The 958907-nt window shown below is 38.2% G+C and overlaps 3 protein-coding genes, 1 long non-coding RNA gene and 4 pseudogenes across 4 annotated transcripts; all 8 read left to right on the top strand.

Moving 5' to 3' along the window:
• Positions 1-108387: 108387 nt before the first annotated feature.
• Positions 108388-458050, top strand: LOC149213409 (disease resistance protein Roq1-like). The gene is made up of 3 exons (XM_089390751.1): positions 108388-109223; positions 386737-386810; positions 457647-458050. Exons 1-2 carry the CDS (start codon positions 108580-108582, stop codon positions 386807-386809), a joined length of 717 nt encoding a protein of 238 aa, XP_089246877.1. The 5' UTR covers positions 108388-108579; the 3' UTR covers position 386810; positions 457647-458050.
• LOC149213413 (malate dehydrogenase, mitochondrial-like) lies at positions 143255-150965 on the top strand. Its single transcript, XM_089391994.1, has 6 exons — positions 143255-143657; positions 145827-146000; positions 146838-147006; positions 147368-147429; positions 147586-147713; positions 150828-150965. Exons 1-6 carry the CDS (start codon positions 143388-143390, stop codon positions 150886-150888), a joined length of 864 nt encoding a protein of 287 aa, XP_089248120.1. The 5' UTR covers positions 143255-143387; the 3' UTR covers positions 150889-150965.
• LOC149213412 (uncharacterized) lies at positions 152489-154205 on the top strand. Its single transcript, XR_016250808.1, has 3 exons — positions 152489-152714; positions 153605-153720; positions 153893-154205. It is a non-coding gene; the product is annotated as an uncharacterized LOC149213412 (long non-coding RNA).
• Positions 166153-166804, top strand: LOC149213411 (putative 2' cyclic ADP-D-ribose synthase BdTIR; annotated as a pseudogene).
• LOC149213410 (putative 2' cyclic ADP-D-ribose synthase BdTIR) lies at positions 200076-200982 on the top strand (annotated as a pseudogene).
• On the top strand, positions 435559-577045 carry LOC149213408 (putative methyltransferase PMT21; annotated as a pseudogene).
• A 331431-nt stretch (positions 577046-908476) lies between these two features.
• Positions 908477-911625, top strand: LOC149213407 (putative pectate lyase 5; annotated as a pseudogene).
• A 26333-nt stretch (positions 911626-937958) lies between these two features.
• LOC149213406 (uncharacterized) lies at positions 937959-942713 on the top strand. The gene is given in 5 exon segments (XM_089389021.1): positions 937959-938480; positions 938868-938955; positions 938958-939853; positions 939944-940261; positions 940967-942713. Coding segments are annotated over 5 exon segments (3357 nt in total). The 5' UTR covers positions 937959-938138; the 3' UTR covers positions 942680-942713.
• The last annotated feature ends 16194 nt before the right edge of the window (positions 942714-958907 follow it).

Genomic DNA, 958907 nt, shown 5'->3' with positions numbered 1-958907 from the left:
TATCCATATCCATTTGTTCAGAAGAATGTTTAACAAAATTAGTAAAATGACCTAGGTCTAATAGTCAATGTTGAGATCAATTGTAATGTCCCTTCCTAATTGTTTTCCAAAGGTGAGGAGAAACCATTTTGAAAATTTTGTTATTTTTGGATTAATGCAATTCTTATGGAAGAACTTAGGAGAAAGGGGGTCAATGTGCCTTTTAGTGGATTGTGGGGGCCACTCACCCACCCAAAATATGCACCCGTTGGAGGCAGCTCGATTTTCCTAAGTGGGGGATCAAAATATTTTATGGAACCCACGTGAGGCCCAAGGGAGAAATAATAAATAGAAGGAGGTGAGCAGATTTTTGGGCCTTTTGATTATTTGACAATTTCATTGTTTCTTTGGCTGTTTAGTTAAGCTACAAGTGTTATTTAGCACAAGAGCTTCCGAAGGAGTGAAGATCATCCTTCTCATCGGTGAACTTCGAGTGCCACCGTAGGAGGGCTTTATTTCCCATTAGGGATAGAGAGAAGATTAGCCAATAGTGGAGTATGCTGCCTTGGCCAACATGGACACAGTTTGGGAGCATTTGGGGACGTAGTTAGAGAGACTGCATGTTTGGTGGAGCAGGGAAGTCAAGGAATTCAGTTGGGAAGGTTTCTAGAGGTATTCACATCGATTTTCCGCGTAGGAGAGGAGAGATTACAGCAGGAAGACCAGTGAAATACCGAGGTCGAGTTGTTGGTCAAAGGGCCTGTGTCATCCTCACTCAGGACTGTGTAGTCACTAGGGGGGGTCACTTGGAAGGAGGCTTAACAGGAGGATTGGGGAGCTGGGTTGCAGGGAAATTGTTGGGAGTCCAATTTGGGGAGGTTTCCTGACTTTGTGGCAGACAGTTACAACAGTTCCAATTACAGGCAGTGAGTTATAGTATTGGAGGAGGGTCAATCCTCAGGGGGTCGAATTTGGAGGGTCAAAACTAGAGCAAACCCTTTCTGGATTTTTTTGGGTTTTTGATAAGGATCATAACCCAAAATTTATAGAATTTTCTGGGCAGTTTTGAGGGGCCAAATCAAGAGGCCAAGTTAGCTAGTAGTGTAGAAAAACTGGGCCAATCACCAAGGGGTCGAAATTGGTAGGTCAAGACCACGGAAAACCCTTTCTGGGTTTTCTAGGTTTTTGTAGAGGAGGACATTCCCAAAGTTGCAGAAATTTCTGGGTTGTTTTGAGGCGGTAAATCAGAGCTTGAAGTCAGCGAACATTGCAGTTTTGAGGAGACAACACAGTTTTCTATGAGTAGCAAATTCACAACAACTGGGCACTTTGTATTGATCACTTGAGGCTTGTAGCTTTCCTTGTGAAAGCCCAGGTGCTCCTCATCCAACTTTTATTGTACACCAGTTTATTTATTAATGAAAAATGAGCCGATTTTGGTGTTGATGAGAAATTTATGTTCATATGTTCCTTACTAAAATAAATTTTATTGTGAATGTTATTACTTGCCTTTGTTATCACTACAAATCTTCCATTAGGAATACTATATCAATCCTTGTTCCAGACGCCTATGGATAAGAATTTTGAAAAATGTTGTAGCCCTAGAGAGATTTGTGGCAACTTTATTCTAGATATTACAGATGAATTTGAGCACAAGTCACATCTTTATGAGAGATTTTTCGGCGTAAATCACAACATATTTCATTTGTCGATGCATTTCGAACCAACTAGTGTGGTTCATCGTCAGGACAAGTTGAATGAGCAGATCAGGCTTTGCATGTTAAATAGATAGAGCAGAAACTACAACGGCTGAATTCCTTGACCAGGTAATGGCTAGATTTGGTATGACCATTATTTAATTAAAAATAACTTTGGTTAGTTAAATTCTTATTAAAACAAAAGTAAATGGACCCTTTTTATCCAATTATAATTATAAATATATATTAAAAAATAAATTATAACCTAAAATAATTTACATTAATAGTTAGTTAGTTATAAAAATTATTAAATATATAAATATACATAAATATCTAGATATAATATTATTCACATATAAGTCAATGGGATTATTCCATATACTAATAAATATTAATAATAAACTAAATCATTTTTAAATAATAGTTGTTTATAGGGAAGCGCTTGAGAAATAAACATGGTTTGGTGGTAGTAGTTTAACATTCAAATACAGTGTCAATGAACTAGCTTAGGTAGAGATGGGGCATATCTACGACTCATGCTCCTAGAGATTGATTGTTGTTGGATTGCACTGTCCTAATTACCCAATTCATGTCAAGGATATCTTTCAACATGTTTAGTGGGTCAAATCTGCATAAGGGAAGAAACTATATGCTCATCGATTGTACACTAAAGGTAGCATTATTACAACTCATGGAGCTAGCTAGCTTCATTTATTGTGTCTTTTAGCATACGTTCTTGAACTTTCTATTTATGCTGGAAAATATTGAATTTTTCCCTCCTTTTCCCTCTCTATTTCTTGTTGTTACTTTGGAAGGCTTCTACTTTTGTGAGACCTTTACTATGCCAATCGATGTTCTTGAAAACCTTTTACTTTCTCTTCTCCTTATTCCTTGGATTTTTTCGTGTGTATCTATGGACTCTTTTTCCTTCCCTTCTAACTCTCTCATTTCTTGGGTTTCTCATCCAAATAGCTCCCTCTAACTTCCCTCCCATCAACAGTGTCAGGTTGGACTTGGTCCTCCCTTCTCTCCTTTTGTGCTTCCACCCTCTCTCAGTTATGGTCTGTAGTTTGTTATTTTTTTATCTTTTTCCATGCCTCACCGATGGGCTAAGATTTGACGAGTCACTTCATATCAATGCACACAAGATAGTTCTTGTGCCCAACTGAGGGTTTCCAACTTTATTCAATGTTACAGGAAGCACATGCCTCAACCTATTGAGGTGGAAAATGAACGTGTCAATGTGAGTTCACAAAGGGAAATTGTTGCCCCACTGACTCAAACATTCTTGTTGACACTGGCGACTGGGTACCTGACACAAAGTCATACCCATGGAAAATATAGCTAGTACATGTATAAAGTTGATATATATGTACATCTCAAGGTTCTATTGGGAAGAATCCTATAAAAAAGCAATGAGGCCAAAGAAGAAATTTTGTTAGTGCTGGATGAAATGTAGATCACCATTTAATCCCTACACTCAAGACTAAGACACATGGAAGCTCACTTGTGCATCCCTCTTGACTCTGGGTGACTCTCTTGTTAGCAACAAAGAAGTTATTGCTCTTGAGGCTATAGATTCAAATAAGTAGAAATGGAATTTTCCTTTCAGTTCTTTATTTTTGCATTTATTATTTAATTTTGAAGATAGATTATGGCTTTAATGGAATTGCCTCACAAATTAGTTTTTTATTAAATTTCATTTTTATTTCTAATTTGATTTCCCCATAAACATTTTATTGTTTTACTATTTTTAAATCTTTGAATAAAAAAATTTAATTTACAAAAACAAAAATCATATAATTGTACAATAAAATACATTAACATATTTTCAGAAAAAACCTTAATAATTTATAAATGATAAATCAAAATAAAATTATATTAATTAAATCATAGAAATATGCAAAATTAAAACTCAAAACAACAACAACAAACAAAACAATACACCAACTCTTTATATCATTAAAAACAACAACAAAGATGTGATCTTAATATCATTAAAAACAACCGCAAAAAAATGATCTTAAGATAAGACTAGAGTATTAACCTTTATGTACCTCAAGGGTATAAAGAGCATCATAAAAATTACAAAAATTATATTTACTTTGAGTTGGCTATTCATCTAATTGATTGCGAATGAGATGAATTTGACAATTACTTCACCACCTTCCTCAAGTGCTATTGGTGATTCAGACTTGGACCGAGGCTCTAATTCCATTATGTTGAGATTTTCCGTTATACAAAACCTGCAAGCAGTAATAAACTTTCAAACCCTTACAATTATTGTAAATGATCTGTTAATTCTATATAATTAATTTGCACTTAAATAAGTGAAGATAATTAATTTCCAATAAAATAAGCGTAACCATTATTCAATACAATGAAATAAATGTAGATAAGTATTTTCCAATAAAATAAGTGTAACAATTACTTAATATGGTTATGGGAAATAGAATTATTCTGGGTATAGATAATATTATTGTATCCAATGAGATCCCACTTGGTACAGGGGATTTAATAAACCACCTAAATAGAAAGGGCATATTTGTTCTGAATCAGATGATCAGTGAATGGAGTGGTACTATACCAACCTGGCTTGACTCTATCCAACTGAACCTTACAAGACAGTATGAATTGGATTGGTTCCAGCTTGTGAAATCATTAAAAGATGCAGGTATATGTTATGACAAAAAAGGGGATCGCATCACCTGGGCTAGAAAAAAGAAGAAATCCGAAGAGATTGAAGTGGCGGATTGCTATCTCAAATTGTGTATGAAGGAGCTACAGGATGCGGAATGTTGTTGGTTTTATAAGTTTTGGCAAACTAGTATTCCCATAAAGATTATCATTTTCCTATGGTTAACATGGCAGAATAAGAATCTTACATGGGAAAATTTACAAAAGAGGAAACATCACGGACCGGGGATATGTTACGTGTGTAGGAAATAAGGAGAGGATAATTGTCACTTATTCTTACACTGTCCAAGATCTATAAGCATATGGAAGCACTTCACCACCAAGAAGCAGATACCATACATACATTTTAATACAATTGATGAATGTTTAAAATGGTGGAGTACACAAAATAAGGAGAGGATAATTGTCACTTATTCTTACACTGTCCAAGATCTATAAGCATATGGAAGCACTTCACCACCAAGAAGCAGATACCATACATACATTTTAATACAATTGATGAATGTTTAAAATGGTGGAGTACACAATGCACAAGTTGGCACACTCGCTGTCTTTTGGGAGATCTAGAAAGGCTGTAACCACCTTATTTTTCGAACCAGTAGATGGAGAGAGGATCTGATTTGTGAGTACATAGAACAATGTACCAAATCGTATGAGAGTGCTGCCACCAAGCGAAAAGAGAAGGAAAACAAGGGGATGGTATAGGTTACCAAATACCCGGCAGGGTTTTTTAATGGGGCATCACAAGGAGGGAGATGTGGATGTGGAATTTGGCTAAAGGTGACAGAATAACAAGAGTACTGGATTCATTGGAATGGGGGAGAGGTAACAAGTATGAAAGCACAAGCAACTGCGTTATGGGGATTACTATGGATTACCAAATTTTTGGATATCCCACAAATACAAATATATGGAGATTCCAGCTGTATGGCTGATCACATCTTGGGAAAGAATAATATTCAACAAAATTCCCTACAAGGCTGGCTAAAACGCATACAAAGCCTATGTAGCACTCTTAAGCAACCTTTGATACAACACATCAGCAGAGCATACAACAAGAATGCCGCTGAAATGTCGAAAAAAGAATTACTAGCCACAAAATAAGGTATGCATGTCCAAGTAAAAATGGGGTCAACAATGACAGAAGCAGGAAGCATTAACATGCCAAGATAGTGCTTTAAAATCCTTGAGAGTGGAGCAGAACATCACCACAGATAAGATTCTTGAAAAAAAATTGTATCACCTTTTGTAAATGTTTTCTATATGGTCTTGTATAAAAAAAATAGGTGAAAGATCACTATATATTTTGTTGTACGAAGAACAAGTTCTAGATCAAATATGTATTAATGTTTTCTGGTTTCCATAGTAAGAATTTAAGAGATATTTAGGAAAAAGCAGATGCTATTGAAGGAGTCTAACCTCTGTTGCCTTTTTAGTATATGGCTGACACTGAAGTTTGTAGTAAGTATTGGATACACTATCAGACCTATGATGATATTCTGATCCTCATATATATGTAGTGTTTTAAATATAATACTAGCGTTTTAAATATAATACAAAACAGACGGGTTTTTCCTACTGGAAAAAAATTACTCAATACTATCTTTCAATAAAAAAAAAAATTTATTCTATCCTATACTTTTCCTTAAAAGAGCTTGTATGTTTCTTTTCTAGGCGATCTTACACTTCACAATATAATTTAATGGATGGCGATAATACAGAGATTGAGAATATGGAGGTGAAGGTGATGCTCTTTAAAACATCTCTACGTGGAAACCGCATGTTTCTGCAACACAATAGAGAGAGGTGCAGACTTGTTGGTACCATAAAGATTCGAAGGTCGTCGTTGCCTCAGATATGGCATGTCATGGAAAGATGCCAAGCTGCTTTCCGGCCTTTGCTACTCTCACGCAACATCTCGGCCGATAGCTCCATCTGATCTCTGTGTCCTTCTCATATTTAGAGGCGACGTCTCTTTAATGATTCGCTTACGCATTTGTGGCTTGTGGTCGGTGTATATAGAGCCGTCTGCCATCGCATTTTATTTCTAGAAGGAAATCACCTCTTTGAGGGTAGTAATTCCTTTTTATTGGGTATCGTGTTAAGTAATTCTTTTTTATTGGGTATCGTTTGGTTGGCTATAAGCCAATTGCTCCTTCAGTTGACTCTCCGTATTTAGACTAGACGTCTCTCTCAGGATTCGTTTGGTTGGCTATAAGCCAATTGCTCCTTCAGTTGACTCTACGTATTTAGAGTAGACGTCTCTCTCAGAGGATTCGTTTGTTTGGCTATAAGCCAATTGCTCCTTCAGTTGACTGTCCGTATTTAGAGTAGACGTCTCTCTCACGATTCGTTTGGTTGGCTATAAGCCAATTGCTCCTTCAGTTGACTCTCCGTATTTAGAGTAGACGTCTCTCTCACGATTCCTTTGGTTGGCTATAAGCCAATTGCTCCTTCAGTTGACTCTCCGTATTTCGAGTAGACGTTTGGTTGTGCATATAGCCGTCTGCCATCGCATTTTATTTTATTCGTAGAGTGAAATAACCTCTTTGAATTACGTGTGGGCCAGGGGTTAAATTTGACGGGTGACCCTACCCGTCAAGGAATTTTTTTATGACGTTTTTATTTTTAAACTGCCCATCATATGACTTTTAAAATTTATTTGTACAAGTTTCATCTAATTTCAAATTGTACTCATAATTGTTCAAATTTTTCATTTTTTGTTGTACAATTCGGCTCAAGTCTCATTGCTACACTTTGTTTTGAGATCAAAATTCTGAATAAAGTTTTCTCTATATTCTTTCTATTATCTCTTAGACCTTGCAATGCTTTCTGAGCAAACAAATAAACCTGATATTTTATAAATGCAAAGTTACTCTCCAGTAAAGGATCTTGAAATTACCGGTGGCTCTGAGTCTGCGGTTCTTGTAAATTGTCACAGTCATTGTATTCGCTATGCCCACTGCTCCGATTTGTTCTGAAATGTTGGAATCGTTTTCTACCTGAGTATCCACTACATTAAGAAACCCAAGGTCCCAAAGGTTGTTTCATTGAATTATAGAATTTATACGTTTGATTTAAGATTTTTGTGATTTATATTAAATTTTGATAAAAAAAAAAATTATTAATCACATTACAAATTATTTTATTAAATTACAAACTCTATAGGTTGGACCACTTATAATATAATTAATTTGAAAATCTTTATAAAAACCCTATATTTAACCTGGATAATCATTAAATGCAGAATCCAGATTACTCGAGTGAAATTACAGAAAGGCTGAATTTGTTATTCCCTGTGAACGTACAGTGAAATCACAGCTAAATCACTACCATCAAATTTCAATTGAATACTTTCAAGACACTCTGGCATTTGCTCAGCTTGCATCAGCTAATTTCTCAAACTACTCCGCCTTTGGTTAACAGTGGATCTCAAATAAAAAAACAGAAGATGGATACATCTTAACCTGGATAACCACTCATGGGATTCAAAAAAAACCCTCTGATTTTGCACTTTCAAATACTACTTATTAAACATGAGCTATCAAGGAGATCAACCCAGCTCAGCACATGACAGAATGCAGAGCACCTCTACCACTCAGGTAGGATATCATTTGTTTTTTTATTATTAATCAGAATGAGTATTTTAGGAGAATCTGTAATTTTGTATGGCGGCTAAGTTTATTTCACATTGATTTTATATCAAATACAACTATTTTATAAATCTTACAGATGGGTCAATCACAATATGCTTTTGAAAATTTTAAACTACTCTACTAAAAAACAAAATTTTCACCAAACCACTTATACTAAAATCTTTTAATCAATATTTTTATGAACCAAACAACTCAGAAACAAATTTTTCATCGAATCACTCAAGCTAAGATCTTTTGATCAATATTTTTCTTTCATCAATATTTTTAAAAACCTGTATAAGTTTGAATTGTTCACCGGTGAAAACATCAGATTTCAACAGTGTATTTTGGTATAAAGAATTATCAGACTGCAACCATTGATTTCACTTACATCAGATTGCAACAGTGTATTTTGGTATAAAGACTATCAGACTGCAACCATTGATTTCACTTATAAAATAGAAACAAGGGTGTTATTGGATTTCAAACCTGAGCTGAGGAAGCTTGCACGAAGCCAAAAGAAGAAGAAAAGGAGCAAGCATGAGAATTTGAAGCGCAGCAGCATTTTATAAAAATATATCTTCCTGCCCATTATAATGCCCCCTCCAATGATGCAAAAGGAAAACAAAACTCGGCTCACAGGCTCTGCATTTATTTATTTATTTGCAGGAAGCAAGTCCCAGACTGCTTTGACCAGAAGAATATCAAAGTGTATTTTCTACTGTTGGGAAGGGGCTGGTTTGTTAGGAAAGCAATAAAAGAGAAACGAACAGCATAGAGGTAAGGGGGAGGAGGGTGTGGACCATTTGTAACAGAAGCAGAAATTGAAAATGAAACATGTCCCCGCGTACAGCTCTCACAGTGATATATATTTCATTTTATAAGTTTCACCAACCAGAAGTAGGAGCAACAAGTTGCATGGCAGGAGGGAGAGGGGGCGCAGAGGAATTAAATGAAGAATGATATGTGAATAAAGGAAGGGCGGCGTGCGATATCGAGAGGTCTGAATCACTGTGTGTGGGCCGTTGGATGGCAAAACGTGGAGGAAGATTTGGGGCAGGAGAGCGAGAGAATTGGTAGGCCGGCGGTGGACGTGCTTCCTGTACGCTCTCGCATTTAATGTCGTCAATGTTAACCTGTGAAGGAGATTCTACATAAGATTGAGAACCTGACAGAAAAAGAAAGGAAAGTTTGCTGGCAAGTTACCATTGATGATAAATACCACGTTGAAGTGCACAAGAATCACGTAACCTTACCAATCACGTAACCCACACTGCCTCCTTTTTCCTCATTGGGTTTGACGTTTTCAATTAACGTCGCCCTCACGGGGCCCCGCGGGCCGCCAACTTACAGCCTACAGCCAACTTGCAATGTTAAATATATATATATATATATATATATATCAAACAATTATTAAAAAAAACTTAAAACTTTTTATTTTCAAACATGCCCGTCATATTGACGGTATTAAAAATTAATAGCAAGTGACACGTGACGCGGATATTTGAAATTAAACCGTATTTTACGTGTAAAAAACCTAAAAACAGGCATACGGGCGTCAAATTTAACCCCTGGTGTGGGCTATTTTATTCATTAATTAAGATTTCACCTTTACTGTTCTGTTCTTCGTCATCAGTGACATATATTCAGGGTTTTGATTGCTTCAGTGACACATATTCAGGTTTTTGATTGCTTCTTCATTGTGATGTTGAAAGGATGTTAAAATAGGGTTGTAATCCTTTTTTATTCGATATCGTGATAGTATACTATGTACTAGAGTTTTTTTTTTCTCCGGATATATATGACGAAAGAAAAATAAATAAAACTCTAATACATAGTCTTAATGTATATATAAAATAAAATTTTGGTTTTTTCTCTCTGACTATATATAGATATATAAGGAGAGAAAAACGATTGAGGCTCTACAAGTTGCTTTCTGGCCTTTGCTACTCTCGCGCAACAATCTCGGCCAATTGCTCCTTCAGTTGACTTTTAGTATTTAGAGGCGACGTCGCTCTCACGATTCGTTTGGTTGTAAATTCGAGTACGCCTTTGTGGCTTATTGTCGGTGTGCATATAGCCGTCTGCCATCGCATTTTATTCCTAGTCAAATAACCTCTTTGAATTACGAATTACGTGTGGTCTCTTTTATTCACTAATTAAGATTTCAGCTTTACTGTTCTGTTCTTCGTCATCAGTGACATATAATCAGGTTTTTTGATTGCTTCCTCATTGTGATGTATAAAAGAGGGTCATAATTATTTTTTATATTCGGTATGGTGATAGGATATTTTACATTAAAATGTTTAATTTTTATATGAATTAAAATATTTTAATATATATATATATATATTTGGTATGGTGATAAGATTTTATATGAGATTTTTTGGCCTAAATCACATGATATTTCATTTGTCAACACATTTCGAACCAACCAGTGTGGTTTATAGTCAGGACAAGTTGAAGAATCAGATCTAGGTTGCATGTTAAATAGACAGAGCAGAACATCCAATGGTTATAATTCCCTGAATAAGGTCCAACTAGCCATTTCTTAGTCAAATATAGCGGTTAGCTAGTCAATATAGCCTTGCCTGGTCAAGAATTATAGCCGTTGGATGTTCTCCTCTGTCTATTTAACATACAACCTGGATCTGATTCTTCAACTTGTCCTGACGATGAACCACATTGGTCTGCGCGTCGACAAATGAAATATGTGATTTATGCCGAAAAATCTCTCATAAACTTGATATGGATCACAGAAGCCTCAATTCAACAATGGTGATAGGATATTTTACATTAAAATATTTTAATTTTCATATGAATTAAAATATATATATATATATATATGAGAGTAAAAAAATAAAAATATAAAATATATTGGAAAAAAAATATTTTAATTTTAAATATAAATAAAATAATTTTATGTTTAAATTAAATTAAATATTTATTTATATATGAGTAATTTTATATATATATATATATATATATATATATATATAACCATGTATTAAAGTTTTATTTCAAAAAGAGAAGAACAAATAAAACTCTAATATATAGTTTTCAAAACATAAAGACATAATATATATAAATAAAATAAAATTTAAATAATAACTATATATATATAGATATATTAATTTTAAATATAGATAAAATAATTAAATGTTGATTATATATAATTTCACTGTTAAAAAACAATTTTTTTTAACAAAGCTCAAGCAAATAACATTTACCTTCACCCATGCTACTTGACAACAAGAAAACACTTACCTCATCTGAATGGATCTCCTTCACACACATTATGGGGAATTAAACACTACTTCACTGCCTCTCCAAGGATGCACTGTGTCCTCTTAAATTTTCAAGATGGAGTGGAGCATGAACCTATGTTCTTCCCCTTATAACATGTTTAAAAAACAAAAAAACAAAACAAAACTTTTCTCCCTTTTTAATAGTGGTAATTTGTCAAACACTCAGCTATCTCTACGGGTTTCATTTATTTTAGTCATAATGTAATATGTGTGTGTGTGTGAGAGAGACAACATTAAAAGAGAATCAATCTAGATTTATTTTAAACTCAAGTAGAATTAAAGATAAAGTTTGTCAATATGCAATATTTTCTAATATGAAAGAATTAATACATGACATAAAATTAAATGATAACAAAATTTACATATTAAAAATTTTGATTCTTTTGGGTACTTCAGTGCTTATAATGTTAAAGATGCATAATTTCTTTTGTATTAAACATGAAATTAACCAGTGGTGCATAATTGTTGATCTTAAATAAGATATTTTAATATTACTTTAAGTAAAATATATACATGTGAGGGAAGTTGACAAATGGATTTTAAAGAAATATTAATTAAAAAATCAATTTTTATCACAACTAAAATATTTTAATGTCTACCTTATACAAAATATTTTTATAAATTTCTCTCTCTATATATAACATTTTAAAATTAATTAAAAATGTGAGCTATTTAGTGTAGCAGAGGTGTAATTATTTTCATGTTTAACATGGAGTTGACATGTAACACACACACACATACATATAAAACTAGTATAAATTCATCTTAAATTCAAATTTATTAGAAGATCAACTCCATAAAAAAGAATCCCAAATGGGGCATCAGTGTTGTGAAAATTTGGGGGTTGGCATGGTCATCGTTCCAACAAGTATACATGGGCATGGGAATTTCCATACCCCCCGCACCACCAAAATAAATAAATAAAGAATGCCATTAAGATTTGAATGCTCCTGTACGAATGAACATGTGACTTAACGATTCCATAATAGTGGTTTTTGCTAGTTTTGATACTAATTTATTGCTTAGGCTTAACTGGAGGTTAATCACTTCAAATATGCAAGTTCATGGACGTTAGTAGCCATTGAAGGGTTTAGTCCTAGCTAGACATCCCATACTTTATCATCTTTATAAGATAAGAGGATCATTCATTCTATGAGGTGAGAGATTTCAGTGAAAGAGAAGGGATTTTTGGAAATACTAAGGAGAGAAAGGTGGCACATAATTGTTCTTCATGGCTTTAATATGCTTTATCTAGTTTGATATTTTGAAGGTGGTATTTTTCGCTTCTTCTTTAAATTCCATTTTATGGGATTTTTCCTTTACTATTTGATCCTTTCTTCAACATGTCCTCGAGGACTTAGATATTTTGAGTTTTCTTATTCCCATTAGCTCTTCTCTTTGGTCCCTTGCTTGGCTTCCAACCCTTCAGTTTTCTCAATATTTCCTTTCCCATCATGGTCTCTTCCACCTCCTAATTTTTCCTCAATTCACACTTTCTATTGTTAGGTAAAATGTAACTTGGTAAAAAGGTTAATGTTGCCAGGTCAAGTAATGGTGGTTTTGAGCCCATGGTTTTGGTTGGGCATGGTTTCTTACCTATGGATTGCATGTAATAAAGCATTTGAAAGACTTTGGAAGAATTCATTGTAAGGGTCATGGGAGGTGAGCGGTGAAGGCTCACTTGAGATAACATGGTTGGGTTTTGGCCAAATGGAAAATGGAATTATGTTAACATGTTTTTTCCTTGATTGAGGTTTTACAGGGGGATGCCTCTATAACCAAGCATTTATTTGGCCTAGTGGATGGACGGATCAACACAAACTTTGTGATCTGAAATTGGTCAGTGGATGATCAAGGATCTAGAAAAAGCCTAAAATTCAAAGTTATTGGATTCGAATGGAAACAACATCATTGCATAGAGCTTGCAAAAACGGCTGCAACACAACTTGAACTGGTGCATTTGGCCTCCAGATGAATGAGAAATTGTTTGTTGAAATTTGTGACGAATCAGTGCATGTCACATTTTTACTTTTCGACACATAGCATTCACAGTTAGCAAGGCCAAATCTCAGTTTCAATTGTAGGTGCAACATCTTCAGCGTGGCTGCAAGGTGAAATGATGGATTGAATGGATTAAAAGGTGATTTTCTTATTATACATGATGATGGCTATGTATTAAAATTTCATAGTTTTTTTGTGTAAGTGAGTAGATTATATTATATAACAAGTATAATACAAAAAACTGCCGAAGCAGTGTGAGCAGGGATGTACAATATTCCTGGGCTGATCACCTGCTCAGAGGAAGTGATACACATAAACCAAAACAGAGCCCACCACGCAGGGTGGCGAGGAACAGAACAAAACATTACTAAAACACTGGAACTACCGAAAATAGACAGGAGAAGTAACAACAGAACAACAGACAAACACTAAAGCCGAGATAGCATAGTGAAAAGATAACAGAAAAGCAAGAACCCGAGTCAGTAAGAGAGCCAACATAATGACCTTAGAGGTATTTCCCCATCTGGGCGATGGTGTCCAAGCCGATGTCCCTGACGTGGCTGTCGACCTTCGCCTGCATTTCTTCCAGGGAAGCAGGCTGATACGCTGCAGAAGTGGCTGGCTGAGCAGCATGGTTCGCACTAGAAGTGGCTGGCTGAGCCGCAGGAGCAGTATTGATGGAGTTTTTGAGAAGCTGGATGAGCAGCCTAAGCATACGGTTGTGGGTTTTGATCGCTTCATTCACCGAGGTGATTTTGCTGTCCAGGGAGCTATTGTAGTCTATAATCTTGGCCATTTGTTCTGCAGTGAGATTAACCTCTGTGACGGTATGCTGCTTTTCCTTTTCGATGGATTCCAGCGCCTTTGCAATTAAGGTTTTCATGCGCCAGCTCTCCGCCTGGGTTCGCACGAATTGCGTGGCCCTCTTCGAGGGAGTACCGGGGTCTGTTAACCAGTTGACCTCAGCAGCAATTTCCATATCCGAACAACCACCCTCCTCAAGCTTCGCCTGAGCCTCTAATTATGCAATTTTGCATTTGATTCTGGTCGCGGTTCTGGTTTCGTAGCCTCCTCTGGCTGCCTGAAGTTCCCTATTAGCTGCCTCACAGCGACTACCTCCCGCTTCCATGGTAAACCTCTTGTGACTTGCCCAAATTAAACCAGACTTGTGAGCAGACCCGCTCTCAACGCGAACTCTAAGAACAATGAGGAGAACAGGGCAATTGCCCATGTTTTTATAATGAAAGCAATGATGCTTCCTCAGGAGATTGGAGTAAATGCCTCTGATAGTGGTGGTACCTTGCTGATGGGTAAGCTGAAGAATCGCACAAGCAAGCCTGTCACTGGAAGAATTGGAGCTCATGATGTAACTTCCAGGCTGACGAGCCGGGCGCCAGGTGTATGGTGAAAGCCTTCTTAAGGGATGGTGGCGCGTGAAGGGAGATATGCCCCGTATGCTGGCATGCTTGGTGCTGCTCCTTCGGGCCTTGTTCCGCCTCCTTCCACTCAGAATTGCCATTAATGGTAATGAAACCTCTCCATACGGATCCTCTCCATGCGTGCTGAAAGGACGGTGTCTGATGTAATGGATCTCGTCGCTTAATTCATTATGATCGCCCATCTGCAAGAGCTGCTGCCGCCAGGAGCTCCACCTCCCCCTATGTCCAATCAACCCAATGAGGGCCTTGGGTTGATAATCCCTGCCGATCTCCTCGTGATTCCGAGACCGTGGCCAGGTTCCGTCCTCGATTAAGGTTGGGTGGCCTGGATTAGATCCTTCGCTGCCAGTTGTATGCATGCTTCCTTTATGATTGGGTCGTCAAACTCCCGCCAGCACCTGTCCATGGCAATGTTGGGGTTGTCTGCTCCACAGTTTGCCAGATGGTCAGCAAGACCATTCGCCTTTCTCCTGATTGTTTGAAAGATTAGACCTTTCATCCCCATAACGAGCTCAGCTATGTTTTCCGTAGCTTTGGCAAGCCTCCAATGCTTGGTTGCTTTGCTGATGGTCGTGCCTGTCTGTAGGCGTTTAGCCGCCAATTAAAATTTCATAGTTTACAAAAACGATATATTAAAAATGAAATAGGTGCAGTTGATTAATTATTTACATAACATCTATTAAATATGGAAATGGGTTTAAAATCATGGAAACGAAATATAATCCAAAACATATAAAAGTGGGTGTTAATATTATTAAAGTTTCATAAACATATATTAAACGTAAAGGTGAAAATGTATAGAAGCGAAATTTTACATGTTACAAAATGGCGAAACACATATTACAAATGGGGGTATATTAAATATGGTTGAACGTATTTAATATGGTGCGAAAGTTATAGTTAACGATATATTTTATGGTGCGTAGTCAATGAAACCGTTGGACGAACATACGTAGTGTGTAACTTTTTATGCCATGGTTCCACCACTCCACCGTGACCATAGGAAAATACGCAGAACTGCTATCGTTACAACACCGTGCGCATAAGGGTGGTATGATCACATGCCACGGTTCCAAACGACACGCACCGTTCCAAGCCACGGGATACAACCGTCAGAAAAGTTGTAACTATATGCTAATGTTTGGAAACCATACAAACGCGCTGAAGTTTAATTTATCATGTGGTTGCTATTAATATGCCATATTTGTATAGTTTCGATACCTATGTGCATAATTTTCATTGGACCGAGAACCAAATGTAATGTTTATATGATGCGGTTTTAAACTATAAGTTATTTTTGTAATAAAATTGCAACCAATTTTTATGTATAGAGTTTCGAAAACGTATAAAGTAACATTACACTCATGCGCCAAAGGGGAGTAGAGTTGTGACATTTTTTTGTGCAGCAGATAAAAGCTTCATAGCAGTTTTGGAGATTTGGAGGCAGAACTTTGCAAGTTTATTCTAAGAGTTGTAAGATGTTTTCTTATGAGCCGTCAGTTGCGTTGGAATTCTGAGGTTGAGCAGAGGACAACTGGACCAGCCAGGGATCTTGTTGATGTAGCTTTGATGTAATATTTGGCTTTGAATTTCTAATATAAAGGCCTCCCCGTTGAAGAATGGGCTAAGAGATGTAGGCTTTGAGATAGCTGAACTTCGTGGATGATTTCATGACCTTGCAAGCCATTTGATGCAGGCTTCGTGGATGCTTTCATGACCTTGCAAGCCATGGTTGAAGAAATGTATCGAGAGTTTAAGATAGAAAAATCTAAAGACGAAAAAGGACAGCCTTCACAATCTGGAAAAGATGATGAAAGCGATCAAAAAGACCCTATCACTTCCCTCTTTACTCCACCTGAAACTTCAAAACCGTTGTTGAAAGTCAATGTTAAGTTTGAGTTACCCATGTATAATGGATAAGTTGATGTCGAGAAACTTGACAACTGGGTCAGGCAAATGGATGTATATTGTAGCGTGCAACAAATCACTGAAGATGAAGTGAAAATGAAACTAACATCGCTTCATTTAGTAGGTACACCATTGATATGGTGGCAAAGTAAGTTACAAATAGGTACTCAGCATATCAGTAAGATTTTTCCATCATGGTTTGATTCTATTATTGCAATTAGAAAGCAATCTTATCCATTGGGATATAAGGAAAAATCTTTAATAGAATGGAAAGGGCTAAAAGTTAGGAAAGGTCAATCAGTGCAGGAATATACATACAAGTTTTGTAAGAAGGCGTTGATGTTAGATATTATTTTGTATACTTAAGAAACTCTAATGAAATACATAGGAGGATTATCTGAGTATGTTCGCAATACTGTATTTCTGTTCAATCCTACTAACCTGGATGAAGTGGCAGCACAAGTGACTTACATTGAAGTAGGTAAGTTGGGAGTTGGGGTATCATCAGAATAAACAGCCAGAATCGAGAGGAAGGGAAAAGGGAAAGTGAAGTAAGTAAACTTCGGCAAGAAGGAGGTTGAAAATATCTCTTGTAGACATTGCAAGAAAGAGGGCCATGACGAGGATCACTATTGGCAATTGCATCCCAAAATGAAACCAAAGTAGATCAGAAAAGGGAAGCAAAAGGTTGCAGCAACAACAAAACCATTGGAGCTAGGCTCAGATTCAGGCGATGAGACACAAGTCGCATCATTGATTATGACTGGTAAATCTGATGAAGGTAATGATTCTAACAGTTCCAGAGGCAAGTTATTTCATATAAGGGTTGTTATGAAACATTCAAATATCGACACATTGTTAGATAGTGGATCTCAAGCTAACCTAATTTAAAAAAAAAGTGGTTCAGAAATTGGGATTGAAAACCATAAAGCATCGTAAACCATATACTTTAATTTGGACGAGAAGAAATCATAAATTACGAGTAAATGAGCAATGCATGTTACCATTTGCAATAAATTCTCAATTTAAGGATAAGGTGATGTATGATGTGGTAAAACTAGATACATGTGGGATGGTCTTGGGTAAACCATATTTATATGATAGAAAACCAATCTTTTACAGGGAACAAAATCAATATCACTTGTCCAAAAAGGAATTGAATATGTTGTACATTCTCATCACACAAAAGAAGATAAATATCTTTCTATTGTTGAATAGTTAAAACAACAACTTATGCCAGTAAATATGTTATTATACAATCTAAAGAACCTAAGAAAGAGATCATTAAAGTTAATTACAAATAGATAGCTCTGATTAAGGAACCCAAAATTGTACATCAACAAGAGATGCAACGTGATAAGTTGAGTTTTGTTTCAGCTATGAAATGAAAGCAGGGTGTGGTTACAGCTATGTCAATATTTTCATTGTTGTTAATGGGTTTATTACTGTTTACTGGTGCTTGGATATTAACAGCAAATACGAATGTAGATGTGGGTGAAAAAATTCTTGATATATTCTGCAGTTTGTGTGTTTTGCTGACGATTGCATGGATAAGTAAAGCGTACAGGTTCAGGACAGGGTGGAAAGATACTGGCCAAGTGGGAAAATGGAACCCACATTTATTTGATTGAACTTAAGCCTTTTGGAGGTCCAAAAGGTCAGAGCAGGGAGGAAATGATCCGAAATTGATCAATGGATGGTCAAGGATCTAGAAAGAGCCTAAAATTCAAATTTATTGGATTTGAGTGGAAACAACGACATTGTGTAGAGCTCATAGAAACTACTGCAACGAAACTTGAACGAGTGCATTTGGCCTTCGGATGAATGAGAAATTGCTTGTTGAAGTTTGTAACGAATCAATGCACGTTGCATTTTTACTACTCAACGCATGGCATTCACAATCAGCAGGGCCAAAGCTCAGTTTTAGTTGCAAGTGCAACATCTTTAGTTTGGTTGCAAGGTGAAATAATGGGTTGAATGGATTAAAAGGTTATTTTCTTATTATACATGATGGCATATGTATTAAAATTTTATAATTTACAAAAACTATATATTAAAAATAAAATAGTCGCATTTGATTAATTACGTACATAACATATATTAAATATGGAAATGGGTTACAAACCTAAGTCTAAAACAATGGCAACGTAATATAATCCAAAACATATAAAAGTGGGGGTTAATGTTATTAAAGTTTCATAAACGTATATTAAACTTAAAGGTGAAAATGTATGGGAGAGAAATTTTACATGTTACAAAATGTTGAAACGCATATTACAAATGGGGATATATTAAATATGGTTGAATGTATTTAATATGGTGCAAAGTTTATGGTTAATGATATATTTTATTCTGCTTAGTCAAGGAAGCTGTTGGACAAACATACGCTGTGTGTAACGTTTTATGCCACGGTTCCACCGCTCCACAGTGACCGCCGGAAAATATGCAGAACCGTTATCGTTACAACACCGTGCAGATAAGGGTGGTACGGTCACATGCCATGTGTCCAAACAACATACACTACTCCAAGCCATGCGATACCACCGTCGAAGAAGTTGTAACTATATGCTAAAGTTTATAAACCATACAAACGTGCTAAAGTTTAATGTATTATGTGGTTGCTATTAATATGCCATATTTGTATAGTTTTGATATCCATGTGCATAATTTTCATTGTACCAAGAACCAAATCTAATGTTTATATGGTGCGGTTTTAAACTATAGGTTATTTTTGTAATAAAATTGCAACCTATTGCCATGTATAGAGTTTCAAAAACTTATAAAGTAACATTACACCGATGCGCCAAGGGGGTAGAGTTGTGACATTTTTTTGTGCAGCACATAAGAGCTTCATAGCATCTTTGAGATTTGGAGGCAGAATTTTGCAGGTTATTCTAGGAGTTGTAAGATCTTTTTCTGAGCCGTCAGAATTCTAAGGTCGAGCAAAACACAATTGGACCAGCCAATGATCTTGTTGATGTAGCTTTGATATATTATTTTGGCTTTGAATTTCTAATATAAAGGCCTCCACGTTGAACACAGGGCCCGAAGATGTAGGCTTTGAGATAGCTGAACTCCGTTATCAATCTCTTGCATCACTTTTCTTCTCATGGTTTGTTGTTCTAATATGTTGCAAAATTCTTAACAATTCTTCAAGCTTATGTATTTAATGGTGTTTTTTAAATCATGAATTAACACTTTCTAAGCAGTGAATGAATCACATTTCAATTAAAGATCTTTTTGGGGATCACTTTGTTTGAAGGTTTGGGTGTAGTTAGCATGGCATGAGTAAATGGCATCAAAGGGCGGACCCATGATGAGTAGCTATGGGAATGCTAGTGTTGAGCCTCCAAAATGTCTTTAAAATGTCATACATTTTTATCTTCATCGCCACTATTTCATTCACATTTCGCAACTCTATAACCCTACATTAGCCTCCATTTTCATGTTCATATGTCTCGACATTAGTATTTTCCAAACTTATTAGTTTCAAGTATTTAGAGTGGATTTATGATTAAAAGTTAGAAAAATAACATGTATTTACTTATACCTAAAGGTGGAATAAGTTTGGTGATATGTGTAGGTGATTTAGAAGCTTCCAAGCCACTCTTATTTGGCCTACAAGGTTCAATTTCGAATTATGTTCAAGATTGAAAGAAGATTTGGGATAGGAGTCAACCAAATCTCATGGGAGAAAATATCTCAATAAAGGATTATTCAAAGGGATTTGAGGAGATAATCATTCGAGCCCATTTCAAGGAGAAGATCACGAGGATATGGATATCTCATCCAAGATTTGTGAGAGGATTTGAAGGGATCATATTTTGTGATTATGGAAATTGGTTGAGAGAAAAGGGGAGTTGTATTTATGAGTTGCTTATCTCTTTTTCAAAGAAACTCATGTATAAATATGAATGCTCTCTCTATTTGGGAAGATCTGATATGAGAGGAATGTAATGTTAGGTTATGTTGTGTTATGGTAGAAGAGGATTGTAAGTCAGTGCAATGTAATAGATTGAGAATTATTTATTATGAATGTGAGCTCACATGTGTTTGTTTTTTCTATTTGTTTTTTTGTTGCTTTTCATATGTTGTTTTTCTTTTATGAAATTTCCTATTTCTAGATTAATTTAATTTATGAAATTCAATTTCAGTTGTGTGCTTCAATTTCAAACATTTGATTAGGTTAATTTGGCTTCAATTCTGAATATATTGTGCATGTGCCTTGTAAGTCTACGAAATCCTCGGGTTCACAATTAATTATTGGGAAATTATTAAACAACAATACTTTTGCCCAATATTTTGGCACTGTTGCCGGGGAGGCACAATGAATTGAAGTTTAGTTTAATTTTCCACAAGATAGATTTCATTTCCTATGTTTGATTTGATTGTCATTAAACTACTTTCTTGCCAGCTATCCTAGTTTGCTTGCTTGATAGCTAAATCGCTAGTTGTTATTTACTTCTTTCTAGATTATCATAATTTTCTTTAGTTTTCTTTCTTGATAACCACAAATGTGTTTAATTTCTGCAAAGTATGATTTATGTTTTTCGCAAGAATAGCTACATGAAACTAGTTTATTTTCATTTAGTTTTACATTTAGATTTTAGTTTTAGACGCTCCCACTAATCCATATGTATATTACAAGATGATTCGACGATGAGTATAAGTTTCAAACAACTCAATCAGGTCCTAGCAAAAGCCTGGATCTCCTCTCCCCAAGAACTGGAGATCTTGACGACAGTCAAAAGATTAATTACTCTTCGAGAAGAAAAAAAGAATCAACCTTTGAAGAATCCTATACATCTGATGAGGAACAATTGTTTGAACAAGAGATTAAGGAGGATAAATAGGAGTTGCAACACGATCTAAATCAGAGTAGAAATCGTTCCTATGAAAGCCTTATCGAAAGGTGGTTCCGATGGTTTCAAGCAAGTACTAGGTTAGATCAATTTCATTTTTGTTTTTATTTCATTAAATCACAGTCACAAAAACTAGATTCAATTATTTTTATATATTTTCATTTTAAATTCACGAAATTGGAAATGAATATATTTTTATTACTATTGCGTGAATCTTTACATTGAAAATTTAATTACACGTAATGGTTTGTAATTTGCAAGTGGCATCAAGTAGGTAGGATGTTATTTTCAATTTCAAATAAGTATGCTCTCCTCCTGCATCTTCGCACGATGTCGAGGATCAGAAAGTTGGATGTTTATAAACGTTTTTAGGAATGAATAAATCAAGGGTTTGCAATTGCTTAATCAGTTCCACCTGCAAATCAGTTTGTCTCCATTTCTTTTTTTTATCCTAAATCAATATATTTTCTAGTTTGTTTTAGAGTTGGAATAAACTTCAATTTATTTTTAAATATTTTAATTTTTAATACAACATAAAAATTTAAAAAAAATTAGGAATAAAATTCAATTTTAATTTTTAATACAACATAAAAATTAAAAAAATATTAGGAATACAATTCAATTTGTTTTTAAAGATTAATACAACTTGAAAATAAAATAAAAATAAAACCAATTAGGAATAAAATTTAATTGACTCAATGAATAAAATATCTAACTCACTGAATAAAATTTAATTGGAGAAGAAGAGCCTCTCTACATATATTCCTTTCTTCGATTCGCTAAGGTATGGATCTTCCTTTTCGTAGGGTAGGGATCTGTTTTGTTTATTATGCACTCTAAGTTAGAAACCTACAGAGAACTGGATCGACGAATCAAAGGCTGGTTAATCATGTGCTTCTCCCTATATGGTGCCTTTGTAGCATATCCTTCCATAATTACTTGCTCTAGACAAACTATCTCTGTCCAACCAAAGCACATCATTAACACTTTTGATATCCCCCGCTTAGAACCTGCCTTTGAGACATCAATAGATACATGATTACCTGGGCAAAACGCTTTGCAGAGTTCAACATATACGACGATTTCATTGTGAATTGCAGCCCTAACTTGCAGATTTAACATCAGTTGTTCGTTGGCTCTGCAAGGTTTGTTGTCTTGCATATTGCCAACTCTAGCCAGCCAAGAAATGAATGCATCCTTCACCAATGGTGCGAGGCAAGTCTTTTTGCGTAGAAGAGGAACCAACCTGACTACTGATAAAATTGCACCAAATACCACTAATTCTGGCGAATACAATTTTACCCTCAACATTTTCTAAACTTGGTTAGAGAAAAATCCTCAAAATCCATGAAAAGTCGTTTTTTCTGTTTGAAAGCTATCCTATCTTCAACACGATTTAGTGTGATCTTTCTCCCCAGGATCTTGATTGCCCTAGTCCACCATTCATTCGAAGATTTGATTCACTCCAAGTGCTCACTAAAACTGGTGAATTTGATCCAACTAGAGCATGATTAAGTCGGGATGAGCAATATATTTATAAGTCAACACGGTGTAGATTTGGATGCATGGGTGTGGTCCTACCTTTATAATTAAAATTGGTAGGTGGCCCAAATACAAGGACGGAAAACCTAACTGCTACACCCACTATCTTATCAGTTCGATAATGGTATTTCTATTGCCAGATATTTGCCACAAATTGTGTGCATTTGCAGAGTTTAGCAAGAACAAAATCCTCAAAAATCCGTGAGAAAAATCGGTCATACTGTTTGTGGAATAAGGAAGAAATCACCCCAAGATATTCAAATAATTTTTGTTTTGCTATTAGGCTATATTCCCAAGAGGTTGATCGTTGGATCGAATATGAAGGAGGTAGTTTAGTCTAGCAGAATTGACAACTATTCGATGTAGCCATGATGGGTGGTGATATGGTGACTGGGTTGTGATAGATTTTGATAAGAGAGAGTTTGCAATAGTGCCTATAGCAGCCGATGATGAGATTCTAGATAGTGTTCTTGCCTATTTTGCAAGTCTCTGTCCACTCTTTGGTCGCTAAGAGAAAGATTGTTCTTTTCAGTGTCCAAGGGGATTTCACTCCCACTTGCAGTATGAAGCATGTTCCGACTATATACAAAATTTTGGGATGAGTGTGAAGCGACTTCTAAGGGTCATGAGTGTGCCAGGGATATTATCTAACTTTTATGATGATAACATTAATAACATGGCCTCAGATGTACCCTCATCTGTCAGCTCATAGCGCATTATCATTGTAGCTAACTAGCTTGCTTTGTGAGCTCACAGAAGGCTAGAAGCTAAAGGTTGGTCTTTTACTTGGGATGAGGATTTATTGCTATTATAGCTCAAGGATGGGCTTTCAGAGGATTTGAGGTGGTTTATGTTGGTTTTTTAAAGGTAGACATAGATCCAAGAGAATAGGATGATGATCGCCAACAAGTTTCCTCGTTTAGGCTAGGATGGCCTGTCTGTCTTACACAGGGTTTTCATTCTCTTCATTAATGTAGCAGTCAGAGACAAGATCTATTCCTTGCTAATGCTCGAAGTTCTGGGGTTTGTTGAGAAGGAAAAGGAATTGGAAGGAATCGAGATCGATGAAATTATCGGCATAAGTATGTGAATGATCCAGGAATGAGCGAAGACATATATTGCACTACCTTTGAACGCAGACCTTCATGCGATTTACAGTCTAGGTGTTAACACAATGAATTGGGAATTAGAGATGTCTCTCTATTTCTCACTGAAGTTCCCCATCAAATTCGAATGGAAATTTTAGTTCTTTCAATCTGATTAAAGACCTGCGCTTTACACAGAAGGGTATAAATGGATTACTCAGGAAGGGCCACATCAACATGTCTTGATCCATCTTTTTCAGGAGCATCCAAATATGCCAGCACAACAATAACTGTAATCGAACATGCATTGCGAAACCTCATTGAACCTTATCCATCGTACTGAACGCTGCACAAAGGAAATGATGGTAAAAATCAATGCCATGGCAACCGGAGGCTCTGGGCATGTTTGATGGAGTGAGTCCATCGATGAACAAGCATTCAAGGTATGGATTTGAATCGTTGCCATAGTAACCCCATGATTCTCGACATACGAAAATCCTGATATCTCTCTTCGAAGTCTCAACAATCGCATCCTATTAGATTCTTTAATCATAGTGGTCTCTTAACATACAATTATTCTTTTCCACAAGCGAAACTCAAATGATTAGCTTAGATTTAGGTTTCCACTAAGAATTTTCTTCAGTTATTGATTCACATTCATTGCTTGAACTTTTTGTAGTGTGATTGAGTCGATGACAAAACAAATGATGAACCCGTTTCTTCAAAAGTCAAAGGCAACTACACAAACATTAATGTTTTTTTGGCAAGCTCGTGATTTTGAATAATTTGACAAAGGTCAACCAACATTTTCCTCATTTAATTGATTGTTTTCATTTCATGCTTACTAAGGGGTTGTGTAAACAATAGAAATAAATAAATAAATAAATAAATAAATAAATAAATAAATAAATAAATAAATAAATATATATATATATATATATATATATATAAATTAAATCAATTAAAAACAAATAAAAAAATCAAAACAATTAAAAATATATAAAAATCAAAACAATTAAAAACAAATAAAAAATCAAAGCAATTAAAAATATATAAAAATCAAAACAATTAAAAACAAATTAAAAAATCAAAACAATTGAAAACAAATAAAATAATCAAAACAATTAAAAATATATACAAATCAAAACAATTAAAAACAAATTAAAAAATATAAATAAAACTTAAAAATAAAAAATAAAAAAATTCACAAATGCACATTTCATAATTCTTGGTAACGATTTATGTTAATTGGTTTCTTGGATTTACTTCAAAGGAACATGCACACAAAGGAAATTGGTTAAAAAAATCATTTTATTTGGTTCCTAGCATTCATACTCATTCTTGCATTTTTATGTCTTTCAAAAATCTCTCACAGTTTTCATGTAGGATTTGTATTAAGCTTTTACAGGTCTGCAGACAATTCAATTTCATGCAGTTGTGATCTCCAGAAATCACAATAAAACATGCATCATTGAAAGCTTGGAGGAGCTAATTCTTCATCACATATGTCATGGCATTTTCTGCTACATAGAAGCCTTTTGCGTCGTGATATGTTTACCTACATTTTAGCTTCAAAGACCATTAGTCATCCATATTGGAATCCACTGATTCATTGCCTTACACATCATGACTTCATACATGCCTAATTTTTTTAATCACATATATTTTTTCTTTCTTTTTAGTTCATTTTTTTGCATTATGAATAAAACCATCCAGCTCTCTACATTGCCTTGTTTTCCTTGGCATAAAAAAAAAACTGTTTGACCGTGAGATCTTTGATCTATAGTCCTACCAATCATTTTGTATGAACTCGCATTGACTAATGTGGGATTCCCTAAGGACCACCTTTCAACAAGTCTTGACCCATCGACCTCAACACCTTATCTGGGATAAAGACTAGAGTCCTTATTAGTACCTTGAGGCTTGTAAGCGTTAATGACAAGTTCCCTCACCGACAATCGTGGGAATACATCAATGTCCCTTGATCATTGGATCTTGCAAGTGGCTTGACATTAGCTCATCTATTCACTCTTCACAAGATGTACTTGGGTACCTTGGCACTTATTGACATTAATGGTGAGTTTTCCTCGCATAGGTTAACGACATTCATTAATGGCTGGTAATCCCATGACTTCTCTTCATGCCCGACATCAACACATTTATTCGCATGACTAGAATTGTACCATCGTGTTTTGTAGCAGGTGAAGACTATATACTTTTTATCACTCCATCAACAGTTGTAGCAATATGTTTTCAAACATATGAGAGTACCACAGTTCCACTTTCAGACTCTATCTTTTGATCCATGATCCAGGAGCAAAATCAGACACATTCCCATTGCATAGCTCATCAACTTTTGAGATATGCACAGTTTGTCCACTTCTTAGGTAAGTGAAGGTATGTTCTTTCCTAGATTTTTATCATATAATTCCTTTAATACTGTAATTATAATTTTTGGAAAATACTTCACCATATTCCCTTTCTCATTTTACAAAAACCAAAATACCTTTAGCTGGGTGAGAGGATAGCAATTCATATTCATGCCTTATGTTCACATTTCACGATACATATCACATTCATATTTCATCATCAGCTTTGATATCACATGTTATCCTAACCAACATAATTTTCCAAACAACTATTATTGCATTATGATTCAAAAGTTATATGTTTCGCAAATGATGATCAAAGTATGAGCACATTAGATGGCTTATAAAATGATTTCAAAAGTCATTTTTTAATGCAACACAAAAGTATTGTTTATAAAGCAAACATTTGGTGGGAAGATGTTAAGCAGGTCAAAGACATCAGGACAGATGACTTGAGTTGGTTGGAGTTCAAGAGGCTTTTCAGGAAGAAGTACTTGTCAGAGAGGTACTATGACAGTAAGGCTAAAGAATTCTATGAGCTAAAGATGGGATCAATGATAGATGAAGAGTACACAACCAAGTTTTTAGAGCTATTGAGGTATGTACTGTATCTTACTGATGAGAAGGCTAAAGTTTAGAGATTTTTTAGTGGTTTTCCATTAGCATTTAGAGATCAAATTGAGTGTGATTAGCCTTGGTCACTTAATGAAGTCATTGGGAAATTGAAGCATTGCAATGAGTAGTCAAAGCATAAGAATGAATCTTAACATGGATGGAAGGGAAAGGATAAAGGTAGAGGTAAATGAAAGCATAAGAGAATAAGGCCTCAACATGATGGGAAAGAAAATGTGGCACCACAAAAGAGATTTAATGTAGCTAGATAGGGAGATGAGCCACAACAACAACAACACAGAGGTGAGGGCATTGGTTGGTTGCAGTGTTGGAGATGTGGTGAAGAGTACCTTAGGAGAGATTGTCTACAACACCAGGGAGGTAGGCCTAAGATATACAATTCAAAGGAGGCATAGACTATTGGGGATGTTGGCCATAGTATTCCTCGTATTTATGCAGCAATGGACAACAGGCAGGCATAAAATTAGGCATATATCATTGAGATGGACGATAAGCTTTGTGATCAAGTTATTTCTATTTTGATTGACCCTAGATCTAATTGTATCTATGTTAGTCCTGACTTGGTGGATAAGTGTGGTTTGAGTAAGTAATTGCATGCATAGTCTTGGTTAGTGCAGTTGGCTACAAGTACGAAGAAGCGAATTCATCATTGGGTAAGAGCTTATGCATTTGACTTAAATGGAATGCCTACAACAACACATTTGAATGTATTACTGTTGGGTTCATACAGTATGTTGTTGGGCATGGATTGGTTGTATCTACATAGAACCAAGGTAGACTGCTATGACAAAGCTATTGAGTGTGTTGACGAAAATGGGGAACCAAGAGTGTTATAGGGTAAAAAGAAAGCCACATCAGTTAGGATGGTGAAAACTATGCAATCAAAGCATAGCCACGGGAAGGGGTGTAAGCTATTTGTAGTACACATTTCTAGTGATAGGGGCAAGGAGGTTGAGGATGCAGATGTGTTGAATAGGTACCTAGTTTTGCAGCAGTTTCAAGATGTATTCCATGAGGACATTACAAAGTTTCCACCTCACAAGGAGGTAGACTTTTTTGTTGAGTTAGTCCCAAGGGAAGCTCCAGTATCGAAAGCACCTTACAGGATGAGCACACCTGAGTTGGTTGAGTTAAAGCTACAACTGAAGGAAATCTTGGACAAAGGATACATTAGGCCATGTGTATCACCTTGGGGTGCACCGGTCTTGTTTGTGAGGAGGAAACATGGTAATCTCAGATTATGCATTGACTATAGGCAGCTGAACAAAGTAGTCATCAAGAACAGGCACCCTTTTGCGAGGATTGATGACTTGTTCGATCAACTGAAGGGAGCAACAATGTTCTCGAAGATTGACTTGAGATCCAGAGACCATCAGGTACACATCAAAGAGGAGGACATTTACAAGATTGTGTTCAGGGCCAGGTATGGGCATTATGATTTTGTTGTTGTTCCATTTTGCTTAACTACTTCTTGAGCTACATTCATGTGTTTGATGAATAGTGTGATGCATTCATGTGTTGAGAGAGCATCATTTGTATGCTAAGCTCAACAAGTGTAGTTTCTTTTAGAGTGAGGTACACTACTTAGGACATGTTGTCTCCAAGGAGGGCATTGTAGTAGATCCAGAGAAGATAAGGAACATCATGGAGTGGGTAGATCCTAAGAGTTTAGATGAGGTGAGATATTTCATGGGTTTGGAAGTCTATTATAGGAAGCTCACCAGGAACTTCTCACAGATTGCTTATCTTATTACATCATTGCAAAGGAAAGGTAAGAAGTTAAAGTGGATAGAGGAATGTGAGGGTATATTTGAGAAACTTAAGTAGTTGTTGACAAATGCATAAGTGCTACAGATTGCAAATTTGGACAAAGAGAGGGCCTCATGGAGTCCTTATGTAGAATGGATAGGTGGTATGCTATGAGTCCCAGAAACTAAACGAGCACGAGCAGAACTACCTGAAAAATGATCTTAAGTTAGACACGATCATACATGCATTGAAGATGTGGAGACATTATCTTCTTCGCAGGAGGGTTGTACTTATGAGTGATCACATTGGGTTGAGGTATTTGTTTGACTAGTCGAATCTAAATGTTGGGCATGCTAGATGGTTTGCCATGATTAGTGAGTTTGATTTAGAGATCATGTACATCATAGGTAAAGAGAACAAGCTGGCAGATTCTCTCAGCAGAAGGGTAGATGTACACCACTTGGCAGTTATGAGCTCCTATGGGACAGGCTTACAAGATAGAATCTTGTAGGCTGGTCAGTAGGATGTCAGGTATATGGAGATTGTGTGTAGCTTGCACCAGGATGTTGGTACAAGTACATGTGATATTATAGGTATAGGTATAGGGATAGGTGCAGGTGCAAGTACATGTAGTGGTAAAGGTACAATTAGTGGTACATGTATAGGTGGCATTATAGGTACACATATAGGTACAAGTGCATAGGGCATGGATTATTGTCTTACAACAGATGGATTGGTCATGTTTTGAGATAGGATATGTGTACCTGATAGTAGCAACCTCAAGAAGGTGATCTTGAGGGAGTTTCATGCGAAACCATATTCAGGTCACCCAGGTTATCAAAAGATACTGACAGTGCTGAAGAGATATTACTATTGACTGAATTTGAAGAGGGATGTAGTAGAGTTTGTGGTGAGGTGTTTCGATTTTCAGCGAGTGAAAGCAGATTATAAATTTCCAAGTGAACTGCTACAGTCGATCGCGATTCCAGACTGGACATGGGAGGTCATTTCCATGTATTTCATCACAGGGTTCCCTAGCAAGACAGTGAAGCAACATGATTCCATCCTGGTCCTTGTGGATATGTTAATAAAGGTTGCACACTTCATTACAGTGAAGTCTATGTTCTCAGTTAGTGATGCTGCATGGGTATTCATCAAAGATGTGGTCAGATTGCATGGTGTTTCAAACAATATTTTTTCAGATAGGGATGCGAAGTTCACTTCTAAGTTTTGGAAGAATTTATTTGCAGGGTTGGGCACTGAGTTGGCATTCAACACAGCTTATCATCTATAGATAGATGGAGAGATAGAGAGGGTGAACAAGATATTGGAGGACATGTTGAGGATGTACATGATGCATCAACAATGGAAGTGGGAAGATTATCTCCATTTGGTAGAGTTCGTGTATACCAATGGGTATCAGGAGTCGCTAAGGATGAGTCCTTTTTAGTCATTGTATGGGCGGAGTTGTAAGGCTCCCATCATTTGGAGTGACCTATATAGCAGGGTATTGATTGGACTAGATATGTTGGCAGATATGGAACAGGAAATGTAAGTGATAAAAATAAATATAAAGGTGGCACAAGATAGGCATAAGAGTTATGCAACCAGGAACATGTTGTTAAGACGTTCTAGGTTGGGGAACATGTGTACTTGCACATCAAACCAAAGAAGAGCTCCTTGCGGATTGGACCATGTGCCAAGTTGGCAACATGATTTTGTAGACCCTTCAGTATCATTGAGAGGATTGGGATAGTAGCCTATTGACTTGCACTGCCTATGAAAGTGAAAGTCCACAATGTTTTCCATGTATCTTTTCTTAAGAAGTATGTTAAGGATATTGATCATGTGATTGAATGGTCTATATTGTAGGTGGAACCAGATGGAGAATTCCAACTGGAGCCTCAGTGTATATTGGAGGAAAAGGTGCTCATGCTTCGGAATCAAGGAATTGAGCAATTTAAAGTGCAATTAAATCACTTTGGGCCTGATGAAGCTACATGGGAGATGTCAGATCAGATGAGGGCTATTTATATTTCCTTGTTTGCCGGTTGAGGAAAAGAAGATTTGATATGGTGGTGTGGTATATGCTTTTGGTGGTTTGGTATATGATTTATGGTTGTTTGGTATATGCTTTGATATGGTGTTTTGGTATATGATTTGATATGATGTTTTGATATAAGCTTAGATATGGTGTTTAATATATGTTTTAATATATGTTTTGGTATATGATTTGGTATATGTTTTTGGTATATATTTTTGGTGATGTTGTTATGTGTACACATGTATATGGATGTAAATACTGCAATGAGCTATGTTATAAAGCTCCAGTATGCGGTATGGGTGTCATGTTATTATGATTGTGTTTTCATGTTACTATGCTATCATGATGTTATGTGGGTTGGCACTCAGCAATATAATCATTGCAAATATCATAATGAGATGTGTTATAAAGCTCCACTATGCGGTATGTTGTCATGTTTTCATAATGTCTTGTCTTGAGTAGGTGTTTCATTGTAAATACTGCATCATGCTATGTTATAAATCTCCATGAGAAGTATGTCTTCATTCAGCAGGTTGCTGAGGTATAAGTGTGCTTGAACACTGAGGATGATGTCCCCCAAGGGGGAGGGTTCTATAACAACGCTGGTGAAAATTCCATGTAATAAAAGTTAAAAATAATAATCATGGTCGATGGGACACTTATTCCAAGCTGAATGTTGGGAAAGACATCCTAGTGGGTGTTCATTTGGTTGTTTATGGCTAAGGAAATTGGAAAAGGCAATGGCTAAGGCTTTGGAAAGGCAAAATGGCATTTTTGGCTCAATTATTTATGAAAATAATGGAAATTAGGATAAAAATGAGGTGAAAGGTCACAGGTTGCATGTGACGAGGAAAATGAAGGAAAATAATGGAAAATGAAGAAAATAGAGGCCTCATCCATAAAAGGGCTTCTGAGGATCAGTTGGTAACCTTTTGTCAGTTCAGTGTTGAAGCTCTTTCATTCTTCTCTCTCTCTCTCTCTCATACACTTGGACACTTGGATTTTCTTGGAGCACTTTAGCATTGGAGCAAGAAAGGAAAAGAAGGTAAGAAGAAGACAAGATCAAGCATAGAAAGGCCAGATCAAGTAGCTACAATAGGCTTCATTGCAAGTATTTACTTGTATGTGTATCTTCTTGCTAGATTTGGCATGCATGGGATTGCATGTGTTTCTTTTCTACCATGGCATGGGTTTTTCCAGGTATGAAAATGTTTTCAACCTAGCCTTGCCATTTCCTGATAGCTTTTGTGAGATGGGTTCTCTCATTCAGTTTATGTGGGGTTGTCAGATTGGATTCAAAGCTGAGTGAAGTGGATCTCTAAATTGAAAAACACATGCTCTACTGGTCCCTGAACTGGACTAAGGATCACAAAGAAAATAGCCTAGTAACCCCTGAACTGGACTGTGGGTTATAGTAAAACCATATTGTGTGCCTTGATGGGCCTAGGAATCCTTGTTGATGAATGGTGGGATATACGGTAAAGCCAAGAGGTGGACTTTCTCTCCATTGGACGTAGTGGTCCCAAGATGGGATGCATGGTATATCTGGAGAGTATGTCTCAGTGTAGGGCCTAATGGTCCCTGGATCAGAATGTGGATTGCGGTAAAGCCTGAGAGACTAGGAGGCGCTCAAATTCCTCATGGTGTAGGTGGAGAACTCTTGTGCAATCAATGTTGATTTATTTTTTTGATGTCTTCTATGAGTCCCACATTCATGCTTGGAATATGGCATGACTGTGATTGGATGAAGAGAGACTTGGCTCAGCGAATCTATGGTCGGGTGGAACATGGTAGTCCCATCTCCGGTTGGTTGTTGCATTGATTAATGAGAAGTTCATTCCCTTGATTTTCATGTGTAAATGTACTGATGTACATGTGGATTTTAATGGCTAATATGTTTATGGTAATTTTGTTCCTATTATGCTTGTTATATGTATATTTTATGACAACAACTATGTATGGCTCTCAGCATGTTTTTACTTGTACATGAATAGATAATGTTTATATGACCTAATAGATGATAATGCAGCAATTGACATGAGGGAACAATGGTTCATAGCTATTCTCGTATAAGTATGAGTTCTCTACACTTAATTTTGTTGTTTACACCTGTAGGTTACATGTTGATGATATGTTTGAAGAAAATGCATGTCATGGCTAGTAGGGGTCCGGTTATGGTCTTGTTCAGCTCATTTATTTTGCATCATTGTTTTCTTATATGTTTATTAATTTTAAGCTATCATTCCATTATAGGTAGTGACCTAGGCTTTGGGCCTGAAAGAGTGGCTTAAATCTTGGGATCGTTGGCACAAAACTTGGAACTTTGGTCTTTGGTCGATGGCAGGCAAGCTTGTGAGAGCAACTTTGGGTCTCTGGTCGCTCCATTTCCCATAGCATGAGAGTGACTATTGCCTAAGAGATCCAGATCCTCAGTGGGAGCCAGGGACAACCTGTCTGAGTGGCTAACATGTCTCATGAGGATTTGATGTTGGATGAATGCGTGTGATGTTTCCGTCGATTCCACTTCCTTAAGGTCACATAGGAGGTCGAATCTGATCATAGTAGGCTCTCATCTCATGTTTAATCCGGTTGGAATAGTTAGTTAGTTGGATGTGGGAGGAAGGTGTTACAGGACTGGAGCCACACTAGAGATGTGTTTCCCTTGAACATTTCCGACATCACTTGGTAGCTCCTAAAAAAAGTAGCAACTATTGGGATTGGGACAAAGAGGGGAGGATGAGGCAACCAGGGCATTCAGAGCCAATGGAAGAGGTGTTTGGTTGGCATATTTATATGTACCGAGAGGGACGAAAAGTGGGGGCTAGGATAATCGGGGGAGAGGATGAGCCCATAAGAGGGGTGTTATAGTCCATTTTGTCACATCTAGTCAATCAGTCTTCAACTGGACCAATCAACATCATTTGACCTCCTTTTCATCATCCTTGGACAAATCCCTAAGCATGACTCATTCTAAAACCTGAGTTTCTTCTTGAAAGCACCATGTTCTAGTCATTTTAAGGACCAATGCACCCTAGCCTCTTATTGGATAGCATTGACTACTAGGTTTCCCTACTCTTCACCTACGCTAATCATCAACAAGTTTCTTAGTGTTGGTGATGCGTTGATTCTAGAAATTCGGGAAAAAGAGAGAATTATGAAGCTTCCTCTTCCAGAATCTTCCGTGATTTTTTGTAACCTTTTACCTCAAATAAAATTCTCAAATCCTATCCTATCTTATTCTGGAGTTTTCATCCCTTATCCCTTGAGCTCATCCTCCCATCAAGAGTGAATCTTAAGCCCATATTGGTAAAAGGATAAGAATTGATGAACTACCTCCTTCACTTATATATTTATTGCCATCCATAGGCAAGGGGTTGGATTTTGGAGAGTGATTCTGCCCTTATGTTGTTGACATGAGAGATATATTTCCATGCATTAGGGTGATTAGAGGTGCACTTTGTGGCAAGGAAAGGACAAATAAACTTGGAGGAGCTCTTTTATAGGATCAACACATATTTTTGGTTGTAACTCACTCCATTTATATCAATGTAAATAGTTCTTTGTTTTCCTATATATTATGTTATGGTTTCATATATTTCAATACCATTTTGATCTATTGAATATAGTGATTAGATGATGTTGCATAGATTCCATGGATTGGAGCATTCAATCCAAGGAGGGAGCAAAGCATATTCCAGATTCTAGGTAATATTCATCCCATTATCTATTTACTTTAAGGAAAGCATTAGTCCCTTTGTATTTTTGTTCTTCTAGGCCAGTCCACCATGCCTAGGGAAGATACTACGTCTGCAGTAGTAGATTCCACGTAACAAATTGGCGACCATACTGGGGAACGATGTACTCCATTGTTGGTTTCTTTGTCTGTTGTGCTTGTCTTACCTCTTCTCTGCACCTTTACTGTCTTATTCAGTCAAGAACAGACCTAAGAAGACCTTTCTTTGAGTCTCAATTGCAATCCTTGTGTTAGAACTTTGCATCTCTAGACCAACACACCATTTGATCCTATAACAGAGCATTGCACCCCATCTGAGCCTTCTTTGTGCTTGCATTGCATAGAACTGGTTCCTCCTTTGTACCTGGATTGGCTCCCTTTCATGCACAAGTTTGTTTTCAATTTGATTTTCCCTTTGATCAACTTTGTTCCAAATGCTCTTCCTTGAGTCTTTGAGTGTCTTGTGGTCCTATGAAGCCTCCATTTGGTTTTATTTTGTTTTGGTACCTTTGGTAAGGATTTGTTTCACAACTTAATTTTCTTATCATTAGGTCATTTACAAACTATTTTTTATTTTTTTTTTTATTTTTTTATTTTTTTATCATTGAGTGCTTAGATGAATTGGTGTTCTAGTCATCGTTCTTAAAAGGTTGTTTGAATCAGTTATTAGACTTTGCATCTTAGTTTTCTTCATTTTTGAAAATGAAGTGACTTGAAAAGAAAAATATTATGTATCATGCATTCCATCTAGGGTTTTGTGTGTGAAATTGGAATTCCCTAGTGTGAAATTTCATGTTTCTGCTTTCATTTTTGTAAAAAAAATTCCCCCTCAATCGTTGAGGGGTGCTGAATCATCTATGAGTGTTAATTTCCTTTGAGTGTCATCTCTTTTGATTTTTGAAATTTCACCCAATTTTAGTTTGAGCCCTTTGTTTATGCAATCTTAGATTACATTTTATTTCATTGGAATACTCTTGTGTTTGTTTTGAAGAATTATCTTGCATAGATCACATTTGCATGGTTATAATTCTCATTGTCACAGCAGGAAAGGAATTTGTGCATCCATTACATTTGCATAGTTTTCAGGGGAATCGTGCATAGATTACATTGCATGGTTTGGCATCTTTTAATGATTTGAATTGAATTGGAATAGAGAGATTGAAATAACTAGTTAGGATGCTCTTGTTTGTTGCATATTTGATTGTTGCATCATTGTTTGCACCTCTTCCCTAAATTAGATAACTTTCATCAAAAATGAAAAGCAATCTTTTTGTCATATTAGTTGCATCATAGGTGTATTCAGGTGACATCAAATTTTGAGCCTTAAAACTGAAACTTAATTAAATATAAACATCAAAATTCATCTTAATTAACGTAAGGAGCATTTGAAACTTAATGACACACATAAAGGTCTAGGCTAGAGACGTGTTCCAATGTCTTTAAATGTAGGAGTTGTTATTGATTGTCAGCTTTGTATCTCAAGGGTGAAATCTCATTTCACGTATGTAAGTGTATAGGATCGTTCTCCTTGCACCTTCGGGTATATTGGATGGTGCTCCACGCATGATAAGTATATCAGAATGCTCTCATCGAATGGTTATGCATTAGACAACACTACTACACACTCCACTTCCATGTATTGTCAAGTATATTTTGGAAGTCCCCTATTGGTTATTATCCTTGCCATAGGTAACCGAGTCAGCTGCCTTGTATATCATGATACACCGAACACATCATTAAGGGAGATTTCCTACACATATGTTAAGTCCTTAGTTCTCCAAGGTGTATATTATGGTTCACGGTTACTTGGTAAATCATTTTACATAGTTACCCCTTCGTTTTATTTTTGTGTCTTTAATTTCTAAAATAAATTAATTGACTACAAAATAACATCATCTTCATGAAAAGAACTCCTTAGTATATCTTTCGTTGAGACTAATGAAAACAATTCTCGAGTCACCAATTAAGGAAACCCCTTTGATAGGAATCCTAGTCCTTTTCCTTATTTTGGAAATATTGGTGCTCCTTATATGGCCCAACATTGTCCCTTCTCGGATTTACCATTGGTTTGCCAGTTTGGTTATTTTTGACCCCTATGGTTCCAAATGTCCAAATTGCTTCTCAACCAGGTTGTCCTCCACCTGAACAATATCAACCTTGATTTGACCCTTTTCCATATTCAGTTGTTGTTTCTTCATCTGTTTCTTCCACTTTTCCCGGTGAAAATCTTGATTCTAGTAACCAGGAAGTTAGGAAGAAGAAGAAGAAAAGGACGAAGAAGAAGAATCAAGATAAGCAGGGGGTCAAGAAAGAAACCATTGTTATGAATGCAACTAGTATGGAGGAACCTTCTATAGGTTTTAAACCTGTACAAAAAATTACTTGCATACCAATTCTAAAAAACAGAAAATAAACAATGGCGAGAGCATAAAACATAAACAGATATACAAAGAGATTTTCCCCTAGATCGCAAAACGGGGACTACCAGATTGTTTTTTCATTATATTCCTTTCAATGTTTCAATTCATATATATATATATGCTGAAGCATCCATAAACCCCAATAAATTAACCATGGATTAGAACATAATAGTAGTTCCCTTGAATGGATCTAAAAAATACCATGGACATAAAGCCATCATGCCCAAAACCATGTGCAAAATCCATGCATAAAACCATATGCATAATCCATGCACAAAACCATGTGAAAAATCCATGCACAAAACCATAGGTAGGTCTACCCCAGCTAATATAGGGTCCAAAAAAAAAAATTCCTGGGTGCTACCCCAAACCCCGTGTAAGGGGACTATTGCCCCTGTACTACACCTGGTGCGTGGGGTAGTTGTGGAAAGAATATAACACACAAAAAACACCTTCCAATGCCCCACAAAGTTAAATTCCCTTGTAGGATTTGTAAGAGTGATAAACTTATTAGAGATTGTCCTAGTATTCCCAAGGTATTAGAAGTGCGGTCCACAGGCTCACATCACCCTTTGTCATCAAACTCTAGAGATCATGTTGGTGATAAACTATCCACTAGTGATAGTAAGGTCCATGGAAAAAAGGGTAAAGTCAAGTTTCCCTATAGGCTATGTGAAGGGAATCATCCTATTCACCTTTTTCCTTATACGGATGAAGCCTCAAAGGCGTTGGAAAATCTTACAACTTCTCAGTCTCGTCTTCCGATTGGTTATTGAAAAATTTCTCCCAATCATCCACTAATTGATAAAGTGACTGAGCATAATCCATCTCCAATCAATCCCACTCTCTCTGAACATGAATCCCATGATTCTGTTAGTGACCAACCATTGGTTGAGAAAATGTTTGAATCAATTCCACTTTTAGTTGATCGTACCTTTCCCATAGAGAGGGAACTTCACACCAAGCAGGTTCTTATTGCTTCTTTAGGTTCCAATGAAATGGGAGATCTCTCATTCCCATGGAAGAGGGGGGAATCCTCCTATTCCCACAGCACAAGTGGGCATTTCTCTTGCTCCCACAATACCCCCTCCAAGTAGTATGCTCACTTCCTTTGATTGGAGTCAACTGGTCAGATATCGTCTTCCTAACGTGCTCTTCTAGATCATAATATAGGCTTATAATGTGGTCATGCCTAGAAAAATCATAGATGAAAGCACATTTGTTATTATTCTTCCCTCAAATACTTGGAAAGATTTAGGTTCTCCGTAGCTTGTGCCCATTACCCAAAATCTGTTAACTTTTAATAAAGGAACTAGCCAACTATTAGGGATCCTTGCTAAGTTTCCTATTACTTTGGGAGGAAAGAATTTCTATATTGATGTGATGGTAGTCCAAGCTCCTTTGGATTTTAATTTACTCCTTGGGCGTGACAATGTTTATTTCATGGGAGCTCTTGTCTCTTCACTCTTATGTGTGATGTGTTTCCTGCATGAACGAAGAATCATGACTATTGACTAGCTTTCATTCATTGGTCCTAATTTGTCTCCCAATCAACCAAATTCCCTAAATGGTCCTTTTATGCAACTGGTATCTTCCCCACCACAGGTTAATTATGTGGTAACATGTTCCATGCCCGCATCTACTGATGATATAGTAGGTGATGTAGTGCATCATGTACTAAGGGCATTAGAGCTTGATCTTTCCATTAGATTCCTTGATATGTATCCCTTCAAGAGTGTTGTTCTCCAATATAATGAGAACCTCTTGGAATCCATTGCCTTTTGCATGTCATGATCAAGGTCATGAGCAGAGTTCTTTTCCTATGTCAAGCTCCTTAAAAAATGAAACAAGGTGTCATGAGCAGAGTTCTTTTCTTGTGTCAATCTCCTTAAAAGATGAAACAAGGTGTCATGAGCAAAGTTCCTTTTCTTGTGTCAAGCTCGTTAAAAAATGACACAAGGTGTCATGATCATAGTTCTTTTCCTGTGTCAATCTCATTAAAAAATGAAACATATCCCCTTTCAATCTGAGCCTTTGATTAGATCTCATAGATTCCCAGTCGAGTCTTTCACTTGATATTGTAAATGAACCTTAATTCCATTCGCTTATTAGTAACTGGTAGTCTACTTAGGTGAATGAAATGAAGATTGGGGGGCATGTACCTCAGATTGAGTAGTTATGCCGGGGGCATGCAAAATTATTCCATGCATAGTTTTCCTTTCTTTCAAGCTTGTGTAAAAATGAAACCACTCTCGAGCATAATTTTTCTCATGTTTCAAGCTTGTGATAAAATGAAACTGTCTTAAAGTAATTTCAAGCATAGTTTCCCATGTATCAAGCTTGTGTAAAAATCAAACCATTCTCATTTTATCCTCTCTTGATTTCCATTTTAATTAGCCTACTTCTACCAGATGAGCCTTTTTTTCCTCATTCCATCGTCACCATCTGCTTGGATGATCATACACATTCACTTGGTTGTTTTACCCTTTCCTACAGAATAATTTCAATGAGTGGTCTTATTAGCCAACCTCTTAAACTTTGTGTGTTTTGAGTAGTTCTGTAATGACAAGAACTAGCTGATATCCCTTTATACTACTCATTCATCCAAGAGGAGTCCTCTTTCAGCTTTTTTGAGATTCCCAAAATATGAAAATATTGTTGAGCACTTGTCTTTTTGAACTCTTTAAAGTAAATGAAAAGAAGTCTATTGAGTATAAGTTTAACCCTTTTACAGACTAAGATAGACTACTTAAGAAAAATGAATACCTTAGTCGAAAATGGCTAAGAGGTTCTCCTAAGTATTATTGTCTGCCTTTTTGGACCCAAAACACTATCTATGAAAAGGAACATCTGGAGTTTTCTTTTTCGCCTCTTTTCCAAAATCTCTAAACATGAAAAATATGTTGAGTTATACATTCGTTGGTCTCGTTAAAAAATCAAACAACGATGGACTCATCTTTCATGACGGGGCTGAACCTCTCCTCCTTTGGGTTTGTTAAATATTCTCAGAGGGATTCATATGAATGATGAACTTACAGATCAAGCATATGTTATCCTCCTCACGCTTGTTAAAAAATAAAAAGGTACTAACTAGTATGGTTGGGGAAATTTGGAAAACATGTTACTCCATTTTTTAAAGATAGCAAGTCTCTCTTGAACATTACACTCTTCCACTTCATCTCCGTGGTTTTTGGATTGGGAAATATGCTTCTATTTTGGTTTATCATACCTTTTTCAAAGCCTCTATTTTTTGTTTTGGGTCAATGCTGCCAAATCCATTTCAGTGTCACCACTATGTTCAAGAGAATTCATCCAATTAATATCTGCTACAATACTCTTAAGCCTTCATTCCATATTTTCTTTTTCTGATATAGTTCCATATCAAAATCATTATGATCATTCTATCTCAAATCATCATACCTGTTTCGTGTTGTTAATGGGGGATACATCAATTCCCTCATGCGATGGGTTGCTTCTTGTCAACATCAACTCATTATCCAAGAAGTTGGCTTAGAAACATCCCTTGGTACCTTAGTGCTTCCATACATTAATGAAAATTTTCCTCACTCTCGGCAATAAGTTTTCATCACTGGCCTTCAACCAAAATATTCTGTGTGGTGTTCAAAATTAGCTCATTTATTCACACCATATGGATTGTACTATAGTACCTTGAGAGCCATTAACATCATTGGTGGTTTCTCTCACATATGTTAATGGATTACATAATTGGATAGTAATCAAATGGTGTCTACCATGTTTGAATTCGGCCCATTGATTCACATGGTTAGACTTGTACATTGATTGGTCATGTGAACAAGATAGAAGATCTTGAATCTAGTTTTATCCATCCGGGATGCGATTTCAAGAGTAGTACAAGATCTCAATGTATGATGGCTATGATCATATAGGAATTCATCTAGTCATGGGTCCAACATCTGTCATCAATGAACATGTATTTTGGTCATTATACATGTAATGATTAACTTATGTGCTGAGTATGGGTATGCCTCCCTCAGCAAATATCTCATGGTGTAAATGTATTGTAACACATGATGATATCGTCGGTTTTTCTTGATCCATACTTGTCACAAGGTAAAGTAATTCAGTCATCAACTACCATTTCTGACTTTGAGATTTAGGGGGAAATTTGTTATAGGCCATTTTTTGACATCTAGTCAGTAGGCCTTCAACTGGATCAATCAACATCCTTTTTCCTCCTTTTCATCATCCTCACACAAAGCCCTATTCATGACTCATTCTAAACCTGAGTTTCTTCCTGAAAGAACCTTATTTTAGTCATTTTAAGGACCAATGCACCCTAGCCTCTTACTATATAAAATTGACTACTATGTTGCCCTACTCTGCACCTATGTTGATCACCAAAATGTTGCTTAGAGTTGGGGGTGCATTGATTCTAGAAATTCAGGAAAAAGAGAAAGCATCTCGAAGCTTCCTCTCCCAGAAGCTTCCAAGATATGTTGTAACCATTTACCTCAGATAAAATTATTGAATCCTATCCTACCCTACCTTGGAGTTTTCATCCCTTATCCCTTGAGCTTATCCTCCCATCAAGAGTGGATCTCAAGCCCATATTGGTAAAAGGATAAGAATTCATGAACTACCTCCTTCACCTATATATTTATTGTAATCCATAGGAAAGGGGTTGGCTTTTGGAGAGTGATTCTACCCTTATGTTGTTCATGTGAGAGATATATTTCCATGCATTAGGGTGATTATAGGTGCACTTTGTGACAATGAAATGATAAGTCAACTTTGAGGAGCTCTTTTACAGGATCAACGCCTATTTTTGGTTATAACTCACTCCATTTCTATTAATGCAAAGAGTTCTTTATTTTCCTATATATTATGTTATGGTTTCATATATTTCAATACCATGTTGATCTATTGAAAAATGTGATTAGATGATGTTGCATAGATTCCTTGTATCATTAGCTTGTGTTATCTGACTATGAAGGTTCTAATTATAACGATCAAAACTAGCTTTGGAGCATTCAATCCAAGGAAGGAGTGAAGCATATGATAGATTCTAGGTAGGCTTCATCGCGTTATCTATTTACTTTAAGGAAAACATTAGTCCCTTTGTCTTTTTGTTGTTCTAAGTTAGTCCACCAGGCCTAGAAAAGATACTTTTGTCTGTAGTCATAGATTCCCCATAAAAATGGGAATTCAAAGGCAAAGGAGTTGGGGAGGAAGCAGATGCGATATTGGGAGGGAAGTCGATGCTCAGGTCACGGGATAAACTTTTGAGGGAGGAGGAGGCATGGCTGCGATAAGCCGAAAGCTCAACTATCTAACCATTATCCCTCATCTTCTCCTTCTCATGCCCCTTGAGTTGGTGAGCAAGGAGGTTGTGGAGAACCAAGAGCGTGGGTCGCCCCAACATGTATCATCTTCCTGATAATCAAGCACTTGAAATCTAATGTGTGAAGAAATGTTTTAATCAAATAGCGAAACAACAATAGTGTCATCAAAGGTGGTGGTGGGCACCCTCTTCCCCTCCCCCTGCTTGTGCGATGCCCCTGACCTCTCACACGATTCATAAAAGAGCTGTAGGGGAATGTGGACGTGGAGTGAGGCTTAGAGGAAGAATAATTCATAGAGGGGGATTATCCATCTCAAAGGACCAGTATTTGAGTAATACAACCAGGGGAATGAAGCACAAGGAGTTCATTATGTAGAGATTTATATGCCTAGAGGAGACAGACAAAGTGGGGGGATAGGCGTTTGAGGACAATCCTCAGTAGATGAGGTATTTAATGCACATTGAGACCACATAGAGGATGGATGCTGCCAAGTGGAGGGCACCACCAAAATTTTTCTAGAGTGCATGGCCTCACTCATGTAGGCACTCAGATCCGAGGATTCATCACACATGCTATTAGAATTAAACTTATATTTCTATTAGATTTAATTATATCTAAAATACCAAAATAACCATTTAAGAAAAACATAACTAACGAAATACAAATAACTCTTTCTATTCATAAATTTTTTTACTAGGACAATATTTTCAAACAAGAGTAGTGATATAAACAAAACCTTCAAATTCACCACTAGTATACCATACTCTACATGAAATCAAAGGTTTTCCTCAGCTCGTAGTATGATATAAAAATAAATATCCCTATCTTCTTTAGCTTACATTATGTTATATAAGGAAATATTACTATTTGTATAAATCTATGGTATTATTTTAAGATGCATTTATATATGGTTTATAATTTGTTTCATTTGGATTGGTATTATCTATATATCAAAATAATTTTAATTTCTTAAATATGTATGCAATTTTTGCACATTAATATGCTTGATTGTGAACTAAATGAGCATATGTACACATGTATTTGAATAAGCACATGCATAACTGAATATCAATGAGCATAATGACATCCCAAACCTAATAATAAAAATAATATTGAATACAAACTATTTTTATGATATTGGATAATATAAGTTCTAATTTCAACTTGACCTTCTTTTGCCTAATAATTTTTTTATACTCGTAAATTATGTCAAAAGAGAAATAAACTTTATCTTATAGACTTTGTACTAAACTAAAAATGTTTATATTATATTCAAATTAATTTGTAAGACTCCTGGATAAGATTGTCATAATTGGAAATGCAAACCCATTGGAAATGGACAACAATACCAATACTTACTAATGCAATATTTAGGGTGTCTTCCAAATCAAATAACTTGTAAAATGAAATTGTATTTTTGGTTTCTTCTTTCTCCTTATCACCCTCTATTTTGTCTGTACATTTATTATTTGAAGCCATGTTGAGATCTAATCCATAATCTGCCCCAATATTCAAGGTTATTGGACTATGGATGTTATTTTGCTTTAAATTTCTCTTTAGGCACAAACTTGTTTTTGAGGATTTTCACGTGTTTAGATGTCAAGCAAAAATCAAGTTTCCAAATGATATTTTCATGTTCATGTCCATGCTTATGTGCATCTATACTTGAAAGAAGTGCATAAAAAATTGCATTATTAATATAACTAATAACATGACAACAAATCATAACTTGGCCAATTAAAGGAAGATTATGTTAACATCCCCACCAAGGTTCAATTCTCCTAGTGAAATACCCATGCTCATGTTTGTAGTTGTGTTTATGTTCACATATACTTGTAGTATAAGCAAGTGGGGCTATACCCATGATCATGTTTGCACTTGTGTTTATGTTCACATATACTTGTAGTATAAGCAAGTGGGGTTAGGGAAAACCCAAGGAAATTTTTACATATTAAATAACCCCACTTGTATCTTCTTAGCCAAAGGGGGTTTCATATCATGGCATAACATTTCTACCACATTGTTAAGTATAAAATAGAATAATCACTTGTTATGCATGTTGGTTGGAATCTTTCCATGAAAATAAAATTAACACTTTTATTTAACCTCAATGGATTGAAGAAGTTAAATTTTAATAACATAAGCAAGGTGACCATATTTTATAATCATATAACTTATTCCATGTTGCCATTAGCTAGTCTTATCTATCAAATGTTGTCCTATTTTACATATTTGCTTAACACAAGATTTTGCAAAAGAATTGCATAATGGATTGATAAGGCTTAGCACTCATATCCTCTATTAATCCATAAAAATATTGTGGCATAGAGGGAAAAAAACAAAGTCTTACTTGATGACTCTATTGAAAAGCATAAAAAAATAAGGTAGTGTGAATTTTGGATAAGAAATTGTAAACAAAATTGAAGGCAAGTGAAAATGAACTATAAAGAAAGGAGATCAAACATACAATGCATGCTATGATGAAGAAGGCTTTAGTTCATTTTATTTAATACTTCAATGATATTTTAAAATCCAACATTGCTGAGATTTTTCCTTATTGATGGACAAAATGTGATGTTAAACAAAAATATAAAATCAATTAGAAAATGCCCATAAAATGTACATCGATATGTCAATTTTGGTTGATGGGAGCAAGGAATCTAATGGGACCTATTACCCATCCATGTACATGGGTAACTCTAGGAGAAAGTTTTTCTCCTATGATGCAAATTTCCAACCAATAGCTATACATGTTCTTAATTTTTCTAGAACATTCTCCACTTATAACAAAACACAAATGCATGTTGTTCCTCATATGTTCAACTCATTCACTTGATCATCATATTCACTTGATGATGGTGGTTAAACCCACATGAGGTACTTTAGTCATTGTTTCATATGAGTCATTTACAATTAATGTTTTGGGCATTTAAGTAAGGATCATGGGTTAAAGTTAGAGAATGAATCATGATTCTTGGAAATTATACTTGTTTCCTTTTTTCACCTTGGTGGTTATCAATTCCTTCTAGTCAAGTGTGACCACCCCAAGGAGTTTCTTTCACTATTTAGGAGGGGCATGAATAAGATGCTTAGGTAGAGACAGTGTGACCATATCCTTCCACACTTAACACTTTTCATGCATCATTTTCCTCCATTCTCCTCTCTTTTGAGTTGGTTGTTGTTAATCACTCATACTAGTTCCATGTTTGTCTCATCCTATGAGAATAAGGGGCTTGGAAATTCCCCAAGTTTGATGTAGCTATAGGAAATATTAAATTTTGCATGTGAAAAATAAAAAATGCAAAAAAATCGCAAGGGATGAATCATAATTAAAATCCTTGTTAGCTTGAGCTTTACCCCCCTCATGTGAGGCCATCACCCTACTTCCATCCATATCATGATCTATCAAAGTAAAATGGACTTAAATGAACATCCCAACCCTAATTACCAATGAATTTCACATTATAATATGGGATTCAAAAGAAAATCAAAGAAGCTTCCAAATAAATTTATCAAATAAAAATAAAAGGATAATGCACGCGTGGAAAAAGTAGTGTTGAGGAAAGAGTAGTTCAAATAATGCAAATTATCCCTCTACAAAGATGCTCATGTTGAATATTGAGAAATGGGGTTGAATTAGTATTCTTAATTTTCCATACTTTTGAAGACCTTCACTTCTACAGTTATATATTTTCAATAGTTTAAAGTGATTAGGAAATAAAAAACCACACAAGATCAAATGAACACATGGAACAAAAGAGATTTAATTTGGAAACCCATATTGGAGAAAACCACAAAACACTTTCTTCTTTAGATGATGATTTTAGGCACCAACCTACAATTACAATGTTTGCAAGAACCCACTTGCAAGAGACACCTGTCCCCTTTAAAGTTTATTGGCACCAACCCGCTGTAGACACCAATCCCCTCTTAATCATTGATTTGTATTATGTTTGTTGCTACTTTTTCTTCTCTTTGCTCTGCTCTTTTCTCTTCCTCCTTAGAGCTCACACCAACTATTAGTGTCACTCATCAAATGTATTTGATTTACCTTTCACCCTTGTTGTCTTTCTTTCACCTTCACAAAGATTCCATTGTACTCAAACTCACTTCTCTCTCTCTCTCTCTCTATCCTTTTCACAGTCTCTTGATATCTTAGTTACACTATCTTTAGTTATGTATAATATCCACTTCACTTGTTTAACTCTATTTTTATATTTTACACCTTTTGTTACCATGGGTACCAATCCATAGATTTCACCCTTGGTATCGTTGATTGAACAAGGCTATGTTTTCCAATAAACTCTTAGAAGTTTCTTGGTGTTCATGGATTTTAGAAATTCTTTAACTCCTTTAAATCTAGCTCAATGCTTCTTTTCACACTCGCCAAGAATCGAGGCCCCTCAAAATTGTTAGATCAACAACTTACATTCATGTTTCCTCCCATGGTGACATTATGTTGTATGATATCAAATATGGGGAGAGAGAGAATGTAGAACCTACACTAATTATTGATAGTTGATACATCAAGGCCTAAATCCCTTAAGCGCTACACCTTTACCTCCATATGACCTAGTACCATGACCACTGGCTATTCCCCATAAGATATTGGTAGGTCAAGTGTACTCCTCACTTGTCACTTGCCAATATGGCGGCAAACTCAAGCTCAAATATTTGAGATCCAAATCTCTTAGGTGTTGTCACTTAGCTCCTCACAACTAAGGGTTTCAACTTGACGCTGGACTCTAACGAATGTTAGTAGAAGCAACAGACTAAACATAACCTTAATTATCTTTGGGTTATTAGACACATGACACTTTGATTTTTTCACCTTTTTATAGCACATTTGTTCCCATCTATGTGGGCATATGGACATCATTTTTTCATGGAGGATGTCGATGATGGATGCATGACACAAGAATCTGGAGTGGAAGTCGAGTTCGACCAATATAGTCGTTCTAGCCACCGTGATCAAAATGTAATGTAGGGGACATTAAGCTACGTTGAAAAGATACAAAATATCATTCAAGTGGACTTGTCTTCATTCCAATGTGTTATTTTTAGGTGCAAGTGGTGGGTCACCTTTGATTGGAATAATGTAAAGGAATATCACGATTGTGGGATGACATCTATCAACTCTAGAAATATGTGGAATGAAGCTAGGGAGCCTTATGTTTTCCCAAAGCACTGCAACTAGGTGTTTTTTTACCCAAATTTGTTAGATAGGGATTAATGGTTCGTATGAAGACATGACCCTAGATCAAAACATGTTTTTGAGAACAACAATGTTATAATGCCAAGCACCGAGGAAGATAATCAAGGTGATGAAAATGGAGAATGATATGTACTTGTGTTTTTACATCATTTATACTATTGTTGTATGTTTTTGTTTTCATTATTTCGCTAAGTATTTCCAATTGTTGCTACTCCCTGTACTGATGTCTATGCTACATGATTGACATATAAAATACATTAGCCTCATACATAAAATACATTTTTTTTTATTAAATGAAAAATGTATTTATGAAAAATGTATCAGCCTCATACCTAAAAACACAATCATGCACCGATTTCGGTGTGCTGTCAAATAAAACTACACCGTAGACAGTGCAGATTCAACTATGACACACCACTATTAGTTCACAAATTTAAAGTTTCATAGCAGTGTGCCACACTTATGCATCGATGAACACATATAAAAATTTCACACCAGGATGGAACGTTCACGTAATATAACACACCGATATATAACTATATTTTTAAATATTATTTAGGTGGTGCGTTCGGTAAATATGATAGCACTAGTGCGATCAAAACATACCAAGTGCACCGCATTTTCGATGGTGATTAAGATACATTTGTTTGAGTTTCATATAGACTTGGTGATGCATTTTTTTGTTTAGATTATGTAAAATAAATATCTATTTTTATGTATTTGTAACTAAACTATTTAAAGTAGACATGATGTAATATTAGCTAGGGGAATGTGAAAAACATGAATTTTAGTGAATATCTCGTGATAATTTATTCTGTATTATTTAGCTCATATTTATTATTAAAAAGAGTTAAATTTAAACCAGTACAATAGCAAATAAAGAACCAAAATAGCATGAAAATGTTATATCTTTATTACTAGAGAAAAGTTCACTTGTCTCTTCAAGGGAGAACTTCCAATAGAGCAAACCCCCAACTACAAGTAACTTGATCACAAGCCTTGTTTTACATTTCTTTATCCTCATCTTTAGAGAGATAAGTTTTTAATTTAAATTGGTAAGAGTTCCTATAAGGATTAAAATTAAATTGCTTGAAACTCTCATAACTTTAGTAATAAAATAAATTTTATAAAAAAAAATTAATAATTTAAGTTGTATTAAATCTAAATTCATCGGGTTGATAAGCACTCTACAACTCAGTATTAAATTTAAAAATAGTAAAATAATAATTGAAATTAACAAATTAAAAATAATAATAACAAAATAAATTAATGTAACCCAATATAGAGATATAATGTAACCGAAAGTGAAAAAAAAAAAAGAGAAGGTTTTATTATGATGAAGAAATGAAATGAGTAGAAAAATATAATTTACTTTTTATTACAAGGAAAAAATGTAATTTTTTCACATGACAAGAAATAATATTATTGTATTACATTATGTGTAATTCATTCTATGTTCCATTTACATGTGATATTTAAAAAAAAAAAAAAATTATAATAAAAAATATTTTACTAGCAACCATAAGTAAAATATTTCAATGTCCATATTAAATAACATAATTTTATAGATAGTTTATATAGAGAAAAATAAAGTAATTTAAATTGAAAATTTTCTTATATTTTCACTTTAGTGAGAATTATTCAGAGATTTCTTATTCCATTAATAGTTTCTTTCTAATTCAATGTATGAGGGATATTTGCAAAATTTTCAATGTTTAGTATGGATTTGATATGTAATATTAATTTAGAAAATATTAATAATAAAAATAATTAAATGTATACATATAGGAAAAAATATGAGGGGGTCATATTTTAACATTTTAATATGGAGAACATGAATTATAAATAAAATATTTCAATGTCAACTACATATATATTAATATACCAACAACCTAGATCCACAAAGTTCCTAGAGGGATCAAATCTCTTCTCACTGAAAAAGTTTTTTGCATCTCAAGAGATTTAATCTCTCTCAAATCTTGGTAGATGCAGAGCTAAGATGGATCTATGCTACAGATTGTGAAAAAAATATGACTTAAGTTATTTAAATTTAACAATATATTGAATTTTATAAACCAAGATTGAATCATTTGTCAAAGACTCCACCCATTTCATCAATGAGATTAAGAATGCCAAGCTTGACAAAATGACATTCTTGTTAGTTTTGGTGTCACATCACTATACACCAACATTTCCATTGAAGGAGCCATGGAGGTGGTCTATAAATTAACTGATCCTAACACATCTAAACTAATTGAATTATGCCTCAAATCTACTTTCTTTAGTTTCATGGGTGACATTTATGAACAAACATGTGGAGTAGCAATGGGTTCTCCTTTATCACCCATTATTGCTAATTTATTCATGGAATATTTTGAATCCAAAGCCTTAGAATCTACCCCCTTAAAACCTAAATTGTGGAAAAGGTTTGTGGATGACACCTTTAGCATTTGTCCTCATGGGTGTGAAGCATTAGAAAATTTCAAAAAACATTTGAATAAGCTTTCTTCCTCCATAAAATTCACCATGGAAGTAGAAGTCAATAATATCCCCCTTTTCTTGACACCCTCATCACTATAAACCAGTATGGCTCCTTATCCCACCAATTTTATCGAAAAAGACCCATACAAAACAATATATTCATGTGACCTCTCACCATCATCCCACCCAAAAATTAGGTATTCTAAGTACTCTAGCAACAAGAGCTATAAGGATTTCTACTAAAGAACACTTAGAAATTGAGAAAGCACATCTCATAAATGTATTCTTGAAAAATGGATACAGAAGACATCAAGCTATCAAGGCTATTAAAAATGCAATCAAAGAAACTTGTCATACAAACAAAAACAATAATTATTTTGTTGGCAAAGTAAACCTTCCTTACATCCTTGGAACCACAAACAAGATTTCCCACATACTAAAGGAAAACAATATTTTAACCACCTTCAAACCTTTAAATACCACTTGGAGTTCTCTCAAGTTTGTTAAAGATCCCATTGATCCTAAACGTTAGAAAGGCGTTTACTTAAGTCCATATTCTTGTGGGGTTCCTTATGTTGGAGAGAATGGTCGATCTATCAAAACTAGAATCCAAGAACATTCTTCCAAAATTACAAATAATCGTTCAAAAAAATCTACTCTTGTAGAACATTCTAATAAAACCAAACATCAAATTTGTATCGAAAATACTAGCATCCTTGCCAGAATTAACCACTACTTCCATAGAAAATTTAGAGAGGCTATTGAAATTAGTAAACATCCAAAAAACCTCAATAGGGATGAAGAATGGAGTATTGGTAAACATTGGATTCCTACTTTGACTTCTAAAACATTTTCTGCCCAACCCCCTCACCTTAGCTCTCCCAATAGATAAAAAAAGCCTCACCCTGATTTATTATTTAATTTTTTTCTTTTTAATTCAAAAGACACATTATTCATCACGTAACTCTCTTACATTAATTAATTTTATTACAAACAATTAACTAAAAACTTACCATATTTTTAAACATATCCATAGACAATATTATTTACCATTACATATCAATATATTAATTAATCAATAAAATATTTAATCTATATTAATACACAATTATATGATATTTGATAATTTAATTAATAACACTCATTTTATATATTAACAAAAATCGTCCCTTTTTTCTAGGGTTTTTATTGTCAACCATTTTTTCACACCTTATCATTCCTAGTTATATTCTACCCGGGTCTGATCAATTTTCCACATTTTATTTTATCTTGAAGATGAATCACAACTGGGGGCTCGAAACGTCGATGATCTAACAAAAATTACTCGATGGATCCGCAAAACCATTTGAAATAATATTACAATCGTAGAAATATTAAATCTAAAATAGAAAAAAAAATGAATTAGTTAAAATGCATTTTTGAATAATTTATTATTATAATATTTTATACTAGAAATTGGACGAGTCAGACATTTTTGTCTTTTTAAGAACCAACTAAATTCTTTTACCTTTAATTATTTTGTCTTTTTGAATATTGAAATGTTTTACTAATTAATTTAGATTGAATATCAATGAACTATCTAAGCAATAGAAAAATATATATCGTAATTTTACAATCATAGTTTCAACCATACTAAACTTTGTAATTCATAAAAATATCTTTGCATTTTTTTTTAAAGTAAGTCGTTTTACATGCAATTTCATATATAAAAGTTTGATATAAATTCACCAGTACATAATGTATACTAAACATTATTTTATAAAAATAAACATCATAACGATAATCTTCTAACAAAAATAAGCATCATCTAAGATACACATTTGAGTTGACCACCATCATCTAATTATATACACTTTAGTAGCACATATAAATGTCATTAGCTAGCATACAAATATGATAATATATTAGGGCATCATCATCATGATCACATTCAATAAAACACAAATATTGTAATCTAACATCATCACCACAAACATCCTCAAATTAACATAAATATCATGTCAAATAACTCTTATCACATACACATCTATCTGCAAGCACATTAAATGAACTTATATAACGTGACCTAACAATATACACACCAACACCAACATATAAATTACGTACATAAACATGAACAAAAAATGATATATCTATATATATATATATATATATAACTACGTCATGAAGTCAAATAAGTGCAATCAAATATCTGATACAATAGAAGTAGTAGTGCCTGCAATATAGTCTACAGTAGAAGATGATGGATGGTCAACTACTAGCTGATCAAGTACGTCTGTCGAAATCAATTGAGGTGGAGGTCGACTAAGAGGTGGCTGGTCTGTAGTATATGGACATGGCTAGTCTACAAGAGAAGGTAGTCAGTCTACTTTGTCAATAGTAAGATACAACACACCCTCTAGCTCTGGGATCTCAACATCATCGGGCGGTTGATGAGCAGTTGTACTACTAGAAGGATCACCGAAACCCTGACAACCATGATACAATGGGGTGGCACAACCACTAGAAGCATCATCATCACCATCCTCATCATAATGATCATGATAATAACCCTCATCATCATGATCATCATCATCACCCTCATCATCATCATGACCACCCTCATCATCTAATGGATATGCTCTTGCATGATGCCCTGCAATCGTCATCATCGCTAGTGCCCTACTAGCTCCAATGACATGCCGCATAAGAGACATCAAATCTCACAGACAGGTCCTGTAGAGATCCAGGGACATTATATTAACGTTGATATCTCGAGGCCTCGTAGGGTGGACTCCCTGTTGAACCAAAACTCTAACCAATCTATCACCGTAGTCCATCCGACATCGCATAGTAGGCCTCTGCCTTTGGACACCCATTCCCCCCTAAGGATGTGCCTCACCCTCACACTTTTGGGCCTCGCCCATCTCCTTATCTCATCCGACATCCGGTAGAGGAGGAGACATGTCCTCATCAAATGTGATGATGTCTACAAAATATATAGTACAAAAAATTAATTAGACAATTTCATTAAATAATTTAATAAAACAAGTTAAAGAAAATGCTAGAATAAATTTTATTCTAATTCATTAAAACAAGAAAATGAAACTAGATTAATTTAAAGAAAACACTAATATTACCTCTATCATATGAAGGCTCATCCATTGTGAAGAAGATGTTGGGACACTTCTCCAATCAATTCCCACGTATAGATACCCCAACATGACAAACACATGGTCATCCACACTGGCGAGTAGCTCCAATGCCTCATCTGACATCCTAGATAGAAACTTCAACATGCCCCTCTTGGGCATCATCTATGCCCACATGCACATCTGAGGCTCAGTGATCGACCTAGGAGGGCGACGATCAAATGTAGGCCTCATCTCTAGAAACCTCTCAAAAAATAAACAAAAAAGCTCATATGCAAAATGGAAAGTCTCCCTCCACTGTCTCGACAACACACACCATCTAATATATAAAGTCGTTCGAAACTGCCTCAAAAAACTGACAAACCATTTGATGCAACATGGCACCTAAATAAAATAATAAACAAAATACAAAAGAGGGAAACTATTGTGCTTCCCATCACCATCAGAATGTGAAATGGTGCTAACTAATAATGAGAGGCACCGGCCTACTCTATAGCAAAAGAAGAAATCCGTATTTGTCAACCACGAACTTGAAAATCTGATGGACGGACTGCATGAGGCCTAACATATCTCAATGTATGCAAGTTGACTCTCAACTGCAACACCATGGGGGACATCAAGGAACTAGGGAAAATCCTCCCCTATCCTAGATAGGCCAATGATAAAGTAAATGTTCTCCTCTGTGGACCTATAGCACAACTGAGGACCAACATGAAAATCTTGCTGCTAGACATTCCATCGGCAGATCAAATGCACCAATAGGAAAGAGTGCGCCTTCAAGGATGTACCCTCCTCATATTACTTTAGGAGGCCTACATTCCTTAAGAGTGCACGAGTCACTGCAGTAATAGAGCGAGGGTATAAATCCCTCTCCCCCTCTCTCACCTACCATGGTCAGACCATATTGTATGGGTCTGCTTGCTTCTCTTTCTCCTGCCACTACTCCCTCTACCGACTTCTATGCTACATGATTAACATATAAAATACATCAAACTCATACATAAAATACAATATTTTTATCAAATGAAACATTTATATAACTATGGAAACATAAATTTCAATCTAAAACAAAAATTGCTGGTGTGCTCAAAATACAGTCATGCTCCTGAATCAAGCAACCAATCATCTTTCCATGAACCAAGTGAACCATTGAATGAGTCTTCAACTACTCCAATGTTGCAATGTTCCACAACATAATGAGCATATTGAAATGATTTACCTTTCCCTTTGTCATGTGTTTTACTTTTTCCTTCATTTATTTCCTGCTCAATTTGGTCCTAAGGCAGCTTACAAGTGGAAGGATCATGTCCATGTCTATTGCATCGTATGGAATGACGATCAAAATTTTCTCATTGAAAGTGTCTGCCCCCTACCTCTAAGATTGAGGAGTTGTCTTCTTCCCAAAATCCTTGTCTCTTTCAGAAAAATTATTCTCAAGGGAGTCAAAGGTAGTATCTTTAAGGTTGCCACTTGCTTGCAATGACTCAAGATAATGTGAATAGGTGGGATATAGTGACTTGACATAATCTATGAGAGGAATGTCTATTTCAACACCAGTGGTTTTTATGTCATGCATAATGGATGTTACTTCTAATGCTAAGGCGAGAGGGTCATCATTTTTCAACTCAATATTGAACAAATTTATCATCAATTGAACAACTTCAAGTTCAGAGTGTCAGTCATACAATTCCTTCAACTTCTTTAAGGCTTCAAAGACATTTAAAAAAAAAGAAATATGTTGACTCACCTCTTCATTTACTGATGTTGTAATCAAAGCATAGGCCTTGCTGTTCTTTGTTTCCCAAATGGCAAGTTCCTTATCTGAAGTAGGATTTTTTGGTGCATTGTCTCCTTCTCCTTCACTAATCCCTTTCCACAAATCATTGAAAATAAGGGTCTATTTTATCTTCCGAGACAACTCATGGTAGTTCTCTTTTCTAGAGAGAACTACTAAAACTATGGAAATAAGAGAATGCATTTCTACAATACTTTTGGGCTAGCCTTGAATAAACTAAATCCTTAATAATCTTTGATAAAAAATATTTTCAAAAGATTAGCTGGCATATGCCAACATATATGGTTTTGAATATATAATAAACATTCAAATCTCACATGCACATATAAGTTGATTTAATGCCATCAACATATATATACCATATGTCTTTTATAACCATATACAACCAATGAATGATCTTCAAAAAAATATAACTCCACAACCTCAAAATATTCATCAAATAGTTAAAATCATATGCCCTTATGCAGTAAGGAATTTTAACACAGTTCAACGCATACTTTCAACACAATACAGCACATACTAGGCCTTCAAGTGATTATTCAACGTTGTTCAATGCAACATATATACCAGAGCCTTCGTACACGAACTTCGCATAGTTAAACACAACATATATGGTTACACTTCAGTGATAAATGACTGTCATTTCCTCCAGCAATAGTGGTAACAATCCTCAACCTCTACTTCAATATTGATGAGCCCCAAAAATGGGTAACTTATTGGGCTCATTTTGCCTATTATTCTCAATTAATCCACCATTCTTCATAGTTTATGCATGCTTTTGAGTATATTTATGTTAATTGAATGAATGAGGTTAGTCACTTGACCATGAAGTCTAATACATGCTTATTGCAGATTTTTGGACATCTTTTGGACCAAGGTCAAGCATTTATGAGCCAGTTGACAGCCAAATATGAGGGAACAAGATTGAGGATTAGTAGGAAGGTTGTCTCCTCCACTAAATGGCCCCTTCCTCGAGTTCTCCACCATCAGCTCGGAGTTTAGCAGCCCACCAAAGATGATTTCCAAGGGTAGTCGAGCAGCTTTTGTGAAGTGGCTGATTACTTGCAGTTTTGAGCAGCCAAGCCCCTCGAGTTAAGGAGGGCTGTTGGAGGTCCTCGTGGTGCATAAGTAGGAAGGCTTCAAGCCTTGGTAGTTTAGCTCTTGAATAGTTGTTTTCGCACTTTGGTGCTGCTCTACCTTTCAGCTCATTTTCGAGCTTTTGCTATAAACATTTCTGTGACATGGTTATTTTTTGAGTAATGGAGATAAATTTCACTTTGCACCAGCTCTGAGCTTTTCTTAGGAGGCTGTAGCTCTTGGGGTTGGGCCCAACCCAAGTGCTAGTACCTCCTTTGTGTACTATTATGTGTTTTCTTTGCATTCATAGAATAATTTCTGCTATTTAGGTTAAGATCTTGCTTTGTTACTTAGGTTGCTTTTGATGATTAAAAGAGTTTTTCATTCTTCAGGTTGATTTGATAGTTTGGTAGCAGAAAATTTCTTCAAAAAAAGCCCTCAAGCAACCCTTGATCTCACCTCTCTCTCCTTGGGAGCATGAGCTGAGACCAAGGCATACTTGCTGCCACAAAAACACTGTTTTGCCTTTCAATGCAATTGCAAGTGTTGGATTTTTAGATGGAAAAGTGATACCAGTTGTGCTTGCATATTTATATCTTTTATTGCTTATATTTCCATAGTTCTCTTGCATGATTTCCTATGAATAGCTTGTTCATCATGATTCTAGTTTCTAGGTCAGATTAGGTCAAAGTAGATAGATCTCTGATTTTTTTAGTCTTTCTTTGATTAGTTTTGAGAGATAGTGTGCAGATCACCTGTAATCCATCCTTGCCTATCATTCCTTCCTCACACAACCTACTTCAACCCCAAATTCCAGATTCCTTCCCTTCATTTTCCACACTTTGCCAGTTTGACCTAATTTCTTCATTTTTGTGCAACATTGCTCCCTCCATCCTTGAACAAATCCAACTGTCTTCATCACTCCTTAGTCTCATTTACCAGGTCCTAGACCTCTTCACAGCCTCATCCATCCTCCATTTCCACTTTCCCACCGTTTTTCCTCCATCAACCCTAAAATATCCTCTCTCGATTCTTCCTGTAGAACATCCTGTAGAACCCCTGCAGACTTCCTGTAGAAGATCACGTGAGCAGTTTCTCAAGATCTGATTGCTGTGAAACTCTCTGGAAGGGTGCTAGGGACCCCTTAGGCCCTCTTCTCACCTTCCCAATCTCTTGCACATGCCCACTCCATTTCCTTTCGCCAATAAACCCCTACACAGTTAAACATAGTTAAAGCACATGCATAATAATCCTGCAAAATTACTCAAAAATACAAAAAGATGTGTTTTCGATATTTTCCTTCAGAAGTAGCTTAGTCACATGCATTTCACCATTCCAAGAGTCAATGGCATCCATTTCTGCAACTTTCATCTCTTTTCTTGCACTAATAGGGCTAGTTAGTAAAACTAGGGTTTGCGTTTCTTTTCAACTTTCAACTTCTTTCTGCAAGTAGATTAGCCTCCTTTGAGTTAGCTTTCATCCATCACAATTAAAAGCTTCTTCTAAGAGCTCATAGAAGTTTGCTTAAGCTCCTAAAGGACTTGTTCCAGCTGATCAAGTGACAGCCTGCGGCAAGAGCTAGTACTTGTGCATACAACACTGTCGCTTCCAAGTTTATTACGAACTACCGGGTTGATAAAAGTAAAGAAGGGAGTCCCAGGAGTTGCAGCATCATTGCTGCAATACTGGAGCCCACCATCTTTTTGGCGCCGTTGCCACGGAAGCGTCAGAGTATTTGTGATTGCTATTGTTCTTCTATTTTCTACTACAACCTTCTGCTAAGTAGCTTATTTTAGCAAGAGTAGAGCAGTTGTTTCATTTCCATTCTGTAATTTCATTTATGCAAAAGTAGATTAGACATTTCCTACTTTCCTAGACTAGCATTTCAATTCTGCAAGCATAGATTAGCATTTCCATTCTGCAATTTCAATTCCGCAAGCGTAAATTAGCATTTCCATTCTGCAATTTCAATTCCGCAAGCGTAAATTAGCATTTCCATTCTGCAATTTCAATTCCGCAAGCGTAAATTAGCATTTCAATTCAGCAAGCGTAGCTTAGCATTTCCTTTCTGCAATTTCATTTCAGCAGCATAGATTAGTCCTTTCCTGCTTTCATTTCAATTCTGCATTTTCATTTCAGCAAGATAGATTTTAGTTAGTTGCAGTTCAATCTATTTCAGTTTTGCAGGTACAAGCAGAAAAAACAAAAATCAACCAAAAATATTTCATTTCATGCCTTGTAGGAACAGAGACCATACAGGAAAATTCTTACCCAACACCCCCACCACATCACTGAGTCACCCTTCTCTCTTCTTCGGTGGCAGTGATCCAGAAGAACCTATAGGTGAACCTCCAGAGATATATAAAGATCCTATAACAGAAGAAGAGCAAGAAAACGTTCCTCTTGAGACCATGGCTGAACACAGGAACGGTATAGGGAATGAGGAGAGAATAGAAGGTGCCTTTCCCATCCGAGAGACAAATGGGGACACAAAAATGAAAAACATAAGTCCCTCAGCCTTACCTCACTTCCATGGATTGACCACTGAAGACCCTGATACCTTCTTGTTTGAGTTTGTTGTCCTTTGTCGAACTTATGACTATGCAAAAGACAAGAAAAAGTTGAAACTCTTTCCCTCTACCCTCAAGGATGCAGCACTATGCTGGTTCATGAGGTTACCTAGAAAAAGTATCACAACTTGGGCTCAAATGTAGCAAGCCTTCAACAAAAAATAACGGGACTACTGTAGGTCAAAGGAAACGAAGGGAGAAATCTTTCGAATGACCATGGGAAGTGATGAGTCTCTGGAAGACTATGAAGAAAGGTTCCAACTCAGTTATAAAAGGGCCAGGTGCACACTTGATCCCGAATCTCTGAAACTGGTTCTGCTCCGAGGAGTCCCTGAAGACCTTCTAGATACCCTCCATTTGCTAGCTGGAGGAGACATCTACCAACTACCTTATGATGACATAAAGACTGTGTTTAGAAACCATTCTAAGGCATCCCGGAAAAGAGGTAGGGGGAATCCACTTTCAGCCAGTGCCACCTTCTCCAAACATGAGTTTACAAATCATATGGAAGACCTTAAAAGTGAGGTGAGACAGACCATTGCCATGTAACTGGATACTTTCTGAATCCAACAGAAGGAAGAGGAAGCTGAGAGGGCTTTGGCCATCTTTTGTCCTAGATTTACAAGGAAGCATCCTAAGAATGAGTGTCCATTGCAATCAGTAGAGCTATGTTTCATGTGTACCAAGGGGTTGAAGGAGCCACTGAACCACTCTACTTCCTCAACCAAAGGAGGCCACATGGATCCAGACCTTACCAGCAAGGGATGCAAGGGACATCCCAAACATATTACAACCCCAACCAATCCACTCACATACCTTCTTGGGGTCCCCCTGCTCATCCTTCCTGGTCCGCACCCCCTCCTTGGTCATATCCACCTCAATACCATACTCAACCTGTTGCTCATTCGTTTCATTCTCATGTTCAGCCACAACCTCAGTGGAATGCACCGCAACAGGGGTGGAGGCCCCAGTACAACTCTCCTCCTACCATTTTGCCTCCACCACCTGCTCAACCACAACCATTACCTCCTGCTCCTCCAAGACAACCCCAGATGCTTGCTCAACCGAACCCGAACCCCAATAACAGACAAGCCCAACAGGTATATACTGGAGAGACAACATGCCCTACCTATGCTGTGGAGATTCAGGAGATCAACCTTCGATCTGGGAAGGTCCTCCCAGATAGCCAACCTCCTCCTAAGGAGGATGAAGCAGAGGAACATGAAAGTGAACCCAAAGCCATTCCACCCTTTCCTGAGAGACTAACTAGAAACACGCAACCAAACCCAGAAGAGACTGAACTTCTGGGAGAACTTAAACAGCTGTGTGTAAAAATACCACTTCTCCAGGCCATCAAAGATGTACCAATCTACAACAAACTGATCAAAGAGAAGTGTTTCAGGCACCCAGGCAGGTGTAAGAGAGATGCCCCAACTATCAATGTCATAGGACAACTGTCCGACCTAATGTTGGGACAAGTAATCTGTCCAAAATATTTGGACCCTAGGAGTCCTGTAGTGGATGTCCACATCAATGGCACCATAATCCCCCACACCCTGATTGATCTAGGGGTTGCCATTAATGTGATGACCAGGGACACTATGCTCAAACTTAACCTTCAGGGTTCCCTGAGAAAGACCTTGACAGTACTGCAGTTAGCAGACCGCTCCATCGTGACTCCCGAAGGGATTGTGGAAGATGTCTTGGTCTCTGTTGATTCTTGGGAGTACCTTGTGGACTTTTTGGTCCTTCAGCCAAAGGAAAAACTCACTGGATACCCCCTAATTTTGGGAAGGCCTTGGTTAGCTACTGCAGATGCTTACATCAGTTGTCAAGCTGGGAGCATGACCATTAAGAATGGGCCAATGTCCAAACAGCTAGTCCTATATCCTCCTGCCCAACCTTTGCTCGAACATGACTTACCTCTCTGGTTGGAGGAGGAAGATGAGGATGAAGTCTACTCTACACCTGTGTGCACCATGGAAGCCACTAGAGGGGGTACTCAAACCAAGGATGACCTTATTGAGAATTTAATCCAAAATCCACCTCCTAGTGTGCTGCCATTAGAAGAATTGGTAGGAGACACCCAAGCTAGTGCTTTAGTGGATCTCTGTGTGGCTGATCCGACCTCTTCCCAAGTTAAGAATGTGGAATTTTGCCTTGAAAGAACCTTGAAGATCAACTCATCCCTATCTCCCTCTCAAGAGAAGGAGCTGTGTAGCTTATTGAACCGCCATTTGGATGCTTTTGCTTGGAGCTACAAGGAGATGAAGGGAGTCCACCCTTCAGTCTGTACCCATCACATTTACATTAAAGAGGATTGTAAACCAGTCAGGCAGCCTCAGAGGAGAATGAATCTAGCCCTTAAGGACATTGTCAAAGAAGAATTGCAAAAGTTATTGGATGCAGGATTCATCTACCCCATCTTTGACAACGAGTGGGTTTCTCCTCTGGTGCTTGTGCCCAAGAAAAACAGGAAGTGGAGAATTTGTGTAGATTATCGAGAACTTAACAAAGCTACCAAGAAGGACCATTTCCCTTTGCCTTTCATAGATCAAGTGTTAGATGGCATGGCAGGGAAGAAGTTATTTTCCTTCCTAGATGCGTTTAGCGGGTATAATCAGATCCAAATCAGCCCGGAAGACCAAGATAAGACCACCTTCACTTGTCCATGGGGTACCTTTGCCTACCAGGTCCATCCCTTTAGGTTATGCAATGCTCCTGCCACTTTCCAGAGAGAAGTACTGAGCATATTCGCTGAGCTGGTTCATGATTCGGTGGAAATCTATATGGATGACTTCACTCCTTATGGGTCCAACTTCCAAGAAGCATTGACTAACCTAGGAAAAGTTTTAACCAAGTGTATTGAGATGAACCTGTTCCTCAGTCCTGAGAAGTGTGAATTCCTGATGATTGAAGGGATCGTGCTAGGTCATACAATTTCTCAACAAGGCTTACAGGTGGATCCCAACAAGATTGCTATCATCCAAAGGGTTCCACCTCCTCAAAAGGTAAGGGATGTTCAAAGTTTTTAAGGCTTGGCGGGATATTATAGAAGGTTCAATAAAGATTTTAGTAAGCTAGCCTCTCCATTATTTGGTCTTTTGGGGAAAGATGTTGAGTTTATATGGACTGACAGCTGTCAAGAGGCTCTAGATGTGTTGAAGGATAAGTTGGTAACTGCCCCAATCTTGAGAGGTCCAAATTGGGCCCGACCTTTCCGCATTCACACAGATGCCTCGAAAAAAGCTATAGGAGCAACCTTAGGACAAGTTGAAGAGAAGCTACCATATGCCATATATTTTGTCAGTGAAAACCTGTCTAAAGCAGAATTAAACTATACTGTAACCGAGAAAGAGCTCCTAGCTGTAGTCTATTCCCTAAACAAGATCAGACACTACATCACTGGTTATCAAACATCCGTACACACTGATCATGCTGCAATTTGGTATTTGATGAATAAATCTGATTTAAATGCTCGTATCATTAGATGGTTACCTTTATTGCAGTAATTTGATTTTACCATTTTTGACAAGCCAGGTAAGGAAAATGTTGTTGCTGATTTTCTATCTAGACTAGATTTGCCTGCAGGAGAAGAAGGGGTGGTGGATGATCAACTGCCAGATGAACACCTATTTTCTATTTCAGTACTCTCGCCATGGTTTGCAGATATAGCAAATTACTTGGTTTCAACACAATTCCTGCCACACCTATCCGCAAAAGAGTAGGGCAAGATCATGAGGAAAAGTGTCCCATTCACTTAGATTAGGGGCAACTTGTTCAAACTTGGCTCAGATCAGATTTTGAGGTGTTGTGTTAGGGAGGAGGAAGTTTTTGACATCCTCCTGACCTGTCATGATGGACCCTGTGGAGCCCACTTTACAGCAAAAAGAACCGCTTTCAAAATTCTACGGGTAGGCTACTATTGGCCCACTCTTCATCAAGATGTCAGAAGATACATCAGCCAATGTGACAAATGTCAAAGGATGGAGAAACCGACTCCAAGGGATGAAATGCCCCTCCAACCTCAGGTGACTTTCGAGCCATTTGAGAAGTGGGGCATGGAATTTGTGGGTCCTATCAACCCTCCTTCAAGACAAAAGTCTTACATCATTGTGTGCACAGACTACCTGACAAAGTGGGTAGAAACAAAGGCAATCAAGGCAGTGACAGAAGAAAAGGTGGCTGAGTTTTTAAGGGAAAATATCTTCTATAAGTTTAGCTACCCAAGAGAACTAGTCACAAATCAAGGAAGCCAGTTTACCTCTAACCTGATTGAATACCTGCTTGCTCATCACAAGATTAAGCACAAAACTTCCACCCCTTATCATCCGCAAGCAAATGGACAGGTGGAATTCACTAATAGGGCTTTGGAAGAGATCTTGACTAAAGTGGTGAGCAGCAGCAGAAAGGATTGGGCAAAGAGCTTGGTTGAGGCCACCATGGCCTACAACAGTACTTGGAAAACTACAACAGGTTTCACACCTTATGAGCTGGTCTATGGGAAGAAGGCTTTGTTGTCCATAGAATTTGAATACAACACATTGAGGTTGGTAGCTCAGCTAGACCTAGATCTCAACCATGCACAACAGGAAAGACTGCTTCAGCTAAATGGACTAGATGAACAAAGAATGCAGGCCCTCCTCCACTCAGAGGTGGTCCAACTTCAAAGAAAAATATGGCATGACCGGCACCTTAAAGAGAAGCAATTTCAGCTAGGAGATTGGGCACTGTTATATGATTCAAGATACAAGGATTTCAAAGGGAAGCTGAGGACAAGATGGCTGGGACCATATACAGTGGAGAAATGTAACGACAATGGTTCAGTCCTTATCAGGACCATTGATGAAGAAGCCATCCCCATGCTCGTCAATGGGCATCGATTGAAGATCTATAGGAAGCCCCTTTCTAAGTAGGAGTTCATTGAAACTCTAGATAAATCAGTGCTGGTAGTGGAGCAGGCCCCTGTCTCCACCCCATCCACATTCTGAGCACCAAAAAAAAAAAAAAAAAAAGAACAAGAAAAGAATAAAAGATCCTTGGGTGAAAACCTCGTGGAGGTGCCCAGGGCAGGCAGTGAGGGTGAAAACCTCCTGGAGGCATCCCGGCTATCTCAAAAAAAAAAAAAAAGAAGAAGAAGAAGAAGAAGAAAACACAGAAAAGTAAACCTGACTTCTGTTGAACAATTTGCAGGTTGTAGGAAGGACATTGCAGGTTAGGAGGATCACACAAACCAAGGACAGAGGTTAGCACCAAGCTGCCGACATCCCTCACAATCAATTCCTCCATGACCCCTACCCTTTCCTAAGATTTGATCTCATTCGGGCCAAAATTTCACCTTCTACAGGAAGTCCTATGTCTTTTACAAGAAGTTCTGTGTCTTCTACAGGAATTTATGTGTCTTCTACAGGAAGATCCTATAGAACCCACAGACGAGGAAAATTGATCTTAGAAGGGAATTCAAAGGTTGGCAATCTGCCTATGAGACCTGTAAACATCCCCGTTTCCGTCCATCGCCATATGTCACCCTCTCCCATCTCTTTGCACCTCCATTGCACCCATTTTTTATTTTGTTCCTGCACAGTCACACACAAAAAACCATGTTTTCTTCATACTGTCAGCAAAAACTTTTATTGAAAAATCAAGCAACAGTTTTCTCACTCACCATGCCTATCAATCTCCATCTCAACCCCTCAACAGCCGGAACCCTCGTCAGCAGTATAGCCCTGCTCATTCTAGTTTGCATTCCAAGAGGAGAAGCAACTACAGGACATCCTACAGGAATCCTGTAGCAGTTGATCCCTCTGGAAGACATACTCTGGGGACAGGGACAACCAAGAACGGCAAGAAGAACATGAAAAGAGCTCTTCTTGAACATCATAATATCAGCAGCAACCGAAGCCAAGCATGCAGCGTGCATGCAGCAACAACAAATGAAGGAATGGGTTCCAAAACCTATGCATGCGGCAACAGCACACGAAGGAATGGGTTCCAAAGCCCGAAATCTGCATAACATGACTGTGACCACGCAGGTAAGTGCCTAAACTCATTCGTCAATTGCATAAATCATATTTTAAAAGCTGCATGCCTATGGGAATGGTTCGGATTGAGTGGAATCGGTGGCCAGTCAACTGGCCACCCTCGGCCAGTTACATATCCTCGTGGGATCCAAACAAGCCCCGTTACATTCAAAATTGCTGACGAGATGTGCAGCCAACACATGTGGAGTGTCCATTCAGGGAGAAATCACCGGGACTGGTAGTGGTGGCGGCAGATAACGGCAAAGAAGAGATGATGGCGGTCAAAAACACGCCAAATCATTATGGCTATGATGTTGAACCAGCCACCTCATCCCCTCACCATGAATCACACCACAGTTAAAAGATGCCCGGCCGAAACATGCACCACCTTCTGTTCACTCTGCACTTACAACATCCTTGATTGGAGTACACGTCCACCGCTTCCAAAAATAGTTAACCAGTCGTCCTCCACCAGTTTTTTTGCTTGTGTTCGAAAATATCCCATGTATCGGGCTTGCTCGAAGGCACAGTGGCATTCTACAGGAACCGGGGGCCTTCTACAGGAAGGATTCTACAGGAAAGGTAGAACAGCTTTACAGAGCAAGAAAACCTGGGATTTTCGTTGAATTTGGAGCTCCAAACGAGGTAGGCTCGAAAAAACCCCTCTATGCATGGTGTGTTTGTGCAAGGTGGTGAATTGAACGGCATCAGATTGAAAAATCAGAGGAAAAGTCTGCCTGTGTATTGGAAGTAAAAGATTTGCCTACATATTGCACTGAATTTCCCCAGTTCCTCTGCATCAAAAATCTCCTTCACATTTTCTTTTTAAATTCTCCAGTAAGGAAGACATATACAACCATAGAGGCCAGCCTGTGTGTGATTTTTTTTTTTTTTGCATATTTACGTGTGTGTTGAGAATGGAACCTTATCCTTATGCTCTATCTGGAAAAACAAAATTCTTCCTTTCATAAATAGACAGTTGAGTTCTGGGTGACAGTAGTTTTCAAACAAGGGAATTGTTGCTAGTTGATATTGAACACGAGAAATTCCTTCTTGAGTTCAGGGGAAACCAAATTCAGCTATCCTCCGTTTTAGATTGGCTGTTTGGTTGCCTGAGCATTTCCTTTTCTGATTAAAACATAAAAAGAGCACTCTCACCATGCCAGGAGGATTCATAAGGAAAGAACCATCGGACTCTAGCAAATTGCACGAGCATCCTGAGGTGGTGGACCTTTTCACTCGAGCAAATTGGATATCCTTCTTTGACAAAATTCAGGGTCATGATGAGGAAATAAATGAGGAGTTTTTAATGTCCCTGAGACCACAGTCAAAAACACATGCCACAGTTAGTTTTGGGGTTTGACCCTAGAACTCAACCCTGAGCTCATCAGTGCAGTTACTGGTCTACCATTGGGGCTCCCTTGGAGCAAAGAAGAGAGATCATTGGGCCAAATTGCTAAGAAGTCATTCTTTCTGCCCACGAAGCATCCTGTAGAAGAAAAAAATGGGGTTAGAAGAACCAGCTTGCCTCCTCTCTGGAGCGAAGTCAATTTCCAAATTATGAAGTACATCACATGTGAAGGGAGGTTTAGCATCATCTATGGATATCATTTCAGGTTACTGTGTGAACTAAGGCATGGGATTGACTTGCCTCCAGCCAAGAAACTGAGCATCCCCTATTTCCTTCTTCAGTCACTAATTGAATGTGGTACAAAGCTCAATGAGGGGATCCTAGATCAGTTGGCCCATCATGGGCTCATCAAACTATTGGTGGAAGATGCTTTGCACACCTACACTATCCCCATATCTTGGGAAATCTTCTGAAACATGTCCAGGGATGACAACATTAGAACTTTGGCCAAAAACATCACCCCATCCAGCAGTGAGGAGGGAGAACACACTGAAGAAGGTGAGAAAAACAATGATGAAGGAACACAGGACACTCAAGCACAGAAAGAACAGAAAGAAAAAGGGGAAATGGGCCAGATTGCTGAGCCTAAGACAGAGGAAGAAACAACAGCAAAAACACCAAGGGAAAAGAGGATGCAGAGTAGAACAGAGAAGGCCGAAAAAGCCCAAATGAAGGCTGCCATAGCCAAAGCAGGCACACAGAAACAAAAGGAAAAGACACACCCTGAAATCTCAGCAACACAAACAGAAACAGTTGACATAGGGATTTCTACAGGAAGCAAGGAAAAAGGACAACAAGAGGAGAAATCACCTGAGATATTGGCAAGGGAGGTAGCAGCTGTGCTTGTTGCCTTAAGCACACCTCCAAAACAAAAAGGGAAGAGAAAGAGGCAAACCTCCATGTACTTTAAAGCAAGGAGAAGCACAAGGATAAAAGTGGGCAGACCCCAGCCACAGTCAAAGGAGCCAATTGTCATTGAGGACACAACAACTAAACCAAAAGAAGAGTCTCCTTCAAAGTTTTCTATCACCTATGAACGAGGAAGCCCAAAAACCTCCATGTGGAGAGAGAGAATTAGGATGATGGACTGAAAGACAGCTCTACAGGAAGTCGAGACATCCCTACAGGAAACTCTGGCTAAGTTAAAAGAGACCGATAAATTGGAGGAAAAGGCAGCCAAATCATCATAGGGAGAGGAAAAGACCAAGGAGATACTGGAACCAAGCCCTCAACCTAGCTTGGGCTCATACTACAACCTGTTAGAGGGTGGAAAATCATCCCACAGAAATTTGTTTTTGCATTGGAACAGGAAAGGATCAGAACACACACATGGATGAAAGTTGCCAAATCTAAGGGAATTGAGGACATAGGCCACATGGAGGAGAAGTTAAAAGTGTTAAGAGGAGAACTGGCCATGGTCAGGCATGTAGAAAGCTGCAAAAGAGCCCAGCTGCAGGAGGAGAATGAGCTACTAAGAAAACAATTGCAGCTACAGGAAGTCCACAAGGAAGGTAGCCCGTCCATTTTAGGAGGGTAACAGCAGCAAGAAGGACCTCCAACAGACAAGGACACAACTGAGAAACATCAGAAGGAGGCAGAGATATAAGCTAATGTCGAGATGCTCACAAAACTGCTGCAAGAACAGGAGTCTCAGGCAGCAGAAAAGATACAGGGTTTAAAACAACAGTTGCAAGAAAAAGACGCCCAAATGGCCTGCATGGCCAGTTGGGCAGTAGAAGCCTTACAATGCAGGCAACCTGCTAAGTCATATGCCTTATATCTTAAGGATCAATGGTTGCAATTTCAAATTAACACCATGGCCCAGAGGGACACCATTCCGTTTCAGAATTACCATCAGTTTATGGACTTGTGTGACAGTAACTCAGCAGAAGATAAGGCCAAGTTATCAGAGTTCTATTTACACAATTTGGCCCTTCCGAACATGAATCTGTGGGACCCCAATGATTCATTGGGAGATGTGAAACTCATGGCCATGGCCTCTTGGTTAAACCATGAGGAAAAGAGGGTAGCAGAAATTCGGAGTGTTATGGACAGGGAGCTGCGGGAGCCACTCATGATCAGAGCAGAACCAAAAGATCCCTTAGCTTTAGTGGATGCCCATCAGCACGTCGTCAACAACCCCCAGGTTCACCCAGACTATATTGAAATACAAGCTCAGGCCATTGCTCACTTTGAGAACATGGAAAGACTGTTGGGGGATAACTGCATTCATGCTTGCACAAGGAGATGGAACACACTGTCCCACAGTCTGAAAGTCAGAGAATACTACTCCCCAACAAGGATGAGGGAGGCCTTGGCAAGAGTACCACTCTATAAACAGTCAATGCAAAATCTGCAGGCCAACTGGATCAGCCTAAAGTTTAGTTCTCCATTGCTTTTAGGACTGTTGGAAGGGGTCAAAGAAGAAGAAGAGCACATGCAATGGGAGGAAGTAGAGAGAAAAGCAGGGGACATCACCTCGGAAGCCTAAGATGTTAGAGAGGTAGTCAAAGCAATCAAAGATGATGAGCTGGATTAGTTGCTCAGAGGATGAGCAACACATTTAGCAGGGGGGTGATGATAAGCCCCAAAAATGGGTAACTTATTGGGCTCATTTTGCCTACTATTCTCGATTAATCTGCCATTCTTCATATTTTATGCATGCTTTTGAGTATATTTATATTAATTGAATGAATGAGGTTAGTCACTTGACCATGATGTCTAATACGTGCTTATTGCAGATTTTTGGACATCTTTTGGACTAAGGTCAAGCATTTATGAGCCAGTTGACAGCCAAATATGGGGGAACAAGGCTGAGGATTAGTAGGAAGGGTGTCTCCTACACTAAATGGCCCCTTCCTCGAGTTTTCCACCATCAGCTTAGAGTTCAGCAGCGCACCAAAGATGATTTCCAAGGGCAACTGAGCAGCTTTTGTGAAGTGGCTGATTACTTGCAATTTTGAGTAGCCAAGCCCCTCGAGTTAAGGAGGGTTGTTGGAGGTCCTCATGGTGCATAAGTAACAAGGCTTCAAGCCTTGGTATTTTAGCTCTTGAATAGTTGTTTTCGCACTTTGGTGCTGCTCTGCCTTTCAGCTCATTTCCGAGCTTTTACTGTAAACATTTTTGTGACATGGTTATTTTTTGAGTAATGGAGATAAATTTCACTTTGCACCAGCTCTGAGATTTTCTTAGGAGGTTGTAGCTCTTGGGGTTGGGCCCAACCCAAGTGCCAGTACTCCTTTGTGTACTATTATGTGTTTTCTTTGCATTCATATAATAATTTCTGCTATTTAGGTTAAGATCTTGCTTTGTTACTTAGGTTGCTTTTGACGATTAAAATAGCTTTTCATTCTTTAGGTTGATTTGATAGTTTGGTAGTAGAAAAGTTCTTCAAAAAAGGCCATCAAGCAACCCTTGATCTCACCTCTCCCTCCTTGGGACCATGAGCTGAGACCAAGGCATACTTGCTGCCACAAAAACACTGTTTTGCCTTTCAATGCAATTGCAAGTGTTGGTTTTTTAGATGGAAAAGTGGTACCAGTTGTGCTTGCATATTCAAATCTATTCTTGCTTAGATTTCCATAGTTCTCTTGCATGATTTCCTGTGCATATCTTGCTGTTCATCATGATTCTAGTTTCTAGGTCAGATTAGGTCAAAGTAGATAGATCTCTGATTTTTTTAGTCTTTCTTTGATTAGTTTTGAGAGATAGTGTGCAAATCACCTATAATCCATCCTTGCCTATCCTTCCTTCCTCACACAACCTGCTTCAACCCCAAATTCCAGATTCCTTCCCTTCATTTGCCACACTTTGCCAGTTTGACCTAATTTCTTCATTTTTGTGCAACATTGCTCCCTCCATCCTTGAACAAATCCAACCATCTTCATCACTCCTTAGTCTCATTTACCAGGTCCTAGACCTCTTCACAGCCTCATCCATCCTCCATTTCCACTTTCCCACCGTTTTTCCTCCATCAACCCTCAAAAATCCTCTCTCGGCTCTTCCTGTAGAACATCCTGTAGAACCCCTGCAGACTTCCTGTAGAAGATCACGTGAGCAGTTTCTCGAGATCTGATCGCTGTGAAACTCTTTGGAAGGGTGCTAGGGACCCCTTAGGCCCTCTTCTCACCTTCCCAACCTCCTGCAAACGCCCACTCCATTTCCTTTCGCCAATAAAACCCTACACAGTTAAACATAGTTAAAGCACATGCATAATAATCCTGTAAAATTACTCAAAAATACAAAAAGATGTGTTTTCCATATTTTTCTTCAGAAGTAGCTTAGTCACATGCATTTCACCATTCCAAGAGTCAATGGCATCCATTTCTGCAACTTTCATCTCTTTTCTTGCACTAGTAGGGCTAGTCAGTAAAACTAGGGTTTGCTAGGGTTTGCATTTCTTTTCAGCTTTCAACTTCTTTCTACAAATGGATTAGCCTCCTTTGAGTTAGCTTTCATCCATCACAGTTAAAAGCTTCTTCTAAGAGCTCATAGAAGTTGGCTTAAGCTCCTAGCGGACGTGTGCCAGCTGATCAAGTGACAGTCTGCGGCAAGAGCTAGTACTTGTGCATATAGCACCGTCGCTTCCAAGTTTGTTACGAACTACCGGGTTGATAAAAGTAAAGAAGGGAGTCCCAGGAGTTGCAGCATCATTGCTGCAATACTGGAGCCCACCAAATATATTGGCCCAGTAACCATGCAAATATGTGACAATACTTAAGTTTTCCCACCAAATTACACGCAACCCAGAAATGGCAGTGAGAATGAAAAAACCTAACGGACTTCAATTAAGGGACTTGACACTCGTCAACTAGCTAGGTAGACCCTTAATAATGATGAAGACTGGTTGTAGCATATAACATCCCTTCGACCAACAAGAGAGGATGGAAACTCAACCTCTTATAACTAGGAAATGCACCAACAAAGAGAATGGCTTCGACCCGACATAGAAAAAAAGGCACGAGATAAGAGTTACACGATAAAGAAAAGTTAAGATGGGACAAATTGTGGCATAACACGGACATGAGTTACATCACAAAAGACTATTTTGGGATCTGACTCTGATACTATGTCAGGAGAGGAGGGTAGCTCCAAATTAACTTATCTATTTCATTAGCCATATCATGAATTTATACATGAGTGGAGAGAGTCTTGTTATTCCAATTCCAAGGTCTCTTGGTTTTCTCAAATGCATAATTGATGATATTTACAATATTTACAATAATCCTTTTGGGTTAGGTGTTGTTTTTCTTTTTAGTAAAAAGTACTTGACTTTCATTTAGTTTTGAAATTTCTAAATAGATTTTATAAAGTTAATTAAAGTTTTGAAAAAATTAAATATTAAACAAAATATTTTGAAAATCAAAAATAAATTTTGAAAATTTTTAAATTTGAATTTCTATTTTCCGATTGGTTCATTTACATGAAATGACTAATTTCATGTCATTTACATGAGATGACTAATTTCATTAGTTTTGAAAGTTCATAGTCTCACAATATAATCCATGTTTACACCAATATAATATTTTTGATGTGGTATATCTTGTAAATTAAATTTTTATACCACCAAGTTATATTGTTTTTGTTTTTAGGAAAAAATGATTGACTTTCAATTAGTTTTGAAATTTCGAAATAGATTTTATAAAGTTCATTAAAGTTTAAAAAAAATATTAAACTAAATATTTTGAACTTTTTTAAATTTTTTGAATTTCTATTTCCTGATCGGTTCATTTACATGAAATAAATAATTTCATGGTATTTAAAATTGTATTGTATATCTATATATATATATATATATATATATATATATATATATATAACAAAATATAAAAAAATCTTGTATGCAACCAAGTGTCATAACATTTAATAAAGAGTACACCTATCAAATCTATTTTAATATTTATTTTTACTATATAGTTTTACTAATAAAAATATACAAGACGATAAATTTAGTCATTCCTCTATTATATTATATTATATTATGTTTAATTTGAGAGCTTTTAATTTTTAATTAATAATTCGATAATGGATATAATATAAAATAAATAACAACATATTTTTTAGTTAGAATATTCATTTAAAATAATTTATTTTTTATATTTATCTTCATATGCTTTTATATTTCATAAACAAGTTGTATTTAGTGAGACTTTTTGGAAGCTTTTCCATGGGCTTTTCTGGTCTAATTTATCGAAAATCCGACAGGAGTTTAGTTTAAATAACACAAATCAAGATTTCACCTCAATTTTTTTCCACCAAATTTCGGCACCGGAAATTCCAAAAAGTTGCACTAAAGACAACTCCTTTCATAAAAGTTTGTAGGTAAAAAATTTGTTGACATGACATGTAGATACAAATTTTTAATCTTATTCCTTTACCTATATAAATGCATCCCAACAAATTAAAAAAAAAAGAAAGAAATGCAATCATTCAAGGTAAATCATTCGTAGAATATTTGAAATTTTAAGTCATTATGGTGTTCTTATATCCTTTTATATTTTGTATATGATTATTAAATTTTGTCAACTTTAATAATAATAGATATTCTAGGTACCATCAAACTTTATAGAGCTTAACTATGTTAAAATGCATCATAGAAGTGTATAAAAACATATCTAGAAAAGCTATAGAAAATATATATAAGGCGCTTATGAAAAATATTGATGTTGGATGTCAAAATTTATATATTATTAATTTTTAATACAATCTATTATATAATAACAATAATTCAATTTTAAGAAATATAAATATGATATTATATGTAAGGCTATGTTAAATTGGGGTTTATGATTACTATGTAGCATACTTTATATATACATGGTTTCAGAGGTTTTTAACTGTATAAACATTTAAATTAATCTAAAGTAGTTATCAATTACTTTATAAGGAGCAGGTATTAAGCATATTACACTTGTTATACTTGCTTTCAATAGGTTATTTTGTTTTTGTTTTTAGTCAAAAAGGTTTGACTTTCAATTAGTTTTGAAATTTCTAAATAGATTTTATAAAGTTCATTAAAGTTTTGAAAATGATATATATTAAAATAAATATTTTGAAAATCAAAAATAAATTTTGATTTTTTTTTTTTTAATTTGAAATTCTATTTTCTGATTGGTTCATTTACATGAAATGACTAATTTCATGGTGTTTAAAATTGAATTGTCAAAAAAGAAATTATTTAAAAAACAAAAAATCAAAAAAATATTGTATGCAACCAAGTGTCATAGCATTTAATAAAGAGTACACGTGTGAAATCTAAATATTTATGAAAATGAATTGTTATTGTATGAAGTACCAAACCAAGTGCCATAACATTTAATAAAGAGTCACCTATCAAAACTATTTTAATATTTATTTTCACTATATAGTTTTACCAATAAAATTATACAAGGCATTAAATGTAGTCATTCATATATTATATTATATTGTTTTTAATTTGACCAATTTTATTCTTTTAATTAATAATTGGATAATGAATTTAAAATAAAATAAATAACAACATATTTTTTAGTTACAATATTCATTTAAATTAATTTATTTTTTATATTTAACTTCATTCCCTTTTATATTTCATAAAAGTTCGTAGGTAAAAGATTTGTTGACATGACATGTAAATAAAAAATTTTGATTTTATTCCTTTATGTAAATAAATGCATCCTAATAAATTAAAAAAAATTGCATCACAATAAAATAATATATATATATATATATATATATATATATATATATATATATATATATATATATATATAGATATAGATATAGATATAGATATAGATATATATATCTATATCTATATCTATATCTATCTATCTATCTATATATATATATATATATATATATATATATATTTGGACTATGAATTTTGAAATAAAATTGATATACAAGAAGCCATATATAAATGGAAATGAATCGATCCTATAAAACTTAAAAAACCAATAAGAAAAAAATACCATTCCTATTTCTTTTAAAGTATGGTGGCTAGACCTGGCATGAGACTTTGGACCGATATGGTGTGACCTAGTCTTGGTGTTCATCAAAATGTTTTGCAACTTGGTGGAGTGGGGTAACATACTGGCTAGGGAGATCATCTTATGCCTGTGAAATTTATGCTACGAGCTCAAGAAATGAAATATTCCTTTTTATGTGCATTAGAATATGAGGGAGACCCCTTTCAAAGTTGCATTGGTGTCGTGGAAATAGCCTCAAGACATGAATGACATGGATTGTAAGGTCGTGATTCAGGGAATGTGTTCGTGGTCATAAATTGATATTGTAATTTACATGGTGGATACCATATGTATTATGGGTGAGGCAATAAAAGTCCCTCACAAATCGTGTGCATTGGACCATCAAGTTAACATAGAATATTTTGGTGAGAAAGGAGCGCAAGTTGGTGGTATTGTGAAATCAGAGGTTGCAAATGATGCTTATCCTATCTCTATGCAATGTGATGGTATCCTAATAGTCAACGACCTATGTATTGTGATGTGTTATATCTAGGGGTTAACATTGGTTAAAGATGAAAAAAAGGCAGAACGAATTAGTTGACCCTTTTGAATTAATGTGGAGGGTCATCTAGGCGGTAAAGAGTATATTTTCAATGAAACAAATGAAAGTGGGAAATCATACCAAATGATGGAACAAATGTTCATAGTATCAAGTAACGTCCCCAAGCTTATGATGTCAACTATGCATCCAAGGAAGTAATAAAAATTTGGGGTCATATTGTGGCTACCTTTACTATGTGCACATCTTCATTTGAAGAAGTGTATATGAAATGAGACCTGTGAGGGAAGATTATAATGTAATGGTGTTTTTGATACCAAAGTAGGGAAACAAGCAGGGGAGGATGGATGGGTCATTTGAGAAATTAGATTGAAAACACATAGTCTCATGCATGCATCACAATGAAGAACATACATAGAAATAATGAGAGGAAAAAAATATGAATGGGCTTAACTCCTATCATGAAGCTTAACAAATAGAACAATCCAATATTTTAAAAAACAATTTCTAATAGTGGGAACTGAAACGAAATCATGCTTGTACTTGTGGCCAACATGTTTTATTTACCAAAAATCAGTTTCAAGTGGTTCTCTTCAGGCGTTTTAAGTGTCATAGATGGGTTGTAAGGAGCCTCTATGATCAGTTTATCTTCAATAGCCATGGTATTTTCTAACTACCTCTTCGTAGTTGCAAATTAGGATGAGCTCCTTGAGGAGTGGTGAAATAAACTTGAGTCATTTCTCACCCAACATTAAATTTTCTTGTTATGACTCATAAATTTGTTACAGGGATGACATACAAATATGACTTATGGTTATCATCTTACTAACTACACATCCCACCAAATGTTTTTAGTGTGGACTTTATGAAATTTACTTGGCATATAAGTACAAACTCTTATGATGGTGTTGCTTGAACTCAATAGAAAAAAAAATTATCATGTGTAAATAAAAATGCTAGAGGGAAGGTCAATTATAGTGACCTGTAGAAAATATGATTTGTCAACATTTAGTTCCCCATGGAGTTTACAGATGGCCCTACGTGGGTTTGCCTTTTTGAAGGCATGTATACTCGCTGGTTCAAAGCTTCCAAGTGGCGTATACAAAAGAAACGCTTGTTATTTAGAAATGACTAATCTATCTTATCAGTGCTACTGGTTTACTACTTTTTGTCAATGAGGTCTTCTTAGATCTGAAAGTAGAACTAAATGCTTAAGGAGATTGAGTCTGATTGATTGATTGATTAAGTGAGAAGGGTGGTATTTACTACTGAGTGTCTAGATCTCTGTAATTTGATGGTAGATGTTCAGAATATTACTGGTTGGTACATATTTGACTAAGAATTTTTTATGATTCAGTAGTTTTGGAGGTATACGCAGGTTTGGCTAAAGGAAGTTGTGTATACACACAGATTGGGTTCATTAAAATAGCGTATGCATTCTGATATATGATTTTTGAGGTTGCAACTGGTTCTAAATGATGATGCAGGTTTGGTTCAACATAGTGTTCTGGTGCAACTAATCTGACTGTTAAGATTGATTGATTGTTGGTTGATGCAGTTATTATTATAGAGTTTGAGCTTCAAAGTTTTTGATGGGTCCAGTGTGAAAATTTGATGAAATGAGGTCTTCATATTGTGTTGTTGGGCACAAGAGAATCTTGTCTGAAAATTTATGAAATGTGCTCCCTAGAGGAAGAGAGAAGGTCGTAGCCTTATGTAGGTCGACGCCTAAGTACTAGTAAACATATCAGCTAGTGCAAGAGCTAGGGTTTGTAGATCCCTTCCAGTAGATGCTGGAGAATGAGAGAAGGTTGTAGCGTTCTGCATGTGGGTGCCTGCGTACTGGTATGAGTCTGCACCAGTACAATATTATAAAAATATTTTCTTTATATTAAAAAGAAGATAGAGACGACAAAAAAATGTGGTTTTTCTCCTGCATTGGGTTTCCAACTTAAATCTTGGTGTTCATGTGTGTTCCTTATGTGTGATGTTTTATTATGTTATTACTGCACATAGTTACTATATAATAAAGTAGTGGTGCACTGATTAATGGTCAACAAATGATGAATTAACTAAATCATAAGTTCTCTAGGTATATGTTGGGTTCCTCAATCACAGTTGTGTGCACACACAACTTCACTTAACTAAAGTAGCGTATATAAATTTGATTGTGAAATGAAAAGTTATTGAATTGTAAATACTAATTCACCCCCCCCCCCCCCCAAGTATTATTTCCAACAATTGGTATCAGAGCAGGTCCTTCAAAAGAAACTTGATTGCTTGAAGGGAGATCTTTCAAGGTAAACAATCACGAAGGCATGGGATCTATCAGACCACCAATCTTCAATGGGAACAACTTAGTATATTGGAAAATAAGAACCAGACCATATCTTTAGTCGCTTGGAGCTGATGTTTGGGAAATTGCGGAAGGATGATACCAATTTCCAACTGCAATACCTACGGATATAGTAGGTAAGAAGTTATACAAAACCAATGCCAAAGAATTCAATACTTTATTGGGAACTCTGTTAGAATAAGAATTCGTCAAATTCATCTAGCTCAAGACAATCAAATAGACATGAGACAAAATCATTCAGAGCTACAAAGGAGACTCCTAGGTAAAACATGCTAAGATCCAAACTCTCATGATTCAGTATGAAACTCTTAAGCTGCATAGTGATGAAAGTATTGCTAATTACTTTTTATGTGTAGATGAGATTGTTAATTGTATGAATAATCTGGGTGAAGAGATAAAAGAGGCTACTTTAGTAGAAATGTTTTTGAGACCTTTGTCTTCTAAATTTGAGTCAAAATTATTCGCCATAGAAGAAAAGCAGGATCTTAAATCCATTACTGTTGTTCAACTTCATGGAATTATAACTGCCTTTGAAATGAGCAAAGGAGGTCCCTCAGATATAAGAGAAGTCACTTTCAAAGCTTCAGCAAAGGGAAAATGAAAGGAAGAGCTTAATGAATCAAGATATATTTTAGAAGAAGAAGATGAGGTAAACTTTGTCAAGAAGCTTCAACGAGGTTCCAGAAGATTCAAAGGTTAGCTACTATTCAAATGATTTGCTTGTGCTAGAGTCGTCCATTATGCTGCAAAATGTCCTCATAAAGATAATCATGAAAAAGGAAAGGAGTATGCAAAAGGCAATAGAAAACATGTTGTTAATAGAAGAACTTACTATACTCATGAAGATAGTGATGGATTATATAATAGCGATGAAGATGACACTGAAAAAGATTATAAACTACTCATGGCTTATGGCAATGCTGATTTTTTGGATGCCTTAGAAGAGGAAGACTTTCTTGAAGAAATCACTAAACTCAAAATCTATTTGGAAGAAAAGAATATGATCATAGACATGTTGACACATCAACTCACTGAAAGCGAAAAGCACAATGAAAAACTAGAATGTGAAGTTGTGGGTCTAAGAAAAGAACTTGAGAAGACAAAATATCTTAATCTTAGATTTACTAAAGGATCAGAAACTTAAATGAAAACATCAAAGTTCAGTGTTCCCCTCATATAAAGACCGGTCTTGGATATACTAATGAATCATCCCAATCACAAAAGTCATCAGCCTCCATTAGAAGCTACCTTGATGTAGCAAAGACCAGTGAACAGTATCTCAATCCTTAGCAAAATCTTGAAAGTACTCATCGCGTAAATCATGCTCAATTTACTCCAAGGATAAACATCAATAGACGCATCAAACAAAAGGTAAACAATACCAAAACATTCTATGATCACAGAAACTTTTTTAATGGATAATTCTTTTCATGCCATAACTTTGGCATAAGGTTTCTCAATGTGTTTATTATAAAACTATCATGACTAGAGAAGCACGAAATCAAAGGAGCGTAACAAGAATCAAGAAAAGTTCTTATAATAACTTTTCTCATCTTGAAGATGAAATTGAATGTTCATTTTTTAATAACTTTGGTCATGAAGAATCTGAATGTAGGAGAAAATTTTGACCAACACTTCAAAACGAGTAAACATCATCAAATTCCAAGGTATGGAGAAAGAAGGAATTTCACTCAGAAAGATGTAGCATAGCTCTATTTGTAGAAGGACAAGAAAATTAGTGGTATATTGACAGCAGATTCTCTAAACACATGACAGGTGATAAAGAGAAACTTCACCCATATAATGCTTTAGAAAAGGAAAAGAATGTCTCCTTTGGAAATGACACACCAACTGTCATTAAAGATAAAGGTTCTGTTAATTTGAAAGAAAAGGTTAAAGTTGGAAATGTCATGTATGTTGATGGCTTAAAACATAACTTGTTGAGTGTCAGTCAAATGTGTGATCAAGGAAATGAAGTTGTTTTTCAATCAAACGAATGTGTGCTTCGTGAGATTGATTCTGGAAATACTGTAATCAAAGGCACAAGAACTCCAAGCAATCTATATATACTAAAAGGGGGACAAAAACAATGCTATCTAAGAAAAACAAATGAAAACTGGTTATGGCACAGAAGATTGGGGCATCTAAGATTTTCTAAAATAAGAAAAGCATTCAGGCTCAAGGCAATTCGTGATCTTCCAGATATCAGCATCCCAAAAAATATCATTTGCAAACCATGTCAAGTCAGTAAGCAAACCAGATTTCATTTCAATGAAAAAGAAGGATCAACACGTAAGCCTCTTGAACTCATCCATACTAATTTATGTGGACCAACAAAGAAAAAGTAACCCCATGGAGAAGAAGATTTTATTTTATTCATTGATGATTTTTCTAGAATGTGTTTGATAGGTCTACTAAATCATAAAGATGAAGCATTTGAAAAGTTTAAATCCTTCAAAGCTTTAGTTGAAAATGAATCAGATCGAAAAATCAAATGCCTTAGATCTGATCGAGGGGGAGAATTCATATCAGATGAATTTTTTGATTTTTGTGGACAACATGGAATAAAAAGGCATTTCGTTGTTGCCAAAACTCCTCAACAAAATGGCATAGTGGAAAGAATGAACGTAACAGTTCAACAAATGGCTTGAGCTATCCTTGATGAATCTGGAACTCCTGCCACCTTTTGGGGTGAAGTTGCATTTACTGCCGTGACTATTCTCAACAAATCTAATGTTTGGTTAAATAGTGATAAAAATCCATATGAACTCTGGTATGGTAAGCCTCCTATAGAAAACACTTTAGAGTTTTTGGAATCGAATGTTTCATAAAAAAGATGGATGAAAAAATTGGTAAGTTTGAACCCAGTGCAGACGAAGGAATTCTTCTTGGTTATTCATCTAGAAGTAAAGGATACAAATGTTATAATAAGAGACTTCAAAAAATTGTTGAATGCATTGATGTAGTAATTGATGAAGCATGTAGAAATCCGGAACAGATGAAATCAACAATGGAAGATGACAATGAGGAAGACTGTGAGTTCTTTTCCGTATCAAATCAAAATGATATAGAGAATGAAACCAATGAAGCATTAGAAGAAGATATAACTGACAGGGAAAAGATTCCATCTAGGTATGTTCAAAAGAATCATCCAAAATCTCAAATTCTAGGAGAAAAAGTGTCTAGAGTACAGACAAGAAGAACCCTTGCAGGAACTTCCAGTTATCTAGCATTACTATCCTCCATAGAACCACAACATGTTAATGAAGCTAGAAAGGATGAATGTTGGGTTAAGGCAATGAATGAAGAACTTGACCAAATTGAAAAGAATGATACTTGGGAACTAGTTCCTAGACCTCTTGATAAAATTTTTATAGGAACAAAATGGATATTCAAGAATAAATTGAATGAAAATGGAGAGGTTATTAGAAACAAAGCAAGACTTGTTTGTAAAGGGTATGCCCGATAAGAAGGTATAGACTTCAAAGAAACTTTTGCACCTGTTCCCAGACTTGAAGCCATGAGAATGTTTCTTACTCTTTCAAGTTTTTGAAAATTCAAAGTATATCAAATGGATGTAAAATATGCATTTCTTAATGGAGAGCTAGAAGAAGAAGTTTATATAGAACAACCAGAAGGATTCATTCTAGAAAATCATGCAAACCTTGTATGCAAGCTCAAAAAGGCTCTATATGGACTGAAACAAGCTCCAAGGGCTTGGTATTATCGCCTTGACAAATATCTTCAATAACAAGGGTTCACAAAAGGATCTGCAGACAACAACTTATACACTAATATTGAGAATGATAAACTACTAATTATTGTTGTTTATGTTGACGATATCATCTTCAGTAACAATGAAGAATATATGAGTCAAAACTCTGCTTCAGTTATGCAGCAAGAATTTGAAATGTCCTTACTTGGTGAAATTACTTATTTTCTTGGTCTGCAAGTACAACAAACAAAAGATGGTATTTTACTTTCAAAAAATAAATATCTCAAGCAGATTCTGAAGACGTACAGAATGGAAGATTCTAAATCCGTGTGTACTCCAATGGTGATAGGATGCAGTCTCAGTTCTAACGATGAATCACCTACAGTGAATCAACCAGCATAGAGATCTATGATTGGAAGTCTACTCTATCTAACAGTTAGCAGACCTAATATCATGCATGCAGTAGGAATTGTTGGAAGGCTCCAAGCAAATCCAAAGGAATCACATCTTCAGGTTGTAAAAATAATATTCAAATATCTTCAAGGAACTCAAGACTTTGGTCTATGGTATCATAAAGATACAGATCTTATTCTTCATGCTTATACAGATGCAGATTGGGCAGGAAATGTTGATGATCAAAAAAGCACTAGTGCAGGTGCATTCTATATGGGATCATGGTTAGTATCTTGGTTCAGCAAGAAACAAAGTTTGATTACCTTATCTATAGTTGAAGCGGAATATGTGGTTGCTGCATCTCGCTGCACACAACTACTCTGGATGATGTAAACATTGCAAGACATTCAAATCACATGTTCTCCACCCATCTCCATTCTATGTGATAATACAAGTGCCATCAATATTTCAAAAAAATTAGTCATGCACTCCAAGACCAAGCACATACCCATTAAGCACCATTTTCTACGAGAACAAGTGCTTGAAAAAAAGGTTAAATTGGAGTATGTTCCCTCCAAAGAATAGGTTGTTGATATATTTATTAAATCGCTTCCCAGAGAAACATTTGAATATCTCAGACAAAGGCTAGGAGCAATTTTTGCATCATCCTGCCATTAAATCCAGTTTTCAGAAGAAGGTTCCTATACACGGGTTTAATGAAGGATAGTCACATATATACGCGAAATTTTTGTAGCTGCAGGAGCGTATATGTTTTTCTAATAGAAAAATAGTGGGTCAGACTCTGACATAGGTAGCACAGGTTCGGGGGGAGTATTAACCTTCACAAACATTCTACATTGTTAGCATTATGGTTGCTCATTCCAGTTGTGGTTTGAGATATTCATTGTTGCTTAGGTCATGTAAAGATCTAGGGTGTAATATGTCTCCTTCTGTCATAGTCTATTTTTGAATGAGTCATATTGGACATATGATGCAATTTGTATCCCCCCTATGCATGGGAAGGATGCTGTAATAATTGTTATATTTCAGTCATGTATAAACAATTTGTATATCCCCACTTGGTTGGGTGATTGATGTATGTATGAGTCAATGGTGATAGGAAGGTCATAGTCACTCAGTTGAGTTATAGAGTCATGTTATTATTTTGAAAAAATTATTTGCAAACTCTGCATGTACTCATGGGGAGCATGGACAACATAGTGTATCTCAAAGTGGGAGAATCTCTTGGCCCACCCTTTTCCCTTGATGTCAAAGGGGGAGAGTATTTTGGTGTTGCTTGATAACTCTAACAGGTTCTACAGCTTGAAGTAATCAACACCAATATGGTTGCCATCAAGTCTAAAGGGGGAGATTGTTGGCATTATGATACAAGTGTTGTCCTTGATGGAAACTCACTCACAGGTCAGTTTAGATTTGATAAAGGGAAGCTCACATTGTACCGGGCCAATTCAGAGGTAACAGGGTAGGGTACAGAAGAACATGAAGATGGAACAAAGGTCTACTGATCAAAATGAAGGAGTTGAAAGAAAAGGATGTTGTAAGGTATTTTAATCTGTATATGTAGGTTAACCTTGTCAGAGCAGCGTAGACACATGGGTTAATAGAAAAAAAAGAGCGTATACGTATGTACGCACTTTCACAAGAAGAGAATCATGTATGGGTTGGAAAAACAAAGAAATTCAAGATTAAAGAATGCCTAGGGTCAATACCATGGTATTAGCTCACAACCTTGAGTGAAGTAATGACTATTTGATCTTGTCCAAGAATACCAAAGGTTGTAAGTGTTGTTTTGGTCCGAGGTATTGAGAAACGCCAAAAACTCTATAAGGAGGAGAAGATCAAAGGGCCAAGTGTGCAAGTGAAAGTGTTTCTGAGGAATAATTCTATCTGAAGTATATTTTATGTTGCAGGGGATATGATTATGATATATTATGGTGTGCACCTTGAATTCAATGTTGGATCAAGATCATGAGACTTGAAATGACTTATCATTGACAGATATGATATTGGTTGGGCTAGATATGATTGCTTATACATGTTTTATTCTTTAAATGTCATGATCTAGGTATGTCTAAAGTCTGGAATAGCAGCGAAGCTGTAATTAAGTATTTGCGGATATATACGTTGGTTCGCCTTGGTGAAGGCGCGTATACTCGTTGTTTTGAAGCTTCCAAGTGGTGTATAAAAAATAAAAGCCTCTTATTCAGAAATGACTGATTTATCTGATCAGTGTTGTTGGTTTACTGTTGTCTGTCAATGAAGTCTTCTTAGATCTGAAAGTACAATTGAATGCATAAGGAGATTGAGTCTAATTGATTGATTGATTGATTGAGTGAGAAGGGTGATCTTTACTGTTGAGTGTCTATATCTTTGTAATTTGATAGTAGATGTTCAGAATATTACTGGTTGGTACAAATTTGATTAAGAAGTTTTTATGATTCAGAAGTTTTGGAGGTATACATAGGTTTGGCTAAAGGAAGTTGCATATACACATAGGTTGGGTTCATTAAAGTAGCATATGCATTCTGATGTATGATTTTTGAGGTTGTAGCTGGTTCCGAATGATAATGCAAGTTTCTGGGTTTAACATAGTGTTCTGGTGACAATGATCTGACTATTCAGATTGACTGATTGTTGGTTGATGTAGTTATTATTATAGAGTTTGAGCTTCAAAGTTTCTGATGGGTCCAGTGTGAAAATTTGATGAAATGAGGCCTTCATATTGTGTTGTTGTGTACCAGGAGCATCCAGTCTGAAAATTTATGAAACGTGGTCCCTGGAGGAAGAGAGAAGGTTGTAGCCTTCTGTAGGCCGACGCCTACATACTAGTAAACATATCGGCTAGTACAAGAGCTAGGGGGTTGTAGCTCTCTTCCAGTAGAAGTTGGAGAACAAGAGAAGGCTGTATCCTTTTGCAGGTGGGTGTCTTCGTATTGGTATGAGTTTACGCCAGTACAAGATTGTAAACATATTTTGTTTATATTAAAAAGAAGATAGAGATGACAGCAACAGGTGGTTTTTCTCCCGCATTGGATTTCCACCTTAAATCTTGGTGTTCATGTGTGTTTCTTATGTGTGATGGTTTATTACACTATTACTGCACATAGTTACTGTATAATAAAGTATTGATGCATTGATTAAAGATCAACACATGATGAATTAAATAAATCATAAGTTCTCTAGGTATATGCCGGTTTCCTTAATCACAGTTGTGTGCACATGCAAGTTCACTTCACTGAAATAGCATATTTAAATTTGATTGTGAAATAAAAAGTTATTGAATTATAAATACTGATTCACCCCCCCTCCCCCCTCTCAGTATTATTTCCCACAACAAATTTAATATTTGGGTTTGTTTCGTAAACGGTTTGATCCCTCGATTAACATTGAAAATTCAAATGGCCATAACTTCTCATTTGGGAGGAGTTTTTTTTTTTCCTGAGAACAATATATTATTGGAAAGGTATCGAAAATACCTACATAGCCATTATTTTTGTAGGATATTTAGGACATCATAACTACATCTAAAGCTCAAATAACTTCAACCACCTTTAACTTCTCTTGATGAGAACTAGTAGGAGATCCAACTATCACATTACTTCAAAATGAGTTTTGTTGCTTCTTCGGTCATTGTAGGTAGTACTACTATTGTCGCATACATCTCATTTTATATCCATGACATCTTGTTGTCATCAATGAAAATACTCTATGCAATAATTGTATAACTTTATATATGAATATATCCCTCATGAATAGGTTAAGGAATTGCATATTTAAGCCTTAAATTTTAGAATGTCTCTGTAATAAAAAATATATTTCATTATGGAACTAATTACTCAATGAGTAAGGTATTCCTTGTTCCTTCTATTCCATCAACCGATCATCGAATTGAGGCACCCATACAGATCATATAGTTGTCAACCTCATCCCTATATAAATATATCAATATAATGTTTTTAAGCGATATGGGTAATGTCTATCAAGCATATAACAATGCATAAATTTCTGTAACACCCATTACTAATGTAAACATATGAAATGTAAGATAATGTCATGTAAGTACTTCTTATTCCTCTAAGGGACACCAACTACTAAGACTTAATTCTTTTTTGATTTATTTTAAGGGTATTATTTTGAATTCTTTTTAGGAGGAGAAGTCATGATTATAGCCCAATGGTTTGTGTAATTTTTTTATGTAAGTAGCTCAACAATATGCTCACCCCATAGATGGATTGCGATATATTTTCACATGGAGGAGATTTTGTGATGGATTGGCATATCACAGGTAGCTTACCTAGTGATTTCTTGACATTACTTGGGTGCTTTCTTGTAATTCTTCCCTGGGGTGATGGAGTTCTCTTAACAACTTGGAGGATATCCTTCATGATGGCCACATAGGGAGCTTATTCATCCAAGAGGGGGGCATCAAGCCCTTGATAGCTTAAGGATACTTGTGCTGTGAAAGTGTTCATGTAGGAGGAGTGGAACCATTAGATAAAATGTCTTAGAAGGAGCAATAGACTATATGATGGATTGTGATGGATGGGTTTCGACACACCTTATGTAACTACATAATATTGGAGCCCCTTTTCTATATGATACCACCTTAGTGATTGACACATGTACATGTGTAGTGTAGTTCTTTACATGTGTTAGCCTACATGAGTTTAATGTAGTTTAGCCTATATGAGTTTAACACTATGAGTACCCACATAAAATTGTACTCATTATTTTACTAATCATTCTTATTTATTTTGTTATTACAAAAATAACTAAGAGTAGGAGCACAATGGTCATCTTTTGTCTCTTGTATCTTCATCTATACTTTGTGTTACTCTCTCTCAAAGTTTCTAGGGTTTCTTGATCTTCTTTATGAATATTGAAGTCTAGGGTTATGGTTTCATTCCTTATATAGTTGGTATTAAGGTTTTGAGATGAAACCCTATGTTATATTTGGCAAAGAAGAAGAAGAGGAGATAGGTTTCCTCATATTAGTGGTTTGAGTGACCTATGCATGTTTGAGATCCTTGGTTGAATTGGGGTTTCTTATTGTTTTCCTTAGCTAGGTTTTTAAAGAGCTAGTGGATGGCACTAGTCTTTTGATAAGGATATGGTATGTATAATAGCTTAATGCATATTAATGAAGTTTTCAACTATATAATACTTGTGTAAATTGTATATATGATTTTCATCCATCTTAATGTTCTTGATGGGTTGTAATTTACGTCTATATATGTATTGCTAATTCGACATAAGTAAATGATAGTTTTTAAGTTGTTTAACAATGTAATTGAAGAAGACAAAGGTTGTTTTATTGATATGAATAAGAGTTTTCATATTTGGTTCATGCGTGATAATTTTTCCCACGAGTGACAAAACTTTGACTTCTATCCTTAGATTTTCTTGAAATTTTAATTGTTAAGGATTGTAATATTTTCCGCTTCCACTAATAGTTTGTTTATATTTTAGAACATCCCTAAGGATGGAAACTCATAGGATTAAAATCTAAGAAACCTATACTTAAGAGGATAATTTTTTGCATTAGGGAAATTTTGAGGTTTAAAATGGGTCTTCTTAATGTAACATTGATATTAACATTAATTTAACATAAACCATGGTAAACCATAGTCAACATTAATGTAATGTTAATGTAACAATGTAACAATCATCAACATTAATGTAACATTGTTAGAATAATGCAAGATAAAAAAATTGTTACATTAATGATTGACCACGGTCGACCTCAATCCACCATGGTCAGTGTTAATAAACTCTCTTCAACATTGGTTAACCTCATCAACCATTTCCAACTTCATCAAACGTTTCCAACCTCATGAACCCTCTTCAACCATGGTCAATTGTCATCAAACATAAACAACCCTCGAATACCATGGTCAACCATTCTCAACTATGGCAAACCGTTGACAATCATTTTTAGCCATCGTTAATCAACATGAACCATTTTCAATCATGGTCTATGAATCTACCACTGGAACGTCGGTCATCTACTAGCACAACCGCATCAGTAAATGTGGTTGATATATGCTAATCAACAACAGTTCTCACCTTTTATACTCCAATTAGTGTATGAAAATGATGTTGATCAACATATATCAACCACATTTACTAACGTGGTTGTGTTATTAATTTCATTGTGAATATATTTTTAATGATGAGGGGAAACTAATTGCCAATGTAGTGCAAGAATTTGTTAAAACAATGGTAAAGGACAATGAAGCAAGTTTTTTTTGAAAGAACAATGTTAGTAATAGCGAATGAGAACACAATCAATTTATGGGTGATCTGAATGCATATGCAAGCAAGCTATTTATGATAGACAAACAATATAAATCATTAATGGAAGATATTTTATGCTACTTCAAAAACAAATATTTGGTGTTTTTCTATATCTTTTAGTCCCCTACATGTTGGGTTGGACAAAGTGGTTCCCAATTTCTCTCAAGTATCGCCATGTTTTGATTAGGAATATCACATGAGGGTAGTGTGTTTTACTCTTGCACAATTTTTTATCAAGGTCTTTGTGTTTGATCTCACCCATTCCATTTGTTTTTGGATATAAAAAATATCAACACATGTCATCCATAAAAGAGTATTGCATTTATGAGTTTTTTAAAGTGGGAATATATAATTTGTAAAATCGAAACGTTGTTTTTGTAACAATAAGAATAAATCTCATTGTCCTTAAAGTGTTTTTCTTGTAAATGTGCATCAACTTAACTTCTTATGAAATCTAGCTTAAGATATTTATGGTTTTAATTTATCTCTAGTGGCTTATATTTGATGTTAAGTTGTGGAAATTTTCTTCTTATTTTTGGAAAGAACACTAATATTGAACACTTATATCTTTTTTTGGGGATGTTCATGTTTATTCCAACCGCCACCGAAAATGACTATAAGGCCTTAAGATGAAAATATAAGCTAAGTAATGTCCCCATTTTGAGTGTCACATTGTTTATGAACAATTATATCTTTCTAATAATCAGTGATAGGTTTACCCACACCTACAATTCTTTGTTTAGACATCCTTCCAATATATCTATGTAAACACTGAATAACATGGGCAAGAGGGGTCAACTTGGCTCCCCAAATTTCAATCTTCATCCTCTCTAAAATGCACGTTATGGTTTTGATTTTAACCTTTACATTCTCATAAAACATATGGATTTTTGTGAGCCAGATTTAAACAAGAACGTAACAAATTACAGAGATAACCATAAACATAGAGATGTAGTAGAAATAATACTTCATTTCATTAATGTAAAATACTGAAATATGCTTACAAACTGAAAGGGAAATAAACCAGCTAGGGCTATGGTAGCTTATCTCTGAGAAGAGATGTGGAAGCTACATGCCTCTTAATTATGTTACAATGAGGCTCGAAGGCCTATTTATTGTTGAGAAACAATGGAAAACCCTAAACATCAAAAAAACTAACCCTAGAAGATGAAACGCCAAACTGTGGGCCCCGTTTGGGTAAATTGGTACATCAACTTCCTGGGGTCGTAACATTGGCATACAATCTTCGTTTGACACGCAAAAAACCTCGTTAGAAATATCTATCTGAGAACTACAACTTTGGGAAGAGAAACATTGGTCCATCGACCCATGTTTCTCCCAGTTTTCCCAAAAAAAGTCGTTTAGGGCCTCAAAACGGCTCCGGAAGTTCAGGACCCAAAAAACTGATAAAAATAGTAAACTGTGCTACAATTAAGGAAAATGAAAAGATGAAAAAAACAATGGTGGGGGTCCAAGTGGACTTGGTGGGTGGCCACCAATATCCACCTGGATCATTCCTCCCCCCTTAGGAAGTAATGGTCCCCAGTTCATTGAGTTCCTCCTTGAGATGAGGAAACTTCTGCTGAACTTGGTCCCTGGTTAGCCACTTGCCCTGGTGAAGGAGTTGACTTGCTTTGACAACTCGATACAGCTGGATATTCTACTGGCGAGCGTGCTTGATCTGTGTGTCCATGATCCGATCAGTTGCAGCTTGTTCCATGCAATCTAGATTTAACTCTGTGGGTGTGAGTTGTTCTGCAATGTCGGATGTGTCTAGTAATGGTGGAAAGTATGACCGAAGGTGATCCACATTGAACACTGGGTGCAGGCCAAGGAATGGGGGAATGCTAAGCTCAAATGCATTGTCTCCCATAGCATTGGGAATGGTTTAAGGACCATATCAGAGTTGTCTGAGTTTCCGATAGGCTTCGGTAAGATGTTCCTTTTGCAAATGTAACCAGACTTTGTCACCCACCTGAAACTTGTGTGGCACCTGATGTTGATCATGTCGCTGCTTGTACTTGGCATTTGATTTCTCCAGAATGTCATGGACCTGCTGGTGAATATGTTGGATGTGCTCAATGAAGCTATTTGCCTTATTTGTTTCAGACTGGACATGAGCCGAATCTCCATGAGTAGCTGCAAATGAAATGGCCACATCAATGGGACATAGTGGCTGGAATCCCAAGCCCACCTAAAAAGGGTTGTGGCCAGTCGAGCTGTGGAGAGCCCAGTTGTAGGTGTGCTGAACATAGGGGAGGCTCTCGTCCCATGTGCGTGGATTGTTTGAGTTGTACATGCGTAGAATGTGTATGATCATCTTGTTGACAACCTCTGTCTAGCCGTCAGTTTGAGGATGGAAGGTTGTGGACTTAGTGAGTTTGGTGTCTAACATCGACCAGAGGCTGGACCAAAATGTACTGAGGAACCTGTTTTCCCGACCTGAGATGATAGACTGTGGGATCCCAAAGTGTACCCACACTCGTTCAAAGAAGAGTTTAGCAGTGGCTTCTATTGTGATATTCTTCTTGCGAGCCGCCATAATGGCCATCTTTGAGAACCTGTCGATGACAAAAAAAACACAATCGTTTCCATGCTTAGTGGAAGGAAGGCCTGACATGTAATCCATGGAGATGGATTCCCAAGGTCGACTAGGGGTAGGCAGCGGGGTATAGAGGCCTTGCTTCTTGATGGTCGGTTTGGAAATGGAGTAGGTAGTGCATGATATGATGTACTTCCCAACATCCTATCGAAGATTCGGCCAATAGAAATACTTCTGCAGTACTGCCACCATTTTCTTGACCCCGAAAATCCCAACAGCTCGACTGTAGTGTGCTTCCCAAATTATCTTGGCACGCTCACTTGAAGGAACACAAAGGTGACCCAGGTGGCATAACAGGGCATCCTGGAGGTGAAAATCTAGAACATGATGACCCTCCAAGAGTGTCTAGTATGTGTGGCCAAAATTTTGGGTCGCTTTTGTAGAGAAGTGGCCAATCAGAAGTCTCGTGCCCACAAGAGTTGAGAACGGTGGTTAACTCCATGATCGGTGGTCGACTGAGGCAATCTGAAACATTATTGGTGCTTCCCTTCTTATACTTGATATTCAAATGGAACTGTTACAGGTATGTGGACCACTTCTGATGGCGATCATTCTGCAATTTCCCTTGGGTCTGTATGAACTATAGCGGTCGGTGGTCTGTGTGGATGACCGTTTCCTTTCCCAAAATGTAATGCTTCCATTATCAGCAGGCCTGCACAATGGAATACATCTCTTTTTCATAAGTGGGATACTTCCGGATAGTGTCTGAAAGTGTCTCACTGTGATATGCCATTGGATGCCTGTGTTGAGTAAGGACTGCCCCAATAGCATAGTCAAAGGCATCTGTCTTGACCTCAAATAGTTTTTGCAAGTCTAGTAATGCGAGCACTGGTTCCAAACAGAGGTGATCTTTCAACTTTATGAATGCCTTCTGTTGAGATTCAGACCAAAATAATTTTGCTTTCACTCCTCCCTTGGTGACTTAACTCAAGGGCTAAGTGATATGATAAAATCCCAACACGAACATGCGGTAGAAGTTGACCAGACCTAGAAAGTTGTGGAGCTCTGTCAGAGTGGTTGGAGATGGCCAATCCTGAATGACTTGGAACTTGGATGGGTCCACATGCACCCCATGTTCATCAATAAAGTATCCTAGATACTAAACCTGGGTCATGCCAAAAGTGCATTTCTCCAAGTTGGCACATAACTTGTGTTGGCGCAGTGTTTGGAGAACCTATTGGATGTGGTGGAGGTGCTCTTCCCAACTCTGGCTGAAGATCAGGATGTCATCCAAGTATACCACTAGAAATGAGTTGGTGAATGGCCACAAGATGTCATCCATTAGCCTCATGAAGGTTGCAGGAGCATTCGTCAATCTGAAAGGCATAACTAACCATTCAAAATAGCCCTCCTTGGCTTTGAAGGCAGTCTTCTGCATCGAAGGTTTCGATTTGTACCTGGTGATATCCTGACTTCAAATCGATATTGCTGAAATATTTTTCCCCCTTTAGTTGGTCCAGGAGGCCATTAATCCATGGGATCAGGTACTTATTATGGACAGTGATCTTGTTCATCACCCGATAGTCAATACAGAGTCTCCAAGTCCCATCCTTCTTCTGTACCAACAAGATCGGGGTCCCACAGGGTGACGAACTCAGAAGGATGTGACCTTTTTGCAACAGCGCCTGAATCTGCCTCTTGATTTCATCATTTTCCAGAACTGAGCACCGATAGATTGGTCCTTTGGGTAGTGGCACACCTGGGGTCAGATTGATGGAGTGCTTGACCTGATAGTGCAGAGGAACCCTTGCGAGGGAGGTGAAGATGTCCTTGTACACCTCCACGACCTTGTCCATATGTAGTTGTCATGCAAAGGGGCCCTGTCTGGAGGTCGTGGCCACCGTCTTCTTCTTTCCTTGAGGGCGTATCACCAGGATTACAAATTTCTCGATTTTGGAAATGAGCTTACTACATTGTTTTTTAGTAACCAAAGAGATGGCGGTAGGCGGTGCTACCTCCGGTATCCTGTACAACTTATTTCCTAAAGTAATGGTAACAGAATGGGGCCTTGATTCATACACAGCATGTCGCTTCCACAAGTATGGTTGTTCTAATAGTACATCACAAACTTCGAGGGGAGCAATGTCACACAATAACTCATCCGTGAAGGGCTTGATGTTGTATGGAAGGTGACACTGTTGGCTCACGCGAAGATCTCGTCCTTGATGAAGCCACCCGATGGTGTACAGTTGTGGATGTGTTGTGGTCGTTAAGCCCAGCCACTTCACGATCTCTACAGAAATGAGGTTCTTTTGGCTCCCTCTGTCGACAATGAACTGTAGTGGGGAGCCCTTTACCCACATCTGGGAGTGGAAGAGATGCTCCTCCTCCTCTGGATCTTTGGGTTCCTCCTTCTGGATCTTCGTGGTGGCAACAGTGGCGTTGGGCTCCGCATCGATAATCTGCTTCCCTTTGTCATTCCCCTTGTCGGGTTCTGACTCAGAGTCGGAACATGCATCTGATTCTAAAACCTTTAGCTCGGCCACCAGTGATTGCTTGGCCCAACACTCACTTGTGTTGTGAGTGGAGCTCTTATGGAACTCACACCACTTTCCCTGTCCTTTTTCGGCTTTTCGACGATGTTCTTTGCTTGCGGCTTTGGCAGGTTGTATTGGGCCACCCCGCCTTGGCTTTGTCCTTTTTTCTGCAGTTTGGGGGCACCTTTCCCTTGCTTCGGATTCGCAGATCCAAAGTCTTGCTTCTTCTATTTAAACTTTTTCTCGACCTTGACGACATATCAGTATGTCGTGCTGAGTGAGGAGATTTTTAGGAATTCTATTTCTTCCTAGATGTACTTGTGTAGGTAGCCGCGGTATTTGAGTACCAAATGATGCTCTGAATCCTTGATACCCAACTTTGTGCGAAGGGTATGGAAAATATTGGTAAACTCCGGCACGTCTTGGTCCCTTCCCTACCGCAGCATGGTCCACTTTATGTATTGATCCTCATAGCTTCCGACAGGGTAGTACTGCTCCTTGATGGCATCCTGGAATGAATTCCAAGTGGGTGCGGCTGAAAATAGTGAGCATGTACTTTCATCCTTCTGCTCACAATAGGTTTCCCACCAGTCCTTGACATGGGGGGCTACTTTGAGAAGAGTGAAAATAATCTTTTCCCAACTAGAAAAATCATGAACAGGAAAATAACCCTGTAGCATATTTAACCATTTATCGACGGCATCTGCGTTTATCTGACCCTCGAATATGGGGATTTCAAAATTAACTTTTACCTTAAACGGCGTGGCATTTCCAGAGTAGCTGTTGGAAGACGATGCATCGCCCCTCGGTAGCCACTGAAGGATCTGGGCAAAGTTGTCCATCATTGCGTTCCTTTGTCGCTCGAGGGCTTCCTCGAGTAAGATTTTGATAGGATCTCCTGCCCCCTCATCTTAATTTTCATCCACCATGGGAGGCCGTCGGGATTTATGAGGCTGGTATTGCAAAGGTTTGACCAGTTCAGGCCATAACTCCTTGTATTCCGATCTCGTTGGGGATATGCAAAGAAAAACAAAGAAAAGCAGACCACTCTGATACCACTGATCTAGATCTAAACAAGAACACAACAAATTACAGAGATAACCATAAGCACAAAGATGCAGTGGAAATAATACTTCATTTCATTAATGTAAAATATTGAAATATGCTTACAAACATAAAGGGAAATAAACCAGCTAGGGCTATGGTAGCTTATCTCTGAGAAGAGATGTGGCGGCTACATGCCTCTTAACTCTGTTACAATGAGGCTCGAAGGCCTATTTATTGTTTAGAAACAATGGAAAACCCTAAACATCCAAAAACCTAACCCTAGAAGATGAAACGACAAATTGTGGGCCCCATTTGGGTAAATTGGTACATCAATTTCCCAGGGTTGTAACTTTGGCATACAATCTCCGTTTGACGCGCAAAATATCTCATTAGAAAGATCTATCTGAGAACGACAGCTTTGGGAAGAGAAAGATGGGTCCATGAACCCATGTTGCTCCTATTTTTCCCCAAGAAATGTTGTTTAGGGCCTCAAAACGGCTCCAGAAGTTCAGGACTCGAAAAATTGCTAAAAATAGTAAACTGTGCTACAATTAAGGAAACTGAAAAGCTAACAGAAACAACGGTGGGGGTCCAAGTGGACTTGGTGGGTGGCCACCAATATCCACCTAGATCATTTTGCATCCAAACCATTTGGGACTACTATTTCTTTCAATATCTCCCACAGTTCCCTCCTTGGGGCAATGTCAAAGGCCCTTCTAAAATTGAAAGAAAATCATCATAAGGTCATGCCTTTTTTGTCCTATATTTTGTTTATTATTTGCATAAGTGTGAGGAAATTATTGATGGTGGAGTGGTTAGGTCATAAACCAATGCATCTTTTGTCCATCCCCCCTACCATAGGATTACTTTTTTTTTGTCGTAATTTGGCTTATGAGTTTAGCAACCATTAGGATGATTAAGAATCATGGTTTTGCAATGACGTAGATAGTCGTTTTCTCCCACTTTGAATATGTATAGAAAGAGTTTTATTATCTAGTAATATAGGAACCTCTCTTTGATCATGTTATTACTTACGACTGTGATGTGTCAAATAACATAATACTTTCCCCATCTTAAGTATTCTTAATACATCCCTTTGATGTCTTTCACTTTTCCAAATCCTATCTTCTTATTACCTATCTACATAGCCTTTTCCATGAAGAGGTCCTTTCTTGATTTTTGATGGTTACTTTCTCTTTGTTGGATTTTCATACTTACGATTGTGATGTGTCAAATAACATAATCCTTTCTCCATCTTAAGTATTCTTAATACATCCCTTTGATCTCTTTCACTTTTCCCAAATCCTATCTTCTTAATACCTATCTACATAGCCTCTTCCATGAAGACGTCCTTTCTTGATTTTTCATGGTTGCTTTCTCTTTGTTGGATTTTCATACAAAATTCTCACATGAGATAACTAAAAGTTCTTGTGTGATATCATTGGTTGTCCCCTTTTTTTTATTTATAGTGCCCTAGAAATTGATTTCTTTTCCCCACTATCATATTTTTTGTTTTCTGTTTTTAGACTTGCAAATTTACTATATATCTTCTTCACAATTAACTTACACAGTGAGTGAAAATCCCTTTGGTATTATCTCTCTTTTACATTCACTCTTTGTTTATCTCTCTTTTACATTCACTCTTTGTTGGATGATGTATTTACTTAGAAATTGTTTAGCATTGCCCTTCCTTCCCCCTGTTTCTCATAATTTCAACTTTCCAATATTGTTTAAATTGCATTAATTAGCTCTTTCCATAGATCCATTGTTTCATTCATGAAATTGATTTAGAAGGTCCTTGTAAATCAATTTCATGCAAACCACAAACGTCTTTGTCAAATTTGCAGGCAGGTATATCATCTTGGTTGATTAAAGAGACTTCGCCTTGCATTTGGCGTGTAGAACTCTATGATTGACTATTGCCTCTCGCCCATCGGTGCGCGAGCATATAAGGAACGGTAGAAACTCTGGAATCGAATGAAATTGGAGACGCCCAAAAGCTGCGAGTAGGTAGCAAAAGTCGGGGAAAAATTTGGAGACGGGATGGACAGCGAAGTACGCATTCTTAGTGCGTTCATGCATCATCTTATTTTATATTTTGTGGTATAACGCAGCATACCTATACGTGGCACATGCTAAATATGCCACCGACAAAGCTGCCCATACCTCTGTTGTTGCAGAAACAAGACGTGCCCATCTAAAGTTGCTTAAAAGGCAAGACCTTGACCTCCAAGGCTCGGCTCCCTCTCTCAATTTCTCAATCTTTGTATTATGAGTAGTTTTATCTTTTAAAACGCCGAACATCCACTCACACTAGGTCAAATTTACAATATCTTGTAAAAATCAAAGTGTATTTTTAACACAATCAAATATAACATGGGTGTTTTTATGCATTTTTTGGGGGATTATGGTGTCCATATGGTTTATTAATCACCTATTATGGTAGGAGCATTTCAGGTGTGAGTTTCTTCATGCTAGAAAAAGATTTCGCTATAGTTTCGTTCCTTTTACTTTTTAAAGTTAATTTTTATATGAAAAGTATTTGTTTTAGAATTGCGAAAGAGACAAACTGGAATATGCAGGGATTTTTATTTTGAAAAAGGGACGTTTATGTCAAGAGACCAGCATATTCACATAATAACCGATCAATATGTTAATAGGGGTGATCAGTTAAGAGGAGAAGTATATAATAAAAATATATTAATAGGAAAGAGTAAAAAAAAAGAAGATAGAATATTTTTTTATTTATATTTGCAGAGACTTATATTAAAGGAAAAATTAAGAATTAAATTATAGTTATGGTAAATTTTTCATATATTATTTCAAAAAAATGATTCATAATTTTCTATTTTATTTACCTAAATTGTATAATATAAAAATATATTATTCTAAAAATCTTTAAAAATTTATAAATATTATATTAAAAAAAATTATAATTTACATTCTAAAATATAAAAAATATATATAATTGAAGTGTGGATATTTCAATTTTTTATTTTTATTTTTAAGATTTATGAAATCACACAAAGATTTAAAAAAAATTAAATTCACGCCTACTTTGATTAGAAAAGTTGTTTATTTAAAAATCACAAATAGTAGTTTATTAACGCTAAAAAGTTGTTTATTTAAAAATCACAAATAGTAGTTTATTAACGCAACCCAAATTTCTAGAGAGCGTGAATCACAACAAACTAGAGAGCGTGAATCGTTGTTATAGAGTGCACAACCACAACCATTGGATTTGACTGCCCTATTAAACTAGTTCAATAGTTGTTATAGCCATAATCATCGGGTTTGACTATTGTATTAAACTAGTTCAACAACTAAATCACAACACGGAAACAGAGAGAAATTTTCAACTTGCCCACAAGAACTAAGAATAGAATGCATTCAAGCATGGTTAAAGAGTGCACAACCATTGGGTTTGACTATTGTATTAAACTAGCGCAATAAGTAAATCACCATGCAAAACAAAGTGAAATTTTCAGCTGGCCCAAAAGAACTAAGAATAGAATTCAATGCCTTTATTCTTTCAAAATGTGTTGTTACCGACGAATGGAACAACACCCTCAACTCTTGAAATTCCTATCTTGTTACTATGCACAACGACCAAAACATGCTCGTTAACTCATACAACAACCAATCACACTCTCATAATCGTGCACCAAGTGAAGGTCTCTAAAATCAGTAGCCAAAAGCCCTTAGAGGCAGAAACAGAAAAGCCCCAAGCAAAAGAAACATACTCGTTAACTCATACACCAACCAATCACACTCTCATAATTGTGCACCAGGTGAAGGTCTCTATAATCAACAGCCAAAATCCCTTAGAGGCAGAAGCAAAAAGGCCCAAAGCAAAAGAAGCTCCTTTTCTTCCTTGTTCCTGCAATTTATCTTAATGTAAGTTGTTGACCTCTTCGCATTCCAACTGAAACAAATCACTTCACATATTGCCAACCTCTTCACCTTCATAAACTGAATCAATTAGCTTCTTCTCAATATGTGAACAAACCAAAATTTGTAACCAATGTCATTTGCAGTGCATCTAGTAGTAGTTGTCCTGTAACAGCACAATTAAACAACCGTTAGTTTTTGATGTGTCAACAACTCGAGATAGTAGAAGTATGAAAACAATCTTGAGAACGTCAACAATTCAAAAATTGTCATTGCTTCAATAAAATTTAGCTACAGGAGTAGCAACAACTAACAACCATCCACTAACCGTATCAACAACTAATACAATAAATGTATAAACAACTCAAAACATACCGGAGTAAACACTTATTATGAACTCAATAGAAGCTTATTTTTGGGTAATGAGGATCACCCTAAGCCATAAGTACTCCCGCATCATTCATGCTTTAATCAAAACTAATTCTACCATGGTAAAAGTCCTTAAACTTAGTTGGCCCCTTTTCATTAAAATCTGAAAGGTATTACATTATTGATCAAAGTTCCATAGTTGAATGGTCAAGTTCCCACCTTGATCAAAATTCCCTGGTCAAAGTTGTGGCATTCCTTCAAAGTTGAGTTAAGAGCCGCAGCCAGCTGTAAAGGAGCGGTCGTGGGCGGCCATTAAGACGGGGAATTAGGTAGGCGGTCAGATTCGAAGCTTTTCGATGTGTAAATATGGTTGACACGGAGGCATTCTTATCTACAGTTGAGAGAGCTGTAAATGGAGTCGTCTAACGAGGGTAACGAGGGGGGCGAATTATGTTGGAATATTAATTCCAACTGCTGTGCAGCAGCAGCGAGCCGCAATAGAGGACTTATGAAGGAGTCGGCTTATACACGCCACCGCCATAAGTGTCTTTTCACCGTTTGCCTGTTTGTGTTCCCAAAGCAGGAAGAAGATCAAATCTGGGCTCTGCGTCATAACTGCTCACCAAACAGCATTAAAGAAGAAGCATGGCCGAGAAGGAAAGTACCAGCCGCAACACTTATCAGTCTTGGGTTTCAGCACAACCGACTCAAGAAATACAGCAAAAGATCAGATTTGTTCATTATGAGCGGCAGATTGCAGCAGAGTCTCTGTCAGAGAGTTGAGGCGGTTGATGGATAAGTTATGACCGCTTCCTGCACTATATATATGTAGAGCCACAGCAGTGTTAATCACTCAGCAATATAGCGCAGCAGCGCTGGAATGTAATTTCTGTGTTTTTAAGAAAGAATGTGCAGCAGCATGAGCTCACATGAATGAAGCCATTTTGCACAGCAGTGCTGAAATTTTATGAGATAGTTGTTGTGTGGAACTGAAGCGTTCCTGATGTAATCCCTCTGTCAAGAGGAAGATGCTTTTCAGCATAGTTTGGTGAATCCCTCTGTTGAGAGGAAGATGCTCTTTAGCATAGATTGTAAATCCCTCTGTTAAGAGGAAGATGTTTTATAACAGCAGTTGTGGAAATCCCTCTATGTGAGGAAGACTTAGTTTTATCAGTTAGTTTACTTTCATAAATAGAAATTCCTTTCTGTGCGTTTCTGTTTCACCAAAAGTTATTTCGTCAAAATTTTTAGTTGCTGAAACAGCTCGTAACTCAAAAAATACTTGACGTCAAAATTTCCTGTTGCTGAAACACCACGAACAGCAACTGAAAATTTTTTACGTTGCTGAAACACCTGTTTCAGCAACTGAGAAAAAAAACTGTGTTGCTGAAACACCGTTTCCAGCAAATGAATTTTTCTGTTTTTCTGAGTTAAAAACAGAGTATTTTCCTGTGTCAAAACCAGAATGTTATTTTGATCAGTTTGTGACCCTGAGGCAAAGTGGAGTATTATTTTATGCTCGGTTTTGAGTTTTTGAATTATCAGAAAACAGAGTATTGCTCTCTGTTCATATTTTTGTTTCGGAATTTATCAGAAAATTCTGAACAGTGGAAACAGAGGATTTTTCCACTGTATTTTGTTTGGAATAACCAGAAATTCCCGACATGGTATCAGAGCTAGTCCAGGCTCTTTGAAGTGTCAAAGAAGCTGAAGGAAGGATTTCTTGCAGCAGCAACTTCTCCAGCAGCGTGAAGACTCAGCCAAGAAAGAATCTAAGGTATTTCTCAAGAATTTTTTCCTGTGTTACTGTTGAAGACAGACAGTGATTTTCAAATAAAGTCAAGTATTTGAAGCATAATTTAAAGTGCAAGGAATGGCCAGCGTTAGCACTAGCTTGGGTATGTTTAATACTCAGCTCCCACTACTTAATGGGAAAAACTATGACTATTGGGCAATAGTTATGAGAGCTTTTCTTTTCTCAGAAGATTTATGGGAATTTGTTGAAGATGGTTTTGAAGAACCAGCAAATGAAAATGAGTTTAATAGCTTAACTCAGGCAGAGAAAGAGTTGTTGAAGAACTATAAGAAGAAAGATGCTTTGGTCCTCTACTTATTGTATCGAGCAGTGAATGAAAGTGTGTTTCCAAGGATAGCAGCAGCTAAGACATCCAGAGAAGCATGGGATACTCTCAAAATTGTCTATCAAGGCATGCAGAAAGTGAAGACAGCAAAACCTCAATTCATTGAGGAGAAAACTTGTGATGAAAGCCTAGAGAAAACAGTGAATGATAAAAACTGTTTGTCTCGTGGTGAAGGTGATGAGGAGATGGCTGAAGTACATCCCCAAATAGCAGCACCAACACAAGGGCAGCAAGTCGCACCCTTGAGCAAAAATGAATGTGCTTCTCCAAGCACACCACAAGAAGCAACAAATGAAGGTATGAATTCTTTGTTTGCTTTATCTAGTCATGTTGATGACCCTGTTTATTTAGAAGATGGAGTTCAAGATAGGAAATGGACAGAACCCATGAATGGGAGAAAGGAATTGAAGTTCCTTGAAGATCTGTTTAAAGAATATGCAGTTCGATGTGTAACTCTTGCCAAGATCGCTGAGATGGGCTTCACTGCCAAAACCCTTGTCAATATGACAGAGGAAGAGATTGAAGATCTGATGAAGACCCTGGTAGAACTCTATCAGATGGATCTTCCTATAGGGGAGAGATATGAAATTAAATCTCCCATGAGAGCAGAGAAGGAGCAGGTTGCTGATATTCTGACCAAACCATTGGATCAGAAAAGTTTCGAGTTTTTGATAAAATGTCTGGGTATGACTGATAACCCAGCAGTTGAAATTAAGGGGGAGTGTTGGAATATTAATTCCAACTGCTGTGCAGCAGCAGCGAGCCGCAATAGAGGACTTATGAAGGAGTCGGCTTATTCACGCCACCGCCATAAGTGTCTTTTCACCGTTTGCCTGTTTGTGTTCCCAAAGCAGGAAGAAGATCAAATCTGGGCTCTGCGTCATAACTGCTCACCAAACAGCATTAAAGAAGAAGCATGGCCGAGAAGGAAAGTACCAGCCGCAACACTTATCAGTCTTGGGTTTCAGCACAACCGACTCAAGAAATACAGCAAAAGATCAGATTTGTTCATTATGAGCGGCAAATTGCAGCAGAGTCTCTGTCAGAGAGTTGAGGCGGTTGATGGATAAGTTATGACCGCTTCCTGCACTATATATATGTAGAGCCACAGCAGTGTTAATCACTCAGCAATATAGCGCAGCAGCGCTGGAATGTAATTTCTGTGTTTTTAAGAAAGAATGTGCAGCAGCATGAGCTCACATGAATGAAGCCATTTTGCACAGCAGTGCTGAAATTTTATGAGATAGTTGTTGTGTGGAACTGAAGCGTTCCTGATGTAATCTCTCTGTCAAGAGGAAGATGCTTTTCAGCATAGTTTGGTGAATCCCTCTGTTGAGAGGAAGATGCTCTTTAGCATAGATTGTAAATCCCTCTGTTAAGAGGAAGATGTTTTATAACAGCAGTTGTGGAAATCCCTCTATGTGAGGAAGACTTAGTTTTATCAGTTAGTTTACTTTCATAAATAGAAATTCCTTTCTGTGCGTTTCTGTTTCACCAAAAGTTATTTCGTCAAATTTTTAGTTGCTGAAACAGCTCGTAACTCAAAAAATACTTGACGTCAAAATTTCCTGTTGCTGAAACACCACGAACAGCAACTGAAAATTTTTTACGTTGCTGAAACACCGTTGCTGAAACACCTGTTTCAGCAACTGAGAAAAAAAACTGTGTTGCTGAAACACCGTTTCCAGCAAACGAATTTTTCTGTTTTTCTGAGTTAAAAACAGAGTATTTTCCTGTGTCAAAACCAGAATGTTATTTTGATCAGTTTGTGATCCTGAGGCAAAGTGGAGTATTATTTTATGCTCGGTTTTGAGTTTTTGAATTATCAGAAAACAGAGTATTGCTCTCTGTTCATATTTTTGTTTCGGAATTTATCAGAAAATTCTGAACAGTGGAAACAGAGGATTTTTCCACTGTATTTTGTTTGGAATAACCAGAAATTCCCGACAAATTAACCAGACTTGCTAAAAGTATTTGGAATTTGGACAAAAAAATTTCAAAAAATCTTGTAGAGGCAGTGTTTGAATCGTATTTTTAAGGTGAAAATGGATTTAGCAACATCAAAAACTTCTAGGACACCTAAAATTTTGAAGTTTACCAACTATAACTTGGATTTACAAAAATCCTGGCCGAATTTTCTCTAAATTTGACCAGAATTTCCATAACTTTCCAAGCAACTCCTCAGCCTCGTTAAACTACGAAGCTATAAATTAATTTTGTGACAAGTGAGAAAATAAAATAGGGATATTTAATTTTTAAAATTAAAAAATTAATTAATTTATAATATTTAAATAATTTGATAATAGCAATAAATTTAAATAAAATAATTTTCATCGGGTCTCTAAAATTGTTTTTATGAAAAAGAACTCTGCTATTTTAACCTATGAGCAGGATAAAAGTTCACTTTTTATAAATCCACAAGTAAATCATTGTTTACGCTGTGGATTTGCTTATTCATTCACCACTCAATAAATAAAATGTTTATATTTCCTTATATAATCACTCCTTATTACAATTAAATAATCACTCCTTATATAATTTCGTTTATTTCTTTATCAGTCCTGATATGTTTTTTAAACATGAACAATCTTTACAGCATGATCTTTCAAACACTTCAGAGAAAAATGGGTATAAAATCAAAAGGCTCCTACATTTTCTTCTATCCTAATATATGTACAAGAACCTCCCCTCAGATAAAACTCTCTTTAATGATAGATTTATTTCATTGTATATCTTAGTAAATATAAACTTATTTAATTAATAAATATAAAATAAAATAAATAAAAATAAATATATTAAATTTAATATATTTTATTATAATTCTCAATTATATTTTTTTATTATAAATAATTATTTTTAAATATTTTGAATTTCATATTTTTCCATTTTAATTTCTTCAAATTAAACCAACCATAAACGCATTTACAATTCCAACCATACATATTCACATATGCACAAATTTATCGAGGAAGGCTGATCGTTTCCTGTAGATTATAAAAACACCAAATTACTCTTGAAATTATTACGGTCTGCCAAAAGATAAGTACGTAAACACACTCTGTTTAAAAACACCAAATTACTCTTGAAATTATTACGGTCTGCCAAAAGATAAGTACGTAAACACACTCTGTTTTTTCTCAGTCCCGCAATAAATATTGCAAAGTGTTTCGATCAACGCAACTTTTTCCTCCTGCCGCAGCCGCCCCCCAAGTCCTTGAGGAGCCACGCCGACCGGGCACTCCGGCAATCGGAGATGCTGGGCGCGACGTCTCCTAGCTTTTTGCCTGTTCCAAACATCTTCGTGTTTGGATTCAACCCATACTGTCACGCCCCCAATCTTTTTTTTTCTTATTGGGCGGAGCGCGGCACCACCGAACGCTCACTCTTAACCGAATGCACTTTATGGTCTTTTCCCTTTGCATTATTTATGTTATGAGCTCGCGCATATGTCGTGTCCGCCTCTCCGTCGCACTATCCACTGCGCTCGCGCGTTTGCTGCTCCATGCTGTCGTGCCTTGCCGTCGTCGCCCGGAGATGCGCCCGCCCGGTCGCCCTTCGTTCGTCCACGACCGCACGCCCAATACTACCCCGTGTCCATGTTCTGACTTTCGCCCATGTTCTAGCTCGTGCCTACGTTCAGCTCGTGCCCGTGTTCATCTCGTGCCCTTCTCTCGGCTCGCGTCCACGTTCCAGCTCGCGCCCACGTTCTGGCCCGCACTCATGTCTCAGCTCGCGCCCATGCCCGGGTATGGTTCGCCCTTGGGTCGCCCGCCCGTTTGGTGCGGGTCGCCCTCGGGTCGACCTGTCGGTTCGTTCAACGGAACCTTCATCGCGTTCTTGTTCGGCCGGTCCGGGTAGCCTTACCCGCGTGTGCCTCGTCCGCGGTTCACCCGCCCACGGCTCCTCTGCACACCTGTTATCTGCCTGCCTGACCTGCCTTTGTCCGTGTCATGCACGGGTCGTGCGACCGGGCGTCCGCCCGTCGTGCGCGGTCGCCCGCCCGTCGTTTGCCCGGATCACCCACCCATTCACTACACCTTTGCCTGTCTGTCTGCCCGTTGGGTGGGCGCGCCCTCCCCCAGCTCGTCGCCCGACTCGTCGTTCCACCCAACCGCAACCCTGTTCACCCGCCCGCCGGGTCGCCGTGCATGGCTCGCCCGCGGGTCAAGTCGCCCTCGTGCAGAAATGTCGTGCACGCCCTGCCCGACTCGCTAGGGCGTTACACTCTCCTCCACCCGAAGACGTTGTCGTCCCGACAACTCATCAACCACCGCCAAGGCTGATATCTACTATGATGTAGGCCCCCTCATACAAGGTAACCATCAACTCATACAGAGTCTGCCTCCACCAAGTCTGCTCCATGTGCCCATGCACATAACCAAGTGTCAACCTCATGTCAACATCTCACGGTCCCATGCCCAGATCTATGGGAACCCCCATTTTCTGCTGCACGTCCTCATACCTGCTCAATCCCCAAGTGAGGGCTCATTACCTTGAACAGCCAACAATGAGCCCATCCTCTTTGTCCTCTAAGAAGATGTGTGAGGAGAGCTTGAAGGCTCTCCTTTACTAATCAATTCGATCCATCTGTCAGGATCTTCAACTTCCATCCTTTGCAGGTATGCTTCCCGATCTTCCCCCTGGATGTTCGGCCTTACATACAGCGTCCTCTTCTTCCACTAACTCTAGCCTTCTCGATAAGTCCGAGATACTATCTGAAAGTGTACGGATGATTACAGATTGTTCTGCAATCTTTGCCTCCATCGTGGTCAACCTCTTGTCCACCTTCACCTGGTCCTCCATTTGCATGCCTCCCAACTTACGATCAGGTTTGGTTACCCCAATGGTTGGAACACCAATGGGCACATCTTCCCTTCCATCATAAATGAAAAGCTTCCTCAAATGTGGCACTACCATGGCTTCATATTGCTTCATAAATTCCATCCCCAATACTGCCTCATAATCGTCAATTCGCACTATGGTGAAATCCACCCTTCCGGTCCATTCACCAAGTGTGGTGTCTACCTTTTCGGCCATCCCGAAGATCGCCATCGGGGGAGAGTTCACTGTCTTCATTTGTGCCTTCGTAGGTACAAACTTCAGCCCAAGTCTCCTTGTTGTGTCTTCACTCATGAAATTGTGTGAAGCCCCACTATCAACCATAGTGAGTACATCAGCTCCACCTATCTTCATTTGGACATATTCCAACCTGTTCCTTTCTGGATCTCTTCTAGAAGCCACTTCTGTAGTAGCAGCTGCACCCAGTATCTGCATCATTCCTACGGAAGCGTTGTCATCCTCCTCAACAGGTTGTGCAACAGTAGCTATCTTCGGTTTAGATGGGCAATTCTTTACCGTGTGTGGCCCTTCACATAGCCAACACTTCAAAGGCTTCTTGAACTTTGCGCCATCCTCTGATTTCGGAGATTCCTCCTTCTTCTTCTCCTTTGGTTTGTCGAACTTCTTTTTCTCACTAGAAGTCTCATCATAATGGTCCACCAGCTTGTCAACTGCAGCAAAGGCTTCTTCAAGTGTTCTAATCTTCTGTCTCTTCACCTCATTGCGGGCCCAAGGTTTCAACCCAATGATAAAGTTAAACACCTTGTCCTTCTCTGCCATATCGGGAAGTTCTAGAGCTGCACTTGAAAACTCTCGCTGATATGCCTGCAAGCTTCCGGTTTGTTTGATAAACTTGATTTTTGTCCTTGCTTCCCAAGTTTCATCTTGAGGACTGAAGTGGGTCTGCAAGGCTTTCTTCATGTCGCACCATGAAGTGATCTCTTCAGCATTACCGTTGATGATTTGATCTACCCTTCTTCGCCACCACATCTTGGCATCGTTTGTCAAAAACTGAGCGGCCACCTTAACTTGGGTCTCACCATCGGGTAGACTCAATCGTTCCAGGTACTGCTCCATGTCCCATAAGAAGTTGCCGAGTGTCTTTGCACTCCTTGTACCGTCATAGGATTCCGGCTCCTTGACCTTTACATGAGGTACCCCTCCACCTGAGTTGTACTTCATGGCTCTTTTCAATATTGCAATTTCATCTTTAGCCTGTTCAAGACTCTTACATACCTTGTCAAGAGTCCCCTTCAAGTTTGTAATTTCTGCGAGACCTTGGTCTCTTGATTCTTCAACTTCTTTGACTCTTCCTTCCAACTGGGTACACATGAATTCCGTGAACTCATATTGCCTCTTGAGTTCCTCATGTTGTGTACGAAGTTCCACCAACTCTTCCCTGAGTTTCAGGATAGCTTCTCGCTCTTTAATAAGCGAGCTCACATCTTGACTCCAGGTAGACTCCAAGGTTTCCATCCTTTCGATTACCTTATCCATGAATTCATGATGAGGATCTTTTGCAGGTTCCTTCATTGTGTGACTGGACCCAGCTTGAGAATCAGCGGCCATCTTCTTCTGTGATCTTGTCCCGACCATTCACTGCTTCTCCAAGTCACCTATAAGCAGATTCACCTTCAATTTCCAACCAAGACAACCCTGTCCAAGTTCAAAATATTTCAACACCAGCTCGCTGACCGAGCTCTGATACCACCTGTCACGCCCCCAATCTTTTTTTTTCTTATTGGGCGGAGCGCGGCACCACCGAACGCCCACTCTTAACCGAATGCACGTTTATGGACTACGCCTTAACCATAAAACACTTTAACTTAATTTACCAAGTGCCTTAATCTTTCTTCAATAACAATAAACATTCATCAACATTCATAACCGGTAGTAATCTTATGTTAAAACTGCAATAACAATAATAAACACACCGATATAATGTGGGAGGGGCAACTCCCAACGAGTTCGCCCAACCAATTTTATTATGAACTGAATTCAAAAGATATTGTTTACAATCGTGTGCCGGACAGAGCTCACGGCCACACTCAACCAATATACAATCGTGTGCCGGGCTAAACCACGGCCACACTCAACCAAATTACAATCGGGCCAACGCCCATACAACAGCACCCAACGTTGTGGCGGAGTTAGCTCACCCGAGCTTCGCTCCCCAACCGGTCCGTGCGCATATACCAGTCATACAACCGGGCTACCCGCCCATGCACCAGCGCACAAGTGCCGTGGCGGAGTTAGCTCACCCGAGCTTCGACTCCCCACTCGACCTGCGCACTTGTCGTGCCAACCGTAAACCAGACCGCCGTAAATCGGACCTCGTGCCAAACTGTTTTGCCAATGCTCGACCTCGCAGCCAACTCGGCCTGCGCTCTAACACTGCGTCACCGTGTAGCAGAACCCAATTAACTCGACCTGCGCCTAAGATCAGCGCCGTCTCGTCCACACAACAGTTCGATAGAATTCGCACTATCTCTTGCTACACAAGAGAGTGCGCATCTTTCTGTCTTCTATCTTGTGCGTATAGAGAGAACGCTCCAAGAACTTCGCTTGATGCCTTGATCGAATGAGCTCGCCCTCCTTATATAGTCGCCTAGCTCATCATTCGAGGGGCTTCTAACTTTAAGCCGACCCCTCATTTAAGCAACCAAAGCCCCGAATTTAACTTTTATGGGCAGGTCGGCCCTTGCCTTAAGGCAAGGGCGACCTCGCCCTTATAAACTTCGGTCTTTTCCCTTTGCATTATTTATGTTATGAGCTCGCGCATATGTCGTGTCCGCCTCTCCGTCGCACTGTCCACTGCGCTCGCCCGTTTGCTGCTCCATGCTGTCGTGCCTTGCCGTCGTCGCCCGGAGATGCGCCCGCCCGGTCGCCCTTCGTTTGTCCACGACCGCACGCCCAATACTACCCCGTGTCCATGTTCCGACTTCCGCCCATGTTCCAGCTCGTGCCTACGTTCAGCTCGTGCCCGTGTTCAGCTCGTGCCCTTCTCTCGGCTCGCGTCCACGTTCCAGCTCGCGCCCACGTTCTGGCCCGCGCTCATGTCTTAGCTCACGCCCATGCCCGGGTATGGTTCACCCTTGGGTCGCCCGCCCGTTTGGTGCGGGTCGCCCTCGGGTCGACCTGCTGGTTCGTTCAACGGAACCTTCATCGCGTTCTTGTTCGGCCGGTCCGGGTAGCCTTACCCGCGTCTGCCTCGTCCGCGGTTCACCCGCCCACGGCTCCTCTGCACTCCTGTTATCTGCCTGCCCGACCTGCCTTTGTCCGTGTCGTGCACGGGTCGTGCGCCCGGGCGTCCGCCCGTCGTGCGCGGTCGCCCGCCCGTTGTTTGCCCAGATCACCCGCCCGTTCACTACACCTTTGCGTGTCTGTCTGCCCGTTGGGTGGGCGCGTCCTCGCCCAGCTCGTCGCCCGACTCGCCATTCCACCCAACCGCAACCCTGTTCACCCGCCCGCCGGGTCGCCGTGCACGGCTAGCCCGCGGGTCAAGTCGCCCTTGTGCAGAAATGTCGTGCACGCCCTGCCCGACTCGCTAGGGCGTTACACATACTCTCCCTCTCCCTCTCCTCATGAGGTCCTTGATGAGTCACGTGGACCATCCTTTCCTGCAACCGGAGAGAGGCTAGGCACGAGCTCTCCAAGCTTCTGCTTTTTAAGCTCTGAAATAAAATGTGACACACCATATCCTATCGAGAGTGGCAAAGAACTAGTGCTAAGTTGCAGGAAGTCAGTAAGAACTGGAAAGGGCTGTGACTTCAACCAGACGAAGAGATCGAAAAAAATATGGAGGTTCAGCGCCCGTACCCAATGTCTCCCATACATCTTCAATCTATTCTCATTTTTCTGTGTATCGCGGGACAACTATACTCGGCCATTGCTATACCTTCCATATCGACCTCCGCATTCTCCTCACACGCTACTTATGCTACTGATCTATTTGTATCCGCACCCCCATCGGCCTCAACTGGTAACCACAATAACCCTATTGTTTTCGTAAACCATCATCGGCCTGATGTAGGAAAAACCTTTGCCAGTCACCTCTCCCGCACCCTAATTTCCCATGGACTGCGACTCGGCACCATTGAAACCGCTTCCTTTCACATTGCAATTTTCTCTAAGAATTACGCCAAGTCCAGTTTTTGTTTAAATGAGCTTCGGATTATGTTGAAATCGGGAATACCCGTTATTCCCCTTTTTTACGATGTCAATCCTTTGGATCTTGAGTGCCATGAAATGTTCCGGTGGACTGCAGTCAAGAATGGAGTTCTGTACGATGAAGATTTGCGCATGCTGGAGGAAGCGAAAACATTTGATGCTCAAAGTTGTCAAGAGAGGCCGCGGTACGATCCAAAGACAGTTACAGAATGGAGGAAGGCTCTTTTTGACACTTCAGGATTATGCGGTTTCGAGCTGGCAACCTATAATGGGTGAGAACTCCAACTCTTAAATTTTTTGGATTAGTTAGGTACATGAACCTAGATTCAATTTAGTTTTGCATTCATTCATTTGATAAATTGAGAATTAAAAGATGAATCACATGAAAACATCTTAATAGTACGCTGAAGGAGATGTGTACTTTTTTTTTAATATGGTAGTGATACATAGTATTCAACCTAGTTGCAAAGGAATAGTTTCTATCATCTTTAAAACTGGTTTTCTTTTATTTGAGTTCCTCGGGAATTGGAATGGATATGAAATGATCGTAATTGGTTGAGAAGGGTTTTCAAAGACAGTTTTGAAGTTAAGGAAAAGGGAGTTTGGGAACATTTTAGATGGAGTTGCTGGTATAAGGAGTTTGTGTAAGTTTTTTATTTTACATGAAACATTGTTTTGGTGTTAATTTCTAAAGTCTTTTTTGAGAAAACCATAGAACTATTTAAAAACCCTAATTCCTATTTTTGAAATAGCCACACTATAATGAAGAATACACATGGATTGGCATTTGGTATCATGTTGTATTATGAGTCATGGTATGAGTAGTGTTTTGAGTATTGTGTTAGTGAAGTCTTGTGTGAGGAGGGATAAGTTGTGTAGAGTAGTGGCAATCGAGTGAGGGCTGAGACACATTGAAGAGTCAAGAGGCGAGTGAAGCATATTTAGGAGTATTGTGAGCAGCGCATTAAGAGAAACAACCTTTAGTATTGTAATAAGAAATGTGAGAACATGTGAAAATTTGTGAGAAGCTACTAGTGTTTTTCATGGATGATTGTCCACTAAATTATGATGTGTGATTTCTTATAGTTTTGTCAAAACTATTGCATGGTTTCTTAAATTCAGTTGTGTGGTTTTACTATTTTAATTTTATGTGAGATCTACAAAAGCCTTATTGTAATAGCTTATTACTTTACTTGACATGTTTGAAGTTTTTTCTAGGTTTAGTTATAGAGATTAGTGGGTGAACTTTGTTACTTGTAATTTGTTAAACAAATAAATATGATGAAGTAGAGTTGTCAATTGACCTCAAATTTGATTGAAGTTAATTTTCTATACTCAAAATTTGAAGCATTGCTAGGATGCAAAAGAGTTTAGGAATTTCCTACATTTTGAATGGAATAAATACTAGATTCCAAACATTGCAAGGAGGTAGAACATTCTAGTGGTGTGTTTGTGAATCATGAATGGAGTATGAACATTTATAAATGGTAATTCAAGCAAGTTACAAATTGAAATATTGTATATATCAATAAACCATCCACTCTAGAGTCATACCTTATATGTATCATTATCTAGATACCTTATAGTGTAGACTACTCTTTTGTACTTTTTAATATATATATATTGTAATTCCCAAAGTGGCTTTTCCTACAAATTTGGGGAAAACTTCTAGCTATTCTATACATTGACATCCATTTAAAGAAGTAATTCATCTCATTTGAACTCTAGATCTATCATGTGTGGAGAAGGATCAAGTCCCTCGAAATGAAAAATTTGTTTACATTGAAAAATATTAAAGAAATGCGTGCACCTCAAGGATTTTGATCCCTCTCAATGCATGATAAATGCACTGCAAAAGGGATTTACACTGACAAACAAACACAAACCTATTTAAAAATTAGGAAAAATATCTTATAATCCATTTAACAATGATGGGTTAAAACAAAGTTAAATTTATCTTTACCTTACCACCACTACTAAATCATATATATATATATGTGTGTGTGTGTGTGTGTTTTCCAATGAATAGAATATGTTCTTAGATGTTGTAAAACATTAATGTTTTCATTATAAGGCATGTAGCATATAATATTTGTACCTATCCCTTTTATAAATGAATGAGTAGAACCTTGATATATGCTAACAATGCTCTCTTACTTCCCAAACAATAAATTGGTTCCTCTCATTTCTTTTAGAAATTACATCTCTTTTTTAATCGTTAAAAATGTATCAGTGAATATTTCCTATTTGTTTAATTCACTATCCATGAGATATACACAAAATGTAACCTAGAAAATGGTAAAATTTATATTTATGGATTATGTAAATATTAATAATTTTGTCCTTGATAATTCTTGAATACTTTCCAAACCCCTGTATCCAACTCTAACCCTTTTTTTTATAAACCATCTATTGTTTTACTTATATCCTTATAGATGTGTTCATAGGAAGTATGAGTGAAGGTGGAATGTAAAGGAATAACATCAAGAAATAAATATTTGACCATGACATATCTCAGGTTTGAATCTTGTTTCATAAACTAAATTTGAAGGCGTGAATCCTGAAATATTTGAATATGTGTTACTCCATTTTCATCGGCTAACATCATAACCAATTTGAGTGCCTTTAATTCATAAAAGTTATTTAATTCTTGGCCAACTTTAGCTTTGAAAAATATACTATGGAACGTATAAAAATGAAGGATTAATCTTTTCCCACCTGTAGAAGGGGTTCCCTAACAAGCATCAACAAAGAATGCCCATGGAAAACATGTGTTAATTGCTTCTTGAGTTGGTTGTATTACTTTTTGTTTTTCCTAAATTTGAGTAACTATAGATAATATATTTAAGCATTGGATAACACATTTCATAGGAAAAGTACCCCTATCTTCGATCAATTTTAAGTTCCCAACAAACCATACACCCCAAGAAATTGTTAAAAGGAGAGATATGTAGAATTTGGTTTCCCTATTAGTGCACCAAATTCTGAAAAACTTTTCCATAATGTTCATTTCCCAAGCATTTTTCAATGTTATCAATCATTCTTCATCACTCCAAACTCTCTTTGTAATTTAGAAAGATAGAAATAAATTCGTCATCTTGTTTGCAAGGAAAACATTATCTAGGTCCCACAAAATTTTGCTCTACAAAATATCCAAGATAAAAAGCTTTATTATTCAAGAGTAGCCACATGAATATTTTGGATTTTACTAGGCACTTAAATTTTCAAACTTGTTTGCATGAGAAAACCTAGAGAATCTAACTCCCCTTAGTATCTAAATCCTTATATCCAATGCCTCACACATAGTCCCTAGCTGGATTTAAAGACTAAATAACCACATCCTCATCATCACTTATTCTAGTATAACATGCTCTTAAGATTTTACTGTACCTTTTCAAATAACTACATCATCCTCCTTTAGATTGATCTCCCTCTAAGATAACTAATGTTGTTTCCATGTAGTTATCCTATCCCATCTAGAAATATGGTTGAGCGTATAAAATCTCCCATCTCTTAGATCATAAATAAAATGTCAAGGTAACCTAAGGAAGCCCTTACTTCTTATCCTTGGGTCTAGCACATTTTCAACTTTGTCTTTGTTTCCCACAGTCCACACCAATAAATTCCCAACAGGTGAAAAACAATTAATGATCACTTTCCATATAATTGAGGTGTTTTGGATTTCTCTTAACATGATTTCTTACTCATTTATCCAATATATCTAGAGCCATTTACTTGTCTTTAATGACTTGAACTCATAACCAAAAACTTGAATTAGTTGTCATACATTCTTATCAACTAGTGCATTAAAGAAAACAAATATTATTTAACTCTCAACCTGATTAAGCCTTTGGTATTGGTAGTTTTCGCAAGAAACTAGAACAATTTCATTTTCTTATGCATTCATAATCAAATAAACCTGTGATGTAAATACATGATCCTTACCAATAGTATTTTATGTATCCATGCAAATGACATCTAGTAAATTGGAATCACTTATAACACTACTTTCGCCAAAACTAGTTAACCCCCTTTAAATAGCCACTGATTACACCAAGTATTTAGTTTTTTCTTTACCTTTGTTATTAACCATTTATAACCCCCTTTATACATATTATCTTTTGGTTGAAGCCTTAAATATTTCTAACCAAAATATATTTCAATGAAATTGAAGGGAAACAATTGGTTGATAAAGTTTTGTCACTATTAGAGATACCCCAAAAGGTTATCTTTGATCTTTATTGAGTTTATCTTCATGCCTATAGCCATGTAAATAAGGGAAATGTTTCCTTTGAGCATCTCAACCATTCTTCTAGAACCTTCATAAAAGATAAAGATATAATCACTAAAGAGCGTGTGGGTGACAAAATAGGAGTTCTCAACATTTATCATTTCAAAGTCGCCCATTCTCACTAGCCTCCTTTAGAAATTTTCTTATATCTTCTGCAACTATAAATAAAAGGATGGAGGATAATGGGAACCCCCATCTAAGCCCTATTTTTGGGCTTAAGTGGGAGATGTTGCACTGCTTATAAGGATACCAAAAGATAAATAATTGATAGAAGTCATTACCCAAGTAATGAAAAGAGATAAAAACCCATATGAATAAGGATTAACATTATTTAGAACTAGATCACACTATCATAAACTTTGGATAAGTCCACTTTTACCACCAAATATTTTAAATTTTCTTAATAGAATGTAAACTTTCTTGTGCAAGCCTCACTACCTCATGAATTTTTCTCACTTCCAAAATTCAAGATTATTCAATAAATATTTGCAAGACATGATCCCTTTCAACCTTCTAGTAATAATCTTTGAACCTTCCAATGATAACCTTTGATACGATTTTATAGACATAATTACATGGTGATATTGGTTTGAATTTTCAAATCTAGTCAAATAATCAACCTTGAGAATCATGGCTATGACTAATATGTTGAAAGTTTCCTTATCTTTTCCAAGAATTTTCCAATGGTTCTTGATGACTAAATCATGTTCAATGAACTCATAACACCTTAGGAAGAATTGCATCGGTAATCCTTTTAGACCTGAGATTCTATTATTTTGAAAGAATTTAGGTATCATATGTAATCCATCCTTACTTCTTTCATCAATGATTGATTTTATTCTAGTTTAACAAACCTTGGGAAGCATGTAGATAATCTAATTACTTCATGGATTGTAGCTTGATTTTCAACCATAAATATTTAAGCAGTTAACACCTTTTGTTGCCATATCATTAAAAAATTTCACCCACACTTCACCTTCCTTCCCAATATCTCATATAGAGTTAATGCTTTTCTCAATTAGCATATTTATGAAAAAAAATATGTTTTCATCAACCAGCTAGAGCGAGATAGCCATAATTTTAATCTCCACTCTTTCTCTTTGTCTAGAAGGGTTTGACTCTTTTTATCTTCCAAATGTTTTCCTTTTGTTTTTTATTATCTAAATTATAACCAAATAACTCACTATAACATAATAAGGTGCTAAGAATGTCCTCTAACTCCTCGAGAGTTTAGTCATCCCTCTCCTTTTTTCTTTTGACCATATCTCTCCAGCCTACTTTTCCCTATTTAAATTTTAGTGACGATGAATACAAATTGATTCTCTCAAATAAGCATCAAAAGGTTCCTAGACTTATTTTATCCCACTCTCAATTCTTTTTTCTTTTAACCATTCTAGATTAAGCTTGGATGTACTAGCTGGTTTCATTTGGGTTGAATCCACTTCCAACAACATTGGGCAATGATATGAGTCCCCCCAGTGGAAACCATTAATGGATTATTATGTCTTATCGGAGGAAAGATTCTAATATTAAAATATAACCCCACCTTTTTTCAATGCAATCCTTTCAATATTCTCTTGCTTTAGTAATTAGGATTTAATTTTGTAGGTTCGATGTCCAATAATCCCACCTCCAATTTTTCTATAAAGTACAAGATAGACAATCATATTTGGCAAATATCCCCACACAGTAAATTCCATTGTAGTGAATCTTAGGTCCCTCCCAATCACAGCCAAACCTTTTTGAAGTATTCACAATTGAACATATTATCCCAATATTTTGTTCTGTCCATATAAGGCACATACATATTCAAAACCATGGTTTATTTTCCTAGGTTTAGATAAAACAATGAAGTCCTTATACCTGATAAGAAATCCCATGAATTAGTATAAGTAAAAAATCTGCCCCCCAAACCAAAGGTCTCCTTACTATGTAAATGTAATTGAACTTCCAACACCCAAAAGTTTTGAGGGATCTTGCACAACTTTCTCCTCATTTGTCATTAATTCTTGCAAAAATATGATAGATGGGTTATGTACATCTATTAATATTTTTGAGGCCAATTTTTTGAGGAATTGGCCATCTCTTGACAATTCACATAAAAAAAAAAAAAAAAATTAAAACATTCTCAAGAGAATTTTCTCTAAGGGCCCAAAATAATGACATATGATTTCCACTTTTAAAATTATATATATATTTTTAAATTTTTGTGCTTAAGAAATATAGTGTGTTCCTCCTTTTTGAGAGGTTTTAGGTTCTGTTTCTTTCAAAAACACTAAGTCGCACTCTATCCTTCCGGGAAAAATTGAAGAAACTTTAGCTCTTAGCTCAAGGTTGTATTTTTGCATTCTAAAGATTCAACTTCATAATGGGCTCCTAGGTCCCCTTATTCGTTGGATGTATTCATATATTTTCTAGATGAGGAAACCTCACTAGCTTGAAGCTATCTTAACCCTTTAAAAGGTATAAGAGGAAAATACGTAGGAATTTTTATCCTAAATAAACAAGGGAGGAAGTAACTAATTTGTTCCTCTACCCTACTAACTTTAACTACCACCCAAGATCCAAAATATAATTTTTTTAGAACTCATTCTATTATTAGGGGGTGGGAATTTTTTTTATTACTCAATGCCTTTGAGGTTTCCTTTTTGGTATTTTTAGTGTTTGAAATTTACCACCCACATAAGATTGTGCTTATCAAGATTTTTACTTCTACCATAAAGGATCCCTTTTATGTTGTTCAAATCATCCTTGGTGATCACCTTAACCCTAAGAGATTGTACAACAACCTTGATCTGAATATAAACAGGAACGCAACAAATTACAGATATAACCATAAATATAGAGATGCAGCAGAAATATCACTTCATTTCATTAATATGAGATACTGAAATATGCTTACATACATAATGGAAATACGACTAGCTTGGGCGATGGTAGCTTATCTTTGAGAAGAGTTGTGGTGGCTACATGCCTTTGAACTGTGTTACAATGAGGCTTGTGGGCCTATTTATTATTGAGAAACAATGGAAAACACCAAAAATCCAAAAAACTAACCCTAGAAGATGAAACACCAAACTATGGCCCCTATTGGGGTAAATTGGTACATCAACTTCTTGGGGTCGTAACTTTGGCATACGATCTCCGTTTGATGCACACGATACCTCGCTAGAAAGATATATATAAGGAATACAACTTTTGACAACAAATATCAAGTAGAAAACTCATATTTTCCACTGTGATTTAAGAAAAAAACATCGTTTAGGGCCTCAAAGTGGCTCTAGAAGTTCACGACCTGAAAAACTACCAAAAATAGAACTGTGCTAAAATTAAGGACAATGAAAATATGAAGGAAACAATGGTGGGGGTCCAAGTGGAATATACGTGTGGCTACTAATATCCACCTGGATCATTCCTCCACCCTTAGGAAGCAATGGTCCCCATTTCTTTGAGTTCCTCCATGAGATGAGGAAACTTCTTCTGAACTTGGTCCCTGGTGAGCCACTTGCCCTAGTGAAGGAGTTGGCCTGCTTTGAAAACTTAATATAGTTGGATCCTTTGTTGTCGGGTGTTCTTAATCTGTGTGTCCATGACCCAACCAGTTTTAACTTGTTTCATGCAGTCTAGATTTACTCCTCTAGGTGTGAGCTGTTCTGCAATGTCTAATGTGTCTAGTAATGGTGGGAAGTATGGTCGAAGGCAGTCCACAATGAAAACTGGGTGTAGGCCAAGGATTGTGGGAATGCTAACCTCAAATGCATTGTATCACATAACCTTGGTAATGGTGTAAGGACCATATTGGAGTGGTCTAAGTTTTTGATAGGCTCTAGTAAGGTGTTCCTTCTGTAAATGCAACTAGACTTTGTCACCCACCTGAAACTTGTGTGGCACCCAATGTTGATCTTGTCACTCCTTGTACTTGGAATTTGATTTCTCGAGAATGTCGTGGACCTGCTAGTAGATGTGTTGGATGCGTTCAATAAATTTGGTTGCTTTATTAGCCTCAAACAATACATGTGTGGATTCGATCTACGTATTCGTATGAGGCATGGAAACATCAATCAAACACAATGGCTGAAATCTGAGACCCACTTGAAAGGGACTGCGACCAGTCAAGTTATGGAGAGCTCTATTATAATTGTGCTGCACATATGGAACACTCTCATCCCAAGTTCGAGGATGCTTGGAGTTGTACATGCGGAGTATGTGCATTATCATCTTATTGATGACCTTCGTCTAGCCATCAGTCTAAGGATGGAAGGCAGTCGATTTTGTGAGCTTGGTGTCTAATCGTGCCCAAAGGCTTGACCAGAATGCGCTTAGGAACCTGCTAGTCCGATCTGATATAATGGTCTGCGGGATCCCAAAATACACCCATACTCGTTCAAAGAAGAGTTTGGGGTGTCCTCTGCTGTGATACTCTTCTTGCAGGCCGCCAATATAGCCATCTTAAAAAATTAGTCCACGACCACAAATACACAGTCGTTACCATGCTTGGTAGAAGGGATGCTCGACATTAGTCCATGGAGATGGATTCCCAAGGCTAGCTGGGAATAAGTAGAGGAGTGTACAGGGCTTTCTTCTTGATGGCTGGCTTGGCAATGGCACAGGAAAATACCGGATCTGATATATTTCCCAAAATCCAATTGAAGTTTGGGCCAATAAAAGTACTTTTATAATAAAACCACAGTTTTCTCCACACCAAGGTTCCTTGTTACCCGACTGTAGTGCGCCTCCTAGATAATCTTGGCACGCTCACTTCAAGGAACACAAATGTGTCCTAGGCAGCATAATAATGCATCATGGAGGTGGAAATTAGGGACTTGCTTTGCATTTACTAGCATCTGTTATGTGGAGGCGAACTCTGGATCATTTGTGTATAATTGCGGCCATCCAGAGGTCTCGTGACCACAAGAGTTGAGAACAATAATCAGTGCTACAATTGGTGGCCAGTTGAGGGAGTCTACAATATGATTGGTTATGACCATTTTGTATTTAATGTTTAAGTGGAATTGTTGCAGATATGTAGATAATTTCTGATGGCGATCATTCTGCAACTCCCCTATGTCTGTATAAACTGAAGAGGTCGGTGATCAATGTGGATGGCCATCTCCTTCCCCATAATGTAGTGCTTCCACCATCGACAAGCCTACATGATTGAATACATCTCTTTATCGTAACTGGGGTACTTCTGAATTGTATCGGAAATTTTCTCACTATGATAGGCCATTGGATACTTGTGTTGGGTGAGGACTTCACCAATAGCATAGTCTGAGGCATCTGTCTTGATTTTGAATGGTTGTTGCAGGTCTAGCAGTGTGCGTACTGGTGCAGAGTAGAGGCAGTTCTTCAACTCAACGAACGCCTTCTATTAGGACTTGGACCAAGAGAAATTTTCTTTCACCCTTCCCTTAGTAATATGACTAAACAACCAAGTGATATGGGAGAATCCCAACACGATCCTCCGATAGAAATTTGTAAGGCCCAAAAAGTTGTGAAGCTTTGTTAGAGTGGTCGGGGCTGACCAATCCCGAATGAATTGGATCTTGGTTGGGTCCACATGATTGGTTATGACCACTTTGTATTTAATGTTTAATTGGAATTGTTGCAGATATCTAGATCATTTCTGATGGTGATCATTCTGCAACTCCCTTATGTCTGTATAAACTGAAGAGGTTGGTGATCAATGTGGATGGCCATCTCCTTCCCCAGAATGTAGTGCTTCCACCATTGACAAGCCTACACGATTGAATACATTTCTTTATCGTAACTGGGGTACTTCCGAATTGTATCGGAAATTTTCTCACTATGATAGGCCATTGGATACTTGTGTTGGGTGAGGAATTCACCAATAGCATAGTCTGAGGCATCTGTCTTGTTTTTCAATGGTTGCTGCAGGTCTGGCAGTGTGAGTACTAGTGCAGAGTAGAGGCAGTTCTTCAACTCAACGAACGCCTTCTATTGGGACTTGGACCAAGAGAAATTTTCTTTCACCCTTCCCTTAGTAATATGACTAAACAACCAAGTGATATGGGAGAATCCCAACACGATCCTCCGATAAAAATTTGCAAGGCCCAAAAAGTTGCAAAGCTTCGTTAGGGTGGTTGGCGCTGACCAATCCCGAATGAATTGGATCTTGGTTGGGTCCACATGCACACCATACTCATATATGATGTACCTAAGTATTGGACTTGGCTCATGCCAAAGGTCCATTTCACCAATTTGGCACACATTTTGTTTTGTTGAAGGGTTTGAAGGACCTGCCGAATGTGTTGCAAGTGTTCTTCCCAACTCTTGCTGAAGATGAGGATGTCGTCTAGATAAACCACCACGAATAAGGTGGTGAAGGGCTACAAGATTTCATCCATTAGATTCATAAAAGTGGTAGTGGGATTTGTTAACCCAAAGAGCATAACCAACCATTCAAAAAGGCATTCCTTGGATTTATAGGTGATCTTCCATACATCTGTGGGTTTGCTTGGAACTTGGTGATAACCATACTTCATATCAATCTTGCTGAAATACTTGGCCCCCTTGAGTTGGTCTAGCAGGTCATCAATCAGTGGGATTGGATACATGTTCCTAACAGTGATTTTTTTTTAGTGCCCAATAACCGATGCAAATCCCTCAAGTCCCATCCTTCTTTTGTACAAGTACAATCTAGCTCCCACAAGGTGAGGAACTTGGTCGGATGTGCCCTTTTTACAGCAAATCCTGTATTTATCACTTGATCTCTTTGTTTTCTAGAATGGAATGAAAATATATCGGCCCGTTGGGTAGCGGTGCTCCGGGAGTAAGATCAATTGGATGCTTGACATGACAATGCAAGGATACCCCTGTGGGTGAGGAGAAGATGTCCATGTATTCTTCCACGACTGCATCGACCTACTTCCACTTCTTGGCGGAACCCCTATTAGGGGCCATGGATGTGGCTACAATATTCCCCTTACTTTGGGAGTGAATCAGAAAGAAAAAAAATTTCCTAGTCTAGGAGATGACCTTACTACATTGCTTAGAAGAGATCAAAGAGATGGCATTAGGCGGGGCTACCTCTGGTATCCTATATAAATTAGTAGCCAAATAAATAATAACAGAGCGGGGTCTAGAATCATATACAACATTTCTCTCCCATAAGTATGGTTTACCTAATAATAAATCACACACTTCATGAGAAGAAACATCACACAATACCTCATCCATGAAGGGCTTGATGCTATAGGGAAGGCAACACTGCTAGCTGACGTGAAGATCACGTCCTCGGTGGAGCCACCTAACGTTGTATGAATATGGATGTGATGTAGTCAGTAGGATCAGCCGCTTCATGACCTCTGCTGAAATGAGGTTCTTTTGGCTCCCATTGTCGACAATGAACTGCAGTGGAGAACCCTTCACCCACATCTGTGAGTGGAATAGGCATTCCCCCTCTTCTAGATCTTCAGGCTCGATCTTCTTAATCTTGGGTGTTTCCACAGTGGTGATGGGCTCGATGTAATTGATTTGATTCCCCTTGTCATCCCCCTTGCAAGGTTCTGACTTAGAGTCGGAACATGCATTAGACTCAGCAGCCTTCAACTCGGCCACCAACGACTACTTGACCCGACACTCACACCACTTTCCCATGTCCTTCTATGTCTTCATGGTGTTGTTCTTTTCTTGCACTTCAACGGGTTATCTTGGGTCGCCCCGCCTTGTATCTGCCATTTTCTCTATGCTTTGGGGGCGTCTTTCCCTTGCTTCAGATTCGCAGATCTAGAGTCTCACTTTTTTGTTTAAACTTCTCCTCGATCTTGACAGTGTATCGGTACGTTGTGCTGAGCGAGGAGATGTCCAGGAACTCCATCTCATCCTAGATGTACTTGTGTAGGCAGCCGCAGTACTTGAGTACCAAATGTTTCTTAGAATCTCTAATACCCAACTTTGTGCGAGGGGTATGAAAAAATTTTGTAAACTCTGGCACGTCTTGGTCCCCTCCCTGTTGCAGCGTGGTCCACTTTATGTATTTATCCTCATAGTTCCCGACAGGGTGGTACTGATCCTTGATGGTGTCCCAGAACGAATCCCAAGTGGGTGCAGCTAAAAATAGTTAGGGCGTACTTTCATCCTTGTTCTCATAGTAGGTTTCCCACCAGTCCTTGACGTGGGGGGTGGCTTTGAGTAGAGAAAAAGTGATATTTTCCCGATTGGAAAAATCGTGAATAGAGAAATATCCTTCTAGCAGATTTAACCATTTTTCCACAGCGTCCGCATCTATCTGACCTTAAAATATGGGAATGTCAAAGTTAACTTGTACCTTAAAGGGTGTGGTGTTTCCAAAGTAGCCGTTGGAAGTAGATGTGTCACCCTTGGGTAGTCGCTGAAGGATCTGGGTGAAGTTGTCCATGATCGCGTTTCTCTGTTGCCTGAGGGCCTCTTCGAGCAACATTTTGAAAGGATATATTGCCCCCTCATCTTTCTTTTCTTCCGCCATGGGAGGTTGAAGGGATTTGTGAGGCAGGTCTTGTAAAGGTTCTACCAATTCGAGCCCTAACTCATTATATCCTGACCTTGTTGGGGGCATGTAAAGAAAAACAGAGAAAGAGAAGACCGCTTTGATACCACTGATCCGAATTTAAATAGGAACGCAAAAAATTACAAATATAACCATAAATATAGAGATGCAGTAGAAATAACACTTCATTTCATTAATATCAGATATTGAAATATGCTTACAAACAGAATAGAAATAAGTCTAGCTCGAGTAATGGTAGCTTATCTCTAAGAAGAGATGTGGTGGCTACATGCCTCTAAATTGTGTTACAATGAGGCTTGAGGGCCTATTTATTATTGAGAAACAATGGAAAACCTCAAACATCCAAAAACCTAACCCTAGGAGATGAAACGACAAACCATGGGCCCCATTGGGATAAATTGGTACATAAACTTCCCGGGATTGTGACTTTGGCATATGATCTTTGTTTGACACACACTATACCTCGTTAGAAAGACATATCTAAGGAATACAACTATTGACAACAAATATCAAGTAGAAAAGTAATATCCACCACTTGTGATTTTCCAAAAAAATGTCATTTAAGGCCTCAAAATGGCTCCAAAAGTTCAAGACTCGAAAAACTGCTAAAAATAGTTAATTGTGCTACAATTAAGGAAACTGAAAAATTGAAAGAAACAATGGTAGGCGTACAAGTGGAATAGGTGGGTGGCCACCAATATCCACCTATATCAACCCTTAAAACCTTCATCATTAAGACCTTATTTATCCTTTCATACCAAGAGATTCCTTATATTTGTAATTAGAAAAGCTAACACTAGATAACCATGAATATGACATCTTCCACACTTAAATGGAATGGCTTCATAATTGATGGGTTGATAGAAAATGTTAGTTCCCTTCTAGTTGTTATCGAATCTACCAAACCTTTTATCAAATCTATTCCTAGTAGTATCTAAGCCATCCCCATATAATTGTAATTACAATAAGTTTTATCCACCTCATAATAGATACCTAAAGCATTGCACATTTTCATAATATTTTCATCTGACCATCGAATTTGGCAGAACCTTCTATGTCTTATCTAGACTGGTAAATGATCCATTCAAATTGATAATAATGATCTAGCATTGAAATCCAAGTGCCATTTTATTCATAGCATAGGTTATGATCCCCACTTCCCTTCCACTAGTTATATATCATTTTATTGGCCTTGATGTAGATGTAAGTGTCTATACAATCCACCCTTTTACAACAATGAGTATTTGAGGAGTGTATCCTATGTCCACTTTGTAGAATTTTCTCTACAAATCAGCTAGCTCACCGAGATCATGTAGAAATTTCACCTGCAGATCAAACTAATATATGCAATGTACTAAAGCATAATACTAGATCTACATCTACCATAAACTTTGTGGAAGCTAATAAACCATGGGCAACATCAAGCATGAACACATATAACTGATAAGAAGGAATCAATCACACATAACATAGAATATATCACTCGTGAAAGCACTAGCATAAAACCCCAACGCTGTATTATTAATCAAGTGGAAATCCTCAACAACATACAAAAAGAATCAGCTCAACAACTATCTTGCTCTCTCTGTACTCTGATGATAAAGCTCATGGACTACCTAGCCCTATATATAAAGGCTACACCTCAGGTCCAAGCTCCTATTTCCTTGCGCAGTTTTGATTGGGGTCCAATTACAAAACATATGTAAATTGGCCTGATCATACCTACTGTCAACCATAGGTCCAACTACGTAATCCTTGAGGACACTAGTTCCTCATGCATGCAAGGAATATTCCATGGGAAGATCCAAGCATCTGATAGTACACTGTCCCTCATCTGATCTCAATTGGGTCTCTGACAGAGCTAACATGCAACAATTATCCATGAGTGAATCCTCAATTATCTAAAATAATAGTTGTCACAGACATGCAAGCATTAACAAACTATATTTTATTATTTTAACAACTTGTTAAAACAATCTAACTGGACTTGACTAGTTAGAACTAAGTCAATTGATTCTCTCATTATAAAACTCATATTTATTCCCTCAATCAGTGGAGGAAATTAAGGATAAATTCCTCAATCAGTGGAACAACTCATGTGGATGCTCACAAAGACTTCAAATTCGAATTTCCTTAACTAATTAACTCAACTGAATTAATTAATTAATATTTCCAACTGCTGTTAAAACCAAGATTAATTTTACTTCCTATAGATAGACCAAGGACTGTTATAAATAGGAAGGGACCCAGAAATTCTATTTTTAGAAACTTTCTTTTTTAGCAGTTTCACCTCTCACCCAAGGTGGCCAATGACCTCACTGGCCAAACTGCTATTTTTAGACAAGCTATTTTTAGGACTTCTATTTATAGCACATTCTAAATTTAGCATTTCTTGTTGCACATTTTTCAACACACTTCAAAGTGTTACTTCATCGAGGCCTTTAAAGTATCACTTTTCATTAATTTTTTTTAGAAGAAAACCACTAATGTTGAGTCCTCTAAACCCATAATCTCATGAATTTTTATGTTTTCACCCAATTGTAGGATTATTACCGCCTAATTTTTCTTAATGCACTCTCAATGTTTCCTTGATTTATTAGCCCTTCCAAGTCCCAAACCCTCCAACTTCTAAAATCCTAAATCATTTGATTCAAAGGACTATATATTTCTCGTTAAATCTTTCTCTTGTATAACTATAATGAAACTTTACCAATTGAAACAACCAACATTTCCATCTTGAAATAAAAATGAAATTAATTGATTCTAGTGTTGAATGTAGTTAAAGTTTGTTACAGGATCTTACTACATGAATAATTGCCCCATGTGTTGATGGTATCTCTTTGTTCGATTATGTGTAGAGAAAGTGTGTTCCAGAATCCATTGGATTTGTCGAGAAGTAATTTATTGTTAAATACCTTTCCTCACATTGAATCCCCATAGATCATTTTGTTTTCAACTGGAGACCCTTCACATAAAATAATGTCATTGTATGTGTAACCATATAAATGTGATATCAACAACTCATCAAGAATTTCCATGGTTTCTTCCTCTAATGGATATGATCTCATTTGAAATTTACTTAAAGGGGAACACACATATTCATGAGAATTGGTCATTATATTGGACTATATATACTAGCATTCCAAAGGATCCTCCAAAATGTCCATCACATCCTCCTCAATTTTTTGTGAAGATCCCTAAACCCTCTTTGTTGCGGCTTCAAAAATCCTCCTTAACCTTTTTTCTTCTTAACGAAAGCTATTTTTAATATTTTAATATGCAATAAATTTTTTTTACTCAATGTTTACCAAGTTCTTCATCTCTAATTGGTATGTGGACCTTGTCTATCTCTTTCATGGTTGTATTTTTTAATTCCTTTTCCACATGTCTAATGTTACCTCCATTAAAGGGACCCAGGGATAGAGCATGGTCGATAACACAACAAAATAAGCTAGGGATTGAGCTATCTAGAGAGTGAAAATAAAAAAATTGTAAAGGATTCTCCATTAAAACAACTTGCACCATTATGCATATGCCACCATATATTACATGCCCATTTTGGGAAATCAATGGTAATTTCTTATGGATTTCTCTATAAATAACCTAAAAGAGATTATTGGTTAGGGTAAAGATAAATTACAAGTTTATGAACCTTGAAAATCTAAATTGCTTGTAGTGCACAAACTCTAAGTGGGAGGATATGAGAATAAGCTTCGATTTCTACGCAATTTCTTTACATCATAAAAGCTAACAAATGATGTTGAAAACCCTATAACAATAAGACAAAACCAAGCCCTCATCATAAGGCTGCAATCAAATCCATGCAATTATTTAAATTTATCTCCATATTTAATCATTGATTCGTCTTAATTCCATCAAAATTCATTTACTCTAAAGATTGATCCAAAACCAATTTCCTGCAATTTAGTTTCCTCTTTCTCCAAGTGTATTAAATGACCAAATATTCCAAACCAAAATGATCTGATTTAGAACATCAGTTTGCATCACTAAGATCTTCCTTAGATGATTAACAAAATGCTTTCATTGTGCTTAAGGATTCATGAATTTTTGCAAGTGAAATGAAGAGTTTTTATGTTAATTTTATGAGCAATTTAACATAAACCAAAAACTGAAGAGCAGCATAAACATGTACAAAACATCATCAAAAACACATTACAACAAGAACATGATAAAGGAATTCACCCCTCCTGGGCTACGTCTCCTTGATCCAACTTCCAATGGCTTGGGCCTCTCTATTATGCTTAAAAGTATAAATATTTGTGTTTACTATGCTCAAATGCTTCTAAAATATACTCCAATTAGTTCAGAATGCTAAAAAATGGCTATCTAGCCTCTTTTTCATCCAATTTGGTGGAAGAATGAAGAAGTTATGGCTTCCCCTTGTTTTCCCACTATTCGTTCCACAAATTGCTCCACATCCGTGAGGAACCCACAATGTTGCTCCAAAAATTCGCTAATCGAGTGGGAATTTTGCCGTGCAGTGGGCCATAATCCATCGGCACTGACTGCCCATTGCAAATCGCAATTGATGAAGTCCTGCGGTCTTCTAGACTATGAACCAGGTGGTTGATATGTGATTGCGATTCAACAGACCTGATGGAACTCTTAATTGAAGCTTATAAATGTATTGTGTCCGAGATCCTTTCATAATCGAGGGATAAACCAACCCATGCTTCAAATGCTCTGCAATATAAATGACCCACCGGGAGTATTAAACTTAACATAGATTATCACATCCGAGAACCCCATCACATATCACAATCGACACTTTCCATCAACGGATACCAAAACCCATATAATTGCGGACCCACCAGGATTATCAAACCTAGTCCATAAAATATCAGGTCTAGAGCCCCGTCGCAATCGCAATCAATGCTTAAACCATCGACGTATGAACCCAACTTGCATTCTGTGATAACATCGACCCGTCGGGACTATAAATCACAATGGATAAAATATCAGGTCCAGAACCCTGTTGGAATTGCAACCGAGATTACTGTCAGGGCTGCTTTGTAACCACTAGCCCCTTTGCGATTGCAATATGTGATAAATCACATCGAAACCTAGTACCTGCCAGGGGCCAATTCTGTAACACCTCCCTTTGTCGATGTGCGATTTTTGAAATTAACACTACAACAAAACCAGCGATTAGCGTCCCTTTTTACTTCTTTTTTTTGCATATGGAGCCCATTTTTGGTGCTATTTGCATCCATTTATCAAATATGGTGCAAAACTTGACACAAAATTTGCATCAAGTTTTGCACCAAATCTTACACCAAGTTTAGCACCAGGTATTGCAATAGGTTTTGCACCACGTTTTGCACCAAATTTTATGCCAAGTTTTGTGTCATCCTTTACACCAGGTTTTGTTCCAGGTTTTGCATCAAGTTTGGCACCTAATTTTGTTTGACATACTTTTGCATCCTCATTTGCATCCACTTTTTGCACCTACACTTGCATCAACTTTTGCATCGACTTTTGCATCCTTTTTTGCATCCTTTTTTAAATCATTTTTTGCACCCATTTTTTCATCCATTTGTGCATCCCTTTTGCGCCAAGTTTTACATCGAGTTTTGTGTCTAGTTTTGCATCTAATTTTGTTGCATCCACTTTTCCCTCTTGTTTGGCATCCATATTTACATCCTCTTTTGCATCTATTATTGTACCCACTATTGCATCTAATATTTTTGCGGCACAATTAGCGCCTAGTTTGGCACCTCCTTTTGCACCCACTTTTGATTATAATTTTGCATCCACGTTTGCATCCTCATTTGCGTCTAGGTTTTCATCAACTACTACATCTATTTTTGCATCCCTTTTTGTATCCAATTTTGGATCGGGATTTGCATCGGGTTTTGTGTCTCGTTTTGCATCTACTTTTGCATCGACTTCTATTGCATCCACTTTTGCACACAATTTTGCATCCACTGTTGCACCCATTTTAAATTTCACTTTTTGCATCCCTTTTTACATCTTCATTTGCATCATACTTTGATTCTTTTTTTGCATCTATCATTACATCCACTTTTGTTATGCCACAATTTGTACCATGTTTTGCACTCACTGTTGTATCCACGTTTGCTTCCAATTTTGCATCCATGTTCACATCCTCTTTTGCATCAAATATTGCATCTATTTTTGCATCCACTTTTATGTCAGGTTTATGCATTAGGTTTTGCATCTCGTTTTGTATCTACTTTTGCATCTACTTACATTATATCCATTTTTTGCATCCAATTTTGTTTTGCCTGTTGCATCAATGTTTGCTTCCACTTTTACATCCATTTTTGCATCTTATTTTGCATATTTTTTGTCTATTGTTACATCCACTTTTGTTGCACCATATCTTACACCTACCATTGCAACCAAATTTGCTTCCACGTTTGCATCCACTTTTGTTTCATCCATTTTTGCATATACTTTTGTTTTCGTTGTTGCATCAACATTTGTTTCACCACAATTTGTGCCAAGTTTTACACCTACCATTGGACCCATGTTTACTTCCACTTTTGCCTTCATGGTTGCATCCAAGTTTTCATTGACAACTGCATCTACTTTTGCATCCAATTTTGTGTCAGGTTTTTCATGTTGTTGTGCATCTACTTATGTTGTATCCACTTTTCATCCAATTTTACTTCTATTGTTGCCCCCATTTCTATGTTCGCTTTTGCATCCCTTTTCCAACACTCATCATATTTTCTGCATTGATGATATTCCTTATGGCATTGACAATTATGAACAATTGATGACAATGTCAATAATATTGACAATGATGAAAATGAAGATGATGGCGATGACATGAATTGTGATTATGATGATAAAGACGATAGTGGTTACAATGACAATGATGATGATGGCAATGATTATGATGATGATGATGCTAATGACGTTGGCGAATCTTCCCAATTTTAGATGTTGTCATTGTCATAATCATAAGCATTATCTTTGGTGTCATGATCATCATTTTCATCTAGGTCATCATCAAAAACAATAATGGCATGAATGATGATGCTGCATGATTACAACAATGTCGATAGAAATTACATTAATGATGATGATGGGGATGATAAAAATGACAATGACGATGATAATGGTGGTGATGATCATCATCATCAATCATCTGTCAAAAATAGAGTTGTTATTTCTCTTACGTATATCAATGTGTCCTAAACAACCCTTTTCTAGCACTGATCACATTTTTTGGGTTGATGATATTTCTTACAACATCTACAATTATGAACAATTGCAAACAATGTCCATAATGATGATGATGATGGCATGAATGGTGATTATGATGATAATGTAATGATGGCAATAACAATGACAAGGATGATGGTGATGATGATGACAATGATTATGATAATGAGAATGACCTTACAATCTTATGGATTCGTGAACAATTACTAGTTTCAATACCATCATCTGGATATGTATTACTATCATTCTTCATGCATTACATTTACATCGACATCTCTACTCTGAGTAGTGGATGTCATGTCATCAATATATGCTAATTTCATCAATTCCTCAAATTTTTCACATGGTAGTGCTCTCTTCAATGCTTCTCTTCTTCTCCTAGTATGGTTTAAAGGATGAATTGGATCATCTCATTGAATTCTTAATGGTCTAGTTGGATCTTGATCATTAATAGGTGTATCATGAACATCGTTTACCTATAATTAAATGCAACCATTATTTAATGTTAGATAGCAATTACTGTATAGAACATGGATCCATTTCAAAGATATACGCAATAAATTACTCAACAAAACAACATTATACATGTATACAATAAATTAAAAATATTATTTTTGAACACATTAATTTAAAAACAAGCCACATTAATTTCATATTCTTAGATTTTCTACCTTAGGAACATCCAAAAACAACAATTGTCTCAAATTATTCATCTATGCATGTAGTATCATCATGACCAACCTCTTGTTCATTGTGTTGATTTTCTATTTCATTTACAAACTCCATTGTCATATCCTCTTCCACCCATTTCTTTTTGCGTGATTTAATTGTACGGCGTAGGCCACGTCCATATGCAGGTATTTGTATTGGTCTATCAAAATGATTAAACTCCTCATTTGTTCTGATTCCATTGCCAACCTAAAATAATTGATACATGCATTATTTTTTCCAAGGTTAGAGATTAGACTATATGATGTACTTATATCGTCTATTAATTTATAACTGAACTTATTTATAACACCCACAAAGTATAACAATTGTATCAAAGTATTCATTCCATGTATTATCATCATGACTAACCTCTTGTTCATTCCCAACTTTGGTTGAAGATTAAGATGTCATCTAAATACACCACCACAAATGCATTGGTGAAGGGTCACAAGATGTCATCCATCAACTTCATGAAGGTTGCAGTAACATTCGTCAACTTGAAAGGCATTACCAACCATTCGAAAAATCCCTCCTTGGATTTGAAGGCAGTCTTCCACACATTAGAATTAACCAAACTTCAAGTTAATATTGCTGGAATATTTGGCCCCCTTGAGCTGGTCCAGAAGGTCATCAATCCATGGGATTGGGTACCTATTATAGACAATGATTTTGTTTGGCACCCGATAGTCAATATAGAGTCTCCAGGTCCCATCCTTCTTATGTACCAATACAATCAGACTCCCACAGGGTGATGAGCTTTTCCTAATGTGCCCTTTCTGCAACAACTCCTGAATTTGCCTCTTGATCTCATTCTTCTCCAGAACACAACGTCGATATATTGATCCATTGGGAATGACGTGCTTGGGGTCAGATCGATGGAGTGCTTGACCTGACAATGGAGAGGTACCCCCGCAGGTGAGGTGAAAATGTCCTTGTACTCCTCCATGACCTTGTCCATATGCTACTACTGTGCGGAGGAGCCATGTTTGGAATTTGTGGCCACAATCTTCTTCTTGTCCTGAGGGTGAATCATAAGGAAAACAAATTTCCTAGTCTGTGAAATGATCTTACTACATTTCTTTGCAGAGATCAAATAGATGGTGGTAGGCGAGGCTACTCGAGCTAAAGGAGTTGGAGACTTTTGGCTAGTCTAGAGAATATCACAAAACAACTCCTAAACTTCAATGCACTCGCTTTCCAACACATACTAAGAAAGGGCAACAAGTTGGTAAACATGCTTGCCAATGAAGGGCTCAACTTCACTTTAGAGGTCATGGAATCTCTATGGGAACAAATTTTTGTTGCTCAATGGAAGCGTGAATGTCAAGACATTGTTGAACAAGACAAAGTTCCCTAAGGTGGGTGCACAACATTAATTTTCCTGATTGACCATGATCTGTAGTAATCATATGAGAGGGAGGCAAGATGCCCACACCTAGCGACCTGCATGGCATATCTGCCACCACCATCACAATTCTCAGTAGAGGATGATATTTATGGTATTAGAGGCATTTATACGAAAGGAGGTGGGCTACTATCATTTCGTAGATCTCACACTCTTCGAATCGAGCACACATTCATGGTTTTGTGTAGGTGAGTACACCACTGTCATTTAAAGAAGCAAAGCATATCATGTCACTACAACAAAACAGGCAATTTGCGCCAGATTTAGCACCAGATTCTAGTGCATTTTTTTCTCAATTGGGATGAGAAACCTGGCGCTAAATCTGGCTCTATTGTACAATTTTTAAACTGTCCTTTTTTGCACCAAATTTTGCATCTTTTTTATGCCAAATTTCCATCATTTTCTGCATCATATTTTGCACCAATATTTTCATTTGGTTTTACAACAGGTTTTGCTTCTAGTTTTGTGCCTTTTTTTGCATCTATTTTTGCATCATTTTTTGCTTCCTCTTTTGTGGAATTCTTTGCTTCTATTTTTGTGTCATAATTTGCATCGATTTTTACACCATCTTTGACATCTTATTTAGCGCCTTTTTTTACATCCAATTTGTGCCAATTTTTTCATCTGGTCTTATGCCATCTTTTGCTTCTAATTTTGTACTTATTTTTACATCTATTTTTGTGCCAATTTTTATGCCTTTTTTTACACCATCTTTTCCATCCAATTTTGCACCACATGTTGAATCTGATTTAGTGCCAAATTTTGCATGCATTTTTGCACCATTTTTTGCATCCACTTTTGCATTTTATTTATCTCCCTTTTTTGCATCCTATTTTGCACCATATTTTGCATTTAATTTTGCATCATTTGTTGCATCCAATTTAGCATCATTTTTAACACCATTTCTTGCATCCAATTTTTCATCCTTTTGAGCATCTAAATTTGCATCCTATGTTGAACCATATATTGCATCCACCTTTGCATCCCATTTTGTGTCTATTGTTATGTTCACTTTTGAGCCATTTTTTCGTCTACTTTTGCATTTGTTTTTGCACCAAGTTTTGAATGATTTGTTGCATCATTTTACATCCAATGTTGCATCTCAATTTGCATCCAAAATTAAGCCATTTTTATGCCCATTTTTGCACCATTTTTTCTTCTTTTGTGTCCAATTTTGCACCATTTTTTATGTCCAAATTTGCATCCTTTTTGGTATCTAGTTTTTCATCCTTTTTGGCTTCCAAATTTGCATCCTTTTTTCTGCCACATTTTGTGTCCACATTTGCATCTCATTTTGCACCTAGATTTTAGTTGGAATTTTCATCTAGTTATGCATCATCTTTGACATCCTTGGTTTCACCATTTTTTAGTCCCATTTTGCATCTTGTTTTGTGTCTTTTCTTACATCCTTTTTGCATCCTAATTTTACACCATTCTTTGCATCCTCATTTTGGTGTCCATTTTTGCATCCTTGTTTGCACCCAATTCGGTATCCTTTCATATGCCCTATTTTGTTCCCTTCTTTGTGTCTAGTGTTGCACCCTTTTTTAATTTTACTTTAAAAACCTTTTTGTGTCATTGTTTGCATATTGTTTTGATGCCTAGTTTAACATCCAATTCTACTCTCAATTTTTCATCCATGGTTAAATCCACTTTTGGCTTCTTGTTTAGAGTTTTACTTTTATTTCCATTTATGACCACCTCTATGGGTTCATTTTACTAAGTTCATTTACATAGTGAAATATATTAAATTTTCTAAATATCATTTTGTTGTAGGATTTAATGCATGGTTAGATGAAAACAAAACCCTCTCAGTTTATCTCAGAAACCTAGGACAAACCAATTAAGAGAAAGGTTGTTCTAAGGCTTAGGATTCTTAGTAGATCAAGATGTAGAGTATAGATTAAGAAAAAGAGAATGAATTCTTGTGAGTCCTCGCATGCAGGTCTTCTTGGAGTTTTTTGTATAGCCAAGAAGCGCTCCTAGCTAGCTCCAAAGCTTGGTCCTACACATAAGAGAGAGAATAAAGCAACCTTCACAACATAATATCTTAATAATAAAAACTATAAAAAACATATAAATATTATTGAATAAATAAATATAAACCAAAAACCCATGCATACATTAATTAAATAGAAGAAGTAAAGAATGAATAGAAACATATGGAAGGAAGAAAAACTGATCTATATGAATAAAGGAGTTGGAGGACAGTTACAACAATCAGATATAGTTGCAACATCACCTCCCCCAACTCATAGCTCCAAAACTCTCCCTCTCAAGACAGATCTCAAGAGCGTGACAATACAAAATTCCCATCATTTTTTCAATGGCCAAGCCTCTAATATATAGGAAAGTGGAGGCTATGAAGATTTCCAAAATTCCTCATTAGTTCAATTTGGGAAAAATCTTTTGGGTGAATAATGTTTCCTCATATAAAAAATGAATTTTCCACTTTTTAGATGCTTTTGTGCTTAGGAAAAAGCTTCCCCATGCTTTATGGCTCTTTCCCACTTTTGTATGCTTTTATTTTTTAGGAAAAAGCTAAAGATGAGGATAAAGAGATTACATTCCACCATATGTTTCCGAAAGTGACCAAGAATGTCAAATTCAAATTCTAGTTTGCTTATGTTTTAGTTTTTTTTTTTAAATATATATTTAGTTTTAGTATTTTTTTTTCTAGAAAAATATATTTAGTTTTTGGTATATTTTTCTATAAGAAAAATTATATTTTTTTTTATAAAAATGGATTTTAAACATTCCATTCATGCTAAATTTGTGATTTTATGATAGGAGTTTAAATTATATATAGTAAAGTAACTTAATGTCATGTGTTGTGTTGTTGAGATGGGTGTTATACATCTCTTTCTTGCTAAGTTATAGAATGTGCTTGGGTTTTCTTAATGCAATAAAACTAATTATGTTCTTCATGATATCTTGAAATGTTCATCTTGAACCAGGCTAATAAAACAATAAAGTTAAAATAGGTTTTCCCTTGTCCTTTATAGATCTTTGTCCCCATTAATCTTGGTCTTAATAGATTAATTGTCTTGTGGTGGCCTTGAGTGGTCACTTCCATTAGTTGCATGCTTTGTAGTTTTCAGTTATTGACATTTTTTAGGCTTGATAATATGTTATTTAATTTATTAAAATGTGTTATTTTCCATATTATTGTTAAATATTAATATTAAATATGCTCATTTTTAAGCATGTTTTAGCAAAACTTTCCCAAAATGTTTATAGATTGTATTTTATAATGCAATGATTCTTTGCTTGATGAAATTGTTTTGGATATTTTTTTTAATGATTCATTGATTGATGAAATTGTTATGGATATTTTTTTTAGTATATTAAATTGTATGTGATAAAGTCAAAAATCACCTCTTTTTTAGATTTTCATTGATCAATTTCCCTTAAGGCCATCAAGTTCACCATTTGGTCCCAGGTTAAGGAAATATAGGAGTCATGAAGTGGAATTGTCCAAGCACTTAAATCTTGAGACATGTTTCTTTTTAGTCACTTTATACTTTCTTTCTATGTAAATTTTTGATGAAAATAGTCTTGGAACATGAGGGGCGTCAATAGTAAGCGAAAACAAACTCCTAAAAGAAAAATGGTGTGCAAAGCACCCATAAATAATGTTGATATAAGAAGCAAAAATATTAAGTGAGGTTCAACCTCATATAATTAGAAAATGGGGGAGGAATTTCCAAGTAGTAGTGATTGATGCTTAGAGATACTTGGGTGGAATGGTTATTATTTGAAATGATTAAGACATCAAGGTTACCAATATGTTTACCTCTTTTCGCATTATGACAATACAATTTTAGTTAATTGATATTGAGGACTACTACCATGTATCCAATGTCTATGGCTCCAATATCGCAAATGGAAAACCTCTATTTCTCAATTCTATTTCTAGCACAAGTAATTTATACTCCCCATCTCCATGGATTGTTGGGAGTGACTTCAATATTATAAGTGTCTCGAGGAAAAGAAATAATGAATCGAAATGTTTAACAAGATATTTTGTAAGCTATACCATTAAAGCCACAAAGTAGTCTCCATTAAAGTTGTCAAGAAATGAGTCTCCAACCCACACATGTGGATCAATGAGATGTAATACATGTGTGTGTGGTTACGAACTCAATACACCTCTATAATAACTCCACAAACTTATGTATTTCACTCTGTCACATAAATTGACAATAGTGTGACATAAGTAAACCAAGAGTAGACATGAAAGCCTTAGGAAACAAACATTCCTTATATCCTCAATTAGGTGCTTAAATGATGAAGTGAAAATGCAAGGAGAAAAGAAGAATTCATGATTTAACCATCACATACATGTGATCAAGTGTGACTAGGAGTGTATATATTCATATATTTTCCAAAGAGGGAGTGAATACATGAGTTACCAATTATTGGCCCTTATTTTTCTTTCTTTTTTATTTTCTTATATATAGGACTTAGAGAATAAGGTTTTCATAAGTTTGGCACAACTCATAGATATAAGATTTACATTAATTTTCACTTCAACCTTAGAGTTTAGACTTAGATAAATCAATATAGTGTATGTTTAATGATTTTGGCTTTCACTATTTTATTGTATTTCATCACAAATACAAAAGGGGAAATATTTCGCCACAAATCTATGAATGCTTAATCATAAAGTCGTCATGTGATGAAAACAAATTAATGATGTTATTCTCTATGAAAATGATGGGTATTCTTGAGAAAATCTTATGCTTGTGGATGTTTCCTCCCTGGTTGAGAGGGAGTGAGGGTAGACACCATGTTATCCATGTGTCATGTACTATGGCTAGGATTAACAATCGTAAGCCTAGTAAAGGCACTAGTAGGGATAATGGTGGATTGGATAAACATCTGGGACCAATATTCTTTGAGAATTTGGACATTGACTAGGACTAATCGCCATAAGTCAAGTACATTAATCCAAGATAAGAATAGTCATGAGGATTGACATTTTCTGGTGTCAAATATTATGATAGTGGATTAGGAAATGATCATGTGAGGACATACCTGGTAAACATCTTGGTGGGGTAAGTGCCTTGAAAGGCAGTGGTGTCCAAATTTATGCCTCCCAACATTGTGCTCTGATCTAATGGAGAGATAAACTTGTTATTCAAGGCCTTATTATTTTGAAAATTTTGGCTATGATGATGTAAATCATCATTGATGCTTATCAATCTAGATCCCTTCTTATATGAATATTTCAACTTGAGAGTACTTTTTTGTCTCATTATGAGTACCTCGCTAGTTTAGAGGGAGGGTCATCATCTTCATTATTGCCATCATCACCACCATCAATGTGATCATTATTGTCATCATTTCATTATCATCATAATCACCATTCATGTCTTCTTCATGATCATCATGATCATCATGATTTTGTATATTGTTATCAATGGTTCATAATTATAGGTATCATAAGAAATATCACCAACCTTAGGACACATGATATATGAAAGAAAAATAACCACTTTATTTTTTAGAAATGATTGATGATCATCAACATCACTACCATTATCATCGTCATTATAATTTTCATCATCCCCATCATCATAACTAATATAAGTTTTATCACAATTTTTGTCATCTTCATCATGAACACCATAATCATCATTCATGCCATTATTGTTCTTGATTATGACCAAGATGAAAATAATGATAATGATGATCAGATGATGATGACTTGGAAGATGACGCCAAAGATAATTATTATGATTTTTACCATGATAACATTTAAAAATTGGGAGGAATGGCCAAGGTCATTAGCATCATCATCATTGTCATTGTAACTCCCATTGTCTTTATCATCATTGTCATTATCATAACAATCACAATTCATGTCATCGTCATCATCTTCATTATCATCATCGTTATAATTATTGACATTGTCATCAGTTGTTCATAATTTTCAATGTCATAAGAAATATAATCAATGCAAAAGATATGATGTGTGTTGGAAAATGGATGCAAAAGTAAACAAAAAAATGGGGGTAAAAATAGACGTAAATTTGGATGAAGAGTGGACACAACATAAGTAGATGCAGAACAAGGCAGAAAAATTGAACAAAAGTGGATGAAAAGGTAGATGCAATAGTTCATACAAACTTGAACACAAAATAGGACTCAAACATGGATGAAAAAGTGGAAGAAAACATGGGCACAATAGTAGGCATAAAAATTAGCATGAATTGTGGTGAAACAAATGTGGATACTCCAATGAATGTAAAAAAAAAGGGACACAAACTTGAATGAAAAAAGGGATGTAAACATGGGCCAAACATGGGTGCAATAGTGAACATAAAATTAGTTGCAAAACTAGACAATCAAAAGTGGATGTAAAAGTAAATTCGAAATGGGATGCAAAAAACATAAACAATATTTGATGCAAACTTGGACACAAAAGAGGATGCAAATATGGATGCAATAGTGGAAGAAAATGTGGGTTGCAATGATAGGCATAAGATATGGCACAAATAATAGCACAAAAAAGGTGGATGTAATAATATACACAAAAAAATATGCAAACTTAGATGCAAGACAAGATGCTATAAGGGATGTAAAAGTGGATGCAAACACGGGTGCAACATGAGAAACAAAATTGGATGCAAAATATGGATGAAATGGAAGTACATGCAAAAGAAGATACAAAATGAGATGCAAAACCCAACACAAAAGTGGATGCAAAAATAGATGAAATATTTTATGCAAAAGAGGATGTGAAGATGGATGCAAAATTGGAAGCAAACGTGGGTACAACAGTATGTGCAAAACATGGAACAAATTTTGTCACAACAAAAGTAGATGTAATGATAGATGCAAAAAAAGAAGCAAATGAAGATGAAAAATAGGATGCAAAAAGGGATGTAAAAGTGGGTGTAAACATGGGTGCAACAATGGATGTAAAATAGCTTTTGCAACTTATTTGAAAGAGCAATTTTGTCCCAACAATTAGACTTGTAGCATAAAGAACATGGTTAATACATATGATTCGACCAAAAACTAGTTACTACCAAAATTCAACCAAAAAAAATATTACTGCATAAAAATAGAATTAAAAACAAAAAAAATAAAAACAAAAATTTCCCAAATTAAAAATAAATAAATGATAAACTTTTTTTTACCAAAATTTAGTGATTTTTTTAGTGCTAATACTAACATCACCATTACAACAAGATATTTTTTTAGTGCTAATACTGCCATTACAACAAGATATAAGAGGGATATAATGCAAAAAGTTTAATAATAATATGTATGTAGAAGATGGTCTTCAGACTGGTGAATTCATGATAATCAATGGGACTACAGTCAAAATAATTGGATGTTATTTACTTTTTTACATAGATTGTCAAAATAATTGCATAAATCGATTTTTTTTAACCAAAATTTAACAAAAACTTTGCTAGTGCTAACATTAGAACCACCATTACAACAAGATATCTTTCTAGTGTTGACAACACCATTATAGTAAGATACCTCAAGAGAGACAGGAAATTTAAAAAGTATGATAGTAATATGTATCCAGAAGATGGTAGTGAAACTAGTAATTGTTCATTCTCATTATCATAATCATTGTCATCATCATCACCATCATCCTTGTCATCGTTATTGCCATCATTACATTATCATCATACTCACCATTCATGCCATCATCATCAGCTCCATCATCATCATCATTATGGACATTGTTTGCAATTGTTTATAATTATAGACGTTGTAAGAAATATCATCAACCCAAAAAATGTGATCAGTGCTAGAAAAGGGTTGTTTAGGACACATTGATATACGTAAGAGAAATAACAACTCTATTTTTGAGAGATGATCGATGATCATCATCATCACCACCATTATCATCGTCATTGTCATTTTTATCATCCCCATCATCATCATTAATGTAATTTCTATCAACATTGTTGTAATCATCATCATCATTCATGCCATTATTGTTTTTGATGATGACCTAGATGAAAATGATGATGATGACACCAAAGATAATGCTTATGATTATGACAATGACAACATCTAAAATTGGGAAGATTCGCCAAGGTCATTAGCGTCCTCATCATCATAATCATTGCCATCATCATCATTAATGTCATTGTAACCACTATCGTCTTTATCATCATAATCACAATTCATGTCATCGCCATCATCTTCATTTTCATCATTGTCAATATTATTGACATTGTCATCAATTGTTCATAATTTTCAATGCCATAAGGAATATCATCAATGCAGAAAATATGATGAGTGTTGGAAAAGGGATGCAAAAGCGAACATAGAAATGGGGGCAACAATAGAAGTAAAATTGGATGAAAAGTGGATACAACATAAGTAGATGCACAACAACATGAAAAACCTAACACGAAAGTGGATGCAAAAGTAGATGCAGTTGTCAATGCAAACTTGGATGCAAACATGAAGGCAAAAGTGGAAGCAAACATGGGTCCAATGGTAGGTGTAAAACTTGGCACAAACTGTGGTGAAACAAATGTGGATGCAACAACAGACACAAAAGTAGATGCAAAAATGGATGAAACAAAAGTGAATACAATAGGGGATGCAAAAACATACACAATATCTGATGCAAACTTGAACACAAAAGAGGATGCAAATGTGGATGCAAACTTGGAAGCAAATGTGGTTGCAATGGTAGGCGCAAGATATGGCGCAACAAAAGTGGATGTAACAATAGACAAAAAATATGCAAAATAAGATGCAAAAATGGATGTAAAAGTGGAAGCAAACATTGATGCAACAGGCAAAACAAAATTGGATGAAAAAAATGGATACAATGGAAGTAGATGCAAAAGTAGATACAAAACGAGATGCAAAACCCAATGCATAAACCTGACACAAAAGTGGATGCAAAAATAGATGCAATATTTGATGCAAAAGAGGATGTGAACATGGATGCAAAATTGGAAGTAAACGTGGATACAATAGTGAGTGCAAAACATGGTGCAAATTATGGCATAACAAAAGTGGATGTAATGATAGATGAAAAAAAAGAATCAAAGTATGATGCAAATGAAGATGTAAAAAGGGATTCAAAAAGTGAAATTTAAAATGGGTGTAACAGTGGATGCAAAATTGTATGCAAAAGTGGATGCAATAGAAGTCGATGCAAAAGTAGATGCAAAACGAGACACAAAACCCGATGCAAATCCTGGTCCAAAATTGGATACAAAAAGGGATGCAAAAATAGATGTAGTAGTTGATGAAAACCTAGATGCAAATGAGGATGCAAACGTGGATGCAAAATTATAATCAAAAGTGGGGGCAAAAGGAGGTGCCAAACTAGGCGCCAATTGCGGCACAAAAATATTAGATGCAATAGTGGGTACAATAATAGATGCAAAAGAGGATGTAAATATGGATGCCAAACAAGATGGAAAAGTGGATGCAACAAAAGTAGATGCAATATTATATGAAAAACTAGACACAAAACTTGATGTAAAATGTGGCGCAAAAGTGATGCACAAATGGATGAAAAAATGGATGCAAAAAATGATTTAAAAAAGGATGCAAAAAAGGATGCAAAAGTTGATGCAAGTGTAGGTGCAAAAAGTGGATGCAAATGAGGATGCAAAAGTATGTCAAACAAAAATAGATGCCAAAATTGATGCAAAACCTGGAACAAAACCTGGTGCAAAGGATGACACAAAACTTGGCATAAAATTTGGTGCAAAATGTGGTGCAGAACCTATTGCAATACATGGTGCTAAACTTGGTGTAAGATTTTGTGCAAAACTTGATGCAAATTTTGTGTCAAGTTTTGCACCATATTTGATAAATGGATGCAAATAGCACCAAAAATGGGCTCTAGATGCAAAAAAAGAAGTAAAAAGGGACGCTAATCGCTGGTTTTATTGTAGTGTGTTGGATCATTAAGAGAAAAATACAGCCAATTCTCGAAGCCTTTAAAATAGGGCATATGGTCATGGGGTCCTGCAACACTCTATCAATGACTCTAGCTTGCAAGCGCCATGTAATCCCCGACGTTTGCACTTGCAATCAACCCCTTAGGATCTCCACTTTCGGTTATCATCCATGCCTCTCCTTTACAAGGATCTCTATCAATCAAGTTTGGTCTTCTCCTTTACTCCCCTTGCAACTCACTTCAAGATTGGTTCTTTTCCACAACCTCTCTTCTTGCTCCGATTTGGAATTTCGGATCTTGTCTCTCTGTCCCCATGCTTGGCTTTATTTTTGTTGCAGGTTTCCTCACCTGAGCCTCCTCACAATTTTAACCCCCCCCCCCCCACTTTCAGTTAGAAAGGTTAACCTCTATCTAGTTTATTTTTACCCACCATCGACTTGTTCCTCCTTTCAATCGACTTTCTGCTGCCCCTACCTCTCACTCAGTCATGGTTCGATGTTGCACCACCATCTCCACAGAGGCAGAACATAGGGGCAGATTGAGTCAACTCCCCTCTCCTACTCCTCCCTCCCTGCATGCCTCCCATGCTCAGGATTCCACTAGAGCCATCGTGGACCATTATCAACGTCTCGTTCTTGAGGTCATGTAGTAAGCTATCGCTTACATCAAAGGGCAAGTTCGCTAGGCTAGAAGATACATGCCAAATCATCACGTGGAGCGAGAAACACAAGATTATATTCATGATAACAGAAACTCCACCAGGGCGAGGGCCTCTGCTTAAGAATATTAACCTGTAATGGCATACTGAGACACTCATGGGTTGGGTACTTACTGACAGGGTTGACACCTAACAAGAGCTCCTTATTTGATGTTAGAACTCCTGGACAGAATGAACAACATGGAGAACATGCTGAATGACATGGATGACAACCTCAACCAAATTCTATCTACTACCCAGCCTCCATCAACCACAGGAGATGACTCTCACCCTCGAGCTCATACTTAACACCCTGTAGAATGACAACTCAAGTGCAACTCTAGGAAAAATGATAACTCTCTCTATACCGTCTCTATTCTTCTACTTGTTTCAGAATGTATTTTGGTCTCTTAGTTTATGTAATTTTGTCTATGTATATCCTTGTTTTTGGTTTAAATTCCCAGACTCTCAGGTCAGAAAGAATGCGAGCAATATGAAAATTTTGTTTATGTGCTATTGCTTTGACCTCCCTAATGATAGACCAAACCAATCCATCTATGTTATAATCACGTTTTTTCTCGCAGTAATATAATCTAAATCCTCTAATCTTACAAAAATATGTCATTATTAGCTCAAGGCTGAACTCTTATGGGATTAATACCCTTACTTACCGGATTTTATTTTAAAATACTCGTTTATCTAACTTACTTGCTACATTAACCCAACTACCTTGTTATTTACTGTGCTAAGTGCATGAAATAACTCCATTCTTTCAAACAATTCTATCTCTTTATTTATCCTGTAAACTATTTATAACAACATTCTTTAACCCTACCTTATACCTTTATAAAAAGATTTAATTATCATTATAAATCTCCATAAACAATTATATTTTTATAATATCTTTCCTCAATGATCTTATTACCTTGAAATAAAAATTAAAAACTATCCTAATCCCTAAATATAAACCTTTCCCTTTCCCTAGAATGGAAAATGGTCCTTCACACTCTTATAACCCCTAAAAACATATTCTTTTAAAATATATAGCTATCTCAATTATCACTCCCTTTTAAAAAACACCCTAACATCATATTCACCACTTTTAAAGATTCTCTGCAAAGATTCACCACTTTCGAGGATTCCTTGGGATTGGACTATTCGACATACATAACAAACAACTAAAATGGTCCAATATCAATCAAAATATCCACAATATGACATATTCCATAAATAACTAACACCCCTGAAAAAAAAAACACTTTCCTTTTAAACACACCGAGATTTGCAATGTTTAAATACATTGTAAACTAGTTTGACCCCTAACCAGAGTTTGATAAAAATCTCCTAATATTATTAAATGTATTTAAAAAAATAAAATAAAAAATATCTCTATTTTATAATAACTTAATTAACATTTGACCAACTGAAAATTTCGATCACATGATGTTCCATTCCCGAACCTCGTCCCCCCAAAAGAGGGATTTCTATCACGAGCTGTCTGATTGTCAATAACTAAGAATTTCGCAATAAAATAGATTAAACCAAAGCCATGCATAGTACCGTGAGGCTTTAAAATCCCTTTTAACAAAGTCGTATCCACACATCTCCATTGATTCGGCCTTTAAGCTCTGGAATCTCCCCCTTCTTCTTCATCTGCCTTCAGCTTGCATTCTTTCAGTGTTACCAGCGGCAAAAATGAGTTCTGCAATGCGACGATTGGTGGGATATGCACTGAAGAATGCATCATCTTCTTCTTTCAAAACTAATGTTATGCCGAGAAGGTTTTATTCGAGTGGTGGAAGTCCGCCACGCAAGGTTGTTGTGTTGGGAGCTGCTGGGGGTATCGGGCAGCCATTGGCTCTTCTGATGAAACTCAATCCTCTGGTGTCAAAGTTGGCGCTCTATGATATCGCTGGCACTCCAGGTGTGGCTGCAGATGTCGGCCACATCAACAGTCGTGCTGAGGTGGGTTCCTCTTTTCCTACCGCGTTTTTTTCGTTCTCTGTATGCTGGATCTGTTATCTCTGCGAACGATAGAGATGTTTTGATTTTAGTTTCAAGGGATCTCCATTGGGATCGATCGTACGACGACCCACTTGGTAGGATCTACTTTTCGTTAGTGTTTTACCTGTTATTAGTTCTTTGATTTTACGTTTCTGATATTGTCCATGGTCAGATAATTTATTTATTTTGGTAAGCGCCTATTTTTTTAAAGGAACCAGGCCTTATACCAGGCTTAGACTCCACTGCTATAACCTGTCAAGGTCTCTGGGATTCTTCGAATGTGGAATTTATTCTTTTGGCCACATTTTTGCAAGAAATATGCCTTCCGGGGCTTTTGAATGTGGGTTTGAGCCCTGAAAGCGCAATGATTTAATTTCTTAAACACAACCAATTCACGTTAATGGTCAACTCAATTCACTTTCATGGTCAGTTTGTAAATGTGTTTGTGCATATTTTGATTGATGAAAAAAAGCACCTAGATATTTATTTCGTGGAAATCCATGGCTGCATCATGTGCACCTACTCGATTAGGGTTTTTAATTTTATGGATCTAGGTGACATTTGGCCCAACAATCCATTGAAGCAATGCCCATCGCATTGTCATTCTAAAATGATTGTAATGTACACCGTGAATATTGGATTTGACTATACCTGACATTCTTTGGGCCATTTGAAAAGAGGCAGATATTGAGGGCTACATTATTATTATTTTTGATTGTTTTCTTGTTGGCAAATGTCTTTCTGTTAACATAGTGGGTTTTGCCCTCATTGTAGATGCTACAAACATAGAATCTCTATTCCACCAATTTCATGCAGGATTTGCTCCTGATCTTGTCTGTTGAATCTCAATATGGTAGTTAACTCCGATGGTGAGATAATGTCGCAACATACTTCTAAGAGGGCACTGAAAGTGCTATGATTTAACTACTTGACTACAATCTGCTTGACATTTATGGCTAGATTGAAATTTGGGCTGTGCTTATTATTATTATTAGCAGTAGTAGTATTTGCTATTGATAGGAGAAGGTTGAAATTGAGGTTGGGCTCACTATTATTGTTTTTGTTTGGTCAAGGCCTTTTGACTGGCGTGGGTGAAACACCTTAATTGCATCTATTCATCAAAGTCACGCATGACTTATACATGGGCTCATCTGTGCAAACCTCAATAGCACAGGGGTCATCATTAACGGCACCTCTGCATTATCATTGAACTGGTGTTTATCACGTTAACCCGACTTCAGATTTTGGAATGACATGGGCAGCCGCATTATCATGGGAATATGCCTCCTGGGTTTTGAACCTGGGTCATCCTCATGACAAGCACCCTACAACTTGCCACTAAACCACAGCCCAATGGACGAGGTAGTTCATATTTTTTTGATGAAAAGTGCATCTATATTTTTAGCAGAATCCATGGCTGGATCATATGCCTCTGCTTAATAGGACTTTTTGATCTGATGGATCTAAGTCATACTTGGCCTAATGACTACTTAGAAGTTAGAATAGTCTCATTGCATTGTCAATTTGTTATTTTGTGAGGATTGAATTGATGACCCTCTGCATATTGGATTTGCCTCTATATCCAACCTTTTTGGGGTCGTTTAGATTTGCCTCTTTATCCATGAGTAGATTAAATCAAAATAGTCTTCGCAGCATAAATTAAACTAAGGTTGAATAAACTCCCTAAAGTGGCTTGTGAGATGCTAATTATTTATCACAGCATCACTTTTATACCTAGATTGGATAAGACTATACCCTGATTGAAATGTCGTATACCTGGATTGGACAAGATTATACCCTGATTGAAACGTGGGTTGGTATAGGTCTTCAATCTCCTACGAGCATAATCATTGCTTTTGGTGCTCTATCTCCTCGGTAAAAGCCAAAAGGTGGATTTTACTATAGAATACAAATAATCCTATTCTTGTTCACTATGAGGAGGACATACCATTGCTTGGGTCATGGAACAAGGATAATAAGTTTTACTTCTTTTGGAACTTTGCGATAATAATTTCTTTTCTTATTTTTTGGTCTACATATTTATCATTTAATTTGGTACTGCCATATTGATTTTATCATGCTTGTGTCACGACCTTGTCAGTAATTCACAGCAGTGTGACCTGGGTGCAGGTTGCAGGATATATGGGAGAGGAACAACTTGGCACGGCATTGGAGAATGCAGATGTTGTGATCATTCCTGCTAGTGTGCCTCGAAAACCTGGCATGACCCGTGATGATCTCTTCAACATCAATGCAGGGATTGTTAAATCTCTTTGCTCTGCAATTGCAAAATACTGCCCAGAGGTAAGTTGTCATGATTTATGATCTTCTTTGAAGTTTTTGTTTTCATGCAATTTTCTTATTGACTATTTCATAGGAATAAGCATGACGTTCATTGTAAGTTGCTTTGTCGAAGGCTTTGTATGTTTGAGATCTATAGAGATGGCAATATATACAAATACATATTTGCAAGAATCTTTAAGCAAGTTGTTGATCTAGATTTACATACTGTTCTTGTATATAATCAATTCTACTGGAGAGGTTAACGAAGCTTGAAGACTTCTTTGAGTCAAACGAATAGGTGATTGACTCATTATTGACTCTTTATTTAGACAAATTGCAGCTAACTTTTGCCCATAAGAAGGAAATACTAATTGAAATGAACTTAAGAGTAATTAGCTGTGTAGTCCAATGCAAGTTTGCAGCCACTTTTAAAGCCCTGTTATTCTTGTTTCTCCTCTTGTAGTTAGTAACTTAGCTTTTGGACTTTTGAGAAAATTGGCATATGAATATCAATATAAAAAATATCCTTGGTCTTCTATTTAACTGTGCACAATTCCACTTGATCACGAGGTATCCTCTATAACATTATATATTGCATACAATCAGTATGTACTACCATTAGTGTGGCAAGTTAATAGATAAAGAAGTATGTTTCATAATTATTTGTTTTGTTCATGTACTGGTGTGTGTGTACAGTATGTATAGTATATTGTTACATATTATATAGATAGAGATATGGAGAGGGGGGAGAGTGTACTGGATAATGTTTTCCTTCTATCAGGAATGGTATATTTGGATTCAAGAAATCATCTAGAATTGGTTTTTATGGCATTGCTGAGGACTTGATATCCATGGCAGGCAATTGTAAATATGATCAGCAATCCTGTAAATTCTACTGTACCAATAGCTGCTGAGGTTTTTAAGAAGGCAGGGACCTATAATGAAAAGAAACTCTTTGGTGTTACTACTCTTGATGTTGTCCGCGCAAAGACGTTCTATGCTTCAAAAGCAGGAGTTCCTGTTGAAGGTATTTAAAATTCTGGCTTGTTATGCTTAGCTACTCTCAAATATTTAGTATTCTGTAAAATATTTTTACTTTTTATAATTTAATCATGAAATATGCATCCTGGGCAAACATGCCAGGCACTTCTCCTCATTTCAAGGATGGTATCATAGGGCTCAAGGCCATCAGAAATATAGTCAGCTCAAGATGTCACTTGAGGGAATTGAACCCGGGTGGGAAAGATAACAGTCTTTGCACACAACCATCTGGGCTAGACCCAATACATGATATGCTGCAGGATCTTACCAACATCATGCTTTTTTTAACATTAGATACAATTCTCAGTTTTATGTTTGTTGTTGATGTCATCGTATGCTGTCTGCAGAAGTTGATGTTCCTGTTGTAGGTGGACATGCGGGTGTTACAATTCTTCCACTTTTTTCACATGTATATGACTTTGTTGGATCCTCATCTTGAGTTTGTTCTTTACTCTTGGATATTAGAAGATTAATTTATCAAAGATAAAATGAGATCATAATTACCTACCCTTCAATACAGTTAAAAAGGGAACTAACACTTTTTTGTTTTGATAATTTTTTTTAGGCAACACCAAAGCCAAACTCTGTATTGTCTGAGGAGGACATTAAAGCCTTGACAAAGAGCACACAGGATGGAGGAACTGAAGTTGTTGAAGCAAAAGCAGGGACAGGTTCAGCCACACTGTCTATGGCGTAAGTTTATGTTTTGGTCCTCTATAGTGGCTAATATGCATTCATATCTTTTGAATGTTTTTTTATTCTTATGTGACTGTCTGGAGTGCTGAATTTTTCATCTTGATGCAGTAGTTGGAGTCATATAATCTTATCATGGTGTGTGCTTCATGCTTTCATGCTTGGCATGCAACATGATTTCATGCTTGATAAGTACCTAATCTGAGATTCACTGTCAGTGAGAATATGGCATGAAGGAGCTTCTTTCTCTTTATCTGAATCTTGTACTTCATACATTTGCATGTCTCAAATCTTTTGCCTTAAGCTTAGGTACTTATCCTACATGAAATCATGTAGCATGCATGTCTCAAATCTTTTCCCTTAGGCTTTCTCATTTGTGTGAAACTCAGCGGGTGCTTTTAACCTGTGAGGTTTGACCGATGGATTGTTGCCTTCATTTACCTTAGTTTGATTGAAATGTTCATAGTTAATCTAGATTCTGCATGCAAAGATCCTTCCCTAAGAAAAGCCATGAGTCTCTTCAAGGATGTTATTCCTTCTTAAACATAAGATATGTCAAATGGATCCCGCAAAAGTTGTGTGCTTGATGATGGGTAAATCTGGGTATGAGATTTACAAATTTGCACTTACATGTATGCCTGTGGTTGCAATTCACAGATAGGCGCATAGCATCCATTCATTACCTCATCTTGAGCATTTGAGCATGGTTCATGCAAAAAACCTTGCTGGTCAGTTAAATCCATTAGTTGAAAACTTGGAAGTGAAGAGTAGTGTTGTAGTCTTCTCTATGTTGATGAATGCTTTTTGAGACTTCAAAATGTTTAGACATGCAATTCCTTTTTCATCTTGCTCCTGTGTTCTCAAATTTTTTTTTTTCTACTGTTTTTTAAGGCCAAATATAAACCATGGGATATATATTTTTCCTACCGCGTTTTTTTCGTTCTCTGTATGCTGGATCTGTTCTCTCTGCGAATGATAGAGATGTTTTGATTTTAGTTTCAAGGGATCTCCATTGGGATCGATCGTACGACGACCCACTTGGTAGGATCTACTTTTCGTTAGTGTTTTACCTGTTATTAGTTCTTTGATTTTACGTTTCTGATATTGTCCATGGTCAGATAATTTATTTATTTTGGTAAGCGCCTATTTTTTTAAAGGAACCAGGCCTTATACCAGGCTTAGACTCCATTGCTATAACCTGTCAAGGTCTCTGGGATTCTTCGAATGTGGAATTTATTCTTTTGGCCACATTTTTGCAGGAAATATGCCTTCCGGGGCTTTTGAACGTGGGTTTGAGCCCTGAAAGCGCAATGATTTAATTTCTTAAACACAACCCAATTCACGTTAATGGTCAACTCAATTCACTTTCATGGTCAGTTTGTAAATGTGTTTGTGCATATTTTGATTGATGAAAAAAAGAACCTAGATATTTATTTCGTGGAAATCCATGGCTGCATCATGTGCACCTACTCGATTAGGGTTTTTAATTTTATGGATCTAGGTGACATTTGGCCCAACAATCCATTGAAGCAACGCCCATCGCATTGTCATTCTAAAACGATTGTATTGTACACCGTGAATATTGGATTTGACTATACCTGACATTCTTTGGGCCATTTGAAAAGAGGCAGATATTGAGGGCTACATTATTATTATTTTTGATTGTTTTCTTGTTGGCAAATGTCTTTCTGTTAACATAGTGGGTTTTGCCCTCATTGTAGATGCTACAAACATAGAATCTCTATTCCACCAATTTCATGCAGGATTTGCTCCTGATCTTGTCTGTTGAATCTCAATATGGTAGTTAACTCCGATGGTGAGATAATGCCGCAACATACTTCTAAGAGGGCACTGAAAGTGCTATGATTTAACTACTTGACTACAATCTGCCTGACATTTATGGCTAGATTGAAATTTGGGCTGTGCTTATTATTATTATTAGCAGTAGTAGTATTTGCTATTGATAGGAGAAGGTTGAAATTGAGGTTGGGCTCACTATTATTGTTTTTGTTTGGTCAAGGCCTTTTGACTAGCGTGGGTGAAACACCTTAATTGCATCTATTCATCAAAGTCACCCATGACTTGCAGATGGGCTCATCTGTGCAAACCTCAATAGCACAGGGGTCATCATTAACAGCACCTCTGCATTATCATTGAACTGGTGTTTATCACGTTAACCCGACTTCATATTTTGGAATGACATGGGCAGCCGCATTATCTTGGGAATATGCCTCCTGGGTTTTGAACCTGGGTCATCCTCATGACAAGCACCCTACAACTTGCCACTAAACCACAGCCCAATGGACGAGGTAGTTCATATTTTTTTGATGAAAAGTGCATCTATATTTTTAGCAGAATCCACGGCTGGATCATATGCCTCTGCTTAATAGGACTTTTTGATCTGATGGATCTAAGTCATACTTGGCCTAATGACTACTTAGAAGTTAGAATAGTCTCATTGCATTGTCAATTTGTTATTTTGTGAGGATTGAATTGATGACCCTCTGCATATTGGATTTGCCTCTATATCCAACCTTTTTGGGGTCGTTTAGATTTGCCTCTATATCCAACCTTTTTGGGGTCGTTTAGATTTGCCTCTTTATCCATGAGTAGATTAAATCAAAATAGTCTTCGAAGTGTAAATTAAACTAAGGTTGAATAAACTCCCTAAAGTGGCTTGTGAGATGCTAATTATTTATCACAGCATCACTTTTATACCTGGATTGGATAAGACTATACCCTGATTGAAATGTCGTATACCTGGATTGGACAAGATTATACCCTGATTGAAACGTGGGTTGGTATAGGTCTTCAATCTCCTACGAGCATAATCATTGCTTTTGGTGCTCTATCTCCTCGGTAAAAGCCAAAAGGTGGATTTTACTATAGAATACAAATAATCCTATTCTTGTTCACTATGAGGAGGACATACCATTGCTTGGGTCATGGAACAAGGATAACAAGTTTTACTTCTTTTGGAACTTTGCGATAATAATTTCTTTTCTTATTTTTTGGTCTACATATTTATCATTTAATTTGGTACTGCCATATTGATTTTATCATGCTTGTGTCACGACCTTGTCAGTAATTCACAGCAGTGTGACCTGGGTGCAGGTTGCAGGATATATGGGAGAGGAACAACTTGGCACGGCATTGGAGAATGCAGATGTTGTGATCATTCCTGCTGGTGTGCCTCGAAAACCTGGCATGACCCGTGATGATCTCTTCAACATCAATGCAGGGATTGTTAAATCTCTTTGCTCTGCAATTGCAAAATACTGCCCAAAGGTAAGTTGTCATGATTTATGATCTTCTTTGAAGTTTTTGTTTTCATGCGATTTTCTTATTGACTATTTCATAGGAATAAGCATGAAGTTCATTGTAAGTTGCTTTGTCGAAGGCTTTGTATGTTTGAGATCTATAGAGATGGCAATATATACAAATACATATTTGCAAGAATCTTTAAGCAAGTTGTTGATCTAGATTTACATACTGTTCTTGTATATAATCAAATCTACTGGAGAGGTTAACGAAGCTTGAAGACTTCTTTGAGTCAAACAAATAGGTGATTGACTCATTATTGACTCTTTATTTAGACAAATTGCAGCTAACTTTTGCCCATAAGAAGGAAATACTAATTGAAATGAACTTAAGAGTAATTAGCTGTGTAGTCCAATGCAAGTTTGCAGCCACTGTTAAAGCCCTGTTATTCTTGTTTCTCCTCTTGTAGTTAGTAACTTAGCTTTTGTACTTTTGAGAAAATTGGCATATGAATATCAATATAAAAAATATCCTTGGTCTTCTATTTAACTGTGCACAAATCCACTTGATCACGAGGTATCCTCTATAACATTATATATTACATACAATCAGTATGTACTACCATTAGTGTGGCAAGTTAATAGATAAAGAAGTATGTTTCACAATTATTTGTTTTGTTCATGTACTGGTGTGTGTGTACAGTATGTATAGTATATTGTTACATATTATATAGATAGAGATATGGAGAGGGGGGAGAGTGTACTGGATAATGTTTTCCTTCTATCAGGAATGGTATATTTGGATTCAAGAAATCATCTAGAATTGGTTTTTATGGCATTGCTGAGGACTTGATATCCATGGCAGGCAATTGTAAATATGATCAGCAATCCTGTAAATTCTACTGTACCAATAGCTGCTGAGGTTTTTAAGAAGGCAGGGACCTATAATGAAAAGAAACTCTTTGGTGTTACTACTCTTGATGTTGTCCGCGCAAAGACGTTCTATGCTTCAAAAGCAGGAGTTCCTGTTGAAGGTATTTAAAATTCTGGCTTGTTATGCTTAGCTACTCTCAAATATTTAGTATTCTGTAAAATATTTTTACTTTTTATAATTTAATCATGAAATATGCATCCTGGGCAAACATGCCAGGCACTTCTCCTCATTTCAAGGATGGTATCATAGGGCTCAAGGCCATCAGAAATATAGTCAGCTCAAGATGTCACTTGAGCGAATTGAACCCGGGTGGGAAGGATAACAGTCTTTGCACACAACCATCTGGGCTAGACCCAATACATGATATGCTGCAAGATCTTACCAACATCATGCTTTTTTTAACATTAGATACAATTCTCAGTTTTATGTTTGTTGTTGATGTCATCCTATGCTGTCTGCAGAAGTTGATGTTCCTGTTGTAGGTGGACATGCGAGTGTTACAATTCTTCCACTTTTTTCACATGTATATGACTTTGTTGGATCCTCATCTTGAGTTTGTTCTTTACTCTTGGATATTAGAAGATTAATTTATCAAAGATAAAATGAGATCATAATTACCTACCCTTCAATACAGTTAAAAAGGGAACATACACTTTTTTGTTTTGATAAATTTTTTTAGGCAACACCAAAGCCAAACTCTGTATTGTCTGAGGAGGACATTAAAGCCTTGACAAAGCGCACACAGGATGGAGGAACTGAAGTTGTTGAAGCAAAAGCAGGGAAAGGTTCAGCCACACTGTCTATGGCGTAAGTTTATGTTTTGGTCCTCTATAGTGGCTAATATGCATTCATATCTTTTGAATGTTTTTTATTCTTATGTGACTGTCTAGAGTGCTGAATTTTTCATCTTGATGTAGTAGTTGGAGTCAGATAATCTTATCATGGTGTGTGCTTCATGATTTCATGCTTGGCATGCAACATGATTTCATGCTTGATAAGTACCTAATCTGAGATTCACTGTCAGTGAGAATATGGTATGAAGGAGCTTCTTTCTCTTTATCTGAATCTTGTACTCATACATTTGCATGTCTCAAATCTTTTACCTTAAGCTTAGGTACTTATCCTACATGAAATCATGTAGCATGCATGTCTCAAATCTTTTCCCTTAGGCTTTCTCATTTGTGTGAAACTCAGCGGGTGCTTTTAACCTGTGAGGTTTGACCGATGGATTGTTGCCTTTCATTTACCTTAGTTTGATTGAAATGTTCAGAGTTAATCTAGATTCTGCATGCAAAGATCCTTCCCTAAGAAAAGCCATGAGTCTCTTCAAGGATGTTATTCCTTCTTAAACATAAGATATGTCAAATGGATCCCGCAAAAGTTGTGTGCTTGATGATGGGTAAATCTGGGTATGAGATTTACAAATTTGCACTTACATGTATGCCTGTGGTTGCAATTCACAGATAGGCGCATAACATCCATTCATTACCTAATCTTGAGCATTTGAGCATGGTTCATGCAAAAAACATTGCTGGTCAGTTAAATCCATTAGTTGAAAACTTGGAAGTGAAGAGTAGTGTTGTAGTCTTCTCTATGTTGATGAATGCTTTTTAAGACTTCAAAATGTTTAGACATGCAATTCCTTTTTCATCTTGCTCTTGTGTTCTCAAATTTTTTTTTTTCTACTGTTTTTTAAGGCCAAATATAAACCATGGGATATATATTTTTACCTTGAAGACCTCCAAATCATTTGGAAAAGGAGGTGCTGCAGCAAAAGAGATGGGTTGAATTTGTTGTTTGGATGGACTCTATGGTATGTAATCTTAGTTGGATTTCCAATATACTTTTAAACCATATTTTCATTTTATTTTTTAGTACTATTATATATTATATCTTACCTCATTTTATGGTTAATATTGTATAACAAAAACATGCGTTGTGTTATGTAATTAATACTAACATGTAATATTGATTTTTTTTGTCAGAATGCTATAGGTAATGATTGCCACGACGATGATCCAAATTATGTTCAACATATATCAGGAGATGATGAGGATGAGGATGAGGATGATGGTGGTGAAGGAGGAGATGATGATGATAGTTGCGGTGTTGGTGATGATGTGGATCAGAGTAATGAGGATGGTCAAGATGATCATGAGGATGATCTTGGTGGTGGTAGCTAGGCATGCACATGCATTGTTTTTTATGAAGAAATTATTGTGTAGAATGACATTGTTATGTTTAGATGGGTGTTGTGAATTTACCCTATATCAATGAGACATTTTGATTTTTTAATCATACGATGAGTTTGATTTATGTATGTTGTTAATTTATCGTAACGATATTCATGAAATATTTTGATTTGTTAATCATATTTGAATTTTAGTTGTTTTGATTAAAAATAATACTGATTTTATTAGTATTATGTTGCTATTTTATACATGTTTTTAAAATTGTTAATGACACATTGTTATTTTTTTGGATGGATGTTGCCAATTTCTCTTAAATTTCTTTACAAATGATTTTGAATTGTGATATCTGCTTTAATGATATTTAGAAACTATCATATATTTCACTATGAATCTATAAAGGGGGTCATATATGTAAAGAAAAATATACTCTATATAAGAAGTCAAATGCGGATGTAACCATGGATGCAAAATTGAAAGTAAAATTGGATGTTAAACTAGGAATTAATACAAAATGCAAACAATTGACATACAAAGTGTTTTAAATTAGAAGTGAAAAGTTGTGCAATAGTTGACACAAAGAAGGGAACAAAACATGGCATACAAAAGGATATCAAATTGGGCAAAAACAAGGACACATAAATGGGCACCAAATTAGATGCAAAAAAAGAAAACAACTAGATGTAAAATAAGATGCAAAGTTGAGCGTTAAAAAGAAACAAAAAACGTTACAAATTAATATGCCAAATGATGATGCAAATAATGGTGTAAATTTGGGATGCAAACTTGGGTGCAAAAAAGGAAAAAAAAAAGATGTAAGAAAAGACATAAAACAAGATGCAAAATGGGGCTGAAAAAAGGTGAAACCAAGGATGCCATATTGGATGTAAAAAATGATTCCTAATCACATGCAAATTTAGGATCGAACTCAGACACAAAATTATATGCAAATGTGGACACAAAATGAGGCAAAAAAAGATGCAAATTTGGATGGTGAAAACGATGTAAAACTAGACACCAAAAAAATGCCAAATTGGATGAAAAAGTCAGTGTAAATAATGGTGCAACATTGGACACAAGTAGACACAAAAAAATGGTGCAAAAAGGGGCATAAAATAGCTTAAAATTGGATGCAAAACTTGGTGCAAAAACAAATACAAAAGTAGACGTAAAAAATGGCTCTAAATTGAATGTACCATTAGACACAAAATAAGATGCAAAGGTGGACACAACACATGACTCAACATAAGATGCAAATATAAATGCAAATTTCGATGCTCAAAATGATGTAACATTAGATGCAAGAGATGGTGTTAAAAATGATGCAAAATTGGATGAAACAAATGACGCAAAATATGGTGCAAAATGAGATGGGAAAAATGGAGACAAATCAAACGTAAATGTGGATGTAAAAAAATGGTCCAAAAAAAGATGCAAAAATGGGCACAAAAATGGATGCAAAATTTGGTGCTAAATCAAATTCAACACATGGTGCAAAGATAGGCACAAAACCTGGCGTAAGACTAGATGCAAAAACTGACACAAAATGGATGCATAAAAAGACGTTAAATTGGATTCAAAATATAGTGTAAACTTGATGCAAAAATGGAAGCAAAGAATGACACAAAATAGGAAGCAAAAGAGAATGAAAAATAGATGCAAAAAATGACACAAAACTAGAAGCAAAACCTGTCATAAAATAAGATGCAAATCTTGGTTCAAAATTTGACGCAAAAAATGATGCATAGTTTGGTGTAAAAAATGATGCAAAATCTAGCGTGAAAAGGGATGCAAAATCAGGTGCAAAAAAGGACGCTTTAAAAATTGTACAATAGAGCCAGATTTAGCGCCAGGTTGCTCATCACAATTGCAAAAAAAATGCACTAAAATCTGGCGCTAAATCTGGCGCAAATCGCTGGTTTTGTTGTAGTGTAAGAACCAATGGCGGCCTGCCACTTGGCGCCTCCAAATTCCCTGATGGAACCTACCACGTCATCTAATCCTACCATGTGAGCAAGTTAAACCTAAAATTTGACTTGCTCTAACTTCTGCATAAGAACTTAGATTTAAGTTCTGTTCACACCGCTGGAATTAGAATGATGAGCTCTTCGATATGAAGCTAATTTTAATAAGATTCTAACACTTTTATTTTTGGGCCTAATTTTGAGCACCTGATCACTCCTCCCCACTAGAAGCCTTTTGGACCCCAAAAGGATCACTTTTAATTGTTCAGCAGGTGAGGGTATAGTTCCCTCACCTTTCCAACCTCTATCCATTTGGCTTTTGAAGGAATTGTACCCTTGAGCCCCACTCAAAGATAATCAATACTTCCCCTTTTTGTTGTCCTTGTTCTTCTGTCAAGTATAGTGTCTTGTTGAAGCACATCAAGGAATTCTGGAGAAAAGTCTTCAATAGATGGAATTTGAATATTCTCTCCTTGATCTTCAATCAAAGGAGGCTCATACAACCTTAAATTCTCAACATTAACAACAACATAAATTTTCATATATGAAGGAAAATCCAACCTGAAGGCATTGTTACCAATCTTTTCCAAAATTCTAAATGGACCTATCTAATTGGTTTGAGCTTTTTACCTTCTCCATGGAGCCTCTCTTTGTTAATGTGAAGCCAAAATTCATCACCATATTGGAACTTGTGATCTTGAAGATGCTTGTCGTGCCTTGCTTTGTACTTGCCTTGGCGTTTCTCAAGATGTTCTCTAACCTTTTGGTGTACTAATTGTATTTGTTCAATGAAATTTCTTCCTTTGTCTATGTCACCATGACCTTCAATAGCAACATCTTTGGCAAAAATAAAATCCAAGGGAGATTTAGGCAAGTATCCCATGCATGCCTCAAATGGCAACGTTTGAATGGAAGAGTGCTTGGCTTGGTTGTAAGCATGCTAAATATAGTGCAGTTGTTCATCCCACAACTTAGGATGCTTGCTGCAATACCCACACAAAAGATGTATCACTGTTATGTTCACCACCTCTGTTTGACCATTTGTTTGTGGATGAAAGGTTGTACTCTTTTTCAATTTGGTGTCCATGAATCCCCACAAGCGTGACCAAAAATTCCCAACAAAGCGAGAATCTTAATCACTAACAATGGATGTGGGCAATCCAAAATGCACCCAAACATTCTGAAAGAATAACTTACTAGTTTGTTCAACTGTAGCTTGTTTTTTACATGGAATCAAAATACACTTTTTGTTGAACCTATCCACAACTACATACAAATAATCATGACCTCTTTTTGACAATGGAAGACCTCCTACAAAATCCATAGAAACACTCTCCCACTGTCATGTAGGAACCGAAAGTGGTGTGTACAATCCTAACTTCCTATTGCCACGCTTACTGATTGCACATAATGAACATCCTTTAATGAAACAAGACACACTTTCAAGCATACGAGGCCAATAAAAATACCTCTATAGATGTGCCACCATCTTACTTACACTAAAATGACCAGCAATAAGAGAAGTATGTGCCTCTCTTATGATGTTAACTCTTTCTCCCTGTGGAATACAAAGCTTTCCAAGATGGTATAACAAGTTATCGTGCAAATGATAATCCAATTCCTCCACTTGGTTACCTTGACTCAAGCTTGCATAAACATATTGAAAGTCATTATCTTATGCATATTGCTCAATATAAGTTTCACGTAAAACAAAATTATGCTTGAGCAAAGTAGCTGCACTAAAAATAGGCCTAGAAAGAATATCAACAACTTTATTGTAGATACCTTTCTTATACTTGATTATCAAGTGGAATTGTTGAAGAAAACCCATCCATCAGAAATTCCTTAATTGCTGCAACTTTGATTATGATTGCATGTATTGCAATGGTTGATGATCAGTGTGAATGAATGTTTCCTTACCCATAAAATGTTTCCATTTTTCACAATGTGCACCAATGCATACAATTCCTTGTCATATGTAGGATAGTCAATCACTGCACCATTAAAAGTTTCTGAATGAAAACAGATAGGCTTACCATGCTGCATGAGGACTACACCTATAGCATAGTCACTAGTATCAATCTGCATCTCAAATGACTGTCTCAAGTCTGGAAATGCGAGTACGAGAGTTGTACTGATATTTTCCTTCAATGCATCAAAGGCATTTTGTTGTTTGCCTCCCCATTGAAAAATCTTTTTCATGCTTGTCAATGCATGAAAAGGAGCTGCTATAAGAGAAAAATTAGCAATGAATTTCCTCCAATATTGGCCTGCTCCCAGAAAAATTCTTACCTCTGTAATTGTCTGGGGCCTTGGCCAATTTATAATGACATCAAACTTGGAGGGATATATTTTCAACTCACCTCCTCCAACAATATGACCCAAGTAAACTAAAGAAGTCTTTCCAAACTTGCACTTTGACATCTTAAGATACAACTGTTCTTTTTTCAAGACATCAAGTACTTTTCTTACATGCATGACATGTTCATCACGGGATTTACTGAAAATTAAGATGTCATCTAAGTAGACTATGAAAAATTCATCAAGAAATGGCCTCAACACATCATTCATCACACACATGAATGTAGCAGGATAATTGCATAAACCAAACGACATAACTAGCCATTCAAACAAACCCTGTTTTGTTTTGAATGTTGTCTTCCAAATGTCTCCTTCAGCTATTCTAATTTGATGGTAGCCACTTCTTAAGTCCATCTTAGTAAAATACTTTGCATCTTTCAATTGATCCAGTAAATCATCTATTCGAGGTAGTGGGTAATGGTTTTTTACCATAATTTTGTTTAATGCACGAAAGTCCACACACATGTGCCATGTTCCATCCTTCTTTGGCACCAAGACAATAGGTGAACCACAAGGTGAGGAAGATGGTATGATGATCCCTTTATTCAACAACTCTTGGATTTGCATCTTAATTTATGTGCTTTCCATCACTGACATCTTATACATGCCAATGTTAGGAAGAGGACAATCTTACTACAACTGTATCTCGTGTTGGATTCCTCTCTTGGGAGGTAATCCCTTTGGTTCCTAAAACATTTCGTCATATTGGTTAACTACGTCAACCAATGGTCAACCAATTCAGATTTCAAATTAAAATCACAACCTTTAAAAGCTTCATTATCATAATCATTTTTGGGTTTGATCATGAGAAGCACAAAATTATTGCTCAAATTCACCAATCATTTCATCTGCCCTGCATTAACAAGTGAAAGATTTTTTTTCTTGCTATGAGCTCTCACAATATATCCTACTACATTTTTGAATAAATGATATTTATTTTCATGTCGATGGAAGATATTTTTTGTCATAAAGGTATGGGCTGCCCAAAACAATGCCATAGATATCTAACAGCACAACGTCAAGCTCCACTTCATCTATGAAATTTGCAGTAATAGTGAATCTCAGTTTACACTTTCTAGTAACCTACAATTTCACATTGTCACATACCCATCCAAGTGGATATGGTTTATGATGTGGAATAGTTTCCAGATTTAAACTCTTGATAATGTTTTCAGAGATAAGATTGGCTTGAGAGCCACTATCAAAAAGCGTATCAATCTTGTTATGTTTTGAGACCATCCTTATGTGAAACAATTCTATTCTCCTCTTTTCATTTGGAGTTTCATTTTGCGAGTCTGAAGAACTAATGCTGGCAATGGATTCTTTTCCTTTTAACCCCATGGCTGTGATTTTAGTTTCATCGCTCGAATTGGATCCCAAATCCTATTGAGTGGTTGCATTTGTCTTCTATTTTCCTTTGTTGTTGTTTCATTTTGGTCTCATTTCAGGATGAAGCTTCCAATAGTGAGCTTCATCGTGACCCTCTCTGGAACAATGTTTGCATGTAATTTTTTCTCCTTTTTTAATAGATGCATTTTGTTTGCCTTTGCTTTGAAATCCTTTTCTTTTTCTTTACTCTTAAACAACTTTTTACTACCTTCTTCTGGGGTGTTTTTCCCTCTTGCCTCAAGATGAGTGGCTTGCACACACACATCATCTAGATTATTGGGATTAAACATTAATATAGTATGCCTAAGGTAACTATGTAAATTCCCTATGTACTTTAGCAAAGTGTCCTATGATTGCAAATCTACACCTAACATCAAAGACCTTTTTCTGAATCCTTGGGTGTAGTCTTGCACATTTTGACCTTTAAGCTATCTAAAATTCTGCCAATTCATGATGATTTTCTACATATAAGCTAGAGGGTAGAATTTCCTTTTAATTGCAATAATGAAATCATTCCAAGAAATTGAGATCTTACCGTGTTTTTTAATCTCCTCTTGGGTCTTTGATTCCCACCATACTAGTGTTGCACCCTCCATTCTCAATGAAGCTAACTGAATCTTTATGTCACCTCTTGATGGTTTAATTGAATCCTGTAATAGACCTCCAACTGATGAATCCAATTATCAACATTCTCTTCATTCACTTCACCATTATACATGGGCAACTCGAATTTAACATTAATTTTTAAAAAAGGTGATTTACCAGTTCCTTTTGAAGAACGATGATGAATATGAGTAAGGGTTGTGTTAGTGGAAGAGGGCGAAGATTCTTGTGAAGAAGAAGATGAAGAAGTTGGTGGAGGGTGGAGAGGGTGGAGGTTTGTCTCCATTTCTATTACCTCATCTTGAAGAGCCTTCTTTGTTGGGAGGTTTGGAACTTTTTTCTTGCAACTTGGTATTCCTCTCTTCATAGATGACCTTCACCATCTCTATAATATCAAAGAAATCCTTTCTGAAAGTCTTCTCATCTTCTGTCATGTTTGTAGGTTCTCCTTCATGAGACATGATCTCTAGAGTCTCAACTACAACTTTAGGTTGAGCTGGTGTTGGAGATTGTTGCAATCTTTTTCTTCTTCCCCTTGACCCAACTTCAGGGCTTCCAACTAGCTTTCCTTCACCTTTTTTGAGTTTTAACCTTGTAAGCATGACATAAGCTTGCAAACAATTAAATCCTTCTTTCAAAAAGAAAACCTAGGGATCTGATACCAAATTGATCTGATTTAGAATATTAGTTTGTAGTGCTAAGATCTTCCTCAAATTATTAACAAAATGCTTTCATTGTGCTTAAGGATTCATGAAATTTTGCAAGTGAAATGAAGAGTTTTTATGTTAATTTTATGAGCAATTTAACATAAACCAGAAACTGAACAACATCATAAACATGTACAGAACATCATCAAAAACACATTACAAAAAGCACATGATAAAGGAGTTCACCCCTCTTGGGCTACATCTCCTTGGTCCAGCTTCCAATGTCTTGGGCCTCTCTATTATGCTCAAAAGTGTAAAAATCTATGTTTACAATGCTCAAGTGCTTTCGAAACCTGCTCCAATCAGTTCAAAATGCTCAAAAATAGTTATCAAGTCTATTTTTGCATCTAATTTGGTGGAAAATGAAGAATTTATGACTTCCCTTATTTTCCCACTATTTGTTCCACAAATTGCTCCACATCCGACATGAACCCACAATTTCGCTCCAAAAATCTGCTAATCGAGTGAGAATTTTTCCGCGCGACGAGCCATAACCCGTCGACACTGACTGTCCATCGCAAATCACAATCAACGGAGTCTCGGAGTCTTCTGGACTGTGATCCAAGCGGGTGATATGCGACTGTAATTTGGCAGACCCGATGAACTCTTAATTGAAGCTTATAATGTATCGCGTCTGGGATCCTTTCGCAATCGATGGATAAACCATCCCATGCTTCAAGCACTCTGCGATACGATGGACCCATCGGGACTATTAAACATAACAAATAGATTATCGCATCCGAGAACCCCATCACATATCACAATTGACGCTTTCCATTGGTGGATACCAAAACCCATACAATTGCGGACCTGTTGGGATTATCAAACCTAGTCCATAAAATATCAGGTCCAGAGCCCCATTTCAATCACAATTGACACTTAAACCATCAACATATCAACCCAACCTACATTATATGATAACACAAATCCGTCGGGACTATAAATCACAATGGATAAAATATCAGGTCCGGAACCCTGTCACAATCATAACCAGGATCATTACTGTCGCCGCTTTGTAAACACTAGCCCCTTTGCGATTGCGATATGCGAAAAATCGCATCACAACGCAGTACTTGCAGAGGGCCGATTCTGTAACACCTCCCTTCACCGATGTGTGATTTGAGAAATGCGGGAACCAATGGTGGCCTACCATTTGGCGCCTCCCGAGTCACTGATGGAACCTGCAACGTCATCCAATCCTGCCATGTGAGCAAGTCAAACCTAAAATTTGACTTGCTCTAACTTCAGCATATGAGATCGAATTTGAGTGTCATTCGCACCATTGGAATCAGAATGATGAGCTCTTCGATCTGAAACTAATTTTAACAATATTCTGACACTTTGATTTTTGAGCGTAATTTTGAGCACCTGATCACAAAATCAAGTTTCAAATTATAATTTCTTCTCTCAATCAAGCCAAATTGGCATCTGTGATTTATCTTCGATGGGAGAAACACAAATCCTCTTCCTCGATTGTCAAAAAAGAGAGAGGATTCCATATTGAGCTATATTTCACCCTCCATCTATAACTTGACATATAGAAGGTCAACCACTCATCGAAATAGTGTTGTTCCAAAAAGAAAACATATTATTTTTCTACCAAGTCATCATATAGTTATATTATATTATATCATTTCAAATATGCCTTTGCAATTTTGTATTCTCTCCAATTATTTGGGTCTATTGAGTTTGTTATAATTCCTTTAAACTTATTGAGTAATACAATTTGCAATTATAGACATAGAAGATAAAATTTCTAGGAAAGAGAACATCGGCTTTAAATTCATCTTAACCCAAGATATATCATAGCTTTCAAGGGATTAAATCCCTAAAGGTGAAAACTTTTGCTCGAGATTTTTCAATCTAAAAAATATTTCCATCGTATTACTCTCTACCCATGATAAATTTCATAAGATGGATTTACTCTGGTTCTTAATAGACACACACACAATGTTAGCTCCATGCTCTTAATACACACACATACACACTCCATGTTCTTAATATGCAGATGCACACAAACCCACATGGTGTTAACTCATTTTTAATACACATACACACACATACCCACTATTTGTTAACCCCGTGTTCTTAATACACAAACATACGCACACCCACCATGTGTTAACTCCATGTTATGAATAGATAGATATACAAACACCATGTTTGAACTCCATGTTGAACTCCTTGTCTTTAATACACATACACACACAAACCCACCATTTTTTAAACCCATGTTCTTAATACACAAACATATGCACACCCACCATGTGTTAAATCCATATTATGAATAGATAGACATACAAACACCCTGTGTGAACTCCATGTTGAACTAAAGAATTTCACCTCCCTTGTGTTTAGCAGTATACTATTTAAATGTTTTAATATAATTTTTTTTTCCTTAACATTTAATTGTTATATATAATACAAAGATATGACACCGATATTGAAATATATTATTATGATTAGCGTTGAAATATTTTTAAATATGTTGTGTCATATCCATGTCAAGCATGGAAGGAATTCAACATCTCCTTCATACTTAGTCAAAAACACCTTTTCATTGAAAGATCTCATCATATGAAATGTGGGTCCCACTCTATCTATCTCTATCTCTTGATATATGTACACACATTAATTCAATATTAATTATAAAACGAAGTAGTACATTATATAAATATAATGATTTAATTCCATATTAATTATGAAAAGTATACTATTGGGGGTTTTTGCGCGACATTATATTATATGTCATTTTTTGGGATTCAATTGGGTTAAGTAAGTCATTCATCTATGATCATTTCCATGAGAGGTAGTCGTAACTCACTAATTTCTCATGATTTTTGAATAGTCCACTTAGTCAGTTATGACTACTTCTCGTGGAAATGGTCATAAATGAATGACTTACTTAACGTAGTTGAATCCCAAAAAAATGATATATAAAAATATACTATTTAAATGTTTTAATATAATTTTTTTTTCTTACATTTAATTGTTATATATAATAAAAAAATATAACGCCAATATTAAATATTTTATTTATGGTTAAAATTGAAATCTTTTTAAATATATTGTGTCATATCCATGTCAAACATGGAAGGAATTCGACATTACCCTTCGTCCCACTCTATTTATCTCTATATCTAAATATATATACACACATTAATTCAATATTAATTATAAAATAAAATAATACATTATATAAACAATAATTTAATTCCATATTAATTATGAAAAATAATACATTATCAAAATATTTTTATTTTCAATTATATATATAATTGATAACAAAATATTTAATTAAAAATAAATATTATTGTAAGTATTTTTATTTTCAATTATATCTATATAAAATTATAATAAAATAGTTAATTAAAAATAAATATTATTCTAAGTAGCTACTCTAGTCACTACTCGACCACAAGCAGCTACCAATGAAGAGTGCTGCATCTTTACGCGCTCTTCTTTATAGGCGAGCCTGCTTGGGCATCGTTTGTAAGGCCCTGCGGTCTATGTGACGGGCGGGCACACCCACCGAGCAAACGAGCGAACGAAACGAGCGAGCTGCAGTGAAAACGGGAGAGATACACGGTGGAAAGTGTGGGCGAGCGAGTTGGTCGCGGACTTATAGTGGGCGAGCTGGGCTCGCCCCGCTGGCCAACTTGAACCATTGTGCGATGGAGGGGGCAGCCACCCACGAGTTGGGCGGGCCGACCAAACATATGGCAAACGAAGTGAGTTGGCCGGGCGAAAAAAACATGAGTCGGCCAGGTGGCATGACTCGCCCACCACCCATATACATAGCCAGTGCGGTGGGATGGACAAGGCAAGCAATCAAAACCAACGAACAACACAAGAGTTCTGCAGTTGGGCGAGTGGGAGGTCGTAGCAAGTGCGAAGGGCGAAGGTGACTGCGGTAGCCGTAGGTCATGAATCCGCACGACGGGTGACTTCACACGTAAAAACAACGAAGGCATTCGGGCACGGTTCGGTGAGTCGGGCAAGGCTGCACGACGGGTGCACTTGCCAACGAGTTGGCAGACGAGTGGAACGTGGGCGTTAGGTCGGTTCGGCGAGTCGGGTGAGCTGCACGACGGGTGCACGCCGACGGGTTGAGGTGAACGCCGGGTAGACATGCGGACGGGCAGCCGGGCGAGGGTGCGCCGTGCACGCTGAAACGAAGGATCGGTGGATCGTGAGGACGGGCGACCTGAGTAGGGTGCGTCGTGCACGACGAGTTGGTTGACATGGTGAACATGTGGACAGGCGACCCGAGTTGGGAGCGCCATGCACGACAAAACGGAAGTGTGCTGGTTTGGTGAAAAGGAAGTGAAAAGAAAATATTTGGTGGTGCCGCACCTCGCTATAGTGTGGTTAGAAGATTACCGCGAGTGCAAAGGCCTGACATCGTTGGTCAAGCAAGAAATCCCTCGCCCTATCCATCATTGAATCATCCCTCTCTCAAGCAAGAAATCCCTCGCCCTATCCATCATTGAATCATCCCTCTCTTTGGAAGGAACGTGGCCTATTTATGACTAATTTATGAGTAATATTCTTTAAAATCTCAAATACATTTAAATATTAATTCTAGGTTTATCTTTTAAATTTTCAACTATTCCATTAAATTTTTTGTTTTTTTATTGGTTATTGTTTTTTGTTTTTTTAATATAGGAGTCGTCTATTGAGGCAGAAGAATTACTTAGATAGTCAAAAGTGGCCAGAATCTTGGCAAAAAAATTTAAAAATTCTTGAATGGAAATGGATTCAGCACCATCAAAACCTCTGTCTTGTACACCTAAAATTTCGAAATTTAACAACTATAACTTGGATTTACAAAAATCTTTTCCAAATTTTCTCTAAATATCACCAGAATTTCCATAACTTTCTGGCCAATTCCTCCCGCTCGTTAGACTATGGCTTTTACCTCTCTCTCAAAGTTCATTTAATAACATTTTTCTAACCGGCCAAAATATTGTGAAAATTTTTCAGTGACGAGGGACGGCTGGTCCATGATGTCGTTAAACATGTGTTGACTATGAAACGTGGACACAAATCATCCAGCTATTCCTACGATGTGTTCCTCAACCATCGTGGCAAGGATGTTAAGAACAAACTGGCCAGCCATCTGTACTATCGTCTTCGTAATTACGGCTTGAGGGCATTTTTTTGACAAGGAGGAGATGCAGAAAGGAAACAGAATAAATTTGGTGATAGAATACGCTATTAAAGGCGCTTCTGTCCATGTTGCCATCTTTTCTGCAGCCTATGCAGAATCAGAATGGTGTATGGATGAGCTTGTACTCATGGTCCAATCCGAGTCGATCATTATTCCAGTTTTCTACAGTTTGAACCCTACAGAGATGCGGTCGAATCCTGTGGACGGCACGAACGGTGTATACGCTGAAGACATTTGACCCTCAAAATCATCAAGAGAGGCCACGATACAAGTCGTCGACCATTGAAAAATGGAAAAAGGTTCTGATGGAAGTTACAGGGAGGGACGGTTTGAAGCTGGAGACATATGATGGGTGAGAACCCCAACTGCAACTTTTTTTTAGTTTAACCATTTATTTACTTAGGCATTTCTTACTAGTAATTTCATTGTGAACATGTTTTTCAGTGACGAGGGGAAACTGGTCGACATGGTCGTGCGAGAAGTTGTTAAATACAAAAGTAAAGGACGATGAAGCAAAACTTTTGAAAAACAATGCCAGAAGAACAATGTTAGCGGCATCTAATGGGAATGGGAACGCTATGTTGTTTTGCCCAAATTCGAATTCGATTGGATATGGAAAAAAATGAGTGTATAAAAATTTAATTAAAAAAAAAAATTGATGTTACAAATTCTTACTAATAGAATTTACCATTCTTTAATACTTTCATATGATACTTTAATATTCTCTGCCATACGGAATTCCTTGTTTTTAGCAACTGCAAATGGAATCGGCGAATTTACTAAAAAATTTTGGGCCAATACGGCCAAACTTGGTAACTATTTTCATGAAACATAATTTACATTTACAAAACATAATTTCTGTTATTAATGGAATTGCCTTTATGTTACGCGAAGAATATGGGTGTGAAATATTTCCAAATCTTTAATGTTTGCGAGTTGCAGATTAAGTTGTATATTTTGAAATAAAAGCATCTTTTTGACTCTCTCCTCTGTCAGAGATGCCTTGTTTTCATATATATTTTGATATCTTAACATACTTGGTTTGACAAAGTGATTGCCTGGTTTGACAAAGTGGTTACCAATTTCCCACGGCTGTTTTCAATGGAAAAGCCACCATTGGGTTTCCAATTTCTGATTCTGATTATTAATGGGAGAACTCATTAGGTTATAAAAGCTTTAAGATGACTGCATTATCTATGTTTTCGGCTGTTATCATAATTTGAGGTCATATGGACCATTAGTGGATATACACAGGTAGAGCATCGGCTTCGTCACAGAAGCTAATTCTGAATCAACACACGCTTAGGTTGACTGCGCACAGAGATCGAGTTGGATACAAAATCAGTGGCCATTTTGAAGTCACTGGGTAAACATATTCGTAATATTTTTATCCGATAGTAGTAATGTGTGTTTTAGCTCATATTTTCACATCTTTGTTATTAATGATTTTTTATTTTTTCTCCAAATAGTGAATAATATTATGGTTATTTATTTATTTATTTTAATTTTTCATGTAACTTTTATAATCTTGATTTTGAACTGGTTTGTAATTTTAATTAGAGTTGCTATAATTTTGAAGTTAGTATGTTTGGAGTTTATTGTGCTGGTATATGCTGATTCATAATTTGCTAGTTCTAATTTTTTGAAATCATATATCATACCAATTAGTTTGAACACGGAACAATTTGAACTTTGCATTGTTGATAAAGAATATTTACGCCGTAAGGCGTTTCCCTCTGAGATTAACTCTCCAGATTGCTTTCGTGTCAAAATATGTGCCATTGGATTTTCGTGTTAGACGATTAGGTAATTCCTATCCGTTGATTTGAATTGAGCAAGGCCAGCCGCGACTGTTCGTTCGTCCTGCAATAACTGCGACTGTTCGTTCGATCCTGCAATAACTGTCCACTATCTTCCTTACGAACCGTCAATCGAATTAATTTATTCTATCGATAATATTTTGCTGCATGAACAAGGGTTTTCGTTATGCAGTTGGTATTTCGAGGGCAGAGGCGCAGCAGATCATTAATCCCCTGCAGCGGATCAGTGGTTTTCCGGGCTCAAATTTGTAAGGTAGATGTCTTTTAAAAATCAGCCAGTAACCCGTCATTAATTTCCAACATCCGATATTGCTACACATGTCACCTGCTGTTTAGGATTTCTTTCCCAAACCCTGATCTCTTAGGCCTATCTCTCCCTCGGAAGAAATCCCTGCAAGGATTTGCTGCTGAGATATTTCCATCCCAATATTGTGCATCAGAGGGCTTCAGGGTCATTTAAGAGGGATTCATAAAATGTAGCTTAGCACTAAAAGCTCTGTCAATGATTTCTGGTCTCTTAAGGTCTTCTCCACCAGCCCAAGTAGCTTGTAGTGCAAATTATAATGTCATGAATTAACTGCCTATTGCAAGGTTAAAATTTATGTCTTTTTTGAGTGATTTACATACAGATTTTAAAGCTGCTGCGACGAAAAGCAAAATTAACGAGGATAATTTCTTTTAAAAGCGTTTTCATTGTAGTGAAAAGTCTAATTAATTACAGTTCACCGCCCGCCTTAACTGTATAGCAAATGTTGTACTTTGCAAGCCTGAATTTTGAAGGACGAAATCTGATGTTAATCATCGTAGACTGACTCGAGAATCCAGAAGCTGCGTCATATCCACACGTTGTGTTCCAGGTTTGATCGTCGCCAGTCAAGAAAAGGTTCTGCCGCCATTAATAATTTGCAAGATTTTTTATGCATTTCAAAACTTTGCAACGTCTGAACATGCTTATTCAATTTCGAATACCGAGGAATCAATGACCAGTGAGTCAAATTCACAACTGTTTTTTCAATCTCTCGTCAGTCTTCAGATGTCTTAATGGATTTGCCGGTCAGTTACCATCCTTACATCTTATAGAGTAACATTGATTTGAAAGGGGTTTACACATGTTTGCTTCATATTTTGTACAGATTTGCCAGCACTCTCAACCGCTTTACGAATCAATTTTACTTCCCTTTAAAATATATAAATGTGTGAAAATATTCTCATGTTTTCATACAATAACTTTTGAACTTATGAAATATCGCCTTTCCCGCCTCCGAGGATCCAACAAATCTATCAAATGTTGAAAACCTAAAATGAAGCCATTCTTCAAACTTTCCCAAGGTTGTCATCGTTGAAACATACAAATATATTAAACCAAAACATGCGTGGTTTAACGAAGATCGATTTAAAAACTTATTTAAAAAAGACCGACCAACAAAGGGGAATTGAAAAACCTAGTAACTCCAGTTTAGTCTCATTCAGCAGTTTGAAAGTGCACAGGCAGGCACAGTGGATGCAGGAAGCTTGCAATGGCGGTGGTTTAGGATTATCTAATTTTCATGGCCTCCATGGCTAAGTGGGTAGTACACAATCAAGCACACTGGATGCAGGAGCTTGAGTTTGCAATTGTAATGGCGGTGGTTTATTGTATTTTTTTTCAACTAAAAAAATTGCGTTTGGAGCAGTTTTCAGATATATATAATTTTTCTTGAGATTGGACCGTGTTTGGAGCAATTTTCAGATATATATAATTTTGCTTGAGATTAGACCTCCCTACTTAACTATTAACCATTAAACCACGTCCTAAAAACTATTGAAGATGTCTGAATGGCTAAGTGGTTCGTTATAAATCTGGTAACTGATTACGATGCAATGGGAAAACACCTTCAGTGTCGCTTGAACCTACGCCCAAATGGAGACCTTGAATGTATATGTTTCACAAGACGCTGGGAGCTGCCAATGCAGACAATTTATAGCAGCACGGGGTGGGATTCGTATGCATGGGCCTTCCCGGCACCTGCCAAAATGGTGGACGTCATTGTTCACAGAGTATAATTTACCTTACGCCTAGTGCACAGCCTGCCGGGATTCAACACCGCGAGCGGACCTGCGAGGTGAGCAACCACTGTGAGCAGGAGAAACGAATGCTCGAGAGGACCTGTTCCGGTTGTGCGAATGGAGCAAATGAATGTTTGGTGCAAGGGATCGTTTGAAATTGCGCGGGTGTTGGTTGCCAAAATGGTGGATGTCATTGTTCACAGAGTATAATTTACCTTACGCCTGGGGCACAGCCTGCCGGGATTCAACACCGCGAGCGGACCTGCGAGGTGAGCAAGCACCATGAGCGGGAGAAACGAATGCTCGAGAGGACCTTTTCCGGTTGTGCGAATGGAGAAAATGAGCAAGCACCGTGAGCGGGAGAAACGAATGCTCGAGAGGCCCTGTTCCTGTTGTGCAAATGGAGCAAATGAATGTTTGGCGCGAGGGCTCGTTTGAAATTGCGCGGGTGTTGGTTGCCAGCGCAGCGGGTGCCAGCTCAGAGGTGGTAGGTCAAAGAAGCATTAATTAGTGTCATATGTTATTGATGGCTTTACATAGTGTTATATGTTATCCATTGCCTTACGGCGGTTTCTTTGCAACGTCTGATGCAAATGCTAGTTGGTAAGTTAATTTGATATAGATAATATAAAAATGCACAGATCGTGGAATATATGATCTTCGTGTAACCGATCGGGAATATAAGATATCTGCGTAGTTCGTGTAGCTCGCTCGTTTCATAGGGAGATGAGTGACGAGTGTCACTGTTGCCGTCGCTATCCAAATTTGACTGCAACAAAATTAAATAAATTATATTTTCCATCGTTTCACTCTCCCTCGCGCCACAGTTGTGTATGTGAGACTCAGACCAAGTATATTCTATGTATATGTGCGTTCGTTAAATCTGATCCCTCCAATTAAATTTAAAAAAAAAAGAAAAATTAGAAAATAAAGTCAACCACGCCCCATCCACCTGGCGTCGAAATAAGAACGGCTACGGCAAATTAATATATAATAACAATAATTATTTATTATTATTGTTTTATTAATATAATTATTGTTTTAATTTATTTACGAATATAAATACTATTATTTTTATAAGATAATATGGATTATTATTAAATAGTAATATTAAAAATTCTATGACTAACATTGTATCTTACGATATGAATCTTTAGATTAATAAACCTAAGAGATTGATATTATAATCTAAGGAAATAGTAACCCTAAGTTATTTACACAAAAAAAACTCAAGGGATTGTACACTCATCGAAATAATATTAAACACAAGGGATCAATATTATAAATTCAAGTTGTATAAACCCTAAGATAAATATAATAAACGCTAAAACAATCATGATTGACCATGCTTTATTTTCACATTAAGACAATTTTTGTCACGATGTGATGTTGGACCATGGTTGACCATGGTTGATTTTCATATGGAGACAATCTTTGTAACAATGCGACATAGGACCATGGTTGATTTTCATATTGAGAAAATCTCTCTAAAAATGTAATGTTGGACCATGGTTGATAATGATTATAAATATAATGATTAATATTAAACCTAAAGATTAATATTATAAACCTTTTGATTAATATGATACCCTAGGAATATAAACCCTTAGATTAATAAACCGAAAGGATTGATATTGTAAAACCAAGGGAATAATAAACCCAAGGGATTAATACTAAAATTCCAAGGGAATAACATTAAAGCCAAATGACAGATATCATAAACCCAAGTTATATAAACCCTAAAATAAATATGATAAAGTCTAAAATAAGCATCGTTGAGCATGTTTTACCATGGTTTATTTTCATATAGAGATGATCTTTGTCACAATGCGACATTTGACCATGGTTGACCATGCTTGATTTTCATTTTGAGACAATCTTTGTCACAATGTGACATTGGACCATGGTTATGCTGGTTATAAGCATGGTTGAATGATTGGTTTATGTCATGGTTATTTCATATATTTACCTGTAACTGTTAAATGGATGGATGCAAGGCCTAATTAATGATGTAGTAGTTCAATGGAGAAGGAGGTGATCCTTTTGGTTATGTTTCATACGTTGTTTTAGTCGTTAATACTCTGCCTTGTATCCTAGACTTGTAGGTTGCATTGATGCCAAGTGCTTGATCGAATGTCAGTCCCGGTTGGGTATGCTCAGGCCTAGTCATGAGGGTGATTTTGATTGATCAACATTGTTATCATGTTTTTAATGAATTCTGGAAGCTACAACAAGTTCTAGGCAGAGGCCATGATTCTGGGCTAGAAAAGTGGCTTAAATCCCAAGGTCGCTGGCACAAACTAGCAATTTTGGTCCACAGTTGCTGCCAGGCAGGCCTGTGAGAGCTTTCAGTCCCACCTTTTCCCTCCTTCCCAACTATTCTTCCAATGGCAGGAACAGTTGCAGTATTTGAACGCCCGCCCTCCTGCTGGGCAGATATCGGCAGAGGACGGCATGAGATTGCTGAGATTCGTCCGGTTGGAGGATGCCAAAAAAAGAATACAGTGGATTCACGACGACTGCATTTCATAAGACGAGTTGCTGCGAGTTTGCATGGAGTCGCTGGAGGGGACTTCAGAGGAAGAAGCGAAAGGAATAACGAAGCTACTTGACGAATCGGGCCATGTTCTCGTATTGAAAAAGACTGTCTATTTTCGTCCTTACAAGGTATATCGAAATCAGAGCTTCTTTAGCATTTCCGGGGCTCAGGATTCACTGATTTGGGATTTTTGGTTGTGGTTTCACTGATATTCTTTTTTCTTTGGTGTGGTTTCAGAGCTTTCGAGAAGATCATGTCTACGCCCCTTGCAACGAAGAGCGATCCTTACAAGGAAGAGCTGGAGAGACTGGAGAAAGCAAAGGAGGAGATTGCTCAGAAAGCTCAGTGTCATGTCATGACAGAGTTACGGTTGGGGTTGGCATTTTTTGGACTTCAAACAGCGGGTTTAATGAGGTTGACATTCTGGGAAGTGTCATGGGATGTGATGGATACCTCCGCAATGCCCTTGATGCCCTTCGTTTCCGCGGAGTTTCGACCTTTAAACTGCAGACCACCTTTGGTGGCCACCCTTCCCGTTTCCTGTACAGGCAGGAACAGACGAAGGTGAGCCAATCTCAGTTTCAGTCCCACCTTTTCCCTCCTTCCCAACTATTCTTCCAATGGCAGGAACAGTTGCAGTATTTGAACGCCCGCCCTCCTGCCAGGCAGATATCAGCGGAGGACGGCAGGAGATTGCTGAGATTCGTCCGGTTGGAGGATGCCAAAAAAAGAATACAGTGGATTCACGACGACCGCATTTCATATGACGAGCTGCTGCGAGTTTGCATGGAGTCGCTGGAGGGGACTTCAGAGGAAGAAGCGAAAGGAATAGCGAAGCTACTTGACGAATCGGGCCATGTTCTCGTATTGAAAAAGACTGTCTATTTTTGTCCTTACAAGGTATATCTAAATCAGAGCTTCTTTAGCATTTCCGGGGCTCAGGATTCACTGATTTGGGATTTTTGGTTGTGGTTTCACTGATATTCTTTTTTCTTTGGTGTGGTTTCAGATAGCAAGAGCTTTCGAGAAGATCATGCCTACACCCCTTGCAACGAAGAGCGATCCTTACAAGGAAGAGCTGGAGAGACTGGAGAAAGAAAAGGAGGAGATTGATCAGAAATCTCAGAGTCACGCCATGACAGAATTACGGTTGGGGTTGGGGTTTTTTGGACTTCAGACAGCAGGTTTAATGAGGTTGACATTCTGGGAAGTGTCATGGGATGTGATGGAGCCCATTTGCTTCTTTCTTACATCAATTTACTTCATGGCTGGATATATATTTTTCCTGAACACATCCAGAAATCCTTCATTCCAGAGCTTCTTCAGCATTCGCTTCGGTGCCACGCAGAGAAGACTGATGAAGAAAATGAATTTTGACATAGAACGCTTTAGAGAACTCCGGAGGTTATCCAGGCCTGGGTTGAAGCCCCCTTATTGTCGCAGGCGTCTCTGTAACTGTGATGATATCTAAGATCCCTAACTCTGTAATTTTTTTAGCATTTTCATGCTGACGATTTGTTTAGAATTATTTGGAAATGCTATGAAATGGATTGGTTCACCAGAATAGTGGATATGGGTTACATTGTTACTGCTTGATTATTGAATGATTAGTTCTGCACTGTAAGACTGTTTGCGCTATTGAAAGACCAGACAACCTTTATGCTAGAATTGCTATCTTATTATTTGAACAGAAAGGAAGTTTTAAAAAATATATATATAAAATGTAAAAAATTAAAAAACCTTAGTGATCTACTAAAATTTAGGGCAAAAATCTTCCCATAACATTACAGTGTCTCCACATAACATTTCAGTGATAACAAAGCAGAAATCGTGCCAGCTTGGATGGTAATTAAAGCTGGAACCACCGGAAGCAATTTTTTGGCAAAAATATACAAAATCTTCCCATAACATTACAGTGTCTCCCCATAGCATTTTAGTGATAACAAAGCAGAACTCGTGCCAGCTTGGTTCGTTTTTTTCTTGAATCAGGTTGCAGTAACACTAAGCTACATTGAGTTAACAACAACAAAATTTTAAATTGAGTAACACACATTCCAAGTTAGCCCAAGGCCTTGTGCAGCAATTATCCCCGAATTACCCCTTTCTAACAAGAGGCAAACAAATAATCATGTTTATTAGGGATAGCAAATGCAGGAAATACATCAACTAAAACATGCAAGATGAATATACTGAATGTTAGATTTTTTGTTAATCTTCACATATCCTCTGGACCTGCATCTCCTAGAAAGCAAGGTTTTGTCTTACTGTCTATGTAAGGACAGCTGAATAGTACTTTAGGAAGGTTAACTGACCCTTGCTTTATGAATAGCCCTTTAGGAAGAAAAAATCATTTTAGCCTTTATCTATAGAGAAGTATTGAATACATTTAATTAAATAATAAAAAAATATATAATGAGGCAAAAAAAACTGTCACAAAAAAAGACAGACAGAGGAGAATGCAATAGAGAAGACAGCATGACAATCAAGGAACAACTTGAATAGATAAATTGTAGTCACACTCTGTAAGTGTGGGAGAATTCCGGATAATGTAATCCAGATAAGGTAAGGTTGACTAATGCATTTTATTTCCAAAGCACTGCAATTCTCTATCGTATATTTTTCTCTCTAATATTTGTCCACTGTGAATACATCATTTTTCCTGCTAAAATTAAAATATTTCAGTGGATGGTATGTCTTTTATTTGCTGTACATTCATGCCTTAATCAATAAATTTGATTCCAATTGCTGAGCACTCTAGTGTTGCGAACACAAGCTCAATATCTCTCTTTGATCACTGGAATTTTTTCCAATATTTGATACCAAAGCTAATGGTCTGTTCATAAGGAAGGCCAGACTTTAATTTTCAGGTTGGTTACCTATTTGAAAAAGAACAAGCAATACAACAAACACCCATGCAAATTAGAAGTCTCAAAGTACACCAGAACCATGGCTGTAGCTAGCTTGACTTTCTTCTTTGTCTAAAACAGATCTGGTTGTAAAATTTAACAGCATGGGATTTCATCTGGAAGCTGCAAATGGGAATTCCATTATTGAACAAGATCATTTAGCGTTCTGGAAGAAGATGAAGTCAAACATACCATATGAACTGCTAGAATCAACAAATGGGAAACTAATAATCACAGGACTCTTACTTGTAGCATTTTGAGCATTAATGATCAAATGACTCACATCAGCAGTGCCAAAACACCAAAAGAAAAATGGGGCACACGTGTGTGAAAATAAAGCTATAACTGTGAGATTTGTCTGAGGGAACTTCACCAAATAAAGAGGAGGCTCCTAATATGTAGCCAAACACAACAATCAATTGAAATTCAAGATGTTTAACATTTATGAATATCAAGTTGTCATCCTAAGATATAGCTGAGGAAGTTTTCACAAATAAAGATGACAACATAAGATGTGGCCAACAACATCAATCACTTCAAAAAATTGTTAGAGATGCTAGCACCTGTTGAGGCACCAATTCAAAATGTACATGCAGTCATCGCCTTGCTTGCATTACTAGCCTAATCTTATGACAGTCTGGTCACTTCATTTGACATAGAACCCAGATCGCCATAATAATGCAAGAGAAGACGTGAAAGAAATATTCAAGGTTGATAACAAAAAACACAGTTTTCTTTCAGCAAGTAGGAACAAGAAGTTCGAGAAAAAGGTTGTTGATCTGGCACGAAAATGAGATTCACTTGCAATTATATTTTTTGTTGCTAAAATAGCAAGGTATAATTCATTTATTGTAGAAAGCAATGGCACCACACCAAAGGAGCATTGGAAAATGTTTTCTGTTGAAAAGGAGGATAAAGCAAATGTGGCAACATACTTCAGGTAGTCTGAGCCTACTTCTTACATCAATGCTCCACCAGTTGGCGCCCTTGCATTTTTCCATGATCATCCTTCCTAGAAAGCATGTGAAAATTAATGTGCACCAAATTCCTCTCACAGAATTGAATATATTTGTACTCAAAATCTCACCCCAATGAAAAGCCCAAATAAACCATGCACCTGGCAAAGTGCACAGGCAGGCACAGTGGATGCAGGAAGCTTGCAATGGCGGTGGTTTAGGATTATCTAATTTTCATGGCCTCCATGGCTAAGTGGGTAGTACACAATCAAGCACACTGGATGCAGGAGCTTGAGTTTGCAATTGTAATGGCGGTGGTTTATTGTATTTTTTTTCAACTAAAAAAATTGTGTTTGGAGCAGTTTTCAGATATATATAATTTTGCTTGAGATTGGATCGTGTTTGGAGCAATTTTCAGATATATATAATTTTGCTTGAGATTAGACCTCCCTACTTAACTATAACCATTAAACCACGTCCTAAAAACTATTGAAGATGTCTGAATGGCTAAGTGGTTCATTATAAATCTGGTAACTGATTACGATGCAATGGGAAAACACCTTCAGTGTCGCTTGAACCTGCGCCCAAATGGAGACCTTGAATGTATATGTTTCGCAAGACGCTGGGAGTTGCCAATGCAGACAATTTATAGCAGCACGGGGTGGGATTCGTATGCATGGGCCTTCCCGGCACCTGCCAAAATGGTGGACGTCATTGTTCACAGAGTATAATTTACCTTACGCCTAGGGCACAGCCTGCCGGGATTCAACACCGCGAGCGGACCTGCGAGGTGAGCAAGCACTGTGAGCAGGAGAAACGAATGCTCGAGAGGACCTGTTCCGGTTGTGCGAATGGAGCAAATGAATGTTTGGTGCAAGGGATCGTTTGAAATTGCGCGGGTGTTGGTTGCCAAAATGGTGGATGTCATTGTTCACAGAGTATAATTTACCTTACGCCTGGGGCACAGCCTGCTGGGATTCAACACCGCGAGCGGACCTGCGAGGTGAGCAAGCACCATGAGCGGGAGAAACGAATGCTCGAGAGGACCTGTTCCGGTTGTGCGAATGGAGAAAATGAGCAAGCACCGTGAGCGGGAGAAACGAATGCTCGAGAGGACCTGTTCCGGTTGTGCAAATGGAGCAAATGAATGTTTGGCGCGAGGGCTCGTTTGAAATTGCGCGGGTGTTGGTTGCCAGCGCAGCGGGTGCCAGCTCAGAGGTGGTGGGTCAAAGAAGCATTAATTAGTGTCATATGTTATTGATGGCTTTACATAGTGTTATATGTTATCCATTGCCTTACGGCGTTTTCTTTGCAACGTCTGATGCAAATGCTAGTTATATATTTATACATGAAGATCAGAATATTTATATATTTATACATGAAGATGAAGCTTGTGGATCGTCCAGGTTTTCGGTGAAAATGGTTTTTTCAAGAAACTAGGTGAACTTTCCAAAAGCCGCGGGATCTTATCTGACACATTTAATGAGGTTGGTGAAAGGTTGGCGGGATCTTATCCGACACATTTAATGAGGTTGGTGAAAGGTTGGCTAGAATTATTACAGTCGCTCCCCCTTAATGCCAACCATATTACAAACACACAAAATAAGCTACAACACCAACACAATACATAAGACACAAACATACTCTTAATTGACATGCATGCTGGTCTAAGTCTCAACGAAGTTTACAACATAATTTGGATTTTCTACAATACATAACTTCTACAAATCTCAAATTTAGCCTTCCCAACAAGCTTAGTGAATATGTTAGCCACATTCTCATTTGTATTACAATATATTAAGTAAATTTCCTTTGATTGAAATTTCTCCCTTACAAAATGATGTTGTGTATCGAGATATGCTTTGACCTTGCATGATATACAAGATTGTTTTCCAATTTGATGGTGCTTTGGTTGTCACACTTGATTAATGTAGGTCCTTTTTGTATTTCTCCATCATCTTCAAGTATCCTTCTCAGCCATATTGCTTCGCAGGTGGCACTACATAGAGATTTATACTCTACTTTTGTTGATGACAAGGAAACAATTAGTTATTTGTCACTGCTCCATGATATAGCTCCTCATCCTATATTGAACATGTATCTAGTGGTGGATTTCTGACCCAGTGGAAATAAGAATGATTTGTTAATTCAACATATTCAATACCAAAATTAATAGTTCTCTTTAAATATCGAAGGATTCTTTTTGCAACTATCTAATGGCTTTCACGAGGATTAACCATGAATTCATTATGTATGTTGACTGCATAAGAAAAGTTTGGTCTAGTGGTAGTGAGATAATTCAAGCTTCCCACTAATTATCAATACAATGTTCCATTCACCTCTTTTGTTCCATCATCATTTCTCAATTTGATCTTTTGTTCCAATGGAAAACTCAGTGCTTTGCATCCTTTCATATAAAGTGTATTTAGTACCTCATTTGTATATTTTCTTTGTGTGATTAATGTCCTTCCATTATCTCTCCATACTTCAAGACCTAGACAATAGTGCATTCGTCCAAGGTCTTTCATCTCAAATTCCTGTGATAACTTTCGTTTTATATATTTAATTAATTTAGCAACAATCTCGGTTATTATTAGATCATCAACATATATAGAGACTAATGCTATATTTCCATTTCTATTTGACTTGATATACAAATTAGCATCATTTTTGCTTTTGTTAAATCCCTGTTGAAAGAAGAATTTATCTATTTTCTCATATCAAGATCTGGGTGCCTATTTTAGTCTGTACAAGGCTTTCTTTAGCTTACAAACAAGATGTTCTTGTCCCTTCTTTACAAATCCTTATGGTTGAACAAGATAGATATCCTCTTTTAAATCCCCATTTAGAAAGGCCGATTTCACATTTAATTGATGTAGCTTCTAATCATATTTAGTGGCCAATGTTATCATTATTCTGATTGTGTTCATTTTTGCGACTAGTGCAAAAGTGTCTTCATAATCTATACCTTCTTTTTTAGAATAACCTTTTGCAACCAATCTTGCCTTATATTTGTCTATGCTACCATCTGCATTAAATTTTGTTTTCCACAACCATTTTGATCCTATATGGACTTTATTTTCAGGTAACTCTTCTATTCCCAAGTTTCATTTTTTGTTATAGAGTTATATTATTCGTTCATAGCATCCCTCTATTATTTATGATTTTTAACTTGTTCATAATTTAAAGGCTCAACAACAATAATCACTTGAGACATTAAATCATAATAGTTATACCTGATAGGGGTTTGAATTTGTCTTGTCGACCTTCTTAGAGGTTCATTGCATTGTGGAGTACCTTCTCCTCTTCTTCTTCTCTGTGGAGTGCCTTCATCACTTTTGTGGATTTTGACTTCTTGAAATTCCTCCTGGAATTTTCATGCTTTATTTAGCTTGAGCTGATTCCATAACTTCTTCTTCTTTAAAGTAGTCATAAGGAGTATGCCATACACCATGTTCATCTTCTTTTATTTGTTTCTTTGCATACTCATTAAATATAACATAGTCTACTTGCAAAGACCTTATGAGTACTTGGATTGTACATTTTAAATGTTTTTTGATCAGTACAACATCGAATAAAAATGCATTTGGTAGCTTTGGCATATAATTTTCTCCAATCATCTTTAGGAATATGAGCAAAAGCCTTACATCCAAATATCTTTAGATGATTAGCTTTTGGTTTAAAACCATAAATTGCTTTGAATTATGGTACTATAAATTGCTGCGCAATTCCATTTTTCTCGCAGTATTTGATAAAAGCTCATGAAGTGTACTCACCACCTTTATATAATCGAAGAATTATAATGCTCCTTCTTGTTTTATTTTCAACCATATTCTTGAATTCTTTGAAGTATTCACACGCATCACTTTTATTTCTTATAAAGTATACCTAGGTATATCTAGTGATATCATCAATAAACAAAAGAAAGTAATATGCTCCACCAAGTGACTTAACTTTCATAGGACCACATGCATTGGTATGCACTAATTCAAGTATTTCACATTTTCTTCTATCGTCATGCACAAAATAATCTTCCCTATGTTGTTTTCCTAGTGCACAACCTTCACATTCAAAGTATTCATCCTAAATATTTCGAAGACCTTCTACCATCATTTTCTTTTGTAGTAACATTAGATCATTATGATTTAATTTTCCATACCTTTGGTGTCAAAGTTCTATATTTGACATGCTTGTTGATGCCAATGCTTGATGCCCGTTATTCGTTAGATCCAATTTATATAATTCTCCAACTCTCATTCCTTTTGCAACAACCTTGTAGTTGTCCTACATATCCTTTACCAAACAATGTGATTTCACAAATTCAACTTTTAAATGTTGATCTGTAATAGTAGAAGTTCTTCTTTAATCTTAGAACATACATGACATTTTGAATTTATTTTTCTTTTCCATTAGGCATAGTAACACTTATATCACCATATCCTTTAATTTCATGTGATATATTATCTCCTAAATATATATGTGCACCATAATTGATTTCATGATATGTATCAAATCAATATCTTTTGCATGACATGTAGATTGATGCACCAGAATCTATGAACCGAGAATTATCATCATCAGTTTCTAGTGATAAAGAAACATTGGACACAAACAATTTAATATTTATAAAATCATGATTAAATGCCTCATCTCTATCGACATAATTTCTTATATGCCTTCTTTGTTTAAATTGATTAAACCTTATTTCACGCATTTCTTAGAAAAATGACTAGGATTTCCACAGTAATAACACACATCATCTCTACTTCATTTGGCATTTGACCTTGGTGAAGGTGTACCTTGAAATGATTTTACCTATGGCTTTTTTCGTTTATTTCTCTCCCATTATTTTTCTTTGAAGGATTGCTTCCCTTTAGCCATCTATGCTAAATCTGAATTGAGAGATTTCTAATTAGTACTTATTCTTTGCTCTTCTTCCTGCACAAGTATACTCTCCAATTCATCAAACGTAGGAGCCTTCTCTCTAGCTGCAAGACTAGTAATAAACATCTCATATTCATCAAGCATTCCATTTAATGTCATAGTAACCAAATCTGTAATAGATATTATTTCGCTGATGTCACACTTATATTTTAATTCCTTAATTCTGGGAATAAAACTATTGATAGTTTCATTTTCTTCCATCTTAATCGAAATATTCTTACTCTTTAAATACAATATTTGATTTGTAGACTTTATCTCATACAAAACTTTGAGAGTGTTAGGTCCATATAATACTAGTGATTCCCCCATTACTATTGTCATTGTATCCCTTATTGTTATTGTTGTGCCCTTATTATCCTCATATTGTTATTATTGTGCCCCATAGAAGCCCACTATTGTTATTTTTGTGCCCTTAGGTCGGATTTGGTTATATTGTGACCCCTTAAACTCCTATATATAGAAAGGAGGTTTTGTCATTTGTATCATCCAAGAATTATTCATTTGTGTAATGTAAAGGAGGTTTCCCCCTCAAAGACTTTGAATTCTAAGGCATTGATCTTTATTTTCTACCTTTTTGTTAGATGGTTTCATAAAATTTGGTACCAGAGCTTTGGATTCTAGGGTTTCGCTTCTCCAAACAGGTCATCATGGAATTTTCGCTATAACGTTTTCACTACAAAGTTTTAGAAGCTAAAAGAAAAACCAATTTGAGAATAAATTGGTGTGAACCTTGGGTCCGAATTTAAGATCTTGTCTCACTATATTTTCGAAGCTATGATCCGATGAAGTTAGGTTTTTTGAAATCTCCAGAATTTCATCTCAAAAAAGTCATCGTGGAAGTTTCGCTATAAGTTTTTTCTACGAAGGTCCAGACTCTAAAATTAAAACCCATTTGAGTCCTAATATTTGTGAAGCTAGGGTCCGAATTTTAGATCTTTTATGGCTATATGTTCGGAGATATAATCTGAGGAAGTTAGGGTTGTTGCAGACTCCTGAATTACATTCTAAATAGGTGACCTTAGGGAAATCCTCACAACTTTCTCGCTGAGCATCAGATTGAAATTTCGTAAGAAGCTGCAGAAAGAGGACGAACTGGACCTTTCTGTGTATTTCTTTCAGGTCCGAAGGTCAAAACAGTAACACATGGAACTTTGTACAAGTTCGCACTACTGAAAAAGTATATAAGCAGGTGATCTTGGGAGGTTGGGCATAACTCTTTCTTGGACAATCTGATTTAGATCAAACTAGTGGAATTGGAAAGAGTGCATAGAGGGACTATAGGTCGCAATTTCAAACCTTGAAGATCCGAAATTATAGAGTTACATTTGTTTCAATATCGAGCTCTTACAAAGTGAAAAAAGGTGTGTAGTTTTTTTAAATTTTTGCATAAGTTTGGTTTGAAAAATTAGTTTGAAAGAATTCAAAGGGTATAATGAAGCATTATTATCAGTAATTGATGCCTCGAAGAAATAAAATGGAAACACCTAGTAAGCAACCTGAAATCTCTAGCATGACTCATGAAGAAGAGGAAGAAATGCAACATGATATATCAAAATTACGAGACCAAGTGCAACAAATTTCACTCGCACAAAATGTAACAGAATATAAGATGGATGGTTTAAAGAAAGACGTAGAAGCTAAGATATATGGCATGGAAGCTAAGATGGATGGTTTAAAGAAAGGCATAGAAGCTAATATGGATTGTTTAAAGAAATACGTAGAAGCTAATATGGATGGTTTAAAGAAAGACGTAGAAGCTAAGCTGAATGGCTTGGAAGCTAAGATGGATGATATAAAGAAAGGCGTGGAAGCTAAGATGGAAGATTTGACAAAATTTATACAAAAAATGCTTACTAATGGCGAAAGGGTAGTAAAGGAAACACATTATGAGAACAAAATAAATGTTAATCATGATTTCATAGACTCTAACGTTAGATCGAAGAACCACCATGTTCCAAAGATCGATATGAGGAAGTTTGATGGCAAGGATCCCGCACCATGGATGCTATAGATGGAGCAATTTTTTGATCTCCATAATGTCCAAAACACACAAAAGGTACACATTGCAACTTTATATTTGGAACCAAATCAGTTTGTATGGTATCAATGGCTTTGCTCTTGTAAACAAATTGTCACTCGGGCTATTTTACGGATGAAATGATAGCACATTATGAGGATACAAAATGCAACACTTTTTTTAGCCAATTGATAAATCTCAAACAAAAGGGTTCAATGATGGAGCACATTGAGGACTTTCAAAAATTGAATATAAGGGTAAAATATATTCCAGAGGAGCATAGGATTGATGTGTTCATAGGGACTTTAAAGGATAACATCCAACATGAGGTTTGCGTTTGGGAACCTGATTCATTGGAGAAGGTGTTTAAGTTGGCAAGAAAAATGGAAAGCAAAATTATGGCAACAAGGAAGCCTACCACTCACAATCATAAATATGGAAGTGTTGTTGACCCTAGCCATCTGCGACCTACAAGGTTGACACCACAACATTTGGAAGAAAAAAGAGAAAAAGGGCTTTGTTACAGTTGGGATAGAAAATACACTAAAAGTCATAAGTGTTCTGAGAAGAAATTATTTTACATAGATTGTGAAGAGGAGGAAGAAAAGGAAGAAGAAATATCAAAAGAAGAGGATATACACCAGGAAAAAACCCTAGAGAAAGAAGAAATGAATCCGATCATATGTTGTAATACATTGGCTGGAATTACCACTCCTCAAACTATTAAGATAGAAGGGCATATCAAGAAGAAAAAGGTAGTAATGTTTATTGATTCAGGCACTACCCATAACTTTATTCATTATAAGATAGCCAAGGAATTGAATTGCTTCCTATATCTGGCACCAAAGTGTCAAGTGATGGTTGCAAGTGGAGGAACCATAACTTGCTCAAGAAAGTGTAATAATATCAAGCTATCCATGGGAGAATATGTATTTAATAGCCGAATGCTTTCCATTTCAATGGGTGGTGCTGATGTTGTACTAGGAGTCCAATGGCTACAATCCTTGGGTACAATAGCTTTTAATTTTCAAGAACTTTTCATGAAATTTTCTTCAGAAGGAAAGGAAGTTGAATTAAGGGGTATCGTAGGGAAACCAGGAAGGATAATCAGCTCTAACGGAATGACAAAATTTATAAAGAAAGAACAAGGAGGCATAATTGCACAATTATGTTCACTAGGGGTTCTCACATCGAAATCATATATTTCTCCATATCTCCAAAAAGTCTTGGACAATCATTCCAAGGTATTTGAGACTCCCAAAGGTCTTCCACCTATTCGTTATCATGATCATGCTATTCATTTGGTTCCAGGAAGTGTTCCTCCAAACATTAGGCCTTACAGATATCCTTATGCCCAAAAGAGTAAAATTGAACGTATGGTTGCGGAAATGTTAGAGGCTGGTATAATTCAACCTAGTCAAAGTTCTTTCTTTGCTTGAGTAGTATTGGTTCACAAGAAGGATGGATCATGACGCATGTGTCTAGATTATAGGGAGCTCAACAAGCTCACTATTAAAGATAAATTTCTCATTCCTATCATTGATGAATTATTGGATGAATTGCATGGATCAATTTACTTCACCAAGTTGGTTCTTCATTTAGGATATCATCAAATCAAGGGCTTTTAGGATTTCTGACCCTGATCACATAAAGGATGAGATTGAACACTTAACCTCTGTCTTCAAAAACATTGGATACAAGGAGTGGAGTATCAAGAAAGCTATAAGAAGGGCTCAGGATAGGGCCCTCTCTGAGCATCCCCCTGGAGACAAGAAAGAAAATCAAGGGAAAGTTTACCTTCCATTCATCCAAGGGATTACAAAAATTTTAAGGAAGAATAACATAGACACTCAATTTACGACATGTGGAACGATAAGGCAAATGATGAGGTCGGTTAAGGATAACATTGATCGACAACAACTCAAGGGAGTGTACAAGATCGATTGCTCATGTGGCAAGAGTTATATTGGGGAAACAGGTCGGTCTCTGAAAATAAGACTTAAAGAGCATGTCGCTGACATAAAGAATGAAAGATCCCGCACATCATCCCTTGCAGAGCACTCGTCCAAGACCAAACATCATGTGTGTTTGGAAGACGCCAAGGTAATTGCAAGAGAGGACAACTATCATAAAAGAAAAATCAGAGAGGCCATTGAAATTATGAAATTTCCTCAGAACCTCAACAGGGACAATGGGAGTGAAATCAGTGGAAATTGGCTTCCTCTGATTAATCAAATAAACCCCCCCGGACCCTTGGAAGCATAGGATCGGAAATAGGGGTCTTTCATTTCGAAAGTTTAATTAATTAATTAAAACAATTAAAACAAATTAATTTAATTAATTTAATTTAATTTAATTAATTATATTAATTAAATTAAATTAAATTAATGATTTAATTCTTAAATAAATTAAAATAAATTATGAAATTAATCATAACCTCTCAAATTGATTAATAATAAACCAAAAATATCTTTGATTATGAAGAAAAAATATAACTAAAAATAAACCAAAAATATCTTTGATTATGAAGAAAAAATATAACTAAAAATAACTTTGATTATGAAAATTTAATTAATAAGAATAAGATCTAATTAATATCTCTCTAATAAATATTAATCAATTAAAAATTTCAGAATTATATAAAATTAAAACACTAGGATGTAGTATGAATTAATTGATTTTAATTAAATTCAATGAGGATTATTTAAATCAAAATTAATTAAACAAAATAAATTAATTTAATTTAATCTATTAATTATAGAAAAAGAGAGAAATTAAAATAAAAATAAAAATTTTAATCAAATAAAAAATTTTAAATGGAATAATTTTTTTTAAATGAAATAGAAATTAGAGCTTTAGTATTATAAATTAATTTCTTTATCAATTTTAATTAAATTTAATGGGGACTAATTAATTAATTAAAAACGAATTTATTTTATTAATTAATCAATTTATTAATAAAAAAAATAGGAATAATTAATTTGATTAATTAATTAATTAATTAGTTAATTAATTAATTAATTGAATAATCAATAATTGATTAATTGAAGGAAGGCTAAAAATAATTAATAATTTAATTTAAATTAATTAATTAAAAAAAAAAGAATTAATCAATTAAAACTAAAATAATTAATAATTGAAGTTCGAAATTAATAAAATAAGATAAATTAAACTTATTTGTTCATGATTAAAATAATTAAACCTGAACTAATAATGAATAATTAAATAATTAATTAAAGTTTTTATAAAACTTTTATAAATAGAATTTTATGAAAATTTATAATATTATTATAAAGGAAAATAAAATAATAATTAATAAAAATTAGAAATCATGTGTCGGCCTTCATAAAATTAGGGTTCTTGGTTTATTTATATCCAGGTCGCAAGGCTCTCTTCTCTCAATAATCTTTCATTCATATTCTTTCTAATTTGTCCTGATGATGGACCCCCTTTGGGGTTTGAAACGTTGGCAGAATGAACTAGAAACTGTGGATAATCCAGATCATGAAACTACAAATATTGAAGACATTCCAAAAACATCATTTAGAACTCATGAGGGTCATTACAAATTTTTGGTCATGCCTTTTGGCCTTACCAATGCACCTTCTACATTTCAAGATTTGATGAATTCCATTTTCAAACCCTTCCTTAGAAAATTTGTGTTAGTATTTTTTGATGATATACTAATCTACAGCAAGTCTTGGAAGGTTCATGTTCAACATGTTGACAGGGTGCTCAAACTATTGGAGGAGAAACAATTATATGCAAAAAGTTCCAAATGTTTCTTTGGAGTACAAGAGGTGGAATATCTAGGTCATATTATATCTCATGAAGGTGTTAAGGTAGACCCTAGCATCCATGAAGCATCTACGAGGATTTCTCGGGTTGACAGGGTATTATTTCAAGTTTGTTAAGAATTATGGGAGAATAGCAGCACCTCTAAAAACATTATTGAAGAAAGATGCATTTTCATGGACTCTAGAAGCAACGAATGCCTTTGAACATCTTAAAGAGGCAATGTGCCAAGCACAGGTCTTAGCTACACCAGACTTCACAAAAACCTTTATTATGGAATGTAATGCCTCAGGAAATGGAATTGGTGTTGTTTTAATGTAAGAAGAAAGACTCATTGCTTTCAAAAGTCGTCAAATCAAAAGAAAGTATTTACACAACGCTATTTATGAGAAGGAAATGTTGGCAATACTACATGCACTTAATAAATGGCGACCCTACCTAATGGGAAGACACTTCAAGGTAAAAATAGATCATGATAGTCTTAAATACTTTTTAGAACAAAGATTATCTTCAGAAGAGCAGCAAAAATGGGTCACAAAGATGTTGGGTTATGACTTTGAAATCATTTACAAAAAAGGGAAGAAAAATGGTATGGTAGATGCACTTTCATGAAAGGATGACAATGTGGAAGCATTTTTTTGCGCCATTTTTATTATCCAACCAGATTGGATAAATGAAGCATGGGATGAATGGAAGAATCACGAAGAAGTGTGGGCACTCATTCAAAAGATACAACAAGATCCCAATACATCTGATACATTTAGCTAGAAAAATGATTCGTTATGGTACAAAGATCGGTTATACCTATGTAAGAATTCCCAACTTAAACAAAATATTCTTAGGGAATTGCACACCTCTCCCTTAAGAGGGCACTCAGTATTTCTAAAAACTTACCACAGGGTTAAGAAGGAATTTTTTTGGGATGGCCTTAAATCGGATATTCAAAAGTTTGTGGTAGAATGTTTGGTTTACCAACAAAATAATTTTGAAACAATTAAGACCCCAGGTCTATTACAACCTTTGTCCATTCCAAACCAACATTGGGAGGAAGTTTCAATGGATTTTATCACAGGTTTACCCAAGTCCGAAAGAAAGGGTGTTATCATGGTGGTAGTTGACAGACTTACCAAGTATGCACACTTTTGTGCATTATCTCATCCATTTAAAGTGAGTATAGTTTCTATTGAATTTATGGAAACAATTCAAAAATTACATGGAAACCCAAAGATTATTGTAAGTGACAGAGATCCCATTTTCACTGGAACTTTTTGGACAAAATTATTTTCTTGTCTTGGTACTCAGTTAGCTCATAACTCATCTTATCATCCTCAATCTGATGGGAAAACTGAGATAGTAAACAAATGCTTGGAAGGATATCTCCATTGCTTTGTATTTGATAAACAGACACAATGGGTCAAATGGTTGCCTCTAGCTGAATGGTGGTATAACACTTCCTTCCATACGGCAACAAAAATGACCCCATTTATGGCACTTTATTGATATCATCCACCATCCATCACATCATATTTAAGAGGAAATTCTAAGGTTCAAGCAGTGGAAGATCACATCAAGCATCAACAAAAAGTTCTCCGACTCTTAAAGGATAACCTCACCTTGGCACAAAATAGAATGAAACAATAGGCAGATCAACATCACAGCGAAAGAAGTTTTGATGTAGGTAATTGGGTATTCCTACGGCTACAAACATATAAACAAATGTCCCTCAAGCAAGCTAAGAAGGATAATAAATTATCACCAAAGTATTATGGTAAGTATAAGGTGTTGCAAAAGATAGGTACTATGGCATACAAATTGGAGCTTCCTGCAGCTTCCCAAGTGCACCCAGTTTTCCATGTGTTGTGCTTAAAGAAGGTTATAGGTGACAAGCTTCCAGTTCAAACAATATTCCCAAAACTTGATGAGGAAGGAAAAATCATATTGGAACCTGAAGTAGTCAAAGAAACAAGAACTCGACAGCGACGAAATCAATCAATTTCAGAGTATCTCATCAAGTGGAAGAACTTACCCGTTGAAGATTCCACATGGGAGGATGAGAATTTTATACAGAAACATCCAGAACTACTCAAGCGTTGAGGACAACACTTTTTTGAAGGAGAGGGGCATGTTAGGTTCCTATAATACTAGTGATTCCCCCATTACTATTGTCATTGTATCCCCTTTTGTTATTGTTGTGCCCCTATTGTCCCCATATTGTTATTATTTTGCCCCATAGAAGCCCACTATTGTTATTTTTGTGCCCTTATATTATTATTGTTAGGTCGGCTTTGGTTATATTGTGACCCCTTAGACTCCTATATATAGAAAGGAGGTTTTTTCATTTGTATCATCCAAGAATTGTTCATTTGTGTAATGTAAATGAGGTTGCCCCCTCGAAGAGGCTGAATTCTAAGGCGTTGATCTTTCTTTTCTACCTTTTTGTGAGTTGGTTTCATAACAGGGAGTTTCCCATGTATCCTTGGATGTTTTTCACTCTCTAATGTGTGGAATAATTTTATCCTTAACGAACATCTGCAAAAGCACCTTCACTTTGTTTTCTTGTCGCTCCCAAACTTGAATTGCAACAGTTGTGGCTTGAGGGGGCTCTAGCTTGTCTTTAGCTCCAAATACGATCATCCATATATTGTAGAACTTCCATCAAAGTCTGCAGCTTAAACTTCCAATTTGCATAATTTTCTCCATCTAACTTGTTAGAGTCAGATAAATAAGATTCTGTTAATACATTAGCCATGGCACTAACCTTATGAATTCTCTAGTACCAATACCAAAAATACTATTTTTTCACAAATTCAACAACTAATTTCCTTATTTATTAATCACAAATATAAACCCTCAAGCACAAGGCATAAAATTTTATTAAATTTTGCAACTCAAATATCGTTAAACATTATGGTTCCCTCTTCTTTTTTTCTTTCTTCACCCTCTCTTTTTATATATATATATATATATATAGTATAGAAAAAAAACCAATATTTTACGATATGACCCATCAATATTTGAAAAATCTTCTAAAATGAAAACTACAATTAAAAAAAAAAATTAGGAAGCTAATCAGTAATGAACACCACAAACCACTTTTAATTTAGTTGGAAATTTCTTAGGAAATGAATACAACGACCACAAATTATCAACACCACAAACCACTTTTCATTTAGTTGGAAATTTCTTAGGAAATGAAAACAACTACCACAAATCAATTTTTATTCGGTTGGAAAGTTCCATGAACTTAGGAACCCAAAATAAAATAACTACCACAAACTACTTTTCACTATTTTCATAGTAAAACAACCTCAATTTGTAAAATATGCACTTTTAATCCTCAACTTAATTCCAAATAAATTAGAATATATGAATTTTATAAAATCAGATCATGTTTTACCCTTCAAATATTACGCTTTTTACCCTTCAAATATTACGCCCTTTATTCTCATAGCCTATACCATCGAGGCTCCTTTGAGATCCATTCAAAGATTATGTTTTACCCTTCTATTACACCTTTTATTGTCATAGCCTGTGCCAATACGCAATGACTCTATCTCACACTGACTAAAACCGAGATCTACATTGGCTCTCTCCTCATGTCATGGCTCGAACACCTCAATCACACTCAGTAGTCTCTACACAATAGATAAAGCCTCATATGCAGCAATGCAACAGTCTCAACCTTCAACCAGTACGCCCTTCACTAGAGCCTTTACGCGCTGCAAACAGACTCTCCGCAACATAGGAAAGAACTGAAACACATTTCTATGCAACAGGTTTATCATGCTAGTTGCACATAGGAAAAAAAATTACACTCTCGACGCTCAACCTCACTTTGATACCAAATCAGAGTTTGAACACTGAAAAACTTGAACTTTGCATGGCTAGTAAAAGATGAACTCTCGAGAGGCCATAGGAATTTATTTGACGCATTTAATGAGGTTGGTGAAAGGTGGGTGTTGGGAATTTTTTTTTTTTGTCAAAATCCCAAAAACAATATAAACTGCACATAGAGACAATACTCTGATGCTTCCGCAGGATCTTTAACACAGCGGAAGTTTTAAAAGATTGTTTCTGAGAACAGAGTATAACATGCATAAAAGAGGGATTTGTATTAAAAAGAACTTGGTACAAAATTCATCCTCTTTCACTCAGAGGGATTCACCAGAAAGAAAATACAGTGCTATTCTATTCATTCATTTCCCATTACATACAGTATGCTACGCTGCTGCATATTACAAACATTCACTTGCGCTGCTGCGCTTCTGCACACACTCAGACTATCTACTAAAAAAAAACACAAAAGCTAATTACATACAAAATTTGAACGAATTAATGAACGAGGAAGGAGACCCATACTGTGATATGCTCGAGGCTGTCCTTCTTGTCCTCGACTGAGTTGCATATTTACTGTGGTAGTTGAAAATTGAATGTCTTCCTTCTTGGCCCATACTGTAAATTGAAACCAGCTGCCTACTGCGCTGTATTGCTCCATGCTTGCTTTAACTGACTCCGCGCCATTGAGAAATCCTGCCCCCTTTGCCATCAATGATCAATGCATGCAAAACCTTTTCTATCGGGTCCGCCTTTCGGGTCGCATTGCATATCGCAGTCGACCGATCCTCTATTTCATCATATATTTGAAAATATACAAAAACGCTGCAAAATACAAAAATTGGCCTTTGGGCGGATTTCAACCATTATGCAATTTGGCTTTGGAAACCCATCGGGTCCGATCCATCGCATCGCTACATAACTCATGTTAAAGGCCTGACCTTATGGCATTGTCGATAACGATGTGCCGATGCGATATCGGCGATCGCTCATCGCACAATAACAAAACCACTTTGTAAGTCCTCCGTTGCGACTTCGCCGATGCGATATCGGCGATCGCTCATCGGCGATATTTCATATCGCTGCCGCTGCCTACCTCCGATGCTCCAACCCGCCGATATGCCGACTTGCCGATACGCCGATACGATCTAGACCGTTGATCGGTTAGATCTGACGGCTGAGGTTAAAGCGGATATTTAAGCCTGCAAATTTATTTTTGAAGTGATTTTTTTTTTCGATCCTTGGTGAAACACATGGTTTATTGTCCTCATGCTGCTGCATGGCTCAACTGTATCGCAGTTGAAATTATATTTTCAACACTCCCCTTTAATTTCAACTGTCGGGCATTCAATCATACCCAAACACTTCCTCAAAAATTCAAAGCTTTTCTGATCCAAAGGCTTTGTCAAAATATCTGCTACCTGTTCCTGAGTCCTGCAATGTTGTAAACTAATTTCTCCATTGTTCACCAATTCTCTGATGTAGTGAAACCTTGTATCAATGTGTTTCGTTCTCTTATGAAACACTAAATTCTTTGACAATGCAATAGCAGAGCTATTGTAAAAAAAAATCACTGTTGCTTTTGCCTCCTCTTGGCCTAAACTCCTCAACATTCTTCTCATCCAAACTGCTTGACATGCTGCTGCTGTAGCTGCCACATATTTAGCCTCTGCTGTAGACAATGCTACAATGGACTGCTTCTTAGAAGCCCATGAAATGGCTCCTGAACCCATATGAAAAACATAACCGGAAGTGCTTTTCCGATCATCTACACTTCCAGCCCAATCGCTATTAGTATATCCAACTAAATCTGAAGAGGACAATCTTACTACAACTGTATCTCGTGTTGGATTCCTCTCTTGGGAGGTAATCCCTTTGGTTCCTAAAACATTTCGTCATATTGGTTAACTACGTCAACCAATGGTCAACCAATTCAGATTTCAAATTAAAATCACAACCTTTAAAAGCTTCATTATCATAATCATTTTTGGGTTTGATCATGAGAAGCACAAAATTATTGCTCAAATTCACCAATCATTTCATCTGCCCTGCATTAACAAGTGAAAGATTTTTTTTCTTGCTATGAGCTCTCACAATATATCCTACTACATTTTTGAATAAATGATATTTATTTTCATGTCGATGGAAGATATTTTTTGTCATAAAGGTATGGGCTGCCCAAAACAATGCCATAGATATCTAACGGCACAACGTCAAGCTCCACTTCATCTATGAAATTTGCAGTAATAGTGAATCTCAGATTACACTTTCTAGTAACCTACAATTTCACATTGTCACATACCCATCCAAGTGGATATGGTTTATGATGTGGAAGAGTTTCCAGATTTAAACTCTTGATAATGTTTTCAGATTTAAGATTGGCTTGAGAGCCACTATCAAAAAGCGTATCAATCTTGTTATGTTTTGAGATAACCTTATGTGAAACAATTCTATTCTCCTATTTTCATTTGGAGTTTCATTTTGCGAGTCTGAAGAATTAATGCTGGCAATGGATTCTTTTCCTTTTAACCCCATGGCTGTGATTTTAGTTTGATCGCTCGAATTGGATCCCAAATCCTATTGAGTGGTTGCAATTGTCTTCTATTTTCCTTTGTTGTTGTTTCATTTTGGTCTCATTTCAGGATGAAGCTTCCAATAGTGAGCTTCATCGTGACCCTCTCTGGAACAATGTTTGCATGTAATTTTTTCTCCTTTTTTAATAGATGCATTTTGTTTGCCTTTGCTTTGAAATCCTTTTCTTTTTCTTTACTCTTAAACAACTTTTTACTACCTTCTTCTGGGGTGTTTTTCCCTCTTGCCTCAAGATGAGTGGCTTGCACACACACATCATCTAGATTATTGGGATTAAACATTAATATAGTATGCCTAAGGTAACTATGTAAATTCCCTATGTACTTTAGCAAAGTGTCCTATGATTGCAAATCTACACCTAACATCAAAGACCTTTTTCTGAATCCTTGGGTGTAGTCTTGCACATTTTGACCTTTAAGCTATCTAAAATTCTGCCAATTCATGATGATTTTCTACATATAAGCTAGAGGGTAGAATTTCCTTTTAATTGCAATAATGAAATCATTCCAAGAAATTGAGATCTTACCGTGTTTTTTAATCTCCTCTTGGGTCTTTGATTCCCACCATACTAGTGTTGCACCCTCCATTCTCAATGAAGCTAACTGAATCTTTATGTCACCTCTTGATGGTTTAATTGAATCCTGTAATAGACCTCCAACTGATGAATCCAATTATCAACATTCTCTTCATTCACTTCACCATTATACATGGGCAACTCGAATTTAACATTAATTTTTAAAAAAGGTGATTTACCAGTTCCTTTTGAAGAACGATGATGAATATGAGTAAGGGTTGTGTTAGTGGAAGAGGGCGAAGATTCTTGTGAAGAAGAAGATGAAGAAGTTGGTGGAGGGTGGAGAGGGTGGAGGTTTGTCTCCATTTCTATTACCTCATCTTGAAGAGCCTTCTTTGTTGGGAGGTTTGGAACTTTTTTCTTGCAACTTGGTATTCCTCTCTTCATAGATGACCTTCACCATCTCTATAATATCAAAGAAATCCTTTCTGAAAGTCTTCTCATCTTCTGTCATGTTTGTAGGTTCTCCTTCATGAGACATGATCTCTAGAGTCTCAACTACAACTTTAGGTTGAGCTGGTGTTGGAGATTGTTGCAATCTTTTTCTTCTTCCCCTTGACCCAACTTCAGGGCTTCCAACTAGCTTTCCTTCACCTTTTTTGAGTTTTAACCTTGTAAGCATGACATAAGCTTGCAAACAATTAAATCCTTCTTTCAAAAAGAAAACCTAGGGATCTGATACCAAATTGATCTGATTTAGAATATTAGTTTGTAGTGCTAAGATCTTCCTCAAATTATTAACAAAATGCTTTCATTGTGCTTAAGGATTCATGAAATTTTGCAAGTGAAATGAAGAGTTTTTATGTTAATTTTATGAGCAATTTAACATAAACCAGAAACTGAACAACATCATAAACATGTACAGAACATCATCAAAAACACATTACAAAAAGCACATGATAAAGGAGTTCACCCCTCTTGGGCTACATCTCCTTGGTCCAGCTTCCAATGTCTTGGGCCTCTCTATTATGCTCAAAAGTGTAAAAATCTATGTTTACAATGCTCAAGTGCTTTCGAAACCTGCTCCAATCAGTTCAAAATGCTCAAAAATAGTTATCAAGTCTATTTTTGCATCTAATTTGGTGGAAAATGAAGAATTTATGACTTCCCTTATTTTCCCACTATTTGTTCCACAAATTGCTCCACATCCGACATGAACCCACAATTTCGCTCCAAAAATCTGCTAATCGAGTGAGAATTTTTCCGCGCGACGAGCCATAACCCGTCGACACTGACTGTCCATCGCAAATCACAATCAACGGAGTCTCGGAGTCTTCTGGACTGTGATCCAAGCGGGTGATATGCGACTGTAATTTGGCAGACCCGATGAACTCTTAATTGAAGCTTATAATGTATCGCGTCTGGGATCCTTTCGCAATCGATGGATAAACCATCCCATGCTTCAAGCACTCTGCGATACGATGGACCCATCGGGACTATTAAACATAACAAATAGATTATCGCATCCGAGAACCCCATCACATATCACAATTGACGCTTTCCATTGGTGGATACCAAAACCCATACAATTGCGGACCTGTTGGGATTATCAAACCTAGTCCATAAAATATCAGGTCCAGAGCCCCATTTCAATCACAATTGACACTTAAACCATCAACATATCAACCCAACCTACATTATATGATAACACAAATCCGTCGGGACTATAAATCACAATGGATAAAATATCAGGTCCGGAACCCTGTCACAATCATAACCAGGATCATTACTGTCGCCGCTTTGTAAACACTAGCCCCTTTGCGATTGCGATATGCGAAAAATCGCATCACAACGCAGTACTTGCAGAGGGCCGATTCTGTAACACCTCCCTTCACCGATGTGTGATTTGAGAAATGCGGGAACCAATGGTGGCCTACCATTTGGCGCCTCCCGAGTCACTGATGGAACCTGCAACGTCATCCAATCCTGCCATGTGAGCAAGTCAAACCTAAAATTTGACTTGCTCTAACTTCAGCATATGAGATCGAATTTGAGTGTCATTCGCACCATTGGAATCAGAATGATGAGCTCTTCGATCTGAAACTAATTTTAACAATATTCTGACACTTTGATTTTTGAGCGTAATTTTGAGCACCTGATCACAAAATCAAGTTTCAAATTATAATTTCTTCTCTCAATCAAGCCAAATTGGCATCTGTGATTTATCTTCGATGGGAGAAACACAAATCCTCTTCCTCGATTGTCAAAAAAGAGAGAGGATTCCATATTGAGCTATATTTCACCCTCCATCTATAACTTGACATATAGAAGGTCAACCACTCATCGAAATAGTGTTGTTCCAAAAAGAAAACATATTATTTTTCTACCAAGTCATCATATAGTTATATTATATTATATCATTTCAAATATGCCTTTGCAATTTTGTATTCTCTCCAATTATTTGGGTCTATTGAGTTTGTTATAATTCCTTTAAACTTATTGAGTAATACAATTTGCAATTATAGACATAGAAGATAAAATTTCTAGGAAAGAGAACATCGGCTTTAAATTCATCTTAACCCAAGATATATCATAGCTTTCAAGGGATTAAATCCCTAAAGGTGAAAACTTTTGCTCGAGATTTTTCAATCTAAAAAATATTTCCATCGTATTACTCTCTACCCATGATAAATTTCATAAGATGGATTTACTCTGGTTCTTAATAGACACACACACAATGTTAGCTCCATGCTCTTAATACACACACATACACACTCCATGTTCTTAATATGCAGATGCACACAAACCCACATGGTGTTAACTCATTTTTAATACACATACACACACATACCCACTATTTGTTAACCCCGTGTTCTTAATACACAAACATACGCACACCCACCATGTGTTAACTCCATGTTATGAATAGATAGATATACAAACACCATGTTTGAACTCCATGTTGAACTCCTTGTCTTTAATACACATACACACACAAACCCACCATTTTTTAAACCCATGTTCTTAATACACAAACATATGCACACCCACCATGTGTTAAATCCATATTATGAATAGATAGACATACAAACACCCTGTGTGAACTCCATGTTGAACTAAAGAATTTCACCTCCCTTGTGTTTAGCAGTATACTATTTAAATGTTTTAATATAATTTTTTTTTCCTTAACATTTAATTGTTATATATAATACAAAGATATGACACCGATATTGAAATATATTATTATGATTAGCGTTGAAATATTTTTAAATATGTTGTGTCATATCCATGTCAAGCATGGAAGGAATTCAACATCTCCTTCATACTTAGTCAAAAACACCTTTTCATTGAAAGATCTCATCATATGAAATGTGGGTCCCACTCTATCTATCTCTATCTCTTGATATATGTACACACATTAATTCAATATTAATTATAAAACGAAGTAGTACATTATATAAATATAATGATTTAATTCCATATTAATTATGAAAAGTATACTATTGGGGGTTTTTGCGCGACATTATATTATATGTCATTTTTTGGGATTCAATTGGGTTAAGTAAGTCATTCATCTATGATCATTTCCATGAGAGGTAGTCGTAACTCACTAATTTCTCATGATTTTTGAATAGTCCACTTAGTCAGTTATGACTACTTCTCGTGGAAATGGTCATAAATGAATGACTTACTTAACGTAGTTGAATCCCAAAAAAATGATATATAAAAATATACTATTTAAATGTTTTAATATAATTTTTTTTTCTTACATTTAATTGTTATATATAATAAAAAAATATAACGCCAATATTAAATATTTTATTTATGGTTAAAATTGAAATCTTTTTAAATATATTGTGTCATATCCATGTCAAACATGGAAGGAATTCGACATTACCCTTCGTCCCACTCTATTTATCTCTATATCTAAATATATATACACACATTAATTCAATATTAATTATAAAATAAAATAATACATTATATAAACAATAATTTAATTCCATATTAATTATGAAAAATAATACATTATCAAAATATTTTTATTTTCAATTATATATATAATTGATAACAAAATATTTAATTAAAAATAAATATTATTGTAAGTATTTTTATTTTCAATTATATCTATATAAAATTATAATAAAATAGTTAATTAAAAATAAATATTATTCTAAGTAGCTACTCTAGTCACTACTCGACCACAAGCAGCTACCAATGAAGAGTGCTGCATCTTTACGCGCTCTTCTTTATAGGCGAGCCTGCTTGGGCATCGTTTGTAAGGCCCTGCGGTCTATGTGACGGGCGGGCACACCCACCGAGCAAACGAGCGAACGAAACGAGCGAGCTGCAGTGAAAACGGGAGAGATACACGGTGGAAAGTGTGGGCGAGCGAGTTGGTCGCGGACTTATAGTGGGCGAGCTGGGCTCGCCCCGCTGGCCAACTTGAACCATTGTGCGATGGAGGGGGCAGCCACCCACGAGTTGGGCGGGCCGACCAAACATATGGCAAACGAAGTGAGTTGGCCGGGCGAAAAAAACATGAGTCGGCCAGGTGGCATGACTCGCCCACCACCCATATACATAGCCAGTGCGGTGGGATGGACAAGGCAAGCAATCAAAACCAACGAACAACACAAGAGTTCTGCAGTTGGGCGAGTGGGAGGTCGTAGCAAGTGCGAAGGGCGAAGGTGACTGCGGTAGCCGTAGGTCATGAATCCGCACGACGGGTGACTTCACACGTAAAAACAACGAAGGCATTCGGGCACGGTTCGGTGAGTCGGGCAAGGCTGCACGACGGGTGCACTTGCCAACGAGTTGGCAGACGAGTGGAACGTGGGCGTTAGGTCGGTTCGGCGAGTCGGGTGAGCTGCACGACGGGTGCACGCCGACGGGTTGAGGTGAACGCCGGGTAGACATGCGGACGGGCAGCCGGGCGAGGGTGCGCCGTGCACGCTGAAACGAAGGATCGGTGGATCGTGAGGACGGGCGACCTGAGTAGGGTGCGTCGTGCACGACGAGTTGGTTGACATGGTGAACATGTGGACAGGCGACCCGAGTTGGGAGCGCCATGCACGACAAAACGGAAGTGTGCTGGTTTGGTGAAAAGGAAGTGAAAAGAAAATATTTGGTGGTGCCGCACCTCGCTATAGTGTGGTTAGAAGATTACCGCGAGTGCAAAGGCCTGACATCGTTGGTCAAGCAAGAAATCCCTCGCCCTATCCATCATTGAATCATCCCTCTCTCAAGCAAGAAATCCCTCGCCCTATCCATCATTGAATCATCCCTCTCTTTGGAAGGAACGTGGCCTATTTATGACTAATTTATGAGTAATATTCTTTAAAATCTCAAATACATTTAAATATTAATTCTAGGTTTATCTTTTAAATTTTCAACTATTCCATTAAATTTTTTGTTTTTTTATTGGTTATTGTTTTTTGTTTTTTTAATATAGGAGTCGTCTATTGAGGCAGAAGAATTACTTAGATAGTCAAAAGTGGCCAGAATCTTGGCAAAAAAATTTAAAAATTCTTGAATGGAAATGGATTCAGCACCATCAAAACCTCTGTCTTGTACACCTAAAATTTCGAAATTTAACAACTATAACTTGGATTTACAAAAATCTTTTCCAAATTTTCTCTAAATATCACCAGAATTTCCATAACTTTCTGGCCAATTCCTCCCGCTCGTTAGACTATGGCTTTTACCTCTCTCTCAAAGTTCATTTAATAACATTTTTCTAACCGGCCAAAATATTGTGAAAATTTTTCAGTGACGAGGGACGGCTGGTCCATGATGTCGTTAAACATGTGTTGACTATGAAACGTGGACACAAATCATCCAGCTATTCCTACGATGTGTTCCTCAACCATCGTGGCAAGGATGTTAAGAACAAACTGGCCAGCCATCTGTACTATCGTCTTCGTAATTACGGCTTGAGGGCATTTTTTTGACAAGGAGGAGATGCAGAAAGGAAACAGAATAAATTTGGTGATAGAATACGCTATTAAAGGCGCTTCTGTCCATGTTGCCATCTTTTCTGCAGCCTATGCAGAATCAGAATGGTGTATGGATGAGCTTGTACTCATGGTCCAATCCGAGTCGATCATTATTCCAGTTTTCTACAGTTTGAACCCTACAGAGATGCGGTCGAATCCTGTGGACGGCACGAACGGTGTATACGCTGAAGACATTTGACCCTCAAAATCATCAAGAGAGGCCACGATACAAGTCGTCGACCATTGAAAAATGGAAAAAGGTTCTGATGGAAGTTACAGGGAGGGACGGTTTGAAGCTGGAGACATATGATGGGTGAGAACCCCAACTGCAACTTTTTTTTAGTTTAACCATTTATTTACTTAGGCATTTCTTACTAGTAATTTCATTGTGAACATGTTTTTCAGTGACGAGGGGAAACTGGTCGACATGGTCGTGCGAGAAGTTGTTAAATACAAAAGTAAAGGACGATGAAGCAAAACTTTTGAAAAACAATGCCAGAAGAACAATGTTAGCGGCATCGAATGGGAATGGGAACGCTATGTTGTTTTGCCCAAATTCGAATTCGATTGGATATGGTAAAAATGAGTGTATAAAAATTTAATATAAAAAAAAAATTGATGTTACAAATTCTTACCAATAGAATTTACCATTCTTTGACACTTTCATATGATACTTTAATATTCTCTACTACACGGAATTCCTTGTTTTTAGCAACTGCAAATGGAATTGGCGAATTTACTAATTTTTTGGGGGCCCAATACGGCCAAACTTGATAACTATTTTCATGAAACATAATTTACATTTACAAAACATAATTTTTAGTTATTAATGGAATTGCTTTTATGTTACGGGAAGAATATGGGTGTGAAATATTTCGAAATCTTTAATGTTTGCGAGTTGCAGATTTCGAAATAAAAGCATCTTTTTGACTCACCCCTCTCCGTCAGAGATGCCTTGTTTTTCATATATATTTTGGTATCGCAACATATTTGGTTAGACAAAGTGATTGCCTGGTTTGACAAAGTGGTTACCAATTTCCCACGGCTGTTTTCAATGGAAAAGCCACCATTGGGTTTCCAATTTCTGATTCTGATTATTAATGGGAGTACTCATTAGGTTATAAAAGCTTTAAGACGACTGCATTGTCTATTTTTTCGGTTGTTATCATAATTTGAGGTCATATGGACCATCAGTGGATACACAGGTAGAGCATCGGCTTCGTCACCGAAGCTAATTCTCAATAAACACATGCTTAGCTTGACTGCACACAGAGATCGAGTTGGATACAAGTCAGTGGCCATTTTGAAGTCACTGGGTAAACATTTTCGTATATTTTTATCCGATTGGAGTAATGTGTGTTTTAGCTCATATTTTCACATCTTTGTTATTAATGATTTTTTATTTTTTCTCCAAATAGTGAATAATATTATGGTTATTTATTTATTTATTTTAATTTTTCATGTAACTTTTATAATCTTGATTTTGAACTGGTTTGTAATTTTAATTAGAGTTGCTATAATTTTGAAGTTAGTATGTTTGGAGTTTATTGTGCTGGTATATGCTGATTCATAATTTGCTAGTTCTAATTTTTTGAAATCATATATCATACCAATTAGTTTGAACACGGAACAATTTGAACTTTGCATTGTTGATAAAGAATATTTACGCCGTAAGGCGTTTCCCTCTGAGATTAACTCTCCAGATTGCTTTCGTGTCAAAATATGTGCCATTGGATTTTCGTGTTAGACGATTAGGTAATTCCTATCCGTTGATTTGAATTGAGCAAGGCCAGCCGCGACTGTTCGTTCGTCCTGCAATAACTGCGACTGTTCGTTCGATCCTGCAATAACTGTCCACTATCTTCCTTACGAACCGTCAATCGAATTAATTTATTCTATCGATAATATTTTGCTGCATGAACAAGGGTTTTCGTTATGCAGTTGGTATTTCGAGGGCAGAGGCGCAGCAGATCATTAATCCCCTGCAGCGGATCAGTGGTTTTCCGGGCTCAAATTTGTAAGGTAGATGTCTTTTAAAAATCAGCCAGTAACCCGTCATTAATTTCCAACATCCGATATTGCTACACATGTCACCTGCTGTTTAGGATTTCTTTCCCAAACCCTGATCTCTTAGGCCTATCTCTCCCTCGGAAGAAATCCCTGCAAGGATTTGCTGCTGAGATATTTCCATCCCAATATTGTGCATCAGAGGGCTTCAGGGTCATTTAAGAGGGATTCATAAAATGTAGCTTAGCACTAAAAGCTCTGTCAATGATTTCTGGTCTCTTAAGGTCTTCTCCACCAGCCCAAGTAGCTTGTAGTGCAAATTATAATGTCATGAATTAACTGCCTATTGCAAGGTTAAAATTTATGTCCTTTTTGAGTGATTTACATACAGATTTTAAAGCTGCTGCGACGAAAAGCAAAATTAACGAGGATAATTTCTTTTAAAAGCGTTTTCATTGTAGTGAAAAGTCTAATTAATTACAGTTCACCGCCCGCCTTAACTGTATAGCAAATGTTGTACTTTGCAAGCCTGAATTTTGAAGGACGAAATCTGATGCTAATCATCGTAGACTGACTCGAGAATCCAGAAGCTGCGTCATATCCACACGTTGTGTTCCAGGTTTGATCCTCGCCAGTCAAGAAAAGGTTCTGCCGCCATTAATAATTTGCAAGATTTTTTATGCATTTCAAAACTTTGCAACGTCTGAACATGCTTATTCAATTTCGAATACGGAGGAATCAATGACCAGTGAGTCAAATTCACAACTGTTTTTTCAATCTCTCGTCAGTCTTCAGATGTCTTAATGGATTTGCCGGTCAGTTACCATCCTTACATCTTGTAGAGTAACATTGATTTGAAAGGGGTTTACACATGTTTGCTTCATATTTTGTACAGATTTGCCAGCACTCTCAACCGCTTTACGAATCAATTTTACTTCCCTTTAAAATATATAAATGTGTGAAAATATTCTCATGTTTTCATACAATAACTTTTGAACTTATGAAATATCGCCTTTCCCGCCTCCGAGGATCCAACAAATCTATCAAATGTTGAAAACCTAAAATGAAGCCATTCTTCAAACTTTCCCAAGGTTGTCATCGTTGAAACATACAAATATATTAAACCAAAACATGCGTGGTTTAACGAAGATCGATTTAAAAACTTATTTAAAAAAGACCGACCAACAAAGGGGAATTGAAAAACCTAGTAACTCCAGTTTAGTCTCATTCAGCAGTTTGAAAGTGCACAGGCAGGCACAGTGGATGCAGGAAGCTTGCAATGGCGGTGGTTTAGGATTATCTAATTTTCATGGCCTCCATGGCTAAGTGGGTAGTACACAATCAAGCACACTGGATGCAGGAGCTTGAGTTTGCAATTGTAATGGCGGTGGTTTATTGTATTTTTTTTCAACTAAAAAAATTGCGTTTGGAGCAGTTTTCAGATATATATAATTTTTCTTGAGATTGGACCGTGTTTGGAGCAATTTTCAGATATATATAATTTTGCTTGAGATTAGACCTCCCTACTTAACTATTAACCATTAAACCACGTCCTAAAAACTATTGAAGATGTCTGAATGGCTAAGTGGTTCGTTATAAATCTGGTAACTGATTACGATGCAATGGGAAAACACCTTCAGTGTCGCTTGAACCTACGCCCAAATGGAGACCTTGAATGTATATGTTTCACAAGACGCTGGGAGCTGCCAATGCAGACAATTTATAGCAGCACGGGGTGGGATTCGTATGCATGGGCCTTCCCGGCACCTGCCAAAATGGTGGACGTCATTGTTCACAGAGTATAATTTACCTTACGCCTAGTGCACAGCCTGCCGGGATTCAACACCGCGAGCGGACCTGCGAGGTGAGCAACCACTGTGAGCAGGAGAAACGAATGCTCGAGAGGACCTGTTCCGGTTGTGCGAATGGAGCAAATGAATGTTTGGTGCAAGGGATCGTTTGAAATTGCGCGGGTGTTGGTTGCCAAAATGGTGGATGTCATTGTTCACAGAGTATAATTTACCTTACGCCTGGGGCACAGCCTGCCGGGATTCAACACCGCGAGCGGACCTGCGAGGTGAGCAAGCACCATGAGCGGGAGAAACGAATGCTCGAGAGGACCTTTTCCGGTTGTGCGAATGGAGAAAATGAGCAAGCACCGTGAGCGGGAGAAACGAATGCTCGAGAGGCCCTGTTCCTGTTGTGCAAATGGAGCAAATGAATGTTTGGCGCGAGGGCTCGTTTGAAATTGCGCGGGTGTTGGTTGCCAGCGCAGCGGGTGCCAGCTCAGAGGTGGTAGGTCAAAGAAGCATTAATTAGTGTCATATGTTATTGATGGCTTTACATAGTGTTATATGTTATCCATTGCCTTACGGCGGTTTCTTTGCAACGTCTGATGCAAATGCTAGTTGGTAAGTTAATTTGATATAGATAATATAAAAATGCACAGATCGTGGAATATATGATCTTCGTGTAACCGATCGGGAATATAAGATATCTGCGTAGTTCGTGTAGCTCGCTCGTTTCATAGGGAGATGAGTGACGAGTGTCACTGTTGCCGTCGCTATCCAAATTTGACTGCAACAAAATTAAATAAATTATATTTTCCATCGTTTCACTCTCCCTCGCGCCACAGTTGTGTATGTGAGACTCAGACCAAGTATATTCTATGTATATGTGCGTTCGTTAAATCTGATCCCTCCAATTAAATTTAAAAAAAAAAGAAAAATTAGAAAATAAAGTCAACCACGCCCCATCCACCTGGCGTCGAAATAAGAACGGCTACGGCAAATTAATATATAATAACAATAATTATTTATTATTATTGTTTTATTAATATAATTATTGTTTTAATTTATTTACGAATATAAATACTATTATTTTTATAAGATAATATGGATTATTATTAAATAGTAATATTAAAAATTCTATGACTAACATTGTATCTTACGATATGAATCTTTAGATTAATAAACCTAAGAGATTGATATTATAATCTAAGGAAATAGTAACCCTAAGTTATTTACACAAAAAAAACTCAAGGGATTGTACACTCATCGAAATAATATTAAACACAAGGGATCAATATTATAAATTCAAGTTGTATAAACCCTAAGATAAATATAATAAACGCTAAAACAATCATGATTGACCATGCTTTATTTTCACATTAAGACAATTTTTGTCACGATGTGATGTTGGACCATGGTTGACCATGGTTGATTTTCATATGGAGACAATCTTTGTAACAATGCGACATAGGACCATGGTTGATTTTCATATTGAGAAAATCTCTCTAAAAATGTAATGTTGGACCATGGTTGATAATGATTATAAATATAATGATTAATATTAAACCTAAAGATTAATATTATAAACCTTTTGATTAATATGATACCCTAGGAATATAAACCCTTAGATTAATAAACCGAAAGGATTGATATTGTAAAACCAAGGGAATAATAAACCCAAGGGATTAATACTAAAATTCCAAGGGAATAACATTAAAGCCAAATGACAGATATCATAAACCCAAGTTATATAAACCCTAAAATAAATATGATAAAGTCTAAAATAAGCATCGTTGAGCATGTTTTACCATGGTTTATTTTCATATAGAGATGATCTTTGTCACAATGCGACATTTGACCATGGTTGACCATGCTTGATTTTCATTTTGAGACAATCTTTGTCACAATGTGACATTGGACCATGGTTATGCTGGTTATAAGCATGGTTGAATGATTGGTTTATGTCATGGTTATTTCATATATTTACCTGTAACTGTTAAATGGATGGATGCAAGGCCTAATTAATGATGTAGTAGTTCAATGGAGAAGGAGGTGATCCTTTTGGTTATGTTTCATACGTTGTTTTAGTCGTTAATACTCTGCCTTGTATCCTAGACTTGTAGGTTGCATTGATGCCAAGTGCTTGATCGAATGTCAGTCCCGGTTGGGTATGCTCAGGCCTAGTCATGAGGGTGATTTTGATTGATCAACATTGTTATCATGTTTTTAATGAATTCTGGAAGCTACAACAAGTTCTAGGCAGAGGCCATGATTCTGGGCTAGAAAAGTGGCTTAAATCCCAAGGTCGCTGGCACAAACTAGCAATTTTGGTCCACAGTTGCTGCCAGGCAGGCCTGTGAGAGCTTTCAGTCCCACCTTTTCCCTCCTTCCCAACTATTCTTCCAATGGCAGGAACAGTTGCAGTATTTGAACGCCCGCCCTCCTGCTGGGCAGATATCGGCAGAGGACGGCATGAGATTGCTGAGATTCGTCCGGTTGGAGGATGCCAAAAAAAGAATACAGTGGATTCACGACGACTGCATTTCATAAGACGAGTTGCTGCGAGTTTGCATGGAGTCGCTGGAGGGGACTTCAGAGGAAGAAGCGAAAGGAATAACGAAGCTACTTGACGAATCGGGCCATGTTCTCGTATTGAAAAAGACTGTCTATTTTCGTCCTTACAAGGTATATCGAAATCAGAGCTTCTTTAGCATTTCCGGGGCTCAGGATTCACTGATTTGGGATTTTTGGTTGTGGTTTCACTGATATTCTTTTTTCTTTGGTGTGGTTTCAGAGCTTTCGAGAAGATCATGTCTACGCCCCTTGCAACGAAGAGCGATCCTTACAAGGAAGAGCTGGAGAGACTGGAGAAAGCAAAGGAGGAGATTGCTCAGAAAGCTCAGTGTCATGTCATGACAGAGTTACGGTTGGGGTTGGCATTTTTTGGACTTCAAACAGCGGGTTTAATGAGGTTGACATTCTGGGAAGTGTCATGGGATGTGATGGATACCTCCGCAATGCCCTTGATGCCCTTCGTTTCCGCGGAGTTTCGACCTTTAAACTGCAGACCACCTTTGGTGGCCACCCTTCCCGTTTCCTGTACAGGCAGGAACAGACGAAGGTGAGCCAATCTCAGTTTCAGTCCCACCTTTTCCCTCCTTCCCAACTATTCTTCCAATGGCAGGAACAGTTGCAGTATTTGAACGCCCGCCCTCCTGCCAGGCAGATATCAGCGGAGGACGGCAGGAGATTGCTGAGATTCGTCCGGTTGGAGGATGCCAAAAAAAGAATACAGTGGATTCACGACGACCGCATTTCATATGACGAGCTGCTGCGAGTTTGCATGGAGTCGCTGGAGGGGACTTCAGAGGAAGAAGCGAAAGGAATAGCGAAGCTACTTGACGAATCGGGCCATGTTCTCGTATTGAAAAAGACTGTCTATTTTTGTCCTTACAAGGTATATCTAAATCAGAGCTTCTTTAGCATTTCCGGGGCTCAGGATTCACTGATTTGGGATTTTTGGTTGTGGTTTCACTGATATTCTTTTTTCTTTGGTGTGGTTTCAGATAGCAAGAGCTTTCGAGAAGATCATGCCTACACCCCTTGCAACGAAGAGCGATCCTTACAAGGAAGAGCTGGAGAGACTGGAGAAAGAAAAGGAGGAGATTGATCAGAAATCTCAGAGTCACGCCATGACAGAATTACGGTTGGGGTTGGGGTTTTTTGGACTTCAGACAGCAGGTTTAATGAGGTTGACATTCTGGGAAGTGTCATGGGATGTGATGGAGCCCATTTGCTTCTTTCTTACATCAATTTACTTCATGGCTGGATATATATTTTTCCTGAACACATCCAGAAATCCTTCATTCCAGAGCTTCTTCAGCATTCGCTTCGGTGCCACGCAGAGAAGACTGATGAAGAAAATGAATTTTGACATAGAACGCTTTAGAGAACTCCGGAGGTTATCCAGGCCTGGGTTGAAGCCCCCTTATTGTCGCAGGCGTCTCTGTAACTGTGATGATATCTAAGATCCCTAACTCTGTAATTTTTTTAGCATTTTCATGCTGACGATTTGTTTAGAATTATTTGGAAATGCTATGAAATGGATTGGTTCACCAGAATAGTGGATATGGGTTACATTGTTACTGCTTGATTATTGAATGATTAGTTCTGCACTGTAAGACTGTTTGCGCTATTGAAAGACCAGACAACCTTTATGCTAGAATTGCTATCTTATTATTTGAACAGAAAGGAAGTTTTAAAAAATATATATATAAAATGTAAAAAATTAAAAAACCTTAGTGATCTACTAAAATTTAGGGCAAAAATCTTCCCATAACATTACAGTGTCTCCACATAACATTTCAGTGATAACAAAGCAGAAATCGTGCCAGCTTGGATGGTAATTAAAGCTGGAACCACCGGAAGCAATTTTTTGGCAAAAATATACAAAATCTTCCCATAACATTACAGTGTCTCCCCATAGCATTTTAGTGATAACAAAGCAGAACTCGTGCCAGCTTGGTTCGTTTTTTTCTTGAATCAGGTTGCAGTAACACTAAGCTACATTGAGTTAACAACAACAAAATTTTAAATTGAGTAACACACATTCCAAGTTAGCCCAAGGCCTTGTGCAGCAATTATCCCCGAATTACCCCTTTCTAACAAGAGGCAAACAAATAATCATGTTTATTAGGGATAGCAAATGCAGGAAATACATCAACTAAAACATGCAAGATGAATATACTGAATGTTAGATTTTTTGTTAATCTTCACATATCCTCTGGACCTGCATCTCCTAGAAAGCAAGGTTTTGTCTTACTGTCTATGTAAGGACAGCTGAATAGTACTTTAGGAAGGTTAACTGACCCTTGCTTTATGAATAGCCCTTTAGGAAGAAAAAATCATTTTAGCCTTTATCTATAGAGAAGTATTGAATACATTTAATTAAATAATAAAAAAATATATAATGAGGCAAAAAAAACTGTCACAAAAAAAGACAGACAGAGGAGAATGCAATAGAGAAGACAGCATGACAATCAAGGAACAACTTGAATAGATAAATTGTAGTCACACTCTGTAAGTGTGGGAGAATTCCGGATAATGTAATCCAGATAAGGTAAGGTTGACTAATGCATTTTATTTCCAAAGCACTGCAATTCTCTATCGTATATTTTTCTCTCTAATATTTGTCCACTGTGAATACATCATTTTTCCTGCTAAAATTAAAATATTTCAGTGGATGGTATGTCTTTTATTTGCTGTACATTCATGCCTTAATCAATAAATTTGATTCCAATTGCTGAGCACTCTAGTGTTGCGAACACAAGCTCAATATCTCTCTTTGATCACTGGAATTTTTTCCAATATTTGATACCAAAGCTAATGGTCTGTTCATAAGGAAGGCCAGACTTTAATTTTCAGGTTGGTTACCTATTTGAAAAAGAACAAGCAATACAACAAACACCCATGCAAATTAGAAGTCTCAAAGTACACCAGAACCATGGCTGTAGCTAGCTTGACTTTCTTCTTTGTCTAAAACAGATCTGGTTGTAAAATTTAACAGCATGGGATTTCATCTGGAAGCTGCAAATGGGAATTCCATTATTGAACAAGATCATTTAGCGTTCTGGAAGAAGATGAAGTCAAACATACCATATGAACTGCTAGAATCAACAAATGGGAAACTAATAATCACAGGACTCTTACTTGTAGCATTTTGAGCATTAATGATCAAATGACTCACATCAGCAGTGCCAAAACACCAAAAGAAAAATGGGGCACACGTGTGTGAAAATAAAGCTATAACTGTGAGATTTGTCTGAGGGAACTTCACCAAATAAAGAGGAGGCTCCTAATATGTAGCCAAACACAACAATCAATTGAAATTCAAGATGTTTAACATTTATGAATATCAAGTTGTCATCCTAAGATATAGCTGAGGAAGTTTTCACAAATAAAGATGACAACATAAGATGTGGCCAACAACATCAATCACTTCAAAAAATTGTTAGAGATGCTAGCACCTGTTGAGGCACCAATTCAAAATGTACATGCAGTCATCGCCTTGCTTGCATTACTAGCCTAATCTTATGACAGTCTGGTCACTTCATTTGACATAGAACCCAGATCGCCATAATAATGCAAGAGAAGACGTGAAAGAAATATTCAAGGTTGATAACAAAAAACACAGTTTTCTTTCAGCAAGTAGGAACAAGAAGTTCGAGAAAAAGGTTGTTGATCTGGCACGAAAATGAGATTCACTTGCAATTATATTTTTTGTTGCTAAAATAGCAAGGTATAATTCATTTATTGTAGAAAGCAATGGCACCACACCAAAGGAGCATTGGAAAATGTTTTCTGTTGAAAAGGAGGATAAAGCAAATGTGGCAACATACTTCAGGTAGTCTGAGCCTACTTCTTACATCAATGCTCCACCAGTTGGCGCCCTTGCATTTTTCCATGATCATCCTTCCTAGAAAGCATGTGAAAATTAATGTGCACCAAATTCCTCTCACAGAATTGAATATATTTGTACTCAAAATCTCACCCCAATGAAAAGCCCAAATAAACCATGCACCTGGCAAAGTGCACAGGCAGGCACAGTGGATGCAGGAAGCTTGCAATGGCGGTGGTTTAGGATTATCTAATTTTCATGGCCTCCATGGCTAAGTGGGTAGTACACAATCAAGCACACTGGATGCAGGAGCTTGAGTTTGCAATTGTAATGGCGGTGGTTTATTGTATTTTTTTTCAACTAAAAAAATTGTGTTTGGAGCAGTTTTCAGATATATATAATTTTGCTTGAGATTGGACCGCGTTTGGAGCAATTTTCAGATATATATAATTTTGTTTGAGATTAGACCTCCCTACTTAACTATTAACCATTAAACCACGTCCTAAAAACTATTGAAGATGTCTGAATGGCTAAGTGGTTCGTTATAAATCTGGTAACTGATTACGATGCAATGGGAAAACACCTTCAGTGTCGCTTGAACCTGCGCCCAAATGGAGACCTTGAATGTATATGTTTCGCAAGACGCTGGGAGTTGCCAATGCAGACAATTTATAGCAGCACGGGGTGGGATTCGTATGCATGGGCCTTCCCGGCACCTGCCAAAATGGTGGACGTCATTGTTCACAGAGTATAATTTACCTTACGCCTAGGGCACAGCCTGCCGGGATTCAACACCGCGAGCGGACCTGCGAGGTGAGCAAGCACTGTGAGCAGGAGAAACGAATGCTCGAGAGGACCTGTTCCGGTTGTGCGAATGGAGCAAATGAATGTTTGGTGCAAGGGATCGTTTGAAATTGCGCGGGTGTTGGTTGCCAAAATGGTGGATGTCATTGTTCACAGAGTATAATTTACCTTACGCCTGGGGCACAGCCTGCTGGGATTCAACACTGCGAGCGGACCTGCGAGGTGAGCAAGCACCATGAGCGGGAGAAACGAATGCTCGAGAGGACCTGTTCCGGTTGTGCGAATGGAGAAAATGAGCAAGCACCGTGAGCGGGAGAAACGAATGCTCGAGAGGACCTGTTCCGGTTGTGCAAATGGAGCAAATGAATGTTTGGCGCGAGGGCTCGTTTGAAATTGCGCGGGTGTTGGTTGCCAGCGCAGCGGGTGCCAGCTCAGAGGTGGTGGGTCAAAGAAGCATTAATTAGTGTCATATGTTATTGATGGCTTTACATAGTGTTATATGTTATCCATTGCCTTACGGCGTTTTCTTTGCAACGTCTGATGCAAATGCTAGTTATATATTTATACATGAAGATCAGAATATTTATATATTTATACATGAAGATGAAGCTTGTGGATCGTCCAGGTTTTCGGTGAAAATGGTTTTTTCAAGAAACTAGGTGAACTTTCCAAAAGCCGCGGGATCTTATCTGACACATTTAATGAGGTTGGTGAAAGGTTGGCGGGATCTTATCCGACACATTTAATGAGGTTGGTGAAAGGTTGGCTAGAATTATTACAGTCGCTCCCCCTTAATGCCAACCATATTACAAACACACAAAATAAGCTACAACACCAACACAATACATAAGACACAAACATACTCTTAATTGACATGCATGCTGGTCTAAGTCTCAACGAAGTTTACAACATAATTTGGATTTTCTACAATACATAACTTCTACAAATCTCAAATTTAGCCTTCCCAACAAGCTTAGTGAATATGTTAGCCACATTCTCATTTGTATTACAATATATTAAGTAAATTTCCTTTGATTGAAATTTCTCCCTTACAAAATGATGTTGTGTATCGAGATATGCTTTGACCTTGCATGATATACAAGATTGTTTTCCAATTTGATGGTGCTTTGGTTGTCACACTTGATTAATGTAGGTCCTTTTTGTATTTCTCCATCATCTTCAAGTATCCTTCTCAGCCATATTGCTTCGCAGGTGGCACTACATAGAGATTTATACTCTACTTTTGTTGATGACAAGGAAACAATTAGTTATTTGTCACTGCTCCATGATATAGCTCCTCATCCTATATTGAACATGTATCTAGTGGTGGATTTCTGACCCAGTGGAAATAAGAATGATTTGTTAATTCAACATATTCAATACCAAAATTAATAGTTCTCTTTAAATATCGAAGGATTCTTTTTGCAACTATCTAATGGCTTTCACGAGGATTAACCATGAATTCATTATGTATGTTGACTGCGTAAGAAAAGTTTGGTCTAGTGGTAGTGAGATAATTCAAGCTTCCCACTAATTGTCAATACAATGTTCCATTCACCTCTTTTGTTCCATCATCATTTCTCAATTTGATCTTTCGTTCCAATGGAAAACTCAGTGCTTTACACCCTTTTATATAAAGTGCATTTAGTACCTCATTTGTATATCTTCTTTGTGTGATTAATGTCCTTCCATTATCTCTCCATACTTCAAGACCTAGACAATAGTGCATTCGTCCAAGGTCTTTCATCTCAAATTCCTGTGATAACTTTCGTTTTATATATTTAATTAATTTAGCAGCACTCGGTTATTATTAGATCTTCAACATATATAGAGACTAATGCTATATTTCCATTTCTATTTGACTTGATATACAAATTAGCATCATTTTTGCTTTTGTTAAATCCTTGCTGAAAGAAGAATTTATCTATTTTCTCATATCAAGATCTGGGTGCCTATTTTAGTTTGTACAATGCTTTCTTTAGCTCACAAACAAGATGTTCTTGTCCCTTCTTTACAAATCCTTATGGTTGAACAAGATAGATATCCTCTTTTAAATCCCCATTTAGAAAGGCCGATTTCACATTTAATTGATGTAGCTTCTAATCATATTTAGTGGCCAATGTTATCATTATTCTGATTGTGTTCATCTTTGCGACTAGTGCAAAAGTGTCTTCATAATCTATACCTTCTTTTTTAGAATAACCTTTTGCAACCAATCTTGCCTTATATTTGTCTATGCTATCATCTGCATTAAATTTTGTTTTCCACAACCATTTTGATCCTATATGGACTTTATTTTCAGGTAACTCTTCTATTCCCAAGTTTCATTTTTTGTTATAGAGTTATATTATTCGTTCATAGCATCCCTCTGTTATTTATGATTTTTAACTTGTTCATAATTTAAAGGCTCAACAATAGTAATCACTTGAGACATTAAAGCATAATAATTACACCTGATAGGGGTTTGAATTTGTCTTGTCGACCTTCTTAGAGGTTCATTGCATTGTGGAGTACCTTCTCCTCTTCTTCTTCTCTGTGGAGTGCCTTCATCACTTCTGTGGACTTTGAATTCTTGAATTTCCTTCTGGAATGTTCATGCATTATTTAGCTTAAGCTGATTCCATAACTTCTTCTTCTTTAAAGTAGTCATAAGGAGTATGCCATACACCATGTTCATCTTCTTTTATTTGTTTCTTTGCATACTCATTAAATATAACATAGTCTACTTGCAAAGACCTTATGAGTACTTGGATTGTACATTTTAAATGTTTTTTGATCAGTACAACATCGAATAAAAATGCATTTGGTAGCTTTGGCATATAATTTTCTCCAATCATCTTTAGGAATATGAGCAAAAGCCTTACATCCAAATATCTTTAGATGATTAGCTTTTGGTTTAAAACCATAAATTGCTTTGAATTATGGTACTATAAATTGCTGCGCAATTCCATTTTTCTCGCAGTATTTGATAAAAGCTCATGAAGTGTACTCACCACCTTTATATAATCGAAGAATTATAATGCTCCTTCTTGTTTTATTTTCAACCATATTCTTGAATTCTTTGAAGTATTCACACGCATCACTTTTATTTCTTATAAAGTATACCTAGGTATATCTAGTGATATCATCAATAAACAAAAGAAAGTAATATGCTCCACCAAGTGACTTAACTTTCATAGGACCACATGCATTGGTATGCACTAATTCAAGTATTTCACATTTTCTTCTATCGTCATGCACAAAATAATCTTCCCTATGTTGTTTTCCTAGTGCACAACCTTCACATTCAAAGTATTCATCCTAAATATTTCGAAGACCTTCTACCATCATTTTCTTTTGTAGTAACATTAGATCATTATGATTTAATTTTCCATACCTTTGGTGTCAAAGTTCTATATTTGACATGCTTGTTGATGCCAATGCTTGATGCCCGTTATTCGTTAGATCCAATTTATATAATTCTCCAACTCTCATTCCTTTTGCAACAACCTTGTAGTTGTCCTACATATCCTTTACCAAACAATGTGATTTCACAAATTCAACTTTTAAATGTTGATCTGTAATAGTAGAAGTTCTTCTTTAATCTTAGAACATACATGACATTTTGAATTTATTTTTCTTTTCCATTAGGCATAGTAACACTTATATCACCATATCCTTTAATTTCATGTGATATATTATCTCCTAAATATATATGTGCACCATAATTGATTTCATGATATGTATCAAATCAATATCTTTTGCATGACATGTAGATTGATGCACCAGAATCTATGAACCGAGAATTATCATCATCAGTTTCTAGTGATAAAGAAACATTGGACACAAACAATTTAATATTTATAAAATCATGATTAAATGCCTCATCTCTATCGACATAATTTCTTATATGCCTTCTTTGTTTAAATTGATTAAACCTTATTTCACGCATTTCTTAGAAAAATGACTAGGATTTCCACAGTAATAACACACATCATCTCTACTTCATTTGGCATTTGACCTTGGTGAAGGTGTACCTTGAAATGATTTTACCTATGGCTTTTTTCGTTTATTTCTCTCCCATTATTTTTCTTTGAAGGATTGCTTCCCTTTAGCCATCTATGCTAAATCTGAATTGAGAGATTTCTAATTAGTACTTATTCTTTGCTCTTCTTCCTGCACAAGTATACTCTCCAATTCATCAAACGTAGGAGCCTTCTCTCTAGCTGCAAGACTAGTAATAAACATCTCATATTCATCAAGCATTCCATTTAATGTCATAGTAACCAAATCTGTAATAGATATTATTTCGCTGATGTCACACTTATATTTTAATTCCTTAATTCTGGGAATAAAACTATTGATAGTTTCATTTTCTTCCATCTTAATCGAAATATTCTTACTCTTTAAATACAATATTTGATTTGTAGACTTTATCTCATACAAAACTTTGAGAGTGTTAGGTCCATATAATACTAGTGATTCCCCCATTACTATTGTCATTGTATCCCTTATTGTTATTGTTGTGCCCTTATTATCCTCATATTGTTATTATTGTGCCCCATAGAAGCCCACTATTGTTATTTTTGTGCCCTTAGGTCGGATTTGGTTATATTGTGACCCCTTAAACTCCTATATATAGAAAGGAGGTTTTGTCATTTGTATCATCCAAGAATTATTCATTTGTGTAATGTAAAGGAGGTTTCCCCCTCAAAGACTTTGAATTCTAAGGCATTGATCTTTATTTTCTACCTTTTTGTTAGATGGTTTCATAAAATTTGGTACCAGAGCTTTGGATTCTAGGGTTTCGCTTCTCCAAACAGGTCATCATGGAATTTTCGCTATAACGTTTTCACTACAAAGTTTTAGAAGCTAAAAGAAAAACCAATTTGAGAATAAATTGGTGTGAACCTTGGGTCCGAATTTAAGATCTTGTCTCACTATATTTTCGAAGCTATGATCCGATGAAGTTAGGTTTTTTGAAATCTCCAGAATTTCATCTCAAAAAAGTCATCGTGGAAGTTTCGCTATAAGTTTTTTCTACGAAGGTCCAGACTCTAAAATTAAAACCCATTTGAGTCCTAATATTTGTGAAGCTAGGGTCCGAATTTTAGATCTTTTATGGCTATATGTTCGGAGATATAATCTGAGGAAGTTAGGGTTGTTGCAGACTCCTGAATTACATTCTAAATAGGTGACCTTAGGGAAATCCTCACAACTTTCTCGCTGAGCATCAGATTGAAATTTCGTAAGAAGCTGCAGAAAGAGGACGAACTGGACCTTTCTGTGTATTTCTTTCAGGTCCGAAGGTCAAAACAGTAACACATGGAACTTTGTACAAGTTCGCACTACTGAAAAAGTATATAAGCAGGTGATCTTGGGAGGTTGGGCATAACTCTTTCTTGGACAATCTGATTTAGATCAAACTAGTGGAATTGGAAAGAGTGCATAGAGGGACTATAGGTCGCAATTTCAAACCTTGAAGATCCGAAATTATAGAGTTACATTTGTTTCAATATCGAGCTCTTACAAAGTGAAAAAAGGTGTGTAGTTTTTTTAAATTTTTGCATAAGTTTGGTTTGAAAAATTAGTTTGAAAGAATTCAAAGGGTATAATGAAGCATTATTATCAGTAATTGATGCCTCGAAGAAATAAAATGGAAACACCTAGTAAGCAACCTGAAATCTCTAGCATGACTCATGAAGAAGAGGAAGAAATGCAACATGATATATCAAAATTACGAGACCAAGTGCAACAAATTTCACTCGCACAAAATGTAACAGAATATAAGATGGATGGTTTAAAGAAAGACGTAGAAGCTAAGATATATGGCATGGAAGCTAAGATGGATGGTTTAAAGAAAGGCATAGAAGCTAATATGGATTGTTTAAAGAAATACGTAGAAGCTAATATGGATGGTTTAAAGAAAGACGTAGAAGCTAAGCTGAATGGCTTGGAAGCTAAGATGGATGATATAAAGAAAGGCGTGGAAGCTAAGATGGAAGATTTGACAAAATTTATACAAAAAATGCTTACTAATGGCGAAAGGGTAGTAAAGGAAACACATTATGAGAACAAAATAAATGTTAATCATGATTTCATAGACTCTAACGTTAGATCGAAGAACCACCATGTTCCAAAGATCGATATGAGGAAGTTTGATGGCAAGGATCCCGCACCATGGATGCTATAGATGGAGCAATTTTTTGATCTCCATAATGTCCAAAACACACAAAAGGTACACATTGCAACTTTATATTTGGAACCAAATCAGTTTGTATGGTATCAATGGCTTTGCTCTTGTAAACAAATTGTCACTCGGGCTATTTTACGGATGAAATGATAGCACATTATGAGGATACAAAATGCAACACTTTTTTTAGCCAATTGATAAATCTCAAACAAAAGGGTTCAATGATGGAGCACATTGAGGACTTTCAAAAATTGAATATAAGGGTAAAATATATTCCAGAGGAGCATAGGATTGATGTGTTCATAGGGACTTTAAAGGATAACATCCAACATGAGGTTTGCGTTTGGGAACCTGATTCATTGGAGAAGGTGTTTAAGTTGGCAAGAAAAATGGAAAGCAAAATTATGGCAACAAGGAAGCCTACCACTCACAATCATAAATATGGAAGTGTTGTTGACCCTAGCCATCTGCGACCTACAAGGTTGACACCACAACATTTGGAAGAAAAAAGAGAAAAAGGGCTTTGTTACAGTTGGGATAGAAAATACACTAAAAGTCATAAGTGTTCTGAGAAGAAATTATTTTACATAGATTGTGAAGAGGAGGAAGAAAAGGAAGAAGAAATATCAAAAGAAGAGGATATACACCAGGAAAAAACCCTAGAGAAAGAAGAAATGAATCCGATCATATGTTGTAATACATTGGCTGGAATTACCACTCCTCAAACTATTAAGATAGAAGGGCATATCAAGAAGAAAAAGGTAGTAATGTTTATTGATTCAGGCACTACCCATAACTTTATTCATTATAAGATAGCCAAGGAATTGAATTGCTTCCTATATCTGGCACCAAAGTGTCAAGTGATGGTTGCAAGTGGAGGAACCATAACTTGCTCAAGAAAGTGTAATAATATCAAGCTATCCATGGGAGAATATGTATTTAATAGCCGAATGCTTTCCATTTCAATGGGTGGTGCTGATGTTGTACTAGGAGTCCAATGGCTACAATCCTTGGGTACAATAGCTTTTAATTTTCAAGAACTTTTCATGAAATTTTCTTCAGAAGGAAAGGAAGTTGAATTAAGGGGTATCGTAGGGAAACCAGGAAGGATAATCAGCTCTAACGGAATGACAAAATTTATAAAGAAAGAACAAGGAGGCATAATTGCACAATTATGTTCACTAGGGGTTCTCACATCGAAATCATATATTTCTCCATATCTCCAAAAAGTCTTGGACAATCATTCCAAGGTATTTGAGACTCCCAAAGGTCTTCCACCTATTCGTTATCATGATCATGCTATTCATTTGGTTCCAGGAAGTGTTCCTCCAAACATTAGGCCTTACAGATATCCTTATGCCCAAAAGAGTAAAATTGAACGTATGGTTGCGGAAATGTTAGAGGCTGGTATAATTCAACCTAGTCAAAGTTCTTTCTTTGCTTGAGTAGTATTGGTTCACAAGAAGGATGGATCATGACGCATGTGTCTAGATTATAGGGAGCTCAACAAGCTCACTATTAAAGATAAATTTCTCATTCCTATCATTGATGAATTATTGGATGAATTGCATGGATCAATTTACTTCACCAAGTTGGTTCTTCATTTAGGATATCATCAAATCAAGGGCTTTTAGGATTTCTGACCCTGATCACATAAAGGATGAGATTGAACACTTAACCTCTGTCTTCAAAAACATTGGATACAAGGAGTGGAGTATCAAGAAAGCTATAAGAAGGGCTCAGGATAGGGCCCTCTCTGAGCATCCCCCTGGAGACAAGAAAGAAAATCAAGGGAAAGTTTACCTTCCATTCATCCAAGGGATTACAAAAATTTTAAGGAAGAATAACATAGACACTCAATTTACGACATGTGGAACGATAAGGCAAATGATGAGGTCGGTTAAGGATAACATTGATCGACAACAACTCAAGGGAGTGTACAAGATCGATTGCTCATGTGGCAAGAGTTATATTGGGGAAACAGGTCGGTCTCTGAAAATAAGACTTAAAGAGCATGCCGCTGACATAAAGAATGAAAGATCCCGCACATCAGCCCTTGCAGAGCACTCGTCCAAGACCAAACATCATGTGTGTTTGGAAGACGCCAAGGTAATTGCAAGAGAGGACAACTATCATAAAAGAAAAATCAGAGAGGCCATTGAAATTATGAAATTTCCTCAGAACCTCAACAGGGACAATGGGAGTGAAATCAGTGGAAATTGGCTTCCTCTGATCAAACAAATAAACCCCCCCGGACCCTTGGAAGCATAGGATCGGAAATAGGGGGTCTTTCATTTCGAAAGTTTAATTAATTAATTAAAACAATTAAAACAAATTAATTTAATTAATTTAATTTAATTTAATTAATTATATTAATTAAATTAAATTAAATTAATGATTTAATTCTTAAATAAATTAAAATAAATTATGAAATTAATCATAACCTCTCAAATTGATTAATAATAAACCAAAAATATCTTTGATTATGAAGAAAAAATATAACTAAAAATAAACCAAAAATATCTTTGATTATGAAGAAAAAATATAACTAAAAATAACTTTGATTATGAAAATTTAATTAATAAGAATAAGATCTAATTAATATCTCTCTAATAAATATTAATCAATTAAAAATTTCAGAATTATATAAAATTAAAACACTAGGATGTAGTATGAATTAATTGATTTTAATTAAATTCAATGAGGATTATTTAAATCAAAATTAATTAAACAAAATAAATTAATTTAATTTAATCTATTAATTATAGAAAAAGAGAGAAATTAAAATAAAAATAAAAATTTTAATCAAATAAAAAATTTTAAATGGAATAATTTTTTTTAAATGAAATAGAAATTAGAGCTTTAGTATTATAAATTAATTTCTTTATCAATTTTAATTAAATTTAATGGGGACTAATTAATTAATTAAAAACGAATTTATTTTATTAATTAATCAATTTATTAATAAAAAAAATAGGAATAATTAATTTGATTAATTAATTAATTAATTAGTTAATTAATTAATTAATTGAATAATCAATAATTGATTAATTGAAGGAAGGCTAAAAATAATTAATAATTTAATTTAAATTAATTAATTAAAAAAAAAAGAATTAATCAATTAAAACTAAAATAATTAATAATTGAAGTTCGAAATTAATAAAATAAGATAAATTAAACTTATTTGTTCATGATTAAAATAATTAAACCTGAACTAATAATGAATAATTAAATAATTAATTAAAGTTTTTATAAAACTTTTATAAATAGAATTTTATGAAAATTTATAATATTATTATAAAGGAAAATAAAATAATAATTAATAAAAATTAGAAATCATGTGTCGGCCTTCATAAAATTAGGGTTCTTGGTTTATTTATATCCAGGTCGCAAGGCTCTCTTCTCTCAATAATCTTTCATTCATATTCTTTCTAATTTGTCCTGATGATGGACCCCCTTTGGGGTTTGAAACGTTGGCAGAATGAACTAGAAACTGTGGATAATCCAGATCATGAAACTACAAATATTGAAGACATTCCAAAAACATCATTTAGAACTCATGAGGGTCATTACAAATTTTTGGTCATGCCTTTTGGCCTTACCAATGCACCTTCTACATTTCAAGATTTGATGAATTCCATTTTCAAACCCTTCCTTAGAAAATTTGTGTTAGTATTTTTTGATGATATACTAATCTACAGCAAGTCTTGGAAGGTTCATGTTCAACATGTTGACAGGGTGCTCAAACTATTGGAGGAGAAACAATTATATGCAAAAAGTTCCAAATGTTTCTTTGGAGTACAAGAGGTGGAATATCTAGGTCATATTATATCTCATGAAGGTGTTAAGGTAGACCCTAGCATCCATGAAGCATCTACGAGGATTTCTCGGGTTGACAGGGTATTATTTCAAGTTTGTTAAGAATTATGGGAGAATAGCAGCACCTCTAAAAACATTATTGAAGAAAGATGCATTTTCATGGACTCTAGAAGCAACGAATGCCTTTGAACATCTTAAAGAGGCAATGTGCCAAGCACAGGTCTTAGCTACACCAGACTTCACAAAAACCTTTATTATGGAATGTAATGCCTCAGGAAATGGAATTGGTGTTGTTTTAATGTAAGAAGAAAGACTCATTGCTTTCAAAAGTCGTCAAATCAAAAGAAAGTATTTACACAACGCTATTTATGAGAAGGAAATGTTGGCAATACTACATGCACTTAATAAATGGCGACCCTACCTAATGGGAAGACACTTCAAGGTAAAAATAGATCATGATAGTCTTAAATACTTTTTAGAACAAAGATTATCTTCAGAAGAGCAGCAAAAATGGGTCACAAAGATGTTGGGTTATGACTTTGAAATCATTTACAAAAAAGGGAAGAAAAATGGTATGGTAGATGCACTTTCATGAAAGGATGACAATGTGGAAGCATTTTTTTGCGCCATTTTTATTATCCAACCAGATTGGATAAATGAAGCATGGGATGAATGGAAGAATCACGAAGAAGTGTGGGCACTCATTCAAAAGATACAACAAGATCCCAATACATCTGATACATTTAGCTAGAAAAATGATTCGTTATGGTACAAAGATCGGTTATACCTATGTAAGAATTCCCAACTTAAACAAAATATTCTTAGGGAATTGCACACCTCTCCCTTAAGAGGGCACTCAGTATTTCTAAAAACTTACCACAGGGTTAAGAAGGAATTTTTTTGGGATGGCCTTAAATCGGATATTCAAAAGTTTGTGGTAGAATGTTTGGTTTACCAACAAAATAATTTTGAAACAATTAAGACCCCAGGTCTATTACAACCTTTGTCCATTCCAAACCAACATTGGGAGGAAGTTTCAATGGATTTTATCACAGGTTTACCCAAGTCCGAAAGAAAGGGTGTTATCATGGTGGTAGTTGACAGACTTACCAAGTATGCACACTTTTGTGCATTATCTCATCCATTTAAAGTGAGTATAGTTTCTATTGAATTTATGGAAACAATTCAAAAATTACATGGAAACCCAAAGATTATTGTAAGTGACAGAGATCCCATTTTCACTGGAACTTTTTGGACAAAATTATTTTCTTGTCTTGGTACTCAGTTAGCTCATAACTCATCTTATCATCCTCAATCTGATGGGAAAACTGAGATAGTAAACAAATGCTTGGAAGGATATCTCCATTGCTTTGTATTTGATAAACAGACACAATGGGTCAAATGGTTGCCTCTAGCTGAATGGTGGTATAACACTTCCTTCCATACGGCAACAAAAATGACCCCATTTATGGCACTTTATTGATATCATCCACCATCCATCACATCATATTTAAGAGGAAATTCTAAGGTTCAAGCAGTGGAAGATCACATCAAGCATCAACAAAAAGTTCTCCGACTCTTAAAGGATAACCTCACCTTGGCACAAAATAGAATGAAACAATAGGCAGATCAACATCACAGCGAAAGAAGTTTTGATGTAGGTAATTGGGTATTCCTACGGCTACAAACATATAAACAAATGTCCCTCAAGCAAGCTAAGAAGGATAATAAATTATCACCAAAGTATTATGGTAAGTATAAGGTGTTGCAAAAGATAGGTACTATGGCATACAAATTGGAGTTTCCTGCAGCTTCCCAAGTGCACCCAGTTTTCCATGTGTTGTGCTTAAAGAAGGTTATAGGTGACAAGCTTCCAGTTCAAACAATATTCCCAAAACTTGATGAGGAAGGAAAAATCATATTGGAACCTGAAGTAGTCAAAAAAACAAGAACTCGACAGCGACGAAATCAATCAGTTTCAGAGTATCTCATCAAGTGGAAGAACTTACCCGTTGAAGATTCCACATGGGAGGATGAGAATTTTATACAGAAACATCCAGAACTACTCAAGCGTTGAGGACAACACTTTTTTGAAGGAGAGGGGCATGTTACGTTCCTATAATACTAGTGATTCCCCCATTACTATTGTCATTGTATCCCCTTTTGTTATTGTTGTGCCCCTATTGTCCCCATATTGTTATTATTTTGCCCCATAGAAGCCCACTATTGTTATTTTTGTGCCCTTATATTATTATAGTTAGGTCGGCTTTGGTTATATTGTGACCCCTTAGACTCCTATATATAGAAAGGAGGTTTTTTCATTTGTATCATCCAAGAATTGTTCATTTGTGTAATGTAAATGAGGTTGCCCCCTCGAAGAGGCTGAATTCTAAGGCGTTGACCTTTCTTTTCTACCTTTTTGTGAGTTGGTTTCATAACAGAGAGTTTCTCATGTCTACTTGGATGTTTTTCACTCTCTAATGTGTGGAATAATGTTATCCTTAACGGACATCTGCAAAAGCACCTTCACTTTGTTTTCTTGTCGCTCCCAAACTTAGATTGCAACAGTTGTGGCTTGAGGGGGCTCTAGCTTGTCTTAGCTCCAAATACGATCATCCATATATTGTAGAACTTCCATCAAAGTCTGCAGCTTAAACTTCCAATTTGCATAATTTTCTCCATCTAACTTGTTAGAGTCAGATAAATAAGATTCTGTTAATACATTAGCCATGGCACTAACCTTATGAATTCTCTAGTACCAATACCAAAAATACTATTTTTTCACAAATTCAACAACTAATTTCCTTATTTATTAATCACAAATATAAACCCTCAAGCACAAGGCATAAAATTTTATTAAATTTTGCAACTCAAATATCGTTAAACATTATGGTTCCCTCTTCTTTTTTTCTTTCTTCACCCTCTCTTTTTATATATATATATATATATATAGTATAGAAAAAAAACCAATATTTTACGATATGACCCATCAATATTTGAAAAATCTTCTAAAATGAAAACTACAATTTAAAAAAAAAACATTACGAAGCTAATCACTAATCAACACCACAAACCACTTTTCATTTAGTTGGAAATTTCTTAGGAAATGAAAACAACGACCACAAATTATCAACACCACAAACCACTTTTCATTTAGTTGGAAATTTCTTAGGAAATGAAAACAACTACCACAAATTAATTTTTATTCGGATGGAAAGTTCCATGAACTTAGGAATCCAAAATAAAATAACTACCACAAACTACTTTTCACTATTTTCATAGTAAAACAACCTCAATTTGTAAAATATCCACTTTTAATCCTCAACTTAATTCCAAATAAATTAGAATATATGGATTTTCTAAAATTAGATTATGTTTTACCCTTCAAATATTACGCTTTTTACCCTTCAAATATTACGCCTTTTATTCTCATAGCCTATACCAACGAGGCTCCTTTGAGATCCATTCAAAGATTATGTTATACCCTTCAAATATTACGCCTTTTATTCTCATAGCCTGTACCAACGAAGGCTCCTTTGAGCTCCAAACTGGTTTGGCCAATACGCAATGACTCTATCTCAAACTGACTACAACCGAGATCTACATTGGCTCTCTCCTCATTTCATGGCTCGAACACCTCAATCACACTCAGAAGTGTCTACGCAGTAGGTAAACCCTCATATGCAGCAATGCAACAGTCTCAACCTTCGGCCAGTACGCCCTTCACCAGAGCCTTTACGCACTGCAAACAGACTTCTCTGCAACATAGGAAAGAACTCAAACACATTTCTATGCAACAGATTTATCATGCTGGTTGCACACAGGAAAAAAATTGCACTCTCGACGCTCAACCTCACTTTGATACCAAATCAGAGTTTGAACACTGAAAAACTTGAACTTTGCATGGCTAGTAAAAGATGAACTCTCGAGAGGCCATAGGAATTTATTTGACGCATTTAATGAGGTTGGTGAAAGGTGGGTGTTGGGAATTTTTTTTTTTTGTCAAAATCCCAAAAACAATATAAACTGCACATAGAGACAATACTCTGATGCTTCCGCAGGATCTTTAACACAGCGGAAGTTTTAAAAGATTGTTTCTGAGAACAGAGTATAACATGCATAAAAGAGGGATTTGTATTAAAAAGAACTTGGTACAAAATTCATCCTCTTTCACTCAGAGGGATTCACCAGAAAGAAAATACAGTGCTATTCTATTCATTCATTTCCCATTACATACAGTATGCTACGCTGCTGCATATTACAAACATTCACTTGCGCTGCTGCGCTTCTGCACACACTCAGACTATCTACTAAAAAAAAACACAAAAGCTAATTACATACAAAATTTGAACGAATTAATGAACGAGGAAGGAGACCCATACTGTGATATGCTCGAGGCTGTCCTTCTTGTCCTCGACTGAGTTGCATATTTACTGTGGTAGTTGAAAATTGAATGTCTTCCTTCTTGGCCCATACTGTAAATTGAAACCAGCTGCCTACTGCGCTGTATTGCTCCATGCTTGCTTTAACTGACTCCGCGCCATTGAGAAATCCTGCCCCCTTTGCCATCAATGATCAATGCATGCAAAACCTTTTCTATCGGGTCCGCCTTTCGGGTCGCATTGCATATCGCAGTCGACCGATCCTCTGTTTCATCATATATTTGAAAATATACAAAAACGCTGCAAAATACAAAAATTGCCTTTGGGCGGATTTCAACCATTATGCAATTTGGCTTTGGAAACCCATCGGGTCCGATCCATCGCATCGCTACATAACTCATGTTAAAGGCCCGACCATATGGCATTGTCGATAGCGATGTGCCGATGCGATATCGGCGATCGCTCATCGCACAATAACAAAACCACTTTGTAAGTCCTCCGCTGCGACTTCGCCGATGCGATATCGGCGATCGCTCATCGGCGATATTTCATATCGCTGCCGCTGCCTGCCTCCGATGCTCCAACCCGCCGATATGCCGACTTGCCGATACGCCGATACGATCTAGACCGTTGATCGGTTAGATCTGACGGCTGAGGTTAAAGCGGATCTTTAAGCCTGCAAATTTATTTTGAAGCGATTTTTTTTTCCGATCCTTGGTGAAACGCACGGTTTATTGTCCTCATGCTGCTGCATGGCTCAACTGTATCGCAGTTGAAATTATATTTTCAACACTCCCCTTTAATTTCAACTGTCGGGCATTCAATCATACCCAAACACTTCCTCAAAAATTCAAAGCTTTTCTGATCCAAAGGCTTTGTCAAAATATCTGCTACCTGTTCCTGAGTCCTGCAATGTTGTAAACTAATTTCTCCATTGTTCACCAATTCTCTGATGTAGTGAAACCTTGTATCAATGTGTTTCGTTCTCTTATGAAACACTAAATTCTTTGACAATGCAATAGCAGAGCTATTGTAAAAAAAAATCACTGTTGCTTTTGCCTCCTCTTGGCCTAAACTCCTCAACATTCTTCTCATCCAAACTGCTTGACATGCTGCTGCTGTAGCTGCCACATATTTAGCCTCTGCTGTAGACAATGCTACAATGGACTGCTTCTTAGAAGCCCATGAAATGGCTCCTGAACCCATATGAAAAACATAACCGGAAGTGCTTTTCCGATCATCTACACTTCCAGCCCAATCGCTATTAGTATATCCAACTAAATCTGAACATTCTGAAGTAGTATATAATATTCCAAGTGTTTTAGTACCTCTGACATACCTCAGAATTCTTTTTGCTGCCTACCAATGTGCCTCTTTTGGCCTCTCCATGAATCTGGAAATCAAACTAACAACATACATTGTGTCTGGCCTAGTTGCAGTTAAATACATAAAACTGCCAACTATGCTCTTATACAAGCTAGGATCAAAATCCTTGCTGCTGTCCTCTTTGCTGAGTTTTAATCCCATTATTGTGGGAGTGATTGCTGCTTTGCACTCTTGCATATTAAACCTGCCCAATACTTCATTTACATATCTTGCTTGAGAGATAAAGATTCCATTTTCATTTTGATCTACTTCTATCCCTAATAAGTATCTCAACAAGCCCATGTCAGTAATCTCAAACTCTTCTTTCATGACTGATTTAAAATTTTCAATGAGGTAGTCATTATTACCTGTAAAAATCACATCATCAACATACAAGACAACTATTAAAATCTTGCCATCCTTTTCTTTGATGTAGACAGTGGGTTCTCCCTCACATTTGTCAAATTCATTTTACAGTAGATAGGAATCTATTCTACTGTACCACGCTCCTGGCGCTTGCTTCAGCCCATAAAGAGCTTTCTTCAATATGAAAACCTTGTGTTCTTGGCCTTTCTTCTCATAGCCTAGAGGCTGCTCAATGTAGACCTCTTCCTTTAACACTCCATTTAGGAATGCTGATTTCACGTCCATTTGGTAAACTTTCCATTTGTTTTGTGCTGCTATGGACAACACTGCTCTCACGGTTTCCATTCTTGCAACCGGTGCGAAAGTCTCCTCATAATCTCTCCCATATTGCTGCTTGTATCCTTTGACAACAAGCCTTGCCTTGTGTCTTTCTATCTTGCCTTCAGCATTGCATTTGGTCTTATAGACCCATTTGACTCCAATAACTTCTTTACCTTTTGGTAGCTCAACCAAATCCCATGTCTTGTTTCTTTCTATGGCATTCATCTCCTCATCCATAGCTTCTATCCATTTCTTATCTTTAATAGCATCTTCGAAATGAATAGTGTCGTCAACATGGCAATACAAGGCAAATAAGGAATTCATTCCTTCATTGTAAATGTCACTTAGATTCCTAAACTTCTTACCTCTTTCACTTGGTGTGCAAATGCTTGAAGATGCACTTGAATCTCCTCCTTGTGGTGTGCTTGGAGAAGCACTCTCATTTCTTCTCAAGGGTGTTCCTTGCTGTCCTTGTGTTGGCGCTGCTGTTTGGGGACGTATTTCAGCCACCTCTTCATCATCTTCATCATGAGACAAACAGTTTTTAACATTAATTGTTTTCTCTATGCTTCCATCCCAAGCTTCCTCCTCAATGAACTGAACATCTCTGCTCACAAAAAATTTCTTGGTGGATGGGATATATAGCTTGTAAGCTTTGGATTCCTCACTGTATCCAATGAAGATACATTTCTCCCCTTTGCTGTCCAACTTCCTCCTTAGCTGATCTGGAATGTGTGCATAAGCCACACAACCAAAAACTTTCATGTGGGTGACTCTTTGCTTTCTCCCACTCCATGCTTCTTCCGGCACTTTGTTCATCACAGCTTTTGTAGGACACCTGTTCAAAATATATACTGCACAGTTTACGGCTTCAGCCCAATAATCATTTGGCAAATGCTTTGCCTTCAACATGCTCCTCACCATATCCATAATGGTCATGTTCTTCCTTTCAGCAACTCCATTTTGTTGCGGAGTGTACCTTGCTGTAAATTGCTTGTGAATTCCATTTTCTCTGCAAAACCGTAGGAATTCTTTGGAGATATACTCACCTCCTCTGTCTGCTCTCAAAACTTTGATGCGCAGCCCACTCTGATTTTCCACAAGTGCTTTGAAATTTCGGAATTTTTCAAACACTTCACTTTTATTCTTAAGAAAATATACCCAAGTTTTTCTTGTAAAGTCATCAATAAATGTTAGGAAATATTGGCTGCCTGCTAATGATGGAGCTTGCATCGGTCCACATAAATCTGAGTGGATGATCTCTAAGGGTGCCTTTGCCCTTATGCTTTTCCCGCTTGGAAAACTTTCTCTGTGTTGTTTCCCCAATATGCAGCCTTCACAAAGGCTGTCCGGTCTTTCTATCAAAGGTAATCCTCTTACCATTCCTTTTCTGCTCAACAAGTTAAGACCTCCAAAGTTGAGATGTCCAAATCTCAAATGCCACAACCAATTTTCATCCTTTGGCATACTTTTGAAAACCTCTTGGGTAACTGCTGCAATTTCTTCTTTATTTTTCAGATCTACTCTTAGTCTAAGAGGGAACATCCTGTTCCTTGTCATATTCACTTCAACAATGCATCTTTTGCTGGGTGCTATATCCATGATGGTGCATACATCATTCTCAAAGAAAACATTGTACCCCTTATGGACAAGTTGTCCAATACTCAAGAGGTTACATCTCATTCCAAGGACATAGTAGACATCTGCTATGGTTTTCTTTTCACCTTGCTTTGTAAATATTTTAACTTCACCTTTACCCATAACAGAAATCTTGCTATCAGTCCCAAGTGTGACTTGTGACTTCACACTTTGATCTAAAGCAGAAAACATGGCTAAGTTTCCTGTCATATGGTTGCTGCAACCGGAATCTAGAAACCATATATCTTCACTATTTGTTTCAGCCATATTACACGCTAACAGCACATTATCTTGGTTGACATTTTCTCTGGTAATATTTGCATTAGATCTATTATTCACATCATGCTGCTTCTTCCTACATTCACTGGCATAATGCCCATATTTTTTACAGTAATAACATTGGACATTGGATTTTTCATACCTTTGTCCTTGAGCATGATGTTGTCCTCCTTGTTGGCTGCTGCCTTGGCCTTGGTTCTGATTTGGATTGCTACTTCTTCCTTGAGCATTTGTTGGACTGTTTTTTCCACCTCTGTTCTGGCTTCTGCCTCTTCCTCTCTTGTTTCCTCTGCCTTGACCTCTTCCTCTTCCAAAGGACATCTGGGTCTTAAAGGCTTGCTCTAGAGATGAGTTTTCATTTCTACTCAACCTCTGCTCATGTGTGATCAATGATGCATGAAGCTCATCTACTGAAAAGTTTGAGAGATCCTTTGTCTCTTCTATGGTGGTGACAATCACATGGAACCTTGAAGGTAGGCACCTCAATAGTTTCTCCACAGTCCTCCTTTCTTCAAGTATCTCTCCATGAGATCTTATTTGTGTGACCAGGCCAATTACATGAGCGAAGAACGAGTCAATGTTGTCTGACTCCTTCATGCACAGATTCTCAAAATCTTTCCTCAGCAATTGTAGTTTTGCTGTCTTCACTCTCTCCATGCCTTGATAGGTTGTCTTGAGGGTTTGCCATGCATCTTTGGATGTCTTAGCTGCTGCTAACCTTGGAAACACGCTTCTATGCACTGCTTGATACAGGAAGAAGAGGGCTTTTGAGTCCTTCTTCTTGCAGCTCTTTAACAGATCCTTCTCTCCCTGAGTTAATGCATTAAACTCATTTTCATCTGCTGGTTCTTTAAAACCATCTTCAACTATTTCCCATAAGTCTTGGGAAGCAAACAAGGCTTTCATTGTAATTGCCCAATAGTCATAATTTTTGCCATCAAATAGTGGGAGTTGCATACCCATGTTATTGCTGGTGCTAGTGCCAGCCATTCTTACACTTTCAACTTGGATTCTTTTGCTGAGTCTTCACGCTGCTGGAGAAGCTGCTGCAGCAAAAGTCTTTTCTTCAGCTTCTTTGACACCTTCAAAGAGCCTAGACCAACTCTGATACCACTGTTGGGAATTTTTTTTTTTTTGTCAAAATCCCAAAAACAATATAAACTGCACACAGAGACAATACTCTGATGCTTCCACAGGATCTTTAACACAACGGAAGTTTTAAAAGATTTTTTCTGAGAACAGAGTATAACATGCATAAAAGAGGGATTTGTATTAAAAAGAAATTGGTACAAAATTCATCCTCTTTCACTCAGAGGGATTCACCAGAAAGAAAATACAGTGCTATTCTATTCATTCATTTCCCATTACATACAGTATGTTATGCTGCTGCGTATTACAAACATTCACTTGCGCTGCTGCGCTTCTGCACACACTCACACTATCTACTAAAAAAAACACACAAAAACTAATTACATACAAAATTTGAATGAATTAATGAACGAGGAAGGAGACCCATACTGTGATCTGCTCGAGGCTGTCCTTCTTGTCCTCGACTGAGTTGCATATTTACTGTGGTAGCTAAAAATTGAATGTCTTCCTTCTCGGCCCATACTGTAAATTTAAACCAGTCGCCTACTGCGCTGTACTGCTCCATGCTTACTTTAATTGACTCCGCGCGATTGAGAAATCCTGCCCCCTTTGCCATCAATGATCAATGCATGCAAAACCTTTTCTATCGGTTCCGCCTTTCGGGTCGCATTACATATCGCAGTCGACCGATCCTCTGTTTCATCATATATTTGAAAATATACAAAAACGCTGCAAAATACAAAAATTGGCCTTTGGGCGGATTTCAACCATTATGCAATTTGGCTTTGGAAACCCATCGGGTCCGATCCATCGCATCGCTACATAACTCATGTTAAAGGCCCGACCTTATGGCATTGCCGATAGCGATGTGCCGATGCGATATCGGAGATCGCTCATCGCACAATAACAAAACCACTTTGTAAGTCCTCCGCTGCGACTTCGCCGATGCGATATCAGCGATTGCTCATCGGCGATATTTCATATCGCTGTCGCTGCCTGCCTCCGATGCTCCAACCCGCCGATATGCCGACTTGCTGATACGCCGATACGATCTAGTCTGTTGATCGGTTAGATCTGACGGTTGAGGTTAAAGCGGATCTTTAAGCCTGCAAATTTATTTTTGAAGCGATTTTTTTTTTCGATCCTTGGTGAAACGCATGATTTATTGTCCTCATGCTGCTGCATGGCTCAACTGTATCGCAGTTGAAATTATATTTTCAACAATGGGTTGGAATTATTACAGTTTTCCAACCATGAGAGTTGTGGATCAATGCAAATTATACATGTGGAACGTTTTGAAAATGATTAAATTTTATAATTAGAATACCTTTCTACCACATGCAAGGATGATCAAATTTTACTAAAATTAATAAAAAAATAAAAAATGTTTTTATACTACATCCAAAAAACTAATCGAATATAATAAAATAAAATATAAGACTTTTGTAGATCATGCAAAAATGGACAGGCAGTAAAGCTTCTAACTTTTTGGGCAACGGCAATGGAAATAGCTCACACTTTTGCACACTTCCGTTTTAGGTGGTTTTGTGAACGAGTGCTGGTGCTATATTATTTTGTCATAAAAAATTACTGTGAAAATACATGTTTTTCTTAAATTGTTATTTTTATTTTGGGTAATGTGAGTCTTGAGATAATTGATACATCTAATTTGTGTTTTGAGTAGCTCTTATTTAAGGGTATCTAGTTTGTTAAAATCTTATTTGGCCTAACCCACACGAATTCTAACCCACACGAATTCTTAGTATAACTATATTTTTACATACAATTTCAAACCAATAACTTTTTCTCCATAAGATACATTAACAAAATACAATGCCACCATTTATTCTACCCATTAACCTTAACTTACAACTTTAAAAAACAATGTTTTCAAAGAATTTAAAAATCTCGGACTTCTGATTTATCTTTTCACTTGGATATTAAAATACATATACTCATTTTGGCAAAGGAAAAAGTGACTTCGAATTTATATTTTGTTAGGAGGCTAAATAATAAGAAATTATGATACAGCAAAATGTATACATTATTTCCTGCATAATGTCACGAAGGAGGATGTAGTTGTGAACCCATTATAATATGGAAAATTTACAATGTGGTGATTCATCAGGTGTATATCAATATGGAACTTTAGGTTTAAAATTTCTGAAAAATAGTGTTTTTTTATTATTATTTAATTTAAATTAGAAGTAGATTTTACTATAAAAAAATTTACATCAGAAGTACGGGCTAAGAGATGGCCTAAAACAGAATGAGGAACACATCAGTTCACATCGCTGCCTATGACAGTAAACATACTCGATCAAGAAAAATATATCATGCCACGCAGTTTGTTGCTCTCTGCTATGCATTATCCAAAATTAACCAACTTAAGTCATCGACATCGACCCCGCTATCAGAGGCTAACATAAAGACCATTTTGTTTTCTCGCCCAGACAGGAGGTAGTAAAAAACAATATTGAAAGACATCGTCATACTAATTCCAGGAATACAAAAGTCATTGAAAGGAAAGCCAATAAACATTGCACACCACTGAAAATTGAACCTTCCACACAACATTGCAGCATTACCAAAATAAACACAATAGACTTATCTCCGCCAACAATAGACACTCAGTCTTCTCAAGAGGCATAACCATAATGTTGGAGTTAATGGTCACATTCCATATTTGAGGAGTTGGTTTGTGATGGTTGAGAAATTCCCTCAACCACTCTCTAGGAATAAGTTGGATCTCAAAAACTCTATTTAATAGAGTGATCTGAATGTAATCCGTGTGTGAGTGTGTTTTGCACATACACCATTTGTGCATAATATTAAATTATATTTCTGTGATTGTGTGAATCAAACTGTTTTTATCATGGTATCAGAGCTTAAGATTCAGAGTCCAATAGAGAGCTGCAATCTTAAAGGACTTCCAGACGCGTCATCCATAAACCTATGTTCTTTGGGAGGTGATGTAGACAGATTTCTCTCGTTACAGTGCCAGCTGCGTTGTGACCCTGCCGTATTGAGGTGTTGAGGTTTCGAAAGTATCAGATTGGTGCGTGACAGGAAGAAACTGAAGCTCTCGCAGTTCCACATCCAACAAATTAGCTGCTTACTCATGAAGCCTACCGGAATCGAATTGTATGCCTAAAGATGAATGCCCAGACCTGGTTGCGCTGAGAGTATCGTTGGAACTCCTGGTTCCGGCTGTTAGAGATGGCAGGCTCGGCCGATCGATGCAGAATCCAAAAGCTGCTCTCTCTTTCACTGTAATGCAAGTGTCTTGGTGTTCGATGAAGCTCTCGACCCTCGAGAAGACTCTACCACAGTCACATGAATGACATTTTGTTCCACAGGTCTTGAGATGTGCTTTATAATCAGTTTGGAATCTGATCGAAAGAGGTGAGGAACGCTGCAGCAATCTCTTCAGCGATCTCAGCAGCGATCTCAGCAGCAAAGGTATTATCTTTTATCATGGAGTTTATGGTATTAGATAAATTCAGTGGTTTGAATTTTCCCTCATGGAAAGTAAAAATACAACTGCAATTAATGAATAAAAATTTGTGGGGAATAGTGAATGGTTCAGAAGCAGCACCTACAGATGCCAAAGAGTTATTTGAATGGAAAAATAGAGATGACAAAGCTAAGTCTATTATTGGACTTGTTCTTTCTGATTCGCAATTACATCATGTAGATCTTACTAAAACATCAAAGGAAATATGGTAACATTTGGCTCAATTGTTTGGTGTAAAATCTACAAATGCAAAATTTTCCTTAAAGCTGCAATTATTTAGTCTGAAAATGAATGAGGAGACATCTATGTCCAGTCATATAAATAATTTAATGTCTCTTTTAAGACAATTAGGTGAAGCTGGGACAAAGGTAGAGGATGAAGATGCTAAAGCTGTATTATTAAATAGTCTTCCTTCAAGTTATAGTAATGTTGTTTTTACTTTGAGTCAAATATCTACACAAACATTGCAAGAGACAATTGCAGCACTTCTGGGGGAGGAAAAGCGACTGAAACCAGAGGATGCCGAAGAGAACTCACATGTAGAAAATGCCTTGTGGACAAAGTCAAGGATGAGAAAGAAAAATGCAAACAAAGGTGACATTGAATGCTACTATTGCAAGAAAACTGGGCATACAGCGTGGAATTGCAGAAGTCGTGCTAATGATGTGTTAAAAGGGAAAGAATCAGCAAATATAACCACAAATGAATACCAATGGAATTCTGATAATGAAGAGAGTGAATCTATTAAACTCTTTTAATATAACCAGCAGTTCAACTATGTGTCTGATGCCAGTAGTTAAAGATCAAGTAGCAGTAAGGCTCAATATGGATGGTTGTCCAGATAGTATGGCAGTTGCGGATCTAGGGAAGGATCCCTCATTAGTGGTAGACGTGGAAGTGGTTTCCTAATGAGGTTATGCGACAGATTGGGATGCTGTCCAGTAATTGACTTCGGGAGATCCTTGATTCGGGAGTTGAGGAAGAGAACTCGGGAATCCAACTGGCCAACTACACCTTTCCGAGGGTTACGAGGCAACTTGATGGAGCATCTACTGTTAAGCTTGATTATTTTGTTATTTTGTTATTTTTTATGTAATGTAATCATTAAGGGGGGATGTTGGAGTTAATGCTCACATTCCATATTTGAGGAGTTGGTTTGTGATGGTTGAGAAATTCCCTCAACCACTCTCTCTATATTAGGAATAAGTTGGATCTCAAAAACTCTATTTAATAGAGTGATCTGAATGTAATCCGTGTGTGAGTGTGTTTTGCACATACACCATTTGTGCATAATATTAAATTATATTTCTGTGATTGTGTGAATCAAACTGTTTTTATCACATAATAAGTCGTACCAAAAGGCCGAAAGTGAAAATCATGAAAATTTTTTTTTAGATTGGTTCACCTTTTATATAAAAAGGTGTTTTTAGATTGTTTATGTTTTATATGATTTGATACAAGTCACCAACCAGCTAAATTCAAGTCACCTAAAATATAAGTAGTTATTGTATTATAAACATTGTTTATGTTTTATATGATTTGATACAAATCACCAACAAGCTAAATTCATGTCACCTAAAATGTAAGTAGTTATTGTATTATAAACGTTGTACTTTATATTGCCAAAAAAATGTTGCAATCAGAGTGAAAAGAGGTTTATGTTATTTATTTCAGTTTGTCGTGGGATTTAACCCCTAGGCATAAGGGTTTATGGGGGTTGTAATACCTTTGATATTAGTGGAGGTAGGACGTCGCAGAGGCTTATCCAGCTAAATTCAAATTCGTGGAATCGACACCCTCACCAAAGTGTTATGGGGTTGTGATACCTTTGATATGGGGTTGCGATACCTGTGATACTGTTGACTTAATGGAGCCTTCACATATGATACATTCAACCGAGTAGTATTCAAGTAATATTGGCATTAGACATTTCTTTTTACGACAACTTTATCACCCAGGCGGACAGAGCATTGATCAAAAACATTGGAAAAGGGCTTCAGATCTGAGGCTAACAGAGATATATGTAGTGGAATGGGAGAAATATATATCTCAACTTCGAAATGTTGGTATTAGTTTAGAGGAGATGGGAGAACAAGATCAAATGAAATGGGGAGATAGTCTTAAGAAGAGCCTTCCGAGGGTAATAGAAATATATATTCCGAGGGTAATAGAAATTTATCAATATATGCTTAGAGTCGAGAAGAAATTCAATAGTCATGAATGGTCTCAGACTATATGGAAAGGGAATCTCCCTTACAAAATTAGAAGTTTTTGTTGGCTTGTTGTGAATGATAGAATTTTGACATGGAATAATTTACAAAAACGAGGTTTCAACGGACCAAGCATATGTCTGGTGTGTATGAGGGGCCCTGAATATACTGAACACTTACTTCTTACCTATATTCATGCGAAGGCGGTATGGGAAGGTATCATGGGGCTACTGAAACTCAAACCGGTGGGGAATCACACTACTCTGATTTCTTATATACATGCATGGAACAGAAATAACAAAAGTTTCAGATACCTTCCCTATTTCATCATGTGGACTATTTGGCGAAGCAGAAACAACCATATCTTTGATCAGAAACTAGTGAAGGTTCGGGAAGACATAATTAAGTTTATAAGATTTCACAATGAAATGGGATCAACTACGAAGATAAACAGACTTCGGACCTGTAAATATATAGACCTGTGGCATTCATATCCAGTCGGATTCTTCAATGGAGCGAGTAAAAGGAGACAATGTGGATGTGGGACAGTAATCATAAAAAAAACCAGGTAGATTCTACCATTTTTGGTGGGAGGGAGGACAGGGGTCAAACAATAAGGCACAAAATAGAAAACATAGATATATTTGGAGATTCCAAAGGGTCCCTCCCAGGGGTCAAACAATAAGGCACAAATCTTAGCATGGTGGGGTGTCTTAATTGCGGAAAATTGGTTCAGAATAGAAAACATAAAGATATTTGGAGATTCGAAAAGTATCATTGACTGGGTGAAAGACTACACAAACTTTTGTCCTCCGATATTAAACAACTATATGAAGAGAATCAGAATGTTGGTAAGCACCTTTCAGAGCATACAATTCCAACATATCTATCGAGAACAAAATTGGATGGCAGATCTATTATCCAAGCGAGGGATAGCAAAGGATTCAGGTAAGTTCTTTTTCAACGAATTTGACAGGGAATGATGGTTAATGGCAGTAGCATTAACTATTCGTAGGAGACTATCCAAAGATCAAGAAGAAAGAGTATCAATATGTAGATCTATATGTAAGGTTTTTTTTTGTTTTTGTATGATGAACTAAAAATGAACAATTAGATGCGACAAATTTTGTTGTGAAAAGTTATAATAGAAGTAGGAAAGTCTTGGATTATCATAGAAAGAAATGAATATTTACAGATAAAACTGAAAAATATAGAATATGTACTATCTCTTTTTTTAATGGAAAAGTGAAGTGTTTTTATCTATGGAAAAATTATGTAGCTTATCCTTCTTTTCTTCCATGGTGTGGCCAAAAAATAGTCACATTTACTCTATCCTATAATACATTAATTGGAACGAACAATTTCCATCGAATTTTTTTCTCTGTGCTACTGATAAGGCTAACCATCTAATCAATATAATGAATCCAAGACAAAATCTGCTATATAATATCTGAAGTTTCAACCCATTTGATGTGAAAAATACAGTTTATGTTTTCTATTAAATGCACTAGAAAAACACATTAAAAAAAATCTAAAATCCATCATGGACTTGTCTCACGGAACAACTTTAGATGAGACATCATCGAAGAGTATTCATGTAGTTTCTTTTAATATAAATATGGCTAATTTCATGTAGATATAAATGAATATGTATTTAGGGTCTGTGCTCATGGTAAATTAGGTGCCACCATTACACTCTTGGAGCTTAGCAAACACGGTCCTGCCGATGGCATTGTTTCAAAACACTTCTCATGGCAGTAAAAAATAATCAACAACCTGTCTGGTATTTTAGTGGAAGCGTTTCATTTGAAGTTTTGTTCACTGAGGATGGCAGGATGGAGCGTGCAACATTTTCGGAGGTGAAAATGAAGGTTGGGTTCTAACTTTTAGAGTTTTGTATTAATCATCAGTTCGTTAAGATTTTTTCGTTGATTTGTTCCACGTAAATTTTCTTTATAGTGACTTTCCATGTCAAAATGTGAAGTATATTTTGGGTGGTTTCCATTACCTATTAAATCAGATATTAAGTTAAAACTTAGAACCCTTCGTATTAATCTTTATAGCTTGCTGCTGCTTCTTTTTCTTTTCTATATATCTTCTTTTAATTTTCAAGCAAGATTTAGAAATCTTTATAGAATATAATTTGTTGATAATAATTGTTTTATACAATTAAATTTCTAACAATAAAATAATGTACATTTATATTGATTTTGATAAAATAGTTATAGAAAGTTTTACAGCTAGCCATAATAATTTAAATATTCCTAACACTCCCTTAATTATGACTGATAAATTTAAGTCTTAGTGTAACATCATTCAACATCAATAACATTTTTTATTTTTACTCAAGTCTTTTACCACAATAGCAAACCCTGTGCATTTAAAATGGTTAACGCATTATTTATTGTTGATGTGTTATGTGTTTAGTTCTCTTTGAGTTTTCGTCCTCATTGGAATTTTATCCATCAACTCAATGTTTAGCACTAAAGTGTTAATTTTCATCAACATATAACCATTTTATCAAAGAGATGTCACTGGTTCCTCATCATAGATTTGGTCATATGGGTTCTTAAATATAACATTGGGGGATAGAATCCCTTGGAATATTACCATATTGATGTTTTAATAAAAAGGGGAAAGTTTTTTATTTTCTAGATATTTGATATATGGAGCTACTAGTCACAACAATTGGACACAAGGAGCTAAGGTGTAGCTCCTAAGCTTGCCAACCTCCCTCAACATATCACCATATTGGAATTTTAATGAAAATATAAGGCTCATGGATTTTTCGATATCCTAGTATTTGAATGCCTCTGGTTATAACACAAGTTGTGAAATGTAAAGGAGTACTACCCAGGGGTTAGTCCCTAGGAATATCAATAAACCAGAAGATTTAATGGTGAAAGGAACATTAAATACTCTAATATCGTAATATCATGGTGCTCCAACTCATTAACTAACAGGGAATTAGACCGCATTTGATATAAATTATTGTCGCTAACCATACCCAAAAAGTCTTGGTTTTATGAGTGCTTTTAGTGTGAAAGGATTATGGGTTTTCACTGATATACCAATATAATAACACTTGTACATGATATATGAGCATATGCTACAATGATAACCATTATTAGCACTAATACATGGAAACATTGGGTTGACGGATGCTCTAAGGTACTAAATAATGGTAATGATCTAGATTAGGTAATTACATTATTTTTCATCCATATTCATGTTTTTAGAGTATAATAGTTGGAGGAACTACATCATAAGACCATTTGTATCGATGGGTCCTACTTTTGCGAATTCGGGTGTGAAACCTTGCAAAAGCATTTTGAAGCATCAAATAACATATTTTTGGGGGGCACAAAATTTTGTTGCTTAAGTAAAACACTTCCCACCGCTATTCAACATATTTATACATATCTAATGATGCATGAATCACTTCAATCATATTTTTCACGAAAACATTATGCCACTTGGAAGTTGAGCTTCCTATTTTGGCCACCATGATTTAAGAGGATGTCATGTCAACCCCCATTATTCATCGAAAAAGGGTCTAGGAAAGTTATCATGATGAAGAATACTCTAGAAGGGTCAATATTGTAACTTTATTTAAGATTTGAAGGAGTCAAACTTAACCATTAGTAGGCTATCAACTTGTATTACAACTAGACCACTAGGAGGAAAAGAGGTTCTATGCCAATTGAGTGCATTTTATTCCATAGATGAGAAGAGTAGTCGAGTGTGGATAGGGAGAGAAAAAGGAGAGAGGGTTTGTATATTGTAATATCTCGTGGGTCATATGTCTCACTTATTTGCACTTGCATTCATTTCCATTCAGAGAAAGTGACAGCATAGCAACCTCAACTTCTAGCTAAATTTTCTTTTGAAAGGGTTTCCCAGGTTATATATTGTGTTGTTATGTTTTTTGGTGAATGTATTTTTGTATGTTCTCTATATTTCATGTTTCATATATTTCATTCATAAACATAACACAATAATTAACAAATCTAAAAATTTAAGGAAAAATTAACCCTCATACACCCCTCATAGTGTAGATTTCATATTTTCATCATATTTTTAGTAGGCGTGTTATGACAAACTATCCAATGGAATATCCATGGATTTTTATGGATCAGGCATGTGCTTTTACATTGCTTTTTTATGTAATTTCCATGTTGCAAAAATTGAACTAAAAGGAGAATATGTATATTAATGTATTATAAAGACACCCGCGGTATAAGTGATCAAGCATAACACAAAGGCATTTGTGGAGTATAAATTTATCTCAAAGGCTATTGTATGAACTTGAATGAATACTATAGGTGGTAAAAGTGCTTATTGTTATAAGCACTGTATTTTAAAGGTTGTATTAAAGGGAACTACTATAGAAAAAAGCATCATAAAGATATTGATTTGGATTTATAACCATGCAGCACAACTTTGAGGCATTTGTTGAAGCATTGGGGCTGCAATTTTAATACAAAGTGCTTGGATTTGTAAGTGCCATATACTTGAAGAGAGTTCCAAGGAAGCACCTATTTTGATAGTTTAAAAGAAGTGCCAAATTATGACAGTTTGAGTTGAAGGAAGCACTCATTTGATAGTTGATATTGAAATGAGTGCCAAATTCATAATGACATAGTGGGCTGATTGTACAAACTGGTAAATAATCAAATATATAACTAGAATGAACCATCGTAGAAAATATTTCAAAACAAAAAAAGTGAACCTTTGAAGAATAAGACTACATAGTAGAATTAAGAGAAGTAGAGTGGATCCTTTAAGAACAAGTTTACATAATAGGAAATAGAGGGGATTGGTGTTTCTTGTAGGTTGGTGCCTACAAAGAACTATCATTTAAAGAACATTTGTGATTTTCTCCACAAAGGGTTTCGACGTATATCTTATTTTTTCTTATAAGATTAATGTTTTATGGGGATCATTAGAGGAAATTTTAGCCTAAAGTGGCCACCTATGGAAAAATAATAAAATAATAGTTAAAATAATAAAATAAAAGCTATGAATTTTGGAGGGAAAATAAGAAAAATGTTCTTTTAATTGTATTTTTGGCTTATCTCCTTGTAGGTTTACTCAAATTTCAAGTGTAGACACTCATTGGATGCGGAATTAAATTCTACACTCAACGAGTACTCATTATGCATACTTTTGAGAAGACCCACATTGATAAAAATTGCAGACACATTAGAAAAGTGTGTTAATTATGCATACTTTTGAGAAGACCCACATTCATAAAAAAAAAATGTAGATACATGAATAAAGCGTGTTTAACACATTTTTTTAACATATCTGCATTTTTTTTAATCAATGTGGGTCTTCTCAAAAGTATGCTTAATGGGTACTCATGGGATGTGAAATTTAATTCCGCATCCAACGAGTGTCTACACTTGAAATTTGAGTAAACCTACAAGGAGAGAAACTAAAAATACAATTAAAAAAAATAGTTTTTCTTCTTTTCCCTCCAAAATATTTACATGTACCTCTTTTTAAATTTAAAGGATTTTGATTCGTTTACATATTATGACATGTAAATTACGTGAAAATTTCATGGGCACTCTTAGGCTAAAATTTCCTCTAATGTGAATGTTTAAATAAGTAGAAATTGTATTATACTAATGAAATTCACTCTCAGTATAAATGTGAATCTAACAATTTGTAATAGATAAGGTTCCTTCAGGAGTCTTCTATCCACTAGAAGGAATATCTTAGAGGGACCATGGCCATTTAGGATGAATAATTCACAAATAGGGATTCACTCTTTGGTGGAACAAATTATGTTACCTGGAAGGTAAGGACGGAGACCCAATTTCTATTGGTATTGACATTTGGCCATCTATAGTTGATGGTTACAAAGCTCCAATAACTCCTCCATCTAATCAAGATGGTAAGAAGGAAATTGTGAATAATACAAAGCAATGAATTCCACCTTAACTTAGTTATCAAAAATAGAGTTTGTCAAGGTAATGCAACGTGTGTTTGCACAAGATATATGGGAAAAGATTCAAAACAAATATGAAGGAGATGAAAAAGTAAATAAGGAAAAGCTTCCAACTCATAGAAGAAAATTTGAGAGTTTGATGATGGAGAAAGATGAAAAGATGGCAACCTTTTTTCGTTATGTGGATGAGATAGTTAATACTATCATAAGGCTTAGTGAAAATATTGATGAATTGGTGACTATGTAGAAGGTGTTGAGATCTATGTAGTGAGCATTCCATGTAGTTCATCCATCTTTAGATTTCAAGTTTTGTAATTTCTTCAATCACTGATACCTTTGCGTATGAAATGAGAACAAAAGAGAAGTCAATATTAAAGAATCTAATGTTCAAAGTGATAAAGAAGAAAAAAGGAAACAAAGCCCATGATTATTCTAGCTATGAATATGATAAATGAGAAAGATAATTTGTAAGAAATCTAGAAAGAGGATGTAGAAAAGACAAAGGTAAGCTTCCATTCAAATTCTTTAACTGTGGTAAAATAGGTCATTTTTCTGATAAATGTCCATATGCAAAATTTGAGGACAATGATAATGAGAAAGTAGATAAAGATGAAAGAAAATCTTAGTAAACATACAAAGGGAGGATATCTCTAGAAGAAAATGTTTTATTCCAAAGAGATAGTGGTTCATTAGAAGAGAGTGATTCATACACATCTAATGATGACAAAGGATAATTTCTATTGATAGCCATGGATGCTTAAAATATTGATAAAAAGGAGAAATAAAAAAATATATATATATTCAAAGGAATAAATTGACATGGACGTAAATCCTTAAGTAGAACTCATTGGTGCCTTAGAAGAAATAGGTAGACTCAAAAGAAATATTGAAAAGTTGAAGGAACTATCCCAAAAATATGAGAAGAAAGGTTATGATCTTGATTAAGCATCTATCATCCTCCTAAAGACACAACTAGAAGAAGCAAAGGGAGTAGAATAAATTCTAATAAGCTAATTGAAAGGAAAGGAATGAAGTTGTGGGAAGCTAGGAGCACATGATGTTTCCTTAAGAAAGGAACTAAGGAAAGTAAATGGTCATTTCAATCAAATCTTAAAGTTAAAAAAAAAAACATTGAAATATTAGATAACATTCACAACTATCAAAGCTCTGATTTCATTGAAAGAGGTATTGGCTATAAAAAAAATTATGAGACTTTCTAGGGAGAATCTGTTATGAAACCAGCTCACAAAAAGATAGAAAAGATAGATCAACGCCTTATAATTCAGCCTCTTCGAGGGGGCAGCTTCCTTTACATTACACAAATGAAAAATTCTTGGACGATTCAAATGAGAAAACCTCCTTTCTATATATAGGAGTCTAAGGGGTCACAATATAACCAAGTCGACCTAACAATAATAATATAAAGGCACAAAAATAATAATATAGGGATTCTATGGGGCACAATAATAACAATATGGGGACAATAGGGGCAACAACAATATTAATAAGGGATACAACAAAAATAGTAATGGGGGAGTCACTAGTATTATAGGGACCTAACATGCCCCTCTCCTTCAAAAAACTGTTGTCCTCAATGCTTGAGTAGTTTTGGATGCTTCTATATAAAATTCTCATCCTCCCATGTGGAATCTTCAGCAGATAAGTTCTTCCACTTGATGAGATACTCCGAAATTGATCGATTTCGTAGTTGTCGAGTTCTTGTTTTTGTGATTGCTTCTGGTTCCAAAATAATTTTTCCTTCCTCATCAAGTTGTGGCAATATCGTTTGAACCGGGAGCTTGTCTACTATAACCTTCTTTAAACATGAAGCATGGAAAAATAGGTGCACTCGAGAAGCTGCAGGAAGCTCCAATTTTTATGCCATAGTACCAATCTTTTGCAACACCTTGTACAGACCATAATACTTTGGTGATAATTTATTATCCTTCTTAGCTTGCTTGAGGGACATTTGTTTATATGGTTGTAACTGTAGGAAGACCCAGTCACCTACATCAAAACTTCTTTCGCTACGATTTTGATCTGCTTATTGTTTCGTTCTATTCTGCACCAACGTGAGGTTATCCTTTAAGAGTTGGAGAACTTGTTGTTGATGCTCGATGTGAACCTTAGAATTTTCTCTAAAATATGATGTGATGGATGGTGGCTGATATCCATAAAGTGCCATAAATGGGGTTATTTTTGCTGTAGTATGTAAGGAAGTGTTATATCGCCATTCAGCCAGAGGCAACCATTTGACCCATTGTGTCTATTTATCAGATACAAAGCAATGAAGATATCCTTCCAAACATTTGTTTACTATCCCAGTTTTCCCATCAGATTGAGGATGATAAGATGAGCTATGAGCTAACTGAGAACCAAGACAAGAAATAATCCTGTCCAAAAATTTCTAGTGAAAATGGGATCTCTGTCACTTACAATAGTCTTTGGGTTTGCATGTAGCTTTTTAATTGTTTCCATAAATGCAGTAGAAACTGTACTGGCTTTAAGTGGATGTGTTAATGCACAAAAGTGTGCATACTTGGTAAGTTTGTCAACTACCACCATGTTGACACTCTTTCCTTCAAACTTGGGTAAACCTGTGATAAAATGCATTGAAACCTCTTCCCAAAGTTAGCTTGGAATGGATAAAGGTTGTAATAGACCTGGGGTCTTAATTGTTTCAACTTTATTTTGTTGGCAAATCAAACATTCTACCACAAACTTTTGAATATTCTATTTAAGGCCATCCCAAAAAAATTCCTTCTTAACCCTGTGGTAAGTTTTTAGAAATCCTGAGTGCCCTCCTAAGGGAGAAGTGTGCAATTCCATAAGAATCTTTTGTTTGAGTTGGGAATTCTTACATAGGTATAAACGAACCTTGTACCATAATGAATCATTTTTCCAGCTAAATGTATCAGATGTACTGGAATCTTTTTGTAACTTTCGAATAAGTGCCCACACTTCTTCGTCATTCTTCCATTCCTCCCTTGCTTCGTTTATCCAATCTGGTTGGATAATAGAAATGGTGCACAATAATGCTTCCACATCCTCATCCTTTCTTGAGAGTGCATCTGCCACAACATTTTGCTTCCCTTTTTTGTAGATGATTTCAAAGTCATAACCCAACATATTTGTGACCCATTTTTGTTTCTCTTCAGAGGATAATCTTTGTTCTAAAAAGTGTTTAAGACTATCATGATCCATTTTTACCATGAAGTGTCTTCCCATTAGGTAGGGTCGCCATTTCTTAAGTGCATGTAGTATTTCCAACATTTCATTCTCATAAATAGCTTTCTGTAAATACTTTCCCTTGCTTGGACAACTTTCAAAAGCAATGGGTCTTTCATCTTGCATTAAAACAACACCAATTCCATTTCCTGAAGCATCACATTCCACAATAAAGGTTTTTGTGAAGTCTGGTGTAGCTAAGACCGGTGCTTGGCACATTGCCTCTTTAAGATGTTCGAAGGCCTTTGTTGCTTCTGGAGTCCATGAAAATTCATATTTCTTCAATAATGTTGTTAGAGGTGCTGCTATTCTCCCATAATTATTAACAAACTTGCGATATTACCCTGTCAACCCAAGAAATCCTCGCAGATGCTTTATGGATGTGGGGATTTTCCATTCCTTAATGGATTTAATTTTGCTAGGGTCTATCTTAACACCTTCAGGAGATACAATATGACCCAGATATTCCACCTCTTGTACTCCAAAGAAACATTTGGAGCTTTTTGCATATAATTGTTTCTCCGTCAATAGTTTGAGCACCCTGTCAACATGTTCAACATGATCCTTCCAAGACTTGTTGTAGATTAGTATATCATCAAAATATACTAACACAAATTTTCTAAGGAAGGGTTTGAAAATGGAATTCATCAAACCTTGAAATGTAGAAGGTGCATTAGTAAGGCCAAAAGGCATGACCAAAAATTCGTAATGACCCTCATGAGTTCTAAATGTTGTTTTTGGAATGTCTTCAGTCTTCATTTTGATTTGATAATATCCTGAACAAAGATCCAACTTGATGAAGTAAATTGATCCATGCAATTCATCCAATAACTCATCAATGACAGGAATGAGAAATTTATCTTTAATAGTGAGCTTGTTGAGCTCCCCATAATCTGGACACATGCGCCAAGATCCATCCTTCTTGTGCACCAATACTACTGGAGCAGAGAAAGAACTTTGACAAGGTTGAATTATACCAGCCTCTAGCATTTCTGCAACCATACGTTCAATTTCACTCTTTTGAGCATAGGGATATATGTACGGCTTGATGTTTGGAGGAATACTTCCTGGAATCAAATGAATAGTGTGATCATGATCACGAATAGGTGGGAGACCTTTGGGAGTCTCAAATACCTTGGAATGATTGTCCAAGACTTTTTGGAGATCTGGAGAAATAGATGATTTCGCTGTAAAAACATCTAGTGAACATAATTGTGCAATTACAACTCGTTGTTCCTTCTTTAGAAACTTTGTCATACCGTTAGAGTTGATTATCTTTCCCAGTTTCCCTGCAATACCCCTTAATTCAACTTCCTTTCCTTCGGCAGAAAATTTCATGAAAGGTTCTTGAAAATTAAAAGCCATTGTACACAAGGATTTTAGCCATTAGACTCCTATACAAGATCAGCACCACCCATTGGAATGGAAAGCATTGGGCTATTCATAAATATTCTCCAATGGATAGCTTGATATTATGGCACTTTCTAGAGCAATTTATGGTTCCTCCACCTGCAACCATCACTTGACACTTTGGTGCTAGATATAAGAAGCCTTTTTCTTCTTGATATGTCCTTCTATCTTGATAGTTTGAGGAGTGGTAATTCCAGCCAATGCATTACAAGATATGGTCAGATTCATTTCTTCTTTATCTAAGGTTTGTTCCTGGAGTATATCCTCTCCTTTTGAAATTTCTTGTTCCTTTTCTTTGTTAGGCCCCTATACTACTAGTGTAACCCCTTATTGTTATTAGTATAACCCACTTATTATATTGATGTACCCATGTAGTGCCCATATTGTTACTATTGTGCCCCATAGAAGCCCACTATTGTTATTATTCTGCCCTTACATTATGATTGTTATGTCGGCTCTGATTATGTTATGACCCCTTAGACTCCTATATATAGAAAGGAGGTCTTTTCATTTGTATCATCCAAGAATTGTTCATTTATGTAATGTAAAGGAGGTTTCCCCCTCGAAGAGGCTGAATTATAAGGCGTTGATCTATCTTTTCTATCTTTTCTTGAGCTGGTTTCATAACATTTGGTATCAGAGCTTTGGATTCTAGGGTTTCGTTGCTCCAAACAGGTCATCATGGCATTTTCGCTATAACTTTTTTTCTGTGACGTTTCAAAAGTCGCAAAAAAAAAACCATTTGATAAGAATTGGCGCTGAACCTTGGGGCTGAATTTCAGAGCTTTTCACGCGATATTTTCAGAGGTATGATCTGAGGAAGTTGTTATTTTTGCAGACTCCTGAATTACATTCCAAACAGGTGACCTGGGGAAAATCGTCATAACTTTCTCTCTGAGGATCGGATTGAAATTTCGTAAAAAGGTACAGAAAGAGGACAAACTGTAGTTTCTTGTGTGTGTGTTTCAGATTCAAAGGTTGAAATAGTGACTCGTGGCACTTCATACAAGTTCGCTCTACTGAACTAGTCTATAATCAGGTCACTGCGGGAGATTGTGCATAACGCTTTCTTAGAGAATCCAATTTGGATCAGACTGGTGGCATTAGAAAGAGGACACAGAGGGCTACTATAGGTCTCAATTTCAGAACTTAAAGATCTGAAAGTACAGAGTTACAGTCATTTCAAGGTCGAGCTCCTAAAATCAAGAAAAAGCAAGATGAGGAAGTTTGATGGCAAAGATCCGGTAAATTGGATACTTCAGATTGAGCAATATTTTGATCTACATGGTGTACAACTGTTACAAAAGTTATGTATTCCATCTTCATATTTAGAAGCAGATCAATTTTTATGGTACAAAGGGCTTTGTTCTCGTAAACATCTTGTTACGTGGTCAATTTTCACGGAGGAAATGATAGCACATTATGAGGATACAAAGAGCAACACCTTCTTTAGAGCAACACCACAACAATTGGAAAGAGTAAAAGGGATTTGTGACATAGTGGAAAGAAAAATTATGGAAACGAGGAAGCGTACCCCTCACAACTATAAAGATGGAAGTGTTGTTTCTCCTAGCCTTCCACAACCTACAAGGGTTACACCACAACAATTGGAAGAAAAAAGAGAAAAAAGGCTTTGTTACAATTGTGATAGCAAATGCACTAAAGGTCATAAGTGTGCCGAGAAGAAATTATTTTACATAGAATATGAAGAGGAGGAAGAAAAGGATCAAGAAACATCAAAAGAAGAAGATATATGCCAGGACCTCACCCTAGAGAAAGAAGAAATGAATCAGACCATATCTTGTAAAGCATTGGCAAGAATTACCACTCCTCAAACTCTCAAGATAGAAGGACATATCAAGAAGAAAAATGTACAAGAAGTGAAAGATCACATCGAGAAAGAAGAAATGAATCCAACCATATCTTGTAATTCATTGTTTGAAATTACCACTCCTCGAACTATTAAGATAGAAGGACATATCAAGAAGAAAAATGTTCAAGAAGTGAAAGATCACATCAAGCATCAAGAAATGAATCCGACCATATCTTGTAAAGGATTGGAAGAAATTACCACTCCTCAAACTCTAGAGATAGAAGAACATATCAAGAAGAAAAAGGTTCAAGTAGTGAAATATCACATCGAGCATCAACAACAAGTTCTCCAACTTTTAAAGGATAACGGCACTTCGGTGCAAAATGATAAGAAACAACAGGTAGATAAACATCGTAGTGAAAAATGTTTTGATGTAGGTGATTTGGTATTTTTACTGCTACATCTCAAGCAAGCTATTTATGAGAAGGAAATGTTGGCAATACTACATGCACTTAAAAAATGGCGACCTTACCGAATCGGAAGACTCTTCAAGGATAAGGATGTGGAAGCATTGTTTTGTGCTATTTATATTATCCAACTAGATTGGATAAACAAAGCAAGGGATGAATGGAAGAAAGACGAAGAAGTATGGCCACTTATTCAAAAGTTGCAAAAGATCCCAATTCAAACAATATTGCCAGAAATTGAAGAGGAAGGAAAAATCATATTGGAACCTGGAGCAGTCACAGAAACAAGAACCCGACAGCTACGGAATCGATCAATTTCAGAGTATCTCATCAAGTGGAAGAACTTACTCACTAAATATTCCACATGGGAGGACAAGAAATTTATACAGAAGCATCAATAACTACTCAAGCGTTGAGGACAACGCTTTTTGAAGGAGAGGGGCATGTTAGGCCCCTATACTACTAGTGTAACCCCTTATTGTTATTAGTATAACCCACTTATTATATTGATGTACCCATGTAGTGCCCATATTGTTACTATTGTACCCCATAGAAGCCCACTATTGTTATTATTCTGCCCTTACATTATTATTGTTATGTCGGCTCTGATTATGTTATGACCCCTTAGACTCCTATATATAGAAAGGAGGTCTTTTCATTTGTATCATCCAAGAATTGTTCATTTATGTAATGTAAAGGAGGTTTCCCCCTTGAAGAGGCTGAATTATAAGGCGTTGATCTATCTTTTCTATCTTTTCTTGAGCTGGTTTCATAACATTCTTCCTCCTCTTCACAATCTACGTAGAATAATTTCTTCTCAGCAAACTTATGACCTTTAGTGTATTTTCTATCACAACTGTAACAAAGCCCTTTTTCTCTTTTTTCTTCCAATTATTGTGGTGTCAACCTTGTAGGTTGTGGAAGGCTAGGGGCAAAAATACTTCCATCTTTATAGTTGTGAGTGGTAGGCTTCCTGGTTGCCATAATTTTGCTTTCCATTTTTCTTGCTAACTTGAATGTCTTCTCCAATGAATCAGGTTCCCAAAGGTGAACCTCATGTTGGATATTATCCTTTAAAGTCCCAATGAACACATCAATCCTATGCTCCACTAGAATATCTTTTACCCTTATGTTCAATTTTTGGAAGTCTTCAATGTGCTCCATCATTGAACCCTTTTGTTTGAGATTTATCAATTGGCTAAAAAAAGTGTTGTTTTTTGTATCTTCATAATGTGTTCTAATTTCTTCCATAAAAATTACCCAAGTGACAATTTTTTTATGAGAGAAAAGCCATCGATACCATATAAACTGATTTGGTTCCAAATATAAAGTTGCAATACATACATTTTGTGTGTTTTGCACATTATGGAGATTGAAAAATTGCTCCATCTGTAGTATCTATGTTCTGGGATCCTTTCCATCAAACTTCCTCATATCGATTTTTGGAACATGGTGGGTCTTCAATCCAACATTAGAGTCTATGAAATCATGATTAACATTTCTTATATTCTCATCATGAGTTTCCTTTACTACCCTTTCACCATTAGTGACCATTTCTTATAGCAACTTATTCAAATTTATCTTCAATTCTTCCATCTTATCGTCCATGCCATTCATCTAAGCTTCCATGCCATCCATCTTAGCTTCCATCTTAACTTGCATTCCATTCATATTAGCTTCCACACCATTCATCTTGGCTTCGTTTACCTTTAGTGAGAATGAAATTTGGTGTACTTGGTCTTGTAATTTTGATATATCATGTTGCATTTCTTCCTCTTCTTCACGAGTCATGCTAGAGCTTTCAGGGTGCTTACTAGGTGTTTCCATTTTCTTTCTTCAGGGCATCAATTATCGATAATAATGCTTCACTATGCCCTTCGAATTCCTTCAAACTAATTTTTTAAACCAAGCTTATGCAAAAATTTTAAAAAATCTACACACCTTTTTCCACTTTGTAGGAGCTCGATATTGCATCTAATGTATCTCTGTAATTTTGGATCTTATAGTTCTAAAATTGTGTCCTGCAGTAGCCCTCCGCGTCCTCTTTCCAATGCCACCTGTCTGATTGAATTTGGATTCTCCAAGAAAGGGTTATGCACAATCTCCCAAGGTGACCTAATTATATACCTTTTCGGAAGAGTGAACTTGTATGAATTGTCACGTGTCACTGTTTTGACCTTAGCATCTGAAAAATATAAACAGGAAATTACAGTCCGTCCTCTTTTTGTAGCGTCTTACAAAATTTCAATCTGATCTCAAGACAAAAGCTATGACTATTTTCCCCAGGTCACCTGTTTGTAATGTAATTCGGGAGTCTGCAAAAAGGCCAAATTCTTCAGATCATATCTCCGCAAATATAGCACGAAAAGCTCTGAAATTCGGATCCGCGGTTCAGAACTATTTCAACCCAAACAGGTTTTTGTTTTAGCATCTGGAATGTCACAGAAAAAAAATTATAGCGAAAATGCCACGTTGACCTGTTTGGAGTAGTGAAACCCTAGAATCCAAAGATCTGATACCAAATGTTATGAAACCAACTCACAAAAAGATAGAAAAGATAGATCAACACCTTATAATTCAGCCTCTTCAAAGGGGCAACCTCCTTTACATTACACAAATGAACAATTCTTGGATGATTCAAATGAAAAGACCTCCTTTCTATATATAGGAGTGTAAGGGGTCACGATATAACCAAGCCGACCTAACAATAATAATATAAAGGCACAAAAATAACTATAGAGGAATTTTGTGGGGCACAATAATAACAATATGGGGACAATAGGGGCACAACAATATTAATAATGGCTACAACGACAATAGTAATGGGGGAATCACTAGTATTGTAGGGACCTAACAGAATCAAGCTAAAAGTAATCAAAAGAGGAATGCAAAGAAGCACATAAAACTATGCTAATGTGCTCAAAATTCTATCAACAATAAAAAAGATGAAAACCAATAGAGACATTATTTTCAAAACATTCTATCAACAACACAAGTAGCACCATAAATAAATTAAAGGACTGAGAATGAGATGGGTTTTATAAGAAAGATAAAAAGAATGTTTATAAAACAACTATTTCCCCATGAAGGCCTTTCAAATTCAGGTATCAAAATATACTTTTTGGATTTTTATTTTCTCATTATAAGTTTGGTCATAAAGTAATGAGTTATAAATATTATGTAAGGAATGATTATATAAGAAATATATATAGAGAATCCATCAATACTTCAAGGAATGATTATGTGATAATCAATCATATAAGTTTGAACGAGAGTGCTTCTAGAAATTACAATTCATTTTCTCCTTTATTAGATCATGTTGAATTCTATAAGTGTAATAACTACGTAAAAAAATTGTGTGACTGTAAAAGTAGCGCAATAAAGGCTCCTCATCAACACAAGAAAAAGGAATCTACAAAGGTATGGAAAAAAGAAGCAAAAAAATTAGGAAGAATGTGGATTTGCTATATATTCTCAAAATAAAAGAAGTTAGTGGTACATAGATAATGGGTTTTCAATGCATATGATGGGAGATAAGAGAAAATATCGCTCGCTAAGAGATGATAAAGGACGATGTGTTACTTTTCGAAATAATGCACCAACCAGAATAATGAGAAAATGAACAATCAACCTTGATAATGGAAAGATTAAAACTCAAAATGTTTTATATTTTTATCATTTGAAACATAGTATTTTGGGTGTTAGTAAAATATGTGATAAATGATGTGATCTCATATTTCAAAATTAGGGATGTGAAATAAGGAAAGCATGTGCCATGTAGTTCAATTGTGCTTAAATTACATTGCATTAAAGTATAAATCTAGGTAAGTAAAATTTTGAAGTACACTACATTATATGTGCTAGAAAGTCATCTTTCAATTATGGTAATGAAAGAAAAAATTTAGTCTATGAATAACAAGAAATAAATGATTAATTTGTGAAAGTAAATAAAAACATTCTGTGAAAGCATATGAAATGAAATGAAATGAAAAATTAATTTATGAACAACAATTGAAATTTTGATACATGAACAACAATTGATGTCTTAATCTAGAAAGCAATGAAATCTAATATTTATGAAAGAATCCCTTGAAAGTTATAGTTTAGGAAATCATATAGATCTATGTTATGAAAATAGGGAAATTATTGTAAGAAAACATTGAAACCTTTATTCTACAAAGGAAAGAAAGTTGAGTTTATGAAAGCAAGAATGTTCATTTCTATAAAGCATATAAATCTAGTTTATGAAAGTGATAAAACTTATCCTAGAGAACGATTCTAAGCTTCTCTTTTTAAACATTGTTGGTGATTGTTTTGAATTTTATACTTCTATAATTTCTAAGTTTTAATGTGAAACAAGGTTGTTTACCTTTTTCATGCTCCTTGTAATTTTTGTACTTGTTTTTGTCCTCTAAATTATTTATTTCCTTATAATATTTTCATTTAATGCTTGTCCTCTTAGATACAGGTATAACAACGACACCCTGTTCAATTTGTATTGGAATCTTCTTATTTTTCTTGTAATATTTCTCATTGGCGTTAACACTATCTTCCTCTGATTTTTATTTTGGTGCCTTGATGTTTTACTCTGCTTCTTCTTATGTTATGTCTTTAATGATTCTTCTTTTTCAACTGGTTTTGAAATTAGGGTTTTTTCATCTTCATAAACATCTTCGACTTCTTGTATTGTCATGTTGGGTTCTAGAGTCACACTACGTTGTGTTATAGTGTAGAGCCTGGGAACATCTAAGTGCGATCTTAATTTGTTGTTATGATTTCGACTTTCTGATGAAATATTATGTGTAGGATCATCTATTTTTATCTTAAATCTTGATGGATTTGTTTGTATATTATTTAGGTTTTAAAATTCTCATTCATTCATTCTTGGTTTCAATTTTCAAGAAGGAAAATAGAGATGACATAAAGTTGCGGCAAATTAAATCATATATTAATACTAATTTTTGTGAAATGACTATATAATTCTAACTTAAATTTTGTTAGTATAATGGATATTCACTTCATATTTAAGTATCATATACTTTTCTTTCTTCAGAAAATTGTCACAAGAAAATAAAGAAACATGAAGACTCATTTTTAGCCATTTTAATTAGGAATATTGATCTCTATTAATAAATCTCGATTTTTGTTACAATGCAATGAAAATTAATTATAACTAGGTAATATATTTTACACACTTAAAATTTGGATAGCAGATGCATTGTAACATTCATCATGGGTTTTCTTCAAGAAGGTGCAAAATGGCATGAGTAAATATCATTTCAAATAATTTCACTTTATGTTTAAAACTCATGTTTCTTATGAGAATCTGGGAAAAGGGAAAAGCTATCAACTGTTAAAATAGTTTTGTTGGGAATGATTTCAATTATTTTCTAGTTAGATCATTCATGTGGTTTAGGTTTGACAAAAAGAACTAAAAAGGGTTTGAATAAGGTGAGAAATGGAGAGCATATCTTAACAAATTCGAAAGAGCAATTAAGAATTTCTTTAAACTTGTTAAAATTAGATGGATTGCTGAGCAATTAATAATTCAACCACAAGAAAACATAATATTTTGAATTTTTTGTTTCTTTAAAATCCCATGGAAAAATCATCAAAGAATCCAAAATACTCTTCAACAACTTTGATAAATTTTGCAAAAATTAAAGCAAACCATCATACTGATGCAAAATTCCATTTCAGTCTCATAACAAACTAGGTTTGCAACATAATTTTCGCTGAAAATACTTAAAATTGTATTAATATTGTGAAAAAGTTCAAAATTAAAAGTGATTTCATAGAGTTACATGCACGAGAAGAACTGACAGCCCAAAGCTGACTTTAGAATTCCTTCTCTAAAATCTTCAAAACTCCAAGAAAATTTTAGAGAAAATTTGATAGATTTTCCCCTACACCAAAATATTTATCCATTAATTTCATAAAAATGAGGATTATATATAGGAAATCAAGACTTAATACCCCCCGCCACCCGCACCCCCAAAACCACTAAGAATCTTTGACAAAATTTTAGTTGTATTGTAACAAACTTCTTCTAGAAGTTTCTTGAAAAATCTACTAGCTATAGGGTGGGTACCTTATGGGGGCTTCACTCGGCGAGAAATACCATACCACGTTCTTTCATATTTAGGGATATATATTGAGGAAACAATGGCATAGTATATTGGGGGATACATAGGGGGTAATTAGTAGGTATAAAAAATGGAGCTAAAAGCTAATGAAAAAATGTAAAGGGGTATAACAAAAGTTAATGAAAAAATGGATACCTACAATATCTAATGAAAGTAGGGGATTTTTAAATGGGGAAGGTCTATTGGGGTCGTATTGGTAGATGGTTAAATAATGTTATTTTTAGAGATATTCTCCAATATGAAGTCAAATTAAGGGTATTGTTTAATATGGCACGAATGCAAGTGATATGTCAGAGATTCACTGAGTGAAGCCCCTGTGGGGTCCCTTTGAATTTGGATATAATAGATTTTATCTCTCTCTCTCTTGTCTGTATGTTGAGCATTCTTCTCTCTGCCTGAGTGTTACTTGAAATACATGCTACCTTGGATGGGTTATTGACAATGTTGGTGGTGTTGATGTTAGTGCCAATGGTTGAAGATATTCTTGTTCTTGTTGTAGAGGCCTCAAAATATAACTTGCCTCTGCCAATGCCCCCAACTATATTGGTGCATATCCACTTTGGATGGCTAACCTGTATAAATCCAATATTCCTTTCCTATGGGGAGATCACATAGTTTTGCATCCAAAATCATCCATTCCAAGGTCATGACTAGCTCATAATATATCTTCCCTTGTTCTTTAAAGATTCTTTTCAACATGACCAAAAGTTCAAAATAATCTTCATATAGAATGATGATATCATTCCCTTGTAATGGGTGGTCTTTCCCCCAAAGCCTCTTTGTTTTTTCCTAATATCATCTAGTATTTTCATAAGGGATTCCTTAGAATACAAATCTCCATGTCCATTGAACAAAGGTGGGAAATTTCTCTTATACAACACTTCACATCAATATTTAAAACCTTGTACTTCATTATTCTTTGCTTTCGCGTTCTTTTCTACTAGTGGTATTAACTTTTGTTTCATTTTCAATTGGTTTGTCCTAGTTACCAAATGCGATATGTTGAGATCTTCTTTACTCTTCCTTGGTCATATGATCTAATTCCTTTAAGTGCATTCATTTATTTGTGGGTCACATGGACAAGTTATATATTCTATTTTACCAACTCTAGGTGATCCCAATATTTGTCCACCATCTTCATGATCTTGTCCCAGATGATTCTTTTGTCTAGCTTGAAGGAGGAATTGGTCAATTGCTTCCTCTTCATAACACCCACTTCAACCTCAAATTTCTCTTTGTATTCTTGGGCTTGGTACATGTGCTTTTTGGTGCTCTCATTCTCTTCTTATTTTTCTTTTAGTTCCCACTCTCGACCTCGGAGTAGATCTTGTCACTTCTTTGTATCCTCTGACATTGTCAGGGATTACATCTCTTCAACTAACACATTTAGGGTCTGTTGAGAATGCATTGTCTCATATTTTTTCTCTTTCATCCCTTGGACCTACGCCTCCAATATCATAATTTAGTCCTTGTACTCCTTGTTCTTTGTAAGTTCATCATGCAACTTAATCTTTAGGTCTTGACATTATTTCTCTACTACTTCCAACTCGATTCTTTGAACAAGATGTGCATTAAGGGCATTGAGCTATATCTTCATTGAGGCTATATCTTTGTATTTTTCCTCCAATATTTCATTAATATCCCTAACGTAAGTGACCAGGTTGTGACTTTGTCCTCTAGGGGTTTAATACTCATCTTCCTAGTCCTATAAAGCATCCTCTCATACTTCAATTGATTGGTGGCCTTGGTTTATAGATCTTGTAGCTTTCTGGTTGTTGCATTGGTGTGTTGCATCTACCTATGCAACAGGTGAGTTACTTGCAAGTTCAATTCTATGAGATTAGTGTATGAAATATTATCTACATGGAAGGAAATTTAATGGACTTGGTAGTCTGATATGGACATCGTCGTCTCCACTTTTGATTGCAACAAAACCATCTTGAAAATGTCCTTTTCATAATCTTATGTTCTCTTAAGCTGCATGAGGGAGTGGCTAATTCTCCACAATTCTAATGTCCATTTTCATATCTTTACATGCTTGTTTGGTTATCTCTATGAATTTTTCTACAATTGAGACGTGTCTGGGCTTGGATACCTCTGTAGACTTGGTTGCCTCTGATCCTGTCATGGTAGATGACACCGTCTCCATGGTGAATGCTTGTTTTGATGGAGTATCCAACCAACTATTGTGTACTATCTGAGCATGTAACCCTATATGTTCATCATCTTCATCATCCTCATCTTCTTTTACTTTACCTATCCTAGCTCTCTTGGAGCTGGGCTCCTCTCCCTCATCAATATCCATGGGATTCGAGGTGCCCCATTTCTTACTAGGGAGGTGAGAAAAAATTGACTTAGCTGGATGCAGGATGGCTTGAATTATTCCCAAGTGGATTTTTTAGCAAAACCTTCCACTATGGGGTTTGAATCGTGTTTATGATTCTCTTGATCATTTTCCTTTCTCAATTCATAAATGAGTTGTGAAGATCATACTTATAGTCTCCTACTTATGGGAAATTGAAACCTTCAAATATATTTTCTACAATCTCTAAAACATTTATTGAATTCACACAAAATGGTCTTGCCTTATGAGGAAGATGGAACATGATTGTTGCTTTCCTCGAGGAAAATGTACATTATCACTGGAAAATATCTTCCTAATGCAGTCTAATGCAGAAACATGAGAAGTCAATAATGCCAATAACTAGTATTTTTGGCCTTCAAACCCATAAATTTTGATGATTTTGTAGTACTTGAAAAGATACTTGTCACCAACTTCTATAGATCCATTTGGGCTCATCACTGCCAACATTCAGATTAGTACTTTTATGGCTCATCAAACCCTAATTCAGTTTCTACAGGCCCTAGACAAGTCATCACTTTGAATGCCTCCTTCCTTGAGATTTTCTTGGCCTGAAGCCCTCCAGAAATTCCTCCTTGAGGGACCAGCACAGTCTTGGTAAGGGGTAAGTGCACTTCAATGCAGGTAGGCCCATGTCAGGGTGAATTTCAAAGCACTTAGGCTCACTTTGACTTGCACTAGGCGAGATTGAGCGAAATCCTCATAGGGTTTTGGGAATATTCTTATCTTCTGGAGCCTTCTAGAATATTCCCACACTTATCATCTCATATGAGCTCAGAATCCTCTCATCCCTTCCTCCATGGAAACTAACTCTAAGTTTGGAACGCCATTCAATACCCTCATTTATGACCAAACCTCCTCCATTTTTCTATAAATTGAGCACTCATCTAAGTGATCAGGGGCTGGACTTTCAGAATTTGTAAGGAGATACTGTTGGTGTGAGGTTTGCGATTGTAAGTAAGTATTGTTATCCTGCAGAAGTGTTGTGCTTTTGATGTGATGTTGGTTGGAACCTAAACTGGAGGAGTGACATTGGATCGGACTTCATGGTTGTAACTCTTCCTTCTACTTAATAAAGTTGTTTACACATTTTCCCATATTCTTGTCTTTATGTATGATGATTATATGTGTAAATTCTTTCGATTCCATTTGCTTATAGTAGATAGATCTCTTGCTTTGATTGGTTTTTGTCCTCTATTTATGATTGCAGGTACTTGTCGAGCGGATTAAGTTCGAGAAGGAGCGACGAGAGCCATACAAAGGAGACAAAGGGAAAGCGAAAGATAACAAGTAGGTCCCTTGTCTTATTTATCTTCTATAGAAAAAGGTTAAGCGCTTTAATTTTGTTGTTCTAGGTGTAGCTACCCACCTAGGGAAATTGTGTTTATCCGTAGATGCAAAATTCCACATAACAAATTGGCGACTCCACTGGGGAACAATCATCATTTCGGGTAGTTTACCTTCATCCTAGTACACCCTAGTAGACTTTACTTGCTTCCATTGATCTTGTTTCAACCTTTTTGAAGCATTTTTTGGTAAAAATTGTGCTTGAAAGCCCCTAGGATGGCCTCTCTCACACCAGCGTAGGTTTGGTCAAGAGACATAGCGCTGCAGAGCACCCTTGGCTTGAGGACAGTGCTCTAAAGCACACTGTCTCCCATTTAAGGTGGCGCTGATCCTCCTTAGGTAAAAAATTCCACCTTTGACTTGATTTTTCCCAAATTTCCTTTTGTTTTTGCTTGATGAAAGATAATGATGGTTGTACTTTTGAAATCAATTTGTGTTTCCTTTGCTAGCGCTGGTTTAGCCTTAATTTTTTAGTGTTTCTTAAATGATTTCTTTATCACTATCAGTTCATTTTCAAAGTTAGTTTATATTTGATTGATCTTTGTTCAAAATAAAGTGTCGTAAAAGTCTTCACTTCTTTCGAAAAGGAATTTTCATAAAGTCTTCGTTCTTGCAAAAAGATTGATTGATTGTATGTGCACTAGTTTCCTTTTGTTCATTTCAACATTAAGGGAATTTAAAAGAAAAACTTGCATTGTGCATTGAAAGAGTTTGAGTGTTCTCATAGGGTTAGTTTAGGGAAATTGCATTAGATGTATTCTTTGTTCTTTGATTAAAAGAATATGATTGTTGTGTCCCTACTAGCTAAGGTTTTCATTGTTAAAATTGAATGAAAAGAATGCTTATCATATTAGTTGCATTTTAGGAATTTCAAAGACATCATTTGGTGAAACTTGAAAGGAAAATTCTTAATTAAGATCAACTTAAAATTAACCTCAATTAACCTAATGGAGCATTGTCACCTAACGCAAAACATTTAGAGGTTCTAGGCCAGAGATGTGTTCTAGCGTCATAAAATATAGCAGCTGTCACTAACTTGTCCGCGATACATTCCGAGTGTGATACCTCATTCCACGTACGTGAGTATATCGTAGCTTGTCCACATACCTTCGGGTATATAGGGTGGTGTTATAGTACGTAAAGTATAAAGGAATGCTCTCACTGTGCGGTTTCGCATTAGACAGTGCTAACACGGATTGGGTCTCCACGTACTTTCGGGGATATATGGGAGGACAACAATAGGTTTCTTTCCATCCTTAGGTAACCGAGTTTGCCACCTTATACACTATGATACACTAAACACAGCATTCAGGGAGATTGCCTGCCTGTACTTCTCGGTTTGCCGGGAGGTATTATGCAATTCACAGTTGCTTGGTAATTCTTTTGCCTAGTTTACCCCTTTTTGTTTATTTCTTTTTTGTAATAAAATAAATCAGAAATCATGGAGGAACATCAAACCTTACCCCGTCGTTGGCAGAGGACAGCGAATATACCGCCTTTACCACATGAAGGTACACCTATGTAGTCAAAGCGGTCTCGTTTGACTGAATCTAGTACATCCCAAACTTTTGGTTCTTCATCTGAATTACCAGAAACACCTATACTGGTAAGTACTGTGACCCCAGTTACTCCTACAGTTACTGGTACACCTATTACTGAAGTGGAATCTCCACAATTACCTAAGGAAACTAGAACTGAATCTAGTGAAACAGTAACCCAAGCTGTTCAAAAACAAGTTGATTCTCGACCTGAAGTTGTTGAACAAGAAATTAATTCTGAACCTGAATTTGTTCAACCAAAAGTTGATCCTGAACCTATCACTGTTCAATTTGAAGTTACTTCTGAACCAGAAGTTGTTCAAGAAGCCCAATCTGAACCTGTTCTTTTACCAGAACATTTGGATCTTGAGGTTGAACAATCATAATTTGTTACCATACAGGAAGAAGATCAACCAGTACATCCTCAGACATCTGTAACTGTCGAGACTTCCTCTTTATCTCAGGAAAAAATACCAAAAATATATTATGGACCTGATGGTGATATCCTTCCACCTAGTTTGATTTTGATAGAAGAGGAACCTGAGGTAGAAACACCCAGAACTCCATTCCATTTTGGAGATAGACATTATTTGTATCTTCATACTCCTCATTTTACTACTCCTTTTGATCTTGATTACTTTCAGACACCTGTTGATTCGTTAGAAAATTTATTTGGACATTTGACTATGGCAGAGTCAACATCCCAAATTGTACCATCTGTTACAGCTATAGAAGAATCCTTTGTCACAGACTCTTCGATGTTTACTACGAAACCTAAGTCACAGTTGTATGATGTTCCATCCATCCCATCAGGTTACCAATCTTTATTTAGAACCCACTTAGGTGTTGCTTCTAGCCCTTGGTATTCGCCAATGTCCTCTACAGGAATTTTATCTTGTTCCTCATTAACGAGTATCGAACAGCTAAACCCATCAAGTCAATATCAAGCTGGTTAATCTGGTTACCATCCTATGTATCCACTTTACACTAGACTACCCCCATATGGAGAACAATATGCACAATCTCCTTATCTTCCATTTTCTGGGGGGCAACCATATGTCAGTATGCTATCATCTTTAGGTCAGCCTGGAATGACTGTTTGTCAGTGGCAACCAAAAATGCCCGTTCAACCTAGGCTAGTGTATCCATAAAAACCTATGCAATCTATCTCATCCATACCTACAATGCCTATTGTTACAGCTTTACCATAGTCACAAGCTCAGATTGATGTATCTCAACCTATGCAAGCTAGTCCTTCAACCTCAGACCCCCAAGTTTCAGGTGTAAAAATTCAGCCTTCTCAGGAAGTTTTACAACAACCACTTATGCCTGGAGTGCAACAACCTCAGGCTAGTTTACCTTTTACTGGAATGACTCAGACTTACACTGGTTTAGTGTATTCACAACCTGGTCAAGCTTACATTGGTGGGCAACAATTGTTAAATCAACAACTGTTGTATCAACAACAACAACAGTTGCTTCAAAATCTTTGGCAGCCCTAATATCAACAACAACAATTCCAACAATACCAACCTCATCTTGGACTTGGTCAACAAGCCTATGCTGGGTTTGGTCAACAACAAATTTACCTAGGTCCTGGTCAACAAGCCTATGCTGGGTTTGGACAATAGCAAATGTATCCTGGTGCTCAAAAACAACCTCACACAATATTGTCTCAACAAACTTACCCTTATCAAGGTTACCAGCAGTAGATGCCTTATGTTGGTATGCAAAGGCCTATTTCCCAGGCAATCCCATCCTACCCTGGATATGCTCGACCTAACCTCAATAGATAGTTTCCTTTCATTGCAACACTTGAGTTACCAGATCTAAATTGGCTCACCAATGATCCAATTCTTTATGCACCTTGGTGGCCAATGATTCCTAATAAGTTACCTTCCGATATTCCCAAATTCAATGGAAACCCTGGAGAAGACCCGTCCAACCATGTCATGACTTTTCGTTTATGTTGTTCATCAAACTCCTTGAATGATGATTCAGTTAGACTATGTCTTTTCCATAGAACGCTTACTTGTCTGGCTACAAAGTGGTACATTGAGTTACCACGAGCTTCTTTTGATAATGTTACAACCTTATCTACCATGTTGTTAACCCACTTCCAGTTACCCATACGATATGAAACTGGAATGGAACTATTAACCAACTTTAAACAGACTACTGCTACTCATATCTCTGATCATATTCATGAGTGTCGTCGTCGTCATCGAATGATTAAAACTTATGTTCTTGAGCATATTTTAGCTGAGTGGTTTATAAAATCCTTGTTTCCATCTATCACCGAGGATGTGGCGAAAGGTGGAGTTGTCACTGAAGAGCAACTAATTTCTCATGCCCAATATTTGGACTTGATTTATTCACAGTTTGGCATGCTCTATGACAAGATCCTGAATGCACCCCGACTAGATTTCACTGTTCCGCCACCACCATCGAGTAAGGAATCTCATGCCAGTGACGGTGTGATTGGTTCTTCGAGCACACAAATAGAAGGTAGACCATCTGGTCAAACACTTGCCATTTCCAATCAAACTTCAAATGCATCTGACAACACTCTTTCTTCCGAAATTAATGTCGTGTCATCTGACAAAGGCAAGAATGAAAAGCAACCAGGAAGCAAGAAGAAGGGGAAAATCAAGAAGAAACAAAATAATCCTCCTCAAGAGAAATCATCTGATTCCTCTCCTTCGGCTAGGAAACCTTGTTACCCATGTTTAATCTGTAACGATGAGCACTTTACACAAGATTGTCCTCATCGCTCTAAAGTCTCAAATCTTTTGAAGACTTCTAATACATCCGCAGTGTTTACTGATCCTTTTCCAAACCTGGAGACACATATTGTTGCTACAGACCATGCTTCCACTTCCCAAGTGCTTATGTTATCTGCATCTAAGCCAGAAATTGATAATTTGGTGTCAACATGAAGTAAATATTATGGAAATCAACCGTCATCGTCAAATAACCAAGTTGATCAACCTAATCCTTCGACTTTGACTTCGTCTAATCCTATTCCACCACCTATTTCACTATAGTTAACAATAAAACCACCTAAGGGAGTTGTACATAAATCAACATTTAATCCTCGAGCTCCAGCAGCACAGAACTATAACATAGTAGAAGATTTGGCTCAGTCACCTTCTGCTATGTCAATGCTTGAGGTGCTTCAAAATTGTCCCTCCCAGAAGCAAGCTTTGTTGTCAACAATTGGTGGAATCTATCCAACTAATTCCAATCTTGTGGTTTTCAACCATGTGGGTTATACACCACAGTTATCCGGAAGAAAACTACACACAAAGCACTAATCGCAGAAGCCTCAAAACAATAATTATCATTGCTAATTCAAGTAAGTTCCTTGAATGAACTTATTCACCGAACCATTACTGACGAGGGGGAATCTACTTGTATTATGTCTATGAATTGCTGGAAAGAACTTGGCTTACTGCCTTTGTCATGTTCACGAACAATGTCAAAATCTTTTGACAGTCACACATATACGCCTTGTGGAATCTTGAGTAATCTGCAAATTGAAATAGGGGGGAAAAGAGTAACTGTTGAAGTTGAGGTTGTTGATGGACCCCTTGACTACAACATTTTGCTAGGAAGACCATGGGTTTATGCCATGGCTACTGTGGTTTCAACATACTTTCGTACGATTGCATTCGCTCATAGGGGTGGAATCATTGTTATCGATCAACTTGCCTTCTTTGCCTCTAGTTCACAAGCTACTAGAAGCATTCTATTAGTTCACGGACCCCCGCTATCTCTTCAAAACATTGGTGTAGGTCTCTTCAAGGGTTCTTCCCTAACGGGTACCTTTTCACTACCGCCACCATCAAACATGGCAAAAGTGGCAAAAGCTGAGACTTGCAACATGATATCTTCCACTTCATCTGATTTGAGGGAGATTACCAATAGTTTTGAAGTTGATAGTAGTAATGAAATTATGTCGCTAAGCCCTATTGAGCTTGCATAGCAATCAATCTTTTTGGCTTGCGTGGAAAACCCAAATCCATCTTCACCAATTGTATGGGTAGATCGTTCATTAGAATATGGTACGTCCTCCGATCCTTTTTCACGTATATTTTATACTGATGAAGGAATCATCCAATCAATGATGATGGAAGAAGAACCATGGGAAGATTATCATCATCATTCCCATATTCTAGATCACATAGAGGATTTTTTAAATGAAATTAATCACCCTTCAGTTGTCGATTTCCTTTTGGATTATGCTTTCATAGATACAATAAATTCCGAGCAAAACTTGTCAAATATCGAACAAACTATTTCTATCAATATTTCGACCAAACCTGAATTTCTAGAAAACATTCATGTTGGCAAATCTTGTTCTCCATCAAAACTTGATATTTACCGTGCTCTCTTTCATAAATTTCGAGATATATTTGCATGGTCATATGAGGAGATGCCAAGAATTGACTCTAGTACAGTTGAACATGAAATCAAAATGTATCCTGATGTCAAACCAGTGCGACAACGCCTCTGCCCTATTCATCCAAAGAACGCTACTACCATAAAAATGGAATTTGAAAAACTTTTGCATGCTAGTTTCATTTACCCTGTTCCTCTCACTGATTGGGTTTCCCATATTGTTCCTGTCATGAAGAAGCAAGGGACAATATGAGTGTGTGTCGATTATAGGGATGTTAATCAGGCATGTCCATAAGACAATTATCCCACTCCCTTCATCGACCAGACTATTGATGAATGTGCCGGATGTGAAATATTCTCATTTATGGATGGCTTTTTCGGCTATAATTAGATCAATATTCACCGAGAGGAGTAATATAAAACTACTTTTATTTGTCCATGGGGCACATTCGCTTACAGGAAACTCCCTTTTGGTTTGAAGAACGCAGGGAAAATTTTTAGAGGGCAATGAATTATGCCTTCCATGACATCAAACATATTGTTCAACCATACCTTGATTATTTACCTGCTCATTCATGAAAGCGGATTGATCACCTGCAACATTTGAGAGCTATATTTTTATGGTGTCGACACTACAAAATACAACTCAATCCACACAAATGTGTGTTTTGTGTTGGTTCTGGTCGTTTGCTTGGATTTGTAGTGTCTAAGGAAGGAATTCTACTCGACCCACTTAAGGTTCAGGCAATTCTTGACTTGCCTCCACCTTCCAATCTACTACAGTTACAGAGACTCCAAGGGAAGGCTAACTTTCTGAGGAGGTTCATTCCCAATTATGCTGAAATGGCTTAAGGATTTACTCATCTTTTGAAAAAGGGGGTACCCTTCCATTCGGATCAAGTTACGTAAGCTTCCTTTGACGCTCTTAAAGATACCCTGATTAGAGCCTCATTAATGTATTCCTTGAACTATCAAAATGACTACTTCCCGCATCTCTCCGCTGTAGATATAACCATTGGAATGGTTTTAGTCCAAGAAAATGATGGGATTTAACATCTGATATATTATTTGAGCTGCAATCTCAATGATACAGAAGTTAAGTACTCTTATGTTGAAAAGTTGGCTCTGGCTGTTGTTCAATCTGTATGGAGATTTCGCCACTATATTGTGCTCTGAAAGACCACTGTCATTTTAGATTGCAACCCTATGACATATATTTTGTCACGTCAATTGCTGGGGGAAAATAATCAAAATGGATCATCATTTTGGAGGAATTTGATTTAGAATTCATCAAATCCAAATCAAAGAAATCTCTAGTTTTCACCGAGCTTCTTTGTGACCTTCCCTCTATATTGATTTACCTCCAGACCCAAACCTTCTATCTTGATACCTCTCGCTCACAACAACGACGTATTTGATACCAAGCCAAATATTATCTGATTGTTGGCGACACTCTTTACCATTAGGGTATTGATACGATTTTACGAAGGTGCCTCACTCATGAGGAAGCCGAGAAAGTTTTGAATGATTGCCATTTAGATGCTTGTGGTGGACACTTATCTGGTTATGCTACCGCACAGAGAATTCTCCGTGCTGGTTACTTCTCGCCTACCATATTCAAAGATTCCATTATTGTCGTTAGAAGATGTCATGCATGCCAGATCTATGACCATAAAGCTAGATTACCACCTGCACCATTGCATCCTTCCATCGTTGTTGTACCATTCGCCAAATGGGGCATTGACTTCATGAAATGTAACCCCACCTCGGCCGGGGGGCATGGGTACATTATAGTCATCGTTGACTATTTCACAAAATGGGCCAAGCCATGCCTAAAAAAGAGTGGCGAGATGACTGCACTTTTCTTTTTCAACCATGTGGTTGCTCGGTTTGGTGTACCACAGGCTATAGTTATAGATCACGAGTCGCATTTTCACAATCACATGATGACTGAGTTAACTTCCATGTTAGGACTTTCACACAATAGTTCTACTCCTTATTATCTGCAAGCTAATGGCCAATTTGAGGCCATCAACAAAGTCTTGAAGCGAATGCTTCAAAGAATGGTAAGGGTTCATAAATGAAACTAACATCTAATCTTGTACTCTACTTTGTGGGCATATCGAACCTCAGTGAGGAATGCAATTGGATTCACACTTTTTCAATTGGTGTATGGTCTGGAGGCAATCTTGCCAAAACAATGTGAACTTTCATCTCTTAAACTCGTGATTGACCTGTTACCTGACACTTTTGATGAAGAAGCGCGTTTCTTGTTGGAAATAATACTGAGAGGGGGGGGGGGTGAATCAGTATTATCAGATCAATAAAACTTTTCAAATTTCATGCTCAGAAACATATACGCTACTTCAGTTAGGTGAACCAGCGTGTACACGCTACTGGGTCTAAAGCAACTAGCGTATATCCAGAAATCTTATGATTCAGTTAGCTTATCTTCAGTAAATGCATCAGAACATTATTAACCACATTGACAGTAAACAGGTGCAGTATAACAGAACAGATCATCACATAAAAGCCACACACATGAACACCATGATATAAGGTGGAAACCCAATGTGGGTGAAAACCACCTGCTGCAAGTCGTCTCTTTCTTTCTTTAATAAGAATCTTTAGTTTACAATATTTTGCACTGGTGCAGCCTTATACCAGTACGCAGGCTACAACCTGCAGAGGGCTACAACCCTCTCTCGTTTTCCAACTACTTTTGGAAGGGAGCTACAACCCCCTCAGCTCTTGTACTAGCCGATCCATTTACTAGTACGTAGGTGCTGACCCTACAGAAGGCTACAACCTTCTTTCCTACAGGGACCACGTTTCATCAATTTTGAGACTGGATCCATGAGTATAAAACAAACACTGCTGCAATACAATCATCAACTTATACTTGCATCACAATTCTTTAGATCACCCAATACTGAAACACTGAAACCCTGTCATCAAGAACACAGAACACAAACCAGAGCCCAGAACTCTGCAACAACCACTAGAATCAACAGAAACCTGAAATATCAAATCTTATTATGCATATGCTACTTCGATATACCAAAACCGCGTGTATACGCACTTTCTCCAAAGGCAACCCGCATGCAGATCTAGAAATAAACACTTATACCTTCGCTGTCAGATCCGACCCTTGCCAAGCGTCCCGAACAGATAACCAGCAATACCAGATCTTCTCACTTCATCAGACACACATTGCTTACACCCTTTGCCTAATGATCTTCTCCTTATATAGCCTTAGGCACTTCACAATACCACGGACCAAAACCATAGTAACACAATACCATCAACCTCAAAACTAGGGATCGACACGCCCGTCGAGACACCATGGTCCAAAACGATAGGCACAACTTCCAAGGACTAACCGCCATGGACCAAAGGTACTTTTCACATGTACGTGCTTTTCCTGAAGCCAACCTGCGTGTACACACTGGTTTTCCTTAATGAACCTGCGTATATCTCTTTCTTGTCCTGCTGTACTAAGATCTGTCCTCTGATCAAGTTGCCATCACTTGTACCTATCTCTGAGTGAGTTGCCATCAAGGACAACACTTGTATCATAATGCCAACAATCTCCCCCTTTGGACTTGATGGCAACCACCACACCAAGTCACTCTCCCCCTTTGACATCAAGGGCAAAGGGCGGACCAAGATATTCTCTTCTTTGGTATACCTTCTGATGTCCATACTCCCCCTGAGTACCTGCTGAAATCTCCAAATGTGATCCCCCTTGTGTATGCCAAAGTGCACCAATCTATCCATGCTCCCCTTGAGCAGATGCAGGTTCTAAGACCAGCAATAACTAACATTTATCATATATGATCTGGACCATACGCATAAGCCTGCAATACCATTCCTTTGATCAAACAACAAGATGTATCATTTAGTTTCATCAGCAACTTCCAACCATAATGCCAACAATGAATAATTTGAAGTATATGCTCGCCCTGAGCGTGAGCCAACCAAGACTGAACCATTTCCTGAGTCTGTTCTGCTGCCCTTTATGCTTCCCCTGAGCCATGACTCAACCATTTCCTGGGTCTGTTCTGCTGCCCTTTCTACATATACGTGACTTTGCAGCCTGTAACTCGCGTATATACGCGTCTTGTCTTCATTATATCAGCGTATGCAAGATGGAATACTGAAATTTATCACTTTCAGATTCCCCTGTGTCTGTTGTGTCAGCTGTCTGAATTATGCCACACCTTTCTGTCTCTGTCTTCTTCAATTCCTGGAACTGTGATGATGTATGGTCCTCTTGTTTTGAATTTTGAAATCTGCTCCTCCATTCCCTTGCTTTATGCCCATAGTTGTTGCATGTATAACATCTTACATATTTCATGTTCCTTTTATCGCAATCAATTGCTTTGTGTCCATATGCATTGCAGGCAAAGCAATATCCTCTGAAATACCTGGGATGCGATGATCTTTCTTGAACAATTCTACTTCTACATCTGGCTGCAACATGTCCAAGATTATGACATACATAACATTCGACATTATTCAGTGGAGGAAATAATGGTCTATCACGTCCATAGTTAGGAGTAAAGGATCTTCCTTGAGGAATTTCTTTCCTTGGTTGTTCCTTGTTGAGCATTTCAGATTTCTCATTAGAGTTTCTTGCCTCACCTTGTGAACTAGATTCACCTTCAACATATTCATGAAAACCAAGACCAGTTTTGATAGCAGGAGACCTTTGACTATAAGAATATCGTCCAAGACTTTAGTACTATCTTGAAATCGTAAAAGCTTATCCTTTTCTTCTAATTTACCTTTCAAGATATTTACCTCAACTTGATGTTGTTCTTCCTTTTTCAGATATTGATTCCTTCGGTCTTCTTCAGCTTTTCTTCCTTCTTCCACTTGTTGCTTTAGTTTGATCACTTCATGTTCTTGATCTTCAAGAGCTTCTCTGTTCTGTTCTCTTGATTTTTTAAGATCTTCTTTTAGAGAGAGGATCTTTGATTCAAGTCTCTGAATAGTTATGCTCTGATCCTTTACTATATCCTGCAATTGCTCCCTTACCCTGGTTTCTGTCTCCAATTGTTCGTTTAATTTGGTAACTTCTTCAGTTTCTGCATTCTTCTGTTCATGTGCCATGAGACTTCTAATATCTTCACTATTATTGGATGAAGCATTCTTCTTTTCATGTGCCATGAGACTTCTAATATCTTCACTATCATTGAATGAACTGTTAATATGGGTATAATAGCTTCTACCATCTTCTTCAGATATCTTTCCTTTGTTATGAGGGCATCTAGCAGCATAGTGACCAACTCTACCACATAGAAAACATTTGAAAGGTAGCTTACCTTTGAACCGTCCAGTTCCCCGTTCAAGATTCTTAACAAAATTTACCTCATCTTCTTCCTCTGATGCTTCGAATGCGGCTTCTGATGGTACCTCTTGTCGCATTTCAAAAGCAGTTAAGATCCCGTGAAGCTGTGACATGGTGATTTTCTGCACATTCTCCTTTTCTTCTATGGCAGATACTTTAGAATCAAATTTAGCAGACATAGATCTCAAAACCTTTTCAACTAAGACAACCTCCTCAAATTCTTCACCCAGATCCCTCATACAATTTACAATCTCATCCATACGCAGGAAATAATTAGCTATGCTTTCATTACTATGCATCTTAAGAGTTTCATACCGGATTCTGAGAGTTTGAAGCTTTTCTCTTTTTACCTGATCATCTCCTTCGTAGCTTGTAACAATTTTGTCCCATATTTCCTTGGCTGATTTGAAATGCATGATCTTCATAAATTCTGATTGTGTCAAACTACTCAATAGGACAGTAACAACTTTGGCATTGAGCTCATATTGCTTTTTCTCTGCTGGATCTGTAGGAGTTGCTGATGGGAATTTGTATCCTCCTTCTACGATTCCCCAAACTTCTGCTCCAAGAGATTGTAGATATGCAGTGGTTCTTGTCTTCCAGTGGGTAAAATTGTTCCCGTCAAAGATTGGTGGCCTGATGTGTGCCTCTCTTTCTGGATTAGCCATTCTGATGGATCTTTTCCTTCAAGCGATCAAGCTTCCTCTGAAGGACCTGCTCCGATACTAATTGTTGGAAATAATACTGAGAGGGGGGGGTGAATCAGTATTATCAGATCAATAAAACTTTTCAAATTTCATGCTCAGAAACATATACGCTACTTCAGTTAGCTGAACCAGCGTGTACACGCTACTGTGTCTAAAGCAACTAGCGTATATCCAGAAATCTTATGATTCAGTTAGCTTATCTTCAGTAAATGCATCAGAACATTATTAACCACATTGACAGTAAACAGGTGCAGTATAACAGAACAGATCATCACATAAAAGCCACACACATGAACACCATGATATAAGGTGGAAACCCAATGTGGGTGAAAACCACCTGCTGCAAGTCGTCTCTTTCTTTCTTTAATAAGAATCTTCAGTTTACAATATTTTGTACTGGTGCAGCCTTATACCAGTACGCAGGCTACAACCTGCAGAGGGCTACAACCCTCTCTCGTTTTCCAACTACTTTTGGAAGGGAGCTACAACCCCCTCAGCTCTTGTACTAGCCGATCCATTTACTAGTACGTAGGTGCTGACCCTACAGAAGGCTACAACCTTCTTTCCTACAGGGACCACGTTTCATCAATTTTGAGACTGGATCCATGAGTATAAAACAAACACTGCTGCAATACAATCATCAACTTATACTTGCATCACAATTCTTTAGATCACCCAATACTGAAACACTGAAACCCTGTCATCAAGAACACAGAACACAAAACAGAGCCCAGAACTCTGCAACAACCACCAGAATCAACAACAACCTGAAATATCAAATCTTATTATGCATACGCTACTTCGATATACCAAAACCGCGTGTATACGCACTTTCTCCAAAGGCAACCCGCGTGCAGATCTAGAAATAAACACTTATACCTTCGCTGTCAGATCCGACCCTTGCCAAGCGTCCCGAACAGATAACCAGCAATACCAGATCTTCTCACTTCATCAGACACACATTGCTTACACCCTTTGCCTAATGATCTTCTCCTTATATAGCCTTAGGCACTTCACAATACCACGGACCAAAACCATAGTAATACAATACCATCAACCTCAAAACTAGGGATCGACACGCCCGTCGAGACACCATGGTCCAAAACCATAGGCAAAACTTCCAAGGACTAACCGCCATGGAACAAAGGTACTTTTCACATGTACGCACTTTTCCTGAAGCCAACCTGCGTGTACACGCTGGTTTTCCTTAATGAACCTGCGTATATCTCTTTCTTGTCCCGCTCTACTGAGATCTGTCCTCTGATCAAGTTGCCATCACTTGTACCTGTCTCTGAGTGAGTTGCCATCAAGGACAACACTTGTATCATAATGCCAACATTTCTTATAACTCATCCATCTGGATGAAACCCGTTGTGAAGCTGCATTGGCTAACGAAGCACATAAGAAACGAATCAAGGCACAATACGGCATAAATGTCAAGCCTCACATTTTATCAAAAGGAGACCTAGTCTTGCTTTATGCTCAGGAAGATGATAAACTAGGAGCAGGAAAATTTGAACCACTATGGATGGGCCCTTACATTGTCAAGCGTGTTTTTGCAAAAGGTGCCTACAAGTTGGTGGATTATGATGGAATTCCATTGTCATAGCCCCGAAACGAGTTGTATCTGAAACATTACTACGCTTAATTGGGTGTAGTAAAAATCACTATATATATGCTTTAATTGCAGGTGTGTGTGTCAATGTGTCTTTTAGAAGTTTTTATGTGGTTAAGTAATCCACTTTTCATTTGTTGCGGATGTCAGAATCTTTGGAACCATTTGCTGGTTATGCTGATGGTGCTAGTCATAGTATGTAGAACCTATCTTCTCCAGCATGGGCCATTTTTTCTCCAAGTGGTGAGTTAGTGAGTTTTCAAGGGATTTGTATCGATCATTCTATGAACAATATTGCTGAGTATAGCTCGTTGATCGAACCTCTCTTTGATGCCATTTCACTTGGCATTCGCCGAATCATCATTAGGCTGGAATCACAACTCGTCGTACTGCAACTAACAAACATTTATACCATCTGAAACCCAACAATTCTTCACATGTTCCTTAGAGTTCATCTTTTGGAAAGACATTTTGAGTACATTCAATATCAACATATTTCCAGAAACTTTAACACATTAACTGATTCATTAGCAAACTATGTGTTAAACAGACATTTGTGACACATGTAAAAGTAAATTTTCAATTCACATCATTATTTGAATAGGATTGCACATAACCATATATAAAAAATCTGAAAGTAAAATAGATAGATGTTTAAGGTTTTTACAGAATATGTGTCCAAGACATGTTTGGTCATTTGACCTAAAAACTCAAAATGCATGTAAAAATCATCCTAAGTAGACCTAGTGATGCTCATGATAACAGGTCACAACCTGAGCTATCGTGCAACTTGGAACACCAATAGTATGGCATTGCAGCCTCATAGGTAACTCCTCAATCCAGATATCCGGAATACTAAGGGTTAATCCCTCTACATGATCTTGCAACTTTGCCAGTGTCTCGGTCAAATCCAAATCCTGGAGAATTTCTCTCCCAACATTTCTCTACACTAGTCCACCTACCTCCTATTGGTGTCCCATAGGTTGAACAATACCAACCTCTGTATGCATGACAACGATTTTAGTTTAGCCTTGGAAACATCAAAAACACAAAAACATGTAGAAACTTAAAAATCAAAAACATTTGGTCAAAGACAATTTACCTATAATACCCCATTGAGCGCCCATTGGTAAACTCAACTCTGGATCTCCAGAAAAATACATCCCTGCGTATGGATGCTCCTCGATGACAATGTGTTGTTGATTGAGCAAAATGAAGAATGCAGTAGAAAAATTAATCGATGACTGACCATCATGTCTAGCCATCAATTCGACCCACCTCTGCATCCGTGGATATCTAGGACCGGCTACACCCAGTGTTACATGCTGAGGTTGCATTAATGGAATTCTCTCTAAGGTAAAAGCTATTAAGAGCAATCCATAGCTAAAATTCTTTGCCTTACCACTCTTTACCTTTGTTAGCTGCTCTTTCAGTGAAGAAAGCATAGCTTGTGGTGAAGTAAAATTATAAGTGCGGACACGAACGAATTCCTCTAGCCCGATAATGGGTCTAGCCACAACAGATACATTCTATGGAAGATTTCCTTAGGTTAGAATCAATCAAGAGGGCCTACCTCTTGGTCACTTATCCTGTTTGATGATGTCCTCACTTGCTCGCTCCAACTATCTCTCGCTTCCTTCATCAAGCTCTTGAAACAAGTAAACAACAACAGACAACAAACATAATAATAGAAAAATTGCAATTCAACCTACTTAACAAGTCAAGAAACATTAAGCCATGAATATGTAATATTACAAAACATGTAGGAAATCAATCGATAATTGCATATATTAATATCAAAGAGAGATTACAACCATTTGTCTTGACGTTGATGTCTTCCTCTGACAAGATCAGGTTCCCACACACTTCTACTAGCATTCCCCGATGGCTTCAAACAACAATAGTTTTAAAGCTCTTCCCTTTAGGCTCAACTCCAAACCAGAACACACTTCTCCCTCACACAACTAGATAGCTACAACTAGTAATAGCTTGCTTATCTACTCCAAACTAAAATAGAATCAACACTCAACCAAAACTCTGCAACTATAACACTCACACTAGTTTGTTCTTGGGAAGAAGGGAGGTCTATATACGAAATATGGATGGGAGATGGATCCTCTTCTCATGGGAGAAAGCCTTACCCCTTGAGGTAGTTCCATCATTATAGGGGAAATGATCCCAACTTGTCATCCTCAACCCCATCCGGGCAAACCATTTAGCAGACTTCCGTTACAGAGCTTCTAGAGTTGGAAGCTTCGGCTCTAATTTAAAAAACTTTCCATAACAAGACTGATGTGACTAGAACACAGCTCAGTCGCTTTGATTGGCGTGAGGAGTGGTGTTAATCTCTGCACATTGGTGCAGGGAAGATAATGGCCATTAGCGACGGTCTTGTAAATTGGGAAAAACAAAAGTTTCAAGGGAAATGGTGCAAAAGGGAAATGATCTGCTCATGCAAAGGGACACATTGGGAGTTTCTTCATGAAGGAAAAGCATGCGGGGTTCACTGTAGAGGTCCTCTAGGATCAAGGAATGGGGAGTACAGGGATAGTGACAAAATGTTGTGTAACAGATGCCCCCTAAAGTGTGAAGGTTGAACTGGAGTGAGGGATGAAATGCTTTATAAATCAGTGCGGGGAACCGGTCTGCCATTGGAAAACCTGCAAGCAAGTACAAATACATATACATAAACTGAGATCTCTATCAAATGATACATGAATCATGGCATGGACGTAGCCATCTAGAGAATGATCATGTAAATGGATCTAGGTATGGGCGTAGCCATCTGTCAATGAGGACCATAACGAAACCAAGGTATGGTCACAACCATCCAATAATGAGAAGGATCACATATGATAACTCATGGTCTAGTCGCAACTAGCCATATGAAAGAGACATGCATATCATCATAACCATGTCACAACACTTTGCAACCTGTACTTTTGTGATATGATTCCAAGGTCTTGCACTCCAACACGACTCGATCAAAGTACAGATCCTAGCATGCGATTAGATGTGTTGACGTCGAACATGCTAGAAAGTCACTTGATTACTAGTCAATGATGTGAACTGTTAACAAACGCAAGAGAAACCACCAATAATGACAATGGTCCTCAAGGTACTATCAGCACAATCCATGGAATGTGAATACAGGAACTGAAGTTGAACACTCGTGAAATCACTCGATCGAAAGCCAATGATGTGAACTTGTTGTCGAGTGCGAAGAACTTGCCATTAGGGCATGCAAGCTCTAAGGTACTAGAAGGGAGTCTCTCAGTCAAATTTTCGGATAATGAGTTGAAGTCGATGGAAAGTGACCATGTCAAAGGAGGGCCATAATGAATCCCACATCATCGACACGAGACGAGAGGATGAAAAATGATTTTGGATGATACAAATAATAAGAGGTAAGTGTAACTGTAGAAGGACGACTCTTGAACATATCAACGACACAACTAGAATTTTGGCAGATTTTGGATTCATAGGACCGGTGGTCATGATGATGTAGCAGAGATTAGATGAGAGGAAAAATGAATGGCCCAAACCCAGGAAGGTCAACAATACAAAGGAGGATGTCCCAACCTCACATGAAGCAAAGAGTGTCATGTTCAAGAGTGAGTTGCCGACATGACTGATAGATTTCAAAATTTTCCCCCACCATTTCTGGAAGGTACCCGAATTATTTTTTAATCGCAAGCTTGAAGGGGATAGCATGTGATTGCATTGTAAGTTCATCCTTCGGGAAAATCCTAACTAGTGAGTTTAACGAGCCCTAGGAAGGAGAAGCTCATGTTAGTCATGGTGACGAATCCAATGTCATTTAATAGTTTAACGAGTCTGACAAAGGTGTAACTCAGTATCTTTTCCATGTTTAGAGAGTTTGAAAAGGACACGTAAAAGAAAACTCCACATGGTCCATTTTCGTACATTTGTGTCTCTCAGGCCCGAAAAGGTAGAAAACAATACTTGAGAGAACCGCTTGACCATTTCAGTCAAGGAGTACCTTTTTCATAAATAGTGACTCCTAGCCCGAAAAACAGGTAAACTTATACTGGGCACACAACGTTTCACATCCATTAATGAGTTTGAAATGGCAAGGGATAGATTATCTTCTCATTTTTAAAGGGTCGAAAAATAGTTGAAAGCGGACCCCCCATTTTCATTCTTTTTAACGAGTCAAAAAGGGAAAAAATACTTGGTAATCTTTTCATATAAGTTTAATGGGTCGAGAAAAGAGTTGAAACGTGACTTATCATCATCGTCGAACATCCATCACCTGTCGCTGCATAAGTAACGTAAAGTGCATTATTGAGTCCTTGAGGCAAAATAGGTCAAAATATTTACAAAGCCTGATATTTTCATGAAAAAATGAATAAAAAGGGGAAAAGTAAATATATTTTTACCATTTACCATTTTACCTTTGTTGTGAAGACTTTTTACCCACATTTTCCCTAGTTGTTCCAGAGCAGATTGCAGGAGATCTTGGAGGTCAATCAACGAGCCCCCAGTTCTAGGTAACAGCCGAAGCCTTGAGCTCCATTTTCATGATATTTATTTATGCTTTTATCCATTTTTTTACTTTTAAGGAGGTTTTTTGAAAATCTTTTTCACCCTCGATCAGCGCGATTTCTAGGCATAGAATCCAATCGACTGAGGGTGATTAGCGAAGCCATCCACCCCGATTGGTGCAACTGTTTTTAAAATATGCGCACCGGGGCCGTGGATAAGGCAAAACCTTATGTTCTCAAAAACTGACCATTTAAATTTGAATTTAATGTGTCAATGATGCTTATTGACACAAATTAATGGATTTTACAGGAGAGAATTGCCAAAAATGGTGGATTTGAAGGAATAGGAACATGAAGATGTTGACACGCAGGCAATGAATGACCCAAACTTCTTGGAGGCTTTGAGGGCTCGCGAGCTCCTCAACTTCTTCCCTACACCAGCGATGCGGTTCCAACCCAAGTTGCTTCGATACCTGATAAGCCTTTGGGACATTAATTAGGAGATTTTTGTCATTGGTGACCAGGAGCTGGAGTTGGCAACTTCAGATATATACTTCATCGTTGGACTATCTCACAGAGGTGAGCCAGTGAGCTTGTATGGGCCACATCCGATCGGGGCAAGCATATCTTCCTTGGTTGTCAAACACTGCCCTCAGGCCTTGAAATCCACTAGTGGGAAGATAGATATTTCCAATGTGTGGGATTTGACACTAAGGGTGCTTCTGTTGACTATCAACAAAGTGGCGGGGTCCCAGGTGGAACATGAGACTAACAAGTTGAAATTCCCTTATGCTATTGACTGGACAGCTCGTACGATATTCAACTGGATAGAGGCCATGAAGATGAACATCAAGCGCTAGCTGTCCAAAGCCAAGGCAGGAAATCTGAAGCAATTTTGCTTCAGATTTGTACTTGTGACCTTCTTCCTAAAAAAAGTACCATTGTTCCAGTATTAGTTGACTAAGGTGGATCCTAGTATGCCATGAGATCCATGGATGGCCCGCTAGAGTCGTTCGATGCCCAGGATCACTAAGGGTCAGTATATGTCATACCGACCTGCATTCTTCTCGTGGCTACTGTTAGAGTTAGTATTTGCATATTGCCATCAGTGATAAAAAATCCTCTTTTCATATCATTTTAAGGGTACCACTCATAAATTTTGAGGGTCCCACTCATTCCATCAGGTCATGCAAAAAAATAGTCATTGATGATAGTCCTAGTTCATGTGATTACTTGCTGGCATAGTTTCATATCTTGTTGACTTTACATCATTCATAACGTTACTTTTATCATGCCATTTGTATCAATCATGACAGTCATTTTCATCACGGTTACAACCATTCAAAGACTCCATTAGGTCTTAGGGTTTCCAAGGTCCACTAAAACACCATCTACTAAATAAAATACCAGCAATTGAGGGAGTAAGAATAAACAAGATTTCATCAGCAAAATAGTTTGTAATTTGAATATTCAAGCAAAAATGTAAATTTATGGTTTTAATATGTAATAATTCTCATGGTTCCAAGTGTTGTAAGTTCAAAGTTCTATCATACAAAAGGAATATTTTCAAATTCATTATGTTTCCAAATCCACCAAGAAGATCAAATCAGAAGATCAAGTCCAAAGGTAAATTGTAAAAGACAAGTCAAGTTTGAGAAAGAAAAAGTGGGTCCCAAGACTAATTTTGTAAACCTAAACAAGGTATAAAGGCTATCAAAGACCAAGGGAAGGCTCATTTTCACTCTTATCCATTTATATCTCACTCACCTACACTCCATCTACCTCCCTTGACCTTTTCCCATGCCCATTCCTCTCATTTCCCTCTCCTAGGGTTTTGAGGGCATTTTTCTTGGTTTCATGACATTCATGGTTAAATCATCAGTAAAATTTGTACCCTGATGGTCTTACACCTTTCCCTATCCTTAATATACCTTCCTAAACACTTTCCGTCACTCCTATCCCTCAAAATCATCATTTTTCTATAAACCCTAGCCTATTGCTATGCTTTTGACAATTTTCTAGACTAGGCCTATGTTTTGCCCTTTTGGACCCCTTCCCCTCACTCAATCCTTAAAATTCCAGTTTCCCCTACTTCCTAACATCCCTCCCTACCTCCCAAAATTTTCCTAAGAATTTAGAAGCCCCCTATCCCCTTTATTTCCCTTCATTCCTATAAATTTCTACAAATCCCCTGTTTTCCCTTCACTAAACCCTAATTTCCTCTCCCACTGAGCTAGGGTTTGCTATGGAATCAGAGATATCTGAGTAGAGGAGGAATAAGGGATATCAGAAGGTATGAGGCCATTTCATATCATCAACATCAGGTCTCCATCATTTGTCAAGAAGTCATTCCAAGGGACAAGTCATTCACCACACATAAGGGCCGGTTTTTCTTCAAATTGTGTTTTTGACCAAGAAAAGATGAATTTGACAAAAGTGAGAGAGGTTTTTGTCCATCATAGAACAAGGAAGAAAAACCTCCTTCATTTTTTACACAAGTGTCATGGTTTTGGAGAAATTTCAAAACTACAAGTGTCACAGGAGAGTTGTTGCACTTTTGGAGTGACCTTGTGAGAATCCGTTTTTGAGGGGTGAAATCAACTCTAAATAGGAAACTAAAGATGGATTTCCAAATTGGACTTGATAAGATTTCCAATGAGCTATCCCAAGCCTAATTTGGACACCAGGAAGGCCTCCAAAAGTGGCCTACAAAAAGTGTTGCTCATAGCCTTCTCGCGCTGCGCATTGGACAATTTTATGCTAATTTGGCTCTATGCGCAGCGCCACTGGAGCTGTGCTTTTCCTAGGGGCACCCAATGAGGAAATGGCCTATACTTTTGCATTCACAATGATTATTACATGCACCATGTGCATTTTCTAAGCTTTTGGAGCAAAACTGGTCAGCGAAAAGGTCAAGAAACACCTAAAAATGACCTTTCTGTCCTCTTTTTGATCATGGTGCTGCGCATAGAGGCAGTCTTGGGAGAATCCAATTTTGAGGGGTCAAATCAACTCCAAATGGTTAACTAAAGGCATATTTGGAAAGTAGACAGGACAGGATTTCCAGTGTGTTATCATGAGCTCAATTTGGACATCACGAAGACCTCCAAATATGGCCCTGCAAAAAGTGTTGTGCATAGCCTTCTAGCGCTACGCATATGACAATTTTTTGCTAAATTTTCACTTTATTGTGCCATGACTGTAACTTTTGGGTTTTCTCTCATGGATGATGTTTTTACTGATGTAAATGGTGACTAGGCATGTAAATAAGATGAATATTAGTTACTGGAGGGTAGATTCATTGGATCAAAAGTAATCTTGAAGTCAAATGAATTAGTTTCCCCCCTTTTAGAGGCAAGTTGTTAGGGTTGCCTAGATTCCATTTTCTTGTTCAGCTTTTGATGGATTAGTTCCTAATCTTAGGGATTCGACCCCTGAGGATGGGAGGAGGTTGAATTTAGGTATATATCTTCTTTTTCTTTCTCATTGTAAAGGGTTGGACTTAGTGGGATGCTTATGTTTTGATCAGATATCATTTTGTATCAGTTACAGCAGGAGAATAATGAAAAATTGCCTCTATTTCTTTGGGATCCATGTGGTATGATTCTTAGTTCAATTTTTCTTATGTTTTCATGTGTTAAAATGTATTGTTGACTAGATTTAATCATTTCATACTCTTTATGTGAATATATACAAGTCTAAAAGGGAGAATCCATAACTTTTATGCTTTGTTTTGGGTAGACATTTCACAGTCTGTGTTTTCTTTAGTTTAGGAAGAATCCATGAGGCTTAAATGCTCTTCCTAGCTCCTCACCTATATTTTCACCTCATCCATCAAACCCTAAGGTTCTGATCATTGTGCCTACCTTGCCCCATCGAACACCCTACAGTTTTGACCTAATTTCCTTGCCCTAACTGTTTGGCTCCTCCTGATCCAGCAAAACCCTTCAAAATCAAATCAAACCTTGTGCTACTATACCTAGCCTAATATCAGTTTCTAGATCTAGTCAATTTGGCTGAGATCCTTATGGAGAGATCCCTCTCCTGGCCTAGTAGGGATAGCTACTTGGCTAAGCATGGTTTGTGGTTACCCTGGCATTGCTTCCTTTAGCATGAGGTTCAATCCAAGTGATAACATAGTGGTGACCATACTAGGGAACGATTGGAAGGTTTTGTATTCCCTCGGAAATATCATCAAAGTTTAGATCTAGATCTGATTGTTGATGGTGGACAACGATTAGACATAGGAACGTTGAAATCATTCACCTGGTGACTCCAAATCAGTTTCGAGATCATATCCAAAGACTCCACTAGAGGATGAACCTGACCAACAGAAACATGAAAGGACAATATGGAAAGATCAGGCATTCAAGTTGGAATTTCATCCAAGACATTATGTTCCTTGTCATCAATTATTTTTGCTCTTTTCTCGAGAATGTCAAAAAGGTTTTACAAAGTATACTGTATTTTAGAAAATATCCTAGACTTGCATGTGATTCCTTCCCTTTAAAGATTGTGAAAACAAATTCTTCGTACGGCTTTGATCTTGATCAAGACCCTTATTCTAAATCTTATGAAGACCATCTTCAAACTGATGAGCCTAAAAATACCAAGACTGATTCTATAGCTTCTGTATATACTCCTACACCTTGTAAAATTCCAGATCGATACAAACCACTCATCGTACCTCCTATATTCCATGCTTTCCCTGAAAATCATTACCTATACCTGTCGAGGTTTGATGGTGAATATGAAAATATCACTGCTGAGAGAAATATGCAGAATTTTGAGACTTTCCTCGACCTTTTTGAAGTCGACGAAGAGGATGTCAGTATCAGGCTATTCACTATTTATTTGCAAGGAAAAGTCAAGATTTGGTTCAAAAACTTGCCTAATGCGAGCATCTCATATTTCCAGTAGTTCATCAAAGTTTTCCTCAACAAGTGGGTGGTCAAACAAAACCCTTTCTTGATTCTAAAAGAGTATAACCAGCTGAAAATACTGCTAGGGGAGACAGTACAATAGTTTTTTGCTAGGTTTACCCAAGTCTATTTTTCAATGCCTGCTAATATAAGGCCTCCTCCTGGATCCACTCTCTTGCACTACTCAGATGCCTTTGATCCGGAAATGGAGTTTCGGTTGATGGAAAGGAACCTTGCAAAAATTGAAGAGATGCAGAATAGTGCAACAGATGTAGAGGCTAATCTATTGATGAGAAGGGCAAAGCTGAAGGAAGGAGAGAGGGAGAACATTGTAGGGCACCTAACATCTTCAGAGTTAAAGCTCGACATTTTGGTAATTAAAATGGAAGAAGTGATGCAAAAAATCACCTCGAGAGATGAATTTTCTATTCAAGATCACCATGACCCACCTGTCCCAGAAAAATAAAAGATTGCTAGCCCTAAAAAATTTCTTGCTAATCCTAGCTACCATATATTTGAAAATGGATTTGTAGATCAATCCAAGGAGAAACAATCTGATAATATAATGTGTATGATTGGTGACATTACTTATATTGATGATTTGCCAAAGTTTGATCAGTACGACAATTATTATGTTCTCCAAATAGAAGCTAATCTTGCAGAGCAATCAACAGCTGGTTTATGGGAGGAGGAAGTTTAGTTTCATCAGCTCGAATACAGTAATCAACCGAAGCATATTAGCTATGACAATGATGAAGAAAGTGCAGAAAATTTGGAAGTAAGTGAGGGATCTTTGCCTCTTTGTTTTACTTCATTTCAGTTCATTAGAGGTAACTTTGATGTGATCAAGAATCAGCACTCACTAAGTTTTGATCTTCGCAATCAAGAGGATAATCAAATTTTTTATCAGAGCTCCTTACCCTTGTGCTTCTCCTCATTTGCAAAATTAAGAGAAAAATATAAGCAAGCAGATAAAAGAGTGGTCAACACTATAAAGGATAAACCCTCTCATGAATTGGTCGAGGAAATCATTTGCGACATAAAAGCCTCCTTAGCTCTAGCTTTGCAGCCACCGAGTTCCATTGAATTTCAAATTGTAGATGAATGCTTGGAAGATGAAACATATGATCAAATGATGTAAGATGACTTTGTACCACTATGTTTTGAAACATTTCAATTTTTAAAGAAAAAAATTCATAATATCTGTAAAGAAAAGGATGAGCAGCCTGTAGAATGTCGTGCAGTCTCATTAAAACTGATGGAAAATAGGTTGCAGCAATCTTTGCAAGTTTTTCATGACCCAATAGCTGATGTGTTGGATGATATCTGTAGTAAAAGTCCTTCTCCATTAGCTAACTATGAGCCTAAAAAGAATGTTGATATAAACTTGATCCGACAACCGACTTCATTGTCTTGTTCAGCAGGAGTTTCATTACAAAGCTCATACCTAGATTTGCAGTCATATCAAGAGAGTAATGAAGAAGATTTTTTTTGTTGTTGTTGATAATTAAGAAAAATTAGTCATTCGTGAGTTTCAGGATCCTTTTGTCAATCTGCTGCAGTCATCAAAGAAAGAAAACATAGATGTTAGGGAAATTTTAAAATGAAAGTACGAAGACTGCCTAGAGCAGAGCAGTAACTTATTTGATGGGCTAGAAATCAATATGTATTACTATGAAGATACTTTCGCAGTATTCTTGAGGTCAACAGGTGGGCTCGTGCTTTGCAATTTCATCAAGATTCAATCTGTTGAAAAATTTTCATGGGAGTTGCCTTTCAGTAGTTCTCTCTTCTTGCTCATAAACAAGCACTTGCAGAGAATTCAAACAGCAGCCAAAATGCTTACTTGGTTGCATTGGTTGTTTCATTTCACTTGATCATGTGATGAATGGAATAGTTAGAGTAGGTTTTATTGAATAAGCTCCATTTTGAGCACGTTTTTCAGTTTTTCAGTTGTGTTTTAGTATTGAGTTAGTTTTCAGCTGAGGAAAAGTTAGTTTGTGTCTTTGAGTCATCATTATTCAGTCATGTATTTCAGATTTAGTTTTTTTTGTTTTTGTTTTACTGCATGTCGAATGGATAAGGCTACCTGGCCTACAGTGTTCTTGGCACCTCCAAGGAGCTACCATCTCCAATGGAGCCAATGTTAGAGTCAGTATTTGCATACTGCCATCAGTGATCAAAAATCCTCTTTTCATATCATTTTAAGGGTCCCACTCAGAAATTTTTTATCCTTACACTAGGTCATGCAAAAAATTAGTCACTGATGGTAGTCCTAGTTCATGTGATTACTTGCTGGCATAGTTTCATATCTTGTTGACTGTACATCATTCATAAAGTTATTTTTATCATGCCATTTGTATCAATCATGATAGTCATTTCCATCATGGTTACAACCATTCAAAGTCTCCATTAGGTCTTAGAGTTTCCAAGGTTCAATAAAACACCATCTCCTACATAAAAGACCAGTAGGTGAGGGAGTAAGAATAAACAAGATTTCATCAGCAAAATAGTTTGTAATTTGAATATTCAAGCAAAAATGTAATTTTATGGTTTTAATATGTAATAATTCTCATGGTTCCAAGTGTTGTAAGTTAAGAGTTCCATCATCCAAAAGGAATAATTTCAAAGTCATTATGTTTCAAAATCTACCAAGAAGATCAAATCAGAAGATCAAGTCCAAAGGTAAATTATAAAAGACAAGTCAAGTTTGAGAAAGAAAAAGTGGGTCCCAAGACTAATTTTGAAAATCTAAACAAGGTATAAAGTCCATCAAAGACCAATGAAAGGCTCATTTTCATTCTTATCCATCGATATCTCACTCACCTACACTCCATCTACCTCCCTTGACCTTTTCCCATGCCCATTCCTCTCATTTCCCTCTCCTAGGGTTTTGAGGGCATTTTTCTTGGTTTCATGACCTTCATGGTTAAATCATAATTTATTTTTTTTATATTGATGCTCTTACACATTCCCCTATCCTTATTATACCTTCCTAAACACTTTCCATCACTCTTATCCCTCAAAATAATGATTTTTATACAAACCCTAGCCTATTGCTACGCTTTTGAAAATTGTCTAGGCTAGCACTGTGTTTTGCCCTTTTGGACCCCTTCCCCTCACTCAATCCTTGAAATTCTAGTTTCGCCTACTTCATAACATCCCTCCCTAACTCAAAATATTTTCCTAAGAATTTATAAGCGCCCTATCCCCTTTATTTCCCTTCATTCCTATAAATTTCTACAAATCCCCTGTTTTCCCTTCACTAAACCCTAATTTCCTCTCCCACTAAGCTAGGGTTTGCTATGGAATAAGAGATATCTGAGTAGAGGAGGAATAAGGGATATCATTAGGTATGAGGCCATTTCATATCATCAACATCGGGTCTCCATCATTTGTCAAGAAGACATTCCAAGGGACAAGTCATTCACCACCCACAAGGGTAAGGTTTTCTTCAAATTGTGTTTCTGACCAAGAAAAGATGCATTCGACAAAAGTGAGAGAGGTTTTTGTCCATCATAGAACAAGGAAGAACAACCTCCTTTGGAGAAATGTCAAAACTACAGATGTCACAGGAGAGTTGTTGCACTTCTGGAGTGGCCTTGGGAGAATCCGTTTTTGTGGGGTCAAATCAACACCAAATGGGAAACTAAAGGCCGATTTGGAAATTAAACTCGACAAGTTTCCCAACGAGCTACCCCAAGCCTAATTTTGACACCAGAAAGGCCTCCAAAAGTGGCATGCAGAAAGTGATGTGCATAGGACAATTTTCAACTAATTTGGCTCTATGCGCAGCGCGACTGGTGCTACGCTTTTCCTAGGGGCATAAAATGAGGAAATCGTCAAAATTTTTGGATTCACAATGAGGCATACATGAACCTTGTACATTTTCTAAGATTTTGGAGCAAAACTGGTCAGCCAAAAGGTCAAAAAACATGTAAAAAATGACCTTTCTTCCCTCTTTTTGATCATGGCACTGCACATAAAAGCAGTCTTGGGAGAATCCGTTTTTGAGGGGTCAAATCAACTCCAAATAGGAAAATAAAGGCTGATTTGGAAGATAGATAGGACAGGCTTTCCAACGAGTTATTATGAGCTTAATTTGGACACCGGGAAGGTCTCCAAAATGGCCCTGGAAAAAGTGTTGTGCATAGCCTTCTCGTGTTGCGCATAAGACAAATTTCTGCTAATTTTTCACTTTACTGTGCCATGACTGTAACTTTTGGGTTTTCTCTCATGGATGATGTTTTTACTGATGTAAATGGTGATTAGCCATGTAAATAATATGAATATTAGTTACTGGAGGGTAGATTCATTGGATCAAAATTAATCTTGAAGTCAAATGAATCAGTCTCCTCCCTTTTAAAGGCAAGTTGTTAGGGTTGCCTAAATTCCAGTTCCTTGTTCAGCTTTTGATGGATTATTGCCTCATCTTAGGGATTCGACCCTTGAGGATGGGAGGAGGTTGAATTGAGGTTAATATCTTCTTTTTCTTTCTCATTGTAAAGGGTTGTACTCAGTGGGATGCTTATGTTTTGATCATATATCATTTTGTATCAGTTACAACAGGAGATTAATGAAAAATTCTAGCTATTTCTTTGGGATCCATGTGGTATGATGCTTAGTTTAGTTTTTCTTATGTTTACAAGTGTTAAAATGTATTTTTGACTCCATTTCATCATTTCATACTCTTTAGGTGAATGTATACAAGTCTGAAAGGCAGAATCCATAACTTTTATGCTCTGTTTTGGGTAGACATTTCACAGTCTGTGTTTTCTTTAGTTTAGGAAGAATCCATGAGGTTTACATGCTCTTCCTAGCTCCTCACCTATCTCTTCACCTCATCCATCAAACACTATGGTTCTGATCATTGTGCCTACCTTTCCCCATTGAACACAGTGCAATTTTGACCTAATTTCCTTGCCCTAACTGTTTGGCTCCTCCTGTTCTAGCAAAACCCTTCAAAATCAAATCAAACCTTGTGCTACTATACCTAGCCTAATATCAATTTCTAGATCCAGTAAATTTGGTTGAGATCCTTACGGAGAGATCCCTTTCCTGGTCTAGTAGGGCTAGCTACTTGGCTAAGCATGGTTTGTGGTTACCCTGGCATTGCCTTCCTTCAACTTGAGGTTCAATCCAACTGATAACAACTATGACGACAGAAGATCATCGTGGAGGATTGGCCATATAGTGGCACTAATTTCTGTGGAGATCCAGACATGCCATTACCAGATGGAGAGGACTTCGATGACGAAGGTAAAAAATCAAATTTTTAATTTTAAGATTTTTTAATTGTTTTGGTATATATGTGCTTATAACATTTCTCTTGTTAATGAAGATGTTGGACCAGAGTGGCCAGCTGGGATGTCCCTGAAATCCAGGCGCGTCCCCCGCCCTATTGATGTTATCACCCCTTATCAAGAAGGGAGCGACAACGAGGAGGAGATCGTGAGGAACCTTGAGGGGTTAACTCATGGTATCCCGGAGTATGCTCTGATAGGAGACATGTCCCGTCGGTACTAGAGACACATGCGGCAGTCTCAGATCATGTCAGGCCATGCAGTAACTCCTCAAAGAAAAATTGATTTGTATATCATATTCCTTCAGGTTAGTATTTATTATATACATGAGGGAGAGACTGTTCACTTCATCTCCCGATGACTGTTCATATTACTTATTATTGATTTACATTATATTCACCCAATCCTGATGATTAGGTGTCAACATTCCCCACCTTAATCTGAAGGGATGTTGGTGAGTCCAAGCATCATTCTGAATCATTCAAGCTTTTCTCTTCCAAGTGCTTTAGTGAATATGTCGGCAATTTGCTCATTAGTGGAACAATGACAGAGATGGATTGTTTTGTCCTCAACATGATGTCGAATCAGATGATATTTGGTATTGATGTGCTTCGTTCGATCATGGAACTTTGGTTTCTTGACCAACTTTATTGCAAAGGTATTTTCAATCATGAGTGGAGTTGATTGTACTTGTTTTACCTGCAAATCTTCAATAATTTTCCTGAGCCACACAATTTCTTTTGTTGCTTCAGCTACTGCCATGTATTCTGCTTCTATTGTGGAATCTGCTGGAACTGATTATTTGCATGATCTCCAGGAGACAACTCCTGATCCAAGACTCATAGCATATCCTGAAGTATATACCCCAATTTCTTTGTCTCCATCAAATTTTGAATCAAAGTATCCAATCAAGCTGAAGTTGTCCACCTGTGTATACTTGATTCCAAAGTCTTGAGTTCCCTTCAAGTACCTTAGAACTATTTTTGCAGCAGACCAATGTCCCTCACAAAGCTTTCGTATAAACCTCGAGAGGATTCCAATAGCAAAAAGAATGTCTGGTCTCATAGTAGTTAGGTAGTTGAGACTTCCTACAAGCTGTCTATACTTTGTTGCATCCTCAAATTATTTTCTTTCAATAGATTTGAGGTTTAAGTTTTGTTCCATTTGAGTAGTAAGAGGATTGCATTCTGTCATGCCAAACCTGTTCAACAGATCTCCAATGTATTTCTTTTGAGAAAGAAATATGGACTTTGGATTTTGGGTTACTTCAATACCAAGATAGTAATGAACATAGCCCAAATTAGTCATTTCAAAACTTTTCCCCAATTCCTTCTTTATGGATGCAATGTAGCTTTCATTGTTCTCTATCATCAAAAGATCATTTACATATACCACAAGATATACAACTATTTTGCCAACTTTCTTGACAAATAAAGTTGCATCATTAAGATCATAATGTTTGAAATTAAGTTTCAGAAGATGCTCAGTTAGTTTTTCATACCAGGCTCGCGGTGCTTGTTTGAGGCTATACAAGGGCTTCACAAGTTTGCATACTTTATGTTCATGTCCTTTCATAGAAAATCCTTCAGGCTGGGACATAAAAACATTCTCTTTTAGATCTCCATTCAAGAAAGCAATTTTTACATCCATTTGATGGACTTTCCAACCGTTCTGAGCTGCGGGCAAAGTGTGTCCAGATGGTAGCCCATTTTGCTGTGGGGGAAAAAGTCTCCTCATAATCGACCCCTTCCTTTTGTGAAAAACCTTTTGCCACAAGCCTAGCTTTGTTCTTGTCAAGTGAGCCATCAGCTTTATACTTGTTCTTGTAGACCCACTTGTAGCCAATTGGTTTGGTTCCTAATGGAGGATCAACCAGCTTCCAAGTGCCATTCTTTATGAGGGCATCATACTCCTTTTGCATCGGTTCTTTCCATTCATCATGAGCAGCAACTTCTTTGAAGGAAATTGGTTCAAAATCTGTAGACAAGTTCAATTCACAATCATAAGAAACATCCATATCAACAGGTGAATTAGAGTCATCTACATCACCTCCATTTTATCGGTTTGAATTTCTAGTTCTTGTCTTTCCAACCTCATCGGGATGAACACTTTCAAGTGTCTTTGTCAGCCACTTTGGGGGACCTTTCTCAGATGGTCCAAGCTACTCCGCTAATTGAGTTGGGACTGAATCAAGGTTGAGTCTCCCAATTCTGTCAATCACATCACTTAAAGCATCATCTGTTGTTGGAGTTTCATGCAAGGGAGAGTGTTCTTCAAAAGAAGATTCCACGTGTTGATCTAGTATAGGAATCCCCCCTTCATGATGTGGAATCTAATTATCAAATTCTTGAAATGAGTTTGCTTTTGCGAATCTATCCAAGTGATCAAGTTACCGCTCAACAACATTGTCAGTTTTGGATGATTCAAGAAAAATTACATCTCTAGATACAACAAACTTTTTATTTACTTCATCATAGAGATGATATGCTTTGGAGGTGTTTAAGTACCCCAGGAAGATACATTTATGACTTCTAGCACCACGTTTGGTTCTATGTACCTTTGGTATCAAGGCATAACAGGTGGAACCAAAGACCTTGAGATGCTTTACTGAAGGAACATGTCCATACCACATTTCATATGGAGTCTTGTTTCTAATAGCATTAGATGGACATCTATTCTTTATATATGCAGCACATAGAACAACATTAGCCCATTACATTATCTTTACATTTTTGAAGAAGAGCATGGATTGTACCATATTTAAGATTGTCCTATTCATTCTTTCAGCTACACCATTCTGTTGGGGATTATAAGGCATAGTTGTTTGATGTTTGATCCCATGTTGGCGAAGATAGTTTTCAAATTCATTTGATGTTTATTCTTTTCCATTATCAGTGCGAACAGACCCAATATGAGATTGTGCATCATTTTCATTCCATTTATGAAAGTTCTTGAATGTTTGAAAAGCATCAGATTTGTTCTTCAATAAATAAACCCAACACATTCTGGTGTAGTCATCAATAAATGTCATCATATGTTTGTTTCCATTTGCAGAAGGAACATGCATTGGACCACATAAATCTAAATAAACGAGTTCAATTTTTCTATGTGCTCTTGAATGTGAATCATGAAAAGACTGTTTGCTATGCTTTCCTAGAATGCAAGCATCACATTGCTTAAGTTTCCTAGGAATTATAGGCAAACTAGCAACACCATTTTTCTTCAATAAGCGGAGGCTGTCATAGTTCAAATGTCCAAATCTAGCATGCCATAATAAATGTACCTTCTTTATAATGATAATTGTATGAGAAATGTTGTGAACGAGCAGAGGTTCCTTGCAGCTTGAGAAGCCTTTCTTCTTCTATTCCCCTCATGAAAAGTGAGTGGTCAGATGCTTTTCTTACCTTGAGCTTGCCATCAAACATATGAATGGAGTGACCTTGCTGGCGGATGTGGACCAAGGACAACAAGTTTCTCTTGAGCTGTGGGAGATATAGAACATGATGCAGAAGAAAGTCTGGAAGACTAGGCAGTTTAAGCCTGATTGTGCTAAGCCCTGATGGCTTGATTTTTGATTGGTCTGCAAAGTATGCTGCTCCATCAACATTGTCATTAAATTCTTCAAAAAAATATTTTGTATGAGTCATGTGGCAGGTTTCTCCTGAATCAAGCAACCAATCATTTTTCCAAGAAGCAAGTGAAGCATTAAATAAATCTTCATTTACTCCAATATTACATTGTGCTACAACATAGTGAGCGGATTCAGGTGCTTTACCTTTGTCTGTATCATCAGTTTTACCTTTCTGTTGGTTTATTTTCTACTCAATTTTGTCCCATGGTAACTTTCATGTAGAGGCATCATGTGATCCATTTCTTTTGCAGCGTATGCAGTGAAAATCTGCCTTTTCTCCTTGAGAGTGTCTGCCCCCCTGCCTCTAAAATATCTTCCTCTTCCTCTTCGACCATCTCTTCCTCTAGAAGAATTTTGAGAAGGATTCTTTTCTTTATGAGCAAGGCACACAACCTCTTCATAAGATTCAGGGGTTGTCTTCTTTCCAAAAGCTTTCTCTCTTTCAGCAAACTTTTTCACAAGAGAGTCAAATGTGATATCTTCGAGATTTCCATTTGCTTGCAATGACTCAAGATAATTGGAGTAAGTAGGATAAAGTGCCTTGAGAAAAGTGATAAGAGGAATATCCAATTCAACCTTAGTGGATTTGATATCATGTAGTATAGAATTTACTTCAGATGCAAGAGCAAGAGGATCATTATTTTTCAATTCAAGAGTGAAGAGTTTAATCATGAGTTGAACAACTTCAAGTGCAGAATGTGAGTCATAGAGTTATTCAGATTTTGTAAGGCTTCAAAAGCAGTTGAAAATGGCGAAATATGGCGACTCACCTCTTCATTTATAGATGTTGCGATTAATGCATAAGCTTTACTGTTCTTGTTTTCCCGAATGACGAGCTCTTTGTGTGAGGTAGGCTGTTCTGGCTCTTTGTCTCCATCTCCAACACACACTCCTTTCCACAACTCATTGAAAATGAGCATGTGTTTTATCATCCATGACCACTCAGGATAGTTCTCTTTTCCAGTGAGAACTATTCCCATGATGGATATGATTGAATGCATACTGTAACAAAAAAACTTCTGCTGCAAAACTTTTACTCTTAATGGGAAAAAAATATAGTTCTGATATGATTGTACAACAACCTCAACTTGACAGAAAATGTCAATACCCAAGACATATATATCGACACTATTCAAAATATATATCGGTTTCTTTTTACATTGATCACCCAATGCAGCCCTTCAAAAAATTTTAACACACACCGACGATTTTAAAACATGCACAAAATCAAGGCTTAACTCACATCATAGGACAATGCTTCATCATCAGCGTACCAAAACAGTTCCAGATACCATGTACATTCAACGCATGGCTCAACTCACATACACATCATAGGAAAACTACCACAAACCAATTGTCACATGGTTCAAACTCGTAGCCTTGAATTAACAATAAAGGTGAATTTCCATTCAAGATTATTGAAGCCTTACGGGGTTTTTAACACCACGTATTAGCAGAAATGTAAGAAAAACATGTAAGTACCATCAGAGAATCAACTGGAATCCATCACGCTATATCGAAATCATCGAAGTCATCTTCAAAGGAATTGAAGAAATCAACATCGGAAGGCAGCGTACCAAGTGCAGTGTCATTCAGCGCTTCCACCACTTGTTACTTTAGACTTGAATCTCTATAAAAATACAGTAACTCTGAATATCGAAATCAATTATTACTTTCAACAATCAATCCACATTGGCATTGCTTTTGTTAGCTTTTCGGTCAATTCTCTCGGTAAGCCAATCGCAGATGTCTCCGAGCACAATGGCAATGTTCTCATCGGGCTCCCCGAATAGAAGCGAATGTAACATAAGCGAATGCAACATACCCTCATAGATCTTCAAAGGCTTTGATTCACGCACCACCAACGTTTCACGTAGTAAACTTGGTCATGGAGATGATTTATGTACTCAACACAGTAACAATAATGCTCTCAACGCAACAGCGTGGAATGAGCAATGGTTCAGCACTCCATCCTGACACATGGCAGAGATGGCCTTCAGTTCGCTCAGAATACAATTATGCAGTGGGCGCAGAACAATTATGTAGCAATATAATTATGCAGTGGGCACAGAAAGGGTCAGAATCACTTATGGTAGATAGAGCACACAAGGGCAGTGGATAGAGAGCGCAGCAGGTAGAAGGGAGTTACAACTATTTTTGGGAGTTAGCTTTGATACCATGTCAGGCCAGGCAGTAACTCCTCAATGCAAAATTGATTTGTATATCATATTCCTTTAGGTTGGTCTTTATTATATACATGAGGGAGAGACTATTCACTTCATCTCCTGATGACTTTTCATATTACTTATTATTTATTTACATTATATTCACCCAATCCTGATGATTAGGTGTCAAGAGATCAGATCCACCAATTACTGAGTCATGTTGCACGAGTTGTCTCATGCTACCATGACCACCATGTTGATTAGTTCCTAGGTCCATCACTTACATATTTTTTGAGGCCTGCATGCCATGGATGTATGAGGCCTGTGAGCCACTAATGTTATTTTAGACACACATATTATTTTCGGGTTCTGATGTATGAAACATTCTCACCATATATATATATATATGTGTGTGTGTTTGTGTGCATGTGTGTGTGTGTATATGTATATATATGTTGTATTTTCCTGTCTATTATGGTACAAATGGTTTGTATTATCTTTTACATGTTTCATAAATGTCTATCCAACACGTAATTAGCTAATGCATCTGTCAATGTATTCATGCATCTAGGAATATGATGATACGTAATATAATCAAAATGCCTTTCCAATAGACGGATACGGAGATACATTCTCAATATTTGAGGGTTCCTGATGGAATATTGCCTATTGAGTTGAAGGACGACAAGTTGTGAATCCACGTTGACAACCAATTCTTTGATGCCCAGAGAGATGGCTTCTGACAATAGTTCGATGACCGCACTGTATTCAGCAATATTGTTGGTTGTGCAACCTAGGAAGATACCTTGAAGGTCAATGAAATCACCGTTCGGGTCATAAATAGCCAATGCCATGGATGATAGGTTCTGGGTACTATAGAAAGCACCAACAACGAAACCAACGTGAGGAGTCACAGACATCTACAAAGCAAGAAAAGCATAGTAGATGGGAAAGTTGTTTGAAAACTATCACACGAAACCACATTGTACAAAAATGAATCACACACTAATGTACATAAGTAACCATGCAAGATGACCTAGGCATAGTACTTTTTGAGGGAGTCCATGTTGGGACTCGGGTAATCAATCAACACAGAAGGACACCAAAGTTTTACCGTTGTCATGACGAGTAAGCATCGACTCAGCCAAATAATAGAGTAGAACTCATATAAGGCTTTGTCCCCATGCCCCTTGGGCGAGGGAGGGTTACGAGTCAGAGGACAATCAGGGAAAACTTGGGGAGGGTGAAAAATCCTGAATCCATGAAGGGATAAAGGTTCCCTCAGTTGAAATATCTTGATTATGTAAGGATAAACTGACACATTAATAAAAAATGGAGAAGAAGACTCTTCGAAAGCGGTAGACACGACCGTCGGGCGAGGTAGGAAAGAGGACCAAAGATGAGTATCGATCCATGGTGGTTCCTCGAGAGACATGATTTCTAGGATACCTTCATTAGCAAGGAAGGTCTCGGCTAAGGGATCAGACGATTCCAAAGTTCCAAGCCAAGGGGATTGAGAGTACATATCGAGAGAGGTCTTCGACATATGAGAATCAGAGGATGCAGAGCTCGAAGCCAAAAAAATTTCCATGTAATTGACTTTGGAGGGACTAAATGCATAACCTCACCCCAAGTATCAACAAGATCTAGTGCAGGTATGACCCAGGGATCAGATTTGACCGAGATCATGTTGAAAGAGGCAACATGAGGAGGTGGGAGTGGAAAAATTCCCATTAAGGAAAAATCTTTGAAGAGACCTCCCCCCACATAGTCATAGGGAGCACCAGAGTGCTTGACGTATGGAACATTGCCATTTGAGGAGGAAGAGGAAAAGAAAGACAGCTAATCGACGGTGACAATTTTCCCTTCATGGGGAAAACGAATCACACGAAACAAGGAGGAGGCCACGGCATGTATGGCATGAGTCCAACTTCGGTTGAGTAGAAGATTGTAATTAAGATTGGCATCGACAATTTCTACTTCGACTTGCACTGTCTTTCCTTCCAGGGCGATGGAAAGGTTAGGTAAGACACCGCAGGGCCGCGAATCATACCCATCGAAATCTTCCAAAGTGTTCAGAGACTGGTTCAGTGTAGGGGAACCAATAGCCTTCCAACATGCAGTTGACATGATGCAAGTGGAAGCACCTTCATCGATGACAGTGTGGTGGAAGGTCTTATCATTGATGATTACCTGAATAATAAAGGCAATATGATGAGGGATTCGCGGAACATGGTTCTCTAGATCAAAACATATCCAATGGGAATTGGTGGGATCGATGCCCCTGATAGCTGACAGCAAGGATTTCCGTTGTGATGGGCAGCTTTGGAGTACCTCAAGAGTCGACATGGCTGATGACGCCTTAGCCAAATCCTCAACAATATTGTAGTGTTGAGCACCTTGGGCATTGGGATTATACGAGGATTTTTCAGCACACCTCGAGATGGTAGCTGTGTTGTGGAATCAGGGTTATGGTGCTCAATTTGCAGAGGGCCAAAACTCGGGGTTGAAGAAGAAGGTGCAGCTTCTTTCTCTTTCCTAGCTACCGAAGCTGGAGTTTGATAGTGTTTTGATTAGGTAGCCACATTAATGGGCATGCTCATCATGAACACTTAAGATCTGGAGGAAGAAGATTGGGGTTGGTCTACCATTTGGGTTTGCTAAGATGGAAATGGTACATCAAGCTACCTCGATGTATTTACCATGACTTTAACTCTTTAGCCACGGCTTTCCTCACGCATTTTCAGTTGCCGGTTTGCTATGAAACTGGAATCTATTTTCTCACATCGCTTAAGCAATATACTGCGACACACATCTCTGATCACATCCATGAATGGAGACATATATGTCGCCTGATCAAATTCGAGATTGTTGATCAGTTGCTCACTGAATGGTTTACCAAATCATTCGTAGCCCCAATTGCTCACAATATAGCTATGGGTGGATGTGTCATTGAAGAGCAGGCCATCGCTCGTGCCCAATACTTGGATCTAGTTTACTCTTAGTCTGGCACTTTATACAAGTTATTACCCAATGCTCCGCAACCATCATCTGATCCCGCAACATCAAAGTCACCAGTTGTTCCTCCCATCGATGGAGTTATTGGTTCAGTATCCTAGACCCCTGCTAAAACTTCTTCCAAACAAAAGTCGGTCTCAAATGCTATACCTAATAGTTCATCCCATAATCCACCTGGCCCTCGTAAAACCTAAAAGGTTCACATTATTCAATCTACCATAGCAGACAAATCCTCGAAAGGAAAAAAGAAAGGCAAAGGCAAAGCTAAAGACAATGCCCTGAAACAGGGTCTATTGAGGATAGCAACAAGAAATGCTAAATATAGAAGTGCTAAAAATAGCATTGCTCTAAATATCATTTCGGGATACATTCCAATTTTATTTAGTCCCTAAACTAAAATTGAGAATTAAAATTTGAATTTGATCTTAGTAGCTATTTGAAAGATAATTAATTAATTCATCTTGAGTTAATTAGTTGGAGAAAATCAAACATGAAGTCTATGTGAAGACATGCAATAGTTTCCCCTTTGATTGAGGAAGTTATCCCTTGATTAAGGAGATCAGGATGAGTTGTACTTTGAGTTTTAATTAGTTAGCTCAGTTAACTGAGTTAAGTCTAGTTAGATTAGTTCCAACAGTTTGTGGAACTTATTGTGAATTCAGTTAGTTAATGCATGCATGCATGTAATTGTTGCACTTCAGATAACTAAATATTCTCTCATAAATAACTCATGCATGTTAGTTCAGTCAGAGGCCCAGTTGAGATCAAATGATGAGACATTGTACTATCAGTTGCAAGAATATTGCATTGAGGATATCTCTTGCATGCAGAAGGAATTCATTCCTTGGAGATTGCGCAGTTACATTTGAGTTTGGTGAGTTGTGTGAGAGGTCAATTCACACAGGTGGCAGCTAGAGGACCCAGGAGAAACTGCGCAAGGAAATAGGAGGCTTGGAGGACTGGAGGAAGGCATATATTGTGTCTATTCAGTCTATGAGAAACATTTAGGGATTGTATTGAGAGATGGATATCTTGTGAGCTAAAGCTTTGTGTAATCCAGACATATTTCCACTTGTATCATAATATAGAGATCGTGGTTTTTAGATAAGGCTTTCCCTAGAGTATTCTTCAATGTTCATGTGTGATTGATTTCTCATTCTCTGTTATATGTGTTCTATTTGATCTTGCTGAAAATCGATTAAGCTTCTACAAGTTTGTTTGTAGAAGTAGATCAAGTATTTTGCTTTAGTATATTGCATTATCTGGTGATATACAGTGGGAAATTCTACATGGTATCAGAGCAAAGGTGATCAAAGCAAAGAACAGTATACAAAGAAGGGAGAAGTTCAAAGTTTGAAGTTCCTGATTATAGAATTTGAATTCTTATCACATCTTAAATTTCACCAATGGCGTTCAACGGTTTGAGACTCGAGTATGCACTTGATGGCAGCATGAATTATATAGCCTAGAAGGATCACATGGAAGCAGTATTAGAGGACAATGGTTTGAAGGACTTCATTGATCAAGAATTCCCCAAGCCAGCAGCTGGTAATGCCCAAGAATTGGTGGAATGGAAGAAATGTGTGGCTAGAGTGAGGATGATTCTTCTGGAGGGAGTTGGAGACCACATAGTCTCAAGTCTCCATGGGAAGGAGACATCGTTTTCAATGTGGAAAACATTAAAGGATCTATATCAGAACAACAACGATCAGACGAAGTTACCATTGAAAGACAAGCTTAGGAAAATCAAGTGTGAAAAGGGCGACACGATCTCTACATATTTGAACAAGCTCACCACCTGCAGGGATGAGCTTGGAAGTGTAGGGATCACGACAGCCGATAATGACATGGTGAGTCTTGCTCTCCTCGGTGTTCCTAAGAGTTGGTATAGCTACCAATACATGGTAAATGGAAGAGAGAAACTGCCAGATTGGGAACGACTTTGGTCGGATCTAATGCAGGAGGAGATAAGAAGAAGCACCAGAGATGGATCTTCATCAAAGCAAGATGATGAAGAATATCTAGCCTTAGTGAGTAAGGTGAGGAAATGGAAAGGGAAGGTGTCCCATTCCAAATCCATTTCTTTCCATGGTGGGATGAAGATTAACAAATCGAAAGTGAGATGCTTTCATTGTCATGAGGTGGGCCATTATGCTACGAATTGTCCACAGAAGAAATCCAAGAAGGGATCCTCGAAGGGGTCAGATGGTGAGGGATTGGCCGCACAGTTCGAATTGGATTTCACCCTCATTGCATGTATGGTTTCATCGATGGTGGGGTGTGTTTGGTACCTAGACAGTGGAGCTTCTTTCCACATGACCGGAGACAAGAATCTTTTCAATACCTTGGAGGAGAAGGATCTCCAGATGCGCATCGAGATGTGCGGTGATGGAAAGTACTATGTTTCAGGTGAAGGTACGGTTGTGTTTCAGAGGAAGCATGTAGCTCCTCTCACCCGGACTGATGTAAAGTATGAACCTGGTTTGAGGAAGAATCTTGTGTCCATTGCTATGCTGGAAGACAAAGGCTATGATGTAGTCTTTAGTAAAGGAAAGGCATTCCTGAGGCATATTGGCACTAGATAGACCAAGAGAATTGGGATTCGAATAAAAAATCTCTACAAATTGGAGGTAGATGACTGTGCTGCATTGAGTTCCAAAGCACAGTTGGTGCAGAGCCAAGATATTGGCAAGCTATGGCACAGAAGATTGGGAAACTTGCACCATGGGGCCTTGAAGATCATGCAGCAGATTTCTATTAGACTTCCCAAGGGAAAACTGGAGCAAATGGATACATGCAAAGGTTGTACCTTGGGTAAGTATGCGAAATATTCCTTTGAGGATCAAGACAACAAAGCTGGAGCAATCCTGGAGTGAGTTCATACAAATGTGTGTGGACCATTCTCTACAGCCTCCACCGTTAAACAAAGGTACTATGTTATTTTTATTGATGATTTTTCTCATAGATGTTGGATCTATTTTATGCAAAAGAAGGATCAAACCTTCTCAAGGTTTTGTGAGTTCAAAGCCTTGATAGAGAAAGAATCTGGAAACAAAATAAGGGCCTTGCGTAGCGACAATGGTGGAGAGTATGTCTCCCAATAGTTTAAGGACTTCTCTGCAGCAGAAGGAATTAAACGAGTGTTGACGGCACCCCATAACCCACAGAAGAATGGGGTGGCTGAAAGGAAGAACAGATCGATTGCGGGAGCAGCTCGAGCGATGTTGCATTACCAAATCCTACCCCTTCATTTATGGCCCGAGGCATGCAATGCAATAGTAAACTTGCAGAACAGAATCCCACATCGTATACTGGGAATGAAGACACCAATGGAGGCCTTTTCCAGGAAGAGACCAGATGTGAGTCACTTCAGGATATTTGGATCATCGGTTTATTGCCATGTGACCAAAGATGCCCGAAAGAAGCTAGATCCAACAATTGAGTTGGGGATACTTGTGGGGTACACTGATACACCCCACAACTATCGGGTGTTCTTGCCTACTAGTCAGAGGACAGTGGTACGTAGAGATCTGAAGTTCGACGAGCATAAATCCATGTGAGTATCACTTGAGAGGGAGCTCAAGTTGCATGCAGAGGAGGAACTTTTAGTTCCTAAGGAGGAGGAGCCTCAGACTGATCCGGAGCAACTGCATGCAGAGGATCTAGGAGTGGAGACATCCACTCATGCAGAGTCTTCTAGAGAAGGACAGAAATGCTCAAGGGAAGCTAACAGGTTGATGCTGGATGTGAGAGAGAATGTGGGATAGCCATCTTCTTAATGCAGACATAGGAGGTCACCTGAGCGGTACACTAGCTACATGACCTTGGTTGGGGAGTGTGTAGAGGCCAAACCTTATTCATTTGAGGAAGCAGTGTAGCAACTAGTCTGGGTTGATGCAATGATGGAGGAGTATGACTCCATTGTTTGGAACTGTGTTTGGGATGTTGTCCCAAGACTGGAGGACAAGTCAGTGGTGAGTTCCCGATGGCTTTACAAGGTAAAGCAAGCAACTGATGGAAGTGTTGAGAAACGTAAGGCAAGGTTTGTTGCCCGTGGTTTCTCACAAGTCGAGGGGATCAACTATGATGAGACTTTTTCACCTGTAGCAAGGTACTCACCTATTAGATCGATGTTGGCACTATCAGCTCAGATGGGTTCGAAGATCCATCAGATGGATGTGAAGACTGCATTCCTCAATGGAAAGATTGAGGAAGAGGTGTACATTGAGCAGCCTGAAGGTTTTGAGACATTCAATCATGACAGGTCCAAGCACATCGATATATGGTATCATCATCTTCGAGATCGTGTCGTGAAGAGGATCATGTTGTTGCTTTATTTTTTGACCGAGGAAGAGGATGCAATTTTTTTGACTAAGGCATTGTCAAAGTGAAAGTTCAAGTTCCACAGAGACAGGATTGGGGTGACAGATAATCCCTTTCTTGTTGAGAGGGAGTGTTAAAAATAGAAACAAGAAATGCTAAAGATAGAAGTGCTAAAAATAACATTGCTATAAATAGCATTTCGACATACATTCCAATTTTAGTTAGTCCCTGAACTAAAATTGAGAATTAAAATTCGAATTTGATATTAACAACTGTTTCAAAAATAATTAATTAATTCATCTTGAGTTAATTAGTTGGAGAAAATCAAACATGAAGTCTATGTGAAGACATGCAACAATTTCCCCTTTGATTGAGGAAGTTATCCCTTGATTAAGGAGATCAGGATGAGTTGTACTTTGAGTTGTAATTAGTTAGCTCAATTAACTGAGTTAAGTCCAGTTAGATTAGTTCCAATAGTTTGTGGAACTGATTGTGAGTTTACTTAGTTAATGCATGCATGCATGTAACTGCTGTACTTCAGATAACTGAATATTCTCTCATAAATAACTCATGCATGTCATTTCAGTTAGAGAACCAATTGAGATCAGATGATGGGACAGTGTATTATCAGTTGCAGGAATATTCCGTTGAGGATATCTCTTGCATGCAGAAGGTATTCATTCCTTGGAGATTGCGCAGTTACTTCTGATTTTGGTGAGTTGTGTGAGAGGTCAATTCACACAAGTGGCAGCCAGAGGACCCAGGAGAAACTGCGCAAGGAAATAGGAGGCTTGGAGGACTGGAGGAAGGCATATGTTGTGTCTATTCAGTCTATGAGCAACATTAAGGGATTGTATTGAGAGATGGATAGCTTGTGAGCTAAAGCTTTGTGTAATCCAGACATATTTCCACTTGTATGATAATACAGAGATCGGGGTTTTTAGCTGAGGCTTTCTCCAGAGTATTCTTCTGTGTTCATGTGTGATTTATTTCTCATTCTCTGTTATATGTGTTCTATTTGATCTTTCTTGAAAGCGATTAAGCTTATGCAAGTTTGTTTGTAGAAGTAGATCAAGTATTTTGCTTTAGTATATTGCATTATCTGGTGATCTACAGTGGGAAATTCTAGAGGGTCCTCCCAAATAGTCTATTGGTGAACCTTCGTAATGGAAACCTAAGTATCCCTACCTCATTTGCGAGGAATATCACTATACTAAGGATTTTCCTCGATGATCCAAAGTTATTCACCTGCTCAAAGGGACCCCTGTTGTCCTCAAAGAGCTGTTTCCATCCTAGCAGACCCAAATTGTAGACCCACCCCGATTTGCTTCCTCTGAATCTCAAGTGTTCATGATGAGCATGCCCATTAGTGTTGCTACCTGATTGAAAGATTATCAAACTCCATCTTCGGCAGATGGGAAAGAGAAAGAATCAGCAGCTTCTTCTTCTACCCTGAGTTCTGGCCCTCTGCAAATTGAGTGCCCTAACCTTGATTTCACTACACGACCACCCTCTTGAGGTGTGCTGCAGAAATCCTCGTATAATCCCAACACCTGAGCTGCTCAACACTACAATATTGTTAAGGATTTGGCTCAAGCACCATCAGCCATGTCAGCTCTCAAGGTACTCCAAATCTACCCATCGTAGTGGAAATCCTTACTGTCAGCTATCGGGGGCATTGATCCCACCGATTCCAATTTGATATGTTTTGATCTAGAGAACCATGTTCCATGGCTCCCTCATCAGATTGCCTTTCTTATTCAGGTAATCATCAATGAGAAGACCATCCATTGCATTGTCATTGATGAAGGTGCTTCCACCTGAATCATGTCAACTGCATGTTGGAAGACTATTAGTTCCCCTACACTGAACCAATCTTCGAACACTTTGGAAGCTTTCGATGGGTGCGACTCGTGACCCTCTGATGTCTTACCTAACCTTGCCATTACCCTGGAAGGCAAGACAGTGCAATTCGAAGTAGAAATTATCGACGCCAATCTCAATTACAATATTCTACTCGGCCGAAGCTGGACTCATGCTATGCATGTCATGGCCTCCTTCTTATTTTGAGTGATTCATTTTCCCCATCAAGGGAAAATTGTCACCATCGATCAAATCTCTTTCTTTGCCTCTTCCTCCTCAGATGACAATGTTCCATACATCAAGCACTCTGGTGCTACCTATGAGAGTGTTGGGGCAGGTCTCTTCAAAGATTCTCCCTTAATGGGAATTTTTCCACTCCCACCTCCTCATGTTTCCTTTGTCAACATGGTCTCGGTCAAATTTGATCCCTGGGTCATACCTGCACTAGATCTTGTTGATACTTGGGGTGAGGTTATGCCGCTTAGTCCCGCCGAAGTCAATTGCATGGAAATTGTTTTGGCTTCGAACTCTCCATCCTCTGATTCTCATATGTTGAAGATCTCTCTCGATATGTACTCTCAATACCCCTGGCTTGGCACTTTGGAATTGTCTGATCCCTTAGCCGAGACCTTCTTCATTGATGAAGGTATCATGGAAATCATGTCTCTTGAGGAACGACCATGTATCGATACTCATCATCGCTCCTCATTCTTGCCTCGTCTGACAGTCATGTCTACTTCTTTCGAAGAGTCCTCTTCTCCATTTCCACCATCGACTGTTACTCATGATGTATGTTAGGAAGGAAATTTGGGTAATATTACCCAAACAATGCTGATTGACATTTTTATCAAATTCGATATCGTTGAACATGTTCATATTGGGGTATCTTGTTCTTCGGATGAGATTAAGACATATACTCGTCTATATCAAGAATTTCGTGATGTGTTTGCATGGTCTTACAAAAAAATGCCTGGCATTGATCCTAGCATTGTGGTGCATGAAATACCAACGTATCTGTACGCAAAGCCCATTCGCCAACGGCTTCACCCGGTGCACCCTAGGAAGGTTGTTGCTATTAAGGGTGAAGTTTAAAAGCTTCTCAAGGCTGGGTTCATCTATCCCATCCCCCTTACAGACTGGGTGTCCAATATTGTCCTGGTGACTAAAAAACAAGGCACAATCCACATTTGCATGGATTATCAAGATCTTAGTTGTGCCTGTCCTAAAGACAACTATCCTACTCCCTTCATTGATCAAATCATTAATGAATGTGCTGGGAGTGAGATATTTTCCTTTATGGATGGTTTTTCTAGTTATAACCAGATTAATATCGCACCAGCCGACCAAGAAAAGACAACCTTTATCTGCCCATGGGGTACGTTCGTGTACAAGAAGCTCCCTTTTAGCCTCAAAAATGTTGGAGCCACGTTTCAATGAGAAATCTCCTACGCATTTCATGATATTTGCAACATTGTCTAGCCTTACTTGGATGACCTTCTTGCCCATTCTTGTAAGTGCCAAGACCACCCAAACCATCTTCGGCAAATTTTTCTACGCTGTAGACACTATAACATTCAGTTAAATCCACACAAATGTGTTTTCTGCATGGAATCAGGACGACTCCTCAGCTTCATCGTTTCCAAGGATGGTATTCGCCTGGATCTGCTAAAAGTCAAGGCCATTGTAAATTTACCCCCTCCATCTTCACTACACCAACTCCAGAGCCTACAAGGAAAGGCCAACTTTCTCTATTGTTTTATACCCAACTATGTCGAGCTAGCCACAGGATTTACTCAGTTGTTCAAACAAGGAACGCACTTTGCATGGGACGAGGTGGCCCAAAAATCTTTTGACTATCTCAAGACCATCCTCATAAATGCTCCTTTATTGCATTTGTTGGATTATTATCGAGATTACTTCCTTTACCTAGCCACAACCCCTAGCACCATTGCGATGGTTTTGGTCCAAGACGACGACAAAGGCAGCGAACATGTAATCTACTACCTTAGTTGGAATCTCCTCGACACTAAAACGCGTTATGCACATGTCAAGAAGTTGGCTTTGGCTGCCGTTCAGGCTATTCAACGCTTTTGGCACTATATCCTTTTATGTATGACTACAGTGATTTCTAAGTGCAACCCTATGACCTATATCCTGACTCGTCAATTGCTAGGGGTAAAGTTTTCTAAATGGATCATCATCCTACAAGAATTCGATTTGCTCTTCACTACTGCCAAACCTAAGAAGTCACAAATCACTTGTTTTCGCTAAAGTGATTTGTTCCCTCCCCTCCGAAGCTCTCCCTGATGGTGCAGATGAACAACATACAGATGAGACCCTTTTCCTGATTAGCACTCTTGATCCATGGTATGGTGATATCATTTTGTATCTACAAACCTCCATGTTTCGGTCCACGTTGACCAAGGATGATCGTCGAAGGATTCAGCATCATTCCCAACCCTACCGTATTATTAACGGTACTTTATACCATGTCCGTGTCAATTCAGTTCTTCACCGATGCCTTACAATTGAGGAAGCTGAAAGAGCTCTCAATGATTGCCACTTTGGGGCATGTGGTGGTCATATGTCTGGTTACGCTATAGCTCAAAAAATCCTTCGCGCTGGTTATTTTTGGCCATCTATCTTCAAGGACTGCATTCTTGCTATCCGTAAGTGCCACGAATGCCAAATTTACCAACACAAGATGTGCACCCCACCCGCTCACCTACACCCCTTCATTACCATTGGACCCTTTGTCAAATGGGGCATCGATTATATGACATGTAACCCTAATTCAGCTAGGGGGCATGGCTATATTATTGTCGCTATGGATTATTTCACCAAATGGACCGAAGCGATGCCTACATATTCTGCAGATGGTAAGACGACGGCTCAATTCCTTTTTAACCATGTTATTTCTAGGTTCAGCGTACCCTAAGCCATTGTCACAAACCATGGCTCCCATTTCAGAGATTACATGATGGCTGAGCTGACATCTACATTGGGCTTGTGCCATGATGGCTTGACCCCATATTACCCTCAATCCAATGGCCAAGTTGAAGCCGTGAACAAAGTTTTGGTCACCATGCTTCAGCGTACTATTGGGATGCACAAGTCAAATTGGCATCTCATGCTCTTTTCAAATCTGTGGGCCTACCGAACCTCAACTAAAGATGTAACTAGTTTCACACCATTCCAGCTGGTCTATCGTTTGGAAGCAACATTGTCAATCAAATGCAAGATTCCTTCACTCAAGTTAGTTATTTAACGCCTCCCTAAAACATCACCTCAATAGGAATGCCTCTTATATTTAGAATGACTCGACGAGACTCGGCGTCTCACCTCCTTGGTCATCAAAGCACAAAAGAAATGGGTCAAGTCCCATTTCGATCAGTCGGTCTCCCCTCTTGCATTTTCTGAGGGTGATTTGGTCTTATTATATGACCAAGCTAATGATCAGCTGGGGGAAGGCAAGTTCAAACCTATGTGGCATAGGCCCTATATCGTGAAACACGTTTTGCAGAAAGGAGCCTATGAGCTTATTAATTATGAAGGAAATCCTCTCGATAAGCCCTGAAATAGACTTTACCTCAAAAAGTACTATGCCTAGGTCATCTTGCATGGTTACTTATGTACATTAGTGTGTGATTCATTTTTGTACAACATGGTTTTATGTGATAGTTTTGAAACAACTTTCCTATTTACTATGCTTTTCTTGCTTTGCAGATGTCTGCGACTCCGCACGTTTATTTTGTTAATGGTGCTTTTCGTAGTACCCAGAACCTATCATCCGTGGCATGGGATATCTATGACTCTAACGGTGAGTTGATTGAACTTCAAGGTATCTTCCTAGGTCATACAACCAAAAAAATTGTTGAATATAGTGCGGTCATCGAACTGTTGTCAGAAGCCATTGCTCTGGGCATCAGAGAATTGGTTGTCAACCTAGATTCACAGCTTGTTGTCCTTCAACTCAACGATAAATATTCTATCAGGAACCCTCAAATATTGACAATGTATCTCCGTATCCGTGTATTGGAAAGGAATTTTGATTATATTACGTATCATCATATTCCTAGATGCATGAATACATTGACAGATGCATTATCTAATCATGTGTTGGATAGACATTTACAAAACATGTAAAAGATAAGACAAACCATTTGTACCATAATAGACAAGAAAATACAACATATATATATATATATATATATATATGGTTTGAATGTTTGATACATCAAAACCCCAAAAATAATATGTGTGTCTAAAATAACATCGGCTGTTCGCAGGCCTCATACACCCATGGCACGCAGGCCTCATACATCCGTGGCATGCAGACCTCAAAAAATATGTAAGTGCTAGACCTAGGAACTAATCAGCATGGTGGTAATGGCAGCATGAGACAACTAATGCAACATGACTCAGCAATCGGCGGATCCAATCTGAGTCTCCCACCATGTGTCTTTGGTACAGTCCGGGCATGTCTCCTATCCAAGCATACTCTAGGATACCATGACTTAACCCCTCAAGGTTCCTCGCGATCTCCTCCTCGTTGTCGCTTCCTTCCTAATAAGGGGTGATAGCATCAATAAGGTGAGGGATGTGCTTGCCAATTTGGGACATCCCAATTGGCCACTCTGGTCCAACATCTACATAAACAAGAGAAATGTTATAAGCACATATATACAAAAAACAATTAAAAAATCTCAAAATTAAAAATTTGATTTTTTACCTTTGTCATCAAAGTCCTCTCCATCTAGTAAGGGCATATCTGGATCTCCATGGAAATCAGTGCCACTGTATGGCCAGTCCTCCATGACGATCTTTTGTCATCGTATCCACGAAAATAATGCAGGTTGGTATGACATATATCTACCCCCAGTGATCCTGGGCATCAAACGACTCCAACGGGCCATCCACGGATCACCTGGCATAGGAGGATCTAACTTAGTCATTTGATACTAGAACAATGGTACTCGTTCCTAGAAGAAGGTCACAAGTATAGATCCAAAGCCAAATTGCTCCAGATTCCTTGCCTTGGCCTTGGACAACTGGCGCTTGATGTTCATCTTCATGGCCTCTACCCAGTTGAAGATCGTAGGAGTTATGTAGTCAATAGCATAAAGGAACTTCGATTTGTTAGTCTCATGTTCCGCCTAGGACCTCGCCACTTTGTTGATAGTCAACATAAGCAGCCTCAATGTCATATCCCTCACACTGGAAATCTCTAGCTTCCCACTCTTGGATTTCAGGGCCTCAGGGTATTGTTCGACAAGTAGGGAAGATATGCTTGCCTCGATCGGACGTGACCCATACAATTTCAGTGGCTCATCTCTGTGAGATAGTCCAGTAATGAAGTAAATATTTGAAGTTGTCAACTCTAGCTCTTGGTCGCCAATGACAAAAATCTCCCGATTAATGTCCCAAAGGCTTATTTGGTATCAAAGAAACTCAAGCTAGGCCTGCATCCCTAGTGTAAGGAATAATTTGAGGAGCCTGCAAGCCCTCAAAGCCTCCAGGCAATTTGGGTCATTCATTGCCTAGGCTTCAACATCTTCATGTTCCCGTTCCTTCCAATCCACCATTTTCAGCGATTCTCTCGTGCAAAAGCCATTAATTTGAGTCAATAATCATCATTGGCACATTAAATTCAAATTTAAATGGTCAATTTTTGAGAACATAGGGTTTTTCCCTATCCATGGTGCCAGCGTTCCTGTTATAAAAATAGTTGCGCTGAATGGCATGGATGGCTTTGCTAATCACCCCTGGCTGGTGTGATTCCGTGCCTTGAAATTGCGTCGACCGAGGGCGAAAAATATTTTCAAAAACCTTCTTAAAAATTAAAAAATATGGCTAAAAGTAAAAATAAATAGCATGAAAATGGAGATCAGGGCTTAGGCTGTTACCTGTAATTGGTGGCTCATCAACTGACCTCCTGGATCTCCTGTAATCTGCTTTGGAACAACTAGGGAAAAAGTGGGTAAAAAGTCGTCATGTCGAAGGTAAAGTGGTAAATGGTAAAAATATATTTACTTTTCCCCTTTCTATTAATTTTTTCATCAAAATATCAGGTTTTGTAAATATTTTGACCTATTTTTCCTCAAGGACTCGATAATACACTTTACCTTACTTGTTCAACAACATGTGATGGATGTTCCACGATGAGGATGAATCACGTTTCAGCTCTTTTCTCGACTCACTAAACTTATATGAAAATATTGTCGATTATTTTTTCCCTTTTTGACTCGTTAAAGAGAATAAAAATGGGGGAAGTCTACTTTTACCTCTTTTCCGACCCTTTAAAAATGAAAAGATAGTTAAATCCTTGTCGTTTAGAACTTGTTAAGGGATGCAAAACGTCATGCACCCAGTATAAGTTTACCCCTTTTCCAGGCTGGGAGGCACTATTTACGAAAAAGGTACTCCTTGGCTAAAATGGTCAAGCGATTCTCTCAAGTATTGTTTTCTATCTTTTCGGGCTCGAGAGACACAAATGTACGAAAAGGGACCATGCAGAGTTTTCTTTTACGTGTCTTTTTCAAACTCTCTAAACATGAAAAGATACCGAGTTACACTTTTGTTGGACTCATTAAACTATTAAATGACATTGGATTCGTCACCATGACGAACATGAGCATCTCCTTCCTAGGGCTCGTTAAACTTATTAGGTCGGATTCATCCGAAGGATGAACTTACAGGGCAAGGATATGCTATCCCCTTAAATCTTGCAATTAAAAATAATTGGGGTACTTGCAAGAAATGGTGGGGAAAAATTTGGAAATCTATTAGTCATGTCGGCAGCTCACTCTTGAACATGACACTCTTTGCTTCGTGTCGGGTTGGGACATCCTCCTTTGTATCGTTGACCTTCCTGGGTTTTAGGCCATTAATTTTTCCTTCCATCTGATCTTTGCTACGTCATCATGACCACTGATCCTATGGATCCAAAAGCTTCCAAACTTCCAGTTGTGTTGTTGATATGCTAAAGAGTTGTCCTTCTATAGTTACACTTACCTTTGATTCTCTATATCAATTAAAATCATTTTGCATCCTCTTGTCTCGTGTCGATGATGTGGAATTCATTATGGCCCTCCTTTGACATGGTTGCTTTCCATCGACTTCGACTCATTATCTAGGAAGTTGACCGAGAGACTCCCTTCCAGTACCTTAGAGCTTGCATGCCCTAATGGCAAGTTCTTCACACTCGATGACAAGTTCACATTGTTGGCTTTTGATCGAGTGATTTCACAAGTGTTCGAGTTCAGTTCCTCTATTCACATTCCGCGAATTGTGCTGATAGTACCTGGAGGACCATTGTCATTATTAGTGGTTTCTCTCGTGCTTGTTAACAGTTTACATCATTGACTAGTAATCAAGTGACTTTCTAGCATGTTCGACGTCAACACATCTATTCACATGTGAGGATCTATACTTTGATTGGGTCATGTTGGAGCACAAGACCCTCGAATCAGATCACAAAAGTCCAGGTTACTAAGTGGTCTGACATGGTTGTGATGATATGCATGTCTCTTTCAGATGGATGGCTGCAACGAGACCATGAGTTATCATATGTGATCCTTCTCATTATTGGATGGCCATGACCATACCTTGGTTTCATTATGATCCTCTTTGATGGATGGTTGCACCCGTACCTGGATCCATTTACATGATCATTCTCTAGATGGTTGTGTCCATGTCATGATTCATATATCATTTGATAGAGTTCTTAGTTTATGTATATGTATCTGTACTAATGCTTGTAGGTTTTCTGACAACAGACTGGTTCCCCGCACTAGTTTATAAAGCATTTCATCCCTCATTGCAGTTTGAACTTCACACTTTAGGGGCCATCTGTTACACAACATTTTATCAATGTCCCTGTACTCCCCGTTTCTTGGTCCTGGAGGACCTCTACAATGAACCTCGTATGGTTTACCTTCATGAAGAAACTCCCATTGTGTCCCTCTTCATGAGCAGATAAATTCCCTTTTGCACCATTTCCCCTTAAACTTCTATTTTGCCTAGTTTACAGGACCGACGCTAATGGCCTTTGTCTCCCCTATGTTGATGTGCAGAGATTAGCACTACTCCTCGTGCGAACCAGAGCGACTGAGCTGTGTTCCAGTTGCGTCGGTCCTGTTATGGAAATTTTTTAAATTAGAGCCAAAGCTTCTAGCTCTAGAAGCTCCGTAACGGAAGTCTTGTAAATGGTTTGGCTGTATGGGGTCGAGGATGACAGTTTGGGATCCATTCCCCTATAATGATGGAACTACCTCAAGGGATAAGTCCTTCTCCCATGAGAAGAGGATCTATCTCCCATCCATTTTTCCTATATAAACCTCCCTTCTTCCCAAACACAAACTAGTGTGAGTGTTATAGTTGTAGCGTTTTTGTTTGGAGTAGACAAGCAAGCTATAACTAGTTGTAGCTATCTAGTTGTGTGAGGGACAAGTGTGTTTTGGTTTGGAGTGAAGCCTAAAGGGAAGAGCATTAAAACTATTGTTGTTTGAAGCCAATGTGGAATGCTAGCAGAAGTGTGTGGGAACCTAGTCTTGTCAAAGGAATACTACAACATCAAGACAAATGGTTGTAATCTCTCTTTGATATTAATATATGCAACTATCGATTGATTTCCTACATGTTTTGTAATATTACATATTCATGTAGGAAATCAATCGATAGTTGTATATATTAATATCAAAGAGAGATTACAACAATTCGTCTTGATGTTGCAGTCTTCCTCTAACAAGACCAAGTTCCCACACACTTCTGCTAGCATTCCACGATGGCTTCAAACAACAATAGTTTTAAAGCTCTTCCCTTTAGGCATCACTCCAAACCAAAACACACTTCTCCCTCACACAACTAGATAGCTACAACTAGTAATAGCTTGCTTGTCTACTCCAAACCAGAACTTTGCAACTATAACACTCACATTAGTTTGTGCTTGGGAAGAAGGGAGGTTTATATAGGAAAAATGGATGGGAGATGGATCCTCTTCTCATGGGAGAAGGACTTATCCCTTGAGGTAGTTCCATCATTATAGGGGAAAGGAGCCCAAACTGTTATCTGCGACCCCATTCGGCCGAACCATTTACCAGACATCCGTTACAGAGCTTCTAGAGCTGGAAGCTTCGACTCTAATTTAAAAAACTTTCCATAATAGGACCAACATGGCTAGAACACAACTCAGTCACTCTAGTCAGTGAGAGGAGTAGTGCTAATCTCTGCACATCGGTGCGAAGAAGAAAAAGGCCATTAGCGCCGATCTTGTAAACTGGGAAAAACAGAAGTTTCAGGGGAAATGGTGCAAAATGGAATTTATCTACTCATGAAGAGGGACACAATGGGAGTTTATTAATGAAGTCAAAGCATACAGGGCTCAATCTAGAGGTCCTCCAAGATCAAGGAATGGGGAGTACAGGGACAGTGACAAAATGTTGTGTAAATTATAAGTGCGGACACGAATGAATTCCTCTAGCCCGATAATGGGTCTAGCCACAACAGGTACATTATATGGAAGGTTTCCTTAGGTTAGAATCAATCAAGAGGACCTACATATTGGTCGCTTATGCTATTTGATGATGTCCTCACTTGCTCGCTCCAGCTTTCTCTTATTTCCTTCGTCAAGCCCTTGAAACAAGTAAACAACTACAGACAACAAACATAATAATAAACGAATTGTAATTCAACCTACTTAACAAGTCAAGAAACATTAAGCCATGAACATGTAATATTACAAAACATGTAGGAAATCAAGCTATAGTTGCATATATTAATATCTAAGAGAGATTACAAGCATTCGTCTTGACGTTGCAGTCTTCCTATGACAAGACCAGGTTCCCACACACTTTTGCTAGCATTCCATGATGGCTTCAAACAACAATAGTTTTAAAGCTCTTTCCTTTAGGCTTCACTCCAAACCAAAACACACTTCTCCTTCACACAACTAAATAGCTACAACTATTAATAGCTTGCTTGTCTACTCCAAACAAAAACTCTGCAACTATAACACTCACACTAGTTTGTGCTTGGGAAGAAGGGAGGTTTATATAGGAAAAATGGATGGGAGATGGATCCTCTTCTCATGAGAGAAGGAATTATCCCTTGAGGTAGTTTCATCATTATACGGGAAAGGAGCCCAAACTATCATCCTCGACCCATCCAGCCAAACCATTTACCAAACTTCAATTATGGAGCTTCTAGAGCTAGAAGCTTTGACTCTAATTTAAAAAACATTCCATAACAAGACTGGTCAACTAAAACACAGCTTAGTCGCTCTGGTGAGCACTAGGATTAGTGCTAATCTCTGCAAATCAGCACGAGGGAGACAAAAGCCATTAGTGCCGGTCTTGTAAACTGGGCAAAACAGAAGCTTCAGGGGAAATGGTGCAAAAGTGAATCTATAGGGGTCCCTTTGAGCAGGCAACTAACATGAGATTGTCGAGGACAATTCGTAGTGTAGTGATCCTCCTCGCAAATGAGGTAGGGATACTTAGATTTCTGTTGCAAAGATTCATCAGCAGACGATTTGGGAGAACCCTATTTCAGGGAATTGGCTTTAGCTTTGCCTTTTCCTTTCTTTTTTCCTTTTGAGGATTTGTCCGCTGTGGTAGACTAGACAACGTGGACGTCTTAGGTTCTACTATGGCCAGGTGGATTTTGAGATGAAATATTAGGAGCAGCATTCGAGACCGGCTTCTGTTTGGAAGAAGTTTTAGTAGGGATCTAGGATACTGAACCAATAGCTCCATGAATGGGAGGAACAACTGGTGACTTTGATGTTGCGGGATCAGATGATGGTCGCAGAGCATTGGGTAATAACTCGTATAAAGTGCCAAACTGAGAGTAAACTAGATCCAAGTAATGGGCATGAGCGATGGCCTACTCTTTAGTAACACATCCACCCATAACTATATTGCGAGAAACTAGGCCTACGAATGATTTGGTAAACCATTCAGTGAGAAATTGATCAACAATCTTGAATTTGATCAGGCAACATCTATGTCTCCATTCATGGATGTGATCAGAGATGTGCATCGTAGTATCTTGCTTAAGCGATGTGAGAAAATAGGTGCCAGTTTCATAGCGAATCGGCAACTGAAAATGCGTGACGAAAGCCATGCCTAAAGAGTTAAAGTCATAGTAAGTACTTCAAGGTAGCTTGATGTACCATTTCGCTGCAGCACCCATGAGGGTTCATTGGAAAAGTAAAAAATGAATGGAATCATCCACGTGCGATTTCAACGAGCATCAGAGGTGATATGTCATCACATGGGCCTAAGGATCTTCTTTAGCTTTTCCATCGAACTTTGGGCAATCACTTGGTATCTTGGATGGCACTGGAGGCCAGTATGGCGAATGAAGGATTGGATCATTCGTAAGGCACGATACATTTGGCAACTCAAGTGTAGCCAAGAAAGGTAATTGAGTGTTAAAAGGCATGGGAGGTCAATAAGCGGGCCCATAGGGAGGATCCCATCCCTGCTGGTAAGGATTTTGGCCCCACAGTGGGGGATTTTGGCCATATGGCATCTGAGGTTGCCCCCATTGTGGATTACCTTGACCATAGGGAGGATTTTGACCTTGAATACCTTGAAACTGTCTAGGCATAGGTTGCTAATAAGCAACGTATGGGTTAAAAGGTTGTTGAGCCTATTGACCTTGGACATATGGATATGGGACCTATTGTCCTGGAACATACAACTGATGAACCTGTTGTCCCTGAACAAGAGGATTCTGGACCTGCACCCCTTGGGCATAAGGTTGATACACTTGTTGCCCTTGGACATAGGGATTTTGTACATGATGCCCTTGGTTGGAAGGATTCTGAATCTGTTGACCTAGGACATGAGGATTTTGGGCCTACTACTATAGGACTTGACCTTGACCCTGCCCCTGCAAGGGTTGTCCTTGTTGGTATGTATACAAGGGTTGCTATTGCCCTAGTTGGTTATTTTGTTGCAAGGGTTGAGCTTGCGGTTGCAAAATTTATCCTTGGGTTTGCAGAGGTTGGCCCTGCGAGGGTATGGGTTGAGAGGTGTGTGGAGCATATTGCATCTGCTACTGCGCAGCTTGCTGCAACTATTGTAAGGATTGACCTTGCAGTTGTTGCAGGTGACCCTGCTGCAGGATAATTTGCCCTTACTATTGCATAGAGAGCCCTTGTTGCAACAATGGTTTCCCTTGTAGTAACAAAGTTTTCCCTTGTTGTTGTAGAGGTTGTCCTTGCAGTTGCAAGGGTACTTGAACAGTTCCCAGGAAATTACCAAACTGAATCTAGCCATAGCCGGGTTGTATGTACTGCCCAGATTGGAGGGTGTAAGGTTGATTAACAAATCCTTGAGAACCATATGGAACATAAGGATTTTGGTATTGGACTTGAGCCCCATAGGGCTACTGATATTGAACATTTCTTGATCCAAATGGACTAATACGATTTTGAACCTATTGGTACTGGACATTGCTTGATCCAGTAGGATCAGCAGCATTATAAACAATACTAGAAGAAGGTTGGTTTATACCAAGCATGTGAGCTTGTGAGCCGCTCACATTAGTGGCACCTGACACCATAAAAACATTCAGGTTCTGCCCCCCAGGTGGTGGCAAAATCTGACAACTGACTAATGGGACGGAGGAACTGATAGAGACAATCTTTGAAACTGCTAGTTGTGTCTGAAGGGTAATTGGGATCGATGATACAAAAGTATTCAGAATAGTGTGTTGCACTGGGACTGAAGTAACAGCCTGTTGGGAGGTCATGTTCATAGCAAATGGACCTGAGATAGGCCTGATGCCTGAAGCCCATAGAGGATTATGGTAAAGTGATGAGGCACTAGGTGTACTTGAAACCAAGTGTGCCAAAGACACATAGTTGGGTGGCAAACTGGTGGGAATACCTTCCAAAAAAGGGAAACCATCTAGAGGAAATTGCAATTGCAATTCTTCCCCCTCAACAATGTGTGGATTAGAAACTTCGGACTCATCTGGAGATGTGACTGGAGCATCACCTTCGGATTCCATGTTTGAAAACAAACGATGACAAATAGCCGAAGGTGTACTAGGTGATAGTTCCAAAGGAACACCCGGCAGGTCATACGGACTATAAGGACACTATGGTGATATCTCAACAACATCAAACAGAGGGTTCGGAGGATAGATAACCAGTCCAAGTTGACTGTTAGTAGTCAGCGAGTTCTCTAGAGTTTGAATGGGACTTTCTAGATATTTCGGGCCAAGATCAACTGATGACCTTGTATCAAAAGTAGGCGGAGGATGAGATGAAAATGGTTGAACACTCAAAGCAATTGTGAGTTCAACATTTTAGTCCTCGAGTGACTCTGGTAACTCAGGAAACGACTCCTCAGACAATCTTTCAGACGGAGGAGAGAAAGAGGAATTGGGTGAACCAGATGGTTTAGCCACGATGACCTTGTCTTAGTTGACGGAACAAATAACTTCAAGGCTTTAAAATGTCCTTTTAAGGGAGCTCATGATTTGGTCAAAAGACTAACAGGATGTTTTGGATCATGGGCAATCAATTATTAAGACACATAAAAGACTGATGCTCTTTCATTTTTTAAGATTTAATAAAGAAATGAAGATGACTCTATCACTTTTGATTGGAAACGAGCTCGAAAGGACAAGTGGTTGAATGATCTTTTAAGTTTAATCAGTAAAAAATATCAAATGACTGCTCTAGACGATCTAGGTAAACATGATTACTAGGCAGGAAATATCCCTGAATGTTGTGTTTGGTGTATCATGTTTGCAAGGTGGCCGACTCGTCTTACTAAGGATAAAAGGATTACAACCTAGTATGGTCTCCTGTTATATACTCGACGGTATGGGAAGCACAAATCTGTACTAGTGTTGTCTAAGGTCGAAGCTAACAACATCTACTAGCTTTAAAGATGTTAGAACACGTCTCTAGCCTATACCTTCTAGATATGATCGTTAGTGTCAAATGTGGCTTCGATTAATTGAATTCATTTTAATGTTGATCTTGAGTTAAGTTTCAGTTTTCAGGTCTTAGTGATGCTACTCGAAAAACCTTAAATGCAACTAAATGAGACAAGACCCTTTCAATTCGATGAAATTCCTACACTAGAGAGGGTAGAAACTACTCAATCAAATGCAAACAATCAAGCAACTGAAAACAAAATGATCTTCCACTACCTTAAAAAAAAAAAAAAAAAAAAAAAAACAAAAAAACCTAATGAAAAATGCATTCCAATTCCTAATTTCTTGACAAGCACTTATCTATTGGTCCTTTAAAAAATTCTCTTCCCTTTCCAAATGCTGATGCAATTCTAGTCTTTTAAAAGATGCAGATTATCGTAACATAATGATGCAACAAGCTAGAATTTCATACTTTTTCATGAAACAACGAAACAAACCTTTCGCATACAATATTTCAGTGAAAAAGTTCTCGAGACAATAAGCTCTTCAAGCAGATGAAAACATGAAAAGAGAAGTTCATTTAGCTCAGTGAAATTCCTAATTTACTAAACACAAGACTGACAATGTAATCTATGATGGAAAAAAACGTTTAAGCAGGCAAACGAAACTTTTTCAACTTGTGCAAAAAGAGTTTAAAGTCATAAAAATGACCAAAAACAAAATGAAAAGAGTAAACACACCCACAAACTGACTTAGTGAGTTCATAAACTAATGAATGCGCGACGAACTAGATGCCCTAGTGTCGCTGGCCACTCAATGACTTAATTAATCAAATAGAAAGATGACAAGCCAACAATCAAACAAAACAAAATGAAAAGTAGCTTTCTAATCAGGGAGAATACGGTCCAAAAAGCTTACGGGGTCAAAACCACAAGAGAATAACACATTGGCCAAGATTAGGTTCAAGCCCTAATCTTCACTTACAGGAATTGGCGTGATTGCCTAACTTAAGATAAGCGCAAAATTTTGTTCGGTGCGACTGTTTCTCAACAACTCACGCTGGTCGACGTGACTGTCAGCAGAATAAGCGTGCTGATCGAGGTAGCTAAGGAATTTTTTTTTCTTTTCAAAATAGGGACAAGATATGCTACTATGAATTTTAGACTTAGGCCAGTAAGCAGGAGAAAAGAAACAGAACCAAAGGGAAAAAGTGGAACTAGAAAAGTTCTCATGAAATCATGAAATCCAAAACAAACAAAAGGATTGGGATCCCTAGTGGAGTTGCCAATTTGTGGTGAAGTAAAATTATATGTGCAGACATGAACGAATTCCTCTAGCCTGATAATGGGTCTAGCCACAACAGATACATTCTATGGAAGATTTCCTTAGGTTAGAATCAATCAAGAGGGCCTACCTCTTGGTCTCTTATCCTGTTTGATGATGTCCTCGCTTGCTCGATCTAACTATCTCTCGCTTCCTTTGTCAACCTCCTAAAACAAGTAAAAAACAATAGACAACAAACATAATAATAGAAAAATTGCAATTCAACCTACTTAACAAGTCAAGAAACATTAAGGCATGAATATGTAATATTACAAAACATGTAGGAAATTAATAGGTAGTTGCATATATTAATATCAAAGAGAGATTACAACCATTCGTCTTAACATTGCAGTCTTCCTTTGACAAGACCAGGTTCCCACACACTTCTGTTAGCATTCCACGATGGCTTCAAACAAAAATAATTTTAAAGCTCTTCCCTTTAGGCTTCACTCCAAACCAAAACACACTTATCCCTCACACAACTAGATAGCTACAACTAGTAATAGCTTGCTTGTCTACTCCAAACCAAAATAGCATCAACAGTCAATGTTACAGAGGTAAATCCTCTCTGCGGATAGAGACGATCCCTACTAGCCCAGACCGGGTCTAGAAACAATCACACAATGTTATCATGCAAGTTCCTAATTGCAAATAAAGAGTAGATGGTGATAACCTACTTGGATTCCAACGCTAGTGTTCGTCGAAGAGATGTTGCCTTCGTTCCTTTTCTTTGGCCGGTCATGATCCCCACGATCTCTGTGATGAGATACCTGCACACGCAATGAGCAACACGAAAACAAGCGTAAAATCTAGTAGATGCAACTATATATCAGTCAGAAAAGATATAACTCAACATCAAACATGAAACAATGAGAGTGGAACCATAGTCACCTATTATTAATCAATAACATAGAAGAGTACAACCAAGGTTCTGACGTCGAATCCTTCTCAAGAGGGTCCAGCCAGCAAATCTCTTAAGCATTCACCTTTAGAGGTAGATCTCCCAAGACAAAAAGCTCTCTCTCACACAAGTTTACACAAGAAAGCAACACTTCACAACCTTCCTTGAGCTCTCTAACAGTCCCACACTTGTCACACCAACTACCTATCAAATACACACTAGCAGCAGCACTCTAAGCACTATCAATTCCACACTATCCAAAACTAGCTGCTCATGGTAATGGTAGAGGCATAAATAGGAGAAGGAGTCTCCATGAATGGTGGGAGGATGAGCTGATCTCCAAGGAAGGTGGCTCAAATGACGAAACAGACATGCCAGAGAAGGGAGGGAAACATTTACAAGGCCAACAACCAGGTTTGGAGTCATCTGGAAGGTCAGCTGTTAGAACAAACTCGCCCAAACAAGATCAGCGTGGGTACATACTGGACTGGAGCGCTGACATCGCATATGAATAATAGGGAAGGTCATGTCAGCGCGACCCAATATGAATAGAAATTGCGCTGGTGCATGAAATTCGACTAGCGCGGAAAACACGTGTGCTTCCGCGCTGGCAGCACATGAGTTCTATTATGAGGCGCCAGTCAGCGCGGCTATTTTAATAACAGTCGTGATGATGGTGAAAACTTTGGCAAAGTGGGTCATTTGGCCAGATTAGAGAGCATGAGCATGATTAATTTGAACTCATGACACAGTAGGGAGACTGACAGGGAGACAGTGACAAATTACTGTGTAACAGATGCCCCCTAAAGCATGAAGGCCGAGAGAGTGGGAGGGGTGAAATGCTTTACAAAAATCGCTAAACTGGAACACCACCAAGAAGAATTTGCACGTATCTCTGATAATCAAGTACATGTAGTCTAGGCATGGGCGCAACCATCCAAAAGACATACAAAGAAGGTCTGTGGTATGGACGCAACCACCCAGCTAAAGAAACCATGGTGATAATAAGGTATGGTCACAGCCATCCGAAAGACTCAGGTATGGGTGCTGCCATCCATCAATGAGTCATGTAATGATAATAATAATCCACAAAATCGCAACCTGGATTACAACAGACAAAGATCTAGGGTCTTGTGCTCCGTCCCGACCCGAACAAAGTACAAGTCCAAGCATGTGAATGCATGAGCTGAAGTCGAACATGCATGAACATCGTCTGATTACCAGTCAATGATGAAAATTGTTAACAGACGCGAGAGGTACCACCAATAATGACAATGGTCCTCAACGTACTATAGGTACAGTCTGCGGCGTGTGAATCAATGAGCTGGTGTCAAACACCCGCAGAATCATTCGATCGGAGGCCAATGATGTAAACCTCGCGTCGAACATGAAGAACCTGCCATTGAGGCATGTAGGCTCTAAGGCACCTGAAGGGAGTCTCTAAGTCACCTTCCTAGATAATGAGATGAAGTCGACAGGAAGTGACATTGATAGAAGGTGGTCCATAATGTTTCCCACATCATCGACACGAGATAGAGAAAGATAAGATATTTTGTGTGAGGTATCAGAGGAGGTTGCACTATTGCAGAGGTCAACTTCTCTTGAACATATCGGTGGCACGACAGTGGATTTGGCAGTATCTGACATCAAATGAGCAGAGGTCATGGTGACAAGGCAATGAGCAGATGAGAGGCCAAATAGGATAACCCGAACCCACGGAGGCTAGTGTAAAACAATATGAGAAATCCCCACCCAGACACGAATGCAGACTAGTGCCATTTTCAAGAGCGACATACTGCCAACACGACAATTATTACAATTCCATTTTTCCCACCATTTCTGGCAGGTACCCCGATTATTTTTGGATGACAAGCTTGACGGGGATAGCATATGCTTGAAAAGTGTTATTTCGACGGTGTCCGATGTCATTAAGTTTTAACGAGTCTGACAAAGGAAGAACTCGGCGTCTTTTCCTGTTTAGAGAGTCTGAAAAGACAGCGGAAAAGAAAACTCCAGGGGGGTCCTTTTTCATAAAGTTGTGTCTCTCGAGCCCAAAAAAGTATAAAACAATGCTCGAAAGAACCGCCCGACCAGTATGATCGAGGAGTACTTTTCGTAAGGTGTGACTTCGACCCGAAAAAGTAAAAAAGCGGTCAGAAGTACGTCGTTTTGGAGCCAATAACGAGTTCAAAACGACAAACACCCGGCAATCTTTTTAGTTTAAACGATCGAAAAAAGAGCTTTAAAAGCGACCGCCTCTCGTTCTTTTTAACGAGCTGAGAGGAGGGCTCGGCCATCTTTTCTTTCTTTACGTCGAAAAAGAGCTTAAAGACGACGTTGCGGGACCAAGTGTGTATAGGTCCGTCGTGACCCCACCGATATGAGAATCTGCACAAGAAACACCGCACGCGTAAATCTGTTCGAGATAATATGTACCACATGCATAAAAACATAGTAAAACTTCATTGGCACTAAGCACATAGTAAAAACATCGCAAAATCCCACATTTATGAAAAATGATAGTCAATTATAATTTTTTTTTTACCATAAATAGGGGGGTAAAAAGAGGTTTTTACCATTGTTACCATTTTGAGCCGTGGAGAACGTTGTGGAGCTGCGAGGTTGACGAACCGAATTCCATCCCTGTGCGGACATCAACCACCCTGCAATCTGTTCCAGGTAGGTTCTCCTTCTCCTGCGCTCCATTTTGAAGCATTTTAGCCGCATTTCCACGGTGGAATGTGTTAGTTTGGGCGAATTTTTTAAACTCCAATTTGCTCTCGGTCAACGCAGATTTCCTCATCGGGTCCGCGCTGATCGAATATGATTTACACACACCACGCTCGGATCATCACGGAAAACACGTTTGCTTCCGCGCTGACCCAAGGAAAAAAACAAAGGGCGCCATTATCAGCGCGACTGTTTTAAAAACAGCCGCGCCGATGCCGCGAAACTTATTTTTTAACAAATTGAACGTACAAATTTCAACGGTTAGGGTTCTAATGATTTTTTGTGACCATGTAGGATAAAATGGCATTTTTTTGGCAAGAGCGAGCTCATGATAATGAGGATATAGCGGCATTTGCCGATGCTGGGTGCCGTAATGCAATGCGGGCATGCGGGTTGCTCAAATTCTTCTTAACTTCGCGCCTGCGATCGCAGCCCAATCTTCTTGAGTTCCTAATCAGAGCCTGGAATCCTGTTGATGGGAAATTTGTGATTCGAGGCCGAGATATTGAATTCAATTATACATATATCTATTTTCTGACCAGGTTATCACGTCAAGGTGAGATGCCCATTTTGGATGGGCAGCGACCCAGTGGTAAAACCCTAGATATGCTGATGGCTCGGGTGTGCCCACGGGCACGCAAAACGCAGAGTGGGAAGGTAGCTATTCCTACGGTGGAGGACATCGTCCTTCGAACCATACTCTTTATGGTGACCCGGGCAGCGGGCTCCTTGGCCAATCACGAGGCTTCAAAGACCCATTTCCTATTAGCTCTCGAGTGTTTGAATCCCACTATATTCAACTGGGAAGCAGCAGTAACAACCAGCATGAAGAGACAACTGAGCAACTGCCGACGTGGTGAGTCGAAGCAGTTTGGCTACGGGTCGATTTTAGTCCCGCTCATACTGGAGCGGGTACCGGCATTACAGCTACAGGACATGGTCATAGATCCACCTAGAGGCCCCCGAGAGACGAGGGCTAGTCGATGGGGCCATGTCATGCCGCGAGGAGGTGGCGGCTGACCAGTGGCATGGGGAGTATATTTCCGAGAGTGGCTGGATCGGCAGGTCATTTTTGTGGAGGACTGGCCGTATGCTGGCATAGACCTCCGTGGAGATCCAGACATGCCACTGCCTGCGGGAGAGCATTGGGACGATGGTGGTAAGCCACTTGATCTCTTTTTAATTTTTATTTTTTGTAATGTTTTTGATTTTTCATGTACATGTCTTTATGATGAATGCTATGATATGTAGATGTAGGACCGACGAGACCCCTTGGTCTGGCCCCAGAGGCGTGGAGAGAGGCACAAGGCGTCGGAGCCTTGGCCCTGGCTCCTCCAGGAGTCGACATGACGGAGACTGTAATCCAGAACCTCGAGGGCTTACTGGCGGGGCTTCCAGATTACCAGGGGATAGAGGAGGTCCCCATAGCATCTCAGATCCATACAGTGGGGGTAGAACCCAGGATGCACTGCCTTTTGAGGTGGGTGGCATAGGCGGTTGTATGCTACTGAGAGCATAACCCGCCACAGTAGACATCTATGTCTTATTTCCTACTGATGTTTTTTGAGAGACATGCATCTCAAATGTATTGAGAACACAGGCCTTATCTAGACATATACACTTATTTTTTAGCGCCTTGGTGCGCCACACGATATATATATATATATATATATATATATATATATATATACATACTTCTATGGTTTATTATTGTGCTCTTATGTGCTTGCTTGGATGATGTTTTGATTATAAATTACGCAAATGTCTATCTAATACATAATTAGCTAATGCATCAGATAATGTGTTTAATCGTCGTGGAATATGCTGATATGTGATAAAATCAAAATTCCTTTCTAACAATCTTACACGTAAATACAACCTTAGAATGTGTTGGTCTCTGATGGAATATCGCCCGTTAAGTTGATGGACGAAAAGTTGAGAGTCCAGGTTCACCACTAATGCACGAATGCCGATATCAACTGCTTCGGCTAATAACTCAATTACAGCACTGTACTCGGTGACATTGTTAGTGGTACGACCCAAGCACACACCTTGAAGATCTAGCAACTCTTCGTGAGGATCATAGATCGCCCACACCGCAGAAGACAAATTGCAAGTGCTACGGCAGGCACCATTAGCGAAACCAACATAAGGTGCACTAGACATCTGCACAAGAAGTAGAAAGCACAATAAGAGGCAAACACGCCTTCACGCCAAAGAAAAACATGAAATCATACACTCATAACACACTCGCTAAAAACACACGTATGTACAAACTAGGTGCATGAAATCATGCATAATATTTTTTCAAATAAAGCCCGTTACGGGGCTTATCGAGAGGATTTCCTTCGTAGTTAATCAGCTCATATGCCCCCTTTTGCAAAACTCTCTTCACAATATAGGGGCCTAGCCACATGGATTCGAGTTTACCTGCCCCTAGCTTATCCTTAGCTTGATCATAGAGCAGTACTAGATCTCCCTCAACAAAGGAACGAGGTTGAATGGTATTGTCGAAGTGAGCCTTAACTCTCTTCTTCTGTGCTTCGATAGCTAGAGAAGCTAAGCGACGGGTCTCGTCTAACTGTTCTAGATAAAGAAGCCGTTCCTCCACTGGAGTGGTGTTGGGAAGCAACTCGACAGCTAACTTTAACGAAGGAATCTCACATTCAACAGGAAGTGTGGCCTCCAGTCCATAAACTAACTGAAAAGGGGTGAAACCGGTGGCGTCCTTCACAGAGGTCTGGTAGGCCCACAAGGCGGGGAACAACATCAGATGCCAATTAGACTTGTGTGTACCAACGGTACGTTGGAGCATTTTGATCAAGATTTTGTTCACGGCTTCCACTTGACCATTGGATTGAGGGTAGTACGGCGTTAAACTATCTTGACGCAAGCCTAGTTGGGTTGTCAATTCAGTCATCATGTGATTACGGAAATGCTTTCCGTGATCTGTGACGATAGCCTGAGGGACCCCAAACCGTGTAATGACATGATGAAACAAAAACTGCGCCGCTGTGTGACCATCTTCATTCAATGTAGGCATCGCTTCAGCCCATTTGGTGAAATAATCCACGGCAACGATGATATACCTATGCCCCCCGGCCGAACAAGGGTTACAGGATGTATAATCGATGCCCCATTTGGCAAAAGGACCTACGGTAACAACAGGGTGCAGTGGTGCAGGAGGTGCACGCATTTTCCGGTGGTAGATCTGGCATTCATGGCATGAACGGACGACAAGGATGCAATCTTTGAAGATAGAAGGCCAGAAGTAACCAGCAGGGAGGATTTTCTGGGTGGTAGCATATCCGGACATGTGACCACCACAAGCACCGAAGTGGCAGTCATTCAACACCCGCTCAGCCTCCTCGAGAGTCAAACATCGGCGGAGAACAGAATCGGCGCTGAGGCGGTACAGGGTATCGCCAAGAATGCGATAGGGTTGAGATTGATGACGAATCCTTCGTCGAGCATCTTTCGATACATTGGGATGGAAGGAAGACATCTGCAAATATACTATGATGTCCCCATACCAAGGGTCGAGGGTACTGATTAGAAACAATGTTTCGTCCGGGATATGCTCTTCAGAAACAGAGGGTGCAGAAGGGGATGGCAAAGAACAGAGCAATTCAGCGAAGACCAGAGACTTCTTAGACTTGGCAGCAGTAAATTCCAAGTCAAACTCTTGGAGGATCACGATCCATTTAGAGTATTTTCCCCCCAACAACTGATGTGACAGAATGTACGTCATAGGGTTGCAGTCAGAAATCACGGTCGTGGTGCGCAACAAGATATAGTGTCGGAAACGTTGGACGGCGCACATAGCGGCCAATGCCAACTTCTCAACATAAGCGTAGCGAGTTTCCGTATCTAGGAGGTTGCGGCTAAGGTAATAGATAACGTGCTCATTGCCATCATCATCGTCCTGCACCAAAACCATGCCGATAGTGGTATCGGCAGCGACCAGATAGAGAGTGTAATCATGATGGTAGTTCGGAGGTCTTAATAACGGAGCAGAGATAAGGAGATGCTTCAGTTGCTCGAAAGACTCCTGAGAGATAGCATCCCAATGGAAGGGTGTGTCTTGCTTCAACAATTGTGTAAAACCCTTAGCCACCTCGGCATAATTCGGGATGAATCGTCTAAGGAAATTTGCTTTGCCCTGCAAACTCTGCAACTGCTGCAAAGAAGCAGGGGGAGGAAGATTCAGGATGGCCTCGACTTTGAGGGGATCCAGAGGGATGCCTTCTCGGGAGACGATGAACCCGAGTAGTCGTCCAGATTCGACGCAGAAGACACACTTATGAGGATTAAGCCTAATACGGTAGTGTCGACAGCGGAGAAAAATTTCGCGAAGATGGGATGGATGGTCCTGACGCTTAGCTGAATGAGTTGGGAGGTCATCCAGGTATGGCTGTACGATGTGTCAAATATTATGAAAGGCATATGACATCGCACGTTGGAAGGTAGCGCCAGCATTTTTTAAATCGAAAGGGAGCTTTTTATAGGCAAAAGTGCCCCAAGGACAGATAAGAGCTCTCTTATGCTGATCAGCGGGTGCGATGTTGATCTGGTTGTATCCAGAAAAACCGTCCATAAACGAGTAAATTTCGCTTCCTGCACACTCATCGATAAGCTGATCGATGAAGGGCGTAGGGAAGTTATCCTTAGGACAGGCACGATTGATATCACGGTAATCAACACAGACTCGGATAGTGCCCTGCTTTTTGTTCACAGGGACTATATTAGAAACCCAATCCGTCAGTGGAATGGGGTAAATGAAACCAGCCTTGAAAAGCTTTTCGACTTTCGCTTTGATGGCTGCGGCCTTTCGGGGGTGCACAGGGCGTAGACGCTGACGAACAGGCTTAGCACCTGGATACGTAGGTATCTCGTGCACCACGATACTAGGGTCGATGCTGGGCATCTCTTCGTAGGACCACGCAAAAACATCACGAAATTCACGAAATAAATCAGTATAGAGTTGAACTTCCTCTGGAGTGCATGTGACCCCAATATGAATGTGCTCGACAATCCCTGGTTTCACAGAGATGTCGATGGGTTGGGTTTGCGTGATGTTTCCCATATTGCCCTCAGAAGATACTTGGTATATTTGAATAGGTGTCTGTAGGGGCGAAGATGGGATACACGGAGCAAACCGCTCGAGACATGCGATCATTTCTTGATGGGCAGGGAGAAATGAAGAGCAGTGGTGGTGATCTGACCAAGGGGGCTCTTCAAGAGACATGGTCTCTATGATAGCTTCATCAGAAGGAAAAGTTTCCTTTAATGGATCCGAAGTAGCCTCGTCTCCAAGCCAAGGGAAATGAACATATGAGTCGAGAACACTGCTTGGAAGAGCAGGTTCGGGAGGCGGAGCCGATGCAGCGACAATCTCTACGTAGTTGAGTTCGGCGGGACTCAACGGCATCATATCACCCCAGGATTCTTCTTGATTAGCAGGAGGAAGGACCCACGGATCAGAATGCACGGAGATCATATTAATAGGGGCGAGATTCGAAGGTGGAAGAGGAAAGACACTCATGAGGGCGGGATCTTTAAAGAGTCCGGCTCCCACACTCTCGAACGATTTAGAGGTATGCTCCACGAAGGGCACATTACCTTCAGAAGAAGAGGCGAAGAAGGAGAGCTGGTCAACCATGACAATCTTCCCCTGATGAGGGAAACGAATGACACGGAAAAGGGAGGAAGCCACGGCTTGCATGGCATATGTCTTGCTGCGTCCGAGGAGGAGGTTGTAGGTAATATTGGCGTCGACAACTTCGACCTCCACTTCTACCATCTTCCCTTCCAAAGAGATGGGCAAGCGTTGGAGGATACCATAAGGACGGGACTCTCTTCCGTCAAAGGCTTCTAACGTCGTAGGAGACTGGCTCAATGTAGGAGAACCAATAGCTTTCCAGCATGCAACAGACATGATGCAAGTTGAGGCACCTTCATCAATGAATGTACGATGAATCGTTTTGCTATTGATGATGACCTGTATAAGGAAAGCGACTTGGTGAGGCAGTCTCTACGTAAAGCCCTCGAGATCAAAAGAAATCAAATCTGAATCAGCTGGGTCTATGCCACCGATAGCCGATAGCAAGGACTTCCTCTGGGAGGGGCAGCTCTGGAGGACTTCTAGAGCAGACATAGTAGATGGAGCCTAAGCTAAGTCCTCAACAATGCTATAGTGCTGGGCAGCACGAGCATTAGGGTTGTAAGACGACTTCCGGAGTACACCTTTCAGAGGGGGTCGGGGGATCGTCTTAGTGCTGGGTCTTTCGATGTGGAGAGGACCAGAACTGGACGGAGGAGCGCTCGAGGGGACCTCTGGCTCTTTCCCGGAACGAGATGGATATTCTTTCGCTCGAGTGGAGACATGGATGGGAATCGTTCCAGCCATGAATACTTGAGAGCGGAATGAGGAAGAGGGTTGCGATGGGTCTGCCACCATTTGAGTCTGTTGAGAAGGGAAAGGTTCTTTAAGCACAGCAGGAGTCCCAGGAGCACCTTTCAATAATCGACTAACTTCAGACCGCCTGGGGCAGTCTTTGGTGTAGTGATCCTCATCACAGATGAGACAAGGATACTTAGGTTTTCGTTTAGCTCCTTCCTCAGGGGGATTTTTAGGGGAGTCCTGTTTAGGCTGTTCGGTCTTATTTTTAGCTTTCCCTTTCTTTTTCCCTTTCGAGGATTTATCCGCCACGGTGGACTGAACGGCGTTAACCTCGGAGGTACTTCCAGAATTAGATTGGCCCTGAGAAGCATTTCCATTAGAAGCATTCTGTTTTTGCTTCCCAGGGTTCGCGGACGATTTCTTCGATGACGAGTTCACAGAGCCAATAACTCCGTCAACAGATGGTTTTGGTGGAGCCTTGGTTTGTCCGGGCCTCGGGGCGTCTGGAAAATAATCATATAGAGTACCTGACTGAGAGTATACTAAGTCAAGGTACTGAGCACGCACGATAGCTTGCTCTTCAGTTACACAAGCTCCCATGGCGATGTCTCGCGCGATCACAGGGACAAAGGAATTCGTGAACCAATCGGTCAGGAGTTGATCAGGAATCCAAAATTTGATCGAGCGACGACGCCGTCTCCATTCATGTATATGATCGGATATATGCGTAGCCATGTCCTATTTGAGAGACGTGAGGAGATGTGTCCCTGTCTCATACCGAATGGGTAACTGAAAATGAGTTAGGAACGCCATAGCCAGCGAGTTGAAATCTTGAAATGTTCTGCGATTCAGTTCAATATACCACTTAGCGGCTGAGCCGGTGAGAGTTCTTTGAAAGAGGCGGAGCTGGATAGAGTCATCAAGCCATGAGTTCGATGAGCACCAAAGGTGATAGGTCATGACATGGGCTTGAGGGTCTTCACCAGCTTTGCCATCGAATTTCGGGCAATCACCGGGTATTTTAGTTGGAACTGGTGGCCAATATGGATTATGAAGAATTGGATCATTTGTCAACTTGGACACATCTGGGAGTTCCAACGTCGCTAAGAAAGGCAACTGAGGGTTAAAAGACATTTGTGGCTGTGGAAGAGAGGGAGCACCAGGGTTCCAACCAGGTGGTGGTTGCCCCCATGGACTTTGTCTGGACGGGCCTGGCCCATAAGGGTTCGGCCCGCAGGGATTTGGCCCATAGGGGTTCTGTCCATATGGATTCTGCCCATAAGGGTTCTGTCCATAAGCAGACAGTTGTCCCTGAGTCTACCCCCCAGCACCCCAAGGGTTAGCAACTTGACCAGCAGGTGCAACATACTGTTGCTGATAATTTTGGTAAGGAGTGACCTGCATTTGTTGATAATTCTGATAAGGGGAAAATTGAGTTTGCCCCTAGGGTTGCTGGTAGCCATACCTTTACTGAGCTCCATACTGAGCCTGGTAAGAAGGCTGCGTTTGGTAGGAAGGTTGGGGTTGCGGCCCACCTTGCATTTGATAACCAATTTGAGTTTGGAGCCCAGAAGGGTGTCCTTGAATGGGTTGAGTTTGGACCATCTGGCTGGAAGGTTGGCCTGGTTGGGTTTGGGGCAGACCCGTTTGCCCAGAAGGACGAACTTGCTGGGTACCAGGTTGTCCTTGAGCAACCAAGGGTTGTCCTTGCGGAACAGATGGTTGAGTGGGCTCGACGGCCCGTTGACCCTGAGGTTGGCCAGCCTGTCCAGAGGGATGACCGAGATGGGTAGTGGGTTGGCCTTGCTGTACGTAAGGCTGCCTCGTTTGCCCAGAAGGATTACTAGATTGAGCAGTGGGTTGGCCCTGCTGCACGTAAGGCTGCCCCCCTTGCCCAGAAGGATGACTAGGCTGAGCAATGGGTTGGCCCTGCTGTACGTAAGGTTGCCCCCTTTGCCCAGAAGGATACCCCTGTTGGACTGCCGGTTGACCTTGTGGAATATAAGTTTGTCAAGCTTGTCCAGAGGGATAACCCGGCTGGATACCAGGTTGACCTTGTTGAATATAAGGTTGTCTCGGTTGTCCAGACGGGTAACCTTGCTGGGTACCAGGTTGCCCCGGATAACCAGAAGGTTGACTCAGATAGGTAAACGATGGACCACCAGCGGCCGAAGGTTGTCCCGGATAGGGTAATCCTTGTGGGCCCCCAGATTGTCCTGGGTAAGGCTGGCCATAATATTGCTGCCCTTGGGGGGTTTGCATATAAGGTGGCTAGCCTTGATTGGGTGGTCCTTGAGGATGTGTAGGCACTGCTTGGCCCCCATGGAAAGTGGTAGTACCAGGGTTCCAAGCAATGGATAACGGTACCGAAACCTCAACAAAAGGTTGAGCAGGCAAGGGTTGAGAAAGTTGAATGTATTGACCATTAGAATCATAGTAAAAGAGTGGACCTTGCACGTTCGGGTCCTGAACAGCTTGTCCATAGGCATCATATGGCCCCCCTCCTGGAATAGGACCAGAAGAGGATGGAGCACTTTGTGCAGGGTGGACAACTCTAGGCGAGAGTGCCGGCTAGCCACTACTCACTTGACCGTGAGGGGGACCAGCACCAGTGTTCAAAGCTGAAGAGGCTGTGACGGCACTAACAACCGGAGTTGAATGCGCTACACAAACAGTCGGATTTGTTGGAACTGAAGTAACAGGTGTAGTATGGGGTTGTGAAACAAAAGGTCCCGAAGTGGGAGTGACATGGGGATCCCACATGGTCGAAGCGAAAGTCCTGGAAGCTACCCTGTCTCTTAACGATGAATAGTGTGGAGGGAGTGGACAAGTAGCTGGGATGGGAGTGTCGATATTCGACACCACAGGTGTCTCACTTGTGCTAGGAGATGTCTCATCCATATGGGAGGTAGACATTGGAGATGAAACACCAGGCGGGGTAAATGGAATATCGTCCTCGTCAGGCTCCCAAATCGGGTTCCAATGAATTTCGTAACCTTCGTCGTCCGGGGCGTGAGAGTTGATCGGTTGGATACTCAAGATAACGGGAAGAGTATCACTTACAACCGGTACCTCAGGAGCAACGGAAGACGGAGATCCTTGATCACTTGGAACGGGAGTCGACGGTTCAGCCAGGATGACAAACTTCGAACAAAACCTAAGGGAATCTAATGATAAAAACCCTACTCAAAACTAACGCACACAAGATCTAACCAGGTAATGTTTATCGTGGCCAAATGAATTTTAAGACGCAAAGACACAACTTGACCTTTTCATGTTTTAAGAGTCAAGAAAAGGACGAAAAGATGACTCTAGTCTCCTTCGAATGTTTAATGAGCACGAAGTGACAAGACGCTCACTGACACCTTTTCTTTTATGGAGTCCGAAAAGGATCAAAAGTGACTACTCTGGAGACTCTAGGCAAAGGGTTTACCAGGCAATCCGTAAAACTGCTTATACACCTTGGCAATCGTATGAGAACCAAGGACTTTCCGTACTGCAGTCAATCTTCCCGAATGCTGTGTTCGGTGCGTTACGGTTCGCAAGGCGGAAGACTCGGCTTCCTATGGATCAAGTTCGATAACCTAGTGGGGTCTCCCCTATATACGCGACGGTACGTGGGAGCTCAAATCCGTGCTAGACCACTATCGAGTCACAAGAGGAGGAATCACCCAACCGTAATGTGAAACAACAGTGACTAGGTTTAACGACGCCGGAGCACGTCTCTAGCCTAGACCTCTAAAATATGAGCGTTATGTTCCAATACATTTTTAAGTTCATTCAGTTCATTTTATGGTTGATCATGAATTAAGTTTCGGTTTCAGGTCCTATCGTATGATCTCTCACAATTGCTTAGATGCAAACTACATGCCAAAGGATACCATTTCGTTCGATGAATTCTAACTATGAGAGGGTTAAGAGTTTTCAATCAAACAAAATGAACACAATCAATCAAACAATCTAATGCAGCTAATGGCAATGAAATAAAACTTTTCCTTTTGAGAACACAAATCAATAAAATGATCCTTTTCCCATTAACTATTGAATGCAAAAGATATTAGTTCAATTTCTTTTCCAATGGCACAATGCACTTAAAATGAATTTTGAGAGACAGCAACACCGAGTAAAAAGAAATAAAATCACTCAATGAAAAACACGACAAAGTTCCAAAAACACCACAACAGTTCCTCAAATCAAAGGAAAACAAAGGCTTGTAGGGGCTATGTGATCTAAGCCCAACAAGGTGAAATGAAATCCAAGCAAGAAGGAAGGTTTTCGCAAAAGCAAAGTCAAGTAGTAAACGAATCTTTGTGAACGAGCAACGAAACAAAGCCAATCCAAATGAAATCGGGATGATAACACCAGGTCACAAGACACAAAAACAAGATCCGCCCAACAAGACTTCCCAAGCAAGCGCTTCAATGTTCAGACAATAGAAATCAAGTCATAAACCAGGTGAAAAGAGTAGGGGATAGTCAAACCAACAGGCTCAGGAGGGAGAATTGAAAAAATTCAATTCTACAGGTGTCAGCGCGGGTGGTACACAGCAACAATGCACTGATCAGAAACCACGCGTAGCAACAAAGCGCTGTCAGCACGGAAGGACACGGCTTAACCGCGTTGGTTCAATTTCAGAACTGTTGCGATTGTTCAATGTAAAAACGCGATGACCGCGAAGTCAAAGAGACAACTATGCGATGTCAGCGCGACTATTTTATTATAAACCGCGTTGAAGCTAAAAAACAAGCATAATCAAGCCAAAAGCTCCCAAACCAAGGTAATGACTCTTCAAACAATCAAGGCACTTCCCAGACTGAACCAGGAAATCCAAAAGCACAGAACTAATCCCTAGTCTTTGAAAAGAGAGCAACAAACAAACTCAAAGCAAGAATGAACGAAAAAGGGACAAAGGCCAGCTCCCCAGCGGAGTCGCCAAATTGTTACAGAGGTAAATCCTCTCTGCGGACAGAGACGATCCCTACTAGCCCAGACCGAGTCTAGCAACAATCACACAATGCTATCATGCAAGTTCCTAATTGCAAATAAAGAGTAGATGGTGAGAACCTACTTGGATTCCAACGCTAGTGTTCGTCGAAGAGATGTCGCCTTCGTTCCTTTGCTTTGGCCGGTCACGATCCCCACAATCTCCATGATGAGATACCTGCACACGCAAAGAGCAACACGAAAACAAGCGTAAAATCTAGTAGATGCAACTATATATCAGTCAGAAAAGATATAACTCAACATCAAACATGAAACAATGCGAGTGGAACCATAATGATAGTCATCTATTATTAATCAATAACAGAGAAGAGTACAACCAAGGTTCTGACATCGAATCCTTCTCAAGAGGGTCCAGCCAGCAAGTCTCTTAAGAATTCACCTTTAGAGGTAGATCTCCCAAGACACAAAGCTCTCTCTCACACAAGTTTACACAAGAAAGCAACACTTCACAACCTTCCTTGAGCTCTCTAACAATCCCACACTTGTCACACCAACTACCTATCAAATACACACTAGCAGCAGCACTCTAAGCACTATCAATTCCACACTATCCAAAACTAGCTGCTCATGGTAATGGTAGAGGCATAAATAGGAGAAGGAGTCTCCATGAATGGTGGGAGGATGAGCTTATCTCCAAGGAAGGTGGCTCAAATGACGAAACAAACATGCCAGAGAAGGGAGGGAGACATTTACAAGGCCAACAACTAGGTCTGGAGTCATCTGGAAGGCCGGCTGTTAGAACAAACTCGCCCAAACAAGATCAGCATGGGTGCATAACTGGACTGGAGCGTTGACATCGCATATGAATAACAGGGAAGGTCATGTCAGTGCGACCCAATATGAATAGAAATTGCGCTGGCGCATGAAATTCGACTAGCGCGGAAAACACGTGTGCTTCCGCGCTGGCAGCGCATGAGTTCTATTATGAGGCGCTAGTCAGCGTGGTTATTTTAATAACAGTCGCGATGATGGTGAAAAATTTGGCAAAGTGGGTCATTTGGCCAGATTAGAGAGCATGAACATGATTAATTTGAACTCATGACACAGTAGGGAGACTGACAGGGAGACAGTGACAAATTACTATGTAACAGTCAACAAAAAATCTGTAACTATAACACTCACACTAGTTTGTGCTTGGGAAGAAGGGAGGTTTATATAGGAAATATGGATGGGAGATGGATCCTCTTCTCATGGGAGAAAGTCTTATCCCTTGAGGTAGTTCCATAATTATATGGGAAAGGAGCCAAAACTGTCATCCTCGACCCCATTGGCCAAACCATTTACCAGACTTCCGTTATGGAGCTTCTAGAGTTGGAAGCTTCGGCTATAATTTAAAAAAAATTCCATAATAGGACGACGCAACTGGAAGACATCTCAGTCACTCCGGTCAGTGTGAGGAGTAGTGGTAATCTCTGCACATCTACGCGGGGAAGATAAAGGCCATTAGCATCGGTCTTGTAAATTGGGAAAAATAGAAGTTTCAGGGGAAATGATGCAAAAGAGAAATGATCTGCTCATGAAGAGTGACACAATGGGAGTTTCTTCATGAAGGAAAAGCATGTAGGGATCACTGTAGAGGTCCTCCAGGATCAAGGAACGGGGAGTATAGGGACAGTGAAAAAATGTTGTGTAACACAACCTCACACCAGTTGAATAAAGTTGGCTCAAGACACTCAAGTGCATACTACATATATGATCTATTCGCTAGATGAAGTGTCACACTACCTGCCAACTTTGAGATGGTGAAAAGGATTGTTCTCAAAGGCAAATCACGAATAGCTTTGATGATTATCTTTTCGTCTTTGCTAGGCTATGTACTTGACCGACAGAATTGTCGAACATAGTCCCTCAATGATTCCCCCCATGGGAAGAACCTGAAAGAGAAATGGGGGCACCATGTCTCGACAACCCTGTAAGAAAGTAAACATCATCGATCATAATAGGGACCACTTTTTCCCTTATGTGAAAAGCCTGATTCATCGGATCCCATGCATGAACTAGGAATTACAATAGTTTTGATTGTTGCCTCATCCCATGTAACCAGAAGTATTTGAGCAACCCACAATTTCTGAGGGCCTCAATAGTACCCGGATCATTTAGGGCAACCATGTCTTGTTCTTCATGCTCTCTTTCTCACGAAATAGACATTCTGATCCGATGAAAGCCTGAAATCAAACCATAAGCTTAGTTAGGATCCATTTCATGCAAAAAACTAGAGAAATTTTGGGCCAAACAGGTGAAACCAATTTGTGAAACTTGCCCAGCATAGCCCAGGCAAGGAGATAGTGCACTGCAGTGCAGCTACCCTTCGGTATGGGTGCTCTGTAGTGCAATTTTCAACATGGAAGGTTGTGTTGATCCCAGGGAAAAATATTCTAACCCCAGGGGCCCTGAAAACCATAAAAACTTGCATGAAACTATAAAATAATGACATGAAAAGAAAGAGGGGTAGATCTCCTACCTGGTTCAGACGGCACAAGAAATGATCCATAGAATCTCTCGCAATCAGCTGCTGAAGATTGAGGCAAAAAATAGGGTCAGAGCACAAACTAAATGGTAAATATTAAATGGTGAAAATAACATGGTGAATTATTTTTTTATGTTTATTTCATGATCATTAAATGAGTAAACTTTAGTATTTACCTGTTTTTACCAATGAAACAGGTATGTTTGATCCATTTGGTGTTTCTTTGAACATATTTATAGCTGACTTACAGAATTTGATGTGCACGATCGTGAATTGTACTTTGATCACATATCATACTTTTATCTCTTTTTCGAGCTCTGTTAAACATCGAAAAAGGAACCCCCTTGAAGTCCTATTTAAGCTCTTTTTAGACTCTCAAAATATGAAAAGATTGCTGAGCACTTATCCTTTTCAACTCGTTAATGGATTGGAAATGACATCTACTCATTATAAGTTTAACTCCTTTCCAGACTAAGATAGATTATTTACGAAAAAGGAATACATTGATCGAACATGGTAAATAGGCTCTCTCTCGTATTATTTTATGCTTTTTTGGACTTGAGAGACAAATCTACGGAAAAGAACTTGTGGAGTTTTCTTTTTGTCCCTTTTCAAACTCTCTAAACATGAAAGGACCAAGTTATCATTGTCGTTAAGCTCGTTAAAACATCAAATAATGACAAACTTGTCCAACATGACAAGACCAAGTTTCACCTTCGGTAGACTCGCTAAAACATCACATAGCGATGGATTCACCCGAAGGGTGGAATTATACAACAAGCATATGTTATCCTCCTCAAGATTGATAAAAAATAAAGAGGTACTGGTAAGCAATTGCTGGGGAAAATGGGAAAAGGGGTAAACCACTTTATGGCAGCAGGTCTCTCTTGGACATGACACTTTCACTTCATCACTATGACTACATGGGTTGGATTATCTACTTGATGGTCATCATACCATCCATTACTTTGGTTTTGGGTCAATGTTTCCAATTCATTCAGTGTCGTCGACATGTTTAAGAGAAGTCATTCAGTTAAATTCATCCTTTGAAATACTCATAAACCTTCATTTTCACGACATCCATTCTTGAACCTTGTGTTGTGAGTTACATTTCATCTCCAAAAATCATTACACTCGTTTCATGTCGTTGATGTGGGATACATCAAGGCCCTCTTGTGACAAGTCACTTCTTGTCAACATTAGCACATTATCCAAGAAGTTGACTTAGAAACACTCTTCCAGTACTTCGAGGCTTGCATACATCAATGGCAGGTTTATCGCTTTCGGCGATAGGTTGACACCAATGGCCTTTGCCCAAAAGACTTTGTATGGTGTTCGACATCAGAACATCCATTCACACCATGCAGAATGTATTTTAGTACCTTGAGGATCATTATCATTATCGGTGATTTCTCTAGCATATGTTAACGGCTTACATCATTGGCTGGTAATCAGATGGTGTTTTCCCATGTTCGACTTTAGATCAAATATTCACATGGTTAGACTCGTACTTGAGCAAATGATAGAACAAGATAGAAGACCCTAGATCTAGTTTTATCCATCCAGGCTGCGATTTCAGGAAAAGTACCCAAATTATCCTTATGATGGCTTTACATTGATGGTCATCCAATCATGGGTCTATGTCTATAGACGACTATCTGTGTACTTGTAATGAGAGTTTATATGTTGAGCAGGGGTATGCCTTCCCTCAGAAATTCATGAGAAAAAATCAAAGTATCATGATACTATATATTGTAATTGATGCAGGTCACCATCTGCTTTGGAACGTCCTCATCACATCGTAAAGCATATCACTCGACATTATCATTTTACGACTTCATGCTTTAGGGAGTAGCTGTTATAGATCCATTTGGGTACATCTCTCCCAACATTCAGATCAATACTTTTAGGTCTCATCAAACCCTAATTCAGTTGCTACATGCCCTAGATAGGTCATCACTTTGAATGCCTCCTTCCCTGAGAGTTTCTTGGCCTAAAGCACTCTAGAAATGCCTCCTTGAGGGACCAGCACAACCTTGGCTAGTGGTAAGTGTGCTTCAGTGTAGGTAGGCCCATGTCAGGGTGCATTTCAGAGAACTTAGGCCCACTTTGACCTGCACTAGGTGAGATTGAGCGAAATCCTCATAGGTTTCTGGGAATATTCTTATCTTCTGGAGCCTTCTAGAATATTCCCACACTTTTCATCTCTTATGAGCTCGAAATTGGATATGGAATGAGTTAAGTAACCTCCTATCCTTTCATCCCTTCCTCCATGGAAACTAACTCTAAGTTTGGGAGGCCATTCAATACCCTCATTGATGACCAAACCTCCTCCATACTCCTATAAATTGAGCACTCATCTAAGTGATCAGGGGATGGAATTTGAGAATTTGTAAGGAGATAATGTTGGTGTGAGGTTTGAGATTGTAAGCAAGTATTGTTATGCTACCAGAGTGTTGTGCTTTTGATGTGATGTTGGTTGGAACCCAAGCTGGAGGAGTGACATTGGACCAGACTTCGTGGTTGTAACTCTTCCTTCTACTTAATAAATTTGTTTACACCTTTTCCCATATTCTTGTTTTTATGTATGATGATTATATGTGTAAATGCTTTCAATTTCATTTGCTTATAGTAGATAGATATATTTCTTTGATTAATTTTTGTCCTTTGTTTATGATTGCAGGTACTTATCAAGCAGATTAAGTTTGAGAAGGAGCAACAGGAGCCATACAAAGGAGACAAAGGGAAAGCAAAAGATAACAAGTAGATCCCTTGTCTTATTTATCTTCTATAGAAAAAGGTTAAGCGCTTTAATTCTGTTGTTATAGGTGTAGCTACCCACCTAGGGAAATTGTGTTTATCCATAGATGAAAAATTCCACATAACACCAACTCTAGTATCTAGGGTGAATTATAGCTTCTCCTTAAGGAAAGAAGGGGCTTTGGAAAATGACTTACCATGTAGAAAGGTGTAAACAACTGACATCAAATAGGAAATGTAATCAAAGAGGCCTTGGTTATCTTCAAGCTTTCATACCATTGGTAATCATTCATAAACTAGTAGTAAGGAGTTGTCCTCATTGACCATCATGGGTTTAATATGATCTAAGTGGGAGTATTGCTGATAGATGAATAAGTGAACTAGGGAGGCTTGGTAGTGGAAGGGATTTCCTTTTCCAAAATCTACCATCTATGAGTGAATTTCATTTTATGGGAACTATGGGAAATGTAATTTGGTGTAGCCCTTAGATCCTGGATGACACAAGGTTGCTAGGAGACCTATAATTTTCTAGTTATGTAGATATCAATATCAACACCAAGAACCTAAGCGACCATGGAGAAGGATAGTTTTGAAATGGAATCAAAAGCCATGATATGATAAGGAGGGTGACCAGAAGGAGGGACCACTCCTTCTTTTCCAAAATTAGCGATCATCCTTTGTTGAACATTCGGTGGAAGGCTAATCCATTTCTCCTAAATTCCTTATTTACTCAACCTTTGCAAGCTTGTCATGTCACGAAATGACAACGTGTCTAGAATGGATTCCTGATTTGGATTTATACATGATTGCAACAAATCACAAAGATAACCATAAATAAAGAGATGCAATAGAAATAATACTTCAATTCATTAATGTAATATACTGAAATATGCTTACAAATAGAATGGAAATAAGACTAGCTCGAGCAATGGTAGCTTATCTCTAAGAAGAGATGTGGCGGCTACATGCCTTTGAATTGTGTTACAATGAGGCTCAAGGGCCTTTTTATTATTGAACAATAAGAGAAAACCCTAAACAACCAACACCCTAACCCAAGGAGACGTATCACCAAGAGTTTATGGGCCCCATTGGGGTTAGTTGGGTAGCCAACTTCCCAGGGTTGTGACTTGGTCATATTATCTCTGTTTGATGTGCATGATACACTGTTGGAAAGATATCTCCAAGGACTATAACGGAAAAAATGAATTCTAAATAGTTATTGGCAGTATATTTCCAAAAAAAATCGTTCAGGGCCTCAAAACGGCTCCAGAAGTTTAGGACCCAAAAAACTGCTAAAAATAGTAAACTATGCTACAATTGAGGAAACTGAAAAACTGAAAGAAACCATTGTGGGGGTCCATGTGGGATAGGCGGTTGGCCACCAACATCCACCTGGATCATTCATCCTCCCTTAGGAAGCAATGGTATTATTGACGGTGCTAGACCCACCAACATGTCAGGGGATCTCCCCGGTAAGAAGTCCCAATTAGACCTTAGACCATTCGGTGTACGAGTCCCAGTAGTGGGTCGTATAACAATAACTTGATCATAATTTCGCACAGAGGAAAGTATGATAACTTTGTTGGTAGCAAGGGTGTGACAGTTGCAGTGAGTCAAGGAAGGTGCATGAGAGGTTCTAACACATGGGGGTTGAGATGAGTGCGCCCCTTGGAAAGCTATAATAGTACACAGCTTGAAAGGGAACACACGAGTGAAGATGCATCACAACATGGAACGAAAGTTAGCGAGAAATCAAAAGTGATGGTTAAACCAGCAACACATTTCAAAAATATTCATGCATACTTATACATAATAGTCTATACATGCATGCATAAGAAAGCAAATACATATATCATTTAGAGTAAACCGATAGTATAGAATACAATACAACATATGAATGAAATGTGCTGGCTCTTATTATATAAAGAAGTGTAAGTTCCAGTCATACAATACATCCATGTCCAGCTGCTAGTCCTGATAGCAGAATGTTATAGCCACAACCGCCTGCTCCTCCAAAGATATGTACTAGATCTGCGCAGTGAAGAAGCCAAGGCTCATTACAATACTATCCAAGCTCTCCTCAAGATAGTCTTATTGGAAGCTTGGCTAACCAAAAGCCTTTACAATGAGTTATGAGGGATGATTTATAGCAAAGGGTGGGGTGACCCTTGAGATTCCCCTTTGTGACAGTTCAACTACCCTCATGACTCTTCATCTACTCTATGATTGTTACATCTAGCTATCGACAATTGACTTACACTTGAAATGACGTTAAATTACAATGAACATGTACCCATGTGAGACAAAATGGCTTGAGATTGAGAAAGCCATGCTAGACATCACTCTGACATAGACAACCATGGAAGTCCAACTCCTCAACATCCTCATGTTGATTAACTATAACATACTGAGGCCAAGATCGATAGCCCTTGATGGTGTCTGTGTGCTCCAAGGTGACATCTGTCTAAAACTTGACTCTTGCCTCCATAGCATCCGGGTACACTGCTCGGTCTCCTCTATCCAACTTGTCTGAAAGCATACGCATCATTTTCTTCAATGCGGCTGAACCAGCAACATACTTGTGCATGATCTCTGCATTGATGGGCAAGTCTGGGTTGGTGTCAATGTGCATCAACTCATCGAAGTACGAGTTAAGCTCTAGTTGGACCTATGCCTTTGTCTTAGCCTGGGTGAGAGTTCCAATAGATGGGATTGCAGGTGTGCGTACCACAACATCCATACTCTTGAATACTTATGCATGTGAAGCTTGTATGCTGTTCATGAGTTGCGGGAGCTCTTCATAGTTCTAGATCTGACTCCAAATATGTGCCTTTAGCTCGATCGCATTGGCCCTCATCATCTTAGGCAAGTGAAGTGGGGCTCCCTTGTATTTCATCATCCATGTTTGCATGTCATCAACAACAACATGCAAGTTCCTCAAGATACCAAACTTGGAATACAATGCTCGCATAACTGTGTCAAGGGACAATACTTCATCAGAGATTTCATTTTTTAGTTCACCTCAAGCAGATGCTATCACCAACTCTTCTCCTTGCTTGGCCATCTGTAGTTCCTTTGCCATTCGCTCATTCTCAGCTATTAGAAAGCGAACGCTTGAGCTAGTGGCTTTGGCATATAATCTGGTTGCATTAGCCAAGGCTGTTGGATTTTTGTGCACATCAGTCATGATCACTCATTCCTTAATCTGCGTAGGAGATGTCTAATCCTCTCGAGTTGACATTCTGTGAGATTGCACAACTCTATGTTTAGATTCTTCGAATGAGATGTTGTGCATCTTTCCTTCCGACTGATCACCAAGGATCTCAGTGCCTCCTTGGTTTCTTGAGACTTTCTCATCATCTAGATGCAGTGAAGTGGGTGAGTCGACCTCTTGGTGATGAGGCATGAGGTCGGTGTCCTGTTCCAACTCCTATTGCTCCATGTCTGCATCCAACTGTTGAAGTGCTTGTTATATCTCATGAGTGAAGTCTTTCTCCTGCTAGGGTTCACCCTCTCTGCTTGATGCCAGCTTCTTTGACGGATCCACTACTTGTATGGGCATTGTTTCATCTGTTTGCACATGTTGTGCCCCCTGCTGTATCTATTGCTATTGTGCTTCCCTCTCCTATTTGCGCAACTCTTGCTAATTTCAAAGTTCCTCCTTCAACTCATGCAACTCCTTCTCTGTCTCTTCCATTCTATGCCTGTTTCTCTACATTTGCACGATTCACTTGCCTCTTCACCTGTATAGCCATAGATGCTTTCTCTACTAATGGATCTACTTGGAACTTGTAGCTTTTCCTCCATGTGATCGTGGACTAGTATGCTTGCCTCTGCTACTACTGTTGGTGCTAGTGCTGGTGCTCTCCAAGATGATGATTCATGTTTCTTATCTAACCACTCCACATCGAATCCGACCTATTCATTGGGTTTGGAGAAACTGTAGGAATACCTCCATGACTCCTCCTCCACCCAATGACATGCACCGTCGATCCAGTTGAATTGTACTCTCGTGTAGTGATCCTTCACAATACAATGTGGGTCATACAGATTATAACTTCGGAGGTCGAATGGATACTTCTTCATCTGTTCTTCTTCAAAATCTGCTTTCTTGATACTCTGGATCTCATATAACCCAATCCGCAATGGAAGAGCGGGCCAAGGTTCCTTCTTCTTCCGGTGTAATCCAGCTATCAATCCTATCGAGATGTGATATGCTACTTCCTGCATGACAAGTATGTCCGAGGAAAACTTCGGTAGAACATGCGGATGATTATCTGTGCTAAACATTCAGATGAAGTTGCTAGACGGTGAGGCATACCAATCAACAATGTCTAACAATTCCTCCATTGCTTCCTTTGACATGCAGGGTGGATCTTGTTCGAATATCATCATGTAAAATGGGGTAACAAAATGATCGGAAAATCGTGTGATTACTCCGTTGAAGCTGAATTCAGACAACAACTTACAATACATGCTCACAACAGTCTCTGCTGGCGACCATGCCCACTCCAAACTCGAGAACTCCTGTGGGGCACAGATTGCATCTAAGATGTAGGTAAACATGTAAATCTCTACATGCATTCCTCCGGATGACTAATGAGGCTTCGTTATTTGTTCCTTCAGCTGATGAACCAACATGTTGGACTAGTTACATGTTTTTCCTTCTCTGTCTAGTTGGTCCAGCGTGATTACCCAGCACTGCGGGAAGGTTTTTGTGCTTTCTTGGCCATATAGTCGACATGAAAATATGAACAAGTATTGATACGCCTTCTGTAGTATCTTTGTTTTGTATATCTGGTTGGGTGTCAACCTAAATCGAGTCGACTCCTTTACCTAGTTCTTCAAAATGTCTCTGGTGTTAGCACTACTATTGGGTAAGCTGAAGGGAGTCTTCATGATAGTCATGGGCTTGGAAATTTGAGACATCTCATCATAATCCTGTGCCCAAAAGGTTACAAGCTTCATCCCACTGACACTGCTCAAGGTCATTGTCCCGGGATCAGTGTGAGAGACGATCCAATGTATCATGTTCGTGCATGGGAACGCAGGGTATCTGCATGCAATCCACTACAAGCTGGACTTGTGAATGTTCACATACACCTGATGGTCTTTGAGGCCTTCGTCAAAAGTGCATGTGAATGCTTAATTAACCTCTTTCCACTTCAATTTGATGTCCTTGTCTAGAAATAGTTTGGTATCTTCATAGATCAGTAGACTAGAGGACACTCGCTCAACTGTTTCTCCAACTGCATTTCTGTCAGTGTCCTGTGATCCTACTCTCTTGGAGGCCATTGATCCTATACTGCTCAGAGGTGGAAAAACACCTGAAAGATATGGAGACAAAGAAACATGCATGGAAATAAATCTATTAGCGAAAACCAAAGCAAATTCGAGGAATGGCATAGCACATACCTGGGGAACTGATAGGAAAGATTGCGTAATTTCTTCTGGGAGGCTGGGTGACTAGTTTCCAGTACTACACAAAAGGTAGTATGGTCTATCTGGGAGGCAAGACTAGCTACTAGATCTGTGCAGTGTGCAATCCAGACTGGTTGCTAGCTATTGGGATTGCACAATGCGCAATTCCAGTTGGGAGTGACTGCAAGCTCAAGGACTACATTGCGCAATTTTCTAGGCCAACAGTCACTATCCCTCATAAATGAAAAAAACAGTCCTGGATGACAGTGCCTGGCTAGAAATGTGCATTTCTGGAGAGGAAGACAAAGCCTTCCTTCCCTAGATTGAGCAACGTTGTCTCGGTGAGGGTAGAGTTCAGGCTAAGGTTGGCCAGACTTGTTGACAGGAAACTCAAAGCCAATGTATAAGTGAATGCATGGTGACACTAAGTGAAAGCAGAAGTGATTGATCATGCATACAGACATCGAATGAAAGAATATTCAGTAAATAGATCAACATGCATGTGGGTGAAGTGAGTCGTCGAATCGGCAACCATTCGTGCAAGACAATTTCATGCATGCGACAACAATGATATAGAAATGAAAACTGAAATAGTGCTAGGACAAGATAGTATGCATGTAAATGACAGCAATCATTCAAACAAATCATGCAAACAACACTCTCACAAGCAAAAACTCAAAAAGCAACAGAAATGTTGAAAAAGACAAGTTGAGGCCACTTGCTTGTGAACAGTTGAGCTAGATGTGTTGAAGAATCTTGGATGTGTTGTGGGATGTCAGAGCTCCAAGATTGATGTGAAATAATGAGCTCTAATGTGTTGAATAAATAAGTTTGGGCTCATGACACGCATGCCACAAATCTAGGAAAAGGCGACACTTGGAGGAAAGTTTCTAAATGAACTTTGCATGTAACCTCTGACTGATAAAAATAGCTCCCTAAATAATGGGATTATTTTTGCATGTTGCCTTTTGCTATTTAGGGAAAAAGCAAGCCATGCATGCAAGTCAAGTTTCCTTGGTCCTGGGTGGAACTGGTCAACTCAACTTCTCATGCATGAAGCTCCTTAATTGCTGGAGAAAAATGCACATTTCTGGCTAGGAGCTGGGCTGGATGCCCAGGAGATTTGTGCAATTTCTGGGCAGAGTAGTTGACTAATGCTCAGATTTCGCAAATTATGGGCTAAGCAGCCCTACTGGGGGAATTGTGCAATTTTCACTGTGAAATTTGACTGGAAGAAAGGCATAATTTTGGAGCCCAGTAGGCTGCCAGACAGGATTGCGCAATTTATGGAGGGAAGGATGGTTTCCATCCAGAATTGCACAATTTCTTGGAGGACCTACTTAACTTGTAGCTGGACCAAGTCCGGATGAACAACCTGAGAGGGGAATGTAACAAGCTGTGATCGACAAGCTACCTTTGTGCAAGAAAAAAAATGAAGCATATGTACTTGACGAAGCAAGACAAGGTGTTGTGAAAGGTTGGTAGGGAGACTCCAAAACGAAGCTAAGGAAAAATTTTGGAGGGTGGTTGTAGCTACTAAAATAGGTCCCCATTATGTTGAGTGCCTCCATGAGATGGGGAAACTTCTATTGAACTTGATCCCTAGTGAGTTGTTCTGCAATCTCTGATGTGTCCAGTAATGGTGGGAAGCATGGTCAAGGGTGGTCCACATTGAACACTTGGTGCAAGCCAAGGAATGGGGGAATGTTGTGCTTCAAAGCATTGTTTCCCACAACCTTTCTAATGGTGTAAGGACCATATCAGAGTGGTTTGAGCTTCCGATGGGCTCTGGTAAGGCATTCTTTCTACAAATGCAACCAAAATTTGTTGTCGACCGAAAACTTGTGTGGTACTTGATGATGATCATTTCACTCACTGTACTTGGAATTTTCCATAGTAGACCTGTGATATATCGGCCCATTGGGTAGAGGTGCTCTGGGAGTCAAATCAAATGAATGCTTCACCTGACAGTGCAACTGTACCCCTGTGGGTGAGGAGAAGATGTCCCTATATTCTTTCATGATTGTAGCCCCTTTCTTCTGTTGCATGGAGGAACCCTTCCCGGGGGCCATCGATGTGGCTACAATCTTCCCCTTACTTTGAGAGCGAACCAGAAAGAAAATAAATTTCCTAGTCTGGGAGATGATATTACTGCCTTTCTTAGCAGATATCAAAGAAGTGGCGGTAGGCAACGCTACCTACGATATCATGTATAATGTATTACCCAGATAAATAATAACAACGTGAGGCCTTGACTCATACGCAACATGTCGCTTCCAAAAGTATGGTTGGCCATATAATACATCACAAACATCAAGAGGTGAAACATCACACAATACCTCATCTGTGAAGGGCTTGATGATGTAGGGAGGGCGACACTACTGGCGACTCAGAGATCTTGTCCTTGGTGAAGCCACCCGATGTTTTACGGTTGCGGGTGTGATATGGTTAGTAGGCCCAACTGCTTCATGACCTCTACTAAAATGAGGTTTTTTTCGTTGGCACTGTCGACAATGAATTACAACAGTGAACTGTTCACCCACATTTGTGAGTGGAAAAGATGCTCCCCCTGCTCTGGATATTCGGGCTCATTCTTCTTGACCTTGGTTGTGGCAGTCGTGGCGTTGGGCTCCGCGTCAATGATTTTCTTCCCTTTGTCATTCCCCTTGTCAATTTCTAACTTAGGGTTGGAACATGCATCTAATTCCGAAGCCTTCAACTCGGCCACCAGTGACTGCTTGGTCCGAAACTCACTTGTGTTGTGAGTGGGGCTCTTATGGAACTCACGCCACTTTTCTGTGTCCTTCTTTGACTTCGTGGTGTTGTTATTTTCTTGCAGCTTCGAAGGGTTGTCTTGGGTCACACCGTCTTGGCTTTGTCCTTGGTACTACAGTTTGGGGAAGCCTTTCCCTTGCTTTAGATCCACGGATCGAAAGTCTCACTTCTTTTGTTTAAACTTCGGCTCGATCTTAACAGTGTATCGATATGCCGTGTTGAGCAAGAAGATGTCCAGGAACTCCATCTTGTCCTGAATGTACTTGTGTAGTCATCCACAATATTTGAGTAACAAATTCCACTCAGAATTCTTAATACCCAAATTTGTATGAAGAGTAGGAAAAATATTGGTAAACTTTGGAACGTCTTGGTCCCTTCCCTGCAACAGCATGGCCCACTTTATGTATTTATCCTCACAACTTCTGATAGGGTAGTACTCCTCTTTGATGGCATCCCGGAATGAATTCCAAGCGGATGCGGCTGAAAACAATGAGGCCGTACTTTCATCCTTGTGCTTACAGTAGGTTTCCCACCAGTCCTTGACGTGGGGGGTAGCTTTGAGAAGAGCGAAAATAATATTTTCTCGGCTGGAAAAATCATGAATAGAAAAATACTCTTCTAGAAGATTTAAACATTTATCTATGACATCTGCATCTATCTAACCCTTGAATATGGGGATTTCAAAGTTAAATTGTACCTGAAAGGGTGTGGTGTTTCTAGAGTAGTTGCTAGAAGTAGATGCGTCGCCCTTGGGTAACCACTGAAGGATGTGGGAAAAGATTTCCATCATTGTGTTCCTTTGTCACTCAAGGGATTCTTCGAGAAAAACTTTGATAGGATCTCTTTCCCCCTCGTCTTTCTTTTCATCTGCCATTGGAGGCCATCGAGATTTGTAAGGCTGGTCTTGTAAAGGTTCGACCAATTTAAGCCCTAACTCCTTATATCCTGACCTTTGTTAGAAAATTATATATTACGGAGCAATGGAACACATAAAATATTGTAGAAATATAAACATAGAAAATGCATAAAACAAGAGAGACACAGATATATGTGGTTCACCCAGTTTGGGCTACATCCACCCCGAACAACTAGTCCTTCCTTTCTATTATCCAGCAAAATGAAGAGACACAACCTACAGCAAATCTGCTGTAATATCCTCTATTTTCTCTCACAGTCTCACCTCTCTGTTTCTCGCTCAAATAATACACATCTATATCACAGCCTCAAATACAATGCCCTCATACAAAAAGAGGGGTTGCCTTCTAGGGAAAAAAACCCTAAACTAAACATAAGTTCTACCATCAGATCATCCGCCTAATGAACGACCCAGATTGACTAGAAATTACTATACTTTTACAAGCCAATTTTACATCTATTTTTGGCTTCGGGGGCACTGCCCCCGAACCCACGCCGGGGGATGCTGGACCCCGGACCCCCCAGCCGGGGGGGATCGGCCCCCCCGAACCCTCGCAGGGGGCACAAATCCCCCCTGCGTGGAGGGGTGTACAAACTTCCTGGGGTATACATCCGGCTGAAACAAAAGACCTCAAAACAATCATGCTCCACACACAACAATCTCCCACTTGGAGAATGATTGTAGCAACTCCACCGCTGCTTCATTTGTTGGACAATGACTCCTCTTTGGACCTGGCTGTTTCTCATCTTCATCATCATCCTTGAAGACCAATTGAAACTGAGCATGTTCTCAGTTTCTCCCTAGTTACAACCTTTGTTAGCATGTCTGCAGGATTCTGGCTAGTGTGTATCTTTTCCAGCTTCAACTCTCCATCTTCCAACACTGATCATATGAAATGGTACTTGAGTTGTATGTGTTTAGTCCTGGAATGAAATGCTGAGTTCTTTACAAGATGAATGGTACTTTGGCTATCACTGTATAACGTGCCCATATCATTCTCCTTACCCGATTCACCCATATACCTTTGTAACCAAATCATTTCTTTACTAGCCTCTGTAGCAGCAACATACTCTGCTTCTGTTGTTGAAAGTGCAACAACACTTTGGATTTTTGAAACCCAACTGACAGCTGTTCCATCAACAGTAAATACATATCCTGTAGTGCTCCTCTTGTTATCTCTGTCACCTGCCATATCTGCATCAACATATCCCTGTAGAGAAATGTTTGAACCACCAAAGCATAATTCTTGATTTGTGGTACCTTTCAAATATCTGAGAATCCATTTCACTGCCATCCAATGTTCCTTTCCTAGATTGTTCATGTACCTGCTTACAACACCCACTGCATGTGCAATATCAGGCCTTGTGCAGACCATTGCATACATTAAGCTTCCAACTGCTGATGCATATGGAACTTTAGACATATAATCCATGTCTTCTTGGGTCTTTGGGCACATTTCCTTACTAAGTTTGAAATGGCTAGCAAAAGGTGTACTAACTGGTTTTGCATTGTGCATATTAAATCTTTTCAACACCTTTTGTATGTACTCATTCTGAGACAATGTTAATTTGCGATTTTTCCTATCTCTAGTGATTCTCATACCAAGGATTTGTTTTGCAGCTCCCAAATCCTTCATTGCAAATGAATTTGCCAATTTTCTTTTGAGCACATTTATTTCCTGCATGTTAGACCCTGCAACTAGCATTTCATCTACATATAATAACAATATAATATAGCTGCCATCATTTTGCTTTTTCAAATAAACACAATGATCAGAGTGACATCTAGTATAACCTTGTTCAGACATAAACTTGTCAAATTTTAGATACCACTGCCTTGGAGCCTGTTTTAAGCCATACAAGCTCTTCTTCAACTTGCACACTAGTTTCTCCTTCCCTTTCACCTCATATCCTTGTGGCTGCTGCATATATATCTCTTCCTCCAAATCCCTATTGAGAAAGGTTGTCTTAAAATCTAACTTCTCAAGATGCAAATCTTCAGCTGCTACTAGACTTAAAATAGTTCTGATTGAAGTCATTTTAACAACAGGAGAAAATATTTCATCAAAATCAATACGTTTCTTCTGTGCAAACCCCTTCACCACAAGTCTAGCTTTGTACCTCTGTTTTCCTCCATCTTCTTCCTTCAGCCTGTAAACCCATTTATTTTTCAATGCAGTTTTTCCTGCAGGCAACCTGACTAAGTCCCAAGTCTGGTTATGCATTAAGGAGTCCATCTCTTCTTCCATGGCTACCTCCCACTTCTTCCTGCTTTCAACCTGCATTGTTTCCTCATAACATTCGGGTTCACCAGAATTAGTCAACAATAAATAATATAATGGAGAGTATCGTTCAGGGGGTCTACTTATCCTGGTAGATTTTCTAACACCACTTTTAGGTGTTTGGGGTGCTTGTTGCTGTTGTGGTGGTTGTTGTTGTTGTGGTTGTTGATTATTATTATTTTCAGGCACCTTTACTTTTTCAGTGATTTTGTCAAGAACTGCATATTTCTTGTTTTCTTCTTCTTGCTTCTTTTCCTGCAACTGATTCTTATACAAGATCTTTTCATTGAATATTACATCTCTTCTCCTAATGATTTTGTGATTTTCGTAATCATATAAGCGATAACCAAAATCATTAAAACCATATCCAATAAAGGTACATTTCTTTGACTTTGCCTCAAGCCTTGCTCTATTTTCCTTATCAATATGGACAAAGGCCTCACAACCAAAAGGCTTTAAAAAGGAGTAGTTTACCTTTTTACCTGTCCATGCTTCCTCTGGAACACCACCATCCAAGGAACTTGAAGGCCCTCTATTTATTAGATAAACAGCAGTATCTACAGCATCTGCCCAAAACTGTAAAGGCAATCTTGCATGCAATCTCATGCACCTTGCACGCTCCATGATTGTTCTGTTCATCCTTTCTAACACACCATTTTCTTGTGGTGTTCTTCGAACTGTCTTCTCTCTGTGAATTCCATGCTGTGAACAGTACCTATCAAACTCTTTGCTGCAATATTCACCTCCATTGTCTGATCTAAGACACTTCAATTCCTTTCCTGTCTCAATCTCAAGCAAAGCCTTCCATTTCTTGAAAGTATCAAATACATCAGATTTATTCTTAATATAATAAATCCAATTTTTTCTAGTTGCATCATCAATAAAGGTAACATAATAACGAGAGCCACCGAGAGATGATACCTGAGCAGGTCCCCATACATCTGTATGCACAAGCTCTAATTTTTCGCTCTTCTTTTCTTTCCCAACTCTGAGAAATCTGACTCTCTTCTCTTTTCCATAAATGCAATTCTCACAGAAGTCCAAATCAACATTCTTCAAACCGAGCAACAAATTCCTTGAGTGAAGAATCTTCATCCCCTTTTCACTCATGTGTCCGATCCTATGATGCCATAATGCTGCATCTGCTCCTTTGGAAGTTAAAGCATTAATAGAGTTAGAAATACCATTGCATAAATACAATGTACCAACCTTTTCGCCTTTTGCTATTTCTAGGGCTCCTTTGGTGACCTTCCAAGCTTTATCTGTGAAAGTTGTCACACAACCTTCACCGCCTAACTGCCCTGTTGAAATCAAATTTTTCTCTAGATCTGGAACATGCCTTGCCTCCTTTAGTAGCCATTGGTTTCCATTCTGCTGTTTTACAAGAACCTTACCCATTCCAACAATTTTACAGGGTTTAACATCACCCAAACGAACTTGTCAAAAATCTCCTTGAACATAGTCATGAAAGTATTTCTTATCAGATGTGGCATGGAATGAGGCCCCTGAATCTACCACCCAGGAATTAGTAATATTTTCGAAAGAAAGAATCAAAGCATCTTGTAGCACCTCACCTGTCACATTTGCTTCATGGTTTTTTTCTCGCTGTGCATCTCCTTCTTTTCCCTTCCGAGATCTACAGTCTTTCTTTAGGTGTCCTTTCTTTCTGCATTTCCAGCACACTATCCCCAATCTGGACTTGGATCTTCCTTTCCTTGATTTACTGCGATATATTGAGCTCTTTCCTCTTTCCATTTTTCTTCCCCTAGACTCTGCACTCAAAGCATTACCCGATGTCTCACCGGAGCTTTTCCATCGCATTTCCTCGCTAAGGATAGCACCGACAACATCATCAAACTTTAAAGTACTAGATCCATAGACAGAGTTACTAATGGCCATTACTAAACCATTCCAACTTTCTGGCAATGAGCACAAGAATAACAGAGCTCTAACTTCATCTTCAAAGTTTACCCCTATAGAACTTAACTGACTTGTAACTGTATTAAAATCATTTAAATATTCTGCAACAGATCCACCTTCCGACATCTTCATATCAAATAACCGTTTCATAAGAAATACCTTGTTGGAGGCCGAGGGTTTTTCATATAGTTTCAACAACGCCTGAATCAAACCCTCTGTTGTTGTTTCCTTCAAAATGTTGAAGGTGACTGATGCAGCAAGGCACAATCGTATTGTTCCGAGTGCCTTTCTATCGAGAAGGTTCCATTCTTCATCTGTCATAGCCGTCGGCTTCTTTGTTTTTCCGCTCAATGGTAGGTACAGATCTTTCTGATACAGATAATCTTCCATAGCGAGAAGTTTTGGCTGTTAAATTTCTCGACCCTAAACTTACCATCTTCCGCCATTTCTCCCACTTGAATGAGGAACCCTTCTTTCCTACGAGTTTATCAGCCAAATAGACCTTCGACTCTGATACCAGTTGTTAGAAAATTATATATTACGGAGCAATGGAACACATAAAATATTGCAGAAATATAAACACAGAAAACGCATAAAACAAGAGAGACACGGATATACGTGGTTCACCTAGTTTGGGCTACGTCCACCCCGAACAGCCAGTCCTTCCTTTCTATTATCCGGCAAAATGAATAGACACAACCTACAACAAATCTACTGCAATATCCTCTGTTTTCTCTCACAGTCTCACCTCTCTGTTTCTCGCTAAGAGAATACACATCTATATCACAGCCTCAAATACAATGCTCTCATACAAAGAGAGGGGTTTCCTTCTAGGGAAAAAAACCCTAAACTAAACATAAGTTCTACCGTCAGATCATCTGCTGTTATATACCTAGGGGGGATAATATGGGGTACCAAGGGAGGTACCCAAGGTAATAATGTAATAATGGGATGGGCCATAGTAATAAATAAGGTGGTTAACCCATGTCATGTAAGGGACCACAAGTAGTTAATAATAATGTAATGGGCCCATGGTATTAGTTGATGGTATGAGGAAACCATGGGTACCCCATATTATCCCCCCTAGGTCTTGATAATAAAGTGAATCATTTCTATCTATATTCAGATCTTGTTATTTCTTGGGTTATTTTGCATTATCTTATACTTTTATATCAGATCTATAATATTCTGGGTTAGATCTACAACAAGTGGTATCAGAGCACTTTCTTGGGCACAAAAGTGGATTTTTTTTTTTTTTTTAATTTTTTGCAGGGATTTTTGGGTGGCGAATTTGCAGATCAGATCTGTACGTTTTGGTGCCAGATCTGCAGAATATAATTGCAGATCTGTATTCCTTGTGAAAAAATACCCAACTTCAAAAAAAAAATCAGTTAAATCGGAGTCCGGATGAAGGAGATATCGCTGATCTAAAAATCAGTGGGGTTGCAGACAATTTTCAGGGCAGCGAGTTTTGCGGCGCAGATCTAGAAGTCTTGGTACCAGATCTACAAGATCTAATTGTAGATCTGGAATATTTGGGAAAAAACACATGATTTCAAAAAAAAAATCAGTCGAATCGGAGTCCGGATGAGGGAAATATCGCTGATTTAAAATCAGCTCTTTTTTGCAGAAATTTTGGTGACGGCGGAAGATTTGCAGCACAGATCTGAAATTTCAAGTGCCTGGATCAAGATTTCTATCACATGGGAAGATGCAGAATGGTTGTTACATTTCCAAAAACAGGTTATAATAGAGATTCTGAGCAATATTGACGGATTTGTGGCCATTTCAAATTTCGCCAATTTTTGTGATGGCGGACCGAGATCTGAATTTGAATGACTTATATCCATTTGATGGCTCTCATCCAGCCAAATGGCTAGCACAAATGGAGAAATGTTTTAGATTGAATTACATCATGAATGATGAGACTCAGCTGAATTTGGGAACAATGTACTTGGACAATGAAAGATTGCAATGGTGGCAAGGGTATCAACGTCACTATCGTTGGCCCTTGACTTGGGACAAATTCACTAAAGCTCTTATGGACCGCTTTGACCGAAAAGCTAATCTTGTGGATAAGCTCACACAGACAGACACACAGCCTAGCAAAGATTTTATTTTTACAGGAAAGAAGGAAACCAAGGAACCTAAAGGGTTATTTTCTGCTGGTATCTCCTTATTGCAGGTTCATGGATTGATTCAGAAGGAGAAAATCATTGTGTCTATAAATCCGAGTTTCAAGCAAAATCTCATAAATGTCAATTTGGCAAAAAAATTGCAAGTCCCAGCAAAACAAATTCAAAATACACAGGTTGATGATAAGGAGGTTCAAATCTATAAGGATTTGAAGCTTTCTATGGATAAGTATGTGTTCCATGGTGATTTTTATGCGTCAGATATGGATAACATGGATGTTGTTTTGGGATACCCTTGGATGGAGTTAGTGGGTACTATCAATATTAATGTGCAAAAAAAATTCCTGAAGCTATGGCATAAAAAGAAGAAAATTACATTACAGGATATTTCCATCCATAAACAGGTAGAGCACATGGAGGCTGAAGCAGAAGATGTTCAAGGGACTGACATATCAGATGATGAACCTTTGATGATCGACAATCAAACACAAACAGAGGCTACAGAAGAAAAGGTTACAGGTGATGATACATCAGAGGAGGGCTCAGTGGTTGAAGTCATATTGACAAAGAAGACACCACAACAGGCACCACAGCAGGGTGAAGTCAAGCAAAAGCCATCGTGGGTTAAAACTTCCACATATCATCACCCACATCACCCAGCGAGACAACCATCATGGAAACCAAGTAGTCACATGATGGATAGAAAGGAGAGACGATCCACCTACTACACATCAACACAGAAGAGCTGCCACGGTCAACTTCCATCTCAAGCGAGCGAGGCACCAGCGAGATCGAGGGTTCACCTTTCTCTTGGATGGCTAGATGCACGTGCATGGTATCAGTGGACTACTCTTTTGAGTAGATCTTATTATTTGTGTTCTTCCCATGTTTCGGGGACGAAACATGCTTAGGGGGGTGGAATGTTATATACCTAGGGGGGATAATATGGGGTACCAAGGGAGGTACCCAAGGTAATAATGTAATAATGGGATGGGCCATAGTAATAAATAAGGTGGTTAACCCATGTCATGTAAGGGACCACAAGTAGTTAATAATAATGTAATGGGCCCATGGTATTAGTTGATGGTATGAGGAAACCATGGTAATGATACATGGTATTGTATGTATGAGGCCTATATAAAGGCTAGAGACTCCACATATGAATATGAAGAGAAGTATTATTGTATGAACAGGCATATGGCTTGTGGAGTGCTCTCCTTCCTTAAGGAGTGAATGTATGGTGTTGCCCTACCATAAGGGTTTGATCAATAAAGTATCATTTCATATCATTTCTGGGTTTATTTTCATTGTCTTGTATTTTCATATCAGATCTATAATATTTTTGGGTTAGATCTACAACATCTGCCCAATGAACAACCCAGATTGACTAGAAATTACTATACTTTTACAAGGAAATTTTACATCTATTTTTGGCTTCAGGGGCGCTGTCCCCGGACCCCCCAGCTTGGGGGGATCGGCCCCCCTGGACCCCCGCGGGGGGGACAAGTCCTCCCCGCGTGGAGGGGTGTACAAAATTCCTGGGGTATACATCCGGCTAAAACAAAAGACCTCAGAACAATCATGCTCCACACACAACAACCTTGTTGGGGACATGCAAAAAAAAACAGAGAGAGAGCATACCACTGTGATACCACTGATCCAGATTTATGAAGGAATGCAACAAATTACAAATATAACCATAAATACAGAGATGCACCAGAAATAATACTTCATTTCATTAATGTAATATACTAGAATATGCTTACAAACAGAATGGAAATAAAACTCGCTTGGGCGATGGTAGCTTATCTTTGAGAAGAGTTGTGGTGGCTACATGCCTTTGAACTGCGTTACAATGAGGCTCAAAGGCCTTTTTATTATTGAACAATAAGAGAGAACCCTAAACAACCAAAACCCTAACCCGGGGAGATGTAACACCAAGAGTTTATGGGCCCCATTGGGGTTAGTTAGGCAGCCAACATCCCGGGGTCGTGACTTGGTCATATTATCTTCATTTGACACACATGATACCACGTTGGAAATATCTCTTTGAGGAATACGATAGAAAAAATGACTTACCAAAATTCATTGGTGGTAGATTGCTAAAAAAACCTCGTTTAGGGCCTCAAAAGGGCTCCAGAATTTTAGGACCCGAAAAACTGTTAAAAATTATAAACTTTGCTACAATTACGGAAACTAAAAAACTGAAGGACACAGTTGTGGTTGTCCAAGTGGGATAGGCGGTTGGCCACCAACATCCACCTGGATCAATTCTAGGGTTGTTATTTTAATTTCCCTACCATCCTTGGATGAGACAATCACTCTCTTGTTGGTAGGTACATGCATGCACACCATGTCACCATATTTGGAAAATGGAACACATGTAGGACAAGAATGAATATCAAGTTTGATGAATGCATATTAATGTGATCTCCTATCAATTCACTGGTTTTTATACTATTTGAATAGTTGTCTTCATATCCAATGTTTTAAACACTGGATCTCGAACATCAACATATCTATCATAAAATTTTGGCTCTTTGGTTTTCCTTTTAATTTGGATATCAGTGAAGATTTTAGATGATGAAGAAGCCATTGGAATAGGGAAGATTATTATGAATGATTGGCTAACTACAAAGGGATAATAGGAAAATGGGAGTATTTAATGGGAATTCACTAACAAATAAGGTTGCACCATGTGGTAGTAGTAGATTGGATGAGGTTTGGGGGAATTTTATTTTAACTTTTGTGAACTCTAAACACAACTAGTGTAGGTAGGAAGCAAAAGTTGATATTTATTGAGAAAATTGAGATAGAATTGGGTTGAAATTGTGATGCATTAACTTGGTGAACACCATTAAGAGGTTAATTGGTTCAATTCAGAGGCTTTCTTGGTGAAAAATGGATTTTTATGCATATGTGCACGTTTTTGAAACTGTGATGCATTAACTTGGTGAACACCATTAAGAGGTTAATTGGTTCAATTCAGAGGTTTTCTTGGTGAAAAATGGATTTTTATGCATATGTGCACGTTTTGATAGTGAGTGTTAGGATGGGGTCCCCTAGGTCAGTTTTGGGGGTTAAAGTAACCTAAGTTGTGATATCTTCCTGTAAATGATGTAAGGTCTCTGCGATGTGTGGATGTGGAGTGCGTAGATGATTAGGAGTCAAAGGGGTTTTAGCCCCTTGGTTATGTAAAATATGAGTCAACTTTGAGACCTACACATGGTCCGTGAACCATGGGATTGTATGTAAAAGGCTATAAATAGGTGTGTCTTAGAGAGTCTAGGGCATGTCTATGGAGAAGAACAAATGGAGTCTTAGAGTGATAGTGCAGAGAAGTGGGTCAAATAGGAAAGAAAGGCTCTACAGCTGAGTACGTAGAGGCTTAAGTAAAGTCCACAGCTGAGTGTGCGGACCCCTGCAGCTGAGTGCGCAGAGAAGTTTTGAGTCTATAAATCCAAACTAAAGATCAATAACTGAAGTTACCAAGTAAATATTGTGTATATCTATTTATCTTTGTTTATTTATGCTTGCGATATATGTTGCTAATGAATAATGTGTTATGAATTATTGATCTAAATGTACACAGTCCTATTGAATAACTATTAATTGAGATACGCAAACATGTTTATGTAAGTTCGTGAAGACTGTGATGAATTTTGTTATGTTTTCTAATTACTCAAGTAGATCTGCGCCATCTCTGATGCAGGGTTATTTTCTGGTGCATGTAAGTGGATGAATAGACTGCTAAGAATATTCAAAGACTGATCGTGGACCTTCGCGAAGGTCTAAGGACTGTTTAGACATAGTTGCAATACCAAGCCCTAAGGGTTTATCGATCTGCGCGAAGGAAGATCTAGGGTAATAAAGGACATCACACTGATCTATGGATGCAAAAACTTGGTTCCAGCATCCACCCATACTGCTTCATGTGAGACTTTAGCCTACCCTACATGGGTTGTTTCTGAAAAGGCCAGTAGTGTATGGTTTTGTTGGTTGGCGCAAATAACTTTGAACCCGGGTCAGGACACCCTAAGCCAAAAATTGGTTCCCTTGCTGGGACCGGGATCTTCTTAAGGAGATGTGTGATGTCACATCACTAGAATCTGACAAAGAAAGAAGTTGAGAAGTGGTTGGATCAAAATATTCACGAATTCGTGGTGCAAGAAAACAAGAATCCATGCTTGTCAAAAGGGCAGTGGTTAGATAGATATTTGTATACGAAAATACATGAAATTTTCTTCTGCACCTTCCCATCAAATTATACGAGTGGTTAGCCAAGTTTGCAGATGGCCAAAGGAGGTGGAAGCTTGACAATCCAATAGTGTGGACTCTAGAGTTAGTGCGAATATTGGAAGCTTCTGAAGATAAGATCACGCGGGTTGTTGATCACTGGCTCGATTGAATTATAGGAGGATTTTTTATAGAGTTCATGGTTGATACCTTAGTCTACTACAGTGAAGTGGAGCAAATATTTTTCAAAGGACCGCAAGGTAAGTATTTAAGATTTTTAAATACCTAGATTAAGATGATGTCGTGTGAAAAATGGGTTATGCCATTGCCTTGATGTTCGGATCTACGCAAAGTGGACGAATCTTTAGAAATCGTGTAGAATCAAGGCCAAAGTATAGTCCTTTGATTAGACACCCCATGAGTGATGACGAAGGGGCAGAATGAACCCTGTCACGATGCGTTGTTCAGCTAATCACTCAAGGGTTTCCTCAAATATATCAGCCATCCACTCCACTTCCGCCTCCACCTCCACCGCATACACCTTTGCCAACACCTGTGTCTCCACCACCACCATCCACCGTGGCGAACACAAAGAAATTACCGTTTTAAAAGGCATAGGAAGTGAGGATATATAATAGTTTTGGTTTGTTGTAGATGTTGTGTGGACAGCGCAGCAGATTACTGATGACAATATAAAGAAAGTGTAGTTGGTTACCACTTTGTAGGATCGCGCGCTGACTTGGTATATTAATTTTTGTTTCGATCAACTTGTTGCATCACTGGAAGATACTAAGGCAACTTTGAACAAGGAGTTTAGCAAGCCTAAGTCTGATTCATAGTCAGTAGTTGGATTTAAGGAAATCACAATGAGGGTTGATGAGATGCCTTGGGAGTTAGATCAGAGGTTGAAATGTGTAATCCGTGAAGCTAATATGTAGCTCATAGATGGTCAACATCGTGAATGGTTTATAGCTTCACTTCTGCCCCACTTGAGAATTTCTTTGTCACAACAAAAGATAGGAACTCAAGCAGAAGCCCTGGAAATTGCGATGAGATTGCATGCAATGCCTACTCAGGACGCGACATTGTGGGCACAACAGATTCACTCTGACTTGCTGAGCCTCTGCTTGGAATTGCAAAGCTTGAAGAAAGAAAAGGAGACTAAACTAGAGGTGCACGCGGAAGTCTAGTGTCTGAAGTGTAAGAGCCAGGGGCGTGATAAAGACCACTGCCCTATCTTCGTGACTTATATTATAGGAGGGGGACCAATTCCCCTGAAACCAAAAGCCCCTGCAGGGCCAAGCATGGGGGTTGCACTATGGTGTGTTATTTGTCAGGTAGTTGGAAAACATGCAACATATAATTGTCATTTGCTTCAAAAGTTCATTTAGATACCACAATAATTGTTTTGCGAATTCTTTAAATCTGTGGGCCATGATGACTGCCATTGTCATAGCTATGAACTGGTTATGGAAAGAATTCCTACGTACCAAATGCAAGCAGAAACTCGGTCTCCAGATCAGGATGTAGGAGGAGCACATGGAAGGTATCAAGGAAGAGGACAAGGCTGTAGAGGAGGAGGACCTAGTAGAGGTCACGGACAAGTTATTTTCTATAACTGTGGAACGTTAGGGAACTATGCGCAGGAGTGTTAGAATCAGAGACGCCCATCATGTCAATATTGCAGCTAGTTTGACCACACTATAGAAGAATGCCCAGTGTCAATAACTAAGACGCAGGAGAAGAAGGCACAACGTAAGCAACCCACACATAAATTACAAGTGATGAGTGTTGAGCCCCACGAGGAAGATCATAATGTGAATATAGTACTAAGGAGCGGAATAACGAGTGGCGATGATAAAGGAAAAAAACCTAAAGAGGATGAATGGGTCCACAAGGCCCTAGAAAAGGAAGTTGGTTTTGATCTAGAGTGTGTGAAGGAAACCTTTATGGAGGCCAAGAAAGGCTTTGCCGAAGCATCTACCTCAGGAAGATAGAACAAAGTGCAAGAAACCAACACGCCTAAAGAGGTTGATCCCTTTGTCCTTACGATGTTCTTGGAGACTTGCATGAAACTACTACGTGACAACAAAGCTGTGAAAGGCCTATAGGAGTTAAAGAAAAAATGCGCTGGAAAAGAGAATGCCCTTGATGGACACCACGTAGTTAGAAAAATTGGTAAACATAAGGCTAGAACAGGGCGCGAGATGAGGCTCACCGCGTAGATAGCGGATTATGACATGGACCAGGTCATTTTGGTTCTGGGGTATGACGGGAACATTTTCACAAAGAAAACATGGGAAAGGATGGGAAGACCTATGCTACAATGGTCTCCCATTTAGCATAGAATGGTGAACCAGCAGAATATCATCCCTATGGGCCAATTACATGGAGTCACAATTGATATAGAAGGTGCAAGTGTGATGGTTGACTTTGAAGTAATAGAGATCATGGATGACAGTAACGCATACCTTGCGCTCCTAGGAATTGATTGGGCCATTGACATGAATGGGGTCATCAATCTGAGAAAATGGACAATGTCATTTGAGAGGAAATCATTTCGAGTTGTTGTGTCATTGGACCCTGTAGAAGGGTCGTGCTACACTGAACCAGTCCGCAACTATGAAGAAATCATAGATTAAATGGATCAAATCTACAAAATAACACCACGAGACCAGGACTGGATCAATCTGACAGAAGATGGATGGATTGCATGGGACCATGAGAGCTCATGTACCTTTGATTCAAATGGAGAGTTAGAACATTGGCAGAATCGTTTGCATGAAATATCCACATTGCGATGTAATATGATGACAAAATCATTGTGCTGCATCTCGTCAGAGGTAAGGAAATTACCTTAGTATGATGGTTTAACTGACATGAATAAGTTTTTGGATGCATTTGAATGTGAACTCCTTGAGGATCATCGCTTCCAAGCAGTCGATTTGGCACTGTGCACGACGCTCGCACGCTGGTGGGGTACGCACAAGGATAGCTTTGTTGGATGGAGGGATTACAAAAGGATGATGAGGTTGTGGTTCGGTCTCCCTAACACTAGATTGGCTAAGAAATATGATGGAGGAGATGATCCGCGCGATCACCTAGTGAAATGGACTAAAGCATATGGAACATAGCCACAATTGGAGTGGGTGCACTTATTTCGCCATACTTTGGATACAATTCCTATGAACTGGTATTTGGAAACAAAGTTGCACCGTGGCACTGCAGAATGGGATATATTAAGAGAGGGATTCTCATTGACCTTTAGCTTTGAGGATGGCTTCATGAGCATTAATGAAGCACTGCAAGAAATCATGACCATCATCTTTAGAACACTGCAAGAACCTTTGGAATGGGTCCAACCAGATTGGAGCACCCAGCTGCGCCATGCGCTAGAATGTTATAATGTGACCGCTAAAGAGGAGGATGATGATCCTAGAAATATTAATATTCCAGAGGAAAAAGGGCACTATGAAGTCGAAGGTATGCAAATAGAGAACCTGGACATCACTGCATCATTAAAAACAATGCAAGTAAACATTGTCATTGAAGAAAAACTATAGTTTGCAAAAATTGCGGATTATTAGGACGATGACATGGTGGTTAAGTTGCTGAGTTACTCTGCGAATATCAGGATCATTTTCCTACCACGTTTTTGGACCTGAAGGGCATAATAGGTGACTTGGGTGTTATGAAGACCACTCTGAAGCTGGACATGAAGCATATCAAGCAAAGGTTGTACCACCTTAAGTTGAAATAAAAGGAAAAGTTTCATCAGGAGTTGGATAAGGTGCTAGAGGTGCGCATCATAGAACCTCTGGAAGAATCTGATTGGGTGAGCCTAATGGTGGATCACAAAAAGAAACAAATGGGTGAAATAAGGATTTGTGTATATATGAGGAAGCTTAATGATGCCTATGTCCATGACCCGTTCTTGACGTTGTTTACAGATGAAGTGTTAGACAATGTTGGAGGGCAGGAGGCCTACTCGTTCACTGATGGGTTTTTTGGGTACCATAAAGTCAAGATCATGCCAGAAGATAGGAGCAAACCAACCTTCACAATGAAATGGGGTTGTTTCCATTATACTGTGATGCCGTTTGGATTTAAGAGTGAGCCTGTGATATTCTCTCACGTAGTTATAACAATGTTTAAGGAGTTTATTCATAAGTTCTTGGAAGTATACTTTGATGATTGGATTGTGTTTAGTTTAGTGAAGTGCCATGTAGCAAGTCTGCACCTTATGTTGGATACTTGTCGCAGATACCAGATTGCGCTGAACCTAAATAAATGCTTATTCTACGTCCCCTTTGGGATATTCTAGGTCACATGGTATGCAAACAAGGATTGATAGTGGACCCTGCAAAGATCACGATGATAGTAAATTTGGAGGCCCCAAGAAGTGTTAAACAACTGTGCACGACGCTGGTAAATACAAGATATTACAGGAATTTCATCAAGGCTTATGCTAAGACTACCATGCCCATGGAGAGATTGCTGAAGAAGGACGCCACATTCTGTTGGGATGAAGAATGCCAGTGCAGTTTGGACGTATTAAAAGAGAAAATGGCCACTGCACCAACCTTGGTCTTCCCCGATTGGAAGAAGGAATTCCAAGTACATGTCGATGCCTCTTGCATTGGGTTGGGTGCAGTGCTAACACAGGCTGGTGAGGGAGAAATGGAGCATCCTATAACCTTCACGAGTAGGAAATTATTGAAGGCTAAGAAGAATTACTTAACGATGGAGCACGAAGGGTTGGCTATGGTGTACATGCTTCAAAAGTTCAGGCACTATCTGTTGGGTAGACATTTCAAAATGTACACAGATCATTCTACCTTGAAATACCTGGTCAATATGCCTATGTTGGGGGGTAAGATTTGCAGATAATTGTTATTGTTCCAGGAGTATGACTTTGAGGTTATTACAAAACCAGAGAGTTTAAATGTTGGAACTGATCATATGTTGCAGATCGAGACAGGAGAAAATCCCAATAACTTGGAGGAAGGGTTGTTAGGCGTGCAGCAGACAATTATTTTGTAGATATTATTCAGTTTTTGACTACAGGGATGGAACCAGAAGGGTATACAAGTCAGCAAAAGAAGGAACTAGTAGTGCGCATGATAGAATTTTCACTAATTGTGGGACATCTATATAAGATGGGTATAAATGAGATATTGTGAAGATATGTGCTAGTTTTTGAGAGAACTAGAATTCTCGCTGAAGCTCATGGAGGGGCTGTGGGAGGAAATTATGTAGGGAAGGCGATTGCGCAGATGATTTTGTGCATAGGTTTATGGTGTCCTACACTGTGGTGAGCACCAGTATTGTAGCAATAATGCTGCAACTCTTGGGCTACCTACTTTACTCTTATCAACCCAGTAGTTTGTAACAAACTTGGAAGCGACGGTGTTGTATGCACAAGTACTAGTTCTTATTGCAGGTTGTCACTTGGTCAGCCAGTGCAAGATCACTAGGAGCTCAAGCCAACTTATATGGATTCTAGAAGAAGCTCTATATGTGATGAAAGAAAGTAAATATTACTCTACAGAGGCTATTCTAACTACAGAAAGGAGAAAGGCTGAAATGTAAAGCAAACCTAGTAAACCCTAATTAACCAACTAATCCTACTTTTGTAGAAAGCACTATGAAAACCATGAAATGAATGTCATTACCTACTTAAGGAATAAACAACATCTACTCAAGCTATTTCTGGAAGTAAATAAGAAAAAAACATCTTTTTTTATTTTTATGTATTTTTATGTGAATTAACATGCATGTATTTTATTGTGTGTGAAGGTGGAAGAAAATAGGTGGTGTTGAAGGGTGGTTTTATGACTTGAGAGGATATAGGATGGTGTGGATAGGTCTTAGGAGGTCTCAGGTGGCCTTCTAGAGGCTTTTCCCACACTTGGCCTTCAAAAGAAATCCTACAGGAAAATCTACAGGAGGACACAAGGGATCTACAAGAGGTCTACAGGAGGTCTACAGGAGGAGGCCGAGAGCAGTTTTCACTGTTTTGAGGGTGTGAGAGTGGGTGGAAAATGTGGATTAAGGTTTGAATGAGGTGTTAGGGTGCTTAAGGTCTACCAAGAATCACCAGGAGAGAGAAATATGATTGGGTTTGCTCAAGGAGAGAGGAAGAAGTTCTTTGGAAAAATGCAGAAAACTAAGGCAGAATTGAGGAGAGGTTTTGGCGACCTGTAGGGCATGGATCATAGAGAGGTTGTGATGGCTGATAGGTTGACCTATTGCTAGAAGAGATCTGCTACAAAGGAACTGACATTCAACAAATAAGATCAAACAAGTAATGAAATGAGTGCATCTAGAAAAACAGAGTTTTGCATCAAACTAGTCTAAACTATGATCTATGAAAGTAAATGTTGAGGAATGCTGCAAGAAAGGAAATCATGAAAGAAGAATATTGTAAATAAAGAAGTGAGCATGATGGGAAAGATCTAAAGCAAAGTGAAATTGGACTATTAACCTACTAAAAACTGCAAACACTAGAAGTCCTATGAATGAGGAAAATCTGTGTTTTTGGGGCAACAAGAGGGTCTTTGCCTCAATTCATGGTCCCAAAGGGAGGAAGAGAGGCCAAGGCACTATTGCTAGCTTTTTGAATCTTCTTTTTATCACTACTTAACCTGCTATAGAAAGCACAAATGGAAGCAAACTACTGAATCATCCAAAGCAACCTATTCTAAACCATGAAAGAGATACATCTAACAACAACTAATCTACAAACTGAAACAAAGAATACAAATACAAGTAAAGAGGAGCTTGGCTGCTTGGATTGGGCCCTAACCCAAAAGCTTCAGCCCACTGAGGTAACTTAGTGCTAGCTCAAAAAAAAATTCATCTTTATTATCAAAACAATAACAAGATTACATGAAATTGTCGCAAAAATAAGCTCGAAGCTTTAGCAGAGTTTACATAAGAAAAAATACAACAAAAATTTGACCCTAGTGAGGCCCTAGGCATCTCTACTTATACAAATGAAGCTACCAAAAACTTCATTAAAATCAGGGAGGCTTGGCTCCCAAAACTCGAGATAATCACTAGTCATCCTCCACTTGCTCGGTTGCCTCCTCGTGCATTGATTTGGTTGTTTGTACTCTGAGCTAAATGAAGGGGAATTCGAAGTGGGGAGTAATGAATGAGGGGCATTCCCTCCTATAAGTCCTCTCCTTTGTCCACTTTGAGTTATTGCTACCATTTGTCCACTGAATCTTTGACTTTGACCTCAAAATTCAACAATAATCTGCATTAAACACATGTTAGACCACATGGCATCATAACTAACTCAACTCACTCCATAAGCATAAATATAATTAGAAAATCATACAATAAGCTAAGAGAATGGTTGATTTGATTAGGTTAGGAGGTAAAATGAGCCCATATAATTACCCTTTTATGAGGCTCATCATCACCCCCTACTGAAGGTGTTGCTCATCCTCTGAGCAACTTAGTCGATCTCCTCATCTTTTATGGCCCGAGTGAACTACCTAGCATCCCAAGCTTCTGATATTTTCTCATCTTCCTTGTCATAGAATCATGCCTTTCTATCTATCTCTTCCCACTACTCCTACTCTTATTCTTTTTTTCTAACTTCCAACATGCCTAATAGCAGTGGGGGACTCAGTTTGAGGCCAATCCAGTTGACCTGCAACCTCTCCATGGAGTGCTTGTACATTGGCACTCTCCTTAATGCTTCCTTCATCCTCAAGGGGGAATGATATTCCTTGATCTCCAAACCGTGTGGTAAGGTGTTCCATCTCCTCATACATGCGTGCACACAGTCATCACCATGTAGCCTTTCCATATCCTCAAAGTGTGCAATGGCTTGTGCTTGATCACTTATATATCTAGTGTCAATTTGAGGATCATTGGCAAGAAGGTTGTGTGTGCTGATGAGTGCCATGGGATCTGATGGCTCAGCTCTAATCATTAATGGCTCATTCTGCTCTCTTATCATCAATCTTCTTATTTCTGCTGCCCTCAACTCTTCATGGTTCTTTCATGAGGCCATGGCCATTAGTTGTAGGTCCCCTAGCCTAGCATTGGGATCCCACACATTCACGTCTGTGAGGGCCATGTTATATAGGTAGAATTTTGCCATCTTTTCCTTATCTTCTGCTGTGCTTTGGTCACATAGATCCATAAACTGTCTATAATCTTGGAAAGGCATTGTGCTTCTTTGTGCCAAAGTCTTTATCTAGAATTTCAACCATTGGTCCTTGAGATATAAGCAATAGGATTTTGCTGGTGTTCTACATTGCAATGCCTTCATGGATAAGCTGGCCATGCATGCAAGCTGGGTCTCTTTCTCCTTTAGCTGACTCCTTAGCAATTCATTTTCAGTTTCAAGTTGGCTTTTTGTAATTGCTTCCCTATCTCTGAAAACACTTAACTCTCTGCCCATTTCTCTAATTTTGTTTTCCATATGGTCAACATCCTCAACTCCCTTGGATTTGGCTATTTTCATCCACCTATGTGTTCTTATTCTTTCTTTTTCTAATTCAAAGAATAGTGGAATTGAAAATGTTTGTGGGATTATCCTTCCTTCCTCAAGAAGATGGTAATAGGAGGCAAGGCTAGGCTGGGGATCAGGTTCTTGTAGCTCTATAGCTTCCTCCTTTCTCTGTTGTTGTTCTTCTATTCTTTTCTCAAGCTGTTGGGTCTCCTGTACTTTTGACAGTGTCTCATGTAGAACTATTTGAGCCTCCTGTAGCACTATTTTTGGGTCTTGTAGTACTACTTTCTCCTTCCAGGTGGAAGATCTAGGAGTCCCTCTTTCATATGTGATAGGTGTCTTGGAAGTGGATTCTTCCCCTTTGATAGAGGGTGAATCTTCAATTGTAATTGGCACTGTTGAAGATGGCTGAGGTTTGCCTGTTTTGATCCTTGTGCTCTTCCTAGCTTTGAAATACATGGAGGGCTACCTTTTCCTCTTTTGTTGTGGCTTAATTGGTGTAATGAGGGTAGTGAGGGCAGCTGCTCCCTCCCTTTCCAGAGTCTCAGGGGACCCTTCTCCTTGTTCTGCCTTTTCTGCCTCTTTTTCTCCTCCTTCTATTTCCTTATCTATCTCTTCCTGTTTGTTTCTTCAGCTTTTTCCTCTTCTATCTTAGTTCCTTTCTCCTCCCTTTCTTTTCCTGCTAAATCATTAATTGCTTCACCTTCTCCCCCTTGCTGCTCTTCCTCCTCACTACTAAAATGACTGATATCATAGGTTAGGGCCTTTATGTCATCTTCTGTTGTCATGTTTCAGAAGACTTCCCATGCTATAGGGAGTGTGAATGTATGGAGGTCTTCTTCCATTAAGATTTTTATTAACCCATGACATGCTAGCTACTCTGAATTCCCTGCTTGAATCTTAGTGCTGGAGTCAATGAGGGACTACAGGAGGAAATAGGGAATGCTGAGCTTCTGGGGTGTTGGAGTGTCCATGCCATATCTTAATTCATGAAGGATTCTAAAGTGGTAGCCATAGACAATGTTGTACCTCCCCTCACAGGAAATGTATTTGATTATTTGGTAACTAACCTCATCCAAAGGATATGGTATGCTAGCCCTTCTAATGCCATTTTTATCCTCCACAGGGGTTTCATTGTTTTGGAAAAAGTTTTTCTTGGCAGCCTGTCCAATTGGTTTTTCATCTTTGCTCCAAGACAACCCAAAAGGAAGGGTAGTAACCCTACTGATAAATTCAGGGGTTATCTCCATGGAAATACCTCTAAAGGTGACATTGGCATATGTTCTCGAGTGGGGGACCAAAGAGAGGGAAAATTCTTGGGCAAACTCCTCATCAAACCCTCAGAATTTCTCAAAAAAGTTCATCCAATTTGCCCTTGTGAATATTTCCACTACTTGGGGATGTTCATGGAGCCTAGTGGAGTTAGTGGGCTCCTTCCTCATAAATCCTCCTGTTATTTTGATTATACCCCTTTGGAACACCAAATGTGGAGATGGAGACAACCAATTTTGAAGAAAACAGGAAAACAGAGGAAACTATGGTTTTTTTTAAATAAGTAGAAAGAATTTTTGATGTATTTCCTCTTCTCCTACAGACTTAGTTCCTCCTTAAATTGAGACCATTTCTTGCATGTACTGATAATCAATGAGGGCATGCATGGAACCTACCTCCTCAGACCAAAAATCATGCTAAAAACCCGTGTTTTCTCCTTCAAATCAACTCACTGCTCCTCTTGTAGAATTTCTTGTATGTGCTCCTGTAGAAAATGCTGAGAGCAGGAATATGGGAGAGATCGATGGAGAATGATGGTTTCGAGGTTGTGGGGGCACAAGGAGACTGTTGTAGCTGAGTTATGAGGAGAGAATGAAGGAAAAGGTAGTGAGAGCACTCGAGAGGAGTACTTATTACTCTTTTGGATATTTCTGGTGACGGGGGATGAGTTGGCAAAAGTGTACATTGGCCATATTTGGACCATTGGTCCCCACCTGCCTTGTAATCATGGCTTCTCCCCGCAATCATCTCCCATCATTGCATTGGAGTTTACACTTCCTCCACTACCTCTCCTTAATATCTTTCTTGAGTTGATTGTGCGCATGTGTGGGTGTTATCTTTGGATGAGTGGAATCAACTAGATAAAGGTGGCCAAGTTAACTGGCCACCTTTTCCTTGTTCAACCTCAACCATCTCATTGCTATTGCATAAGTTCCAATTACACAAATGCAAACAAAGGAGTGGGTTAGTTACTTACCTGTGATTCGAGTGTATTTGCAATGAGGTGTTGTGGATTTCTCTACTGGGTGCCTTCATTTTCCTTCATGCATGTTGTCTCTACTTACTGATGTGTTGTTGTGTGTTGTTGCAGGTTCTTCTTTTGCTAGAGCTGAGCTGCATGGGCCTTTTCATCCTTCAGATGTGTTGTTCCTTGCTACTGGTGTTGGACTTCTGCAGGATAGTGACTTGTTTTGTCCATATCTCCCAAACAGTAGATTGGATTGACTTGAAACTTTCTAAGCATGTTTCCATCATCATTATGCACCACCCCATAAAATATTTTGGTCAATGGATGCACGGATCTCGAGAAAAACCAAAAATGGCTGGAGGTGATGGAGGCTGATTTCTTGGAAATCGTGCACTAGAATTTGTTGAAATTGCTTGGGCATGTTACCATCATCCATATACATCTCCCCATGAAATAATTTTTTAAATGGATGCACGGATACTGAGAAAATGCAAAAATGGTTGAACGTGATGGAGGCCAATTTCTTGGTAACTGTGCACTGGAATTTGCTAAAATTGCTTGAGCATGTTACCATCATCCATATGCATCTCCCCCCGAAACATCCTAGCAAATGCATGCATGGTTTTCAAGTTATGGAAAAAACAAATTTCTGCTCTATGTATTTCTGTATCCTATCCTGTAGTTTTTTTTTAACAGCAAGGAAAATCATGCTTGGGGTGTGCTGCAGGCTTGGAAATGATGGCGTGTAGGTTTGAAGGTTGTAGGAGAATTTATAGGTTATTCATGAAGCTTCCCTATCCCTCGAACTGCCTTTTATATCCATTTTTGGCTCTCTGTAATTCCTACAGGAGCCCCCTGTAGGAAACACAGAGCCTCCTGTAGAAAACACAATATTTGAAAAAGAAGCACAGAGGGGTGAGAGAAATGTCAAAAATGATAGAGAAAAGTGTGCAGAAGGTAGGATAGGTGCTAGTGTGAGTGTCAAGGTTCCCTTGGCACCTTCTTCTGCTTCTTGTAGTCCTCTTGCAAACCTGCAATGCAAATGAAATTTTTTTTCTCTTTTTCCTTCTTTTTTTGAATACAATTAGGGCGCCTCAGGGAGGTTTTCACCCTAATTTCCTACCCTGGGCGCCACCAAGGGAGGTTTTCACCCAGGGATCTTTTTCTCTCTTTTTTCTTCTTTCCAACGCATTGACCGCCTCATGGAGGTTTTCAATAATGAGCCAATCTGAGGCACCTCCAAGGAGGTTTTCACCTTAGATTTTTATTTATTTTTTCTTATTTTTCATTTTTTATTTTTTTCTTCTTTTTTCTTTCTCTTACCCTACTCTACTTGAAAAACAAAATCACTTTCAAGTATAAGAATATTTCCAATGGAGCCATTTGCACATCAATATGATAGACAGAATTATGTGGAGGCTTGAAATGTATGCTTTGACATGTACCTGGATTTTAGAGACCAAATGATTTGACTTTGAAGGGATCAAGCATAGTTGAGGAAGAGAGTGATGTTGCAACTTACTGACTATCTGGAACCATATTTCAATATAGCTGTGATGTTCTTGGTCCTTTTTCTGATCTGGATCATCCTTCATGTCTTCTTCTACCATGACATTCACATATTCCTCTTTTTGCTGATTTTTCTCTTGAATACATGGAGGATTTGTTGGTAACCATGAGGGAGCTCTCTCGATCTCTGATTTTGATGTCTTCTCTTCATCAAGTGCAGCCCATGGTTATTTGATATTCTCTTTTGAATCTTATTCTTTTGGATGTGGTCCTTCAATGATATCAATATAATCTCTTTTTTGCAATACTCTTCCTAAGCTATGGTGAATACCATTGAGCTCAAGAGGAGTTGTTTGGAAGTGTTGTACCTCAGCATTGTAAATGGGTTGAGCTACTTCAATGTGTGGGTTTGGAAATGGTGGTATAGGGAGTTGAGTGGGAGTGTATATTTGAGATGGATGTGGATGGGGTTGTGGTTGGGTATGTGGTGGAGGCAGAAGAGTGAGAAGAGAGTGGTATTGGGGCCTCCATCCTTAATGAGATGCATTCCACTGAGGTTGCGGCTGGGCATAGGATTGAAATGAATGGGTGGCTGTTTGGGCATGATATTGAGATGTGAAGGACCAAAGAGGAGCCATGGACTAGGAAGGATGAGCAGGGGGCCCCAAGAAGGTATGGAAGTGACTTGGTTGGGGTTGAAGTATGCCTGAGATATCCCTTGCATCCCCTGCCGGTATGGTCTAGGTCCATGTGGCCCCCTTTGGTTTATGTAATAGAACTGTTCAGTGACTCCTGCGGCCCCTTGGTATACAACTTTAAGTCTGGGCAAGGAAGGGCACTTATCTGTAGAATGATCTTCTTCGCAGACTGAACAAACCTCTATAGAGTTCAATGGGCATTCATTCCTAGGATGCCTCCTGGTGCCTCAAGGGCAAAAAATGGCCAAAGCCCTCTTTGCTTCCTCTTGTTTTCTATTGATATGTAAGGTTTCCATTTGCATGGCAAGAATCTGCAGCATCTCACTCTTGAAGTCTTCCAGCATGTTTCCAATTTCACCTTTAATGGATGAATTGGAAGAAGAGGTACTGCCCCCAGCATTTTTGTTTTCAGCCATTGGCTCTAGAGGAATGTTTTCTTCTTCTTCTCCCCTATAGGTTCTTCAAATATGTCTTGTTGTTCACCTAAGAGTTCTTCTTAATCACAGCCAATGAAGAAGAGAGAAGGTTGGCTGTGTGAGGCAGTGGGAGTGTTGGGCAAAAATTTTCCTAAATGATCTCTATTCCTACGAGGAATGAAAGGAAATATTTTTGGTTGGTTTTTGTTTCTTTTTCCCCACATTGATAGTACCTGAAAAACTGAAATTGATTGAACAAAACAAATTGCAACTGCCTGAAATTAACTTGTTGAAATGAAATTTATAGAATTGGAAAGGAAAGTGAGGAAATGCAGAACTTGAAGGGAAAGAAATTACTAGTATACTCTTGTTGAAATGAAATTTGCATAATTGAAAATGAAAGCAAAGAAATGCAGAACTGAAGGAAAAGAAAGGACTAGTCTACTTTTGCTGAAATAAACTATTAGCAGAATGTTGCAATAGGAAATAGAAGAAAGTTGTAATCACAGAATACTCTGATGCTTCCTCGGCAATGGTGCCAAAAGGTGGTGAGAACCAGTATTGCAGCAATAATGCTGTAACTCCTGGGCTGCCTACTTTACTCTTATCAACTCAGTAGTTCGTAACAAACTTGGAAGGGATGGTGCTGTATGCACAAGTACTAGTTCTTACTACAAGTTGTCACTTGGTCAGCCGGCGCAAGATCACTAGGAGCTCAAGCCAACTTCTATGGATTCTAGAAGAAACTCTATATGTGATGAAAGAAAAGAAAGATTACTCTACAGAGGCTCTTCTAATTACATAAAGGAGAAAGGCTGAAATGTAAAGAAAAACTAGTAAACCCTAATTAACCAACTAATCCTACTTTTGTAGAAAGCACTATGAAAACCATGAAATGAATGCCATTACCTACTCAAGGAAGTAAACAACATCTATTCAAGCTATTTCCGGAAGTAAATAAGAAAAAAACATCTTTTTTGGATTTTTATGTGAATTTGACATGCATGTATTTTATTGTGTGTGAAGGTGGAAGCGAATAGGTGGTGTTGAAGGGAAGTTTTGGGACTTGAGAAGATGTAGGATGGTGTGGATGGGTCCTAGGAGGTCTCAGACGACCTTCTGGAGGCTTTTCCCACACTTAATCTTCAAAAGAAAGCCTACAGGAAAATCTACAGGAGGACACAGGGGATCTACAGGAGGAGGTTGAGAGTAGTTTTCATTGTTCTGAGAGTGTGAGAGTGGGTGGAAAAGGTGGATGAAGGTTTGAATGAGGTGCTAGGGTGCCTAGGGTCTACCAAGAATCATCAAGAGAGAGAAAGATGATTGGGTTTGCTGAAGGAGAGAGGAAGAAGTTCTATGGAAAAATATGGAAAACTAAGGCCGAATTGAGATGAGGTTTTGGTGACCTGTAGGGCATGGATCAAAGAGAGTTCGTGATGGCTGATAGGTTGACCTACTGCTAGAAGAGATCTGCTGCAAAGGAATTGACAATCAACCAATAAGATCAAACAAGCAATGAAATGAGTGCATCTAGAAGAACAGAGTTTTGCATCAAACTAGTCTAAACTATGATCTATGAAAGTAAATGCTGAGGAATGCTGCAAGAAAGGAAATCACGAAAGAAGACTTTTGCAAATATAGGGGTGAGCATGATGGGAAAGATCTAAAGCAAAGTGAAACTGGACTATTAACATACTAAAAAATGCAAAGACTAGAAGCCCTATGAATGAGGAAAATATGTGTTTTTGGGGCAGCAAGAGGGTCTTTTCCTCAATTCATGGTCCCAAAGGGAGGAAGAGAGGCCAAGGCACTATTGCTCACCTTTTGAATCTTGTTTTTATCACTGCTTAACTTGCTATAGAAAACAAAAATGGAAGCAAACTACTAAATCATCAAAAGCAACCTATTCTGAACCATGAAAGAGATACATCTAACAACAACTAATCTACAAACTGAAAGAAAGCATACAAATACAAGTAAAGATGATCTTGGCTGCTTGGATTGGGACCTAACCCAATAGTTTTAGCCCACTGAGGTAACCTAGTGCTAGCTCAAAGAGGATTTTATCTTTATTATCAAAACAATAACAAGATTACATGAAACTGTCGCAAAAATAATCTCGAAGTTTGAGCAGAGTTTACATAAGAAAAAATACAACAAAAATCCAACCCTAGTGAGGCGCTATGCCTTTCTACTTATACAAATGAAGCTACCAATAGCTTCCTTAAAATCAAGGAGGCATGGCTCCCAAAACTCGAGATAATCATCAGTCATCCTCCACTTTCTTGGTTGCCTCCTAGTGCATTGATTTGGTTGTTTGTACTCGGAGCTGAATGAAGGGGAATTCGAAGTGGGGAGTAATAAATGAGGGGGATTCCATCCTATAAGCCCTCTCCTTTGTCCACTGTGAGTTATTGCTTCCATTTGTCCACCAGATATTTGAATTTGACCTCAAAATTCAACAATAATCTACATTAAACACGTGTTAGACCACATGGAATCATAACTAACTCAACTCACTCCATAAGCATAAATATAATCAAAATATTATACAATAAGCTAAGAGAATGGTTGATTTAACTAGGTTAGGAAGTAAAATGAGCCCATATAATTACCCATTTATGAGGCTCATCATCACCCCCTACTGAAGGTGTTGTTCATCCTCTGACCAACTTAGTCCATCTCCTCATCTTTTATGGCCTGGGTGGCCTCCATAGCATCCCAAGCTTCTGATGTTGTCTCCTCTTCCTTGTCATAGAATCCTGCCTTTCTATCTATCTCTTCCCACTGCTCCTACTCTTCCTCCTTTGTTTTTCCTTCCAGCATGCCTAATAGCAGTGGGGGACTGAGTTTGAGGCCAATCCAGTTGACCTGCAGCCTCTACATGGAGTGCTTGTACATTGGCACTCTCCTTAATGCCTCCTTCATCCTCATGGGGGAATGATATTCCCTGATCTTCAGACTATGTGGTAAGGTGTTCCATCTCCTCATGCATGCAAGCACATAGTCATCATCAAGTAGCCATTCCATATCCTCAAAGTGTGCAATGGCTTGTGCTTGATCACTTATATATCTAGGGGCAATCTAAGGATTATTGGAAAGAAGGTTGTGTGTGCTGATGAGTGCCATGGGATCTGATGGCTCAGCTCTAATCATTAATGGCTCATTCTACTCTCTTATCATTAATCTTCTTATTTCTTCTACCCTCAACTCTTCATGGTTAATCCATGAGTCCATGGCCATTAGTTGTAGGTCCCCTAGCCTAGCATTAGGATCCCACACATTCATGTCTGTGAGGGCCATGTTATATAGGTAGAATTTTGCCATCTTTGTCTTATCTTCTGCTGTGCTTTGGTCACATAGATCCATAAACTACCTGTAATCTTGGAAAGGCATTGTGCCTCTTTGTGCCAAAGTATTTATCTGGAATTGCAACCATTGGTCCTTGGGATATATGCCATAGGATTTTGCTGGTGTTCTACATTGCAATGCCTCCATGGATAAGCTGGCCATGCATGCCGACTGGGTCTCTTTCTCCTTTAGCTGCCTCCTTAGCAATTCATTTTCAGTTTCAAGTTGGCTTCTTGTAATTGCTTCCCTATGTCTCACAGAGCTTAACTCTCTGCCCATTTCTCTAAGTTTGTTTTCCATATGGTCAACATCATCAACTCCCTTGGATTTGGCTATTTGCATCCACCTATGTGTTCTTATTCTTTATTTTTCTAATTCAAAGAATAGTGGAATTGCAAATGTTTGTGGGATTATCCTCCCTCCCTCAAGAAGATGGTAATAGGAGGCAAGGCTAGGCTGGGGATCAGGTTCTTGTAGCTCTGGAGCTTCCTCCTTCCTTTGTGGTTGTTCTTCTATTCTTTTCTCAAGCTGTTGGGTCTCCTGTAGTTTTGACAGTGTCTCTTGTAGAACTGTCTGAGCCTCCTGTAGGACTGTTTTTGGGTCCTGTAGTACTACTTTCTCCTTCCAGGTGGAAGATCTAGGAGTCCGCCTTTCATATGTGATAGGTTTCTTGGAAGGGGATTTTTCCCCTTTGACAGAGGGTGAATATTCAATTGTAATTGACACTGTTGAAGATGATTGAGGTTTGCCTATTTTGATCCTTGTGCTCTTCCTAGCCTTGAAATACATGGAGGCCTACCTTTTCCTCTTTTGTTTTGGCTTAATTGGTCTTATGAGGGTAGTGAGGGCAGCTGCTCCCTCCCTTTCTAGAGTCTCAAGGGACCCTTCTCCTTGTTCTACCTTTTCTGCCTCTTTTTCTCCTCCTCCTGTTTCCTTGTTTGTCTCTTCCTGCTCTGTTTCTTCAGCCTTTTCCTCTTCTATCTTAGTTTATTCTTGCTCCCTTTCTTGTCTTGCTAAATCATTAGTTGCGTCATCTTCTCCCCCTTGCTTCTCTTCCTCCTCACAGCCAGAAGGACTAATATCATAGGTTAGGGCCTTTATGTCATCTTTTGTTGTCTTGTTTTGGAAAACTTCCCATGCTATAGGGAGTGTGAATGTATGGAGGGATTCTTCCACTAAGATTTTGATTAACCCATGGTGAGATAGTTGCTCTAAATTCCCTACTTGAACATTAGTGCTGGAGTCAACGAGGGACAGGAGGAAATAGGGAATGCTAAGCTTCTAGGGTGTTAGAGTGTCCATGCCATATCTTAATTCATGAAGGATTCTAAAGTGGTAACCATAGACAATGTTGTACCTCCCCTCATAGGAAATGTATTTGATTATTTGGTAACTAACCTCGTCCCAAGGATATGGTATGCTAGCCCTTCTAATACCATTTTTATCCTTTACAGGGGCTTCATTGTTTTGGAAAAAGTTTTTCTTGGTAGCCTGTCCAATTGGTTTTTCATCTTTGCTCCAAGACAACCCAAAAGGAAGGGTAGTAACCATACTGATAAATTCAGGGCTTGTCTCCATGGAAAGACCTCTAAAGGTGACAGTAGCATGTGTTCTCGAGTAAGGGACCAAAGAGAGCACAAATTCTTGGGTAATCTCCTCATCCAACCCTCGAAATTTCTCAAAAAATTTCATCCAATTTGCCCTTGCGAATATGTCCACTACTTGGGGATGTTCATGGAGCCTGATGGAGTTAGTGGGCTCCTTCCTCATAAATCCTCCTTTCATTTTAAGTATACCCCTTTGGAACACCAAATGTGGAGATGGAGACAACCAATTTTGAAGAAAACAAGAAAATAGAGGAAACTATGTTTTTCTTAAATAAGCAAAAAGAATTTTTTAAGTATTTCCTCTTCTCCTACAAACTTAGTTCCTCCTTAAATTGAGAGCATTTCTTACATATACTGATAATCAATGAGGGCATGCATGGAACCTACCTCTTCAGACTAAAAGTTGTGCTAAAAACCCGTGTTTTCTCCTTCAAATCAACTCACTGCCCTCCTGTAGAATTTCCTATAGGTGCTCCTATAGAACTTGTAAGAGCTCCTGTAGAAAACGCCAAGAGCATGAATATGGGAGAGATCGGTGGAGAACGATGGTTTTGAGGTTGTGGGGGCACAAGGAGATTGTTGTAGCTGAGTTATGAGGAGAGAATGAAGTAAAAGGTGGTGAGAGTGCTTGACGAGGAGTACTTATTACTCATTTTGGATATTTCTGGTGATGGGGGGTGAGTTTGCAAAAGTGTACGTTGGCCATATTTGGACCACTGGTCCCCACCTTCCTTGTCATCATGGCTTCTCCCGCAATCATCTCCCATCATTTCATTAGAGTTCACACTTCCTCCACTACCTGTCCTTGACATCTTTCTTGAGTTGACTGTGCGCACGTGTGGGTGATATCTTGGGATGAGTGGAGTCAACTAGATGAAGGTGGCCAAGTTAACTGGTCACCTTTTCCTCATTCAACCTCAACCATCTCATTTCTCTTGCATAAATTCCAATTACGTAAATGCAAACAGAGGAGTGGGTTAGTTACTTACCCGTGATCCGAGTGTATTTGTTGTGAGGTGCTATGGCTTTCTCTAATGCATGCCTTCATTTTCCTTCATGCATGTTGTCTCTACTTGCTGATGTGTTGTTGTGTGTTGTTGTAGGTTCTTCTTTTGCTGGAGCTGAGCTACATGTGCCTTTTTATCATTCAAATGTGTTGTTCCTTGCTACTGATGCTATAATTTTGCAAGACAGTGACTTGTTTTGTCCTTATCTCCCAAACGATAGACTGGATTAACCTAAATCTTTCTGAGCATGTTTCCATCATCATTATTCACCACCCCATAAAAATTTTTGGTCAATGGATGCATGGATTTTTAGAAAAAATAAAAATGATTGAATGTGATGGAGGCTGATTTCTTGGAAATCGTGAACTATAATTTGCTGAAATTGCTTGGGCATGTTACCAATCCATGTGCATCTCCCCATGTAACAGTTTTTTAAATGGATGCACGGATATTGAGAAAATGCAAAAATGGTTGAAAGTGATGGAGGCCAATTCCTTGGTAACCGTGCACTGGAATTTGCTGAAATTGCTTGAGAATGTTACCATCATCCATATGCATCTCCCCTGAAACATCTTGGCAAATTCATACATGGTTTTCAAGTTATGGAAAAAACAAATTTCTGCTCTATGTATTTTTGTATCCTATCCTGTAGTTTTTTTTTTTGACAAGAAGGAAAATCATTCTTGGGGTGTGCTGTGGGCTTGGAAATGATGGCAAGGAGGTTTGAAGGTTGTAGGAGGGTTTATAGGTTCTTCATGAAACTTCATTGTCCCTCGAACTATCTTTTATATCCATTTCTGGCTCTCTGTAATTCCTATAGGAGCCTCCTGTAGAAAACACAGAGCCTCCTGTAGAAAACATAGTTTTTGAAAAAGAAGCACAGTGGGGTGAAAGAAATGCCAAAAATGATGGAGAAGAGTGTAAAGAAGGTAGGATAGGTTCTAGTGTGGGTGTCAGGGTTCCCTTGGCACCTTCTTCTACTTCTTGTAGTCCTCCTGCAGACCTGCAATGCAAATGAAAATTCTTTTTTCTTTTTCCTTTTTTTGAAAACAACTACGACGCCTCAGGGAGGTTTTCACTTTAATTTCCTGCCCTGGGCGCCTCCAAGGGAGCTTTTCACCTATGGATATTTTTCTTTATTTTTTCTTCTTTCCAACCCATTGATCGCCTCATGGAGCTTTTCAATCAATGAGCCAATCTGAGGCACCTCCAAGGAGGTTTTCACCTTAGATTTTTATTTTTTCTCTTATTTTTCATTTTTCATTTTTTTTTTCCCCTACCCTTATCTACTTGAAAAACAAAATCACTTTCAAGTATAAGAATACTTCCAATGGAGCCATGTGCACGTCAAGATGGTAGCAAGAATGATGTGGAGGTTTGAAATGTATGCTTTGACATGTACCTGGATTTCAGAGACCAAATGATTTGACTTTGAAGGGATCAAGCATAGTTGAGGAAGAGAGTGATGTTGCAACTTAGTGACTGTCTGGAACCATATTTCAATATAGTTGTGATGTCCTTGGTCCTTTTTCTAATCTAGATCATTCTTCATGTCTTCTTCTACCATTACCTCCACATCTTCCTCTTTTTGTTGATTTTTCTCTTGAATACATGGAGGATTTGTTGGTAACCATCAGGAAGCTCTCTCGATCTCTGATTTTGATGTCTTCTCTTCATCAAGTGCAGCCCATGGTTATTTGATATTCTCTTTTGAATCTTCTTCTTTTGGATGTGGTCCTTGAATGATATCAATATAATCTCTTTTTTGCAATACTCTTCCTAAGCTATGATGAATACCATTGAGCTCAAGAGGAGTTGTTTGGAAGTGTTTTACCTTAGCATTGTAAATGGGTTGAGCTACTCCAATGTGTGGGTTTGGAAATGGTGGTACAGGGAGTTGAGTGGGAGTGTATGTTTGAGATGGATGTGGATGGGGTTGTGGTTGGGTAGGTAGTGGAGGGAGAAGAGCGGGAAGAAAGTGGTATTGGGGCCTCCACCCCTGATGATATGGATTCCACTGAGGTTGCGGTTGAGCATAGGATTGAAATGAATGGGTGGTTGATTGGGCATGATATTGGGATGTGATGGACCAAGGAGGAGGCGTGGACTAGCAAGGATGAGCAGGGGGGCCCCAAGAAGGTATGGAAGTGACTTGGTTGGGGTAGTAGTATGCCTAAGATGTCGTAGCATCCCCTATCAGTATGGTCTAGGTCCATGGTGCCCCCTTTGGTTTATGTAATAGATCTGTTCAGTGACTCCTGCGGCCCCTTGGTATACAGCTTTAAGTCTAGGCAAAGAAAGGCACTTATTTGTAGAATGATCTTCTTCGCAGAGTGAACAAACCTCTATAGAGTTCAATGGGAATTCATTCCTAGGATGCCTCCTTCTACATCTAGGGAAAAAAATGGCCAAAGCCCTCTCTACTTCCTTTTGTTTTCTTTTGATATGTAAGGTTTCCATTTGCATGGCAAGAATCTGCATCATCTCACTCTTGAAGTCTTACAACATGTTTCCAATTTCACCTTTAATGGATGAATTGGAAGAAGAGGTACTGCCCCCAGCATTTCTGTTTTCAAATATGTCTTGTTGTTCACCTAAGGGTTCTTCTTGATCACAACCACCGAAGAAGAGAGAAGGTTGGCTACGCAAGGTAGTGTGGGTGTTGGGCAAAATGTTTCCTGAATTATCTCTATTCCTACAAGGCATGAAAGGAAATCTTTTTGGTTGGTTTTTATTTCTTTTTCCCCACACTGATGGTACCGGAAAAACCAAAAATTGATTGAACAAAAAAAATTGCAACTGACTGAAATAAACTTGCTAAAATGAAATTTACAGAATTGGAAAGGAAAGCGATGAAATGCCGAACTTGAAGGAAAATAAAGTACTAGTCTACTCTTGTTGAAATGAAATTTGCAGAATTGAAAAGGAAAGCAAACAAATGCAGAACTAAAGGAAAAGAAAGGACTAGTCTACTTTTGCTGAAATAAACTATTAGCAGAATGTTGCAATAGGAAATAAAAAAAAGCAATAATCATAGAATACTCTGACACTTCCCGGTAATGGCGCCAAAAAGTGGTGAGCACCAGTATTGCAGCAATAATTCTACAACTCATGGGCTGCCTACTTTACTCTTATCAACCCAGTAGTTCGTAACAAACTTGGAAGCGACGGTGCTGTATGCACAAGTACTAGTTCTTACTGCAGGTTGTCACTTGGTCAGTCGACACAAGATCACTAGGAGCTCAAGACAACTTATATGGATTCCAGAAGAAGCTCTATATGTGATAAAAGAAAGGAAAGATTACTCTACAGAGGCTATTCTAATTGCAGAAAGGAGAAAGGCTAAAATGCAAAGCAAACCTAGTAAACCCTAATTAACCAACTAATCCTAATTTTGTAGATAGCACTATGAAAACCATGAAATGAATGCCATTACCTACTCAAGGAAGTAAACAACATCTATCAAGCTATTTTTGGAAGTAAATAAGAAAAAAATATATTTTTGGATTTTTATGTATTTTTATGTGAATTTGACATGCATGTATTTTTGTGTGTGAAGGTGGAAGCGAATAGGTGGTGTTGAAAGGCAGTTTTGGGACTTGAGAGGATGTAGGATGGCGTGGATGGGTCCTAGGAGGTCCCGGGTGGCCTTCTAGAGGCTTTTTCCACACTTGTCCTTCAAAAGAAAGCCTAAAGGAAAATCTATAGGAGGACACAGGGGATCTACAGGAGGTCTACAGGAGGAGGCCAAGAGCAGTTTTCACTGTTTTACGAGTGTGAGAGTGGGTGGAAAAGGTGGATGAAGGTTGGAATGAGGTGTTAAGGCAGCTAGGGTCTACCAATAATCACCAAGAGAGAAAGATGATTGGGTTTGCTCAAGGAGAGAGGAAGACGTTCTATGGAAAAATGTAGAAAACTAAGGTAGAATTGAGGTGAGGTTTTGGTGACCTATAGAGCATGGATCAGAGAGAAGTTGTGATGGCTGATAGGTTGACCTACTGCTAGAAGAGATATGTTGTAAAGGAACTGACAGTCAACCAATAAGATCAAACAATCAATGAAATGAGTGCATCTAGAAAAATAGAGTTTTGCATCAAACTAGTCTAAACTATGATCTATGAAAGTAAATGCTGAGGAATGCTGCAAGAAAGGAAATCATGAAAAAAGACTATTGCAAATAAATAAGTGAGCATGATGGGAAAGATCTAAAGAAAAGTGAAATTGGAATATTAACCTACTAAAAATTGCAAACACTAGAAGTCCTATGAATGAGAAAAATCTATTTTTTTGGGGCAGCAAGAGGGTCTTTGCCTCAATTCATGGTCTCAAAGGGAGGAAGAGAGGCCAAGGCACTATTAGCTAGCCTTTTGAATCTTCTTTTTCATCACTGCTTAACCTGCTATAGAAAGCACAAATGGAAGAAAACTATTGAATCATCAAAGGCAACCTATTTTGAACCATGAAAGAGATACATCTAACAACAACTAATCTACAAACTGAAACAAAGCATACAAATACAAGTAAAGAGTTGCTTGGCTACTTGGATTGGGCCTTAACACAAGAGCTTCAGCCCTCTGAGGTAACTCAGTGCTAGCTCAAAAAGGATTTCATATTTATTATCAAAACAATAAAAAGATTACATGAAACTGTCACAAAAATGAGCTCGAAGTTTGAGCAGAGTTTACATAAGCAAAAATACAACAAAAATCCAACCCTAGTGAGGCCCTTGATCACTCTACTTATGCAAATGAAGCTACAAATAGCTTCCTTAAAATCAGGAAGGCTTGGCTCCCAAGACCTGAGATAATCATCAATCATCCTCCACTTGCTCGGCTGCCTCCTATTGCATTGATTTAGTTGTTTGTACTCTAAGCTAAATCAAGGGGAATTCAAAGTGGGGAGCAATAAATGAGGGGGATTCCCTCCTATAAGTCCTCTCCTTTGTCCACTTCGAGTTATTTTTTCCATTTGTCCACTGGATCTTTGATTTTGACCTCAAAATTCAACAATAATCTGCATTAAACACATGTTAGACCACATGGCATCATAACTAACTCAACTCACTCCATAAGCATAAAAATAATCAAAAAATCATACAATAAGCTAGGAGAATGGTTGATTTGACTAGGTTAGGAGGTAAAATGAGCCCATATAATTACCCATTTATGAGGCTCATCACGCTGCACAAAGATTCCAATGCGTATTGTAGGGCATGTGATGTATGTCAGAGAACTAGCAGACCATCGCAGAGGGGTGAGTTACCACTGAATCCCCAAGTATCTTTGCATCCATTTGAAAAATGGGTGATTAATCTTGTTGGGCCAATTCATGCCCTAGGGAAGAAAATTTGTGTGCACTATATCATCACCACGATGGAATATCTAACTAGATAGGCAGAGGCACAGCCGGTTAAGGATTGTACAAGGGCTACAACAACATGTTTTTGTTTGAGTATGTATTAACTAGATCTGGCTGCCCGAAAGTGTTGATGAGTGATAAAGGTACACATTTTCTGAATGAAACGATCAGCGTGTTGGAAAAACAATTCCAGGTATATCATCAAAAGAGTACACCGTATCACCTGCAGGCAAATGGAAATGTTTTGGCATTCAACAAGATATTGGAGAACGCACCGATGAAGATTTGCAATACGCAGCGGAATGACTAGGATGTGTGTGTACCTACAGTGTTATGGGCTTACAGGACTACTTGTAAGAAGCTGACAGGGAAGACACCTTTTATATTGGTATATGGTGTAGAAGTTGTAATGCTGATGGAATATATTGTGCCTAGTCTTCACATAGTAGCACTGACGAATATCGCAGATCATGAGGCCTTGGAGAAATGGCTCACACAACTGATGGAGCTCGAAGAGGATAGATTTTTGGCTGGATTTAATCGACAAGTACAAAAGGAACATGAAAAAGCATGGCTCAAACGACACATCAAGCTTCGCACATTCAAGGTAAATGACCTGGTCTTGTTATATGATAGTAAATTCAATAAGTTTCCAGGGAAATTTCAGATACATTGGCTAGGGCCATATATTATCAAGGAAATTATAGATGGAGGCACAGTTCAGCTCGTGAAGCTGAATGGAGATCCTTTTCCGGGAAGAGTGATTGGAAGAAAATTTAAGCTATATATAGGGGATCCTGCGCGATGACTATATGATGGGAGGACAATCTAAGTGCTCTGGGCAATTGCAAGGGAGTATGGGACTATAACTACTCTGCTAGGTTTGGTGGAAAATGGTGAAGTTGCAACATATAACGCTGCGCGTAGGGAGTTGCACCATGAAGGAGGTGTTGCACAGCGTAGTAGGAAAGTGACCATTAGAGTTATTGTTCATGACTTGACAACCAAAAGATGGTTAAGAGGAGCAGGTTGGCAGCATTTAAGGCCAAAATCTTTGAAGATCTGCTGCCAAAACAACATTAATTGTCAGAATTTGGGGGGAACAATTGAATTCGAATACAAAAACTCCTATAAATTACGCATGCCGGGCCAATAGAAAACACTTTTCACCCTTAAAGTTTTCACTGAAATTTGTTGTCTTTCAATGAGCCGAGAGTTTTGGGAGGAATTGTTCTCCCACACAGACATGTCTCTTAAAGCCCGTGAGTTGTTTATGGAGGGGATAGCTGTGATTGTAGCATCCATTTTTATTTAAGTTTTATTTTCAGTTTTATCACAAAATGAAAGAAAAATAAAAAATATCAAAGTGTTAAACCAGCGAGAAGGTCTGGGTCGTCCGATCAATAGGCCACAAATCCGACGAAAATCATGTATTTAACTAGAATGGTGTTCATTTCAGAGATCGGACATAATGGTGTATTAAATACAATTTAATTCGCTGAAGTACAAGCCAATCTTAGCCGTCCATTGAAAGAGATGGGATCCAACGTATATCGGGTCAGATATCGAGTCGGAAAGTAATCAGGTTCTATCTTTGAAATCGGAACCGATAAATCATTAACCTGTAGTTTTTATTTTCTATCGGGTCCATATAACGCCGACGGATATCGAATCCGTGAGTATTTGGGTTTTGCCTTTAAAATTAGACCCGATAAATCATTAAATGGTAGTTTTATTTCCTATTGGGTCCGTATGGGAGTCAAAGGTGCGTTGAAAAGGCGAATGCGACAGGTTATGAACCAGAGTGTTAATTCTTTTAAGTTCCGTGGTAACCAAAGGTTTTTTGTTGTCTAAAGTTCATGCAGGTTCAAGAGGCGTGATCAAGCGATAGCTTGATAAGTACGTTGAGGTGCACTGCGGGGGAGCAATAAGCACGAAGATTAATTAAAGCTCAACCCCCACAGTTGACCGTGACATTAACATGGTTGACCGCAATGTGTGGCCAGAAATTACTGTAGGGGTTCAACCTCGTTGAAGCTCCCATACATTCTTTACCCCTACGGTGAGCTCCCAAAGCTTTCCACCCCACGTCACTCATTCCACATCTTCCACCGCTTTCATCTGTTAATTGCCCATGTCACTCACCATACCCCGCCACTTCATCCACTACTCCATTAATGCTCAACCATCAGCAGAACCACAGGCTCAAGCTATAGATTCTAATAGTGAGCAACAATCTCCCATCATTCTCTGATTTCTATTACTTCTTATTATCACGTTTTCTTGAAATGAATGAGGTGTTTTTACCCTCAAATGTAATATTTTGTAATGATATTTACTTCAAAGCAGTTAGAGGATGGTTAGGTAGTTTGATAGTTTTGGGTGGTTATTAACTATCCTATGATGTATAAAGAGGCAAGATTATAGTAAAAACGGGGTTCAAATTTTGGAGAACCTGGAGACTAGGCCACTGTATTCCTGATACAACTGTTTATTAATGAAAGAAACAGAAGTTTTCCATACATTGTTGGGTATGATTTTTTGACTTCTCTATTATGTGTCATCAAATGTTTTCTTCCTTTAGGTACAGTAATGAAGCTGCAGGTCTTTATTTGCTTATGTAAATGAAGTTAAAATCCCTTAAAAGAGCGCTCCTACACTTGAAGTTCCCACCTCTGCAATTCTCCTAAGTTACAGATAGTAGTTTATGTGTAAGACAACATATTATATTTAACTCCTCCAAGTGTCATAGATAGTGGATTCTGTGTAAAACAACATATTGTCTATGACTCCTGTACTTGAAGTTCCCACCTCTGTAATTCTTTTGAGTTATAGATAGTAGTTTCTGTGTAAGACAACATATTATCTTTAACTTCTCAAAGTGTCACAGGTAGTAGATTCTGTGTAAAACAACATATTGTCTATGACTTCTTCAAGCTTTCTTCATTCATCATTTATATTCAGTAATCAATTGGCATTCTGAGATTTTCATGTCACCTAAGTATTGAGGGTTTAAAACCAAGTCTTCAGGTCCTTCATTTGAGAATACAACATACAATTAAGTGACAAACAATTGACAATAATTATAAACATTAATGTCTCAAGCACAATTCCTACATAGTCAGGAAATTGGTTTCTTAAGGTACAACATTAATTGGCATTGTTGCAGGGGAGAGAAGACAAGAACACTCTTCCCTGGGTTTTCAATATTTTCCTCTGGTTGTTTAGTGAGGAGGAAATATTTGGCTGTTTGAACAAAAGCAATAACTCTAGCTCCAAAGAGATCCCATACAAGGTAAGATACCTCACATCAAAAAGTTCAAGCCCTTTCAAATCCACTTACACCAAGTCCTACACGGTCTGCACTAGGCAGAAGTTCACCACATCTTTCACATTCATCTCTTATTAACCAAGATTCACCTTCTGCATCCAATTCATTTGAAAAACCTAACTGTTACACAATAATTTGTCACCAGCCTCATATCCCCTTGAACAACATCTCCACTGTGTCATACATCAAACAAATATGTCCACATCTTTTATTAATTCAAGATGATTAAACAAGTGCTCTTTGATCCTGAAGATTGACCCTTTTACCCATGTTTCTGCACCGTCGCAGGTTAACCTCATTCTGCCTGCGATGATTCTCTGTGATGAACTATAGCTTTGTGATGCCATCGTAGGAGTACATTTGTTTCCTGCAATGGTTGAATTCTAGGGTTCGATGCAAGTATTCAAAATCACTCTTGTGACGATGACTCTGAATGCATTGCTTCCTTATGCCATCATCATTGAGCCTTTGTGTATGACTTACGACAGACTAGATATGTCAAATTATTTAGAACAAAAAGCTTCTGGGTGTTTCTAGAGCTGGTTGTTGGGTTTGGGGAGTTCGCCTTTCCTCCCTTGGGATGTTTGTTCCAGCTTTTGAGCAACTTCCCTTGAGGATAAGCTCCTTTTCCCTCATTCACGGAGACTCCTTCTCTTATAAAAATCACTTCCTATTGCTATGATCAGGTAGTTCTTGGTTTTTGGATTGAGCAGATTAGCTAGCTTTGTGTGAGTTTGATAGTTTGCAGTGTGAATTGCTGATACTGGAGCAATTGATTGTGGATTGCCTTAGCCTTGCATTAGTGTGTGAGAGAGAGAGAGTCATCATCCATTTGGGAGACCCATCTTGAGAGTGAATGCTTGAAGAAACATGCTGGCTAGACCCTTTGAGGAAGTTTGTAGCGTTAAGGGTTGGTTGTAAGCTTTTCTCTTGTTTATTTTTAATACAATCAATGATGATTTCCTATGTATTGTGTGCAATATACATGATAGCTTATGATTCCTTGACTTTGTAAGTAAATAGATTATTGTTGTATGCTGTCACGTGTTCTGTTGTTCTCTTGTGTTGTTTCAGGTATACTGCTCGTTCAGGAGAAGGAACGATAGTTGGAGCGGTGCAACGAAAGCTTCATCGAACATCGGTTTGAGGTAGGTCCTTACAACGATGTCTGTTTAAGGAAATTGATTATTGTTTTGTCCTACTATGACTAGATGCACTCTAGGGCTAGAGGGTTTGCCTCTGTTCATGGAGGGAACATTTCCTACATCACAAGTTGGCGACTCCACTAGGAATCTTGCTTTTGCATGTTGTCTTTTGTTCACTTTTGATTTGTTTTTGATTTTTAGTGTCTCTTGATTTTGGGGCTGAACCTTTAGTGTTCTAGCTTGCCTGAGTCATTCTGGTAGTCCATATCACTATCTGTGAGATTAATTTGGTTTCTTTTGGTAGTTTTTGTTTTTCTTTCACTCTTAATCAGACCATTTTTGTTTATAGCTTAATAGCTGTGATGACATCACCCCTGTCCTTCTTTGTAAACTTGCACATCGCAGATATCCCATCGTTCAGTTGCAATGATTCTTGAAATCGGGCCGTTAAAGAAGACAGGTGTACACTTGCGACGACGTCGCCCAGTTCCTGACTTTGTGCTTGCGACGATTAGCTTTTCATCCCAAGTTGTTGGTTATAGACCCGCAACAATTCCTGTAGAAGTTTTTTTTACAACTTTACCTCCCGAACTGACTAGTATTGCATGCCCCCCTGCTGTTTCTTGTCTCTCATCATCTTGTTTTACTTGTCCTTGGTTAAGGCACTTCTTTATTGGTTGCATTTTAGTGAGTCTTGTGGTTTCAAGCCATGTGACCTCGATCTGTTAAAGGTTTATGTGAAAAGTCACTTGTTGGTTAACCCGTCCATCCTAGGTTCACCCACAACCATTTGATTGATTTGTTTGAAACTTTGTTACTGCTTGTTTTCATTTTTATTGATCTTTAGTGTATGATTATCAAACCGATTTCATGTATTGATTTGATTTCCACACTTTAAAACATAGATTACATTTGTTGGATTAGTCGGCTTACACTTGCTTGTTTGTCATCAAAATTCCAAAAATCGAAAATATTACATTCATAGAGCATGCGAAAGTGAAAGTGTACTTGCATTACTGAATTTTCATAATCGAGAAACTAGGAAGCAAAGTTCAAATCTTTCATAAGTAGTTGTGAGATAAGTGTTTTGATGCAGTGTGTTTTTTAGTGCTTGCATTTGCTTGTCTTGGTTTGTGTTCACTTGGAAATGAGCTCTTTTACCCTTATCTAGGTAGGTGTTCATCGAATCAAATGATTTTTTACTCATTGTAGCTGCATCCTAGGAATTTTTGAAATACATTCGGTAGGGCCTGAAAACCGAAACTTAATTCAAGATCAACTCTTAAAATTTATTGAATGAATCTAACAACGCATTGGAACTTAATGCACATTTATCTAGAGGTCTAGGCTAGAGATGAGCTCCAGCGTCACTAAACCTAGTCACTATTGTTCTCGCTAAAAGTTGGGTGATTCCTCTTTTTCGAGTTCAGTAGCTACTAGTACGGACTTGTGCTCCTCATACCGTTGAGTATATATCTGGAGACCCCACTAGGTTATCATCCTACCATCCCTAGGAAGCCGAGTCTGCTACCTTACGAACCGTAACACACCGAACACAACATTCGGGAAGACTGACTGCCGTACAGAAAGTCCTTGGTCATTTTTTCTTTCATTTGATCACCAAGGTGTATATGCAGTTTTACGGTTAGTTTGGTAAACCTCTTTTCTAGTTCTCCAGAGTAGTCGCTTTCATTCCTTTTCAACTCCTTAAAGAAAAGGATCATCTGAGCACTTGTCACTTCAGGCTCATTAAACATTCAAAGGCAACTAGTGTCATCTTTTGTCCTTTTTCTCGACTCTTTAAATATGAAAATGTCAAGTTTTGTTCCTATGTCATAAAATTTATTCGACCGCACTCACATTTTTCCTGTTAATCTTGACTGTGTTTTGGTTCACATTAAATTGTGACCCTTATCGATTATCTCTTTTCCCTGAACCTTGAGTTAAGTCATCCTGGTGGAATCACCGATCATCTGACCTCCCACCAAGGGTGTACTCTGGAAATCTTCTTACAAACCTAATGCTCGTGCCGCGTAGCACTATAGCATTATGGAGGACTTATCCCAAGCCCCTTCAGCTATGCCCGTGTTGGAAGTACTCCAGAGTTGTCCCTCTTAGAGGAAGTCTTTGCTATCAGCCATTGGTGGCATTGACCCGGCTAATTTGGACCTTATCACTTTCAATATGGATAATCATGTACCGAGATTGCCTCACCAGATTGCTTTCCTCATTCAAGTAATCATCAACTCGAAGAACATTCATCGTACTATCATTGATGAAGGCGCCTCGACTTGCATCATGTCTGTTGCTTGTTGGAAGGCCATCGGTTCACCAACGTTGAGTCAATCTCCTAATACTTTGGAAGCCTTCGATGGAATAGATTCCTAGCCTTTTGGTATCCTCCCACATTTGCCTATCACCCTAGAGGGAAAATTTGACTTACAACCTTTTGTTAGGATGAAGATAGAGATACGCCATGCGTGATATGGCCTCATCCCTCTTCCGTGTGCTCTGTTTTCCCCACCAAGGGAAGATTATCACGGTTGATCAATTGTCCTTCTTCGTTTCATCCTCTTCGGATGGCAACATTCTGTTTGTGGAGCATACCTCCATCCCTTATGAGAGTGTGCCGCTAGAATTTTCAAAGATCCCATACCTATGGGTGTATTTTTGCTTCCACCTCCCAACATCGCCCCCATTAATATGATTTCTGTCTGCTCTGATCCGTGGGTTCTTCTGCCCACTGATCTAGTAGACTCTTGGGGTGAAATGATGCCATTGAGTCTCGCCAAGCTCAACTATGTTGAAATTGTTTCCGCATCAACTTCATCTTCTAATCCTACTCGATCGAGCAGGCCTCTTGACGCGTATGTACAATCCCCTTGGCTCGGAGATATTGTTTCTTCAGATCCATTACAAGATATTTTTCCTTCTGATGAAGCAATTTTAGAAACTATGTCTTTCGAAGAGCCTCCTTGGTCTGATCATCACCATCATTCTTCTTTTCTCCCAGGCCATGGGGCAATGACTACCTGCCTAGAGAGGTTTGCTTCCTGTATCCCCTCCCATCCACTTCAGGCACCTATTCAAGTTCATGAAGTTTTTTCTGAAGGAAATATGGGGAACATTACACAAACTATGCCCATCAACATCTCTGTCAAACCAGGGATTGTTGAGAATATTCACATTGGAGTTACTTGTACTCCTAAGGAAATTCAGTTGTATACTGACCTTTTCAAAGAGTTTTGTGACATCTTTGCCTGGTCATACGAAGAAATGCCTAGTATTGACCCTAGTATCGTGGTACACGAGATCCCTACGTATCCCTGTGCCAAGCTTGTACGACAACGCTTACGTCTTATGCACCTAAGAAAAGCCGCAGCTATTAAGGGAGAAGTTGAAAAACTTCTCAAGGTAGGGTTTATTTACCCTATCCTGTTGACTGATTGCATTTTGAATATTGTCCCTATGACCAAAAAGCAGGGCACTATTCGGGTTTGTGTTGATTACCGTGACATCAACTGTGCGTGTCCAAAGGATAATTATCCTACTCCTTTTATTGACCAGCTCGTCAACGATTGTGCTGGACGTGAAATTTATTCATTTATGGATAGTTTTTCTAGTTACAACCAGATTAATATCTTCCCGGCTGATCAACACAAAATGGCCTTCATCTACCCGTGGGGTACCTTTGCTTACAAGAAGCTTCCTTTCAGCCTTAAAAATGCTGGTGCTACCTTCCAACGAGCAATGTATTATGCGTTTCATGACATCTGTCACATTATTCAACCCTATCTGGATGACCTGTTGGCTCATTCTACTAAATGATCTGACCATTCGAATCACCTCTGCGAGATCTTTCTTCGTTTTCGACATTACCGCATATGCCTTAATCCACATATGTGTGTCTTCTGCGTCAGATCTGGCAGACTTCTCGGGTTTTTCAGCTCTAAAGAGGGCATCCGTCTCGATCCCTTGACAGTTGAAGCTATACTGAATCTTCCTCCTCCTGCTTCTTTGCATCAGTTGCAGAGTTTGCAAGGCAGAGCCAATTTCCCCCGTCGTTTTATACCTAACTACGCCAAAGTAGCTAAAGGCTATACACATCTTCTTAAGCGTGACACTCCCTTTGTTTGGGATGCCATTTCCCAAGAATCATTCGAGCAACTCAAGACTCTTCTTCTTTTTGCTCCCTTATTGCGTCTGCCTGATTATCATCGTGACTATACTCTTTATCTCGCTGCTACCGATAGCACTATTGGCATGGTTTTGGTTCAAGATGACAACGACGGTTCTAAGAATGTTATTTAATATCTCAGCCACAACCTCCTTGAAATAGAGACTCGATATGCCTATGTCGAGAAGCTCGCCTTGGCAGCCATTCAGGTTGTCCAACGTTTCCATCATTATATTTTGTTGCGCATGACGACTGTGATTTTTGATTGCAACCCAATGACATACATCTTGTCACGTCAATTGTTGGGGGGCAAGTACTCAAAATGCATCGTTATCTTTCAAGAGTTCGACTTGGATTTCACTACTGCCAAGTCTAGGAAGTTCCTCATCTTTACTGAATTGATTTGCTCATTACCGTCCTCTACCGCACCCTCTCGGTAAGAGGATCGCATTCAAGACGATACTCCTTTCTTGATCAGCACCCTCTATCCTTGGTACAACGACATTATCGTCTACCTCCAGTCATCTTCCTTTTGTCCTAATCTATCTAAGGATGCTCGGCGATGTATTCTTCACCATTCTCAGCCTTATTGCATTGTTGGAGACACTTTATACTATCTCGGCATTGATTCTGTTCGCCGTTGTTGTTTGACGTTCGAGGAAGCTGAACGAGTCTTGAATGACTGCCACTCTGGTGCCTGTGGTGGTCATATGTTTGGTTATGCCATTGCCCAAAAAATCCTCCGCGCTAGTTACTTTTGCCCCTCTATTTTTAAAGACTGCATTCTTGCTGTCTGTTCCTGCCATGCGTGGCAAATCTACCAGCGGAAGATGCATGCACCACCATCCCCGTTGCACCCTGTCATTACTGTTGGCCCTTTTGCTAAATGGGGCATAGATTTTATGACCTGTAACCCTCGTTCGGCTGGGGGGAATGGGTATATTATCATTGTCATCGATTATTTTACAAAATGGGCCGAAGCGATGCCTATGTTGACAAATGACGGTAAGACAGCGGCACAATTTTTTATTCAATCATGTAATTACTCGATTTGGAGTCCCTCAAGCTATTGTCACTGATCACGGTTCTCATTTCCGTGGTCATATGATGACTGAGTTAACAACCCAGCTAGGCTTGCGTCACGATAGCTCGATGCCTTACTATCCTTAAGCCAATGGCCAAGTCGAAGCCGTCAACAAGGTGTTGGTCACGATGCTTCAACGTACCATAGCAATGCACAAGTCTAATTGGCATTTGATGTTTTTTTCTGCCTTATGGGCCTACCATACCTTAATGAAGGATGTGACTAGATTCACACCGTTTCAACTCATTTATGGTTTGTAGGCTACCCTTCTGATTGAATGTGAGATACCTTCTCTCAAGTTAGCTGTCGAATTGCTCCCGAATACTACACCTATAGAAGAATATCTTCTTTACCTACAACAGCTAGACGAGACCTGTCGACTTGCTTCTCTAGTTATCTATTTCTAGACGAAGAGAGTGAAAACTCACTTCGATTCAACTGTTAATCCTCGTTCTTTCATTGAGGGAGATTTAGTCCTGCTGTACGATCAAGCGAATGATGCACTGGGGGCAGGAAAATTCGAGCCTATGTGGCATTGGCCTTATATTGTGAAATGCATTTTGCAAAAAGGGGCCTATGAGCTAATTGACTATGAATGCAACCCGTTAGATAAGCCTTGGAATGGGCTTTATCTTAAAAAGTATTATGCATGAGTTTTCGTGCATCTGTTGTGTACATACATGTGTTTTTAGTGTGTGCATGTTTGGCTTGGTGTGTAGGCATTATTGCTGCTTATTGTGTCTTTTTACTTCTTGTGCAGATGTATGTTGCACCTTATATCGGTTTCGCTGATGGTGCCTGCCGCAGCACACAGAATCTTTCCTCTGCAGCATGGGTGATCTATGATCCTTAGGGTGAGTTAGTATACCTTCAAGGTGTTTGTCTTGGGTGTACCACAAACAATGTTGCTGAATATAGCGCTGTCATTGAATTATTAGCTGAGGCTGTTGACCTCTATATTCGTGCATTGGTGGTGAATCTGGATTCTAAACTTGTTGTTCTTCAACTTAATGGGTAGTATTCCGTCAGAAACCCTCAAATATTGAGATTGTATTTGCATGTTCACTTACTAGAAAGAAATTTTGATTCTATTACATATCATGTATTAGACAGACATTTACGCAATTTATAATCAAACCATTATATGCAAGTAAACAAACATAATAAGAAAGCATATATATATATATATATATATATATATATATATATATATATATATATATATATATATATATATATATATATATATATATATATCGTGTGGCGCACCGAGGCGCTCAAAAAATAATAGTGTGTATGTCCAAAAAATAATGTGTATGTTCAGGTCACAATCTGAGACACATGTCTCTCAAAAAATATAGCAGAAAAATAAACCTAGGTGACTACTGTGGTGGGTTATGCTCTCTGTAGCAAACCACCGCCCGGACCACTCACCTGAGTAGTCTATGAACCCGCGGAGACACACCCACAGTGTGTCGCTGGTACTGGCTAGGGACCTCCTCAAACCCTCTATAGTCCAAGATCCCCTCAGTCAAGCCCTCTAAGTTTTGGGCTATCTCCTCTTCTGCATCACTGCCGGGAGCTGGCAGGGCTAACTCTTTCTTCTCCTCCCTCCATGTTGTACTAGCGAGACCCATTGGTCTCTCAGGTCCCATGTCTGCAAGATAAGCATAATAATTATTAGGGCATGTGCACTTAAAATCCAAAAACAATATAAAATGAAAAACTGAAATATAAAAAGTAGTGTAGCAGTCAAACCAAGTGTGTTACCTCTCTCGTCCCATTGCTCCCTGGGCGGGAGCAGCATGTCGGGGTCTCCTGTGAAATTTGTACCTGCATAGGGCCAGTCTTCAACGTATACCTCCTATCGATCCAGCCACTCCATGAAGTCAGGACCCCATGATACTGTCGGACCACCACCCCCCCGTGGCATTACAAAAGGCCATCTGGAGATGCGAGTCTCCCGTAGTCTTGGCAGATTTATGTGCACGTCCCATAGCTGGAGCAAGGGTACCCGCTCTAGCATGAGCGGTACCAGGATGGATCCATATCCAAACTGTTTGGTCTCTCCCCGCTGACAGTTGGTCAGCTGTCTCTTCAGATTCAGGCATACTGCCTCTACCCAATCATACATAGTGGGGTTGAGGAAATCTAAGGCCAACCATAGTTGGGTCTTAGTTGCCTCATGCTGAGCCTGAGAGCCTGCTGCTCTCGTGATCATGAATAGTAGGATGCGTAGTGTCAAGTCCTCCACTATGGGAATCTGAAACTTCCCACTAGTGAGAGATTCGCATGCCCTCGGGCACACTTGTGCAATCAGCATGTCTAGGGACTCTCCAGCGATCCGGACGCCGCCCATGTGGGGTCTTTCCCCACGGAGAGACAATCCAGTGAGAAAATAAATGTCAGTCGCATCAAACTCAATCTCCTGCCCCCAAATTATGAACTTGCCCTCAGTCGGGTTCCATAAGTGAATTAGGAACTCCAGGAAGTCCAGTTGCACTCGTAACAAGGGTGTAAGGAAGAATTTCAATAGCCCGCAGTTATGGAGAGCCAACCTGCATTACGGGTCTGTTGCCCCTCTTTCATCATCTGCATCATGTGTGCGTTCTTGCCACACAAAAACCATTTTAAAACTTGCACATGCGAATGCCAACTAATTAGAACAAGTTCGAACCACTTTCATCCTTTAAAAAGCCCTAAAACATAAAAATTTTGAGTTTACGGTGCTGTCGCAGCTATTTCTAAAACAACTGTGACGGTCCTCTTTCACCATGTATTATTTTTCAGATCGTCACAGGAGTACACGTGTTTCCTGCAACGATGCCGAATCTGATGCATACAAAATCCCCAATTGTCGCAAAACCGCGTGGGATTTCTACGACGACCGCAGAGCGATTTTGGAATAAAAAAATCCTTCCAAAATCGCCTAAAAAGCATGAAATTCAAACTGAAAACAATCAAAATGGAATGATAGGGGTGAGATACTTACTTGGCGAAAGAACAGGACGGAATTGTTGGCCACGAATGAAGAAATCGACCTCCAAAGTTTGCACAGGTACATGGTATTTAGAAATTACCAAGGATGAAAATAAAAACAATGTAAAAATATTTTTACCATAGCCTCTATTTATAGTTTTTCTTGAAATTTTAGGGTTTTTAACTCTACGGTTAGTATTTTACTATAGTAGTTAGGGTTTTTAACCTAGTTTTTTTAATATCGCATGTGTATTTTTGTCGAATGGATCTTATAATTGATTTTCTGTGGAGAAACAGGGGCATCGAATATATTTTCTGGTTCATGAATACTTGATAAATACTGTGAAATTTTCTCCTGAGTCCTCTTCAAGCTCTTTTCTGACTCATAAAACATGAAAAGATTGTCGAGTTTTTTCGTTGTAACTCATTAAAAGAAAATAACAATGGCCGTTTGCTTTTAGCTCTTTTCCGACCGTTTAAACATGAAAGGATAGCCGAGATTTTGTCGTTTTGGGCTCGTTTTGGTTACGAAACATTGTGTTTCCTGTGAGTTTTTTACTTTTTCGGGCTGGAGACACTATGAACAAAAAGTACTCCTTGACCGTAATAAGTCGAGCGGTTCTCTCGAATATTATTTTCTACCTTTTCGGGCTCGAGGGACACAAATTTATGAAAAGGGACCCCCCTGGAGTTTTCTTTTCTGTGTCTTTTTCAAACTCTCTAAACATGAAAAAGACTTTGAGTTTTTCCTATGTCGGACTCGTTAAACCCATATGACATTGGACTTGTCACTATGATGAGACCTGACCTTCTCCTTCCTAGGGCTCATTAAACTTACACTAGGTTGGATTTGTCTGAAGGACGAACTTATATCACAAGCATATGCTATTTCCTTCAAGCTTGTTTTTCAAAAATAATTGGGGTACTTGCCAGCAATGGTGGGGAAAAATTTGGAAATCGTCTATTGGTTCCCTACGGCAGCTCGTCACTCTTGAACATCGACACTTTTGCTTTTCGCCAGGTTTGGGATATCCTCACATCGTCATTAGCCTTTCGGTGTTTGCGTTTGCCATTTTGCCTCATTGCATTTGATCCCTATTGTCTCCATTAGGCCATTGATCCCTTGGTACCAAAATGCTGCCGCACTCCGGAGTCGTGTCACTGATATGTTCAAGAGTATAATCCTTCTGCAATTTTCCCCCTTACCTCCTCCTCTGATTCTCTGCATCATCCATCTTCATCTTATTCCTTGTCTCGTGTCATTGATGGGGGAAACGTTATGGCCCTCCTGCGACGGGTCGCTTCCTATCGACACCAATTCATTATTCAGGAAGTTGATCTAGAGCTTTCCTTTCTGTACCTTGGAGCTTGCACGCCTCAATGGAAATTTCTTTGCACTCGACGACAGGCTTTCATCATTGGTCTTCGATCAGGTGATTCCACAAGTGTTCGACTCCAGATCATTCTTCACACTTTGTGGATTGTACTGGCAGTACCTTGAGAACCATTGACATTACTGGTGGTTTCTCTCGCGCTTGTTAACGGTTTACATCATTGACTGGTAATCAAGCTACTTTCTAGCATGCTCGACTTCAGCACATCTATTCGCATACTAGAGATTGTACTATGATCCATTGGGATTCAAGACCACAGACTAAGATTATGTAAGTTCGGGTTGTGTGGATTGGTTCGTGATTTCACACATGACTCTTTGATTGGATGGTTGCGACCATACTTGAGTATTTCGAGATGGCTGCGTCCATACCTCTATTTATATGGTCTTATCGACTGGGTGGTTGTGTCCATTCCACAGACCAAGTTTATCAGTCTTTTGGATGGCTGCGCCCATGCCTCGACTACATGTATTTCACTATCAGAGATATCAGTTGTACTTGCGCTTGTAGGCTCTCAGTGATGGTGTTCCGGTCCAGTTATGATTTCGTAAAGCATTTCACCCCTCCCACTCTCTCGGCCTTCATGCTTTAGGGGGCATCTGTTACACAGTAATTTGTCACCAGCCTCATATCCCCTTAAGTGACATCTCCACTGTGTCATACATCAAACAAATATGTCCACATCTTCCTATTCATTCAAGAAGATCAAACAAGTGCTCTCTGATCCTGAAGATTGACCCTTTTACCCATGTTTCTGCATCGTCGCAGGTTAACCTCATTCTTCCTGCGACGATTCTCTGTGATGAACTATAGCTTTGCGACGTCATCGCAGGGGTACATCTGTTTCCTGCAACGGTCGAATTTTAGGGCTCAACGCAAGTATTCAAAATCACTCTTGCGACGATGACTCTGAATGCATTGCTTCCTTGCGTCGTCATCGCTGAGTCTTCGTGTATGACTTGTGACGGACCAGATATGGTGAATTAGTTCGAACATAAAGCTTTTGGGTGTTTCTAGAGCTGGTTGTTGGGTCTGGGGAGTTCGCCTTTCCTCCCTTGGGATGTTTGTTCCAGCTTTTGAGCAACTTCCCTTGAGGATAAGCTCCTTTTCCCTCATTCATGGAGACTCCTTCTCTTATAAAAATCACTTCCTATTGCTATGATCAGCTAGTTCTTGGTTTTTGGATTGAGCAGATTAGCTAGCTTTGTGTGAGTTTGATAGTTTGCAGTGTGAATTGCTGATAGTGGAGCAATTGGTTGTGGATTGCCTTAGCCTTGCATTAGTGTGTGTGAGAGAGAGAGTCATCATCCATTTGGGAGACCCATCTTGAGAGTGAATGCTTGAAGAAACATGTTGGCTGGACCCTTCGAGGAAGTTTGCAGTGTCAAGGCTTGGTTGTAAGCTTTGCTCTTGTTTATTTTTAATACAATCAATGATGATTTCCTATGTCTTGTGTGTAATATACATGATAGCTTATGATTCCTTGACTTTGTAAGTAAATAGATTATTGTTGTATGCTATCACATGTTCTGTTGTTCTCTTGTGTTGTTTTAGGTATACTGCTCATTAAGGAGAAGGAACGATAGCTGGAGTGGCGCAACGAAAGCTTCATCGAACACTGGTTTGAGGTAGGTCCTTACAATGATGTCTGTTTAAGGAAATTGATTATTGTTTTGTCCTACTATGACTAGACCCACTCTAGGGCTAGAGTGGTTGCCTCTGTCTGCAAAGGGAACATTTCCTACATCACACCAACTGTTAGGAACACTCTTTAGAGTCTGTTTCTTTTTCAGTATCTACTATAGTTATTCAGCCTGAACCTATAACTACATTACCATCTTTGCACACTCCATTCACTCCTCAGTCATTTGCTGGTAATCAAGGTTTAGTAAATTCGGGAGCAAATATGGCAGCACCTGCATTTTTGATGAATAGGTATGCACCTATTCAATCGCCACAATAGTTGAATCAAATTCCACAAGAATACTTGAAGATTCTTCCTCATTTCATAGGGGAGGATGAATAAACAACAGAGAGTCATATATCAGTATTTTTTAATTTCGTAGAAAACCTAAATGTTGAACACCTGGATGTTGTTCTAAGACTTTTTATCCAATCCTTGAATGGAGAAGCAAGAAAATGGTTTAAAGGGCTTCCTAATAACTCTATTACAACATGGGATGAGATGGAGCGCCTGTTCACCCAGAGATGGGGAGAAAAAAGAGACCATGGGTATTCACTCATAGAGTTTAATGCTAGAAGGAAGAAATCTGATGAAACTGTAGTTGAATTTATCATAAGATTTAATAAATTGTACAATAGTCTTCCAGTGGAGAGTAAGCCCCCTCCTGTTGGTGCAAAGATAACTTTTGCAAGGGCTTTTGAGTCATATTTTGGATTCACATTGAAGGAGAGGAGATCCCCAACCCTTGATCAGATCCAAACAGATGCACTAGAGATAGAAGCAAATTTGGTGGCTGTAGGTAAAACACCAGATGCACAACCTATCCAAGATAAGCGAAAGGCTAAAGTAGAATCCTCTCAAGATCAAACATTAGAGGATATGAATAATGTAATTAGAAATTTGTCTAATAAATTGATTAAATTGGAATTAGAGAGTAAGAATTCTCAGAGACAAGTATAGCAAAATAGAAATTTTAATCCTCAATATAGAAGACAACCTCTGCAAATTTTACAGAGGGAGAGAAAAGATCAAGATCAGATTCAAGCACCATTGTATATAGAGGTAGATCTTGATGGAGTACCAGAGCATTCCAAGGATCATGATGACCATATTTTCACATTGTATGCAGTAGATGAAGATGAACTAGGTGTTGAGGGAGGAGAATATAGTGAAACAGATGTCATCTATGATGATAATGAAATTGATGAATGTTGGAAGCGGTTTTCTGATTTTATGCAGGCAGAACTACATAAGAAATATGACTTGAGATCAAGGAAAAGATATAGAAGTCAAGAGGATGAGGGTGAGCAACAAGTTCCAGCTCCCTTACAAAAGGCAACTCTAAAAGAATAAGAATCACAACCTGCAAAACATTTGAATAAAGGAAAGCAGCAGCAGAATACAAGTAGCAAGACTCAAATTCTTCAAGGTGAGCCTGCTCAAGACAAAAGTGAAAAAACTCCTTTTAGAAAAACTTGTTTCCATTCTACAAGAGATTTCAGTTATGAAGAAAAGTGAAGATGAAGATGAAAAGAACACTAAACAGGGTCATGTGTTTAGTTTAACTAAAGAATTAGAAAAAAATCCTAATTCAAGTGCCCCTCACAAAGTTAGTCAAAACACTAGCTTATCAAAGAGAAATTAGAGAGTTTATCAATCCATCTCAAAATGTGAATATAAATGACATTGTGAGTTTGCAAGAAGATAAAATAGTAGTGGTTTTTGGTTCACATGTAGAGGAGGTAGATTCTTCAACACCTCCTTTCTACATTTCTTTATTGGTTCATGATTTACTCTTGCACAATTGTATGTTTGATTCAGGAGCCTCACATAACCTTATGCCATTATTAGTGATGAAACAACTAAACCTACAAGTTACTAAACCTTACAAAGACTTGTATTCTTTTGATTGACATAAAGTCAAGTGTCTGGGGGGCATTAAAGATATGGTGGTGTCACTAGCCCAGATTCCTGCCAAAAGTTTGGTAATGGATGTAGTGGTAGTAGATATCCCTGCTAGGTTTGGAATTTTACTATCTAGCTCATGGGGATCTAAATTGGGTGGTGTTTTGAAACTAGATTTGTCTTATGTTGTCATACCAATTTTTGGTGGGGAAGAAAGGAGGTTGTACAGAGAAACAAGATTTATTAGAACAATCACAAATAATGAAGAAAGTAATTCACCTGTATATGGCTAGGAAAAAGATGATTTTTCTTGCTTCAAGCTACGCGACAATGCAGAATTGGCTAAAGATAACCAGAGGCAACTTACTTCAGCCTGTGTAAATACAGAGATGCAAATAGAAGGGGTGTGGAAGTGCTTCTTTAATGGAGCCTATTCTAAGGAAGGAACAGGTGATGGTTTCCTTTCACAGGATGAACAGATTCAAGATCACAATATTGGAACTAGAAGGGGCCCAAGCTGGTCAAATTGTTCAAGGAAGTTTCACTTAATTATAAGGAGAGATATATTAAGCTTTTCAGGCAATACACTGATGATTTGGCTTGGTCCTATGAGGATCTCAAGACATATGAGGAATGCATTTTCAACAGACTTGGATGCCCTGTCAAACTCATAACAGACAATGCTCAAGTGTTCTGTTCAAGTAATTTTGTTGCCTTTTGTCAGAAGTATAATGCCATTTTATCTCATTTAACTGCTTATCATCCACAGGGAAATGGATTGGCTGAATCCACTAACAAAACTTTGATGAGAATCCTTAAGAAAACTACTGCAGAGAATCTTGATGGTGAAACTCTACAGGTGCCTGTCAATGGGTAGTACCTCAAGCATTACTTCCAGTTCTAAAGCATAAGCATCCTATCAGTGTAGATACCATAGTGAATTCAGTGTACAAATTCCATAGGATTTGAATTGGTTAAGCAATATATGACTCCATGCCCGAGGTGAAGGCACTGATCTGTAGTTCCTAGTGCTTCCGTAGCAAAATCACTATCCCCAGGTGGAGCCAAATGTTGTAGCATCCATTGTTATTTAAGTTTTATTTTCAGTTTTATCACAAAATGAAAGAAAAATAAAAAAATATGAAAGTGATAAACCCGCAAGAATATCTGGGCCATTCGATCAACAGGCCATAGATCTGACAGTAATTGCGTATTTAATTAGAATGGGGTTTATTTCAGAGATCAGATGCAATGGTGTATTAAATACAGTTTAATTCACTGAAGTTGGGGCCAATCTCAGCCGTCCATTGAAAGAGATGGGATCTGACGAATATCGGGTTGGATATCGGGTCAGAAAGTAATGAGGTTCTATCTTTGGAATCGGACCCGATAAATCATTAACTGGTAGTTTTTATTTTCTATCGGGTCCGTATGATGCTGACAGATATTGGGTCAATGAGTAATCATTGGGTCAGCGAGTAATCAGGTTTTGTCTTTAAAATCAGACCTGATAAATCATTAAATGGAAGTTTTATTTCCTATCGGGTCCATATGGGAGTTAAAGGTGCGTTGAAAAGGCGGGCACGGCAGGTTATGAACCAGAGTGTTAATTCTTTTGAGTTCCATGGTAACCAAAGGTTTACTGTTGTCTAAAGGTCATGAAGGGTCAAGAGTTGTGATCAAGCAATAGCTTGATAAGTACGTTGAGGTGCGCTGCGGGGGAGCAATAAGCATGAAGATTAATTAAATCTTAACCCCTGTAGTTGACCGTGACATTAGCATGGTTGACCGCAATGTGTGGCTAGGAATTATTGTGGGGGTTCAACCTTGTTGAAGCTCCTATACATTCTTTACCCCCGCGGTGAGCTCCCAAAGCTTTCCACCCCATGTCGCTCATTCCACATCTTCCATCGCTTCCATTTGTTAATTGCCCACATCACTCACCATACCTCGCCACTTCATCCACTACTCCATTAATGCTTAGCCATTAGTAGAACCATAGGCTTAAGCTATAGATTCTAACAACGAGCAGCAATCTCCCGTCATTCTCTAATTTCTATTACTTCTTATTATCATGTTTCCTTGAAATGAATGAGGTGTTTTTACCCTCAAATCTAATATTTTGTAATGATATTTACTTCAAAGCATTTAGAGGATAGTTAAGTAGTTTGACAGTTTTGGGTGGTTATTAACTATCCTATAATGTATAAAGAGGCAAGATTATAGAAAAAACAGGGTTCAAATTTTGGAGAACCTGGAGACTAGGTCACTGTATTCCTGATACAACTGATTAATAAAAGAATAAAAAATTTTCCATACATTGTTGGGTATGATTTTGTGACTTCTCTGTTATGTGTCATCAAATGTTTTCTTCCTTTAAGTATGGTAATGAATATGTAGGTATTTATTTTCTTACGTAAATGAAGTTAAAATCCCTTAAAAGAGCACTCCTATACTTGAAGTTCTCACCTCTGCAATTCTCCTAAGTTACTGATAATAGTTTCTATGCAAGACAACATATTATCTTTAACTCCTCCAAGTGTCACAGATAGTAGATTCTGTGTAAAACAACATATTGTCTATGACCCCTATACTTGAATTTCCAACCTCGGCAATTCTTCTAAGTTACAGATAGTAGTTTTTGTGTAAGACAACATATTATCTTTAACTTCTCAAAGTGTCACAGATAGTAGATTCTGTGTAAAACAACATATTGTCTATGACTTCTTCAAGCTTTCTTCATTCATCATTTATATTCAGCAATCAAATGGCATTCTGAGATTTTCATGTCACCTAAGTATTGAGGGTTTAAAACCAAGTCTTTCAGGTCCTTCATTTGAGAATACAACATACAATTAAGTGACAAACAAGTGACAATAATTATAAACATTAATGTCTTAAGCACAATTTCTACACAACCAAGAAATTGGTTTCTTAAGGTACAACAACTGCCGCCAACCCCGCTGAAGTTGTGATTTTGGAAGCCACTATATCCAACACCCCAAGACCCGAAGTATCTAGTGTTGAAGCTACGCCTACTGTGACCACAGTGCCAAGGTCGCCGAGGCTGAGACAATCCATGGCAAAAGAAAAAAAACCTGTAGCACATGAAAAGCAGAAGAAATCGGTGCCGGTATGCGCTTCCCCAAGGAAGGATACCACGACACCAACACAGAAGAAGCATAAGAAACCGGTAAAATTAAAAGAGAAGGTTGTAGACCTAGAGGCGGAAGAAGGCCCAGGAGCGGAGGATATCGACGCTCAAGGCATAGAGGCCTTAACAAAGCTCCCTAAGTATATCCCTCCAAGGAAGGGAAAGGTGAAGATTACTAAAGACCCAGATTCAAAGAAGTTCACCATCTCCATGCCCCTGTTGCCTGAGTAGGTGCCTTTTGAAGGTCCGCGGCTCGCGCAAGTCCCACTATTGAAGATGGAGGATTGGGGTCTCGTGGATCATGCTAAGTTCCCTCACTTAGCGATGGAAAAATACATGAAGAGAGTGTATTATGAAGAAATAGGTGTTACCACGCTGGAAACAAAAGAATGGGTTCGCAATGTTGAGAAATAAGGATTTCTCAACTTGCTATGGGTGTCACATTACCATCGCACCCCCATTAATACAGTTTCCATACACTAGCTTCTCACTTTGGTGCATGACGGGTGTTCATGGCTAGGAAAAGAAGACACAGGTTCTGTAGGAAAAGGACGCTCTCCAGGCACACAATTCACGATTGGAGTCAGCAGTTGAGGAGGCATGTAGAACAGTTCCTGAGCTCCATATTCCCAAGGACGCTAACCAGAAGCAAAGATTAGAAAATTAGCTGCTAGTGTGCGTGAGGCCAAAGATGAGGCTAACCAAGTTCAATTTGAACTCAACATGAAGATCACTGAGATGCAATTGAAGATGCATCCCACAACTCTGCCAGAGGTCCAGAAGTAGTGCAGAGCTACGATCAAGGAAGGACTGGCCACTTTGGATGCCACAGTTGCAGAATGCACAACAATATTTGAGTAAGCTAGGGATTTTGTCACCAATATGCAAGAAGATCCAAACCTACAGAAACTGAATACAGAGATTAGGGAGTTGCAACGACAGTATGACGAAGTAAGGTCAATGGCGTGCTCCATCACACTAGCATAGTGCCTTACCAAATTACAAGAGGGGAAGTAGCTCCTAGCAGAAGTAGAGGCGGCACAGAAGAAGGAGACCCTACTCAAGGCCAGGTTGGAGGCTTGGTTAGAAAAGGCTTATCAAGTAATGACCACTATTGAGGATAAGCTAAACGGCTTGCAGTGAACAATGAGGCTGGTCGCAGACGGACCAACTATAGAGAAGTTAGTTGAGGAAGTGAAGTAGGCAGCAACCCAGAGCACTTCCAAAGTTGTGTGATTTAGGTAGAGCTGGGGGATCTTTGAAGCTAGATTGTCGTGTTAGCTGAGTGACTCGAGGGTGAGTCATGATCTTTGTGTTGGGAGCCTATTGGGATGGTGTCCCCTGGGTCAGTTTTGGGGGTTAAAGTAACCCAAGTTGTGATATATTTTTTTAAATGATGTAAATTCTCCATGATGTGTGGATGTGGAGCACATAGATGATTAGGAGTCAAAGGGGTTTTATCCCCTTGATTATGTAAAATATGAATCAGCTTTATGACATACCCATGGTCCGCGGACCATGGGATTGTATGTAAAAGGGTATAAATAGGTATGTCTTAGAGAGCCTAAGGCATGTCTATGGAGAAGAATGGATGGAGTACTAGAGTGATAGGGTAGAGAAGTGGGTCGGATAGGAAATAAAGGCTCTGCAGCTGAGTGTGCAAAGGCCTAAGTAGATTCCAAAGTTCAGTGCATGGACCCCTACAACTGAGTGCGCAGGGAAGTTTTGAGTTTGTAAATCCAAACTGAAGATAAATAAAGAAAGTTACCGAAGAAATCTTGTGTATATTTATTTACCTCTATTTATTTATGCTTGCAATATATGATGCTAATGAGTAATGTGTTATGAAATATTGATCTAAATGTACACGATCCTATTGAATAATTGTTAACTGATATACACAAGCATGTTTATGTAAGTTCATAAAGAATGTGATGAATTCTGTTATGTTTTCTAATTACTTAAGTAGATATGCACGAGATCTGATCTAGTGTTGTTTTCTGGTGTGCGTAAGTGGATGAATAAACTATTAAGAATCCACAAAGACCGATCATGGACCTTCGCGAAGGTCTAAGGACTATTTAGACGGAGTTGCAGTACCAAGCCCTAAGGGTTTATTGATTTGTGTAAAGGAAGATATAGGGTACTAAAGGACATCACACTAATCTCTGGATGTAGAAACTTGGTTCCAGCATCCCCCCATACTGTTTCGAGTGAGACTTCATCCTGCACTACGCGGGTTGTTGCCAAAAGGGCCAGAAGTGTAGGGTTTTGTTGGTTGGCGCAACTAACTCTGAACCTGGGTTAGGACCCCCTAAGCCAATAGTGAGGGCTTGGATAGGGTTTGGTTTTAGCTAAAAGTTTCACAAATTCGAGGAAAAAGATTTCAACCAGTGGAATTCGCAAAAGGAAATAATTCAATGGTTTAAATTTCAAAATTCAGTCTTCAAATTTGTGGAAGTTGGTGAATTTTCTCCACAGGTGCGCAAAAGTTGAGCTAGATGGTTAAGCTAGAGAAAATGAAAAAAATGGGCCCTCGAACACCTTTTTATACAATAATTCGATGAAATCATGATTATTTCCTCATGACATGGGTCATTTCCACACGATGGGTTGACTAGAATGGTAATTTGGTGTGGCAAGGGGTTACCTGGTTAGATGACATGGACAACTGGAGATAGCTAATAGGTATGGTGTATGCATATCCTATGTGGAGGGCCACATGATGTATTTTGCACAGTTGGAGGCTTGGCGTTTGAATAAATCAGAGTGGTTCAGAGCGTAGATAGGGGTTCCACATGGCTCCCTTTGTAGTACCCTACTCCATTATCCTCCACGTGTCTCCACGATACGAAGTTTCCTAATCCATTGGATGGCTGGGTGCTCTTGTCGTTGGACCCTGACTGTCATGCAACTTCCAGCACTTGTGCCTCTGGCACCCACAACACTATGTGCTTGCTCACTCCCTATTTGTTTTGGTGCCTACTGAGACTTGTTGTTGGATATTTTTCACTAGTGCCCACTAGATAAAGCCCAAAACTTTAACATTTTTTTGTTCCTTTCTTTGTTATATTTTCATTGGAAACATTGAAGAACTTCCCTCTCTAGTTCAAGCTTAGAGGCACCTTTTTTCATATGAAATCCCTTTGGAGAAAATTTCAAGATGGTATGATTTGGTACCAAAATCGGCTCCATGGTGGACAATGGGCCCTTGCGGTCTATTTCAAACTCATGTTTCTAATGCCTTCATCCATTAGGTTATGGATTCTTCTTTAAGATGACTTCTTTGCTTTGTAATTGTATATAACAATGAAAAATTTGAATACCCAAAACGAACTTATGGGAAGTTAATTCTTGAAAGAAAATTCCCCCTTTTCTTATATTCATTTTTTTTTAAACACCGTCGAATAATGTTCATGTGAAAATTTTCTTCAGGAATCCTCCATTGACAAGGATCCTAAGGAAATCTCCATCAAGGGTATCTAAATGATAAATATTATTGTATATAACTTCTTGTACACGGAAGGAACCAAACCAAAGATTATGAAATTTTCCATGCTTGCCTTTATCTACTAGGATTGAGTTCCATTTGAGCACTATATTTCCTACCTGCATGTCTCACTTCTTTGCTTTCTTATAAAAAATAGATTTCATCTTTTTTTGGTGGGCTTTGGTTTGTCTCAAATCTCCCTCTCTTTGTTTCTAGACTTCTATCATCTGATAAGTTATCTTTTGCATCAAGATGGTGTCTAGATCCTCTTGTTGTAGCAACTTCATCACTGGTATGGTAAGATTCATGGGGAAGATAGCATTTATACCATATACCATTTGGTAGGGAGAAGTGTTGATAACTCTTTTAGTACCGATTCTATCTTCTTAGGGTGCGTACTTGAGATTGGCATCCCAACTCTTCTTATTCTTATCCATCATTCTCTTGATGATTCTTGTTAGATTTTTATTTGATTATTATTCCAATCCATTCCCTTGAGGATAGTATGCTACAAAATGTCCCATTTCTACGTTTTAGTCCTAGCAGAACTGCATTTTTAAAGGATTTCAAGGCTTGTGCATTATTTGTGATTAACCTTCTGGGGCATCCATATCTAGAGAGACTGCAATCTTCTAGGAAAGTGATAACCTTCTCATCAACCTTACAAGTCAAAATAAATTCCACGCGCTTAGTGAAATAAATAATTGTTGTCTAAATATACATATGTTGACCACTTTATTTGGGATGTATTTCTCCAATGAAGTTTAGACCCCATTGCTGGAATAGAGCTTGAAATTGTATAAGATTCAATGGTAAAGACTTGAGATTTTTTTTCTTGTAAATGATTGAAATTTTGGACAAGCCCTAACATCAACATTTGTGTCGGGTCCTTGAAAAGAGAAGGTCAACAATACCCAACTCTCAAAATATTGTATATTGTGACCTTCCATGCGTGATGCCCTTCACATACCCCATGGTGAAACTATGAAATGATTTCACATGTTTGATATTCCATGACACAAGTTAGTAGGATGTCAACAGGACATTTCCTTTATAGACCTCTGTCCAAAATGGAATACGTGATTTCTCTTAGCTCTAGGGACCTCCATTTGGCCATGGGTATATTAGGAGGGCATTATAAATTTTACAGGAAAAATATGATGTCATGATACCACATGGAACTATGAAACTTTGATAGACTCTTCTAGAAGGGTTCTTGTGGATTCCTTCCTACTAGATCAAGAGGTTCTTATGGATTCTCTCTTCTACTATGATTATGTTCTTATGGATTCTCTCTTCTACCATGAATAGGTTCTTATGGATTCTCTCTTCTACTATGAATAGGTTCTTATGGATTCTCTTCATCTAGAAAAAAGGGTTCTTTTGGATTCTCCTCTCCACAGATGTTGTAGACATCTTTGTTTGCAAACATCTCAAGTGAATTATGATTTATCTATGTGAGAAACTTAGCTAATCCTTGAATTTTCACAAGATTCATGGTTTTGATCTCCATATCGTATTTTTGAATATTTGCTATTGAATTGCTTCATCTTCCATTGCTAACAAGCTGGGTGAGAATCTCCTTTACAACTACCAATGGTACATATGTTGTCATATTGGAATGCATCACACACTCCCAAAAATCCTTGAATGATTTTACCATAACATAAGATTGTTTTTCTGTAATAATATATTTCGGTTCAACATCTCTTAAAACAAGGTTTAATTTTTTTATGGGATTTTCATACCCTTCTTCATTTATTTACAAAGAAAATCAAACTATTGTGTGCTCAAAATAAAAAGAGAATATTTGGAAAGCTTTGGAAAAGTCGAAACTTGCCAAGACTAGAGATTCCATGATGTCCTTCTTGATCTATTTGAAGGATGCATGTGCCTCAGGTGTTTATATTAGCTCAATGTTCTTCCTAATCATTCCCATAATGAACTTGAGGAGCTCAACAAATTTTGAGTGAATTTGCGTAGAAAGTTTATCTTCCCCAAGAATGATTGGAATTCCTTCTTATTTCAAGTAAGAGAATGTTTGATATAGCCTCCACTCTTTCTCAATCAATCCAGAAACCTTCCTTGGAAACTATATGTCCCAATAAGTTTCGTTCTTGCAAGTCAAAGAATGATTTCTTGGGATTGAATAAAAGACAAAACTTTCTACATTTTAGAAAAGTTTTCCTCTGATGCTCCAAATTCCCTTCATCTAATTTAGAGAACACTATGATGTCATCCATATAAATGACTAAGAACCTATCTCTTTCCCCGACAAATGAAACTTCCATTTCACTTTTCAAAGTGTCTCCTACATTCATCAATCCACTAGGCATTTTGTCATACATGAATGTGCCCCATGGTATTATGAATGCAATCTTATCCTTATCTGTTGGGTGTATTGATATTTGATTATATCCCAAAAATCCATCCATAATTGATATTCTATATGCTCATATGACCTTTTGTAACAAATGGTCCATATTTGGAAATGGATAATTGTCTTTTAGTGAGCACTTTTTCAAGTTTATGAAATCCACACATTACCCGATAGCACAATTCTTCTTTTTTACAGGTACTAGGTTTTCCACCCACTCATAATATCTCAATGGTTCAATGATATTTCCATCTAGTAGTTTCCTAATTTGCTTGTCTATTGTTGGCAAGAAAGTAGGATTAAATATTTTAAGTTTTTGAAAAAAAATGTTTAGAGTTTTATTTCAACGACATTCTATGTTGTATTATAGATGTATCATAAGTTTTCAAATAATCATAACTCTAAGAAAAAACATCTTTAAATTGTTTAAACGATTCAACATACCTCATCTTTCAAGTGGGTTGTAATGACTTGGTGAGCTTTACCTTTTGTGGATTTTCCTCTATATCGAGATTATGTTCTTTGACATTCTTGGGTATAGGATAAAACATGGGTTTGGTGGGCACATCATTATGAAAAAATATCTTCTCAAGTGGGACCAATCCTTTTCAAATGGATTTATTCTTCAATTGTATTATCTAATGACCTCCAATTTGGTTCTAAATATTAGGATCATCCTCTCGCATTTCTATCTCTTATTGATCCATAATGGTAGCTTTCCCTTCAAGGTCTATATTGATGGGTAAGAATTCATCTATAAATTCGAGAAATATTCTTAATTTTTTATCATTAAAAATTTCCAATGCTTGATGTTGTCAAGAATAGAAATTATATATCATATTTATACCTCATATTTCAACTTCAGCTAAGGGGGTGGCTTGAAATTACTAGCCGTTATTGTCAATGCATCTGCATGTTGATTATCTTCCCTGTGCACAACTATGATGTTAAAAGCATTAAAGTAATTTTCCATAATATACCATACTGCATTTCGGTATGATCTCAGCTGAGGGTGTTTGGTGGTGTAATTTTATTTATTTGTTTGTAGTACTACAAATTCAAAATATCTATTAGATGGTGATGCTTTTCACTCCCATTTTCCTAGTTATTTCTAACCCTAGAATCAATTCCCCATATTCAACAACATTGTTGGTGACATCAAATTCTAATTTAAATGATAGGGAAATATTTTAAAAGCATTAAAGTAATTTTCCATAATATACCATACTCCATTTCGGTATGATCTCAGTTGAGGGTGTTTGGTGCTGTATTTTTTTTTTATTTGGAGTACTACCAATTCAAAATATCTATTAGACGGTGATGTTTTTCACTCCCATTTTCCTATTTGTTTCTAACCCTAGAATCAATTCCTCATATTCAACAACTTTGTTGGTGACATCAAATTCTAATTTGAATGATAGGGAAATATTTTAACCTCTAGGAGGTATTAGAAAAAATCTTGCCCACATTCCTTTCTTGGAGTATGCTCTAGCAAAGAATAATTTCCACACTTAATGTAACTCGTGTGGTTGTTCAATCTCAGTGGGTGGCAAATCAACTTCCATTATGGCTTTAGAATTTATGGAAAATCTATAAGAGCCCATCAAATCTTCTATGACATACATAGTTAGGTTTTTATATTTCTTAAAACCACTTATTACATACAAGAGTTTAGCCTCTATGTACAATCTCTAACCTTGACCCCCGAAAATGGGTATGGTTTCATATGATAAATCTATTTGCAGGGTTCCGCCTAAATTCATGGGCCATGCCTTAGAAAGAAACATGTTGTAGGAATCTAGGATATTGACTACCACTATGTCCATGTCTAAAATTTTGTTAGGTATTTGGGTGAGGGATACCACCAAATATTTAATGAGACCAAGGCATTTCACTCTTCTAGAGTCAAATGAGTAAAGGTCATGGTGTAGTTTGGTGATGTCTAATCCTAGTTCCACCATGAGTAACTTGGGCATAAGGTTGTGTGATTCTCCCAAATCCAAAATGTAATTATGAATCAAACTCTTTCTCTTCCACATGTGGTATGCATTCTACATTGGTATCATGATTTTGGATGTTTAAGGTATCATTATGATAAATTGGTTTGGAGGGGCTTATGAACTTTTGTATGTGTGGTTGATACATTGGGTTTTGGGTCAATTCTAGTAGTGGAACTAATACTTTTATCCTGCTCAATTATTGTTTGATTTTTAAAAATGGGGTTATATTTCTTTTGATTTCCTTGACTGGTTGGATTGGTGGTTGAGAAGGAATAGGGTCTCGTGGCTTACTAGCTTCTTGAGATGATTCTGCATTTTGATCATCAATAATATTCCCAATAGAGAAATTTTGAGGTCTGAAATGGGCCTCAAAACTAAAATTTACAACCAAAATCAAATTTATAAGAACCAATAGGATTCAAGATGATGATTTCAACCATCGAGGATGATTCACCATTTTTGGAGTAAAAAAGTAAAAATATTAAAATATAAAAAAATAAAAAAGATACCTTTTCAACTCATATTTTCAATTGATATCCCTATTTTTTTACTCGAATTTCTATAAAGAGCACAAATTGGATGTATAATATTTCTTGTCATCTAAGGAGTACCCATGTTGCATACTTTTGATGGACTCTGCTAGACAAAAAATGAGAAATACATGAAAAATGTGATTGCAATCACGTTTTTTCATGTATTTCTCATTTTTTTTTTGTAGTAGGGTCCATCAAAAGTATGCAACATGGGTACTCCTTGGATGAGGAATTAAATTCCACATCCATAGAGTGCTCCCACTCTAAATTTGAGTAAACCCATAGGGAGATAACTTGAAAATACAAGTTGAAAAAGGTAGATATTTCCTTTTTCCCTCTAAAATTTGATGATGTAATTGAATATTATTTTAATATTTCCACTATTATTTTATAATATTCCTTAGGAGACCCATTTTAGACCTCAAAATTTTGCTAATTCCCTTCTTATGGGGATGCCCTTCTGTTTTCTTTGAAGTTTCGAGAGGTGAGTGACTGGTGTCATGGACCCACTCAGAATTAGGTATAGGTATTGGAGTTTTAGTCTGACGACTTTCCTCAACTAATATACCTAGTTTAGGATGTAAAGCATAGTTCCTCTTAAGTTCAATCATCATTAAGATAATTTTGATATTGGCAATATGAGATTTCATAATCTCCATACAACTCGTAACTCTCTTGCAATGCAACGAAATTCGTGTAATCAGATTCTGTGATATAGAAGGTGGGGTTTTGATCTACTACCCATTTTATCTCTTCGTCTTGGATGTATTCATTAAAGGACTCATATGTTTGAAGGTTCAAATCCATTCTCATAGTTGGTTGTATCAGTTTCTCTTTAGGCCTTCCTTCCCTATTCATCTATTCAGGGGTGAATGACCTACAGATAAAAGTTGGATTTCGAGGTGGTTATTTTTTATTCCTTCTTCGCCCTTCTCACTCAATTTTAGCTATCTTGTTGGACACATGTTTGATCAACTTATTGATCTCCTCAATATTTTATTTAGATGGATCTTTGTTGTAAGTCTCATCATTGGGTTCATCCTTTATATTTTGTTTACCTCTATCCCTATTTCTCCCCTTCTCCTTCATGACACCATATATTTCATCTCCAAATTCGGTTCTTCACAGCATTCTCGTGGCAGTCAAGTTCCATTCTATTTCAACTATGTCTAATTACATATCTACTAGATTTCTAGGTCTTCTTTCTCTTATCATAGAAAAATCAGACGTGAACGCAGTTGCATAGCTTACCATAACAACTGTTAGTGTCAGTATCTTCATCCCTCCATCAGTGATCAAAATTCTCTTTTTGCATGCATTTTAGGTGTGTCATTCGATTAGCTGCATTCCATTATGTCATGGATCAACTGATGGTAGTGGTTCATTATCAAATTTCCCTCATGATCTTTACCTGCTGGCCTATTTTCACAAGTTCAGGTCATTTACAGTCATCTTTTGTCATTACATTTTCAAAAGCCATTTTTAGGGTTTTAGGTCTCATTAGGTCTAGGGTTTACCACCATAGTCATGTGAAATCTCAATAATGGTTAGTAGGCACATGAGGAGGTCTAATAGGGTCTCAAGATCAAAATTTCAATAATGAGATACTCAATAAGTGATTTTTTCCTCAAAACCCTGTTTTGAGGTGAAACAGAGTTTTTATGTTCTATGTATAAAAATTTCATGTAATTTTAATTTTCCTATATGTAATAAGTTCATAATTGCTTCCCTTGGTCACCTTGCCAACTCCAACCACTGCAAGAAAAAAAACAAACATCAAAGCATCAGTTTGTCAAATGATTAAGAAAAGTCAATTTCAATGGAAAAACAGAGTTCAAAACCAAAAGTGACATTAACGTTAGAAAAGTGGGTTTGAGATGAGTGAAAAATTAAAGTCATTCATATTTAAAGCGAAAAGGGTCCTCTTGGTCATTTCATTATGCAAATTTACTCTTGGAGCACCAAAATCGCGATTTGGGAGTCAAAGAAGCAAAAAACCTTGTTTTCAAGGCAACTTGGCCTGGCGCTGTGCATCAGAGGTAGTGCGCTACGCATCAGCAGCAGAACTGCGATGTAAAATTGAACTAGCACTGTGCATCAGGAGGGTGCTACGCATTGGGCTCAGTGTGCTGCACACCAGTCTAGTTTTCTCCAAGTCATCCCAAATCGAGCCAAATTTCTCAACAAACCTCAAAATTTGCTACATTTGCCCTCTACAAGTAAGTACTCATCCTCCTAAGGTTGAAATTGAAATCACATTGGTGTTTTCCATAGATCTTGCATGTGAAGAATGAAACCCTAGTTTCTCTCCATTGTTTGCCATCCAATTGTGCAATTTTCATCCCACCTTCACAAAAAATTCATCAAACCTATTTTCACTCTTTATTTACCCTAATACAGTTTGTTCATCTCATTTTCCCATACCCCACTCCCCTAAAGCAATTATTTCCCTCACCAAACCCTAAATCCCTCACTAAACCCTAATTTCCCAAAATCATTTCCTTCACTCCCCAACTTCATCTCCCAAGAGTAAAATCTCTTCATACTCATCACTATTGTCCTCTTTCATCACCATTTTTCATCATACCTTCATTTCATCATTTTCCCTAAAACAAGCACAATGGCAAGAAACAGTGACTCAAGCTATGAGCAAGAAACACAAAGTGACAGTTCAGGAGACATAAATTTATAGCCTAGGAGACCTCACAAGGGTTGGAATATCATCAGAGAGGAGCCTATTAGCATTGCTGAACTTCTTGCTTGTCCCCTTGCCATCACTTGTTTCAGATACCAATTTTGCTTTGAGTTTTGTGAGATGGTAGAGAGGGTTAAGTATCATCATGAATTGGCTAGGCAATTTGTCATCAACATGGAGGAAAATATGGTACAGCTTGCTGGCATCAACTTCACTCTTTCACCAACCATTATTGTAGAAGCAACTGAGATGCCAGATGTGGGAGAAATATGGAAGTAGAGACAAAATATCAGCAAACAAAACTATGAACCCTACATTAAAGCTAGATATCATAGCCAATTGGGCAGAGTGTTTGCTTTCAAGTTTTTGGAGGACCGGTATGTGCCATTAATGAAACTCGTCATTAAATACTTCACATGTGAGGGAAGGTTCTCCCGAATCTATGCTTATCATATTAGGTTGCTTATACATTTTACTAGGGTTAAAATGATGATCATACCATACTTCATTTGCAAAAACATACAGAGGATGACTGTAATTGCAAAGAGGAAACCCTATCCACAGCAGCTCAATAGCATATATCACTTTGCTATCATCAAAATTGTTTGTTTGCATTAGTTAACTCAGTTGGGAGTGCCATGGGAAACCTTCATTGCCCATGAGATTTTCAAGGGACCTCAAATGTTTGCAGAATTTCAAGAGGAAGCTGGACCTTCTGGGCAACAAAGAGAGCACGAAAGAAAAAATGAAGAGGCTCACATTCTTGTGTTTATCACTTATGAAAAGGGGACAAGAAGACTTTTTGCAGCTGCAAAATGAGTATTATCTCCACTAGGGGTGGAAGGGGTCTCGTTCTCTTCACCGGACAACAGGAAAATGTTATCTTCACCCGGGGTGAAAGGGGCTTTGCCTTCTTCTTTAGCAAAGCAAGTACAAGATAGAGGAAAGAAACCATTGCATGATGAAGGGCCTTCTGAAGGTCAAGAGAGAGACTTTGTTTTGATTCAGGAGGAGGATACTGATTTGATCTCCCAAAACTCAAGGCTCAAGGAGGTCATTAGAGAACAAGAAGCTGATATCCATGCCTTATCCATCAACCTTGAGAGGGCTAAGTGGATTATTAAATACCTTGAGCAACAAAACAAGCAATTGGAGGATAAACAAATGATCATGGAGCTGCAAACTATCAGGGAAAACCGACAGATGGCAAAAAGGAGGAAAGTCAAGCTGACTCCACTAGAGCAAGAAATAGAGGCTGACCAAGAATCATGGTTGGAAAGAGTGAATGTCGACCTTGAGAAGCTTCTTGACGAGGCTAATAAGGAGAAGAAAATGTTGTGACACGTGGCCTATCACTATTTGGCCCAGAACAAAATTTTTAAGGCAAGAATAAGAAGACTAAAAGTCAAGCTAGGGAGAGCCTTAAAGGCCAAAAAGGAGCAAGACAAACTTAGAATCTTGGCTGAAGGTTTCTTGGCTCAACAAAGTAGTTGATCAACTGGACTAATGCCAATTTTGAAGAAGTTTGGAGAACTTTTTGTCATTTTCAAAATTTTAATTGCAATACACAGGGATTTTCCTCTGATGCGCAATGCCACTGGCGCTGCACATTGAGCTGGTAAGGAATTTTGAGGAATGGCTTACATTTTTGGATTTTTCATGAAAAAATATGAAAACCCAAAAAATTTCATGAATTTTGGAGGAGTTTTGGGTCACCAAAAGGGTAAAAAACACCTCAAAATTGCCCTTTCTACCACTTTTTGGACCCATAGGAAGCAGTGTTGGTAGAACTGATTTTTGGAGGGGCAAATGGACACCAAATTCAAAAATTCCACTTGTCATAGAAAGTATAGAGATAGAATTTTCCAACAAACCAACTTGGAGCAAATTTTGTGAGGGGGAAGGATTCCAAATTTAGCTGGGAAAAGGCACTGCGCTTCAGGCACAATTTGCTCAATTTTGCCAAAAACTCATAATTTTTGCCTAGTTTTTTCTCAGTTTGACTTTTTCTCTGTCATGGTCAAGATCATGATGTAAATTCATGTAAATTAATTTAATTTGATGTAAAAATGATGAAAATTGACTCAAGGAGGTAAATACATCATGAATAGGTGGTTTTGAATTGAATGAATCAATTTCCATAGTTTTAGAGGCAAGTTTTTCCACCGCCTATTTTTCAGTTGCTAGTTTAGATCTAGTTGAAACAGCTCCTAGACTCATGGATTCTACCCCTAAAGGCTAGCATGGGTGGTTTTTTACCTATATCTTCTACTTTCTTTGTCATTTTTCAAGGTTGGACTCTTGTGAATGCTTTGAGCATTATTGTACATTCATCTCTGCAGTTTGGCAAGGAAATAGACCAGGGTTTGCAGCATTTTATGGGATTCTTGTGGCAAGGTGATTTAGTATTGTTTTTCCTTCTGTGATTCAATTTATCATGTGTTTATGTGTACCATTATCTCTCTCTTTTCTGCTTAACTAAATGAATCAAGGATAAAGGTATAAATCATTGATGTTGCAGTGCTCTACCTAGGGTTTGTTTAGCTTTACATGTTTTCTACTATTTGAAGAGGACTCATGACACTTTCATGCTCTCTTCAACTCCTCACTAGTCTTAAGACTCTCCATTTCACTTAATTTCAAAGTACTAAATCATTTTTCTAGCTCGCCACACAGAAACCTCTGCAAGACTGAGTCCATTCCCTAGACCGAAAACTGCCTTTCGCTTTTGATCCAGCAAACCAACATAAAACTCAATCAAACTCCTCTGAGCATATACCTAACCTAAATTAGTCTTTACATCAATCATCTCAAGTCTCATTTGCTCTATTTTCCTGAGATTGACAAGGAGAGAGCCCTCTCCCGACCTTGTAGGGCTAGCTACCAGGTTAAGCGTGGTTTGATGTTACCCTAAACCTGCCTTTCTCAGCCTGAGGTAGATTTAGGCCATAACATATTGGCGACTCCGCTGGGGAAGAAAATTTTGTTTGCTATTGTTCTTTGCTTTATAGACTACAGACGGAGCCTGAAGTTAGCCAAGTAGCTTTCGAACGGCTCTTGCTTTGCAAGTGCATAAGTAGATGAATGTTGCTTCAGTTAATTTCCAGTTTAGTTTATGAACTGAACATCTGAAATGAAAACTATTGCTCCAGTGTATTAAACAATTCTAGACTTTTGGATGATGAGTTTAGAATTTGATAGGCTAACAAATTGGTAATGTCCATTTGATTTTTGGGAATAATTCAACACACTGGCTTCCAAATGATACACTAGGGCCAATCCTGATCCTGATCCTCCTCCGTGTATGAAAACCCAAATCTCATTCCAAAAATTCTCCGATAATCAAGTTCTGTGATTCTCATTCTCAGATCTCATTCATGTCCAGTTGGTTTTGAATACCTTAAAGATCTTGAGTTTGATGAGTATTTTTATCTATCGTTGTTTGAAACTAAATCTGAAAGTGCAGTTGGTTCTACTGTTCTAAATCTAGAATTTGTCAAAGATCTTGAAACTGAAAGGGCTAATAGATCAATTGATGATTACATCTTGAATCTTCAAACTTCTGTTGTGGCTACAAACATTCCTGAGTTCTTAGAATCTGCATCTGCAACTCTTGGTTCATCTGTTGTTGTATCTCATTTAGAAATTCCTACTGAAACTCCTTTTATCCCCACCATTCCTGTGCAGCCCACCATATCTGATCAGAGATCCCCTGTCTCTTCTCCTCCAACAACCCCTTCAACACCTCAAGCATCTCATATTTCCTCCCATCCTTCTACACCTCATACACCCATTACATCGACTGCTATTGTTGTTCCGACTCCTCCTACATCCCCAAGGCCAGTTTCAAATCCACCTAGAGCAATGGCTACCCAATATGCACCTCTCATTTTGCCACAAAACTTGGATGCTATGTCTGCTGATTACCAAAGTAAAATTCCATTGTTTGATGGTACCCAAGGTATCACAGCGCAACAACATGTTGATAAGATGAACGATTTCTTTGACCTTCATGAGATAGATGAAGAAAATGTGACCATGAGATTATTTGTGCAAACTTTTGGAGGTGAAGTGTGGAAGTGGTTCAGAGCATTACCAACTGGGACTATCAATTCATTGGTGGTTCTTCATAGACAATTTCTGGATCATTGGGAGGTAAAGAAAAATCCACTTCAAATTCTTTTTGAATATGAAAACATAAAGAGGAATGTTGGTGAAAGTGTCCAGGATTACTGTGTTAGATTCAATACTGTTTATAATGCAATTCTAGCTGATATAAAGCCACCAATGAGGTTGGCTTTGATTGAATTTCCTAATGGATTTGATCTCGACATGGCATATCAAATGAGAGAAAGAGACCTAGCTACCTTGGAAGATATGGAAAAAATTGCAGTGTGTGTGGAAGAAAATATGCTAGCTAAGAGAGCTAGAATGAAGACCGAGAAGAAGGTGACCATAAAGGAGGAAGCTTCTTCCCCAAATCACTTGCTTCGCAATATTGAAAAGATGTCTAATAGATTAACTATTGTAGATAAGCTCGAGACACAGATCAGAAATCCAAATTTCTGTGGTCAGCAGCAACCACAGTTCAAAATTAAATAACGGGAGCAAAGAGCTCAAGACCAAACATCATAATAGCAAGTTAAAAAACCATTACAGCATAATTTTGTACATGGTCTAAAATCAGATGATGATGAGAATATAATAGGAGAAGAGAATCACTTCTTTACACCAGATGGTTTGCCAATCTATATCACAGATGATGAAGAGTAATCAGAAAGCCCAACTGTACAAAAAGATGAAGATTTTATCTTAGCAAATGAAACAGCCCTAGAAGAAGAATCTGATGAATATCAGAGGGGATACATAAATGCATTGACAGCCCAGCAACAACAATATTCACTCAGGAGTAGGGATGTACCCATCAATCTAATTCAAAAGCAGAAGGAAGCAACACCACCAAAGAATGATTCTCCAAATGTGCAGAAAAAAGGAAAAGAGCCAGCAGATCCTACCATCAGCAAAACACAATCAGCAAATGAAAAGTCAAATAAACTAAATGTGTTGTGGGGAAAAATTCCTATGCAGGACGATCCTATCCACCTAAGGTGTGACAGTGCCTTAGCAACAGACAAGAGCAGCTATCCTAATATCTTTCCTTTATGAAATGAGAACAGAGAGAGATAGATGGACTAACCGGTGTCTTCCGTTTGTCCCTCGATCCAGATCCTCTCCTCTTTGAGAGCTCCCAGCTACTCGCCTTCTCGCTCGCCCAGCTTCAACGGGTTCCTGCAAGATCACAAGAAGGGGACACTACAAAGACAGATTCATATTCATAACTAGCTCAGGATTAGAAGTAAACTAAATACATCAATGCAATCATACATCAAGAATACATCAGCATATAGGAGAAACCAAGATAGCTTTATTGATGAATAACAAGGTTCAGGAGGAGATACAACCCATAGAGTTCCAATCCAGCATCTCACTCCCAGCAAATGAAATTCCTATCTTCACATTCCCTCAAAGCATTAAGCACCCAATGATCTCAGTCTCAAACCAGCAGCAATTCTTTGCAATAACCAAATCCCAGCCCCTAGATCTCATGGAGAAGAGATCTATATATAGATGTTTAGAGTGAAGATGAGTCAGCTTGTGACCTGACTAGTGTCCTCTTTCTCTGTCAGTTCTTACTTCCACTTGGAGGCTAAGAGCCTCTTACTCATCAGTTAGTCGAACTCATCAAGGCAAGTGTCATGGAGGAATCTTCTGGAAGCTTCCACAGTCTTGACACCTTTCACAAGATACCCTGACATTTGTCATTTCCTGCTCAGCGCACCTTGGTAGTGCTTCTACCTGCGTTGCAATGCAGGTAGCTAGTGTAACCTCTGCATTTCAGTGCAGGTAGGTAGTAGAGCTTCTGAATTGATCCTGAATTGACTTGTTTTTGAGCAGTTTCTGGTGGAGAACTTTTGTGAATTGCTGTGGTTTGCTGGCCTTGTTCCTCTAGGAGTAGGAACAACATGTTTAGGGACTTTGGATCCCTTAGATTATGGACATTTCATGCTTATAGCTGCAAGGCACAAAAATGTCTATAATAGTTTCCCCCTAAAGTATGAGGCCATTTATCAGGTGAAATGCTTTATTAGGAGGATCCGAAGTTCTTCCAATGCTGGGAGGAGACCTGTAATACAATACAATACAATACATTATTTTCATACTTTCTCATGATCTAGCTGAAGCGGGCATTCCCATGCTCAGCTTTATAAAGTCATTTTTCATGTACATATAACAGACAATCGTCTGATGATAGACTGATGATTCTGATAGAGCCATCATCCTTTTGGTAGGATGATTATCTGTGCTGCAAAGCTGTACATTTCCATGTCTTTATTTCCAGAATATATATCGCAGCCCGGATGGATGAAACTAGATCCGGGGTCTTCAATCTCGTCCGATCTTCACTCTAAGTACAAGTCGATCCATGTGAGAATTTCTCTGAAGTCGAACATGGAAAGACATCGCTTGATTACCAGTCAATGATGTAAACTATTAACAAGCGCGAGAGGAATCACCGAGAATGATGATGACCCTCAAGGTACTGCAGTACAATTCACGTGGTGTGAATAGAGGACTTGGCGTCGAACACCACGCAAAATCTTTCGGTCGAAGGTCATTGACGTATACCTATCGCCGGAAGTGAGAAACTTGCCATTGAGGCATGCAAGCTTCAAAGTACTGAGGGGGTGTTCCTAGATCAACTTCTTGGATAATGAGCTGATGTCGACAAGAAGCGATCCATCAAAGGAGGGCCTTAATGAATCCCACATTGATGACACGGAATGGAGCTTATGATTTTGATGGAGGTGAAAACGATGTGATGACATATGATTCAGGGTGGCGGTCATGAAAGAGTATAATGTATGGTAGTGGATGGGACACGGGTGACTTCTCTGAACGACTTCTCTTGAACATATGGCGACACTAATGTGATGGATCGGTAGCATTACCCCAAATATGGATGGTATGGCGAGACCATGGTGATGTGACCGGTGAATGAAACAACCCAACCCGATTGTGGTACGGAGGAAAAGTGTCATGTTCAAGAGCGACTTGCTACCATCAAAGTTTCTTGAGTTTCTCCCAATTTTTCCCCAGTCATTGCTGACCAGTACCTCTTTATTTTTGTCAAGCTTGAGGAGGATAACATATGCTTGTTCTATAACCTGCCCTTCGGGCAAGCCCATCGCTATGTTTTAACGAGCCTAGCGATAGGGAAACTCGTTCTCATCTAAAGACAAGTTTGTCGCTATTTAATGAATTTAACGAGTCTAGCGACAAAGACAACTCGGTCCTTTTCATTTTTAGAGAGTCTGAAAAGGTACGTAAAGTTAACTCCAAAAGTCCTTTTTCGTCATCTAATCCCTTAAGTCCGAAAAAGTATAAAACAATACAGAAGGGATGAATTTTCGATCTTCTTTAACGAGCCGAATAAAACAAGCGCTCGATCTTTTTGTGCAATAATCCCTCAGGTCCAAAAAGATTAAAATCTAGAGGAGGGATAGCTCTTCCGGACGCTTTAACGAGCTGGAAGGCCAAAACTCGGCAATCTTTTCATATTTTACGAGTCAAATGAAAAGAGCTTAAATAAGACTCGTCTTTTGAGGAACGAGTGATAAAATGGGTAGCAGCTGATTCCAAGGAAGGATTGGAATTTCCAAATCACGACAGTGTCACAAGGATGGCTAGTGAAATCACTCTTCGCAGCTGTTCCTCAAAATGGGTAAACAATCATATGGAGGTGAATGATCGGCCAATGGAAAAGTGGAGGTGGTGGGCAAACACGACCAAGGCTTTAATGGCTGATTGTCGCTACATTCACGGCGGTTATTTACCGGAATAGTTCATTTTTTAACGAGCTTAAACGTGGGTGGAAACATTTGCTCGATCTTATGTTTATTTTTTAACGAGCATGAACTATGTGCTAAAACTGCTCGGATCTTGCATTTATTTTTTAACGAGCATGAACTGTGTGCTAAAACTGCTCGATGATGGTCTTGTTTTTGAGTTTTACCATAAATAGCTTTGTTCTTTCAACAGATAGTATTGTATCTTCGACTGCTTCATCAAACAAGTTAGAAATAAACAATATTTTCTTGAAAATGAGATAGAAACACTAATATTTTACTTTGAACTACGTGAAAAGAAATTAAAAAGTGTTTTTACCTTTCATTTTACCATTTCATTTGCACTTGGTTTGTTGGAGCTTTGGAGGTGCCTCTTCCTCTTTGATTTTCATCAGCTGATTTCGGGATATTCTGTGGACGATTCTCGGCGCCGTCTGGACTAGATAGGAGCTATACCCTAGCTCTTTCTTTTCATGGTTTCCTTTTTGCATTCTGTGCCCTTTTTCTTGATTTTCTGAGCACCTGGGGTTTCATGAGCTCGTTTTCCAATCAACGCACCCTATACACATCGAAACCTGCGCTGAATGTCAAGTAGTATGAAGGCAGTTTGACATTCAACGCAGGTGAACCACTCCTGCAGGTGCGTTGGGCGAAAAAGAGGAAATTTTTGCACAGTTTTTTGATGAAAATTTTGCCTGCTTTTCATCAAAATCAGGATCTTACTCCTTCTCTTGTTTGTTTTGCAGGGATCTTTGAGCAAAATGACCCTTACATGGTGAGAAGAGGACATGATTGCCCTACATGATCCAGTTACAGTGAACACGCTGAGGAACTGTGGCTTGTCGAAGTTCTTCCGCATCTCTAGCATGAGACAGCAGATCAACCTACTGCAGTATTTGCTCGATGCTTGGGATCCCGACCACCAAGTTTTTCAGATTAGGGGCAAGTCTATCCCCTTGACAGCAGTGGACATCTATTTCTTGACTGGTTTGTCGAGGCGAGGTGCCCCCATCTCTTTGTCAGGTTCGGTCCGGGGGAGCGACTCTGTGAGAGATTATGTTCGCCAGTACTGTAGGGAAGGATCTCAGCCGAGTAAAGACGGCAAGATCGTTATCCGTGATGTCACCGACAGGCCCCTCAGGGCTATCTTGTTTACTTTTGGTAGGATGGCCGGTAGCGCGTCCCTTCATGTAGCCAACAGGTCCTATATGCAGCATGCCTTGGAATGCCTCCAACCGAAATTGTTCAACTGGTGTGATGCAGTACTTCTGGTGATGAAAGAACAGCTGGCCAAGGTAAAGACCGGAAGATTGAAGAACTTCGGGTTCGGTTCTATTTTGACCGCCTTCGCCTTGGAGAGGATACCACTGATGCAGCCTCAGTACATTGCACTTGACTTACCTTCTCCTACCGAACCACGTATGCAGAGATGGGTTGTCCACATGTCACGGCATGCAGGCCAGTCTCAGATTTCGTTTTCTGATACCTTCTTCAGGTGGTTCGATCGTCAGGAGATGTTTTATGCCGAGTATCCATATGTTGGCATGGATTTCCGGGGTGATCCGGATTTAGTACTGCCGGCTGGTGAGCAGTGGGGCGCTATTGGTAAAATCTCTGACCATATCACTGTTTACTATTTTTGCTTATAATGTTCTTGTGCTTTACTCTATCAAGACTCTAATCAAACTCATGTGTACATGCAGATGTCGGTCCTGTCGGCCCAGTAGCCCACCCGAGAGTGCCAGCTGTCGCCCCAGTAGGAGAGGCTGCCGGGAGAGTTGTTCTTCATGATCTCGATGTGGCTGAGACTCTTTCAGCTGTGTAGGAGCAGGTTGAGAGCCTCACTCTCGGTATTCCAGATGTGAGGATTGATGAGTTGCCGTTGCAGCTACAACGACATACTACTGGCGTGCCTAGACGATGGACTCGTCTCTTACGCATGATTGCATAGGTCGTGGCTTGCTATCACGAGCATCATTAGACTAGGGTGCCCCCTAGCATTTTGAGTTTTTGGGTCATGTGACCGATTTTGTCATGGTTACAGAACATTATATGTAAACCGTAAACAGCTATATTTATTTTTGATTTTCGGAGTTTTATTCTGGTTTATGTGATCCATATGTGAAACATTGATGATGTTTTCTTTTTTATAAATTTTGCAAATGTCTATCTAACACATAGTTTGCTAAAGAGTCGGTTAATGTGTTTAAGTTTCTGGAAATGTGTCGATATTGAATAAGATCAAACTGTCTTTCCAAAATCTTAACCCTTAGGAACATGCGATAAATAGCTGGATTTCGGACAGAGTAGATACCAGTGAGTTGTAGTACTACGAGTTGTGAGTCTAGCCTGACAACTAGTCGGCGTATACCATGGGTGATGGCATCAGAGAGTAGTTCTATCAACGCGCTATACTCAGCGATGTTGTTCGTTGATTGACCAATACACACACCTCTGAAACTCAATAACTCGCCACTTGGATCAAAAATGGCCCAGGCTGCGGAGGATAGGTTCCACGAACTACGACTCGCTCCGTCTGCATATCCAACACATGGTTCCAATGGATTTGACATCTGCAATAAATGTAAAAAGTGGATTACTTAACCAAAATAAACACTTTAGCGAAAACAAAAATGTAACAAAAGCATACAGTTTACTATTAGGCATAGTAACGTTTGAGGTACAACCCGTTACGAGGTTGCGCCAGTGGAATTCCGTCATAATCCATTAACTCGTAGGCTCCTTTTGCTAATACCCTTTTAACAATATAGCGGCCCATCCACAAAGACTTAAATTTACCAGCTCCCAATTTATCGGATTCTTCGTCGTAAAGCAAGACCAAATCACCTTCTGAGAAGGCACGGGGTTTGACATTCTTGTCGAACTGTGCCTTGACTCGTTTCTTATGGGCTTCGTTAACCAATGCGGCATCACAACGGGTTTCATCCAATTGGATTAATTCCAAGAAACGAGCCTCTTCTTCCGAAGTTCCGGGGAGGAGATCAATTGCGAGTTTAAGAGACGAAATTTCACACTGGATTGGTAGGATTGCTTCCAGGCCATACACCAGTTGGAAAGGTGTGAATCCAGTTGCATTCCTTACCGATGTTCGGTAGGCCCACAAAGTTGAGTACAGGATTAGGTGCCATCTTCTTTTGTGAACCCCTATCATCCTTTGCAGCATGCGCTTCAGGACTTTGTTGATTGCTTCAACTTGCCCGTTAGCTTGCGGATAATATGGGGTAGAGCTGTCGTGAGACAACCCTAGTTTGGTAGCTAATTCGACCATCATGTGATTGCGAAAATGTGATCCATGATCTGTGACTATAGCCTGTGGTACGCCGAATCTGGCGACTACATGATTGAAAAAGAATAGGGCAGCTGTTTCACTAGTATTATCTAATGTAGGCATCGCCTCGGCCCATTTGGTAAAATAGTCAACTGCGACTATAATATACCCATGCCCCCCGGTCATGAAATCGATGCCCCATTTGGCGAAAGGCCCCACAGCTACAATTGGCTGCAGCGGAGCGGGTGGTCTTCTGGTTTTGCTATCAAAAATCTAACAAGCATGGCAACTTCTGACTGCGGTTATGAAATCTTTGAACATGGTTGGCCAGAAGTATCCTGCTCGTAAGATTTTTTGTGCTGTAGCATATCCAGATTGATGCCCCCCACAGGTGCCTGAATGACACTCATTCAGGGATTTTTCGGCTTCCTCATGGATGAGGCACCTTCTCAGAACCGTATCGACACTACGACGGTAAAGTGTATCACCGACGATCATGTAGTCTTTTGCTTGGTATCGAATACGTTTTTGTTCGGAGTGGGAGGTGTTTGGCCGAAATCTTTGGGTTTGGAGATAAACGATGATATCTCCATACCACTCATCGCTTGTTGATATCAGAAACAAACTTTCGTCCACGATTGATTCTTCGGATGTTTCATCGTTGGACGACGATGGGAGATCGCATAATAATTCTGCGAAAACCAAAGCTTTCTTTGATTTGGATTTTACAAATTCCAGATCAAACTCTTGAAGGATCGCTATCCATTTTGAATATTTGCCCCCCAGCAACTGTCGCGACAGTATATAAGTCATGGGGTTGCAATCTGATAGAATGGTAGTTTTCCGAAAGAGGACATAATGTCGAAATCTTTGTATCGCTTGAATAGCAGCAAGTGCTAGCTTTTCAACGTAAGAATATTTGCTTTCTATATCATTTAAGTTTTTACTTAAATAATATATAGGATGTTCAATTCCATCGACCTCTTCAACTAAAACCATTGCAATGGTCGTATCCGCAGCAGCCAGATATAGGTTAAAATCTCTTTGATAGTCTGGGGCATACATTAATGATGCTTTTACTAGAGAATCTTTCAGAGCATCAAAGGAAGCTTGTGCAACCTGATCCCAGACAAACGGTACATCCTTTTTCAAAAGACGAGTATAACCTTTAGCAAGTTCTGCGTAATTTGGAATGAACCTCCTCAGAAAGTTTTCTTTCCCTTGCAGTTTCTTAATGTCATGGAAGGCATAATTCATTGCCCTCTGAAATGTCGCCCCAGCGTTCTTTAAACCAAAGGGTAATTTTCGATATGCAAATGTGCCCCACGGACAAATAAATGCAGTCTTTGACTGGCCCTGTGGGCGGATATTTATTTGATTATACCCGGAGAATCCATCCATAAATGAAAAGCTTTCACATCCGGCGCATTCATCAATTATCTGGTCGATGAAGGGTGTAGGGTAGTTGTCTTTTGGACAAGCTTGATTTACATCCCTATAATCGACGCACACTCTAATTGTTCCTTGTTTTTTCATAACAGGGACAATATTCGATACCCAATCGGTTAGAGGAACCGGGTAGATGAAACCAGCATGGAGAAGCTTTTCAACTTCTGCCTTAATGGCAGCGGCTTTCTTGGGGTGCACCTGCCGAAGCCGTTGTCTTACTGGTTTGACATCAGGATACATCTTAATCTCATGTTCAACGATACTTGAGTCGATGCCTGGCATTTCATCATATGACCAAGCAAAGACATCTCTAAATTTGCGAAAAAGAGCTTTATATATTTCCAGTTCTGAAGGAGAACAACATTTGCCAACATAAATATTCTCTACAACATCTGTTTTGGTCGAGATATTTATGGCTATAGTCTCTTCAATATTGGATAGGTTCCGCTCGGAATCCACCGTATTTACACTATTTGATAGGAATTCAAAGACTGAAGGATGATAAAGGTCATCTTGAGTATCTTCTTCACAATCCGGAAGAAGGGAATGATGGTGGCTATCATTCCATGGTGCCCCCTCAATCAACATTGATTGTAGGATTCCTTCAGCGGTTCCATGCACTTGTGACCAAGGATCCATTGGGGTACCATATTCTCTAGACCTATCTACCCAGACGCATGACGAGCGTTGATTTGGGTTCGCCTCCCAAGCTAGGAACATTGATTGCTACAATATTTCCGTTGGGCTTGGGGGCAAAACCATTGCATGATCCATGTCAATATCGTCTTCTGAAATCTTTTGCGTCGAAGATATCATGTTGCAGGTTCCTACCAACGCTATGTCTCCTACATAGATGGGAGGCGGAAGCGCGAAAGTTCCCATCAATGTGGGGTCTTTCAGTAGGCCTACTCCGATATTTTGAAGCGAATGGTTGCTTCCATGGATCATTGGAATGCTTCCCGTAACTTGAGAACCATTGGGGAGGAAGTTTTGCTGGTCGACGATTGTAATCCCTCCTTGGAAAGGGAATGCAATCTTTCTAAAATAGGTCGACACGACAGCTGCCATGGCATAGATCCATGGTCTTCCCAGTAGGATGTTGTAGTCAAGGTTCCCATCAATGACTTCGACATCTATTTCTACTGTTTTCCCTCCTAGTTCAACTTTCAAGTTATTCAAAATACCATATGGGGTATACGATCGTCCATCAAATGCCTTTAATGTTGTCGAAGATCGCGACAAGGTCGGAGACCCTAAAGTTTTCCAGCAAATCATCGACATAATACATGTGGATGCCCCCTCATCAATAATCGTTCGATGAACGGTTTTGTTGAGGGCTTTCACTTGAATAAGGAAAGCTAGTTCAGCCGGTAACTGAGGATCGTATCCTTTATGGTCGAAGGATACAAGATTGGAATCCTTAGGGTCAACCCCACCGATAGCCGATAAAAAAGCCTGCCTTTGGGACGGACAATTCTGTAGTACTTCAAGAGTCGACATAGCGGATGGCGATTGGGCCAAATCTTCAACTATGTTATAATGCTGCGCTGCCCTAGCGCGAGGATTAAACGTCGACTTGTGCACTACTCCCTTTGGCGGTTTATTGTTAATTCGGGTATTACTGGTGGCGTTACAACTTCTGTCAAAGTTGTTGTCGAACTACTTGGTTGATCTTTATCTTTGTTGTTCGACAGCTGCAGATTCCCGTAATCTTTGTTCCTTGTCGAGATCAAAGTATCATTTTGTTGTTTTGAAACCGACAGCATTAGCACTTGAGACGAGGAAGCACCTCCACTATCAACCAGATTTGTCCCTGGATTTGGAAATGGATCAGTTAACACTGCTGAGGTTTTAGAACTCTTAAAGAATCTCTTAAGCTCAGCTCTTAACGGACAATCTGTTGTCCTATGATCCTCCTCATCGCATATCTGACACGGATATTTCCTATTTCTAGGAGGGTTTGAAGAAGGTTTCTTAGGTGATGACTCATCCTGTTTCTTCTTCTTCCCTTTGTTTTGCTTCTTCTTGCTTCCTGGTTGTTTGGTTTCTTTGCCCTTATCTGTCGATACAACATTTACTTCCGAAGCAAGAATTTCGTCTTTTGCATTTTGATTCGAAGCCTTACTGGCTTTCTTGGATGCAGCCTTTGTCGGTTTCGAGTTTGTCGTGCCAATCACGCCATCGCCGGCATGAGAGTCATTGTTTGATTTAGGAGGAGGAGGAATTGAAAATTCCGGTCTAGGGGCGTCAGGTATCTTGTCGTAGAGCGTGCAGGACTGGGTATAGACCAAATCCAGATACTGCGCACGAGCGATAACTTACTCTTCTATTACGAATCCCCCCTTGGCCACATCTTCCGTAATGGTAGGAAGTAATGACTTTATAAACCATTCAGCTAACAGCTGATCGGGAACGTATGTTTTCACCATCCTACGACGACGTCGCCACTCATGTATATGATCAGATATGTGAGTGGCCGTTGTTTGTTTAAAGTTGGTGAGGATTTCTGTTCCCGTTTCATACCTTATAGGTAATTGAAAATGGGTTAAAAAGGTAGTGGCTAGGGCGCTGAAATTGTCGAACGAAGCTCTAGGTAATTCAATATACCATTTAGCCGCCGGACCCGTTAACGTCCTCTGAAAGAGGCGAAGCCTTATCGAATCATCATTTAAGGTGTTCGACGAACACCATAGATGAAATGTCATCATGTGATTCGATGGATCTTCACCCGGATTTCCATTAAATTTAGGAATGTCTGATGGAAGTTTGTGTGGAATCGCTGGCCACCAAGGGGCGTAAGCAATTGGATCGTTTGTTAACCGATGTAAATCCGGTAGCTCTAGAGTCGCCACGAATGGTAACTGTTGGTTCAGGTTAGGTGAAGCATACCCAGGATACGATGGGATTGCCTGAGCAGTTGGTCTTTGCATACCGGAATAATGCAGCTGATGCTGGTATGACTGGTAAGGTTGGTGTACAAGACCATTGTAAAATGGTTGATTTTGACCGTTTTGAATATACGGTTGTCCATTGTTCGCAAAGATCCGCTGTTCAGGACCTTGGTATACCTGTTGGAATTGTGGTTGTTGGTATTGCACCAGCCACGGTTGTGAAGCCACGTGTTGTTGTGATATACTAACCGTTGGACCAAGGTGTGGGGTAATTGTACCCATTTGAACCTGTGTCACCCCACTAGTTGGCGATTGCGGTTGAGTCGTAGGGTCAAGGGGCTGTTGCATTACAACCTGAGAAACCTGAGGTTGGCATACAACAGGCATCGCTTGAACTTGCGACACTGTCACGATAGCTGGTGTAGTTGGGATGTTCGACATAGGTACACATTGTTGCATTGAATATACAATCCTTGGTTGTTGAGGTAGCATATGTACCCAACCACTTGAAGCAATTCCAGTGTAACCTGAACTTTGTTGTAAACTCCCATATGGATAACCTCCCGGAGGGGGTAATGAAAAGGCATACTGCCCCCCATATGGTGGTGATCCGGAATTGAAGGGGATTTTTTGCCCTTGGGGACCGGATTGCCCAGATTCACCTCCAAATGGATCAATTTGTTGAGTTTCAACATAAGAGTTGCCGGGTATTATTCCGGAGGAACAAGCGGGAACAGACCATACTATTGTAATTGCCCTTGACTGGGCTCCTTCTTGCGGTTGAGAGCTAGTCGGGACAGATGGTATGCCTGCGAACATTGTCGGAGTGATGGCAGGGAGTTCTGCTGTCGCTGTGGCAGGTGCCACAGTCCTAGATGTTGACGGTCGTTCAGACATTTGTAGTCTATCCAAGAGATTCCCTAGCGATTCTACAGGAACTTCCGTTGGTGGTGGACTAACTTCTGATGAAGGATATAGAGTGACCCCGACTCCAAAGTGAGTTGGAGTACTTGCAGGAGGATCTTCTATAATCTCTTCAATCGCAATCAGACCAGGTGGAAGGGGAAGACCGTCAGGTCCGTAAAATATTTCTGGTGCCGAAGAAGGGGTTGACTCGACAGCGACAGATGTTGGAAGAGTAAGACTCTCCGGACCGGTTACTGGTGGAACTGGTTCGGTAACACAAGTGTTTACTCTCGAACTAGGATCAGTATCACTGTCCCTCTGTGGCTGTTAAACTTCTTCTGTAGAGGCAGGGATTCCAGAAATGTTTGGAGTAATCGGAACCTCCGATGTCGTCGGAACACTTGTTCTAACTTTAAGAGGAGATTTGGAACCGGTTAAACGAGTTCGCTTTGTCCGTACTGGCTTCGATTCCGGAGACAAAGACGGTTGACTCGTAAGCCTCCGCGAATGACGGGGTTTCAATTGACTTTCTTCCACGATTGCAGATTACTCAGTCAACTAAAATAAACAGGGGAAGTATGTTTTCTGAATTGAATGAATTTTAGACGCTTTTAGACACAACTTGCTTTTTCAGTTTTAAAGAGTCGAGAAAAAGCAAAAGATGACTCTAGTCTCCTTCGATGTTTTAACGAGCCTGAAGTGACAAATGCTCGGATGGACTTTTTCTGTTATAGAGTCTGAAAAAGGCCAAAAGGAACTGCTCTGGAGATCTAGGCAGAGGGTGTGCCAAACCAATCACAAAACTGCAGAATACGTTTTACGGTACGGCAGTCAATCTTCCCGAATGCTGTGTTTGGTGCATTACGATCAGTAGGGCGGTCGACACGACTTCCTAAGGATAAAGGTTTAAGCCTATAGGGGTCTCCCAATATATACGCGACGGTACGTGGGAGCACAATCCGTACTGGCACTTTTGGTCCCTCAGGAGGAATCACCCACCATCAGCGAGGCCAACAGATACCAGGTTTTACGACGTCGGAACACGTCTCTAGCCTAGACCTCTATGTTGTGCGTTATGTTACAAAGCGTTATTAAGTTCATTAAGTTTATTTTATGTTGATCTTTCTTAGAAGTTTACCTTTATAGGTTCACCATGTGATGTAGATACAACTTCCTAAATGCAATCTAAAAGATGATAAGCAGCTTTTATCTCTTTTTTAATCAATGAAAATCCTAGCTACAAAGGGAAAAGAAAGACACCATCTTTTCTCAGAGAGAAATCAGCACACTCTAAATGCACTTTTCCTAAATCAAGCATGCAAACTATCAAGATGCAAATGCACAATGCAGGTGTTTTTTTTCCGCTTTCTTAATATGGATGCCTAAAAAGAAAGCTTTTTGCACAACTTTGAATTTGCTTTTAAATGACTAACATAAACAAGTTTACTTTTTCGAAATAAGAAAGGGTAGAAGAGATTACAACACTTTACAACTTTCGAAATGAACACTTGTTTTGACACTTAAAAGAGACAAACTCAAACCAAAAGCAAAAATGAATGCATAATCAATCTGTAAACAGCCAATGAACTCTCTCCTAAGATCACACTCAACAGATCTTAATCAAGGGCTACAGGTCGACTATTTCACTCTTGCAGAAGGAGACTGCAAATGACGCCACAAACACATAAAAACACTCACAGTCTTTTGTACAAAAGGAGGCGGAATCAGAGCAGAGAAAAGTGGTTATTAGAGAGGTACCTATGCTGGTTATAGGCTGTAGAAAACAGAAATCAAAACAAGGCAAAACAGAGCAGAGAACCCCAGCTGCACAAGGCAAAACTGGATCAGCGCACCTGTATAGAAGGGAAACTGAATTTCAGCGCAGGTAGCCTTCACGGGAACTACGTTGAAATGCAAAGTCTCTTCACAGAGCCTGCGCTGAAGAAACAAGAGCTTGTTTCTCTGGGTTCTGGGTCACGGTTTGCTGATTAATCTACGGTTTCAGGCCAAATCAAAGCAACAAACAAGGTACAATCAAAGGGATGCTTTGAGGAAGGGCTAAGATCTATCACAAAGGATCATCAAATCATTTGTGAGTCCATCATTTAGATCATAGACAAATCCAGTGATTGGATCAAAGCAGCAGTTGTCTACTTTGCATCTGAGAATAGCAGATGCAGTTCGATTGCTACTCTTCAGTCTATGAATCAAACAATGATAGAAGCACAAATAAAATGACTAAACAGATTTCCCCAGTGGAGTCGCCAATCTGTTGTGGGGAAAAATGCCTATGCAGGACGATCCTATCCACCTAAGGTGTGACAGTGCCTTAGCAACAGACAAGAGCAGCTATCCTAATATCTTTCCTTTATGAAATGAGAATAGAGAGAGATAGATGGACTAACCGGTGTCTTTCGTTTGTCCCTCGATCCAGATCCTCTCCTCTTTGAGAGCTCCCAGCTACTCGCCTTCTCGCTCGCCCAGCTTCAACGGGTTCCTGCAAGATCACAAGAAGGGGACACTACAAAGACATAGATTCATATTCATAACTAGTTCAGGATTAGAAGTAAACTAAATACATCAATGCAATCATACATCAAGAATAAATCAGCATATAGGAGAAACCAAGATAGCTTTATTGATGAATAACAAGGTTCAGGAGGAGATACAACCCATAGAGTTCCAATCCAGCATCTCACTCCCAGCAAATGAAATTCCTATCTTCACCTTCCCTCAAAGCATTAAGCACCCAATGATCTCAAACTCAAACCAGCAGCAATTCTTTGCAATAACCAAATCCCAGCCCCTAGATCTCATGGAGAAGAGATCTATATATAGATGTTTAGAGTGAAGATGGGTCAGCTTGTGACCTGACTAGTGTCCTCTTTCTCTGTCAGTTCTTACTTCCACTTGGAGGCTAAGAGCCTCTTACTCATCAGTTAGTCGAACTCATCAAGGCAAGTGTCATGGAGGAATCTTCTGGAAGCTTCCACAGTCTTGACACCTTTCACAAGATACCCTGACATTTGTCATTTCCTGCTCAGCGCACCCTGGTAGTGCTTCTACCTGCGTTGCAATGCAGGTAGCTAGTGTAACCTCTGCATTTCAGCACAGGCAGGTATTAGAGCTTCTGAATTGATCCTGAATTGACTTGTTTTTGAGCAGTTTCTGGTGGAGAACTTTTGTGAATTGCTGTGGTTTGCTGGCCTTGTTCCTCTAGGAGTAGGAACAACATGTTTAGGGACTTTCGATCCCTTAGATTATGGACATTTCATGCTTATAGCTGCAAGGCACAAAAATGTCTATAACAAAAGGAGAAGACTGAAAAGAAAGATGCTCCACTCAAAGAGGTAGAGAAAACTATAGCCTTTAACTTAGAGAATGAGATTGCTAAGTTAAAAGTGTCAATACCTTTGACTGAATTAATGAAGAATAGCAGCTATAAAGGCCAAGTGTCAAAGATTTTGAATATAGATCCGTTATCTGATATGGTTAATGTGGAGGATGCCAACCTGAACTTATCTTTGGTCTGGCATTAGAAGTTCAATCTGAGGACAGTGATGTAGCTCCTTTTTACATCAGCCTTAGATTGCATGATTATGTTTTGCACAACGCAATGTTTGATTCAGGAGCATCTCATAATCTGATGCCAAAGGCAATTATGGAAAAATTGGGTTTAGACATCACTCACAAGTACCATGATATTTATTCCTTTGATTCTGGTAGGGTCAGATGTATTGGTCTCATTAAAGATTTGGTTGTCACTTTAGATCAGATTCCAGCAAAGAATGTTCTCATGGATGTGGTTGTGGCTGACATTCCCCCTAGATTTGGCATGCTTCTATCTAGATCGTGGGGCACAAAACTCAAAGGGACATTGTAGTTAGATTTCTCCTATGCCACTATTCCCGTGTTTGGTCAGTTGAGGAAATTATATCAGGAGAAAAAGATGAAGTATATGATCACAAGCAAGGAGAAACCTTTGAATCATCCAATCAATTATGTACATATAGATTTAGAATCTTTTGTTCTTTATTCTGATAGTTTTAATGATGTAAATAGTCAATTAGTTGAAGTTGAAGATATTCTAGAGATCATAGAAAATTTCAGAGCCGTACTTGATCAAGAGAGACAAAGGCTTGATAGTACCACTGAATAGTCAACATTCCGCCAGTAGCAAAAAATGAATGGATAGCAACCAAAAGTAGAAAAGCAGGCTAAATTTCAGAATTTTGAAGACAAAGTCGGTTTGTGGAGTATGGACTTTGATGGAGTAGTAGGTAAGGATGGTGCGAGAATTGGTATTTGGATACGCGGCCCTGTTTTCCTACCAAATAAAGTCCCGAGTAATGTTAGAGTTTGTTCATATAAATTGGCTTTTGATTGTTCCAATAATGAAGCTGAATATGAGGCTTTAATTGTTGGTTTGAAAATCCCCAAGAAGTTAAATTCAAAAAGAATTTCAGTTTATGGCGACTCCGAATTAGTAATCAAGCAAGTCAAGGGTGAATACCAAGCCAAACATCCTCGAATGCGGGCTTACCAGAATGCAGTTTTAGATATTCTGAAATTATTTCCAGATTATACTTTGACATGTGTCCCTTGTGTACAAAATGTTATTGAAGATTCCCTTGCTACAGCTGCAAGTAATTTAAAGATTCCGATGAATTCAAACAATAAGTTTGAAATTCATGTGAAACATCGCCCAGTTGTCCCTAATAATCAAAGATATTGGCAAGTGTTTCAATATGACAAAGAGATTGAATAATTTATGCAAAATGAAGGCAAATACAAAGATACCTCTATCGATGGTGAGCAAGATGATGGCGAACCAGATATGGAGGTAAATCAGATGGAAGTTTTGCAGCTGAAGGGCAATGTCATTCTTAAAGGCCTAATACCTTTAGAGGAGTTGTTTGATCAATATGATGTGGCCCGAAAACCAAGTTTGGCGCCAACCGAAAAGGGAGTTGAGGATGTGAATACTGGAACAACAGAAAGTCAAAAGATGGTGAAGTTGGCAAAGGCATTGCCTCCTCAGGTAAAGGCAAAATACATTAGTTTATTGTCTTCATTTTCTGATGTATTTACATGGGACTATACAGATTTGAAGGAGTATGATAAGAGTATAATTCAGCATATCATTCCGATTAAGCCAAACCAGAAGCCATTTCGTCAAAAGTTGCGAAGGATAATTCCAAAGTTGATGGCATCAATAGAGAAAGAGGTGAATCGATTGTACAAAGCTGGTATAATCGTTCCTATAAGATTTTCAGATTGGATCTCTAACTTGGTGCCCGTGCGGAAGAAGATAGGTGAGATTAGATTATGCATTGTTTTCAGAAATTTGAATAAGGTGTCCTTAAAATATAATTATCCATTGTAAAAAATGGACCACATACTCCAAAGAGTTGTTGGGGCATCTCATATGTCACTGCTCGATGGGTATTCCAGCTATAATAAAATTTTGGTCCATGAGGATGACAGGGACAAAACAACATTCACCACTCCGTGGGGGACTTTCCATTATGCCAAGATGCCATTCAGATTAAAGACTGTTGGTGCAAATTTTCAGTGGGCTATGGATATCGCCTTTGCAAATGAGAAAGATGTATTTTTAGTAGTTTACCTTGATGATTTGATAGTTTTTTCCAATTCAGATGAGGAGCTTCTTTACCATCTGAAAATTGTCTTTCAGTGTTGCAGAAAATATGGCATATTTCTCAATCCCAAAAAGAGCTTGTTTGCCATGGATGAGGGAAAGCTTCTCGGTCACATAATATCCGAGGAAGGCATCCACATTGATCTTGCTCGAGTAGAAGCTATTCAAAAAATTGATTTTCCTCGTAGTAAGAAAGAAATCCAAGCATTTAACGGTAATATGAACTTCTTACATCATTTTGTGCCAAATCTAGCTGAACATCTGAGGGAGATTACAAATATGTTGAAGAAGGATAGTGTGGTCAAGTGGACTGAAGAAGCCATGAAGTCTTTCAACCTGGTAAAGTTGGCTCTTTCTTCAGCTCCGATTTTAATCAACCCGTATTATTCCAAGGATTTCATATTGTTCTCATTTGCTTTCGATCATACTATGGCAACAGTGCTAATGTAGAAAAGGGATCAGCTTGAAAAGCCAATTGCCTTTTTCAACAAAACAATAAGAGATGCAACCTTAAAGCATAACATTATTGAAAAGAAATCTCTTGCCTTGGTAAAATCATTGAAAGATTTCCAGGTATATATTCTGCATTCTCATACTTGCTTATGTCCCACGCAGTTGTTAAATATGTCTTAGTACAAACAGATCCGGAAGGGAGACGAGGCAAATGGATCGTAGCTTTGCTAGAATATGACTTCGAGATAAAGCCAACAAAGCTAATCAAGGGCCAGGGTCTAGCGAAATAATGTTAGTGTCGGTATCTTCATCCCTCCATCAGTGATCAAAATTCTCTTTTTGCATGCATTTTAGGTGTCTCATCCTATCAGCTGCATTCCATTAGGTCATGGATCAACTGATGGTAGTGGTTCATTATCAAATTTCCCTCATGATCTTTACCTACTGGCCTATTTTCATAAGTTCAGGTCATTTACAGTCATCTTTTGTCATTACATTTGCAAAAGCCATTTTTAGGGTTTTAGGTCTCATTAGGTCTAGGGTTTACCACCATAGTAATGTAAAAGCTCAATCATGGTCAGCAGGCACATGAGGGGGTCTAATAATATCTCAAGATCAAAATTTCAATAATGAGATACTCAATAAGTGATTTTTTCCACAAAACCCTGTTTTGAGGTGAAACAGAGTTTTTATGTTCTATGTATAAAAATTTCAAGTAATTTTAATTTTCCTATATGTAATAAGTTTAGAATTGCTGCCCTTGGTCACCTTGCCAACTCCAGCCACTGCAAGCAAAAACACAAGCATCAAAGCATCAATTTGTCAATGATTAAGAAATGTCAATTTCAATGGAAAAATAGAGTTCAAAACCAAAAGTGACTTTAACATTAGAAAAGTGGGTTTGAGATGAGTGAAAAATTAAAGCCTTTCATATTTAAAGTGAAAAGGGTCCTCTTGGTAATTTCATTATGCAAATTTACTCTTCGAGCACCAAAATTGTGGTTTGGGGGTCAAAGAAGCAAAAACCCCTATTTTCAAGGCAACTTGGCCTGGTGCTGCGCATTAGAGGTAGTGCACTGCACATCAGGTAGGCGTTGCGCATTAGAGACATAACTGTAATGTAAAATTGAACTGGCGCTGCACATCAGGAGGGCACTGCGCATTGGGCTCAGTGTGCTGCGCATCAGTCCAATTTGCTCCAAATCATCCCAAATCGTGCCAAATTGCTCAACAAACCTCAAAATTTGCTACATTTTCCCTCTACAAGTAAGTACTCATCCTCCTAAGGTTGAAATTGAAATCACATTGGTGTTTTCCATAGATCTTGCATGTGAAGAATGAAACCCTAGTTTCTCTCCATTGTTTGCCATCCAATTGTGCAATTTTCATCCCACCTTCACAAAAACTTCATCAAACCTATTTTCACTCTTTATTTACCCTAATACACTTCATTCATCTCATTTTCCCATACCCCACTCCCCTAAAGCAATTATTTCCCTCACCAAACCCTAAATCCCTCACTAAACCCTAATTTCCCAAAATCATTTCCTTCACTCCCCAACTTCATCTCCCAAGAGTAAAATCTCTTCATACTCATCACTATTGTCCTCTTTTATCACCATTTTTCATCATACCTTCATTTCATCATTTTCCCTAAAACAAGCACAATGGCAAGAAACAGTGACTCAAGCTATGAGCAAGAAACACAAAGTGACAGTTCAGGAGATAGAAATTTACAGCCTAGGAGACCTCACAAGGGTGGGAAGATCATCAGAGAGGAGCCTATTAGTATTGCTGAACTTCTTACTTGTCCTCCCTCCATTACTTGTTTCAGATACCAATCTTGCTTTGAGTTTTGTGAGATGGTAGAGAGGGTTAAGTATCATCATGAATTGGCTAGGCAATTTGTCATCAACATGGAGGACAATATGGTACAGCTTGCTGGCATCAACTTCACTCTTTCACCAACCATTATTGCAGAAGCAACTAAGATGCCAGATGTGGGGGAAAGATGGAATAAGAGACAAAATATCAGCAAACAAAACTATGAACCCTACATTAAAGCTAGATATCATAGCCAATTGGGCAGGGTGTTTCCTTTCAAGTTTTTGGAGGACCGGTATGTGCCATTAATGAAACTCATCATTAAATACTTCACATGTGAGGGAAGGTTCTCCCGAATCTATGCTTATCATATCAGGTTGCTTATGCATTTTACTAGGGTTAAAATGATGAGCATACCATACTTCATTTGCAAAAACATAGAGAGGATGACTGTAATTGCAAAGAGGAAACCCTACCCATAGCAGCTCAATAGCATATATCACTTTGTTGTCATCAAAATTGTTGTTTTGCATCAGTTGACTCAGTTGGGAGTACCATGGGCAACCTTAATTGCTAATGAGATTTTCAAGGGACCTCAAATGTTTGCAGAACCTCAAGAGGAAGCTGGACCTTCCGGGCAACAAAGAGAGCATGAAAGCAAAACTAAAGAGGCTCACATTCCTGTGTTTATCACTTATGAAAAGGGGACAAGAAGACATTTTTCAGCTGCAAAACGAGTATTATCTCCACCAGGGGTGGAAGGGGTCTCATTCTCTTCACCGGACAACAGGAAAATGTTATCTTCACCCAGGGTGAAAGGGGCTTTTCCTTCTTCTTCAGCAGAGCAGGTACAGGATAGAGGAAAGAAACCATTGCATGATGAAGGGCCTTTTGAAGGTCAAGAGAGAGACTTTGTTTTGATTCAAGAGGAGGATACTGATTTGATCTCCCAAAACTCAAGGCTCGAGGAGGTCATTAGAGAAAAAGAAGCTGATATCCATGCCTTATCCATCAACCTTGACAGGGCTAAGTGGATTATTAAATACCTTGAGCAAAAAAACAAGCAATTGGAGGATAAACATATGATCATGGAGCTGCAAACTATGAGGGAAAACTGATAGATGGCAAAAAGGAGGAAAGTCAAGCTGACTCCACTAGAGCAAGAAATAGAGGCTGACCGAGAATCATGGTTGGAAAGAGTGAATTTCCACCTTGAGAAGCTTCTTGAAAAGGCTAATAAGGAGAAGAAAATGTTGCGACACATGGCCTATCACTATTTGGCCCAGAACAAAATTTGTAAGGCAAGAATAAGAAGACTAAAAGCCAAGCTAGGGAGAGCCTTAAAGGCCAAAAAGGAGCAAGACAAACTTAGAATCTTGGCTGAAGCTTCCTTGGCTCAGAAAAGTAGTTGATCAGCTGGCCTCATGCCAATTTTGAAGAAGTTTGGAGAACTTTTTGTCATTTTCAAATTTTTAATTGCAATACACAGGGATTTTCCTCTGATGTGTAGCGCCACTAGCGCTGCGCATTGAGCTGGTAAGGAATTTTGAGGAATGGCTTATATTTTTGGATTTTTCATGAAAAAATATGAAAACCTAGAAAATTTCATGAATTTTGGAGGATTTTTGGGTCACCAAAAGGGTAAAAAACACCTCAAAATTGCCCTTTCTGCCACTTTTTGGACCCACAGGAAGCAGTGTTGGGAGAACTGATTTTTGGAGGGGCAAATGGACACAAAATTCAAAAATTCCACTTGTCCTAGAAAGTAGATAGATATGCCTTTCCAACAAGATAGATTGGAGAAAATTTTGTGAAGGGGAAGGCTTCAAAATTTAGTTGGGAAAAGGCACTGCGCATCAGGCACAATTTGCTCAATTTTGCCCAAAACTCAAAATTTTCGCCTAGTTTTTTCTCAGTTTGACTTTTTCTCTCTCATGGTCAAACTCATGATGTAAATTGATGTAAATTAATGTACTTTGATGTAAAAATGATGAAAATTGACTCAAGGAGGTAGATACATCATGTATAGGTGGTTTTGAACTGAATGAATCAGTTTCCATAGTTTTAGAGGCAAGTTGTTCCACTGCCTATTTTTCAGTTCCTAGTTTAGATCTAGTTGAAACAACTCCTAGACTCATGGATTCGACCCCTAAAAGCTATCATGGGTGGTTTGTTGCCTATATCTTGTACTTTCTTAGTCATTTTTCAAGGTTGGACTCTTGTGAAGGCTTTGAGCATTATTGTACATTCATCTCTGCAGTTTGGTAAGGAAATAGACCAGGGTTTGCAGCATTTTGTGGAATTCTTGTGGAAAGGTGATTTAGTATTGTTTTTCCTTCTATGATTTAAGTTATCATGTGTTTATGTGTACCATTATCTCTCTCTTTTCTGCTTAACTAAATGAATCAAGGATAAAGGTAGAAATCATTGATGTTGCAGTGCTCTACCTAGGGTTTGTTTAGCTTTACATGTTTTCTACTGTTTGAAGAGGACTCATGACACTTTCATGCCCTCTCCACCCCCTCACTAGTCTTAAGACTCTCCATTTCACTTAATTTCAAAGTACTAAAGCATTTTCCTACCTCGCCCCACAGAAACCTTTGCAAGACTGAGTCCATTCCCCGGACCCAAAACTGCCTTTCACTTTTGATCCAGCAAACCAACATAAAACTCAATCAAACTCCTCTGAGCATATACGTAGCCTAAAATTAGTCTTTACACCAGTCATCTCAAGTCTCATTTACTATATTTTCCTAAGATTGACAAGGAGAGAGCCCTCTCCCGACCTGGTAGGGCTAGCTACCAGGTTAAGCGTGGTTTGATGTTACCCTAGAACTGCCTTTCTTAGCCTGAGGTAGATTTAGAACATAAAAACAACAATGGGGTTAGATTTTATCTCATTTGTAATCATTTTGTAAATCTTATTAAATCACATGATGAATTCCTCCACATGTTCAAAAGGTTTTATTCTTAATCGCAAAAAACTTGGTGAGTTAGTATTGGAAATCTTTCTTCTTTCCCTACTGGAAACACAATTTTATTTCTAAATCATTCCATTAGTGTAGTGAGTTAGCAGGAAGAGTGATAAACCATTTTGGTGCATCTCCTTCCAGGATTTGTACGACAAATCTCATAAACATGTCTTCATCTTCCACCATCAATGTAATAACCCCTCGTTGATTTTCCATGTAAATAAAATAAGAACAAGGTCATAGGACACATATTCAAGCTGAATGGTGGGAAAAACACTTTAATGGGAATCACTGATTGTTTATTTACGAATATCTAAATTGGAAAATACAAGGAGGCAATAAAGGGAACTTATTTATGAAAATAAAGGATAATAGGAGAAAAGGAAGGTGAAGAGACACAAATTTGCATGCAAGGGAAACTAGAGGAAAAAATGAAGGAAAACGTATTAAAATGAGACATCAATAATAAAAAGGAATCAAAGAATCAACTACTAGCTTTTTGCCAGTTTTGAGTTGAGCTATCCTTTCATTCTCTGAATCTCTCGTACTCTTGCATACTTGGAGAATTCTTGAAGAATTCTTGGAGCACTCTAGCATTCACTTAGATTGGATAAATAAAGCAAAGGAAAGAAATGGAGTGCAAGGAGATAGTTGGATTGTCAACTATAGTTGGATTATTTTGTCGGTAATAGGTTGCATGTATTAGTTCCTCGCTGATTTTTTGATGTATAATATATGCATGTGGTTATTTGCTTATGTGTTGTCATTGACATGTAGATTTTCCTAGATTGATAGTGGTTTCAGCCTTGCCTTGCCGTTTCCTAGATAACCATAGTGTAGTGGGTTTCCCACTTGTTTTTTAGATTGGTTCTTAGGCTCCCTATGGATGTGGGTTGGAACAAACTCTCTAGAGCCCTATAACAACTTGGGTTGAGTTACTAGTTCCTGGAGCCTACAAGTTGGTACAAGAACTCTAGAGCCCTATGGTTTGAGCTACTAATCCCTAGAGCCATGGGTTTGAAAAAATGATCTAGATCCCTCATTAGTTGTGCATTGAGTTACTAGTTCCTAGAGCCCTAGACAACTTAGGTAGAGACCAATCTAGTTGATGTTAGTGATTTATGGACTGTATAGGTGAAATCACTTTGCTTGAGGGTTGAGGTGCTCTGGCCTCCAGAATCTCTAGTTGGTTTTGTTTTGGTTTAACCCTTACGATCCTACATTAATTATTGGAATATGGCGCAAGGATGATTGGCTGAGCGAGATTTAGTTTAGCCCAATCTATGTTAATCCACATCCTAATCACCTATACCCTGATGTTGTAGCCTGATCATCCACATCGTGATCACCTATACCCTATTGTTGGAACCTGTGTTGAAGCTACTGGAACTTGTCATCTAGATGTCCTACCTACAAGATTCTCTCCTATAATTCTATCCCATAATAACTCACTATTGCAATGTGATTCAACTATAATCTTCTACTAAGAGCATCTGCAACCCCGTTCTCCTTTCCCTTGATATACTTGATCTCAAAGTCAAACTCATTGAGAGTATCCAACCACCTAGCTTGTCTGGAATTTAAATTAGGTTGATCAAATAAGTACTTCAACCCACTATTCTCACTCATCAAAATGAACCTCCTACCAAGAAGATAATGTCTCCACATCTTCAAGGCATGGATGATAGCTTCCAACTCAAGATCTTGAGTAACATAGTTTTTCTCGTGCTTATTCAACTTCCTTTACTCATAGCATACTACATATCCTTCCTGCATTAAGACTCCACCAAGTCATCTCTTGCAAGCATTTGTACATACCATGAACTCTTTGTCAGGATCTACAATATTTAAAATTGGAGAATTTGCAAGCAAATACTTCAATTTCTCAAAACTAGTTGCACACTCCTCAGTTCATTCAAACTTCTTTCCTTTTCACTGCAAAGTTGTAATACGATAGACAATCCATGAGAATTTCCTTATGAACTACCTATAATAACCCGCTAGTCCCATGAATGATCGAAACGCATCCACATTTCTAGGAGTTTCCCACTCCATGATAGCTCTAATATTTTTTAGGTCCACTTATATACCTTCTTTGGAAAGAACATGCCCCATGTAATGAAATTCTATCTGAAAGAAAATGCATTTACTAAGCTTGGAATAAAATTTATTCTATCTCAACAATTTTAACATTGTTGCTAGATGTTCTGCATGCTCTTCCTCAATCTTTAAATATATCATCAATGAATACTACCACAAGCTTGTCCAAATAAGGATGCAACACACTTTTCATCAACCACATGAAAGTAGTTGGAGCATTAGTAAGACAAAAAGGTACTACTAAAAACTCATAATTCCCATACTTGGTCCACAATGTGGTTTTGTATATGTACTCTTCTTTGATGCGTACCTGATGATATACTGATCTCAAGTCAATCTTTGAGAACAAAGTTTCCCCCTTCAAATGATAAAAGAAATCATCAATATGCAATAAGGGGTACCTGTTCTTGATAATTACCTTGTTCAATTGTATGTAATCAATGCACAACCTGAGAGTACCATCCTTCTTCTTCACAAAAAACACTAGTGCACCCCAAGGTGACACAATTGGCCTAATCTATCCCTTTTCAAACATTTCTTTAAGCTGCAACTTCAATTCCACCAACTCTAGAGTGCTCATCTCGTATGGTGCCTTAGATGTCGATTTTGTTCTTGACATCAACTCAATATAAAATTCCACTTCCCTATGAGGCAGAAACTTTGAAATCTCTATTTGAAATACATCTTGAAACTGGTAAAAAATCAGATACCTCTTCCAAACTTTAGTATCCTCAACATCCTTCCCTTTGTCACTTGAAATATGAACTGAAAACTAGAAACATCCTTTCCTACTACGGCGCTTTGCCTGCATATCTATCACGATTCTCACTAATGTAGGCTTCTTTTTACCACATAATATTCTCCTCTCTTCATCATCATCTAGGCATTCAAGAGCCTTATCCTAGAAATCTAACTTAGTTTTATGAATGTAAAACCAATCCATACCCAACATCATACTATATGATGCTAATGGAAGAACATTTAGATGCATTGATATAGACATACCGTTAAGCTCAAATGCCTAATATGTCACCCAATCATGAATTCTTTTCTTGGTACCTATAGCCAACTGCACCAAATAAGACTTTGCATGCACTTATTTATTCAAGGAACACTTATCCACCATGTCAAGCCTGATATAACTATAGTTAGTTCCAGGGTGAACCAAAATAGAAACAAATTAATCACAAATCTTACCTTCCATCTCGATAACAAATACCTGATGATTATGGTACATATTATCCAAAGTTGCATAAACTTGAGGAATAATCTTTCCAACATCCCCAACTTTCTATTCCCCTTTAGCACTGTAAATATGTGGTTTTCCACCCTAATGTTGTGGATAATATCTCATGCGATGATCCTTGCCACAAGTCCAACACTACAAAGGCTTTCGGTCATCACCCTTTTTCTTCTCCTCAGATTGAAATCCATGTCCTTTGTCAACTCTATTGAACTTCTTGTATGGCCTTTCATTCTCTTTTTTCCCTGCATCTTGAGGTATTCCTCACTTATTATCCCAATTTCCCCTAGTCTTGTCATTACCTTTCCAACTGTTCTTAGGCTTCAACTGCTCATAACAATGTTTTATCTTTTTTATTACTTCTTCCAATCTATGAGGCTCATCATACTCAATATAATCTTTAAATTCTAATTGAAATCCACTAAAGAATATTTGAACCTTTGTCTTCTCATCCTTAATGTAATAGCCCTAGATTTGAAGTTCATGTAATAAAGTTGATAAAGGAAAAATAAGAAGAAGGTCATGGGATACTTATTCCAAGCTTAACGTTGGAAAATTATCCTAGTGGACATAACTTGTTGTGTTTATGGCTAAGGGGAAATTGGAAAAGGAAATGGCAAAGGCTTTGAAAATGAAAAGAGGTATTTTTGGCACTTTATTTATGAAAATAAATGAAATTAGGAGAAAAGGGAGGTTAAAGGTCACAGTTTGCATGTGAGGAGGAAATTGAAGGAGAATTAAGGAAAATGAAGAAATTAGAGGCATCAGGAATAAAAAGACATCAGAGCATCAATTTATAGCCTATTGTCAGTTTAGTTTTGGAGTTAATTGAGAGAGGAGAAGAGAACCAAGAGGAGAAGGAAAAGAAAGCAAGCAAAGGAAGGACAAGAAAAGAAAGGATCAAGCAAGGAAAGGTTGGATCAAGCAGCTTCAACAGGAATACTTGCTGGTAACAGATTGCATGTATGATTTCCTAGTTGGTTTTGGCATGCATGGCATATGCATGTGTGTGTTTGGTTTCTTGTTGTCAGTGGCATGGACTTTGGTAGTGATTTTAGCCTTTCCTTTCCATTTTTGGATAGCCATGGTGTGACGGGATTATTTCTTGGTTGAGCTTTGGATTGATGGAAGGTTTTGGATCTGGGTGATGCGGTCTCAAGAAAATCCCAAGGGTTGGGGGTGGAGATGGTTTTCTCCAAGAAGCCATCAATAGGTGGGTGGAGACAGGAAAATTCTTCAAGGGATGGTGAAGGAATTCTGAGGCATCCAAACTCAGTTGGGTTTTGTAATCTCTAGGTCAGTTAGGTGAGATCATGGAATGACGAGGGTGGAGGTGGTTTAACCTCTCAATTCCCTTGGTTTTTTCTTAATTAGTTTATCCCATGAGATCCCACATTCATGCTTTGAATATGGTATGGGGGTGATTTGGCTTAGCCAAATATATGGTCAAGTGGTACATGGAAGTCCCTGACTTAGTAGGATTTTTCATATGGTTAATAAGAGCTAATTTTCTCTTTCTTTTGATGAGTAAATGTACTTGTTATTATGTGGCTCTTATCACATTTCCATTAATGAATTTCTGGCTAATGAATTCATGACGTAATTGGTATTATGACAACTATTATGAGAAGGCATTGGTCATTCTTGTTTAAACCCAAATAAATTTCATATCCCTATGTTTAATATATGCATTCATGACCTGTAAGCTGCATGTTTACCATGTGTTTGAAGGAATGTTAGTCCCGGTTGGGAGGGGTCAGTTCAAGTCCTAGTTCAAGTTTTGATTTATAAGCTTTGTTTTTATGTGACTCATCATTTATGGAAGTTTCACTGAGTCCTGGGAAGAAGTTAGAGTCCTAGCCCTAAAACATTGGCTCATAATTTGGGGTCGCTAACATAGAACTAACTAGAAAATTCGACAATCACTGGCAAGAAGGCCTATGGGAGTGATTGAGGCTCTAGGTCATTAAAAAAGAGAGTTATCCTAGGGGTTGGACACCTAGAGTGGTTGGGTTGCTCCTCGAGGTCCTGTAGCACCTAAGGGAAGTCAGTAAGGTCTTATGTTTTCAACTCCATTTCCTTAAGGTCATATAGGAGTTTGAGTCTTATCATAGTGACCCCCAGCTCATGTTTACCCTAGATAAGTTGGTGAAAGTAGGAAAATATGAGAGGAGGCGGTTACAGGGTGGTATCAGAGTGGGTTGCACTCTCTTTGGATAAAGTCTCATGGTGCCAAGGTTATGGTAATAATGCATGGGTTCATGGTATACAGTTAGTGTGGTCATGCATGATGTTGTTATGTCGATTTGATTATGATGATACATGCACATGCTAATGTGGATTGATCTTGCAGATGATATAAGCCTCCCCTGAACATCAATGAGGTATGGATTTCATTTTGGTATCTATTTGGTTTATCTAAAATGGTACACTTACAGAAGAGAATCAAATATGACGAGAAAAATGGTAGACTACATTTCCTGTGACTCTCCCTACAGATCAAATGGGAAGGAAGGATGAAAGTATTCTCCTAGTATAGTAGATACATTGAGGAGTTTGAGGGGAAAGATTAGAAGTTGCAAATGAGACAATGACATGTTGATTGAGGCTTAGGAAAGACTTACAAGGGCACATGAGAACCAAGTAGAATTCAATGTAGTGTTTCTTCAGAGTTTGTCAGAGTTGCAGAGATAGGGACAATTGAGGATCAATCAAGAACATGAATAAAAAACTAATGGAGCCTATGGTAGCAGGTCTCAGTCCGGACATAGGTTGGTTAGAGGGGATAAAGTTAGAGGCGGTAGATCATTGGATCCACTTGACAGGAGGACTAGTATGTATGGGAATCATTCTAGTTCCTCATCCAGGAGACATCATCACAGTCATCACCATCATCATCCTTATAGGAGGGGTGAGTACTTTCCTTAGATGTTCAAGAAATTCAAGCCTCCTGCATTTAATGGAGAGATGAAGAAGTCAGAAGATGCAGAGGCATGGTTACTTGCAATAAAGAAATTCTTTAGATTGCATAGCTACTTAGATAACATGAAAGCCAAGATAGCCACCTCCAGTATTAAAGGGAAAGGAAATATTTGATGGGAAGATTTGAAGAATCCCAAGGGTATTAAGGAAGAATACTTTATTTGGGATGAGTTCGAGAGACTCTTCAAGATGAAGTAGTTGTCAGAGAGGTACTATGATGATAGAGATAAGATATTTTATGAGTTGCAGATGGGTTCTATGAAAAATGAGGAGTACACTAGCAGGTTCTTGGAGTTGTTGAGGTATGTGCCTTACCTAAAGGATGAGAAGACTAAGATTTAAAGTTTTATCTGTGGATTTCCACCAGCATATAAAGACCATATTGAGTTTGATGAGCCTAGATCATTGGAGGAGGCCATTCATAAGTTGAAGCATTGTTATGAGCAGTCAAAGAACAAAGTTGAGCCTAAGCGCGATTTGAAGGGAAATGAGAAAGTTAAAGGGAAGTGGCCATCGAAGCGTGGGGAAGACCTCAGAATATAGTTGAGAAAGAAAATGTGGTTCCTTACAAGAATTTCAATGTAGTTGAGAAGGGATAGGGTTTGCATCCTAGAGAGTGACATAATAGAGGTGATGGTAGGAGACTATTGTAGTGTTGGATATGTGGCAAAGATCATCGCAAGAAGGATTGTCCATTGTACTAGGGTGGTAGGCTTGAGATCTATAGTGATCAGGAGGCGCAGGCTATTGGGTATGTTGGTCATAGAATTCCTCATAGTTTTGCATTTGTGGACAACAAATAAGAAGATCACAAGGCATCCCTTATTGAGATGGAAGGTAAGATATGTGGTTAAGTTTTTTTATTTTTTATTGATCTTGGATCTAATTATAATTATGTTAATCCTGACCTGTTGGACATGTGTGGATTGAGAAAATAGGTACATGCAAAGTCTTGGTTGGTGTAATTAGATACATGGACTAAGAATAGAGTTCATCACTGGGTAAGAGCTTGTGCATTTGAGTTGAATGGTATTCCTACAACAACACATCTGAATGTATTGTCATTGGGATCATATAGCATTCTTTTGGGTATGGAATGGTTGTACCTTCACATGACCAAAGTAGATTTCTATGACAAGGCCATTGACTGCTTGAATGATATTTGGGAAAAGAGAATCTTGAAAGGGAAGAATAAGCCTACATTAGTGAGGATGGTCATATCTATGCAAGCTAAACGCAGTTGCAGGAAACTTTGTGTGATGCTTGAAATTCATATTTCTAGTGACAAGGGAAAGGATGTTGAGGATGCAATAATCTTCAAGAGGTACCCTGTATTACAATAGTTTCAGAATGTGTTTATGGCAAAGATTCTAGAGTTTCCTCCTCACAGGGAAGTGGAATTTTCTATTGAGTTGGTACCAGGGGCAACACAAACATCAAAGGAACCTTACAGGATAAGCACTCTAGAGTTAGTGGAATTGAACTTGTAGTTGAAGGATATGATTAATAAGGGATACATTAGGAAAATTGTATTGCCTTGGAATGTACCAATATTTTTGATGAATAGTAAGGATGGTACTCTTAGGTTGTGCATTGATTACAGAAAAATGAACAAGGTGACAATCATGAACATGTATTCATTGTCAAGGATTGATGTTTATTTGACTAGTTGAAGGGAGCAACAATGTTCTTGAATATTGATATGAGATCAGGATACCATCAGGTATGCATCAATGAAGAAGATATCTACAAGACTACCTTTAGGAACATGTATGGATATTGTGCATTTTTTGTAGTTCCATTTAGTTTGACTAATGCTCCAACTACATTTTTGTGCTTGATGAATAGTGTGTTGTATCCTTATCTGGAAACGCTTGTTATTATATTCATTGATGACATTTTGATATATTCTAAGAATGAGGAAAAAAATGCCAAGAATTTAACAATAAGGTTGAGATTCTAAGAGTGCATCAGCTGTATGCTGAGCTTGGCAAGTGTAGTTTCTTTTAGATAGAGGTACATCACTTGGGACAGGTTGTCTCCAAGGAAGGCATAGAAGTAGATCCAAAAAAGATAAGGGCCATCATGGAGTGGGAAACTCCTAAGAATGTGGATGAAGTCAAATAATTCATGGCATCAACAAGTTACTACAGGGGGTTCATTAGGAAATTCAACGAATTGCATATCCTATTACATATTTGCAAAGAAAAGGTAAGAAATTTGAATGGACAGAGGAATGTGCAGCCAATTTTGAGTAGTTGAAATAGTTGTTGACAAACGCTCCAGTTCTTAAGATTGCAAATCCAGATAAATATTTTTGTGGTGTGTACATATTCTTGCAAAAGAGGACTTGGTGGAGTCCATTGAGGTGAAAACTCAACACCCCCATTTTTATCTTATTTATTTCAAATCATGGGGACCCTTTCCATTAATTTTGGTTAAATCGCCTTTTAATATTTTTAATATTTGTTTATGTGTCCTATATTTTTCTAGATTTTCATCTTCTTCAGATTCTTCTTTTAGTTTCTTCATTGCATTCGAATTTTCACAATCTTTTCATCAACTTTCATTTCATCTCATTTGGATGCATGGTTTGAAAATGGCATTTCTCTGAAGTTTGATAATTTTTACTACCAAGGCTAAAAAATGTATATTACGTTAATTGTTGTAAATCATTTGTAAATATTGATTTTTCATTAATTTTTACTAATTAATTCTTTTTTTCACTAACGTTATTACAAAATCACCGCAACCAAATTGTAGAACAATTAAAATTGTGTTATCAAATTTCGAAAGTTAATTCAAATTTCAATTTTAATAAAATTCTGAGATTCAAAATACTTTAATATCAAGTGGTTGTAGTTTTTAATGTTGGGACTTGAATTTACAAAGTGGCTGTAATTTTTTAGCGTGTCCCACTCTCCATGGACCTTATTACACACATCCCCCTAATTCCTTACTCCTTTTTTTTTTTTTTTTTAACAAAAACAGTTAGAGATTTTATTGCCAAAATAGGAGCGAGCTCCAATTACAAGTAGCAATAGCTTATGAAAACTATACTTAATTTCAAAATTACATCAAATACTTTGGTTGCTTTTGATTTCTATCTTGTTTTCTGAATACTGATCCATCTGGCACTGTTCTTGGTGTTTCTTTTGCTGGCTATTCTGTCAACATAATACTTGGCATTCTTGCAAGTGAATTTCTGGAGTCCTGATGTGTTCTCAAGGTGCCACAGTAATTCCTTACTCCTTACCGTGGCACCTCGAGACATTTTTTTATCGTAACATTCTTTTCTCTCACCTCCAAGATGGCTTACTCTTAGAAACTCCAATATTACTCACCACGGATGCCCGACGTCACTAGGACCACCTCCCTCTTTATCTCATGGACCTCAGCACCTTTTTAAACATCAAATCTTTTTCGTAATACTTCTGATATCTGATGGCTCCATTCCCTCGATCTCCCATATTTCACTTGGCCTCTAATATTCCGATATCCATTCTTCCCAAGGTTCTGATGATTCTACGTCACGCTTCCTGATACTCTTCATACATGAGACCTCAGGATTTTGGTCCTTTGTAACTTCATTTTAAAACCTTCGATATCACTTCATCTTCGATGTCCGATGTCCCTCATAGCTTTGAAGGGATTGGTTATAAAATGTTGATTTGTCTATTAAAGTTTGTATAAAGATTCCTTAACACATAGAGAATTCATTTCATATTAGTTATGTAATTGTGTGAATATAATATTATGATAATGTTAAATAATACATTTTCTTAATATAATTTTTAATCATTAAATTAAATTAACTTCTAATTAATATTTTTATTTTGTAAATAATTTAATTCATATGAAAATTATATTTGATTTTGTAATTCATTCAACATTTTTCTTAGTTTGTAATTTAATTTAATGTTTTTAAATAGAATGTATATAATGTATCTAAAAAATTGTGATTAATTACCCATTAATTAATTTTAATTGTATATTTAAATAGAATTAAAATATTAATTATAGTTTCTGAATTTTAACCCTGATCTAAATCCTGATCGAAATTGATATTGGTTTATTTACTTTTAAAAAGTGTTTGCATGTAATTAAATACCACCATTAAAAAGACATAGGAAGACATAGGAAGATTGAAAGGAAATTTCATAAAATAAACAAACCACAAGTGACAAAAACACCAGCACGTTGATAATGAATTTGACTATCTTCAATCCGATGTCTCCAGGCCCAGTCTTGAGTGGGTAGGCCTCTTTATTAAAATGATCAAATTCCTTTAAATAAAAATATGAGTTCCATCTTATCAAACTAATGGTACCAGTGCATTTAGAAGACCTCAAATCCACTATATCGATTGTTTTCATGCTCAAAACGGTCTTGGAATGGCTAAAATAAGGCAAAAACACTTTCAACCACAATATAAAATGAAATGAAACTACATATCAAACAACAAATGACCCTATGGATCAATGGCAGAGTGCCTTGGTTATAATGGTAGAGTTCCACAGTTCAATCTTCATTAATTGTGTTTTGTTTTGATTTAGTGGAGGTCGTTGTATTAAACTTGGCACATATTAAATTTTATAAGGTTTTATGGTGGGGTCAACGAACCCACCACCCCCACACCATATCCAAAATACAATGTATAACATTTATTTTGATGACCTAAGGCCTTTCCAAAATCTAATTCGGTGGAGGTTGTTATATTAAACTTGACACATATTAAATTTTATAACGTTTTGGTGGCAGGGTCAACGAACCCACCACCCCACACCATATCCAAAACACAATGTATAACATTAATTTGATGGCCTAAGGCCTTTCCAAAATCTGTGACTGCTCCATATTATTCTGCTGCAGTATCATATATCCAATCCTAAGGTTGGTGGGCCAACAAAACTAATGGGCTCTGCCAACCTTTCTCCCTACCTATGGTGCCAATATACCTTAAATAAAACATTTCCTCTATATAATAGGTAAAACCATTGGTGCAACGGAAAGGTTCATGATTTAAGTTGAGCAAGTCATGGGATTGAAGTAGGTTAGGTTTGTTGGTTGTTCCAAAAAAAAAATTGACTAGTCCTCTGAGGCCATGTTTCGCTCTCCGATAGGGCCACATGTCACCTCATGATTGGCCTAAAATCAACCAATGAGATTATGCCACTTGTCACAACTTGGAGGTGCCATGCATCAGTAGGAACCATGAGTCTGGAAATTTGACCTCCAGAACCCTATGTTGATTTTTGGCCTGTGTAGCCTTGAGCGTTGACTTTGACCTTTGACCTTTGACCTTTTGCACACTATGAACCCAAACTCTGACTTTGCATAACTTGTTCATATGAAGTCGGATTTTGGTCATTCAAGTTGCATTGGATTTAGAACGATGAAATTTACACAATGGAGCTAGTTTCATGTTTCACTCTTCGATATGGCCAGGTGTCACCTTATGATTGGCCTAAAATCAGCCAACGAGATTATGCCACTTGTCGCAACTTGGAGGTGCCATGCATTAGCCGGAACCATGAGTCTGGAACCTTGACCTCTAGAACCCTACATTGATTTTTGACCTGTGGAGCATTGAGCATTGACTTTGACTTTGACCTTTGACCTTTTGCACACTATAAACCCAAACTCTAACTTTGCATAATTTCTTCATATGAAGTTGGATTTTGGTCATTCAAGTTGCATTGGATTTAGAACAATGAAATTTACACAATGGAGCTAGTTTCAAAAGAATTTGACAAAATTGATGTTCAAGCATTTTCCATAATTTTGAGCCTATTTTGGATCCTCCAGATCACTCCTTCATCATTTCGATTATTCGGATCATTCCTCCCCACTAAGACCTTTGGGACCCCCAAAAGGTTGTATATATTATTTGAAGGTGAGGATAATGTCTCTCTACCTACCCGATGTCTTGGGGCCAACTTGTTCTGAATCTATACCACGTTACTCATCCACACAATCATTAGCACAACATAAAAACTGCGAAGCACACTGTTCCATTTTACATCCATGTTTTCTATTATAACCCACATAATGCTGAAAAGAAGCAAGCTGAATAACAACATTGAACATATTGACATAAATGAAACTGTACCCTACTGAATTTTCATAACTGGAACAAAACTCAACTTACCATGCAATGATACTTGTTGTACAATTTCATATTTCTTAAGCACATTTTTCTAATTTTTATGCTTAATTATCGTTGATGGTACAAACATAGTTTTACTTGCATAAGTTGACCTCTTTCACTGTTCCACTGTTTGAAAAGATTATGTTTCCTTTATATGATGGGATTGCACAACATATTCAATTCCCCTTTCAAACAAATGATATTGACTCTGTTCCATGTAGAAAATTGCCTTTTGATCATATAAATAAGGGCTACCTAAGACCATTCCACATGCATCTAACAGCACTACATCACATGTTACCTTATCCACAAATTGAGACGTGATTGCAAATTGTAAGATACATTGCTTAGTTACTGGAAATTTATGGTTTTTTCTCATCCCATTTAGTGTGTAAGGTCTATGATTCTTTTTAGTTTTTAATCCCAACTACTTAACCACTTCCTCAGAAATTAGATTAGCTTGAGACCCATTATCTAACAAACTGTCAATCTTAGTATGCTTCATAATGACCCTTATATGAAATAATTTTCGTTTTTCTATCTTGCATGAACTATCCAAATCATTGCCATCATAATATTTACCTACCAAACCTACTACAATTTGAGCCTCATCGTCTGATTCTGAACCTAAATATGTTGGCGTTATTGCTGCTGCAACGTTTTCCTTACCCTTCACTCCTTTAAACCACTTTGGTCTTTTGTTAGGGTGTAGTTTCTAACAATATTCTTCATCACGCCCCTCCTTCTTCCAATTCTTGCAAGAGAGCTTATCCTTTTCCATTGTAATGGAATTTGTCCTCTTGGATTTTCCCTTGCCTTTTCCCTCTTTTCTAGACATTGATTCTAATGATACACCAACTATATTTTTTCCTACTTCAATGTAAGTTTCTTGAACAACTACTTCATCTAGGTTAGTAGGACTAAACATGAATACAATATTAGAAATATATGCAGGTAATCCTCCGATATATTTCATTAAATTTTCTTGTGTATGTAAGGGAATATCAATCATTAATGTCTTCTTGCAAAATTCATTTGTGTATTCACGCACTGATTGTCATTTATTAACTTTAAGACTTTGCCATTTTATTAAGGCTTTGTCCTTATATCCCAACAGGTATAATTTCTTTCTAAGTGCAGAAACAAAATCACTCCATGATGGAAAAATCTTATCAATCTATTCAGTCCCATGTTGTAACTTACTTTGGCACCAGATGACTGCAGTGTCTTCTAGACGAAGTGAAGCCAATTGAATCTTGACCACAACATCAGAAATATGCTACACACTACAATACACCTCCATCTCTCTAATCCACCTATCAAGTTTCTAGGCATTGGTTTCAGCATTATACACGGGTAAGTCAAATTTCACATCCAATTTAAGCAAAGGTTTTGGATAAGATGATTAAGGTTGAACACCAAAAAGAGGAGAAAGGATCCTTTTTATCATCTTTAGTTTCTATATATTTACCTAAATTAGATGGTCTTTCATGTTTAGACTTTTCGGAATATGATGTCTCGGTTTCCTCATTTTTGGGTTTATTTTCCTCTTTCACCTTTTCAAAGTCATGGTACATCTCCTCAACCATGGCTCACAAGGTCATGAAAGCATACATAAAGCCTGCATCAGATCCAAAAGGATGATCACCTCTTCCTTCTTCAGCCATATTTTCTCCTTGAGTTATTCTTCTTCTCGAGCCAACTTTTGCATCTCCTTCAACAAGTTCCCCTTGACCATGCCTCAATTTTCTCCTCGTGATCATGCACACTTAAACCAAACTATCAATAACTTGCTCTGATACCAATTGATTTGAATCTCGATCGAAATTGATATTGGTTTATTAACTTTTAAAAAGTGTTTGCATGTAATTAAATACCACCATTAAAAAGAGCTTAATTTAAAAGGCATAGGAAACTTGAAAGGAAATTACAGCAAATAAACAAACCACAAGAGACAAAAACACTAGCACATTGATAGCGAAGTTTAGCTATCTTCAAAACCTATGTCTCTCGACTCAGTCTTAAGTGGGGAGGCCTCTTTATTAAAATCCTCAAATGCTTGTACATCAAAATATGAGTTGTAAATCATCAAACTAATGGCACCAGCGCTCTTAGAAGGCTTCAAAACCCCTATATCAACTGTTTCTATGCTCAAAATGACCTCTGAATGGATAAAAATAGCCAAAAACACTTTCGGCTATAAGATAAAAGGAAATGACACTGCAAGTCAAACAACAAATGAGCCTATGGCTCAATGGTGGAGTGCCTTGGTTATAATGGTGGAGGTCCATGCTTCAATCTTCATTAAGTGTGTTTTTTATTTTATTTTGCGAAGGTTGTTGTATTAAAATTGGCACATATTAAATTTTATAAAGACTTGGTGGTGGGGTCAACGGAAAATACAATGTATAACATTAATTTTATATCCTAATGACTTTCCAAAATTTGCGCCCACTCCAGTTATTCTACTGCAATGTTGTATATCCAATCCTAAGGTTGGTGGGCTGCCAACCTTTCCCCCCATCTATGATGCCAATATAACTTAAATAAGACATTTCCTCTATATAAAAGGTAAAACCATTGGTGCAATGGAAAGGCATGGGATTTAAGGTGAGCAAGTCATGGGACTGAATCCCATTATGTTTGCTGGTTGATCCAAACAAAATTTTGACTAGTCCTCTGAGGCCACGTGTCTCTCTTCGATAGGACATGTGTGACCTCATGATTGACCTAAAATCAACCAACAAGATTACGCCACTTGCCGCAACTTGGAGATGCCATGTGTCAGTCAAAACCATGAGCCTAGAACCATGACAGCTGGAGCCCTGCATTTACAGTTGACTTGTGGAACCTTGGACATTTAATTTGACCTTGACCTTTGAAGGTTTTCCCTGTTTGAACCCAAACTTTTAGTTTGCATAACTTCTTCATATGAAGTTGGATTTCGGTCATTCAAGTTGCATTGGGTTTAGAATGATGAAATGTATGCAATGGAGCTTGTTTCTAAAGATTTTTTTTTTCTTTTTTGGAGCATTTTCCTTCAAATAACTCCTTGATCATTTCGAATTATTCAGATAATTCCTAATCAAACCTAGGCAGGACATTTTCGAGAATTCATATTATTTTGGCATCTCATCTTTGGAGAGGCATATCTAGAGATTTACTCAACCAAATCAAGCCCACAATAGCTTGTTGGAAAGTTAAGACAAAGGAAGATAATATGGGTTCGTTAATTTTATAAAATATCATCATTTAATGACCCAAAAATTCAGCGGAAGGAAAAGTGATGAATTTGAATGAAAAATTAAATTTTTCTGTTAATTTGGGCAAAAGTTATTGGTTGTGGAAAAGTTGTTACTAATTCCTCTTTCAGCATTATTCAAAATTTAATTGGGGCCAACAGAAGCAATGACATATTGAATTTTGTTTGGACTTTAATTAATTTATATTACTTAACAATTTGTTGAGAATGTGTTTTTGTTTTCTATTTTGTTCATCAAATCTGTTTTAATTTCTGAATTTTAATTGATTGTGGCAGGAGAGCAGTTGAGGAGATGAGGAAGAAAATATTTTGATCAATAGAATTGCTCCATTAAGAGAGGAAATAAAATTTTGGTGAATCAAATTATTGGAGCAAATTTATTCTCTAAAAATTCTCTCATTTTAATTCTCTTTTGTTATTATAAATTAGCCTTTTGTTGAATGGAATGGGAGTTCTAGATCTAAAACATGGGGAGGAAATTCTCTACAAAGAGAGCATTTTTTTCACTATTGTAGGAAGCAATATTTTTGTAGAGAATTAGCTAGTTTAGACTATACTTACGGATATTAAAAGAGATGAATTTCATCTCTGGAAATTTCATACTATCATGAAATTTTCTAAGAATTTCATGTACTCAAAGGTTGTAATCAAATATTTAATTCTTGTACACTACTGTCCGAAATAGAGGTTGATTGGTGGCCTACATTTAATAAAAGTTGTGGCAATTATTGATCCAGATAAGTATGTTGTCTTTTGAAGTTTTTCACTATTTTAAATTCATTTAATTACTTGCTTGTCTTAATCATTTGAAATTTATATTTTAATGATGGATATAATTTCTATCAAATCTAATTATGAATTCAAATTGATAAAGAGAACATACTTGTTAACTATTTAGAAAATTCATGTTAAGTTTATCTTTATTTTAATAATTATTATATTATGAGAACTATTTCCTTAAGGCAATCATATCCTTTTAGTTTGAATTCATTTTATTTGAGTTTGGGTGTATGTGCACTAGAGATATGATGACAATTCATTAGATAGTTGAATGCATATATTTGCTTGAACTAGTAATAAGTCTTGGAGCTATTTCCTTGGCTTACTGACTTCATTGTTATTCCAAATTCAAAGCTGGTCCAGATCCCCTTTTTACCTTGCTCTTGGTTGATGGGGACTAATCCTTTTTTCAATAGAGATATATTTATGATTTACTTTTTGTTACTTAGAGTAAATTTTCATTTAGTTTTAATCATAACATGCTAGAAGTCCTATTACATAGAGATGAACTTAGAGTGGTTTGGCTGAGCCATTAATTCAGCTTAAGGATCACTTTCTTGCCTGAGCTCAGCAAGAGGGTTGATTTGTTATCTCTTCTCTATTGGAAACTAATAACACACTATAAGCCAGTAGAGATAGAGAGAAGGTAGTTGGACCTAGTTTAACTAGTTGAAACCACCATTCCAAATGGAAAGGGAACTGATTTAAGCTCCTAATCAGGTGGTCTCCCTTATAATGTTGACATGGTCATTTTTGACCATCAACATTTTTGGTGCTAGAAGAAGGGCCTGACGACTTGTTGTCTTTTGGAGTTTTTGTATTTTAAATTTTTTATTTAATCACAATGGCTTTTCTCAAACTTAAAATTTGGAGTTGTATCTTTGGATGCACATCCATCAATACTCCATCGGAAATAGTAAGACACTTGTGAAAGGTAAAATTTAACGGTAAGAGGAATTTTTTTGCATTTGATCATGCTCTACAGTTTATTAAAAAAATTCCAATTCTACTTTTCATGATATTGATGAAGGTATTTTATGCAGAAATTTTACTCTTATGTTCTTGGGAAAAGCTAGAAGATGGTGTTAATTTCTTCCAGTTGTAGTTGGGATAAATTTATCACAAAGTTCCTTTATTAATTCTACAATTATGATTATGAACATGTATGTGATGAATTTCAATATTTACGAAGGTTTGAAAATGAAACTTTCATATATTTCACTGTTAGATTTCGATTAAATTGTTTAAGATTCAAAGTTGAAGATAAATCTTCAGAGATTGAATTGATGGATTGGTTTAAATATGTTTTTTCTCTTCCTTGCATTCAAAATCCAAATGAGACAATTACAAGCTTTGATGAATCTTCTTCAATCTTTATTAACATAATTGATAATTCCAATATGGAGGTTCATATCAATCATGATCAAGTTTCCTCTAACATGTATGATCAATTCCTTCATTTAGTACACACCTCTTATAGCATTAATAATGATCACGATGTTCTCTCTCATGTTAATGAAACATAATCATAAATCTTGGAAGATTTTTATAATCAACTGCAAGAAGATGCCAACAAAAATTTGGAAGAGCTAGTTGCCATGAAATATGAAAATCAATCTTAAATTAATTCAGAAAATTAGTCATTAAATTAGGAAGCACAAGTAGAAATCAAGGATTACAATAATATGTAATCTTCTATAGAAATTTATGAATTCTTTCATGATGATCAAATTCTAAATTTAGGGAAGTCAAACAACGTTCTACAAGAAATCACAATTACCCAATTGAATGATCTATTCTGAAATTTATTATGAAGAAAACACACAAAAATATACAAACAAAGATAGTTTGAGATTCATTTCTTCAAATTCACATTTTTCCCTTTATCCTGATATTTTTTCTGATAGTGATTTATCTCCTTTTCACATTAATATTGTTTCGGAAAATAAAGAGGATGGTTTAAATGAAATTCCTATTATTTTTAATCATGATAGAGAGATAGTTGATCATTCTTCTAACATTGATAAACATGTGCTTAATATTCCTTCTTGACTTGATATATCATATGGGAATGAAGAGAATCCTAGTGAATGTCATGACATTATTTATGATTATTCTGACATTGAGTATGCTGATCTATCTTCTTCTCAAAATAATCCCCCTGGTCAAATTCTAATCACAAACAAAAATGAAGAACATTCTAACTCAGAAATTGTTCTAAATAGTTCTCATTTTCAAACAATGAATCATCTACATAATTTCATAATTCAAGAATCCATTCTAATTTATGATTCTTATGACAATCAAGTTTTCTCTCTTTTTCGTAATCCAGAATGGTTCTCTCTCCCACATGTTATTACTAATAATCATTCTAATTGTATTATTTTGGATAATGTTTGCAAGAAGGAAATAGTTTTAAATAAATCCCAATTGTCCTATAACATCAATTGTAACAATAGTGTAAACTATGATTTCATTTCATTGTTTTTCCTTCATTTGTTTTGTTTATTTTGCGATTTGTTTTCTAATTTCATTTTTCAATTTTTAGATGTCATTTTTTGACATATTGAGCAATTAAGTGTTGAAAATTCATAATCTGCATTACTAGAAGGTGAAGAGGAATCTCAAAATTTAGATCATGACCATCAAGAGATGATGATCTTCCAATTCCATTTGATGGTTATGTCTTATCAACTTACTTTTCCTTCTAGAGTGCATTTCCAACATGAATCATCGCTTTTGAGTACATTGATTCAATTTGTCTAGCCTCTTAGTTTAACCAATAATCTTTTGATAGATTCAATAATCTCCCATTTGAATTTCATTGATCCATTTCAAAGATGTTTGCAAGCTTCATGTTCATCAAATATCATTAATAGTTTGTTTTATGTACATAATATTAATGGTTGTTTGACCTCTCTCCCATTTGACTTCTTCCTATCTCCAATGAATACTCATCGATATTTTTATGATCCCATAGAGGTTTGGTTGGAAGAATATTTCTAGGAGAGAATGTTTGTAACTAAACCACTTGTAAATAAACTACTTTATGTAAATTTTTTAGCAATAATTGTACATTCTGAATTGAGATTTCTTTCTATTGGTTCAATTGTAATTGTATTTTTGTTACTGATGTGAGACTTGTACATATATATAGGAAATAAAATATTTGATTGGTTACATTGGAAGTATGACTATACCTAGTCATGTTTCATTTCATATAGTTAAGATTAGGAATAGATTAATTTAGATTTAGATTCCTTTCTTATTTGTATTTTTTTCATTATTGCAAATTTTTAATAAACATATGATGAGCCCATGATTCTCCCTTGTATCGTATTCATTCTCTAATGAAGAATGTCCGAAAAGTATGATTGCTTAGATTTCGCTTACGTTGCGCTTGCTTATTTTTCTTGGTGAAGCTTCATCATAATGTTGAAATTTACAAAGAAAATTAGGAATGTTGAAGTTTCAAAGAATTTTTACAATCAAGTGCTTTTGATAAATTCAATTTACAATTCATAGCCATTTCTATATATCACTTTCACGACCCTTGTCCTTCAATATGAAGCAGATGCAAATTGAAAGGTCATTACTTAAGTGTTAATTTAGATTGAATAGTATATGATTTTGAACATATGAAAATTTTGAGAAATGCATGGGAGAACTTGAAGATTCATGAGGTAAACTTGCAATAAATTTTCTTCTAGGTATGCATTCACATGTTCATCTTCATCTGTTGTCAATTTCTCTTTTCATTAGTTTACTTCTTATTTCTGTTTTTCTTCTTTTGCAGGTCTTCATTGGCTTGATCTAGAGACTTGATTTTTATTAATTAGCTTTAGAAATAAGAAAGCAACTAGTCTTTTCAAATTCTCAACATGTTCATGGAAGTATTTGTTTTCTTATTAGAATTTTTGGTACTTTGTATTTTTGCTTCTCTACATGTTTCCCTTTCTTTGCAAATTTAGTGATATGAGTCAATAATCATAATTCTTCCTTTTGTTGATGCAACTGAAATTAAATTCTTCACTCTTTCTTATTCATATTTTCTATAAGAAAAGGAAAACCATACAAATTGATTTTTGTAGCAACTTATAAAATTATCCTATCCATGATTTTATTTCTTCCCATTCCGAATCTTACATTTTCCATGTTGAGATAAACCTTTGCACTTCACTCATTTATCTTACATCCTCTTTAGTCACATTTGCTTTTTCTAGGATGATTCAGAGCCCCTTACAAATCCCAAAATTTCAGACCTTCTGCTCATCAAACACTTGGGTTTATCTTATACCGGAATCATTTTAAAATACTTCCTAAAATTTATCTCTTCGAGATCCATGTGGCCTATTTTATTTCTCTTCCTAATCTCCTCAATCTCTAAGTCTCGTAAAGGTACACTAAATTATCATTATATCTGAGTTTTTGACAGGGAAAATTTTAAGAACCCCCCTAAATTTATATGTATAATAAATGGGCTAATCCCCATGATACATAGGAAAAGTGGGAGGCGATTTTATCAATAATATAATATGTATATATAATTTTTCTGGTAAATCTCTCACCATATTATATTATCTTGTACAGTGATGGAGAATCTTTCACTGAATTATAAAATCTTATAAGATCTTGGCAAATATTTTACTGAATAATAAAACATTGTGGAGTCTTGGCAAATGTTTTGTTAAAGTATGAAACCATATATGATAATAAGAAAACATATTCATTAAACTGTAATATACTAACATACATGTTTGGTAAAAAGAAACATAATTTTCTCTTCCTACAAACAATGTTCCAAGTTTCAGTGGCCGTGTTTGTCAAGGTTCTTACAAAACACTCTCTCATTTCCTTCTATTAGTTTTGATAATATTCCACAAAAAAGTTCTTGTAGGTGTTGATATTGACAACGAGTTCCGTCAAGGTAGGAGAGATTAATCTTTTCTCTACAACTTTTGTCAAGCTACCACTTTTTTCAAGTTATCAAATTTCTTTCTTATTCCATAGACTCCAACTGCGAGATAAAAAAAACACATCAAGTTTGTTTACCCCAACATGCCAACAAGTAGCAAGCCCCAACTATATTATATAAGAAAGTATTAGGTATCCCAAAGGCTTGAAGGGGATCTAATTGAAAGAAGTGACCATTGTGAGAATCCTTCCAATCAATATATGAATATATAAATGTAGATTTATTATTATTTTAATTTTAAATATTCAATTAAATAATAAAATTTAATTACGTCTCTCCCAATCTAAATTGCTTATTAGCATAATTCACTACCCTCATAGGTCTCGCATTTTTTAACAACATTGTAACATGTAGATTAATTTCCTTTTTGGTGAACAATCTCCACCTTTTAGGAAAATATGGTGTAGTGGCTCCAACCCCTATAGATCATTAGGACAAACTAAGAATAGCACAGAAGATGAAAGGTTGTACAAACCAACTTATTTTTCAAACAACTAATCCAACATCAGTACCTAAACATTTTCATGAAGATATCATATTGAGAATGTTTGAAAAATGGTGAGAAATCTTCTGTGAGGGTGATGCGGAAAGAGTGATAAAGTTTCATTGTTTTGAATTTTTTTTGTTAAATCAGAAAAAGTTAAAAACCAATATTAAAGGAGGTATTGGTATTTTTTACTAAATTTTGTGAAGTGATTAAATGTAGCTTTAACCATTCACCTTAATATGTTTTTACAATATAGTTTCCTAAGTCTATTTAATATCTTCATTATCATAAAAACCAACATATATCCATCTTAACTCCACATCTACCACTCTTAGGGGGATGAAATCTATTTATCCCTCTGATCACTTGGTAGACCCAGAATTAAGATGGATCTAAGATGATAGAATTTCCCCTTTAAATAGTCTATGCTCACATAAATACCATGGTATTACCATGGCTCAATACCATGGGTTATCATAAACCTGGAGCTTAAAAATAACTATTAGTAATTTATAAAAATTAATAAAATTAATAATTGATTTTATTTTATTTTTTATTTTAACCAAATTAAAATGTTTAACATACATTAAATTACAACATCCATTTTTACTCTTGATCCACCAATCCCCGAGAGGGATCAAATATTTTTTCACTCTATGCTAGTTTGCATATCACGATATTTGATCCCTCTCGGGGCTTAGTAGATCCAGAGTAAAGATGGATCTATGCTGGTTTAATTCCCCCATTTAAATAGGCTACATTCCATGTGAATACCATGGGTCAATACCATGTGCCATTTTTATTTTTATTAATACTAATATTATGGTTAATAATGTTTTTTTGCATGGTATTAATAATAATCTAGCCCATGGTATTTGGCCCATAGTATTTTTCCCATAGGTTTCACCTAAATATAACTCATTTTTTGAGTGTTCGTAAATATAAGGTGACTTATGGAGTAAATATAAAAAAATGTTTTATTTGTTTACCATACCTCTTGTTTATTTATATTTTTATTAATTTATCATACCTCTTTTACAAATATGGTATTTGGCCCGTAGGATTCACTTAAATAAAACCTCTTTTTTGAGCTTTCATAATTAGAAAGAGGGTTATGGACTAAATATAAAAGGAGGTTTTATTTATTTACCATACCTCCACTTTATTTATATTTTTATTTGTTTACACCCTTGCATGTATATAAGGTGAGTTCTGGAGTAAATATAAAAATTGTTTTATTTATTTACCATACCTCTCATTTATTTATATTTTTATTAATTTACCATACCTCTTTTATAAATATGGTATTTGGCCCATAGGATTCACTTAAATAAAACCTATTCTTGAAAATTAGGGTGAATGGAAGGTTGTAACTCCTAATTTCAATGGCTAGATTTACCTTTTTTACCCTCTCCCTTAAAATAATGTGGGCTATTTGAGGCGATTCTACTATGATACAAAATATTCACCCACTAAAAATTTAAAACCCCTTAATTTCGCCTAAGGGCGAAAATTCGCCCCTAAAATTTTCCATGGTTTTTGATATTATGTTTCTATTCAATAAGTAACCTCAAACATCCTTTTTATCGAAACTCTTATTTAAAGAATTTGCGAGAAATTTTTATGAAGTCCCTTCATATTTTATAACCTTGGTATATCTGGTTATTATCATTAATCAATCGAAATTTCTTGCCAAGATTTCCTTTTCTTCTTAACATCTCATAATAAGTGATATATTGGGATAATATATTCTTGTTCGCTTCTCTTCACTTCAATTCATCCATTACTTATAGTCTGACTTATCATTATACTCACATGGAGTCCTCTTTGATTATTTTTGTATCTTCAAGTCAACTTATACTCACATGGAGTCCTCTTTGATTATGTTTGTATCTTCAAGTCAACTTTCATGTTACTCGACTATTTGAGAACTTGGATGCATTTTTAATTACAATTTCATCAAAACTCAAGAATTAATCTCTCAATATGACTTTGTTACTTTTGGGATGTCTATTCTTCATGACATGAGTACATGGATCTTATCATTGTGTCCCCATTGGACATATAGTTTCACATGGATAGTTGGGCTTCTTTTACTCTTCACGAAAATTTCTAGGCTAATGAGAAGTGCATCACTTGTGGCTTGATTACATTTTCATCTTTATATTACTATTAGATGCTCATTTCATCATCTTGATCATTTATAATGTGCATATGAGTTTTCTTTTCAATAGCATTCTTGAGCAGCCACTATGGTAATGTAATAATTGCTAATGAAATTCAGAACATGCAAAGGTAATAGATCATGAGAAACCCATGTTTGTGTTCTCTTAGTATTTTATTATTTTTTGATATGACGCTTCATAATTATCATGTAAAGATTCAAGTCCTCTCCATACACACAATTTCTACATTGATTGTGACTTTGAATCGATTTCTTAGGATTGTATCAATATTTTGGGGTTGGTATAAATTCAAAAGTAAAAACAAAGAGAAAAATCGTCGATGCAATTCTTAAAGAAGCATCTCTTCATTCTCATTTCTGATGGATTTGGTTTACTTTTGATTCCTTCAAGGTGAGACATCGTTTTATAGTTTTACTTCTCGCCTTAATTTAGATTTGATTAATAATAATTTTGGGCCAATGAAAAGTTCATACAAGGCCACTTCTTCATAATTTAAATTCTAATTAAAAGAAGAGGTTACCTTGTGTTGCAAAAAATTGATCTCTCTTAGGTAAGATTTTAATGAAATTCTCCAAATTGTAAGTTTCATATGCCCTTTTTCATCCTTTTCAGTTTCTTCATTATTGTTTTAGTTTTGTTTTAGATTTTGTTGATATAAAAATTTGTTTTGCAAGTCTCCTAGAATTATCTTGCAATTCTATCATATCAGATTTGGCACTAAGTCTCTTTTGTTTTGTGTGCTTTCAAATTTTTGGAGAAGTAGTAATGATCCTCATCAAATCATCTAAATTGGGGAGTTTTTGAAACTTTAGTCTATTTCTTAATTATTCCTTTTATAAAAAAATGTTAAGATGTTTTTATGCAGAATTTTCTTTGAAACAAGAAAATTTGTAGCAAGTAGAGACTTCCCATTGGGGTTGAATTTTACCTCGTGATTTCATTTCACCTTTTTAGTTTCAGAGCCTAATTGATTATAACATTACAAGATAAAATTCATTAGATTATCCACATAAAATAAACACACACATGCTTATCTTTTCTTACTCTTTTGTTGAGACATTTGTATAATTAGTCTTGTTGGGTTTGTCTTTAATTTGGGCTTTTCTTTCAGCTTTTCCCTTCTCATTTTGACAAGCTTGGAGTTGTTCCTATCCTTTATCATTTCATTTTTTATTTCTTTTTCACCTTTTTTATTGATTATGGTTTTACTTTGGTGACTCCACTAATATTTATATGGAAGGCCTTTTCATCACCCAACAGTGGTTGGTTGGCAGACATGGGAAATATTTACTCTATCAATTTCATGAGTTTCATTTACCATTAAAGGTATATATTTATGGAATCACAAAGCCCTCTTACTTTAAATTATTTTCATGGAGGAACACACATCCTTTACAAGTAACATAGTTCACATTTTCAAGGAAAAAAATTACCTTGAGTTTAACTCAATGGATTCCTACTATCCCTCCACTTTATAAAAACCTATGAATGGATAGTTGCGGGAAACGATTTTTGACTCAACATTATGGAAGCATTATATCCATTTTCTTAAGTCTCTATTGCCATCCCACCTCTTTCACTAGTTTATATAACTGATGTATGCATCGTATCTTCAGATAAAATTATTGTTTTCCATATTTTGTTAAATGAGAAGTTATGAAGCATTTTTATGTTGTTGGATTATGTCTTAAGTATGATAAATTTTATTGTTTAAATATCTACAATGCAATATCAAATTAGAGATATAATGTCTGTTTTATTCAGTGTACAAATAAAGACTTTTGAATTCATTCAGTGATATAATTTGTTCATAATGTCATGTTTTTTTAGTTTTGTGGTTGAAAACATGTTAAATTTATACTTAGGAAAGAAAAATGATATTCTACCAGAAACATTAATGTGTTTTTCCTTAAAATTTAACTTTGTTTGAGACATAAAAAATTGGTTTTATTAGCGTACATCATAAACTAAAATCTCGCAAATGTGCTTATCAAAAGGGTAATTAAAAGAGGAAGCATGGGAAAAATAGATATACCCGTCGAGGCTATGGATGTCTAGAAACGGGGCCATGCTTGTATGGCACAAAAGAAAAGTTCTTTGGGGTATTTTTTAGGCTTGCTGGTAGTGAAGTGATGTCAGAGACCATTCATATCACTGGATATATACTTTATCAAAACACTCCTATCTACACCTTCCTCTATTTTTCATATGAGGTAATCTTAAAATATTTTTTTCCTAAAAATTGGATTCATTAATCTAAACTCAGTCTAATTTCAGTAATTACCTTTTTTGAATCTATATTACTTAATTTATTTAATGTGGAACCCACATGAATTTTGTTACTGTTTGACAGTTTCATGGAATCCATTATTTTTAACCTTTGGGTAAAGTGAAGTTCATCATATTTTAACCAAAGATAATTGGTTCTTCCCCATGTGTCAACGATTGTTGAGGTCAAATGTAACAACCCTCGCTAAAAATCCATGTAAAAATATATAAGGCCACGGTGACGGGACATGTATTCCAACCTAAATGGTGGGTGAAACATCGTAGTCGGTGTTCATTTGGTTTATTATGGATAAGTAAATTGGAAATGGCAATGGCTAAGGCTTTGGAAAGGCTTGAGGCATTAATTGGCATTTTATTTATGAAAATAATGGAAATTAGGAGAAAATTAAGGTGAAAGGTCACAGGTTGCATGTGAGGAGGAAAATGAAGGAAAATAATGGAAATTGAAGAAAATAGAGTCCTCATTAATAAAAAGGCTTCTGAGGATCAATAGGCAGGACTTGTTCAGTTCAATTTTGGAGATCTCTTTCTATTTTCTCTCTCTCTCTCATATTCTTGAAGATGGAATTTTCTTGAAGCACTCTTGGAGGGTGTGGCATACTTAGATTCTTGGAGAAATAAGGCAAAGAAAGAGTAGGAAAGCATGAGACAACATCAGGATCAACAACTACAACGAGATTTGCTTGCATATGCCGAGTTTCATGTATGTTTTCCTCACTAGTTCGGCATGAATGGCACAGGCATGTGGTTTCTTGGTTATGATTTGTCATTAGCATGGAGGATTGTCTAGATTAATAGTGGATTTGCCTAGCCTTACCATTTCCTGGATAGCCATGGATTTTTGGGTTTATTTCCTTGTTTTTTTTTGGTTGGTTCTCATGTTTCCTTTAGATTGCGTTGAGTTAGTAGTTCTTGGAGCCTTGGTTGGACAAACATTCTGGAAGCCCTGTAATGGATTGGTTTGTGATACTAGTCTTGTAGCCTTGGTTGGAAAAATGGTTTGGAGCCCTGTAACAAATTGGTTTGAGTTACTAGTCTCGTAGCCTTGGTTGTACAAATGCTCTGGAGCCTAGTAATAGCTGTGGGTTGAGTTACTAGTCTTGGAGCCTTGTTTGGACAAATTCTTTGGGGCCCAACAACAATGTGGGTTGATTTACTAATTTTGGAAGCTGGGTTGGAACAAATGATCTAGAGCCGTAGAAGGCTTGGATAGAGACCAATCTGGTGTTGGTTGTGTTATGTTCGACCGTGAGTTTGAATCACTATTTGATGGGTTGAGGTAGCTGGCCTCTGGAAGCCCTAGATGATTTTTGATTGATGCGTTCTATGAGATCCCACATTCATTCTTGGAATATGGCATGAGGGCGAATGGCTAAAGAGAGATTTGGCTTAGCCATTCTACGAATGGGTGGAACATGGAAGTCCCATCCTGGGTTTGGTTTTTGCATCATTAATGAAAGGGTATTTCTCCTTATATTTCTATGAGTATTATGATGGATTATATGTGGTGTATATGGTTGTGATTTCATTAATATTTATGTCCCTATTATGTTGGTTATGTATATGTTTTATGACAGTAGATATGTATGGCTCTCATCATGTTTTTATTTGTAAATGAATGAAAAATATATTTATGACCTAATGGATGAAATGAAAGTTAAAGTGATAAAGAAACAATGATTCATGGTGAATCTAAGATAAGTATGAGACCCCTATGCTTAGATATTTTATTTACACATCTAGGTTTCATATTTACTAAGTGTTTGACAAAATGTTTGTCATGGTTAGGCTTGGCTAGGTCAAGCCCTTGATCAAGTTTTATGTTAGAGGATTTGCCTTGGTGTCATTTTTTGTATTGGAAAGTATTATCAAGTTCTATGCATTGGTTTGGATACTAGCCTTGAAAAAGTGGCTTAAATATGACAGTCTTTGACATAGAATTGGCTGAAAGAGATTGTAGTCTCTCCTTTGTAGGCATTTTGGGAGGGGATATAGGGCTCCAGTCACATGCATGCTTTGTCTTGGGAGCGACTGGGGATTTAATTCATTGAAATGCTAGGTTAACTCAGGGGTTGGGCACTTAGAGTGGTGGATTAGATCCTGGGGGTCCTAAAGCACCTGAGGGAGGTCTATAAGGTATTGCTTTGTTGACTTCATTTCCTTAGCATTACCTAGGATGTTGAGTCGTATCATAGTGGCCTCTCGTCACATGTTTACCCTAGATAACTGGTTTCTTGGGTAGATGTGGGAGGAGAGTGCTACCTAGTGGTATCAGAGCGTGGTTGCACTCTCCCTAGGCTATGTGTTGGCCATGCATTCGTGTTGGTTGCATGTGTGTCTCTTGTGTTGTAGGACCAAGCGATTATTTCATTTGCATGGTGTTGATCATGGTTGTTGTGATGTCGCCATGTGAAGGTTGAAGCTGTTGTTGTGGATTATGTCTTCATGTGTGTATGGTTGATTATGCAGTGTTAGGCACGTAAAAATTCACATGTTATTAAGTGCACGTGATGTGGTTGTTGTTGTCATGCATGAGATTTTGGTTTTTGTAGTTGATATGGCCATGCATTGATGATTGGACCATAGCTAGAATGATGTGTATATGGTTTCGTACTCATGTTTTATATGTCTATATGTAGTTGTTATACATGTATGGTCTTGGTTATAGTTATGCATGAATGGTAGGTCAAACATGCCTATTTCATGTTTGGAATGTAGATATGTAAGTGTTGGGCATGGAATCCCCCCACAGCATGTTTTGGGGGCTCAAAGCCCAAGTTTTGAGAAATATTATTGTAAATCTCTGCGAATTATGAGTGCGTAGCACGAATTGTATGTCAGAGTCATAGATCTGTCCACCCTAAGTTTTGAATATAGTGTCAGCCTACCCATGGTCTGCGGACCATGGGATTGTATAAATAGAGCGAGGCTCTAAGTTATAAAGTAGTTAACAATCAGATGGAGTCTAAAAGATCGCGAAGCATAGAGCAAGACTCTAAGTGTCTTGGGTCATAGTAGTAGGAAGGGGCTCCGCAGCTGAGTGCACAGAGGCCTAGTAGAGTCCGTAGCTGAGTGCATGGACCCTTGCAGCTGAGTGCGCAGGGTAGGGTCGAGTCTGTAACAGAAGGAAGAAAGTAATAAAGAGAAGTTTCATTTCCAATTTTGTGTATATGTTCTGAGTTATTACATGGTTGATATCACTTGCATTTATACTATTTATTCAATTATAAAGTTTGTTTGGTGAGCGCACTTGTGTTGTGAATATTGTTAAGTATAATTGAAGTGTACAATTAAGTTAAGCAAATCAACTAATATCGGACTACGATTAGGGACTTGGGTAATAACACTGCTTGGCCCCTGAATAAGGTTGCGCAAAGGCAGCATCTCAGGCTGTGTGGTATGACATGCACGCTGGGTCAAACCGCGGACCACTTGAAATCATCAGACATCTCCAGGGTGTAGAAACCTAGTTCTAGCACCCTCTCATACTACTTCGGGTGAGACCTCAGTCCGCGCTCTATGAACTGTTGCCGAAAGGGCTAGTACTACCGGGATTTGTTTCACTAAATAATCTCTAAACCTAGGTCAGGCCCCACTAAGCCAACAAATGGTTCCATTGCCGGGACCGGGATCTGCATAAGGGATGTCTGATTTCTGTCACTGGATTCTGACAAAGAACATAAATTGAAAAGTGGTTGGACCAAAAAATTCACGAGTTCGTGGCACAGGAAAATAGGAATCTGCGAGTATCAAAAGAAGAGTGGCTAGAGCACTATGTGTATACGGAAATCCATGAGACTTTCTTTGCATCCTTCCCCTCTGAGTTGCATGAGTGGGTCGCAAAGCTAGTAGATAGTCAAGGGAGGTGTAGGCTCGACAAACCAATTGTGTGGACTCCGAAATTGGTGCGCAGACTAGAAGTATCAGAAGATAAGATCGTGCACGTTGTGGACCATTGGCTTGATCGGATTATAGGAGGGTTCATCATCGAGTTCGCGGTAGACACATCAGTCAGCTATAGCAAGGCGGAACAACGTTTCCTCAAAGAATCGTGAGATAAGTACATTAAATCTTTGAATACGTCGATTAAAATGCTACTGTCCAAAAAGCAGGTTATGTGAATAAATAAATGTTTGGGACTACGGGAAGTGGGAAGATCTACAGAAATGAAAGTAGCGAAGAATTAGAGACTAGTACTTTGATTTCACCCTTGCAAGAGAGCAAGGAGGAGCTTGCGAAAGTTTCTCAGAGAAGTGCGGTTAGTCTGATAAGGCAACGAATTCCACACATATTGCCCCCACCTACACCGCCACCCATTTCACCGTTGTCACCTCCATCTCTGCCCACACCACTTCCACCATCAGCATAATCTAGTATGGCGAGTGCCATAAAATTACTGATATTCAAAGGAGTAGGAAACGAAGACCCGGATCAATTTTCATTCGTGGTAAAGGCAGTATGGGAAGTGCAAGGGGTTACAGATGACAACATAAAGATGGCAACACTGGTAAGCATGTTGCAGGACTGCGCACTAATGGGGTACATTAAACACTCTAATGACAATCTGAACGTAGGGATCGTAGAAATCCAAGCCACACTAAACAGGGAGTTTAGCAGGCCAAAGTCGAAGATGTAGTCGATTATCGGGTTTAAGGAGATTGCGATGCTTCTAGGCGAAACCCTATTGGAACTGGATCAAAGGTTGAAGGGAATGATTCGCGAAGCCAACATGACCTTGACGGACGCACAACACCGTGCATGGTTTGTAGCGTCACTAATGCCACACTTTAGGACGACGCTCTCGTAGCAGAAGTTATCCACCCAGGCCGAAGCATTGGAGATTGCAATGAGACTGCATGAGACCCCTATACAAGATCCTGGTCTGGGAGTTCAAAAAATCCACGAGCAACTAAAAAATCTATATCTAGAAATGCAGAGTTTAAAACAGGACAAGATGACTCGCCCAGAGGTGTGCGAAGAGGTATGGTGCATCAGATGCAAGGGACAGGGACATGACAAGGATCATTGTCTAGTCTTCGTGAACTATTTGGCAGCGGGGGGGCTGATGCCATTGAGACCAGAGGCACAAGCAGGGCTAAGCATGGTGCCTGCATTATGGTGCATGATCTTTTAGATCAGAGGAAAAGATACTACAAACAATTGTCACCTATTACAGAAATATATGTAGTTGTCCCAACAATTGTTCTATAATTTCTACAGGTCGGTAGGCCATGACGAGCGCACTTGCAGAAGCTATGAGCTAATGATGGATCGAACCCCTGCCTACAGGGTGTAGAATGAAACATGAGCCCTCGATCAAAATGCAGGAATGGCGTGTGCTAGATTTCAGGGTTGCCGCCGTGGTCGAGGTGGAATGGGACCAGGAAGAGGTCACAGATAGTTGATTTGTTACAATTGCCGAGGGCCAGGACATTATGTCCGCGATTGTACAAATCTGACAAGAGTGTCATGTTTATATTGTACTCAGTTCGACCATGAGACAGAGGATTGCCCCACACTGATAGCGAGGTTGCATGATAAGGGAATAATCTAGCCTCCCCTGACTCAGAATCTCCAAATGATGAGGTCTGAGCCACGCGAAGAGGACCCGAATGTGAACATCGTGCTTCGAAGCGGTATCACGACCGGGGATGACAAAGGTAAGAAACCTAAAGAAAGTGCGTGGGTTCACAAGGATCTTGTAAAGGAACCTGAATTTTATTTGGAACGTGTGGAGGAGACATTCATGGAAGCTAAGAAGAGCTTCACGGAGGCCTCCACTTTAGGTAGTAAGGATCAACTAGAACCAGAGATGGATCCTTCAATACTCACTACCTTTCTAGAGACATGTATGAAGCTGTTGCATGATAGCAGGGCTGTGAAAGGACTACAGGAACTTATCACTAGGTGTGCTGGGTCAGGAGAGCCATGCGTAGTACGAAAGCTCAGAAAACATACATCGCGAACAGGAAGGGAATTGAGGTTGACTGCACAAATTAGAGAGTATGAAATGGATCAAGTAATTCCCGATCTAGGATCGAACGCGAATGTACTGCCAAATCAGACATGGGAATGCATGGGCAGCCTGCATTGTAGTGGTCTCCTATTCAATTGCAAATGGTGAACCATCAAAATATCTTACCCATTGGAAGATTGCAAGGAGTAACAATTGATATTGAAGACACAAGCGCACTGGTGGATTTCGAAGTGATAGAGATTGTTGATGATAACAATCCCTATCCCACGCTACTGGGCATAAACTGGGCCACTAATATGAATAGAGTCATAAACTTGAAAAAGCGCAAAATTATTTTTGAGAAAAAGTCACTATGTGTAGTGGTACCACTAGATCCAGTCGAAGGAGCGCGATACACTAAACCAGTTCGCGAGGATGATAGTGATGATGATCTCTATTGTATTTATAAGATAACCGCACGAGAGCAGGATTGTGTGAATCCAACAACAGATGGTAGGATTTTGTGGGAGAGGGACAACTCATGCACTTCAGATTTGGACGAGGAAGTAGAACGATGGTAGAACAAGTTACACAAGGTAACCACGCTAAATTGCAACATGATGATAAGATCATTACACTGTGTAGCAACAGAAGCAAGAGATCTGCCCAAGTATGACAGATTGACATCGGTGGAGGAATTTGTGAACAAATTTGAAAGCGAAGTGCTAGAACAATAGCATTTCGATGCTCTGAAATGGGCACTGCGCGCTACGCCCGCAAGATGGTGGGGTACGCACTAGCAGAGTTTCGAGGATTGGCGCGGATGCAAAAGGATGATGCTTATATGCTTTGGAAAACCACAGCCACCGATGAGAGCCGGTTTTGAGGGGAAAAACAGCTTATGCACCCACCTTTCCAGATGGATACAGGCGTATGGTACGCAGCCCGCACGAACACACACCACTCTCATGATCGAAAATCAGAACAACAAGCAGAAGTAGGAAAGATGAAGCGCACCAAATATTATCCGTGGGGAAGCCTTTGACAAGGTGTGTGAAGTGCTAAACAGGGTCCACCATGTGGAACACACTGACTGGGACCTGCGCGTAGTAGCAGTTCGATGGGCCTATAGGACCATGTGCAAAACCCTGATTGCGAAAGCAATCTCAAAGCTATGGTATGAAGCAGGGACTATAATCTATGAGGAGCATATGGAGTTGAGTCCGCACGTAACAACACCTGTAGATCCGACAGTGCATGAAGCCCGGGATGAAGAAATCACACAGCTATGCAAAGCAGAACATATAAGGCTTTAGGAAGCAATTCGACAGGAAAACTTTAGACTCCGCGAACTTGAAAAGAACTGAGTACGACTAAGGAAGAAAGGCGTTTTAGTGGATGCAGAGGTCAAGAGGCTGGAAAACGAAATAAAGGAAGCATTACTCATCAATAAACCAATGATGGCAAGGCATGGTGCGTACGATCATACTAACTAATTGGACGACTATCACCGGGAATTGGTTAGCCTGCTGCCATGGCTAGAACCGCATATCATCACACATGGTAACGAGGGAAGCACATTGCAAATGGTAAAGCATGTGGTGCCGATCACCACAATGACAGATGAGGATTTTTTGCATACTATGTTGGAGGACGGGATGGAACCCCGCACAGGTGGTGCGACCACCTGACTGGCCATAGGAAGAATAGTCTTAGCACTCCAAGAAGATAAAAGGGAGCGTAGGACTATAAATTACTCTGCCTAGGAGCTACGTGCTCTGAGAGGTGCACGCAAGAGCAAAATGTCATAGGATTCGTGACTGCGCATGGAGGACTGCGCTGCCACATGGGTTGGCTAGACAGTGACCATTGGTGTCACTGTTCATGATGTGATGTTTGATTTGAGGCTAAATGGAGCAGGCGGCAAGAATTTAAGACGCGATTTATGGGCAAGATTTGGGAAAATCTGCTGCCAAGAGAGCATTGATGGCCCTGCATTAGGGGGAACGGTCGAACTTGAATTCAAAAGGTGCTATAAAACTCAAAGGGCTAGCTAGCGGACAACACTTGGTAATTTGAGAATTGAGCAGTTGAGCAGAGCATAGAGTGTTGAGAGTTGAGCGAGAATATAGCCCCTCAGTTGGCGGAAGATAGCAAACAATATAGAAATGATGACGGCCACTAAGGATGGGTTGAGCATTGAAGAAGGAACCATCAACGAAGCCACGCAGACCCCCATGGTATAGGATGTTCCCAAGGTTGTTGGGATGGTCATAGAAATCCCCAAATCACCGCAGATGCCATGGCTGAAGAAGGATAAGCAAACAATGGGACTAGTATGCATGTCCCCAAGGAATCCGCGGCATAGTAAGTTATCAATGGAAGAAAAAGGGAAGGCAATCACAATTGAGATAGATAAGGAGGAAGAAGACCTATAGGCCCTAATTTCCACTGCAAAATAAGAAGAAGACATGGAGGAAGACATCCAACCATTGCGCTCTGCAGAAAAATTGCCCATGTATGTCCCTCCACGAAAACGGAAAACCAAAATATCAAAGGATTTGGATGCAATGAAGAGCGCACTCCAAACCCGCTCCTCCCTAATGGAGTTGTCTTTGAGGACTTGCACGTAGGTCACATGCGAACCATGAAATTTAAGGACTGGGACCTCGCAGACAGCGAGAAGTTTCTACACCTAGAGAAGACGAATCTAATGAAGCAGAATACGGAGGGGGTGGTGATAACATTAGAGCCATGAAAATGGCTGCGCGGTGTGGAAAAGGTTGGGTTGCTACATTTGTTAGGGATACCACATTTCCACCATGCACCTATCACCATTTTCATCATCAGGCAGCTGCTCTGCCTGGTGCATGATCGGTATCTATGGCTGGATGAGCCTATTCCCGTCATGGTAGACCTCATCCACCATATTTCCTGGCTCCCCTATAAGGGAAAGGACCCCACGGCTATAGCTAGAAAAGGGAGTGATTTGGTTCTCATTGAAGCCATGAAGGCAAAGTATAAGCTGGAGAAAAAGAAGAGGAGCTACACCATCTCTGGCATCAAGGACAAGGGGGTGCGCGTAGCAACTCAACTCCTGCCCGGTAAAGTGATGAGAAAATGCCACGCCAATGAAGTACCAGCTTCGGTGGTTGCGCTGGCTAAATAATGCACGGAGGGGGTCCAGTTAAACTAGGTTGAGTTCCTCTACGAGGAAATTTTGTTAAACTGTCACGAGGCCCAGGAGCAGGGTAAGACCTTCCACTACGCATGGTTGCTCTTATCCATCTTGCTGGTAGCGGGAGAGTAGTTGGAGGATAGTTAGTTCCTGAAAATTGATTGAGACTTACCAGAGGCTGCGAAGTATGCTTCGCCTTGGGCCACCAAGGACACAAAATGGATTTGCAATACTAAAATTTCTTGGGTGGTCATGGAGGCGAGCGTCCGAATGTGGATCAACAGGAGGTCACGCCTGTCACCAATGATGCACAATAGTCTGCAAAGTTTTGCATAATTCAAGGCGGATATGCACAACCTATACATCATGGCACGAAAGGATCTAGCACAATAGTGGAAAAAGATACCATTTGTAGCCACTGACGATGCGATCTTTACAATATTGGAGAAATGGCCTCCCAAGTGGCGCGCCCTAGATTTGGTGGAACTAGAGAAAGCAACAGCATAGAAACAGAAGCATGATGCCAAGCTACGAGTCACCCAAATGGCAAAGAGAAGGCAGAATGAAAAAGCAGCATCTCAGGTAAGGGCAGTGCGCGAGGCTGCATAAAAAGCCACAGAGCAGAAGAAGGCCACAAAAGCAGTAGCAACAGCGTAAACTACAGAGGCAGCAACAAAACTGGCAGAGGAGGGCCTAGTAACATCCTTAGGACAGGAGGTAGAGGACACAAAAATAGTAGAAGGGAGTGCGGACCCTGGGACCGCGTCCAAACAGCTCAAACGACCACGCATTGCAGAGAGATCGAGCCCAAGAAAGAAGGTGAAGGCTTCGAAGATGGCCATTGACTCGATCAGCTTAACCGAAGGTGATCTCCATGACATCAGCGAGATGGTTTGCGATGTCACTAGTGAAGTGCTTCAAGATTTTATGACGGAGCACCAGACTGTGTTGCGGGCCCTCAAGGCGCAACTGCAAGAGCTATAGGTGTGGCCCCCTCAGGAAGGTACCCTGTCTATCCACGTTGCAGCAGGCACTTCAGCAGCAGATCAGATGCTACGCGCAAGGATGGCCAACATAATAGTGTTGCCAGAGGGAGCATTAGTATCATCAGATGCGATGGACCAAATTTCGGTTAGAATGATGAAAGGCCTTGGAATTAATCTAGTTTCCTTTCCATGTGAAATGCTCTATCAGCTCCAGGATGGGATCACAACAAAGTTGCAAGCTAGGGAGAAAAGCGCGATCCAAGTTCTTAGTGAATAGAAGATCAATATGGATCAGCTCAGCTTGCAGCATGATGAGTTGGTGTCGCAGAATTAAAGGTTGGTGGAGACAGTAGATGACGCTTGCCGATGCGTCCCAGAGATGGGTATCGCATCAGATCTGCTGGTAGAAGTGCGGATCCACAGTTTGGCAAGTGGAGTCCATGCCGTGAGAGAAGAGATAACAAAGGTTCAGCTGGAGCTGAACCTTCAGATTGCCGAGCTACAATTGAAGGCGCAGCCTTCCACTACCCCGGAAATCAAAGAATAGTGCACCAATGCTATTACCACAGGGATGGAAGATATAGCAGGTGCAGTGCACGACTGCATGAATATGTTGGAAGAGGCACTGGAGGTCCTCACGACCTTACAGGAGGATCCCAATATCCAGCGACTGGAGTCAAAGGCACGTGAACTCCAGGAGCAATATGATAGCATCAGAGGGACTGTACAAAAAGTAGTTCTCACTCAGTGGCTTGCAAGGATGCAGCAAGCCAAGGCATTAAAGGAGCAGGTGGATGCAACGCGCCACAAGGAAGCAGTCCTCAAAGCGCGTGTCTAACCATGGATTGACAAAGCATTCACAATCATGGCAGATATTGAAGGGAAGCTAGTCCAGATTCAGGGGATGCATGCATAGATGCAATGCAGCACACCAGAAACAGAGCTTTTAGAAGAGAGAATGCAGCAGGTTCAACAAGAAACAGCTCAATGCGCTACAGACATCAGGACAGTTCAAAACCAGTTGGAGGGACTTCGCGCCAAGATCACTGCGCCGATAGAGTGACTCGAGGATGAGTCATGATGCTTGTGCTGGGGGCCTGTTGGGCATGGAATCCCCAAAAACATGTTTTGGGGGCACAAAACCCAAGTTTTGAGGAATATTATTATAAAGCTCCACAAATTGTGGGTGTAGAGCGCGAATTGTATGTTAGAGTCATAAGGATGTCCGCCCTAATTTTTGAATGTAGTGTCGGCGTACCCATGTTCCACGGACCATGGGATTGTATAAATAGAGTGACGCTCTAAGTTGTAAAACAATTAACAATCAGATGGAGTCTAAAATATAGCGAAGCATAGAGCAAGAGTCTAAGTGTCTTGGGTCATAGTAGTAGGAAGAGGCTCTACAGCTGAGTGCGCAGAGGCCTAGTAGAGTCTGCAGCTGAGTGCGCGGACCCCTGCAACTAAGTGCGCAGGTTAGAGTCGAGTCTGTAACAAAAGAAAGTAATAAAGAGAAGTTTCGTTACCAATTATGTGTATATGTTCTGAGTTATTACATGATTGATATCACTTGCATTTATACTGTTTAGTCAATTATACGGTTTGTTTGCTACGTGCACTTGTGTTGTGAATAATGTTAAGTATAACTAAAGAATACAATTAATTTAAGAAAAAAACAAGTAATATCAGACTACGAGTAGGGACTTGGGTAATAACACTGCTCAGCCCCTGAATAAGGCTACGCGAAGGTAGCATCTCAGGCTGCGAGGGATGACATGCATGCTAGGCTGAATCGCAGACCACTTGAAATCATCAGACATCTCCAGGGTACGGAAACCTAGTTCTAGCACCTTCCCATACTACTTTGGGTGAGGCGTCAATCCGCGCTCTGCGGACTATTACCGAAAGGGCCAGTAGTACTGGGATTTGTTTGGCTAAATCACTCTGAACCTGGGTCAGGCCCTAGTAAGCCAACAATATGTTAAGGAATGTTATATGAATTAGGTTTATATACATTAGGTTTATGTACATGTCTTTTCATGGTATGGTTACATACATAATAAATGATAGTTGATTAATATAGTCATATGCACATGTGGTGGTTAGTCAAGAATGATAGTAACATGTGGTTGTAAACATTTCTATTGTTAACTTGTGTATGTTATAGGTTAACTTTTGTTGTTTTATGCTAACAATATGATTATTAGGGTTATTACATTAAAATCTTAGCATTATATGTTTCATACTAAGTTGGATTGGTGTATGTAGATGGATATGGTTATGATATTCAGGTATAAGATGACATATTTATAATATGGTGTTGTACTAATCTATATTGACTTTACATATGTTTGAAGGATAATTTTGTATGAGTTATGACTTGAACATTTTAGCTAGCGACTATTTTGGATATTATGACCTTATTTATGTTTGAGTTGATATCTCGTGAAGTTATATCATGCTAAATAGATTGATTGTGCAGAAAAGACAATCTCCCATGAGATACACTAAGGTATGAGTTTGATTATATAGTGTACTTGGTGCTTCATTGTTGCCATATGTCGTCTATTTGGTGTTTGATTTGGTGCATATTATGTCATCTAGTTGATTTATCTGACATGGTACATTTATAGTTTGTTGAATGTTTGATTTATTGCATGATATGAGTATGTGTCTGTAAGGTTGCATGAAGAAACGATCTTGTTTTAAGATGATTTTACTAATACGTATGTGTTGAGACAGTTGATATGTACTTGAGTGTAGTAGGTGATAGTTGTAGCATTATGTCTAAATGACTGAGAGTTGACTATGGATTATGACATGATTGTTAGTCTTGGTAAGGGTTGATTTCAAATTGATAGATATGATTGTCTTGATATTTGGAACATGTGGTTGACATGTGTGGGAAGTTGTAGGAAACATGCTTGGATTAGCATGACAAGGTAATAGTTGAGGTGTTTATATAACTAACAATTGGGTGATGTGACAACACATAATAAGCCTCAATTGCAACAAGGTAAAAGGTAAAAGAAATGGATTGGATAAGAATTCCTTTGGCTATGTTTGGAATCGTTAATTCCAAATGAATGAGTGATTTTCATACAAGAATTCTTCTTACCCTTAATTTTGTCTGGCATTATGTAGATATGTGCTAGATTCATGAATATGTACTTGACAGGTATATTAGCTAGTCTCTAGTTACAGGTGGATCTGTCAAGGGAATTGGAGTCCCTTTAGAGATGGCATGGATGTGATCAGTTGCAAGCAACATGTTTGGCACAACAAGGTAAGGTAACTAGCGTATTGCTCTGTTTATTTACGCACTTACAATTATGTGTTGATGGAAGTATGATGCAAGGGATTACATGACAAAAGAGGCTGCCATAAAATCTTAAAGAAGACTTAAGCTGAGCCTTCCCATGGAGGCTTTGGGAACCATGGGGATTAAGTCATGGTGTGTGTTTCTAGTCTTGTGTTTTTGGTATTTTGGCACTTTTTTGTGCTTGATTGCATTTTTTTTTGCGTCCTGTGCATGGCCATGCCACTTTGATTGTGGTGTGTTAGATTCAGTATTTTCATACTGCCATAAGTGATCAAAATGCCTCTTTTATATCATATTAGGGTCTCGTTCTAGAATTTTTGTCATTCCACCTAGGTCCTCATGCAAAAAAATTACTCGCTGATGGTAGCCCTAGTAAGAAAAGCCCTACCCTCCCTCAAAAATAAATATTTGTTGGCCCACCTTCTTGTGTCTCAGTGAGCATACATTTATCATAAAAGCTCATTTCATCATGTTTTATGTCAGTCCAGTCCACATGGAATCTGGTCATTCATGGTCTCATTAGGTATTTTAGGGTTTTTCAAAGTTTCATTAGGTCATTAGGGTTTCCAAGGTTTCAGTAAAACTCCATTGCATTGCATAAGACCAACAAGTAAAGGGTGATCAAGTAACATCTCTTCACCATGTGAAGATGATTTGTAAAGAGAAATTCTTATTTCATCATGTAATTTCATGTTCACTATATGTAATAAGTATTTTTCCTAAGCTGCCAACTCAATATCTATATGACAACTTCATTAAAGAAAAGTCAAATTCAAAGAGTTCTCAAAGACCATCAAAAGATCAATTTGTCAAAGGAAATAGTCAATTGAAAGGGTAATGTTTCAAAAAGTTAAGTGAATTCCAAAGGGAGTTGTCTTTTCCCAAGGGTTTCCAAATCATCATTTTCCACAAGCACTAAACCCTAATTTCCTCTCCCACTGAGCTAGGGTTGGCTATGGAATCAGAGACATCTGAGTAGAGGAGGCCTAAGGGAGGTCATTTCAGAAAGTATGAGGCCATTCCAACTCATAAACATCATGTCTCCATCATTTTTCAAGAAGTCATTCCAAGGGACAAATTATTTGCCACACATAGGGCTAGTTTTTCTTCAAAGTATGTTTCCAACCAAACAGAGATGAATTTTACAAAAGTGAGAGAGGTTTTTGTCCATAATAGTCCAAAGATTAAAAAATCCTTCTGTTTTTACACAGGTGTTATTTTTTTGGAGAAATGTCAAAATTACGATTGCTACAAGAGAGTTGTTGCACTTCTGGAGTGACCTTGGGAAAACAATTTTTCTCCTAACTGAAGTGTCCAAATGACTTTCTTAATGAGTCAAATGATAACTGGACATAAATATATTTCCAATGAGTTATCATGTGCTCAGTTTAAAGTTTAGAAAGACATCCAAATGTTTCATGCAAGAGAACAATTCATTTTTTCACCCTCATTCTTCCCTTTTTGACCAGTATATTGGGATAAGTCATTTTTGAGGGGCTATAATTGATCATTTTTAGTGCTTGATAGGTCCATTTTATAGTTAAGAGAGTGATCTTTCCAAGACGCTATCATGGGCTCAATTTAGACTTTGGAAAGGCACTCAAAAGTCTATTTTAAGTCAAAATTGTGCACGCATCAAAGGCGTTGTGTATAGAGCAGTCAGGCACTGCGCACACATCAAAGGCGTTGCGCATAGAGCAGTCAGGCACTGCACATGCATCAAAGGTGCTACACACCTGTCGAACTTAATCTGCAAGCTCTCAAAATTCATGTAAGTTCTCCAAAACTTCAGCACAGGGTTTCTTAACCTCCTGTGAAGTAAGTAAGGCCTTATCTATACCCTCCTTACATTTCACAAGTAATAAATTCATGGTATTAAGTTTCTTGTGTGAAATTTTGAGTTTTCAAAACTTGCAAACCCTAGTTTCATTCCCACATCTCAAAATATGTTCCTAAGACCCTATTATCCTTCCTGCATCATGGTGAACCCTATCCCTACCTCTATATTTCTAAATCCATATCCCAAATTTATTCTCCCTTAAACCCTAAGTCCTAGGCAGTGAATTCCTAGGCAGCCATACTGGCAGCAAATTCCGAGATCCATTAAATATTTCAATCCCCTATCACCTCACTAAGTTCCCTAATCGCTTCCCCCACTCCCTAAATTTTTCTTACCCCATTCCCAGTCCCATTTCCTAATCCCTAGGGTTTCAAGACAAAAAGAACAAAAACACATCATGGAGGAGGAAGATAGAGATTTTACAGGGGAAGAAGAGAGAGAAGAGAGAAGTCCACATGAGGAAGGATTAACCAGCATTTGGAGAAGGTCCTAGACAAGGCCAACAAATACAATGACATATGATGAGCCTCGGTATTGCAATAAGTATTGAAAATAACAACAAGAAATGGTAAAAATAGCAGTTTAGGTACTAGTGCTGGACTGAGCAACAAGGAATGAAAAATGGAAGTGCTAAAATAGCATTTCTATTTTTAGTAGGTCGGGATGGATTCCTATTTTAGTCAGTCCCTATACTAAAATAGTGAAGTAAAATTCGAATTTGATCTTAACATCTATTTGTAAAATAATTAATTAATTCATCTTGAGTTAATTAGTTAAGGAAAATCAAACATGTAGTCTATGTGGGGACGTGCAACAGTTTCTCCATTAATTGAGGAATTATCTATTAGTTAAATAAATAAGAGTGAGTTGTAATATTGAGTTGTAATTAGTTGACTTAGTTAACTGAGTCAAGTCTAGTTAGATTAATTCAAACATTTTGTTGGATTAATGTAAGTTCAGTTAGTTAATGCTTGCATGCATGTAATTATTGCACTTCAGATAACTGAGTATTCTCTCATAAATAACTCATGCATGTCAGTTCAGATAGAGACCCAGTTGAGATTAGAGGAGGGACAATGCACTATTAGTTGGATGGATTTTTCCTATAAATGAAACTCATCCATGGAGAAGGATTTATCTCCTTAAGGATTGCACAATTACTAGTGGGCCAAGTGAGCAGTGTGAGGTGGGAATTCACATGTGTGGAAGCATTGGACCCCAAGAAAAATTGCACACGGAAATAGGAGGCTTGGAGGGCATAGGAGAAGGTTGTGAGAGCCTTTAGCTGTTTATGAGCAACATTGTTTGATTGCAGAGAGAGCATGATAGCTTAAGAGCTGATCCTTTTTATAACTTGAACAAGATTTCCACTTGTATGATAATACAGAGTTGGGGTTTTAGGCTGAGGCTTTCCCTATAATATTTGTTCTGTGTTATGTGTGATTGATTTCTCATTCTCAATTATATGTGTTCTCTTGATCTTTCTCAATTCGATTAAGCTTCTGCAAAGTGTTGTAGAAGTAGATCTTGTATTGTGTTTTAGTATATTGCATAATTTGTTGATCGACGGTGGGTATTTCTACATGATATTAGAGCAAAGGTGATCAAGGTGAAGAACTGTATACAAGACGGAGAAGTTCGAAGTTTGTGTTCCTAAATATAGAAATCGAGTTCTTATCACATCTCAATTTCACCTATGGCATTCAGTAGTTTAAGACTCGAGTATGCCCTTGATGGCAGCTCGAATTATATAGCCTAGAAGGATCGCATGGAGGCAGTGTTAGAAGATAATGGTCTAAAGCACTTCATTGATCAAGAAGTCCCCAAGTCAACTGATGCTACTCAACCGGTGGAATGGAAGAAATGTATGACTAGAGCAAGGAGAATGCTCCTAGAGGGAGTTCGAGACCACATTGTCTCAAGCCTCCATGGGAAGGAGACACCATTTTCAATGTGGAAAACACTGAAAGATTTATATCAGAACAACAACGATCAGAGGAATCTGGCGTTGAAAGACAAGCTTCGTAAGATCAAGTATGAAAAGGGCGACACGATCTCTACATATCTGAACAAGCTCACCACCTGCAGGGATGAGCTTGGAAGTGTAGGGATCACGACAACTGATGATGACATGGTGAGTCTTGCACTCCTCAGTCTTCCTAAGAGGTGGCATAGCTACCAAGATTTGGTTAATGGAAGAGAAAAACTGCCAGATTGGGAATGACTTTAGTTGGATCTGTGCAGGAGGAGATAAGAAGAAGCACCAGAGATGGATCTTCTTCATCCAAGTAAGATGAAGAAAATTGTGGCTTAGTGACTAAGGCAAAGAAAGGGAAGGAGAAGGATTCTCATTCCAATTCGAGTTCTTCCCATGGTGGGAAGAAGTTTGACAAATCGAAAGTGTGATGCTTTCATTGTCATGAGGTGGGCCATTTTGCTACAAATTGTCCACTGAAGAAATCCAAGAAGGGATCCTTGGAAGGATCAGAAGGTTAGGCACTTGCCTCATAGTTTGAGTTGGATTTCACACTTTTCGCATGCATGGTTTCATCCATGGTGGGAAATGGTTGGTTTCTTGATAGTGGAGCTTCTTTCCTCATGATCAGTGACAAGAGTTTGTTCAGTACCTTGGAGGAGAAGGATCCCCAGATGCAGATCGTGATGGGTAATAATGAAAAATATGGTGTCTCAAGTGTAGGCAAAGTTGTTTTTCAGAGGGAGAATGGAGCTCACATTACCTTGACTGATGTCAAGTATGTACCAGGACTTAAGAAAAACTTGATGTCGATTGCAATGCTGGAAGAAAAAGGCAATGATGTAGTCTTTAGTAAGGGAAATGTTTTCCTTAGACACGTCAACACGAGACAGGTGATGTAGATCGTTTCACGAGTCAAGAACTTGTATGCTCATGAGGTTAAAAATGCATGCAAAGCCTTGAGGAGCAAGGCAACTCATGGAGACTTGGTGGTTGAGAGGGAGAGTACATTACCTCTCAACATGCAGCCATAGGAGAAGTCTCAGACGATTATGGAGGAGCCATGATTGGTGAAGCAACTTCAGGAGGTTGTGGAGCAGCCACAACTAGGGAAGCCAAGAGGAGATAGAGTGGAGGCATCCACTCATGCAGAGACCTCCAGTAGGGGGAAATTTCGAGCAAGGTGGGTAGAGGGATCACATGCATCCATACCTCCAGGTAGGAGGTGGGGTGATCATCCCAAGAAGGCTGGAATAGGGGCAGGATCCTTGAGGTACCCAACCTCTTTGATTCGAATTTGCTATGGGAGCCCCGATGAGGAGTAGCAAGACTGGCTGACTGGGTAGAGATAGATGGAAATCGAGCGGAAGAGAGAGCTACAGTGCAGGAATCCAAAGATAGTGCAGAGCTAGCAAGCTGCAGAAATGCGAGAGGCACAAGAGTGTTTCACCAGTGCAGGATGGCATAGTGAGGTGTGCAATGGTGTGAGATGCATGGACTGTTGTAGCAACTTAGAGGTTAGAGAGGGAGCACTTGTCAGCGGCAGAGGGAGCTTTAGCATTAGAGTATGTTTCTAGCACAATAGAGAGGTCAGTTGGGAGGTTTTTTGTTTCTAGAGTTGCTGGAGCAACCACACTTGGAAGAAGTGTTGCATGTAGAACATTCCAAAGGTTCAAGATCGGGTTAGAGTTGAAGCCTTTCTTGTTGAGAGGGAGTGTTGAAAATAGCAACAAGAAATGCTAAAAATAGAAGTTCTAAAAATAGCACTGTCATAAATAGCAGTTCAGGTACCAGTGTTGGACTAAGAAACAAGGAATAAAAAATGAAGTGCTAAAAATAACATTTCTATTTTTAGCAGTTCGTGATAGATTCCTATTTTAGTCAGTCCCTATACTAAAATAGTGAAGTGAAATTCGAATTTGATCTTAACAGTTGTTTGTAAATAATTAATAAATTCATCTTGAGTTAATTAGTTAAGGAAAATCAAACGTGAAGTCTATGTGGGGACATGCAACAGTTTCTCCATTAATTGAGGAATTTATCCATCAGTTAAAGAGATAAGAGTGAGTTGTAATATTGAGTTGTAATTAGTTGACTTAGTTAACTGAGCCAAGTCTAGTTAGATTAATTCAAATAGTTTTTTGAATTAATGTAAGTTCAGTTAGTTAATGCTTGTATGCATGTAACTACTTCACTTCAGATAACTGAGTATTCTCTCATAAAAAACTCATGCATGCCAGTTCAGACAGAGACCCCGTAGAGATTAGAGGAGGGACAGTGTGCTATCAGTTGGATGGATTTTTCCTATAAAGGAAACTCATCCATGGAGAAGGATTTATCTCCTTTAGGATTGCGTAGTTACTACTGGGCCAAGTGAGCAGCGTGACGTGGGAATTCACATGTGTGGAAGCACTGGACGCAAATAAAAATTGTGCAAGGAAATAGGAGGCTTAGGGCAAAGGAGAAGGTTGTGAGAGCCTTTGACTGTCTATGAGCAGCATTGTTTGATTGCAGAGAGAGCAGGATAGCTTGAGAGTTGATTCTTTTTGTAACTTGAACATGATTTCCAATTGTATGATAATACAAAGTTGGGGTTTTAGGGTGAGGCTTTCCCCGTGATATTTCTTCTGTGTTATATGTGATTGATTTCTCATTCTTAGTTATATGTGTTCTCTTGATCTTGCTCAATTTGATTAAGCTTCCACAAAGTGTTGTAGAAGTAGATCTTGTATTGTGTTTTAGTATATTGCATAATCTGTTGATCTATAGTGGGAATTTCTGCAACAAGAATGTTACAACTCCCAAGGCCACCGAATTTAATTATCAATCCAGGGTTCGTACAAACTTAAGAGGTATCGACACTATATATGTGGCATAGAATGTGTCCTTCCTTTGCTGTCTTGATGTAATGGAGTGCATGTACTAAAGCCAAATCCTAAACTAATTGCAGAGAATGAAATGTTCGAAATGGAACCTTGACCTATTGCAAGAAAGAAAGTACAAGGAAATAGATTGAAATCAAATGCTAAAACACACCATTTTCTAACTAACTGCTAAGAGGCTTTGCTTCAAAAGAATGCTAAGTTAACATGTATGTTATCCTACTATCCTAAGCATGTAGATTCAAACCATAAAACCTTTTACTACTATTCATCTAAACGAATAAAATAAATATGTTTTTCCTTTTGTCTTTTTTTTTATGGAAAAGTGTGAAAGCTAACCTCTTTTAGTGATGTGGCAGGTGGCTTAGGAATATTGGTGGATGGTTAGAAGGTTTGTGAGAGCCTTAGGTGACCTTGTCTAGCTTCCTAGAGGCTTTTCCCTCAATTCTGCCTCAAAACAGGCCACTATAGGAAAACCTACAGGATGTTGTAAAAACCTACAAGATCCCCTGAAAACCTATAGGATACAGCCGAGAGAAAAATGATGGGTGCTGAAGGTGATGGAAGGCTTAGGGAAGGTGGTTGGTGAGTGGAATGGAGTGAGAAAATGCCTAGGATCACTCAGAACTCAAAACCAAGTTTGGGAGATGGTTGGATTTTCTCAACATGCTTGCAGAAGTTTCCTTGAAAAATGATGAAATTGGTGAGGGTCTTAGTGAAAACATGGAATGATCATGAAGGATGAAGTTGGGAGGAGGTTGTTGACTATGAGATCTCTCTTTGCTTCTAAAACACCTGGACAACATCAAACACTATTATTTGCCTAAAAATCATGTAAACATGAAGAATTTCAATAAGCTAGAAAAACAAAGTTTTAATGAGCTAGTTGTCTACTTCATGCATGAGGAAAATTTGCAGAATAAGATGAGCATTAATGAGATGTATTGTAAGACTGAAGAAGGAAGAAATGGAAATCAAATCCTACTCTTGAAAACTAGCAAAATTCTTACCTAAGTGTGGAGCAAGAGGGTAAAAATGGTATTGATGGCATGAAGGTCAAACAGAGGCCTAATCCTAGCTTCAATGACGATTTTTCTCAATTCGGGCTCAAAACAAGATTTCTTACATGATGCTATAGTGATTTACTACTAGATGTATAGATTTACTATAATCCATCGAATGACCAAGAAAATCAAATCCAAATTGGATGGTACAAATTTTTTTATTAACTAGGATGTCTTAGGTCTCCATTCCAAGTGGAATCACTCAAAAAGACCTCTGTTAAACCATGCTAAAAAATAGAAAAGCATTACTAGTCGAAAAACTAGAAATTCGAGAACTAGTGAGCTAGTAAATCTAAAAAATGCCCAACCAAATAAAGTGAAAATGCAATGGGCTAATTTTTGTTATGAATTAGAATGTCTTTGTGATCTAATGCAAGTGGAACTAACTCGATTGAAGCTTGTTAGCATGATCTAAAAAATAGCAGAAATTTACTGTTCTTTGCCAAAAAAGGAGGTCCAACAATCTGGATTTGGGAATAAGAAGACTAATCCAAGCAGCTCAATGATTACTATGAACTTCCAAAGCTTTTCCAAGGATAAAATAATTCTTGTGATCCTGCAAAAGAACTTACATAAACCATTTAACTCAATCCTACAACAAGAAATCATTAATACTAAATGCAGAAATAGAAAGAAACAAAAACTAGAGATGCACATGAATAAGAAGTGAAAAGAAGGAAAGAAAATGATACAAAAGGGATATGAGACTCCTGGGATGGACAAGACCAAGGAAACTCAGAGACCTATGGAGAAGAACAATATTTAGAGGTTGAACATGACACCAATCTTCATTATTTTCATCAATAGAATTACATCCCTGCAAGAAAATACAATGGAGCTGCAAAAATACAAGCTCTCTCCACAATAACACTAATGAAAATCTCCCCCTAGAGGAAAACTAGACTTGGTACTTATAAAAAATTATTAGGAATCATTCCCCATGAAAGGAGGAAGATTTCCCCACCAAAATCCCTTGATTAGTGGATCTAGTCCCCAATACTAGGAATCTACATTAAATGGCATGGAACACATTCCTAGATTTCTCAATCATTCCCTAGAGGCAAATTCGATTTGGTGCTTATACAAAATTATTAGGAATCATTCCCCATGAATGGAGGAAGCCTTCCCCACCAAAATCCCTTGATTAGTCAATCTACTCCCCAATACTAGGAATCTGCATTAAATGGCAGGGAACACATTTCTAGATTTTCTCAATCATTGGAGTTCCACAATCTGTGCCATAATTCCATGATCTCTTGTTGATTTATTATTTATTATTGATCCTCCTGTAGTAGGGAGAAATTCCCTAAATTATCTCCTCCTCCAAATCTTCATAATATTCCCAATATTCTCATAATATTCCACAAAAATAAATAATATTAGGCACAAATATCCAATTATTCATAAACCTTCCTAATGAATATATTAAAGTTAAAAATAAATTATCTAATGTAGAAAGAGAGGTTTTATGTGTTGAAGGATGGTCATATGCCTTAAATTAATGTTTAACTTATATGTATGGGCCTTAATTATGTCTAATTTAGAGGCCCATCAACATACAGAGGAAGATGGAAAAATATTATTGCCAAAGAGACCAAATAGCAAGGTCAAAACTCAAGAAAATGAAGTCAAAGCTTGAAACCGCAAATATGCAAGAGGAGAATAGAAAACTTGATATCCTTGCTGAGGCCTCTTTCCATGCTTTACATACTCCATCAACAGTTCATGTATCAATTTTGACAAGAAACTGGGTATTTTTTGAATTTTTTGGGTTTCTGTGCAAACTTTGACAGTTTTTGCACAGTTGGACTGTCCTATGCGCAACACCCTAGGCATTACGTACCTTCTAGAGGCCTCCAAATGCATAACCAATACTACCATTGGATTCATAAGGCATTAAGCATGCAATTTTGACTATTGGCACACCAAAATTGGGCACCCTGACAGGGAGAAATGGCCAAAAACACCTCAAAAATCACATTTCTGTCCCTTTTTCACCTAGGCACTATGCACATGAGAAGTATTGAGAGATTGACTTGTTGGAGTGTCAAATCTTATCATTTTTTGGAACCAAGTACATTTCTAGAAACTATACAGGATAGCCTTTCCAATTAGCTATCCTGAGCTCAATTTGGACATCGAGAACCCCTTCAAAACTCAGCTGGAAGATGGTGTTGCACATAGACCAAAGGTGCTATGCATAGACCAATGGCGCTACGCATAGGACCAGTTGCCTGATTTTTCGTTGTTTGTCTCCATATTTGATTTTCATGCTTGGAAATAAAATTTTTACTGATGTAATTGATGTTGTAAATGTAATTATGGTCTTTTTACTATTACCTAGGGTAAATACATTAGGTAAATAGACTCCATCAAGTGTAATGAATCAGTTTCATTGTAATTACAGATGAGTCATTTTGACCACCCTACACTCTAGTTATCAGTTCAGTTTTTGGTGGAACTGCTCCTCCTCTCATGGATTCGACCCCTGAGGCTAGGAGGAGTTTTTGTTTAGGCCTATATCTTGTATTTTTCTATCTTTTCAAAGGTTGGACTCAGTTGGATGTTGTACTAGTGATCAAAGATATTCTTGTATTCAAACTTTGGCATGGAATATATTGGATGAGTTGCATCTATTTTGGTGGGATTGTTGTGGCATGGTATTTTGACATTGTTTCTTCTCCAATTACATGTTTGTGAATGTTTTTTATTTTCCATGATGCATTTCACTTCTAAATATGTTTGATTTTCAAGTATGATAAGCAGAATGCAACTTCTATGCTTTGTTTTGAGAAAATCATCATAATTTGTTTCATTTCTTTAGTTTAAAAATAATCCATGATTTCCATGCTCTTTTTAGCACGTCATCAATCTAAACCATTCCATCAAGATACTACAAAGTGTTCAAGTACTTTCCTACATTCCCCATCAGATGTCTACAATTCTGATTTTCTTTTGCCCTAACCTAATTCACTCATCCAACGATTACCCCAATCAAATCAAACAAAAACCCTGACCTACTATATCTAGCCTAAAATGCTAATCCATCTAGCCCTCTTAGCTGTGATCCTTTGGAGAGAGCCCTCTTCGGCTTGGTAGGGCTAGCTACCAAGTCAAAAGATTAGTCTGTGGTTACCTCAGCTAGACTCTTCCTCAGCCTTGGATATTCGGAGGAGTGATAACATGGTGTCTTATTGTTGTTATTGGGTTTCATTATCTTATCTTATTTTTTATTGGCTTTCCTTTTACGTTTTGAGTCTTAGAGTTGGTTGGGAAAGAGAATAGTTGATGGAGCTTGGAGAGAATTATGTGGTACCTGACAAGTAATGCAAGGCACAGATGAAGCTCGGTGCATGAGAAAGCACAATGGAAGGTAAGCCTATGACATTCAGTTGGACTAGCGAGGTCTATTGTAGTAAATGGACAGTGGCAGTATAAACATGAGAAAGGTAACCATAAAAGGTAAAGTATATGGATCTGAGGTGTTGGATGCCTTGGCTATGTTGGGAAATGTTGTTCTCAATGTCGTGCATGTTGTGTATGAATAAAGGAAGTTCTCTTAACCTTGACCTTGATATCTATTAATTATGTTATGATCATGACTATGTTGATGTTTATATGTTTATACATGTAGTTGTATGTATGTCATGTGTGTATATGTGTGTATGTATGCCATTGTCTCACAAGACCATGATTGTTTTATGCTAATGTTTATGTATATGTATGTATGTGTCCATGTATCTATGTCACTATTTGATAGGGTCATTAGGAATTGTTCTTGTGGAGGAATGATTGCTTATGCATGTGAATGACATTAAGAGGCTCCTAGTTTATGAGGAATCAAGTGGAAGAGTAGTCATGACAAATATATGAGGTCAGTATCATGTGGTTATGATTTGATATTATGTGATTATATTATGTCTATTTTATGGATAGGCTATACCGATGGATACATCAACAAAACAAAAGTGTGGTCTACAACCTGTTGGGATAAGCATGCATAAGACGCTGGAAGCAAGGTTGCTTGGTAGAGGTAGTGTGGTTTTGGATGTGTGGTATTACTATTGTGCATATTTCATACATGTTGTACATGTTGCATCTGTGATGATTCCACACATGCAATATTGTGAATATGTAGTGTGTGTACATGTTGTTTATGCAATATTATGTACAGGGTGTTAGTATAGATAGTGTTGTATGAATGTTGCATATTCAATGTTGGGTATAGATGGTGCTATGTACATGTTAGATATACGATGTTATGTAGATATTGTACTATGTGCATGATGGATATGCGGTGTTATGTGCATATGGCACTTTACGCATGTTAAATATTTGGTGTTGTGTACACATGATTCTATGTACATGTTGGATATGCAGTACTATGTACATGTGGTGTTGCGTGCATGTTGTACATGTGGTGCTATGTACATATGGTGTGGTAAGCATGATTTTACAAGTGGTGTTATGTCCATGTGGTGTTGTGTACATGTTGTATGAATGGCATTGTGTGCAGGTGGTGTTGTGTACATGTCGTGCATGTGGTGACACATACATGTTGTGCATGTGGTACTATGCACATGTGGTATTGTGTACACATTGTACAAGTGGCATAGTGTACATGTGGCATTGTGCAGGTGGCACCATCTACATGCGATGTTGTGCACACCTTGTGCAGGTGGTGCGGTCTACTAGTGGTACTATGTACATGTTGTACATATGGTACTGGTGCACGTGTGGTATTGTTTGCATGTCATACATGACCTGTTGATGCCATGTGGTACTATGTATGTGCATTGTGTAGGTGCATGTATTGTGTGGTGTTGTACATCAAGAATAGATGTATTGTGTTATGCACTGTGTGTAGGTGTATGTGTATGTGTTGTATGTCGAGTGTAGGTGCATGTATTGCATGGAGTTGTATGTCGTGTGTGGTTTTATGTGTGAGATTCACATTTATATGTGCACATGGTTGAGGAGAAGGCATTGGGTGTTTGTTGGATCTGACAACCAATCCGGTGTGCATACAAAATAAGAACAAAGACAGAAGTAAGGATCGATGAAGGATACATATCAGTATTTTATTTCAGCTTATTATGCATGTGATTTATGATTCTGGTATATGATGATGACATGTGATCTATAATTATGGCTTATGTTGGTTACATGTGATTGATGTTGATCTATGCTGGCTGTGCTTTGAGCTAACCTGATGTGACATATTTATACATGATAATTTGGTCAAAGATGCTAGTTTGAATTGTTGTGACACGAAGTAACACTAGTAGAAAATGATGAAATTAGTGACTATGTGACTAAAAAATTTAGTCACCACAACTTTTCCAAGTGAAATACTACCAAAAATGAGCAATCTTAAGTGACCCAACTAAAAACGACCGACATAAATGACCAATTTAGTCCCAGACTAAAATATATGACTAGCTAATATGTAATAAAACTAAAAATGACTAACGTGAATGACTAATTTAGTCTAGGAACAAAAATACAACTACCTAACAAGTACTAAAATAATACAAATTGGTCGTTAATGTTAGTCATTTTAATTGTTCCACTTCAACAATCTAAAATTATAAGTGATAGGGGATTCAAAGGTTTTTATCGATTTTCTAAAAGGTTATACTTCCTTACAAACTTGTTTATTGGATCAGTGGATGATTAGAGTTATGGAGCTGATTAGAATATTCGGGGTTATATCATTTGATAACATTCACAAGGAATTAAATTCAAAGCATTTGTCAAGTGTGCATGCACATGACATCCTTGTGAACCATCAACTTAAACAACGACATCACAGTTCTACACATCATTTAGAAACATTGACAAACAAATACAACAAGGCCAACATCCAACAAAAACCCATGTAATGAAGAATGATATGTAATAAATATTTGACCATAAAAAATACATTATTTATGCTAAACTTACCATAATTCTAAACTCATTATGTTATATTACTCGAGTATGGTGCCATGGAACCATAGTCGAGTAATATAACATAATGAGTTTAGATTTATGGTAAGGTTAGTATTATATATATTTATATATATATATATATATATATATATATATATATATATATATATATATATATATATGGTCAAATATATGTTACAGAAACAATAATAAACACACATGGAATCCTCAATCCTTAGTTTTAAATATTAAGAAACCCATGCAAATGCTCAAATCCACCAAACAAAATATAATGTGGTAATATGAATGAAAAGGGAAATAAATTAGCAAATCGTCAAATCCACTTTGACCCTCACACATAGCACTAAGCATCACAACTATTCCAAATCATCTACAACATCTACAATACTAACGAGTAGAAGCAAAGTTGAGAAATACAAAAAAAATAATAATTACAAAAACCAAGCAAAATCCATCTAATGGTAAACCACAATGGTGATGATTGCAACATCAACCACAAAAAGTCACAAAATAAGAAAGATCCATCCACTTATAGATTGCAATAGGGAGCCTCACAACATCATCTCACCAATGCAAAACCTCCATAAAGTTTTGATTTCTAGGGAGTAAGAGCTAAGTATTTGGCGGCAATATAATTAAATTCAAATTACATTTCAATAAAAAATCGAATTTTTTCATTTCATTTTTTTATAATTTTTTCATTGCATTTTTTTTTATAATTAATCATTTTAAAAAGTGACTTCAAAGATCCTATATGCTCCCTCCGCTCGAATTTTTCAATAGAAACGCTAGAGCTTAGTATTTGGCAGCAATATAATTAAATTCAAATTACATTTGAATAAAAAACGATTTTTTTCATTTCATTTTTTTATAATTAATCATTCTAAAAAGTGACTTTGAAGCTCCTATATGCTCCCTCCACCCCAATTTTGAATAGAAATGTTGGTCATTCACCCTTTGATGAGAATGAAATCAAACTTCAGTTAAATATCATCAACATATCATAATTGATCCTTGAACCATGGGGTTTCCAATCGTAGATATCGTGCCCAGGAACTCAAGTTTTCTGAGATCAAGATGATGAAGATCCCAATGCTACAATGAAGATTTACTTCCCAGATTCAAAAAATTAAGGTGATTCCCTCCTACAAACACAACCACATTTTCTTGGTGGGAGATTCAAAATTTTAGAGTTTCAAATTCTATTTTGACTATCATTTTTGCATTGCGGAACAAGTATCCATCCAGATTTTGTCATGCCTGACCCTAAGGCAAAGCTTATCATCCCAAATGCTTACTACAGTTTCTAGATTTCGATCTAGGGTCTTTATTTTGAATGTGATGGCAATCCACATGTAGGGTCACTTCTTGTTGTTGTGATGAATTCCGCGTGAGTTTATGTTGGGTCCCTATAATACTAGTGATTACCCCATTACTATTATAGTTATACCCCTTATTTATATTGTTGTGCCCCTATTACCCCCTTATTGTTATTTCTGTGCCCCATAGAATCCCTCTATTGTTATTTTTGTGGCTTTATATTATTATTGTTAGGTCGGCTGGATTATATTGTGACTCCTTAGACTCCTATATATAGAAGGAGGTTTTGTCATTTGAATCATCGAAGAATTGTTCATTTATGTAATGTAAAGGAGGTTTCCCCCTCGAAGAGGCTGAATTCTAAGGCATTGATCTATCTTTTCTATCTTTTCTTGAGCTGGTCTCATAACATTTGCTATCAGAGCTTTGGATTCTAGGGTTTCGCTGCTCCAAACATGTCATCGTGGCATTTTCACTATAACGTTTTTTATGTGACGTTTCAGAAGCCGCAAGAAAAACCCATTTGAAAATAAATAGCGCTGAACCTTGGGTCCGAATTTCAGAGCTTTTCGCGCGATATTTTCGGAGATATGATTTGAGGAAGTTGGTCTTTTTGCAGACTCCTGAATTACACTCAAAACAGGTGACCTGGGGAAAATCGTCATAACTTTCTTTCTGAGCATCGGATTGAAATTTCGTAAGAAGGTAGAGAAAGAGGACGGATTGTAGTTTTATTTTATATATTTTTCAGAGTCAAAGGATGAAACAGTGACACGTGGTACTTCATATAAGTTCACTCTACTGAACCAGTCTATAATCAGGTCACTGCGGGAAATTGTGCATAACTATTTCTTGGAGAATCCAATTTGGATCAGACTAGTGGCATTGGAAAGATGACACAGAGGGCTACTACAGTTCACAATTTCAGAACTTAAAGATCCGAAAGTACAGAGTTACAGTCGTTTCAAGGTCGAGCTCCTAAAATCAAGAAAAAGAAAGATGAGGAAGTTTGATGGCAAGGATCCCACCACATGGATATTACAGATGGAGCAGTTCTTCGATCTCAATAATGTGCAAAACACACAAAAGGTACGTATGGAAACTTTATATTTGGAACCAAATCAGTTTGTATGGTATCAATGGCTTTTCTCTCGTAAACAATTTATCACTTGGGCAATTTTTACGGAAGAATTGATAGCACATTATGAGGCTACAAAAAGCAACACTTTTTTTAGCCAATTGATAAGTCTCAAACAAAAGGCTTCAATAATGGAGCACATTGAGGAGTTCCAAAAATTGAACATAAGGGTAAAAGATATTCCAGAGCAGCATAGGATTGACGTGTTCATAGGATCTTTAAAGGATAATATCCAACATGATGTTCGCCTTTGGGAACCTGATTCATTAGAGAAGGCATTCAAGTTAGCAAGAAAAATGGAAAGCAAAATTATGGCAACTAGGAAGCATACCACTCACAACTATAAAGACGGAAGTGTTGTTGCCCCTAGTCTTCCACAACCTACAAGGTTGACACCACAACAATTGGAAGAAAAAAGAGCAAAAGGGCTTTGTTACAATTGTGATAGCAAATACACAAAAGGTCATAAGTGTGCTGAGAAGAAATTATTCTACATAGATTGTGAAGAGGAAGAATAAAAGGAGCAAGAAAGGTCAAAAGAAGAGGATATATTCCAGGAACAAAGCCTAGATGAAGAACAAATAAATCCGACCATATCTTTTAATGCATTGGCGGGAATTACCACTCCTCAAACCATCAAGATAGAAGGACAAATCAAGAAGAAAAAGGTAATAGTGTTGATTGATTCAGGAAGCACCCACAATTTTATTCATTGTAGGGTAGCAAAAGAATTGAATTGCTTCCTATATCCAGCACCGGAGTGTCAAGTGATGATTGCCAATGGAGGAACAATAAATTGCTCTGGAAAGTGCCATAATATCAAGCTATCCATGGGAGAATATGTATTGACTAGCCCAATGCTTTCCATTCCAATGGGAGGTGCCGATGTTGTACTAGGAGTTCAATGGCTACAATCCTTGGGTACAATAGCTTTTAATTTCCAAGAACTTTTCATGAAATTTTCTGTGGAAGGAAAGGAAGTTGAATTAAGGGGTATTGCAGGGAAACCAGGAAAGGTAATCAGCTCTAATGCCATGACTAAGCTTCTAAAAAAGGAGCAAAGAGGTGTAATTGCACAATTATGTTCGCTAGATGTTTCCACATTGGAATCATCTATTTCTCCAGATCTCCAAAAAGTCCTGGACAATCATTCCAAGGCATTTGAGACTCCCAAAGGTCTCCCACCTATGCATGATCATGATCATGCTATTCATCTGATTCCAGGAAGTGTTCCACAAACATCAGGCCGTAAAGATATCCCTATGTCCAAAAAAGTGAAATTGAACGTATGGTTGTAAAAATGCTAGAGGCTGGTATAATTCAACCGAGTCAAAGTTCTTTCTCAGCTCCAGTAGTATTGGTGCACAAGAAGGATGGATCATGGCACATGTGTCCGGATTATAGGGAGCTCAACAAGCTCACTATTAAAGATAAGTTCCCCATTCCTGTCATTGATGAATTACTAGATGAATTGCATGGATCAATTTACTTCACCAAGTTGGATCTTCGTTTGGGATATCATCAAATCAGAATGAAGATTGAAGACATTCCGAAAACGGCATTTAGAACTCATGAGGGTCATTATGAATTTTTGGTCATGCCTTTTGGCCTTACCAATGCACCTTCAACATTTCAAGGTTTGATGAATTCAATTTTCAAACCATTCCTTAGAAAATTCGTGTTAGTATTTTTTGATGATATACTAATCTTCAGCAAGTCTTGGAAGGATCATGTTGAACATGTTGACAGGGTGCTACAACTATTGGAGGAGAAACAATTATATGCAAAAAGATCCAAATGTTTCTTTGGAGTCCAGGAGGTGGAATATTTGGGTCATATTGTATCTCATGAAGGAGTTAAGGTAGACCCTAGCAAAATTAAAGCCATTAAGGAATGGAAAATTCCCACATCCATAAAGCATCTGCGAGGATTTCTTGGGTTGACAGGGTATTATCGCAAGTTTGTTAAGAATTATGGGAGAATAGAAACACCTCTAACAACATTATTGAAGAAAGATTCATTTTCATGGACTCCAAAAGCAACAAAGGCCTTTGAACATCTTAAAGAGGAAATGTGCCAAGCACCGGTCTTAGCTACACCGGACTTCACAAAAACCTTTATTGTGGAATGTGATGCTTCAGGAAATGGAATTGGTGTTGTTCTAATGCAAGATGAAAGACCCATTGCTTTTGAAAGTCGTACAATCAAGGGAAAGTTTTTAAGCAAAGCTATTTATGAGAAGGAAATGTTGGCAATACTCCATGCACTTAAGAAATGGCGACCCTACCTAATGGGAAGACACTTCAAGGTAAAAACGGATCATGATAGCCTTAAATACTTTTTAGAACAAAGATTATCCTCTGAAGAGCAACAAAAGTGGGTCACAAATATGTTGGGTTATGACTTTGAAATCATCTACAAAAAAGGGAAGCAAAATGTGGTGGCAAATGCACTCTCAAGAAAGGATGAGGATGTGGAAGCATTGTTGTGTGCCATTTCTATTATCCAACCAGATTGGATAAACGAAGCAAGGGAGGAATGGAAGAATGACGAAGAAGTGTGGGCACTTATTCGAAAGCTACAACAAGATTCCAGTACTTCTGATACATTTAGCTGGCAAAATGATTCGTTATGGTACAAAGATCGCTTATACCTCTGTAAGAATTCCCAGCTAAAACAAAAGATTCTTATGGAATTGCACACTTCTCCCTTAGGAGGGCACTCAGGATTTTTAAAAACTTACCACAGGGTTAAGAAGGAATTTTTTTGGGATGGCCTTAAATCAGATATTCAAAAGTTCACGGCGGAATGTTTGGTTTTCGAACAAAATAAAGTTGAAACAATTAAGACATCGGGTCTATTACAACCTTTATCCATTCCAAGCCAACGTTGGGAGGAGGTTTCAATAGATTTTATCACAGGTTTACCCAAGTCCGAGGGAAAGAGTGTAATCATGGTGGTAGTTGACAGACTTACCAAGTATGCACACTTTTGTGCATTATCACACCCATTTAAAGCCAGTACAGTTTCTACTGCATTTATGGAAACATTTCAAAAGCTACATGGAAACCCAAAGATTATTGTAAGTGACAGAGATCCCATTTTCACTGGAAATTTTTGGACATAATTATTTTCTTCTCTTGGTACTCAGTTAGCTCATAGCTCATCTTATCATCCTCAATCTGATGGGCAAACTGAGATAGTAAAAAAATGTTTGGAAGGATATCTTCGTTGCTTTGTATCTGATAAACAGACACAATGGGTCAAATGGTTGCCTCTGGCTGAATGGTGGTATAACACTTCCTTCCATACAGCAACAAAAATGACCCATTTATGGCACTTTATGGGTATCAACCACCATCTATCACATCATATTTAAGAGAAAATTCTAAGGTTCAGGCAGTGGAACATCACATCGAACATCAACAACAAGTCCTCCAACTCTTAAAGGATAACCTCATGTTGGCACAAAATAGAATGAAACAACAGGCAGATCAACATCGCAGTGAAAGAAGTTTTGATGTAGGTGATTGGGTATTCCTACGGCTACAACCATATAAGCAAATGTCCCTAAAGCAAGCTAAGAAGGATAATAAACTATCACCAAAGTATTATGGTCCGTACAAGGTGTTGCAAAAGATTGGTACTATGGCATACAAATTGGAGCTTCCTGCAGCTTCTCGATTGCACCCAGTTTTCCATGTTTCATGTTTAAAGAAGGTTATAGGCGACAAGCTCCCAATTCAAACAATATTTCTAGAACTTGACGAGGAAGGAAAAATTATATTGGAACCGGAAGCAGTCATAGAAACAAGAACTCGACAGCTACGAAATCGATCAATTTCAGAGTATCTTATCAAGTGGAAGAACTTATCCACTGAAGATTCCACATGGGAGGATGAGAATTTTATGCAGAAGTATCCAGAATTACTCAAGCGTTGACGACAACACTTTTTTGAAGGAGAGGGTGATTGAAGGGAAAACACCCCTAGGGTCCTTTGGGCTAAGACTCTACCAGACTGAAAATTGCTTATTCAAAGAAACACACACAGAGCCATCATTTTTACTTTTAATCAAATTCTAATGTTAAGGGTACGTACCTAAGGTCCTACGTTTGAGAAGGCCTTTAGGGTCCAAACCCTTCTTGGAGTTCCCTTCTTCTTCCTTTGACCTGCAAGACAAACAAATCAAAGAACACAACAATACATGTACAAATACCTATGTATAAACCATCTTTATGCTATAAATTTAGTTATAAAAATCTTTAAGTAACCACTTGCATAAGAATTCAAGACAAGAATCTCATAAGCATAAAGAAAGATTGTTTCGGGAACAAAGACGTGTTTCTTTATATATAAAGGCAAATAAAGTACATATAATGGAAAGATATCACCTGAACACCTTCAGCAGGCTCCAAGCAAAGCTTCCTCCCGGATTCGTTCCAGCCTCAAGCCTCCAACAAGAGCTCCTTCCAAGTCTTACTCAATGATGATATCAAGGATGAATGATCACCAATACACATGGAAACAAGGGTTTCCTATGCAAAATGGGGGAAGTGCAGAAAGCACCAAGGACTTCAGACCTGGTCTAAGGGAAAAATCTCAGCATAATAATCTTTCTCTCTTTTCTCTCTCCCCTTGGCCTTCCATTTGATGTCTTTTTATACCCTCTCCAAAGTAGTTTTTTAGTTAGGAGTTGGTTGGGAACAGTTGGGCCACGGGCACTAACAGGTGATCCAGCAGGTAAAACCCATGATCTTCGCCCGAAAAAGAGGAATTTATTATTTTTTTAAGTGTTTTAATAGATACACGTGGGTTGGGTATGACAGACCCGCGTGTACACGCGTTTAACTCAGGGCAATGTCGCGTATAGGGAATAAAACACTGTTTTTTTAATTTTTGGACCAGGTCTGGAAGGAGGGGTTGCCCTAGGCCATGAGTGCAGCATCACAAATCATAAGAGTGAGATTTGGAGCTATAACAGATGCCCACTAATGTATGAGGTCAGAAGGGGAACATGATGGCCGAAATATATTAAGTAAGTACAAGGAAAGGAACTCTGCCGAAAAACCGAGGAGGACTTCACCAGAATTCAGCCTGCCAAGCCACCGAAAGGAGATCAGAAAGAAACACTGTCTGAGGCGGGCATACCCATGCTCAGAAAAAGTAAAGCATGTCCGCATATCAAGTACAAGCGGATCCACTAAGTATACAAGTATAAATGACTGGAAAATACATAATGGATCATCTGATCATAATGAGTAAGTACATGTCTGAATATCACATATAAGACTGTCAGTGATGCTGAAAGATGCAAAGGATCACTGATATCAAAGACTGATCCCAAAAAGGTACCAACTGAACATGATGGAATAGGATGGTACTACACTGCAAACTCAGGTGCCAGCATATAGAATGTCGCCATGACTGACTGCAACACATAAGGTGGAGTGGTATCAACCAGCAGCAACAGGAGCAACTGTCAAGTGAACCAATGAATGCTGATACAACCTGAGGTCTTCACCGACCGCCGTGGTACATTTCTACATCATGGGAATAAATGATCTGAAGTCGACCATGTGAGAAATCGTTTGATTACCGGTCATTGATGTATACTGTTAACAAACGCGAGACTACTCACCGATAATGATAATGAGCGTCAAGGTACCCAGTACAATCTAACAAGTGTGAATAGATGAGCTGAAGTCGAACACCTGTAAGAATCTATCAATCAGGAGACAATGATGGTTTCCCACTGTCGATAGCGAGGAATCTGCCACTAATGACTGCAAACCCCAAGGTACTGCCAAATGGACTCTAGATCTTTGCCCCAGAGCAATGAGTCGGAGTCGATAGGGAAATATCCGCTAGAAGGAAGGCATTAAGGCATCCTCCATCAATCTAGCGCGAGTGTAACCCGTAGGCCAATAATGTGGAAGGAATCAGACGAAAAAAGATGTAGTAACCCAACCGAAGTACGTTTCCGGCATACACAAGATGTGGCTAGCGCACGGCAGAAACCCTCTGAACCAACCAATAATGAAAGCCGACACAGAGGCGAGGTATCCACCAATAGGGTCAAATGGAAACCAAGGTACTGCACGAATCCCAATGTGTGATAATGTATGTTGATGTCGAACACAAGGGAAACCACTCAGTCAAAGACCCATGATACTGATCGATGCTGAGCCCAAGGTGACCTATCAATAATGAAAATAGGGCCAGGGTGCGGCTCTAGGCCTGTCCTCAGAGCAATGTGTCGTCGTCGATAAGGACAAGACCCGCCAGCAAGAAGTCAATGGGGACCTTCTCAAACCGGCACGAGTAAAGGACCAATATAACTGATGTGATGATAGACATGACACTGACAACCAGGGATGGCCGACTGAAAAATGAGTCAAGAGACACCGCAGAAAGGCCAACTCAGGCTAACTTCCCTTGAACAAAAGCACGACTCAATGTGACTATGTGGCAGCATATGATGAATCTATATAAGTTCATCATGCAGGAGGCACGAACGAACCCTCCATATGATTGGAAGAGATAACCAATCGGGGGAGAACTGACTCGATAACATGGTTATGGCGTACCTAAGTCAAACTAAATCCCACCCATGCGGAGGAGACTTTGTTTTGAGTGCTTTGTTCAAGGGCGACACGACTGACTCTAGCTGCCAACAATAAATGGAAATAATGTCCCTGTTCCCGCTCTTTTCTGGAATATTTAATTTTTTTGTCTTTTTCTGATAAGCCGGAAAAAGAATAAAAGAATGCTATGGTACAGTGGAAAGAACGAGTGTCGGTGAAACAGATGATCTAGTTCCTAGGAAAGGAACATTCCTATGCTCAATGCAGGGAGGTGAAAAACTGGTCAGTGACACTCATAGGTAAGTTCCTTCCACGGATCTGGGTATGTCAAGCTGCAGAAGTCAAGGGTATGCAAGGTTGATTTTGCAGACGTCATGGTCAAAAGTTGGCTTAAACACGAGTCCAATTGAAGCCGGCTATAGGCCAAAAGGGTGCAAATGGTCAACATGCAATGCAGAAGTACAACTCAACACACATAGGAGCCTCTAGGGTATAAGGCCAGAACGAAGCGAAGAAGCAAAGAGGAATGAGTCTTCAACGCATAAGTCATGGCGAGACTATAGAGGACTCCCGAGCCTACTCAAAACGAAGCAGCATGGGCAACAAATGTCAGTGAGGTGCTAACTAGGATGCCCATGTAAAAGGATGGCTCTACCATCATGTCATGATTTAAAGAATCGGCGAGTGAAAATGGCTTACGAACCATAACATGATGGGGTCGACCCTACGGCAGATGTATCGGTCAAATGGAGGCTAGTATGCATAATGCAACGGAAAAATAGTGTCCCTAACCTATATGCCAGTGAGAACACGATACCAGCCATGACGGGTCAGCAGTCATGGAACCGTCTCGAACCGTCGAAAAATGTCCAAAATGTCCTGAAAAACAACCCAATCTCGACATTCCAAGCTCCCAAGTTAAAAGTGACATGAAACCAAACAAAATAAAATTTTGAAAAAATTTTGCATTTTCAAAACTTATAAAAAGAAATTTTGGACTTACCATTTTCACTATTTGACTTGGAGAGCAAAAATTGTGGAGCAAAAGGAGCAAACTTCCCCGTGACTTATTCAACCGTTCAAACTTGCCGAAAACTTCCAGGTAAGCACTAAACTTGTCTTGCAATTAATTGTGATAGTTTTTAGGAAGTTTAATTAATGTTTCACCGTTAGAATTTTGCAAAAAATCGCTCTGCGGCGTACACACGGGTTGGCTGTATAGGACTCGCGTATACGACGGCCCTACACGCGACTGTATACAAGTGAACCCGCGTGTGCGCAGCAAACTAATTTTATACAAAAAACTAACGGATGAAAATGATTTTTCCTTCCAGGATGACTGTCACATGGCGTGAAAGAGAGCACTCAGCTGTAGATAATGAAGTTATGAACAATGATGAGGCGTTAGATGCCCTACGGGGATGCGGATTGCTAAAATTCTTCAAGTTGCCAAATATGAAAGCAAACGTGCGTCTTCTCGAGAGACTCATTGATTATTGGGATGTCGAGGAAGAAGCTTTTGTGATTGATCAGATGCCACTCAGGGTAGAGGTGGAAGATATATATTTTATCACGGGCCTTTCTCGAAGGGGAGAGGTAGTACACTCCCGGGGCAGGACCCGGAATAGTCTCAGTGTAGACGACTATGTTCAAATTTACTGCCGAGGTCATCGGAAGGTCGGGAGCCAGATCTCTATCCCACAAGTGGCGATTTTGTCACTGCGGATAATCTTGTTCACCATAGCTCGAGTGAACGGATCATCCTCGCTACATCAGGCGTCACGGGTAAACATGAGCGTAGCAGTGGACTGTCTCACCACGGTGTTTGACTGGTGTACTCCTCTACTTGCCAACATGAAGGAACAACTTGCTTCTATCAGGAGGGGACAGACCAAGAACTTTGGGTACGGAACCATTTTATGCACTTTCTTCTTCGAGAAGGTTTCGGCACTCTGTCCCAGGGTAGCAGTTCCCATCAGTAGTCCACGTGATCCACGCATGGGCCGGTGGGCTGACTTGATGAAACGTCTAGGGGGTGGGGAAGTACCTAGGAATGCATTCGACGATGACTTTTTTGCTTGGTGGGAGCAACAGATCATCGCCATAGATGACTACCCCTATGCTGGGCTGGATTTCCGAGGAGATCCTGATCTAGTGTTACCACCGGATGCAGCATGGGGCGAGATTGCTAAGATTTTTTATTTTTAAGATTTTAGGATTTTTAGGATTTTTCAAATATAATGATGAACTTTGAAAAATATTTTTTGATGAGATTCAAATGACTAATATGATGATCATGTTCCAGACATTGGGCCCGTGCGACCAGATGGATTCCCGCGGCATGGACGGCGTGGCCGAGGAGCCGAAGAGGTGGCTGCGGATGCGGAAAGGACCCTCAACAACGTCCAGCGACACTTGGCGAGACTGAGCTGCCAAGTACCGATGGCCGAGATAGAGGACCTTCCTCCAGATATGCAGCGTCATGTGCTTGGGATGCCACGTGATTGGGTTCGCGTCTTTCGGCGCGTGGCCAATGCTATAATTACTTATTTAGTTGCTCATCCAGAGCCGAGGCGTTAGATATGCCTGACATGATTATGGGCATTTGAGTCCCAATTTTGTATATTTTTGGACACACATATGTACACTCGAGACGCTTCGCGATATATATATATATATATATATATATATATATATATATATATATATATATATATATATATATATATATATACAGTTTGACTTTTTGATGCATGATTTTATGATGATGAATGATTGATATGCCAGTCTAATGCTTGATTAGCGATAGAATCAGCTAACCAATTTTGAGATCTTGGAATGTGCAAATAATTAATGTAAATAAATGATCTTTGCAACAACCTCACCCTTAAATATTGGCGATATAATAATGGATCTCTAACCCGATAAATGTTATTTAACTGAGACACTATCAATTGAGAATCAAGATATACTACCAACGAGTCGATCCCATAAGAGATTGCCTCGGATAATAAATTGATAACAGCTGTATACTCGGCCATATTGTTTGAAGCAGGACCGATACACACACCTCTCGATATCATCAACTGACCAGTTGGGTAATAAAGTACCCAAGCTGCGGAAGCAAGATTCCGAGTGTGCCGACTAGCACCATCGGCGAACCCAAAATAAACCCAATCATCCATCAACACCTGCCAAGGCAGACCAAAAAGTGTTGATATCAGAAAACGCTCGATAATATATGTACAAATACACATAAAATACAAAGAAGCCATTGCCTGGTAAAACTAAGCAAAATACTTCTTTAAATAGAGCCCATTTCGGGGCTCCGCCAGCTTGTTTCCTTCGAAATCAATTAACTCATACGATCCTTTTTCTAAGACTCGTTTGATAATGAAAGGACCGTACCACATAAGCTTAAATTTGCCTGCCCCCAAGGTGTCCTTATCTTGGTCATAGACCAAGACAAGGTCACCTTCAGAAAAGACACGAGGACAGACAGACTTATCATACTGAGTTTTAACCCTTTTTTTATGGGCCTCATTCATCGTGGCGGCATCTCGACGCTGCTCATCGAGATGTTCCAGGTGAACTAGGTGCTCCTCGAGAATCGAAGTCTCAGGAAGAAGCTCGACAGCCAATTTTAGAGATGGAATTTCACATTCGACCAGGAAGATAGATTCCATCCCGTAAACCAACTGAAAAGGAGTAAAACCAGTAGCCGTTTTAATGGAGGTTCGGTATGCCCAAAGAGCCGGATACAACATAATGTGCCAATTGGACCGATTTTTATCGATTGTCCATTGGAGTATCGTCTTAAGAGTTTTATTGACCGCCTCGACCTGTCCATTGGCCTGAGGATAGTAAGGAGACGAATGCTCCTGACGGAAACCTAATTTAAGAGCCAATTCGGACATTAGCTGATTTTGGAAATGACTGCCATGGTCAGTGACAATCTCTCTTGGGATACCGAATCTTGAGATAACCTGATTGAAAAGAAACAAAGCTGCCGTGTCACTGTCGTTCTTATAAGTAGGCATCGCCTCAGCCCACTTCGTGAAGTAGTCTACAGCCACGATAATGTACTTGTGATTCGCCGCTGAGGGCGGATTACAAATCGTAAAATCAATACCCCACTTAGTGAAGGGACCGACGGTGACAATGGGAAAAAGGGGAGCTGGATGCGCGCGCATCTTGCGAGTAAAAATTTGACACGAGTGAGAGCGTTTGACCGCTTCCACACAGTCCTTAAAGAGTGAAGGCCAAAAGTAGCCGGCACATAAGATGCGCTGGGCTGTAGCAAGCCCGGATAGATGACCACCACAAGCTCCACTGTGGCAATCATTAAGCACAGACTCTGCTTCCTCTAAGGTTAAACAGCGTCGAAGAATTGAATCAACCCCTCGACGATATAATGTGTCACCAATGATAACATAGCTTTTAGCCAGGTGACGTAACTTGCGACGTTCATCCTTGGAGAAAGTAGAGGGAAACTTCGAAGTCTGGAGATAAACAATGATATCTCCATACCAAGGGTCTTGTGAAGAGATGAGGAATATATGTTCGTCGGGTAAACTTTCCTCATAAACAATATCCTCTCCACAAGGAAGCTCAGAAATTAGCTCCGCGAAAACCATAGATTTCTTAGACTTGGCGGACAAGAATTCGAGATCGAATTCTTGTAAAATGACTATCCATCTATTATATTTGCCCCCAATCACTCGCCTACTGAGGACAAATTGGAATGGATTGACCGCCGCTAAGACAAAAGTTTTGCGTAGCAAAATATAATGACGGAGCCTCTGGACAGCATGGACAGCTGCCAAGGCCAACTTCTCAACCGGAGAATAGCGGAGTTCAGGGCCTATTAAGCCTCGGCTCAAATAATAAATCACGTGCTCAATGAGAGCATCGTCTTCCTGAACTAGAACCATACCAATGGTAAATTCTGCTGCAGCGAGATATAAAAGGAAGTCTCTACCATAATCCGGTGGACTCAAAAGTGGGGCAGAGACTAATGCCTTTTTCAAAGCATCAAACGACCGCTGCGCAAAGTCGTCCCACACAAATGGAACTCCTTTCCGTAGCAAACGCATGAACCCTTTAGTGATCTCGGTGTAGTTTGCTATAAACCGTCTCAAGAAATTGGCCTTCCCTTGAAGACTTTGAAGTTGACGGATTGAGGACGGGGGAGGCAACTAAACTATTGCCTCAACCCTGAAGGGATCAACCCGAATCCCTTCATTGGACACTATAAACCCTAACAACCGACTGGATGTAACCGTGAAAACGCACTTATTGGGATTCAACCGGATTTTATAGAAACGACATCGCTCAAAGACTAATCGAAGATGACTAGGGTGATCTGTTCTCTTTCGAGAACGAGCAGCGAGATCATCTAAGTATGCCTCGATGACATGTTTGATGTCGTGGAAAGCGTATGACATGGCCCGCTGAAATGTGGCTCCAGCATTTTTAAGACCAAAAGGCATCTTTCGATATGCAAAGGTACCCCAGGGACATATGAAGGATGTCTTATGCTGATCTTCAGGACGGATAGAGATTTGATTATAACCCGAAAAACCGTCCATGAAGGAAAAAATTTCATTACGTGCACACTCGTCGATAATCTGATCAATGAATGGCGTGGGGCAATTGTCTTTTGGACAAGCCTTGTTTAAGTCCCTAAAATCGATGCATACATGGATTGTTCCTTGCCTTTTGTCCACCGGGACTGGATTCGAAACCCAATCCGTAAGAGGAACAAGGTATATAAAACCCGCCCTTAGCAGCTTCTCAACCTCAGCTTTGATAGCCGCTGCTTTCCTAGGGTTAACCGGCTGAAGCCTTTGACGAATCGGTTTTGTGTTTTCGTACGTCTTGATCTCATGTTGGACTATAGTAGGATCAATGCCAGGCATTTCCTCATAAGACCAAGCAAATACATCACGATATTCCTTGAATAGGTCGGTATAAATTTGAATTTATTTAGGGGAACACTCAATTCCGATGAAGATATTCTCGACGATGTTAGGTTCCTTAGAGATGTTTATAAGTATCATTTTTGAGAATACCGACATATTACCTTCGGCATGTACGTGTGTTGGAGCCAAAGGGTTTGACACCGTACAAACATCACTATCAACGAGCTCGGAGAATTTAGATTCCACTTCCTGCAACGGAGGAAGAAAATATGAACGATGGTGTAAGTCTTCCCAAGGTCGATCTATACCCATCATTACTTCGAGGATTGCTTCTTCAGAAGGTAGAACCGAATCTAAGCAGTCCAAGGCAGAGTTAGAATCAAAGCTCCAAGCGGGGGCCACATGACCATCTAATTCCTCTTCGGAAAAAGGAGTAGAATGGTTGTCTGCAGAGTCTACGATAGACTGATATCTAAGCTCAGCTGCAGATATAGGAAACGCCATTCCATTCACTTGTCCTTCAACTAATGTGGTGGTAGGTGAAGGCAAGTTCCAAGGGTCAGAAAAATAATGAGTTCGAAAGAACTCTTCTCGAGAAGACTCCTTGGATGATGAAATAGCATTGATTCTTGCAAAAGGAGAGGGAAGATCAAACGTACCCATCAATGAGGAATACATCCCTACTCCTAAATTCTCAGTCGGCGGGCGAGGGTTATCCACCAAAGGAACAGTAGAGTAGCAAATTTTCCCCTTATTGATCAACCTTAACAATTTTCCCCTCATGAGGAAAGCAAATGACACGAAACAGAGTCGATACCACGGCTTCCATTTCGTACACCCAGTTCCTTCCTAATAGGAGATTATAGTCTAGGTTAGCATCTACGACCTCAACTTCGATATTAACGACCTTCCCTCCAACACATATAGGAAAGGTCGGGATAATCCCATGCGGTTTGTGAGAATGGCCATCAAATGCAGTTAAGACGGTTGGTGAAGGGACAGCCGAAGGTGAACCAATAGCCTTCCAACATGACATGGACATGACACATGTGGAAGCTCCTTCATCTATAACGGTGCGAAAAATATTGATTTTCCGGTATGTAGACTTTATCTGAAAAGCCATATGATGAGGGAGTCTCTTTTTGACACTTGACATGTCAAAAGAGAGCACTAAAGAGTTAGCTGGATCGACTGCTCCAATGGCGGAGAGTAAAGCACTCTCTTGAGACGGACACGACTGGAGAACCTCCAAAGCGGACATAGCACACGGGCTTTGAGCCAAATCCTCCACAATGGAGTAATTTTGGGCGGCCCTAGCATTAGGGTTAATCGTCGCGCGTTTGGCGGAACCTTTCGGTATCCTAGGTATAGTCTCAACAGGAGGTCGCTCAATATGAAGGTCATTACCTCCGGGAACAGTTTTATCCTTAGATGTTTCAGCTTCACCATAATCACGTGACCGAGTAGTCACGTTAACGTTTGAACCCATCATAAAAACATTTCATGCTTTTTCCCCTTCCTGGTTGCCCCCTGAGGAGGTCCTAGGATTCGAATTCGCGCCAGCAAGAAGTTGCTGCCCTTGGGGAAACGGGTTAGTTAACACAGCTTGCGAACTAGAAGTCCCTTGCTGTCCTAACAAGCGCTGAGCGTCTTCAATTCTAGGGCAGAGATGAGTTAGATGGTCCCCACTACATAACTTGCAAGGGAATTTAACTTTCTTTCTCGACTCACCTTTACCACCACCAGTGTTGTTGCCGGATTTATTTGCATCGGGCTTCCCATCTGAATTCTTCTTCTTACCACGTCCCTTCTTTTTCCCATTGGAATTTTGATTTCCTTTGGGGTTATCGGATTGGACGGCGTTAATGGAAGAATTTTGGGAAGCGGGAGGATTAGACAATGTGACTTGGTTGTTAGAAGCAGTTTGCAAAGACAATTGCTGAAATTGATTCAACAAGTTCACTGTAGATGTGTCTACAGACCCAACGATACCGTCCGCATGCGGACCTGGCTTCGGCTTAGCTAAATCAACCTTCGATCCAGGAGCATCTGGCAAGTACTTTTGGAGGATCCCAGACTGAGAGTAAATCAGTTCTAACTGCTGGGCCCTGAAAATAGCTTGCTCCTCAGAATAGACCCCAGACATGGAGACATCCTTGGAGATCTCAGGTTGCAAAGACTTCAAAAACCACTCTAGACGGTACTCCGGAGGAATTTCGGCTTTGATGAGCCTCTTTCTCCGTCTCCATTACTGAATGTGATCAGAAATGTGGGTTGCCTTATCCTGGCGAAAGGTGGCCAGAAGTTCAGTTCCGGCATCATAGTGGACATGCAACTGGAAGTGATTCAAGAAGATATTGGCTAAGTCTGCGAACGATGTAAAGCTACCCCCTAGCAACTCTATATACCATTTAGCCGCATTACCAGTCAAGGTGTGCTGAAAGAGTCTCAACCTAACCGAATCTTCGATGAGGGAGTTGGATGAGCACCACAAATGGAATGTGGTTACATGATCGCCCGGATCTTCACCACTCTTCCCTTCGAATTTTGGAATGTCCGAAGGGAGTTTGGTTGGGACCGGAGGCCAGGCTGGATTGTATCTGATAGGGTCGTTCATTAGCTTAGTGAGATCTGGCAAGTTTAACGTTGCCAGAAACGGAAGCCTAGGAGGACCTAGGGGATTCCACCCAGACTGGGCAGAACTCCCAAAGTTCTGAAAAGATTGTCCTGGGATTTGGGAGGCACCAGGCTGCCCGAAGTGACCAATAGAACCGGCTGAACCAAAAGGCAAGCCTTGTGGTCCAACAAAATTCGGAGTTTGACCAACTCCTGCCGTATAACCTCCATAGCCTGCAAAGTTTCCTCCTAAAGAATGGTAAGGAGTTGATAACCCCTGATATGGGTTCCAAGCTGAAGCAAGGGGAGGAATACTTTGAAACATGCTAACCGTGGAATACGGCCTGCTTCCTTGTTGGCCGATAAATGGATTCGCAGTTCCTGCGCTGCTAACCCCAGGGTTATTCCAACCTTGGAAAGGATTGCTGCTTTGTCCTATTGAAGAAAAAGGCATGGATCCTACCGTTGGGTTGGAATGTGGGATATGACCACTTCCAAGAGGAAAACCCTGGAATGAAGCCGATCCGCCCATCATGGACGTAGCGGCACTGAACGGAACCGATGGAATACCCTGTGATTGGGTGCCAAAAAGGAAGGAACCAGTACTAAAAGCATTGGTTTGGGCATTTCCACTCGTGGACGGAATGGAGGTAGACCCCACCAAAGATGTGCTAGCAAACGATCCGAACAAGGAAGCGGAGGGGATGGAAAGGGTTCCTCCCCCTTGCAGCGATGTTGGGGTTTGCATAGTCGCAGCACTCGTAGAAGCCATGCTTCCAGTAGTGATCATAAAAGGTAAGCGCGTAGCGTAACCTGGACTCGCTGGTCTATGTGACGGAGTCCCAACGTATTGCAATACGTCTGGATAACTAGATGGTAGTGGAGAATTTGGAATCACTAATGATTCAGAAAGTTCTTCTACCTCTACGTTATTCTTCGCTTGAAAGCGAACTCGAGAAAGGACTGGAGTGTCCCTCTCTTGCTCAGAAGTGCCAGGCCTTGCTTGGCCGCTAATATCCCCAAGAGGAGGATCAATCCCCGATGCGTCAACCGGCCTGGGACGGACCCCACCGGTAGTATCCCCTCTGCGCCTTCTAGGAGAAGGCTCTAAACTAGGTGGTGAGAGACCACGAAGTCTTGGAGACCGTCTTGGAGACCAGTCAGCCACTTTGAATTTTTTGTTATGATCTAACTAAAGACTCAAAAAATTAAAAGCTAAGCCGACTAGGAGCACAGAGCACACACTATAAAGTTCCTAAAGATACAGCCAGTCAAACAACTTCCAAGTATTCCCGCTCCGGGTGATTAGGACCGGACACCAAAATACGAGAAAGTGAATCAAAGGGCCTTCTGAAGATAGTTTGGGATGATGAGGGCCCAGTCCTATCAGCGAAGGTATCAGAGGAAGTTACGCTGACCTCCTAACAACAGCCTACGCCGGTGCAAGCCCCCAAGCTTCGCAAGGGTCCCCTCCAGTAGTACTGTCGAGAGTGATACAACGTCGACCTCAGGTGCCACGGGATTCCCCTCCGCAGCAACCTATGCAGATCCCTAGGAGAGGCAACTATGGGTACCAACTCGTCGCAAAAGCCAAGTGGAACAGTCGTGAGGTAAGTTCGGACAAGTAGGAGAGGGGGCATCTCTCTTCCCTGTCTTCACAGACCCTCGTGCTTAACTCCCAGATCCGGAGCTTTCCTGGTCTTCCTAACGCTATTGGATTTACTCTCATTATCAGACTCTTATGTTTCACGTTTTATGTGGCCTTGGAGAGTTAACTCTCCACTCGCCTAATCCAAGGCCCTAAAATCCTAGACTTGTTGGTGTAATAACTAAAACAAAAAGTTCTAGTGGATTTTAATTAAGCGCTTGATTTTATTAGGCTGTTCTTTAAGTCACAAGGTAATGGAGGTGAAACTTGTGGTGTTTTTATGGACGCAAAAGAAATTAATAAAACTTAGCTACATGCACATGCACTTTTGTTTTCGATGAAGAGCAATTTCTATGAGGTTCAGAGGTACTTGTAATATAAACAAATTTTCTTTTTCTTTTCAGACTCCACACTCACAAAAACTAACAAAACTAAATATGCCAAAAAAGAGATGCAAATCTTACCCTAATGCAAGAACTATATGTGGATGCAAGATTCAAAGACTACTCTAAAAACAAAGAAGGAAAGTTGCTGCTTTACCAAATTTTGTCTTGCCACTAAAATGCTTAGATAGAAGATGATGTGTTACTAACCATTTCGTCCAAACAATAAAAACAAGTTTTAAGATAAAAACAAAGCACTTTCACTTCGCAAAAAGGAAATCAAATGAAAAGCAAGTTTAAGAAAGCGAAACTCAAAAATTTCAAAAGATTTTCTTTCAATCAAACCAAAAAGTATTTTTCAAAGGAAAGCTCTCAAAAAATACTGACACCAATGATTGATAAATGGGCAACCAAACACTTTTGTGAATCGACACCTTTCAAATGATGAAAACTCAACAAAAATAAATGTGTTTGAAATCGCTTTTGACAATCAAAAGCAGCAATGAAAGTCCAAAATATCAAAAGACAAGTTTCAAGAAAATGGTAACAAACAAATTTCCCGAAACGAAGGAGCAAATGGTCACAAGAATGATTTCGTTAAGCAAACAAAAGTGTCATGAAAGCAAAATGGACACAAAGATTGAACCCAATCTTCCTACTCTGCCGAAATAGAGCAATCAAGATTCTTAAACAGAAACCTTGTGTGTCAAAAATCAATGACGCTTGCAATCAACGAAAACAAGACTAATACTCCTTATGACTAGAGAGAGTTCAGAACAAGATGCCCCCTGTTAAACAGAGAACTGTTACTGAAAAATGACTGCTTGACACTGACCCAAACCACCAGACAAACATTCAGCAAAAAGAAATTTTATAAATCTTGAAATCTATGTAATATACGCGCCTGCAATTATTTGCAGAATGCGTGTACACGCGACTGTAACTAAGGAAACCTGCATATACGCGGGTTCACTTAGTGCAACTTGCGTATATACGCTTTTGTAATCCAGAAAAAGAGCGTATCTGAAGTCTTTCAAGAAAAATAAAAACACACACTGAAAAACTGGAAAAGCTTGGAGTTCAAGAAAAGATCAGACAGCCAGAGCCAACAAACAGAGGGGTTGAGCCTTGATTGGCTTGAAGACTACCCAAACTAGGAACAACAAGAGTGTTGTCCCCAGTGGAGTCGCCAATTCTGATTGAAGGGAAAACACCCCTAGGGTCCTTTGGGCTAAGACTCTACCAGACTGAAAATTGCTTATTCAAAGAAACACACACACAACCATCATTTTTACTTTTAAGCAAATTCTAATGTTAAGGGTACGTACCTAAGGTCCTACGTTCGAGAAGGCCTTTAGGGTCCAAACCCTTCTTGGAGTTCCCTTCTTCTTCCTTTGACCTACAAGACAAACAAATCAAACAACACAACAGTACATGTACAAATACTTATGTATAAACCAGCTTTATGCTATAAAGTTAGTTATAAAAATCTTTAAGTAACCACTTGCATAAGAATTCAAGACAAGAATCTCATAAGCATAAAGAAAGATTGTTTCGGGAACAAAGACGTGTTTCTTTATATATAAAGGCAAATAAAGTACATATAACGGAAAGATATCACCTGAACACCTTCAGCAGGCTCCAAGCAAAGCTTCCTCCCGGATTCGTTCCAGCCTCAAGCCTCCAACAAGAGCTCCTTCCAAGTCTTACTCAATGATGATATCAAGGATGAATGATCACCAATACACATGGAAACAAGGGTTTCCTATGCAAAATGGGGGAAGTGCAGAAAGCACCAAGGACTTCAGACCTGGTCTAAGGGAAAAATCTCAGCATAATAATCTTGCTCTCTTTTCTCTCTCCCCTTGGCCTTCCCTTTGATGTCTTTTTATACCCTCTCCAACGTAGTTTTTTAGTTAGGAGTTGGTTGGGAACAGTTGGGCCACGGGCACTAACAGGTGATCCAGCAGGTAAAACCCACGATCTCCGCCCGAAAAAGAGGAATTTATTATTTTTTTAAGTGTTTTAATAGATACACGCGGGTTGGGTATGACAGACCCGTGTGTACACGCGTTTAACTCAGGGCAATGTCGCGTATAGGGAATAAAACACTGTTTTTTAAATTTTTGGACCAGGTCTGGAAGGAGGGGTTGCCCTAGGCCATGAGTGCAGCATCACAAACCATAAGAGTGAGATTTGGAGCTATAACAGAGGGGCATGTTGGGTCCCTATAATACTAGTGATTACCCCATTACCATTATAGTTATACCCCTTATTTATATTGTTGTGCCCCTATTACCCCCTTATTGTTATTTCTGTGCCCCATAGAATCCCTCTATTGTTATTTTTGTGGCTTTATATTATTATTGTTAGGTCGGCTGGATTATATTGTGACTCCTTAGACTCCTATATATAGAAGGAGGTTTTGTCATTTGAATCATCGAAGAATTGTTCATTTATGTAATGTAAAGGAGGTTGCCCCTTCGAAGAGGCTGAATTCTAAGGCATTGATCTATCTTTTCTATCTTTTCTTGAGCTGGTCTCATAACAGTTTACAGGAGGATTTTATGTAATGTTGAAGTTAATTTGGGAGATGTTTGGAAGGAAATTGTCTGTATATGATGTATTTTTAAATACCCAACTGTTATTATATCAATGATTGGCTTTCACTTGCATAGAATACGATGGATTCAATCTATTCTTGGTAATGGATTTCAACGGGGTTGCTATGTGATCGTCTTCATTTTGGCTGGAGTAGGGTTGTGAAATGGAGCAGTATGGAAAATTGGGGGCGTTGAAGAGTGGAATGGGTCTGGTTATGGCATGGACAGACAAAACTTCAAGTCACTCAATCTACTCAGCCTTATATTGTGAATGTTGGAAGGGAGCGGTGGATGTTGTAGGTGACAATGAGCACTTGTAGAGGTCATTTCCTTCGAATTTCCATGGATCAGTGAGTCATCGATGGGCCATCATTCAATGATTCAATGACCAATACTTCTAGTATCAGGCCTATTTCTACTTCTGCTCCTCTTCCTGCCTCCTCCCCTTCATCCTCATCACTTAGAAGGTTTCAAGGGAAGGATGCGTTGTTTTATGCTAGTATATTGCAATCGAGGAATACTTTTGGAGATGCACTTGGTTTCTATGAAACTAGTATGGAAATAGAGCCTACCAATGTTGAGGCTAGCATTGAAAAATGAATTTGTCTCCAAATACAAAGTCTCATTCCAAGGGAATTTGAATGCTTTACATAAACTATTGTGCTCAATCCCAGAATGCATGTGCTCTCATGCACTGTGGAGTTTTGTACAAGGATGATGCACCAGAGGTTTGTTTCTCCCAACTAACACTGTTTGATTTTTTTTCTTTTTCTTGTGTACTATTTTTTTCGTTACTTATTTTTTTGAGCTTCTATATAGTAGTAGGTGTTTTATAATTGATTTTGAAACCGAATGCATTTCAGCATGTATCTTAAAGAGATAAATTCTTGGTTTTTTAGCTAAAAAAAGTTAGTGTACACCGAGGCGCTAGTTTAGAAGTTAGGTTTAAGTTATGGAGGTGAGCCAACAAATCTGACAATTGGTCTAGAGTTTTATATTATAACAACCAGATTGGCAAATTTTCAAATCTTATAAGATTGGTAATTTGTTACTTTGGTTTACAGGCAAATGGAGTTTCAATCCTAAAGTATGTGACTGAAAGAATAAGTAAATTATATCAAGGAAGTACATCTGAATATAACCCTTGCTTTTGCTTAGCAGATCATAACACTAACCAAACTATGGTGGAAGTTTCACAATTGGATATTCCTGCAGAGAATGTTATTTGGGAAGCAGAAAAACTTGGGCAAGAGGTTCAAAATGTGACTATGGAAGTGCTTGAGAAAGTGACAGAAGAGCTTGGAAAATACAAAGACAAGCTCGAGGAAATGGAGGTTAGTTTAGAAGTTGGGATCTCATTAGAACCTAATAATAAATCTCCTGCAACGGATAAAGATGATAATAATTTGCAGAGTTGTATGCTCCTTCCAAATGTTGATGGGCCTTCTGTTGAAAATAGTGATCTTGTTTAGTCTATAAAATTGCCTTCTGTTTCAATGAGGGGGATGATAAACTAGAGAAGGTTGAGACTGAATCTAGAGATTTAGAAGCCAAGTCTATGTCTCAAATTAGAAATACTTTCACATTTGAGATTGGATAAATAATGTCACCACTGGAGAGGGTATTTATGGCTCAGTTGATTTCACCTAGTCTGGTGAGATAGATAAAAATTTTGGATGCTGGAAACTCTTTCAAACTAGCCATCCAAGAAAAGTGATTCAGGTTTACTTCCATTTATGATATGAAGTTTATTTTTATTATGTTAAAAGAATTGCATTCTTCATGTAGAACAAGTTTTACAAATGAAGCTTATGTTCATTACAATGTCATTTGGAATTATTGAATATGTTGTGGTGATTGAAGCCAGATTCCTTTCTTTTTTCTAAAAGATTTTGATTATTTAATTGCTCAGGTCTTATTCATTTTGACTTCATTGTTTGGACTGGGTTGGAGTGAGTCCTTTCTTTAGCTTTGCAGACTTACAAATAGGGTGTTTATTGAAAATATCTTATTGTTATTGGATTTTGCTGCACAGAACAAGGCTTCTACAACATGCCTAACTAGGAAAGATGAAGCTGAAGCATGTCAAAAACATGCAAATGATAATGTCAATTCTATAGTGCCTGATACAATTTCAATACTCTTGAAGGGCGATTATGCCTTTGTCGAAGCCAAAGCTAAAAATATACCCAGTGGAGAGAAAAGAAGTCATGAAAATATTGTTACAGAGTCAGACAACAAATTTACAAGTCATGACAAAAATGTGGTGATAGTGAGGTGGTAAGTTTATGTACTATGGCCATGATCTGCAGTGCATCAGTTAGGCTAGGGAGCCATTCCTCGAAAATTGAGGCTAGATAGGAACAAAAGCCTTCTAGTATAGATCTTCCTGATATTGGCCCACAATTTACATCATCATGTACCATGCAACTATCAACATTAACATATTTGAATGCAATATTAGTACCAACATCAATGTTGTTTCAACAACTTTTCACAGATTCACAATAAGTACAGTTGCGTGCATAAATTCTTGTGTACTAGTCGCTTATGTGACTTATTCTACCTCAGAACCCACAATTGTTCTTAATTGGGATTTGCATTCTAACTAGCAATGCATGATGTGTTTTGGCAATCAAGGGTCATTACCATATGAGGCATTGATGATAGAAACTTTTTCTAATATAGGGGAGGTGTGTGACCATGTTCTATGCTGAGTTTGTTATCTATGCGGGATGATCATTACTTACATAATATTTCATTTTTATTTATTTCTTGTCTCTCCAATATCTTTAAGACAAACAATTTGTTTGTGTGCTAATATTATGTGTCAGCATCTCAAAATGGTTCCTTTGCGTCAGATGGAAGGAGTATGCGGGAGAATGCTTGGTATATTGTTGCATATCATATTCATGGGAAGGGGTTCTCTAGTACCTCAGACACACCTATTTACACCCCTTGCTCAAGAAAAACATCAACAGTATCTAGAAAAATTGTTGAAGTCATGGAGATTACAACTCTTGCATCAGTTGATGCCCCTAATCCAAGGAATCTTGTTTTAGGAATGAAGTCAGTAGACTTGGTAGTGTCAAGGAGCCATTTATTTCTGACTAGAATGACCAAGGATTCTAACTTAGTGACGGGTGGTAGCTAGAATACCCCTGGAGAAATTATGAGTCTACTTCCCCCACTCACATTGTCACCACCAGTGTGGAGTACTCCAATGAATGAAGGGATGCATGGGTCCACCATTTAGAGGAGTCTACATCTTGAACTCCTTCAAATGATCGTAGTAAGGCATCTCTATCAATCTGTAAAAATTGGACACTACCTACTCTAGAAGTTCTACTCCTTGTATGCCTCACTTACCTTTCCCTGGACCATGGGTGGTGTCTCCTCAAGGACCACCACCAGATTCTGGCTTATAGATTTCTAGTTTTGCAGTTCTAGAAGGAACTCAGGATGCACTTAATAACTGAAGGTATTACATATCACCTTATGTACCATATACGCCAATGACACCTGTGGTTCCTCATTTCCTAAGTATGGTTGGGGCTACTAAAATTCACACTGGTACCTGTTAGCTACCTATACCAATAGGTTTCATATTTCATGATTGGTAAAGAAAGTTCCAAATATGCTCTGCTTTGGTGATGCAAAGATCCCATATTTCCAAGAGAAAACAATGTGTGTACATAGTTTGATGTTGACTCAATTTTGATGGATGGTCCAAAAGCCTAATCTGGATCATGCCATGTTTCAATTTTCTGTTGTAGAATAGAGAAAAAAGTCTGTCCAGACAGTTCAATCCTGGCAGACAAAGTAGTTAGGTAGAGAAAGAAGGTTCCCAACTGCTTAATCTGGGACCTTGGAAGCAATAAGGGTAGCCTTAGATAGAAAATCAAAAGGAAAAAAGCAAAAGAAAAGAAAAGGCACATAAGGGTCTGCAAATCTAAGTGCACCCTCCATGAAGAAACAAAAAATGCTAGGCAAATAGATGGGTAGGCAGATGGGGTTGCAGAAATGTCATTCCTTACAATTGAATGTGTGGTAACCTGTTCACAAAGGAATATCAGTGAATTGAGAAGGTCCTCTTCTCCATCATGTTGCAGCAAAGCAAAGGAGCATGTCTAACTTCCTATTTTCCCCTTTCACATTCATTACTAACATCCCTTCATCAGTTGAGATTCATGAAATAATTTGAGGTTTTATGGTGGTTCTTATTCCTTCAAAAGCCACATTTCTTGTCTAAAATTCTTTTCATTTTGATCTACTCCCTAAGCTAAGTGGTTTTCAAATAAACTTAGTGATATCACTCCTCATTCACCTTTTCCATCTATATTAACCCCTAACTTCTATTATCTAAATCCCCTATGTTACCCTTTCCCTATTATTATAAACACTATGGTGTATAAACCCCAAGCATTCTATAAATATCCCTTCCCCTTGGCATTATAGCCATATGTTCATTATCAGGGATTAAATTGGCATCTGGTCAGTTTAAGAACCCTAAGTGTTACCCCTCTTTCCCCTTCAAAAGTCATTTAACCCATTTAACCCTTCATTTGCTAAAAAACCTTGTAAAGAACCCCTTTTTCACCCCTAACCCGCTCAATTGCAAAATATACATGAAAACCCACTTTTTCCGATTTATCCAAAGTCTTGGCGCTATGCGCGATTTTATAAAAAACATTGAAAAACCAAGCAAATGCGCCAATTTTCAAAGGTCCCCGCCGGGCACGAATTCCAAAAGATATATTATTTTAATCCCCGCCCATATCCGTATCGACCTGGTAGCTCAATGATCCGTCGACCGTTGGATCGACCCCTTTTCATCCGACGGCCCTCAGCAATTTCGAACCGGCCCCGATGTCCGTGAATTACCTTCCGAAATTTGTCAGAGGGTGACGTCAGGCCTCTACCACGCGTCACCCCCACATCGTATCGGAGCCCCTTCTGACAATTCAGCTTCCGTATAGAAGGCGGTACGATATTAAACCGCTTACCATTTCCGGTTTTGGTGAACCCGCCTTGCCAGCGTCACTGTTACGTCATCGCCGCGTCAGCGCCCCTGTCCGCCATTGCTCCACCTGTCCGCCACCTCACCATCCCCGTGGACCACTCCTAAGCCGCCACGTCACCCGATGACATCATGCTGACGTCATCCGACCTTGACCCCACCTGATGACGTCATGCTGACATTATCCAAAAAAAGCACCAATGTTCAAAAAAATCCATATTTTGGCCAAAAAACCATGTTTTTTGCACTTTTCGCAAAAACGACTGTCGTTTCTTCTGCATGCATTTTACGTCCAAGCTCTAACCAACCTGCTGAATTCGACCGGGAGACCGTTGGCGCGCCAAATCCACCTGCATTTGTCACCATTGCTGCAAGTCACCAGGTATTTATCCCCGTCAATTCCTCCTGCGCCTGGTTTTGTCTGTGAATCGCCGAAAATAACTTAAAACACTGAAAAACACTGAATTCACCGGCAAATCCCTTGAGCCTAGTCTCTATTTGCAACTGTAAGGTCGAAATTCACCTGCTGAGCCTTGTTTACCTGATTTTTCACAAAACCTGCATTCTGTTCGCGCATTCGTGGACTGGGAACCCAAACTGCACCAATTAACCGTAAGGAGGATTGTGAAGACCAAGAATTAGCCCTATCAGTTCTTGTGCAGTATTTCAATTGCTCCTATTGCCATTTTATCCTCTGTTCCTCAGTAAATCACCTTTCTTTTCAAAGAAAACTCTTTTGTGTTGCTCTGCACAGTAACACCAGTTTACATACAACAGAATCCTAAAGCAGCCATGGATGCACTAGTAGCTCCTGTAGCCTTGAACATTGCTCCTTTAAATGCTCCTAAGAGAGAATTGGAATGGCAACCTCTAGCAGACCTGGATTATCAGATATCAGAAGAAATGCTGATGAACACCAAGTTCCACATCCACCTACTAAATGAATTGAAGATTAAACATGAGACTGGAACAGATGTATTGGGCATATGGGACTCTTTTCTCCCTATCTTCAAGCTCCCTCAGGTCAACCAGTTTCCTGATTTAATCCACCTATGTGCTGAATGCTATGACCCTACTCAGAGGGCTGTGCTTGACCCTTCAGGCTCAGTTGTTTTCTATATCACCCCTGAAGCTATCAAAGACATGCTACACTTCAAGACTGAGAAGAAATTGGTCCCTTTATCACTGATAGATTTGATAAATCAAGGAGCTAGATTGACAGATGCTCAGGTCACCAAACTCAATCAGCTATACATTGACTCTGACACCGTGAAGTATCCTCCTCTAAACCAGGTATACCTCAACCAATTGGGCAGAGATCTTGTAGACATGATTAGTCCCATTCTGGGCTATAATTCAGTTGAATTTGTTGATGAAACTGTGCTGGTGATCATGCTCATGTTCTCTCCTGGCAAGTCTCCAATCTGCTATGACTATGCCACCTACATCTCTGACAAAATACATGAGCAATTGATGAATTTGGCAAGAGAAAAGGTGTTCAGATACACCTCCTACATCTACCACTTAATTTTGTATTATCAACATGAGAAATTTCCTTTTGCTGTCAAAAGAGTGGATGCCCAAGGCAATCCAAGGTCAGTGGTTTACTGGTCCTCTGCCTTCCACTGCAGATCTCACTCTCCATATACTTACTATGAGTTCATAGACCTCTTCATCCACCCAGCCATGTCTCTGCTGATGAGCTCACCTCCTCCAAGACTAACTGATGAGATGCAAAGGGTACTTCAGTTGTCTAAATCATACAGCATTGGAGATTGGTACTATTACCAAAACCACACAGTCATCAGGATATATGGGTGTGAATTGCCTCCCTACAGATTGCCCAAATATGTGCCCATGAGATTGTTTGCCCTAGAATACTTCAGGCAATTTGGGAATGCTGATGTGCTACACTTTTCAGGCAAAGGCAAGAAAGCACAGCTCAAGGTCAGGAACCAATTAGGCCACTTTATCTATAACAAAAGGGAGGAGGGTTGGCAAGAGGCAGATAGAATGTTAGAATCCCTTGGCTTGCAAACTAGTTTCCTTTGGAAACCATATGACCCCGGTCACTTCATAAGCCTAAGAAGGGTCAAATATAGGCTGGCCAGTTATGACCACGTAAGGATTCCTCACATAGAAAAATATGCAAATCAAGTAAAGTGGAGGAGAGGAACCTTAGAGGAGCCTGTCACACAAGAAGAATTAAATCAGAGATCAGTAAGAAATCTGAAAAAGATGGCTGACCTAGAGCTTTGTTCACAGGTGTTTGCTCTTCCAAGCACTCGAGTGGGAGCAGCTGCCTCTTCCTCTACAGCAAATCAGCAAGCAGCCAAAGCTACTGAGCAAACCTCTAGCAAAGGCAAAGAAAAGGAGATGGAACCAGAACAGCCACCTCATGAGGAGGTGCAGCAGCAACAACAATAGGTACAACAGCGACAAGAGGGGCCGCAAGAGAAAGAGCAGCCAGTACAGCAAGAAAAGGCAGCTGAGGCCCCAATTTTCACTGAGCAGCAGCCACCACAAATTGTGCCTCCTAGGCAAGAAACAACAACTGAAGCCTCAGTCCTCCAAACCCCACAAAAAGAGGACATAAGTAGAAAGAGGGACAGAGAGACTCCCCTCACAGCATCCACCAATCAGGGAGAGAAAAGACACATAATGAATCCCCTTTCTGAGGAAGAGATGCCTATAGGGCAATCTTTGGGCATGGGCCCACCCAGTACGGAGGCATCTGCAAGTTCCTTCGAGCAGGAACAAGAGAGGACAGTGGGAGGAGAAGTAAGATCCTCAAGCCAGCAAAGAGGAGGTGAACTGGGCATCAAGCAGCAGTTCATTGATATAAAGAAGAGGAATGAGCCCATAAGGATCCAACTATATAATCATCTGTTGAAAATGGCTCCCACTAACCAGCAAAGACTTATGTCTGCGTATGATGTCCAGGAGGGAAAGATGATAATGAGTCACTTTATGCCAGCCGTGTTGCAGCCACAGTCAGCTGCAGATTACATAAGGACCAACCTTGAGGTCCTTGCCAAGGACATCCACCCGATGGATCAGATCGAATTACACAAAAATACAGGTGAGATGGTGTATGCCTCTTTGGCAGACAAAACCTTAGTGAACTACAGGTTAGAAAATAGCCTAAATCACACAGCTGCCCAACTTGAGTTGGAAAGAGAATCCTCTCAAGCAAAAGATAACAGAATCAAAGACTTGGAGGAGATAATTATAGAACTTGGGCATGATCCCAAGGACATCAAAGCTGTCCAGGCATTATTGAAACTAAGGGATGCTGATATGGCAGCACTGAGAAAAATGGTCAAAATACCAGCAACCATTCACCCACAAACTGAAAAAGTTGCTCAGCTGAGACATGATCAAGATGCAGCAGCTATGCTGGTGTCTTTGTACAAATAGCTGATCCAAACACAAGAGAAATTAGGAGAATCAGAGGCTGCACAGGCAGCATTACAGCAAAAAGAAGGAGGTCAAACATCTCAGCCTCCTCCAGAAATAATTAACCTTGAGGAGCCCCCTCAAACTACTGCTCCCCCTACTCAACAAATAGAACAGGCAGCACCTTCTACATCAGCACCAGCACCAACAACAGAGCAGGCTCCAAGCCTGGACATGCAAAAGCTGAGAAATGAAATTCAGGCCTTGGAAGCCCAAATGGCAGAACTGAATGAGGCTAGGGAAAGCCTTGCTAAGCTTAATGAAAGATATGATAAATCAAAGCAAAGTGTTGCTGAGAAAGGGAGAGAGATAAAGGCTCTCAAGGAAAAGATAAAGGAGCTGGAGAAGGAGCTCACACTGGATAAAGTAGTGGCTGAGCTCAAGATAGTACTATGGGCCAATATTGGCCAATCCATCACTGATCAATGGCAATACATTGAGACAATTCATGAGAAAATGGAGCTCATAGCAAAAGCACATAGGGAAATCCAAAGAGCAAGGGAATCTCTAGGCAATATGCCTGAGGTTGCCAATAGAATGATCAATGTGCTTAATAACAGAACAAGTGCTCAGTTGACAACAATGGGAATTTCCAACAGGACTGAGACCATTTTGCTAATAAAGAGGGTCCTAACGCTAAGAAGCCTGGTGCAGACACTAGAAAGAAGGACCCAGGACATGCAGACAAAGGTCAATAGATTCATGGAAAAATTTGTGGCATTGCAAAACAGAGGTCTTCCAAGCTTACTGAACAACGCAGGAAGACTATTTTCACATGAAAACTATGCCAAGAGGGTGAACACCTTTGCCACAAATCAGATCACAGAAAAGGCCAGTACCTCAGAGGAAACAGGGCCAGCAACAGGACAAAGTCTTTACAACAGGGTAGAGAACTTATTTTTATTATGGATGAGATCAAACATCTGTTTGAAGTGCCTCCCAACTTCTACAAATACACAGAGGCAGATGAGACCTTAGAGGAAATTTTGAGACATCAATTGCCCACACAGGAATACTGGACCAAAATGATACGGTTGATATTGTAAACCAGAGCCTGTAAATCAAGTTTTTTATACAAATTCATAAGTGATCATGCACAGGAAAATTTGGTAAAATCAGCATGCATGAAAAGGAAAAGGCTGAGCCAACTCAGCAGAATTATTCGGCCAACAAAGCAAGATTGACAGCTAACAGGTGATAGGGCCGAAAGGCTACAGCACGACAGCGATAAAGGCACATTTTCCAGCATTAAAGCAGAACGTTCAAACCGACTCAGTGGCCTCCAAAGGTCAAAATATCTTCTGACAGACATAAAGAGCACTTATTTTGTATTCAATGATGTAATAACTTTCTCATCTACTATCTTGAAAAGTTGGGGAACGTATTCATTTCTCAGATGACTCAGCACTCAAGATATTTTGTATGACCAATTGTATATATTCCCCCCTCGCATAAGCTTGCAGGGGTTGTTGTTGATTTCTCTTCAAGAGTTTCTTGTGCTGTAAATTTTCAGAAGTTTAATACAAAGGCTGATGGAATTTCCAAAGCTCTGTGTTATCTGAGTCATTGTGGTGTTTTGTTGAATGTTACAGGATTCCTGCGTGTTTCATGGCACAATAAGTCTTCTTCAAACTTTCGTTATGTGTTTTTGTTATCTTTTCATAGCTCATTCATGCTTCTATGTTTTATAGTTAATGGCAAAGAAAAAGAATAGTTCCAGGATTTATTCACAGAATACCCTGAACTCAATCTATGCTATTATAAGTGTTTTCTTCAGTTATAGTCATAAGGTGTAATTCTTAATTGCTGCACCTTCAAACTATATCTTTCACAGTGATTGTTGTTTCAGGAATTCAAGTTTGCTCCTGTGCAATATATCTCTTTTTCACACCCCCAGCTTAGTGCAAAATTCTTAATTGCTTTTCACTGGTTAAACACACCTCATAATCACAATTTCGGATTGTTCCATGAGATACTTAAATGGCCCTGCAGTTTCAGCAACTCAACTCAATATTTCAGACAACCCTTAGCCACAGTCTCCATTGCCCAATGGACTAATACTGCCTGAAGACTTCCACTTTAGATCCAGAAGACATCCCTCAACCAAAACATAAAACCAAAACCCTGAACATCATAGCTAGCCTAAAATACTATCAAAACAGAGACAAATCATAAAGAGAGAGCCCTCTCTGATTACAGTTTGGCTAGAGACTGTAATCCAAAGATTGGTTAGTGGTTACCCCGGCCGTATTCCCTTGGGAGTCAAAGGGAACAACCTGGGTGTTAACATAATTGGCGACTCCGCTGGGGAACTAAGCATATTTTTCAACTGTTGTCTATCCATAGAGAATGGTTCTAAAATCTTTGAGCAGTCCCTCGAAACAGTTCTAAAAATATCATAAAATAACAAAAAGAAGTTCAGAAGTTGGCTCCTAAAAGGGAAACTAGACACACTAGGTCAAATCCTGACCCCAATCCACCAGCTATTTTTGAAAACCCTAATACAATCCCCAAAATCATTAGGAAACAGCAAAGGTAGGAAAATCCTACTGATTTGAGTCCTGAGACAGCTTACCCTGAACCAGTTCCTACTCCAATCAAGGTTCTATTTCGGTCTACCCCTGTTTCCCCCAGTTCACCATCTACATCTCAAAGCCCTCCTTTCACACCTTCATCCACTGCACATATTCCCTTGACCAACACTCTAGTTTCTACCGTTCCCATTACCCCTGTAGTACCCATCGTTCCTGTTATCCTGTTTATCCCTGTCAATCCCATAAACCCTGCAAATATGGCCAATAGGTATGCACCCTTGCAGTTACCTGCTAATGCTGCAGCTCTACCTCAGGACTATCAATCCAAGATCTCATATTTTGACTCCACTGGCCCTTTCACAACAATTCAGCATGCCAAAAGGATGCAAGACCATTTTGAGAACTATGAAATAGATGATGACAGTGTGAGAATGAGAATGTTTGTTCAGAGTCTGACAGGGGATGTAAGAACTTGGTTTAGATCCCTGACTGTAAATACCATCACAACTCCTGATGAGCTTTATCAAACCTTTACTAACAGATGGGAGAAGAAGAAAGATCCCTTGCACATACTTGGTGAATATGATACAATCAAAAGAGGTCCTCAAGAGACCGTTTTGGAGTATTGTGCCAGGTTTAACAATGTATATAACGCAATACCACAGAATTTAAGACCTCCTCTTGATTTAGCCTTGTACAAATTTCCTGATGGTTTTGACCCCGACATGGCATATCAGTTGAAGGAAAGAGCCCCTAAAACCCTTGAAGATGCTCAAAAGGTTGCTGTCACAGTAGAGGCTAACCTGATTTCCAAAAGAAACAGGGCAAGATTGGAAAAGAGAACCACCTTCAAAGAAGAACCCTCAGCCTTTGATCAAAAACTAGATGCAATACTCACTGGTATGAAGAAATTGGGTGACAGAGTAGAATCAGTTGAGAGAAAGTCATCATGGGAAGCACCACAAAATAACCCTGTTAGGAATCCAAATTTTAGGAGAAATCAAAACCCAAATGTTGGCAAGGCCAGTTCTGATCCAGACATAAGACCTCCGTTCCAGGAAAACTATACTGAAGCATCCACTTCAAACGAGCAAACAGATGACACCCACATTAACCTAATGGGCCTGAATGATGAGCAGCAAGTTTTTTTGAGTCAAGAAGATCATAAGGATGATGACATCAAGTAGTTCCAAACCAGGTCAGGTGAGTCGTTTGACTTTAAAAAAGGATATGATACAATTGTTTATGAAGTTCATAAACAGTACCGATTGAGAAGCAGAACTGTAAATATAACACAACCTGAAAAAACAAAGGATATCCCACAGCCTCAGAACGTTATTGTCACAGAACCAAGTGACAAAACTGGTCCAATTACAGATGAGGTAACAATTGAGGAAGTAACTGAAACATCTCCCTCAACTCAAAAACCAGTAGATACAACACCCTTCCAACATCACCCAAGCAACATTTCTCAAAAGACAAGTAAAAAGGATAAGCCTCAAGATCAAAAAGAGAATCAGGAGGAGAGCATCAAGGATTCCATTGAAAAGGAAAAGGCTGTTAACCAAAATATGAAGACTCAACCTGATAAACCTTTTGACTTAGAGGCTGAAATTGGGAAATTAAAGATAGCCATTCCTCTCTCAGAATTGGACAAACACAACATCTACAAACAACAAATCAGGAAATCCCTCCAACTTACTAACAACAAAGATGATGTCAATGTGTTGGATGATACCCCAGAACTACTTTTCAGCCCAGAGGTTGATGGAAAGACAACAGTTGCAGGAATCTTACCTTTTTATCTCAGCCTGCATGTTCATGATAAGATATTACACAATGCAATGTTTGACTCGGGTGCCTCTCACAACCTGATGCCCAAATTAGTCATGGAAAGACTAAATCTGGATATTACAAGACCATATAAATACCTATTCTCATTTGACTCCAGCCAAGTTAAATGTCTAGGCCTAATTAAAGATCTCTGTGTGTCACTTGTCCAATACCCCAATAAGACAATCCTGATGGATGTTGTAGTTGCTGATATCCCACCCAAGTATGGAATGTTGTTATCAAGATCATGGGGGGCTAAACTTCAAGGTTCCCTGCAGTTAGACATGTCATATGCTACTATCTTTGTCTTTGGGAAACCAAAGAGACTATACAAAGAAACACTAATGAAATACATGGTCAGAAGTGAAGAAAAGCCTCAAAATTTTCCCATATATGTTGTCCATTCTGACATAGACTCATACATCCTTTTCAATGATAATACAGGTCTGACAAATAATGATGTTGAAACCAAGACACTCAAACAAGAGCAGGACATTAATGAACAAACTGCTACCCCAGAAACAATGGTTAAGCAATCATTAAACAAAGCTGCTGCTCTAGAAATCAAGCTGATTCAATCAAGTGATGAGACTGTCCTAGAAGACAAACCAGATGAAAAACCAGAACTTCAACTTACAATTCCAGCTCATGGAGAGGTCATTAAGTCTCCCCTAGAACAAGATATCCTATGGTTCCTTGAATTTGATGGGTCAGTCAACAAATTAGGGGCAGGAGCTGGAGTTTGGATACATAACAAACAAAACAGTCATGCAGAAGGTCGAGCCTATAGACTAAATTTCAGATGCACTAATAACATGGCAGAATATGAAGCTCTCTTACTAGGCCTCAAACTAGTAAAGTCCTTAAAAGCCACAAAAGTCTCAATAATGGGAGATTCAGATTTAATCATCCAACAAGTAAAGGGAAATTTTGTCACTAATGACAAAAGTTTGAGGTCTTATAGGTCTGCTGTTGCTGAAATACTAAACTCCTTCACTGAATTCTGAATCACCAAAATTGCTAGAACCCATAATCTTCATGCTCATAGTTTGGCCACATTTGCAAGTACCTGCAAACTGCCTTTTGAACCTAATAATTGCTTTATAGCCGAGATAAAACACAGGCCCTCTATCCCAAACAATGTTAAAGATTGGCAAGTATTTGAGGATGATACACAAATAAACAATTTTTTGACTTTGCAGCAAGAATTTGCAGGATTAAACATTGACACTGAGAGAGCAAGTCAATCACAAATACAGAGTAAACAGAATAACCACCCAATATCACCCAAAACAGCCAACCAAATGCTACATCCAACCATTTTCAACAAAGAAAACATACAACAAATTCAACAAATCAGTTGTGAAGAAATAGCTGCTACAGAGGCTGAAATCATAGAACTAAAAGACAATTTTCTTCCAACAGGCCTAACTCCATTGGAGGACATCTTTGACTCAAATGACATCCCTAGAAAACCAAAAATGCAACCCCTAAATGCTGCCATTGAGGAATGCAACATTGGAACTGTTGAGAAGCCCAAAATAATAAAATTGTCTGCATCCTTACCTCCTGATCAAAAACCCAAATACATTGACCTTTTCAAAGAGTTTCAAGATGTCTTTGCATGGGGTTATGAGGATTTAAAATCCTATGACACCTCTGTTATCCAGCATACAATCCCCCTCAAGCCTAATCAAAAGCCATTCAAGCAGAAATTGAGAAGGATTAATCCCATGCTTCTCCCTTCAATTGAAAAGGAACTGCAAAAAATGTTTAAAGCTGGCATCATAGCACCAATCAGGTTTTCTGATTGGATTTCAAATTTGGTGCCCACAAGAAAGAAAACTGGTGAAATAAGGCTTTGTGTTGATCTTAGAAATTTAAATCAAGTATATCTAAAAGATAATTATCCCTTACCTAAGATGGATCACATTCTCCAAAGAGTGGTAGGAGCCTCAAGCATCTCATTACTTGATGGATTCTCAGGTTTTAATCAAATCCTAGTACACCCTAATGATCAAGAAAAAACCGCATTCACAACCCCATGGGGAACTTTCAAATATGAAAAAATGCCTTTTGGATTGAAAAATGCAGGGGCAACATTTCAAAGAGAAATGGATATTGCTTTTGCCAAAGAGATTCATGACTTTCTTGTCATTTATTTGGATGACCTCACACCTTTCTCAAAATCTGACCAAGAACACTTAAAGCACTTGAGGCAGATCTTCTTAACATGTAGGAAATATGGCATTTCCTTGAATCCCAAGAAGTCTCTATTTGGTTTGGAAGAAGGTAAGCTATTAGGACATATCATTTCCAAGGATGGCATAAGAATTGACCTAGATAGGATACAAGCTATCTTACAAATGCCCCACCCAAGAAACATCAAAGAATTGCAAGCATTCTTGGGCAAGATCAACTTCTTAAGAAGGTTTATCCCAAACCTAGCAGAATTGATTAGATTACTTAATAACATGCTAAAGAAAGATTCAAAAGTGAAATGGATAGTAGAAGCAAATCAAGCCTTTGAAGGTATAAAATTGGCCCTTACCCAAACCCCAGCCTTAACAAATCCTCAATTTGATAGAGAATTCATCATTTTCTCTTTTGCCTCCCAGCATACCATTGCTACTGTTTTATTATAGAAAGATGACCAAGGGAATGAGAAGCCCTTTGCTTTCTTTAGTAGAGCTCTTAGATATGCACCTCTGAAATATCAGATAATGGAGAAACAAGCTTATGCTTTGGTCAAGGCCATTAAAGACTTTAGGATTTACATCCTTTATTCCCATGTTATAGCTTATGTGCCAAGTCCCATTGTGAAAGACATTCTCACTCAAGAAAACTTAGAGGGCAGAAGAGGAAAATGGATTGCCAACATCTTGGAATTTGATATTGAGATAAAACCAGCAAAACTAATAAAAGGGCAAGGTTTGGCCAAATTAATGACAGAAGCAAACTTCCAAGCCTTAGACATAAACCAGCTGGACAATGAACCAGAGCTGGCGACTCCAAAGATCAATGTAGCCTTTGAACAATCCCCTTGGTATTCTGACATCAGTTATGTGTTACAAAACCTGTGTGCTCCCCCAGGATTGTCCAGAACTAAATGTAGGTTCTTAAAAATGAAAGCTTCAAGATTTTGTGTTATGGATGGCAATTTGCTTTGGAAAAATCATGAGGGTATACTGTTAAACTGCTTGATTGAGAATGAGACTAACAATGTCACCAAAGAGTTTCATGCAGGTGATTGTGGTGGACACTTATACTGGAAGTCCACTGTGGACAAAATACTAAGGGCTGGTTACTATTGGCCCACTGTTTTCTCTGATGTCAAGAAGTTTACTACCTCATGTCATAAATGTCAAGTGTTTGAGGGAAAGAGAAAGTTACTACCACTTCCTTTGAGGCCTATTGCAACAGAGAGACCTTTTCAACAATGGGGCTTGGATTTCATTGGGGAAATTCATCCCTCATCTTCAGGCCAACATAGATGGATTCTAACAGCTACAGACTACTTTACTAAATGGATTGAAGTTGTTCCATGCAGACAAGCAAATGATTCCACTATCATTCAGTTCCTTGAGACCAATATCCTTTCCAGATTTGGTTGTCCTGATAAGATAATAACAGACAATGCTGCTGCTTTCAGATCTAAGAAGATGGTGAATTTCTGCCACAAATTTCACATTACCTTGGGCCATTCTACTGCATACTATCCCCAAGGAAATGGCCTTGCTGAATCATCAAATAAAAGCCTTGTAAACATCATAAAGAAGGTGTTAGAAGAAAATAAGAAGAATTGGCATAAGAAGCTTGTGAATGCCTTATGGGCAGATAGACTAACAACCAAGAGATCAATTGGGGTCAGCCCATATGAGTTAGTCTATGGACTAGAAGCCAAATTTCCTTCATCACTAGGGGTTCCTGTTATGAAACTACTTCAAGAAAGTCAAGCTGAACCAAATGATATGCAGAGAAGGATAAATCAAATAATATGTTTGCAGCAAACTAGAGATCAAGTTTACAGCAGAGTTCAAGTTTTACAAGAAAAATTAAAGAAAGCTTTTGATAGAAGGACTAAGGCAGAAGATTTCAATATTGGAGACAAAGTCCTCAAGTGGGATTCAAGAAGGGAAGATAAAGGAAAACATGGAAAATTTGATTCCCTTTGGAGAGGACCATTTGCTGTTCAAGCAGTGCAAGGAAACAATACTTATTTCCTTAAAAGTCTTGATGAAGCTAATTTGGATGAAGGTCCTGTGAATGGCAGGATGTTGAAGCACTATTTTGACTGCTATCCATAAGCGCAGCCTAAGTTTCCCTTGTACATATTCAGGTGTATATATTACTTTCTGTTAACATGTAAAAATGCAGTTTCTCAAGTTTTATAAGTCATCAGCAAAAGGCAAATAAGTTTAGAGTTTTACCAAGATGGGAAGAGCACAATTTTGGGATTTCAAAGAGGAATACTCCAAGTTTTGGTACAAGAAGTCAAGGGCCAAGGCATTCTGACCTACTGTTCTTGGTCTTTCAAATGAAAAACCATCCCCATGTGGAGCCACTGTTAGCTACCTATACCAATAGGTTTCATATTTCATGATTGGTAAAGAAAGTTCCAAATATGCTCTGCTTTGGTGATGTAAAGATCCCATATTTCCAAGAGAAAACAATGTGTGTACATAGTTTGATGTTGACTCAATTTTGATGGATGGTCCAAAAGCCTAATCTGGATCATGCCATGTTTCAATTTTCTGTTGTAGAATAGAGAAAGAAGTCTGTCCAGACAGTTCAATCCTGGCAGACAAAGTAGTTAGGTAGAGAAAGAAGGTTCCCAACTGCTTAATCTGGGACCTTGGAAGCAATAAGGGTAGCCTTAGATAGAAAATCAAAAGGAAAAAAGCCAAAGAAAAGAAAAGGCACATAAGGGTCTACAAATATAAGTGCACCCTCCATGAAGAAACAAAAAATGCTAGGCAAATAGATGGGTAGGCAGATGGGGTTGCAGAAATGTCATTCCTTACAATTGAATGTGTGGTAACCTGTTCACAAAGGAATATCAGTGAATTGAGAAGGTCCTCTTCTCCATAATGTTGCAGCAAAGCAAAGGAGCATGTCTAACTTCCTATTTTCCCCTTTCACATTCATTACTAACATCCCTTCATCAGTTGAGATTCATGAAAGAATTTGAGTTTTTATGGTGGTTCTTATTTCTTCAAAAGACACATTTCTTGTCTAAAATTCTTTTCATTTTGATCTACTCCCTAAGCTAAGTGGTTTTCAAATAAACTTAGTGATATCACTCCTCATTCACCTTTTCCATCTATATTAACCCCTAACTTCTATTATCTAAATCCCCTATGTTACCATTTCCCTATTATTATAAACACTATGGTGTATAAACCCCAAGCATTCTATAAATATCCCTTCCCCTTGGCATTATAGCCATATGTTCATTATCAGGGATTAAATTGGCATCTGGTCAGTTTAAGAACCCTAAGCCTTACCCCTATTTCCCCTTCAGAAGTCATTTAACCCATTTAACCCTTCATTTGCTAAAAAACCTTGTAAAGAACCCCTTTTTCACCCCTAACCCGCTCAATTGCAAAATATACATGAAAACCCACTTTTTCCGATTTATCCAAAGTCTTGGCGCTATGCGCGATTTTATAAAAAACATTGAAAAACCATGCAAATGCGCCAATTTTCAAAGGTCCCCGCCGGGCACGAATTCCAAAAGATATATTATTTTAATCCCCGCCCATATCCGTATCGACCTGGCAGCTCAATGATCCATCGACCGTCGGATCGGCCCCTTTTCATCCGATGGCCCTCAGTAATTTCGGACCGGCCCCGACGTTCGTGAATTACCTTCCAAAATTTGTCAGAGGGTGACGTCAGGCCTCTGCCACACGTCACCCCCACATCGTATCGGAGCCCCTTCTGACAATTCAGCTTCCGTATAGAAGGCGGTGCGATATTAAACCGCTTACCATTTCCGGTTTTGGTGAACCCGCCTTGCCAGCGTCACTGCTACGTCATCGTCGCGTCAGCGCCCCCATCCGCAATTGCTCCACCTGTCCGCCACCTCACCATCCCCGTGGACCACTCCTAAGCCGCCACGTCACCCGATGACATCATGCTGACGTCATCCGACCTTGACCCCACCTGATGACGTCATGCTGACGTCATCCAAAAAAAGCGCCAATGTTCCAAAAAATCCATATTTTGGCCAAAAAACCGTGTTTTTTGCACTTTTCACAAAAACGACTGTCGTTTCTTCTGCATGCAAGTCACCAGGTATTTATCCCCGTCAATTCCTCCTGTGCCTGGTTTTGTCTGTGAATCGCCGAAAATAACTTAAAACACTGAAAAACACTGAATTCACTGGAAAATCCCTTGAGCCTAGTCCCTATTTGCAACTATAAGGTCGAAATTCACCTGCTGAGCCTTGTTTACCTGAGTTTTCACAAAACCTGCATTCTGTTCGCGCATTTGTGGATTGGGAACCCAAACTGCACCAATTAACCGTAAGGAGGATTGTGAAGACCAAGCATTAGCCCTATCAGTTCTTGTGCAGTATTTCAATTGCTGCAATTGCCATTTTATCCTCTGTTCCTCAGTAAATCACCTTTCTTTTCAAAGAAAACTCTTTTGTGTTGCTCTGCACAGTAACACCAGTTTACATACAACAGAATCCTAAAGCAGCCATGGATGCACCAGTAGCTCCTGTAGCCTTGAAAATTGCTCCTTTAAATGCTCCTCAGAGAGAATTGGAATGGCAACCTCTAGCAGACCTGGATTATCAGATATCAGAAGAAATGCTGATGAATACCAAGTTCCACATCCACCTACTAAATGAATTGAAGATTAAACATGAGACTGGAACAGATGTATTGGGCATATGGGACTCTTTTCTCCCTATCTTCAAGCTCCCTCAGGTCAACCAGTTTCCTGATTTAATCCACCTATGTGCTGAATGCTATGACCCTACTCAGAGGGCTGTGCTTGACCCTTCAGGCTCAGTTGTTTTCTATATCACCCCTGAAGCTATCAAAGGCATGCTACACTTCAAGACTGAGAAGAAATTGGTCCCTTTATCACTGATAGATTTGATAAATCAAGGAGCTAGATTGACAGATGCTCAGGTCACCAAACTCAATCAACTGTACATTGACTCTGACACCGTGAAGTATCCCCCTCTAAACCAGGTATACCTCAACCAATTGGGCAGAGATCTTGTAGACATGATTAGCCCCATTCTGGGCTATAATTCAGTTGAATTTGTTGATAAAACTGTGCTGGTGATCATGCTCATGTTCTCTCCTGGCAAGTCTCCAATCTGCTACGACTATGCCACCTACATCTCTAACAAAATACATGAGCAATTGATGAATTTGGCAAGAGAAAAGGTGTTCAAATACACCTCCTACATCTACCACTTAATTTTGTATTATCAACATGAGAAATTTCCTTTTGCTGTCAAAAGAGTGGATGCCCAAGGCAATCCAAGGTCAGTGGTTTACTGGTCCTCTGCCTTCCACTGCAGATCTCACTCTCCATATACTTACTGTGAGTTCATAGACCTCTTCATCCACCTAGCCATGTCTCTGCTGATGAGCTCACCTCCTCCAAGACTAACTGATGAGATGCAAAGGGTACTTCAGTTGTCTAAATCATACCGCATTGGAGATTGGTACTATTACCAAAACCACACAGTCATCAGGATATATGGGTGTGAATTGCCTCCCTACAGATTGCCCAAATATGTGCCCATGAGATTGTTTGCCCTCGAATACTTCAGGCAATTTGGGAATGCTGATGTGCTACACTTTTCAGGCAGAGGCAAGAAAGCACAGCTCAAGGTCAGGAACCAATTAGGCCACTTTATCTATAACAAAAGGGAGGAAGGTGGGCAAGAGGCGGATAGAATGTTAGAATCCCTTGGCTTGCAAACCAGTTTCCTTTGGAAACCATATGACCCTGGTCACTTCATAAGCCTAAGAAGGGTCAAATATAGGCTGGCCAGTTATGACCACGTATGGATTCCTCACATAGAAAAATATGCAAATCAAGTAAAGTGGAGGAGAGGAACCTTAGAGGAGCCTGTCACACAAGAAGAATTAAATCAGAGAGCAGTAAGAAATCTGAAAAAGATGGCTGACCTAGAGCTTTGTTCACAGGTGTTTGCTCTTCCAAGCACTCGAGTGGGAGCAGCTACCTCTTCCTCTACAGCAAATCAGCAAGCAGCCAAAGCTACTGAGCAAACCTCTAGCAAAGGCAAAGAAAAGGAGATGGAACCAGAACAGCCACCTCATGAGGAGGTGCAGCAACAACAACAACAGGTACAACAGCAACAAGAGGGGCAGCAAGAGAAAGAGCAGCCAGTACAGCAAGAAAAGGCAGCTGAGGCCCCAATTTTCACTGAGCAGCAGCCACCACAAATTGTGCCTCCTAGGAAAGAAACAACAGCTGAAGCCTCAGTCCTCCAAACCCCACAAAAGGAGGACATAAGTAGAAAGAGGGACAGAGAGACTCCCCTCACAGCATCCACCAATCAAGGAGAGAAAAGACACAGAATGAATCCCCTCTCAGAGGAAGAGATGCCTATAGGGCAATCTTTGGGCATGGGCCCACCTAGCATGGAGGCATCTGCAAGTTCCTTCCAGCAGGAACAAGAGAGGACAGTGGGAGGAGAAGTAAGCTCCTCAAGCCAGCAAAGAGGAGGTGAACTGGGCATCAAGCAGCAGTTCATTGATATAAAGAAGAGGAATGAGCCCATAAGGATCCAACTATATAATCATCTGTTGAAAATGGCTCCCACTAACCAACAAAGACTTATGTTTGCGTATGATATCCAGGAGGGAAAGATGATAATGAGTCACTTTATGCCAGCCGTGTTGCAGCCACAGTCAGCTGCAGATTACATAAGGACCAACCTTGAGGTCCTTGCCAAGGACATCCACCCGATGGATCAGATAGAATTACACAAACAAACAGGTGAGATGGTGTATGCCTCCTTGGCAGACAAAACCTTACTGAACTACAGGCTAGAAAATAGCCTAAATCACACAGCTTCCCAACTTGAGTGTGAAAGGGCATACTCTCAAGCAAAAGATAACAGAATCAAAGCCTTGGAGGAGATAATTATAGAACTTGGGCATGATCGCAAGGACATCAAAGCTGTCCAGGCATTATTGAAACTAAGGGATGCTGATATGGCAGCACTGAGAAAAATGGTCAAAATCCCAGCAACCATTCACCCACAAACTGAAGAAGTTGCTCAGCTGAGACATGATCAAGATGCAGCAGCTATGCTGGTGTCTTTGTACAAACAGCTGATCCAAACACAAGAGAAATTAGGAGAATCAGAGGCTACACAGGCAGCATTGCGGGCAGCATTACAGCAAAAGGAAGGAGGTCAAACATCTCAGCCTCCTCCAGAAATAATTAACCTTGAGGAGCCCCCTCAAACTACTGCTCCCCCTACTCAACAAACAGAACAGGCAACACCTTCTACATCAACACCAACACCAACAACAGAGCAGGCTCCAAGCATGGACATGCAAAAGCTGAGAAATGAAATTCAGGCCTTGGAAGCCCAAATGGCAGAACTGAATGAGGCTAGGGAAAGCCTTGCTAAGCTTAATGAAAGATATGATAAATCAAAGCAAAGTGTTGCTGAGAAAGGGAGAGAGATAAAGGCTCTCAAGGAAAAGATAAAGGAGCTGGAGAAGGAGCTCACACTGGATAAAGTAGTGGCTGAGCTCAAGACACTACTATGGGCCAATATTGGCCAATCCTTCACTGATCAATGGCAATACATTGAGACAATTCATGAGAAAATGGAGCTCATAGCAAAAGCACATAGGGAAATCCAAAGAGCAAGGGCATCTCTAGGCAATATGCCTGAGGTTGCCAATAGAATGATCAATGTGCTTAATAACAAAACAAGTGCTCAGTTGGCAACAATGGGAATTGCCAACAGGACTGAGACCATTTTGCTAATAAAGAGGGTCCTAACACTAAGAAGCTTGGTGCAAACACTAGAAAGAAGGACCGAGGACATGCAGACAGAGGTCAATAGATTCATGGACAAATTTGTGGCATTGCAAAACAGAGGTCTTCCAAGCTTACTGAACAGCACAGGAAGACTACTTTCACATGAAAACTATGCCAAGAGGGTGAACACCTTTGCCACAAATCAGATCACAGAAAAGGCCAGTACCTCAGAGGAAACAGGGCCAGCAATAGGACAAAGTCTCTACAACAGGGTAGAGAACTTATTTTTTATTATGGATGAGATCAAACATCTGTTTGAAGTGCCTCCCAACTTCTACAAATACACAGAGGCAGATGAGACCTTAGAGGCAATTCTGAGACATCAATTGCCCACACAGGAATACTGGACCAAAATGATACAGTTGATATTGTAAACCAGAGCCTGTAAATCAAGTTTTTCATTTAAATTCATAAGTGATCATGCACAGGAAAATTTGATAAAATCAGCATGCATGAAAAGGAAAAGGCTGAGCCAACTCAGCAGAACTATTCGGCCAACAAAGCAAGATTGACAGCTACAGGTGACAGGGCCGAAAGGCTACAGCACGACAGCCATAAAGACACATTTTCCAGCATTAAAGCAGAACGTTCAAACCGACTCAGTGGCCTCCAAAGGTCAAAATATCTTCTGACAGACATAAAGAGCACTTATTTTGTATTCAATGATGTAATAACTTTCTTATCTACTATCTTGAAAAGTTGGTGAACGTATTCATTTCTCAGATGACTCAACGCTCCAGATATTTTGTATGACCAATTGTATATATTCCCCCCTCGCATAAGCTTGCAGGGGTTGTTGTTGATTTGTCTTCAAGAGTTTCTTGTGCTGTAAATTTTCAGAAGTTTAATACAAAGGCTGATGGAATTTCTAAAGCTCTGCGTTATCCGAGTCATTGTGGTGTTTTGCTGAATGTTACAGGATTCCTGCGTGTTTCATGGCACAATAAGTCTTCTTCAAACTTTCGTTATGTGTTTTTGTTATCTTTTCATAGCTCATTCATGCTTCTATGTTTTATAGTTAATGGCAAAGAAAAAGAATAGTTCCAGGATTTATTCACAGAGTACCCTGAACTCAATCTATGCTATTATAAGTGTTTTCTTCAGTTATAGTCATAAGGTGTAATTCTTAATTGCTGCACCTTCAAACTATATCTTTCACAGTGATTGTTGTTTCAGGAATTCAAGTTTGCTCCTGTGCAATATATCTCTTTTTCACACCCCCAGCTTAGTGGAAAATTCTTAATTGCTTTTCACTGGTAAAACACACCTCATAATCACAATTTCGGATTGTTCCATGAGATACTTAAATGGCCCTGCAGTTTTAGCAACTCAACTCAATATTTCAGACAACCCTTAGCCACAGACTCCATTGCCCAATGGACTAATACTGCCTGAAGACTTCCATGTTAGATCCAGAAGACATCCCTCAACCAAAACATAAAACCAAAACCCTGAACATCATAGCTAGCCTAAAATACTATCAAAACAAAGACAAATCATAAAGAGAGAGCCCTCTCTGATTACAGTTTGGCTAGAGACTGTAATCCAAAGATTGGTTAGTGGTTACCCCGGCCGTATTCCCTTGGGAGTCAAAGGGAACAACCTGGGTGTTCACAGTACCAATGTTAGTACAGATGTTCCAAAAACAAGTGTGGTAGTTGGTCGGCAGTCCAACAATGAGCAAAAACCTAGAAAGAGGAAAAAGAAAAGTGTTTTAGAAGAAATTGTTAGAAGTAGTGGCTTGCAAGTGACATCTAGTGTTCCTAAACACCCTACTGAACCCACATCAATATCTTTCCTTGGGTCATTAATGATTTTCTCAACTACTTCAAATACTGTCATTGCATAAGGTACTAGCATCCTGGGTACAACGTTTGTTTCTCATTACCAGGTAATAAGTAGAGGAGAAACTGGACAAATAATTATATTTTCAGAGGAAACAACAAATTGTATAGAAAAGGTGAAATTGAATGTTGAAGATGTTGCTTCTATTGCAGCTACTGTGGTTAGGCACAACCAGGGAATTTAGAGTTAGTTAGTGTAATTTCTCAGTTACATTTCCCTCTTAAATTAAACATTGTAAATAGGTTGAGTTAGGGACATGGGTTCCAGGGATGAGGAAGACTTTGTGTGGGGAAAAATGGAAAACAAGGGGCAGGTGGCATCATAGGGATTGGCTTGCAAGACTTGGAAAGAAAACATAAGTAAGTCAGCAATGACAAGGCTAACACACACAAAAATCTAGAATAAGATGGACAACTAGGAAGGATTAGATTGGCTTGCTTGTTTTGTGCTAGGCTGGAAACCAACAGAAAGGGGCAGATATTTTTTTCTTAAGCAGCAGGAGCAGGGGTGTTGAAAAGGAGAAGAGAATAGCACAGAAGAGGAGCATGGAGAGGGGTTTGGTTTCCGCTATTGAAAACAATGCCAGGAAGGAACTATTGGGTTGCATGCATAGAAGGAAGGAACAAGGAGAACATTGCACGTCCTTGTGCATAACTCAAGGCCTGTAAATTCACTGAAGGGTGGAGGGAATCAATCCCTTAGAGTCCCTACACCAACCACCTATTTTCAATTTAATCCTTGAGAAATTTCTCCCCCAAGCCCTAGAATATGGCTTGGGGGTGATTGGGTTGTAAGAAAAACAACATTTTGGTGTAGGCCAGTCTACATATGTGTGGAGAAGTCTAGTCCCTAACTCAGTTTCCATACCTGGTTTAGAGATAAGTATTTCCACCATTGTTGATTTTAAGTTATATCTCCTGAAAAACATCATTACAAGAACAATCACATTTACATGATGCTACGTTGTTGGGAATTTAATTGTTTCCATTGCCATACTTATTATTTCATGCATATCTTGATATGAGGCTATGGGGTGGTACAGGAAATGGGTTTGTCTATTATACATGAGGTGAAAATTATTCCTGTGCAGAAATTTATAATAGGTTGTATGTAGGTTACGTTATGTCTACATAGACTGTTCCTGAAGGGTATGAGTAGAAAACCACACCTCTAACCAATGTATATATTCACCTTTTCCCACCACTGATAAGTAAAAACAAAACGAAAGGGTAATATGCAAAAGATGCCCTATTTCTCATCGAGGAGCTGTAAAAACTTATTAAAATATTACTACAACAATGCCGCTGGAAAAACTGCATTCATTATCGATGAAGGATGAAAAATATCTATCACTCCTTAAGGTTGAGTGACTGAATTTTCAAGGAACATTCGATTCTTGTTAGATAAGCGAGTCAAATCCTCCCATTAGTTTGATCTACAACTTCAACCTTGGAAGTGGTAGACTTCAGTCCTATAGGCGGTGTTAATTTTAGCTTGACATGTTCATTGCTTAGGACAATTACTTCAACGTTCCGTCTTATCCCATTTATCAATCCATTTTATTTCCATTAGAAATAACATGAATCATTATCACATCAGTAGTAATTGATGAAATGATATAAACGATAAATGTAGAAGACAAGCCAATATAAGAGAACACAAGTATATGGCTCAAGCCAGGGAAATCCCCCAAGATGGGGAAAACAATTTACTAATTATTCTTACTATTAATATCAAATGTTCAAGAGAGAGAGAGTACAATAATTCAAAATCAAAATGACATGGAAATTTTAAGATCTAGTATCACTTCCTTTAGAGAAGTAGATGGCCCAATCAAAATTGCAATTTCAACACTCTATTAACAAAATACAAATTGTGCCCTATCTAATGGTCAACGATGGTCATGTAATCAACAAAACAATCCCTCTTGAGCTCAGAATTCTTTAGTAAACTGAATCTTGGTTAGGGCTTAGATCGTTGTAATAACTCCTTTTCTCAACTCCAGACTTCCTTCAAGATATTCGAATCATCCTTCTAGAGTCTAGACTAATTCTAGCCCTCAAACATGCCTCAAGACCCTTGTTCTTCCATAACACAAGGTTTGCAGGTTGCCTGGGTTGTTACCTACCTTTTCGGTCCCTTGTCCAAGCTCTATTAGGCTTGTGACCTTCCCGATGAAGCGTCCTAGTGCTGATGCCTACCTGAAGAAGAGAGACCCCACACAAAATAGTCCCAACACACATTCTGAACTACCCTGAAGTCTGTAACTGCCTTCTTGTAGGATCTCACCTACAAAATAGGGTAAATAATGCCAAGAACATGCATCAAATTAACCCAGACTTTCTCCTAATAGCCTCAACCTCCTGGCTAAGGAACTTGGCCCATCAAACAACCCAAAACAACCTTGCCCTTCCTCATTCGGTGGAGACATATTATTTCTTTGACTATTTCAAAGAGGAGAAAATAAGAGATTTCTATGTATAAAATGAGGTTGGAGGTCACTTCCATTTATAGGAGATGGAGAGGGGTTCAACTTGGTTAATTAACCCCAAACTGACCTTGCTAAGTTACACATATGCCGGCTTGAATCCAAAAACATATATCTCCTTATCCAAATTTGGGGATCTTTAGGTCAATTTTGGTCCTCTCGAAAATATGAATTCAATGCCACAATTATCTTCTTCAAATAATATTCCCAAATTGAAATTTGGCCCTAGTGTCCAATTTTAACATTGTCTCAATTAGTGAGAATTCCACCTGCCAGTCCATCCATCATCATGCCATCCTATCATCATGAACTATCTCTATATCCCTTCTCAACTCTGTTGAACACTGATATAGATAATGAAGAAGAATTGATCGAGAGTGAGTCACAAGACCTTGCCACTTTCCATTGACAAAAATCAATCCACATAACCACGGGTAGAACCCTAATCGGGATTTTTCCTAGACCAAGTTTTTAAACACAATGCATCTTATTCAAAAGGCGTGTCCAACTGCAATGCTATCGTCCCTATCTACTTTTCCCAACTCATTGGCCAGATGAGAGGTACTTCCTATGAGTCCCAGACTACATGGGTAGGATGTATGTTGGGGCATCTGCAGGAGAAGGTGAACCACTCATCATGCCTATATGCCATAGGAGAAGGTGAACCACTCATCCTATGAATCGTAGGGGAAGGTGAACCACTCACCCTATACATGTGTCATCATACTAGGGTATATTCTCACAGGGGAAGGTGAACCAGTCACCCTGTACATAATGAACCAATAGGGGAAGGTGAACCACTCACCCTAAAGTCGTACATAGCTCTAAGAAGTACCCCAGGCCCCTAGGAGCTCCCAGAGCTCAATGTTCAACCAAGGCCCTCATAGTAGGGTCTTTCCATGACTCCCAACCTCTCTTTGAAGGAAGGTAAACTTGACCTTACCAAGAGGCTTTGAGGGGATGCTCATAACCTGCACATCCATCTTGCAATGTTGGAGCTTGATTTCTCCCCATTGTACCATATCCAAAATAAGGTGGTACCTAATACCAATATGCTAGGAAAGGTTGTGGAACACAAGATTCACTGAAAGGAAAATCCCACTCTGCAACAATGGTTTCCAGTATGTGCTCAAATGGCTCACTGAAGAGCTTCCTCAACCAAATGGCTTCATAATAATCCATGCTTACTACTTTATACATTCAGCCTCAATGGTGCTCCTAGAGTAACAAAATTCAGTCTTTGATTTAGTCACGAAATAAAGGTGGTCCCCAAGAGATATGGCACTTAGATGTGCTCTTTCCATTTACCACACTTCCAATCCAACAATTCTCAACAGTGTATTTCAAATCATAATTAATCTTAATGAGAAACTATCCAATATATGAGTCTTAACCATAAATTGTCTCAGTGTCTTAGTATTATGGGCCATTGCATACACCAGTGTCCTCACAAGTTGTCTATAACTAGATCAACAACGTCTCCATCTTATTAGACCTTTAAGCTTAGGCACAAAGCTAGGTCTCTCATCTTGATTTTAAAATTCAACTCCCTCTTACATTGATAAATGAGAGGATCATCATTTGTTGGGAAGAAATCATCAATAGTTTCATCCAAACATCATATCTCCCTCTGAATATTGGGAAAGTAACTTTGTCCAAAACATAACCATTGAGCTATCTGCAACCTGATATTAATCCTTTGGACCATGTACCAAAATCATCCAATCATAGTCATGCGGCTTCTCAAGTAACAAAGATTTATCAAATCATCATTAGAGAATTATCACTTGTCATGTCTTGCCTAATATTCTTTGACATGCTCATCCTTCTTGAAATAATCATTGGGCAAAAGGATTCATCAAGACATTTGGCTAGGGATTATATAGCTCCCTCTGAAGTCTTACATTAGTTAGTTATCCAACCTTCATCAATCTTCTCCTCATCTTTAAGATGAGACATTGTCATGCTACATCAATTGTACCTCAATATTACCTATATCACAAGTACTTTTGACTGTATGAGGATACCAAGGACTTGTTATGAATTTTTCCTTTGAATGATCTGCTCTGTTCCTTTTGAAATATCTGCTTCAATTCTGAATCCTGATTATGCTAGGGTGTCTAGCCCTTATTAACATTGCTCCAAACATATTCTGCTATACTTTAGATAGTTCAAATAGAACCCAAACAATGAATATCATAGATTGAATCAAGTTATGCCAATTTACTTCTTAGCCACAAATTTTTAAACTTCAAAACATGTTATCATAGGATAGTTTCATAAGGTCATCAATATGCTTAGAATATATATAACTATTGATGTACTAGATTTATTCAAAGATTCAGTTTTGTTACAGAAGAATGTGGCAAATAGATAATGCACTTTAAGCTTGTTGTTGAAAAATTGACTTCTTCCCTCAAGGTTCTGATACTTGCCATTGATTGTTGAAGATGAAAAATTGTGAACACTTGTTGTGGCCCAGATACAATGTTCATCACGTATTGCAATATAACTTTCACTTTATTTCTCAATCCAATTTAGGTTATCTGCTATATAATGTATGGTGAGAAAGAGAAGTGATCTCAACCATATAGAATATTAGTGGCATCATAAGCTCATAATCAACAATGATGCAAAGTTAACCAGCTGCTCATCAAGTCCTCAGGTCTGTCGATGTGCTACTATAATCCCTAAAGATGTCTATTGTTGCAAAATGTGCCACTTGTGTATTTTAAGATGCCTTCCAAGTATATCACTAACAATTCCCTCAAGTTTGGTGATCCACACTTCACTGTACACCTCTTTGCCACAACTATACAAGCCTGAGATTATCCACAATTATTTTGAAGATCCCTCAAGGTATTTTCATACTGATTGTAAGGATATGCTTTAATCAACAAAAAAATAGCCTTAATCTCATACAAATTTTCTCAGCTTCAGTCTTTAGTTCATTTATGCCACAGACCTTAATAATATTTTGCAATATAAATAGACCTTCATGCTCTAGACCAACTTTAATGCCTATAATCGGTCATACCTTGAGTGATGTGTCATTTATCTGTCAATAGGAGTGCCTGAAGTTTCTTTTGATAGCTTTCTTCCTTGTGATGAGGATTCATGCTTCACACTGTCCACTGGCCCTAATGTGTTGTCACTGAAACTGCCTTCACACATGCCAAGTATGAATGCCTTAAGTCTGCTACTGAAATTTTTGCTCACAATTGTCATTGAACTGATTATCTTTTGTTAATTTTCTTTAGAGAGGAGACTCCCAACAAGATGAAGAAAAAATACTCATATTAAAACCTTACTGATTCAATTCAATGTTAATGTTTTGCTTCAGATTTTTTTGTGACTAAACCCTCTTAGAGTTCAAATATAGGCAAGCCACACTTGTCTTAATTAAATTCAATGTAACTCTTATTCAGATTAAGACTTTAAGAATTTATTGAAGAACATATATGATTGTATTAAAGTCAAAAATTTCTACACATATCTGCAACCTCATAAATCGACCTTCAACTGTAGACTTCAATAAAGATGCTAGAGTGAAACAATGATTTAAATCTCAGATCACATAACCATTAGTTTCAGATCAAATTATTCATGGTAAGTTGTCCTTGAGAGGGTTTCCTTGATTCTGTCATAAATACAGAGGTTAGGGTATCTGAATTTTTCAGATTCAACATATACCTTTGAATGAGGTAGAAATATTCCTTGATGTACTAGGTCAATGAATTTTTAGCCTGTATCTTGTACAAATTGTTGATATAACTCTTCCGTATTTGTCTTGAACAAAAGCAATGAGGCTGCCTTAAATAGGTTGATTGCTTGCTTCAAAATGACTTGTCAAATAATGCTAAGAGGTATACCATAGCAAACCCTTATACCAGGCCTCAAAAACCCTTTGAACAGTCACAAAACTAACCTTGATAATGTGTAAAAGACCTCAAGAAAGAGGTTCAAGATCAGGTTATAAAATTCCATGGAAAATTGCCTAAATAGAGCTTGGATTACCTTCAAACTACTTTAGAATAAGCCAACAAATACCAAGAGATTACTTCCTGTTCAAGGGAGAGATTTGATCTATATTGAGATTGACAAGACTCCCCTGGACGCAGAGCTATATCACATGAAGAAATCACTCTTTCAGCTTAGCTTGAAAGGCCTTCAATAAACTCAGACATGGTTGCTTCCTTTCTCAAGTGAGAGGATAACTTCAAAATGTTTTCCAAACAAAAATTTAGATAATATATTCAGTGAGTCTGAATTTCAAACCTATGAAGAAACTCAGAGAATTCAGTCCTCCTAAATTGATTTCAGACCTCATATGGTGTGCCCGTTGTTAACACCTAGGTTGTTCCCTTTGACTCCCAAGGGAATACGGCCGGGGTAACCACTAACCAATCTTTGGATTACAGCTCCTAGCCAAACTGTAATCAGAGAGGGCTCTCTCTTTATGATTTGTCTCTGTTTTGTTAAGGTTTCAGGCTAGCTATTAGGCTCAGGTTTTGTTTTATATTTTGGTTGGAAGACTTTCTCTCAATACTTAAGGTGTAATGTTCAAACAGTTATATTCCATTGGGCAATGGAGTCTGGAGGTGTGAAGTGCTTGGAATGCTTTGAAATGGAATGTTTAGCCTGCAGGGCCTATTGGTATCCAACAAAACAATTTAAACTTTGAGTGATGAAATATGATTAGCCCATGGAAAGCAGTTAAGAATTCTCCATTAAGCTGGTGATGTGAAAGTGAAATATGTTACCCAGGAGCAAGGTTGAATTCCTGAAAACTATGATCACTGTGAAAGATATATCCTGAAAGTGCAGCAATTAAGAATTACACTTATACAGATTATAGCTGAAGAAAAAACATTCATTAACAAACATAGATTGAGCCCAGGGTATTCAATGAATAAATCCTGAAGGCTATTCTTTTTCTTTGTTGTTAAACATTTATAATTTCAGAAACATACATGGATTGCTAAAGATTTAAACACATAACGAAAAGAGTTACAGAGAAACTTATTGTATTGTGAGATGCACAGGAATCCTGCAGTATTCAACTAACACCAGAACGCATTCAAACGACTTCAGGCCTTGAGAAATTCCATCACTTTTCTTTATTAACTCTGAAAAGATTACAGCAGAAGAATTTCTTCAAGAGAAATAAACAACGATCAACCAACCCCTCAAGCTTCTGCGAGGGGCAAATATATACAAACAGTATTACAAAATATCTAAGGCGTTGAGTCATCTGAGAAATAAATGTTTTACTAACTTTGTACAGAATGGTAGATAAGAAGTTATTGCAGCCTTTAATACAACATAAATGATCTTTCAATCTGTCAGAAGATATTTTGGCTTTTGGAGGCCAACAAGTCGGTTGAAATGATCTGCGTTAATGCTGAAGAACGCGCTTTTGGAGCTGCTCTGCTGTAGCTTCTCGGTCTGGACACCTGTAGCTTTTCATCTTGCTTTGTTGGCTGTAGGTTCTGCTGAGTTGGCTCAGCTTTCATCTTCAATGCATGCTGGTTATATTAAACTGTCCTGTGCATGACATTTTGTATTTTATCAACAAAATTTGGTGAATGGCTTACTGTTTATAAAATCATCTGAATTGCCTTGGCCCACTAGTCCTGTGTAGGCAATTGATGCCTGAGAATTGCATCCATAGTCTCCTCTGCCTCTGTATACTTATAAAAATTTGGAGCCACCTCAAACAAGTGTTTGATTTCATTCATTATAAAGAATAAACTTTCTACTTTGTTGTAGAGAGTCTGTCCTGTAACTGGCCCTGTTTCTTCTGAGGTGCTGGGCTTCTCATTGATCTGACTTGTGGCAAGAGCATTTAACCTTTTGGCATATTGTTCATGTGTGAATAGTCTCCCTGCGCTGTTCAGTAAGCTAGGGAGCCCTCTGTTTTGCAACACCTGAAACTTGCCCATGAACTTGTTCACCTCAGTTTGCATGTCTTGGGTTCTTCTTTCTAATGTCTACACCAAGTTTCTCAAAGTAAGAACCCTCTTGATTAATTGAATGGTCTCAGTTCTGTTAGAAATTCCCATGGTAGATAACTGAGAGCTTGTTCTATTGTTCAACACATTAATCATCCTGGTGGCAACTTCAGGCATATTGCTCAGGGCATTCCTTGATCTGTGAATTTCGGCCTGTGCCTTTGGAATGAGCTCTAGTTGCTCATGGATGGTTTCAATATACTGCCATTGGTCAGTAATGGACTGGCCAATATTAGCCCACAGCACTGTTCTAATCTCAGCCACAATCTTATCTAACTTGAGCTCATTTTCTAGCTCTTTGATCTTATCTTTGAGGGCTTTTACTTCCCTGCCCTTTTCTGCCACAGCCTGCTTTGATTTGTCATATCTATCATTGACTTTGGCTAATTTCTCCCTGGTCTCATTTAATTCTGTCATTTGAGCTTCCAGGGCTTGAATTTCAGTCCTTAGCTTTTGCATATCTAAGCTTGTGTCCTGCTCTGTTGTCGGTGGTGCTGAAGTAGATGGTGTTGTTTGCTCAGTCTGTTGAGGAGGAGGAGTAGTAATAGGAGCAGCTTCCTCAAGATTAATGATTAGAGGAGGAGGCTGGGAGGTCTGCCCTTCTTCTTTTTGTTTCAATGTTGCTTGTAATGCTGCTTGTGCAGCCTCTGATTCTCCCAGCTTTTCTTGAGTTTGAATGAGCTGCTTGTAGAGAGACACCAGCAAGGCTGTGGCATCTTGATCATGCCTTTGTTGAGCTACTTCATCTGTCTGAGGGTGAATTGTGGCTGGGAGTTTGATCTTTCTTCTTAAGGCAGCCATATCAGCATCCCTCAACTTCAATATTTCCTGTATTCCCTTGATATCCTTGGGATCATGCCCAATCTCAATAATTATATCTTCTAAGGACCTTATTCTGTTGTCCTTTGCCTGGGATGATGCTCTCTCCAACTCTAGTTGAGAGGCCGTATTATTAAGGCTATTTTCTAGCCTATAGTTATCCAATGTCTTGTCTGCCAAGGAAGCATAGACCATCTCACCTGTCTGCTTGTGCAATTCAATTTTGTCCATTGGGTGTATGTCCTTGGCAAGGACCTCCAAATTGGTCCTCAGATAATCAGAAGGGGACTGTGGCTGCAGAGTAGTTGGCATGAAATGACTCATGATCATCTTGCCCTCACTAACATCAAATGCAGACATTAGTCGCTGCTGGTTGGTGGGAGCCATTTTCAACAAATGGTTATATAGCTGTATTTTTATTGGCTCACTCCTCTTCTTTATTTCAATGAACTGATGTTTGATGCTCAGTTCACCCTCTCTCTGCTGGCTAGAGGAGCTGACTTCTCCTCCCATTGTCCTCTCTTGTTCCTGCTGGAAGGAACTTGCGGATGCCTCCATGCTGGGTGGGCCCATGCCCAAAGATTGCCCTATAGGCATCTCTTCCTCTGAAAGGGGATTCATTCTGTGCCTCTTCTCACCATGACTTATTGATGTAGTCAAGGGAGTTTCTCTGTCTCTTTTCCTGCTTATGTCCTCCTTCTGTGGAGTTTGGAGGACCGAGGCTTCATTAGTAGCTTCTTGCCTAGGAGGCACTATGTTCTGAGCCTGCTGCTCAGTGAAAATTGGGGTATCAACTGCTCTTTCTTGCTGTAGGGGCTGCTCTCTGTCATGCTGCCCTTCTTCTTGTTGTGATTGTTGTTGTTGTTGTTGCTCTACCTGTTGCTGTTCCACTCCTTTATCTGTTTGCTCTTCAGTCATGGGAGGTGGCTGTTCGGTCTCCATTTCCTTTTCCTTGCCTTTGCTAGATATATTTTCAGTGGCTTTAGTGGTTTACCGGTTTGCAGTTGAAGAGGATGCAGCTGCTCCTACTCGTGTGCTTGGAAGTGTAAACACCTGTGAACAAAGTTCAAGGTCAACCATTTTCTTTAAATTCCTCACTGCTCTTTGATTCAGCTCTTCTTGTGTAACAGGCTCTTCTAAGGTTCCTCTCCTCCATTTTACTTGGTTTGCATATTGTTCAATGTGAGGAATCTTTACATGATCATAGCCAAATAACTTATACTTGAGCCTTCTCAAGGTAATGAAGTGATTGGGATCATAAGGTTTCCAAAGGAAACTGGTTTGAAGGCCAAGGGACTCAAGCATCCTGTTTGATTCTTTCCAGCCTTCTTCCCTCTGGTTATAAATAAAGTGGCCAAGTTGGTTCCTGACCTTCAACTATGCTTTCTTGCCTTTGCTTGAAAAGTGCAGCACATCAACATTGCCAAACTGCCTGAAGTATTCTAAGGCAAACAACCTCAAAGGCACATATTTGGGAAGTCTGTAGGGAGGCAATTCACACCCATATATCCTGATGACGGTGTGGTTCTGGTAAAAGTACCAGTCCCCAATGCTGTATGATTTGGACAACTAAAGGATTCTCTGCATATCATCAGTGAGTCTTGGAGGGGGAGAGCTCATCAGCATAGACATGGCTGGGTGAATGAAAAGATCTATAAATTCACAATAAGTATAAGGAGATTGAGATCTGCAGTGGAAAGCAGAGGACCAATAGACCACTGATCTTGGATTGCCATGGGCATCCATTCTTTTCATTGGTAAGGAGAACTTCTGATGTTGATGATATAAGATCAAGTGATAAATATAAGAGGTGTATCTGAACACCCTTTCTCTGGACAAGTTCATCAGCTGCTCATGCATTTTGTCGGAGATGTAAGTGGCATAGTCATAGCAGATTGGAGATTTGCCCGGGGCGAACATGAGCATTATTACCAGCACAGTTTGATCTACCAATTCCACTGAGTTGTAGCCAAGAATGGGACTGATCATATCTACCAAGTCCCTGCCCAACTGATTGATGTATACTTGATTCAAAGGGGGATATTGCACAGAGTCAGGGTCAATGTATAACTGATTTAGTTTAGTGATTTGAGCATCTGTCAATTTAGCCCCTTGATTTATCAGGTCTATTAGTGACAAAGGGACCAATTTCTTCTGAGTTTTGAAGCAGAGCATCTCTTTGATAGCTTCAGGGGTGATGTAAAAGACAACAGAGCCTGAAGGATCCAGCACAGCCCTCTGAGTAGGGTCATAACATTCAGCACATAGATGGATTAAATCAGGGAATTGATTAACCTGAGGGAGCTTGAAAATAGGAAGAAAAGAATCCCATATGCCCAGCACATCTGTTCCAGTTTCATGTTTGGCCTTTAATTCATTGAGCAGGTGGATGTGGAACTTGGTTCTCATTAGCATTTCTTCTGAAATCTGATAGTCCATGTCTGCCAGAGGTTGCCACTCCAATTCTCTTTGAGGGGCATTCAATGGAGCAATGTTTAGTGCTACAGGAGCCACTGGTGGATCCATGGTTTCTCCTAGGTGTGCAAATGGATGTTACTATGCAGAGTAACACAAAGGGGCTCTTTTTAACAGAGGAAACTGAATTGTTCAGGAATGAATGATGAATAACCAGGTGCAGCAGTTGAAATACTGCTTTGGAGTGCAAATAAGACCAATGTCTGGTCTCAATCTGTCTCTTATAGCAGGTATATACAGTTTGACTAACTGGTTTCACGATTGCGCGAACAGTGTGCAGTTTTCGATGGAAATTCAGGTAAACAAGGCTTAGCTGGTGTTTTTCGAACTCTCAGTTGGAAATAGAGGCTTTGCAGAGGGAATTTGCCGGTAAAATGATAAGTTTCAGTGTCTTTTGAGCTTTCTGAAGGAATTTACAGACAATTTAGGCGTATGGAGGATGAACGAGGAGAAATACCTGGTAAACAGCGAGCGACGGTCACGAATGTGGGTAGAATTGGTGCGCCGGAGGTCTTCAGATCGATTCCAGCAGGGTGGCGCAGGTTTGGACGTAAAAGACCATGCAGCGAAAGCAACAGCAAATCGGTAAAAAGTATGAAAAAACGTGAAAATTGGCCAAAATATGGACCTTTTGGCATTTTGGCGCTTTTTTCGGATGACGTCAGCATGACGTCATCGGGTGGGGTCAAGCTCGGATGATGTCAGCATGACGTCATCGGGTGAGGTGGCGAGCTGCTATTGGTCCATGGGGATGATGCGGTGGTAGACACATTGGCACAGGGGCGGACAAAAATGTTGACGCAATGGCGGGGTGGCAATGACGTGGGGATGATGTTGGATGAGTGGATCGACCGAAACCGGAAGCGGTTAGTGGTTTTATATCGCACCGCTATAGCTACAGAGGTGGAATGTGTCAGGCGTACCTCCGATGCATTGTGGGGAAGGCGCGTGGCGGGCGCCTGACGTCACCTTTTGATAGATATCAGAAGGTATCTGTCGGACGTCGGGGCCGCTCCGATATGAACAAGGGCCGTCGGATCACATGGGTCCGATCCGACGGTTGACGAAAGAGCGATGTGAGCGGACAATACGGATGGGGGGGCGGGATTAATTTATTATTTGTTTTGGGATCTGTGCTCGGTGGAGAACTTTGGGTTATGATGTTTTGCAATGGTTTTTCAATGTACTTTTGGGATTTAAACGATGCGGGCGGAAACTTTTGATAAGCGGTGGAAAGTGGGTTTTTTGGGTTATTTCACAATTTCAACGGGGTTTATGGGTAGGAGGGGGTTTTTATAAGGTTTTTCTTTACAAACGAAGGTTCAATGGGTGGAATGACTTGAAAGAAGGGAGAGGAGAGAGGTTTAGGTTCATCAAAGTGACCAGATGTCATTTTGATTCCTTTTAGAGAACATATGGCTATAATGCCAAGGGGAGGGATATTTATACCATGTTTGGGGTTTATACACCATGGTGTTAATAATACTAGGGAAAGGGGTAACATAAGGGAATTACATATTAGAGTTAGGGGTTAATATGAATGAAAGAGTGAATGAGGGGGAAATCACTAAGTTTATTTGAAACTTACTTAGTTTAGGGAGTAGATCAAAATGAAAAGAATTTTTACACAGGAAATGTGGCTTCCAAAAGAATAAGAATCAACATAAAACCACAACTTCTTCCATGAATCTCAACTGATGAGGGGATGTTAGTAATGAACTGGGGAAAAAAGGGGAAGAAGGGAGGTTAGACATGCTTCTTTGCTTGCTGCAACTTGATGAAGAAGAACACCTTCTCAATTCATTGATTTTGCTTTGGTAAACAAAGTTAACACACATGCAATTGTAAAAATAACCTTTCTGCAACCCCAACTGCCTACCCATCTATTTGCCTAACATTTTTTGTTTCTTCTTGGAGGGTGCACTTAGGCTTGCAGACCCTTATTTGCCTTTTCTTTTCCTTGGCTTTTTTCCTTTGATTCTCTATCTAACTCTACCCTTATTTCTTCCAAGGTCCCAGATTAAGCAGTTGGGAGCCTTTCTTTCTCTACCTAAGCTACTTGTCTGCCAAGGTTAAACAGTTTGAAAAGACTTCTTTCTCTATTCTACAACTGGAAATTTAAAACATAGCATGGTCCAGGTTGAGCTGTTGGGCCATCCATCAAAATCAAGTGCTCATCAAGCTATATACATACCCTGTGTTCCTTTGGAAATATGTGATCTTTGCATCACCAAAGCAGAGCATATTTGGAACTTTTATAGCCAATCATGAAATATGAAACCTATTGGTATAGGTAGCTAACACCCGTGATTGCGATTTCTTTGACAAATAACTCGACTTTGTGTGTGGGCTATTAGATTAGCCCCTTAGTCTTCTAGATTAGGGTTTATATGCCCCTCAAAAGTCTTATCTCTTCGTGATTAGGTTTTTGTCCTAATCATAGTGACTATGGCTTGAGGTCATGCCAAAAATTTGACATAATGCCATAAGGAGCTTGGTCCTAGGTATGTCTCTGTCTTTTGATGTGATGAAGCCTTTATCTTTAGTGATTTTTTTGTCTCTTTCTTGGACTTGTCTTCACCTGAGCTCTGAAACCATGTTAATTTTAGCTTAACATGTTCTTTACTTAGGACAGTTACTTCAATGTTCCATATTAGCCCATTTATCAATCCACTTTGTTTTCATTAGCAATCACATGAATCATTATCACATTAACAGTAACTGGAGAAAGAACATAAATGATAAATGTGTAAGACAAGCCAAGACAAGAGAACATAAGTATATGGCTCAAGCCAGTGAAAAACCCCAAGATGGGGAAAGCCCTTGATCAATTCTTCTTATTATTAATGTCAAATGTTCAGTAGAGAGAGAGTGTACAATAATTCAAAGTCAAAATGACTTGCCAATTTGAAGATCCAATACCACTTCCCTTAGACAAATAGATGGCCCAAGCAAAACTTCAATTCCGGCACTTTGTCAAAAACAGACAAATTGTGCCCTATCTAATGGTCAACGATGGTCATGGCATCAACCAAACAATCCCTCTTGAGCTTGAAGTTCTGTAGCAAAATGAACCCTAGTTAGATCACTGCAATAACTCCTTTTCTCACCTCCGGACTCCTTTCAAGGGCTTGGTCCTTCCTTCTATCAATTCAAATCATCCTTCTAGATTAATTCTAGCCCTCAAACATGCCTCAAGACCCTTCTGCTTCCATAAGACAAGGTCTATGGCTTACCTGGGTTGTTACTAACCTTTTCAGCCCCCTGTCCAAGCACTATTAGGCTTGTGGTCTACCTAATGAAGCCTCTTAGTGTTGCGGCCTACCTAAAGAAGAGAGATACCACACAAAATAGTCCCAACACACATTCTGAACTACCCTAAACTCTGTGGCTACCTTCCTATAGGATCTCAGCCTACAAAAGAGGATAAACACTACCCAGAACATGCATCAAATTAACCTAGACTTTTTCCTAACAACCTTGGCCTCCTACCTAAGGAACTCGGCCCATCAAACATCCCAAAACAACCTTTCCCTTCCTCATTCACAGGAGACATCTTCCTTTTGTGACTATTTCAAAGAGGAGAAAACAAGAGATGTGTATGTATAAAATGAAGTTGGAGGCCACTTCCTTTTATAGGAGATGGAGAGGGGTTCAGCTGGATTAATTACACCCAAGCAAACCTTATTAAATTACACATGTGTGGGCTTGAATCCAAAAACATATTTCTCCTTGTCCAAAATTGGTGATCTTTAGGAAAATTTGGTCCTCTTGAAAAGAGGAATTCAATGCCACAACTACCTTCTTCAAATGAGCTACCCAAAGTGGAATTTGGCCCTAATTTCCAATTTTAACATTGGTGAGTTCCTCATTAATAAAATTCCTTCCTACCATAGAATATGTAACAAAGTTGAATATCTCTTCAACTGTGGCACTAGGAGACTGCTCTCACATTCCATATCGTAAGCAATGGATTAATTTATTCTTGAACACTAATGGAAGCATTGAAATATGGGATTGGCATCCCATGCAGAATAGCATACAAGTATTACGCTACTCGCAGGCTCCCAATGTCTAGTCTAGGTTACTGAGAATTTCATCAACGATGTATTAGTCCTCACATACCTAACTGATCATGGTAACAAGATTTCACTGTTGTATGTTTAGGCTTGAACAACATACATGCTTCAATCAAATCTTATACAAATCACCTTGATATAGGCATCCTCAAAAGATCTCATATGATCTAGCTGCATTAACCTAATTAGTAAATTATATCTACAAGTTTTTTTGCTTACGAAACTTTAATTAGCATGGTATCTAGTATGACATTGTGGTGATTCTCATAGTCACACAACATTGTTTGTTTGCATGGTTTTGTGCACCAGTCATGAAAATTGAGTGTTTTTCTCAGGTACACCTTGCTACTACATACACATTCCCTAGTATTATTTCCATTTGAGCATATGGTAACAATAACATGCAATTTCCTGAGTCAAAATAAGTATATTATCACCTGTTGTAGTCCAGCAGCGTGCTGCATCCCATCACTTATTTAATCCCAATGTATATATCCATTGTCAAGGAAATCTTTCCATCTACTTGCATTGATTCATTGTACAAGCATAAGGTCTTGTGGCACTATACAGTTAAATATAGGTCTCCACTCTGCACATGAATATCTGTTTTTAAATCCAAATCCAGGGTTTTTAAGTCTACCTTCCCTTTAGGTTGATATGAAATGAATATTGTTTAAGTGTTCTGGCATATTTCTATCACTGAAATTTAATCACCGAGGATAGTTGGATCATTAAAGAGATTAGGAAATAAGCTCCATGCCAAGTTCATTGGTTTATTTTGGGTCCAGTTCCCCTGCTTTGGTACAGAGTGTGTATGTGTTAATGGAAAAAGTATGCTTTTCCTAGACTTTGCTGGTGATATGAAGAATAATATTCCAATGCCTCAATTACTTTTTACAGGAGTGAGTTTGCATTAGGTTTTCGTTCCATGGGGAACAATTTACATGGTGGATTGCAGAGTAAACATACAAGAAATAAAATAAAAATGATGATATCAAAAGTAGGGTAACAAATAATTAATTCAAGCAAAAGAGATAAAAAGGATTAAAAAAAACATGTAGAATGTTGTGAATGATGAACTGTAAAGGGTTCCCCACCTATGCATTGTAATTTCCTACTATTTCTCTATAGTATATTGTGGAGAATCAATTATGGAATGAAGTTGTAACTACTCCGCCTTATCTATTTTTTTTAAGGAAAACTTGTGAATTTTGATGCTTGATTATTTTTTATTTGGAAGGATAGGGGCCTGTGGTCAATGTTGACCATGCCACCCACAAAGTGGTTGTCTAATTCATTGGGACAAAAATGCAGATTCAAAAGGCATATATTTTGGCCTATTACTATGTATTGCTACCATGGTGGATCTTTGTTATGCTAGCCCCTATTTTGACAAAGGATAATTCAAATGATAGAAATTTCCTATCTATTATTGTCAATTGTGTACCTTTTTCTGTGGCCATTGCAACATTCCTTGGTTCAAGCATGTCCAATTTCCTAACTCTTTATGTAGTTGATTGTTGCTCATCTTATCTAGTACCTTTATTTAATATTTTTTTAACTATGAACTCTTGAGTATTCATGGAAAAATGATCTTAAACAAACCCCATTTCTATGAGTGAAAGGAATGTGCCTCATTCATTCAAGGATATTGGAGAAGCAAAATCTTAGTGTCTTTATTTCATATCTCACCTTTTGTCTTGACAAAGTCAAGAGTACCATATTGCATCTTGGACCTGCTAGAATATGGTATTATGTTGGCATGCAAGATGATGGTGATGATTATTGAGAAATCTGGTTTTTTGCAATGGTTGTCATTCATATCTCTTTGAGCCCCCACTCCTTAGATCCAAGCATGTAAGACTTTTTTTATAGGTGTTATAGACATTTTTGTGCCTTACAGCTCTAAGCATGAAATGTCCATAATCCAAGGGATCCAAAGTCCCTAAACATGTTGTTCCTACCCCTAGAAGAACAAGGTCAGCGAACCACAGCAATTCATAGAAGTTCTCCACCAGAAACTGCTAAAAAAAAAGTCAAATCAGGATCATTTCAGTGGCTCCACTAGCCACCTGCGTTGCAAAGCACCCCAGTACACTATCTAGGTGCATTGCAACGCACCCAGATGCACTACCAGGGTGCGTTGAGCGGGAAATGACAAATGGCAGGGTCCTTGTGCGAGGTGTAAAGACTGTGGAAGCTTCCAGAATCTTCCTCCGTGACACTTTCCTTGCTGAGTTCGACTAAGTGATGAGTAAGAGGCTCTTAGTCTCCAAGTGGAAGCAAGAACTGACAGAGAGAGAGGACACTAGTTAGATCACAAGTTGACTCATCCTCTCTCCAAACATCTATATATGGATCTCTTCTCCATGGGATCCAGGAGGCTGGAATTTTGTTATTGCAAAGAATTGCTGTTGGTTTGAGATTGAGATCATTGGGTGCTTTATGCTTTGAAGGGAGGTGAAGAAAGGATTTCATTTGCTGGGAGGTAGATGCTGGATTGGAACTCTCTTGGTTGTATCTCCTCCTGAACCTTGTTATTTCATCAATAAAGCTATTTGAGTTTCTCCTACATGCTGATGTGTCTTTGATGTATGATTGCATTAGTATGTTTAGTTTATTTCTAATCCTGAACTAGTTATGAATATGAATCTATGTCTTTGTGTAGTGTTTCCCTCTTGTGATCTTGCAGGAACTTGGTGAAGCTGGGCGAGCGAGAAGGCAAGTAGATGGGAGCTCTCAAAGAGAAGAGAAACCGGATCGAGGGACAAACGGAAGACATCGGTTAGTCCATCCAATCTCTCTTCATTCTTAATTCATAAAGGACGAATACTAGAATAGTTGTTTCTGTTTGTTGCTAAGGCACTATCACACCTTAGGTGGATAGGATCGTTCTGCATAGGCATTTTCCCCACAACAAATTGGCGACTCCGCTGGGGAGATCTGCTTAATCATTTTATTTGTGTCTCTATCATTGTTTGTTTCATAGACTCAAGAGCAACAATCGAACTGCATCTACTATTTTCAGATGCAAAGTAGACAATTGCTGCTTTGATCCAATCACTGGATTTGTCTATGATCTGAACAATGGACTCACAAATGATTTGATGATCCTTTGTGATAGCTCTTAGCCCTCCTTCAAATCATCCCTTTGATTGTACCTTGCTTGTTGCTTTTATTTGGCCTGAAACTGTAGATTAAACAGCAAACCGTGACCCAGAACCCGGAGAGAACTCTCGTTTATGCTCCAGCGCAGGCTCTGTGAAGAGACTCTGCATTTCAACGCAGTTCCCGAGAGGGCCACCTGCGCTGCAATTCAGTTTCTCTGTTATACAGGTGCGCTGATCAGCTTATGCCTTGTGCAGCTGGGGTTCTTTGCTCTGTTTTGCCTTGTTTTGATCTCTGATTTTTGTAGCCTGTAACCAGCATAGGTACCTGTCTGATAACCCCTTTTCTCTGCCTTAATTCCGCCTCCTTTGTACAAAAAGACTATGAGTGTTTTTATGTGTTTGTGGCGTCATTTACAGTTTTCCTTTACAAGAGTGAAATAGTCATACTGTAGCCCTTGATTCAGATCTGTTGTTTTGATCTTAGGAGAGAGTTTATTGGCTGATTGACAGTTGATTATACGTTCACTTTTGCTTTTGGTTTGAGTTTGTCTCTTTTAAGTGTCGAAACAAGTGTTTATTTCGAAAATCGTAAAGTGTTGTAATCTCTTCTACCCTTTTTTGATTTCGAAAAAGTGAACTTGTTTGTATTAGTCATTTAAAAGCAAACTCAAAGTTGTACAAAAAAATTTCTTTTTAGGCATCAATATTAAGAAAGAGAAAAACAAACACATGCATTGTGCATTTGCATATTGATAGTTTGTATGGTGATTTAGGAAAAGTACATTTAGAGTGTGCTGATTGCCCTTTGAGAAAAGATGGTGTCTTTTTTTTCCCCTTGTAGCTAGGATTTTCATTATTGAAAAAGAGATAAAGATTTTCTTATCATCTTTTAGATTGCATTTAGGAGTTGTATATACATCTTGTGGTGAACCTCAAAAGGAAAACTTCTAAGAAAGATCAACATAAAATAAACTGAATGAACTTAATAATGCTTTGTAACATAACGCAAAACATAGAGGTCTAGGCTAGAGACGTGTTCCGGCGTCGTAAAACCTAGTATCTATTGGCTTCACTGATGGTTGGGTGATTCCTCCCGAGGGACCAAAAGTGCCAGTACGGATTGTGCTCCCACGTACCGTCGCGTATATATTGGGAGACCCTTATAGGCTTAAAACCTTTATCATTAGGAAGCCGTGTCGACCGCCCTACTAATCACAATGCACCGAACACAGCATTCGGGAAGATTGACTGCCGTACCGTAAAACGTATTCTGCAGTTTTGTGATTGGTTTGGCACACCCTCTACCTAGATCTCCAGAGCAGTTCCTTTTGGCCTTTTTTAGACTCTATAACAGAAAAAGTCCATCCGAGCATTTGTCACTTCGGGCTCGTTAAAACATTGAAGGCGACTAGAGTCATCTTTTTTTTTTCTCGACTCTTTAAAATTGAAAAAACAAGTTGTGTCTAAAGCGTCGTTAAAATTTATTTTAAACGGAATAATAAATCACCCTTATTCCTGCGTTGATCTTTCAGTTGAGAAAATGGAGCCCTCCAACCAAGGAATTCCCCTTGGTGGAAATCCTAGTCCCTTCTCCTCTTGGGGAGATGTTGGAGCGCCCCATATGGCCACATTGTCGCTTCCAGGACTGACAATCGGCTTGCCTGTCTGGCTCTTCTCAACCAATGTTGTTCAAAACACCACTATTCCTGAACAATCGAATCAACAGTTAGACCAGTCCAGGGCTGCCCACCAACCTTCCACTTCCTATAATTCTTCCTCTCCTCCTTCCTCTTCGCTTAACGGAGCTGGCAAAGCCAAAAGCCAAGCTCCTAAGGAGAAGAAGGAGAAGAAGAAGAAAGAGAAGAAGAAGAAGGAGCCAAAGGCGACTGGGGGCAAACGAATGGCGTCTAACGAAAATCCACACACTGCACTGACCAGGCCTAAATCGCCATGTGTCATATGCAAGGGATACCACTTCCATAGAGATTGTCATTGCATCCCTCAAATACTAAGGGACTGGTCTCCCCGCTTGCACAATCCGGTGGCGTCAACCTCTGATAGCCATGTTGACAGCACACCGTCAACTAGTGAAAGTGAAGCCACAGGATAGAGAGGGAAAGCTAGATTTCCCTGGAAACTATGTGAAGGCAACCATGCCATCCACCGTTGTCCCTTCTTAGACGAGGCCAAAAGAGTTTTGGAAGATCGCCCGGTTTTACCAGTGCGACTTCCTCCTGGATATCAAAAACTCCTGCCATGTCCTTCACCAGTTGAAAATCCGGTTGGCCCACTCAGGTGGTCAGCCGAAGCACCTACCATTGAAGATAGACCGTCTGAATCCATACCTGACGAAAGTCAAAAGGTCGAGGCGACAGTTGACCCGGTCTTGCCTTCAGAGGTTCTATCTTCGAATGATACCATCACAGAAGAGAATAAAGACGACACCGTCCAAATTCTCTTCATCAACACAGACTCCGACGAACATGGGGGAAATTTGCCCATTCCTTTATCGCAAGAAGGAACTTCGTCAGATCCATACTCACCCATATACTCAGTCCCACCTCCAAGCAACCTAGTTGTATCCTTTGACTGGAATCAACTAGGCAGACCCCGTTTACCAGCAAGCATACCATTCAGAATTATCGTTCAAATATATAGAATGGTTATGGCTGGTACCATCATTGATGAGGGGGCTTCTGTGAGTATCCTTTCCTCTACTGCTTGGAAAGCGCTTGGTTTGCCATCGCTTTTGCCTGAGATGAGAAATCTGACAGGCTTTGATAAAGGAACCAGTCGACCTTTAGGGATTCTTCCCAATGTGCCCATAACATTGAAAAGGAAGACCGTTCAAATGAACGTGATGGTCATTCAAGGACCCTTGGATTATAACCTACTCCTTGGACGAGACTATATTTATTGCATGGGAGCTATAGTCTCCTCACTCTTTAGAGTAATGTGTTTTCTGCATGAAGGAAGAATGGTCAAGCTCGTGGACCAACTTTCACTCCCCGGATCATGCATCGCAAATAGTCATATACCATCCCTAAATGGTCTCTTCACTCAAGAAATGTCTCAACTCACGGTCTGTTCTCCCGATGAGCGCGAGTAATCCGGAAGGATATGACTGGAACCCAGGGGGCATGCGTCCTGGTCTGCTTCGGTAGGAAAAATTTGGGTATAAGGTAGGTTTCCGCGGGAGAATATGACTAGTCTGTACCCCATCCGTGGGGAAGAGGGGTTATTCTGGAATAAGATTCTCTTGTCAAAGTTATGTGAGTTGGCGGGTATCGTCACTCACCTTTGTTTGTTTCGAGAAACATCGCCAAAGAAGTGTTTTGTTTACGTTGTAAATAGAACAATCTTTGGGTAGCCTGAAAGAGGTAGGCCTTTCCCGATAGAACAAGTGTTTTGTCTGCAAATTGAGGGGTAACCTTGAAATCATATTTTATACCTGGGGGCATGCAAACCTTTTTGAGTGCAAGCAAAGGGCAACTATTTATTTTTTAAATTTTTAGGTCCTCCCTTTAAACTCGTAGGATTAGTCGTTTCCTAACTTGCATAAAGAAAGGATGTGGGGCAACGCTCGAAAGATTGCCTAGTTTTTTATATGAGACATTCTTATCATATGACTGGATTATCGAGCAGTTTTAGCACACAGTTCATGCTCGTTAAAAAATAAACGCAAGATCCGAGCAGTTTTAGCACATAGTTCATGCTCGTTAAAAAATAAACATAAGATCGAGCAAATGTTTCCACCCGCATTTAAGCTCGTTAAAAAATGAACTATTCTGGTAAATAACCACCGTGAATGTAGCATCATCAGCCGTTAAAGCTTTGGTCGTGTTTGCCCATCACCTCCACTTTTCTATTGGCCGATCATTCACCTCCATATGATTGTTTACCCATTTTGAGGAACAACTGCGAAGAGTGATTTCACTAGCCATCCTTGTGACACTGCCGTGATTTGGAAATTCCAATCCTTCCCTGGAATCAGCTGCTACCCATTTTTATCACTCGTTCCTCAAAAGACGAGTCTTCTTTAAGATCTTTTCATCTGACTCGTAAAATATGAAAAGATTGCTGAGTTTTGGCCTTCCAGCTCGTTAAAGTGACCGGAAGTGCTATCCCTCCTCTAGATTTTAATCTTTTTGGACCTGAGGGATTATTGCACAAAAATATCGAGCGCTTGTTTTGTTCGGCTCGTTAAAGATATCGAAAATTCATCCCTTCTGCATTGTTTTATACTTTTTCGGGCTTAAGTGTTAGATGACGAAAAAGGACTTTTGGAGTTAACTTTATGTACCTTTTCAGACTCTCTAAAAATGAAAAGGACCGAGTTGTCTTTGTCGCTAGACTCGTTAAATGCATTAAATAACGACAAACTTGTCTTTAGACGAGAACGAGTTTCACTATCGCTAGGCTCGTTAAAACATAGCGATGGGTTTTCCCGAAGGGCAAATTATAGAACAAGCATATGTTATCCTCCTCAAGATTGAAAAAAATAAAGAGGTACTGGTCAGCAATGACTAGGGAAAAATTGGGAGAAACTCAAAGAAACCTTGATGGTAGCAAGTCGCTCTTGAACATGACACTTCTCCTCCGTAGCACAATCGGGTTGGGTTGTTTCATTCACCGGTCACATCACCATGGTCTCACCATACCATCCATATTTGGGGTAAATGCTACCGATCCATCGCATAAGTGTCGCCATATGTTCAAGAGAAGTCGTTCAGAGAAGTCACCTGTGTCCCATCCACTACCATACATTATACTCTTTCATGACCGCCACCCTGAATCATATATCATCAGATCATTTTCACCTCCATCAAAATCATTAGCTCCGTTCCGTGTCATTGATGTGGGATTCATCAAGGCCCTCCTTTGACGGATCGCTTCTTTTCGACATCATCTCATTATCCAAGAAGTTGATCTAGGAACACCCCCTTCGGTACTTTGAAGGTTGCATGCCTCAATGGCAAGTTTCTCACTTCCGGCGATAGCTATACATAAATGACCTTCGACCGAAAGATTTTGCGTGGTGTTCGACGCCAAGTCCTCTATTCACACCACGTGAATTGTACTGCAGTACCTTGAGGATCATCATCATTATCGGTGATTCCTCTCGCGCTTGTTAATAGTTTACATCATTGACTGGTAATCAAGCGATGTATTTCCATGTTCGACTTCAGAGCAATTCTCACATGGATCAACTTGTACTTAGAGTGAAGATCGGACGAGATTGAAGACCCCGGATCTAGTTTCATCCATCCGGGCTGCGATATATATTCAGGAAAATAAAGACATGGAAATGTACAACTTTGCAGCACAGATAATCATCCTACCAAAAGGATGATGGCTCTATCAGAATCATCAGTCTATCATCAGACGACTGTCTGTCCTATGTACATGAAAATGAATTTATAAAGCTGAGCATGGGAATGCCCGCCTCAGCTAGATCATGAAAAAAGTATGAAAATAATGTATTGTATTGTATTTATTACAAGTCTCCTCCTGGCATTGAAAGAACTTCGGATACTCCTAATAAAGCATTTCACCCGATAAACGGCCTCATACTTTAGGGGGCAACTGTTATAGACATTTTTGTTCCTTACAGCTCTAAGCATGAAATGTCCATAATCCAAGGGATCCAAAGTCCCTAAACATGTTGTTCCTACCCCTAGAAGAACAAGGTCAGCAAAACATAGCAATTCACAGAAGTTCTCCACCAGAAACGGCTCAAAAACAAGTCAAATCAAGATCATTTCAGTGGCTCCACTGGCCACCTATGTTGCAAAGCACCCCAGTACACTAGCTAGGTGCATTGCAATGCACCCAGATGCACTACCAGGGTGCGTTGAGCGGGAAATGACAAATGGCAGGGTCCTTGTGCGAGGTGTAAAGACTGTGGAAGCTTCCAGAATCTTCCTCCATGACACTTGCCTTGCTGAGTTCGACTAAGTGATGAGTAAGAGGCTCTTAGTCTCCAAGTGGAAGCAAGAACTGACAGAGAGAGAGGACACTAGTCAGATCACAAGCTGACTCATCCTCTCTCCAAACATCTATATATGGATCTCTTCTCCATGGGATCCAGGAGGCTGGAATTTTGTTATTGCAAAGAATTGTTGTTGGTTTGAGATTGAGATCATTGGGTGCTTTATGCTTTGAAGGGAGGTGAAGAAAGGATTTCATTTGCTGGGAGGTAGATGCTGGATTGGAACTCTCTTGGTTGTATCTCCTCCTGAACCTTGTTATTTCATCAATAAAGCTATTTGAGTTTCTCCTACATGCTGATGTGTCTTTGATGTATGATTGCATTAGTATGTTTAGTTTATTTCTAATCCTGAACTAGTTATGAATATGAATCTATGTCTTTGTGTAGTGTTTCCCTCTTGTGATCTTGCAGGAACTTGGTGAAGCTGGGCGAGCGAGAAGGCAAGTAGCTGGGAGCTCTCAAAGAGAAGAGAAACCGGATCGAGGGACAAACGGAAGACACCGGTTAGTCCATCCAATCTCTCTTCATTCTTAATTCATAAAGGAAGAATACTAGAATAGTTGTTTCTGTTTGTTGCTAAGGCACTATCACACCTTAGGTGGATAGGATCGTCCTGCATAGGCATTTTTCCCCACAACAATAGGTTGCCCCAGTCAAACTCCAAATTTAAACCTTTTGATATTCTTTCACCCAAATGTTGTAGAGGATCTATGATAATAATTTGGCATTGTTTCCAGACTTACTGCTTCTTAAATGTTGTTATTGGCACAAGAATGTCCCCTATGAATGGATCAATAATGAAAAATCAAATCAGCATTGGTTGAGGAAGGAACGAGAGAAATTCCTCTTCTCGGGTGGAGGTACAATGTTTCCCAATGGAGTTGGTGAATATGTGGATCATATGGAAGAGTTGGTCCCAGGAATGAAAGATGGAACAGTCTGAACTACACTTGATATTGGATGTGGGGTGGGTAACATTCTGACTAGTGTCAATAGTTTTACCAAAATGAATCTAGTCTTTGGTACCATTCTGAGTTTATATTGTCCATCACATGACGTAGTCAGGTTATGAAGGAAGTATACTCCATAAACAACAACAAGGAATCTAGAGTCAAGCTAAACTGATGGATGCACCATCAACGCACATGGCTGATCCACTTATGATGTTCACTATACCTCAGAGTCTGAGACATCCAGATTATCAAAAGAAAGCTAACAGAAATTTTCATGTCAGAAGCAAGAGGATTAATAGGAATTGATCTAAAGTTATTTTTCTATGCATCATTTTACTTTACATAACATCTAAACCTACTCTTGATCTAAGTTTAATAGTAAACATTCTGTTAGAGAGACATTTCTCTTCCCTCCTACTAGTTGTGACAAGGTGGATTTATACAATTAGGCCTTAGTGAACATGTTGACATGGTACTTAACAAAGAATAGCTGCAGAATTACAGGTCTTTTCTAGAAGTTGATTCTCAGATAGCCTTACATCGAGTATTCATTAATCTATCTGTAATTTCTATTGCTTGCTATGATATGTATATTTTTGTATCTTACATGATAAAGATCAAAATAATTTACTTAATGTAAATGTTCATAGTTATGTTATTTGAATATGACTTGTGAGATCTACTATATAAGTATACATGTCCTTGTTTATATAAGAGAATACTTTCTGTTTAGGTTGCCAGTTGGGGTGGTGATTTGCTGGATCATGGAATTATTACAATGTCACTAGCGCCCAGAGACAATCATGAAGCGCAAGTGCAGTTTGCACTTGAATAGGGTATTCCTGCAATGTTGTGTATCATCTCTACACAGCGGCTTCCTTATCCATCCAATGCATTTGACATGGCTCACTACTCTTAATGTCTCATTCCATGGAAAAAATTTGGTATGTTTGATGATACCTTCTAAATTTTCGTTGTGTTCTAGATTGTGTAATGGCTTAGAAGTACTCAAATTAACATGGATAAAGTGAGCACAGCAATTTGCAAATCATTACTTGGTAAAAATAAATATAGTTTCATTCTTATTGCACAATCAATATGAATAACCAATGGTGAGAGTATAAGTGCTACTACAACTAAGTGTAGGGGACTTCCACCCAGCTCCCAATCAGTTTCTTATTCTTATTCTTCAATACTTTCCCAAATGAAAAATATTTCATTCCCTTTTCCTTATTTATTAAATAGAAATTTTCATATTCACTTTTGATTTGATTGTTATAGTTTAGGAAGGTGTACATACTCTGTTTCTTTGGATTTGAAGTAGTGATTTTTTATGAGAAAACACATGTTCTTAACCATTAACCCCATACTAATTATTTAATTAAAGTACTTACAATTATTTTAATTTCATTTATTTATTTCGTTTTTAGTATTTATTTCAATTCAATCAAATGTTATGGCTATGAAGCATTTTAGATTGATATTCCTATTCAGTTTAGTGGGTTTTGTTCACTGATTTAGTAAGAGAGTGATTTTATGAAAAAATTAATTTCCCTAGAAGACATAGGGAACATGATCCAACTAAGGTGTTTGAATTAGTTTCATTTTATCAAAATTATCCTTGATTGCTCTTCAATTCTTTAACTTTTATGGGATCTTGGTAGCTATTTGTTGAGTGAAGTTCTATTGATGCAGGTAGAGCCTACCTTATGGAAATAGATCAAGTACTGCAACCAGGAGGCTTCTAGGTCCTATCTGGAGCACCAGTAAACTATGAAAATAGATGGCATTGATGGAACACAACTATAGAGGAGCAGAAGGCTGACTATGATGCCCTTCAAGGTATTTTGAACAAGATGTGCTATAAACTATACAATGAAAAGGATGAAATTGTTGTATGGTAGAAATCTTTGGACAATGGTTGCTACACTACCCATGAAAAAATAGTTTACCCCCCTAAATGTAATGACAACAATGAATGTTAGGTCCCTATAATACTAGTGATTCCCCCATTACTATTGTCGTTGTATCCCTTATTGTTATTGTTTTGCCCCTATTGTCCCCATATTGTTATTATTGTGTCCCATAGAATCCCACTATTTTTATTTTTGTGCCTTTATATTACTATTGTTAGGTCAGCTTGGTTATATTGTGACCCCTTAGACTCATATATATAGAAATGAGCTTTTGTCATTTGAAACATCCAAGAATTGTTCATTTGTGTAATGTAAAGGAGGTTGCCCCCTCAAAGAGGCTAAATTCTAAGGAATTGATCTATCTTTTCTATCTTTTTTTGAGCTGGTTTCATAACATTTGGTATTAGAGCTTTGGATTCTAGGGTTTCACTGCTCTAGACAGGTCATCGTGGAATTTTCGCTATAACTTTTTTCTGTGAGGTTTTAGAAGTAGAAAAAACAAACCCATTTGAGATGAAATCTCATTGAACCTAGGGTCTAAATTTCATATCTTGTCTTGCTATATTTTCGAAGATATGATTTGAGGACGTTAGGGTTTTTGCAAGCTCCAGAATTTCATCTAAAATAGGTCATCGTGGAATTTTCACTGTAACTCTTTTGCTACAAAGTTTCAGAAGCTAAAACAAAAACCCATTTGAGAGGAAATCAGTTTGAACTGAGGCTCCAAATTTCAGATACTGGCTCACTATAGTTTCGGAGATATCATCTGAGGAAATTAGGGTTTTTGCAAACCCCTGAATTACATTCCAAACAGGTCACCTTGGGAAAATCGTGATAACTGTTTTTCTGAGCATCAGTTTTAATTTTCATAAGAAGTTACATAAAGAGGACAGATTGTAGTTATTTGGGTACCATTTCCAAAACCTAAGGTCAAAACAATGACCCGCGGAACATCGTACAATTTTACTCTACTGAACAAGTCTATACTCGGGTCAATGTGGGAGATTTGGCATAACTCTTCATTGGAGAATCCAATCTTGATCAGACTTGCAGAGTTAAAAATATTACTCAGAGGGTTACAACAGGAAGAAATTTTAGACCTTGGAGATAAAAAATTACAGGGATACATCAAATTCAATATCGAGCTCCTACAAAGTTAAAAAAATTGTGTAGTTTTGTTTTAAATTTTTGCATAAGCTTGGTTTGAAAAATTAGTTTGAAGGAATTCAAAGGGCATAGTGAAGCATTATTATCGGTAATTGATGCCCCGAAAAAAGAAAATGGAAACACCTAGTAAGCAACCTGAAATCTCTAGCATGACTCATGAAGAAGTGGATGAAAGGAAACATGATATATCAAAATTACGAGACCAAGTGCAAGAAATGTCACTCACACAAAAAGTAACAGAATCTAAGATGGATGGTTTAAAGAAAGATGTAGAAGCTAAGATGTATGGTGTGTAAGCTAAGATGGATAGTTTAAAGAAAGGCATGGAAGCTAAGATGGATGGTTTAAAGAAAGGCGTAGAAGCTAAGATGGATGACGTGGAAGCTAAGATGGAAGCTAAGATGGAAGGTGTGGAAGCTAAGATGGATGGAGTGGAAGCTAAAGTGAATTATTTAAAGAAAGACATGGAATATTTGAAGACAAATTTGACAAAGATTCTACAAGAAATGCTTACTAATGGCGAAAGGGTAGTAAAGGAAACTCATGACGAGAACAAAATAAATGTTAATCATGATTTCATAGACTTTAATGTTGGATTGAAGAACCACCATGTTTCAAAGATTGATATGAGGAAGTTTGATGGCAAGGATCTCGGAACATGGATACTACAGATGGAGCAATTTTTCGATCTCCATAATGTGAAAAACACACAAATGGTACGCATTGCAACTTTATATTTGGAACCAAATCAGTTTGCATGGTATCGATGGCTTTGCTCTCATAAACAAATTGTCACTTGGGCTATTTTTACGGATGAAATGATAGCAAATTATGAAGATACAAAAAGCAACACTTTTTTGAGCCAATTGATAAATCTCAAACAAAAGGGTTTAATGATGAAGCACATTGAGGACTTCCAAAAATTGAATATAAGGGTAAAAGATATTCTCGAGGAGCATAGGATTGATGTGTTCATAGGGACTTTAAAAGATAACATCCAACATGAGGTTTGCCTTTGGGAACCAGATTCATTGGAGAAGGCATTCAGGTTGGCAAGAAAAATGGAAAGCAAAATTATGGCAACAAGGAAGCCTACCACTCATAATCATAAAGATTGAAGTGGTGTTGCCCCTAGCCATCCACAACCTACAAGGTTGACACCACACCAATTGGAAGAAAAAAGAGCAAAAGGGCTTTGTTACAGTTGTGATAGAAAATACACTAAAGGTCATAAGTGTGCCAAGAAGAAATTATTTTACATACATTATGAAGAGGAGGAAGAAAAGGATCAAGAAATGTAAAAAGAAGAGGATATCCACCAGGAACAAACCTTACAAAAAGAAGAAATGAATCCGACCATATCTTGTAATGCATTGGCTAGAATTACCACCCCTAAAAATATCAAGATCGAAGGGCATATCAAGAAGAGAAAGGTAATAATGTTGATTGATTCGGGAAGTACCCATAATTTTATTCATTGTAAGATAGCCAAGGAATTGAATTTCTTCCTATATCCAGCACCAGAGTGTCAAGTGATGGTTGCAAGTGGAGGAACCATAAATTGCTCAGGAAAGTACCATAATATCAAGCTATCCATGGGAGAATATGTATTGAATAGCCCAATGCTTTCCATTCCAATGGGTGGTGTTGATGTTGTACTAGGAGTCCAATGGCTACAATCCTTGGGTACAATAGCTTTTAATTTTCAAGAACTTTTCATGAAATTCTCTTCAGAAGGAAAGGAAGTTGAATTAAGGGGTATCGCAGGGAAACCAAGAAAGATAATCAGCTCTAGCGGAATGAAAAAGCTTATAAAGAAAGAACAATGACGAATAATTTCACAATTATGTTCACTAGAGGTTCCCACATCGAAATCATCCATTTCTCCAGATCTCCAAAAAGTCCTGGACAACCATTCCAAGGTATTTGAGACCCCCAAAGGCCTCCCACCCATTCATGATCATGATCATACTATTAATTTGATTCCAGGAAGTGTTCCTCCAAACATCAGGCCTTACAGATATCCCTATGTCCAAAAGAGTGAAATTGAACGTATGGTTACATAAATGCTAGAGGCTGGTTTAATTCAACCTAGTCAAAGTTATTTCTCTGCTCCACTAGTATTGGTTCACAAGAAGGATGGATCATGATGCAGGTGTCCAGATTATAGGGAGCTCAACAAGCTCACTATTAAAGATAAATTTCCAATTCATGTCATTGATGAATTATTGGATGAATTGCATGGATCAATTTACTTCACCAAGTTGGATCTTCATTTAGGATATCATCAAATTAGAATGAAGACTAAAGACATTAACAAAACAACATTTAGAACTCATGAGTGTCATTATGAATTTTTGGTCATGCCTTTTGCCCTTACTAATTCACCTTCTACATTTCAAGGTTTGATGAATTCCATTTTCAAACCCTTCCTTAGAAAATTTGTGTTAGTATTTTTTGATGATATACTAATCTACATCAAGTCTTGGAAGGATCATGTCCAACATGTTGACATGGTGCTCAAATTATTGGAGGAGAAACAATTATATGCAAAAATCTCCAAATGTTTCTTTGGAGTACAAGAGGTGGAATATCTGGGTCATATTGTATCTCATGAAGGTGTTAAGGTAGACCCTAGAAAAAATAAAACCATTAAGGAAAGGAAAATCCCCACATCCATAAAGCATCTACGAGTATTTCTTAGGTTGACAAGGTATTATCGCAAGTTTGTTAAGAATTATGGGAGAATAGCAGCACCTCTAACAACATTATTGAAGAAAGATGCATTCTCATGGACTCCAGAAGCAACGAAGGCTTTTGAACATCTTAAAGAGACAATGTGCCAAGCACTAGTCTTAGCTACATTGGACTTCACAAAAACCTTTATTGTGGAGTGTGATGCCTCAGGAAATGGAATTGGTGATTTTTTAATGCAAGAAGAAATACCCATTGCTTTCAAAAGTTGTCTAATCAAAGCAAAGTATTTACACAAAGCTATTTATGAGAAGGAAATGTTGGCAATACTACATGCACTTAAGAAATGGCGACCCTACCTAATGGGAAGACACTTCAAGGTAAAAATAGATCATGATAGTCTTAAATAATTTTTAGAACAAAGATTATCTTTAGAAGAGTAGCAAAAATGGGTCACAAAGATGTTGGGCTATGACTTTGAAATCATCTACAAAAAGGGAAGAAAAATGTTGTGGCCAATGCACTCTCAAGAAAGGATGAGGATGTGGAAGCATTTCTTTGTGCCATTTCTATTATCCAACCAGATTAGATAAATGAAGCAAGGGATGAATGGAAGAATGACGAGGAATTTCGGGCACTCATTCAAAAGATACAACAAGATCCCAGTACATTTGATACATTTAGCTGCAAAAATGATTCGTTATGGTATAAGGATTGGTTATACCTATGTAAGAATTCCCAACTCAAATAAAAGATTCTTCGGGAATTGCACACCTCTCCCTTAGGAGGGCACTTAGGATTTCTAAAAGCCTACCATAGGGATAAGAAGGATTTTTTTTGGGATGGCCTTAAATCGGATATTCAAAAGTTTGTGGCAGAATGTTTGGTTTGCCAACAAAATAAACTTGAAACAATTAAGACTCGAGGACTATTATAAACTTTATCCATTCCAAGCCAACGTTGGGAGGAGGTTTCAATGGATTTTATCACGGGTTTACCCAAGTCCGAAGGAAAGAGTGTTATCATGGTAGTAGTTGACAGACTCACCAAGTATGCACACTTTTGTGCATTATCTCATCCATTTAAAGCAAGTAAAGTTTCTACTACATTTATGGAGACAATTCAAAAGCTACATGGAAACCCAAAGATTATTGTAAGTGACAGAGATCCCATTTTCACTAGAAATTTTTGGACATAATTATTTTCTTGTCTTGGTACTCAGTTAGCTCATAACTCTTCTTATCATCCTCAATTTGATGGGAAAACTGAGATAGTAAACAAATGTTTGGAAGGATATCTTCGTTGCTTTGTATCTAATAAAAAAACACAATGGGTTAAATGGTTGCCTCTTGCTGAATGGTGGTATAACACTTCCTTCCATACTGCAACAAAAATGACCCCATTAATGGCACTTTATGGATATCATCCACCATCCATCACATCATATTTAAGAGAAAGTTCTAATGTTCAAGCAGTGGAAGATCACATCGAGCATCAGCAACAAGTTCTCCAACTCTTAAGGGATAACCTCACCTTGGCGCAGAATAGAATGAAACAGCAAGCAGATCAACATCGCAGCGAAAGAAGTTTTGATGTCGGTTATTGGGTATTCCTACGGCTACAACCATACAAACAAATGCCCCTCAAGAAAGCTAAGAAGGATAATAAATTATCACCAAAGTATTATGGTCCATACAAGGTGTTGCAAAATATACGTACTATGGCATACAAATTGGAGCTTCCTGCAGCTTCCCGAGTGCACCTAGTTTTCCATGTTTCATGCTTAAAGAAGGTTATAGGTGACAAGCTTTCAATTCAAACAATATTGCTAGAACTTGATGAGGAAAGAAAAATCATATTGGAACTAGAAGTAGTCAAAGAAACAGGAACTTGACAGCTACGAAATTGATCAATTTCAGAGTATCTCATCAAGTGAAAGAACTTACCCATTGAAGATTCCACATGGGAGGATGATAATTTTATACAGAAGCATCTAGAACTACTCAAGCGTTGAGGACAACACTTTTTTGAAGGAGAGGGGCATGTTAGGTCCCTATAATACTAGTGATTACCCCATTACTATTTTCGTTGTATCCCTTATTGTTATTGTTGTGCCCCTATTGTCCCCATATTGTTATTATTGTGCCCCATAGAATCCCACTATTGTTATTTTTGTGCCTTTATATTATTATTGTTAGGTCATCTTGGTTATATTGTGACCCCTTAGACTCCTATATATAGAAAGGAGGTTTTTTCATTTGAAACATCCAAGAATTGTTCATTTTTGTAATGTAAAGGAGGTTTCCCCCTCGAAGAGGCTGAATTCTAAGGCGTCGATCTATATTTTCTATCCTTTTGTGAGCTGGTTTCATAACATTAAACCAGATGCTGCCTGGTATGCTCCCATGTGGTCTTGTGTAGTAAAACCAAATCCCAACTTCAAGCAGTTAGGAGTAGGATAGACTCCAAAGTGGCCACAACATTTGAAGGTAGCCCCAAAGTGGGTCCATACGTTTTTTTGGGTAGTGATGGTGCTTTCAGAAACGATACAACTCAATGGGTGACACGCATTAACCATTACAAGATAGTGGTCCTTGATCTTGGAACAGATAAAATAAGAAATGTTATGGATACAAACACTCTTTATGGGGTTTTGCTGCAGCACTGATAGATTATCTTTTGTGGGTCATGAATGCAGTTTCCTCTTATGGTATAAATTCCTTGAATGTTGTTTATGACTGAGAACTAATTGGTACATATAATGACTGGTAAGTTTCTTTCTGTCGATGGTTTGATTAGGCAATATGGTGTGCTCAGCACCATTATCTTCACTAATACTTAAGGCTTGTTTTGTTTAGGTGTGAGGCATTTTCAACCTATCCAAGAACATATGATCTCCTACATGTTGATGGTATTTTCAGTGCAGAAAGTCACAGGTAGGTACAAAATTTTCTATCAAGTGGTGCTAAATGTTGGTTTTTTAATCCTGATGACCTTGAATGAGGAAAAAGTACATTTGATTATTGATTATGTGTATTTTGTGAAACATATATGAGATGAAATATGTGTTGTTGGAAATGGACCGTATATTAAGACCTGTTGGCTATGTCATAATGCGTGAATGACCCCATTTTGTCAATAGTGTCAAGAATCTAGCCACATGAATGAGATGGAATTGCCACTAGAGGGACATTGAGGATGCTAAGAATGGGGATGAAAAACTTCTCATTTTTCAAGAAAAGGATTGGAGGTCTTCAAAAGCTACTTCTGAATGATAAATCAAACCTTAAAATTTCAAGGCCTCTATTCCTATTCTATCCAATCAATCTGGCATTAAAGTGAGTGCGTGGTTGTGAAGGTATCTGTTGATAGGATGCATTTGCTAGCCATTATATATCATGTCAGTGAAATTTAGTGATCCATTTCATTTTCCCAGGATGCCAAGTTATTTATTCCCCTAGTATTTGGGAGGCCTAATACTGAAGATTAGAACTACTATATTGAATCAAATCCATTCTTTTTATCTTGAAGCTCTAAGGTGGGTAGTTAGGTGTTATTTATATTTGCAGTTTTCATGATGGAGGGATTTTGTAATGCCAAAACCCTTTGCGCTGCAGTGTTTTAGAACTCTTTTATTACTTTCATTTCTTGTGTCTTATGATACAAACAGATGCCCAGTGATGCGTTGTAAAAAGAGCAGGCCATGAAAGTACTTATTAGAGCATTTTAATGCCTAGCTAGCTATAGGAAATGGACTTGCATGAGTAGAGTATGAAGCCTGAGGTGATTTTCAAGGTAAAGGGAGGGAAGAACTAAGAGCATCATCTGAGAGGGATGAATTTGGTCTTCCACATTAGAGCTTTTCATCTTCTTGGTAGTCTAAGGCTCTCTGGAAAGATTAAATATTATGCCCTTCATTTTGAGCTCTTGAATACATCTACTCATAGCCCTAGAAGTAACCCTGTAATTACCATTTTCCCATTCTACAATGAACTTGGAATTATCCTTTATCCAAGAAAAGTTTATACCACTTTCAATAATAATTTTTAGCATCAACAAAGTGAAAATATCTCTACTCTGTTATTAGTCTCAACCCCGCCTGCTACCTTTAAAGAAACAACATGGTTGTCTCCAATAATTATATTGTATCCTCCTCCATATTTTCCAGGAATACCTTGACAAACTCCATCAAAATAGCTCCATGCCTTACATTTATCAATCTCATAGTTTTTCAAATTTCATTGGTTGTTTGTCTTTATAGGTTTGCAAATACCTCGATAGGCATATCTGACATGATGAACTCATGATACCCAACTAATAGGTGATATTTATGATATCCACTCAAAGATCTCCTCTTGCTAGCACAACAAAATTCCTATTCTATTTTCCTAAACACTAGAGCAAAGAACACACATCTAACATTCTACCACCTGATTCTGCTCAAATGAAAATTTGAGCCTTGAGGAAAATTTGGCTACAACATGTAACTTCATTCAATCTTCACTGAAGCATAAACAGTCTATAAAAACTAGAAGCATGTGTAGAAACCAACTGTACTTGTCAATACAAAGAAAGCATATGAGATAATTGTCATGTAGCCGAAGTACAGAATACCAAAGACAAGGTTCGTAATCTCCATCTTGGTGAAGAAGTAGAATGTAGCCTATAGGAATAGGTAAAGTGCAAATGAGCCTGAAGTTAGATAAGCTCTCCACCACTAGTGGTAGTCCTCACTACACAACTGAAAGTACAGAGGACAATAGTGATCTTTGTAGAAGTAACAATAATGATAACAAAGACAATGAACAGAAACCCAAAAATGTTATAAAATTGATGTAGCCAAATAGATGTTAAGATGAAGAATAATTCAATGAAAACTACACCAAAGGGTAATATGCCTCCAATGAGTACTAAGAAAACTAGTTGCATGTACCATGCCTGCTCTGGAATCTACCTGGGAATTTTATTTGTCTTAACAATATCTTCAATTATAGGTTTCTTATAGCCAAAGTAACTACCAACAAATACCAAAGACACATATATCACAAACCATAAAAATACCAAAGTAGCCATTGTCCCAATTGGTAGAGCACTAGAGGGCTCTTCACCTTAGATCAGTGCATTGAGGACAAGGAAAATGCCAAAAAAAAAATTCCAGTGAAGATGAGCGTAGTCTTCAGCGTGATTATTTTCCATTTTGTCCCCTTGAACTCTATATTGTGTCTATGAAGTTGAATTATTTTCCAATTGGGAAAAATTTCTTGATTAAATAAGAAAACATACAAAAACTAGGATACAAATTCTGTAAAAAGGGACGTAAATCTTCTGGTGCACTCTTGGATATTTGGTGAATACAGTGGCCCCTTGGGCATTAGAGAAATTCAACCTACAGGTTTCAAAATTCCAACTCTTTGCAAAGTCTTCAATTCTGTCCTTTATCCCCTCTTGCATTCTAAGTTCCAGTCTTCTTTAGTGTAACTGCTTTCCAAGAAGAGAAAGGCAGATGAGGTGTCTTGAGGAGGTTAGTCACCTTAGGTATGAAGGGTCTCAATTGTCTTAGAAAATAGTGTACTTTTTTGGCATTAATTTTCCATGAATTCGTACATTTATAATAATTTTTCCTCTGTCTTATCTATAGTCTTAAAGTGAAGATGCTATTATTCTGTTTCCAAGTATTTATTCTAAATGCCATTTGTCATTCTGAAAATACTAACCACTCAATGAATGTATCAACATCCATTCATAAATTGATTGATGGAATGATTTATGAAGCAAATGACAAATGTTTTTCATATCTTGTTTTTCCATATGAATGCACCTTTGCTGCTCATCTCGTCATTTTAATTTGGAGCTACTGCCCTTGATCTTTCTTTTTGTTTCTGCATAGGATATACCAACACTGAAGCTTGAAACAATAGAATTTTTTTTTCCTTTTTCTGATTCTATTTATTGTTATTAATATGGCCCTCATAGGTTCAGTGGCCAGATGGACTTGGAGCATTGAGTGAGGCAGGAGTTGCAGATCGGGAGCCAAAGGACCAGGTAGGTATAGGGTACAACCGAGAGGAGCTGAGGGAGAATGCGACAGCAAAATGGTCAGAGTATCTTGTCTTGTACTAGTGGATGTATGAGGGCCATTATCCCTGGTATAGGAGCCCTAGACTTTTATATTATATGTTGTTAGTATAACAAAGTTGGGTTGAAAAATTAAAAGGTTGTCTATGTTCTATGCATATGTCATTTACTGCTTTATATTTCTGCTGTGCAAAGTAGTTTATGGTTGAGATTCTTGGTTTGGTAGTGTCAGTTATTTTAAGCCTCTAACCTAGACCCAAGTTAGTGGAAATTCGATAGTGAAATGCTCTGCACTAAGGCAAAATATTTTGTCATAAAAATCCCATATCAGATATTTCTTCACAATTGAACAGACCACTTAGTCCTTGCATAATCTGTCTGTAGCTAAGCATTTTGATTTTTTTTGTAAGTTTACTATTTCTAACATCTCAGTGTACTGAGCACTGAGTCTCCTCTTGTAAGATCAATTGGCTTGTCATTCTGAAGTTAGAGGAGTGGATCTTGATGAGTTGCCTTATTTCTTATGATTAATCTTCCATCCATTAAAATACAGAGTGGTCATTTCCCTGTGAATATACTTTCTTGATGCCTGACACCAATCCTAAGAGAAGGAAGGATAAGGATCTGACATACTTCCTTCTATATATTGTCCATCAGGAAGAGTTGCAGAATATTTAGAAATGAAAATACAAAAAACCATTCAATAGGTCGCTTCCATCTACATTTGCTACTGTGGAGCTAACTGACATGATAAAAACAATCTTCTCCAGTATTTGATGGTCACACCCTTTTGTATACAAGAATATTGATGCTCATCCTTGCCACAAGATTGTAGGCCTCTTCTTGTCTTGACATATGAACTATGATATTGATTTTCTGTCTTGCACATTAAACTTTGAATAAATCATAATTAGAGCTCATGGTATAGGGACAATGAGGAGTGATGTTCCTTCCATTTGTAACTAGTTTTCTAGCTTGTAGGAAAGATGTTGCATTTGTTGAGTGATCTACCTTCTGGTTTAGTCCTCTTAGCACATGGTATAAATCAATGAAATCAAACCTTTTTTTCCTATCATTTGATTCTTGAGATTATTCTTGCATGATTAAGAACCACTGGATTGGATAAATTTGGCATGTATCTCATAATAAGAGAAGAATCTCCTATGATGACCATTTGATCAATTATTTGATGCCTCCCTAGACCCCACCCACAATTGTTTCTATTTCCCCCCCAGGATCAAGCACATTCCCCCCCCACACTAGTCAGTGGATTGCCCTATAAGTCTATTGAGAAAGAGTATTTTTTCTGAGATCTATCATTTTTTGGATTCATCCTCATCCATTCAAAATTGCAATAATTAAAGGTATTATTATTGTTATTAGTGTGTTTTTTTAACTAGTGACACTCATGCCTCAACCATAACTCCATGCTTCCCACTTACTCTGTTGCATGGGAGTCCAAAATGGCCATTTGTGCAAGCTGGGGCATTCCTTAAGTTTTTCCTCTTATTACAGGTGGACATGTATTTAAAGCTTATTGAATTTCCTTTGATGTCATGGAAAGGGTGGTGTACACTATACTTACAACAATATTTGCTCATTTATCTTGAGACAACCATTTGTGAAAGATGTAATAATATTTTTTTCATAAGATGATGGCTTGACTTCTTAAAGCTTTAGAATCATGGGATTTAGCAATGTTTATATAGCCATTGGTCATAAGACACTTTTGCTTGTTATTAATATTCTTGTCAATGCTCAACGTGTTGGTTGTTTTGTAAATATGAAACTACTACCATGCTATGATTTCCTCACCTAGAATCCAATGAATCCAAATGGATTTATGGGTGTTATTGTCACTTCCCATAAATATTGTTGCCCACATATGGATAAATTCTAGAGCCCACCATGTGGCACAAATGATAGTCTCCTTGTAATTATGTTGGAAGATGATAAAGTGAGTATTCTATTCTTAAAAACATCATATTATGATGTAGTTACTTTGCAATTTGCTTGTTTTGAAATTCATTTGCTAGTCTTTTACACAATTTTTTATGTATGAATTTTGAAATTTCTACCATGATATGAATTTCACGAATAAAGGATTTCTTATTGTTGTTAAATAGATGACTGTGCAAGAACTACCTCCAAATTCAACTATGGAGGATTTGCTTGACAAAATAGCTTACAGAAGTTCATTTTTTACATTATATGGTTTGCCACTACAAGAGGAGCTAAGGCATTTGAGCCATATACTTTGGAAATGTTTCTAGTAGGGATTCCTATAGTTTTTAATGTTGTGATTATTTCACCTCATGGTTATTTTGGGCAAGAAAATGTTTTAGGAATGCTAGAAAAAACACTGGTGGACAGGTAAAATAATGTATCCCTACATTTGAATCTTGGGAAAAAAGCATATGATTGTTATCATTTAACTGATCCATATCTCTTGGAGCCCAAAAATCCATTTTCTTTGGATAAGCTTTATCTATAGCCTCAAAATAAACACTATTATAAGATGAAGGACCATTATGTCCTCTTGAGTCTTCAAAAAGTACGATGGAATGAAAATAGGTGAGGACTAGATCCAAATTTACCATGTCAGAACCTAGGTTCATTAAGATGACGATCTTGGTTTGAATATATCCACTATACAAAATAGGACTACCGATACTTATCGTTGCCATCTCTTTTTCATCATCAATACTAACATACTGAGGACTTGTAACTTGTGGAGACCCATGGCAGTCATTGCAATGCAATTTATTAGAATACATGTCATGTCCACAAGTTTTTATATTTAATCTTTGCATCCAATTTGGAGATTTCTTATTATGAGATTTACCACATCCGAAAATGGCATCATTCACATCATTTTGAAGAAGTCTACAAAGGTCAACATAATTTCTTTCACATTTACAAGTTCCCTCACATTTGTTGGTTTCTAAAGCTCAAACACTTTCATAACAAAACAGGAAAAGTCAAGTAGCAAAAATGGACCACTCCCTTTTCATCTACTGATATTAGAATGAAGTTTTATTAGAGGCATTGTTTGTTTGCTTTTTTTGGTTAGAAAATGGTTTGCTCTTGGTTTTATGTGACTTTCAATTTATCATATGTAACATGTTGATAAATGGGAAAGAATAATGTGACATTTATCTTGCAGAAATTGATTTTGAATGAAAGGATACAAAGTTTAACCTAGCTATAGTTCACTTTGGTAAAGGCGGGGGAACATCTTAAAAAGTTGTCTAACAATACACCATATACATAGTTTGAACATAAGAAATATATGGATTTTTCTTTTGTAGATATGTTCTCTTTTCTACCCAAGATATCACAACAAGAAAAATATTGATATTGTAGAAATTGTTTGAGGACCTCATTGAGGTCGATTTTTCTGATGTCATGCTTAATTGATACCTTCTCATATGTTAGGAAGACTTTAAATATAAATTAATATGTTCCTGAAACAAATTAGATTCAAATTTTATAGATATAAAAGATAAAAACAAATGTTAATTCTTTCGTTTGATTGTTACTTGAATTTGCTATGGGTAGGTTACAAGAAATGTGATTCGAAAAAGGATGGGGAGACAATGTAGAGCATGTCTTGGATATGATTCATTTTCTATTAAAGATCCTTCAAGAACTTGAGCTATCGACTTTGGAAATTTTTCTATTAGGGATTCCTATGGTTTTTAATGTTGTGATTCTTTCACCTAATGGTTAGTTTGGGCAAGCAAATGTTTTAGGAATTCCAAACAAGACATCAGTGGATAGGTAAACAGATTTTTTATAATTGCAATCTCCATTCCATGATATCCTCTCTTTATTGTTTGATTATATTTTGAACGTTTATTTTGATTTTGTTTTGTCCTTTAACTATGAAATAGAAAATAATTTGTATCATGTCCATTTAAAAAACCACCAAATCTTTAAGATGAAATTAGTATTACACAATATTGATTGGAACCCTTATAGCTATTTCGTGTTTAAAAAAGTTCATGACTATAAAAAAGTTTGCTTTCATGTTGTTATTTGAGCACATGTTGTTTATATACTTGACCAAGTTCATGCATTAGAAAATAAAATGTTGTTGTGAATAAAATGACAAGAATTAAACATCACACCTCAAATTATTTGTTTTCACAAGTTATTTACAGCTTGAGTTTTTTAGATGTAACTTAGTTGGCATGACTGTGCTTAATATTTCCTTGAAGGTTGAATACTAAGTTACTAAGGTGTTATTTTATATGGTGACATTTTATTTGCTTTGTTTGTACAAGTCAGCTAGCTACATTATAGTGGCCACTATCACCCAACTGAAGAAAACTTGTTCGAGTTCCTTGCTTGTATGGGGAAAAATGGCTTTGACATTGCTGATGTTGAGGTATATGTCATATAAAATCTTTATATTATACTTTAGTTTATATTCTAGTGTTCACTGTATTTAATGTCTTACACACTGCATTGCATATTCTTTTGTTTTCAGAAAAGGAACTCAGTATTGATGGTAAGAAGCAGGAATTGAAGAAAGAGGCTGAGAGAAATAACACTGGAGTGACAAATGAAAAAAGAGAGAGATAAGAGAGCTAGTCTAGTGATACCATCAGAGTCAATATCCCACATAAGACAAACTCATAGAGACTGATGGTCAAGTTTTCAGAGTTGGCGAATTCACCTGCAATGCCTTGGAAACACAATGATAATGCTTTGAAGTGATGAAACATCATTTCATGTGTAAATTGTAGTCCAACCAATATTAAGTTGGAAACTCATGTTGTAATACTTTAACATTTCATACAATAAAATTTATGTGTTTGAAATTATTCATAGTTGCACTTGATATTGTTTAGTATTGTAATTAACATATGCAACTTTGCTTTTTCATATTAGATGAACGTGCAGATTGTATGATATTTTTTTAATTTAGTTAAAAAATATACTAATTGATTTATGTTGATTAATAATGAACACATAAAATCAGTCTAAAACCACTAAATTAGTAGGTTATATTGATTAATGATGAACACAAATAAAATGAATATATGACTAAATTAGTCATTTATAATGATTATTAACGAAATTAAATGAAATGGATATAAATTACTAAATTAGTAGTTTATATAATGAATATGAAACTACCGAAAAAAGATAAATGACTACTGCAAATGATAAATTTTTAATTACAAATGAAGACTAAATTTTGCATATATATGACTATTAGTAGCTAATTTACAGTATCTTATAACACGACAAAAATTTCGTCATATTTCTCAGGTCATTAATTGGTTTCAAATGATGACTAAAATTTGCATATATATGATTATTAGTAACTAATTTACAGTATCTTATAACACGACTAACATTTTGGTCATATTTCTTTGATCATTAATTGGTTTTCTCGAGTGATCATATAGTAATATATTTTGTTGTATATTTGGTCATTAATTGTAGCAATTAATGACTAAAGCAATGACTAAATTAATCACTAAATTTAAGACTATATATACTACTAGACGATAAGATTGAGACAACCAATTAATGACTAAGCTAAAAACGACTAAAAGTTAGTCGCATTATAAGATACTGTAAATTAGCTACTACTAGTCACCAACTAAAAAATAGTCGTTTATATGCAAATGTTGTCGTTATTTTAGTAATTAATTAGCCATTTTGTACTAGCGTAAATAGGATTGCGAGTGTACATTATTGACAAGCTACCAATAAGGTATGATGTGAATTTATTTCAATTTATTTAAATCTAATGGAAGGTATGTGCTTCATACAGGAATGCATAAACATTCTCGGTTGGGTGGTTGAAATCGACTGCAAGAAATTGCAACAACAAAATGAATTTGAACATGCAACAGTATGATGGTAAAGCACTTCAGGAGTAGGGCCATTGTGGAACATTGGTACCCAATAGTGACCATTTATTTCCATGAGCATGCTATGGCCACTATGATGATTTTAAGGATGGGATATGCCTTAGTTTTTGTATCTTCCAATGTGAGGAAGCCTTGCCAAGGGATGGACTGCCCGAGATGGGGGTGCCAACACAACTTGGAAGGTGAGTGAATGTGCAAAAGGGGTGACTTGATTTCCCAAGGAACTATGTAGCAGAGAAGGGAAGGTCGGGATCGATTTCTTTTGGTCAATAAAATTTCCAGATGGAATCACATGCACATTGGGAGTGTGTCCTGAAATAATGAGCTGCTAACTGTTCACTGAGAGGACAAGTGGCACATGATTGTAGCATTAGTCATTGGATGTAACTTTGAGTTTGACAGTGGATTCTGGACCTGGTATTACTTTGAGGGTGGAGGTGTGAGCTTCTGGATTCCCTTGTTGTAGATGCAACCATCGTATCCTATTATTTGTTGGTTGAGAAAATGTGCATGTGTATATGTGTGTATTATTGTAAATACTATATCGAGCTGGATTTATAAAGGTCCATAGAAAGTATGATTATTTGCTGGGTGAAGCAAATGTGTATGTGTGTATATGTCATTATTATTGTAAATATTGTAATGAGTTGTGTTATAAAGCTCCAAAAAATGATATGTTTTTCAAGTTCATTGTAAATACAGCAATGAGCTCTCTTATAAATCTCCATGGGTAATATGTTTTGTTTTCAGAAATATTGTTGGTTATAAGTTTCATTTAACACGAAGGACAGTGTTCCCCCAAGGGGGAGGGTTCTATAATAGCCCTAGTTAAAAATACGTGTAAAAATATATAAGGCCACAGTGATGGGAAACATATTCCAAGATGAATGGTGGTTAAAAAATCCTAGTGGGTGTTCATTGGTTTTATTATAGCTAAGAAAATTTGCAAAGGCAATGAAGGCTATGGAAAGACACGAGGCATTAATTGGAATTTTATTTATGAAAATAATGGAAACTAGGAGAAATGGAAGATGAAAGGTCATATGTTGCATGTGAGGAGGAAAATGAAGGAAAATAATGGAAATTAAAAAAATAGAGGCCTCATTAATAAAAAGGCTTATGAGGATTAGTGGGAATGACTTGTTCATTTTAGTTTTGGAGTTCTCTTTCTATTCTCTCTCCCTCTCTCATATTCTTGGAGAGTTAGAGTTTTCTTGGAGCACTCTTCAAGGCTGTGGCATACTTGGATTCTTACAGAAAAAAGGAAAATAATGAGCAGGAAAGTGTAAGAGGACATTGCGATCAGCAACTATAGTGAGATTTCCTTGTAGATATTGAGTTTCATGTATGTTTCCCTCACTAGTTTGGCATGCATGGAACATGCATCTGGCTTTTTGGTTATGACATGCCATTGGCATGGAGGATGCCTGGATTGATAGTGGATTTTCCTAGCCTTGCCAGTTCCTGGATAGCCATGGAGTTTGTGAGTTTATTTCCTTGTTTTGTTTTGGATGGTTCGCATGTTTTGTTTAGCTTGGGTTGAGTTATTAGTTCCTAGAGCCTTGGTTGGAAAATCTCCTTAGAAGCCCTGTAACGGATTGGGTTGAGTTACTAGTCCCATAGCCTTGGTTGGAAAACACCCTAGAGCCTTGTAATAGCTTGGGCTCGGTTACTAGTCCCGTAGCCTTGGTTGGAAAAATGCTCTAGAGCCTTGGTGGGTTGAGTTACTAGTCCTGGAGCCTTGGTTGGGAAAATGATCTAGAGCCCTTGGTGGGTTGAGTTACAAGTCCTGGAGCCTTGGTTGGACAAATTCTTTGGAGCCTGGTAAAAGTTGTACGTTGAGTTACTAGTCGTAGAGCCTTGGTTGGACAAATGCTCTGGGGCCCGTCAGCAGCCATTGGTTGAGTTACTAATCTTAGAATTCGGGTTGGAAAAAACACTCTGGAGACATGGAAGACTTAGATAGATACCCATCTGATGTTTCTTTTATGATGTCCAACCGTGAGGTGGAATCACTATTTGATGGGTTGATGTGGATGGCCCTTGGAAGCCTTGGATGAGTTTTGATTTATGTGTTCTATGAGATCCCACATTCATTCTTGGAATATGGCATCGGGGTGAATGACTGAAGGGAGATTTGGCTCAACCATTCTACTGTCGGTTGGAATGTGGAAGTCCCATCCCAGTTTTGGTTTTAGCATCGTTAATGAAAGAGTATTTCTCCTTGTATTTCTATGAGTATTATGATGGATTATATGTGGTGTATATGGCGGTGATTTCATAGATACTTTTACCCCTATTATGATGGTTATGTATATGTTTTGTGACAACAACTATGTATCGCTCTCATTATGTTTTGACTTATAAATGAACAGACAACGTATCTATGACCTAATGGATGGGATGGTAGTTAAAGTGATAAGGAAAGAATGCTTCATGGTGAATCTCAAATAATTATGAGACCCCTATGCTAAGATCTATTATTTACACCTGTAGGTTGCATATTTACTAAGTGTTTGACAAAATGTTTGTCATGGTTAGGCTTGGTTAGGTCAATCCCTTGATCAATTTTTGTGTTAGAGGATTTTTATTGGTGTCATTTATTGTCTTGGAAAGTCTCATCAAGTTCTAGGCATTGGTTTGGAGACTAGCCCTGAAAAAGTGGCTTAAATCTCACAATCTCTGGCATAGAATTGGCTGAAAAAGACTACAGTCTCTCCCTTGCAGGCATTGTGGGAGAGACTATAGGGTTCCAGTCACATGCATGCCATATCATGGGAGCGAATATGTGTTTAATTCATTGATATGTTAGGATAACTCAGGGGTTGGGCACCTGGAGTGGTGGATTAGCTCCTGGGGGTGTCAAAGTACCCGAGGGAGGTCTGTAAGTTCTTGTTTCATCGACTCCATTTCCTTAAGGTTACCTAGGAGGTTGAGTCTTATCACAGTAGCCTCTCATCACATGTTTACCTTGATTGACCGGTTGCTTGGGTAGATGTGGGAGGAGGGTGATACATGAAAACTCAACACCCCCATTTTTATCTTATTTATTTCAAATAATGGGGACCCGTTCCATTAATTTTGGCTAAATTGCTTTTAATATTTTTAATATTTGGTTAAGTTTCCAACTATTTTGCTAGATTTTCATCTTATTCAGATTCTTCTTTTGATTGTTGCATTACATTTGAATTTTCAATGACTTTCACTTCATCTCATTTGCATGCATGGTTTACAAATGGCGCTTCTCCAAAGTTTGATAAATTTTTCTTGACAGGTCTAAAAAATGTATAAAATGTATATTATGTTAATTGTTGTAAGTTATTTGTAAATATTTATTTTTAGTTATTTTTTACTAATTAATTTATATTTTCACTAATGGTCCTACAAAATCACTGCAACCAAATCGTATAACAATTAAAATTGTGTTATCGGATTTCGAAATTTACTTCAAATTTAATTTTTAATAAAATTCTTAGATTCGAAATACTTTAATATCAAGTGGCTATAGTTTTAAATGCCAGGCCTTGAATTTGCAAAGTGGTTGTAGTTTATAGGTGGGTCCCACTCCCCATAGACCTTATTTCACACATCCCCGTCATTCCCTACTCCTTACCGTGGCACCTTGGGACATCTTTTATCATAGCATTCACCTTCGATATGGCTTACTCTCAAAACCTCCAATATTACTCACCTCTGATTCTTGACATCACTGATCCCACCTCCCTCTTTATCTCATTGAACCTCAAAACTTTTTAAACCTCGAAGCTTTTTCATAATACTTCTGATATCTAATGGCTCCATTCCTCTGGTCTCCTATGGCTCTATTGCTCCGATCTTCGGTATTTCACTTGCCCTCCGATGTTCTGATATCCATTCTTCCCAAGGTTCCGATGAATCTACCTTATGCTTCCCGATACTCTTCATACATCAGAGCTCGGTAATTTCGTCCATCATAGCTTCATTTTAAAACCTTTGATATCACTTCATCTCTGATGTTAGATGTCCCTTATAACTTCGATGTGCGCGGTTATAAAACGTTGATTCATATATTAAAGTTTGTATAAAGATTTATTAACACAGAGAATTTATTTCATATTAGTTATCTAATTGTGTGAATATAATATTATGATACTGTTGAATAATGTATTTTATTTATATAATGTTTAATAATTTAATTTAATTAATTTCTAATTAATATTTTTATTTTCTAAATAATTTAATTCATATGAGAATTATATTTGATTTTGTAATTAATTCAACTTTTTTTTAGTTAATAATTTAATTTAATGTTTGTAAATAGAATTCAGATTCTTTTGACACCTCATCTTTGGAGAGACATATATGGAGATTTACTCAACCAAATCAAGCCCAAAATAGCTCATTGGAAAGCTAAGATAGAGGAAGATAATATGGAATGATTAATTTTAGAAAATATCATCATTTAATGACCCATAAATCTAGCGGAAGGTAAAGTGATGAATTTGAATAAAAAATTAAACTTTTATGTTGATTTGGGAAAATCTTGTTGTGTTTGGAAATATTGTTGTTACTAATTCCTCCTTCAGCATTACTCAAAAGAAAATAAAACCCAATAGAAGCAATTACATCTTGAATTTTGTTTGGATTTTTATTTATTTTTATTTTTTAACAATTTGTTGAGAATGAGTTTTTGTCTTCTATTTTGTTCATTAAATTTGTTTTAATTTATGAATTTTAATTGATTGTGGTAGGAGAGCAGTTGAGGAGATGAGAAAGAAAATATTTTGATTAATAGAATTGTTCCAACAAGAGACAAAATAAAATTTTGGCCAATCAATTTATTGGAGAAAATTTTTTCTGCAACAATTCTTTCAATTTAATTCTCTTTTATTATTATAAATTGGGCTTTTGTTGAATGGAATGGTGGTTCCAGATCTGAAACTTGGGGAGGAAATTCTCTGCAAAGAGAGGGGTTTTTTCACTATTGTAGGAAGCAATAGTTTTGTAGAGAATTAGCTATTTTGGACCATACTTATGGAGACTAAAAGAGATGTATTTGAGCTCTGAAAATTTCATGCTATCATGAAATTTTCTGAGAATTTCATCTACTTAAAGGTTGTAATCAAATCTTTAATTCTTGTACACTATTGTTGGAAATAGAGGTTGATTGGTGGCCTACATTTAATAAAATTTGTCGCAATTATTGATCCAAATAAATATGTTGTCTTTTGAAGTTTTTCACTATTGCAAATTCATTTAATTACATGTTTGTTTTAATCATTTGGAAGTTATCTTTTAATGATGGATCTAATTTCTATCAAATTTAATTCTGAACTGAAGTAGATAAATAAAACATACTTGCTAACTATTTAGAAAATTCATGATAAGTTTATATTTATTTTAATAATGATTGTTTTATTAGAACTATTTCCTTAATGCAATCATATACTTTTAGTTTGAATTCATTTTATTTGAATTTGGAGGTATGTGCACTAGAGATCTAATGACTATTCATCTGATAGCTGAACTCATATACTTGATTGAACTAGTAATAAGTCTTGGAACTATTTCCTTGGCTTATTAACTTCATTTTTAATCCAAATTCAAAGCTCGTCCAAATCTCCTTTTTAACTTGCTCTTGGTTGAGAGGAGGACTAATCCTCCCTTCAATCGAGATAGATTTAGAATTTACTTTCTGTTACTTAGAGTAAATTTGTTTTTTTTCTAATTATAGCATGCTAGAAGTCCTCTTACACAAAGGCAAACTTTAGAGTGGTTTTGCTAAGCCATTAATTCATATTAAGGATCACTTTATTGCCCGAGCTCAGCAAGTGGGTTGATCTCATGTCTCTTCTCTATTGGCAACTAATAAACACATTACAAGTGAGTAGAGATAGAATGAAGGTAATTGGACCTAGTTTAACCAGTTGGAACCACCATTCCAAACAGAAAAGGGACTTATTCAAGCTCCTGACCAGCCGGTCTCCCTTATAATGTTAACATGATCATTTTGGACTAGAAACAGAGCCCTGATGCAAGAGGTACAATTGGTTTGCTACGAGTCTAGGAAACTGAATGAGCATGAGCATAACTATATAACTCATGATCTTGAGTTGGCATACATTATTCATGCCTTGAAGATGTGGAAACATTATCGTCTTCGTAGGAGGTTTGTATTGATGAGAGATCACAGTGGGTTGAGATATTTGTTTGACCAACTGAATCTAAATTCCAGGCAAGCTAGATGGTTGGACACCCTTAGCGAGTTTGACTTTGGGATCAGATACTTTAAGGGATATAAGAATAGGGTTGTAGATGCTCTCAGTAGCAGAATGCAGATGAACCAAGTTGCAACAATGAGCTCATATGCGATGGATTTACAAGATCAAATCTTATAGGTAGGACAATAGGATGATAGGTATAGGGCACTTAGGCATAGGTTACAATAATAGGGTAGAGGTGATTAGGATGTGGACTATCATCTCAAGGTAGATGGCTTGGTGAGATTTAGGGATAGGATCTATGTGTTAGGTGACAGTGGGATCAAGAATCTTATCTTGACGGAGTTTCATGCTAAGCCATATTCAGGTCACCCAGGATATCAGAAGACGTTGACAATAGTGAATAAGTTCTACTATTGGCCGAATCTAAAGAAGGAAGTGGCAGAGTTTATGGCTAGATGTTTGTATTTTCAGCGGGTGAAAGAATCTAGGTGGGTTTATTCAGTTTATTTTGATTCCAGACTGGAAATGGGAGGTATTTTCCATGGATTTCATTACAGGTTTTTTGAGGACATTGAGGCAGCATGATTTTATCATGGTTGTAGTCAATAGGTTAAGAAAGGTAGCTCACTTCATTCCAATGAAGACTACTTATTCAACTACTGAGGTGGCAGAGGTCTTCTTCAGGGAGATCATGAGCTTCCATGGTGTTCCCTAGAAGATTGTGTCAGAAAAGGATGCTAATTTCACTTCCAAGTTTTTGAATCAGTTGTTTTTAAGATTGGGGATAGAGTTGGCCTTCAATACAACTTATCATCTACAGCCAGATGGACATATAGAGAGAGTAAACAAGATTATAGAGGATAGGCTGAATATTTATGTCATGCACCAACAAAGGGATGGGATGAGTGCCTTCCATGGTTGAGTTTGCATACAAAATTGGTTATCTGGGCTCACTGAGGATGAGTCTATTTGAGGAACTCTATGGGTGGAGTTGTAACACTTCCATCAACTAGAGTGATCTAGTGAATAAGGTACTTGTTGGACCATATATGTTGGCAGAGATGGAATAGGAAATACATGGATTTTACTAGGTTTATAGTGGTTTTAGCCTTTCCTTTCCATTTTCAAATAGCCATGGTGTGATGGGATTCTTTCTCTATTGAGCTTTGGATTTCCAGAAGGTTTTGTATCTACATGAGGTGGTCCCAAGAAAATCCTAAGGATTGGGTGTGGATATGGTTTTCTCTAGGAAGCCCTCAACAAGTGGTTGGTGATAGGAAAATTCCTCAAGGGATGGTGAAGGAATTTTGAGACATCCAAGCTCAATTGGTTTTTCTAATCTCAGGGCAAGTTAGGTGAGATCATGATATGGTGAGGGTGGAGGTGGTTTAACATGTAGATTCCCTTGGTTGTTTATGGATTGGTTTACCCCATTAGATCCCAAATTCATGTTTGGAATACGTCACAAGGGTGATTGGCTAAAAGAAAGATTTGGTTCATCCCATATATGGTCAGGTGGTACATGGAAGTCCCTTACTTTGTTGGTGTTTGCATATGGTTTATGAGAACTAAGTCCGTCCTAATTTTGATCAGTAAATGTATGTGTTATTATGTGGCTTTAATGGTTCATCTCTCATTTTTATTTATTGGGTTATATGTCGGTTATAAGCATGGTTATTTGAAAGTTCTAATTGTGGCTCTTATCACATTTCAATTATTGAATTTCCAGTTAATGAATGCATGACATAATTGGTTTTATGACAACTATTATGAGAAGGCATTGGTCCTTCTTTTTTAACCTCAAATAAGCTTTATATCCCTATGTTTCAGATATGCATTTATGTCCTGTATGTTGCATGTTTACCATGTGTTTGATGGAATGCTAGTCCCAATTAGGAGGGGTCAGGTCAAGTCGTGGTTCAAGTTTTGGTTTATAAGATTTGTTTCTATGTCACTCATTATTTCTGGAAGTTTCACTAAGTTCTCGGTAAAGGCGTGAGTCCTAGACCTAAAACATTGGCTCAGAATTCGAGGTCTCTAGCATAGAACTGAATGGAAAAGTCCACACTCACTATCAAGTAGGTTTATGGGGATGACTAGAGTCTTACAGTCACTTGCATTCCTTGGCAAGGGAGCAGTTGAGTCTCTAGGTCAGTAAAAAGGAGAGTTATCTAAGGGGTTCAACACCTCGAGTAGTTAGGTTGCTCCTACAGGTCTTGTAGCACCCGAGGGAAGTCTCGAAGGTCTTAATGTCGACTCCATTTCCTTAAGATCATATATGAAGTTGATTCTTATCATAGTGATTGTTAACTCATGTTTACCCCGAGGAAGCTGGTGAAAGTGGGTAAATGTAGGAGGAGGAAGTTACGCTTAAGGTAAGGTGCATACCTCAATAGTTCCAAGAACTTAGTTGTAAAATCTTCATCCCTCATATATCCCATCTTCAACTCATAGAAATCCTTAGACTTACCTTCGTAGTATCTCTTTGATAAGTATTTCTTCCTAAAAATTCTTTCGAACTCATGCTAACTCAACTACTCTATCTTGATGCCTCTTACACACTTCACATCTTCCCAACAGATGTTCACTTTTCCCTTGAGATTGAAAATAATTATCTTGGCCTTCATATTTTTTGTATAATCATGCAACTCAAACAAATTATTCATCCCAAGAAATCATGTCTCTGCATCTTTCAGTTTCTTCAGCTCTCCACCAAAGGTAGGAGACTTGGCTTTCCTGAACTCATCTAGTAAGTACTATTTCTCATTCCCCCTATAAGGATGATAGTGGTGATGACCATGTTGTATCTCTAATCTAGAACTAGAATAGAATCCATAACCACTACCTCTCCTATTAGGGGTATCCATCCATCTACCACCTCTAACTGTGTCATCCATATATGACGTGTGCCTTTCGTGAGATCTACTACCATATGCCCCACTTTTCCTGTCCTCCTGTCCATACCTAATCCATGGTTATACCTATCTCTATAAATATGATAAGCTTTGAAGAATCACTACAATGACCTTTGCTTTTTTTCCTATGCCCTAGCAAGTCTTTCCTGTGACTGAATGATTTTGTCATTATCTGTGCTTACAACTTCAGATCTTTGTCTTTAAACTTCTCAACATATGTGCTATTTTAGGAGAGTACTCATCTATTTGTTCCTCATATGATATATAGGGAGAGTCATGTGAATTGAAATCCATCATTTTTCTAGTCATCTTTGATCTTTTACTTCATGCAAACATACCATATCAGATAACAAAATATAAACATAATCAAACATACCTTAGTGAAGTTCAGGAGAGGCTATCTCATCTGAAAAAGCCAACCCAGATTAGCATAATATATATATATATATATATATATATATATATATATATATATATATATATATATATATATATATATATATATATATATATATATATATATATATATATATAGATATATATAGATATATAGATATATATATGAAGTCGCCACAACTATGAAATGGCCATCACGAGTAATAACCAACATGCATGCATGATAAACACTTAGTAAATTGGGCATGAATACATAACAATCACATCCACCCCGAGGTCCGATGTTGCAAGCTAGATTTTATACCAATATGTAACCACCCACTTCCACATTTACTTAATTTCACTAGCCTACTAGGGTAAACATGAGACAAAGAGTTACTATGACATGACTCGACCTCCAAGCTTCAGTTATGAAAGTGAGATCGACAACTGACTTCTCACAAACATCACTTGGGGCTACAAGACACTCATGGGCCAAAGGACCACCCAATGTGACTAGACCCTCAGCTGGGGTTGTTTTTATCACAACTTAAACCCCAACCACATGCACAACAAGGGAAGGGTGTAGTTATAGGGCTCCAACTACATGCAGTAGACTCTATCCATGGGATTACAGCTCAAAATATCCAATTAAGAGGGTGTGATCCCGAGATCTACGCCACATTTCTAGGCCAACCTCTAGACCACTACCCAGAACTACTTGTGACTTTCCAGAATCATTATTGACATGATGAAAAATCTAAAAATTCAATCTTTAATCAATAACTTGACCTATACCTCCTATAGCACACTAGATATTTCATCAAACATATGGAAAACATAGAAGCTGCAGGTCATGAATGCATATCTTATCATAAGAGTTTGAGATTCATCTCAGAATTCCCAAGAAGGCTTTATGCCCTCTCTACATAGCTGCAACAACATTTATTATTCCATATATTCATCAATAAATCCACATCATATAACCAACATATAAGTAGCAAATAACCAACAAGTACACATCATAAATGGCACAAATCATATAACCAAAAAATAGCCATCATGTACACCATGGAAACTCAGCCATAATACACCAATATAATACTACAAATGCTCATTGATCATAATAAGGAATTGTCTCATATTAACATAGAAAAATACCAACCAAGTCAGGTAGTACTTTCATGTGCTATCTGACCATATATTTGGCTAAACAAAATCTCTCTTTCAGCCAATCTTCCCCACATCATATTCCAAGCATGAATGTATGATCTCATGGAATAACAAAGAAAAAACCAAAATAGGGATTCCAAAGGCCAAACCATCTCAACCCTCAACCACAATGATTCCACCTCCACGACTGAACATCATTAACACCAACCAAGTCAGACTCGACCCAAGATGTCGAGGGATTTAGGAACTAGTATCTCAACCCACATCCTTCTGGGGATCCATAGCATTTGTCCAACCCAACTCCAGGGAATTGTAACATAGCCCACCAAGGGCCCTAAATCGTTTGTCCCAACCTAGGCTCCAGGACTAGTAACTCAACCCAAGTTGTTCTAGGGCTTCCAGAGTGTTTGTTCCAACCCACATCCATAAGGAACATGAGCATCAATCACGAAAACAATCAAGTGGAAAATCCACAACACCATGGCTATCTAGAAGAGGGCAAGACAAGTTTAAAACCATTGTTAATATACGCAATCCTCCATCCCAATGACAACACATAACCATATAATCACATGCATATACGATGCATCCATAAATCAATAAGGAAATCAGACATGCAACCTGTTATCTGCAAAGAAATATAGTTGTAGTTGTTAATACATTTGTTCCCTTGTGATTTCCTTCTTTCTCCAATCCAAGTGAATGCTAAAGTGCTCCAAGAATTCTCTAAGTGTGCAAAAGTATGAGAGAATGAGAGAATGGAAGAGAGCTCCAAAATGGAAATTGGAAAAAGCTTCAGGTGACAAAAATTGTGAATTGATCCTCATAAGCCTTTTTTTATCATTTATGGCTCTATTTTCTTCATTTTCCTTCAATTTCCCTCTCATGCAAATATGTGCCTCTTCACCTTCCTTTTCTCCTATTTTCCTCTATTTCATAAATAAAATACCAATTATTTCCACGTTTCCTTTCCCAATGCCTTTGTAATTTTCTATAACCATTAATTAATCACTAGTGATACCCATCGCTATGTTTTTCCCAACATTCATCTTGGAATACATGTCCCATGACCTTGGTATTATTTTATTTACATGGAAAATAAACCCAACCTTGTTTACATGGAAAATCAACCAAGGGTTGTTGCAAACCCTTTGTCATTCAAAATTTCTAACATCCATTTTCTTTTGAGGGACAAGGACCCTTTTGATAATGGAAACCTTGTTAGGGTCAACTTGGATCCCTTCCTTGGAAAGGAAGTGACCTAGGACAATCCCATCATTCATAAAAAAATCACACTTTTTGGGACTTAGTGAATGATTCATTTCAATGCATCTCCCCTAGACCTTCCACAGATTGGAAAGAGCTCCTTGGAAATCATTTCTGTAATGGGTGAAGTCATCTATGAATATTTCAACAATGTAATTCATGAGATCAACAAAAATACTCAAGACTTACCTTTGGAAGGTAGTAGGGGAATCGCACAAACCAAATGGGAGGTCCATATAGGAAAGGTTACCCATGGGCATGTAAAGGTGGTCTTGTCTTGATCATTAGGGATGATATAGATTTGATTGTATCCAATAAATCCATCTAGGAATGAAAATAACTTCTTCCTTGCAATGTCATCCAGGACATGATGAATGAAAGACAGAGGGAAATGGTCCTTCATTGTAGTTTTGTTGAGTTCCCTTTAGTCAATGCAAATACTCCACTTCCCATTTTTCTTAGGTACAATGACAAGAGGAGACACCCAATCACTATCTAAAATGGGGTAAATGAACCCTACATCCAACAACTTTTGCAACTCCTCTTTTACAATATACTTAAGAGCGGGATTCATCCTCCTATGGGGTTGGCACACAGGTTGGCATCCCTTCTTGATGTAGATATGATGAGTACAAATTTAGGGATGTGTTGTAGTGACTATAACACCCTCCAAAATTGTGGACCTCATCCAATTTCGAAGCCTTCCTTGGGTTTTTCCTTGATGTTTTCAAGCACTTGGGCTCATCTTGTGAGCTCGTAGTGAGTCTTTGCAACCTCCTCACTTGATCGTTCAACGGAAATCTTTTTGCATGTTGGTTACAATGTCATTCTTACAGCCATGTTCTCGTCACACACAAGATCCCACTTCATGTGCACAAGTTTTATTCGCTATGTAAACAACCTTCACACTTACACATGAAGTTGTATGCACTATCACACAAGCGTCATCGCGATCATTCAATGATCTATCACAAGTGTCACACTTGTCACTCACACCATCAATCAATCACACCGAGCATATGTTGTCTTGATGGTGTGAGGCATCTTGTCATCGATTCATGTTGAGTGTGTATTCACAATGTCTCGTATGCACAAGTTCACTCACCCACACACTTAGTCATTTTGTTGAAGTTATGATGACCAGATCACCCTCCAACAGTCTGACTTACACCCTAGAATTGACTCAACAGACTATCATCCAGGACAACCTATAAGTGTCAAACAAGCCAATTCAATTTGTGTTTCCCTCAAGCACATCAGCCAAGCCTCCGGCTAGTCAACTAGAGAGTTTGACCACGTAGGACCCCAGGACTCACTCCCCTAAAAAATTGTGCAAAATCTAACAAGAATGCCCGCTCCGCTGACTGAAGATACTGCGCAGACAGGCCAAACAAACACCCAATGTCTGTCACTATCTCCCTCAAAAAATTGCGTAGTTTTTCCAGCCGGCCACTTAGTCAGTCGGCTTGCTTCTTGCCCAAAAAACTGTATAGATTTCATGAGCATTCCCTCAGCATCCCTCTCAGCTCAGAAACTATGCAGAGGTGTTTAGTAGGCTAGCCTCCTAGCAATTACGCAGTTTTTGTCACCAGCAATCTAGCAGTTGGCTATTAGCTCCATGAAAAAAATGCGCATTTTTTCCCAGCAAGCCTCCTGTAGCCTACTACCAGCTCCTCGGAGGAATTGTGCAGTTTTTGCTGCCAAGCCCCGCTACTGCCTGCACTGCTTCCCTCAAGAAATTGTATAGATATTCCCTCTAGTCAATCCAGATCTCACAAACAATCACAGCTAATCTGGATTGTCCATCTTAGTCTCCCAGTCACTTCTGCAGAATTTTCAACGGAAGTACCCAGAGCCCACATCCCAACTTGAAATATGCCTTGCACAGTTTCATAGCCTTGTCCTCTCTCCCGATCACTTGCATCCAAAAGAAAATGACAATGCATAATGGTAGACTAGGAGGTTATTGGATTTGATGTCGTATCATCATGAGTGATTGCAGATCCAAGTACATGGATGAGACATGACGTGACAACGAATAGGATGAACTAGGAGAGCACATGCGAAGAGATTTGTTTGGGAATGGATGATGCATGAGAGAATATTTTTTCGTGAATGGACGAACATCTGAATCATGCCAAAGCACAAGAAAAGGATAGACGTGCACATGCGACATCAAGCGAGCACCAAGACCATTGAAGACTCTGCACACCTTGTCATACGAAGATGAAGCTATGATGAAACAAGAGCACATCCATCACTCAACAGCACTCTAGCTTGACATGGACACCACCAACAGCATGAACATACCAACACTGTCATGTCAAGTCGTGTCATGAATTATCTCGGCCACATTACTACTATGGGCCATACTGTTGTAAATCAATGTAATGTAACGTGGAAGTCCAAGAGACCCACATATAATCTGAAGAGTCATGTAATGTTGAAAAGTCATGAAAGTCAAAAAGTCATGAGGGAAGTTAAATAGTCACAAGGGCCAGTTTTACCCTTGGCTATAAATACCCCTCATTTGTACATGCAAAATACTTTTCACCTTGTCTCGTCCCACATTGCCTTGAGAGTCTATAGTCTTTCCTTTGAGGAGCTAGTAGTGGCTCCAACGCCCCTTTCATGGGGTTAGTAATGTATGGTGTACCGATATGTCTTGGAACTTTTTCTTAATTCAGAAGCATGATAACATGCCAATACATTTTCACACATATATTGTAATTGTTTGTAAGATTAATCTTGGAACAGTTGTAATGCATGTTTCTTTAACTTGTGTTAAAGCATTTGAACTATTTCGGTTGTCTAATACATATATTTATGAAAATGTGTTGTATAAGTTGTTAATGTTGTCTAGCCTGCGTGGGTTGCCTCACTCGACATCAGACCAAACATTTCCCGTAAACCTGTTATAATGACTGTCGCACTCGCGTGAACTACTTCGTTTACTGGTGTACGTGCTATCCCTCCTTGTGTGTGTGACTGTGACATCTATGTGGACTACTTCGTAAGAAGTTGTGCATCTCCTGGCCTGTTGTGTGTCTCTGATAGATTTGGGACTCTTCCCGTTCGACTGGAGATTCACTTCCACCCTCTCTCTATGTGATGAAAGAACCTTGACACAAGTAACACTAGCACTCACTAGGCACGCGAACCTTAAAGACAAAGCATACCACTCTCATGTGCTGACAAGCAAGAGCTAAGGAATACATTTAAGATAATGGAAACCAGGACATCATACTGGATGGGACTCCTACAACAAATGATGTGAGGTCTATTTGGGACTTCATATTGGGAAGATCCCATAATTGTTAGTGGGTCAAGCACTGTCAACATTTCTAGCGCTAGGAGGGCCGCCAGTTGTTTATGGCTGAATGTCCTCTCAACCCCACTCATTAATCATCTAGTCAAGGAAGTAACTTGCACTCCATCTCACGCATGCATGACTCTAAAGTTGGTTACTCCTCACATCCCATATGTGAGCATGAAATTTCACATCAACAACTCCACTCCGTCTGTCCCATCACCCGTCATTTTGCGAAAGTAGTCAGATTGATCCCCGCAATACAAGGGTTGTTGTATCGTCGGTGGAAGAAGAAGTTCTCTCCACACTTGAAGGTCTGGCAAAAGCTGTTGAGAATGGAGAGGAACTTATGGTCTTCAAATAAGGAGAACAAGACACCCTAATGATTTTGGGCTCAAATTCTGGTACACGAGGTGGACGGGAAGGCAGTGGAGGAGGCAGAGGCGGAAACGAGCCAACAGACTCAGAGCTGGAACTATCAGATTATGAAGAAGAGGACGAGAATGAAGAATAATAATACATGGCTGACCAAAATCTGGAATGGATGACTCAGGGACCATTGGCTCTCCTGGGTGTTTTGCACAAGATTCTAAAGCATTCGAAGAGAATGCTCACAAGGCATGACCCTAATAGAGAAGTGAGGGTAGAAGATAATTTTGACAACTTCTACCTACAGTTGCAGACACTTGAGGTACAATACGATGACGTTGCATGCAGATTGTTTCCATGTACCTTGTATGTTCGCACAACAGTATTGTATCACAGCCTTCCTGTCAGCTCCATCCATAGTTGGGGTACGTTTAAATGCATGTTTCTGGAAAATTTTGCTGATGATAAGACCCCAGCCATGTTACTCAAAGAATTGGGAAGCCTGAAGATGGAGGGGAAATAAAAGGTAAAAGATTTCAATCAGAGGTTTCTGCGCATATTGAATAAGTTTGCAGTGGACATGAAACCTCATGACTCTATCACTATTGATTACTACATGTCTGTGCTGCCAACCTGCATTGCACAGTTCGTCAAGTGAGCTGTGAAACTAGAACTATTAGAAAAGTGCGAAGAGGCAATTGTTGTAGAGAAGGACCTGTGTGTGATTGGAGTTATTGAGGATGATGAACCAACGAAGGACTCCAGAGATGTGATCAGGAAGCCCCAAGCTGCAATGAGAAAGCATAAGGATAAGGAAACTAGTGATATTGAAACCCTTACTTGTTTAGTAAAAAAATTGACAACAGAAGTATCTGAGATCAAAAAACAAATAGTTGACACATATGCGAGCAAACGACTGCCTAGAAAGAGACAAGAAAGTATGTCATCAAGCATGAATCACTTCCCTACTAAAACTGCATAGAGCTCCAGCTCAATGTTCCAGTTCGAACAATGCAAGGAAAACAAATTTTGTTCATTTCATGAAGATGATCACCCGGAAGGGTCTTGTTCAGACTGGAAATTACTTTGATGCTTAGTATGCAATCACATTCCAAACATGATGAGGAGTGCACAGGGATAGCTGGGAGACACAAATGGTGACGAAGATGTTGCACCTGATGAGGCATCAAGCGCTGGGCAGGTGGTGAACATGTATCAGTGCTTGCAAGTAGCGTAGAAGACAAACACCGAGAAGTAGCCCCAAAAGCAAAATGGTCATTACAATCTCAGAAGTCAAGGGGATCCCACTACACTTGGGGAGATGCAACAAAGGCTTGAACTATTGAGGAAGTTTGATCCACCAGCCATCCAAAATCAAAAAACACAAAGAAAACTCAAGAAGATAATGGTGGACAAGAGTACCACCATGAGCAAAAAACTGCAAAACACTCCATCGGACAACACGAACACCAATCTTACCTCGAACATCTCAATGATTCTACCCACTCTAGATTACAACACTGTGGAAGACATGAAGAAAAATATCTCAAACATCATTTTTTTCGAGTTGGCTAAGATTCAGAGTCAGTGGGACATCTTGTTGCATGCACTGTGGTAGACATTTAAGGACGACGTAGTCTCTACCAGGAAGGGAGAAAGCACACCTCCCGGATCACTTTCAATTGTGCCAAAAAAACTCTAGATGGAATAAGAAAACTTTTTTTCCCTCCTTTCATGCTCTCATTTCAAATCTTTAATTGTAATGTTCACAATTGTTTGGTTGATTTTGGCGTGGAAGCCAATGTCATTCCACTCTCCATTACCAAAAATATCAATGCGCAATGGAGCAATACATTTATGCAGATCATCCAACTCAATCAGACATTTGTACCAGCCATTGGTCAACTTCAGGATGTGATCATCCGACTATCTCATGATAGCCAAGTTCACTAGTGCATAAACATTGTTGTTGTGGGCATACCAGAAGTGTACGTCTTACTACTCAGTAGAGACTGGTCCAACGAGCTGAATAGATACTTTTCTACAGATTGGTAGCACATGTGGATTCCATACAAGGGAAAAAACAATAAATTCTAGGTGTTATCTGAGAGATGCATGAGGCACAATGTCACTCTCATCAATGGTAAAAATAAACAATTGGCCTTTCCAGAACTCATGTTCGGAAACTTCCTCTTGGAAACAATGTTGGGGTGTTATCCCGCACGACCAGCTCCAACCCCAACATACATGTAGTTGGGTCTCCTTCCTTTCCCAACTAATGGAAATAAGACATGTATAGTGCATTGTAACATTAGTAGCGGTAGCAATAGTGATCACAGTAGAAGTAGTGCAATCGCGTCGACCGGTCCATGTATAGACGAGTTGTGGACAATGTACTTTGAAGGATCAAAGGCACATGATGGATCAAGAGCTGGGTGTGTCTTGATTGACCCAAAACATAGGAAACATTTGATTTCAAGCTGCTTGGACTTCGAGTGCAGAAACAACATTACTGAATATGAAGCACTCGTGTTGGGCTTGCAAAAATCCATTAGCCTCAATGTGGTCGCACTCAAAGTGGTAGGTGATTTGGAAATAGTGGTGCAACAGGTACATAACACCATACATTATTTATCATCTCATCTCAAAAGTTACCAACAAGAGGTATGGAGACTGATCTCTAACTTCCAAGAACTTAATATCACTGATGTACCAAGAACGCGTAATGCAGTTGCCAATGCTTTGGCAAACTCAACTTATAGAATGCCACCACTTAGGGATAGATTTACTATTGATTTTTGTATAGACCTTCTATCCTGGATAACATAACTAATTTACGTGTGTTTGATGATGATCAACAGACGCTACATTTCATGGCCAGTGCTGATATCTCCAAGGATGCAGCAATAAATGAAGATGAGCATGAGCAATCTTTGCAAGATGGGGGAAGATAACAAGAAAGGCCACCTCATCCCAAAGGGTGTGGTATCTTTGGAAAATCACTATGACTTGCAATAACACTTTAACGGGCCAAGTAACAACAAAACCCACAACTCTACCATGATGCACAAACTGATTAACTTGGGGACAGAACAAGATCTGAAGTTCGTCAATCTGTGTATGTGTTGCACACAGCAGCAGCGACAAGCCTTTGTCCACTTGTTCAAACCGTACTGGGATGTGTTCACATTGACATATAATGATCTTCAAACTTATGACACATGAATAATCCAACACATCATTCTAATCTAAGAAGGGGTCAAGCAATATCAGCAGATGCTAAAGAAAGTACATCTTTCACTTGAACCCCTCATACAGAAAGCGTTCACCAAGCTATTGGATGCATGGATCATATACAAAGTTCATCACTCCACATGGGTTTCAAACTTTGTTCCTATATGTAAGAAGTTTGGGGAAATTCGCTTGTGTGTTGATTCCCAGAACTTGAATCGCACCTTAGACAACGACAACTACCCTGTGCTGTCTATGGAGCACATTTTGCAGACAGTACCTGGGGCACAATTGTTTTCCTTACTTGATGGGTTTTTAGGATATAATCAAGTCCTAGTAATGGAACCTGATAGACTCAAAACTACCTTCTGTACTAAGTGGGGTATGTTCACATACATATGAATGCTATGGGCTCATGAATGTAGGCGCAACCTTTCAGCGCGCCATGGACATCACCTTCTATGTACTCATCGAAAAAAGTGTAGTGGTATACCTCGATGATGTGACTCCATTTTCAAGAAAACGAGAAGATCACATATACCATCTAATTTTTTTTTTTTGAGTGATCTCGGAAATACAGGATTTCCTTGAATCCAAAAAAGATCATATTTGCAGTGTCTAAGGGTAACCTCCTTGGGCACATTGTTGCCAAAAGTGGATTAAGGTTGATCTAAATTGGGTCCATACTATTACAAAGATCCCTCACCCAACCAATAAGAAAGCAATAACCCTTCTTAGGAAAGATAAACTTCCTTTGGAAGTTCATCTCAGACTATGCAAAAATAGTAAACCAATGCAAGACATGATCAAGAAGGATGCAGTCTACAGTTGGGGCAAGAGGGAAAAGTACCCATTCACCCGTATCAAGTAGTCTATTGCAGAAGCACCTGCACTCTACAACCCAGATTTCAACAAATACTTCATGTTATACACCTTCACCTCCACTAAATCACTTATTGCAGTACTCAATCAGAAGGATTAGTTGAATGACAAACGCTCGATCTCCTTCATGAGTGCAAGAATGTAGGGACCCAAACTCAACTATCCCACCATTGACAAACATGCATATGTAGTATACAGGGTAGTGAAACAATTCAGACCCTACTTGCTCAAGAACCATTGAATAGTGTATGTGCCTCACCCAACAATCATCTCACTACTCATACAACAAGAGATGGGTGAATAACGTGCGAACTAGATGACATGCTTACAAGAGTATGATCTTGACATCAAGCCAGTTCACACTATCAAGTTTGATGGTCTCTGTAAACTCATAGTTGAGGCAGTACATGCACAAGAGGAAGAAGTAGAGCTCGCCATTTGGGAGTAGGAAATTGAAATGTATGATGTAATGCAAGCACCACCCACTGCAAGTGGAAACACTTGGTACGAAAATGTGTGCCAGTACATTGATCATGAAACCATACCCTCTCACTTTTCCATGAGATAGTAGATGTCACTGCACCTTAAATCTTCAGCATATCAGTTGGTGCATGGAGTGCTTTACAGAAAGCATAGTAACAGAATCTTTCTCAGGTGCCTAGAGGCACATGAAATAAAGAAGGTCTTTCAAGATCTGCATGACTGACCAGCTGAGGGTCACTTTGTGGGAAATACCATTGCACACAAAGTTATGTGAGCCAATTTCTACTAACCCACATTATTCAAGGATTCACATGCTTACACCCACAAGTTCCCGATCTATTAGTGACGTATTGACAAAACACGAAGGTCAACAATCCCACTACACCCCATTGTTGTAACTTAACCATTCCAATAATAGGGCCTAGAAATCATTGGGGAAATTTTCCCACATTCGTTGAAACAACACCACTACATTTTGACAACGACTGATTATCTCACGTGGTGGATAGAAGAAGTTTCGCTCAAACAAGTGAACGACCAGGAAGTCATCAGCTTTGTCCAACAGAACATCATCTCATGCTTTGGCATCCCGATATCACTTGTGTTTAACAATGCAATGTACTTTTCATCTTTAAAGCTTTATGATTTTTCATTGCAAAATGGTATTGTGTTGAAACACTCATCTAACTACTACCCACAGGGAAACAGTCTCGCAAATTCCATGAACGAAACCCTTATCCGTATAATAAAAAAAACCGCTTACTCTGAGCAGCATAACTGACACTCTAACTTGATGAATGCTTTATGGGATGGCCATGTAACACCCAAACCCTCTCTGAATACCTCCCCATACTTGCTGGTCTATGGTAAAGAATCCATCCTACCTCCTAACATCTACTTGCCTGTGCTTCAGTTTTCTCAAGAATCCCAAGGGAAGCCTTGTATGCTAGTTTAGCGTTGGATGGATACACTTCACAAACTATAGGAAGAAAGGATGAAAGAAAAATAAAAGCTTACACTCCACCAGAACCATATCAAGAGATGGTTTGACAAGAAGTTTGCAGGGAAATATAACTTTGATGTTAGTGACCGAAATCAATGCGGTGAATTATGTCTCTCCCCGAAGTTGGTTATCCACCTCCCATTTCGTTCTAGGATTTTTCTTATTCGTAGGTCATTTGTGGCATGCGGGAAGGGCTCGTGCAGCCGCAGCAGGATTTGAGAAAGGGATTGATCGTGATTTCGAACCTGTCCTTTCCATGACTCCTCTTAACTGAAACAAGTCTTGAAATGGGATAAACCCCATGAAGACAAAGGAAAGCATACGAAGTTCTTGTCCCTATGCATTGGTCCATACACAGTCCATGATAAGCTTGGCCCACACACATACCATCTGGAATCACTTGATGGGAGGATTGACAACCTCCTTGTCAGTGGCAAAGATCTGAAGCATTACTTTTAGTAAGTTGGGGCTACACCCCGCGCTATGTACATAGTCTATTTATTGATTATTGTTTTTCTTTTCCATTTTTCTTACTATTATTGTTTCGTTTTGTTTTGTTTGTTTAGTATCCTACTATTTTTGAGTTTTGTAAATAATTGCTGACCCTTTACTGAGTTCTGGCTTTTGAATGAGTATGTGGCTGAGATCTAAAGAGTCTAGTGACACTACAACACTTGGCCTTTCCTATTTCCGTCTTCCTTGTGCTTGGTTGTAACCATTAGCTGATGAAGTCTTGACAGAAAATACGAGCCGTTTACTAGGGAAGCTTGGGTCCAACCATGAATGTCCACACTGGGAAACCCCATTCCTATACTCATCCTTCTTCTTTGTGTGATCAAGCTCATCCAACTCATAGAAACAGAGAAGGGGAAAATCTAAACAAGAAAACCTATGTCAAAGGTCTTACATGCTTCTTTGAAGGAACAACCTCTTCTGTTCTCAATAAGTCGAGATCCCTCTTCCACCCCAAAAATAAATAAGTGCCTATGCACAATCCTCTTAAAAATGCAAAGGTGAAAGAAGATAAAGGCTTCCTAGGCAGAGAGGTGAAGTATGCAACTCCACAGGGGTACTGACGAGGCTCCCTGGCAGTGGAGAAATGCATGTGTTCCCATGTGACTTTGTTGGGGTACTCTCCACACCTGCTGGTAGCAGAGAAACACTAGAGATGAAAACTTATACTCTATTTTTTTTAACTTGCGAGCCAAACTACCCTTCCCAATTTCGAAACATTGTAATAAAGTTGAAACTTGTTTTTTTGTTCGAATTAGTTGGTGAAAGGTGAACCACGTCTCTCCATGGGGTAAGTGGGGAAGCCAAAGTAACCCACTGAGTGATTTAATACTCCACGAAAGACCAAGGACCTGTGCTGTCAATGGACCAAAATAGATAATCTGGAGTTCAACCAGTCTGTCGCCAAGTGTTGTAGTGGCTGCAAAACCCTCGAAAATTTTTGCTTGCATCCAATTTCGGATCCGTCCTTGGGTTTTTCCTTGATGTTTACAAGAACTTGGGCTCATCCTGTGAGATCATAATGAGTCTTTGCACCCTCCTCACTTGACCATTCAATGAACATATTTTTGTATGTTGATTATAATGTCATGCTTGTAGCCATGTTCTGTCCACACACAAGGTCCTGCTTCATGTGCACAAGTTGTATTCACTATGTAAACAATCGTCGCACTTACACACGAAGTTGTATGCACTATTGTGCAAGCATCATCACAGTCATTCAATGATCTATCACAAGTGTCATGCTGGTCACTCACATCATTGTTTAGTCACACCGAGCATATGTTGTCTTGATGGTTTAAGGCATCTTGTCATCAAGTCATATTGAGTGTGTGTTCGCAAGGTCGCATATACACAAGTTCACTCACCCACACACTTAGTCATTTTGCTGAAGTTCTGACAACCAAATCACCCTACAATATTTAGACTTCCATCCTAGAATTGACTCGACCGACTGTCACCCAGAACAATGTAGAAGTGTCCAACAAGCCATTTCAATCTGTGTTGCCCACAAGCACATAAACCAAGATTCCTACTGGTCAATGAGAGATTTTTACCAGGAAGTGACCCTCGGAATCACACCGCTCAAAATTTGCGCAAAATCTGCCAAGAATCCCCGCTCCACTGACTGAAGAAACTGTATAGACAGGTTTGATAGACACCTAGTGTCCATCACTTTCTCCCTCAAAAAATTTCACAGTTTTTCGAGCCAGCCACCCAGTCAGCCGGCATGTTTTTCACCCAGAAAACTGCATAGATTTCATGAGCAGTCCATCCGCTACCTAGCATCATGCTCATCTTAGAAATTTTGCAGAGGTATTCAACAGGTTAGCCTCCCAACAATTACGCAATTTTTGTCACCAAAAACCCTGCAACCCACTACCAACTCTCGAAAAATATGTGTGTTTTTTTCGAGCAAGCCTCCTGTAGCTCGCTGCCATCTCCTTGGAGGAATTTCACAGTTTTTTCTGCCAAGCCCCTCTTCTTCCTACACTTCTTCCCTCAAGAAATTGCGTAGATCTTCCCTCCAGCCGAGCTAGATCCCGCGGACAGTCACTACTGATCTAGATTGTCCATCCTAGTCTCCTAGTGACTTTTGCACAATTTTCACTGGTAGTGCCCGGAGCTCGCATCCCCACTTGAAATATGCCTTGCGCAATTTCATAGCCTTGTCCTCTCTCTTGGTTACCTACATTCGGAAGAGAATGACAATGCATCATGGTAGACTAGGAGGTTTATGGATTTGATGTCGTCTCGTCATGAGTTATTGCAGATACAGGTACATGGATGAGACATGACATGATGATGAACATGATGAACTAGAGGAGCACATGCAAGGAGATTTGTTCGTGAATGGACAATGCATGCAAGGAGATCTTTTCGCAAATGAACGAACATGTGAAGTAGGCCAAAGTACAAGCAAAGGAGAAACATGCACATGCGACATTAAGCAAACACCAAGACCATCGAATACTTCACACACCTTGCCATACAGAGATTAAGCTATGATACACCAGGAGCACATCCATCACTCAGCAACACTGCAGCTCGAGATGGACACCACTAGTAGCATGAACATACCAGCACTGTCATGTCGAGTCATGTCATCAGTCATCTTAGCCACATCACTAATGTGGGCCATACTATTGTAAATCAATGTAATGTAGCATGGAAGTCCAAGAGACACACATGTAATCTGAAGAGTCATGCAAGGTTGAAAAGTCATGAAAGTCAAACAGTCATGAGGGAAGTCAAACAATCACAAGGGCTAGTTTTGCCCTTGCCTATAAATACCCTTCATTTGCACATGCAAAAGACTTTTCACGTTGGCTCCTCCCACATAATCTTGAGAGGTTGTAGTCTTTTCTTTGAGGAGCGAGAAATGGCTCCAATTCCCCTTTCATGGGGTTAGTGATGTATGGTGTACTGATGTGTCTTGGAAATTTTTCTTAATTGAGAAGCCTGATAATAGGCCAACACATTTTCACACATGTATTGTAATTGTTTGTAAGACTAATCTTGGAACACTTGTAATGCATGTTGCTTTAACTTGTCTTAAAACATTTGAACCCTTTTGGTTGTTATAATACATTTGTTTATGAAAATGTGTTGTATAAGTTGTTAAAGTTGTCTTGCCCACGTTGGGTACCTCACTGGACATCAGACAAAACCTTTCCCATAAACTTGTTATAACGACCGTGGTACTCGCGCGAACCACTCCATTGAGTGTTGTACGTGCTATCCTGCCTTGTGTGTGTGACTGTCGCATCCGTGTGGACTACTCCGTTGGAAGCTGCGCATGTCCTGTTGTGTTGTGTGTCTCTGACAGAGTTGGGACTCTTCCCGTTTGACTGGAGACTCACTTCCAACCTCTCTCTATGCAGTAAAATAACAGTGACACAAGTAACACTAGCACTTACCAGGCACATGAACCTTGAAGAAAAACCAGACCACTCTCATGTGCTGACAAGGAAGAGCTAAGGCAAACATTTATGATAATGGAAACCAAGCCATCATACTTGATGCAACTCCTACACCAAATGGTTTGAGGTCTAGTTGGTACTTCATACTCGGGATATCCCCTAAATGTTGGCAGGTCCAACACCATCAACATGATGCATGCCTTTCATTTCCTTATAGTCCCAAGTAAAGGAATCAAGATGTTTCCTTAACATAGTGAATAGTTACTCTTCTTTCTCATCTAAGAAGGAAGGGTTGATTTTTAGATTGGATGGATTAATTTCCAAAAGCTTGGTATGATCTAGGTTAGAGTCAGTAGAGAACAGTTCATCCCATGGATTGTTCTTAGGTTTCTATAAGAATTTCTCCACTAGCTCATCAATTGGTCTGTCAGTAGGAGGTTGATTATGCAAGAAGTGATTAATAAGGTCATCCTCATCTAACTACCTACTTCCTATAGTGGTGTCTAATGGACAAACTAGGTAGAGGGATGACTTATAAAAGTATTCTTCTTCCTCTTCCTCGACCCACAAGTGTAAATCATGCTCAACAAAGGGTTGAGCAAGGGAATATAATATAAGTTATTTTAAGAGATTCCCATTCTTAATGGTCATTTTCTTATCCCTGCAACTAATGTAAGCATCAACCATGGTTAGCCAAGGTATCCATAAAATGAGAGGGTACCCATTAAACTTGGTTTGGGCTGGAGGACAAGGAAATCTATGGAATATTCACAGGAGTCGATGGAGACCATCACATCCTCAATAAGTCCCTTGAGGGATATTGTGGACGTATCTGTAAGCTACAAAACCATAGTGGTCTTCCTCAAGGCTCCTTAGAGGTTGAGCTTCAGCATGGTTTCCTTGGTCATCTCATTGATTGTAGCCCCAACGTCAATCAAGGTATTGGGGACTACAATACTATTAATGTGCACATCCACTACTAGGCTACGAAGATCCAATTACTTTTTGGAGATTACACTACCCACTGTCAGATAATACATCTACCCAACAACATTGATAGTGGGGGAATCTCTTTTTCTTCTCCCATGCCTATTGAAATATTCTTCCCTGATAAGATTGTTTTAAATGGGGACATATTTAATGTTCTAGAGAAAGGGTATCTTGGCACACATGTTCTTCAATTCTCCCAGAATTTCAGCCTCTTCTGGGGTGCGATGTTTAGGTTGGGCCAACTGTTCAAGATAAGGAGGTATATTGGCTTGAGGGGTACTATATTCCTTCTCTTATTCAATATCTTCAGGTGGATAAGGTGGGTGAGAATCTAGAATTACTTTCCCTACCTAAGGTTGATCTCTTGGATTTCCACAACATAAGCCTAATAGGATGTTTCCCCATTGTAGACCTGTTGTGCCTACTAATTGTTTAGGTTAAGATTGGGTTGGGTAGGCATATGAGATTTCTCGGGTGGGTTATTATAGGGTATTTGCGGTGAGATGGAGGAGGAGGCATTAAGGTAGGAGGTTGGGCCTCCTGAGGCCTCCATTCTCGGGAAGGGTTGCCCCATTGAGGAGGCTGAGGTTGATAAGGCTGGAAAGGTGGATTGAAAAGATGAGGAGGGTATTGATGAGTATGGGACTAAGGGAAGGGCATGGACCAAGATGAGTGAGCTAAAGGATATCAAGGATGGAAGGGTGCATTTTGATTTGGATTGAAAGAAGGATATTCTGCACCCTCCATGCCTTATTTGTATGGCCAAGGGAATTGTGGACTCCTTTCGTTGATGAAGCAAAGTTGCTCCAAGCCATTCTCTACCCCTTAGTATACAAGCCTTCAGGCTTATAAGAGAGGGTAATTTATCGATTTCATGGTTTTCTTCAAAAGAGGAGAATAGATTTATGGTATTCAATGGACACTCATTTCTGGGGTGCCTCTTGGTGCATATAGGACAAAAGATAGCTAGTGCCCTTTCTGATTCATCTTAATCTACATAGTACCCATATATAAGGAAAAATTGTACAACATATCACTCTTGAAGTCTTCTAACATATTCCCTATCTCTTGTTTGATTGTTGAGGTGTAGGGAGAAGAGTGGACCAAGCCTTGATTGGACCTACCTCTCTTCCTTTTAGCCCTAGAATGATTCTTGAACACAGTCTTGATGTACCCATAGGTCAACTAGTAAATATCCCCACTAGACAACATATTGAGGGTCTCCATTACATCTTCCCTAATCCCTAAGACGAGTACAAGATTGAGTGATTTAGGGTCAAGGGTATAGTTATCCCTTCTATAGTTGAGTTGGAACCCTTCCTCATAATCCTCTAAGGACTCATTTGGCCCTAGGGCCATCCTAAATATATATTATTTTGTCTCCTTAGAGCTATACTAATCCCTATATTTTTCATTAAAGGCTTGTTACATTTATTCCCAGGTAGTGATGTTGCCTCTAGGAAGGCTCATGAATGAGTGCAGGGATGTATCCTTGAGGGTGTAGGGGAACAACTCCAACTTTTGTTCATCAAAGGTCTAATCATAAGTCCTACAAACAATAAAAAAATTGAAAATGAACATGTCAGGTTCCTCAAAGGCTAGGCCATGGAAATGTGGGAGAGGAGTGGGGTTTATATTATTCATCTTGTCCTCCCCATTGGTATCTCAAATAGGAAAGAGCTCATTCTACCTATTCTCAACCATGTTTTGGATAGGTGATAGGAGCTCTTCCTCCCATATGGGTTCTTCAAAATGTTATAGTTTCTCACCCAAAGGATTCTATAACTCCCTTGTGGTTAGAGTGGGAAGATCAAAGTCACCAAAGAAAATGGATGGTTGAATTCTTGAAGGGGTGGAGGTTTCTGGTAGAACATTTCCTTGATTATCCCTACTCCTACGAGGCATGAAAAAATTTGTTATTTGTTAGTTTTTCTCTATTTTTTTGTACTTTTTCAAATGAAACAATGTTGATGCAAAGAAAAAGAAAAAAAGACAACTTCTAAGTAGAAACAACACCTACTTGGAAGCCTCCCTAGAAACAATGCTAAAAAATGGTGAGCCCTATATTGCAATAAGAGTGTTGCAACTCCCAAGGCTTTAAGTTGTAATTATAAACTTCGGGTTCATACAAACTTAAGAGGTGACAATGTTATATGCACAATAGGTTAAACTCTACTCATGCCACCTTGTAGCATTGGACCAAACCAAGGCATACAGAGAGAACTCTCTCAGCTAAATCTAGATTCGAAAAGAATAAATTGCATGAAAGGAAATTTCTATTCTGATTGTAGAAATGTAAATATTACTCTTTATGTGCAAATGAATGGAAATTTTGTATAGTCAAAGGTAAATGCTAACCCTACTTTGCAGGAATGTAAAGGCTATACTACTTGTAGAAATGCAAAAAATTATTCTAGTTGGAGAATGTAAAGTATATGCTACTTGCAAGAATGTAAACATTATCCTAATTGCAGAATGCTAAAGTCGCATTGAAAAGGAAATTTAACCCATGCAATGGAAATGACAATGCTTGCAATTGAAACCCTAAAACAAGTTTAAATCTAAGAAACAATCCTAGTCTACCTGGCATACTAAACGAGCATATACAACCTTTAATCACTATGTTCAAATAGATAAAATTTAGTGAAAATTTTCATTAGGAATTTCATGAGGTAGTCAAGAAAACCATCACAATATCTTTAAATTCATAAATTTGTCCACTAACCCTAATTGTAGAAATGTGTTGTAGTGAAGAAAAGAAAGTCCTAAGTGGTCTTTGGTCTTACTCAATCATGGTTTCGAACCACAGGGGAAATTATTCAAGGCTAAGAGGAAAAAATCAAGCTTTTGGATCAAATCTAGCCAAGTTTACACGATGCTACAAGATTTCTATGACTTGCTACAAGATTTCCCTATTTTGCTACAAGATTGGATCTGTGAGCACTCTAACGGTGGAAAAGTTGATCTAAAGGTGGGAAAGGGTAGATGAACGTGTATTAAGGTTATATAAGGCTTTTTGAAATCTTAGTACATCTCGAAGGCCTATATTGCAGAAAACAAATGCACATGGTGGCCTTCAATGACACAAAAATGTAATTTTGGTGGCAAAGTGTTGAGGGCAATGTGGGGTGAGGAGAAAGAGGTTGATGATGGCAAGGGGAGTGTGGATGACCATGCCAACCATGCAAGTCAATAGTGTTACCTTCACACTAGAAATATAATCATTTTGCAACTTGAAATGAATGGAAAACTAATAACCAAATTGCAGCAAAATGGAACCAAATGAGAAAGGATGGGTTGAATTTTATAAAAATGAATAAGAAAGGATGAGTTTAATTTTATTTGAAATATCTCTACTACATCAAAATATAGTCTAGCTTGCAACATTCATATGATGTAGATCCATGAAATCTTAAAGAAAATCACTAGTTAATCCATGGGTATGCAGAAAACAAAGTATGTAAAAGAGCACTAATCTAAGATCTAACAATTTGCAAGGGAAAGCAACCATATGTTTTTGGATTTCTAACACATACTCCTCAACCAAAATCCCCACAAGAGAGATGGTGTATATACTTGTACCAACAACGTTTATAAGAAAAATTATACTAATATAGGAAACACATGTTATTATGAAATACAATGCATGGATAAAATAGACAAGAGAGACTAGAGCCTCTGGGTTAGGCTCTGACCCAAGGGGACTCATGCCTCTAAAAAAAGTTGGATGGAAGATAAAAATAATTGTTTCATTAACATAGAATAGAGTTCAAGTACATCATGTAAAGAAATGGAAATGAAAATATTAGGCTCCTAGCTCTTAGTAGCTCCTATCTACTCCAAAATTTTAAATCCTACTAAGCCCTTAGGCTTTCTTATTTATAGAAATATGACTGAGGGGAAGCCTCCTTCAAAAGAGGATTGATTCCCTCCAAAATATCTAAAAAGGTGGATCTAGCTCCCTAAGATCCTCACAATTCCTTGAGTGCGTCGACTGCTAACATATCTTCAAGTTGTAGGTGAGTGGTTATATGGATAATGTTGATTTGTAGGTAAGTAAATGTAAGGGACAAGCCTCATACATCTCCTCTAGCTGCCTCCAATGTACCTTTTCATATAAAGTCACTCAAATGCACCTTTTTCCTACACATTAATCACATTAAGCCATGAAATATGGAAAACATCCTTTAGTCTCCCTATTAAGCATATTATAGTAAAAAATAAGTTAATAAATGCGAGAAAAGAGGAAATTATAGGCTTGAGTATGGAAAAATGGGCCTTATGATATACCTATTAATGAGGCCCATCAAGATCAGTGAGTAGTCTATGATTATATTGAATCTTTAATTGCTAAAGAAAAACAAACTTCATCAAGTAAAAGAACACAGAGAGAATTGAAGATGCTAGAAAAAAAGAAGAACATTTCTATGTGGAGGAAGAAAGGTCACCAAGTGCGGAAGTAATTCAAAAAACATTAAAAAAAATTCCATAAAAAGACAAAGATAAATCTCCTATGGAAAATTTAGAAGAAACTATGAGAAAGAAGAAAAGAAAAAATAACGCTTTGACAAGAAGAATAGGAGAGATGAAGTCCGGGAAAGGATATATCAGGACACATAATGAACTCCTTACAAAACACATCATGACTATTTGTTTATACAAATTTCCTATGTAGTAAAAAAATACTTTTGACCCACAAGTCTACCTATGGAAAATGACAAATAGTGTTCTATATATATATTCAACCCTAAAATAAATGACACATATGCATGATAAAAGTAAACAAGAATAAGATGGAGAGTTCACCTTAGGTTGGAAGGTGGATATTCAATGTATTACATAATATAACTCCTCCAAGTATTAGCCCTTGAACCCCTCACACCCATAATCTAGACACAAACAACACAAACCATTATCTCTACATTCCTGCAAGCCACGTTAGCATTAACATCATAAACAAACCAAGAAAATACATTAGTAATTATATGAAAAATATATCTGATTGTGGGAAAATGCAAGATCCCTTTATTATACCAATGAAATATTACAATGATGTACCCTTTGCAATCATTGCTCCTGGCTCCTTCTCTCACAACAACTCACAATCAGGCTTCAATGTGTTCTATATATTATCACAAAGAGAAGTGGTTTGTCATTCCAACAACATTTTCTTATATGTCTCTTTTTTATTTCTTCTCCATGGAGAGAATTTCTTTTATAGATGGGTTTCAAGAGTAATTAGATGTATCTAGACACTTTGTTGACCATGTTTGATATGGTCCATTCATCCTTATATTTGAAATCTAATCAATTTTTACCATTTCCAACCTTATCCATTTTCTCTACCAACCGTAGCCACTCCAACTCCCTTTCGTTGAGGTATCATAGCATTGCAACTCCCTTTGCTAAATCATGTAAATCATTACAACTCCCATTCCTAGTTTACTAGGGGCAATGAGAGGAAGATTGATGTTTTGGGAGGGTTTCCATAAATTTTATCTTGCATTGTATATTTCATCTTGATTTTGTTCTCTAATAGACCCAAGGGGGGTCTCAATTTGAGATATAAAACTATTATGGAGGAAAATAATAATTTGAAAGAAGAAAATAAAAGGCTCCAAGAGGAAAATATGAATATTCTCGAGGGAGCTCACCAATCTTATCAATAAAAAAAGTTAATCGAAGACAGGAATACACCTTTGAAGGTTAAATTTTTTATTTATAAATCAATATAGACAGTTAGAGATAAGTAGTAGTACAATTTTTTGTATGAGGACATGCAACACCTTCTCCTTGGGGGAGATGTTGGGTCCCAATTTTGTAGAAAATAGCCATTAAGTAAACCTCATGCTAGCTGAAATAAACACAGTTTCCATTACTTTTACTCTTGTTTAATTCCATTTTGAGCACTAAAACCATTCCAAAGGAACTTTAATAATTTTTTCTAATTTTTTATTTTAGAAAATTTTACCTAGTGTTAAATTTGTTTTCCATATTTTTACAAGAAGAAATTTTTTTTTCTAATTACTAGTCCATTGAGGTATATACATGAAAATTGGGAAAAGAAAAAAACATGGAATTTTCTCCTTGGTATCTACAAATGGATCATTTCCCATTTGATTCGTTAATGATGCCTCACACAAGCCCAATTAACGTAATTAGTTAGGTAAGGAAAAACACATTTTTGGAAGAAATCCAAGCAAAATTCGTACCGACATTATTTTCCTTGATTTGGGACTTTGCGAAAATCAAAATTCATCAAGAAGGTTGACTAAAATAGAAATTCGTTGGTTTGGAATAGATTTATCAACAATTAATATTATTTATAATGTATAAATATGGAATCAAGTGGATTTTGAAGGGTAACGATTAAATCTTGAGCTTTTATTTCTATTTGTAATCCATATTCAAAAGAATTTGTGACTAAATCTCTATTTCAAACTTAATTTTATTAATATATTTATCCATTGTGAGTTTATTCAGGTATTATTTTATAAAGTGTGTGAGTTGAGGCATGGATGGTGTTGGGATAGGGTTCCTAGGGTTAGTTTTGGTGTTAGTTAACCCAAATTTTGTAAACATTTTCTAAAAGATGTAAAGTCTTCTTGAAATGTGGATGCAGAGCACGCAGGTAGATAGGAGTCAAAGGGCTATTAGCCCCTTGTTTGGATAAGTAAATAGGTTGGTTTTGAGGCTCACTCATGGTCTGCGGACCATGGTATCGTATTGAAGAAAGCTATATATAGTTGAGCCATAGCGAGTCTAAGAGGTAGAGAAGGATAAGTAAGTCTAGATAGAGATTGTTTTGGGCAAGTTATAAAGCAGGAAGGATCTGCTTCCTATACTTAAGCGAATGGGGAAGGATCTTGTAGTTGAGTGCGTAGGAGGCCTTGTTAAGTCCTCAGCTAAGTGCGCAAACCCCTGCAGCTAAGTGCGCAAGGTAAATGAGTATGTAATATGAACGTTGAAGCTTAATAAAGACTGAATCTGAAGAAATATCATGCATGTGAGTACTATTGTCTATTTTGTTTATGTTATGACCTGTCGCTTTATAATATGTTCTCTGTGGAAAAATGTATAAATACTACATGAATTTAATGAACCTATCATATTTATGCATGTCTTAAGTAATTATTCGTGTTCGCGAAGCTAAGGGTTAATTTTGTTATGATTTTTGATGACTGGATAGATCTGCGTGAAGGAAGATCTATGGTTTTTGATTAGCACATGGAAGTAGAGAGACTACTTCCTTAGGATCTATAAAGACTGGTTGCAGAAATTCGTGAAGGTCTAGAAGTTGTTTTACATGAGTTACAATATCAGGCCATAGAAAGATACAAATCTGTGGGAAGGGAGACCTGAGCTATAAGAACTTAAGACCGCTTATCACATTGTATCTGGATGCAAAAACCTGGTTCTAGCATCCCCCAATACTACTTCGGGTGAGACCGCAGCATGCACTATGCAATTTGTTGCCACAAGGGCCAGCAGTTAGGGTTTTGTTGGTTTGCACAAATAAATCTGAACCTGGGTCAGGCCCCCTTAAGCTAATAAATGGTTCTATTCCCGCGACTGGGATATATCTAAAGAGATGCGTGATAAATGGTTCCCTACGAAGAAATAGATTGACAAGTGGATTGATTGAAATGTGCAAGCATTCATGGCTCAAGAGAATAGAAGTCCTAAATTCTCTAAGGAGCAATGGTTGCAGAGATTTTTATACATAGATGAGACTGACACTTTCTTCATTTTCTTCCCTGAAGAACTACACAAGTGGTTGTCTAAATTCACTGATAGTAAAGGGATGTGGAGGCTTAATGGTCTTATAGTGTGGTCTCCTAGGCTGGTACAACGTCTAGAAGCATTAGAAAAAAATATCATGTGGTCTATGGATCACTGGTTTGATTGCACATTGAGAAGATTTGTGACTTATTTCGTGATTGATAGGAATATTAGTTATAGAGAAGTGAAATGAAGTCTCTTTAAAGGACAACGAGGTAAGTATCTGAAGTCATTAAAGACCGTGATTAAAATGTTGTTATGTGAAAAAATGGTTATGCATTTACCTTGACGTTTGGGGCTACATGAAGTGGGAGATTCTTTAGAAGCAATGGAGGATCCAACCCAGAATATAGTCCGCTCATTGAACCCCCTTCAAGCCATGATGAAGGTACAATGTTGGATATTCCACGAAGTACAGTTCAGTTAATTATGCAGGGTATTCTGAGGATACCTCATCCATCCACTCCACCTCCACTTCCACCTCTGCCTCATACACCTACCACTTCACCATGCCTCCATTTCCACCATTAAACATGGTGAATGCGATGAAGATACTGATTTTTAAGGGATCAGGGAGAGAAGATCCCAAACAGTTTTGGTTTGTTGCAGGTGTTGTTTGGACAACACAACAGGTTATGGATGATAATATTAAGAAAGTGCATTTGGTTATAGCCTTACATGATCACTCATTAACATGGTATATCATGTATTATATGGATAACCCCAACGGGACGTTGACGGATACCCATCTAGATTTGAACAAGGAATTCAGTAAGCCTAAGTCAGAGGCGCAGTGAGTAATTGAATTTAAGGAAATATGATATAAAATAGATGAGACACTTTGGGATTTTGATCAGAGTTTGAAGTTCCTGATCAGGTAGGCAAATATGATAATCTTAGATTCCGAGCACCGCAATTGGTTTATAGCATCGACCTTGCCATATTTAAGAATACATTTGTCACAACAGAAGATAGAAACACAAGAGGAAGCCTTGTAGATCACGATGAGGCTGGATGCCTCACCTATCCAGGATACGAACCTTGGAGTGAAACATATTCATTCACTGCTGGAAAGCCTGCATTTGGAGTTACAGAGCTTGAAGAAAGGAAAGGAAGCTAAGCGAGAGGTGTGCGTTGAGGTTTGGTGTCTGAAATGTAAGAGCCATGGACATGATAAGGGTCATTTCCTGCTCTATAAGAACTATATTAAAGGGGGAGGGCCTATTCCACTAAAACTAAAGTATAATGTTGGGATAAGCACGGGAGCTATGCTATGGTGTGTATCTGTCAGGTTACAGGACAACATGCTACTGGTAAATACCATTTATTTCAAACTTTTCTATAGATCCCTCAACAATTGTTTTGTAATTTCTATATGTCTGTAGGACATGACGAACACCATTGTAGAAGTGATGAGTTGATGATGGATAGAACCCCTACTTACAAGATGTAGGCACAGAACCAGCCTCAGGATCAAGGCACAAGAGCTGCGTATGGAGGATTCCAAGGCCGAGGAAGAGGAAGAGGTGGTGGACCAGGTCGAGCAAATGGGAAGGTAATATGCTATAACCGTTGTTACATAGTAATTTGTCACCGATTGTCACCATCCCTATTTCCCCTCTCCCGTACATTGGAGGACTCATTCGGGGACTTGTGAGAAGTGACATAACCTGAAACCACTTGCATTATATTCCTCTAAGTGTGAGCTTCATATGCCCTGAAGACATCTCCTGCAGAATACCCATAAAAAGACCTCTTTTTGCATTGGCGCGGTTCCACAGTGTACTGCTCGCGCCAATGGGGGAAATCCTCTAAAGAGGGCGTGCCATTGGCACTCTGTCTCAGAGTCGCACTCGCACCAACCCAGTTGGGTAAAGTTTTTAACAAACAAACTTCTGAAGGTTCTCCTTAACCCATTCACCAACTGAATCCGTGTTGAGTTAGGATGGTTTGGCTTCGAATCTCCATAGAAGGGAAGTGGTTTGCCACCTTTCATGGAAACTTCTAAGTAATAAAGCCAATCTCATGGATGTTCTGATTGATCTTATCTCCTTCCCTTCTATCTATAAAATCTTGTCTCTATGCCTTGGGCAAGCTAGTGCTGGTGGTAGTAAGAATTCCAGGAGATCAAGAGATTGAAGTTGCAAGAGCCTTCTTTGTATCCATAAGGCCAAACCTAAGAGAGGATATTCTTGTCACCAAGGAGAGAGAGGCTTGTTTCCCATCCCAACAAGCTTTGCAAGACTTGTGTAGCTGATTACCCAGCCAAAGGAGGATTTGACGTCAGAACTATGGTTGTATTCTTCTTTGTTGTTCAATAATAATAGATGACTATCATTATGGTTCCACTCTCATTGCCTTTCGTAATGATTGATGTTGAGTTATATCTTTTCTGACTGATATATAATTGCATCTATTGGATTTTATGCTTGTATTTGTGTTGTTCTTTGCATGTGTAGGTGTCCATTCACGGAGATCGTGGAGATCGTGACCGGCCGAAGCAAAGGAACGAGGGTGACGTCTCTTCTATGAATATTAGCATTGGAATCCAAGTAGGTTCTCATCATCCACCTTTAATTTGCAATTAGGAACTTGCGTGATAGCATTGTTTGATTGTTGCTAGACCCGGTCTGGGCTAGTAGGGATCGCCTATGTCCGCAGAGGGGATTTACCTCCACAACAATTTGGCGACTCCACTGAGGAGTTAGCTTGTTGTTTGATTTGTAAACTTTAGACGGAGCCTGAAGTACGGCCAGATAGCCTTCGAAATGCTATTGCTTTGCATTAGCGAAGTAGATCAACGCCACTTCAGTCAATCTCCGGTTTGGTTTACGAATTAACTAACTTGGAGTTTGTCTTGTCTCTTTGGTTTCTCTTATTTTGATTGCTTAGATAGCTTTCTGGGTTGGATGCTCTATTGTCTCTTGCTGCCTGGTCTGTCTGGATACTGTCGACCAAGCCTTGGACTGCTTGTTTTTATTTTTAAGCTAGCACACTTGATTGGCGCTCTTTTTTACATGACAGTCACGCCAATTAGCGCAACTTTCCAGTGTACAGCCTGTGCCAATCCTCAATTGGCGCTAGTTTTCCGCCTGATAGTCGTGCCAGGCCTGTGAAATTTTAAATTGTTGTGGAGGTAAATCCCCTCTGCGGATAGAGGCGATCCCTACTAGCCCAGACCGGGTCTAGCAACAATCAAACAATGCTATCACGCAAGTTCCTAATTGCAAATTAAAGGTGGATGATGAGAACCTACTTGGATTCCAACGCTAATATTCGTAGAAGAGACGTCGCCCTCATTCCTTTGCTTCGGCCGGTCACGATCCCCACGATCTCCGTGAATGGACACATGCACATGCAAAGAACAACACAAATACAAGCATAAAATCCAATAGATGCAATTATATATCAGTCAGAAAAGATATAACTCAACATCAATCATTACGAAAGGCAATGAGAGTGGAAACATAATGATAGTCATCTATTATTATTGAACAACAAAGAAGAATACAACCATAGTTCTGACGTCAAATCCTCCTTTGGCAGGGTAATCAGCTACACAAGTCTTGCAAAGCTTGTTGGGATGGGAAACAAGCCTCTCTCTCCTTGGTGACAAGAATCTCCTCTCTTAGATTTGGCCTTATGGATACAAAGAAGGCTCTTGCAACTTCAATCTCTTGATCTCCTGGAATTCTTACTACCACCAGCACTAGCTTGCCCAAGGCATAGAGACAAGCTTTTATAGATAGAAGGGAAGGAGATAAGATCAATCACAACATCCATGGGATTGGCTTTATCACTTAGAATTTTCGATGAAAGATGGCAAACCACTTCCCTTCTATGGAGATTCAAAGCCAAAACATCCTAACTCAACACGGATTCAGTTGGTGAATGGGTTAAGGAGAACCTTCAGAAGTTTGTTTGTTAAAAACTTTACCCAACTGGGTTGGCGCGAGTGCGACTCTGAGACAGAGCGCCAATGGCACACCCTCTTTAGAGGATTTCCCCCATTGGCGCGAGCAGTACACTGTGGAACCGCGCCAATGCAAAAAGAGGTCTTTTCATTGGTATTCTACAGGAGATGTCTTCAGGGCATATGAAGTTCACACTTAGAGGAATATAATGCAAGTGGTTTCAGGTTATGTCACTTCTCACAAGTCCCGGAATGAGTCCTCCAATGTACGGGAGAGGGGAAATAGGTGAAAAATTACTGTGTAACAGATGCCCCCTAAAGCATGAGGCCCGAGAGAGAGAGGGGTGAAATGCTTTACAAGAACATGCGTAACTGAAAACACTGCCGCCAGAGAACCTGCGTAAAGAAGTACAACTGATATCTCAAGTACATGATATATGCGGTATGGGTGTAGCCATCCATAACAGAGCATAGAAGAATCTAGATCCAAGGTATGGGCGCAGCCATCCAGTGAGGATCGATAAATAGACTCAGGCATGGTCACAGCCATCTAGTGAATGAGTCATGTAATGATCATAATAAGCCACAAATCACACCTTGGATTCCAACAAACAAAATACAGGGTCTTGCACTCCATCTCGACCCGAACAAAGTACAAGTTCAAGCATATGAATATGAGGGCTGAATTCGAGCATGCAAGAACATCATGTGATTACCAGTCAATGATGAAAACTGTTAACAGACGTGAGAGGTACCACCAATAATGACAATGGTCCTCAAGGTACTATAGGTACAATCTGCTGTGTGTGAATCAATGAACTGGTGTCGAACACCCGTAGAATCATTCGATCGGAGGCCAACGATGAAAACCTCGCGTCGAACACGAAGAACCTGCCATTGAGGCATGCAGGCTCCAAGGCACCGGAAGGGAGTCTCTAGATCAGCTTCCTGAATAATGAGCTGAAGTCGACAGGAAGTGACCTTGATCAAAGGTGGGCCATAATGTTTCCCACATCATTGACACGAGACAGAGGAAGAATGTTGTGGTGAATCAGAATCATGTGAGGTATCAGAGGGAGGTTGTAATCTTGTAGAGGTCAACTTCTCTTGAACATATCGGCGGAACAACAGTGGGCTTGGCAGTATTTGACATCAACGGATCAAAGGTCATAGTGACGAGGCAATGAGTAGATGAGAGGTCAAACAGGATAACCCAAACCCACGGAGGCTAGTGTAAAACAAGATGAGATGTCCCCACCTAGACACGAAAGCAGACAAGTGCCATGTTCAAGAGTGACATACTGCCGACACGACAATAATTATGGGTCCATTTTCCCCACCATTTCTGGCAAGTACCCCAGTTATTTTTAACAACAAGCTTGACGGGGATAGCATATGCTTGTGAGCGTCATTTCAACAGAATCCGATGTCATTAGGTTTTAACGAGTCTGACAAAGGAAGAACTCGACGTCTTTTCATGTTTAGAGAGTTTGAAAAGACAGTAGAAAAGTAAACTCTAGGGGGGTCCTTTTTCGTAAAGTTCTGTCTCTCGAGCCCGAAAAAGTATAAAACAATGCTCGAAAGAACCGCCTGACCATTACGATCGAGGAGTACTTTTCATATGTAGTGACATCGACCTAAAAAAGTAAAAAAGCGATCGATATCACGTCGTTTCGTAACCATTAACGAGCCTGAAATGACAAAGACCGGACAATCTTTTGTTTTTTACACGGTCAGAAAAGAGTTTAAAGACGACCGCCTCTTATTTCCATTTAACGAGTCAAGAGGGAACTCGGCAATCTTTTCATCTTTAAACGGTTGGAAAAGAGTTGAAAGCAAACCTCCATTTTTATTCTCTTTAATGAGTCAAAAAGGGAAAAATACTCGGCAAACTTTTTATCTTTTACGAGTCAGAAAAGAGCTTAAAGGAGACTCGTCCTAGAGGAACGAGTGGTATAAAGGGTAGCAACTGGTTCCGGTAATGGTGGAACTGCTCAAAACATGTAATGGTCAAGAGGCTGGCTAATAAAACCACTCATCGCTGCGGTTCCTCAGGAAAGGAAAAACAACCAAGTGAAAGCATATGATCGGCCAAAGAGATGGCGGCGATGGAATGAAAACAACCAAGGCTCATCTAGCAGAATTCAGCGGATAAAAATGGCAATCACGAGATGTAAATCAGGTATGGGTTCATTTTTACACAAGCTTGAACCATGGAGAACTTTTCTTGGATTCTGTTTCATGTTTACACAAGCTTGAAACGAAAAACTATGCTTGTTATAAGTTCGCATGCCCCCAGCATAATGACGCAAAATGAGGTACATGCCCCCCAAGCTTCATTGCATTCAACAAAGTGGATGGAATGAAGGTTCACTCTCGAGATCTATGAAAGACTCGACTTGTATTTTACGAGATCTTAATCAAAGACTCGATTTGGAAAGGGAGTTGTTTCATTTTTTAATGAGGTTGACACAGTAGAAGAACTATCCTCATAACCCTTGTTTCATTTTTTAATGAGCTTGACACAAGATCAGGAACTATGCTCGAACACCTAGCCTAGTTTCATTTTTTAAGGAGCTTGACACCGGAAAGGAACTATGCTCCAATGGAACTTCACCATAATGAATGGGAAGTTGAGGCTCCCAAGAGTGCCACTCCTGATGGAAGGCAAACATCTTGGAAGTCAGGGCCCAATGCCTCCAGGACACTATGCATGACGGCGGCATCACTGGATCCAGGCACGGGATAGGTGGCCACGTAGTTGATCTGTGATGGGGCAGATGCAACTGGTGGATGAAAACCAGGAGGGGATGACAACTGCGCAGGAGGCACCCAGGGACGGACGAACGATAATTGATCTATCGTCACTATTCTTCCATCGTGTGGAAAGCAAACCACCCGGAAAAGTGAAGAGACCAGGGCCCCCATGGCATAAACATAGTCACGGCCAAGGAGAAGACTGAAGTCTAAAGCACCTTGGGTAACCGATACGTCTATATAGACGGTCTTGCCTCCCAAAGTAATAGGGAACTGTGGAAGGATCCCTAATGGTTGACTAGTTCCTCCGTCAAAAGCCGTCAGATTCGGTGTGACTGGCACAAGCTGTGGGGAACCCAAGGCTTGCCAAGTAGTGGCAGGCATAAGACTAACCGATGCTCCCTCATCCAACACAGTGCCAGGTAGCGCCTTATTATAGGCATGTACTGTGACCCAGAAAGGCACATGGGATGGAAGGTGGGAGGTAGTCAAATGACTCCAGTCGAAGGAAACGACTGAACTACTTGGTGGGGGAATCATATGATTGCCCCCCTGCTCTAAAGGAACTGAAGCAGGACTCTCGGGAGCAACTGGGATAGGAGAGTCATTTTCGAACTCAGGAGAATCTGAGGAGACGAGAAGAACATGGGAGTGATTTTCTTCCGAAACAGAGGGATCGATGGGTGGTGAACTCGAGTCGACACTCTTGCCGACCAATGGTTGGTCTGGAACAGGCTGGGCACAGCCAGGCTCGGGAAGAGGAGGCTAGACAAGAGAAGAATATGAATCAATATCTTTGTCAGCAGGGGAACGATCTGCGGCTACAGAGAGACGTTGATAACCAACGGGAAATTGGGGTGAAGGAGCTGTAAGACTTTCCAAGACAACGGAGGCTTTATCCATGAGTGGACAAAGGTGAAGGGGATGATTTCCTTCACAAAGTCTACAGGGGATTTGAATCTTCCCTTTTCCCTTACCATTCCCGACTGATAAGGTAGCATCGCCGTGAGCTTCAGAGGACGATGAGGGGCGGGCCGGATCGCGAGACCATACTTCTAGTACCCTGGGAATGCCAGGACAATCGCGAAGAAGATGGTCCTCCTTGCATAATCGACAAGGAAACTTGACCTTCCGCGGAGGAGTGGAAGTGGGCCCGACTTCAGGTATACTTGAGGGGGTAGCTGCACTTGTAACCTCTCCCTTAGGATCCTTCTTCTTCTTCATTTTCTTCTTCTTATTCTTAGCCACCTGGTTACTCGAATCTAGACTTTCACCAGGCGAAGTAGAAGATGAGGACGTAGAAGTAGGCGTAGAAGGGGAGAGGTCCACCTTAGAATCAACATGGTGTTGTTCAGGTGGAGGGACTGATTGACCAGAAGTTGAGACGGCAGGGACCAAAGAGGTTGGGAACAACCAAACAGGCAACCCAACAGTTAATCCCGGGAGGGACAACGTCGCCATATAAGGAGCACCAACATTTCCGAGAGGAGGGAAAGGACCAGGATTCCCGTCAGAGGGGATCCCTGGGTTGGTGAACCCTGGAAAGGTTGCCATTGAAAAAGAAGCCTACTCAAGCTAACACAAACAAGATCTAACCGGGTAAATGTGAATCATGGCCAAATAAATTTTTAAGACAAAGGAACTGAACTTGACCTTTTCATGTTTTAAGAGTCGAGAAAAGGACAAAAAGGTGACTCTAGTTGCCTTCGAATGTTTTGTGAGCCCGAAGTGACAAACTGCTCAAGTGATCCTTTTCTTTTAAGGAGTCCGAAAAGGATCAAAAGTGACTACTCTAGAGAAACTAGGCAAAGGGTTTACCAGACAATCCGTAAAACTGCATATACACCTTAGCAATCATATGAAAACCAAGGACTTTCCGTACGACAGTCAATCTTCCCGAATGCTGTGTTCGGTGCGTTACGGCTTGTAAGGCGGCAGACATGGCTTCCTGTTGATAAAGGATGATAACCTAGTGGGGTCTCCCCATATACTCAATGGTACATGGGAGCACAAATCCGTGTTAGACCACTTGTTGCTTCACGGAAGGAGGAATCACCCATCCTTAAGTGAAACAAAAGTTACTAGGTTTAACGACGCCGGAGCACGTCTCTAGCCTAGACCTCTATATGTTTGCGTTAAGTTCCAATGCGTTATTAAGTTTATTCAGTTCATTTTACGGTTGATCTTTGATTAGGTTTTGATTTCTAGGTCCTACCGTATGTAATCTCTCACAATTCCCTAAATGCAAGCTATATGCCAAAAAGTATCATTTCGTTCGATGAACACTAACTATGAGAGAGTTGAGAACTTTTTAATCAAACAAAATGACCATAGACAATCAAGAACCACTCTAATGCAGCTAATGGCAATAAACAAAACTTTTCTTTAAAGTCACTAATCAATGAAAAGCTCTAATTTCCATTAACTAATTCAACGCAAACGAGACTGTTCGTTTTCTTTTCAATGGCAAAGTTCACTAAACAAATTTTGAGAGATAATAACATCGAGTAAAAGAGACAAATTTCACTCAATGAGAACGCAATCAAATCCCCAAAACACCAAGGCAGTCCTTCAAACCAAAAAGAAAACACGAAGACCTCTATGAGCTATGTGATCTAAGCCCAAACGAAGCCAAGCGAAATCCAAGCGAAAAGAAGAGAATCACTCGAATAACGCAATAAAAAGTTTAACAATCATTGAACAAGTGCAAGAGAGTAACAAAAAAGTTGACTGGACCAAGAGAAGACCAAAACTCCTATGGAAGGCTCAATGCACAAAGCCACTAGATGCCCTAGGGCTAAAATGTGAAATCGGTGGAAAATGGCAAACACCCAAAGTATGCAAATGTAATCTATGCACACTTTTCATTCATATCCTCAAAATGAGAATTCTAATTATGCAAGTGTGATCTATACAAGAGAATTCTCAAACACACGATGATTCTAATGTAATCTAAGAACCAATCAAGTGCAAATCAAGAAAAACGGGTGTGAGTTCCAAAGATCATAAACTAAAAACACTCAAAGGCGATTAACACTCATACACTGAAAAGACTGAGACAAACCTCCAAGTAATGATCAAAGGAAATCAAATTAGTAATTTGCCAAAAAAACTCAAAACCAGTCAAACAAGACTCTGACACACTCAAGGTGATTGGAAGGCTGCAAACAAGCAAACTGGAAAAGTTCACAGGCCTAGTGCGACTGTCAGGTGGAAAGCTAGTGCCAATTGAGGATTGCCGCGGGCTGTACACTGCAAAATTGCGCCAATTGGCATGACTGTCATGTAAAAAAGAGCGCCAATCAAGTTTGCTAGCTTAAAAATAAAAACAAGTAGTCCAAGGCTTGGTCGACAGTATCCAGACAGACCAGGCAGCAAGAGACAATAGAGCATCCAACCCAGAAAGCTATCTAAGCAATCAAAACAAGAGAAACCAAAGAGACAAGACAAACTCCAAGTTGTTTAGTTCGTAAACCAAACCGGAGATTGACTGAAGTGGCGTTGATCTACTTCGCTAATGCAAAGCAATAGCGTTTCGAAGGCTATCTGGCCATACTTTAGGCTCTGTCTAAAGTTTACAAATCAAACAACAAGCTAACTCCCCAGTGGAGTCGCCAAATTGTTGCAGAGGTAAATCCCCTCTGCGGACAGAGGCGATCCCTACTAGCCCAGACCGGGTCTAGCAACAATCAAACAATGCTATCACGCAAGTTCCTAATTGCAAATTAAAGGTGGATGATGAGAACCTACTTGGATTCCAATGCTAATATTTGTAGAAGAGACGTCGCCCTCGTTCCTTTGCTTCGGTCGGTCATGATCCCCACGATCTCCGTGAATGGACACCTACACATGCAAAGAACAACACAAATACAAGCATAAAATCCAATAGATGCAATTATATATCAGTCAGAAAAGATATAACTCAACATCAATCATTACGAAAGGCAATGAGAGTGGAACCATAATGATAGTCATCTATTATTATTGAACAACAAAGAAGAATACAACCATAGTTCTGACGTCAAATCCTCCTTTGGCTGGGTAATCAGCTACACAAGTCTTGTAAAGCTTGTTGGGAAGGGAAACAAGCCTCTCTCTCCTTGGTGACAAGAATCTCCTCTCTTAGATTTGGCCTTATGGATACAAAGAAGGCTCTTGCAACTTCAATCTCTTGATCTCCTGGAATTCTTACTACCACCAACACTAGCTTGCCCAAGGCATAGAGACAAGCTTTTATAGATAGAAGGGAAGGAGATAAGATCAATCACAACATCCATGGGATTGGCTTTATCACTTAGAAGTTTCCATGAAAGGTGGCAAACCACTTCCCTTCTATGGAGATTCGAAGCCAAACCATCCTAACTCAACACGGATTTAGTTGGTGAATGGGTTAAGGAGAACCTTCGGAAGTTTGTTTGTTAAAAACTTTACCCAACTGGGTTGGCGTGAGCGCGACTCTTACACAGAGCGCCAATGGCACGCCCTCTTTAGAGGATTTCCCCCATTGGCACGAGCAGTACACTGTGGAACCGCGCCAATGCAAAAAGAGGTCTTTTATGGGTATTCTGCAGGAGATGTCTTCAGGGCATATGAAGCTCACACTTAGAGGAATATAATGCAAGTGGTTTCAGGTTATGTCACTTCTCACAAGTCCCGGAATGAGTGCTCCAATGTATGGGAGAGGGGAAATAGGGACGGTGACAAACGGTGACAAATTACTGTGTAACAACCGTGGCTAAGCAGGGCACTTCGTGCGAGATTGTAGAAATCCCACGCGTCCATCATGTCAGTATTGTCGACAGTTTGACCATGTCATAGAGGAATGTCTGGTCCTTATGGAAAAAATGCAAGAAAAGAAGGCACAACCATAATGACCTACACAGAACATTCAGATGATGAGGGATGAGACCTGCAAAGAAGATCAGAGCATAAATATCGTGTTGAGAAGTGGTATAACAACTGGTGCAGCTAAAGGTAAGCAACTCGAGGAAGACAGATGGGTGCACAATGTTGCTGAGAAGGAAGTAGATTTTTACCTTAATCAAGCTAAGGAGATCTTCATGGAAGCAAATAAGAACTTCGCTCAGGCCTCCACCTCAAGATGTCAGGAGAAAATGCCAGTGACTAGTGTGATGTAAGATGTAGATCCTTCACTACTAGATACTCTTCTAAAGACTTTTATGAAGTTACTACGTGATCAGAAATTAGTAGAAGTATTGCAAGAGTTAATAGACAAGTGCGTAAATAAAGAAAAGACTCTCGCTAAAAATTGCATAGTAAGAAATATCGGTAAGCATAAGACACGAACAGGGAATGAGATGAGGCTAACTGCGCAAATAGGTGAATATGAAATGGACCAGGTAATCTTGGATCTGGGTTCTGATGCAAATGTCTTGCCCAAGTAGACATGGGAAAGGATGGGGCGACCTATGCTGTAGTGGTCTCCTATTCATCTGTGCATGGCGAACCAACAAAATATTATTCGAATGGGGCGCTTATATGATGCAACGGTGGACGTTTGGGAAGAAGTCGCTCATGGTTGTAGTGCCATTAGACCCTGCAGAAGAAGTGTGTTATACTGAAACTGTTCATGACTATATCAAAAGTGATGATGATCTGGATCAGATATACAGGATAACAAGGCGAGATGACGATTAGATCAATCCTACAACCAATGGATGAATTGCTTGGGACATGGATAGTTCCTCTGTCTGAGATTTGGATGAATAACTTGAGCACCAAAAAAATCGGTTACATGAAGTATCTACACTCTGCTGCAATATGATGACCAAATCGCTAAGGTGTGTCTCGATTGAGGTAAGAAAAATTCCTCATTATGATGGTTTGACTAACGTGGAACAGTTTTTCGATGAATTTGAAAGTGAAGTACCAGAAGAGCATCAATTCCAGGCACTGAAATTGGCACTACACTATTTGTATCCTAAATTGCCCTATTTTCTACCCCATTTCCATCAATATCAACCTTTGTTTTATCTTAATAAAAGACCCTTCTTTCCTGCACTAGTACAATATGGTTACCCTTTTCCTGCACATGCTCATATTTTATATTAAGATTTATTACAACACTTTATTAATCTTTTTATATAGATTTCGTGCCTATTTACATATTTCTTGTAACTCATATGATTTCCTAGAGTAATCATGGAACTTAATGTTAATGATGAATGAGTTGACTAGTGCAGGAAACTTCATGCATCGCCACTGTCTGATATTTCTGAGAAGCTATCTTCCACTATCATGGATCTCGATCTTCAACTCTGAGTCTAACTATTGATGAGCTAAAGCAGGATAATAGGTGGTGCGCATTCATGGATTTTTCTCCAAAGATAGGTTACTACCAAGCAAAGCTCGTGTGTATTATAACCACTGGCCAAAGTTGTAATTTCGGGTTTCTAAGTCTGTTCGGTTGAGAAGCTTGAACAAGAATTATCTATAATTAGTGTAAACATCCTAGAGGCAAAAGGATATATATGATGTAGATCATAGATAGGAAGCTAGCGAACCATCGACTATCATTTTGGTTTATGTAATCTGGTTATCGCCTCGTACTGGGGCTAGACTTCTCTATAATGTAATTTGACAAATCGAGTAATACAGGGAGCCATTATGATTTGCATGTGCAACGTTTAAATTTGTCTTTGATGTACCTTTGAAGTGCTGATCTCTTTCGTTCCTTAGAAGGGGAATGAGCTAGTTGGCTAGGGCCCAGCCAACCCAGCTCATTTACCCCTCTCACTTTCGTTATTCAGAAAGATGGTGTGGTTATTTCTTTTGCAGTTGTGTGATGTAATAGTTTAATTTCTAATATTTAAGTTATGAATTAAAATATCTTATGTAGCCTGTGTGTGAAGCGGATCCGTGGTTTGAATGGTAGTTGCGTTTATTTTTCTTATGAAATATCTTTCTTGCATTTCCTTTACTCTTCTCTGTTTTAATTCATTTTCAAATGGATAGTGCAAGGAACTCCTTCCTGCACCAGTGCAAGCTCTTACCTGCACATTTGTTTAGTCTCTCGTTGCAGCAAACATTTAATCACTTATCTGCATTTTACTTTCAGTTATTTCACAAGCGAATGAATCATTAATTTAGTAATTGTTCTTGGTATTTAAAGTTCATCTCTAAGAGATCTAGAAGCAATTATATCGAATTACCACATTATATTGGCAAAGAATATCATCATTGTGGGTAAAGAACCAATGTTGATTAACACATGCCAAGTACTTTGGCTACTGTTTGATTCTTTTAAAGTGCTTTTATTTCATGAAGTTTATTTCCTCTACAAAGTTTAATGAGTTGAAGCATTCCTTTTTTTTACAGATAGTTTACTTCAAAATTTCATTTACAGTTGCAATTTTTTTCTAACACATCTTTTAGATTTCGAAAGTAATTTGGGAACTGAGTAAAAGGAACTCTGTTTCGATGCAAGAGCAAGTCTCTTGACACAGAAACAGAGTGCTCTAAGCCATGAGTCTTAGAGCACCTTCACTCAGACATAAGTCTTCAATAAGGAAGGTTGAATATACTCTTACACAGGAATACTGTACCTGCACTAGTGCAAGAAGATTGCAATGGTGCAAGGACAGGTTGTTTGTGTGAAAGGAAGATCAGAAGGAAGACAAGATTTTGCAAGGGCCTACTTGTTAGACTGTTTACCATCCATCTAAAGATGAACATAGAATTTCATTCCAGCATTTAAGATTGTTTCCATTTTGCAGGATTTCTTTACTTTATTTACTTGCAAATTGTCTTTTACATTCCAGCACTAGAGTTGCCTTGGTGTTAATTTCCCTTCCAATTGTTTTCTATCTGATTCTACAAATCATTTCCTTTAAGAAGTAGGATTAGAAATAGGAAAATTTCATGCCATTTCTAGCATTGCATGTGCTTCATCTCTATGTTTACGAAACCATCGGGTTGAAAATTAAGTGTTGAGGAGTTTTCTCAAGCACAATTCCTACACCCAACATTTTGGTGCCGTTTCTGGGGAGGTGATTTGAATTGGTAATAATTTTCCATTCTTTGCAATAGGGGTAACTCTGCTATTATCTTTTTCTGTAGTGTGCTTCTATTCTTTGAAGGAATTTATAGGTTCCAATTTAGTTTTTAACTTGGAACTTTTATTTGAATTTCATTTTGTCATTTTTTGAAATGAATGCCTAAAAGAGGTAAGGGTTCGAAGCCCTCTAGGGGCCAAAGAAACATTGATAAATATGAAACCAAAACTCATATTAGGCCTTCTTTTGCAGGCAGAAAGTCCAAACAGACTCAAATTCATCACGTAGGAACAGTCCACCTAGGCTCTGGTAGTAGCAGTTCTAGTGTGACACAACCCATAAAGGGGAAGAAGGGGACTGTTGGAATCCATAGTCAACCTTCTCAACCTGTTAAGAGTGGTTTGTGTGGAAGAAAAACAATGGCAGATTTGGAATACCATGCAGAAGGAAGTAGTGGCAATCAGGTAAATGAGGAACAATCTACTTTTGGATTCTGATTGTGAATCCTAACATACAAGTGCAAATGAAAAATATTCCACCATAAATGATATGAAAATGGGGCTCTTAGTCTTCTTGTCTAACTTACACTAACCTCTCCCACTTCCAAAGCTTTAAATTTTCCCAAGTCTTATTGATTAACCAATGCGGAATTAAGAAATTCTTGAAAATATAGGTGTATGCTAGTATTTGCTTTTAACTGACTACATGCTTTAAAATATGTTGTTTGTGCTGATATGTGAATGTGCTTAAACTGATATATAAATGCATATAATAGTGAATAATGCAGCAGTAAAAACAAACACATAAGACAACAAATTAATTAGGAGTTCACCCACAACTCTTGGGCTACATCTCCATGAGCTCTAGTCAACTCAACTAGGCTCTCTAGGATTATGGTATAAGTCTTTTTTACAAGCTCTTGGCTTAACTCCTGCTATTTTACACATAAACAGTGGGTTTAGACACCATTTTATCCCTTGGCTCTTAAGATTTGGCTCTTGGCTCTGGCTCTTAGCTCTTGGTTCTAGCTCTTGGCTCTGACTTGGGCTCTTTGGCTCTTGGTTCTGGCTCTTGGCTCTGACTCTGGCTCTTTGCCTCTGGCCCTTGGCTCTTGGCTCTTCACTCTGGCTCCTTGGCCCTATACAACCTTCAGCTCCTTGGGTTTTCATTTGAACTTCAAGTGACCCAAAAGCTCTCTCAGTTGCTTAGCGCAAAAGCTCTTTGGCTCTCTCGGCTTTGCTACTACTTTCGGCATTCTGCTTCCTCTCAATTGAGATCTTTGCAGCTATCGGCTCTTTGCAGCTATCAGCTCTCTCGCTCTCTAGCCTTCAAGATCTCGAGATCTTGTCCCTTCTCTTTCTATTCCTTCCTCATCTTGAGGACACATCCTTTGCAATCACCCCAACCTCTGGTGGTTTCTGCTTCTATTCGGCTTTTTGCAGCTAAGGATGTGACCGTGTGAGCTCTCGCTCTCCACTTTTGGTCCAGCACTCTGGCCGCTACATTTTTGTTAGCCTCCCTCTTCTGCACTGTCGGCTCTCAGCCTTTGAGGAATCCTCCCGGCTCTGCAGCTCCCTGTCCATTCCTCTTCTTGCAATCATGAGGAAGCATTCTTTTGGCAGCTCTGCGTCTCTTTGACTGGCCCTCTGTCTTCCTCTCTGTGCAATCATCCCTTTGTCTTTGTGTCTCTTTGACTGGCCCTCTGGCTCACTGGCTTTGTGGCTCTACGTGTTACATAATGCATTCATGTTCAAAACGTATCATTGTGTCACAATGCTCGCTTATAGTGTGGCACAATGGATGGAGTCCGTTACAAAGAAAATACACAGGCAGCGTTTCTTCGGGAAAATTCCTGAAAACGGACAAAATTCCAATACAGAGAGATATTCAAAATTACACAGGAAAATATGAGTGAGAAGACTTAAGTCGGATCTCAAAGGGATATAGATATGCATATATAAGATTTTGGGTCGCCGCGTATCGCATATCGCATGTTGCTAAGGCTTGGTGCTCCCCTTTGCATTGTTGCGATTTGATCGCTGATTGCCGATGGCATATTGCATGTCACAAGGTCCCTTTGTATTATGGCATGTTGATTCACTGATCATCGATCGCTGATCGGCGCTATCGGCCCATTGCTTATCGCATGTCACAGGGGTCTCGGTGCTTCGCTCCTCCAATCACTGATCTCCAATCTCCACTTGATCAGCCCATTGCACATCGGCAAGTCAAATGGTCATGGGTCTTGGTCCTTTTCCTTTGGATTTAAGCGATGTGATAAAGCGCAATCGCATATCGCAAGTCCTCATGCCTGTGGTTAAGTCCTTCCCTTTGGTTATATGCGATGCGATGAAAGTTTGCGATGCAATAAAATTTAATGGACTTTATGTTTAAAAAAACATTTTCCCGTAAGTCCCATTTAATAAGAAATTGCCTCCTTTTCAAAGGACAGTGGGTAAATTTCTTTTTACAATAACTCCTTCATCCGAAGTCCATTTTTGCCCATTCAAATTGCGTTAGATTCAGAATGAAGAGATCTATGAAATGAGACTTTTTCTGAGAGTAGCCTGTGACTTTCATTTTCCTTTGATTTACAAAGGATGTGTGCCATTTGGCACCTTTCACCTCTTATATGAAGTCTTTTAGACTTAGAGGTTTATCCAGGATCCATTTTTGGATCACGCCTTCCCACTAAAAGAACTTTTGGTCTCCAAAAGACTAATATACTGATCTGAACAATAAATGAGAGTGACTCACCCTCTTCTTTCAGCCTCCCTACACTTGCCTTGCATAGTGCCTTTAACCAAAGTTTCTGACCACTTCCCTTCTTGGATGGGCTGGTCTTCTTGGGAAGAATTGTCTTCCTCCTTGCCTTTATGTAGAACTTCTGCTGAACTAGTCATAGAAGGTGGTTTGAACTTCTTTGCCTTGATCATTGATCCAAGATGGCTAAAACAAATGTGAAGTACATCTGCTCCACAGAAATTTCATTTGTACATGTTGGACAAGCTGTCAACAACAACTGTTAACAGCAACAGAAACACAAACAACAACTGGATGGCCTAAACTCCTGCTTCAACAAAAGAAATAGATTTCACATGTTGTTAACACCTCCATGTCTTACATCTGCATACAAATGATGGACTAGATAACAAGCCCACAAAACATGCCTTTAAAACAAATGACTCTTTAAGTCAAGCATGTATAAAAAGACCATTAGGACTCTTTTTCAAAAGATGAAACACTTCATCATTATCTCCATTTGGAGAGCAAGTTAACTTCTTCCAAGTCAATATGGCATCACATGCATGTCAAAGCAATCAACTCTGCAATTTAATTACACATACATGTTCAAAAACAAGGAAACCATCAACATCCCTGTGTTCATGCATCTCAAGCTCATGCATGCATTTCATCTCTCAGCTTCCACTTAAGCACACTGTACTTTCGAAGCTAAAATGAAATATACGGTTTGATCCTTCAACTTTCGCTTAAGTACACTGTACTTTCGAAGCTAGAATGAATATAATGTTGTAGAAATAAAGTGAGTCTACCTACTCAACTTTCCCATTCTACAACTTGCATCTCATTAGCAAAGAAATGAAATAAATCAAAATACAAGCATCCTTTTGCAAAAAACCTCTTGTGCTTCAATGATTGTCTTGAGGTCCTTCGGGATAAGGAGAACGCCTTCAGCCCTTCTTCCTTCTTGTCCTCCTCTGGACTTAGCTATCAGTAGCTTTCCCTTCACCTTTGCAAACTCAAACAATAGTGAGTCTGCAACAAGCATACATCAATTAGACAATCAATCCTTGACTACCCAAACACCTTTCAGACAAGCAGTCTTTGCTCTGTCAATCAAGCATTCTGATATAACCTTCTTTAAAGGTGTGGTTAACCAAACTTAAGCTCTGGTACCACCTGATCTGAAAATGGGGCTCTTAGGCTTCTTGTCTAACTTACAAGAACCTCTCCCACTTCCAAAGCTTTAAATTTTCCCAAGTCTTATTGATTGACCAATGCGGAATTAAGAAATGCTTGAAAATATAGGTGTATGCTAGTATTTTCTTTTAACTGACTACATGCTTTAAAATCTATGGTTTGTTTTGATATGTGAGTGTTCTTAAACTGATATTTAAATGCATATAATAGTAAATAATGTAGCAGTAAAAACAAACACATAAGACAACAAATTAATTAGGAGTTCGCCCACAACTCTCAGGCTACATCTCTGTGAGCTCTATTCAACTCAACTAGGCTCTTTGGGATTGCAGTATAAGTCTTTTTTACAAGCTCTTGGCTTAACTCCTACTATTTTACACATAAACAGCAAGTTCAGACAACATTTTATCCCTTGGCTCTTAAGCTCTGTCTCTTCACTCTGGCTCTTGGCTCTTGGTTCTAGCTCTTGGCTCTGACTCTAGCTCTTTGGCTCTTGGTTCTGGCTCTTAGCTCTGACTCTGGCTCTTTGGCTCTGGCTCTTGGCTCTTGGCTCTTCGCTCTAGCTTCCTAGCCCTCTACAACCTTCAGCTCCCTTGCTTTTCACTTGAACTTCAAGTGATTGCAGAGGTCCCTCAGCTGCTTAGCACAGTAGCTCTTCAGCTCTCTCGGATCTGCTACTACTTCCAGCATTCTGCTTCCTCTCAATTGAGCTCTCTGTAGTTATCACTCTCTAGCTCTCTGTAGCTACAAGTTCTCTAGCTCTCTGACCTTCAAGCTCTCAAGCTCCTGTCCCTTTGCTTGTTGTCCCTTCCTCATCCTAAGGACACATCCTTTGCAATCGCCCCAACCTCTGGTGGGTTCTGCTTCTACTTGATTTTTTGCAGCTAAGGATGTGACGGCGTGAGCTCTCGCTCTCCGCTTTTGGTCTAGCACTTCCGCCGCTACATTTTTGTCAGCCTCCCTCTTCTTCACTGCCGTCTCTCGGCCTTTGAGGAGTCCTCGCGACTCTGCGGCTCCTTGTTCGTTCCTCTTCTTGTAATCATGACGAAGCATTCTTTTGGCGGTTCTGCGTCTCTTTCACTAGCCCTCTGTCTTCCTCTCTCTGCAATCATCCCTCTGTCCTTGTGTCTCTTTGACTGGCCCTCTGGCTCACTGGCTCTGTGGCTCTGTGTGTTACATAACACATTCTTGTTCAAAATGCATCATTGTTTCATGACACCTGCTTACAGCATGGCACAAGGGATGGAGGTCGTTACAAAGAAAATACACAGGTAGCCTTTCTTCGGGCAAATTCTTGAAAACGGACAAAATTCCAATACACAGAGATATTCAGAATTACACAGGAAAATATGAGTGAAAAGACTTAAGTCGGATCTCAAAGGGATATAGATCCACATATATAAGATTTTGGGTCCCGGCGTATTGCATATCGCATGTCGCTAAGGCCTAGTGCTCCCCTTTGCATTGTTCCGATCCAATTGCCGATTGTTGATCGCATATCGCATATCACATGTCACATGCGCCCTTTGTATTATGGCATCCCGATTCACCAATCGTCGATCACTGATCGGCTCTATCAGCCCATCGATTATCACATGTAACAGGGGTCTGGGTGCTCCACTCCTTCGATCTCTGCTTGATTGGCCCATCACACATCAACAAGTCACATGGTCATCTATCTTGGTCCTTTTCCATTGGATTTAAGCGATGTGATAAAGCGCAATTCAATATTGCAACTCCTCATGCACATGGTTAAGTCCTTCCCTTTGGTTATATGGGATGCGATATTTAATTTTTGATTATAACATATATATTTGCGATGCGATAAACTTTAAGGGACTTTATGTTTAAAAACACATTTTCCCTTCAGCCCCATTTAGTAACAAATTGCCTCCTTTTCAAAGGATAATGGGCAAATTTCTTTTTACAATAACTCCTTCATCCGAAGTCCGTTTTTGCCCATTCAAATTGCGTTAGATTTAGAATGAAGAGATCTATGAAATGAGACTTTTTCTGAGAGTAGCCTGCGACTTCTATTTTCCTCTGATTTGCAAAGGATGTGTGCCATTTGGCACATTTCACCTCTTATATGAAGTCTTTTAGACTTAGAGGTTTAACCAGGATCCATTTTTGGATCAATCAACTCTTCCTCATTTCTATGGTAAGGTACATGAAGATCCAAACTCTTTCCTATTTGAGTTTGATATTTTGTGTAGAAGTTATGATTACTCATTTGATGCCCAAAAGTTAAAGTTGTTTACTGCAACTCTCAAGGACGCAACACTTCGCTGGTCCATGCGAATAGGAGGAAACACTATAAATTCTTTGGAACAAATGAAGAGAGTTATTTTATCAAAATATCAAGAATATTGTAAAACTAGGGATATTCAAGATGAAATCTTTACTATTGTGCAAAACGATGATGAGATGCTAGAGGACTACTTGGAGAGATTCATGTACATCCTCCAAGGTTCAATGCACAAATTTGATCTAAGTACTGTTAGAACCTTGTTCTTATGTGGGCTTACTGATGATGCTAGGAATAATTTAAATATGTTGGGACAAGGGGATATTGCTCAAAAACCTTTTGATCAAATATGTGACTTGTGCGGGAAATTCTTGAGGAACCAATACAGATCCGGTAAAGGAATTCGTAATAAAAACGGGAAAACCGAATCTGTACTATGATTATCGGACTACAAAACAAAATGGATAATATGAAAATTGAAATAATGAATATTGTTAGTAAACATATAGACTCTTTGAACTTTTAGCAAAAACATGTAGAAGAGCAAGACATATTATCTATTTTCTATCCTAAATGTAGAAGTAAGCATCCTTTAAGAGAATGTCGTCTAGATATTAAAGAAACTAATAAATGTGCAATTTGTATGGATAAACATGCTACAGAAAAATGCCCTCCATACCTGGGCTGAAAGTTGTACTCAAAATGAGACAACCTAAAGCTGAATCATTGCATGCTATGGGAGAACGAAGGAATTGGCCTCAAGTAAGTGCAAGTATGGTTCCTAAACCTCCACCACATTTTTTTTGTTATAATGTTATAATGCACACTCGTATTCCTATCCTAACACTGGTCACTCTCAGCATTGGCAACATGGGAATCAATATCAATATCAATATGGACAACCCTCCCAATCTTGGCAACAACGATGGAGAGGGCCAAACCATTCACATCATTCACATAATTCCTATCATGCACCTATGCAATCATATCCTCCTACATATGCACCTTACCCAATGCCTCAACCATCATTACCTCAGTTAAGTCAACCTATGCCACCATTACCTTTACCTCCACCGTTTCGACCTTGTCAGTTGCCTGCTCAACCTTTACCCAACCCCAATAATAAAGCGATACAAATGATACATTCTATGACCCCGCTTTCTTCATCCAGATTTCAGACTATGGCAGTTGAAGTTAATGATCACCAATTGAGATCAGGGAAAGTGCTAACTTCATAAAATCAAAAGCATCCCATGGTTGTTTTGGAGAATTTAGAATCTACGAATAAATACTAATTCCCTAGATAAGTAGCTGTATCTAGAAAAATAGTTTAAAGTGTTTTAGACTTTTCCTATAAGCAATAAATGTGATGAGAAGATAGAAGACCTACTTGTAGTTCCACTTGCCTCTCATCTCCCTTGTATCGATTCCGTCACTCCTTCCTGTATTTAATCCACTTGAGAAGTACCCTCTAAACACAACAGAAGACACAAATTGATCAAAGCATATGACCTATTGAATATAAGTGAAAGGAATTAGATACAATTCATAGACATAAGCATTATGTAACAATACAAACATATGGAAAAAGGTTCAAACACTTTATTAGATAGAAGAAGGAACTACAACCGTTGGTGTCTGATTCAAAGCCATTCCTCCAACTTGGATCCCCTCCACATCACATTAAAAGCATGACAAACTTGTAGCATTACAATACTTGCTTCAAAGCCAAATCTCATGGCAGCATTATCTCCTTACAATTCAACATGATGCAGCCCCTGATCACTTAGATGAGTGGTAAATTTATAGGAAGATGAAGGAGGTTTTGTCATTAATGGTGGCATTGAATGGCCTTCCATACTTAGAATTAGTTCCATGGAGGAAGGGATGAGAGGATAGGATGCGCCTTAATTCATTCCTCATCCATTTTCGAGCTCATAGGAGTTGATAAGTGAGGGAACCTTCTAGATGACTCCAAAAGATAAGAATATTCCCCAAACCCTATGTGAATTTCGCTCATTCTCACCCAGTGTAGGTGAAAAAAAGCCTAAGTGCTCTACTGAGTACCCTGGTAGTGGACTCAACTACTTTGTAGTGCACCCTCATAAGGGCTTACTTGTGCTGGTCCGTCTAGAGGCCATTTTTGGATGTCTTCAAGTCATGAAACTGTCTGGGAAGGAGGCATTCAAAGGGGTGACTTTTTTACGGCATAAAACAACTGAATTTAGGGTTTGATGAGCCCTAAACACTGATATGGATGTTGGGGTTTGATGTACCCAAATGGATCTATAACAGTTGCCCCCTAAAGCATGAAGTCGAAAAAATGCCAATGTCGAATGAAATTCTTTACGATGTGATGAGGAGGTATTTAAGTGGAAGGTGACCTGCATCAATTACAATACATATATCATGATATCTGATTTTTACATGAATTGCTGAGGGAAGGCATACCCATGCTCAACTTATAAACTTTCATTACATGTACATAAACAGTCGTCTACAGATATAGACCCATGATCAGAATGACTATCAATGTAAAGCCATTGTACATATGATTTAGTACTCTTGAAATCACAGCCTGGATGGATGAAACGAGATCCGGGGTCTTCAATACCGTTCAAATGTTCACTCAAGTATGAGTCTAACCATGTGAATATGTGATCTAAAGTCGAACATGGGAGGAAACCATTTGATTACCAACCAATAATGTAAGTTGTTAACAGATGCGAGAGAAATCACCAATGATGATAATGATCCTCAAGGTACCGTAGTACATTCTGCATGGTGTGAATGGATGATTTGATGTCGAACACCATATAAAGCCTTTCGGTTGAAGGACATTGATGTATGCCTATCACTAGAAATGAGAAACTTGCAATTGATGCATGCAAGCCTCCAGGTACTGAATAGGTGTTTCTAAGTCAATTTCTTGGATAATGAGATGATGTCGACAAGAAGTGACTCATCGTAGGAGGGCCTTGATGTATCCCACATCAATGACATGAAATGAGTGTAGTGATTTTATAGATGGAATTTGACTGATGACACAAGGTTCAGGAATGGCGGTCATGAAGATGAAGGTTTATGGTATTGCAAAAGATGAATTTTGATGGAATGACTTCTCTTGAACATGTCGGTGACACTAAAGCGAATTGGTATCATTGACCCAAAACAAAGTGATGGATGGTATGATAGACCAACGGTGTGATAACCTTCAAGCTAATAACCCAACCCAAATAGTCACGGTGATGGAGTGAAAGTGTCATGTTCAAGAGCGACCTGTTACCATAAAGTGGTTTTCCCCTTTTTCCCATTTTCCACAGTCATTGCTGACCAATACCTCTTTATTTTTATCAAGCTTGAGGAGGATAAAATATGCTTGTTGTATAATTTCACCTTTCAGGTGAATCCATCACTATTTGATGTTTTAACGAGTCTAGTGAAGGTGAAACTCGGTCTTATCTAGATGGACCAGTTTGTTGTTATTTGATGTTTTAACGAGTTTAACGACAAAGATAACTCAGTTCTTTTCATGTTTAGAGAGTTTGAAAAGGGACAAAAAGAAAAATCCACAAGTTCTTTTTCGTAAAGTAATCTCTCCAGCCCACTGGCTAATAAGACCACTCATTGCAACTGTTCCTCAAAAAGGGTAAAACAACCGAGTAAAAGTGTATGATCAGCCAAACTGATGGTGGCGATGAAAACAACCAAGGATCATCTGATGAAAAAGGCTGATAGAATGGCAATCACGAGGGTTAAAATGGAAATGGGTTCATTTTTACACAAGCTTGAACCATGGGAAACTATGCTTGGATTCAGTTTCATGTTTACACAAGCTTGAAATGAAAAACTATGCTTGGATTCAGTTTCATTTTTACACAAGCTTAAAATGAAAAACTATGCTTGAGATTAGTTTACATGCCCCCAGCATGATGAAAGGGAGAGTCTCCTGTAACCAGATGGAAGTCGCTGCGGTGAAGCAGGATGGTTATCCAACACCTTTTTGGCTTCGTCCAAATAGGGACAAAGGTGAATGGGGTGATTCCCTTCACATAACCTATAGGGAAACTTAACTTTACCACTAGGCGCATGCCTCCCAAGCTTCATTACATTCACCTAAGTAGACTACTCATGGCTATCAGGTGGATGGAATCAAGATTCTTTTACGAGATCAAGTGAAAGACTCAACTAGGGTTTTACAAGATCTAATCAAAGACTCAAATTGTATCTTTGCTCCAGGGGACCTTGTTTCATTTTTTAATGAGCTTGACACAAGGCAAGGAACTCTGCTCATACACTTTATTTCATTTTTTAACGAGGTTGACACAAGACTAGGAACTATCTTCATATCCTTGGTTTCAATTTTTAATGAGGTTGACACAAGACAAGGAACTATCCTCATGGGAGCTATTTCATTTTTTAATGAGGTTGACATAGTAAAAGAACTATCCTCATAGACCCTTGTTTCATTTTTTAATGAGGTTGACACAAGACCAAGAAATGTCCTCGTACTCCTTGTTTCATTTTTTAACAAGGTTGACACAATACAAGAAACTATCCTCATATCCTTCGATCATAATTCATAAGAGGTCATGAAGGAGAGATCTGGTTCCAATGCCCCCAGTACATGATGTACAACATCACTTAATTGATTGTCGGTTGGTGTAGGTATGGAATGGGTTGCCACATAATTGACCTGTGATGGGGAAGATACCATTGGTACAAAAGGACAAATTAGAGAATATGGTTGACTAGAAGCCATATTTGGACTGGGAAATGAAAGTTGGTCAACGGTGACAATTCTGCCTTCATGCGGGAAACAAATCACTCGAAAGAGTGTTGAAAAAATAGCTCCCATGTCGTAAACATAGTCGCGCCCAAGAAGTAAATTGTAATCTAAAAGGCTTGGGACTACCATCACATTCAGATAAACAATTTTTCCTCCCAAAGTAATAGGCAACTGAGGAAGGAACCCTAATGGTTGACTGGTTCCTCTATGAAAAGCCAACAGATTATGGGTAACAGGCGTAAATGGCAGTGAACCGAGCGCTTGCCAAGTAGTGGAGTAAAGGATACTTACGGATGCACCTTCATCTATAATAGTGCTATATACAATCATATTACAAACCTATACTATGATCTAGAAAGGAACATAAGGAGGAAGATGAAATCCTGCAAGTCGGTTCCAATCAAAGGAAGTGACTAGACTACTTGGAGGGGGTACAGTAGAAACAAGAGAATTAATCCCTTGAGTTACGAGAGCGGGAGGATTTTCCTCCTATATTGATGGAACAGGAGGACTGCCCTCAAGCTCATTAGAATGTGAAGAAACAAAATGAACTTGAGTGGTATCATATTCACTATCTTCGAGAAAAGTATGATTAGCTGAAGGTGAAATCGGGTCAACTGTTACCTCAACCTATTGATTTGGGTCAGGTATACTCATAGGATTCACTTTCAGAGAGAGTGGGTGATCTAAAAATGATCCTAGATGACTTTTTAGTCAGAAATTAAAGTCAAAGGATGCTTCTGAAAATAGTCCCATTGCATAGATCCTTTCATTATGAATCTATTGCAATTTGAATGGGCTAAAATGGACTTCGGGTGAAGAAGTTATTGCAGAAATAAGTTTGCCATGGTCCTTTGAAAAGGAGGCAAACTCTTATAAAAATGGGCTTAAGGCCTTATATGGAGAAATCGCATCGGAAAAATCCAAAGGAGGACTTAAAGTGAGGGGAGAAGGACCCCCTGATAGCGATCTCTGACATATTGCATCGGAGGTAGGCCTTCACACGATATCGGAGCCCTGGACAGTGCGACAAGCGATTACGATATCGGCGGATCAACGATCAGAGCAATCCATCAGATGTTGTATAGGCCTCAGGCCGTTGCGATTGTGATATGCAATGACGTCGATCAACGATAGCGCCAATGCGATGGGGCCGATAGCGATATGCAATGCACTAATAATGGCGATCGGCGATCACAACCACATAAAAGGGGTCGTTGACATACACGACATGTGACTGCTACTTGTGATAAAGAGTGGACCCGATTTGGTTTATGGACACGATTGCACATAATTTGAAATCTGGAATTTTAGATTTTCTATGTATTTCTCGTGTATTGATGGTTTTGACCACCCGCCTGTGTGATTGCAATGTTGCGACCAAAGGTAGGCCTGATGGGATTATAAACACTAACTTCATATTATTTGAAGTGAGGGATTAAGGCCCATGATGTGTTTTCGTGCATTTTTTATGTATTTCCATTAGGAACCAGGAATGCATTATTTCGTGGATTTTGGCCTGGAAAGAGACTGCTGATTCCTTTCTGAACTGTCCCTCTTCTCGAATCACCTATGCCACGCTGTAAGCGGGCATTTTGGTAACATGAATGCGTTATACGCAGATAGCCATAGAGCCACAGAGCCAAATGGCCAGACGCAGAGCCACAAAGCCAGAGCGCCAGAGGGCCAGATGCAGAGCCACAGAGCTGGTGAGGCAGAGGGCCATTCGAAGAGCTGAAGAGCCACAAGGGAATGATTCCTCATGATGAGACATAGAGGAATGGCTAGGGGAACTGCAGAGTTGAAGGATGCCTCATAAAAGCCAGAGAGCACAATTGACAAAGAGAGATTTTTTGTCCCTTTAGAGAGTTAAAGGTTGTCGAGGTCGCTTGGAGGTTGAGCGATCCCAGAAGCTTGTGAGAGACAGAGCCAGAGCCAAGAGCCAGAGCCAAAGCCAGAGTGAGAGCTAGAGTGAGAGCTAAGATCCAGAGCCAGAGCTAGAGCTGAGAGCTACAGCCAGAGCGAGAGCCGAGAGCCGAGAGCCAGAGCCAAAGCCGAGAGCCAGAGCCAAAGCCAGAGCCGAGAGAACAACAAAGAGATCAAATGATCAAGTTGTTGCTGGTGTCGAGAGTGTGCTGAAGGCAGAAGAAGGAGTCCAGAGATAGTTAAGAGAATTCTAAGGTAGTCATAGAAGCCAGAAGCTTAAGAAGCTCAAAGCACTGACTGAAGGAGTCAAGTCCAAAGAAGCCTAGATCTATCTGTAGAGTGAGGACAACCAGTGGGATAAGATGGTATTCTAAACCCATAGGTTCAGTTATAAACCAATGGAGTTGAGTGTGGAACTTGTAAAAGAAATATTACCATAATCCCAGAGAGCCTAGTCGAGTTGACTAGAGCTCATGGAGATGTAGCCCAAGAGGTTTGGGTGAACTCCTAATTATATTGTTGTCTTATGTGTTTGCTGATTTGCTGTTTTATTTACTGTCATGTGTGTTTAAATATCAACATAAGAAAATATACATAAGCACTTGAACAGTTAAAAGCAAACAAAATCATACACCCCTTTCAAGTTATTTAATTCCACATTTATCAAGCATAAGCATAGGTCTTGGGAATATATAAGCTTTGGAGTGGGAGAGGTTCTTGTAAGCTAACAAGAAGCCTTTAGTGCCCCATTTCAGATCAGTGGGTTTGACCGAATGTTGATTTTCATCAGTCAATTCATCAACTAGTGAAGGATTTAGGGAGAGTTTCCTGTAACCGAATGGAAGTCGTTGCAGTGAAGTAGGATGGTTATCCAACACTTTTTTGGCTTCATCCATATAGGGACAAAGGTGAATGGGGTGATTCCCTTAACATAACCTACAGGGAAACTTGACTTTGCCCTTCTTTCCATGAACTTTACTACCACTAGTTGATTGTGTGTCACTAGCATGATCTCGAGAAGTTGATGACACAAGATGATGTGAAAGAGAAGACCATTCTTCTAAGATATGAGGAATATCAAGACAATTTTGAGGAAGATGGTCTCCCGCACAAAATTTGCATGGATATCGAACTTTGTGAAGCTTTATGGATAGTTTCTCATTAGATGTTACATTCAAAGTAATGGTTGCTTGGTTGCCCCTCTGCTGAATTTGATTCTTCTTCTTCTTCTTCCGTTTGTTCTTCTTCTTAGCCACCTGGTTACTAGTACTAATACTTTAACCAGGCGAAGAGGAAGAAGGGGATGAAGAAACAACTGAGGAAGAAGGAAAAGGGTCAACTTTAGGATCAACTGGAGGTTGATTTTGTCCAGTTGGAGGTGTACTCAATTGCGGAGAAATCATGACATTTTGAACCAAGGAGGTTGAAAACAACCATACTGGCAAGCCAATGGTAAATCCCAGAAGGGACAATGTAGCCATATAAGGAGCACCAATATTTCTGAAAGGAGGAGAAGGACTAGGTTTCCCATCAAAAGGAATTCCTTGATCGGTGGATTCTGGATTTGTCGCCATATTTTTCAACCTAAGATCAACTAAAGAGTGAGCATGGAGGATGTTATCCACCATAAATTAAATTTATTTTAATCAAAGTAATATAACAAAACAAAAGAGGGATAATCTAGGAAAAATTTTTACCAGGCAACTGTGAACTGCAAAATACCTCCCGATGAACTAAGTACGAGCAGGCAATCTCCCCGAATGATGTGTTCGGTGTATCACTATGTAAAAGGCGACCGACTCAATTACCTAAGGATGGATAGCAACCTAGTGCTGTCCTCCCATATATATCCGAAGGTACGTGTAGGCCCAATCCGTATAAGCGATGTCTAATGCAAAACTGTACAATGAGAGCATTCCCATATACTTTACGTACTGTAACACTACCGTATATACTCGAAGTTACGTGGACGAGCTACAATATAGTCACGTATGTGGAATGAGGTATCACACTCAGGATGTATTGCAGACAAGTTAGCGATAGCTGCTTTGTTTTACGATGCCAGAACATGTCTCTAGTCTAGACCTCTAAATGTTTTTTGTTAGGTGACAATGCTCCATTAGGTAAATTCAGATAAATTTTAAGCTGATCTTCTTTAGAATTTTCCTTTCAAGGTTCACCTCGTGATGTATTCTAAAATTCCTATGAATGCAACTATCACGATAAGCATTCTTTCCATTCAATTTAATGATGAAAATCCTAGCTACTTAGGGATAGAGCAATCAGATTTCTTTCGATCAAAGAGAAAAGTGCACAATCTAAATGCAATTTCCCTACACTATTCCTATGAACACACACAAAATTTTTCAATGCAACATGCATGTATTTCTTTTTTATTTCCTTAATGTGAATATGAACAAAGGAAATATGCACATACAATCAGTCAATCTTTCATAAGCACGAAGACTTTTACAACAATTCTAATTCAAAGGAAGAGAAGACTTTACAACACTTTCATTTGAATGAAGATTAATCGATTATATCCTAACTTTGACTACTGATCGATAATGACAAAGAAAACATTAAGAAACATTAATCAATCCAATCAAAGTTGGGCTAGACCAGGAGATACAAACTCATTTTCTGAGACATAACATTCATTAATCAATCAACAAACAATCAAATAGAGAAAGTTGGAAAAAATTCTTTCCAAAGGTGGAAAACTGATCCTAGGAGGATCAGCGCAGCCGAGAGTGGGAGACAGTGTGCTTCAGAGCACTGTCCCTAAGCCAGGGGTGCTTTGCAGTGCATTGTGTCCTTGACGAGCCTACGTTGGAGATAGTAAACCATTTCAAGAGGCAATTTGACACAGTTTTGACCAATTTTTCAATGTAAACAATTGAATTACAATCTATGAACACAAATAAGGTCTACAAGGATGTCTCAGGAGGTGGATAAGCTACTAGGAAAGAGGATTCTTCCCTAGCAGAGTCCCAATTTGTTTTGGAGAATTTAGCATCTACGGATAAATACTAATTCCATAGATAAGTAGCTATATGTAGAACAATAGTTTAAAGTGTTTTCGACTTTTCATATAAGTAATAGATAAGATGAGAAGATAGAATACCTACTTGTAGTTCTGCTTTCCACTCGTCTCCCTTGTATCGATTCCATTGCTCCTTCCCATACTTAATCCACTTGAGAAGTACCCTATAAACACAACAGAAGACAAAAACCGATCAAAGCATATGATCTATTGAATATAAGTGAAAGGAATCAAATAAAATTCACACACATAAGCATTATGGAACAATACAAACATATGGAAAAAGGTTCAAACACTTTATTAGATAGAAGAAGGAATTACAACCATTGCTATCTGATTCAAAGCCATTCCTCCAGCTTGGATCCCATCCACATCGCATCAAAAGCATGACAAACTTGTAGCATTACAATACTTGCTTCAAAGCCAAATCTCATAGCAGCATTATCTCTTTATAATTCAACATGATCTAGGCCCTGATCACTTAGATGAGTGGTCAATTTATAGGAAGATGAAGGAGGTTTTGTCATTAATGGTAGCATTGGATTGCCTTTCATACTTAGAATTAGTTCCATGGAGGAAGGGATGAGAGGATAGGTGTCATGCGGAAAGAGTCAATTTTCTGGACAAAACCGACCTCCTTAGAAAACAAGGCTTTTCTAGTGACAAACAAAACAATCAAGCACTATCTTTCCCTAAATATGCATTTAGAATAAAAGAAACTAGGTGTTTAAGGCTTACCTCTAGTCCAACGCTGTTTGTAGCAGCCAAGCCTCTTCGATCCAGATGAGCTCCTTCTCCTTGAAGCCTGCATTCACTAACAAGCAAACGATTACATAGCACCTGAATAACTCATATAATAAAACATATTCATCATAAAGACCAAGGAGTTTATGAAACAAATTATATATAACAACTTGTTGAGAAAAATGAACTTAATTGTATTAATTGGAAACAAAAGAAACCTTACAACCAGTGCCTTGGTGTTGTGCAGGTCCCTCCCAGGGTCCAGCAAGAGTTCTCCTCTACTTTGATCAGCTCACCCACTTCCAAATGAAGCTAAGAAAGGATTGGGATCTCTCCTCTCAAGCTCTATACGGGAGTCCTAATTTCAGCAGCATCTACCCTTAGGAATGTTCAGCTTTCAACCTCTTTTGCCTCTGGCCCAATGCCTGTATTTATAATGCCTTGGAGGAAGTTAAACAGGTCCACCATCAATGGGATAAGTCCCTCTTTCAAAGGGATAGCTCCCCTCTTCATGGGATAAATTCCTCTTTCATTGGGATGCATGAACCATCTGGAGGCGCTCAATCCACGTCAAACCATCTTCTAGAATGCTCTAGAATCGACCGCAAGTAAGCTTTTTGAAGTAAAACTTGCGCCTTTTGACTTTTATAGGGGTACGCACCCACCCCTTTACAGACAGAGCATACAAGTACGCAGGTATTATGTACTTGAGGTGCGTACATGCAGGTAAGAGTAAGAGAAAGTGCGGAACCAGAGTTATATTGATTTTTTAAAGGCTTTCTCTCTTTTTTGGAGTTTGACATGAGGAGCAGAGGTATAAGACTTGCCAAGGAGGACAGTATGGTTATTGATGGAGCCATACTGACTACAAATAGTCATGGTGACAAATTTTAGTGTAACAGATTGCCCCCTAAAGTGCGAAGCCTGTAGTAGATTAGGGTTTTATATCATCTAGGAAGGGTGAAGCACTTTATCATTTCGAGGATTATCTTGTGGAGAGCCCAGTCGGAACCTACAAATATTCAACACAAAATACATATATGAGATCATATCATCGCTGAGGTAGGCATTCCCATACTCAGATCAAAAACTTAACTAACAAACTAACTACTGCTCTGATATAGGAATGATTTTGCAACACATCATAATCATAGACACATGTAGACACAGTATGGACGCAGCCATCTGTTTATAATTAGTCTACTGTATAATGAATACAAAACTCCTCGCAGCCTGGATGGCGGAAACTAGATCCAGGGTATTCATTTCTGCTTCCTGAAATAGTACAATTCTATCCATGCGAATAAATGAGTTGATGTCGAACATGGTAGAAACCACTTGATTACCAGTCAATGATGTAAACTGTTAACAAGTGTGAAAGAAACCACCAGTGATGTCAATGGATCTCAAAGGACCCAGTACAATCTGTGAGATGTGAATGAATGTGTTGATGTCGAACATGTCACAGAATCCCTTGATCGAAAGTCAATGATGTAAACTATCGTCAAAGGCGAGAAACCTGCCATTGAGGCATGCAGATTTCAAGGTACTGATGATTCCTAGATCATATTTCTAGATAATGTGCTGATGTCGATAGAAAGCGATCCGTCGTAGGCAAGCCCACAACACGAAATCATAGATCAAGTTGAAGAAATTTAGCTGTAAGGACTGACTCAAGGATGGTCAAGATGGATGACAGATATTTTGCAGATGAATGGTTTATTTGCAGTGACCTCTTGAACACATAACAACACAACAGATGGCTTGGTGACAATTGACCCAAAGTTAATACCCAGAAACCAGCTGAAGACTTTCAATGTGGTTTGATCAACTATTAGGCAAAGGATTTCCCAACCCAGGTGAATGAAAAAGTGTCGAGTTCAAGAGTGGTGATAAGGTTTTTTCGAGACATAGTATAACAAATAGGCTCATTTTTCTCTCTTTTCCCCCACCATTTCTGGCAAGTACCTCTTTATTTTTTACAAGCTTGAGGAGGATAACATTTTCTTGATTATAAGCTCATCCTTCGGATGAGTCCAACTTAGTTTAGATTGGAACCCTAAGAAGGAGTGGTTCGTTCCTGTTTGTAATTGAACAGGTCCTTTACTGTGAAATTTTAACGAGTCCAGTATAGGAGAAACTTGGCGTTTTTCAATTTTAGAGAGTCTGAAAAAACTTAAGAAGACTCCAGGGTTGACCTTTTTCGTAAATTTGTGTCTCCCAAGCCCGAAAAAGTATAAAATAATACTTGAGAGAACTTCTTGATCTTTATGACCAAGGAGTACTTTCATGATTAGTGTCTCTGATCTGAAAAGTAAAAAGCGATCAAGGACACGTCGTTTTATTTCCAATATCGAATTTGAAAGGACAAAAATCCGGCAATATTTTCGTGTTTTTTACGGTCAGAAAAGGGCTATAAGAGGACCGTCTTTTAATTCCGTTTTAACGAGTGTAAAAGAAATGATCGGCAATCTTTTCATGTTTTAGGAGTCAGAAAAGGGCTTAAATATGACTCTGATGTTTTTGTTTGTAAAAAATGACAATTTTCCCTGAAAATCCTTTATCCTGCACAAAAACCAACACATTACTCATACCTGTTGAAGATAGATAAAAATACTTTGAAAAATACCTTTTCATGGTGAAAAATAAACAAATTTACCATTTATTTACCCAAAAAACCTATAAAAAGGGCTTTTACCAATTCATTTTTACCATTTTACTGTTGAGGAGAGAAAAAGGGCTTTTGACAAGAAACTTCCCGTGGACATTGCGGAGAATCCGACCGTCGAAATCGAACGCCGTCTCTTCTAGGTAATTTTCAACATCCTCGTCTTCAATTTCATCCATTTAGAATTCTTTTTAAGGCCCCAGATTTCATTTTTGGGAGGTTTTCGGGTTTCAAAGACCGCCTCTCGGGGTACGCAGGCACCACACTAGGGACCCACGTACCCCGACTCGGGAGTACGCACCTTGCCTTCAGGGACCCTGCGTACCCACACTCTGTTCCTAAAGGTGGGGTGCGTACTCTGCGCAACAAGTTTTTAAACCCCAAATTCTCCAAAATGGACCAAATTTTTTTGATTTCATGGAATCTAATGGATGTTTCATGGTATGTAGATTGTTCACCATGCTTGATTGGTGCGAGCGAGAGCACGAAGATGTTGATTTGGCCGCCATTAATCATTAACCGTCAATTGATGCTTTGAAGGCATGTGACCTTTATAAATACTGGGCCATACCTGGCATGAGGGCCCAAGTGAGCTTTCTAGAGTGCCTGGTAGAAAGATGGAACGTTCAGGACCAGTGTTTTTATATTGGAGGGCACCATCTTGAGATGGAGCCGGCAGATATCTACTTTCTCACTGGTTTGCCCAAGAGAGGCGAACACTTGACTCTGTTCGGGACTAGGGCAGGTGGCCAGTCTATCGCTAGTCTCCGACTAGAGTGGTGTAACACTCAGTCTCAGGAGAAGGGGATAGAGATCAAAACTATATCCCGTCTTGAACTTATGGTGATTGCCTTTACAATTACCAGACTTTGCGGTGCTACCTCTTTACACATTGCCACTGGATCCCAGATGCAGATGGCTATTGATTGCTATCGAGGTACCATTTTCAACTGGTGTGATGCTGTGTTGGCCAATGTAAAGGGCCAACTGACTAGAGCCAAAAACGGACAGCTAAAGACCTTTGGTTATGGGGCTTTAGTTGTGAGTTTTGGCTTAGAGAGGGTTCCGATGCTGATCCCACAACAACTCACTATTGAGGTTGGGCTTCCTCGAGATCCCAAATTGATGCGATGGGTTGCGGTTATGGCCCGTCATCCTGATGAGGGGACGGAGGCTGTCCGATTTACTCCGGAGTACTTTCGCTGGTTAGAAGACCAGGTCTTTTCTATACAGGATTTTCCTTATGCCGGAGTTGATTTTCGTGGAGATCCGGACATGGTTCTTCCACCGGGAGAATAATGGGATGATACAGGTAACTTCATTTTCACAAGTTTTTTAAACTATCTATTATTTTTGTTTGTTTTATATCGTCTCAAAACTGATAGTAATAATTTTCAAAATGCAGATGTAGGCCCACGACGTCCAGCCAATCTCCGACCTTACGAGAGGAGACTACCAGTTGCAGTGACACCGGCCCCACAGGACGAGGCAACAGAGACTTTGGCTGAGTTGGAAAGTGACCTGGAGCATCTTACAGCAGATATACCGAAGACTACCATAGATGACATTCCAATCCGGCTTCAGCACTATGTATTCGGGGCCCCAGGACCTTTTAGGAGTTTCTTGTGTAGGGTGGCCCGTGCAGTAGTGTCATATAGAGATCATCACCAGTGATTGGATGGTCGTTTTGTAGACACATGTGACATTTTGGTTTTTTGTACTTATCATTTTTGCCGATCATAAGGTGTTTTTCAACCTATGATCGAGGACGATGTATTTTTTGACACACTCCTATATATATATCATTAGTACCGGCTTATCTTGTAAATCATGTTATGGAATGGTTTTAAATTTACATGTATGATTATTGCAAATGTCTATTTAACATTCGAGAAGCAATTGCATCTGCTAATGTATTTAAAGACCTTGGAATATGCTGATATTCAATGTAATCAAACTCACGTTCCAAGAGACACACTCTCAAAAATAACCTTAATAACACTGGATTTCTAATGGCATACACTATATTTAGCTGTAATACAACAAGTTCAGAATCTAACCTCACTATCAAACTCCGAATCCCAAATGAAATAGATTCAGACAATAAATCAATCACTACACTGTACTCGGCAATGTTGTTTGTTGTTTGACCGAGGCTTACCCCATGCATAGAAACTAACTCGTCAGAGGGCGAATAGATAACCCAAGCTGTGGAAGACATATTCCATTACTACGACAAGCACCATCAGCAAAACCAATGTATGTTTGGAGAGGCGTCAACATCTGCAATATCAAGAGTAAAACCAAGATAAGCCAGAATAATGATGGAAAACACACTCTCTAAGCTAAGCACACTGTCTAAACTAACAAACACACCAGCTAGAAAGAAAAACTAACCTAACTAAAAAATCTCCATACCCATTCTTTTAAGCATAATAGCTCTTCAAGTAAAGACCATTTCTGGGTTTACCTAAAGAGTCCCCTTCAAAGTCTACCAACTCATAGGCCCCTTTTGCTAGCTTTCACTTGACAATATAGGGCCCATGCCACATAGGAACGAATTTTCCAGCACCTAATTTATCATTAGCTTGATCATATAATAACACTAGGTCTCCTTCCGAAAAATTTCGAGGGGTCACATTTCGATCATACTGAGCTTTCGTATGTTTTGCGTGAGTCTCGATTGCCAATGCAGCATCATGTCGATTCTCATCTAATTGAGCTAAGTATAATAAACGCTTTTCTTCTTCAGAAGTAGCTGGAAGTAACTCGATGGCCATTTGCAGTGACGGGATTTCGCATTCAATGGGTAGCACAACTTCCAAACCATAAACTAGTTGGAAAGGAGTGAACCCTGTTGATGTTTTCACTGAGGTTCGGTATGCCCAAAGCACTGAAAATAACATGTTGTGCCAATTCGACCGATGAATACCAATGATTCGTTGGATCATGATAACTAAAACTTTGTTGATGGACTCAACCAGACCATTTGCTTGTGGATAATAAGGAGTTGAACTATCGTGACACAAATCAAGCTGGCCTGTAAGTTTTGTCATCATAACGTTTCGAAAATGGCGCCCATGGTCAGTGATTATCGCTTGTGGGACACCAAACCTAGCAATTATATGATTGAACACAAAAATTGCAGCTGTCTTGCCGTCTGCCTCGAATGTAGGCATCGCCTCGGCCCACTTAGTAAAATAATCTACCAAAAGGATGATATACGCATGCCCCCTCGCCGAGTGAGGGTTACATGTAATAAAATCGATACCCCATTTGGCAAAAGGACGAACGGCAATTATAGGGTGGAGAGGAGCAGGTGGAGCGCGCATCTTTCGATCAAACACTTGACAGTTGTGGCATTTTCGGACCGCAGTAATACAATCTTTAAACAAGGACGGCCAGAAGTAGCCAGCACGCAAAATCTTTTGGGCTGTGGCATACCCAGACATATGACCGCAACACGCTCTAGAGTGACAGTCATTTAGAACCCTTTTAGCCTCTTCGTGAGTTAAGCAACGTCGAAAAATAGAGTCCGCCCCACGGCGATAAAGAGTATCTCCAATAATTTTGTATTATTGGGACTGGAATCGAATTTTCCCACGTTCCAACTTTGAAACTTCAGGCCGAAAGGATTGGGTCTAGAGATAGACGATGATATCCCCATACCACGGATAACCCTGTAGGAGTTCGGCGTAGTTAGGAATGAATCGTCATAAAAAGTTTACTTTCCCCTGCAAACTTTGGAGTTGGCGATGACTCGAAGGAGGAGGCAATTTGATGATAGCTTCGACCTTCGAGGGATCGACGCGAATGCCGGCTTTTGAAACTACAAATCCTAGCAATCAACCCGCTTCTATACAGAAGACACATTTGTGTGGGTTCAACCGAATACAATAATGCCTACACCTCATGAAAATTGCTCGTAAATGGACAAGGTGATCAGCTCGATGTAATGAATGAGCAGGCAAATCATCGAGATACGGTTGCACAATGTGTTTGATGTCATGAAACGCATAAGACATCGCCCTTTGAAAAGTTGCTCCGGCATTCTTCAGCCCAAAATGTAATTTCCAATAAGCAAATGTCCCCCATGGACAAATGAAAGCCGTTTTTGGTTGATCGGCAAGTAGAATATTGATTTGATTGTAACCAGAAAAACCGTCCATAAAGGAAAATATTTCGCTACGGGAACAATCATCAATGATTTGATCGATATAGGGAGTTGGGTAGTTTCCTTTTGGACAAGCTCGATTAATGTCCCTATAGTCGATGCATATTCTTACTGTTCCCTGCTTTTTGTTAACCGGAGCAATATTCGATACCCAATCCGTTAACGAGATCGGATAAATGAAACCTGCTTTCAACAGTTTCTCAACTTCTGCTTTAATTACTGCAGCTTTTCGTGGGTGAATCTGACGCAAACGTTGCCGGATGGGTTTAGCATCCGGGTAAGTTTTGATCTCATGAATAACAATCGCGGGATCAATTCCTGGCGTTTCCTCATAGGACCAGGCAAACACGTCGCAAAATTCTTGAAATAGGGCCTTGTATGTCTGAATTTCGTCATCTGTACACGAGGCACCTATATGAATGTTCTCAACAATTCCAGGCTTAACCGAAATGTCAATGGGAATAGTTCGAGAAATGTTTCCCAAATTCAGCTCTGAATTAGGATGTTTCATGGGATTCTGAGCTTCCTTGACATATTTAGCTGTAAAAATTGATGAGAAATCATTTTCAAAACGATCATCCTCAGGTAAAAATGAAGATCTGTGATGGAGATCCTCCCATGGTAAATCATCTATACATAGGATTTCACGAAGTTGCTCGTCAGATGAAACAACTTCGGGAAATGCTACTAACTCCGAGGTTGATGTGAAAAGTGATTCCTCACGGACCACATTCATTAGGTCGATTTTGGTTGAACATGGGTCGGTAAAAGACTGCACAGCTTCATAGGCAATTTCATATGGACTTAAAGGCATAAAATTACCAAATGAGTCTATTTCAGATTCAGAAGGAACGATCCAAGGATCGTCATAATAAATAGTGTCTAATGTAATCATATGAATGGTTGCAAATGAAGATGATGCGTTGATTGGAGGAAAAGGAAAAGTTCCCAGTAAACCGACATCTTTAACTAATCCTACTTCAACATCCTTATATGGGATAGTCGTTCTACCGACATGCTGAATACTCTCTGAAGAGGTTGGGTCGGATGAAAAGTAAGCCAACTGATCTATTGTTACAATCTTTCCATTATGTGAAAACTTTATTACTCGGAAGACCGATGAAACGACCACTGTCATAGCGTATGACCAACTTCGACCCAAGAGAAGGTTGTAGTCTAGAGGGGCATCAACCACCTCCACATCTAGACTAATGGTTTTTCCTTCAACCCCTATAGGCAAATCCTGTAGAATGCCAAAAGGATGAAACCCACGGCCATCAAAAGCCTTAAGAATCATCGGGGATTGATTTAGTGAAGGAGAACCAAGTGATCTCCAACACTGTATCGACATAATACACGTTGAAGCTCCCTCATCAATTACAGTCCGATGAATAGGCCTGTTTTTTACTATCACTGGGATCTGGAAAGCCATTTGATGAGGCAAACGCGGTGTATTATTTCCTAGATCAAAGATTATTAGGTTCGGGTCCTGAACATCAATAGCTCCTATAGCCGACAAGAGTAATTTGCGTTGTGCTGGTCATGATTGCAGCGCTTCCAAAGCCGACATTGCTGAGGGTGAAACAGCTAAGTCCTCAACAATGTTATAATTTTGGGCCGCTCTCACATGTGGATTGAAAGTAGACTTTCGAAGTATACCCTTGGCGGACAGTTTGATTACTAAGTCTGGATTAGGCTTCTCGATCTGTAGTGGATTGGAACCGGGAGCTGAGGTTGATGGATTAGAATAAGAAGATTCTGCTTCTTTGCCATCAACAGGACTTTTACTACCATAATCTTGCGATCGAGTCGCAATCCTTACATGGGACATCATCAATATGGGTTCTTCATTGGCACTTGAGGAAGAACCTATCATCTTGCTATCTTTCGGAAATGGATCCTTCAAAACAGCAGGAGTTTGGGAACCTTTGACGATTTTCACAACCTCTGCTCGATGAGGGCAGTCTCTTGTAAAGTGTTCCTCTTCACAAATAAGACATGGATAATGAGGTTTTCGCTTTTCATCATTGGATTCCGCTTTTTCAGTTTTCTCCTTTGGAGTTTTGTCTGCTTTATTCTTCTTTTTTCCTTTCTTCTTTCCACCGGATTTTGATTTAGTCATAGATGACTCTACAGCATGAATATCGGCGGAAACCTCTAGAGAAGAATCTCCTGTCGGGGAATCAGGCAAGGTTATGATAGGAGAAGAATTCTTGGAAGACTTCTTCTTACTTTTAGTGTTAACCGTACCAATCATACCATCAGCGGCATGAGATCTCGAAGGAGCTGAAACGATTTGATTTGACTTGGGAAGATCGGGGATCTTTTCGTGTAATGTACCTGACTCAGTATAAACTAAGTCAAGGTACTGTGCTTGAGCAATCACTTGTTCCTCAGGAACTACTCCAGCCTTAGCTATGTCTTCAGTAATCTTCGGTAACAATGATTTAACAAACCATTCAGCTAAGATCTGGTCCGGGATAAAAACTTTCACTAATCGCCTTCGACGTCTCCATTCATGAATATGATCGGAAATATAAGTGGACGTCGATTGCTTTAATGAATTTAGTAACTCCGTGCCATTATCATATCTGACCGGCAACTGAAAATGAGTTAAAAACGAGGTAGCTAACTGGCTAAAGTTATAAAAAGAGGCCCGTGGTAACTTAATGTACCACTTGGCCGCAAGACCAATGAGAGTGCGCTGGAAAAGACGTAAGCGGATCGAATCATCCAAGATGGAGTTAGACGCACACCAGAGGTGGTAATTCATCACATGGTTCGACGGGTCCTCTCCAGATTTACCTTCGAACTTGGGAATGTCACTGGGCAACTTATTCGACATTGGCGGCCAAAACGGAAGATAATTAATTGGATCGTTCGTTAGGCACGACAAGTCTGGTAAGTCCAAATTTGTTGATAAACGGTAGCTTCCAATTAGGATCCCTAAAACTCTGAGTCATTATACCAGCCCCAGGAGGAGGATATCCAGGATAACTAGGAACGGGAATCGCGTTCGGGATATTGTATCCTCCTGGAAAACCAGGATTAACCAGACTGTATTGGGGTTGTTGGGGTTGTTGATAAGTGTACCCAGGATATGGTTGATACTGATAAACTGGCTGCTGGACAGTAGGACCGAATTGGTACTGTCCCTGGTACAGTTGATAAGTGAATTGTGGTTGACTTGTGACAACCGTACTTAAACCAGGTTGTCCTACAGGCATCTAAACCGTAGTTTGAATCGTGGATCCAGACGGTGGTAAAGATGTCTGAGGAGTAGATACATGAACAGTAGAAACCGGAGCTATCGATACTCCAGAAGTAGGTGGGGTAGATTGAACAGATGTTGCGGCAGTTGCCGCAGTCGTTTGAGATGGAGTACTAGGCGCAATAGGCCCAGACTGAGAAACTACCGAAGGTACAGAAGTTTGAATATTAGACTGGACTGGTTGCTAGGGTGAACCAGAAACAAAGGGTTGTCTAGTTTGAGATGACAACTGTACATTTGGCTGCAACACCTGTTGAATTTGTGATGGATCCCACACTATGTTCATTCCGGGGTACTGACCCATAACAGGTTGAGAATATTGAGATCCAAAACCAGGTTGAGGGTAGGATTGATAATTGAAAGGTACATTTCTCGTTCCTTGAACATAAGATTGACCTTGGGGTGGTTGGAAACCTTGGTTCGAGTACTGACCTTGGGGTAGATACCCTTGAGGTATGTACTGATACTGGGGTTGACCTTGAGGTATAAATTGATACTGGGGTTGACCTTGGGGTACATATTGAGTCTGGGGTTGACCTTCAGGAATGTATTGTACCGTAGGCACGTACTGTCCTTGAGGTTGCCCCCCAGACGCAAATTGTGTACCTTGAGGTTGCCCCCCAGGCATTAATTGAGGTTGCCCCCCAGGCGGTAACTGGCCACCTTGAGTTTGAGAATTGGGAATAGAACCTGACATCATAAGAATGTCTTCTACACTCAACAGCTTTGCACCATTGCTTCCAGTGAATAACCCTTGTTCAATGGGTTGAGGAGATGCTCTCGAAAAAGTACCAGAAAGTGACTGATACCCAGAGGGAACTGAAGGACCGCCGTACAAAAAATATTCAGGTGATTGAGTAAACATGGACGACTGACCTGACATATTTACGGGAGTATAAAAACCCCTAGGTGGATAAGGAGCACGAGGTGGTGAAAAACTTAACCCTGAGTTGTCCAAATAATTAGTTAAAGAAAGATACCAGGTAGTACTTCTAGGTGGACTGTAAAAAATTGATTCACGCTCCCTTAGATCAATAGTAGGTTGATTTTCAGGGATAGGGATGCCTATTTCTTCTTTCGGAGCAAGTTCTTCAATAGCTATCAAACCAGAAGGAAGATTTTCAGTGATTACTCTTTCTACCCTAGGTGAATTAGGAGCACTAGAAGTTGGAGAGACAAACCCCGATGTTGGAGTAATAGTTTCAGATATCTCAGGTTCTTTGCCTATATCACTAGTAGATGAAAAACTACCAGAAAGTTTAGAAACCGAAATAGCTTCAGGATTATAACCTGTTTCTAGAGTTTGGTAATCAGGATGAAGAACCAACGAAGACTCTCCTTCTGCAGGTGACCCTACTTTACTGCCACTAGGAGTTACGAGGACTTTCAAACCTTCATAATGGCCTGGGACGTCTTCAGGAGGTTGGCCCCGAAGTCTACGGAACTTCCTCAACAAATCAGCCACGGTTACAACCTCAGGAGACTGGCCCCGAAGTCTACAGGACTGTCTTGGTAATTCAACCACAGCTAAAAACTTTTAACTACTGCACACGCAAACAAAGTAAAATCTCAAAGAAAACCACCTAAAGTCTCTAAAGAACCAAACAAATTCCAATCACACGGCTAAAGAATCTAGGGCGTCAAACCACACACAAACAGTAACTTTCCGGACCGAAAACACTAGTTGGTGATGAAATCCAACATCGAAGAATTCAATACAGAAATGGCGGGTGGAACAGTTACTCCGGCAACCTGCTTAATGAATAGACTGGACCAAGTTCCTCCACTTTAACCGTCTCGAGTGAAGTGAACCCCCCAGAAAATCCAAGTGAGTCTAGCCGACGTCTGCTCTAGGTACAGTGGGATCTTCCCTCCACCGTCACCTTAGGAAGAATCCTAAAGATAATAGTCACTAAGGTCACCAACAGCAACAAATATACCTGGGGGAACAGTCTACGATCCGATACACACACAAGGGCAGAGCAACAAGCTCAATCCCCTTGCCGGCTCCTTGACAATAATCCAAGGTTTACCGACAAGTGACCCCAGGCTCCTCGACAATGGTTAATCCGAGGTTTACCGTTTGTAGTACGTGCTTATCTGGCTTCGTTCCCAATGAAGGAGGACTGATCCCCTCACTGGTTCGGACACGATCTCGTGCTTCTCCTTTAAGAGGAGCTTTCCCAGAGCATAAATGAAACAATTGGATTTATCCTACCGCAAGATAAGCTACTTGTTTTTTTTTACTGTCTTGGAGAGTTAATTACTCTCCTACTCCAAGACACTAGCTTGATCTATGTTGGTGTATCAGAGCCCTAGTAAATAAAAAGTTACTAGGTGAATTTTACTTTAAGCGTTAATTTTTATGGCTTTTCTTTAGGACAAAAGGTAGCGGAGATGAAACTTATGATGTGTAGACTCGACTCAAATCCACTACAATGATGCACCTAAGATGATTTAAACAATCTTTCCTTTTCAATGAATTCCCTAGCTAAGAGAGTTGGAGAATGCAAAATTTATAAAGACAATTTTCTTAGCAATGAAAATCAAAGAAAAAATCTCTTTATCTTTTCCAAAGCACACAACACATGACCACTAATTATTTCACAAAAACTTCCTTTCTCTTTTCAAAGCCTTCAAACGCTACTAAAACAAACTTTCTTCAAAAGATATTTTGTATTTTTTCTATTTTAACAAAGCATGTAAAACTACTTAACAAAAATCAATTTTAAGATATATGAAAATCTAAGAGAAATTTACCTAAAAGCAAATCTAATGAGGTAAAAGCCTACAAAATATAATTCCAGGTTGTTTTACTCAGTTACAATTCAACCAAGGACTAATTCATGCAGAATCATAAATCAGTCAAAAACAAAAAATAAAAAGATTTTGTTCTTTTTCTTAAGAATGAAATTCACAGCTTAACAGACAAGCCTTCTCGAAATTCCGCAAAGGGACAACACAACGGTAGGTTTCTCAAACAAAGGTGGATTTTACGAATGGTCTAACTTCTAAGAAGACTGAAAAGACTAGGGATATCCAAGGTTTTTACAACTTCTAAATCCAGAGTCACTACAAGACCAATACAAAAATCTAACCTAGGGCTAGAATTTCTATGAACTTCACTAAAACCCTTGATGCTAATGAAACAAGTATAGATGAAAACTTTTGACAGGTAACCAGTGTATCTGGGCAGCAATAAATAAGCTATAAACAAGATCTAATAGGTTAAAAAGGAAAAAATTGAAATTTTCTAAACTTTTGACAGGGTACGCAGGCAGCCTGTTTGCACAGGTGCGGCCACGCTCTGTGTACAAAGCAGAAGTGCGTACAGGTACGCACTGTGCTTAACGCAGAGGATGTGTACTTCTCTAAAAAACAAGAAAAATAAAAAACTAACTCAATCCTAAGCTATTTCACCCAAATTCACAGTCAATCAGTCAAAAACTAGAAAGAAATCAATGTTTCTCAAATCAAAGTATCAATCAAAAGAGAAATCAATCAAATCCATGGATTCCCCAGTGGAGTCGCCATTTTGTCATGCGGAAAGAGTCAATTTTGCGGACAAAACCGACCTCCCTAGAAAACAAGGCTTTTCTAGTGACAAACAAAACAATCAAGCACTATCTTTCCCTAAATATGCATTTAAAATAAAAGCAACCAGGTGTTTAAGGCTTACCTCTAGTCCAACGCTGTTTGTAACAGCCAAGCCTCTTCGATCCAGATGAGCTCCTTCTCCTTGAAGCATACATTCACTAACAAGCAAACGATTACATAGCACCTGAATAACTCATATAATAAAACATATTCATCATAAAGACCAAGGAGTTTATGAAACAAATTATATATAACAACTTGTTGAAAAAAATGAACTTAATTGTATTAATTGGAAACAAAAGAAACCTTACAACCAGTGCCTTGGTGTTGTGCAGGTCCCTTCCAGGGTCCAGCAAGAGTTCTCCTCTACTTTGATCAGCTCACCCACTTCCAAATGAAGCTAAGAAAGGATTGGGATCTCTCCTCTCAAGCTCTATAAGGGAGTCCTAATTTCAGCAGCATCTACCCTTAGGAATGTTTAGCTTTCAACCTCTTTTGCCTCTGGCCCAATGCCTGTATTTATAATGCCTTGGAGGAAGTTAAACAGGTCCACCATCAATGGGATAAGTCCCTCTTTCAAAGGGATAGCTCCCCTCTTCATGGGATAAGTTCCACTTTCATTGGGATGCATGAACCATCTGGAGGCGCTCAATCCACGTCAAACCATCTTCTAGAATGCTCTAGAATCGACCGCAAGTAAGTTTTTTGAAGTAAAACTTGCGCCTTTTGACTTTTACAGCGGTATGCACCCACCCCTTTACAGACAGAGTGTACAAGTACGCAGGTATTATGTACTTGAGGTGCGTACACGCAGGTAAGAGTAAGAGAAAGTGCGGAACCAGAGTTATATTGATTTTTTAAAGGCTTTCTCTCTTTTTTGGAGTTTGACATGAGGAGCAGAGGTATAAGACTTGCCAAGGAGGACAGTATGGTTATTGATGGAGCCATACTGACTGCAAATAGTCATGGTCACAAATTTTAGTGTAACAATAGGATGTACCTTAACTCATTCCTCATCCATTTTTGAGCTCATAGGAGTTGATAAGTGAGGGAACCTTCTAGATTAATCCAAAAGATAAGAATATTCCCCAAACTCTATGTGAATTTTGCTCATTCTCGCTCAGCGCAGGTGAAAGGAAGCCTAAGTGCTCTCAGCACAGTGGACTCAACTGCTCTGCATTGCACCCTCATAAGGGTTTACCTGCGTTGGTACCTCTAGAGGCCATTTCTATATGTCTTCAAGTCATGAAATTGTCTGGGAAGTAGGCATTCAAAGGGGTGACTTGTTTAGGGCATGAAACAACTGAATTTAGGGTTTGATGAGCCCTAAAACACTGATCTAGATGTTGGGATTCGATGTGCACAAATGGATCTATAACAATGGTGATTATTGATGAGAATGGAGAGGAGGAAACTCCTAACCATTCTGAAAAAGGTGACACCATTCAGCCTATCCCTATACATTATGAGCCCTTGTCATCTTCTCCCAACCGACCTCCCTATCCAGAGAGGTTAGTTATGGAGAAGAAAGACCACATTCATGAGTCTAGCCTGGCTCCTAATCTTAGGAACCTTTTCATAAGGGTACCTTTGCTCCAAGCTATTAAAGAGATCCCCATTTGTACAAAAATCATTAGTGAACTTTGTCTGAAGAAGCCAGGAAGGAGAAGATTGGAACCCCAAACCATTCAATTTGTTGGTAGAGTAGCAGAGTTGATGACGGGATGTATGCACATGGAAAAATATACTAACCCCAGAAACCCTATTGTCTCTGTTCAAATAGGTGATGTCCTTGTCTCCAATGTAATTATAGACCTAGGGGTAGCTATTAATGTTATGACCAAGAAAACCATGGATCAACTTGGATTGGTCCATATTCGTCCTACTTCCACTATGCTTGAATTAGCAGATAGATCTAAAATCAAGCTGAAAGGAGTTTTGGATGATGTGGTTGTTTCCCTAGATTCTTGGGAATATCCCGTAGATTTCATTATGCTTCAGCCAAAGAATCCTATGGGAAGGCATCTCTTGATCTTGGGGCAACCATGGCTTGCTACGGCCGATTCTTATATCAGATGTCGTTCTGGTGATATGTATATTTCCCATGGAGATTCCAGAAACAAAGTCACCTTATATCCACCTGTTAGATCCATTCAGGAGCTCTGAGACACTTTATGGTTAGAAAAAAGTAGTGATACAGAGACGCAACCTATTTCCTTGATACATTAGAATGCTGAGTCCTCACAGGAGGGTGAGATTCAAGACTTCCTAAACAATCTAGACACCGTGCCAAATTTCGAATGATTGAGTTAGATTTTCAGTCTAGATTTTCAGGAAGGATATGACTCTCTACCTCCATCATCACCATCTCTATCGACAGATTTGTGTGCTATTGAGCTTGACACTACTCTTGTTGAGATTAGTCTAGGCAAATCCTTGTATATCAGTTCAGACTTGGATCCTTCTCAACGAGAGCAACTTGTGAATTTGTTATGGAACCATCTTGATGCCTTTTCATGGGGTTATGAAGATATGAAAGGCATCCATCATTAAACTTGTACAAACCATATCTATATTTAGGATGGGGCTTGACCTGTCCAACAACCCCAAAGGTGAATGAACCCAGCTCTCAGAGATATTGTAAAAGAAGAATTGCAAAAACTCTTAGATGTTGATTTTATCTACCCCATTCTTTATAGCCAGTGGGTCTCCTCATTAGCATTAGTCCCAAAGAAAGATGGGAGATAGAACATTTGTATTGATTACAGATAATTGAATAAAGCCACTCTCAAAGATTACTTCCCCCTTCCTTTCATCGATCAAGTACTCGATACCCTTGCTGGTAAGAAGTACTTTTATTTTCTATACGGACTTAGTGAATATAACCAGATACAGATAGCACCCAAGGATCAAGACAAAACCACTTTTACATGTCCATGGGGTACATTTTCTTATCGAGTGCTTCCCTTTGGGCTATGTAATGCCCTGGCTACCTTTCAAAGGGCAGTCTTGGCTATTTTTGCTGACCTTGAATGTGTAGAAATCTATATGGATGATTTCTCTGTGTTTGCTGATTCATTTAAGGAAGTCCTCAAGAATCTAGAAAAAGTGCTTCTTCGCTGCCAAGAAGCCCATCTCTCCTTAAGTGACAAGAAATGCAGATTAATGTGCAAGGTAGGAGTAGTTCTTGGCCATCTTATTTCTGACAAAGATATCCAGGTTGACCCTGCAAAAATAGAAGTCATGTCGAGTCTTCCTATACCCAAAACTCAAAGGGAAGTGAGAGGTTTTCTAAGACATGCGGGCTACTATAGGAGATTTATTGTGAATTTCTTAAAGATAGCTACCCCCGTTTTCCAACTTTTAGCTAAAGATAGTGAGTTTTCTTGGTCTAAAGCTTGCCAACAGTCCTTTGAGACATTGAAGGAAAAATTAGTTCAGGCACAAATTTTGAGAGGACCAAACTGGTCCCTGCCATTCCATATTTCCTCTGATGCCTCAGATACTGATTTTGGCACAACTTTAGTAAAAGAAGAAGACAAAGAATCTTATGTTATTTATTTCATTAGCAAAAACTTGTCGCCTGCTGAACTCAATTGTACTGTTACTGAGAAAGAGTTTTTAGCTGTAATTTTTTCTATTAATAAATTCAGAAATTATATTACAGGATATGAAGTCTTTGTACATACTGACCATTCTGTTATAAGATATTCGATGAATAAACCATTAAAAATCGGTAGGGTAACTAGGTGGTTGCTATTATTATAGAAATTTAATATTACTATTGTTGATAGACCAGGGAAATCCAATGTAGTAGCAGATTATCGTTCAAGATTAAATAATCCTGGTGACGCAATTCTTGTTGACGATTATTTTCCTGATGAACATCTTTTTTTTGTGTCAACAAAATCTCCATGGTTTACTGACATGTCTAACTATTTAGTCACCATAAAATTACCACCTCACTTATCTGCTCGTGAAAAGCGGAATATCATTCAGAAAAGTGTTGCATATTCCTAGATCCAAGGAGACCTCTTTTACACTGGAGTAGATCTCATTATCCATAGATGTGTAATAGAGGAAGAGGTGTTTGATATCTTAAAATCTACCCATGATGAACCTTGTGGAGGTCACTTCGTCGATAAGAGGACTGCATACAAAGTGTTACGAGTTGGCTATTTTTTGCCTTCCTTGTTCAAGGATGGCAAACAATATGTCAAGCGATATGATAGCAGTCAGTGAATTAGCTAGCCTAATCAAACCAATGAAATGCCTTTATGTCCTCAAGTTATGATTAAGCCTTTTGAAAAATGGGCTATTGATTTTGTAGGACCAATAAATCCCTCATCATCAAATAAAAAGAATATTTTGGTTTGTACAGATTTTGTTACAAAATGGGTAGAAGCTAAAGCTGTTTCTTTTGTTACTGAAAGAGTTGTTGTTGATTTTCTTTTTACTGAAATCTTTACTAGATTTGGTGTGCTTAGATAAATTGTTTCTGACAATGGATCATAGTTTATTTCTAATCTGGTACAGTGTGTGATGGACCAGTATAAAATACAGCAGAGGAGATATACACCACATCACCCGCAAGCCAATGGTCAGGTGGAGTCCACAAACAAGGTAATTGAGTCCATCCTCACAAAGATGGTAAACATGCACAGAAAGGATTGGGCTGACAAATTACTGAAAGCATTGTGGGCCTATTGAACCACCTGGAGAAATAACACAGGACACACACCATATGAGCAGGTGTATGGGAAACAAGTCCTCTTGCCGATAGAATTCCAAATCAAGACTTTCAGGACTGCAATCCAATTGGCACTAGATCTTTCTAAAGCACAACAGTATTTCCTTCTACAATTAAACAACTTAGATGAAATCCAAAGGGATGCTATTCATCAGAACATCTTGGTTCAATAACAGTGCAAGAAGTGGCATGACAAGTCCATTAAAAAAAAGTTGTTCCAACCAGGTGATTCGGTACTCCTTTATGATTCAAGATTCAAATATTTTAAAGGAAAATTCCATACATGCTGGATGGGACCCTATGAGGTGGTCAAAGTGTTCGAAAATGGAGCAGTAGAAATCAAAATTATTGATGGGTGGAATTTTGTGTTCCTGGTAAATGGGCATAGATTGAAGGTATATTTTCAGCCCCTTACTAAAGGAGATTTTATGCAGCAAGTCTAACATCCATGTGAAAAGGAGTTGGTAGGTGATAATACCGACCTATTGAAGAATTGATTCCTTCTTGTCCTTATTAAAAAATAATCAAAGAAAAATAAAAAGAAAAAATGACAAAAATAAAAAGTATAAAAAGAAAAAATTTCCTGTAATTGTGAAAATTAGTTGACTGACATGATTGCAGAAGGATCAACCTAAAAGCCAACATGCTAGCAGGAAGATCAAAATTCTAATAAAAAGGGAATGATTACCTCATTTTTAGATATGCTGGCTGCCACCAAGAAGAAGTTGGTTCATGAAACCAAGCACTTACCCAAGTTTGGGGTAACTGGCATGGACATTTTTATCCAAGTAAACACTTACTTCCTACTGCAGTTATTTTTTCCTGCACTAGTGCAAGCATATTTCAAGGTAAAAATATTGTCTTTCTTCTATTTCCCATTTCAAAATTTCCCACTAAGTTTCTTTTCTAAATTCCCCATGAATTACCTTCCTTTTCTTCCAAGAAACTACCCTTACCCGATTTCGTAGAATCCCTCTTTTCCCTTGATTTTTTTCCACATCCCGTTTCATTTATCCCTCTTGGTGATATTGTTTCTGAAATCCCTGTTGTAATATTCCTTCCCATTCTAAAATTTTTACCCCTTTCCCACTTCTTTATTCCCTCATAAGTTGATTGCAGAATTTGATGCAGTCATTCAGAAGGCATGTCAACAAGCACCAAAGGATGGAGAATAATTTTTTCTTGTATAATGAGGAAAAATTTTTAAAAGTCCAGCTACTGAAGTATGTCCTATTAGATTCTTGTTTGGTAAAAATCTCTGGGGCAAGCACAACGAAGTGCAAGCATAGCACAGTGCAAGCACAACAATACAAGCAGGTCTGATGCAGAAATATAGTTGATTGTGAAAGAAATTTACACAGTCCTGAAATGGTTTATGAAAGATTTATGGGCCTGTTTTTTTCTACACATGTGTTGATATGTTATCTCACTCCATGTTTTAATTGATGCTTTGTTTAATTAATTACTAGTCTAGGAACAAATATTTAAAGTGGAAGATGTGTAAGGTTGAAATCTAATCTTTTTTTTAATAAATGCTAAAATATGTATGATTGAATTATGATGCTGACTCTAGAAGGGTACTATTGTCCGATAACATGCACTCAACCTCCTTGCAATTATTCTACATTACCTGACCATCATTAACCTACCCGTGATCCGATCATTCTAGCCTATGCATCACCCCTGCCTATACCGCCACTGCATCCAATCATCACGATTCATCTGTAACAAGCTGACATGAATCTACACCCAATGTGGAGGGCATTGTTTGATCATAGCCGAGTGAGTGCATCTAAAAAGATCGAGGGCAAGGAACCTTGGGCATAAAATTCTCAGTGAACATTGGAGTTGCCCTTAAATTTTTTGAGTGTGTGATTAGTGAAGTGGAGGAGGTTCGAAATGGCACCTGTGAGGAGTGAACCACTATCGCTATAGGAGATTGAACAAACCACTGAGTATAGGAACAGTCTTGCACTATTGCAAGAATCGGGGTTCCTACCATTCCTCCAAAATTTTGATGGGTTCAACATGGCCATAGTGGTCGAGTTGGAAAGGACATTCAAAGAAGGCCAAGTCAGGGTCGGGTCCTTAAAGTTTAAAATTACTGAAGAATTCATTTCACAAGCCATAGGCCTACCACTTACAAGGGAGTGTTGGTTTAAAAAGGAGCGGTTGGTGAAGAAGCATTGGCACTAGTTTGTGGTCAATAAGAAGATTAAGGTCAACCGGCAAAAAGGACTTCCACGGACCACCATGGTCAAGAAATGGTGAGATTTACTGTTTATATTACAGAATTTTGTCACATGTGAAGGAAATTATACCCTGCCATTTGTATACCACCTTTGATTGCTGTCACATTTCGAGGTAGGGAAACTGATTAATTTCCCTCACTTCTTGCTCAGGAGCCTTTAAAAGATGGTGAAAATTATGCAGAGAAAAAGTGCAAGCCAGGTTGCAAACAAACTCTCCCATCATGGACTCATTACGATGCTGGTCGAGAAGAAGTTAGAAAAAAGGGAATAGTGTGGGAGTCATTTCTGAAAGAATTTCGAGTGAAGGGTGCAGAAGAACCTGCTAGCACAAGTGCAAGTAACAACAGGAAGGCAGAGACATTGTCTCCTACCAAGCGGTGAAGTAAAGGCTCACTAGTGCAAGAAGAGAAGACGGTCGTTGGAAACACTCCACCTACAACAAAGAAAAGGAAAATTAGGACCTCAGTGAAGAGGAAAGTTGTCGGCCAATGAACGAATCAATCAGGTTCTCTAATTGTAATCAATGACTCGCCCCAAGTCTCCCCCATATTTCATAATCTCTCGGTGCTCGCAGATGTAGTGGCACACACTATGGAGGATGAGGAGAATGCATAAGACGATGTTCCATTGTCAATGTTTGTCAGCAGGCTAAGGAGCAGAAAAACAACATTGACACTGAACATCGGTGAAGTCCATGTAGAGGAGGATGAAGAGAAACAGCATGAAGAGCCTCCTGAAAATTTCAGCGAACCGGATGTGGAGATCCTCAATGATTTTGAGGAGTAAGGCATTGAAAACCCTATGGTTTTTGAAGGTCAGGGCATTGAAGGCACTATAGTTTTTGTAGATCAGGGCATTGAAGATGCTGCGGTTTTAAAAGGGAAAGGTATTGAAGACCCTGCGGTGTTCGAAAGAAAGGATATTGAAGTCTCGACAATGGTAGAAGAACAGGGAATTGAAACCCTATTGATTTGGAAGGACGGGGTGTTAAATCCCCTAAGAAACCGGGAGAATAAAGTGCTAAGAGCCTAGAGGAATTAGGTGCATAGAGTACTAAAACCCATGGCATAGAGATTGGTGAGAACATCCAAACCCTCAGTGACAGCAAGACCCCAAGCATAGAAACCCTCGATGATGCCATAAGGCAAACTTTCGATAGCCTCGACCTTGATGATGAGTTTGTGGCATAAAAGGCGTTCACACCTGAAGACCTCAGCACAACACTGTCCACTCTCTTCCTCAATAACATAATAGTGGACCTAGAGCAATAAGTCCATGACTTGGAAGCTTTGAACCAAGTCATGAAACAGCAGAGTTGGAAGAAACAGAGTGAGGTCGAGTTGTTGGCAGAAGTAAAGAGGTAGAAGTAGCAGGTAAAGGTATGGAAATACTAGGCTTCTAGATGCTATAGACGCTTGAAGAAGGTGACTAAGCAGCTGCGAAAAACTTGAGACAAGAAGCCAAAGATAGTAAAGACATGAATAAACATTGAAGTGTAGAATTGAGGAGCTGGCCATTCACTTTTGAAGGTTTTTTACAGAGGTAAAACATTGTGTGAGGACACACAACAACTTAGGGATGGGAGGATGTTGGTATCCTAAATTGCCCTATTTTCTACCCCATTTCCATCAATATCAACCTCTGTTTTATCTTAATAAAAGACCCTTCTTTCTTGCACTAGTACAAGATGGTTACCCTTTTCCTGCACATGCTCATATTTTATATTAAGATTTATTACAACACTTTATTAATCTTTTTATATATATTTTGTGCCTATTTACATATTTCTTGTAACTCATATTGATTTCTTAGAGTAATCATGGAACTTAGTGTTAATGATGAATGAGTTGACTAGTGTAGGAAGATTCTTGCACTGCCACTGTCCGAGATTTTCAAGAAGCTATCTTCCACGAGGACGGATCTCGATCTTCAACTCCAAGTCTAACTGCTGATGAATTGAAGCAAGATAATAGGTGGCGCACATTTAGGGATTTTTCTCCAAAGTTAGGTTACAGCCAAGCAAAGTTTGTGTGTATTATAACCACTGGCCAAAGTTGTAATTTCAGTATTCTAAGTCTATTTGGCTGAGAGGCCTAAACGAGAATTATCTATAATGATTGTAAATAGCCTAGAGTCGAAAGGATATATATGATGTAGATCATAGATAGGAAGCTAGCGAACCATCGACTATCATTTTGGTTTATGTAATCTAGTTATCGCCTCGCTCTGGGGCTAGACTGCTCTATAATGTAATTTGCCAAATCGAGTAATACAAGGAACCATTATGATTTGCATGCACAACATTTAAATTCGTCTTTGATGTATCTTTGAAGTGCTAATATCTTTCATTCCTTAGAAGGGGAACGAGCTGGTTGGCTAGGGCCCAGCCAACCCAGCTCATTTACCCCTCTCGCTTTCGTTATTCAGAAAGACGATGTGGTTATTTCTTTTGCAGCTGTGTGATGTAATAGTTTAATTGCTAATATTTAAGTTTTGAATTAAAATATCTTATGTAGCCTATGTGTGAAACGGATCCGTGGTTTGAAGAGTAGTTGTGTTTATTTTTCTTATGAAATATCTTTCTCACATTTCCTTTACTCTTGTTCTCTGTTTTAATTCATTTTCAAATGGATTGTGCAAGGAACTCCTTCCTGCACCAGTGCAAGTTGTTACCTACACCTTGGTTTAGTCATTCATTGCAGCAAACATTTAATCACTTATCTACATTTTACTTTGAGTTATTTCACAAGCGAATGAATCATTAATTGAGTAACTGTTCTTGGTATTTAAAGTTCATCTCTAAAAGATTTGGAGGCATTTATATCGAATTACCACATTATTCTTGCAAAGAATATCATCATTGTGGGTAAAGAACCAATGTTTATTAACACATGCAAAGTACTTAGGCTACTGTTTGATTCTTTTAAAGTGCTTTTATTTCATGAAGTTTATTTCCTCTACAAAGTTTAATGAGTTGAAGCATTTCCTTTTCTTACAGATAGTTTACTTCAGAATTTCATTTACAGTTGCAATTCTTTTCCAGCACATCTTTCAACTTTCGAAAGTAATTTGGGAACTGAGTAAAATGAACTCTGTTTCGGTGCAAGAGCAAGTCTCTTGACACAGAAACAGAATGTTGTAAGCCTTGAGGCTTAGAGCACCTTCACTCAGACATAAGTCTTCAGTAAGGAAGGTCGAATATACTCTTACACAAGAATACTGTACCTGCACTAGTGCAAGCAGATTGCAACAATGCAAGGACAAGTTGTTTGTGATAAAGGAAGATCAGAAGGAAGACAGGATTATGCAAGGGCCCACTTGTCAAACTGTTTACCATCCATCTGATGATGAACATAGCATTTCATTCCATAAATTAAGATTGTTTCCGTTGTGTGGGATTTCTTTACTTAATTTACTTGTAAATTGTCTTTTACATTCCAGCACTAGAGTTCCCTTGGTGTTAATTGTCCATCCAATTGTTTTCTATCGGATTCTGCAAAGCATTTCCTTTAAGAAGTAGGATTATAAATAGAAAAAGTTCATACCATTTCTGGCATTGCCTGTGCTTCGTCTCTAAGTTTATGAAACCCTCGGGTTGATAATTAAGTGTTGAGGAGTTTGCTCAAGCACAATTCTGGCACCCAACATGCGCACTACGCCTACCCATTGATGGGGTATGCACAAGGAGAACTTTGCTGGATGGAAAGAATATATGAGAATGATGAAGTTAAGGTTTGGATATGCTAATACTAGAAAAATAAAAAAATACAGTGGGAAGGATGATCCGTGCGATCATTTGGCATGATGGACTAAGGCTTGGGGAACAGAACCACAACCAGAATGGGTGCATATTTTCTGTCATACATTAGATATAATCCCAATGAATTGGTATATGGAGATAGAAATTCGCCATGGAACAACTGAGTGGGACATTTTAAGGGATAGTTTTCTATTAACTTTTAGTTTTGAGGATGGTTTTGAGATCATTAATGAGGTGCTACAAGAAATAAAAGCAATTATATTCAGAACACCAAAGGAACTAGTCGAATGGACTCAACCAAATTGGAGTACATAGCTACGCTATGCGCTAGAATGTTATAATGTCACTACTGAAGAAGAAGAGAGAAATAGAAGGACAATGCGAAGTTGAAGGACCAAAGGTGGCAAACCCGAATGTCTTAGAACCTTTGAAAACTTGACAAGTAAAAATTGGCTCTAAAGAAGAGCCTAATTTCTCAAAGTTAGGAGACTATTGGGATGAAGATATGATTGATAAGGTAGCTGAGCTACTGCGTGAGTACCAGGATTTGTTCCCAACGAAGTTTTTATATTTGGAAGGGATCAATGGGGATTTAGGTGTTATGAACATCACATTGAAGCTGAATGCAAAGTTTGTTAAGCAGTGGCATTATCGGCTAAATCCAAAATATAAAGAGAAGGTGCGCCAGGAATTGGATAAGATGTTGGATGTCGGTATTATTGAGCATGTAGAAGAATCAGATTGGGTAAGCCTAATGGTGGTCCAAGAAAATAAACAGAAAGGAAAATTCTTCATATGCATAGATTTGCGGAAGTTGAACGATGCCTGTGTGCATGATCTGTTTCCAACACTGTTTACTGATGAAGTATTAGAGAATGTTGGCGGACATGAGGCATATTTGTTTACTGATGGTTTTTTGGGATATCATCAAATAAATATCATGTCAGAAGATCAAAGAAAAAAACCTTCATGACTCAGTGGGGGTGCTTCCAATATACAGTTATGCCATTCGGATTGAAGAATGCGCCTTTAATATTTTCTCGGGTTGTGATCACAACATTCAAGGAGTTTATTCATAAATCCCTGGAGATGTATTTTGATGATTGGACTATGTTTGGCTTGGTGAAGTGCCATGTTGCAAGTCTACGCCTCATGCTGGATACATGTCGAAGGTATCAGATCACGCTGAACTTGAAGAAGTGTATATTCTGTGTGCCCTTTGGGATTTTTCTCGGCCATGTTGTATGTAAGCAAGGATTGATGGTGGACCCTGTGAATATCATTGTAATTGTAAATTTGGAAGCTCCTAGGAATGTGAAACAACTGCGTGCGACATTGGGGCACACTAGATATTACAGGAAGTTTATCAAAGAATATGCTCAAATAACCATGCCGATGGAGAAAATATTAAATAAAGATGAAATGTTTTGTTTGGATGAAGACTGTCAGCGTAGTTTGAATGTCTTGGGGGAAAAAATGGTGACAATGCCTATTTTGGTGTTTCCAGACTGGAAGAAGGTGTTCCATGTGCATGACGTTGCATCTTGTATTGCACTAGCAGCAGTATTAACATAGGTGGGTGAAGGAGAGACTGATCATCTGATAGCCTTCGCGAGCAAAAAGTTATCCAAAGCTAAGAAGAATTACTCCACTATAGACCGCGAAGGGTTGGCAATGATCTATGCACTGCAGAAGTTCAAGAATTATTTGTTGGGTGGACACTTTAAAATGTATACAGATCACTCCGTGCTGAAGTACCTGGTCAATAAGCCTGTGTTGGGGGGGAACATATGCCAATGGTTACTATTGTTTCAGGAATGTGACTTTGAAGTAATTGTGAAGCTTGGAAGGCTAAATGCAAGTCCAGAAAATCTATCTAGGATTAAAACAAGTGAGGAACCAAGTAGTTTGGAGGAAGGACTACTAGATTCACAACTCTTTGTGGTGTGCATCACAGACAATCATTTTGCCGATATCATTCAATTTTTAACAACGGGAATAGCTCCAGAAGGTTATTCCACTCAACAAAAGAAGGAGTTAGTAGTTCATGCTATGGATTTTTCAGTGATTTTGGGTCATTTGTATAATATGGGAATGGATGAGATACTGTAAAGGTATGTTCCAGATTTTGAACGCGCTATTATCCTAGCTAAAGCCCATGGAGGAGTGGCAGGAGGTTACTACGCAAGGAAAGCGACTGTGGAGAGTATTTTGTGTGTTCGATTACGGTGGCCGACATTACACAAGGATTCTAAGGCATACTCCAAAGCATGCGATGCTTGCCAAAGGATGAGGAAGCCTTCATGAAGGGATGAATTGCCCTTAAATCCTCAAGTTTTGTTGTAGGTATTTGATAAATGGGTTATTGAATTTATAGGCCCAATACAACCACCAGGAAAGAAGACAGACACATGATATATCATTATTGCAACTGAGTATTTAACCAGGTAGGTGAAAGCGCAACTAGTAAAGGATAGGGGTACATATTGATGAGTGATAGGGGCACACATTTCTTGAATGAAAGAATCAAAATGATGCTTGAAGAACTCGATGTGTATCATCAGAAGAGAAAACCCTATCACCCACGAGAAAATGGAATGGTGGAAGCATTTAACAAGATTTTGGAGCATGCATTGACGAAGATCTGCAATGCGTAGAGGAATGACTGGGACATGCACATACCTATTGTTTTATGGGCTTATAGGATGGCCTACAAGAAGATGATAGGTCAAACACCATTTAGAATGGTCTATGGGATTGAAGTAGTAATGCCTATTGAATATATTGTCCCAAGTTTACGAATTGCAACATTAACAGAAATGGCAGATCCCGAGACCTTGGAGAAATGGCTTGTGTAGATCATGGAGTTAGAAGAAGACCTATTTCTTGCTGGATTTCACCAGCAAGTGCAAAAGGAATTGATCTAAAAATGGATCCTAGATAAACCTATAAGTCTAAAGGACTTCATATAAGAGGTAAAAGGTGCCAAATGGCACAAATCCTTTGTAAATCAGAGGAAAATGAAAATTGCAGGTTGCTCTCAGAAATAGTCTCATTGCAGAGATCTCCTCATTTTGAATCCAACACAACTCAAATGGGTGAAAACAGACTTCAGATGAAGAAGTTATCATAAAAAAAGTTCCCCTTTGTTCTTTATGAAAGAGGCAAAAATCTGAAGAAATAAGGCCTATCAAAGGATTAAGTCAACAATAAACAGGAGCCGTCGGATTTGGCCGATCAACGTTCCAGATCCGATCGGCAATCGTAATCGACAATGGTAGTCAGTGGATATCGGCACATGATATATGTTTAGTGTGATCGTGATATCGCAATCGGTGGCTACAGTGGAGCGCATATTAAATGAGTGGGGTATGTGTGATTGCGAAAAGTCGCATCACAATATCGCATTGGCGAAACACCAAAGGCAAGGCTTACGGAGACCGGAGACCAGGCGACTTGCGATTGTGATTTCGCAATATCACATCAGATCATTACAGAGGAGAGGCTATATGTTATATATATATATGCGATGTGGTTTTTCGGACCAAATAAGATTATAAACGGTATTCCATATGTTTTGAGATCTGCCCAACAGCAGTCTTGTGTGTATTTTCAATATTTTTAATGTATTTCTAAAATACAAAGGAAACCTTGGAACAAGGCTAGAGCGACTTGCGATAGCAATTGCAGGCATACCCAATAGTGTTATAAAGCGCATTTACGAAAGTTTGAAGTCCGGGGAATAGTGTTCTCTGCAGATTTTTCCTGTGTTAGTGCATTTTTCCTGTGTAAGCTGAGAATGCCAAAGTTTGGGGATTTTAAGTGCCAATTGCCCCTTTCGTTACAGAATAGGTGGCATCCATCCCTAATGGCATTTGGCAATGATCACTAATGCTCAAATAAGGGATTTGAACGGACAAAGGGTGGAAGATAGGAAGCCCGAAAGTGAAAATGAACAGGCAGCACCGATTTGGCTTACAAAGCCACAAAACAATAGAACGAGGGGATTGTTGGTTGCTAAGGGTGTTTTTGGTGGTTTTTTTGCTGAAAGTGAAGCCAAGGAAGGAAGCCAAGGCAAAGGAGGCAGCGCAGAAGCAAAAAGGAAGCCAAGGGAGTCACTTGGAGTTCAAGTGAAAAGCCCAGAGAGCTGTAAATGGATAGAGGGTAGAAAGAAGCCAGAGCTGAAGAGCCAGAGTCAGAACAAAGAGCCAAGAGCTAGAGCCAAGTGCCAGAGCTTCAAGAGGCAAGGAATAACATGGTGTTTGAACCCACTATTTCTATGTAAACAACAGGAGTTAAGCCAAGAGCTTGTAAAAAAGACTTATGCCATAATCCCAGAGGGCCTTGTTGAATTGGCTAGAGCTCACAGAGATGTAGCCCAAGAGTTGTGGGTGAACTCCTAATTAAATTGTTGTTTCTGTGTGATTGTTTATTGTTGCTCTATTTTCTGTTACATGTATTTATACATTAGTTTCAACACATTAATTTAAAGCATATAATCAATTTAAACAAATACCAACATACACCAATAATTTCAAACATTTCTTAATTCCACATTGGTTAATCAATAATACTTGAGAATATTTAAGCTTTGAAAGTGGGAGAGGTTCTTGTAAGTTAGACAAGAAGCCTAAGAGCCCTATTTTCCGATCAGGTGGTATCAGAGCTTAAGTTTGGTTAACCGCACCTTTAAGAAGGTTATATGAAAATTCTTGATTGACAAAGCAAAGACTGCTTGCCTGAAAGGTGTTTGAACAACAAGAGGCTAATTGTATGCTTGTTTTGTAGACTGACTATTTTCTAAGTTTGTAGAAGTAAAGGGAAATCTGTTGCTAGCTCAGTCCAGGAAGAACAACAAGAAGAAGGGCTGAAGGCATTCTTCTATCCCAAGGACCTCAAGGTAGTCCTTAAAGCACATGAGGTTTGTTGCAAAAGGTCGCTAAAATAAGTTCTTTATTTATCTTGTTGAAGTTTTTTTGTTCATTGGCATAATGACAACTTCTACAAGTGGATCTTCAAATTTTTCATTCTTCACAAGATTCTTTGATGAAGAAATGAAGCAAGAATTGTCCACCATGATGGATATGGTGAGAGAAATGTATGAGGATGGAAGGAAGAGCAGCATGCTTAGAAAGCAGTTGAATTCTGTGGAGGAAGAGAAGCAGTTTCTTTCTGACAAATTGTAGGAAATGGAAAGGCAACTTCATATTGCAAATATGAACCTGGAAAGGATGCATGAGTTCGAGACACAGCTCTTTGCCTTGCTCAAGTATCAGCTTGAAGAAGAGGTAAGCCATTCTAGTTTATCTCAAAATTCCTTTAAGGATGCTTATATTAGTTCTTTTGAAAAACATACTAGAGGCATAGGTTCCAGGCTAATGTCCAAGATGGGATATGAAGGAAAAGGCTTGGGTAGACATGCACAAGTTGTTTTGAGCCAATAATAATTGAAGAAAGGCCTAAGTATTTGGGTCTTGGTTATGGACAAGCTTATGGTAAGGCTGCCATGAAGGCCATTAAAATAGCTCCAAGAAGGAGTTTCATTACAGAGTGTGAAGATTGTATTCAGGAGGAATGCAATAGCTTGAAACATCATTTGTAGGATGCAAGTGTTTAGAAGCACAAACTTGAACGAGAGAGTTGGGGAGACTCCAACAATCTTGAAGAGATTGATGGTGTTCCAAAGGGAGTCATTTCTTCATTTGCTTCACCTCCTCATGAAGGCAATAAAGGTGAAAGAGGCAGGTATAAATCTGGTTCCAAACATTTTCCTTTTGATTTTGCAAAGAATGATAAATTTCCACATGGATATGGGAAAAGAATTGCTTTTTCCTTTTGTGGTTTGGATAACCATAATGTTTCTAGATGTTGGAAGAGAATGGCCACACACAAGAAGCTTTTGAAGGAAAAGAAGCAAGAAGCCAAAGGTCCATTGGACAAGGCAAATCATGTTGTCAAGAGGATGCACATGCAGTGCACTTACTACCATAAGCAAGGACATCTTGCCGCAAAATGGTGGACTCTGAATCCAACAATGCTTCCACAAAAGCTAAACAAAGTGGAAAGAGAAGATGTCATAAATGGAAGTGAAGATGCCATGAATGATGTGCCTCAGAATGATTCACATGATGATGTTGATGTGCAGATAAAGGTAGTACCTTTGAAAGGGATTGGTAAGGAATGGTTAGACCTCTTATCTGATTGAGAATGCATGTCTATTGATGCATCTACATTATATTTCATTTCAACTTCCAAAGTATAGTGTGCTTAAGTGAAAGTTGAAGGATGAAATGCATGCATGAGCATGAGATGCATGAACACAGGGATGTTGATGATTTCCTTTTTTTTGAACATGTATGTGTAATTAACTTGTAGGGTTGATTGCTTTGACATGTATGTGATGCCATGTTGACTTGGGAGAAGTTAACTTGGTCTCCAAATGGAGATAATGATGAAGAGTTTCATCTTTTGAAAAAGAGTCCTAATGGTCTTTTTCTACATGCTTGACTTGAAGGGTCATTTGTTAAAGGCATGTTTTGTGGGCGTGTTACCTAGTCCATCATTTGTATGCAGATATAAGACATGGAGGTGTTCACAAGATGTGAAAATTTGTTTCTTTTGTTGAAGTACGAATTAGTCCATCCAATTGTTGTCTGTATCCCTGTTGTTGTTAACAGTTGTTGTTGGCAGCCTTTCAAACAAGTACAAATGAAAGTTTTGTGGAGCAGACGAACTTCACATTTGTTTGAGCCACCTTGGATCAATGATCAAGGCAAAGAAGTTCAAACAACCTTCTATGACCATTTTAGCAGAAGTTCTGCAGGAAGGAAAGGAGGAAGACAGTTCTTCCCAGAAAGACCAGCCCATCCAAGAAGGGAAGTGGTCAGAAACTTTGGTTCAGAGGCACTATGCAAAGGCAAGTGCATGGAGGCTGAAAAAAGAGGGTGAGTCACTCTCATTTACTATTCAGATCAGTATATTAGTCTTTTGGAGACCAAAAGTTCTCTTAGTGTGAAGGCGTGATCCAAAAATGGATCCTGGATAAACCTCTCAGTCTAAAGGACTTCATATAAGAGGTAAAAGGTGCCAAATGGTGCAAACCATTTGTAAATTAGAGGAAAATGAAAATTGTAGGCTGCTCTTGGAAACAGTCTCATTGCAGAGATCTCCTCATTCTAAATCCAACACAACTCAAATGGGCGAAAACGGACTTAAGATGAAGAAGTTATCATAAAAGGAAGTTCCCCTTCGTTCTTTGGGAGAGAGGCAAAAATCTGAAGAAATAAGGCTTATCGGAGGCTTAAGTCAACAATAAACAGGAGCCGTCGGGTCTGGCCGATCAATGGTCTAGATCCAATCGACAATCACAATCAGCGGTGGCAATCGGTAGATATCGGCACATGGTATATGTTTAGTGTGATCGCGATATCGCAATCAGCGGTTATAGTGGAGCGCATATTAAACGGGTGGGGTATGTGCGATGTGCGATTGCGACAAGTCGCATCGCAATATCACATCGGCGAAACACCAAAGGGAAGGCTTATGGAGACCGGAGACCGGGCGACTTGCGATTGCGATATCACAATATCGCATCGGCGCATTACAGAGGAGTGGCTATATATATATATATATATATATATATATATATATATATATATATATATATATATATATATATATATATATATATATATATATATATATATATATATATATATATATATATATATATATATATACATACATATATATATATATACATATATATATATATATATATCTATATATATATATATATATGTATATATATATATATAGATATATATATATATATATATATGTATATATATATATGTATGTATATATATATATATGTATATATATATATATATATATATATATATATATATATGTATATGTATGTATATATCTATATATATATATATATATATATATATATATATATATATATGATGCAATTTTTCAGACCCGATAAGATTATAAACAGTATTCCATATGTTTTGAGATCTGCCCAACGGCAGTCTTGTGTGTATTTTCAATATTTTTAATGTATTTCTAAAATACAAAGGGAAACCTCGGAACAAGGCCAGAGCGACTTGTGATAGCGATTGCAGGCGGACCCAATAGTGTTATAAAGTGCATTTATGAAGATTTGAAGTCCGAGGAATAGTGTTCTCTGTGGATTTTTCCCGTGTTAGTGCATTTTTCCTATGTAAGCTAAGAATGCCAAAGTTTGGGGATTTCAAGTGCCGATTGCCCCTTCCATTACAGAATAGGTGGCATCCATCCCTGAGGGCGTTTAGTAATGATTGCTAACACTCAGAGAAGGGATTTGAGCAGACAAAGGCTGGAAGACAGGAAGCCCGAAAGGGAAAATGAATAGGTAGCGCTGATTCGGCTTAAAAAGCCATAGAACAATAGAATGATGGGACTATTGGTTGCTGAGGGTGTTTTGGGGTTTTTGTTGCTGAAAGTGAAGCCAAGGCAGGAAGCCAAGGCGAAGGAGACAACGCAGAAGAAAAAAGGCATCTAAGGGAGTCACTTGGAGTTCAAGTGAAAAGCCCAGAGAGCTGTAAACGGATAGAGGGCAAAAAGAAGCCAGATCCAAAGAGCCAGAGTCGAAGAGCCAGAGTTAGAGCCAAAAAGCCAGAACCAAGAGCCAAGAGCTAGATTCAGAGCTTCAAGATCCAAGGAATAGCATGGTGTCTAAACACATTGTTTCTATGTAAAATAACAGGAGTTAAGCCAACAGCTTGTAAAAAAGACTTATGCCATAATCCTAGAGAGCCTAGTTGAATTGACTAGAGCTCACGGAAATGTAGCCCAAGAGTTTTGGGTGAACTCCTAATTAAATTTTTGTTTCTGTGTGATTGTTTATTACTGCTCTATTTTTTGTTCCATGTATTTATACATCAGTTTCAGCACATTAATTTACAGCATATAATCAGTTTAAACAAATACCATCATACACCTATAATTTCAAACGTTTCTTAATTCCACATTGGTTAATCAATAAGACTTGGGAATATTTAAGATTTGAAAGTGGGAGAGGTTCTTGTAAGTTAGACAAGAAGCCTAAGAGCCCCATTTTCAGACCAAGAACGTGAAAAGGCATGGAATTATTGGAATATTAAGTTGCGCACATTCAAGGTAGATGATTTAGTGTTGTTAGATGATAGCAAGTTCACAAAATTTCTAGGAAATTTTCAAATGCACTGGTGGGGGCGATATGTTATTAAGGAGATCATAGATGGTGGCATAGTTCAGCTCGCGAAGCTGAATGGGGAACCATTCCTTAGAAAAGTGAATGCCAGTAGGCTGAAATTTTACACAGGGGATCCTGACCCTACACAATAACTATATGGAAGTAGGACAATCTTTGTAATCCTGGCAGTTGCAAGGGATTGTGGGACTATAAACTATGTTGCCCGACGAATTGAAAAAAATGGTAGGGAGGCTGCTCGATGGACAACATGAGTGTGATAGGTTAAGCTGCGCTGGAGGAGTTGCGCCATGGAAGATGGCACCACACAGATGGGTCCAAAAGTATCCGTTGGAGTTACTATTCGTGATTTGATGGCCAAAAATCAGTTAAGAGGAATGGCTAGGCACCATTTATTATGAAAATATTTGGAGATCTACCGCCAAAGATGCATTAATGATCAGAAAATGGGGGGAACTATCAGATTTGAATTAAAAACCTCCTATAAATTGTGCATGTTGGTCCACTGAAGAACACTTTGCATTCTGATAATTTTTTGGGCACTTTGATGTTTGAAGCTTATGAGTCATCAATTATGGGAGGATTTCGTGTCAAGCCCAACATTTGCAGCCTTTCCTTAGTGGAACCAAAAGGTCATTCTCCAGCAAATGACTTCCACAAACCCTGCAGAAGACGTGAGTTTTGAAGCTTCGATCTCTGACACGACGACCCCTGAGATATCAAATATGGAAGCTACAACCCTTGTGCCTATGACATCGAGCTTGCCTAGACCAAAGCAATATGTTGCTAGAGAAAAAAAGAAGAAGCCGATGCTAGTGAGACAGTCACCGTGGAAGAACCAAGAGGTACGACAGAGGGAGAAAAAAGATAAACAACTGGAAAAGTCATTGATTTGGAGGAGGAAGAATTCCAAGGCATAGATGAATTGGATTCCAAAGAGGTCAAGCCTATCTTGCGGCTCGCCAAGTATATCCCTTCGCGGAAGGGAAAAATAAAGGTTACCAAAGACCCTGATTTTGGGAAATTTACGGTTTCGACAACCTTGTTGCCTGAATAGGTGGAATTTGAAGGCACAACATTAGCATGCTTTCCAGTGCTAAAAATTGAAGATTGGGACCTCACGGACCACAAAAGATTACCACATTTGGAAACTTGCAAGTATATGATGAAAATTTGCTACGAAGAGACTGGGGTTATGTGGTTGGAACCCATGAAGAGGGTCAGAGGTGTTGAGCAGGTGGGGTTGCTTCACATGCTCTGCTTACCACATTTTCATATATCTACCATCAACATGGTGTGTGTGTGTGTGCTAGCTCCTCGTGCTGATGCATGATGGGTGTTTATGTCTTGGGGTGCCCATCCCAATCACAGACATGTTAATTCATCGAATCACAAAGCTGCCATACAAAGGGGTGAACCCTGCCAAGGAGTTTGGAGGGAAAAGTGGAGAGAAATAGTTAGCGATAAGATGAAGGTGGAATATGGTCTAGTTAAGAAGTTGCGCGGATATTATATCCACTCAATTTAGGACCAGGCATGCAATTCACTATCCATATTCTTGCAGAGAAAATCATGCGGAAATGTCACGCAGATGAAATTTCAGTGCCGATAATATCATTAGTTGTCCAGTGCATAAATGGAGTTAAATACAAATTGGTGAAGTATCTATGTAAGGAGTTCCTCGCGAACTATCGTGAAGCTCAAGAAGAGAGCAATTCATTCCACTATGCGTGGCTTTTGTTGTCTATTGTATTAGTAGCATGCAAGTTACCGGAGGACAACTAGTTTCCTCTACAGGCGGAAGATTTACCAGAAGCAGTGATGTTTGCTTCGCTGTGGGCCACAAAGGATCTAGAAAGGATCAAGGAGTTGAAATTTTTTTGGATCTTGATGGAGATGGACCTTCGAATGGTTATCATTCAGAGGCAAAGGTTGTCCCCAACCTTGTTCAAGAAATTGATGGCCTTCATGGAGAACAAGGAAGATTTCCACAACGTGTCAATCAGGGCGCGGAAGAACCTAAAGCACATATGGAACAAGCTATCATATTTGGTATCTGAGACGGATATATAAGATATCGTGGGGAGTTGGCCAATGGAGTGGTGTGAACCCATGGAGCCTGGTGTAGGTACAAGAAAAGGTGCAGAGAGCTCTGTTGCATAGTCAAATGCTGCACAAAAGCGTAAGGAAGCAGCTCAAAAGGCTGCATGAGCTTTGGATGAGCAGAAGAAGAAGGAAGTTGTTGGTAAGGCAACTACAAAGAAAGATCACACTGCAAAATAACAAGCTAAGAAAGAACGCCCGGACACAGAAGAAGTTGAAGAATTGACTTTGAAACACATAGATGAATAGGAACTTTCCAAACATGAAGGAGGCAGTGGAGAGGAGGAAAGCACTCCCTTCATCTTGAAGATGTGCGGAAAGGAGTAGATTTGTGGGCAATGTAAAAAGCATAAGTCAGATAAGCAGACGCACATCGACCCAATGGTCCTCACTGAAGGGGATCTCAACGAGATTGGCAATAAGGTCCATGATACCACAACCGAGTTGTTGCAGTAGTTCAGGCAACAATATATGAAGACGTTGGGGAGTGTCCAAAAGGATCTGCACAAGCTGCAGATCCAAATTGGTAGGATTGAAGCGAGCATTGGGCAAGTGAGTGGGGTGCAAGTGAGCCTAGCGCAAGGAAGCAGAACAATAGATGAATTGGAACAGACTCTAGATGTCAGAGTGATACCTTTTCGAGAAGGATCTATTTGCATAGAGTCAAAGGAGGAATGCATTGTGCTAGGTACAGTGAAGGACATGGGAGTCAACTTGGCCATGCTGCCACTTCAGTCCCTCCATGCATTGCATCAGGGGGTTTCACAAGAGTTAAGGATCAGATAGCAGCGTGCCCTCACCGTCATAAGTGAGTTCAAGGGTAATAATGATCAGATGTTCATGGAGAAAGATCAGGCTCTGAAAGAAAAGGAGGATCTGTAGACACAAATTTAGATCCTGGAAAAAACCATAGAGAAGGCTTGCAAGATAGTTCCGGAATTGAACATCTCAGAGGATGCCACAGCTTCAGCAAAAGTGAGAAAATTGGCTATTGCGGTTCGTGCATAAAAGAATGAGATTGGCAAGGTTACTTTTGATTTTCAAATGAAGGTCTTAGAGCTCTAGTGAAATTTTTAGCCAACTACTCCACCAAAATTTTGGGAGCAACGAGGAGTAGCGATCAAAGAGAATATGAATACATTGGATACCGCAGTCATCGACTGTCCAATGATGTTTGACCAAGCCATGGAATTATGGATGAACTTGCAGGAGGACCTGAACTTGTAGAGGCTAAACACCGATGCCAGGGAGACACAATGGAAGTATGATGAAGTTTGAGCGACTGCATGCACTTTGGTGCCAGTACAACGCCTTGCGATGTTACAGGAAGGCAAGTAGATGCAAGAACAAATAGAATAATTGCAAAGAAAAGAGGCCCTTCCAAAATCTAGACTACAACCATGGCTAGAGGAAGCCTACCATCTTACTCTCTCGCTTCAAGAAAAGCTAAAGGTGCTGCAACAGACACAGAGGACAATGCGCCTAGCAATGGAAGGTCCGATAATAGAGAATTTGGTAGAAGAAGTGCAGCAGGCCACAGTGTAGAGCGTTGCTGAAGTTGCAGCATTACAGGTCAAGCTAGGTGGTCTCCGCAGCAAGATCGAGGTGCCAACTGAGTGACTCATGGGCGAGTCACGATATTTGTGTTGGGGGTTTGTTGGGATAGGGTCCCTAGGGTCAGTTTTAGAGTTAGTTAACCCAAATTTTGTAAAAGTTTTGTAAAAGGTGTAAAGTCTCTGCAAAATGTGGATGCAGTGCATGTAGGTGTCAAAGGGGTCTTAGCCCCTTGTTTGGATAAGTAAATAGGTTAGTTTTGAGGCTCACCCATGCTCCACAAACTATGGTATTGTATTGATGAAGTCTATATATAGTTGTGCCAAAGTAAGTCTAAGAGGTAGAGAAGGATAAGTAAGTCCAAATAGAGATTGTTTTGGGCAAGTGCTAAGGCAGGAGGCACTTCCTGTATCTAGAAGAAAGGGGAAGCCTCCTGCAGCTAAGTGCGCAGGAGGCCTTGGTAAGCTTGCAACTAAGTGAGTGGACCCCTGTTGAGTGCACAGGGTAAAGGAGTCTATAATCTAAACGTTGAAGCTTAATAAAGACCGATTCTGAAGAAATATCGTGTATCTGAGTATTATTTTCTATTCTTTTTATGTTATGATCTATCACTTTATAATATGTTCTCTACGGAAAAATGATAAATATTGCACAAATTTAATAAATGTATCACATTTATGCATGTCTTAAGTAATTATCTATGTTTGCGAAGCTAAGGGTTTATTCTATTATGATTTCTGATGAACTAGATAGATTTGTGCGAAGGCAGATCTAGGGTTATTGGTTAGTGCACGAAAATAGATAGAATACTTCCTTAGGGTCTATAAAGACTTATCATAGACCTTCACGAATGTCTAGAAGCTGTTTTACTTGATTTACAGTATCATTCCATAGAAAGATACAGGTCTGCGCGAAGGCAGATCTAAGCTATAAGAGCTTAATACCACTTATCACATTGTCTCTGGATGCAGAAACCTGGTTCTAGCATCCCCCAATATTGCTTCGGATGAGACTGTAGTGTGCGCTATGCATGTTGTTGCCGAAAGGGCCAACATTTAGGGTTTTGTTGGTTGGTGCAAATAAATCTAAACCTGGGTTAGGCCCCCTTAAGCCAACAGAGGGCCCCCATTTCCTGACATGTTCAGTTTCCTTTTTCTTTGTGCATAATTGTAGATTATTGTAGAGTAATTACTAGTAAATACCCCTTTGTTTCATTCTTTATTTTCAAACTTCAACGGACAAATGCATAATTTTGAATATGAATTTTTTATTTACTTAATACCTCCTTGAATTAAAAAGAGATTATATCTCAAACTTCAAGTTTATAGAACTATATTTGCTTTCACAAATTCAAGTCTAATAATGCTTGGTTAGTGTTATCGCTATGACAACCATCCAACATTTTTTTCCTATGTCGATTTTGGAGTCTACACTAACTGTATTTTTAAGCCCCCATGCATCATCATGTGGTTTGATTTGTTATTTGTGTGTTTTCTCCTAGTGTCGCACCCTCCTAATTCAGTGTTTCCTAAGTGTCGTCACTTAACCATTTGAAGTGTTTGAGTTAGTAAGTTGGTGGTTAGGCGAATTCACAATTTTTGTTGACTTAGAAAATTTCCTTCTGGCCATGCACACACTCAAAAAGCACACACAAGCAGGAAAAAGAAAGCAAAAAGCAAGAATATATTTTATAAAAGACAAAGTGCACTTTAAGTTGACAAAGGCTCACACTTGAGGTGAGTGCACTCCTTCGGGTTGAAGAACTGTGCCCTACCTGGGTGCATTCATTCATTTTTTGAAAGTGTGCCCTACCTGGACACACTCGTTTATGATGAAGAATTGCACCCTGTCTAGATGCATGCTAACCCAAATTGTTACATGAGGGTGCACTCCTAGAAAATAGGAACCACCTTAAACACCTCTTAATCCTTTCATGCGATGAAAAATGGAACTAATGCATCAATTAGTTTTGCATGTCAAATTCTTTAAATAAACTCAATTAATTATTATTTTGGTCATCATTTCATTAAGATGAGTGCACAACTAGAGAATCAAGAAGTCCTTCATCAACCAGTGTAGCAAGTGAGTTTTCATGTTCAATCTTTTACGATTTTTCATGATTCCACTATCAAATATTGCTTTGTTTGTTGTAAATCACTTATTTTGAAGTTTATTTGTTGGAATTTTAGTTTAATCCTCATCTTGCAAGTGTTAATACATTTTCACATGCAGGAGATTTTTCATATTCTTGAAACCTTCCATATTACACCATGCATACGACAACAACTATAAAACCTTGCAAATCATTCTTGTCCTCATCATAGCATTAAATCCTGTCAATTGAACTTGTTTCTGAGATTTTTACAAGAAGAGCGCAATTCTTGAGCTTGAAGTCCCTTCAGCCTCGAAAATTGCTCGTTATTTAACCTAGTTTTCTTCCTAAGAGTATAGGTGCATCACGAAGGCATGAAGCCTTTCCCTTCATCCCTTTGGAGTGCTACAGTGCACCCCCTTTGCCTTAGTTTTCATGAGTGTATAATGAAGGAACGAAGCTCCATTCATTAAGCCCTTTAGCATGCAACAATGTGCCCTCCTCTTCCTTGAGTGTATAGATGCAGTTTGAAGACCCGAATCTCCGTTTTCCTCATCCTTCGTTAGTTCAGAGTGAAGTAGTGTGCCCTCCTTGTCTCCCATGGCACATGGTTGCACAGGGAAAACCTACAGTCCTTTTCTCCCACCCCTTCAACCCTTCAAGATGTGACAGTGCACCCTAGTTGATTTTAGCCTCTTTATTGAGTGCATGAATGCACTACGAAGCTCCAAAGTGCCATGCATGTCTTCTTCGTGCTTTGAAAGTGCGCCCTCCTAATTTTCACATGTACTTTACTTGCATTTAAGTTTTTTTTGGCTATCATTCATTATTTTTCATGATCTATTATCAGTGGTGTCTCTTTGAATGTGATTTACAAGTATTGTTCCATAATTAGTTGTTTTAAGGTGATCTCGTCATTGTGAGTGTGGTTCCACAAACATGCTCTTGTGCGACAAGTATTATCACTTTGTCATCATTTGTTGGAGATGTTTCACCTTGTAAAGGAACCTCTAAATATATTTCACAAGAATGAACTGATGATCCTATCGAAGTTGCAAAGCCAAGTATTCCCATATACATAGATACTCAATGCTTTATTGATAAAGATACAAAGGTCACATGGAGAAATATCTATAGAAAATTCATGCGAGAGAAGTTTCCCGAGGACTTAGAATATGTTCATTCATACATCAATATTAAGAAGTCGAGAATGCATAGGACTGCATGTAGATACCCAGTTATTCCATGTGCAGAAGCTATTGAATGGATCATCACACACATGGATGAATCTCACCTTGTGCTTCACAGTTAGTGGCAGTGATCTCACCACCTATTATGGGGAGGATATGCAAACATACTATAAGATTCCCAAGCCCACTATATATGAAAACGATAAATTCTACATGAGAGGGGCTGCCCTTGACACAACTAATGTTATCAAGTCATGGTGTTGAGAAAATGCCAAGTTTCACCATCACCCATTTGCAGTGTATCTGAAAAATATTTTGAGCCATGTATATAATTATTTGATATCTATGTATTTTCAGATATTTGGGATTAAAAATATTGAGGTGTTCCAAGAGAATTGGATATAAATTCTCAATCTAATAGTGACATGTGGAAGGGATTTCAATTGGGTAGATATATTATCATATGAATTGTAGTGTCAAGTTGGGCAGGCCAAAAAATCTTTACAGGAGAATCGAAAACCAGAATTTTACATGTTCGTATTTCTCATGGATGGAATCTATGCACGACATGTGTTTCCAAAACTATATTGGAACTGGACTCCTGAAGAGAAGTTCCTAGTTTATTTACATTGCATGGAGTTATTAGAAGATCTGAACCTTCAGAGGTGTATATAACGTACTGGTCGACCATTTCTTTGCAGCCATCTTCCATCTAATATTTAAGACCGATACACCGTGCATGGCCCAGAAAGTGGAGGAGTCACTTCAAGATATTACAGACTAGTTTGCATCTCCTAAGGGAACATACGTCAAATTATTTGGATGCTAAAAAGCCCTTTATCTTATGTCGCAATATCTAATGAACAAGGTGGTCATGTAGGAAGTGGAAAATCAGTTGGACAAGGGAATATCAGGAATTCTTCACACGAGGAAGAAATCACCTTGGCCTCTATTTCTATTAAGAATCAAATTGTATGAATTGAAGAGTCAAAAGATTATGAATGTAGAGATAAACAAGTTGGATCACCAAAACTTCGCCACTAAATACTTCCATGCATATGATCCCAAGTGAATTGTTAGGCAACATTGTCAGAGGATCAATCATAATACAGGGTATTCATCAATGTCCAAACAAGAAGATGAAAAGAGAAAGAACTGGTACACTGCTAGAATGAAGGCACATCCAACTATGAAGACCAGTTCACCCCATGATCCACCAACTCAACACTTGTAGGAGAAGGAGGAAAAAGAAAAAACATCTCAAGTAAAGAGAGTAGCTCCTAAGAAAAAGATCAGGTATTAATCAGGCCAGAGCACTAGAAAATTAAAGGTTGATCCTTTAAACAAAAGAGCTACCCAAGAAGGGTCAGAGAGGATAAAAGATGAATAAGAATAAGAAGAAGAGGAGAGAAGGAAGTAGGATGAATTTCTGTAAAAGCAACAGAAAGAAGAAGAAAAGAGGAGACAAGTAGAGGAATAACAAAAAAGGCAGTCTCTTTTGGAAGAAGAGGAGTCGACTCATGATATGTGATCCAAGATCTTTTTCTTATAAATGTATTAAATAATTACATGGATAAATTGCAGGTTAACAATACAAATTTAATGCGCACATGAGAGAAGATGAGAAACACATAAAAGCATGAAAGAAGACAAGAGACTTGATAACGAAGTTCGTCCAATTTGGAATATGTCTCCGAGCCCTACTCAATCAATGGGAAGGCCTTCATTCATTAAGTGGCATGAGAAAGAAGAAGTATAATCAACATTTACAAAAAGGATTCTTATACCTCCACTATCGAAAACAGCCGAAAAATGGAGAGCACTATTGCAGAAACTGGCATCACCATTGAGTTTCTTTCGCCAAGGGGTGCAAAATCGATATAAAACTTGCCCAATTATGACACTGGACCAAAACTGACCCCTGGAAAATGTGCTCAGGCAAGGTTCTAGCCCCCTGTCACAGGCCTGCACACGGTTCCACCACCTGCAATTCATATGTCTCAAAGTACGTGCGCACTCTTCCTCCCCGAGTGCACTGTGCAAATAGGGTTGATATATGGTTTGGTTGGCAGATTACCCAATGAAGTTGTTGGGCGCATTGGTTAAAAATGTAAAACGGTTGAGGAGGGGTCGGGGGATCAAATCCCACCCCTCAACATTTAGAATACCATATTTTGTTAGTTATTTTTTTTATTTAATTTGGGTGGCGGGTCTGCCATTTTGGTGGCCTGCTCTCCCATCTCCGCCATATGTGTGTCGTGGCATAGTAATGTGGAGGGGCGGCAGGGTTGACTACCTACCCCCCAGCACTGTTTAAAACACATTGTTGTGGTGGATACTAGGGGTGGCAGGGTCATGGTTGCCTGCCACGTCTAGATATATATATATATATATATATTGATTTAAAAATAACGATTCCATTAGCCTTTTCAAAATTTTCCACCTTAGGCATATTAGACAAATTAACGGACCCACAATTTCACCCAGAAGACTGGTCGGATTCTGGTGCCAGATTCTTTCCAAATTATGCCCTCCTTAAGCCTACCACATGGGTAAGTCAACCCACAATTTTGATTGCTTCTATCTTCTTCATACAAACTCAGATTGGAGTGTTGTTCACGCCGTTGGAATCAGGGCGATGAGTAGTTTGATCTGATGTCAAGTTAATAGACTTTTAGCCACTTTGAATTTTGAGCCTTTTTCATGCCCTTGGTGTCTGGAGATCCACCTGGAACAATCCTCCCCATTGAGGAGATTTTGGACTGCCAAAATCTTTATCAGTCAATTGGCAAGTGAGGGAATTGTTCCCTCACTCTTTCTTTTTCCAACCATTTTGCCTTGCTAGGGTGTATCCTTTGAAACCAACTCAAAGGTATTCCACATCTCCCCGTCGTGAAGTCCTGGTTCTTCTGTCAAGGATGATATCTTTAGGCAACTCATTGAGATACTCTAGTGCAAAATCATCAACTATAGGAACTGATCCTGTAGAATTTCCCATTGTAGATCAACAATTTATGCAATATACTAAAGCAAAATACCAGATCTACTTCTACAACAAACTTGCGAAAGCTTAATCGATTATGAGCAAGATCAAATAGAACACATATAACTGAGAATTAAAAAGCGATCACACATGAACACAGAAGAATACTTTGGGGAAAGCCTCAGCTAAAAACCCCAATATTTGTAATATCATACAAGTGGAAATATGTCCCGGTTACACAAAGCTTTAGCTCACAAGCTATCCAGCTCTCAGTACAATCCTGTAATATGGCTCATAGACAGAATAGACACAACATATGCCTTCCCTTAGCCCTCCAAGCCTCCTATTTCCTTGCACAATTTCTCTTGGGGTCCAATGCTGCCACCTGTGTGAATTGGCCTCATCACACACTCATCAAACTCAAAGTAACTGCGCAATCTCCAAGGAATGAATTCCTTCTACATGCAAGAGATATCCTCCATGGAATATTCTTGCAACTGATAGTACACTGTCCCATCACCTAATCTCAATTGGGTCTTTGACTGAATTGACATGCATGAGTTATTTATGAGAATATTCAGTTATCTGAAGTGCAGCAGTTACATGCATGCATGCATTAACTAACTGAACTCACAATCAGTTCCACAAACTGTTGGAATTAATCTAACTGGACTTAATGCAGATAACTGAGCTAACTAATTACAACTCAAAATACAACTCATCCTGATCTCCTTAATCAAGGGATAACTTCCTCAACCAATGGAGAAACTATTGCAAGTCTTCACATAGACTTCATGTTTGATTTCCTACAACTAATTAACTCAAGATGAATTAATTAATTATTTTACAAACAGCTGCTAAGATCAAATTCGAATTTTAATTCTCAATTTTAGTTCAGGGACTAACAAAAATTGGAATGTATCCCGAAATGCTATTTGTAGCAGTGCTATTTTTATCACTTTTATTTTTATCATTTATTGTTGCTATTTTCACCACTCCATCTCAACAAGAAAGGGATTATCAATAACCCCAATCCTGTCTCTGTGGAACTCGAGCTTGCATTTTGACAATGCCTTAGTCAAAATATCTGCATCCTCTTCCTCGGTTGAAACATAGAGTAACAACATGATCCTCTTCACCACACAGTCTCAAAGATGATGGTACCGAATATCAATGTGCTTGGACCTGTCATGAAATACTGGGTTCTCATAGAGTTTGATACAACTCTGATTATCGCAGTAGATCACAGTTGGATCCATCCTCTGAGAAAAAAATCCCACTAGAATCTTCCACATCCAAATGGCCTCGCATGCTGCTTGACTAGTAGCCATGTATTCAGCCTCTACTGAGCTAAGTGCAACTGACCTATGTTTCTTGCTGTACCAGGATACTACAGTTGAACCAAGGTTGAAGATTCCTCCAGAAGTGCTCTTCTGGTTTGATGGAACCCCTGCCCAATCTAAATCTGTGAAGCCATGAAGCTTCACTCCCTCTATCTGTCTATACCATAATCCATACTAAGATGTGCCTCTAAGGTATCTCAACACATGCTTTGCTACCTTCCAAAACAGCTTGGTAGGCTGAACCATAGCTTGAATCAGCTGGTTCACCGCAAAGCATAAGTTTGGTCGCGTGTTCAATAGACACATCAGTGAGCCCACACGCTGTCGATAAACAATAGCAACTACTACCTCACTTGAAGTAGCATCCTCATTCCTCCAGTTACTAGCTAGAGCAGTATGCATGGGCTTGCACTTCTCCATGTGGAACCGCCTGAGTATCTCATTGGCATACTTGCCTTGAGACACAAACACTTTCCCATCCTTCTACCATACTTCCATGCCTAGAAAGTAGTGCATAAGACCCATGTCTTTCATCTCGAACTCTCTTGCAAGGTCCTCCTTGCAATACTTGATCAATTGATCATCACCTGCCAAAATTAGATCATCGACATAAAGAACAATGATCAATGGCTTACCTTCTACCATGATGTGGTAAAGGTTCGCATCTGCTTCACTCTTGGTGAAGCCCAACCCGGTGAAATAGCTGTCGATCCTGGTGTACCAAGCATGAGGTGCTTGCTTCAGACCGTAAAGAGCCCTCTTGAGTCGGCACACATGTGACTCACGATCGTAGGTCTCAAAACCTTCCGGCTACTCAATGTACACCTCTTCCTCAATCTTCCCATTGAGGAACGTTGTCTTCACATCCATCTGATGGATCTTCCAACCCATCTAAGCTCATAGTCCCAACATCGATCTGATAGATGAGTACCTTGCTACAAGAGTGAAAGTCTCATCATAGTTGATCCCCTCGACCTGTGAGAAACCACAGGCAACAAACCTTGCCTTATGTTTCTCAACACTGCCATCAGTTGCCTACTTTACCTTGTAAAGCAATCTAGAACTCACCACTGACATGTCCTGAGGTCTTGGGATAGCATCCCAATCATAGTTCCGAACGATGGAGTCGTAATCCTCCACCATTGCATCAACCCAGACTGGTTGCTGCACTGCCTCCTCGAATGAAGAAGGTTCTGACTCTACACACTCCCCAACCAGGGCCATGTAAGCAGTGTACCTCTCAGGTGACCTCCTTTGTCTGCGCTGAGAATATGGTTGTCCCACATTCTCTAGCACGTCAAGAATCAACCTATCAACTTCCCTTGAGTGTTTCTACCCATCTCTGGAAGACTCAGCATGAGTGGATGTCTCCACTCCCAGATCCTCTGCATGTGGCTGTTCCACATCAATATGAGGCTCCTCCTCCTTAGGAACTGAAAGTTCCTCTTTTGCATGCAACTTGAGCTCCCTCTCAAGTGATACTCGCATGGCTTTCTGCTCATTGAACTTCAGATCTCTGTGTACCACTGTCCTCTAACTAGTAGGCAGGAACACTTGATAGTTGTGGGGTGTATCAGTGTACCCCACAAGTATCCCCAACTCAGTTGTTGGATCTAGCTTCTTCCGAGCATCTTTGGTCACATGGAAATAAACCGATGATCCAAAGATCCTGAAGTGACTCACATCTAGTCGCTTCCTGAAAAGGGCCTCCATAGGTGTCTTCATTCCCAATATACGGTGTGGGCTTCTATTCTACAAGTATATTGTTGTACTGCATGCCTCAGCCCACAAATGAAGTGGTAGGCTTTGGTCATTTAACATCGCTCGAGCTACTCCCACAATCGATCTGTTCTTCCTTTCGGCCACCCCATTATGCTGTGGGTTATGGGGTGTCGTCAACTCCCATTTAATTCCATCTATTGCGCAGAAGTCCTTAAACTGTTGGGAGAAATACTCTCCACCATTGTCTCTATGAAAGGCCCTTATTTTCTTTCTAGATTCTTTCTCTGCCAAGGCTTTAAACTCACAAAACCTCAAGAAGGTATGATCCTTCTTTTGCGTAAAGCAGATCCAACATCTACGAGAAAATCATCAATAAAAATAACATAGTACCTTTGTTTAGTGGTGGAGGCTGTAGAGAATGGTCCACAAACATCTGTGTGAACTCACTCCAGGATTGTTCCAGCTCTATTGTCTCAATCTTGAAAGGAACATTTTGCATACTTACCCAAGGTACAACCTTTGCATGTATTTGTTTGCTCCAGTTTTCCCTTGGGAAGTCTAGTAGAAATTTGCTGCATGATCTTCAAGGCCCCATGGTGAAAGTGGCCCAATCTTCTATTCCATAAATCGCCAACATCTTGGCTCTGCACCAACTCAGCTTTGGAACTCAAAGAAACACAGTCGTCTACCTCCAGCTTGTGGAGATTCTTTACTTGAATCCCAATCCTCTCAGTTTGTCCAGTGCCGATATGCCTCGGGAATACCTTTCCTTTACTAAAGACTACATCATAGCCTTTATCTTCTAGCATAGCAATGGACACAAGATTCTTCTTTAGACCTGGTACATACTTTACATCAGTCATGGTGAGATGAGCTCCATGCTCCCTTTGAAACACAACCGTACCTTCACCTGAAACATGGTACTTTCCATCATCACCCATCTCGATCCGCATCTGGAGATCCTTCCCCTCCAAGATACTGAAAAGATTCTTGTCATCGTTCATGTGGAACGAAGCTCCATTGTCCAGGTACCAAACACATCCCACCATGGATGAAACCATGCATGTGATGAGAGATAAATCCAACTCAAACTATGAGGCCAGTGCTTCACCATCTGATCCCTTCAAGGATCCCTTCTTGGATTTCTTGTGTGGACAATTCGTAGCATAATGGCCCACCTCTTGACAATGAAAGCATCACACTTTCTATTTGTCAAACTTCTTCCCACTATGGGAAGAATAGGATTTGGAATGGGACGCCTTCCCTTTCCCTTTCCTCACCTTACTCGCTAAGGCTAGATTTTCTTCATCATCTTGCTTTGATGAAGATCCATATTTGGTGCTTCTTCTTATCTCCTCTTACATCAGATCTGACCAAATTCATTCCCAATCTGATAGTTTCTCTCATACATTTACCGAGTCTTGGTAGCTATGCCAGCTCTTAGGAAGACTAAGGAGAGCAAGACTCACCGTGTCATCATTGGATGTCATGATCCCTACACTTCCAAGCTCATCCCTGCAGGTGGTGAGCTTGTTCAGATATGTAAAGATCGTGTTGCCCTTTTCACACTTGATTTTCTAAAGCTTGTCTTTCAACGCCAGCTTCCTCTGATTCTTACTATTCTGATATAGATCTTTAAATGTTTTCCACATTGAAAATGATTTCTCCTTCCCATGGAGACTCGAGACTATGTGGTCTCGAACTCCCTCCAGAAGGATTCTCCTGTCTCTAGCCACACATTTCTTCCATTCCGCTAATTCTGTAGCATTAGCTGCTACTGGCTTGGGGACTTCTCGATCAATGAAGTCCTTTAGACCATTGTCCTCTAATACTACTTCCATGCAATCCTTCCAAGCTATATAATTCAAGCTGCCATCAAGGGCATACTCGAGTCTTAAACCGTTGAACGCCATTGGTGAAATTTGCTATATGATAAGAATTCGATTTCTATAATTAGGAACTTCAACCTTCAAACTTCTCCCTTCTTCGTATATTGTTCTTCGCTTTGATCACCTTTGCTCTGATACCATGTAGAATTTCCCATTGTAGATCAACAGATTATGCAATATACTAAAGCAAAATACCAGATCTACTTCTACAACAAACTTTCCAAAGCTTAATCGATTATGAGCAAGATCAAATAGAACACATATAACTGAGAATAAGAAATAAATATCACATGAACACAGAAGAATACTGTAGGGAAAGCCTCAGCTAAAAACCCTGATCTCTGTAATATCATACAAGTGGAAATATGTCCAGATTACACAAAGCTTTAGCTCACAAGCTATCCAACTCTCAGTACAATCCTGCAATACGACTCACAGACTGAATAGACACAACATATGCCTTCCCTTAGCCCTCCAAGCCTCCTATTTCCTTGCGCAATTTCTCTTGGGGTCCAATGCTGCCACCTATGTGAATTGGCCTCATCACACACTCATCAAACTCAAAAGTAACTATGCAATCTCCAAGGAATGAACTCCTTCTTCATGCAAGAGATATCCTCCATGGAATATTCCTACAAATGGTAGTACACTATCCCATCACCTGATCTCAACTGGGTCTCTGACTGAACTAACATGCATGAGTTATTTATGGGAGAATATTCAATTATCTAAAGTGCAACAGTTACATGCATGCATGCATTAACTAACTGAACTCACAATCAGTTCCACAAACTATTGGAACTAATCTAACTAGACTTAACCCAGATAACTAAGCTAACTAATTACAACTCAAAATACAACTCATCATCATCTCCTTAATCAAGGGATAACTTCCTCAATCAATGGAGAAACTATTGCATGTCTTCACATAGACTTCATGTTTGATTTCCTACAACTAATTAACTCAAGATGAATTAATTAATTATTTTACAAACAGCCGCTAAGATCAAATTCGAATTATAATTCTCAATTTTAGTTCAGGGACTAACAAAAATTGTAATGTATCCCGAAATGCTATTTATAGCAGTGCTATTTTTAGCACTTCTATTTTTAGCATTTCTTGTTGCTGTTTTTAACAGATCCCACCTCTTTAGTGTCCATAATCAATGGTGGCTCATAAAGCTTTAATTTTCCCACATTCACTATGGAATACATTTGCATATATGTCAGAAAATCGAGACGATAGGCATTGTCTCCAATCTTCTCCAAGATGGTGAATGGACCATACCACATTGGTCGCAACTTCTTCCCTTCTCCCTTCACTCTGTCCTTGCTGATATGGAACCACACTTTGTTGCCCACCTAAAATTGATGGTTGACTCGGTGTTTGTCATGTTGAGCCTTGTACTAGGCTTCACTTTTCTCCAACTGCTCCTGTACTACTTGGTGAATCAACTGGATCTGCTGAATGAACTGTTGTGCTTTGTCCCTGTCATCACATCCACTGGAGTAATCTTCTCTTCCAAAGACCATATCAAAAGGATCTTTGTGTAGGAAGCCAAAACATGTCTCAAAAGGTGAATGATGCATAGATGAGTGCACTACTCGATTGTAGGAATGTTGCACATATGGAAGATGTTGATCCCACAACTTAGGATGTTTTCCACAATAGCCTAACAACAAGTATACCATAGTGCGGTTGACAACCTTTGTCTTTCTATCAGTCTATGGATGAAATGTCGTACTTCTTTTCAAATTGGTGTCCATCATCTTCCATAAGCTAGTCCAAAACACTCAGAGAAAGCAAGAGTCCCGATCTGACACAATCGATGTGGGAAACCCAAAATGGACCCAAACATGCTGAAAGAAAAGATAAGCAGTCTGTTCTGCAGTGATCTTATTTTTACAAGGCATTAAAATACACATGTTACTAAAACATTCAACAACGACATACAAATAGTCATGACCTTTTCTAGACAAAGGAAAACCTCCTACAAAATCCATCGCACACATTTTCCCATGGACGACTTGGAATAGGAAGTGGTGTGTAGAGCCTGATATTTATATTAGAGGGCTTTGAAATAGAACACATCACACATCTCTTTACATAGAAAATCACAATGTTCTTCATATGAGGCCAAAAGAAAAATATTTGTACATGACATAAATTTTTTTCGACACCAAAATGACCAGACACAAGGGAGGTGTGGGCCTCTTGGATTACATGTACCCTTTCCCCTGTGGGTATGCATAATTTGCCAAGGTGATACAACAGTTTCCCCTGTAAGTGATAGTTGTCCACCTGTGAACCATGGGCTAGTTTTGCATAAATATCCTTAAAGCCATCATCATTAGCATATTGTTCAGCATAACTCTTAAAAGATAACAAAGCATTATGTAAAATAACAAAAGCAGAAATAGGAGGACGAGATAGCATATTGACCACTTTGTAGCTAGTGCCCTTCTTATACTTTATTACCAGATGAAACTGTTGAAGACAACCCATCCACCTGAGATGAAGAGCCTACTACAACTTGGTTTGTGACTGAAGATACTACAAGGGCTGATGATATGCATGGATGATGGTCTCCTTGCCGATCAGGTAGTGTTTCCAATTTTTCACACTCTAGACCAACGCATATAGCTACTTGTCATAAGTGGAATATTTTATCACAACCTAAGAGAATTTCTCTGAATGGTAACGGCTTCTTCTTCTGCATCAGTACAACACCCATGGCGTATCCACTAGTATCCGTCTCAATCTTGAATGGCTGCTGGAGATTTGGTAAGGCCAATACCAGTGTGGTGCTGATCTTTTCTTTCAATGCTTCAAAGGACTTCTGCTGCTTTCCTCCCCATTGAAAGACTTGCTTTACACTTTTCACTATGTGTAAAGGTGCTGCAATAATAGAGAAATTGGCAATAAATCTCCTCCAATATTGTACTGCACCCAAAAAGTTGTGAACCTCGATTACACTAGTAGGCTTAGGCCAATTTAGAATTGCTTCAAATTTAGAAGGATCAATTTTTAACTGATCATGACCAACAATATGACCTAGGTAAACCAAAGAGATTTTCCCAAACTCACACTTTGACAATTTTATATAGAGTTTTTCTTTTTTCAATAAATCAAGCACTTTCTTTACATGGCATACATGTTCAATCCAACTTTTACTAAAGACAAGAATATCATCTAGATATACAAGAACAAATTCATCAATGAAAGGCCTAAAGAGATCATTCATGACCCTCATGAAAGTGGCTGGAGCATTGCAAATTATGAATGACATCACCATCCATTCGGGCATCCCCTATTTGGTCATGAAGGCGGTTTTCCACACATCTTGCTCTACAATTCGGACCTGGTGATAACTGGTACGCAAATCCAATTTGGTGAAATAGATAACATTCTTTAATTGATCTAGTAAATCATCAATGTACGGGAGAGGGTAACATTTTTTCACCGTGATTTTGTTTAGTGATTAGTAATCCACACACATCCTCCATGTACCATATTTCTTTAGCACTAAGACAATTGGTGAGCCACACAGAGAAGTGATCAGTTTGATGACCCCTTGGTTCAATACTTCCTGCACCTGATTTTTGATCTCCTCCATCTCAATAGTCGACATCGTGTACATGCCAATATTTGGTAAAGGAGCACCATGCTACAAATGGATCTCATGTTGGATTTCCCTCTTGGGAGGTAATCCCCTTGGTTCCTAAAACATCTCATCATAGTTAGAAATTAATTCACATAATTCCTTTTTATGCACATGATCACAACCATGGAAAGCATTGGATAATTTTGCATCTTTCCCCCTTACAACCATAAGCATGTAAACCTTACTGGAATTCACCAACCTCTTCATTTGTCATACACTTACAAGGATGGCATTGATTTTAGTTTGATGAGCCCTTACAATATATTGAACCACATATTTTGTGATTTGGTATTTGTTTTCATGACAAAAGAAGACTGGTTTTCTATCATATAAATATGGGCTCTCTAACACCAATGCCACATTTTTCCAATGGTATCACATCAAGTTATACCTCATCCACTAACTTATAAGCAATCACAAATTTAACCTTGCACTGCTTTGTTACATTCAATTTTTCTTTATCATGTATACATCTAAGTGGGTAAGGTTTTGGATGTAGTTTGGTTTCTAAGCCTAGCTTCTTCACCAAGGACTCTAAAATTAAATTTGCTTCAGATCCGGTATCAAATAGAGTTTCCACTTTTGTTTGATTTTGACAACTCTAATATGAAATAACTCAATCCTCCTTTGTTCATTAGGAAGAGACTCACCTATTGAAGTAGAGCCTTCATGTGATTCAAAATTAACATGAGGTGTAAGAGTGCCTTTTTTTCCTATTGCCATGATCAATGCTTGATCTCTGGAATTAGATCCAAGGTCTTACTGCATAGTTGCCACTGTCTTCTACTTGCCTTTTCCTCCATACATCTTTGGTCTATTTTCTGGGTACAATTTCCAACAATGATCATCGTCATGACCTTCCTTTTTGTAGTGAGTGCAATAAGGCATTTCTCCTTCATCTTTCTTGGTTGATGTCGTCCTCTTATCCTTCCCCTTTCCTTTCACTTTGGGTTTTCCATTTGGAGGTTTGAAAGTTGGTTTATTTTAATGATCATTTGTTTCATTTTTGCCACTGTTCTCAAGATGAATCGCCTTTACACTGGCTAAGTCAATAGTAGTTGGTTCAAACAATAATAATTAATGTCTAATGTAACTATGTCATCATCCAATATACTTAGTTACTACTTCAGGTGAGTCAAGTGCAATTCCCAAATTAAGTGCTTGTTTTCTAAACTCCTCGGTAAAGCTTTGAACATCCTGACCTCTATCTTTCCTTAAGTATTTCCAATCCATTAAGGCTTTTTGCTTATAACCCAAGGGATAAAATTGTTGCTTTAATGCATAAATAAAACTGGGCCATGAGGAAAGAAGATTACCTGCACTCTTACTACTTCACAATTTGCTCCCCCACCAGACGAGAGTGGTGCCACTCAACTGAAGAGAGGCCAGCTAAATCTTTGCTTCGTCCTCTTTGATCTACTGAATCCTGTTGAAAATAGCAACAAGAAATGCTAAAAATAGAATTGCTAAAAATATCCCTTCTATAAATAGTAGTTCAGCGTGTGTTGATCTTAGCAACAATTGATTGAAAATTGGAAGTGCTAAAAATAGCATTCTATAAATAGCATTTCGAGATACCTTCCTATTTTAGTCAGACCCTATACTAAAACAGTGAAGTAAAATTCGAATTTGATCTTAGCAGCTATGTGTAAATTAATTAATTAATTCATCTTGATTTAATTAGTTAAGAAAAATCAAACATGAAGTCTATGTGGGGACATGCAACAGTTTCTCCATTAATTGAGGAATTTATCCATCAGTTAAAGAGATAAGAGTGAGTTGTAATATTGAGTTGTAATTAGTTGACTTAGTTAACTCAGTCAAGTCCAGTTAGATTAATTCAAACAGTTTGTTGAATTAATGTAAGTTCAGTTAGTTAATGCTTGCATGCATGTAACTACTACACTTCAGATAACTGAGTATTCTATCATAAATAACTCATGAATGTCAGCTCAGACAGAGACCCGGGTGAGATCAAATGGAGGGCCAGTGTACTATCAGTTACTAAAATATTCCATTGTGAATATTCCTTGCATGCAGAAGGAATTCTTTCCTTTTGGATTGCACAGTTAGATCAGAGGTTTAGTGAGTATGATGAGGCCAATTCACACATGTGGCTTCACTGGAAGCCAAGAAAAACTACGTAATGAAATAGGAGGCTTGGAGGGCTTGAGGAGGACATATACCATGTCTATTCAGTCTATGAGTTATATTGTTTGATTGTAGAGAGAGTGGGATAGCTTGAGAGCTGATTCTTTTTGTAACTTGAATAAGATTTCCACTTGTATGATAATACAGAGTTGGGGTTTTAGGCTGAGGCTTTCCCTGGGTTATTTCTTTTGTGTTATGTGTGATTGATTTCTCATTCTAAGTTATATGTGTTCTCTTGATCTTGCTTAATTCGATTAAGCTTCCCCAAAGTGTTGTAGAAGTAGATATTGTATTGTGTTTTAGTATATTGCATAATCTGTTGATCTACAGTGGGAATTTTACATGGTATGAGAGCAAAGGTGAACAAGGTGAAGTGGCTGTATACAAGAAGGAGAAGTTCGAAGTTTGTGTTCCTAAATATAGAAATCGAGTTCTTATGACATCTCAATTCCACCAATGGTGTTCAGTGGTTTAAGACACGAGTATGCCCTTGATGGTAGCTCAAATTATATAGCCTGGAAGGATCACATGGAGGTAGTATTAAAGGATAACAGTCTAAAGGACTTCATTGATCAAGAAGTCCCCAAGCCGATTGATGCTACTCAACTGGCGGAATGGAATAAATGTGTGGCTAGAGCAAGGAGAATCCTCCTGGAGGGAGTTCGAGACCACATTGTCTTGAGCCTCCATGGGAAGGAGACACCATTTTTGATGTGGAAAAAATTGAAAGATTTATATCAGAATAGCAGCAATAAGAGGAAGCTAGCGCTAAGAGACAAGCTTCGTAAGATCAAGTGTGAAAAGGGTGACACGATCTCTACTTATCTGAACAAGCTCACCACCTGCAGGGATGAGCTTGGAAGTGTAGGGATCATGACCGCTGATGATGACATGGTGAGTCTTGCACTCCTCACTCTTCTTAAGAGATGGCTTAGCTACCAAGACTCAGTTAATGGAAGAGAAAAACTACCAAATTGGGAAAGACTTTGGTTGGATTTGATGTAGGAGGAAATAAGAAGAAGCACCAGAGATGGATCTTCATCGAAGCAAGAAGATGAGGAAAATATAGCCTTAGCGAGTAAGGCGAGGAAAGGGAAAGGGAAGGCATCCCATCCCAAATCTGATTCTTCCCATGGTGAGAGGAAGATTGACAAATCAAAAGTGTGATGCTTTCATTGTCATGAAGTGGGCCATTTTGCTACGAATTTTCCACAGAAGAAATCCAAGAAGGGTTCCTTGAAATGGATCTAATGGTGAGGCACTGGCCTCACAGTTTGAGCTGGATTTCTCACTTATCACATGCATGGTTTCATCCATGGTGGGATGTGTGATCCAGGTGGATATTGGTGGCCACCTGCCAAATCCACCTGGACCCCCACCATTGTCTTTCTTAGCATTTTTAGTTTCCTTAATTGTAGCACAACTTACTATTTTTAGCAGTTTTTCGGGTCCTGAACTTCCGGAGCCGTTTTGAGGCCCTAAACGACGTTTTTTGGGGAATCTGGGGGCAACACGAGTCCATGGGATGGACTGGTGTTGCCCGTTCCAACAATGACAGTGCTCGGATAGATCTTTCTAATGAGCTATTGTACGCGTCAAACAGAGATCATATGCCAAAGTTACGACCCCGGGAAGTTGATGTACCAACTTACCCCCAAACGGGGCCCACAGTTTGGCGTTTCATATCCTAGGGTTAGGTTTTGGAATGTTAAGGGTTTTTCCATTGTTTCTCAATAATAAATAGGCCTTCGAGCCTCATTGTAACACAATTCAGAGGCATGTAGCCATCACATCTCTTCTCAGAGATAAGCTACCATCGCCCTAGCTAGTTCATTTCCATTTCTGTTTGTAAGCATATTTCAGTATTTTCCATTAATGAAACGAAGTATTATTTCCGCTGCATCTTTGTGTATATGGTTATCTCTGTAATTTGTTGCGTTCCTGTTTAAATCCGGATTAGTGGTATCAGAGCGGTCTGCTTTTTCTCTGTTTTTCTTTGCATGTCCCCAACAAGGTCGGGATATAAGGAGTTAGGGCTTGAACTGGTTGAACCTTTGCAAGACTAGCCTCGCAAATCCCGACGGCCTCCCATGGAGGACGAGAAGAAAGACGAGGGGGCAGGAGATCCCATCAAAATCTTGCTCGAAGAAGCGCTCGAGCGACAACGGAACGCGATGATGGACAGCTTTGCGCAGATCCTTCAGCGGCTACCCAGAAGCAGCGCATCAGCTTCCAGCAGCTCCTCTGGAAACGCCACACCCTTTAAGGTACAAGTTAATTTTGAAATCCCCATATTCGAGGGTCAGATAGACGCCGATGCCGTAGATAAATGGTTAAATCTGCTAGAGGGTTATTTTTCTGTTCATGAATTTTCGAGTTGGGAAAAGATTGTTTTTGCTCTTCTCAAAGCAGCCCCCCACGTCAAGGACTGGTGGGAAACCTACTGCGAGCAGAAGGATGAAAGTACTGGCTCACTATTTTCAGCCGCACCCACCTGGGATTCGTTCCGGGATGCCATCAAGGAGCAGTACTACCCTGTCGGAAGCTATGAGGATGAATACATAAAGTGGACCACGCTGCGGCAGGGAAGGGACCAAGACGTGCCGGAGTTCACCAATCTTTTCCATACCCTTCGCACAAAGTTGGGTATCAAGGATTCGGAGCAACATTTGATACTCAAATATCGTGGCTGCCTGCACAAGTACATCCAGGAAGAAATACAGTTCCTAAACATCCCCTCGCTCGGCGCAGCATACCGGTATGCCGTCAAGGTCGAGCAGAAGTTTAAACAAAAGAAGCGAGACTTTGGATCTGCGAATCCAAAGCAGGGGAAAGGTGCCCCTAAACCACAGAACAAAGGACAAAGCCAAGGCGGGACAGCCCAAGACAACCAGCCGAAGCTGCAAGCAAAGAGCAACGCCGCGAAGCCGAGAAAGGACACTGGAAAATGGTGTGAGTTCCATAAGAGCTCCACTCACAACACAAGTGAGTGTCGGGCCAAGCAGTCACTGGTGGCTGAGCTAAAGGTTTCAGAATCAGATGCATGTTCCGACTCTGAGTCAGAACCCGATAAGGGGTATGAAAAAGGGAAGCAGATCATTGATGCGGATCCCAGCGCCACTGTTGCTACCACAAAGATCCAGAAAAATGAACCCGAAGATCCAGAGGAGGAGGAGCGTCTCTTCCACTCCTAGATGTGGGTAAAGGGCTCCCCGATACAGTTCATTGTTGATAGCGGGAGTCAAAAGAACCTCATTTCGGCAGAGGTCGTGAAGCGGTTGGGTTTACCGACCACAGCACATCCACAACCATACACCATTGGGTGGCTTCACCAAGGGCGAGATCTCCGCGTGAGCCAGCAGTGTCGCCTTCCATACAACATCAAGCCCTTCACGAATGAGGTATTGTGTGACATTGCTCCCCTTGAAGTTTGTGATGTATTACTAGGACAACCATACTTGTGGAAGCGACATGCTGTGTATGAATCAAGGCCCCGTGCTGTTATTATTACATTGGGAAATAAGTTGTTCAGGATACCAGAGGTAGCACCACCTGCCGCCATCTCTTTGATTACTGCAAAACAATGCAGTAAGATCATTTCCAAAACCAGGAAATTTGTTTTCCTGATGATACACCCTCAAGGGAAGAAGAAGACAGTGGCCGCGGCCTCCAAATGGGGTCCCTCTGCACAGCAGCTACAGATGGAAAAGATTGTGGAGGAGTAAGAAGACATCTTCACCTCCTCGGCAGGGGTTCCTCTGCACTGTCAAGTCAAGCACTCCATCGATCTGAACCCAGGTGCGCCGCTACCCAATGGACCAATTTACCGGTGCTCCGTTCTGGAGAACAATGAAATCAAGAGGCAGATTCAGGAGCTCCTGCAGAAAGGTCACATCCGTCCGAGTTCTTCGCCCTGTGGGAGCCCGATAGTGTTGGTACAGAAGAAGGATGAGACGTGGAGACTCTGTATTGACTATCGGGCACTGAACAAGATCACTGTCCGTAATAGGTACCCGATCCCGCGGATTGATGACCTCCTAGACCAACTAAAGGGGGCGAAATATTTCAGCAAGATCGATCTGAAGTCAGGATATCACCAGGTACCAATTGAACCCTCAGATGTGTGGAAGACTGCCTTCAAATCCAAGGAGGGCCTCTTCGAATGGTTGGTCATGCCTTTCGGATTGACGAATGCTCCTGCAACCTTTATGAGGCTAATGGATGACATCTTGCGGCCATTCACCAACTCCTTTGTAGTAGTATACTTGGATGACATTCTGATATTCAGCCAGAGTTGGGAAGAGCACCTCCACCACATCCGACAGGTTCTCCAAACACTGCAGCAACACAAGCTATGTGCCAATTTGGAGAAATGCACTTTTGGCATGACCGAGGTTCAGTATCTGGGATACATCATTGATGAACAGGGGGTGCATGTCGATCCAGCCAAGGTCCAAGTCATTCGGGATTGGCCCTCTCCAACCACTCTATCAGAGCTCCGCAGCTTTCTAGGTCTTGCCAACTTCTACCGCAGGTTTGTGTTGGAATTTTCTCATATTTCTTGGCCCTTGAGTCAAGTCACCAAGGGCGAGGCGAAAGCAAAATTCTTTTGGTCTGAATCTCAACAGAAGGCATTCAGGGAGTTGAAGGATCGCCTCTGCATGGCACCAGTGCTCACGTTACCAGATTTACAACAACCATTTGAGGTCGAGACAGATGCCTCTGACTATGCTATTGGGGCAGTCCTTACTCAACATGGACATCCAGTGGCATATCACAGTGAAACACTTTCAGACACAGTCCGGAAGTACCCCACTTATGATAAAGAGATGTATTCCATTGTACGGGCCTGCCGACAATGGAAGCATTACATTTTGGGGAAGGAAACGGTCATCCACACAGACCACCGACCTCTGCAGTTCATACAAACCCAAGGGAAATTGCAGAATGATCGCCATCAGAAGTGGTCTACATACCTGCAACAGTTTCACTTGAATATCAAGTATAAAAAGGGCAGCACCAATAATGTTGCAGATTGCCTCAGTCGACCACCGATCATGGCGCTAACCACCGTGCTCAACTCTTGCGGGCACGAGACTTCTGATTGGCCACTTCTCTACAAAAGCGACCCAGAATTCGGCCACACATACCAGACACTCTTGGAGGGTTGGCAGGTTGCAGATTTTCACCTCCAGGATGCCCTATTAAGGCACCTCGGTCACCTTTGTGTTCCTTCAAGCGAGCGTGCCAAGATGATTTAGGAAGCACACTACAGTCGGGCTGCTGGGCATTTAGGGGTCGAGAAAATAGTGGCAGTACTGAAAAACTATTTCTATTGGCCGAATCTTCGACAGGATGCTGGGAAGTACATCCGATCATGTACTGCCTGTGCCATTGCCAAACCGACCATTAAGAAGCAAGGCCTCTATACCCCGTTGCCTACCCCTAGTCGACCTTGGGAATCCATCTCCATGGATTACATATCAGGCCTTCCTTCCACTAAGCATGGAAATGACTGTGTTTTTGTGGTCGTCGACAGGTTCTCAAAGATGGCCATTATGATGGCCTGCAAGAAGAATATCACAGCAGAAGCCACTGCTAAACTTTTCTTTGAACGAGTGTGGGTGCACTTTGGGATCCCACAGTCTATCATCTCAGATTGGGACAGTCGGTTTCTCAGCACCTTTTGGTCCAGTCTCTGGTCAATGTTGGACACCAAACTCACGAATTCCACAGCCTTCCATCCTCAAACTGATGGCCAGACAGAGGTTGTCAATAGGATGATTGTGCACATTCTGCGCATGTATAACTCAAAGCATCCATGCACATGGGACGAGAGCCTCCCCTATGTTCAGCACAGCTACAACCGAGCTCTTCACAGCTCCACTGGCCATAGCCCTTTTCAGGTGGGTTTGGGATTCCAGCCACTATGCCCCATTGATGTGGCCATGCCACTTGCAGCTACTCACATGAATTCAGCTCATGTCCAGTCCGAAACAAATAAGGCCACCAGCTTCATTGAGCGCATCCAACATATTCGCCAGCATGTCCATGACATTCTTGAGAAATCAAATGCCAAGTACAAGAAGCGACATGATCAACATCGGGTGCCACACAAGTTTCAGCTGGGCGACAAAGTCTGGTTGCATTTGCAAAAGGAACGCCTTACTGGAGCCTATCGGAAATTGAGACCACTCCGATATGGTCCTTACACCATTACTAAGGCTATGGGAGACAATGCATTTGAGCTCAGCATTCCCCCATTCCTTGGCCTGCACCCAGTATTCAATGTGGACCGCCTTCGGCCATACTTTCCACCATTGCTAGACACATCTGACATTGCAGAATAGCTCAAACCCACAGAATTAAATCCAGATTGCATGGAACAAGCTGCAACTGATCGGATCATGGGCACACAGATCAAGAACACTCACCAACAGAATATCCAACTGTATCGAGTTGTCAAAGCGGCCAACTCCTTCAGCAGGGCAAGTGGCTCACCAGGGAACAAGTTCAGCAGAAGTTTCCTCATCTCATGGAGGAGCTCAACGCAATGGGGACCATTGCTTCCTAAGGGGGGAGGAATGATCCAGGTGGATATTGGTGGCCACCTGCCAAATCCACCTGGACCCCCACCATTGTCTTTCTCAGCATTTTCAGTTTCCTTAATTGTAGCACAACTTACTATTTTTAGCAGTTTTTCGGGTCCTGAACTTCTGGAGCCGTTTTGAGGCCCTAAACGACGTTTTTTGGGGAATCCGGGGGCAACACGAGTCCATGGAATGGACTGGTGTTGCCCGTTCCAACAATGATAGTGCTCGGATAGATCTTTCTAATGAGCTATTGTACGCGTCAAACGGAGATCATATGCCAAAGTTACGACCTCGGGAAGTTGATGTACCAACTTACCCCCAAACGGGGCCCACAGTTTGGCGTTTCATCTCCTAGGGTTAGGTTTTGGAATGTTAAGGGTTTTTCCATTGTTTCTCAGCAATAAATAGGCCTTCGAGCCTCATTGTAACACAGTTCAGAGGCATGTAGCCATCACATCTCTTCTCAGAGATAAGCTACCATCGCCCTAGCTAGTTCATTTCCATTTCTGTTTGTAAGCATATTTCAGTATTTTCCATTAATGAAACGAAGTATTATTTCCGCTGCATCTTTTTGTATATGGTTATCTCTGTAATTTGTTGCGTTCCTGTTTAAATCCGGATCAATGTGTGTGGTAACTGGATAGTGGAGCTTCATTCCACATGTCAGGTGACAACAATCTTTTCAGTACCTTGAAGGAGAAGGATCTCTAAATGTGGATCAAGATGGGCGATGATGGAAAGTACCATGTTTCAGAGGGAGCATGGAGCTCCCCTCACCCTGACTGATGTAAAGTATGTACCAGGTCTAAAGAAGAATCTTGTGTCTATTGCTATGCTAGAAGATAAAGGCTATGATGTAGTCTTTACTAAAGGAAAGGTATTCTTGAGACATATCGGTACTGGACAAAGAAAGCGAATAGGGATTCAAGTCAAGAATCTCTACAAGATGGAGGTAGACGACTGTGCTACTTTGAGTTCCAAAGCTGAGATGGTGCAGAGAAAAGATATTGGAAAGCTATGGCATAGAAGACTAGGCCACATGCACCATGGAGCCCCGAAGATCATGTAACAGATTTCTTCTGGATTACCCAAGGGAAAAATTGAGCAGACGACTACATGCAAAGGTTGTACCTTGGGTAAGTATGTGAGATATTCCTTTCCGAATCAAGACAGTAGAGCTGGAGCAATCCTAGAGCAAGTTCACTCAGATGTTTGTGGACCCTTCTCTACAACCTCCACCGCTAAACAAAGGTACTATGTTATTTTTATTGATGATTTTTCTTGTAGATGCTAGATCTACTTTATGCAAAATAAGGATCAGACCTTCTTGAGGTTTTGTGAGTTTAAAGCCTTGGCAAAGAAAGAATCTGGAAATAAAATAAAAGCCTTGCGTAGCGACAATGGTGGAGAGTATGTCTCCCAATAATTTAAAGACTTCTGTGCTGCAGAAGGTATTAAACGGGAATTGACGGCACCCCATAACCCACAGCAGAATGGGGTGGCCGAAAGGAAGAACAGATCAATTGTGGGAGCAGCTCGAGCGATGTTGCATGACCAAAGCCTACCACTGCATTTGTGGGCTGAGGCATGCAATACAACAGTATACTTGCAGAACAGAAGCCCGCACCATATACTGGGAATGAAGACACCTATGGAGGCCTATTCTGAGAAGCGACCTGATGTAAGTCACTTCCAAATCTTTGGATCATCAGTTTACTATCATGTGACCAAAGATGATAGGAAGAAGCTAGACCCAACAACTGAGTTGGGAATACTTGTGGGGTACACAGATACACCCCACAACTATCGGGTGTACCTACCTTCCACTCAGAGGATTGTGGTATGTAGGGATTTGAAGTTCGATGAGAAGAAAGCCATGCAAGTGTCACTTGAGAGGGAGCTCAAGTTGCATGCAGAGGAGGAACTTTTAGTTCCTAAGGAGGAGGAGCCTTAGATTGATGTGGAGCAGACACATGCAGAGGATCTGGGAGTGGAGACATGCACTCATGTTGATACTTCCAGAGATGGGTAGAAATGCTCAAGGGAAGCTAACAGGTTAATGCTGGATGCATGGGAGAATGTGGAACAACCATCTTCTCAACGCAGATGGAGGAGGTCACCCGAGCAGTACATTGGGTACATGGCCCTTGTTGAGGAGTGTGTAGATACCAAACCTTCTTCATTTGAGGAGGCAGTGAAACAACCATTCTAGGTTGATGCAATGGTAGAGGAGTATGACTCTATCATTCAGAACAGTGTGTGGGATGTTGTCCCAAGGTCTCAAGGCAAGTTAGTGGTGAGTTCCAGATGGCTTTACAAGGTAAAGTAGGCATCTGATGGTAGTGTTGAGAAGCATAAGGCAAGTTTTGTTACCCAGGGTTTCTCACAGGTCGAGGGGATTGACTACGTTGATACTTTTTCTCCCATAGCAAGGTACTCATCGATTAGATCGATGTTGGTACTATCAGCACAAATGGGGTGGAAGATCCACTAGATGGATGTGAAGACAACATTCCTCAATGGGAAGATTGAGGAGGAGGTGTACATTGAGTAGCTAGAGGGTTTCGAGACCTTCAATCATGAGTCGCATGTGTGCTGACTCAAGAGGGATTTGTATGGGATGAAGCAAGCACCCTGTGCTTGGTACACTAGGATCGACAACTATTTCACCAGTTTGGGCTTCACCAAGAGTGAAGCAGATGCAAATGTTTACCACATCATGGTAGAAGGTAAACCATTGATCATTGTTCTTTATGTCGATGATCTGATTTTGACAGGTGATGATCAGTTGATACAATCTTGCAAGGATGACCTTGCAAGAGAGTTCGAGATGAAGGACATGGGCCTTATGTACTACTTTCTAGGCATGGAGGTGTGGTAGAAAGATGGGGAAGTATTTGTGTCTCAAGGCAAGTATGCCAATGAGATACTCAGGTGCTTTCACATGGAGAAGTGCAAGCCTATGCAGACTCCTCTAGCTAGGAACTGGAGGAAGGAGGATGCTACTTTAGGTGAGGTAGTAGCTGCTACTAGGATCGACAACTATTTCACTGGTTTGGCCTTCACCAAGAGTGAAGCAGATGCAAATGTTTACCACATCATGGTAGAAGGTAAACCATTGATCATTGTTCTTTATGTCGATGATCTGATTTTGACAGGTGATGATCAGTTGATACAGTCTTGCAAGGATGACCTTGCAAGAGAGTTTGAGATGAAAGACATGGGCCTTATGTACTACTTTCTAGGCATGGAGGTGTGGCAGAAAGATGGGGAAGTATTTGTGTCTCAAGGCAAATATGCCAATGAGATACTCAGGCGCTTTCACATGGAGAAGTGCAAGCCTATGCAGACTCCTCTAGCTGGGAACTGGAGGAAGGAGGACGCTACTTCAGGTGAGGTGTGGTATGTTGTCCCAAGGTCTCAGGGCAAGTTAGTGGTGAGTTCCAGATGGCTTTACAAGGTAAAGTATGCAGCTGATGGCAGTGTTGAGAAACATAAGGCAAGTTTTGTTACCCAGGGTTTCTCACAGGTCGAGGGGATTGACTACGTTGAGACTTTTTCTCCCGTAGCGAGGTACTCATCGATTAGATCGATGTTGGTACTATCAGCTCAGATGGGGTGGAAGATCCACCAGATGGATGTTAAGACAAGATTCCTCAATGGGAAGATTGAGGAGGAGATGTACATTGAGTAGCAAGAGGGTTTTGAGACCTTCGATCGTGAGTCGCATGTGTGCTGACTCAAGAGGGATTTGTATGGGCTGAATCAAGCATCTTGTGCTTGGTACACTAGGATCGACAACTATTTTACCGGTTTGGGCTTCACCAAGAGTGAAGCAGATGTAAATGTTTACCACATCATGGTAGAAGGTAAACCCTTGATCATTGTTCTTTATGTCGATGATCTGATTTTGACAGGTGATGATCAGTTGATACAATCTTGCAAGGATGAACTTGCAAGAGAGTTTGAGATGAAGGACATGGGCCTTATGTACTACTTTCTAGGCATGGAGGTGTGGCAGAAAGATGGGGAAGTATTTGTGTCTCAAGGCAAGTATGCCAATGAGATACTCAGGCACTTTCACATGGAGAAGTGCAAGCCTATGCAGACTCCTCTAGCTGGGAACTGGAGGAAGGAGGATGCTACTTTAGGTGAGGTAGTAGCTGCTACTATCTATCGGAAGCTGGTTGGTTCACTTATGTATCTAGTGAACACACGACTCAAGTTATGCTTTGCGGTGAACCAACTGAGTCAAGCTATGGTTCAGCCTACCAAGTTGTTTTGGAAGGTAGCGAAGAATGTGCTGAGATACCTCAGAGGCACATCTCAGTTCCGATTCTGGTACAGACAGAAATAGGGAGTGAACATTCAGGGCTTCACAAATGTGAATTGGGCAGGGAGTCCATAAGACCGGAAGAGCACTTCTGGAGGAATCTTCAACCTTGGTTTAGCTATAGTTTCCTTGTACAACAGGAAACAAATATTAGTTGCAGTTAGCTCAGTAAAGGCTGAATACATGGCTGCTAGTCAGGTTGCATGTGAGGTCATTTCGATGCGGATGATTCTAGTGGGATTGTTTGGTCAGAGGATGGATCCTACAATGATTTACTGTGATAACCATAGTTATATCAAACTCTCTCAGAACCCAGTTTGTCAGGACAGGTCCAAACACATAGATATTTGTATCACCATCTTCGAGACTGTGTGGGAAAGAGGATCATGTTGTTGCTGTATGTTTCGACCGAGGAATAGGATGTAGATATTTTTACAGAGGAATTGTCAAAATGCAAGTTCGAGTTCCACAGAGAGAGGATTGGGGTTACTGATAATCCCTTTCTTGTTGAGAGGGAGTGTTGAAAATAGCAACAAGAAATGCTAAAAATAGAATTGCTAAAAATAGCATTCTATAAATAGCGTTTCGGGATACCTTCCTATTTTATTTAGTCCCTATACTAAAATAGTGAAGAAAAATCGAATTTGATCTTATCAGTTGTGTGTAAATTAATTAATTAATTCATCTTGAGTTAATTAGTTAAGAAAAATCAAACATGAAGTCTATGTGGGGACATGCAACAGTTTCTCCATTAATTAAGGAATTTATCCATCAGTTAAAGAGATAAGAATGAGTTGTAATATTGAGTTGTAATTATTTGACTTAGTTAACTTAGTCAAGTCCAGTTAGATTAATTCAAACAATTTGTTGAATTAATGTAAATTTAGTTAGTTAATGCTTGCATGCATGTAACTACTGCACTTCAGATAACTGGGTATTCTCTCATAAATAACTCATGCATGTTAGTTCAGACAGAGACCCAGCTGAGATCAGATGGAGGGGTAGTGTACTATTAGTTGCTAGAATATTCCATTGTGAATATTCTTTGCATGCAAAAGGAATTCTTTCCTTGAGGATTGCACAGTTAGATTAGAGGTTTAGTGAGTGTGATGAGGCCAATTCACACATGTGGCTTCACTAGACCCCAATAAAAGCTGCGCAAGGAAATAGGAGGCTTGGAGGGCTTGAGGAGGACATATACTATGTCTATTTTGACTGTGAGCTATATTGTTTGATTGCAGAGAGAGCAGGATAGCTTGAGAGATAATTCTTTTTGTGACTTGAACAAGATTTCCACTTGTATGATAATATAGAATTGGGGTTTTAGGCTGAGGCTTTCCCTGGGTTATTTCTTCAATGTTATTTGTTATTGATTTCTTATTCTCAGTCATATGTTTTCTTTTGATCTTGCTCAATTCGATTAAGCTTCCGCAAAGTGTTGTAGAAGTAGATCTTATATTGTGTTTTAGTATATTGCATAATCTATTGATCTACAGTGGGAATTTTACAAATCCTTCAGTAGATTTCAATCTGCCTAATCTAGTTATTAAGCTTTTCTGCATTACTTTCACTGTTATACATTGGAAGATCAAATTTGAGATCTAATTTAAAGAAAGGTTTCTTAGACGCATCCCTTGAATTTCTATGATAATGGTGATGAGATGAAGAAATATTTTGACACATGGAAGGAGAAGGAGGGGGTTCTTCTCCACCATTTCGATGCATTGAACCTTGTTCTTCTAGATTTCTCTCTTCTTCTATCTCCAATCTTGAAAGCAACCGATTGACCTTTTTTGCCATTGTACAGAAGGTTTTGCGGTAGTTGTGCTCCTCTTCATAACAAGCCTCTTCATCTGCCATGTTTCTCCTTCGATGTCCATGCTCCACTTCGAGATCGAAAGACTTTAGTTTCCCTTCACCTCTGCAGAGCCTATTTCTTGTTAGCATACAAACATGCAATTCACATCTATAAAGACCTAATATGGTACCACTTGATCCAAGATCTTTTGCTTATAGATGTATTAAAGAAATACATGGATAAATTGCAACTTAGCCATAGAGATTTAATGTGCACATGAGAGAAGAGGAAAAACACATAAAAGCATGAAAGAAGTCAAGAGACTTGATAATTAAGTTCGTCCAATTTGGACTATGTCTCCGGGCCCTACTCAATCAATGGGGAGGCCTTCATTCATTAAGTGGCATGAGAAAGAAGAAGTACACTCAAAATTTACAAAAAAGAGTCTTACACCTCCACTGTAGAAAATGGCCGAAAATTGGAGATCTCTATTGCATAAACTAGCATCACCATTGAGTTCATGTTGCCGAGGGGTGCAAAATTGATATAAAACTTGCCCAATTCTGACACTGGACCAAAACTGACACCTTGGAAAATGTGCTCAGGCAAGGTTCTGCCCCCTGTCACAAGCCTGCTCACAGTTCTGCCACCCACAATGCATATGTCTCGAAGTACATGCACACTCTTCCTCCACGGGCACAGTGTGTAAAAAGGGTTGATATATGGTTTGGCGGGCGGATTACCCAATGAAGTTGTTGGTCGCATTGGCTAAAAATGTCAAATGGTTGAGGAGGGGTTGATGGAGCAAATCCCGCCCCTCCCAATTTAATATACCATATTTCCTTGGTTATTTTTTTTTTATTTAATTTGGGCGGCGAATCTGTTGTTGGCCCACTCCCCCATCTTCGCCATATGTGTGTCATAGCATGATAATGTGGAGGGACGGCGAGGTAGACTACCTGCCCCCCAACACTATTTAAAACAAATTGTTGCAGTGGGTACTGGGGGTGGTGAGGTCATGGCCACCCACCCTATTTAGATAAAACTTTGTTATGGTGGTTCCAGGGGCGGAGGGGTCATGGTTGCTCGCCCCGTATTTCTATATTTATATCTTTTTTATTTAAAAATAACGGTTCCACCAGCCTTTTCTATTTTTTCCAGAACCTTAGGCATATTAGACAAATTAACAAACACAAAATTTCGCTAGGAAAACTGGCTAGATTCCAGTGTCGGATTCTTACCAAATTTCCCCCTCCATAAGCTTGCCACATGGGTAAGTCAACCCAAAACTTTAACCGCTTCTATATTCTTCATACCGACTCAGATTGGAGTGTCGTTCACACCATTGGAATCAGGGTGACAAGTACTTCGATCTGATGTCAAGTTAATCAACTTTCTGCCACTTTGAATTTGGATCCTTTTTCATGCCCCTAATGTCTGGAGATCAACTTGGATCAATATGGAAGAGGAATATTTTGACACAAAAGATACCATCCATCCCATGGATGATGAGCATCTTACTCCATATGGACAACCATTCACAAGAGTACATCTTCCTTTCGCAGAGATGGGGATTACACCTCCACCAATATACCGAGTCATGGATGTATGCAACGTAAAATTTGATCAGCTAAAGAAGAGGATCATGTAGCAGTGGCATAGGTGCTTTCCCAAAGTTCCTCAAAACCCAGTCTCAATAGTGACAGAAAAGGTGATCACATCCAACACTAGAATAAATCCAAGGGCATTCATTGTGGCAAATGATGCATTTGCTATAGTAGCACAGGATAACTTAGAGTACTTGTTGAATGATAATTTTAGGTTAAGAAGAGACCTTGTTACAGTGAAGAAACAAGTAAAGCATCTTGCGGTGGAAAAATAGTGGTTGTCATCAAAAAACTGCAATACTACATAATGGAAGTAAGCCATGCAATAAGAAATAGGACCAATGGAGGATACTATTACGTGACTATATGATGAGATAATAATTATATAGCAGGTCATGGCTCCTCTCATTGGAATTCAGAAGAATGCACAAGAAGTGGTGAAACTCTCGAAGGTAGCAAACAAAGTAGTTGATCAGATGTAGGAGTGGGGTGCCAAATATACAAATGCTCCAAAACATTTGGAAAAAAATAGAATATCTCCATCGAGATATACAGAGTTCAATTGAGACTTCAGCTACAAAATCATTCTCATCTTGGATCATGTTGGTTAATACTATGGCTCCATACAACTAGATACATAATGGGTTTTAGTCTCTAACACAAAAGCATACGATGCCCTCCATTAGAACCCTTGAAGCAATAAGAGGTAGGGAGGTCATCTTCTAGGAGATCAGGAGTTACATTGAACAAATCAAACAAGCAACTAAACAGGAATGCTTGGAGGTCATTTTTGTGTCACTCAATAACCCACATTATAAATAGATAAGTTAACTTAGACATAATGGGGACCCTTTAAAATATTTAGGATAAAACACTTTAATAATTAAATAAACCAAGATTCCTAAAAAACCCAAAAAATATGCTATTCGCACTTAGGCTTTCAATCTATTTGGAAATCAAATAACTTAAGAAAAACAGTAATAGGAATCTTCACATATCACATATCAAAAATCACATATCAAAAATCACATAGGTTAGAGAATAGCAGGCCTTTAAGTAAAAGCGCAATGCGATTTTCCCAAGACTCAATGAATTAATGATAGGTCTTATATATCTTTAATGAAGAGAAAACCCTCCATGTTCACAAAGTTTAGAATTGACCCCACTAGCAAGCCACATCATCATCGCAATTAGAACAACACAAATGTATATCAGCATTTTCCATTTGTTACCACAACTCTGACCTCCCAATAAAACTTTCTCCAATATTGTGAGAAGTACTCTATCATAGTTTTCATTTCACAATACTCATATTGCATCGCAAAACTCAAGACGACTCTTGCCAAGGGAACTTCTGATGTGATAATTCCCCTTACATGCCTTTTTATCATATATCTTAAAGGTTGCTCCACCACTTATCGGAAAAAGGAAAATTTTGCAAATTAGAAATTATGTGTGCCAAAGAAACTTACGATGCGAAATAATCCAGCAGGGCGCTGACCTATACAAAGAGCGTGTGAACCCACGATTTTTCATTTATAATTAGTTATAATGATATTAATGGTTATCATTAATGTAAATGATTTGATTGATCCCATTTAGTGTTTCAAGATTTTGTGTTAAATGCATATTTACATGATATTTCACAATTCTCACCTTAAGTTTCTAATTCTAAGTTTTGCTCCTTATTTTTTACATTCTCTCTATTACAGGGTAGTCCTCATAAACAAAAGTCAGGAAAAATGTCGAGAGTTGTTAAGAGGAACAAGAAACCAATAGTGCCACCACAATTAACTCCACATACTATAGAGGTTACTGAGATGCCTCCATTGTTCTTTGATATGACATGCACTACAGACTCCAGGTGTTCTTCTTGGGAAGAAATATATAAACTAATTGAAGAAGAAGAACAGAGAGTCGTGTCGAGACAATTCATGGTGCCATATGACACTACATCAACTTTAGAAACCACCTGAGAAGATGTCACCAACTCACATCTCCATCTAATTTCGGTTCAACCAAACATTATGTCATATAATGTTTTGGTCAAATGAATTATTGCTGATGTGAACATCGTAGATAGAACCTTCATAACCCTAAGGACAAGGACACTAATTGGGTCATTTAAAGCTGAAGATTTGAGAAGGCTGTATCATCTACCAAAGCCATAGAAAATCTATAATGCATAGTTTCTTCAAAATTCTGCCGCAAAAAAATGAAATTCAGTCAGACCCGATAAGGCAGTGGAAGCACCCTGAGCAAGCACAAACATGAAGACAATGGTATGTATTCTCTAGCCTCCTTTGCTGGTCCCCATTGTCACATTGCTACTCTGATTTGTAGACTATTCGGGAAACCTAATACACAAAAGTTCACAATAGAATGGGTTCCCCTAATGGAGGCTACCTATGAAGCCTATATTATGGATTGGGCCACTATCCTATCCAACAGTCTAATCTCCCAAATTATAGCCTACCGAAGAAAGAACAATATTACTACAAGGACCATCCCCACATTCTACATGAGTGCTTATATTATGGGAATAACGTCTTTCACCTCTGATTTTCCATCTATGGGATGGAAATAGACCCTTGAAGACCCTATATCGATCCATATTTACCATAAAATCCTCTAGGAGTCCAATTACTAGCCCAATTTTTACAAAATATGTCATGGAATGATGTTACCCTTATACAAAGTCCTTTTTGATGAAAGACCTCCAAGGTTTTCAAGAGAAGCTTTGGATGACCTTACAGCTACAGGAAAATATTTTGGAGAGGAATTATTCACCTATGTGAGTATTTCTGGAAGCCTAGTAGCCCCTCATGACCTCCCTCTTTATGTACTCGAGAAACTCCTAGCTTGAGAAGTCGCATATCAAACTGTGGGCAATGGCCTCACCAAATCCCTTAAGGAAGCCAAAAAATCTATCTGGCCATCTTTTCCTATCAGTTGTGGAGTTTTTACTTCAAAGAATTTCAGGCATGAAATGCTTGAAAATGATAATATACTTTATATTAAATTTCACATTGTTCAGCCTAGGCAATATGATCTAGCCAAGGTAGCCCAAAATTTCACATCTCAGGTTAAGGTTCGGCAATTTCAGCATGAGCCTAACGATTTCAATGACCTATTTGAAAAAATGCAAGACTATAAATAGGTAGAAATGTTAGCCAAAGCTCACTTGAAATACGAAGAGTTAATCAAGTTCAGATAATATAGGAGTTCAGGGTTGGAGAATCACCCTGTGGATACATTTGTAATTTTTCAACAAGAACAGGTTACAGCCTAGGTTTCAAAAGATCCTAAGGTCAATTACAAAAATAAAGAAAGCACAACATCGACACATCAGACTGAGGAGTCACCATCTACGAGCAAGCTAGATAAAATATGGGAACAATTTGATAAACTTGTTAATACAACATCAAAGGAGACACATACCTCATCGCCAAAGGAAACTCTTAAGACTCCTAAAATTACAAAGAAGAAGAAGGTCTTACTCACTCTTGAGCCTTCAGATAAAGTGGTCAACATTGATGACCTATAAACCATTCCGGCTCACTCTACATTTGAAGTTATGTTCCATATAGAAGAAATCCATCCCCTAGATGTATTTTACAGTCCAAAGCACAAGGTTGTCATGAGAATAAAGAGGAAGAGGAAAAGAAATTAGCAGTCCCAGGCCATAGTTTCAGGACATCTACCATTGGATATTGTTTGGAAGGATCCACAAATTGACCCTGCCAATGATTTAACAAAACTATTGTAGTTCGCAGGGGCATATGCTACAACCACTATGGGTAAAGCCTCTGAAGTACAACAGTTGATCAAGGAGAAGGATGACAAGATCCTCTGATTAGAATATGCATTACTCAATGCAAAACAGAGTATTGATGAGGGATGGTAGGAAAAAGTAACTCAGTTGCAGAAAATCTTTGATGCGATGAAGCTTCAGCATGAAGTTGATATCGTCAGCAAAAATTATCAATTGCAACAACTCCAACTCAGGATTGATCAAATAAGAGATAATCCTAAGCTTAAATATTTCAAGAAAGAAGCAAGGGAACTTAACATGCTCCAAGCTCAGCAACAAGTTGTTTTCTACCAGAAGTTAACAACAGTCAATAACCTGTGTAGGACAAGTGATTCATTGATGAATGAGTTGTTCGACTGAGGACATACTTCGATGACGTTGAAGAAAATATTTTTGACTATATTTCCTAGCTAGGCAAGGGAGATGGCATAGCAGTTGATCCTCCAAGAATTCATGATTCACAGAAGGAAATCCTTTTTAAGGACTTGGATATGAAAATTAAATAGACGGAGGAAACCATCTTTATTGTAAGGGACGTCACAAACAACCTCACCGAAACCATTCACAAGAATATTTTCAACGCCAATTTGATTCAAGAATGCCTTATAGACACATTTCACGATGTCAAAACACTAATGAAACATTAACAAGATTGGTCCAAGAAGAAGGAATATAACCTCGAAAAGTTATCCAAATTAACTATTGAGCATTATTGGCAACACTTGGTTAGACTGCATAGCCAATGGCTTATGTTACGATGCTTAACCAATACAACCACCCATATGCTCCCAACACTCTCTCATGTTGTTAATGTGGGACATTTTCAATTAAACCTAGTCCATCTCCTAGAATTAAAGCCCATGATAGATATTTATGAACTCAGGCATCAAATGAAAGCACAATAGGCTTCTCATTCTAGATGATTTGCTATAACAGACTCTATTTTTATCTTTTAGTTTTATTTTAAGGATGGTTTGTTTAAACCTCCTTAGCATTTCAAGAAATTCTTTTTAATTTTTAGAGTTAATCCTTTTATTATAAATACCCTTTCATGTCTTTTAGAAATGGGTTTTGAATTTTTGTAAGAAGACTTAAGAGAGTTACACTATTGTACGTTTTGAATCATCTTGATAGGAAGGTTGAACCAAGACTGTTTTTCTTATGAGTGGAGCACTCATATATCGGGTACTATTATCTTTGTGTTATTGTTGTGTATATCTAATTAATAGTTACACCTTTTCTTTACTATTTTTCTATGTATGATCTTATATGTAGCTGAATACATATTCATTATTGAAGAGTATGAAGTTGTTATCTTTGAATGCATTGTGAAAACCACGAAATATTATATGTGATATGTATAAACAATTAATTTGATTAACTATTTAATCAAACTAATTATCTTTCTTTCAACTACTTCTTGAATCGCTAGATGATCTATATTGTTTTTCATATTAAGAATATTTCAATCGCACATACACAGATAAGTTAAATCCCAGGAAATAGATAACTAGTAATACATATATGTTTGTAATCTTGTATTTATATTCATTGCAATCATTTCACCCACATTATACTTACAATTCCATTATATACTCTTAAAGGGAAATTGGTCCCATTATCCCCAGTTGAACCCGCTATTCCAAATGTAAAAGGAACGACTTTCAAGTTCCCAACTGGGTGGTTATCCCCAATGTTGAGGCAGCGACATATCGAGCCTTAAACATTTTTGCTGCTAGAAGGAGGGTCCCAACTATGAATTGAAAAAAGGTTAGATCCTAAATCAAAAGGCCATTAAAGAGTCACTCCCCCTCAAGAAATCCCCCAACTTTTAGATCTCATTCCAAATCACCTACTCCTAAACCAGAAGTTGTGAGAACAACCACAAAGTCTCCTATCACACTATATAAGTCATCTGATCAACCTCCTTCTCAGGAGATACCGAAATTCAAAATTTAATTCAGAAATTAGAAGGAATTTCTATTTTGGAGGAAAAGCAATAGCAATCTGAGTTGTCTGAAAGTAGTGTTTCCTCATATTTTCAATCTGCTCACATTTTGACTCGTTCCCAAAGTGAGAAACTTGGGGTTACTCCATTTGAGTTTCCCTTACCTTCCCACTAAAGAAAGATGAAAAGGTATGAAGCTCAAACATCCACTAGCAATATTTTATCATCTACTCCACCTCAAAAACCTTCATTTCATACCTCATCACCACTTTTCTCTCCTTCGCTTAATCCTCCCTTTCATTCTCCCCCTTTTAAATCAATTGTTTTTTATTCAACCAACACTAGTATATGGGCTACTTATTCTTCCCAATAGTCAACCTCTTCTACTATTACAACTCCTTCTACTAAAGTTCCCATAATGGTAGGTAGGAAACAAAAATCACCAGCAGCTAGACCACAGAATAGTCCTAGATCTATTCAAATGAGAGCACCTCTACATCCTCTACCTAAGCATCATGAAAGATGGTTACCAAAGTTTAATCCTGACGATGGACTCCCTGCTGAAGAACATCTCCATAATTTTATGCTAGCCATTAATCTCAATGGAGTGGTAGAAGAAGACTGTGTAGTAAGATTATTTTCCTACACCCTTGAAGGATCTACAGGTTCGTGGTACTTCTCATTACCACTAGCATCTATCACTAGCTGGGATATATTTGAAGAACAACTTTTGGCTAAGTTTTGTGATGATTATACAACTGCTACTCTAATCAATGATATCTCCAATCTTAAATCCAATCCCAATGAGAAAATCAAATATTTCAATTCTAGGTTTAATAAATTGTTAAACAAAATTCCAAATACCTCTAAACCTAGTGTTGATGTCCAAATCGAGTGGTATATTTATTCTCTTCCTTCCAATATCACAATTTTTGTAGATAGGGCTAATAGAGCCACTTTAGTAGATAACATGAAAGAGTCAATATCTATAGAAAAAAAGATTCTTTCCTTAGAAAAGAAAACTTCTCAAGAAGAAAGAAAACTAAGAAGGTTACCTTCAAAGAATAACCAAAGAAGAAAACTCCCAAAGATCCTTTTGATCTAGAAGGATTACAAAAGGTCCTTAAATGAACGTCGAATGAGATGGTAGAAATAAAAAAACAAGTAGCTGAGTCTTCTGAAAAACTTTTCATGTCTTTTAGGAGAATCCAAACATGAAATCCTCAGCCTCCTAATGTTATATCAAATGTTGAATTTGATCTAGAGGAGGATGAAGAAGAAACAACATTATTTGTCTTTGAATCCCAAGATGAATAAACAACTAAGCTTCAGTGATTATGGGACTTTATTCTTCCTACATTGGATAATGAAGAATAATATGAATCTTTTCTAGTTAGTACAAGGAGTAAGGGTCCTGCAGACTCATCCCAGTCAACCCAAAAGCAAAAATATTCTATGTTATGAAACCAGCTCACAAAAAGATAGAAAAGAGAGATCCACGCCTTAGAATTCAGCCTCTTCGAGGGGGCAACCTCCTTTACATTACATAAATGAACAATTCTTGGATGATACAAATGAAAAGACCTCCTTTCTATATATAGGAGTCTAAGGGGTTATAACATAATCAGAGCCGACATAACAATAATAATGTAAGGGCACAATAATAACAATAGTGGGCTTCTATGGGGCACAATAGTAACAATATGGGCACTACATGGGTACATCAATATAATAAGTGGGTTATACTAATAACAATAAGGGGTTACACTAGTAGTATAGGGGCCTAACATGCCCCTCTCCTTCAAAAAGCGTTGTCCTCAACGCTTGAGTAGTTCTTGATGCTTCTGTATAAAATTCTTGTCCTCCCATGTGGAATATTCAGTGGGTAAGTTCTTCCACTTGATGAGATACTCTGAAATTGATCGATTTTGTAGCTGTCGGGTTCTTGTTTCTGTGACTGCTCCAGGTTCCAATATGATTTTTCCTTCCTCTTTAATTTCTGGCAATATTGCTTGAATTGGGATCTTTTGCAACTTTTGAATAAGTGGCCATACTTCTTCGTCCTTCTTCCATTCATCCCTTGCTTTGTTTATCCAATTTGGTTGGATAATATAAATAGCACAAAACAATGCTTCCACATCCTCATCCTTGAAGAGTCTTCCCATTCGGTAAGGTCGCCATTTTTTAAGTGCATGTGGTATTGCCAACATTTCCTTCTCATAAATAGCTTCCTTGAGATGTAGCAGTAAAAATACCCAATCACCTACATCACAGCATTTTTCACTACGATATTGATCTACCTGTTGTTTCATTTGATTTTGCACCGAAGTGGTTTTATCCTTTAAAAGTTGGAGAACTTGCTGTTGATGCTCGATGTGATCTTTCTCTGCTTGAACCTTTTTCTTCTTGATATGTCCTTCTATCTTTTGAGGAGTGGTAATTTCTTCCAGTCCTTTACAAGATATGTTCGGATTCATTTCTTGATGCTCGATGTGATCTTTCACTTCTTGAACATTTTTCTTCTTGATGTGTCCTTCTATCTTGATAGTTTGAGGAGTGGTAATTTCGTCCATTGAATTACAAGATATGGTTGGATTCATTTCTGCTTTCTCGATGTGATCTTTCACTTCTTGCACCTTTTTCTTCTTGATATTTCCTTCTATCTTGATAGTTTGAGGAGTGGTAATTCTTGCCAATGCTTTACAAGATATGGTCTGATTCATTTCTTCTTTCTCTGGGGTGGTGTCCTGGCGTATATCCTCTTCTTTTGATGTTTCTTGATCCTTTTCTTCCTCCTCTTCATATTCTATGTAAAATAATTTCTTCTCAGCACACCTATGACCTTTAGTGCATTTGCTATCACAATTGTAACAAAGTCCCTTTTCTCTTTTTTCTTCCAATTGTTGTGGTGTAACCCTTGTAGGTTGTGGAAGGCTAGGAGGAACAACACGTCCATCTTTATAGTTGTGAGGAGTAGACTTCCTTGTTGCCATAATTTTACTTTCAAATATGTCACAAAGCCCTTTTACTCTTTCCAATTGTTGTGGTGTTGCTCTAAAGAAGGTGTTTCTCTTTGTATCCTCATAATGTGCTATCATTTCCTCCGTGAGGATTGACCACGTAACAAGCTTTTTACGAGAACAAAGCCCTTTATACCATAAAAATTGATCCGGTTCTAAATACGAAGATGCAATACATACCTTTTGTAACAGTGGTACACCATGTAGATCAAAATATTGCTCCATCTGAAGTATCCAATTTTCCGGATCCTTACCATCAAACTTCCTCATCTTGCTTTTTCTTGATTTTAGGACCTCGAACTTGAAACGACTGTAACTATGTACTTGCGAATATTTAAGTTCTAAAATTGCTTCCTGTATTAGCCCTATGTGTCCTCTTTCCAATGCCACCAGTCTGATCCAAATTGGATTCCCCAAAAAAGAGTTATGCACAATCTCCCAAGATGACCTAATTATAGACCTTTCCAGAAGAGCGAACTTGTATGAAGAGCCACGTGTCACTGTTTCAACCTTTGACTCTGAAAAATATATAAAAAAAAACTACAGTCCGTCCTCTTTCTGTACCTTCTTATGAAATTTCAATCCGATGCCCAGAAAGAAAGTTATGGCGATTTTCCCCAGGTCACCTGTTTTGAGTGTAATTCAGGAATCTGCGAAAAGGCCAACTTCCTCAGATCATATCTCCGAAAATTTCGCGCAAAAAGCTCTTAAATTCGGACCCAACGTTCAGCGCGATTTCTTCTCAAATGGGTTTTTTTTGCGACTTCTGAAACATCACAGAAAAAAAGTTATAGCGAAAATTCCACGATGACCTGTTTGGAGCAGCGAAACCCTAGAATCCAAAGCTCTGATACCAAATGTTATGAAACCAGCTCACAAAAAGATAGAAAAGAGAGATCCACGCATTAGAATTCAGCCTCTTCGAGGGGGCAACCTCCTTTACATTACATAAATGAACAATTCTTGGATCATACAAATGAAAAGACCTCCTTTCTATATATAGGAGTCTAAGGGGTTATAACATAATCAGAGCCGACATAACAATAATAATGTAAGGGCACAATAATAACAATAGTGGGCTTCTATGGGGCACAATAGTAACAATATGGGCACTACATGGGTACATCAATATAATAAGTGGGTTATACTAATAACAATAAGGGGTTACACTAGTAGTATAGGGGCCTAACATTCTACTCCTACTACTAAGGAAAATGCTACACCTAATAAATCCACTTCTACATATTCCAATTCAATTCCATCTTCTTCCTATTCTCTATCTACATCTAAAACTCTGGTATTTTCTAACACCATAGAATATAACATAATTGAGGATATGAAGAAGGTCAAGGCTAGCATTTCCTTCTATGAAGTAGCTAAACTAAAGAAACAACATAATTTTTTACATAAAGAATTAAATGCAACCCCTGCATCCCCTTTGTCGATTCTTGTTACTTCTAAAGCTTCTAAAGGAATAGCAAAAACCCCCATTGATCCTTCAGATAAGATTGGTCACAGTGATGCCATCCTAATTGAAGATAGGTAAAACTCTCATACTCCTCCTTTCCTTCTGACCTTTGAAATCTTCAATAAAAATGTGCATAATTGCTTCATAGACTCTAGGGCATCCTCAAATGTATTGCCTTATTCATTTTTTAGTAAACTGAATATTGAACCCCAAAAGTCTACTATACATATTGTTCAACTCGATAGAACCAAAGTCAAAGTGTTAGGGGAAATCAATTATGTTCTCATTAGACTTTCTTATAATGCTAAAGTTTGTTAAATTATTAATGTTCTAGTTGCTGATAGTCCTGACTTTTACAGTTTAATTATAAGAAGAGATTGGTTAGAGAAGTTACATGGTTATTTCACTACTAACTAGTCTCATATGTGGCTTCCTTACAATGGTAAGCCTAATCAAATTCACATTGACCGAGAAAAGCACATGAAATACTCAGTAACTAACTTGGATGAGGAAAATGAACTAGCAGTTTTCACCAATAACATTCTTGGGAACTACTATTTAGAGTCATTCTTGGGTAGTTTCAATGCACAAGAATCTCATTCGAGAGTGATTCTATCACCTCTCAAGTTGAAATTTTTTCACAGACAAACTCATCCAGATGTGTAAATATTGTAGATAAACCAGTAGTTAAATCTTTGTTTTGGACTTTATATTTTGATGGTTCTCGATCTAATGATGGTGTTGGAGTAGGATGCATTTTAATAAATCCTGAAGGAGAGAAAATAATGATAGCATGTAGATTAGAGTTTGAATAAACTAATAACATTTTTGAATATGAAGCTCTGGTTCAGGCTTTGTACAAAGCAATAAGTCTTAATGTCAAATACCTTCAAGTGTATGGAGACTCTAAAATTGTTATTAAATAGGTCAGAAACACCATGAATTGTGCATTAATCCACTTAAAACATTATCAATCACTCATTCAAACTCTTACTTATCATTTTCTTGCATTTAATATCTCTCCTATCCCAATAATTCAAAATGGTAGTGCTCATCTGCTAGCTAATGTCACATCTAGATTGGTTGCATGAGAGGATTATTGTCCAGATAGATTTTCCATTGAATTGATTTTTCACCCTTGAATTCCTGACAATCTCACTAATTGGCGTGTGTTTAATGATGATGAAGACATTGTAAGTTTATTAACATCAGAAGGGTCATATACTGATGAGGTAATAAATGAAGACGAACATGAAAAATAGATGAAACAATCAATTGAGGAAATTCCTTACCAAATTCTATGGTCAAGATTGATATTTGTATGATTTAAAGGACATATTTAAAAAGGTCACTAATTGAAAACTACAGAGTTCAACCTTGAGGTTTGAATTGATAAACCTTGGATCTGATCTGAAACCTCAAAACATTAATTTAGGGCTGGGACTTTCACCAGATAAGAAATTGGCCTTTATTCACCTGTTAAAGAAATAAAAAAATGTTTTCTCTTGGAATTATGATGATTTGAAAACTTACTATTCCTCTATCATTCAACATATTATCCCAATGGTACCTGATGCTAAGTTTGTTCTACAAAAGTTAAGGAAGATTCATCTCAATATTGAAACTTAAATCAAGAAGAAACTTAGCAAACACCTCAAGGCAAAAATCACTTTTCTAGTCAAGCACTCTAAGTGGGTTTCAAATTTGGTACCTGTTAGGAAAAAGAATGGTGATATTCACATTTTCATCGACATTAGAAATTTAAATAAACCCTGTGAGAAAGACAAATTTCCACTTCCACCCATGGAACAAATATTGTAGTCAGTAGCAGGTTCTGAACAAATGTCTTTTCTGGACGGATTCCCAAGGTATGACCAAATCCTTGTTCATCCAGATGATGGATTAAAAACTACTTTCAAGACTAAATGGGGAACTTATGCATATCAAAAAATTCCTTTTGGATTAATAAATGCAGGAGAAACCTTCCAAAAAGCTATGGACATTGCCTTTAGAGGTGTGATAAATAAAACTATTTTTGTTTTCTTCGATGATATTACTCTATATTCCAAGAAAAGGAACAATCATTATCATGATTTAAAATAGATAGTTGAAAGGTGTATTAAATATGGGATTTAATTAAGCCCCAAGAAGTCATACTTTTCACTTAGTGAAGAGAAACTTCTAGGATTTATTATATCCAAGGACAGAATTTGCATAGGTCCTAACAGAATTAAGGCCATTTCTGATATTTCTTTTCCTCATAATAAGAAATCAATCCAATCTTTCCTAGGATAGATTAATTTTGTGAAAATATTTGTTCACATTTTTTCTCAAATTGTGTTGCCTCTACAAGTTATGATCAAGAAAAAATCAATTTTTAAATTGGGATATAATTAAAGAGAATCATCTGAGTTAATCAAGAAAACTATTTTTTATGCTCCCTCTTTAATAACTCTAAATGTTTCTGATCAATTCATTTTGTATACATTTACTTCCGATTTATCCTATGATGTAGTTCTAACACAGATCAATGATAAAAAAATAGAGGCCCCTATCTCCTTCTTCAGCTCCAACTTACAAGGAGAAGAGCTCAACTATTTAGAAGTGGAGAAACATGCCTTTTCATTTTTTAAGTCCGTTAAACACTTTAGGCCTTTTCTTTTGAAAAATCATACTAAAGTAATTGTCCCATTTCCAGCAGTAAGACAATTGCTTGTTCAAAAAGAGTTGGGAGAAAAGAGAGAAAATTGGGTCACTGCTCTGCAAGAATATGACATTGAATTTAAACATGCTAAAATTGTAAGAGGTCAAGGTTTTTGCAGACTGATTACTGGAGCTTCTAATATATCAGCTGATGAGGAATCAGGTAACACTATCTAGATATCTGAGGTATGTCTTACTGATACTGAATCTCAATACATTGATCTCATATTTTATTTAAAGAATGGTTATGCTCCACCCGAACTCAATTAAAAAAGTAAAAGTGATTTAAGGCTAAAATCCAATCAATATGAGCTCATTGATAATGTGTTATTTAGAAAAAAATATGATTCGATTTTGTTATGGTGCTTAGAAAAATCTGAAGCACAAAGGTTTTTGCAGGAATTACATGATGGACCAACTGGCAGACACTTTGGAGGAGATACCACCACTCACAAAATCTTGCATGGTGGATAATAATGGCCAACTCTTTTTAAGGATACACATGCCTATGTCAGAAAGTGTAAAATTTTCCAAACTACTGCAGGAAGATAGAGAAAACCAACCTTAACCCTTCAACTAGTCAACATTGAATAACCCTTAGAACAATGGGGATTGGATATTATTGGTGAGGTTGTTCCACACTTTTCCAAGAAAAATAGGTTTATCCTTAATACTACATATTATTTCACAAAATGGGTGGAAGCGATACTGCTTAAAGTAGCCAATTCTGACAATGTCATTAAATTCATTGATCAATGCATTATTTCCGAGTTTGGTCTACTCAATGCACTCATTTTTGATAATGTGTCTTAGTCTTCAGGAAATAATATGACTGAGTTTGCTTTAAAAATAGGATTTAAACTTAAATACTCTGCTAATTATTATCCCTAGGGAAACAGTTTAGCAGAATCAACAAATAAAGACCTCATTAGGATTATTAAGCGGACTATTGAACAAAGCCAAAATAATTGGCATAAATCTCTGATTTTTGTCGATGGGTTGATAGAATAATTAAGAAGTCCTCCATCGGTACTTCTCCTTTTAATCTAGTATATGGGAAGGAGGTCATTCTCCCTCCTAATCTAGTTCTTCCCTCATCAGCTTTGGTACAATTTATCGAAGAAGAACCTTCTTCCTCTCTGCAATTAAGAATATCACAAATACTCAAATTAGAAGAAGAAAGGGAAAAAGCCAAACAAACTCATGCTCACCATCAACAACTAGTAAAATATTCCTTTGATACAAGCTCAGTTGATAAGAAAAATTTTCAAATTGGAGACTTAGTCCTGAAATGGGACAAGGCACATGAAGACAAAGGAAAACACACTAAATTTCAAAACTTGTGGCTTGGACCATTTCAAATTGTTGAGCAATTAGGCCCATCAACTTTTATTTTGCAAGATTTACAAGGAAAGAGGGATGCTCTTCTTGTTAATGGGTTAATTCTCAAAAAAATATTTTCTCAGAGGAACATTGATTATAATGTAAATATGTAAATATTCGCATATACATACCATTGTTTATAGTAATAATAATGTTAAGTAACATACAGATGGATTTTTAACATTATCTCTAATTGTTCTATGATTTTTGACTTCTCAAAGTATATATTCTTTAGGAAATAATTACGAACTTGAAGAATTGGGTAATATTATAAAACTTTGAAATCTTTTTCCATTGAAATTGAAACCTCTTTTGACCTAAAGACACTTATAAAATCTTCGATCTAGTTATCAGTCAGGAAAAGTTTTCTTTAAAAAAGTAAAGACTATTTGGAGTTTTAGCACCTTAAACTTCAATTGTCATCCGATACTCTTAAGGAGTTAATGAACCTCCCCATCCAATAGTCATAAATTTTTAGAGTGTAATTCAAAAATATAATAAATTTAAAAGATAAGAGGTCTCATCAAGAGCCTACTTACCATGATCATGGGAAAATAATAGGTTGACATTGTCACTACTGGCCACCAAACCAGGATAATGGCTTATGGTTATATAATCATAAGACAAGGAGTCTCATCACGAGCTAGCTTGATCAACTTTATTACAACCTATGAATGGCATTGTCATCATCTGGCTACTAAACCAGGACAATGGCTTTTAAAATATCTTCAAAAGTGTTTTGTTTTTTTATATATATTTCCTCCAAAGATTACAACTAAAGTGGATGGGATCCTAGTTCATTATTGGCTAAAAGGTAATCCTGATGAGGCTATGGATGCTTGCTAGAAGAAGTGGCTCTATGTGTGACAAAGAAAGTTCAACTTAAAAGCTAAGCTTCAATAGCCCCCTGCTTTATCTTTACAATTGATTAATGACTGATGCAGATAGTGAAGATTTTCATCTATAAAAGGTTGTAAGAAAGTTACAATGAAATGAGTTTTTTTATTTAGAGTAATCTTATATAACTAATATATGAAAAGAGTTATTCTTTCCTAATCATTTTTTCTTCTGATTAAGTTTAAATTTCATTATATATATATATATATATATATATATATATATTATATATATATATATATATATATATATATATATATATATATATATATATATATATTATATATATATATATATATATATATATATATATATATATATATATATATATATATATATATATATATATATATATATATATATATATATATATATATATATATATAGATATATAATGAAATTTAAACTTAATCAGAAGAAAAAATGATTAGGAAAGAATAACTCTTTTCAAATATTAGTTATATAAGTTTAAATTTCATTATATATATATATATATTTCTCAGAGATAACTTGTTCTTCTAGTGAATCGCCAATTTTTGTGTCACTCAAAAACCCCCATTATAATTGGATAAGTTAGCCATAATGGGGACCCTTTAAATTTTTCAGGATGAAATATTTTAATAATTAAATAAAACAAGATTCCTAAAAATCCCAAAAAATATGCCATCAGGGCTTAGGCTTTAAATCTATTTGGAAATCAAATAACTTAAGCAAAAAGTTAATAGGACCCTTTGCATATCACATATCGGAAATCACATAGGTTAGAGCATAGTAGGCCATTAAGTAAAAGCGCGATGCCATTTGCCCAAGACTCAATGAATTAACGATAGGTCTTATATATCTTTAATAAAGAGAAAACCCTCCACGCACTCAAAGGTCAGAATCGGACCCGCCAGTAAGCCAAATCATCATTGCAATTATAACAATACAAATTTATATTGGCATTTTCCCTTTGTTACCACAACTCTAACCTCCTAATAAAAATTTCTTCGATATTGCGAGAAATACTATATTGCAGTTTTCGCTTCACAATACTCATATCGCATCACAAAACTCAAGATGAATCTTGCCAAGGGAACCTCTGATTCAATAATTCCTGCTACAAGTCTTTTTTCCGTATATCTTAAATTTTATTCCATCGCTTATCAACAAAAGGAAGATTTCACGATTTAGAAAGTACGCACGCTAAAAAAACTTGCGATGCGAAATAATATAGCAGGGTGTTGACCTATACAAAGAGCATGTGAACCCACGATATTTCATTTATAATTAGTTATAACAGTATTAATGGTTCTCGGTAATGTAAATGATTTGATTGATCCCATTTAGTGTTTCAAGATTTTGCGTTAAATGCCTATTTTCAAGTAATTTCACCATTCTTTCCTTAAGTTTCTAATTATAAGTTTTGCTCCTTATTTTTTGCATTCTATCTGTTATAGGCTAGTCTTGATAAACATAAATTAGGTGAAATGTCTAGAGCCACTAAGAAGAACAAGAAACCAATGATTCCACCACAGTCGGCTCCACCTGTTGTAGTGGTTACTGAGATGTCGCCATTGTTCTATGATATGATATGCACTACAAACTCCGGGTATTCTTCTTGGGAAGAAATATATAAACTATTTGAAGAATAAGAACTCAGATTAGTTATGAGACAAATCAAGGCACCACATCAACTTCAGAAACCACCTTGGCACACGTCGCAAATTTCCATCTCCATTGAAGTGCGGCTCAGCCAAACATTATGCCATACATTGATTTGGTCAAATGGATTATTGATGATGTGAACATCATAGATAGAACCTTCATAACCCTGAGGACAAGGATGCTAATTAGGTCATTTAAAGCTAAAGATTTGAGAATGATGTATCATCTGCCAAAGCCATAGAAAATCTATAATGCATAGTTTCTTCAGAAACTTTCACAGAAAATGAAATTCAGTCAGACCCGATAAGGTAGTGGAGGTGCAAGTCGAGCAAGAACAAACAAGAAGAAAAGGGTATGTATTCTCTACCCTCCCTTGTTCGTACTTATTGTCACATTGTTGCTATGATGTGTAGACTGTTTAGGCAACCTAATACACAAAAGTTCACAATAAAATGGGTCCCCCTAATGGAGGCTGCCTCTGAAGCCTTTATTATGGATTGGGCCACTATCCTATCCAACAATCTAGTCTCCCAGATGCTAGCCTACCGAAGAAAGAACAATATCACTATGAGGATAGTCCCCCCATTGCACATGAGTGCTTGTATTATGGATGCAGTGTATTTCACCTCTGATTTTCCATCTATGGGATGGAAATGGACCCTTGAAGACCCTACCCCGATCTATATTTACCATAAAATCCTTTGGGAGTCCAATTACTAGCCCCATTTTTACAAAACCTGTCATGGAATGATGTTACCCTTGTACCGAGTCATTTTTGATGAAAGACCTCCTAGGTTTTCAAGAGAAGCTTTGGATGACCTTACAACTATAGGAAAATGTTTTGGAGAGGAATTATGCATCTATGTGAGGATTTATGGAAGCCTAGAAACCCCTCATTTCCTCCCTCTATATGTACCTGACAAACTCGTAGCCCGAGAAGTTGCCTATCAAACTGTGGGCAATGGCTTAACCAAATCCCTTAAGGAAGCCAAAAAATCTATCTAGCCATCTTTTCCTATTTGTTGTGGAGTTTTTACTTTATAGAATTTTAGGAATGCAACGCTTGAAATTGATAATATATTGTGTATGAAATTTCCCACTGCTTGGCCTAGGTAGTATGATCTAGCCAATGTAGCCCAAAATTTCATAGCTCAAGTGAAGGTTTGACAATTTTAGCACAATCCTGACGATTTCAATGACCTTTTTGAAAAGGCCTAAAACTATCAACAAGTAGAAATGTTAGCTAGAGATCACTTGAACTCCAAAGAGTTAATCAAGTTTAGAGAATATAGGAGTTCAAGGATGGGTAATCTCCCCCTGGCTATATTAGGGATTTTGCAATAGGAATAAGTTACATCCCAGGTTTCAAAAGATCATGAGGTCAATCAAGGAAATAAAGAAAGCACAACATTGAGACATCAAACTGAGGAGTGACCATCAACCAATGAGCTAGACAAAGTATAAGAACAATTTGATGAAAATTTTAGTATAGCCTCAAGCGAGACATAAACCTCATCACTAACGGAAACTCTTAAGACTCGTGAAATTACAAAGAAGGTCCCGCTCGCTATTGAGTCTTTAGATAAAGCAGTCAACAGTGATGACCTAGAAATCATTCCGGCTCACCCTACATCTGAAGTTATGCTAAAGATAGAAGAAATACTAATGTATTCTACAATCCAAATAACAGGGTTGTCATGAGCAAACAGAGGAAGAGGAAAAGAATTGAACAGTCCCAGGCCTTAGTTTCGGGAAATATGCCATTCGATATCGTTTGGAAGGATCCATAAATTGACCCTGTCAATGATATAACAAGGCTATCGTAGTTCATAGGAGCATATGCTACATCCACTGTGGATAAAGTCTCATAAGTACAAAAATTGATTAAGGAGAAGGATGACAATATCCTTCAATTAGGAAAGACATTACTAAATGAAAAATAGAGTAACAAGTAAAACAATTGTAGAAAATATTTGATGCAATGAAGCTTTAGCATGAAGTTTATATTGAAAGAAAAAATGATCAATTGCAACACATCCATCTCAGGATTGATCAACTCAAAGATAATCCTAAGGTTGAATATTTCAAGAAAGAAGCATGGGAACTTAACGCTCTCCTGGCTCAACAACTAGATTTTTTCCACCAGAAGTTAACAACAATCAATGATCTGTGTAAGACAAGTGATTCACTGATGAATCAGTTGCCCGATCTGAGGACATACTTCGATGACATTGAAGAAATTATTTCTGACTATATTTCCTAGTAGGACGGCGTGATGGCATAACAACCGATCCTCCAAGGATTCAGGATTCACAGAAGGAAATCCTTTTTTCAGGACTTGGATATGAAAATGAAATAGGAAGAGGTGGCCATATTTAATGCAAGGGACGTCACAAAAAACCTCACTGAAACCATTCGCGAAAATATTTTCAACGCCAATTTGATTCAAGAATGCCCTATATATGCATTTCCCGATGTGAAAACACTAATGAAACACTAGCAGGATTGGTCCAAGATGAAGGCAGATAACATCAAAAAGTTATCCAAGCTAACTTTTTAGCATTATTGGCAATAGTTTGTCAAACCACATAGTCGATGGATTATGTTATGGTTCTTAACCAATAAAAACGCCCATATGATCCCATCACTCTCCAATTCTGTTTATGTGAGACAGATGCGATTAAACCCAACTTGTCCTCCATAATTAAAGCCTGTGATAGATATTTATGAACTCAAGTAACAAATGAAAGGACAACAGGCTTCTCATTTGGGATTATTTGTTCCAACAGACTCTATTTTTATCTTTTAGTTTTATTTTAAGGATGGTTTGTTTGAACCTCCTCAACATTTCAAGTATTTTCTATTTTTATAGTTAATCCTTTTATTATAAATACCCTTTCATGTCTTTTAGAAAGGGGTTCTAAATTTTTGTAAGAAGACTTAAGAGAGTTGCACTAGTGTACCTTTCGAATCATCTTAATAGGAAGACTGAACCAAGACTTTTTTTCTTATTAGTAGAGCATTGATATATCGGGTACTATTATCTTTGTGTTATTGTTGTGTTTATATATGATTAATAGTTACAAATTTTCTTTACTATTTTTCTATGTATGATTTTATATCCAGTTGAATACTTATTCATTATTGAAGAGTATGAAGTTGTTATCTTTGAATGAATTTTGAAAACTATGAAATCTTGTATGTGATATGTATAAACAATTAATTTGATTAACTATTTAATCAAATTAATTATCTTTCTTGCACTTATTTCTTGAATCGCTAGATGATCTATATTGTTTAGCATATTAAGGATATTTGAATTGCACATACAAAGATAAATTAAATACTGGAAAAAAAATATATCTATATATATATATATATATATATATATATATATATATATATATATATATATATATATATATATATATATATATATATATATATATGTATGTATGTATGTATATGTTTGTACCCTTTTATTTCTATTCATCGCAACCATTTCACCCACATTATACTTTAAATTTCATTCTATACTCTTAAAGGGAAACTGGTCCCATTATCCCTAGTCCAAACCTCTATTCCAAATGGAAAAGTAAAGATATTCAATTTGACCTCACCAAGTGGTTATCCCCAATGTTGAGGCAACGACATATTGAGTCTTCATTAGTCATCAAGGACATTATTTAGCAGTATGCATTTGCACCAGTCAAAGCACATATGAAGCTATATTGGTTGTGGAATAATGTACAATCAACCTCCAAGAACATGTTGTCAAAAGAATTGGAGGTGAATATGCACTACAAAGGGGACTTTCTAAATTGGGTCAATGACATCTCAAAGGAGTTTAGAGCATGGAACACCTACATCACAATAAAATCCATGAAGAAGCGAATGATTTGTCCATTTGAATATATTTTTCCTTTTGAATTTTCATCTTATTAAGCCAACATCTTATTTCTAAATTGTCTTATGTAATCAATGTCATGAAATGAATTCCAAGGAACACATGTGGAATATGAAAAGTCACACATTGGAATGTAATGAGTCATATTAGGATATGAATAGTCAAAGAAGTGAAAGAGTTGCGAGGAAGTTCAAAGGTCATTATATTTGTTATAAATAGCTCCTCATAACTCAAGCAAAAGGATTTTTGGATCCGTGGCTTTTCCAAGGCCTTAGGTTCGAGAGTTTTTGCCTTGCCTTTTGCTTAAGGCATAGGAGATAGATCATTCTTTGGAGAAGCAGGTTGTGGCTTTGCCTTCCACTATTGGATTTGGTGATTCCTCTATGTAACAATCTACTTGGGATCTTACACTTTTAATCGAGATCTCATTAAGCCAACATTATTTCATACATGTATCATAGATGTAGTTGGACTATTCTAGTTATGTGTATTGTATATCTTGCTTTATTCACATACTAAGTTAATGAACTAATTTGTTTCTTAGTATCGTATATCTTGCTTTATTCACATACTAAGTTAATGAACTACTTTGTTTCTTAGTTATGGATATTATTGAATGCATGGGGTTATTTTTTAACGGTTTTTGTTTACTATGTGGACTAATCTGCAAGTACTCGGAAAGACTTTCCCTTTATCTCTAGGTCCCCCTTTAGAATAGTACTACTAGTTTTCTAATTTGTGGCTTGCTTCTCTCACCATCCATGGAAGTTTCCCTCGTATACCTTGCATTGGATGTCTCACAAAGCTCAAATTATTGCTCGACCAAAGTAGCGTGTTTTCTCTTGTGTTGGTCAATACCCAAGGAATATCTTTAAATCATTCCAACGGTGGCCATAATGTATGACTGGATGGGACTCCTACACAAAATGATGTGGGGTCAAATTGGGACTTCACATTGGGGATATCCCCTTACAATTTTGGTAGAATCCAACATCATAAAAAAATTTGGTGCTAGAAGGAGGGTCAGATGATGAGCTGATCTTGTGAATTCTGTTTGAATCTCTTATCTTTCAATGGCTTCATCCCAAACCACAATCCCGATGTGTTTTACAAAAGATATGAAACTTTCAATTCCCATGGAATTTCTGCATGGCTTGTTGCAACTTAAATTCAATGGTAAGGGTACAGCCATCCTTAGTTACAGTATTGAATTTCTTCAATTTTTCTTCTTAAATGGTTTTTATTTAGAAGAAATCATTGCACAAGAATTTATGATTCTTAATCTAGATGTCAAGAAAATATTTTGAATTAGATTCATCATGTCCTCCTAATCATGAATATTTTAAACATCGGAGGAAGATCCAGGTATGATTTTTGTACCATGTCCTCTTGCTTTTGATGTTCTGTATGTTGGACCTAGACCAATCATTCAATCAAAATATCATCTTAAACATATCTCATCCAATGGTGATTAATTTGACCTCGTCAATCAACCATCTGTAAATTTTGATATTCCTCTCGTCAATCCTTCACCTATTAATAAAGATGAACCCTTGGATGATCATGGTCCTGATGATTTTCTTCTTTCTGAATTATATTGTAACGGTCATTCAAGTAATTTGGATGAACATTTATTCCTACATGAAGATTTGGATTTGCAAGAATTTCGAATGGATTCTGACACAATTATTGAAGAATTTATGTCAAGTATATATCCTTTTTATCAAGAAGATGACACGCTTATCATTGATGACTTTTGTAGTAGTCTTGAATATCTATCTTTTGTTGAATATCATGAGTTAAATATTGCATCCTGTTTTAATAATCAGGAGTAGGGCACTTCAACTAAGGCTAATGGTTATGTCAAGTCCCTATCACCATGGAGGTATGTGTCATTTTGCTTATCTTCTTATTTTTCTACATAACCTTTTTGTCGATGTTAGCACATGGGATGATGATAACTTCCTGAGGGATGCTTCTTATATTAATATCAATTGTTTCAACCCTTAGGGAAGGATATTTAATTTGACTATTGATCTTCTACCACATCATCCCATCTCAAGAAAATCTCAAATCTGTAATGTAGAAACATATGAGATTTTTAATGAGTCTCTTAGATCATGTTAGCTTCCAAACCTAACCCATTTGTTTATGTAATAATCCCAATGGGCCAAGTCAGAGTCATAGTTAGTTAGAGAGTTAATAAATCCTGCATTAATAATTGTAAGTGGTTGACCCACATTAGAGAAAAGGGACCACAATTAGTTGTAAAGAGGCCATAATTAATAAATAAAGTGGCTAACAGGTGTTATGCAAGGGACCTCTAGTAGTTAGGGTTTTGGATGTCCTTTAGATATAAATAGTCTTATCTAGTAAGGGAAAGATCATCGAGTCTTATTGAAATTGATCTTTGCCTTGTTGGAGGTTTCCCCCTCGAAGAGGCAAGTGAACATTAAATCTATTTACGAATAATAAAATCCTTTGCCATTTTTCTCATTTCATGTGACATTTTTGTGTTCTGGCTATATTTGTTTGTATTTCTAGTATACTGGATTTCTCATAGGTCAAGAGCATAAAAAGGGGTATTAGAGCTCTTTCAAGGGCCAGTTATACTTCCAATTTTCACAAAATTATTTTTAGGATAGAGACATGTTCCAACATCTTTAAACCATAGGATCTCTCATTGAGCACATAAACCTACGGATTTGGGGAGGCATGCACACAGGAACTACAAGAGGTGGTCATGCTTGTTGGACTCCCTTATAACCCCTTCAGGTACCCCTTCGAGTAGTAGATCATTAGACAAAACCACACACAAACTACAATTCCACGTACCCTTGTGTATATTGGAAGCCTCTTAGGATCACCTGAAACCTAATCTTAGATAAGTCATCTTCCGTCTTGTTGCTACAATACATTGAGAACAACACTCGGGAAGATTACTCACACTTATAATAGGGTATTCTGGTAGTACGGCTAAGGATACTATTGTTAGACCCTTGCGTATATTATGATATGCAGCACCTAACACTCCTTTGTGACCATAGTTCCCTCTGTTATCTAAAGATCGCCCTCTACCTTATCTTCCATATAAGATCTAGCAGTTGGGATCCTATCACCGTCATACAATTCAGATTCAAAAGTTGGAGTTTTCATAGTGAAAATCAGACTCTTTATGCAGTGATGGTTTTGGTTGCCATGGTCCGGATCAGATCGTCGCAACACATTCGATAGTACCAAGAAGTTGGGGTTTATGTTACTACATTGTAGGCCTGATTTACATAGGATATTGTGTAGTATCAAGCTTTCTAGAATTTGGCCACTAGAGTATTGATCAACGAGGAGTAAAACTCCTTTCAGAGTATTAAAAAAAATGAGTTAGAAACCATCTCGGGACACTTGCAAGAGACCTAGCCGATAATATTCAAGATGACGAACTGGTCGCAGTGGTACCATTCACCTGTAATCCCCCAATTTTTCAGTGGTCCCAATTTTTTTCCCAACGAGATTACAAGTGACCCACGTCATTACACTAACAATATTTCCCTCTTTCCAATAAGACTACTCTTAAGTAAGCTCAAAAACATTGACCAGGATTGGTGTATGTTGGGTTCCAGATCCCAAGTGATGGTTGTGGAAAAGGCAATCAAGAGGGTCACCCACCTTCAAGACAAGATTGATGCATTCGAGGACAATATTACCAAACATCTCTCAGAACCAACAACCCTTATAAGAACGCCTCGCAGAGAGTAGCCTAGTGTTCATGCACACATAGAAGGAGAATCCATCCATCACATGCATTTCCATGGCAATCACCACTCTTCCAACCATCGGACACCCAAGCTAGACATGTGCAAATTTAATCACACTAGCCCTACAGTATGGGTAGCACAAATGGAAAAATATTTCTCCCTTAATGATATATGCAAAGATGAAACTAAAATACATGTGGAATTCTTTTAATTTTACCAAGAGAGATGGAAGTGGTGGAAGTGGCATCATAAATTTTATCTAGGGAGAGAAACTTGGAACATGTTCTCAAAAGCCATATGTGATTACTTTAACCGAGAATCTAATATTTTTGGGTCATCTCACTAAGCTATGACAAAAATGTACAGTAAAGGACTACATTGCAATCATTGAGAAATTGGCCATCATAAATGGTGGTCTAGGAGATGACTTCTACTTGGAATGTTTCATCAGTGGCCTAAAAGAAGCCATCCAAGCCCATGTCTAGACACACCACCCAACTACTTGGTTGGACGCATGCCACAAGGATCTAAATGTGGAAATCACTTTAAATTTCCATTCCAATCATCCAAATTTTGGAACCAGGGCATGTCTTACCTAGGCTTAGCGCCCCACCCAAACACTTAAGGTTCCAAAGGTGTCACTAGCAGAAATGATCGAAAGAAGAAAACAAGGATTGTGCCACTACTATGATGACAAGTACTCCCCTAGACATAAATGCAAGGAACCAAAAATATTTCAAATTGATGTTGCTGATAACAACTCAGCAAGTGAAGGTCCATCCCTTGAGGTGCCTGAGGAAGAAGAAATGGAAACCCAAACCGAAAATTATCTCACAGCTATACCAGATGAGTCAGTTATATCACTACAGGCCTTGGTGGGCATTTCTTCTCCTCAGGCTATCAAAATTAGAGGCTTTATTAAACATTGACTAGTAGTGGTATTGATTGATAGTAGTAACACTCATAAAATTATCCATAAGAGAGTTGCAGAAGTTGTTCATTGCTTTGTGCAGGTGGTATCTAATTTCCAAGTCCATATCGGTGATGGGGGACAGTGAAATGTGAAGGCCGTTGTGGAATTATTAAGCTTCAGATGGGAGAATCCTGCCTAAAGGCCCACATGTTTGCTATTGAAATGGGTGGTTGTGACATTGTCTTGGGTACTGAATGGAATTACACACTCGACCCTATCACAATGGATTTCCAGGATTTATATATGAGCTTTATGTAGAATAACCACATTCATACATTAAGGGGACTCGAGGGAGGTTCTCCTACTATAATTAACTCGCATCGAATGGAGAAGTTTTAAAAGAAGGATCATCTTGGATTAGTCACCTATATTAATGTCATTCAGGTCATTGAATCCACTACTCCTCATATTCATCTTAAGATGAAATGAGTATTAGATTTCCACCAGCAAGTCTTTAACAATCCTAAAGAGCTTCCACCCTCTAGGGGTGAACATGGTCATAACACCCCTTTGGTCCTAAGTGCCCAACTGCCGAATGTCTACCCATATCAATATCCTTTTGCCCAAAATAATGAAATTGAAAAAATCATCAAGGAGCTCCTCGTAGATGGTGTTATCCATCCCAACATTAGCCCTTATTCATCTCCAATGGTCATGGTTCTAATGAAATATGGAGAATTATGCATGTGTACAAACGTTGGAGCCCTCAACAAGATCACTATCAAGGAAACATTTCATATTCTGGTTGTTGATGATCTACTTCATGAACTGCATGGTGCTCAATTCTTTACCAAGCTAGAACTCCATCCGGGCTATCACCAAATATGCATGAATTAAGTAGACATTCCCAAGATTTCTTTCCGAACTCATGAAGGCCATTATGAATTCTAGGTCATCCCATCTAGTCTCAGTAATGCTCCATATAATTTTCAAAGCCTAATGAACCACCTACTGAAACCATATCTCCAAAAAATTGTCCTAGTCTTCTTCAATGGCATTCTTATCTACAACATAACCTAGGACAAACATCTTCAGCATGTACACTGGATATTGCAAATGCTCAGAGGTCACAAACTATTTGTCAAATTATCGAAGTTATCTTTTGGCATGGGATGAGTCGGGTATTTGGGACACATTGTGAGTCATAAAGGAGTGAGGGTTGATCCGAAACATATTCAAGCAATGCAATATTGGCCCCAACGAAAAACCTTGAAGAGTTTGAGGGAATTCTAGGGTCTCACTGAATATAATCACAAATTTGACCGCGATTATGGATGTATTTCTATACCCCTCACTAATATTATCAAGAAAAAATCATTTCTCTGGATTCATGTAGCTCAGCAGGCCTTCTTGGCTCTGAAACAATCCATGTGCTCCACTCCCATATTGGCCCTACCTGACTTCACCAAATCTTTTGTGATTGAATGTGATGCTTCAGGTACATGTATTGGCATTGTATTAATGTAGGAAGGTAGACCATTGGCTTTCACCATCTAACAACTCAGTGGAAAACATTTGGGTCGATCTACTTATGAGAAAGAAATGATGGTCATCCTACATGTAGTAGACACCTGGTAGCCATACTTTTTGGGGAAACATTTCAAAATCCATACGGACCATCAAATCCTAACATATCTTGTGGAGTAGCATCTATCTTCACCACAAAAAAATAAATGCTTTCCAAAAATTTTGGGTTATGATTATGAGATAGTTTACAGTAAAGAGTGTGATAATGTAGTGGCTTATTCTTTATCGCGCCAATTTGAGGATGAAAGCACCCCACTATCAATCTCTCTACCATACCATATTGGATTGAACAAGCCCACAAGGAATGGTTCTCCCACCCCTCTCTTTCCAAACTTATTAATAACTTAAGAGACTATCCTAATTCCTCAGTACAATACTCTTGAAAGCATGAGATTCTTCACTACAAGGATCGAGTCGTTATATCACCGAACTCCACCCTGAAAACCAACATCTTGGATGAGCTGCACTCATCTCCAATTGCAGGACATTCATGCTTTCAAAAGACTTATTCTCGCGTGCGACAATATTTCTTTTGGATTGGCATGAAAAACGACATTCTTACTTTTGTAGTTGAATGTGATGTGTGCCAATACAACAAAGGGGAAACAATCAAGTTATTGGGTACCTTACAAGCATTTCCACTCCCTGCTTCTGTCTGGTCGAATGTTTCCAGAGATTTCATCACTGGTCTCCCAAAGTTAGGAAACAAATCAACCAACATGGTGGTTGTGGACAAAGTTTCTAAATATGCTCATTTTTGTGCTCTAACACACCCATTTACCCCCATTTTGGTGTCTCAAGTTTTCTTGAACCAGATCTTCAAACTCAATGGCATGCCAACTTCCATTTTGTTTGATCGCAACCCCAATTTCACCAGCAAATTTTGGTAGGACCTTTTCAAGCTACAAGGCACGCAATTCCAACTAAGTACCACATATCATCCCCAAACCGATGGTCAAATATAGGTAATCAAAAAATGTTTGGAGACCTATCTAAGGTGTTTCACTTTAGAAAAGAAACATTACTGGGTACAATGGCTACCTTTAGCTAAATGTTGGTATAATACTAACTATCATGAAGCCACGAAGACGACGCCATATGAGGCAGTGTATGGCCAACTCCCACCTTCACCTATTTCTTATATCCATGGATGTTCTAAAGTACGTGTAGTTGATCAAATCCTATAGAAATGTGTTGCCATGATCACTCATCTCAAAGATAATCTACATCAAGCTTAGAACTGAATGAAGCAGTAGGCTCACCAACATCGTTCTGAGTGCTCATTTCAGGAAGGGGATCAGGTATTCCTGTGACTCCAACCATATAAGAAAACATATCTTAAATAAAAGGGCTCTCAGTCAATTGCACCAAAATTCTATGGGCCTTATCAAATACTTTAGCGCATAGGAGAAGTCACCTACAAACTAACCTTGCCACCTACTTCAAAAATCCATCCAGGCTTCCATGTATCATGCCTCAAGAAAGTTCCATGGAACAATTATAGACTACAAAGAAGTATACCCAAATTGAATGAAGAAGGCTCACTTTGGCTCTAACTAGAACAGGCCCTCGATACTCGTGAAATACATCTCCATGTCCACACAATCAAGGAAGTTCTCATCAAGTGGAAAGACACCACTCTAGTAGATGTGACCTAGGAACCAACCACTATTCTTCAGTAGTTTTTGTAGCTTCAACCTTGAGGACAAGGTTTCTTTTGATAGGGGAGGGCATGTTAGGGTCCAACCTGAACCCGTTTATTTAGAGAATGAACCCAATGGGCCAAGTCAGAGTCATAGTTAGTGAGAGAGTCAATAAAGGCCACATTAATAATTTTAAGTGATTGACCTCCATTAGAGAAAAGGGACCATAGTTAGTTGTAAATGGACCATAGTTAATAAATAAATTGTTAACCTATGTTATGCAAGGGACCACTATTAGTTAGGGCTTCGGATGTCATTTATTTATAAATAGTCTTAGCTAGTAAGGGAAATATCATCGAGTCTTATTGTAATTGAGCTCTTCCCTATTGGAGGTTTCCCCCTCAAAGAGGCAAGTGAACATTAAATATGTTTCTGAATAATAAAATACTTTGTTGTTTTTCTCATTTCATGTGATAATTATGTATTTTGCGCTATATTTATTCATATTTATGGTATTATGGATCTCTCGTAGTTCAAGAGCATAACAGATCACGCATAAAAAATCTTACATGAATGACAACTTAGATTTTGGTCAACCTGATGATAAGTTTTATGACATGGATTTTTCCTTGTATAGTCTTCCTTGTATGTAATTCCTTAAAGGTTGTGTCCATCATCCTATTGCAGGCTCATTAGAAGAATCTTATCAGTCTAGACCCATGTCTCATGGTTTGCGCTTTCATTTTCTTCGTCTAGTGATATATGGTCATAGGCCCAGTGATTGTTGTTGTTAATGTTTACATATTTTTGGGGGGTAGGCTCTGTGATTGAGATGCCAAAATTTCTTCCACAATAGACATATTTGAATGTCGACGTTTTGAGCCTACAAAAATATCCATCGTGAGGACAAAGGTCGAGAAAAGCATAAAAGAAGGAGAGGTATGAATAGAGCAATAAAAACAAAAGAAATGGACAACATATTTTATTTTATTTTTTTATTTTTTTTATAATCTGGATGAATTTTACAAATAACTTTTTTTTAATTTAATATTTATTTATTTCATATATACTAATATTTCAATGTAACTTATTATGTTTTATTTAATAAATTAATATATTTGATTAAAAATATATTAATATGTTTACATTAATTAAATATATTAATATAATTAAATATATTAATAAGTTCAAGAGTTATGAATATAATTTTGATTTAATCAATAATGGACTAAATTAATGATAATTAAAATAAACCATATCAAAGAGACCTAGAACAGTCGGTGAAGGAGCACGCTGTTAAGGCGCTCCATAAGCAAAGGTCACCGGTTCTAGTCTCGCCGATACCAAAAAATCCAGCATGGTTTCCGCTGGTGTGGCTGAGGCCGGGTGCGATCCCCGGGTGACTTTGACGGCTTAGATGCCCATGAGTCATGGCCTCTCAGCCACAGGGTAAGCGTGATTTTCAGGATTCACCCACTTATCAATAAAAAAAAAAGATAATTAAAATAAACCATCAATAGTTTAAGAAATTTTATTTTAATTAATCATTCCTTGATTGTTGTTATTAAAGGTTAGTGATACTAATGGAGGAATGAGGGGTTAGCGGGAAGGATTAAAGGTAGAAGTGGATTTTAAGGGTTGTATTTTTGTGTAAGTATAGGTAACCAATTTTTCTAACCTCAATCCCCTATCTCTGTTAAGATTGTTGGGGTGTTTTATGATTTCCAGTGCCTCATGCATCTTCCTCTTGTAGTAATGGTTCTCTTTGGATAGTAATTCCACATCCTCCAGGAAAATATGATGACTAGTCTTCATAGAGTGTTTTGCAAGAGTTGAGGACTTGGTTCTTCCATTCTTGATGTCAGCAATGTGCTCCTTGAGTCTAGTTTTGAAGGCTCTTCCAGTTTCCCCAATGTAACACTTACCACATGAGCACTTGATTTTGTAAACTCCTTTTTGCTGAAGGTGATCCAATCTGTCTTTCACAGATCTCATCTATTGTCTAATACTATATAAGGCTTTGAACAAGGTTTGTATGCCTTTATTTCTAAGATTTTTTTTCTATTTTTTCAGTGACACCTTGGATGTATGGAAGATGTGCCTTTCCAATAAGGGGAGTTTGGGAGAAAATTGAGGTGGTACTAGTGGTGGGTCTAGATTGGGCTCTTTTGATTTCTTTGTTGATGTCTCTGATCTTTTAGCCAGTGTTCAATAACACCTTCTTTGGATACTCTATTTCTTCTTTTACATGTTCCTTATCAGAAATGATTAATTCTCTTGTGAAGAGTGTGTTGAGAACCCTCATATTCTAGGTTGGATGGTGATGTGAATCAACATGAAGATAGTTGTCTCTGTGTTCCTTCTTTTTGTACACCTTATGAGCCAATGATCCATAATTTTTTTCTTAGAAGAATAATGTCAAGGAAAGGAATGAAATTGTTATCTTTAGTCTCCAAATATATATAATAATAATCTTTTTCTATATATAATAATAACAATCTTTATCTACATGTAGTAATATATTTTCTCTACCAAGAAAAATATATAATATCAATATTTATATACGTGCAATAATATATTTTCTTTACCAAGAAAAATATATGATCACAATCTTTATCTACAGGTAGTAACATATTAAATTACCCATACTGAGATTATTCAAGTAAAAACCCTCCTCTTTTCCTGCACTCTACTCATTCATTGAAAGAGAGAACTAGACATTGGAAAAGGTGAAATACTAATTATTTGTTTTGCAATATTTTAAACCATTAAAAACTAAAAGCATTAAAACTTACTTCTATATCATAAATTGTCATAATGCGGCACCTCGAATTACAAGGCACCATTGAATCCAAGGGTTTTCAAGGAAAATCACCATTGTGAACAACCACAAAACATCATCATTTTCTCTATGGTGTTTGTTGTCAATCCCACGCTTGGTGTTTGTTCATAGTCCCCCACACAAACAGTGGTATGCCTAGTGATGTCTGGTGTTTCCCATGCTTGGTGTTTATTTTCAGTCTCACGCAAACCTCTTCTTCAATGATTGTCGAGTGAATGATAGATATAAGTCTAATTCTCCCACGATTTTTTCTCTTCCCCCTTTTCTCCTGTAAGAGATATAATGTGAATAAATAATGTTAAGGGCAGTTATCAAGAAATGAAATCTAATTAAAACGGTTAAAGATGAACTTGATTAATAATATTCTATCTATATTGAAATTTCAAATAATAATATTTTATTTCACTTAAGTTTTTACATGAGTATTTACAGTAGGGATATTACATACTCCCCCCCTTAACGAGAACACCATCCTCGGTGTTCATCTCTCGTTGGAACTTAGGTTCTACTCATGATATAACCATCTAAACCACAGAAAAAGGGGATCCTTCCTCTTTAAAATGAAAGATTTCATTCCAAGAAATGACAATAAACAAAAATTGTAATGTTATAACATAAGAAAACTCAACAATCATAAGAATTTATAACTGCAAAAATATGCAAGTTCTAATTTCCATCACTATTCAAATTCATAATATATAAAACCAAATATCTATATCAACTTGCCATTACTTACCAATTACTCTTGAAAATCATAATCATTTTCACGTAAGAACTATAATAGTGATTGGACGACCCATCAACACTCCATGGTAAGTAACCTCTAATGTATGACTAACAAATTTAATCACATTAGTCACAATATTTTGGATCAAATGTATTCCTTTTAATTATCAATCAATTATACAATGTTTGGTGATATTTAAATCACAGTACTTGTACAAGTACTTAGAAAGCATTAAAACTCTAATAATCAAAATGTTAAATCACTGCACCACATGCACATTGTCTTAACTCCCGCTAAAGACATCGACACAATAATTCTAGTGATTAGAGAACCTAGCTCTCTAATCACTAAAATAGTCAATAACTACACCAAGTGCAAATTGTCTTAGCCCCTACTAAGACACTCACAAGATTGGTAATACAATAAAGGTAACTAAAATTCCAATAATTCCTTACTGAACACTAAACTCCTTTCGTGTTAAAATATGCATGACATCTTTTACACAATTATATATAAAATACATTTTTAACACAACACATAACTAATTAATTAATTTGTTCTCCTATGAGAACCATAATGGAAAAAGAATGCTCCTCCCAACCCATGGGAATTAGTTTCCACAACTAGATCGTGTCATTTTCACATCCAGATAGTTCTTTGACATAAATCATACCAAGTCTACTGTGGAATTCCATTGGCCAACTAGCTCAATAATTCCAATGACCACATAGGGTCCAATATAGGATTCCTCTTGGCAGCATCCTACCTATTCCTATGACAATGTCCTTCCTATGAGGAATTTTGGGCCTCCTCCAACAGGCTCCAAATCAACAATGTTTCCTCAAGATTTTTACCATCTTCAACATCTTGGCCAACTCTTTTCCCTTATTGAGATCATTCATCTCTAGGGAGAGGAAATCCAGGTAAGAAAGTACTATCAACCCCTCCAGGTAGGCAAGTACCCTCAACCCCTCCGGGTAGGCAACAACCATCAGCCCGAGGCCTTGTAGCCTTTCACAAATGTCTGGCATGTTAAATTTCTCTTTTAGCACTGTTTCCCAAAGTAATTTACATAATGAAACATATGCACATTATCATTAATTAAAAAAGCATTCATTTACACCATGCATTTACACTTAACCGTCAACGTGGGTCCACAATATCTAGATTGACAGGAAAGATAATTGACATACATGTTGTATACATTTTGATTTTCCAAGTAACACAATCATGCATATAATATAACATTATACTTTCTCATTTATGATTGCATTTCACATTTCAACGTTTTACCTTGACAAGTTTTCTTGTTGCCATTAAGCTACTACTACTTAATCCCATCAGCAATGTTAGTCATAAATATGCATCATTTAACAAGTATTCACTTTCCAAATTATTTCCAATTTCCACAGTGTATTGTCATTAACAGACCGATACATGAAGTAACTACCATAATCACTTGTTTATGAATTTTAATAATCTTAAATCAAATTCAATTGATGCATATAAGTTATATTAGTTATTCATGAAAAACTTACCAATCACATCTACAGACCATCTTAATGCAGCGATGACAAAACTTCACCAGCAATTAGTTATTACAATCAAGTCTCAGTACTTGACTCATTGTTTATTTCAATACCTAAAAGGGTTCTGCCAATGCCATTTTAAAACACTCTATCATCTTATTCAAGGATGTTCCCTATATTTTACATTCATGCATTCACTCATTAAAAGTAGTGCATTGTAAATTCAGCCATGTTCATTAAATGTCTCATTAATATTTCGATATTTGCAAAAGTTGGTAGTTGATTATCACTTTCCTTAGTGAGTGTTCAAAGTTATTCATAAGTGTGACAAAGGTTTTATTGTCTTTTATCCTCATCAAGATTCAAATGTCATGAACATAGTTTTGAATTAGATTTTATTACTTACTACTCTTTAATGTGGTTATAAACATGAATCACACATCTCAAGTCAAAAGTAATCTACCGTATATATATCAATATGTAGATTGTTAGAATCGTACCTGAGCTAATGCCCACTGGTGGCATACATCGATTTCTTTTCCGCTTACCAATTCCCAAAGGTGTCAGTGCTACAACCTTTAGCTCTGATACTACTTGTAACATACCACTGTAACCTCACGTGAAAATACAGGGACTTATAATTTTTTTTTACAAAAATTACCCACAAGTAATTATTCAAATCACTATCCGAGAATCCCCATTAACCATTAGATAGGATGTTCATTAGTACATAAAGTAACTTTAATAGAGGAATAGTAAGCTACATAACCATTAACAACCACTCTTGTAGTATATTAACGTAAACTATATGATATAAACTTGCATCCATTTCATGACTTATTTACCCACATTAATTAATCACATACTTGACATTATCAACATCAGATTATGCAAAGAATCAGCATCACCAAATAAAAAAAAATAGGAAATCACATCATTGAACACAGATATACCCTGGAAACCCTATAGGGTGAAAACTAGCAAACATTTAATTTTATTATTAAACGTTCGTGATGATGTTCACCCCTCACTCAATGGATTATAAAGGAGTCCATCCTTTATCCATTGTTATAAAATATTACAATGAAATATTATTAAAATGCCACATACCTAGCTAAAATCTATTACAATTGTCATGAAACCATTTACCCACATATCACCACTCTCTACATCCTTGTGGCATGATTGTTCCATCAGTGGACCATCCTGCAACTCGTACTCATCAACATGGCCCATTAGTTCTTATCTTCCACAATGTTAGACATAATTTGTCTTTTTCACAAATCACTACCATTTCGTGTCATTGTCACTAGTACAAAATGGCTAATCAATTACTAAAAAAATGACTAAAATTTGCATATAAATGACCATTTTAAAGTGGGTGATGAGTAGTAGCTAATTTACAGTATCTTATAACGTGACCAACTGTTAGTCATTTTTAGCTTAGTCATTAATTGGTTGTCTCAATTTTACCGTTTAGTAGTATATTTAGTCATAAATATGGTTATTAATTTAGTCATTGATTTAGTCATTAATTGCCACAATTAATGACCAAATATACAACAAAATATATTACTACATGATCACCCAAGAAAATCAATTAATGACCAAAGAAATATGACCAAAATGTTAGTCGTGTTATAAGACACTGTAAATTAGCTACTAATAGTCATATATATGCAAATTTTAGTCATCGTTTGAAGTTAATTAATGACCAAATAAATATGACTAAATTTCAATAATGTTATAAGATACTGTAAATTAGCTACTAATAGTTGTATATATGCAAAATTTGGTCGTCATTTGTAATCACAAATTTATCATTTGCAGTAGTCATTTATCCTTTTTTGGTTGTTTCATATTAATTATATAAACGACTAATTTGGTAGTTTATATTCATTTCATTTAATTTCATTAATAATCATTATAAACGACTAATTTAGTCGTATATTCATTTTATTTGTGTTCATCATTAATCAATATAAACTACTAATTTGATAGTTTTAGAGTGATTTTATGTATTCATTATTAATCAACATAAATGGCATACAATGTGCATATTCATCTGATATTATGACACAAGTTACATATGTTAATTACAATACTAAATAATATGAAGTGAAACTATAAATAATTTCAATCACAAATTATATTATATAAAATTTAAAGTATTACAATATGAGTTTCCAACTTAATATTAGTTGGACTACAATTTACAGATGAAATACTGTTTTATCACTTCAAAACATTATCACTGTGTTTTCAAGTCATTGCAAGTGAATTCACCAACTCTGAAGACTTGACCATCAGTCTCTATGTGTGTCTTATGCAGGATATTGGCTTTAAGAGTATCACTAAACCAGTTTCTTCTCTCTCCCTTTTTACATTTGTCGCTCTAGTGTTATTGTTCTCCTCTTTCTTCAATTGCTATTTCTTACCATCAATATTGATTAGTTCCTCTCCTGAAAACAAAAGAAGATACAATGTAGAGTATAAGACATGAAGGACGATGAATACTAGAATATAAACTAAAGTAGACTATAAAATATTTATACAAAATATACCTCAACATCAGTAATGTCAATGCCATTTTCCCCCATAAAAGTAAGAAACCCAAACAAGTTTTCTTCAATTTGGTGATAGTGGCCACTATGTGGCTACATGACCTATAGAAACAAAGCAAATAAAATGTCACCATAGAAAAAAAAACACCTTAATAACTTAGTATTTAACCTTCAGAGAAAGCTTAAGCACAATCATGCCAACTTACATGTTAAAAAACTCAGGATGTGGATAATTTGTGAAAACAAATAATCTGAGGTGTGATGTCTAATCCTTGTCATTTTATTCACAACAACATTTCATTCTCTAACGCATGAACTTGGTCAAGTATATAGACAACTTGTGCTCAAATAACAATATGAAAGTAAACTTTTCTAATAGTCATGAAAATATTTTAACACAAAACAACGAAAAGGATTTCAATTAATATCATGTAATACTAATCTCATCTTCAAGCTTTGGATGTTGTTTAAATGGACATGATACCAAGTATTTTCAATTTCATAGTTAAAAGACAAAACAAAATCAAAGGAAACATTCAAAATACAATCAAATAAAAAAGAGAGGATATCATGGAATGGACATTGCAATTATAAAAAATATGTTTACCTGTCCACTGGTGTCTTGTCTAGCATTCCTAAAACATTTGTTTGCCCAAAATAACCATGAGGTGAAAGAATCACAACATTAAAAACCATAGTAATCCCTACTCGAAACATTTCCAAAGTCAATGGCTCAAGTGCCTCAGCTCCTCTTGTATTGGAAAACCATATGATGTACAAAGTGAACTACCATAAGCTATTTTTTCTAGAAAATCCTTCACAATTGAATTTGGAGGTAGTTCTTGTAGAGTCATATATTTAACAACAATAAGCAATCATTTATTCATGAAATTGATATAATGGTAGAAATTTAAAACAACATACATAAAAAAATCGTGTAAAAGATTAGAAAATGAATTCAAAAACAAGCAGATTAGTTACTAATGGAAGCACAATATGAGTTTTAAAACATACATATTAGCAAATGAATTCACACTATGTTACTAATGGCTAATGAATTTCAAAACAAGTAGATTAGAAAATGAATTCATACTGTGTTGCGAAGGCATTGTTCTCCTCTTTCTTTAATTCTTGCTTCTTCCCATCAATACTGAGTTCCACTTCTGAAAATGAGAGAGGATACAATGCAAAATATAAGATATGAAAGACAATGAACACTAGAATATAATCTGAAGTAGACTATATATATTTTATAATAGCGAATTGTCAAGAAAATTATAAAGATAAACATAGTCAACAAATTAATGAAAATCTCATTCATATGTTGAGTCCCATATAGCCTTGCATTTTACAATGTCCAAAATAGCCTCAGATTAATTGGCTACTCAAAAATCAAAAGCAATAAACTTTGTGTTATAGTCATTAAGAGTTTCCAACATAGGGATAAATTCCACTGAAATTATCGAAAAAGTGCTTAACCTACTTTATTACAAACATTGCCACACTTAGGGGCTAACCTTTTCCATGATATGTATCTCGTTGTCCTCATATGTAGAGGGTGTTGGTAGTTATGTAGGTTGTATTTGTACATAAATGAACAAAAGATGCCAAAAATGCTTGAAATTAACTAACTTGCAAGGTATTTTTCCTATCATTAAAAATTACAAGTGGTTTTATTTATTATTATTTTTTCTTTATTTTTATAAACAAAGGCATAATCAACAAATAGCAGTGTTGTAAACACCTCTATAGGTTGGAAATAGAAGTATGTGCTTTGGAAACATTTCTAGTAGTTTTTGAGGCATTTCTAAGGTGTTTTAGTTTACATTTCTAATGGTGAAATATTAGTGGGGGAGTAGTTTCCTACTAATTAGTTGTTGAACAATGAATTCCCTCCTATCTTAGAGGTTTTCTTATATAAGCTTGCTTGGAAGGGATGTGTTGGATTGTCAGTAATATTTTCTTAAGTCTTCTTTTTACTAAATTTGCACACAACACACACACACAAAATTATTGTAGAGTGTGTGTCTGCGAGACCATGTTTGAGAATTTCAGGAAGGAAGTTGGAGGCACTTGACCATGACTCTCTTGAAATTTGAGGTAAAGGAAAGAGCTCATTGATCACATATTGGTTCCTTGGGGGAGGGTAGTGATGGGGAAAGATACTAGCTTGTGCCAAGAGTTGTGGAGAGATGAGGTTCATGGTTTCAGTGATCTACATTTGGAAATATGTGAGGTATTTGCCAAAGATAGAAGCATATACATCATGATAAGTGTTATGAAACCAGCTCAAGAAAAGATAGAAAAGAGAGATCAACGCCTTAGAATTCAGCCTCTTCGAGGGGGCAACCTCCTTTACATTACATAAATGAACAATTCTTGGATGATACAAATGAAAAGACCTCCTTTCTATATATAGGAGTCTAAGGGGTCATAACATAATCAGAGCCGACATAACAATAATAATGTAAGGGCATAATAATAACAATAGTGGGCTTCTATGGGGCACAATAGTAACAATATGGGCACTACATGGGTACATCAATATAATAAGGGGGTTGTACTAATAATAATAAGGGGTTACACTAGTAGTATAGGGGCCTAACATGCCCCTCTCCTTCAAAAAGCGTTGTCCTCAACGCTTGAGTAGTTCTTGATGCTTCTGTATAAAATTATTGTCCTCCCATGTGGAATCTTCAGTAGGTAAGTTCTTCCACTTGATGAGATACTCTGAAATTGATCGATTTCGTAGCTATCGGGTTCTTGTTTCTGTGACTACTGCAGGTTCCAATATGATTTTTCCTTCCTCTTCAATTTCTGGCAATATTGTTTGAATTGGGATCTTTTGCAACTTTTGAATAAGTGGTCGTACTTCTTTATCCTTCTTCCATTCATCCCTTGCTTCGTTTATCCAATCTGGTTGGATAATATAAATAGCACAAAACAATGCTTCCACATCCTCATCCTTGAAGAGTCTTCCCATTCGGTAAGGTCGCCATTTTTTAAGTGCATGTAGTATTGCCAACATTTCCTTCTCATAAATAGCTTGCTTGAGATGTAGCAGTAAAAATACCCAATCACCTACATCAAAACATTTTTCACTACGATGTTGATCTACCTATTGTTTCGTTTGCTTTTGCACCGAAGTGGCGTTATCCTTTAAAAGTTGGAGAACTTGTTGTTGATGCTCTATGTGATCCTTCACTGCTTGAACCTTTTTCTTCTTGATATGTCCTTCTATCTCTAGAGTTTGAGGAGTGGTAATTTCTTCCAATCCTTTACAAGATATGGTCCGATTCATTTCTTGATGCTCGATGTGATCTTTCACTTCTTGAACATTTTTCTTCTTTATATGTCCTTCTATCTTGATAGTTTGAGGAGTCGTAATTTCGAACAATGAATTACAAGATATGGTTGGATTCATTTCTTCTTTCTGGATGTGATCTTTCACTTCTTGCACCTTTTTCTTCTTGATATGTCCTTCTATCTTGAGAGTTTGAGAAGTGGTAATTCTTGCCAATGCTTTACAACATATGGTCTGATTCATTTCTTTTTTCTCTCGGGTGTGGTCGTGGAATATATCTTCTTCTTTTGTTGTTTCTTGATCCTTTTCTTCCTCCTCTTCATATTCTATGTAAAATAATCTCTTCTCAGCACACTTATGACCTTTAGTGCATTTGCTATCACAATTGTTACAAAGCCCTTTTTCTCTTTTTTCTTCCAATTGTTGTGGTGTAACCTTTGTAGGTTGTGGAAGGCTAGGAGAAACAACACTTCCATCTTTATGGTTATGAGGGGTACACTTTCTGGTTTCCATAATTTTGCTTTCCACTATGTTACAAAGCCCTTTTACTCTTTCCAATTGTTGTGGTGTTGCTCTCAAGAAGGTGTTGCTCTTTGTATCCTCATAATGTGTTATCATTTCCTCCGTGAAAATTGACCACGTAACAAGTTGTTTACGAGAACAAAGCCATTTGTACCATAAACATTGATCTGGTTCTAAATATGAAGATGAAATACATACCTTTTGTAACAGTTGTACACCATGTAGATCAAAATATTGCTCCATCTGAAGTATCCAATTTACCGGATCCTTGCCATAAAACTTCCTCATCTTGCTTTTTCTTAATTTTAGGAGCTCGACCTTGAAACGATAGTAACTCTGTACTTTCGGATCTTTAACTTCTAAAATTGTGATTTATAGTAGCCCTCTGTGTCCTCTTTCTAATGCCACCAGTCTAATCCAAATTGGATTCTCCAAGAAAGAGTTATGCACAATATCCCAAGATGACCTGATTATAGACTAGTTCAGTACAACAAACTTGTATGGCGTGCCACGAGTCACTGTTTCAACCTTTGGATCTGAAAAACTCATACAAGAAACTACGGTCCGTCCTCTTTCTGTACCTTCTGACGAAATTTCAATCCGATCCCAAGAGAGAAAGTTATGACAATTTTCCCCAGGTCACCTGTTTTGAATGTAATTCAGGAGTCTGCAAAAAGACCAACTTCCTTAGATCATATATCCGCAAATATAGCACGAAAATATCTGAAATTTGGACCCGAGGTTTAGAACGATTTCTTTTCAAATGGGTTTCTTTTTCAACTTCTGAAACATCGCAGGAAAAAGGTTATAGCGAAAATTCCACGATGACCTATTTGGAGCAGTGAAACCCTAGAATCCAAAGCTTTGATACCAAATGTTATGAAACCAGCTCAAGAAAAGATAGAAAAGAGAGATCAACGCCTTAGAATTCAGCCTCTTCGAGGGGGAAACCTCCTTTACATTACATAAATGAACAATTCTTGGATGATACAAATGAAAAGACCTCCTTTCTATATATAGGAGTCTAAGGGGTCATAACATAATCAGAGCCGACATAACAATAATAATGTAAGGGCATAATAATAACAATAGTGGGCTTCTATGGGGCACAATAGTAACAATATGGGCACTACATGGGTACATCAATATAATAAGGGGGTTGTACTAATAATAATAAGGGGTTACACTAGTAGTATAGGGGCCTAACAATAAGAGATACTCATCTTCATCATAGAGAGACACTCTCAAGGTCACAATAGAAGCAATAGTGTAAGTGGAGGAGGAAGCTGAAGGCATCTCTTCCAAGCCACCATTGATATATAAGGAGGCAATATGCATCAAGGATGTGTTTTTTTAGGTTGAGAAGACTATCAATAACAATGTCTTGGTTTGGAGCTATTATTGTCTCTTCCATTAGAAAATAAGATCATTTCCAATAATTTTTATAGATACTACTACCTCTCCTTTGATTAACACTTCCACATATCTAAGAAACATATCTCACCTCCCAAAACCCTTCACATTCAACTCATCTCATAAGGGCACTAAGATTACCATTTTTATTTGTAATTTATCTTTTCTCACTTTTCTCCTTAGCACACCTTCTACATGGGGTATTTCAATTTTGATAGCATTATATTCCAATGAAATTATCACAAACTATTTGAAATTTCTTTGTACGAAAACCCTACCATTTACCATTTATGTGCAATTATGGATTTAACTCAAAGTTCAAATTGAAAACATATTTCAAGTTTCAATAAAAGCTATATATTTGAGAATAAATGCTAACAATACATTTTCTCTTTATTTTTGAGATCAGTTTATTCTTACCTATTCATAGTGTGATCCCAAAAAAGTGGGCAACATCAAAATTATTTGAGTGAAGGGATCCTAGCCAACAATTGAAACTTGAGATAGGACCAATTCTCCATGCAAGTATTAATACAACTTCCATCATCCAGTCTATGATATTAATCTTTGAAAATTACAAAATACCTGACAAAATTGCTAAAATTAAATAAGGACAAAACACCCATCAAAATTGCTCAAAATAAACCAGGACAAACACCCATCAAAATTGCTAATAAAAGGGAAACATGGTGCTACAAATAATGATGAAAATGAACTCAAGCTTTACTGATTTTGTGCTTTACCATTTGTTCCAACATTCAATACAGTTGGGCTTCAATAAAAAACATAAATGAAATGCATTTGGGATTTTTAAATCACTAAAACTCCATCATTAATGTTCTAGAAATTTTATTCAAAGAAACTTCAATATAACTGCAAAGAGTTCATGGAAAATATAGAGAAAAATGTGATGAAACTTCAATGTGACCGCAAAGAGTCCATGGAGAATTTACATAAAAAAATTGGGAATTTATATTGAGACTATAAACTAATATTATTGAAGCTCACTTCTAAATTCTACTAAGCAGCCGACCAGGGAAAGAAATACATAGTGGAGGAGTTTATCCAAGCATTGTATCCCTTACATTTCATCTGTGTAGTGATAAGTTTACATAAGTATATCACCTAACTATATGTGATGTGTCTCTCTTAAAATTAAACACACCAGTTGGTTTAGATGGGTTACATGTAATAATTACACGACGTAATGAAATATTAATGCAATTCCAAAAGAAACAAATTCTCAAAAATAATTTTTGAACATAGATGATTTGTGATCTATGATGGCCAATCAATCATATTAAACATATTTTATGGTCAAGATGATTTTTTCCAAGGTCTTTTCTTCTCATTTCTGCCATTAGTGGTTCTTTACTTGACACTTTTGAGGTACTAAAAGTCTCACTATTGAGAATTATAGCTCGGACATGAAATTTTGCACATGTTTAGTGTGAACATAAGAAGTAGTTTGAGAGAATTTTCAAAAAATAATTCTATTTTTGGAAAAGTAACTTTATTTTGTAATTCACTTTAGTAAAAAAAAAAGTGAATTATATTTAGCAGTTGAGCCTAAGATTGTATCTCATGCATAACTTAGACTAGGAGGAATCTTAAAAATAGATTCTCTACTAAAATTATATATAGGGAAAGGTAGAGGCTTTCAACACACTTGGGAAGTTGACTAGGTTGAGAAACATAGAGGGAGAGAGAGCAGGTAACTAGGAAAGAGATGTTGCCAACAATACTCAGTCCCATACGATCACCTGGATAATACAATATAGATTTGTACAGTCATAAAAACAATATTGTTTGGATCCATACAATTATATATATAATACAATCCATACATGTGTCTATACAGTTTGTATGGGCAGGCCAAACATATATATAACAGTCATTTTTCTTAGTCCAATGTGTGTTTGGTATCCATACACATGTCTATACATTTCGTATGGGCAAGATAGATCTGGCCAAAGTTTGATCAGATTTGTAACTCAATATGACCTAAGGAAATAATAACAACCAAAAATTTTAGTCAAAAAAAATATAAGAGGGAAAAATAAAATCATCTTTAAAATGAAATGAACAATGAGTACAAGAGCGACATGAAATGAGATAAACATAGATGTACAAGAGTGTTGTCCCAGAGAAACAAAACCCTAGAAAGTGAAGAAGGAGTAGTAAAAGAAGAATTGTCTCAACTAAGGAGCCACTACCACTAGTGGAGGTAGACAATCCTTCTCATCATCCAATGTAATGGTATGGACATCAACACCACATGTCTACCGAATAATTTCCTCGAGAAAGATACCTGGACTAATAGGGTTATGGCGAGTAATCTTGGTTGACATCAAACTGCTCTTGATTATTGGTTGAGGTGGAGGTGAAAGAAGAAGTAGAGCCACTCCTCAAATACAGGGTTGAAGAACTCGTACTATATGGGGAGAAACTGGTAATTCTTCTCTGAGTAGGCATTCTGCAGTGGTGGTGATTTTGAAAAGCTTTGTTTCTCATAGGTGCCCTCAACATGGAACAATATAGAGCCGTGGTGGTGTGGGCCAAGGATCAAAATTGGATGGTTCTTGCATTGTCCAACCAAGTGTCATGAAGAATTTCAATCCCCCATTGTCCTGGATTTGATGAAAAGAGGAGGTGATGTGGGTAGCTGCTCTAGAATTTCTCTGAAATAGGCACAATCTGAGAGAAAATGTATCTCTAATTTGCAAGGAAAGGCATTGTTGATTGAAGTGTTTGAAGAATGTTGATAAAATTCTACCCAAGTCCCTATAGATGCAATAAAATCTCCCTCTTATCTCATTTAGACAGGAGATTTAAACATAAAGTGCTCCTTAGTCTCTACCTTAGGCAAAGAGAAAAGTTTGCAAATCATTTCTATCAGGGGAAGATGGTGATCTATCTCAACCCTCAACTGATGTGAGCACATATGAAGTTGCCGAGAGGAAAGGGAAGCCCAACAGATGGAATTGGAGATAGTATGGCCAAACAAGGGAGAGAATTGTGCCTTTTGTTGTTCAATTCTTGTCCCATATTTCTGACAGATAAGTGATTAAATATGTATAAAGGAGAGAACTACACCTTTTTATATTCACTTCTTGTTCCATATTCCCAACTCATTCCTACTCGAGCAAGACATTTATTCTGTCTCATGATTACCCTGATAATCGTGACTGTGATATTGCATTAGTGCCACCATACCCAAGCCTTCTTGCTGCTATCTATTATAAGTTATGATCTGGTTTCAGTTGATGGGGCTCCCATCTCATGGGTTGTTGAAACTAACTTTGCATTCATTGTCTAGTCCTTTTCTATAAGATCCATTAGAATTGATAGGCTATCCACTTTGTCCTCCATGCCAACTTTACCTCTACTACCCACATCTCCCATTGGGCATCAATGCCCAAGCTAGTAGGTGGAATTTTCCAACTAGTGTTTGGATAATAATTGCATGAAGTCATCATGAACAATCCATGTTTAGGGAAGCCTAAATCTAGGTACATGGAACCAAATCAATCGTCACTTGGAAAGTCCAGTTTAAAGTTTAAACATTGTGATTCATAACTTGGAATGTAAACATGTTGTCTCATCTATATCAAACTACAATCAAGATAGCTATTCTTTGTGTTTACATGGACTTTGTCATTTGATTCCAATGAACTGTAGGATCCCCTAGTATTTTCCTTTTGCAATTTTTAGAAAACATAGTTGTTGGGCACAAAGAAAATGACATAGAATGTGCAAAAAATACACGAATTCCAAGAAGATCCACTTTTTCCTCCATGCCAACTTTACCTCTACTGCCCACATCTCCCATTGGGCATCAATGCCTAACCTAATAGGTGGCATTTTCCAACCAGTGTCTGGATATGAATTTGCATGACGTCCTCAATACCAATCCATGTTGAGGGTAGCCTACATATAGGTACATGAAACCAAATCAATAGTGACATGGAAAGTCCAGCTTAAAGTTTAAACACTACGATTCATAACTTGGAATGTAAACACATTGTCTCATCTATATTAAACTGCAGTCAAGATAGCTATTCTTTTTGTTTACATGGACTTTTCCATTTAAGTCCAATGAACTATAGGGTCTCTTGGTATTTTCCTTCTGTGTGGATAGCACAATACAGATTTGTACAGTCATACTGATTATTCATGTCCATACAATTATATAGACAATCCATACATGTGTCCATAAAATTTTTATGGGCATGCCAAACATATATATAGCAGTCGTTTTTCCCAATTTAATGTGTGTTTGGTATCCATACGTGCTTGTACAATTCATATGGGTAGGATAGATCTGGTCAAAGTTTGATTAGATTTGTAACTTAATATGACCTAAGGAACTAGTGACAACCAACAATTGTAGCCAAACAAAAGATAGGAGGGAAAAAGAAAAGACCCTTGAAAATGAAATGAAGAATGAGTACAAGAGCAACATGAAATGAGACAAACATAGATGTACAAGAGTGTTGTACCGAGAAGGAAAACCCTAGAAAGTGAATAAGGGCAGTAAAAGAAGCATTGCCTGAACTAGGGTGCCACTACCACTAGAGGAGGTAGAAAGTTCTTCTCATCGTCTAACTTAATGGTATGGGCATCAACACCACGTGTCTGCTAAATATTTTCCTCTAGAAAGATGCCTAGACTAATAGGGTTGTGGTGAGTAATCATTGCTAACACAAACTACTCTTGATTACTCGTTGAATTTGAGGTGAAAGAAGAAGTAGAACCACTCCTCACATACAGGTTTGAAGAACTCCTACTATATTGGGAGAAGCTGGTAATGCTTCTCTGAGTAGGTGTTCTCGAGTGGTGATGCTTCTGAGAATCTTTCTTTCTCATAGGTTCTCTCAGTGTGGCACAATTTGGAGCCTTGTTGGTGCGAGCCAGGGAGCAATGCTGGATGGTTCTTACATTGTCCAACCAAGTGTCATGAAAAATTTCAATCCTCCATTATCTTAGATCCGATGAAAAGAGGAGGTGTTGTGGGTAGTTGCTCTAGAATTTCTCTGAAATAGGCACAATCTGAGAGAAAATGTTTCTCTAATTTGCAAGGCAAGGACTTTTTGATTGAAGTGTTTAAATAATGTTGATAAAACTCTACCCAAGTCCCTATAGATGCAATAAAACCACCCTATTATCTCATTTAGATAGGATATTTAAACATAAAGTGCTCCTTAGTCTCTACCTCAAGCAAAGAGAAAAGTCTACAAATCATTTGTGCCAAGGGAAGATGGTGATCTTTCTCAACCCTCAACTGATGTGAGCACATATAAAGCTTCTGAGAGGAAAGGGAATACCAACAGATGGAACTGGGGATAGTATGGCCAAACAAAGGAGAGAATTGTGCCTTTTGTTGTTTAGTTCTTGTCCCATATTTCTGACAGATAAGTGATTAAATGTGTATAAATAAGAGAATTACACTGGTTTATATTCACATCTTGTTCCATATTCCCAACTCATTCCCACTCGAGAAAGAAATTAATTTTGTCTCATGATTACCCTAATAATCATGACTGTGATACTGCATTAGTGCCACCATATCCAAGCCTTCTTGTTGTTGTCTATTATAAGTTATGGTTTGGTTTTAGTTCATGGGGCTCCCATCTCATGGATTGCTGAAACTGACTTTAGATTCATTGTCCAGTCCTTTTCTATAATATCCATCAAAATTGATAGGCTATCCACTTTGTCCACCATGGAAACTTTACCTCTACTAGCCACATCTCCCATTGGGCATCTATGCCCAAGCTAGTTGGTGGAATTGTCCAACTAGTGCCTGGATATGAATGAAATATGATCAATGTGATCCACCCTGCAACTTTGTTTGAGTCTTCTATTTTTTGCATTTGATAAAACTTTGGATGCATTATTTTTTATCCCTTGTTACCCTCTCTCTTTTCCATAGCATCAAAAGAAATGAAGAAGCTTATAGATTGGGAATGAGAATTTTTGCGGCCCATAAGGAAAAATGAGAATGCTACTTGCTCATGACAATGAAGATAAACATAATAGACATAAATTTATAGACAAGAACGGATGTTTGAGATTTAGGCCACTTCCTACATAATTATGTAATTTGTATTTATGACAGGAACAACTATCAACACTCTAGAGCCAATAATTAAGTTTCAAAATCAACTTTGGATTACAAGCGTCATAATATTCCTAACCAACAAATGGTCTCAAACTCTTGTTTGCAGCAAATGTACTTTTATTTTTATATGACAACCAAAAAGGGACATGACATTTTTTTAAATGAAAGGTCCAGTGTGATGTGTCAACTATGTTCTGACTAGACATGGTTAAATGCACCGGACATTATGTCTATAGGCTGTGTCTGCATATATATCTTATTTTAACAACTACTTTCAAAGATGGTTACTAGAAGCATACTCTGTTTTTACATACATGAAACCATGTATAAAATTATACTCCAAATGAAACATTATACTTACTCTAGGGCTACTGCATGGACATTTTATTATTATTGACAACTTTACAAGAAATAAAGTGGTTCAAAACCTACACACTAGATTATTTTTGCAAACTTATTTTTGACTATCATGAGGATTAGACAGTTAGTCAAAGCCTGTAAAATAATGCCTCCTTTACTTATATCAAATGACGCTACAATTTAGTGCCCTTTGTTATGTGCATGACCCTATATTTCTACCTTTTTTATAATACTATTGTGTTGTTGGAGTTATCAAAGTTTAAGAACATTGGTTTTCCAAACCTAAGTTGATTAACGACCTAAGGAACTAGTGACAACCAAAAATTGTAGCCAAACAAAAGATAGGAGGGAAAAATAAAAGCCCCTTTAAAATGAAATGAATAATGAGTACAAGAGCAACATGAAATGAGATAAAAATAGATGTACAAGAGTGTTGTCCCGAGAAGGAAAACCTTAGAAAGTGAAGAAGGGGAAGTAAAAGAAGTGTTGCTTGAACTAAGGTGCCACTACCACTAGAGGAGGTAGTCAGTCCTTCTCATCATCCAACTTAATGGTATGGACATCAACACCACGTGTCTACTGAATAATTTCCTCTAGAAAGATGTGTGGACTAATAGGGTTTTGTTGAGGAATCTCGGCTGATATCAAACTGCTCTTGATTACTGGTTGAAGTAGAGATGGAATAAGAAGTAGAACCACTCCTCATATACAAGGTTGTAGAACTCCTAATAATGCGGAGAAACTGTAATCCTTCTCTGAGTAGGTGTTCTGGAGTGGTGATGCTTCTGAGAATCTTTGTTTCTCATAAGTTCCCTCAACGTGGCAGAGTCTGGATCCTTGGTGGTATAGGCTAGGGAGCAATGTTGGATGGTTCTTGCATTTTCCAACCACATTTCATGAAGAATTCAATCCCCCATTATCCTAGATCTGATGAAAAGAGGAGGCATTGTGGGTAGCTACTCTAGAATTGCTCTGAAATAGGCACAATCTGAGACAAAATGTATCTCTAATTTCCAAGGAAAGGCATTGCTGATTGAAGTGTTTTAAGAATGTTGATAAAATTCTACCCAAGTCCTCGTAGATGCAATAAAACCTCCCTCTTATCTCATTTATATAGGAGATTTAAACATAAAGTGCTCCTTATTCTCTACCTCACGCAAAGAGCAAAGTTTGCAAATCATTTCTACCAAGGGAATATGGTGATCAGTTTCAGCCCTGAACTGATGTGAGCACATCTGAAGCTACCGACAGGAAAGGGAAGCCTAACAGATGTAACTATAGATAGTATGGCCAAACAAAGGAGAGAATTGTGTCTTCTGTTTTTTAGTTCTTGTCCCATATTTATGACAGATAAGTGATTAAATGTGTATAAAGGAGAGAAATACACCTATTTATATTCACTTCTTGTTCTAGATTCCCAACTCATTCCTACTCGAACAAGACATTTATTCTGTCTGATGATTACCATAATAATCATGATCATGATACTACATTAGTGTCACCATACCCAAGCCTTCTTGTTGCTATCTGTCACAAATTATGATCTGGTTTCAATTTATGGGGCTCCCATCTCATGGGTTGCTAAAACTAATTTTGCATACATTATCTAGTCCTTTTCTATAATATCCATCAAAATTGAGAGCCTATCCACTTTGTCCTCCATGCCAACTTTACCTATACAGCCCACATCTCCCATTGGGGATTAATGCCTAAGCTAGTAGGTGACATTTTCCAACTAGTGCCTAGATATGAATGAACTATGATCTATGTGATTTTCCTTGCAACTCTATTTGAGTCTCTTATTTTTGGCATTTGATAAAACTTTGGATGGATTCTTTTGTTTTTCCCTTGTTACCCTTTCTCTTTTCCATAGCATAGAAAGCATTGGAGAAGCTTATAGACTTAGAATGAGATTTTTTGCAGACCATAAAGAAAAATGAGAATGCTACCTATTGATGACACTAAAGATAAACATAATAAAAAGAAATTTCTAGACAAGAACAAGTGTTTGAGATTCAAGCCACTGCCTGCACAATTATGTAATTTGTATTTATGATAGGAAGAACTATCAACAATCCAGACCCAATCATTGAGTTTACAAATACAACTTTAGGTGGTAGGCATTATAATATTCCTAACCAACAAATGATCTCAAACTCTTGTTTGTAGCAAATGTGCGTTGCCTTTTATATGACAGCCAAAAAGGGACATGACATTTTGTTCATGAAAGGTCTAGTGTGATGTGTCAACTATGTTCTCACTAGACATGGTTAAATGTATGGGCCATTACGAATATAGGTTCTTTCTGCGTATATATCTTATTTTAACAACTACTTTCAAAGATGGTTGCTGGAAGCATCCTATCTTTTTACATGCATGCAACCATGTATAAAATTCTTCTCCAAATGAAACATTGAACCAACTGACTCTAGGGCTACTGCATGGACATTTTATTATTCTGGACAACTTTACAAGAAAAAAAGCGGTTAAAAACCTACACACCAGATTAATGTTGCAAACTTAGGTTTGACTGTCATGAGGATTATAAAAGTATTCAAAACTTGTAAAATACTACCTCTTCCTTTACCTATATCAAATGATGCTACAATTTACTGCCCTTTTTATCTGCATGACCCTATATTTCTTCCTTTTTTATAATATTGTTGTGTCGTTGGTGTTATCAAAGTTTAAGAACATTGGTTTTCCAAAACTAATATGATTATTGACCTAAGGAACTAGTGACAACCATCAATTGTAGCCAAACAAAAGATAGGAGGGAAAAAAATAAGCCCCTTTAAAATGAAATGAATAATGAGTACAAGTCAAACATGAAAAGAGATAAACATAGATGTACAAGAGTGTTGTCTCGAGAAGGGAAATCCCAGAAAGTGAAGAAGGTGCAATAAAAGAAGCGTTGTATGAACTAAGGTGCCACTACCACTAGAGGAGGTAGATAGTCCTTCTCATCATCCAACTTAATGGTATAGAGTCTGGACATCAACATCGTGCGTCTGCTGAATAATTTCCTCTAGACAGATGCCTAGAATATAGGGTTGGGGTGAGTAATCCTGGCTAACATCAAATTTCCCTTGATTACTAGTTGAAGTGGAGGCAGAAGAAGAAGTAGAACCACTCCTCACATATAGGGTTGAAGAAATCCTACTAGATGGGGAGAAATTGGTAATTCTTCTCTGAGTAGGCATTCTGCAGTAGTGATTCTTATGAGAAGATCTTTTTCTCATAGGTTCCCTCAACGAGGCACAGTCAGGAGCCTTGGTGGTGCAGGCCAGAGAGAAATATTGGATGGTTCTTGCATTGTCCAACCAAGTGTCATGAAGAATTTCAATCCCGCATTCTCCTAGATCTGATGAAAAGAGGACTCACACATGGTTACAAAAGGATAATAGTGACCTGGTTATCTGCAATAAATTAAAAAATATTTCCTGAGGATGCCCAACCTTCCCGGTCACATCCTTAGCTCTCTGACACAAATCTTCTTTGGTCTCCAATCTCACAAATTCCAAATATATCATTGCTCTAATACATTTTTGGGAGATAAAGTTAGCAAATCAAGAAACAATGTGACGCCTAATTGTGCAAAAATAACCTATAAAGGAACTAGAATAAGAAAGGCGAACCTAGAAAGACTGAACTTAGTTACACTTTCCAACATCATGGTGTTTGATCACATATTGTAGCTTTAAATGGGAAATCAAACCAATGCCAAACATAGAAACAATATTAATAAAGGAATTTGGAACATAGAAGGGACATTTTTAAAGGGGGAATTGCATAGAAAGGAGTGAATCATTTCAGACCATTATTTCAAGACCCTTCAAAAACTAACAAAGCATAAATCCTAAAGGTCATAACCCTCTTATCCTAGATTTCTTGATAAACAAAAAAATTAAGATTTGAATGCGGAGGTAAGTAAATATAAGCTTAAAGTAGTCCTATAGTCATTTAAGAAATAAAATAGTATACATCTAGATGGATGTAATGTAGAATTTTACTTGGGGTTTTACGATTTTTTGGAAGATGAACAACTGAGGGATATTGAAGAGTCAAGAACATTAGGGAAGATAATGGGGGCTCCAAATACTAATTTTATAGCCTAAACCCAAGAAAAATAAACTTGGAACTTATGATGATTATAGACCCATTTCACTGTGAAACTCTGTGTACAATATATTTAAAATATACTAGCCAACAAACTAAAAGAGGTCTTTTTAGAATTTATATGAAAAGAACAGTTTGGCCTTTTTCATAATAGAAAAAATCATGATACAATGTGAAAAACCTGAGAAGGATTGAATTCAGTAAATGTTAAAAAGATCCCAGATATGGTGATGAAATTGGACCTAGCAAAGATTTGAAACAAGTCAATCAGTTGTATCTGAGACAACTGATTATTCAAATAGAAATGAAAGTCCAAGTATTAGACTGGATGGGTCTTTGTGATAAGCCAATTTTTCAGTATTGATAAATGGCCACCTTTAAGATTCTTCTATGCTACAATGGAGCTGAGGGAAGGGTGTCCCATGTCTCCTTTTATTTTTTACTGGTAGTTATAGGGCTAAGCAGGATGATAAAAGCCTGTACGAGAGAGGTCTATGTGATAGTTATATGGGAACCAGTTAATTTTAACCCTCTTATAGTTATTACTTGTATACGAGTTGATACTATTCCATACAGGACTAGTAAAAGAAGTAATGAAATTTAAGGAAATTCCAGGGTTGTCTAGTAAATTGACAGTGATGGAGGTGAATACCCATTGTTTTATTTAATGGACTTGAAGACGATATAGAAAGAGAGTCTCATCAGATTTTATCTTTCCCATCAATCCCCTTTCAACAGAGTCTAATATACCGCGTATTTATCTAAAACCTAATAATTGCAAGTTAAGATATTGGGTTTCATTCAATGAGAAAATTTATGGAAAAGTGACAAACTGGTGCCATAGGAGACAAAGGTTGAGATGGGTGAAACCAATATTGGAAGGAATCAAAGCCTATTGGTTATCCTTAGCTCATAAAGAAATCTTGGAAAAGATTAGAAAGAAGTGTTTAAGTTTTTTGTGAACAGGGAAGGGAGAGAAAGAAGGTATTCCTCTGTGGAAGAGAGGGGAAAATAATAATCAGCATTGCCAAAGAAGTTGTAGGGTTGGGCAGTAAAAATATTCATCTGTTTGGGCAAGCTCTAGTTTCAAAGAGTATGTGGATATTGATGCATAACGAAGGATTGTGGGGAAGGTGATGATAACAAAATATATAACTCTTGGACCTTTGAAGCACTAGATCATAAAGGAAGAAAAATGCCATGGAGGGGCTTTTGTAGTTCAGAAAACAATGAATGTTTTTCTATTGGTGGCAAAGTGGCCAGTATGGAAAATAGGATGAGGTAACAAAGTGAAAATAAGGGAGGACCCCTAATCATGGGGCCTCAAAGCTAGTTATAGACTGTGCAAAGGGTATCCATAATCAAGAGAGCTTACTGTTTTCCCCAATCATGGAAAAAAATGAGGTAAGGAACAGGTTTCAAGAGGTCTTCTTTCTGCATGAATATAGAGAGCTTAGTAAGAAAGATAATAGGATTTCAACAGAAGCCATAAATCTGCAAGAATTCCTATAAGATTTATATCAAATTGATGAAAGGGGTCCTCTTCCTGAGACACCAAATCTCTATATTTAGATGAAGTTGATTGAAAGAAATTTTTATTGTCATTTTTCATTAAAAGAAAAATTTGTGTTTTTGTTGTGATATTTTGTAAACTGGAAAAGCATGCTTAAACCTTTGAAGTGGACCATATTTTCAGACCTAAATGGACTTTAAACGTTGTTACAGGAACTTTATGCCTAAGAGAAGGCCAAGGTCTAACTAGAAGACTATCATAACATACTCTCTTTAGACAGGTTTCACATTTGTGTTTGAAAAAGCAGTAAAGTGATCAGATCCTCTACAATGCCAAGGCAGAATGGCATGTATCTTTTTACTTCTCCTTGAAATATCAAATATATAGTCATTGATAAAAAAAAATCATAATGTCAGTCAAGAGTAAAGGGATATCTTGCCCATTATATTCCTAGAACAAGAAGTTGTTCTTTAAAGCAACTATAAAAAGATGCTTAAATTCCCAATATATGCCTGTAAAATATCTGGCCATTGGATACTAGAAATACTAAAGTTTCCCATTACATAACACCAACCAAATTAGCATCTAGTTCATACATTCTAGAAAAGCAAGTACTTGATAAATAGTGTTGTAATTTCCATCAAGATTTAACAGACATTATGCCCTTCACATTTTGGAAACAATTGAAAACTCACCCTTAAAGAAGAAAATGAAAAAAAAAAAGCCCAAAACTTGAAAATGACTAATCATTCATTGAGGGAAACTAAAAATCTATACAGAAACAAAGAACAAAAGGATAATAGTGACCTGGTCCTTGACATATGTCATTGTACTTGCAATAAATTAAAAACTATTTCCTTAGCATGCCCAACTTTCTCAGTCTCATCCTTAGCTCTCTGACATAGATCTTGTTTGGTATCCAATATCATAGATTCGAAATATCTTATTGCTCTAATACAATTTTGGGAGATCAAGAAACATTGTGATGCCTGATTGTGCAAAAAGTAACCTATAAAGGAACAAGAATAATAAAGGCAAACCTAGAAAGACCGAACCTAGTTACATTTTGCAACATCATGGTGTATGCCCACATACTGTAGTTTTAAAGGGGAAATCAAGACAATTTCAAACATATAAAGAATATTAATAAAACAATTTGGAAGATAAGGGTGGGGGGGGGGAGTTTTAAAGGGGAAATTGCAGAGAGAGGAGTAAATCATTTCAGTTCACTATTTCAACACACTTCAGAAACTAGCAAAGCAAAAATCCTAAAGGTCATAACCTTCTTATCCTAGATTTCTTGATAAACATAGAAATGAAGACTTGGATGCTGAGGTAAGTAAAGAGAAGCTTAAAGCATTCCTACATTCATTTAAGAAAGCAAAGAGTCTACATCCAGATGGATATAATGTAGAATTTTACTTGGGGTTTTACAATTGTTTGGAAGATGAACAACTAAGGGTTATTGAAGAGTCGGGAACATTAGGGAAGATAATGGGGGCTCCAAATACTACTTTTATAGACTAAATCCCAAGAAAAACAACCTTGGAACTTATGGTGATTATAGGCCCATTTCATTGTGCAACTCTGTGTACAATATATTTAAGAGATACTAGCCAACAAACTAAAAGGGGTCTTTTCAGAATTTATATGAAAAGAACAATTTGTAATTTTGCATAATAGATAAATTCATGATACAATCGGAACAACCTGAGAAGCTTTTAATATAGTAAATGTTAAAAAGATCCCAGAAGTTGTGATTAAATTGGACCTAACAAAAATTTAAAATAATGTCAATCAGTTGTATCTAATACAATTGATGATTCAAACAGAAATGAAAGTCTATGTATAGGACTGGATGGGTCTCTATGATAAGCCAGTTTTCCAGCATTGATAAATGGCCACCTTCAAGATTCTTCTATGTTACAATGGGGCTAAGGCAAGGGTGTCCCATGTCTCCTATAGGGCTAAGAAGGATGATAACAATCCTATAAGAGAGAGGATTATGTTATAGGTATATGGGAAACAAATAATTTTAACCCTCTTATAGTTATGACTTGTAGATGACATCATACTATTCTGTACAGGACTAGTAAAAGAAGCAATACAATTTAAGGAAATTCTGGTGTTGTCTAGTAAACCGATAGTGATGGAGGTGAATGCACATTGTTTTGTTTGAAGGACTTGAAGATGATATAGAAAGAGAGTCTAAGCAAATTTTATCTTTCCCATCAATCCCCTTTCAACAGAGTCTAATATAATTAGGTTTCTATCTAAAACCTAATCATTTCAAGTTAAGATATTGCCTTTGATTCTATGAGAAAGTGGATGGAAAAGTGACAAACTAGTGCCATAGGTGACAAAGGTTGAGACTGGTGAAACCAATATCGGAAGGAATCCAAGCCTATTGGTTATCCTTAGCTCATAAAGAAATGTTGGAAAATATTAGAAAGAGTTGTTTAAGTTGATTGTGAAAAGGGAAGAGAGAGAAAGAAGGTATTCCTCTGTGGAAGAGAGGAAAAAATAATAATTAGAATTGCTAAAAGAAGCTGGAGGGTTGGGCAGTAAAAGTATTCATATCTTTGGGCATGCTCTAGTTGCAAAGATTATGTGGATATTGATGCGTAATGAACAATTGTGGGGAAGGTGATGATAGAAAAAAAATATATACCTCAGATATCTTTCCAACTATCGGTGGGAGGAAAATACCAGGGTTGTGACCGATCATAGAGGCTGTCCACCATGAAAGGACATACAAGGGGGAGCTCCACTCCCTCCTTCAAGCAGGAAGTGGTTAGTAGGGGGAAAAAGCCCATGGAAAATGACAGAGAGTATTCAAAAGGAAAAGAGAGAAGCAACGAAGAAGAGCAAGAGGGAACCAAAGCAAGGGAGCATAATGAAACATTGGAGAATGTGGAAGATATCAGGGAGAAAAGCACTAAAGACAAAGCACACATGGGACCATGCAAACCCAAAGCAGTGGTAATTCCCAGAATCATTTTAAATGACCCAGCACTGTAGGCGCACAGGGATCATATGCAAACATATGCAATCATTTGTAAATTCATGGGGCTGTGGCCCACTAAAAAAGCTTTACAAATGTGGATTAAATACCACTGGAAACCAAAAGGCAGCATTGACCTACATCTTGGATCCAAGGGTTTTTTCACTGTAGTTTTTGCTAATATTGAAGACAAAGACAGAGTGTTTGAAGGAGGCCCTTACTTCTTTGCTGCTGCAGGCCTCTATATGAGGCCGTGGATCATGAACTTTGTTCCGGAACGTGAAACTTTCACCTCAGTCCCAGTCTGGGTAAGACTCTACTCTCTACCCCTTGATTACTGGCAAACGGAATCTCTATCAGCCATAGGAAACAAGTTAGGGCGTTTTGTCAAAGTTTCTGAGGCCACTAGAAGGGGAAAGTATACCTCCTTCGCTAGAATATGTGTGGAGATGGATCTCTCTGGAGCGTTGCTGGATGAGGTTATTCTGGAGGTGTTTGATGAGGAATGGACACAAACAGTAGATTACGAACACATTCCTTTCAGATGTCGCAAATGTCACGAGCATGGACATCTGGTCAGAGACTGCCCCCTCAATAAGATAGAGGATAAAAGTAAAGCTAATATAATGAAGGATCCAGAAAGCTTCTTCAAGGTGGTACACAAAGGAAAAGGGAGCAAAAGAGGACTAAGAACAAGCAAAGCCAAAGAGCAGCATGTTAACCAGAACAGGTTCCAAACCCTCGAAGTAGACGCAGATCCTACAGACACTGATAAGGCAGAAGCGGGAAACACAAGGGAGGAGGAGAAAGAAAAAGAAAAGGAGCAAATACAAGAGAATGACAATATAAAAGAACTCATGATGAGTAATGCTGAGCAGGCGATGGATCTTGACATGACCCAAAGTGAGACAGATATGGAGGACCATGATCTCCAGGAAATCCTTGAGAAAGAAAACCTAGATTTAGAAAGTTTTTTGAATCAAGGAACCAAAGAAGGGCTAGACTCATTACCTGCAGAGGAATTCAACAGGGTTCAGCAACTGTTTCTGTGGAGGACCCAAACTAAAGGATTGAACAGACTCAATCACAAAGAAAGACAAGGCAATGAAGGAGTGAAGATGATGAAAAATATGGCAGGACTAGCACCCAGAATCCCAGGAAAGAAGAGGGGTAGAAAAAAGCAGAATGAGCTGTTGATGGAATGCGGAAAGCTAATGATAGATTCAGGTAAGATGAAAGACCTATCCAGTTACTCCTTTACTAATCTTTAATTATGAAGTTCACTTCTTGGAATATCAGAGGTCTAGGTAGTAGAAGAAAACAAAGATTACTGAGTAATAGAATGAAACAAGCATCTCCGGATGTGATTTTCATACAGGAGACCAAGTGCTCCATTCAGAAGATAAGAGAGATGCATAGTAAATGGCTCAATAAATTTGAGTTTCTGGAAGTCAAGGCAGAGAATACAGCAGGAGGTATTCTCACTCTGTGGAATCCACAAAAGATTGACTTAATAGATGCAGAGGCATCTAGAGATTATTTATCTGCAATTTTTCAACCAGTAGGAGTTAAGGAAACCTATCTGGTTACAAATGTCTATGGCCCACAGAGATTGGAGGCTAAACTAAGGCTTCTTAATTCTCTGGAGACTCTCAGAAACAGACATGCAGGAATACCCTGGATCTTAGGGGGTGATTTCAACATGATTAAGTCACTCACGGAAAAAAAAGGGGGAACCAGAGTTCTAGGCAAAGACTCTGTGGCTTTTCAAACCTTTATTGATGAAATGAAGCTGGTGGACATTGAAATGCACAATGGCATCTTCACATGGAACAATAAAAGAGGAGGAGAGTCTCAAGTAGCCTCCAAATTAGACAGATTCATCATCTCAGAAGATCTTATGCTCAATGACAAGGAAATGGTAGCTGGAGTGCTACCCTTTGGGGGTTCTGATCACTGGCCGATACAAATGGAGGTGCAGGGCATTGGTAAACCCAGGAATAGACCTTTTAGATTTGAAAATATCTGGCTATCCCACCCAAATTTCATCAACAATGTAACCAAGTGGTGGGCAGAGGATTTAAATATTCAGGGTTCCAAAATGTTTATCCTTTAGAGAAGATTAAAACATATCAAGCTACAGCTCAAGGACTGGAACAAGACTGAATTCGACAATATCTTTGAAGAGAAAAAGATGATTGAAAGTAAACTGCAGGAACTTAACCAAGGCCTCATTAAAGAAGGCTATGACAAAGCTCGACATGATCAAGCCACCAGATATCAGCAGCAATGGGAGAATTTATGCAGTCAAGAGGAATTTTTTTGGAAACAAAAATCTAGAATCCAATGGCTAAAAGAAGGTGAACGCAATACCAGATTTTTTCACAAATCCACCATGGAAAATAGAGCACATAATAGAATTGCTCTGATTAAGGATGAAAGAGGAAACAATCTCAATTCTCATGAAGAAATTGAGGCAGTGCTACTCCAGCACTTTAGAAACATAGCTCAGGAAACCTGTTATGACAGAGAACACTATATCTAGAAAATCACCAAGAACATTCCCAGGATAGTCTCTAGAGAGGACAATGTTAACCTTTACAAGCCTGTGACAGAAGAGGAGGTTAGTGGGGTTCTCAAAGAAATGCAGAATGGTAAGGCACCAGGCCCGGATGGTTTCAATGTCAATTTCTTTAAATCTTGCTGGAATATAGTTAAACTAGACATTCTGTAGGTAGTGGAAGACTCCAAGAAGCATAGAACCATTTTGAAAGCTCTGAATTCCTCCTTCATAGCCCTGATCCCTAAATAGGAGTAGGGTCAAACCCCATATAGATTCAGGCCAATAGCTCTATGCAATGTGGTTTACAAGATAATTTCAAAGGTGGTTGCTAACAGGCTCAAACCCCTCTTACCTGCATTAGTTTCGGGGGAACAATCAGGATATGTGGAAGGAAGGAAAATTCTTAATAATATCATCCAGGCTCATGAAGGGGTGCACTCACTGACTAGTAAGAAAAAAGTTGGCATGATCATGAAACTCGATATAGCCCAAGCTTATGATAAACTGAATTGGAATTATATCAGGAAGGTTATTATTGCTTTTGGGTTTGATCACAATTGGGTAAGATGGATCCTGGCTTTGATCGCTTCTAGTTTTTCAATTCTTGTCAATGGCTCTCCCTCGGAGACTTTTACCCCATCCAGAGGCCTCAGGCAGGGTGATCCCCTTTCTCCCTTTCTCTTCATTCTTATGATGGAAGGTCTAGGTAGAGCCATAAAGGATGCTAATGATGCTGGTAAGGTCAGGGGTATACAACTCTTTGACAATGGTCAAGCCTTAACCCATCAACAATTTGTCGATGATACCATGCTGCAAGGAATACCCACTGTCAAAGAAGCTCTTGCCTACAAACAAATCCTTAAGGACTTTGCCAAGGCCTCTGGCTTGGAAGTTAATCTTTCCAAATCTAAGATCTTCTTCTTTAATACTCATATTTCCATTCAGAGGAACATTTCCAGAATTCTGGGTTTCCAAAGAGACTCTCTCCCCTCGAAATACCTGGGGGTGCCTTTCACTGCCAAACTACTTCCCAAAAGTATTTGGGAATCGATTATCAGTAAGCTACATGACAAAACTAGGAAATGGACTATAAGATCTTTAAATTTGGCTGGTAGATTGGTCCTCACAAAGGTTGTGCTTCAATCAATCCCAATCTTTATGCTTTCGGCCATCCCTGCTCCCAAAGGTATTCTGCATCAAATGAGAAACATACAAAGAGACTTCCTTTGGGGCAAGGGGGAAGATAAGAAGAAATGGGCCTTAGTTTCCTGGGACAAAATTTTCAAACCCAAAACCCACGAGGTTCTTGGATTAGATGATCCTAAGATTCTTTGTAAGGTTCTAGGGGCTAAACTTTGGTGGAGATGGATAAAGGAACCAGAAGCACAATGGGCCATTACTTGGAAAGAAAAATATGCAAGTACTTGGACTGTTAATGAACGCATAAGGATGGATGGGAATATCAGAGGATCTCATATTTGGAACAAAGCCTGGGACAACAGAAGATTGATTCAAGACCATAGCTTCTGGGAAATTAGAGAGGGAGACTTGGCCTTATTCTGGGAGGATAGATGGAAACAAGAACCTATTCTCTTACAGGAGGACTTGAAGGACCTCAAAGCAGAGACTGATGCTAAGGAGCTCACCCAAGTCAGGGATTTTTGGGATCAAACCAACAGTGCAGGGAAGTGGAGAAATTGGCGAAAATTAGACCTCCGAGAGGACAGGCATCTTTTAACCAAAGCTGAAAGACTGATGAAAATGTTGGAGCAAAGGAAAATTCTGGTTTCTAGGGGGCATGACCAACTGAGATGGGGCAACAACAATGAAGGGAACTTCAATCTTAAAGAGGCTAAATTCATTCTCCTTGAACTCGATCCCCATGCTCCTAATAGGCTCTGGAAAAACCTTTGGAAGCATCTGGGTTGGATGAAAATTAAACTCTTTTTGTGGCTGGTTCTTCAAAGGAAAATCCTGACTTGGGATAATATAAAGAAAAGGGGATTCCTAGGGCCTTCTAGATGCCAGCTCTGTGAGGCCCAAGAGGAAACCATTGAGCATCTTCTCAACAATTGCTCTTTCACCTCCGGATTATGGGATTCTTTTGCAGTTATCTTCCAACAATCTGACAGAGATATGGGAAGCCTTTTCAACACTCTCACCAAATGGAGAAAGAACTTTTCGGATAATGAAGTTCTTGGTTCTGCTTGGGCTCTTACTCCAAGTTTCATAATCTGGAATGTTTGGAAAGAAAGGAACAACAGGATATTCAAGAATGTTAAGAACTCTTCCCAGAACATCTTTGATAGAATCCTAAAACAGATTAAGGAAACAGTTAGTATCACCATCAGAAATCTTCCCTCGAACCCCCCTTCAGCCATAGACTGGAGGATTCTCTGCAGGCTAGATTTGCAGGGACTGGTTCCTCAGGGCTCTGTCAGGAATGGGTCAATGGGGGACCCGGAACTTGACTTCTGGCATCCTCCCCCTAAGGGCTTTCTCAAATTCAACATCGATGGGGCCTCCAAAGGTAATCCGGGCAAGGCAGGCCATGGAGGGGTGTTAAGAGACGACAAGGGAGATATTCTTTTTATCTTTTATGGAAACTTAGGAAAAACCACCAACAACATGGTGGAGTTAATGGCCATGGAGCAAAGTCTTGAGTTCCTGGTTCAGGGAAATCGGCAAAACACAATCATTGACACAGACTAGGAAATCGTCATCAACTCTGTTAGAAGAATAAGCTGGGGAACAAGACCAGAAAGCCTCTTCAAATTGGAGGCTTATTCAAGTCTTCCAAAGGATTCATAATCATCTACAGAGCCTGAGAACAATCAAATTTTCACATGTGATAAGAAAAGAAAGGCCAACAAGCTAGTGGATTGGCTAGCTAATCAAGGAGTTGTCTGCACAGATAATAGGGCAGTGATGAATTGGTTCGATTCCCGTAATAACAGACTAAAAACGGACTGTGAAAACCAAGCTATTGAAGACAGTACAATGTTCCTTAAGAGAGTAATGGAGATGGGTATGGTCAACCAGCAGGGGCCGGCTCAAAGGCATGCTCACAATGGGGTTTTTTTATTCTAGTTCGGATAAGATAACCAGGGTTTCCCTGTTTAAGGGATGCACAGAGATTTACAGGTGTTTTGACAAGGATAAAGGTGCTTCAAGGGAAGCTGAAAGGTAAGAGTTGTATGCTTAGCGCTTCGGGTCTTGAAGGGTCTTCGTTGTGTATGTCAGGGAGCAAATGATTCTTGTTGACCGTGAAACCAGTGTTTCCTTTTCCTGGTCTCTCTTTCCGCAGCCTGGGTGGTTTTCTGTTGATCGCGGCTCGCTCAAGTGGAAAGTGGTTTCTGCTTTTTGGGAGCGATCCCACTCAGGCAGTGCCACGTGGTGTTGGGGTCGGGTGGATTACCACCGTTATCGCACGCTAACTTCTGGGTTAGTTGGTAGGTGCGATATCCTGCTCCACCGTCAGATCTCTTCAAGGCATTTCAACGGTGCTGATTGTTCGACTTTTGGCGAGCGGTTTTCTCCTGCGGCTTGGGTCCATAACCGTCAGATTGTTTGGACATGTTCCATGGTCGTGTTTTATAGAGGACGGGCCAGTCATTCGGTGACGGTGTTCGTCGGGGGACAAGAGATTCTCCTCCCGGGCTTTAGTACTCATTTCTACGCTTTCGGGCGGGTTTTTGGCCGTTTCTGGTGCTTTTTCAGGGGTTATTCTCGGTCCAACTCCTTTTTCTTCTTTCCTACTTTGGAGGTTTGTTTTTTGTTAAGATAGGGACAGTGTAAAGATGTTTTGCAGTTTCCCTTTTTTCTCAGAGTTTGAGAATTTTGTACTACTCTCTGTACTTTATTTTGTAATTAATGAATAGAAGGTACGACTCTTGCATTAGAAAAAAAAGATGATAGAAAAATATATATCTCCTGGACCTTTGAAGCACTAGATCAGAAAGGAAGAAAAATTCCATGGAGGGGATTCTATAGTTTATAAAGTAATGAATGCTTTTCTATCGGTGGGAAAATGGTCAATATGGAAAATAGGATGAGGTAACTAAGTGAAAATAAAGGAGGACCCCTAATCATGGGGGCCTCAAATTTGGTTATAGACTGGCAAAAGGGTATCAACAAGATGGAGAGCTTACTGCTTGCCCCAATCATGGAAAATAATGAGGTGAGGAATAGGTTTGAAGGGGTCTTCTTTCAGTATGAATATAGAGAGATTAATCAGAAAGTTGATCAGCTTTCAATAGAAGCCCTAACTCCACAAGAATGCCTATGAGTCTTATCTCAAATTGATGAAAGGGGTCCTCTTCTTGAAGAGGCCAAAAATCTGTATTTATATGAAGCTGATAGGAGGAAAGTTTTTTTGTCATTTTTCATTTAAAAGAAAAAATTGCATTTTTGTTGTGATATTTTGTAAATTGGAAAAGAAAGATTAAACCCTTGAAGTGGACTGTATTTTCAAACCTGAATGGACTTTAAAGGGTCTTCCAGGTACTCTATGCTGGAGAGAAGGACAAGGTCTAACTAGAAGACTATCATAACATACTCTTTAGATAGGTTTAAGATTTTTGTTTGAAAAATAAGTAGAGTGATCAGATCCTCTATGGTGCCAAGGATATTCTTGAAACATATACTCCTTAACTGAGAGAACAAGGAAAAAACCAATGAGATTTGAATTTAAGTGAGCCTTAATACTCATTATTGCAGAGGCCAAAACTCTCACCTTTCAATCCAACCACAATGCAATACCAATGATAATCAATCCAACTTCAGGCTTGGATGTAGAATGGGATGGAAGAAGAATTCTTGAATTTTTTAGTGAGTTTGATGGGTTAAGTATTACTCTCAAGAAACCCGATGGTCTAAATATGAAAAATCAAGATGGACACTCCCTCTTGGTATATTATTTTCAAGCAACTAGGGAACACCATTAAATAAGGAAAGCCCTCAAGTCTTCGTCTTCATCCCTTCTCTCTGATAAAACTATATGTAGCAATTGTTGGCCTCATCAAGAGTCCCTGAAGCCTATCACTCATATGTAAGTGTTGCGAGTTCAAGCTCACCACTAGACTAGATAGGATGAGGTAACTAAGTGAAAATAAGGGAGGACCCCTAATCATGGGGGCCTCAAAGCTGGTTATAGACTAGGAAAAGGGTATCAACAAACTGGAGAGCTTATTGATTGCCCAAATCATGGAGAAAAAAGGAACAAGTTTGAAGAGGTCTTCTTTCAGCATGAATATAGAGAGCTTAATGAGAAAGCTACTAAGCCTTCAATAGAAGCCTTAAGTCTACAAGCATTCCTATGAGGGTTATCTCAAATTGATGAAAGGGGTCCTCTTCCTAAAGAAGCCAAATCTCTATATTTAGATGAAGCTGATTGAAAGAAAAAAAAATTGTCGTTTTTTATTTATAGGAAAAAATTGCATTTTTATTGTGATATTTTGTAAACTGGAAAAGCAAGCTTAAACCTTTGAGTGAACTGTATTTTTAGACCTGAATGGACTTTAAAGGGTGTTACAGGTACTTTATTCCTGAGATAAGGCCAAGGTCTAGCTAGAAGACTATCATAACATACTCTCTTTAGTTAGGTTTGAGATTTTTGTTTGAAAAACAGGTAGAGCTATCAGATGCTCTGCGGTTCCAAGGGTATTATTGAAACCTATACTCCTTAACTTCGATAACAAGGGAAAAACCAATGATATTTGACTTTGAGTAAGCCTTAATCCTCATTATTGCAGAGACCAAAACTCTCACCTTTCAATCCAACCACAATGCAATACCAATGCTAATCAATCCAACTCTAGGCTTGGATGTAGAATGGGATGGAAGAAGAATACTTGAATTTTTTAGTGAGTTTGGCGGGTTAAGTATTACTCTTAAGAAAACCAATGGTCTAAATATGAAATATCAAGATGGACACTCCCTATTGGTATATTATTTTCAAGCAACTAGGGAACAAGAATGAATAAGGAAGGCCCTCAATTTTTCATCTTCATCCTTGCTCTATGATAAAACCATATGCAATAATTGTTAGCCTCATCAAGTGGACTTGAATCCTATCACTCATATGTAAGTGTTGCAAGCTCAATCTTACCACTAGACTAGATTCTTAGGATGAGGTAACTAAGTGAAAATAAGGGAGGGCCCCTAATCACAGGGGCCTCAAAGGTGGTTATAGATTGGGAAAAGGGTATCAAAAAGATGGAGAGCTTCCTACTTGCCCCGATCATGGAAAAAAATGAGGTAAGGAATAGGTTTGAAGAGGTCTTCTTTCAGCATGAATATAGAGAGCTTAATGAGAAAACTGATAAGCTTTCAATAGAAGCCCTAACTCTACATGAATGCCTATAAGTGTTATCCCAAATTGATGAAATGGGTCCTCTTCCTGAAGAGGCCAAATCTCTATATTTAGATGAAGGTGATTAAAAGAATGTTTTTTTGTCATTTTTTATTTAAAAGAAAAAATTGCATTTTTGTTGTTATATTTTGTGAACTGGAAAAGAAAGCTTAAACCTTTGAAGTGGACTATATTTTCAGACCTGAATGGACTTTAAAGGGTGTTACAGGTACTTTATGCCTGAGAGAAGGCCGAGGTCTAACTAGAAGACTATCATAACATAATCTCTTTAGATAGGTTTGAGATTTTTGTTTGAAAAATAAGTAGAGTGATCAAATCCTCTGTGGTTCCAAGGTTATTCTTGAAACCTATACTCCTTAACTTCGAGAACAAGGAAAAAATCAATGAGATTTTAATTTGAGTGAGCCTTAATCCTCATTATTGTAGAGGCCAAAAATATCACCTTTGAATTCAACTACAATGCAATACCAATGCTAATGAATCCAACTCTAGGCTTGGATGTATAATGGGATGGGAGACGAATACTTGAATTTTTCAGTGAGTTTGATGGGTTAAGTATTACTCTGAAGAAACCTAATGGTCTAAATATGAAAAATCAAGATCGACACCCCCTCTTGGTATATTATTTTCAAGCAACTCGGGAACACCAATGAATAAGGAAGGCCCTCAATTCTTTGTCTCCATCCTTTCTCTCTGATAAAACTATATGCAACAATCGTTAGCCTTATCAAGAGGCCTTGAAGCCTATCACTCATATGTAAGTGTTGCGAGCTCAAGCTCATCGATAGACTAGATTCTTAGCAATGATATATTTATCAATGAATATTACAAATCTTACTTTCAGTTGTTTTTTGAAGAATAAGATCACTTAGCCTTATATATAAATAGTTGAAAATTAATCTATGAAACTTGTTACTAAGACAATATGAGAAAACCTACTCCTATGCAAGCTTGCCTAAGGCCCCTATCCTTATCCACCAAGGAGAAACCTAACAAGGGTCTCTTCACCAACCAACTTTCATGTTATCTTAAAGATGAACACCATTAGCCCTAGCCTACTAGTTTATGTATCACAAACAACAAGCCAACCATAGCTAAATGGACCCACATCACTATACCTAGAGCGAAAATGATGGGAATAGTATTTCGCGGGTGTTGGCCATTTTATTAATGAGGTATGAGGGCATTATTTTTTCTACAACCCCCAATATGACACCCAATATTATCTTTTTTTCGACATGACATATGGGTTGGGAAAACCCAAGTGAGATGGGACCCTTGTAAGGAAGGCCTCGTACTTCGTTGAACTCAACAGTGAGGCGAAGCCTTGTTGGCTCTATAGATCTACTAAAATAACAAATTTTAAACCCTATAAGATCTTTAAATCCCTAACACTTGCAATAGTACCCATGCTAAGAAGGCTTGAAATTTGAAATAGTTTACGATCAATAGTGCCTTTTTTATTAGTGTGATTCAACCTCTCTGCAGGAAACAAAATTGCAGAAGGAGGCTACGAATTTATTAACAGACATGCAACAGTGGGTTGTCCTCCCAATGTTATTAGATATAATACACTCATTGATGGTCACTACAAGACAGGTATAGTTGGAAAAATGTATAAACCAAAAGAGATTCTTAATGAAATGTTGGTGAAGGGATTATTTCCTACCCAGGTTACTTACAACACTCTCATTGATGGTTACCGCAAGGAAGGAGACACGACTGTTGCATTCAAGATGCTTGAGAAAATGAAGGAAAATGGAATTTTTCCCAATGTTGTCACTTACAATGCCCTATGAACTTGGCTTAAATTATCTAGATCAAGCACTTACCTCCTCACATAGGCTTGTTTCACCATGGTTGTCTGGGATTCGAGGAATGCCACTTTCATTGGCAAGGGAATCCCTAAAATTGACATCTTCTAAATTTCCTTCTTCATTCTGAAAGAAAAGTTAATTACCAAATGCAATCATTAGACCATCCCATCAAGGTATAACCAAAGAAAAAAATCAAGGAATTTAATGTTCCATTTATTGTTTGTTGTGTTTATTCTGCAAACTTCACCTCCATTTGAGGCATCTCCTTCAAAGGTTCATCTTCTTCCTCATCACCATCTGAAAGGATTTTATGATGAATTTCCTCTGAAAGGTCCTCAGAAGATATATCATCCTCAGAACTTTGCAACACTCCATTGGATCCCTTCCCAACCCTACTTCAAGTCATCAATCAAAATTGTTGTCAAAAACAAACCTTTTAATCTAATTACCCACTAAATCCTCTTTCCTGTCAACAAACATATAACATTTAAAGTTGTGAAAGATAAAAATTGAACATGTAAGTCCCACTTTTGTTCAAGCTGGAGTTTTTGAAGAGGGATCTTCTCCAATACAGATAAAATTTATTTCCCAACAATTGGCTATGTTTAAAAGAAGCATTTGGTGTTTCTAACACAAAATAAATAAAAGTTATGCATATGCATTTTAAACACATCGCGAATTATTGCAACCTAAAAGAGTATCTAGGCCAAAAGAGGTAACAAAATGACAACAATCAAGAAAAACGCGTAAAATATATTGGGATTTAGGATGTATTTCCTCAAGGTTAGATTTATTTTTCTGCAAAGAAAATGGGTACCCACATTGAAATAATATGTGAATCAAAGCCTATCAAACACATACAACAGACTATTCATGTAATGATCTGACTTTTTGTCTTTTTTCTTTTCCACTGTATTCAAAGATTCAAAATATATTTTGTATTTTCCTTGTGAACCCTCCTCCTCCTCCTCCTCCTCCTCCTTCCTCTTCTCCTCCTCCTTCTCAAGGGAGCATGAAGTTGTTATGAGCAAGTCATATAATGATTCTGCTATGAACTCATCTTTGCTAATTGGGTTCTTCTTTAGCTTCTTACTTTGTTGTTCTTATTCATGAATGATTTTCCTGGATTTGTTTTTGTTTTGAGTGATTCATTTCTACGTATTTATTAGAAACTTGATTATCTTATGTTGTTTCCCTTGTATGCTCATTTATAGAAGCATGGCCTTTCAAGTTTTCATCATCTTTGTCGCTTTTAGAAGCAGAGTATTTCATGGATGTGTTTATGGTTTGAAGAATGCTAGTTACAGTGTGGACATTATCAACTTGATGATCTTTTTTATCACCCTCCTTGTCCACTTCACATAAGAGATTGCAAAATTCGTTTTGGGAAATTCATTGTTCCTCTGCATGTTGTATTTTCTCCAAACTAGTAGTAAACCCTTGACCATTACTCACGAACTCACTAGCATTCACGTAGTCCATGAGATCACTGTCATCAACAATCTTATTTTGATAAGTAAGAGGAAATTTCCTTCTATCATTACCAAGGGCTCACCCTGATCTCTTCAACCTTTTCAACTTTCCCTTCTATCATTACTGGTTAATGGTCCTATTTGCAGTAACACTCAGATCAAATTTGAGTCAGACCATATTGACACTCCGCTAATTATTTGTAGCACTAGGTGAAGAAATAAGATGAGAAAAGCTTAAAATAGAAATCCCGCACTAAAATATCTTAGCAGACCTATAATGAAAACCCTAGAAGAGAAACCCTGGAAAAAACATAGACACAGAGGAGTGCTTGGGAAAGTAAAAATCCAAATACTTCAATGTCAAATGGGTACTCTACAAGGCATATATTTTCAGTAATAGATGATTTGAAACATTGTAATCAATAGGAAAAATAACATATGAAATAGCTTTGCGCCCATCATATATACCATTACAATACAAAAATATCAAAGACATAATGGAATGAAAGGTCCATACATTTACAATTTATCGGTGGACTCTATCTCTCCAAAGATGAGTGAGCGTCAGATGTGAGTGTTGAAAAACGAGAATGGTGGGATACGATGATCCATAAATTGATTGAATGTGTTGCAAGGTCCAATAGTAGCATCAGACATACAAAGATGCCTCTAGGAAATTCCAGCGCCAAAATTTTGTCGAAAACTTTGATTTGGTTTAAATGTAGAGAATTTACCACAACATGGGCCAATTTAGCGATATGCGTGGGCTCTCGCCAAAGTCTCATTAGATGTTGGAAATGAAATTATAGGTCCCATTCCAATCCCATAACTTTGTAAAGTGCTAGTTAAAGTAGGCATAAAACAATTATGAGAATTTGGAGCACTAAGGATGAGTGGGCTCCTTGAAATAGCCTACTTGTTATGTGAGCTTATCCTCGGTAGAGCGAAGGGTTATTTTCCTCATTAATGGTGAAGAAATCATTGAAGTAACAAAATTCTATATTCATAGCCTTTTAGAAATCACACTAAATGATTAGGATGGTGATGGAAGCAATTTGTTTTAAATTAAAAGTATATTATGATTAAGATTGTGATGGTGGTAATTTGTTTTAAATAAAAAGTATATTAATTATATGAATAGAAGTGTTAATATAACTATTTTTTTGGTTTATTAAATATGTGATTTTTGCGTTAAGAGTTATTTTATAACTCTAGGGTAGAGATGTAATGTAATGTTTTGTAAAGATTTTGGCTCAGTCAAATTACATAAAAATAAATATAAAATTTATAATTATAATTATTAATAAAACATTTAGACTAGGTTAAATTACATAAAAATATGAAAAGCCATTTTAGAGTGAAAAGGGATTCGATCGCTCCTTGTGTCGGGTAGATCCAGAGTTAAGATGGATCTAGGTTGGTTATATAAGGTATGATATTTTTTATTTGAATAATTTAGTATGATTATGATAAGTTTATGTTTCAATTTTAATGTTGTCCACTCTTTAAAATAATAGCTAATGTGTTTTCTAACTCAAAACATGAAGAGGTAGTGACCTTTCTTTTTTTTTCCTTCTTTTAAATGTGTTTCCATTCAACCTAGTGACCTATGACTTTTGGAGAAGACACTAGCTCTAAATGCCTTAGTACTTCTATGTTGAATGGTGAACTTAGATATTTTTTGATGGTATTCCTATTATTGATGTCAGAAATGTGGATCTGAGGGATGTAAGAACACAATAGATAAACATGAAAATATATGAAGACTTGTAAAAATGCATTAAGATAGGAAAGATATAAACCCAACTAACCCGTGATATCAACTCCAAAGTTGCAGGCTTCAACTAGGAATTAGTTTTTTCCCGCCTCTAAATTTAACACTGCAGATGGATTCAAAGAAGGGGGTCTTTGAATCTATTCGCAGTGTTAAACTTAATTTAGAGACAAAAGGGTATTCGTAATTTTAACACTGTAGAAAAATTCATAGACCCCTTTGTCTCTAAATTTTAACACTGCAGATAGATTTGGAGACCCCTATAGTGAAATGTAACACTTTGGTATCATTATTAATTTTGTCATTTATTATCTAGTCATATATTTTAGTCCTAGACTAAATTAGTCATTTAAGTTAGTCATTTTTAGTTTAGTCACTTATTATCTAGTAGTATATTTTATCCCTAGACTAAATTAGTCGTTTAATTTAGTCATTTTTAGTTCGGTCACTTAAAATTTCTCAAATTTAGTAGTAATTCACTTGAAATAATTGCAGTGACTAACGTTTTTGGTCACCTAGTCATTCATTTCATCATTTTCTACTAATGTATTTCCGTCAACAATCTTTGGCAACATGATTAGATAAAGTATTAATCAATCAATAATGATTCTTTAAAAGTGATGTTTTAGCAGCTATTCATGTGCAAACATTAGATGTAAATATAATATCACGACATGCTTCTTTTAACAACATTTTTCATGTATAAAAAATTATTATCAAGCATGTCAAAATAATTACCCCATTACTATGATCATTCTCACACCAACACACGTTCATATCCAAAGGAAACCACTGTAACCATCCATTTCACCTAAAAGATACTAGAAAATTATCTTTATTTTTCATTGCATATAATTAGATAAACACTTATTCCAAGAGAGCTAGCCCCTTAGCTTCTTCTTTGTGTATGTAACTAAGTAATATTTCCAATACAGTAAATGTTCCCATCCATTTCACCTAAAATATACTAGAAACTTATCTTTATTTTTCATGCATGTAATGAGATAAGAACTTATTCGAAGAAGAGAGCTATCCCCTTAGCTTCTTCTTTGTGCATGTAACTAAGTAATATTTCCAATACAGTAGATGTTCCCTTCTAAGGGGAACCTAAAATTATGTAAATGTAAGTCCCTTTTCGAAAAACATCTTTTCCAAGATAGAGATATTTACAAAATCTATTATATGCACAAAGACATGCATTGTTCTAAACCAGAACGAATGTGTTAGTCACTATTTCTTGCATGCAGATATATGTATTTTACAAAGGAAAGCTAGTACATTTATTCCTAGTAACTACTTGTTTTACTTTCCATAATACTTTCTCTTTTCTGCACGCAAATCCATATTTCTCTTTAAAAGATCTAACACAATAGTTCTACAAACCCATGTTTCTCTTTAAAATATCTAACACAATAGTTTTTTTCCCAAAAGAAAAATAGTAATTTTATTAATGAAAATAAAATTACATGTTGCATATGTTGTGATGCATTTCATCGGAAAGTCAACAACAACTGATCACAAATTCAATGAAAGAAAAAAATAATGTACAAATGGGGAGAAAATCACGATTTTCTCCTTTTTTTTCTTCTCAACCATGCGCCACTCCCCTTGAGTTGGCAACAAAGATATAAGTGCAAGCGAAGTGTCAGCCTCAGGTGGAGGGTTATCTTTATCAGAATTAGAGTTGTCTGATGTATGTAGTCATTTGGATCGACTGGTATCCATTGTATCTGGTATATTTTCCAGCTGTGATTCCATTGGATCTTGTCGATTTAATTCCTCTAATTCTGTCTCTTTTTTCATCTGATTGTTCTCGTTCGGTATGGCATGTTCCACATCAGCTTCCTCCACCTCATCAGAGACTGGTGGCGGAAATTTCCATCCCTTGGGTTGTTTCCCTGTTTTATTTTTTCTTTAGGTATCGTTTTTGGCTTCAGGGCACGTATTTTGTAGGTGTCATGTTTGTCGGGATTTCTGCATCTAAAGGTTGTATTTTCATAGTCTAGTATCTGTATCTAGCACCTCTATTTGTGTTTTAGTTGTATGCGTCTAGAAAGGCTTTGCTGAGTCTACTTCCACACAAATTTGTGCGAATGTGAAAATTCTTTCCTCCGGTCTTTGTGTGTCCATTTTAATGTATCGCCCAATGGTATTTCCTATACTGGTAAGGACTTGTTGGTTCCAAAGATGTAATGGGAGATTTCGCAAATGAACCCAAACTGGCATCTTGGAAACAACCATAGTATTTACATCAAATTCTGGAAACCATGGTGTGATGAAGAGACTCGTGGACCCCAAGAACCATGGTCCTTCCCATAATATAATGTCTCTAAACTCTATTGAAGAATTCACAATGAACAACCCCTTGGAACAAAGGTGAAATTCATAGTGAGTAGTCCAGTTTGTGAAAATCCAATGAAAAAGCTCAACAGGTTTTGGCCAAAAAGAGTGGAATCGATAAATAATAGATTGTTTTTCTAATGTATTACAATGCTCATCTGTTTCTAGTATATCTATGTTTAATTCTGGGATATAATTTAGTTGCTCCACAATATATGGACTGGGTTTGGTTGCAGCTTGCTTTGGTGTCGATGAAGGTGTATTTCTCCCATGGAGGATGTTCTTGAAAAAAAATCATCCATTTTTGTGCTTCTGATGTGTTTCTGTATTTTTTGTTGAACTGATCCCAATGCCTCCTACTATATGATTTGTTTTACTGTAGTCTGTTACACCACCTCTCAACGTCAAATTGGGTTTTATAGTAGACACAGGAAAAATATTGTAGTTTGTGAGGGGTCTAGGGACCTGGAGTGCTCTGCCCCAGAAATCAGATGTTGTAATCCAACAGGATATCCAATATGATGGAAGATGAGATTCTTCAAATGTAACACAAAGTCTGTTGCATGAACCAAAACCAAAAGTGACATCCCCAAAGGGGTTTTAATAAAAAATTAAAATCGAAGAGAATTTACCAAAGGTGAGGGTTTTGTTTTTGTCTGGAGATGGCTAGGCCGAGCAGCGTCAGGTGCATCGCATTGTATTGAGGTCTCTGTCAACTACTTCTGGAATATATTGCCCTGTTTCTCGTAGCGAGTCTCCCTTTTATGATCAATAGACCACCCAAAGAAAGGTAGCATGAACAACGCAGAAGGCCCTGGTGATTACGTGATGGTAGGGAGCATTATTTGTTCCCCCACATACAGTCTGTAAAGTAGGACCGACCAAGGCACACGAGTATGTTTGATCTTGAAGCACTGAAATAGTCAGTAGTCCTGGTAGTTGACAATTGCAGGGAATTTAGGGAAATACCAGCCGGATGATCCAGCCTCCACCTTGGCACTGCAATCCCAAAGATCCATCCATTGAATCCCACCCTTGGTTGATCCATTCCCCCTTACAAAGCCTTCAGTCAAAGGCAAACCACAATAGGGGAGCATTTCACCAATGCGACAACATTCAAATGCTTTGTGCCTGGAGGAAAATATAGTCTTCGCTAACCATAAAACCATCCAACACAGCTGTGGTGGCCAATCTATCCTAAAGGATCTAACATCTATAGGCTGAGAGAGATAGCAAAATCATCTGTGGTAGAGCAGCCCTATTTATTCCCACCAAACTATGTTGGGTTGTGTTATATTCTTTCCACGACTAGCCCACATAGTTAACCAGGGGGTTAGAAGGGGGGCGGAGCTCCCCCTCCTTTGCGCCGATTGCGTAGCGAGGGGAGTCACAGGGGGTTTGAGGGGTGTAGATAGCCCCACTCTATGGGGTCCGGGGCAGTGCCCTGGAAAATTTTAGTTTCGGACCCTATGTTAGGTTGGGCGGACCTACCTATGGTTTTGTGCATGATTTTCGCACATGGTTTTGGATGCGATGGTTTTCGGTCCATGGTTTTGGATGCGATGGTTTTTGGTCCATGGTATTGGATGCTTCGGCATGTATAAATATGTATTGTAACATTGAAAAGAACATAATGAAAAATCAAGCTGGTAGTCCCGATTTTGGGATCAAAGGGAAAATCTCTGTGTATATGTGTTTTATGTGTTATGCTCTCGCATTGTTTATTTTTTGTGTTTTTGAATTCGTATGCAGGTAATTTTTGTATAGGGTTAAAACCTTTGTTTTATATCAGTGTTGTTTTGGCTTCAAGGGGATGCCTTTGTTGCTGAGGGGTTTCACTCGGGCCTGTGGTAGACCCTGTTCAGTGGGAGATCTGCGAGATAGATTCTGGTGGTGAAAGAAGATGGCGAGCAGTGGAAAGATAGAGATCGAGAAATTTAATGGTGAGAGTTTTGAGTTGTGAAAACTCAAGATGGAGGATCTGTTGGTGGATAAAGATCAGTGGATCGTGGTAGATCTAGGTACTAAACCAACAGGAGTGTTTGATGAAGAATGGAAGAAGTTAGATCGGAAGGAAAAGAGCACAATATGATTGTGTGTCTCAGATTTAGTATTTTTGAATGTATCGAGGGAAGCTACGGCTAAGGATTTGTGGAACAAGTTAGGGACTTTGTACCAATCTAAGTCTCTGGTGAATAAATTGTTCCTGTGAAAAAAGCTGTATAACCTAAGGATGAAAGATGGAGACTCAGTGAAAGAGCATCTGAACGCATTTAATATTGTGGTAAGTCAGTTATTATCTGTTGATATTAAAATTTCAGATGAAGATAAGTGCATCAGTTTGTTGTGTTCTCTACCAGATTTGTGGGAGGGTCTGCTTATTGCAATAGGTAGCAATACAACTGCCTTGTAGTTTGATGAAATAGCCTCATCCTTGCTGACAGAATAGATGAGACGGAAAAATATGGAGAGCCAGAATGGTGATGCCTTGTCTGTACGAGGACGGTCCCAGAACAGAAACAAAAATAAGTCATCAAGTGGGAGATCTAAATCTAGAGGGATATCTAAATCTCCAAGAAAACTTGTAAAGGTGGTGTGTTGGAAATGCAGAAAGGAAGGGCACTACAAAAGGGACTGTAAATCTAAAGCTGCTGATAAAGGAAAGGGATCTGATGATGCTCCTTCTGCAGAGGCAAAAACCACCTCAGATGAAGGTGGGGATATTTACTTGGATTATTCAAGTACACATGTAGATCATGAGGCATGGTTGATTGACTCAAGTGCATCCTTTCACTTCACTTCCCATAGAGAGTGGTTCTACGAGTATGAGAAATACGATGGTGGTGATGTCTTCTTAGGCGATGATAAGAAGGCTAGAATCATTGGTCGCGGAAAAGTAAAGCTGAAGTTGCAAGGTGGAAGGGTTAGAATAGTTCTGGGTGTTCGACATATTCCTACATTAGCTAGAAATCTTATTTCTATAAGAAAGATGGATGATGCAGGTGTAAAAATAGTGTTTGAGAAGGATACCTGCAAGATGGTTTAGCGGGCACTGGTATTAATGCGGGGATCTCGAATTGGAACTCTGTACAAGCTGCAAGGTAGCACTCTTGTTGATGGGTGCAACAGTTCCATGGTTCCTGAAAGTGGAGCAAAAAATCTAGTGGTCTCTGGCGAGAAGACCATGTTGTGGCATCAAGGGCTTGGACATATTGGAGAGAAGGGCCTTCGAATACTTCATGGTAAAGGTATGGTAGAAGGTATGAGTAATAGCTCTCTGGATTTTAATTTTTGTGAAAATTGTGTATATGGGAAGCAGAATCGAGTGATTTTTTCCTCTGGTGGTAAGAGGGCGAAACAGATATTAGAGCTTGTGCACAGTGATGTGTTTGGACCTGTGAAGGTTCCATCATTGGGTAAGTCTGTGTACTATGTATCATTTATAGATGACTTATCAAGGAATACATGGATATATTTCCTTAAGAAGAAATCTGAAGTCTTTGATAGGTTTAAAGAATTTAAGGCTCTAGTGGAAAACCAGACAAAGAAGAAGATAAAGGTGATGAGGACAGATAATGGTGGAGAGTTTTGCAAAAAGGAATTTGAAGAATTCTGTAAGAAATGTGGTATAGCATGAGAGAAGAGTACTGCATATACACCTCAACAAAATGGAGTTGCAGAAAGAATGAACAAGACGTTGATGGAAAGGGTAAGAACCATGCTTATTGGTACCAGGTTAGGACAGGAATTCTGGATAGGGGCGATGGAGACATCATGTTACCTAGTCAATAGATCACCTTCATCAGTGTTGGAGGATACGACTCCACAAGAGGTATGGATTGGTAAGAAACCCTCTCTTTCACATCTGAGGGTATTTGGATGTGATGCATATGTACATGTTCCAAAGGAGAAACGAACCAAGTTGGATAGTAAATCTTTGGAACCCAGTAACAAGGAAGGTTGTGTACAACCGAGATGTGGTGTTCAGAGAGGTAAAAGATGTTATTAAACATGAAGTCCAACCAAAGGAACCTAAGAAGATAGAGTTTATGCTAAAGGAGGAAGAATCAGACTCTACAACAGAGGAGGAATTAGAAGACGAAGAGCCACAAACTCCAATTGTGAGAAGATCAGTTCGAGAAAGAAGGTAGCCATAAAGGTATAGTCCATTTACTTTCTGTTCAAATTTTTCTTTATCTATTACTGATGATGATCCTAGAACTGTGAAAGGAAGCAGTAGATTCATAGGATGGAAAACTCTGGAAAGAGGCCATGGTTGATGAAATGGCATATTTTCACAAAAATTTGGCTTGGGATCTGGTGGAGTTGTTGGCTGGAAGGAAACCCATTGGCAACAAATGGGTGTTCAGGAAGAAGACAAATGTCGAAGGAAAGGTGGAGAAATACAAAGCTCGGTTGGTAGCAAAAGGTTATTCCCAGATTTCGGGAATTGATTTTGATGATATTTTTTCTCCTGTTGCCAAGGTAACTTCTATTAGATTACTTTTATCTATTGCTGCTGCTTTTGATTTTGAGGTAGAACAGATGCATGTGAAAACAACATTTTTTCACGAGGATTTGGAAGAGGAGATCTACATGAAGCAACCTGAAGGCTTTGCGGTGAAGGGTAAGAAAGAACTGGTATGCAAGTTAAATAAGTCTCGGTATGGGTTAAAACAGTCACCAAGGATGTGGTATCAGAAATTTGATACATTTATACGGGGACTTGGCTTCACCAGAAGCAAAGCAGATCACTGTGTGTATTTTAAATTGATTGCTGACCGTGTTATTTATCTGGTCTTGTATGTGGATGATATGTTGTTGGTTGGAAAGGACAATGAAATTATCCAGGATTTGAAGACCCATTTGTCCTCCAAATTCGACATGAAATATCTTGGTGCTGCAAACTATATTTTGGGCATGGAAATTAACAGAGAATGAGAAAAGAGGAAGCTCTGGTTAAACCAAAGAAAGTTTGTTGAGACAATATTGCAGAGGTTTAATATACAGGATAGTAAACCAGTGAAGGTTCCTATTCTCGTAGGTGTAAAGTTATCTATTGAATAGTGTCCCAAGACACAAGAAGAGGAAGAGGACATGTCCCATGTTCCATATGAAAGTGTAGTCGGTAGCCTGATGTATGTGGTGGTCTATACTAGACCGGACATTGCACATGCAGTGGGAGTATTGAGTAGGTTTATGTCAAAACCGGGGAATGAGCACTAGACAGAAATGAAGCGGGTTTTTAGGTATTTGTGTGGCAATAGTGATTATGGTTTGTGTTACCAAGGAAGACAAGGATTGGAAAGAGTGTTGGATATTCGTGGCTATGTTGATGCAGACTGGACTGGAGATCTGAATCAGAGAAGATCTACAAGTGTGTATGTGTTTAACCTATTTGGAGGTGTAGTCAGTTGGATGAGTAAGAAACAATCTGTAGTGGCACTATCAACTAGAGAGGCAGAATACATGGCATCCACTTATGCAAGCAAGGAAGCAGTTTGGTTGCAGAGATTGTGTTCAAATATGGGGTTAGTACAGGGAGATATAAGGATAGACTGTGACAGCCAAAGTGCAATTTTCTTGGCAAAGAACCCTGCATATCATTCAAAGACAAAGCACATTGATGTTCAGTATCACTTTGTGAGGGATATGATAGAAGACAAAAGGGTGTTGTTGGTAAAGCTGGATACTTTGAAGAATACTACAGATGCATTGACAAAATCTGTGAGCTCTGAGAAGTTCTCTTCGTGTAGAGAAACAATGGGCATTACAGGGCTAAATAAATGACTAAGCTCTCTTGTGGCCCCCTGTGGAAAGAAACCAACAAGTGGGAGAATGTTGGGTTGTGTTATATTATTTCCACAACTAGCCCACGTAGTTAACGAGGGGGTTAGAAGGGGGGCAGAGCCCCCCCTTCGTTGCGTCGATTTCGTAGCAGGGGGAGTCACAGGGGGTTTGAGTGGTGCATATAACCCCACTCGATGGGGTCCCGGGCAACGCCCCAGAAAATTTTGGTTTTGGACCCTATGTTAGATTGGGCAGACCTACTTATGGTTTTGTGCATGATTTTCGCACATGGTTTTGGACGCGATGATTTTTAGTCCATGGTTTTGGATGCGATGGTTTTCCTTCCATGGTATTGGATGCTTCGGCATGTATAAATATGTATTGTAACTTTGAAAGGAACATAATGAAAGATCAAGCTGGTAGTCTCGGTTTTGGGATCCAGGGGAAAATCTCTATGTATATGTGTTTTATGTGTTATGCTCTCGCATTGTTTGTTTTCTGTTTTTTAGAATTCGTATACAGGTAATTTCTATATGGGGTTAAAACCTACAAACTGGTTCCCCAGATAAACCCCATCCGGGAATCACGAGCCACCTTGGTCCTAGAGCATTAGCATCCCTGCTGCCCAGCAAGTTGTCCAAGGGATAAAATATGGCAATGGTGCACCAAACCCCATTGTTGAACAAATAAACCCTAGCTTTGTTTTCCATTTTTCCATTTTTCCAAAAGTAGGTTATCAACACAATAGTTATATCTTCACACTATTATTTCTATGCTTCTGCATATGTGTTCTTTTCACATAGTTATTTTCAAGAACCCAACATAGTTTCTTTATCATTTATCTACAAAGTTATTATGCATTTGTTTCCAATAAAGTATCATAACAAAGTTCTCATGCATTTGTTTTCAAGAAAGTATCATAATCAACTATTCTTTTGGGCGAAAATCATGTAAGTTTGAAAATGTGTTGCCTTGTGGGAGGACGGGCGGGAGCTGCGGGGGAGCGAGGTGAACGAGGGTTTGGACCAATAGGGGATTATTGATGGTAACCATGGAGGGGCGAGGAGGGGGGAGTTCCACTTGCTCCCACGGTCATGTAGTTGCGAACAGAAGCAAGGAAGCTAATTCGAATTGCTTCAAGAAACCAATGGAGGCAGAACTAGAGGGTATTAGCACAGAAAAGTTGGAAAACATCAGTTCTCATGAACAGGAAGAGAATCATGAGGAAGTCAGAGGAGAGAAGAGAACAAGAGGAAGCAGTCAGAGAACTAAGCATAAGAGTGTGACAGGACTCTGTAAACCCAGGTCAGCCATTAAACCTCAGGTTGTTTGAAATAATCCAGCGCTACAGTAACACAGGGATCACATGGTGGCATACGTAGTTATATGTAAATTTATGGGGATATGGCCAATAGAGAAGGCTTTTCACGTATGGATAAGAAACCACTAGAAACCAAAGGGGGAAATAAACCTTCACCTTAGGTCCAAGGGATTCTTCACAGTGGTGTTCACAAACCTAGAGGACAAAGACAGAGTGTTCGAAGGAGGACCATATTTTTATGTTGCGGCAAGCCTCTACATGCAACCATGGGTGATGAATTTTGTCCCGGAACAAGAAAAATTCACATCAGTACCGTTATGGATAAGACTCTACTCCCTACCTTTAGATTACTAGCTGCCAGAATCCTTAAAAGCCATAGACAATAAATTAGGTCATTCTTTTAAAATATCAGAGGTGACTCTGCGAGGAAAATACACCTCCTTTGCCCGCATATGTGTAGAAATGGACCTATCGGGAGCACTTCCGAATGAAATCATTCTAGAAGTATATGATGACGAATGGGTGCAGGCAGTGGACTATGAACATGTCCCATTCAGATGTCGTAAATGTCATGAACACGAGCACCTCTTCAGATTATGTGCCTAGCAGTCTCTGAGAAAAAGGTGGCAACATAGGGTGGGATATCTGTAGGAGTATGGCAATCTTCAATGATAAAATTCTTGAAGATTTGCTTAATTTTCACCTGGTCTAATGTGATGTATAAGTCCAACAGGTGTCCAACGGATAGAGGGGTTCAATTGGGGCTAGATTGGATTTGAAGCATCTAGTTAATTGACTCAGGTGCAATGGTGAATAATAACTCATGGTTTGGGGCAACAATAGCTCTTTGGCTAGGGACACAACAGGGATGACAATAATGTAAAATATCTAGGAAAGGGTGAACTTTTGGGAATGTGTACTTCGGAAAATTGAATTCCCAAAGGTTGATGTCATTAGCATGGTTCAAAAATTTGTCCTTACTCCAACAATGGAGCTTCAGAAGGTGGGTTGGATTTGTAGTGTCTTTTATTTGGAAATCCCTCTATGCTAGGGCCAAATGGTCAATGTCTAGATGAGGGGTTGAGACCGGTCTGACATCTAGAGAGGTCTAAGCAGCCATCTTGAGGATAAAATGTGGGAATTAGGCTTGTACAGACTGTATAAGTAAATATTTGAATAGATTTGTACAAAGATAGGGTATTGGCAATTTGCAGGATAGGGGTTTGGGTATTTCAGAGGGGAAATATTCTCAATTTAGGGGAAATAAATTAAATTTAGTTAATTATTTTTTGCATTCACTGTACGTTTTTAAACTGAGAGGGCCATTCTGGTTTTTTGTTAAAATACCTGGAAATGGTGGTATAGGCTGCAAACTAGTGTGAATGGTTGTTGCAGAGGGTGTTGTGGCTTCAATTGTGCGTTGGAGGGCTGAACTGGGCTTCCAGAGTGTGTTCGGGAGGCAATTGGTAGTCAAATCTAGTTGCAGAGGCTCAGGGTGGCGCAGGAAAGCTTAGGAGGTTTTCACAGAGCAAATGAGCAAAAAAGGGTGAAAAAGGGCATCTTTTTCCTTTTAACCGGCAATGGTTAGAAATTGGTAGGTAATTTCATAATGAACAATGATGGTTTTAGGCTTATGCGGGGAGGTAGTTTCATTGCTCATCGCACCGCTTTTGGGAGTGGGGTGGTATTTTCTTGAGAGCACGTGAGTTAACAAGGATATTCCACATAGCCAAAAGGGGCCCGAGCAAAACTACGAATCTCGTGTGATCTCGGGCGGGTAAGGGTCAGGAGGTGAATGAACGTGATATGGATGCCTGCCATCAGATCTGGGGGTGACAGATCTAACGACTGTCACGTGAAGAAGTTGGGCGGTGGGAGCAGTGGCGGAGATTTGCGGGGCCCCGGTGTAATTAATTACACTAAACTATAAGTAATTAATGAATCACCAGGGTTAGGTGTATAATCAATGGGTTATATGTAGCGGGACTGAGGTTAAAATATAGCGGGGAACTTGTCAACTGCACCAAGGTGGTGGGTTAAAAGGTTTATAGTCAGGGAAAATGTGAATTGTGGAGTTAGTTAAATAATGTGGGGGGGGAGATAAAACTTAGGATAAAGGGGGTTTTATGGGTTTTCAAGGGAAATTAATAAGGGGGAAATGATCTTTTCAAAGGGAAATGGGTTTCACACTAGTGAAAAGGGGTTTTGGGTATGGGAATGAATTATGGAGGGTAATTTGCTAGGGAAAAGTGTAAAAGCATGGGGCAAGGGTGAAAATGAAGGGAAAAAGGGTATTTTCTTAGGAAATGATGGGATAATGTGGAAATTAGTAAGTATGTAGTGGGGGGTGAAATGGAATGAGGGGAAGTAAGCCAAATCAACTTGTGAACATACTTTCACTTTCATAAATGCTCCTGCACACTGCAACATATGATTAAGCATAATAAACGTGCTTTTGCTTCAATCAACTTTGTATTTCTGCAACCTTTCTTCTACTTACCCTTTACTTACCCTAACATTTTTTCTTCACTTTATTGGGTGAATTTAAGCTAGCAGACCCTTTCTTTCCTTTCTCTTTTGAAAAGTAAACTATCTAATTCTAACCTTATATCCTCAAATGGCTCAGATTAAGCTTATGAGCACATTTTATTTCTCTACCTAACTATTGATATGTCAATATTAAACAGTTTGGCAAGATCTTTTATTCTCTAACTATAAACATGAAATTTAAAGCATGAAGTAGTCAAGATTAAACAATTTGACTATCATGGATTGTGGCATTTATGACAAGCTGCACACAACCATTATTTTGTACAGTAAAGTAAAAAGTAGTGGCACTTAAAATTGCACACTTTCATGATCTGTTTTTGTTTGGGGTTCATATTTTTTCACTTTTTTGATCTTTTCTTATTCTTTTTGTCCTTCGATATTTCCTTTAGGACATACCCTCTTTACATTTTTTAATTTTTTAATATGGAAAACATTTGTAGAAAAGTAGAGGTATTTACAGTATTAAAAGATTAACTATATCCCATTCAAAATTATGAATCCTATTAATATAGGACTCTAATAGTGGCTCCACATGGTGCTGTCATTTCCAGGTGAAATGTGAAGAACTCTAAAGATTAGTAGCCTTTGAATTGGGACTGAAGTTACCTTGTAAACTATTCTTCTGTGATTTCTACTTTCTTGATACTTATGATGGCGAACCCTTCAAAGCTCAGGGCCTTCTCTTCGGGCTTCAACTTCAAAGTATTACCATCCAATCCAATCTACACTCTGCAATGTTATGTACAATGATGCAAAGTAAAGTGAACTATGGTTGATCAATGGAAAAGTAATGCTTCAGTGTTGTACCATTGACAGGTCCTCCTAGTAGATCTAATCCATCTATCTCTCTCAAGAAAAAGGCATTGTCACCCCTGTAACCATAAATGACATAAGGCCCTTGACATAAGAAGTCAAATTTGACATGTTTGCCTTTGTCTTCCCTTCTTGAATCCCACTTAAGAACTTTATCACCTCTGTGAAAATCATCGGATTTGGTCTTTTTCTCAAATACCTTTTTGATTTTGTCCTGGATTACCTGTGATTTTACATATACTTCTTCTCTGGTCAGCTACAGGTGTATGATCTAATTTATCCTTCTCTGGATATCGTTTGGTTCCACCTGTAATTCCTTGATGATCTTCATCACTGTCACTCCCATTGAGGATGGAAAAATAGCATCCATCCCATATACTAAATAATAGGGAGATGTGCCAATGGCTTCTTGGTAGTTAGTCTGTCTGCCCATGAGGCATTGACCAACCTTTTGTTCCATGTCTTTTTGTTGTCTTCTAGTAATTTCTTAATGATATTGACCAAAATTTTGTAAGAGGATTCTGCAAGTCCATTACCTTGATGGTAATATGCAGTGGAGCGGCCAAGGGTAATGTGGTATTTGTTACAGAAGTCTATCATTCTCTTGAATTTAAAGGCAACTGGATTATCAGTATTGAGCTTCTGGGGGCATCCAAACCTTAACATGATATTATTTTCAAGGAAGGAGATAATGACAGTTTCTGTGGCTTGTCTAGAAGGGATGGCTTCTATCCATTTGGTAAAATAGTCAGTGGTTGTCAGAATCCACTTCTGCTGGGCTGAGGAGGCCAGGTGTATTTCTCCAATGAAGTCTAACCCCCATTGTTGAAATGGCATTTCAATAGAGATTAGTTTAAGAGGCAAGGGTAAAAGTTTTCTCTTTCCCTCAAATATCTCGCACTTATGACAGAAGGTCACATGTTTCTTAACATGGGCCAATAGAAACCAACCCTCAAAATTTTGTCAGCAGTAGTCTTCCAATACAAGTTTCCTCCACAATCCCCCGCATGAAATTCTTGCATAATTTTATTAGCTTCATTTTTCAGTTAACAGTTTAAGAGAATACCACTAATGTATTTCCAAAACAAAGCATTATTTATAATACAATATCTCAATGAATTCATTTTCAAAAATCTAACTTTAGTTCTTGTTAAACTAGGAGGAGCTTGTAAGTTTAGTAATACAAATATAATATCTTCATACCAAGGTGAATCAGTAAAAGGTACACTAATTTGTGGAGTCGCCATCTCTTCCTGATCATCAAGGGCACTAATGAAGTTTATATCTAGGGCCTGACAGTTCGATTCAACCATGAGTTTGGCTAAACCTTGGCCTTTGATAAGCTTATTAGGCTTTATCTCTATGTCATATTCCAATATTGTGGCAATCCATTTTCTTCTCTTTCCTTCAGACCCATTTTGTGTCAAAATGTCCCTAACTACTAAGTTTGGAACATAAGCAGTGATGTGAGAATACAGAATGTAGACTCTGAAATCTTTGATGGCATTTACTAAAGCTAATGCTTGTTTTTCCATAATATTGTATTTGAGTGTGGAATATCTTAAGGATTTATTAAAAAATGCAATTGGTTGTTCATATCCTTGGTCATTAATTTGTAGCAAGACTGCTGCAATGGTGTGCTCTGAAGCAAAAGAAAAATTATAAAGTCTTTCTAAAAATCAGGACTTATTAGGGCTGGAATTTTGGTTAAGGCTTCCTTGATGGCTTCAAAGGACTGTTTGGCCTCCACTGTCAATTTAAGTGTTGAGTCCTTTATTAGCATGTTATTTAGTTCTCTAATCAATTCTGCTAAATTTGAAATGAATCTCCTAAGAAAATTTATGTTGCCTAAAAATGAATGTAACTCTTTAATGTTTCTAGGATGGGCAATGGTCAAAATGGCCTCTATTCTAGCGGGATCTATTCTAATTCCATCTATGGATATTATATGTCCCAATAGCTTTCTTTCTTCTAAACCAAAGAGTTTCTTTTTGGGATTTAAAGAAATCCCAAATTTTCTACATTTGATGAAAACTCTTCTCAAATGGTCTAGGTGTTCATTATTAGATTTAGAAAAGACAGTGATGTCATCTTGGTATACTACTAGGATGTCATGGATCTCCTTGGAAAAAGCTATATTCATAGCTCTCTGAAATGTTTCTCCTACGTTCATTAATCAAAAAGGCATATTAAAATACATGAAGGTGCCCTAAGGAGTAGTAAATGTAGTTTTGGCTTGATCCTCTAGTTGAACTAAGATCCGGTTATATCTAGAGAATCCATCAAGAAATGAAATCCTAGATGAACCTACTACCCTCTGAAGGATACGGTCCATTTTTGGTAGAGGATAGTTGTTTTTTAATGAGACCTTGTTTAAATTTCTGAAATCCACACAAAGTCTGATTTCTCCAGTCTTTTTCCTTGTAGCGACTAAGTTTGAAATCCACTCTGAGTATCTAATGGGGGCTATAATTTGGGCATCATACATTCTTTTAACTTCTTTCTCAATCGATGGCATAAGAATTGGGTTAATTCTCCTAAGTTTCTGTTTGAAAGGTTTATGATCCTATTTGAGAGGTATTTTGTGTTGAATTATGTCGGTGTCATAAGACTTCAAGTCTTCATAACACCATGCAAATACATCTTGGAACTCTTTAAACAGATTTATGTATTTTACCTTTTCCTCTGGAGGTAAGGATTTTGATATTTTAATGAATTTTGGTTTTTCCTCAGTCCCTATGTTACATTCTTCTATATCTGCTCTTAAAGGCTTTAGTTTCGGTTTTCTAGCTACATCGTTGGAGTTAAACAAATCCTCTAAGGGGACTAATCCCTCATGCAAGATATTATTTTTAAGATTAAGAATTTCAGGATCATCATTCATTATTTCTTCTCTCTACATTTTCTAAGTTATCTACTTCTAATCTAGTGAAATTAGTAGGTTTAGCTATATCTAAAATATTTACATCTGTGTCACTATCTACGTTATTTTCTACTGTACATTCTGTATCTATTTTGCAATTCTGAAACTCACCTTTAGTATTCATGAAGTTATAAATCTTAGAATCCTGGGAGAAAATCTGCCAATACTTCAAGTTGTCTGGTATAACAGGCCTATGTCTCACTTCTGCAGTGTACTGATGGTTGGGTTGAAAGGAAAATTTACAGGTACCAGCAAAACTGGCAAGACTAAGGGCTTGCATGTTTTGTTTTCTGGCAATGGTAGCAAAGTTTGTTTCCAGGAGGTCTTTAATCAAATCTAGGACAGTCTCCCTATATTGACTAAGTCTGGGATTGTTTACAGAGTATTTTCCATTAATTTGTTTAATAATCAGTTCTGAGTCTCCAACTATAGAAACTCTTTTGGCTTCAAGTTTTCTAACCAGTTGTAACCATAAGATCAGGGCTTCAAATTGAGCCATGTTATTGGTACACTTGAATTTTAATCTGAATGCATTTCCCTCAAAATGATTATTCTCCATATTATGGATCCACACTCCTGCACCAGCCCCTAAACTATTCATGGATCCATCAAAATCTAGATTCCATAGGGACTCATGAAAAATGTTCTCACTATCAGTTGTTTTGTATTTCAGTTCTTTAGCTGTGATTTGATTATTATCATGTTTTGAATTGTACAAGATGAAAGAGTCCATATCAGAATGCATGGAGTATATGGGAAAGTTTTGTGGTTTTTCATCACTACTCACCATGTGTTTCATCAAGGTCTCTCTATATAATTTCCTTTGCTGGCCAGAAACAGATATTGTGACATAAGACATATCTAATTGCAAGGATCCTTGAAATTTTTCTCCTCATGAGCGAGATAACAACATTCCATATTTGGGTAGGATGTCTGCAACTACTATGTCCATTACAATACTTTTTACTGGGCATTGGACTAGAGTTACACATAAATCTTTGATCAAAGCAAGGCATTTAACTTGGCTAGAATCAAAGGAAAACAAGTCCTTATATGGTCTGGTGATGTCTAAGTTTAGTCTTTCCATAATTGCTTTTGGCATCAAATTATGGGATGCCCCTGACTCTAACATAGAATTATGTAATATTCTGTCATGAATGTTTAGGCTAATGTAGAAAGGAGGGATTCCCCCTTGCTGATGGGTACCATTACCCCCAGGGCCAAAAAATAATTCAGGTTGATCATCATTCAAATTGATAGCATCTTCTCCCTCTCCTATATTTAAAATTTCAGTTATATGTGATCTATAAGATTCATTCTTTACTAGTTTGGTCAAAGGAACTAATATCTTTAGTTTTGTTATTTTGGTTTTGATGTTGAAAGGGAGTTGGGCTTTGTTTGTTTGGGTGAGATCCTCCTTAACAAATGTTGTCTGTGTGTTTTTATCCTGTTTCTCAATACTACGAATTTCAGTCTGTATTTCAACTGTTTTGCCTTGATTTCTCTTATTTGGAATGTTTTCAGTGATTGTTTCACGTTGGGTTTCAATGGAGGTTATATCTACAATTTTTGAGGTAGAAGTGTCCAGTGTTCCCCTAGGGAGGTTTTGTAAAATTTTAGTGACAGGAGCTTCTGTTATTTTCTTAGTCTAGGTCTGGATTGATCTCTTAATGGGAGCTTCATTGTTATTTTTACTTCTTAAGCTATATTGTTTGTGTACCTCATATATAGTTGACTCATATCCTTGTTTAAAGTCAAAGGATTCACCAGATTCTAACTGCAACTATTGCAACATGTATAACTCTTGTTCTTCTTGACTAATAAAAACAACCTCTTCGTCTTTGGTTTCTTGTAATTTTATCTGGGTATCATCCTCTCCTTCTTGGTCCTATGGACCCACTGCATAGTTCTCCTGGAAGGGAGGCCTAATCTGTTGATCTAGTATAGCATTCTTTCCAGTGTTATGGTTTTTCCTAAAGTTGGGGTTTCTTATTGGGGGTGCTTGTTGATTCTCCCATTGAGTTTTCCTTTCCATGTTTTCTAATCTATCCATTATTATCTCTACACTCTTGGCTAAACTATCTAGCTTTCCATCAGAAGTGGAATTTTCCTCTTTAATTACAAATCTCTTTTCATTTCTCATTCTGGCTTTCTTGGCTAATAGGTTGGCCTCTACACTAACAACATTGCTTTGCATTTGTTCCAATGTTTCAGGGTTTCTTTCCCTTAATTGATATGACATGTCAGTGTCAAAACCATTAGGGAATTTAATTAACGCTAGGTCAGGTGGAGGCTTAATATTAGCTGGGATTGCATTGTAGATATTACTGAACCTAGTACAATAATCCTAGACTGACTCGTTAGGAGCTCTTCTAATGTTTTCATATTCAGAAAGTATTTGCGGAGGATTTTTCTTTCTCTCCCATCTATCAATGAATAATCTATGAAAATTAGCTAAGTCTGCAATATGGTGGGCAGGTAAATCTTTGAACCATTTCTTGACATCCCCAGTTAATGTTTAGGCAAACAACCTCATTTGGACATCTGATTCATCTATATCATGCAACTCAAAATAGTTAGTCATCTTGTTTACATGCTGTTGGGCAGTGTACTGACCAGTGGCGTCAAAAAAAAAAGATTTTTCTCTGATAATATTGGGGCATGGCATGGAGTTGTGTAGGTAAAACCAGAGGTGCATATCGGTCTGCCATGGCCTAGATTCTGGCTTGACTGGGGGTACAGTGCTGCTAGTTGAGGAAGGGCTTGAACTGGATGGAGATGAACTAGATGATGGTGAGGATGGTTGATGAATAACTGGTTTAGGGAATTGGATTATGGTGGATACTATTGGTGAGGTTATGGTAAAATAAGGTGTATTTACAGTGAGTGAAGACTGTGCAGAAATTTCAGAGGCAACAGTAGTGAGGGCAGCTAGTTCAACAGATTGTTGAAGGTAAGAACTATCTATATTGCTTATAAATGTAGAGGTCAAAGCTTCTAACTTGTCAAAAGCATATAAGATAAATTTATCTAAATCTAGATGGATAACCCTTTTTGATTCAATGATTTGAGTAAACTGAGGGTCTAACATTGTTTCATGGATGGTATTCTTAGATTTAGTTCTAGATAATGAGAGGTCAAATGACAAATCAAAAGGGATTTCCTCTAAATTTGACAACTCCTCAGGGAGTGAAATTAAATTGACTAACTGGCTTTACATTTTTTTATTTTCTTAGAATTCTATCTGGGTCATCAACTATAGCAGTAGGGTTTGGATCTGGGTTTGCCCTGGTATAGTGAGTCTTCTTAGGAGCCAAAATTCTAATTCTTTTAACTATTTTTTATGAAACTTTTCAAAAACAACTTGATAAAAATGACCTTAAGGGGGTTAAGATTAAATTTAAGGTTTCCTTAAAGTTTTATGAGACTGAGTATTGAAGTCACCAGTAGAGTGACAAATGATGTTATCACTCCAAAATTTCTTCCAAGTTATCAGAAAAAGAAATGATAGAGGTAAGCACTAACCACTTTTGGATATCAGGACCTAGCCTTCCTAATCTCAGAGAGGGCTCTCTCTTTTTTATTTAACTTTGTTTTAGTTAATTAATTTTAGGCTAGTTATGATTGTTCTTGGGTTTTGATTTGAATTTGGGTGGTGGGATTAGTTACTTAGATGAAAAATGATTGTCTTTTACCATTGGGCTTTGGGGTCAAATGTCAGACAAACAAGACCCTATATTAAGTTATAAAAACAGTGTCTAGAGAGAAAGATAGAGGAGTTATTGTAGGTCTCAAAGGCTAGAAGGTGAGATGGTTTCCAATCGGATCTAGGGAGAAATTAAGGGTTCCCTAGGCTGGATCATGAAGAGAATGAAAGAGATCAACCGGGATGGGAGAGCAATTAAGGGTTCTCAAATCTGGGTATCAGAGGAAAACATATAAATGACTAACTGTGCAAAAGAGAGTGTACTTAAACAAATTCCAAGTGATATTTCGAGTTAATTCATTAAAATTTAGAAAACAATTAAGTTTATGAAACACATAAGAAGGTAACAAAATTAGACAAAGAAGATACTTCACTATAATAGCTCATCTCATGAATCCTCTAGTGCAATCTTTTTATTACTTGCTCCAGTCTGTTGACTTGAAAAATGGTACAATCACCCTTAGGTTTAAGATCAAAATAAATATACAAATGTATAGCAATCCACCCTCAATACTTCGAATTCTGAAGTATTTATACAAAAAGAATTTACAAAATATCTCAAACTGCATTGAGAACTAATCTAGGAAAAGGAAATATCTTCATGCAAGAAGATAGAGACAGCTATTGAACTACTGTTTGTTGTCCCTTTTATTTAAGTTCTATTGTCTTTTAGTCTTCGATATTTTTCCCTTTAAGCTGCTTGGTTGTTTGTTCTTCACGCTAGATGTCATTTTTACTTATGACCTTTCATCTTATACACTTTCATCTGATACTCTTTGACCTTGCTGACCTGTCAATATCCTTTTACTGTGTTCTTTCACTTTTTACTGTACACTTGAATTTTTACTGTGTATTTTACTACAATAAATCATTCATTTTTCCCATCTTTCCTCATCTGGTAATTGGATATTGAGCATCTTTCTATATATTTCATCTACCTCTGTGTATTTGGAAAAAGTAGGCTTCTTGACAAAAAGGTGTTTTAACTCATGCTGGAGGTAAAAAAAGTTTTCAAAAGTTTGGTAAAATACTTTGCCTGTCGGTATGCCCTTCATGGATGAAGTGTTTACTTGATATCTAGCCATTTCTCTGATATTCTTATTGTAATCTTCCTGTGTCATTAGCTTATCATTTATAACTAAGGGATTTGGTAATCCCTTTTGCCTCAAAAGTTCGAACTTAACCATGAACCTATCAATGGCCAGTTGCATGGTTTGACACTTATCCTCCAAGTTCAACATCAAATTCCTCTTAGTGAGGACTCTTCTAACTTCCAAAATTGTACCTGTCATGTCAGGTATCTCTAGTTCTTGCAGCTCATACTTGTTCTTGGAGTTGAGGAAGTGGATGATTCTTGCTACCTCCTCTGGCATATCTCCAAGTTCTTCTTTGTCTTTCTAAATGGCTTCTGTAGCTTTCTTTATCAATTCAATTTGTTCAAAAATGACCTAAATGGATGGCCAAATATCATTGAGAGAGTCAATGATATTGGCCCATAGTTGATCCTTATCCTGACCTAGAGGCTCATTCAGTGTCAACTCTTTCTCCAGGTTTTTGATTCTTTCAGTCATTCTTGTGGCCTTCTATTGTTCTTCTGTGTGCATGATTTGGGCCAATCTATAATCTGTCTCCAGGCTAGTGACTTTCTCCTTAAGTATGTTCATCTCAGTGGTATGAATGGACAACTCTTCCATTTCTTTGACTAGCCTGTTTGCTTCATCACATGCGGATCCTGTTGTTGATGTAGTTGTCGGTAGTGAAGTGGCCATTGGAGCAGTGTGAGATAAGGATGCTGCCAGAGTAGAAGGTATAGCAGTGGTAGCTGTTGGAATGATAGTTGCAGGAGCATTATCCAAACAAGCTTGTTTGAGCTTCATCAAGCTATCCAGTTCTTTCTCCATCTCCTTCAACTGATCATTTAGTTGCAGCACTAGGTCCATCATCTTCATGATTTCTCTGACATTCCAAGACCTCCTTTGTCTATGGGTGCTGTAGATGAGGTAATTTCAACTATCTCTTGAGGGCTACTATGTCCTCGTTCTTCTTCTTGATTAATTTCTCTGTGGCATTAACATCACTTGGGTCATGGCCCAGTTCAATGACCAAGTCCTCCAAGGACTTTATTCTATTGTATTTGGCCTGTGAGGAGTCCTTCTCCAATTTGAATTGGGTTCTCACATTATCCAATGAATCCTGCAGCCTGTGGGCAGTCATAGCCTTTCCTGTAAGGGTGGAGTATATCATTTCTCCAGCCTGCTTGTGGAACTCTATCTGATCAATGGGATGAAAATCCCTAGCCAACACCTCAATGTTTGTCTTCTTGTAATCCGTTGAGGTCTTTGGTTGCTGTATAGTGGGCTGCAAAAATGATACCTGCATTTTCCCTGCTTCGATGTCAAAGGCTGACATCAATCTGGTCTGGTTTGGTGGTGTAAGCTTGAGTTATTGGGCATATGTCTCTGCCTTCAATTTTTCATTCCTCATCTTTATCTCTTTGAATCTATCTTTTATATCCTTTTCCTTGTCAGTTGGCCTGACAAAGGAAGAAACCTCCATACTTTGTTGTCTCTCTATCGTCTATGTGTTGGAGGTTGATGGTTGTTCTGTTTCACCTGATGCAGCTATTTTTTCACTTTTCTGCCCCATTGCCTCATTGTCAGTTATTTCCTCTAATGAAATGCTCTCCTCCTATTCAAAGACAATATTCAACTTGGGCCTTTTTCTTGGTGCAAACATCTCATCAGTAGTCTCCATGGCAGAGCTAGATGCCTCCTCGTTGTTCCTCTTAGGATTCTTCTCTTCATTGGTTGGGGTCTGAAGGATAGGAGGAATGTTCATTGGCTCCTCTTGTTCTAGAACCTGCAAGAAAGAGTTGTGATCAAATTGTCTTTCAATATCAATGAGTGTGTTCTCTACATCCACAACAGTGTTGTCCATATCAATCAAGGTTTTCTCCACCCACTCATCCTGGTTAGAAAATTGTTCAATTTCAGGTCTTGGGTGGTGGATGTATGCTCCCAACTTGACCTTGAGTCTAAGTTTAGCTATAACCCCCTGAGGGCATACTGCCATATGAAGTTGTCTCTGAACTTCATCTTTTGTAGTAAACTGTCAGCCTCTGATCCAGCCTCTCTATTATTGCAAATGAATGGGCCCAATTAGTTTTTCACTTTGAACTGGGTTTTCTTCTTATACACTAGGAAGTGGACCTCATTAGAGTTGATGATTTTTCTAAAGTATTCAAGACCAAATATGCTCATAGAGTGGTATTTGGGCAACTTATAGGGACTTAATTGGCAACCATAGATTCTGATCTCAATGTGGTTCTGGTAGAGGTACCAGTCTCCCACCTTGTTGTTCTTTGCCAATTGTAGCACTCTCTTGATCTCTAGGCTGATTCTAGGCTAAGTCTTAGAAGTCAACGTGTTCATGACAGGGTATACAAAGGAGTTTATAAAGTCTCTGTAGGTGAATGTTGTGGAAAACTTGTGGACCAAGGGTGTCCAATAGATGACTGATCTCTCCTTTCCCTTGGTATCTAGCTTCTAGATGCTCAAAGGGAACTTATATGTCTAGTAATACAAGAAAATATAAAACAACACTGAAGAGCATTTGAAAACTCTTTCTGTGGGAAGTCTAGTGAATTTTTCATGAATTATGTTTGCAATGAACTGAGCATAATCAAACATGATAGCAGGAGGCTTGCCTGGAGTAAAAATGTACAAGAAGGCCAAGATGACCACATCCAAATGCTCATCTATGGTATATCCAAGGATGCATGAGAGCATGGTGATTATGTGCCCGGAAATCTTTGAGAAAAAGGTGGCAGCATAGGGTGGGGTATCTGTAGGAGTATGGCGGTCTTCAATGATAAAATTCTGGAATATTTGCTTGATTTTCACCTGGTCTAATGTGATGTATAAGTCCAACAGGTGTCCAATGGATAGAGGGGTCAGATTGGGGCTAGATTGGATTTGAAGCATCTAGTTAATTGACTCAGGTGTAATGGTAAATAATAACTCATGGTTTTGGGCAACAATAGCCCTTTGGATAGGGACATAACATGCATGACAATAATGTACAATATCTAGGAAAGGGTGAACTTCTGGGAATGTGTACTTCGGCAAATTGGATTCCCAAAGGTTGATGTCATCAGCATGGTTTAAAAATATGTCCTTACTCCAACAGTGGAGCTTCAGAAGGTGAGCTAGAGTTGCAGTGTCCTTTATTTAGAAATCCCTGTCTGCTAGGGCCAAATGGTCAATTTCCAGGTGAGGGGTTGAGACCAGTCTGGCATCTAGAGAGGTCTGGGCAAGCATCTTGAGGATCAGATGTGGGAATTAGGCTTGTACAGATTGTATAAGTGAAGCTTTGAATAGGTCTGTACAAAGATAGGGTATTGGCAGTTTGCAGGATAGGGGTTTGGGTATTTTAGAGGGGAAATCAATTAAATTCAATTAAATATTTCTTACATTCACTGTACGTTTTTAAACTGAGAGGGTCGTTCTCGTTTTTTGTTAAAATACGTGGAAATGGTGGTATAGGCTACAAAATGGTGTGAATGGTAGCTACAGAGGGTACTATGGCTTCAGTCATGCACTAAAGGCCTAAATTGGGCTTCCAGAGCATGTTCGAGAGGCAATTGGCTGTCAAATCTGGTTGTAGAGGCTCAGGATGGCGCAGGAAAGCTTAGGAGGCTTTCATAGAGCAAATGAGGCAAAAAGGGTGAAAATGGGCGTCTCTCGCCTTTTAACTAGCAACGGTTAGAAATTGGTGGCAAATTTCATAATGAATAGTGATGGCTTTTGGCTTACGAAGGGAGGCAGTTTCATTGCTCATCGCACCGCTTTTGGGAGTGGGGTGGTATTTCCCTGAGAGCACATGAGTTAACAAGGATATGCCATGTAGCCAAAAGGGGCCCAAGAAAAACCACAAATCTCGCATTCTCTCGGGTGGGTAAAAGTCGAGAGGTGAATGAACACTATATGGATGTGCGCTGTTAGATCTGGGGGTGATAGATCTAACGGCTGTCACGGAGTGAAGTTCCGCGGCGGGAGCAGAGGTGGAGATTTGCAGGGCCGGGGGGAATTAATTCCGCTAAATTGTAATTAATTAACGAGTCAGTGGGGTTAAGCATATAATGAACGGGTTATATGTAGTGGGACCAGGGTTAAAATACAACGAGGGACTTTTTAACCGCACCAGGGTGGTGGGTTAAAAGGTTTATAATCGGGGAAAATGTGAATTGTGGAGTTAGTTAAATAATGCACCGGGGGGGGAAGAGAATGAAACTTAGTATAAAGGGGGTTTTATGGGTTTTTAAGGGGAATTAATAAGGGGAAAATGATCTTTTCAAAGGGGAATGGGTTTCACACTAGTGAAAAGGGTTTTTGGGTATTGGAATGAATTTTGGAGGGTAATTTGCTAGGGAAAAGTGTGAAACCATGGGGCAAGGGTGAAAATGAAGGGAAAAAGGGTATTTTCTTAGGAAACGTTGGGATAATGGGGAAATTAGTAAGTATGTAGTTGCGGGTGAAATGGAATGAGGGGAAGTTAGCGAAATCAACTTGTGAACATCCTTTCACTTTCAAAACTGCTCTTGAACACTACAACATATGATTAAGCATAATAAATGTGCTTTTGCTTCAATCAACTTTGTACTTCTGCAACGTTTCTTCTACTTACGCTTTACTTACCCTAACCTTTTTTCTTCACCTTATTGGGTGCATTTAATCTAGCAGACGCTTTATTTCCTTTTTCTTTTGAAAAGTAAACTATCTAATTCTGACCTGATATCTTCGAATGGCTCAGATTAAGCTTATGAGCACATTTTATTTCTCTACCTAATTATTGATCTTCCAAGATTAAACAGTTTGGAAAGATCTTTTATTCTCTAACCATAAACATGAAATTTAAAGCATGAAGTAGTCAAGATTAAATAGATTGACTATCATTGATTGTGGCATTTATGAAAATCTGCACACAACCATTATTTTGTACAGTAAAGTAAAAAGTAATGGCACTTAGACTTGCACACTTTCATGATTTGTTTTTGTTTGGGTTCATATTTTTTCACTTTTTTTCACTTTTTTTCACTTTTCTTAATCTTTTTGTCCTTTGATATTTCTTTTAGGGCATACCCTCGTTTCTTTTTTTAATTTTTTAATATGGAAAACATTTGCAGAAAAGCAAAGGTATGTACAATATTACAAGACTAATTATATCCCATTCAAAATTATGAATCCTATTAATATAGGACTCTAACACTAATAAACAATTTTATTATGGATGGCATTATCTTCTGCTAACATTTTATTTTACATGTCAAGATCTGTAATATATTCTCTTCAAAATCTTATTCGTTTTGAGTGACAGTTGATATCGATTTATGCTACATGCCAAGATCTGTAATATATTATTCCCTTCCAAGCTTATTCATTTCGAGTGAAAGGTATGTCAACTAGATGTTGACATACTGTGAGAACGTTGTAGAGCCTCCCTCGATGCTTTAAGTTGAACGCTACCACCATACTAAAAAATATCCTCACATATCTTCAAATATCTTCACACATATTCAATGAATTGAATTGATCTCAATTGCCTGCCCGTTTCATTTGGAATTTCATATGGCATCTTAAAATAAGATAATTACTCCTATATGTGGAGTTGGCTAAACATAGAGAGTCAATTAACCGAGTGATTGAGTGGTGGAGTGTTTGAGTGTTGAGTCAAGTCGAGTTAAGTGATAAATGACTTTGAGTGTGTGGTTGCATGTGGTTGCATGTCAATATATTTTAGGCAATTAGCTAGTTGGAAAAGGTTAAATACACTTCATTGGGTTCATTGTGATCATCATGTTTTGTGCGATCAATAGAAGAGCAACAACTCATGTTTTATGTGTGAATTATTTTTGTTTTGTCTCCTCTGCCTTTCCAACAAATTAGTATCAGAGCAAGGCGAGCAAGGTTTGAGACAGAGAAAATCTGCAGCTGCAGCTTTAAGAGTCGCATTGTGTGAGTTATAAGAGAATCAAAATTTTCTCAGTTGTCGAGCTTGTTTGGTTCGCAGACGGCGTAGAAAACTCACCTATTTTGAAAAAGCAGCCGCAGCTTTCATGAACACCCATCACCATATTAGGCTGCAGATCCCCTGCTCAATAGCCATCGATTTCATACGATAGCTGGACTCCTATACACGGAGGTTTTTTGGCTCGGTTGAAGAACGTTAAGTTTTTGAAAAAGAGTTTACATGAAGGGTGTGTTATACAAAGGTTATTGTTTTTATATATAAATATTTTTTTATTTTTTTTTCTTTTTTATATAAAAAAATGTATAATTAAGAGTTTTTCAAAAAGGTATTTTGCAAAAAGATTTTTTTTAAGGATTTTTTCAATAAAAAATTTAGGGTTTTATTGAAAGAGGCTTTTTTTTTTAAAAGAGCCTTACAAAGGAGAAATTTAAGGTTTTTTTTTCAAAAAGGTATTTTTGGAGAAAGATGGCTTTCTCAAATTTCCAGCCCTAGTTCCCACCATTTACAAGGAAGGATTATGATGTGTGGGCCATTAAGATGGTGACCACGTTGCAGGCACATGATGTTTTGGATTATGTCAAGTTTGGGTTTTCAGAACCTAAGAACGAAGAAGAAGAACAAGCTCTCAATAATACAAAGAGGGAAAAATGGAAGAAATATAAGAAGAAGAATGCACATGTGTTGCAACTTATTCAGTAGGGAGTGGACCGAGTAGTGTTCTAGAAGATTATGATCACATATTCAACAAAAGTAGCATGGGATACTTTGGTGACAAACTATAAAGGTATGGCCAAAGTCAATATTGTTAAGTTGCAGAATACTAGGAGAGATTTTGAAGGTCTGTAGATGAAGGAGACAAAGGACATCGATTCTCTCATGAATCAGATCACAACTATCATAAATCAGTTAAAGATTTATGGTGAAGATATAAAATATCAAAGAGTAGTTCAAAAGGTCCTCCAATCTTTCTCTACCCAATTTGATCTTGTGGTAGCAGCCATAGAAGAAGCCAAGGATTTGACATCATTGACAGTTGATGAGTTGATGGGATCACTTCTATCGCATGAGGCAAGCATAGATAGAAATAAGGATTCCACTTTAGAAACCACTTTCAAAAGCTAGGTTTCTATTTCAAGAGATAGAGGTCGAGATAGAAGTAGATCGAGAGGCAGAGGATGAAGTGGAAGATATGGTGGTCAGAAAGATGGCTGAGAAGAGCATGAACATGCAAGTGGAACTACAGAAGCTTCAACAATAATCAAAGAGTTGAAAAATCAAAGGTGGGATGTTATTATTGCAATAAATTTGGTCACAATGCTCATGATTGCAGGAAGAAGATAGCTCATCAAGGGAACCAAAGAGCTAAAGTCACTACAAAGAGTTATAACTCCATCTTCTTAACTTGTCATGCCATGCATGAACCTTATGCTAGTGTGTGGTTGTTAGACAGTAGTTGTAGTAACCACATGACAGGAAACATAGATTTGTTTACGAATTTTGATTAATGTGTGAAAACAGAGGTAAAGTTTGGGACTGACAAGACTGTGGAAGTAGATGGCAAAAGAGTGGTCAACATTCTGACCAAGCCAGGGGAGCTAAAGACAAGCTCAGAGGTATATTATGTTCCTAGTCTCAAACATAATGTGTTAAGTGTTTGTCAATTAACACAGAAAGGATACATAGTTATATTTCAAGGTTAGGAATGTGTTATATATGAAAAGCCCCCAAATAAGTAGCTGATAGCAAAGGTGCAGATGACAAGGAAAAGACTCTTTCCTCTAATTTTGAATTATAGTGGTCAGGTGAGTTCTTTTATAGTTGCATGTTCTGATGATTATTGGTTATGGCACTTTTGATTTGGGCACTTTCACTTTTCTGGTTTAAGATTGTTGCAGTAGAAATAGATGGTCAGAGGATTACCTCCCATCAAAGAGCCTGCTAGTACTTGTGAGTGTTGCATCTTGGGAAAACAACACCGTGAAAGTTTTCCAAAGGGAGTTGCATACAAAGCAAAGCAACCTCTTGAGCTAGTGCATACAGACTTGTGTGGACCTATGAGGATGTTAGTGTCAGTATTTGCATCCTTCCTCAAGTGATCAAACATGCTCTTACAAAGTGATTTTAAGGTGTCAAGGTCAAATTTTGTCATTTCAGTGAGTCTTCAAGCAAAATCTGGTCACTAGGCATTAGGTCTAGGGTTTTCTTTTACTCCTTTCAAAGTTGTCCAAATGTCGGTCCATGTCACCATTCAGAGGTTGTCATCATCATGTCAAGTTCCACTGGGTCATTTTACATCTTGTTCATGCTTCAGTTGTGCCTAGGTAAGGTTCATTTCCCTCTCCTAGGGTTTTGGAGGTAATTTCTCTTGGATGGTCAAATAATCAGTAAAACTTGTATCCTGATGTTCATATACCTTCCCCTATCCATAATGTACCTTATTAAACATTTCCCATCACTGAGATCCATCAAATTCTTCATTTTTGCACAAACCCTAGTTTCTTGCTACAACTTGATAATTTCCTAGGTTGGGCCTGTGTTTAGCCCTTTTGGACCCCTTCCCCTCACTCAATCTTTGAAATTACACTTTCCCCTATTTCCTAACATCACTCCCTACTTCATAAAATTTCCTCAAGAATTTAGAAGCCCCCTATCCACTTCATTTCGGTTCATTTCGACAAATCCCCTGTTCCACACATCGGGATAGGTTTCACTCAAATGATGTTTTTGAGCAATAAAAGATGAATTTGGGAAACATGAGAGAGATTTTTGTCCAAAATAGGCCAAGGAAGAAAACCCTCCTTCACTTCTTACACAGGTGTCATGGTTTTATATAAATGTCAAAAATACAGTTGCCTCAGGAGGATTGATGCACCTCTGAAGTGACCTTGGGAAAATCAAGTTTTCTCCTAGATTGGTTGGCCAAATGACTTTCTTGATGAGTCAAATGATAACTAGACATAAGGAGATTTCGAATTAGCTATCATGAGCTAAATTTTGAATTGAGTAAGACCTTCAAAAGTTGACCGCAACAACACTCTGCCTTGAGGCAGCCTCATTTGGCACATTTTGACCAGTCATGGGAGATTTGATTTTTGACAGAGAAAATGAACTCAAAATTCAAAAATTCTAGTTGAGTTGGAAAACAGACTCAAATACCTTTCCAACGAGCTATCCTGCATCCAATTTTGACACCGGGAAGGCCTCCAAAAGTCTCCTACAAAACAGGCGCGGCACATAGAGAATCAGGCGCGGCGCATAGAGGAAAAATTGCCAGTTTGACCGAGTTTTGCTTTGTTTTTCGCCCAGCTTCACCTAGTTTGACTTTTTCACTTTCCAACGAGAAGTCTGCAAAAATTTGGCCTCATCCCCGGACCCAAATTTTCCTTTCCCTTTTTCCAACAAAAAACCCCCAAAAAATCAAATCAAATCCTTGCACTTCATACCTAGCCTAATATTAGTTGTTAAATCAGTCATCTCAAGCACCATCGATTATCTTTTGCTGAGATTGACCCGGAGAGAGCCCTCTCCTGTCCTCGTAGGGCTAGCTACGAGGTTGAGCATGGTTTGATGTGGACCTAGAATCTTACCTTTTCAGCCTGAGGTAAATCTAGGCTCTAACAGAGGACACAGTCGATTGGTGGAAGTTGCTACTTCCTCACTTTCATTGATGACTACAACAGAAAGAATTGGGTTTACTTCTTGAAGAAGAAGTCTGAAACTTTTGCAAAGTTAAGAGAATTCAAAGCCTTAGTAGAGAACCAAAGTGATCAATAGATCAAGGTATTAAGGTCAGATCGTGGTGGAGAATATAACTCAAAGGAATTCCATGATTACTGCAAACAAAATGGGATTAGAAGACAGTTTACAATCAGGTACATATCGCAGTAGAATGGTGTAGCAGAGAGAAAGAATAGGACAATTATGAAGCATGTTGAAAGGCAGAAACTTGTCTAATGAGTATCGGGTAGAAGCAGTTTCATGTGCTATTTATGTGGTCAACAGATCTCCTACAAAGAGTGTAATGAACAGAGTACCAGAAAAAGCATGGGCAGGTATGTATTACAGGGTATCTCATCTCATAGTATTTGGATGTGTAGGTTATGCACATGTGCCTAAGGAACGAAGAGGCAAATTGGATGATAAAAGTGAAAAATGCATATTCATTGGTTATAGTGAGCAATAAAATTCTTACAAATTGTATAACCCTGTCACAAAGAAGACCATAATTAGCAAAGATGTTGTGTTCAAGGAACAAGAGTCACAGAATGGAATTGTAGACAAAACAGTTGATGAACAAGTGCCACTGATGGAAGAAGATGATGTAGCAGAAAAGAAGGAGCAAGAATCATAGGTAAAGACACCAAACAAAGACACACCAACAAGGAACCCAAAATTTTCAGAGCAACATGGATCCTCAAGCAGATCAACAGATCAAGATTCTCCCACCAATCAATCAGGTGATGAATCAAGCTAAAATGGTAAGAGAAAGATGAGAAGTTTGAAAGATAGTTATGATGATTTGGTTGTTAGTTCAAATTTTGCATTGTTGTCATTCCAACCTTCTTCGTTTGAAGAAGTAATCAAAGATGAAAATTGGTTGCAAGTCATGGATGAAGAAATTGAAGCTATTGAAAAGAATGATACATGAGATTTGGTTGATTTTCCAAAGGACAAAAATCTCAATGGTGTGGAGTGGGTCTACAAGACAAAGTTGAATGAAAAAGGTGAAATTAACAGATTTAAAACAATACTTGTAGCAAAAGGATTCTCGCAGCAACCGAGAATAGACTTTGGAGAAATGTTTTCTCTGGTAGCCAGATTGGATACTGTAAGAGCAGTTATATCCACATCAACTCAAAATAAGTGGAAAGTATATCAGATGGATGTGAAATTAGCCTTCTTGAATGGAATTCTAGAAGAAGAAATTTATGTGTAGAAACCTCTAGGATATGAAGTTGAGAGTATTGAAGAGGAAGTTTACAAGTTGAAGAAAGCGCTCTATGGACTGAAGCAAGCACCTAGAGCTTGTTATAGCAGAATCGACAACTACATGATGAAGAATGGATTTTGCATAAGCAACATTAAGCCTACCTTATACACAAAGGTAAATGAGCATGTACAAATTTTGATTGTTTGATTATATGTTGATGACATGATTTTTACAGGTGATTTTGAGATAGATGAATTTAAAGCAGCCATGATGAAATAATTAGATGAATTTAAAGCAGCCATGATGAAATAATTTGAGATGATAGATCTTGATCTCATGAAATATTTTCTTCGCACAGAAGTTGAGAAATCTGAAAAGGGAATTTTTATTTTTCAAAATAAATATTCCAAATATTTATTGAAAAGATTCATGATGGAAAATTGCAAACATATCCCTACACCAGTTGCAACATGTACAAAGTTAAGCAAGGATGATGAAGGATCATATGTCAATCCAACTCTATTCAAAAGATTGGCTGGAAGCAAGACCGAATATCATGCAAGGAGTGAGTTTCATTTCCAGGTTTATGGAGACTCCAAAAGATACACATTGGAGTGCAGGAAAAAGAACTATGAGATACATAGCAGGAACTAGAGATTGTGGCATTATGTATGCAAGCACATTAAAGAAGGATTTGATTGGATACACAGATAGCGATTTTGCAGGAAGTTTGGATGATAGGAAGAGAACTTATGGTTTTTTGTTCCACCTTGGTTCAGGTGTGATTTCATGGGAATCTAATAAGTAGCCCATTGTGACACTTTCATCAGCAGAAATAGAATATGTAGTAGCAACATTAGCATCATGTCAAGCAGTGTGGTCAAGAAGAGTATTTGATGGACTCAAGCAGAAACAACAAGGTTCAACCGTAATATATTGTGACAACACCTCAACGATTGCACTATCCAAGAATAGTGTGTTTCATTAGAAGAGAAAGCGTATTGATACTAGATATCACTTTATTAGAGAACTTGTGAGCAATGGAGAGGTTCACTTGAAGCCTTGTAAATCTAGTGATCAGTTGGCGGATATATTTACTAAGTCATTAGCACAAGATGTGTTTGAGTTTTATAAAATAAACTTGGGTGTTGTAAGTCTAGCTAAGGCATAGACCGGAAGGCATGTTTGAGTTGTCATGAGTCATGCTTTAGTTTAGCAGTCGTAATTAAGGGGGAGTGTTAAAATAAGATAATTAATCCTACATTTGCAGTTGGCTAAATATAGAGAGTCAGTTAACTGAGTGATTGAGTGGTTGAGTGTTTGAGTGTTGAGTCAAGTCGAGTTAAGTGATAGACAACTTTGAGTGTGTGATTGCATGTGGTTGCATGTCAAGATATTTTAAGCAATTAGCTAGTTGTTGAAGGTTAAATACCCTTCATCGAGTTCATTGTAATCATCATGTTTTGTGTGATCAATAGAAGAGCTGTAGCTCGTGTTTTATGTGTGAATTATTTTTGCTTTGTCTCCTCTTCCTTTCCAACAGGGCATCCAGAAATCTGTTGGTAATCATGGCTTCGTCCAGATTAACTCGTGTTTTCGTGGGGTGCCTGAAGAATTATCCATTTACACAAGTGTGTGTAGACATTCCTATGCCCTGTCTCCCATGGTAGCCCTTCAGCACCACATCGCAAGCCATTTCATCTCTGGCATCTCCAGTTTCTACCAAATATGTTGATTATCTTGCTATAAATATTATTTTCTTTTTGCAGATCCATGACTTTCCAGACGCAAAATATGTTATTGAAGGATTAGGTAATGTGGTCCAATCCTTCCTGAACAGGATTATGTAGGTATGTGAGCTACGCAAAACATGATTTCTTCATTTCTTCATATAAAATCCTAAACATGATTTCTTCATTTGTTCATATAAAATTCCAATGTTGATGTCTGCGAGCAACTCAAAACATGATTTTTTCATATAAAATTTTAATTCGTATTTGGTAATTATGATTACAACAAAAAACAACAAATAAAAAGGAAATGTTTGAGGTTGAGCTTCCTCTAAACTATTTCTTCATATAAAATTTCGATGTTGAGCTTCATGTAAACATGATTTCTTCATATAAAATTCTGATGTCTACGAGCTACTCGGAACAAATTTTTTTCATTTTTCCATATAAAATCGTCTAAACATGATTTCTTTATATAAAATTATGATGTCTGCGAGCTACTCAAAACAAACTTTTTTCATTTTTTCATATAGAATAAAAAAAATTGATTCAAACTTGGTAACACATAAAACTCAAAGAAAACTGTAACTATGATTACAACACATAAAAATCAAAGAAAACTAAAACCTCGATGGTGAGCTTCATCTAAACTATATATTTGATATATTTGAAGTTCATGTAGATTCATACATGGATACACTGAAAGAAAATGAACTAGAAGCCATACCTTTCTGAATATATTAAGGGAGATACAGGGCCAGAAAACGTTGAAGAGTTGTACAAGAAGTGTGTGTTACATGCATGCGGCCAAGGGAGCAGACTCGACAATGAAACACATAGAGAAACATTTCCCTAAAGTGAAGAAGCATTACTTGACAAAGAAATAAAAACTTTTATAACACAATGATCTCTCCCATTAATAACTAGAATCAGAAATTGGAAACCCAATGGCTTTTCCATAAAAACAAGATTGTGATATTGGGAACCACCCTGTCCAACCCAGTATGTTAGGAGACACCCCAATAAATTTAATTTGAAAAAATAAAAAATAAAAAACCAATAAAAGTGTGTTTTTTACAAAGCTCTTCCATAAATAACAAAAAAATGTTTTTTTCTTTTTTTGTAATTAATAACTGGACTGTCTGCATATGGCGTTGCTATCATCCACAACTATATAGCGTTACCATTAGTTGTTGCTAACATTGTTAAACTAACATTGTTCTCTTGAAATTTTTGGTTCATCATCCTTTACTTTTGTTTTAATAACTTCTCACACAATATTGTCGACCAATCGCCCCCCATCACTAAAAAAAGAACATTAACAAAGAAATTACCAGTAAGAAACGCTTACCAAGATAAATTGTGATATACCACTCGTTCCAAAAAAATTGAAAGGGATAAAACGAAGAGGGATGTCAATGTCTCACCCATCATATGTCTCAAGGTTCAAACCCTCTCTCCCTGTAACTTCCATCAGAGCCTTTTTCCATTTTTCAATACTGTCGAACTTGTATCGTGCCTTCTCTTGATGAGTTTCATGGTCAAATATTTTTTACTCTTCGAGGATGCGCAGAGCCTCAACATAGAGTCCATTTCTTCTGTCCAAAGGATTCCACCACATGTTTGTAGGGTTCACATTGTAAAAGACAGGGATAATAATTGACCCAGATTCGATCATAAGTAGAAGCTCATCCATACACCATTCTCATTGTGGGTTTAGTAAGTGACAGAGCAACCCAAAACTCCATCGTACTTCATGTTTTAGGCAATACAAAATATTAACTTATGGGAAGAGATTGAAGATAGAAGCCATTTTGGGGGAATTAAACTATGGGAAGAGGTTGAAAATGAAAACCATTTTTAAGGAAATTAAACCATCTCAAGAGACATCTAAAATTAACGTAACCTTATTATATAATAAGCCAAAAACACCAATATATATCTATATATATAGATAAGAAACGTTTTCATACTCGTTTTGAAAAAAAAAAAACAAAAAACCAAAAATAAAACTAACACTAATCCATCCATGTGATTTCTCATGTTATCCAGTGGACTTACCCACCCTAAGCTGCCCGCTCAAAACCACATATTCCTAAGGCATGAAAAAGTGCCCTACTCCTCTTTTGACATTCTCGAGCGTCAAATATTTTCTCCTCTTCCAGCCTACGCAGGTCTTCACAATACTCTATTCCACTTTTTATTGTTGTCCACTGGATCATGTTGTCAACTAGTACTTTCCAGCCTATGTTATACATTTATTGTTATTATCATCTAATAACCTGCCCAGAAAAATAAAAATTCCTTCATATTCAATAAGCATGTCATTTTCATATGACTCCTCCTTCTTGTATAAAACAGAATTTCCATCACAATTGTCAGATTCAAAATAACTATAGTTTTCAATCTTCATAGATAATTCTGCCATCAAATCTTTATACTATCCTTCTGCAAAAGTTATGAAACTATCATCAATTCTCATTCCAATACTTTCTTCTGCATTACACAGTGTTCCTTGTTCTGACACAAGACTATCATTCCACAGTTCAATAGCTAGGATTTCTTGGAGAATATCATTATGAAGTACCCTTTCCTCTTCTATACTTATAATATTGCAACAACATGATGTTGTTTTATATTCTCCTACAACATAAACAAAATTATGGTTTTCTGAAGCTTCTTCATGGTTTACAGATTCGTAAAAATAATCCACTTTAAAATCACAGAATTCCTAAACTTCTGCATCTATCAACATCATCATATATTCCTTCACAATTTCTATAATACTTTCATTTTGATTCTCTACTGAAGATATTTCATTCTAGTTATCATCACAAACTTTCATTTTCTAATCTTTAGCCTCTTTAATCATGACAATTTCCCTGTCAATACCATCATTATCAAAATTATTAAATACATGCTAAAAATATCTTTATGTTTCAGCCATCTCTTCTAGTAATCTCACTTCTTCATCAACATGCATAAGCACATTGTTGAATTGTTGTCCATCACATGTCAAACCTGAAAATATACACAACATGTCAGTTTCAAAATTACAAGGCTCTTCATTTGAAGCCTCAATGATCAGATCCTCATGCTTCTCTAAACTATTCTGACAGTTCACTAAGTTATTGAGAAATTTTTCCTCAACATCTCTGATTTCTTCCTCATCAAAGAAAACTTCTGGGACTGCAGCTTCTTGACTATGCTTGGTGATGTAGGAGCATCTGGCTGACAGGACGAGATAAAAGGAAGGTTGTTTGGTCTCTGAAGGGGACGGAGGAGTAAATTTGCTGAAGGGATAATGTGTTTGTTTTTTTTTCTCTTTTATTTGATTAAGCTGTCTAAGTCAAGTAACTGAACAGTAATTAGGAACGGTAGAAATTATGATTTGTTAGGATTAGAGTTTTAAAACAGCCAATTTTGTCTTTGTGTTAATGACGAACGACAAAGAAAAAGTTCTGAACAAAACTGATGTAACTAATCAAAACATAACCGACAGCGGTTGAAAAGAAACTGACAGTCACCTAATAGTTGTTAAAAGGGAAACAGAACACAGTAGTCCTACTTCTTCGATTTTTTGGGTAATGAAAAAATTGATTGTTACAAAAATTCTGTGCACTCTAGCCTCTCCGACGTCTCTAGACTGTTTTGAGTTGTTATACAATATAGCATCCGTTTTTCTTTTATGTATAGTATAGTTCTGTGTGTGACATAATTCACAGGTGTATGGTTGTATGTGAATCGAGCTACGCTAGTCCAACGAGAGAATTAAGTCTGGACAGCACACGAAAGAACCCCCAAGACGAGGGATGAAAAGCCACTTACAGTTTACAAGAAATCTACAGGCAGAATTATCAAGACCCGACCCAAATTAAACGACAAGCGAGTAATTAATCTCAGGCATTGCCAGGTATGCACAACAGATGAATATTCATAGCTCTGTGCGTTTAAATTTATACAGAAGAGAAAACAGTAATTTCTGTGCATTTATTTCATATATATCGGTCAAAACCAAAACCGTTCAACAGTTACAAATTCCATGCCAAATTCCTTGACAAGTTGGGGCAAGATACCACACGGGGTTAGAAACCCTCAACGCAATTACAGACACCAAATAGAGAAGTAGCAATTGTAAAGCCTACAGCTGAGGCCGTAACTGTCAGCGGCGCAACAAGCCATTGACACACCAACTTGACAAAACCCGACCAGACTTGAACAAAAAAAAAACAAAAGCGACCAGAGCATAGAAACATTGCTACCCGTGACAAGCTAGGACAACCAAGCCGCCAGGCTTCGAATCACTTCGAGTAGCCAACCAAGCCGCCAGGCCCCGAATCCTTTTGAGGAACCAGACCTGCAATCACAAAACACTGTCATAAAAATAAGAAATGGTTTGCAAGGAGGGACGAAGCATATAACAGGATGACATCAAATATCCGTAAGTGTTTACCTGACATTGGCGAGCCGTGGCCGAAGCAGTTCCACCAGAATACCCTGCTCACAAAGGAGCCGATACATTAGCTAGCTGAGAGAAGGAAATGCCAAAGCTGATAGCATAGAACCAGAGAACATACCTTGTGAGTGACGAAGGCGCTGGAGAAAGTTGACACCATATCCTGCCTGAGAACGAGGAGGGATGAACAGAACCCTGAGGACGGACATCTGAAGCAGCTCCCACCAGTAATCGAATACAGTGACAAAGAGAGGAAAACCATAGGCATTAATACAATTATTTACAGGAAGCACAGAGACGCAACCACGGACCATAGACATCCAGTGAACAGTCAGGGACAAGAATGGAACAGGGGAGATCGGACCTTGCTGAGTCGACATTGTCAACAGACCAGGAGGAGCAATGTTTGGGCAACATTCTGAGTCAGAGGACGAGCAACAGAACCCCAGGTTGAAACCTCCAGAAACCACCGAGCATGCAGAGCATACAGAACCCAAACGAAATGTGCAAACCAAACGACCAAGTGAGGGTTTGATTGCCCATACCTAGGCGGGACGAGAAATCTGAGGGAGGATAGTTGGCAATCAATGGAGGGCAGAGGTACCAATCATCTGTATAGGTACAAAGGACAATTACAGTATCCATAAATTCAACCACCGACGAATCGACTTATATCCAAAAGAAATCTGTTGTTCATTATTAACTGCCACGTAATTCCCACATTGTTGTTCATGGAGAAGGGCTACGTGGGCTGGGACCATCAAGTGGTATCAGAGCAGTTGATTGAAAGAATCAGGATATGGAGGTTCAGAGACGAGGACGTGGAAGAGGTGTGCACAGAGCAGCCGATGAGGGCTTGAGGGAAGAAATAAGGACCCTTACTGCTCGCTTAGAGGCATTGGAGGCAGGAAGGAGAAGAGACCCAGAACTTGGAGATGATAGCGAGGAGGAGGCAGTAGCTGCTGCAGACAGATCAGATGAAGAAGCCCCAAAGATAAAGCTATTGAGATTGGTATTGCTAGCCAGCAGCAAACCTAAACCGAAAATTCCTAACTATGATGGCAGTCTGTCCGCAGATGTTCTGCTGGACTGGATAAGCGAGTTAGATAAGTATTTTGAAAACGAAGAGATTAGTGAGGACAAAAGAGTCAGATTTGCTGCAACCAAATTAAAAGGACACGCTGCCTTATGGTGGGATAGTGTCCAGGCAGACAGAAGGAGAATGAATAAACAACCGATAAAGAAGTGGCCAAGGATGGTGGCAAAGCTGAAGGGCAGATTCCTGCCTAAAGATTATCAGGTTGAGCTTTACCGATGGGTACAAAACTTAAGACAGAAGGGTATGACCGTAAAGGAATACACGGAAGAATTTTATCATGTAAACCTGAGGGTTGGTTATACTGATGATACTCCAGAGAAGACAGCACGATACGTGAACAGTTTGAGGATGGAAATCCTGGATGAGATTAGTATTCTTTCTCCGCGGAACATAGAAGAAGCCTTTCAAAGTGCTATAAAGGTTGAAGGAAAGATTAACAGAAAACAGAATAATAGGATAGGACGGGGAAATGGTAGAGGAAGAGGACAGTCCTATGGCAGAGGGAGAACTGCCAGTAACAGTGAAGAAGGCAGTAGCTCCAAGGCTTCAGGAATAGCAGAGAAGGGAGATAGCACGAGAGGAGGTCGGCCATATCAGCGAGGAAGAGGGAATGGCTAAGGAAGGTGAGCTAATTTCCAGTGCTACAGGTGCCACAAGTGGGGGCACAGATCCTTCGAATGCCTGGAAGCAGAGCACGCTAGCCAGAGGGGAACATTTGTTGCACAGCCTGAGGAAGCTGAGGCACCGCCCCAGGAGGTGGAAAATGTGGTAGAAACAGCAGAGGCTTTGGTTCTAAATAAAGTATTGTTGACGCCAACCAAGGAGACGGCTGAGCAGACCCAACAAAAGGCACTGTTCCGAACAGTTTGCAAATCACATGGAAAGTGTTGTAAATTGATCATAGACAGTGGGAGTACAGACAATTTGGTTGCCACCGAGATGGTGGAGAAGCTGGGATTGAGGCAACTTAAGAACCCTACACCTTACAAGGTGTCATGGTTGTAGAAACGCCACCAGCTATTAGTTGATGAACAGTACGAGGTTGAATTTCACATTGGCAAGTACCAGGACAGGGTTGTCTGCGATATCATGCCAATGGACGTGTGCCATATACTGCTGGGAAGACCGTGGTAGTATGATCAGAAGGTGATGCATGATGGGAAGACGAATTGTTACAAATTTGTGAAAGATGGAGTCAAGCATACGCTTGTACCCATCAAAGAAGAGGATACAACAGAAGCAAGTGGAACAAAAGCATTATTGGTAGGAGGAAAATAGTTTATTAAACAGATTGAGGAAAATGAAGTGAATTATGCGGTCGTGAGGAGAACTAAGATTGTGTTGCCGAACATAGAAATGTCTGAATTTCCTGCAGAGATTCAGGAGAAGTTAGAAGAATTCAAGGACATTTTATTTGATGACTTACCGGACAAGTTGCCTCCGAAGAGGATCATCAACCATCATATCGATTTCATACCCGGAGCAAGCCTACCAAATAAAGCAGTGTATCGAATGAGCCCAAAAGATAATGAAGAGATTCGCAAACAGGTGCAAGAGCTACTGGACAAGGGGCTGATCAGAGAAAGCTTGAGCCCTTGTGTTGTACCAACAGTACTCGTGCCTAAAAAGGGTGGAGAATGGTGGATGTGTATCGACTCACGAGCTATTAATAAATTCACCATTCGATACAGATTTCCCTTACCCAGAATGGATGATATGATGGATTGTCTCAGTGGGGCAGCTTATTTCACGAAGATTGATCTGAAGAGTGGTTATCATCAGATCAGGATCAGAGAAGGAGACGAGTGGAAAACAGCCTTCAAGACCAATGAAGGGTTGTACGAGTGGCTAGTCATGCCATTTGGTTTGAGCAACGCTCCTAGTACTTTTATGAGGTTGATGAATGAGATGTTAAAAGAATTTATCAGTAAGTTTTTGATAGTATATCTTGATGATATTTTGATTTTCATCAGAACGAAAGAAGAGCACCTTCAACATGTTCGAAGAGTGCTAAAGAAGTTACAGCAGAAAAAACTGCTGATAAACCTGAAGAAATGTACTTTCCTGCAGAAAGAAATAGTTTATTTGGGGTTTGTAATCACAGAAAATGAATTGAAGATGGATCCAGAAAAGATCGCAGCAATTGTCAATTGGTCGTCATCGAAGAGCTTGTTTGAGTTACGTAGCTTTCATGGGTTGGCAAGTTTCTACCGCAAGTTTATACGAAATTTTAGTGAAATCTGCGCGCCAATGCTAGACACCATCAAAAAGGCCAGTCAGCCTTTTTGTTGGACCAGAGCAGCAGAGAACAGTTTTCAGCTTTTGAAGTGGAAGATTACAGAGAGGCCGATTTTAAGGCTACGATGCGATGCAAGCGGAACAGCCATTGGCGTTGTGCTCAGACAGGAAGATAAAACTGTGGAATTCTTTAGTGAGAAATTGAACGAGAGCAAGCAGAAATATTCCTCATACGACAAGGAATTTTATGCCATGGTCCAAGCTTTAAAGAATTGGAGACACTACCTGCTGGGCAATGAGTTTGTTTTATTTTCTAATAATTGAGCACTGCAATATATAATGCAACAACGCAAATTGAACCATAAGCATGCCAAATGGGTAGAGTATCTGCAGAGTTTCACCTTCGTGCTAAAACACATCAGTGGGCAAGCCAATAAAGTGGCAGACGCCTTGAGCAGAAGAGCTTTGCTCTTACAGGAAAGTACAATACAGGTGATGGGGTTCGAACACCTAAAAGATTTGTACCAGGCCGACACGGACTTCAAGGAAGCCTTTGAAGCCTGTCAGAATCCCGTGCTGAGAAATACAAGTCCATGGTTGGACTACAATTTACAGGAAGGACTATTATTCAGAGGAGGACAGTTATGTATCCCGGACTATTCGATGAGGGAAAATATCATACGGGAGAAACATAGCGGGGGTCTAGCCAGTCATTTCGGCATAGACAAGACTTTGGAGCAGCTCAGACACTTTTATTACTGGCCCACAATGCGCAGGGATGTACAGCGGTATGTGAACAGGTGTAAAGTATGCCAACTAGCAAAGGGACATAGTCAAAATACTGGACTTTACACACCACTACCTGTTCCAAGTAGGCCGTGGGACTCAGTCAGCATCGAATTTGTCTTGGGACTGCCTAGAACACAGTGAGGATATGACTCAGTGATGGTGGTGGTAGAAAGATTTTCAAAAATGGCGCATTTTATTCCGTGTCGAAAAACTAGTGATGCCACTCATGTAGCTCACCTGTTTTTCACAGAGATTGTTAGATTACATGGCCTACCCAGATCTATCATTTCTGACAGGGACGTAAAATTCACAGGACACTTTTGGCGCACCCTGTGGAAAAAGTTGGACACACAGTTGAACTTTAGTTCTGCATATCATCCGCAGACTGATGGACAAACGAAAGTGGTGAACAGAAGTTTGGGAAATTTGTTACGGAGTTTGACTGGGGAAAATTCACGGTTATGGGATCGTGCTCTCGCTCAGGAAGAATTCGCTTATAACGATTCACCAAATCGTAGCACCGGACATAGTCCATTTCAAATCTTATACGGCATGCATCCTCGAGGGATACATGAACTGCGAGATTTGGGAAAGTTGGAGCAGAGCAGTGCCGACGGAGAAGACTTTGCGGAAGCAATGAGTGAACTACATGAACGGGTGAAGCTAAAGCTACAGGACAGCGTGCAGAGATACAAACAACAGGCAGATTTAAAGCGATGGGAAGTCCAATTCAATATAGGCAACGAAGTCCTTGCACACTTACACAAAGAATGGTTTCCTAAAGGCGCATATAACAAACTGAAATTTAAAAAGATTGGCCCCTGTAAAATTTTGCACAAGTTCTCAGCCAACGCTTATGAAATTTAGCTGCCACCTGATATAGGCATATCACCCATTTTCAATGTCGCAGACATGTTCCCATATACTGCCAACTCAGAGGACGACAGTGTGGTACGGCTAGAACGAGACACCCAAGTTGGAGACAGTTCTTGGATGAGGCACATGCCTTCGGTTCAGCCCCATGAGATCGAGAAGATTCTCGATACCCAGGTAGCCAAGAAGACTCGCAGGAAGGAGTATCTACGATACCTTCGTCAAGTGGAAAAACCGTCCAATCGAGGACAGTTCGTGGCTCGACACGGCGCAGATACAGAAGGCTAGTTATTATGTGGAGGAGCTTATGGAATGGAGCAATGACTTTTTCTTACCCCGGGAGCCTGATGCAGGAGCATCTGGCTGACAAGACGAGATAAAATGAAGGCTGTTTGGTCTCTGAAGGGGACGGAGGAGTAAATTTGCTAAAGGGATAATGTGTTTGTTTTTCTTTTCTCTTTTATTTGATTAAGCTATCTAAGTCAAGTAACTGAACATTAATTAGGAACGATAGAAATTATAATTAGTTAGGATTAGAGTTTTAAAACAGCCAATTTTGTCTTTGTGTTAATAACGAACGACAAAGAAAAAGTTATGAACAAAACTGATGTAACTAATCAAAACATAACCGACAGCAGTTGAAAAGAAACTGACAGTCACCTAACAGTTGTTAAAAGGGGAACAGAACACAGTGGTCCTACTTCTTCGATTTTCTGGGTAATGAAAAAATTGATTGTTACAAAAATTATGTGCACTCTAGCCTCTCCGGCGTCTCTAGACTGTTTTGAGTTGTTATACAATATAGCATATGTTTTTCTCTTATGTATAGTATAGTTCTGTGTGTGACATAATTCACAGGTGTATGGTTATATGTAAATCAACCTACGCTGGTCCAACGAGGAATTAAGTCTGGACAGCACACGAAAGAACCCCCAGGACGAGGGACGAAAAGCCACTTACAGTTTACAAGAAATCTACAGGCGAAATTATCAAGACCCGACCCAAATTAAATGACAAGCGAGTAATTAATCTCAAACATTGCCAAGTATGCACAACAAATGAATATTCATAGCTCTATGCGTTTAAATTTATACAGAAGAGAAAACAGAAATTTCTGTGCATTAATTTCATATATATCGGTCAAAACCAAAACGGTTCAACAGTTACAAATTCCGTGCCAAATTCCTTGACAAGTTGGGGCAAGATACCACACGGGGTTAGAAACCCTCGACGCAATTACAAACACCAAACAGAGAAGTAGCAATTGTAAACCCTACAGCCGAGACTGTAACTTTCAGCGACGCAACAAGCCATTGACACACCGACTTGACAAAACCCGACCAGACTTGAACAAAAAAAAAAACGAAAGCAACCAGAGCATAGAAACGTTGCTACCCGTGACAAGCTGGGACAACCAAGCCGCCAGGCTTTGAATCACTTCGAGTAGCCAACCAAGCCGCCAGGCCCCGAATCCTTTCGAGGAACCAGACCTGCAGTCACAAAACAGTGTCATAAAAATAAGAAATGGTTCGCAAGGAGGGACAAAGCATATAACAAGATGACATCAAATATCCGTAAGTGTTTACCTGACATTGGCGAGCCGTGGCCGAAGCAGTTCCACCAGAATACCCTGCTCATGAAGGAGCCGATACATTAGCTAGCTGAGAGAAGGAAATGCCAAAGCTGATAGCATAGAACCAGAGAACATACCTTGTGAGTGACGAAGGCATCGAAGAAAGTTGACACCATATCCTTCCTGAGAACAAGGAGGGATGAACAGAACCCTGAGGATGGACATCTGAAGTAGCTCCCACCAGTAATCGAATACAGTGACAGAGAGAGGAAAACCACAGGCATTAATACAATTATTTACAGGAAGCACAGAGACGCAACCGCGGACCATAGACATCCAGTGAACAGTCAGGGACAAGAATGGAACAGGGGAGACCAGACCTTACCGAGTCGACATTGTCAACAGACCAGGAGGAGCAACGTTCGGGCAGCATTCCGAGTCAGAGGACGAGTAGCAGAACCCCAGGTCGAAACCTCCAGAAACCACCAAGCATGTAGAGCATACAGAACCCAAACGAAATGTGCAAACCAAACGACCAAGTGAGGGTTTGATTGCCCATACCTAGGCGGGACGAGAAATCCGAGGGAGGATAGTTGGCAATCAATGGACGGCAGAGGTACCAATCATCTGTACAGGTACAAAGGACAATTACAGTATACATAAATTCAACCGTCGACGAATCGACTTATATCCAAAAGTAATCTATTGTTCATTATTAACTGCCACGTAATTCCTGCATTGTTGTTCGTGGAGAAGGGCTATGTGGGCTGGGACCATCACTCGGCAACTTCATCATAGGTTTCTAGAATACCTTTCTATTCTACACAATTTTTCCCAACACTCAATCTATCCAAAAAAGACAACAATGCCTCCTCCTCTTCTATGATAATTCTTTGATCTTTCAAAGATTTCCTTGACTTAAATTCTTCAACTAAGTTCTCTATGTCAACTTTTCTTCTCTTCACTTCATAAATCTGCAATGCATCTGTTTCCTTTCCTTTTTCCATTTCCCATTAGTCTTCTATCCATGCTAAAATTCCTTCAAATATGATCCAATATGATTTTACTAAGAAAAGACACAACCATTCAGCCATACCTTTTAATTTACTCCACCAATTGAAGTCTTGAAAGTCTTTATGCATCTCCTTTTGTGGTTTTCTTGCCTCTACCTCTTTCATCTTTTCATAGACATGTTCAAATTCATTAGGCTGCATACCTACAATTTTACATTCACAGAAATAGTTAATCCCAAAAATATGAGATCCTCTTGTCTGTAAGGATGCTACCAGCACATTCCTCTCATTATGATCTGCATAGATTAGTTCTTCACCATTATCATCATTGTCTTCACTGTCTCCTTGCCCAAGGAGAGATCCTTTCTCTGGTTCACAGATGTATTCTACTCCTTCATTCTCAACTATTCGGAGTATTAATTTTTCAGCAAACAATTCTCTGATAGGCCATTTAACTCTTTTTCCCACATAAAATACTTATTTCCACTTTTCTCTAATTCCTTCAATACCAACTTCTTCAAATGACTGATTTTTGTCTTCATTTCAGCCAACTCTATGTTCCTTTCTTCTTTACTCATTCCTTTGAGTCCAACTGCTTCAGCACTCTTTTTCCTCTACTTTTTACTTTCCTCTGTACCCCTGCCATGACTAACAATAGTCAGTTCCATTTCTTCCTTTGGTGAACTTTCATTGTTCACTAGTGAGCTGCAACTAGCCTTTTTCATTTCACCTATTACAAGTCTCCTTCATGCCTCACCAAACTTTCCTGAGTTTAGCCTTTTGGCATCTATTGGTTCTTTCCTTGAACCTTTCACTGACTAAAAATTCTACCCAGCTCTCCTCTTGCTGGATTTGTTACCTTCTACCCACAATCATAATTGTGGAGTTGTCTCACAACTTCTACCCAACCACAGTTGGAAGTTGTTCTCATCCTCTCTCAAACACTCCTTGCTTTAGGCTCTGCATCTTCAATTGCTCACTTCCTTCTTTCATTCAATAATTTCATTTACTGTTGGGTACTGTCACCTTTATTCATCTGAGATTTCTTCTTGCTCTATCTTCTTTAACATAGCTCATATGCTATGATGCTCGTACAACTCATTCTACCTTTCAACAATTCCATTGACTTGCACAATATTATCTCAAGATACATCAAAGTACCTTTCAAACCTGCAATATTTCGTCAAAGATGTCTTAAAACTAATTCCCATTCCATCAGTTAAATCTTTGCCAAATGATTCATCTTTTCACTATTTCCTTTAAAACTTCCATTCAAAAGCCTTCATACAGTCAACAACTATTTTTCCTCTTACTTTTCACAATGGACTCTTCAGCTTTCAAGATAAATTAAGATTAGACCTAAATTTCAATAATATTTACCAATTCATGATAGACACTATCAATTCTTTCTGATAACATGTTTGTAAGAAAATCCTGTCTTGCTTCTATAAATTCCAAAGTTCATTCCTTGTAGTGGTTCTTCTTTCAGTCCTATTAAACCTAATCTTTGTTATTTCAATCATCAATATCATTGCCTTCAACAATACTTTGAGCAATCTTCATTCACTCTTCAATTTAACTTTAAATTCTAAACCTTTCACTCCAATTTACCTTTTAAATCAAATCAATCATGCAATCAACTTACACAGAAATTTCATTTTCCTGAAATGAAAACCTCTTCTCCTTTGAAATTTCAATCCCTTGTTTCTCTCTAGACGTTCAAAACACATCTCTACAAAACCATCAAAATAAACATTCTTACCAGATCTTCATCAGAGATTCATTACTTCCCCCATTCTGATATCAGTGTCCTTTGTAGTCTGATCCCCATCTATATCGATCCACTTCCGTGCAAATTATACAGATGCTAAGATTTGAAATTCAGTTTCCAAAAAAATGTTTACAGAGCTGAGCTAGATCTGATACCACAAATGACATAGGAAATGGGTGAATACACATAGAGTACACAGATCATGCACAAATTCTATTATCCCCAGCAATTTTAACTCTCTAAGGAGTTAAATCTTCAATACTTAATGGTTTAAGGCCCATTTCAGAAATCCCTATGCATAATGCTTTATTAAGCCCCAATTATAATCTAACCCTTCATTCACTTTCTATCGGGACTTATAACTCAACATAACCTTCTTTAACTTTGATACCGAAACTCATTCACCCTTATAAACCTTTGTTTATGCTGCACATATAACCAATTCCCACACTATAGCTTTGATTATCCCGGACTTAACCACAAAACCCTCTATTGTGCTTTAATCTATTTATAAAAGAATACACATAGACATATGTGAACTCACCTTTTCCATCTTTTCCAAAGCCTTTGCACAGTTTCCGAGGCTTTAGCTTTATTGCTAATCGCAATTGCTCCTTCGCGATCATACTACTCATGAACCCTTCCACTTTTGATTTGCAATAACACCAGCTTGTAAACTCAAATATTATAAACCCGCATCTATAACTTTGTCGGGTCCGCTCCCTGAAGCCTTTCCATGCGCTGCTCCTTTACATCCCGATCTCCGATCTATCACTATCGGCTTTCACTTAATTGACCCATTGCAACATTTCATGTCTGCATTCCATTACCACTGTCACTTAACTTACCCAATATGCGATCGGCGATTTGATCTCCTTTGTGGATCAACTATGTGATCCAACGGTCCATGCTTCATCGCATTATCACAATCGCTCAGGCTTGGCCCTGGGGTTCTTTGTTCCCACTACTTTCCTCCGATGCGATATTAAACTTCGCTCCGCTCTTGTGATCTAATCCTGACCATTGAGCGTAAATATCCAGTGGTTGATGAGCATTAGTGCTTCACTTCTCTTCGCTTGGTTTTTATGCCACTCTTCAATGATTTCTCTATGGTTTGGTTTATTTTGGGTTTCCTCGTCCTTCCGCCATTATGCGATGTGACTCCCTCCTGAGCTTAACTTTGTAGGTTCTTTAATTAATGTCCCTCCAAAACATTACTTGTTTCTTCAAATGGATTCAACGATCCATCTCATTCCTTTCTATTCTTCTCCTCCATGTTTCTCCCGGACTCTGCCTGCACACATATATTATATAGAATACTCCGATCCCTACATAATTTTAACATTCAATACATGAATTTCACACTTATACAGTTTAGAACCAATCACTGTATATATATATAAACACCTAGTTATACAATTTCTCTATCTTTGGCATGACCTTCTCATGTAAATGGCCTCTGATTACAATCTACTCATAAGCTTAGAATCACACCCCTACTCTTCTAGCTTCTCTCTCGCTAACTCCTGAATTATACAAAAAGATCATAGTTTATATAAAGGTGGATTCGTGAACCAATTATGGTTCAAATCCAGAAATCTCTCACTCTCTCCTAAAAAATATCTTCAACTCCACACTTTTCTAAACAAATGCTAAATCAAGCTTTCAAATCCCTCATATCCTATTGAAACCAAACAAATCTAACTATTTGGCCTGATCTCCACACAGGGAGGATCAATCAGCCACTATGCCCTTTTCTCATATTTGACAATAAATAAACACTCTGACACATTTAAATAAATAAAATTAACTAATCCCTTATCTTCCAACCCCTTGTTAGTTAGAACATGTGATCATTCCATCACATTGCTGACTAGGTCTAAATGCTCCTGCATAATTATGTGCATGTACCTGTTCAGAATAGAAAAAAGTTAGATGCAAAGAGTGAGTTATGTATTTTTATTGGGTATAGTGAGACAAGCAAGGCTTATAAATTGTATAATCATCTAAATAACAAGCTTATTGTCTCAAGAGATGTGATTTTTTATGAAGTGGGAGTTTATGGTCATCAAAAAGGGCATGTTGAGAAGACAAAATCTATTTTGAATGATGATATAATTGTTGATAATGATCATGAGCAGCCAACTAATGTTTCTGTAGCTAGTGGGTTAACTCCACCAACCAGCCCTTCATCACTTTCTTCAACATCAAGTTCAATTCCAACTTCTTCTCCAAGTTCTACAAGGAAGGTAAGAAGATTGAGTGATATTTATCAGAGGACTGCAAATCAAGCACATGATGAAAGCCCAATAGGTGAGATAGTCAATTTTGCTTTATTAGCCAAGGCTGATTTTGAACCACCATGTTTTGAAGATGCATATACTAATGAGGTTTGGATGCAAGCCATGCAAGAAGAGATGGATTCCATTCAAAAGAATGAAACTTGGATGTTGACAGAACTTCTACATGACAAGAAAAAGAGTGGAACCAGATGGGTCTATAAGACTAAATTTAACTCTGATCGGAGTGTTGAAAGACACAAAGCAAGATTAGTTGCTAAAGGATTCACACAGAAGTATGGAATTGATTATGAAGAGACATCTGCACTGTAGCAAGATAGGAGACTATTAGAATGTTGATTTCATTAGCAGCTCAGAAAAAGTGGAGCATATATCACATGGACATGAAAAGTGCCTTCTTGAATGGGTACTTAGAAGAGGAAGTATATGTGGAGCAACCACAAGGTTTTGAAGTGGAAGGAAAGGAGAATAATGTCTACAAGTTGAAGAAGGCTTTGTATGGTCTTAAGCAAGCACCAAGAGCATGGTATGTTAGGATTGCTCGATACTTTCAGGAAAATGGCTTCCAGAGAAGTAAGAGTGATCCTACCCTTTACTACAAATAAGAAGGTATTGATATTCTAATCATAAGTTTGTATGTAGATGATCTATTGTATATGGGTAGTAGTTCTAAGATGAATGATAAATTCAAAGTTGCTATGATGAATGAATTTGAGATGAAAGATCTAAACATCATGAAATATTTTCTAGGAATGGAGGTTTGTCAAAGTAAGGATGAGATTTTGATTTGTCAGACAAAGTATGCACATGATATGCTAAATAAATTTGATATGCTTGATTGTAATCCATCCCCTACTCCAAGTGCTCATGGAGAGCTATTATGTAGAGATGATGGTGATGATTTAGAAGATGAGAAAATTTACAGAAGTATTGTGGGGAGCTTGATATTTCTAACCCACACAAAGCCTGATATTACATATTCAGTTTCACTTGTTTCAAGGTATATGAAAAATCCATCTGAAATACATATGAACGCAGCCAAGAGGACTTTAAGGTATGTGAAAGGCACTCTAAATTTTGGTATTCTTTACGACTCTTTTGAAAAGTTCAATCTTGTTGGATTTAGTGATTCAAATTCGGGAGGTAGTATTGATGTCCGTAAGTCCACGTTTGGAAATTGCTTCTCTTTATATTCTGGTTTGATTACATGGAGCTCAAGAAAACAAATCATTGTTTCCCTCTAATCCACAGAAGCGGAATATGTTGCAGTTACCTCAGTAGGTACACAAGTTGTTTGGCTCAAAAAAAATTTGGAAGAAATTGGATAAAAACAAATTCAACCTACAATAATTTATTGTGATAATGTAAGTGCCATCAAGTTAGCAAAGAACCTTGTTCATCATAGCAAGACAAAGCATTTTGACATGAAATATCACTTCATTCGAGATTTGGTGCAGAAGAAGGATATTGAATTGAAGCATACAAATACTTAGCATCAACTAGCAGATATTTTCACCAAAGGAGTTGCAAAAGCTCAATTTTTGGCAATACAAGATAAGATAATAAATCCTCATTAATCATTAAGGGGGAGTGCTGGGAATAATTCTTAATTTTGTTATGTAAATCGTTGACAAATTAGTCAGCGGATTTTGTGTTCTCTCTGCAAAATTAAGGCAGCAAATTGTTAGGGTGGTTAGTGCTGGAAATTAGCTACAGCGTCAATATGTTTCAGAATTGATTAATAATCATTTTAGTAATAATTTTACTACATAAAAATGTAGTTAATAGTTTAATTAATATATGAGATTTATAACAGATTTGAGCTCACACATTAACTTTGTTTTATTTATTCATTTTTTTTATATGAATTTTCCTTCATCGTTATGTTAAATTATCAACCAACTTGAAAACCATTTCATATTCTAGGAAACCAAATTATATTGAAACACTCATTTCCATTAACCTCGCCAACGGCGATTTGTCACTCTTGAAGCCAGAAAGTTAAAGCCCGACTTTAAAATATCAAAAAGAAAATGGCAATCCGATGAGCACTCGATCAAATGAGAATAGTGTTTTATTTTAATAATGGTAGCTAAACGGCATAAAATGGATTAGCTAAAAATAATTAACCAAACTTACAAGTAGTAAAGAAAAAAAAAAAAGTGAGAATAACAGAAAAATGAGATAATAAAAATTACATACTATATATTTTACATGGTGCCATAATAGTGAAGTCAATCGACACCTAGTTCGTGTTAAATGGTGATTAGTTAACTGATTTTTGTAATTGAAGATAAATAAAACCCCATGCATATGGTTGTGAATTTTTTTTTTATTAAATTGAAGATAAATAAAACTTAAAATCACAGTTATTAAATTCGAATTTGATACGGGAAAAATTGACTCTATGAAATTAATTTGGAAAAAAATCAACATTATATATCTTACAAATATTTAAATATATTTATTTTATTTATAAATTTAAATAAGTGATTATTATATTCAAAATTTTAATGAAAATAAAAAATTATATAAGTTAAAGTTTTTCCAAAATAGAAGTTATTGTTTTTTATTTTTTATATATGAGTTATTGATTTGCAACTAATTTACTATTTTATTATTTTTTGTAAAATAAGAATTATCTTTTTTTAATTGCAATTTTCTATTTTATAAAATTTTCTACTATAGAAATTACCATTTTTTTCTATTTTCTATAAAAATTATCCATTTTTTTATATATATTTTTTTCCAATAAGAATTACCAATTTCCTAGTTCTTACAAGAAAATCTATAAAAGCTAATTGATCCTATCATTAGTTGTCTTTCTCTGCATTCCTGTATTATTTATATAATCCTTGTTGAGGTCCAAACTTGTATTCTTTCAATGCATCTACTAAGCAAAGTTGGAATTAAAAATTTAGGTGTGTCAAATAGATGCTATGGTTGCTTAGTTCACTGGCCTATTTTCACTAAGGTTAGGCAGTTAAAATTTGTATTCTTCGGATGCATCAACCAAGCATAGTTGTAAATAAAAATTTACCTCTCTCAAATAAATGTGATTTCTATTCAATGAAGGGTAAGTTCTTAAGTTATTGAGGTAAAGTCTTAAATTAGTGAAGTAATCTTAAATTTTAATAAAAAAAAAAAATCAATTATAAAATGAAGTATAAGTTAAGTTATTGAGGTAAAATCAATTATAAAATGAAGTATAAGTTAAGTTATTGAGGTAAAATTCTAGGTTATTGAAGTAATCCAATATTTTAATCAAGAAAGAAAAAAAAAAGGGAGATTATAACTTACTTATGGCCATTGTACTCATTGAAATCACAAAATTCGTACGGCATTGAAAATTGTTACATAGATGCCCTGACGAAGCACATTATGTATTCGTGTTAAAGCACAAAGCACATTCAAGTTAAAGCATAGTTACCAAGTTCGAATTCAAATTGGAATACGAATTCGATTCGATACGAAAAAAAATCGACTTTCAAAATTCAATACGAAAAAATTCGCCAATATACATCTTACACTATTATTAATAATATTTTTTCTTATATTTGAATAATCTAAATTAACAATTTAATTATATTTTAGAAGTTGCAAATAAAATTAGACATTGAAATTAGTAGAAACAATTCTTCTTCAATGGAAGGTGAATAAGATACAATGGGGAGAACAAACTCTTTAACATTGAAAAAAAAGGAACTCTTAAAATTGTAAGTTGGTCAATCAAAAGATAGTAACTAATGTTGTAGTTTTTAATGATAAAATATTTAAGCAATTTCTTAATTATTAAAATAAAATAAAAATAAAAAATCATCAAATTAGAACTATCAAGAATCATCAAATTAGAATTCTTGTTTTTTCCCTAATTGTTCAAATAGAAGTGAATGAGATATTGGAATTAGTAGAAACAATTCTTCTTGGTCAATCAAAAGATAGTAACTAATGCTGTAATTTTTAATGATAAATATTTAGACAATTTCCTAATTACTAACTAAATAAAATATAGATAAAAAATCATCAAATTAGAACTATTTTGCTATTTTCCTAATTGTACCAAAAGATAGTAACTAATCCAATAATTTTTAATGATGAATATTTAGACAATTTCCTAATTACTCACTGAATAAAATATAGATAAAAAATCATTAAATTAGACCTATCAAGAATCGTCAAATTAAAACTATCTTGCTATTTTCCTAATTGTTTAAAAGATTTAGAAACTATATTATATTTCCTTACAAATTTCTTAAAAGAAAAAAACTAAATTACAACTAATTTTATTATGAATAAATAATTCTAATTACACTACTCACTAGCCAAAGAATTATAAAAAAATTAAAACTTCAAAAGAAAAAGCAAAAACATATTTTATCATGAAAATATGAAATAAAAATAAAAAACAAAAAGAAAAAAATTATTTTATTGTGAAAATAAAAATTTAATATAAAAATTATTTATTTAATTTTTATATATATTTTTAGATTTTTTTTTTTTAATATAAAAATTAAGCAAACATTAAACCAACCATCTAAAATCAAATTTACTAACCCATCAAAACAATTTTGATATAAATAGGAATATGAATCTTTTAATCATTAATCACAAAAGTGGTGCAGAACAAACGGGGTCATTAATCACAACAGTAGTGCAGAACAATCAATATTTTTAATCATCTATACAAACAGAGAATTACGATCAACCATTAAATATTGCCGTAGTCTTTAACGCGACTTTTTGAAAGCCTTTCCGGCGATTTTTTCCGGTGAAAATCCGGCAGTGATTTATGGAAATCCAAGTTTGATAACTAATTTCTGCACAATGAAACTGTCCCAGGGGTTTTTCAGGGTGCTGAATCCGAATATGCAGTTAAAAAACCATTTTAACTGCAACAAATCATGATTTCAGGTCAATTTCTTCCGCCGGATTCCGTCACCGGAATCTCAAAAAGTCGCATTATAGACAACTCCTTAAATATTTACAACTGCATGACGAAACCAAGGCACAGAAAATGGAGTACGAACTACTTCTTAAAAAACACAAATTAAAGAAAAATTTAAAAATAAATTTGGGAGACTGATGTGTCCGAACCGAATTTCATTGTATTAATGGCCGAATCGGACCGAATGGCCGAATTTTCGAATTCTTCAGCCCGATTCGGCCGAATTTGGTAACTATGAGTTAAAGCACGAACTACCCTGAATGTTGGAGACAGCGACCCTCGAAGAGGTACTGTAATTCCCCGAATTAATCACCGTACTGAACGGAACTGATGAATTAACCTAATTTTTTCTGTGTACGGCCGAACCTAATAAATATGCTTGAAACTCAGCAGTTGTCTATAACGTGACTTTTTGAAAGTCTTTTCAGTCGGTTTTTCGGTGAAAATCTGACAGCAATTTATTGGAATCGCAAGTTGATAGCTAGTTTCTGCACAATAAAAGTGTCCCAGGGTTTTTCAGGGTGCTGAATCCGAATATGCAATTAAAAAACCATTTTAACTGCAACAAATCATGATTTAATCTCAATTTCTTCTCCAAAAAATCGCATTATAAACAACTCCTAAAACTCATACATACGATTGTGAAACTTTTCTTCCTGATAATAACAAGATTGCATATGCATAACTCCACTCTACTACCTAAGTAGAGCAATATGTAATATCTCCTATAGTTTTAAAGAAAGGTCTTAAACCCCTTACATGTAATAATGTTATTACGAAATTACAGAATTAGCGTCAGTTTTCTCCCCTTAGCATGGGAAATATGGCTCGCCTTCTACATGGCTGTCAATAAATCTCATGTTATCGGGCCATAAATGAATGGCGGGTGTATATGCCCACCGTTCGATTTTTCTAAGGCCGAAATCAAATGGTGGGCATATACACCCGCCGTTCATTTATAACCTGATAGCATGGGAAATATGGCTCGCCCTTCTACATCTCCTCCTTGTCAAAAGAGACTCGCAACCCAAGATGACGAAGACGATAGTACATATTGCTGGCCAGAGTGTTCTTAACATCCTTGCCACGATGGTTGAGGAACACATCGTAGTAATGTATGGGTGTTTTTGGTACACGTTTCATACTCAACACGTGTTTAACGATATCATGGATCAGCCGTCCCTCGTCACTGAAATTTTCCCACAAATTATTTTTCCCGTTAGGAAAATTATTTAAACAAACTAAAGATTTAAGATGTCATTTTCAAGTACAACTTGAGCTTCAGCTTGAGGAAAATGTGCCATTCATTCTTAATTGACATACAGTTAACGCACGGTTTATAGATATAAACACACTAAACATAGAGCTTAATAAACTAATTACAGCTTGAGTTTTAATAATTACCACTTGAGTTTCCACTTAAGGAAGGAAATTTATTTAGACAAATTAAAGAGTTAAGATGTCATTTTCACAGTAGAGCTTGTGCTTCAGATTAAGGAAAATGTGTCATTCTTTCTTAATTGACATACAATTAACACACGGATTATAAATATAAACACACTAAACATAGACCTTAATAAACTAATTACAGCTTGAGTTTCAGCCTAAAGAAAATGTGTATATGTTCACATGATTTATAAATATAAACAAGCTAATATACAATGTAACAAAATAATTACAACTTGAGTTTCCAGTTAAAGAAAGAAATTTATGTAAACCAACTAAAAAATTAAGATGTCATTTTCACAGTATAGCTTGAACTTCAGATTAAGGAAAATGCTGGACCTACAGTTAACACACGGTTTATAAATATAAACACACTAAACATAGATCTTAATAAACTAATTACAGCTTGATTTTCAGCATAAGGAAAATGTGTAATATTTTCACATGATTTATAAATATAAACAAATTAACATAGAGTATAACAAAATAATTACAACTTGAGTTTCCAATTATGGAAAATGTGTAATTTTTCCTTAGTTAATATAAATTTTACTCGAGTTTTCACTCAAAAAAAATGTGTAATTTCTTCTTAATTAATATAAATTTAAAAATGTGTAATTTTTTCTTAAAAATAAAAATTATGGTTAAAACATTTTAATGATGATGTGTTACTTATTACGAGGGAGATGGTTTGTGTATGTGCATGTCATGTGGAGATAGAGATAAAGGCTCTTAAGCTGAAAACTTTTTCTAAATTGAAAACTCTTGAGTAAGGACTTTTATCCATTAAGAAAAATTTAAAGTTGGTGTGCTCTATCCTCCACATTTTGTATAATGATGATGTGTTACTTAATATGAGGGAGATGGTTTGTGTATTTGGATCTGTCATGTGGAGATAGTGATAAAGTTTCTCAAGATGAAAACTTTTTTTAAATTAAGAAATCTTGAGTAAGGAATTTTATCCATTAAGACAAATTTAAAGTTGATGTGCTCTATCCTCCACCTTCTGTATGTGGAGATTTTATCTTTTATTTGTATAATTGCAAATTTTATAGTTTAATAAGCTGAAAAGAATTCTAATAAACTTAATAGAGAAATTGAAGAGAATACAATAATTCAAGACATGTTTGAAATGATATAAATAGAATATGTACAATATCATGGCTTGGGTAGCACAATAACATGTTTTCGTTGTGGACAAACACTTTTTAATGAGTGACTAATATACTATATGTTGCATTAGAGGGAAAGAAAAGGGGGGATGTATCTTCAATCTAGAATCCTCTTTCTCCTACGAGGAAGTGGATTTGTATTTCTCTCACCAAGGAGCAATTACATAGGGAAATTTGGCATGACTAAGAGAGGAAATTATAATTTGAGACTTGATTTTGTTTTGGAAGATTTGGTCATATCGTACATGACTTGGAGAAAGAGGAGACTAGATTGGAAAAAATTGGTTTTGGATCGCCCTTAGAGAAAATGAACTTTGAGGGAATGGAGGAAGTGAATCGATGATTCACTGTAGTAAACATTAATGCAATGTTTCAACAATGATTATGGTTCAACTGGAGTGCTATGATTAGGGTTTGGTTTTGTTTCATTGTTCTATGGTTTTCAACATCATTTCTTGGATTTTATGATGTAAACACCATGTTTCATATCTTTTGTTGGTTTTTATGATATAATAATCCTTATGTTGTAGTCCAAGCCTATTCTCATACCCTTCCACTTATATTTTTTGTACTACAAGTGGTTTATATGTGTATGTTTTGTGAACTTAATTTATCTATATCCTAATAGAGGAATTCATAAGCCAATATTGTCAATTTTCAAAAATGGGAATGCTATATATGGTGGCGTATATATAATGGTGATAGTTGTTTTAATGGAGAATCCTTCAACATTTATTGACTTATACTTTCTAAATAATTCATTCCCTAGCCTACTTTGTTGTGTTTTTTTTCGTGCTCCAAGTCTAGGTCCTTTTAATGGAGATTACATTACACATTTGGACAAGGAATTAACAAATCTAGCCATCATAGGTTAGACAAGGTTGACATCACTATCTACAAATGAAGAGCTTGGTAAACATTGAGTAAAAAAGTGGCTAATAGGTTTTGATATTGTGGAATTGAGGATTTGATATTAAAATGTTAAAACTAACTTTGGTTAAGGAAAAAGGTTAGAGAGGAATTATGAAGTCATGATGAGGAAGGTTAGGAATCTTCATAGAAAATTAAGGAGGAAGTGATGGAATTTTTGGAGGATACATTGGAATGCTAGTAGATATAGTCCAATATAGTGACCAGTTTTCATGAATATGTACCTTTTCCTTCAACTAAAATTCAGATGAGACCATATCCATTAGAGGAAGAAACCATGGAAATTCCCAATGAGTTGGTGATAGCAAATTCAGATGGTTGCACATGTCATGACATTAGCTTATGTGAAGGGTATTTATCCCAAAACAAGATATGACTTGTGGGGAGCCAATTTGAGGAAAGGGCTTTGACAATAAATTACATCTTGACCAATGTAATGAATTCTGGAACTTAATTTCTCTCTACATAATCGAATAAGGAGTTACCATCGACACATGGGATAGTTATTTATGTCGTATATTTCCCCACCAAAATTTAACTAGATCTGGCATTCAAGATCATCTAAGTGAACTTTTCATTTCAAACATCGAAATGTTGGTTATTTCACGAGGTCAATTTTCATTGGAGCTATACTAAATCAAGATCTAATCAGCAAGATATATCATCCTTTGAATCAAATGATTTAGTATTTTAGGATTTGGAGTGTTTGGGACCAGGAAAGGATAGTAAATCAAGGAAATGATGTATGTGCATTTAATGAGGAAGTAGGAACTAATAAACCTACAATTGGGTGAAAATATAAAAATTCATGAGATTATGGATTTAGAGGACTCAACATTAGCGATTTTCTTCCCAAAAAAAATAATGAGGAAATACTTTAAAGGACTAAACAAAAAAAAACTTTGAAGTGGAGGTAGGAAACACTCCTTGAATCTTCGTTTTGGTAAAAAGGTGCATTATATGGACATTTTGGTCTATTATAGAGGTTGATAAAATTAGATAGAACTAGTGGAGTGGAGGTCACAACCTCTTTTCTGAATACAATGGTACTTGGATTTTGATGCCAAATTAGTTGGGTCAACCTTTGTGAAGCATTTCCAAGTCTAGATAAGACTTGCATGGTTCCCCCTAATTTTGTGGTTAGATGATGCTTTTAGGGAAATCAATAATGCTTTAGGTATCTTTTATGAGGTGGATAAATCTTATTATGACTTTTGGTATACAAGGGTGGTTCAAATCCTAGTAGGAATTTATTTTACAAATAGTTTGGTAGATTTTACTACAATTAAAAGGGGAACTAATATTTTCTATCAATCCATTGATTATGAAGGAATTTCATTTAACTATGGAAAATTTCATGTTCATGGTTATCTAACGTTTGATTGTCCATTTCCAAATAGAAGCTTTGGGTATGAAAGGAGCAATAAGGTGACAATAATGAAGGTTTTAAGGGTGTTGCATAGTCTTCAATGGTTAAGGTGACCACCAAGTAAAATTTGAACAATAAACTAGTCCAAAGGGATACTCTTTGGCAAAATTTAAAAACCTTCATGGACGCTATATTATTCAAGTGGTAAATTTCGAACACTAAAAATTCCATAAAGAAAATTGTTGAAAATGCAACAAGAAAATCTTGACATAATTTTGTCCTCGAATTAAATTAGGAATAAAATTGTAATTCCACGTCTCATGACAACTTGTATTAGTTAACTAAGTGAATTTGACTTAGTTGTGTTAGTTAATTCGAGTTGAGGGTCTAACTTGAGTCATTTATAGTGTCTCCTACATTATAGGATCCATGGTTGAGTTTGTTTTGAGTTGTAATTAATTAATTCAGTTTAACTGAGTTAAAGTTAGTTAAACTAGTTCCAACTATTGGAGAAACTAGTGGGGGGTCCAGTAGTGTAGTGTTGCCTACAGTGTACTGTGGTACAACTTGTAGTGATCAACTAGTAAATTGATGATTCACTGATAAAATAACTCATGCATGTCAGATCTAAGAGTTGCATAGTTGATATTGGAGTTCGGGGACAATGTACTATCAGTTGTATAATCATGCAAATTTTACACGTGGTGGATGTAGTGAGAGGAAGGCCTATGAGGATTGTGCAATTCCAATTAAGGAATTTCCCTAATTAATTGGGAGCTAATTTCAAAGTAAATAGCACAAGCAAATAGGGACTTGGGAAAGAAAAAAATTGGTTAAGTAATGGCCTAGGCTTGTCTACGAAGTTGTGAGATAGATAGAGATAATGCATAAGTTTCTCGGGCTTGAGCAAAGCATTGTAATATTCTAATATTTTCTTACTAATGAAATATACATATAGCAAGGGTTTTAACTATGCCTTTTCCTAGGAAATCATTGTTTTATGTGTTGACTGAATTCTTTCTCTCGTGTGCTTCATGATTTCACGATCATTTAATTGTTTCTAGTGATGAGAAGAGTAGTTTCAAGTCTATTGTTTTAGCAAATTACAATTAACAGTTTGAATCTACAAGGAATTTCTACATGGTATCAGAGCAAAAATCACTATAGAAGGAGAATATGAATTTGTCTTTTGTAGGTGAAATCAAATTTGCAGTATCATCCTTCAGATCTAACAGGATGTCGTCCTACAGATTAAGACTCGAATATGACCTTGAGGGTAGATAGAATTGTATTGCTTGGAAGGACAGGATGGTGGCAGTGTTGGAAGACAACAAGCTTAAGGAATTCATAGATAGAGATATTCTTAAGCCTCTAGTAGCTGATGCTAAAGATCTGGTGGAATGGATAAAATGTGTTAGAAAGGTGAAAAGGATTATCATAGAAGGAGCTCAAGATCATATTATCTCGAACCTTCATAACAAGGAGACTCTAGATGCAATGTGGAAGGCCTTGAAATGGCTATTTCAAAAGAACAGTGAACACGAGAAGTTTTCACTGAAGGACAAGCTCAAAAAAACCAAGATGGAGAAGGGTGACACAATACCAAAGTACTTGAACAATTTCACCCAATGTCAATATGAGATTGGAACTATCGGTGTTACAATTGATAAAGATGATTTGATCATATTAGCACTTCTAGGCCTTCCCAAGAGCTAGAACAACTACTAGGACTTGGTAAATGGGAGGGAGAAGTTACCAGAGTGGGAACATTTGTTGTCCTACTTGGTGCAAGAAGAGATTTGGCGGAACACCAAAGGTGGATCCTCATCCAAGCATGATGATGAGGAGAACTGTGCCATAGATGGAGAGGTGAAGAAAGGGAAAGGGATTCATCCCATTCCAAATTATATTACAGTCAAGGCGGCAAGAAGAAGGACATGTCGAAGATTGAATGTTTTCACTAGCACGAGCTAGGATACTATGCCACGAAGTATCTGCACAAGAAGGTCGGCAAGAATGGCTCAAGAGGAGCCGTAGGTGAAGCTCTTGTTTCATAATTGGAGTTGGATTTCACCCTCATCACTTTCATGGTGACATTGGTGATGGGTAGTGTGTGCTATTTGGATAGTGGAGCCTCATTCCATATGACCTACAACAAAGAATTCTTAAAGTGACTCGGAGGAGAAGGAGATGATGGGAGATATAGCATGATCAAAATGGGAGATGATGGGAGGTATAGCGCGATCGAGATAGGTACTGTTACCTTTCAAAGGGAGTTTGATTATCCTCTCGCATTAAAATATGCCATGTATGTTCTAGGTTTGAAGAAGAATTTGGTTTCAGTTCCCATGTTGGAGGACTGTGCCTACGATGTGATATTTAGGAAAGGAAAGGCTTTCCTTCATCACATAGCCTCAGGACAAGTGAATAAAATTTGGTTTCAGGTGAAGAACCTCTACAAATTGGATGTAGAAGATTGTGTTGCTTTGAGAAAAAAAGTAGAGAAGGTATAGAATCGAGACATCGATGAGTTGTGGCATAGAACATTGGGTCACTTGCACCATGAAGCTTTGAATATCACGCAGAAAATTTCTACAGGACTTCCCAAGGGTACACTAGAAAAAGGAGACACATGCAAAGGGTGTACATTGGGGAAGTACACCAAATCTACCTTTCATGATAAGGACAATCAAGCGCAATATATCATTGAAAGAGTTCACTCAGATGTGTGTGTACCGTTCTCGACAACCTCCACGAACAAGCACATGTATTATGTAATATTTATAGATGAATTTTCTTATAAGTTAAATATTTTCTTCATGCAAAAGAAAGATCATACATTTGCTAAATTTTGTGAATTTAAAGCACTTGTTGAGAAAGACAATGGTGGGAAAGTTAAATCTCTTAGGAGATATAACGGTGGAGAATATGTTTCGAATGAATTCAAGAAATTTTGTGCATGAGAAGGAATTCGACAGGAGTTAATAGCACCCCATAACCCACAACAGAATGGGGTGGACGAAAGAAACTACAAAAGTATTATGGGAGTTGCACGGGAAATGCTACATGATCATGGCCTATCATTGCACTTGTGGGTTGAAGTATGCAACACAACTAAATATGTGCAAAACATGAGTCCTCATCGAATTCTCGGGATCAGTACACCAGAAGAAGCTTTTTCAGGTAAGAAACTAGATGTGGCACACTTCAGGATCTTTGGTTCATCAGTTTACTACCATGTTACCAAGGATGCAAGGAAAAAGCTAGAACCAATAAATGAGTTGGGCATATTTGTGGGGTACATTGATAGGCCTGACAACTATCGGGTGTACCTGCCATCTCACAAGATGAAAGTGGTTCGTAAAGATGTGAAGTTCGATGAAAAAAGGCCATGACATGTTCCCTTGAGAGGGAGCTTCATTTGCATGGAGAAGAGAAGCTTTTAGCTCCAAAGGAAGAAACTCAAGATGATGTGGAGTAGCCACATGCAGAGAAGCAGAGAGTGGAAACACCCACTCATGCAGATACTTCCAAAGATGGATGAAAGCACACTAGAGTAGCTAACATATTGATTCGTGATGCTAGATAGAATGTGGGAGCACTCACATCACAATGCAAGTAGAGGAGGTCACTAGATCGGTTCACTGGCTACATGGATCTCATCAGTGAGAGTGTAAAGATTGAGTCATCCTCATTGGAGGAAGCAGTGAAGAAACCAATATGGGTTGATGGAATGGTAGAGGATTATGACTCCACTATCACAAACAATGTTTGGGAAGTGGTCCCAAGACCAACAAACAAGTCAGTGGTGAGTTCCATATTGCTTTACAAGGTAAAGAAAGCAAAAAATGGGAGTGTGGAAAAACACAAGGATGGATTTGTGGCGAGAGTGTTGTCTCAGGTGGAGGGAATTGATTACGAGGAGACCTTTGCTCCAGTAGCAAGGTAATATTCAATCAAATCTATTCTAGCACTTTCAGTGCAGTTGGGATGTAAGATACATTAAATGGATGTGAAGACAACATTCCTCAATAGTGTGATTGAGGAAGAGGTGTATATTGAGCACCCAAAATGACTTGAGACCTTCAACAGAGAGTCACATGTGTGCAGACTCAAGAAGCATTGTATGTATTGAAACAAACACCTCATGCTTGGTACACCAAGATTGACAAGTATTTCACCAAGTTGGGATTCATCAAAAGTGAAGCAGATGCGAACCTTTACCATATTGTGGTTGAAGGTAAATTGTTTATTACAATATTATATGTCAATGATTTAATTATAACAAGTGATGAGAAACTAGTAAAATATTTCAAAGAGGATCTTACAAAACAATTTGAGATGAAGGACCTAGGGCTCATGTATTATTTATTTGTCATGGAAGTATGGAAAGGAGATGAGGACTTTTTTTCTCTCAGGGAATGTATGTCAATGATATATTGAAGAAGCTCCACATGGAGAGTAGCAAACCCATGGAGACTCCTTTGACAAGAAACTGGAGGAAGGAAGATGCTACTTCAAGTGAAGTAGTGGAGGCTACTATTTACACGCAGATTGTCGGTTCAGTTATCTATTTGGTGAACACATGAACAAACATTTTTTTTTGGATTTAACCAACTTAGTTAAGTAATGGTGAAGCCAACCAAACTCTATTGCAAGGCAGTTAAACATGTGTTGAGATACCTCAAAGGAACAACTCGTTTGGTCTTTGGTACATACACAAAAAGGGAGTGAGACTTCAAGGCTTCACAGATGCAGATTGGATAGGGAGTCCATCTAACAGAAATAGCACATCAGGGGGAATCTTCAATATTGGGTAAGCAACAGTTTCTTGTTATAACACGAAGGAGAGATCATGTTCACTCAGTTCGGAAAAAGTAGTGTACATGGTTGTTAGTCAAGTAGCTTGTGAGGCTATCTGGATGAGGGAGGTCCTTGTTAGGTTATTTAGTCAATAGATGGATCCTACAATGATTTACTGTGAAAATCATATTTGTATCAAACTCTTTGAGAATTTCGTTTTTCATGATTGGTCCAAGCATATCGACATTCGGTATCAAAATCTACAAGATTGTGTGAAGAGTATAATCATGTTGTTGCAATGCATTCCTATAGAGGAACATCATGCAGATATTTTGACAAAGGCATTGTCAAGATGAAAATTCGAGTTTCATAGAGACAGGATTCAGGTAGAAAATAATCATTTTCTTGTTGAGAGGGAGTGTTGAAAATGCAACAAGAAAATACTGATATAATTTTGTCCTTGATCCGGATTTAAACAGGAACGCAACCAATTACAGAGATAACCATATACACAAAGATGCAGCGGAAATAATACTTCATTTCATTAATGGAAAATACTGAAATATGCTTACAAACAGAAATGGAAATAAACTAGCTAGGGCGATGGTAGCTTATCTCTGAGAAGAGATGTGATGGCTACATGCCTCTGAACTGTGTTACAATGAGGCTCGAAGGCCTATTTATTGTTGAGAAACAATGGAAAAACCCTTAACATTCCAAAACCTAACCCTAGGAGATGAAACGCCAAACTGTGGGCCCCGTTTGGGGGTAAGTTGGGACATCAACTTTCCGGGGTCGTAACTTTGGCATATGATCTCTGTTTGACGCATACAATAGCTCATTAGAAAGATCTATCCGAGCACTATCATTGTTGGAATGGGCAACACCAGTCCATTCCATGGACTCGTGTTGCCCCCGGATTCCCCAAAAAACGTCGTTTAGGGCCTCAAAACAGCTCCGGAAGTTCAGGACCCGAAAAACTGCTAAAAATAGTAAGTTGTGCTACAATTAAGGAAACTGAAAATGTTGAGAAAGACAATGGTGGGGGTCCAGGTGGACTTGGCAGGTGGCCACCAATATCCACCTGGATCATTCCTCCCCCTTAGGAAGCAATGGTCCCCATTGCGTTGAGCTCCTCCATGAGATGAGGAAACTTCTGCTGAACTTGTTCCCTGGTGAGCCACTTGCCCTGCTGAAGGAGTTGGCCCGCTTTGACAACTCGATACAGTTGGATATTCTGTTGGCGAGTGTTCTTGATCTGTGTGTCCATGATCTGATCAGTTGCAGCTTGTTCCATGCAATCTGGATTTAATTCTGTGGGTTTGAGCTGTTCTGCAATGTCGGATGTGTCTAGCAATGGTGGAAAGTATGGCCGAAGGCGGTCCACATTGAATACTGGGTGCAGGCCAAGGAATGGGGGAATGCTGAGCTCAAATGCATTGTCTCCCATAGCCTTAGTAATGGTGTAAGGACCATATCGGAGTGGTCTCAATTTCCGATAGGCTCCAGTAAGGCGTTCCTTTTGCAAATGCAACCAGACTTTGTCGCCCACCTGAAACTTGTGTGGCACCCGATGTTGATCATGTCACTGCTTGTACTTGGCATTTGATTTCTCAAGAATGTCATGGACCTGCTGGCGAATATGTTGGATGCGCTCAATGAAGCTGGTGGCCTTATCTGTTTCGGACTAGACATGAGCTGAATTCATGTGAGTAGCTGCAAGTGGCATGGCCACATCAATGGGGCATAGTGGCTGGAATCCCAAACCCACCTGAAAGGGGCTATGGCCACTGGAGCTGTGAAGAGCTCGGTTGTAGCTGTGCTGAACGTAGGGGAGGCTCTCATCCCATGTGCGTGGATGCTTTGAGTTATACATGCGCAGAATGTGCACAATCATCCTATTAACAAGCTCTGTCTGGCCATCAGTTTGAGGATGGAAGGCTATGGACTTCGTGAGTTTGGTGTCCAGCATTGACCAGAGACTGGACCAAAAGGTGCTGAGAAACTGACTGTCCCGATCTGAGATGATATACTGTGGGATCCCAAAGTGCACCCACACTCGTTCAAAGAAGAGTTTAGCAGTGGCTTCTGCAGTGATATTCTTCTTGCAGGTCGTCATAATGGCCATCTTTGAGAACCTGTCGACGACCACAAAAACACAGTCATTTCCATGCTTAGTGGAAGGAAGGCCTGACATGTAATCCATGGAGATAGATTCCCAAGGTCGACTAGGGGTAGACAACGGGGTATAGAGGCCTTGCTTCTTAATGGTCGGTTTGGCAATGGCATAGGCAGTACATGATCGGATGTACTTCCCAACATCCTATCGAAGATTCGGCCAATAGAAATAGTTTTGCAGTACTGCCACTGTTTTCTCGACCCCGAAATGCCCAGCAGCCCGACTGTAGTGTGCTTCCCAAATCATCTTGGCACGCTCGCTTGAAGGAACACAAAGGTGACCGAGGTGGCATAATAGGGCATCTTGGAGGTGAAAATCTGCAACCTGCCGACCCTCCAAGAGTGTCTGGTATGTGTGGCCGAATTTTGGGTCACTTTTGTAGAGAAGTGGCCAATCAGAAGTCTCGTGCCCGCAAGAGTTGAGCACGGTGGTTAGCGCCATGATCGGTGGTCGACTAAGGCAATCTGCAACATTATTGGTGCTACCCTTTTTATACTTGATATTCAAGTGAAACTGTTGCAGGTATGTAGACCACTTCTGATGGCGATCATTCTGCAATTTCCCTTGGGTCTGTATGAACTGCAGAGGTCGGTGGTCTGTGTGGATGACCGTTTCCTTCCCCAAAATGTAATGCTTCCATTGTCGGCAGGCCTGTACAATGGAATACATCTCTTTATCATAAGTGGGGTACTTCCGGACTGTGTCTGAAAGTGTTTCACTGTGATATGCCACTGGATGTCCATGTTGAGTAAGGACTGCCCCAATAGCATAGTCAGAGGCATCTGTCTCGACCTCAAATGGTTGTTGTAAATCTGGTAACGCGAGCACTGGTGCCGTGCAGAGGCGATCCTTCAACTCCCTAAATGCCTTCTGTTGAGATTCAGACCAAAAGAATTTTGCTTTCGCCCCGCCCTTGGTGACTTGACTCAAAGGCCAAGAAATATGAGAAAATCCCAACACAAACCTGCGGTAGAAGTTGGCAAGACCTAGAAAGTTGCGGAGCTCTGTTAGAGTGGTTGGAGAGGGCCAATCCCGAATGACTTGGACCTTGGCTAGATCGACATGCACCCCCTGTTCATCAATGATGTATCCCAGATACTGAACCTCGGTCATGCCAAAAGTGCATTTCTACAAATTGGCACATAGCTTGTGTTGCCGCAGTGTTTGGAGAACCTGTCGGATGTGTTGGAGGTGCTCTTCCCAACTCTGGCTGAAGATCAGAATGTCATCCAAGTATACTACTACAAAGGAGTTGGTGAATGGCCGCAAGATGTCATCCATTAGCCTCATAAAGGTTGCAGGAACATTCGTCAATCCGAAAGGCATGACCAACCATTCGAAGAGGCCCTCCTTGGATTTGAAGGCAGTCTTCCACACATCTGAGGGTTCAATTGGTACCTGGTGATATCCTGACTTCAGATCGATCTTGCTGAAATATTTCGCCCCCTTTAGTTGGTCTAGGAGGTCATCAATCCGTGGGATCGGGTACCTATTACGGACAGTGATCTTGTTCAGCGCTCGATAGTCAATACAGAGTCTCCACGTCCCATCCTTCTTCTGTACCAACACTATCGGGCTCCCACAGGGCGAAGAACTCGGACAAATGTGACCTTTCTGCAGGAGCTCCTGAATCTGCCTCTTGATTTCATTTTTCTCCAGAACAGAGCGCCGATAAATTGGTCCATTGGGTAGCGGTGCACCTGGGGTCAGATCGATGGAGTGCTTGACTTGACAGTGCAGAGGAACCCCTGCCGGGGAGGTGAAGATGTCTTCGTACTCCTCCACAATCTTGTCCATCTGTAGCTGCCGTGCAGAGGGACCCCGTTTGGAGGTCGCGGCCACTGTCTTCTTCTTACCTTGAGGGCGTATCATCAGGAAAACAAATTTCCTGGTTTTGGAAATGATCTTACTGCATTGTTTTGCAGTAATCAAAGAGATGGCGGCAGGTGGTGCTACCTCTGGTATCCTGAACAACTTATTTCCCAATGTAATAATAACAGCACGGGGCCTTGATTCATACACAGCATGTCGCTTCCACAAGTATGGTTGTCCTAGTAATACATCACAAACTTCAAGGGGAGCAATGTCACACAATACCTCATCCGTGAAGGGCTTGATGTTGTATGGAAGGCGACACTGCTGGCTCACGCGAAGATCTTGCCCTTGGTGAAGCCACCCAATGGTGTATGGTTGTGGATGTGCTGTGGTCGGTAAGCCCAACCGCTTCACGACCTCTGCCGAAATGAGGTTCTTTTGACTCTCGCTATCAACAATGAACTGTATCGGGGAGCCCTTTACCCACATCTGGGAGTGGAAGAGACGCTTCTCCTCCTCTGGATCTTCGGGTTCATTTTTCTGGATCTTTGCAGTAGCAACAGTGGCGCTGGGATCCGCATCAATGATCTGCTTCCCTTTTTCATACCCCTTATCGGGTTTTGACTCAGAGTTGGAACATGCATCTGATTTTGAAACCTTTAGCTCAGCCACCAGTGACTGCTTGGCCCGACACTCACTTGTGTTGTGAGTGGAGCTCTTATGGAACTCGCACCATTTTCCAGTGTCCTTTCTCGGCTTCGCGGCGTTGCTCTTTGCTTGCAGCTTCGGCTGGTTGTCTTGGGCTGTCCCGCCTTGGCTTTGTCCTTTGTTCTGTGGTTTAGGGGCACCTTTCCCCTGCTTTGGATTCGCAGATCCAAAGTCTCGCTTCTTTTGTTTAAACTTTTGCTCGACCTTGACGGCATACCGGTATGCTGCGCTGAGTGAGGGGATGTTTAGGAACTGTATTTCTTCCTGGATGTACTTGTGCAGGCAGCCACGGTATTTGAGTATCAAATGTTGCTCTGAATCCTTGATAGCCAACTTTGTGCGAAGGGTATGGAAAAGATTGGTGAACTCCGGCACGTCTTGGTCCCTTCCCTGCCGCAGCGTGGTCCACTTTATGTATTCATCCTCATAGCTTCCGACAGGGTAGTACTGCTCCTTGATGGCATCCAGGAACGAATCCCAGGTGGGTGCGGCTGAAAATAGTGAGCCAGTACTTTCATCCTTCTGCTCGCAGTAGGTTTCCCACCAGTCCTTGACGTGGGGGGCTGCTTTGAGAAGAGCAAAAACAATCTTTTCCCGACTCGAAAATTCATGAACAGAAAAATAACCCTCTAGCAGATTTAACCATTTATCTACGGCATCGGCGTCTATCTGACCCTCGAATATGGGGATTTCAAAATTAACTTGTACCTTAAAGGGTGTGGCGTTTCCAGAGGAGCTGCTGGAAGCCGATGCGCCGCTTCTGGGTAGCCGCTGAAGGATCTGCGCAAAGCTGTCCATCATCGCGTTCCGTTGTCGCTCGAGCGCTTCTTCGAGCAAGATTTTGATGGGATCTCCTGCCCCCTCGTCTTTCTTCTCGTCCGCCATGGGAGGCCGTCGGGATTTGCGAGGCTGGTCTTGCAAAGGTTCAACCAGTTCAAGCCCTAACTCCTTATATCCCGACCTTGTTGGGGACATGCAAAGAAAAAAAGAGAAAAAGCAGACCGCTCTGATACCACTGATCCGGATTTAAACAGGAATGCAACCAATTACAGAGATAACCATATACACAAAGATGCAGCGGAAATAATACTTCATTTCATTAATGGAAAATACTGAAATATGCTTACAAACAGAAATGGAAATAAACTAGCTAGGGCGATGGTAGCTTATCTCTGAGAAGAGATGTGATGGCTACATGCCTCTGAACTGTGTTACAATGAGCCTCGAAGGCCTATTTATTGTTGAGAAACAATGGAAAAACCCTTAACATTCCAAAACCTAACCCTAGGAGATGAAACGCCAAACTGTGGGCCCCGTTTGGGGGTAAGTTGGTACATCAACTTCCCGGGGTCGTAACTTTGGCATATGATCTCCGTTTGACGCGTACAATAGCTCATTAGAAAGATCTATCCGAGCACTATCATTGTTGGAACGGGCAACACCAGTCCATTCCATGGACTCGTGTTGCCCCCGGATTCCCCAAAAAACGTCGTTTAGGGCCTCAAAACGGCTCCGGAAGTTCAGGACCCGAAAAACTGCTAAAAATAGTAAGTTGTGCTACAATTAAGGAAACTGAAAATGCTGAGAAAGACAATGGTGGGGGTCCAGGTGGACTTGGCAGGTGGCCACCAATATCCACCTGGATCAGTCCTTCAATTAAATTAGGAATAAAACTGTAATTCCACATATCATGACAACTTATATTAGTTAACTAAGTTAATTTGACATAGTTGTCCTAGTTAATTCGAGTTGAGGATCTAACTTAAGTCATGTAGAGTGTCTCCCACATTATAGGAGACCTGGTTCAATTTATTTTGAGTTGTAATTAATTAATTCAATTTAACTAAGTTAAAGTCAGTTACACTAGTTTCAACTGTTGGAGGAACTAGTGGGAGGTCTAGTAGTGTGGTATTTCCTACACTATAATGTGGTGCTACCTGTAGTGATCAACCAATAAACTGATGATTCACTCATAAATAACTCATGCATGTAAAATCTAAGAGTTATCCAGTTGATATTGGAGTTCAGGGACAATGTACAGTTGTATATTTATGTGAATTATATAGGTGGTGCATGCAGTCAGAGGAAGGTCCATGAGGATTGCGCAATTCCAATTGAGGAATTTCCCTAATTAATAGGGGGCTAATTCCCAAGGAAATAACGCAAGGAAATATGGACTTGGGCAAGCCAAAAATTGGTTAAGTATTGGCTTGGGCTTGTCTAGGAAGTTGTGAGATGGATAGAGATAGGGCAGAGGTTGTTTAGACTTGAGAAAAGCATTGTAATCTTCTCATATTTTATGACTAATGAAATATAGATATATCGGGGGTTTTTAGTTTTGGCTTTTCCCAGGGAATCATTGTGTTATATGTTGATTGAATTCTTTCTCTTGAGTGCTTCATGACTTCGAGATCATTTAATTATTTCTACTGATGAGTATAGTAGATTCAAGTCTATTATTTTACCATATTACAATTAACAATTTGAATCTACAAGGAATCTCTACAAAAACCTTAAAGGCATCAAAAAGTGTAAAATTTCCCTACGCCCTAATAATTCAAAAACTCTAAATATTTTTATTTTTATCTTTGAGGGTAGGTTAAGATAATGGGGAACAAGACCAAATCAATGATTTCCTCCCTAGTTTGTTTAGGATAAAAACCCATAAGTCTTCTCGTTATATACATTTGAAAGGGTTAATATGGACTCAAGCCAAAAGGATGTCCTCATCTAGAAAATATATGAGTACAATTAAGGAATAATAAGGCCAAAGAGCCCTTTATGAAGCTCAATCTTCAAAATAAGAAAATACAACCTTGAGCTAATAGCTAAAGTTCTTCATTTTTCAAGAGGGGTAATGGGACTTAGTATTTTTAAAAGAAAATGAATGAAAACCTTCCCAAAGAGGAGAAAAAAACCTATATTTATCAGACATAATAACAAACAAATATTGAATTCAAGATTGGAAATCAATTGTTATTTTTTAGGTCTTGCTGTCGCTGCGACAAACACCCTCCAAAATTTTTCCTACACTTCGATTCTAGAGTCTACCGAGAACCTTGAAATCGATCATTCTGTAGTCACTTATTGGTTGGTTGATGCCTTGAGCTCGCTCTTGGATTATAAGTGTCCAAGTCACTTGCTCACACATGTCCAGTCTGCAACAAGTTCATGAGAACATTCTTTTATGTAAGGTTGCACGGGAATAACACAATCCATCAAGCCTGTGCCTCTATATTGATCAACCCATGCTAACAGTCAGGGCACTCTTTCATTGATAGTCTTTCATTGTTGGTTGTGATTGTACTTTTGTTTTGGTGAGGTTTCCAAACTTTCGCTTCTGCGCACCTTCACTTTTTTGAGTGTCTCTTTGATGTTTTTAACAGTTTCCTTTGCTTGAATTCATCTTAATTAGTGGCATTTTCATGTTATCTCAACTCTGGCATGTGTTGTTTTTACTGTCGTTCGCATATCACAAGTTTCATTTGAAATTTCTCTTTATATAGAAGATGTCGTCTTTTAGCATGGGAAGTGTTGCTTATCATGTAAAATGGATTTTTGGTTTGTTTAAATGGGTAAATTTGGTGTTGATGAGTCCTACTAGTTATGTAGACATGGTTTACACTCATTCCCAAAGTTTCATGCATTTCCAAACAAGCGTTGTCACCTTCGTCACAAAGTGTATCTTTTGTGTCGCACTTGAAGAGATATGTTACATTGTGGTTGCATTGAGGGCATCATGTTGTTATTATTTTTTAGTGATTAATGTTGTGTAGTCAATTATTCTAAGTGTGTGATCATGATCTTGTTTATCTCTACTCACTTGAGCCCCTTATCCGAAAAAATTTGTTCCCGAGCAACTTGACTTCACTCAACCTTCCTGAACTACACATTATGCAATCTCAACCCTCAATCCTTTAACTTCACTCTTGGAATTGTGAACTGCACAATCTCAATGCTCAGTCCGAGTCCTTGAGCTCTAGAATTATGCAATCCTTGCCTCCAACTAGCCTTCTCTACGTAGTGCATAGTCTCAAGCCTCAAGGCTCAGCCTTAAGCTCTTGAATTGCGAAACTGTGTAATCACTTGGCCTCTCTCCCTCCACAATTATGCACTGGGAAAATCCATTCTTCAAGCCTTAAGCTTGACCTCTTTACTTCCTCAACTGCGCAGTCACTCAGCCCAGGCCTTTAGAACTGCACACTTCTCTGTCTCAAGCCTCAAGCCTCCAGCTTGAGTCCTTGAGTCCCTCAACTACGTAGTCCCTCTACCCAGGCCTCCAAAATTACACATTACATAATCTCAAGGCTCAAGGCTCCATCTTGAGTCCTTGATTACATCAAATTTGCAGTCCTTTGACCTTGGCCATCCTGATTTGTGCAGTCTCAAGCCTTAGTCCTGGACCTTGGGCTCTGGAACTACACAATCTCTGAGTTATTCACTCAAACAAACACTAGCTCTGACCCTAACAAGTTATTTCATGAAGAATATTAGGCTATGGGTTTATTGTACTAAGGCCATCTTGTTGTGGGTGGATTGTAGTCGCAAGTATTCTATTATGTCATGACAAGATGATGACGAAGGAGATGGGGAAGGAGACCATACTAGAAGACACCTAACGAGCTGAGAAGATAAGATGATCATCAGGAAAGAAGACGAAGGAACATTGGATTACAATAGAAGACCACATATCAGGACCGCTTGAAGACTTCACCTAATTCACAACCCTTTAGATCGAATATATGAAGAACAAATCATATCTCCCATGAAGAAAAAGTATTGGATACATCTTTTAATGAGGAAAAAGTGTTAAGAAGGATAACCTAGAATTGCCACATCATCATGCAGTTCATTTCATTAATGTCATGTCATGTGTGGTCACGAGTCATTATTTTACACATCATTTGTTGATTATGTAAATTCAATATTGGATAAATGTAATGTAAATTGGAAGTTCAAGAGTCATCCATGTAATACGAAAAGTCACATAAGAAGTTGAAAGGTCAATGGGAAGTCATAGTGACGAGGGTAGTCCAAGAGTCACAAAGGAGGTGAATGGTCACCCCATTTTTTATATATACACTCTCATTACTCAAGTAAATGAATTTTCACCTTCACTCCTCCTACCAAGAATTAGAGAGAAAGATAGTTTTTTTGGAGGAGTGAGTTACTACTCTAATACTCCAGTATTGGGGCTAGTGGTTTTCATTGTCTTGATGTATCTTGGAACTTTTACTTAATTCAAAAGCTCGTTGAGCCAACACACTTTCACAAATATGCCATGAATATTGTAAGACTAATGTTTAAATGTTTGTGATGTCTGTTATTTTCATCTGTACTAAGGAAATCAAACTATTTCGATGGCTTTGGTACTTATTTATTTGAAGATGGGTTGTATTTTCTTTAACAATTGTTGCTTCCTTGTGAACTATTTTGTTGGTTTATCAACGATTCATTCATATGTATATGCTTGTGAGCCTTTCCTATACTAGTATTATTACTTATCTTTAAAGGACCCACTTTTCTCTTCCTTTTCGGTACAAGGACCTTGATATTATTCATAGCTAAACATTTCATAAGGCATACTCACTTGTTGATTCGAGATTACCTGTGCATTACTCTCTTGTGCTAAACTTTGTAGCCAAGGAAAATCTATAAGAATATATGGCAGTCGGGTTGATACCTCGGATGGGGCTCCTATTCCAAATGGTGTGAGGTCTAATTAGGACTTCACATCGGGGATACCCCCTTGGTTGACGGATTTCTAAACTTGTATCTTGTCACTTTATAAAAAATTGGAGGAGGTGAGTTGGAAATCAAACATGCAAAATTATTTTGTACTTGCTAAAACAAGAGAATAGTAAATACTTGCATTACAGAAAGGTGGGATCATTTTTTTGTCTCAAAAAAGTTTCTTGAATAATCCATAATAATTCATCAATGGGTTTCCGCTAGGGGGGTCTCATATTGGAAGTGGCTTCAATCCCAAGAAAACCAATCATATCATTCAACATGAATCTAGTTGTTAAAAGAAGAAGAATTTATGAGCAGGATAAAATAAGGTTAAGAAACTTTCAATGCTTCATTGAGAGAATAAACCGCTATTCATCTTCATTATAAATTAAAGAGGACAAAGCGGGTTGTAGGTTGTAGAGGTATGGTCAATAGTAAAAATGTAGAGGAATGACTAAACTCCAAAGGAGGTGGAGGAAAATATTAGCATCGAATTATGATAATGAGGGATTTGGTTATAATTTAGAGAACCAAAATCATAAATATAATATCTAGAACATAAAAAGAGACAAATACTTCTAGACAATGTTAAAGAATGGAGACTAAAAATTAGGTCTATTTAACTCTATGTGGGTGATGAAAACACTAAGTTTTTCATAGGTATGGAAATTGTTGGAAAGACATAAAATATATATGGAAGATTGAGAAGGAAGATAAATCATGGGGGGTGGGGGGGGGGCGAAATTCTAATGATATGGCAACAAAAGGTGTTAACTTATTTTAGGCTAAAAATAAAGCTACAATAACAGAGGTAATTAGATTGTCCACTTACTTCCCAAACTTCATTAATCTAGGGGGCAATTAAGCTTTGATGAAAGAAGTAAGAAAGGATGAGCTACAAATGATACTTAAATTCTTTCAAAAGGATAAAAGATTATGTCTAGATGAGATACTAGTGGAATTGTTCTTGGGGGTTATATGCATGAAGATGAGTTACACTTTTCAACCAAATGTGGTGATAAAATTTTAAAATTATACTCTTTTATCGAATTGAAGCCCTCAAAAATCATATAAGATTTGTGAATTCTGATTTCGAGTAAAAAGGAAATTTATGAAGAATTATTTTGTTTTCCCAATGATATTTTTTGTAAAAAGTATTAGGTTCATATAATCTACAAGTTTTCGATTAAGTTAAATGCTTGTCCTTGCAAATTTTCACACATCTTAACAAGTATACATGTGTTCATATGCAATAACTTAGTCTAATATTAATATATATATATATATATATATATATATATAGAGAGAGAGAGAGAGAGAGAGAGAGAGAGAGAGAGAGAGAGAACTAAGTTATGCATATTGAAACTTCCTTTTTTGTACAAAATTATATTTTTTAAATTATTTTCAAAGTTGGAGAATTAATATTTGAATTTCATTTCTCAAACACATGCATTCATGCAAGATGTTTTTCTATTATTTAAATAAATTCAAAAACCAAGAGTACCATTTTGAAGAGAACTTGTAAATAAAGGTGGTATTTTTTGAAATAATTTCATTTTGTATATTTTATGTTAATGATTTTTTACTTAGCCCCTTTGAAACTATCAAAAAAGAGTTCAAGCTTGACATTTAAAAGAAATAACTTGAAAAATATCATACGAATTTGAACATGTCAAACTCATATTCCATTGGATAAAGGATTCCTTCATGAATCTAGCGTCATCAACTCTGCCACATAAGGATAAGTATTGCCTTGAGTTCACCATGCTACAAGATGGTGTTGTAGAGAAATCTATAGGAGGGGATCTAAAACTCTATTTTTAGGCCCTTAACGGCTCAATCGAGCATTTAAGATAAAATCTGAAATAACTCAATCGAGGGCTTAACAAACCCTCAATCAAGATTTTGACATAGATCAAGCTATAGCTCGATTGATCCCTTCCAACCATAAACTCCCTTATGTGTTTTGGGAAACAATTTAAAACAAAAAATAGCTCAATCAAGCTCCTATGTAATCATGGATAGCTCATATCTAATCATGGGTTACATACAATATCGATCAAGGGCTTATTTTAGATCTCGGTCAAGCTATATTTAATCCCTCAAATAGCTTAATCAAGGGCTAAAATATTGCTTGATCGAGCTGCTTTCCCCCCTCCCTACCTGTGTGCTTTCCAAAATGTGTAACCAAGCTTCACACATTCACCCTGGTGTTATCATTTCATTGAAGAGGATTTGAGGATGGTTGATTCATCAAGAACCATTGTGAAGTTATGACACCTTTCAAAAAAATATTCATACCCACTATTATCGAGATTATTAATTTGAATAGGCTTCAAAATTCCAACCAATATCATCGTGTAATTGTTTATGTAACATTAGATAAAATATTATTACTAGAAATTTGAAAGGTATCTTATCTCAACAAATCTCTCATGAACAATTTGGATTATAGAAGTGAGAAAATTTCATGAGGCATTAGGAGTTGCACAAGAAGGATTACATTTTATTAAGGAAATTTAAAAGCTATTGTAGTAAAAGCGGATTTATCCAAAGTGTATACCAACATGAGCTAACTCCAAAGAATACCAATCCATATTCATATTGATTTTATCCTCTTTTCATTGATGGGGTAAATTCCTTCTATCATCTATGTCTCTTTTTTTGTCCTTATAAATGGTGCAACATCTCCCACTAAAGGCTATAAATAGGGCTTACATAAGGGCTCCCATTATCCCCCCTCCTTTTCTTTATAGTTGCAAAAGGTATAAGAAAATTGTTAAAAGGTGGAATAGAAGCTTTGAAGGGATAAATGTTAGGAACTCTTGTTATGTCACCCTCCCACTCTTTGGGAATAATATCCTTATCTTTTGTGAAGGTTCTAGAAGAATGGTTGTGAAGCCCAAAGAATTAATTATCCCCTTTTACCATGGTTATACACATGAATATAAACTCAATCAAATGAAAAATAACCTTTTGGGGTATCTTTAAGAGGGACAAAATATTTAACAACCAATTGTTTCCCTTGAAGTTGATTGAATTAGATTTTGGTTTGAAATATTTGGTGCTTCAACTAAAAGGAAACGTGTATAAAATGAGACTAGAAATTATTGACAACAAAGGTGAAGAAAAACTAAATACGTGGTGTAAGTAGTGGCTATGCAAAGGCATAGTTTCAATGAAAGTAGTGCTAGAAGTCATTTCAATTTATTAGATGTCATTTGCATGAATACATAAAGGACTATTGGAAATATAATATGTTTAAGTTAATTTTTATTTTGGTTATGAGAGCTTAGGAAAAGGAATTGTTCTAGTTTCTTGAAAAATATAGTAATAACAAAGGCTCGAGGAGGATTTAAATTAAAGAATATATTCATTTTCTTTAAGGAACTGGTTGCAAAGAGTGCATGGAAACTAATTAAATTTTTGGGATATGATCTTAACTCGTTAAGAACAAGTACATAGCTTAAAATATGGCGGAGAAATGAGTGCGAAATAATGTTAAAAGAAAACCAAAGTGCCTCAATTATATGGAATGTGATAATTACATGTTTTCCATTAGTTGGGAATTTGTTGGTGTGGAGCGTGGGAAAGATAGATAAAATCCAAATTATGGTAAATCCATGGAATTGAAGTAAGGACTTCCATAGGTTACCTTGACAATTTATTTGTGATCTAAGAGATGGGGGGTTTTACATGCTCAAGCATATTGCTAGATGGGATAGAACAACTACATGGGAACAACATTGTCTATCCTAGAGGGAGATCAATGTAACATCTCTAACACCCAACCCCCACTAATCTTATAATTGTAACTAATTATGATATTGATCCTTGTGTGGGAATGTAAATGTAAATGGGAAAAAGTCCTCAAATAGTTGTAATCCTAATTTAATATCAAATGATGAAGAGTTTCAACCCTCATACATACTGTGAGGAGCCATGGGAGGATGGAAGCCATCAAAGAGGGTATTTATGGAATCGTCCCTTTCCCAATAATTATTGGGTTGAGATAATATTATTATATTTGTTAATTGTTCCCAAGAAAAAATCAAATGAAAAGGTATAGTAGTAATTACCAACACTAATGAGAAGAGTGGGGCCACAACCCAACTATCTTATCCAAAATGTGGGATAGTGGTACGAAACTTCCAAATGATATGGACTACGTAACATCTATTATGGAGACATCTAACCACCCACATAATCCCATCGAGGAAGAAACTTGAAAAAGTAGAAGAGGAAAGAGGGAAGAATTCTCTGAGAAGCAAGAGAGGCACTCGTGTGCAAGATTAAGAAGAGTAGAGTACATAGAAAAGAAGAGAAAGAAGAGGAGGATCTCATGTGAATTGGAAGAAAACCCTATGCATGAAGCTAGTAAACAAGAGGTAGACAATAACACAGAGAGATAGAAACCAACACTTGTGGGAGTGCAAGAATAGAGTAGAATGATAGACAAATAGGTAGAAGACTAATGTGATGAACAGATGAATGATATCAACATTAGAACTCCACCCTATGTAGTTGAGAAATTTTTTGTCATGGCTTCTTAATTTGGCTCGAGGGTGGCTAATTGCAAGAGATATTGCAGTGCAGTTGAGCCTATGGTAGCGTGGAATGTGACTCGCCCTTTGTCAATTGCATACATCATTTCTTATAATCAGATAAGTGACCTTGCAAACTAAAATCTATAATGTAAACAATAATGAATGAAATGGAAATAATGTTGATAGACTGTTTATCTATGAGTTGTTTGCTAAATGGTTATCATAGCTCATGTGTTGCTTGTTCATTATATAAATTGGTAAATTTGTTGGTGATTCCCAGATGAAATAGTAAATCTAATTTTAAGGATTGTGGTTGCCTCATAATGTTCACATTTCTTCTTGTAAAATTTATGTTTTCTTATGTGTATGGTTAAGAATCAAGAATAGGATTAAAAAATCTATAGTCCTAGTTATTACGAAGCTCTTGGCTAATACCAACTTCAACCAAACAAGAAGTATGACTGAGTAATTGAGGGAAATCATCCCCTTAGTTGATTGGAGAAACGAAATGGTTGGTTAGTTCCAAGAGACTCCCAAGAAGTCTTAAATAGAACTCTCATCTTCCTTAGAGAGATGAGAGAGGCTCTAAGATTTTTTTGTAAAGAATATGGCCTCGTTGATGATCTTAACTTGGAGTTAGGTGCAATAGACTTGACAGTAAGGTGAGGACCTAGATGAAAGATGTTTTCCTAGAACATATGATGACAAGTTTTATAGAGTTCATTGAAGAACTCTTGACTGGTTGGAGAGTATGTTGAAGGGCTTGTTGTAGGTTGGGAGGTACTTGGTGATTGTACTGGCCTTACTAGGCCAGCTTAAGGATTCAACAACCATGATGTATTTCTATTTGGATTAGTGATCAATGGAAATGTTTTCCTAGTCGAGAGAAGAGATATGAAGGCCGCAAAAGAGTTAAATAATGTGTAACAACCTCTCTAGCTTCATGTGAGAAGTGATTGGTTAACTGACAAAGAGATGGAGTACCTAGTTTTTTTCATTGTTTATGATGGTCTCTATATATTTATAAGTCTTATGGGTTGTTCAATGCCTTGTTAAAGTCCCTTCCAATCCTAAAAAAATTGGCTAGAATCACTTTATCAGAAACCACAATGAATTTGGGGACTAATCTATTTGCTTGAGATTGTTTGGAAATTTGGGGTTTGAAGGCCCTAACATCAACCCCTAATTATGTGGCCAATAAGAGGGGTTATGACAAGAGCTAGAAAATAAGGGGATTATTGGGTATTAGGTGTTAGGAGTGTACCTACTACTTATATTTCCAAACTCTCAATGTAGAAAAAATCTAACAAGTCATCTACTAATGGGAGTTTGAAATCATCAAAATATAGGAATTTGGCAATCAATTATTGAGTGTTAGCATATATATTTCGGTGATTAGGAGTGCATTGACGTCCATTGAGTGGAAACTATTGATGTAAATAGAACCTAAACTCTATGTGACCTAATAGAAATTTTGCGTGCCATCAATTGCCGAGACCAAGTCTCAAGCATATAAAACATAGATATCATACTTTTCCTAATATTTCTAAAGCATAATAAGGGCCTTGGTGTGGCAGAGGCTGACATGGTGTGGATGTGGTGTTAATGTGGAGATGATGTGGCATCAACATGGACCTGACATGGCATTAACGTAAAGATGTTGTGGCATTGACATGGAGATGATGCGGTGTTGATGTGAGGATTACATGGCTAAATGATGTGGCAAGGTGACATGGATTAAAGTGCACAATGATGTTAAGGTGGCAACTAGATGCCAGCCATGGTGGTAAGTGAAATGGATACCAAATGTCAGGAGATCGCCTACTAAGAAGTTTGGACCTTGCATTGTGTGTATCCTCCTAAGGGTTGGGCACCATTAATTAATGGTTCATTATCAAATAAGTATAATTATAAGTGTTTGACTATGTAACTTCGGGTTCTAAGGGCTCATAATAATATAACTTTAAATTACATTATAAATTTGTCCTTAGAACCTCTTAGTGTATGATGAAATGTATATCTTTAGAAAGCTCTCAATGATCAAAAGATGATGGTGATATCAGAAATATGATTTGAGGTGATGGAAGAAAGAGGAAATTGGATAACTCCATCTTCATAATTATTCTTAAAGGTAAGGTTTAGATAAACCCCACAACCCTAATCAGGCACTAGGGGTTTGGCATGTTACAATTGATCTAAGGGAGGATGAAGTTACATGGTAAAGGTACGTTTAACCTTTATGAGCCTATTATGCTAGATTAAGAGATGATGAATATGGGATTATTCAGTCATTAAATCCAAATAGGGACTATGTGCAAGGCATTGGATATGAAACTTTAACTACTAAGGGAAGATAATGTCTCTTGGTTTGGTGGTGGAAGCAAGTTTGGAAATTTAAGTGTCTGGAAAAATCTAAACTATGGATGTGGCTACTCTTGAATAACAAAACTCTAACAACATAAATAACGAATTATGTGAATAAGTTTGAATGACAATATTTACATTTTATATATATATATATATATATATATATATATATATATATATATATAAAGTATTCTACACTATAATGCGTGTGTGTATATATATATATATAAAAAAAAGCTAGATGGCCATAGCAGATATTCCATTCATGATGTAGTAACATACTACACATATGTGGTTAAACTAATAAACAAAAAGTATAATATAATGCCAATAGTGGAATGTTTTGCCTTCTAACAATGCTTACACAAATATAACAATTACTAAATTATTTTTCATCCTAACAATGCCTCAAATTTTAGTATAAAAAAATAATTTCAATAAAATAAAAAATCAATAACATTATTAATATTACTATTATATACTATAATACATTAGACTTCAGTGTACTTAGTAATTTAACCATTTGAAAATCACAAAACTCATCCACTAGTATGTGTAACAAAACACTTCAATATGTTATGGCATAAGCTATTATGTTAGCAAATCCCATAGATAAATAAAATTTAAAACGATAAAACCACACGAACGAATTTAAGAAACTACAAAAAAATCACATAGTGTAATTTAGTGGATAAGCATCCTTGGAAAACACGTGTAAGAAAAAAATGACAAGCTTTATTAACTTCTCGCAAATTCTCATATTGTTGCTCACAATGTTCAGATGACCAAATCGTGAATACCTTCACTTTCAACCCACATAAGGCGATGAGAGTAAGATATCAGGTCTGGGTTGACATTTTAAGGTGGAAGGGGAATAAATTAAATTAAGGCCAAAATATATATCTTGCTACTCTCATTTTATTATAAAAGCATTCATTTCATCGTTATTTTATGTTTTTCTTAATATCTTTCTATTTTCATTCTCATCTTATATTATTATAAATGTAATAATAATATTTTGATGAATAAGAAAAAGTTTTAGTTCCTATACTTATTTAGTATTTGTCTTCACCAAAATTTTAAAATTGAAGGTAAAATAGGTATAACTTTGTTTTAGAAAGTGAATAAAAGAAATTTTACTTCGTAGAATTTATTAAAATTTTAAAATTAAATTATTATAATATATATTATTATTTTTTCCATCTATATATATATTATTGAAACTTTTAGAAATTGTGGATCTAGGGAAAGATCCCTTTAGTTGTTGAAAAGATCAAATATAATTTCATATGGTCCAATAATTTAGTTAGAGATTACATAACCTAATATCCTTTTAGTTGTTGAAAAGATTAAATATAACTTCATATGGTCCAATAATTTAGTTAGAGATTACATAACCTAATATAGTTTAGTAATTAACTTTGAGAGATCTAGATTTCAAGAGTAAAACTAGCCAATTCAACTTGGTTGCTACACCTTTACAATGGTTAAGGAATAGCTTGATAGAATTAAATGCACTAAATTTCAAAAAATGATTATAGATATTTAGATATTATCTCTTACTTATCTTATTATTATTGTGTAATATTGATCATTTTAGAATAAGATTGTGAATTAATTAAAAGTAACTATTATATTAATATATAATTCATATACTCTCCCACCTCAATAAATTATGTAGTGTAGCTAAAGTAATTAAATTATGTATTCTAAGAAAAATTTAATATATTTATGTCCAATATTATTGATTAAATAAAAGATTTGTGTGCAAAAATTTTATATATCTCGAGTGTCACTGTCGCCTATGGGTTCTGTCACATTCCTTCAAAGTTCCCAAATAGGCAAGTCCCATCAAAGTTCTGACATTGAGGTTCTGAAACACTAACGTAGACCATAGTTTGGCCTCCACGTCTATTTCAGCCTTCTACTTCTACATCTTTTCTAGATCTTCCCTTCCGTACGAGGATTATGCAGTAGAGGCATGATGTTGTCCACATTAATCGTTGCTGCTTGTAAAGCAGATGGTAAATTAGAAACTTTGACAAATACCTTATCAAGACTGAGATCGATGTGGTCGATAGGAGTATGCCTGAACTCATGAAGTGATTTTACAGTTTCCTCAATTCCCTCTTATCCTCTACATAGGAGTGTTATGCCATAATCTTTTTCTTATAGAATCCATGTTTTGTTTCAAATAGAAGAAAAAAGGCTTTTATTGAATAAACGAAAGTTACATATGCTATTATCTGAGTGTGTCTATTAGCCTAATTTTCAATGAAAATAGAGTAAAAGAAAGCATGTAGGAACATAAAAGGGATAGAGCCCGAGTCAATGGAGCAATACTTCACTACTTCACGGGAGAAGCTTGAATCCAAAACAAAAACAATTGAAATGTGTCTGAATTCATTATAAAAAGATCTAAATAAAATAATAATAATATCCATTTTTTTTTCACAAGAGAAGCCTGAATCCAAAACAAAAGGGTCGAAATGTGTCTTAATCCATTATAAAAAGATCCAAATAAAATAATAATAATAATAATATCCATTTTTAAGGTCATAGCCATGCCAGACACCAAATTGGTGTATGAGACCCCTTTGATTTGACTACTAAGTCTACGAAGGCAGACATACTCTACCCCTTCTGGTTTTGAACCTATGACCTCTTAGGAGGAAACACATGTTCTCAACCATTAGGCCCACTCAAGATGTATAGCCATACCAAAAAATAAAATGAATAAGTAGCTTTGCAGGCAATCGAGTAAATTGCAAGATCAAGAGCCAACCAGAACAGGCAAAAAACCAAAAAGACAAAGATCAAAGCCATGATTAGAATAAAAAAACCCTGAACTAGTAATAAATCCATTGGCGAAGAGCTCGAACTGAATTTGACCAAGAGTGACAGAAGTCTCTTTCTTTGAAAGAAAGTCTACCAAAGATTTCTCCTCCTGATGCATGTGGCAAAAAGATATAGAGGTGAAAGTATCCATCATAGACTTAATTTGTTCCAGCTAATGTAATAATGATGGCACTGTCAATGATGAATGGCCCTTGGCCCAGTCAATTATAGTCCTCGATTCTCTTGCTATCAATATCTCATCAATTTCTAGCCAAGATGCACAATGAATTACCCCCCATAATGCCAGCACTTTAGCTCTAATATTGGTACCATAACCTATTGACTAGAAAAAATGAAAGGCTAGTGAAGGTCTGAGGATGACGGAAGCCCCACATCCACACCCTCCATGCATAGAGGCTCCATTAAAATAGCCAACAGGGGAGATGTTGTCAAGGTGCTTGAGCATCCATATCCATTTATGACACATAGGCCTCCATAGCCCAATTCCAAAGAATAAAACCACAATTTTTAGGAGAGTGGACCTCAAATATAGTGCTTTATTTTAAAAAAATGCATTCATTCCTACAACACTAGATGCCCCAAAATATATATAATGGAATAGTCTTGAATTATGGGTAGTTATACACCTAGTTGAGGAGGCAAGACATAATTGAAGACCTGTCCACTATTGAATTGAATTTAAGAGCACTAGATACCTCATCCTATATGGATATAACAAAGGGATAACATAAGAAGTGAGTATACGGTTATGAACCACTAACAAGGTGAAGCATTTGAGTTTCGTTGGAGCCTCCCATATCCACATATGAGCTAGCCATATAGAGTAATGATCAGCCATATATTGATTGGAGATATATTTATATACCTCTTTGGCAAATATATCATCACCATGTGAGAAGCTTCCCCAAATGAGCTTATCATATTTCTCATACATCGCAACCCTTACATGGTAAAGATTATGTTTGTAGGTTTCCCATTCAACAACATGTACGGGTGGAAGAACCAGCTCGTCAACAATAGGCAAAATAAAAGAGGGAAACCGTTCTCTTTATGGGCAACCGATATCTACTAAAGTGAGAAGACCACAATCATTAAGCAACTAGAAAAGTGGGGGAGAGAGGATATGACTCCCCACCATACCAATCATAATATCTAGACTAATAGATATTTTGTTAACTCTGTCAACCATCCAACAAATATTACCACACATCCAATGTTTCAATTTAATCAAGCTACACCAAATGAGGGAGATTTTATTCTTGATCGACGCACCAACAAATATCCAATCCTCCAAACAATGATAATTAAGGTATTTCTCACTTATGATATAATTCCAAATACTAGGACACCTAAAAGTCCTCCACGGATTCATGGAGAGCAGAGCTAGGTTGAATTTATTGGTATTTTTAATGCCCCAACCATCTTGTTCAATAGGCCTGCAAATAGACTCAAGATTAGTGAGATGATACTTTGATTTCTTACCAATGCCAACCCAAAGAAATTCAACAATAATAGAATTAATTATGCAAGTGATCGACATGGATAAATGGAACAAGTGCATCCAATAGACTCAAATTTCTTCTAACACAACCTTGATCATAATCATCTCACCTCCTAATGCCAACCATTTATTTTCCCATATAGTCAATTTCTTTTCAATTTTCTCAGTGAGCTACATCCATTCCCGCTTCTCATATTTGGTAGGATTCAGATGAAATCCCAAATACTTGAAACCATCACTAAGAGATCTGACTCGGATGCCAAATAGATCAACAATTTGCTTAGCCTCCTCTATCTTTGTATACCCTGAGTTAAGCTTTGATTTGTCTTTATTAAGGATAAGACCAGATGCATTCCCAAATTTGGTGATAATTTGGTGGAAGGTTTTCCATTCATAAATCTTGGTCTCTCCAAGGGACATCATCAACAAACATAACATGATACAACTGTATGTTGTATGTAACCCTACAACCTGCAATTATCCAACCCCTTTAGCGCTTCTTGATCCTCTACTAAGCCCATCCATAACCAAGATAAATATTAATGGAGAGAACACACAACCTTGCCTATCCTTTGAATATACGAAAAAACTCTAGGGCGCATGCCATTTATCAACACCTCTAAGTTTGTCATTATGAAACAAGCCATGATCCAATTGATGTGTCTGCAAGGAAACCCAATTTTATGAAGAATCAACCTAAGAAAGTCTCAATCAACTCTATTGTGGAGTTTGATAAGGTCTATCTTCAATAAGTAAACCATCAATTTGTGGGTCTTTATAGAATGTATGCATTCTTGTGTTATCCCAATAAAGTCACGTATCCTTTTGTGCGTAAGGAAACCAAACTTTTCCAAAATAATATGATCAGGTAAAATCCACCTAACTCGATTAACAATAAGCTTAGAAATCATTTTATATACCATATTAAAAAGAGAGATAGAGATATTGGTCTATGATTAGAAAAACACGAGGCCTTGTAAACTACTCTTCCACCATCTCAATGAGATCTGATCCCATCGTGTCAAAGAAGAAAGTGAATAGTTCCACTAGCCATCCATTGAACCTAGAAATTTATCCTTGCAAGTTCTTTCAATACCCCTTGCAATTCCTCTCAGGTGATGGGCCTACTTATGCATTCAATGTCTTCATCATTGACCATAGAGGGGAATAAATTAACTAGATCTAATTGATCTTCAATGTATGAAGCAACTGGTGCTGCATATTGCTTTTGAAGAAAAGGACAACCTCCTCTTATATATCTTTAAGAGATGTTAGGATTATGTTTTCTGCATTACGAATATACCAAATCGTATTTAAGCTTTTCCTATTAGATGCCCCTTGTGGAAAAAATGGGTATTCCTATCCCCACCCTGGACGCAAGCCATTCTGCTTTTAACCCCTGCCAAAACCTGTTAGAATGATTCCAACAAATGATTTATATGGCATAAGAGAAAATAGCGTGGGATCCCACATTGCTGCTAATCCCCTTGAATTGCCGTGAGCATTGGTTGCGTAAACAGCCCAATTTGAGCAGATTATCGAAAGAGTATCCAGTGTTTTCTTCTTATCTATCATAGTTTCTTGAAGCATTACGAAAGCAAGTTTTTTTAGAGGATATGATTTTGCGAAGAGTTCGTCTAGACTGTAACAAACCCAGTGCTTTGATATTGTAAAGACATGATTATCATTTGTAATAGGTACAAGCGGTTAGGTCTGCTCTAAGGACCCACATTTCAGAAGTTATTATGAGCCTCTACAGCATCCTCTTTCCTCACCTAATCTCCGATACATGGTGAACCTGCATCCTAAAACTTCTATTCCAACCCCACAACAATATTTAGGCCGAGGGCTTCGATCCCACGACAAGCTCAAATAATATTTTCTTTAATTGCCACAAAATAATGAAAATACAGTGATAACAATACAGTAACAACTTGCCTTTGTATCTTTGATTTTGGTTGTTTTCTTTACTGTGAATCGCGGGCGGTTGTCTTCTGCTCATGCCTCCTGAGTTTTTCTTCCCGAAAAATTGTTTTAAAATGCAATGTAATAAATCTTTAGTTCTTAATAAGAAAAACTTTAAAAATAATAGGACTAGAGGTACCTATTAAGCTTCTCTTTACATATTTCTGTAATGATATCCGCTCACTTTCTTTTGAAGACGTTCTTTCGAAGTATGCTATGCAACGAATTTAAAAGATCCCCGAGCTGCGTTTTATTTCGCCTCAAATAAAAGGCGAGATCTATTTTATTGTAATATTTAATGTCCCTCTAAATTGATCTTCTTTAGAGGCTTACACCATCCATCATGATTTCCATTAGTTCACGCCAAAAGTTGAGGGTGTGTTGAGAAAAATCACTCCATATCTCAGGAAATTCTAGAATTATAATGAAAATTATGAAGCAGCAGAAAAGTAAAAGTAATTGTGATTTTAACACAAATATCTATTAATCCACTGATTGAAAACTAGAGTTGAGGATGTGCCTGTGAAAGACAATTACAAATACTAAAAATCATTATGGAAACGGAGAAAAGTACTATGCTCATTTTCATGGTATAAAAATGTGAAACTACTAGGATTATCGAAAAAATAATGGATAGATTCTTCAAAATGAGTATATATATATATATATATATATATATATATATTTGATAAATTAAAAGTCACAGCTTCCTCCAAATTAGTATTTATATTTAAATTTATTTGTATTTTGTTCCTAGAAAAAATAAAAACTAAAAGCCTGTTAAACAACTCTAGATCGAAACCTATTGTGTCTACAACAATTGGGCTACGTGCAGCTTCGTCGATAGGAGGTTACAAAGCTCACCTCGTCGGTTCCCGATCTTTGCTACAACGTTGTCTACGGAGAGGTCAATTTTGGCAAGATGGCTAAAAATCATCCCATGTCCGTCTGATTGCCGAATATTCGGTGAATCAAATAAGCAAAAACGGGGTTGAAAATTCAAGAGAGTTATTTTCCCCGTAAGACAAGCGGTGCCTGCGTCCGCTCTGCAACGACTGAATAGATTCTTCTGGTAATTCCGTGATCTATTTCACACGATACCTTTGTGTTACCTTCTCAAAAACATCGTTTTGTGCAAAAAGATGGCGTATCTATTACTGTGAAGATAACCTCATCTAATTTGCACGATAGCGTTATATTGCCTGCTCTGCACAATGATGCCTTGCGCAGAAAACGACCGTGTGATGGAGTGCCACTAAAATGAAAAAATAACATTGAAGATGTATAAGAGACATTAGGTATGTGCGCTTCCCCATCCGCTCATCTCCAAGTTGTTTTCCGGCCTTTGCTACTCTGGGCGCAGTCTAAGGGTTTTGTATTTTCAGTATTTTTGTTTTGTATTTTCCGTTAAAGTTTGGTAATATAATTTTTGAAGAGATTGTAATTTGTTTTGGAGTCTCGTGATATAATTTGTGTTCTGTATCTTCCTTTAGCTTTTGATAACATAATAATTTTGCTATATATCTTCACTTGAATTTTGATAATAATTGTAATTTTTGGTTATTTAAATTATATTTTTTTTTTATATGTCACTGGATTCAAACGCACTAAAATTGTATTTACATAATTGTATTTTTTCGTTAGCCCAGAACATTCCCATTTTGCAGTTAAGTTTATATTGGGAATAATGTAAACCTTGTTTACTTGGTCTAGAATCGTTTGTAACAGCAATCTTGTTAATATATACAAGTTTTGTTTGTGTGCAAAAAAAAACTCTATTTCCTGTGTTAAAAACAGAGTATTATTCTCTGTTCATTGTTGTTTTGGAATTATCAGAAATTCCCAACTTGGTATCAGAGCTTGTCCAGGCTCTTTGAAGGTGTCAAAGAAGCTGAAGGAAGGATTTCTTGTTGCAGCAGCTTCTCTAGTAGAGTGAAGACTCAGTGAAAAAAGAATCCAATAGTGCAGGAATCGTTGGAGCCAGCACTAGCATGGGTATCTGTAATACTCAGCTCCCACAATTTAATGGGAAAAACTATGACTATTGGGCAATAGCTATAAGAGCTTTTCTTGCTTCCCAAGACTTATGGGAATTTGTTGAGGATGGTTTTGAAGAACCAGTAGATGAAGATGAGTTTAATAATTTAACTCAGGCAGAGAAAGAACTGTTGACGAGCAATAAGAATAAGGATTCTAAAGCCCTCTACTTTTTGTATCAAGCAGTGCATGAGAGTGTGTTTCCAAGGATAGCAGCAGCCAAGAGATCCAAAGAAGCATGGCAAACTCTCAAGATAGCCTATCAAGGCCTGGAGAAAGTGAAGACAACAAAACTACAGTTGCTGAGGAGAGATTTTGAGAATCTCTGCATGAAGGAGTCAGATAATATTAACTCATTCTTCACACATGTGATTGGTCTGGTCACACATATAAGGTCTCATGGAGAGATTCTTGAAGAAAGGAGGATTGTGGAGAAATTATTGAGGATCCTACCTCAAGGTTCGATGTGATTGTCACCACCATAGAAGAGACAAAGGATCTCACAAACTTCTCAGTTGATGAACTACATGCATCACTGATGACACATGAGCAGAGATTGAGTAGAAATGAAAACTCATCTCTAGAGCATGCCTTAGAGACCCAGATGTTCTTTGGAAGAGGAAGAGGTCAAGGCAGAGGAAACAAGAGAGGAAGAGGCAGAAGCCAAAACAGAGGTGGAAGAAATAGTCTAGCAAATGCTCAAGGAATAGGCAGCAATCCAAATCAGAACCAAGGCCAAGGCAACAGCCAACAAAGTGGACAACATCATGCTCAAGGACAAAGGTATGATAAATCCAATGTCCAATGTCACTATTGTAAAAACTATGGGCATTATGAAAATGAATGTAGGAAGAAGCAACATGATATGAGTAATAGAACTAGTGCAAATTTCACTAGAGAAAATATCAGCCAAGATAATTTGTTTTTAGCCTATAATATGGCTTAAGCAAAGAGTGAAGATGTATGGTTTCTAGACTCCGGTCGCAGTAACCATATGACAGGAAACATAGCCCTGTTTTCTATGTTAGATCAGAGTGTGAAGTCACAAGTCACACTAGGGACTAATAGTAAAGTTTCTGTTATGGGAAAAGGAGAAGTAAATGTCTTAACAAGAAAAGGTGAAAAGAAAACCATAGCAGATGTTTATTATGTTCCTGGAATGAAATGTAACCTCATAAGTATTGGACAGCTTATTCAAAAGGGGTACAATGTTTTCTCTGTGAATGATGTATGCACCATCATGGATAAAACACCCAGCAAACAATGTATTGCTGAAGTGAAGATGACAAGGAACAGGATGTTCCCTCTTAGAATGAAAGTAGATTTAAAAAATGGAGAAGAAATAGCAGCAGTGACACAAGAGGCTTTCCAAAGCGAACCAAAAGATGAAAATTGGTTGTGGCACTTGAGATTTGGACATCTCAACTTTGGAGATCTTAACTTGTTGAATAGAAAAGGAATGGCAAGAGGATTACCATTGATATCTAGAAACTAGACAGCCTTTGTGAAGGTTGTATCTTGGGGAAACAACACAGAGAAAGTTTTCCATCAGGGAAAAGCATAAGGGCAAAAGCACCCTTAGAGATTGTCCACTCAGACTTATGTGGACCGATGCAAACTTCATCACTTGCAAGCAGCCACTATATGCTAACATTTATTGATGATTTTACTAGATAAACTTGGGTTTATTTCCTGAAGAACAAAAGTGAAGTGATTGAAAGATTTTGCAATTTCAAAGCACTTGTAGAAAACCAAAGTGGGATGCATATCAAAGTTTTAAGAATTGATAGAGGAGGTGAGTATATCTCCAAATAATTTCTACATTTTTGTAGAGAAAATGGAATTCATAAGCAGTTTACCACTAGGTACACTCCGCGCAAAATGGAGTTGCCAAGAGGAAGAAAAGGACAATCATGGATATGGCGAGGAGTATGTTAAAGGCAAAGCATTTTCCAAATGATTATTGCGCTGAAGCTGTACACTGTGCAACGTATATTTTGAATAGATTCCCTACAAAAGCAGTCATGAACAGAGTGCTAGAGAAAGCATGGAGTGGGACAAAGCAAGGAGTCACCCACATGAAAGTTTTTGGATGTGTGGCTTATGCACACATTCCAGATCAACTAAGGAAGAAATTGGATAGCAAAGGGGAGAAATGTATTTTCATTGGATACAATGAGGAATCCAAAGCTTATAGGTTGTATAACCCATCCACCAAGAAGCTTATTGTGAGTAGAGATGTTCAGTTCATTGAGGAGGAAGCTTGGGATGGAAGCATAGAGAAAACAGTGAATGTTAAAATCTCTTTGTCACATGATGAAGATTATGAGGAGATGGCTGAAATACATCCCCAAACAGCAGCACCAACACAAGGGTAGCAAGAGACACCATTGAGGAGAAATGAAAGTGCTTCTCCAAGCACACCACAAGGAGGAAATTCAAGTGCTTCTTCAAGCACTTGTACACCAAATGAAAGAGGTAAGAAGTTCAGAAATTTAAGTGACATTTATGAACAAGAGGCAACAAATGAAGGGATGAACTCTTTGTTTGCTTTATATTGTCATGTTGATGACCCTGTTTATTTCGAAGAAGCAATTAAGGATAGAAAATGGACAGAACTTATGGATGAGGAGATCAATGCCATAGAAAGAAACAAGACATGGGATTTAGTTGAACTACCAAAAGGAAAGGAAGTCATTGGAGTTAAATGGGTCTACAAGACCAACAGTAATGCTGAAGGCAAAATAGAAAGACACAAGGGAAGACTTGTTGTAAAAGGATATAAGCAGCATTATGGGAGAGATTATGAGGAAACTTTCGCACCGGTTGCTAGAATGGAAACCGTGAGAGCAGTGTTGTCCATAGCAGCACAAAACAAGTGGAAATTTTACCAAATGGACGTGAAACCATCATTCCTAAATGGAGTGTTAATGGAAGAGGTTTACATTGAACAACCTCTAGGCTATGAAAAGAAAGGCCAAGAGCACAAAGTGTGCAGATTGAAGAAAGCTCTTTATGGGCTAAAGTAAGCACCAAGAGTGTGGTACAGTAGGATAGATTCCTATCTACTGGAAAATGGATTTGAAAAGTGTGAGGGAGAACCCACCCTCTACATCAAAGAAAATGATGGTAAAATACTAATTGTTGTGTTATATGTTGATGATATTATTTTTACAGGTAATGATGATTACCTTATTGAAAATTGCAAAATAGTCATGAAAGAAGAATTTGAAATGTCTGACATGGGTTTGCTGAGATACTTCTTAGGAATAGAAGTATAACAAAATGGAAATGGGATTTTTATCTCACAAGTGAAATATGTTAATGAAGTGTTGGAAAGATTTAATATGCAGGAGAGTAAACCAACAATCACTCTCACGGTGATGCGATTAAAACTCAGCAAAGAGGACAACAACAAGGATTTTGATCCTAGTTTGTACAAGAGCATAGTAGGCAGCCTCATGTATTTGACTACAACTAGGCCGGATATAATGCATGCTGTTAGTTTGATTTCCATATTCATGGAGAGGCCAAAAAAATCACATTGGCAGGCAGCAAAAAGGATTTTGAGGTATGTTAAAGGTACTAAAAGGTTTGGCATTTTATATACTGCTTCAGAATGTTCAGATTTAATTGGATACATTGATAGTGATTGGGTTGGAAGTGTAGATGATCGGAAAAGCACATCCGGTTATGTTTTTCACATGGGTTCAGGAGCCATTTCATGGGCTTCTAAAAAACAGCCTATTGTAGCATTGTCTACAGCAGAGGCAGAATATGTGGCAGCTACAGCAGTAGCGTGTCAAGCAATTTGTATGAGAAGGATGTTAAGGAGTTTATGCCAAGAGCAAGCAAAAGGAATTGTGATTTTTTGTGATAATAGCTTAGCGATTGCATTATCCAAGAATTTTGTGTTCCATAAGAGAACGAAACACATTGACACAAAGTTTCATTACATCAGGGAATTGGTAAACAATGGAAAAATTGTTTTAAAACACTGCAGAACTCAGGAGCAGGTTGCAGATATTCTGACCAAACCATTGGGGCAGAAAAGTTTTGAGTTTTTGAGGAAATGTCTGGGTATGATTGATAACCCAGCAGTTGAAATTAAAGGGGAGTGTTGAAATGTTACTTTCAACTGCAGCGTCAAAACCGCCAGTTCCCCGCACCGCTTTTCATGAAATGGTGGTAATTCTCCAGGGGCAGCGAGCACATTCATCAGCCGACACGTGTTCTGAGTGGTTTTTTCAATACAACCTTTCCCCGGCATGTAAATTTCAGTAAAAGAGGTCGTGCGATATTGGTGAAGTAATTAATGTAAAATTCATTACGGTTGTTGAAATAGGAAACTTTACACGGAAGATATAGTCATCTCTGTTTTCGAAGGAGAAATGAAAAGCGCCTCCGTTCACATTACAATTTTTTCTTAGAGCTCTCTTTAGGCTTGCGTACTGGTAAAGGGACAGTCACGTTTTGCAAAGAAATGTGAATGGAAGTTCTTTGCTATTAGAACTGTTTCCATTAGCCACAGTACTTCCCCTGACTCCGGCTGCAACATTTTTCATGGGAGAAGACCTCACCATCGATTCATATATTTTCTGTTGTTTATCACTAGTTAAAAACTGATTGTTGTGTCCAGGCCTGCGTGTGCCACAGTATCATAGTGGAGGGAAACTTTCATTAGGTGTGCAACAAGATTGCAGTGCCGGTTTTCCGTTAGCCCAGAACATTCCCATTTTGCAGTTAGGTTTATATTGGGAATAATGTAAACCTTGTTTTACTTGGTCTAGAATCGTTTGTAACAGCAGTCTTGTTAATATATACAAGTTTTTTTTGTGTGAAAAAAAAAAAACTCTGTTTCTTGTGTTAAAAACAGAGTATTATTCTTTGGTCGTTGTTTTGGAATTATCAAAAATTCCCAACTTCTGTTGTATTTTCGCCACGAATATTCAAAACGGGGGTTAAAAATTTAAAAGAACCATGTTCCCTGTAAGGCCTTCCTCTACATTCATAGATCCCCTTTGGTTCGTCCATATCTGCGCGTTTTCCTCCTCTGATGGTAGTTACAAGTGGTGCTGCGTCAGCTCTGCAACGAGTGAAATATCTTCTTCTCGTAATTCCAAGATCTATTTCTCATGAGACCTTTATGTTTCCTGCCCAACAAGATCGTTTTGTGAAAAAACACAGCGTGTCCATTCATGCGAGGAGTTGCCTGCCCAACAAGGCAGTTTCGTGCAAAAACTCGGCGTGTCCATTCATGCGACGAGTTAACTGCCCTACAAGACCGTTTTGTGCAAAAAAACGGCGTGTCCATTCATGTCAAGTGCTGCCTGCCCAACAAGACCGTTTTGTGCAAAAACACGGCGTAACCATCCATGCCAAGAGAAGAGTTGCTACCCAACAAGATCGTTTTGTGCAGAAACACGGCGTATCCATGCGAAGAGTTGCCTACCCACAACAATCGTTTTGTGCAAAAACACGACGTATCTATCTGTGCTGATAGATGCTTCTCTCGAGGAAATGGAACACAAACATGCCGATATTATTAGCCTTCGCCTCCATAGAATTATCCATCTTCTCTCTTGAAAGAAATGGGAGCATAAAAGCCTTCCTCTCGATAAAGAAATGGTAACGCAAAATGCCAATATTATTCTTTTAAACTTATTATTTTCTGTGAACTCATTTCACAACACTCTAATTATCTACTATGTATATCCTATCTTTATTTAAAATGTCATCATAATAATGCCTCTACATTCATAAAGCTGAATAGTCCAATTCCTGTTGAAATTATAATTCGCAACTGCCGCGTATTAATTCCGAAAAACCACCATGGATTTCCCCGCACCGCTTTTCTTCTACGCTGGTATTTCCCGAGACGGCTCCGATCACACTCACCTGTTGACGCGTGTCCACGAGAACTGTTCCAAAACAGTCATTTCCCCAGAAGGTAAAGGTCGGTAAGAAGAGGGCTTTCGATATTGACCACAACCGTCCAATTTTTTGAGGGCAGATCAACGGTTGATGTACAGCGACAGACCTGCAAATGAATATTGCGTGAAGTGAAAGTCTTTGACCGCCAGTAAAACAATAAATGAAATTAATTGTGTTCGTAGGATGGTTGGTAAAGCTTTTTAATTTTAATGTTTTTAAATTGACAGAAGTATGGCACAAGAGTAATGGTAATATCATTATGTTGTTTTCGTTTTTTTTTTTGAATATGTAATGCAACACACAGTAGTGTTGACTAGGTATTGTGAAACGCATGGCAGTGCGAATATAGAAGAACAGGGGCAGCGTGGAATTTTTTTTTGGTTGATTGTAATGCAATATAGCGCAGCAGTGCATGGATGTTTTTTTTTGTTGAAGTATAATGTAACGCACAGCAGTGCGAGAGTAGTTTTGTTGATTGTTCATTGAATGCAATATGCGTAGCAGCGCGAAGCATATGTAAATCTTTTTACTGCAGTGAATGTAAAGAAAATACTTACACACGCAATAGTGTAAAATTTTCAGAAAATACAAAGTAATTTTTTTTGTGGAAGTTCTTGGAGAATCCCTCTCGCAGAGGAAGAATTTGTAACAGCAATTGTCTTTGATTAATGAATACAAGTTTATTTTGGTGTGTGAAACTCTGTTCTCCAGCAAACAATTTTTTTATGCTTCCCTGTGTAAAGATCCTGTGCAAAACAAAGCATTTTCTCGTTCAGTTTTTGTTTGAAATTACCAGAAATTTCCAACATGGTATCAGAGCTAGTCCAGGAGGTGTCAAAGAAGCTGAAGGAAGGGTTTCTTGCTGCAGCAGCTTCTCCAGCAGAGTGAAGACTCAGTCAAAAATCCAAGGTATTTCTCAAGCTAGTTTTTGTGTCACTGTTGAAGACAGTCAGTGATTTTAAATACACAGTAAAGTATTTTGAAGAATGAAAGAATGGCTACCTCAAGCACCAGCACTAGCATGGGTATCTTTAATACCCAGCTCCCACAGTTTAATGGGAAAAACTATGACTATTGGGCAATAACTATGAGAGCTCTGTTTGCTTCCCAAGATTTATGGAAATTAGTTGAAGATGGTTTTGAAGAACCAGCAGATGAAAATGAGTTTAATAGGTTAACTCAGGCAGGGAAAGATCTATTGAAGAGCAATAAGAAGAAGGATTCCAAAGCCCTCGTATTTTTGTATCAAGCAGTGCATGAGAGTGTATTTCCAAGGATAGCAGCAGCCAAGACATCCAAAGAAGCATGGAAAACTCTCAAGACAGCCTATCAAGGCATGGAAAAAGTGAAGACAACAAAACTACAGTCACCGAGGAGAGATTTTGAGAATCTATGCATGAAGGAGTCAGATAACATTGACTCATTCTTCACACATGTGATTGGTCTGGTCACACAGATAAGGTCTTATGGAGAGATTCTTGAAGAAAGGAGGATTGTGGAAAAACTATTGAGGATCATATCCTCAAAGTTCGATGTGATTGTCACCACCATAGAAGAGACAAAGGATCTCACAAATTTCTCAGTTGATGAACTACATGCATCACTAATAACACATGAGCAGAGATTGAGTAGAAATGAAAACTCATATCTAGAACATGCCTTCAAGACCTAGATGTCCTTTGGAAGAGGAAGAGGTCAAGGCAGAAGAAACAAGAGAGGAAGAGGCAGAAGAAACAAGAGAGGAAGAGGCAGAAGCCAAAACAGAGGTGGAAGAAACAGTCCAGCAAATACTCAAGGAAGAGGCAGTAATCCAAATCAGAACCAAGGCCAAGGCAGCAGTCAACAAAGTGGACAACATCATGCTCAAGGACAAAGGTATGAAAAATCCAATGTCCAATGTTATTATTGTAAAAAATATGGGCATTATGCAAATGAATGTAGGAAGAAGCAGCATGATATGAATAATAGATCTAGTGCAAACTTCACTAAAGAAAATATCAGCCAAGATAATTTGTTGTTAGCTTGTAATATGGCGGAAACAAAGAGTGATGATATATGGTTTCTAGACTCCGGTTGCAGCAACCATATGACAGGGAACATAGCCCTGTTTTCTAAGTTAGATCAGAGTGTGAAGTCACAAGTCACACTTGGGACTAATAGTAAAGTTTCTGTTATGGGAAAAGGAGAAGTAAAAATATTTACAAAGAAAGGTGAAAAGAAAACCATAGCAGATGTCTATTATGTTCCTGGAATGAAATGTAACCTCTTGAGTATTGGACAGCTTGTTCAAAAAGGTTACAATGTTTTCTTTGTGAATGATGTATGCACCATCATGGATAGAGCACCCAGCAAACAATGTATTGTTGAAGTGAAGATGACAAGGAACAGGATGTTCCCTCTCAGGATAAAAGCAGTTTTAAAAGATGGAGTAGAAATTGCAGTAGTTACTCAAGAGGCTTTCCAAAGCGAACCAAAGGATGAAAACTGGTTGTGGCACTTGAGATTTGGACATCTCAACTTTGGAGGTCTTAATTTGTTGAATAGAAAAGGAATGGTAAGAGGATTACCATTGATAGAGAAACCAGACAGCCTTTGTGAAGGTTGTATCTTGGGGAAACAGCACAGAGAAAGTTTTCCATCAGGGAAAAGCATAAGGGCAAAAACACACTTAGAGATTGTCCATTCAGACTTATGTGGACTGATGCAAACTCCATCACTAGCAGGCAGCCAATATATTTTAATATTCATTGATGATTTTACTAGAAAAACTTGGGTTTATTTTCTAAAGAACAAAAGTGAAGTGTTTGAAAAATTTCGAAATTTCAAAGCACTTGTAGAAAACCAAAATGGGCTGCATATCAAAGTTCTAAGAACTGATAGAGGAGGTGAGTATATCTCCAAGGAATTTCTACATTTTTGTAGAGAAAATGGAATTCACAATCAGTTTACCACTAAGTACACTCCACAGCAAAACAGAGTTGTTGAAAGGAAGAATAGAACAATCATGGATATGGCAAGGAGTATGTTAAAGGCAAAGCATTTGCCAAATGATTATTGGGCTGAAGCTGTACACTCTGCAGCGTACATTTTGAATAGATGCCCTACAAAAGCAGTCATGAATAGAGTGCCGGAAGAAGCATGGAGTGGGACAAAGCAAGGAGTCACCCACATCAAAGTTTTTGGATGTGTGGCTTATGCACACATTCCAGATCAGCTAAGGAAGAAGTTGGACAGCAAATGGGAGAAATGTATTTTCATTGGATACAGTGAGGAATCCAAAGCTTACAGGTTGTATAACCCATCCACCAAGAAGTTTTTTGTGAGTAGAGATGTTCAGCTTATTGAGGAGGAAGCTTGGGATGGAAGCATAGAGAAAACAATGAATGTTAAAAATTGTTTGTCTCATGATGAAGATGATGAGGAGATGGCTGAAATACATCCCCAAACAGTAGCGCCAACACAAGGGCAGCAAGGGACACCCTTGAGGAGAAATGAAAGTGCTTCTCCAAGCACACCACAAGGAGGAAATTCAAGTGCTTCTTCAAGCACTTTCACACCAAATGAAAGAGGTAAGAAGTTCAGAAATTTAAATGACATTTATGAGCAAGAGGTAGCAAATGAAGGTATGAATTCTTTGTTTGAATTATATTGTCATGTTGATGACCCTATTCATTTCGAAGATGCAGTTAACGATAGGAAATGGATAGAAGCTATGGATGAGGAGATTAATGCCATAGAAAGAAACAAGACATGGGATTTGGTTGAACTACCAAAAGGAAAGGAGGTCATTGGAGTCAAATGGGTTTATAAGACCAAGAGTAATGCTGAAGGCAAAACAGAAAGACACAAGGCAAGACTTGTTGTCAAAGGATACAAGCAGCAGTATGGGAGAGACTATAAGGAAACTTTTGCATTGGTTGCTAGGATGGAAACCGTGAGAGCAGTGTTGTCCATAGCAGCACAAAACAAGTGGAAAGTTTACCAAATGGACGTGAAGTCAGCATTCTTAAATGGAGTGTTAATGGAAGAGGTTTACATTGAACAACCTCTAGGCTATGAAAAGAAATGCCAAGAGCACAAAATGTGCAGATTGAAGAAAGCTCTTTATGGGCTGAAGCAAGTACCAAGAGCGTGGTACAGTAGGATAGATTCTTATCTACTGGAAAATGGATTTGAAAAGTGTGAGGGAGAACCCACCCTCTACATCATAGAAAAGGATGGTAAATTACTATTTGTTGTGTTATATGTAGATGATGTTATTTTCACAGGTAATGATGAATATCTCATTGAAAATTTTTAAGCAGTCATGAAAGAGGAATTTGAAATGACTGACATGGGCTTGCTGAGATACTTCTTAGGAATAGAAGTAGATCAAAATGAAAATGGGATTTTTATCTCACAAGCAAAATATGTTAATGAAGTGTTGGAAAGATTTAATATGTAGGACAGCAAGGCAGCAATCACTCCAACAGTGATGGGATTAAAACTCAGCAAAGAGGACAGCTGCAAGGATTTTGATCCTAGTTTGTACAAGAGCATAGTTGCAGCCTCATGTATTTGACTGCAACTAGGCCAGACATAATGCATGCTGTTAGTTTAATTTCCAGATTCATGGAGAGGCCAAAAGAAGCACATTGGCAGGCAGCAAAAAGACTTCTGAGGTATGTTAAAGGTACTAAAAGTTTTGTCATTTTATATACTACTTTAGAATGTTCAGATTTAATTGGATACATTGATAGTGATTGGACTGGAAGTGCTGATGATCGGAAAAGCACATCTGGTTATGTTTTTCACATGGGTTCAGGAGCCATTTCATGGGCTTCTAAAAAGCAGCCTATTGTAGCATTGTCTATAGCAGAGGCAGAATATGTGGCAGCTACAGCAGCAGCATGTCAAGCAGTTTGGATGAGAATAATGTTAAGGAGTTTATGCCAAGAGCAAGTAAAAGGAACTGTGATCTTCTGTGACAATAGTTCAGCTATTGCATTATCCAAGAACGCTGTGTTTCATAAGAAAACGAAACACATTGACACAAAGTTTCACTACATCAGGGAATTGATGAACAATGGAGAAATTATTTTAGAACATTGCAGGACTCAGGAGCAAGTTGCAGACATTCTGACCAAGCCATTGGGCCAAAAAAGTTTTGAATTTTTGAGGAAATGTCTGGGTATGACTGATAACCCAGCAGTTGAAATTAAAGGGGAGTGTTGAAATTATAATTTGCAACTGCCGCGTATTAATTCCAGAAAACCACCATGGATTTCCCCGCACCGCTTTTCTTGTACGCTGGTATTTCCCGAGACGGCTCCGATCACACTCACCTATTGACGCGTGTCCACGGGAACTGTTCCAAAACAGCCATTTCCCCGGAAGGTAAAGGTAGGTAAGAAGAGGGCTTACGATTTTGACCACAGTGGTCCAATTTTTTGAGGGCAGATCAACGGTTGATGTACAGCAACAGACCTGCAAATGAATATTGCGTGAAGTGAAAGTCTTTGACTGCCAGTAAAACAATAAATGAAATTAATTGTGTTCGTAGGATGGTTGGTAAAGCTTTTTAATTTTAATGTTTTTAAATTGACGGAAGTATGGCACAAGAGTAATGGTAATATCATTACGTTGTTTTCGTTTTTTTTTTTTTTGAATATGTAATGCAACACACAGTAGTGTTGACTAGGTATTGTGAAACGCACAGCAGTGCGAATATAGAAGAACAGGGGCAGCGTGGAAATTTTTTTTGGTTGATTGTAATGCAATATAGCGCAGCAGCGCATGGATGTTTTTTTTGTTGAAGTATAATGTAATGCACAGCAGTGCGAGAGTAGTTTTGTTGATTGTTCGTTGAATGCAATATGCGTAGCAGCGCGAAGCATATGTAAATTTTTTTACTGCAGTGAATGTAAAGAAGATATTTACACACAGTAGTGTAAAATTTTTAGAAAATACAGAGTAATTTGTTTTGTGGAAGTTCTTGGAGAATCCCTCTGGCAGAAGAAGAATTTGTAATAGCAGTTGCCTTTGATTAATGAATACAAGTTTATTTTGGTGTGTGAAACTCTGTTCTCTAGCAAACAATTTTTTTATGCTTCCCTGTGTAAAGATCCTGTGCAAAACAGAGCATTTTCTCTGTTCAGTTTTTGTTTGAAATTACCAGAAATTTCCAACAATTCCATTCCTACTGTCCTCACGCTGAACCATCTAAATTCACTTATAAGTAAGTGCTTTCTATTCTTCATCCAAATTTGAGTTAGATTTATTTATGTATTTATAAATTATGCTAATAACAAATACTATATTCTAACCAAAAATTATTTCATTAAATTCTAATTAAAAAATTTAAAATATTAAATAATTAAACAATACCCATTTTATGAGGAATTCAGGTTAATGGTTTGGCTGTTTCCATACATATCTTAGTTCAACATGCTCACAATTTAGCCAAGAGGGCAAGCTGGGATTTTCTGAGAAAATGTGATCACGAGAGTGCTTCTTAAAGCTTGATAACCATAATTTATATTTTAGAAAATTTCAAACAAATTTTGTCCAAATCTTTTTTTTTTTTTCAGAAGAAAAAACGAGATAGATTATATTAAGGAAATATAATGATCTAAATACAAACAGAATGTTGTATGATAACCAGTCCAGCAAAGAGGCTATCTAAATATTGATCCATATGAAAAAGAGAGGATGATAAGCATAAGAAGCCGTATATAATGAAAAAGTCCAGATGTTGTCCAAATCTTACCTGAATTTCTTTCTTTATATTATTTTCCAGACACATTATAACCTAATTAAACCTATTTTCATCCGAAGGGCCATCGAAGCAATTGAAGAGTGCACTGGCCATGTATCTGTACATCTATAGCCTCTTTTAATTGGTATTCCCGATTATATATTGGAGCATTCCGATTACAGATTCATGTTATTTGAGGGAGTGACAATGTCAACCGTTGACATTTGCCCCAACTCTCCCATGTAAACCAGCGAATTTACAGTCAAATTAATTTTTAGAGTTTTGGTCAACCATGCATAGATCAGAAGCGGAACAATACTGGTGATTCACGTGGTCTCATGACCTATTTAGAAACACTCTCAAAATGTGAACATGGTCATATTTTTTCTTAGCACTGTAGAGTAAGTTAATTATGGCTTTTCAATACTATTTAATTAACAAATTTATTCAATAATTTAGATGGTAAAGTGTATAAAAATGGTTGAACAGAAATAATATAATATTTTATTGACAATAATAAAATGTAATAAACCAATAACTGACTTTCTACATGGCAGATAATTCACTTCCTACATAGTGGCTAATATTTATGTAAAGTGTACCTGTTCTTCCACACAATATGATATGTTATTGTCTTCTTGAAAGTGTTTAGTGACGACAAAATCCGCCAAGCTCATTTTTCTGATGGGCTTCTTGAACAAACGAATTTAACTGATGTCCGAACTTGTATGCAATTTTGCTAATTGTTGAGCTCTTTGGATGTTGGCAGTGGGATTTCAAGAGATCTACTTTTGTTCTTTAAAAATCATCCACCAAAGACCAAGACAATTAACGCAATGGCAAATAGCACAAAAACCGCGACAACCATCTAATTTGCCAATGTTGTGCATGTTCTTCGAAGGGGGCATTCGGTTCTGAAAAATAGGGGCGGTGAAGTTGTGGTCGGGGAATGAAGGTATAATTTCAAAAAGTATGGAGTTTACTATTCTTGGAAGAATCAACGTACTTCTATGGAATCTGTAATTTTTATCTTGGGGATCTTGGTTACTGGTTTTGGAACGTTTACCAAAATTTGTGGGTTTTGGTGTAACGGAAAACCTCTTTATGGTATCAGATAGCCAAGTTTGATTCCCCCGAGTTGGGTTTGAAGGAGGTATTGGAAGAATCACCGCACCTCTATAGAATCCGTAATTTCCACACTTGAGATCCTAGTTACTGGTTTAGAACATTTACCAACACCTAACCGAAAACCTCTTCAACGACATTGAAATTCTTGAAATTCTTGATGCTTAGGAACCGTGACATTGGCCATGAAATTTCTTCTCTAAGTTTATTACCATTTAGGGTGGAGGACATTGAGATATGTGCAGTTATGAGGTTTGACAGTAATAGGTCCTGTAAAAGAAGCCAACTCCGCCTTTGAAAAAGCGAAATTTGCAGCACTTTGTTATCGTCGTTGTACCAGATCGTGATTCTCATAAACTTGCAAATGAATCCCTTGTTAGTGATCTCAAAATTCCAAAAGCAGAAATTTAATATCATCTTATGTAAAACCAAGTATACGGAGTATTTAATCCTCTGCAACTGAGTTAGGGTTATGTCCATGGTTACCACCTGAAACATTTTCCAACAAAATTCACAAACCCACAACACCGAAAGAGAAGATGGTTTTTTAATCATTCAATTCATCCTCTAAACCTTCATCATTAACAAGTGATATGGGATTTTCCTGAAGATACTCTTTACTGCATTCTTCATCGGCTTGAGCTTCACAAAATCATACATACCTTGATGAGGGAACACATTGTTATAGTCTACAAAATCGATTGAAATGTTTCTTCTATTTCAAGAATAGAATCAATTATACCTGAACAAGGGAACATATCATTATTATCTGGAAGCTTGGCTCGTTTAATTTGTTCTAGAATTATTGCAACAGATCATTAGTGGCTGGGTTGTGTTTCATGGAGTAAAAACACTTATAAATGTGGAGAAAACACATCATTACTATAAATACAGAGGAAACCCATATTTTTTCTTGAAGAATAATACCTGAACAAGGGAACAAATCAGTACTGTCTTAAGAATTGATTTTATTTTGAACAGTCTCCTCAGCCGTGACTTCTTTTTCAAGAACAGATTCATCCATAACTGAACAAGGAACACATCATTACTGTCGGTAAGGTTGGGCTTGTTTAATGGAGTATTGAAATCATTATAGCAAAGGGAACACATCATTAATATTAATACTAGGGGAACTAGAACAGAGTCAAGGCATTCTCGAACTAGTGAACACATCAATACTACCTTCAAAACTGTTTGAAGAATCAACAATTTCCTGAGCCGTGTCTGGTTCTGTTTCTTTATAATTACACGAACAATTAAATTTCTGCTTTGAAGTATCGCTCTCTATTTGTGTGTAGACATGAATCCAATCAACCTTGTAATGAGATGACTCACCTGCATGCTGGGAAACACTAGGCATTGGCTCATACATACTACAGACAATGTCCACTTTTGAACCATACAATTCATCAAGGCCATAAAATTGTTTGTCATTGTTTGGACTCTGAATAATGAAATTTGTCTTCATGAACTTCATCCTCAATAGCTGAGTTATGAGGTTGCAGACCAACATCTCAAACTTGAATATTCTCATAAGCTTCTTGAGGTTCATCGTATGATGAATGAATCAGTTGATGATCTCCAAATTTCAAAGAAACTGCATTAGACAACATGGGACAACCATCATTTTGACTGTTGTTATAATTCTTATGTGATTTTCGTTCTTCATCATCGTGAGTTTCACTTTTGTAAACCTGTTCAATTTGCTCTTCTTTTTCAACTACATGATCTTGATATCTTTCAATTGCATCTGAATTCTTAAACCCATACTCGTGAGTTTCATTATTAACAAGTGAGATGGGATTTTCCTGAACAGAAGTAGCTGAAATGTATTGTATGGTGCATTCTTCACCATCTCGAACTTCATTGGATGATGCCTCCTTTCTAAATAACAATTCTTTCTTGTCAATGAAAAACTATCTCCTTTCTAATTAAGACAAGAAAATGAATTTTCTTTATGTATCCCATGGAGTATAACCTTTTATATGCAATTGTGTCTTATAACATGATAGTGTTGCACCCTAACCCAACATACAACATTGTAACAATCCTAGTTCCTTTGGGTGTGTTTTGAGAAATGAGGTCATCCTTTTATGAAAATGCATGCCCCATTGGCTCATTGTTATATATTTCAACTTCTGTGCAATAAATGGCCACATTGAGTCACTTGATATCTACCATTCTAGGAGATGCACTGGGATGATCTTTTGCTTGGATATGTGATCATGTGTTTGGCACTATACTCTAATTCGTTAGCATGAAATAGGTTCTAGAGGGGTGTTATGGAAATATGATTGATTCTCCTCTGAACATCTCAAATCTCCACAAATCTGCGCATAAGTATAATACCAAGCCATGATATTTGTAGCTTGGGTCTTTGAGAAGTATGAGGCATGAAATTGGCATTATTTGGTTTAATCCCACACCAACATTTACTCATGAATTGATGAAACCAAAGCTCATGGGCATTCACTGCATTGGCATTCATTTGAATTCACTTATTCCATGTGTGGTTAACTATATTGGAGGGTTAAACATAATTCTGGGTTTTTATACCCTCTTTGCCACCAGTACTCTACATTATTTTATGTCTTTTCATTTTCCAAGCATATTTCAGGGTTCTTTATTGCATACTGGTTCTCTTATAAGGTAGCACACCTTTATGTATATGGAGACATAAAGGTAGTGGGTCGCCATGTGGTCTTAAGTGGAGATTACCCATACTCTAACAATTAATCAATACTCAAGCACAGATTTAGTGGCTGGGTTATGTTTCATGGAGTAAAAACACTTATAAATGTGGAGAAAACACATCATTACTATAAATATAGATGAAACCCATATTTTTTCTTGAAGAATAATACCTGAACAAGGGAACAAATCAGTATTGTCTTAAGAATTGATTTTATTTTGAACAGTGTCCTCAGCCGTGACTACTTTTTCAAGAACAGATTCATCCATACCTGAACAAGGAACACATCATTACTATCGGTAAGTTTGGGCTTGTTTAATGGAGTATTGAAATCATTATAGCAAAGGGAAAACATCATTAATATTAATACTAGGGGAACTAGAACAGAGTCAAGGCATTCCCGAACTAGCGAACACATCAATACTGCCTTCAAAACTATTTGAAGAATCAACAATTTCCTGAGCCGTGTCTGGTTCTGTTTCTTTATAATTACATGAACAACTTAATTTCTACTTTGAAGTGAATTTGTTTTAAAAAGTCCATGAATAGGATGAACATGGTGAAGAATTTAGTTTCTACATTTTTAGCAGATTCTCAAATGTAGAACTTCGAAATTTATTGATGGAAGTAAAATCTAGGTAAAAATAAAATATGTTATTTTAAGTTTAAAAAGACTATTGGAGTGACAACATTCAATTACATTATCATTGAGAATCATTAATGTTTATGCCACAATGTTTGAGTGATTTAACGTCATCTATTGTGATTCATTGTGCATGAAAAATATATTGTTGCAATATTAATACTAAGATATTTCCTTTATTTTCTCTCTCCACCTTCTGTGGATCCTATTTTCCTATAGTTTGAAGGGCATGCCGACTAGAATCAAGTTTTGATTCATCCGTGAAGTCATAATTATGATTTAGGAAAGGCAAGGGGAGAAAAGAAAGTAATAATACGCTACAGAGGATATCCTACAGGATAAGGATGTCTAAAGCGTTTATTGACATTGTAAATTAAAATATGTTTCCTTAGGCTATATATGAAATCCACGCGTCAACGATATCAAGAAGACTAGTCCTGTGGTAAAGCTTGTTCGTGCAAATCCATAAGTTGATATTCTTAACTTGATAGGAATACATTGAATTTTTATTAAATTTCCACATGATTTGGATCATTTGTGTATATGGTTGAGGCCCTCGATATATAAACATGGTGAAACACTTCATTTTCAATGAATTGTCTTCCATGACAATCAGAGGAGATTTCTTTGTCTATATAAAGATTGTCGAGGTTACTTGCTACTTTGTTTTGCTATCCAACCCATAGGTGTTTGGTCTTATGAGATTGATCATCTCAAATCTATGACATTGATCACCACCTTTTTCCAAATTATCTTAGCAATTGGGGTGTTGAGTTACCAATAAACACATACAAAGGTAGATCTATGATGCAATGTTTGCTCAAATAGGTGACCATAAAGACACCTCCACTTACTAGTGCAAGGCCCCATTGGCAAGGGATTTCCACCATTCAAAGTCCCCGACTTAGTTCACCTCAACATCTCACATCAACAGTTCTAATTCTTCCTTAAGAGAACCATTTCCTGTGCCAAAAATCTGAAGTTGTGGAGGAATTATTTGGGCAATTTCAATGGTTGCATTTGCCTCAAGAAAGGCCTCACTATCACACATTTACAGTCATGACCAGATCAGAATTTTTTTAGAGATTATCTCGAGGCAAGAGGCAAGAGTTTCACAACTGTGTGGGGCCTCTAGTGACCTTGTTACCTTGCTGGAGGCATCCATTTAGTTGGATGTGTGACCTGTGCAAAAACAAGGAGCAAAACCATGATTCCAAGGGGATATTTCAGTGAATATTGGAAGCCAAGCACCCTGCTATTTGTACCACTACTGCTGATTGTGTATGCCATCATTTCATGGATTGAAACTAAGTTTTGGGCAGTGTATTCATTCCTATAGGATTGTAGGAACTATCTCAAAGGCGGATTGATATTTACACAGGGAAGTGACAGAAGGTTGAAGGAATTCTTCCACTTTTCACACGGGTTTGCATAAAGAACAAGACTGCTTGCTGCCTTGGAATTTCGCCGTGTATTTTAGGTTCCCTTTATCTCATTTATTGTGTCTATATCGTTGAGTTAAATGCAAACTCTGTTTGTACTCAAATCTGATATCAGTCTATAATGCAGCTCCAGATCAATATACATCAGATTAGCATGTTGATATTCTTTATTTCTGATTTATGCATGGTTATAAAGTGAAATGCAAGCTCTATTTTTACTCAAATATGATATTAGTGTATAATGCAACTCCATATCAATACACATCAGATTAGCATGTTGAAATTCTTTATTTCCCATTTATGCATGGTATTGGTTTGTTTGGCAATGAATTACTAAAGAAACACCTACAACACATTTGGGGTGTTGTGTTGGTTCATAGACTCACCACTGTGTAAAATGCTTAATTTGCATGGAATGGTAACCATTGAATGTGTACTCATTGTTGAAGTTTAAATCTGAAGCTTATCTTGCTATTTAGTAGAGTGTGGGAGTGCCTTGCGAGTGCTCTAGTAATGCATTTTAAATTAAATGAAGAAAATGTACCTACAACCATATGCTCCTAAACTATTTAACGAAACTCATTAAAGACAAACACAGTGAACCACAACAAATCCAGGGGCAGAGAATTTTTTTTTCCAAAAGGGAAATATTACATTGTTGTACCCTGAGATAACAGATGCCAAAATCCCTCATTAGATGTGTTTTCTTTTTTCTTCACCTTATGAGACTACCGCACAATATTGCAGTCCACTCACCTCAATCCCTGAATTCTAGATGCAAAAATTCAGCTCTCTATACACCGCAAAATCTTTAGTTTTGTAGTAATCTAAATTATCTCAAAATATCTATATAGTGCCTAATCTTCTAGAACTTGCAGTGTAAGGCCTCAAAACCTCAAACCCCAACCTTATACCCTTTTCACACACACCACAAAAAAAAAAAACACCCTGATCTGCCAGTGCCAGTCCCAGAGAGAACCAGAATGACCACCAGAAAGGTATCTGAAAGCAATTAAAAGCTAATTTCGCTGAGTCCTAGACCCCACTCACTCCATTAATCCATCATTAATTTACCTTTTGAACAAAAAACTGATAGACGCATTTGTTGAGAATGATCTGTGATTGGTTTCAAATATCCAATAGAATGTTCTCTATCTCATTCATGCCTATTAAATTTTGATGATTTGATATGGTCATTTTAAAAGGCCTAGTTTAAAAGATTTATGAATTAGTCCTTTTATGATCGACTACTTATCCAAATCATTACATGTTTTGGTGAGAAGAACCTACTCTTCCAAATTGTGTAATTGTTTCTGTGTTGATCTGGACTTAAACCGGAACACAACAAATTACAGAGATAACCATAAACACAAATATGCAGTGGAAATGATACTTCTTTTCATTAATGTAAAATCCGAAATATGCTTACAAACAGTAATGGAAATAAATCAACTAGGGCGATGGTAGCTTATCTCTGAGAAGAGATGTGGTGGCTACATGCCTCTGAACTGTGTTACAATGAGGCTCGAAGGCCTATTTATTGTTGAGAAACAATGGAAAACCCTTAACATTCCAAAACCTAACCCTAGAAGATGAAACGCCAAACTGTGGGCCCCGTTTGGGTAAATTGGTACATCAACTTCCTGGGGTCGTAACTTTGGCATACGATCTCCATTTGACGCGTACAGTAGCTCGTTAGAAAGATCCATTCGAGAACTACCACTTTGGGAAGGGAAACATCGGTCCATGGACCCATGTTGCCCCCAAATTTCCCAAAAAAACGTCGTTTAGGGCCTCAAAATGGCTCCAGAAGTTCAAGACCCGGAAAAACTGCTAAAAATAGTGAGTTGTGCTACAATTAAGGAAACTGAAAATGTTGAGAGAAACAATGGTGGGGGTCTAGGTGGACCTGGCAGGTGGCCACCAAGATCCATCTAGATCATTCCTCCCCCCTTAGGAAGCAATGGTCCCCATTGCGTTGAGTTCCTCCATGAGATGAGGAAACTTTTGCTGAACTTGGTCCCTAGTGAGCCACTTGCCCTGGTGAAGGAGTTAGCTTGCTTTGACAACTCGATACAGTTGGATATTATGTTGGCGAGTATTCTTGATCTGTGTGTCCATGCTCTGATCAGTTGCAGCTTGTTCCATGCAATCTGAATTTAATTTTGTGGGTGTGAGCTATTCTGCAATGTCGAATGTGTCTAGCAATGGTGGAAAGTATGGCCGAAGGCGGTCCACATTGAACACTGGGTGCAGGGCAAGGAATGGGGGAATGCTGAGCTCAAATGCATTGTCTCCCATAACCTTAGTAATGGTGTAAGGACCATATCGGAGCGGTCTCAGTTTCCGATAGGCTCCGGTAAGGCATTCCTTTTGCAAATGCAACCAGACTTTGTCGCCCACCTGAAACTTGTGTGGCACCCGATGTTGATCATGTCACTGCTTGTACTTGACATTTGGTTTCTCCAGAATGTCATGGACCTGCTGGCGAATATGTTGGATGTGCTCAATGAAGCTAATTGCCTTGTTTGTTTCAAACTGGACATGAGCCGAATCTATGTGAGTAGCTACAAGTGGCATGGCCACATCAATGGGGCATAGTGGCGGTGAAGAGCTCGGTTGTAGCTATGCTAAACACAGGGGAGGCTCTTGTCCCATGTGCATGGATGCTTTGAGTTGTACATGCGCAAAATGTGCATAATCATCCTATTGACAACCTCTATCTGGCCATCAGTTTGAGGATGGAAGGCTATGGACTTAGTGAGTTTGGTGTCCAGCATTGACCAGAGACTGGACCAAAATGTACTGAGGAACCGACTATCCCGATCTAAGATGATAGACTGTGGGATCCCAAAGTGCACCCACACTCGTTCAAAGAAGAGTTTAGCAGTGGCTTCTGCTGTGATATTCTTCTTGCAGGCCGCCATAATGGCCATCTTCGAGAACTCGTCGACGACCACAAAAACATAGTCATTTCCATGCTTAGTGGAAGGAAGGCTTGACATGTAATCCATGGAGATGGATTCCCAAGGTCGACTAGGGGTAGGTAACGGGGCATAGAGGCCTTGCTTCTTGATGGTCGGTTTGGCAATGGCATAGGCAGTACATGATCTGATGTACTTCCCAACATCCTGTCGAAGATTCGGCCAATAGAAATACTTTTGCAGTACTGCCACCATTTTCTCGACCCCGAAATGCCCAGCAACCTGACTGTAGTGTGCTTCCTAAATCATCTTGGCACGCTCACTTGAAGGAACACAAAGGTGACCCAGGTGGAATAGCAGGGCATCCTGGAGGTGAAAATCTGGAACATGCCGACCCTCCAAGAGTGTCTGGTATGTGTGGCCGAATTCTGGGTCGCTTTTGTAGAGAAGTGGCCAATCAGAAGTCTTGTGCCCACAAGAGTTGAGCACAGTGGTTAACGCCATGATCGGTGGTCGACTGAGGCAATTTACAACATTATTGGTGCTTCCTTTCTTATACTTGATATTCAAATGGAACTGTTGCAGGTATGTTGACCACTTTTGATGGAAATCATTCTGCAATTTCCCTTGGGTCTATATGAACTGCAGGGGTCAGTGGTTTGTGTGGATGACTGTTTCCTTCCCCAAAATGTAATGCTTCCATTGTCGACAGGCCTGCACAATGGAATACATCTCTTTATCATAAGTGGGATACTTTTGAATTGTGTCTAAAAGTGTTTCACTGTGATATGCCACTAGATGCCCATGTTGAGTAAGGACTGCTCCAATAGCATAGTCAGAGGCATCTGTCTCGACCTCAAATGGTTGTTGTAAATCTGGTAACGCGACCACTGGTGCCGTGCAGAGACGACCTTTCAACTCTATGAATTCCTTCTATTGAGATTCAGACCAAAAGAATTTTGCCTTCGCTCCTCCCTTGGTGACTTGACTCAAGGGCCAAGTGATATGAGAAAACCCCAACATGAACCTGCGGTAGAAGTTGGCAAGACCTAGAAAGCTGTGGAGCTCTATTAGAGTGGTTGGAGACGGCCAATCCCGAATGACTTGGATCTTGGCTGGATTCACATGCACCCCCTGTTCATCAATAATGTATCCCAGATACTGAACCTGGGTCATGCCAAAAGTGCATTTCTCCAAATTGGCACATAGCTTGTGTTGCCTCAGTGTTTGGAGAACCTGTCGGATGTGGTGGAGGTGCTCTTCCCAACTCTGGCTGAAGATCAAAATGTCATCCAAGTATACCACTACAAATGAGTTGGTGAATGGCCGCAAGATGTCATCCATTACCCTCATGAAGGTTGTAGGAGCATTTGTCAATCCGAAAGGCATAACCAACCATTCGAAAAGGCCCTCCTTGGCTTTGAATGCAGTCTTCCACACATCAGAGGGTTCGATTGGTACCTGGTGATATGCTGACTTCAGATCGATCTTGCTGAAATATTTCACCCCCTTTAGTTGGTCCAGGAGGTCATCAATCCGCGGGATGGGGTACCTATTTCGGACAGTGATCTTGTTCAGCACCTGATAGTCAATACAGAGTCTCCAAGTCCCATCCTTCTTCTGTGCCAACACGATCGGGCTCCCACAAGGCGATGAACTCGGACAGATTTGACCTTTCTGCAGTGGTTCCTGATTCTGCCTCTTGATTTCATCGTTCTCCAGAATGGAGCGCCGATAAATTGGTCCATTGGGTAGCGGCGCACCTGGGGTTAGATCGATGGAGTGTTTGACCTGACAGTGCAGAGGAACCCTTGCAGGGGAGGTGAAGATGTCCTCGTACTCCTCCACGACCTTTTCCATCTATAGTTGTCATGCGGAGGGGCCATGTCTAAAGGCCATGGCCACTGTCTTCTTCTTTCCTTGAGGGCATATCATCAGGAAAACAAATTTCCCAGTTTTGGAAATGAGCTTACTGCATTGTTTTGCAGTAACCAAAGAGATGGTGGTAGGCGGTGCTACCTCTGGTATCCTGTACAACTTATTTCCCAATGTAATAATAACAGCACGGGGCCTTAATTCATACACAGCATGTCGCTTCCACAAGTATGGTTGTCGTAATAATACATCACAAACTTCAAGGGGAGCAATGTCACACAATACCTCATTCGTGAAGGGCTTGATGTTGTATCGAAGGCGACACTGTTGGCTCACGCGAAGATCATGTCCTTGGCGAAGCCACCCAATGGTGTACGGTTGTGGATGTGTTGTGGTCAGTAAGCCCAACCGCTTCACGACCTCTGCCGAAATGAGGTTCTTTTGGCTCCCGCTATCGACAATGAACTACAGCGGGAGCCCTTTACCCACATCTGGGAGCGGAAGAGATGCTCCTCCTCCTCTGATCTGCTTCCCTTTGTCATTCCCCTTGTCGGGTTCTGACTCAGAGTCGGAACATGCATCTAATTCTGAAACCTTTAGCTCAGCCACCAATGACTGCCTGGCCCGACACTCACTTGTGTTGTGAGTGGAGCTCTTATGGAACTCACACCATTTTCCCGTGTCCTTTTTCGGCTTCACGAGGCTGTCCTTTTATTGCAACTTTGGCGGGTTTTCTTGGGCTACCCCACCTTGGCTTTGTCCTTTGTTCTGTGGTTTAGGGGCACCTTTCCCTTGCTTTGGATTCGCAGATCCAAAGTCTCACTTCTTTTGTTTAAACTTTTGCTCGACCTTGACGACATATCGGTATGTTGTGCCGAGCGAGGAGATGTTCAGGAATTCTATTTCTTCCTGGAATTACTTGTGCAGGTAGCCACAGTATTTGAGTATCAAATGCTGCTCCGTATCCTTGATACCCAACTTTGTGTGAAGGGTATGGAAAAGATTGGTGAACTCCGGCACGTCTTGGTCCCTTTCCTGCCACAGTGTGGTCCACTTTATGTATTCATCCTCATAGCTTCCGATAGGGTAGTACTGCTTCTTGATGGCATCCCGGAATGAATTCCAGGTGGGTGCAGTTGAAAATAGTGAACCGGTACTTTCATCCTTCTGCTCGCAGTAGGTTTCCCACCAGTCCTTGACGTGGGGGGTTGCTTTGAGAAGAGCGAAAACAATCTTTTCCCAACTCGAAAATTCATGAACAAAAAAATAACTCTCTAGCAGATTTAACCATTTATCTACGGCATCTGTGTCTATCTGACCCTCGAATATGGGGATTTCAAAATTAACTTGTACCTTAAAGGGCATGGCGTTTCTAGAGTAGCTGCTGGAAGCCGATGCGTCACTTTTGGGTAGCCGCTGAAGGATTTGGGCAAAGTTGTCCATCATCACGTTCCGTTGTCGCTCGAGGGCTTCTTCGAGCAAGATTTTGATAGGATCTCCTGCCCCCTCGTCTTTATTCTCATCTGCCATGGGAGGCCGTCGGGATTTGCGAGGCTGGTCTTGCAAAGGTTCGACCAGTTCAAGCCCTAACTCCTTATATCCTGACCTCGTTGGGAACATGTAAAGAAAAACAAAGAAAAAAGGAAGACCGCTCTGATACCACTGATCCGGACTTAACAGGAATGCAACAAATTACAGAGATAACCATAAACACAGATATGCAGCAGAAATAATACTTCATTTCATTAATGTAAAATACTGAAAGATGCTTACAAACAGTAATGGAAATAAACCAGCTAGGGCGATGGTAGTTTATCTCTGAGAAGAGATGTGGTGGCTATATGCTTCTCAACTGTGTTACAATGAGGCTCTAAGGCCTATTTATTGTTAAGAAATAATGGAAAACTCTTAACATTCCAAAACCTAACCCTAGAAGATGAAACGCCAAACTGTGGGCCTCGTTTGGGTAAATTGGTACATCAACTTCCCGGGGTCGTAACTTTGGCATACGAACTCTATTTGACACGTACAATAGCTCGTTAGAAAGATCTATCCGAGAACTACCACTTCATGGACCGATGCTACCCCCAGATTTCCCAAAAAAACGTCGTTTAGGGCCTCAAAACGGCTCTGGAAGTTCAGGACCCGAAAAAACTGCTAAAAATAGTGAGTTGTGCTACAGTTAAGGAAACTGAAAATGTTGAGAGAAACAATGGTGGGGGTCCAGGTGGACTTGGCAGGTGGCCACCAAGATCCACCTGGATCATGTGTGTAGTTCATCCAAACGATGCCAACCAGACAACCTCTCAAGTCTCAACTCAAATATTGATATAAGTGTAGTATGTTTAGTAGATTCACACGTTAATATCACCGCCACCATCTTCCCTCTATTTCAATTGTTTTCAAAAATAGCAAGCTCATTTGTTTTGAAGCATTGCTATGGTCTATCATTGGCCGTCCCTCCTCTATTTCAGTGTTTTCAAGAGCTATGGGCCCATCTTTCTTGTGTTTGGATTAGGCCTAGCCAAGTTGGAGAAGCAGATTATGTGCATGTGTTGAGGTGTAATTTCTCTGTGAACAGGCCCAAATATCTTCTGTGTATTGCAACACAACCCTGGAACAGTTTTGATATAAAGGCCGAGTTGTAGCACAGGAGTAGAGGGCTTCTAGAGGAGGATTTGCATAGGTGTTTGAGGACTGTTAGGCGAAGTTGGGGCAGCACTGTAGCTTTTATAGGGAGCCCTAGGGAGGGTCAAAATCCTTAGAAGATATTATGCACAGGTCCAAGTATTTGAGGGCAGATGATGACGTCCTAGAGAGGTATCTTGTATGTCTTTCATGTTGATTTTTTGCTAGGGATTGTAGGTCTACTTTTGGAAAGTTTTGAAGCAGCCTAAGTACAGTGGTTAGAGGACTGTTAGTGGTTGTTTGGGTAACCCTAAGTGTTGTGGACAAGTAGCAGATTTGTCACAACAAGAGGGTTATTGAGTGTATGCCCTAAGAATTGACTTTTGGAGAAGGGTAATCAAGACGGCTAGTTATTAGGCCCTAGTTCTGTGATTGACAGTGGGCCAAATTAGAGATAAGAGGGCAGGTCCAAGCCCTAAGTCTATTCATCTTTGGAGCAGGAGAGAGGAAAGAAGTAGATAGTGGTTAAGACTCTAAGAGTTGGCACTCTTGGAGGAGGATTTGCGTAGGTCTTTGAGGATTGTTAGACCAAGTTGGGGCAACACTGTAGCTGTTACAGAAAGCTCTAGACAGGGCCAAAAACCTTAGAAGATATTGTGCACAGGGCCAAGTATTTGAGGGCAGATGATGGCGTCCTAGAGAGGTATGTTGTATGTCTTTCATGTTGATGTTTTGCTAGGGCTTGTAGGTTTGTTTTTGGAAAGTTCTGAAGCAGACTAAGTACAATGGTTGGACTATTAGTGGCTATTTGGGTGGCCCTAAGTGTTGTGGACAAGTGGCAGATTTGTCACAACAAGAGGGTTGTACATTTTATGCCCTAAAAATTGACTTTTGGAGGAGTAAAAGGGCAGTCAAGAGGGCTAGTTCTTGGGCCCTAGTTCTGTGATTTGACAGTGGGCCAAATCAGAGATAAAAGGGTAGCTCCAAGCCCCAAGTCTGGTTTTCTTTTCATGGTTTCTTTGTGCCTGCATATCAAGGATCATGTTTATCGAGAAACCAAACCCATTTCTCACATAAACAAGCACCCAAAAATAGATACAACGTTTCTTATATGTTTCTTGTAAGTAGAATATATTTCACGCAAACTTGATCCCTCGGAATCAGATCAGCGATGACCTCGTTGTGAACTAAAGAATAACCGCATGACCTCTCTGTGAACTAAATAATAACCGCATGAGTGTGTCTCTAAACTCTGTAGGAAGCCTCTCTGACTCTAAAACTGCTATTCTATCTCTATATTGGTCCCCCGGTATACAATTCAAGCATCCGAAAGATTGAAATATTGGCAAGTCGGTGCTAGAACTATTGACTAGAATATTAAGAAACCTACCCATGAAAACTTTCAAGAAGTAACCAGTAAGAAATACCTTTTCCTTTGAATAATGATTTCTTCCCAGAGCATTAGTTGCCATAATGGTCTTTCCCTGCTCTTCTCACTCGGTGCCAAGAGAATGGTTACAGTATTACGAGAGAAACATCTCCATCCCAGCTTTAGTAAGCTGGAAAGGGTTAAAAAGGTTATGGAGGCATAAACCTCTAGCTGGTTAAAAAAATCTGGGATGCTACTTTAGGTCTTTTTTCTGTTAGCATCAATTTTTTCCATTTTAATTTAATGGGTTTACGGACAGACTAGACATTAACATCATTTAATACAATTAATTTGCAGAGCTTTGAGCAAATTATAAAAGGAAACATAAATCCCAAATCCCAATCTCAATTCAAGACTAGTATACCAACATTGTAGATAAGGACACTATTCCACACTTACAGCAACACACATCCTTGAATTTTAGATTCTCCCCTGTTGGCAGAACACTGGTATTTTTGAATCTCTAGCCATTTTCATGTTTTCAGAATCCACAGTTGTTGTAGCTCTAGAGAACTGCTGCGAGTATAGAAGAAATATACTTCCTTGTGGCATTATTTCTCAGAGATAAACAAGGTGCAGAGTCTTTAGAAGAAAGATACTTCTTTGTGGGATTATTTCTCAGAGATAAACAGGGTGCAGAATTTTTCTGCATTCAGAGCTACGATTTCTTGAGTTTCTAGGATGAAAATGACCATCCAAAGTCAGTTATATTCTCTATTTCTACTTGCGGTAATAGTCTGCCTTCAAATCTTGGCTCCAAATTGTTCTGTGATAAAAACTCATTGAATTGTGGAAAACACCATGGGTTTCCCTAGAGGGTACCCCACTATACAAGCAATAGGGCAGACAAGACAACAGAAACGTAATTCTTCTTTTTCAGTACAGAGTCCTGAACAAGTAGTTAAATCGGTCCATAAGTGCGTGCCCCATTTAAATTTTTTCAATCTCCAACTATATATTTGAAAACGATGAGAATGACAACTATACTAATTGATTGCAATTGAGTATCTAAAATGCAGAGTATTTCTTATGAAATTTTACTGATTTTATGCATGGGAATGGCGTGTGATGCAGAAGTATCAATGATTCTTGAAGACAGCTGACCTATTTGTCCTGTGGAACCAGTAATCCAAAAGATGATTGCTGGCGCTGTAATCCAAATTGGCAAATGAACAGGCAAAAGCTTGCAGATTGTGCTATTGGCTTTGGCCGGAATGCCATGGGAGGAAAGGGCAGTCAATACTATGTAGTAACCTATTCCAGTGACAATGATGCTGTGAATCCTAGACCTGGTACTCTCTGCTACGCTGTTATTCAAGACGAGCCGCTCTAGATCATATTTGAGAGTGACATGGTCATTCAGCACAAAGAAGAGCTCATCATGAATAGTTTCAAGACCATTGATGGCAGACGTGTCGATGTCCATGCCAATGGTGCCTGCATAACGATACAGTATGTAACCAACATCATTATTCATGGTATCAGCATCCACGACCGCATTCAAACGGGCAATGCCTTCGTGAGGGATTTCCCTGAGCATTATGGTTGGAGAACGCTGGCAGATGGCGATGGCATTTCAATTTTTGGAGGACGCTATATCTGGATAGACCACTGTTCTCTTTCCAACTGTAACGACAGCCTAATCGATGCAATTATGGGATCCACTGCCATCACCATATCAAATAATTACTTCACTCACCATAACGAGGTCTCATACTGCCATTGGATTCCTTTCAACGAATTTACAGTTCTATCTATTAATCTCTGTCAGAGACAAAAAGCTGAAATGGTAATTTCTATGCAGGTCATGCTTCTGGGTCACAGTGACAGCTATGTTCAATATGTAATAATTCAAGTGATGATCGCCTTTCATTACTTTGTAAAGGCCTTATCCAGAGGATGCCTAGTTAAACTCTCTTCCCCACACGAAAGCAACTTCTCTGAATCTCTGTGATGTCATGGTATTGCCATAATTGCAGAAGGATTTCACAAGGTTACATTGATCATATTAGGAATGGAATGGTGCATTTCACAACATCTGGTCGTCTTTGGAGCAGTGGAGAGGGAAGAAGTGGACAATGGACTTCACATTCTTCACCATGTTCATGCTATTCATGTTGTAGAAACTTAAGTTCTGCTTTGAAGTGAATTTGTTTTGAAGTGAATATATTTCCATGTAGTGAATTTTTAACATACTATTCTAGACATCCAAAAATTGTATGCTTCAAGTAAAGTCTGGTCAAGATTTCCTAGCCTTTTGTATGCACTAGGGACGACTTTAGACAACTTGTCTTCATCTGAATATTTTGGGGAATTGGTTTAAGTATGTAAGAGGACATAGATATTCAGTACTTTCTAGCTCTTTTATTGCTTTCTGGTTGGAAAGCATACTACATATCAACTGGTGCTTTAAACATGTATTTCAAGCAGATTCGTTAAGCATATTTACCGCTTCAGGTATGAGCACATGGGTATTATCTGCGGTATAAGAATAATTTCTTGCATTCAAAATTTTATAAATAAAGAAGACACTGTAAGCCTCTCTTGTTTAACATAACTGTTTTTCCTTCTTTATACCATTTCTCTAACCATTCATGAATTCATTTTTAGTGTATCAAGAGGTTTGTGATTTGTACATGGAGATGTTGTTCTGGACATGTACAAGTCTGACATGGAAAGGGTAATCTTCTCAGGTAAGAGTAGCGAATATACTCTGTACCATAATGATTTTGTTGTAGGAATAAATTGTTACATTCCTTGCAATTCAAATAGGCAGAGGTATTCATTCTATTGATCTATCATTAAATGGGTTTGTGCTGACAATCTTAGCCTTTTTGTTGACAGTCTTTCTTTTGTTTTGTATTTTCAGAGTCCAGATGGGTACACTGTTGCATTGGCTGTAGGAGATGAGACTCTTAGGTTTTGGCAAGTCTTTGGAGCTCTTGATACCTTAAAGAGGACAAAGCGTAAAGATGCGGCTGGTGCTTTTAACATGTATCTCACGCATATTTGTTAAGCAGATTGTCTTCCTTCAGGAATGAGCATAAGGGTATTATCTGCTCACATTGATTTAGCCAGAACTAGCTGACCTTATGGAAATATCCATATATGGTTAAGATAAGATAGCTTTACAGGTCACACGTCTAGAGTGATGCATCTGGCAGAGGTATTCATTGTATTGATCTAACGCTAAATGGATTTTGTGTTGAAAGTCTTTGTTTTTTTGCTGACAGTCTTTCCTTTGTTTTTGTGTTGACACAATGACACCATTTCCTTTGTATTTGGTAAGTCTTTGGAGCTCTTGATACCTTAAAGAGTACCAAGAGTAAAGATGTGGATGGCGTGTTAAACATGTATTTCAAGCAGATTTGTTAAGAAGATTTACCGCTTCAGGTATGAGCACATGGGTATTATCTGCGGTATAAGAATAATTTCTTGCATTCAAATATTATAAATAAACAAGACACTGTAAGCCTCTCTTGTTTAACATAACTTTTTTTCCTTTTTATACCATTTCTCTAACCATTCATAAATTCATTTTTAGTGTATTAAGAGGTTTGTGATTTGTACATGGAGATGTTGTTCTGGACATGTACAAGTCTGACATGGAAAGGGTAATCTTCTCAGGTAAGAGTAACGAATATACTCTGTACCATAATGATTTTGTTATAGGAATAAATTTTTACATCCCCTGCAATTCAAATAGGCAAAGGTATTGATTCTATTGATCTATCGCTAAATGGGTTTGTGCTGACAGTCTTAGCCTTTTTGCTGACAGTCTTTCTTTTGTTTTGTATTTTCAGAGTCCATATGGGTACACCGTTGCATTGGTTGCAGGAGATGAGACTCTTAGGTTTTGGCAAGTCTTTGGAGCTCCTGATACCTTAAAGAGGACAAAGCGTAAAGATGCGGCTGGTGCTTTTAACATGTATCTCACGCATATCCGTTAAGCAGATTGTCCTCCTTCAGGAATGAGCACAGGGGTATTATCTGCTCACATTGATTTAGCCAGAACCAACTGACCTTATGGAAATATCCATATATGGTTAAGATAAGATAGCTTTACAGGTCACACGTCTAGAGTGCTGCATCTGGCAGAGGTATTCATTATATTGATCTAACACTAAATGGATTTTGTGTTGAAAGTATTTGTTTTTGTGCTGACAGTCTTTCCTTTGTTTTTTTGTTGACACAATGACAACCTTTCCTTTGTATTTGGTAAGTCTTTGGAACTCTTGATACCTGAAAGACTACCAATAGTAAAGATGTGGATGGTGTTTTAAACATGTATTTCAAGTAGATTCATTAAGCAGACTTTCCGCTTCAGGTATGAGCACATGGGTATTATATGCGGTATAAGAATAATTTCTTGCATTCAAAATATTATAAATAAAGAAGACAGTGTAAGCCTCTCTTGTTTAAAATAATTGTTTTTCCTTCTTTATACCATTTCTCTAACCATTCATGAATTCATTTTTAGTGTATCAAGAGGTTTGTGATTTGTACATGGAGATGGCTAACATAAGGAAAACATAATAAACATTGATGACTTTGCCATTCAACCACCCTTTTCTAGGAGTCAATAATTATTTTTATGTAAGATCAGTAAAATAGTTTTGTATTGTTTATTTTTTGTTTTATTAATTTATGATGTTTTTCAATATAAGGTTTTTATATAAGATTAATTTAATAATATTTTAAAGATTAATTTTAAAACTATACACTAGACCAATCACTTTTCTAATTGCTTGTATTTTTTAATGAGATTTTGGAAAAAAAAAATATTATTTATAGAATTTATTTTTCTCATTTCATCTTAGTTTTATTTATTTTTATTTTCGGCAATTTTTATTTTTATTTTATTGATGGGATGAAAAACAAATCATTACTCTTTTTGCTTAATATTTAAATACATTTTTAATGTGATGATTTTAGAGGAAGAATCTTGATGGTGAAATCAAAAACTTGAAATTAAAAAATTTGTAAATTAAAAATAAAATAATATATTAAAAAATATTTATTTAATTTTCAAAAATAAATAAATTATCAATAATTAAAATTATAGGGGAAGAGTTACTCTAATTAATTAATTAATATATAAATTAATTCCATCATCCTTAAAATGTTATTACTTCCCACCACTTTTATTTAATTACATAATTGATATTTATTTAAATTCAATTTTATTATTATATATACTTTTATCTATGTAGAATTAAATTCAATCCCATTATATATATTTCCAACCCCATATGCATATGTATAGAGACGGGGAAGGATTAGAATTTAAATTTTGTTTACACACACTAAATATAATTCTCCCCACATTTAATGGATTGGTGGGACATTTTATGGATTGGTAGGAAATTTGAGTGGACCTTTATGCTATTCAATATATGAGTGTCCATTAGAATTCAGGGTTTTTGACTTTTTAGGTGTGGTCTCTATCATCCAGATAAGATGGGTTCCATTGGTTAGTTAGACATGACTTTTATTGTTTTGATCATGGCCCCACCCAACCAAATAATTCATTGCATCTAACCCCACCCAACAAAACCTGACCTTACCTTTATGATTTATATTCAATATATAGCTGTCTCCCATTACAATTCTCCCCTACCTTTTGGACTTACCAACCCGACGCCACTCACCCATTAGTCGTGGGTATGCGTCACGTTAAGCGTTTACACGCAAACTCCAAAATGACGCGTCAAGAAAAAACAATTTAAAAGGTATGGAATATCTCGACGGAGTCACACTGTAAGGCCGCGTGCAACATCATAATACTAGTTGAAATTCATGAACAAGGAGGCTTAGAATTTTAAAAATTAAATTTAAAATATAAAATATAAAGTTATGGTTAAAATAATTACAGAGGGCATGGTCATAAAGAAGAAGTTTTAGCAAAAAATAATGTTGAGGAAAATTGAAATAAAAAACCATCCACATGTGCAGCCTAACAAAATAGGACATCTATATTTGTCAGTTTGCTTTTTAAATCAAAATCCTATCCGAAATGAGGAATATATATTTAAAAAGTAAAAGGTGGTCCCCACCATTTATTAAATGATATAGGTAAATACAAAGAAAAGGGGAACAGTCACACCGTTTATCAAAGGATATAGGTGAATATAAAGTAAAGGGGTTCGTAATGCTTGTAGGGGACTTAATTGAAAGAATATGAAATTTTTCAAAGCTTGAGTTTTACAAAAAGTGCACTCCTTATGGTTCATTGAAGATGGGGATTCAAAAAGGAAATTAATAAATGTTAATAGGGACAGGACTAAGAGATTTATATTTATACAACGGAAAGAATTAGAGAAGGTTACATGTTATATGCATAATGGTAATATGGAATTTTCAAATCTCGAGTATAATGGTAATATGGAATTTTCAAATCTTAAGTGTAAAAAAAAGTGCACTTTTTATGGTTCATTTAAGATGGGATTCAAAAAGAAATTAATAAATGTTTAGAAAAAAACAACGTATTTTGGTTAAGAAATTTTATATTTATGTAATGGAAAGGATTAGAAAAGGTAACATGTTTTTTTTTATTGGTGGGAAAATTTATCATAATTGAATTGTCAAATTAGTAGAGAGGATAATCATCTTTAGTTGTTATTCGCAAATGTAGACTAACTCATCACCATTATCTAAGGAAAACCACGCCACTTGGAATAACCCGTTGGTGCTCACCACTTCTGGATGCCTCTCGGTCTTGGGTTGTTAACCTGTTTCCTTACATCTGAGGAGGACGAACTCTTAACAAAGTAGAAGTAGTTTTAGGGCATACTTCAAGTGCAAAACTACATGTTATATGCACAACTGTAATACATAATTTTTCGAATCTTGAGTTTTACAAAAGTGTGCACTCCTTATGGTTCATTAAAGATGGAGATTCGAAAAGAAAATTAATAAATGATAACGAGAAAATGACATATTTTGGATAAGAGATGTTATATTTATATAACTGAAATAATTATAGGAGGTTACATGTTATATACATAATGGTCAAATTGTATTAGATTACATAATTATTTTAGTGAGCATAATGGATAAGATGGTAACATTCACAATCCACAATTGTTATGAGGAAATGTTGACGAACTATGGTTTATTGTTGGTAGAAATTAAGTTTAAATAAATGATGTTGTGAGAAATAATGAACCAAGACCTAAGACCTAAGCACTTTAGAGCATGAATTTTATGAACCACCTCCCTACTCAGTTTCATTAATCAAACAACATGTTTATGGAAGGAGGTAATTGAAGAATAGGCAATTTCAAACTATTTGCAAGTGAATCCATGGTCTAACAAAGAATGGAAGGTGACAAGGGAATGCATAAGAAATATAAGGCAAAAGATATTCTTGTTATATATAAGTTGATTATGAAGAAGCAAAAAGGTAAATTTGCAAGGTTAAAGCAACAACAACAAAAAAAATTATAATGGTGAAGAAAATCCCAAAAGCCTTTTGGAGCGCACTCTAAATCCAAAAATAAGGGGTAACTAATGATCTCACACAAGTCCTAATGGTTTATCTCATGTGAGAAATTTGTATGAAAACCTAACAAAGAGAAAGAAAGCATCAAGAATCAAGATAGAGAAAGTCGTCATGGAAGAAGATGTGCACATACGTATTAAGAAGAATGGCCTTGGGAAAAGAAAAAGACATTGAAGGAATGTAATCATAATACTAGAAATGAGGAAAGGATTCTATCATCCAACATATCACAACCATAATTAAACTAGAACTATAAATATTTGCTACTAGATTTTATTGAGAAGTTGAGTTGAGGCACATGATTAAGAAAAAAACTACATCTATAGTGGGATTTATTCTTCATTTTGCAAAAAATGAAGTAGGACAATGGAAGTTTAGCACTAGTGAGTACTTTAAAACACTCATAATCCCAAAGACTCTTTTATGGATGGAAAGTGTTGATACTATGTAGATCTAGAAATAAATGAAATCATATTGAGAAAATCCAAAAAAAATTGATAAACATTTATGCAAGAGTTAAACACACCACCCCTTATATGATATTCATAACCCAAACATGGCTATATCTAATAGAATTAGAGGCACCAAAAATTGATTATTGTTCGAATTTGAACAGGAATCATTTTAATGAAAGATCCTGTCTTTCGTGCTTTTGTTGGAGTTGTCCAAGATCATTTCGATTACCTTAAATATAAAAAATGACATCCATGTACAATGAAAATAATTTAGTGAAATTTAGTGAAGATGAGCTAAAAAGGATGAATAAAGCATTGAACTAATAGTTCAAAAATATGTATGAAAAGTGGGACATAGAAGAAAAAATACACCCATTGAACAAAATGTGTTGAAAATCTATGTAAAAGATTGATATAAGAGGTCAAAAGTGAAAAAACAAATTAAAAGAAAACATCAATATGACATAAACAATTTGAACATACACGAGTATATCAAAGTGAAAAACTACTTGAAGCTTAACATCCTATGGCATGAGAAATTTGTAATAGCACAACTAAGAACCAACTCGCCCATGTTGAGATGTCGTATAGGAAGAGGGGAGTAACCAAAGGAGCTATAGGGGGGAAGTTATGTGAAGTATGTGGAAGTGGGGGGTTTGAAATTTAGCAGCAATATCTCCTACACTATGTAGCGTGCTCTTTGTGTAGCGATCCTTAACCCTTAGACTAGAATCACAAACAAGTATTCAGAGAATGTAAATGCAGAAAAACAAATAAAAGAGAAAAATAAGATGCAATATGTGAAATGTACATCTGTATAATTAGATAAAAACTTATTCGAAGAAGAGAGCTATCCCCTTAGCTTCTTCTTTGTGCATGTAACTAAGTAATATTTCCAATACAGTAGATGTTCCCTTCTAAGGGGAACCTAAAATAATGTAAATGTAAGTCCCCTTTGAAAAACATCTTTTCCAAGATAGAGATATTTACAAAATCTATTGTATGCACAAAGACATGCATTGTTCTAAACCAAAACTAATGTGTTAGTCATTATTTCTTACATGCGGATATATGTATTTTACAAAGGAAAGCCAGTACATTTATTCCTAGTAACTACTTGTTTTAATTTCCATAATACTTACTCTTTTCTGCACACAAATCCATATTTTTCTTTAAAAGATCTAACACAATAGTTCTACAAATCCATGTTTCTCTTTAAAATATCTAACACAATAGTTTTTTTCCCAAAAGAAAAATCGTAATTTTATTAATGAAAATAAAATTACATGTTGCATATGCTGTGACGCATTTCATCAGAAAGTCAACGACAATTGATTACAAATTCAATGAAAGAAAAAAATAATGTACAAATGGGGAGAAAATCACGCTTTTCTCTTTTTTTTTCTTCTCAACCATGCACCACTCCCCTTGAGTTGGCAACGAAGATATAAGTGAAAGCGAAGTGTCACCCTTAGGTTGAGGGTTATCTTTATCAGAATTAGAGTTGTCTGATGTATGTAGTCATTTGGATTGACTGGTATCCATTGTATCTGGTATCTTTGCTAGCTGTGATTCCATTGGATCTTGTGGATTTAATTCCTCTAGTTCTGGCTATTTTTTCATCTGATTGTTCTCGTTCAATATGGCATGTTCCACATGAGCTTCCTCCTCCTAATCAGAGACTGGTGGGGGAAATTTCCATCCCTTGTGTTGTTTCCCTATTTTATTTTTTCTTTAGGTATCTTTTTTGGCTTCAAGGCACGTATTTTGTAGGTGTCATGTTTGTCGGGATATTCTGCATCTAAATGTTGTATTTTCATAGTCTAGTATCTGTAGCCAGCACCTATATTTTTGCTTTAGTTGTATGCGTCTAGAAAGCCTTTGCTAAGTCTACTTCCACATAAATTTGTATGAATGTGAAAATTCTTTCCTCCAGTCTTTGTGTGTCCATTTTAATGTATCGCCTAATGGTGTTTCCTATATCGGCAAGGACTTGTTGGTTCCAAAGATGTAATGGGACATTGCGCAAATGAACCCAAACTGGCATCTTGGAAACAACCATAGTATTTACATCAAATTCCGGAAACCATGGTGTGATGAAGAGACTCGTGGACCCCAAGAACCATGGTCCTTCCCATAATATAATGTCTCTAGCCTCTGTTGAAGAATTCACAATGAACAACCCTGTGGAACAAAGGTGAAATTCACAATGAGTAGTCCAGTTTGTGAAAATTCAATGAAAAAGCTCAACAGGTTTTGGCCAAAAAGAGTGGAATCGACAAATAATAGCTTGTTTTTCTAATGTATTACAATGCTCATCTGTTTCTAGTATATATATGTTTAATTGTGAGATATAATTTAGTTGCTCCACAATATATGGACTGGGTTTGGTTGCAGCTTGCTTTGGTGTCGATGAAGGTGTATTTCTCCCTTGGAGGATGTTCTTGAAAAAAATTCATCCATTTTTGGGCTTCTGATGTGTTTCTGTATTTTTTGTTGAATTACTCCCAATGCCTCCTACTATATGATTTGTTTTATTGTAGTTCGTTACACCACCTCTTAACTTCAGATTGGGTTTCATAGTAGACACAGGAAAAATATTGTAGTTTGTGAGGGGTCTGGGAACCTGGAGTGCTCTGCCCCCAAAAATCAGATGTTGTAATCCAACAGGATATCCAATATGATGGATGATGAGATTCTTCAAATCTAAAACACAGTCTGTTGCGTGAACCAAAACTAAAAGTGACATCCCTGAAGGGGTTTTAATAAAAAATTAAAATCAAAGAGAATTTACCAAAGGTGAGGGTTCTTTTTCCCTCTGGAGATGGCTAGGCTGAGTAGTGTCAGGTGCATCGCATTGTATTGAGGTCTCTGTCGACTACTTCTGGAATCTATTGCCTTGTTTCTCGTAGCGAGTCTCCCTTTTATGATCAATAGACCACCCAAAGACAGGTAGCATGAACAGTGCAAAAGGCCCTAGTGATCGCGTGATGGTGGGGAGCATTATTTGTTCCCCCACATATAGTCCATAAAGCAGGACCGACCAAGGCACAGGAGTACGTTTGATCTTGAAGCGCTGAAATAGTGCGCAGTCCTGGTAGTCGACGATTGCAGAGAGTATAGGGAAAGACCAGCTGGATGGTCTAGCCTCCACCTTGGCACCACAATCCCAAAGATCCATCCATTGAATCCCACCCCCGATTGATCCATTCCCCCTTACGAAAGCCTTCAGTTAAAGGAAAACCACGACAGGGGAGCATTTCACCAATGAGGCGAAATTCAAATGCTTTGTGCGTGGAGGAAAATATAGCCTTTGCTAACCATAAAACCATCTAACACAGCCGTGGTGGCCAATCTATCCTAAAGGATCCGACATCTATGGGCTGAGAGAGATAGCAAAATCATCTGCGGTAGAGCAGCCCTATTTATTCCCACTGAGTTGTGTTTTGTTGTGTTATATTCTTTCCACGACTAGCCCACGTAGTTAACCAAGGGGTTAGAAGGGGGGCGGAGCCCCCCCTTCGTTGTGCCGATTGCATAGCGAGGAGAGTCACAGGGGGTTTGAGGGGTGCAGATAACCCCACTCTATGGGGTCCGAGGCAGCGCCCTGGAAAATTTTGGTTTTGGACCCTATGTTAGATTGGGCGGACCTACCTACCGTTTTGTGCATGATTTTCACATATGGTTTTGGACGCGATGGTTTTCGGTCCATGGTTTTGGATGCGATGGTTTTTGGTCCATGGTATTGGATGCTTCGGCACGTATAAATATGTATTGTAACATTGAAAGGAACATAATGAAAAATCAAGCTGGTAGTCCCGATTTTGGGATCAAGGGGAAAATCTCTGTGTATATGTGTTTTATGTGTTATGCTCTCGCATTGTTTATTTTTTGTGTTTTTGAATTCATATGCAGGTAATTTTTGTACGGGGTTAAAACCTACGTTTGATATCAGTGTTGTTTTGGCTTCAAGGAGACGCCTTTGTTGCTGAGGGGTTTCACTCGGGACTGTGGTAGACCCTGTTCAGTGGGACATCTGCGAGATCAATTCTGGTGGTGAAAGAAGATGGCGAGCAGTGGAAAGATAGAGATCGAGAAATTTAATGGTGAGAGTTTTGAGTTGTGGAAACTCAAGATGGAGGATCTGTTGGTGGATAAAGATCAGTGGATCGCAGTAGATCCAGGTACTAAACCAACGGGAGTGCCCGATGAAGAATGGAAGAAGTTAGATCGGAAGGCAAAGAGCACAATACGATTGTGTGTCTCAGATTCAGTATTGCTGAATGCATCAGGGGAAGCTACGGCTAAGGCTTTGTGGAACAAGTTAGGGACTTTGTACCAATCTAAGTCTCTAGTGAATAAATTGTTCATGTGGAAAAAGTTGTATAACCTAAGGATGAAAGATGGAGACTCGCTGACAGAGCATCTGAACGCATTTAATATTGTGGTAAGTCAGTTATTATCTGTTGATATTAAAATTTCAGATGAAGATAAGTGCATCAGTTTGTTGTGTTCTCTACCAGATTCATGGGAGGGTCTGGTTATTGCAATAGGTAGCAATACAACTGCCTTGCAATTTGATGAAATGGTCTCATCCTTGCTGACGGAGGAGATGAGACGGAAAAATATGGAGAGCCAAAATGGTGATGCCTTGTCTGTATGAGGACGGTCCCAGAATAGAAACAAAAATAAGTCATCAAGTGGGAGATCTAAATCTCCAAGAAAACCTGTAAAGGTGGTGTGCTGGAAATGCAGAAAGGAAGGGCACTACAAAAGGGACTGTAAATCTAAAGCTCTTGATAAAGGAAAGGGATCTGATGATGCTCCTTCTGCAAAGGCGAAAACTACCTCAGATGAAGGTGGGGATGTGTACTTGGCTTCTTCAAGTACACATGTAGATCATGAGGCATGGTTGATTGACTCAGGTGCATCCTTTCACTTCACTCCCCTTAGAGAGTGGTTCTGCAAGTATGAGAAATACGATGGTGGTGATGTCTTCTTAGGCGATGATAGGAAGGCTAGAATCGTTGGTCGCAAAAAATTAAAGTTGAAGTTGCAAGGTGGTAGGGTAAGAATAGTTTCGGGTGTTCGACATACTCCTACATTGGCCAGAAATCTGATTTCTGTAAGCAAGCTAGACGATGCAGGTGTAAAAATAGTGTTCAAGAAGGATACCTGCAAGATGGTTTAGTAGGCACTGATATTGATACGGGGAGCTCGAATTGGAACTCTGTACAAGCTATAAGGTAGCACTGTTGTTGATGGGTGCAACAGTTCCGTGGTTCCTGAAAGTGGAGCAGAAAATCTAGTGGTCTCTAGTGAGAAGACCATGCCGTGGCATCAAAGGCTTAGAAATATTGGAGAGAAGGGCCTTCGAATACTTCATGGTAAAGGTATGGTAGAAGGTATGAGTAATAGCTCTCTGGATTTTGATTTTTGTGAAAAATGTGTATATGGGAAGCAGAATCGGGTGAGTTTTCCCTCTGGTGGTAAGAGGGCGAAACAGATATTAGAGCTTGTGCACAATGATGTGTTTGGACCTGTGAAGGTTCCATCACTAGGTAAGTCTGTGTACTATGTATCAATTATAGATGAATTATCAAGGAATACATGGATATATTTCCTTAAGAAGAAATCTGAAGTCTTTGATAGGTTTAAAGAATTTAAGGCTCTGGTGGAAAACTAGACAAAGAAGAAGATAAAGGTGATGAGGACAGATAACGGTGGAGAGTTTTGTAGAAAGGAATTTGAATAATTCTATAGGAAGTGTGGTATTATAACATGAGAGAAGACTACTGCATATACACCTCAGCAAAATGGAGTTGCAGAAAGAATGAACAAGACGTTGATGGAAAGGGCAAGAAGCATGCTCAATGGTACCGGGTTAGGACAAGAATTCTGGTTTGAGGCGGTGGAGACAGCATGTTACCTAGTCAATAGATCACCTTCATCAGTGTTGGAGGATAAGACTCCATAAGAGGTATGGACTGGTCAGAAACCCTTTCTTCCACATCTGAGGGTATTTGGATGTGATGCATATGTACATGTTCCAAAGGAGAAACGAACCAAGTTGGATAGTTAATCTAAAAAGTGCATCTTTATTGGGTATAAGGATGGTTTAAAGGGTTATAATCTTTGGAACCCAGTAACAAGGAAGGTTGCATACAACCGAGATGTGGTGTTCAGAGAGGTAAAAGATGTTATTAAACATGAAGTGCAACCAAAGGAACCTGAGAAGATAGAGTTTGAGCTAAAGTAGGAAGAATCAGACTCTACAACAAAGGAGGAATCCGAAGATGAAGAGCCAAAAACTCCAAGTGTGAGAAGATCAGTTCGAGAAAGAAGGCAGCCATAAAGGTATAGTCCATCTGCTTTCTATTCAAAATTTTCTTTATCTATTACTGATGATGATCCTAGAACTGTGAAGGAAGCAGTAGATTCAGAGGATGGAAAACTCTAGAAAGAGGCCATGGTTGATGAAATGGCATATTTTCACAAAAATGAGGCTTGGGCTTTGGTGGAGTTGCGACTGGAAGGAAACCCATTGGCAGCAAATGGGTGTTCAAGAAGAAGACAAATGCAGAAGGAAAGGTGGAGAAATACAAAGCTTGGTTGGTAGCAAAAGGTTATTCCCAGGTGCCGGGAATTGATTTTGGTGATATTTTTTCTCCTGTTGCCAAGGTAACTTCTATTAGATTACTTTTATCTATTGATACTGCTTTTGATTTTGAGGTAGAACATATGGATGTGAAGACAACATTTCTTCACGGGGATTTGGAAGAGGAGATCTACATGAAGCAACCTGAAGGCTTTGCGGTGAAGGGTAAGAAAGAACTGGTATGCAAGTTAAAGAAGTCTCTGTATGCGTTAAAACAGTCACCAAGGATGTGGTATCAGAAATTTGATACATTTATAGGGGGACTTGGCTTCACCAGAAGCAAAGCAGATCACTGTGTGTATTTTAAATTAATTGTTGACCATGTTATTTATCTGGTCTTGTATGTGGATGATATGTTGCTGGTTGTAAAGGACAAAGAAATTATCTAGGATTTGAAGACCCATTTGTCCTCCAAATTAGACATGAAAGATCTTGGTGCTGCAAACTATATTTTGGGCATGGAAATTAAAAGAGATCGAGCAAAGAAGAAGCTCTAGTTAAACCAGAGGAAGTATGTCGAGACAATATTGTAGAGGTTAAATATACAGGATAGTAAATGGTGAAGGTTCCTATTCCTGTAGGTGTAAAGTTATCTGCTGAACTGTGTCCCAAGACACAAGAAGAGGAATAGGACATGTCCCATGTTCCATATGAAAGTGTAGTCGGTAGCATAATATATGCAGTGGTCTATACTAGACCAGACGTTGCACATGCAGTGGGAGTATTGAGCAGGTTTATGTCAAAACCGGGGAAGGAGCACTAGACAGAATTGAAGTGTGTTTTGAGGTATTTGCGTGGCACTAGTGATTATGGTTTGTGCTAACAAGGAAGACCAGGATTGGAAAGAGTATTGGATATTCGTGGCTTTGTTGATGCAGACTATACTGGAGATCTGGATCAGAGAAGATCTACAAGTGCATATGTGTTTAACCTATTTGGAGGTGCAGTCAATTGGATGAGTAAGAAACAATCTGTAGTGGAACTATCAAATACAGAGGTAGAATACATGGCATCCACTCATGCAAGCAAGGAAGTAGTTTGGTTGCAGAGATTGTGTTCAAATATGGGGTTAGTACAGGGAGCTATAAGGATAGACTGTGACAACTAAAGTGCAATTTTCTTGGCAAAGAACTCTGCATATCATTCAAAGACAAAGCACATTTATGTTCAGTATCACTTTGTGAGGGATATGATAGAAGACAAAAGGGTGTTGCTGGTAAAGGTGGATACTTTGAAGAATACTGCAGATGCATTGACAAAATTTGTGAGCTCTGAGAAGTTCTCTTGGTGTAGAGAAACAATGGGCATTGCAGGGCTAAATAAATGACTAAGCTCTCTTGTGGCCCCCTGTGGAAAGAAACCAACAAGTGGGAGAATTTTGGGTTGTGTTATATTATTTCCATGACTAGCCCATGTGGTTAACTAGGGGGTTAGAAGGGGGGCCCAACCCCCCCTTCGTTGCGCCGATTGTGTAGTGGGGGGAGTCACAGGGGGTTTGAGGGGTGCATATAACCCCACTCTATGGGGTCCAGGGCAACGCCTCGGAAAATTTTTGTTTTGGGCCCTATGTTAGATTGGGCAGACCTACCTATGGTTTTGTGCATGATTTTCGCACATGGTTTTGGACACGATGATTTTCAGTGCATGGTTTTGGACGCGATGGTTTTTGGTCCACGGTATTGGATGCTTTGACATGTATAAATATGTATTGTAACATTGAAAGGAACATAATGAAAGATCAAGTTGGTAGTTTGGGTTTTGGGATCCAGGGGAAAATCTCTATGTATATGCGTTTTATGTTTTATGCTCTCGCATTGTTTATTTTTTGTGTTTTAGAATTCGTATGCAAGTAATTTCTATATGGGGTTAAAACCTACAAACTAGTTCCCCAGATAAACCCCATCCGGGAATCACGAGCCGCCTTCGTCCCGGAGCATTAGCATCCCTGCTACCCAGCGAGCTGTCCAAGGGATAAAATATTGCGGCAGCGCACCAAACCCCATTGTTGAACAAATAAACCCTAGCTTTGTTTTCCATTTTTCCATTTTACCAAAATTAGGTTATCAACACAATAGTTATATCTTCACACTATTATTTCTATGCTTCTGCATATGTGTTCTTTTCACATAGTTATTTTCAAGAACCTAACATAGTTTCTTTATCATTTATGTACAAAGTTATTATGCATTTGTTTCCAATAAAGTATCATAACAAAGTTCTCATGCATTTGTTTTCATGAAAGTATCATAATAAACTATTCATTTGGGCGAAAATCATGTAAGTTTGAAAGTGTGTTGCCTTGTGGGAGGACGGGCGGGAGTTGCGGGGGAGCGAGCTGAACGAGGGTTTGGACCAATAGAGTATTATTGCTGGTAACCATGGAGGGGCGAGGAGGGGGGAGTTCCACTCCCTCCCACAGTCATGTAGTTGCGAACAGAAACAAGGAAGCTAGTTCGAATCGCTTCAAGAAACCAATAGAGGCAGAACCGGAGCATTTTGTAGGATAGGGGTTTGGGTATTTCAAAGGGGAAATCAATTAAATTCAATTAAATATTTCTTACATTCGCTGTACATTTTTAAACTGAGAGGGTCATTCTAGTTTTTTGTTAAAATACCTGGAAATGGTGGTATAGGCTACAAAATGGTGTGAATGGTAGCTACAAAGGGTATTGTGGCTTCAGTCGTGCACTAGAGGCCTGAATTGGGCTTCAAGAGCATGTTCGGGAGACAATTGGCTGTCAAATCTGGTTGCAGAGGCTCAGGGTGGCATAGGAAAGCTTAGGAGGCTTTCACAGAGCAAATGAGCGAAAAAGGGTGAAAATGGGCGTCTCCTGCCTTTTAACCAGCAACGGTTAGAAATTGGTGGCGAATTTCATAATGAATAGTGATGGTTTTTGGCTTACATAGGGAGGCAGTTCATTGCTCATAGCACCGCTTTTGGGAGTGGGGTGGTATTTTCCTGAGAGCACGTGAGTTAACGAGGATATGCCACGTAGCCAAAAGGGGCCCGAGAAAAACCATGAATCGCATTCTCTCGGGCGGGTAAGAGTCGAGAGGTGAATGAACGCGATATGGATGCACGTCATTAGATCTGGGGGTGACAGATCTAATGGCTATCATGTGGTGAAGTTGCATGGCGGGAGTAGGGGAAGAGATTTGCGGGGCCCGAGGGAATTAATTCCACTAAATTGTAATTAATTAATGAATTAGTGGGGTTAAGCGTATAACGAACGGGTTATATGTAGTGGGACCAGGGTTAAAATACAACGGGGGACTTTTTAACCGCACTAGTGTGGTGGGTTAAAAGGTTTATAATTGGGGAAAATGTGAACTGTGGAGTTAGTTAAATAATGCATGGCGGGGAGAGAATAAAACTTAGTATAAAGGGGGTTTTATGGGAATTCAAGGGAAATTAATAAGGGGAAAATGATCATGTCAAAGGGGAATGGGTTTCACACTAGTGAAAATGGTTTTTGGGTATTGGAATGAATTTTGGAGGGTAATTTGCTAGGGAAAAGTGTGAAACCATGGGGCAAGGGTGAAAATGAAGGGAAAAAGGGCATTTTCTTAGGAAATGTTGGGATAATGGGGAAATTGGTAAGTATGTAGTGGCAGGTGAAATGGAATGAGGGGAAGTTAGCCAAATCAACTTGTGAACATCCTTTCACTTTCATAACTGCTCCTGCACACTACATCATATGATTAAGCATAATAAATGTGCTTTTGCTTCAATCAACTTTGTACTTCTGCAACCTTTCTTCTACTTACCCTTTACTTACCCTAACATTTTTTCTTCACTTTATTGGGTGCATTTAAGCTAGTAGACCCTTTATTTTCTTTTTCTTTTGAAAAGTAAACTATCTAATTCTAACCTTATATCTTCGAATGGCTCAGATTAGGCTTATGAGCACATTTTATTTCTCTACCTAATTATTGATCTGCCAAGATTAAACAGTTTGGAAAGATCTTTTATTCTCTAACTATAAACATGAAATTTAAAGCATGAAATAGTCAAGATTAAATAGATTGACTATCATTGATTGTGGCATTTATGAAAAGCTACACACAATCATTATTTTGTACAGTAAAGTAAAAATTAATGGCACTTGGACTTGCACACTTTCATGATTTGTTTTTGTTTGGGGCTCATATTTTTTCACTTTTTCGATCTTTTCTTATTCTTTTTGTCCTTTGATATTTCTTTTAGGACATACCCTCTTTCCTTTTTTAATTTTTTAATATGGAAAACATTTGCAGAAAAGCAAAGGTATGTACAATATTACAAGACTAATTATAGCCCATTCAAAATTATGAATCCTATTAATATAGGACTCTAACACTAATAAACATTTTTATTATGGATGGCATTATCTTCTGCTAACGGTTTATTTTACATGTCAAGATCTGTAATATATTCTCTTCAAAATCTTATTCTTTTTTAGTGATAGTTGATATCAATTTATGCTACATGCCAAGATCTGTAATATATTATTCCCTTCCAAGCTTATTCATTTTGAGTGAAAGGTATGTCAACTAGATGTCGACATACTGTGAGAACATTGCAAAGCCTCCCTCCATGCTTTAGGTTGAACGCTACCGCCATACTAAAAAATATCCTCACATATCTTCAAATATCTTCACACATATTCAATGAATTGAATTGATCTCAATTGCCTGCCTGTTTCATTTGGAATTTCATCGAGCATCTTAAAATAAGATAATTACTCTTGTATGTGGAGTTGGCTAAACATAGAGAGTCAGTTAACTGAGTGATTGAGTGGTTGAGTGTTGAGTCAAGTCGAGTTAAGTGATAGATGACTTTGAGTGTGTGGTTGCATGTCAAGATATTTTAGGCACTTAGCTAGTTGGAAAAGGTTAAATACACTTCATCGCGCTCATTGTAATCATCATGTTTTGTGCGATCAATAGAAGAGCAACAACTCGTGTTTTATGTGTGAATTATTTTTGTTTTGTCTCCTCTACCTTTCCAACAAATTAGTATCAGAGCAAGGTGAGAAAGGTTTGAGACAGAGAAAATCTGCCGCTGCAGCTATAAGAGTTGCATTGTGTGAGTTATAAGAGAATCAAAATTTTCTCAGTTGTCGAGCTCGTTTGGTCCGCAGACCTCGTAGAAAACTCACCTGTTTTGAACACCCATCACCATAGTAGCTTACAGAGCCCCCACCCAATAGCCATCGATTTCCTATGATAGTTGGACTCCTGTACACGGAGGTTTTTTGGCTCGGTCAAAGAACGTAAGTTTTTGAAAAAGAGTTTACATGAAGGCTGTGTTATATAAAGGTTATTGTTTTTATATATAAAGATTTTTTTTAATTTCTTTTTTATATAAAAAAAATATATAATTAAGAGTTTTTCAAAAAGGTATTTTGCAAAAAGATTTTTTTTAAGTTTTTTTTTTTAATAAAAAATTTAGGGTTTTATTGAAAGGGGTTTTTTTTTTTTTTTTAAAGAGCTTTACAAAGGAGAAATTTAAGGTTTTTTTTTCAAAAAGGTATTTTTGGAGAAAGATGGCTTTCTCAAATTTCCAGCCTTAGTTCCCACCGTTTACAAGGAATGATTATTATGTGTGGGCCATTAAGATGGTGACCACGTTGCAGGCACATGATGTTTGGGATTATGTCAAGTTTGGGTTTTCAAAACCTAAGAAGGAAGAAGAAGAAAAAGCTCTCAATAATATAGAGAGGGAACAACGGAAGAAAGACAAGAAGAAGAATGCACATGTGTTGCAGCTTATTCAGCAGGGAGTGGACCAAGTAGTGTTCTAGAAGATTATGATCACGTCTTCAACAAAAGTAGCATGGGATACTTTGGCCAAAAACTATAAAGGTATGGCCAAAGTCAATATTGTTAAGTTGCAGAATACTAGGGGCAATTTTGAAGGTCTGCAGATGAAGGAGACAAAGGACATCAATTCTTTCATGAATCAGGTCATAACTATCGTAAATCAGTTAAAGATTCATGGTGAAGATATAAAATATCAAAGAGTGGTTGAGAAGGTCCTCCGATCTTTCTCTACCAAATTTGATGTTGTGGTAGCAACCATAGAAGAAGCCAAGGATTTGACATCATTGACAGTTTATGAGTTGATGGGATCACTTCTATCGCATGAGGCAAGCATAGACAGAAATAAGGATTGCACTTTAGAGACCACTTTCAAAAGCCAGGTTTCTATTTCAAGAGATAGAGGTTGAGATAGAAGTAGATCGAGAGGCAGAGGATGAAGTGGAAGATATGGTGGTCAGAAAGATGGCTGAGAAGAGCATCAACATGCAAGTGGAAGCAACTACAAAAGCTTCAACAATAATCAAAGAGTTGACAAATCAAAGGTGAGATGTTATTATTACAATAAATTTGGTCACTATGCTCATGATTGTAGGAAGAAGATAGCTCATCAAGGGAACCAAAGAGCTAAAGTCACTACAAAGTGTTATAACTCCATCTTCTTAACTTGCCATACCATGCATGAACCTTACACTAGTGTGTGGTTGTTAGACAATAGTTGTAGTAACTACATGACAGGCAACATAGATTTGTTTGCAAATTTCGATCAATTTGTGAAATCAGAGGTAAAGTTTGGGACTGAAAAGACCATGGAAGTAGATGGCAAAGGAGTGGTCAACATTCTGACCAAGTAGGGGGAGTTGAAGACAAGCTTAGAGGTATATTATGTTCCTAGTCTCAAACATAATGTGTTAAGTGTTGGTCAATTGACACAGAAAGGATACATAGTTATCTTTCAAGGTTAAGAATGTGTTATATATGAAAAAAGCCCCCAAATAAGCAGTTGATAGCAAAGGTGCAGATGACGAGGAAAGACTCTTTCCTCTAATTTTGAACTACAGTGGTCATGTGAGTTCTTTTACAGTTGCATGTTCTGATTATTATTGGTTATGGCACTTTTGATTTGGACACTTGCACTTTTCTGGTTTAAGATTGTTGCAGCAGAAATAGATTGTCAAAGGATTACCTCCGATCAAAGAGCCTGCTAGTACTTGTGAGTGTTTCATCTTGGGAAAACAACACCGTGAAATTTTTCCAAAGGGAGTTGCATACAGAGCAAAGCAACCTCTTGAGCTAGTGCATACAGACTTGTGTGGACCTATGAGGACACAGTCGATTGGTGGAAGTTGCTACTTCCTCACTTTCATTGATGACTATAGCAGAAAGACTTGGGTTTACTTCTTGAAGCAAAAGTCTGAAACTTTTGCAAAGTTAAAAGAATTCAAAGCCTTAGTAGAGAACCAAAGTGATCGATAGATCAAGGTATTAAGGTCAGATCGCGATGGAGAATATAACTCAAAGGCATTCCATGATTACTACAAACAACATGGGATTAGAAGACAGTTTACAACCAGGTACACATCGCAGTAGAATGTAGCAGAGAGAAAGAATAGGACAATTATGAAGCATGTTGAAAGGCAGAAACTTGTCTAATTGGGCAGAAGCAGTTTCATATGCTATTTATGTGATCAACAGATATCCTACAAAGAGTGTAATGAACAGAGTACGAGAAAAAGGATGGTCAGGTACCTATTGCAGGGTATCTCATCTCATAGTATTTGGATGTGTAGCTTATGCACATGTACCTAAGGAACGAAGAGGCAAATTGGATGATACAAGTGAAAAATGCATATTCATTGGTTATAGTGAGCAATAAAAATCTTACAAATTGTATAACCCTGTCACAAAGAAGACCATAACTAGTAGAGATGTTGTGTTCAAGGAACAAGAGTCACGAAATGGAACTGTAGACAAAACAGTTGATGAACAAGTGTCGCTAATGGAAGTAGATGATGTAGTAGAAAAGAAGCAGCAAGAATCATAGGTAAAGACACCAAACGGAGACACACCAACAAGGAATCCAAAATTTTCAGAGCAACATGGATCCTCAAGCAGATCAACAGATCAAGATTCTCCCATCAATTAATCAGGTGATGAATCAAGCTGAAATGGTAAGAGAAAGATGAGAAGTTTGAAAGATATTTATGATGATTTGGTTGCTAGTTCGAATTTTGCATTGTTGTCATTCCAACCTTCTTCGTTTGAAGAAGTAATCAAAGATGAAAATTGGGTGCAAGCCATGGATGAAGAAATTGAAGCTATTGAAAAGAATGATACATGAGATTTGGTTGATTTTCAAAAGGACAAAAATATCAATGGTGTGGAGTGGGTCTACAAGACAAATTTGAATGAAAAAGGTGAAATTGACAAATTTAAAACAAGACTTGTAGCAAAAGGATTCTCGCAGCACCCGGGAATAGACTTTGGAGAAACTTTTTCTTTGGTAGTCAGATTGGATACTGTAAGAGCAGTTCTAGCCACAACAACTCAAAATAAGTGGAAAGTATATCAGATGGCTATGAAATTAGCCTTCTTGAATGGAATTCTAGAAGAAGAAGTTTATGTGTAGCAACCTCTAGGATATGAAGTTGAGAGTAATGAAGAGGAAGTTTACAAGTTGAAGAAAGCACTCAATGGACTGAAGCAAGCACCTAGAGCTTGGTATAGCAGAATCGACAGCTACATGATTAAGAATGGATTTTACATAAGCAACATTGAGCCTACCTTATACATAAAGGCAAATGAGCATGTACAAATTTTTATTGTTTGCTTATATGTTTATGACATGATTTTTACATGTGATTTTGAGATAGATGAATTTAAAGTAGCCATGATGAAATAATTTGAGATGATAGATCTTGGTCTCATGAAATATTTTCTTCACATAGAAGTTGAGAAATCTGAAAAGGGAATTTTTATTTGTCAAAATACATATGCCAAATATTTATTGAAAAGATTCATGATGGAAAATTACAAACCTGTCCCTACACCATTTGCAACAGGTACAAAGTTAAGCAAGGATGATGAAGGATCATATGTCAATCCAACTCTATTCAAAAGATTGGTTGGAAGCCTCATGTATCTCACAACTACAAGACCAGATATCATGCAAGGAGTGAGTTTGATTTCTAGATTTATGGAGACTCCAAAAGACACACATTGGAGTGCATGAAAAATAACTATGAGATACATAGCAGGAACTAGAGATTGTGGCATTATGTATGCAAGCACATTAAAGAAGGATTTGATTGGATACACAGATAGCGATTTCGCAGGAAGTTTGGATGATAGGAAGAGAACTTATGGTTTTGTGTTCTACCTTGGTTCGGGTGTGATTTCATGGGCATATAATAAGTAGTCCATTGTGACACTTTTGTCAACAGAAGTAGAATATGTAGCAGCAACATCAACATCATGTCAAGCAGTGTGGTCAATAAGAGTATTTGATGGACTCAAGCAGAAACAACAAGGATCAACAATAATATATTGTGACAACACCTCAACGATTGCACTATCCAAGAATAGTGTGTTTCATCAGAAGAGAAAGCGTATTGATACTAGATATCACTTTATTAGAGAACTTGTGAGCAATGGAGAAGTTCACTTGAAGCCTTGTAAATCTAGTGATCAATTGGCGGATATATTTACTAAGTCATTAGCACAAGACGTGTTTGAGTTTCATAAAAGAAACTTGTGTGTTGTAAGTCTAGCTAAGGAATAGACCAGAAGGCATGTTTGAGTTGTCATGAGTCATGCTTTAGTTTAGCAGTGGTAATTAAGGGGGAGTGTTAAAATAAGATAATTACTCCTGCATGTGGAGTTGGCTAAACATAGAGAATCAGTTAACTGAGTGATTGAGTGGTTGAGTGTTTGAGTGTTGAGTCAAGTCGAGTTAAGTGATAGACGACTTTGAGTGTGTGATTGCATGTGGTTGCATGTCAAGATATTTTAGGCAATTAGCTAGTTGGAGAAGGTTAAATACCCTTCATTAGGTTCATTGTAATCATCATGTTTTGTGTGATCAATAGAAGAGCTGCAGCTCGTGTTTTATGTGTGAATTATTTGTGCTTTGTCTCCTCTTCCTTTCCAACAGGGCACCAACAAATATGTTGGTAATCATGGCTTCGTCCAGATTAACTCGTGTTTTCATGGGGTGCCTGAAGAATTCTCCATTTACATAAGTGTGTGCAGACATTCCTATGCCCTGTCACCCATCGTAGCCCTTCAGCACCACATCACGAGCCATTTCATCTTTGGCATCTCCGATTGCTATCAAATATGTTGATTATCTTGCTATCAATATTATTTTCTTTTTGCAGATCCAGGACTTTCCAGACGCAAAATATGTTATTGAAGGAATAGGTAATGTGGTCCAATCCTTTCTGAACAGGATTATGTAGGTATGTGAGCTACGCAAAACATGATTTCTTCATTTCTTCATATAAAATCCTGAACATGATTTCTTCATTTGTTCATATAAAATTCTGATGTTGATGTCTGCGAGCTACTCAAAACATGATTTTTTCATATAAAATTTTAATTCGAATTTGGTAACTATGATTACAACAAAAAAAACAAAGAAAAAACTAAGGTTTGAGGTTGAGCTTCCTCTAAACTATTTCTTGATATAAAATTTTGATGCTTCGATGCTGAGCTTCATGTAAACATGATTTCTTCATATAAAATTCTGATGTCTACGAGCTACTCGGAACATAATTTTTTCATTTTTTCATATAAAATCGTCTAAACATGATTTCTTCATATAAAATTCTGATGTCTGCGAGCTACTCGAAACATACTTTTTTCATTTTTTCATATAAAATAAAAAAATTTGATTCAAACTTGGTAACACATAAAACTCAAAGAAAACTGTTACTATGATTACAACACATAAAAATCAAAGAAAACTAAAACCTTGATGGTGAGCTTCCTCTAAACTATATATTTAATATATTTGAAGTTCATGTAGCTTCATACATGGATACACTGAGAGAAAATGAACCAGAAGCCATACCTTTCTGAATATATTAAGGGAGATATAGGGCCAGAAAACGTTGAAGAGTTGTACAAGAAGTGTGTGTTGCATGCATGCGGCCAATGGAGCAGACTCGACAATGAAACACACAGAGAAACATTTCCCTAAAGTGCAGAAGCATTACTTGATAAAGAAATAAAAACTTTTATAACAAAATGATCTCTCCCATTAATAACTAGAATCAGAAATTGCAAACCCAATGGCTTTTCCATAAAAACAAGATTGTGATATTGGGAACCACCCTGTCTAACCCAGTATGTTAGGAGACACCCCAATAAATTTAATTTGAAAAAATAAAAAATAAAAAACCACTAAAAGTGTGTTTTTACAAAGCTCTTCCATAAATAACAAAAAAATGTTTTTTATTTTATTTGTAATTAATAACTGGACTGTCTGCATATGGCGTTGCTATCATCCACAACTATATAGCGTTGCCATTAGTTGCTGCTAACATTGTTCATTTGACATTGTTCTCTTGAAATTTTTGGTTCATCATCCTTTACTTTTGTTTTAATAACTTCTCGCATGATATTGTCGACCAATCGCCCCTCGTCACTAAGAAAAGAACATTGACAAAGAAATTACTAGTAAGAAATGCTTATCAAGATAAATTGTGATATACAAATCGTTCCAAAAAAATTGAAAGGGATGAAACGAAGAGGGATGTCGATGTCTCACCCATCATATGTCTCAAGGTTCAAACCCTCTCTCCCTGTAACTTCCATTAGAGCCTTTTTCCATTTTTCAATATTGTCGAACTTGTATCGCGCCTTCTCTTGATGAGTTTCATGGTAAAATATTTTTTACTCTTTGAGGATGCAGAGAGCCTCAACATAGAGTCCATTTCTTCTGTCCAAAGGATTCCACCACATGTTTGTAGGGTTCACATTGTAAAAGACGGGGATAATAATTGACCCAGATTCGATCATGAGTAGAAGCTCATCCATACACCATTCTCATTGTGGGTTTAGTAAGTGACAGAGCAACCCAAAACTGCATCGTACTTCATGTTTTGAGGCAATGCAAAATATTAACTTATGGGAAGAGGTTGAAGATAGAAGCCATTTTTGGGGAATTAAACTATGGGAAGAGGTTGAAAATGAAAACCATTTTTGAGGAAATTAAACCATCTCAAGAGACATCAAAAATTAACGTAACCTTATTATATAATAAGCCAAAAACACCAATATATATATATATATATATATATATATATATATATATATATATATATATATATATATATTTCATACTCTTTTTGAAAAAAAAAAAACAAAAAAACAAAAATAAAACTGACACTAATCCATCCATGTGATTTCTCATGTTATCCAGTGGACTTACCCACCCTAAGCTGCCCGCTCAAAACCACATATTCCCGAGGCATGAAAAAGTGCCCTACTCCTCTGTTGACATTCTCGATGGTTAAATATTTTCTCCTCTTCCAGCCTACACAGGTCTTCACAATACTCTATTCCACTTTTTATTGTTGTCCACTGGATCATATTGTCAATCAGTACTTTCTAGCCTATGTTATAAATTTATTGTTCTTATCATCACCATTACAAGAGAATCATAAATTACAATTATAAATCGTTTCTCTGATAATTTTCTAAACTCTCCTTATTGCTACTAGTCTCGTAGCATGGTCATTTATAATCATAATGGATATGAAACATTTTCTATATGCTATAATCTATAACATCTTAGCTTGCAATCTGTGATTGCTTTGCTTTATTATGTTTCACTGTTAAGGAGTTCTTCAACATCTATTTGGTCATAATATCCTTTTTTCACTATATTTAAAAGCGGCAATGCATTCTGAGAATTGTTTATGGCCAATACTAAAAGTATTTTGATTTTGAAATACATTTTGATACGAGAAATTGTTTCCAAAAGCCTGGAAATGCATCAATGGTTTCTTGCAATTTCCTGTTAGCTTCCGATGTTTTTGCATTAATTTTTTAGAGGTTGTAGTTGAAAAATTAGAAAGAAGGAAATAAAGGGTTTTCTAATCCTTCCGTAGCTCACTAAATCAAAAGCGATATCTCTAAAATATGAAAGTTCAAGTAAAACAAATAAGATATTTTATGGGAGGTGAAGGGAAATAACTTCAATGAAAAAAAATTCTCTTCACCTTTTTCAAAATTGTTTCCTCGCATTACCTTGTAGTTTCCTAAAAATATCTATCCTGAGTGTTCTTGTTTATAGAAACTCATTTCCTTCCCTTTGTTGGTTTCCATCTCCAATACTTGGGGATAGATAGAAAAATGTGTATCTTTTACCCTCATTTTCATATATGTCTAGTATAGGTTGAATTTTCTCTAGTGATACTTATCGATGCCAATCTCCATGGTTATCTGAAATTCTGTCAGAAATTATGATGTGGGAATTGTTGTTGCAGACTTTAGATTGGATACAAGGGAAGAATGTGATGGTGTTGATTGAATCGTCCTTAGACGGATAATATGCAAATGAAGATGCAACTGAACTAGCTGGACTAGAATCAAGGTGCTTGCAGTCTGAACCTCGACTAAATCCCAGTACTGAACTTATTCTCGAAACTCCTCACAAGACTAAGTAGCATAACATGAGCTTGGTGATGCCAAATACCTAGTAGAAAGAGTAGGTATTATTCTCTTCCACCTTGAGTTATGTTTTAGATGTTGATGATGTTTTGCTTCACCATTAGTGCATAAAGAGCTACCAAAAATAAAATATCATCATGCCTATATTATTTGCAAAGTTATTGGCATATTTGTGTTGCAAAGGTTTTTATTGTTTTATTATTTTGGGTCCAACTTTAATGTAAATCTAACCATTGTGTTTTCAACCATTTCATTCAAAAGTATTATTTTCAATTTACTGATATTTGTGACCGCTTTGTAAAGTGGTTTTATTGAATTTATTTTGAGAATGATTTTGATATAATTTTAGTTGTTGTGATTTTAATTTAGATGCATTTTTGTTTAATAACTCTCACATAGTTCTTTAAAGGGTGCTAGCTTAATGGAAGAGTACCTGGTGGTTTGATTCCACTGTCTCCTAATATGAATTAATCAATGATATTGTGGTTTATTTTTAATTAAATACTTTTAATATTGGTTTATTTCAATGGTGAGATATTTTTCTTGATTCATTATTTTATATAGTCTCTAAAGAGACAAAAGTGATTTTGTATTATTTTGAATGTAATTTTTTATTGTATCTAGAGAGACAATAGTTAGGGTCAAAGACATTGTCCCTTTAAAGGCAATATGTCTTTAACCCCAACTATTCTCTCTAGAGAGACAAAACTGAAATTCTCTTCGGAGAGACAAAAATTTATAGAGACAATATTTTAAGACAATTTAATTTGAGACACCCGCTTAAAGACAATATTTAAGACAATACAGAAGTTTTCTTTTGTTTCAAGTTAGAACAATTTACCCAAAAAGTGTCTTAAATATTGTCTTAAAACCCCCCTTTGTGTTGTAGTGATATGGTATGGGATGAAGGGTGGGATGAAGGGTTTAGACTCACGATGGATGATATCACATCTCCGGTTTTTCCAAAAAGTAGATCACTCCAAAATTCAGTGCCTATTATTGGTAGGTGGGCTAATTTTCCATGCTTTTTCACAAAACAACTTTGCTAATGTTTATTTTTTCTAAAACTGATTATGCTAAATTTTATATACATAATTAATTTATTATTTCATTATTACAAAATTTAAATGTTTTATAATTAATTTAATTTTAATTTTAATAATTATTAATATGCATATAAACAAATTTTGAATTTAGAGTAAGTTTTAAAGCTGTTTTTGCTTAGTTCAAAGCTCATTTTACTTTAATATAAAAAAATAAATAAAAAATAATTTTTAATGAGCTAAAAACTCATTTTATTTAAATGTAAAAAATAAATAAACTACTCAAAAACCAAAAGAATTATAAATTAAATTTTCCCATCATAAAAACTTGTACAATAATTATTATCTCGCTTATTATATATGTTTTAATTGTGCATAGTTAATATATTTGTATAACTTTTAATCGTTAAACCCATTCTTTTTAAATTACATATTAAGAAATTAATATAATAATTTTATGTATTAAAAAAAATAAAAAATCAATTTAAAATGTGTTGACAGTGCCGCGTCACATCTCGAAATCTTCTTCTTGATTTTTATAAATTTATTATTAGTGAAATCTTCAATGCAATGCAAAGAAATGACAAAACTGCATTACATTTATTGCCGTGTGGAAGATATTGGTGTAATATGAATTATTTAGTGACTTACAAAGTTTGCAAGTCAATAATCTTTTGATTTTGATAAGACATTTATTGTTTGGGAAGAAAGAATTGAGTCACCAGACATGTTAAAAAGCGGTATACTTAAATACGTGTGTCCATAGGAAGGTGGGTGTTCACTGCACAAACAACATTTTTATTGGGCAATGGCCTACCAAGACCACTTCTTTATAGTTGGACATCTTGTCTTTTGTTTGCAATTTGCAATGGCCTACCAAGACTATTACTTTATAGTTAGACATCTCGTCTTCGCATGCAATTTCCATAGGAATGTGGGTGTTCACGGCACAGACAACTATTTTATTCGGCAATGGCCTACCAAGACCACTTGCTTTACATTTGAACATCTCGTCTTTTCGTAAGCAATTTCCACTCCTTAAAGTGACCGTCGGGATAGGTTAAAGTGACCGTCGGGATGGGTTGCAGCAGCTTTTAGGGAATCATGAATGTATCACCCTTTCACAGAAGCTGCAGAAAATAGGGCTGAAGGGTTTAGCTTATATATATACATTATATCTCTGCACTCCAATATTTTTCATCGCAATCTTTCCATGGTTTCTCTGCGCTTCTCAAACTCCTAAATTCATATAATACCAGGCAATTTGCATACCTTTCCATCGGCCCCCATTTCTCTCTATACACATCAATTGCAATTGCCAATGGCATCTGCCTCCACCTCTACTGCTTTTGATCCCCCCACCAAATCTCGCTACGATGTCTTCATAAGTCATCGTGGCCCTGATACAAAAAATAATTTCGCCAGCTATCTATACCGTTGCCTGGTTAAAGATGGAATCCGAGTCTTTTGGGACAAGGAGGAAATGCAAGTGGGTGATTCTTTAACTTCTCAGATACAAGACGCTATTAAAACCGCATCCGTCCACGTGGTTATCTTTTCTCCCAGATTTGCAGAGTCAGAATGGTGTCTCAATGAGCTCCTCCTGATAGTGGAGTCAAAGGCTCCCATTATTCCCGTGTTTTTCGGTGTCGAGCCCACTGTGGTTCGACAGACACGTGGGAAAGGACTGTATGCTCAAGCCCTACGCTATGACTCTCAACCGCGTTACAGCTCCATCACCATTGAAAATTGGAGGACTGCTCTCTCTACTGTTGCAGGAATGAGCGGGCTAGAGCTGCAGAAGTTTAACGGGTAAGAAGTCGAACTTCCGCTCTACTGATGCAATATGTAAGATTTTTTTACCTATTGTTTCATTTGTTTTCTAATTATTAATTTATTTATTTTCTTGTGACTCACTAGGGACGAGGGGGAGCTGCTCGAGAATGTCATTGATTGTGTGTCGCAAAAGATGATAAAACCCCGCTTCGAAGTGGCAGAATATCCAATTGGTTTAGATGAAAAGATTAACGATTTTGAAAATAATCTGCAGCGGCAGCAGACTGACAAACCTCAGGTTATCGGGATTGTAGGGATGGGTGGTATAGGAAAGACAACGTTGGCTAAAGAACTTTTCAATAGAAAAGTTCACAGTACAATAGATCTTACATGTTATTTGATGTAAGAGAGAATGCACATAAAAAATCTTTAAAATCACTGCAGAAAAAGCTTCTTGAGGGCTTAACTGGAAAAAAAGAAAAGATAGAAGATGTTAGTGAAGGAATACAAATGCTTAAATCCCGTCTCTTATCTTCTCAGGCGTTGGTAATTTTAGATGATGTAGATCATGTAAATCAGTTAGATGCACTTCTCAGGCCAATTCGAGATGTTCTTCAATCCAACAGTTTAATATTGATTACATCTCGAGACACAGGTGTTCTCAAAGGGTCGAGAGTGGAAGAGTCATCAATTTATACCTTAACTGGCCTTAATCCACAACAGTCCCAGGAGCTCTTTTGCTTGCATGCCTTCACCGAGCCACATCCACTCCCAGGATTCGAGCATCTCGTTGATAAGTTTTTAACAGCGTGCGATCGACTGCCTTTGTCTTTGAAGGTGTTTGGAGGTCTTCTTTATGGAAATCGTGAGAAGCCCTTTTGGGAAGACCAACTGGAAAGACTTGAACAAATACTCCCGGAAGACATAAAAACCCGTCTACAAGTTAGTTACGATCTTCTTCAAGATGACGAAAAACAGATATTCCTAGATATTGCATGTTTTTTCATCGGCGAGAGAAGAGATACTGCAATAAGAATATGGGACAGATCGGGCTGGAAAGGCTCGCTGGGGTTTCGAAGTCTGCAGAATAAGAGTCTTGTGGAGGTAGACAGTGGAGTGAATCGTTATGATAGGACTAAAATTAGGATTAAAATGCATGATCATCTCAGAGATCTGGGAAGAGATCTTGCCAAGAATCCAACTCTGCCTCGTCGGATTTGGCGGAATGAGGATCTTGACGATTTGTTGCGACAACAATCTGTAAGTAGTCAATCATTATATTTGCAGTGGTTTGTTAAATAGAATCTGTGTACAGCTTTTGATTGTTTGTTGTTTTTCAAACATGTGCAGGGAGTAACCCAAGTGCGGGGAATTAGCATGCGCTGGACAAATTGGATGGCTCCATCATTTTCAGGCTGCATAATGAATAACTTGCAACTTCTTGATGTTCAAGGTTCTATCTACTCATGTGATAACACGGAAGTAACTATGAATGAAGTAATTATGAATGCACTACAGTCATCGAATCTCATATGGCTTCGCTTAGAGCGCCATCGCTTCTTTTCATTGCCTTCACGGATTCCATCGATGAAGTTGACGGTTTTAGAAGTGGACAGCTACCATTCATTCTCCCTGATCTGGTCAGCGTTGGTGCAGGAGGAATCGCAGGTAAATTGAAATCGATGACTTCAGTAAAACACATTTATTTTTTTGTTATAAAATATACATTTATTTTTTATCATAACATAGCACAACAGGTTTCCAATGAATTCGAAAAAGGTATTTATTTATTTATTTTTAATACTTAGGGTAACAAATGAGATGACAATCATCCATATCTATAGACAGTAGATTAAGCTGGAGAAAATTTTGCTACGAAAATATAGATTTTTTCAGTTAGTCTTTGGAAAAATATGTGGAAAATTTAAGTTTAACTATAGATTTTTATCATAATTTTGCAACAATTTCAATAAAAAAAAGTTAGCTTAACCTGGACCACTCCATATCCAGTGAGTTTAAGTAGATTGCTGATTCTCCAAATGAAATTCTTTTTGGACATAGGCGTGGTAGGTCAAATACCGTCAGATTCCCAAATATTCAAAAAAATCAGCCATCGACTTAAGGATGCCCCTCCTTGTCGGGTCGCTGCACCACTCCTCCGTTTAGATATTTGAAACATGTGAACATTTTTGCGGTCGCCTCGCTACACAACACCTATCTTTAGATATTTGAAACATGTGAAACGGCTTTTGATATCTCCAATTAGTGGATAATACTGTTGAAACATCTGGAACGGCTTGTGATATCTCCAGATTGGAATTTAGAAAACGCGCTAGAAGACTTTTATATCTCCTTTCGTTGAAATACTTGCAGATTTCGTTCTCTGGAATAAGATCTTTGTCAGACCCCTTCAGCAATCTAGCAAATCTGCAACACATTAACATGTCGAGGTGTCGGGGATTAGAGCAGCTTCCAGATGGCTTGGTCAATCTAGCAAATCTGCAACACATTGACATGTCGGTCTGTCGGAAATTAGAGCAGCTTCCAGATGGCTTCGGCCATCTAGCAAATCTGCAACACATTAACATGTCGGGCTGTTGGCGATTAGAGCAGCTTCCAGATGGCTTCGGCAATCTAGCAAATCTGCAACACATTGACATGTCAGGCTGTTGGGGATTAAAGCAGCTTTCAGATGACTTCGGCAATCTAGCAAAATTGCAACACATTGACATGTCGGACTGTTCGGGATTAAAGCAGCTTCCAGATGGCTTCGGCAATCTAGCAAATCTGCAACACATTAACATGTTGGGCTGTTGGGGATTAAAGCAGCTTCCAAATGACTTCGGCAATCTAGCAAATCCAAATCTGCAACACATTAACATGTCGAGCTGTTGGGGATTAAAGCAGCTTCCAGATAGCTTTGGCAATCTAGCAAATCTGCAACACATTGACATGTCGGGCTGTTCGGGATTAAAGCAGCTTCCAGGTGGCTTCGGCAATCTAGCAAATTTGCAACACATTGACATGTCGCGCTGTTCGGGATTAGAGCAGCTTCCAGAAGACTTCGGCAATCTAGCAAATCTGCAACACATTGACATGTCGGGGTGTCGGGGATTAGAGCAGCTTCCAGATGGCTTCGGCAATCTAGCAAATCTGCAACACATTGACATCTCGGGCTGTCTGGGATTGAAGCAGCTTCCAAATGGCTTCGGCAATCTAGCAAATCTGCAACACTTTAAGATGTCGGGCTGTTCGGGATTAAAGCAGCTTCCAGATGCCTTCGGCAATCTAGCAAATCTGCAACACATTAAGATGTCGCGCTGTTCGGGATTAAAGCAGCTTCCAAATGGCTTCGCCAATCTAGCAAATCTGCAACACATTGACATGTCGGGCTGTTCGGGATTAAAGCAGCTTCCAGGTGGCTTCGGCAATCTAGCAAATCTGCAACACATTGACATGTCGGGCTGTTCGGGATTAGAGCAGCTTCCAGCTGACTTCGGCAATCTAGCAAATCTGCAACACATTGACATGTCGGGGTGTCGGGGATTAGAGCAGCTTCCAGATGGCTTCGGCAATCTAGCAAATCTGCAACACATTGACATCTCGGGCTGTCTGGGATTGAAGCAGCTTCCAAATGGCTTCGGCAATCTAGCAAATCTGCAACACATTAAGATGTCGGGCTGTTCGGGATTAAAGCAGCTTCCAGATGCCTTCGGCAATCTAGCAAATCTGCAACACATTAAGATGTCGGGCTGTTCGGGATTAAAGCAGCTTCCAAATGGCTTCGGCAATCTAGCAAATCTGCAACACATTGACATGTCGCGCTGTTCGGGATTAGAGCAGCTTCCAGATGACTTCGGCAATCTAGCAAATCTGCGACACATTGACATGTCGGGCTGTTGGGTATTAAAGCAGCTTCCAGATGGCTTCGGCAATCTAGCAAATCTGCGACACATTGACCTGTCGAGGTGTTGGGAATTAGAGCGGCTTCCACATACCTTCGGCAATCTAACGAATCTGCAATACATTGACCTGCCGGCAGGGTTGGAATTTGACGGGCAAAATGCCCGTCATAAGGCATTTTGATCGTATTTTACGTTTAAAAATTAAAAGAAACCGTTTTTTGCCATGAGTTTTGAAAGTTATAAAACCTATTTTTGACGGTTCACTTTTTAACGAAAATTTCATTACTACCCTCTCAAACCGCTGAAAACATGCATGGCAGCAGTTTTGGAATTTGATCGCACATATTTACTCGTAATATATTTTATTGACTTATCAATAATTAAGCCTTGTAATATGTGGTATTTGGAATTTGTGCCATAATATTTGTTTTTATGGAAATAAATTAAGTTCATATTATTTAAAGTTATAGGTGAATATTTGATGATCAATAATTTAAGTGTTGTAATATTTCGAATTTACATTAATATATTTGTTTTTATTTAAATAAATTAAGTTTATGTTATTTATATTTAAATAAATTAAGTTCATGTATTGTGTTGGTTTTATTAAAAATTCAGTTTTTAGGTTAATTCCATGTGATTATGATGGTGGAGAGGAATGTCAAAAATAGTTTTGGTCAATTTCAAAGTCTTTGAGATGGAAATTTATGTTTGGGAAGTTTTATTGGTTCATATTGGTGAAATAAATCCGCAACATTTAAATTATCTAATAGAAATCCAAATTGAGAATATTGAAATAGGAATGATTGCAATAACAATTAGTTGGGTGTGAGTAAAATAGATTTCTAGATATACCCATAATTTTTGTATCATGTCTTTGGAAGAATAACTCATAAGTGGAATCTGGATGATATGGGAATTGTAGATCCCATCTATGAGTAAAACAACCTTCATGATTCAACAAATCATTTAGTTATGGTTATGTTTTTTTTCTTTTCTTATTATAAATCTGTGAGAAAAATTAACATAGTTGTGTGACAGAAAAGTATTTTTTTAATTAAAGCTTTATTAATGAAGGGTCATTTTTTTATCAAAACATTATGATTGAAGGGCAAAATTTTAAACATAACGTTCCTTTACGGTTAACATAAAGACCCAAAGCCTCAAAAAAAAAATTGTTTGACGGGTAATGAAAAATCCAAATTCCAACCCTGCCTGCCGGGCTTTCGAGATTAAAGCAGCTTCCAGATGGCTTCGGCAATCTAGCAAATCTGCAACACATTGACATGCCGAGCTGTTGGGGATTAAAGCAGCTTCCAGATGGCTTCGGCATGACATGTCGGACTGTTCGGAATTAGGGCAGCTTCCAGATGGCTTCGGCGCTAGCAAATCTGCAACACATTGACATGTCGGGCTGTTAGGGATTAAAACAGCTTCCAGATGGCTTCGACAATCTAGCAATCTGCAACACATTGACATATCCGGCTGTTCGGGATTAAAGCAGTTTCCAGATACCTTCAGCAATCTAACAAATCTGCAACACATTAACCTGTCGAGCTGTCGGGGATTAGAGCAGCTTCCAGATATCTTCGGCAATCTAGTGAATCTGCAACGCATTATACTTTCAGAGTGCTTGGACTTAGGGCAGCTTCCACATACCTTCGGCAATTCAGCAAATTTGCAATACCTTCACCTGTCAAACTGCTGGCAATTGGAGCAGCTTCCAGATACCTTCGGCAATCTAGCAAATATGCAACACATTTACCTATCAGGCTTTACGGAATTAAAGCGGCTTCCAGATAGGTTCGGCAATGTGACAAATCTGCAAAGCATTGACCTGTCATACTGCTGCGAGACATTAGCCCGTCAAACTGCTTGCTTTTAAAGCAGCTTCCAGATACCTTCGAGAATCTGAGAGGACTTCAATATTTTGATTTAAGTGGTTGCAACCATTCAACTATGTTGAACGTGCCTTCACATCTTCAACGCTTATGCTTATTAACGGATGATGAAGAATAATAATAACAGGAGCCACCTGGGCATGTCACTGTGTTTTCGCAAAAGTGGATTTTGGGCATAAAACAGATATAAGAATGCCTCTTGTTAATGTGCAATATATAATGCTACCAAATATTTTATTTTAAAGGTCACCTAAACGTATATTTCGTAGGCATGTAATTAAAAATTTGTGTGTTTTTGCTTAAAAATTAAAAATTTGTGTGTTTTTGCTTAAAAATTGAAAATGAGTATAGTTAGTATTATTAATTGGGGATAGATATGTTATTCACTGTAAGTTATTTTCAAGTATTTTATTTTTGGATGGTTTTCTTGTAAAATTTTAAAATAAAAAATCACTACACAAATCTATAATCATATTTAAATTTAAAAATAAAAAATCACTACACAAATCTATAACCATATTTAAATTTAATTAATAAGCATATAATAACTTAGAATTTATAATAAGTGGCAAAGGTGGAGGGCAGAGAGAGAGAGAGGGATGTGTAAAAGAGAGGGAGATACAAGAATGAAGAGAGAGAGGAGGGGAGGGAGATATGGAGTTAGAGGGGGAGAGAGGGGGAAGGGAGAAAAAAGTCAAAGAGATAGAGGTAGAGAGAGAGAGAGTGACAAAGGAGAGATGGAGAGAGAGGGAGAGAAGAGAGAAGGGAAGACAAAGAGAAGTGGAGAGAGAGAGGGAGAGAAAGGGAAGACAAAGAGAAGTGGAGAGAGAAAGGGAGAGAAAGGAAAGAGACAGAGAGTGACATAGTGATGGAGGGTAGTAACCACTTGTAAGTCTACACACACAATTTTACTCCTACATAATTTATGAGGAAAACAAAAATAATGGTGGGAAGTAGCTTTCATAAGTATATTTTTTACATCTCATTCTATCTATTTTTTATGGGAAGACTTGCGTAAATTATGGTGGGAAGTAATTGATGATAGATATGTTATTTACTTGAATATAAGTTATTTCCAAGTATTTTGTTTTTGGATATTCTTCTGCAAAGCATAAGAATAAAAAATAACTGCACAAATATCTAATAATGATTCCATAATCATATTTAGATTTAATTAATAAACACACAAAAATTAATACTTATAATAAACATACAATATAACAAGTTTCTTCACTATGTATATCCACCCCCACTTTACCATGAATATTATTAACTTGTAAACAAGTTTTGCTACAATACAATGGGCCAGTACTATGACTTACCAATACTATATGTGAGAAAAAACATAAGTCATTTCACAATAAAAAGTTAAAATGTAAAATATTTTAGACATTAGATATAGCATTGATTGCATAGAGTGAAAATTCTCTATCATACCAATGGAGGGGGAAAGAGAGGGAAGGAAAGAGAGAAAAATAGATTGGGGAAAGAGAGGGAAGGGGAGAGAGAAAAATAGATTGAGTGAGATAGAGCACGGAGAGAGGGGGGCAGAGAAGGGGAGAAGGAGGTAGATAGTAACACAAAGAAAGAGAGAGAGTGATGGGGAGGAGAGAGAGAGAGAGGGAAGTGTAAAAGAGAGAGAGATAGAGGAATGAAGAGAGAGAGGAGCCGAGGGAGAGGAGGGAGAGAGAGGGTGAAGGAAGGAAAAATACATAAAGAGATATAGGTAGAGAGAAAGCGGGTACCAAGGGAGAGATGAGAGAGGGAGATAGGAGAGGAGGGAAGACAAAAAGGAGAGGAGAGAGGGGGAGAGAAAGGGAAGAGAGAGGGGGAGACATAGAGATGGAGAGGGGAGAAGGAGGCAAAGAGAAGGAAAGAGGGAGGGAGATAGTGATAGAGTTTGAGTCTAGAGAGAGAGATGAAGGAGAGAGACACATGGAGGTGGGAAGAAAGGAAGAGGAAGGAAGAGAGATAAGGAGAGAGGGAGGGAGAGAGTAGAGCAGGAGGAGGGAAGAAAGATCGAGAGAGTGAGAGATGGATCCAACCGAGATATGGTATGTGTGTATATAAAAACAAACCTAGATATATCTTAACCCTAGATCTATAAAGGGATGAGAGGGATCAAATCTCTTTTCACTTTAAAAGAGGTTTTTATTTCAAGAAATTTGATCCCAAAAAAGACTCGATCCCTCTCGACCTTGATAGATCCGAGATTAAATGAATTTAGATTAATTTATTTTTATTCTTAAATTTTATCTTAATTACTACCATATCTTTATTTTAAACAAATACAACATCATTACCTAAAAATAAATAATTTATAAATCTAATTATTTTACAATTAAATTATTATTTAAATTCTCAACGCATCTAGCTTTCAAATTTTGATTTTTTTTTTTAAATATTCAAATAAATTTAAAATAAAACAAAACCTATAAAACACTGTTTTACAACCAAGAAAACTCCAATTTAAAATAAACCAAAACCTGTAAAACAATGTTTTACAACCCAGAGAACCCCGCCCCGCCCCTCCTCTCCCCTCCCCCCCAAATTTGGAAAAATACAAATCATTTTTACCCCACCACAAACTCTATTTTTCACCATAAAGAAATATGTTAATCACATGCTTAAACTATTCCCTAAAAATAAAAGCGCAACCTAACTATTATACTAAAATAAATAAATACATTTTCTTTAGAAATCCTAAATAAAATACAAGATTTAGTCTGTGTAGTAGATGCATTAAAAATAAAAAATAAAACTATTGTTCAAATTCCAACACGGATTGGTTAAATGGGAGGTTCCCTTACCGGCTCAGCCACGCAACACACGAAGTGATTAATATCTATCACCGACCAGAATCTTACTTTTTACTCGTGACGTGGCTTCCTGGTGGCTGATCCAATTGCCTTCACCGCCGGACTTGACATCATCGCCGAAGGTGTGGAAGAACCCAACAACGGGTAAAGAAGCCATGGAAGAAGCAAATGGATGGGGGCTGGCTAAGCTCTGAAAGAAGAATAAAATAGGAGAGAGGAGGTTAAAGCAGGGATTAATTGTAATTGTCAAAATAAAATTGAAATATTGAATGCATTGCTGGTTTTAAACATCCAAACACAATTGCAATACGGAATAAGTACTCGTGGTACAGAATCAAAACAAAATGTGTGGCATACTTGGGTATATGTTTCCCCTCCCCTCGCCTCACAGCCATATAAGAAATAGCCAAGCAAGCCATCTAGAGAGGCGAGAAGAGAGTGCCCTGTAGCATAGGCAAGAGAGGAAGAAGGGTGGGGTGCGGTTGGGGTGAAATAAGCTAGAAAGTAATAACAAAATAGATGCCATAGTGGACTTTCCTTCCTCAGAAATTGAATAAATAATTAGTGGTAAGTAGTTAAATAAATAATTAGTGGTAAGCAGTTAAAATTGGTCTGAAATACTAAATGAATTACTGAGGTAGAGTATGTCTTAGTCCTAAATATCATAAACAATCAAAGATATGGAAGTCAATGTTCAAAATTGATCTTCTTGTAACTATTTTTTGATCCATAAATTTTTCTAATAAAGGATATTACAAAAAAAGATTTATATTATGAACTTTGTAATAAGTTGGCTGATTTGATAAATGTTACGTGAAAATTTATTTATTTTGCAAATAAATGTAAATGATTTTGTAATTTCCGCCAATAAAGATGAATGGTAACTTCTACGCTTGCTCCAACAGCTAGGATTTTATCTGTCGCAATCAATAGCTCACACACATTACAAGACCCCAGCACTCCCAATGTTTAACGAGTGGGGCGCAAAGACTGCGATTTTATCTATCGCAATAGACAGCTCACATGCATTACAGGACCCCTGCACTCCCAATGTTTAACGAAAGGAGGGGGGTTTATTCCACCAAATCTATCCCTCTACTATCCACTCCGTCAAAATATCTCTGGCTATCTTTTCCACTACTTGTCGATTCATAACAATCAAATCTTGCAATTAATTACCACAAACATTCTAAGAGTCTGTTAAACACTTAGGTCATTAAAATCATCAACAAAGACTTTAATTTTCTCTAAAAGCAGAGTTTGCCCAAATTGTCCGATCATTTTCTCAAGTTTCCAGTGTTCGCAGAATAATTAATTGGCAAAATAGCTTCCTAGTACACACAGGGGCTTCTCCCACCGTCTTCAGTCCTCTTGGTATTCCAATTTTTCTTTTTGCTGTTCAACCTCAAAATGAGTACTTCTAAAGGAAAAAATAAGTCACAAATTGAGAATCCCATGCTTCCCACAATCGTGAATTTAGATGAGCTATCATTGGTAGCTTCAATTTCAAGATTATAGAGACCAAATGAGACTTTTATTTGTATGAATTGCATAATTGGGCTTTTCATAAAGTTTGAAGATGCTAATGATGATTTTAGTTTTGGGGAATCCATGTTACCCCAGTGTGTTTTTGCTTAGACTCATCATTTTCTCGAGTTTGTCCCCTGGTGCAAAATATTTACCTAATTAGAGAGTAGTAGTAGCAATAAATGGTAAATTTTTATATTATATAACACAAGAGTCTATTCTTCAAGATTTACAAATCAATCTTCCAAGTTCCTTGCATTCCTTTTTAGTTGACTCATTAATGGAAATTTATCAGAAGCTTACATTTCAAGAGAGAGCCCATATTTTTGAGTCATTTTTACTAGAAGGACTTGAATTTTCGTGTCATAATCTGCCTTATTCCTCAGCCATATTTCCTGAAATGTCCAGAAAAATAATTTCCATGGTTTGTTGTCTTTTAGGTTATCAAAGTGATGAATGGGTTGATGAGGTTATTCTAGGATTCTTGACTATATTTTCATCTGGGAAAAAACCTTCTGTCCTATTCAATTTTAGCTAGTTTATCTCAGATAACATTCATGAGTAGTTCTTCAAATTCAGTGCAGAAAGAGTTGTCAAACATCAATTTGTATTAGTTTACAGATTCTTAGACCATCAAGATGAGAGGTTTGATATGCCACTATAGAACTTGGAGTCATAGGAGAGACCATAATTTGTTATTCACTACACTTCATTAGTAAAAAAGAATTCAAATGAGTATTTCAATCAGTGATTTAACCAATTTATGTATTTATCACTCTGTCTTCTTAGTAGTGATGTAGTCCCAAGGATTTTAGCTGAAATTAAGAGAATTTTACATTTAAGTGAGAAAACAAAGGTAGGATATTGGCATCTATGTCATAGCTTCAAAGAGATCAGGATTTATGGTTGTGAATTGTCAGCTTATAAGCTACCAATATTTATTTCAATGAGGATTTTTGCTTTGGAGTTCATAAAGGAGAGCCTAAATGTAGATGAAGTTTATTTTGTGTCCAACAAACAAAAAGCTCAAATTGGCCCCTTCATAGAAAATACCAGGGCAACTGATAAAGAACCAGCGAATTTGTTAATTCAAATGAAGTTTAAAATGAGGTTTAGTTGGCCTTATGATCCTTTGGAAATAATTTCAGCTATCAGAATTGAGCAGAAGTCAACTCCTTATACTCATTTTTCAAAACCAGAAATTGAGCAATATGATAATCAGGATGCTTGGGAAGAAAACACTTTATAGGAAGTTGAAGAACAACTGTCAAGTCAAACAACATTGGAAACACCTCTTCCAAAAGAAAAGGAATTGAAAAGAACAAGTGAAAGCATTTCTCCTCGCATTTTAGGATCTAAGTCAATAGAGTTTAGAATTGTCAAAAGAAGGAAGACCAAGGAAACAAAAGAAGAATCATCTGAAGCTAGGAATATAAAGGTTTCAACTACAATGATGGTGTCCAGTGATCCTGTGTTTACTCTACAATAGATGGAAGAAACAATAACTGATACATCTACTTCTCCTTCTTCTAGTGGTCGAAGCACTTTTGCTAAATTCAGAGAAATGAAGAAAAATAATCGGCTTCTAAAAACTACTACATATTCTTAGTTTTGGAAACAGAAATCCTTTTCCCAAAATATATTTTTATTTGCAGTAGATGACGATAGGGGGTAGTTCAATTGGGATTTCTTGAGCGAAAAGTTCTATTCCCAAAGACTGTAGAGGACTACAAAAATTCTTTATTATCTTTTGATACTAAACAAATTCACCCTATAGACTAGATAGATCTACATAAGCAAGCAGGTGACATGATCTACTCTTCTCTAAAAAGTTCTTCTATGGTTGTTTCAAGATTAAAAACTTCTTTGAGTAACATTCATTCACAGTTTAAGTTAGAAAATATGTCATCATTGGAAAAATATACAAGGATAAGAGCTTTAGAAGTTATTGTTATCAAATTAGGATTGGATCCCAACGATGTTGATGCAACTCAGGAGATCATAATAAAAAGAAATGCATATATTTGAGCATTGCTAAACAAATTAAGATTACCAATAATAGAGCATCCTAAAGCTCAAGAAGTGGGAGAAATTGAGAAAGAAAAGGAAAACATGCTGCATACGTGTTGGGCATAGCCCAACTTGGCTAGATTTTGGGCAAGAAATTCGAGTTTTGTGGAGCGCACAATAGAAAATATGTTGTAGAGTACGAAGTGGACCACAATGCAGAGCAATGGATCATAATGAAGACCACGCAGTAGATTCACCGTGCAGCATAGGGGCTTCACAGCGAAGCCCCTCCCCGTTAGTAAAAATCATAAAATATTGTAAAAGTTGATGGTTTTGGACCATAATCCCTTGTATTTTGGAAACCATGGTATGAGGTCCTTGGTAATGTGGCAATATAATCCCTTAATGTAATAGTATATATAGGGATCAATAATAAAGAAAAGGATCATCTTGGGATCAAATCATGTATTGAATGGTTGACTCTTTGTGACTAGGTTTTGTGGCGAAGGAAAGGCTCTTTAGCTGAGTGCGTAGAGGCCTAAGTCTGCAGTTGAGTGCGCAGACGACTTGCACCTCAGTGTGCAGGTCAAGAACTGTTTGTTGTACAAATTTTATATTATAAGCAAGAGTTCTTGTGGACGTAGTCCCAAATTGGGATCACCCATGGTAAAATCCATGTTGTCATGTGTTTTTCTTATTATCTGCACTTTATTTCAATATTGTGAAGCTTATGTATGTTTATGATATGTTTAAGTGATGAATGTAATTCTGCAAGTAATATATAAGTGTGAAGTAGTTGATATATTCAAGTAGTTTATAAGTATTAAAGCATAAATAAAATACAAAAGTGCCACATCACAACATCCTCCAGGCTGCAGAAACCTAGTTCTGCAACCTCCCATAGTCACTTCAAGTGAGAGTGTGACTTGCTTGTAGGTCATTACTGAAAGGGCCAGTGATTGAGGGTTTTTTTGGTGTGCAGTAAAGAATCGAACCTGGGCTAGCCCAACCTAATCCAATAGTATGATTGTGGAGGAGAATTTGCAAATAAAAAAAATGGAGGGAGAGATGGAAAAATTATTAAAGGAGAAGGAGAATATGTTAGTGCAAGAGTATCAACAATGAACACAAGATCCTCAAGTCATGATTCAACAAAACAATTATCCAAAGCAATGGATGTTCTATCTTTGAGAAATGTAGAAATCGAAAATTTAAAGGCATCATTTCAATCCATGGTTTCCATACACCATGGAAACTTACGTGGCAGGTACACATGCATTGCGCACCCCCCATGTCCCAAAACCACATACCGCCTACCGCCTTCCCACTAGCCATTATTCCTGCCAAATCTATCCCTCCACTATCCACTCCGTCAAAATATCTCTTGCTATCTGCTCCACTACTTGTTGATTCATAACAACCAATTTTTGCAAATAATTCCCACAGACATTCAAAAATCATGTTAAACACTCAGGTCATTGAATTTATCAATGAATGTTTAAATTTTCTCTAAAAGCAGAGTTTTCCTAAATTGTCCAATCATTTTCTCAAGTTTGTAGTGTTCGCAGGACAATTAAGCAACATAAGAACTTCCTAGTACACACAAGCGCTTCTCTCACCATCTTCAATCTTCCTCGTATTCCAATTTTCCTATTTTCTGTTCAACCTCAAAATGAGTATTTCTAAAGGAAAAATTAAGTCCCAAATTGACAACCCCATGCTTCCTATAGTCCTGAGTTTAGATGAGCTATCATTGGTAGACTTAGATTTCAAGATTGTAGAGACCAAGTGTGAGTTCCATTTGTATGAATTTCATAATTGGGCTTTTCAGAAGTTTGAATATGCTAGTGATTATTTTAGTTTTTGTGAATCCATATTACCAAGTTTGTTTTTCCTTAGACTCATCATTTTCCTGATTTTGTCTCCTAGTACAAAACTAGATATTTACCCAGTCAGAGAGCAGTAGTAGCGAGAAATGGTAAATTTTTGTTTTATATAGCACCAAAGTCTATTTTTCAATATTTACAAATATATCTTCCAAGTTCCCTACATTCCTTTTTAGTTGACCCATTAATGGAAATTTATCAGGAGACTTACATTTCAAGAGAGAGCCCACATTTTTTAGTCAATTTTACTAGAAGGACTTGAATTATCACACCATAATCTGCCTTATTCCGCAGCCATATTTCCTTAAATCTCCAGACAAATAATTTCCATTTCCTTTTGTCTTTTAGGTTATAAAAGTGATGAATGGGTTGATGTGGTCATTCTAGGATTCCTCACTGTCTTTTCATCTGGGAAAAAACCTTCTGTCCTATTCAATTTTAGCCAATTTATCTTAGATAACATTCATGGGAAGTTCTTAAAATTCAGTGCCGAAAGAGCCATCAAACATCAGTATGTATTAGTTTACCCATTCTTAGACCATCAAGATGAGAGGTTTAATATGCCACTATAGAACCTAGATTCATAGGTGATACTACAATTTGTTATTCACTACAGTTAATTAGTCAGAAATAATTCAAAAGAGTATTTCAATCAGTGATTTTGTTAACCAATTTATCTATTTATCACTTTTTCTTCTTAGTAGTGATGTATTTCCAAGGATTTCAATTGAAATTAAGAGAATCTTACATTTAAGGGAGCAAACAAAGGTAGGAGATTGACATCTATATCATAACTTCATAGAGATCGGGTTATGGTTGTGAAGTTATGATAAAGCATAGCCTAAATGTAGTTGAAGTTCATTCTTTTCCCACAAACAGAAAGGTCAATTTAAATTAAAATCTCAAATTGAACCCTTCATAGAAAAAACTAGAGCAACTAATAAAGACGCATAATTTTTTTTTTTTTAATTCAGATGAAGTTTAAAATAAGTTTTAGCTAGCCTTATGATCCTTTGGGAATAATTTCAGCTATCAGAATTGAGCAGAAGTCAACTCCTTATATTCATTTTTCAAAACCAGAAATTGAACAGTATGATAATCAGAAAGCTTGGGAAGAAATAACTTTATACGAAGTTGAAAAACAATTGTCAAGTCAAAGAACATTGGAAACATCTCTTCCAAAAGAAATGGAATTGAAAAGAACAAGTGAAAGAATTTCTCCTGGCATTTCAAGGTCTAAGTCAATAGAGTTTAAAATTTTCAAAAGAAGAAAGACCAAGGAAACAAAAGAAGAATCGTCTGAAGCTAGGAATATAGAGGTTTCGACTATAATGGAGGTGTCATGTGATCCTGTGTTTACTCTACATCAGATGGAAGAAACAACAACTGATACATATACTCCTCCTTCTTCTAATGGTCAAAGCGCTTTTGCTAAATTTAGAGAAATGAAGAAAAATAATGGGCTTCTAAAAACTACTACATATTCTTAGTTTTGGAAACAAACATCCTTTTCCCAAAATAGATTGTTAGTTGCACTAGATGATGATAGGGGGATATTTCAATTGGCATTTCTTGAGCCAAATTTTCTAGTCCCAAAGACTATAGAGGACTACACAAATTCTTAATTATTTCCTTTTGATACTAAACAAATTCACCCAACAGACCAGATAGATCTACATAAGAAAGTAGGTGAAATGATCTACTCTTCTATAACAAGTTCTGCTATGGTTGTTTCAAGATTACAAACTTCTTTGAATAACATTCATTCTCAGTTGAAGTTAGAAAATATGTCATCATCGGAAAAATATACCATGATAACAACTTTAGAAGTTATTGTTATAAAATTAATATTTTTTCCTAACGATGTTCATGCAGCTCAGGAGATCATAAAAAAAGAAATGTAGATATTTAAGCATTGCACAACAAATTAAGGGTACCAACAATCCTCAACCTCAATAAATGGGAGAAATTGAAAAAACATGTTGCGTATGATTGTGGGGCACAATTTACAAATTAAAAAAATGGATGGAGAGATGGAAAAATTATTAAAGGAGGAGGAGCAATATGTAAGTGCAAGAGTATCAACAAGGGAGACAAGATTAGCAAGTCATGATTCAATAAAACAATTATCCAAAGCCATGGATATTCTATCTTTGAGGAATGTAGAAATCGACAATTTGAAGGCATCATTTCAATCCATGGTTTCCATACACCATGGAAACTTACATGGCGGGCGCAAGTACATTGCACACCCCCCATCTCCCAAAACGACATACCGCCTACCACCTTCTCGCTAGCCATTATTCCTGTTAGCCTCCTGCCGCAGCAGGTTAATCATCTTTCATGATCGACATTTTTACATGCCAAATATGTTGTTCTATGCATGCTGCAATGCTCCATATTTGCTACAGATGGCCAAAGAATTGTCCATGAAAGCGTGCTAGTCTAAATGCCACTGCTGTGTTCCAATTTTTGGTAAGCAATTCATTTTTGGTTTGAGGCAGTTTTTCAGTTGGAGGACTTCAAGCGAGGCATGTCTAACTCCTCCCTTCTTCCTTTTTCCCTAAGTCACTCACTAACTGTAGGAATTTACAGGGTAAGTTCCTCAGAAAGAACACCAAAAGGACACCGCTCACAACCAGATCTCAAATCAATACACCAGTATTTTTGACGTGGTTAAAACCCTCAAAGTGCAAGGAGGGAAACAGTCCACGGCCTGTCCCAACGTGGGTACTACAAGCAATTTATTAATCAAAGAATGAAAATTTACATAGCTTCTCTCATGCACGGATTACTCGAACAATGACCCTCCATGCGCTTTAAATAGAACTCATGGACCAATCGGGTGTCAAGCCACGGATCAAGTGTCGGTAATACCGAGGAGAGAATGAACCGTCGGATCACTACATATCGTGACCGTCGGATTGTAAGTTACAATATGTACAACGGTAAAGAAACACACTTTACCTAACTCTATACCTAACTCTAAACTAGACCAAGTTGAACTTAACTATATCCTATGTGTCGGAATATCCTAACATCCCCCCTCAAGAACAACTTGGGATAGGATTGAAGGATTACAAATATGGCACAATAGGAGAAGGAAGGAGGCACTAGAGCCTATCCCCCCTTAGTGACAACTTCCTGAACTCCAAGCATATATCGAAGTTTAGTGAACTTCGCCTCTGTGATAGCCTTTGTGAAGATGTCTGCAACCTGATCCTCTGTTGGACAATATTGCACTTCAAGAACATGGTCATGAATGAGCTTTCTGATGAAGTGCATATGTAGTTCGATGTGTTTGCTGCGCTAATGCTGGACTGGATCTTTGCATAGCTGAATGGCACTTTGATTATCACACCAAAGTGTGGTTGGATGCTGCTGCTCAAAGCCAAACTCTGATAGGATCTGACAAAGCCACAAGGCTTCCTTACTAGCTTCCACGGCACCACGATACTCTGCTTTTGCTGACGAAAGAGAAATGGCACCCTGTTTCTTACAAGCCCATGTAATAGGTCCTGAACCAAGAGTGAAAACATAACCGGCAGTAGACTTCCGATCATCAGGGTCACCAGCCCAATCAGAATCAGTGAAACCAACCAATAGAGGAGCTGCTTCGGCACTGTAATGAATCCCAAACTGAACTGTACCTCGAACATAACGAAGTATTCTTTTAGCTGCTTTCCAATGAATTTCACGGGGGTTTTGCATAAACCGAGCAACAAGGCCAACAGCAAAGGAAAGATCAGGACGAGTATGGGTTAAATACAATAGTTTTCCTACAAGTTGACGGTATAAGGTAGCATCAACTTCAGGAGAAGTACAAGAGACTGAAAGTTTGACTCCAGACTGAAAGGGAGAAGGGGCGGGCTTACAGTCTTCCATGTGAAAATGACAAAGAATATCACAAGCATACTTGGACTGGGAAAGGAAAATACCCTCCTTGGATTGCAAGACTTGAAGACCGAGAAAATAGTGTAAGTGTCCTAAGTCTGTCATTTCAAATTTCTTTTTAAGGCTGGACTTCACATGGTTTATAAGGTTGGGATCACTACCAGTAAGAATAAGATCATCAACATAAAGAACAAGGATGATAAGAGAGTTGCCCACTTTCTTGGTGTAGACAGTATTGTCAGAATGACACCTAGAAAAGCCAGATTCTAAAAGAAAGCTATCCATTTTGGCATACCAAGCCTGAGGAGCTTGCTTGAGGCCATAAAGGGATTTCTTAAGTCGACAAACAAGGCTGGAGTCTGTTTGTATGAAGCCAATGGGTTGTTCCATATAGATTTCTTCCTGCAAGTCCCCATGCAAGAAGGCAGATTTAACATCCATTTGATGGACTTCCCATTTTAAAGAGGCAGCAAGGGAAAGAACAAGGCGGACAGAGTTCATTTTGGCAACAGGGGAGAAGGTTTCAGTGTAGTCAATGCCTTCAACCTGTGAAACGCCCTTAGCAACGAGACGAGCTTTATGTTTATCAATTTTCCCATTTGGTCCATACTTGGTTCTGTAAACCCATTTACATCTAACAAGTTTGCGTCCCTTTGGTAGAGGAACAAGATCCCATGTATCATTTGTCATCAATGAATGATATTCTTCATTCATAGCTACTTCCCAATGTGGATGGCCTGAAGCTTCTGCAAAAGTGTCAGGATCATGATTTACTGGAGCTTGAGCCAGTAAAGAAGAGGCTCTTTCAAACTGAGAACGTGTACGTCGCTGATCTGTAGGATCACCGGCAAGATCACCTGCTGCATCCCGAGTAGCTCGGACCCATCTTGGAAGTTGAGGATCCTGAGAAGGTGGGGGAGGATTATCATCCTCGCTTTCATCATCTGAAGAAGAAATGTTTTCAAAAGTAGAAGAGATAGGAAGAGGTGGCACATCCGCCAGACTAGGCTCGCAGGCCGATTTATTTTCATCAAATTTTACATCTCTTCTAATGATAACATTTTTGGACTTAAATGGAATAAGTCTATAACCTTTTACATCTTCAGAATATCCAACAAAAGTACATTTCTCACTCTTAGGTTCTAAAGCTTTATGCTTTTCATCTGGAATATGGGCCCATGCTTCACTTCCAAACACACGAAAGTGACTTACATCTGGTTTAATGGAACTCCAAGCTTCTTCTGGAGTGATATTCTCTAGAACCTTAGTAGGAGTGCGATTGATTATATAATTTGCACAATTAATTGCTTTGGCCCAAAAACTAATACTGAGTCCTTTAGATTGCAGCATACAATTAGCCATTTCCTTTAAGGTGCGATTTTTCCTTTCAGCTACACCATTTTGTTGTGGAGTGTATGGAACAGTATGTTGCATTTGAATTCCATTTTCGGTGCAAAAGTTGATGAATGTGTTTTTAACATATTCTCCACCATTATCAGTTCTTAGCTTAAGAATTTGATGTCCAGATTGTTTTTCAACAAAGGCTTTGAAGGCCAAAAAAGTGTTAAATACTTCGCTCTTGAGTTTTAAGAACTATACCCAAGTGCGTCTGGAGAAATCATCAATGAAAGTTAAGAAGTACTTGCAGCCAGAGAATGAAGCAACAGGAAGAGGACCACATAAATCACTGTGCACAAGCTGTAAAGGGGCTGAGGCGTGCCAAGAGGCACGTTTGTCAAAACTGTCCCGATGATGTTTTCCGAGTACACATCCGGAACAAACACCATCTCTGCAAGATACCGTAGGAAGACCTGTCACCATATTTTCTTTACATAGATGCTGAAGGGAGTGATAGTTTAAGTGACCAAATCGCTCATGCCAAAGTTTGCTCACTTCATCATTATGAGCAAAAAATACTGAGGGAAGATTTGATGACCCAAAGTTGTGAAACTTATACAACCTTGTGGAATCATCAGCAAGACCAGTAGCTAGAATCTGTTCAGGATCTTTTAGATCCTTGATTACAACATCATGAGGTGAAAATTCAACAATTTTACCTTCACCTGAATGAGTTATCTGATAGACAGATAGAAGGTTGCAGGATAAGGTTGGAACACATAATACATCATTAAACTGACCATTGTCTAGATGAACAGTTCCAGTCCCTACAACATTAAGAGATCTATCATCACCAACATATATATTTTTGGTGTTACAATCATTTAAAGAAGAAAACATGGCTTGGTTTTTGGCCATGTGATAAGAGGCTCCAGAATCAATGAGCCACTCATGAGAATGAGAAGAAGAAGAAGATACATTTAATGCATAACCAGACTGAGATGATTGACAACGACATGCAGAAAGTGCCATTC

This window comes from Pinus tabuliformis, chromosome 1_1 (assembly GCF_031772625.1).
Source record: "Pinus tabuliformis cultivar Carrire ecotype Pingquan chromosome 1_1, CPIR1, whole genome shotgun sequence".
NCBI lineage: Eukaryota > Viridiplantae > Streptophyta > Pinopsida > Pinales > Pinaceae > Pinus > Pinus tabuliformis.
This window is presented reverse-complemented; position numbering and strand designations above follow the sequence as displayed.

Excerpts from the sequence above, each read along its gene's own strand:
- LOC149213409 (XM_089390751.1), top strand. The coding sequence starts at position 108,580 with ATGGAGGTTCAGCGCCCGTACCCAATGTCTCCCATACATCTTCAATCT. Across the intron at positions 109,224-386,736 it reads GAGCTGGCAACCTATAATGG|GTATACTGCTCGTTCAGGAG; the intron begins GTGAGAACTCCA and ends GTGTTGTTTCAG.
- LOC149213413 (XM_089391994.1), top strand. The coding sequence starts at position 143,388 with ATGAGTTCTGCAATGCGACGATTGGTGGGATATGCACTGAAGAATGCA. Across the intron at positions 146,001-146,837 it reads TTGCAAAATACTGCCCAGAG|GCAATTGTAAATATGATCAG; the intron begins GTAAGTTGTCAT and ends TATCCATGGCAG. Across the intron at positions 147,007-147,367 it reads AGCAGGAGTTCCTGTTGAAG|AAGTTGATGTTCCTGTTGTA; the intron begins GTATTTAAAATT and ends TGCTGTCTGCAG.